General features: G+C 45.1%; 2 protein-coding genes and 1 pseudogene across 2 annotated transcripts; 1 reads left to right on the plus strand and 2 right to left on the minus strand.

The window, feature by feature from the left end:
* Positions 1-309,481: 309,481 nt before the first annotated feature.
* Positions 309,482-462,942, minus strand: SELENOF (selenoprotein F). Its single transcript, XM_085602125.1, has 5 exons — positions 462,613-462,942; positions 439,192-439,359; positions 345,480-345,543; positions 316,462-316,511; positions 309,482-310,539 (listed from the first exon to the last, which is right to left on the minus strand). The coding sequence occupies exons 1-5, from the start codon at positions 462,838-462,840 to the stop codon at positions 310,408-310,410; spliced, it is 642 nt and encodes a 213-aa protein (XP_085458251.1). The 5' UTR covers positions 462,841-462,942; the 3' UTR covers positions 309,482-310,407.
* A 122-nt stretch (positions 462,943-463,064) lies between these two features.
* On the plus strand, positions 463,065-800,665 carry HS2ST1 (heparan sulfate 2-O-sulfotransferase 1). The gene is made up of 7 exons (XM_085602124.1): positions 463,065-463,610; positions 664,186-664,424; positions 722,502-722,587; positions 732,485-732,623; positions 784,528-784,625; positions 789,270-789,427; positions 797,396-800,665. Exons 1-7 carry the CDS (start codon positions 463,487-463,489, stop codon positions 797,614-797,616), a joined length of 1,065 nt encoding a protein of 354 aa, XP_085458250.1. The 5' UTR covers positions 463,065-463,486; the 3' UTR covers positions 797,617-800,665.
* A 209,416-nt stretch (positions 800,666-1,010,081) lies between these two features.
* LOC146834651 (zinc finger MYM-type protein 1-like) lies at positions 1,010,082-1,011,914 on the minus strand (annotated as a pseudogene).
* Between the last annotated feature and the right edge of the window lie 141,519 nt (positions 1,011,915-1,153,433).

Consider the following 1,153,433-nt stretch of genomic DNA (forward strand, 5'->3'; position numbering starts at 1 on the left):
ATATGTATGCATTAAGCCGCACAGATTCGGGAATTGGGTGTGATTTTCGGACCTGTAAATTAGATTCCATAGGGTTATTCTACACTCCATGGGGTTTCAGACATAATTGTATGATATTGACACAGTGTAACTGCAGGGTAACATGAATTTTGCATGCAGAGTATAACCGCCCCAGAGCAATGGAATGCGTAATCAGGTCCATACTGGAGAAACAAGTCTCTGATTTTCTGACACTAGCCTTGAACAGACCAAAATGTGTCAATATAGTAAGCCACTGTGAGACATTGGGTTGTTGGTTGAGGGGGGTGAGACACAACTCAAGCAACAGCCACAATCCTTGTTAGGTTGAACCACAGTTACTATAATAACCTGTGCTTAACTTACTGGTACCTTGGCACAAAAGCAGTCAGGCTTAACTTAGAGGCAAAGTGTAAAGTTTTTATGGAGCACTTAAACAGTAAATAAGTAAAAACATAAGACAGGAAAAATCCCACATCAATTTAGAAAAATAGAGTTCATTTTAATAATTTATTGGACACAAATATGGCAAAAAACAATCAGTAGAACCAGAATTATGAATATTTGGCATTTAAAGAGTAAAATAGTGCCTAAAAGATTAAAGCACCAACTGTGGACGTATAGATGCACAAGACCGGGGAAAGTCAAAACTTATAACCAACGGCGATGGAGAGTGGTTCAGATACACGAAGATGGTGCCTGGTCTCCGCTTACCTTCAGACTTAGAAGAATTTTTCAAGAAAAATGTCTGAGAACGAAAAGTTAATTGGGGCAAGGCAGCCGGTGGTATCCGAGGAGGAGTGGTCATTGTCAGGGAACCCCTGGATAATGTCACGGTAAAGATTTCTACATTCAGACGTAGTCTCTTTTATGGAAGTTGAAAATCTCCAGAGGGGCAAAGTTACAGGCTGTTGCTGACAAGGGCTCCATGAGGCCTGATACCCCTTCTGTGAGGAACCACTGAAAAGGACATGCTGCTGCTTAGAAGAATGTAGTGGGAGCTGCCACAAAGTCAGGCTGAGTGGTGATGCACCTTGGGCGGATCAGTAAGTAGGTAGGTCCTGGTCCCCTCTCAGTTTTCAGAGCACATTTTGTCAGAAACATTTATCAGTCCTAAGGTTTGGATTTGGGCTATCTGGGCACCTTAAGTACCTCTTCCAAGGGTCCAGGACAGGAGGGACACCACTTACAGAGTCAGGATTTACTGAGGCTGGGGCCAGTTGCGTGTTCAAGATGGTTGGAGCCTTCTCTGTCCCAGAGGCTCAGATCAGGAGGCCAGCCAACTAGCCTTTGTAGTCATCCTAGAAGTCCTGGATTCACACAGAAAAGCAGGTCTCAAGCACCAGCACAGTTCTTTGAGGGCACAGAGAAGGCTTTAGGAAGCAGAGCAGTCATCTGAAGTAGACAGCAGGCCACAGGGAGCAGGGCAGTCCTCTAAGAGTCCTTCCACAGGTCCAGAAGTGAACTGAAGAGTGGGTGTGAGGGTCCTATTTTGATACCTGATGCTATCTTTGAAGTGGAAGGAACGTCTGGAGTTTCCCACGCACAGAGGTGCCTGAAATTTTCCTGCCTCCATGCCCTGGTCCCAGTCTGATTGCAGTAACAATAGGCTAGTGGGAAGTTCTTTGTGTGTGAGCTGAACTAGTGTCTTTGAAGTGCAAGTAGGTCTGTGCACAGTTCTGAAAGCATCCAGTCCCACTATTATATGGCTGTCTGGGAGGAATACACAAAGCCCAACTGACAACTACACCCAGTCATGTGACCCAGGAAACAGGTGGCAGACACCAAATGGTTAGGACAAGAAAATGCGAACTTTCTAAAATTGGCATTTTCAGAATTGTGATTAAAGTCAGACTTTACCATCAAAGAGGATTTTAAATTATAATTCCCTTGACACCCAACATGACATTTCTGCCTACTTCCAAACAAAATGTATAACTTAATTAATGTAATAGGGTAACTCAATGGTATCCCATGAGAGTGGTAGACCTCACAGTAGTGAAAAACACATTTTGGAGTTTTTTACTACTAGCACATGTAAAACCTGATAGTACATTTCCCAATTTCTTAGATACAATGGTCTGAGTCCAACAGCTACTGATCCTAATATCCAGGACCCAACCATTGCACCAGTAAAGTATGCCCTTGTTAGTTGGACACTTTTCTTCTCCACCCTGGCCAGCTTATCATTCTGTCCTCTCAAATCCATCCAGATATACCCGCCATGTTTGAACCACCTCCCATTATAATATGGGAGATAAGCAGTTCCGTAAGGGGTCGGGCAAGGCCGATATAGGGAGACATATTTACAGGTAGTGGAGCCATAAATGGAGCCCAAGCTAAATACCTTTGCATTACCCTGTGTTTGGCAAACAAGTATTGACCTGCCTCGTCAGTAGAAGTCTGGAGTATTGTGCAGGGGAGGGAGTTATGGAAAAGTATGGCCACACCACATTTTCTAGACCGGGTTGTATCCACATTGGGCCTCCCAGGTATGGAACCGTCTGTCAGTGACAGCTATAGACGACTGTGCCTACCCAGTCTCTTTTATGTTTCTCCAATTCCTTTGCTGAGAGGTGCGTTTCTTGGATGCGAGCTATGTCAGCATGTGGAGAGGCCAGGAATGACAGGGTCATCTTGCGATTGTTGTAGGAGGCCAATCTATTGACATTATGTGGGATGATGGTGAGGGGTCGCGTGGACATATTAGTGGGTGGGTGTGCCACGAGGTCTGTGGTAGGGGTTGGCCTTGGATGGTAGGCCAAGTAAGTGCAATAAGCCGGCCTGCTGTACGACTATGGTAGAGGAAGAAACCAAGGGCAGGTAGAAATTGAGGGTAGGCAGGGAAAGGGTAGTGGAAGATGGAGACGGGGGAACTGGTGCAAGGAGGGAGGGCAGCATGCAGGTTAGGTCTGAAGACAGATGATGGGGCTAGTCGGTGGGAGCCCTACAGGTGCTATCAGGTCACTGGTAGGCAGGGGGGAGGGGTGAAATGGGTGGATAGCCATAAGGCCTGGTAGGATGATGGTATCTGTCATTAGCAGATCAAAACTGGGCAAAGAGACAGAGAGGTCTAGGGGTTACTTGTGATGGTCAATCGTGGAGGTAATATGAAAGACATGCTGCCTTCCGTAGGAGAGGAAAGGGTGAGTAAGAGCATGTAGGCTGGGTAAGGGTCACTGAGTGAGTGCAGAGGTGCCATTTGCTGAGGGTGGTGTGGTGGTACTGGTGACCCGGTCATCCCAGAAGTGCACGGGTCAGTCCTCTCAACTGGGGGACGACGCCCTGTATAGTGTTCTCAGTAGAGGTGGGACCAACCAAGATGATCACCCTACCATGTTCCCAACCCAGTCCGAGGGCTAGAGGTGGGAGGAGGAGGGGAAAATCGAGCACACTGGCAGGTAGATGTAGGAGGGGTAATGCAGGCATGAAGGTCACGCAGCATGGCTGGTCGGGGCAGGGTGGTCCGCCTGGCATAGGAAACCACTACAAATAGCCCTATATTCAAGTATGGGATGTCATAGCAACATGAGTATAAACAGGAAGGCAGAGAATGTACCAAAGCAAGCCTGGGGGCCAGCAAACTGGAGAGCTATGTCAGTGGTCACAGCAATCGTATATTGACAAGGAAAGCATTGAGAAAACAATTGAAAACAACTGTGCCCATTGGAGTGTACATAACAGGAATATATTATCAGAGGTGGGGATCGGCCTCAGGGTGTCGAGGCAGCACAGAGGTAGCAAACCAAGCGTGGAGGGGTCCTCTCTCTGGGTGGCAGCTGCCAGCAGCCCAGGTGGCTCAAGGGTGTCTGGTCTGTGTGGTCCAGTGACTTTAGGTGGATGGGGTGTTGAATGGATCATTCCCCAAGTCCACCCCTGGAGTGTTCTTCAGGGACTATTGTGATCTATCTCTCCTACCAGTCCAGGTGATTTCTTCCTCCAAACTAAGGAGTCAGTTTCTCTCGGATTGACTTTTGTGTGCTCAGTCATACTGACAGCCCTTGCGGGGCTGCCATCCTTCCACGGGCATGTTTTGGGAGTCTTGATCATCCTGTTGAGACACACATGAGTGAAGTATCTATGTCTGAGGGTGTCAGTGAAGCTAGAAAGTGTGCAAAATCCATGGGTTCAAGGATGTCTTTTGAGAGGTCACCCATTGTGATCCACATAGTGGGCAGTTCGAGCAATCCATATTTGATGTCCCAATTCCGCACTTATGGTGACATGGCCAGGAACATCTTTCTATTGGTGTTGGTATCCGAGGAGAAATCCGCCATACAGTGCAGCTGGTATGGCATCCACTTCAAAAGGACCATGTCTGTCGGCTTCTGCTAGTGTGATGTGGTGTGGGTGTGGCAAAGAAGGCAAGCAATCATGGGACAGGGTCTTTCAGAGTCCACAGTGGGGGCCCATTGGTGGAGTGGGCCCTTATCCTGCAAGCCTTCTAAGTTTCCAGAGTAGGGGAGACGGAGAGACAGGTAACAAGGGGGAAAAGTTCCAACAGAAATGAGTTTGAGCCCATGTTTCCAGTGTCTCTGGTATGCCATAGACGTGAATGTTATGCCATCGCGAACGGTCCTACAAATCCACACTCTTGCGTTTGAGATCCTGGACTTTGTGGGTTAGTGTCTCCAGAAGCAACTCTCTATCCCCTAATATGGACAGGCATGGGTTGATCACCTCAATCCCGGTCTGGATGGAGCTGATGTCAACTCCGACAGTTTCAACATTCTGCAGAAGGTCAGTGATCTGTATGTCCATGGAGGACACATAGGTCTCTTTGGAAGTAATTTCTTTTAAGATGGCCTCCAGGGGCATGTCAGGTGTAGATGTAGCTGGGGTGGATTTGCTGCCTCCCACAACCTCTGTGAATTGTAGTTGGTGGGTGGCTTTGCTCGCTGTCATTGTCCAGGAGGCAGATATAGAGAGAGTGCAGAGGGGAAGATAATGTTGAATTACGCGGTCCTGTTATTTAATTGCCATTCGAGAAGTGTCTGGCAGGGTTAGTAGGTGGCCGTGAACATCTGGGGGGGGAGGTCATCTCTGGGCCCCAAATGTGTAGCACCAATTGACCAGTTGACCCTCCAAGGAGCTCGATGGGAAAGCCATGGCGGGAGGGAGCACTGGGAGTGGCGGGAAAGTCCTGGCTCTCATGATATTGAGAGGCCCAACGATATGCTCATGCAAGATGCAGCTTGTTCCTGATTCCTGGGGTTTCTGGTTGTGAGACTCCATGTAGGGGGCTCCGGTGGGGTGAGAGCCATGTAATGCTATGGATTGGCAGAGGATTCCAACACTTACAGCATTCTGCTACTGTCAAAGCCGCTCCCCTCCTGCCTCCTTTCTCATGGCTTCACCTGGACATGGAGGTAGCATATAGTCCAGGGAGAGGAGGGGACACTGTTTGCAGATGCGGCCTGAGTTGACCCAGTGAGAACAGTGGTGCTGACAGAGGAGGACGGTTGAAGCATCAGGACATCCCACAAGTAGGTAGTCCGCCTCAGGTATGGAGAGCTGGGGGAACCTCAGTGCTGTCCTGCTGTGTGGCGATGGTTTTGGGTGGAGCAGGTTCTTCTTCTGCATGCCCGTTGGCCGAAGGGGCACCGAGGCGAGAGTGTGGCCCCATCCGGGAGTCTGGGGCCATCACAACTCAACCACAGTGTGGCCATGTTCTCTCCTTGTTCATTACTCTTTTTGGGGCCACAGACGGCCCTGGGAACAGAGAGTGGCCTCCAGTGAGGCAGTCTGGGCTTTTGACCCTGATGGGTGAGTGAGGTGCAGAGGATCGGGTGTCCCTATGTGTGGCCACTCAGTATCAATCCATCTGCAGAGTGCCGCAAGAGAAGGCCTCGAGTTGGTTTCCTGGTAGGGCGTTCCTGGTTTGGGGGCCTTGCCTAGAAAGATGCAGAGGTCGCCAATCTTGATAAACCGCTCTGTAGGTGCCCCAGTGGACTCACAGTACATATTTTGTTGTAATTTCAAATATAATTTCAATCTTTAAGAGATAATTGGCGCATTTAATGAGGCCCTCCTTACAACCTTTTTTATTTATCTCTTAAAGATTGAAATTGTATTTGAAATTACAACAAAATATGTACAATCATGCACAGTATTGAATATTTAGTCACTGATTTTCGAATATTGATTTCTTTGTATGCGGGACCTCCATTTTTATTTGGGTTATTGTTGGTATAAGTGCGATGTATGTATTGATGGTGCTGCATGACATTGGTGTGAGTCTGAGAATGTGTTGCGAATGACTTTGTCTGGGATCTTTCTTTGAGTTTGATCTATGTTGTTGTATATAAAAACTTTTTGTAATTTTAATGTATTATTATTATATAAATTGTCAACATATGATTATATTGGAACTGATCTTTTTGACCTAGATATAATTTGAAAAATAAAATCTAAGAATGAATATTTTCTTTCTTATGTGTTAATTGTTCTGTTGGTTGGTCCAGTCAAAGTGTCAATGCCTAAATAGATGATACGGTGTACATATTGAAATATGTAGGCAGAGAAAGGTTTTTTCTTGGTAAAATGCAAGGGCATCCTTGCGGATAGCGCAAAGACGCGTTATTGCTCTCCTGACATGTAGTGTATGTCAGGAACACCCACTTTGCATCTCATTAGAGATAAAAAGGTAGGCGTAGTGTAAAAGGGTGCTAACATGCGAATACGCATGTTAGCACCCTCTTGCTGATAGGGCGTTGGTTTTATCTCCGCTTTTCTGGCGGAGATAAAGCCCTTGATGATATGTCCCTATGTTTGTTACCATCTAGGATGACGTACCCAATGATCTTGGAACGCTATGCTGTCCCCCTATTGGCTTTTCGCTATGTGGATCATGTAAACTGTTTAAAGAGCTCAAAGACTAGGACACATGAACATGTTTGTGACATGTATGGAGCAATACTGTGAACGGAACTGCTTGTAAATGGATATCGGAGAATTCAGATAAGTGATGATTCTTATTCAGATAATTCTGACTGTGAATTCAGTTCATTTATTACACCATGGGATATCTCAGCGCAGTGAAATCAAGAAACCCTTCTTTTCCTGCAGGAGATCCTTCAGAGAAAATCCATACCTCCTGCATCTACATGTAGAGGGAAGGGGTGGGGATTGTCAGAGGCTCAAACCACACTTCTGTACTTCCTGCAGTGGCTTAAGAGTACTGGATCAGAGGACAGCTTGTCAGTGACCATGAGGCAGCAGGTCAGAACCTCACTATAATTAAAACGAGGATCCAAACACAAAATTCAGATTTCCAACACTATGTTTGTAATTGAAAATGTATTTTAGTTTATTTGGGAAGTGTTAGAAATGGATTTTCTGATTTGCTAGAGTATGCACCTAAGCCAGGCAGAATCCACCACTCTAGTCAGGGTAAGGGGATCACACGCTTAAAATAACCCCTGCTCACCCCCTTGGTAGCTCGGCACGACCAGTCAGGCCTATCTTCTTTGATAGCTTTATTTCGGTCAGATGACCATAAAAGCACAGGTAAAATATATACAAGCATAAAATACATAAATAATTCAGAATTTAAGATAAAAAGTTATTAAACAACAGTTATCAAAGTGAAAACAATCAAGAGTACAATATACATATTCGATCTCTAGTAAGAAGTAAAAACATTTATAGGGGTCCTAACGCCTTTAAAATCCGGTTGCGCGTGTGCCAAACATTGGTCAAAAATTTTGCTACTGCGAAAACAATTGGGCCAGAGAGGTCAGTTTTTAAGATTCTGTACATTGGTGCGTATTCCCTACAACCCATGTTCCTTATCAACGGGAGGAGCCAGTATTTTCGTGCTGTTTTATATGCAGGGCAGAAGAAAACCACGTGCAAATCAGTTTCTTCCATGGCGTCACAAGCCGGGCACTGCTTTTGGGTGGAATCCGATGACCAGGTACTTGTAAAAAATCTGAACGGCAATGTGCCGTATCTCCATTGGAGGAACAGCTTCCTGGTGAGTGCGGGGGAGATGGAATCCAGCACCCTCTCCAGTCTATAGACATCCTTGCTCTGCATGAACACAGAAGCTAGGGACCCTTCTGTCTGGGTAGCTTGAGCCCTGTCTATTTTATATTCATGGTAAACCTTAGCCAGGGACCTTTTGGATATTTTCGGTGCGGCTCTCGCCGGGTCATTCCATAGGTCAGGGAGCCCTATTCCCACACAAATGGCTTGGATGTTTTTGACCCAGGGAATACTGAGCGCCATTGGTTCTTTCAAAAGTTCAGCCAATTCCGCCCTATATTCTACGAGATCAATACTGCTCCACAGCCTACGCCAAAATGCTAAAGGTCTCAGGCCTATTTCGTCAGCTAATGGTCGTAGGCCCAGATCTAGCCTCAAGGGGAGGAGCGGAGTACTGGGAGGGAGTGCGGCTATCTGTCTAAAAAACTTGTTTTCCACTAATGACAGACTCTTACAAGATGTGTGGCCCCATATTTCCGCCGCATACATTATTGCTCCCCGAGCCTGGGCTTTGTATATCTGGATCAATGCCCCCAATGGACGATATGATGAACCCTTCATCATACGAGCAATACCCCCAGTGATCTGCGTGAGTTTGAGGCTTGCCCTGCTCTGGTGGGATCCCCAAGTCATGGTCTCGTTGATGGTCACACCAAGGTATTCAAAAGTAGTCACTCTCTCCAGCCGTCCAACTCCCAATTGCGGGTTTGGGCGAAGTTTTTGCCTCGGGTTCAGAACCATATATTTGGTTTTTGCCGCGTTAATTTCGAGCCCCCTATCGCTACAGAAGGCCACGAAGGAGTCAAGAATCCTCTGAATACCCATGGGGGTTTTGGACAGCAGCAGGGTGTCGTCCGCAAACATAATTGCGGGCACCCTGCTGCCATTCAATTTCGGGGCGTCAGTGTATTCAGTGGCATTCAAATGGGTGATTACCCCGTTGACAAAGAGGCAGAACAGGGTCGGTGCCAATACACAGCCCTGCCTTACCCCCCGGTCAACGGGGAATCTGTCGGTCAGTTCCCCCGCCCTCCCACACCTCACTCGGGCATAGTTGTTGTGATGCAATCTCTGTAAGATCAAGAGGATGTCCGGGGGGACGCCCATCTCTGCCAAGATGCTCCAAAGTTTCCCCCGGGGCACCAAATCAAAAGCGGCACGTAAGTCCACAAAAATTGTGTACAAACTACCGCCCTCGATTTTCGCTACCCGCCAGTAGACCAGATTCAATCTAAAAACCTGGTCCACTGTGGATACCCCCCTCCTGAATCCCGCCTGGTAAGGGCTAAGGGCTCCCACCTCCTCAATCCAGTCCTGTAGCCTATTCAACATCACCCTACCAAACAGCTTCTGCGTCACGTCGATCAAGCTGATTGGTCTATAGTTGGCTGGGAGGAGAGGTGAGCCCTTTTTAAAGATGGGGACCACCTCAGCCCCCAGCCAAGTACTAGGGATCTCCATACCACCAATAACTCCATTGAAGAGGGCGGTAAGATAAGGGGCCCATACAACAGGTTCCTGCTTAAACATATCCCCTGGTAGTCCGTCCAGTCCCGGCGCCTTTCCAGGGGCAAGTCCTGAAATGGCAGCAATCACTTCACCAAGCGTTATCAGCTCCCCTTCGTAGTCCGGGAGGCCTACCGCATCAGCAACAGGGGATTCTTCCGAGTCAGGGCTATATAGAGTCTGGAAGTGAGCCTGCCATACCCCAGGAGCAATATTGGGCTCTAGTGCCGATTTTAAGTTCCCCGACCCCCCATTCACAATCCTCCAGAACAACCTATGGTCTTGGGTTGCTAGTGCCTTAGTGAGTTTTTCCCACTGTTCTTCCTCCCATTCTGCCTTAGCGTGGGCAGTGAGTTTCTTATAAGCTCGCCTGCTTTGTTTTAGGGTATCCCCACCAAGACCCTCCTTGATTAATTTGAGGAGCTCTGTTTTTGCCCTTCTGCAGGCCAGGTTGTACCATAGTGTTTTTCCTGGACGCCCCCCTTTTGCCATTCGCGGGCTACAAGTGAGATGGGGTGCCGCAGCTTTTATAAGATCCTCATGGGCTTTGAATAATTTACCCTGGGTGTCTTTGTTAAATGGTTCGACGTCCAAGCAGCCCACAGTTTCCAAAATGGGAATTATCCCATCATAGAGCCTAGGGAGTTTATTCTTGCTCGTGGCCAAGTGCTCCCACCTGATCCTTCTGCGGTTGTTGTCAAGGAGAAGTGCAGGGGTATTTTCTACCACATTATTCAGAGGAGCTTGGGGGCCAGGATGGACAAGGTCGAGCTCAAGTGCATTATGGTCACTATCAGACCTTTCCATCACCCTGAAGTCCTGGATTGTCGGCCACTTCACTATTTGAGCCAAGACATAATCCAGGCGGGACTCTCTTCCCAGCCTGTTGTAGGTGGTTTTACTGGGTATGTCAGATTTTATTCGCCCATTACAAGCTCTGAGTCCAAACTTCAGGGTGAGGGCTGTGATTTGCACCGCTAAAGGGGTCCATGCCTTTGGAGGTGGGGCTTCCACCATAGGAACTGCCCATTTAACTTCTTCATCAGATGATAACCCATCCAATAGACCAGGGAGTGGCTCAAAGTGAGAATTAAAATCCCCTCCCACGACATAATATGAGTCACTCGATAGGTCAGTTAGAAAATTGGAGAGTTCATCTATGGTCGGCGATTCCTTTGCATTCCCCATTGGCCTGGAATAAATGTTAATAAACACCAGTTTAACTTGGTTGGGCCATAATAGAGAAATTGCAAGGATGTCCTCAGAGTTGGTCGGCATCCGAGTTGCCACACAACCCAGATGGGATGCAACCCAAGTCGTGAGTCCTCCTGACGGCCGGCCTTTGCCCTCCCATCTCGCTGGAATGGAGAATGACATGTAGCCTTGATGGCCATGTTCCTCTCTGGCCCAGGTCTCCTGGAACATACATATGTCCCCCGACTCGATGTAATTTGCCCAGTCCGAGTCCTCCAGTTTGTTAGCGAGGCCAGCGATATTCCAACAGATTAGCCTCAAAAATCCAGGGGTGTTGGGTGCCGGACCAGGAGAATTAATAAGTGTAATTCCGGGTTCCACTAAAATTTGGGGTTCTAACGTACTACTAGCAGTAGGGGCCGGTAAATCAAAAGGTCTACTGTGGTCATTCTCCACCAGTGATGGGTCAATCGGAGTTCCAAAGGCCTATCCCAGAGGCAGTGTGTAAAGCAACTGCTCATAACCAATAGTAATACAGTGAAAACACAACAAAAGGACACCGCACCCGTTTTAGAAAAGTATCCAATATTTATCTGTGTAAAACAAGACCAAAACGATAAGAATTCAACATACAATGATCAAAATATGACTAAAGCAAAAATAGACTTTATATACAGATGTCAGTGGTCCAAAACTGTGGTGTGTGATGAGCGGTGCTCCTAAACCACGGCGCAGGCAGCAGTGTTGATGTCAGCTTGGAACGTCATCATCGTTGAGACCAGGGCTGCGGTGTGAAGTGGGATGGTATTCCGTGTTCTCCATGAGTGCTGTCCACAGGTCACAGTGCAGGCAGCAGCGTCTATGACGGCATCAAGGCATCATCGGGGATACCAAGGCGGTAGTGTGAAGCGAGCCGGTGCGGAGTGCTGTGCCCACAGGTCATGGTGCAAGCAGCGACTCTGTGGAGGCATCGGACGGCGACAGCGGTGAGACCAGGGTTGTGGTGCGAAGTGTGGCGGTGCCTTCAGGTCACGGAGCTAGCAGCAGCAGTCAGGTTACCTTTTCTCCTCTGTGGCAGCTGAAACATTCAGTTCCAGATGCCGGTACCCAGAAGATGTTGAAGTCTTTGATTTCCCTGAGACTTCCAACAGGAGGCAAGCTCCTCATCTAGTTCTTTGAGATACTTAGGATGCCAAAAGCACAGTCCAGTCCTTTCGCTGCCCAAGACAGAGGCAGCAACTGCAGGCTATCCAAGCAAAGCATACAGCAAAGGGGTAGTCTCTCCTCACAGCTCTTCCAGCTCTTCTTGCTGGCAGGTTCCTTAGTCCAGCAGTAATCTAAAGTTCTGAGGTCAGGACCCCAATATGTATACCACATTTCCCTTTGAAGTTGGCACAAAGAAGTTCCACTAACATACATAATCCAGTTCAGCCTGGCTCAGTCTCATCTCACTCCAGGGGGTGGAGACAGCGTAGTGGAAGACTAACACAGTCCATCCAGGTGCAAGCAACAACTCCTCCCACTGCTTTTATGCAACCAGGTCTATACGGACTGGCTATGAGTCACCCAGGAAAGGCAGGACATACCTCAACCCCCCTCCTTGTGTCTGTCTAGGGGGGAATGCACATCCCCTGCTCCTGTCACTCTAAACTCAGACAGGGAATACACAAAAGGCAGAGACGCACAGAAATCTTAGACAATAAAATATCCACTTTCTAAAAGTGGTATTTTTAAACACACAATATCAAATCATCTTTACTAAAAGACGTATCTTTAAATCCTGGGTACAGGAAGTCTAAACTCCATTTCTCTCTATTGTCCCAATGGAAAGATATGCTTGTAAGATGTTAAAAAGCAGCTCCCATGTCAGCCAATGGGACATATAGCCTTGCAATAATGAAAGACGAAATGCACAGTCTTTCACTATCAGGACATGTAAAACACACCAGTACATGTCCTACCTTTCACATACAATGCACCCTGCCCATGGGGTGCCTTGGGCCTACCTGAGTGGTGCCTTACATGTAAGAAAAGGGAAGGTTTGGGCCTAGCAAGTTGGTGCACTTGCCAGGTTTACATGGAGGTAAAAACTGCAAACAGACACTGCAGTGGCAGGTCTGAGACACCTTTGAAAGGCTACCTGTGTGGGGCGTGGCCAAGCCGTGCAGCGAGATGGCCGCACTCTAAGTCAGCTCCGCCGGCCGAGCCCTGTAAATCCGTCAATATCTGGCAACGCATGGCAAACCTAGTGTGCAATCGCATTCTCCACCCTTCCGAGAGAGGGCAACCACAATCGGAGGCACTCGGAGGTAAAATACACCTCGACTGCTGTGGCGCCAAGAGAGAGAAGAAAGGGACTGCTGCGGCCTGTGCACGCGGCCCAAATGGAGAGCTGGGAGCACAAATACTGGAGTAGGCAGGAGTTGAGCGTGCTCTCCGCCCAGCGAGACACGTTGAAGCCGCGGTGCTCCAGTAGAGGCTGCTTAATAAGGTGCAGATTTGGACACGCTGGCGTACAACCTCCCACACATCTACTGCTATCCCAAAGGCGGCATCGCAACCTTCATAAATGATTGACAGTGGTGAGTGTAGCTGCTACCGACTCTCCCTGCATGATTGCTCCGTGCCGGTAAATGCACAGACGAGTGGAACGGAAGACCCGCTGGGGGCCTCCCCGCATCTAAGCTGCGCTTGACCCTAATACATGGCAGACTGACCTGCCATTGTCTGAGATAACGGGTGCACCACCATAGCACCCTGCGCTGCATGCAAGGCAGGATCCCGTCAGATTCAATGCATCGCCATTACACATCAAAGTCCGTCTGCTGGGCGGCCGGGCTAAACGAAGGCAATCAACTTTTCATTACACCCTTCAAAGATAGCTGCAGGGCGCTGCGACGTGGCGTACCCTCGCAAACTGGAAACCATCTGCGGTGCCCCAGGCCAGACGGGAGACTAACTACCGCACCTCCACGATGAAGGGCCTCTAAGCAAGAGTGGACAGTGGAAATCAAGCGCTGGGCTGTAGAGGGGAGACAGACGTTCCTCCTGTGTCACAAGCACTGGATCTCAAGACAGTCAGCAGGTCCACTAGAGAGAAAGGCAGAAAAAGCACGGGGGAGCCACTCATCAGACTTGCATCCTACATAGTGCCTCTAATGCCAACCGAGACACACAGACGCAGTAAAAGACAGACAATAGGAAAAAAGGTATGCAAGCAATGAAACTGTGGACCCCGTAGGCCACACACGCGTCGGTACTCGCAGTGGCATCAGAAGCCGTTCCAGAGGGACGGGCGCGAGAACCCCCCAACCACACACATCAAGCGCACCAGTAATCGGGAACACTGGCGCCAAACAAACCTGGCTGACATTCGATAAAAAGGCGAACAAACAATCAGAGGGTGACCCTACGGCTTCAGAGGGGTGAGGTGACACAGCTATGGGCACTGTTCCGGACGATGATATACATGCAATGTTTAAAGATGTAAAGACAAGTCTTCAAGCCATAGACCCGAAAATAGACACCCTAGCGGCCCGCATGGACAGAATAACCCAACGTGTCGAAAAACACAAAAATCGCCTTGACGCGCTCGAAACTAGAGTCTCGGATGCTGACGACATGCAGACAGAGACGCGAGAAAAACTACTACAAATGGATTCTGTACTAAACCTCATCATGGCCAAAATTGAGGATTTGGAGGCTAGGTCGCGGCGCAACAACGTGCGCATTACCGGCATTCCTGAATCCACAGATATCCAAAACATGGAGCGGTACATAGAAGCAATGTTGAAAGAACTGTTTGGAGAAGCTCTCTCAGCCATGTTTCTCATTGAGCATGCACACCGTTCTCTCAGCCCGAGACCACGGCCAGGGGCACAGCCGTGCCCTATCCTAGCTAGGGTCTTTAATTACCGCAATCGGGACACGATTCTAAGGCTTGCCAGGGAGAGGGGAACTATACAGCACCAAGGGCACACCATATCCCTCTACCCTGACCTCCCATTACAAATCCATGCGGCCCGCAGAGAATTTATCCCAGCAAAGAGGCTACTGCAACAGTCAGGAACAAAGTATGCACTGATTTACCCTACCAAGCTGAAGGTGCACGGAAATGGCAAACCTAAGATTTTCACAGATGCAAAGGCAGCACTGATATTCACAAAGCAAGTAGCTAAAGCACACTAGTCACAGAAATCACCTGGAATGGCATCATCAGAAGGACATCTGAGTGACTATGATTGAGTCCTGTCCAAAAGAACTGTACCTCTAAGATCGAGCTGATAAGTCCATCACCGCTGTGTGGAAGTTGAACGCATAAGGTTGTTTTCTGTTATAGTAATTGGGGGGCAGGTGTTACCATAGACTATTTCACAACATGGGAGGGGAGGGGGAGGGCATAGACCACCGGGAAGGGTATCATGTCATCTACTGCCACCAGACCCGTGTTCTCTCTTAGCGGGCAAGGCCACCCTGCAGTACGAGGCAGGGGTGTTCACCGGCGACCCCACATTCCCCCGGGGGATAATTCCCAACTACCCTAGGTGTCTAGGTGTATGACAGTTCAGTTGTGTTAATGGGGAAGGATACACAACCTGATTGGGGGGTTGGTGTGGGGGGAGGGTGGGATGGGATTGTTAATGGTTACAGTTCACCGTCGCAAAATTCAAGACTGCAGATGCTGTCACACCATAAGTTGCAAACAGGTCTGTGGCCATACAGTCGGACCATTGCTGCAAACACGTGGCCTACATCTGCAGACACAATGCACCACATGGTCGACAAATCATCAAGGACCCCATCACTGCCAAAGCCAACCTCCATGAAGGAATGAAGGCCGTCGCAGACGGGATCAAGATCAGCTGTCTGAAGCTGAACTCAGACAAGAAGTAGGTCCCCATCCTCTGCACCAACTCTTCAGCCTGGGCCGACTCCAGGTGGCCGACGGCACTGGGGGTAGCCCCGACACCCACCGACCACGCATGCAACCTGGGAATTATCCTCAACTCAACACTCTCAATGACCAAGCAAGTCAACGCCGTCTCCTCCTCCTGCTTCAACACCCTATGCATGTCACCCAGGCCCTCGTCAGCAGCAGACTCGACTACGGAAACGCCCTCTATGCGGGAGCCCCGACCAAGCTCATCAAATGACTAAACGCATCCAAAACGCCTCGGCACGACTGATCCTCGACGTACCACGACATGGCCACATCACCCCCCACTTGAGAAACCTGCACTGGCTCCCCGTCAACAGAGGATATCCTTCAAGCTCCTCATCCACGCACACAAAGCACTCCACAAGACCAGCCCAGCCTACCTCAACAGATGGCTCTCCTTCTACATCCCCAACCGCCAGCTACGCTCTGCCGACCTCTCACTCGCGACCGTCCCGCGCATCCAAAGAACAACCACCGGCGGGAGATACTTCTCCCACCTTGTCGCCAAGACATGGAACAACCTCCCACTGAGCCTACGACAAACCCAAGACCTGCTGACCTTCAGGAGGATACTCAAGACCTGGCTGTTCGATCAGTAGCGCCCCCCCAGTGCCTTGAGTCCCTCACGGGTATGTAGTGCGCTTTACAAATGATTGATTGATTGATTGATTGATTGATTGAGATACAAGGAGAAACCTCACACCACTATCACACTCTGGTCATATTAACTTACAATGACCTCCCTGAACTGCATTACATGGAATGTGCGTGGGCTAAAAAATTATAGAAAAATGAGACTGGTACACTCTTATTTCCTTAAGCATGGTGAAGATATCTGCCTCCTGCAAGGAACACACCTGACTCACACATCGAGACCCAAGCTGAAATCCAATCGCTGGAAAGAGGTGATCACATCAAGTTATTCAAATTACTCCCGCAGAGTGGCAATCTTGATACGGAAAGGCCTCCCATGGAAAACAAATAGCACAGTCATCGACACAGAGGGGCGTTAAATACTGCTGAGGGGTGAACTATATCACCAACCGGTCATAACTGCCAATACATATGGTCCCAATATAGACAGCCCTGACTTCTTTAACCAGGTCTGGCATGGGATTAGGTCCCTGGGAAATACAGCAATAATATGGGGGTCATTTCAATGTTGTTTTGTCAATACAAGACGATAGAGTGGGCACTTCCCACACACATCATACTCAGGCACATAATAGAAGACTACCAGCTAATAGACTCATGGTGCGCACACCACCCACACACTCAAGAGGGCACCTGTATTACACAGCACCATAGTGCATGGTCCAGGTTGGACTTTTGGCTAACCTCTAAAGATCTAAACTTGTGGGTTACTGATGTCTCACACCTTCCAAGGACACTCTCGGATCATGCTTCTGTAGTCTTGCAGCTCTGCGTATCAAAACCATACATCCAGCCATTCACCTGGCGTTTCCTACCCAACGCATTACTCGATTCCGTGTTTCGAAAGATACTACATGACAAAATTACAGAATATTTTGAACTAAATGAGTACAGTGGACTCTGTGGGGACAATCTGGGAGGCTTTCAAGGTGGTCATACGAGGGCCGTGCCTAGCCTTACAGTCAGGAGTACTCAAGGATATACGGTCCACACTAACAAACATAGAAAATTAAATTCGTGACTTAGAAAGCCGATATTTTAAGACCCAATCACCCATATTACTAGCTCGTACATGAGTCAAACTGACAGAATTTCAGGAAGAGGCAGAAAGAGAGACCAAAAACATGCACAAATACACAGAGGCTCGCAGATACGGCGAGGGCGACAGGCTGGGAAAGACACTGGCAGGCCTTTTGAAACCGTCAAGAGGCTCGACGTACATAACTGAATTACACAATCCTGAAGCACCACCATCCTGCTCGCCACCGGAAGTCCTGCAAACCATGACCAAATTCTACGCGCAATTATAAACTACCGAAACAGACCTGCTGGCCCTGTGGCTGATATATCAGGAAGCACAAGAAACTGGTGTACTGCGGAAATCTATGCGAGAAGCCACCCTGATAACATTACTAAAGCCAACTTCTAGCGAATAGGCTGCAACCACTACCTCCACTAATAGCGCGTCCGTATTAATCAGGCTTTATCCTGGGCCGCTCCAAGGCTCATAAGCTGCGCACACTATTCGCACTCCTTCACTACCTGGCCCCCCATGTGTCAGCCATGGCGGCATTCCTGGGCGCCACAAAGTCATTTGATTCTCTAGAGTGGAAATTCCTCTTCACACTATTAACTCGGCTGGGTTTTAGCCCCACCTATATGCAACAAATCAAACTATTATATACTCTGCCAACTGCCAGAGTAAGGTGAACGGGCTCATATCCGACCCAATATGGATAACACGGGGAACTCGACAAGGCTGCCCCCTTCGCCCTTGTTATTTGCGATAGCCACAGAGCCATTAGTAGCAAGGCTCAGACAACACCACACAAATCGCGGCATAGGATTCACCTCTAGAGGTCTGATCGTATCCATATACGCTGACGACATGACAATCTATCTTGTTGAGCCAGAAGTGAACTTCGCACCTGTGACCAGGGAACTGGTAAGATATGGGGGCCTCACAGGGATTCAGATAAATTGGGGCAAAACCACAATACTCCCCCTGACAGACAGTCAAATTTCCCATAAAATGGGCGGACTGACCGTCAAGATACTTAGGGATCTGGATCAGCAGAGATGTGCAGGAAATATGGTCGGCAAATTATGGCAAGGCAATGGACAGGGTCGAAGACAGAATATGCAGATCGAAAAACCTGCCGCTCTCTCTGGCGGGTCGTATCACAATCACTAAAATGACCCAATGCCATTCCAACCACACGTAGCCATAGAGCTGGACAAAGTCGCCCCCTGCCCCTACACACAGCCCTATACCTACCCTTCAAGAGACCTAATCGCGAAATAGAAACAACTGAAACTTTGAGATGGACCTGGAAGGGACTGTCTAAAAGGCACACCAAACGGAGCTGTATGCACCATCTATGCCCATCATAGGGACCCCCTAATCCTGCCACTGCTGGAAGGCACTGTTAAACTTAGATTGAAAACACATAACATCACGATCGGGGGAGATCTGATTCCCGAAGTTAAATTCCTCACACTACAGCAAATGTATAGCTCATCACAATGCTCAGCAGGAGATATGCTTTTATACTACCAAGTCAGAGCGGCGTGCAGAGCCAGATACAACACGTTCCCAGAGGCCCCCCCGGCGTTGCCCACACTAGAACACATTATCACAACCCCCTCTTCCCGCAAATTGATCACACGACTATACACCACTCAAAGAGAGTCCCCGATCACTGTTCCACAATCACAAACAGCTTGGGAGGCGGAGATGGGCACCAACATAACTTACCAGCAGTGGCTATTCTGCTGTAATCAGCTAGAGCACCCATCTCCAAACTCACGATTAAGGCTCATTCACTTTAAGTATTTGCATCATATATATCGCACACCAACACAGCTGCATCACATGGGATTGCACCCTGATACACAATGCTGGAGATGTGGAGCCCCCCAGGCAACCTTTATACATCTTGCTTGGGAATGTAGGCCAAGTGCTGCATTCTGGCAGGCCTCACTGTCCCATATAGCGAGCATGACAGAACAAGCGGTACTGCAAAACCCATTGGTGATCTTGCTAGGCTATGTACCAATTACCCCAAAGGCAGTGAGGAAGTTAACAGCACTGCTGTTGCTGTTGGCCAAGAGACAGGTGGCCATACACTGGAAAACGTCAACACCACCAACTGTAAAGGCATGGGTGCGGGACATCACATATTGTAAAGTTCAATTGTCCCACTATTGGGAATTGATGCCGACCCTGTCCCGCCCTAAAGATTTATGGGATCCATTTGCCAATTGGCTCAGAACTGCAGAGGAAGAGGTATGTTAGGCCTGATGGCCATGGGGTGGATACATTTGATGTGTTATCATAGCAACTAAAATAAAGCATGTTGGTGGGAGTGTACCACAGGATAGTAGCCGCAATGCCCCAGTACTGTGCCACAGGAGTGGCCAAATCAAGCTATTGTTAATATCATAAAGTGGCCCAGACCTATGACAACGTAAACATGTAACCTGTGTGAGTTGTAGACACACAATCAAAATGGCGGTATTTCAAATGATTGTATCCCTTTTTATTTGTTCCCTATCCCCATCTTTTTCTTCTTTTTTGTGTCATTGATTATTTAATTGTTGTAAAATTCAATAAAAAGAATAAAAAAAAGAAAGGCTATCTGTTTGGGTGGCACAATCATTGCTGGAGGTCCACTACCAACATTTGATTTACAGGCCATGGGCACACATGTGCTCATTACTAGGGACCAGCCGCGGCCCGTGGAGGGAGTTCCGTGGGGCAGAAAGGCGGGGCGGGGGAGGGGCAGGGTGGGGGGTACTAAAAACCGGAATATGGACAATTGGAGACAAGTAAACAATTAAATAAACAAAACGAATTTCGTAGCGCACGCTGCATCGTAATTTGCGATGCAGGGCGCGCTACGAAATTCGTTTTATTTATTTCATTGTTTACTTACCTCCAATTATCCATATTCCGGTTTTTAGTACCCCCCATGCTGCCCCTCCCCCGCCTTTCAGCCCCACGGAACTCCCTCCACGGGCCGCGGCTGCTAGGGACTCAGTAGTAAATCAGATAAGCTAAGCATGGAAACACCAATCCATAAACACAATTTACATAGAGAGCATATGCACGTTAGCACTGAATAACAGTGGTAAAGTGCCCGAGTCCTAAAACCGACACAAAGGACGTCAAAAAGCAAACTTTCTGGGGGTAAACCTTCTGAAAAAGACAAATCTAACAGGAAGCTTGTAAAGCATCACATCAATCCTTTAGTTGGTGGTCAGAGTACTCTGGGATAAGGAAGCATATAGGATTAGAATAGTCTGTAATGCTGGATTTCTATGAGCTGAACAATTGGCCAAGGGAAGGGTTGAATCTGCTGGTGAAAACACTTATCTTTGTACATGCAACACAAGTCTGGGGCAGTCTGGGAGGATGATGAAAAGACCAGTCTTAGGGATTCTCACTGTCAGGGTGGTAAATCAAAATAAGATTATGGTTGTGAGCTGAAGTATTCGCCTAAACTAAGAATGCCTGGTTAAAGAGGTTTTTGTTTAGGGACCTACTAATTGTGAGATACTAATTTGCCAGTCTATGCTACATTGACAGAGAGTTTCACTGGGAGAAACTACCATCCTCCGAATTTGTATCTCATCAGCAGAATAGTAGATTTCGATTGGTGCACCTTAAAATTCTGTAAGGAAGAAAGAGGGAAAATAACTTACCAATATAATTTAGCTAGCTGCCATGTAATGCTTTGCAGTTGCGACTCTGGGAAAGATTTGCAAAGATTTTGTGTTACCTTGGTATTACGTTGGTTGGTAAAAATAAGTAACACAAACCAGTGCAAAGTGCCACCTTGCATTATTATGCATCAAGAGGGTGTTCCATGGATGGTACATGGGTGTCCCTGTGTAAACACCCATGGTGTGCGACACAAAACCCTATCTACTAACAATAATAGACAGGATTTTGCACCAAAATTTAACACTTCTTGAAAACAGGCGTTAAAAAGAAGAAATGCCTTTATTTCCTCTAACTTTTTCCACTTTGCATGTGTGCTGCACTGTACCTCATACATACAAAGTAGGACAAGCTTTAAAGTTAATCTAAGCAGAGTATTTCTTACTGGAAGAGTAGCCCTTCAGTACAAAACATACATGCTAGACCTTCGCTTACACCTTTGCAGCAAGGTGCAGCGCATTAAATTTGAGTGCTCTGCTGCTTCGTATGAGAGGTACATACATCTGAGACAAATTGATTTAAAGTTTGAACTTTCTTTTTACTAAGAGCCAGTGGAGGGAATTTAGTGCCAGTATGAAGAGGCCATGTAATTTCATGCCAAATTGCGAATAGCTAACATTGATTTTGACTATGTAGAGTTTAGTGAGAGATTTGATCGCAAATCTTATATAAATGTGATTTCAATATTGCATTTGGCACATGAAAACAGCAAGGATTACCCCAATGGAATAATGCTCAGCAACTGCAAAAAAACGGAGACCCTGTGCAGGAATTCTCCCACTGCCACAGTTATAACCGCCTAATGTTTTTCAGGAGGGGAACAGCCCTCCTACTCGGGCCATGGTGCCACCTAGCAATACAGGCACCAGCAGTGTCTCATTCCCTCTGTAGAGAGTTTATGGAGGAAGGTTTGCACCAACCTGCCCCACTGAGTGCAGGGGGGGGGGGGGGTAGGAGGCCCACTGGACACCAGATACTTCTGGAATCCTGGTCACAGTGGAGCTCCTGAGTCTTCAGTTCCAACCTGGCAATTCCTGGAGTGTTATGACTTGTCTGACGAGTTCCATTCATGTTCACTATATATTCTGACCACTGGTACATCCTTGGTGTTCAGGTGATCTTTGAACTTTCATCACAATAATGTAAATTATGTCTTCTCTACTCGCCAATTTGTTTTTTTCCAGCCAGTGTTCTCCATGGCAACCATACACCAACAACCGATTTAACCTCCTATATAAGAAGCTTCCTCCGTATGGTTTATTTAGTTACATCACAAACTTGTTTTATGCTACTTGTGTATAATTAAAACATAGGATGCACAAGGTGTTTGTTGAATTTTGAATTGAGAAGAACTATGAATGGTGATGCATTTTTGTTAATTAGCTTGATTAGAGGGATTAACAAAGTCCTACATTTAGTTCTACTCTTCATTCACTTTATGAGTATAATATAAGTAGGAACTTGCAAGCGGTTTCTGCTGTCTCCTCCACATATCAAAACCTAAATGTTGTTATCCACCGGTAGAGCAGCAGCGGCCCTTGCAGGTAAGAGCGGTGGGGTTGTGAGGCCGGGTTGGGGGGTGGATTTCGACAGACAACGATGAGGTGTCGGCGCTGGTGTGTTAGAGTGGTACCAGAATGTCATACTGAGAATATTGTCTGACATAAATATCATGTCTTAAATTTTGTTTTCAAAATATATCCCCATTGAAGTTAAAAATAGAAAATCAACGCCCAATAAGCAATATTAACAAAGCAATATCTATGCCATACTGTACTTCTGACTTCGAAATTCTGACACAAACTCTCCCGGTTGAGTTTCTTCTACTCTCAGAATTCTTTATCCTTCTGCTGATTTGCAGTTCTGGAATAATGACCATTCTCTCCACATCTTTGATAGGATTACCAGTGACAGCATGGTGACCAAGGTGGCAGCAAAATGAGCTGTTTCAACGGCTGCAGTGGAGCACTGCTCAAAGTTTATATCTGCGATTAAATATCTGGGGAGAAGTTTACATGCCATATGAACAGAGAGTCAGGAGTAGGAAGGATGTGCCCGATATAACAGGAAGACATTGAAAAGCCATGTATTGATCATACAGTGCTTTATCACATCGAGGCAGCTTGTTAATTGCCTCTATGGGTTTCCTGCCCTCTTCCCATGTCCTTAACCCTGTAGGGAATCACACGGTTCCTTACCTGTAATCTCCATGACTCCCTGTTTTTGTCTTCATCATCACAGTCCTAGGCCCTCACTTACAGGATTTTGACGTAGGGCAGTGCAGAAAGTCCCATTGCAGCGCTGCTCTACGCCAAAGTGAAAGGGAAGGAATGCACTGCATTTATGCAATACTGTGCATTACTGTCCTCTCTGCCTTCGCTGGTGCCGTTTCAGTAGCCTTGTGCCAACATAGGCACCCTTGCACCATGTGCCTCCGTTGCATGCAGGATTGTTTTTATGCAGTAAGGGGCACCTTCCTGAACAGAAACAATCCTAACAGGCGTTTCCCTCTAGAAAGAGGAAAAAACGAGGAAAAAGCAAGTTATTGCTCCACGCTATGCATCACCTCGGGAGGTGTAAGGATTTGGAGCTTCCCCAAGTTTCATGATTTTGTAAACCTGGGGCAGCGTCAAAATCCATGGGTGTTACGTGGGAGAACCCACAGAAGCGCCCATGGAACGCCTCCCGGTCACAGAGTAAGGTGAGGCAGCGATATGGGCTGCATTGCCGTACTCAAGATTTATGAGGCCAATCAAAGCCATGCAGGGTGGGTTTGTGTGGCTTCATAAATCTGAATCAGAGCCCTATGTAGCATGTTGTACCACTTTACGTTGTGCAAAGTGACGCGGGCCTCTCATAAATAAGACCCCAAGTTCCAGAGCTAAGGACTGGGACGAAAAAGATTGCTCGGTTACTTTCCAATAATTCATATTATTTTGTGTTCTGGTCTTCCTTGTCACAGTCCAAGTTCCTGAGGTGAGGAGCAGGACGAGGAAGACGAATGAAGAGGTAATAACTGGCTGGGAGAGATTAATTTTCAAGGGCCACAGTGCCCTCGCGCCTCTCCTTCTCAAGGCCACTGTAAGGAAGTTCTCTCTCTGTGTTAAGGAAGGAAACAAATCTGTCCTTGGAGCCGGGCTGGCAGATGGAGGTGGAATGTAGCGCTATGGAAAACATCAACAAACAGTTCTATTTTGGGCGGTAAGACACGCTGCAGGAGCGCGCCCAGTGTGGGCAAGACTTCCTGTGGTGAAAGAGTGACAAAACGAAGGCATTAAGGAGAGGGAAGAAAATAACTCCATCGCTTGCAGAGATAAGAAGCCCTCCGAGGCTTTTAATATTAAATCAGAGGAGGACAAGGCCTCCCTCTCCCAAGGTGATTTTTAAAACTCATATTAAAGGGGTTAGTTGGCGGAATATAACGAACACACAAGTTAATATTGCGCCTTAAAATGTCCCTTAGAAAAACTGGCAGACTGAAAAGTCAAACATACAGATATACAGCATCTAACAAAGGTCTCTGTCATAGAAAACCGGTAAAAGAACAGGTCATGATAAAGTCATTAGGACTGGCTTTAATGTGCAAACGTATACAAACAGCATGTGGGCATTCCTGTGTTTGCATTTTAATGACAGATCTGTGGGCTTTGCTAAGGCTTGTTTATTGGTGTATATGAAATCCTCCAGAATGTAAAAAGTGAGTCTTGATTAAATATTAAAACAGCCAATTGCACTGAAAATATTCAATGTATTTGATCTATTTATGACAAAGGATATGATGTGTGTTTAATCTGTGTACTTTCGAATTGTAAAATAGTCACTCATGCATTGCAGTTCAAGCAATCCACAGGAGGTAGAATGATACAAAAGCTAAGAGCATGAGAAAGCAATACTCCTCTGGACACAGCAGATACCTAATTCATGTATATTTTAAAGAAATTGTAAAAATAAGGCAAGCGAGACCTAACAAATGCACAAAGCAACCAAAAGCAAGGATGTAGATGATTCTTAAACAAGATGAAACACAGCACCCAAGAAGAGGTCTGTTCTGTGATCAGAGACAAAGAACAGTGGTGCAGAGCTCGTAATCAATCAAATATCTTCCGTGGGGTGCTTTACGTCAAGACTAATGTGAAGACAGTCGTGGACTTCGATTCACCAAAATACCAGTGGGACAAATCACAAGAGAATCACAGGAAATATATTTAAAGATAAAATATTAGCCATCTGAATGCTAATAATCCGTATGGATCATATATTGAACATGAGCTATGTTAGTGACTTGATTTGTTCCTTATGGATGTTAACAAGTTTTGATCTATAATTACTTGTAAGGAACTATCACACTTGCCAAGCATGAAGGTAACTGTTTCACCATCCTCGTATAATAAAAAAAAATCATAAATATAAAAAACACAAAATGCATGCATAGAATGGCTTTCAGTGAACAGTCTTCATCTATTTGTCTATTAAGAAGTCATACACATTTTGCTTCTCGCCACTGCAGCATACAGAATGGAGCAATGAGTCAGCCCGCTTCATCCACGGCTGTCTTGTGCAGTGAGAGGCAACATTTTGCCTGATCACACGTGGACATTTGCCTAAAAAGAAGTGCACTTCAGTGCCAGTGTTGATGGGATCATACTTTACATTTTCAGGGCTTTTTCTCATTCTTTAAATACATGTACTCAGGCTACAGTCATTGACGGCACATTTTCTTTGCGCCAATAAAAATCATATTTTTCTGTGAGATGCATGAAAAAAAAAGGGTTTCTACATATTTATAACTATGCCTGGCTGCTAATAAAGACCGATACTGTTCTATTAAAATTGTATGTTTTTGTTATTTTTTTATTTAAAATTATTATTGCAAGAATGTAGTGGCACAGTTAAGAGGCATGCCTTATTTATTTTTGTGGGATATCCTTGTAATAATAAAAATATCAAAATTTGAATTATAATTTCTTGTAAGGAACTATCCCATTTATAAAGCACAGAGGTGACTGTTTTGCAGTGGTGGCTCCTCCGCAATGGCGGAGGAGCCTTGCCCCACTGTCTCATAGCGAGCAGCTGAAAAATAAAACAATATTTTATTATCGTTTCATTTTTCAGCTGCTGGCTGAGCCAGCATGTGTAAGGAGAAACTGGGCTGGGCCATAGCAGATAGGGTGGAGGGATGTGCACTGCTCAGTGCACATGTCGGTTCGGCAAGCCGTCTTACGCCGGCCAAACAGACATGCGCAGTTAGGTTTCTCCAACCTAGCTGTATTGCACAGCCAGGTTGGAGAAACAGCACAGACTCCCTGTGCCTGAGTGAGTATTAAACCAGCCTGCTCAGGCCAGTCCACGTGCTGCTCTCATGCTTGTTAAAATAGCATGAGAGCAGCAAAGCAGTTCGATGGGGAGTCTCTGATGTTGTCCTAGGAATTGCTGGGAGCAAGAAGCAGAGGAGCACCGAGGCACAAGGTGGCCGGCAGCATCTGGTACATTTTATTTATTTATTATTAACCCCCCCACGTGCCCCTCCCCATGCTCCCCCACCACACCACTTTTTATTTGTGTTGACCACCACTGCTGTTTTGTAGAAACACATCATTTAGTGTAACCTAGAAACAGTTTCAACTGTGTGGCCATCCTCATGTAATGAAAAGATCATTCATTTAAAAAACACAATGATATCCATATAGAGAAGGGCTTTGAGTCAGCCTTCTTCGTCAATCTGTCTGCCCAGCACTCATTGTTTTTCATGTATTCACAATAATGAAGTATGGCAGCACATTGTAAAAACATGTGAATGTATTTAATTGTTTCATTTTATAATATATTCCAAAATGTACTGCCCTGTTGATTGCATTTCTTTTACCAATCTTAAAGTGTAACGTCACAGTGGGAGCTTCTAAAAGAAAACAGTGCTCATCGGGGCTCTGTTTACCATCTGTTCCTAATTCTGTATGTGTCACCTCTAAGGCCAGGGGCCCAAAGCCAGTGTTAGGAGTTACAAGGGGCAGCCAGGTGCCGCAGCTGCAACCCACAGCAGCCCAGAAACAACTTCCATGAAGAAAGTAAAAGTAGAGGAACAGTGCCAGCTCTAGTTATACACAGATAATATACTTTATTCTGTTATTGAAGCAATATAGAGCTTTAATTTCTCGTCTACTGGGCGTAAATTGCGCAAATATTAAAACAGACAAGGAATCTGGCATGACATAAAATGGTTTACAGAAGATGGGTAGAACATTTATGAAAATCCCACGAACAAGGCCTCAGAGAGAAACTAGATATGGGTGAGTAGAGTGTGAGTAAGCATGCAATGGTGGGAAAATGCTTGGTGGATAAAAAACAGAAGAGGCACAGTAGGTGGACAAGTGGTTCCAGGGAATCAGGAGAAAAATCGAGGTAATATGGAATAAACTCAATCAATCAATCAGTTAATTTGTAAAGCGAGCTACTTTCAAGGCGCAGGGTGGGAGGGGGGGGGGGGGATGTGCTGCTGTTACTGGTCGAAAAGCCAGGTCTTGAGTTGTCTCCTGAAGGTCAGCAGGTCTTCGGTTTGTCGTAGGTAGAGGGGGAGGGTGTTCCAGGTCCTGGTGGCGCGGTGGGAGAAGGCACTGCCTCCGGAGGTGGTTCTGCGGATGCGCGGGACCCTGGCCAGGGCGTGGTCAGCAGAGCGGAGTATCCTGTTGGGTACGTAGGACAATCGATGTGGTCGCGGCGCAGGACGTCGAGGATCAGGCGTGCAGAGGCATTTTGGATTCTTTGTAGTCTGTTGATGAGCGTGGACGAGGTTCCGGCGTAGAGAGCGTTTTCGTACTCGAGTCTGCTGCTGACTAGGGCCTGGGTGACTGTTTTCCTTGTGTTTGTCGGAGGGTGTTGTAGCAGGTGGAGGAGACTGCGTTGCTTGTTTGGTCATGGTGAGTTTCGAGTCAAGGATGACTCCCAGGTTGCGTGCGTGGTTGGTAGGGGCCGGGGGGTTCCCCAGTGATGCGGGCCACCAGGAGTCGTCCCATGCTGAGGGGTTGGACCCGAGGATGAGGATCTCCGTCTTGTATGAGTTCAGCTTAAGTCGGCTTTCCTTCGTCCAGTCGACGACGGCCTTCATTCCCTGGTGGAGGTTGGATTTGGCGGTGAGAGGGTCCTTGGTGAGGGAGAAGATCAGCTGCGTGTCGTCGGCGTAGGAGATTATGTTGAGGTCGTGCTGTCGGGCGATGCGTGCTAGTGGTGCCATGTAGACGTTGAACAGCGTCGGGCTGAGGGAGGATCCCTGTGGGACGCCGCAGGTGATCTCGGAGGCCTCGGACCGGAACGGGGGGAGGCAGACTCTCTGAGTTCTGCTGGAGAGGAAGGATGTGGTCCAGTCTAAGGCCTTCTCCCGGAACCCTGCGTCTTGGAGGCGCGTGCGAAGTGTGTGGTGGCAGACGGTGTCGAAGGCAGCGGAGAGATCCAGGAGGATGAGGGCCGCCGTCTCGCCGTTGTCTAGAAGGATCCTGATGTCGTCTGTGGCGGCGATGAGGGTGGTCTCAGAGCTGTGGTTGCTGCAGAATCCTGATTGGGAGGGGTCCAGGATGTTGTTGTCTTTGAGGTGACGGGTGAGCTGGATCTTAACTATCTTCTCGATGACCTTTGCTGGGAACGGAAGCAGAGAGATGGGCCGGAAGTTCTTGAGGTCGCTTGGATCCGCATTGGGTTTCTTCAGTAGGGCGTTGATCTCTGCGTGCTTCCAGTTCTCAGGGAAGGTAGCGGACTCGAAGGAGAGGTTGATGATGTTGCGCAGGTGGGGTGCGATGGAATTGCCGGCTTTGTTGAAGATGTGGTGTGGGAGAGGGTCGGACGGGGATCCGGAGTGGATTGTGCCCATGGTCTTGATTGTGTCCTCGATGCTCACGTTGGCCCAGGTTGTCAGGGAGTCATGGGCGGTGGGGTGCGGTGGGTCCGGTGCCACGAGGCCCTCGGGGGTTGTCCGGGGTTTGAAACTGTCATGGATGTCGGTGATTTTTCGGTGAAAGAAGGTGGCGAGGGAGTCGCACAGGGCTTGCGATGGCGGGATGTCGCTCGTGCTGGAGCTGGGGTTGGAGAGTTCCTTCACGATGTTGAAGAGCTCCTTGCTGTTGTGTGTGTTGTTGTCAAGGCAGTCTGTGAAGGAGGTCCTTTTGGCGGTCCTGATGAGGTGGTGGTGGTTGCGGATGGCTTCTTTTTGGGCAGCGTGGCTGTCCGGCGTCTTGTCGCTATGCCATATGTTCTCCAATTTCCAGCAGATGTGATTTGAGGCAAAGAGTTCCGGGGTGAACCAGCTGGCTCTTTTGCTGGTGTCTCTGTTGGTGGGTTTTTTCAGCAGGGCAACAGTGTTGGTGCAGTAGTTCATCCAGCGTTTGAGGGTGAGTGCACCATCATCGGGGTTGGTGGGGTTGGTCGGAGGGTTGAGTGCGAGGCTTGGCTGTAGTTGTTCTTCAGTGACTTTGCCCCAGCAGCGGCGGGGGATCTGTAGGGTGCGGTGGTGTGTGGGGGGTTTTCGGAAGGAGAAGTGGATGCAGTGGTGGTCTGTCCAGGTGAGTTCGGAGACGTGGCTGAAGGTGATGTGGGGGCTTGAGGAGAAGATGGCATCAAGTGTGTGACCGGCGATGTGGGTCGGCGTCGTGACGAGCTGTTTTAGTCAAAGGTTGGCGAGGTTGTCGATCAGGGTGGAGGAGCTGTTGTCGTTGTTGTTCTCCAGATGATAGTTCAGGTCTCCGAGGAGGATGTAGTCGGTGGAGGTCAGCGCGTGCGTGCTGATGAGGTCGGCGATGGAGTCGCAGAATTGAGGCCGAGGTCCTGGCGGTCTGTAGACGTGGGTGCCTCTTAGGGTGGTCTTTGGGTCAGTGTGGATCTGGAAGTGCATGTGTTCGGCGGTGCTGAGGGTGTCGTAGGTTTTGTTGAGACCCTGATGGTGTTTTTGTGGATAATGGCGATTCCTCCTCCAGCCCCGTTGGTGCGGTATCTGCGGGTGATCCTGTGCCCGTCGGGGATGGCTATGGTGATGTCTGGCGAGGAGGCTTCATTCATCCAGGTCTCGGTCAGGAAGGCGACGTCCGGGGATTTGGTGTCGAGTAGGTCCCAGAGCTCGACAGCGTGTTTGCGTGCGGAGCGGGTGTTGATCAGGATGCATCTAAGCTGGTTGGCTTCTGTCGTGGCGGGTGTCTTGGTGCCTTCGAGGCAGAAGAAGCTGCAGTTCAGGCAGGTGAAGGGGCCGTGGGTGCGCTTTAGGGCAGCCTTGCAGCAGGTGTGGGTCCTTCCTGGGTTGAGAGCGATGAGGGTGTTGGCGTCGTAGCGGAAGCGGTCTTCGAGGCAGGTGCGGGGGGCAGGGGTTCTGGCACTGGGCGCGGTCCAGGCGCGGACGGGCGCAGACGGGCTTGCCTTAGGCGTGCCTTCGGCGTGCCAGCGGCCGCCATATATGGGGAGGTGGGGAGGGAGGAGCAGCTGGGAGACGGGAGGTGTGTTGCAGGGGCAGCGTATGGGCTTGGAGGGGGCGGGCCGCAGGGGAAGCAGCGGCGGGGACAGGGGCAGGGGAGCGGAGCAGAGCGACCGCGGGAGGGAGACAGGCAGGGGCAGGGATCCAGAGGGTACAGAAGTCAGCAAGAGGGGCACAGAATCAAAAGGGGGCAACCGCAGAAAGAAAAACAGGGCACAGAATCAAAAGGGGGCAACAGCAGAAAGAAAAACGGGGCACAGAATCAAAGGGGGCAGCAGCAGAAAGAAAAGCGGGGCACAAAATCAAAAGGGGGCAGCAGCAGAAAGAAAAACGGGGCACAGAATCAACAAGGGGGCACAGAACAGAGCGGCGAGTGGGGGGCAGGGGGGTACAGGAGAGGAGCGGACAGGCAGAGAAATGGCACAGTAGAGCGGATACGAACCTAAGGCCACCACTGGCCACCAGGGATGAGGCGCAGGTGGAAGTCTGCGGGTGGTGGAGGGCCTCGACATCGGCGGCGATCAGTACACCTCAGCGGGGGTGCAGGCAGAGCTACAGCGGGGGGAGCGACCCACCAGGAAGGTCAAGGGTCGCTCTCCTCACCGCGCAGCGGCCACCATATTTGGGGAGGTGGGGAGGGAGGAGCAGCTGGGAGGCGGGAGGTGTGTTGCAGGGGCAGCAAAAGGGCACGGAGGGGGCGGGCCGCAGGGGAAGCAGCGGCAGGGACGCGGGCAGGGGAGCGGAGCGACCGCGAGAAGGAGACAGGCAGGAGCAGGGATCAAGTCTGCACAGAAGTCAGCAAGAGGGGCACAGAATCAAAAGGGGGCAACAGCAGAGAGAAAAACGGGGCATAGAATCAAAGGGGGCAGCAGCAGAAAGAAAAACGGGGCACAAAATCAAAAGGGGGCAGCAGCTGAAAGAAAAATGGGGCACAGAATCAACAAGGGGGCACAGAACAGAGCGGGGGCACGGGGACACAGGAGAGGAGCGGACAGGCAGAGAAATGGCACAGTAGAGTGTATACGAACCTAAGGCCACCAGGGATGAGGTGCAGGTGGAAGCCTGCGGGTGGTGGAGGGCCTCGACTTCGGCGGCTATCAGAACACCTCAGCGGGGGTGCAGGCGGAGCTGCAGCAGGGGGGGAGCGACCTACCAGGAAGGTGAGTCCACCTCGAGCATTCTTGGCAATCAAGTTGAGAGACTTTGGGGCATATTATCAAGAAACGGCGTTAAAATTATCGCCACTTTAGCGGCAGAAAACTGCAGCTAAAGCTGCGATAATGGGCTTGATAATATGCCCTTGAGAATTCCAATAGAAGCCCATGTTCTGGTGTCAACATAGGCTTCTATTGGAATTCTCTGTGGCATATAAATTTAACGCCGTGCTTGATAATATGCCCCTTTTTTTTAGTTAAAAAAATAGTTTATTGAAGAAACAGAAAATATAAATACACAATGATACAGTAAGCAATATATAATCAGACAAATGGACAATTAAACATTAAATAAAACTTATTAAGTAAAAATATCAATTATACATGACTGAAGTGGAGGGCCTGTGCAAATAAAAAAAAGTAATAATATAATTCTTAAAATACTGTAACCTTTTGTAAAGGAAATAGAAATGACATAAACGGATGCCAAATGATATGTTGCTGAATTAAGGAATGTCACGGAGGTTGGGCAACTTCTTGTTGAATGGGAGTTTGAGAAAAAGATTTTCTAGCACTAGCCTCAATGTGTTTTGTAACAGGTGACCATAAAATATGGCGTTTCGTAGCTAAAGGAATATGATGGACAAAAGCTGTGTCTAGTCTAATATTATAGCATACAGCATACCACAAGGCCTGAAAGGACAGCTTAGTAAAGTCTTTCCAATTTTTGGTGATCTGTTGGAAGGCAACAGCTATTAACAGATCTACAATCTTTATAGTATGTGTATAGTTATCCCAAGCGGATGATAAACTTCGCAAACATAAATGAACAACTGAAAAAAGGATTCTAGAGGCAAAGATTAAGTTAATTTGAGAAAAACATTTTCCCAAAAAGTGAGGACGTGCAGACATGTAAAGAGCATATGTTTTAGATGAGCAGAAGAGGATGATCAAGTCCAACAGGTATCAGGGATGGAAGAGTATCTTTTATGTAAAATAACCAGGTATAATAAAAGTCTATTTTAGATATAAAATATTGTTTGTGTGGTATTTGCCGCTCTGGAGGTTTTCCTAATTTTGGACCGTATTTTATTCCAAAAGGAGGTTGGCCAATCCACCTCAAGATCCTCTTCCCAGGATAGTTCTACTTTAGATTTGTCTCTGTCAGCATGTGGATTATGGAGATGATCATATATAGTAGAGGCTTTGGGGCATGAATATTAAAAAGTATGTAGCCTACTGACAGGATGAGGAGTGGGATGGCTGATAGGTAAAACTTGAGTATAAGCAGTATAAAGAGCTTGCTTTAAAAGAGCGTATTTGGTTGGTAAGAACGTGGAAAATCAAAAAGCTGACTAGCCTGTGACAAAGATATAATTGCATTCTGAGAGAAAAGTTGATGAGTCCAAATTAAACGTTTGTGTCTCCATGACTTCCAATAAAAGGGTTTGCCATGGATCAGTATAAAGTTATTGTGCCACAATGTAGAATCAAGAAAGGATTTCAAATCCGTGGGATTCAACTTTGGATTAGAGTCTAGAAGTTTGCAGGTATGTTTAAGGAGAAAAGTAGATATAGATTGAGGTTTGCGGGTGAAGGAAAGATGCTCTTTAACCCCTTCGCTGCCAGGCCTTTTCCCCTCCTGTGCCACGCCCTTTTTTGGCTATTTGGGGTAGTGCGCGCTGAGGCCCCTGTAACTTTTTTACCACATAAGGTATCCACGCCAAATGTGCATCCTTTTCTTCCAACATCATGGGGATTCTAAAGGTACTCAGGGTTTGTGGATTCTCCTAGAGGGGTCACAGAAATGAGCCAAAATACAGCAAAATGTTGTTTTTTTTCAGAAAAATTGGAAAAACGGGCTGCAAATGAAAGCATCTGGGTTTTTCCCTGCAAATGTTATCAAAAAAGGGTTTGTGGGGTTGAACTCACCATTTTCCCAGCTTTTCGGGGATACCAGACTTTTGTCAGAAACCCAAATTCTTTTACAGTTTTGGCATTTTTCTGGGACATAGCCTCCCACACGAGTGAGGCACCGTTTTTATCGGGAGACCCGGGGGAACGCTGGGTGGTAGGAAATTTGTGTCAGCCCGACGATGCCTCAACTTTCCCACACAAAATTTGTGAAAAAGGTGATTTTTTCAGCTAAATTTGAGGTTTGCAGGGCATTCTGGGTAAGGAAACGTTGGGGATTCCATGCAAGCCATACCTCCCTGGAATCCCCTGGGTGTCTAGTTTTCAGAAATGTGTGGGTTTGGTAGGTTCCCCTAGGTGGCCACCGAGCACCGGCCAATAACCCAGGTGACCCCCCTTGCAAAACCAGGTCGTTTTGAGGTAGGCAATTTCCATGTCACCTCAATACGTTTTGGGCGCTTGCCTGTCGCGGGTACTTGGGCCTCCCACACGAGTGAGGCACCGTTTTTATCGGGAGACCCGGGGGAACGCTGGGTGGAAGGAAATTTGTGTCAGCCCGGTGATGCCTCAACTTTCCCACACAAAAATGTGGGAAAAAGGTGATTTTTTCAGCTAAATTTGAGGTTTGCAGGGCATTCTGGGTAAGGAAACGTTGGGGGATCTACGCAAGCCATACCTCCCTGTAATCCCCCGGGTGTCTAGTTTTCAGAAATGTGTGGGTTTGGTAGGTTCCCCTAGGTGGCCGCCGAGCACCGGCCAAAAACCCAGGTGACACCCTTGCAAAACCAGGTCGTTTTGTGGTAGGCAATTTTCATGTCGCCTCAATACGTTTTGGGCCCTTGCCTGTCGCGGGTACTTGGGCCTCCCACACGAGTGAGGCACCGTTTTTATCGGGAGACCAGGGGGAACGCTGGGTGGTAGGAAATTTGTGTCAGCCCGGTGATGCCTCAACTTTCCCACACAAATTTTTTTCAAAAAGGTGATTTTTTCAGCTAAATTTGAGGTTTGCAGGGCATTCTGGGTAAGGAAACGTTGGGGGATCCACGCAAGCCATACCTCCCTGGAATCCCCCGGGTGTCTAGTTTTCAGAAATGTGTGGGTTTGGTAGGTTCCCCTAGGTGGCCGCCGAGCACCGGGCCAAAAACCCAGGTGACCCCCCTTGCAAAACCAGGTCGTTTTGAGGTAGGCAATTTTCATGTTGCCTCAATACGTTTTGGGGCCTTGCCTGTCGCGGGTACTTGGGCCTCCCACATGAGTGAGGCACCATTTTTATCGGGAGACCCGGGGGAACGCTGGGTGGTAGGCAATTTGTGTCAGCCCGGTGATGCCACAACTTTCCCACACAAAAAAGTGTGAAAAAGGTGATTTTTTCAGCTAAATTTGAGGTTTGCAGGGCATTCTGGGTAAGGAAACGTTGGGGGATCCACGCAAACCATACCTCCCTGGAATCCCCGGGTGTCTAGTTTTCAGAAATGTGTGGGTTTGGTAGGTTTCCCTAGGTGGCCGCCAAGCCCGGGGCCAAAAACTCATAGGACCCCCTTTGCAAAACCAGGTTGTTTTGTGATAGGTAATTTTGATGTCTCCTCAATAGGTTTTGGGCCCTTGCCTGACGCGGGCACTATGCCTACCCACGCAAGTGAGATACCATTTTTCTCTGAAGACTTTGGGGAACGCAGGGTGGGTGGAATTTTGTGGACCCACGCAGATTCCAGAACTTTCCGACAAAGAAATGTGAGGAAAATGTGTTATTTTGAACACATTTTTAGGTTTGCAATGGATTCTGGGTAACAGAACCTGGTGAGAGCCAGTGAAGTCACCCCATCCAGGATTCCCCTCGGTGTCTAGTTTTAAAGAATGTACAGTTATGCAAGGTTTGCCTACGTGCCAACTGCGCTAGGGCCCAAAATCCACAGGTATGCACATATGGGGGGGAATCGGGGACGGGGGTTTCATCCTGATATGCCCCTAAAGGGGCAGAAAGACTGTGGCTATTTTTTGTGGGAGTGGGGGCATTGGTATGACCATTTTGGGCAGCCCCCACCCCCACGCATAAAAAAAGCCTGCATACTCGCTGGAGCCTACTGGGCTTTCTGCCCCCCCAGGTGGCAGATATGGGGCCACCATCTGCCCTCCCGGGGGGCAGAAAGACTGGAATTTCTCTGGGGGTGGGGTGGGGTATTGTCATGCCCATTTTGGGGAACCCCTACACTATTAAAACAAAAAAAATCCATGGTTTCTAGTGGGCATTCTGCGCCCCCAGGGGGGGCCAGATTGAGGGCTACAGCTCCCATCTGCCTCCTGGGGGGCAGAAAGACTGACATTTTTGTGTGGGGGGGAGAGTGGGGGCATTCACCCTAAAAACAATTGCGCAAAAATAATCCCTGGTGTTTAGTTGGCTTTCTGCCCCCCCCGAAGGGGCAGATTAGGGGCCAATGCCCCATCTGCCCCCGGGGGGGGGCCAAAAGACTGTAATAATTGGGGGGGGGGCATGGGCCTGCCCGTCTTGGGCAGCCCCCATCCCTATTTTTTTTTTTACAATTCCCTGGTGTCTAGTGGGCTTTTTGCCCCCCCGGGGGCAGATTGGGGGCCGATGCCCCATATGCCCCCCAGGGGGGGCAGAAAGGCTGTAATGTGGTGGGTGGGTGGGGGCATTGGCGTGCCCATTGCGGGCAGCCCCCACCCTAAAAATAAAACTAAAAACTAATCCCTGGTGTTTAGTGGGCTTTCTGCCCCCCCCGGAGGGGCAGATGAGGGGCCGATGCCCCATCTGCCCCCCGGGGGGGCAGAAAGACTGTAGTAATTTGGGGGGTGGGGGCATGGGCCTGCCCGTTTTGGGCAGCCCCCACCCCTATTTTTTTTTTTTTACAATTCCCTGGTGTCTAGTGGGCTTTTTGCCTCTCCCGGGGGCAGATTGGGGGCCGATGCCCCATCTGCCCCCCAGGGGGGGCAGAAAGGCTGTAATGGTGGTGGGTGGGTGGGGGCATTGGCGTGCCCATTGTGGGCAGCCCCCACCCTAAAAATAAAACTAAAAACTAATCCCTGGTGTTTAGTGGGCTTTCTGCCCCACCGAAGGGGCAGATTAGGGGCCAATGCCCCATCTGCCCCCCAGGGGGGGCAGAAAGACTGTAGTAATGGGGGGGGGTGGGGGCATGGGCCTGCCCATTTTGGGCAGCCCCCACCCCTATTTTGTTTTTTACAAAACTTCCCTGGTGTCTAGTGTGCTTTTTACCCCCCCGGGGGGGCAGATTGGGGGCTAATGCCCCCATCCGCCCCCCGGGGGGGCAAAAAGACAAAAATTGCCAAAAATAAACAGGGGGGAGCAAAGGCCCTTGCCCAAGGGGCCGCTCCCCCCTCCCTGGTGTCTAGTGGGTGGATCCCTGCTTGGGGATCGCCCTCCTGTGGCGATCCCCAAGCAGGGATCCACTGGGGAGGGTTACCATTTGGAAGGGGAGATTCTCCCCTTTCCAACGATACCTCTCCCGTCTTTCTACGTGCTCAGGGGGCTGAGATAGCCCCCTGAGCACGTACAAAGTGAAACCTGAAATGAGCCTCTTGGCTCATTTCAGCTTCACTTTCACTGTAATGACGTCGGTGCGACATGCGCGACGATCGTCATTACAGTGAAAGGGGGGGGGGGCCTCGGGTGCTGGGGAAGCTCTTCCCCAGCTCCCGAGGCTATTTTTGCACAAAGGAAATCCCTCTGGTGTCCGCACCAATGGGATTCCCTAGGGTATGCCTCATGACGAGCTGGACTCGTCATGGGCACAGCGCGACTGTGCTCCATGACGAGTCCAGCTCATCATGGGCATACAAGGGGTTAAAGGAAAAAGGGAGAGAGATGAACTTTCAAGGTCTACCCACAAAGGACAATCCGACTGAGTTTCAGAAAGCTATCTCGAGGATTGACGAAGTAGGAAGGATTTGTGATAAGTGAGGAAGTCAGGAAAGTTCACCCCACCTTCGGATTTTGGTTTTATTAGTCTCAATAATGACATGCAAGATTTTTTAGCATTCCACAAGAATGAAGACAAAATGGACTACATTTTTTTGAAGAATTTTGAGGGAATAGATACTGGAATATTAGAAATTGTACATAACACTACAGGAGAAAGCATCATCTTAATAGCATCCAATCGCCCCCACCATGACAGATATAAAGGATGCCATTTGGATGTTAATGTGGAGATCCTTTGTGTTAGACCTGTCAGCCCTTTGGCTGTTCCCTCCTCATTTTTTTTTTTTTCTCTTTCCCTTTCCCCTCTCATCTTTTTGTTTCCCTGTCCACTAACTCTTTTTGGGTGTTGATGTAGAGGCTCTGGGCGCCTCGTTCTCACTATTTGAGAAAAAGGCACAAGGTGCTGCACTAAAATGGAGGAAGAGTGAGTTTTTACAAAATGGTGGACTGAACTGTCACCCTGGTACCTGGGCCATAGACTGTCATGAGGGGTTCCGGAACCTTCTGGACCACTCTGGCCAGTCAGGGCCCAGGTTATAAATAGAGGTGAAGGCGGTCGGCCATTTTAGGAGATTGATGGGCTGTGAGGTAGACAGGAGTAAGGCACCTGAGTGGGGAGGTGGCTGCACTGGAGAGGGAATTGACAGGTCTTAGGATATGCGTGGTTTCCCCCATCCGCTGATACCACCCTCGACCTCTTGACCTGTCCCTGACTCCAGCCACAGATTTGGGGACTCATCTCTGATTTAGGGGCTCCTGTTAGTCAGAATCCCTGTTGTTGCCTGAGACTCTGGAAACAAGTGACTGAGCCCCCGTAGCAAATGAGTGGCTGACTACCTGACCGTTGCGGTGCGTCCCTTGCACCCTTAATTTCAGCCCCCCTCTGAGGAACGGTGAGGCACTGTACCAGCTGAGCGCTCTATTGCCCGAGTTGCAACTGCCCCCAGCGCTGTGCCAGCTGAGCGCGGCGTAACCCTATCCCCTGATGCCCAAGGACTGAAGGTGTCGTTCGGCGCTGAGGCAGAAAGTACCCTGTACCCAGGAAGTGCCACGCGTGCGAGACTCACCGTCGCTGGCCGGGACTCCATGTGCCTGTACGATGTCCCTGAGAGGCGCTGTGACTGGAGATCACCGCCGCTAGCCTGAGTTGAGGGATCGCCGGGTGCTGCGGGGGAGTGGCCTGAGGTGAGCCGGGAGGTCCGGAGATAGAGTCAGGACTTCCTGGTGAGAGCCGGCGTGTGGATGACGCGTTGGAACAGCTGAGGAGAGACGCTGCCAGTAGGCCTGGAGGCCGTCTCCCTAGTAACTCGTGACCGGGGCCGACGTCAAAGCGCCGTCCCCGGCTGCTGGAAGGCGGAGGAGGCCGCACCTCTTCACCGTGTTGCTTCAGGCGGCCCCCTCATAGCGAGACTCGCGAGCAGGAAAGTCTGAGGGGGAGGTGATAGGCGGGTGTGCTCCATTACCGCCCCCCCTGAGTCAAAGAAAAGGTTCCCCCCACCCCCTGAGTCAAAGAAAAGGTTTCCCCCCCCGTGTCTGCACAGTGAGCCGTCAACCCCGGAAGAAGTGAGAACTTGGCTCATACTTCGTCGATCGTCATGGGAGGAGGACCCAGAGGTTGACAGTAAGCGGGGCATGTGCTGAGGGGAGGAAATGCACGGGGGTTGGTGAACTTGAAGCCAGATACTGGGAGATAAGAAACTACCAGTGCCAGGAGAGGTACACTTGCGAGACTGTGATCTATATGTTGGGGACTCCCAGGGGAGAGGGAGAAGTGGGGTTCAAATGTGTTAACCTGGTTCCCAGTAACTGGGATGGTTTATGCGTAGATGTTCAACCGAATGAGTGTGACTACCAGTCACCAAGAAACTGCAGGTGGAAGCTCAAATGTAACAGTGATTCCTAGCAACCAGATAAGTCACCAGTACAGCGCCTATTGTGTAAGAGTAATCGTATATGATAGACCAGAGTTCAAGAAGTGAGGTGTCTAGTGTACCCCACTGTCTGAAGGGCCACCTGTGGGCCTGCTGATCATCTGAGGAATTGTCTTAAGAAAATATGACATGAAGTGGTAAATGTGGGGATGTAATTTGAAATACTAGAATCAAGGCGCTGGTTCGACATATATGATAGTGGTTGGGAAGGTGCTATACTGGGGCAAATAAAGGAAGTACACTGTTGTTCTGAATACCTTGTGATGTAAATCCTGAGTTGTAATGGATGATGTTAATTGAGTGCACCTAAAAAGGAAAGATAAAACTTCTTTTCTAAACCTAAACACTGTTTTGGTGTAGCGTCATTTTTGGGAAGTGGTGTAGCGCTGAAGTGCGAGTGGGTGTGATGCAAGCACGCCATGTAATGCTGGAGGGAAGGCCTTCCTGCCTGAGCCAGGCTACCCCAAGGATGTCAGGTCCAACAAGTTGGTGTTCAGCGGTGGGATTCTGAGTCTGTGCTTGCATCTACTCATTAGCAGTTTGGTGCGCACCACACCCTACACCTGATTGTTTTTATTGGAGTTTTCGAAATTGTCCTGTCCTGTGGTGTACTTCCTCTTAAAGGAAGGGTCTCCCTTCGTGAAGTTCTTTTCTGCAGTGTTGGGTCCCACTTGGTAGGATGGAGTTTGAGTTGGGTAGGCTGGAAGAGTATACCGTAACTCAACTAAAGGAATTCTGCCAGGAGAGGGAGGTATTTTTCAAGCAGGGGGCGAAGAAAATAGAACTCCAAACTAGCTTGAGAGCCTGGGTTATGGCCCATCCTAGCGGAAAACGGGAGGAGGAGGGGCCAGGACCGGACATTACGGAAGGGACCGAGTTACTTTTCCCCCCTGAGAGCGGCAACATGGACGTAGGACCTAGTGCCCCTTCAAGAGCGGGTAGTAGCGCTTCGGGGGGAGCCTGTCTTCAGCTGACTTAGTTGACAGGAGGGAGGAGAGGCAGTTCAAAATGGATCTAGCCCGCTTAGAGAAAGAAAGGGAGGAGAGTCATGAGCTCCATTTAAAGGAATTGGATCTCAAGGCCCTACAGCTTGGAACCCCCAGCAGTCCCGTTGGTGGCAGCGTACATAGAGAGATCACCAGGGAGCCCAGACCCTATCTGCCAAAGGACGTAGTCGCCAGCTATAGTGTCGGGGATGACATTGCTAAATGGTTGGCTGCCTATGAGGTCTCCTTACGAGCCCATGGGATCCCCGAAGCTCAATGGGGGGTGGTCTATATAGGTATATGCCTCCGATGGGGAGGGATGCCCTGTTAGCTCTGGAGCAGCGAGAACAGACCGACTACCCCGCCATGAAGGTCGCCATAATTAGAAAGTTTGGGCTGACCCCTGAGAAATACAGGCAGAGATTTCGGGGTAGTCAAAAGCTGGCCACCCAAAATTGGGTGGACTTCCTGGACTACGCCAAGAAGGCCTTGGAGGGCTGGGTACAGGGCAGTGAGGTGAAAGACTATGAGGGGTTGTACAACCTGGTTTTAAGGGAGCACCTCCTCGAGAAAAGTTTTCCGGAGCTGCGTCAACACCTGGTGGACAGCAAGCTAACTAGTCCTAGGAAGCTTGCAGAGGAGGCGGATATCTGGGCAAGTACCCGGGTATCCTCAAAGGGAACTGGAGGGAATTTCCAAGGGGCTGGTCAGGGCGCCCCCAGAAGAAAGAGGGGGGAGACAAAAAGAAGGAGTTCTCTAAAGGCCCCCAAAAGAGTTCGCAAGGAAAGGGATTAGGTTTCCCTCCTAAGGTTGGCCCCCACAAACCCCCTTATGCTGACCGTGGTCAGCAGCCTAGGGTTGTCCGTTGCTATGAGTGTGGCGAGGTTGGGCACTACAAGGGGGATGCCAAGTGTCCCAAGAGACCACACCCTCCCATTGGAGGAAAGATCCCTGGGGTGGCGAGTGTAGTGCTCAGGGAGGAGTTGCCCCTAGAAAGGGGAGGTGAGTGGGCAGGGCTAACATTAGTGTCCCTAGGGGATTGTGAGATGGTTCCTAAGACCCAGGTGCCCTCGAATACTACTAAGTACAGGCAATGGGTCACAGTCAATGTCCAGAGGGTGGAGGCTCTGAGGGACACAGGAGCCAGCATGACTATGGTAAGGAGTCGGCTGGTGTCCCCAGAGCAGGTGATTCCCAACGTAGTCCACCCGGTTGTGATGGCTGACAACCGAGAGGGTCACTATCCGGTGGCCCAGATTCCCTTTGAGTGGGGAGGGGTTGCGGGTCCTCTACGAGTTGCGATAAGCCCTGCCCTGCCGGTCGACTGTCTGTTGGGAAATGACCTTGAACATACGGCATGGAAGGAGGTCGAGTTCAAGGCTCACATGGAGATGTTGGGGACACCTGAGTGGACTTGTGCCAACACCCGGTCCATGACTGCTCGAAGAGGGAGTTCACAGAGATTGGAGCCTGGGACAAAGGCCCAACCAGCTGCCAAAAGGGGTAAACGAGGACAAGGGAAGCCTGCCCCGGCATCTGCACCTCAGAAGGTGGATGGGGCAACTGAAGTGGTCCCGGAGTCCACAGAGGGGGATGTGACTTCCCTGGAGGGCTTACCTACCCCTGCAGAATGGCAGGTGGAGGGAGGACCTACTCGGGAAGAGCTTTGTCGGGCCCAGAAGAAGTGCCCTACCCTTGAGGGTTTGCGGCGACAGGCCGAAGCCCAGGCAGCGGGTAACGATTCGGGGAACTTCCACATATATTGGGAAGATGGTCTCCTGTATAGCGAACCCAAGGCTCCGGTGCATGGGTCATCCCGGGTCTTGGTAGTTCCCCAGCGTTACCGAGCCTTCCTGTTGGGATTAGCTCACGAAATACCCTTGGCAGGACACTTGGGACAGGTCAAGACTATTGCTCGACTTGTCCCTCATTTCTACTGGCCTCAGATGAGGATTACGTCCGACACTTTTTGTAGGACGTGTGTAACCTGCCAAGCTAGTGGGAAAACAGGGGTGAAGCTGAAGGCTCCCCTGGAACCACTGCCTGTCTTTGGCATCCCCTTTGAGAGGGTGGGCATCGACATTGTTGGTCCATTAGATCCACCAACGTCTGCCGGTCACAGGTTCATCCTGGTTATGGTGGATCATGCCACCCAGTACCCAGAGGCTATCCCTCTGAGGACCATTACTGCACCTGCGGTGGCACAGCTTTGATGGGGATTTTCACCCGGATGGGGTTCCCCTAGGTAGTTGTGTCGGACAGAGGTACCAACTTCATGTCGGCATATATGCAGGCTATGTGGAAAGAGTGTGGAGTCACTTACCGGTTCTCCACCCCTTATCACCCCCAGACCAATGGTCTGGTGGAAAGGTTTAACAAAACCTTAAAGGGCATGATCAGGAGTCTGCCCGAGAGCCTGCGGAGGAAATGGGACGTCCTCCTACCTTGTTTGCTGTTTTCCTACAGGGAGGTACCACAGAAGGGAGTGGGCTTCAGCCCTTTCGAGCTGTTGTACGGACCCCTCAGCCTGGTGAAGGATGGATGGGAAAGGACTCCCAGAAAACTTCCCCCGGATGTGGTGAGCTATATGCTGGCCTTTCGTAGCCAAATGGCACGGTTGTGGAAGCAGGCTTCTGAAAATCTAGAAGCCAGCCAGACGGTCATGAAGGAATGGTATGACCGAAATGCTCATCCGGTGGAGCTGGAGCCTGGCCAGAGGTGTGGGTTATGGAGCCTGGAGAGCTTAGCGCCCTCCAGGATCGCTGTTCAGGCCCCTTTAAGGTGATTGAGAAGAAGGGCAAGGTCACCTATGTGGTGGACCTTAAGACCCCCATTCAGCCTCATCGAGTGCTCCATGTCAACCGCCTCAAACCCCACCAAGAGAGACCAGAGGTCACTTTGATGATGGTGACTGATGGATCAGAGGAGGAGGACAGTGAACCTCTTCCTGATCTTTTTGCGTCGCAGGAAAAGGATGGATCGGTGGAGGGAGTAATCCTTTCACCATCCCTAACTCCCGAACAGCGGAAGGACTGCCGCCAGGTTTTGGAGCAGTATGCTTCCTTGTTCTCACTTATCCCGGGAAGGACTCATCTGTGTACCCATGATGTGGACACAGGGGACAGCCCACCTGTGAAGTCCAAGTCCTACCGTTTATCGGATAAAGTGAAGGCTAGCATCCATGGAGAAGTCACCAAGATGCTAGAGCTGGGAGTAATCGAACCGTCAAGCAGTCCCTGGTCCAGTCTGGTGGTACTGGTACCCAAAGCTGCCCCGCCGGGCACTACCCCAGAACTCCGGTTCTGTGTGGATTACAGGGGACTGAACTCTGTGACAAAGACCGATGCTCATCCTATCCCGAGGGCGGATGAGCTTATTGACCGGTTGGGAGCTGCCCAATATCTGAGTACCTTTGACCTTACATCCGGGTACTGGCAGATCTCCCTGACAGATGGAGCAAAGGAAAGGTCAGCCTTCTCCACACCTGAGGGTCACTACCAGTTCTGTGTGATGCCCTTTGGGCTCAAGAACGCCCCTGCCACTTTTCAGCGGCTGGTGAACCAGGTCCTCTCCGGGATGGAGGCCTTTTCGGTTGCGTACCTGGATGACATCGCTGTCTTCAGCAGCAGCTGGGAGGATCATTTGTGTCACCTTCAGGCTGTCCTTCAGGCTTTGCAGCAGGCGGGTCTGACGATCAAGGCCTGTAAGTGCCAGATCGGGCAGGGGTCGGTAGTGTACCTCGGTCACTTGGTGGGTCGGGGCAAGGTGCAACCCCTCCAGGCCAAGATTCAAACCATCATGGCCTGGGAACCCCCCAAGACTCAGACGGAGGTCCGAGCCTTTCTGGGCCTCATGGGCTGCTACCGACGCTTCGTCAAGGGATACGGTATTATCGTGGCTCCCTTGACTGAGCTCACTTCTAAAAAGCACCCTCGACGGGTAATCTGGACCGAGGGGTGTCAACAAGCCTTTGACACCTTGAAAAAGGCAATGTGTGCGGCACCTGTCCTGAGGGCCCCTAACTTCTCCAGGGAGTTCATTGTCCAAATGGATGCGTTGGAGCATGGCATCGGGGCAGTGCTGTCGCAACTCAATGAAGAGGGTCTGGATCAACCGGTGGTTTTCCTGTCTAGGAGATTACTCCCCCGGGAACAGAGGTGGAGTGCGATTGAGAGGGAGGCTTTTGCGGTGGTGTGGGCTCTGAAGAAGCTGCGGCCATACCTGTTTGGCTCGCACTTCCTGGTTCAGACCGACCACCGGCCCCTCAGGTGGCTGATGCAAATGAGGGGCGAGAATCTCAAGTTATTGAGGTGGTCCATCTCCCTACAGGGAATTGGTTTTAGAGTGGAACATCGCCCAGGAGTGGACCACGCCAATGCTGACGGTCTCTCCAGGTATTTCCGCCTTAGTGAAGAGAACTCCCAAGGGATTGGGTAGCTCTCCCCACTTTCAGCTGGGGGGGACGTGTGTTAGACCTGTCAGCCCTTTGGCTGTTCCCTCCTAATTTATTATTTTTTTTTCTCTTTCCCTTTCCCCTCTCATCTTTTTGTTTCCCTGTCCACTAACTCTTTTTGGGTGTTGATGTAGAGGCTCTGGGCACCTCGTTCTCACTATTTGAGAAAAAGGCGCAAGGTGCTGCACTAAAATGGAGGAAGAGTGAGTTTTTACAAAATGGTGGACTGAACTGTCACCCTGGAACCTGGGCCATAGACTGTCATGAGGGGTTCCGGAACCTTCTGGACCACTCTGGCCAGTCAGGGCCCAGGTTATAAATAGAGGTGAAGGCGGTCGGCCATTTTAGGAGATTGATGGGCTGTGAGGTAGACAGGAGTAAGGCACCTGAGTGGGGAGGTGGCTGCACTGGAGAGGGAATTGACAGGTCTTAGGATCTGCGTGGCTTCCCCCATCCGCTGATACAAACCTCGACCTCTTGACCTGTCCCTGACTCCAGCCACAGATTTGGGGACTCATCTCTGATTTAGGGGCTCCTGTTAGTCAGAATCCCTGTTGTTGCCTGAGACTCTGGAAACAAGTGACTGAGCCCCCGTAGCAAATGCGTGGCTGACTACCTGACCGTTGCGGTGCGTCCCTTGCACCCTTAATTTCAGCCCCCCTCTGAGGAACGGTGAGGCACTGTACCAGCTGAGCGCTCTATTGCCCGAGTTGCAACTGCCCCCAGCGCTGTGCCTGCGGAGCGCGGCGTAACCCTATCCCCTGATGCCCAAGGACTGAAGGTGTCGTTCGGCGCTGAGGCAGAAAGTACCCTGTACCCAGGAAGTGCCACGCGTGCGAGACTCACCGCCGCTGGCCGGGACTCCATGTGCCTGTACGATGTCCCTGAGAGGCGCTGTGACTGGAGATCACCGCCGCTAGCCTGAGTTGAGGGATCGCCGGGTGCTGCGGGGGAGTGGCCTGAGGTGAGCCGGGAGGTCTGGAGATAGAGTCAGGACTTCCTGGTGAGAGCCGGCGTGTGGATGACGCGTCGGAACAGCTGAGGAGAGACGCTGCCAGTAGGCCTGGAGGCTGTCTCCCTAGTAACTCGTGACAGGGGCCGACGTCAAAGCGCCGCCCCCGGCTGCTGGAAGGCGGAGGAGGCCGCGCCTCTTCATCGTGTTGCTTCATTCGGCCCCCTCATAGTGATACTCGCGAGCAGGAAAGTCTGAGGGGGAGGTGATAGGCGGGTGTGCTCCATTACCGCCCCCCCCTGAGTCAAAGAAAAGGTTCCCCCCCCCCCCCCCCCCCCCCGAGTCAAAGAGAAGGTTTTCCCCCCGTGTCTGCACAGTGAGCCGTCAACCCCGGAAGAAGTGAGAACTTGGCTCATACTTCGCCGATCGTCATGGGAGGAGGACCAAGAGGTTGACGGTAAGCGGGGCATGAGCCGAGGGGAGGAAATGCACGGGGGTTGGTGAACTTGAAGCCAGATACTGGGAGATAAGAAACTACCAGTGCCAGGAGAGACTGTGATCTATATGTTGGGGACTCCCTGGGGAGAGGGAGAAGTGGGGTTCAAATGTGTTAATCTGGTTCCCAGTAACTGGGGTGGTTTATGCGTAGATGTTCAACCGAATGAGTGTGACTACCAGTCACCAAAGAAACTGCAGGTGTAAGCTCAAATGTAACAGTGATTCCTAGCAACCAGATAAGTCACCAGTACAGCGCCTATTGTGTAAGAGTGATCGTATATGATAGACCAGAGTTCAAGAAGTGAGGTGTCTAGTGTACCCCACTGTCTGAAGGGCCACCTGTGGGCCTGCTGATCATCTGAGGAATTGTGTTAAGAAAATATGACATGAAGTGGTAAATGTGGGGATGTAATTTGAAATACTAGAATCAAGGTGCTGGTTCGACATATATGATAGTGGTTGGGAAGGTGCTATACTGGGGCAAAGAAAGGAAGTACACTGTTGTTCTGAATACCTTGTGATGTAAATCCTGAGTTGTAATGGATAATGTTAATTGAGTGCACCTAAAAAGTAAAGATAAAACTTCTTTTCTAAACCTAAACACTGTTTTGGTGTAGCGTCATTTTTGGGAAGTGGTGTAGCGCTGAAGTGCGAGTGGGTGTGATGCAAGCACGCCATGTAATGCTGGAGGGAAGGCCTTCCTGCCTGAGCCAGGCTACCCCAAGGATGTCAGGTCCAACACTTTGTATGCACTTTTCCATACATAAAGAAAGCGTTGATGGAATTGAAGGGGCAAAATACAACCCTAAGTATTTTATCTGTTTAGAATTCCAAATAAAATGTAAGGGTCGCAAAGTCTTCTTTAAATGTAAATTTGGTTAAAGGAAGTATTTCGCATTTATCTTTGTTTAATTTATAACCAGAAACAGAAGCCAAGAGCTCCACCTCACTAAGGAAGGCAGGAATAGAAGATTGTGGATTGGAGATAAATAATAATGTCATCAGCGAATGCTGCCAATTTTATGTGTTTGTTGTTAGCATCAAATCCATGTATATCTTTGTTTTGACGAATTTTAGACAAAAAGGGTTCTAAGGCCAGATTGAAAAGAAAAGGGGCCAATGGACAACCTTGACGTACACCTCTTCCTAAGTCAAAATAGGAGGATGTGTTACCGTTTACAAAACCGGCTGCTCGAGGATTAGAATATAGGATCAAAATTAAAGATATGATCCTTGGGCCAAAACCAAACCATTAAGCAATAGATACGTCTAATTGACACAATCAGCCACAGCTGCTAATGAGTGAGATAAGTGAGAAGACTTAGATAATATATCAAAAAACAAATGGGTATTATCTGAAATAGGGCATCTTTTAATAAAGCCAGATTGTTCTGCGCCCAGTAATTGAGGAAGATAGGAATCCAAACGTATGGCTAAATTTTTGGTGAAAATGTTATAATCAATATTGACCAAATAAAAAGGTCTATAGTTATTGCAATGTTTTGGATCCTTACCATCTTTAGGAATTAAACAAATTAGTGCTTCTAAAAAAGAGCCAGAGGATTCACCCGACTGCAAAAAATTATTTAAAAGGGTGTGCAACTTAGGGAGAAGCAGTGGTGCGAAATGTAAAACAAATTCCACTGTAAACCCGTCTGGACCTGGGGCCTTGTCTTTTTTTAGCCTTTGCAGAGCATCGAGAAGTTCTCGTTGTGAGATGTCAGATTCTTAAAAGTTGTAATCTATATGAGTGCTAGAGGGATGTTGAATACCTGATATAAACTGATAAATGTCAAGATCTGAGGGTATGTATTCTGGTGTGTATAAATCTTTGTAGAAAAGGAGAAATTCATCCAATATTTCCGAGTCTTTAAACCTTAATGTGTTTTACTTATCTAAAATGTAATAAATGTCAAGCTTGTTGTTTTTAACCTTTAAATAATTCGCTAAGAGTTGGCCAGCTACGATAAAATTGTGCACTAGATTTTAACAAATGAAGTGAGGCATTATCAGTCGACTCCTTCTTGAATTTAATTTTTGCCTTAAATAAGCTGGGATAGACAGTCTCTGGACTTCAAAAAATGATAGGAATGCTCCAACTTCTTTATTCTCGCCAAAAGACCCCTAGCAGTTTCACATGAAAATCTACGGTTTTAAGAAACAAAATCAATAATAAAGTTTCTGGCGGCTGCTTTAAAAGCATCCCAAACAACAGAGAATAACATATCAGTCTGGTTTAAAGTAAAATACTGATTAAAAAATGGAAAAAACGAGGAATTATAGTTCGAATCCAAAAGGAGAGAGTTATTAAAAAGCCATCTCCTAGCTAAATTAGACTTTTTCAATAAATCGAGTTTAATGGAAATGGGGGCATGATCAGATATTAGAATGTATCCAATATCTGTATCTCTTAAAGATTGAGCAAAATTATGTGATTTAAAAAAGTGATCAATTCTAGATTGTGAGTGATGAGCCGAAGAATAAAAGGTATATTCACTTGTATCAGGATTGCATATTCTCCATGCATCAATAAGCTTATATTGTTGTATGACATCGAGAAATACTTTATGTGATTTCTATGATTTAAAGGAGACTAATGAATTGCGGTCTAAAAAAGGGTCAACAACTTTATTGCAATCTCCAGCAAGAATAAAATCATCATTAATGCAGGACGAAATTTGTTGATCTACATTAGACCAGAAAGAGGGGTCACCATTAGTGGGAGCATATACGGTGAGCAAAGAAATCGGAGCAGTCCCAATTTGCAAACTAGTGTACAACCATATTGCATCATTATCAGATGATTGAGAAAGTAATTTAACAGCAATCGATTCGTGACAGAGAGTCACTACACCATTTCGTTTTCCATCTCCTGGTGAAAATAAACTTCTCCTACCCAGTTTCTTTTACGTTTTAAAGATTCAGTTGCCATTAAGTGAGACTCCTGTATAAGAGCAACATCAGCCTCTAGTTTAGCTAAATGTGTTAAAACACGTTGCCGTTTAATGGGGATATTCAAACCTCTTACATTCCAGTCAGCATAGAGGCGTGGCTAGGTTATAGTCTGTGCAGAACCAATATCAAAGTAGCAGTCAACATTTATGGTTTTGCTCTAGGGAACAAAGGGAAACTGCCACCCTCATACCAGTAATCCTACGTGCCTAAAAAGTACACATTGGATAAACACTAAACACAATATTGTTCCCAAGCAAGTAGACAAGTTAAATGTCCCAAGTCATATCATATCAGATTTTTAGTCCAAAGAAATTTTCTGGATTCCAGTATTTCCTAAGTTATATTCTTCTTTTTTTATATATCTGAAACAAAACGTATATATGGTTTTAGATTATTGATAGTTGGGACCACACACAGGTTTTACCTGGAATGTGGTGAATTTATCTACTGACATTTCGTTTGCCCTGAGGAAGTCATCGGGTGATCTATCCCGAGACGAAACACGTGTTGGCTATTGGCTACATTTGGTGATGCCGTTTATTTTTCATCATCAAGAAGTGATGATCTATATATCAACAGATGTGATTACAAGGAAATAAAGAAGAATATAACTTAAGAAATACTGGAATCCAGAAAATTTCTTTGGACTAACAATCTGATGTGACATGACTTGGGAAATTTAACTTGTTTACTTGCTCGGGAACAATATTGTGTTTACTCTTACATTCCAGGATACAATTTTCAGAGACATGAAAATAACAAAATGACTATACAATAAAGATAATAATCTAGGTAAACCATACAGGAATATAAAGTAAATTTGTACATCAACGCAGTCATGTGTGGTTGTAATGTGATAATAAATGAGTTCCAAGAAGAGAGAGTTTAGATACAGACGTGAAACATTAGACCAAATAGAGAAAAAAAGAATAGGCAAAAAAAGAATCCCAAAGCAGAAAAGAACACTAGATAAATGCAAGAAGGAGAGAGAAGGATAAGAATGTAGATAAAATACTAAGACATAAGAATAGCAAGAAAGAGAGGGAAATTCATAAGAGAGAACATGAAACAATGCTAACAAAAAAAAAAACAGCCAAACATACCTATGAGAAGTAGAATCCAAAGGAAGTTTTTTTTTTTTTTTTGCAGAGTTTTATATAGCGCAAACTTGACCCGAATCCAATCAGGTGTCAGAGCGCTTTACATAGCACCAGTTACGTTAGGCATAGGGAGATTAAGTGATTTGCCCAGACTCACAGGATGTTCAGCGTTATTACCGAGACTCGAACCCGGTTCCGAGGTCGAGCGCCCTAGGCGTTAGGCCAACTCCTCTTGGGGGTGATGAGACCACATGGAACAGATGGGACATCGGGGATCCACGGGAAGGGCACGAGAGAAGCATATGACAAAGTACAAAATATGGAGAGGACCACAAACACGAATGATAAACCTGTAAGGAAGCAAAAATGAATTAATTATCAATATTAAGTTATAATAATGACTATATATAAAAATGGGTAAGTGGGACAAAGGCCCCTGAACATCCTATATAGCCAACAAATTTTTGGACAAATCATTGTCAATACATAAATAACAAATCAACATTCAAAGTTAAGGAGTTATGAATATAAAAAGATAACAAGAAGAAAACACCACTCAAGGAACAGAAGAAGGTCCTGAAGTATCCATGTTTTCGATTTTGCATGCATCAATGAAATTCTTCAGTTTGACTGGATCCTCTTATTTTTGTAGGTAACTTTAAAATGGCAAGGATGTAGCAGTCCAAAGTAAGTGCCAAGTAAATGGAGATCTGGTCTTAAGTTGAGAAACTCCTTGCGTCCGTCAGAAGTCGATTTTTATAGTCTTGGGAGAAAAATAGAGGGTTTCCTGACCAAGAAATACGCTTCAAGGACTTAACAGCGGCAAGAACTTTGAGAAGATCTGTATATTCAAGAAAGTACATAATGACTCCTCTTGGTTTGCGTGTATGGGAGACATATGCTGACTGATGACCCAGTGTGTGAGCTCTCTGAATGTTGAGTTGAGAATCTTCAGACATATGTAAAATCTTGGGAAGGAAAGATTTACAGAAAGAAATGGGGTCAGAGCCGTCTGACCCTTCGGGCAGACCGTACAGGTGCAAATTCTTCCTTCTGTTTCTGTTTTCCAAATTTTCGACCTGTTTATGAAGAGAAGAAACCTGGATCTGGAGAGAGTGGATCTCACCTACAGCAGAGGTAAGCGTGGTAATGCTCTGTTTCCCTGTATTCATTCTTTCTTCCATTTGGGACCATTTATCTGTGAGAAGCTGCAATTTAGAGTTATTTTCTTCTACAAATGGCCTTAAGGTGCATATCTCCTCCAGTAAGAGCTCCATTGAGATAGGTGAAGCAGATTTTGTAGGAGGGAGGGTCTTTTTTCAGACGTTTAGTGGTAGCCTTCCCAGTGGTAGATAAAGCAGGATTGCTGTTAGATCCAGATGAGGTGAGACCCTTGTGGAAAGCAACCAATGAGTCTTCCATATTTGATAGTTTGGAAAAAATAGTGGAATTACTGATCAATCTGTGAGCAAAGGTTGGAAGTGGGTTATTAGCACTTCTCAAGCGCCCCATAAATGTTTAAGAGTATGGGATAATGGCTTATTAGAGCCACAATGTTGTTAAAAACCAGTATATTCAGTACACAAAAAACCCACACCTCAAAAATATATCCAAAAGGCTGAACAAGTCCTTTGTATAAGCAAAGTTACTCAGAAGAGAAGAGTTCCATCTCCATATCAATAAAGTGAGGAGAATCCATTATGAGCAGACAAACCGCAATAAAAAAAATAAAGAGCTCATAATACAGGAGCAGTTCATGTTGGAAAGTTAATAACAAGTGAGGCCAGTGAAAAAATGAAGAAAATAAGGCTGCTGAAGGAGTAACTCACTTCCTCATGACTGGAAACATCAGCTGCTCATCACCGCCGAATATGCAAAATGGCGGCCGGCTTCACAGGAGAGGACTGAGCCTTCAGTAGGTGGAGAACTCTTCAGGTGAAGCGAATGTCGGCGAGAGCCACAAAAATGTCGTCGGGCCTCACTGCAACATCAGACACCTCCTCTGGGTGAAGAGAAGCTGCAGGGAGGGTGGCAAAAGTGCTCGTCCGCGCACCGGGTCCCGGGGGTCTACCCAGACACCACCATCTGCCGCGGGCTCCAAGCCACACCCCTCAACTTGAGAGACTTGAGATACCAGATGCAGTAAAAAGTGTAAGAGTCCATAAAACTTAATTTTCTATTTCTAGTCATCACCAAAGCCAGCATGATTGCAGTACTAGATCTACAATTAAAAACATGATGAATCAGCATGAAAGGAAGAAGCCTGATTCTGATGGGCAAGTTGAGAAAAAAAAATCCAATGATGATGTGGCTGGCTAAAGCCCGAGATGCCCATGTATTTTCTGGACTACCAGTTGAATCCCACTCTGTATGTCTGTCAGATTAGTATTTACCTAGGGAAAGCACAATTTTTAGTACCATCCAATGAGGACAACTTGGGTGGGATTATAGCTGTTTCCCTATCCCAGCCTGCCTGATGAGAAAGTGAGCACTTGTATGACTCTACTGAGCTGGTGGTGGTGATCTTGGTGTCACATCAGCTCCCTATTCTAGGCACGAGGGCAGCTGGAGGCATTAGACCCTCCTGAGATTCCATGTAATACGAGAGAGCTGCTTGCCCTCTGAGTGCCAAGGCTTAACCAGACCAAAAGAAATCTCTTTGTGGTCCCCTGTGGGACAGGAGATACTCTGGAGTTTCCATCAAGATTTTCCAGAGGAGACTCTGGAGGGATGAGTGGAAGTATGGCCTCAGAGACTTCTCTAATTTTCAAATTATTACTTTAATGGGTCTATAATACAATAATCGTTCCAAAGCCAAGCAGGAAAAAGGAAAAGAAAGAGAAAAAAAAGATGGTATATAAAAGTTACTGTTCCCAGTTATCGCTCGGATGTCGTCTTGTAGAAGGGCCTAGCGTTTCCCTAGGTCAATTCTGTTTCTTCTGTTTCCAGGTTCCATGGTCAAATGCCACCAACACCCTCGGAGCAAAACAGAAGACTCAGGTAAGTGTTTCTATGTTATGTATTTACTATGTCTTGTCTGTCCTTTTTTCTGTTAAGGTCTTTTCTACTCTGTTTTTACTTTCTTATGGCCCCTCAACACTTGGTGTGCATGCTTCTTACCGTACGGTGGAAAGGGTGGCCCCAACAGAAAGCAGAAGAAGAAATACCCTCCGTTTCCCTTTTTCTATGTGGTACTTGCCAGTTGGTCTTAGGGTGTCCTCAACAGTATCCTATACTGGTATTTGAGAAGTTTTGTGGACCCTCATGACCCTGTCATGAGCTATTTTCAGCAGTCCGCACAGGGTAACAATAAAGATATAACCTTAGATTAAAGGTGTCTCTGAACTGGAAAAATAGATAGCAGACAGAGAAGGGAAAATAATATTGTGAACTTCTTTGATCTTCCCACCCCCTTTTCACTTACCCGGGTGTGCCACAACTCTCCTGAGTTGTAGCGGGAAAATTTGTGTGTGCTGGTGGCACCCACAAGTCCTCATACCACGCATCTTCCTCTGCTTCACTATCCAAGTCTTCTCCCTCAACTTTGGGCCGGTTGTCATCATGATGTTTTGGCTTCCCGGAGTGTCGTTCTTTAGCTGTGGTTGCCTCAGTGTCCTCTTCCCAACACTTTTCCCCATTATGGTGTCCTTTTCCGCTTCTTGCACCTCTCCTCCTTCCCCAATGTCCTCTCCTTCTGTCGCCTTTACCCTTCCTCCTTTCTGTTGACCAAAGTCTTTCATTACTTTTCTTTTCTCCTCCTGTCTCCAACCCATATGTGTGTATCTCTGTGTTCCTTCTTACTTTCCACTGTGCTCTTCATCGTTCCTGAGTCTCCTTCCCCTTCCTAACTATGTTTTTTACTCTCTCTCTAGATGCAGTGTGGGTGTTCACATCATGAGACCCTCCTTGTTCTCATAAGGTGAGTGTTTTAGGGCTGCTTTCACCCCTCCTAACAGAGACTGGACCCTGAAGGGCTACTCCTAGAGGACAAGATCAGCCTGCACATCCACCCTGCCTCGAAGTGTGTGGCCCCTTCGCTACGTCTGGATTATAGTGTATGGAGATGGACAAACACTGAGCAACCGTGCTAATTCTCACCTGCTCCAGTCTTTGGTGCAGCTTTCAGAGGGTACCACGTTGGAATGGGAGACATTAACAGAGGACTTCTTTTAACCTTTAGGGAGGTTCAAAGAGGAAGATAGCTGAAAACTCATCGGACAAATTGAAGCTCACTAGAAGGGAGAAAACACTTCTGCACTCTATAAATGCATTGCACACATGAGTGGCTGCAAAGACGAACAATATTGAGTGTGCTGTAAAATTAATGGAGTCATGACTGGAAGGCCAGGAGAAAACATTGCAGTATCAAATACCTGGGCAAATGCCAAAACAAGCCAAAGACTACCATGCAAGATTTGGTCATCTGGAAGTGGATTTGCGATTGAGACAGCCACTAAGCTGGATATGAGGATCAAGACAGAGGTAACCTGCAAAAAAGGACCTCACCCAGAGTCCTTAGGGGAGTAATTTTCATATTACAATTGAGTAGCTAGCAGAGCAGGTGTCCAAACTGATAAGGAGACTATTGTGGCCCAACATTGAGACTAAAAAACAGCTAGTGGAAACGCATTCCAGATTTCCATCAAAGGGGACAAGAGGATACAGGGATCTGTAATATTGGGACTATGCTCGGCAGATCAGAAAGTTGAAATCCTGAATGCGGAGATCAGGCAGAAAATGGCAGCAATGGAGGACTAGGATTTTGTTAGATACTGATAGAGATCAGGAAGGAGTTGGTGGCTAAAGGGGCAACGGTGCGCTTCCCTGCCATGCATAGAGTGGATCATTAGGGTAAACATTATTTGTGATCACAAGCATATTAGTCTAGGGCATTTCAGAGGGTTTGAAGGTGGGCACCAGGTAAAGATATCTAGGAGTGCCTTATATAAACCCAATAGGGATGTTCCTGGAGGTGCTAGAGAGTTAGGCTTTGTTCAAATTGGGCCAGTAACCCCAAAAGGAAAGGGGGTAGGTATGGATATTATCTTAATCCTTGATGGGTTGGTGTCTTTTGAATTTTCAGGTTTTTCTCTCTGTTTTCTTTTTTTCCTGTACCTGGATCCAAATGATTGAAGTGAAATGGAATGTCTATAAAGAAGAATTGTGATAAATAAACTGCCATGCCAATGCAGGGATGAGTGCCTGCAAGGCATAGCAGACAACCGACCCTGCCTTTGCTTTCCAAAATGGGAAACATTTTTAAGTCAGGGGATGGTCACTGCTGCTTCCTCCGAGGCTGCTGACATCATTCACAATGTGGGAGGTGTCCTTCGGGATACCTTTCCCTGTGCAAATCAGTTATTCTCTGTTCTTTTGAGGAGTCGGTAACAGATCAAGGATTTGCAACTGCAATTGCAGTCACATATCTTTGATAAATGAAATTGCAATTTGCAGTTAGGAGGGACCCCCTTTCACCCACCTTCCTAATTGTGAAGCAGAATGGATTGCAAAACCCATTGTACAATGCATAATGGCTTTTCCGACTCAAAATAGAAAAAAGATTTGCAAGTTAAATAATCACAAAATGGCTTTCTACACCTAAGGCCTCGAGTAAAAAGAGTTTTAGCATTTGGAAACCTTCTGATTTGGTAAATCAGAGGGTTTGCGGACAGGTAAGCCCATTTTCAAACGTATTAAACCCACTTAGTGATTCAGAAAAGGTTTCATGAATTGTTACGTGGAATTAGGAAACTATACTGAATTGGTGGAAGGACCGTGTTGAGGGTGTCCCTTCAAAATACTGATTCCTTAAGGTATATATTAATGTCAGGTGGCAAAGTATTCATATTTTACTGACTACACAAAGGTAGTGGGAATCCATTCATAAAGACGAACGGGCCCCTTTGGCTCCACTTTGTTAATGTTGTGAATGTTGAAAAAACATTTTTTAGGAGTAGGCAGTGGTTCATGGGACTACGGCTTGCTTCTAGAAAAAGTTAGTGAAGCTTTTTTTTTTTTATGCATCTCATTTTCCTTTAAGGAAACTTAGCTCAGTTAAAAAATGATTGCTTTATTTAAAAGAAATCACAAACAAGGTGGTCTGCTGAACCCACCAGACCACCATGCCTGTGAGGGGCATGATCCGTAGAGGGTCGCAATTAATATTCATGAAGTAGGTCGGATTGCAACCCACTACGATTTGATAGTAGGTGAGATGACCTTTTGTTGCATAGGTCAGTTCGCAAAATACCAATACATTAGGTAAAAGTCAGTGCTCAAATTGTGACCACTTGTATGAAATACGTTCTTGGTACATGTGGCCCCTAGGCACTAATTCTCTCATGCAGAATAATAATGGGTTGAGGAGATAAATATAAAAAAAAATATAGGACAAATAAAAGAAATTGGAATACACAATGTTGCAAAAGATTTTTGTAGAGGTAACTAATTGTATTTACTGGTAATATGAATGACAATTTGTAAGAACAGAAAATAAGGGAACAAAGTGAAAATATAACTAAAGGAAAAATATTGCCTACAGAAACTGCTAATATAAAAAAAAATCATAATCAAACTCAGGGTTTCTATCTATTGAGATCAATGACAGTGAACTATCTAGGATAGAGTCGAACTGAAGAGAGATTGTTGGATATATCTGCTTAGTAAGTCAATTTCTAGGTTGGAAAGGAAAATGCAATTATTTAAAATATATATAAGTTCATAATGCACACGGAAAGACATGTGACTATACATCTTTGCTTAGGCTATTAGTATTTGTAGAATGAAATTTGTTGAACCTTAACCTTTCTCGTAATTTCTCCTCTTTTTCACCTCTTTTTCTTTGTGACTTCATGAGACCTATGAATGTATCACAGATACTTCTATTCTTTTCAATTCTTACGTTAAAATGAATGCTCATGAGATAATGCGACCCACTATTGCATAAATCTTCAAGATGTTCTTAACATGGCATATTTTGTTTTCTGGTCCTACTGCGAAGCCCACATCAATATGTTTCCATATGCATGTTATAACATATTTGTAATATTTCCTATTACAGTTCACAAAAGTGTATTATCTGAACATTTCTTGATTAATCTCCATTGGTGAAATCAGCTTCTTTCTATAAAGTAAAGTCACAACAATTACACTTGCAACACTTAAAGGATCCCATGGGTTTTCTAAATAAGGCCTTTTAGCTACCATGGAATGAGTGTGTCAATGGCCCATAATTAATTACTGTGGGCGGTTCTTCTTCTAAATGACACCAGGAGGTGTATTTATGAGAGGGTTGCATCACATTTGAACCACACAACGTTGTACATGCATGACGCAAACCTCTAAGTCAAATTTTTGAAGCCACTCAAAGCCACTTTGCGTGGCTTTCAGTGGGTCCAAAAATCTTGAGTAAGGCAACGCAGCACAAATCACTGCACTGCCGTACTGCCCTGAGTAGGTGTTCCATGGGTGTTGCATGAGTATTCCTATACAACTCCCATGGTTTTTGACGCATTCTCTGATTTACCAGAACTGGGAAACTTGAGAATGTGCCAAAATATGAGCCTCTGCAAGAGCGACGTAACGCGTATAAATATCTTTATTTCTCCTCATTACTTTCTCTTTCATGTGTGCTGCATTCTGCAGCACACATAGATAAGGGAATATGCCTCTCTGGATTGTTTTTGTGCAGGAAGTTGTTCCTGTATGCACAAAAACAATCCTGTATGCAAGGTAGGCACCCTTGCACCATGGTGTAAGGGTGCCTGCATTGATACTAAGCAGCCCATTGTGCACCAGCGCAGGGGGAAAAGTCAGCCGTTTGACTTAAGTACGTCACATCCCTAACCTTTCCCAGTGTCACGCTGCAGCACAGCAAGGTGACTTGCTGTGCTGCATTGCACAACTATCTCATACATATGCCCCATATTGTTTATCAATTATGTATGATTTGGTGTAAAAATATAATTTCAAAGTCTGCATATATCATTTAAGGTGAATATCTTCTTATTTTCCCCATTGAACTTAGTAAAAAATCTCATTTTATTTTTAGGAACTGGTAATTGCCTCTTTTTATTCTTTTGAGTAGTTAATAAATTATTTCATGCCAACTGCCTGGCACGTTTCAGTGCTTTGTGTATCACAATCATATGGTAGTCTGACTACACAAACGTTTCACTCTCAAGAATTCACCATTTGAGATATTTTACACTTGCTATTCAGAATAGCCTGAATAACCATGTAAAATGCTGTTGACATCAGTGTCCCTTTTAAAATCTCACTGTACATTACATAATCTTTAATATACATTTCACGATGCAAAAATTGATTTTTTGTGAAAGCAGATACCAAACTAAACTCGACTGTCAGTTGTTGCTTCACTTGCCAATATAGCACTGTAATTTAAAATTGATTTTTTTGCACTGATGACCTTTACTTTGCATTTTTACTTTAAGCATAGTAAACCCATTTATGTCGCAGTATTTAGCATCACTAATATGTTTTAGTATTCCAAACCATTAAATGTGTTTTATTATGTTTTGATTTTTCAATCTCAGGATTTAAATCAATTTTTTAATGCAGGTTTATTTGTATTCCGGAAAATTGTGAGTCTGCTCCTCTATGTCTCCAGCCAAAATGAAATGGCATTGATGCTATTCTGTCAAAAAAAAATTTAATCACATTTTTCAATCCCTAATTATTTATTTAAAGGATCCAAAAGATGTAAAATGTTTCTTCCTAATGGAGCTGAAAACATATTTTTACATGAAAAAGGAAATCACAGCATATAGACATATAAAGCCAAAGTCACCATGTTTGGTCACTCGTGAGACCACTGACTAAAAATGACTTGCCAAACGAAGGTCTCTACCAGTTTGAAAACAGTGCTATCTTCATTCTTTTGAAAATAATGTTGATTTTAACAAGCACTGGCAAATCCAATAGGTCTAGCCAAGAAGAGCTATTGGCTTTGGCAATTGGAAGAGCAAATCTTATTTGCAAACAAAAATACTTTTTATTAAAAATATGCAAAAGACTACGTTAAAATAGCACATATATCAAAGACAAAAATTTGTATTAGGTAATCATACTTATATGTTATAGACCTACAAGTGAATAAAATAAGTGCTTACTTAAATTAGCCTAACTCTCGATGCCATGCTAACAGAAAATAATGCATTTACATTCAAAGGCCTGTTTTTCATATTGTATTGTTATTTTACATTAGATGTGTTTCTCTTTTGCTGCACATATTGTAACTTTCCAGATGCTTTCTGTTAGTTAGTGAATAGCCATTTGCTTTGTATTAGACAACTGATAGTAAGGTTCTCACCGGGAGGAGAGGAGGCAACAGGAAGGATAATTCATGAGAAGAACAGTCTGGACCGCAGAATGTGAATGATGTAACTTTTCAAGGACTAACGTCTAAAGACTATTGAATGAGTGTGAGAAGATGGGAAGTTTCCCTATTCCCTGGAGGCTAAACTCCTATTGGACAATACAGGAGATGAAAAAACACTTATTGCTATTTGGAAGATTGTCTGTTTATATTAGTACGTGTTCCTAGAGTAGCTGATGGATTCCTTCCCTGACTTTCTGACAGAAGACTCATCCTTGAGTTTCTAACACTTCTCTACATGAAAGGTTGCTCAGTTTCCGTTTGTTGATTGTCGGCTGATTTGGAGCTGAGAATACTTTCAAGCTTGACATGCAAAGGCTTTATGCTTATGCATTGATTCTGAATGATATAACCGGAAGACGTTTGTTGTTCTTGCAAGGAGGCGGTCTGTTTTTTATCAGGTTTTAACATATTATAACATGAAGTTTGCACATTACGCCAAAGAATAGAAGGTAACTCCCAGATTAAATGCAGGGGTCACACCTCAATAATACTGAGAATAGATTTAATCAAGTCTCAGCACTTTGGATTATTAATAATCTATAAATCTCAATTTTGAGTAAGGAAACGCTAGTCTCCACATAAGTACGGTGGCACGAACAAACAAAATCAACGTAGTCAAATCCTGTATAGCAAAAGATAGAAATTTGCTTCAAACGAAGGACAAGTGATGGAAAAACCTTGCAAAATACATAAAGTTTATTAGAGAATTGTCCTGAAGAAGGTGAAAGATCACTCAACCACCGAAACGCTGCGTCGACTTTTCTGTCTCTGCTAATTTCAATATTTGTAATTTGTTTTTAAGTTTATCTCATGTACAAATACTGAATAAAATTGTCTCTATATATTTTTTATATTTTGTGTTATTGGTCTTTTTGTGATACTGACCTATTGATTATGCGTGATTGTTTAGGATTATTTTTTTAATTTCCTGTGAAGTGTTTTCCCCCTCAACTTTGGCACTACATATACGGTTTTAATTGTTATTGTATTCTTGGGATGCTTTGAATTTTCGGACTATGCATTGATTCTCTCATCAGAACTCTTTATTGGGTATCTGAACTGACACCTTACTCTATTATATTTCATTTTAGGGAATTTCCTTTATGGAACACGTTGGTTGTATTATTCAAATTTTTATAATAATCTTGATTAATGTTCTATTATATCTTGTAATGAAAGATCGATTATTGGATTATGTTCATTGTTAATGCTGATGCTTAAGAGACTAATTCTTACTCAATACATTATTTAATACTAAAATAACTGAAAATAAAACCCTTTAACCAACACAAACTCTTTTTATTGACTACTAAAAGCCATTAATGATTTAACATGTTATTGGATTGATGTAGATGATCACTCCTTTACACTTCTCCTTGTCGGTCAACAACGATTCATCCGACCAGTGGTGGAGATTGTTTAATGGCTACACCGGAAGATTGAGGTATAGAAAACTCCACTTCATCAAGTGGTAGAGAGAGAACAGTTTGTCACAGGAGAAAAGGAGCTAAAATAATTTGCCTAAATTTAGAAATGCCCATGTCCCTTATGCCAAAATTCGAGTTTGAAGATTGAAGTAGTCGCGGTTTCGAAGGTGGTTGCAGTGGTGGAGGTGTGAGTATCAATAGGGTTATGCATCTTAATTGTCTAATTAAGAGTTTGTCAAGGTGTTGAAGTTATGTGTTTGGTGTTATTATAGAGGTTGATAAATTAGTCATACCTAACCGTTTGATGTTGAGCGGTTGAAGTTGTTATCGGACTCGAAGTAATCCATGATCCCGGTACATAGTTAAGAAATAAAAAGTTGTGGTGTCATTTGTCTGCTAAGGTTTTGTGGTGCAGATACGTGAAGTACCATGGACTGCATATTTGAGATAGAGACTCAACAAATTGTTGTGAGTGTACTAATATTGATTGGTGTTAGTAGAACCTATTGTGCAAAAGGGAAACTATATCAGTGAGAGTGATTTCCCGTTCTTCGATATTGAAATCATGTGTTTGTGTTTGAGTAGGGAAGTTGGAGAATGTTAAAACAGTATTTCGGATTGTTTCTTGCATGAATTATTTTGAATTATTTAGCGGAGCAGACAAAAGTTGTTAGTTTATTGTGCTTGCCTAGAGTTGTCGAATTTTAAGTGAGAGAGAATTGCAGATTAATACTACAAGGAGTTCGGAATTATGTCAGAGTGTGTTGCACTGGAATACGTCAGTTGGTGCTAAGTGCCACATCGGGAATGGTTTACGAGTCATCAAGTAATAAGCTGAGGCAGGCTTATGAAAAGAAAATTGTGACAGGATTGGAGGAAGGCATTGATGTATACAGAATTGTATTTTTTTTTTATTTATTTAATTGCATTTTGTTAGACATGAACAAAGACATTGGTGCAATGATCGATATCATACATTACAGCATAGGCCAACAGAGTGGCAGCAGCCATGTACACATATGAATAAGCATCCAAAAGAAGGAGGTTGGTGCACCAGGATGAAGTCAGAAGATTCCGAGTGTATTCCAAAATATATACTTTATTGAATTTTCAATTTAAAATTTGGACATCAGCCAATGCGTTTCGTTCCATAAGGAACTTCGTCAGGGCTGAAAAAAGTACACAAATAAAAACATACTAAGTACACCTGCCACATAGGACAACACATAAACATATCTACACAACATGTATATTAAATATATAAACATATAAAATACATGGATTCATTACATTGAAAGATCGACAAAACAAACAGACAACTGTTAAGCACAATAAAAGAAAGACACTGGATATGTAGACATACAATAGGCTGAATACATGAACATAGATAAAATTGTTTCCTCATCAAATTCATACCCTATTTTTGGTAGAAAGAACAAGATAATCTTTCATCACAAACTATAACTTTATAAAACCTTGGAAAACAGGAAGACCCAGAAATACACCGAGCGTGCATAACAAAAAGGCTGTGTTAAATAACAGGACCAGTATTAAAAAAAGAAGGAAAAGAGCAGAAAAGTAGAGGCCAGGAAACAAGGAGGAGAAAACAAAAAGGAGAAAAAAGAAAGATGTTGTTCTCATCTTTTATTCTAAGTGAATATACCACAAAGTGTGCCTACAAAGGCCATCAAATATTCTCACCAGAAGTTTATTTGTCTTGATCCACTCAATCAGTGTCCGACAATCAAATGGTTCCAAAATTGCAACATATTCATTAAGAGCCTGGGTTCTCATTTGAGGGAAATACCAAAACTCCAATTAAAGAGCAAAGCAACATAGTACCACCAATTGCCAAACCCGTCAATCACACCTAGTTTAAGTATACCACCCCTAGGTCAGAGTACCGACACTATTTAAGTCCCCTACCTAGGTCTGTTATGAGTCACAGAGTTATACACAACTTACCAAAAATCGTAAACACTTTAGCATACCACAGGCTTCCAAGTAGATCGATTCATCTGGAGAGTAAAACCCAGGTCCTAACCACAATAAGAACAACGGATATCAGGCAATGCCACTGGTTCCTTGCACATCCTAGTTAATGTTGTTGTCACAAATACAATACATCCGAGGGGACCTCTGCCACCAATAACCCAGGTCGTAGTCAGAACAAAATATTTAACTTCAAGACAAGCAAGAACATGGTGAGATAAGATAAAAGAACATCGTCTTACCTTCGCATTAACCTTCACTTTTCACTGCAAACAAAAGCCAAAGTAACAGCCAATATTCCTGATGAGAGAAATTAATACATTCATAGAGTCTCCCATATCTTCCGTAGTAAGGACATTCAGTAAACGACATATAGAGTGAGAGTGGGATCTCACAATATGAAAAATAGGCTGCCAAGCACTCTTAGTCAAGATACAAGTGGAATGTCACAGTTTGAGAAGTAGGCTACCTATCACTCTTAGCCAAAGTACATTCCTCATTCTGGTTCTGCAGCAAAATATTAGACAAAATGTAGTATAGCCATTATATAACGTGACACAGTAAGGACATTCAATAAACAACATGTATAACAAGTGGGATCCCACAATATGAAGAATAGACTGCCTAGCACTCTTAGCCAAGATACAAGTGGGATATCCCAATATGCAAAGTAGCCGCATTTTGTCTTTTCAATTGTACATATGAATAAGCATGACAAATGCGTATACAAAATTGGGTCACGTGAATTACACCAGAACAGAATGACATACATGTCACAAGGATTAAACAAAGGATGAATAAAAGATAAGCTAAAAGGTAACAACCCACCCATCTCCCAACATTTCCACTATGTGAAGTCCATGCCTATCTTAAAAACAATACAAATCTGTGAGAGTGAGAGCCGCCTGTTCTTGTGAGGAAACACAAGAGGCAACATGTAACACATAACAAGAATAGCAGGGGAATGCCCAGAGGCAGGGACCCGAGAGCATGAGCCCCTTCATGTGTAGCGAGATCAGGCTGCATCATCATTCTGGGCTTTAAATTGTTCCAGCAGGGCATCCCACAACATATCTATGGGTTGTTTACATAAACCATGATATTCCTCCTTACGCAGAGCCCCAACGCCACACTTCCTCTCACCATCCTGTCACAAGAAGAGCAATGGGTGGTTTCCAATGGCATGTCAACTGCTGTTTGGCTAAGAGAAAAGCTAAGCCAACAAAGCGTGTTTTGGCCTTAGAGGTTTTAGGTCTAGGGTAGAGCCCAAAAATTCAGTGGTCAACTGTATCCCAGTGTGAGGGACCTGTTAGTGTCCTGAGTGAGTCCCTGATGTACGTCCAGTAGGATAATAGTATGAGACAGGACCTCATCATGTATAGCAAGTCTGCGTTGCTAGCTCGACATCTCAGATAGAAAGGCAAGGCTGCAGGGAATATTCTATGAAGTTTAGATGGTGTTAAATATGCCCTGTGTAATAAAGAGAAATGAATACATTTAAACATGTATTCCGGAGTATCATGTTGGGATATTCTATAAGAAACTACATTTCTTGTCATGGAGAGCATGATTAGGATCCTATTCCCATTGGGTCCTCAACAGGATCAGCAAGGTGTGCAATTGGGCACGCAGTCCCTTGTAGAGCCACTTGCCTAGGTATCTGCTGGTGTCCATTTCATGAACAGTCTGAACCAGTGCATATGTGTCAGGTTCCAAGCCTGTTGAGGACCAATAGACATGGACATATTTCAGAATATTAGCAGGTGTGAAAAAAGGGCCCCAAGGAGTCCGTGCTGCTGCATGAAATCTTGATGAGACAGCAGTGCCCCATCACTGAACAAGTCGCCGACAGTTGTGATGATGTATACGGAATTGTAAACTGAACAAAAACATTGAAATTTTCTGAATTTGATCACTGTTTAACAATTGTTGAATCTTTGCAATCATGAAGGGGCATATTATCAAGACAGGCGATAAAATTATCGCCACTTTAGCGGCAGAAAACTGCAGCTAAAACGGCGATAATGAGCTTGATAATATGCTCTATGGAATTCCAATTGAAGCCCATGTTAGATGTGAAGGACATCTAACCTGAACAACAAGTACAGAGGGTGTTACAACTCATATTGCAAGACCGTTTCCAGCACTTCAGATTTTAACTGCACCTGTTGAAGCCGCCCCTACAGTGATAGCTGCAGGTGTCACTACTTCAATTGTGACTGTTCCTGCACCAGTGTCACAGTTTGCATCAGCTCAGATATTAGAGTTGCCTGTTGCAACTGCACCTATAAATATTGTTCTGAACCCTATGGTTCCAGCTGCTGTAGAAGGAATAGTTGTGACTGGATTTATTCCAATGTTGTAAAACTCACAAATTTCTGCCTGGACCTCAACACAAAATGTTCAATCATTGAGAGAAGGGAGAAGGAGGATCTTTATGAAACCAATTGCACAGGTAGAGAGAGTACAATTTGATGGTGGGATTTCTCGCCCATGGTTTGAAGAAGCCTCCAGAAAATGAAAGGATGGGAGAAACAGAGAGACCTTCTACTAGCAAGGAAAGTGTAAGACCCTTAGATGTATCAAAGGTGGAACTGGAAGAAATTATTAGAGGGTGTCTAGACATTTCTCATTTGTATCAATATAAGGAAAATGAATTGATATATTTGAGCAAAGAAATCACAAGACGTGTGGCTGACACCCATGACAGATTAACTGAATTGGCTGGAAAATACCAGGTGGATCTCTCTAAGAGTGTTCTTTTACAGAAAAGTTTCACGGAAGAGTTAGATAATGAAGCTATTGTGACAATGCGGTCTTCAGGAATGGGACTACACATTGCGGAATTTATAAAGTGCATCCACAAATGGAGTGATTTTGACAGATTAGAGAGCAAGAGGGCAAAGAAACAGAAAACAAAAATCAGATGTAACCTAAGCAAATGGTAGGCTATTAAATGTTTCTCCCCCGAAAGGAGGGCCCAGTAATTATTGAAAATAAAAGTTACAAAAATCCTAATCAGTAAAGAAAGCATGTTTAGCTTTTATTCAATTTATATCTATCCTGAAGATAGTTGGAGGAAAATCTTCCACTCAAAAATGGCAGTCCGTTTGCAACCAGTCAGTCAGCAATGTTTTCGTTATTCTAGTTGTCCTTGATTGAGGGGTGGCCGCTACAGCCTAGTGTTTCTTCTCGCTGTTTGGAGGATGAATGCTGCGTGGCAACACGATTGGCTCCAAGGAAGCCCCAGTCACTAGTGGCAAGAGCAGGAGGGGACAGGCAGCAAAGAGTGTCAGCATCTACTGCCCCCAGCCATGTGGAACCCTTTCTGCAGAAGCCTTGTACAGCCTTGCTCCTGCTCCTCCTGGCTTCCCAGCATCTGCAGGTCAGTAGTGCTCACAGTCCACTGCAGACTCTTGACATCTGTTTGACCCTTGTGTATGCAGAAAAAATCACCCTGAAAACATTTCTGTAAAGATTGTAAAATTATTAACTTGAATAGTAGTTTTGCGCTGCTCATGCCTTCTAATGGCGTAATAGATTTGAAAGTCAACAGTAATTGAGAAGACAAATGGGTCTCCTGTTGAAAAAACTCTCCACTGGGTAGATCATAGATGAAACGCATTTTGTGTTTTAATTGTAAGCTGCTGTTTTTCAAAACCTCTAACAATATTCGTAACACGTTTTAGGTGCAAACAAAACAGTTCTTATGGTTATGAATGGGGCTGAAAATGGAATCTATACTCCTGAATACCATACATTGAGGGTCAATGGCTAGCAGCAGAATGAGGGTTAAGTCAAAAGGGGTGATGCGTTAACTTTTAACTTCTTTTTATTTCTGCCCCAAATAAAGTAGAAACAAAGACCCATCCCAGTGTATTAATGATTCTGTTTTGTCTTACTTAAATGGTCACAAACAGTCTAAATTTTAAAATGTCTTACAATGTTAACGCACCTGCTGGAGCTGCATAGATCTTTGTGTACCCAGCACGTTCCTGGGTACAGTAGTGAAAATAAGATAATGGGTGGTCAGTGCGTTTGCTGGTGACATCTGCATGCAATCTTGTTACAGGATCGACTCACTGTGAAATAGCATTTAACATAGTTCTGTTGGTGACTGCCTTTGTTCCATAGAATCTTGGCTGTTACTTTATGTCACAAGTACTATTCTTTTAGCTTAGAGAGCTATTAACCAGCATCAAGAAGCTGCACTCAAACTGGAAAGCATACGATTAGAACCGTACTGTCTTTTATAATTCTACGTTTGTTAAAAAGGGTTTCCTTTGGGTAGTAATAACCACTTATCAGAAGTGCTAACTAAGAGGTGATTAGTATAATTACTCGATTGGATAATTGAATGCATGCATTTAAAATTCTTTCTGGACATTCACACCTCCTATGTACAGAGCTCAAAAATTCAAAACAATCCTGCCAAATAATAGTTTTGAAGTGACAAACTGTGTCTCTTTGCTTCCTAGATGGCATTGACACCAAGGTGTCAAGCACGTCTAGCCTCCAGCCAAGATGAGACCTGCACAAAAGTACTTTTGGTGCCAGTTTAAGTGAGTCATACCTGTCCTGTTTGGTTCAGATGTCTGCCTGGTATGGAAACTGGTTGTGATTGCCAATGCTTGATGACCGCCAAGTTATACTCTTTTTTATGGTCTGTTTTCTATTTCCCCCATCCCACTATATTGTCTCTGCTTCGGAATAGAAGCGGAAGCTAAGTTATAACCAGGGGTGCAGCTTCATACCTTTGAGCCTTTGTCCGGGTGTTGTGCAGCATTCGTGGCCTAGTGCTTGAGCAGCATTGTTACATACGTTGTCTCTACATTATATCTATAATTAGAATTCTCCTTGTGTGTACTGGGAGCGCACTGCTTGCTAGTGAGAAGGCAGGGGAGGAGTTAGGAGGTGGCTCTGATGTGGACATGGGCGTAGCCAATAAAGGAAGTGGGTGGAGCCACTGGATCAAGTGGGCGGTGCCATAGGAAGTGGGTGTTGCATTCTAACAAAATAAAAGCACCTGCACTTAATAATTTACAAATTAAGCGCAGGGAGCAGTGTCACGATATTAGCCCAGGTAACTAGCTTTTGGTGAAAAATCATGTGTGAAAATTATGCCTGGCACTGAGGTGGAAATGCCCCAGCCAGTCCCTTGCTCACTTTGCCACTGGATTCAAGCAAGCCTGGCTGAAGCCGGCTGAAATGCCAGAAACCGGTCCTAGGAAGCTTGTTTCCGGTCCAGGGAAGGCATGGCTTGGCAGTTCGGGTGGACTGTTCCCATGAGGCACAGGGTCAGACTGATTTGCATATGGCCATGTCTGAACTGGGGTGGCAGAGTGGGCTAAAGAACGGTGATGGATCAAACCCGGATCTGTTGACTGGGTGTGAGTGTTTGATTGGTTCTGATGCTCCGTCCATCACCACCCCCTTTGGTACCGCTTTGTTGGCCATAAGATGGCAGGGTATGCTCAGACGTGAGTCCCTTGCTCACTTTGTCACTGGATTCAAGCAAGCCTGGCTGAAGATGGCTGAAATGCCAGAAACCGGTCCTAGGAAGCTTGTTTCCGGTCCAGGGAAGGCATGGCTTGGCAGTTCGGGGTGGACTGTTCCCATGAGGCACAGGGTCAGACTGATTTGCATATGGCCATGTCTGAACTGGGGTGGCAGAGTGGGCTAAAGAACAGTGATGGATCAAACCCGGATCTGTTGACTGGGTGTGAGTGTTTGATTGGTTCTGATGCTCCGTCCATCACCACCCCCTTTTGTACCGCTTTGTTGGCCATAAGATGGCAGGGTATGCTCAGACGTGAGTCCCTTGCTCACTTTGCCACTGCATTCAAGCAAGCCTGACTGAAGACGGCTGAAATGCCAGAAACCGGTCCTAGGAAGCTTGTTTCCGGTCCAGGGAAGGCATGGCTTGGCAGTTCGGGCTGGACTGTTCCCATGAGGCACAGGGTCAGACTGATTTGCATATGGCCATGTCTGAACTGGGGTGGCAGAGTGGGCTAAAGAACGGTGATGGATCAAACCCGGATCTGTTGACTGGGTGTGAGTGTTTGATTGGTTCTGATGCTCCGTCCATCACCACCCCCTTTTGTACCGCTGTGTTGGCCATAAGATGGCTGGGTATGGTCAGACATGAGTCCCTTGCTCACTTTGCCACTGGATTCAAGCAAGCCTGGCTGAAGACGGCTGAAATGCCAGAAACCGGTCCTAGGAAACTTGTTTCCGGTCCAGGGAAGGCATGGCTTGGCAGTTCGGGCTAGACTGTTCCCATGAGGCACAGGGTCAGACTGATTTGCATATGGCCATGTCTGAACTGGGGTGGCAGAGTGGGCTAAAGAACGGTGATGGATCAAACCCGGATCTGTTGACTGGGTGTGAGTGTTTGATTGGTTCTGATGCTCCGTCCATCACGACCCCCTTTTGTACCGCTTTGTTGGCCATAAGATGGCAGGGTATGCTCAGACGTGAGTCCCTTGCTCACTTTGCCACTGAATTCAAGCAAGCCCGGCTGAAGACGGCTGAAATGCCAGAAACCGGTCCTAGGAAGCTTGTTTCCGGTCCAGGGAAGGCAAGGCTTGGCAGTTCGGGCTGAACTGTTCCCATGAGGCACAGGGTCAGACTGATTTGCAAATGGCCATGTCTGAACTGGGGTGGCAGAGTGGGCTAAAGAACGGTGATGGATCAAAACCGGATCTGTTGACTGGGTGTGAGTGTTTGATTGGTTCTGATGCTCCGTCCATCACCACCCCCTTTTGTACCGCTTTGTTGGCCATAAGATGGCAGGGTATGCTCAGACGTGAGTCCCTTGCTCACTTTGCCACTGGATTCAAGCAAGCCTGGCTGAAGACGGCTGAAATGCCAGAAACCGGTCCTAGGAAGCTTGTTTCCGGTGCAGGGAAGGCATGGCTTGGCAGTTCGGGCTGGACTGTTCCCATGAGGCACAGGGTCAGACTGATTTGCATATGGCCATGTCTGAACTGGGGTGGCAGAGTGGGCTAAAGAACAGTGATGGATCAAACCCGGATCTGTTGACTGGGTGTGAGTGTTTGATTGGTTCTGATGCTCCGTCCATCACGACCCCCTTTTGTATCGCTTTGTTGGCCATAAGATGGCAGGGTATGCTCAGACGTGAGTCCCTTGCTCACTTTGCCACTGGATTCAAGCAAGCCTGGCTGAAGACGGCTGAAATGCCAGAAACCGGTCCTAGGAAGCTTGTTTCCAGTCCAGGGAAGGCATGGCTTGGCAGTTCGGGCTAAACTGTTCCCATGAGGCACAGGGTCAGACTGATTTGCATATGGCCATGTCTGAACTGGGATGGCAGAGTGGGCTAAAGAACGGTGATGGATCAAACCCGGATCTGTTGACTGGGTGTGAGTGTTTGATTGGTTCTGATGCTCCGTCCATCACCACCCCCTTTTGTACCGCTTTGTTGGCCATAAGATGGCAGGGTATGCTCAGACGTGAGTCCCTTGCTCACTTTGCCACTGGATTCAAGCAAGCCTGGCTGAAGACGGCTGAAATGCCAGAAACCGGTCCTAGGAAGCTTGTTTCCGGTCCAGGGAAGGCATGGCTTGGCAGTTCGGGGTGGACTGTTCCCATGAGGCACAGGGTCAGACTGATTTGCATATGGCCATGTCTGAACTGGGGTGGCAGAGTGGGCTAAAGAACGGTGATGGATCAAACCCGGATCTGTTGACTGGGTGTGAGTGTTTGATTGGTTTTGATGCTCCGTCCATCACCACCCCCTTTTGTACCGCTTTGTTGGCCATAAGACGGCAGGGTATGCTCAGACGTGAGTCCCTTGCTCACTTTGCCACTGGATTCAAGCAAGCCTGGCTGAAGACGGCTGAAATGCCAGAACCCGGTCCTAGGAAGCTTGTTTCCGGTCCAGGGAAGGCATGGCTTGGCAGTTCGGGCTGGACTGTTCCCATGAGGCACAGGGTCAGACTGATTTGCATATGGCCATGTCTGAACTGGGGTGGCAGAGTGGGCTAAAGAACGGTGATGGATCAAACCCGGATCTGTTGACTGGGTGTAAGTGTTTGATTGGTTCTGATGCTCCGTCCATCACCACCCCCTTTTGTACCGCTTTGTTGGCCATAAGATGGCAGGGTATGCTCAGACGTGAGTCCCTTGCTCACTTTGCCACTGGATTTAAGCAAGCCTGGCTGAAGACGGCTGAAATGCCTCAAACCGGTCCTAGGAAGCTTGTTTCCGGTCCAGGTAAGGCATGGCTTGGCAGTTCGGGGTGGACTGTTCCCATGAGGCACAGGGTCAGACTGATTTGCATATGGCCATGTCTGAACTGGGGTGGCAGAGTGGGCTAAAGAACGGTGATGGATCAAACCCGGATCTGTTGACTGGGTGTGAGTGTTTGATTGGTTCTGATGCTCCGTCCATCACCTCCCCCTTTTGTACCTCTTTGTGGGCCATAAGATGGCAGGGTATGCTCAGACGTGAGTCCCTTGCTCACTTTGCCACTGGATTCAAGCAAGCCTGGCTGAAGACGGCTGAAATGCCAGAAACCGGTCCTAGGAAGCTTGTTTCCGGTCCAGGGAAGGCATGGCTTGGGAGTTCGGGCTGGACTGTTCCCATGAGGCACAGGGTCAGACTGATTTGCATATGGCCATGTCTGAACTGGGGTGGCAGAGTGGGCTAAAGAACGGTGATGGATCAAACCCGGATCTGTTGACTGGGTGTGAGTGTTTGATTGGTTCTGATGCTCCGTCCATCACCACCCCCTTTTGTACCGCTGTGTTGGCCATAAGATGGCTGGGTATGGTCAGACGTGAGTCCCTTGCTCACTTTGCCACTGGATTCAAGCAAGCCTGGCTGAAGACGGCTGAAATGCCAGAAACCGGTCCTAGGAAGCTTGTTTCCGGTCCAGGGAAGGCATGGCTTGGGAGTTCGGGCTGGACTGTTCCCATGAGGCACAGGGTCAGACTGATTTGCATATGGCCATGTCTGAACTGGGGTGGCAGAGTGGGCTAAAGAACGGTGATGGATCAAACCCGGATCTGTTGACTGGGTGTGAGTGTTTGATTGGTTCTGATGCTCCGTCCATCACCACCCCCTTTTTTACTCCACTGTACGGCAGCATACTGTATGCCAGTAAACCCAAACGTATTCCACTCTACACCACTCTACTGTATGCCACTCCACTCTACTCCACTACATCACTACACTCAGCGCTATTCCAGTGTAGGTCACTCTACTCTACACTCCACAGCACGCTATCACACTGTACGCTATTTCACAGTATACCACTACTGTCTACCCCATTGCGCTCTACCTCTCTCCACTATACAACACTCTACTCTATGGTATTCCACTCTAAAACACTCCAATCTATGCCACTCCACTGTATGTCACTCCACGCCACTCCAGTCTATGCAATTTCACTTTTTGCCACTACACTGTACCTCACTCCACTCTACACCACTCCACTCTATGCTACTCCTATCTATGCTATTCTACCCTATGCCACTCCACTCTATCCCACTCCAGTGTACGCTATTCCACTGTACGGCACGCCACTGTACACTACTCAACTCTATGCCACTACAGTCTAAATTATTCCACTGTCTGCAACTACACTGTATCTCATTCCACTCTACATCAGTTCACTCTACTCCACTACACTGTACACCACTACACTTTGTGCCACTACACTCTATGCCACTACACTCTATGCTATTATACTGTACACCAGTATATTCTACCACACTCTACACACATTTATAATGTATGCACCATTAGATAGAACTTACATTTATAATTTACGCACCACCTTCAATTTACTATACATCATACACCACGGTACACATTCTTCTCATATTAATCTCCACACTTCATTAACTATAACTTATCCTTTCTCCATGCACTGGTCATACCCTTGCATATTAAATAAGTTGTAGTATGTGAATTGCAGCAGTTATAATAAGATTTATAACATTTGAAATTATATAATTTCTCAGAAGAGTGCATGGTAGAATGGTGAGTTATAGTTAATGTAGTGTGATGATTGATGCGAGAAGAATGTGTATGGAGGTGCCCGACGTATTGTAAATTAAAAGTGGTACATAAATTACAAATGTAAGTTCTATCTAGTGGTACGTAAAGAAGCCATTTAGGTTATAACTATAACTTTATAATTCCTCCTGTTTGTATAGTTTAAGTTGGGTTTGTATATAAAGAATCAAAATCAAAATCCTAACTATAACTTAGGTTTAACCTTTGATATATATATATATGTATATATATATATATATATATATATATATATATATATAACGCCAGTCTCCCCCAACTCGTAGGGGAAGGAAGCACACACGGTACTCCAACACACAGCAAATATTCCTTCTTTATTAGGTGCAGACGCGTTTTTCGTTTTATAGAAAAACTCCCTCAGTGCCACCAGGAACAGTGCAAATGCCTCTCCCGCCCTCCTTTTCAAGCACCCTGCCTCGCTACAATTGGTTGGAGGCAGTGCTGGTGTTAAGGCACCTAAGGAAAGCAAAACCAGGAATCCAGATTCACAAGGAGCAGACACCATACGTCAGTACTGGCCCAAGTGGGCGGTGTCTGCTCCATTCACTCCAATGATCACCAAGTTCTTTAAAGTGGGCGGATTTTGCAGTTTGCGTGTCCCTCACCCCATCGCTTATCCTCTCAATTCCAACCCGTGCAGAGTGCCCCAGTGAGCAGCACGTCTCCCACGAAGTTGTGGTTCACCAGTGGTGACCGGGCAGGCAGCAGGTAAGTGGTGTGTCCTGACGTACCACAGAGCTTGTAGTCTTCAAAAAGGTTGCCACCAAACACACAGGACTCCCAAGGGGGTGGGTGCTTCAAGGGATGTTCGTGGCAGCATCCCAAAACATAAATCCAGTCTCCCCCTACTCGTAGGGGAAGGAAGTGCACGCGGGAATCCAACAAACAGCAAATATTCCTTCTTTATTAGGCGCAGACGCGGAAAAACTTCCTCAGTGCCGCCAGGAATAGTGCAAGTGCCTCTCCCACCCTCCTTTTCAAGCACCCTGCCCGCTACAATTGGTTGGAGGCAGTGCTGGTGTTAAGGCACCGGAGGAAAGCAAATCCAGGAATCTGGATTCACAAGGAGCAGACACCATACGTCAGTACTGGCCCAAGTGGGCGGTGTCTGCTCCATTCACTCCAATGCTCACCAAGTTCTTTAAAGTGGGCGGATTTTGCAGTTTGCGTGTCCCTCACCCCGCTGCTTATCCTCTCAATTCCAACCCATGCAGAGTGCCCCACTGAGCAACACGTCTCCCATGAAGTCGTGGTTCACCAGTGGTGACCGGGCAGGCAGCAGGTAAGCGTTGTGTCCTGACGTACCACAGAGCTTGTAGTCTTCAAAAATGTTGCCACCAAACACACAGGACTCCCAAGGGGGTGGGCGCTTCAAGGGATGGGCTCTTCAAGGGATGTTCGTGACATATAGTCGCTAGTAAGTAGTTATAGTTAGGATCTATCATCCATAGGAAATTCGTAACATTCTTTTCCCAATAACTTTGGTGCCGGATGAAGAATCTTCGCAAAATTTTCAAAACTGTTGGGGCGCTCTGGTCAGCTTCTATCCTGAAGGTTTGGGGGTGATTCGTCAAGAGGGGGCCGAGAAAAAAGGGGGGTCCCAAAACGTGTTTTCTCCATGTTATTTCCCATAGGAAATTTTAGAATAGGCTACAGACCGAACTGCTGAATGGAATTACACCACATTTTGCAAAACGGTAGCCCTTGGCTCAGAAAGAGACCTTTTTTTTAAATGGTGTAAATCCGTTCAGTAGTTCCTGAGAAAATCAAAAAATAGAGGTCAAGAAATCAATTTCCCATAGGAAAGTTTAGACACAGTTATAGCAAAAACTGCTGAACGGAATTACACCAAATTTGGCAAAAAGGTACTGCTTGGCTCAGAAAGCGTCCTTTTTAAAAATAGTGTAAATCCGTTCAGTATTTTTTGAGAACTTTAAGAAATAAAGATAGTGTTATCTATGGATCTGCGTACCCTGCTGATCACGAGCTTCATGCTAATTGGCTGTCAACACTCCAAACCAGGAACTGTTGGCAGCCATCTTGTGCCTCGGTAGAAGTGAGGCACAAGAAAACAGAAAAACAAATGTGTAAAACAGGAAAAGGGAGCACGGTAGAAACACCCTGACCCCCTAGGCCTGCTCAAGGGGTTCCACAAGAACCCCTAGGGCCAAAAAAAGATTTTTTTTTTTTTTAATCACGGGATGCGCAGAGGATCCGCGGATCTGGCCACAAAAATTTTAAAAAACAAAGTGCAGGCTCCCGCGCTTCGTTATTAATTAGCACCTGGGTGGGCCAAGTCCCGGGGCATGGGCAAAAAATAATTGTGGGGGCCCCGGTGACAGGCTTTTTTTGTTAATTTATGGGGGGCCTCAAAGGCCCCCCAACCCCCGGGGACCACCACACCCAGGGCTTTGATTGATTATTTAGCGGGGCACACGTCCCCCCTGCTGCCCCGGGGACCGCCGCCCCGGGACCATGTCATGAGTGATGTAATATGTGACGTCATCAGCAGTGCATTGGGGAGCGCGAGTTATAGTTAGATGAACTAACTATAACGGGGGAATTTCTATGGTTTTGTACGAGTGAAATGTCCATCTAACTATACCTTTCCCTAAAACCTATGGTTTTTTCAGTGAATTTGTAAGGTTTTTTAAATGCTAATCTCTAACTATAACATGCCTGAAACCTATGGTTTTTTCAGTGAATTTCAAAGGTTTTTTAAATGCTAATTTCTAACTATAACGTATCTGAAACCTATGGTTTTTTAGGTGACTATATATATATATATATACATATATACATACATACAAATGTAAATATAATATATATGTGTCTAAATAAACATATATATAAACATATATACACTATGTATATATTCACTGAAATAACCAAAGGTTACAGGATCGTACGTTATAGTTAGACAGACATTTAACTCATACAAAACCCAAGCAATTCAGCATTTATATAACTTACGTCCCCAAAATGCACTGCTTATAACTTTACATATTACATCGCTCATGACATGGTCAGTGACATCACTGATGACATCACTATTGACATCACGGATGACATTCGGTGATTGTGAGTGCTTTCTAAAAGTTACTGAGTGTTAAGCATATATACTAAGGTAAGTGGCTGTGTGAGTGCCTGTATGGGTAAGTGAGTGGGTGTGCATGTGGTGTATAGAAGAGTAAGTGGGTATTTGAGCGACTGTATACATGAGTGAGTGGATGTTTGAGTTTTTGTATGGGGAGAGAGTGGGTGTGTCAGTTGGTGTATGAGTAACTAAGTGGCAGTGTGAGTATCTGCATGTGTGAGAGTGGGTGTGTAAGTGACTTTAATAGTGAATCAGAGGGAAAATGAGTGGCTGTATGGGTGAGTGTGCGGGTGCGTCTGTGGCTAAAATAGTGAATGAGAGGGTACATGAGTGGCTGAATGGGTGACTGAGGAGGTACATAAGTCTCTATAGGTTAGTGAGAGGGTACATGAGTGCCTGTAGAGGTGCATGGATGGGTGTATAATTTGCCACACCAACTGTACACCACCGTCATCATCAGCCCCTGTCACAGCTGAATCAAGGCTACTAAAGAGTCTCATCACCTCCCTCAGCACAACCACTCCACGGATGCCAAAACTGCACACGCAACCTCCAACGATGGATCTCCAACTGCGCCGACACCCTGGCTCACACAAGAAAAGACCAGGCAAGCAACACTCCAAGAAGGCCAGCTGGTGTACTCCCACCATCCACATGTCCAGATGCAGACAACTCGAGAAGAGATGGAGGAACAACAAACCCAGGGAAACTCACTCAACCTTCAAATCCACTGTCACACTACCTTCTCCTGAAAACCACAAAGGAAACTGCCCTCCAAGACAAAATCAACACCTACGCACACAACAGCAAAGAAATCTTCACCATCATGAAGGTGTTCTCCAGGCCCAACAGCGAGACCACAGATGTTCCCCCCCCTCCCAAGAACTCTGCAACTAACTTGGCATCTTCTTCCACCACAAGATCAGGAAGATCTACGACAGCTTTGATACCTGGGACCCAGACACCATGCCTGCCACCATCACACACAACCAATCCGCACCCAACAGACCATGCTCTGCTGGACCCCCCTCAAAACAGAGGACACGCTCAAGACCATGAAGAGCATCCACTCAGGAGCTGTGATGGATCCTTCTCCTCACCACAACTTCCATAAATCAGCCTCCTCCATCGCCCCCCCCCCCCAGCTTCACTGCACTATCAACTGCTCCATCGAAACCGCTGACTGCTAACATGCCAGGATCAAGCCCCTGCTGAAGAAGCCATCCTCAGACTCAACAGACCTCAAGAATTCAGACCCATCTCCCTCCTCCCCTTCTCATCCAAGGTCATTGAGAATTGTCCAACTGTCCGAGTGCATCGAAATGAACCATGTCTTGGAAAACTCCCAATCTGGCTTCCAAAGCAACCACCGCTTGGAGACCGCACTCCTTGCCTCCACCGACTACATCTACACCCTCCTCAACTAGGACGAAACCGCAGACCTCATCCTACTAGACCTCTCAGCCGCCTTTGACACCGTCTCCCACCACACCCTAATCACTAGACTACACAAAGCCAGCATCCACAACAAGGCCTCACGGGATGGACCCAGATAGTCAGACTAACTCCGTTCCTCTCAGAACCTACAGAGATCAGTTGTGGAGTGCCCCAGGGTTCCCCCCTGAGCACCACCCTCTTTAACGTCTACATGACCACCCCTTGCAGCCATCATCAGAACCACGGACTCAAATTCTCCTCCTACTCTGACGACACCCAGCTGATCCTCTCCCTCACTAACTTACCCTCAACTGCCAGAACCAACTTCCCAACTTCCACAGTGGAATCAAGGCTGTTGCTACCTGGATGAAAGACACCTGCCTCCAGCTCAACTCGGACAAGACCGAAGTGCTCATCCTGGGACCCACCCCTTCAGCTTGGGACGACTTCTGGTGGCCAGCCACTCTGGGCTCTCCCCCACCCGAACAGACCACGCACGCAACCTCGGCATCATATTGGATTCATTATGAAATGCTGAATTAGCGCAGTTTCCTCAGTCTGCTTCCACTCACACCGCATGCTTCGAAAGACATTCTGATGGATCCCCACAGAATCCAGAAAGACAGTCACCCACGCACTCATCACCAGCAGACTAGACTACGGCAATGCACTATATGCCGGCGTCACCCAGAAACACCTCAAGAAACTACAGAACGTCCAAAACGTCGCAGGCAGACTGGTCCTCGACAGCCCCCCCTGCAGCCACATCAATGAACACCTCTGACAACTCCACTGGCTCCCAGTCAACAAGAGAATTACTTTCAAGATACTCACTTACACCTACAAAGCTCTACATAAAGAAGGACCAGCATACCTGAACCACCGCCTCACATTCCATGTACCCACCAGACAACTCTGATTGTCACAACTCACCCTTGCTTCCATCCCCAGGATCCAAAAGAACAGAACCGGAAGAAATCCATTCTCCTACCTCACCGCCAAGACCTGGAACACCCTGCCCCTCCACCTCCACCTCTGACAATGTGCGTCACCAACCCAATCCAGGAAGGACCTCAAGACCTGACTCTTAGAATGATTCCCCACCCAGTCCGACCAGCAGCACCCCTCCCCAAGTGCCTTGAGACCCTCACAGGTAAGTAGACACGCCATACAAGACCCTGATTGATTGATTGTTTACAATTGGATGTATGGGTGGGTGAGTGAGTGGGTGTGTGAGTGGGTATAGGGGTGAGTGAATGGATGTGTTAGTGCTGTTTGGTGAGTGAGTGACTGTGAATGAGGTTATATAGAAGTGTATGTTCTTGTCTTAGTGACTGTATAGGTGAGTATGTAAATGCTAGTATATGTATGAGTAAGTGAGTGGGTGTGCTGTATGTATGAGTGAGTAGCTATATGAGTGACTGTATGGGTCAGTAGGTAGGTGTGTGAGTAGCTGTATGGGTAACTGTTTTACTGTACAAGAAACTCTATAGGTGTAATAGTGGATATGAAAGTGTCTGTAGGTAGAATGTGTGTGGGCATATTGGTCAGTGAGAGGTGCATGAGTGCCTGTATATGTGAGTTAGTGGTTATGTTAGTGGCTGTATGGGTGAGTTGATGTGTGTGTAGCTCCATGGATCAGTGAGTAGATATATGATTGTTTGTATGGGTCTGTAAATGAGTGTGTCAGTGGTTCAGTGGAAGTGAGTGTATGAAATATAGTATGCGGAAGACTGAAAACTCACTTATACGTGTGAGTTTACAGTTTTTCCAGAAGCGAGGTCTCTTTACTGTGCATGACAGCACTTGCTATGACACCGTTGAGAGTAGTTTAGCGGCTATAACTGCCAATAGTGGCTTGAAGGAGGGACCATCCAGCTTCTTGGTAAGAGCACAAAGTGCATAAGTTACTGCATTTTCTTTCTTCATGACGTACTGTTTGTGCACTTGAAAGTTTAATTTCTTGTCTATGCACAGTCCCAGATAGTTATAACTGCTGACTTCCTCTAGGATCTCATCTCCAAGCTTGATCTTGGGTGGTGGGCCAGGTCAATTCCTAATAGACATTATTTCTAGCTTTGTGGTTTTTTCTCTCATTTAAGGTGCTAGTTAGGATGGCTGGGATGGTACTTAGCTTATCAATAATAGGGCGACTCCCACAGACTTCTTGAAATGAGGGTTTCCTTTCTTGTACAATGGTTATCAGATTTGTCAGCTTTTCCGGTTTGGTTTTGATACCTTAGATATATTGTTCATGAGGTCAATCTGAAGATCCAGTTTGTTTGATTGCATGTTGAGCGCCAAGATTGAGGTTTGTAGGATATTTAGTAGTGAGGAGTATAAGTTTGAAATGTTCTCCACCTTTAAGATTTCATGATTATCATTGCCATGAATGCCCATACCCATCAATCAATCCATACCTATCAATCAATCAGGTGACTTTTAAAGAGCGACTACCCACCCGTAAAGGTCTCATGGTGGTGGGGGGTGGTGGGAGGGGGGACTTCTTGTCGGGACTACCAGCCCGATCGAGTTACTCAGCAAAGAACTACTAAAATGGCAGCCGGTTTTGTGTGCATGTGCGGAGGAGGTCGGGCCTGTGTTAAAACCCGACCTCCCGCAGCTGCTGGCGCTTCGCGCTCTCCCTAAGCTCAGTGTTTCAGCATTTCTCATCGTACCTGTGGTTCCTGGTATTGTCGCTTCTCTCGCGGTGTTTGGAGCTCCCGTCGGCGTCGGGTTCCAGCTTTCCTCCGTGAGTCTGGTCTTTGTGTTTCCCTGGAGCAGCGTTTGGTGGCGGCGAGTACCTTTTTGCCTTGGGGTCTTCCTGCTGGCATTTCCCTCGTCGCGTGGAAGCCCTCTTCGCTCGGTGTGTTCGGCGGTGGTTCCTGGCGGCAGTCTTCCTCGTGAGGTGGTGGAGGTTACTTCCGGGTGGACTTCTGTGGCCTGCAGTAGAACAGCAAAAGAGAGACAAAAGCTATTACGGTAACAGCGCTCCTGCGCTGCCCTTGTTTATCATCACCTACCAATATATATTTATACTTACCTGAGTTGTTCTGGCACTACGGGATCTGTCCTTTTTTCTTTAATATTGCTAAATGATCCAAGAGACAAGAGAAGAGAAAAAACCTGAAGTTAAGGTTCCATTTAATTTACAAGGCTTTACAATACCAGCAAGTCACTCGCTAAGGTGGGTTTTAGTACTACAGACATCCTTTCTGCTTTTCTTCCCTCACATACTATTAGAGAATTTTAGTATTTCCTTGTTGTTGTTAAATTCCGGAGTATTACAGAAGCATTACACAAGAGTCTCAGAAGAAGGGAAAGTTTGAACAAGCCTCTCTAATTTAGATGCAAGGTAAGAGGATAATTTACCAGGAAAATTAAAGAGAAGACATAGCTTATACAGGGTATCTAGGTACATTGTTATATTTATTTTGTCTACTATTTGTTTTTTAGCCAAGTTCTTAATCCTGACGGATCCTGAGCCATAAAGAATCTCAACAAAGGATCTTCCCTCTGTTCCTTGTTGTGTTTCCCTTCTTCCCCGGATTACCTTTTGCACTTTGACTGTTGTTGGGTGCGATGGGTGGTTTAGGGAAGTAGTGGACATTGCTTCATGCCTCTGACGTTCCTGCAAGCATATAGTGAATCCTGACACTTCTGATCATTCAAAAGGCACTGTGGTTCAGTTGAAGAGCCAGCTCTTGAGTTCTTTCCTGAATTGAGGCAATGATGGTGATTGCCTGAGATGGTATTATATTCCATATAGGTACTCCAATATAGGCTCAGGTAGCATCGTAACCCTTCACCTATATTCTTCCCTACATTACATACATAACAGTTCTTGGGGACTGACCTTTTGCTTAGATACGACACTGTGCACAGAACGCATAATTTTCCCTGGTAAAGGCCTCATACATTATGCATGAGGATTCTTGAAAACTCAACAGGACTACCATCTCCTGTATAATATCTGTGTATAAAGTTAATTCCCGACGTCATCCTAAATGTGACAAGTGGCACAGCTAGGTAGAACCCCCGGGGAGACCTTTGGGTCCATAAACATCACATCTTGCTTAGAGAAGGAGAGGAGATCAGGACTTCCCTACCGACACACTGACGCAAGACGCTGAGGTTCCTGCATGCAGATAATCCAGCTCGCAGTGATCTAACATCCCTTGTGGGGTGTCAACTCGAGATCAAGACGGGGTCCCACAGTCTTTCACTTCAGGTAATGGTGTAGAGGGACTCTTGGTTTAACACCTTCATACATGCTAGGAAAACTTAGGTACATCTAGTTAAGGTAGCATCGTAGGAGTACGCATTTTATTGTCATGTATTTTATATACATCCCTTTATTTATGGTTATAACAAAATGGTAGAAATCTACCATACTTTTACTTTTTTAGTGCTTCTAATCATTTATATCTGTTACTCTCTAATGGTTGTTTCAGTGCACCTATTTTACACTAGAATAATGAATGTTCAATAAATACTTATTGAAAAACGTCCCTACTGTTTATTTTGTGTAACTCTCGGAGACTGAGTGAGCATGCATGACTGAACGAAAAGTGGTACACTGTTTCCATGGTCTTGAGGGATCAGGGTTGTCATGTTTGATAGTTGCCAAGAACTATTCTCTCCCTGATAAGAGGAGTTTCTAGTGGCACTGTGAGCTAGCTGGTACACAGGCCAACATACTCGGTGGGGGTGTCTAAAATCAGTCCTAGAGTGTATGTTGTCTAAACGCGCAGATCCTATATAGGTTTTATAGGGACTACATGACAGTGGAGAGGCAGGGTGTTCCAGTTCCTTTGTATGAGGTAGGAGAAGGATCTCCCAAATTCCGTGGTCTTGCGGATATGTGGTACAGCGGCCAGGGCCAGTTGGGTGGAGCGGAGGTCTCTGGTAGGTGAGTGGAATGCAAGGCGGTGGTTGAGGTACCCAGGTCCCACATTGTGTAGTGCTTTGTCGGCAGGTGTGAGGAGCTTGAAGTTGATTTTTTTGTTGACTGAGAGCCAGTGGAGGTCTCTCAGGTGGGCAGTGATTTGGCTGCGGAGGGGGATAGTGAGAATGAGTCTGGCGGAGGCATTCTGAATGTTCTGCAGTTTCTTCAGGAGTTTCTGAGTGATGCTGACGTAGAGTGTGTTGCTGTAGTCGAATCTACTGCTGATGAATGCATGGGGGACCGTCTTTCTGGACTAGGTGGTGATCCACTTGAAGATCTTTCGGAGCAGGTATAGCGTGTGGAAGCAGGATGATGAGACAGTGCTGATCTGGCAGTTCATGGTGAGCAAGGAGCCCAGGATGATGCTGAGGTTTTGTGCGTGGCCTGCGGGCCACCAGGAGCTGCTATTGAGTCTGATTTTTTAAGCATAAGTGGGTTCAGGAGGTCCTCAATGTTTTCTGTTGTTGAATAGATTACTGCAGCTGGGTCTTTTAAAAATTTGAATTTACTGGAACAATTTATCTTCCCAAAAAGTGTTTGGATTGGTGATATCAGTGGGCTGGCCTGGACTTGCTTTTGTCATGCTGACTTCCTTAAGGATTTTTTGGGTTGCGACTCTTTTGTGTGGCCTGTTGTCTGACCTTGCTTAATCTCATGTTACCTGTCACTTTGGGGTGTTTAATCTATTGGGCTTCGGAAGGAGGGAGCAGAGCGTTTATTTGCAAACCGCACCCAAAATTGTTGGGGCTTGTTCCGCAAGAATGGACTCAACTGACGTAGCTATACTAACAACCTCTCGTTTGCAGACCACAAGTGGGTGACGTTGCTATTTACTAGTAACTTGCAATTTTAAATTTACAATAGGCTTTGTGATGAAGCTGGGTGCCAGCCTTTACGCTGCAACAAATTACTTGTGAATATAGCAAGTTTCTCAGCAGCTTCTTAACGAGTTGTTGGCACTGAGTTGGTGGAGGATGTATTGAGGTGAGTGAGTGATGAGGATCAATAGACCTTGTGTAGCTCCCCCATAGCCATCTAGTGTGAACTTTGATACTTCATCCTTTAGTCAGTTAGTTATGCACTACCTCACCCCTTCTGTACGTTTTTGTAGAGATTTGGCCTCTAGTTTGTCCTTAATCACATAGGGAAGGGGGCACAAGCATGCACTTTCAGCAAGTTCCTCTGTAGCTTCTAAAGAAGTTGTTGATACTAAGATGTTGGAGGGTGTATTGAGGAGAGTGGTAGACGAGAATCAATAGACCTTGTGTGGTCTCCCCCTGTGGCCTTCTAGTGGGAATGTCGATACTTCAACCTTTAGTCAGTCGGTTATGCACTGCCTCACCCCTCCTGGAGGGAGGGGGAATGAGCATTCCCCTACAGATTTCTTCAATTTGGAGGCTTATTAATCTGACAGGGAGATGAGGTCACGAGTAGTCCAATGGAAGGCAGTAAAGCGGGATAGCAGAAAGCGGAGAATACAGGGGCTGCAGGTGTCACCAGACCCTTGCCAGAGCTCCTTGCTGCAGCCATGAGTACAGATCTTACCAGCTGAGAGTGTATGAAAGGTTCGTTCATGCTCCTCCTCATGCTCCCCCATCAGCCCTCCCCCACATCACTGCATGTGCAGGTGAAGTCAAAATTTAAGTCAAGCAGTACCGCAGGATCAGTATCGGGTTCAGTGGGCTAGTAGGCAGCCCGCACCAGTCGATGGGAGCCACCAATTGGGCCGGTGCTGGGGCTCAGTGTGAGCATGAGCCACCTATGTCCCTGCACCGCACCCGGTCCGTGGACTCACCGGTTTGAGTACCAATGCCGGACTGGTGCAAGCCCCAGTCCTGCAGGAGGACTGGACCCGGGGGTTTAGAGGTGACCAGGTGGGTGGACAAAGACCGTCGCGTTCGTTCCTGTTCTCGTCCACTGCCACGCACCTTGTACACTCAGCAGCAATCTGTACACTAATTGGCTCTCCAGCAAAAGTGATTTCATCCGAAGGAGAGCCAGCAGCAGACAAAGGAGTTCCTCACTAAACATGACCAGTCAGGAAATTAAGGAAACCTGCTCCTAATTGAAAATTACAGCTTTTTAAATGTAATACGTACCTTCAATAAGTAACTTCAATGCAATCCTATAGGAGAGGTAGGACTTGCAATAGTGAAAAACAAATGTAAGATTTTTCAATGATAAACAGCCATTATTACGCGACTTTTACTCCACATACCATTACAACGCAAGCGTAACAACGCATGCGCTGTAACAATGCGTAGCCTTTACTACGCATGTTATGACATTGCATGCGCTGTTAAAACGCAAGCATTGTAATGCGATCCACATCGTTGTGAGGAAACTGAGGCTCTTCCGTTTCCTCACAACGAAAAGTGCACCGAGCACCGGCCCTCTGGCGACACTGAAAGGAGAAGAGAGTAACCATGAGGAGAGAGAGGTAAGAGGGGCTGTGTAGTTTTAAAGGGTTTAGGGTAGGGGGTGGGTCGTGCAGGGGGTAGTCTTTTAGGATTAAGGGTAGCGTTGTTGTGTTTGAGGAGTAGCGTTTTTGGGTTTAGGGTAGTGTTTGTGTGTATGTACAGGAGTGGGGGTCAGGGAGGGTTGTGCAGGGGGTAGTGTTTTAGGGATTAGGGTAGTATTGTGGTCTTTGTGTAGGGTAGTGTTTTAGGGTAGTGTCGGGGGTGTCGTGCAGGGGAGTGTTGGCATGTAGGGATAGGACTGGGGGTGGGGGAGGTCGTGTGGAGGGCAGTGTTTTAGGGTTTAGGGTAGTGTTGTGGTGTTTGTGTAGTGTAGGGTAGTGTTTTAGGGTTTAGGGTAGTGTCAGGTGGGTCGTGCAGAGTAGTGTTAGAGTGTAGGGACAAGACTGGCTGGTAGGGGACAGTCATGCAGGGGGTAGTGTTTTAGTGTTTAAGGTAATGTAGTGGTGTTTGAGTATTGTAGGGTAGTGATTTAGGGTTTATGGTAGTGTCGGGGGGTTCGTGCAGGGTAGTGTTTGCTTGTAGGAAAAGCATTTCCAGTAACTTGCTATCTAATGTTATGCATAGAAATAAATTGCACTGTAATGGAACTTGCAAACTAATAACTTTGTGGTAAAAGTATGCGCTGTTTTGCATTGCGGTGTATCGACATATATTCGTTTTCAACTATTAAGACATGTAAAACTTAGAAGTACATGACCAACTTTTTAAATACACTGCACCCGGCCCTCTGGGCTTTTCAGGGCCTACCCTAGGGGTTACTTACATGTATTAGCAAAGAAGGTTTGGGCCTGACAAAAGGCTAATTCTGCCAGGTCAAAATGACAGTTTAAAAATGCACACACAGGCTGCAATGGCAAGCCTGAGGCATGTTTAAAGTGTTACTTAAGTGGGTCGCACAATCACTGCTTCAGGCCCACTAGTAGCATTTAATTTACAGGCCCTGGGCAGAGGTAGTGCCTCTTTACTAGGGGCGTATTAGTAAATTAAAGGTGTCACTTGGGTTTAAGCCAATTCCACCATATTTTAAGGAGAGAGCACAATCACTTTATCACTGGCTAGCAGTGGTAAAGTGCATAGAGTCTGAAGGCCAGCAAAAACAAAGTCTGCAAAACAGGAGGGTTGAAGGCAAAAAGTTAGGGGGTAAACCATGCCAAGGATGCCAGGTCTACTGCCGTCGGTGGCAGCATGAAAGAAAGGTGTAGACTGGTGTATGGTTGTGATACAACCAGTTTATGCAGCTAGAGCTTGCTCGCAAGCACAGCAGGGTTTTGGATGAGTGGGCAGCTTAAAGAAGCATACAGGTGGGAGTCGAGCGCTCTCCTATCTCAGATATTGAAGGAGAGATCAGGTCATAAACGGGGTCAAGGCGCCGATCTAAAATGTTTCATGAGTCAATCATGCTCCAGCTCTTTGGCTCTCTGCCGGCTCCCTCTAGCGAGTCTTCCATTCGGAATACTGCTGGAAGATTCACCCTTTGCACCATCTGGGCTCTCCAAGTCCATTATGGCAATTCTTGTTGAATAAACTACATCTCTGGCATAGTTCTACAAGGTTTGCTTCCCCCACTCACACGTGACCAAGTGAACTTAGTTAAATGCACCAGCGTAGAATGTGAAAGACAGGTTATTGTAGTCCCCCAGAACCTGACTCAATACATAGTTGAAGTGAAGAATTTGCTTTTGGGTTACTAACAATTCCCGAAAAGGGATCGGGGCACCGTGGCAACTCTAAACCTGTTTTGCTCTTCATAGTATCCCACAAACACTACTAAGAAGAACAGACACTTTCAACTAAAAGTATTTATTACAATAGGGCAAATCTGTTTCTAAAATAATCACAAAGGGTATCATAAAAACTGCAAGAATGCATGTTGTAAAAAAAAAAAAATGAACATTTCTAAGATGGTTAAAATGTCATCTAAAAGCCTAACACCCTAAAACCTACATGTATGCGCTACCCTAGGCGAGCATTTAGTAAAGTAACTTGTAGTCTAGGGTTTCTCGGGGAGAAGAGGCGCACTGCATACCTTGTTGACCACTCAGGCTGTCTTTATAGGAAGAGCTGTGGAGGAAGCGTTCCCTGCTAACGGCAAACATGCGCTGTGGTAGCAGCCTCCCTCGGGTACTCAGCTCTTATCAGTGTCAATGGGGAGCTGTGCTTCAACCTCCTATGTTTCTTGCACTTTTTTCAATTATATGAGCTCCGTGACTTCAGCGATGAGCAATCACAAGATCAGCCTGCAGAGTGGGTCTGTTCCCTCAACTTCGACCAAGACTTCTTTGTCTTCCTCTGGAGTTCTGCAATGGTGAGTTTGGCTTTGCAGGTCATTTTCACGCAGCAGTCACAGGACACTCAGTAATGCGTGGAGCTGAGACACAAGAGAAAGACATCTTGGGTGTCCGTACCTGACATCTGGTGATGGGAGCCCTTACGCGGTTTCTACCCTGTAGTGCTTGATGGAACATGTCATTTGCACACTGGATAAAGTTTGAGGGAAGCATGTCTGGGATGTTGCCAGGATATGAAGGATCCCTGGTGTAGATATAGTGGGTATCCGGGGCAGGATTGATCTGACGCAGAGCTGCACAACACAATCTACAGATGATCAAAGGAATTGGTATCGAATATTTTCTGGATCCAGTCTGGCATCTGGGGGTATTCAGATGAGGAATCTGTGGTTAGAAGCCTCTATGAGAAAAAGAGGCCTTAAAAATTGGATTTTTCAAACAATCAAATAATAATTTAATTAGGTGATCTAGTTTGAGGGATAAATTATTTAATTTGCCAAAGCAAGTATAACCTAATCTACATCAACGCAAGAGCAACTCCAAACCTTTCTTAAGAGGGGCCTAGTCCTAAACTACGGTTACAATGAACTGTGTTTTTTTTTTATTCTACCAACATCCAAACATACAGGATGCTTTTACCAAGAATTATTCATACAGTACTTTCAACTCTACTTTTGAATAAATGGTTTCTCGAATTGTAGAATAATGAACTACAGATAGAAGCACTGTGGTTTTCTAAATGTAGCAAATAGAGAACAATGCATAACACATGTAATAATAGAAATACTTCACTGGGATCAGTTGGACAAACAGGAGTAACTGTAGTTAAAAAAAAAATTGTAATATTAAGAATTACTTGTAATGGTTATTGACCTAGTAATAATGTTGAAGGACAAATAAGGTGCAATCAATATGTTGACATTTAACAACCAATCCCAAAATTTGGCTCTACCAATGACCTCCTATTATACCTGCAAGCCTAATATATAAAATAGAAATGGACAGCTGTGGTTTAATATAGCTGTTGGAAATAAAATTGAAAACCTTGATTATAAGTAGAAGGGAGGAAACTAGTTTGATTAGTTAATGCTATGAGTCCCAAGTCTTGTTAGTTTACCCTAAACTGACGATAGGGTGCTGGCCTCCAGCTGCAGAATCACTGGGATTTCCTGCTGCTCGCCTCAGTGAATCAATCACAAGGAATAGTACTGTACAGATTCAGAGGGGTTAAAAGAATCCAAAATGATCAAACATTTCCCAGTGAAGATTTAAAAATGAAAATAGCGACCGCAGAACAATTGAGTGAAAAGTGAGGTTTTCTCCTCATAAATTGCAGCTACTGGTTATTCCTTCCAAAGCTTGTGCTTAAAATACAATTTTAAATCGGCGGCCTCCCACTCAAAAGTTGGCAAGTCTTCAGAGAATTCTGTCATTTCTTTCTTCAGCCTTCCCTGGAGTCATGTATGAAATTAATGGTTTGTGGAAAGTTCAGTTGTGTGCATAATTCCCTATTGTTTGTCAGAACACTCGTACGTCAGTTTCCCTGCACCTCCATGCGAAACCCCTGCACCACCATGGATGCGCCGTATTTACAATACGGTGCACCATGGCGCAAGGATTGACAGATGTTCAGAAATTCTGACGCACCTGTTGGCGCAAAAGTCACGCATTGCTGAAGTCGTGATGCAAGCATGATGCAACTCCAGCCATGCACAGGGAGGCCTATTCCCAAAACACTGCCTCACTCCTTAAGCCTGCTCCAAGCAGGCATAGGGTTTTGACGCAGTGGCATCCTAGAAGTGGTGCAGTGAAATCTTGTAGATTTCACTGTGTCACTTCAATGAGGCTTTGTTGCATGGGAATGTCCACCCTGCATACATTTTACCTGAGACAGGTATAAAGTGTCGCAGGGCTTTACAACGGGGTGCATCTCCCTAGATGAGTCACGTTGTAAATGGGCCAAAACGTGGCGCATTGTTTACGCAGCCACTGCGTCACAAAAACTGTTGCAACGGTGGAGCAAAACTGTTGCAGGGGGCTTGTAAATCTACCCCTATATGTTTTAGTTCTCATTTTTCATAAGTCTCAAGCCTTTGAATGGAATGGAACCTGACAAGGGCAAGGCCTACAATGATACTTTTATTTTAAAAGTGAAAACAGTGGCCTACCATGGGGATTTTAATTAATAAATGAAATGATAATACTAGCCTCAGAATGACTGCCTTCGCTCACTACCTACCTATACCGTAATGTCAAAATGCACACCATTTTTAACCTCTAACTTCACTTAGCTTAGCCACAAACACCGGGAGTGCACCAACCAGGCACTACCAGTCAACGGCTTCTATGCTCTAGAATGCCTTTCCATCCCCGCACAACACACTGCTCTTACCTCCGCACGTACCTTCGCCACATGAAACACATCTTCCAAAGCAACAATGAAAGTCTTTTGTGACTTAATTGAATGGTAAGTTTTGGGGTGGTGCGCAGAAAAAGCCAACTCGTGGATTTCCTCTAAAAAGGTTTTGTCAAGTGATGTTAATGGAGCAGTAGGCAGGAGCTCACTTAATAGGCTTTAGAAGTTCAAGCACGCTATTTTTAAATGGGACTTGGACCTTAATGTGAAGCCAGTGGAGGAATTTTCTTTTTTAAGAGACATGATCCCTTTTTGGGAATCCACAGCCCATTTTAAAAGCAGATGTTCGGGGGGCTTGAAAGATATGAAACAATAGGACTACATTGATTTGTATGGGAGGAATGGTGTGTGTCCATCATTTCTTTGTAACAATAGCAAGTAGTTGTACTCTTGTGTAGATGATTAGGAGGCTGATCTTCCGGATCTGTGCACCACTTTGACTTGATTAATTCACTAGAAGTGATAGGTGCGATTTTGCTTGCCTCAGTTCCCTTTGGTGTAAATCACTAGCGATGCAACAATGCACTCATATTTTCAACCTATTAGGCATTACCATAGCCGAAGGCCGAGTCAATTGCTATCGCTACCAAAAGGGTTTTATGCTGGAAGAGAGTATTCCCCTCTCCTCTTTTCAATCTTATTTTATCTTCCTCCCAAATAACCTATAACCACATCCTCCCCAAGCCTCATCACACCATTCTACACATCACTGCTTCATACAAAAACATATCACATACCACCAAAAACATTCAACCCACTAAAACAAAACACCCTCCTGAAACACATAATCACAATGCACCTTAATTATCCTCATATCACCACATAATTTTACACTACATCAAACACCATTGCACACCACAAATAAGTCAGTTCATCATACTAGATGCACCACATATAATATCCTACGGTCCCTAATGATTTCACAAGATATCATACCCGAACAAAGATCTTTACACCGGATCAAAACACACCTCTCCACACCATTTCTGTAAAATATCCCATCACACTTTGCAACCCGATTCAGTAACATACATCCCAGGTGACTACAAACCACAAGAAACAGAACCCAGCCTCCAACTTCACTCCATCCTACATATAATAAAGATCATACTACATACAATAAAGCACATCACACAATGTACCTCTCAAAAAATGCCAGCAATCCTTGATAGCACAACCAAAGAAATCATACATCTCCAACTATACATCACTCAGCATACCACACCGAAAAAAAAATAACCAAACAAATGAAAGCAGGATCATAACTTGCACCCACTAGTAAAAGCCTCACAACATGCTGCTACATGCAAGCAAACCTCCTTCTACCACATTGCCACATAACTTAAACAGAATTTCCTCACACCACAAATTTTCCAATATCAAACCACTTCTCCTCATCTCTAGAAATGATATTGGACTAATACTGCACAGCTCGCTACAGCAAGAACAATAATCCCAGACCGCCACACCTTACAATGCTAGAATACCTACACACAGGACTGCAAAGAACAAACGCAATGACCAACCCAAACCACATCACTCATACGGAAAACCTTTCACACATCTCACGTCGTTTTTCATCCCTCGCCCTCCGGCTGGCTTCTGTTGTCATGGTCTTCTAAATCTGATTCTGTTCTTGTTCCCCTTCCGATACTGACAAAGAATACTTCTCCAAAATATGATGCACCTTCACTTGCCACATATTATCAACAGAGAGCAACATGCAGACATTATTCAAAATACAATAACACGTATTTTATCGTTCACAGCTAATTACATTCCTTAAAACAATGAATTACACAAACAAAATCTCACAGACCGATGCTCTTTATATGTCTAAGGAGGAAAATAAAAGAAGGGGAAGAAGTTGTGGAATGCATTTTGATTCCGGTTCCATTTTGTGAGAATAGAGAAGGCTGCAGAATGTGCCAAGACTGTTGACCTATATTGAACTCGCAAGGTCTTGAGAAATGACCAAATCACAAATGTAGGTGACAAGCGGTTGCTATGCTTCGCTTCTGATTACTAAAAAAGAATGCCCATGTATAGGCAAATGTTCTATTCTGATTAATGATTGTTGTGTATTGTTTGTGGAAGCAACAGCATTGGGGATATTTCCCAGGAGGAAGAGTCATAAGGTGAGGGTACGCTTTCTGAATCCAGTCCTTCTTTTGGGAAAGTGCTTACTGACTATGCACTGCGGGGCGCAACGGGTGCCCAGCTTCGCCCAGTGGGGTAGGCATTGCACTGGGAGGAGGCACGTGGAATTGGGAGTCTCACCCAGCCCCCTATTCCCTCCTATATGCTATTTTGTGTTATAAGCTTGTGGCATGTTAAATGGGGTAGATTTATAGAAAAGCCGGAGAAATTAGAGGATCTCAAAAAAGTGGTAATCGACGAAGTGGCTAAATTAAATGCCCAATCGTCTGATAATAACTTCCCTTCATCTATGGATGAGGTCCATACCACCTTTTTTTCAAATCTCCAAGAGTTTTTCATGAAGCCCCCTGAGGGTGGGAAAGTTAATAAGGGCAAACCACCTGTGGCGGGATGGTTCAATAAATCTTGTAGAGCAGCTCGTCAGAGTTTAAGTGTAGCCCTTAGATCAAGAAACATCGAAGATGTGAGATCTGCTAGAAAGCTATATAGACACGTACAGCTAGTGGCTAAGAAGGAGTGGGACGAGGAGCACTGGCAAGACCTGAAATCTGCTTGTCCGGCCAAGGATCAAAAACAGTTTTGGGCAATAGTGAAGTGGGATAGAGGTGGGGTTGCGCCATCACCCCAAAATAACGTGGCAAATAACCAGTGGGTTGACTTCTTCAGACCGCAATATGCTTCAGCTTCGTCTGAAGGAGAGCACTCACTTCCTCCCGCTATCTACTTTCACACGCAGGTGTTCACGATTAAAGATGTTAATTTAGCATTAGATTGTATAACCGGGGCCGTGCTCCTGGGATGGACGGGATACCTGCGGACGTATTTTTAACTGATAGATCATCCTGGTGTCAGTATTTTCAATGGCTAGCTAATTCCATAGCTATGGGTGCACCTGTTCCCCCCTCATGGAAAGGGGCTGAAATAATCCCAGTTTTTAAAAAAGGGGACAAATCACTACCAAGTAACTATAGACCTATCAGTCTTATTGACTCTGCTCAAAAACTGATAGGTCGATTAGTACAAAATAAATTACAAACTTGGATTGAAGAAAACAATATTTTGTCCCCGTTCCAGGCTGGGTTTAGACCATGTACTAGTTCGGTTGACCAGGTATTTTATTTCTTAGCACTCTATTGGAGGAATGTGAATCTGACTAATGGGACCCTTTATGCGGTTTTTATAGATTTAAAATCTGCATTTGATCTAGTGCCCCGCTCTAAACTTTGGAGGGTTCTCGATGAAGCAGGGATAGCACCGGAACTACTAACGTTACTTGTCCGCTTGCATGAGAACAATTATGCACGAATTAGGTGGGGAACCCAGGGGGAGGTGACTGACACATTTCCTGTAGAGCGTGGTGTTTGGCAGGGATGTGTCTTGACGCCCACGTTGTTCTCCCTGTTTATAAATGGCATTGTTGAATATTTGAGCCGTTCGCCCACAGACGCTCCTGTATTGGCTGGGTCTCGTGTGCCTGTTCTCATGTTTGCGGACGACACGCTGATAGTTTCGCGGACACCTAGAGGCCTGCAGAAGGCGCTAAATGCATTTGGTGACTTTTGTCGAGAACGTGGTCTTGAGATAAACACCTCCAAAACTAAGTTCATGTGTTTAAATCAGCGGCAAAATTTTAGAGGTGTTATTAACTTTAACGGCACCCCGCTGGAGCAAGTTGAGGCATTTACATATTTAGGGATATCCCTTCAGAACAATATGAAATGGACCAACCATATTGACATGGCTGTCTTAAAATTTCATCAGCTAGCGGGCGCAATTGTTTCCAAATATAAATCTTCCTTGACTAAACCCATCACTCCAGCCTTGGAAATTTATAATATGAAAGTTATTAGTGCTTCATTATATGGATCGGAATTATGGGGCTTTGGTAATCTGAATCAACTAAGATTAGCAGAAAACAAGTTTTTACGTTGTTTAACAGGAGTTCCCCGAAGTACCCCAATGATCCCACTAGCATACGATCTAGGCAGGAAAAGAGTTGAGGATTTGGCATGATTGCGCCCACTCCTTTATTGGCGGCGGATTATGGTCACTCCGGAACTAGCGCATTATGCCATTGCCCTAAAAGATATCATTAGGGCTGATCGTTTTCATTCCATCACATGGCTCAAAGAAATTAGAGATTTGCTAACAAAATTAGACTTGGGTCATCTATGGAATGATTTAAATGGCTTAAATTTCCCATCTAAGTCTGCATTCAAAAAAATGTACTGGGATATGATTTTAACATCTGCTTTTAGCTCTGGCCAGAATTCCAATCTAACAGGTCGTTATTTTGACGTTAAATCTATTCCATCTTGTGAGGCATTCTGGGATTTTATAGAGAGGCCCATTGATAGAAAACTGTATTTTCAGTTTAGAATTGGGTCTCTCCCTGTAAAAGCATTCACCCATAGATGGTTACCTAATCAGGACAATAAATGTCCTTACTGTCGAGATTTGATTGAGGATCCTGGCCATCTACTGTTTGTCTGTCCATTGTATGTCGCTCCACGTCATAGGTGGATAAAACCAGTATGTTTAAATTTGGGAATACGCAGATATAAGGAAGCCCTAAGGATACTTGAATCTGATTGTACCCCTTGTATGGTTATTGCTGTTGCAAAATTTTTGGGGTGGGCATGGATAATACGCACTCGTACCCTAAAAATGTTAGAAGCTGGTCAATGAGTATCTGACACTAAAATGTTATCGATCCATTTTAAATATCAAGATTTTACTTTTTAATAGATAAATTGATGTTGCTAATTTCAATGGAACTATTCGCCAGCATTATGATTTAATGTAATTTTAAAATTTATATATTGTATTTTAAAATAGTATTTATATTTATGGTATTGTTAGGATGTTATGATGCTTTTATGACATGCTGTCGAATAAAGCTTTGAAACTTGAACTTGTTATAAGCTTGCACACTCCTCTTTGATTCCCCCTTTCCAAGTTGTAATTCCCTATCCTTATAAAGCAAATGTCTAAAATTATATGGGAGACTGAAAGCTTGAAAGTGCAACATATTTACCACCTGTAGAACGCTTTTGTTGCATTCATATCACAGATATTATTACATGCTCATTGTGGAGTGATGCTTTATTCTGAACAGTGTAACAGTGTAAAACAGTTAACGATTTCTTGTAAAATCCAATTCAAATTATCATAAATCAGTAAGTTACAGGTGACTTTAGAACTATTGGCACCAAATGGAGCAGGGAGTGAATGTTTTTATCTAAGAATACTGCAGAACGCCTCGCTTAGAAGGAGCTGCTGGCTGTTGTGTCCTTCTCCCTCGAGGGCTGGCACACGCACACACCCCCTCACCCATCCAACACGGGCATCACCAGTCAGGTGACCCTGCAAATAAAAGAGCCCGCGTGCACATGCTCGTGGCTAGTGTTCCAGTACCACATTCACGTGTCCGTGTCATCCTTCCTCCGAAATGTGGGCATAGGGCCCCAACAAAACACTGGCGACGAGGCGGGTCTGACCCTGTGTGCTTTGCTGAATCATCTCCAATAGTCCTATTGGAAGGAATGTAGCACGTTTTCTAGACTGCGCCCCCGCCATGCTGCCTGCGGCTATCTGCAAAAGGGGAGTATAGACCTACATCAGTACTGCCGATATCACCTGCACTGCTGTGGAGGTCGGGGTCAGTATTGAAGATCCAGATTTCTGCCGTCAATGAGGAATGAAAAGAGACTAGTCACCTCCTACGCCCCCATGCCACCTTCAGAACAGGCTGGGAAGGTGAGGAAGAGCGCACACGACAAAGTGCTGATACATGTGCAGAAGCTGCCTGAAGCCACCTTCAAATGGATGTGAGCGTCTACCCCCGCTACGCCTGCAGGAGCTGCCAGCCAGGCCCAGGCGATCACTGTTACGATACAAGAGCCCTGCAACCTTCACCCGAAGCGGTGAGAAAGCCAGCGGGCCTGCCACCCACCTGGCCGGAGGCGCTCCTCGACGTGCATTACAAACGTGGAAAAACACGAGAGAAGACATAGGCTACCGCGATCGTGTGAAGAAAGTGCAGAGGTCCCATGCCTGCATCTTAAGACCCAGCGGGTCCCGTCGGTAAGGAGAACTGACGGGGCAGGGATAGTGTAGCTGCAGCGCTGTACTGGATGTCACCATTGCCACCAAATAGTTAGTGAGCCACCTCACAATGGGAAGAGTGGCCTGCATGCAGCAACTGTGCTAAGTCAGGCTGTGGAAGGAGGTATGTGCCGCCCGGTATGAGTTAGGAAGGTGGCAAGCCCCTTCGACCATGCCCAAGCAGCAATACCAAGAGAAAGGGAGCACTCACCTTCCCTCCTGCAGCTCCCGCAACACTGAGCAGGGAGATTACACAGCGGCCTGGCCTGGGCGATGCAATAAACAGTCTTACAGCCAGTGGGGCTCTGCAGCACCCCACGCAAGCTCACCCAAAGGGCAGCAGCATAGAGCAGGCCTCCCGAGGGTCTGCCCCTTCTTGCATTTCCAGCAACTGCTAGCCTATGGCTCAAGGAAAGCGGTTTCGTGAATTCCTGACAGCGACACCTGGTGGCCACCGCACCACACAGCACCATGGGATGCCAACAAGGGAAAAAGCAGATGGCAACAGAGACAGGCAGCCAGGGCTGGCGCTGAGGGCATCACAGGCCCCTGAGTGGCAGTGGCCCACCAATATAAACAGTAGAAGAAAACAGCCAAGGAGCACCCCCTTCCCCACGTTTGAAACCTTTCAGTAGCTGCATGAAAAAGGGGAGAGATTGTGAACCCCAAGGAAAGTGTGCACAACAGAAGCGCCACTACCTCGCTGGACATAGCAAATACCTCATTCACTGTCATATGCATACAGCAACAGCCCAGTTTCACCCTCAGTGCTCCACTGAAAGAGAGAAGCAGGGACAGGTAGGTACTGACCCAGATACAGACTGCACCTGCCCCTACAGCAGCCCATGGTATACAGGTATCCCCAGTGGCTGTCTGTAAAGACTGTGTGGCAGTTGCTGGCTCGCAAAGAGGTTCTGAGGGAGAACAGGCAAGAGGGATAAAAGTGAAACCGGGACAGCAGAGACACCCTGCACGCCCCTAGTGGTATCCAACCACCAACGCCACATGCTGTCAGGAACTTGCGATAAAGGACACTGGCACAGTCATTCCTACAGCCCCACAATTATCTAGCATGCAGCAACCCCCAACAGGGCTCCCATTTCCTGAAGGAGACGAGCGGCACGGCATGAGGAAGGGCCGGTCATGCCTAGCAAACAGTGAAGCATACCGAGACTGTAACAGAAAGTGCTGCACCCTTACTCCACACTGTGCCAATGTGTGAATTGATGAGAGAAGTCTTCCCCCACGACTAAGACAGTCAGCAATGGGGGGCAAAGAAAGCATCTTGCGCCTCCTGGTGGCAGTTGGCCACCAATGCAGAATAAGTACATTTAAGGGAGTGAAGCCAAGGGCAGCCAAAGCAACTAAGCCTTCGAAAAGGCAGTACCAAAAAGAAAACAGGACTGGCCCAGAGAGCATGCTGCACCATTCTACCTCACCAGACCCAGGTACCTACAGCACCCAAAAAATAGTTTCACAGCAGCACAAGGAGCATAAATAAGAAAACAAAGGGTGAGGAGAGCGTCATGTACACCCCCTAGCAATGGTCTTCCACCTCCACAAGGAAGACAAGAAGGCATGGAAACGAAGCACCATCTCGCCGACAAACATCACAACACAATGCCCAGCTGCACCACAGATGTTTTTCTTCCAGCTCAAGAAAAGAAGACTTGCATAAGAACCAGCACTTTCATGGACAGTGCAAGGCTGCATAAGCAGGAAGCTCAAGAGAGGAGCAGCCACTATGTTTCAATGCACATGACAGACTGAGTGTCTACTCACTAGTGAGCATGGGCAGTGAATGGCTACATGGAGGAAGGCGTGCCAGCCAGCTGCCTCAGTACTGTCTAGAAGAATCTTACATGGAGTTACCAACCCTGCCAAGCATCCGAAGAACAGAGCAGGATCTAATGTCAGAGTAGGCGGAAGGGATATTACCTGCTATCTGCAAAACACCAAGGAGGTCCTAGAGGAGAGAAGGGCCCCGTGTGGCCCGAACGCAGGAAGAAGAGAGATCATAGTCAACCTACCTGCACCCACATCGCCCAGCACTGGGCCAGAGAATAGTCCGAGAGCGCCTCCAACACTGCCGTATGACTGTTGTGTGCATCGGTCCATTACTGGCATGAGGAGATACCCGCACTCCGAGTGGTGAGCTGCCACTACTGCAGCAAAATGCCACTGCAGCAAGATGCCACCAGAGCAAGATGCCACTGCAGCAAGATACACTGCAGCAAGACATCAACCAAGCAAAATGCCACTGCAGAAAGCAAGATGCCACTGCAGCAAGATGCCACTGCAGCAAGACGCCACCAGAGCAATACACCACCAGAGCAAGACACCACTGCAGCAGGAAGAGACCTGCATTGCATGGCCTTTCGCCACATTTCAGAGCATGTATATAAGGAACATGTGTTGCGTGGTCTTTCGCCACATTTCACAGCAGGTGTAGAAGCGACCTGCATTGCGTGGCCTTTTGCCACATTTCAGAGCATATACAGACGGAACATGTGTTGCGTGGTTTTTCGACACTCTTCAGAGATAGAAGAAAAGGAGTGGAGAGATAGGAGGGTGACAATCCTATCACAGGAAAGCAGACGACAACAGGTACGAAGTAGAAGTCAGCAAAAGGGGATCAGAACGAATACTCGTAACATCACCTGAATGCACATTCTAATATACGACAGCCACTGGGGTGCAGTGACATCATTATTCACAGTGACCGTCCAGCCACCTGTCGCCGGCTGCTTAAAGGAAAGGGCATCCCTGTCTGCTTGCACACATGCTGCCAAATAAGAAGAGCTGCACCAAGTGTCCGACGAGTATCATGACTGCAAAGATTCGCCAGTCACCCCTACTCACTGCCAGTCATCACCACATGTTGTACAGTCAGCTCATGGCAGCCACGCCATCATTTATCATGTGCATCACTACCATCCCTGGAGCATCAAGTACCACGACTGGAGTCCTGCAGCATTGCCATACGAAGCGACGATCTGAAGACACAGTGACCATTTTTTTACCTGGTGGACATCCTGATCCTGGTAGCGAGAGCATGTTCTGACCAGGACACATCCACCCCTGAAGTTAGCACAAGTGACTTGGCGGCGGCTCCAAAGTCAGAGCCCATATGCGGTCCCGTGGCAACTCATCCAAGGGGACTCCCCGAGCGTGAGAGATGGACTTTGACCCACCAATGGATTCCAGGAAGTAGCCAGGCCATACAACCGAGACTTCAACAGGTCACAGAACGCCAAGACTGTCGTCAAGGGATCAAGCAACATCATCGTCAGATGTTTTACAATGGACTCCATCTACACTCTTGATGCACCTATTTTGAACAATAAGACACTATTTGCCTCTCAGCAAGAGTACGCTGGACCGACAAACATCACATAGGTGAACTATCACTCAACTGGCGCCAAGCTGAAAGGTCCGGACTTCATCAGCACTGTGTTCGTGTCCAGCTATGCCTGGTTAAAGTATGGACATGTGCCAAGATGTCTGGGTGCTCCCAGCTGCAACTGTCCACCGCTGTCCTGCGAGCTACATCTCAGAAATGTGAGGCTTCAGATATTTTTAGTTGTCTTCTCATTCCTTCCCATAGGTTGGACTCTTGTTTGTTGTTTTTCATTTTAATAAAATTTGTTAGGACTGTTATGTCCTGCTGGACAGTCTAGTGTTTCTGCCAGCCACTCCCTCGAGGGTTGGCCCACACACATACACCCTCACCCATCCAACATGGCCATCACCAGTCAGGTGACCCTGCAAATAATAGAGCCCGAGTGCACGTGCTCATGGCTAGTGTTCCAGTACCACATTCACGTGTCCGTGTCATCCTTCCTCCGATATGTGTGCCTCGGGCCCCAACATAACACTGGCCATTAAAGAACTGGAAGACCAAATTGAAGTGAATTCAAGGATCACAGCCAGATGCTAAAGCCCTGTTGGCCAAGATTGAGAAAGAGATTGCAGAGTTCAAGTTAACTATAAAAGACAACCGACATAACAAATTTAAGTCTAGGAACGTTTACTCATTACCTGGCAATGCTAGCGTACTGACTCAATATCAAGGAGCGAGCAGCAGACAGTTTATTAACTTTTCAGAAAGCTCTTCCTATTCAGGCAACTCGAACCCAAATACATGAGCATTTATTCCAACTGGCCGAGGCTGTTTTTAGGAAGAGGTTACAAGAGGGTGAAGAAAGTGGTAGCAAAATCATGGGGCAGGCATAGTCACACAATGGTGGACTTACAGATGGTTGAACAGAGACGTAACCCAGCTAAGAGAACTCTTGATATGCATGAAAGAAGTGTTCTATGAAAAGGATTATCATTTATTTCAATAAACAAAAGACTGATCTCACTCATATGAGAATTGAATTCACTCACTTTTGTTTTAGAATATCAGACACCAAGAATGTTTTGGAAAAAATAGATACACCCTGGGAAACAAGCAATATTAATTTGCATAGACCATCCAAATTCTGTCCCCCCCCCCCCCATCCTGAAGATGCCTATCAAGATCATCACATTAAAAAACTATTCTAGACTAACTGGAATAGTGTGAGAATGTCAAAAATATACAAAGTTTAATCTCTCCAAACAGGAATCTGAAGCCCTGATCCGCCTAAAAGAATTTTCTAAATCATTAATAAACCTGCTGACAAAGGAGGAACTATTGTTTTTTAATATATAGACAAGGCTCTGAACAAGAGATCATGAGATAATTGACAAGTATGGAACAGTGTGTGTGTATATATATATATATATTCACTGAAAAAACCATAGGTTTCAGGCACGTTATAGTTAGGAATTAGCATTCAAAAAACCTTAGAAATTCACTGAAAAAACCATAGGTTTCAGGGGCGTTATAGTTAGCTGGACTTTTCACTCGTACAAAACCATTGAAATTCCCCCGTTATAGTTACTTCAGCTAACTATAACTCGCGCGCCCGCAATGCACTGCTGATGACGACACATATTACATCACTCATGACATGGTCAGTGACATCACTCATGACATCTCAAATGACATCACTGATGACATCATCCAGTGAATGTGTGTTTTTCTGAAAATTACATATGTTTTATATATGTATATCTCAAGGTCGATGGAAGAATAAATGGGTATATAAGTGTCTAAATGGATGATTTGTTTTTGAAAAATTGATTGTATAACTGATTGATTAAGTGTATCTTAGTGAATACATGGCTTAGTGAGTAATGTTTAAATATGTAAATATCTGTATCAGTCTCTCACTTTGTGTATAAGTGGCTGCATGGGTTGGTGAGTAGCTACATGAGTGTCTATATAGGTTATTAGTTGGTTTTTTGAGTATCAGTATGAGTGTCTGAGTGTCTGTATGGTTCGGTGGGGGGTATTACGTAGAGCATAGGTGCATGAATGAGTGACTCACTGTTTGTGCGTGTTGAAGACAGCATGTGTGCAGGACTGTATGGGTGGATGAGTGTGTGCATGGGTGTGTTAATGAGTGGACGACTGTCTCAATAGTGTCTTTATGAGTAACTACATATGTTTTAAACTAGTGTATGTGACTATTGGTGTATGTAAGTGAGTATATGTGAGAGTGAGAGATTGGAAGAGTTCCTGTATGAATAAGTATGTGTTTCTATAAGTTATTGTTTAAAAGACTAAGTATGTGTAAGTTTCTGTAGAAGTAAGTGTGGTGGTGTGTGTATAACTGTATATGCAAGTAAATGGATGTTTGATTCTTTATTAGCATGAGTGACTATGTGTGTGAGTAACTCTATAGATGAGTGGTGCTGTGTAACAGGATGTATAGGTGTATGAGTACATATAATGAGTGAGTACATGTATGAGTGACTATATAGGACTGTTGGTGAATGAGTGGATGTGTATGTGGATCTTAGAATTACTGAATAGGTTGTTGTAACTAGTATTGGTATGTCCATTGTTTTGAAAATTTTAGTTTCTATTTTTGAATGTGTGTATCAAAGGTTATATTAGGGGGAGGGAAGGTCTGCCACTCTATCACAAGGATGATGTCATCAGTGATGTCATCAGTGATGTTATTTGAGATGTCATCAGTGATGTCATGAGTGATGTCACTGACCATGTCATGAGTGATGTAATATGTGACGTCATCAGCAGTGCATTGTGGGCGCGCGAGTTATAGTTAGCTGAACTAACTATAACGGGGGAATTTCAATGGCTTTGTACGAGTGAAAAGTCCAGCTAACTATAACGCCCCTGAAACCTATGTTTTTTTCAGTGAAATTCTAAGGTTTTTTGAATGCTAATTCCTAACTATAACGTGCCTGAAACCTATGGTTTTTTCAGTGATTTTCAAAGGTTTTTTAAATGCTAATTTCTAACTATGCCTACAGAGATAGGACATGTGAAGAAAGAAGAAAAAACGCACAGAGAGAAAAAAAGCAATGCAGAAAGAAGCAATAGAAGTCCTCAAAGATGAAGAAAAGTGCAGGAAGAAGGATAACGTGCAGAAAGAACAAACAGAAGAGCAGAAAGAAGCCTTGTTGCAAAATCATCCTGTACCCTCAACTTTTTCAGACGGATACTGGTGGTAACTGAGTCTGACTAACCAGTCCTAGAGCCAGTGCTATGTTAAAAGACACTCAGAATACAGTGAAAACACCTACATACACTAGGGAACACTATGCGTTGGGGTCCCCCTGTGATTAGCATGACCTCCTCTGTAAGCCCCTAGTATATAATAGGGCAGGGGATTAAAACTACCTCTTAAAATGCGCCACAGGGCGTGTTTGCACTAGTCACCTCAGGCCCCGTCCCCTCCCTTCCCCACTGTGTAAACAAGCCCTGTGGCCGTTTTAAGTTGGGAGATTAAGTACCCTTGAATCCTGAGGGTCCCTAGGTTCCAACTAGACCACTAGGTACCTCCAGTAAGCGCCACAGAGCTGCGTTGCAGAGAGATGCAAAAAGGGGCACGGCCTAGACCACCTCTCTGCAACGCAGCGCAGTGGCGCTAACTGGAAGCACCTGCTGTGCTAGTTGGCCCCCAGGGTTCCTCAGGATTGAAGGGGAATTATTTCCCCAACTTAAAACGCGCCACAGGGCGTATTTGCACACGTTCACTCAGGCCCCGTCCCCTCCCTTCACCACTGTGTAAACACGCCTTGTGGCCGTTTTTAGTTGGGAGATTAAGTTCATTTGAATCCTGAGGGTCCCTAGGGTCCAACTAGCCCACTAGGAATTAATTCCCCAACTTACAACTGGCCAGGAGGTGCGTTTGCAGAGTGCTGCAAGGAGGGGGCATGGCCTCCAGCGCGATGCCTGTCTTTTATTTATTTTATTTTTTTAAGAAGGAGGGCTGTGGGGCCCCCCTTCTTTTTCTAATTCATTGCCCCTGGGGACCCCATCCCCCAGGCCCTGCACTCTAATTTTTTTTGTTGAAAAAAATTATTTTGGAAGGGGGCCGCGTGGCCCCCCTCCCATGGCCTTAATCGGCCCCGGGGACCCCAACCCCCGGGTCATGGCCTTTTTTTAAAAAAAATTCTTTAGGAGGGGGGCTGCATTGCCCCCCACCTCAGGCCACTTATGGCCCCGGGGACCCCATCCCCAGGGGCCGGCCTTTGACTTTTATTATTTTAAAAATATATATTTATAGAAACACCTAGGACATGCTGGACAAACCGTATGTACCTATCACCATGACGATTTGCGTGATATTCATTAAAAGGTGACTATGCATACAATGAATCCACGTGGAATGTATTTACACCGCTAGTGAAGCTCTGACGTGTCTGACGCCCTACCGTGCCTAATCCCGGCGCCCCCGCCGGTGGGTACTCTCCAAGTAGACACCCTTGTCGTTTATTATACAAACATGGGTAGCTATTGACGGGCACATTTAATACACACGCACACCAAGCCATTCAAAGGGGATTCGACAAAAATTTGACCAAACTATGCAAGAAACCCCCCCTCACGGTTAATAAAACACACATCTACCGCCGGATGTGTAATACTTTTTTTTTTACTCTCTGGAAAGGAGACGAACCTCACTTGAGAGTCATAGCGTGCTCCTGGCTGAGCCCAATGCTGTGTTACACCCACCAGTGCCCGCCGAGTGCCACACACCTCTGTGTTGTATTCCACCAGCTAGTGCGTATGCTATGACACTCTCTAGCCCATGTGCACTGTAACACCACCCGGTGAATATGTCATGCCACACTTGCCTTCACACAGGTTATATTGCCCCATCTAACGTGCCTTCCTCAATGCCTATGTTATAACGCACAGCGCTATGCCATACATATTACATTCTGGGATCCATATCTTTGTCACAGTGCATATGCAACGTTACACTCCCCAGCACATATTTTATATTACAACTTTAGAGACTAGTTAGGTTACACAACACTGCCCTGTGCATATTACACTCCAAGGCGCATATCGCATAGCACGTGCTAGTGCATGTGCTATCTCGCGCTCTCCAATGAATCTGTCATTGCGCACAATGTATTGCATATTATATTTCACGCCCCGGTTCATCTTATATCACACTTTTTGGTGCATAGTTTATACCATATACTATATACAGTTTTCATTTTCAATCGTGCTCTCAGGAATATGTTCTATATAACACTGCATCCACCTACCCTTTTCACAGGCATTACATTTTGCGATGGGAGGTGAAGGGTCAGGGGGTGTTTCTGCCAAGTGAGCCCGAAGTCACAGTCACAAATGTCCTCTTCTTCCTGAATAAAAGTGAGATTATGCTGCATACTTGTTCATATTTTAAGTAGTTCGCACAGACACATATTTTAGAAACAATAAAGTTCCTAATACCCACCTTCTCTGAACAGTTAGCTTGCTGCCCCATCACCTCCTCCGTATCCTCTGTTGTCTGAATCCATGGACTAGCCTCCTCCCTCCTGTCATGCATGGTCTGATGTGCTGCCACTGCCCTCCATTTAGCATGATGTACCAGTCCACTCCTCCTGCCCTCCATTGCCCAATTCTATGGCCCATCATTGACCTCCTGCTTGGCCTCTGTGCTTAGCTTGCTGCCCCTATTCTCCTTCCCCCTGCCCTCCGATGTCTTTGTGCATGCCCCTGCTCCATCCTTTTTGCCCACCATGTTCCATGGACCTGCCACTCCTATCTACTCTGAGTGTTCTGTTGAGCTACCACTCCCCTCCCACCTGCCTAGCATTGTCAGATGACTGTAACCTGTCCCTGTCACCTCCACCCTGCCTGTCCACATGCCATGCCCCTATCCCCTTCCTCCTGTCCTCCATGGTCCATTTTACTGCCACACCCATCTGCCCTCCCTGGTCTGTTGTGCTGCAACTGCTCCTCCTGCCTGCCCCACGCGGTCTGTTGTGAGGCCCCTTCCCCTGAACTCTCTTGCCTGTGCCCAGGTCCTGACCCTCCCTTCTATCCTCCATGGTCCTTTGTGCATGCCCCTGCACCCTCCTTCTTGCCCATCATAGTCATTGTGCTGCCACTAACCCTCCCGCTTGCCATGCATGGTATTCTGTGCTGCCATGGCCCCTCCCACCTTCCCTCCACGGTCTGTGTGTATGCCATCATAGTCTCACTGTTGCTCTCTATGGTGTGTCTTGTTTCTAGTGCCCATCCTGCCTGATCTCCATGGTCATCTTGCTGCTCCTGCCCTGCCCCCTTGCCCCCAGCCCTCAGTTTCCATGTGCAGACCCCTATTCCCTCCCTCCTGGCTTGTCTGTTCCATTGTAATGCCCCCGATCCGTCCCTCCTGCCCTTTACGGTCTGTTATGCTGCAGCTTTCTCTCCTGTCTGTCCATTAAGGTCAGCTATCTACCATTGCCTCTTTCCCCTCTGTTCTCTGTTGTCCATGTGCATGGTCCTGTCCCCTCCCTATTGCTTTCTATGGATTGTTGTGCTGCACTCCCGTCCCGCATGCCCTGTGTGGTGTATTGTGCTGCTGCAAACCCTGATGCCTGCCCTGTAGGGTCAGTTTGGTGCACCTCTCCATGTCCCTCCTGTCCTCTGTTATCCGAGTCCATGTCCCTACCCCAATTCCTCCTGCCTACCATGATCCAATGTACCATACTTGCGAACATTTTGAACTTGGTAAGAGGGAGATTTTGAAAAAAAACTGGGGTATTGATTTTCCCCTTTGAGTTACATTGAAAAAGAGGAGATTGTAGACAGGAGACAGATCAAATAAACCCCATTTGAGCTTAAAAACATTGGACGTTTCCTGGCTGAAACGGGTCTATTGGCATGTATGGTTGTACTACCACTGCCTCTTCCTTCTGCCCACAATGGTCTATTATATTGCCACAGCCTCTCTTGCCAGTCCTGTATTGTTGGTTTGTTGCCCCTGCCCCCCTTTCCACTGCCCTCCATAGTCTGTTGTGCTGCCACTGCCCTTCCTGCCTGCCCAGTGTGGTCAAATTGTTGCCTCTACACTCTCCTACCTGCCTTCCATTTTCAGAGTCCATGCCCCTGGCCACTGCCTCTCAACAGTATCCCAATGAACAACTAGATTGCTGACATTCTATATTTATTACAAAAGTGTGGAACGCCTGACGTCATCTTGATGTAATCAAAACTGTAATACCTAGAGCATTTCCTTTAGAAATTACATATATGAGAGGGTCTTATTTGCATCAAAATTATGGTTAGTGCTCTAAAAAACTAAAATGAGGACATATTTTCGGAGTTTTCAAATAGCGACAAAGAACGTTTAAATTATTTGTAATCTTTATGTTTTTTTATCCAGTTGACCACTTGATTAAATGTTGCACTTAGGGGAGAGGATGTGGTGTTACTTCCAGAGCTGCAGACTTTGCAACTGGGAAACCAGGTTGGAGTTTCTGCTTCAGCTAAACATTCTGTGATTCCAGTTGAATCACTTAATCTCCCCATATCTACAACCAAAATGAATTTGATCTTGTGTGATGTAACCAATGCTCATGTAAAGCACTCCAATACCTGACAAGTCTGCACTATATAAAACTGCAAATACACAAAAAATAAGTGTTTTGCACACTTCTGTCATTGGGCTACATGTGGGCTCCATGTGGGTGATATTTGTGCTGCATTTGGGCTCTTTTGTCTCTGGTGGCCATCTTGGGAGATTCATTTGTTATGAAGTTTCCTAATTTCCTCACCTCACTCACTTCAGTCCCCTCAGTAGGAAATGCTTTCAGTTCTTTACTTTGATTCCATCAAGAAGGTATTCAGAGATATGTCACACATTTGCCATAAATTCTGAATGTTAGCACTCTAGTTGCTCATTAGATCACTGTAGTAAAGCTAATGCTCACCAGGGAATTCTGCTGCTGGTATTCAAAGTGCATGTTTCAGTCTGCATGTCAGAATATTTTTATGAAATAGAAGAGGATTTGAGAAGTCAAAATGTGCCCTAATTTTTCTTTCTGCAGCACTAATCATAATTTCTACGGCAAAATGAACCACCTCATTTTGTTCCTTTGTAAATTAAATGTTTTAAGTGTTACCACTTTATTCCAATCAAGATGGCTTCAGGTGTGCCATACCTTTGTCATAAGTAAGACTGTTAGCGCTCTAGTTGTTCGTTAGAACACTCTGGGACATTCTGTCATTGGGCTATACTTGGGCTACATCTGGGTGATATTTGGGCTATATTTGGGCTCATTTGTCTCTGGTGGCCATTTTGGGAGACTTATTTGTTATGAAGTTTCCCAGTTTCCTCATTTACTACAATCTCCTCAGTAGGAAATACTTTCAGTTTTTTACTTTGGTTCCATCAAGAAGGCATTCAGATGTGTCACACATTTGCCATAAATTCTGAAAGTTAGCACTCTAGTTGCTTATTAGATCACTGTAGTAAAGCTACTGCTCACCAGGGAAGTCTGCTGCTGGTATTGAAAGTGCATGTTTCAGTCTGCATGTCAGAATTTTTTAATGAAATAGAAGAGGATTTGAGAAGTCACTCAAAATTTGCCCTAATTTCTATGCCAAAATGAACCCCCTCATTTTGTTCCTTTGTAAATTAAATGTTTTAAGTGTTACCACTTTATTCCAATCAAGATGGCTTCAGGTGTGCCATACTTTTGTCATAAGTAAGACTGTTAGCGCTCTAGTTGTTCTTTGGAACACTCTGGGAAGCTGCAGTAGAACACAAAGGAATCAACTGACAGTCTCTGCCCTTGTTGGATATACATGTTTTACTGAGAATGTCAGACTTCATTCTCACATGACTGAGAAAGATAATGTGAATTTACAGAAAATATGCTCTCAGTTTAGCTTATAGATCACCTTCCAAACCTCTGTGGGAAAAGCATGAGAAAATAGTTTTCTCTCAAACATGATTCATGATATCACAGCAGCAGGCTTTTTCACATGATAAAATCACCTTAGAACACACCACAATTCCTAAAATGAGTATGGTACCATCAACAAATGATTTATAATGTAACTAAAGTCTTAAAACCTTCTATTAACTGCAATGCTCTTTAATGAGGTGCTATCATGTATATTGGTCCCAAGATGGCTGCCAACATTTCTTGGATGAAGTGCTGACAGCCAATCAGATCTCATGATGAGATGTGTGGTTAGGCTCCGCCCAGATATATATGTGATTTTACTTTTGATTTTCTCAGGAACTACTGAACGGATTTACACCATTTAGCAAAAGGCACGAGTCTGAACTGAGGACTACCTCTTTGCCAAATTTGGTGTAATTCCGTCCAGCAGTTCGGGCTGTAGCTGCGTCAACAGATCCTATGGGAAAATGCATGGGGAAAACACGTTTTGGGACCCCCTTTTTTCTCGGCCCCCGCTTGACGAATCACCGTGAAATTTTAAGGATAGGAGCGGACCGGAGCTGGCCAAAAGTTTAGAAAATTTCGCGAGGATTCGTCAATCGGCGCCAACGTTATTCCAAATAGAATGTTGCGGATTTCCTATGGAAAATAGGTCCTAACTATAACTACCTACTGGCGACTGCCAGTAGGTAATGTATGTATGTATATATATATTCACTGAAAAAACCATAGGTTTCACACATGTTATAGTTAGCTGGACATTTCACTCGTACAAAACCATTGAAATTCCCCCGTTATAGTTAGTTCAGCTAACTATAACTCGCGCACCCGCAATGCACTGCTGATGACGTCACATATTACATCACTCATGACATGGTCAGTGACATCACTCATGACATCACTGATGACATCTCAAATAACATCACTGATGACATCATCCAGTGAAAGAGTGGCAGACCTCCTCTCCCCCTAATATAACCGTTGAAAATTTTGAAACTAAAATTTTCAAAACAATGAACATACTAATATCAGTTACAACAACCTATTCATTATTCTAAGATCCACATCCACTCATTCACCAACAGTCCTATAGAGTCACTCATACATGTACTCAGTCATCATATGTACTCATACACCTATACATCCTGTTACACAATGCCACTCATCCATAGAGTTACTCACACACAGTCACTCATGCAAATAAAGAATCAAACATCCATTTACTTGCATATACAGTTATACACACACCACCACACTTACTTTTACAGAAACTTACACATACTTAGTCTTTTAAACAATCATTTATAGAAACACATACTTATTCATACAGGAACTCTTTCAATCTCTCACTCTCACATATACTCACTTATATACACCAATAGTCACATATACTAGTTTAAAACATATGTAGTTACTCATAAAGACACTATTGATACAGTCATTCACTCACTAATACACCCATGCACACACTCATCCACCCATACTGTCCTGCACACATGCTGTCTTCAACACATACAAACAGTGAGTCACTCATTCATGCACCTATGCACTACGTAATACCCCCCACCGAACCATACAGACACTCAGACACTCGTACTGATACTCAAAAAAACAACTCAAAACCTATATAGACAATCATGTAGCTACTCACCAAACCATGCAGCCACTTATACACAAAGTGAGAGACTGATACAGATTTTTACATATTTAAACATTACTCACTAAGCCATGTATTCACTAAGATACACTTAATCAGTCAGATATACAATCAATTTTTCAAAAACAAATCATCCATTTAGACACTTATATAGCCATTTATTCTTTCATCGACCGTTATATAAACATATATAAAACATATGTAATTTTCAGAGAAACACACATTCACTGGATGATGTCATCAGTGATGTCATTTGAGATGTCATCAGTGATGTCATGAGTGATGTCACTGACCATGTCATGAGTGATGTAATATGTGACGTCATCAGCAGTGCATTGCAGGCGCGCGAGTTATAGTTAGCTGAACTAACTATAACGGGGGAATTTCAATGGTTTTGTACGAGTGAAATGTCCAGCTAACTATAACATGTGTGAAACCTATGGTTTTTTCAGTGAATTTGCAAGGTTTTTTAAATGCTAACTCCTAACTATAAAGTGTGTGAAACCTATGTTTTTTTCAGTGAATTTGCAAGGTTTTTTAAATGCTAAGTTATGTATTTTTTATTTATATTTTTTAAATATGTTTTTTTACAAAAATGTCCTATGTATTCATTTATATATTCTCTTTATCCTTTAATTTTTTTTGGCTCATTATTTTTAAATGTTCAATTAGGATAAAGTTGAACAGCATAGTTAATATTTTCTATTAAGTTATGTTCTTTTTTTTTTTTATATATATTAATTCTTAGGGTGCGCGCTCAGAGCGCGCACCTAGTACGTTTGCGTAAGTTTTTATGAATTCCGTTTTACGTTATTTACGTGCGTATACATATGTATTTGTTCACGCTCGGAGCGCGCACCCAGTACGCATGCGTACGTACGCATGCGTGCGTGCGTCGTACGTGCTCCATGCGGTACACTTCCGTATACGCGAAGAGTACGCGCGCTGTCGTTCGCGTATACGCGTGTGCTACATATGCGCGTTACGTACGCACATACCACGTATGCGCATTCGCGCGTACGCGTTCGCGCATGCGTAATTGCACCGTGCGCGCTCGGAGCTTGCTCCGTGCGCGCACCTCGGGTTATGTTCTGAATAAAACAACACTTCTAATTGGTTTTCATTACTTTCAGTTTCTGATTGTTTCAACGCCACACCCAATCCCCTCATTGCAAGTCATGTGATCAACAATAGTCACTTTTGATTGGTTTGAAGTACTTTCAGTTCCAGATTCTTCCAACACCACTCCCACTTTCTTCATTATTAGTTCTGATTCCCTTGGAGAAGGAGCTAATCTGTTGTTGAGAGACAATGGCTGAGCAGCAACCATCTTCAGAGAGTGAACAGGACACTCTTGAGAGACAGAGGAACAGGAAGCAGAAAGACAGCTTGATATGGCAGTTTTTTACTTTCCCTGAGGGACAAAAAAAAGTGAATGCACCGAAAGTTACTTGTGTATTGTGTCAAAAAGTCTTATCACGTGGGAATGCTAACAAGAAGTATTCCTTTAGCATACACACAATGATGAGGCATGTTGAGGCAATGCATCCAGTGACTTTTCGTCGAGCTTCTGGAGAAAACCCTCCACCTGCTCAGCCGACGACATCTGCAGCAGCTCAGCCGAGCACATCTTCGGCAGCTCAGGCTAGCACTTCTACTGCGATGGTGCCTTCACCTTTTTCTACACCTCTTGTTGGACCACCTTGTTTGGCGAGGTTGTCTACACGGTGCACTGATTGCGGTAGTCTTATTTCTGTGGGGGAGACCAGTCTTGATCTCCTTCAGTGAAAATTTGATGCGCATCATTGCTCTAGGCCATAGATGTTTTTTCTTTTTTTCGTTTTTCTCTTCCTGTTTCCCTACATTAACTCAAGGGCTCTTTTCAGAGCCACCTAAAAACTAAACCCAAAAATATTTTTGGGGGATTTTTTTAAATTTTTTTTTTTGGGTTGCGCGCACGCTGCGCGCACCCGAGGAGGTTTTTTTAAAAATGTTTTAGTTTTTTTAATTTTAATGAACAAAGAGAGGTGAAGAAAAGGAATCATGAAAAGGAAGGATTAAGAAATACAAATATTTTTTAGTTATCTTATTTTAAAAAAACTTATTTTGATAAAAAAACATTTTTAATAATTTGCAAGGAAACAGAATTTCATTTTTTAATTTTTCTTTCAAGTTCTGAAAAAAAAGAAAACAAATATTAATATTCAATCATACATTTGATAAAGAAGTACATGTTTTTACATATTTTACAAAGCAATTTTTTGCCCTTTTTTTGCTGTTTTCAGAATTTTTTAATTTTCACTTAAAATAGTGAAAACAATTTTATTCATCATTTAACAGCGGGCAAAAAAAAACAATCAGAAAGATTGTTTAAAAAAGCCCCAAAACTATCCACACTAAAATATACCTTGTTACAAATATTACATATATATTACAAATACCTTTCTAGATGAATAATTTTTTTTTAGATATTCCGTCTTTAAACCTTGTTGCAAAAGCACATATGGCAAAATAATATCTATTAAAGAAGTCCACAATTGTTTTTATTACTTTTCCTTTAGGCCAAATAGTAATTTCAAAATCCTTTTATTACTTTTCCTTTAGTCCAAATAGTAATTTCAAAATCCTTTTTAAGTGATATCTTCAATTATAATCCTTTAAAATTTCAAAAAATGCTTTCTTCAGATGCAGTTTTTATTTTTTTAAATTTAGGTTTCAGAAAAATTAAGTAAGAATTGGGTAAATCATAAGGCAAACGTTGCTTGAAAATCAATTGGGAATCATTACACAATGTCCAGCCTTTTTCACATTTAAGATAAACTGTGTAATGTCCCGAAGTTACAGTAGGTCCTTCATGAAAAATTATTGCAACTGTAACAAAAGTTTTTCCAGAAATTGATAATTGTTGTCCTATAAACTTCTTTATTAAAGTATCCAATTTAGAACCATCAGCTCTACAACGTTGCATCATTAAAATTACATACTGACCGTATTTCTGTAAAAATAACGTGGAAAACATGTCAGATTTACATTCAGAACATTCCATGTTATGATTGGCATCTTTAACTAATTTACTAAAAGTCACTGATTTACTTTGTGGTAATGGTAAATATATGAACCTTTCAGAATCAACATTACTACTGCATGTGTTCATACAGTTTTCACCGCAATGTTCCCATTTATAAGAGATACCAAATAAGTTTTCTACTTCTACTCCTTCATCTTCAAGTACCATCAGCATATATATTAAGAATTCTTGTGCATCTTGCTGGACATTTTGACTAAACTGTGTACTTCCTGAACATACATCTAAAAGATTTCTAACATCAGAAGCACTTTCTATTTTAGTTTTATCATTACTCAGCTTCTCATAGAGGAGACTCAGCAAAGAACAGAATCTTTTTTCATGATTTAGTATTATCTGCTCTTGCAAAAAATCAAGATAAAATACAACATTCAGCACTACATTTGCGTAGCAGTTGACACCAGAGCTATTTTCAAAATGACAACCAACAACCTCTTCCACACTGTCCTTTTTCTTTTTGCTTGCAGTCTCATTACTCTCTTTTTGTTTTCTCTTCTGTACATCCTCATTACAGATATTCTCAAATCTCCTTTTCCGACAAACAACACGTTTTTCAAACACAGGATACTGACCTAAATGAGGAGCATAGCTCCTTCTTAATCTATTATACTCCTTTACACAGTTTGCATCAGCACTTACTTTTGAATCATCAAAGTCTATCATGAATAACCCAGATAATTTTTTCACGCGTGACAAAACAACATATGCCATACCTTCTTTAAACACAGTAGATCCAATGTTTACAAAAGCACTGTCAACAGTTAATCCTTGAGATTTGTGAATAGTTACAGCATATGCTAGAGAAAACGGAAACTGCTTCCTACGCACATATAAGTCTTTCACAAGCAAGAAACGAACTGAACAACGACAAATGTCTTTAACCTCTTGTATCTGATCAAATTTTATTTTTAAACATTCAATTCCAACTTTTTTCTGGTAATTAATAAAACCCACAACTCTTCCCATAGCTCCATTCACTAAACCTTTCTCTACATCCAAATTACGTCTTAAAATTACTCTACAGTTCATACACACATAAAGATTCTTTTCCAAACCAGCTGTTTTTGAAATGTTTTTCTCCAGAGAATCCAATTTAGTACCCAATTTGCCTATCAATATAACAGTTATTCGTTCATGTTCTATTTTATCCACAGCTTCCAGTTTTATGATCTCTTCATTTTCCAATTTCAAAAGTTCTTCATTGAATACAGAGCATTCATGTAGTGTTGGCATTAAGCAGTTTACAGTATTTTTTTCCGCAATTTCCTTTCTGGTACTATTTGTTCTGTTGGAAACAAATTACTCAGCAATCGACTCTGTAATGCTTTTCTGCCATGTTCTGTGAGTAGTCCAATTCTTATATCTTTCAGAATACTTGCATAGTCCTCATCATTGGCTTGCCTCATATTGGTAATGAGTTCCTTATACTCAAAATATGTCCAAATATTTACATTGCCTATACTTCCTAATGACTTTTTCGTGTCTTCATGTGTAAGAGTATGGAATACCGGTTGTCCTTTAACTGGAGTAAGTTTCAAAAGATCTCCAAAAACTATGACGTGTTTTCCTCCAAATAGGACGTCAAAGTCTGTCTTCAGAATTTGCTGCATTCTTAAATGCACAAAGGCAAGCATTAAGTTTGATACCATGCTTACCTCATCAACAATGACAACTTTCATTTTCTTCAATACTCTTGAAACTTCCAAGCATGCTTCTCCTGCTAGTTTGTGGTACTGTATTTTGTTCTCATGCTCTACTGGTAACATTAGCAAACGATGTAAGGTAACTCCTTTGATGTTATACGCTGCTAACCCAGTTGAAGCAGTAACAACACAAGACAAAATGGATTCCATTTTCTTCTGTAGGTAGCTTCTAATTACGTTAATTAAGAAACTTTTTCCAGTTCCTGCTTGTCCACTTACATACATTCTCATTGGTTCAAAAGATGTACATGAGCACTCTTTATTTTCATGTAGTAATCCGTGATCAATTTTTTGTCTGACTTCTTCATAAATTTGTTTTTGTTCTTCATTCAGTTGCTCCTCCAAATATGTTAAGTCTACTAATTATTCTTGAGCTTGATTCATAGCTGTTTCCACTTCGTTCATAGCTATTGCTGCTTCATTTTCGATGATCGGTTGTCCTAGAGGATCTTGACTGAATGTCCCAGAACTTTGACTGTCTTGAGAACTGTCTCTAGCTACTTCAGCTGAAATTGTTGCTTCTTGTTCAATTTCTTCATTTAACATTTGAACATAAGTTGTGAAAGTACTACATTCGATGCTGTCTTTCCTAGCATTGAAGGAATCTTCATAGCTCTGAAATTCTCCAAGCAGTTCGTCCTCTGAACGCCATGGTTTAAACAGCTGCAAAAATGCCAAGTAGTAAAATTCCTTTTAATCAGGAGTGTCGCAACTCAGCTTCTGGTTATTTATCAAACTTCCTTTTGTTTGCTTCACCAAACATCCTTCCTCACCAATGACTTTATATTTTCCATTGTTGATATCTTCTGTGACATTCCGTTTAAACATAAAGTTCTGCAGCACTTCATAGAGACACATGTTCTCAAGGTGATGACTTCTTTGTGGGTAATATGTGTCCAACATGTTTGTTCTTAAAATGTCTGTACTTTCTGGTTCGAACTCTGCTAAATATTAAATTTCTCGAATAGATTTCAGTACCCGATTATTCTTCTGGATTTCAAGTAAAGACTTGCAGATGAACATTCGTAGGATCCAATTTCTCGATGCGATAACATCTTTAAACTGAAACTGTATAGCTTCTTACTGACAGTCTTCTCATGAGAGATCTCTTCCCACATTTCCTTCAATTCTGTTTTCTCAGATTTAGTGATGTATGATGTGACATACCGAGCAACAGCAATAGAATTGTCTGCCACATACTGAATATCCATGTTAGCATTCCACATGGATAAAATGACTGGGTTGTAGTCATTTATGTATTTCTACTCTTCTTTTCTTCTTAGGTTATAGGTATTTTTTGGCGATTTTCTTGTAATAGTATGTCGCACAGCTGACATAAAACTGTTTACCCTTCCTTTTGAAAGGACAGGTCTTGGAAATCCAAATCGACATTTTGTGTAGAATTTTTCTTTGCTCTTGTACTTTCTTCGACAGTATTTTCCACACCGATGATTTTGAAAACGTAGAACTTGCTCTTTTAACTTTTTCTCTTGTGTGCTTTTAGGTATAGCACATGTTGCATATTCTTCAATAAAACTTAAAACTGCTTCATCTGCATCTGTTCCAAATTTTGGGGCATCCTTGATCCACAACAGCATATGAATATGAGGAGCACCTCTTGCTTGGTACTCTTTTCTCCAAAAGAAATCCATAACTTCTCCAAGAGGTGGATTTTTTTTATTGCAGATGAAGGACATCATAGCCTCAAATCTGTGATTGAAATATCTGCAAACATTAACCGGATCCAATGAGCACAATTCTCCTGCTGTCTTGTATTGGATGTTTTTAATGTTAGAATTTACCTCTCGAAGAAAATCCAGTAAATCATCCCAAGCATACTCGGCACAGCTTAGGGTAAGAAACCATGTTGGAGTTCCTAAATTCCGTAACATGCATTTTAATTCTCCATGGCGTCGGTACCAATATTCATTCGTCCCACGCTGACAAGCCATCAGATTGATCAATTGTGTTTCCAAATGATCATCTCGGTGCTGCACTTTGTCCATAAAATCCTTAGCAGACACATTATGTAGATGTACTCCACTTTTTAAAATGTGATTTACTGCATAAGATAGTGCAGACAAGTCGCTTTCAAATAAAAGATGAAACAAATAAGGAATACTTTGACGAAATCTTGAATCATCTGCATATAATCTTGTAGTCCGATACTCAGAAGCTGGAATCTGTTCTGGGCGATCATCGTATCATCCACCTTTTCCTGTAGGAAACAGCTGGGGAAAACATCGACCTTCCAAGCTCTTCTCCCATACACTAACGGGAGTTCCTTTTGCTTTCTTCATCTGAAACAGATCAATAGTGTCTCCCATAACTTCTTTAGAATGAAGAGGATGTATGCTAAAATGTTCATAAATTTCTTCTTCTTTTGACTTGTCCACTTTTTCAATTTGCCCAGTTGGTGTTTGTGTGTCTTCTTGTAAATCTTCTTCATCTTCATCTATATAAATTGATTCATACCATTTATTATTCCTTTTCAAATATAAATTTGCTCTTTGTACTTTCCGCACATCTACCAGCTCCTGCCAAATCTTCTTATTCTTTGTAGGTACACCATTAACCAGAATAACTAATGGTTCAGTTTCCAAACTATCTACATCAATAGTTTCCATATTTTTTTTCAAATCCAATGGCAAATACACCACTCTTCCTTTGAAACCTCTCAGTAAATCTGAAGGAGGTAATTTACCAGTTTTGGGCTCCATACGTACTATGGTCTGGAACGGATGAACACATTGAATGAGTATAGACTCATATGTATTTAAATCAGAAAGTTCGGCAGGAATAGCATCCAATTCTAAATTATTATATACAGCTCTGGTCGGCATTCTATTTTCTTCTAACTTATTATAACAGTATTTACAAATACGCTGATCTTCACTCAATTCATAACAATTTTCCAGAAATATATATGTTGCAAAATCCTTCCACTTATAATTATCTTCATTTTCACTTTTTTTATACAGATCAACATTCCTTGTTTGAATTTTGTAATGGCTTCTCCAGCAACAAATACAAGTAATATTTGGTCTTTCATTGGAGATGATAGTAAATTTTGTCATTTCATCTTCAAAATTTTTAGTAACAGTGAGTTCTACATTCTCTTCCACATTTTCCTCATTAACTGTGTCCTTTTCTGCACTTTCTTGTTCTGGACCGAAGTAACAAAACTGAATCTCATCAGTAACCTTCACTACATCTGATACAGATCCATGGAACAGAGCATTATTTAACTCATTTAACTTTACTGCTGGACTTTTAGCAAAATACAATGTTCTCACAAACTTTCTCATTTCAGTATGATGAACAGCCAACATCCTAAAATGGTGAAAAACACTTTGACACACTTTCCTAGATAGACAAGCCAGAGAATGTCCTTGCAAACCAGTATTCTCTCTCACTCTGCATGGATCTAGTCTTTGAAGCACCTTAATCTTCTGTTTTACACTCTTTTTACTAAATTCTCTTAGAAACTCACGTAATTTATCAATAGATTCCTGACGCACAGTACAAATACTACTACAATTCCAAGTGTACACTGGGGCTTTTGGACGTCTCCCCATAGCCTCAGCAGCCATCACTTCTTCCTCATTTCTTGGAACCATTTTCTCCTTTTCCATCACACAACCATCTCTAACTTCATATGCTCTACCATTGGTGTCAACTGCATGCAACAAGCTATTACTTTGAAGATAACTCTCTTCATTAAAAAATGGTTCAGTACTTGATCTGTGCTTCCATTCTCCCAAGAACACTTTACAAAAGTTACTTTTTTTCACTTCTCTTTTCCTTTTGCTTTGTGACTTCATTGCATTCACTAATTTATCTAATCTACGTATCCTATTCAAAATTAAAATAAAAAGTTTTCTTTTTATTTCCAAAGCCTTACTTACAATATTTTATATAAAAAAAAATTTCTTAATAAATTTTGTTTTTTTCTTATATTTTTTCACATCCTTTAGTAAATTTAACCTCACTCTTCTCTGAAACATTTTTCGACGAATGTTTTTAAAATCTAATTTTCATGTTAAATCACTTTTACTTACTTCTGATTGTACATTAGCTTTTGTTTTTTGCTGTTGACTCTGTTGTTGCTTTGTACCTAAAAACACTGTTTGTTTTACATTTATTTTTTCCATTTTTTTTTTGAAGATCTTTTTTAAGAAATCTCTACTCTGCTTACCAGTAGACTTTTTCTTTTTGCCATCACCAGCTTTTCCTCCTATTTTTTTTTCCAGTTTTGTCCAGATATAGTTGTTGTTGCTTTTCTTTCCTCTTTCTTGTCCTTAAAGGCATTTTTTTATTTGTTCACTGTTGCTCAGCAATACCTGCAAGAAACTGTAAAAAAAAAAAACCTTTTTGTAATTATAATTCATTTAATTTTTTTTTTAGCTTTTCAATAATTTAAAATGTTTTAGCATTTGACTCTCATTTGTGATTTACTGATTTCTGCTGAGTGCTAACCACCACATTTGAAGAAAACAAGCTGTCCCTTTCCTGCAAGTGCATGTTTTACAGAACAACTGCAACACAAATTACAACTCTGGCCACAATTTCTGTGCGCACACAGCCTCATGGTGTGATTCTAAGCAGAAAACAGAATTTGATTGGCAATTTCAAAGCACATTTACTACTGTGGTAGAGCAAGTGATAATTACTGTTACAGCCTGACACATTTTCCTTGTAGATTACAGAGGCAGAAAAGAGCACATGTCCTAACAGCTACTTCATACCATGAGCATGTGCAACCTGGGTGAGTGACTACACTAGAGCAAAGGAAATGAGCCTTGGTGACGTTGAATGTGTTTGCGTTACACAGTGCTATCTGAAACAGCACACAGAGCTGAGTACTACGCATGGGAGTGTTGGAGAAGCTGCTGCGTGTGTGTCAAGAGTGTGTTTCTGGAGACTGTGTATTGTCTGGTGCAAGAGAAATGAGCAAAGAGACTTCCAAAACTGCATGAAGACTGCTGGGATGTATGTAACAGTGCATGTGTGCTAAGGGTTATTTTCAGTTTTGAACATATGGCAACTACCTGTGCCTTTGCTATTTTGAAAGGAACATCTACCCTGTTGGTTTCAAATGTTTTAGCTTTTGCCTCTCATTTGCGTTTTAGTGATTTCTGCTGAGTGCTAACCACCACATTTGAAGAAAACAAGCTGTCCCTTTCCTGCAATTGCATGTTTTACAGAACAACTGCAACACAAATTACATCTCTGGCCACAATTCCTGTGCGCACACAGCCTCATGGTGTGATTCTAAGCCGAAAACAGAATTTGATTGGCAATTTCAAAGCACATTTACTACTGTGGTAGAGCAAGTGATAATTACTGTTACAGCCTGACACATTTTCCTTGTAGATTACAGAGGCAGAAAAGAGCACATGTCCTAACAGCTACTTCATACCATGAGCATGTGCAACCTGGGTGAGTGACTACACTAGAGCAAAGGAAATGAGCCTTGGTGACGTTGAATGTGTTTGCGTTACACAGTGCTATCTGAAACAGCACAGAGAGCTGAGTACTACGCATGGGAGTGTTGGAGAAGCTGCTGCGTGTGTGTCAAGAGTGTGTTTCTGGAGACTGTGTATTGTCTGGTGCAAGAGAAATGAGCAAAGAGACTTCCAAAACTGCATGAAGACTGCTGGGATGTATGTAACAGTGCATGTGTGCTAAGGGTTATTTTCAGTTTTGAACATATGGCAACTACCTGTGCCTATGCTATTTTGAAAGGAAAATCTACCCTGTTGGTTTCAAATGTTTTAGCTTTTGCCTCTCATTTGCGATTTAGTGTTTTCTGCTGAGTGCTAACCGCCACATTTGAAGAAAACAAGCTGTCCCTTTCCTGCAAGTGCATGTTTTACAGAACAACTGCAACACAAATTACATCTCTGGCCACAATTCCTGTGCGCACACAGCCTTATGGTGTGATTCTAAGCAGAAAACAGAATTTGATTGGCAATTTCAAAGCACATTTACTACTGTGGTAGAGCCTGGGTGAGTGACTACACTAGAGCAAAGGAAATGAGCCTTGGTGACGTTGAATGTGTTTGCGTTACACAGTGCTATCTGAAACAGCACACAGAGCTGAGTACTACGCATGGGAGTGTTGGAGAAGCTGCTGCGTGTGTGCCAAGAGTGTGTTTCTGGAGACTGTGTATTGTCTGGTGCAAGACAGATGAGCAAAGAGACTTCCAAAACTGCATGAAGACTGCTGGGATGTATGTAACTGTGCATGTGTGCTAAGGGTTATTTTCATTTTTGAACATATGGCAACTACCTGTGCCTTTGCTATTTTGAAAGGAAAATCTACCCTGTTGGTTTCAAATGTTTTAGCTTTTGCCTCTCAGTTGCGATTTAGTGATTTCTGCTGAGTGCTAACAACCACATTTGAAGAAAACAAGCTGTCCCTTTTCTGCAAGTGCATGTTTTACAGAACAACTGCAACACAAATTACATCTCTGGCCACAATTCCTGTGCGCACACAGCCTTATGGTGTGATTCTAAGCAGAAAACAGAATTTGATTGGCAATTTCAAAGCACATTTACTACTGTGGTAGAGCAAGTGATAATTACTGTTACAGCCTGACACATTTTCCTTGTAGATTACAGAGGCAGAAAAGAGCACATGTCCTTACTGCTTTTTCATACCATGAGCATGTGCAACCTGGGTGAGTGACTACACTAGAGCAAAGGAAATGAGCCTTGGTGACGTTGAATGTGTTTGCGTTACACAGTGCTATCTGAAACAGCACACAGAGCTGAGTAGTACGCATGGGAGTGTTGGAGAAGCTGCTGCTTGTGTGCCAAGAGTGTGTTTCTGGAGACTGTGTATTGTCTGGTGCAAGACAGATGAGCAAAGAGACTTCCAAAACTGCATGAAGACTGCTGGGATGTATGTAACAGTGCATGTGTGCTAAGGGTTATTTTCAGTTTTGAACATATGGCAACTACCTGTGCCTTTGCTATTTTGAAAGGAAAATCTACCCTGTTGGTTTCAAATGTTTTAGCTTTTGCATCTCATTTGCGATTTAGTGATTTCTACTGAGTGCTAACCACCACATTTGAAGAAAACAAGCTGTCCCTTTCCTGCAAGTGCATGTTTTACAGAACAACTGCAACACAAATTACATCTCTGGCCACAATTCCTGTGCGCACACAGCCTTATGGTGTGATTCTAAGCAGAAAACAGAATTTGATTGGCAATTTCAGAGCACATTTACTACTGTGGTAGAGCAAGTGATAATTACTGTTACAGCCTGACACATTTTCCTTGTAGATTACAGAGGCAGAAAAGAGCACATGTCCTTACTGCTTTTTCATACCATGAGCATGTGCAACCTGGGTGAGTGACTACACTAGAGCAAAGGAAATGAGCCTTGGTGACGTTGAATGTGTTTGCGTTACACAGTGCTATCTGAAACAGCACACAGAGCTGAGTAGTACGCATGGGAGTGTTGGAGAAGCTGCTGCGTGTGTGCCAAGAGTGTGTTTCTGGAGACTGTGTATTGTCTGGTGCAAGACAGATGAGCAAAGAGACTTCCAAAACTGCATGAAGACTGCTGGGATGTATGTAACAGTGCATGTGTGGTAAGAGTTAATTTGTGTTTTGAAAACAGACTGCCTCTTTCCTGGGTCTGCAATTCTTACAGAAAAACAACTTCACAAATTAAATCTCAGACAACAATTCCTATATGCACACAGACTCATGCTGTGTTGGTAGGCACAAAACACAGGCTGCCCCTTTCCTGGGACTGCAATTCTTACAGAACTAATGCTAATTTCAAATGTGTTGCCATTTTCCTCTCTTTTCTTTCAAAGTGATTTCTGCTAAATCCTAACCATCACAATTAAAAAGAAGCTGTCCTTTTCTTTCAACTGCAAGTCTTACTTTTCAACAGCAACACAAATTAAATCTCTGTCAACAATTCTTCTCTGCACACAGACTCATGGTTTGATGGTAGGCACAAAACAGTATTCCTCATTGTTACCAGTACACATTAACTTATTGTGAAAACATACTCCATAATATCTTACAAGCTCAAGACAGTTAAATTTCTCCCAAACCTCAAAATGTAAAACATAACTTTTGAAGAAGATTCACAATTCTAATATTTATCTCAAAAATCACCACATACTTCCCCTCTCAAACTCATAACTCACCTTTAAAATTAGTTAGTTGTTTAAGAAATGTGCCACTCAAACAGCAGACTATCAGAGTCAGAATATCAGAGCTCTACACCTCTCTCCTCTCTCCAGAACCAGTAAATGGCAATGTTTCCCTCTCTTTTTTCACACATATACATGTTAATTTCAAATCTCAGTGCTTCCCACTTTTTTTCAAATGAAATCACAGATTTCTATTGGTTGAAAACTTCAACCCCTTTCCAAATGTACCCTTCCCCCAACTTGACTTCTGCCTGCTACCATAGCAACAGCTCATGGAACACTGCTGTGAGGAGAGAGGTCAGAAGTTCAGCACACAATGTTTCAAATCCAATGAGCAAGAGTAGTTCACCTGTCCAACCTAACAGCAAATCCAATCCAATCTTCTGTGGGAACACACTTTTCTGAACCAATACAAAACATGCTTCTAAAAATATACACATACAGCCTACTTTTTTCTGTTAAAAGATTTGAATCAGCCAATGTGTTCTTTTTATGTTAAAAAAATATGTATGCCTCCATTTTACAACTGTCTTTCATTTCATATTGCCTTTCTACTGAAAGACACCTCCTGAGTGCATCCAGATCTCCTTGGAAGATGTTCACAGTGTGGACATTAAATGGATTGGTCAGAGAGGGTTAAAGTGGCATCAATTAATGCCTTTGGTGAAAACCTTTCTACATCTCCCACAGCCTAACCTTTTTATTGTGCACTGTGGTGGTAATGACCTAGGCGCTCTAACTGGGGTAGGTCTGGAAATGCTTATTAAGGACACCTTTGTGCAATTGATGTCGCTTTTTCCACAAACTGCCTTTGTATATTCTAATATATGCCAAAGGCAAAAGTGGAACTGGTCCAACCAATTTTGTCCACAGATTGACAAAGCAAGGAAGCACGTCAACAAATCTATTTCTGCTTTCCTCAGAGACTATGGTATGGGTTCTATATACCACAACAACTTGCGTTACAACATGCAAGACATTTATAGAGGAGATGGTGTACACTTCACTGATGAAGGCAACAGAGTCTTCCTCTTGAACTTTAGACTCTGCATCGGTACTTACTTGTAGGTACCAAAAAACACACAATGAACACAAGGGCTCTTTTTAGAGCCACCTTATATCTAAACACTTAAATGCGATTTTTTTTAAAGTGTTTTTTTCGGGTGCGCGCTGGGTGCGCGCACTCGGCGATATTTTTTTTAAAAATATAAATCTTTTTTTTTGCCCTACAAGGTCCTACTGTGACCCCCCTACAATGCCTAGTGGGTCAATATCTCCCCACTCTGCCCCCTTTTCACGTTCTCCCCTTTGTTTCTCACCCCCTCTTTATGCGAGAGACAAAATGGCGGCCGCCGCTTCCTGATTTCCACTGATTAGAATGTTTACTTACTTCTTACAACCAATCAGAAGTGCGCTCGCGCACTGCCGAGTGCGCGCACCTAGCGCGTACGCTGCGCGCTTACAGATATATATATTGTTTTAAATGCTTTTTTCTCAGGAAATACTGAACAGATTTACACCAGACCTGCAAAAGGCACTTCATGGACCTTTTAGCTACCTCTCTGCCAAATTTCACATAATTATGTTAAGCCGTTCAGGCTGTAGCTGCGACTAAAGTCCCTATGGAAAAATCCATGGGGAAAACGTGTTTTGAGACCCCCCCTTTTTCTCAGCCCCCGCTTTACGAATCACCCCGAGACTTCCAGGGTAGGAGCTGAGCGGAGCGCCCCATTAGTTTTGAAAATGTCGCGAAGAATCGTCAACCAGCGCCAAAGTTATTCAAAATAGAATTTTGAGATTTCCTATGGAAACTCGGTCCTAACTATAACTATCTACTGGCGACCGCCAGTAGATAATATATATATATATATACATACATATATATATGTATTGCAGGTAACCTTTTTTCCTTCACGATTCAATGTTCCTGGAATCGGAAAAATGGAATGGACTCCTCTTTCTGTTGTGCAAAATGATTTATTTCATTTTCTCCTTGCGCTTTGCCGCCATGACGCTTTTCGACCCATGCAGGCATTGATCACATGACGCACTGACAACACTTCCCCATTTTTAAAGTGCTTGTGCATATAATAAATAGCAACAACAGACTAATAATTTTAACGTCTATTTTGTGATGTTTGGCAGCAAATAATTATCCTCTGTTACAAAGTTTTTAAATGTGGCAGATAATAATGTGCAAAAACGCATTTCAGAACTGTATAAATACAATTGGTTAAAAGGGACCTCCATACATTCATTATCATAATACGTGATAGCCTAATACTGTCCCCCAAACATTTCATGGTCCATATTTGCAAATTGACGCAATCAAATCATTTGGATAAATACAAATATATTTACATGTAAAAAGCAATAAATGCATTAAAAGGTATAATATCCTCTGCTGTATCACTGCAATCTATTTTTAAATTGGCCACTATTTATTAGCCATTTTTGCAACCCTTATTTACATTTTTTATCCTATTTTGCTTTAAGTTAGACTTTGATTCTTATTTGTTAGTTGTTGTGCAAATTGCTTTTAGTGCAAGATTATCACTGACGTGCTCCCTGTGTGACGGAAATTATTCATGATGTACATGAACTACCATTGTAAAAGTTGACAGTGCTTATTGTGCAAATCATTAAAAGGAAAACAACCCCAATTTTTTGGGATTTAAAATTATTTTTCTAGAAAGAGGAAAGTGAGGAGGCAGGTATTAGCGGAAGTCACAGTTTTTTATTGGCTGTCCCTGTTTTAGGTATATCTAGTTCACAGGTTGGTCATTATTGCATAATGCATGGTTCGAGACCTAGTCAGTATATCTGGATATGTATTTATAACCATGTATATAAATCCTCTGTTGTATTTAACCCATGAGGACTTTTGCTGTCCAGCTCTAAAATGTATTTAGTTTCTAGTTTTCTTCTAGTGCCTCTCTATCTCCGCCACGTCGTAGTGGAGGAATAGTGTCAATGGCAAAATATTTTAGATGTTGTATATTATTGCCATGTGACTCCCTGAAGTGACGGGCCACCGGATAGGTTGTATTAACATTGGTGATGGCCCGCAAATGCTGGAGAATTCTCCTGTGGACCTGCAGTTTTGTGCTTCCCACACACTGCAGTCCACAAGAGCACTCCAGCAAGTAGATGGCAAACTCTGTCTTACATGTTATCAATGTGTTGATTTTAATGGTTTTACCCCCAAAAGGTGTCTGAACCGTTGTCTTGTTGATGCCATGTTTGCAGGCCTTGCATGAAGAACATCTTACAAAGCTATATATATTATATAATTTGAAGAAATATACAGTGCATAATTGGATTGTGGCATATCCCAAGTCAATATACATAAAATATAGTTTTTTAAAAGTTATGAGGAATTTTGAAAATATCAAATTGGGAAAATGACAAAGTATTTTTTAATCCTGAAAATGCAATCTTGCACAACATATCGGCACTATGTGTTAGTTACTTTAACCTGTAGGATTTAAAAATACATCTTACACAAAAAATATACACATCTTATGAGGCCAAAACTGCTATTTTGCACAATATTTTTGCACTATGCGACAGTTATTGCAATTTGCACTTATGAGTTTGAACCTGCTAATTTGGACAACATTACTTGCACTTAGTGCTTATTACGTTAATCTTTAGGTTTTAAAACATGTCTCACGAGGTTATAGCATCCTGTCTTGTTGATATGCAAATTGCACATTGCACAGGTCACTTTCTCATTTTATCCCACACTTTTAGGAAATTAATTGCTTGGGATAGAGCTATTTGAGGCCATGGTCTCAAGTGTTAACTGTATTTTCTTAAATTTCGATTAAGTATATAGCCCAATCCATAATCTAGTTACAGCTTCAACTCAGTAGTCTTCTCCAGTTTGAGTGTGCATACAAACATGAGCATGATTTGAATAATTCTCGAGTTCATCACGTTTTATGTCTATGTGTGAAAGTCTTCCGAATTTCTCTTATGCCGATATAAGGATGAGTACTTTACTGAAAACACCGCCAACATTGTTTGTATATTCACACATAAAAAAAAGTAAAATTAAAAGAAAAATGGCACTTATTTTATGCCAGACTCACACAAGTCGAATGAGGGGTTAACATTCTAAAGGAAACTTTAGACAATGCTACAGCCCGAATTGCTGAACGGAATTACACCAAATTTGGCAAAAGGTAGGTCTTGGTTCAGAAAGATCCCTTTTTGTTAAATGGTGTAAATCCGCTCAGTAGTTGCTGAGAAATTAGAAAAAGAAAAAGTTTCGATATCTGGGGCAGTGGTGGGTTCGCGAACCCTCCCGAACACGAGCTTCACTGTGATTGGCTGCCAACACTCCAAACCAGAAAGTGTTGGCAGCCATCTTGTGGCTGCCAACACTTCCTGTTTTGTTCAAGAAAACAGTGAAACAAATATAAAAAACAAGAAAAGGGGGCAGGGCAGAAACACCCTGTCCTCCTAGGCCTGCTCAGGGTGTCCGGCGCTTCATTTTAATGAGGACACGGAGTGAGCCATGTCCCGGGGCCATTGCCCGAAAAATAATGCAGCCCCGGGGACTGCCACCTCCCCGGGGCTATGCTGATTATTTTTTAAACAATGTGAGGGGGCCCCACCCCCCCACGCTGCCCCAGGGACCGCCACCTCCCCGGGGCATGTTATTTGGATGCGGTGGGCTCACGCCCCCCGCAGCCCCGGGGACCACCACCTCCCCGGGGGCCTCTTATAAATAACGAAAGGGGCCTCGCAGGCCCCTTCAAGCACTGGGAATCACCACCTCCCCGGGGCTTCTTTAAATAACAAGGGGGGGCTGGCGGGCCCCCCAAGCCCCAGGGACCACCACCTCCCTGGGGCTTTGAAACTGAAGGGAGGGGGGCTGCGTAGCCCCCCCAGGAGCCCTCGATGGCCCTGCAGACCGCCACCCTCCAGTGCCGGCTCCTGCAGTGTCCCAGGGTGCCTACACCGGGACACTACTGTTTGCTATAGCAGGGTGTGAGCCGTGCGGCTCCCGTCCTATCATAGCAAACACTGGTTTGGATTTTGGAAGCTTCACGCTTCCAAAATCCAAAGCAGATTGATTTTCCACAAGGGGAGCTGCATGTCATTTGAGATGTCATCAGTGATGTCACTGACTATGTCATGAATGATGTACTATGTGACATCATCAGCAGTGCATTGCGGGTGCACAAGTTATAGTTAGCTGAACTAACTATAACGGGGGAATTGCTATGTTTCTGTACAAGAGAAATGTCCAGCTGTCATTTGAGATGTCATGAGTGATGTCATGAGTAATATCACTGACCATGTCATGAGTGATGTAATATATGACGTCATCAGCAGTGCATTGGGGGCCTGTGACTTATAGTTAGCTGAACTAACTATAACGAGGGAATTTCTAGGGTTTTGTACGAGTGAAATGTCCAGCTAACTATAACGCCCCTGAAACCTATGGTTTCTTCAGTGAATTTCTAAGGTTTTTTTAAATGCTAATTCCTAACTATAACATGCCTGAAACCTATGGTTTTTTCAGTGAATTTCTAAGGTTTTTTAAATGCTAATTCCTAACTATAACATGCCTGAAACCAATGTTTTTTTCAGTGAATTTCATGTTTATGTTTATGTTTATGAGATTTATAGAGCGCTCAAATACCCGTGGGTGTCTCGGCGCTAAGGACGGCAGCATGAAACTTGTACCATAGGTTTTTAAATGCTAATTCCTGACTATAACATGTCTGAAACCTATGGTTTTTTCAGTGAATTTCAAAGGTTTTTTCAATAACAATTTTTAAATGTATTAATTGTTATATTTATTTTTTTAATACTGATTTACACCATTTTTGTAAATTATTTATTTTTAGATATTTTATTTTTTAAATTATATTACATATTTTTAATATAAATTGAAAAAAAATGTTTTAAAAAATATTGAAATTCTATTTTTTGGAATATATTAATATTATTTTCTTTATTGTTTAAAAAAAAAATTTGAAGTCGCGCACCCAAAGCGTACCTTTCTCGATTACTGAGCGGAACCTAGCTGCCATTTTAGGATTATTTTGTAGGATCCACGTAGGGTGAGCGATGGGTGCGCACTTTCCTGCGCAATTGCTATGCAACCGGTACGCGACTCCTGGCGCATACGCGACATGTACGTATTACATTACGAGACGCTCGCGCGGATCCGCGTGACGTCATATATGTGTTGGACGCGCTGGGTGCGCGACTTCCGCAAAATTTTTTAATGTCTAACAAGACATTAGCTGATGTGATCATAAAAATTATATACTTTTACTTGTAATGAACCTATATTACATTTAAATACAGTTTTGATTGGTCCAGAACTCTTCCTATTCTAACTATTGAAGGACCCCACCCATTTCAATCACTCTTCTTAGACCTTCCTTGGGAGAAGACCTGTGCTAAGAAGAACCTCATTTTTTGGGGATTGCAGCCCCGGTTTTGCTTTCACTTAAAAAAATGGCTTCACAGCAACATGAATCCTCAGAATCTGAACAGTCCAATGAAGAAGGATTTGTATCAGAACCACCGCGCCCGCAAACGTATGTCTACATCGTCTGAAATTTTTTTACCTATCCAGAGGGACTTAAAAAAATCAACGCAACCAAGGTAACTTGCAAAATTTGCAAAGCAGTATTATCTCGTGAAAACCCCAACAAAAAATATTCTTGTGGCACAGCAAGCATGCTGAAACACATGCAATGTTTGAATCCAGTGAACCTAGCCAAAGAGGAGTGCAGAAGACTGCAGGAGAGTCTACCACTACCACCGCAAGTTCCGAGCACTTCTGGAGCGTCCACTTCAAGTTCAAATCTGGACATACGTCCCCAATTGACAAACGCAAGAATACACTGCATAAAATGCAATAGATTGATGTGCTACGGTGAGCAATCTGTCGATTTAGTTTGCAGCAAAATCGATAACCACCGATGCTAGAGTTTTTTGTTTGCTCCCCTAAAGTTAATTGTTTTGTTCGTCCAGTTGACTTTTTTTTCCTTTTTAAAAAACCCCCAAAAAACTAAAAATTGTTAAAAAAAAATAAAAAAAAATATATAAAACTACAAAAAACAAAAAAAGGTATTTTCAGAACTAACTACTCTGTTTACAAAAAGAGTTAAATTTGTATGCTAGTGTGTGAAAGTTTAGATGAATGTATATGTAGTGCATAATTGACTGAATGAATGCATTTATAGTGTATGGTGAATGTATAAGTGCAGAACTATAAGGAAGTGCTGCAACATGACATTGTAACCTCTTTAGCTACAACGTGTTATGGTACTTCCGAAGCATAGGTATGCAACATATGTACATAAATATGTTGCAAGTCTATGCTTCCCTCTGCACTGCTGCTTAAACTTCAGCCATGTGGTGACACAGGCACCCTTGCACTATGGTGCAAGGATATCTGTGTCGTGTGGATTTTGTTTTTGTGCAGGAAGACACATCTTCCAGCACAAAAACAATCAGTAAAGGCATTTTTCTCCTTCAACGTATGCTGTGCATTGTAGCATATACTGAAAGAGAAAAAATTAGAAGAAATGAAAACAATTCTCCTTGTTGTGCCTTGCTACACCAATTGGAGGATGCTGCAGTATTCACACACATGTCCGGATTTATTATTTCTGATAAATCTGGAGATGTGTCTTGTTCTATGAGTGTTCTGGGCAAACACACACAGCAACACCTATAGAATGCCCTTTCAACGCAAAGTGGTATGTATGATGACGTCGTAGTTACATGGAGAAGAAAAAGTACACAGACTGCCTTTTCCTCACTATAACTATGTTACAAAAAGTGACATATTGTTGGCACAGTATGCGTCTAAGTTTGCCCCATAAGTGCTTAGGTATTGGCAGACTGTTACAATAAGAACATATTGCTAGTTCATTGTTTGGAAAATGGCATGATGAGGTTGTATTTGCATGGAGTAGAAAAAGTGCACAGAGTGCCTTTTCCTCTCTTTGTAAATATGAAAGAGTGTCTTGCACAATAACTGTTACAAAAAGTGACATATTTCTGTTTTTAAAATTGCTTGCGAATGATAGGAGGTAAGCAAAGAGTTATGTCTGCAAAGATGCTCAAAGAAGAATGATTGAAATGATTGCGGTTCTTCAATAGGTTTAATGGGAAAATTTATGAACCAATCAAATCTTTTCTTTTCAGGTCACACGATATCCTATGACAGTGAGATTCCAAAACTACATAGGTATAAACTGGGTGTTTTCAAGACTGAATTAATAGTTTCTAGCTTCTTGCAGATCTGCTTGCATAGTATATAAAGACATTAATTTGTACTAGGGTTAATGGCTAGGCCAATCCTTAACTATATGAGTAATAAGTAGAGTAATTTCAGTACTGCAAACATAGAACAAGATAAATTTTTAAGTACTTACGTTTTGGCAAACTGATAGGACACGTTTATAGATTAGTGAAGGGAAGGGATGGGGCCTGATGTGACATGTGCAAACACACTCTGTGATGTGTTTTAAGTTAAGGAATTTTCTCTGTTTTAATCCTGAAAGTCCCTGGGTTGCAGAGAGATGTTCTGAAGCCATGTCCTATTTTATACCTCTCTGCAATGCAACTCTATGGCACTTTCTCCACATATCTGGTGGGTTAGCTGGCTCCCAGTGACACTCGGTATTCATGTTAACTTTATCCTGAAACTTAAAACGTCCACAGAGCATCTTTCCACACATATCTACTCCATCCATCTCCCCTTTCTTCACTTGTGTACAAACACAGGCCATTGTGCATATTAATACTTAGTTAAACTTACCTTCACAGTAATAGAAATAAAAAATGGTACACATTTTTTTCAGTTTTGTATTATGTAAATTGTGGTAAATTGCTTATTTTAGAATTCGGATCTGTGAAAGAAAAGAAAAAATAGTTATAACATGTAATAATAAATTTTTAAGAACACTGAATAATTTAAACATTTTACAAAGTAATTTCTTTGCCTTTTTTTGCTGTTCTCAGAATATATTGAATTTGACTAGAAATAGTGATTTCAATCGTACTCATCACATAACAGCGGGCAAAAAAAATAATCAAAAAGATTGTTTAAAAAAAAACAACAATCTATCCTCAGTAAAATACCAGATAATACAAATCACACATATATAAAATGCTTACTGCTAAGAAAATTTTATAACTTAAATGTATGAACACTGTAAATGTTGACGCTTAAAAATATACACCGACACAATGTGTAAGAAAAAGTCCTTAATTCAAACATATACCTTTCCTTGAGGTCAAATGGTATTTTTGCACTCCTTTTTATGTAAATTGTCCAATGGTAATCCTATTAAATTATAACAATAAATTCCTCAGAGGCTGAATTATCTTCCTAAAACTTTGACTTTAAAAATATTAGGTAGGAATTTGGTGATTCGCTAGGCAAACGTTGTTTGAAAACCAACTGGGCATCATTACAAAGTGGCCAGCCTTTGTCACATTTTAGATAGGCAGTGTAATGTCCAGATGTTGTGGAAGGACCATCATGAAAAATTATTGCAACTGCTACAAAAGTCCTTCCTGATATGGATAGTTGAGTTGCTACAAAATGTTTTATTAAAGTGTCCAATTTTCTTCCATCAGCTGTACAACGTTGCATCATTAAAATTATATAGTGTCCTTATCTTTGTAATAATAATGTTGATAACATTTCTGATTTACATTGGCTACACTCCATATTTTGATTTGCAGCTTTAACTAATTTATTGAAAGACACTGATTTACAGTCCGGTAATGTTAAATATAGAAATCTTTCAGTGTCTACATTAGTGCTAGATGTATACATACAATTTTCACAATGATGTTCCCATTTATAACAAAGGCCAAAAATATTTTCTATTTCTACACATTCATTTTCTAAAACGGTAAGCATATACATTAGAAATTCCTGAGCATCTTGTTGGATATTTTGCGTAAATTGTGTAGAACCAGAACATACATCCAAAAGATTATGAACATCAGAAACAGTTTGTATTTTACTTGTATCAGTTCTCAATTTTTCATAAACAGAAAGCAACAATGAACAAAATCTTTTTTCCCGATTCTCCATAATTTGCTGTTGCAAACCTTCAAAAAAAAAACAACATTGACCACTACATTAGCAGAGCGGTTGACACCTAAACTATTTTCAAACTGATAACCAACAATCTCTTCAACAGTGTCCTTTTTCTTTTTGCTTGCAATGACAACATTATCTTGTTTTTTTCCCTTCTCTACACCTTCAGTACAGATATTCTCATACCTTCTATTTCGACCAACCACACGCTTTTCAAATACAGGATATTGACCTAAATTAGGAGCATACGCTCTTCTTAACTTATTATACTCTTTTACACAGTTTGCATCTGCAGTAACCTTTCTGTCATCAAAATCAATCAAAAACAAACCAGATAATGCTCTGACTCGCGACAAAGCAACATATGCCATATCCTCTTTAAACACGGTAGATCCAATGTTCACCAATGCTCTGTCTACACTTAATCCTTGAGATTTATGAATAGTCACTGTGTATGCCAGAGAAAATGGAAATTGTTTCCTACGGACATATAAATCTTTAACAAGCAAAAAACGAACTGAACAACGACCAATTTCTTTAACTTCTTCAATCTGATCAAATTTAATTTTTAAAAGTTCAATTCCTTCTTTTTTGTGATAATTAACAAAATCCACAGCTTTACCCATTGCTCCATTAACTAAACCTTTTTCTACATCCAAATTACGCCTTAAAATTACCCGACAGTTTATACATGCATATAGATTTTTTTCTAAACTAGCCGTTTTAGATATCTTTTTTTCTAAAGAATCCAATTTTGTTTTCAATTTTCCGGTCAAAATAATAGTGATTCCTTCATGCTCTATTTTATCGATGGCTTCCATTTTTATAATTTCGTCATTTTCCTGTTTCAATAGTTCTTTGTTGAATTCGCGCAGTGTTGGCATTAAGCAGATTACAGATTTATTTTCTGCAATTTTCATGTATATTTTCTCGGGAACTACATTTCCATTTGGAAACAAATTGGAAAGTAAACGACTCTGCAAAGCTTGTTTGCCATGTTCTGTTAGAAGTACAATTCTTATATCTTGAAAAATACTTCCATATTCAGCATCATTTGAATGTCGCATATTTTTCGTCAGTTCTTTGTATTCAAAATATGACCAAATGTTCACGTTTCCAACACTACCTAGAGACTTCCTGGTGTCTTCATGCGCAAGTGTTTTAAATACTGGTTGTCCTTTTACAGGAGTCAGTTGCAGTAGATCTCCAAAAACTATGACGAGTTTTCCTCCAAATAATACGTCATACTCTGTTTTAAGAATTTGCTGCATTCTTAAATGCACAAAGGCAAGCATTAAGTTTGAGACCATGCTTACCTCATCAATAATGAGAAGTTTCATTTTCTTCAGGTCTCTTGAAACTTCACAACAAGCTTCTCCAGATAGCTTGTGGTATTCCAATTTGTTCTCATGCTCTACTGGTAGCATTAGTAAACGATTGCGCAGTGACAACACAAGACAAATGTGACTTGTAATTACTTTAATTAAGAAACTTTTTCCTGTTCCAGCTTGTCCACTCACATACATTCGGATAGGTTGAAATGATGGGCATGAGAACTCTTTTCATGAAGTAATCCATGGTCAATCTGTTGTCTCACTTGCTGATATATTTGTTCCTGTTCAACATTTAGGTGCCGATTCCGATCCTGTAAAACCCGGGTACGAACCGTCGTACCTGGGAAAACCACTTTACAAACCCGCAAGTACGATTCGCACAGAAATACCATTTCCGTACAATTCGTACAAAACACCAACCGGCCAAAATATACCCACAATTCCGATCCGGGACACCGCGTATGTGACGTCTGGACGGAGTCAGGCAGCGTTTTACGAACCAGCAAGTACGATTCGTGCCTACGTCACTCCGCACTTAGCATTTTTTACGGGAGCCAAAAACTGACGGGAAATTGAGGACGACGCGAGGAAGGAGCACCTGTACGTGATGGACAGCCATGGACCCCATCCTACGTGTCATCCCGGCCCTCATAGCCTACAACCTGGTGCACAGGAACCGACGCAGACGCCGCAGAAGGTCAGAACAACACCCAGGGGCAAAGGTGGGGGGCAGGGGCAGGAAACATAACCCCCACCCAAGGCAAAATGTACACATGCCCTGTACATACCGTACCTCCAGGGACTGGTCACTAGGGGGGGTGTCCACCAAGGCCTGCATCCCGCCACAACGGAAATGGACGTGAACGCGTCCCGTCACCACAACAATTGTGGTACGCACCGTACCCACGCCTTAAGAGCGTGGGTACGGGTCGTACCACGCCTACCCCTACGTCACCCCAACAATGGTGGTACGGCTCGTACCCACGTTCTGTAGGCCTGGGTACGAGCCGTACCCCTACGGCACCCCAACAATGGTGGTACGGCCCGTACCCACGCTCTTCAGGCCTGGGTACGGGCCGTACCACCATTGTTGGGGTGACATAAGGGTATGTGTGGTGCTACCCATACCCACGCTCTTCAGTCCTGGGTACGGGCCGTACCCCTACGTCACCCCAACAATTGTGGTACGGCCCGTACCCAGGCCTGAAGAGCGTGGGTACGGGCCGTACCACCATTGTTGGTGTGACGTAGGGATACGCGTGGTGTGACCCGTACCCACGCTCTTCAGGCCTGGGTACGGGCCGTACCTCTACGGCACCCCAACAACATCGGTCATGCATGCTGCAAGGCAGTTCATTTTAAGCCTCAAACTCCTATGTTGAGACTCTGCATCAGTGCCAACAATCATGGACCCCCAAATGACTGAACTGGACAGGGCACAGGCAAGGTCCCAACACATGTCACAGACCACCCCCACACATGATGCTGCAAGCATTGGGCACTTGGATTAACTGACAGCCTAGATTACCTTGTTCAAGAGTGACTACACACAGACCAGGGAACACATGTCAAGGAGGGGAAGGGAGGAAGAACAGGACCGGTTGACTTTGGGGAACAGGATATGCACTGCACATATAAACCCTGGCAGTGTATCCAGGCGACTGAGCACTTCCAAAAGCTGGTGACACACAACAAACACACATGTACCTACCACCTTCCTGCTGCTGCTTCTCCTGTAGCCGCCTATCCATGTCAGGGAAGACCACCGCAAGGACACGCTTCATTTGGTGGGTCAGGCGCCGGCGCCCGCCGGGTTTGCGTGGAGGTGAGTCCACCAGCAGGACCCGGGCGATCCTCCTGGTCCAGCACCGGATATCCTGCCAGCGGTTCCTCACCTGGGCCAGGCGCCGACTGCGACCCTCCACCGACCTCACGGCCCTGACGGCCCGCTTCCAAATCTCCCCCTTGGCGTAGGTGGCTACCTGTGAGGATGGCAAAGTGAGACAACATCAATACACCTGCTCCATGTCACAGAGACACACATTAGAACAATTGGGCTTGTTTGAACAGGGCATAGTATGCAGCAAACTCATTGCACCTTTGTCATAGGGACATTATCCTCTGGGGAAGGCCAAATGCACTACATGGTATTTAAAGTACACAGGTGGCATGAGGGGTGCGACAGAATCAATGATCATGGCTCACACTGTGCATCACAAGCAACACCAGGATAATGGACAGCACCTCAAAGCAGTCACATGCCCCAGTCCACTGACGCAACCTCAGCGGAGTACACAGACACACACAGGCACAGGACAATCACCTGCCATTGGCAACTGCGGGTACAAACATCACTCTGCACATGTGCCACTTGACTGGGGGAGTCACAGGTGTGGGCCTAGCTCAGCACGTCAGACACACAGCACGTCAGACACACAGCACGGCTCCCTGCTCACATCAGATGGGTAGGGAATATGCATCCTCCATGCAGCTGGGGTGCAACACTCCACATAGACACTCACCCACATGACAGGGGACTTACACACACACCAATGTCCAGGTGCCGTACACATCATTTGGACACTATCACCACAGGTAAACTCAACTCACACACATCTGTGGGTACAGTCACCTGTCACACGGGGGGGACCACAGAATCAAATCAGGACTATGGAAACAACATTCCCAAGGGGATTAGCCAGGCTGAATGTGGCATGCACCATGCAGTGATTGTCACAGTAGGCACAATGCAAGTGAGCAGTGCAGATATTAACCACATCAGGCTCTGCATGGGAGACATAAGGCATTCCCCCCCTGGGACCCACCATGAACAACATTGCATGTCTGCCACACCTGGACACAATGCCAGAAGTGACAGACACAAAAAAGGGGCACAGTCACAGCTAGTGGAGTCAGCACTCACCTGCTCCCCTGGTCTCCCATATAGGCAGGGGTACTGTGGGAGGATGACGTCCAGCAACGCCTCATTCTCCTCTTGGGTGAATGGCTGGGCCCTCTCCACAGACCTGGACATGGTGCCAGAGGAATCACGAGCAGCAGCAGTGGTGTGGAATGAAAGGTTGTGCAGGCAAGTGCTCTCTCATGGGTCCTGGCTGCCTTATATCTCCCTTGCTGGGCTGTTTCATTTACAGGAGTACAGAGTGATTTGTCAATCTCATTTGCATCCTACGTTTCATCCAATCCCTTTAAACCTACCCCAGTGAGGGCCTTTGCATGGTTCAAAATTTGAGCATGATGTCAAGTCAACAACCACTTTGCAACATAGTATATTGTCTCCAACCGACTTTTGCTGGCCACCTGATGCAAAAATTTGAACTGGAAACTCGGTCTCCATGACAACCAGCATGCATTTAGGCCCTTATACTTGTCCCTCATGTGTCCCCTATGTAATTTCACTATCCACACACAGGTACGGTGCGTTCCACACGTACCCCTAGGGCACCACTACTCCAGTGCTACGGCCCCTACCCGCGTGTGTAGGGCCCGTAGCACTATGGTAGAGTTGCCGTAGGCATACGCCATAGAGATAGGGCTCGTACCCGCGTATGTACGGCCCATATCTCTATGGTGTACGCCTATGCCAACACTACCCTAGGGCTACGGGCCGTACCCGCGTGTGTAGGGCCCATAGCACTATGGTAGTGTTGCCGTAGGCGTACGCCATAGTGCTACGGGCCGTATATACGCGGGTACGAGCCGTATCTCTATGGCGTACGCCTACGCCAACCCTACCATGGGGATAGGACCAGTGTGTACACGTACGTGTGTACGGTCCTTGCACACACGCGTACTCCTACCCAAACCCCATATTGTGATACGACCGTACACACGCCCTCAGAGCGTGTGTACGGTGCGTTTCACAGCTTACACTGGTGATAGGAGGCGCACAGGAAAGGAATGGAGGTGTATGACTCGCACAAGGATGGACATCAAGTCATTGTCAGTGCAGTGCATCATGTGTAGGGCCTAGGTGTGTCAGGCAGTGAGCTGGCACATGTCTCCTCATGTTTTAACCCAAAAGTTGTGTGATGACCTGTGTACACATGTCATGTGTGATGGGGCACCATGTGGCGCACTTCCCCTTCACACCTTTTACATGTGTGCATGTATTTCAAACTTGTCAAGCACTGCATCACTTGGATGGCACAGTCCCCAACACCCGCAAATGTCCCCTGATGCCAGGTACACGGATGATGACACCTGACATCTCACTACCAGCGTGCCACGATGTGACTATGTCATGTGTGTGTCATGTGTTCCCATGATCTTGCTGTTGGTGTTCCGTCAACGGCATCTGCTGTAGCTGCATCCAACATGTGTCTGTGTGTAGATGCCCATGTCACACTATTACGCACACCAGGACACATGTGGAATAACACGTGATGTGTGTCTGTATGCATCCAACAGGGACTTGCGAGCTTAGGACATATCTGCGTAGTCTCAATGTCTGTGTGATCATATTTGACATGTACCCCTTCATGGCAAGGTGTGTGGTCTGTCCTTTTTCCATTACATGTGACCTGTGCATCTAGCTTGCCGGCAGCTGTCTGTGTGAGATGACATCCTTCAAATGCACATATGTGGATGTATGTCATTCCTGTAATGTTGTAACGCCCTGAACGTCTCAGGATCGTTTAACAGACACGACAATGAGGACGCAACCACTTGTGAAGGGTTAGTCCTTTTAAGGAAGGCAAATAAAATACAAAGAACAAACAAAAGTTATAGTCACTGGAATCCTCCAGGCTAAGTACGTTACCAGCCCACAGCACGGATGGTCCTAACCGTCCTCTGCATATACGCCGATCCCGGCGTATGCCAACAGAGGGCAGAAATGAAATGGCCGACAATGCCAATCGGTAGGCTGTGAGGGGCACGAAGAGTGTTGGGGAGAATCGAGGAGTCAGGGAAACACCCAGCCGGGGTCTCTACCTGAAGGGAGCAGCCGCTCAACCTCTTCCTCAGACTGCACCGGGACGCGGAGTCACCTCCTGGTGATGCGTCACCGATACCCCAATCACAAGCAAGAAGACTGAACCGAGAGCAGCCGCTCGATCGATCCTGTGGACTTCCGAGTCTGTAACGCGGCAAACACCTCCTGGTGTGCGTTACAGCTGGCAGTCCCTGTGTCTCTGGTCGGGCTGGGAGTTACGACTCCAACCAGCAAAAGCGCCACTGCGCTTGGACTCAGCCGAGTCAAAAAGCGAAGCTCAATGGTTGACCGGTAGAGCTTCCGGGTCCTTCACAGGTGACGATGGGGCAAGACACGGCCCAGGGAGTAACGACTCGACCTACCTCCGTTCTTGCCTTACTGGAGCACCACTCCGGAACACTGCTCTTCACGAAGCAGGTACGTCGGTGTAAACACAATATCCGACAGCCTTGTACCTCCCGGTTCCTCCCTTTATAGGGCGTGTTTTCCTTGAGTTATGTAACAGCTCTCCTGTTTACATAAGGGCGTGTTTCCCTTGAGTTATGTAACAGCTCTCCTGTTTACATAAGGGCGTGTTTCCCTTGAGTTATGTAACAGCTCTCCTGTTTACATAAGGGCGTGTTTCCCTTGAGTTATGTAACAGCTCTCCTGTTTACATAAGGGCGTGTTTCCCTTGTATGACAGGAATTCTTGACAAATGTGTCTGGCTGTTCACTCACACTGGCCTACAGCTACTTTCATAGCATGTCATGTAGACCTTGACAATGCATGTTTGTAGCTGGCTCTTGGTAGGAGTAGCACCTGGCTGGCATACGTGTGCAGGATGTATTGCACAGACCAGACTCTGTATGTGGCATATGTGTATTAGCTGTTGAACATGTGCTCAGTTCATTGACATCGGTGTAGTAATGTACTCAATCTTCGTTATTCCTTCCAATTTTCTGCAGGGCACCGCCTCTCCCCCGACCAATGCCATACTTGGCTGCCATGAGGGAACGTGACTGCATACGCCGCTACCGATTCCCCCAACGGTTAATTGTGGACCTGACAAACAGGCTGGCACCACACCTCCAACCGCGACACAGTTATCCGACTGTGCTGACCCCCAAGATGAAGGTGATGGCAGCCCTACATTTCTTTGCCAACGGTACGTTTCAATTGACCATTGCTGATGTGGGTGGCATGTCTCAGACCATGTTCAGCCGTGTCCTGCATGATGTTTTGGAAGCCATGTTGGAGCACCTGGATGAATTAATCCATTTTCCAACTCGTGAGCAGTTGACAGGTATCAAGGGTGAGTTCTATGCCCTGGGAGGGATGCCCCATGTAATTGGGTCCATTGATGGGACACATGTGGCTTTGGTACCACCACAGGCACAGGAGGTAGCCTTCCGTAACCGTAAACATTACCACTCCATTAATGCCCTTGTGGTGTGTCTTGCTAACATGGTGATTTCCCATGTCTGTGCACGTTTTCCAGGGTCAGCACACGATGCCTACATCATGAGACGTAGCAGGGTGCCAGAAATGATGCTGCAGCTGCACAACGAACGAGCATGTCTTGTTGGTGAGTAGACTCTGTTTGTCCAGTATTCAGCGTTATCTTAGTATGTGACGGCATCTCCTGATCCACTTCTTTACATGATGTTTCCATGTAGGGGACTCTGGCTATCCCAACATGCCATGGCTGGTGACGCCTCTCCGCAACCCGAGAACAGCTGCAGATCACCGTTTCAACAAGGCCCATGGGCAGACCAGGCGAGTGATTGAGAGGACGTTTGGCCTCCTGAAGAGCCGATTCCAGTGCCTCCACAAGACCGGTGGGTCCCTCCCATATGCACCGGTGAAGGTCTGCAAAATCTTCCTCGTGTGCTGCATGCTGCACAACATGGCAGTGGAGAAAGCTGTGCCACTCATCCTGGATCCCGATGAGCAGGAACATCCACCCGTGGAGGATGAGGGCCTTGGTCATGAGGCAAGTGAGGAGGAGGAGGAGGAGGAGGAGGAGGACATCCGGAGTCAGCTCATACGCAACTTCTTCTCATAATGGTGAGTCCCTGGGTCTGAGTGTGCACGCTTTGAGCCTTGTGTGGCATGTGTTGCAATGTGTGTGTCCAGCTGACTGTATGCTAAGTGACTTTGAGGTGTGTGCTGATGTGTCACTCGAGTGCTGATGTCATTCCACACATTTTAGCTGACACACTCAATTGACAACTGGCATGGTGTCAACCTTATTCATGTAGAGTACATGACCATGCATGCGGATGACTATGTTTTTCCTGACTTCTTGTGTCTCTCATCCCCAGGTATTTGCGCATGCTGTCTGCTCGTGGCATCGTTGTGCTCCTGCTATTCCTCATGAGTAATGCAACGTGTGCTGAATCAGCGTTACATGCACGGACATGGTGAAAAGTCTCCTTTGGGTAAGGATTGCAGCAAGGCTTTTTGGGTGTGTTAGTTGTTTGTAATGTGTGGGCACTGCTCCTGTGCAGGCTATGTTACTATGCATACATGTCGACTCACCATGGGGCACATGATATGTGGCATGACTCACATGAATTGATAGTCACACTTCATGACAGTCATCTGTTATGGGATTGTGGTTTGTGATGAAGGCATCAATGTGTGTACAACTTCCCTCTGAAACATACGGGAGGCTACGGGTGGACATATTGCGGGACATCCCCATATGATGCTCATGGGGAATTGCAGCCTCTCCGTGTGCAGCAGGGGCTGTTTGGCTCAACCCCTTCACTTGTGTGCCAGTACAATGGATTTTCAGCATCTGTGGTGCAAAGGGGGTGTCCGGTGTAGGTCCCACATGTTAATCCAATAGACCTGTGAGTCTGTCAATGTTGATGCTTTTGCATAGGTGTGAGCCTGAGTAATAAAGGTGTTCCTCAGCCTCCAAGGTGCCTCATCTCTGTCAATGCAGGTCTCTTGCCACTCTGCATGCGGCATCTCTGGCATGGTTGTCAAGGATTGTGCATATGAGTCTATGTGTAGATTAGCAACCTGCAAGCTGTTCTTCATGTATTTGATTCTCTATTGTGCACGATGTCCATGGCTGTGTATGTGTTTTGGCATGTTAGTCCCCCCCACGGGCCGTCAACACCTTCTGGGGTGTGTTTCCTGTGCGCAGCTCGGCCTTCAGTTTCATGATCCGGTGTCAGTCATCTTTGGTGATTGTGCATCCTTTGTCTCTGGGTGTGCCATTGCAAACCGGTTACTCCTTCCTTGACATACACCTGTTGCAGTAGTCCTTTCTGACATCCTAGTCTTTGTGTGGATATTGTGGCATAATTCCCAGGACATGCCGCCTGCTGTTGCAGCCACTGCAGCAAGGGCACACGTAGTTTCCAGATTTGGCAACACACGCACATCAAAGGTGCTCCTCCCTTCCTCCCTCAACACATTCATTTGGCTGTCTTCGGCTTGTCTGTGCCACAGTTGCGGCCACGCGGTACCAAAGGCTGGACCGTCTGCACATGCAACGTGCACATTGCACGACCCACATCACACTACAGTGTGATGTTGCAGCCACCCTCCAAGCAAGGTCCATCCACACATCTCCCGCCTGCTCTCAGGCATGCACTGAGCGCACACACAACACCTTGGCACGATGAGTGTGCAACTCCGACTGCCTACACAGCGCTGCCACGCCTTCCAGGACCTGTCACACCCACCAGGTCATGTCCCTCCTACTCCACACCGGATCTGTACCCCTGCAAGGCCATGGGAGTGGGACTCAAGGCTTCTGCATGTAGTATGCTTTCGTCGTGAGGCACATGGCACAGGTATTATCTTTTAGCGTGTCAATCTACAATGTGTCCAGGACCCCCCTATCCACCATCACATGCGCACACGCCCTCATCATCAACTCGTATGCCATTGACAGCCAGGCGCTCCTCACCCTCACCAAGGACGCAGACATTTCCAGTTCCAATATTCAAGATTGCATGGGATCCATAGATGAATGGCAGAAGAGCAGCCACCTGAGGCTGGACTTGTACAGGACTGAGGTCAACATCTGAGGATTGTCCCCTTACAGCTGGCTCAACTGCTTGTGTCCCACCCACAGAGGACCCGCACAGGCACCCAGTGTCCACGCACACAAGATGTTGTGCATCATGGATTGCTTGCTCTAATTTGCCATGGTAATCACCAGCATCTGTACCTCACACTGCAACACCCTCAGCATTATGCACATGATCCCCAGATAGATCCACTCCAAGGTAAGACGGACCATCCCCCAGGTTCACGACAACATCCGTGTCAAATACTGCCCTGCCCTCTACGGAGCAGCCACATCCAAAATCCAGGGACACCTGTCCACATCCAGGCTGCATCTGCACACCTCAGCGTCAACATCCCGCGCCCCAGCCACATCACCGTCCAGCAGAGATAGCTGCAATGGATCACTGTGTGCTGCAGGATGAACTTCAGACTCCTCACCCACACTCAGGAGGCAGGCCACAATCCTGACCCAAAACCAACCTGGTACCACTGTCATCCGAGACCCCGTAGTGCCATCACCGTGCATTCAACCTTGACCTGGCCACCATTCTTCTGATCCACCGTACTCCTGCATGCAGGACATAGTTCTCCCTCCTGGGAACACATACCTGGGACTCCCTCCCCGGGAACCTCCAAATGAGGCATGACCTCTACGCCTTAATGTTACTCTTCCAAATAGGTGTGTCCTCACAGTTTCCCTAGCACCCCCTCAGCAGCTTGAAGCCATCACAGGTGAATATTGTGCTCCATGTCTGCATTGAATGATACATTGTGACCCATGTGTGTCCTGTACCAGACTCCGTTCCCAGGGTATGGATGTGTGGAGTTAGTTTGACATTTACACACACATATGTTGGTGAATAATGCCAAATGACGGCAACATCTCATGACAAACTTAAGTATTTATTTTTGGTGGGGTAAGTCTTTTGGTGGATGAAGTAAGGTGCTCTACCGGGTGCATAGAATCCAAAGTTCACAGGGGGAGATGGCATCCTTGTCAGTTGGAGTCATCAGAGTCCAGACCACAGTGTTGGTCATCATTGGTCAGACTGTGACCAGCAAGTCCATGTGGCAGAGAATGTCATTGGGTGAGGTGGTGCTGTTGCGCCAGAGGGCCAGGTGCCAGGCCAGGTGACCAGGGAGATGTGGATGGTCCGCTGACTCTCACGGTCTTTTCCGTGGACGACCCACCTTCCTCCGGGGACCCTCAGATGCAGGCCTTGACGATGTCTGTGATGCTCCGTTGGAGGAATCCTCCTCCTCCTCCTCCCTCCCTGTGGCTGGTGCTGGTCTTCGCCTGGTGTCACAGGGAGGGTTGCCCATGTTGTCGGCAATCCAACGGAGTGAACGGCTCATGTCCGTTTGCACCGCCAGGAGCTCAGCCAGTCTTGCCACCATCCGTCCTTGGTGTTGTTGTTGACTGGCATGTTGCTCGGCCTGCAGGTTCTTAATCTCATTAAGGGTCGCCACTACCTGGCTGATGCCCCTGGTGTCATGCCGGTATGTGTCCAGGATGTGGCGCATGTGTGCTATACCGGTTCCCTCAGCTGGCTGGTCAGGTTCTCGCCTCCACTCCCACCACCCTGCCCACACGAGCCGGGCCTGCCGTTGTGGGCACATCGGGTCTACGTGACCCCTGAGGGATGGCATTAGCGTGGTCGTCTGCCTCCTCCTGGGTGCCCGGAGAACCTTGTCCCTGCTGGTCAGACTGGCTGTGTTCGGTGCGAGCAGGGCTCCTGGGTGTCTGCTGGGATGTGGCAGGAATGGGGGTGGTGGTTGGCACAGATGTACCTGACGCAGGTGCTGCAGGGGCTTGGGCACCAGAGGGGCCAGGTTGGTTGGGGTCATCCACGGAGTGTTGAGAGTCGTCGCTGCCGGTGGGGTCATCTTCACGCTGAGCCTGGGACTGTGATTGTTCCCCCCCCATTGTTGGGGGGAGGTCAATGACGTTGCCCTGTGTGTGAGAGAGAGACAATGTTAATGCTGTTTCATGCCACATCCATGTTTCATACATATTCAAGTAGTCACAGTTCCTCCAGGTGGTTGGATGTGCCTAGCATTCCTCTCAATGTCCACTTGGGGATGGGTATGTTGCGGGGGACAGATTGGTATGTGCTCCTGAGTGTTTGCCAGTATTTTTTTTGCTGGGATGCTTATTTGGCTAAGGATTGGTCTTCTTTTGTCACATGTCAATTGTGAGAGTGGGTAAATCCGTTGCCTGCCCCAGGGGTGCGTGCTTGAGTGAGGGGGGGGGGGTGTGTGACCAGGCCTGTTGTTGTGTGTAGTGTGATTTGTCATTGGGTCTCCCAGGTGATGTGTCTGTCCCCTCATGGTGCATGCTGGCATGACAGTGTGTGTGTGTTCCTGTGCTGGGTATGTGAGCTAGTGGAGTTGTTGTTTGAGTGTACAGTGGTCACAGGAGGGCCTTGTGCTGCCTACAGCAGGGCCAAGTGTCAGCTACCTTGTCATTACTTTGCCAGTCCCTGTGCATTGGGCATGGTGCATGGGTATGTACCTAGGCCATATGAGCTGTGGGCATTGGTGTCTGAGTTGCACAATGTGTTGTGTGAGACCCACCCTCCCAGCATCCCGGACATCCAGTCTTGGGTTTGTGGTTGGTGTGGCCTGGGACATGGCATTGCCTTTATTTGTGAATGGGGCATGGAGACGTTAGTGGCATGAGTGTGGTTTTTAGGGTGTGGTTGTGTGCGGTGAGGGCTTGGGGGTAGGTGCGTGCATTTGTTGTAGTTGGGGTGTGGATGCCATTCCCCCATGTTACGGGAGTTGTTTGTGTACTCACCAGGCTCTGCGACTCCTTCGACTCCGTGTACTCCCACCGGCGGAAGCATGGCCATCACCTTCTCCTCCCAGGGATGGTAATGTACGGGTCTGCGGGGCAGCCCGCCTCCAGTGATGTTACTCTGGGCATATTCCTCATTCATCTTCCTCTTGACTGCCCTGTGCAGATCGTCCCACCTGGCTTGGAATTCATGCCTGGTCCTTCGGATGGGCGCAACAGCATTCACCTTATCGACGATCCTCTGCCACAGGCTGTTTTTTTGGGCTATGCTGGTCTGTCGACCAATGTTCCAAACAGCTGTGGCTCGATTCTGATGACTTCGTTGACAAGGAGCTCCAGCTCCGCCGTAGTGAACTTTGGATTCTTGTCAGTGGGCATGGTGTGGGGTGTGGGTGTGGGTGTGGATGGTTGTGGGTGTGTGGGTGTGAATGTGAGGGTGTGTGTGTGAAGGTGAAGAGGGGGTGTTTGTGAAGGAGGTTGTGTGAAGGTGTGTAACTGAAGGTGTAGTTTAGGTGTGAGTAAGGTGCGAGTAAGGTGCAGTTGTTTGTCTGTGGTGTCTGTGAGCAGTGGGTCTGTTGCAATGGCTCATGGGTTGTGTGTGTGGGCCCTATTTATTGGTCCAATTTTTGGGTGTGGCTGTGTTTGAATTTGTGGTGGGTGTGTTATAAGAGGTGGTTGTGATTTGGTCCTCTGTTTGGCAGTTTGGATGTGGCAGGTCAGTCATAGAGATGTATTTTGTCATGTTGACGTGTTTTGTGGTGTTGCGCGAGTCGAATTGACCCTCCTTGTGCTGTTTTACTGTGTCCTGGGTCTGTACGAGTCTTTTTCGTGTAGGTATGGTCCGTACATACGCGATGCTGGGTGAGGGTGCTGGGGTACGGTGCTGGGGTGCGGCACGTACAGGTGCGGGGCTGTGCTACGGTGTTGGTGTGCGGCGCGTACAGGTGTGGGCTGTGCTACGGTGTTGGGGTACGGTGCGTACAGGTGCGGGCTGTGCTACGGTGTTGGGGTACGGTGCGTACAGGTGCGGGCTGTGCTAGGGTGTTGGGGTACGGTGCGTACAGGTGCGGGCTGTGCTACGGTGTTGGGGTGCGGCGTGTACAGGTGCGGGCTGTGCTACAGTGTTGGGGTTAGGTGTGTACAGGTGCGGGCTGTGCTAGGGTGTTGGGGTACGGTGCGTACAGGTGCGGGGCTTTGCTACGGTGTTGGGGTGCGGCACGTACAGGTGCGGGCTGTGCTACGGTGTTGGGGTGCGGCACGTACAGGTGCGGACTGTGCTACGGTGTTGGGGTACGGTGCGTACAGGTGCGGGGCTGTGCTAGGGTGTTGGGGTACGGTGCGTACAGGTGCGGGGCTGTGCTACAGTGTTGGGGTACGGTGCGCACAAGTGCGGGCTATGCTACGGTGTTGGGGTACGGTGCGTACAGGTGCGGGCTGTGCTAGGGTGTTGGGGTACGGTGCGTACAGGTGCGGGCTGTGCTATGGTGTTGGGGTGCGGCGCGTACAGGTGCGGGCTGTGCTACGGTGTTGGGGTACGGTGCGTACAGGTGCGGGCTGTGCTAGGGTGTTGGGGTACGGTGCGTACAGGTGCGGGGCTGTGCTACGGTGTTGGGGTGCAGCGCATACAGGTGCGGGCTGTGCTACGGTGTTGGGGTGTGGCGCGTACAGGTGCGGGCTGTGCTACGGTGTTGGGGTATGGTGTGTACAGATGCGGGGCTGTGCTAGGGTGTTGGGGTACGGTGCGTACAGGTTGCGGGGCTGTGCTACGGTGTTGGGGTGCGGCACGTACAGGTGCGGGCTGTGCTACGGTGTTGGGGTACAGTGCGTACAGGTGCAGGCTGTGCTACGGTGTTGGGATATGGTGCGTACAGGTGCGGGCTGTGCTAGGGTGTTGGGGTACGGTGCGTACAGGTGCGGGGCTGTGCTACGGTGTTGGGGTGCGGCGCGTACAGGTGCGGGTTGTGCTACAGTGTTGGGGTGCGGCGCGTACAGGTGCGGGCTGTGCTACGGTGTTGGGGTAAGGTGCGTACAGGTGCGGGTCTGTGCTACGGTGTTGGGGTACGGTGCGTACAGGTGCAGGGCTGTGCTACAGTGTTGGGGTGCGGCGCGTACAGGTGCGGGGCTGTGCTACGGTGTTGGGGTAAGGTGCGTACAGGTGCGGGTCTGTGCTACGGTGTTGGGGTACGGTGCGTACAGGTGCAGGGCTGTGCTACAGTGTTGGGGTGCGGTGCGTACAGGTGCGGGGCTGTGCTACGTGTTGGGGTGCGGTGCGTACAGGTGCGGGCTGGGCTGCGGTGTTGGGGTACGGTGCGGGGGGGTACGGTGCTGACATACGGGGGTACGGTGCTGACGTGTGGGGTGAGGGGGGCTGTCCGACTCGTATTCGGGCACAAGTTTACCCGTGTACATGTAGGCTACAGCGTTCGCTCCGTACGGGGCCTTTTACATGCGGTTGTGTATTCGGACGGGCGGTACAGATCGTACTAGCGCGCTCGGACTTCTGTTTTACGAATTGCACGTAAAAATGTCCGGCTCCCTATCAGACACTTTTCCCCGATGCTATTCGGACGTAAAATTTTACGGCTCCCTCTCGGACCATTTTCCCGACGCAATTCGTATGTATTTTTCACATACGAATCGTACTTCGCAGTTTGTATGGTACTTGTACGATTCGTACGTAAATATATACGAATACGAGTCGGACGGTAAATTTTTTTAACGGATCGGAATCCGCACCTTAGCTGTTCTTCCAAGTTTGCTAAGTCCATTACATCTTCTTGAGCTTGATGCATTGCTGTTTCCACCTCATTCATGACAATTGCTGCATTATTTTCAACAATTGGTTGTCCTAGTAGATCTTGACTCTCTTGAGAACTGTCTCTAGCAATCTCAGCTGCAATTGTAGCTTCTTGATCAATTTCATCATTCAACATTTTCACATAATTTGCAAAAACATTGCATTGTATGCTATCTTTACAAGCCTTAAATGAATCTTCATAGCTCTGAACATCTCCAAGTAAATCCAGTTCTGAACGCCACGGTTTGAACAGTTGCAAAAGGGCTAAATAGTAAAATTCCCTTTTATCAGCAGTGTCGCAACTCAACTTCCGGTGATTAATCAGATTTCCTTTCCTCTGTTTCACCAGACATCCTTCAGAACCAATAACTGCATACTTTCCATCATTGATGTTCTCTGTAGTATTCCGTTTATAAGTGTAGTTTTGCAGCACTTCATAGAGACAAATGTTCTCAAGATGATGACTTCTGTTTGGGTAATATGTGTCCAACATATTCGTTTTCAAAATATCTGTACTTTCTGGTTCTTTTTCTGCTAAATATTCAATTTCTTGAACAAATTTCAGTACCCGATTTTGCATTGCTGCAAGACCTAGACTCACCCAAATGATTCTTCTAGTTTTGGAGTATAGACGTGCAGATGATAACCGATCTGAGCATTCATATGCTCCAATTTCTCGATAGGATAACATCTTCAAACTGAAACTGTATAATGTCTTACTAAGAGTCTTCTTGTGAGAAATCTCTTCCCACATTTCTTTCAATTCCGTCTTTTCTGATTTAGTAATGTAGGACGTTACATATCGAGCAACAGCAATGAAATTGTCCGCAACGTACTGAATATCCATGTTAGCATTCCACATGGATAAAATAACTGGATTGTAATCATTTATGTATTTTGACTCTTCGCTTCTTCTTAAGTTGTAGGTATTTTTCGGAGACTTTCTTGTGATAATATGTCGCATAGCTGACATAAAACTGTTCACTCTTCCTTTGGATAATACAGGCGTGGAAATGCAAATCGACATTTGGTATAGAACTTATCCTTAGACTTGTACTTTCGTCGACAGTATTTTACACATCGATGGCTTTGGAATCGTAGTACTTGTTGTTTTAAGTTTTTATCTTCTGTGCTTTTGGGTACAGCACATGTGGCATATTCTTCAATAAAAGACAAAACAGTATCATCTGAATCTGTTCCAAATTTGGGGGCATCCTTAATCCATAACAACATATGTATATGAGGAGCACCTCTTGATTGATACTCCTTTCTCCAAAAGAAATCCACAACTTTTTTTTATTGCAGATAAAAGACATCATAGGTTCAAATCTATGATTGAAATATCTGCATACATTAACAGGATCCAAAGAGCACAATTCTCCAGGTGTCTTGTATTCAATATTTTTTATATTGGAATTTGCCCCTCGAAGAAATTCAAGTAAATCATCCCAAGCGTACTCAGCACAGCTTAGGGTAAGGGACCATGTAGGAGTTCCTAAGTTCCGTAGCATACATTTCAGTTCTCCATGACGACTGTACCAATATTCATTAGTCACACGCTGACATGCCATCAGATTAATCAGCTGAGATTCTAAATGACCATCTCTCTGATGTACTTTATCCATAAAATCCTTTGCAGATACAGTTTGTAGATGCAGTCCAGTTTTTAAAATGTGATTTACTGCATATGAAAATCCAGACAAGTCACTTTCAAACAGAAGATGAAACATATAAGGGATACATTGTCGAAATCTTGAATCTTCTGCATACAATCTTGTTGTCCGATATTCAGATGCAGGTATCTGCACAGGATGTTCATCATATTGTCCACCTTTTCCTGTTGGAAACAACTGCGGGAAACAACGAGCTTCCAAGCTCTCTTCCCATACACTCATGGGACTTCCTTTTGCTTTTTTCATTTGGAATAACTCAATCGTATTCCCCATCACTTCTTTGGAATGAAGTGGATGTACACTGTAATGTTCATAGATTTCTTCACATCTGGACATGTCCACTTTCTCAATTTGTCCACTTGACGTTTCAGTATCTTCTGCTAAATCTATTTATTCTTCTCCTACGAACACATTTCTATAGTACACATTATTTTTTATCAGATACAATGTTGCCTTTTGCACTTTTCTAACATCCACTAACTCTTGCCAGATTTTCTTATTCTTAAGAGGAAAAACCATTAACTAGAATAACTAGTGGATCATTTTCTACATGGTCTACACCAATAGTTTCAATGTTTTTCTTTAAATCTAACGGTAAATACACAACTCTTCCTTATAATCCTCTTTGTAAATCTGATGGAGGCAATTTACCTGTTTTAGGCTCCATACGAACAATAGCCTGAAACGGGTGCACACATTGAATATGAATAGACTCATAGGTATTTAAATCTATCAGCTCTGGAGGAATAGCAACCAACTCTAGAATATTATGTACAGCTATAGCAGGCATTTTATTCTCATCTAATTTGTTATAACAATATTTGCAAATACGCTGGTCAGAACCCAAATCAAAACAATTCTCCACCAACAAATAAGTTGCAAATTCCTTCCACTTATCATTATTTTCTGTTTCACTTTTTAAATATAGATTGACACTCCTAGTCTGATTTTTTTAGTGAGTTCGCCGACAACAAATACAAGAAAAATGTGGTCTTTCACCTGAAATCACCTACATTGTCTTCAACATTTTGTTCTATTAATGTGTCAGTTTCTGCACTCTCTTGTTGAGGACCAAAGTAACAAAACTCAATATCATCACAAACCTTCTTCACATCTGATACTGACCCACGCAAAAGAGCACTGTTCAACTCATTTAACTTTAGTGCTGGAGTTTTTGCATAATACAATCTTCTCACTAATTTCCGCATTTGAGTATGATGTACTGCCAACATCCTGAAATGGTGAAAAACACTTTGACAAACTTTCCTAGAAAGACAAACCAGAGAATGACCTTGCAAACCAGTATTTATTCTCACTCTGCAAGCGTCTAGTCCTTGCAACACCTTAATCTTTTGTTTAACAGTTTTTTTACTATATAATCGTGAGAAATCGCATAATTTATCAATAGATTCTTGTCGTACACTACAAATACTACTGCAATCCCAAGTGTACACTGGGTCTTTAGGACATCTCCCTAGAACTTCATCAGCTATCACTTCTTCTGCATTTGTGGGAACCATTTTCTCTTTGTCAATTGGACAACCATTTCTAACCTCATAAGCTCGACCACTGGTGTCAACTGCATGCAATAAATTATTGCTCTGTAAATAACTCTCTTCATTAAAGAAAGGCTCTGAACTTGAATTGTTTTTCCATTCACCCCAAAAAACAAATCACTAAAATTAGTTCTGTTAATTACTCTTTTCCTCTTACTTTTGGCCTTCATTAAATGGATTGGTTTATCTAGTGATCGAATTCTGTTTAATACTAAAATGAATAGTTTCCTTTTTACTTCAAAAGCCTTTTCAACAATGGTTTCAATATGCTTCTTCTTTTTATAAAATAGAGCTCTCTTATTATATTTTTTCGTATCTTTCAGCAAATTATGTACTAATCTCTTGTAAAATAATTTTTGGCGTATTTCTTTATACTGATTTTGTCTTCTTTTACCATACTTCGTGTCCTTTGACTGTCCATTTGCTTTTTTGCTTTTCCTATTATTTTGAATATTTTTTCTAGTTGAAGCATTCTCGGTGGTTTCAGCATTCTGTATATTCTGTCTGGTCCTACAAACATTTTTAATAAATTGGTTTGTGATCTTACCAGAAGATTTTTTCTTTTTAGCCACATTATGTTGTTTATCCAATACTTGTGGTTGATTTTTCTTCAAGTAACAGTCCTTTTTCTGTTCTTTTCTTTTTCTTACTTTGTCCGGCATGATTACTTTATTTTAATGGTGATAAACAGTATCTGTAAAAATTAATCATAAATAAATGTATATTAATATCTTTGTAAATTATACTTTTCTATTACTATACAATCACATTTTATATAAATACTGACTAAGAAATTATAGGCCTGAAGCATAAGCGTGAAGGTGGTTAGACCACTACATGCATAGTGCATACTACTTTGAAGCAGTTCATGCCCTAAAGCCTGTCTCACTGCATGAGTACATGCTTACTGACTGAATGATTACAGTACTATAAGGAGAGACACTGGGTGAATTCATAGTTGGTTGAGTTTTACTTTACTGAATGGACTACTACATGGTACTGAAAGAGTCACTATGGGTTTGCAACAGCAGTTACAGTGTGTTTGCTGGAGTGTATGCATAGTGACTGGGGAATTGTAGGCCTGAAGCACAAGTATGAAGGTGGTTAGACCACTACATGCATAGTGGATAGGTATTTGAAGCAGTCCTTGTGCAAAGGCATGGTTCACTGCATGAGTACCTGAGTACTGACTGAAACATTAGAGTGCTGCAAGGAGAATGCCTGGATGAATCTTTTAAGGGTTTGGGTTTTGGCGCAGTTAATAGATTAGTACATGGTGCTGAATAGGTCACTAGAAGAATACAAGGGGAGTGAGAGGGTGTTTATTGGAGTATATAGATACTGACTGGGCAATTGAAGGTGTGAAAGACAATTGCGTAGGTGGTTAGACGCCTGCATGCATAGTGGATAGGCATTTGAATCAATCCATGTGCTAAGGCCTGGCTCACTCCTTGAGTACTTGGGTACTGACTCAATGATTAGAGCATTGCAAGGAGAGTGCCTGGGTGAATTTATAAGTGTTTGGGTTTGGCGCAGTGAATGGATTAGTACGTGGTGCTGAATGGGTCACTGGAGAAGTGTAAGGGGAGTGACAGGGTGTTTGCAGGAACTGTATGAATACTGACTGGGCTATTGAAGGTGTGAAAAGACAAGTGTGTAGGTGGTTAGAGGCCTGCATGCATAGTGGATAGACGTTTGAAGCAGTCCATGTGCTAAGGCCTGGTTCACTGCATGAGTACCTGGGCACTGATTGAATCATTAGAGTACTGCACGGAGTGTGCCTGGATGAATCTTTTAAGGGTTTGGGTTTTGGCGCAGTGAATAGATTAGTACATGGTGCTGGATGAGTCACTGGAGGAGGGCAAGGGGAGTGACAGAGTGTTTATTGAAGTATATAGATACTGACTGGGCAATTGAAGGTGTGAAAGACAATTGTGTAGGTGGTTAGAGGCCTGCATGCATAGTGGATAGGCATTTGAAGCAGTCCTTGTGCAAAGGCCTGGCTCACTGCATGAGTACTTGGGTACTGAGTGAATGATTAGAGTTGGGCAAGGGGAGTGCCTCGATGAATTTATAAGTGGTTGGTTTTTGGCGCAGTGAATGGATTAGTACATGGTGCTGAATGGGTCACTGGAGGAGTGCAAGGGGAGTGGCAGGGTGTTTATTGGAGTGTATAGATACTGACTGGGGAGTTGAGGGTGTGAAAGACAAGTGTGTAGGTGGTTAGAGGACTGTATGCATAGTGAATAGGCATTTGAAGCAGTCCATGTGCTGAGGCCTGGCTCACTGCATGAGTACTTGGGTACTGACTGAATGATTAGAGTTTTTTAACCAGTTATGTGTATGAAAAGACATAAAGTACCCAAAACCTTCTCTCAGAATGGTTCCTAAATGTATACAGACGCTCAGTGTGATTCTAGACAACAAACACTATCCCTTGCATATTACCAAAACACATTTTCTTGTCTGGAATGGGTAAACGGAGTAGACACAATCCACATATTTTACTACTGCACAGTATTGTAGAAACCTGACTCATTTTACAAATACTTAAGCAATGACTGGTTTCTAATTCTACCAAAGTGTGAGAACAGGATAGGTTTTTAAGCAGTTATGTGTCTGCAAACACATGAAATACCCAAATGCTTCTCTCACATTGGTCCCCAAATGCACACAGACTCACAGTGTAATTCTAGACAAACAACACTATTCCTTGTACTTTACCAAAACACATTCACTAGCCTGGAAGGGGTAACATGACTGCACAGTTTCAACATATTTCAATACTGCACACTACTGTGAAAGCCTGACTCATTTTCTGAATGCATAAGCAGTGACTGGCTTCTAATGCTAATAAAATTTGATAACATGACCAATTTTAAAACAGTTATCTCTCAGCAAATACCCGATGTAACCAAATGCTTCTCTCACAATGGTTGCCCAAATGCACACAGACTCACAGTGTGATTCTAGACAAGCAACACTATCCCTTGCATTTTACCAAAACACATTTAGTTGTCTACAAGACGTAAGCTGACTGCACACATTCCACAAAATTTTCTACTACACATTTGTATAGAGGGCTTCTGTCAGAATGATTCCTTAATGCAGACAGACTCACAGTGTGATTCTAGACAAACAACACTATCCCTTGCATTTTACAAAAATACATTTACTAGTCTGCAAGATGTAAGGTGACTGCACACATTGCACAAAAGTTTCTACTACACATTAGTACCAAAATGTTTCTCACAAAATGATTCCTAAATGCACACAGACTCACTGTGTGATTCTAGACAAACAACACTACCCCTTGCATTTTACCAAAACACATTTCATAATGTACTGCATTTTAGTGTATAAACTTGACTCATTTTGCAAATACATAAACAATGACTGGTTTCTAATTCTACCAAAACATGAAAACAGCACAGTTATCTGTCTGCAAACACATGAAAAACACAAATGCTTATCTCAGAATGGTTTCTAAATGCACACACACTGACAATAAGATTCTAGACGAAAAAAGTACTCCTTGCACTTTAGCAAGAGAAACACATTAGTCTGCTTAAAATCAAAATGGACCACATACATCCCCTCACAGTTAAATAACTCACCTTTAAAATTGTTTTGTAGATTAAGAAGTATGTCAGTCACACACCAGATTTTCTTATACAGAATCTCTGCACTGTGCACCTGTCAGCAAAACCAAAGAATGGCAAAGTTTCCCTCTCATTTTGCACACATATACATGTAAACATCAAATCACATTGCTTCCCACATTAATTTAAAATCAAACACACATTTCTATTGGTTACACATTTCAAAACTTTCAAAATGACATACATTTGAACCCTACCCCCAATCTGCCTGTTACCATAGAAACAGTTCATGGAACACTTAACTGAGCACACAGGTCACAAGTTTAGCACACAATGTTGCTAATCAAAACAGCAAGTGTGCTTGACTTTTCAACATATCAGCTTATCCTATATAATGTTCCTTTCAATCAGTTTGTGTTAACCAATAAGAATCATGCGTTTAAAAAACAGAAACACGCACCCTAGTTTTCAGTGTAGAATGTTGTCAAACAACCAATCATTACTTTTCTTTTTTCAAAACTGCTTCTGATCCACCATTTTAGAAAAATCTTACTTTTCAAACTGCTATTTCATTTACAGAGACCATCTGAGTGCATCCAGACCTCCCTTCAAGATGCTTAGAGTGTGGATTGTGGGACACAGCTATATTTTCTGGAGCCAAAGGTATGCAGAAAACAAAGGCATTCACAAAGACCTAGGTTTGCCAAATGTAGACATTAAATGTATTGGACAGAGAGGGTTAAAGTGGCACCAATTGATGCCATTGGTAAAATCCTTTTTGCATCTCCAACACCCTGACCTCATAATTGTGCACTGTGGTGGCAATGACCTAGGCACTTTGACTGGGGTAGGTCTGGAAATGCTTATCAAGGACACCTTTGCAGAATTGATGTCACTGTTCCCCAATACTGTCTTTGTCTATTCTAACATATGCCAAAGGCAGAAATGGAACTGGTCCAATTATTTTTGTCCACAGATTGAGAAAGCTAGGAAACGTGAATAAATCTGTTTCCACTTTTTTCCGAGACTATAGAATGGGGCCCATTTACAACAACAATCTGCGTTTTAATATGCAAGGCATCTATAGGAGAGATGGTGTACATTTTACTGATGAGGGTAACAGAGTCTTCCTCAACAACTTTAGACTCTGTATAGGTACTTACTTATAAGTACCAAAATCTCTCAATGAACACAACAGGTCTTTTTAGAGCCACTCAAGATCAAAACACATAAGCTTGATGTTTATCTAAAAAAAAATTCATTTTTTTTGCTTGGAGTCGCGCACCCAACGCGATAGTAATCGCGCACCCTACGCGAGAGGAATCGTGCACCCAACGCGTACACACAAGGGACTGCAATTGGAATCATTCACCCAACGCGATAGGAGTCGTGCATCCAACGCGTGCACACCAGGGGGCCGCGCTGAGCGCCGCGCTGGATGCGCGACTCCTAATTTTACTGTAAAAAAAAATAGCACCTATCACTAATTTCTATTATCCCCGGGGACCCCATCCTCCGGGGCTTATGAAATATGTTGTGGACCGTGGAGGGAGCCCCAACGCCCCCATGGTCCCAGACGGCTCCCCGCGTCCTTCGGGGGCCAGCATTGCTTTTCCACATGGGGAGCTGCTAACATGCAGCTCCCCGTGTGGAAAAGCAATATGGTTTGGATTTTGAAAGAGAGAGCAGGTTTCCCTGCTCTCTCTTTCAAAATCCGAATGAAGTTTGCTATGGGAGGGCGGGAGACTCCCGCCCACTCATAGCAAACAACAGTGTCCTGGGGGTGGGCACACCAGGACACTGCAGGAGCCGGCCCTGGGTGGTGGCGGCCCCCAGGGCCCTTGAGGGCTCCAGGAGGGGGGCCACGCAGCCCCCCTCCCCTCCCTCAATACATAAAGCCCCGGGGGGTGGCGGTCATTTGGGCTGGGGGGGCCGTTGAGCCCCCCCCCACAAATTATACAGGGAGGGGCTTTCGAGCCCCTTCCAATTTATATTGTAGCCCCGGGGAGGTGGCGGTTCCCGAGGCTGGGGAGTCCCTCTGGCCCCCCTTTAAATTTTAAAATGTTGCCCCCGGGATTTGGCCCCCCCAGGGGCTAATTATAAACAAAGCTCCGTTTTCTTTCTTTATTTTTTTTACGGCAGGATCCGCGCACCCTGCGCGCACTTTGCGGTTTAAAAAAAATAATAATAATTGGGGGGCCCTGGGACCCCCTGGTACCCCCTAAGCAGGTCTAGAGGGTCAGGGTATTTCTACCCTGCCCCATTTATACGTTTTGCACACTTATTCCACAGACTTCTTCAGCCTCGCTTCTACCGAGGCACAAAATGGCTGCCAACAGTTCCTGGTTTCGAATGTTGACAACCACTTGACAGCCAATTAGCATTCAGCACGTGATCGGGAGGGTGCGCGGATCCAGCGCGGCCATAGATATATCTGTACTTTTAACTGTAATTTCTCAGGAACTACTGAACAGATTGACACCATTTAAGCAAAAGATACGAGTCTGAACTAAGGAGTACCTCTTCGCCAAACTTGGTGCAATTCCATTCAGCACTTCGGGCTGTAGCTGCGGCTAAAGGTCCTATGGAAAATTGCATGGGGAAAACACCTTTTGGGACCCCCCCTTTTTTCTTGGCCCCCGCTTGATGAATCACCCCGAGACTTTCAGAATAGGAGCAGACCGGAGCTGGCCAACAGATTTGAAAAGCTCACGAAGATTCGTCAATCAGCGCCAAAGTTATTGGGAATAGAATGTTGCAGATTTCCTATGGAAAATAGGTCCCAACTATAACTACCTACTGGCGACCGTCAGTAGGTAATATACACATTTATATATGTTATCTACTGGTGGTCGCCAGTAGATAGTTATAGTTAGGACCTTGTTTCTATTAAAAAAGCGTTTTTTCTTTTCCCAATAACTTTGGTGCCGGTTGACGAATCTTCGCGAAATTTTCAAAACGTTGGCCCGCTCCGGTCAGTTCCTATCCTGAAAGTTTCCGGGTGATTCACCAAGCGGGGGCCGAGAAAAAAGGGGGGACCCAAAACGTGTTTTCTCCATGTTAATTCCCACAGGAAATTTTAGACACGACTACAGCCCGAACTGCTAAACGGAATTACACCAAATTTGGCAAGAAGGCAGCCCTTGGTTCAGAAAGAGATGTTTTGTTTTTTTTTAAATGGTGTAAATCCGTTCAGTAGTTTCTGAGGAATTCAAAAATTAGAGGTCGGAAAATCATTTTTCCCATAGGAAACTTTAGACATGGTTACAGCCAAAACTGCTGAACGGAATTATACCACATTTGGGAAAAAGGTAGTGCTTGGTTCAGAAAGCACCCTTTTTTTTAGATGGTGTAAATCCGTTCAGTAGTTTTCGAGATATTAAAGGAAAAAAACCTTTATATATCTGGGCGGGACCTAACTACACAAGCTTGGCTCTAATTGGCTACCAACACTTCAATCCAGGAAGTGTTGGCAGCCATCTTGGTGCAATGCTTTTTAGGTCTCACCTAGCGACGCAACGCATGCGCTGCACACTACACAAACACCACTGCACTGCCCTAAACCCTAAAACACTACCCCAGCAGGACCTCCTACACTGCACGAACACCACTGCACTGCCCTAAACCCTAAAACACCACCCCCAGCACGACCCCCTACACTGCCCGAACACCACTGCACTGCCCTAAACCCTGGAACACCACCTCCAGCACGACCCCCTACACTGCCCGAACACCACTGCACTGCCCTAAATCCTGAAACATTACCCCCAGCATGACCCCCTACACTGCCCGAACACCACTGCACTGCCCTAAACCCTGAAACACTACCCCCAGCATGACCCCCTACACTTCTTGAACACCACTTCCCTAAACCCTGAAACACCACCCCCTGCAAGACTCCCTACACTGCCCGAACAACATTGCCCTGCCCTAAACCCTTAAACACTACCCCAGCACGACCCCCTACACTGCACGAACACCACTGCACTGCCCTAAAGCCTAAAACACTACCCCCAGCATGACCCCCTACACTGCCCGAACACCACTGCACTGTCCTAAACCCTGAAACACCACCCCCAGCACGACCCTCTACTCTGCCCAAACACCACTGCTCTGCCCTAAACTCTAAAACACCACCCCCAGAACAACCCCCTACACTGCCCGAACACCACTGCTCTGCCCTAAACCCTGAAACACTAGCCCCAGCACGACCCCCTACATTGCCCGAACACCACTGTACTGCTCTAAACCCTGAAACACCAGCCCCAGCACGACCCCCTACACTGCCCGAACACCACTGCACTGCCCTAAACCCTGAAACACCACCCCCAGCATGACCCCTACACTGCCCGAACACCACTGCACTGCCCTAAACCCTGAAACACCACCCCCTGCACAACCCCCTACACTGTCCGAACACCACTACACTGCCCTAAACCCTGAAACACCAGCCCCAGCATGACCCCCTGCACTGCCTGAACACCACTGCACTGTCCTAAACCCTGAAACACCACCCCCAGCAAGACCCCATACACTGCCTGAACACCACTGCCCTAAACCCTGAAACACTACCCCCTGCAAGACCCCCTACACTGCCCGAACACCACTGACCTGCCCTAAACCTGAAACACCACCCCCTGCACAACCCCCTACACTGCCCGAACACCACTGCACTGCCCTATACCCTGAAACACCAGCCCCAGCACGACCCCCTACACTGCCCAAACACCACTGCCCTAAACCCTGAAACACCACCTCCAGCACGACCCTACTCTGCTCGAATGCCACTGCTGTGTCCTAAACCCTAAAACACCACCCCCATCATGACCCCCTACACTGCCCGAACACCACTGCTCTGCATTAAACCCTGAAACACCAGCCCCCGCACGACCCCTACATTGCCCGAACACCACTGCACTGCCCTAAACCCTGAAACACTAGCCCCAACATGACCTCTTACACTGCCCAAACACCACTGCACTGCCCTAAACCCTGAAATACCACCCCCAGCACGACACCCTACACTGCCCGAACACCACTGCACTGCCCTAAACCCTGAAACACCACCCCAGTATGACCCGCTACACTGCCCGAACACCACTGCACTGCTCTAAACCCTGAAACACCAGCCCCAGCACATCCCCCTACACTGCCCGAACACCACTGCACTGCCCTAAACCCTGAAACACCACCCCCAGCACGACACCCTACACTGCCCAAACACCACTGCACTGCCCTAAACCCTGAAACACCACCCAGGCACGACCCCCTACACTGCCTGAACACCACTGCTCTGCCCTAAACCCTAAAACACCAGCCCCAGCACGACCCCCTACACTGCCCAAACACCACTGCACTGCCTTAAACCCTGAAACACCAACCCCAGCACGACACCCTACACTGCCTGAACACCACTGCACTGCCCTAAACCCTGAAACACTAGCCCCAGCACGACCCCCTACACTGCCCGAACACCACTGCACTGCCCTAAACCCTGAAACACCAGCCCCAGCATGACCCCTACACTGCTCGAACACCACTGCACTGTCCTAAACCCAGAAACACCAGCCCCAGCACGACCCCCTACTCTGTCCGAACACCACTGCTCTGCCCTAAACCCTGAAACACTAACCCCAGCACGACCCCCCACACTGCCCGAACACCACTGCACTGCCCTAAACCCTGAAACACCAGCCCCAGCACAACACCCTACACTGCCCGAACACTACTGCACTGGCCTAAACCCTGAAACACCACCCCCAGCGCGACACCCTACACTACCCAAACACCACTGCACTACCCTAAACCCTAGAAAAATAACCACCACCCCATGCCCAACCCCCCTTACCTCTTACTCCTCGTGGTTCCTCTCTCCTCGTGGTTCCTGCTTCATGTCATCTCTGAGGGGCTGTGCACGTCGTTGTGAGGAAACGGAACAGCCTTTGTTTCCTTACAATGACATGGATCATCTAAAGATTTTTAGAACTCATGGTCATTTACCATACATACCTTTACAACAAAATTTGTTGTAAAGGCATGCATGGTAAATGACCATGCGTTTTGAAAAAATGGGTAGTAATGACTTCGCGATGTACAACGCAAGCGTGGTAATGCATGCGTTGTAATGGTATCGCAAAGTAAAAAAGTCGTTTTACGTAACGGCTATTTACCGATCGAAGCTGGCTCCTGTTCTTCAGTGAGTCGTTTATTTGATAAATTAGGAGGAAGGAATGTGGTTTTTTTAACCAAAAAGTGCATTCCCGGCTGTTGTATTGTGAAAGTGTCCTCGTGGCCTGGTTTCACTTCCGGTGAGAGAATGGAAGAGTCTGTTTGGATCTAAAGGGGTTCTGCTGTTGGACAGGGCCAGCATGACAAGTCATCAGAAAACACAGCTAATGGAAAGCGTTGTCCCCGTGGAGCAGTGCCATGAGAGGTCAACACGTGTGCGTCCCACCTTAGTATGACCGTACTGTGTGACCCATGTGCCACCTCCAGTGTACGGAGGGCAGAAGCGGCATCCATCACAGGTCCTCTTGAAGACCGTTGTAGCACTAATTCTACATTTCGGAACTAGGGCATTTTAACCTTGTTGTTCCTGCCAGATACAAAGGGAAGATCCTGTGTTATTCAGTGTCCTCGTTACCTTTTCTGTGGGTAGTGGTGCTTGTCACTTCGCTGCCCTGCCGGTGAACACGACTGGGCTCCCCACCTCGTGTGCCATCTGCAGGGCCTCTGCCCTCAGATCACTGGTTTCGGTTTCTGGAGTGGCAACATAAACAGATGTTCCCAAAAGACTAGCCTGAACACTTAGGTGAATATCCTCTGCGCCAGCATTCCGTGGAAATTCTTTCCTAGCTCTGCCACGTCGATGACGATGTCATAATGCACAGCTCTGCCCGCGACACTGTATGACATCATAAGAGTCATAAGAGGACCTCGTCGGCGTGCTGACATCACTTCCACCCATTTTTTCCGTGCCACCGAGGTAAACAGGTGGACCGAAACATTTTCACATGTATACATAGTATACTAAATATATAAATATATGTATATATATATATATATATATACATATATATATATATACACAAATGCATAACCAATAAAGGCTTAAAGAAATAGCAACACATCAAGCATTTCTCACTATTAAAACATAAGCATGATTAAGACATATTAAAAACATTCATGCCAAACAGTAAAAGCATCTTTTTGGTAGAAACAGGTGGACAACGGGGAGACGGGTGGGACAGTGAGGAATCCACAGGCAGATACTGTATCCACCAGAAAAAGCGTTACCGAAGGTAAGTAACTTGCTCTTCCGATGGATACTTCTGCCTGTTGATTCCTCACCTTTTGAATAGAATCCTCAAGCCCTACCTCACTCGGAGGAGGGTGTCCACCTGACTAGTCCAAAAAATCTTCCAAAGCAGATCGAGCAAAATGGCCATCCCTCCTAACCTCCGAATCCAATAATAACCGAATAAATTTTAGTCGAAATTATATTGAAAATAATACTTTAAAAATACTTTTATTAATACATTTAGACAGACACGTAAAGGAAAACTTTATAATTAATTTAAAGATATTTCATACTTTACAAATTACGCTGAAGTCGCGACCCCAGCACGACTTTTCAAAATGGCTACTGGAATGCACACAACCATCGTGTAGGGCGCACGAACGGTGCCTGACTTCTGTATAATATTTTTTTTTAAAAAGGATGAATATAATTTTCCTAACTAAAAATTATTCACATTTTTTAAACATATGTATATATATATAAATATATATATATATATATATATATATATATATATATATATTACTTACTGGCGGTCGCCAGTAGGTAGTTATAGTTAGGACCTATTTTCCATAGGAAATCCGCAACATTCTATTCCCAATAAGTCTGGCGCCGGTTGACAAATTTTCGTGAAATTTTCCAAACTTTTGTCCAGCTCCGGTCTGCTCCTATCCTGAAAATTTCACGGTGATTCGTCAAGCGGGGGCCGAGAAAAAAGGGGGGTCCCAAAACACATTTTCCCCATGCATTTTCCCATAGGACATGTTGACGCAGCTACAGCCCGAAATGCTGAACGGAATTACACAAAATTTGGCAAAGAGGTAGTCCTCAGTTCAGACTTGTGCCTTTTGCTTAAATGGTGTAAATCCGTTCAGTAGTTCCTGAGAAAATTAGAGTTAAATGTACATATATATCTATGGCCTTGGAGGATCCACGCACACTCCCCGCACCCTAAGCGCACCCTCCCGGAACCAAGCACACACCTACCCGATCACGCGCTGAATGCTAATTGGCTGTCGAGTGTCTGTCTACATTCAAAACCAGGAACTGTTGGCAGCCATTTTGTGCCTCGGTAGAAGTGAGGCTAAAGAAGTAAGGGGAATAAGTGTTTAAAACATATAAAGGGGACAGGGTAGAAATACTCTGACTCTCTAGTGTTGCTCAGGGGGTCCCAGAAGGACCCCTTGGGGCCCCCTTTTTTTAACTTAAAAAAAATCGGCGAAATGCGCGCCGTGTGCGCGGATCCGGACGAAAACATGAAAAAAAACCCGAAGCGCGGGCTTCCGCGCTTCGTTAATAATTAGCCCCCGGGTGGGCCAAATCCCAGGGGCAAAAGGTTTATATATTAAGAGGGGGAGGGGGGCTGCGTGGCCCCTCTCCTGTATCCCTCAAGGGCCCTGGGGACCGCCACCCCCCAGGGCCGGCTCCTACAGTGTCCAGGGGTGCCCACCCCCAGGACACTGTTGTTTGCTATGAGAGGGCGGGAGTCTCCCACCCTCCCATAGCAAACTTTGTTAGGATTTTGAAAGAGAGAGCAGGGAAACCTGCTCTCTCTTTCAAAATCCAAACGATATTGCTTTTCCACATGGGGAGCTGCATGTCAGCAGCTCCCCATGTGGAAAAGCAATGCCGGCTCCCGAAGGACGCGGGGAGCCGGCTGGGACCGTGGGGGCGTTGGGGCTCCCCCCACGGTCTCCAACATTTTTTTATAAGCCCCGGGGGATGGGGTCCCCGGGGATAATAAAAATCAGTGATAGCGGCTATTTTTTTTTAAAGGTAAAATTAGGAGTCGCGCATCCAGCGCGTTGGGTGCACGGTTTCTCTCGCGCTGGGTGCGCGGTTCCTAACGTGTTGGGTGCACGGGTCCAAGGGAAAAAAACTGAAATTTTTGGGAGATAAACATCTAGCTTAAGTGTTTTGTTCATGAGTGGCTCTAAAAAGAGCTGTTGTGTTCATTGTGAGTTTTTGGTACTTATAAGTAAGTACCTATACAGAGTCTAAAGTTGTTGAGGAAGACTCTGTTTCCTTCATCAGTAAAGTGTGCTCCATCTCTCAGTCTCGGAGAAAAGCAGAAACAGATTTATTCACATGTTTCCTAGCTTTCTCAATCTGTGGACAAGAATGATTGGACCAGTTCCACTTCTGCCTTTGGCATATGTTAGAATACACAAAGGCAGTTTTGGGAAAAAGTGAAAACAATTCTGTAAAGGTGTCCTTCATAAGTATTTCCAGACCTACCCCAGTCAAAGTGCCTAGGTCATTGCCACCACAGTGCACTATTATGAGGTCAGGGTGTTCGAAATGCATAAAGGTTTTTACCAATGGCATCAATTGGTGCCACTTTAACCCTCTCTGTCCAATCCATTTAATGTCTTCATTTGGCAAACCTAGGTCTTTGTGAATGCCTTTGTTTTCTACATACCTTTGGCTCCAGAAAATATAGATGTGTCCCACAATCCACACTCTAAGCATCTTGAAGGGAGGTCTGGATGCACTCAGATGGTCTCTGTAAATGAAATGGCAGTTTGAAAAGTAAGATTTTTCTAAAATGGTGGCTAAGATGCAGTTTTGAAAAAAGACAAGAAATCATTGGTTGTTTGACAACCTTCTACACTGAAAGGTAGGGTGCATGTTTCTGTTTTTGAAGCGCATGATTCTTATTGGTTAACAAAAAGTGCATGAAAGGAACATTATATATGATAAGTTGATATGTTGAAAAGTCAAGCACACTTGCTGTTTTGATTAGCAACATTGTGTGCTGAACTTGTGACCTGTGTGCTCAGTTCAGTGTTCCATGACCTGTTGCTATGGTAACAGGCAGAAGGCAGAACGGGGGTAGGGTTGAAATTTATGTCATTTGGAAAGGGTTGAAATGTTTAACCAATAGAAATGTGTGTTTGCTTTTGAATTTATGTGGGAAGGAATGTGATTTGATGTTTACATGTATATGTATGGAAAATGAGAGGGAAACTTTGCCATTCTTTGGTTTTGCTGAGAGGTGCACAGTGCAGAGATTCTGTATAAGAAAATCTGGTGTGTGACTGATATACTTCTTAATCTACAAAGCAACTTGAAAGGTGAGTTATTTAATTGTGAGGGGATGTATGTAGACTATTTTGATTTTAATCAGACTAATGTATTTCTCCTGCTAAAGTGTAGGGAGTACTTTTTTTGTCTACAATCTTATTGACAGTGTGTGTGCATGTAGAAACCATTCTGTGATAAGCATTTGTGTTTTTCATGTGTTTGCAGACAGATAACTGCTGTTTTTATATTTTGGTACAATTAGAAATCAGTCATTGTTTATGAATTTGCAAAATGAGTCATGTTTGAACACTAAAATGTAGTATTCGTAGATTAAGAAATGTGTTTTTGTAAACTCCTAGGGATAGTGTTGTTTGCCTAGAATCACACTGTGAGTGTGTGTGCATTTGGGAACCACTGTGAGAGAAGCATTTGGTAACATCATGTATTTGCTGACAGATAACTGTTTTAAAACCTGTCATGTTGTCAAGTTTTAGTAGCATTAGAAGCCAGTCATTGCTTATGCATTGCTAAAATGAGTCAGGCTTTGACACTAAAGTGCAGTACTTAAATATGTAGATTGTGTGCAGTCCCCTTACCCCTTCTACAGTAAGGAAAGAGTATTGGTAAACTCCTAGGGATAGTGTTGCTTGACTAAAATCACACTGTGAGTCTGTGTGCATTTGGGTAAGGATTGTGAGACAAGGATTTGGTAACATCATGTATTTGCTGACAGATAACTGTTTTAAAACCTGTATTGTTGTCAAGTTTTAGTAGCATTAGAAGCCAGTCTTTGCTTATGCTTTGATTAAATGAGTCAGGCACTGACACTAAAGTGGAGTCCTGAAATATGTAGATTGTGTGTAGTCCCCTTACCTCTTCCATAGTAGTGAATGAGTTTTGGTAAACTCCTAGGGATAGTGTTGCTTGGATAGAATTACACTGTGAGTCTGTGTGTATTTGGGAACTACTGTGAGAGAAGCATTTGGGAACATCATGTATTTGCTGACAGATAACTGTTTTAAAACCTGTCAAGTTGTTAAGTTTTAGTAGCATTAGAAGCCAGTCTTTGCTTATGCATTGATAAAATGAGTCAGGCTTTGACACTAAAGTGCAGCACTTACATATGTATATTGTGTGCAGTCCCTTTACCCTTTCCACAGTAGTGAATGTGTTTTGGTAAACTCCTAGAGATAGTGTTGCTTGTCTAGAATCACATTGTGAGTTAGTGTGCATTTGGGAACCACTGTGAGAGAAGCATTTGGTAACATTATGTATTTGCTGAGAGATAACTGTTTTAAAACCTGTCATGTTGTCAAGTTTTAGTAGTATTAGAAGCCAGTCTTTGCTTATGCATTGATCAAATGAGTCAGGCTTTGACACTAAAGTGCAGTACTTAAATATGTAGATTGTGTGCAGTACCCTTTCCTCTTCTAGACTAGTGAATGAGTTTTGGTAAACTCCTAGGATAGTGTTGCTTGTCTAAAATCACACTGAGTCTGTGTGCATTTGGGTAAGGATTGTGAGAGAAGCATTTGCTAACATTATGTATTTGCTGACAGATAAGTGTTTCAAAACCTGCCATGTTGTCAAGTTTTAGTAGCATTAGAAGCTAATCTTTGCTTATGCTTTGATTAAATGAGTCAGGCATTGACACTAAAGTGGAGTCCTGAAATATGTAGATTGTGTGCAGTCCTCTTACCCTTTCCATAGTAGTGAATGAGTTTTTGTAAACTCCTAGGAATAGTGTTGCTTGTGTAGAATCACACTGTGAGTCTGTGTGCATTTGGGAACCACTGTGAGAGACGCATTTGGTAACATCATGTATTTGCGAACAGATAACTCTTTTAAAAACTGCCATGTTGTCAAGTTTTAGTAGCATTAGAAGCCAGTCATTGCTTATGCATTGCTAAAATGAGTCAGGCTTTGACACTAAAGTGCAGTACTTAAATATTCAGATTGTGTGCAGTCCCCTTAACCCTTCCACAGTAGTGAATGAGTATTGGTAAACTCCTAGGGATAGGGTTGTTTGCCTAAAATCACACTGTGAGTCTGTGTGCATTCGGGTAAGGATTGTGAGACAAGGATTTGGTAACATCATGTATTTGCTGACAGATAACTGTTTTAAAACTTGTATTGTTGTCAAGTTTTAGTAGCATTAGAAGCCAGTCTTTGCTTATGCTTTGATTAAATGAGTCCGGCACTGACACTAAAGTGGAGTCCTGAAATATGTAGATTGTGTGTAGTCCCCTTACCTCTTCCATAGTAGTGAATGAGTTTTGGTAAACTCCTAGGGATAGTATTGGTTGTATAGAATCACACTGTGAGTCTGTGTGTATTTGGGAACTACTGTGAGAGAAGCATTTGGGAACATCATGTATTTGCTGACGGATAACTGTTTTAAAACCTGCCATGTTGTCAAGTTTTAGTAGCATTAGAAGCCAGTCTTTGCTTATGCTTTGATAAAATGAGTTAGACTTTGACACTGAAGTGCAGTACTTAAATATGTAGATTATGTGCAGTCCCCTTACCCCTTGCACAGTAGTTGGTAAACTCCTAGGGATAGTTTTGCTCATCTAAAATCACACTGAGTCTGTGTGCATTTGGGAACCACTGTGAAAGAAGCATTTGGGTACTTCATATGTTTGAATACGCATTACTGCTTTAAAACTTTCCTGTTCTTAAGTTTTGTTAGAATTAGAAGGCAGTCATTGCTTATGTAATGACCTAGGAAGTATCCCTGCAATACTGTAAACATTCAGTTAATATTCAAGTAGTTACTTAGTGAGGCAGGCCTTAGCACATGCATTGATTCAAATGCTTATCTACTATGCATGCAGTCCTCTAACCATCTACACAGTTCTCTTTCACACCTTTAATTCCACAGTCAGTATTCATACACTTCAAGCAAACACTCTGTCACTCCTCATTGACTCCTCTAGTGACCCATTCAGTAGCATATACTATACCATTCACTTTGCCAAAACGCAAACACTTATAAATTCACTCAGGCACTCTCTTTGTAGTACTCTTATCATTTAGTCAGTATCCAAGTACTCATACAGCGAGCCAGGCCTTACAACATGGACTGCTTGAAACCCCTATGCAGTATGCATACAGGCCTCTAGTCACCTACACACTTGTCTTTCACTTCTTTATTTATCTAGTCAGTATCTATATACTTCAATAAACATCCTGTCACTCATCTTGCACTCATCCAGTGACTTATCCAGTACCATGTACTAATCTTTTTACTGTGCCAAAACTGAAAAACTTAAAAGTTTTACCCAGGCACTCTCCTAGCAGTAGTCTAATGATTCAGTCAGTTTACAGGTACTCATGTAGTGAATCATGCATCACCACATAGAGGGCTACAAATGTCTATGCAGTATGCATGCAGACTTCTAACACACTATACACTTGTCTTTAATAGCTTCAATTCCCCAATGAGTTTCCATGTACTTTCAGCAAACATCCTGTCACTCCCCTTGCAGTGTTCCAGTGACTTATTCAGCACCATGTGGTAAAGCATTCACTGCGCCAAAACTGAAACACTTGTAAATTCATCCAGGAACGCATCTTGCAATAGTCTAATCATTCAGTCAGTACCTAAGTACTAAGGGAGTGAGGCAGGCCATAGCACATGGATTGTTTCAAACGTGTTTCCAGTATGCATGGAGGCCTGTAACTACCAACACAATTGTGTTTCAGACCTTCAATTTCTCTGTCAGTATCTATAAACTCCAATAAACACTCTGTCACTTTAATTGCACACCTCCACTGACTCATTTGGCAGTAAGTATTAACCTATTCACTGCAATAGAATCCAAAATCTTAAAAAGATTCACTGAGTCACTCTTTTGTAGTACTCTAATGATTCAATCAGTAGTCAGGTAGTTTTGCAGTGATCCAGGTGTTACTCTATGGACTGTTTCAAACGTCTATCCATTATGGATGTAGGTCTCTAGCCACCTATATACTTGTCTTTCACACCTTTAATATCCCAGATAGTATTCATACAGTTCCTGCAAATACTCTCTCACTCTCCTTATACTACTCCAGTGACCCATTCAACACCATGTACTAATCCATTCACTGCACTGAAAGGCAACCACTTATAAATTCACCCAGGTAGTCTCCTTGCAGTGCTTTAATCATTCAGTCAGTATCCAAGTACTCATGCAGTGAGCCAGCCCTTAGCACATGAATTGCTTCAAACGTCTATCCAGTATGCATGTCGTCTAATAACCATCTACACACTTGTCTTTCACATCTTTAATTCCCCACTCAGTATATATATAGTGCAGCAAACACCCTGTCACTCCCCTTGTACTCCTCCAGTGACCCATTCAGTGCCATGTACTAATCTATTCAGTGCGCTAAAACCCAAACACTTATAAATTCACCCAGGCACTCTCTTTGCAGTACTCTAATCATTCAGTCAGTACCCAAGTACTCATGCAGTGAGCCAGGCTTTAGTACATGAATTGCTTCAAATGCCTATCCACTATGCATGCAGTCTTCTAACCACCAACACACTTGTGTTTTACACCTTCAATTCCCTAGTCAGTTTTCATACATTTCTAGCAAATACTCTCTCTCTCCTCTTGGAGTCTTCTAGTGACCCATTCAGCACCATGGAGTAATCCATTCACTGTGTCAAAACCCGAACACTTATAAACTCACCCAGGCATTCTTCTTGCAGTACTCTAATCATTTAATCAGTATCCAAATAGTATTGGAGTGAGACAGGCCTTAACGTATGAATGGATTGAAACATGTGTCCAGTATGCATGTAGGTCTCTAATCACCTTCACACTTGTTTTTCACACCATCAATAATCATGTCAGTATTCATACACTTCTAGGAAACACCCTGTCACACACCCAGTTTCTTTCCTAATAGTATTGTAATCATTTAGGGCCATATGTAGGTGGCATACACTTTACCGATTCTAAAATACCGAATCATACCGATTCGGTATTTAAGAATCGGTAAAGTGTATGTAGGTAATAATTCGGTAAATGTTACCGAATCGGAGTAAGTCGGTAATTACCGAATCGGTATTTACCGATTCGGTAATGAGGCATACCTTCCCATTGATTCAATCAATGGGAAGGTATGCCTCATTACCGAATCGGTAAATACCGATTCGGTAATGGGGGGAGCACATTCAAGGGTGGCAGGGTGTCACATTGACACCCTGTTGCACCCCTGATTCGTCCATGTGTGCACATGTGGCGCACATACATGCCCTATGGGCATGTATGTCTGCCACATTGCACACCTCACAGTGCACAAAAATGCATTTTCACACATATTGGTAATTTAACACCAACTATTAGTTGGTGGTAAATAACGAATCCCCACACCCACCACACAGTCCCCCTACATCTCATTTCTGTATTCGGTATTTACCGAATCGGTAATTTTACCGATTCGGTAATTTTACCGATTCGGTAAATTACCGAATACAGAAATGATCCCCCTACATCTCAAAAGCCTAAATACCGGTCGGTAACAGTATATTTACCGAAAATCGGCCGTTACCGACCGGTATTGGGCTACCTACATGAGGCCCTTAGTGAGTTAGCATGTACTCTTTTAGTGAGGTAGGCTTTAGGGCATAAACTGTTTCAAAGTAGTATGCACTATGCTTGTAGTGTTTTAACCATCGTCACACTTGTGCTTCATGGCTATAGTTTCTTAGTAAATTTTTATATAAAATGTGTTTTTACAGTAATAGAATAGTATGAATTTGAAAGTTATTAATACACTTTTATTTGTGATTCTTTTTTACAGATACTGTTTTTTGACGTTAAAATAGAGAAATCATGCCTGAAAAAGAAAAGAACAGAGACAGGACAATTACTTGAAGAAAAGTCAACCACAAGTATTGAATGTACAAGATAATGTGGCTAAAAAGAAAAAAATCTTCTGGTAAAATCACAAAGCAATTTATTAAAAATGTTTGTAGGAGGAAAAAGAGTGTACAGAATGCTGAATCCACTATGAATGTTTCAACTACAAAAAAAATCAAAATAAGAGGAAAAGCAAAAAAACAAATATTCAGTCAAAGGAGACAAAGTGTGCTAAAAGAAGGCAAAACCAGTATAAGGAATTACGAAAAAAAAAAATTTACAAGAGAGTAGTACATAATTTGCTGAAAGATGTGAAGAAATATAAAAAGAGAGCTCTGTTTTCTAAAAAGAAAAAGCATATTGAAAACATTGTTGAAAAGGCTTTAGAAGTAAAAAGGAAACTATTCATTTTAGTATTAAACAGAATTCGATCACTAGATAAACCAATTAATTTAATGAAGGCCAAAAGTAGGAGAAAAAGAGTAATTAATAGAAAAATAAATTGTGATATTTTTTTGGGAGAATGCAAACACAGTTCCAGTTCAGAGCCTTTCTTTAATGAAGAGAGTTATTTACAGAGCAAAAAATTGCTGTTTGCAGTTGACACCAGTGGTAGAGGTTACGAAGTTAGAGATGGGTGTCCAATTGAGGAAGAGAAAATGGTTGAAAGAAATGCAGAAGAAGTGATAGCTGATGAAGTTCTAGGGAGACGTCCTAAACACCCTGTGTATATATGGAATTGCAGTAGTATTTGCAGTGTACGACAGGAATCTATTGATAAATTATGTAGTTTTTTACGAGCATATACTAAAAAAACTGTTAAACAAAAGATTAAGGTGTTGCAAGGACTAGACCCTTGCAGAGTGAGAAAAAATACTGGTTTGCAAGGTCATTCTCTGGCTTGTCTTTCTAGGAAAGTTTGTGAAAGTGTTTTTCACCATTTCAGGATGCTGGCAGTACATCATACTCAAATGCGGAAGTTAGTGAGAAGATTGTATTATGCAAAAAGTCCAGCACTAAAGTTAAATGAGTTGAATAGTGCTCTTTTACGTGGCTCAGTATCAGATGTGAAGAAGGTTTGTGAGGATATTGAATTTTGTTACTTTGGTCCTCTGCAAGAGAGTGGAGAAACTGGGACATTAGTAGTAGAAAATGTCGAAGACAATGTAGAACCTGTGATTACAAAATATTTTGAGGATGAAATCACAAAGTTTAAGGTAATTTCAGGTGAAAGACCAAATGTTTCTTGTATTTGTTGTCGGCGAACTCACTATAAAAATCAGACTAGGGGTGTCAATCTGTATTTAAAAAGTGAAATAGAAGATAAAGATAAGTGGATGGAATTTGCAACTTATTTGCTGGTAGAGGATTGTTTTGATTTGGGATCTGAGCAGCGTATTTGCAAATATTGTTATAACAAATTGGATGACAATAAAATGCCTGCTAGAGCAGTTCATAATAATCTAGAGTTGGTTGCTATTCCTCCAGAGCTGATAGATTTAAATACGTATGAGTCTATTCTCATTCAATGTATTCACCAGTTTCAGGCTATTGTTCGTATGGAGCCTAAAACAGGTAAATTACCTCCATCAGAGTTGCAAAGAGGATTGAAAGGAAGAGTTGTGTATTTACCGTTAGACTAAGGAAAAATATTGAACCTATTGGTGTAGACCATGCAGAAAATGAGCCACTAGTCAGTCTAGTTAATGGTGTTCCTATAAGAATAAGAAAATCTGGCAAGAGTTAGTAGGTGTTAGAAAAGTACAAAAGGCATCATTGTATCTGTTAAAAAATAATGAGTACTATAGAAATGTGTTTGTAGGAGAAGAAGAAATAGATTTAGCAGAAGATACTGAAACATTAAGGTGCCGATTCCGATCCGTGAAAAAAATTTACAGTCCGACTCGTATTCGCATATTTTTACGTACGAATCGTACAAGTACCGTACAAACTGTGAAGTACGATTCGTACGTGAAAAATACACATAAATTGCGTCGGGAAAATGGTCCGAAAGGGAGCCGTAAATTTTTACGTCCGAATAGTGTCGGGAAAAGTGTCCGATAGGGAGCCGGACATTTTTACGTGCAAATCGTAAAACAGAAGTCCGAGCGCGCATGTACGATCCGTACCGCCCGTCCGAATACACAACCGCATGTAAAAGGCCCCGTACGGAGCGAACGCTGTAGCCTACATGTACACGGGTAAACTTGTGCCCGAATACGAGTTGTACAGCCTCCCTCACCCTGCACATGTCAGCACCGTACCCCGTATGTCAGCACCGTACCCCCCTCCGCACCGTACCCCAACACCGTAGCACAGCCCCGCACCTGTATGCACCGTACCCCAACACCGTAGCCCAGCCCCGTACCTGTACGCACCGTACCCCAACACCGTAGCCCAGCCCGTACCTGTACACACCGTACCCCAAAATCGTAGCCCAGCCCCGTACCTGTACGCACCATACCCCAACACCGTAGCACAGCCCCGCACCTGTACGCACCGTACCCCAACACTGTAGCCCAGCCCCGTACCTGTACGCACCGTACCCCAACACTGTAGCACAGCCCGCACCTGTACGCGCCGCACCACAACACCATAGCACAGCCCGCACCTGTACGCACCGCACCCCAACACCGTAGCACAGCCCGCACCTGTATGCGCCGCACCCCAACACCGTAGCACAGCCCCGCACCTGTACGCGCCGCACCACAACACCATAGCACAGCCCGCACCTGTATGCGCCGCACCCCAACACCGTAGCACAGCCCGCACCTGTATGCGCTGCACCCCAACACCGTAGCACAGCCCCGCACCTGTACGCACTGTACCCGAACACCGTAGCACAGCCCACACCTGTACGTGCCGCACCCCAACACCGTAGCACAGCCTGCACCTGTACGCACCGCACCCCCAACACCGTAGCACAGCCCGCACCTGTACGCGCCGCACCCAGCACCGTAGCACAGCCCGCACCTGTACGCGCCGCACCCCAACAATGTAGCACAGCCCGCACCTGTACGCGCCGCACCCCAACACCGTAGCACAGCCCCGCACCTGTACGCACCGTACCCCAACACCGTACCCCAGCACCCTCACCCAGCATCGCGTATGTACGGACCGTACCTACGCGAAAAAGACTCGTACAGAACCAGGACACAGTAAAACAGCACAAGGAGGGTCAATTCGACTCGCACAACACCACAAAACACGTCAACATGACAAGATACATCTCTATGACTGACCTGCCACATCCAAACAGCCAAACAGAGGAACAAATCAGAACCACCTCTTATAACACACCCACCACAAATTCAAACACAGCCACACCCAAAAATTGGACCAATACAAAGGGCCTACACACACAACCCATGAGCCATTGCAACAGACCCACTGCTCACAGACACCACAGACAAACAACTGCACCTTACTCACACCTAAACTACACCTTCACTTACACACCTTCACACAACCTCCTTCACAATCACCCCCTCTTCACCTTCACACACACACCCTCACATTCACACCCACACACCCATCCACACCCACACCCCACACCATGCCCACTGACAAGAATCCAAAGTTCACTACGGCGGAGCTGGAGCTCCTTCTCAACGAAGTCATCAGAGTCGAGCCACAGCTGTTTGGAACATTGGTCAGACAGACCAGCATAGCCCAAAAAACCAGCCTGTGGCAGAGGATCGTTGATAAGGTGAATGCTGTTGCGCCCATCCGAAGGACCAGGCAGGAACGCCAAGCCAGGTGGTACGATCTGCGCAGGACAGTCAAGAAGAAAATGAACGAGGAATACGCCCAGAGTAACATCACTGGAGGCGGGCTGCCCCGCAGACCCGTACATTACCATCCCTGGGAGGAGAAGGTGATGGCCACGCTTCCGCCGGTGGGAGTACATGGAGTCGAAGGAGTCGCAGAGCCTGGTGAGTACACAAACAACTCACGTAACATGGGGGAATGGCATCCACACCCCAACTACAACAAATGCACTCACCTACCCCCAAGCCCTCACCGCACACAACCACACCCTAAAAACCACGCTCATGCCACTAACGTCTCCATGCCCCATTCACAAATAAAGGCAATTCCATGTCCCAGGCCACACCAACCACAAACCCAAGACTGGATGTCCGGGATGCTGGGAGGGTGGGGCTCACACAACACATTGTGCAACTCAGAACCAGACACCAATGCCCACAGCTCATATGGCCTAGGTACAAACCCATGCACCATGCCCAATGCACAGGGACTGGCAAAGTAATGACAAGGTAGCTGACACTTGGCCCTGCTGTAGGCAGCACAAGGCCCTCCTGTGACCACTGTACACTCAAACAACAACTCCACTAGCTCACATACCCAGCACAGGAACTCACACACACTGTCATGCCAGCATGCACCAGAGGGGACAAACACATCACCTGGGAGACCCAATGACAAATCACACTACACACAACAGCAGGCCTGGTCACACACCCCCCTCACACAAGCACACACCCCCGGGGCAGGCAACGGATTTACCCACTCTCACAATGGACATGTGACACAACAAGACCAATCCATAGCCAAATAAGCATCCCAGCAAAAAATCTACTGGCAAACACTCAGGAGCACATACCAATCTGTCCCCCGCAACATACCCATCCCCAAGTGTACATTGAGAGGAATGCTAGGCACATCCAACCACCTGGAGGAACTGTGACTACTTGAATATGTATGAAACATGGATGTGGCATGAAACAGCATTAACATTGTCTCTCTCTCACACACAGGGCAATGTCATCGACCTCCCCCCAACAATGGGGGGGAACAATCACAGTCCCAGGCTCAGCGTGAAGATGACCCCACCGGCAGCGGCGACTCTCACCATTCCGTGGATGACCCCGACCAACCTGGCCCCTCTGGTGCCCAAGCCCCTGCAGCACCTGCGTCAGGTACATCTGTGCCAACCACCACCCCCATTCCTGCCACATCCCAGGAGACACCCAGGAGCCCTGCTTGCACCGAACAACACAGCCAGTCTGACCAGGAGGGACAAGGTTCTCCGGGCACCCAGGAGGAGGCAGACGACCACGCTAATGCCATCCCTCAGGGGTCCCGTAGACCCGATGTGCCCACAACGGCAGGCCCGGCTCGTGTGGGCAGGGGTGGTGGGAGTGGAGGCAGGCGGAGGCGAGAACCTAACCAGCCAGCTGAGGGAACCAGTATAGCACACATGTGCCACATCCTGGACACATACCGGCGTGACACCAGGGGCATCAGCCAGGTAGTGGTGACCCTCAACGAGATGAAGACCCTGCAGGCCGAGCAACATGCCAGTCAACAACAACACCAAGGACGTATGGAGGCAAGACTGGCTGAGCTCCTGGCGGTGCAAATGGACATGAGCCGTTCACTCCGTCGGATTGCCGACAACATGGGAAACCCTCCCTGTGACACCAGGCGAAGACCAGCACCAGCCACAGGGAGGGAGGAGGAGGATTCCTCCGAAGGAGCATCACAGACTTAGTCAAGGCATGCATCTGAGGGTCCCTGGAGGAAGGTGGGTCGTCCTCGGAAAAGACCGTGAGAGTCAGCGGACCATCCACATCTCCCAGGTCACCTGGCCTGGCACCTGGTCCTCTGGTGCAACAGCACCACCTCACCCAATGACATTCTCTGCCACATGGACTTGCTGGTCACAGTCTGACCAATGATGACCAACACTGTGGTCTGGACTCTGATGACTCCAACTGACAAGGATGCCATCTCCCCCTGTGAACTTTGGATTCTATGCACCCGGTAGAGCACCTTACTTCATCCACCAAAAGACTTACCCCACCAAAAATAAATACTTAAGTTTGTCATGAGATGTTGCTGTCATTTGGCATTATTCACCAACATATGTGTGTGTAAATTTCAAACTATGCCTGAGTGTTGAACTAACTCCACACATCCATACCCTGGAAACGGAGTCTGGTACAGGACACACATGGGTCACAATGTATCATTCAATGCAGACATGGAGCACAATACTCACCTGTGATGGCCTCAAGCTGCTGAGGGGGTGCTAGGGAAACTGTGAGGACACACCTATTTGGAAGAGTAACATTAAGGCGTAGAGGTCATGCCTCATTTGGAGGTTCCCGGGGAGGGAGTCCCAGGTATGTGTTCCCAGGTGGGAGAACTATGTCCTGCATGCAGGAGTACGGTGGATCAGAAGAACGGTGGCCAGGTCAAGGTTGGATGCACGGAGATGGCACTACGGGGTCTCGGATGACAGTGGTACCAGGTTGGTTTTGGGTCAGGGTTGTGGCCTGCCTCCTGAGTGTGGGTGAGGAGTCTGAAGGTCATCCTGCAGCACACACTGATCCATTGCAGCTATTATCTGCTGTACGGTGATGTGGCTGGGGCGCGGGATGTTGACGCTGAGGTGTGCAGATGCAGCCTGGATGTGGACAAGTGTCCCTGGATTTCGGATGTGGCTCCGTAGAGGGCAGGGCAGTATTTGACACGGATGTTGTTGTGGACCTGGGGGATGGTCCATCTTACCTTGGAGTGGATCTATCTGGGGATCATGTGCATAATGCTGAGGGTGTTGCAGTGTGAGGTACAGATGCTGGTGATTACCATGGCAAATTAGAGCAAGCAATCCATGATGCACAACATCTTGTGTGCGTGGACACTGGGTGCCTGTGCGGGGCTTCTGTGGGTGGGACACAAGCAGTTGAGCCAGCTGTAAGGGGACAATCCGCAGATGTTGACCTCAGTCCTGTACAAGTCCAGCCTCAGGTGGCTGCTGTTCTGCCATTCATCTATGGATCTCATGCAATCTTGAATATTGGAACTGGAAATGTCTGCGTCCTTGGTGAGGGTGAGGAGCGCCTGGCTGTCAATGGAATACAAGTTGATGATGAGGGCGTGTGCGCATGTGATGGTGGATAGGGGGGTCCTGGACACATTGTAGATTGACACGCTGAAAGATGATACCTGTGCCATGTGCCTCACGTCGAAAGCATACTACATGCAGAAGCCTTGAGTCCCACTCCCATGGCCTTGCAGGGGTACAGATCCGGTGGGGAGTAGGAGGGACATGACCTGGTGGGTGTGACAGGTCCTGGAAGGCGTGGCAGCGCTGTGTATGCAAAGGTGTTGTGTGTGCGCTCAGTGCATGCCTGAGAGCAGGCGGGAGATGTGTGGATGGACCTTGCTTGGAGGGTGGCTGCAACATCACACTGTAGTGTGATGTGGGTCATGCAAGGACCTGAGGGTCGTGCAATGTGCACGTTGCATGTGCAGACGGTCCAGCCTTTGGTACCACGTGGCCGCAAATGTGGCACAGACAAGCCGAAGACAGCCAAATTAATGTGTTGAGGGAGGAATGGAGGAGCACCTTTGATGTGTGTGTGTTGCCAAATCTGGAAACTACGTGTGCCCTTGCTGCAGTGGCTGCAACAGCAGGCGGCATGTCCTGGGAATTATGCCACAATATCCACACAAAGACTAGGATGTCAGAAAGGACTACTGCAACAGGTGTATGTCAAGGAAGGAGTTACCGGTTTGCAATGGCACACACAGAGACAAAGGATGCACAATCACCAAAGATGACTGACACCGGATCATGAAACTGAAGGCCGAGCTGCGCACAGGAAACACACCCCAGAAGGTGTTGACGGCCCGTTGGGGGGACTAACATGCCAAAACACATACACAGCCATGGACATCATGCACAATAGAGAATCAAATACATGAAGAACAGCATGCAGGTTGCTAATCTACACATAGAGTCAAATGCACAATCCTTGACAACCATGCCAGAGATGCCGCATGCACAGTGGCAAGAGACCTGCATTGACAGAGATGAGGCACCTTGGAGGCTGAGGAACACCTTTATTACTCATGCTCACACCTATGCAAAAGCATCAACATTAACAGACTCACAGGTCTATTGGATTAACATGTGGGACCTACACCGGACACCCCCTTTGCACCACAGATGCTGTAAATCCATTGTACTGGCACACAAGTGAAGGGGTTGAGCCAAACAGCCCCTGCTGCACACGGAGAGGCTGCAATTCCCCATTGAGCATCATATGGGGATGTCCCGCAATATGTCCACCCGTAGCCTCCTGTATGTTTCAGAGCGAAGTTGTACACACATTGATGCCTTCATCACAAACCACAATCCCATAACAGATGACTGTCACGAAGTGTGACTATCAATTCATGTGAGTCATGCCACATGTCATGTGCCCCATGGTGAGTCGACATGTATGCATAGTAACATAACCTGCACAGGAGCAGTGCCCACACATTACAAACAACTACCACACCCAAAAAGCCTTGCTGCAATCCTTACCCAAAGGAGAATTTTCACCATGTCCGTGCATGTAACGCTGATTCAGCACACGTTGCATTACTCATGAGGAATAGCAGGAGCACAACGATGCCACGAGCAGACAGCATGCGCAAATACCTGGGGATGAGAGACACACAAGAAGTCAGGAAAAACATAGTCATCCGCATGCATGGTCATGTACTCTACATGAATACGGTTGACACCATGCCAGTTGTCAATTGAGTGTGTCAGCTAAAATGTGTGGAATGACATCAGCACTCGAGTGACACATCAGCACACACCTCAAAGTCACTTAGCATACAGTCAGCTGGACACACACATTGCAACACATGCCACACAAGGCTCAAAGCGTGCACACTCAGACCCAGGGACTCACCATTATGAGAAGAAGTTGCGTATGAGCTGACTCCGGATGTCCTCATCCTCCTCCTCCTCCTCCTCCTCCTCCTCCTCCTCCTCACTTGCCTCGTGACCAAGGCCGTCATCCTCCACGGGTGGATGTTCCTGCTCATCGGGATCCAGGATGAGTGGCACAGCTTTCTCCACTGCCATGTTGTGCAGCATGCAGCACACGAGGAAGATTTTGCAGACCTTCACCGGTGCATATGGGAGGGACCCGCCGGTCTTGTGGAGGCACCGGAATCGGCTCTTCAGGAGGCCAATCGTCCTCGCAATCACTCGCCTGGTCTGCCCATGGGCGTTGTTGTAACGGTGATCTGCAGCTGTTCTCGGGTTGCGGAGAGGCGTCACCAGCCATGGCATGTTGGGATAGCCAGAGTCCCCTACATGGAAACATCATGTAAAGAAGTGGGTCAGGAGATGCCGTCACATACTAAGACACCGCTGAATACTGGACAAACAGAGTCTACTCACAAACAAGACATGCTCGTTCGTTGTGCAGCTGCAGCATCATTTCTGGCACCCTGCTACGCCTCATGATGTAGGCATCGTGTGCTGACCCTGGAAAACGTGCACAGACATGGGAAATCACCATGTTAGCAAGACACACCACAAGGGCATTAATGGAGTGGTAATGTTTACGGTTACGAAAGGCTACCTCCTGTGCCTGTGGTGGTACCAAAGCCACATGTGTCCCATCAATGGACCCAATTACATGGGGCATCCCTCCCAGGGCATAGAACTCACCCTTGATACCTGTCAACTGCTCACGAGTTGGAAAATGGATGAATTCATCCAGGTGCTCCAACATGGCTTCTAAAACATCATGTAGGACACGGCTGAACATGGTCTGAGACATGCCACCCACATCAGCTATGGTCAATTGAAACGTACCGGTGGCAATGTAGGGCTGACATCACCTTCATCTTGGGGGTCAGCGCAGTTGGATAACTGTGTCGCGTTGGAGGTGTGGTGCCAGCCTGTTTGTCAGGTCCACAATTAACCGTTGGGGGAATCGGTAGCGGCATATGCAGTCACGTTCCCTCATGGCAGCCAAGTCTGGCACCAACAGCAAGATCATGGGAACACATGACACACACATGACATAGTCATATCGTGGCACACTGGTAGTGAGATGTCAGGTTTCATCATCAGTGTACCTGGCATCAGGGGATATTTGCGGGTGTTGGGGACTGTGCCATGCCAGTGATGCACTGCTTGACAAGTTTGAACTACATGCACACATGTAAAAGGTATGAAGGGGAAGTGCGCCACATGGTGCCCATCACACATGACATGTGTACACAGGTCATCACACAACTATTGGGTTAAAACATGAGGAGACATGTGCCAGCTCACTGCCTGACACACCTAGGCCCTACACATGATGCACTGCACTGACAATGACTTGATATCCATCCTTGTGCGAGTGATACACCTCCATTCCTTTCCTGTGCGCCTCCTATCACCAGTGTAAGCTGTGAAACGCACCGTACACACGCTCTGAGGGCGTGTGTACGGTCGTATCACAATATGGGGTTTGGATAGGAGTACACGTGTGTGCAAGGACCGTACACACGTACGTGTACACACTGGTCCTATCCCCATGGTAGGGTTGGCGTAGGCGTACGCCATAGTGATAGTGCTCGTACCCGCGTATGTAAAGCCCGTGGCACTATGGCGTACGCCTACGGCAACACTACCCCAGTGCTACGGGCCGTACCCATGTGTGTAGGGCCCATAGCACTATGGTAGTGTTGCCATAGGTGTACGCCATAGAGATAGGGCTCGTACCCGCGTATGTACGGCCCGTGGCACTATGGCGTACACCTATGGCAACACTACCCCAGTGCTACGGGCCGCACCCCCGTGTGTAGGGCCCGTAGCACTATGGTAGTGTTGTGCAGGGTTTAATGTTTGTACTTTGCAGCATGTGTCAAAAGTTAAAAGACATGGTTCCTGCTCATCCATTTTTGGCAACGGTGTGTGGTCCAGATGCTGTGCTCGACTGTCCACAGACACTAGCTTCTCTGTATAATTCGATATCAAGTTCTTTGCTGTTGTTTCATGCTCTCCATTGTTTCAAAGTGGCATGGTGGATGTGTAGTGCATGGCCTACATATGTGCGTAGTATTGTAGATGTTACTCATGATGCTTTTCATGCTATGCACTGTGACCTATGTAGTTTGGACTCATGTGTCATATGTATACAGGTTTCTGATTATTTCCTGTCTCTTCACCTTGCCCACAGCATTGTCGGGGGACACCGAGGGAGACACCGGCACGGACATGGAGGAGGGATCCAGCACCGGTGCCACCAGTGCTGGGGAGTCTGGCGCAGCAAGTGGCACGGAGGGCAAGGGGAGTCAGGCGGAGGACCTGTCAAGTCCCAACACCGACTATGACGCTGACGGGTCCGAGGTTGAGCTCCCAGAGGGGGCGGAGGCTGCTCCCACAGCTGAAAGCAGCAGTACATCTCTCGCCGCCCCCTCAATTCCCATCACCGCCCTCCCACTTGCTCAGGTCCCTTCTGTCCTTGCTAGGCGACCACATGTCTCCTTCGTGCCAGGCACCGCACCCCCTGCCCCTGTCTCCCCTGCTGCCGTCAATGCCGAGTCTGTGGACATCCTGCGGCAGTTGCAGGTTGGTCAGACATCGCTGCTTAATGTCCTCCATGGCCACACCAGACTGCTGACGGCAGCAGTGGGTCTCCTGCAGCGCTCCGTCCCCCCCTACCCCTGCACCATCCACACTTCCCACTCCCATGCCTGTCCCAAGCACACCCAGACATCCCCATGCACGCACCCCACCAGACACAGGCAGCACACCAACAGGGAAGGCCAAGCGCACACCTCCAGTCACGCACACACAGGGGGAAGTAGGCACACCCACTGGGTCGGGGGGCAAACGGCAGCCACGCAGCCACAGTGGGAGTCCGCAGTCCTCACGACCCACTTCCTCCAAAACCACTCCCCTTAGCTCCCCTGCCCAACAGTCGGACAAAGAGTCCTTCATGGCCATTCTGTCCCTCAGCCCCAGTGTGACACCACCCGGCAAGCGGTCGAGGAAGTCCCCAGACAGGGGAGTTGAGTCCCCCCCCTGTTCACACCCTCCCCCAGTAGCGCTGCAACTCATCCCTCTGACCCCCCTCCTCCTCCTTGGGGTCTGTGGTTCCTTCGGGTGCAGGGGAGACGCTGGCAGACCTTGCAACCGTGTGCAGCGCCATCCTAACCACCACCTTTGGCGCTGCCCCACCCCCTGTGGTGGAGTCGTCCGTCCCTGCACCCACAACACCTACCCTTGCCACACCTGTCCCTGCGGTGCCTGGTCCTTCCCCCCCGCATGATGCCCCCCCCTGTGGATGGAAAGGAACTGTGAACTGTGCAGGCAAGCTAGGGGAGACGCGTCCCAATGTCCCCCCCCCCCCCCGGAATTCGCATATGGACTGGCCTATGGGCCTTGTATATAGTGTACATTTCAAATCCAATCTTTTTTTATGCTGAATAAAGCATTTTGTTTTTCATTTGCACACAAATGCTTTTCTGGTATTGCTGTTGGTGCTGCTGCTCCCTGAGTTGGGGTGGTGATAATGTGTTAGGTGTCTGGGAAATGTTGTAGTGTGCTGCTCATGGGGAGGACCCTGGTATCTGCGTGCCATCACAAGGTCTCTGCAAATAATCTTTGGTCATGTAAGCTCTTACTATATGGTGACATTGTCCCAAGGAGTGTTCTTTCCTCTGTGGCACCTGACTTCTTCCCTGCAGGGCGTTTCCCAATTGTTGTGCTGACCTGTGTCTACAGTTCCTTGCTGTGTGAGGGATCCCTTCAACTTTGCCCATGCCTGCTCAGCAATGTCTACGCCTGCATCGTCTGTGCCATCCTTGGTAGTCACTGTACTTGTGTATGGAGTATTTTGCCATGGCTTAATGTGGACATGGTCCCTTTTCCGCGCTATGCATGTGTGTACTCCCTGCCTAGCACACATGTGTTACTTGTTCTGCAGGGTATTTGGGCACCTGACTGACAATTGTGGGCATTGTATCTGTGGGTACTCCACCCTTTTCCTTCCATGGGAGGCAACAACCTGTTGGCTGCCCCAGCACCTGTACATTCCTATCAGTCCTGGAATGTGGGTGACAGTGTGTGTTCCCTTAGGCTCTCTTAGTTTAGTGGGGTTTCACATGAGGATACAGTCTTGTTGCATGATCTCAGTGTGTGTATTGTGCTGCCACCGCCAGGGGTGGGTATGCATGTGTAATTTGTCATCACACCCACATGTGGTGTGCCATGCAGTAGGGGAAGGACATCCATCCTCATGGGAGTGGGACACTGCTGTCAGTGATGTGTTGTCATGGCACTATCAACACAGTCGCACATTGTGGATGCCTTCATGCATCCATGGAGTTTTGCTAATGGGAGGATGATGTACACACCCCCATGTCTCTGACCACTGCTGGGAGGCCTCTGCACCCACCCCTCATTTCCCTGGGCACTGCTGGGAGTGATAGGCACCCACCCCTCATATGTCTGGGCACTGCTGGGAGTGATGTGCACCCACCCCTCATATGTCTGGGCACTGCTGGGGGCCTCTGCACCCACCCCTCATATGTCTGGGCACTGCTGGGAGTCCTCTGCACCCACCCCTCATATGTCTGGGCACTGCTGGGAGTGATAGGCACCCACCCCTCATATGTCTGGGCACTGCTGGGAGTGATAGGCACCCACCCCTCATATGTCTGGGCACTGCTGGGGGTCCTCTGCACCCACCCCTCATGTGACTGGGCACTGCTGGGAGTGATAGGCACCCACCCCTCATATGTCTGGGCACTGCTGGGAGTGATAGGCACCCACCCCTCATATGTCTGGGCACTGCTGGGAGTGATAGGCACCCACCCCTCATATGTCTGGGCACTGCTGGGGGTCCTCTGCACCCACCCCTCCTATGTCTGGGCACTGCTGGGAGTCCTCTGCACCCACCCCTCATATGTCTGGGCACTGCTGGGAGTCCTCTGCACCCACCCCTCATATGTCTGGGCACTGCTGTGAGTGATAGGCACCCACCCCTCATATGTCTGGGCACTGCTGGGAGTGATAGGCACCCACCCCTCATATATCTGGGCACTGCTGGGAGTGATAGGCACCCACCCCTCATATGTCTGGGCACTGCTGGGGGTCCTCTGCACCCACCCCTCATATGTCTGGGCACTGCTGGGAGTGATAGGCACCCACCCCTCATATGTCTGGGCACTGCTGGGAGTGATAGGCACCCACCCCTCATATGTCTGGGCACTGCTGGGGGTCCTCTGCACCCACCCCTCATATGTCTGGGCACTGCTGGGAGTGATAGGCACCCACCCCTCATATGTCTGGGCACTGCTGGGGGTCCTCTGCACCCACCCCTCATATGTCTGGGCACTGCTGGGAGTGATAGGCACCCACCCCTCATATGTCTGGGCACTGCTGGGAGTGATAGGCACCCACCCCTCATATGTCTGGGCACTGCTGGGGGTCCTCTGCACCCACCCCTCATATGTCTGGGCACTGCTGGGAGTCCTCTGCCCCACCCCTCATATGTCTGGGCACTGCTGGGAGTGATAGGCACCCACCCCTCATATGTCTGGGCACTGCTGGGAGTGATAGGCACCCACCCCTAATATGTCTGGGCACTGCTGTGGGTCCTCTGCACCCACCCCTCATATGTCTGGGCACTGCTGGGAGTGATAGGCACCCACCCCTCATATGTCTGGGCACTGCTGGGGGTCCTCTGAACCCACCCCTCATATGTCTGGGCACTGCTGGGAGTCCTCTGCACCCACCCCTCAGATGTCTGGGCACTGCTGGGAGTGATAGGCACACACCCCTATGTCTCTGTCCACTGATGTGGATCGTAGCACGACACCCACCCACCCGCCCACACGCTCTGAAGCCCTGGGTACGGGCCGTACCACCATTGTTGGGGTGCCGTAGGGGTACGGCCCGTACCCAGGCCTGAAGAGCGTGGGTATTGGTCGCACCACGCGTACCCCTACGTCACACCAACAATGGTGGTAGGGCTCGTACCCAGGCCTGAAGAGCGTGGGTATGGGCCGTACCACCATTGTTGGGGTGACGAAGGGGTACGCGTGGTGCGACCCGTACCCACACTCTTCAGGCCTGGGTACGGGCCGTACCACCATTGTTGGGGTACGTAGGGGTAGGCGTGGTGCGACCCATACCCACGCTCTTCAGGCCTGGGTACGGGCCGTACCACCATTGTTGGGGTGACGTAGGGGTACGCATGGTGCGACCCGTACCCATCAACAGTGTCGCAACTCAGTTTCCTGTGACTAATTAAATTTCCTTTCCTCTGTTTCACCAGACATCCTTCGAAGTAAGAAGACTCGAAGTAAGAAGACTCGAAGTAAGAAATTATACAGTTTCAGTTTGAAGATGTTATCGCATCGTGAAATTGGAGCATATGAATGTTCAGATCGATTATCATCTGCAAGTCTATATTCAAAAAGTAGAAGAATCATTTGGGTGCGTCTAGGTCTTGCAGGAATGCGAAATCGGGTACTGAAATCTGTTTAAGAAATTGAATATTTAGCAGAAAAAGAACCAGAAAGTACAGATATTTTGAAAACGAATATGTTGGACACATATTACCCGAACATGCTCTTGAGAGCATGTGTCTCTATGAAGTGCTGGAAAACTACACTTTTAAATGGAATACTACAGAGAACATAAATGATGGAAAGTATGCAGTTATTGGTTCTGAAGGATGTCTGGTGAAACAGAGGAAAGGAAATTTAATTAGTCACAGGAAACTGAGTTGCGACACTGTTGATAAAAGGGAATTTTACTATTTAGCCCTTTTGCAAATGTTCAAACCATGGCGTTCAGAACTGGAATTACTTCGAGATTTTCAGAGCTATGAAGATTCATTTAATGCTTGTAAAGATAGCATACAATGCAGTGATTTTGCAAATTATGTGAAAATGTTGAATGATGAAATTGATCAAGAAGCTACAATTGCAGCTGAGATTGTTAGAGACAGTTCTCAAGACAGTCAAAGTTCAGCTGCACTGAGTCAAGATCCACTAGGACAACCAATTGTTGAAAATGAAGCAGCAACTGCCATGAATGAGGTGGAAACAGCAATGTATCAAGCTCAAGAAGATGTAGTACAGTCAGGAAACTTGGATGAACAACTAAATGTGGAACAGAAACAAATATATCAACAAGTGAAAGAGCAGATTGACCATGGATTACTTCATGAAAAGAAAGGGTGCTCATGTACATCATTTCAACCTATCCAAATGTATGTGAGTGGACAAGCTGGAACAGGAAAAAGTTTCTTAATTAAAGTAATTACAAGTTATCTACAGAAAACAACTGAGTCGCATTTGTCTTGTGTTGTCACTGCTCCAACTGGGTTGGCAGCACATAACATTAAAGGAATTACTTTACATCGTTTACTAATGCTGCCAGTAGAGCATGAGAACAAATTGGAATACCACAAGCTATCTGGAGAAGCTTGTTGTGAAGTTTCAAGAGTCTTGAAGAAAATGAAACTTCTCATTATTGATGAGGTGAGCATGGTCCCTAACTTGATGCTTGCCTTTGTGCATTTAAGAATGCAACAAATTCTTTAAAAAGACTATGACGTGTTATTTGGAGGAAAACACCTCATAGTTTTTGGAGATCTATTGCAACTTACTCCGGTAAAAGGACAACCGGTATTTAAAACACTTGCACATGAAGATACCAGAAAGTCTCTTGGTAGTGTTGGTAATGTGAACATTTGGACTAATTTTGAATACAAAGAACTGATAACAAATATGCGACAGGCAAATGATGCTGAATATGGAACTATTCTTCAAGATATAAGAATTGGAATTCTTACAAAACATGGCAAACAAGCTTTGGAAAGTCGATTACTTTGCAATGTCTTTCCAAATGAAAATGTACTTCCTGCAAAAGTGTACATGAAAATTGCTGAAAATAAATCAGTGATCTGTTTAATGCCAACACTGCGAGAGTGTTCCATATTCAACGAAGAACTATTGAAATTGAAAAATGAAGAAATTATAAAAGTGGAAGCCATCGATAAAATAGAGCATGAAGGAATTACTATTATTTTGATGGGAAAGTTAAAAACAAAAATTGGATTCTTTAGAAAAAAAAAGCTGGTTTAAAAAAGACACTGTATGCGTGTGTAAACTTTCGGGTAATTTTAAGGCGAAATTTGGATGTAGAAAAAGGGTTAGTTAATGGCGCAATGGGTAAAGTGGTGGATTTTGTTAATTATCAGAAAAAAGAAGGAATTGAATTTTTAAAAATTAAATTTGACCAGATTGAAGAAGTTAAAGAAATTGGTTGTTGTTCAGTTAATTTTTTGCTTGTTAAAGATTTATATGTCCGTAGGAAACAATTTCCATTTTCTCTGGCATATGCAGTGACTATTCATAAATCTCAAGGATTAAGTGTAGACAGTGCATTGGTGAACATTGGATCATTGGTATTTAAAGAGGGTATGGCATATGTTGCTTTGTCGCGAGTCAGAACATTATCTGGTTTGTTTCTGATTGATTTTGATGAGACAAAGGTTACTGCAGATGTAAACTGTGTAAAAGAGTATAATAGGTTAAGAAGGGTGTATGCTCCAAATTTAGGTCAATATCCTGTATTTGAAAAGCGTGTGGTTGGTCGAAAAAGAAGGTTTGACAGTATCTGTTCTGAAGGTGTTGACAAGGGAATAGCATAAGATAATGTTGTGATTGCAAGTAAAAAGAAATTGGACACTGTTGAAGAGGTTGTTGGATATCAGTTTGAAAATAGTTCAGGTGTCAACTGCTATGCTAATGTAGTGGTCAATGTTGTTTTTTACCTTGAAGGTTTGCAAGAACAAATTATGCAGAATCGGCAACAAAGATTTTGTTCTCTGTTGCATTCTGTTTTTGAAAAATTGACAACAGACACAAGTAAAGTACAATCTGTTTCAGATTTTCGTAATCTTTTGGATGTGTGGTCTGGTTCTACACAATTTTCACAAAATATCCAACAAGATGCTCAGGAATTTTTAATGTATATGCTTACCATTTTTGAAAATGAAGGTGTAGAAATAGAAAATATTTTTGGCCTTTCTTACAAATGGGAACATAATTGTGAAAATTGCATGTATACATGTAGCTCCAATGTAGACACTGAGAGATTTCTGTATTTAACATTACCAGACTGTAAATCAGTGTCTTTTAATAAATTAGTTAAAGGTGCAAATCAAAACATGGAGTGTAGCCAATGTAAATCAGAAATGTTATCCACATTATTTTTAACAAAATATGGCAAATAAATAATTTTAATGATGCAACGTTGTACAGCTGACGGAAGAAAATTGGATACTTTAATAAAGCAATTTGTAGCAGCACAACTATCAATATCAGGAAGGGCTTTTGTAGCAATTGCTATAATTTTCCATGATGGTCCTTCCACCACATCTGGACATTACACTGCCTATCTAAAATGTGACAAAGGCTGGACACTTTGTAATGATTCCCAGTTGGTTTTCAAACAACGTTTGCCTAGTGAATTACCAAATTCCTACCTAATATTTTTAAAGCCAAAGTTTTAGGAAGATAATTCATTCTCTGAGAAATTTATTATTAAAATTTAATAGGACTACCATTGGACATTTTACATAAAAAAAGAAGTGCAAAAATACCATTTGGCCTCAAGGAAAGGTATGTTTCAATTATGGACTTTTTGATGGTCATTGATTCGGTGAATATTTTAAAGCGGCAACATTTACAGTTTTTATCAGTTAAACTTATATAATTTTGTTATCCGTAAGCATTTCAGATATGTGTGATTTGTATTTTCGGGTATTTTACTGAGAATAGCATGTTGGGTTTTTTTTAACAATCTTTCTGATTGTTTTTTTTTGCCTGCTGTTAAGTGATGAGTACGATTGAAATCACTATTTCTAGTGAAATTCAATATATTCTGAGAACAGCAAAAAATTACTTTGTGGAGATTATGCTGTGTTGTAAAAAATGTATTATTACATGTTATAACTATTTTTTTTATTTTCTTTCACAGATCCTAATTTTAAAATAAGCAATTTACATCAATTTAGATTGCAAACAAAATCTGAAAAAAATGTATACCATTTTTTATTTCTACTACTGTGAAGGTAAGTTTAACTAAGTATCAATATGCAGACTGGAGAGATCTGCAAGAAGCTACAAAGTTTATGGTTTAAATCTTTTATTGGCATTTTTAGAAAATTATACAAACAGGCCCCAACCCCGCTAGCGAGGAACCCCTTGCTCAGTCTCAGGGAGAGGGACTATCCCCAACCTTCTCTGCCGCAGCCCAAACTGCACGTGGACCAACCCGGAGTTGCCCTCGTGATCCCCGCTAGTAGTTATGGAGCAAACTTTTATAACGAAGCAACTCCCTCCACCCCTTCCCTACCCCTCTCCCTCCCCCCTCCCCCCTCCACGTCCATCTGTCCCTCTTACCCCTTGGTCTCTGCCCCTCTCAGGCCCTACCCCTCCGCCCGCCCCTCAGACAGCCGCAGCAGGCGCAAGTAGCGAGGAGAAATGACTTCTCTGAACTCAGAGGACAACAATGCTAGAAAGGGCCTCCACCGTTCCCCATATTTGGAACCCTCTCCGGCTAGAGTTAGGGTAAGTTTTTCCATCCCTAGGACATGCCACAATCGATATAGCCAGCCCGTAACGTTGGGATGGTGGTAGTGCACCAATGAGTAAGTATATTCTGCACCGCTGAACCCAACGCTATGGCAATCTGCCGTCCCCTACGTGATTTGAGTGGGTATGTCACAGGGTTTGGGAGGCCCAACAGGGTGTACGCCGGGAAGCGCGGGATCGTAGTGTCAAAGTGCTTGTCAACCTCGTCGAGCACCTGGGTCCAGTATGGCTGGACACTCTCGCAGTCCCAAAGCAGATGGGTCAAGGTTCCTATCTGCCCGCATCCCCTCCAGCAGTGTGCATCTCTCTACCTATCTATCGCATGTAAGCGCTCCGGGGTGTAATACTAATAGGTCGTAATCTTTGTGAGGGTGTCCGTGAGGCCCATGTGATACGCTGAGTGCCTGGCCCTGTAAGCTATTCCCCCCACTCCTCTTGTGTCAAAGACCTACCCAGCTCCCTTTCCCAGCGTGTCTGTCCTGCGTTATAGGTGTGTGCGAATCGCGTATGGAGCATTCGATACAAATCGGAGATTAACTGCTTGTTAGACGATCGAGTTATTAGCCATCGCTCGTATTGGGAGAGCTGCCGGTTCGCAAAGGTGCGGACCCGCCTATCTAGCACCCAATGTCGAACCTGGAGATAGCGGATCCGTTCCTCCTCCGGTAACCCGTATTCCTGCCGAAATTGCTGGAACGGGCGTGCCCCCTCCGCATCATACATATGGTATAGAAAGCGAGAGCCTGCTGGCTTCCACCTGCTGAAGGCCACCGAATCCACTCCCGGAGCGAATTCTGGATTATCAAACAGGGGTGTGAGCGGGGAGGGAAAGGTGGTGAGCTCATGAGGAACGTTGGTTCGATCCCAGATTTCTAAGGGAACGCGAGTGATGTGGGAGGCATAGAGATTGGAGGGTCTGTGCTGCTTTCGCAGGAATGGGATCTCTTGCAGGGGCCGCGCCGCAACCGCCTGGTCCTGAAATAGCCAATGTTTCTCGGACTCCCAACGGCTCCACTCCACCAGGCATCGTAGCTGTGCGGCCCAGAAATAGAGCTGGAGATCAGGGATCCCAAGGCCCCCGACCTCAGGTGCGAGAGTGGACAACGACCTCTTCATGCGCGGCTTCTGTCCGTTCCAAATGAACTGGGCCAACTCTGATTGAGTCTGTTGAAGCCACCCCTTTGGCGGGTATAGCGGGATGGTGCGGAAGAGGTAGAGGATCTGGGGTAATATGGTCATCTTAACCGTCGCCACCCTGCCCAACCACGAGAGGGGATAGTGCTTCCATTGCCCTAACTCCCTGCGAATCTTCCGGCGCAAAGCGGTATAATTAAGGGTCACTACTTGCGAGAGCGTGGGGGCCAACTGAATCCCCAGAAAGCTACAAAGTTTAAACACGTTTTTAAAATCACTCTGTTTATGCCTATGTAGTTTTGAAATCTGACCGTAGTCGGATATCATGTGACCTGTAAAAAAAGAGATTTGAGGGGTTCATAATATTTCCCATTGTACCTATTGAAGGACTGCAATCATTTCAATCATTCTTCTTTGAACATCTTTGCAGACAAAACTCTGTGCTTACCTTCTATCATTCGCAAGCAATTTTAAAAACAGAAATATGTCACTTTTTGTAACAGTTATTGAGCAAGACACTCTTTCATATTTACAAAGAGAGGAAAAGGCACTCTGTGCACTTTTTCTACTCCATGTAAATACAACCTCATCATACACACCAGTTTGCGTTGAAAGGGTGTTCTATAACTGTTGTTGTGCATGATTTCACTGAATACTCATGGAACAAGACACATCTCTAGATTTATCAGAAATCATAAATCTCGATATGTGTGTGAATGCTGCACCATTCTGAAATTGGTGTAGGAAAGCACAACAAGGAGAATTGTTTTCATTTCTCCACATTTTTATATCTTCAATGCATGCTACAATGCTCAGCATACATTGGAGAAAAATACTTTTAGTGATTGTTTTTGTGCAGGAAGGAGTGTCTTCCTGCACAAAAACAAACAGCACATGACACAGATATCCTTGCACTATGGTGCAAGGGTGCCTGTGTCACCACATGGCTGCAGTTTAAGCAGCCGGGCAGAGAGAAGCATAGATTTGCAACATATTTATGTACATATGTTGCATCCCTGTGCTTCAGAAGTACTACAGCACACTGCAGTTAAAGAGGTTACTGTGTGATGCTGCAGCACTTCCTCATAGTTCTGCACTTATACATTCACCATACGCTACTAATGCATTCATTCAGTCAATTACGTACTACACATACATTCATCTAAACTTTCACACACAAACAAACAAATATAGCTCTTTTTTTAAACCAGGAAAGTTAGTTCTTACAGGAACTTTTTTTTTCTACTTTCTTTTATATTTTTTGGGGGGGTTTCTGAACAATTTATAAAAAAAAATTGTTTTTTCTGCAACAAAAAAAAAGGAAAAAACAGAACAGGAGGAAAAAACAATGAACTGCAGGGGGAAAAAAACTAGCAACGGTGACTTTCTTGCCGATGGCAGATCAGATCTATAGACTGCTCTCCGTAGCATAATGTTGCGTTGCATTTAGTGCAGAGCACTTTCAAAAATTGAAATTGTGGATGGATGTCCAAATTTTGTGCTGATGGATGCACTCTTGAAGTGCTCGGCTGCGATGAGTCTGAAGGAGCAGGAGCAACTCTCATCCTCCGGCATTCCTCCCGAGTAAGATTTACGGGATGAAGGGTCCTCAGGTGCTTCATCATACTAGCCATCCCGCACGAGTATTTCTTGTTAGGATCCCCTCGAGACAGCACTCTTTTGCAAATCTTGCATGTTACCAAGGTGGCATTTGTTTTAGTTTGCCCCTCTGGATACGTAACAAATTTTCACACCACAGATGAAAAACGTGGTGTGGGTGGTGGCTCTTCCACAAAATCATCCTCGGATGAATGAGGAGATGCAGGAGATGCCTGCTGCCCTGAAGCCATTCTCTGTTCTGTAAAAACGTTTGAGTGATGTCATGTGTGATGTCATCAGTGATGTCATCAGAGATGTCACTGACCATGTCATGAGTGATGTAATATGTGACGTCATCAGCAGTGCATTGCGGGGGCACGAGTTATAGTTAGCTGAACTAACTATAACAGGGGAATTTCTAGGGTTTTGTACGAGGGAAATGTCCAGCTAACTATAACGCCCCTGAAACCTATGGTTTTTTCAGTGAATATATATATATATTCACTTAAAAAACCATAGGTTTCACACATGTTATAGTTAGGTGGATATTTCACTCGTAAAAAACCAATGAAATTCCCCCGTTATAGTTAGTTCAGATAACTATAACTTGCACGCCCGCAATCCACTGCTGATGACGTCACATATTACATCACTCATGACATGGTCAGTGGCATCACTGATGACATCATCCTTGTGATAGAGTGGCAGTCGCGCGAGTTATAGTTATCTGAACGAACTATAACGGGGGAATTTCATTGGTTTTTTACGAGTGAAATATCCACCTAACTCTAACATGTGTGAAACCTATGGTTTTTTAAGTGAATTTGCAAGGTTTTTTAAATGCTAATTCCTAACTATAACGTGTGTGAAACCTATGGTTTTTTCAGTAAATTTGTACGGTTTTTTAAATGCTAATTTATTTATGTTTTTTTTTTTAAATCTTTATTTTACAATAAACTACGTATTAAAGTTTTTTTTATTTTTTGGGGGGTTTTTGCACCTTGCGCTCACGGTGTGCGCACCCCCGCGATTAAAAAAAAAAATGTTTTAAAAAAAATTCTGTCTTCGGGGTCCTTCAGGGACCCCCTGACAAAGGTTAGGGGGTCAGGAACTCTCTACCCTGCCCCCTTTTCACGTTCGCCACCTTCCTTTTTCACTCTTGCACTGAAAACAAACAAAATGGCGGCCGACACTTCCTGATTTCGACCGATTCGAACGTTGACTAACCTGTAACCACCAATCAGAATTACGCTCGCGCACGTTAGGGTGCTCGCACGGTGAGCGCACGGTGCGCGCACGGTGCGCGCTTATAGATATGTATATGCTTTTAAATGCTATTTTCTCAGGAAATACTGAACAGATTGACACCAGACCTGCAAAAGGCACTTCCCTGACCTGAGGACTACCTCTCTGCCAAATTTCAAGTAATTCTGTTCAGCCGTTCGGGCTGTACCTTCGACTAAAGGTCCTATGGAAAAATGCATGGGGAAAACGTGTTTTGGGACCCCCCTTTTTTCTCGGCCTCCACTTGACGAATCACCCCGAGACTTTCAGGGTAGGAGCTGAGCGGAGCCCCCCATTAGTTTTTTCTCCCTTGTGGGTCCTTTAATTTATTTAATAAATGTGATTGTTACTTCTTTATTTATTTTTTTTATTTTTTTTGCCGTGCGCGTACGGTAAGCTTACCGTACGCGTACCCCGCGATTTTTTTTTTTAATTATTAAATTTATTTTTCGTACTTTTGGGTCCTTCTTGGACCCCCTGACAAACACTAGGGGGTCTGCAACTCTCTTCGTTGCCCCCGTTTCACGTTCCCCACCTTTGTTTCTCAGTGCGAGAGACAGAAAATGGCGGCCGACACTTCCTGATTTCGACCGATTCGAATGTTTACAGTCATGTAACCACCAATCAGAATTGAGCTCGCGCACGGCACCATACGCGTACGGTAAGCTTACGGTAAGCGCACGGAGCGCGCTTACAGATATATATATTGATTTAAATGCTATTTTCTCAGGACCTACTGAACAGATTTACACCAGACCTACAAAAGGCACATCCTTGACCTGAGGACTACCTCTCTGCCAAATTTCAAGTAATTCTGTTCAGCCGTTCGGGCTGTAGCTGTGTCTAAAGGTCTTATGGAAAAATGCATGGGGAAAACGCGTTTTGGGACCCCCCTTTTTTCTCAGCCCCCGCTTGACGAATCCCCCCGAGACTTTCAGGGTAGGAGCGGAGCGTAGCGCCCCATTAGTTTTGAAAAGTTTGCGAGGATTCGTCGACCGGCGCCAAAGTTATTCCAAATAGAATGTTGCGGATTTCCTATGGAAACACGGTCCTAACTATAACTATCTACTGGCGACCGCCAGTAGATCATATATATTTATATATATATATAAAATAGAAAAAACATAGGATTGAGGTACATTAGACTTACACATTTTTATTTAAAAAACCATAGAAATTCACTGAAAAAAACATAGGTTTCAGGCACGTTATAGTTAGTTGGACATTTCACCCACCCACACATGCACTCAGGCAAGCAATCAATAACCCATATAGACACTCATGCAGCTACTCACCAACCCATGCAGCAGCTTACACAACAACAGACAGACTGATACAGACTTTCACACAGTTTAGTCACTAACCCATACATTCAGTAAGACACATTTAATCACTCACTTATACAGTCAGTCACGTACCTACTAAATCCTCCATACAGACACTTATACACCCACTCATTCCTCAATACAGCTTGGCAGATATATAAAACAAAATTAAACTTTACAGAAACACACAGTCACTGGATGATGTCATCAATGATGTCATCAGTGATGTCATTTGAGATGTCATCAGTGACATCACTGACCATGTCATAAATGATGTAATATGTGACATCATCAGTAGTGCATTGCGGGGGCACAAGTTATAGTTAGCTAAACTAACTATAACGCCGGAATTTCTATGGTTTTGTGCGAGTGAAATGTCCAACTAACTAGAACATTCCTGAAACCTATGGTTTTTTTCAGTTAATTTCTATGGTTTTTTAAATGCTAATTTCTAACTATAACGTGCCTGGAACCTATGGTTTATCCCCAAACGTTTTGCCTTTTGCCTCCTATATTTCTTACCTTCTTTTCGTTGGCTATAGTACACTGCTGCTGACGAGTTCTAAAGTGCATATGCTCCCTGTAAAAATTGTGACAATGATTGTTTATCCATGACTACCATATTTGATTTACTGGTAAGTCCCTTGTAAAGTGCACGGTGTGTTCCAGGGTCTCTAAATTAAATGCTACTAGTGGGCTTGCAGCACTGGCTGTGCCACCCACATGAGTAGCCCTGTAAATGTATCTCAGACCTACCACTGTGGTGTATGCATGCGCAGTTGTAAACTGCCAAGTTGTCCTGGCAAGTGCATCCACTTGCCAGTCCCAAACCTTCTCTTTGCTTACATGTAAGGCACCCCTAAGGTAGACCCAAGGTACCCCCCAGGGGTAGGATGCAGTGTATGTAAAAGGTAGGACATGTACTAGTGTGTTGTCGGCTTTAACTCCATCAGCACTTCGGAATCCAACAAAAAACAGAGCACGGACCACAAAGTAATGCAGCAATGTAGTTCTTTATTGCCCAACGACCTCTACAGCCATGATGCGCTTCAGCCCGTCAAGGGCCTTGATCACATGACACGCTCTGTCAGGTGGGTAGTTTTATACCATTTTTTTCTTACTTTTTTTCTAATGCTCAACCAGTATTTAAAGTGACAAGTGCATAATTCATGGAAACAGAAGACAGATTCAATGGGTATTGCGGGATTTTAACAAAGCGACTATGTCAAAATACATTTAATTAGGTAAAATACCAAAATTTGAATAGTTGTGCTTGAAATTCCCAACGGTTGGTAAAAATTTATCACAACCAGTCTAATTCCATCTGTATTGCCATTCCGCTAAAATATTTATATCTGACAGTTAAAAAACCACATTCATAAATAACATAAAATCATTTATGTAGTACATTGCGGTATAAATACCCAGCTGTAAAATCAGAATTAATAGTCATTTCTAAAACATATCAGATATGTGCAAATTTTGCAAAATTAGTACAGATGATCTATTCAGTTCCATGTAAACTTGTTGACTTAAAGTGCGTGTGCTAGTGCAAATCTATAAATTAATACTAAAAAAATTCTAAAACCATGTGTAAACAACTACTAACTCACCCTTTGTGTTAAAACTTGTGTAGATTGCGGCCGGCAAGGGACATTCATAAACACGTATAAAGTTCCTCAGTGGCATTCAGACCCCTTGGATGTTTTGTATTGAGGTTAATGATGTAATTGGCCTCTAGTATTCTGAGTGTTTTTTCTCTGTCACCACCCCTTTTGTTAGGTGAGACACAATCTATCAAAAAGTATCTCAGGCCATTGGGGTCTGCTTTGTGTGCCTCACTGAAATGTCTGGCTACTGGGTACACCTGATCTTGATTTTGTATCGCTCTTATGTGCTGGAGTATCCTTTTGTGTCCCTTTAGTATCTTGTTACCAATGTAGCACAACCCACAAGGGCACTCCAACACATAGACAACTTAATCAGATTTGCAATTGAGGGACTTAGTGATGGGATTCTCTTTGTTACTGAAATGGGTTTTGTATGTGGTTTGATTGCTGCCATATTGTTACGCCTTACATACCTTACATTTAAAAAAAAACTTTCTTTGGGTCAACCACAAGCTTTTGCTGGGTCCCGCAGGGTCATTCTGGAACAAAATGTCTTTCATAGATATTGCCCTGCTTTATGTAATTGCTGGTCTTCTTGGGAGCAGATGACCAATCATAGGGTCACTAAATACCAGGGGCTAATTTTTCGTTATAAGCTTTCTGATTTGTTTTTCTTGTTTATTAAATTTAAAAATAAATCTGAAAGTGTCTCCTTCTTTTTGTTTGTTCATGTCTTTTCCTGATTTGTTATCTGTCTCAACATCTTTTTTGAGGAGAGTTTCCCTAGGTCGAGATCTACTCTTGAGGATGGCAGTGTCAATGCATTGTGTGGTATACCCCCTTTCCTGAAATCTCAATTTGCTACTTTGTTGCTCTGTGATAAGATCTTTTTCACAGCTGCAAATACGTCTTAGTCTAAGCATCTCTCCGTACGGAATGCTGCGGATGAGATGCTTGGGGTGTGAACTACCTGCATGTAGTACTGCATTGCCCGCTGTAGGTTTTCTATGTAGTGTTGTTTCTAATTTACCATCCTCAACAAAGACTTGCACATCTAGGAAATTGACACATTCATGGCTCACAGAGACTGTGAAGTGTAGGTTCAGTAAGTTGCTGTTTAGTCCCTCTATAAAACCCTCTGCCTCACTGATTGAACCAGCCCAGATTAAAAAGAGGTCATCAATATACCTCCACCAGGTCTTTATGTTTTTGGTTACGTAGGGTGTATGTTCTTTAAGCAGGACCAGCTCCTCCCACCAGCCCATATGGAGACAGGCATAGCTGGGGGAGGAGCTGGCCCCCATCACTACCTCTCGCAACTGCTGGTAAATGGTATTTTGAAACATAAAATAGTTGTTATACAGACAAAATTCTACCATGTTTAAAAGCATGGAACTGTGTTGAGTATAGTCTGGTTCGCTCCTGGCCAGATAATATTCAAGGGCCCTCAATCCATCCCTATGATTTATAGAGGTGTATTGGGATGTCACGTCTAGTGTGATTAACAAATATTCAGTCTGCCATGGATAGTCCATCAATTTTACTAAAATGTCACTCATGTCGCGTATACAGAATGTCAAATTCTAGACATATTCCTGTAGAAAGTAATCTATATACCTAGAGGTGTTCTCGAGTAAACTTTTGCGTGCAGAAATAATTGGTCTGCCAGGTGGTGTTTGGACATTCTTATGAATTTTTGGAATAAGATACAAGATGGGGACTACTGGTTTGCCATTTTTCATGTACTTGAATTCCTCCGAAGTTAACAATCCTGTATTTTTCCCCTGATTAATTTCATATTAACCCCTTCAGCGCGGCGGGAATTCCCCCGCGGTGCTGAAGGGTTCGAGCGCGGGCGGGGCCATGACGGAACGGTTCCGTCATGAGCACAGCGCAACCGATGCTCATGACGGAACCGTTCCGTCATGGGCATGGAAGGGGTTAAAGTCATTGCTTACTTTACGCAATGTTGGAAAGTCGCTGCGCCGATAGCAATCTGTGCCCTGAAGTTGTTTCATTACCTCTGTAATGTAGTCACATTTTTTCCATAGAACTACATTGCCGCCCTTAGTGGCATTGCGGACGACAATGTCTGGATTTCTTTTAAGTTTGGACATCAGCGCATGAAATTGGATCTCCTGTTTGTTGACCTTTTGTTTGATGGAATTTTGTAGTTTAAATTCTTTAAACCGCCCACCACAATATTGTGGAAACTGTCAATCGAATCCTTGATCATTAGCTGATTAAATGTAGAGCGAGGCTTGAAAGGAGTTTTTGGTTTTGTTTGCATGACTTTGTCATTGTCCCTTTCATTTCCTGCTGTATTCAAACTGGAGATCTGGTTTTATTCCATTAATTCTTGCCTGTCTGTAAGTAATTAATGTCTGATGGAGTAAGACTGAACTGATTTTCCCCCTGATTGTTTGGGATAACTTCACTTGCTGTTTTTTTCAATACTAGGTCTGTCTTGTTGTTGATTTAGCTGTAAAAATTTTTTTTTTAATTTTAGCCTTCTTATACTTTTGCAGATATCAAATCTCGTAGAGGCATAGTCAAAGCAACTGACAGGGAAATAAGAGAGCCCCGGGGAAAGAAGTTGCTGTTCCGCTTTGTTAAGCACGACCTCTGTGAGGTTTAGGACTGTAGGATTTGTGTTTGGTTTGCACTGTATTAGTGTCTCCAATTCCTCTTTTGTTGTTTCTTTTGTTGTGATTTGCTGCTTGTTGCTTCGTTTCCTGGTGCGCCTTCTTTTCCGGCGCTTAGATGTTCTGCTTTGGGTTTGTTTTGAAGTGTTCTTGGGTGCAGGGTCTGCCTGCGCTTTTCCACTAAAAAATCTACCTCGTCAGCCAGTGAAAGTGATGATGGGATCTGTCTGAGCATCTGATTACGAGTCTCTTTCTGTTTCACTATCGGGGGCAGAGTTTAAGTCTGAGTTTGAAGAAACCTCTGCTATGTTGACTCTGGCGGTAATAGCTCATTTGTCAGCTTGCCCTCCCTCGTATTTAGAGACCTTTAAGGAATCATATTTTTTGTCGAATGTAAAAATACATCCGCTTTCATAGTCGTTGCGATCCCTGTGGAATTTAAATGCTTTCCTTTCCCTTATTGTGTCTTCCTCTCTTTTTAATCTCTTAGTCATGTCCTCCTTTAATTTTGCATTTTCTTCCTTCTGTCCAATATTTTCAATTTCTACATTGAGTGCCTCAATTTGTTCAAAAAGCTTTGCCCGATCCTTTTCGGCATACTTTACCAAAATTAGCATAAGCATGCGTGATGAATCCAAATTAGCCTCAGCCGACTCCTTCATCATGTCCCTGTCTGGATCTTCATAGCTGGGCGCCAAGAGAATTCTCAAACCACGTGGCACCCTTCCGACATCAACATATTGCTGGAGAGATTTGGCCTCCCACCACTTTTTTTGTTCCGCCCTCAACAGTTTTTCCAATTGCCTGTATTTATCCTTTAAACTTGTGTTGCGAGGCCCCGCTGGTGCATTCTAGGATATGGAGTACACTGTCGGCCGTTTGGTGTCATCGAACATATCATCTCCCGCCGCTTCCCGTTCACTGAGCGCGTTGGCCGTCATGGTCCTTCAGAGCAATGTTTAGATATTTGAATGTGCGATGCTATCTGTAAGACACTTGCAATTGCCTGTCCTACACTCGCATCAACAGCATAACCTCGCACCCAACATCTATTGAATAAACAGCAACAGAATCCTTTCACCCTCAGCACGCTATCGGCAGAGCGTTCTTACGTGCCATAACAGCCCGTAGTCGCCTACTTGTCAGCGGCTTCGTGGCTCCTGGATATTTCACTGCTGTCATTTCGTTGGTCGGGGGGTGATACCAATGATAATCCACCTAGATTCTCCGAACAGCTTGAAACACAAGCGATGGCTCCTTTGGTGGCGGCACCAAACATGGCAGGAGGGGGGGGGGGGGGAGGGGGGAGGGGGGGTGGTGTGTGTGTGTGGTGTGTGTGGTGTGTGTGGTGTGTGTGGTGTGTGGTATGTGTGGTGTGTGTGGTGTGTGGTGTGTGTGGTGTGTGGTGTGTGTGTGTGTGTGTGTGTGTGTGTGTGTGTGAGAGAGAGAGAGATATAGAGAGATATATATATATATATATATATATATATATAGAGAGAGAGAGAGAGAGAGAGAGAGAGACCTGGCCCTTTTGACAGGTTTATCCCAAAACGTTTTGCCTTTTGCCTCCTATATTTCTGACCTTCTTTTAGTTGGCTAGAGTATTCTGGGCACTTTAACACTGCTGCTGACGAGTGCTAAAGAGCATGTGCTCTCTGTATAAATTGTGACAATGATTGGTTATCCATGATTACCATATTTGATTGACTGGTAAGTCCCTAGTAAAGTGCTCGGTGTGTTCCAGGGCCTGTAAATTAAATGCTACTAGTGGGCTTGCAGCACTGGCTGTGCCACCCACATGAGTAGCCCTGTAAATGTATCTCAGACCTACCACTGTGGTGTATGAGTGGGCAATTGTAAACTGCCAAGTTGTCCTGGCAAGTGCACTCACTTGCCAGTCGCAAACCTTACCTTTGCTTACATGTAAGGCACCCCTAAGGTAGGCCCAAGGTACCCCCAAGGGCAGGGTGCAGTGTATGTAAAAGGTGGGACATGTACTAGTGTATGTTACATGTCCTGATAATGAAACACTGTGTATCTCATTTCTCACTGTTGAAACGGTATCTGTCCCATAGGCTTATCATTGGGGTTGCACTGTAACATTTTTACATGTGTACTTTGCAATAGGGACAAGATGGAAAAATGAAGTTTAGACTCTCTGGGGCTTATTTACAAGCCTCTTGCGCTGCAGGTACGTAACTTTTTCCCATATTAAAAGTGAATTACTGGCGGCGCAAGGGGCTTGCAAATAGGCCCCTCTGAACTCAGAATTTATTAATGCACCTTTTGGTAAAGGTGTTTTTTAAATCCTGTGTTTGAAAAAGCCACTTTTATACAGTGGGCATTTTCTTACTTCACCATTCTGTGTGCTTCTGGCTGTTTGTGTATTCAGTGTCTGGTGTGTGAGTGATGGGAGCTGAAATGTGCATTCACTCTAGAAGCCACTGAGGGGCGGTTGAGGTGTGCTCTGCCTTGCCTGGGTAACTCAGCACAGGGCTGAATAGCCCTGGTTTGTACTTAGAGTGGTGGGAGGAGTTGTGCTTACACCTGTCTCCTTTTGCAAAATGCTGTCTCCACCCCCTGTGGTCATGCTGCACCGGTGAGGGCAGAGCTGGTTTGGACTGGGTTCAGAGACCCTTGCCACAAAGAGAACAAAGACATTTTGGGGTGTAAGTATTCCACCTAAAACCCCAGGACTTTAGATTGCTTCAAGAAACAAGAGGACCCTACCAAGAAGAAGAACTGGAAGGAGGAGTACTGTGCCTTTTGCTGTGTGCTGCGAGGGAGTTGTCCTGCAGTTGCTGCTTCTGTCTATGGTGGAGGAAAAGAACTGACTCTTTTTGCCCTGCTGTGGTATCCTGCTTGTGAAGAATCTCCAAGTGCTTGTGTGTGCTGGCCTCCTGTTAAAAGTCTCAGGGATACAAAAGACTTACAGAAGAACTAGACTGTTCTTCACCTTGGTCTTTCTTCCAATCAAAGACTGTAGAAGTGCTGGATTTTTAATCCCCAGCTGAGCAAGTGCTGAAAGAATCAACTAACGCAGGGTGAGCGCTTTATCACCTGAAAATTCTTTTGTGCTGCTGAAGAATTGCCGGGGGCTTTATTCTCTGGAAAAGCCCCATTTATTGGTTTCTGCTCTGCTAGAAACCAGCGCGTGTCGAGCACTGCCTTTTCGGACAGAGCAGCAGGACGGAGAGCTTATCGGGAGGAAATGCTCTCCGTGGCAGTAACCAGCGCTTGGTGAGCTCTGTGGTGGTTTATGCAGAGCATGTCGAATGCTGCCCGGCCCCTGGTGCTTGGGGCAGCCGGAGTGGAGAGCTTGGGTTTAAAAGTCCTACCCTTCCCTTTTCTTTTGTTACAAGCCAGTGCATGTCCCACTGCAAGGAAGCCCCGGCAGGAGCCCTCACATTGCCAAACAACCAGTGCGGGATGGGCAGACAAAGCGTAACCTAATGACTGGCACCTTATGCACAGTAATAATGTTTTTTGATGACTAGTGCAACTTATAAGTCTTGTGGTGGTGTACTACATGTAATGTTATGAATTTGGCGTTATGGCAAAGTAATTTTTGATCTATGCATTTTTTTTTACAAACGCCTAGTGGCGCAGCGATTTATGTAACGTGATCTAATGTGCTTTACATGCTATGAAGTGATTTATGGTCTAATGTGTTTTTATGCATATATAATACAAAGGATATTTTTGATATACCCTTTTGTGAAATCTCTCTTTTCTAGTGTGCCTAGTGTTTCACTGGAGTGTGTGTGTGTGTTGCGCAAATGCTTTATACATTGCCTCTGGGAAAAGCCTGACTACTCTGCCAAGCTAACAAGGGGGTGAGCAGCGATTATCTTGGGAGTGTAACTCCCTTACCCTGACTAGAGTGGTGGGTTCTGCCTGGCTTAGGTGTATACCCTAGCCAACAAGAAATCCTATTTCTAACAGTATGTATGTGTGTATAGATATATATATATACACACATATAGCGTATTCGATACGGTCAAACACCAGACTCTGCTCGGAAGAGTGAGGGAAGCAGGGATTGGGGGAGTGGCACTGCAATGGATAACCAGCTTCCTCTCTAATCGCACTCAGACTATCAATCTGGGCCCATATCGGTCCAATACAGAAAAACTGACCAAGGGAGTGCCTCAGGGCTCGTGTTTGAGCTCAACTATGTTCAACATCTACGTTGCCCCCTTGGCCACACTGTTAAGGAGCCACGGGTTTGTCCCGATATCCTATGCAGACGACACCCAACTCACCTTCTCCTTTAATAAATCATCCCAGACAGCCCAAGCCTCTTTTTCTTCTGGCATGCTGGCCATCTGTTATGTTATGTTATGTTACTGAGGTTTATAAAGCGCGCGATTACCTTGCGGTGTCCTGGCGCTGAGCACATGATAGCCTGCACTAAAGAGAGAAACTAAAACTGGGAGAAGAACCAGGTCTTAAGATCTTTCCTAAAGGAGCCAAGATCAGATGCCAATCTCAGCTTCAGAGGCAGCTCATTCCAGATTTTAGAGGCCCCATAAACAAAGCTCCTACCTCCCCAGTTAACCTTTTTGATAGGAGTGTTCACTAGCTTAGCTCCAGTAGATCTGAGCATTCTGCAAGGAGTGTACCAGGAAAACTTGTCTTTGAGAAACTCCGGACCTGTCCCGTTCAAGGCTCTGAACACTATACACGAAGCCTTGAACCTGGCTCGCAGATGGATCGGGAGCCAATGCAGTGTCTTAAGATCTCTTTTAGCTGACACACATCTGGGGGTCAGGGTCAGAAGTCTAACGGCTGCATTTTGAATAACCTGCAGTCTGTGTAGATGTTGTGACTGCATGTTAACATAAAGACTATTGCAATAGTCAAGACGGGATAAAATGAGTGCGGTCACCACTGTGCGGAGACACCCCTCAGAAAGATATGGCCTGATTTTTTTGATCATTCTGAGTACCATAGCGCAACCAGAGGTGACCCTGCTCACCTGGTCCCCCATACAGAGTTTGTCATCAATTACCACTCCCAGGTTTTTGGCTTTCTTACACGGCACAGGGCAGTGACCTAGTGAGTCAGGCCACCAATCAGGTGTCCACATGCGAGGATTATTGCCAAACCTCACCACCTCTGTCTTAGCTGAGTTAAGCTTAAGGCAATTAGCCGACATCCAGCTGGAGATGGAAAGCATACATTGTGAGAAGCGAGATCCGGTTTCCTTTTCAGCTCCCTCCCTCACAGACAGCACAATTTGCGTGTCGTCTGCGTAGGAGGTAAGTTGGAACCCAAACGATCTAATGATGCCAGCCAGGGGTGCCACGTAGATATTAAAAAGAGTGGGGCTCAAGGAGGAGCCCTGCGGCACCCCGCAAGGCAGAGAGAATGGTTCAGATGTGGCTCCATTTATTTCGACTGTTTGATGTCTGTCCTTTAGAAAGGAATCAAGCAACTTCCAGGCTTGTCCTGATATCCCGATCTCTGACAACCGATTGAGCAGTACTTTATGATGCACGGTGTCAAAGGCCGCGGATAGGTCCAAAAGGACGAGCAACGCGCTACCGCCTTTGTCCAGAGCTTCTCTGATCTCCTCAGTAGATTTAATAAGGGCAAGCTCGGTACTGTGGTGAGATCTAAAGCCATATTGCGAGTGATCCAAAGAATCGTTCAATAGGAGGAAATCGCTGAGTTGTTTATTCATGGCTTTTTCAAGCATTTTGGCTGGTAGGGGCAGTCTGGAGATAGGGCGATAGTTAGCTGGATCATTAGGGTCTAGAGATTGTTTCTTAAGGAGAGGGAGCACAGAGGCCTTTTTCCAGGGGCTAGGAAAAGTAGCGGTACAGAATATGTTGTTAAAAAGGGGGGTTATAACGCTACAGGTTATATCTGCGATCTGTTTAATAATCCCTATAGGACAGGGGTCATTGGGGGAGCCTGATTTTATATTATTCATGAGATTCATTGTTTCTTCTGAATTAAGAGGAGAGAACTGATCCAGGGTACTGACCGGGAAAGAAGGAGCCTTCAAGGTGAAGTCCGAATGCTTTTTATTAACCTGGTCAGACAGAGAAGAAAAAATAGTTTCTACTTTTGTTTTAAAAAAATCGGCAACCGTGTTGCAAAAAGTCTGGTGCGACTGGACCTCTGGGCGTCCTAGGGTTAGAAAGTCTGATGACTGTTTTAAAAAGCTCCTTCGAGTCAGATTTGGCTTTAGTGATTAGAAGTGAAAAGTACTCCCTCTTGGCTAACAGAAGGGAAGATTTATAAATCGCAGTCACTGATTTTAGGTCTTTTTTATCAGCCGTTAAATAGTTTTTACGCCACTGTCTTTCAGCCTTTTTGCATAGTAGTTTCTTATCTCTGAGCTCATCTGAGTACCAGGGGGCCGTAGGTGTGACCCTTCTCGGTATCCATTTTCTTGGGGGGGCTGCGAGTAGGCACGCCTTGTCCAGCCAATTGTTGAACAAGCGAGTGGCTACTTCGGGATCAGGTGCGTCTATGGGCATATTTTCCATGAGGGCAGTTTTAAGATGTGTAACATTGACTTTCCCCCAGGCTCTGGTAGTGATCTCCTTCTTCTCCGTAAAACCTGAGGGACCCTTCATATCGTGTTTGAGTTGAAACGTGATTGTAGAATGGTCGGACCAGGAAATCGGGTGAACCGAGATATTGACCAGGTCACAACTGTTAGAAAAAATCCCATCCAGGGTATGACCTTTTATGTGGGTAGGGACGGAGACCAATTGTTCCAGGCCACCTACTGCCATAATACTATTAAGTCTGGCAGTATCGGGGTCCTCCAATTTTTCCAAATGGAAATTAAAGTCTCCTAATATAACAAAAGTTTGTTGACACAGAGCTTCTTCTATTAGTATATTAAAAGAATTGAGAAAATCAGTCTTACTTCCTGGAGGGCGGTATATTAGAATCCCTTTGAAGGGTTTATAGTGAGCTGATACAATATTGAAAGACAGGGCTTCGCAGCCTTGATCATGCATAGGTGCGAAATGTGGAGTCAGAGAATCGTGGTATATGACTGCGAGCCCTCCGCCCTTTTTATGAGTACGATCGTGAGAGTAGCAGCAAAAACCGGAGGGAGTGGCCTTCACCAAGTCAGGACCTGAAGTGCTATCCAGCCAGGTCTCAGTTATAAAAGCAAGTTTAACATTATTGTTTTCCAAAAAGAGAGCGCATTCCACTGAATGTTTAACGAGCGATCTAGCATTAAATAGGACGCAATTTAAGTTAATGTCCGTAGCGGCAGTTTTGGAAACTTCATGGGCCGGTTCCCTGTCTTGAGTAGGGAGATTAAGAATAGCTGGGAGCTGAACCAGACACGACCTACATATAAGGGAACCACATCTTCCATAGACCGCAACATTTGCATCATAGATGGAACCCGGGAGCAACTTGTGACACTGTAGACCTTTGTCTTTAAGATTCCACCGCTGCAATTCCCTACCAGTATAGGAGTACCTTACATCCGGTGGCAAAGAGCCAGGGAGACCGGCCCTAGGCCCGGCCTCGGCGCGCCCGCGGCGCGCCCGCTGCGCGCATCCGCTGCGCGGGCGGGACAGCATCTTCCTTATATCCTCCCCCATAAACCACTAGACCGCTAATCGGCGGAAGTGGTGTTCTGCTGGCTCGGTAAAGTGCGGTGCAATGAATCAGCAAGGAACTGAACTCCCCTTTCCGGACTTCACATTAAAAAACTCTCAGTAGTTCTCTTTAAAACATACTATTAAAACATACAATTTAAAAAGTAAGACTTCACATTAAAACTCTCTCAGTAGTTCTCACAACGCGCCACAACGAGCAATGAACACAGCTTCGTTAGGACTATCAAAGGCTAACAATGGATGAGTAACAACTTTTTACAACTGAATGCTAGTAAGACGGAAATCATGCTTTTCGGAGAAGCTCCGCTTTTATGGGCACCAAGCTGGTGGCCTAAAGAGTTGGGAACTGTTCCTGCCCCAAAAACTACAGCAAAAAATCTAGGGGTGCGTCTCAACCAGACTAACAATGAAAGAACATGTTACCCACACGATGGGTGCATGCTTTCATGTGTTGGGCCTGCTAAAAAGAGCTTTCCCCTACCTCCCGGGCTCCTTACGAAAGACTCTTATACAAGCCCTGGTACTGAGTAAACTAGATTATTTCAACGCTCTCCTGATCGCAGCCAACGAGTCTGCTTTAAATCGCCTGGTACAAAACACCGCAGCACGCTTAGTTGCAAACGCATCCTACAGGTCAGCCTCGCTCCCTCTTCTATGACAACTACACTGGTTACCTGTACGGAAACGGGTGAAGTTTAAGATCTGCTGCCTGACACACAAGACAATATGGGGAAACGGTCCCTCCTACTTGGCCGAGAGGCTTCACCAATATATCCCCCCAAGGGACCTGCGATCTCGGTCGAAATCCCTGCTCAAAATACCTAGGATTAAAAAAACACGAACAGGAGGAAAAGCCTATTCATACCAGGCACCTTTAATATGGAATCAGCTCCCTTTGGCCTTAAGACAATGCCCTGATTACCTGAAATTCAGAAAGGCCCTGAAAACCCCCCTTTTTTAGTGTAGCATACCGTCACAACTTCTTCGCAATTCCGCAAGCGCCGAGATACCCCTCTGGGGGTGATTCATGCGCTATATAAGCTAATAATAATATATATATATATATTCACTGAAAAAACCATAGGTTTCAGGGGTGTTATAGTTAGCTGGACTTTTCACTTGTACAAAACCATTGAAATTCCCCCGTTATAGTTAGTTCAGCTAACTATAACTCGGGCGCCCGCAATGCACTGCTGATGACGTCACATATTACATCACTCATGACATGGTCAGTGACATCACTCATGACATCACTGATGACATCTCAAATGACATCACTGATGACATCACTGATGACATCATCCAGTGAATGTGTGTTTTTCTGAAAATTAAATATGTTTTATATATGTATATCTCAAGGTCGATGGAAGAATAAATGGGTATATAAGTGTCTAAATGGATGATTTGTTTTTGAAAAATTGATTGTGTAACTGACTGATTAAGTGTATCATAGTGAATACATGGCTTAGTGAGTAATGTTTAAATATGTAAATATCTGTATCAGTCTCTCACTTTGTGTATAAGTGGCTGCATGGGTTGGTGAGTAGCTACATGGGTGTCTATATAGGTTATTAGTTGGTTTTTTGAGTATCAGTCTGAGTGTCTGCATGGTTCGGTGGGGGGTATTACGTAGTGCATAGGTGCATGAATGAGTGACTCACTGTTTGTATGTGTTGAACACAGCATGTGTGCAGGACTGTATGGGTGGATGAGTGTGTGTATGGGTGTGTTAGTGAGTGAATGACTGTCTCAATAGTGTCTTTATGAGTAACTACATATGTTTTAAACTAGTATATGTGACTATTGGTGTATATATGTGAGTATATGTGAGAGTGAGAGATTGAAAGAGTTCCTGTATGAATAAGTATGTGTTTCTATAAGTGATTGTTTAAAAGACTAAGTATGTGTAAGTTTCCGTAGAAGTAAGTATGGTGGTGTGTGTATAACTGTATATGCAAGTAAATGTATGTTTGATTCTTTATTAGCATGAGTGACTATGTGTGTGAGTAACTCTATGGATGAGTGGCATTGTGTAACAGGATGTATAGGTGTATGAGTACATATGATGAGTGAGTACATGTATGAGTGACTGTATAGGACTGTTGGTGAATGAGTGGATGTGTATGTGGATCTTAGAATTACTGAAGAGGTTGTTGTAACTGGTATTGGTATGTCCATTGTTTTGAAAATTTTAGTCTCTATTTTTGAATGTGTGTATCAAAGGTTATATTAGGGTGAGAGGAGGTCTGCCACTCTATCACAAGGATGATGTCATCAGTGATGTCATCAGTGATGTCATTTGAGATGTCATCAGTGATGTCATGAGTGATGTCACTGACCATGTCATGAGTGATGTAATATGTGACGTCATCAGCAGTGCATTGCGGGCGCCCGAGTTATAGTTAGCTGAACTAACTATAACGGGGGAATTTCAATGGTTTTGTACAAGTGAAAAGTCCAGCTAACTATAACACCCCTGAAACCTATGGTTTTTTCAGTGAATTTCTGAGGTTTTTTAAATGCTAATTCCTAACTATAACGTGCCTGAAACCTATGGTTTTTTCTGTGAATTTCAAAGGTTTTTTAAATGCTAATTTCTAACTATGCCTACAGAGATAGGACATGTGAAGAAAGAAGAAAAAATGCACAGAAAGAAACAAAAGAAGTGCAGAAAGAAGCAACAGAAGTCCTCAAATACGAAGATAAGTGCAGGAAGAAGGATAACGTGCAGAAAGAACAAAAAGAAGAGCAGAAAGAAGCCTTGTTGCAAAATCATCCTGTACCCTCAACTTTTTCAGACGGATACTGGTGGTAACTGAGCCTGACTAACCAGTCCTAGAGCCAGTGCTATGTTAAAAGACACTTAGAATACAGTGAAAACACCTACATACACTAGGGAACATTATGCGTTGGGGTCCCCCTGTGATTAGCATGACCTCCTCTGTAAGCCCCTAGTATATAAGAGGGCATGGGGATTAAAACTACCTCTTAAAACAGGCCACAGGGCGTTTTTGCACACGTTAACTCAGGCCCCGTCCCCTCCCTTCACCACTGTGTAAACACGCCCTGTGTCCATTTTTAGTTGGGAGATTAAGTTCATTTGAATCCTGAGGGTCCCTGGGGTCCAACTAGCCCACTAGGTACCTCCAGTAAGTGCCACAGAGCTGCGTTGCAGAGAGGTGTAAAAAGTGGCACGGCCTGGACCACCTCTCTGCAATGCAGCTCAGTGGCGCTTACTGGAAGCACTTGGTGGGCTAGTTAGCCCCCAGGGGCCCTCAGTATTGAAGGGAAATTATATCCCCAATTTAAAACGTGCCATAGTGCGTGTTTGCACACGTCACCTCAGGCCCCGTCCCCTCCCTTCACCACTGTGTAAACGCGCCCTGTGGCTGTTCTAAGTTGAGAGATTAAGTCCCCTTGAATCCTAAGGGTCCCTAGGGTCAAACTAGACCACTAGGTACCTCCAGTAAGCGCCACAGAGCTGCGTTGCAGAGAGGTGTAAAAAGGGGCTTGGCCTCAGAACACCTGGCTGCAGCGCAGCTCCCTGGCGCATACTGGAGATACCTGTTGGGGGCGCGTTTGCAGAGTGCTGCACGGAGGGGGCATGGCCTCCGGCACGATGCCAGTCTTTTATTTATTTTAGTTTTTTAAGAAGGGGGGCTGTTTGGTTCCCCTTCTTATTCTAATTTATTGGCCCTGATGACCCCATCCCCCAGGGCCAGTCTCCTAATTATATTTTTTTGACCCCAATCCCCAGGGCCGGCCACTGTTTTTTATTATTTTTAAAAAATATATATTTATAGACACACCTAGGACATGCTGGACAAACCGTACGTACCTATCACCATGACGATTTGCGTGATATTCATTAAAAGGCGACTATGCATGCAATGAATCCACGTGGAATGTATTTACACCACTAGTGAAGCTCTGACATGTCTGATGCCCTACCGTGCCTAATCCCAGTAGACACCCTTGTCGTTTATTTATACAAACTTGGGTAGCTATTGACGGGCACATTTAATACACATGCACACCAAGCCATTCAAAGGGGATTCGACAAAAATTCGACCAAAACTATGCAAGAAACCCCCCTCACGGTTAATAAAACACACATCCACTGCCGGATGTGTAATACTTTTTATTTTACTCTCTGGAAAGGGGACGAACATCACTTGAGAGTCACAGCGCGCTCCTGACAGAGCCCAATGCTGTGTTACACCCACCATTGCCTGCCGTGTGCCACACACCTCTGTGTTGTATTCCACTAGCTAGTGCATATGCTATGACACTCTCTAGCCCATGTGCACTGTAACACCACCCCGTGAATATGTCATGCCACACTTGTCTTCGCACGGGTTATATTGCCCCATCTAACGTACCTTTCTCGATGCCTATGTTATAACGCACAGTTCTATGCCATACATATTACAATCTGGGATCCATATCTTTGTCACAGTGCATATGCAACCTTACACTCCCCAGCACATATTTTATATTACAACTTTAGAGACTAGTTAGGTTACACAACACTGCCCTGTGCCTATTACACTCCAAGGCGCATATCGCATAGCACGCGCTAGTGCCTGTGCTATCTCGCGCTCTCCAATGAATCTGTCATTGCGCACAATGTATTGCATATTATATTTCACGCCCGGTTCATCTTATATCACACTTTTTGGTGCATAGTTTATACCATACACTATATCTAGTTTTCATTTTCAATCGTGCTCTCAGGACTATGTTCTATATAACACTGTGTTCACCTACCCTTTTCACGGGCATTACATTTTGCGATAGGGGGTGGAGGGTCAGGGGGTGTTTCTGCCAAGTGAGCCCGGAGTCACAGTCACAAACGTCCTCTTCTTCCTGAATAAAAGTGAGATTATGCTGCATACTTGTTCATATTTTAAGTAGTTCGCACAGACACAATGTTTTAAAAACAATAAAGTTCCTAATACCCGACTTCTCTGAACAGTTAGCTTGCTGCCCCATCCCCTTCCTCCCTATCCTCTGTTGTGTGAATCCATGGACTAGCCTCCTCCCTCCTGCCATGCATGGTCTGATGTGCTGCCACTGCCCTCAATTTAGTATGATGTACCAGTCCCCTCCTCCTGCCCTCCATTGCCCAATTCTATGCCCCATCATTGACCTCCTGCTTAAACTCTGTGCTTAGCTTGCTGCCCCTATTCTCCTTCCCCCTGCCCTCCGATGTCTTTGTGCATGCCCCTGCTCCATCCTTTTTGCCCACCATGTCCCATGGACCTGCCACTCCTATCTACTCTGAGTGTTCTGTTGAGCTGCCACTCCCCTCCCACCTGCCTAGCATTGTCAGATGACTGTAACCTGTCCCTGTCACCTCCACCCTGCCTGTCCACATGCCATGCCCCTATCCTCTTCCTCCTGTCCTACATGGTCCATTGTACTGCCACACCCTTCTGCCCTCCCTGGTCTGTTGTGCTGCAGCTGCTCCTCCTGCCTGCCCCGTGTGGTCTGTTGTGAGGTCCCTTCCCCTGAACTTTCTTGTCTGTGCACAGGTCCTGATCCTCCCTTCTATCCTCCATCGTCCTTTGTGCATGCCCCTCCACCCTCCTTCTTGCCCATCATAGCCATTGTGCTGCCACTAACCCTCCCACTTGCCATGCATGGTCTTCTGTGCTGCCATGGCCCCTCCCAGCTTCCCTGTGTGGTCAGTTAGCTGCCCCTGACCCCCTCCCACCTTCCCTCCATGGTCTGTGTGTATGCCATCACAGTCTCACTGTTGCTCTTCATGGTGTGTCTTGCTTCTAGTGCCCATCCTGCCTGACCTCCATGGCTATCTTGCTGCTCCTGCCCTGCCCCCTTGCCCCCAGCCCTACTCCCTCCCTCCTGGCTTGTCTGTTCCATTGTAATGCCCCTGATCCGTCCCTCCTGCCCTTTATGGTCTGTTATGCTGCAGCTTTCTCTCCTGTCTGTCCATTATGGTCAGCTAGCTACCATTGCCTCTTGCCCCTCTGTTCTCTGTTGTCCATGTGCATGGTCCTGTCCCCTCCCTCTTGCTTTCTATGGATTGTTGTGCTGCACTCCCGTGTGGTGTATTGTGCTGCTGCAAACCCTGATGCCTGCCCTGCAGGGTCAGTTTGGTGCACCTCTCCATGTCCCTCCTGTCCTCTGTTATCCAAGTCCATGTCCCTATCCCATTTCCTTCCATGATCCAATGTACCATACTTGCGAACATTTTGAACTTGGTAAGAGGGAGATTTTGAAAAAAAACTGGGGTATTGATTTTCCCCTTTGAGTTACATTGAAAAAGAGGATATTGTAGACAGGAGACAGATCAAATAAAGCCCATTTGAGCTTAAAAACATTGGACGTTTCCTGGCTGAATCGGGTCTGTTGGCATGTATGGTTGTACTACCATTGCCTCTTCCTTCTGCCCACAATGGTCTATTACATTGCCACAGGCTTGAAGGAGGGTAGATTTTGTATCACAGGGGGCCCCTGGCCCGTTCTGTCCACACCTGAAGTATGAGACCCTTGTCCTTGCCCTGCCAGCTGCATTTGTAGGCCGTATTAAATTGACCAGCGGGTCCTGTGTTGCTATATAATTATCCTGAGACATCCTTACCACTCAGCCAGTATAAAACCCCTGTGTAGGCCCTTCTGTTCAATATGTAGGCCTCTTTGTTAAATTGACCATAGCTCTGCAATTTTAGTGTATAGCAGTCTGAAGGCAGGTCTGCGAGGCCTTCTGCTCCAAACCAGTAGCCCCCACCCTACCCGAGTGCTCCGTACTCGGTATCAAAGTTCAACATCCCCCTGAAGCTGTCGACATACAGTAGGCTGCATCCTGGACTGGTACTTGCTTCCTGGGCAGGTTTCCCGCTTTTAAGGAAGTGGCAACCGCAGAGCGTCAAGTTAGGAGAACTGAGGAGATTTTATACATGAATATATTGAATTCCCGTACAATACCCATTATTTTCTGCTTGCTCTATGGAACTTACGATAAGCGATTGGCCTGAGAGACTGACCTTTTCACCCAGTCCATTGTCAGCATTAAGTGGGTAAATGACGAAATGTCTGGTAAAATCTGCAGACGAAGCTTTTGGGTAGCATACGTAGGTAGATGTAGCGTGCAAAGGAGCCCACAAAATGATATAAAAAGGGAGCACCCACAGATATCGACGGACTACCTCGCCGTCTGTATGTAGGTTAACAGGCAGTGCAGGTTTTCCCCAAGAGCTGGGAGCTCTTGTCTTCCTTTGCTTAAAATGTCTTGCTCTGCTTTGCTTGAAGTATCTTATTCTATTTTACCTATATGAAATGTCATGTTATGTTTAACCATTGTTCTCTTTACTTTTGCATTTAAAAGATTTTGTATTGTAATTGCAGGAATGCTTGCTCTAAGAGTAAACGTGAGTGTTCCTAGGTAACATTTTCCTTGGTGTAACTTGTTTCTCATGATGCATTTATAGATGTGTTTTCTCTCTCTCTCTGTCAGTACATTAATTGAGATACAGAGAATATCATGACAGCTGTATGATTATCTGGATTCTGTATTTTGTACTTTATGTCTCTATTCTGCGGTTTCTTTGAAGTTGCATCTTCTCATTAAACTGCCATTGTATTCTGCCTCCAATTCCATGTCTCATATGTCTGTTTTCTTCATTTTTGGAGCAAGCGTTCCTAGGCACCCCGGCTCAAATTAAGGTGCCCCTTTTGTCCCTGACTCACTCTCCTGCTCAGTTCTGTGGTGGCTCCCGGGGATCTGGGGACCGCCCCTAGCTTCCTTGACCCGTAATAGATCTTGCCTCCAACAGCCTCTCTTGCAAGTCCTGTATTGTTGGTTTGTTGCCCCTGCCCCCCTTTCCACTGCCCTCCATAGTCTGTTGTGCTTCCACGGCCCTTCCTGCCTGCTCAGTGTGGTTAAATTGTTGCCTTTGCACCCTCCTACCTGCCTTCAATTTTCAGAGTCCGTGCCCCCGGCCTCTGCCTCTCAACAGTATCCTAATGAACAACTAGATTGCTAACATTCTATATTTATTACAAAAGTGTGGAACGCCTGACATCATCTTGATGTAATCAAAACTGTAATACCTAGAGCATTTCCTTTAGAAATTACATATATGAGAGGGTCTTATTGGCATCAAAATTATGGTTAGTGCTCTAAAAGGCTAAAATAAGGACATATTTTCTGAGTTTTCAAATAGCGACAAAGCACTTTTAAATTATTTGTTATCTTTATGTTTTTTTATCCAGTTGACCACTTGATTAAATGTTGCACTTAGGGGAGATGATGTGGTGTTACTTCCAGAACTGCAGACTTTGCAACTGGGGAACCAGGTTGAAGTTTCTGCTTCAGCTCTACATTCTGTGATTCTGGTCAAATCACAGTCTCCCCATGTCTACAACCAAAATGAATGTGTTCTTGTGTGATGTAACCAATGCTCATGTAAAGCACTCCAATACCTGACAAGTCTGCACTATATAACACTGCAAAAACACAAAATAATAAGTGTTTTGCACACTTCTGTCATTGGGCTATATTTGGGCTACATCTGGGTGATTTTGGGCTACATTTGGGCTCTTTTGTCTCCGGTGGCCATCTTGGGAGATTTATTTGTTATGAAGTTTCCTAATTTCCTCATGTACTGCAGTCTCCTCAGTAGGAAATGCTTTCAGTTTTTTACTTTGATTCCATCATGAAGGTATTCAGATATGTCACACATTTGCCATAAATTCTGAATGTTAGCACTCTAGTTGCTCATTAGATCATTGTAGTAAAACTACTGCACCATGGAAGTCTGCTCCTGGTATTAAAAGTGCATGTTTCAGTCTGCATGTCAGAATTTTTTTAATGAAATAGAAGAGGATTTGAGAAGTCACTCAAAATGTGCCCTCATTTTCTTTCTTCAGCATTAATCATAATTTCTATGGCAAAATGAACCTCCTCATTGTGTTCCTTTTTAAATTAAATGTTTTAAGTGTTACCAGTTTATTCCAATCAAGATGGCTTCAGGTGTGCCATACTTTTGTCATAATGAAGACAGTAAGCGCTCTAGTTGTTTTTAAGAACATTCTGGGACATTCTGTCATTGGGCTATACTTGGGCTACATCTGGGTGATATTTGGGCTACATTTGGGCTCTTTTGTCTCTGGTGGCCATCTTGGGAGACTTATTTGTTATGAAGTTTCCTAATTTCCTCATTTACTGCAGTCTCCTCAGTAGGAAATACTTTCAGTTTTTTATTTTGATTCCATCAAGAAGGCATTCAGATGTGTCACACATTTGCCATAAATTCTGAATGTTAGCACTCTAGTTGCTCATTAGATCACTGTAGTAAAGCTACTGCTCACCAGGGAAAACTGCTGCTGGTATTGAAAGTGCATGTTTCAGTCTGCATGTCAGAATTTTTTAATGAAATAGAAGAGGATTTGAGAAGTCACTCAAAATGTGCCCTAATTTTTCTTTCTGCAGCACTAATCATACTTTTTATTGAAAAATGAACCCCCTCATTTTGTTCCTTTTTAAATTAAATGTTTTAAGAGTTACCACTTTAATCCAAGCAAGATGGCTTCAGGTGTGCCATACGTTTATCATAAGTAGGACTGTTAGCGCTCTAGTAGTTCTTTGGAACACTCTGGGAAGCTGCAGTAGAACACAAAGGAATCAACTGACAGTCTCTGCCCTTGTTGGATGTACATGTTTTACTGAGAATGTCAGACTTCATTCTCACATGACTGAGAAAGATAATGTGAATTTACAGAAAATAAGCTCTCAGTTTAGCCTATAGATCACCTTCCAAACCTCTGTGGTAAAAGCATGAGAAAATATTTTTCTCTCAATCATGATATCCCAGCAGAAGGCTTTTTCACATGGTGAAATCACCTTAGAACATACCACAATTCCTAAAATGAGTATGGTACCATCAACAAATGATTTATAATGTAACTAAAGTCTTAAAACCTTCTATTAACTGCAATGCTTTTTAATGAGGTGCTATCATGTATATTGGTCCCAAGATGGCTGCCAACACTTCTTGGATGAAGTGCTGACAGCCAATCAGATCTCAGGATGAGATGTGTGGTTAGGCTCCGCCCACATATATATATGCTTTTAAATGCTATTTTCTCAGGATCTACTGAACAGATTTACACCAAACCTACAAAAGGCACTTCCTTGACCTGAGGGCTACCTCTCTGCCAAATTTCAAGTAATTCTGTTCAGCCGTTCGGGCTGTAGCTGTGTCTAAAGGTCCTATGGAAAAATGCATGGGAAAAACGCGTTTTGGGACCCCCCTTTTATCTCAGCCCCCGCTTGACGAATCCCCCCGAGACTTTCAGGGTAGGAGCGGAGCGTAGCGCCCCACCTATTTTGAAAAACTCGCGAGGATTCGTCAACCGGCGCCAAAGTTATTCAAAATAGAATGTTGCGGATTTCCTATGGAAACGTGGTCCTAACTATAACTACCTACTGGCGACCGCCAGTAGGTAATATATATATATATATATATATATATATATATATATATATATATATATATATATATATATATATATATATATATGTATGCAATAAAAGAAGCAGAGAACTCTGGTAGTTCTCAAGTTTAGGTGGCAAGCAGCTCCTGTATAAAGGACCCTCAACACCAGCGACACGCTAGATCTGCTCACCTCAAATGTCTGCTTTTCTATCAAGGTCTTTAAGCATAGTAGTAGCACAGTGCCATCCACACGAGATAGAAAGGGACAAAGTATTTTGCCATTTCTACAGCAAAGTCTTTAACCATAGGACTAGCACAGTGCTGTCCATGCCGAGCTGGTTGATATATATACATATATATATATATAAATACAGTTTGCCGTTTTGCGAGCCGCACTCGCAGGATGGTAAACGCTGCAAAGCTGACAGGCAGTTCATGCAGGGACACGCACCTCTAGCTCCTGCCGACGCGTTTCAGGCATTGCGCCCTTTCTCCATGGGCATTCCACACAAATTATGGCAACAGAGACCAGCAGTTTATTCAATTTGGTAATGGCGCTTAGGTGAGTATAGCGCGAAGGATTATGGGACCGGTAGTCTAATTTAACCTTCAAGTGGGTTGCTGCCAATAATTGTCTTTTATTGAAGCACAGTTCTTAAAGGCACCAATCCGTGCCCTTAACCTTTCTGCCTGTCGGTTACCACAGCTCCAGCCCGCTCCGCTTCCTCGCTGTCCCAGTAAACAATAGCAGACCCACAACATTCATGTGGCGGTGCTTACTCAGGCAGGGCCACTAAATCTATAAATACAGTTTGCCATTTCACGAGTCTCACTCGTAGGATGGTAAGCACTGCAAAGCTGACAGGCGGTTCGTGCAGGGACACGCACCTCTTGCTCCTGCTGACACGTTTCCGGCATTGCGCCCTTCCTCCATGGGCATTCCACACAAATGATGGCAACAGAGACCAGCAGTATATCCCCTCAATTTTGATCCAATTTGGTAATGGTGCTCAGGTGAGAATAGCGCTAAGGATTATGGGACCGGTAGTCAAATTTAACCCCCAAGTGGGTTGCTGCCTATAATTGTCTTTTATTGACGCACAGTTTTCAAAGGCACCAATCCGTGCCCTTAACCTTTCTGCCTGTCGGGTACCACAGCTCCAGCCCCCCAGGCTTTAAAAAAAGGTTTTGTCTGGATTCACAGTGAATCCGTTAATTTGGCTGAAAGTTTTTCAAAAAAACAAAATGTGGGCTGCCATGCTTAGTTTAATTTAGGCCCCTGGGTGGGCCAGGTCCTGGTGGCAATAAAAAATAAAATTGTGGCATCCCATGCATGCCCACGCAGCCCGCCACCTGCCCGGGGCAATTTGTGTGAAATGCGGGGGCCACGCCCACCGCAGCCCCAGGTACCACCACCTCCTCGGGGCAATATGCAAATAAGATATGTGGGGGGGCTACGTACCACCACCTCACAGGGCTAATATACTTAAATGTAAATGTGGGGGCACACCTCCCGTGGGGCTATTTTCAAAATGGAAGGGGGGTCGCGCAACGGGATTGCCGAAAGGTGGTTGCAGGCTACACCATTTTCTCCACCACTCTGCAAATGCGCCTCCCTGTGCTCTGCTGGTGGGGGCATGAGGTCCCCTTGTCTCCTGAGGGCCTCAGGACTAAAATGGACTTCATCACCAAGCAGCAGAGCCCCAAGAGGTGTGATTGCATAGTGGTGGAGAAAAGGGGCATGGCCTCTAACCACCTCTCAGCAATCCAGCTGTCTGGGACTTACTGGAGGTAACAGGAGGGCTAGTTGGCCCTAAAGACCCTCAAGAGCCAAAGGGACTTCATCCCCCAAATAGTAGTGCACCAGTAGGAGCATTTGCAGAGTGGAGGAAAAAGAGGGCATGGCCACCAAAAACCTCTCAGCAACCCCACTGTGTGGGACTTGCTGGAGGTAACAGGAGGGGTAGTTGGCCCCCATGGACCCTCAATAGCCAAGGGGACGTCATCCCCCAACTAGTAGTGCATCAGTAGGTGAGTTTGCACAGTGGCGGTCAAAATCAGGCATGGCCTATCAGATCTCAGCAATCCTGCTGTATGGGACTTACTGGAGGTAATAGGAGGGGTAGTTGGCCCCCATGGAGCCATCCCCCTGCAATGCACTGCATATGACCTCACATATTACATCACTCATGACATGGTCAGTCTCATAACTGATGACCTCACTTATGAGATATCTCAAATGACATCAGTGATGACATCATCCAGTGACTGTATGTTTTTAAAAAGTTTGTGAGTGTTAACTATATATACCTAGGTGTATTGGTGAATCAGTTGGTGTATGAGTGACTGCTTGGATGACTGAGTGGGTGCGTGACTGACTGTATAATTGAGTATTTAGGTGGCTCAGTGAATGTATGGGTGAGAGACTGGTTGTGTGAATGTTTGTATCTATCTGTCAGTTGATGTCTAAGTGGGTGTATGAGTGTGTTAGTGGGTACGTGAATGGCTATATGGGTGATTGATTGGTTGTCTATCTCAATGGTTGCTTGGGTGTCTGTGTGTGTGGGCGAAGAGGTGTGTGACTGCCTGTATGTATGAGTGAGTGGGTTAGTCAATGGCTATATTGGGTAGTGACTGTGTGTGAGAAGCTGTATGGGTGAGTGAGTGTCTGTATGGCTGTATCAGCGACTGAGTGCTTATGTCAGTATGGGTGAGTAACTGGGTATGTGAAAGGCAGTATAGGTGAGTTACTGGGCATATAAGTGACTGTATGTGTGTGTGAGTAAATCAATGTGAGAGCAGCTATATGGATGAGTGCAGGCTTCTGTCAGTGACTGTATAGGTGAGTGACTATGTGTTACTATTTGTATGACTAAGTGGGTGTGGGTGTAACTGTTCGGGTGAGTAAGTGGCTATGTGATTGACTGCATGGGTGAGTATCTAGGTGTGTAAGTAGTTCTATGGGTGACTCACTCAGTGTGTGAGTATTTGTATGGGTGTATGAGTGGATATGTCAATGGCTGTATTAGTGAGTGAGTGTGTGGGTGTATGAGTGGCTGTATGGGTGAGCGAGTGGATGTGTGTGTAGATCTATGAATCAGTGAATTGTTGTGTAAGTACTGATATGGCTCTGTGAATGGATTTGTGATTGGTTGTGTGGGAGTGGCAGTGGGTGTATAAAAGTTTCTAAAGGTGTGTGAGTGAGTTCGTCAGCGATGCTGTGGATGATGTCGTGAGTGATGTCATCAGTGATGTCATCAGTGATATCATCAGTGACGTCACTGACCATGTCATGAGTGATGTAATATGTGATGGCATAAGCTTTCGGTTGCACAACTGTAATACATACTTCCCGGGGACCAAGTGGTGGGGTAGAGCAGGAGAAATGCTATTTAAAAAAGAAAACACTGCAAAAATAATGCAACAAAAAAATAAGAGTCCTCTCCTTTTCTGATCCTCGCCTCCCCGACGTCCACTAACTGCTCCACACTGCGCTGGCTCCCAGAAGCCAATCCAGACATTGCTCTCATGCTGGAAATCCTATTCCCAGCATGAGAAGCACTGAGATTGGTCTGAGTAGCCTGGGTTAGCGCACAGACAGGGCGCCCAGCCTGCGTCAGTTCTCCACCCGGCTGTGCAACACAGCTAGAGTTGGAGAAATGCTAAGTGCGCTTGTCGGTGTGGCCGTGCTAAGGCAGCTGGGCAAACCGACATGCACACTTAGCAGTGCACCTCTCCTCCCTGCTACTGACTCTTGTTGCGATGGACCCCGCCACACCCTATATTGCAACTGGCTCTGTGAAAAATAAAATGATAATAAAATGGTTTTATTATCATTTTATTTTTCACTTTTGCCTCTGCTAGCTGTCAGCAGTGGGGCGATGCTCCTCCACCATAATGAATGAGCTGCCCCTGCTAAACACGCCCTTCCAGATACTGAATTGCAAATACAAAATGAGATTAATTGCATTTTGCACATTTGAAAAAAGCTTTTTTCCGGTTGCAAACAGCACGATTAGATCTCGCCCATGGTGTTTACCTTTCTTTCTCTGACTTAAAAGAGAGAGGATTTATTTGACAATCATGCTGGGTCCTGGGTGTGCTGGAGGAAGGCTTGATGATGTTATTTTTTTCTAGCACACAACAACATTTAAAAGCCTGTAAATAAACTGTACAAATATTTCAGAATATATCAGTATTAGGAAAGCACTAATGAAGCAATTTTTTGTATTCTTTAGTGTGGTGGAAAAACATATCTGAAAACCATCAAAAGAAATCAATACACTAGGTGATGCAAATTCGACACATTGTTTGTGTGCTGTATAGTTTTATCAATAAAACTGCATGTCTGTGCAAATGTAATGGTCATTTCAATTAAAAATGTGTTGTCTGTAAAGGCAGTGTGCTACCACACCCTCTACTCAGCAACACTCTCCTCTCCTCTATTCTATTGGCTTGATCAATGATTATTTAGACATGTTGCACAGCAGCCCGCATTTCTGACCAATGTGTATCTAGAAATTTAATAAAGCAGCCCATGCTGCTGTGCAATACGTCTAAAAAGGTTTGGTGGGCAAGCGTCACAAGGCAGATGCAGCGGAGGTGGGTTCAGCAACAACTGAAAGTGGGAAGAGGTTAGGGGAAGCAACATGAGGGAGGCATGGGGGAGGAGGGAGGGAGCAGCAATAATAGACAGTAGGGGGAAATTACATAGGGGAGGATCGGTACAGGCGGGAGCAGCAGTAAAAGGCAGCAGGAGGACAAAGAACATGAGGGGGTGGGAGATGGACTGTAGAGTGACATGCACTCTTATAGAGTACATGGCATAAAGTAAAAAGGAAAAAAAAAGAGGACCTGCAGGAGCACTCTGCCAGTGGAAGGACACTGGACACAAGCAGTAAGGTGTACTAGGTCCATGCTTGCTCCATAGCTAGGACAAACAGTGAAGGCCCAAGAAGAATCAGAAGGTGCTAGCCAATCAGAAGCAAGGAAACAAAAGTGATGTGGAAGCCAACCAATAGTAATTAATGGGCAGTCTGTAAGTCTGATTTAAGCTTTGTTTCTTTGGTCAATAGATTTTCTCGACAGCACATGAGTTGCCACAGACAAAACCTAACATCTACTTCAGAGGTCTTAAAAAGACCCCCAGAGAATGTTTGCTTCAACTGAAAGAAAAACAACTAAATTACCAACTTGTATGTTACTATATTCAATACCCACACTAATCAAAGAGATTATAAAGACAAATCGCCATTTAGTGAAAAAACTTGATTCATCACTAAAAGTGCCATTATTTGCTCTAAAGAGAAACAAGAAGTTTAAAGATAATGTGTTCAGTCAAACACAGAATTAAAAAAGCTGATGTTAACACTGCGATCATTATCTGGTCTACCACCGGTATTGGGGCACTCCACGTGTGGTAATTGTTCCGTCTGCTCGATAAAAATGTGATTTATATAATTATGTGCTCCTGTAATAAAGCCTACATAGGCAAAATGTCCCAAGACATCAGAAAGTGGGTCATTCAACATAAATCACGAATACAGTGTAAAACCATAGCTGCACCTCTAATACATCATTACGTTCAACACAACAATCTCAATTCAGTGATATCTTAGAGCATATTAGAGCATGTAGTACACAGAGAATATTACACTGAGGCAACTACATTTCACTTTGAGGAAAAGATGAGACTGAAATTGTGCACTGTTTGGAATGGCCTAAATTAACTTTGGGAAATCAGTCCCATTTGAATTATCTCCCAAAACTAGTTTCCTTGCATCCAATTAACCATCGTATTCTATCACTATGTAACCTTATGCAAAATTATTGCCCCGGTTACTTACCAATAATCGGCATTACTCCGAGTGTAGTCTTCCTCGCCACATGACTAACAGAAACCTCCAAGCAGATTAGCGCTCTAGTCCTTATTCCCTCCCTAACATGGCCGACCTCCTTCACCACTAACCTAGTGCAGGAGGAGGCATGACCCACCCCATTTCCTGTTCAAGCACCAAGCCTCAGCACCCAAACAACAGGAAGCCAATAGCCAAACAGGGAAGGGAGTGATGGTAACTCGTGTGGCGAGGAATACTACACTCGGAGTATTGAAGATTACAGGTAAGTAACTGGCGCATTACCTCTTTGTAAGTCTTCCTCACCACATGACTAACATAGTGAGAATATACCAAAGCCAACACGGCTCCATGGTCTCCAAAAAACAACAGAAACCAACATGCGAGGTGGAAACAACGTTGTAATCCAAAAACATACAGACGCCCAACAGGTGGGTGGAAGTCAATTGCACACAGAGCCAGCGTGAGCAACAGCCTTAGCAAAACCCCCAGCAGCTGAACCACCATACACCAACCATTAGTGGTCCATGAACATGTTAGGGAAGGCCCACGATGCGACCATACAAAGATCCCCAATCAAGACGCCCTTGAAAGAAGCCCAGGAGCCGTAATACTGCGGGCAGACCTGTCCTTTATTCTGGCAGACACTTCCGACCCCTGCGACCCATAAGCCAGAAGGATCGTCTGTGAAAACCACCTACTCAAGGTGGGAAGAGAAGGCATATGACCCGACTGCACAGGGCCAAAAGCGACACACCATCACATGTGCAAAACACCATGGTCCTCTACAGATACACCAACACCGCTCTTCTGACAACCAACAGTGGGAGAACAGCACCTACCCCAGACCCAGGCACAGGAGAAAAGGTTGGCAGAAGACCTCCCTGGAACAATTGGTAATGGAGGGGACCTTGGGCAAGAACTCAGGTTCAGATCACAGGACAATGTGATCCAGCAACATGTGCAAGAAGGGCAGTTACCTAAAAAAAGACCCCACCTCCCCAAAACAAGAAGCGGACACAACGGCCATCAAAAAAACAATCATCATGGTCAAGAGCTCCACATCCACCGACCTCAAGGGTATTAAAGGAGCAGCCAGCAGCACCTGCAAAACCAACGGGAGATCCCAGGCTGGGGCAGGGCAATCTGAAGAAAAACTACACATCAACCAGGCCACCAATGGATTGAGGCTATCCAATTGAGGACTACGGAAAGCTTGCCAAGCAGCCCACTGTGCTCAAAAAGTAGAAGGAGCCAGGCCCAATATTAAAAACATCCGACAGAAAATCCAGTATCCTGATAGGATTTACTGAACAAGAGTCCAGCTTCTCAAAGACACACCACCTAGAAAAGGACTCTCAATGCCGGGAATAAGACTGAATAGTTGCTGTACGTCTGGAGCCCCAAAACAGGCCTTCCACCTCTGCAGAGCAGCCACGGGACAACAGACACACACTTCCTACAGCTAGGCCAGAAGATGGAGCCGTCACAGAATCCCCGCAGGTAGAGGCAAACCCCACAGAGGATACAGAGAGTCGGGAAGCACCCTACACTCAGGAACCGCAAGCTCCCGCAGAAGAGGAGCTTGCGGGAGAGCCCGGCACAGTCAATAGAAAAAAACCTTCTCCAGGTGGATTTTGCACAGAACCCTGGCAATCAAGGGGATAGGAGGAAAAACGTAAAGCAGGCTGTATGGCTACCGGAACGACATCACATCCACTCGCCATGCCCCCAGACAAGGAGTAAACGAGCAGGGCAGTAAAGCATTATCCTTGGCTGCAATAAAACCAACGCCGGACACCCAAACCGAGTCTGCAATACAAAGATCACCTCTGCCGACAAAGAGATCAAATTCATGGCGGGTAAACCCTGCCAGAGGGTCCGTCGCACAATTCTCCCTACCCGGGAGGTGCACTGCCCTCAGAGATAACACAGTGCAGTCCACCCAGGTCAGAATCTCCTGAGTCAGGAGCCACAAGGACTCAATCCTGCAACACCCCTGGTGATCGAGATAACACATCACAACCTGATTGTCCACCTGTACCCGAACATGATGCCCCAAACGGAAAGACCCAAACACCAGACAGGCCATCTGAACTGCCTTCAGTACCCTGAAGTATGAAGAACAACCATCCTGCAGGAGATCCCACTTCCCCTGTACAGACCAAGATTCCAAGGCCACCCCTCCAGCTGAACTTGCTGGCAACCGTGGTCAGCACCTGAGAAGGAGACACCTGAAAAGGAAGTATATCAGCTAGAGGGATGTCGTCCAACCACCACTCCAGGACAACCTATAACCAAGGAAACACTTAGACTGGTCATAATCGTTGCAACATAGGGATCAATGAGCCAGGAGATGAGTGACCAAGGAGATATGAGCGCCCATGAATGAACATTGATCACTGCTGACATCAACGCCTGCAATCTCAACCACAGAGACACATGAGCAGCAACCATATCGAGCAGAAAACTAATCTCCCACCGTGAAGTTGCCCTCTTATCCACTGGAAGAAAAATCTGACACTTGCCCATGTCCAGGTGACCCCCCACTGAACACCAGACATTGCGTCGGGACTAGCATAGACTCCCAGCTGGTGATGATGAAGTCATGGACTTCCAGAATCCCACATACCTCCTGGATGTGAAAAGTACCCTCAGAAAGAGAAGAAGCAGAAATCAGCCAGATATGGAAACACCTCAATCCCCACCTTATGACTGATCCTCAACAAAGGTGCCAAAACTGACATGAAAACCCGTAGGGCTGAAGTAAACCCAAAAGGGAGAACCTAGAACTGATAATGCTCTGAACCCCCGCAGAACCTGAGAAACCGCTGGGAGGCCAGCAGGAATGGCATGGGAGATAAGCATCCAACAGATCCAATGAGGCCACCACCGTCCACCAACTCAGAAAATTGAAGAATCCCTTCCAAAAACAACACTCTAAATCATACATAAGGAACACATGTGGTGACTCGCTTTAAGTCCAGCACAGGCCAGAAAACCTGTTATGCCTTTCTTTTTTTTTTTTCTCTGACCCAATTTTAGAACATTTAAAGACAAGTTTTTACCGGTCTGGTCATGCCCCGAGGGGAGGAAAGGATGACTTGTAACTCCAGATCCGAACCTTCAAATACTCATGTGGGCCTCAACCTTTATCTTGAGAGTTTGACAGAGCCACAATTCCCTCCTCAGGGAAAAAAACCCTTTTTTTTCCCTTCCCTAGGGTTTTTTTTTGTGGGGCATATTTTTAATCATTGGACCCAAAGATCACAAACAAGAACAGATGTCGTGAAAATACAATAAAATTACAGTAAAGTGAAAAGAAAAAAAAAAGGAACTTTATATATAGCTAACTCCTGTCTCCATCCATTTATCCCAGATTTCCCAATATTTTGTTTTTTTTGTACTTTTACCAGCTTGATCTAGGGAAGATACCCTCTGAATGGAATGAATCCATTCCTCCTTCGTGGGAGGGCAGGACAAAATCCATTTAATACAAAGCTCCCTTCGAGCTAGTAGAATCAAAGTAAAAAACAAGGCTTGATGACTTTTTGTTATTACCCCTCCAACTGCTTCCCTTGGGAGTAACCCAAAAATGACCGACATAGTTGTTAATTTTATATCCAAACCCATAATATCCGATATGATCTTACCCACATTATTCCAAAAAACGTTTATTACCGGGCAACTCCAGAACATGTGGACCTCGTTTGCCCTGTCTTCTCCACACTTAGGGCATTTCTTGATTTCACGGCTTCCCATTTTCGATAATCTCCGAGGAGTCCAATAAGCCTTATGGACTGTGAAAAGATGGTTCTTTTTTAAGGGAGCAGCATTTATACAAGACCATAAAAAAGACATAGATACTTGCCCAATATTTTCGAGGTCTTCATCCGGTAGGTCTTTCTTCCATGTCTCCATGAATAAGACTTGCTCCTCTTCTCCATTTTGGACAAGTAGCCAGTACCATTCTGCCACTTCTTTTACTTGTGTTTGTCGAGTGGATATCTTTAAAGCTAAGTTCGAATTTCCTTCCAATTCTTTTCTAGAAGATTTTTTCCAGCTTAACAGTTGATAGTATTTAAACTTTGATACCTGATCTTCGCAAATTACAGATATATGGGACCAGGGTATAAGTTCCGCCTCAAATAAAAGTTGACCCCAGGTATTAATTCCAAATCTCCTCAAAGGTGTTGCAAGAGCATCCTCCAGACACACAGGTGTCCCAGGAGAGTCCCAAACTGGTGTAATATCATTATAATAGGGAATTTTTAAAAAACGGCTCACCTGGGACCAAAGCTTTACTGCAGATAGTAGAATCTTCAATCTAATTTTTTTGAAGAATTTTGGGTGACCAAATTTTAGAAGGAAACAGACAGCTTGTTGGGAAAGATCATGTGTAAGCGCCTTATAAAGAGGCGAGAACATAGAACTTTCAATCATCAATTGTCGGAATTTTTTTTAACTGAAACGCACACAAATATAGATATAAATCAGAGGTTGCAATACCTCCATATTCTTTTTTTTTTCTCAGTTTTTTCAGGGCTAGTCTCTGGCTTTTATTTCCCCATATGAAACTCGATAAAAGCCCTTGTACCTTCCTAAACCAGGCTCTTGGGAACTCTAAGGGAATGGTATTAAATAGGAATGTATATTGGGGAAGGATTGACATTTTTAATAAATTAGATTTGCCCAGAAAGGAGATGGGCAGCGCTCCCCAAGTTTGTAATTGGGAGCTTACTTTTGTTGTCACTTTTTCGAAGTTTATCTGTGCAATTTTATCAATACTTTGCGCTATCTGTATCCCCAAATACCTTATTTCTTTTTTTGTGTAGATACTTTTGAAATTTGTGTTCCATTTCATTAATTCTGTCTTTTGTTGATTAAGTGAATATCCTGAAACCCTACCAAAATTTTCTAATTCAGACCAAATTCCTGTGTATGATGTTTCTAGGTCACCTGAAAAGATGATAAGGTCATCCGCATATAGACCAATTTTTTTCTCCCATCCATTACATCTAAATGGAATAATATTCTGGCTAGTTCTCAGCTTATATGCCAGTGGTTCCATATACATATTAAAAAGTAACGGGGAGAGAGGGCAGCCTTGTCTAGTCCCTCTTCCAATCTGTATGGATCTAGTTAATTTCCCATTCACCAAAATTTTTGCTGAGGGGTTTTTATAGATGGCTTTGATTGCTGTCATACATGTTTCACCCAGATCAAAGCATTGTATCACTTTAAACAAAAATGTCCAGTTGACCCGATCGAAAGCTTTGGCAGCATCAAAAGTCATTACTGCCAAAGAGGTCTTGTATGTTTGGGCCATATCTATAGCTCCAATAAGGTCCTGTACTAATTCACTGAGCTGTCTCCCTTTCATAAAGCCCTTTTGATCTGGGTGTATGATCGAACCCATCACTTTATTTAAGCGTTTGGTGATAATCTGTGTGTAGATCTTATGATCACAATTTAGGATGGAGATAGGCCTATATGACTCGCATATTCGTGGGTTTTTGTTTGGTTTTAACAGGATTGTAATAGTCGCCTCTTCCCATGACGCGGGGGGGGGTATTACCCTTTAAAAAGCAAGAGTTGAAAAGTTGAAAGAGAATAGGTGTCAGTTCTTCTTTTAATAGACTGTATATCTCATTTGGAATGGAGTCCGGGCATGCCGCATTACCCTTTTTTAAAAACCTAATGGTTTGAGTTATTTCTTCCACAGCTATAGGGCAGTTTATTTGTTCTTTTTCACTTTGTTGGAGTGAGGGAAGAGTCAACTTCGATAAAAATTCATTGATACTCTTTTCCTCAATTATTTTTTCCTCCATATATACATTTTCAAAAAAGTGGGCGAAGGCTTCCTCAATTTCAGTATCATTTGTGATTATGTTGCCAGTATCTACATTTCGAAGGTCCTTTAACCGATTTCTCATTTGGTCAGTTTTTGTCTTCCAGGCGAGAAGTTTGCTACACCCCTCTCCGTATTCGTGGTGAGCTAGTTTACTAGCATCCCACTTTTTTTTTATTATGATCTCTAGGTAGTCAGCGAGTTTATGTTTTGCATTCATTAAATTTTTTAGAATGTTTAGATTTCCCTGTTCCTTTTCAAAGTTTTCTTGACATCCTTGTATCTCATTTTCTAATTTCTTAATATCTTCTTTTGTTTTCTTGGCCTGTGAGCAGGATATAGCTATTAATAGACCCCTCAAGAAAGCCTTGTATGTATCCCAGACTGTTTGTATTGGGGCAGAGTTAAGATTTTTATCAAAAAAATCTTTAGTCTCTGCTTTTAGCTTTTCGATTATAGTGCTTTCTAATAGTAGTGTCCTGTTAATAGTCCACCTCCGTGTTAATTGAGCGTTATGTATAGCTATTTTTAAAATAACTGCCGAATGGTCTGACATATGCTCAGGAGCAGGACTTATTTGAATAACATTCCTACTCACTACAGTATCCACTAAGAAAAAATCAATTCTTGACCGATGTCCTCATTTTTTATTATGAAATGTAAATTTCCCTCCATTTATTTTATATCTGTTAGCCATCTCCCTCCAGATTTCAACCAATCCTATATCAGTCATTAGTTGTCTTATAGCTGTTCTCATTTTTTTTGTGTTGGAGGCTCCTCTACGTGAGGTGGAATCTTGGCCTGGGTCTAGAACCAGATTAAAATCACCCCCTGATACCATAGAGTCACTGACTTCGGCTAACTGTAGAAGTAAAGTATATAAGGGGGCTGGATCATCCACATTTGGTCCGTAATAACTTGCAAAAGTTATCCACACCTCATTAATTTTCAATTTGGCAATAGCCCACCTCCCCTGCGTATCAACTATACATTGCCCCAATATTGCTGATGCTGTTTTTTTAACTAGGATGGCTACACCTTTCACTGTGCAAGATTGTGTTGTGCAAATACAGTATTCAATCCATTTCTGTTGTTTTAATGTCATAGTCCATTCCTCTTTCAATAAGTGGGATTCTTGAACAAGGAAAATCTTACAATCTGATAGTTTTATATATTCTAATATTCTTTTCCTTCTCGAGGGAACCCTCAATCCATTTACATTAAATGACATGATCCCCAGGTCTTCAGCTCCATCTTTTTTAGGCATAGATTTTTATATAATTGCCTTTATTAAGAAATTGTATATATAAAACAAAAAAGGTTAGAGATTTTTTAATTGACCTTGTCAAATGAGGACTTTTTTTTTTGTTTTTCTCCCACATGCTCCCCCACCCAGTGTTCTAATAAAAGCCTTGTTTTATTACATTTTAAGTGCGCACCCCTCCCCTGTGCCCTCCCTGGAGAACCCTCCCCACTGTCTTGGGCAATCCTAGTTGCCCTATTTGAGAACCGCCACCGAGGCTTTATTTACAAATTGGCTCATTAGGCTATGCGTTTCTATTGGATCTCATATGTTCCAAAAACGATTCCACCCCCAGTGGATCTCGTAAATTGTATGTTTTATTGCGCCACATTATGCGGAGGAGTGCTGGAAATTTCATTTGTACCGTGGCACCTTCTGCCCTTATGTCTTGCATGTATTTCCCTAAAGCCCATTGCCTATCTGATGTAGCTTTAGAGATATCGGAACGAATTTTATAATTGTAGCCATCTTTGGTCAGGACTCCAGGGACTAAAGCTTTGTTCAGAATGCGTTCTTTTATTGTATAGGATTTGAAGTTTACTAAAATCCTTTGTGGATTTTTTCTATCCTTGTTCAGTCTAAATGGCTCTCTGTGGGCCCTCTGGATGTTGTTATCTAGATCTTTTTCATCTATTTCGGGAATGAATTGTTTCAAAAGGTCTATACCAAAAGACCTTATATTTTGCCCTTCTTTGAATTCTGGAACATTCATTATTCGAAGGTTGTTCCTCCTTGAATTATTTTCCAAGATCTCAATTTTGTCACGTAGCTCTTTCTCAGTGACCGAGGCTTTTTCGTTGCTACTCTGGCAGAGTCTCACTTCCTCTTTGATCTGTTCCAGGGTCGTCTCTACAGTTACTACTCTTTCCAATAATGCATTAAATTTGCCCTCTAATGTTTCGCAAGTAGCCTGAATTTTCTGTTGATTCCGGTCTGATTTAGCAAAACCTATTTTCATCTCATTTAAAAGTGTTGCCACTAGACCTCCAATATCACCCCCCAAACCACTGCTCATAGGATAGTCTTTGTCTAATACTGGTGAGGGGATACCAGAGTTTGAGATTGGAGAGGATATATGGATATATGGCTCTCCATCTGAGAAGGCTGAGCTACCTGCTTTGTTCTGGGGCAATCTCTGTCTGCCTCTTGCTCGTTTGACGAAAGTACTTGATATTTATTAGGGGACTCCATTGAGGACAGAAGGGAAGATGATATGGCTAAGGGTGTTTCTGTAGAGGACAAAATTTCTGATACTAATATTGGGTTGCTTTGTATTTTGAAAAAAGAACGCAATGAGGGTGTAGTTTTGATAAAAGGGGCCGTCTTCAATTGTTCCTTTGTTGCTGTTTTGGCGGCCCTTGTAGAGACTACCGCTGCTTTGGTTCCCGTATTTTGGGTCCTCTGGTTCTTATTAGTTTGTTTAATGGGGCGCTTTGGAATTAAATGTATTACTGATCTCCCTGGGGTTAACGACAGTCATAAGGATTCTGCTCTGTTGTTCCCAGTATTAACTGGGGGGTCTTCTCCAGTTTTGGATGAGAACCCTCCTCCTTCTTTAGAAAAAAAAACAGAAGACTGTTATGCCTTTCACACCAGGAACAGTAGTGAACATACTCCTTGATCTCACTGACTCAAAGGAACCGGGCCTATTGCCCTCCTCGCAAGCTGGTCTTGAATACCAGCCAACGGGCCCCTCCCATTGCAGGAGAGGATGGAAGGTGGGGGGGGCGGGGGATGGGGGGAGTACAAATAACTCAGGGCGATTAACCCCAACAACCATTGGACGGAGACTGAACTATGCCATGTCTCCAAAAACTTTGGCAACCTCCCCCCAACAAGGAACCTGCACCTCGTTGCCGCACATATAGTCAGGAGTATGGTTGATGACTTGACACAATATCGGAATGCAGAGACCAGGATCCGTTTGTGAAAGAGACACACTGGCAGCTTCCCCTTCTACAAAAAGGGTGATTACCCATGGAAGCCGTCGACTGACTAACGTCTCTTCAGATACCAAAAGAACCTTCCACCAGACCGTGCCAAGGTCTTGTCCTTCACAGACACCTTCACCAGTACCCCAATGGCCTGCAGAACAACTCTACCCCTAAAGAGGGGACCATCAGTAGCAGAGCCTTATGCCCACTAAGTTCGCAACCAGACCCGTCTTCCGGCCTGAATGGCAGCGCTTGCAGATGATGCCACTGTCCCCAAACTATCAAATGACATGACTGACAACATCATGGTCCTTTGCACCAACACTGCCAGGGTAGGCATGATATCCGCCCCTTGCTCCATAACCTCTGCCAGACCCTGAAAGCCCTCCAAGAGTGACCGAAAAAAGTACGATAGATAGCCAGACGCTGTAATGGAGACGTTGGCTGAGGCGTTTGACCGCCGACTCCACCTGCAAGAGCACTGGAACCGGAGGGGAGTCATCTCCAGACACAATGGCCCTTTGGGACATCCGCAGTCCCCAGCTTATTCTATATGTGATTTGGCGACTACTGCCATTGCCAAGGTCTTTTATATGCTGCAGGACCCTTCCATACCACAGCATCTGTCACTACAGGCCGCATTCCATCGGCGGCATGACTAGCTGTAACCAGACTTGCTGGCATGCGGGCATAAATGGGCAAAACAAAAGAAAGGAACTTCAGGGGAGCTGGAGTAATTACATCCACCCACAGTCCCAACATACGGCATGGCATCGTAGACAGATAAACCATGCCGGAGTCGGACTCCGCACATGGTGCCAGAGCCGCTCACAGCCTTTACCCCGTATTCCAGGCCATGAGCCCGCTGAATGCATATTTAAACAAGCTTGGCGCTGCATACAAAGATATATAAGCGCCACATAATGCAAACATACATTAAGTGAGTTCACATAGCAGAAGTGCCTACTGGGAATAGTGGCCTGCTAAAGCACGACCACACCCCATTTACCTGCAACTTGTTTAAAGAGCCTGCAATGCAGAACTAACAAAACAGGAAGTGGGATGGGTCGTACCTCCTCTTGTAGTAGGTCAGGGGTGAAGGAGGTCAGCCCTGTTAGGGAGGGATGGGAGGACTAGATCGCTAATTTGCTTGGAAGGGTTCTGTTGGGGAGCTGCAGCTCACTATGTTAGTCATGTGGCGAGGAAGACTTACGAGGAGGCAATGAAAGTTACTTCATTACTTGAAACACAGTACGTGGTCTGAAAGCAGACTGAGAAGCGCAAATATAACTGGACCAATTGCTCGTCAAAATCATCAAGAAATGAGGGATGTGGTACTCAACCTGATGGACTACATTTCCCTGAATCCACCCTCCAAAATGCTGGCATTAGTGACTAATCCACACGCATGGATCATTAAGATGGGACTATGGGACACAAGGTATACCTATAACAGCCCGTCAAGCATACAAAGTGACATTAATCCTATGTAAAAAAATGGTTACCTAAAGAAACACCTATTAATGGCCCCTTAAGTTGCAAGTATTACAGAGACAACGAAAAGACAAAATGACAAAACAAGTACTGAGATCCATTTCAAGTATGGGATTTCCTAACACACTAGATCTCCCAGCCATCCATTATTATGTTGCCATTATTTGAATACTGAGAGGTAGTCAGCAATAGATGATGAGAACCACTGATGGGAGCCAGAAGGGGACACATACATAGACTAAGAAACTGGACTGGTGTCTTTGGAAAGCAGACGGTGCACGTGACCACGGGTGAGCTACACTGATGCGACAAGCTGGCCAAAGAACGAGGTCAAGCTGCGCCTGCAACTTGAAGCACAGTGTCTCTAAAAAACAACGCACGGCACACTCCTGCTACAGTATGGCAGACAGACGAGGTCAGGCTCCGCGAGTAAAGTGCCCGCATGCTGGAAATAAACACGCACGCTTCCGGGAATGCATTTAACCAACTGATATATCATTCCAGAAGCAAACCAATATATCTTTTACTTGAAGTCTCTCTCCGTGTAGCCTCATGTCAATCATCGCTTAGTGACAGCAGGTGAGAACGAAAAGGTGAAGGAAAAGGGAACAGAAACAGATCTTATACCAATCTCTTCTTCCTCTTCGCCCCCCCCCCCCCACACTTTTTTTTCTTTTTCTACAGAAATACACAGACAAGGAACGTTGCGTATGCCTCTCATCCAACTTTATTTTATGAATATAAGAAAATTACATCAAGATCCTTCAATATACCTAACTTTTATCAAAGTGTCTCTAGATATACCTGAATTGCATTGCAAATATGTAATGAGCCCAGAGGAAAAGCTCGTTGAACTGTGGGACCCCGGCAAAGATCGAAACTCAAAGGCTTGACCGTGGTACCCTGGTGCCATTTGTATGAACTCTTAAGGTCCTGATCAACATATTCAAACTGACATAGACTTAAATATTTGACACCGTGAAAGTACCCCATATAAACAACTCTTTTTTCAATCTATAAATGCTTAATATGGAATCCATGTACATTTAACATATCAAAGAGACAGTGAATAATTCTTCACGTGGTATCAATTGTCTGTGAGATTTTGTTTGTGTTTTTCACATAATTGTATATACTTTACACATTTGTTGATCTATATTTGTGTGTGTGTCTGTTAACATGTTATGTATGAAAATTATCTGTAGTTGATACACCCGCATATATTTGAGGAAAGTAATGAACTGTGATGGATAGAATAAGAATTATTAGAACATTGGATGCTCCATTGAAAACAATGGAGTGCTCCAGGCTTATAATGGCTAGTATAAGCCCGGAGCTCCAACATTCCAATGTGTCTTTGTTCACAGCTCTGGCTGTGAACAAAGGCTTCAGGGAGCCTGAGGGGATTTCAATCCCCTCGCGCTCCCTGAAGGCTTTGTTTAATTTGTTAGAACATTCTGCCCTCTAGTGGCAGAATGTTCTAATAGCCTTATAGCCCTTCGTAGCAGGGCTATACCGGCAATTAAAGTCCCGCTGCTTTGTTAAAGGCCCTCGCCTTCGGCTCGGGCCTTTAACGATGCAGCAAGCCTTTAATAGTCGGTATAGCCCGCTACGGCGGGCTATAAGGCTATAGTAACATGATGCATACATTCTGTATTTTGTTCACTGACATAAATCAGTTGTTAATCTATGTTGAGTGAGGTTTCTTCATATTGTGGTAATTGTATTAGGAACCATGTCCTCACCCTCCTGATCAGAATCCTTCTCAGTCTTTAAGAACAGGAATGCATCACCAGCATCAAGACTAGCTACACCTGGTTGGTCATACTGCAACGTCATTGGGAGTTTTAAAGGTTGTATTCTGATTAGGATGGAATCTAAAGGTAGTTCATGGTCTGCCTACAGGGTGCGAGAGGTGTGCATAAATGCTATTTTCTACATGAGGTTCCTGTACCATCCTTTGGGAGCCAGCATCCTAATCCAGGTGTTGCTCTTCCCCCTGCTCATACCAACTTTCAGCTGTCCAAAGCTTTAATGATTTAGAGTCATTCATTTATTGCACTACCTCTTACTGGGATCAGCATGTGAAAGTGTTTGAGTGGATGTGGGAGACTTCACAGTACTGATCCAGCATGTGAACATTTTTAGGTTTCGCCTAGGCAACGCTTGCGCTGTCTCTTCGAGACATGCAGTATTCAGGATATTGGCATTAAGCTCTGCCTATGTTCTGCCCATACATTTTATTGGCTGCTTGCAGTGTGTTTCAAAATTATTTTTATTTCATTGGTTTATTTGTTTGTTAGTCCCTCCTTCTCTCCTGTTGTAACCTCCCATAAGGACAGTCCCTCTTAAATGTGTCCATACTCAGGACATTTTATTAACTGTTAGTGAACGCTCTTTTGTTAATCACTTCGTCATCGTACCTGCCATTGCATGTACAACAGCTACGCACTTACCAAACATGTTGTTCAAAAAATTAAAATAGAGGGGTTTTTTTCATTTTACTTTCTTAGCCTGTGCTTGTCGTGTTTTCTATTTGATTTATTTCACTTCCTTACCATGCGATACTAGCACAGAGCTCACACTCCTGTAAACTTTAACAATCAGGGCTGTGTGCCTTTCTTTTGTGCTGCATGGCTCGCCCACATGTTTTATTAAAGTTCTATTTTTTCCATACCACGCTTAATCTTTTACAATGACGGCCGCACACCTTTCTTTTGTGCGGTGTGGCTCAGCCACATGTTTTAAAAACAATAAAAACTGCGGTGAGGGATGCAGGCAGTTCCTTAACCAGCTGCCAGTGTCCAAGCTGCTCCCTCTGCACGGCCATTGGGTGCCAGTAACTGCTTCTGCTGTTTGCAGCCTTCCAGGGCTGTCGTCTCCCAGTGCCAACACAAACAGCAGAAGAGGTGCAGGGAGCAGCCCCTGAAAGGCACAGAAACTCAATCAGCAGCAGCCACTGTTAAAATAGAGGCTGCTGAGCTTTCCCAACTGGAAATGACTCTCCCACCAGGAATTCGGCTTCTGAGCTGAGTCCTCACACCAAAAACTCTCCACAAAGGTAACTGTACTGCAAACTCCCCTCCCCTGTACGATGCAGTGATCTCTGGTCGTGACATGGTCGATGGTGCCTTACAGTGCTCTCTGGGTGAGAAAAATGCCCCCCATATCACAATACTACATACACAGCAGAACCCTTGCTTACAAACAACACACTTTTGTGCCAGACTTGCTATTCTTTATTTAAATAATGTTTGCTACTTTTATTTTTATTTTTTTACAAACAATATCCCAACAGTAGCATAAGTAAGAAAACAAACAGCACAAACCAAGCAGAGGGGGTAGTACCACAGGCTGTTGCTAAGTGTCCTTGTGGAGTTCTGAAGGGACCTCTTTACTCGGTATCCCTGTAGAGCTGTATAGGGACCTCTATTAGCCACATAAGGTACAGCACTCTTAATGCAATTATATATAAAAATTAATCGCAGCTGAGCATACATCTCCATTTCTTTTTATTAAAAGTGAGATTTTTTGTTAGCTTACATTTTAAATATACCCCACAACAATGGTGCATTTTTACATCACACAGTAACAACATTCTCTCTTACAATAAAAACATATGCTCAGCTGCAATATTTCGCTTTATAATTGCATTAAGGGTGCAGTTCCTAAAGTGGCTAATAGAGGTCACTTTACAACTCCACAGGGACATCTAGTAACAGCATATGGTACTGAACCCTTTGCTTGCTCTCAGGATTGTCTTTTATTACTTAGGCTACTGCTGGGATATTTTCAAAGAACAAAAAAATTATCATTTGCAACGCCAATAGCTCAAAAATTCACCAATGCAAGACCTATTACATTGCAAATGCTTGCTATTGGTGGATGTGGGGGACTTTACAGTGTTTATCTTTGCAGTGTTTGTGCTGTGTAAAATAAATTGACCAGGGAGGGTACCGTGAGAGGTGCCCAACCCCAGGGGCATTCTAGTGTACATTCTGGGGCCTGGAAAATGGCGATTGAAAATGCTTGATAAATCATGTTCACCACGGTAAAATCACAGTTTTAAAGTAGATCATTCTGCGGCTGCCATTTTTTGCTTCTCAAAAAAAGGCTTTATTTAAAACAATTTTTATAAAAGAAAAATTATAAAACTGGAATCCACATATCGCATAGGCAAAGGACGTGTACAGTGGGTGTAGGCTACCTGCAAATGTTCCGACCCTCAAGCCAACCCCTGATGTGTATGGCCTTTGAGCATGCTTAGCAGTGGTCGGGTGCCAGTAGCCTATTAGGGAAAGGGCGCTGCTGCAGCCCAGGCCCATCAGTAAAACTGGGTGGTGCAGATCCAAAAAGCTATATTCAACAGCGGATGGCCACCCATGCTGGGGTGGTTCAGGGACTGTGATCAAACCATGGTGTGTGTACGGGGATGGGGAAAAATGTGTGTGAGAAGTTGGCCTGATATATGCTATCCACTAGTTCTAGTGGGCACAATATATCAGTCCAAACAACCCCTTATGGTGATAGGTTAAAGACAACCTTTAGTGAAAGCTATCCTAGTGGTAGCTATGGAGAGCAGCCTTCAGGTTACGTCTTGAAGGAATGTAAAGCAGCTTGTTTTACCAGTCTATACTCTCTTGAATGATCAAATGAAAGGACAACCACGCCAGGTATACATTTAAAATATATGTACTTAAGATAAAACACACCCCTCTAGTCTCTTTATGAGGCTGGAGTTCGAAGTACTTAGGTTACAAGTCAGTATTCAACAGTAAAAGCACAAATACACGTTTGGTCCCTAGGGTCGTACCAAACCATATACCAATAAAGTGTTATAAGAACCACGACTGAACTAGACACAAGGCCTAGAGCCTGTAGAAGTGCTTGGACCACAAGGAACCACCCAAGGCAGTGACACAGGGGACCCACGGGGGACGCGTGCAGTGTGACAACACAGCCGGGAACCACCCAAGGCAGTGACACAGGGGACCCACGGGGAACGCGTGCAGTGTGAGAACACAGCCGCGAATTGCCGTTAACTTCTATGGGGAAAGTCGCGGTTGGAAATCAAGAGTTTAAGGACACTTAGAGGACGACTACAAGCAAACCCTTTTTGGCTTAGAGGTGTCTAGGGCCAACACCCACGGGAGCACTGGAGTACTCGAGTTACCTCACCCAGGGAAGCCGGGTGCATAGGTGTCAAATGGTGTCGGGTCGCGGCGTCGTTTCCAATGGAAGCTGGCAAAGAAGTGCTGCTGCCGTGAAGAGAAGTGTCCGAAGAGATCCAAGCCTGGATCGAGGATGGGGGGAACCTGAAAGCAGAGGGGACAGAGTCTGGGTCACTTACCAGTGACCAGGGGCACAATAGTCCAATGCCCACAGATGTTGGGTGCTTCAGGTGAGTTGATGGGTGTCTTGACTCTTCAGCCACGAGGTCCAGGAGGTGTCGACGACAACCAAGAGCTGGATTCAAGCTGTCCTACAAAGCCTGTTGAGTGCTGCGGTGTCAGCGACCAGGATGGACCCAACAAGACTTGGCAATGGCAAGTCATGTGGAAAGAGAAAAAGGACATCGGTGCAGACCAGCAAGGTCTGGGGACTCACCCAGCAAAGATAAGTCAGGGCACGTCTGGAGCAACCAGGAAAGCCCAATCAGAAGAGGAGTTGCCTTTGTGGGGACCCACTAGCCAATGGGCTAGCAACTGCAAAGGAGCCTCAAGCAGTCGCACTGGAAACCGGCCCACGGGTCACTCATGGAGTGGAGGCCAGAGATCTTCGGTGCTGTAGATGCTCAAGGCTGGGGCTACTTGGAGCCCAAAGCACAACTTCAAGGAAGACCAGGAAGATGATGGATTGGCAAAAGATCACGGTGTCCAGGGGTCATGGTTCCACATCACCCACGATAGCCACAGGCCTCAACTTTGCTGTGGACTCAGGGTAGCCTCGGGGAAGTCTGGAAATCTACCTCTAGTGATGCAAAGACTTCAGCGTCCGGCGGGAGCTTCAGAGTTGCAGACCAGACAGTTGCTTCTTTGGTGCCTGCCAAGCAGGGGAGTCACTCCTTGACCCCAAGGGAGATTTCTTCAGTCTTCTAGCGAAAATAGAAAGTCGAAGGTCCAGGATATATGTTGCAGAGTTTCGTCCAGGATAATCTAATGTCTCAAGGACTGGGTTCCCATACTTATACTACGTTTGGGGGTTGGACATACTCTAGGGACCCACCTATGGGAATGTTTGGATAGAGGGGTGGTTACACCCATTTCCTTTGTCCAGTTTCACGCTAGAGCAGGGGCAGGTAGCCCCTGCAACTGGTTTGAACTGGACTATGCACAGGGACACCAAGTGTGCCCCCAGTGCAGGACTTACACCAGAGTGCTCCCACCCAGCCCCAATACACATCTGCCTGTCTGGGGAGGCTTACCCTGCTGGAGTTTCGGTCAGCAGCAGGAGGCCAGACCCGTGTCTGTGGCAGTGGCATCCATTTTGTGATGCCAGGGCTTTAGAAAGTCTTTACCGGGTAGACCAGTGTGAACAGGTCTCTCCCTCTAGAAGGGTGAAATGCTACACCCGCATCCAGAACTGGTGGGGGGGGTAGTATTCCAAAGTGTTTGACACCAAACACAACATGTTTCCGTGCAGCCAGTCCAAAGTTAGCATTTAACGCGAGGTTATAATGCACTTAAGAATATATGGTCAGGCTGCACCACAAACTGAATCAGAGGAGGTACTCCGAACGCTGCAGAGGGGCTCTGCTCATGCAGGGGCACCCTCTCACATAAAAACCAAGCACTCTGCCTTCAGGATTGTTAAGGCCTGCCATAGGAGTGACTTATAGGTTTTATATGTGTGTGCAATGGTAGTGATATAGGTAACCTATACCGCGCGAAGGGGTGCAGGCACCACCTTACCCAGGCTGCAGTAGCAGACCTGTGATGTCATTTTGGAGTGCTTCCCAGGGGTGGCATAATACATGCTTCAGCCCCTGGTAGGCCTCTGAGGTACCTATGCCCTAGGTACATAGTATACCATATACTAGGCACTCCAGAATCCAATTAGAGATGTACATAGAAACCATTTTCGAAAGGAAGCAGCTAGGCTGGGGTCCTGATTAGCAGGGCCACAGCCAGACTAAGGCCGAAAAACAGTGAAACGCCAGCAAAAAGTGGGGGTACCCATGTGAAGCAGATCCTACTCTCCTACAATGTGTGATAAAAAAAAACACAGACATTGATTGAAGAAGAAAAAAAAGATAAAAACGGACTTGCGGTTCTAAGTCAAGCACACAAAATCACTGAAATTCACCAGTTACGGTATGCAACATACAATGCACGTCATAACTAAACGTAAGCCATGCTGAAAGCCATCACACTAAACCCCCACCAACCACCTCTGACACCTTTAAGCCAGCAATTGACAACTGGACAGCCCTCACCACCGAAGACACACTGAAGATGATGAAGTCAATCCACTCTGGGGCCCCCAAGGACCCCACCACACCTTCAACAAAGTCGCCGACACCATCGCACTCATGCTCCGCCATACCATCAACCACTCCCTGGCGACCGCCTGGTTCCCCGACGACTGGAAACATGCCGAGGTCAACCCCCTCCTGAAGAAACCCTTGGCGTACACCACCAACCTCAAAAACTACAGACCCATCAACCTGCTCCTGTTCCCAGCAAAAGTCATCAAGAAAGCCATCAACAGCCAACTATCAACATTCATCGATGAGCAAAACATCCAAGACTCCTCCCAATCCGGTTTCAGAAAACAACACAGTACGGAAACCGCCCTCCTCGCTGCAACAGACGACATCCGCACCCTACTGGACAAGGGGGAAACAGTAGCCCTCATCCTCTTAGACCTCTCAGTGGCGTTCGACACAGTCTCTCACCTCACCCTAATACGCAGACTCCACAACGAAGGGATCCAGGACAAGGCCCTTGACTGGATCCGCTCCTTCCTCTCCGGCAGAACGCAGCGGGTCAGACTCCCCCCTTTCCTATCGGACCCTACACCAACCACTTGCAGAGTCCCCCAGGGGTCCATCCTCAGCCCTATGCTTTTCAACGTCTACATGGCTCCGCTCGCCCCCATCGTCAGAACCTACAGACTCAACATTGTGTCATACGCAGACGACACCCAACTCATCCTCCCCCTATCCTACGAACCCAACACCGCCTGACACAACTTTCGAGAAGGCATGGAAGCCGTCGCCAAATGGATGAAAAACAGCTGCCTACAGCTAAACATCAACAAAACAGAAGTACTCATCATGGGCCCAAAACCCGACGCCTGGAACGACACCTGGTGGCCTCCTGCCCACGGAAGCCCACCCACGCCCACGGACCACACACGCATACTGTGAATCATCCTGGACTCCGAGCTCAAAATGGACCGCCAGATCAACTCCGTCTCGTCCTCCTGCTTCCACACCCTCTGTCTCCTATGTAAGACCTTTAAATGGATCCCTCTCGAACACAGAAAGACCGTCACTCACGCCTAGGTCACCAGCAGACTTGACTACGGCAACGTACTCTATGCTGGAATAAACAAAAACCTCACCTGCAAGCTACAGAACATCCAGAACTCCACCGCAAGACTGCTCCTCAACCTGCCAAGACACTGCCACAACTCCACGCACCTGCGCCCACTCCACTGGCTCCCCATCGAGGCTAGAGTCACCTTGAAGATGCTCATCCACGCACACAAGGCCCTCCACGACACCGGGCCAACATACCTGAGCAGCTGACTCCAATCCCACGCACCCGAAAGGACCCTACGATCAGCCCAGCTCTCCTACGCTGTGGTCCCTCGCAACAGAAAAACCAGATCTGAAGGCCGCTCCTTCTCCTTCCTCGCGACCAAAGCCTGGAATGCCCTTCCGCTCCACCTCAGACAGACAACATCGCTTCCCATCTTTGCTAGAAACCTCAAAACCTGGCTCTTCGATAGACAACCTCCTTGATGGACTGGAACCTGCCCCCCCCCCCCCCCACCCCCTTGAAAACCTTACCGGTGAGTAGTCGCGCTTAACAAACGCTTGATTGATTGAAAGCGTAAAAACACCGCTTTCACCAAAAAACACAACGCTGGCTGCTGCGTCATGTGTTATACCTGGTTCGTCTAGTACAGAGGTTTCAGTAATATCTACTCCCATGTGGTTGGGCTCCTGTTGTAACTGCAACAGTGTGACCAGGGTCCCTGATGTGTAGATCAATCTCATTGCCCTAGGCATGGGATGTGTTACTCCTTTCTGGTGCAGTAAGCCTCAATTTGTGAATTTTTTTCAGTAAAGTTTGTGGACATACTTGTACAGATCAATCCTAGTATCAGAATAGTTGAAAGAGGAGGAAGGAAGGACCTTCCTCCTCTTTCTTACTCTTAATTTTCCTTCATCTGCAAATAGGAAGGAAATTGTTCATTTTGTATGTGAAGACATGCATTATGTGTTTTTCTCTCCATACCTTTGATGCTAACTTGCTTTCTTTGTTTTCTCCTTTGTAGGAGAAAAGGAAGAGACCCATCAACTGAAACTCATGAGCACGGGCTTCCCTACCCTTTTCTTCATCTTTATTTCTGGGATACCATCACAGATAAGCTATCTCATACATGATTACATTTAATTTTATTATTTGTGGATCGCTGTGCATTGTGCAATTATAGTCACTAGGAGCCAGGACACTTGTCCAGTACCCATGATGTACTCACTAGAATATTTATCTTCTACATCTGGCACGTCACTTTCCAGCCTAGACTGACCCACACTATGCGGGAAAGTATGTGACAACACGGCTTAATTCAGGCACTATGCCTTGACAGCCTATGGCCTGCCGTGAATTCCGTTCTTTGGTTCTGGTTCATCACTGGTAATGTACTTATGTGAGGTATTATAAGGGTGTACACTTACCTTGGCATGTAGTACACTCTTTTTGACTTGCTGAACATTGTTTCAATATGGCTGACACATGGGTGTATGCACTCATACACCCATACAGACACTCACACACTGTCACTCACCCATAGACTTTCTCACACACCTAGTCAGTCACACAAAGAATAAATCACTCTGCCATTTACTCACCTATACAGTTATACACACACCACTTCACTTATTCATACACATACTAACACATACTTACTCTCTTATGCAAACACTGACACAAGCACACACTCAGCCATACAGCCACTCTCACAATCACTCACTCTCACATGTAGTCACTTATACACTCCAACACTCACATATACTGCCTTTCACATATGCAGTTACTCACCCATATACCACTGAGACATCCATTCACTCACCGACAAGCCCATATGCACACTCACTCACCAGTGTAGCCCCTTGCAGATGCACTCATGAACCCATACACCCAGTGAATCACCCACTCACACATCATGCAGGGAGCCAAACCCCCTACCCACCCATACAGACACTCAGGCACCCACACAGGTACTCAGACAACCAATCATTAACACATATAGACACTCATGTAGCTACTCATGAACCCATTCTGCCACTTACACACCAACTGACAGACTGATACAGACATTCACACAGATAAGTCATTCACCCATGCATTTACTAAGACATTTTTAATCACTCACGTATACAGTCACGCACCAACTAAATCATCCATTCAGACACTCATACACCCACTCATTCTTCAATACACATTGGCATCTATATCTATCTATCTAGATAGGTATAGATATATATATAGATATATATATAACATTCTTGAACTTTTTAGAAACACTCAGTCCTGGATGATATCATCAGTGATGTAATTTGAGATGTCATCAGTGATGTCACTGACCATGTCATGAGTGATGTAATGTGTGACATCATCAGCAGTGCATTGCGGGGGCGCGAGTTATACTTAGCTCAGATAACTATAATGGCTGAATTTCTCTGGTTGTGTATGGATAAAATGTCAGCCTAACTATAAAGACCCTAAAACCTGTTCGGTTTTTTCCAATAAAATTCCAAGGTTTTTCAAATGCTAATTCCCAACTATAACGTACCTGAAACCTATGTTTTTTTCTATGAATTTCCAAGTTTTGTAGATTATTTAATTTATCAAAAGATGTTTGTAACAATTTTTTTTATTTTTTGTCTATGTCTTTTTAAGTATTTTTATTATGCTTTAAAAAAATTATAATCTGTTTAAAAAAAATATAAAACATAGCTGATAAAAGATTTATAGTGTTATCTATTTGAATTAACACATTTACTTTTGGTAATATTGACCAGTGTGATATTATAGAATAGAATTTTCAATTGAAAAATATTTTTTTAATATGTATCATTTTTTCAAGTATTTTTTGCTAAGTTAAATTTTTTAAGTTTGCTTTTAATACTATGAAAGTTGTTTTGTTGTTCTTCAAAAAATACAAAAAAATATATAAAATTGTTCTATAAAAAAAAGGTTCTAATAGAACCACCTAAACTGGTAAAACATTGAAGATTTGGACGTAATGAGAGTGATTGATTGTATGAATGTGTGTATGATTAATGTTAGAATTGTGTATAAGTAGTGCCTCAGTGAGTGAATGAGTGCATGGGTAATATTTGAGGGAATGGATGAGTTCTACAGAAATGCCTGAGTGATTGCATGAGTGCATGGATAGTGCTTGTATGATTGCATGAGTGCAGGGGCCCTGCCTGGGTGATTGTATGAGTGCATTGGAAATACCTGAGTGAAACTATGAGTGCAAGGGTAATGCCTGCGTGATTTCGCAAATGCATTGGTAGTGCCTGAGTGAATGGATGAGTGCATGGGTAGTGCCTGAGTGTATGGTTGAGTGCAAGAGTAGTTCCTGAGTGATTGTATGAGTACATGGGTAGTCCCTGGGTGATTTCATAAGTGCCGAGATACTGTCTGAGTGATTGAATGAGTGCATGAGTAGTGTCTGAGTCACTTCATGAGTGCAAGGGTGATCTGAGTGCTTATATCAGTGCATGGGTAGTGTAAGTAAAACGATGTCTGCAAGAGTAATGCCTGGGTCATTGGATGAGTGCATGGGTACTGTTTAAGGGAATGGATGAGTGCATGGATAGTGCCTGAGTGAATGGTTGAGTGCAACAGTAGTGCCTGAGTGATTGCATCAGTACATAGATAGTGCCTGGGTGATTGCATGTGTGCAGGGATAGTGCCTGGGTGATTTTATAAGTGCATATGAAGTATTTGAGTAAAACTATGAGTGCAAGAGTAATCCCTGGGTCATTGGTTGACTGCATGAGTGGTGCCTGAGTGAATGGTTGAGTACAAAAGTACTGAATGAGTGATTGCATAACTGCATAGGTAGTCCCTAAGTGATTGCACGAGTGCATGTGCAGTGCCTGGGGGATTACATAGGTGCAGGGATATTGCGTGGGTGATTGTATGAGTGCATTGGTAGGGCCTGGGTGTTTTCTATCATCTTTCTATATGTAATATAGACAACATCTCTGATCTACAATGTGAATATTTTATGTCCTGATTGGGTGTTTTAATCAATTTGTTAAAAGGTACTGATTTGCAGTCTAGTATCATCAAGTATATGAATCTTTCTGTTTGTATTTAAGTGATGGTAGTAAATGAACACACTTCACATTTATGATCCCATCTGTAACTTAGTCCAAATAAGTTTTCAATCTGTATTCCTTCATGTTCTAACACTCCAAGCATAAGCATTAGAAATTCTTGTGCATCTTGTTGTACATTAAGAGTAAATGTCAATGAACCAGTACATATATCCAAAAGATGCCGAACGCCAGAAGCAGTATGGATTTTACTTCTGTCAGTTGCCAACTGTTGGAATACATGATGTAATAAAGACATGTTTCCGTTTTAGACAGACTATACGTTTCTCATATCTTGGATATTCACCTAAATCAGGAACATAAAGTCATCTTAAATGATTATACTCGCTTACACAATTTGCATCAGTACTAACCTTTTTCTCATCGAAATCTATCAAATACAAACCAGACAATGTTCTTACTCAAGATAATGCAACATATGCCATTCCCTCTTTCAACACTATACTTCCAATATTTACAAAAGCATTGTCTATACTTAAACCTCGAGATTTATGAATGGTCACTGCATATGCTAAGGATAGAGGAAACTGTTTTCATGAACATACAAATCTTTTACAAGTAAAAAACTTACATCACAACACCCAATTTGTCTTACCTCTTTAACCTGATCGAATTCTATTATCAAAATTTATATTCTATCTCGGTTCTGAAATTTCACAAAATCAATCACTTTTCCCATTTCTCCATTTACTAAACTATCTTCTACATTCAAATTATGCTGTAAAATTACCCTACAGTTTATACATACATGTAAAGTCTTTTCTAAGCCTGCAGTTTTAGATACAGACTTTTCCAAAGAACGCAATTCAGCCTGTAGTTGGTCTGTGAGAAGAATAGTCACTCACTGGTGTTTAATTTTATCAATAGCTTTAATTTCCACAATTTCTTGTTTTTCCAGTTTCAAAAGTTCTTGATTAAATGTAGAACACTCTTGCAGTGTAGACATTAAGCAAAATATAGGCTTGCTTTCTACAAGCTTATTGTACATTCTTTTATCCGCTGTGTTTCCACTTCTAAACAAGTTCCTTCGTAGCCGACTTTCTAAAGCTTGTCTACCATGTTTCGTCAAGACACCAATTCTTACATCTTGAAGCATATTTCCATAATCTTCATCACTAGCTTGTTGCATATTCCTTAAAATTTCTTTATATTCATAATGTAACCAAATGTTCATATTTCCAACACTTCCCAAAGATTTCCTAGTGTCTTCATGGACAAGTGTTTTGAAAACAGGTTGTCCTTTTACCAGAGTAAGTTGGAGTAGATCTACAAATACAATTGAATGTTTTCCTCCAAACAAAACATTGTAATGTTTTTAAAATCTGTTGTATTCTTAAATGTACAAAGGCAAGCATTAACTTTGAGACCATGCTCACCTCATCAATGATTAAAAGTTTCATTTTCTTCAGTACTCTTGAGACTTCATAACAAGCTTCTCCAGATAGTTTCTGATATTCCAATTTATTATCATATTCAACTGGTAGCATAAGTAATCCCTTTAATATTGTGTGCTGCTAATCCAGTTGGAGCTGTTACAACACAAGATAAATGTGATTCTGTAGTTTTCTGTAGATAACTGGTCAAAACATTAATTAAGAAACGTTTTCCTGTTCCAGCCTGACCGCTGATGTACATTAGAGTAGGTTTAAATGATGAACTTTGGCATTCTTTTTTTTATGTAGCAAACCGTGTTGTATCTGTTCTTTCTGTTCAATATTTAGTTGTTCTAACTTTTCTAATGGAATAATAGCTTGTTGCATTGCAGTATCTACCTCATTCATGGCTATTGCTGCTTCATTTTCGATAATTGGTTGTCCCAGTGGATCTTGACATAGTGGAACAGAACTTGGACTGTCTTGAGAACTGTCTCTAGCTATTTCAGCTGCAATAGTACTTTCTTGTTCAATCTCTTCATTTAACATTTGTAGATATGTAGGGAAAATTGTGCATTGAATGCTATCTTAACATGCATTAAAAATCTTCATAGCAGTCAAAATGTCCAAGTAATTCCATTTCACTACGCCAAGGCTTAAACATTTGTGGAAGTGCTAAATAGAAAATTCTCTTATCTGGACTTTCACAGCTGAGTTTTCTGTGGTTAATAAGTTTCCTTTGCCATGTTTTACCAAACATCCATCACATCCAATTACTGCATATTTTTCTTCTCTTATATTTTCTGCAACGTTTCTTTTAGAGCTGTAATGTTGAAATATTTCATACAGACATAGGTTTTCCAGATGTGGACTCCTTTTGGGATAATATGTATACAACATATCAGTTTTAACAATAGCTGTACTTTCTGGTTCATTGAGTGCTAAGTATTCCATTTCTTGTAATGTTTTCAATACTCTATTTCGTGTGGAAGCAAGACCTAAACTTACCCAACGGATTCCTCTTGACTTTGAATAATAAACTGGCAGAGCTCAAGTGATCCGAACATTCATAGGATCCAATCTCTTGATGGGAAAGCATCTTCAAGATAAAGCTGTATAATTTCTTGCTAAGACTCTTTTCTTGCAAAATTTCTTCCCACATTTCTTTCATCTCTCTTCAGATTTGGTTATATATGATGTAACATAGCGAGCAAGAGCAATTGAATTATCAGCAATATATTGAATACCCATGATTGCATTCCTCATTTTCAAAATCACTGAACTGTAGTCATTAATATACTTTGAATCTTCTATTCTTTTTAAGTTGTATGTTCAGAGATTTTCAAGTTATTGTATGCCTAGCTGCTGACATAAACCTATTTACTCTTTCTTTAGAAATTATTGTACGTTGGAATCCAAAACAACATTTTGTATAACATTTCCCTTTAGACTTGTATTTCTACATCGATGACTTTGAAACCGTAAAACTTGTTGTCTCAAGTTGTTTTCTCCTCCTTCTCTTGGAATGGCACAGGTAACATACTGTTCGATGAAACACAAAACACTTTCATCAGCATCAGTTGCAAATTTTGGAGCATTTTTGATCCATAATAGCATGTGTATGGGAAGGCTTGGTATTCTTTTCGCCAAAAAAAATCAGTAACTTCTCCAAGAGGAGGAATATTGTTATTGCAGATAAATGATATCATCCTTTGAAACCTATAGGTAAAATACCTGCAGACATTTACGGGATCCAAGGAGCAGTGTTCTCCAGGTGTCTTCAATTTAATATTTTTTACATTTGAATTTGTTTCTCGTAGAAATTCAAGTGAATCGTCCCACGCATATTCAGCACAGCTTAGTGTTACAAACCATGTAGGGGTACCCAAGTTTCTTAACATACATTTAAGTTCACTGTGATGATGAAACCAATATTTATTGGTACCACATTGACATGCCATCAAATTAATTAACTGTGATTCTAAATTTTCATCTCTTTGTTGAACTTTGTCCATGAATTCTTTTGCAGAAACATGTTGAAGATGAACTCCTGTTTTTAATATGTAGCTCACTACATATGAAAGTGCATACAAATCACTTTCAAAGAAAAGATGAAATATATATGGAATGAACTGTCAAAATCTTGGATCCTGGAATCCGAACACCTCGCTCATCAAATCATCCACCTTTTCCAGTGGAAAACTAGCCTCTAAACTTTTTTCCCATACACTCATAGGCGTTCCCTTTGCTTCATTCATTTGAAGTAATTCAATACTGTTTCCTATCACTTCTTTTGAATGTAGAGGATGTATAGTGTAATATTCATAGATCTCTTCAGTCCTAGACTTGTCCACTTTTTCTATTTGGCCACTTGAAATTTCTGTTTCATCTTCTAAGCATATTTCCTGTTCATCAACATTTGTATAATAAATATTATTATGTACCAGATATAATGTAGTCTGTTGAAGTTTATTAACATCTCAAAACTCATATTTTTCAACTCTTTGTTGGTAGAATAACTACTGGGTCCTTTTCCTTCCTGTCTATACCAATAGTTTCAATATTGTTCTTAAAATCTAAAGGCAAGTACACAACTCTTCATTTCAGACCTCTTTGTAAATCTGTTGGAGGCAGCTTACCTCTTTTAGGCTCCATGCAAACGATGGCCTGAAATGGGTGCACAGATTGAATAAGAATGGACTAATATACATTTAAATCTGCCAGTTCCGAAGTAATAGCTACCAACTCTGAGTTATTATGTACTGCTCTAGCTGGCATTTTGTTTTCTTCTAATTTGTTCTAACAATATTTACAAATACGTTCATCGGTAGCTAACTGAAACCGACCTTCTACCAACAAATAAGCACCAAATTGGTGCCACTTATTATTGTTTTACTTTTCACTTTTTAAATATAAATCAATATATCTAGTTTGACTTCAATAGTGAGTATGTCGACAACAAATACAAACTTAGGGGTCTATTAGGATGGCGGTCGGAAAACCACCCAGACTGCCATGATAGCGGAAATCAACTGTCCACCGGTACCGCGATAAAACCGGCGGTCCTATTAGGATCAACCGCCTAAAAAAATTAGACCGCGGCTGAATGAGGCCACCAAAGACCGCCCGCAGTGGCTGGAGAAGGCAAAAATCCATCTGTGGTGGTCGGATTCGTGGAGGAAACACACCAAACCGCCGCCAGGACAGCGGAGCGACCGCACAGAAAATTAGGATATCCCTTGAAGTGACCGCGTATGTTCTGCTGTTTCCGACCACCACAGTCGCAAACAGTGATGAATGGGAAATCCGGCAGAAGGGCTGTAGCATAGCCATCGCTGTGGATGCTCCGTGAAAAAAATGGCGGCCGACAAAAAAAATCACAACAAGGCCACCAAGTGCACACAGCAAACTAGCCCTGCCCCAAAAAACACCTAACACATCCCAAAGACACACCCCAATGGCAAATTCAAAAAGTACCAATCCCAGGACAACCCACACAACACACCTAACAGCAATACTCCATCTTGACACACCCACATAGCTGAGCATAAAACCAGCCCCTTCCCTGACCAGAATCCTTTGCAATACTCCACAACTGAAGCGCTCAACACCAGAGCACAAAGGAGAGGCAAACCTGCACACATCACACCAGCACAACAACACACATACACACACACCACCTACACCACCCCCACCTCCCTCACAACTGCACCCAAAACATTAGCACATCACACACCATGGCACCACAGAAAAAGCCCAAATTCACAGAGAGTGAGTTGTCAATCATGGTAGAGGAGTTAATCAGAGTAGAACCACAATTGTTTGGTAACTTGGTCCAACAGACACCATTAGCCACCAGAACTCAAATGTGGGTAAGGATAGTTGACAAGCTCAATGCAGTAGGGACTACCCGGGCAAAAAACAGGAAATCATGAAGCAGTGGCATGACCTGAAGAGTGTGGTGAAAAGGAAGAGGCACACGAACCATGAGCTGGCTTAGAGGACTGGCGGTGGCCCTCCCATTCCACCAAGAACATCCACTGCATGGGAGGAGAAGGTACTTGCTATACTACATCCAGAGAGTCTCACAGGAATAGCCGGGGGAGTGCAGGCTGGTAAGTACCAACCAATGTACACCATTACACTGCTATGTACTGTCTTGCACAACAACAAAGCTACATCTCCAAGGCCCAAGTACATTCATCTGCACCACAATACCCAACACAGGTCTCACAGATGTAACATTCACTCCATCTGAATCACCCAAAGGTAGGCAACATTTACAGGTTTGTAAGTGTCCAGGCAACAAGCACTGCAACTCCCACCAGACCTCCCTGTCCCACCCCTGAGCAGAATGTAGCACTCCCCACCCACCCAGAAGCAGTTGGCAGCCATTGTATGGTTCACCTTCACCTAACAGGTAGGTAGCCATCTTCACAGGGAGGGCTTTTTGACGGCGGGAGGCCTGCACAACAACTCACACCAGGCCCCCTGTCCTACCCCTGAGCAGGATGTAGCACTCCACACCCACCCAAAAGCAGTTGGCAGTCATTGTATGGTTCACCCTCACCTAACAGGTAGGTAGCCATCTTCACAGGGAGGACTGTTGGGGGGTGAGAGGTCTGCACAACAACTCACACCAGGCCCCCTGTCCCACCCCTGAGTGAGCAGGATGTAGCACTCCACACCCACCCAGAAGTAGTTGGCAGCCATTGTATGGTTCTCCCTCACCTAACAGGTAGGTAGCCATCTTCACAGGGAGGGCTGTTTGGGGTGGGAGGCCTGCACAACAACTCACATCAGGCCCCCTGTCCCACCCCTGAGCAGGATGTAGCACTCCACACCCACCCAGAAGCAGTTGTCAGCCATTGTATGGTTCACCCTCACCTAACAGGTAGGTAGCCATCTTCACAGGGAGGGCTGCACAACAACTCACACCAGGCCCCCTGTCCCACCCCTGAGTGAGCAGGATGTAGCACTCCACACCCACCCAGAAGTAGTTGGCAGCCATTGTATGGTTCACCCTCACCTAACAGGTAGGTAGCCATCTTCACAGGGAGGACTGTGTGGGGGTGGGAGGCCTGCACAACAACTCACACTAGGCCCCCTGTCACACCCCTGAGCAGGATATAGCACTTGACACCCACCCAGAAGCAGTTGTCAGCCATTGTATGGTTCACTCTCACCTAACAGGTAGGTAGCCATCTTCACAGGGAGGGCTATTTGAGGGTGGGAAGCCTGCATAACAACTCACACCAGGCCCCCTGTCTCACCCCTGAGCAGGATGTAGCACTCCACACCCACCCAGAAGCAGTTAGCAGCCATTGTATGGTTCACCCTCACCTAACAGGTAGGTAGCCATCTTCACAGGGATGGCTGTTTGGGGGTGGGAGGCCTGCACAACAACTCCCACTTTGCACCCTTGTTCCCCAGCTCATCAAGATGGAGCACTCACTCTCACCCAGATGCATGTGTCAGCCATTGCATTGTACACTCCAAACTAAGGTAGGCAGCCATTTTCCAAGGTTGTACTGTTTGTGGGTGGGAGGCCGGCACTACTATTCCCACCATGCCCCCTTGTTCCCCAACTCATCAAGATGGAACACTCCCTCCCACCCAGATGCATGTGTCAGCCATTGCATTGCACACTCCAAACTAACAGGTAGGTAGCCATCTTATGCTCTCGTCCCACCCCTGAGCAGAATGGAGTCCTCCACCACACACGCACCCAGATGTGTCAAACATTCAACCTAAATGTGACAACAGAATGTTGGTTTTGTCTCACCACTCACCTGAAGAACCAGGTAGTCAACAGGAGCGATGCTTGTACCGTGACTCTCGCAGTATACTTCCCAGGCTACTGATTACTTACAGTGAACCTGACAAATATACAAGGAGGGAAGGGGTTTTGGGACGAGAAAGAGACAAAGAAGAGACTTGAACCGATTCTGCTGTCTGGACCAGCCAGGATGTCACTCGCTGAATCGTCTGTTTCTTACTGCGGGGAACAAGGAATTATTTGGTTAGATACTCGTCTCACCTATTAATGAGCTCTTCCTTTCCACTTTTAAATCATTATGATGTAATCACCTGATTATACTTCTCCTAGTCGTGGTGCCTTTTTTCTAGTCTTTATATTGCACACTATGCACTTCTTGTAATTTTTAACCGTCTTTTCTTCTGTAAAAAAGAACAATAAATTCCCTTGAAATATGAGGGACTATTAAACTCTATGTTATCATAAATGTCTGATGCGCATTACCTTGTCTCCTTCCTTAACTTTCTTCACGATTTTCTCTTTACTACGTCTTTTTCTTTTTTCAATTAACTCTTCCTAAGCTGCATTGGGGAGTGCTTCAATGAAGACAGCACTATAAAGGATAAATAACTTCCCTAAAATAACAGCTGTAAACATTGCTAGACTAAATTAAACATTGGTTCAATGCTTCACATGAATATACAATATACACAAATATTCAGCAGTTTTTTGCATTACTTAAAAAATCATAATGTTACTCCTTTAGTCTCAACTTGGTCGGATTGATGACCCTGAGGCAAATTACACAAAGAATAAACAATATTGCTCAGATGCAACACACGAGGTAATTCAAGCAGAATGTCTTTTGTTTTAAGGCCTTCTGAGTGCTTTCAAATTGTCTCTTAGAGCACGAAAGTATTTAAGTAATTAAATGAGCACAATCTGTTCATTGTTTTATGCGCGCGCTAACATGAATGAAAGTTCCCTGAATAATGGGACTTAACTCAAGCTGCTACTCCGCTGGATCGAGAAGGAAAAACGGATGATCCACACCGCTTCTCGTCGTAGATCGGCGCTTAGCCCTGAAGTCCTGCGTCGCTCTCAAATCTCTCCAAGCTTCGCGCGCTGTCCAGGAAATCAAATGATGCTCCGTGCACCGGAATGACTCCACACCGGCTCAATCAGGAAGAAAGTCAAGCGGGGGCGCCTGGGCAAAACAGCTATTTATAGACTGGAAGTTTACGTTACCGATCACGTTTCACCTTGATGAAAACGGCAACGTGAGGTAACGGAAAACACGTGCAAGAACCAAAAAATGAAACGTGCTTCTTTCTTTTAGGCCAACAACATGAGGCTCTAATCACATGTAAAGGACACAACGAATACATGTTATCAGGAAAAAAAAGAAAAATATGCCATGTCATTTTTAGTATACATATGTGTGTTGTTGTGATCTAAGGTTGCCATCAGGAAACCTGTACCATTAGATTGGTTCCTAATCAATTCACATTTCACACACAAGGTTTGACATGGTTAAAGACTTTCTTTTGTGATAACAGACATAATGAACACAAGATTAGAGGAACATTGATTCGTATATTCCTGACACAGAACATGTAAGTAGACAGTGCATGCACCCAGCCATTCCTCTAAAAAAACATGGTGCCATGTGACAACACCAGCCCTCTCATCCCACAAAAATTCACATAGATCCAACTGCCACTTAGTGCGCAGACAGCTAACCAAATGTAACTGTCACAGCATCCAAAGTGTGACTCACTAATTCACATGTTGTAGAAAGTCTGTGCAAAATCATGCACATCACTGAATGCCATGTGTAAGTGCCATGTGGGCAGAGCATCAAGGACCATATGAAAACAAACAAGCATGGTCTGTAGTACAAATTGAGATTTTCACATGACATGGCAAAGGTATGCATGAGATAACAATGGCCAGTTCATGCTCAGATGAAATGTCTGCCAGGCAGAGTAAGCAACAAAGATGCTTCACATAAATTCATTGTTGCGCTAGTTGTTAGATGACAACATGTCCTTGTAATCACAAACTATGCATGTGGCGCATGGTATGTATTGACATGTCACACCATGGACAAGTAATGCATGTTCCTCCACATCATGTCAGTATGCACAGTAGTGTGCAGACAAACAATGTGATAACTAGTAAACCGTGTGGTGTATAACCTGTGAATAAGATACATCTAACACCAAGCTTGAGGGGTGCACTTCAATGACCATTTTCCCTCTGTCCCACAGGTGACCAAGAACTGACTGCAGAGGACGACAACAGCAACTTGCAGAGCCAGTCACCCCTGCCCCCGGAACATGAACTCTCGGATGAGGACTCCCTGGGTCCTTCGGACGCGGAGCTCGAAGCCGGCCCATCTGGTGTGCCAGGGTGCAACAGGTCCCAGCACCCCATTGTCCCCCCCACCACATCTGCAGCAACACCAACAACTATGCAGACCCCTGCTGTAACAGCCTGTGCAGCTTCCACCACCACCAGTGCTGCCTGCAACACTCTCCCTGCCCCAGAGGATGACCACCCCACACCAACAACTGAGGAGGGCAGGCAGAGGATACGGGTGCCTACAGTGGTGAGGCAACTGGTCCGTGGCAGCAGGGCAGGTGGGAGGGCAAGGGTCAGCCACAGACAACCAGACACTGGGACCAAAGCCCTGGACAACATCAACAGAGTCCTTGGGGCCTATGAACGGGCCCAGGGACGATGTTCACTGCTGTTTGCCCCTTCCCTGTGCAGGATCTCATGTACCTACTCTGCACCTTGGACTGGCCACTGGCCTTGCTTTTTGCCTATTCCCTGTGCAGCTTCTCATGTACTTACTTTGCACCTTGGACTGGTCACTGGCCTTGATGTTCACTGCTGTTTGCCCCTTCCCTGTGCAGGATCTCATGTACCTCATCTGCACTTTGTACTGGCCACTGGCCTTGATGTTCACTGCTATTTGCCCCTTCCCTGTGCAGGATCTCATGTACCTCATCTGCACTTTGTACTGGCCACGGGCCTTGCTCTTGTCTACTTTTGGTGCCTATCTGTGTAATATGTGAATAAAGACAGTTACTCCTGTTGTCTGCCTTGTCAGTGTCCTTGCTAAATAAAGGGTTTTCTGTGTGGGTATGTTTTACTGTGACACATGCTCTATATGCCACTTCAACATTGCCAATGGCTTGTTTAATTTTTTCAAGGTTTTACAGAGGTGGCAGACACTTCAGTTCTTCTTGACTCTGAGGCTTAGGGGTGCAATGATGGGGGTTTGTGATGAAATACTGTTATCATAATCACTCTTTAGTCAGGTTAGCTATATTGTACACATGTCAGGGTTGTATGCACTGCCATCACAAAGTGAGATTCTATCCACAGTATTGCAGGCTGGCTGGCCAGGGTCATCATGTCTGTGTGACCTTTCTTGATGTGTGCACAGCAGTGTTGGTCTATGCTCATCTTGTGATGGTCAGGCAATCCTAGTCACATGGGTACATTTCAATGTGTGCACTTGGGTGGTCAAGAAGTGTGCAGTGTGAAGGGGTGACTTTGTCAATAGTGTTGATGTGTGTGTGCCCCTGCAATGTCAACTGCACACATGTGTCACCCAGGAGTTGAGTGCCTGTTAGTTGGATTGGTCCGCCCTGTGCTTAGGATTGTGTGCACATGTGGGAGTTGTAGGCTGTGCACTGTGCTGGTGTGTCCTTGCACTTCTGGGGGACACCTACTTGTTGGTGGCAATTGTGAGTATGCAGAGTGTGTGACTGGCAAGTCGGTGTTGTGTTTTGTTGATCAGTCATGTGTCTTGATACTGTTTGTACTCACTGTGCAGACCTGCACAGCCACACTGACATTGTGGGTATGTTTTCTCATGCATTGCTGTCACTTGGGTTTTTTTTAGCTCCATTATGGCATGTGGGGTGTGGAGTCATACCATCCCCTACCTGTGCTTCTGATGCCTACCCATTGTGAGTCTGCACTCCATTTTTGTATGGGGCACTCCTCACCTGTCCACTACTGACATATACACCACTTCACTCTCATGTCAGCTGTCCCCTTGGGTTGCCAGTGTGTGTGCCTCCCCAATACTTCATTTGTTACACTATGCTTTGTGGTGCTGATCTGTGCACAGGACCAATGTGTCACTCAGGACAGTTTCACAATTGGTTATATGTGATTTTCTTGTATTGTTTTGCAGCCATTGTTGCTCATATGCAGTTCAACTGTTTGTGCTGCACAGTCCTCTGGTCATGTTGTTTTCACCTGGGGTTCCCAGACTTGTGCATCTGTGGGTGTTGGGTTAGCTGTATGTGTCTTTGCTGAGGTACTGCTTCACTTTCTGATTGTGATGCTGTCTATGTGCTGTGCTGATTAGTGTTGTGGGGTTTCATGGTGTGTCACTTATATCTGTGTGGAACTGGTATGTTTGGTGTGCACACACTGCTGGTCGTGTATGCAGTCCTCTGAGTGTATGTTGCCTTGTCCTTGCCTGGTGTGCACCCCCTGATGTCATGCTGTGTTTGCAATGTGATCTGTTGTGTGTTTGATGTGGATGTGTGCAGTGTTTGAGCTGTGTTGTCTCTTACAAGCTGACAGATGCTCTGTGTGTGATGTTCTATTTGCATGTCAGTGTGTGTGTTTTGTTAGTGTGTTGTGATTCATTCAGATGTGTGTTGCCAGGGTAGTGTGCATTACTTGAGTGTCTGTCACGTGCACTTAAGGCTATTCTTGTTCCTGGGCTTGTTTTGGGTGCATCCTTGGGGTTCTCTCCTCTCATATGTGACCTGTCACTTGTCAGGATTGTGCATGTGCAAGCATGTGGTACACTGTGACACCATGTTGACTTGATGTGTGGTGTGGTATGTCTGTCTGTGTTTCATTGTAGGCCCATTGCTCCCAGTTTGTGTCCATGATTGTTTTGAGATGATGCACTTCTTGCCTGTGTTGGGGTATGTTGTCTGTGCATTGTTCCTGACTGATGAGGTTGTGTTCTCCTGTTCTGTCTGGGCTCACATTGCCTTGCCACAGTTTTGCTGCACAGGTCAGGTCTGGTCTTGTTGTACTTCTGTGTATGTTATTAAGTTTTGTGGTTGGCTGTTGTTTTTGTGCCAGCATTGGTTCAGGCATCCCTGAGTGTGTGTGTGTGTGATCTTTGTGGATGTCCCCAGGGAGTGCGATTGTTTGTCAGTATATTGACTGGACATTATTGGCACCCTTCTGTGTGTTTAACATTGGTGTTGTGTACTGCAGGTGTGAGGTTGTGGGGGGTATGTGTGAAGGATCCTACTTGTGTTTGACAGTCATGGAGTGTAACAATGGGCCCTGTGTGTTGTGCTGCTGATATACACCTGTCAAGTAGTTTGATGCAGATGTGTAGCTGTTCACTGTTTGACTTCAGAGACTTTCTTTCATCCCTGGCCTATACATGGTTTGCCTTGCTGTCTCCATGAGTTGTTGCACGGAGGTGACTGTGGTTTGATTTCACTCACTGTGCCAACCATGTGTGATTTGAGGGGCTAAGGGTGGTGTTATATGTTCCTTCTCTTGCATGTGATGTACACATGCTTAGTTGGTTGGCTCCTTGGCCTTGCATTTGTGTGCACCTCACTTTAGGTTTCCTATTTGTTGTACTCCATTGCTGCTGACATTTGGTCTGAGTATGTGGCTGTATATCAGTGCGGGGTATGTCTGTGTGGCTTGACAGGTTGTGTGTCCAGTTGAATGATTGTTCATATTCTGTGTGAATGTTCATTTTGTGCTTGGACTCAGTTTTCTTGACATGAGTGTAGTGTAGGTGTGGTGTGAGGGTTGCCCTGGCCCTGAGCTTCTGTGCCGTGTGTTCCTCTGCAGCCCCACCTGCTGAGACTGTCTCACTGGTTGTTTGGTGTGTGGTGCAGGGTGTGGGTAAACCTGGCAGGTTATTGTGCATGGGTGAACACAGAAGGAGCACATAGTATGTCCCTTAATGGAGTGGGGGCCTAGTGTGTGGAGGGTGGAGGTATGGCCCTATGATCTTTGTGCACTGCCCATGCCTGGCGATGGCCCTGCCTTGTGCGCATGTTTTCCCGCGTCTTCACCGCTGCAGTGACGTGACCGGGACATTACATCAATATCGCAGTTGGTGGGTGACCTGGATGCGGAGGGTTGATTTTTTGACAGGTAGGACATGGGTGGGTACACTTGTGGATGTGTTCCTGCCCCCCACCAGGGTGTCTGGTGTGGACAGGAACCCTATATCTGGGCAGGAATTGTGTGTTGTTGTTGTGTGTGAGTTGTGTTATTGCATACCGGCGGCGGCATCCGCGACAGTGCATGACTTGCTGGTAGTGTATCAGGTACAGCACCGGGAAGACGTGTAGAGCTGGATCCATTGTGGTCGGGACCGGGCGGAAAGGACCGGGACTCTGGTTTCACGCTCTGCAGTCGTGCTTCTGCAGTCTCTGGTTGGGCGGTTTTATTGGCTCCCACCGCCGCGGGGGTGGGCACATTTTGATGGCGGTTCGCGTCGCACCGCGGCGAACGGGAAATGGGCTATGTTTGGCCATACTAATATGGCAGGCGTGAGGACCACTGCTGGCATGCGGAAAATTGCATTTCCCACCACCGTCAGCACTGCGGTGGTGCCTCCACCTCCCATCCTAATGGGCCTCATAGTTTGGTTTCCCAGATGAAACTGTCTCAAACTTTGATATTTCTTTTGCAAACTCATCAATACTAATATCTTCCACCTCTTCTTCAACACCTACACTTAACAAGCTCTCACTTTCTCTACACTCCTCTTGAGAGAAAAAAAAGAGCTTTTTTTACATCTGATACTGAACCGAGCTGTGTTCATTTCACTTAAAGATAATGCAGGACTTTTTACACAGTAGAATCTCCTTACTAACTTCTGCATTTCTGAATGGTGTACTGCTAACGTTCTTAAATGATGAAAAGTACTTTTACACACCTTCCTTGAAAGACAAGCCAGAAAATGACCCTGCAACTTAGTTTACTTTCTTACTTTACATGGATCTAGTCCTTGTAACATCTTAATCTTCTGTTTAAGACTTTTCTGGGCATATTCTCGTAAAACAATTCATAATATGTCAATAGCTGCCTGTCGAATACTGCAAATACCACTACAATCCCATTTATATACCAGAACTTGTATACGCCTCCCTTGAACTTCTTCAGCTATTACTTCTTGCACATTCCTAGGAACCATCTTTTCTTTTGGAATGAGACAACCATCTTTCATCCCATAGCATCGACCATTAGTATCAACTGCAATAACTGTGTTCTGTTGAAAATAGGTTTCTTCATTAAAGAAAGACTAAGTACTGGAAGTGTGCTTCCATGTACCAGTGAAAGTTTTACAAAAGTTACTTCTATTAGTCAGACTTTTCTTTTGCTTTTATCCTTCATAAACAGCATTGTTGTATCCAATGTTTTCATTCGCTCTAATACTAATGTAAATAATTTTTGTTTCTATTCAAAAGCAGTATCTACTACACTTTCAATGTGTTGCTTCTTCTTATACACTGCTGATCTTCTTTTATACTTTTTGCAATCTTTTAATAAATGTTGAATTACTTTAATTTCAAATAAGCGTACACGTATCTGTTTAAACTGTTTTTGGTTTTTTTGTCACATGTGTTCTTTTTCCAAAAATGAATGTGTTTTTGTCCCATTACATCTGTTTATTTGCTTGAGCTTCGTTCTAAAAATGTCCTTTTTGTTTTCATTACTATTGTCTTTCATTAATCTCTCTACAAGTGTTTTAATAAATTGTTTAGTGCTCCTAAAAGAAGAGACTTTATCCTCAGTAAGATTTTGGTCTTTTTCAAGTGCACTCTTTTTGTTTTTCTTTAAGTAATTCTGTTTTCTTTGTTCTCTTCTCTTTTCATGCTTTCTTGCCATCTTCAATTTATAATCCAAACAAAACATGTTTCTATAAATCAAAGATTAGTTTGTTACATCAATTAACAATATTTAATTAATTACATCTCAATATTCATAATAACTAGTAAGCAATTAATTACAATTACATTGCTATTCTATTTATAACAAATAAAAAAAGAAAAGTGTAGCAACAAGCAAGACAACTGCAGAAAGAAAAGAAAAAGGTGCTGACAGAGAAAGAAAGGGACAAAAAAGAAAGGTTTAGAAACAACAAAAAGAAATACACAAACACAGCATGCATTCATGTGTCTAAGTTTTACTAGTGACATCATATATAAAAGAAACATGACTATGAAGATGGTACAGGTCTAAAAAAAAGGTATACATCTATTTGTACAACACATATGAGAATACATGTGCAAGTGGAGATATCCCTTAATCACAGGACCATAAACGACTTTGAACTTGTCAGACTCCATTTCCCATTTGAAAGAAACACCTATATTTAAACAGCGTTTTTCAAGTGTACATTTTCACACAACGTTGCCTAATCACTATTCCCTCTGCCAACATATCTTAAACCTCACTTTTATGTTGCAGCATCAGTATTCAGCAATTACTGAGATGGTTGGGCCTAGACATATTCCTCAAAGCATACATGCATAGTTCTGTACCTTTTGCTAGTGTCATTTTCAGATCCATAAAACATGTGACCATACATGTGCAAGTAGAAACATACCTTACTCAAAAAAACATGCAGACCTTAAAACTTGACTTTCTGCAGTTCTCATTTTAAGAAGAAACCTACAATTATGTGCCGTACTTCAACTACACCATTCACCAGACTCATACAAAATTCCCATCTCAGTAATCCCTGTGCCAAAATGTCTAAAACCTCAGTTTTCTCTTGCACCCTCATTACTCTGCGATTAGTCAGAGTCTTGCTCCTAGGCAAATATAAACAACTAACCCTTCATATCTCTCTTTTATAAGTCTCACCATATTATTGAAAGTATACATGCTTGTGTCTGTACCTTTTACTAGTGGCATCATATATAAAAGAAACAAACAAATAGATGTATACCTGTGTTTTATACATGTAGCATCTTCAGATGCATAACACGTATGAGAATACATGTGCAAGTAGGTGCATACCTCAGTCACAAGATTATGCAGACCTTAAAACGAGACAGACTGCACTTCCCATTTCAAAGAGACACCTAAAATTATGTGGCGTACTTCATCTGCACCTTTCTACAGACACATAAAAACTACCATAATCACTAATCCATCTATCAATGTACAAATGTTACTATGAACAATCTATTTCAATCGTCATTTCATTACAAGAAAACAAACTGCAATACGCATCTCTACATTTCATAACATATTTGAAACATCACACTACTCTAAAAATTTCTAAACTTTGAAAATATTTATTTTCAAATGTAAAAATATCACTACAAACAGTAAACTACTGCATAATACATAACACACCTTACAAATGTATAACTCACCTTTGAAATAGTACAGCAGAATATCAGATATCCCAAACTCATTAAAGATTTTCTTCTGCACACAATAAATGCAATGCAGCACTCTCAACAAGGTAAAACCAGTAATGATAGACGTTCCCCCTCTTTCTGCACACAAATAAATGTAAGTAACAAATCACATTACTTCCTACATTTTTTTCAAATTCTAAAACACATTTCTATTGGTTAGACATGTTAACCCTTTCCAACTGCCTTCTAAAAGTGCCCAAAGTGGTTCTGTAATTATCTGGGGTCACGACTCTACCGCGGTGCCTCAGTGTAGCGTTGTGATGGAGCCGTGAACCAATACGGGAGTTCAAAAACCTACTTCTAATAATACTAGTATTATTTGTTAACAGCACACTACTTCTAAACATATTACTGATTTGGGAAAACTCACTTTAATAGCATATGACTTATGTTTAAATTAGGATTTCATATTTTAATACCAATTTCAACCCTTCCCCCACTCTGCTTAATGCCAGTTTCCATTGTAACAGATTCTGCAAAATTCAACTGTACTGGCAGGTCACAAGTTCACCATTTTTTCAAGTTCAGCACAGTAGCTTCCAAATGCAAATAGCAGGGGTGGTTGACTTTTGGAAAATATTACCTTATTGTATTTGACCAGTGTTTCTTACCCAGTTTCAATACAGGTAGCTCAATTATGCTAACAGGACAGAACCAGCAACAAGAAAGTAGAATTTCTGATGAGGCAAAGAAACCGGTCAATTCAAGTAAAAAATATGTCATGAAAGAACCAATAATAAATGAACTTGAACCCCTACCACCCAGTGAGATGAAGCCAACTAAGAACAAACAGGGTACAGCAGCAAAACAGATCAAATGTAGCCCAATATTGACAAAGGATAACAGTAGAATGGAAGCAGATCAGAGTCAATAACAGGATATAAGAAATCCAGCAAGTTTAAATGATGAAGAAGCTCCTACTAATGGGGAGGTCAGGGTAGGACCATCCCCAAAGTATTATTTATGGAAAAAATATAAGAAAAAACTGCGTAAAGCAAGGAATAAAGCAAAATCCAGCTTGGTAAAAACAACACAAACTCTAGAAAAAAAGTCTAATGCTTTGAGAGATGATGATCCTAACCAAATTTAAGGCTCTAAGGGAAAACAAGATAAAGAATCTAAGGTGGAAAGGAGCTCTTTAACTAACGGAAGTAGTAAGAAGTACTTTGCCTTGTTCAAAAAAGGCAAGAGGGAAAATTATACTAAGGAAGATAGAAATTATTACAAAAACAAAAAGGCATAGATAGCTTATTATCAACTAGTGGAATAAACTCTTATGACCCAGAAAGAGATGGGAAAGATAGAGGTTTGTTAGGATCTGATGGGTAAACGGAGAAGACTTAATCGAATCAAAACGGAAAGGAAAAACTAGTTAAACTAAAGATCACCCCTAACAAAGTAAAATCGAAGGAGGAGCAGAGTGAGAAAGTTGAAAGACATCTCCTACAACCAATACAAAGAACAATCCAGGTACAGGTGGAAACTAAGGATAACACTAAAATTTCAACCATAAATGAAAAGAGCATGAAGGGAAAAGATCATGAGGATGAAAAACAAATACAACCTATATTTCAAAGAACAATTCAGGCTCAATATAACTTACCGCACAGTGTATGTGAAAAGATGGAAACCACCATGAAGTTAAGTAGAATTGAAAAAACTATTGTAGCAAGAAATAAGCATATGGATGGTCAACTAACCATGATAACGCTAGGACAAACTCAGAGCCAATATAGTATAAATCTTAATAATCCTCAGGATCTTCAAAGGCAAAAAAACACGACTTATGAATGCATAAGGGATAATGACAAAAAGCATCAGCAGTCTTCAAATTACAACCTTCTACCCACTATAGATTTGGGAAGTCTAAAGACAACAATACATGATAAACTGCAATTGGTCTTTATTCCTGAATATTGTTCCAGATCCTAAATAGAGGAAATATCCTCCACCTCTTTAAATCTATTTGCTCACTAGAAAAAGTCTCAAGTGAAAACATTGAATCTATTGAATTACCCAGATGGTAACCAGGAAATGACACTGATAACACTGACACTATACTTGTAGCCAAACTAACTACAAATGTAAAGGACATTTTCTCCAGCTGGGGAATACAAATCAATAGGCCACTGCAGTGTATCCAAAGCCCTTTGCAATACCTCTATCCCTGAATCACCACCAACACCACAACGTAAAATCACAGGTTCATTCAGTGTTAAAAATACAATTGGAAAAACTGAATCATTGCTTGAACTACCATCAGATCTAGTAGAAATAGAAAAGCAAATTGAAGTAAATGAAAAAATGGATTGGTATGGCTCTCCATGGCAGTAAAGCAGAATGACAGAATACAAAAGTAAAGTCAACAGCTAAAATAAATAAAGAAGGTGAAACATTAAAATTATGTTCATGGACTATTAATGGTCTACGCAAAAAAATAAACAATGCCTATTTAACCCCAATGACTAGTTATTGTCATGTTATAATGCTACAGGAAACGTGGTCGGTCAACCCCGTAATGCTTGAGGGATACAACGGATATTTTATACCTGCAATTAAACAAAGTAAATGGGGGGGCCCCAATGGGGGTTTAGCCACAGTTGACACTCTAGAATTAAGAGTGAAACATGAGCTAATTGAAACGAATAATCCAAACTTATTGATAGTAAAGTTGTGGTATATGGAAAATAATCTTGCAAAAAACCTGTTTGTAATAAATGTATATCTACATCCTACAGTTAGCATGAGAAACAATATGACTACTATCCCGATTGCATTATTATCTGAGCTAATGATGGATGACCCTATCACAGAGTACATTATCACAGGGGATTTTAATTTAAATTTGTTTTTACCTTACACAAGAGATGAGTTATTCCAGGAACAAGATTATCTCTGGGCGATACCGCAACAATCACTTCCGACTGTTTCTAACGCCTTCCAAAGCAAATTAGACGCAACCTTTGTTAAAGATTTAGAAGCGCTAGGCTTAAGAATCCTAAATGGGAGGTTACCCCAAGACTCCCCACCAGCTTGAACATTCCAATCGCAGGATCATAAATCCCGAATTGATTATACAATGGTATCCTTGAACATCTTTATTAATGTGATCTCTTTTTCAGTTGTAAAAGCATCTGAGAGTGATCACAAACAAAAAATACTTATTACCAATTTGACCATTAACAAGCATACTGAATATGAAACACTGCCAGGTAAGATGGGTTCAGTAAACTATAGGAAACTAATTTGGAAGGAGCACAGTAAAGATACAAACATGATGGCCCTTCAATTGGTAAGAACTTGTTTTGAGAAATAACACCTTAACTGCGATTGACCAATGAGTGGATTTTATACAAAAACTTGTTAATACCTTTAAGCAAAAAACTTTCAAAAAACAAAAGGTGCAAGCAGAAAGTGGGAACAAATTTACGTGAACCTTAACAACGAGGATTATGAAAAGATTGCGTAATCAGTGAGGAGACAGATAAAAAAGAATCCGAAAAATATGGATATGTGTCTAAAATTAAAAAGGGTCAATCGCAACCTGCAGAAGTTATTGTGGGACAAAAGGAATAAAAACAAACATGATCTTTGGGCTAAAGTATTCTTTTGCAGTAAACAATCTAATTACAGAGAGTTCTGGATGTTAATAAATGGCTTAGCACAACCAAACAGAACAGCTGTGACATCTTCCTTAACAGAGAATGAGTGGATCAGGTTCCTGTCTATACATCTTAATCCTTGTGGGAATAAAACGGAGTTGAAAGTTAGGGCCAATATGATTGAACCAACAAAGAACGACATGATACAAGAAATTGATATAACGAGCAAACAAATATGTAATTTAATCCAGAAACAAAAAAATGGTGCGCCTGACCAGAACGGTATCCCGTTTGCACTTTATAAGAATGACCTCAGTCTATGGTCAGGATTCCTGATGAATGTTTTTAAGGAAATTGTAAAGTCAGCATTGATACCTGAAATTTGGAAGGTATCGCTCATAGCTCCTATTTATAAAAAAGGAGATTGGTCTCTGCCGGAAAATTACCGACTGATTACGCTCCAGAATACTGATGCCAAATTATTTGCAGGTATACTGTTATCTAACTTAACTGAATGGGTAAGAGAAAAGCAGATAATCCCTCCGAACCAAACTGGATTTACACAAGGTTTAGGTACTACAACAAATATCCTTGTGTTATCTGTACTGATGGACAAATATATTGCAAAGAAACAACCACCGCTTTTGACTGTGTGCATAGAGATCTTTTGTGGCAGAAGTTAATTGATCAAGGTATATCACTCTCCCTTTTAAAATGAATCCAACTTCTTTACACTGACACATGGGTCAGGGTCCGGATGGGAGATGGCCAAACAATATCAGAAAAAATACCAACAGCGTTAGGCTTGAAACAAGGATGTGTACTGGCACCATTGCGTTTTAACTTATTTTTAGCTGATCTTACTCTAGCCCTAGATGAGGGGAATGCTTGTCCACCTAAATTAGCCAATACTCCGATATCAAACCTGCTATATGCAGATGATGTTATCCTACTTAGTCACATGAAGGTAGGACTACAACGCCTGTTAAATAGGATTTCTACCTACTCTAAAGAAAATAGAATGGTGATCAATGAAACAAAGACAAAAATGATGGAGGTTAACAAATACTCAAGGTCAAAATATAAGTATAAATAGAATTTGGATAACTCACAATTAGAGCAAGTGAGTACATATAGATATGTAGGAGTACTAATTGATGACCAAGGATCATTTCAACCACACAAGATTGACATTCAACGGAGAGCAAAAATATTGCTAGCGGCTTTCAGAATTATACAGAAATCCATAGGAGGGCAGAGTTATGGTCCGTTGTTGAAAGTAATATCAGCAAAACTTCTGCCAACTCTGACATATGGAAGTTAAGCATTGTGCGGAAAAGATTCAGTCATAATCAACAATCCAGTCACGAAAATCTATAAAGCCCTCTTTTCAATTCCACATAATGCATCACCTGCGCAGATACGAATGGAATTTGGGATGACTAATCAGGCATTTGCGCGAAAAGGCCAATTTATTAAAGTATGGAAAAGGATAAAAATGGATACTGTAAACCAATTGTCCAAACTATTGTGGCAGGAAATAAACTTAAACTGGAAAGCCCAGGAGTGGAAATATCTCTTTACATCATTAGAGGAATAATCCGTAAACTCGGTCTGGGAAATGCCAATTACCGTGAATTCATTAAAAAGGTAAAAGTGCAACCGTACCTTGAAATTCCTTGGTCTGTTAAGTACTAGCAAAAATTTATGAAAGCTCGCTTTGGAGTATTTCCGGGCACTTGTCATTGAATGCCATGGTAGAGAACAGAAGTACCAACGATTTGCAACTTATGTAAACTTGGTGAAGATAATATTATGCACCTCCTCTGTGTTTGTCCAGAACTGAAAGTTGAAAGACTATACATTCTTAAGAGACATTTTAACAAAACAGATGTTTGCAGACAAAAAAGAACAATCCCCTACAGTAACATCAAGGCCTGCATGCGCATATTCTCAAGGATTACCGATACTGTGAGGAAGAGGAGGAGGAGGGCAGCCCGGGGACGCCGCATGCCAGGTAAGTGGTTTTAATTTACTAGTATGTGATGTAGATTTACTTGATTATATAGGGGAGGTGGAGGCAGGGGCTGGCCAACTCCGCTCCGCTGCGGAGTGTGCTGAGATTTGCGTTCTCCACGAAACGCTGAGGAAGCAAATCTCAGCACACTCCGCGGGCGGAGCAGAGGTCTCCGCCCAGGGTAATAGTCACAACTGTTATGTATCTAACAGCAATGAAGAAACTATCACAGTCAGTCAGGCAGTATTCAGGCACTTATGCAATCACCTAGCCATTAGTTAGTCAGTCATCCAATAAGCGATTCACTATTCATGTAGTTATTAAATTACCTAGGAATATATGATGATACAATGCAAACTATTACAACGCATGCATTTACAACGCTGTTTTTACATCACAACTACCATTACATTGCATGATTTTACAACGCATACCATTATATCGCATGATCATAGGAATACACTAAAACTACCATTACACAGCAGTCCATTACAATGCATACTAATACTACGCATACCTTTAATACATATATTTTAAAACATTTTTTTTAAAGTATTATCCTTTAAAAAAAAAGTATAACTAACCCCTGGAACGGGATGCAGGGGTTTTGGGTGGGGGAGTGTATTAATACTCGGGTATTAAAATAAATACTCGAGTAGTAATATTAATAAGAGTGTACTTTAAAATGTCCCGATCCCATTTAATACCCATTTATTAATATCAAAATGTAAACAAAAGTTTAAAAAAATAGGATCATTAATTTTTACAGAGTACCTACAGAGAGAAAGCGAGATTTTAAAGCCACCATTTTTAACAACGATAATACAAAAGTCCATCAACTATTTTTATGAATGCCCTTTAACCCGCAACTTGACAAAAAGGCTGAAATTTCAAGAATAAATGTTTTAACGAACATTTTTAAACATAACAAATGAATTATACTTTTTGCCAGCTTCTGAATCACGCTAAAAAACTATTTTCAAAACATATTTTGTTTTAAATTATCGTTTACCATAAAAAAAACATATAAAAGCAGTCGTCCACCATTTTAAGCACAGTGGTAAACTGACTTCCACGGTGACCACACGCATTTATCGAGCCAGAAAAGAATGGAGTATTCGATAAGCCAAACAGTGCCATCTAAAGACAAAAGTGTACAATTTACGTACTTAAGGAACACAATATCAACACATAATTTAAAACACATGTTTTACAGCATTTGCTGAATTTCAAAACCAGCAAGAACTTAAAAAGAGATACTACCTAGCAAACAAAACCCTTACTCAGTGAGTAACAAATAATTAATAATTTTAAGAGAAGTAAATTAAAGTAGGCTTATTTAAAATATAATACATATTTAATGAAATTCAAAAAATTATGTTAAAAACAGCTGCTAAAGAGATAACCTGTGTGCTTGCCTCAGAGAAAGAGCTGGATAGTGGTCAGGGGCAAATTTACTATTCCTACTCGGACCTGTGCTGAACTCAGGGAAGGTGTTGGATGGTGGTGGTAACAAATGTACTATTCCTACTCTGACCTGTGCTTGCTTCCGGGAAAGTGTTGGATGGGGGTGGGGGCAAATTTCCCATTCCTACTCCAACCTGTGTTTGCCTCAGGCAAAGAGCTGGATGGTGGTGGGGAGCAAATTTACTATTCCAACTCCGACAAGTGTTTGCCTCAGGGAAAGTGCTTAATAGTGTTGCGGGCAAATGTATTATTTCTATTCCGAACTGTGCTTGCCTCCTGGAAAGTGTTGGATGGTGGTGGGGGCAAATTTACTATTCCTACTCCGAACTTTGTTTGCCTCAGGGAAAGAGCTGAATGGTGGGGGCAGATTTACAATGCCAAGTCCGACAGGTGTTTGCCTCAGGGAAAGAGCTGGATGGTGGTGGGGGGCAAATTTACTATTTCAACTCCGACAGGTGTTTTCGTCAGGCAATGTCTTGGATGGTGGTGAGGAGCAAATTTACTATTCATACTCCGACATGTGCTTGCCTCCGGGAAAGTGTTAGATGGGGGTGTGGGCAAATGTATTATTCCTACTCCGACCAGTGCTGGCCTCAGGTAATGTCTTGGATGGTGGTGGGGGCAAATTTACAATTCCAAGTCCGACAGGTGTTTGCCTCAGGGAAATAGCTGGATGGTGGTGGGTGGCAAATTTACTATTCCAACTCCGGCAGGTGTTTGCCTCAGGGAACGTCTTGGATGGTGGTGGGGAGCAAATTTACTATTCATTCTCTGACCTGTGCTTGCCTCCGGGAAAGTGTTGAATGGGGGTGGGGGCAAATTTACTATTCCTACTCCGACCAGTGTTTGCCTCAGGGAAAGAGCTGAATCGTAGCGGGGGAAAATGTAGGATGTTGGTGGGGGAGCAATTTTACTATTCCAACTCTAACCTGTGCTGGCCTCACGTAATGTCTTGGATGGTGGTGGGGGAAAATGCACTATTCCAACTCCGACAGGTGTTTGCCTCGGGGAAAGAGCTGCGTGGTGGTGGGGGGCAAATTTACTATTCCTACTCCGACCTGTGTTTGCCTCAGGGAAAGAGCTGGATGGGGTTGGGGCAAAGTTGTAGTATGCAAATTAAAGCTGGTAATTACTAAAACAGTTATATTAGCGTATTTATGTCAAATATGTGAAATACAAACAATAAAACATTTTTTAACAGTAAATCTTCTTCACATAATAAAGGATAACCAACACCTACAGAGGAGGACACACCACAATTTTCACCACAATTTTCAAAGAAAACAAACAAGAAAGCAAGGTAAACATATTCTCTTTTTTTAATCATTTGCAGGTTAGATGTGCACAAGCATTTACATGTGGTGTATATGTAACTGCATCACAACTATGAATAACTTACAAAACAAAATGTCTTTTAATAATATTTAAAATGCTAAATCTATTTTTTTGCAGGATATTAAAGGAAACACCCTAAAGCCACAAATTAAATAAAGGACAGCCCCTCAGAAGTAAACCATTGTTACAAGGTAACATTTTAACCGTATTTATTTTTAAATAAAGTTTGAAGTGCTCCAAAAACTTTAAACTCACAAACCAAAGCAAAATGTCTCAAAAAAAGCAAGCCAATGTAATGAAAAATGTATCAAAAATATTTTGGGGGATAATTTGCAGCTTTAAAGTGCACAAGCATGGACAACCACTAATCCTTTAATTTGCAGGGTAATAGTAATTCCTTAAAAATCCATAAAATAATTCTTAATTATTAATCGCTTTTTTTCAAACCAATAAAACAAGGAAAAGACTCAAATTAAACAGCCCAGGAAATGAAATCCAACCATCAAGGACAACTTAGCTTTCAGAATTTACAAAAGAAAACCCTCAAAAAGGTAAGCTTTGCAAATAACTTTACTGTATTCAAACTTAACCTTCATTCATTTGTAGGTAAAAAAAAGAAGCAAACCATTGAAAACCAACTACAACAAGCAAATATTTGTGCTTTGAAAAATTTAAAAAGTTGTTTTCCGTTGTAGAAACTTACTGATGCATGTGCACTAGCGAGTCATTAATTATATATCAAACATGATATCTAGACTTCACTCACACATAGCTCAGTAGAAAAGCATATATACAGTAATACAGGTAGTTTGATACTGACAGAAGCAGATCACCAAAGAGTCAGATATATAGTCACAACTGTTATGTATCTAACAGCAATAAAGGTATTTTCTCAGTCAGGCAGTGTTCAGGCACTTATGCAATCACTCAGCCATTAGTTAGGCAGTCATCAAATCAGCGATTCACTATTCATGCAGTTATTTATTTATTTAGGAATATATGATGATACAACACAAACCATTACAATGCGTGCTTTTACAATGCGTTTTTTTCATCGCAACTACCATTAAATCGCATGATTTTACAATGCATACCATTACATCGCATGATCATAGGAATACACTAAAACTACAACTACAACACAATCCATTACAATGCATACTAATAGTACGCATACTTTTACTACGCACATTTTTTATTTTCATTTTCTAAAAATGTTATCCTTTTTTAAAATAAATTATCACTAACCCCTGGAATGGGATGCACGGGAAATAGGGGGTTTGGGTGGGGGAGTGTATTAATACTCGGGTATTCAAATAAATACTCGAGTATTAATATTAATACTCTTGTGCTTTAAAATGCCCTGATCCTATTTAATACCCGTTTATTAATATCAAAATGTAAACAAAAGGTTTTTATTAAACTGAAAATTAATCTGGGGGCGGAGCTTGGGAAGATGGCGTCCTGCTAGGTAGCCGGCCGCGAGCTGCTCTCCGCTCACTTTTTTACCATGAACTCCCACCGACTTGAAAAACCTGTGATGGATTAACCCAGGAGTAGGCACCAGCTCTTGCAGTTCCCTGTGCACTTTGATGTGGGTGCCGGGTCTTCCTTTGCCCGTTTCTTCCTGCTCGGACATTGTTTTCCTCACCGCTGTTACTGCGGTGAGGCTGTGAGGCTCGCGTATTGTGCGCATACCCTGTACCGCTCCGCATTTCGGTAGGGTATGGGTCTGCTACCTCACGAAGCCCAAAATCGGTGTTTGGGTTGTATCCTTGCCGGCTGTGCCTCTTGGTGCTTCCTCGGATCCAGATGGCGTGTCGGCGGTCACGTCCTTTCTGGCATTTTTGTTTTTCTCTTCTTTTCTCTCTTCTTGCCTGGATGTGTGTGGGATCTGGCTTGGCGCTTTTTAGGGCTGCCGGTGCACTCGGTGAGTCCCGGGAAGCACGCTTCGCCCTGCCTTGAACCACCGAGCTGTCCCTTTGCTCCTGGGTCAGCTCGAGCAGAGACAGCACACGTTGCTTCCTGGAGAGATCTCAGGGTGTTCGCTGGATCTCATGGAGTCGTGTTTGCTGGATCTCATGGAGTCGTGTTTGCTGCCTTTGGGGACCCAGGAAAAAGGTTCATTAATAGCCTGTCCAGCCCAGGACTTATATCAGGTAAAGGGTTACGATTTAAGGCATGCTACAGATTTCAGGTTTATGGAGCTAGCATCTCGACAATCCGGGGAAAAAAAAAACAGATACTTAAGGGGAGTAATCAACCGGCACAACATAAGGCACTCTCTTCTTTTCCCACTAACTCCATGCCTGACAGTGAAGCACTAATTGGCAAAAGGTACAAACTGAGATCTAGCACTTTTTTGGGAAGGGAGCCTGCCCCCAAACGAGATATACAGCACAGACAACCCTTGGGGGTCTCATTGAGTAAATATAAAAACAGACGTTTGCTAGCAAAGACAGGGAAGGTTACCCCTTTAAAGAAGAGAAAGAAAGAAACTGGCCCAGTACCTACGAAGGGGACCCCTTCAGTCAGATCTTACCTTAAATTAAATCCACAGTTTGGTATGGAACCCATAAAGCAGGTAGTACCCTTGCCAGGAGGCTCTATGCCACTCAACCCAACCATTCCTACCTCAACTAGATTTTCAGTCCTAAGCGACCTGGTTCCAGTACCTGGAGCTAACGGATTGAAGGAAGGAGACCTGACAGCAAGTACAGTTTTAGAGGCAGTTCCTAAAGTCACCCCAGGCTTGGACCCAATACAAGGGATGTTGAGCCAGTTGTCACTAGAGATCAGGGAGCGTTTTCCAAACTCAGAAATCAACCAAAAGAAAATCATAGACACATACAGCAGCCTAGAGGAAAATCTTTCAGCATTAGCACATTGTATGGATGAACTGGATAATAAAGTAGGAGAGCTGAGGTTAGACGTGAAAGATAGTACCCAGGAAGTGGCCAGGCTTAAGGAAAGGGAGAGGAATCTATCAGATAAACTGGAGAGGCTTGAAAACAATTGTAGAATAAATAATATCAGGATTCTTGATTTAAGAGAAGGATTGGAAGGGGACAATATTAAAACCTTTGTCATAGATATCTTGACTAAAGCTTTCCCACACGTTGCTTCTGCGTCTGTATGGAAAACAGAGATTCAGCGTGCACACAGGGACCCTTTTAAACTCAACCCCGGCCGGAAGAAGCTTAGAAAAATCTTGGTGTCTATATATTCAATCATTTCTTCTTAAGGAACAACTACTTGGGGCAGCCCTTAAACATAAGAGCATTCAGGTACAAGATGTTTCTTCAGAATAAGGTCAGACATCTCACATGTGACAGAGGATAGAAGATGGGAGCTGGGCAAGCGGATTGACCCTCTTAAACAATTGGGAGCCAAAGTGCAGTTAAGGTTTCCTGCCTTCTTTAAATTGATGTGGGCTACTAAGATGTATAATTTCCGATTTCCAGAGGAAGTTCACGGTTTTTTGGCACACAATAAACCTCCAGCTAGTTAGGCATTTAATTTGTGTATGGTGGGAGTTTAGTGTATCAAATTTCTTTTAGTATTGGGTTAGGGGATCGCGGCTTTAGTTGGCAATTGCCAATAGGTAGTCAGGGAGGGTTCCCATGGGTGGGGTGGGGGGTTGCACAAGTGTGGGTGGGGAGCAATGGGAAAAAAGAAAAATAATTGTAAAAGTTTCCTCATTCTATATAACCGTTTTCTGCAGATGCAGTCTGACATCGAAACATGACGATGGGGGTTAGATCTGGTTCCGGGGGAAGGGGACTGCCTAAAAATGTTATGTTGGAATGTGAATGGCCTGAGAGTCAAAAGAAGACAGCGATTGGTCTTTCAATATTTGAAGGACAGCACAGCCAAGATACTCATGCTTTAGGAGACGCATCTGTTACGGTCAGAATGTAAGGCATTGGTCGATAAACAAAGATGGGTAGATAAGATTGTAGCCTCAGATCAACAATGCTGCTCTAAAGAAGTTGTTATAATTTTCAAATTAAGTTCCGAAGTGAAGCTTATTAAATCACAGATGAGAAAGGGCGCTGGGTAATAGCAGAGGTTAGGAATCAGGTTACTTCTTACACATTGGCCAACTACTATGGCCCTAACAAAGATGATATTATGCCTTTGAATAATCTCTGCCTCTCCCTGGCTGGTTTTGATGCTCCTCTGATATTCGGTGGGGATTTGAATGTTCTTTTAAATAATAAGCTTGATAGATCTTCCCCCACCGTACCCAACTTGTGGCACCACGGGTTAAAGCTCATCTTCTTGCAAAGTTATGCAATTTAAATTTATGTGATGTTTGGCGGAAGAAGGGTGACGTCAGGGACTACTCCTTTTATAGTAAGAAAAACGGCCACTACTCGAGGATTGGTTATGTTTTTATAGAACTCTCAAAAACAGGGAAAATAAGGGAAATAGAGTATCTACCCATCCATCTTTCCGACCATGGTGCAATAACCTTGAGTATAGACCTTCCCTCAAAGCCTCTACCCAGAAGATAGACCTTGAGTAGGAGACTTCTCCTACAACCACTCATTCCAGATATGATAAAGAGGGAAACAGCTATTTTCTGTTAGTGTAATTTGGATTCCGCCCCTCGACACATAGTATGGGACTCTTTCAAGGCTCGGCTGAGAGTGATTTTAAAGGGTGCTGCTGCTGGCTAGGCTAGATCTGAAAAAAGGGTGATTGCTGATTTGGAGGAGCAATTATTGGAGGCTGAAGCAGTTCTAAAGGAAGGGCAGGCTTCTGGCGCTGAAAAAGAAAGCTTACTGGGGAAGGTTGAAGACCGGCAGCAGAAGTTTAGGCTTAAAACCGAAGAGATCATGTTGCAGAAGTGGGAAGTAAGTAAAATGAGGGACTTTGACCAGGGAGAGAATTGTGGTGAACTAATTGGTATGAAGAGGAAAATACATAGACCCTGCAAATATATTAGTAAGATTAAAGTAAGTAGCCAGCTTGTGGAGGATAAAGATGATATTGAACAGGCATTCACTGAATTCTTCCAGGACTTATACCGGGAGGATTTATTGGTGGATAAAGACACCTTAGACCAATGGCTTGCGGAGAAACAGCTCCCAAGCTTAACTCAGATAGCCAAAAACTGCTCACCCAAGATATAACAGGGAACTTAATAAAGTTAAGAAAGGGAAAGCTGCAGGGCCGGATGCAATTCCTAATGAGATTTACGCTTTATTGAAAGACTACATTATCCCTATTTGGTTGAAACTATTCAATGAAATTTTGAGAGGCACCTCTCCTTTGCCAGATTCATGGATTGAGGCGGTCATTTTATTAATCCGGAAGCCCGGGAAGGATCCAACCCAGTGTCAATCTTATCAGCCAATATCATTATTGAACTGCGATTATAAGATCTTCGCTGGGATATTGAATGCCCGTCTTTGTAATATCGTGGGGCCGATAATCCATGAAGACCAAAAGGGCTTCCTTCCTGGGAGGCAGATGCTGGATTTGGTTTATACTTTAATTAGCTCGATAGACCTGTCAACAGCACATGGCGTTCCACTCTCAATTATCACCATAGATGCAGCAAAGGCTTTTGGTTTTGGTGAGATCATTAGGGAGGTATTTAAAAAAATCTATAAAGCTCCCCGGGCTCGGATTGTGGTTAATGGTAACCTCACTGCTTCTGTTTCAATAGAGTGTGGCACAAGACAAGGGTGTCCACTATCTCCTATCCTTTTTGATTTGTACATTGAGCCTTTAGCCCAATGTTCAAGCAAGAATGAAAAGATCCTCTCCTTTGTTGTGAATGGATTTATAAGGAAGCTAGCCTTGTATCCCGATGACTTGATAATATTATCATCCAATGTCAAGCAAACTTTATCTGAGTTACTTATTGAAGTACAGGCTTTTGGGAAACTGTCCGGGTATGAGATCAATGACGATAAGACTGAAGTTATGGCCTGGAACATCGCAGCTCATGGGGGTGAAGCTCTTAGGAGATAAAATATCTTGGAGTAACCGTAACTCTGGAGCTTAGCGAAATTCCTAAAGTAAACCTGGTGTGAATCTCCAAGGAGATGGATGTACTCTGAAAAGATGGCAGAATCACCTGTTGACACACTTTGGGTGGGTGAATTTGATTAAAATGTGTGTTGTCCCGAAGTATGCCTACTTATTTAATAATATCCCATTGGAGTTTGATAAAGTCCATCTACTTAAAATACAGGGCAAGATCTCTTCTTTTATATGGGTGGGTAAAGGGATCAGGCTGTCCTGGAAGAAACTAAGACGCAAGCTTTCACATGGTGTTATGGGTCTCCCTGATCTCCAGTTGTACTGTTGGGCATACCAATTAAAGAATCGTAGTATGTTACTTCTTAGGCCAGATAGTACTCTGATCTGCAGCATGTTTAAGCTATATTGTCAGACTCCTCCGCGGAGGGTTTTATGTATAAATTTGGCGCTCCCAAATTCTTTAAAAAAGTTCTGCTGAAGGTTTCACATGCGATGGCCAAGCTGTGGTTTGACTGCCGCTCCTGTTTGGGCTTGTTCTACTATAGTGGATGGGCCCCAGTGTGGGACTCCCCAGGAATAGCAGAGTGTCTTTTGGACGCTTTAGTTCAGACTAAAGGATACAGGTGTTGCACGCTGGATGGATATTGCGGATGGTGACAAATGCCTGTCATGGGATATCTGAAGGAATCTAATGAGCGGTACACTTTCCAGATTTAAATATCATCAAATTTCAACATGGTGTAAGAGCCAACAGTGGCACTCCCCGGAGGACAATTTAATGGAGGATGAGCTACAAGATCAGAACCCAAAAAGGAAGGAAGGAGCACAGTGGTACAATCATCTGCTTGCTGCAGCAGACAGAATACTTTCCCAATGAGGAGCTGAAAAACCTATGGCAAGTATCTTTAGACATGCTTTATCCGTTAATCAAATCTGGTGCATTAAGGAGAAATCACTTTAAGCTTCACAGGATATACTGGACCCCACTTAAACTTTCCAAAATAAAGGGTAGTGGAGAAGCAAAGTGTGTGAGTTGTGGTAATCAGAAGGCGGATGGCATCCGCCTGTTCGCTTCCTGCCCCCTGATAAATGAGTTCTCGGGCAATGTGGGTAAGACCTTATCGAATATCCTGGGTGAAGAAGTGGAGGTAAGCCCTTCTGTAATTTTGTTTGGCATTGTCCTGTTGCGCGATGGGGTGGAAGGCCTTTCGGGGTTGCAGAATAAACAAGCGTTTTACTTGATCTTTGGCAAGGAGGGAGATTTGTAAAAATTGGAGCCAGGTGGCACCCCCCACATGGAGAGGTTGGTGGAACTCAGTGAGATACTTTAGGGCGTTAGATCAGAAGGTTAATGTCTATAGAGAAAGGATTGAGCTTCGGTCATTTTGGTCTCTTTTTGATGCTGATTAGCAGGGAATGGTTGCACTAATGCGTACAATGATTATACCTCTTGCTCAGCTCATGATGTGTTGTGTGGGTTGCTCTCGCGAGAATATCAGCTGAGACTGGACCCCCAAGTTATGAGCAGCAGGGGTGGATTAGACCGAGAGGTTGCTTATACTATGGAGGTTATATGAGGACTTAAAAAAAAAAAAAAAAAAAAAAAAAAAAAGAGTGCCCAAGCATTGAAAACCACTAATCCTTTAAATTGCACTGTAATAGTAATGCTTTAAAAATCCATAAAATAATTCTTAATTATTAACCACTTTCTTCAAAGCAATAAAACAAGGAAAAGGCCCAAATTTAACAACAGCCTAGGAAATTAAATCCAACCACCAAGAACAACATAACTTTCAGAATTTACAAAAGAAAACTCTCCAAAAGGTATACTTTGCAAATAACTCTAATGTATTCAAACTTAACCTTCATTCATCTGTAGGTAAAAAAAAAAAGAAGCAAAGAATTGAAAAACAACTTCAACAAGCAAATACAATAAAAACATGGTTCATACTAACATTTGTGCTGCTAAATATTGTGCATTAACTTTTCACCAACATGTCATTTTTTAATAGGAAAACAACACTTCGAATCGATGAAACCATATTTTTCTCATTTTCAAATTTTTTCACATAATGGTATCCAGTAAATAAGCCAATTACATCAAGTCCAGCAGAGGAAACAGACTATTAGGTCACAGTGGGTACATTATGGGGTCGATTCCGATCTGGGTCGGACAGCTCTCCGAGAGCTGTTCGTAGCCTTACCTTGCGACTGACACGTTCCAGGAGCCGGGCCGTCCGTGTAATGAAGTACGATGCGCATAACTGACACAAATCCGACCGACACGTAGGCTGCGATTCAAGCTTCATTTTCCGTATGAGCCGTACCTCCGATTGCCGAACCGAGTGGCCCGGAAGCAATTCCCACAGCAGTTTCTGGCCGGACAAGTACGATGCGCAAATCATACTCGCCGGACAGGTCGCCACGTACAGCACGTCACAGTATCCGGGAAAGCACCCTATCATGTACGATTCGTGCCAGAACACAATCCAAGGCTACGAGACGGACCAGCTAGCAACGGGTACGAGACGGAGCAACAAGCAGCGTGTACGAGATGAACACATCATGAATCCCATTGCGCAGGTCATACCAGTACTGTACATCTATGACCAGATCAGGAACAGACGCGGACGGCGCAGGCGGTAAGTCAGACACCCACCACACAAACAAACGACACGTACCCGCCAAATGTCACACACACCCAGAGGATCTATATCCTGTCCACTAGCAACAGGCCACCATAGGGGTTGCATGGCCATCACCACTACCAGCCCCATTCATAGGGGACGTGTTGCCCATCACTCCTGCCACCCCCCAGTCATAGGGGTTATGTTGCCCATCACTCCTGCCACCCCCACTCATAGGGGTTATGTTGCCCAGCACTACTGCCACCCCCACTCATAGGGGTTATGTTGCCCATCACTCCTGTCACCCCCACCCATAGGGACTATAATGCCCAGCACTACTGCCACCCCCACTCATAAGGGACCTGTTGCCCATCACTCCTGCCACCCCCACTCATAGGGGACCCGTTGCCCATCACTCCTGCCACCCCCACTCATAGGGGTTATGTTGCCCATCACTCCTGCCACCCGCACTCATAGGGGACCTGTTGCCCATCACTCCTGCCACCCCCAAGCATAGGGGTCATGTTGCCCATCACTCCTGCCACCCCCACTCATAGGGTGCTGTGTGACTATCAATATCAACACCCCCACCCATAAGATGGGTGATGCACCACACATCCATCATACACCAACATTAGGTATGTCAGCAAAATACATCCCCCCTAACATCATAACAACAGTGTGTAGTCTGTAACAAATGCCCACAACAGTGAATATGACTTCGAACATACAATGTAACTACCACCACATGTGTGGCCTACACAAGGCAAGCATCACAATAGCACTGTGTCAATGTGCACTAACACCCCCTCACTGTGTGGAACAAAAGTAAAGTGTGGGGTTCCAAACTGCAGCAAATGTTGAGCATTGTGGTGATGGGGTCTAAAACCCCCCTCATCACAGTGACCAAAAAGTAAGTGTCATCATGGTCAAAGCTGCAAATACCAAACAGCATGCATGATTCCTGGTCCCAATACATGAAACACTTTTGTGGCAAAGTAGTGTTTGTGTCCCATACCCACAGAGATGTGGTGAGGCTAACAGTGCTGTGAAAATCTAACATACTCTTGGCCATGTGCAGACAAGCACCACCCATGGGGTCTGACATTGCATACGGTGTACAATGACACAAAAGCAGAAGTGACCATCACAATGCATACACACATCTCGAAAACGGACACAAATCAATACATCCTGTGTAGACTGTAGGTGTCAGGTCAAAAACTCCCATTCCATGGCAGCAATGGGACCTAACAACCAGGATGAATGTGCAGAATGATGTGATATGACTCACAGGGACAGCAGGGAAAATCACCCAAACAACGTCCAGACAATGGCCCACAACAGTAATACCAATGCACTGGTGCAGATGCACAAACACAAACAGGCAACCTCACACTGCACATCTGACACAACAGGTGTGTGTGTGTGTGTGTGTGTGTGTGTGTGTGGGTGTTTGTGTGTCTCAGTATCCCCAGGCAACTACACAACACATGAGGGGGGCTGAACCACAGTGACACAGATGTGGACACAGTGCCAAACAAAAGTAACCCATCAATTGGACACCCCTTAGTGGGAAATCAGGCATTGTGAGATGAGATGGATCCCAACAGACACATGTGACACGAGCTGGAATGAATAGCAACTAAAACAGCAAGAGACTGACACACAACAGCACTACCCCCAGGGACCATAAATAGGGGTGACGCAAGCATGCATGATACGTCCACTGTGATGACAAAGGTAGATGTCGTACAAACTGTGAAACCCAGATATGTGTCCTGTGCCACAAACGTACAGCACACCTACACAAACCCCTCAGCATGGCCCGTCATCCATGGACAAACGGGAGGTAGGGGCTGATCCATGCAAACATTCACATCTGTCCACCCTCAACACCACACACCCTAAACTGCACCAATGTGCATCTGTGAAGCCCACATGGACATGTGACATTGCACATGCACCCATTACAAAAACAGTAATATTGGGAGGAACTAAGGTGCACAGACTCATCACACAAGGACAGTCTACAACCCTGGTGAATGACAGACATACTGCACAGTATGCGGTACATGGCCATGACGTCAAAGCTCCCGTAACCTTTGTAATCCCTGCCACAGACCCAGGACAATGCAGAAGCCAAGGAGAACCACAAGGCACACATGCTGACAACTGCCAACATTGCAGCCCTGAACCGGACGAGTGGGAGCAGTCACACACACATACACATGTCTCAATCACCGAAAGGTACCACCTAGGGACAACTACATGATATTGCGAAAAAACATGTGCCTTGGGGAACTCTGACTGTGTCCCATCTGCATCTGACCACATCATCACCACTCAGAACTGACAAATCCCAATGATGAAACAACAATTAACAGTAGTGTGTCATGCACCCACACATCTGGTAGCCCAGGACAAAGATGTGGGATGAACACAGTACAACTCAGCAAGCATCAACAACAGGAACATATCAAGGGAACACTGCCTGTGTATAAAAAGGGATGTGGACGCACACACACACATGCTCACACAACACACACCATTGGCCCAGGCAATGTCACGGAACAACACCCTTACTTGAGGGGACTCAACTCCTGTGGCAGCTCAGCTGTGCCAAACATAGTCCCAACAGGTCTCATTCATGTCAGCAGAACACTTGGTCAGTCAGCCATCAGTTACCACCCATTGAAGGCTCTGGTCACAACAGCCTGGGTATGGGGGCGTCCCTTAAGTTATCAGCACATGCTCATTATATATGTCCAGCGAGTTGCACAGAGGACCCTATTGCTCCTACACCAATGATGCCCACACCTGCAGTTCCAGTGGAGATGCGCCCACAGTCAGGGAAATAGACAAATTGGACAATGAGAAGCACATCATATGTGCATGTGTGTAAGCCACAGATGTGCCCATGCAAATGAAATGTTTACAGAGATGTTCACAAATTGTTAATCATGACACACCCAGTTAGTTGCAAAGGATGACATGGATCCCGACCAGAATAGGATACATATCTCATGGACCACATGGAGTACATCACATCAACACCTCAGTATTCAACATTGAAAATCCAGCATTATACCTGCAAGGTCATGGTAAACATCATCAACATAATGTACAGCTAAATCAAATTCACAAGGATAAATACAAATGCTTTATTCAGCAAATTTGAAATGCAAATGCAAAGTCCTTTCAAAACAAAGGCCAATGGCCAGTCCATATCTAAATGTCAACAATGTGATTTGAGTGACAACTGTCACACGTTGCTTGCCTGCACTGGTAAGGACAGGGGACATCCACTTGGCGGGCGCACCTGGGGGCAGGCCAGGCACCACAGGGACAGGATCAGGGCTCAGCAGAAGGAGGCAGTGAAGGGGTGGTGGATGCAGGAGAGTCACTGGTAAACTGCAGTGGCGGTGTCTGACATAGTGGGTGCAGTCACAACTGTGGGGCACAGGTCAGATGGGGTGGGTGCTGGCACAACTGCTGTGGGCAGGTCAGATGGAGTGGACTGGGTCCCCACTGCAGTGCCCAAGTCAGATGGGGTGGTCGTGGACTCCACTACAGTGCCCAACTCCATGGGAGCGGAATGGGGTTCAGGTGAGGTCGGCAGGACGGGGGGGGGGGGGGCACAGTCCCCACACCAGTGGCACAAACAGTCTGACCGGGGGGTGGGGGTGTAAGAGCAAGTGGTGGGGGAGCCTGAGCATTTTGGGGATGGTATATCTGTGGGTGGGGGAACCTGGGGCAGGGTGTGGTGGGGGAACCTGTGGAGAGGTAGTCTGGGGGATGGAGGACAGAGACTGTGTTGTGGAGCTGCGGGGCGGGGGTGGGGTCTTGCTCTTCTGGGTCCGGGGGACTTCCGGGTGGGGGCCTCAGTCTGACTGCACCTGGGGGAGGGTGCCCGGGTATGAGGGGCACTCCCCTCTGTGTGTGGGGACTTCCTCTTCCCCTTGTAAGCTGGATCTGCTGGATCGGTGGGGAAGAGGCCAAGGTCACAGAGGAAGAGCTTCTTGGGAGATGGGGTTGCAGGTGAGGCAAGGGAAGGGGTCTTGGAGGGAGCGGTATCGGAGGACTGCGGAGTGGTTATGGATGCCTGTGTGTGTGTTTGCAAACCATCCCGTGAGTGTGGTATCAGTCCCCTGAGGTTGCTTGTGTGCACGTCTAGACCTTGGTTTGGGTGTTTGTGTGATGCCCGTGTCTGTGGGTTTGGGTGAATATGCTGATGTGTGTGCGCTTGGGACATGTAGGGTGCTAGGAATCGTGGATGGGACAGGGGTAGGAGGGGTGAGGGACTGTTGGAGGAGGGACACTGCTGCCATCAGGGAGGCAGCCAGGGACTGATTGGTCCTCTGTAGGGCAGACATGCCTGATGAAATGCCCTCCATGAATGACACCAGTTGTGTCAACAGACTGGTGTGTGCATGGAGGACACTCAACATTGATGTCTGCCCTACATGGATCTGTCGAAGTAAGTCCACAGACTCCACACTCAGGGCAGCAGGGGACACAGGCGCAGGGGGTGCGGTGCCTGGCACAAAAGAGACATGCTCCAGAACACGGGAGACTCCACAGACCTCTGGGATGGGAGCTGATGGGAGGGTGGTAGTAGTGGTGGTGGTGGTGGTGGTGGCGGGGACAGCCTCACTAGCTGGGGTTTGGTGGCTGCTGACACCCGCCTCTACAAGGGAGTCATCCTCAGAGCTGCTGTGGCCCTCGGCTGGGGTGGATGGTGCTGAGGACTCCTCGGGGTGGCTCCACTCGCCCTCCATGCCACTGGGTCCCTCCAATTCCTCGCTTTCTGTCCCAGTCTGGCTCTGTGGCTCCTCCTGGTCCATGGAGCTGTCCCCTCCTGTGGCCGTGGCTGTATCTGGATAGAATTAGGAAAAAAAAGAACAACATCAGTCACCTGCACTGACTGCACACACCACAGTTAGTACAGCACATCACAGGGCAAGCCCTGGCATCATCAGCTGAACACTGCTCAAAGTGCTCACACTGTTTTGAATAAGCCAATTGTCAGTCTCACCATCAACCATGGCACTCATATCCCTCCTGGACTTGCACCCATATGGCTGTTGCATGTTGGATGCTAATACCCCAATGTGCAGACATGCACCACCTACACATTTGTTGGACATGCAAGTGAACATGTAGGAGTATGTTACTATACACACATCACATCTCTTGCCACTGACTCAGTACAGGTGTCAGGAAGAAGGGGTGGCCAGTCTCATTTCACATGCTTGTGATGCATACCACCAACACACACTATGATGCCCTCATGTCCTGATAGTCAATGCCACAATGGGGTGCATGGAGCACATTTGACCCCAATGCAGGATCACTCATAGCAAGTTAAATGCCATGGCACAGGCATGCCTGGAAAGTCAGTCATCACTGTCTCCTGTCACAGGGGCAGGGCATCCAGACAACAACAGTATGCACTGTGTCACAATCGTAGGTCATGTGTAAAGCAAACTCTGCAGCTGACAAGTGCACTTGTCCATCTCCTGCAAACAACATATCCCAGACCCAGATGACCCCACATCATACAAAACAGACATATGAGTGTCTGCGAACACAACTCCCTGTACATGAGCACCTCACAGTCTGATGTGCATGAAACACAGCTGCCTGAACTTCACAGTTGCATACACCATTGTGCACTGTCAAGTGATCACACACCTCTATGTCACACAGGTCTCGTCTCTTATGGTCACATCTCAGATGTCCTGCTGACCCTCAAACTCATGAACACCCCAGTTGCCCTGAAAAGTAAGCCACACCACAATGAGACAGAGGCAGACACCTGAAGGTTCATGTCACTAAGCACAACCTGTAAGTACAGGAGTGGGATTACAGAGTGTTTCTAAACGCCCTGGAGTAGGCATGGCTGCCCAGGTCTACGTGAAACAGTGTATAGCCCTGGACAGTAGTCAGGTGGCTAAGCAAGTGTGACACACTTGATATACATGCTCCTGAGGCCCGAAATTTGGAGTCCCCTGCTGCATGGGTGTGTTTGAAATATCCCAGCCACATGTGGCGAGTCAGACCAGCAATTGGGACACATATCAAGGGCACACAGATCACATGTCAGATCTTAGGCATTGGGTAAACAATTTACCCACCCATAAAACACACAACAGAGTCACAGATGCTGTCCGGAACCTGAAGCATAGCTGACTGCAGGGACACAGTGCCCTAGTGACACAAGCCACAGACTGTAGGGTCCACACCTGTGGATCAGATGAGGAGGGTGCATCACACAATTGAGGGACATGAGTCCTGGACTACAAGACCTACGTAATTTGGAAGAGTGACCAGGCCAAAAGACTACAAATAGCATGTCAGACATAGTACACAGATTAGGCTTGGACTTATACCCTCCTTGCTGCTGTCTGGCCTTCAGCTGCCCATCCAGGTCCGGGAAGACCACTGCCAGAATCCTGAGCATGTGGGGGGTCAGGGTCCGGTGTCCGCCCCTCCTGCAAGGAGGCAACAGCTTCTGCTGAACTCTAGCTATCCTCCGGGTCCAGCCCCGAAGGTCCTGCCACCTCTTCTGGAAGTTGCGGATCCGGCGCTTGTAGACCCCCACTGATCTAACTGCCCGGGCGATGGTCAGCCAGATCCCTGCTTCTGGTGGGCCTCAACCTGTGAGGATGACAAAGTTAAAAGTCCTTTAACACACATGCCCCATATTTGTGCTGCACACAGTTGGATATACATGTCATAACAAAGGAAAATGAGGTACACAGGTAGTGCACCCATGGAAATGGTCACATGCCCTGCATGTCTGACATTGCCTGGGAAGTTGAAGCTTGCACAAATGCACTTTTGCTGCAGAACACCTGTTCATCACATGTACCTATACACTTTGGGGGTTGAAAGTACTCTGTGAGTACGCTTGACACTGGTGTACACACTGCTAGTACTGCTAGTCAGACAACATGCACAATTAGGAAGGCAGTGGACTGCACACTCCCCTGCTCCCCTGGTTTCCCATACAGCTTGCAATACTGTGGAAGGAGCCCATCCAGCAGGGCCTGGTTCTCCTCCTCAGTGAAGGCTGGGACCCTCGCCAGAGTACGTGCCATAGCAGTAGCCAGAGGATGCAGAGACAGCAGCAGTGGTAGCAGAGATGTGGTCCAGTAGCATGTAGTGCAGGCAAGTGAGCTCCCTGGGGGCCAGCCAGCTTTATATCTGTGCTGCAGAGGCAGAATCTGTGCCATGTGTCCCAAGTGATAGGTCCAACACGGTTGCATTCTATGAATCTGGCCAATCCATGGAATTGTACGACTCGTACACATCTTCCGCATCGTTCAAATCTTCACCTTCATGACACCCTAGAAATTGCAACATTGTTGTAGGCATCCAACTGAATTTCTAGCGCACGACTCGTACAAGTTTTGAATCCGCGTCAGTCTCCATGACAGTCCAGAGCCAATGGGTGTGCACGGCTCGGTCAACTGACTATACAACGCGTACTTCGAAAATCCACATGCACCCGTCTCCATACGATTCAATGGCCAAGGCGTGCGCAGGGCTCGGTCCATGCCTGCATGACGCGTATGCATGACAGTCACCCGCGCCGCTTTTCATTGCAGTCAATGGCTAAGCGTACGCACGGCTCGGTCCAGAACTGTGCAATGCGTACGCATGATAGTCACCTGCATCGGTTCACATTGCAGTCAATGGCCAAGGCGTGGACAGGGCTCGGTCCATGCCTGCACAACGTGTATGCATGATAGTCACCTGTATCGGTTCTCATTGCATTCAATGGCTAAGCGTACGCACGGCTCGGTCCATGCCTGCACAACCCGTATGCATGATAGTCACCCGCATCGGTTCTCATTGCAGTCAATGGCTAAGCGTACACACGGCTCGGTCCTGAACTGTGCAATGCGTCTCTGTAGAAGTCGCCCACGTCGGTTGATATTGGTGTGACTTTTTGATGGCTTCCACACACAATTACTTGCCAGGGACTCAGGTGCACACCTACCACACTACAGCATGTGCCACACTGTATCCCATGGCATGTAAGGCTGCATTACCTGTGTGTGTAGGGGGGGGGCAATATTTGGTTTGTTGTGTGGCACTTTGGTGCAGCCACTCCCAGGCTGTTCACGTGTTCATGGGAACAGAAACCTTTGTGTGTTCACATTACCACTGTGATGTGCAACTGTACGGTTATGGGCATGAGTCATGGACACAGTTGCAGGTTGGATATGTTTAGGACATGTCACATACACCCTTGTGTCCTGGGTGGGATGGTATTTACATCACAGTGAGACCCATAGCCACAATTCTGATGTACACCCACAGTCTGTGTGCATGTTGTGTCTCAAATGTGTCTGATCAAATGTGCCGAATGGGAGACAGTCTCCACATCCATGTGGTTTGTGTATCAACATTAATGTTATGTGTGTGTCTACGAGACGTCCATGTAAGGACTGCAGAGACAACAGTGGCCACGACCTGTGGGACTCATGGTTGTTTTGTGGCGTGTACATGATGCGCCATGTCATGCCAGTGTCCATGTGGCAATACAGGGACCCTGGGCATCTGCCTGTCAAAGAGCTGTAATGCCTGGGAGACATCAGGCCTCACTTGTCACTGTGGTGTGTGTTTGGAACGTGACAGCAGGACATAGGTACTGTGACACAGCCCAATGATTGGCCATTGCACTACATGGAACTTATGTAGACATGTGGACTTGAGATGTGACTTGATGGGCATGTAGGTGACCTATGTGTCCATACCCAACAGCACACACCTCAGTACATTGTGTACTGTCATGATGTGTCGTGTGATATTTTGCTTGGTCATAGCCACATGGGTGGATGAATCGACAATCTTCCTTTGTTCATCTCTGTACTGTAGGGCACCAGCTGTCCATAGACCGTTCCCAGACCTTGAAACCATGCAGGAACGCGACTGCATCCAATGGTACCGTTTCACCAGGCCACTGATTGAGGAGTTGGCGGAGCAGTTGGCGCCACATCTGCTACCTGGCCGGACATACCCTACAGCACTGACCCCAGCGGTGAAGGTGATGGCAGCCCTACACTTCTTTGCTACTGGTACCTTCCAGTACACTGTGTCTACTGCTGGTGGTATGTCGCAAACTATATTCAGTCGTGTGCTACGCGATGTCTTGGAGGGGATGTTGCATTTCCTTGACCTGTACATCAAGTTTCCGAGCCCAGGTCACCTCACTGACATCAAGGATGCTTTTTATACACTGGGGAGGATGCCGAACGTCATCGGATCTATTGATGGTACACATGCGGCCCTGGTAACATCACGGGCACATGAGCAGGCATACTGGAACATGAAACATTTCCACTCCATCAATGCTCTGGTGGTATGTCTTGCAGACATGTGTATCACACATGTGTGTGCACGTTTCCCCGGTACTGCGCACGAAGCCTACATCATGAGGAGTAGTCGCATTGCAATGTCACAGATGCCAAACCAGCATGCCTGGCTTGTCGGTGTGTAATGACTGTTTACCATTGTGTGTGTTTGGCAATGTTGTATTCCACCCTCTTTCAAAACTCAGTTAATTCTTCAATTGTTTGTATGTAGGTTACTCCGGATACCCCAACATGCCGTGGTTGCTGACACCCCTCAGGAAACCTGTGACACCAGCCGAGATGTGCTACAATGAGGCACATGGTTGGACCAGGAGGGTGATTGAGTGGACATTTGGTCTCCTGAAAAGCCACTTCCGCTGCCTGGACAAGACCGGAGGGGCCCTCCCACATGACCCTGCAAAGGTGTGCAAAATTATCCTTGTATGCTGCATGCTACATAACATGGCAGTGCGGAAGAAGTTGCCTCTCATCCAGGATGACGATTTCTTACATCCACCACCTGTGGTGGATCCAGGCCTGGGTCACGATGCCAGTGATGATGATGATGATGATGATGATGATGATGATGATGATGATGATGAGGGTGACGTCCGCACACAGCTCAACAACTTCTTCACCTGAATGTAAGTTTACAGGGTTATGTCAATGTATTGCCTGAAATGTGTTGGGGCTGCTCTGTTTCTGTTTGAGTGTGTCTGTGTGCTACTTGACTGGATGCGTGCAGTGATGTTTCTTTTCAGGTGGTCTGTACTCCACAATACTGTCGAAATGCTAACTTGTTTCTGTGTAGGTTTCTTGTGACATGTTTTGTGCATGTGTATTGCATTTCTCTGCTGTTCTGTTGACTGTGTCTTATGTCTGTCCTTCCAAGGGTACTTTGCCTGTTTGGACAACACTGACCCCCTACACCCAGAATCCAACCCCAGGGTGGAAGTTGTCGATTCCCATCAAGTGATGTACCACACACCCCTGGACTTCAATTCTCCGACACTTTGTGACCGTGTGTCCACCGTCACGTAGAATTACCTTGCAACTCTTGTGGAATAAACATGCTGCTGAGGTGTAATGAACCTGTGCTACGCTTTATATGTGTTGTCTGTCTTCCCACATCTGACATTTGCTTACCTCACCTGTGGGCTTGTTCCCACTGACTGTGGATAGGTGTGGTGTCTGTGCATTCCACTGTATTTTAGGTCAACATCATTGTATGGGATGAGTTACATGGCCATGGTGAGTATGTATTGTAGTGCCATAGTGGTGTGTCTCCCTCACATGTGTCACATCACCATGACTCACATAACGGTGATCACATTGCTGTAGTATTTGGCATGGACTGTGTTCTTTAGCAGATCAACATATCCATGACACATAAGTTGGAATCACAACAGAGGCAAGTATAGTGTACGGGTGAGTTTATTTACAAACGTGTGAGGATAGTGCACAGGATGGTGGGTGCTGTACATTGGGTTTTGAATCCAAAGTTCACAGAAGAGTTGGAAGTATTGGTAGCTGAAATGTCCAGAGTAAAGTCCACAGTCATCTGCTACATTAGACCAACATGAACCCTCATGTCATGTAGGAGAGTTGGGTCAGATACGACAAGGTGAACGGTTTGCGCACAAAGAACATTTTCCAGAACAGGTTTTGAGGCCCTGGGGGATGTGCATGGCCATCTGCGTCTCACTTGTCCTTCGGACGACCCCTCTTCTTCGGGGGGATCCTCAGGTGCAGGCATCTGCGGTGCAGAGGACTCTCCGCCAGAGTCATCCTCCCTCCCTGTGGCACTGGCACATCTTGCGGCAACAGATGTGGCCACACAGGGAGGCGTGGATATGTTGGTGCTTAGCTGGTGGAGGCATGTGAGTATATCCCTATGCACCGCAGTAAGTGCATCCCACTTGGCCTCCATGCGAGCATGATGGGCAGCCTGCTCCTGTTGAATGTCCTTGAGGATCCCCACTACCTGGCCGAATCCTCCGGTGCTATCCTGGTATGCATCTATGATGCATACCAGTTGGGGGTCATCATGCAATCCAGACCCCTCTGCAAGCCGCGACCTCTGCCTACCACCCCTCCCACCACCCCTAGCCACACGGGCAGGACCTGCGGCAGCACGCACAGGTGACACTGGGCCACCTTGGGTGTTGTTACTGGTGGTGTTGTCCGTAGCTTCCTGGGGGGCCTGTGTCCCTGTGCTGTCTGTATTCTGTGTCCTTGCTCTGTCCGTGTTGGCGGGGTGCCCTGTCTGTTGCCAGATGTTGGAGGCGTGGGTACAGGGGGTGCAGATGTTTGTACTGCTGGTGCTGCATGATGACTCACACCGGAGGTGCCAGGTTGCTCTTCGTCATCCGAAGAGGACAGAGACTGATCCACACCAGAGAGCTGAGGTTCCACCGGAGTCTGGGACAGGGACTCCTCTTCATTTGCTGCTGTGTCCCCAGCACCACCTGTATTTAGAAGACACACACAATGCAAGTTATATTTCTACAGGCATCAATGGCTCACATACATGACATTTGCTACTGAACGTCAGGCTACGTGCCTGCACATTGCTTTGTCCAAAGTTGTCACGGGCAGAGATTGATATTGTTGTAGCACATTGTCCAGCCAACATGAAGCATTTCAATGTGCATGTCGAAGTGTGTGCATGACCAGCTCATGTATAGATTTGACTGTACATGGCCATTACTACTCAAGGGCCAACACCTTGCTGACACAGGTGTGTCATCCCTGTACACATTTGACCTTTATTAAGGACGTACAAGCAATTCCACTGAGGTTATGTTGTAAGATTGGGGCATGTGTGGTAGCAGATTTTGCTAGTCTTTGTGTGTCACATTGGTGTATTGGTACGACATGGTCACAGTCCGGTATGCCTGTGATCTCTTTGGAGGAAGTGTTTTTTTTTACAGTGTTCCTAGTTCCCATCTCATTTCATACAAGTGATGATGTCACCATCGTTAATGAGTCTGGTGCTGAGTTTTGTGCTGGCTTTTCAATGCTCATGACAGTGAGAGCCGGTGTTGTGTGTGTTGCGGTTTGGCTGCTGTGAGAAGCATGTCTCCTGCAATGCAGTCCAGGTTAGACCTTGTGTCTACAGTATCTATGACAGTGAGTGGTGTGTTGTGTGAAAGATGCATATGTTGCAGCACGATGTAGGAGTGGAATGCAGCTCACAACAGCACCGAGTGTGAATGAGACCATGCTACAGTGTCGGCTATATTGGTGTGCCCATTCCATTCACTGTCAGATGTCCCCTGTCAATGATGTATATGTGAGTTTCTGTGTGTTATGTGCAATGTACTATATATGGATCTCCACACTTGTCATCTGCAAGACACACCTCCACAGCCAGGCCAGGTGGCACCCCTGGACACTGCATCCCCAGACAGTGAGTTTGACCATATGGTTGCAATGGCTGTGTGTGCAACCATGTTTGGTTTGGCCAGTGCATATGTGGGATTTTCAGCCACATCATTTATCAGGCCCATGTGTCAGACATCTTGCCCAGGCATTCTCTTTGTGAGTGACTGGTACCACGTGTGCAATGTGTTTTAGCATAGAAGGCCAGCATTGGTGTTATTTGTTTTCAAGTCAGGACCTCCTTCTCCCCCAGGCCAGTTATCCCATCATGAAGCGTGCCACCATTGCAGCGGGTGCAGGTTAACTTTCAGGGTGTGTCAGTGCATTCCTGGTGTTTTTTGGTGCCCAGTTCCCAGCAGGGCCTTGTGCTCCCTACAACAGAGCCCAGTGTCAGACATTTTGCCAGTCCATTTCCACTCCCTGTGAGGTGAGCATGGTTCAGTGTGAGTTTACTGGGCCATGTGGGTGGGTGGGAGGGATTGTCTGTGACCGCAACTCCCATCATGCTTTGCTTTTTCCCAAATTGCTCAAGTTTTTTTAGATTCTTTATCCGGAGGTGCGGAAGGGAATGCGTTTGGAGAGGCAGAGGCCTGGACAACCAGACTCTCAGGTGTTGGGTGTTGCGTGAGAAAACTAGGGTCGCCCAGGGCTGAGCAATGGCGTCGTACCACACTCCTAGCCACAGGAACACCTGTGTTAGGCTTGGTTCAGGTGCTTCCGCCATCGGAGGAAGTTCATTTATACGCTAACCCTGAGACGAATCTCTTGCTGAATGCCAATCCACTTGACCATCGTGGGCTTTCTTAGGCACCAATCCTGACTACTGATGAGAACTCGTATACACAGTCCTTATCCTGGAAACTGATTATCCTTTCCTTCGGTTTATATTGATATATTGCAGGCTCTTTGACCTTACTTGAAGTATACTACATATACTGTGGAACTGCTGTAACTTGATCGTCCTACAAGAACACGACTTTTAGGTGTGTTTGTCCCACACTATTTGCTTATCTTCACCCTGATGAAGGTGTAGCCCCGGCTGGGGCTTGACAATGAAACGCGCGTTGGCGTTTTTTAGATCACTGGGTAGCTGAAACGTCACTACCCACTTCTTGTGGATGTCAACTACCAAACTGCTATTTAATCACCTTATGGCAGCCATATGATACTAATGTGTTTTTATCTATGTGAACTTAATTTGTATGGAGGATCGAGGTAAGGTCAATGATGAAGCAGGACACCAGGTGGTGTGTGAGACCAGTCCGTAACTTTTTGTGAGATGCCCACACTCACGATGTTCTTGTAACTCGTTTGGGTTATCACACTAGGAGCAGCTCTTTTGTGATAAACATTTAATATTGGAGGCTGCTAGCTCCTAGAACCCCATGCCTCTTGTTCCCCCTCCACATATATAGTGGAGTCCTTTTGTGATTTAACTTAATTTGTATATCATATATTGTGTTTAATACGATGTCAACGTGGAATGTGTGTCAGTATGATTGTGGTTTGTGAATGAGATGTGTGGGACTGAGTTATTATATTCTTGTGAATCCTGAAATGTTATTTTACTAATTCAATTAAATAATCTTGATCACACTAGAAAATCAATAAAGTTGAGTGTGATTCAAAGACATTGCTGTTTATTTGAAGTTTGTCCTGGTCTGCCTACGGTGTGTGGTCACCCATCCCGGACCCTTTACTGGGCCTTCTTGAATTATCTTGGAAGGTAGTTTTTTTCCTTATTGGTTTTTCTTATTTCCCCTGCTCTACCTGCCTCGATTATATACCAGGGGTCCCCCTTTTGAGTGGTTGGTCCAGGTGCTTAACAGAATGTCCGTAAGCGCGTCATTAAAGGGCAGTAGCGGCTCCGCCGAGATCGCCGGCTGCAACACCTCAGTCAGGAGATTGATCCTGATAGGCACGGAAGGGAGCGCGAGGTTAACAGCCTCAGCCACCCTACGCAACACCACAGAAAAAGTCCCAACCTCCTCCTTAGCTACGGAAGAAGGGGACAGTGTACCAGGGTGCGAAAAGAAATCCAGATCGCCTGGACCTTCCATAGCACCCTCCCACACTGGTTCATCCACACATTGAGCTGCGAGAGGGTCCTCAGACCCCTCCCAGTACTCCCCTTCATCCACTGGCTGTTTAAGAGGCCTGTAAGGATGAGGGGCCCAGGGAAAGGGAATAAACTCACCACCTGGAATAGGAATTGGAGGATAATAGACCAATCCAGGCTCGGTGTAGTCCGGCCCTGTAGGCAACGGCGTAGTGTCCGGCGTCTGCCCCGGAGGCGGTGTCAAATCCGGCGCCGGAGGCAGCACCGTGGCCGGAGCCAACGGCACCGCAGGGCATCTTGCTCGCGTAGCCGGGGCCAAAGGCGGCGGGACAGGGGCAGAACCACCCAATGGGTCCACGGGCCCGAAGGCGAGCCAGAGGGGCCCGATGGGGCAAATAAACGGCCCATGGCTGACAGAAATACCTGTATTTCTTCTGGAGTCGCTCACGTCCCCAGGGAAAGGCGGGTAGGCCGCAGGTAACAACGGAGGCTCCACCGGAGCCGTGGGAGAGTGACCAACCGCTCCCTCCACTGCGTCCCGCAATGGTAAGGCTAAGACGTCACATCTTCGACTTCTTATGGCACCTTGACTAACCTGTCCCCGATTCCGACAAACAGTGGTGTCGGCCCCGCGACCTGTCCCTCGACCTCCCACGGGAGCGGGCCCTCGAGTGTCACGGAACCGATTGCCGGGCCTCCAACAACTTTCGGGAACGCTCCCGCAAAGCTTTTGGCGCCATGGCCTGACAATCGGGGCACGTCTCAGGGTTATGGGCGTGCCCCAAGCAGAAGAGAGACACGTCATGCGGGTCCGCAACCAACATGTTCCGCCGGCAGTCCCTACAGGACTTAAACCCGGACATCTCCACTGCACCAGAAGTAGAGTACTCGACAAGCAAGTAAAACAAGTCTCAGAAATAAAAGTTAAAATATTAACTAGGAGTACCGCTCTCTCTCGGATCTGCGCTTGCTGGCGCGGAAAAAGAAAGCATCTACGTCCGGGTGCGTGGACGCGTCTAAGTAGCTCCGATTACGTCATCTCAGCGAATAAGACGCCAGCGGCGTACGCGGAGCCGCACAACAAGGCTGCTGTAGAGGCGGCTGTGGTGGACTGGCCTGCCTGCTGGCCCCCAGAACCACGGCGCTGGTTCCCACGTCTCCTGCTGCGCAGAGGGTGACCAGCTTGCACCGGTCTGTGGCTCTGGGGCAAAAGGCAGAATGCGCAGGGCGGGTGGTGGAGAGGCCCAAGGGCCTGGCCGTAGCCCAAGTCCTTAAAGCGCTCCAGCGCGTTGTCTGCCTTGTCGCCGAAAAGGCGACGGCCATCAAAGGGCATGTCGATAACAGTGGATTGGACATCCCCGGAAAAACCAGTTGACCTTAACCAGGCGTAGCGTCGATGGGCTACCGACGTGGAAATCTTTCTACCTAGTGAATTGGCGGTATCCAGCACACAGCGGAGGGTAAACTGTGCTGCATCTCTCCCTTCGGCAACCGCCCGAGAGAGTATGGCCCGGGCCTCCTCCGAGCACTGAGGCAGCACTTGCGCAACCGTGTCCCACACGGAGTGGGTGTAGCGGCCCAACAGACATGCAGTGTTAACCGACTGCAGTCCCAAGCTGGAGTAAGAAAACATCCTCCCAAGATCCAGCTTTTTGGATTCCCTGTCCGGTGGAGCGGTAAGGAATGCGTGCTTGGAGGTGGAGGCTTGGACCACCAAGCTCTCAGGGGTGGGGTGTTGGGAGAGGAAAGTGGGGTCGCCCAAGGCCGGGCAGTGGCAACCATCCTGTCCACAGGTACCCCAGTGTTGGGCCTGGACCAGGTGCCCAAAAGGATGTCCGTCATGGCTTCATTAAACAGCAGCAGGGGCTACGAAGAGCTCGCTGCCGGTTGAAGGACCTCTGTCAGAAGGTTAGTCCTGACTGCCACCGTAGGTAGCTCGAGGTGGAGAGCCTCAGCCGCCCTACGCAACACCACTGCGTACGACGCTCATTCCTCCGTAACCATGGTGGGAGGAGACAACATAACGAGGTCTGGTGAGGTATCCAGACCACTGGCTTCTCCCACTTCCTCTCTCCAGTCCTGTTCATTAACTAACTGGTTGGTTAAAGGGTCCCCAGACCCCTCCCAGTCCTCCTCTGGCTGCCAATCTGGTCTCAAAGAGCCAGGGTAGAACAGGGGACAAAAGTACCCTTCGGCGCCAGTTGATGCTGGTCTGGCTCCATGTCTACCTCGAGGTGGAGGCCGGGGTCGACATCGGCTGGGGACACAGCAGACCCAGCTGCGGAGGTGGTGCCAGGGGAGGCGTAACAAGGTCGACCAGCGCCGATCTGGATCCAAGGGGGCCCTGCTGTGCGGAGGCCGAAGCTGCCAGCATAGAAGGCCCAGGGTCTCCAGCCGAGTCTGCGGGGCCTAGAAGGCGCTCCGGCGAAGTTGGGCTGCCCAAAGATGGCGTGAATCGCTTTGTAAAACTGACGAAGCTGGACAGGAGTCGCTCCAGGTCCCAGGAAGGGGGGAAACCTGGAATCGACCCTTCAGGCTCTGCACGCTGAGCAGCAGGAGGGGCACCACCCGCATCCTTCCTCACATCGGCCCACGGACAGGGAGAAATCGAAGAGCGATGCTGCTTCTTCGACTTCTTCTTGTGCTTCAACTTACCTGACCGAGAGTGCAAAGACTTGGAAGAGAATGGGGACCTCCTACGCAACCGGGACCTCAAACGGCACGGAGCCGACTGCCGGGCCTCAAGAAGCTTTCAGGACCGCTCCCGCAAAGACTTTGGATTCATGGTCCTGCAGTCGGAGCACGACTTTGGGTCAGGGTCGCGCTTCAGGCACAAGAGGCACACACGGGGCGGATCCATCACCGACATCAGTTGGCTACAGGAACCGCAAGCCTTGAAGCCAGGCATCCCTTGAACACCAGGAGCCGTACTCAAAAAACAGTGTTGACAAAAGCAGAGAAGAAAGTCAGTCAAAAAGTGACTGGGGGTACCGCTCTCTACGGATCTGCGCTTGCTGGCATGGAAAAAGAAAGAACTGACGTCAGCGCGCAAGGGCGGTGTCTGTAGCTACCGCGACATCATCCCGGCAACCACGACGCCGAACATGGAGTTGACCGAGGTACACCTTCCAATGTGCAGGGGTACTGCTGACGAAAATCTTTCCAGATCCAGTCTGATGCCTGGGGGTAATTTTAAGGTAAGGAATCTATACCGAACTGGTTTTTTTCAAATCTTACACTACAATAGAAATGTATTTATTTTTAAGGTTTTATATATTTTATATAGTGTAAGCATAAGAACATACAATTAGAGGTGATTTAGATACAAGTTGCTCAAAAGTACAACTAGTAATTACAATACGGTGCTCAATAATACAGACTAATAATTAGAATACAGTAATAAGTAATTCACATGAATTTAGCCATGAGAATCGCTTTCACTTCTTTTTTGAAGGAGGCAGTGGAGGAGTTCAGTCTAGTTTCTGTGGGCAAAGCATTCCAGATCCTGGAAGCCATTCCAGAGGAGGATCCGTTATAAGTTTTTCTTGGCAAAGCGTTGTAGTTTCAGTTGAAGATTCTTGGAGCTTCTGGAGGCTTTATTCCCAGCATAAAGTACCAGTTTCTGAGCTAGATAGCGATAGAGAATTGTAGTGTAAGGCCTTGTGCGTCATACATGCAATTTTCAGATGAATTCTAGATTCAAACGGGAGCCAATTGAGGGCTCTACGGTCAGGAGAGATGTGAGATTTTCTTTTTGAACCTGTGATGAGTCTCGCAGCTGAATTCATTGCGGCTCTTAGCGGGGCTGTCGTCGACCTGGGGAGGCCGCCTAGGGTTACAGCCCCATATTCCACTCTTGGGATTACTAGGGACTTGAACTGCATGTTTGAAGTCGTTTGCTGGCAGGAAGGGTTTCAGTTTTCGCAGGGTGTTCATGTGGAAATGTATCAAAGATAACGTATGCCCATCCAGGACTCAATGTTTGAGATAATGGTGAATTTTCTCTCGTCGTGCTACCATATATTGTGTTAATATTTGAACAATGATTATGTATTAAGACTATTTATAATTTGGCGTGTCACATTCCTAAATTTGACTAAAATGCATCATAAGAGGGCGGTTGCAGCGAAGGCAGATTTATATTATGTTGTTGTTGGCAGTCCTTTATTGATATTAGACATTCTTTGAACAATTAATTATGTATTTAAATGGGTCTCACTGCGTGAATCGCCATAGACAAAGGCACTTATCAAAACAAGTCTGTTCTTACGCCTAGCACCCACCTGTGAGTGCAGAGGCTTTTAGTGGCAAAAGACAGTATTCATCAATGGGGATACCCAGTAACGTGCAGAACCTGGGGACTATTACATGAAACAAACAGTGGTTCTGCCACAGCACACTTTTCAAAGCTAAATTTCTTCGGAATTCTTTGTCCCTGTGGGATTTCAGTACATGGTATATATACATCTGTCTAAACACATTCAAAATAAATGGCACAAACCAATTGTTGGGTTATGTAGCATATTTTATATGGCAAAAATAATGTACCAGCATGAAACAGGTCATACACATTTAGTGGAAAACTGAGACTAAGTGAGGTGAAGTGGATTATACATAAATCACAAAATATTACATTGAGTACAAAGGACTATTTACATGAACATTTACATTCAGGCACAGAGTAAAAACATGTTGCTTTTCTCAAGATGACCTGTTCTATTTATAACGGTCAAATTGGGAGTTTGTGCTTCTATTTATGCGTCAACGTTTCGACCCTTGTAAATATGTGCTAAATCTAGGCATCAAACGCGGGTCTTCATCAGGAAAAGAACAAGATAGCCTGTGTATAGCCTTGTGGATAAGGTTCCAAATGGAATCCAATGTATGAGTAGGAGGTTATTGACTTGCTTCCTCCTGGAGCTTATAAGTTGCTCGTAGATATATAGAAGAGAAATCAATCAGGGGTGGACATAGCATGCTCTCAAACCAATTCTGGCGTCATGCATTCAGAGACATAAAGGAATTGCAGAAATGGGCAGCATATCTGGCCCTGGCCCCGACCAGGCAACGGCCCTGGCCTTTCCGCCCTTAGCCTCTCCGCCTGGGCTGAGATGCCCTAACCCTGGCCTTTTATAGCCCTAGTAATCAGGTGACCCTTTCAGCCAATGTGAACCCTAGCCCTGACACCATCCAATCACAACACTACCCCTAAAATCTGGAACCAGTGGGAGACCAGGAACTAACAGCCAATCTTACCCTAGTCCAAGCAACCAATCAGTTTAAAAAAAACCTGGTCTCTACGTGCAATAGAGGCCCTAGCCCTACCAGTAGTCCCAACCCAAGTCCAAGCAATCAATCGCACATGAAGCCCTAGTCCCTACTTCCAATAGAAAGCCTAACCCTACTATTAGTCCCACACCTAGTCCAGCAACCAATCACACCAGAAGCCCTAATCGCTACTTCCAATTAAAGGCCTGGCCCTAGCCCTAGCCCCACCCTAGTCCCAACAACCAATAACACAGTTGGTACTCTCCAAATAGACTGCTTTGTTCTGCCAATGCCCACCTGATGCCCACCCCCAGAGTTAAAAGGACAAATTGGGGGGGGGGGAAGGAGTTTGTTACAATACAATAAAGGAATGGAACTCCCTTCCGCTTTCCCTTAGGAAGACTTCCTCCCTACTTTAGTTCAGGAAACTGCTCAAGACATGGCTTTTTAGAAATTAGCGTTCCATGACACAGTATGGTAGACCGTGAGCACCTAGACACCTGCGGGTATTAAGTGTGCACTACAAATTGTTATAACATAACATAACACAGGAAGCCCTAGTCCCTACTTCCAATAGAAATCCTAACCCTAGCCCTAGTCCCAACCCTACATTAGTTGAATCACAGACCCAGTAACCAAACAGAACCCTCAAATACCCAACCAATGAGGACACTAACCCTAATCCAATGGAAACACCAGATACAACCACTAATCAGTGTACAAATGTACCAAACAATAGCGGACTATATAAAGGTCCCAGCTACCTCAGAAAAGGTTTGCTGGCCAGGGAGATGGAAGTTGCTGCTTTATTAGGAAATCTCCTAGGAGACAGACAGGCTCAATCCACACTTTGTACACAGGCAAATACAGGTAAAGAAATTAAAAAAGAAAAGATGATGCAATCACAGGTAGGGAAAGAGACAGCACTAGTCTGCCTTCTTACCACTTCCTGGACTCTGCTCACTGCAACATGGGGCACAGGTAGGCTGCAGCTCACAAGATTGTGGAGAATGATTTGGGGTGCTCCCAGAAAAGCCTTAAGGGGGCTGGGCAGGTGTGAGATGAGGGCTCAGATTTGCTTGGAGCTGGAAAAAACAGTCAGCAGTCCTAGATCTGCTGGCCTGGAGGTGGGTCTGGGACTAGAGAGCTGCTCTATTCAGAAATCTCCTATCAATCAACACTTTGGACTTCTGTAGGTAAATGCCTAACACACTTATCCTCTAACAATACTGTTTGAATACAAATGTACTCCCTTCTCCTGGCCACAAAATGAAGTGCACAGTCCCTATTAAATTCAGTTTAAACAGCACACAGCAGATTACTGCTGTCTCAGAGCGCCCTCTGATGTGTAGAATATCCCTGTTGGTGGGGGGGGAGGCAGGTTTCACTGACTTGTTAACACAAAACGGTGGCTGGGGGTGCACTGCGTAACATACAGGTCTTAACACAGAGCAAAGGAGAAATTTGGAGGAAAAACCGGTAGACACAGGGAATATATATATATATATATATATATATATATATATATATATATATATATATATAACCTACTGGCGGTCGCCAGTAGGTAGTTATAGTTAGGACCCCGTTTCCATAGGAAATCCGCAACATTCTATTTTGAATAACTTTGGCGCCGGTCGAAGAACCCTCGCGAATTTTTCAAAGTAGGTGGGGCGCTACGCTACGCTCCTACCCTGAAAGTCTCGGGGGGATTCGTCAAGCGGGGGCTGAGATAAAAGGGGGGTCCCAAAACGCGTTTTTCCCATGCATTTTTCCATAGGACCTTTAGACAGGGCTACAGCCCGAACGGCTAAACAGAAATACTAGAAATTTGGCAGAGAGGTAGTCCTCAGGTCAAGGAAGTGCCTTTTGTAGGTTTGGTGTAAATCTGTTCAGTAGATTCTGAGAAAATAGCCTTTAAATCAATATATATATCTGAGCCAGCTTACGGTGCGCTTACGGTACGCTTACCGTACGTGTACGGTGGCGTGCGCGATTCTGATTGGCTCTTAGATCTAAGTAAACATTCGAATCGGCCGAAACCAGGAAGCGGCGGCCGCCATTTTCTCTCTCGCACTGAGAGTGATTTTTAAAATTTAAAGCCCAAAAACATGTAAAGGGGCTGTTTAGACAGCTCCCACACACATAGCCATGTTGAGGGAGTCCCCAAAGATCCCCCAAGGCCAAAAACTGAATTTTTATTTTTTCGGTAATTTCGCCGATAACGCTTACCGTACGCGTACGGTAAACAATTAAAAAAAAAAAAAAAATTATCCACACTCTCTCCACCCCGTGTGCAATTGGTGGCCGAAGGGCACCAATTGTGCATGGCTTATTACACCTGAGATAAACTAAAATATTTTAAAAAAAAATAAAAATAAAAAATTATCCACACTCTCTCCACCCCGTGTGCAAATGGTGCCCGAAGGGCACCATTTGTGCATGGCTTATAAAATATACAAAAAATTAAAATATTACCTTTCAAAACGAAGTGCATCATATGTCCTCCATGTGCGCACGGTGCGCGAAGCGCATCGTGCGTACATGGCCCATCTAGCGTAACGTGGGCACGCGGTGCGCGTAGCGCACCGCGTGCCCACCGTGCGTGCACGGCACTAACTGCGTAAAGTGGGCGCGCGGTGCGCGAAGCGCACTGTGCGCGCACGTAACGAACTGCGTTAAGTGGGCGCGCACGCCACGAATGGCGTAAAGTAACTTAGCATTTAAAAAACCGTACAAATTCACTGAAAAAACCATAGGTTTCACACACGTTATAGTTAGGAATTAGCATTTAAAAAACCTTGCAAATTCACTGAAAAAACCATAGGTTTCACACATGTTATAGTTAGCGGAAATTTTACTGATAAAAAACCAATGAAATTCCCCCGTTATAGTTGGTGCAGGCAACTATAACTCACGCGACCGCAATCTTCTGCTGATGACATATGTGTCTTTATGAAAAAAAAATATTTGTAATACATGTATAGCTAAAAATGTATGGAAGAAGACATGGGCAAATAAGTGTCTAAATACAGTATTAGCATCAGCAGAGGATTGCGGTCGCGTGAGTTATAGTTGCCTGCACTAACTATAACGGGGGAATTTCATTGGTTTTTTATCAGTAAAATTTCCGCTAACTATAACATGTGTGAAACCTATGGTTTTTTCAGTGAATATATATATATATACACACACATACATATACACACATACATATATACACATACATATATACATACATACACTAATGTAGCATCACAGTTAAATTATCTCTCTCTGTTAATGGGTTCAAGTTCAGGCCAAATTTTGGGTTTGGAGGTAGGTAGTGGTACATGACAGTAAGGGTAATTTTAGGGTTTAGGGGTGGGCTGTGGTACAGGGTGGCAAGGGCAATTGTAGGGTTTAGAGGTGGGTGTGGCAAAGGGTGGAAAGGGAAATTCTAGGGTTAAGGGGTGGGTATTGGAAAAGGGTGGTAAGGGTAATGTTACTGTTTAGGGTTGAAGGGCTAGGTAGTGGCAGTGTTAAGGGTGATTTTAGGGTTATGGGGTGGGAAGTAGTAAAGGCAGGTTACAAGTAAAATGTAAAGAAAAAAAAAGGAGGGTATGGGTTACTTCCCCAATAAAGAAAAATAATTATACACACACACACAGACTTACCTTGAGTGGTAAAAGCAAATATGGTGAAGACATACAAGCTAATAAACAGGCATATGAACAAGAGGCAGATGGGAACCTTAAGCTGCAGTTTCCTAAAGGCTACAATGACAGCGGCCTACAACATCTACTATTTTATATAAGGTTTCTAATGAAACAGGTCATGGGGGTTTAGTAAGAAGAACATGGGCGTTTGAAAAAATGCAAATACATGGTCTCCCTTACATGATGGATCCAAAGCCAACTAGTAAAAACACCTTTGTCATTATGTTTTTCTTACCAAAAAAGATGTGTGCATTGGGGAAAAAGCTACCATTAAGAAAACAAAACAATATACATTCACAGGATTATTGTATTAAACTAAGAAAGGAAACACTCCGCATATTCAATTGGCAAACAGTATTGAATGTAATACACTTTTCCTACAGCATTGTACGTAGCGAAAAGCACATTCCATAGAGATCAAAGGAATGCTTGCTCATTGTACTTAAGCATCCAACAGAAAACTAAATAGAACTGGTAACTACTGCAAAGTCTCAGTAGATTTCGCCCAAAAATAAAAACGTGTGCTAATGTGCTTTCTTTTGTGTTAGAGAAAAAATTTAATTGGCAGTTACAAACTTTAAAAGCAGTCAGAAGTGGAAACAAACACTGTCTGTTCAGGCGCCTGGTCAAGCAGTTAATGGGTCAAGGACGTTTGTTTGCATGTTATACTGATAACACCGTGCAGTCTTCACAGGCTAATTGGCCTACAAATGTTAGCAATTGTAAAAACAAAATGACAGCTTCTGGCATCCCAGTAAAAGGCATGGTGTGGCAGAGAATGAAGCACGCCCTGTGAAAAGCCAAATCTAAACAAAATGTATACCTTCATGCATAAATATGTGCCTCAAAAACCGAGGCCAAAACCGCTTCTGGTAAAAGTGACAACAGAATCCACAAAACGCCTTGCTGAAGTCATACAGAAAGCAATGGGGAGGAGAAGCATGCAAGGACTGACCAATTTAAAATATTTATTCTCATAAGGTGCTTTACAAAAAAGAAAAATTACTAAAAGGCGAGCAGTCATGGAAGAATAAAAGCAGCCGTTCAGGAAGATGGTAAACAAGATATGCTTCACGGGAGGGACTAACCCAAGCTGGACAGCCTAAAGCAAATAAAGCCAGAGAACAAAGCATGCAAACGTGAATGACAAAAGGCAAAGCCAATGGTTGGAATGCATTTCTAGGTCAGCTTCTAGCATGTCCCCAATATGTCTTTAGGCTTCATTCTAATGAATCTAATCCCTTTTAGGGGTGATGGTGAACACTGAGTCATGAAACTGTGACTACTCAGAAATATTTGCAATGTGTTTCACTTCATTTAGCAGATGTAAGTGGTATAATGAGAGTTCTAAAACACCTAAAAGCCCACCCCCATTTTTTTAGGGGGATGCTGCAAAAGGGATCTATTTGCATAGTAAAACTATTTGACGCTAAAAGAAAAGAAATAAATTAACATGCAATTGCACAATTACCTGAAATCTTCACCTGTAGATTTTGTATTTTACAAAATCTAGTCTCAAATCACAGGGTAGGAGAGGATATGTGTATGCCAAGTGTTATAAATTGGGTTTCTGGTTGGTAGAGGTATGCACCCTGTCCAAGCAGGAAGTACAACTCTTGTCAGGGGAAGTCAGATACACACCATAAATGAACATGTGCTCACCATCAGGTAGCTTGGCTTAGAGCAGGCAGGCTTAACTTAAGGAGCAATGTGTAAAGTATTTGTGCAACACTTAAAACAGGAACACAGTGAAAACACCACAAAAAGATTCCACATCATTTTAGAAAAATACATTAGGATTTTACAAATAAAAAAAAAAGACTACAATGACACAAATTCAATAATTAGAAGTCAAGATATGAATTTCTACAGAATAAAAGTGAAAAATAATGCTTAGAAGCAAAAAGCACCTATGGGGTTATTGGGTCGCACTGGACTGTGGCAAAGTCAAGAGTTCAGGCTTACTGCGATTGGAGCGCGGGTCAGATACAGGAGCCACGCTAGGCCTGCTGAACAAAAGTACCTTGATCCTGGTTGTTACAACAAGATGTGGGCAGCAGCTGAATGATAAAGTGTTGATCCACCAGTCGAGGTGATGCGTCTATTTTCTCCAGTTTCGAAGACGAAGCACCAGCTTCTCCACGCAGTTTAGGGGATGCGGTGATCGTCTCTCACAGCAACGGCGATGTAGTGGTTCCGATGGGTCGCATCAGATGGCGATGCGCTGGTTCCAGATGCGATGCCCCAGTTCTGTTCGCGCAACAGTGTTTGAATCAATTCTGCTTTATGCAGCAGTTCTACTGGAGCAATCACCTGGATCTACTCCCAATGGAGCAGGAGCAGGGTGCGAGACTTGAATATCCCTGAATCTCAAAACAGCCAGCATGCTCTTTGACATCACTTTTGGTCCACGTATGACAGTCCAGTTCTTCCTCAGCAGGACAGAGGGTAGCCGGCAGCACAGCAGAAAAGCGTTTCTTCCAGAGCAGCAGTCCAGCAGAGGGGCCGTCCTTGGGGAAGCACAGCAGTCCTTCCTGGCTGGGTTTCCTTACAGGTCCAGTAGCGTCTGATTTAGTGGAGTCAGAGACCCAGAACGTATACCCAGTTGTGCCTTTGAAGTGGGGTGACTTCAAAGAGGGGCTTTTAAGTGCACGGAGATCCTTCCTCCCAGCTCTGGCTTCAGACTCGCTACAAGGGGAAATGCAGACTTTGTGTGGGAACAGGTGTGTTAGCTCCTCCCTCCAATCCAGCCCAGGATGGCCCATCAGGATGTGGATGCCCCTCAGTCATACCTAAGCTCCCTTTGTGTGTGGCTGTCTAAAGGGAATGCACAAAGTACAGCTGTCTCCTACCCCAGACGTGTATTGGAAACAGGCTGCAGGCACTTTGGGCTAAGGGACGAAAACTGCCATCTTTCTAAAAGCGTAGTTTTTAAAAGGGGGAGTGATAAATCCTCTTTATTGGTAAAGATGAATTTATCATTAACGTTCCAGTGATATGAAACATGAAAGAGCTTCTCAATCAGGAATTACAGCTTATAAGTGCAATAAGGAATTCCCAATGTTAACCTATGAGAGGGTTGGCCTCTCAGTAGCAAAAAATTAATTTGTGTGTTTTCACTACCATGACATGCAAAACGTAAAAGTACATCCTACCTTCTGATTACACAGCACCCTGCACTTATGGCCTACCTTTGAGTGGCTTGTATGTAATGAAAGGGGAGTTTAAGGCTTGGCAAGGGATTTTAAATTCCAAGTCGAAATGGCAGAGTAAACTGCACACACTGGCTCCGCAGTGGCAGGCCTAAAACATTTTAAAATGCTACCTGCGTGGGTGGCACACACAGTGTTGCAGGTCCACTAGAAGCATTTAATTTACAGGCCCTGGGCACATGTAGTGCACTGAACTAGGGACTTCTAGGTAAATGAAATAGACCAAACATGCAGATGTACCAATGAAACCATGCACATGCACCTTACCACTGGATAGCAGTGGTAAAGTGCTCAGAGTCTTAAAGCCAACACAAACGTAGTCAGAAATAGAAGGAAGGCAAAATGTTTGGGGTGACTCTTCACAGAGGGCCATTTTCCAACACCGAGAAACAGTGTCCCTTCCCCCTGCAGTATATCTTAAGATGTTGTGATTCAGATTAAATGAGGATAATCAAACCAAACTGTAAATTAATGTCCAAGCAATCCTCCACATTTTAATTAGTCCCCGAGTAACCAGAAAAAGTTGTGGTGGAACATCCAGATGGGAAATATAATAGTCAACTGAAACACGGAACAATAATTTAACAATAAATCAAAACTCACAAACACTTCCATTCTAACATAATTGTGAATATTTCTTTATTTTATATAGCTTTTACCACTTTTTTCCGGTGTTTAGTCCTACTGCAGCACAGTTATACATTGGTGACAGTACACATAACATCAGGCTCGCACATGCCTCGATAAGGTTTTCTGTGGGGCCTTCACTAAAGTGCATCTCACTTAATAACGACTGCAGCACACACATTTTGCTGCATCAGAATGAAAATTACAAAACCATTCTGTACAGTGCATTCATTATAAACTGAAAAGACATTTTAGATATTTAAAAAAAAAACAAAAAAACAGAACAGTACAAAATTCCTATAAATCCAAGGGCCATAAGTGTGAGTTTGTGCATCTATTGAGATACTTCTGATCTTTGCTTACACCAATCAAACAGTAAAAAGGCATGGTATAATTCCAAAGATTATTAGAAGCTTGTTTCCATATTTTTATAATGCCCCTTACTTATAAAATTCACCATCACAGAATAAACTTGTCTAAAAGAGATACAGAGTACCAAAGTTACTGCATGTTGGCACCACACTACTTCCAAGGACCACTAAATCTTCAGGAAATGTTAAAATTGGAAATGTGAAGGGAATATCTCAATTTCCTCGGTTGTGATGGTTCTTGGTTATACACACATCCACACCTCAAGCTGTCCCGTCAAGCGTTGGTTTTCTAGAATTTCTAGTAGATATAAGCTCTGCTTCAAAAAGGGAAACAGTAATACAAAAAACGCAGAACTACCACGGAACAACTTGAGATCCGACATTGTATGGCTAATAAAATTTGCAGTACCGAGATTATGAATTCAATGGAAACAATTCAATGCAATACTTTGCTTTTCACACAGAAGGAATGACATAAATTTCATTATTGTAATCTACTCAAATATGATCAGGAAACATGATATAAAGACTGAAATTCTAATTTAAAGGTGCTCCAATTTTTCACTTAAGAATTCTTCTACGCTGTCTGTATTCCACTTGAGAATGCTTAGTTCTTCAGAGATGTTCCCATTGTCGTCCAAAAGCTTAAGTACAGGATCGGAGCCACGAACATACTGTAAATAAAGCAGTGGGAAAATGTTAGCTTTGCCTGACAATCCAACAGTTATCAATAGACAGCTGCATAACAATCCCAACAACGTTGATATTACAGAGGAGGAAATTACCGTAACCAATTATTTCCAATCAACCCTAATACATCCATTCCAAAACCATAAACGTAAAGGGGGGTGTATTACTGAAAAGCATCCACTTTAAGTAAAAATCAATAACAAAACACGTAAACTGCTGACTGAAAATGCAGATAAAATCTTGTAGACAATACTAGAGTTAACAGTGGAAGCTCTACCTTACAAAACGACGAAGGGCCTGGAGAAGCCACCCTTGGTCTTTTCTGAGAGGACTGTGAAGAGATGGACGAGCCCTCACTTTCCTCAGAAGACAATACTGAGTCTTTGTCTTTAAGCCTCTGCAGCCAAATTAAGAGGCGCCCCTCACGATCTTTAAGGGTCTTGGAGGAAAAGGTATGACATACCTTACATTCCTTTGAAGAGTGGTTTGGATAAAGGCAGTAGAGACAGTCTTTGTGTTGATCGTCCACATGAAGTCTCTTTTTACCACAGGAAGAACAAGACCTAAAAATGTCCTTCTTCGGAGTATCTGCCATGAGGAACTGAAGAACTTCACCCAGAAGATGGAAAGTTGAAGCTAGAAACCCAGGGAATCCAGAAACAAGGAATGCTGAGCAGAGCTCAGTAGAGACTCCCTTAGCACGACGTGCGGTAGAAAATCTGAGGGACTAGAGCTCCTTCCAGGAAGGTTCTAGAGGGTGGTGATAGCGGATTGGCTACTCTCCAAAGTTTGGTAGTTTTTTACAAGAGGACGTGGATATGTTACTAAGTTGAGGCCTTTGGCCTATTACTCTATATGTCTACTGAGACATTACTTTATTTATGTACCGGGAACTCCCATCCAGACGACGGGGAATGATTCAGGCATGTGAATCTATGAAAGATACCCTAATACTGGATAATCAGATATCTCTAACATCATATATGGTTCCAACCAAGGAACAGTGTTCACCATAATATAATGGCGCACAGAGCGCTTATGAAGGACGGCAGCCTCACACTCGGCTACTTCTCCTGTTAGAAAGGCCTGCTTTAGCCAGGGAACATCCCTCCTTCCTATACTTTAAGGCTCTGCAAATAATTTGAGGTGGATTTAGAATAGTTGGTAGTAAGGTCGATCCCATCCATGAAGGATACAAAAATATCAAGTAAGAGCTGCAGACCCTTGGCTGTGCGTGACAGAAGAACAGTGTTTCCCACTGATAGAACAGGCAGACGACAAACACCCACACTTGGAACATCCACTCGGAGTCTAATAAAGCTGATTCCAGGCCGTTGATGTAAAGAGTCAAGAGAAAGAGGGCTAGGATGTGCCCCTGCCGCACCCCTTTCTTCAACTTGAGAGACTGTGTGCATTCCCCATTTGCTCTGTATCTAACAGAAGCAGATATATCCTTGTGTATACCATGCAAAAAAGAGATCAGAGCAGATCGACCCTAATGGCCACAAGCATGGCCCAGAGCTTCTTTATTAACTAGGTCAAAGGCAGAGCTTAGGTCCATTAAGACGATAATGACCGCGCCCTCCTTTGCCCTGGTGTATTTCGCTATTAAGTTAAGATTCAAGATCTGATCAATGGTGCCCCGTACTGCTCTGAACCCATATTGGGCTTTCGAGAACACGTTCTTATCTTTCACCCAGGTGGTAAGGTAGTCCAACAGGACTCTACCCAGAACCTTGACCTCAATGTCCACCAACAAGATGGGATGGTGGCAGGTGGGGTTAGCCCTGTTACCTTTCTTAAATACTGGGAAAATGATGTAGTGCTAGCAGTTGGGAGGAAGCACCCCCCTGGTGAGCGCATTGAAGTGCTGGGTCAATAAGGGGGTCCAGAGGTGCACTTCTGATTTGAATAAATCCCCTGCGATACCATCGAAGTCCGGAGCCTTGCCATCTGGGAGAGACTAAATGGCCTTCCTGAACTACTCCTACTGAAAGCAGAGAACAGTTTCTGCCCGCTCAGCATGCAGAGGAGCCTCGCTAGACTGCGGATCTTAAATGGCACCAAAGTGATCCGTCCAGGCCTGGGGGGGAAATGGACAGTGCCTGCACACTTACTTGATCTAAGGAAAAAAGGATGATTCACAACCTTCCAAAACTCTGCTCTATCGTGCAGAGTGCTGGCCCAAGGAACTTATCCGATAACTCCCTCCTAAGTGACTTCTGCCTCTCCGAGTGGGCCACGCGATAACAGGCCATGGGCCTCCTCACTTCCTCCCTGTTACGAGGTTCCCTGTGCAGGGAGGCCATGAATGTACTATGGGTCTGGGAACAAGCCATAGTAAACCATCTGCTGGCGGAAACAGGGTGAGATAAAATGTGGGCAATAAGGTCAGTCTTAATAAAATCAATGTTGGCAAAAGCCTGCAAAATGTTGGAGTCAGAGGTCCCCTGAACGAAATGGGTACAGAAAACCTGATGACGAGAGGATAGAAGCGAGCGAAGGAGGTCCACTGGGACAACCTTGACCCACTTAAGTCTTCTACCCTGTGCTATAAGTAAGAAGGGTTCCTAAAATAAACCATCAGGTGCAGCCGGGGACCACCTGAAGGTGGCGAAAAGGGGATTGTGATCGGTCTGGGCATGCCATACTACCATGAAATCAATCAAGGACGCAAAGAGGCAGTTAGAAACAAAAATATGATTACTAATGGATCTAGAGTCTGCCGATTAAAAGTTGGGATCTGCACTGCGAGTTTTCCACTTATTAAAAAGATTCAGAAGGTGAAAATTCATGATGCGTTAAACTTGTCCCCAAAAGGAGTGTGCTTCAAATTAGCCTGATCCAGGTCCCCCAGGTCGCTATCTTGGGACGAGTCCCCATACAAATTAAAATTGGCGCAGGCTTGAAGATTAAAATCTCCCATCAGGAGAAGAGCTGTAAACCTAGGGGAGCAGCAACTATGTTGTTGAGGAACTGACCCAGCTCACTCAGAGCTACATTAACCCCACGTGGCAAATGGTAGATGTTAACCACTAAGACCCTAAGCTGATTTCATAAGGTCAGGAACACTAGTGTGAGGAAAAACAGCCTTCTCCATTTTACACCCTAGGCATAGTTTAATTAATGTGGGTAAATCCCCCTTGGCTCTGCTTTGATTGGAAGGCAGGGCAGGTGAGAGAAACTAGCATAACCATCTAGAGCAAGACAGCCCCCAGTATGCCACGTCTCGTGCAGGCATAAAATGCATGCAAGACAAAGGAGGTCTGGGCACTTTGTCCACCAACTTCCTTCTAATCCCTGCAATGTTCCAACTAAGGGCTTGGAGGGTAATAGAGGGGCATGGAGAGGAATTGGGTAAGGAATCGGCTGACCCGGATCCCAGTCAATCGGACAAAGGATCAAACTGGTTGCTCAGGGTTAAACTAGGGGGCCGCAGAGACAAGGGGTCAAGGCGATTGTTCAGGGTTGCAATGGGGGCCTGGACTGATGATATCGCACAATGAGCCTGGGGACCCTGCGCCACAGACTGCCTCTCCAGCCATACCTCCACTCAGTACACAAGGCACAGGGTTCGTAGAAACAGCCCAAGGGGAGTAAGAGGATGTTCCCATCTTGCATCGGCCCATGCCTGAGATGGCCCAACATGTCTCCTGCCTGCCACTTGTTGGAGAAATTGATGCAGAGGAGTCCTGCTCACCCCTCACCAACTGATGATAGGACGGAGGTGGATGATAATTTGGGGCACAGAACACAGTGCCGGGAGCTGGGACAGGGCAAGGAGGGGGGCACTAAGAAGGTGAAGGAGGTAGATTGTTGACAGTGGGGGTGATGGAATTACGACCCAGACCCTCCACTCCCCAGGTGAGAGGGGTTAGGATCATTAAGACAAGCACCACAGGGGACACTGGACACAGCCACCCAATTTTTGGAGGACCCCCTTGAGCTAATAGGAGTGGGCAGGGATGAACAGATGATGAACAGTCACCCAAATTGCTGGTGAGAGTTTCCACCTTAGGCAAACTAGTAAACGAGTACTCAAATGCCCTTACAAGAAACCCTTCAGTTTTGTTGTCAGAGAAAGCACCTGTGTCAGACGCAGGCAGGGGTACTGGGGGCTCTGCTGACAAAAGCATTCTTCTTCTTCGGGGCGACAACACGTCTCCTGCGCTTGTACCTCAGGCTGACAACAGGACTGGGCTGGGGGATATTCCCCTTAGGAACCTCAACTGTATAGCCTCCCACCCCAGTGGTGATAAATCAGCTATGTGGCATTGAACCGGCTAGCAGCCACGGTCTCAAGTTGGGAGATCATGGCACCCCAAGGGGCGTAGCGGGCCCCACTTGAGGACTAGCAGTACCCAATAGGGGAAAGCCGAGGCCAACCCTAAATTTGGATAGCCTTCTTTCCGCTAGCTCGATCTCTTTGGAGACTACACCCACTGCACGTGTCAGGAACCCCTCAATGATAGTCATACTGGGGTGACCTGGGGTGACCTAGGATTAGGCCCGGTTGTTTTCTTTTTCCCTATCCTAATGTCCTCAAATCTGAGTAATGGGCTGGCTCCACTGCTGATTTAAGCCTCCCCACAAGGTACCGCAACGGAGAGCAAGCGAATACAAAAGGTTACACAGAGAAAAGAAGCAGCCCCTTGGAACTTAAAGAGATGGAGCCAGTGGAATAAAGAGTTAGGACTTGCAAATGAAATACTGTCAAAAAAGGCAGTCAAAAGGAGGGACACAGGCCCTCCTGTGTAGTACAGATACTGAAGATTGCGACCAAACAGTCGGACATAGTCTTTGGGATAGGTGTGTGTCACAAGAGCAAATAGAACAGTCCTTCCATGCAGCCCAAGAGGTCTCACTGACAAATGGGCATAAAGGGACTCGGAGACTCAAGCAGTAGGGCAGACTAGCAGACAAATACCTCCCCAGCTGATGGTCCATCACCAGATGTAACCAATTAGGCAAAAGCCAGCCTGGCGCAAGGCCAAGGGGGTGGCCCTGGCCTGACAAGTCATGTGCAGCGGGTGAAGCGTTGGCGCTAAATAGCTCTTACGGGGGTTGAGGGCTCCTCCACCCGTCAGGTGAGCTGCTGCAGTGCCTCCTGGTGCATCTGGTTATGGAGCCTGAAGTCCCCTGAATAATGTTCACCGCAGTGGGAGTAGCATTGGCGATAAATAGCACTTACGGGGATTGAGAACACCTACTCCTGTCAGGTCAGCTGTTGAAGTGCCTCCTGGTGCAGATGGATAGTGTCCTGCGCAGCAGATTAAGCGTTCGCGTTAAATAGTGCTTACGTGGGTTTAGGGCTCCTTCTCCTGTCAGGTGAGCTGCAGCGGCGCCTCCTTGCACGGCTGGTTATGGGGCCTGAAGTCCCCCCTTGATAGTGTCCTAAACCACAGAATTCATACACACACACACACACACACACACACACACACACACACACACACACACACACACACACACACAGGTTGCAGAAACCTTGTATCCTGATATCACAAACGATTTTCAGCCATACGTCAAGATAACAGATCTAATCTTGGGTTTTTGACAGTAAAACTATATATGCACGAGCCAATTAACACAACAATAGAGCTTCTAGACAGAAGAGGAGGTCGTTAAAAAATAGTTTTTAATATTGTAGCGAAATAAATTAAAAGATGCATAAATAGAACTTCGCAAAACTGGATAAAACTGAACTCAGACCAGAGAAGAAATTACTAATACACAAAATATTTGAATATGTTGTTAGAAACCGTTGAAAATCGTCTGAAAGGAAGGATAAATTTGTATGTCTTGCAGCCTAAATAAAAGAGGTATATAATAATCGGAATCCTGCTGAAAAAATGCTGGTTGAAAATATCAACAGAAGGAAGCAATATCAGTTTCCTTTGACGTACCTTGATTTGCAGCCCCTTGAACATTTTCGGTTTGTCGCTCCTGACAAAAGCTAAGAAATCAAAAGAAAACAAATTTAGGTCTGTACATTTTGTTACTCTTAATTCTGTAATGTATTCCAAACAATTTCGTAATTGGTTAAAATGGGACTTTGGAGATACTTCAAAATTGACAGCAATTCAAACTTTCATATATTTAGATTATTTACATTCCTTCTGCAATTTAACACTAATATAAATGTACTGATTTGGTTAATAAAGGATTCTATTTTTTATATTAAATCACATTATAAAAAATATAATTTCACACAGTCACATTCATTACTACATCACAGGCAGTAGCTTTACTTATGGTTACATATTTGAATGAGAACTTAAAAAGTTAGGGTAGCACAGAGGAAAAAAGTGGAACTTTTTTCGGTCCTGAAGAAAGCTTAGCGAACGTGCAAAAATACGCTGAAACATGTCGACCATTTGTTTATATTCACCTTATCAAACCGGATTGTCCTGGTGAACCTAACCAGCCAGCTAACATCCGTCACTCTCTTTTAACGGTCACTGGTTTCTCCACCATTAAAAATCATTTTTGGATAGAACCCGTCACCTTTTAAACTGTACTTCACTCCCAAACACTCCCATCCCTGTACCTGGCCCAAAAAGACCAGCTCCGCTGTAAACCAGGCGTCGTAGCACACCAGGGAGGCACTCGGCCTCCTTGGTGGGAACCCGATGAGGAAGCATGTCACCAACCAGGTTGGTGAGTGAGGGTTCTTTTAATAGAAACACTTCTTTCCTCTGTGCTACCCTAACTTTTTAAGTTCTCATAGTTGCTCTTTTGTTGATTCTGAATACATAGTCAAGGGGGATTAAGAGTGACTCTCTCTCTCTCCTGTTGTTCTTTACATATTTGAATGACCATTTAACTTGTAAACCGTTTGCCTATATGGAGGTACGAAAATATATTTTCATATAGTTCTGAAGCAGGTCCAATGTCTGTTTTGCAAGGCAAGGTTTGTGTGAAACAACTAACAGGTTTATCAATGCTCAAAAACCTCAGTTATTTGCTAGGACCCCTCTAGACCTTAAATGAACATCAACAGTGGGGAGAACGGATTAAAAATAACCCTCTAATAATGTGTTTTTTATTGCTCTTGATGTGGACGTAAATACAAAAGAGCATCATAAACCAGTGACGCTCACATCCTTTCTCATTGTTTTTGTGCAATAAGCATCAGGCTTTCCTAGTGAACAATTCAATTTGTCCTTTATTCGGTTTTTGTATATTTGAAGAAAAAAAAACCCCATAAAAGTACATTTTAAAAGAAAGAATTTACACAAATGAAATGATTTGAAATTTCAAAATATGTTCTTCTAGTAAACCACACATGAAAAAATTCATCTACAGCTATCACAATTTTCACAATTAATAGAGTGCAAAAATAAAAACAATTAAAAAACATCTTATGCTATACGGCTAGTCAAAATAAGTATAATCCTGACGAATACATTTCTCAGCTTAGTCTAAATTTGGCCTTTGTCTGATGACAGACTTCAAAAATTTAGCTATGGCTTTAGCAGAACATTCTTCATCCAAATATTGGAGGGAGAGAAATGCGATGCGACACCTTTGAAAACCCATAGTTTTTAAGATTGGTATAAGCCAACGTTTCCTTGATTCACAGTAAAACTTACAAAATAAGATTGTGTGGATTGTAGATTGGGCAGAGACATCGTCACAGGCACAGGTTTGTAAATTCTTTCCCTAGTCGTTAGTCATTGGAAAAGTGACCAGACGGTGGAAAATATCCAACCTAAACCGCGTTAACAAAAATCTTTCATAGCTGGAAAGATTAAAAGTTAAATAGGGTTGGATAGACAAGGTTGTTTGAATTAATAACATATGTTGGACTGTTATTTTGCTGGCCTCATTGGTCAGCCGTAGGTTTTTTAAGTGCGTCAAGCAGTGTTTTTTGAAGGCTTTTCTAGAGCGTTCTGAGATTAGGCTAGGAGTATGATAATAATGCGCCATATCCAAGTCAAACAAAAAGTTTTTAATATAGGCTATCCATCCAATCTTATGAGCATTCTCTAGGGAAATATAGTCCTGAATAAACCCTTGGCAGAAGATAGTTTTATCTGATGACCAAATACGTTGCCATAAGAGAAGAGGTTGGATTTTAACTAGGTCTGTCAAATAGGACAGACCCAGTTCCAAATGGCACGAATAGATCGCAGTACCCTGTGGGACAGCGAGAAGAAACCTTAAAAAACTATTTTCAACCTTTTGTATGGCTTCAACCTTCCCGTACCCCCACACGCCGGCCCCGTATGTTGCAATGGCTACGCATTTAGCTTTATATATCTCGATGAGTTCAATGGGAGGCCTCCTTCCCAATCTCCTCGAAAAATTAGCTAACGCGACTGTTGCCCTCATAAAAAGCAATTTTCTCGACTCAATAGCCTGCCTCCAGGAACCTTAATCTATTAAAATTCCAAGATACGGGTATGTATTAGTGCTCTCAAGTTTTACATTATCAATAAAAATAGCCTTAATTTTCTTAATTCTGGAACCTGAGGACATAACAAAAGTTTTTTTAATGTTAATTTTCAGGTCCAGGTTGGCCATAAAAGTGCTGTATCTCACAATGGCACGTTGTAATTCTAAGGGGGTGTGAGCTAAAATCACGGCATCATCGGCGTAGAGTAAGGCCGGTATTGGGCGATTGTTAATACTAGGCAGGTCCTGGCACCCTTCTACCATATCCTGTTCCAGGCCATTTGTATAGAGAGTAAAGAGAAAGGGGGCCAGGACACAGCCCTGCCTAACCCCTCTCTCTACCCTGAACAACGCCGTTAGTTCCCCCCAACACCATACCTCACTCTTGCTGTGGCATCAGAGTATAATTCGTGCAAAAATTTTACAAGAGACTGCTCTACCCCATAATCCGATAAAGTGGACCATAACTTAATATGACTATCACAATCGAAAGCTGCCGACAGATCAACGTAAGCCATATATAAAGCCCCCCCCCCCCCCCCCCCTAGCGTTTACGCACTTGCCCATCAAAAGAGACAAGTTGAGGGCTTGCTCAGTAGTACCAAGTCCTTCTCGGAACCCAAATTGGATATCTGATATGATCTTGTTATCATCCGCCCACTGCTGGAGTCACTCTAGGATAACTCGCCCCACCACTTTCCCCAGAGAGTCCAGCAAAGAGATGGGACGGTAAACAGAGGGGGATTGGCGGTCCTCTTTTTTAAAGATGGAAACAAGAATGGATTGTGACCACAAGTCCACAAGCCCTACAGCACAGGATGCTCGTAGGACTCTGGTCAGAATTGGGGTCCAGAAGTCCATGTTGAATTTAAAAAGATCTATTGGGACCCCATTGGGACCTGGGGCCTTTCCATTTTTGCTAGCCATCACTGCATGCTCCACTTCTTCATGCTTTTATATCAAGAGCAATCGGAAATGGAGTTATTTTTAACTCAGTAATGGTTGGGACCTGTACATTATGTGTTTCTTGCCCATTATGGGGGGTGCCAAAAGTCCGCTCAAAATGCTCAACCCATAGTTGTTCATCTATCGCAACATCAATTTTGGGCTTGTCTCTAGAATCTGACAAAAAAGGTGACTGTATAAATGCCCAAAAAGCTGCACTATCTCTTAAGGTACAAGATTTATGGAGTTGAGCCCATAGATCCTTTTTCAGTTCTATTTTCCTACGTTTTATAACCCAATTGTATTCCCTTCTAAGAGTGACAATTTCCTGAGTATCCCTTTTTAGGTCTCGGCCTGCGTAGGCTGCGCTTGCGCAGTCTCGCCGGCGAGATCTTATGTCCCTTAGTGTGGGGCTTGAACCCGCCCCTCTTCTCCATTGGCTGGCTTCCTAAATGGGGGAGAGGGGCGTCTGTCCATTTAAGCCCCGTCATTTTCGGATTCGGGACGTGTTTTTTTGTTTCTTTCTCTCCTCTGGAATGTAAACATTCCAGCCAATGGAAAGAGGAGAGAAAGAAAAACACGCCCCCGAATCCAAAAATGACGCTGCGTTTCTCCGAGGCATTTCTGCTTGACTTCGGAGAAAGATGGTGGTGTTCATGGCGTCATCCCCGTCCACGGCCCGGCTGGTGCTCGTCCCCTCCCCCTGCTCTCGGCTCACTCGGTGCTCCTGTGTCCGGCTGCTGCTCTGGTAATGCTGGGGAAAAATACGTTTTATAGCCCTCTAAATGTATCTCAGATGTAGCTCAAGTTTCTGATATACAGAGAATACTAAACTTGTGGACAAAACTAAGCCAAATATCATTCGCCACTTTTGAACGCAGACCTGCAATGTTCCAGTAAAGTATACTCATGTTAGAGTTGCCCCAAGAGCTAGCATGAACTTGGCCTGTACTTGGATTCTCCTCTAAAAGATTACGCTAATCTTACTGACCGGAATTACTCGGTTGTTTCTGTCGGCTGAACCCAAAATATGTAATAGATTTTGAGTATTCTCAATCGAAGTGTAAGTTTCAGGAGTATTGGTGGTGATAGTTTTAGGCCGTTTAGGGGAAGAAATCACAACCACCAGATTAGGGATCACACTATCAATTGTGCCCTCAGTACTGAGTCAATCCACCCCCTCTAACTCTGAAAGCCTATCAAATTGATTAAACGGAGGAATATTAAATCTGGTTCTATGCCCCTCCATCATACCTTTGTGCAGGTGCCCCGTTTGATGCTTGTTTAATGGCAGAGAGGGAGATGTGACTAACCACCCTTCTATCACTGAAGTTAACAATACAGTCCCCCTGTATATCCTGGACTCCACCCAACGTAATCTTCTGACAAATAAGATTTCTCCGTACATGTTTAACGGGAGGGGTCTATTCTTATTAAGCCAGTATGTAACCTTATTTTTTAATTCAGAGTAAGATTCAGTTTTTGCGAGATTTAACTCCCGGACACCAGATAACACTACTGTATATGGGGATGATTCTGGGGGTAAGTCAATATGTGTGAGCATTCTGTTAGGTTTTACAGATGTAAATGATTCCTTAACTGGGTAAACAGCCTTGTTGATCTGTCCCACATGTCCCGGAACCTTATCCACCTTGTCCACCTCACTCTCCCCAGCATACATACCCCCTTTTCAGCCATCATAGTCCCACACCCAGAAAGTTTATCAGCCTGGCCATTTAATAACGGGACAGTTGGGATCGCGGAGGGTAAGGATAAGGCGATCGTAGCGTTATGATCCCTAGTTGGGTCTGTAGTTAGATTTTGTGTTACTATGGTCAGGTTTTGTATACTGTCTACTAGTTGCCTTAATGTATCAGAACTAGATGTTATTACTTGTTCTAAAGCCTCTAATTTTTCACTGATCCGTTTAACCCTTTCCAAAAGTGGGGTCATCATAGATTTCATAAGATGTACTACTTTTTCCATAAATCCTTCCATAAATTGGTGTGAAAAAGATGGGGACTCTGCCTGACTTAACGCTGTTGCAGTTGGTGAGGGCGTATTGGTCAATGTAGATGTTACAGTTTGTACAGGTTGGATCTCTGTAACAACTGTTTTAGATTTTTTGCTATTTTAACGGTCTTAGGACATCTTCCCCTCTGTTTACTCCCTCCGCATTTTCTTTTTAGTACGGGACCTTGCCCATAAGCTGTTTTTGACAAATAATTTTTAGCTGTAAACCTTGTAGGAGGATGCGGTGTAGGCTCTTTAGATGTAGGATCTAAGACTGATTCAATACTTGTGTCAATAATACTACTGACCTCCCTTATTACGTTTATATTGGACAACACCTCTAATGATCGGTCATTACTATTCCCCTTATTTGCGTCAGCATGAGATATTTCTTTTTCAAGTATTACTGGACTAATAGCTGTCGCTGTGGGGCCCAGGGAAGAGCGTTTATCAAAAAGAGGTTCTAATGACAGGCGGCGTTCAGCGATGGCTATTTCATGTTCCAATACTGTTGCGGCCCTAGTTAAGTATTGGTCCAAAGTCCCAGTAACCCCCCACCTTTCGCTATTTTCCTCCCTTTCCCAGCATGTGACGTCATCTTCTCTAGCTACGTGTACTTAAAGTGCCCCAATCTTACACTATGTAAACATGTATCCAAAACAATAACAGGTATAGCAGGTATAACAATTATATACACTTAAGATGAGATAACCCAAACTGTCAATAAATATTACTAAGATGTCCAGAACACCGAGCACCAATATTCAGGGGGTGGGCCCGGCCTTCTCCAATCTACGACAGGCACGCCACGCCCGTGCTGCGCTGCAGGAACCCTGCAGTGTTTTTTCTTTTTAAGCGCCTCACGCTGCGAGGACCTCCTGCCTCGCCGCTAGGGTGCTGGAAGCTGTAATCCTGCTCAAGCCCGGAACCGTCAGAACCAGCACCACAAATTTCCCCCGCCGACTGATGGCAATGGGCAGGTAAGGCTCAGCACTCAGAATAGAATACAATAGAAGGATTCCCCTCAAAGATGTGGGACTTGTCCGGCCAGAAAATAGCCTGAGGGTTACAGACAAATTGCTGCCAGCAACTGATGGTAGGAGGAGGTGACAGGCAAGGCAATGCAGCAGAGAAGGCAAGAGAGGCGGGCACACAAGATCATAGACTCCACCTGATCTGTCTCTTCAAGCTACCTCCACAAAGCTGACAAAGGTCTCCCACAGTGCAGCTCAGACTGCGTCGCAAAAGTCGGCAAAAGCCAAAGTACGGAGCCACCAGATGGCAGCTGAGATCAATCCTCCAAGGCCAAACACCCCTCTCACCTCCAACTCGCTCCGACTGGCTCATGGTCCTCCTCCCACTCCCACTCCCGCTGCTTAGCCTATACGGCTCCGTGTGCCTCTCCAAGGCGGAAAAAAGCCGCAAGACACCACGGAGGGCTCGGTGTGGGGCTCAAGATAAAGCCCGCAATGAGCAGCAATGAGCAACGACTAGCGGACTCAAGGGAACAGAATCCTGAGGAAGCTTAATATTCATAGAGGGTGGGCCCGGCCCGTCTTCCAACGGCCTCGGACGGGCTCAGACAGGCCCGTCTTGGCCCAGTCTTCGCCCGGTCGGCGCCCCCGCGCGCGTCTCAGCGCAGCAGGTACACCCGCGTCTTTTGAAGCGCTCGTGGCTCCTCCCGCGGGGTCGGCTGTCAGGGACCTGGGCGAAAGTAGCAGTTCGGGTTTCAAAAACAAGGGCTCCCTAGTGAACAAAGTAAGAGTAATGTATGATATAAGCTTGATACTTACATGCAACTACATACAGTTTATAAAAAATAAAATAAAAAAATAAAAACAAATTGTATTATTTTGCATGAAAAGCAAGCAAAGCAAAAAATACCGACAAAGCAAGGTTGCACAAAAGTAATCCAGTGTCACATCACCAGGTGTTGCAATACGGGCCATGTATTCTGGTGTGGAGCTGGCTGGACATAAACCTTACACTGTTCCACTATGGAGCTCCATATCCTCCCCCCGCTTCCCGCACACACACACACAACCAGACACCACAGCCACACTCAGGTTCTTTGGGTTGGGGGGTGGGATCATACACGTCTAATAAACCTCATTAAAAAGCCCACATTTTCACCAATATCTCAAACATCCTCGTCCTCCATAGAATAACTTTTCTGCTGCCATACACCCATCCCTGTCCCCTCCTCCATGTTAGGCAGTGAGACTACTCCACTCACCAGCACTATCTCGTTAGACAAGTCTATCGCTCTCTTTGTAGGTGTATCTACGTATCTGGGGAATTTACACTTCAACAGTCCCAGATCACATGACAACGTACTAGTAAAATATCATCTAAACATGTTAGCACATCTCATACAGAGTTTTGGTACAACAATTTACCAGAAAAGATAGATGCAGCAAAACCAAAAACTGCACATGCCAGACACATATTTTAAGACGCGTCAATTTCAGATGAGTGGAAATAAAAACTGCACAAATGAATATCTGCAACTCTGAACCAAATTTGCTGTCTCTAACAGAACTAGGCCTGTTCTATTTAATGCTCTTCGCTATTCCGATCAGACGGAAAGTGACAAAAGACATCTTGGGTCCATCATTGTTAGAAGGTGGTTCTGACACTATGGGCCGCCCGGATTTTTCACTTTTTGAGCACCTAATTGTTGAGCTTTTACTGTGGGGGAGCCTCATAGGTTGGGACTCGCCCACAGTGAACTCAGGATGGAAGAAACATGCCAGGGAAAGTCAGTGTGTTTTACTGTGTTTTCACTTTATTATTCCCCTATGGGGATGTGGGGCCCATGGCTAGATTAACTTCAATTAGGCCTACAGATTCCAGACACGCACTTAGCCCAATGTAGCAAATGTGAAAAGAAGTATTCTGCGGAGTCCAAAGTCATATCTGTACTGCTTTTGGGTCATCCAGAACTGTCATATTTCTCTGAGCCAGCCATGACCAGACCCAGGCTAAGGGCTGACCACAGCTGGATGGATTGATAACCTTTCTTCCTCAAGCTAGGGCCTCCTCTCCACGAAGAGAAGATGGGTGGGGCTGCAGGCCAATCCATCAACTGCTGTCGCTGGGTGCCAGGCACCAGGCTGCACCAAGGAGGGAAGGAGTTGGGTTTCAGGGGCCATGTGACCAGAGACACTGGACGCCGCCATTTTGAACAAACCCAGAGGCTGGACAAGAAGGAGGGAGCAGGGGCAGGAAAGTGATGTGTTTGAGAGGACCAACAGGGACTTCCTGCCAGCCCCCTACTCAACTTTTAAAAAGTGCTTGCACAGGAAGGGAAGGTCTCTCTGGGGTGTGGTCTGCTGAGGCTGAAGGTGCTGGAGCCTGGCACAATGGGCAGTTGGAAGGAGAGACCCCCTGACTGCCCCCAGGACCCTATCAGCACCAGAAGAAGAGCCCAGGACTGGTGCACAGAAGCAGGGGCCTCTGCGCAGGGAGAGAGGCCCAGAAGGCGAGCCTGGCGAAAGGCTGGCGCAGGGAGCCAGTGAAGACAGCACACTGCTGAATCTACCCTCTCAGAGACCCAACGGGCAGAGGAGAGTGTTCCCAGTGGCTGGGGCTGGTAAAGAGGAGCGTGAAGCGCCCCATAATGCCTCACCAGGCATTTGGAAATCTGCCGTTTTGGTGCTTTGTGGCCCCCAGAGGAGGGGGGTCACCCTCACGTGTGAAAAAGGGTGCAGGGGGGCTGCAGGAGCACCGCAGTCTCCCCCAGCATAAAGAAGAACAGTCCACCCCTAAGTTTCACGGGGCATCTGAAAGAATAACCCCTCAAGGGCTCAGCCAGCCTTTAACACCTTCTAGGCTGGAACTTATGTTCTACAGCTGAGGGTGTACTATGAAGTGCATCATGGAGTGAAGGGCTGAGTTGGGGATGTCTGGAGAAGGGCATCCCCTGGAGGTGAAGTGGTGTAATTGCACCGAAATGCATTTACTATTGGTTATTTCTTTTTAGGTGGACTGAAAGTCACATGTGTAAAGTGAAGTACCTGTGTAAGGTGATGTTAAGCTAAATGGAGTTATGTTGCTGGACCTTCCTGCTAGGGGGTCTGGCTGTATTTACGTAATCCCATGCTTTTACCTGTGATTCCTTTTAAAGTGAAGAGGCGCACTGCAGGAGAAGTGTAGTTGCCGGGAGTACTTCCTTTGAAGGGACTGTAAGTCACATGTGTAAGGTGATGTTAAGCTAAATGGAGTTATGCTGCTGGACCCTCCTGCTAGGGGGTCTGGCTGTATTTACGTAATCCCATGCTTTTACCTGTGATTCCTTTTAAAGTGAAGAGGCACACTGCAGGAGAAGTGTAGTTGCCAGAAGGGACTGTAAGTCACATGTGTAAGGAGAGGTCATAAGCCAAGTGGGGCTATGTTGCCAGACAGTCCTGCTAGGGTGTCTGGCTGTATATGCGCAATCCTGTGATTTCATCTGTGATGCCCTCATGGGCTGTAATTGCAGTGCATTCAAATGATCAACCAAGGTGATGAGTACTGTCCTTCTAAAGTGTGCGTAAACATGGATTCTTGCTGCCGCGCTTAGGTGAAGACCCCAGACTGCTAGCCCTTAAGATATAGAGGTGCATACTTTATGGTCAGTAGGAGATGCTCAGTCAGGGTCATGTGTCACCAAGGCAGGTTTACCCCTTTTTAATGCTTGTTGAGGTAATGGGGTGGATCGCCACTGGGATGGTGCCAGTGCGCTGGGCCCTCGCTCCAGGTTATGTTCAACTAACTGCATTGGGGGCAAGTTGATGTGCATACATGGGAGTGGTGGTACTAGACCCCACCCCCCCGTGGGAAGGGTGGAGATGTTATGCAATGTCACAAAGTAATTCCAACAGCTTATGTAGATTTGTAAATTGGTGCATAGTATTGAGTGGTGTGTGTGTTTAATAAATGTACTCTTACTTTTATAAAGCAAAGTACAGACTGGACAATCAATTATTGAGTGTTAATATTTGTGCACCTGCAAATGGCGATTACTAGCCCACACCACCTCCCTTGAGTAAGCCTCAGACAGCTCTGCAACGCTACCCTCTGAGAGTCAGGCGCTACAATCGGGCGTTTGGTTCCCAGTGAAGGACAAATGTAGTCATGTTATTTGTGCAGGCCTCACAGATGCTGCCTCGTTTTCCAACAATCATTAGTAAGAAATTGGAAAGACTTGAACCCACAGCCCCCCATTTTAGATTCTGTTCATCACATTTGTTGGGAAAATCTGGCTCAACCTCTCAGACAGAGAAATTAATGCATGCTGCAATTGTGTAGCACGCACTATGAATCTCGTCTTTAGGGACTACCATGTTCAGTTCTTGACTTTAGGTAGCACTTTTATACCAGAGAGGATTTCAATCTGCACTTAAAACTGAAAATATGAGCCATAATCGCAGGTCGCTAAAAAGCGTAATCCACAAAGTGAAGCACGGAGCAAAACATCTACATACCCTTGTTGTACAGCATAAAACTATGGGTTTGGAAATCCTCCTTTGAATAAGAAGGCTCTGCATGTTTATGTTTTGATGGTGTAGCACTGTTTGCATTGCGGTATCCGGGGTAATTTCCACAGATTTTTGTGAATCACTTTGATTTTCAAGTGGAAAGCAACCAACAGCCCATCTAGCCACAACAATAATACGTAGCTGCAATAAACAGTCTTTTGCAGTAAACTAGCCTTCAACAATTACAGATAAGCTACGCATTTTCCCAGCAGCAGAGGCAAACATCGTGAAACTCAACTTGGATAGCCAATTATGGTTTTCCTTAAAATTTGCTTTTGAAATCCAATAAAAGACAAAGTTTGAAACATTCCCCATGCTCTCTTTTAGTTGTAATAGTAACCACAACTAAGTAAACTGGATATGGAGGTGTTTAGAACAATAAGTCATTAGGTTCAGAATTTAGCAGAGTGACACTAAGATTATTTGGCCAGATGTACAATGTATGGAGTAGGAAAAAGTTATTATAAATTGCGCAGACTTTTACCGAATCCATTCCATTTTTGTGAATGACCTATGTACTAATATGTGGTTTGCAAAATGCTGATCCGTAGTGGGTAGCAATTCGACATATCTCATGATTATTAATAAGATAGGCCGTAAATTACGACCCTATATGAATTGCTGCCATCACAGGGACGGTTGCCTGCTGAGGTCAGCAAAACACCATCACCATATCTGTGATTGAAGTTTCCCTTGGGGACTCCTTCCTGTTCGCGAATGCCTTACCATTACCTTTCAGGCGTTGGTAAAACAATGTTATTAGACTGGATTTTAGTTGAAAAACATCAGTACATTCCATTATGGTTCGGCATTTGGAAGGGACGCCCTAAACACGCCCCTTCCAAATACCGAATCAGTATGGTGTCGCAAACCTGAATTGCAATTTGGCAACGGGTTACTGAATCACAATTTGGGTATCTTACATACCAAAATGCCTTTTTGTGGTCTCTGAATCGAGCCATTTGCAAATACAAAAATACTTGGTACATCTGGCCCATAAGGCCTTAAATTATTACAATTTCGTTCATCAAATGCCAGCCACTGTACCCAAAATAATAGAACTGTCTTTTTAAAAGTGACATGCCTCTGAATTTTTTAACAGCATTGTTAGACAGTCTTAGGATGAAATCAGTAAGGCAGCATGTTCATTTTGACTGAAACTACAATGTTTATAGGTTTCACTATTTTCGGAGTAATTTCAATAAACTTCGTAGAACTCTTGCTTAATAGTGAATCATCTGAGATTTTGGGTAACTTTGATTACAAATAAAAAGTGGGTTTTTTTATGTTTAAAAAGAACCCCATTTGCCGGGTCTGCTATTTATTCTACACCGACTTTAAGATGTTCTTCAGGTGGTTGATAAAAATGAAGCTTTGGCAATACACCCCTTCCAAACACACAGATAACCGGTTTAAACACCTATTTATCAAGTGCTTCCTAAACAAAAGTGTATGTTTTCATAGCTTGATGATGTCAACAAGGTACACCATTTTATACCTATTATCTGAAGTCTGATTTGGAGGGAGCCGGCTCAAGGTGTACCAATGAATTTACACCCTCTGGTTTAAATGCCAATCATCTAAGTTGTAAATGTAATGGCAAAATAGTTTGAGATTTCATAAAAGGTAGAAAAAAAGGTTTGCACTTAAAAAAAAAAATTGTGAACTATTTCTCAAGGGGTCATGACCAGAAAGGGAATGGAGTAAATGCAATTATTTGCACTCCTCTAAACTTCAATAAACCACAAGTGTTATTGCATACATGTCCGGAATCTAAGGGATGTGCCATTTGTGTGCGGTGCTGTGAGAATACAAAAACTATAATAGCCAGTGTCCACAAATTACCCCATAACCACCCCTGGCATTTGTGTCACTACCTGCTGCGTTTCCTTTGGCTTCTGATGCGAATTGGTCTCCCATGCTCATCCCCGTGTGATGTCATTGAGACTGGGCAGCAAATTATTTTCTGCTGGCCAGTCCCAGGCCACCTCAGGGCTTTCAAAGAACAGAGTTTCCCTCGATACAGCACTTTCAATTTGGTCGGGTGCATTAGTTATACTGTACGCTCACTGCTCGTAATTTCTTTTTAACTTCCAGGAAGGATTTACGGAGGAGTTGTACCATGACTGAATATACAGTTAATAGAATTACTTTGGTGTCCATGCATCTGATATATGAGAGGCGCTGTGTATGCCTCAGGAAGATGTCTGTCCATGTAATTAAGCACCCGGATAATGATGGGTCTGGGCAGAGCCTTTGGTAGAGGCCTCAGTGCCGGCATCCGGTGGGATCTTTCTAAGATAAAGCATGGGGATAATTCAGTGTCCGGAATCCATGATTGAAACCAGAGCGTTCGTGATTGTTCCGGGGGCATGCCCTCAGGCAAGCCCACCAGTCGCAAGGTGCATTTGCTCGACCTGCCCTCTGCATCCTCCACCCGATGCTCCAGGATAGCCGTCAGCTCCTGCACCCGCTTCCATGTGGGACACCTAGGGTCACTAATCAGAATTCTGGGTTTCCCACTCTGCAGCAGAGGCTGGAGTAAACAGTAACTCAGAATTAGCAGGTTTGCTCTGTTGAGGTTGAACAACATAGCACGATAAGGGGAAACTTTCATAATCAACCAGGACCCATCAAATATATTATGCCAGGTCTAATTCAGAAAACTGTGGTACCTTGAAAAAACGGAGATAACGCTGGCAATGGTGAAAAAAATTAAAGTGTTCTAGTAACACAAGCAAACATAAATGGCAAAGAACCACAGAAAGAATCTCCTATACACCCATTACTGACAGACTGCAGACAGGTCCAAATGGAGAGAGATAATACAAGACTTCTTCAGAATAAAATGGGATTTGTTATGATTGGAGCCGACATCAAGCCCTGGATCAATGAATTAAAATGAAACCTTGTGATCAAGTGTGGATGCCCCGAAGATCATAAGTGGGGCATTAGTCAAACACTCCAGGAGTAGAACGGGGAGCTACAAGGGAAGTATAAAGACCAGGAAAACAGACCACATAGAAAAATTATATGAATCGGGGGTCTGCTGCAAGGTGTGGAGGGACAAGACATCATAACTACGTCTATTAACATAAAACATACTCATTGGGTGTGTGGCCCAGGTATCCGGTAACTATACAACACTAGATCTTCTCATTCAAGCTCACTTTTTTGTTTTTTTTTAAAGAGATAATGGCTTTAGCCCAGAAGAGTGAGCAGACATTCCATGGCCGCATGATACAACTTTTTCAAGTTTTGTCAACAGTCCTTCTGTACACAAAAGATCCCATATGAGCGGGGACACTCCATCTTCATTGTTACACCTTCTGTTAGACACAACAGTGAACAACCCACCTGCCACTAGATTTCAAACACACTGGGAAGAGTGATGGGTTTGGAGACGGGGTGGTGGAAATTGAGCTCCATTGCTCTTTCCACATGCTGAAGCTGATCTGCTTTAACGCAAGGGTTTTAAATGCTTTCATGAAACACTTGGCAATTCTAATTATGCTACATGATTCAAAATGTGACAAGCGTCTTATACAGGAGAAACACTTGCTCAACTGGTTCAAGTGGTTGCCAAGGCAGTTTTAATAGCTGAGTGCAAGGCAAACAGGTAGGGTCGCAAACCTGTTAGCGTAAGTGGTCCAATATGAGGTCTTGAAAGTTGTTGTAAGCTATGTGGGAAAGCAGTGACTTGATCTCTAGAGGGAAGGTCATGTACACTACAGCCAACATACATGCACATAAGATTAATAAATATAAATTTCTAAAAGTATAATAACTGATGTAGTATACGCTGCTGAAGGAGACTGGGGTAGATTTTAATATTGCGATAGATGGCCAAAGGGGATAGGTCTGTGCTTGGACTAGCATGTCATAGGTATGCGAATAGCGGAAGACTTATGCCAGACATAAGCACTTCATTGCAAGTTAATCTCATTGTTCCTGATCACAGCATACATACATACATGGGCCATATCTCCCTTTCGGTTCATGCCCGGTTTATCTGAATGTGGTTGACCCATGGGACAGGAGGTGATAATTAAATGAAAGTCTACTACTGGATATAAAAGAGGCGAAATAAAAAAATGCATTAAAATGTACACGATGGCTACGGACTTGAGTAACGTGGGAGAAGGCACACCCAGCGACTCTCTGAAGACAGTCCTCATAGGATGTCCGATCATAGTATCCTAGAGACTGAACAAGATAAGAGTTGATATACATCAAAGAGTTGAATATCAATTATAAGAAATTGAATAAATCAGCCACAGAACATGCTCCACAAAATTATGGCATACCTAACAATGGTTAGGGCTTAATAAATAAGAGCCTTAGCTAATGGCCTACTGTCAGAGTGAAATACATTTTATTGCACTTAGAAATGTGGCAACATCTATACAAGATATTGGGACTGTTAACACTTTCTATGATAAACTTCATCAAACAGAGGATACCACCAATGATAAAGTGACTTCTTATTTACAGCACACAAGATTACTAACTCTTAAGTCCTAATAAAGAGAATGTTGAGCAGCCAATTTCAGTGGAGACGTAAATGGCGGATTAGTCAAGGTTAAAGATAGAGCAATCTCCCAGCCCAGAAGACTACAGGTCCATATTTTACAAACCTTTCTGTAAGACTCTCACACACATTCTCCAAGGTGTATTAAACTCCTTTACTGTCTATGAAGTGATGGCTCATTCAATGACAGTGACCACGTTTACTCTGATACCCAAACCAGGCGACCATCACAGCCTAAGTAGTCCTGATATGCCTATATTCTTGATGAGTGCAAAAAGAACTATTGATGGACAGAATGCAGAACAATGTCATACATTCACCCCAGTACAGAGATCTGGGCCTAAATCCATTGTTTTTTGCTCACCATGCCATTCCAGTTTGGACCCAGCCATATGCAAATCAGTCCTAACCATGTGCCCAATGGGAACAGTCCAGCCCAAACTGCCGGGTCAGGTCCTCCCTGGACTAGAAACAAGCATCCCTGGACCGGTTTCGGGGTTTCACCCCTCTTCAGCCAGGATAGCTTGATTCCAGTGGCATGGAGAGCACGGGACTCACGTCTGAGCATACCCGTCCCACTCGGGGTGACAAATGCAAAAAGAACTATTGATGGACAGAATGCAGAACAATGTCATACATTCACCCCAGTACAGAGATCTGGGCCTAAATCAATCGTTTTTTTTCTCACCATGCCATTCCAGTTTAGACCCAGACATATGCAAATCAGTCCTAACCATGTGCCCAATGGGAACAGTCCAGCCCGAACTGCCGGGCCAGGTCCTCCCTGGACTGGAAACAAGCATCCCAGGACCGGTTTCGGGGTTTCACCCCTCTTCAGCCAGGATAGCTTGATTCCAGTGGCATGGAGAGAACGGGACTCATGTCTGAGCATACCCGTCCCACTCGGGGTGACAAATGCAAAAAGAGATGCCAGAAACCGGTCCTAGGAAGCTTGTTTTCGGTCCAGGGAAGGCATGGCTTGGCAGTTCGGGCTGGACTGTTCCCATGAGGCACAGGGTCAGACTGATTTGCATATGGCCATGTCTGAACTGGGGTGGCAGAGTGGGCTAAAGAACGGTGATGGATCAAACCCAGATCTGTTGACTGGGTGTGAGTGTTTGATTGGTTCTGATGCTCCGTCCATCACCACCCCCTTTTGTATCGCTATATTCTTGATGAGAGCACAAGCAAACATTTACTCCAGGCTGGGTCCCCTCTTGTCATGTCTGATAAACCAAACCAATCTAGTTTAACACCCAGAAGGAATGGTGGAGAAAAACACAAAAAGGTCTTATATATTGAAGTACACTAAGACCCCAAAAAGAAAGACATTTTTATTTCACTCCATGCTGAAAAGGTGTTTGACCACATTAGCTGCTTGTTTGGATTTTTGAGGCTTTTAGATTTGGTCCCAGATCCTGAAGTTGGTGCCTGACATGGTATAAAGAGCTGAAGGCCATTGTTAGAGCGAATGTATACTCCTTTCCAGTTGTTGGTCATACAAAGGGGTACAAGGCTGTGATGTACCCTATTACCCCACTGCTATTTGTGCTTATCATGGAGTCCTTTATAGCGCAGTTACACAGAAATGAGAACATCTCAGGGGCACGGATCGGAGGAAATGAGTATAAGCTGACAATGTACTGATTTTCAAAGACTAACCCTGCGTAATCGGTCTCTTTCTTAATTGAAGACCTACAGGAAGTTAACCAGCACAAATCACAGATTTTAAAGATCGCCGTCCCTAAAGGAAATATCTATTCAGGCCAGCATGCCTTTTTTAGCGCCAAGTTCGATTGAGCACAAAGATAATGTTTAATGTGATTAAGATATTTAGAGGATATAGAGTGATGTTTTAACTCTCTTGTGAAAATTACAATAAACAGCTTGAACATGTATGATCAGGAAGTAAATTTGAGTGTTATGGAACCTGAAGAGGGAAATACCTTCCACCGAGGCAGTGCACATTGTAGGAGGAATTCCCAAATTCATTGTGATTAAAAAAAAAGTGGACAAGGCAGCAAAGATGTGCCCCTGAATATTTTGGCACAGAAAAGGTAGGGGCAAGCTTGATAATCTGCCTCATGTACAAGCATATGCTTAATGTGCTCATAATTCGGCAGCTAGTGCTAGAGCTGGATGGACAAGATCTCTGAATCTCAAAGTTATGAGAGTGATTTCTTACTACTGATCAACTGGATACAACCAATTAGAGACATGGATAGAATAGGATGTGGTTCAATTGAGACTGCTCAGGATACACAGTTGTATATGTCCCATATTAAGGACATCCAAAGCAGAGATGGGAAATTTAGGAACTCGGCTGTTCCTTAGTGTACCAGCGTTTACAAATTTTATTTGATTGATTTTAAACTAGAATACCCAACAGTACAATTGTGGTACTATCCACAGTACACCATTTAAAGAGCATTACAGCAATTTTAATCATACCAACACCTTGATCCACATAAACCATTTACATGCTAAGAAAAAATACATTCAAAATAATCTTGTACACTATTTGTTTATTATACACTTTTTTAAAGGAGGCCTATTATTCTAGGGATTAATCAATTTTGCCAGCATCTTAGCCCATTACGCTACATCTCCAGTCAGCTATCGTCTTTTTTCGAGACCTTCATGTGCTGTTCGGCCGCTATAGCTCATTCCATTAAATCTTTTTTCCCATTGAATAAACTTTGGGGTACAGGTTTTTACCCAATGGATCATATTACAATTTTATCTATTCTGAATTATCCAGAAAAGGCATTGTTTTGTGGACTTCGTGAGCAGTATGTGCGTTGACTCTTGCAAACTGCACAACACACCATCCCACAATCCTGCAACCTGGGGTAGCTTCATGTAGGAAGTCTGCGCACTATGATCTGCGCCTAATATAGGCAGATGATCTACCAGGGTAGATAAGGGCAAGTTACTAGGTTGTAAGGTAAGTTTTGCATTAGGAAATTAAATTGTATTGATTTAAACCAAGTGTTCCGTGCGTTAGGGAGATTTGTTTAACCTGCTTGCAAGCTTTTTTCAGCCCGAGTCGGTAGCTCTGGACCGTCACCGATCCATTTCCCATCGACTACTTCTTTGTCAATGCCCCTTATCCAACACCAAGCTGCGCAGAGAAATAGGATTATTAGTCTGCTTCCAGCCAGGCTTAGTTCTTGTGTGATTATAATTACTTTGAAGGGTGCGTCTGGGAATGAGATTTCTCTGGCAACGTGAGCCTCCCTAGTGTACAGGAGGAACTGCTTCGGAACCACTTCAGATTCCTCTAGTGCCTGGTCAAATGATAAAAATGTACGAGAACTTACCTTCGGTAATGTCCTATCTGGTAGAGACATGATCTAGTCGCAGATTCATAACCTTCGAACTTCCAGGCATCAAGCTGGATCCGGAGGAATTCTCTTTGTAGTACCCCTGCGTGCCGGTAGGCTGCTTTGGTCTACTCCGCGTGATGTTGTCATAGTGACATCCGCGTCATCAATATAACCGCCACTCCAGCACGCAGACATCAGTACTTTTCACGCCAGAAGCGCGGAGGCATGAAGTGACTGACCATGGCACGTTAAAAAAGGGACTAGGGCCCTGAAGGGGAACAGCCCTTACACTAAAAGACAAGTCTGCAGTGTCGAGGACGACGGGTGGGTTGGTAAGGAATGTGTAGCTTGATCATGTCTCTACCAGATAAAGCACTACCGAAGGTAAGTAACTTGTTCATCTGATAGAGGCATGTAGCCGCAGATTCCTTACCTTTGAACAGATACCCAAGCAATACCTTCCCCGGAGGTGGGACTGCGGAAAGATTTAAACCAGGAAATCCTGCGATTAAGCAGGCACTCCCTGCAAACTTGACTATCCAGGCAACAGTGTCTGGCAAACGTGTACAGAGATGCCCACGTGGAAACTAGGCAGATGCCAGAAACAGGATCATCATACTGGAGGGTTGTGTTGGCTGCTTTTGCCCTGGTGGAACGGGCTCGAAGACCTTCGGGAGGCTGCTTCTTTGCCTAAGCATTACATTTTGATGTAGACGATAACCCATCGTGATGTGGTCCTCTTTTGGACAGCACGCCTCTTCTTTGCTTGCACACATCCTATAAAGAGTTGGTCATCCATCCGGAACTCCTTTGTGCGATCAAGGTAGAAAGATAATGCTATATTTGGGTCCAGACAGTGGAGACACTCCTCTTCCTTTGGAGGATGCGGAGGTGCATAGAAAGTGGAAAGTGGAGCAGAGTGACTGACTGTTCCTGATCAAAGGGAGTTACAACTTTGGGCAAAAAGGATGCCCTAGTTCTAAGTACAACTCTGTCTGGAAAAACTGTCAGGTAAGGAGGCTGTGATGACAGTGCCTGTCCAGAGGACAGTTATGCATTGGCTCAAACGGTGCGCACATCAATAAAGTAATGACCAAATTAAGGTCTCATTGTCGCATAAGAAAAGGAGAAGGAGGAAACAAGTGGGTTAACCTCTTCAAAAATCTCTGCACCAGTGGGGACTTAAAAAGGGAAGGCTGATCTGGCAGAAAAGCCGAGAGGGCCGAAAGGTAGCCCTTCAAAGTACCCATAGCAGAGCCCTGCTGGTTGAGGGAAAGGATAAACAGGAGGATATCTGCCGGGGAGGCAGACAAGGGGTCAATAGACTGTTCTGTACAATATTTACAAAATGTATTCCAGCGGTAGGCGTATACCCACTTCGTTGAGGGACGCCTGGCAGCCAGAATAACCTTGCAGACTTAGGGAGGAAGGTCAAAAGCTGTCAACTGTCGCCGCTCAATCTCCACGCAAGGAGGTGGAGAGTGGACAGATTCCGGTGGAGGACCCTTCCCTGCTGCTGCGACAGATCCTCCCGAAGGGGCAGCCTGATTGGAGGATCGATTTCTCATATCCAGAATTTCAGGATACCAAACTCTCCATGCCCAATTCGGAGCCACGAAAATGACTTGTGCCTGGTCGTTCCTGAACTTCTTGAGCACTCTGGTGGCGGAATGGTATGGACAGAAAGGCATACAGGAGGCCTGAGACCAACTCACAATGAAAAGCGTCGCCTAGCAAGAGCTGCCTTGGAAACTCCGTCTCGCAAAACTACTGACATTGTGCATTCTCTTTGGCAGTGAACAGATCTAACCAAGGCACTCCCCACTGTTGAAAGAGATCTTGTGCCACCTCTGGATGGAGATGCCACTCATGATCCGCAAAGCACCTTCAGCTGAGTGTCTGCTCTGGAGATCAGAGAACTGGCCAGATGTTGACCCACCAAGGAAATGCACTGTTGACAAAGAGTCCACAACCCCACTTTGACTTGTTTGTTGCAATATCACATGGCGGTAGTGTTATGCGTGAACACTTGAACTAGCCTTTCCTTGATGGATGGTAAAAAGGCTGTCAGTGCCAATCGGACTGCCTGAAGCTCCAACAGGTTGATTTGGAGCCTGGCTTCCGCCAGAGACCAGGGTCCGCTGATTTCTACCTCCCCCAGATGGCCGGCCCATCCTAGAAGAGACGCATCCGTCACTACTGTGAGATCTTGGTGGGGAAGGGAGAAGGGTCTGCCTCTGACCCAATCACGGTTTGTCAGCCACCACTGCAGGTCTTTCGCAGTGCCTTCCGAGATTTGAACCAGGTCGGTGAGATCTACATACTGTGGCTGATAGTTGTGGTAAGCAATAGTTCGTGGGTTAGAATGCCCTTTTGAGTCTGTGAAAACCTACTAACTTGGAACGTTGGAAATTTACTTCCGACAATGGCAGACAAACCTTCTGCCAGAGTTGGGAAGCATTATAGATAGCCTCGTATTGCTGAACTTTGAAAACGTGTGTACACATTTTTATACTGGAACCACTGTCAGTAGTGCAGTCAGAGCTTACAATATTTACTTAAGAGCGCTCACCCTAATAATAAAAGCTTTCAATTAATGAACCATGAATACAAGTTTGACCAGCATTAACAAATGGACAAAAATATTACCTTAACTGCAGACCGTGCCCTTCCCTGATCCATAATGTGGTACTGAAAACTGTCAGCCAAAGGGTTTGTGCTGCAGGGGGTTGGGCCTACTTGTCACAAGGACAAAATACACATGAAAACTTGTTGCCCTTGACCCCAAACAATAAGTCTGGGGTGTCTATAGGGATTCCACATCCGACATGGAGGTTCACCATAATCTGAAGGTAGGAGTTGCCTGCTTGGGACGAGCCCGCCTTCAACAACCCGTCGTTGAGATAGGGGAAGACTGGAACCACTGATCTCCGCAGATGGGCTGCGACCACCGCCATCACCTATGTGAACACCCGAGGGGAACTGGTGAGGCCAAAAGGGGAGCACCGCAAACTGAAAATGCTCGTGGCCCTCTGTAAACCGCACGGAGCGACAAAGGGCAGACAGGACGGAGATATGAAAATAGGTGTCCTTCAAGTTTAGCACTATCATCAGTCTCCCAGGTCCAGGGCAGACAGGACCTGAGCTAGGGTGAGTACCTTGAACTTCTCCTTTTTGAGGAAGTAATTGAGGGCTCTGAGGTAGAGGATAGGACGAAGGCCTCAGTCCTTTTGCACCCGAAAATAGCAGGAACAACTACAGCCTATTTCTGGCCCGGGTACACTCTCTATAGCTCCTTTGGCCAAGAAAGTCTTGACTTCCTCATGGAGTAGAGCAAGGTGATCCTCCATCAGCCAATCGTACAATCTCAAAGGGAAGGGGGTAGCCACTTTGGACAATTTGCAACACCCACCTGTCCGAGGTGATGTCTCGCCAGTAGTGAAGAGGAAGGCATATTCTGCCACCAACTGGTTGGGAACAATCCTGGGGGAATCGGACTAGGAAGGTTTTATGGTGGAGGAGAGATTTGCGGTTTGGCTTAACTTCTGGCTTCCCAACCCACGGAGTCGGGGTGAACCGCGTCAACGGCCTTGCAGAGGCTGCTGAACTTGCGAGCCCTCTGGCTGGAATAGGGTTGATGCGCTTGGTAGCACCTTCCGTAGCCACAAAAGTAGCAAAAAGCAGATACAGGCCGGGACATTGTGGTGAGGCCAAAGGACTTGGCCATAGCCTGCTAGTCCTTGAAACTCTCAAGTTGTGGCAACTGTTTTGTCTCTGAAGAGACAGGAGCCAATAAAAAGGCATGTCCGCAAGGTTAGCTTGGACATCCCATGAAAAACCTGATGTCCTTAGCCAGGCGTGGTGATGTACGGCCACTGTTGTGGAAATGGCTCTGCCTAGCGAGTATGTGGTGTCCAAGCCACATTGGATGGCGAACTTTGCTGCATCTCTCCCGCCAGAAATGGCTTGGGAGAGTAAGATCCGGTCCTCATCCGAGACCCTGGGCAGCACCTGCGCAACCGTGTCCCATATTGAATGGGAATAACAGCCCAAATGGCATGCGGTGTTAACAGACCGCAAAGCCAGACTGGCAGAAGAAATATTTTTCTTTCCAAAGCTTTCCAGCCCGGTGGATTCCCTATCCAGAGATGCAGAAGGAAACGCGCCACTGGGAGCCTGAACCATTAAGCTTTGTGGGGTGGGGTGTGCGGTGAAGAAAACTGGGTCGCCTGGTGCAGGGCGATGACAGCGGGCAATCGTCCTATTCACAGGAGCCCCTGTGCTGGGTTTGGATTAGGAACCCAGAAAGACATCCATTAAGGCCTCATTGAAAGGCAGCAAAGGTTCCGAGCTGAAGACACCAGGCTGCAGGCCTTCTGTCAAGACGTTAGTCTTGACTACCAAAATAGGAAGCTGAAGGTCCAAGACCTCTGCAGTCCCACGCACCACCATAGCAAATGATTCCCCCACCTCTGTAGCCAGTCTAGGTGGAGAAAGCATGCCAGAATCTGGGAACGTGTCCAGACCACTAGAATCACCAAGTTCATCACACCAGTCCGTATCTTGTGGTTGGGGGGATTTCTAAGGGATCCTGCTCACCTCCCCCATCCCAATCCTCCTCATCCATTCCCAAACCTTCAGAATAAGGTAGGTTGAACGGTATGGAGCCGTACGGCTCAGTCGGTTCGTTTCTCGGCGTCTGAGGGCGCCCAACTGGCTCAGTTTCGTCGAGAATGAGGATTGGGGTGGAGCCGCGGGTTGGGCACTGGCAACGCCGAGGACCTAGCAGGTGGACAAAGTGACAGGGAATGTCACTCTGCAGGTGCGACGGCCACTGGTCTGGACTCGGGGGCAAGTCCATTTGGAGGAATTGGCGCCGGTCCGTAGCCTAAAGCACGGATTTCATGGGGACTCCATCATCTGAGCCAGCAGAGCCTGAAGGTGCGCCGGCAGGGTCAGGCCACCCAAATATGGCACACATGGCATCATAAAACTCCTTAAGCTGGGCAGGGGTTGCTCCCGGACCCTGGAAGGCAGGAAAACACGGAGCCAACCCAGGCACCCGCTCAGCGGGGCCTGTTGGAGGGACTGTCGGAAGCAGAAGCGAGGAGGCCATATAGGATCTATATTGTGATGTTTATCAAGATACAGACATGTTGGGTGGGGAAGAAACAAAATAATAGTTCTGTGGTATTGCCCGGTACTAGGGAGAACACCTCTCGGACAGGAAGCAACACCTCCTCTAGCTCCTGTTTGAGGGACTCCAGTAATTCAGGGTCGATGCTTTGTACGGCTAGGTTTTCTGGTTTGGCTGTCATTAGTACCCTTTTTCTTTTTTTTTTTTTTTTTTTTTAGAGGTTAATGTGATAAATCTGGGTGTGATTACCAGAGGGATCCATTTCTATCTTATACGTGACCAGTGTTACATTATCTACCACTTTAAAGGGACCCAACCATTGGCTCAATAGGTTATAAGAGTTTGGGCGCAAGAGCAACACCTGGTCGTCTACTTGTAAGGACCTATCTTTGGCGGTTTTGTCATACTGTTTCTTTTGAGCAGTCTGGGATTGCTCTAGATTGGCCCGTACAATGGCTCGTACCTGGTTCATCCGAGTCTTAAGACCGGCCACGTAATCTAACAGGGGTTTGGCAGTATCTGCTTCCTCCTCCCACTCTATCGATATATCCATAAGGGTACACAGCGGTCGTCCGTAAAGCAATTCGAAAGGGGAATACCCCAGGCCTTTTTGGTGTCCGCATCCTATGGCAAACAAAGCCAAGGGTAGCATCTCTTCCCACTTACGTGCTTCTAGGTTGAGCAGTTTTCTCAGGGTAGTTTTTAAGGTGGAGTTGTATCGCTCTACCAGACCATCCGTTTGGGGGTGGTAGGCGGCTGTGCGAATTTGCTTAATGTTTAGTTGCTGACATACCCGTCTCATAAGTTTGGAGGTGAAGGGGGTACCCTGGTTGGTAAGTATTTCCTTTGGGAAGTCTACGTGGGAAATAATATTGATCATGGCTTTGGTCATTTGACTAGTGTTGGGCTGTCTAAGGGCAACAGCTTCGGGGAAACGTGTAGCATAGTCGACCAAGATGTAGTGGCAACCACTACGGGAGGGTAAAAGGGTGCCAAGGATATCCATACCAACCCTAGAGAAGGGGATGTCTATCACAGGTAGGGGTCTCAGGGGTACTCGAGGTGGGGTATAGCGACTAGTTTTTTGACAGATTGCACATTCACGACAGTACTTCCCAACTTGCTGGCAAATGCCTGGCCAATAAAATCATTCTAAGATGGCTTTTTCGGTTTTCTCTTCCCCGAAATGGCCACCCAACAGGTGGCTATGGGTCAGGTACAGGACTTTCTCTCTGAAAGGAAGGGGTACTAGTAGCTGTATAGGCAGGTTAGTCCCCCCCTTTCCTGTACAACAGTCTCTTTTGGGTAAAAAATTGAGGACCTACTTGCAGCGTGTCCTCTTGCTCGGTTGTTTGTCTCCAGGCTTCCTGTAAAGCGTTATCCTCCCGCTGTACTGAGCGGAAGTTCCTGTTGAGTTCCCAAAGAGCAGGAGTGGTATGGGTCAGAAGGGCGGGATTCCAGTTTTTCTTTTCTCTTCTCCTTTGCTGTTTGCTCTTCCTGTCTTTCCCCATATTCCAGCCAGGGTCTGCCACCTGGGAAAACTGAGCCTCTTCTCTCCACTCCGGCCCTTCCTTCCAGGTGTCGTGAAGAAGGGTATGTATACAGGGGTAGTAGGTTGCCAAGACCACGGGTTCAGGTAGGTGAGGGATGAGATCCACTTTCATATTTACAGGGCTTTGGGTCTGTTGAGGTTGTATAGCCACATCAGTCATGGGATAGTCCTTACTGTCCCCATGGATACACTGTATATGGACAACCCCGGTGGCGACTGGCGGTCCCCCTGGAATAACTTGAGGTCTCATCACAGTCTGTGTTCTCATTTAATGGCCACTGACCGGTGAAAATGATGGGGGTCTCCCTCTGGAGAACCATACAGGGCTCCAGTGTATCCAACCTCCATAGGCTTATCCTTTTGTGGACACACACACGCAAGGTGCCCAAATGCACCACAATGAAAGCACTGAGGCCCTAACGGAACAGATGGTCTAGGGGTTGGAGGCATGAGGTTAGGCACCATAGTCACTGTTTCCGGCTTCCGGGGGTAGTGGACTGGTCTAGGAGCTCTCAGGGGGTGATTTCCAGGCGGTTTCCAGTTCCTCTCTTCTTTGCCTTTCTGCAGCTCTTGTGCCCTGAAGAATGCCATCTTGATCTCTACGGCTTTGTCAAACGATAAGTCCGTGTGTTGGCGAATCCATCTCTGAATGGGAGGGTGTAATGAGGTGAGAAACTGTTAGAGGTACATCTTCTCTAATATGAACTCTTTGGAGGACGTTAATGGTTTGAGCCATTGGTCGGCTATGTCTTTTATACAATAGCAAAGGGCTCTGGGGTTTTCTTGTGGTCCTTCCTGTATATGTCGGAGCCTCATCCGATAGGTCTCCTCATCGATATCCATACGTTCAAGTATACACCGTTTGATATCCAGATAGGGGGTGGTTCCCAGGGGATTGGCGGTCTGGTAGGCTAATTGGAGCTCCTCGTGAGAAGGGGTCCCAAGTACTGTCCCCACCTTTCCTCTGGCCACAGGGCAGCTCGGGCCATTCTTTCAAAATTGGAGAGGAAGAAATCCAGGTCTTCTTCTTGTACGTACTTTTGGACTACCACCGAAGGAGATGCTGTGAACCCTCGGGGTTGTCCAAGCACTTCAGCGAGTTTCCCCATAGTGGTCTCTTGGGTTTGGCCCTGTCCTGTAAGGGTCTTGGGCAGGGTTTCCCTCTCGGTTTCTGACGTCTTCAGAAACCGGGCCATAATTTTCTCGAGTCTCTCCTGCCCTTCCGCCATCTTTTTTACTACCATAATGTACAATAGAAAGTACGCCCAAATCCCATTTGTTGCATAAAGAACCAGGTGTAGTCCCAGCCCATGTTTTCATCAGGGGTATCTAGTGAGCGTATAATGAGCGTTAGTCACCTAACATTATGCATTGGGCTCCTGCTATGAATAAATACTGTTTTTATCTTCCTAGACAAGGGCTCATATCACTAGGGGTGGATGAGAAATCTTGTTCCGCTGGCGGAGTTCACAGAGTTTTGCCCATGGAGTTCCGGCAAAACTCTGCCAAATGCTGCATGGTGGATTTTTGTTTCTCATGCGCAGGTTGCCAACGTTAAGTTGGCGAATGAGAACTGGCGTCCCCTAGCACGATTTTCAGGTGCTAGAACATCACCGAGTGAGATTCTCAATGTGGGCCGCTGCAACTGTTCACAGCAAGAATTTACTCTAGCAGCAGCAGCAAAGAAGCAGCGCCCTCTGGCGTAGTTCGTACAATTTTACAGTACAGAACAAGCTCGTGGTGCTAACAAATCAGCACGGGCAGTGGGATGTAGTGAATTCTGCCCGCTCGCGGAACTCGGTGGAATCTAGCAGAGTTTTTATCTAACTCCAAGGAATTCCATGGAGTGAAACCCTGCTAATTCGACCAACCCCTACCTATAACCCACAGGAGTCCATTTGCTAAAGCTTTGCTGTGCAGCTGTACATCTGTATTTAGCAGTAAACAAATGGGTCAGTATGCTGCTGTAACGGATCATGCCATTACATTTGCCACGATAGAAAAGTGAACGTTCCTGCTATGTTCATGATTGTTACTTTTTTCTGCAGGCTAGGTTCAAATAGCAGCATTCCCTTTCAGGTCATGGGCTATTGGCTCAGATAAGCTAGAAGGTTGCAGAACAACTATGAAGAGAGTGACACCTCACCTCACATGGCGCCTTCCTCCTGTGTAAGTTTGTAGGGCGTTTGTCTCCCCCCCCCCCCCCTCTAATGATCTCCTCTCAGTAGCAAGTAAGGTGCACTCCATCAAAATTGCAGGACCTACTACATCCAAATCACTGCCAAATTAGAGCAGTTCTTTTTTGGTGGCGCCGTGTCCCAGATCTCAACCAAGGTCCATACATCCTCAGGCTGTCAAAGTTGCTCTTCCCATGCGCTATACCTTGAAGGATGCTGGAGAAGAGTAGCATGTATTTGAGGTTTAATGCCTATAGCGTTTGTTTCACTTCCAGGAATGATTTTCTTTAATACTACACATTCTTCATATCATCCCGGTAGATATCAATCTTTAAGCTGTCATACTGAACAGCATAAGCATGCCTCACTGCTTTTAATATACAGTTGCCTATCCCTGTAGGACCAAATAGCTTAGTGCACCCTCGTTGAGGAGTTCGGGGGCCCCTGCTGTGGGAGACACAGGTCATCAGATTTCCTAGAGCAGCAAGAACACGAGCCCTCAGTTTGCACCAGTCCGGAGCAGGGTGCTCAAGTGGATCCACATCAGACCAGCGCCTCTGCCCTGCAGGGCACTGGCCCAGGTCCACTGCCTCCCGTTTTACAGACATTAAAAACCACTGCTAAACCCATGCAGCACTGTTTCTCCATTAAGAGCATACCTGAAAGCCAGGGTCCCGCCACAGACTTCAGGGGGCAATCGAAATCAATTTCAACACATGAGAGCAGGTCTCCCCTGGTTATTGACTCTCTGGGGGTGAAGTCCATGGCTAGGCTGACCAATCGCTGCACCAATGGAGAAGCTGCAGACTGGGCCAGGCCCATCAGCGGCCAAAGCCTTCCCAGGTCCAGTATACACATGGGTACAGGGGTCTTTAGCTCTCCAGTGCCACAGAGGGGTGGGGGGGGGGCTGGAGGGGAGCCACAGGCCATAGAGTTTGTTCGCACTCCAACGGCATATACAGCTTAGCCGTAGCCTCAGGTAACACTGCTGATCCTCTAGACATGCCAGCCTACAGCAAGTTCAGGGTGGAGGTGCTACCCCCTCTCCCTCAGCCCCAGTTCCCAGACACATGTGATCTTCCACAAACAGCTGCAACAAAAAAGCAGGACAGCTATGGTCAATTATGTAGAGGGCTTGCAGGCAATTTTACAGGGTTTCAGGCAGGAATGTGCAGAATTTGACCAGGAGAAGCGGGGTGGGGGGGGGGGGGGGGAAGAGAGCCTCCCACCATGTCTCGACAGCCACCATCTTGCCAAGCAATGCCCCCACCAGTCGTAGTGTTAAGTACCATTACAAACTGTGACACTGAATACTGACCTTGGACTTGAGGGAACCTCCCTAATTTTCATCCACATACTTCAAGAATAGCCCCTGCGTAAAGCTGTAAGAGAATAAAACAATATTTATTATGGAACGAACAAAAAAGCTTTTCTATAACATACGTATATATTGATGGCTTATTCCACAATATAAGTGATCAAGTCTGAACTGTTCTTAGCTGAAAGTCATTTTACAGTTAACATCTAGGCACTAAAAAGAGTCAAACACAGATCAATATAGGATTTTGAAGGGGCCTTAAATTAGTCCTTATGTTTGGAAGTGGGCAACAAATTAGTCCTATGATAAAAAGCATTTATTTGATTTTTACTAAAATATTTATGTTTGTGTGATGTGAGAATAACAAAATGTAGAATTATAGATAGAGAGGAATTAAAGCACAACTTGCTTCACTAAAAACACTAAAACTACAATGGAGTTGAGGTTGACTAATATGGTCATATAGTTGTATTTATATAGTCTTGAATACCTCTGATGAGGTGTTTAAGCACTTTACGCTGATCAGCACACTACTCCAAAACCAGGGTTAGTGGCTAATCTAGTTGTTATTGTTGGCTGCTGGGCTTTTCATGTGCTCTCAAAGAAACTATTCAGTGCATGTGCTCCAGTTTCTTAGAGGAAGTAATAGGGGTTAGTGTGATCATTAGTGGGGCTTATGCGAGTTCATGCATATTATTGCTGCGATTAATAGACAGGTTAAAGGTAAACAGGTACTGTTAGAGTGAAAGGGTGTGGTTTATTAACAGAATATTTACAATGAAAACTAAAAGGTAATAAAATTTACAGGTTACGGTTCTACCTTCAACTCATGCCACAACCCTGTGGTGCTCAATCAAATTCACCTTCCAGCTCTGTTATGTACTGAGAAAGATGATCATATTTGTTGTAGAGAATCAACGGTTAGGTTTATAAATTTACAAAAGGATGCATACTGGTATGGCTAAGTTACTTGTCATTGTGGAGCACTAGTAAATGGGAGTTGGGTGAATGCATGACGGGTGTGTTGGCATACAATTGTGGATTTATAAGTTCCGGATATGTGCGAACAACAGGATAGTTGTGTGGGCATTTGATTGTGGCTGTATGGACATATGATGGTAGATGTGAGCATACAAATCGTGGCTTTGTGGTTTTCTGATCTGTGGTATGGGGCCTACGGTGTGTGTATAAATGTGGCTTTGAGATTTTCCGATGGGTTGAGGGCGTGTATTGCTGGTTGTGCAGACTTGTGATGGTGAGAGTATGGTCACCTAATGGTGGGTGACTGTAGGATTGTGTGGTGAGTTGCGTTCAACATTGTATACACCACTCCTCACCAGTAATTTACAAATGTAGCGGATGGTAAGCTCACCTCCTCGGCCTCCAGGCAAGGCTGAGACCCAACCCCTCCCACCACTGCCCTTCAGCAAAGAAGAGAGGAGCTTTAATTAGCTCTCCTGGGTATGGGAGAAAAATAGATTGGATAGACCTATTAAAAGTGGGCAATCTTAATACTGCAGCTTTGGCTGCATGGTCATGCTGCTTTTATTGCTACTTTATTTATTAATTTTCTTCCCAAAGCTTTCTATCATTGAGAATAAACACTTGTGAGTTTACGGTGCACCTGAATGGAGTGTTGCGCATGCGCACTGGGGTCCTATTGTCACCTCATGCACAGATTGGCGCTTGGAAAAATAGACATACTTTGACATGGACAATACACGCTAACATTGCCTTTTTTCCCCAAAATGTCTAAACGGATTTTCACTAATCCAAAAAAGGCACCAAATGACGTTAAGGCTTCTGGGCCATGAAAATGCAATCACTATCCAATTACCGGTTTTTAAGTTAAGCACGCTACATTTCCTATAGAAAACCCTTTTAATCATTTCTCTTTTCAACTCAACCCTGGCAGGTCAGGAGGTGGTTGATGCAGGATGATCCCTGGTTGTGGAGGGCTTTGTAGGCGTTAGTTAGCACCTTGAACTGGCATCTCTTCTGGATGGGGAGCCAGTGGAAGCCTCTGAAATGAGGGGTGATGCTGGTCCGTTTGGGGAGGTTAATGATGAGTCTGGCTGCAGGATTCTGTATGGTCCGAAGACGCTTGAGGAGTTTGGGGGTTGTGGTGCCGGTGTAGAGTGCGTTTCCAGAGTCAAGTCGGCTGATGACGCAAGCTTGTGTAACCGTTTTCCTGGTGTGGATGGGGATCCACCTGAAGAGCTTTCGAAGCATGAGGAGGGTGTAAGAAGTAGGAGAATACTGCATTGACCTGGCGCTTTGTGGTGAGTTTGCTGTACAGGATGATGAGAAAGTTTTGGGGGTGGTCCGTGGGGGTAGGTGTGGGTCCAATTTCGGGGGCGGGGCAGCAGGTGTCTTACCACGGTGAGGTGCTCTTCCGGAAGATAAGCACTTCCGTCTTGTCCATATTGCGCTTCAGGAAGTTGGACCTCATCCAGTCGGAGACTCTTTTGATGGGGTTTCGAAAGTTGGATCTGGTGGTGGTGGAGTCTTCCATGAGAGAGTGAATTGGGTGTCGTTGGTGTAGGAGATGATGTTGAGTACATTAGTGCGGACGATGTCAGCTAGAGGTGTTGTGCAGCTGTTGAACAAGGTGGGACTGAGGGAGGAACCTTGGGGGACGCCGCAGACGAGGATCTTGGGGATGGAGGTAAAGGGCAGTAGGCCGATTGTCTGGGCGCATCCTGTGAGGAAGGAGGTGATCCATTTGAGGGAGTCTCCCTGCATGCTGATGTGGTTGAGTCTTTTGATGAGGGTGTGGTAGGATATAGCGTTGAACGCCGCTGAGATGCCATGGAGGATTAAGGCTGCTGGCTCACCTCTGTCATGGAGGGTTTTGGCAGGGAGCATTGTCAGTTGCGGCGATCTGGGCAGTCATTTGCCATCCTCTTTCCAGTCACTTGCATTCGCATTTGAAGGATCAGAGTTCTGGGGTGAAGCAGCTGGCGTGTTTGGTGGATCTGTTGGTGCTGGCCAGCTTCATGAGGGTGACTATGTCGATGCAGTTGGAGATCGGGTCAGAGAAACTATAAACTGAAAGCTCCAGGTTGCTGTTGGTTTTGGGCTTGGTGGTGTAGAGGGCGGTTGTCCACTGGGTCTCTGTAACTTTGTTCCATCTTCAGTGGGAGCAGCTGAGGAGTGTGGTGGTGGAGCACAGAAAGCCTGCAACGGAGAAATGGACGATGCTGTGGTTGGTCCAGGTTAGCTCGGTGACATGGCTGAGATGATAGGGTCCAGTGTGTGCCCTGCACTGTGTGTGGGGCAGGTGACCAGCTGTGTGAGGCCAATGTTACTCATGCTTTCCAGGAGGTAGGTGGAGTTGGCATCTTAAGGTTCATTGAGGTGGAAATTGAAGTTGCAGAGGAAGATATAGTGCTTGGAGTTGATTGCTAAAGCAGAGCTGAAAGCGGAAATTACGTTGCAGAAGCCGGGGCGGGTTCCCAGGGGTCTGTAGGCGAGGGTTTCTCTGATGTTTGTCTTAGCATTGGTTTGAAGTTGGAAGTTGAGGTGTTTCATGATTGATGTGGTGTCATCTTCGGTGGTGGTGCATAGGAGGGTTTCCTTGTGGATGAAGGCGAGGTCTCCTCCGTGCTTGTTTGTGCGGTCTTTGTGTATTATCTTGTAGCCGTGGGGCATTGCGGTCACGATGTCAGGGGTTGAAGAAAGGTTGAACCAGGTCTCGGTGATCACTTCGGAGGTGAGGGAGGTGTCCCAGGTTTCTGTGCCATGTTGGCAGAGGGAACAGGCATTGCGCAGCATGTACTGGAGCTGTTCCGGGGTTTCGGATATCTGCTGGGTTGGTGTGGCAAGGGTTCCTGTGTGGCATATGAAGCGGTAGGTGAAGGTTCCTTCTGTTGATCTTGGGGAAGAGATGCAGTAGTTGCTGTTGCGGCGTCCGAGTGCCAGGACCAGGAGCTTTGTGATGAAGTATTGGACGGTGGCCGAAGGGTCAGGCGCCTTGGTGCTAGGCGCGGCCAATGCAGATGGGTTTGCCTTTGGCATGCTGTGGGGCCACACTGTGTCCTCCATTAAGTTGGTCCTAGGAGGGGGGCAGGGCACTGGAGGGCGGGGAATGGGAATTGAGCGGCGGGACAAACGGCGCGAAAGAACAAATAATAACAAACAGCAACAATCATACAGCGGCACGTATCACTAGGGAAAAAGTACTGAAAAATAGTGAAAGGCTAGGCTGACTAAACAAGAATGAAGGCGGCTAGCTAGACTAGCAGATTTACCTAAACAGTGAGGTATAGGCGAACTATAAGAAACATGGGGAATGAGCTAACACAGATATTACACAGGGGCTACAAGGCTCCACAAACAGGATGGGAGTAGTGGTGAGTGCAGGACATTGGCGGCTCACAACCGGCAGCAGAGGAGACCTGTAGGCAGCAAGGGGGAGCTGGTGCGAGGACCCCCTCATTGGTGTCGCACTGCAGACTCCATAAAGTAGGTCCTAGAGGGGGGGGGGGCAGGTGCTGGGTGGCAGGAATCGAGCAGCAGGGCAGGCGGCACGAAACAACAAATAATAACAAACAGCAACAATTACACAGCGGAACGTATTACTGGGGCTAAAACAGTGTAAAACAGTGAAAGACCATAGGCTGACTAAACCGGAATGAAGAAGGTTAGCTAGACTGGCACAGTTACTTAAACAGTGAGGCATGGGCGGACTATGAGAAACAGTGGGTATGGCCGAACCATATAGATATTACACTGGGGCTACAATGGTGCACATACCGGGTGAGAGCAGCACTTAGCACGGGACGTCGGCGACTCACAAGCAGCAGCAGAGGGGAACTGTAGGCAGCGATGGGAAGCTGGTGCAAGGACCTGCTCCAGGTGAGGCCAGAGGAAGAGCAAATAAAGGACAGCACACAACTGACAATGCATGGAGCAGGGCGAAGTAGTTAATGCAGACCCTTGTTAGTACATCTGGGGACTTAGAGGCCACCTAATACTGGCAAGCTGAGCAGAATGGTATTAATGCCACAGAAAGTGAAAGCCATGCTGGACAAGGAAACCATAAAGTCAGACAGTCTGCTGCTACATCATCGATACTGTGTTGTTGCATCTAAATTACCTTTTTAAACAGTTATTATTGGTTATTGTTGAAGCAGCACAGTACGTCAACTCTGCATAAGAGAGCCACCGGTCGCTACTTTTTTAAGTACATACTTTTGCACAAGAGTACAGTATGGGCAGGTAAAAAAATATGCTGCAGAATAAACTAGGGACCACCCAAGACCTTTACTGACTCCCGGTGCTCTTGGGAGAACTATAAGCTCTTTTCTAGCAAAATAAACTGAAACACCCTCCACATGTCAATGCAATCCTAATGAAAAGGGCCACAATGAAACAAAGTGAAAGTTAATACCAATACCTCCGTGAGCGATTTATTTCATCCTTAAAAAGTAGTCAGGGATACAGCTAAAATGATTTTGTAATCACAAATAAGTATTAATGCAATTTAAGAAAAATATACTTTGAGCTTCATTGCGGAAGTCCAATAACACAAGGCAGAACTGAGTGGCTGTGGTGCACTATGCAGGCGCTGAGAACAGGTGGTTCATAGTTCACAGCCTCTACGTGCCCGGGCTTTACTCAGAAATCCTTTAAAAGCATTCCTCTGTGTGTATCGATATATACACTTCAGTAAGTATACTCAGCTGCCAATAAAATCAAGACCCAAGTGCGGCAATAAAAACTGTCTTCAAATGAGCATGGCGTGCCAATTCCAAAATATTGTAACAGTCGTCATTAATATGAACGGTAGTCTATCCCACAAGGCATTCGAAAATGAATTACCAATTGGTTTAGTCTCACACTGGGGACGGATAGTAATGACACTTATGTTTCCTTTAGGCCAGGCTAGGAAATGTTTGTGTAATACAAGTGAAAGAATAACGGCCCATTTTTGCTGGCTCGCTACAATAAGCTATAGCGGTCTGTCAAAGACAGTACTGTAACCATTACTTTAACATATATTCAGAGTGGGATTTAGGTCTGCCCCTTGTTCATGTTTCAATAGTTTTGTTTACAATTTCAATTCCCTGCTCCCGATTCAATGGTTTTACTTCATGCTCCTGCGTTTGTCCAAACATGGAGCACTTAGGTTTCACCCTGATTTTTGATTGGTTGGATGCATCCTTATAGGTTTCTGTGGAAATTAACTTTAGCACGAGACGTGCTATCAAGGATAGGTCTGATTCAATAGTTACCACTAGGTTGCTAACTTCTCTTGGTGTTGTTGGAGGGGCCTTATAGTTCATTGGGCCATATGATAGTAGGTTGGTATTCTTGCCATTTTCAGCAGGTCATAATTTCTGTATTTGCAGTGTTGAGCTTCAGGTGGTTACTCATCATCCCTGTGTTCATGACACAAAGTTTATCACATTTTGAGTTGTAGGTGTCTTTTCGGCCATCCATTTTTAGAATAATGTGCATGATATCTTCATAGTTGTAACAGGTGAGGTTGAATACTTTTATCAAGTTTGGTAAGGGAAATAAGTACATATTGAATAATAGAGGGGATATGATGGACTCCTGAGGTACGCCAAAATGTTAGGTGTGAGGAGCGGATGTGGAAGCCGGTAGGTAAACTACAATGTGTCTGTTTGAGAGTTAAGAAGCAATCCCTTTCGGTAGTGTGATTCGTTAACAGGCACACCTCTCTATAGTTAATAAACTACAGTATCACAATTTCTGGTTTGCTCCACATAGTGAAACACCACAGGACGTAGGAGGCAAGTGCCTGAAAAATGGACTGAGGTCCTAGGTACTAAGTTTGCATAAAATCAACCGTCCTCTTCTGTTAGAGTATACTTATGTAACAAGGGGGACAATGATGTTTAAATATATGTCAGTAGAAATGAAATGAGGGCAGGAGTCACATTACTCCACTGTTTGCCGGCTCACATGACATTCAGGGTGAACTGTGCATAGTTTCTTACTGGAAGACTGGTGAAAACTTGACCATGTACCACGGTATTCGTATACAAGTAAGCAAGTGATATTTGAGTGGCAAATGCAAACATGTGATTACCATAGTTGCCTCCTCTTTGTTCATCACTTTTTGTGTCCTTTGCCTTGACTGGAAAACACATTGTTATAACAATGTCTGGTACAACATGGCTCGTCTGACTTTGAGATGATAAAGAAGAGATACCAGTCTTAATGCTCCTATTTACCTATGCTGAGTATAACAAAGGTCTCACAAATAGCTAAAGTAATACTCAAACTGATTGCAGTTTACATATATCGAAGATTGTCCTGATTGCTGTCAGAAACACAAGGGCAGACAGGCTTATCTTTCTTTGGAAACTAAAAAACCCTCTTGGTTAGTAAGTGTAACCAATTTCATATTCCCAAACACCAATTCTGGACTTTCAACAGGGAAGAGAAAAATCAAAATTTAATAGTAACTGTTCAAGAAAGGAGATCGAGGTGTTCCTCACAACTATCGTCAAATTGCGCTTCTTGATGCAGTGGGTCAAGTTTTTGCTAAATGTCTCTTGACCCAAATTAATCACTGGGTGGATGCGGTTAAAACTCTGCCGTTGGAGCAAACAGGGTTTAGGATAAAGCATGGATCAACTGATAACCTAACTGCACTACAGGTAATAAATGAAAAATGTTAAAGTTAGAGGAGGAAGGGTGTATACAGCCTTTATAGATTTCTCCACAGCATTTGATAAAGTAAATAGTCTCCTGCTGTGGAGAAAACTGTCAAATCTGGGTATGCCGGCCACCCTTTTGGAGTTAGTTTGTGCTCTCCATACGGATACTTGGTGCAAAGTCCTAATGGGAGGGGAAAGATTTCTCTCACAAACCATCTTCACAACAAATGGCATAAAACAAGGATGTTTATTGGCTCCCCTACTTTTCTCCTAATATATATTTGATTTTCCTCACAATGTGTCCCAAAGTGAGAGCATTGCCCCCTTACTGGGGGGAAAACCGATTGCGGGTCTACTTTATGCAGACGGCATAATAATATTGGATCGAACGCCTAGGGTATTAAATAGTCGTCTGCAGGCACTTCATAAATTTGCAGAGGCCCACTATTTAAAGATTAATATATCTAAAAGTAAAATAATGTGCATGCACGCAAGAAAAAAGTTGCAGTGCGGGAATTTCGTATGGTCTGTGGGTCGCCAAAAACTGGAACTTGTAAAATCTTACACTTCCTTGGGAAAAATAGCGTGTGGCAACCTAAATGACAAAGCCCATATAGAAAATAATGTCCGTAAAGCTACCACATAAGGGAAAAGCTTGGGTTCCCTTAACAGATCTACTGGAAAAAGACATTTTGCACTTCTAATAGAGGTATTTCGTGCAAAAATCCCTGCTTCGCTGTTGTATGGTATTGAATTGCTCGATGTAGAGAAATGTTTTTTTTTTTTTTTTTTTAATACAACAGAAAGCCAAATTTTAAGGAGCCTAGCCTCAGTCAACTCTGCTTGCCCTGTGGCTGCTCTCAGGTTAAAATTTGGTTTAAGAAGTAGCTAGGTACAGGGTCTTGCGGGGATAGTGCAATGGGTTGTGAGCCTGGTAAAGGGTGATCCTGGTACAATAAGATTTTTAATTCAGAAAGAAATATTACAAAGTTTAAAAGAACAGTCATTAATTCTTAAAAATGTTAGGACTGTGGTTGATTTGCTGCAATTGAACGAGTCTCTGCTCTTCACCCTTTCGTCATATCAATTGAGGGCCACTTTGAAACAGGCCACTTGGAAATTAAGTTTCACAAGGGATAGGGAAGCTAGCATTTTAAAGAGGGGTATCCACCTGGCCACAGACTCCTGTGTGATAAATAAAGTACAGGCCTATATTTCCTGGAACCTGCCCCATGGAGTGCGCCGCTTTTGGCTATTATTGAGGCAGGGTATGCTCACCTTAAATACCGTCCTGTCTAAATGGTATGGTTCTTCCCCGATCTGTAATTTGTGTAATACCATTCAGGATGTTAATCATTTGCTATTTATTTTCCCCGCTTTATTATTGTGTCGGCGTAAATGGATGAGACCAATTTGTTTACAATTATCCATTCTCTCGGCCTCTGCACTAATTGATTCTATTTATGAGCCACCAAATGAAATGTTCGGTCATAGGATTTTCAACCTTTTAAAGTGTTTTTTAAATTTGTATTCACGCTCATTAGATGAAGGGAGCAATTATTAACTTTGGTTTTTAACCTGTCGTTATACAGTACTAAGGGCATAAACGATATTTTAATTATTTCTTATTGTATAAAATATTATAATGTTTTGTATTTGGACACTTTTACTGTCGGCTTTCGCTTAAGATTGTAGAAACCATGTTGCATAAAATTCTTGTATGTTGGCCTTTCAGTTTATGCGGATCTCTTTGGAGTTCCAAGATCAAATAAATAAACTTAAAACTAGAAACTCATAACTGTTTTAGAATTGTGCCTTTTTTTCTAGACTGCTTAATTTCAGACATTTTGCACTGTACAATTACTCTACATGTTTAACATGACAGCCATCTTGGAACTGTATACCAATATTATTTAGAACACATATTGTTATAGCATTCCATAATGGCACTCAATCTGCACTTACACACAACCGGACTGCTATCTTATAATTATATGAAATAGCAAAACAAAATGGCTACCTGCTGCTATTGGTTTTAAAAATACTTGAATCACAATTCTGCAAGGATTGGCAATGCCGTAAAAGCAGTGAACAAGCGCTGGCAAAGTGAGGACGAATGGCTGTGGATATGCTTGATATCCATTGCAGAAGGACAAGGTTCCAACAACTTTTTTCTCGTCACATTCAAAGCATGAGGGGAACAGATACCCCCACGTGGCCACTGTTCTGTCTACTGAAACTTACCAACTGTCAATGGACCACAGCATCTCTAAGCATGCAAGTGCTTCAACATGCCCGTATTTTTAATCTCAATGCTACAAGAAGGCACACCTACAACATTTTCCCTAACTTTGAGTACTGCAGCTAGAATTGTTAATTATCCAATCCATGAATATTTTGGTGTATGTATGTCTCTCTTCTGATTATCAGGAAAGCACAGAACTATAACTACTTCTTGGATCTAGGAAGAGACAAAGAATCTTCATCAGTTACACTACTATGGCGGTCAATTTGCAAAGCTCCATAAACTTTGGAAAAGAAAAGACATTCCCCATATGATGCTTTCCATTTTTGCCAGTGTCCCTTATTTACATCACACAATTTCTTTACCACCACTGATTGGTGTAAATTTACTGCTGGTCCCCAAGCAAAGAGTTGTCTTTTGTAATGAAGAGACTTCAAGGACTGAGTATCTACATTATAATACAGGGAGGCAACATTTTCCTATGTCCTTTATTTTGAAAACAAAAAAATAAGGAGAGATTTTAAAGCACAAACTAAACATGGAAACAGCATTTTTATTTTCTAAGGCGCAAAAAAACGATATATATATATATCAAGTCACATAACATGTATAATGCACATAACTATGTAGGCACAAACACAATACAGGAGTTAAAAAATGTCCAACAGAACATTGTGGGTCATTCCTAAGTTGCACCTACCACAGTTAACAATTTAAATTGCTCTGGTGATCCCTTTGAAGTAATTCTTCGGACCCATTTACGCACACATTTCCCTTGCACCCTAAAAGGGCATTATTAGGGATAATGGATGGATCGGATGGTAGTTGCGGTAACTCGACATTGGTATTAATTGGACTGCTGGTTGCGAAAAGTGACCCGGCAAGGAATTGGAGACGTGCTGACAGCCCCACTCTTGAAGATCGGTGTAGGGGAATGGACCAATGTTCACTTGCTTGAGTAAGTGTATATACGGCTTGTGGTTGTTCCACTAAGTAATTGAAGATACAGATGAGATTGAGGCCTTCAGTATAGAAACTCACTCATGTGCTGCAGGTGATATTCTGTGCTTGGGGGATGGCCACCCGAGCTGAATGCTCCAGGACTGGGGAGGTGAGCTGTGGTGTGTTTATGCATTTGCTGAAATGATTTACATTTGCTAGAGTATCGTGACTTTTGTTGAAGTTGGTTGTTGTTCATATAACGACAAACATGCTAATAAAAATACTTTATCAAAAAAATGCTTTGGTGTGTCTCAACATGCTCTCTCGTATGCTTTATAGAGATAATAAAACCATTCTTAGGATCATATTACTTACTGAATATATCTAAACAGAGGAAAATAGATTTGTATTATGCTATGCCTAGTCCAGCAGTCCACATTCTGCATTCTAACAGTCATTGCAGCACTTTCTTTTATGAAGACCTACTTTTGAAACTTGGCAGGAACCATGTGCCTGGAAGGTACTTGTGAATGGAGTCTGTGTTATGATGAATAACGGGGGATTAACGACTAAATTTACAGAAGTATGTATAAAGCAAAATACTGTTTTCTTAACTTTGCCTTTAATTCCTTGGGTTCCACTGTCCCACTGTGCAACACTATTTTATAGTGTGGAACAAGCATGTGGTCGACCATAGCATACACAAGAGTTAGAGTTGGAAAGTGATCCTAGAATTACCTGTTGAAGAGCTTATCAGCTGTACAACTTAGGTCAACTTCGTTTTGATAGGATTATATACCAAGCAGTATATCATTGAAAAGACCCTGAAATGGTCGTGCCTCTGATGGGAGTAATTATTTGGTGAAGCATGGGAGAGTCGTACACCTCGCTCAATTTCCCCACATATGGTATCAATATGAAAAAGTGTGTACTGACTGGTTGCTCAAATTGAAAGCAGCTCATCAAGGTGAGGAGTGGAGTGGTGCAGAGGGACGTCTGTTTTTTCAGGAAACAGAAGCAAATCAACAGTGGGTATAATTCATCCAAAACAATACTTGATGCATAACTAATTCATTCAGTAAAAATAAGGCTCTTGCAGACTGCATAAGTTGGAACCTAGAGAAGTCAATTAGTTCTTGTGTTTTTCTTCTAAATTTCAATCTCTACAAGAAGACGGGGAAAAAATATCAATCAGGAGAAGATGGAATTTATCTTCCTTTAAAGGTTCAGGAAACCACCCTGAACTATGTGGGAATCAACAGTGTTCTTCATAGTTCGCTTACATAGTAGCTGCCAGCAGTTCTTCAGAAATACTTCTCCCAACTCGGTCTCAAGACTAAATTGCAATTGGTACAGCTCTGGGTTCCAATTTGCCTTCACTTCCATGTTTTAGAAGAAATCGGACTGAAAGTTTTTAGGGGCACCCTTTTAATTCGAAGTGGATGAAGCTAAGCATGCCCGTTCAATGGGAAGCTTCAAGGCATAATTCATGTCTATTTTGTCTTATTATATACAAAGTACAGAACACAGCAGTATTTCAACCCTTTAATAATATGCTGAAAACATGAATCCGAGTATGACAGAGGTGGGATGAGAAAATGTGAGGCAGGGCCAAGTCGAACAGAATTCAAACGTCTCGTTGGCTGTCGCTCCAGCCACACATTAGTGATGTTCCCAAGCACAGGGCCTGGGGGACGTTCGCCATCTGTACAATAAAAGAATAACTATAAAACCCCAAGTTCCTACAATCACAGGTGGTGTTCATTTATGTCGGGGAGAGCTGAAAACGTTAACTCATTTCTATATAGAGGATGTTTCTTTAAGAGTCAGTTAAGCTATGCTCACTCTTTGAGAATATGTCAAACAAGCAGTCTGCAAAAAGGTATTGAACGACTTTAATGTATGCTGATGCTAGACCAGTAAATCACAATAAAGTGGTGCTGTAACCATACAGTTCAGGGTCTTAAAATACAAAATGACTGCAGTGCAACTTGCATTCTTCAGCATCTCAAACATGCAATACCCCGGGGTTTTAATAAAATTAAACACCAACTTGCTTTTTTAATTTGTACTGCAGAGCTCCCCACCATAAGTAGACCACCTCCAGTATCAGCCTGCATGCTCATTTGCATGAAAGAAAATAGGACATTGCAGATATTCTCCTCCAAACTAGTCTCACAGTTTGGACAGAGTAGCTTGGTTTAAATTGTTTCGATTCTGTGTTTTATAAAGCGCACCAATACCCAAGCGTGTCCTGGAGCTGCATACCGCAAGAAGAGGAAATGACTAAAGAGAGAAACACATCAAATGAGTTTCCAGCTATTTACGGAACCCGAGTCAGGTGGGTCCGAAAGGATGGCAAGAGGAGTAGCGTTCAATGCTTTGCGGTAATCACAGAGAAGGAACGTCCTCGAAGATAGGCTCGCCAAAACGTAGGGACAGAAACCAAATAAGAAAGAAGCGGTGGACCATAGAGGTTTGGAAGGAATTCACCTCGGGAATAAAGCAGAGACAAAACTCCTGTGTAAAACTGTATAAAGACATTAAAAGCCCTGATGACCGACCGTTCCACTTCCAAAAACAGAGGGCAAAATAGACAATAAAACTGAAATGCAATTTACTAACATATGCCATTCTCACAGAAATATTTTAGCTAGGAACTTTTTTATTGAACTGGTCTGGCATTTGTCTTACTTTCTTCCCCATATATCCGACTATGAAAGGTGATTATATTAATCACAAACTCTTACAACCTGATGAAAATGCCCTTTCAATCAGAATCTGTACGTGATGTTACTTTATGGGTACAGCACATTACGTGGCTCCTTAACACGATGGGCTTTCTGAAATTTGCAGAGCTGTTTGCTCTTAACTGTCTTGAATATTAGTTCCCACACTGTCAAGGATAGAAGAGAGCTAACGGTGCATCAATAAAGGAGTGCGGGACACACTGTGATTATACTAACAGCTGGTATCATCAAATTTCAATAGAATATTATTTTCCACCGTTTCTATGAACTTTTTCCAAAATTCTATGGCGAAATTGCCCTTTAAACTTGTGCTCCTTCATTCCTTTCCAGCACCTACTGCTCCGCTCCCTAATCACTGACCTTCACCAACCAGCCGATGGCAGAGTACAATATTATATCAATCAAATCACTTAGTAAACTTAAACATTGCTTGTGTGCAAAGACTAAAGACTATTCTATCCCTCACTAAAGACATTAAAATAGGCAAAATTACATAGCTGCAAAAGGCTGAAATGAGGCCGCCAAAACCCCATATATATATGGCAATGCACTTTACAATATTTATGGAATTAAATAATTACATTTATCTAGCATTTATGAATGAGGCTGATAACCCGACCTCTCCAATGCAAAATGAATGGCTATCAACACACCACTGTTAACATGGCTGTTGTAATGAAATTTGTTTTCTGTAGAGTGACTTGGGAGTTACAAATAGGGAACAATGACGTACCCCAAATTTCTAGATCGCGAGGTCATACTGCAGTCAAACTGGGCTTCTGTTGAACAGGGTTATATTCATGACAGAACAAAGATCTCTCTCTGTAGTTAAGAGCTTACTGGATCTGACACAATAAAGTTTATTTGTTTCAGTGTACAAAGGTGACTTTTGAGATTCGAAAATCTCAGTCCCCTTAATTTGCAACTGAATAATGCTGTACTTGTCCAGCTGAACTGCAGGCGCAGTCTCATTATAACTGCAATAAACCAAAGAAATTCTGGAAATTTGGTGGCTAATAATATCACTATTTTAGTACAAAAGTGTCTGTGAATTATATGCTCTTAGTTCAATACAGCAACTTCATAATCTAATTATCAATTACACCAACCGAGCATTCGAAACGTGATGACTGGAACAACGGTTCAAACTGAATGGGAATGTCAAAACAAAAAACAACCCCATCAAGAGGAGGAAATAGGCAGATAAGATGTGGGTTGAAGGGATTTTGTGATCAAAAGGACTGATTTTGATCCCTCACATTATCACTGCAAAAAGCCATCCATCAAAGAAATACACATCTCGAAGGGTACAAGTCTCATTTTCCAGCAGTGGCTCTGTCTGGAATATACCACGCTAGGAAACCGATAGGACCTGGTTGAAACCACTATCATTTTATGGTACGATCATGAAAGACAAAATGAGGGAATAGTAAATGTTTTCTTCTGATTTAAAGATCTCCACTCACTATTGTGGCATTCTTCATCATCGGGCCGCACAATAGTGGTGTATTTCCAGCTCAGGTTCGACCAATGAACTGAGAGCACTTACTATTTATTTAATGGTGTAGGGAAATCATGTAGTTCAAATTATAACTGAGAAATTGTTCTTCTGGAACCATCAGATAAAGATTAAGGACTGATAGCTACGTTCTGGTACATCATTAACCCGGACAGCTCAAATCGGTAGACACTGTTCAGCCAGATCACAAGTGCCGAGTGGGTTTCTAAATTTCATCAGGATGCAAAAACCAAACTTAAATAAGTTGATAGCCACTATTGTAGTACGAAGGCACACTAACCTCATCCAATCATATCACTTGTAGAATATACTCTGTTTTCCAGAAGCAGATAATAGAAAACTTGTAGCAGAAATCAGTATGTGAGGAAGTAATTTTTGCTCTATTAAACAATATCATTGTTTGAACGATAACCTATGATGCACAACACAAACGAGGGCTACGCACTGCATACATGATAACATGTGCCCAAAATAGTCACTGCACACTTCTTGGGAGAAGCACTCACCCTATACTAAAATCTAAATGTCTTCGGGGATGGCAAGGGAGAGGATTCCCTATATTCAAACATTATAAAAAGGAGACAAATTCTGTGAAGTCTTGGCACAGCTACCAGGTGTAAAGAAGTTAAAAAAAATTGATTGGGGTGACTATCTTCTACCTGAAGTAATAATCACAAAATGTCAGGGTGAACCCTCAAAGTCACTAAATTACCCTGAGCTCAACTCCCTGGTAGAAATTGCAAAGAGCAGACAGGTGTCTCTTAAGGCATTGTATAAATAATTTATGCAATAGCAAACAGGAATACAATCAAAATACAAAACAACAAAAATCCCAAACCAAGCTTAAAAATATAGAATACAATTTAATAAACAAAAGGGGAACCGGAGCTATGAACTGTTAATGGATGCGTAGACCATGATATAGGTAAATTTGAAGCGGACCTCATTTGAGCGCAGGTTGGATACAACAATTCGATGTGTCCAGTCAAAGATGTTACCTTCTAAGTCCTTAAAGTCCTAATCAACCAAAGGAGCACACTTCTTAAGCCCCAAAGGGCCTCTGGAGAGGCACTTAGACACTCGCAGGGTGTTAGGAAGCGGTCAATAGCAGGGTCCAGTCCAGGTCTTGTTGCCAATGGTCAGCTGGGTACCTCCTGGAAATGACCCCTTGTCATCTCTATGTAGCCATACAGAGGGCTAGCCAACTGAGTCTTGGAGTCCACTTCTTCGTCCTGGGTACATGAAAGAGCAGGTCCAATCCCTTAAGGCTCCACTTGGGACACTGACAGCAGGTCCAGTTCTCTTCTGCAGAACCTACTTATAGAAGGTTATCTGCAAGGGCACTGTTCACAATTGATGCAAGGACCCCCACACCGCACGAACCTGACACAATATGTTTGGTTCACACCGTCCACGGGTAACAGGTCTTAATGGCTGCATGTAGCCATGCATAATTTTGCACGTCCTTGCATGTGCTATTCACGGTCCACTTTTTTCATATAGTGTTTTTTCATGTACTGTTTATCAGCTAATTTCTCCCTTCTTTCTGTTCTTGCCATTTTGTTCTTATTTTAGGTGGTTTATGTAGCATTATACTATTTGATCCCATATTGAAATATGTGAATAATGCAATTTAGGTGTTTATTCTATTAGTGTATTAATGAGTTTAGTCTGAGGCACACAATAGATAGTCCTGATGATGATCCCGGGATCCAAACACCGTCGAGACACACACTGACCCGCGAGACAATGCATACAACTTTCGTTTGGGTGCAGAAGTGAACCGTTTTCTTAAATAAGTGACCCTATTATTGCACACAATCATTGCTCACACTCAGTCTTGCCTGCATGTTTTCTATTTTGTTTGGTCATTGGGTTTAACACTTGTTTGGGATTAACTCCTGGCGGGAGTATATTCCTAATATGTTTTTTGTTGTTTATTCTGAAATAAATTATTCTTTATTGTTACTGCAACAATCTATGGAGATCATTATTTTCCCACAAGTATTGCTTACTAAAACATAAATGCTTAGAGACCATTGTTCCTTTAATCACGCATTACCCTTGGTCCCTAAAGACCCCTAAAGATCCTTGGATTTCCCTTGTATCTGTAACTACTATCCACTTGTACAGCAGTTTACATTGTTGCAAATAGACCCAACATGCCATGTGCGATAGTATTTTCCAGATGGCGAAAGTATGCGGTCAAAGTAAACTTGGGATCTGAGGGCTGTGTGTGTGGTGAGTGTACTTTGGCAGTCCTAGTGTCCTCCTACATCTAAGACTAAAATCAAGTTTAAAACAGGCCCTGTACCCAACAAACTCAGAGACAGAAGTCTGCTAGGACAAACACAGGGTTCTTCAATAACCAAACAGGGGATCCACAAGAATTGTCTAGGCATCCTATTCTAATCCTTTCAGGTATGCCGTAAGTGTTACATGGGGTTCAACAGACCTGGAGTTCATGGGAGTCATCTCTGTCCATTCAGTCAGTCTATTGTTTGTTCCTGGGAGGAATTTCAAACCTTTATCACACCTATTCAAGACAAAGCACAGGCTGAGAGTTGGCAGAAGCGAATGCTAATTAGCCTTCCAAAAGTTCAGGAAGAACCTCAGGGAGAAAAAGGGTTACTTTCTGAAAGTTACTTATCCTTATTAGCTATTAGAACTCCAACTTCACAACTGAATTGGGTTTTGAATAACTATTAAAACGTGTTTTATTTTCCTAGGTGGTCCCTTTCCAGAGTTATCAGTATTAGTATTTTAATATGCACTTTGGTTTCCTACATGAGACAGCCCTGCCACATTGAAAATAGATTTTTTGAATATATCACTATAAGGAAATGGTAATATTTTCTACATGTCCCACCATTAAAACTATACAAAGTACCTTGTGGGTTATAATTTGTATATTGGGGTGAGTTGCTAATAAATAACAAGCATTGGCATAGCCAATAGGTCTCGCCTCTGGGACTTTATAAGTATTCAATTATGCAGTACAATATCCTTGGTGCAACATCAACTGTTGCATGGCTAGTACAATACGCCTTTTATTGGCAAAACGCACCACCATTCACGCCACATGTTGCGGTGGAAGCGGGGTCGGTTCATCAAATACCGCTCAAAGAAATGATTGTTAACATGACCACTGTCTTCGAAAAGGATGAAGTGGATACGGTGCAATGTACGGCACATGCTTGGAATTAATTGGGGAATTTGCACGTAGGCTCCCATTGTACACACCGGCAATGCCACTGGTCCATCATACAGCGATCTCAGTGACGAGTGAAACGGGTTTCCTAAAAGCTATGCACACTATAGGGGCACATACCAGGTGTGATATCTACCCTAATGGGAAATGTTCAGATCTCCAGAGTTTTGTGGGGGACAGGGAGGGCTCTGTCATGTTGACATTCATATACAGTAGATAAAGAACTGCAGTGCGATCGCTATACCCATGCTTCCCTGACGAACCATCAACTCTGGGGGCTCTCCAACTTATATATACTACGCAAACTCGTAATAAACTAGTCACTCGATTGTATGCAGCTTCCCAGATGGATAAGGCGGCTGTTGGTGTGGGCCCTATGGGAAAATGGAATGCTATTTTACCCCAACCGCTGACAGAGGATGAATGGGCAGTATGTTGTAAATTAACAGGTCAATTTGTTGCAAACAGGAATATTAGACTTATACATTATAAATATGTCCATCAAATGTACTACACACCAGCTCAACTCTACAAGTATGGTCTGCGGGACTCACACTGCTGTATGAAATGTGGTGCTGATAATGCCAATTTTCAACATTTGCCATGGGGCTGTCAAAAAGTGGCGGATTACTGGGGGAAAGTCACGGTGGCTTTAACTGAAATGGTGGGTGAAAAAGTAGAATGTTGTATGAATGTTTGCTTGCTAGGAAATGTACTTAAGCTTAAGGCTAAGGCTATTAATCGGAAGTTGGTAGCTATAGCGCTACTATTGGCGAAACGCAGGGTCTCACTACATTGGGATGGCAGACCTGCACCAAAAACAGTACACTGGTTAAAGGATATAGCTTACTATCGGGATCAACTTACCTGCTATGCGGAAGAACTGCCGAGTGCCTCCAGACCGCGTGGCATTTGGGGCCCATTCACTGTGTGTATGTTAACCAGACCTACTGACTAATGACGTTTTGTATGGTGCCAAAGTACATTTAGTATAATTTTGGTTAAAAGTATGATCCAATATCATTCCTGTGCTATAAGATGTTATGTCAACTTGCTGCTATGTATTCAGTACAAATGTGAACATGATGCTGGTTCTCTTCATGGATGTTATCCTCTGAAAACTTCTAAATATAATAAAATTAAAAAAAAAAAAAAAAAAAACTGTTGCATGGCTAAACACTTATAATGTCCCAAACGCGAGACCTATTCTTCTATCTTTATCATTGAGCTTCCGTTAGTGGGCTGATTATGGCAGGTTGCCCCCCCCCCCCCCCCCTCCTCGAGGGATTCCTGCTCCTGTGCATCACATTCCTATAAGTCAAAAAAGCATAGAAAACGCAAACAAATTTTAAAAAACTCTAGCTGCGAACGTGCCCATTCTGTGCTCGGACTGGGCGCAGTACTGACACCACAGGAAGCGACGTAAAGTTTCGGGCAGTGTCCAAGCTCCGAAGAGAAAACTGCACATCTGTATACTTCTACCTCAAACTCAGCACATCACAGGATTTGAATGTGTGTATTGCAAAGAGCTCAATGGAAAGTAAAGTTGCTGAAGGTCACACCCATGCTCCTCACAGTGGGCAGAAGACTGCTCTGTGCCACGCTATGGGAGCACTCCAAAGCCTGCAGAGAAGAAATAAGTGAGTATCTCCAACCTCGCAGAGCGATACAGCTTCGAACAGTAAATATACACACTATCGTGGAAGAATAACCCTCAGAGAACGCGGCCTTGGAGGGTGATCAAGAAACAATTTTCTGGCAAGATTTCTGCAGCCACATGTTGTAGCTGGATGACGCTGGCAGCTGCACGGGCCCAGACTGACATTCCTTGATGTATCAATGTTAGTTTGAAACGTTGCCTCTCCTGCACCACACAACACTGGCCACTAGATGTCCCCAGAGCACTATCTTATTCCGTCAGTACTGTCTCAAGTCAAAGTCCGAGAACCACGGCCTGCACGAGGGGGAGAGACACTGCATGGGAGACAAACGCAGGCACGCTAATTAAAAACAGATGGCCCCTGCGCGCCGCTGCTGGCTCCCGGGAGCAAAACGCTCTGGGAGTAAACATTTCACAAGAAGCTGGGACCTCCACATACCTTTGGCCAATTGCATACTATAGCCAGACGCAAAGGCCAATCACGTGTGAGCACCACACGCACAAGCTTCTACACAAGCTGAAGTGATTCCAAGAGGACGACTTCCTATGCAGCGCTTGCACGCTACCATAGGCTCGACCTAAAAAGGAGTTATACCTGTAAAAAAGGGCTATTTTGACAGGTAGCACTGTAGGATTATACTGGAATAGTCAGGCTAAACAAGGTAGGCATGTTGCCATGTGTGCACTGTAGTGGATGGCAAAGTAGGTGCTGTAGTCCACAAACAGACTAACTTCCAGGTCATGGGTGCACTTTTTACACCATATACTAGGGATACACAGGCAAGTTAAATATGGTAACCAGAATAAGCTAATTTAACCTTGGTTAAAGTTGAGTACAGACACTTTTCTACTGATTAGCAAGGGGGAAGTGAACAGGGTTCAAAAGTCATCAAAAATTATAGGGTCCACAAAAAGGCAAAAAAAAAAAAAAAACTGTGGTGACCACGCAGAAAAGGCGGTTTTCCTACATAAGGGTTCTGAAGTCTACTACATATTCCTTAATAAACCAACATAATATCGACAGATGATAATCAGGTCAAGAACTCCCACTCTTGGCTTACTACTTCAAGAGACCATGGCTACTTCCTCCGCATTCACTGCAGTCTAATGTGTTTTACAGGGTGCTGAGGTTTTATCTGACTTGCTGTTTGTGCACACTACCTCGTTAGCGGAGCAGTGCCATGATGTAAGAATGGTACTTAATGGCATACATGCGTCAATGGGAGAAAAGCCATATTGGATCTCCCGTGCCTATGCTTGCCATTGTAATGCGTATGCCTGTGAAAGCAACATACCACAATTGAATCAAGTCATTATTGTAGTTGGTCAGAAGCAAAGGGGGGCAGGGTGCATTTATACTAAACGGGTGCATGAAGATGCAATGGAGTTGAATATAGAAACTCCCCAACAGTGGATAGTAAAATGTGTGAGAAAAACTTTTTATGTCTTTGCAGTTATTATAAAGATATGAAAAAACATTGGCTCATATAAGGGATAAAGTACCCCCTGCCGTACATTATAAGGATATTGCAAGTCACAAAGGAGTTCTATAACCATATAGAGGAACGAGACCGAAGACCGGGTTTCTTTATAAGGTTATGAAACTCTGAGGTGACTTGCAATATCCTTATGTACGCCAGGGGGTACTTTATCCAATATAGTACCTGGTCACACCATCACCTTTCCGACATACCACTTTTATATGAAAGAGCGAGCATGTATGAAAAGATGAAGAATAAAAATAAAACCTCTTGCGCACAACTAAACCCAACAAAAACCTGTTAGGCATTTGATGCAAACAGATAACGGAAACAGTTCAATAAAAGTCAGTTTAAAAAAAAAAAAAGTTTCAATAGCTCACAACGTATAGAAACATGCAGAATTCTAGCTTATCTGTATCCAAGGAGTGCAAAAAATAAAAGTATCCTCTCTGCTGGTCATTGTAATCTATTAAAACAGAGCAGAAGAAAGAAATATTCTTTTTGATGATTTAAACAGCTGTTTTAATTATGCTCCATGGCCTGACCTCCCTTTCTCCTTGGCTGCTGGCTCTAGCAGTAGGCATTGTGTTGTTAGAACTCGACTGTAATAACGTTAGAATAGTCGAGATCTGACGTCTTTTCTTTATTATCGGTGACTTGTTGCATCACAAGTCACTGATTATAAAGAAATTAGTGAATGCAATTTATACAGGGATTACAGAATCCCTACGTATTAATTATGGGCTATATTAGCGATTTAAATTTGAGAAAAGTGATCGTGACTCATAAGGACATGTATTCATATAATATTGAGTATGATTCAAAATACTGATCCGCTCATATATGGGAGATCACAGAGTGATCTTTGGTTGTATTCTAAAGACACATATGGATCTCATCATTTAATTCTGATGTGCATGTTCTCACCTATAAATCCATCTTTGCTCTCTCTACAAAAGATGTGTCAAGGAGAATTTCGACCGCTGACCTGATTGAGGACTGTCCATCTGAATTCATCCTCATGGGGTCCACTATCCACCCAGTGACAATAATTTTTTAAACACGTTTTTACATCATTACTGCGGTGTTTGAGGATTCTTGTCCGGACTTCGGGGCGGGGCGGGGCGGGGCGAGAGAGAGAGAGAGAGAGAGAGAGAGAGAGAGAGAGAGAGTTTTCACAGGAAAGCTGACCATGTAGATTATATTGGTGGAGTTGGAATTTGAGTGCAGTTGCAACTTCTAAGAGGTCTGTAGGCAAAGATAAAGTTCTTTAGTTGGTGCTTTATAATGGCAAACTCCACAGCAGTCCATGGGTAATGGCTACTCATTGGTGGGAGAATCCACTAAGAAGAGTCATTTACTCTGATGTTTTTGGTTGTATGGACCACCATATTTTGTAAATTGTTGCTTCTACGCAAGAAAAACGTTTGTCCAAATTCAATTTGGTTGAACAAAGAATCCACCAGCATTTAGGGATTATTTTTGGATCTTACATGTGATCAGTGTTGAAAGCTGTAACACAGATCAGCCAGTCATATTTTTCCCTCGGAATGGATTCTAGCAGTGCTGCTCAGTTATTGTTGCTAGCCCTTTTACTGGCTACTTGCAGAAAGTGTTTGTCAAAACAATTGATTGGATATTCTAATCTAAATCTATGTATTGGAGCAATTACAGCCCAGTCAAACAAATTGTCTAGAGGGTAAAAAATGTGTTAAGAGGCCGGGTGAAAGCTATGGAAATGTGTAAAGTTGTTTTTGCCGGTAGGCTTTCGACAGATATTACCAGGTTTACGGTATTTGGCTGTGAGCATAATAAAAATAAATGGTAGTTGACTGGTTTTAGTGAACAACAAACGCTAGCTTTATTGCAAAGGGCACTGCGTTAGATTGCGATGCTGTGTCCTTCAAAAAGTGATTAGACTACAGTTTGACGATATTGCCCTATGTTTAGGCAAAATGCGTTGGCTGCGCTGGTCTGCAATCCTTTAAGAGGAACGGAATAAAAAAGAAAACCACAAGCAAGGACGACTCGTCCGGTTTCCTTTGGTACTGTGTATAACTCTGTTTCTCACACTTTGGTTTTTGTTGCCCATCATACTATGTTATAAATATATCAAGTAGGTGTAATCTGTTGGAATAACTATGGTGCTGTTTTATCCTCAATGTGATACTTGCGAGAGAGTCAATGCGATGTACAAGGTGCGTGTGCAGGTCAGGATTCTGTAAACATTTATAAATTGAAACAATGGAAATAAAGGTCATAATGTAATTACTGATCATCCATATTTTATAACAAGTGGACCACAAGGGTGCACAGGTTCGCATGATGTGAGGAACAAAGGTGAAATTTCATCATAACATCTACAAACCAGCGTTGGCAAAGCCAATAGATCTCGCCTATAGAAGATCTTTTGGCCTTGTTAATTTCTTTTAGCAAAGTTGTACAGCAGAGCATCTTCTTGGCAGCATGGCTTAAAGTAAGAAAAAACGCGCTATGACGCAGCAAGTGCTGACAGCGAGGGGCAGTGATCAATTTTCTAAGTATGGGATTAATTATCATATATTCGAACTGAAGTTTGCTGTTTTGGCCCTGTATGGAGACAGCATAAAAAAAGGCCCTTCAGGGCAGCGAGTGCAGTGCCATTAGCATCTCTGTAGCATCCAGGTTCCTGCTAGCGTGAGTTTTGGGGGCTTTTTTTCATGCGGGACAGGAGGGGTAAGCAACGAAGTGGGAGAGGCTGGGGCAAGCAACAATGCAGGAGGGGGAGAATGGTAGGTGGTGGAAGTAAAAAGAAAAATCCCTAAAAATAGCAGCAGTATAAGGGCACGCGAGATGGAAACAGACTTGATCCATGCACCAGGGAAAGGACAGGGACACAAAGAGGAAGTAAAGCCAGAACTTACCGACCAAAGAGAAACAAGGAGGTGAGAGCGACGATGAAGCCAACTAATGGTAAGCAATGCATGTGCTTAAAGCCCCCTAAGTAAACAAAAGGTCTTGCAAGTGACAGTGCTTGCGTAGTCTTAGGTAAGACCAAAAGTATAGGGGGGGGGGGGGGGGAGAGGGCCAAACTGTCAATGAGGAGAAGGTGCCTGCCAAACATACTGAAAGGCATAAAACAACTGACAGTGCTTGTAAAGCATTAGTGTCCTGCCTGATGAGAAAGATCCTTTACCATGTTGGTAAGTGTGTATACCTTTTATTACACCATAGTTTACCACGCAGGTACGTTTTTTGTCTAAATATATGTATTTTTTAAAGTGACTTTAGAGTTCAAGGGTGTGCAGAGGTAAAGGGAGGGGAGGGTGAATGGAGGGTTGAGTAGAGACAAAAAGAAATTATGGTGGGTTGAGAGGTGGGTAAAGGTAGGTGAGAGTGGCTGAAGGGTTCTGAGTGGGTAAAGGAAGGTGAGGGTTACTTGAGGGTCCGGGTGAGAAGAGGTAAAGGTGACTTGAGGAGTGGGTAGAGGTAAGTGAGGTGAGGGTGACTTGAAAGGCTCAGGTTTGGGTAAAGGGAAGTGCTAAATCCAGTTAATCAAAACTATGTCTGTATCTATCAACCTTAAACTTATACACCAGAGGGCTGGAGCATGCCTTTGGGTGTCACCCATGTCTGAACCTCAAGTTAAGTCAGATGACACAAATTTGTACTCACGTTTTGCTCCCTATGAACAAATTTACATGGGATTTAGGGCAGTGTTTGTAAAATGACAAACCGTTTCCCCCTCAGTGGAACCATACTTGCAGTCACTAACCTCCGAATAAAACAACAATCTATTTTTCTCTTGTAAAAAAGGTCTCTGTAACTACTGCCTTGATCTGCAACCATGTTGCCTATATCAATCTGTGTTAGTCGGTTCTTACTGGACTTCATGAGTCGATTCTGCACTGGCCGAAAACATTTAGTTCATACCTCAGATTCTCGTATATACATTTTAAAGACACCTGGGCAGTAATTTTTTGGATTCACATAGGAATTAGTGATTAGGCCTACTCAACCATCAATTTCTTTCTGCGACATTTCAATTTACATTGGAAAGGTCTAGGAACGATTGTGATGTTGCAGCTCTGACTTCCCAGGGTAGGTAATATGTATATCATTTTGTTTACAATCACACTCTCTTCAACCACAAGGAATATTATGTATCCTGAAGAAGGTGGTTACTTTTTTGGATCCTTTCACCGAAACGCAAGTCAACACTATGTGGTTGCACTGGAAGGATGTGTGTGTGGAAATTTAAATAAAGAAGAAACAAAAAGGCGATCTACAGCAATGTACTGAAGTGTTGATGAGTTTTAGCAACTAGGTTTTCTTTGTAATAAATACAAATATGTATACGTCTGAATAAAAAGATGAATAAGGTGTGAATGGGATTTTGCCATTTAGATGTAAAGCCAAGTAGGAGCAAATTGTATAAATTAGGCATAGAAATTATGGTTATTTATAATAAATGAAATGCTGCCCCGTTAATTTCTATAGGTATGATTAATGAGTTTTACAAGTTACTATGTATGTACTTTATGATTATTCATAGACAAAAATATTACTTTAAAAATGTAGTTTTAATTTTGTAAGGTGTTAGTTTTCCTACTCCGGGTGGACTACTGATAAAAAAAAATAATACAGACCGGCTAACATTATATATTTAAATTATCTTACACCTTTTTCGCAACCTTTTGCTGTACAGCATAGGGGTACTTCATTGCTCGGGTTGGTGTTGCAGCTCTCATCATTCCTTATAAATGATTACACACTATCATGCCCTACTACTGCCCACTCTAATGGCTACACTTTAGACATAATTACATCAGAAAAATAGCGCCAGACAGACACTGTTCCTGTCCGCTGGTCTGATCACTTCCTAACCTCTTTCCTTTCCTTAGAAGTCATGACCTCAACCTAGTAACCATCAACAGCCACAAGGCCCCAAATAAAGATGTTTTTTTTCCTTACAGTATAAAGTTTCGTTGTAAGCACAGAGACTTATGCTGCTTTCCTTCATTGCCTACTAAATGTCATGTTCCATGCGCAAGTATCCTGGATTGAATTGGACAACTGTTGTAATTTAGTCGCCTGCTGGTCTGGATTTAGGCCAGCAATATTTCTATCATCAAAGACGGCACAGTTCTACTTGGAAGCCCAAAATAGCAGTACTAAGACAAGAAAAAGTCTTGTAGTTGCTGTATCTTCCATGCAAATCTATAACTCAATGTCGAACCAAGACCCAAAGTGGCTGACAGTTGTTCATCATTCGGAGAACCAGCTGGGAAAGTTTAAACCTGGATCTGCCACAGATATGTAAACATATTTCTGCATAAAAAGACGCGATATCTCATGACTTGCACATAAGAAAATGCTTTCACGGTTGATGCTAAAAGTCCACTGGGAACTGTAATCTGCTCATGAATGTGGACGGTGCTACATGTGTAATGACTACAATCAGTGAAAAAATCTGGAGAATGAGCGAAAGGCTGATGAACAAAAAAGCAAACATGGAAAATATTTAGCCGCCTCACTAGATATGAAGTAACAGCTGCTCAACATGTTAACTCATCTCTGGTTCCAAACCCAAAGGACATCTATTTGCATTAACCTTCATAAACCATGGTTCACAAGTAAACACGTAGGATAGCAAATGTAGTATTCCACTTCTTACTCAACATTCTATTCACAAGTAATGTTGGGGGAGGGGGGCTCCTATATTCGGTCTCACATTTAGACGCGTTATTAACCTAAAACTTGACTAACTGGTATTTCATTGCTTATATATATCGATGCAAAATATAACTGTTTATCAGAACTTAGTTTCGGACACGATTGGTTTCCAAATGGTGTTTTAATTACTGTGAACAAAATGCATCTTGACTGGCGCTTGACATCTTGTAAAAATGAATTACCACTGTTAAGTATTTTTAAGAAATTGAGGGCAGTTCTGAGCATAACTAAAATAACTGTGCAAGATCAGAAAAGCTTGTTTGCCTGGCCAGCTTTAGCAAATACATTAGTTCTCCTGTATTAATACATGTACCCTGAGCTGTGCTGCCTCGACTGGCCTGCGAGAAAATAGCCAACTAGTTGAAAAATACTTGTACCAAAGCTTTCCAGAGAAGCACGGTCACAGATGCACCAGGGATTCTGCTTGCACCACTGCTCCTACACCGATCCCTCGAGTTCCTCGCTACTCTGTTCCTCAACATGCACCAACCAACATGATGCTCTCTCAAGGAGTCTTGGCCCTTGTAGACGAAAGGGTGGGTGTCAATGAATGGAGTAAATAAATAACTAACAGGATGGATTTAACAAGGACAAATTAGTAATTTAATTCCCTCCATATAGTGCCAAAGGCTGCAAGACTACAAACCAGGCCATTACAGGAAGATAGAAACACTGTTGCTAATCATCAACAGTCAAATATGTTATGCAAGAACTAAATGTCCAATTTGCACATATGCTGTTGCATCTGTATTCCAATTTACCAAGTGCTCTTTCTGTCTGAAACCTTAAGGCCCAACAGAAGGTTCTAAGATTAGTATCCATACTAACACACAAGTGAAAGAATACAAGATCCGGACCTCTGCAGTTTTACTGTGTTCATCCGATCTGCAGTTCAAGTATTTGCCACTTCGGATATGATCTTCTTGAACACTACGGGAATATCCCATATCAGCTTTTTCTTTCTTTCTAATTGGAGAATGAGTTGGTCTGAGACAGCACCTCCTGGAATTATCACACACCATTTTACCTAGAATATTTTTTTCCTTTTGTTTTGTGTACAAAACACTTTCGAGTGCGCACTAAAATAAAGAGAAGTAGGCTGGAGAAAGAGGGGAGTTTATTTTCTAGGGCACTGTATAATGTTTCTATAAAGAAAAAAGAACCGTAGTTTCCTTCTGGGTGGGGCACGCACGCAAAATTATTATGGAAAGTATGGATAATTGTTCTTGAGTAATCGGCTAGCTGCTTCCTTAATGACTCAAAGTCACGAATAAAAAAATGCTACAGCCATGGGCTTTTCTTTAACAACTTGTTCCAAGTGTGTTAGATCACCTGAAGTGCACTAAAAGACTTGTAATGCAATTAGGCCCAAAAAAGATGCACTACATCCATAGCATCATGGAATCAACTGGTAACCTTACTTGTTTCAAGCATGGGACCATTTATTTTGCTTAGCAGTGAATGTTTCTTTTTGTAAGATTTTGGTTTTTATTCAGTCATTGGAAAGCATATCACTCTTAAGAAAAAGTTGAACCCTTATGTTGCGGAGGGGACGAGAGTTTCAAGTCCTCTGCACAACCTCAGTGGTGTCGAAGATGTCAATGTCTTGTCCTCAGGAGGAAATCCTTCTGTTGCTCATACCAGAAGTTGTTTCTCTCTGTAAAATAAGATCAGCTGCGAAGGAAGAGCTTCCCTCGCAATCCAAGATTTATTTATATTTTTACCTCAGTGTGCATAGCACACTGACGTCACTCAGAGTGAAAATTAAAGCAGCCACCACCACTATGTATGGGCTGCTTCCACCATGATCCGTGCATGGGGGTACATCTTGGCCCACCAACCAGTGATTAAGATGGGACAGTTACTAATGGGATAAGAAAAATATTTCCTTTAGAAGGGTATGTCTTCCAAGTGGATCCCTGCTTGGCGATTGATGTCGGAGGGAGTTCCCCAGGCAGGTATTCATACAATAGCAACCAGGGATGATTTATTTTGGAAATACAGTCTTTATGCACCCCCTGGGTAGGGTGATTGAGGTGAAATGCCACTAGAGCCAGGGATTTTTTTTTATATATGGGGAATGGAGGCCGGCCAGCCCAGGCAACCGTCGAAACTACCAGCCAAGCCATCTTTCTGATCGCCCCCTCCTATCCCAGGGGCAGGTTTGGGGTTAATCCCCAAGCTCCCCACTCAGGAGGCAGAGGCGCCATGGCATGCTGGAGATAGAATTTTGTTGCTTAAAAAAAGAATGTGGAGAGGGCCAACTCACCCTGACATCAGGCCGTACCTACCCCCCCCCCCCTAAAGTCCCAACAGTCTTTCTTTTTAATTAAGGGTCTAGAACATTCCCTTCCCCATTAAGACTGAGAGAAAAGTGAGATACTGTTGAGCAATGTTTTGATAGAACGGCTGGCAGAGAGAGGGTTAACCCTCCCACTCTGCCTCCCGCTGGCGTCAGGAAAACAACCTCGTATCCAGAGGGGGGGGGGGAGGGGAGGGGGAGGGGGGGGGGATGTAGTGTAGTGCCAGGAAGAAAAAATCCCACACCCCATTCAGTTTACCATTTTTTCGTGATGGTGTGGTGGGCTTTCTGGCACAAGCTCACCAGACGGTCATTGAAAAAAAGGATGAAAAGGGGTGGGGCGCTGCCAGGGGTAGGTGAGCAGTGACAATGGTTTTCATCCCCCTGACCCCAAACAATATTTCTGCCTCACGGATATCATTACTTTTCCACTAACATTCTAATCAAATATATCAAGTAAAAGAGAAACAAATCACTAATGTCGACAAATGCAACTCACTCAACGGGTGTTCAAAACTCTTGGCTTAAAATCACACACTTACCACAAACACACAATATAAAATGTAAATGCGATTTACTTTTCTACGAGACAGGAAAGAGACAGCAACATTTAAATCCAATGGAATTAAGTCACAAAAATCCAACCCTTAAGTGCATTCAATCTTCATATTTATATACGGTTAGCTAAGGTGAGCTAATGTGTGCAATATGAACATTTACTTACAGAACTGGGAATGGTTTTGGGTCAATAAAGGTCCAATCATGAACTACTGAGGCAATACATTTGTCTGGAGCATGGTAAACCCTGTATCTAATTAACAGTGGTATTATCACACCTCATGTATAATACCGAGTTCTGCGGACAGGCTGGTTAATGTACAGACAGCCAAAGACAGAAGTAGGGAACGATTCTACTATACCCAAAAAAGAGAACAGATAACAAAAAAGCATACAGTTGTATGAAAGGGCTGTGTTTCAGATATTTCAAGCCATCAAGCAGTGCACACTGCCAATCGGTTTATCAAATCTGGTAGAGATACATCATGCTTGATACATGAATGCAGTGAGAAGAGCAGCCATTATAACTGGCCTTCATGTTCTCTAAACACAACACAGTTGATGAATGTGGGCAATTTTGCTCTGGAGTGCCCCAACAATTTGATGCCAATTACCCCAATGTGACATATTAAAATACCCCACTGAAAAACAAATCTAGACTCAAATGTCGTCAGGTAACTTTAGTTTAGAACTTTCAACTTGTTTTTTAGCTCCTTAGCCGATGAGGCTTTTCTATCCCCTATGATGAGCCCGTTTTAGGTAGAGACTAGGCCATGCAAATGTACTGTCTGAAAGACATGCTGTAATCACGGTGGGATGAAAGCATCCCATCTAATAGCTTTTTATTGGTTACTTTTATGGTCTTTAAGAAACCTTTGCTTTCTATTGGATAATCTTTTATTTTGGTCCTGCCTTTGGATACTTGGTTACCTCCCATCGGATTTCACTCCTTCCTTTTTGTTGGCCACCTCAACGCATTCACTGTATGGGCTTTTGGTTTTCCATTGCGGTCTCCTCCCTTCGCTCCCCCTCCACGCACATAGCACGAATAACCCCTTGAGTGCCCATGACGAGATGGTCTCGTCATGGGCTGCGGTTGCGCTGTGCCCATGACGAGACTATCTCGTCATGAACCCCGCCCGCTAATTCAACACCCGGCACAGGGCGGGGAAAGGGCGGGGCACACAAGGGGTTAAAGCTAAAATCGGATGTCACTCATTGTTCCTTTTTTTTGCCCATCTCAACACCCCACCATATTTAAGCATTGGTGTTCACATCCACCCCTTCTTCCTGAATGCCCTGTGCCCAGCGACTGCTCTGCTCTTATATAGCATGAACTCAACCTGAAGATACTGGAACACTTTACATGAGCGGCAAATAAATTGCACAAGGACACATTCCTTATTGATACCGACCAGGAGATGAAGTGATTTGGCCAGGATCACAAGGTGCTGATCAGACTCCGAGACTTTAACCTTAACAGCTGCGGCTGTAGGCCAACAGTGGCTTGCACACCAAGGTTCTTTTTGTTATATGTTCTTTGAGGTAAGCTTGCTTTTAATTGCCATTGAAGTTAACTGGAAGATATTGCAGCACTTTATACAGTCTCTCGCCCCCATTTCAGTTTTTTTTAGTTTTGCAGTGTTTATAGCATGAACTCGACCCGAAGATACTGGAACGCTTTACATGAGTGCCTATCCCCTCACACCCAAACTGCTCCTTCTCCGTGTACTTCTCTGCCCCCACCACTCAACGCTTTTTGCAGTTTCATATAGTGTGAACTCAACTCAAGGGCTTTGGAGCCTTTACATGAGCACCAGTTAGATTACATAATTTAAGATTAATTTTTAGGCACAGGGACGATAATTGATTTGCCCAGAATCAAAAGCTGTCGAACCAACGAGAAAGTTGTTTAATCTCGACAGCGCCCATACCACCCAATTCTTCTGCTGCCCCTCCTCCCTGTTGCTGCTCCACCTCCATCTTTTGTCTTCCTAATCTTTAGAACCCCTGCTCGCTTCCTCTCTTGCTCCTCACCCACTCTTCCCTTCCCCCCTTTTTGCCGCCATTCAGTCATTTATTTTTAACCAAACTCTTTGGTTGTCCCCTGCACAGTGCGCTAGCCATCTCAATTGTGCTTGCTTTCAGACAAAAATTGCATTTATAGATCCCTGCTTTTTCTTTTTTTTTCCAAATATAACCAGTGTATCAGGCTAGGGCTGAAGACGCGAGTTGTGGCTTGTTTTACATCGCCATCATCCACTTCCACGAACTGTTCAGTGAAATTCGGTGTGAATACAGAAAATACGGCTCTGGTGCGAGATGTGAGCATGCACACTTTGCAACAGTTAATAGGCACACGTACATATGAGTATATGGAGGGAAACAAAAGGCTCACAGTAAAAGTCAGCATTGCAGCATTTATTTTCTAATGAACTCAGAATGGTAGACTCGGCTGGACACACACGGCTGTTTTAGCTCACTTTTACGGGAAAGAAGATTGTTTTGGTGGCAAAGGTGTCAAAGGACCGGAAAATGCGACTCAATTTAGAAGACTGGTGTGTGGTGGGCTTTAGGAGGGCGTTGTGGGTGACAGTCAAACTCAATACAGGGACGTACTAAAAATGACATGACAGCCACCACATTCCTGTCCCCTTAAACCATTGCCAGCCCCATAACGCTGCTGAATGGAGCTTCTGAGAGCTTTGGAAAGCACTTTTGTTTGTTTGCTTGAAATGAAGTGCAATGCATTTCCAGCAAATCCAGAGTGCTTTTTACTTTTCAGCAAGTAAACAAATCACACGACTACTACCCTTGCTTTTATATTTTTCCTTTTACTATAAACAGCAGAACAGCGCTTAGCGCTGCTTTATATTTATCTGTGGCCGCAGAACTGCTTCCCACTTAAAGAAATACTGCCTTGCACACTGGTTTCAATCTTGTCACAATTGCTAAACCGTAGGCTGTTCAATATAAAGACCCTTCTGTTGCATATATTGTGTTTGTTGGTCGACAAAACCACACAGTACCAAGAGCAAACAACTGAGCCACGGCTTATAATTAATTTTCATTGTATACCGACCATTCAGCAATTGGTATAGTAAAATCTAATGAATTAAAAATGGGTATAAAAAGAAACCTATTTATTTTGAAATGTGCAAAAGATACTTAATTTAAGAATAGCGGGTATTTGTACACCTCTGAATCTGGGGTCACCCATTCTACGATGCGATTCAGATGGCAATTTTCTGTTAAATATGAGAGTCTTGCAGGGTCCCTGGTTTGATCCTTTTCTGTTACGTATGCTAGGCCCAGCCACACAAGTTGAGCACGGTTTTGATTGCGAGAAGTGTCGGAACGCTGGATGGCAGGAATTGTATGGACCTGCACAGATTCTCGAAGTTTCCCTTATAGAAATGAGGAAAATGTGTGATTTTAGCTCGAGTTTGAGGTCTGCAGGACATTCTGGGTAAGAAAACAAAGTGGGATCCACGCAATTAACACCATCATGGTCTCCCCTGAGCACACAGTTCTCCGAAATTTCGGAGCTTAGTAGGTTTCCATGGGTGGCGGCTGAGCTTGAGCCTAAATAGGGCAGCCATTCAGCATGGTAAGCAAGAGCAAGTTTGGATTTACCCGCACCGTGCATACAGAAAGACTGTTTGGACCTTGAGGATGGGGATAGACCGAATGCCCTAAAGACCCATCCACATGCCATATTTATTTTCCTAAAACAAAAAAATATATCCCTGATGCCTTTTGGGCTTTTGCCTTCAAAGGCAAAATTAAAGTACCCCCCCCCCCCATGGGGGCAGAAAAACTGTAGGGACCATTCTGGGGTGAAAGCAGAGCCAGATGTGGGCCGACCTAACCCTTTTTCTGGCCATTTTCCTGTGTTTAGTGGGCTCTCCTTCCCCTGGTTTTGTGGGAGGGGTGGGGAAAAACTCCCTGTATCCATCCCACAAGTGTGGCAGAAAGACTTGCTTCTGGGGCTGGTGGGGTAGCACAAGCTCATACCCATGCAGCCCACTTCCCATTAAAGAGTAGATTAAAAGAAATTTCCTGGTGTTCTGGACTTTCTGCATCGTCCTGGGGGCAGAAAAACTGGGGTGTCTGGAAGTACAAGCCCATGCCTGGGGTGACCCACAACCCACAAAAACAGTAGGAAGTCCATTCCCTAGTGTTTTGTCGGTAAACACCCTATAGCACTCCCCTAACCCTCTGGAGGCAGAAAGACTATTGTGTCCAGGGGTCGGAAGGAGTACAGGCCAATGCCCAGAGGCCACTTCCCCCCTACAAGGATTGCTCCTTGGTGTCTAGTGAAGTGGATCCGTGCTTGGGGATCGCATGCTCAGTGTGATGCCAAGTAAGTATCCACTAGGTGAGTGTGTGCTGAACAAGGGACTTTTATCTTTCTGCAGTGCTGCCTCTTTGGTGTAGATTGATCGGTGCTCGGGGGCATAGTTCTACCCCCCCCCCCCAAACACCAATCAAAATTAGCAGGGTACACTTTACCTTTGTTTTACTAGAAAATCAGTGCATCATTTTTACTGTAAAATACAAAAAGAATCAAGCTCTGGACGGAAGGTAAACACTTCACTTGCATCCCAATTTTGACATCTGGTGAAGTACTTTCTTTTCCAGTACGGCCGGCCCATGGTAAGTTCAAGTAAGAAGTCTAAAATGTGATCATTAATGTGTGCTTATGCAAATGGTAGGAGAGTTAACAGAGGCTAGAGCAGATTAGTTATTGCTAGGCTTTGGGGAAGGGATAGAGAGATATATATTATTTACTTACTACATGAAACTGCAGAGCGACATATATTAACAAGTTAGCGTATTGCCAGGATATACTATATTAGCAAACAGCCTCCTCATGAAAAGATGTACTGTATATATATGTGTGACATGTGCGATGTGATTCTGTGCAACCTTACGATAAAAAAATAAGTTACAAAATATATATCTTTACTTACTCGCCTATACAGCCCACTGAATCGCTCAGTCACCTACGCATCCCTGTCACTCGCTCACCTAACTCACTCACCTACCAATCTCATTCACTAGCTCACTCATCTCAAAGTAACTCACATATCCTATTCAGTAGCACAGTCGTTGCTCTTCTCAAACTCGCTCACCTATTTATCCCACTTGTTCATCTATTTATCTCACTTAATCCCTCACTCACTCACTCACCTTGTCCTCATACTCAAAGAAAATTTGCAGACTCGCACCACATACTCACTCAAGCACACACTATCTCACGCATTCACATTTACGATCACATTGAGTTAATGCCGAACATTTGCTGAACCGCTGATCAGAGGAGGAATCAGTCCTCTTTTTAATTTGCCAGGTGCGTGCAAACAGAGTACTGTTAACACAGAAAGGTTTTACAGTGAGCCTACGAGAACAGTGCGTTCCACCTCTGCACCATCACTGTCTATACACCATCGCACACACTTCTTTTACACAATGCCAGCCCTAGCATACATCACTAATCCATTAATACAGCGTGCAATCCCGGCACAATCACTACGGACTGTTGGGACCATTCATCTTTCTGGTCCTAGTCATCCACGCAAGATGGCGAACGGGACCTTACCTAAAAAGTTTCTATAGTCAACTCCCAATTATTGGTATGCATATGCACATGTTTGTGGTGTATTTGAAAGCTCAACAGACAGATGCAGCTGCTGCAAAGACCTATGTTTAACGAACAGGTAACAAATTAAACTGCTGTCCGGTTGACTTCACCTTTCATCTTGCTGATGTTAATTTGATTAGCAAAACGTGCTGGTTATTTACAGCAACACAAAATTACAAGGTATTGTTAGCAAATGCTGCAAAGAAATGTGTTCTTCATGCAACGTTTTTAAGAGCGACATGCACGACTACTGTGTGGGGTACTCGTGAGCAGTAGGATGCCTATGGTGGGTCCTCAGGAAGACTTGGTCGCAGGTGCTGGTGGAGAAACTGTAAGTATAGTGATTTTTTTCAGGTTCAAGCTAGAATTACGGGAGACTTTTTGCAGGATAGCCTGATCTCAGTTGTTTTCCAGCATCTCATTCAACAATCTTTCTTCCACCTCACGTTTACTGCTAAAGGTTGTTCCTTGGAGCTTGACTCAAGGGTTTGGTAGTGTTGGAAAGTATAATGTTTTGCATGGGATACCCCCAGATATTTGCCTAAACTGTTTTGTTTGGCTTTAGAACTGTGCACACTTTACTCCTGCAAACCAGTAGTAAAGTGCTGCGCTCTTCCCTAAAACACGCTGAAACTGGAATACACCTCATTAGCACATTTAATTTAGTTACAAGTCCCTAGTATGAGGAATGACAAGTATCCAGGGCCTGTAAATTAAATGCTACTTGTGGGCTGCAGCACTCATTGTTCCACCTACTACAGTAGCACTGTAATACATGTCTCCAGGCCTGCACTAGAGCCTTGCTGTACAATTTTTAAACTGCCAATTTGACCTGTCAAAATCACCCTTTTGTCATATTTAAATCTTTTTTTAAAATATTTATAAGTCACCCCTAGGTTACGGTGCATGGTAGATCTTAATGTTACACATGTCCTGGCTGTGCAAAGGCCCCAAAAGCCTTTTTAACTGTGACAAAGTTAGCTGCCTCATAGGAAAACACTAGTTTATATTATTACACCTTATAATAATAATCTCAATTTGCAAGCAGCAAAAAATATAACTGAAGGTATCATTTTAATAGTTATTCAAACACCAATTTAATTGCAAAATCAACTATTGGCTGTGTTGGAAAAGATACTGTTAGAAAAAGTTACCTTTCCCTGTCTAAATCTTCAGAGGCTTTTCTGCCAGTATTCACCCGTCAACTGACTCCTAGAGGCTCCACTGTAGTGAGATGTGGATTGCTCCCAGACAGAGGAGAAAGGGTTTAGGTGTGGGAAGGTCTTGGCCTTCCCTTTACACAATGGCTTCTAGGCTGTTCCCAAAGACTAGTTACACTTTAAAGAGGCCTACCCGGTCACAAGCAGATTAACCTGGCACTCTGCCTGCCCCCTTCCTACGTCCCTCTAGACAGATTGGCCCCAAACTGAGTGTGAAGGGGAGCTGCCTCAGAAGTGGTGTGGAGTGACCACAAGGGAAGAGTTGCCCATTATCATACCCACACCTCTTGGTGTGCAAAGGGAGCTCTGATGAAGAAAGGAAAGGGCCTGCTACCTTTTATTAGGTAGAGAAGGGCACTGTGGGATAGTGTACAGTAAAACAAACAGGAAGTTCTGTAAGGGTGAGTAAGATCCCAACTGGAAACCCCTTCCTCATTGGCTAGGGTATTGCATGTGGTTGTCCCCATCTACAGGCTGGCACTGGGCACAAATGTGGCATTTCCAGTAACTTCCTCAGAACACTCCTGGACCTAAGAAAAAGCAAGAGGACTGACCTGCTCTCTAAAGAAACTGAAGGAAGAATGGAACTGCATGCATTTAACCCAGGACACTAGAAGTGATTCCAAGAGTTAGTTGGCTGACCTTCCGTTTGAGCTACAGACCTACAACAAGCTTCACCAGGCATTTTCGTAACTTTCCAGCTAACCAGTCCCAACTGGACCTGACCTGGTCCCCTCTGCTGGCCTCAGTCGGACAGATTCCTGTCCTCCAAACGTCCTGGATCCTAAGCAGTGGTCGGAATACACTACGGCCCTAATTGAAAGCTTTAATGTGCATCACTCAGATCAGCATCCGAGCAACACAGACAACCTTTGTCGACAGCATCACCGAGCTGATGCCGAGCAGCATCCAATAGACCACAAAACCTTGTGCAGTGGCTGCTAGTCATCGTCAATCCCTTCCTCAGATTTAGTTTTCTGTCTGGCCCTGCTTAAAACTGTCTACCGCCATAAATGTGTAAGTGAGAAGGTAACTTTATGACCGCGACAAACTGGGTATTTTCATCCGACCCAGACTACATCGTGGTCAGTCTTAAATCTTACCCTTTCCCGGTACAGTGAGACCAGTTGCCCACAGTTGGTGCTTAGTGGTGATATTTTTAAAAACAATTATAACAAGAATTGTGATTATTATGTGTGGTGAGTTCTCACCTCCTTCGACTAATACTTTGATTTCTTCTAGGTGAATCAAGAACATGAGACTGCACCCCCCCAACCGAAAATTCAAGTACAGTATGTAGCACAACAGGTATATTTGGAGCCCTAGGGAATGAGCCCATTGTTTATTTTGCGGCTTTGAGAAGCAAAGTTGATGTAGCACAAAAACTGACACTTTGTTAAACCAAGTATCTCCTGGGGCTCTTGGAGAGACATTTATTAGCGACATACACACACACCATCCACCTAACGGACCACTCACTCCAAAGTGTGAAGTCAGTGACGTGTTGCCTTTTTGAAAGTTAAGAAGTCCCCGTAGTGGGACCACTGTTGCATATGGGATACTGTTACATGCCTTTCTTACCATTTGGATGCATTGCTGACAAACCATTTAAACCAAAAGGGGTAGATCTGGGTCTAGCAGGGACCCAGTACATAGGTAATTTCCCAGTTGTGCAAGAGTGTACATTCGGTGCTGCAACTCCTGGTCTAGCCCTGCACTTTCCGATATCCTGATGTTTACCAACCGCAGATTCTGTATAGTTAGATAATGGCATTTCCTGTGCAGCACGTGCAGGTTTCCTGCATAATAAAGGTTTAGGTTGTCCAGCTTCACTGTGTTACATGTCCTACCAAACACTAAATTTGTAATTATATATGCATGGCCTTCTGGTACAAGCAGATACAGCCTTGAAAGATGCAAACACCATTGTCTACAGTGCTATTATGTCTATCAACAAGAGTGGTACCATTATCCAGAAGTGAAGTGAAAACTTTAAGTTTTGTATTTATCTTGCTTGGGATGGAGGTCATGCCGCTGCCTCAGAGTGTGATCTTGCCTAGGTTTGCAGCAGCAAAACAAAAAAAGCAGGAAAAATAGATTTTGAAAAAGTTGGATTAAAAAGGTCTTCTGCTGAAATATTAAATAAAAATGTGACTACATAAAAAATTCAAGAATATATAATGCTTTACAGGACAAAGAAGTGTACTGGAATGAATGTCCCATTGCTAAAGATAGAGGATTTACAGTGAAGTAGGGAATGGGGCCGGTGAACTAGAGGATTTTAGGAGTCAGGGAAGGGTGGTAGTGAGCGGTTTTAATGGTTAAGAAAAGGTTAGCATTAGATGGTGGTAGAGGTATTTTAGGGGTTTAGGATGGGTGGCATTGAGAGGAATTAAGAGTTTTTAGGGTTCAGGGAGGATATTGTTAAGGGGTACTAAATAATTTTTAGGATTCATGGAAGGATAGTGCTAAGAGTTAGTAAGGGGGTTTAGTGTTCTGGTGTGGATAGCGTTAAGGGCTAGTACAGGTTACTTTCAGGTTCACAAAGGGTAGAGATAAGGGATAGTACAGGGTTTTTAGCGTTTAATGATGAGCAGCGTTTATGGTATGAAGGGGGTTCAGGGAAGGGTGCGTTAAGAGGTAGTAAGGGGTTTCCAGGGTACAGTTAGATAATTTAAAGAATGTATGTGATGAAAACAGTTTACATTCAACATTTTTGGTAATGAATAATGAAGGACACAACATTATCATCTCCACAATTTCAACTCAACTTTAATGTAGTCCACATCTTAAATGTAGACTTTATTACATACACTTGTTGTCTATGTAAGAGAACAATTTGTTTTGTCATTCTATGGGAAGAGTTGGGAGCAAGTCCAATCGCTTAAGGTTTACAGAACCAAGATGCTTTTCCATTTGGAAAGGATTTGACTCGCCACCGTTTTTTTGGGAGGTGGCGGGGTGGTTGGCAGGGGTCGAGCCTACGTGACAGAGCAAGCGGTCTGGTTTCCAAAAGAAGTATTGTGGACAACTTACAAGGACTTACAGTCCACCCATTGCTTACCACTAGTTGGCTTTATCATCACTCATTTGCTTGATTCTAATTCTTTGGCTTTGTTTGTACATCTTGGGCTTGTTCCTCAATAGGAGCACTGTCATTTTACCATCTCACCTTCCACGGCTTACTTTTAGAGAGCAATATTTTTCCTTTTGCTTAAGCAGTCCATTAGAGTGCATGTATTTCCCAACTCTCTCACTTATGTGCTTCTCACTGCCCTGCCAAATATCCACCCCGTGTTGCTATCTCTTGTTGCAAGCTCTTTTGTGTGCTTCTCCCATCACCAAACGTCATCCCTCATACTTTGCTTTCTCGCTCATGTGCTTCTCCTCACACCTCTGTGTTCGCCTCCTGCCCACACTCTGTTTTGTGCCCTACACCTAGAGTCCTTTTCTTTTCAATAATTTTATTTTTTGATGGGGCATAGGGGATGGACCAGGCAGCAAATTACTGCCTTTATGTTAAATCTAAATCAAAAACAAAAAACAATTTTGTGTTATGATTTATTTTATATTAACGATCCACTTGGCTCAGCAAATAAATAAAAATGGCGTCTGCATCTTTGTTCGCAGTATACATGCGTAACGACGCATGTGTACACACATTTCATCAAGCATGCATGTGTACAAAATATCAGGGCTACTGCGCCGGCATAGCAACTTTTATTTTTCGTTTTTGCTTTATCTTATGCTGCACAGCTTCTTGCCAATGTGGAACAGTATTACTGGCAAAGTCAACAGGGCCCAAAGGCAAGACCTATTGGCTTTGAAAATGTTAGATTAGTTCAGAGATGAAGACAAATATTTCAAAATGTTCTAGTACCCAGTCTACTCTATCAACAACTCTCAAGAATCCGATCAGGTGGTCTGTGTATACTGGCAATATTTTCTTTGTCTGCTATTTGCAGTCCATCTGCCTTCAGTGAGAGATGCAGCATTTGCGCAATGGGAAATACTGCCAGGAATATTGATAATGGGCATTCTTGTCTTGTACCCATCACACATTCCGAGCTGTCAAGTTATCACGTTCATTGTGACTCATACCAACAATACAACATTAACATTTGTTTCAGCGAGTCATCAAGTGAGTAACATGACAAAACCTATAAAAAGCTACTGTTTTATCTACCGTAATCAATTGCATCTTCTCTTGAAAGATCGAGAGAAAAGATCTTCAAGAAAAACATAACAGTCAGCTCATTATAAAACATACATCTTTCTCTTCTCAATCCAATTTCTAATTAAGGCAAGGAAAGTTCAAATATTATATTGGAGTATCTTGATGTGACTTCATAATGACAGTGACGTTGCCAACTGGATGAAGGACAACTGCTTGAAACTTAACACGAACAAGACATAGCTACTGATCTTCAAAAACAAAATTTCCCCATGGGCCGCATCCTGTTGACCCTCAGAACACAGACGTATTCCTACCCCCACTGACCACGCTAGGAACCTAGGCATCATTCTGGAGAACAAGCTAACCAGGACGATTCAGGTCAATTCTGTCCCGTCGTCCTACTTCTCAATTCTCGGCATGCTTCGTAAGATATCCAAATGTTTACCCCAATGCTCAAGACATTCCATCACCCAGGACCTCATCCCCAGTGGATTAGACTATGGCAAAACTCTCTATGCAGAGATAGCAGCTCACCTCCTCCAACAACTACAGATCATAGAGAACACCACAGCCAGACTTGTCCTGGATCTCCCTAGACTATTCTACAACAGCCACCACTTCAGGGAACTCATCTGGTTCCCGGAACAAAAGAGATGTCAGTTCAAGTTCCTAACCCAAGCAACAAGGGCCTACACAACTGCTGACCTGCCTACTTAAACCACCTGAACTTCAATTAGCCCACCAGACACCACTCCTCGCTTCCCTTTCTCTAATCTTCACCCCCACATCCGATGTAGCAGATGCGGAGGTCGCTCATTCTCCTACCTAGCAGCGAAGACATGGAACAAGCTACCCTTTCATCTCCAGTCCTCCCCATCGCTTCCAGAGTTCCAAAAGTCCCTAAAGACCGGGCTATCCAACTTATCAACTTGACACTGCCAGCGCCTGGATACCCTCACAAGTGACAAGAAGCATTCTACAAATCTACTGATTGATTGATGTCTGCTGTCGTTCACATTTGAAGACGGGACCTTAAAAGAAAACACAACTGAAGCAGTAGTCACCTACTTAATATAGCTGCCAGGAGCGTAAAGCTCATCAGCAGTTCATTGCCTGCTTTCAGAGGCTCAAGATGCATTACCATTTAAAACCACTAAGAAGAAAGAGAGACATCTTAGAATACCGAAGTCCACTTAATTCATACTCCCAAGAACTGCACCTCAGAAAAATACAAGTAGGAAATATGCTGTAACAGAAGGAATAAAGCCGACAAACATGGGCGTAGCTTGGTCAGTAGGATGGTGGTGGGGTGGTTCAGGTGCTTCGGATTTCCCAACAATCACATTGGCACATCTTGTAAAAAACACATTATATGAGAAGCAGGACATGAGGTGGATTTAAGGGGCAGTGGGAAGAAAGAGGAGCGCGGATTGTTACTGGTACTTAAAATGATATATTTTTCAAACTAATCAACATTTTTAAGTCCGTCAAAACAGATGTGTGTGTGGGTGTTTTTTTCCAAGGTGGACATGTAAAAAATCCCAGGTGAAATCCGACAGATACTTTACATTCCCCCGACTGAAAACAATTGTGCCCAACTATTTACTACAGAATAAATTTTTAAGGGGGGGGGGGGTTTAACACCCCAAACATCCCCCCTTGAAATAAACCCCTGCCAATAAAAGCAACAGAGTGTGCATTCAGTAATGTAGCACCAGCGAAACATCATCCAGATGCTTGCAGTTGAAAGGGGGAATACCTGCTGTATACTGTGGACTGTCGGTTGGGGGAAAAGGGAAGGTGCTGGAACCTGAAAACTGAAACTTTAAATAAGGATATTAATTTCAAGACGAGAATGGTTTGATCGAGGTGATGTTCCAGATGTTGAGTGCTCCTTTAAAAAACATGGCATCTGCTGATGTTAGCAGATGTGAAGTGATGACTCGTTTCAACAAGGGTGATGCAGTAATGTACATCTTCCTGTGAAGCTGTAGGTTATGGCCTTTGCTCTAATTTTAACGAGTGTATGCATGTCAGGGAGAAAAGCCCAACACAGCTCTTCAAGAAATATTAGTACGCTTATAAGACTTGGAGATAATTGATTTTCTTCTCCATTCAACATTTTTTTTGCAGGTGTCGCAGTTTTAAATGTATGTTTTCATACGGGGCAGTTTGCGTAGAAAGGACATTCTATTTTGGCTTTATTTCCGATGCATGTTTCAACATAGTCCATGTTCCTCGAGCCCCTTTTACACTCACCTCCCTCTCCCTACGGTTCTCCAAGGCGATGTAGCCAAGTCTGTGGAGCTCCTGTAAATTAAGAACCGTTTCAATTCCCCTGGAGCGTTACTTTCTTACATGGTGTCCACCGCAACAAACAATGTGTACGGGAGGCCAGTGGCGAGCAATGCCAGGCGGCATGGTGTTCCTTTATAAAAGCTTTTATCAGTACTAGCCTTCAGAATGTCGATCCAAGCAAACCAATTCAGAAATTAAAAGTTGGAATTAATAGCAGCCATTGGCAAGCAGACTTAAATTGTAATATCAAATTACTCGCGAACAAGAATACACATACGCACTTTTGAATGAAATATGCGACACTCAATGTGATCATCACAATCGTGAAAATAGCACCACAGATACTAATAAGTCGTTTACTGACCATTCTACTCTACGTGGGGGTAAGTAGGTAGAAAGGTTTCTCAACGCCTCCGAGCCAGCTTGCAATTGTGGTCATGTCCCCGAGTGGATAACCACATTACCGCACTGAACGGAAACGGGCTAGTTCCCCAACAATCGAGATCTGTTGTGGATGCCATAAGGAGGGGCAGATGGATCAAAGGAACCCTGAGCCCTCCCCAGTGGGCTATTTCCTATCCAATAAAGCGTTGCTATGAAACGAAATGGTAAAGACATTCATTTTGGTAACAAGGATAATGGTTCTGTGAATACAACGAGCTCGAAGGAAAACATTTTGCTGGTCTTGCAAACAAGTGACTTTTTGTGCAGGAGTTTTGCATTTCTTTGTAAAACTATGCACTTTTATTTATGTGGCAGGCGTGTTTACTTTTCTCCGCTCCCATAACCTTGCGTCACGCCACACTGAACAGTATTGTAATGCAACGCCCCATTGTTGGGGGTCGTGCCGCGAAAACCTCAAACAGCTTCTCAATTAACTATGGTTGTGCTTGGCATTTTAAAAACGAAATCAGGTAACAAAAGATGAGTCCAGCATATTTTCAATAAAGCAGTAATACAACAAAGTCGTCAAACGCAAGCTGTCGGTCTGATGAATGCGACAGCCTATCAGTAAGAGAATAATAAACAAACAGGTTATGACCCGAGTGAAGCCTTGCATCGATGTCGAGTATGGGCCTACCCGTAGTTCAGAGTTTTCTGCTCTTCATATTTTTACAGCCTGGCATAGCTTGTCCCTCGAACCGGCAAGATTTCCTTCTGCTTGCTAGGTGCACAAAACTGATTTGTCATTTTCTCACAAGTAACTTTGAAAAGGGTGGAAACAATAAATGGTGGCTATCTTTTTTTGTCTCCCATTGCAGAAACTTTTCAGAACGAACTATTTGGGCTAAGCGTAGTACTGATGAGAACAGGAAAGGAGACCAACATCGCACCATACTACTCTGCTGGAAAGGCCCCGTAACAACAGCAGAAACTGAACGCTCTTGCTGAGAAGGTACACTGGGCACCACATAGAGAAAGTCAACGGGAAGCTTACACTAAGACCAAACCACACATATGCAGCATAAGTCTATTCAAGAGCAGCATGATATATGCTGGTGAAGAGATAGGAAAAGCTCAAACCTGGGCTGGTGCTCCAAAGGCCGGGGGAGGGTCATGGTACAGGTGTACCGCTAGTCACAATGGAATGTAGTCCTATCTAGTTACACACCGGAGGAGTACAAAAGTTGACACATGTTGGTAAAAATCATTGGCAGGTGATCATAACGTAAATAAGGTTGGGATGTCCAAGAAGACGGAATCAAGGAGCAGACAACAGCAAGGCCTGCAATCAATACTAGAGGCTACGGTGCCAATTGGGGCAGTAGCAAGGTGTAAAAGTAGGCAGTGATCGATACATGGGAGCACAAAAAGGTTGGGAATAAAAAACTAAATAAAGGGTTACAGCACAGAGATAGTTTTGCAGACATGCCATACATTCAGAAATGAAGTGCACAAAAGCTTTCAGATCAAAAGTGCCTTTTCGTGAAATGGTCTAGGTCGTTCACTTAGGTTTTTACAAACCACAGGTGAATACAAAATAGGATGTGCATGGAAATGTATCAAACTCTCGCAGTGTTGGCAGATCGGATGCCTTTGTGTGGCAAACAATCCACTTGCAGTAATGCCTCACTTAATGCATACGTGGCAAAACTCAGCTACTCATGAATGTATGCACTTTCCATGGCTAGAGGAAAACATCATATTAATAGGAGCTACTGTGACACTGCCGCTGCAGAAGGTATAAAACAGGACTGTGGCTGTATTCAACATCTGTAAGAGATAACAATACCCCAAAACTGCATAAACTACATTGCATTCCTGTAAACAGAAGAATTCAATTATTGGAAAGACCGGTCCCAATTCTATGCTTGATGGCCAGCTCAACTCCGTATATAGGACGTTTCAGATTTAAATGATCAAGTTCTAGAGGGAACACTGTCTGTGATGAGTAAAAAGTGGTCAAACAAGCTTGCAAAGCGTCTGGTACCTTAACATATAGCAAAATGCTATAAAGAACTCTAAAGGCAGAGCATTAAGGGGCAGAATATTGAGTGTCCCCAATTTTCTACACCTCAGATTATGAGGTTATATTGAGTTATCGACCTTAGTTTTCTGAAGCAGGCATCAGGTTGCATGTACAAGCCTGTCTATGAGAACCTGGCAACATATCAAGAGGGCAATGTCTGTTCTAATGGACTGTGAAATTTGGCAACTGCCTACGCTACACATACCTAATAGAGACACGTACACTCTCCTATATACACGAGTTTAGATTTATACACAAACCCCCAAAAAAGTAAGTGTGACAGACCACGAGCAAAACGTTTACTTTTTAAAAGCATCACTTGAATAAAATAACCGCACTTGACTTTTCAGTGCTCTAGAACCAATATGATCAGCAAGGAATAAACAGTAGGCATTGAACAGCTGTCTTAATATCACAGCATGAATGATGAACTAAGAGCTGACAAAAATCACTGATATTACTTCGTATTCAAGTTGCCAGCCTGCATTGCTAGCGATCTCCTTAGTGGGTAATCTTTACCTTAGCTCGGCTGCATGGATGCAAGAGAAGTACACAGCCAAGAGGCTCCCACCCGGCTGCTCTGTTGGATGCTGCCAAGGGCACCGTTGCCAGTGGAAACAATAGTTTATTCTTATACCGCAACACAGCAGGTGCCACAGATGAGCCAATTATATTGTGTTTCATTTACAGTGCACTCTCTAAATGCATCTGGTGGCACCGTTTTATTGTACAATAGTACATTTGTTCAATAATGCATATTGAGGACTTTACTAAAAAAGCAAGAGCGTAACAAAGATCTGACGCATACTTTGAAATAAAAACCACATGCTAAGTCCTCTGTTGGAAAGAAAGTCCCTTGTAGAGGTTACCTGTGTTATATGACATGTAAAGTTATTTATTTGTAAAGCGAGACTGTACCCAGAAGGGTGTCCCGGTGCTAGAATGAACTGTGATGAGAACACATGATACATAGGAAGGATCCATTTTAAAGAATTTCCTTACGGCTAGACGACCCTGTTCCAATCTGAGGGTAAGTGGAAGTTAGTTCTTGCTTTAGCAGCCTTATATACTATAAAGAGGAAATCAAACTCCTTGCAGCTGGAAAAGAACGAAGCAATCTTTAGGAATATATTGTTGACATTTTGCTTGGAAATTAAGTAGTCCATGGTGGGAAAAAGACCCGATGAGTAAGGCAAAATTTTTTAAACCATATTATTCTGCCAATAGAAGCCAGAATAGCTTGCCCAGAAAGGCTGAGAAATGAACGACTCTGAAGCCAGACCTGCCAATCCAAAAACATTTTCACTATTTGAGATGGATGAGTCAGGGGAGAGGGAACAGGGTTTGCAGTCCGTTGTGGACCAAGAAGCCTGTCCTACCCTCTTATACAAAGGTTTCTGATCCACCCTCCACTGTTCTAGGGAGGGTGCAAAGTCCGTAATAGACTCCAAGGGTGCAGAGCTTCCAACACTTGTGCTGGATAGTCACTATGCATGGTTTCCCAGCTCGCCGTGTGATATTGCCTTTTTTCAGGTGACCATGTAAAGACAGATAATATTGTGTGACAGACTGTGGCACAATGTGAGATGAGGGCACTGGAATCCCTAATAGAACATGTGCTGTCAAATTCCAGACCATTATTTTTAAATTTTATACATAAAAGAAGCAAGACCAAGTCACCTTGTTGACATGCTGTTTAAGGATCACAGAATTATCAATGATAACTCAGATTGTTTTTCTTCTCAAAACTTTTCTTATTGAGCATTTTTTTTTTTAAGTTAACATACAGTTTAGTACATTCCATCCTTCCCATTTTTTGTTTTTTAGATCTGTTTTTTATTGATTTTACACAACCAATCAAATAAACAACAAAACATGATACGATATCATAATCATACGTGGCATAATGACATACAGTCTCAGACAGCATAGTAGAATACACAGTTACGGTGTCGAAGCATCATGTGAGCAATTTAACCTTTGTAATTAAATCTCCTGTTGCAAACCAATGCGAGTGCTTCCAGCTTTCGGTCCCTCATTCCGTGTCCAACTACAGCCTAACCTGAGTACTCGAAGCTATCAACACACAATACAATGCCAATAACCCAAGTAAAATATAAAGAAAAAACTGTACCCCCCCGCCCTCCCCTCTCCGCATGTCCGGCACCAGTAGCGATAGTAGCCTGTACACACTCCCGCAATTGGACTCATGCGCAGTCCAGTTCCATCCTTCCCATTAGCCATGTTGGACCAATAGAAGAATTACAGTTGCATTTCGGGCTGGGAAATAGTCAAACATATATCTTAACATTCCAAGTACTAAACTCTCTAGAATAAGCGGAGGTCCCCTGAACAACCCACCACCCATCACCCACCCTAACCCATTCACCTCCAGTCAACAGTGACTAGGTGACATAAAAAGGAAAAACAAAGGGGAATAAGGGAGCGTGGCAGGAAAGGAGAGGAGGAGGAGGAGGAGGAGGAGGAGGAAGAGGAAGTGGAAGAGGTCTCATCGGCCTCGAGAGAGGAAAAGGGTTTCTCGCGGACTTCCCAGCATGAGATACGATTGTGTGGCTGGGGGAGATGTACTTGAGTGGGTGTGTTTTGACTACTTTCAGGTGGATCCTATGTATGCCCATCCAACATCATAACTGGAAGAGTTTAAGTTCTCTAACCGTGGGGGGATAGGTCAAGGGAATGCCCCTGGATAGGTAGAATACCAAGGTACCCCAGCATCCCTCAAAGTTTTTAACATTTTCCCCAAAAGATGTCTGCCATTCTTTCCATTATAAGTGCTCGGCATTGAGTCAAAGCAAAAGACACACAATTGATAGACGGAATGCAGAACAAATCAAAACATTCACCCCCAGTCAAGAGATCTGGGTTAAATCCATCATTCTTTTGTTCACCATGCCACCCCAGTTTAGACCTGACCATATGCAAATCAGTCTTGACCTTGTGCCTCATGGGAACAGTCCAGCCCTAACTGCCAAGCCAGGTCCTCCCTGGACCGGAAACAAGCATCCTAGGACCGGTTTGGGGGTTTCACCCCTCTTCAGCCAGGATAGCTTGATTCCAGTGGCACAGTGAGCTCAGGACCCACGTCTGGGCATACCAGGCGCACTTAGGGCGAGAAATCAAAAGACAATTGATGGACGGAATCCCAGGATGCTTGTTTCCGGTCCAGGGAAGACATGCCTTGGCAGTTCGGGCTTGACTGTTCCCGTGAGGCACAGGGTCAGACTGATTTGCCCCTGCCCTCTTACAGGGGATTTAGAGCAGGATGTGGAGTCCTTGCAGGGATGGCTGCTGGAGAGGCTGAACGATCTGGCCCCCGCAATGGCCCCTCGGGATAGGGCTAACAGGGTCTCAGCCCCATGGTTCACGAAGGCATTGTGTGCCACTCGTGCGCAGTGTAAGGTCGCCGAGAGGGCATGGCGCCTTCGCTATGACCCGGAAGCTAGATCGGCTTATAGGATAATGATTAAAACCTATCATCAGGATATTCTCCGGGAGAAAAAGGAATATCTGGCCAGGAGGATTGAGACTGCCTCCAACTCTTGTAAAGAGATCTTTACTGTGGTAAGGGAGTTTACGGTGCCTAGATCCTACGTGGCCCACAGTGTTCCATTGGAGCGCTGGGTCTGCGATCTGGCCAAATTTTTCACGGATAAAATAAAATCTATCCAGGACTCTTTCCCAGTGAGGTCTGTGGAGGTGTGTTCCAGTCCGATGGCCGGATTGTCCTTCCCGCCCGCGCAGGGTGCGGTTTTTGCTGAGTTTCCTCCTGTCTCGGCCGATGCTTCTCTTGCTCTACTGGCCAACCTTAAATCGGGCTCACCATTGGATTCTTGACCTGCCAAATTTTTGGCCAAGATGGCGGCCGTGGTTAACCCACTAGTCAACCCTTTGGTGAATCTTTCCCTGAGGGAGGGGAGGGTTCCAGTGCCATGGAAAAGAGCTATGGTGATCCCCCCTCCTCGAAAAGCCTGGGTTGGACTCGGAGGTCTTGGCCAATTATAGGCCGATTTCCCTTTTGCCGGCCTTGGCTAAGATCACAGAGAAGCATGTACATGGTGTTCTCTCCAGCTTTCTCGAATCCAATGATTTGTTCCATCCATCGCAGTCCGGTTTCCGTCCTAATTTAAGCACGGAGACGGCACTGCTGGAAGTGTCGGAAATCATCAGGGAGACACTGGATTCTGGAGGAAGGGTCATGCTCGTCATGCTGGATTTGTCGGCGGCCTTTGACACCGTCCCCCATGAGGTGCTCCTCTCCAGACTTTATGACATCGGTCTGAGGGGGAAGGTGTTCAATTGGTTTACATCTTTTCTCGAAGGCCGCCGACAAACGGTCTGGGCCTCTCCGAGCTCCGCCGAGATGTCGCCATTGGGAGTCGGTGTTCCACAGGGCTCTGTGTTGAGCCCGACTCTCTAACATCTTTATGCCACCTTTGGCGGCACTGGTGGAGTCCTCTGGGGCCCGGATCGTATCCTACGCTGATGACACTCAACTGCTTTTCAAGTGTGGGAAAGGCCAGGCTTTTGATGGAGAGAACATCCGGGGTTGCTTGGAGTTGGTCTTTGGCTGGTTCCAGCGAAACGGCCTTAAGGCAAACTCCAGTAAATCGGAGGTGCTGTTCTTCGGCTGCTCTCTGGACCCTGATTGGCAGGCCTGGTGGCCATTAGGTATGGATTGCCCTGTCCAGGCATCGCTTGTGGCTAAGAATCTGGGAATGAAGGTTGACAATAATTTGTCACTGAGCTCACATATTTCTGGCCTGGTGGGTACCTGCTTTGGTATGCTTAAGATGCTCCGGAAGTTCCTGCCTTTACTCTCAGAAGAGCACAGAAAGATCACTGTGCAAGCCCTGATAGGCTCGAGATTGGACTATGCGAACGTCCTTTATGTAGGTCTTCCGGAATATCTGGTTCAGCGGCTGCAGGTTGTGCAGAACTCCGCGGCCCGGGCCATCTTTGGCCTTCATAGGCGAGCGAGAGCCTCGGGTCTGGTGCGATCGCTTCATTGGTTACCTATCCGGAAGCGGATTATGTTTAAAGCACTGACCCTGGCGCATAAAGCGCTATTTGGCACCGGAGCGAGGTATCTACAGCAGAGATTGTCTTTCTATCGCCCAGTTAGATCTCTGCGGTCGGAATCGTTGTTTCTCGCGGTGGTTCCTCGGGTGAGGAAGGCCCGCACTGGGGGTCGCTCTTTTAGTTTGAGGGCCCCTCAGTTGTGGAACTCTTTGCCTTTGGACCTACGGTCCTCTTCTTCTCTCCTTCTGTTTAGGAAGAGCCTCAAGACGTGGCTTTTTAACCTGTGGGGTGTCTTTGTCTTTTTTTTGTCTTTTTTTCTTTAGTCTGTTTTTATGTTTTCGGTTTTACTGAGCTGCCTCGATAAAGCGCCGGGACACTCCACGGAGTAGCTGTGCGCTATAGAAATAAAAGTTTAACATAACATAACATTTGCATATGGCCATGTCTGAACTGGGGTGGCGGAGTGAGCTAAAGCATGATGATGGATTAAAACCAGATCAGTTGACTGGGGGCGAGTGCTTGCAATGTTCAACACTCCGTCAATCATCCCCTTTGGTTTTGCTTTGTTCATCCTAACTTGGCAGGGTATGCCCAGACGTGGGTCCCTTGCTCACTTTGCCACTGGATTCAAGCGAGCCTGGCTGATTAGCCACACACCAGTTCCAGGATGCTTGTTTCCAGTCCAGGGAAGACATGGCTTGCCAGTTCGGGCTGGACTGTTCCCATGAGGAACAGGGTCAGACTGATTTGCATATGGCCATGTCTGAACTGGGGTGGCGGAGTGAGCTAAAGAATGATGGATTAAACCCAGATCAGTTGACTGGGGGAGAGTGTTTGCAATGTTCAACACTCCGTCCATCATCCCCTTTGGTTTTGCTCCATTGAGTCAAGGCAGGGGTATCTGTTTTCTTTCATGCTGCTGCTATTACTAGTTTAGCTGCCCCTAAACATGCCCACATCACCGCCTGGTCTCCTTTTGTCTGGTGTTCTAAAGTCATCTCTCAATCCCAACAAAGCAAACCCCAATGTGGTTGGGATTGGGTATCCCAGAAATTCTGTAATCTGGGCCAGAATCTCTGCCCAGAAGGGTCGGATTGTGGGACAGTCCTACCATATATGCCTAGAATCTCATAAAATGCTGCAGCCTCTCCAACATAGATCAGAAGACTCGGGGAATATATATATATTTTTTTTAAGTGTTACGGGTGGAGGTACCAATCGTAAAGTATCTTATAGTGAACTTCTCTCATGCCTATAGAGTGATTGTTTTTTGCTATATTGCTCCATAGTGTCTTCCACTGATTCTCGGATATCTCTATCCCCAAGGGTGGATTCCCAATAGGTGAAAGGCCTTGGTCCTGGGGAGTGCAATGTGGAGAGTAGGAGCGCGTATATAAAGGATATAACACCTTTCGAGGAGCCTGCCCTCTTGAAAAAATTCTATTGGGGTAAGCTCCATTGTGGCCACCTCCCTCACCTCTGGTTCTAGAACTCAATGTTTACGTTGAAGGTAGTAAAAATATTCGGATGCAGGGAGATTAAAGTCGCGTCAGCAGTTCTCAAAGGACAAGATGCCATAATTGTGAAATAGATCAGACAATTTTAGGCACCTGCTTTTCACCATTCATCAAATGAGCCCGATTGGGACGCAGGTGGAAATTCCGGGTTAAAGTGGATCGGCGTGTGTGGCCAGGGGAATAATGTCCACTCAGCCGAGCCCTCCATAGCATCCCAAATTTTAAGGGTAGATTGAGTGGGTGTGCTAGGGTATGCATTATGGGGGCGGTCTTTCCTAGGCTTCCAGACTAGATCTCAAATGGTCCGTCCTACTATGGCCCTATTCATATGCGGCCAGTGTTTGCCTGATTCTCTTAGGGACCACTCTTATCACCCATAGTTGTGCTGCTTTATAATACAACTCAAAGTCTGGTAGCGTATCCCCTCCTGCTCTTTTGGATAGACTAAGTAGAGCGAAAGATAGCCTAGCCCTGCCATATATAACGTGTAATTAGTGTGTGTAATTTAGGAAGAAAATCACTCTCCAGACTGATAGAGAGGGCCTGGAAAAGATATGCAACTTCAGAAGCACTGTCGTCTTGATTGCATGGATGCGACCCAACCAAGAGAAGAATATGGGATTCTATCGTCCAAGTTCTTGCTGTACTTGGTGAAGTGTGGTCGGGTAGTTTGCTGTGAATAGGCCTTCCAGCCTGGACGTTATTTTGATACCCAAGTAGGTTAATGGTGTGTTTCGCCCACAGGAATGGAGAATCAGAACCTAGGGACTCCATCCCTTTGGAAGTGTTAGGTTTAATGGGGAGGAGTTAGACAAATTGATACGAAATCCTGCTACTTCCTCAAAGGCTTGCAACTCCTTCTGAAGGGCTGTCAAACAGACTCAAGGCGAGGACAGTGTCGGCAGGACGTCGTCCGCAAACAGCAAGATCTTGTGCTCTACCGAACACGATTCCGTGTATCTCCTGTGAGGCTCTGATCCGTGCAGCTAGTGGTTCTATGCTGAGGGCGAAGAGCAGCGGTGATAATGAGCACCCCTGTCATATCCCTCTGCTTAGGGGACACATGTTGGATCTCGCCCCTTTGAGCACTACTCTTGATGTGGGATGGACATAGTTCGCCTTCACCATACAAATAGCTGATTCGCCATACCCGGATCTCCGCAGCGCCTGGAAGAGGAAGGACCATTCCACACTATCAAACGCCTTCTCTGCATCCAGGCCAAGCAGGACAGACGGAATTCAGAACTTTGATGTCTTTTCTATCAAGTGAATTGCTCTGCGGACATGGTCATGCGTCTGTCTGCCTTTGATAAACCCAGATTGATTCGGGTAGATCAGCTCTGGCATTATCTCTTCCAATCTCGTTTCAATTATCTTAGAGTACAGCTTTGCGTCCAGATTTAGGAGTGCAATTGGCCTACAGGCGGAGTCAAGCTGTGGGTTCTTTCCTGCTTTTGGTATGACAGCAATCAAGGCTTCACTCATCAAGGGTGTTACCACTGCCCCATGGCTATGTGAAGGGTCAGCTGAGGTTTGAGTTCTGCCGCGAAGGTTTTAAAAAATTGGGCCGTTAGACCATCTGGTCCTGGGGATTTATGAGGTTTCAATGCCGTTATCCCTTTCAGCACCTCCTCTTCAGTTATAGGAGCACCCAGTTCGTCGCTCTGGGCGAGAGACACCTGTGGAAGAGTAACAGACTCTAGATAAGCGTTTTGAGCAGCTGTGTCTGTCGCCCGATATAGTTCCATATAGAGGTCTGTGAAAAGTCACGCTTTGGCTTCATCTGGGTTATGCAGGGTGCCCCCGTCGTTACAAGGTGTCGTAGGCGGAGAAGCGCAAGTTCTGCCCTGTTTGTGTATATGGCAGTGAGTTTTCCTTTTAGCGCTGTTAATTTGCGATGTGTGTCCCGTGTAGATGTCTGTTTATGTATCTGTTCCACTGCCCTCAATTCTGATTCGAGTTCCGTCCGCACTTTGCTTGCTCACCCTGGAGTGGAGTTCCAGACATTTGCGGCCCTAGAACTGCTGTAAAGGAGCCCCAGTTTTTTCAGTGGGGAGGTGTGTGGTAGGTTCAATTGAAAGTATTCATTAATTGTTGCTCGTCTGAGTAATCTATCATGTGTGAGGGATGTGGGGCGGACAACAAACCGCGGGAATCCGGGGGAGGGGAATCCCCAGTCTAGACATATCTATATTGGAGCGTGGTCAGAAATACTTATGGAGTGGAACTTGGCTCCTTGTAGTGTGCCCAGGAGACTTAAAATGTAATATAGGTGTGAGTAGATACGCACCACAAATGTTCAAAGTTTTCCCTTTAGCCTGCTCTTTACTATGACCACTCTTCCCACCCTGTCAGCTTTGACCCCCTCTGCCTGAAATTTAGTGGCAGTGTGGAATAACAGTGCCACCCCCTTTGGTTCTGTATTGGCCGAGGATTGATATATCAAGGGGTAATTTCTGTGTTTTAACCTATGATTGTCGTTCCGTTCAAGGGGGGTCGCTTGTAGGGCCACACCTTCAAATTGCTGATCTGAGATGTATTTCCATACCTTTTGCTGCTTAAGTGGTGAAATTAAACCTCTCACATTCCATGATGCAATGTAGACCATAGCTTGTTACCCCTTGAGTCCCAGGGGCCCGCTTCCTCCTGCAAGGTCGCTTCCCATGTAGCAAATGTGAATTAGTCATACCCATAGTTCTCCCTTTCCTGCCTCCCCCTTGGTGCCTCCAAAAATGCATACTAACTCCTGACTTCTTCCCTAATGTGTGGAAAATTAGCATGTCCCTGCTTGCCGGGTAAAGAAAAAGAAAAACCCCAAGTAACTTGAACCATATAAAAATCGCCCATGAGTGGAGTGGGATGCTAGGTCCCACCACAGTGTATTAAGTAACAAATAAACATTGCTACGGGTAACTTGACCAGTGCCCGCCACCACAGCGGTGTGTCATTTCTAGCCTTCTAAGACAATGTTTTATAGTTCGGAGATTATCCACTAAATGCCCTTTCTCGCAACTTTAGATAGCTATTGTGCCCTTTTATCTGGTTTTGGAGAGAGTTTCACTTCCTCTTCAATCCGTCGCCTCTCTCCATCTTGACTCATTCCCAGAAAAAAAAAAACAGTGGCCAATTCTTTGCAGTCGATACTTCACGTCTCTGCTATTCTTCAGATGTCGCTCCCTCCGTTGGATTTGCCATTGGTCCTCTCTCCTTTTGTTCGCACTGGCTCCTGGAGCCTGGTCTCTGCTGGTTGCTGGGTCTGGAAGGGACAGTCCCAGAATCTCCAAAGCTTCCGTCAGTTCTGTGACAAGTCGTGCTTTATTGTTCAGTTCAAAGGCGAGACCAAAGGAGTATGTCTACCTATATCTGATGTTATCTGCCTTCAATTTCTCAGTCACAGGCCTGAATTGTTGGCGCCGAAGGAGGGTGGTGTACGCTAGGTCCTGATAGAGGGAGCAGGAGTAGCCCTGAAAGGCAACCTCATTTTTTCCGAACGGCTTGCAAAATTGCTTTTTTTACTTTGAAGGAGTGAAGCTTGACCAGGACATCCCTTGTGCGTCTACGATACCCTGGTGCTTGCCGTCCCACTCTGTGCACTCTCTCGATTTTTATCTTTGTGTGACCTCGCCCCAAGACCTATGTGAACAGTCCAATGATGAAGGCCTCTAGGCCCGGCCCCTCGCCCCCTCCTCCAGATCCTGGATCCGTATGTTCTCCCGACGGGATCTATTTTCCAAATCTTCACCTTTCAGGAGTGCTGCATGCAACTGTGAGCGGAACTCTTCCCCGGTCCAGGCACTGTTCTTCCACTTGTATTAGGGGCCTGCTCGCTTCCGTTTCAAAATGTTACGAAGATGCTGCCTGCCTTCGCCATCTTGTCAAAGTCTTAGCCTTTTTGCGGGTTATGAAATATTCGGTTTCCAGAGGCCTCGGGGTCCGCTTCTGTCACCGCTGCTCTCCTCCCATCGTTAGCTCCCGGATTCTTTCTGTTTTGGCTAATTTTGGTCGCTTGATACTGCAGACATAGGCGCTGTGGCGGCAGAGCCATTGTGGATCAGGTCCACCCGGGCATCTTGCCTGGCCACGCTCCAACTCCTAGATTTTTTTGCCACAGAAGTAGGCAGAGCTGGAGGACCTAAACTTGAGGGCCAGCAATTGTTACACTAGATCGCCTGGGAATCACCTACAATACTAATTCCCGTTTTATCTGTGTTTAGCGCATTATCTTGAAGTCCTGAAACAATAGCAGTGAGACAGTTTTAAAATCATCATCCAGGTTGATGATCCTTTGTAAATTACCCACATAGGTAATCAAAGAAAACCAAATGAATGAATCTAACGGGCTGAAGAAAAGGCCCCAGGGATACTCTTTGTTGCACTTACATAAATACTCGGACTAGTGAGAGATTTTCACTGCTTGACTGTTCTAACCTAGTGTTTAGAAAAGGGGGTCTCTAGTTGGCAAGGGCTTGTACTTTGTCCAAGTAGTGACCCATCTTCCTAGTCAGGATAAGGGAGATACACTCCTAAAATAACCCCTGCTCACCCCCTTGGTAGCTTGGCACGAGCAGTCAGGCTTATCTTAGAGGCAGTGTGTAAAGCATTGCACATAACCAACAGTAATACAGTGTAAGCACTACAAAAGGACACCACACCAGTTTATAAAATTATCAAATATTTTTATATACTTAATACAAGACCAAAAACGATCAAAATCCACAATACTGTACTTAGAAATCTTCAGTTATCAAAACCTTGAAAAAGAGTTCCTTGATGTCTTTAGCTCTGTCTGGGGCTATCACGGCGTTGTGAACAAACAAATCCAAACAGTTCAGGCTGACCGCGATGTAGCAGCCCAGCTACGGTGGCAGGAAAACCTGCAAAACAGTACCATTAGAAAATGCAGGGAATTGGCTGCAGGAGGTGGATCCGGAGGTCGGTGCAGGAGTCGTCCGGGCCCTTGAAGTCACACACATTGCAGAGCGAACTCCTTGAGGGTGAAGTCAGGAGCGCTGGTGTCGACAGGTGTCGGGTGCTGCGGTGCGAAGAGCAGCAGTGTGCAGTGCCCTCAGATCGCAGTGCGAGCAGCGGCTCGGTGGCAGCACCAGATGGCTCTGTCGGTAGGACCAGGGTCGCGGTGCGAAGTGATGCGGTATTCGACGTGGTGCTGGCAGGTCACGGTGCAAGCAGCGGCGTCATCATTCCTGAAGCGCTGTCGTTGGCTGACGAACTGGAGTAGATGGCGCCAGCAGACCACGGCTGCGGTATGTGGGCAGTGCATCATGTAGCTTTACGAGCAGTGCCCTTGAAACACGTTGCAAGCAGCAGCATAGATTTTGGCGTGGAGCGGCGTCGTCGGGGATACCAAGGCGTCGTCATGAAGCGAGGCAATGCGGAGTGCGTTGCCCACAGGTCACGATGCGAGCAGCGGCTCGGTGGCAGCATCAGCATGTGTCGGTGAGACCAGGGTCGCGTTGCGGTAGTGCCCTCTGCGGTGCCTTCAGGACACTGAGTAGACAGCGGCATTGTAGACTGTGTCGGGTTGCTTTACCTTCTGTTGCAGCACAAAACACACAGTTCCCAGTGCTGACGGCAGAAGAGTTTGAAGTCTTTGCTGTTCCTGAGACTTCTTGAACAGGGGGCAAGCTCTATCTCAAGCCCTTGGAGAATCTCACAAAAGTAGATTGCAGAAAGCTCAGTCCAGTCCTTTCACTGCCCAAGACAGAAGCAGCCACTGCAGGCCAACACAGCAAAGCACAGAGCAAAGTGGTAGTTCCTCCTCACAGCTTCACCAGCTCTTTTTCTTGGAAGTCTTATTGGTCTAAAAGAGTTCTAAAGTTCAGTGGTTTGGGATCCACTTTTTATAGCCCACAATCCTTTGTCCTCTCAGGCAGAGAGTGTCTGTGCCCAGTCAGAACAAGTTCTGCCTTCTCTGGTGTGGCTTCCAGGCAGGAGGTGGAGAAGGCATTGTCGGAGGCAAACCAGGCCCATTCAGGTGCAAAGAAATCTCCCCCCTACTCCAAATGCAGCCCAGGTCTATTCAGCCCTTTCCTGACCCACCTAGACTATCCAGATCCCCTGCTGCTCCCCAGCCCCTGTCATCCAAAACCCTGACAGTCAATACACAAACCCAGACGAGGCCTGCTGGATGGCTGAGCAAGAAAATATCTACTTTTTAAAAGTGGTATTTTAAAACCCAGAATGTAAAAATCACCTTCACTAAAAGATGCATCTTTAGATTCTGAGTTCAGGCATACTAAACTTTATTGTCCTACCTAGTTCCCAGGGCCAATTATGTTTATAAGAGGTTATAAACAAACTCCCCATTCTGCCCTATGGGGAACAGATAGCCTTACAATAGTGAAAAACGAAATTGCCAGTAATTCTATATCAGGACATGCCACACACACCAGGGCATGTCCTACCTTTCACATACACTGCACCCTGCCCACAGGTGTACCTTGAGCCTACCTTAGGGGTGCCTGACATGTAAGAAAAGGGAAGGTTGGGGCCTGGCAAGTGGGTGCACTTGGCACGTCGACCTGGCAATACCAGACTCCACACAGGCTCTGCAATGGCAGGACAGAGTTACTTTACGGGCAGTTTGTGTGGGTAGCACAATCCAGTGGTGCAGCCCACTAACATAATTTGATTTACAGGCACTGGCACACTTAGTGCACTTTACTAGGGACGGACACATAAATCAAATAGGCCAATCAAGGAAACACCCATACATCACACATTTTACCACAGGAGTACTTGCACTTTACCACTGATCAGCAGTGAGAAAAGTGCGCAGAGACACTAAGCCAGCACAAACAGTCAAAACCGGGAGGACAGAAAGCAAAAGCTCATGAGAAACACGCCAAAAGATGCCAAGTCTAACACCTTTAAAAAACAGTAGGCCACCCAGACGGTTATCTGTAGAAACAATCTAGTTGGAGTATCAACAGAATGTCTCAAGATGTTATCAAAGGCAGCAGAAAAGTTCAGTAAAATGAATGCCACCTTACCGCCTGATGTAGCATCTAACGTAACTCGTTGATGGGCTGCAATAAACATGCATTCTAGAATTCTGCATTACAACTGCAGCTACCTCAACCAGTCAGAGTGTCTATGCAGTCTAGGCCCCTAATCAGAATAGCAACAACTCGTCCCCATTTGAGATGTTAGGCCAGTGACTTTCTGATACAAACGCCTAGACTCTCTTGCTCCCCACCACCCTCCAGTGAAGGGAGTTCAGGGTAAATGCTTGCTTTACTAGTTGGGCGGCAATTTGGATTTAAAAAAGGGGCACAAATTAGGTCTTGGCCCTGACGTTCAACAACTGTTGGAGTTTCCCATCAATACTGGATATCAATAGCCAGAATCCCAGACACTATTCATTCGGAAAGAAGCTCGGTAGCACGAGCTGAGAGGACACCTTGCTATAAGTGTAACACTGCATTTTTGTTTAAACTTCAGGATGAAGCAAAGCCTAGAAACAGAGAAGGCTGGACCTGCAGCCACTGCTTGAAAGAAGTGCTATCATCATAGGGGTTTTCCTCATTTGCATGGGGGCATGACCCCATGCAAATGAGGGAATTCCTTTGCCTCTGCTCCTGTGCCGTATTACAGATGTGGTACAAAAGGGGGTGGTGATGGACGGAGCATCAGAACCAATCAAATACTCACACCCAGTCAACAGATCTGGGTTTGATCCATCACCGTTCTTTAGCCCACTCTGCCACCCCAGTTCAGACATGGCCATATGCAAATCCGTCTGACCCTGTGCCTCATGGGAACAGTCCAGACCGAACTGCCAATCCATGCCTTCCCTGGACCGGAAACAAGCTTCCTAGGACCGGTTTCTGGCATTTCAGCCGTCTTCAGCCAGGCTTGCTTGAATCCAGTGGCAAAGTGAGCAAGGGACTCACGTCTGAGCATACCCTGCCAACTTATGGCGAACAAAGCGGTACAAAAGGGGGTGGCGCAATGTCAGTGCACTCCCTGGTGGTAGCACTCTGGAGGGAGGAAAGAGGGTCTTATGGACCCCCCAGATTTCCCCTTGCAGGCAGGTGCAGTCACTTACAGAAACCACCTCCAAGGGGATCTCTAATCCCAAAAAAAAGTGCAGGCTGGTTGCTGTCTGCAGAATGAAAGACAGAGCGCCTTCAAAGCATTCCCTCCGTGTTTCATAAGAATGCGCTGCCCCCAGGGCAGCGCAAGTTCTCGGCTACCCTGGGGGTAGCGCATTAATGCGAATATGGCACATTTTCATTGTCTACGCCGGGCGCACCTCTTAAAAGCTGCGCCTGGCGCAAACAATGAAAATGCACAGTATGTATAATACGGCCCCAAGTGCAGGAACACTAGAAGCAGCAACGAGATCCACTTCTAAAAAGAGTTACATTAATATTAGGGTATACAAAGTTTTTATATTCCCAGACTTGCATGGTGCAAACAACAAGAGAAGAGTAGACGTTCAGATGCCTAAAAGGGAACGCTGGTTCTTCGCTTAGAGGCCTCTATTTGCTTTCCTGTCAAACTCAGTGATCTATTAAGGTTGCACTTTCCACTTCACAGAGCCTAGTTAAGCCAGAGACTCTCCGGAGGCTAGGGGGTATAAGGAAACGACCCAGGGATTCCTACGTTTGAGACTGAGGGTTTAGTTTATATGCAGTGTGATGTGTTACCCAAGTGTTTGGGAGAGAGTCCTTTTAAGGAGAACTCGTTTTGTGATACTTGCTTTATTCCCCCATCTCCCATTTCCTCTTTGACCTTTTGAGATTTGGAGGCCTTCATTAGAAGGTTTGAAAAGAGGTTGGACAATGTTTTTTCTTTTTTCTGAGCAAGTTATTATTTTACATTGTTAATTTATAATTTGCTTTAAAGGCTCACTATGAAAATGTTGTGAAATGAAAATCTTTTATCAAAAGGTGGCTTGGTGAACCTAATAAGCAATGTATGCATTATACTGGAATGAGAGTCGAGAAAATGCCAGTCTCCGTGGACCCCGTACAACAGCCAGTCAGTAACAAAAGCTCCTGGACAAGTGAACCAGAGATGAACAGCGAATGGGACCGAACAGTTTTTAGCACCTTCTTTCTTAAACCACTGGAGCACTTCTGCAGGATAGCAGTTGTTGGGCATTAAAGCAGTTGGACCATCGTTCTAAAACTTACAATTCGGGAGATAATTATGTAGAAGCCAGATCTTTTGCCAGTGGGGGTGCTGAGCAGTGCCTCAGCAGTGGAACACTGTGTACTGTTTGTAGGACACAGATCTATTTGGGTATGTTAGTAGACCACAAAGAGACAGCATCATGTGCTGAATAGCTTGGCATGTCCATTTGTCCGTCTTGTAGATGAGGATGTTGGCGTATACTGTGCGGTTGTTTTCACGTGCCTCCTTTCCACCAATAATTCCCTCTTTTAATCAAAATGTTACTTCATCCCTGATAATGAGGACATGTACATCTCAGATGAGCTTTCTGATATAGTAGTGTTATTTACCACAGTGGTTGCAGTGACCATGTATATTAATTTTGTGTTTCTTATAAAAATCATCTTCATCTCCAAACTACTTCATAGCATGCCAAATATAAGCACATATACCCATGTCAAACTTTGTCAGCATCTATGGTAGGAATCACCAAAACAAACTATTATGATGTACTTTTGAAGGCTCTCTCACTCAAGAAGAGTTAGCTCATGTAGGTATTCTTTAGGGATAAAGCCCTTTGGACTCTAATGAGCGATTTTTCAAGTTACCTCATTCAATTATAGTACCAAAATTATTTTTGTTTAAAAATCATAGCATTAAATGAAAGATAGAGAGGCCGTTATCAACGTTAATTCTGAGGATTCTTCTGCATTTAATTGGTAGTGTTGTAAAGAGGAGTAGCACTACATATAGAGCTACATAAATAGGAATGGTTTAAAAGAGGAATTCATTTTTAGATGGGTGTAAGAAACTGGGAAACTGGGTTGAGGGTGCGGAGGGATTGACCCTACCCAAGCAACAACCACCATCATGGTCAGAGTAAGGCACAAACCAACCCCAAATTAACTTGTACTCAACCCTCTGGTAGCTTGGGACAGAGCAGACAAGCTTAATTTAGAGGCAATTTGTAAAACATTTGTGCAACCCTTCAAACAGAAATAAAGTGATAAACACCCCACAAAAAGGATCCCACACCAGATTAGAGAAAGCATTGGCATAGCCAATAGGTCTCGCCTTTGGGACATTAGAAGTGTTTGGCCAGAGCTATTGGGAATGTTTTTAAGGTATTTTGTAGAGCAATGCATCTGCTGTGTTCAATACTGTAAAGTTTGTGCGCTTTACATGAGCACTTGTTAAGTTACACAAGGACACTTTAATGAGCCTGTGCACGTCAAACGGATTCTGGGAAAGCCTGCGTGCGCTGGCCAGTGTTTATTATGTATAGGCATTACTAACATGTTAAACAGCAAATGACAATAATATACCAGTGCCAGCCTGGCAGTTCCTTCCGCAACACCACCGCGCCCCCCCCCCCTCCCCCTTTACAAACCTCACCTGGTGCACGTGCTGCACGGAATTCGGAGCATTAGGTGCGCTGCGGTCACAGTGCTGGGATTCAAAGCGCCACAAAGCTGCAGGCCCCACCTGCAGCGCTGTTTACAGTATGCCTTTCCCTGCATTGGAACAGGGGCAGGTAATTTCGCAATTTTTGTTTTTGCAGATTTATATAGCGCGAACTCAACCCGAAGGTTTAGGAGCGTGTTACATGAGCACTAGTTACGTTACACAAGGACACTTTAATGAGCCTGTGCACGTCAAAAGGATTCTGGGAAAGTTTGCGCGCGGTGGCCACATACCTGCCGTCAGCTGCTGGGGCAGCGATAACAAAGCTTTCATAGCATAAGCATGTGAATGTGGGGCACTGCAGGAGGCAAACATGTGGCTGGACAAGGCGTAAAGCGGTTTATGTTATGAGCGCCGCTTCAGGGCGCTGTGCAGTTTCAGTCTGGGGGCCCCGGTCCGTGCGGTTCTAGGGTTGTTACTGGCGCAGGCAGGTTGACTGATGTAGTCCCCTTTGGATGGGAAAGCTTGATTTGTTTACGGTTTTCTAAAGGTTAATGTGTAAAATAAAGGCCTCTGCCTGGCACCGAGCGTCCTTGTGTACTGCATGCATAGGCGGAGTGCACCAAAGAATTTTGCCTTTTATTGCTCACCGGCACAGTTATGGTTTGTGATGCCACCAAACAATTGTGCATCTTTAATGCAGTGATACATATCCTGTCGCGCGCGGCGTTGCTTGTTCTGTTCAAGTCTCTTTATTTCCAAATGTGCTGAGAACTCGGGGTCCAGGGAATTAGAAAAAATAAGGTTTTAAAAACACCCGGGCTGAAGAGAAACTAGAGGCAACAAGCACGTCATCAAACGTATGCTACGAAAGCTTGTTTAATGCTGAGGTACCCAATGCCGTGAGAGAAGAACCGGTTTGCCCAAGATCACACAATTTGAACAAGCAGGATGGCAGATTAGACTTCAGATCAGGTGACTGGACTCAGTCACTGGGTGCAGGAGGTGTAAGGGTCCGTTTGTTAAACACGCTGTTATTTAGCGTGATTTAGTGGTCAGTGAATGTGATACCAGTCCTGCGCCTACCCACACTCTGCCCGGGCTGGAAGGCGCACTGGAGTCAGAGGCGTGGAGGGAAAATTGACTGATCCAATGAAAAGGAATAAATAGTAAACAAGCACAGCCGTTAAAGTGACCGCGCTGTGTTTAATTAGTAACCTGATCCACGATGAGGGAGGAATGTAGCTGCCAACCTGCGTGCCCCTGCTCGCTCCCGGGAGCAAAACACCGTGGGAGTGAACCTTTGGAATAGAGGTGGGCTAGGCTCAACCTAAAAATAGAGATTTCTTTAATAAATAAAACAACACCACCACAATGAAAATCCAATAGTAGAACCGGAGGTATGCAATTTGAAAGATTTCTGTGAAAATAGGGTCGAAAAGCACAAAGCGCCAACGGTAGATATATGGTTGTGCCAGACCGGGACAAAGACAAGGTCAGACCAACCGCAATGGAGCGCAGGCAGTCTACAGGGTCCCAGTTAGGCCCCACTGAACAAAGTACCTTTAATCCTAGTTTGCGGAGCGTTGGGGAGCACTGCAAGGATCCATGCCGAGATAAGGCATGGTTGGAATGCGAGAGACTGAGTCGCCGAGGATCCTGTCGATGGTGTTTTTAATATGTAGTGCAGCCTTGAGGATGCTGTGCGCAGTCAGGGCAATGCGTCGGTTTAGAAGAGCTGCGAGGCTGTGATGCCAAGTCTGGCATTGAGGGATGCAAGGCTCGGTTTAGAAGGGGCTGCAAAGGCAATGCAGGCTTGGCAACGGGACCAATGCATGCAGGAACGGCAATGCGTTGGCTCTGTTCGAGTTTGCACCATGCACCAGAGGAGATACGTCGGATCCGCTAAATTCACAGAGGCTAGCAGAGTACTTTAAGCCCCCTTGAAAGGGTCCAGGACATGGGTGGTACCACGTGGCAGGGTAGTCTCACAGATGGCAGAGTTCAGGTGCAGGTGCAAGGCTGTTGGAAGCCTGTTGTGTCCCTAAGGCTTCAGATGAGGCAGCCAGCTAGCTAGCCACTGGAGTCACTCTGTGTTCTCGATGCGAGAGATGCAGGTCTAGTCATTCTTACCCAAGTAAGAAGGCAGCAGAAATTCAGGGCAGTAGTCCAACAGACTGGCAGTCCTTTCAGCAGCACAGCAGTTCTTCCTTGCAGAGTATACACGGGTCCAGAAGTGCACTGAAGAGATATCTGAGGTCCAATTGTGCCTCTGAAGTAGGGAGATGCTTCTAGAAGTGCACAGGTACACTGCCTTCCTTCTCTAGACTAACTACAGAGGGTATGCAGCCCTTTTATGGAGGCAGGACACAGGATATTAAGTGCAAGTGGGGCTGTGTCCAGTTCCTCCCTCCCATCCAGTCAGTGATGGCCTATCTAGACACACGTAAGCTCCCCATTAAGTGTGGCTGTCTAGAAGGAATACACAAAAGCCCAGCTGTCATTACACCCAGTCATGTGACAGAGCCAGGCTGCAGGCGCCAAATGGTTATGGCAGGAAAATAACTTGCTAAAAGTGGCATTTTAAAAATTGAAATGTAAATCAGACTTCACCATAAGTTAGGATTTTTCATTACAATTCCAAAGACTCCAAACACGAATGGGTTATCTGATCACATTTGGAAATTGTAGCTTATTAAATGTAAAGAGGTAACCAAGTTCGAAAAATTAACTCAACCGCTCGCATTTGCAAGCTAGATTTAACGAGGACGAGTTATTTTTAGGTCCTACTCGCCCTTTCTGGCGAGTAGGAAGACAAACTAACTTTTGTCCTCTGTCTTGGAAAACAGAGCAAATGTGACAATATAAAAAGATTGAAAGGCATTTTTATTGCTCACAAACTGAATGAGCAATAAAGATGCTTTTAAATCTAGTTATCTTGTCATATTTGCTCTGCTTTCAGAGACGGAGGTCAAGTAGGTTGAAGTTAGGTTGAGGAGATTTTTCAAGGTACTAGCCCTGCAGGAATAGTTATTTTTAGTATTTCTCAAGCCCTGGGTAACTCCAATGCTATCCTACGGGTGAGGTAGGCCTTGCAGTAGTGAAAAACAAATTTAAGAGTTTTCCACTGGCAGAACATGTCCTACTTTTTAAATACATTGCACTCTGCCCTCTGGACTGACCCGGGCCTGCCTTAGGGGTGATATATAAATTATAAAAGAAGGTTCGGCCGAAGCAATAGGTTTATTTTGCCAGGCCGAAACTGCAGTTTAAATCTGCACACACAAAAGCTGCTATGTCAGGCCTGAGATGTATAAAGTACTGCTTAAGTGGGTGGCACAATCAGTGCTGCAGGCCCACTAGTAGCATCAATTAATCAATCCTAGCATTTGTAAAGCGCACTACATACCCATGAGGGTTTCAAGGTGCTAAGATGGGTGGGGGGGTGGCAGGGATCAGAAGCTGCTACTGTCCGATGAGCCAGGTCTTGAGAAGTCTTCTGAAGGTCAGAAGGTCTTGGGTCTGCCGTAGGCGGATGGGGAGGGTGTTCCTTGTCTTGGCGGCGAGGTGGGAGAATGATCTGCTGCCGGCGGTCACTCTTCGGATGCGGGGGGACAGTGGCGAGGGCGCGGTCTGCGGAGCAGAGTTGGCGGGTGGGGGTGTAGAAGCTGAGTCCGGTGATGTGGAGTGCCTTGTGTGCGTGGGTGAGGAGCTTGAAGATTATCCTCCTGTTGACAGGGAGCCAGTGCAGGTCTCTGAGGTGGGGTGTGATGAGGCTGCGGCGAGGGATGTTGAGGATCAGGCTTGCAGAGGCGTTCTGGATGCGTTGGAGCAGTTTCAGGAGTTTGGCCGAGGCTCCTACGTAGAGGGCGTTTCTGTAGTCCAGTCTGCTGCTGACGAGGGCCTGGGTGACTGTCCTTCTCGTTTCGGTGGGGATCCACTTGTAGATCATGCGGAGGGTGTTGGAAGCAGGAGAAAGAGACCGCGTTGACCTGCTTCGTCATGGAGAGGGTGGAGTCGAGGATGACCCCTAGGTTGAGTGCGTGGTCGGTGGGTGTTGGGGCTGTTCCTAGTGCAGTCGGCCACCAGGAGTCGTCCCAGGCTGAAGGGGTGGATCCGAGGAGGAGGACCTCCATCTTGTCCGAGTTCAGCTTCAGTCGGCTGTTCCTCGGCGACGACCTTCATTCCTTCGTGGAGGTTGGTTTTGGCGGTCCTTGGTGAGGGAGAGGATCAGCTGGGTGTCGTCGGCGTAGGAGTGATGTTGAGGTCGTGCAATCGGGCGACGTGGCCAAGCGGTGCCATGTAGATGTTGAACAGCGTTGGGCTGAGGGATGAGCCCTGGGGTACGCCACAGATGATCTCGGTGGCTTCGGAGCGGAAGGGGGTAGGCGGACGTGCTGTGTTCTGCCGGAGAGGAAGGAGGTGGTCCAGTCCAGGGCCTTATCCTGGATCCCGGCGTCGTAGAGACATGTTCGTAGTGTGCGGAGGCAGTCCGTGTCGAAGGCGGCTGACAGGTCCAGGAGGATGAGGGCCGTGGTTTCTCCGTTGTCTAGCAGGGTCCGGATGTCATCGGTGGTGGCGATGAGGGCAGTTTCGGTGCTGTGGTTGCTGTAGAACCCGGACTGGGAAGGGTGTAGGATGCTGTTCTCCTCGAGGAAGTTGGTCAGTTGTTTGTTGATGGCCTTCTCCATGACCTTCGCCGGGAGCAGGGAGATGGGTCGGAAGTTCTTGAGGTCCTTGGGGTCCGCCTTGGGTTTCTTGAGTAAGGCGTTGATCTCTGCGTGCTTCCAGCTCTCCGGGAAGGTCGCTGTCTCGAGGGAGATGTTGATGGCTTTCAGGAGATAGGGTGCGATGGTGGTGCTGGCTTTGTTGAAGGTTTGGTATGGGCAGGGGTCTGACGGGGTTCGTGATCTTGATGGTGTCGTCGTCGTTGGTCCAGGAGAGCAGGCAGTTGGTGCGGATGGTGGTCGTGGGGGCGGGAATCTCAGTGGTTGCCGGGGCCGTAGCAGCGTTGAAGCGGTCGTGGATGTCTGCGATCTTGCGGTGGAAGGTGGCGGTCTGCGAGTCGCATAGGTATTGTGAAGGTGGGACATCGTTGGTGTTGGAGCTGGGGTTGGAGAGTTCCTTCACGATGTTGAAGAGCTCTTTGCTGTTGTGTGCGTTGTTGTCTAGGCGGTCTTTGAAGGAGGCTCTTTTGGCGGATCTGATGAGGTGGTGGTGTCTGCGGGTGGCGTGCTTGTGGGATGTGTAGCTTTCCGGTGTTCTTTCACGGATCCAGTTCTTTTCCAGCTTTCGGCAGGTTTGCTTGGAGGCCTTGAGGTCTTCGGTGAACCAGCTGGCTTTCTTGCTGGTGTGGCTGTTGGAGGGCTTCTTGAGCGGGGCAAGGGTGTGTTGGCGCAGTCGTTGATCCATTGTCTGAGGTTGCGAGCGGCGGCGTCGGGTTAGCGGGTGGGCTCCTGGCGAGGGTGGTGGTTAGCTGGTCTTCGGTGATCTTGCTCCAGCAGCGGAGCAGCATCTGTTGGGTGTGGTGGATTTCAGGAAGGTGAAGTGGATGCAACAGTGATCGGTCCAGTGGAGCTCGGTGGTGTGGTTGAAGGAGACGTGGGGGCTTGCGGAGAAGATGGGGTCAAGCATGTGGCCGACGGAGTGGGTGTGTGTGGTGACGAGTTGTCGGAGTCCGAGGTTGGCGAGGTTGTCGATCAGGGTGGTGGAGTTGGTGGTGTTGTTGTTGTTCTCGTGGTGGAAGTTCAGGTCCCCGAGGAGGATGTAGTCCGTGGAGGCGAGGGTGTGTGTGCTGATGAAATCGGCAATGGAGTCGCTGAACTGTGGTTGGGGTCTGGGGGGGGGGGGGATCTGTAGACGAGGGTTCCTCTGAAGATGGTGTTGGAGTCAGTGTGAATCTGGAAGTGCAGGTGTTCGGCGGTGCTGAGGGTGTCGTCGGTGTTTGTCGAGACTTTGAGAGTGTTCCTTGACGATGGCGATTCCTCCTCTTACTTCATTGGTGCAGTCCTTGCGGGTGATCTTATAGCCTTCCGGGATGGCTATGGCGATGTCGGGTGCAGCCAGGTCTCCGTTAGGAAGGCGACGTCTGGAGTGTTGGAGTCAAGTAGGTCCCAGAGTTCAACAGCATGTTTGCGTGCGGAGCAGGTATTGAGGAGGATGCATCTGAGGTGGTTGGGTTCTTTGGTAGGTGGGTTGGTGGGCCGGATGCTGGGGAGGCTGCAGTTCTGGCAGGAGAAGGGTCCTTGGGTGCGCTTTGCTGGACCAGCGGTTCTGGCGCTGGGCGCAGTCCGGGCTTGCTTTAGGTGCGTCTTTGGTGCGCCCGCTGCGTGCGTCCGCTGCATTTAATTTACAGGCACTGTGCACATGTAGTTCCACATTACTCATGCCAGCTGGGTGTAAGCCAATTCTACCATGTTTTAAGGAGAGAGCACAAGCACCTCAGCACTGGTTGGCGGTAGAGTGTGCTGGGTTCTAAAAGCCAACAAAAACAGGTTGGAAAACAGGAGGGTGAAAGCAAAAAGTTTGAGGATGGCCCTGCAGAAAGGGCAAAGTTCAACAATAGGGTACCAGATCTTGCATTATATATTTCTTATGACTATCAAAGTTAGACAATTCATATTTAACGGATCTTTAACGTGAACCGGAACCTTAAAAGGTTGCTTACACTGATTAAACTAGGCCTGAGGTAATTAATACCCTCAATAATAAATTGGGACCATGAAGGGATTTGCATGTTGCATGACAATCTCAAGAGTTGATTAACTGAGATGGCGCCATCACCTGTCCAAGCTTAAGTCTGCCAGCTCTTGAAAGATCTAAATTAACTGTGCAATATTTAATGGATCTCTTCTGAAAGGTGGTCATGGTTCATAGTTTTATCTTCGTTCAATAAAACCAAAAACGGATTCAACTCTTGAAGAGTTACTAAGTGCTTTGACAGCTCTGGAGCAGTACCAAGTCAGACAGCCCTAGAGTGCAAAATTGTCAATGATCTCCTTATCAGACGTCGATTATCTTGATATAGATCATAATCAAATTATTTTCCTCCAACCTCTTATGTTATCCAGATACTGCTTTACCATTCCTAGCTCAAATTTATCTCAATGTAGATTTATCGCCCCAACCCCACGCCTCTCAACAAGAATTTTTTTTATTACATCTCAGTCACTCAATATGAGCCGCATGATGGCCTCTGTGTGTTTTCATAAATTACGGAACCAGGACTAAGTATTAGATAGCAATTTTGTTGGTCCTTCATTCATATCAATACTACTTCTTCACAGCCTTCTTTTGTACCAAAAAGTGGTGCCTGGATTCTTGACATCATGTTTGTACTTTATTTGCAAAATGTCATCTCCAAAACAGTTCAATTTTTACGATTAAATGCCGAATAAGTATGAGTTCTAAAGCATGTGTTCCCTTCTCCAGTAGCATTCCCTTCCCCCTCCTTGTCAGACACTGCATTATTCACCTGGATGTCCACTGATTTGTTATTATTGATACTGCAATACATTAACAACTAATGCCTTATTTATTAATAAATATATATAGGACGTGTGGCAAACATTCATTTTGCAGAAATTATTACAATACATCAACTACAAATTTTAGATCTGTAAAAACACACATACTTAAACATAGATTTGTTTTGTAAAAATACTAATGATTTGAAGTATATCAACACCTCAGTCCAATTCCTCTTCTTTTCTGCTATATTCTACTTCAATGACCATCTCCTTTTCAATTTGGATCATGTTTATCATGCCGCCCACAAGTCTTTGTTGCTTACTTTCTCTGGGATAATTTCACAGAAGTTTCATGAAACATGGTGCTGCCACAAGACAGGCAATAATTAAAATACCCTAAATCACCAATACTTGATATCACACACTTACACTCCTTCTCCAAAACATGGTGCCCCCTCCCCATTCTAGTTCTCCTTACAGTAGAAAGGAGGCTACTTCTATCCATCAATAAAGTTTATTTATACTTTCATACTGCTCCTAACACACCAACAGTACTCATGACCAATGACCAGGCTAATTTTAACTGACTACCTAACAAGGTAAGAACCCAGCTGAAGCTCTTATCTTGACTGACTAGTTACCTTTCACTAATTTCTGAACAACAGACCATTAGATAACACATTGCCTGCTTGACCTTATCTTAGGTAGGCAGAAGACATGCAATTCCCTTGACTGCTCTCATAACAAAGATGGCCTACACACTACTGTAGCTCTTCTAGATGCATATTTCTGTACGAGCTCATCCTCATGCCTTCTGACCCTCACTGAGGAGTTTCCAATTTAACGTTACGGTGTTCAATACAACAATGGAGCATTATGCCCCTCAACAATCCTCCCTCAAATGCAACAACACAGATTTTTCTTTCACAAGCATTACATTTTTTCGAGGACTTTGTCACACATTCAGCGATGCACATTTACTTCACTCATTGACTGGTTCTTGGATCTCCTAATATTTTTCACTACTCTCCAATCCTTTTTCCAGTCAGACTGCTCCATTTATACACAAATATCTTTCCTTGTTTCAATGTATGTATAAATTGCAGCATTGAAAATGCCCCAGACACATGCCACCAAGGGGAGAAAAGTGTGAGTTGTGCCTTACTATACTTTCCCACAACTAATTTCTCGGTCTGCACTGCTAATTCTTACTTAGATATTCCTTCTAATAGCTAGACATACCTTTAATTTTCAAGTGTGTGCAAACTAATTAAACATTTTAACTTTATGGGATAGTGGATAGAACCACATGGTCTTTGCCTTATTCTACCGGTACCAATCTATTAAAACATCTATTTTTGCTCATCTATGGTGACCAGGTAAGGCAAAAACCACTTACACAATATATACGGATTTAGAGAACTTCGAGGTCTATTCTCTGTATTCTTACATACAAACACTCCAGTACGCTCTCCCCATATCCTATATAATATAATTTCTACTGTTTTGTACCTTTAGCTTCCATAACAATATAGCAAACCTCCTCTCAATGTGCTCACAATGAACCAGGGATGCTGTATTCAACCTTATCAATGCCAAATACTGCACTTTAATGATATCTTCAGTGCTGTATTCTTCTATAGTTATACAATATTTCTCTTACTGATCTTATCTGACAAGACGATATAAATGAAGAAACGCTGCAAAACTAGATATATACATGCTCCATAATTTGGAAAAATGTAATTAATATAAGATTGCATCTGAAAATGTAACTATCACTAGACAGTAGTTGAAAATTAATATTGAAATGAGCAAGGATGTTTAGGTCCAAGACGAGGCAGAAGAAAGAAGTATAAAGTTAACTAACACTTTCTAGTTGGCTTCCGAAAAGCAGACAGATAAACTTTTCTTCGCCTATGAGAAAAAGCGGTCGACGTTTGAGCTACCCAGTTTATGTCAGATCTATGAACCTTATGTAAAACGTGCGCTAATTAAAAGTAATCTATTTTTTTCAGGTTAAGATGAACTAGTCTATTCAGAAGCTTTACAGATGGAAAAAAAGACAAAGAATCCTCCTCATTATGCAGAATGTTGGAAGCAGATGTCCTGTAGTACACTGGGGCAACCAAGAGATTATCAGATTTTCACATGTAATTGCCTAAATAAGATCCTGGCTGTAGAACCGAGCCAAATACTGATTTCTTTTCAGTTCTCTCCAGATGCTGAATAGGAGAGAATAATTCTAAACATGGGCGAGATTACAGACAAGTACAGAATATGTGTGTTTGAATCTTCAAATGAGATAAAGGAGATATCGCTCTCAAAAGCCATTAACTGCATGTTGCAGGTCACAGCACAGGGAGCCGAGCACCAGTTGAAGACCATGCTGTTTGACATCAGTGACAAAGGACATTATTAAAGCTAGTCAAGGCAGAAGTGTAAATCGATTACTTATTCCAGCCATCATTAAATTCAATTTAGGCTTTTCGTTAATTCGGTTTATTTCTAAAGCACAACGGCATCCGAGATTCCTCCTCATTTGAGTTTGAATAGCTATGTCTCCACTTTTGAAAGCCTTAGCATTAAAACATTAACCCCAATAACAGCCATCAACGTCTAGAAAGTAGAAAGTTGAAGCAGACACTTGCATTACAGTGGGATATACGAAAGGGAGATGCTGTTAGCATGCATAATCAATGAAACACACACACCTGGGTCCAGTTTGATACACACACATATATATATATATATATATATATATATATACACACATATACATATACACATATATACATATATATATATATATATATATATATATATATTCACTGAAAAAACCATAGGTTTCACACACGTTATAGTTAGGAATTAGCATTTAAAAAACCTTGCAAATTCAGTGAAAAACCATAGGTTTCACACATGTTATAGTTAGCTGGACATTTTACTGATAAAAAACAATTGAAATTCCCCCGTTATAGTTAGTGCAGGCAACTATAACTCACGCGACCGCAATCCTCTGCTGATGCTAATACTGTATTTAGACACTTATTTGCCCATGTCTTCTTCCATTAAATTTTAGCTATACATATATTACAAATATTTTTTTTTCATAAAGACACATATGTCATCAGCAGAGGATTGCGGTCGCGTGAGTTATAGTTGCCTGCACTAACTATAACGGGGGAATTTCAATGGTTTTTTTATCAGTAAAATGTCCAGCTAACTATAACATTTGTGAAACCTATGGTTTTTTCACTGAATTTGCAAGGTTTTTTAAATGCTAATTCCTAACTATAACGTGTGTGAAACCTATGGTTTTTTCAGTGAATTTGTACGGTTTTTTAAATGCTAAGTTACTTTACGCCATTCGTGGCGTGCGCGCCCACTTAACGCAGTTCGTTCCGTGCGCGCACGGTGCGCTTCGCGCACCGTGCACGCATAGTGAGCACGCAGTGCGCTTCGCGCACCGCGAGCCCACTTTACGCAGTTAGTGCCGTGCACGCACGGTGGGCACGCGGTGCGCTACGCGCACCGCGTGCCCACGTTACGCTAGATGGGCCATGTACGCACGATGCGCTTCATGCATCGTGCGCACATGGAGGACATATTATGCGCTTCGTTGTGAAAGGTAATCTTTTATTTTTCCATTACATTCATATGCCATGCACAAATGTTGCCCTTCGGGCATTATTTGCTCACGGGGTGGGGAGAGTATGGATAATTTTTTTTTTTTTTTTAATTTTTACCGTACGCGTACGGTAAGTGTAATCGGCGAATTTTTCGAAAAAATTATAATTGCCTTTTTGGCCTTGGGGGATCTTTGGGGACTCCGTCATCATGGCTATGTGCTTAGGAGCTGTCTAAATAGCCCCTTTACATGTTTTTGGCCTTTGTTTTTCAGCCCCCCCTCAGAGTGCGAGAGAGAAAATGGCGGCCGCCGCTTCCTGGTTTCGACCGATTCGAATGTTTACTAAGATCTAACAGCCAATCAGATTCGCGCACGGCACCGTACGCGTACGGTAAGCTTACCGTAAGCTTACCGTAAGCTGCCACAGATATATATATTGATTTAAATGCTATTTTCTCAGGAACTACTGAACAGATTTACACCAGACCTCCAAAAGGCACTTCCTTGACCTGAGGACTACCTCTCTGCCAAATTTCAAGTAACTCTGTTCAGCCGTTCGGGCTGTAGCTGTGTCTAAAGGTCCTATGGAAAAATGCATGGGAAAAACGCGTTTTGGGACCCCCCTTTTTTCTCAGCCCCCGCTTGACGAATCCCCCTGAGACTTTCAGGGTAGGAGCGGAGCGTAGCGCCCCACCTATTTTGAAAATTTCGCGAGGATTCGTCGACCGGCGCCAAAGTTATTCCAAATAGAATGTTGCGGTTTTCCTATGGAAACAGGGTCCTAACTATAACTACCTACTGGCGACCGCCAGTAGGTAATGTTATATATATATATATATATATATATATATATATATATATAGAAACAGTCCTTCTCTGCTCTTTGCTCTAGCAGAAACGTGAAGGTACGGGCCTCTTTCCTCCGCAAAAAAATCAGCAACAAGTGGATGAAGCAGGAATTTATTTCTCCCAAAGATTAAAATGTCAATAAATCATAGGACCAGTGTCCTCCATGACGCGTTTCACTCCACGCAGGGAGCTTGATCACAATATATATATATATATATATATATATATATTACCTACTGGCGGTCGCCAGTAGGTAGTTATAGTTAGGACCACGTTTCCATAGGAAATCCGCAACATTCTATTTTGAATAACTTTGGCGCCGGTTGACGAATCCTCGCGAATTTTTCAAAATAGGTGGGGCGCTACGCTCCGCTCCTACCCTGAAAGTCTCGGGGGGATTCGTCAAGCGGGGGCTGAGATAAAAGGGGGGTCCCAAAACGCGTTTTTCCCATGCATTTTTCCATAGGACCTTTAGACACAGCTACAGCCCGAACGGCTGAACAGAATTACTTGAAATTTGGCAGAGAGGTAGTCCTCAGGTCAAGGAAGTGCCTTTTGTAGGTTTGGTGTAAATCTGTTCAGTAGATTCTGAGAAAATAGCCTTTAAATCAATATATATATCTGAGCCAGCTTACGGTGCGCTTACGGTGCGCTTACCGTACGCGTACGGTGACGTGCGCGAGCGCGATTCTGATTGGCCCTTAGATCTTAGTAAACATTCGAATCGGTCGAAACCAGGAAGCGGCGGCCGCCATTTTCTCTCTCGCACTCTGACAGGGGGTCGAAAAACAAAGTGCAAATCATGTAAAGGGGCTGTTTACACAGCTCCCAAGCACCTAGTCATGTCGAGGGAGTCCCCAACGATCCCCCAAGTGAAAAAAGGCAATTTTAATTTTTTCGAAAATTTCGCCGATTACGCTTACCGTACGCGTACGGTAAGAAATAATAATTAAAAAAAAAAATATCCACATTCTCCCCACCCCGTGTGCAAAAGGTGCCCGAAGGGCACCTTTTGTGCATGGATCGTCAGAGATAAACAAAACCTATATTTTACCTGTCACAACGATGCTCATCATATGACCTCCATGTGCGCACGGTGCGCGAAGCGCATCGTGCGTTCATGGCCCATCTAGCGTAACGTGGGCACGCGGTGCGCGAAGCGCACCGCGTGCTCACTGTGCGCGCACGGTGCGCGAAGCGCACGGAACGAACTGCGTTAAGTGGGCGCGCACGCCACAAATGGCGTAAAGTAACTTAGCATTTAAAAAACCGTACAAATTCACTGAAAAAACCATAGGTTTCACACACGTTATAGTTAGGAATTAGCATTTAAAAAACCTTGCAAATTCACTGAAAAAACCATAGGTTTCACACATGTTATAATTAGCTGGACATTTTACTGATAAAAAACCAATGAAATTCCCCTGTTATAGTTACTGTAGGCAACTATAACTCACGCGACCGTAATCCTCTGCTGATGACATATGTGTCTTTATGAAAAAAAAATATTTGTAATATATGTATAGCTAAAATTTAATGGAAGAAGACATGGGCAAATAAGTGTCTAAATACAGTATTAGCATCAGCAGAGTATTGCGGTCGCGTGAGTTATAGTTGCCTACAGTAACTATAACGGGGGAATTTCATTGGTTTTTTATCAGTAAAATGTCCAGCTAACTATAACATGTGTGAAACCTATGTTTTTTTCAGTGAATATATATATATTCACTTAAAAAACCATAGGTTTCACACATGTTATAGTTAGCTGGGCATTTCCCTCGTAAAAAACCAATGAAATTTCCCCGTTATAGTTAGTGCAGGCAACTATAACTCACGCGACCGCAATCCTCTGCTGATGACGTCAGATATTACATCACTGTATTTAGACACTTATTTACCCATGTCTTCTTCCATTCATCTTTAGCTATACATATATTACATTTTTTTTTTTTCAGAAAGACACATATGTCATCAGTGATGTAATATCTGACGTCATCAGCAGAGGATTGCGGTCGCGTGAGTTATAGTTGCCTGCACTAACAATAACGGGGGAATTTCATTGGTTTTTTACGAGGGAAATGCCCAGCTAACTATAACATGTGTGAAACCTATGGTTTTTAAAGTGAATTTGCAAGGTTTTTTAAATGCTAATTCCTAACTATAACGTGTGTGAAACCTATGGTTTTTTCAGTGAATATATATATATATATAAATATAAAATATGCTACTTACCAGTATGCATCTGTTCTTGGCATGTAGAGCTGCAGATCTACACACTTTTGCATAGATCGCCATCTGGTGTTGGGCCCGGATGTTTGCAGTTTATTTTTCCTCTTGGAAAGTCTTTGGAAGTCACGAGGTCGGCGACTCATCCTTTGGTTGGTATTGCGCATGGGCTTCGGCTCCATCCTCAGATTGTTTTTCGCCAACAGGGAAAGATGGAGCGTAGTAATAACAGTGAAGAAACCCATGTGTGTTGTATCTAAATAAGATGGACTGGAACGGATACAGGTAGCCGGGGAGGCAGGTGGGCGTGTGTAGATCTGCAGCACTACATGCCAAGAACAGATGCATACTGGTAAGTAGCATATTCCGTTCGAGGCATATGAGCTGCAGATTACACACTTTTGCATTGACTATATAGCAGTACCCAACCCTAGCGGCGACCACCGGTATCCGTAGCAGTGGTTTGGAACAGTGTTTTTAGTACAGCCTGGCCCACACTAGCTTGTTGCTTGGTTTGCACATCTACACAGTAATGTTTTGTGAAAGTGTGCGGTGTTGACCATGTCGCTGCTTTGCAGATGTCATCTAATGGTATGTTCCCTAGAAAAGCCATAGAAGCCCCTATCTTCCTTGTAGAGTGGGCTTTAGGGGGAACAGATAGCGTTCGTTTTGCTTTGTGGTAGCAAATCTGTATGCATTTTACAATCCACCTAGCTATCCCTGATTTAGAAATAGGGTTGCCTTTATGTGGTGGAGAGAAAGAGACAAATAGCGGTTTGGTTTTTCTGAAAGGTTGTGTAAAGTAAGGCCCTTTTAACATCCAGTGTGTGTAGAACCCTCTCCGCAACAGTTTGAGGTTGTGAGAAAAAAACTGGTAATTCTACCGATTGGTTCAGATGGAAGGGAGAAATGACTTTGGGTAGGAATTTTGGGTTGGTGCGGAGTACAACCTTGTTCTGATGCATTTGGAGAAAAGGTTCCTGTATAGTGAGTGCTTGTATTTCACTAACCCTTCTAAGGGAAGTGATGGCCACCAGAAAAGCGGTTTTCCATGTGAGAAATTGCAGCTCACATTTATGCAATGGTTCGAAAGGCGGTCCCATTAGCCTTGTGAGAACTATATTTAAGTTCCAGACAGGCGAGGGTGGTACTCTGGGTGGAATTACTCTTTGGAGGCCTTCCATGAAGGCTTTGATGGCAGGCACCCTGAAAAGTGATAGGTGCTGTCTGTTCTGTAGGTAAGCAGCAATTGCTGCGAGGTGTAACCGAATGGATGTATATGCTAGGTTACACCTTTGTAGATGGAGCAAGTAACATATAATGTTCTGTATGGATACATCTAGAGGGTTGATTGTGTTGTTATGGCAGTAAACAACAAATATTTTCCACTTTGCAGCGTAGTATGCCCTAGTAGTAGGGCGTCTAGCTTCTCTAATGATGTTCATGCAATCAGGGGGAAGGTTAAGGTATCCAAATTCTAGGACCTCAGGAGCCGATCGCAAGGTTGAGCTGAGCTGGGTCCGGGTGCCTGATCTCTCCATGGTTCTGGGTTAGGAGGCATGGTGAGAGGTGTAACTTTTGGTGAGCACTACCAAGAGTTCCAGCAGTGTGGTGTACCACGGTTGTCTGGCCCATGTTGGAGCTACCAGGATGAGCGTGAGGGAGTGCTGTTGTAGCTTTCACACCACTAATGGAATTAGTGGGAGAGGTGGAAAAGCGTACGCAAATTTGCCTGACCAGTTCATCCATATCGCATTGCCTTTGGACAATGGGTGTGGGTATCTGGCAGCGAAGCTTGGGCTTTTTTGTTTTCGTGGGTGGCGAAGGGGTCTATCTGAGGATGCCCCCACTTCTGAAAGAACGGGTGAAGAACCTTTGGGTGAAGTTCCCATTCGTGGATCTGTTGCATTTGTCTGCTGAGCAGATCTGCCATGGTGTTTTGGACTCCTGGGACGTGTTGGGCCAGGAGAAAGATTTTTTGCAGAATTGCCCATCTCCATATGCTCTGTGCTAGTTGAGAGAGCTGTGGAGAGTGTGTGCCCCCCTGTTTTTGAATGTAGTACATGGCAGTCATGTTGTCTTTGCGAATGAGGACTGCCTTGCCTGAAGTCTGCGTCTGAAAGGATTTTAGGGCTAGAAAGATTGCCAGTAACTCCAGATGGTTGATGTGGAGTAACTTTTGTTGCGGCGTCCATGTGCCCTTCACTGTGAGATGTAACAGATGAGCTCCCCAGCCGGAGAGCGATGCGTCCGTTGTTAGGATTATTTGTGGAACCGGGTCCTGGAACGGTCGCGCTTTGGAAAGGTTTGTGGTGTTCCACCACTGCAGAGAGCGATGGGTGCGACCGTCCACCAACACCAGATCTGTCAGTTGCCCCTGGGCCTGGTTCCACTGGCGTGCTAAACACTCCTGGAGTGGACGCATCTGGAGTCTTGCGTGAGGCACTATGAAAATGCAAGAGGCCATCATCCCTATCAGTTGCATAAACACTCTTGCTGGGAGAGAGTGTTGAAGTATGAATTTTTGACGCAGAGCCTGGATGCTTGCAATCCTGGCAGGATTGGGATAGGCTATGGCTTTTGAGGCGTCTATGGTGGCACCGAGGTATTGCTTTGTGTGTGATGGTATCCGGTGGGACTTTTGGTAGTTCACCGTGAAACCTAGCTGGTGAAGTAGTTGGATTGTAGCGGCGGTGTGGTGCACACATTGGTTGTAGGACAAGGCTTTTATTAGCCAGTCGTCCAAATATGGGAAGACGTGAATGTTCTGTCTTCTGAGGTGTGCCGCCACTACTGCTAGGCACTTGGTGAACACCCTTGGTGCTGTTGTGCCCCCGAACGGGAGCACTTTGAACTGGTAGTGTTGCCCGTCCACTACAAATCTGAGGTACTTTCTGTGAGCATGGTGTACTGGAATGTGAAAGTATGCGTCTCAAGTCCAGTGTGGTGAGAAAATCGTTCTGGGAGAGGAGTGGAAGAACCTGTTGAAGGGTTACCATGTGAAAATGGTCTGAATGTATGTAAGTGTTTAGAGGCCTGAGATCTAGAATAGGTCGTAGAGTCTCGTCTCTTTTTGGTATCAGAAAGTACAGGGAGTAGACCCCTAAATTTTGCTCATTGATGGGGACTTGCTCTATGGCTTGTTTTTGCAGGAGGGAGATTACCTCCTGTTTTAGTAACGTGGCATGCTCTTGTGACATTGGGCGTTGCCTGGGTGGAATGTTTGGGGGGGGGGGGGTAGATGTTAATTCTAGGCAGTACCCTGAATGAATAATTTGGGTCACCCATCTGTCTGAGGTGATGGTCTCCCAGACGTGAAGGAAATTTAGTAGTCTGCCCCCGACCGGAGTGGGATGGTCTGGAGGGAGCAGGGGAAAGTCATTGGGTAGGCGGTGTGGCAGAGCGGGCGGTATTTGTTTTGCCTCTGCCTTTATTATTATTGGCTCTATAGCCGCCTCTTTGATAACCCCTTGTGAAAGTGGACTGAGGAGGGGATTTGTAGGACGTGGATGCGCGATCTGAGGAGTAGCCTCTGCCCCAAAAGGAAGAGCGGCGAAAGGAGCGCCTATGAGTGTGTGACTGTAGGGCTCCCATAGATTTCGCCGTATCAGTGTCTTTTTTCATCTTCTGGAGGGCCTCATCAACCTTTGGACCAAATAAATGTTGTTGATCAAATGGGTGGTTTAATATGGAGGCTTGTACCTCAGGTTTAAAGCCTGAAACTCTTAGCCAGGCGTGGCGACGGAGGAAGACACTGGTGTTTATGGCCCTGGAGGCTGTGTCTGCCGCGTCTAGGGCACAGCATATAGAGGTATTAGTTATGGTTTTTCCCTCTTGAATCAATTCATTAGCCCTATTTTTGTATTTTTCAGGGAGATGGTGCATGATGGTTTCTAGCTCATCATAATGCGCTCTGTCGTATCTGGCCAATAGCGCTCAAGTGTTGGCGATACGCCATATATTGGCAGCTTGTAACGCAGTGCGCTTCCCTGACGCGTCTAGGAGATTGGACTCTTTGTCAGGTGGTGGTGCTTCGCCTGACGCCTGAGAATTTGATCTCTTCCTAGCTGTAGATACCACCAAGGAATCCAGTGGTGCAGGGCCTTTAATGTAGGCAGGATCTGTGGGGGCAGCTTTATATTCTCTCTCTATGCGTGGGTTTAGGACCCTAGCCCTGACTGGGTCTTTAAAAACCTCTGGCGCATGTTTGATTACCCCTTTTAGCATAGGTAGTATAGCAGTAGACCTATGTGCATTATCGAAGGTGCCTAGGAGGAAATCTTCCTCTACTGGGTCAGTATGTAGCTCTACCCCGTGATAATGTGCCGCCCTCTGTAGTAGGTGGTGAAAACCTAACGAGTCTTCTGGTGGGGATGGCCTAGATGGACAAAGGTCATCCTGTGGGACATCTGGGATGTCTGGATTGTTATAATCATTCCATGGGTCTGGGGATCCAGTAGGGGTGGGGTCTTGTGGCACATCTGCTGGATCGTAGTAAGGGTCCCCTTGATCATCATGGTCTGGAGACGGGGTCGGAGAGCGATGAGGCAGGGGTGGAGGGGGTGGAGGAGGTGGAGGGGGTGGGGAAGGCACTCTGAAAAGGGGAGGTAGCACAGTCCTTCCTCTTTGGAGGTGGAGCTGGTTTGTCCAAATGTCTCTTTTTTGAAGACAGTGTCAAATGTCCAGTTTTTGGATCCTTGGTAAGTGAATAGTTCTTGCGACACTGGTTGTTCAGTCGGCGCCGATGTTTTCGGGGCAGACGGCTTTCTAGGCTTGTCTATGCCGTGCTTTTTTTGAACCTCCGATTTTTTGTTCGGTGCCGAGAGAGGCTTCGGCACGGGAGTGTCGGCGCCGAGGGCCTTATGATGTTTGGTCGGCACCGAGAGGCCGGGTTTCGACACCGAGGGCTTTGGTGCCGAGCTCGAGGCCGATTTTTTCTTCGGTGCCGAAGGGTGTTTTCGGCACCGCTGGTAGGCTGGCTCGAGCCCGAGCTGCCGGAAGGCTTATTAGGCTTCTTTACCAGGCCCGAAGGTGGGGTGTTAGAAGCAGTGTCCTTGTTCTTGCCTAGGCTCGGAGGCGAAGGCGTGACCGAAGCCTTTTTGGGTGTCGGCGCGGGTGTGGGAGGGGGTATAGTACTCACGACCCTCTGCGCCGGGGTGATGTCCTCCACATCTGAGTCGTCGGCTTCGGAAGCGCTGACGAAGTCGTCGTCTTCTTCGGTGTGCTGCTGTCCCGGAGCTTCGACGTTGTCCCCGAAGATGTTGACTGGAGCGGAGGTCGAGGAGTGCGCCATGTTGCGTCTGGCCCTTCGATCTCGAATAGTCTTTTTCGATCTAAAAGACTTGCAGGCGGGACAGTCACGAGCCTCGTGTTCAGGGGAGAGGCAGAGGTTGCACACCTCATGAAGATCGGTGTGGGGGAATTTGGAACCACATCGAGGGCACTTCTTGAAGGGAGTTCTTTCCATCAGCCGAGACCAGAGCCGGGATAGGCCCGAAGGCCGCCGTCGTCGACGACTGGAATCGAAGAAGTGTCGAAGAGAAGGTGATTAAGATGATTTGTTATCTGAAGAATCTCGATGAACGAGGATTTTGCGTCGATCGTTGAACTGGAAAAGTTCGGAACCGGAGCGCGAAGTATTACATCCGAGCCCGATGGCGGAAAAATACAATCTGAGGATGGAGCCGAAGCCCATGCGCAATACCAACCAAAGGAGGAGTCACCGACCTCGTGACCTCCAAGACTTTTCCAAGAGGAAAAACAAACTGCAAACATCTGGGCCCAACACCAGATGGCGATCTATGCAAAAGTGTGTAATCTGCAGCTCATATGCCTTGAAAATATATATATATTTTTTAAAACACACGGCAAAACAATGAAACTAACCCATGTCAGACTACATTCAAGTCACAAAAGCAGTTACCTTTTCTAGTCGCAATACTAAAATAAAAACAAATTGCCATGAGACTCAATGCATGAATAGATTCACCCACACCGCAACACCAATTCACGCAATTAACAGCCAATAACAGCCAGTCAGTGATTTTAGCAAGCACCTATCGCTTGGCCGACTGCACAATCAAGCCCGCGTCTAGGTTAACAGTTACCAAAAGGTCAGACAGAGCAGATTCATTGTGAAAAGTACAATTACCTTGGCTTAAATGTTGTTTAATTCAAACCGTGGCAAACTTCCTGGAAATCAGAGAGTGCAGTCCAATGTATGACTTTCAGCTTTGACGCGGTTACTTTTACTGTTATTTATGACTCAGTTCCACTGCATTCAACGACTAAAAATAATTTGTCAAGAAACTACGATAAATGAGCGAGTGCTCCAAATTTAATTTAGCACCATTTTAACTCCGGTATTAAATCACAGCGGAAGCCAAGAACGCTATTTGTACCAAAATAGTACAGCCTGAAGCAAGTTCTGTAGAAACAGTCAATCCGAAAGGGATTTAAAATAATTTCGCTGTTACGCTGGTTTTCTTCTCAAGAAAACAGTTTTCGGTGAAAAAAGGTTTTTTAATGAACTATGAACAAGGCCTTTATGGAAAACAGGGCACGATAAGCTTTTTTTCAGCTGCACACTTTGGCTTTTTATTATTTAATTCATGGCATTTTGGGTGACAGAATTAATTATCTGACCTTCGAGATGCAATGCAAGATGCAAGCTAAACCTAATTTACTCACTTAGTACAAAATACGCCCTTAAGGTCAGACTCCAGGCTAATTACTTATAACAAATAAGTTCAAACGGTAAGAGTAGGCAGTAGAGCTTTCTCTGTCCAGGCTGAAAGTCTCTGGAACAGTCTCCTTTCTCCCACTAGCAACCTTCTGCCCTTTAGGAAAGCTCTAAAAACATTGGTACGCACACTTCTATTGGTCTCTATGTTTTCACCTTTTTTAAGTCGAGCCTAGCGCAGTGCGCATGCTCTGCTCTATGGGGAGGCTTCTTGTGATCACTCTAGTCTAAACGTCTTCTTGTGGGTCTGACTCATCCCACATACAGGATTGGCCTTTGCGTGTGGCTTTCAATAATGAAAGCACGCAAATTGCCAAAGGCGGTCCATGTCCCACCTCTGTTTACTGGTCACTCCCACGGCGTTTTGCTGTCGGGAGCAAGCAGGGGTGTGCAGGGTGTCGGCTGCATTCCTCGCATCCCACGGCGTTTTGCCTGCAGGAGCGAGCAGTGCCTCCTTGTTTATCTTTCCATTCCTGTCTTGCGCCTTCCTTCTTCCCTCCCAGCCTCCCTTCCCACTCTCCTCTTCGCTCCACGCACCTCCAGCAGCCCCTCTCGTGTTTTGCAGCGCCTGCTTGAGGTGCCCCCCGCCCCTCCTTGGGCCCATCGCGGTGTGTGTACTGAGAGGATGTTTTAACGGCGCGCAGCCCTGAGCTTCTCAGAGGTGCTACATGTGTAACAAGTTATTTTAAACAAAACAAGGGAACCCAATAAGGTATACAAGGACCATGGGTAGCAATAATTTAGGGAACAGTGGTCCTTGATAGAGGATACTTTAAAGAAACAATGAATATAGAGTGGAATCAATACTATATTGCTACTTTCCAGCCGGACAGTCAGATTTAAGAATTGACAATTTTTAAGGATCAAGCAAGACAAAAATAAAGTGGGACACAGTCCTGCATCCAAAACATCAAAGTTAACACAAATAGAAGTGAACAAAAATAATACCAACGAAAAAAAAAACATCCAGGCAAGACAACAGGCTTGTTTTGCAAATGTGAAGGGTTAAACAAGCGCGATAAGAACACAACCGTTACACAAAAATAAATGTGTGTGCACGGTGTCAGTTTTAACCCTTCTACAAGCGAGCTCCAGGACAGCACAGCAGCTAAATCGTACCCCGACCATTTCACCAACCCACATGAGCCACTCTGCCTCAGACTGGACCCCGTGCCAGTGCAGACAGACACTACATGTGTGCATGTGTATCAGGCGCGCAACACCCATTGGGCTCAAAGGGCTTCAGCACCCCCCGTCGTGTGTGGCAGCCCGGGATGAGAGCTTCCTGGACCTACACACAGCCACACCTGAGTACTTCACAGGTCTTTAAAAGACCATTTGCTTGTTATGAGGATTTGGTGTTTTTTCACCCCTTCTTGAAGAATTAGCCCCCCCCCCCGAAATTTTTTCTTATCCCCCCCACTCCCTGCCCGAAATTTGGCTCTAGTTGCGCCTCTGTTGTGTATACAGGTAACCCGTAGCTTCACGATCTACGCGAGCCAGCCGGCCTTAGACTGGACACAGTGCAGACAGACACTACATGTGTGCATGCATATACAGGTAACACACAGCTTCACAATCCCACGCGAGCCACTCGGCCTTAGACTGGACACAGTGCAGACACACTACATGTGTGCATGCATATGCAGGTAACACAGCTTCTAAGAGCGGACTCTGGGACAGCATAGCAGCTAAGCCGTGCCCTGACCATTTCTCCATCCCATGCGAGCCTTGTACTGGACCTCGAGCCAGATAGCAGATATAGATAGAAAGTAGATCGTGCTTCCAACACGGTTCCACAGCTTCGCGCTCGACCGCTGCGGCCGTTAGGCCACATCCTCTCCCCATACAGATTGATAGGTCTGCACTAGCCCAGCACATAGCCTGTACCGTTTCAAACGTCTCTTTCTGACTCTGCCGTGTCTCTCCGCACTCTGTTTAATGTCATTCCCTCTGCCCTTCCCGTTCATTTCTTTCTGACCCATTCTCTTATATATTTGTCGTCCTACCTCTCCTATTCCTTCCTCTTTTTATCTCCTTTCTTCCGTGCCTGCCCGTTTCCCCATTGCTTTATCTCAATCAATAGCTTTCCTCTTTCTTTCCCACCCTTCAAAGCCCTCCCACTCTCTCGCCTCCCTCTTTCGTCCGATCTGTGACCCTGGCTTTCCTCCCTCTCCCTCCCCAACAGTCTCTCCATCCTTTTATATCTATCCCCCTACTCGCTTCTTCTCACCATCTGCTTTTTCTTTGTCTCACTCTCTCTCATCCCTTTGCTTCTCCCTCTCCCCAGCTCACCTGCTGCCCGCTTCATCTCCATCACACTTTCCTAGTTTCCTTTTTCATATCCCTTTATGTTAAATTGCATCTCTTACCAAACTTCCAAACACCTCTGGCAAAACACTTATAAGGTCCCAGAGGCGAGACCTATTGGCTATGCCAATGCTTGTTTTTTCTTTCTTTTTCACATAATTGGCAATTTCTGTTAGTGCCAGGACACCTACCTATCTGCATACATACCTATCTATTGTGCTTAATACATTCAATAATATTAATAAAGAACTTCCCTTCTTCTAATTACAAATTATGCACAAGAGATCCCTATACTAACCTGAGCATTCTCACTGCCTGTTCAACAATATTCAGCGAGACTTTAACATCAAATCAATGAATATTCCTTTTGATCACTGTCGATAGCCTTGTGTTCACACACGTTTAGTTTTAGCCAAAAGAATAATAACAGCACCAAGAATATTCTTCAAACATTTATCAATCTCAGCTTCCCCCAAGAAAAGGGCTAAAATAAAGTAAATACATTTTAAATTAAAGATTGCAGTTTTTCTTTTTACTTTGCTGACAAAAAAAGCAACTGCACCAAATGCCTAATGGGTTGCATATATCAAGACTGCCACAGTGAAACATTAAACATATAACTGGGAACTATCGGAGCCATCCAGTCTCCGTTTCCAAATGTCCACAGAAATCCCACTAATTCTAAACATTTGGCATTGCTTTCTATTACTGCTGGTTCTTTACATCATTCACATATTTCTTCTGTAGCACTACTATATAGTGTAAATAACAATTTGAACAATTCTTTGAAATAAACTATTACCATCTATGCCAAGTGATCAGTAGCTGGAGAAACTATACAATACTGGAGACTAGAGAATTACATGAGATGCTTTTATTCCTTTTTATTGGTTAGACTCTTTCTGTTCCCGAATAGGCAGGTCAGGATTTTGTGTTTTCAATTTCTATTTTAACTGGTCTAGTGAAAACGTTGAATGATCTTCCTCAATGCTAGGATTTCCTTGTGCTTCTGTAAATGATTTTCAAAAGCAATCCAGGAGTTATTTTTGTTTTTTCATGCTGTCATGTTCGACTATATCCAAGCTGAATGTAAATAATTTTAAAATGTGCAGTGAGACTAATCAAGTCACTGATCATATAGTGTCTCGGCAAAAGCATCAGAAAAGCAGATTCTATTTGAATTTTGTTCAAACATATCCAGAAATGGAAATGCACAGTAAAAAGGCTGTGGGTAACATTAAAAAAAAAATTATATCTCCATCACCACCAAAACAACATAGGTTAGCTGGTAGAATCCTACCTGGTTGCTGTAATAGATGACAGGATGGACAGAGCTGTGCAGTCCGGCATGAGGGAGGCAGCTGTGTTTGAAGTCGATCACTTTGTACTTTCAAACTCAGCTCCTAATTGAGGCAGTCTTTGGTTAAGTATCCTTACATCTATGAATACGTTATGTCTCTGTCTGCGTGCCATGTTTGGAGTACAAAGATACTGTTGGTGTTCAATACTGGTAAACTTTGTGTCAGCGCTTCCCAAAAGACAAACGTTAACATACTTTCCGATTTCAGGGAGAGACACCTGTAGCGAGGTGAAGGTACCATGGGTAAAGGCTTGCTCTGGGATGCAGGTCAACCACCAGAATCAACCCATATCAAGGCTGAAACAGAGAAGCAACCGCTCCTTCAGGAAAGGAACCTTCTCAAGAAATCGCCTTGCAGATTCCATTTGGATTTCCACAGATCTCCTCAGCCAATTACAGCATGGTCTCTGTTGAGCCTGCCTACGCACTGATCCATACCCATTCTTAGGAGAGAACTCTGCCTAGCAAGTCAATTACAATTCATATCTGCGCTCCGTTTACTTTGTGTACAAGTCATAAGAATAAAAGACAAATGCAGTGTGTATTGAAATGAAAGGCCTCACAAAAGCATAAGCAAGTCTCATCTTGGAAAACATGGATGTCCACAGTATTGTACTTATGTTTAGTTTTATTTGCCTTAAGAACAAACAAAGGCTTATCAAATTGTCCTGGTCAGCAAAACAGCTCTAACATATGGGCCAATCCAATAACTCATGACATTGTAGCATGTACAATTTGGTATTGCAATTCAACAGTTTTACCATTTTAAGCTTATTTCATAGGTTTAGACGGGTGACATTTAAAATGGAATCAGATGGGCAAAATAGTGGTTTCAAAAATTTCCGATTAAAATGAAAGACTGGAAGTATCTCTTGTGGGACGATTATGCAAGTTGTTACAATTGTGGTCCCTTTTTCATTGCAGAATAGACCAAATAAAGAGGGCAGCTAATAAAAGTTTTACTGCATATTTCTGTTAAGCAATGCCACATAACTATTATTTTCACATCTACAACAGCGACATGGTTAATAGAATAGCAGGAATTAATAAGGTGAACGACCTCGCAATCCTAAATTTCTAAAATATTTTATTTTCCCTTCAAAACAGAAAAAAGATTAATAGGAAACGATTTGTTGTCTGAGCCCAACAAGTTGACACAGAATACAAAGATGATCAAGTACCTATAATGGAAATAGCGATTAACAGTTAACGAATACAAAGTCATGGACAACCTGTACACTATCCTGTACTGGAACTTTGAAGGGGCCTGCCCTCCTCTAAAATTGTGCATTTTAACAGGGTACCAATGCTATTGGATGGTCAATTGGAAAAGGTAGAGGACCCTTGTTGAAACCAAACATCCCTTAAAAAAAAAATGCTTAAAGGAAGTTAAAGCATTGTCCATTAAGAGGGCATTTTAGACCTTACCAGACCAGCAAAACACGAATAGATGGGTTCTGTGATATTGTAGAGAGAGAGAGTGTAACTCAATACCTTTTGGCTTTACAAACGTTATATATCACATACTCACTTATAAGACTTTCTGCCGGCCCTCTTCGTCTACACACAGCCTCTTCTCCCTCCGCCCCAATTACAGCATACGGCAAGTGTCAAGAGTCAGCCAATTTCAGCCACATTTGCACATAAATTAGTTCAAGTGCTAGGGACAAAAATAGTTTTTGTAGGAAGTTGGCTGTTTAGATACTATTCCAAAAAGAGGTATATTGTATAGAGTCCAGGTACTGCTTATGAGTGGACAGGGCTTGCTTCAACAATCCCAAGGTGCTCTTTTTGTGGTAGTGGGGTCGAGCAGCCTTATGCTGATTAAGGAGGAGTGTTAGACATTTTCTGCATACACACAATCAATAAATGTCATACACACTCAAAGGAGATCCACACCAATGTAGAAAACAGGTAGGTAGCTTGTATCGTCTCTAATGCGGTAATTTGATCATATGGGCAAAAACAAATTCTGCATATGGGAACTTAGCACCGACTTACAGGACCAATCTTCTGGAGTAAAGGTAAGTATGGGGCAAGGTCCAAGGCAAAACGAACAGGTCACCCCGGTAGGCTCTGGGGCATCTGCGCTCAAGGGTGCTTTTCAGCATTGGTTCAAATGGGAAACGGTCTTGGGAGAATGAGGCTGCAAGCTGGGACTGGGAGGCCAATCCAGTTGAACCCAAGGGGGGGGGGGGGGGCTCTGTCCTTGAGATGCTCAGCCACGTAGGGACACGTTCGGTCCAGTTCTCTTCAGGCTGTGGGGCTTGGGTGCAGTGGTGTCTTTAGGCGTCCGGTCCGTACTGCAGGGTACACTCGTGGCTGAGGGGGGTCTGCATAAAGAGAATGCAGATGACTGGAAGTCTAGTCTGGGCAAACCCAAGTTTTTCTTGGCTGCCTGAAGGGAAGTAGCTCTGCTAGCTGAAGTTGTTGGTTGCTTCTTGAAACACTGGCATTTGGAAGCAGAGCAGCTGCAGGATGAGTCCTCTTTGGTAAAATAGTCTAAGTCAGCAGGGTTGGTGCCAAGTCCGTTGCTGCTGCTCAGTTCTTGCTCTTTGCGGCTCTTCAGTGTCATTTTCCTTATGTCATCAGACTCTGCTTTCCTGGTGTAAGGGCTCCTCTAAATACTAGATTTAGGGAAGTTAAGTAGAGTGAAGGGTGGTAGCCACTGGGCTACTTACCCTGGGGGTCACTACACCCCATTCATGACTACTTCCGGTGGGAAGTTGTCATAACCCTGTCCCAGAGCTCTTATTTCTGTAATCCCCAAGATGGTGAAATTTTCCTGAATAAGGGCACATCAGACAGCTCACCTAAGTGGTGTGACTGGCCTGGTAGTGCACCACGCCTCCCTGCATATCGAATTTCCCGCCTGTACTGGCGCCAAACGGGCCCAGGGCAGTGGGTTGGCATTTCCCTGGACTAGGGAAGCTGTGGTCACATATCAAAGGGGGCAGAGGCCTTTAAAGCCTCCTGCCTTGATATGCTGATTACTAAGCCATCCTCCTTGGAAGAGGTGACTACCTCGGGCCAGAGCAGGAATTGTTTCTTCCCAAAGAAAGCGTAGGCTCTCATTTGCAGTGGGCCAGATACCAGTCTGTGGTGGCAGGCTGGTCAACACCAGTCAGCCAGCACTCTAGAGGTTGGTAGATTTTCAGGGGGCACCTCTAAAGTGCCCTCTGGGTGCATGTTTTAATAAATCCATCACTGGAATCAGTGTGGGTTATTACTACAACATGTCTGAAACAAACACCTTAGATTTCATAAAGCCATCATGTAGTTGGGAAACTCATTTTTACCAGCATCCAGCGCATGTCCTTAAAATGGCTTCCCTGTTTACTTGTGATATTTATGAATTGACTTGGACATCACAGGGGCATATTTGCTCATTCAGATAGTACCCACACATGTAGTACAGTGCACCCTGCCTTAAGGCTAGAAGGCCTGCTTTATGGGTGGCTTACCTATACTGCATGCAGTTTTTGCAGGCAGGGCACACAGGGATGTGTGCCATGTTACGTTTTCACTTTTCTCTGCACCATGGCATGCTGCCTGCCATGGCAGTTTGCAAGTTGGTGCCGAGGGGTCTCTTACAGTGGCACAAGACACACTGCAACCCTTAGAGAACCTCCTTAGCTTCCCTGCCCTGGGTACCAGGGGCTCCATTTACTAAGGACTTAATAGAGGAACTAAATGTATTGCCAACTGGGGGATCAATTGTGCAGTTCAGGTAAAAAAGAGACGTGGCTCTGGGGACCTGGATAGCAGGAAGCCAGTGCACTCTTGTCAAAATTGCCTCAGACACCGGGCAAAAACTGGGGTGACCATGTCAACAAGGGGCCCTTTCCAACACCAGGGCTCGAAAAAGCCACTCGCTATTGCATGCCAGATTTAATCAGGACAAGCTATTTTTGGGGCCTACTCGCCCATTCTGGCGAGCTGACAACAGGTGTTCTGGTTGTTCACTAAGTTAATGAGCAATAAAGATTCCTTTAAATCTTGTTACTTCACATTTGCTTGGCTTTCAGAGACAGAGGTCAAAAGTGTTTGTCTTCCTACATTAACTTTTTTTTCCGTGACTGAAGTTAGACGATTTTTTTAAGTGAACTGTGTGAGAATCGAGCTGTGTAAACCATGTGAAATGAAAGGCTGTAAGATTTCAGGCTTTTTTTCTAACACAACACTGAAATAGCTAATAAGTAAACTGTTCATACATGTTAAATATATTTCATTAATTATAAAGACACGTTTGTGTAATCCTGGGTAAAAAAAAAATTAAACAATGATTTGTATAGGATCAAAAGAAATCAGAACACTTTACTTGGTGATGTGCAAATGTTAAATATGTTTACTGAAACCCAATTTCGCGGAGGAAGCAGCCAACGTGGAGGAAACGAAGACTCTGGACGAGAGATACCTGTTGCTTGACCCAGCACAGCGAAATGAGGACCAAGAAAACAGTTGGATGTCAGGAGGCCAACGACCCTGCGCTTCGACCTGCCACGCTCCTGGAGGAGCGTGGCTAACACAGGTACGTGCACGGCTCCTGGGGTTGGCCGGGAGGAGGGAGAAAGTTGGTGTTGGCGGGAAGCCGTAAGCACTAAAACCTACCCGACCACCATCCCTTCACAAAAGCATGTCAATCGGTATAGGACCGGAGTCACCTGGTGATCCCTCACTCCCTACCCTGAAGAGAGAACCCTTTTAGTGCTGCTCACCAAATGCCACTCTTCTCTTTTCTTCGAAGGTGAGACAACGCAAGCCTACTACCACACCAGAGAAGAAAACAGGAAGAGGAGTTATAAAAACACTAAGGAAAAGGAGGACAGAGGACGGATAAGAAGTATTATCCGAACAGAGTCTGGACATCCTATTACACCTCTGTACAAAACCGAATAAAAATAAGCTAAATTCCTCCTTATTGTCCTTCTCAGTCCTTTCGATCCCTCACAACTATAAATTTTTATAAATAAAACTACGTTAGTGGGAACGTTTTGTGGCCCTTTCAATGGAAAATGTGCTATCTAGAAAGGACAGTGCCCTACTACATCATGCTGTACTAATATATTTATGAAATGTGAGTTTTTAAACATGAACTGGGAAATATTCCTGCTCCTGCCCAGATGACAATGCTATACGTGAACTAAGAGGCAAGCTAGGTATCAAGCGTACCCTATATGTAGGCTCGATTCTTACACATGGAGCAAACATTTAGTCTAGTAATTAAAAGAGGTTTTTTTGTACAGCAGAAATAGTGAACTTGCATATTTGAAGGTGCTCTCTTATGTGATAATGAAGAAAAATGCTGCTCCATTAGACAAAATATTTGCCTAGGATCACACAATTTTAGACCAGTTCAATGTTCAAGATTATTCAAGTTACTAGACCTGCTGGTCTAGTAACATTTTTATGATTTTACGAGCCCTGTACATATTTTGCTATATTTAATATAGTTATGTTGGTGAGGCCTCAGCAGCAGAAGCAACACTGCTACCAGGCTACTCTTATCTCATCAGATGCATAGCCCCCATAATTATTTAAAATAAAAAATAAACTGGCTGCATGGACAGGTCGAGATTTTTATAAAGGCCTTTCTAAAACAATGCTTTACAAAAACCATGAAAAAAAAGCAACCATAGGACACCTGAATAAGGTTGGCTCCCAACGTCAGACTAGCTCATGAGAGGAGATGTTTGTTGAGACAGAGATGTTGCTAAAAACGTGGTTATTCATCATCAGCAATCAAATAGCACTCTCAAACTAAGAGTATGCTGCAGTCCATGGTATACACAAAAGCTAAGCACAACAACTCTAGTAATATCAGAACGTTGTTTCAGGTCAGTTATACTGAAACTGTCAGAAATTCAAACACAGGCACTGACTTTTATAAGTCAAAGACAGTAGTGCAAATAAAATGTCTTTACAACACTGGATAATGACTACCTAACAATTGTTTCTATTACACAATCTATGATGGACCTAAAATTAAACATTCTAAATCGCTAATTGAGTATGTATTCCTTTGGTCATTAAACAAGTAGAACACTGTAACTAAGTCAGTATAAAAGATACTCCAAACGGAGAGGATTTGCAAGTTAACTTAATACTGATATTTGTGAAAAATACATTTCAACCATAAAATAAGCAACAGTTTTTGACATGTCCACAAAAACCATTTGTACACAGCAAACCTTTTTTGATTCGAATTTGGCTTCCTCTTGACAGCACTGTTTACAAAATAGCTCAATATCTTTCAGGCTGAACTGGCTAAGAAGGTCACAGGAGCTGCATAGTAGATTGGTAGAAAAACCAAGTTCTCGACAGGCTTCTGAAGATAGTTCCGATCCATATGTGGATGCCTGAAAGAAAAAAAGATTGACGGCTATATTTCTTCCTGCATACTATTGTTTAACGGTATACAGAGAAGTAATGTGAGCATGTTCATTTTACACTAAGGATCACTGCAAGACTAATCACGCCCAAAAGGCATAGTCCTAGTCTCCCACATGTATATTTGAGAATGCATGGAATTATTACATTACACGCCGAAGCATATACAATACATACCAAAGGGAAAGAACTTGTGAGCTTCAGGTTTCCCTTAGTATACGACAGCATGTACTGGAACAATTTAATCGCCGTAATAGAACTTTCTTTTACAATTAAGAGAAATACTATTCAGTTACACAGTTGCAATGAGTGACAAACCCCTGAAGATAAAGTCCTGCTTTAACTGTTTTTATCGTATAACCGATTTATCCTACGACACAACCAAGACTTTGATTCATGATTTGATGTCATAGCCACAGTGGTTATAGAGTGGTTGCTCAACATACAACTCTACTATACAGATTTCTAATGCGTATGGCTACCCAAAAGCTTCCCAGCGCTAGCCCCACAACAGCAAAAGCACCTGTGATGAGAAGAGATCAATATTAATGAAATGTTACTAAATTGGGAATGAGACATGTTTTAAGCTGTTTCCTGAACAGCGTTCCTCATCTACCGTTCGAAGCTCAATGAACAGTGAGTTTCATAGTTTTGGGACTAGATGGGAGAAGGAGCTTCCGCCCTCAGTCCTTAGTATTCTGGCACCTTCAGAAATCAGTGTTATCAAAAGAGGGACTGGCGGGCTTTTATTTAAGAAGGTCCAGCATACATGCCCAATTAGTCATATTGAAAAGAAAGAGTATGCAGTTCCTAAGCGAGACGTGTGGGTGCAGAGAAGAGACCGTAAGAAAGAGGAATTCCTCTATTCGGAACTAGGGTCCTCACACACCCAGCAAGCTAGGTGTCATGCTTCATCATATGGACCTGCTCCTCGTCGGGCCGGCGCTGCAATGCCCGACGGGCACCCTAAAAAGGGGCTCTTTGGCGGAGATCTTTAGTTCCTGGCCGTATGATGCAGTGTGTGTGAGAGGAACCTAGTGGTGTAGATGTGAGTGCAGGTGTGTGGGTTAAAACAAGTTGGAGAGTCCAGAAATATAATTTGATTAAGGGTGGCTCTCCACCTGATTAAAAATGAAAACAGAGTGGCAGCTGGCTGATATTATGATTCAGCTTGGCTAAGCTCTTCTGTGGTGGTCAGAAATCAGGCAATGGATGATTTCAGAGCCCTGCTGGGGTATAGGGTTTCAGCATGGCCCTTACCAGACAGGGTCCTTTTGTATTGAGTCCTCTATGTACTAGGCGAAACACCTTGAACTTCACCTGTTGTCAAACCGGGATCCAGTGCAAAGTGACCAAGGCATTTTTAGCCGAGATATGTTTTGGAACAATGAGCAGCAGCCGCGCCACCACATTGTGTACGACTTGGAGTCTTTTTGTTAGGTGTCTTGGGGAGTTACGATATGGGGAATTCCCATACTCAATACGAAATAGTACTAGTGATTGTATATACAACAGTGGGTGTCACCCACGGTTGTATATATTGAGGGTTGCAGCACCGCAAACACGTTACTGTAAATTACTAAAATGAGTGATAATCTGGACAGAGACAGATTAGCTGCTGAGTTGTTTGACAATTTGTGCAAAGGAAATACAGTAACAGAGGCTACAAGAGTAACAAATCAACCCATAAATGAGGGATTAAGAAGTAAGTTTATGAGATTAGAGAGACTGAAGCGTTCCGAAATGTCAAAATGGTGGGATGGCACGACGCTTAAACAGTATTTGAAATTAAATAGGATCCCAAGGGGACTACGATCCCAAATTATCCCAACTTACGACGATTTGGATGAGGACCTACTTGGGATTTCGGAGAAGGAGCTTACATCTAGCTCGGTCAAACTGATGGAAATTCTGATAGAAAATGCCGAAAGAAAAGTGAAAAGTTTACAACTAGAGATTGCTGAATTGGAGGGTGAAATCGCTTCTCTTAATATGCCTGAGGTAACAGCAAAAAATTATGAGATCTTAAAAGGGGTCTTAGTGAATCATCAGAATGATATTAAAGAAAAGCACGCAAGCTTAAGAGGGACGAAGTGGATTATAACAACGGGAGAATCTTTACTTTTTCAAAAAAAATATGATCATTTGATTACAGTAGATAAAAATAGAAAGATTACAGAAACGCCATCCACCAGCTCTAGTAATACATCACTTACTACAATACCAACAGGTGAGAGTGATGTGGAAGGCGGACCAAGTACTCTAACTAGACAACCGTGCCCTTTGGGGAATTCCTCTTTCCTACAAGAGGTAAATCGCATCAAGAGGGGGAACAGGGAACAGGTCAAAAGAATAGACAATACAAGAAAATAAGGAGGGGCAAAAGAAGTGGGAACAGTAGAGGACAAAACAGGAATGAAGACTCGTTCTTGGAACAAGAAGGATTAGATACACCAATAGCAGGAGAAGTAGAAGTTATTAATCTTTCAGATCGAACCCTGACGGAAGATATGACAACGCTTTTGAAAAAGGGTTTGGGTTTTTGTCCATACTTTAAGGGCGACATTTGTGACACTAATCAATCAATCAATCACGGCATTTGTAAAGCGCGCTACTCACCCGGGAGGGTCTCAAGGCGCTGGGGGGGGGGAAGGGGAAATGTCACTGATCTAACAGCCAGGTCTTGAGCTGCTTCCTGAAGGAGAGATGGTCTTGGGTTCGCCAAAGGTGGGTGGGGAGGGAGTTCCAAGTCTTGGCTGCCAGGTAGGAGAAGGATCTTCCTCCGGCGGTGGCTCTGCGGATGCGTGGAACGGTGGCGAGGGCGTGGCTGGTCGATCGTAGCTGGCGGGTGGGCATGTAGAAGGTCATGCGGTCGTTGACGTACTTGGGGCCCAGGTCGTGGAGAGCCTTGTGTGCGTGGGTGAGGAGTCTGAACGTGATTCTCTTGCTGACGGGGAGCCAGTGCAGGTCTCTCAGGTGTCCGTTGATGTGGCTGTGTCGCGGGATGTCCAGGATGAGTCGTGCGAAGGCGGTATGGATGCGTTGGAGTCTTTTTTGAAGTTTGGCTGTGGTTCCGGCGTAGAGGGTGTTCCCGTAGTCCAGTCGGCTGGTGACGAGTGCTTGGGTGACGGTCTTCCTGGTCTCGGTGGGGATCCATCTGAAGATCTTGCGGAGCATGCGCAGGTTGTTGAAGCACGAAGATGTGACGGCGTTGACTTGTCTGGTCATCGAGAGGGAGGAGTCCAGGATGAAGCCCAGATTGCGTGCGTGGTCTGTTGGTTTGGGAGCGGTGCCCAGGGCCGGGGGCCACCAGGAGTCGTCCCAGGCGGAGGGTGATGATCCCAGGATGAGGACCTCTGTCTTGTCCGAGTTCAGTTTGAGGCGGCTGTTCCTCATCCAGTCGGCGACGTCTTTCATCCCTTCGTGTAGGTTGGCTCTGGCGGTGGTGGGGTCGTTGGTGAGGGAGAGGATCAGCTGGGTGTCGTCGGCGTAGGAGATGATGTTGAGGTTGTGTTCACGTGCGATGGCTGCGAGGGGGCTCATGTAGACGTTGAAGAGGGTTGGACTGAGTGAAGATCCTTGTGGTACGCCGCAGATGACTTCGGTGTTCCCCCGGATCTGAAGGGGGGGGGGGGGGGGGGGGGAGGGGGTCGGCGGACTCTCTGGGTTCTTCCGGCGAGGAACGAGATGATCCATTCCAGTGCTTTCTCTCGGATTCCAATGTTGCTGAGGCGCTTCACTAGGGTGCGGTGGCAGACAGTGTCGAACGCCGCAGAGAGGTCCAGGAGGATGAGGGCCGCTGTTTCCCCGTTGTCGATCAGGGTTCTGATGTCGTCGGTGGATAGATCTATTTCGGTTTGTCTGAAAATTAAAATTGAAAAAACATTTTGCTTTGAATCCAAAACCAAATAAATAGCATATTTCACAAATCTGTAATTCAGAGTCTAATGTACTGTCAATTAGAGATATTCAGGATACGGTAACCTTACTTTCTATCACGGAATTAGAAGAAGATCCAGTTACAATTGGGAGGGTATTGGAGGACCTACATGTAAGACCAGATCTATCAGTATCAAGTGGTTTGAAAGAAAAGTCAAGATGGTCTCCTAACCTGACCAGTGGTAACAATATAGACATTTTTGACACCCTAGTTACTAATGATCTTGAGAATGTCATGAGAAAGTCAAGACCTAGTCCCAAATATCTTGGGGATAACTTCTCAATACATGAACGGCAGGCACTCAGGACTTTAACAGGAGACCCTAACTTGATCATCAGAAAGGCAGACAAAGGGGGTAATATTGTAGTAATGAATAAGACTGACTAGGATTGTGAAATTTATTCCCAACTTGATAATGTGGGGTGTTATCAAAGAATTTCTTACAATCCCATGTTCTCTCTTATTACAAAAATCAATGGAATGTTACAGAAATGGTATCAGGAGTGTCTTTTAGATGAGGATGAATTTTTATATTTGAAGGTGAACCGTCCACGGTATCCTTGCCTGTACACACTACCAAAAATTCATAAGGACCTCCCGTTTCCACCGGGGAGGCCTATTGTGGCAGGAATTGGGGGACCTACAGAGCGCTTGTCTCAGTATGTTGATGTGTTCTTACAGCCGATGGTAGTGAATCTGCCATCTTATATTAAGGACACCAAGCATATTTTGAATGTACTTGGAGATATTAATTGGGAATCAGGTATGATGCTGGTAACGTTGGATGTAATATCACTGTATACTAGCATACCAAATGATTTAGGGTTTAAAGCCGTTGAACAATTTCTCATGAAAAGACCAGCAAGTCAATGGGGACATACTCAGATGTTACTAACTATGACCGATCTATTACTGTCTAACAATTACTTTTTGTTTAATGGTGAATGGTTCAGACAAACCCAAGGAGTGGCAATGGGTTCTAGATTTTCACCAGCTTTTGCAAATCTATTTATGGGCTGGATGGAGGAAACGGTGATCTGGGGCCCAGCAGGTAAAAACTGGAATGATGACATTTTGTATTGGGGACGATACATTGATGATTGTGTGATGATTTGGACAGGAACGGAGGAGAAATTACGAGAATGTATTTGTTATTTGAACAGTAATGAAATTAATATAAGATTCACTTCATGTATAAGTTCCACTAATGTGGTGTTTCTGGATGTAGAATTATTCATACAGAATGACAAAATATGCAGTAAGATGTATCGAAAACCTACTTCTTGTAATGCTATTTTGCATGCTGGCAGCGCGCACCCCCGGCATCAGATTAGGGCAATCCCTTATGCAGAAATGTTACGGGCACGACGTAACTGTAGTGAGGATAGTCACTTTAGAGAATGTGTAGGAGATATGGAAAGAAGGTTTACCCAAAGGGGCTATGGAAAAGAAGATTTGAAGGTAGCTAAACAAAGAGCCTTTAAGATCAAGCGCGTATCCACCTTAAAACCTAGCAAAATAAAAACAAAAGAGTCACTCACTATCAGGATGATTACTGATTATACACCTATTAGTACGATTTTATACAAAAGCATGTCTAAACATTGGCATATCCTGAAAGCGGATAAGACATTACGAGAGTTTCTTTCAGATAAACCTCAGATTACGTATCGTAGAGGGAGGACGCTAGGTACTATCTTGAGTCCAAGCTACCCACGAATGGTTGAAAAAGAACAATGGCTGTCACAGTTTAGTAATGTTTTTTTAAATGTGGCATGTGCAAACACGCAAAGGATAACACGAAACAATTTAAGGTCAATGGTGTACAAACTTATGACATTGTGTCCAATATCAATTGTAACACGAAGTTTGTTGTATATTTGCTTATGTGTAAATGTGAGAAAATATATGTGGGCAGCACAATAAAGGCTCTCAAGGAGAGGATTAGTGAACATTGGAGAGCTGTCAAGAAAAATTATCAGAGATATCCTATTGCAGTGCATGTTCACAATTGTACAGCGCAAGGTATTCATAAATCATTCCAATTTTTTGGCATAGAACATGTGAAAATAGAATCGCGTGGTGGTAATAGAGAACTTACACTGCGGAGGCATGAGGCCAGGTGGATTATGCGCTTGAGGGCCGTGGAAGAGAGTCTTAATTATGACCGAGAGCTACAGTATTTCTTAGGGGAGTAGTTGATGAGGCTTTTGACCATGTCAGTGATTGTTAGTAAAATTTCAGCTAATAAGGATTAGTGTTGAAGTAATTGGAAATGGCCACGTGAGAGTTTCGATGATGCCTTCCAATGTGATCTTTTTGGATGTAAATACTACATATAACTGTTTTGATATGAGGAGTGGAGATATGAGGAGATTATATTTGAAGCTTTTGAATGTATTATTCACAAAGAAGGCATTAAGTGAAGTTTAGAAATAAGGATTCTGGATGGAAGTGAAATATGGATGGCACCTACATTGAATATCTTTACTTTTGTATAATACCGACTTAAGATGGCGCCCGTGGTGGCTGAACATTATTTAATTTTTAATTATATCTGTTTAATAACAGTAGCTGTTTTGCTACAATGGTTTATTGATTTCTTAATGAAAGAAATCTCAGTTTAGTTTTGAGTGCGATATGAACAAATCCATGAGTATTATTTTTTTGCTGCTTGCCGAGAATGAGACAGTGCTTCAATATAAGACTTATTCAAAATAGCGCCCGTTGAAGCCTGCCTGACGTCAGTCATTTCGTTTGTTTTAGAATCATGAAATCAAACGGATAAGTGGAGAATAGAGTAGTTATTATAGTTATGAAGGTTCTAAGAGATTATATTTTAGGAGATCTGAGCTGAGTCTCATGCATGTTATTAAGAAATACGTCATTGACACGCGGTCATTGACACGCGCCATGATTGAGGTAGTCTGTTATGAATAAAGAACTTATCCAAAATGGCGCCCGTTGAAGCTGGTCTAGTGTTAGTCACCTCGTTCGTTTTTAGGTTTGTTTAAAAACGAACGCGAGAGTAGAGAATTCGCTGCGTTCCTGTATTCGGGGGCCACTGCGTTTTGAGAAGTAAGCGGGCGAGCAATTTTATTGCTATATACATTATACCGGCAGGATTTGTTTTAAATCATCAGGCTTTAATTCGAGCATTGTATCTTATAGATCCCCATATTGTAGGGATTGTGGAGGAATCGGTAAATGGTGTTCGTGACTTACGGGCTCACAAAACTTTTTGATTGAGATTGCGGTTCTTAAATATTTCAACAGAGCAAGGACATAATTCGTCTATTGGGCGACAAGAATAAAGAATTCAGGTAAGACTGATGGCTGTTATGACATGTTGAATAGACGACTATTGAGATTGATATAGGTAACAGTAGAGGACTAAGGTTACTTAGAATTTTGTATCATGTTTCAGGTTAGCGCCAATGACTCGTTTCTTTTGGACTTGGAGAACAGATAGCACTGAGGTTATCACATCAGACGTGAAGGTACGTTAATGTGTGGAATTATATTGATATGATCAGCCTAAGCCTCATGTGCTCCGCAGTTATTAATGTTGTTTTACTTGGCTTTATCATTGTAGGTGATAGATACAAGAATTTTTTATTAGAGCATGTGCCTCACGAATGGGGTGGTAGCTAGTGCATAACTTATTTAGGCACACACCTATCATGTTGGTTAATTTTGTGTACCATATTTTTGTGGCAATGTTGATAATGATTGATTAACATGCTAAGACACGGGACACAGCAGGTGTAACATTACACAGCGTGTTTATTTCCTTGTGCACGAAGGTAATTGTTGGGCTCATTTATTTTGTATAAGTAGAGTTGTACTTCAATTGTATTATTTATCACTTCCAGCCCTGAGGAAGTCGTATGGGTTAATCCCTTATCGACGAAACGCGTTGGGGCAAAGTGGAAGAATGTTTGCAAGTTAAGAAACTTGAAGATTTGACTTGAAAATAAAGAAGAAAAAGAAGCCCACACTAATTTGTTCTTTTGTTTTGTGATTATTAGGATATTGTAAATTATTGATTTCACGTGTGCTTCATCACAAGAAAATAGTACTAGTGATTGGACAGTTCTTCTGGAAGGAAGGGGAAGAAGGTCTAGGATTTTACAAAGAGTTATACGAATACCATTACAGCTGGTGGCATTTTCTTTTCTTGTTCTTCATAGAAAGGAAACGGTCAAACCACTCCCCATATTTTAATGGGGGCCTTAGGGGTTGCTGCACTGCCTAGACACTTTGGCCATTCAAGACTCAGATGTGGGTGGGAGCTGTTATCCAATATCTTCATCTCTGTATTTTCCCCATTTAGTTTGACAAAGCAGAATGCTATCCATCTGGCTACCTTTTCTAAACGGGGGGCTAGCTGGCATCAGTGAGACGACTAATTGTGTGCCTTCTGCATAGGAAACAATTGACAGGCTGAATTCCTAAATTATGTCAGCAAGTAAACACATCTATAGGTTAATAAGCGTGGGACTGAGGACCGAGCCCTGTGGCACCCCACACTTCAGAGGGAAAGTGTCAGGAATTACAGGAGTTTTCACAGACCTGAAATGCCCTGTGTTTTAGCAAGGAAGTGAGCCAATTTAGAGAATTGTCTTTTATTCCAGCTTCACTCATTCTTTGGATAAGTATCTCATGGTTTACTGTATAAAAAGCTGCACTCAAGTGGATTAGCTAATAGGGCTAGGGCTGTGATTGACTGATAGAGAGGCAGGTCTCAAATTGGCTCTAGGGTGTGGGGTTAGGTTTCTTATTGGTTAGGGATCTCCTGGCCAGAGATCACCTCACCACTATGGCTTTTTAAGGTAAGGGTTCAGGGCGTCTCGGCTAGGGGTAGTTGCATATTTGGGATTGGTCGGGCCTAGGGCCGAAACTGCTGCATTTTTTTCCATTCACTAGCACACACCTTAACCCATCCTCAATCATATTAACACACTCACAGCAAATGTACTCTACTCATTTACTACAAACAAACCCTACACACATTTCAATCTCATCGTCCACTACAAAACCCCTCAAATCACACAAACATCCTTCTACCCCAACTACCACACAATGACACATTCACTCATGATCAAAACATAAGTCTACACCATACCACAAATCAATCCACATCATATGCAACTATATCTCATCCAGACACATTCTCTGCTCATACAAAGCTCAAGCTCTAGCCTCTAATTACTCCTAACAGACCCTTTTCTGTCACCACCAAACCTATACTCAGCCTTCGATTTTTTCATCCACCAACACTCCCCCCTCTTTTAATCCCAAAAAAACAACCCCACAACCCTTACACTGAACTACACCACATATATTGCCTCTTCCAGCGATCAAATCTAACACAAACACTATTAACTCTAGTCCATCCTCTCTCAAACAATATACACTTTCCCAAAACATATCACCACCACCTTTACCTTGCAGCTTCTACTCACCAACAATACTTTACATACAATACTGTCACAAACTAGGAACATGCATCCACTCCCACGCTCCGGACTACACAAATAATACACACCCTAAACTAGCTTTCTCTCTTACCCCACAACTACACATATACATCAACACAGCAGCTCGCTTTTAACCGCCTCATCCATTGGGCAAATTAGAACCTTACAGCGCGACCCATATGCTGCACCCCCCCCCCCCCCCAACTCATACACCTTCCACCCTAAGCAGACTCAAGTAAAATAAACATGCCTCTCTTCACAATTGTACATCTCAATGTCTACTACACAACAAGGCTACTCTATAAAAACAACACAGCTCACCAACTCGCTCTCATCCACCATCTCCACCACCTACACACGCAGATCCATCAAAATGCCTTCTTAGACTGCTGGACGTGAAATAATATATAGAACAGCTACACTGTTGCTATCCTCATACAGATTTTACCAGCAGTGAAGCACATCTGCTACAAGATCACAAAATACTGCTCTCTCTTCTACTAAAAAAAAGTCACACCATCACCAAAACACATTCTCTAAACTGTCTACAAATAAATGCTCGATCACTCTGGAAAAAAAAAAAAGCGAGACAACTATGATACAAAAACTAACTTACTCTTCATAACTGAATCATGGTTGGGGGATGACATGGCTCAAGTGTTGCATGAAGCCATTCCTCTAGGCTATCAAACTATCACAAAAATCGTAAAGGCAAAAGAGGAGGTGGCCTAGCTGTTGTATTCAAGCAAAAAATAAACATCACTACAGAGGACAACGTCTCCATACAAGGTTGTGAGGTCCTCTTTACCAGATGCAACTCTACACCACCTTCCTCCTGCAACTTCCTACTCTTTTACAGACCTCCACCAGGCACTTCAACATTCCCAGACACACTTCTAGAAAGTTTTTTTTTTTTTTTTTAATTATTATTTTTACTAGATTTTTCTGTGAAACAATACATGATACAAAAACATGGCATGTTGCTTTCAGATTCATCCGAGTAACAGGAATGTTGTTGAGGATAGTCTTATACATCCATGAGACCGCTTTCCAAGCTATCGCACCCTGGAGGATCCTCCCTTCCAATGGTGCATGCTTCTAGATCTTGTCTAGTACAACCTTCTTCCCCAGTCAGGCCTGTTGCAATTGCAAGTAATTAAAATATTGGGTGGTATGTAGATGATATTCCCACTGTAAGGAATTAAAGGGGGATCGATGAGTCCTCCTTTAAGGAGTCACCCAGTCTGGAGATTTCAATAGGGTCCCACTGTTGGAAACCGTTCCACTTCCCAAATTCCTTCAGACGTGTTCCCAACCATAGGGGCGTCTCCCAAGTCAACCTCTTGTCCCATTTCGTCAGTCAATCCACCCCTTTGCAGGAGTAAATGGCCATCTGAGTCACTATCAGTAGATTATTTGACCCCTTTCCATTGTACGGATGGTGTTAATATTAAGTGGCTCTGGAATTGGGTCCTCTCCAGTGCATATGTTGGATGATCCCAGAGTATATGTCCTCAGTCATTGACCACTATTAAGTGAGATGTCCAATAGTATAACTAGATGTTGGGGAAGGAACTGCCTCCATTATACGGATTCCACTGCAATGTCCCTAGTGCCACTCTATGGTGACCCCCACTCCACAGCAGTATCCGGACTTCACTATCTATTCTAGCAAACATCTTCTGGGATCTTATGGAAGGCGTTTTGGAGGATCCACAACAGCTTTGGGAGTGTAACCATCTTATACATAGCCGCCCTCCCTAGCAGTGTCCGAGGTAGCGTCCTCCACCTTTCTACATACCCATGGAAGTCAGCAATTACCCTCCGAATATTGTGGTCTAGGCCTCTTTATTGGAGGTCCGTAAACACCCAGATACTTAAATCCTTGCCTATCGATTCGTAACTGCCCAGGACAGTCCCGCTCAACTAAAGGGCCTACAGCAGTGTAGAGGCTAGTCTTTTCACAAATGAGAATATCTGTAATATACCAGGTAGCGTTTCAATGGGCCTGGTTACATATAGGTGGATATCATCGGCACACAATGATGTCCGTTCTTCGGCCAATTCTTTCTAGACACAGTTTCAAACCTGAAAACACTACATTTCAACCTATGCATTCTTGGTGACCTAAACATTTGGTTCGACAAATACAATATGCGCCATCCACAAACAATCATAACTGAACTTATATCAGATCGTCCACAAAACCGCACACGTCGCTGGACACATCCTAGGTGACATTTTTACAAATCCAGAACTATTTACCTTTCAAACAATTACTCCAGTGACATGGACAGACCACCATTTTCTCACTTTCAAACACAGAGCAACGCACCTAAAACCATGCATACACCTATCGACCGTGGAACAAACTCAGTTTTTAACACTTAGAAACACAACTAACATTCAATACAGATCTAAGGTACAATAGATTCCGTTCAAAAACTAGATCAGTGGCTACAGGAAGCTTTTGATAGCCTAATTCCACTAAGAACAATACAACAGAATAAAAGAAAACAGGTACCTTGGAATATAGCACTAAAAGAGTAAATTAGAAAACTGCAACACACCTGGCTCAAAACAAACACCAATAAAGACAAACTTTGCCAACAGAAACTTAATAGATTATACAAGTCAGTAATCAACAAGCATTGGCATAGCCAATAGGTCTCGCCTTTGGGACCTTATAAGTGTTTAGCCATGCAACAGTTAATGTTGTTGCACCAAGGATATTGTGCTGCATTACTAAATACTTATAAGGTCCCAAAGGCAAGACCTATTGGCTATGCAAATGCTTGTTGTTATTGTCTCAGTTTTTTGTGACTTTAAGTGACACTGCAAGTGCGAGGCTGTATAGATGTAGCAATTAATAGGAAAATCTATGGAAAATGCAAACATACCCAGAAATAATCCCATGTGTGTCTTTTGAGCCTGCTAGTGTGCCTTTGCTTCCATTTCACTGCCTCTGTCATGAAACTTGTAATCTCTGATGTATGTTATAATGCCTAGCCACAGTTTAGTCTAAATGCCACATGGCTGTAATTTACCCAAAGTTACTTAGTGGAATAGGTTATCATTGACCATTACCCGGTACTTGACAAGCAGAACGATTGACAGTGTTAGCTCTCTTTTTATCCTCATATAGTAAAACATCATACATAAATCGTAAATACGTGTATACAAATAGCAACACGAGGGTCGGGAAGGAATGTTGGTGGTAATTAAAGCAGGACAGAGGATGGGATGGTGTGGCAGCGGGTGTGAAAAAAGCATGCAGAAACAGCTGGGAGGAGGCAGGGTGAGGAACTATGCTTGGCTGCTGAAAACAAAGTAAACAAGTTACAACCGTAGACAGAAGAAACCTTTTTTTTTTTTTTTTAAAGTAGCAAAAACATTTGTGATAACTCAAAACAACCAAACTCCAAAAAGTACCACCACCCAATTTTCTTGCCGTTTTTGAAGTCTGGGAAAAATTCCAAACTGGAAATAAATTTACCATCGCTAATTAACAAATAAAGAAGTGCAGGTAAAGGAGAAAATCAAACCATTGTGACTTGTACAGGTCACTTCTACAACAACTTTACTCCTCTCCGTCCCGCCTTGTCAGTGCCCAAGCCACAAAAATAAAAGTTCAGAAGAAAGGCTACTGACATCATGTCCATCGTCTGCATCCAAGCGTCTCTCGACTGCTCCTCCCGCACACCGTGTGCCGGACCTCTCTAAACTTAGTAATTTGAAACATGACTTACTACTGTGAATCCATCTGCCAGCATAAATGTTTGCTTATCCTGGGCCTAAGATTTACATTTTAAGGTGGATCCCTCTTCACCAACTTAAAATTAGGTGCACAACAGAAGTTGTGAACCTGTTACTTCTGGCATTTTCTGTTACAGTTTACTGGAAAAAGGCACCTCGGTGCAATTGCTTCAATGGGAGCACACAGACTTCAACTCCCACAAGGCAATAGGTCATCAAATAAAAGGGGCTGGAACATGGTCTCCAACCAACACAGACCGAGGTGGTAACTCGGTCACGTCAATTTGTACGGAGCTTTGAAACATGGATTTGTACTATTTTTGTTTATTAAAATGGCAGTAAGGGAGAAGTTCCGTGCTCCTATCCGGTCAACAAATGCTCGAGAAAAATAGCATTAAATTATTGACACTTATAATGCTCTCTCCTAAACGGTGCTTCATAGCGCATCACACTTGGTTCTAATTTTATATTGCTTTTCTGGGTAACAGTGCATGACTAATGTTGTGTGGGGACCCTCCTCACTCTTAGCTGGACTCTGCCTTGATCCTAGCTTTTCTATGCTTTTCCATCTTGAGAAAGCTTTGTGAAGGAGCTGCAGGGAGCTATGTAGACCCCAGCATAAGGACACTAAAAATAAAATACACTGTGTGCAGTAGTGCAAAAAGGGACACAAGTGGCTCGTAGGCACCTGTTAAAAAAAGGACTCCCCTCCCCGCCCCGCCCCCCCCAAATAAAGAGCGAAAACATGAGGGGCCCGAAAACTGGGAGCAGCAACATGAGGGAGGTGCGGGGGAAGTACCGTGGGAGATAGGATCGTGCAATTGATGCAGACATGCACGGTTGGAGAGAGCATGCCAAGCTGATCCTTGAGCAGAGATAGCTTATCGGCAACAGCTTATCAACACAGCTGCCCTCGGTTCTGGTTTTCACATCCTGTTTGAGAGCGTTGCATTGTGTACGAACTACGACGAACAAAAGAAAGGCGGCCGCCATCTTGACAAAGTGCTGTAAAGGAGCTATGTAGCACTGTGTAACCCCCGTCATAAGTAAACTAAAAATAAAAGACAGTGTGCAGTAGCGCAAAAAGGGAAGTGAGAGGCCCGTAGGCACTTTGTAGCAGCTGGCACTCCTTTTAAAAAAAAATTGAAAAGACCCCCACCCCCTCAAAGAAAGTACGAAGACACGAGAAGCCCGGAAGACTGGGAGCAGCAACATGAGGGAGGTGTGGACAAGTACTGTGAGAGAGGGGCGTGCAATTGATACAGACATCCACTCCTGGAAAGAACATGTCAAAGTGATCCTCGAGTAGATCAATGCAGCTGTTCTCGGTTTTGGTTTTCGAAAAAATCAGAACTGAGCAATGGGTGCTTAGGCAGGGATTAAGAGGATTGCTTGGGAGGGTAAGGAAATCCTGAGTCGAGTGACAATGTGCGGCCCGCCAGGCGGAAAGTAACTGAGAGGACGGTCATATTGTGTACTTTGTGGAGGATTTTCTTGGGATTGATGAGAATAATTTAGCAATGACCCTGCTTCGCTCCAAAGCCGCTCAGCTCATAAGTTGGAGTAGGTAGGCTGCTCAGTTGTTCGTCAGAAGATGGACTGCGCGCTTTAGCCCGATTGTGGATATAGCAAATGGCCCCGACCGGTTTCCCGCGCCGCCTGCGCAGATTGTGTAATCTAGAAATTACTTTGGGAAGTTATGGAGGGCTGTCGTGTGACGTGATCGAGTAGATGTGATTGTTTTGCTCTAATCACACCCTGCTGCTGCCTTTTTGAGGTAAAACACAAAGCCTTCCAAATTAAAGTTTTCTTTATCATCATGCCGGCGCATTTCTATCTTTCGCAGCCTTGAGGCAGAATGCGTTAATAAGGCAACGGAGGCACGTGAAAAGCGCCTCTCTGGGGAGCATGATACAGATTTCCGTTACAGCCACACGATAGCGACTCTCCGAATGATACCGGCTTGGTTGACAATATACTTCAGATTATAGTTAAAAATGCACAGCTCTGAAAATAAGACTTCCAATTTTTTTTTTTATTTATGACTGAAATAATAGTTTTCCGTTTTGTGACTGTGGTGAAGGTTGTTAAAAAAAGGGAAAAGTATCCCGCCCGGGATACAATGGGGACAATGCGGTTATTTTGGTCAATATGTCAGCACTCACGAATCTGAACCGATTGTTTAAACAAGTTTTTTGTGGTTGTATCTGGGCTAGAGTGTAAATTTCCGTTGATTGGGATAAAAATCCAATTGATGCAAATAGATCAGATGATGAGAATCAGATATTTGTATTTTTTATTAGTAGCTGCAAAAGAAGAAAGGATGGCACAGCCAACACGTGTTTCGCCCCCTAATTGGCCATCAGGCCTGGGGCTTCCTCAGGGCTGTACATATACAATGTGAAACCAAGGGTTGATAAAGACACGGTGTGGCGAGTCATGTGTATATCATGTACATAATAGTGAGTGGTAAGTATAGAAGCAAAGCGTTAAGGGGGAGGAAAAATAGGTATGGGAAGAGAGAGTGAAGATAAAGTGAGAAGGGGATCAGGGTAGGCGTGCGGCGGATTGACAAGAATAAGGAAAGCAATATGTGTGGCGTGTTTAAGAACGGAAGTGTATGGGTGAGGGAGACAGAAGTATAGTAAAATAGTTATGCAGAATATAGTAAGTTTGGTAGGAAAGGATAAGCGATGTGATTAGAATGTTGAGAGTAGAAAACGAGAAGTGGGTATATTTGGCGGAGAAGGTTAACATTTTACAATTCAAAGAACATTTTACAATTTAATAAACAATTCCCGGTTATCAGGGTGTATGTTTGCGAGGAAAACATAGTACCAATTACATTGTTTAAATTCGACGTCAAGCGGTCATATGGAGAAAGAATAGAGAAGAAATTGTAGGTCAAAATAGGAGCTGAGTAATCAAATTAAGTCAACAGTATTAATTTTAAGTCATTAAACGTTTCCAAGGTTTATAATGAAATGACGCGATCATGTGACGTATAGAATCAGTTATCAACATTTAAGAAAGTAGTAGATATTCACATTCGGCATTACGGGTGTATGTTTAAAACAGAGGCAGAGTGTCAAATATCATGCAAAATATAAGATAAAAATATAGTTACAGTAAGAATTGAGAAAGCCACATCAAGGTTGCCGGGTCAGGCACGAAATAAAAGAGAGGAAAGTTGGCATTAGTTATGTTTTAATAAGAATGGATAAGAGGGTGTTTGGCGCCAAAAAGTGAATCAGTGACTTCGTGTGATTTGAGGTACCGGCGCGTCATGGGTCACAAAGTCTAGTCTTATACATTTTTTAAAAGAAAAATGTGACGACGGATAGAAAGGTATGTGGCGCCGAAAAGTGAATCAGTGACTTCGTGTAAATCGAGGTACCGGCGCGTCATGGGTCACAAAGTCTAGTTTTATACATTTTTAAAAGGATAATGTGACATGCAAAATATCAAATAAAGGTTAAGTTATACAGGTGATAGTTCCTCGGTAGGTACGATCTCTGTCAAAGAAGTAAGCACATGATTTTATGAGTGGAACTATCGCCGAGTGAAAGCGGTGCTCTTAGATTTTCTATACACTGTAGGTAGTCAAAACCAAACGTGAATGCCAGCCTATACGGAGTTCAGAATAGTGTTGAGAATAATGCAAGGCATACGCATGCTCTAGACGGTAAGGTGAGCAAGTTCGATTTAAATATTAAGCAGGATCAGGAATTCCTTACCAGGTATTCAGGTAAAGTGGTATTTTTGAGCGAGGGTTTGTGAACCCGAAGATTTCTAAAATACGGAGAAAGGACAAGGGAGAACAAGCATAGAAACGTGTAAGCGGGAGGGAGTCTGATAATGCAAAGGAGGCGGGGAGGGGGAAGGCGGGAGCGGGGGTGGTGTCTCTTACCTCTGGTCTCGGCTAATGCCAGGTGCTGCTGGTGTCGGTGTTATGGTGGTAATGACAGCCCGTAGCAGCGAGCAGTGAAAAGGAGTCGTGTGTGAGAACTTCCGGTTCGTGACCCGGAAGTTACAAGGTGCTTTCGCTGGGCGCCATATTGGATTGGGGTATATGCCTAAGGAGATTGCAGGGGGGTAGGCGGGATGGAAATAACGATCGTCAATTTAGAAAAGGAGTTGAAGTGATGAAAGAGAAAATTATGTTGGTAGAAGTATGAGGAAGGTTGACACTTAAGGAAAGTAATATAGTGTGTCAGGCATGTAACCCATAGAAACATATGCAAGAATTTTGTATTTACAGCACATTTGTCAATTAACTCTGAAAATCAGAATATCAAGGATCAAAATATGGAGGGCAGAATTGTGTTAAATTCACACAATAACGCCCAGTGGTCATGGGGTTTGCCACCTGGTATGTGCACATATTTGAAAGAATTGCATTAGACAGGAGGGTACGCTGTATGTTCTCTGGTTGCCTAGGGGGAACCTCGGTTGAGAATTGTTGACAGCGGCAGGTAGTGTTATCATTGAGTTAAGGATAGCGGTTGGGTCAGTGTGTGGGAGCAACTAATCATCTCCCAACCATATATGCATTTCCGCATCCTTATTGAGTCCCAGATTTGTGGTTCTATAGTTCATTATCAGTTCACTTTCGCGTCTTCGTAATTTGAGTTCACGGTCTCCCCCTCTTTTTGTTTGGTGTACAACCTCCAAACCAAAAAAGCGGAAGTCCTTTTTGTGAGGATGATGGTCTTCAAAGTGTTCAGTGAGTGGATGGCCTGAAGGGTACTTATGGATGTTGCGGTAATGTTCCTGAATCCTGGTCCGTAGAGGTCTGATTGTACTGCCGATGTACGGAAGATTGCAGGGACAGATTATCACATAGACACAGAATTTACTGTTACAGTCAATCCATTCTTTTATAATGAATTCTCGTCCTTCCGTTAATGGGACTCTTGTTGTTTTGTTGCAGCTTAGTTTGCAAATGCTGCAATTTCTGCAGGTATGGATTCCTGGAGGTCTGTCCAGGAATGTAGTGACCATGTTCCGTTTGTCCACAAATTCTGATTTACACAGCATATCCTTCAGATTAGGGGCGCGTCTGAATGTTATCTCTGGGGATGTTTTTAGATCATGAGTGAGGTTTGGTGTTTGTTGTAACAAGTGCCAATGTTTCTTGAGGCTTTGTCTGATTTGGTGATGGCCGTTATTGTAATCAGTTATGAAGCGTATAGCTGAATCGTTCTTTTTTGCTTCTCCTTTGTTTTGCCTGAACATCTGTTTTCTTTCTATTTTGGCAACTGTAGTCATTGTGTTTTTAAGCATTGATTGTTCATATCCTCGTTGTGAGAGTCTAGACACCATTTCTTCTCCTTTCATCTTGAAAACCTCGTCCTCACTGCAGTTTCTGCGTGTTCTTAGCAATTCTCCCTTAGGGATGTTTCTTATGTTGTGTCGTGGATGGAAGCTATCGGCGCGTAGAATGGAATTGGCAGCTGTTTCTTTCCGATAAAGTTTACTTTGTAGGGTATTGTTTAAACAAGCATGCCCGCCCGCCTGTAGATGATGAAGCGGAGAGGTTGTGAGAGAGGAGGGGAGGCAGGAGGTGAGCCTGCGAGTGGTGGGCGCGCGCTTAGGAGAGCAATCTGCTCATTTTCAAGCACTGCACTCGTGCTTGTGGCGCGCCCCTGCTCGCTCCCGCAAGGTGTATGCCGCCACAAGCACAAGTGTGTGCTTGAAAATGACCAGAGCGACGGCTAAAGGCCCTCCAATGCAGTGCTTGTGCACTGCGTAGGCGAGACCTAAAAACGCGAAGAAAATATACTATTCTGACAGAATTCAAAATGTTAAGTGCGCAAATAAAGAATTCTATGACATTTTCACTGAATATCGTAAACCAAATTGCCTAGGAGCTCATCCCATTACTCAGGAATCCAGAGACAAACTGGCAGATCATTATACAACAAAAGCAGACATGTTGGAGTCCTATTTAAAACAAAGAAAAACCAACAGCACCAACCATTAAAAAAAACTCCAAGAGTAGGCCAACCCAGCTTCTGTATTCCTTACAACAAATATCACACAATGAGTTTATGGACCTGGTCAAAGCATGCAGGCCTGCTGGTAGCCCTTCTGATCAGTGTCCACCACAAACCCCAAGACAATGCTTCTAACTACCTCTGCTACCACACCAGTAAGAAGAACCATCAACAATTCCTTAACTACGGGGATATTTCCAGAAGGCCTAAAAAACAAAATCATACACGCTCCTGTTACTAAAGAAAACAAACCAGGACCAGATTAGCCCCGATAACTACAGACCAATTACAAAAGGTCCTTTCGTGGACCAACTAATAGAAAGACCAACATTCGCCCAGACGTCACTATTCATTGAAGATAATTCCATAATTTTAGATTTCGAAACAGGATTCCGTCAAGGAAGAGGCACATAATCTGCCCTCATTGCCGTCTGGGATGACCTTAAGAACACAGTTGACCGGAACGGGGTTGCTGCACCATACTTCACAAAAGGAAGGGGTCCTGTGAGGCTCTATTATCTCACCCAAACTTTTCAACATCTACATGAAGTCATTACCGCCACTGATCAATTAATTTCACCTCACATGCCCTAACTATGCAGACGACACACAAATACTCCTTGAACTGGATAGCCCTAAAGACATTGGAAACTTACAAATTTCCAGTTGCCTCAGTGGATGACATGGAGCCATTTCAAATGGAATGCTTTCAAAATGGAAATACTCACATTTAGCAATTGGAAACATTATGACCCACTCGCCGCCTGGCCTGACGATCTGAGAACACTGCTTAAAGTATCTAAGGAAGTAAGAAACCTTGGAATTACCAAGGATTACAAGCTAATAAAAATGCCAAGTGGACAAACTAGCAAGACCAAGCTTCATTACTATAAAAACTATGTGAAGCATCTTCCCCCACCTGGGATTTCCACACAAGGTCCAGGCTATTATCTCTCTAGTTCTGTCTAAATCTGATTATACCAATAGCTTCTACCACGGATCATCTTTAACTATGAAAAGACTATAACGGATTCAGAACTCTGCTGCCAGACTACTCTTACACGTAAAGCCACAAGCCCACATCTCTCCTGCCTTCAAGGCCCTGCATTGGTTACCAGAAAATCCACATTTAAGCTGCCATGTATCAGCCACAAAGCGATACATTAAACAGGGCCGCTCTTCATCAGGAATAATATCATCAAATACATTCAACAAAGGAATCTTCGCTTTCGATTGGCACCTTGCCTCAAAATCCCACCATACAAGAAAAAAAAACATAGGTGGCACATCCTTCTCTGTTACAGCAGACAAACTATGGAACTCTTCACCTCCAAACCCAAACACAAGATCCATGGATAACTACCTTATCTTCAGAAGACTACCCAAGAGTTGGCTCGTCCCCACATAACCACCATACTCAAACATAAATATAAAGCATACCCATGTGTATATAAGAATTGATTTGGATTATATATATATATATATATTCCTTTGTATACATGTGTATAATCAGTAGGTTTCTAAATATAGAGATATTTGTTATTTTCTGCTTAACACATTTGAATATTACTTATGGTTATATTACTCTATGTTTAAAATGCATAGATAAATGCACAAATAAGTACATTAAAAAATAGCTATATAGCTACAATGACTTCACAATTGAATTAAAAAATATATAAATTATAAAAACAAATGATCTTAAAGTATAGCAACACTTGAATGTCTCAGTTTATTAAAAAAAACAAATCAAGATATATTACCTTTCTTAAACATATATACCTTGCATGTACATATGCATCTTTATATTTATGTTCTCCTCATTCAGCATCTCCAATGCCTTACCCTATTTCTCCCCATACCTCTCTCAATATATATTGTCTACCTCCACTCTCCGACTCATCCCAAACACCATTCTACTACTATGATCCCCAAAGTAACCCTTTCTAGACACTTTCCTCTTCTACCCCTCCTTGAATCATCTCAAACCTTTTTTTACTATTCAGCTCTCCCAAACAAGCCTTTCTAAACCCTTCCCTCTGACTCCTCCTCCCCTTTACTCATCCCAAACCTCCTCCTATTACTGCTATGATCTCCAACTAAACAGTTTCTAGAAACTTTCCTCTGATCTCTTCACTATCCTTTTAAATCCAATTAACAGACTCAAATGCCCACCGCTCAAATTAACTTGATATTTTCCTACATTAATTCAACACTAACCTGGTTTGGGTTCTGGAGTAGCGCGCTACTCGCCAAAAAGTGCTTTGATGCCTCATTAGGAGTAGCAAGCACCATATAAATGCAAACCCTTCCCATATCTATTCCTCCACTATCCTTTTTTCAATCCAAATAAACTCACATGTCCACCACTCAAATCAATTTAATATTTCCCTATACTAATTCACCACTAGTCCTTTTTTGTTACCGGAGTAGCGTGCTGCTCACCGAAAAGAGCTTTGACGCATTGTCATGGGTAGTAAGCGCAATATATATGCAATTCCAATATACTCGTCGAGTTGTTCCACACGGTCACTTTTAGGTGCCACTATTGAACTTATGCTCCAGCTGCCTGCACCAGTGCACTCCACTAGGTGAACTTTATTGAGAGCACCTTGGGTGCCATATAGTCAGCACACTTCACTTCCGTCGATTCCAGGATGAACTCCACAAATATACATGCCTGGCTGCCGGTAACCAGTACATAATGGTGAGTAGCACCTTAACTTACAACTAAGCTCCACTGCACATGTACTCTTCAGTTTGTAACATATGTGCTCCCGCAGTTCAATGGATGCAAGAAGTGGAATTATTTCCCTCCCAAGGATAGTATACAAGTAGATATGAGCGACTCTCTGGCATAAGTGTATCTACGGGATCGCAGTAACAGAAGTGCAGTCCACTACACATCATGCCAACACCAAAACACTTCCCACATAGTACACACTCTTATAATCAAAACAGAAGTGACTTCAAAGTAAATGTTTTCGGTCCATGGCTCTTCATTCGACTGGTGGAAGTCAGAGTACCACTCTGCTTTTCAAGCATTCCTAGGGCTTTGAGGGCCATGTCCTGCCGGTGGTACCGGCAGTTCTAGAAAGCAGGTGTCGAAACGGGTCCCTATCCGGCTCTTCATTTTTGCCATCACCCACCGGGTGGAAAAAAATCTCAAATCTGCAGCAGTACCATCCTTAACTGCCTTAATGGAACTCAAGAGAGAGTCGTTGTAGTTCTTTCACAGTCTCATCATTTCAGAACTGAAGGATTGTCATATTATATTCAAATGAAGTCATATGTGTTGCTTATGCAACTAGCAACCATTGACGAAGCCAATAGCTTTGGCTTGCTGTAGGTGTAATGTTACTTGTTGTGCTATATATCTGGATGCAGACAGAAGCAGCAAAATAGCAGTCGGGCGGCACACTATGCTAAGCACAGATTTTTCACTTATGTGTTTTAAGCCACGCTTTTAAATACATTGGCCACGACCCTTGGAGAGACACCCAAATGACACTCCAGTTTTTTCATCCCACTTAAAACCCTGCGTATGTCAATAAACATCCTTCAACATTGGCATCACTGTAATTCAACAGTTTGCTAGCTAAGCGTTTCCAAAACGGGACAGCCTGCTTCTTTATCTAAGCAGCGGCGCCTCGTAAGGAGTATAAAGCACTATATTGTAACATATATAAATACAATATAATGATAAAGGTAGCAAACACTCTATAAAAATCAATACAAATAATCGATTAAGAGAACCATGTGGGGCGGCCACGAGCAAAATTGACATATGAAATATCTGGGTGACGGGACAGGGGTTTCCCTGTCAGAGTAGTGCACGTGGTCCCAGTTCTCGTCAGTACGTTCCCGAACCTATTTCCCCTTTTCTGAACACACACAGCAGGCAGGAAGCGAAGGCAAAGCCACGTCACCAATTTTAGGATTCGATAAGCACTACTCCCTCGGGTCCTTGCTACCATTGTGCCGATTCACGCACGCCCCTTAAAGAACTCACCGAGAAAACCCTTCCGTTCCCTAAACACTTACCGCCTGTAAGAATGCGAGCAGCCAAACCAACCACCGCTCTACCACCACGGCCGCCATCTTCCAGGAACTCTGCCGGCTGGACCGCCAACTCATTGAGAGGACCCCTGAGTGGTTGTCCTTGTCCCGCCAGAATATGGAAGCGAAATATGAATTCGCATACCTGGTGAACGCGAGTACAGCACTGGGGTAAATAAAAAAGGGCTGTACTGCGTCAAGAGATTGGATCATGAGAACAAATCCGTAAAATGAATAGCACCAGACACTCGTTTTTATTCAGGCGCTCGTGAAATAAGCTATAGGCGGGACTTTGCTTCAACAGTGAACACGTCATGGTCAGGCAACACGTCCAACCAGCATAATTCTGTTGGTTACCTGGTCCGGTCCTCGCATGATACCTATACCTATAGTGCCTGTCCCTGTCATGGCAAAATACGTGCTCGATTATGCCGTCGAGCTGTGGGGTCCTCACTGCAGGTCATAGGTCGACACATCTCTGAGATAGACAGTGTCGGGCTGTTCTTAGCCACTCACAAACCGGGATACGTAACGGGCTCCTTCCCGGTCTAATCAAGAGTCGGTATGTGAATGCAGCAGTAACCCCAATCACCGCCTCAAAAGAAGGGGCTTACCAGCTACGTTGCTTAGCAACTAGTGGAGGCGGAGCTGACCAGAAAAGTGACGGCGCTGAGTTGCTGCTGGTACTGCCCGTCTTAGTATCATGGATGCGCAGTAGCTGCCGGTGCGCTTGGCTGAGACTCCTGCGTGCCACTTAACATCTGTTATTCCTGGGGCCTCTTCTGCCGCCGGTATACCCGCTCTCCCGACCATGGTGTCTCCCCTTGCCTACGCGATGCTGTGTTGAGATCTCGCCCTCATGGGGCTCCTACGGATCATGATGCCGCCTAAGTTGCAGCTGCTTGGGGTGCTGGCCTTCGGAGTGGCCATGCTCTTCTTGGAGAACCAGATTCAGAAGCTGGAGGAGTCCCGGGGCAAGCTGGGTAAGAACATTCGCGGTGTACGGATAACGGTGCCAAGGGGTTCGAACGGGATTTGTACAAATGATAAGTGGGGGTGTTATGTTGCAAGATGATCAAGCGTGCAAGATGATCAGGGTGAGGGAATAGTGCAAGAGCATCCGAGGGAGGCATCATTGCAAGAGTATCGGAGGCACTGCAACTGGATATTAGCGGGCAGTGAATTTAATGAAATAATATCGCGAGGGGGTGTAGTGCAGTTTGATCATACGGGAGTAGTGTAAGGGAATTAGACGAAGCAATCCTGGTGCAAGCGGACCAGAAGGGAGCAGTGTGTGTAAGGGAACCAGGCAGAGAACATGCGAAGAGAGCAGAACGGTGTCAGTGCGAGGGGAGTAGAAGGTGGTCAGTGCTAGGGGACCAGGTGGGGGGTCAGTGCTAGGGGACCAGGTGGGGGTTAGTGCTAGGGGACCATGCTAGGGGACCAGGTGGGGGGGTTAGTGCTAGGGGACCAGGTGGGGGGGTTAGTGCTAGGGGACCAGGTGGGGGGGTTAGTGCTAGGGGACCAGGTGGGGGGGTTAGTGCTAGGGGACCAGGTGGGGGGTTAGTGCTAGGGGACCAGGTGGGGGGGTTAGTGCTAGGGGACCAGGTGGGGGGGTTAGTGCTAGGGGACCAGGTGGGGGGGGTCAGTGCTAGGGGACCAGGTGGGGGGGGGTCAGTGCTAGGGGACCAGGTGGGGGGGGGTCAGTGCTAGGGGACCAGGTGGGGGGGGGTCAGTGCTAGGGGACCAGGTGGGGGGGGGGTCAGTGCTAGGGGACCAGGTGGGGGGGGGTCAGTGCTAGGGGACCAGGTGGGGGGGGGGGGTCAGTGCTAGGGGACCAGGTGGGGGGGGGGGTCAGTGCTAGGGGACCAGGTGGGGGGGGGGGTCAGTGCTAGGGGACCAGGTGGGGGGGGGGTCAGTGCTAGGGGACCAGGTGGGGGGGGGGTCAGTGCTAGGGGACCAGGTGGGGGGGGTCAGTGCTAGGGGACCAGGTGGGGGGGGGTCAGTGCTAGGGGACCAGGTGGTGGGGGGGTCAGTGCTAGGGGACCAGGTGGTGGGGGGGTCAGTGCTAGGGGACCAGGTGGTGGGGGGGTCAGTGCTAGGGGAGCAGGTGGTGGGGGGGTCAGTGCTAGGGGACCAGGCCAGGTGGGGGGGGGTCAGTGCTAGGGGACCAGGTGGGGGGGTCTGTGCTAGGGGACCAGGTGGGGGGGGGCAGTGCAAGGGGACCAGGTGGGGGGGCAGTGCAAGGGGACCAGGTGGGGGGGCAGTGCAAGGGGACCAGGTGGGGGGCCAGGGCAAGGGGAGCAGGTGGGGGGCCAGTGCAAGGGGACAGTGATGGTAGTGCACGGGATAGGAAGCAGGAAGGGCAGCACAAAGTAACAGAACGAGCCAGTGTACGGGGACCCGGCAGGGTCCGTGCAAGGGGACCAAAAGTGATGAGTGTAAGCGGACAAGAAGTGGGCAGTGCTAGTGGACTGGAAAGGGAGCAGTGCTAGGGTTTATGAGGGAACACTAAAAGAGAATCCAAAAGTTACAATGCAGGGATATTTGGGGGGGCAGTGCAATGGGGTCTCGGGGCGGCAGTGCAATTGTATCTAGGGGCATAAGTGCAAGTGTATTTTATGGCAGAAGTATAAGGGGATGATAGTGTGTCAAAATACAGTGCAAGGAGACATGGGGTAGAAGTGCTAATGCATGGGCATCAGAGTGTGGCAGCGCATGGAGATTATAGTGTGGCAGCACATGGGTATCAGCGCTTGCGGCTGTGTGTGTGGCAGTGCGTGGCTGCGGCTGAGTGTGTGGCAGTGCGTGGCTGAGTGTGTGGCGGTGCGTGGCTGAGTGTGTGGCGGTGCGTGGCTGAGTGTGTGGCGGTGCGTGGCTGAGTGTGTGGCGGTGCGTGGCTGAGTGTGTGGCGGTGCGTGGCTGAGTGTGTGGCGGTGCGTGGCTGAGTGTGTGGCGGTGCGTGGCTGAGTGTGTGGCGGTGCGTGGCTGAGTGTGTGGCGGTGCGTGGCTGAGTGTGTGGCGGTGCGTGGCTGAGTGTGTGGCGGTGCGTGGCTGAGTGTGTGGCGGTGCGTGCGGCAGAGTGTGTGGCGGTGCGTGCGGCAGAGTGTGTGGCGTTGAGAGCTTGGCAGTGCAGGAGGCTCAGTGCATGGGATCAGTGTGGCAGTGCATGCAGATCAGAGTATGGTAGTACCTGCGGATCAGTGAATGGGGATCAGTGCAGGGTGTGGTAGGGCGCGGGGATCAGGGTGTGGCACTGCATGGGGATCAGCGTGTGGAGACCAGCGTGTGGTACTGCCTGGGTATCAGCGTGTGGCACTGCGTAGGGATCCACGTGTGAGGATCAGCACGAGGGGATCAGAGTGGCAGCGTGTGGGGATTAGTGCACGGGGATCGGCGTGTGGCAGTGCTTGAGGATCGGGCGGTAGTGCTGAGGGATCATATGAGTAGCACCAAATCAGAGGTGCAGTGCAACTGGATCAAATGGTATGGTACACAAGATCCTAGAAGGCAATGAAAGTGGGTTGGAGGGGCCAGTGTTGGTGGCAGGGGCAGTGGAAGGCACAAATTGATGGACAGCATTTGCGACCAGTGGGCAGTGCTATGGGACGAAGGGGGCAGCACTAGGTTGGTAGAGGTGAAAGTACTAAGGAATCAGAGGGGTCACTGTGCTAGGGATCAAGGGTAAGAGTAGGGTGAACAGGCTGGTGCGAGGGTAGCAGATGCTGAGTGCAGTGGTGGCCATGCTGTGGGTGAGAGGTGGCAGTGCAGGAGAGCTGCATGGGGGGCAGGGTGAGGGATTGGATGGTTAGTAGTGCTAGGGGGATCGGAGGGTTTACGTTTTGTTGTGCGAGAAGCAGATGATGGTTGTACAGGAGATTAGACGGCTGCCAGCAAGTGATCAGAGAGTATTTAGCAGTACAAGGCATATGGTAGAGTGGGTCGTGCAGTGCATTGTGAAAGAGATCACAGTGGGATCCAGTGCTAAAAAAGAGGACGGCAGTGCAGAAGAGTACTGGGCGATGCAGCATCGGAGGGGTACTGCAGCACTCATGGTGGAGCGGTGAAAGGCATGCAAACCGAGATTGTGTTCCTTGAATTGGTGCACGGAGCCAGGTTCTGGAGGCAAGGTGTGCATCAATGCCCTTCAGAACAGAAAGGAGTGCGGCAGATTGAAGAGTCCTGGGGGTGTAGGGACACGCTTAGTATGTGTGACGGGTACAACAGGTGGCGGCGTCTTCCCGAGCAGCAGTGGCGCCGGCACACACTCTATTGGACAAGCCCCAGTTGCTTATGGGTTCAAGAGGGCCACGTGCTGGCCCTGTAGATTATTCAGCATTTGTTAAGCGCATAGCTCCCCGAAGGCACCCCAGCGCTAATCAAGGGATTTATCACAAACCGATGTCTTTTCAGAGCCAATCTTTTCGAAGTGGGGATAATTCAAACTCCTTCGAAACTCCATTCCAGATTTCTTCTTACGAGGGCCAAACATGTTGTCAGCCGATGGATAGGACTGGAAACAACCGAGTTACATATAGAAGCTTTCTCCACTGAGAGACCTCGTGTTAGAAAACGGGCATCTTCAGGAAAGGAACCGCCTTCCTGTCATTTTATTTATTTGCAGCGCGCTTTTGAGCTGAGGTTCAGGCCGGGACCTCCTCCGAGCGCAGCCTTGTGAGCGGGTGACTCGGAAAGTTCATGTATTTATATCCAGGCGCCTGGAAGCTCGCCCCTTCGCCCGGTGCCAGAGTGCTCATCGGACAGCTGCCCTCGCCGGGTTGCGACAGGGTATGACCCAGCAGTGCAGACGCTCTTTAGTTATTGCATGCTGCAGAGCTCTGCCAGCCCAGACATTCGGTTATGTGGACTTTTGTACACCGAATACAGATCGTCCCAAAGTATTTATAAATGAACATACAACTTTAGTCGGAAAGTTTGTGTAGCTGAAACAAACTGGCCCCAGGCAAGTTTGTTTTGTGTTATTGCTTAGAGTATTTAAGCATGCAATGAATACGGTGAAAGGAACCAATAGAGAAACACGCAGGCCTTCTCTGTCCTGTAAGACCGAGGTCTCTTTCAAGTTGAGACGCAGATCATAAACACTGGAATTAGTTATTATTTCCTGGTTTGATTCTGGTCGGGGAAGGTCTGTGTAGATCGGGTTGCAGGTTCAAACTATAGTATTTGTAAATTTTCTACTTGGATATAATTATTTGTAAATATTCGTTGTCATGGTTCGAACCTCTAATCTAAGGAAATACTCTGAAAGAAATGATTTTGTAGTCAGTCCATGGTCTAGCCACTATTGTCGATGGCATCGCTGCTAGGCCTTTTCCCCCCCTGTGCTAAACCTTTTTTGGGCTATTTGGGGTAGTGCGCGCTTAGGCCCCTGTAACTTTTTGACCACAGAAGGTATCCACGCCAAATTTGCGTCCTTTTCTTCCAACATTATGGGGATTCTACAGGTACCCAGGGTTTGTGGATTCCCCTGTTGGAGTCCCAGAAATTAGCCAAAATACAGCCATTTTTTATTTTTGGGGGGAAAAATTGGAAAAACGAGCTGCAAATGAAAGCGTCTGGGTTTTTCTCTGCAAATGGTATCAAAAAAGGGTTTGTGGGGCTGAAATCACCGTTTTCCCAGCTTTTAGGGAATGACAGACTTTTGTCAGAAAACCAATAGTTTTGGCATTTTTCTGGGACATAGCCTTTTTTTACTATTTTTGTGCTTTCAACCTCCTTCCAGTTAATGGTAGAAATGGGTGTGAAAGCAATAATCGATCCTGGAAAGCTATACATTTTTAGAAAAGTAGATACAATTCTGAATTCTGCAAGGGGTCATATGTGTAGATCCATCAAGGTTTCTTTATAGAAACTAACAGTTAAATATAGGAAAATTGAAAATTAGTTGGAAAACAGCTTTTTGTGTCAACGTTTTTACCTGTAACTTCTTCTAATTATGACAGCTCTTTGAAAGCAATATACTGTTACATCCGCTGGACCATCCTGGTTGTGGGGATACATAGGACTTGTAGGTTCACATAGAACCTGACGTACTCAGAGTAAAAAACTGAGCAGCAATTTGCAATCGTTTTTAGGTCTCTCCTGACCCAGCGCATGCGCTGCTCTGGCGAGACATTTAGTAGGTGGGTTTAGAAAATGCTACCCACATTTTTGTGCTGGCGACAAGCTACAGTGCACGATGGCGTGCACGCGCACACCTGCTCCCCGCATTCCCCCCCTCCCTTCTCGCCCAGCCATCTGCCTTTCATGCGCCAGCCTTCAGCACCATACCTCTCTCCCCGCTGCTGCGCGCGCATCCCTAGCGTGCGTCATCGCTATCACTTTGACTTTTAGAGTGATCGCGATCGCTATGAGGGATGGTCAGTGTGTAAGGGGTACTTCAGAGTGCTTCGTCCGGGAAACAAAGGAACAACAGACCAAGCATGACTGACCATACACTTGCCATTACAGCACTTCAGTTCGACTTGGAAAGCACGCTTCACTTGTGGCGAGGTTTCAGCCTGGTGTATTTTCCTTGTGGAGTTACTAAGGTCAGACCTCCGTTGCCCCGGTGCGCGCGCGCACCATTTCAGGCGCTTGGCCAGGGCAGCCAGCTTTCTGTTCTCCTGCTTACGTTTGCGGTATTTCTCAAAACCAAGGGTAATTTAAAACTGGTTTGGGTCTCTTCTGACTATCATCATACCTTTATCCTTGCACAGCTTAGAGGCGGTATTGTTCCTGTCTCTCCTTGAGAGAGCGTAATTAAGAGTTTGCTGCTTGGGGCGGAGGGGCACGCCCGCACAAGTTTTTTATTTTAACTTTTTGCGCGAGGCGCGCGCTTGTTTTAAACGTCGCAGCCACTTACTGTACTGACCTCAAACCGTGCCAGCTCCTCTTTAAGCGTGTCCCCTACAGGGTCTGGAATTGGCATTTCTTTATATGCGTCAGTACAACTGTGACTCCCTAGAGCACGTGCTGTCTCTGCCTTCCCATTACCGGGCCAGTGTATCCCACTAAGGCGGGTGCTGGGAGGGGCAGGCATGCATGCTCCGATCACTCAGGCATTCAGTGCAACCTTTGGAAACCCAAATACGAATTGTGGCTAGATTCGCGCAAAATAAATATGTTCGCTTCAGCTACAGTAGTTACTCAGGGATCGTTCACCAACTGCATGAGGAAACGTGGGCGCCCCATTCATTGGGTTTGACGTAATACTCCCCCACACACATGCTAAAGGGAAGCGCATGGCTTTTTTTCCCCAGAGCGATCCTGTTTGCCCCTTTTGTTTTGTTGAAGAGAGCAGTTCCTAAACAAACATAAAAAAGCCCTCAACTTTCTGGCTATGCACACGGATGTACCCTGCCTCTGGAAAAAAAAGTTAGCTAAGATTTGCACCCCCCCTACCTCCAGAAATGGAGACCTTTTGGGAAGTGGACTGTAATCGGTGTTTTTTTCTGTGGCCAGATTATTGAGATCTGAAAAAGCCTCGTTATCTCCCACCGGTGTTTATATAATAGGGCGAGAAGGAATCATTTTGGCAGAAAGGATCACTTACTTTTATTATTCGCTGCACTGTTACTGAGTTTGCCAGCTCTCTCCGTGAAAAGGAGCAGTTCACTTCCTGGCTTGAAAGAGCAAGCCTGCAAGAAGAGAAGGCGGAGCGTTTGGTTCAACCCCACCCCCCGATTGCTGTCATTCATGAAACTAATTCTGTACCTCCTAACGCCTCGCTAAAATGCCTGGGAAGTTTGTCAAGTCTACGATGCAACTACAAATGCACGCCTGAAATATACAGTTTATTTTGACTGCGTCATAACGTTTACATTTAGCCAGACAGCAGTAAGGCCGTTTCCCTATCATGCTCACAGACACCAAAGTAGTACCGGTACTACAGGTGAATAGCTCGTTCGCTCCTATTTTTCAACTTTGCTATTTAGTAATTTCACGTTCGAGTACCCATTTTCAGTTCTGAGTTGTAGTGCTGAGTAGCGAGGAGGAAAAAAACCAGGACTGAATTTGGGTGACCATATAAACCCATGCCAGCGGTACAAGGTTTCTACTTGGGGTCTTTCATTCAGTTAATCTGTGTTTTTATTTTTTATTTTTGTTTATAGAGCTATAGTCTTGATTCATTTCCAAATCATGGTGATGTTTAAAGAAAAGACCAGTACTGGAAAGGTTTAGCCCAAGAGGCATGAGAAGATACAGGTGTAAAGAAAAGTGCATGGTTCATGCATCAATTATGGTCATTTCAAGCCCTTGTTGCGTTGCTGCCAACAACATGCTTCAAGCCATGATGGGGGTAGCGCTTTTCGTTGTAAACATTTTGGGCTCATAAAGCGCTATCTGATGAATCAAAGTTCACAACTGTGGTTGATCAACAAATCAATGCACTTAACCCCTTCCATGCTGCGCAAATTCCGCCGCTGTGCTGACGGTTTCTTGCGCGGGCGTGGTCATGACGGAACGGTTCCGTCATGAGCACAGCTCAACCGTGGCTCATGACGGAACCGTTCCGTCATGAGCACCGAAGGGGTTAAATGACGAAGCACACAAGGTTCCACATGGATGACAGCGAGTGGTTAAGTTCTCCTATAAGGAGAGGATCCCAAATCCCCTACTCTGCACTAGCAAAACTCGCGCAGTACGAACATTTGCTACACCTACACATAGTTCTCATAAAACAAATTAATAAAGTTAGAGTGAAAAGATAGTCTTGAATGAATTAGTTTCTGATGATCCTCCACAATACAGATTCTCCCAGCATCCTTCAAATTTACATTAATCTGCAACAAGATACATTGGATCAGCCTGTACTCTGCACATGCTTTTTTATATCCAATACCAATCAAAGTATTCTGCAATTATTACAATAAAGGAAAACATGAGAAAGTAAGAAACCGAACACTGTGATGTCAGCGTTGTGGAAGGAATTTTTATATGCTTTAATAACATTGTGCACATGTTATTTCTAAGGAGTAGAAACACTGGTGTTGTAGTAGTTTAGTGTTTTGTTGTGTATGTTTCAATTTTTATATATATAATCACAAGAAAACAGCCAGTCAGCAGTGCCATCTGTGCAGCCACTGAGCAAAGTATCTTGTACTACCTAAAGAAGGCTGAAGCCGAAACTTTGTAGCAGAAATATATTTTTGTTCTTTGCTGCGTCCATTTGTTTCACTTCTTGCGTGGTTGTGTGTATATTATGTGTGTGAATCTTCACCAATCTTTCCCCCCAAAAAAAGGTTCCACCACCTCCACTCTCTTTTCTGGAAAGTTTCAGGGTCTTCTGTCAGGCGGGAGTAGGGGGAGCAGAGGTCCTAAACACGTTTTCACAGTGCCGTTTATCATAGGAAAATTGAACAGTGCTGCAGCCAAAAAGGCAAAACGGAATTACACCAAATTTGCCCAAAAAATAGATCTATACTCACAAAGCGTGCTTTGTGATTTGGTGTAAATCCATTCAATATTTTTAGAAAAATAAAGGCTCTAGATTTATAGATATATCGGGCCACAGTAGTAGAGCAGATTGGCAAATCAAAAGCCAAGATCTGATTGGCTGCCTCACATCAACAGAGATGTTTGGCAGCCATTTTAGGACTTAGGGACTCTGGCATTGTGGGGGCTCCCTGAGACATGTCCCTTGAGGCCAAAAATTAATTTTGTGAGCTGTGCATTGAGGTGGGGGGAGGGGTCAATATAAGTAGCTCTGTAAACTATAATCAGTGTTTTAATTGTTTCTTATTTCAACAGCTATCTGTAACTTCACTTCAACCTTTTTGTTTTCTTTGACTATATTTATATGTGAGGAGTGTATTATGCTGTTTATTACTATTGTTGAGTGTGGTTATAGTCTGTGACTCACAAGAGGAGAAGCTTCGATTTGGTGAGGATGCTCTTTCCAACCCTCATCATTGATAATAAATAGCATCTTTTACTCTGCATCCTCATGTATGGTTTATGCCATGAGATTTTATTCATGTGGATATTTTTTTTTTAACAAAAGGTATCTTACCCAAACCAGTATTCGTGGGGATTACAGTTGTGCAGTAAGGTATATTCACTTTGAAGAGGCCTCTTGATGGTTGGGAGAGTTGTTTACATGTGTAAAATAGGTTCGATTCAATATGTGAGCTAGTACGCACTGTTTTCCTAATGTCAGTTTTACTGGAATGTGGTAAAATACTCGAATATTACTTTTGCAAGGTTTTAACAACTGTGTCCATTCTTAATAACGTGTTGGTAGCCTACATTTAGTTTCACTGCCATGACAAACATTTATACTTTACCACTGTTCAATTAGAACTTTGTGTTTAGTTTTCTGTATAGCTCACTAGTGGATTTACCCTTTTCCGACTTTTTGGGTGAAGTAGGATGCACCTTTTTAAATTTATAATAGGTTGTAAATCAACTGCCTTGTTTATACTAACCTCGTATTAGTAGTTTATGCTTAAATGCAAGCCTCGGTGATGCTTAATTATGCTCCTGCGTGGTCAAAGCCCAGCTACTGATGGATGATACCTTTTGTGTGCCATTCTCTACACTTTGTCTGGTCCTCATCCCTTTATGCTCCACACTTAAGCCATACCTCTTTCAAAATAACCCCATGCCGCACTATTGACATGATTCTTTGAGACACTGTTCCTTCTTCTAGAAGAAGACTTCATAACTGCTGTTTAAGCTGTGGTACTGTTGTACCTAGATAGTGGAAATGCTTTTGTCCATGCCATCTTACATCCTACAGTGGCACCCCTTATGGACATCCTTTACACTACAACATGTCTCATCCAGGGCCTGAAGAAATCATGGCACATCGCCCTTACCCTGATGGAACCCTATTGCCGCCCCTTGCCAGCCTGCACCATCTTTAAACATCTTTTACGGATCCATCATACCCAGAAGCCTGCTTGTCTTGCAGATAAAGTCACCATCTCTAATGGTTCTCAACACTCCTGCAGCCAGGGGACCATCAGACTTCAGACTAAGAAGTGTCCATCCATGTACCAAGGTGTTCAGGAGCAACATCCAGGCACCCATCTGAATCACCCCAACGCTGTACCAGTTTAAGAGCTTGTCTCACCTCTATAAAGAACATAATCTAATCTGTTAACCATCCATCTAGATGCTTCTGCTATCGCAGTCTGATTTTATGCTGGTCTTTATCCCTGTACAGAGCTCCACTGCGTTTTGGCTATGTTCGCACTATAGAAATATGTTATGCTTAAACATACTATTTTTTGGGAGTCTTCTCCCATGCACGGACTGTCATTTTAGTGATACTCACCCCTCCCCATGACTGTTCCTTTTGGGAAATGGGGAGGTCCATAGACTGAGCTCAGCGATTTTTCAACCTTCCATTGAAATATCACAAAATTCTACTTGACCGAGGATATAATCATACTGTACCATCATCCTCCTCCGTAGAAGGTTTCAAATGCTCTCTCATCAAGATATTGAGAAACTAGCAATTTATTATAGCCAAGTCACTGGCCTGTCCACCTGTACACCCTAGTAGAGAAGCTTCACAACCCATTCAAGTTCTCCATAACTGGGGTATTCATATTCTCTATGTGACTGTGTTGAATTGTGACAAGTGGCATACACGTAGTACATGCTGAGTTTGCATGTGCTGCAGGTGGTGTCTTCCGTGAACCAGCAAATTTGAGCCTGTATGTGGTTCCTACACCCCCCCCCCCTCCTCTGTTTTGGAGAAAGACTGGGCAGATATTTTGAACTCTGGTTGGCCATAGTGATTATTAATTAAAATAACCAAAAGGTGTGCTATCTCTTGCTTCCCTCCATCACCACCACTTGGAGATAAATACTGCTTCCATTTTAATCAGTAGGCTATATTCATCTGGACCTTTGGAGAAGCAGTGCTACCCGGAAAAAAGCGAAGTTTGTCCAGGGTTTGTTCTACTTCTTAATCTGGAAAAAACCTTATATCTTTAAAGAAGCACCAGCTGTTGTGTCCTGCATTCCAAGAAGAGGAAGTTGAAACGCCCAGCTGGGCCCTGACCAGAACGCTTGAGCAAATCCTAGTACATTGAAGCCTACACTTAGGCTGGTGCAAGGAAGTGGGCTTCCCAGGAGGAACCATAGGGACCTGCTTTACAAAAGGGTTAAGTACCTGCAGTGGACGTTTCTGAACTGTAGGTGGGATGTACATAATTAATTCTAATTCACCTTTTAACATCCCTGATTTTGCGAGAACCTCTTTACAGTTAAAGCGGATACTGTTTTTCTTTTCCTTTGATCCGAGGTCTTGGTGTATAATCCCAGTGGCCGAGACTGGTCACTATAATTCTAAGACTGTTTGAATCTTTTTTTCTTCGCTTTTCAGTCCTGTAAATATCATAGTTAAGAACCACCACACAATTAAACCAAGTACCAGTTCCCCAGTTCATTGTGAGCACCAGTTGGTCCAATGGGTGCCCTAGTACCTGTGGGTGTCCATTGCCTCTTTCGCGCTTTGCAGCTCATGGGCGACTTGTATTAGGTGTTGTCTTTTTCCCAGCAGCCATATATCCCCTCATTAAACTTTGGAGACAAGTTTCAGTGTCATTGGGTCTCCTCTAGAGTGTCCCTGTCATAACCATTGGAGCTGCTGTTTCTGTGTTAGTGGGATATTGGCGTTTGAGTTTGGAAACCATTCCTTTGACTCCCACAACCCATATTTCTTCTGTGGGCGGGAATCCTAGTTTTACCTTTGGGTGGTGAATTTGGGATGTTTGGCAAATTCCCAGCAGCCAGACCTCAAAACCACTTGGTTCTCTACGATTTGTACCCAAGTTTCCCAAGAAACAAATGTTTAACATCAGTACAGACTTGATACATTTTAAGATTCTGTCTGGCATGTTTGTTCTGTTGAGTAGGAACTCTTTTTAAAAAAAAAAAAAAAAGTTATAATAAGAGAACCGAGTTCCAAAGGGTTTTTGAGGATATTAAGGACTCCTGTATTTGCCTCTCTAGGATAACTGTACTGACATCCGTCCAGATTTCTGAATTCTTGTAAATCATTTTAGGTTCTCTACATTTCAGACATATATCTACACATAGTTTATGTAAAGCTACAACACTGACTGGACCTTGTGTTTTATTTTAGGCGATTTCAGGTCCATTTTATGCGTTACAAATCTGCTGTGCCCTTCCGGATTAAGCCTCGAGTGCTCAGGGTAGCTACAATTGGGGAGTGAAGTGTGAAAAGACTGAAACTTGGTGATCAGCTGGTAACAAAAAGGTACTTGAGAGCCAGGGACACAACTGATAATAGTAGTTTTTGGTTGGAGTCGACTGGCCTGACGAGAACACTTGTCATTGTTCATTGTTTCGTTATGAACTTCATTGTCAGTCCTATAATGTGAACAGTGACACAAACAAAATGAATATTCACGGACCCAAAATTAGATGATTCTGTGCACTTGTTCATGGTGTTGTAGCAGAGCAACCATCTGCTTATATAATATTGTACCTTGGCGATTTGTGCTCGTTACTTTGCCAGTTTCAGGCGTATTGTATCCAGTACTATATTGTGTTGTGTAGGAAGATGAGGACCGTACTTGTGGTACTTTTTTGTATGTTGTAAGCAATGCAGACCGTTATCAATTTATAGTCCACTTTACAAGAAACTAAAAATGATGGCATCTCTCCAGTACACAACAAAATGTGGAAATCTCTTTTGGGATGTGTTGGTATTATTTGTGCTGCATTGCTTTCTGGGCCCAAGGCATCATGGAGCATCAGTACTAAGTGAGCTGGTTGAAAAGGTGTGCTTTCCCCTCCAGCGTTTCAGCTGCTGATGCAGATACTGCTAGATTGACTGCTTACAAGTACTGTCTTGTTTGACAAACTATCGGTGACTGTGTAGACATATTTTAGTTTTACCCCCATCTCCTTATTTACCATATAAGGCAAAATTGGATTGGCTATGAGGAAAGGCATGCTCTGTAGCATAATACTGAGATCAGCAACATTGACCTGCTTTTATATCGGTTCCTAGGATATCGACTACAAGTAAACTTTCATTCAAGTATAGAGTTTCTAATCTTAACTCCACCTATCCGCATCAGGGGAGCTAGGAACAGTTTTTCGATGGTTGTATTTCAATATTATGGTTGATTGATATCTTGTTGTTAGATATTATTGCAGGTTGATATCTTGCTCGCAATATTGTTACAGCTGTAAAAACGAGGTTAGCAAGCGCGTGAATACAAATTCTGCCCCCTCCTATTAGGCATCGTATTTTAAAGTAACGCCGCTCTTGAATTTAAAATGGAATATATTTAAAAGTTCCTGTGGTGGAGAAGTCATCTGAGAGTGAAGATCCCTATTTAGGAACCAAACACATATCCTGACGCCCTAACTTGACCTCGTATGTTCTAAAAATGTGGTAAGAGGAACAAGGCAACTCCATTCCAACACTGGGACTGGGCCTGCATCATACTAATAACAAAGTCTGCTGTCTGTCATGAATGAAGCCATCCATAGAACATTATCACTGCAGCTTGATCGAAGGTCATATAAATACTTGATAACCTTTCTAATTTACCGAGTACCAACGTGGTTTTGAAAATTAGTAAAAAATGTGAGACCTACATAACTGAAGCTTTTTATTTTCGAATGCACAACCAACTGATGGTTCTAAAAGTAATATAGAACATTCGCTGAATGAATTGTAGACGAAAGCTTGAGTTTCCAATGCTAAAACTGTTGCGTTTTTTTGTATCTATACCAATGTGCTTTGTCGCAGCTGTGATTCAGTGTTTCCAAAACCTCCTAAAAAGAGGATTTAACGTGCTTTGTGTGGGCGCCGTGACTGTGGTGACTTTTCTGACAGACAGTTTTGCTCTTGCCTCGGGTTAATCCTGCTCACACAGGTTGGTTTCGCATTTAAAAGGGAAACCTGTTCATTGCCAGAAAACCCTGTGGTGGGTCCAGTGCCTGCACTTAATTGCATTTAAAGTGCCTTTGTAATGTTATTGAGGGCTTGGGGAAGGGAGCTGGACAGAATATGAAAGGATAGTCCAGGGGTCATTGCTAAGGTATGTTTAGAGCCGTTCTGTATCGAGTTTCACTCGAGTAACTTTATTTATTGCTCAGTAGATTAGTGAACAGTTGGTGGTTCAATCAAAATCTAGATTGCCAGTTGTACTGCAGACTGTATACATTATACCACGACGTATGTAGGATTTGAACTCTGCATAACCACCTAGTTATTCAAGGCACTCAAAGGCCACCATTCTACCTTGTAAGGGACGATGCTGCTAAAATAAAGGTATCTCGGGTTGGAGGAGCTCTTTCGAAATTACATTACACAACACTTGTTTTAGGGATCCTAGACAATTTATCTGGTGCACACTCTGTGTTCATGGGGGTGAATAGTAATATGCGCAGGGGCTTGACCATTTGGATGTAGAACTGATTGAGGCATTGTCAGTAAGCTGTGTACAAAGCACAGCCCTTGCGAGTACAACCCACGGTTTGCTCAAAATGTTGTGTGTCAATAGCACCAGTATTTCCTGGCTTCGATAGCCTTCATGTTCAGTCGATGTTTTTTCCTTTGAACCAGAGTGTACGCATATAGACACAATTATTCTGTAGAGTAATCCCACGAAAAGTTTACTTTTTCAAAAGTAAAAAGTCCTAGATTATATTGTACTATTGACATTTGAAAAATGTGCATGCAGGTCTGGCCCAAGACCAGCTACCAACAAATGGCACCATATGGTACGCTCGTTTTTGTTCATCTGTTACTTAAAATTGCATTTTGTTCTTGCTTGTATTTACCACCTCACTTTGGCGAGCAGCTCCCACTATGGATGGGCCGCATCCAGGTGCGGTTTTTCCTCTAGCATGGCTTCCTAGTGCTTTCGTCCGCCTGGGGATGACTCTCCAAATACTTCTGAGGTTTGATCGCAGACTGGAGCCTAGTTCCGCCTGTAGCTTTGTGGGTATGGTTTTGTGCTGTGAGACGCCTTTCTGTTTGGTGGGTCTGTTTTATTGATTGTACCGTAGATACATATTATGGCATGTGAGAGGTGAGTGCAGAAGGCCTCATTGATTGCTTTCACATCTTTTAAGTTGGTAGATCTGCTCAGTGCTCATTGGGTTAAAACCAGATGCCCTGTTGTAGTTGGGTTTGTGGCAGTCTGAGGTATATTAGATATGGGCGTGGTGTTGTAAATAGTGTTATTTATGTTTTGAGTTGTGTGTCGCACCACCTTAACGCCTCACATACTCTATCACTAATAACCCACCGTGATTACTAGACACTGGATATATGGGGGAGCCCTCAAGCATAGTTGGAGAAGTGTGTGCACGCCTTTGCACCTTTCAGCTGGTAGAAATAATTCGTGGTCTATCGCTTATTCGTTTTCTGTTTCACAGACTCTAGATTTTATTTCTTGCTCCTGTACATTCCTTTGCTCTACTTTTAATCTGCTAAGTGAACTCGTGCATTTCCTGCCCCTCTGAGGTTAAAGTAGTTTGGGTAAAGGCTGCTCCAAGCCCTCTCCCCGCTGGCTGAGAGGTAATTGTTGGCATTCACTTTTCACAGAGCTCGTCGCTCTGGTTCGCAAGCTTTCAGGGTCAGATAACCATGTTAACGGAAGCCGGGGTGATTTGTTTCCAGCGTGAGAGCAAATGTGCAACGATTTTACATTTCGTTACTTGAAACAGCGCGCCTTGCATACAATTACAAGATAACACGGATGTTTTAATCTGATATAACAACTGTCTTGCCTGCCAGGCAGATCATAAAGCGCCGTCCTATATCTCCCAACCCCCCCCCCCCCCCCCCCATCCCCCCAAAGTAATCGTGACAATTTAAACAGACATATTGTAAAAGTCTGGCTAGCTAGTGAATTGTTATATGCAGGTCTTAACACAAACTAAAATGCCTACAACTATTAATACTATTATTATTATTACTGCTTGCCTACAGTGAAACACCGAAATGTTAATACAAATAAAACGTACCCACATTTAATGAATTGGAGCCAAATTTAAGCAAACCCCTTACCCGGTCAACTACCTTAAGCTGAAGCCAAACCCTATCCCAGAGAGGAGTGTGCATTCATCTTAAGACCCTCAGTAACCTTAAGTCCTAAACCTCTTTTCCCCGTGCACCTACTCCTCTCACCCAAAGACCCTCGAGAAGCAGTTTTGTTTTTCACCTGCCAAACAGATTTTCTTGCGCCAGAAAGCTAAAAACGCATAAACAATCCTTGCCTTTCCTTTAGACCCTGTTTTTGTAAAATGTACATTTTTAAAAATCCTAAATGTGTACGACTCTTGTAAAAATATTTCACCGAAAGCTTAAAGGTGATACCTTTGTAGCTTTGGACGTCTCTTTCGAAATATAGCACGAAACCCCCATGCATGCATGAAGTGGCTGCTGTATGTGGTACTGGGTGCCTCCTGGAGCTCTGCCTCCACCAAGAGGGTCCCTCAGTCTCCAACGTCCTCCCATTGCTTCCATGGTCCCACTCTTCGTACATTGTTTCAGGGGCTTGTAGTGCCTTTCTCGGAGACTCTAATCACCTGCATGGCATTCCTGACCTCCATTCCCCCCAAAGAAACTTACCTGCTGGGTGTGCGGACTCCAGAGCCATTGCCCCCTCCCCCGCGGTCAGGAGCCATGCATTGGATGCTTTGCTGACCACGCTGCTCTTCTAGATGGATAAGTGCTTTGAGGAGTGTACCAGCTGTGCAGCAGAGGTTGTAAAACTGCACAAGAGGCGGAGGGATGCCCTCCTTTACCCCCCCCCCCTACTCTAAATAAACGTTAAATGACCTGTGGCCTTCCACATCTACTTTCCAGAATGGTAACCAGTATGTCTGCATATGCTCAAATTCAAAACAACAATGGCATAAGGGTACCCACCTCCCGCTCTCATGAAAAAATGTGATTTGGTGCATCCCTGAACCTTCCATGACTGCTTTTTTTTCAGGTCTGGCCTTTGAAAGCTTTAGCTGTGTTGTCAGGCTATGTAAATACCAGCGTGATATGTTAAATTTCTGCCATAGTCAGGTGACCAAACAGATCACTAATTATTTCAGTGCTCTTCGGGCCATGGCACTGAAGACACAAGTCAAACTGTTCACCAGTGAGGGATATCAATGTATTTTGAATGCAAACTCCCCCATTTTTATTTGAGAACAGGCTGCTTGAAATGCTGCATGCGCTGCAACGAAGATAGGAGCCACTTGATTTTGGTGGCAGTTTTTTCTTGCGGTAAGTGGTTTTGTGGAATTCATGAAAACTAATTATGACAGCTGAGCCAATATTTTTGTATATCTACAAGTGTTGGGAATATTGTAACGATCTTTAGGAATGAGAAGCTTACTAGTCAAATGTAATTCAAATAACGATAGATTCAAAATCTGCCTCCTATAGCTTTCCACTAGGAACTAGGCTTAAAACAACCGGTTTCAATTGTAACTTTAACTAGACGTTTCTGCAACTTTCTCAGCCTTTAAGGTCTGCTTGGCCATTCCACCTCAATTTCCCAAAGCAATAAAAACGATTTCATGAAAAAAAAAATATATATTTTCTATAGCTTTAAAAACAAATATTCAGAACCTCTAAAACAGGCAATTGTGTTTCTTTGTCTGTAAACCGAAGTAACATACATTTGTACAATCGTTATTACCATCTTTGAGGTTGCATGTTAAAACAATTACTAGATGATGTTGAATACATGCAAGTTTTTGTGGTCCTGTGGGAAAACTGTAGGCCAGGATGGATTTGGGGTCGAGTTGTATAAGCCGTTCCAAATTGGTTCCAGAGTAGGTCTGTTTATGTAGTAATGTGTGGGAAAGTTGGATTGCTTCTCATCCTCGGTTATTTTTTCCCAAGCCCAATAAGGACAGTTTAAAAGGTAGTTCTTCCCACCCACATTTTTAAACTTCAGCTGTAAGGTATATTTTCAATATATTGGTCAAGAGGGTCGCCGAGGGGGATCCAATCCCTACTTCAGCCAGAGTAGACCCACTTTGTTTCTGAATGACAGAAGTACGTACTACTGTCGTGACTTACTTCTAACCTGGGTGACATCAGTACTGTCATGACCTGCTTCTTCCTTAGGTGACTTTGTTGTCACAATCCATGTTTTCCATGGGCAGCAGTAGTAGTATTGTCATGGGCGTCTTAGAACCCCTTGTCAACGCTTGCGTGTTAAATAGATCACCAGATGAGGTCGAAGACGTGAGTTTGTGTTGCTCATGAGAATAAGTTATCTTGGCATGATAAATCACCCTTTCTCCACTTTCATCAGCAGTAAATACTCTGTCAACTATCGAATCAATTCCCTCTAAATCCCAAATAATTAATAGGATTCGTTTAGACTTTAATTTACAAAATGCAGTTGAAATTGCCGTCCATTGATTGTTGTCACGTGCTGGAGCTTTTTATTAGCAATCCAGATGCCGCGCTCCTTGTGTAAGGAGTCTAAGCAGTGCTGACAAGTGAGGAATTGCAAAGGGTCTCAGTTCTGGCTGCTAGATGCCGGTGCTTGTTATGAATGTGATACCTAATTTGTGATTTATCAGTGGTCTACAAAAGACTTTCTAGAAAGCGCCCTTTCAGGTTCTTTGCTTGAACCAAAATAACGAAGATGGGGAAATCCATCCAAATAAACAAAGGCTCCAGAACAATCTCTTATTTAACATCTAGAAAATAATCTTTTTTTTGTCGCAGTCATGTCATTTGCTGTAATTCAATAAGAATCATTTTAAAGGACCACTTAAAGTTGCGTTTGTGTTATTTCGATAACGAGTTTATGAAGGATTTGACTTCGAAATTATATGAAAGAAAAAGTACAACAGTTGGAAAAAGAACAAACCAACTAGAAGCTACTTTTTTCTTTTACCATCATACACGGTGGAAAACGGGACTGCATTGGCCTGCTTTAAATTTCTTATTTTATTTAATCACTTCATCAGTTAAAAATAAAGTTAGCCGCATTCAGCAAGCTTTCACTGATGCTCTCCATTAACTTGGTACAAAAGTGATACCTAACTAGTAACCGCACGCGATTGTCCGGTAGTGACAGTGAAGGGGTTCTGATAATATATTAAATAGCGAGTGGTTTGAAAATTTAACTCCAGCTCCAAGACTCAATGGACTGGATCACTTAAATGTTTGACTGACACCATGTCTTGTCCTTTGTGGTAAGCAGTGCTTAGTTCGAAATAAATGAAAGTAAGTGCAGGTGCCCACATTTTTTAGGAGGCAGACACACACTTTCCCTACTGCTGCCTCTCATATACATCTAGTGGAGCTATCCACTTCTTGCAACGACGATGGCCAAAGCGGGATTGCAGTAAGAGAGCCTGCCTTCCTCAAAGAAGTTTCATGGGGTTCTCCCTAGAAAATAAATGTAAAAATGGACCAAATAGTGCATTTTAAGAACTCAATTTTCATGTAAATTTGTTGTTGTAGTCTCTGAAAAGGTACTTTTAAAGGGCACTCGTTAAGTGTTCCAGTACTTTCATTGTCACTATCTGGGTAAGTCTAAGGTATCCTTTGTAGTTTTGATGGAAGCTTTCTGCCATGCCCATAAACCTTGTATAATAATATGGGCAATATCAACATGCCCTACAAAAATACTATGAGAAAAAAATAAATGATGGTGGGATAATCTTCAGATAAGGAGCCAGCTGATGTGAGTTTTTCGATGCAGAATATAGCCTTACAGAAACTATTTCCACAGCACTGAAAAGACGCCTGTTGTATCTGCTAAGGCCATTTGGCTCTGGTGGTTGCAGAAATTCCTTGCGTACAGGGGATGTGGGGTTCAGCGTTGGGGATTGAGGGACTAAAGATCAAGCTCAAGTTAGATACAGAATTACATAGTATTTGCTTAACATAGCTGTACTTAAAATAAAAAAAGAAATTAAAAAAAAAAGAAATTGGGAGCCCAAACATGTTTTCCCCTTTGGATATCTCATTACAAACGTGTACCAGGAATCCGCCTAAGTACACAGCATCACCATATTTACAGTGTGAAAACTACTATTACATGGCAAGATTTAGGCAGCTCATTTTAAGTTGGTGATCTGTATAGTTGGGAAACCATCATAATCAAAATGATATTTAAGGCACTGTTAGAAAAGCATCCAGTAATATTATACTGGAAATTTGTGTAGTGCTCCCATTCTTCTTTAGAAGGCCTAAAATGCTTAAAGGGAGGCATTTTTCTGCCCTCCACACCCATGGTATCCAAGTGGTTTATTCAGTTTGCCATTACCCTATTATACAAACCTTTCTAATTCTATCTGCAAGTGCGCATTCACCCAGTGGGCTAATCACACCTGACATAAGTCTGTTGAGAGCAATTTGGAAACTGGATCCAAGTGGGCAATTTTTGCTATTCAGACTGATATCCGAAACTAGCCTTTTCCTTTATTTACTACTCTCAACAGCCTGGTACCCCTGTGAGTGGGCAGATCCAATTGGATAGCACTGGAAGGCGCACCTATAGAGGAATCTATCATTTCCAGCACGCTCTTCTCACCAGCTTATTCAGATGGTGGAAACAGGTTCTGGACCGATCAACCCTGATCCGTCTTCAGTGATCATACGAATGTAGTGAAAAAGTGCTTTGAGAAAAGCAGAGCTTCCCCTGCAACTTTAGCTATATACGTTTCCTCTCAAAAAGGTCGCCCTACCTCTTTGGACAATATGACCCCTATGTTTTTCGGCCCACTTTTGCCTGCTTCTTGAATGGTGAAAGAAAGGGTGATAATTTACAATCGGTTCAAAATGATTGCAAACTCCTTTGAAACCAAACCAGTTCCAAACCCGCTCTGCTCAACAGAATGGAAGAAAATCACCTTTTACCAATCTTCCATTTCCTGCAGCTTCATAGATCCACAAAGTGACGTATTAGGGGTACTGTTGTAGTTTACAAACCCAAGTGCACAAAACGTACAGACACACCAAGCTGTGGAGGCACATAAACTGAACACTGACAAGCAGAGGGTGTGATCCGCTTTTTTCATACATCTATACAGACATAGGTGGTGCTATCAGAAGTGCGCAGGTGCAGTGATACCGGGGCCCAGGGGTGTGAGGGGTCACTCCATTCCAAATATGTATTTGTTTTTTTTTGTAATTATTTTTTTTTAAAATTAAATTTATTACTGGACCTCCAATGGGTAGAGGGGCCATTTTCATTGTTTGCATTAGGGCCCATAACCATCTTCATATGTCACTGTATATAGACATGCACACTGAAATGTAGACGTGCAAAGCACTCCAACCCACAAAAGGGTAATTAGAGCAATTTGCTCAGTAACAGTCTGTTTCACACAGCAACCGTGTTCACTCAGCTAACTGAAACGGGAGTTTCAATTAGGTTGAACGGCAGATGTGACTGACTGGAAATGGGGCCACTGGTTGGGTCACATCGCCCCAGGAATCCGGCAGGAAAAATTCTCCACTTAAGCAAAACGCCCTACTCATGCAGACGAGGTTTACCTGCCAGGGAAGCAAGAAAGTCTCAACCCCTCTAGTGCTTTATTGTTTTCATGGTGGCACAATGAAATGAGGCTATCTTTTGAAGTTTCTTATTTTGCTGATTTTCTCATCCGCCTAACCCACATTTGAGTGGGGGACTCTGCAGTAGTTCCCTGTCCCCTGGCAAAGCCGCGGGGCGGGCCGGAGAGAGGGGGGGGGGGGGGAAGTAAGATAGGGAGACAAAAAAAAAAAATCTTACCTTAACGCCACCACTGTCTCCTGCCGCATCGCGCTCTTCCTGAATGCACTGCGACGAAACCTGGTGCTGCATGATAGCAGCATCTGGATTGGCCTGAGCGCCGGCCACTTGCGCTTTCCACCCAGACGGAGAGCCTGTGCCTGCTCTCTCCAGCCCCAGCAATGCAGCTGGCGCTGGAGAGAACTTCATTGCGCATGAGGGGTTTTGCCAGCCTGAGACGGCCGACCAAACGCCTCATGTACAGTGAAGGGAGTGTCTCCCTCTCCCCCACCGGCAGTGTCACACTACCCCCCCAGCTCCCCCCTTCCGCCCCTCCCCCAGACTCACCCCCAAGACTAGTCAGAGTCCTGAGGGGAGGGGGGGGGGGAGTCGAGGGGATTAAAATAAAACTGGTTTAAAAAAAACATTTTATTTGCTGGTGGTGACGGCGCTTCTCCGCTCTAATGGAGCGGCTGCTGCTGGCACTCTGAGCACGTCACTCTTTTGGTTGGTAGCCCCACACCTGCCTTTTTGGTGTTTCAGGAGGTATCTTCATAGATCTCAAGTCGGAGGCATGCTCTAACCCTTCAGTCAAGTACCAGCACCTAACGTTCCTTATCCTTCTACTGAACAAACCATAGCCAACAGTGCGCAAAGTAATCCATGAACTTTGTATTTTGCGCTATTCTACAGTTTTCCATTGACCCTACCTGTTTACAGGTTTCAGTAAAGCTAGGCTTAGATTGCATTGAGGATGCTGGCTACTAGCAATCTGTGGTCCACTAAAAGTCTGAGGAATGCAGGGCATGCATGATGGGCTTGCCAAGAACACACACTGGTGAGCGTCCGTGTCAGTGAATAACACTGGGCAACTACGGGACTCCTACCAGGGGCATGGACAAAGAAGCTTCTGATTTGTGCCACTTGGAAAACTGTCTTCTGAAACCAGAATGGATCAGCATGTGCACGTTCAAACCTTCTGCCGACCGCATGGGACCATGAGCATGTTGGAGGTGGAAACGTGCAGCAAAATAGGCACCAGATCCTTGCTGCATGCGTGCATTCTTGTGTATGTATGTGCCTGATGGACAGACAAGGCGCGCACGGGTAGCGCACACTCTCCTCCACCACCGCCCTCCTTTGACATGACTTCCCTCTGTATCATCTGTGGCGATGTAAGACCTGAAAGAGCTTAGGAAGGCTGGGGGCTCCTAATACAAGGAGAGCCTGCAGGACCGTCAACTGGTGAAGAGTTCTGGTCCCCCTGAAAGTGAGGCCGGTGAGTCCAGCAGCACAGATTAAACAGTGGTGGGAAGTTGTATTGTAGTGCAACAGTTGTGTAGCACTAATTACTAAATGTAGGGTGCTGAAGCGATTTCCTACATAGGCAGCATGCTACAATGTGAAGGGGGATGGGAGCACACTGCTTCACCACCCAGCACAGTTCACTCCTTAGCATTGTGGTAAATGTATTTGCTGATGTGTTTCACCAAAGTTGGCGCAAGTCAGTGCAGTCAATCTCTTTTCATTTTTTAACTCTTCTGATGAAGGATAATATCCAGAAACACGTGTCTAGAGATTGACCGCAGTAACCTGCACCAACTTTGGTGAACGACTTCTACAAAATGCATACATTTAAACTGAACTGCATTTACCAGGATGCTAAGGGGTGAACTGTGCTGGAAGGTGAAGCAGGGTGCATCCATCCCCCTTCTGCGTGCTACAATGTGTAGGGTGTGCAATTGGAAGTGTTTTTCTTTGTTTTGAGTCTGTGTGTTAAGAGTTGCTATGTCATGCTCGAGGGTGTGGTTATTTTGTTATGGGGCGCAGTGTGGCGGAATGACAGATAAAAAAGTGTGAAAGCTAGCTTACTGAAAACCATAACCATGTACCTAACAGCTTTGAGTGGCTCTGCTGGTCCCCTAATGGTTTTTCTTTATGGCCCTAGTTCACTTGGCTGGTTACTGCACTTGTTGTCCACTTCGAGATATTTTGTTTAAAGTTTGAGATTCAACGCAGGTATAGATGGAAGGGAGAAATGGTGTTGAGAACTACAGTGGTGGACTTTGTTGGTATCATCCCATATCCGATTGCTATTGTGAAATGTTAAGAAGGGGTCCTAGTATATAGCTTTTTGGAACCTGCATTGGTGGACTAAATTAAAGTCCTCGCTTGGACAGCGGCATGTGGCAGACAACTTTGTTTATTCCATGTCTGTTCAGTTTGGCCATGGATAGTTTATTGGACAGGTACAGTACTTTGTGAAGGACATGACCCATAGCAGTTTTGCCTTACGAGTGCAAGGGTGTCAAGCAGCATGAATTATTATGCAGCATGTATGAACTGCGATTGGCTGCCCATCCACTGAGCCCTACAGTTTTATTATGTGTGGGGTTGGAAGTTTGTATATTGCATTGTATTGTAGTTGTATTTTTATAGTGCCTACTGCCCCTGATGAGGCATTTGAGCTTAAAATGCCGGGCCACACGCTGCTCTGGAACCCAAGATTACTGCGTTTTCTCTTTTTTCTCAGTGGTAAGGCAGTTCTTGGTGCAAACACCTTTAACCACTATGTTGTGTGGTAATGTGTGCGAAGGTTATTTCCCCTTTTTTATTTTTTGTGGTATTTTGTTGTTGTGGTGGTAATGGGTTGCGTTTTTGTGTTGCATTATTGCAACCTAATGTTGTTGTGTTATTCTCTGGGTAAGCGTTGCATTCTGATTTGACTGTTCTGGTGTCCCGTTATGTTTTAACCCCTTCAGTGCCCATGACGAGCTGGACTCGTCATGGGCCGCGGTGGCGCTGTGCCCATGACGAGTCCAGCTCGTCATAGACCCCGCCCGCTAATGCAACGGCCGGCACTGGGCTGGGAAAGGGGCGGGCACTGAAGGGGTTAATTGTGCTGTGATGTTGATTTGTGTATGTTATGTTGTTTTACATTTGTAGCCCAAAACAACACTTGGCTTCTAAGTACCTGAGACAAGGAACCATTTGCCACTGTATGAGATGGTAAACTAACCCTGCTCCAGCTCTAGACGCCAGTCAGACCAAAACTACTTCATGGACTTGGTCTTAAATTTGCACTTTCAATGCTCGCTTTATGTGATGCGGGCTCTCTTCGCATCAAAATCGGTGTTCTGGCCGTCTGCAGTTTGACTTAGTCTTATTTTTATGGAAGTCTTCTTTTCTGGATTATTTGCACCCTTTGCTCTGTTTGACGAAGCTGCATGAAACATTACCAACAAAGAATATATAGGAGCACGTTTGATTCTGGAAAGTTTTGCACAGGTGTATCAAATGGTTGTACAAATTCCAGGGTGTTCTAAAAGTTGATGTTCCCATTTAAAATCTTCAGTGAATGTTTTGGGAAGTGAGAATGCAAAATACTTTGAGCTGAATTGATTTCTTTTGCTTTGGTTTATATTTGTCCATCCTGATTTTAAGTAAAACTCGAACAATTAGGCCTACGAATTGTTTACATTTTTTAGCAGTCGGGCTTCTAAACAAGACGTTAAGATCCAGAGTTTAAAAATTTGAATCTGAGCTGGAGACATCTGATTGACTGCAAGGAATGCAGCTCTCTGGCAGACATCTTTTGTGTCAAATCCTGAAAATATTTTTCTGCAACCCACCATGATGTAGGACCATGATCCACCCAGATGGATGGGGAAACAAGCATTGGCATAGCCAATAGGTCTCGCCTTTGGGACCTTGTAAGTGTTTAGCCATGCAACAGTTGTTGTTGCACCAAAGAAATTGTGCTGCATAAATAAATACTTATAAGGTCCCAAAAGCGAGACCTATTGGCTATGCCAATGCTTGTTCTTTGTAAAGAAATAGATGTTTGTTTCTATTTCTTTACCTTTGGTATAATCGCGGCACCGGCGCTTTATTTTTAACATTAAAAGTAATGCGCCGGAGCTGCGATTATACCAAAGGTAAAGAAACCAGCATCTATTTCTTTACTTTTGCTATAATCGCGGCACCGGCGCTTTATTAACACTAAAAGTAAAGCGCCGGTGCCAGATTATAGCAAAAGTAAAGAAATCGAAACAAGCATCTATTTCTTTACAAAGACGAGTGGCAGAAGAATGGGCTGGAAAAAGGGGAATAACGGGAAGAGGCAAAGAATGAAGGTGGAGATACTGGACTGTGAAACGAGGCAGGTGAGGACTGTTCTTGGCATATCTTGATGTAGCGCTTTCATGAAGTACAGTACCCGTGACGGAGACCTATGGCGGCTGCGCGCGTTCACGCGCACATGCACGCAGGCTTTAGGCCAGCGGCTGCAGCACTTTGAAAATCCCCTTACAAAAATTCGAGCAACAGCGCATGCGCTGTTCTAGGCTCGACCTAAAAACCAGGGACAATGGAACTATGTGATTGTGCGGCTGTGGCGCTTTTTGCATAATTTTAGAATTGCCACATAATTAATAATTTTCCAAATCTGCTGATTTTAACAAAAATATATTTAGTTTCTAGTGCAAACAGTTCAAAGTTACAAAAATGCAGCAACATTGCGCCTTAAGGTGGAAGGCCTTTGAAAAGCAGGACTGGTCACCTTTCTATTGCTTATTGCTATATTTAGGGAACAGTGTTAAAAATCGTGCTGCATAATTTGACTTTTCTTGCCGCATAATTCCAGTGGCCAAGGAAATACCCTTGAAAAACAGAGCCTCACATTTTAGTGCAATATTCCAAAGAGACCGAGCTGTGTAAAATGTAAACCAAATGTTCATGCCCTATGTGGTCTCCGAGGCCCCCAGATTTTAGTTTCTTCTGGCCACAAAGAGCATCTTCTGTCTTCCCGTTGTGTCCCTTAGCCAATCTCCACACTACCCTCTGTTTCCTTCCCGTCTCCACTACCTTACTTTGTGCCACGAGCAAAGTCTCCATTTCTTATCCTTTTGTCTCTCTGCTAATCTTCAGCACCCTCTTCCATTTGACTTTGGCTATCATAATTGCCCTGCTTCATCATGTTTACGTCCTCTAAACCACTTGGCCATTCTCCACCATGCCCCCCTGGCTGGTATACCACAATCCCTCAATGTTCAGTTTAATGCATCTACCCTGTTCCTCTGTTGGCCTCCCTTCCTTCGATACCCTCTGTAGATCACCCACACAGCACTTTCTCTTTGGGTCCACCTTATGTTGCTCATCTGTGCTTTTTTTTGTTTATTTTTTTTGCTTGTATTCCCACTGTGAGAAAGTGGTTTATTAGTGTCCGCTACAAGTAATACATTCACTATTTTGTTAGGCTCAGTCAAAGTTTTCAGTATCTTAAACCTGGGCTCCACCTCTGGTAGTTATAATACAGAGGAGACCGGCTTAATTTAACGAAAATGTGTAAAATATTTAGAAGTACGAAAACAGATAAGTAGAATACACAATGAAAACCCCACCCAAAATTATAAGCATTGAGAAGAATTTAATAAGCAATCACCCCCAAAATCCAAAATATGCAATAAATTAAACCTGTGATATGACTTCTTAAAGAATTAATTGAAAATAGAGCTGCAAGGCACCAGTGGTATTCAATGATTGCGGTAGACCAGGACATGGTGACAATTGAGTTTGACCCTGTGGAGCGCATGCCGGATACAACAAGTAAATTGGCCCTGCTAGTGCCTGGAAGTTGGTAAGTTCAGAAAAGTTTGTAAATCCCGATCTGAAAAGGGTCTTTGTTATTTTTCTGAAGAAAAAGTAATCTACTTGTAGATTAAACCTGAGATTCAGTCCAACACAGTCAAACTGCTTGTCAGATACTTTTTGTGGTCAGTGCCCCATGAAGCTCTGGAGCAATAGCTTTGAAAATGTTCCCAAACTACTTGGTGCCCAAACAACCACTACAGTACACTTCTTAAAAAAAACAATAACAAAAAACACAAGGACCACCGTGGAGCACTTTCCGTGTGCCCTATAGGGCAACAGCAAAGTTCAGTTGCTACTGGTCGGCTTGGATTCCTCACAGAAATGTGCTCCTCAGCTTTATGTTCCTGAAGCCAACCAGAGGGTCTGCCTTCTTATCCTTGTAGATCCTTCTGTCCTTGCGTTTCAAGATGGCAACATTCTTCGGCCACAGTAAACATGGGCTTTAACGGATGGTGGTTTGGCTGTGGGGATTGTACTACAGTAATCCTAGCATCCTCCTGCATGTAACCCTACTATTCAGTTTGAAACTAGTGCTCTACCCATAACAAACCGAAAGACAGAAGTCTGGTAGGACAAAAGCATGGCCCTTCAAAAACCAGATAGGAGATGCATAAGAATTGTTCTAACTTCCTGTTTGCTCCCCTGGAAGGGTGCAAAACCTGTTCATTTGCTTCAGACAGACATGTAATGCCGGATGTCCATACAGAAGGACTACAGTCTGACTAGTGAATGGCACAAGAAGTGCTGGTGTCCACAGGTGATGTTCAGCTTGTCATGCCATGGGTATATTTCCGCACCATATACTATGGTTTTATAGAAAAGTTAAATATGCCAGTCAGATTAGCCAATTTCTACATGTTTTACCTGTCGGGGCACATACACTGGGCACTTAACAGCTGTACCCCAGTCTGCAGAGTCTAAAAAACAGCAATAAAATTCAGCAAAAAATAGGGGTGACCACAGAAAAGGGCAATTTCTCTTGCACACTCTTTGTGTGTTATGGTTTTCTGACTCAGTATCTTTCTATTAGGGTCCTGTCATATCCCCTTTTCAGACTTCCTTTTTTGTGTCTGTCTTTCTCTTCCTTCCTCATCTTTTTGTTGGTTTCCCCTAACACCTCCCTTGCATTTCTTTGAGAACCCTTTGCCCTATTTTCAACTTTTCCTTATCAATCTGTGTCCATGTCTAACCTAACCTCAGATACAGGGTGTGTGACCACACATGAAGAAGAAAATGGTTGACTAGCGCACTCCTAGTTATGTACTATTTTTTTCAAAGTATCTTTTAATGGGTGCTGATGGGTATCGTCTTCTGAACACGAGACATGGAATGAGTAGAATTACTAATGCTGCCTTTTCCTCAGGAAAACGCAGCAGAAGGGTGTGACCACACACCCAGAACTGCTTTACTACTTTCCTCTCCTAACTGGAGAGCCATGTATTGTACTGTGATTTTGCATAGCCCTTATTAGATTTCACCGGCAGACGGCGCTTGCATGTCGCTCTCGTTTCCTTGCTTCTTATTGGTCAGCGAATCCCTTCTTCCTCCTAGGCTTAGAGTTTCTGTCCCTGCAGTGGAGCATGGCCCAACTAGAGTTTCCTGTCTGCAGCCAGTGTCCTCCCACTTGCCCCGCACTTCCAGATTTACTACTTTTTTTACTTTAGACGTGCACTCTTTAAGAGTGCATGTATCTGCAGTCAATCCACCCCCCCCTGCGGTCTATGGTTCTTCTGACTCTCTGCCACCCATGGTCTTGGTCAAACCTCCCTCTCCTGACCCCCTCGTATTGCATGTCCCCCGACGGCTATCTGTATTCTTTGTGTACTTACACCCTCCTGCCCCCATTCCTTGTCTTCCACCAACTCCCTTCCCCACCCCACTCATGGTGCTTGCTCGTCCCACCCTACACCATCAGCCCGCTCTGCTGTTCAACATGTCTTAAAAACATTTACTACACCAATGGGTCTCGTTTTGCAAAACCTATTTAAAAAAAAATATATATATATATATATATATATATATTTTTAACTCTCTGCTCAGCCAGAGTACTTCCACGTCAGTGGCTGTCGATTTACTATTTATTTAGAAAGTTATATATAGCACGAACATGACCACCATGGGTATCCGAGCGCTTTACAGATTGTGCAGTAGGATGAGTACATGCAAACACAGATATTCAACATATCAAAGTACATAGACTTGGAATGTCCCACATTTTCATGAGCCTAGCTTCAAGGACACAAAGCAGCGTTGACTGAGGCAGATATTTCTTCATCAAGAGCCCTTTAACTTCTGATTTGAAAAAAGCAGTTGAAGTGATCACCCTGACTTCGGGGGGGAAGAGAGTTCCAGATCCTTGGCGCCATACCTGAAAATGCTCGATTATAGGTCTTTTCTTTTTCTTGAATTTTTGTGGTTTGAGTAAGAGGGTGCTGGCACTTCTGGAGGCTCTTAAAGCACATGAGAGCTCCAGTTTCTGCACAAGGTACATCGGGGTCTTGAGGTGGATGGCTTTGTGTGTCATGCATGCAATTTTCAGCTGAATCCGAGCTTCATATGGGAGCTATTTCAGAACTAGCAGGTCCGGAGAGATGTGGGTGATTTTTTCTTGTGCCTGTTACGAGCCTAGCCGCAGCATTGAAGGTCACCCTAACGGGAGCTGTTTTCACTCTGGGCAGGCCACACAGCGTTGCATTGCCATAGTCCAGCTTTGCGATCACCAATGCTTGCACTCCAACCTTTAGGTCATGAGCAGGGAGCTAGGGTTTGAGCTTCCTAAGGATGCTGAGTTGGAAGTTCGCTCCTTTGGTGAGAGAACTGATGTGTTTTTGCATGTTCGGACTCTTGCCTAGTATGATACCAAGCAAGGATGCCGAGTCCACGAGGTGAGGTCTGCAGTTAAGAGCAGTAAGCTGATGCAACCATTGTTCAATGACCGGTGATTGCTTGTGGGGTGAGATAAGGAGGAATTCTGTTTTTAGAGCAGTTAGTTTCAGGTGGTTACATGTCAGCCAGCTTTGTGTTTCCAGCAGGACTGAGTTGAGGGACTGAATGTCCTCAGGGGAGGCGATCTTCAGGTATAGTTGAGTATTGTCCACATACATGTGATAGTGAATGCTGGATGATTTCAGCATTTCTGTTAGAGGCTCCATGAACAAGGTGGAGCATGGGAGAGAGTGCTGAGCCATGGGGAACCCCCAGCATAACTGGTGCAGGATGGGATGGGGATTGGTTCACGTTTAAGCGTTGGGATCTATTCAGGAGTAACTGAGAGAACCAGTTAAGCACAGGCCCAGACAACTCCATCCTGTGTTCCAGGAGGTCAATTAGATTATCATGTTTGACTGTGTCAAATGCTGACGAAAGGTCAAGAAGGATCAGTTGGCACGACTCATTGTGGTCCAGCATTCTTATTGCATCATCGCCAATGTGCGTTAGGGCTGACTCTGTGCTATGGCCTGAGCGGAAACCAGATTGGCATTGGTCCAGGAGTTGGAAATGGTCGATATGGTTGAAGAGTTGGGCAAGCACACATTTCTCCAGGAGCTTTGTTAAGGTGGGGATGTTGGAGATTAGGCAGAAGGTCCGAGGGATCCGCAGTAGGTTTCTTTAATATCGGAGTGACTTGACCCATTTTTAGGCAATCTGGAATAGCACCTAGTAGGGAGGATCTAACTTCCGGGAAAAGGTTCGAAGGCAACGGGTCATTGTAGTGGTTGGAAGGTTTCAGAGTCAACAGTGTTTAGCGTATTCTTCCAAGGTTTGGAAGAGACTCCAGGAGGCATTGTTTTTGGGGAGGTGTGGTTGCGCTGGGACCATGAAATCTCTACCAGGTGGGCATAGGGGGGGGGGGGGTTACTGGACTGATCGACGGGTGGTTACGGGCTGACCGTAATTTAGTTTCAATCTTACTGGTCTTATCTGTGAAGAAATTTGCGAATTCTTCGCAGTTGGGCAATGTTCCTTGACCCAGTGATGCGGAGTTCGGATGACTATTGGCTTGGGATAAGAATTAGATGTCCATATGCACGCATTTAGATATGGCTGTAAAAACACTGTACCACAAAACCAATTACACATGCATTCAGTAGGGATGTGGAATTTCATAAAATATTTACTCAAAAGTTGGACAGGTTGCTTCTTTTCCTGTAAAAAAGTCCACTTGTCCCTTTGGTGCCATGTAGAGCAGCGACAAATTATGGTGCAATCTCATTATTTAAAAGCTCTAAGATTAGCCTTTCTGGTTATGCCAGGGATCTTATCATAGTAGGCTTTGAATTTTAGCAGTTTCCTTACTTTTTTCAAAATTTTCCTCAGATCTACATACTCTGGATGGAGGTAGCATTAGGCAGTTGTTCTGAGAAAGGTTGTAAATTTACTTCTGGCAATGGCTGAAGTAAAACTTCTTCCAGGGTTGGAAAAAGTGGTTGGAGGGAAAGTGAACTTGTAAATACTCCACAGATGTTTGCATGAACAAATCTACACCTGCAAGTTTTGCTCGTGCTAAAAAGCAGTTCACAAATATTTTCTTGGAGTACGATTTCCTGGCCTACTTCTGTAAATTCATGAAGGCCATAAATCTGCACTAATGCAAGGACAAATACCATGTGTGCGATTTAGTTACTTTCTTTAAGAATTTGCCCCCTCCCTGTCCCTGCCACCCCAATGCCCAGCACCAGTGGCAACAGACTGGTTCATATATATGGGGATCCGTATTACGAGGGACGAGAAACTGTTCCTGGCTCATAACGTTCTTCCCCAGATTGACCGCTTTCAGGCAGATGTGTGCCACTGCGTGCGCTGCTCCTTTCGCTGATGGGGTGGGCAGTCCTCTTTAAAATGATGACTTTCCCACATATGCTCTACATTTTTCCAGAACACACCGTATAGGATTCCTGAATCCTACTTCTGCAGAATCCATGGCATTTTGAGGTCCCTGTTGTGGGACGGTGGGGCAGCCTGAATCTTGCTGGCAAAGCTACAGCGTGGTGTCTACAAAGGGGGCCTGGTGGACCCTGACCTCCGGGCCCATTACTGGGCCTTCCAGTTGTCAGTGGTGAACGATTGGGTGTTTGGAGACTGGACGGAGCCAGCATACAGGGTAGATCGTCTGGCCATGGGAAGCAGAAACTATTCAGCTCTCCTGTATGGTTCTGTCAGGAAAGACTCTCTCCTGCCCCACACACTGGTGGTAGTGCATGCATGGAAAGCATCCAACAGGTGCCTGGGCTGGGAATCTAACGGCAGAAACCCCACAGTGGGATAGTGACTGCTTGGGGGAGGTTAAAAAGTTGTGGGCATACACGAAATGACACAATAGGAATTGAGAAATTAGATGTCTGGAGAGCGGGTACCCTAGTAGTGTTTGAGGTGTTGAAGGATTAGTACGAGCTGACACAGGGTGAGATATTCCGATACAGGCAATTACAACATGCCATGAAATGCCATCTTCCGGAGGGGGCGCATATCCCAGATTACTCCCCCATGGAGGATCGACTGATACTAGACCCTATGCCCTCCAAGGCAGTTTCCCTGATATACAGGAAGATTATAAACAATATGCCAGACTGTCTTGCCTCACTTAGAAAGGCCTGGATGGTAGATGTGAGGCCCCTAGTCGATGAAGAGTGGAGCGAGGCACTACAGAGCCCCAGAGAGGGCTCTGTAGTGCCTCGCTCCACTCTTAGGGTTCGATTCCGCTTGGTGCAGCTACGGATATTACACCGGTCCTATCTTTCTAGGTCAAGAGTGTTCAAGATAGGTTGTATAGACTCGACTGATGGCCACAGGGCCTGTGGTGGGCACATTCTGCTACACATTCTGCACCTGTTCACGTATCCCAAAAAAATGGCCTGCAATATTTGAAACAATGAGGGAGGTAACGGGTCTGCAGTACCTCCTGAGGCCAAGTGGCCATTGATGGGAGTGTGAGTGGAAGAGAAGTGGTCCAGTCATGTACATATATAGCTCAAAATGGCTGCAGGGGTGGCAAAGCGCAATCTAGCCAAGCTATGGGGGGCAGGCAGGCCTCCTGAGACCAGAGATTAGAAGGAAGACTTGAACTGGGACCAGCTAGCCGAACAGACAGCATATCGCTCCTGAAGGTGTCCGCGCAAATTTGAAAAGATATGGGGTCCATGGTACCAATATTGAGGCATGAATGACCAAATAGGGGGCCAGGAAGGGGATCTTATTAACATATAGCAATCTTGGAGGGCAGAAGCTGAGACCAGCTCCAGTGTTTCGAGGACTTCTTCAAGGAGTTGAGGCGGGCCCAAGATATTATTTAAAACGTGGACAGGCCCCTCTCGAGTGGCCCTTTAATTGCACTGTGCTACGCTTTTTGCTGACTTGTGTTCTTATTTAACTGCTTAATAAAAATAGTTTTAAAAAAAAGTCTCTATCTTGCTTTCATATTGACACAAATTATTTGTGTTCAGGGCCAGGGACTAGTGGGGCTATAGGTGCGTTTTCTTTTTTTAGTCCAAAAAAGTATTATTGCTTCTTACCTATGTTTGTTATACCTCTCTGCTGGGGCAGCTGTCGCGCTTTATAAAATGTTCCAACATACCTTAACATAATGGTGAGGGCCTTGCAGCTCCCACAAAGTTTTACAAAATTCATATCCAAATAAGACACAAATTGACAAAACCAAAAAGATCACCATCGAAAGGCTGACCACCAACATCAGACCTATTGGCTATGCCAATGCTTGTTCATTTTCATGCTTCCCATTGTCTTGTTGAAACTGGTTGCACTGAATTTTTCCATCCAAAAACTAGCATGCATTAACACTACTAAATGATGCTCAAATAAACGTTACCAACTGTTTCACAGTAGTTTAGCAACAAGTTTTTTCTTTCCTAGTTGCATTTTTATATGAACATTTTATTTGGAAAACAAAGGATCATAAATCTTGCTTTAAAGCGTCTGCAGGTATTTGATTCTGATTAGAGGGCCTTTCTGGGAGCATTGTATGTAGCCTCATAATGTTAAATTTTTGAAGCACATGTACACATTCTACATTGGAACCATTGTAAGTAGTGCAGTCCGAGCTTACAGTATTTCCTTAGAGTGCTCATCCTAATAAAGGCTTTACAATAATGAACCATAAATACAATTTCGAACAACATTACCATACGGACACAAATATTACCTTAATTTAAGACAATGCCCTTACCTGATCCATAACGTGGTACTCTAAACTAGCAGCCAAAGAGGTTGTGCTGCAGTCCTGGACCCCAAACAATATGGCCTGGGAGTTCCACACCCTTGACTCAGCCATGTTGGCTTATGCCGGTACAGCTTTTTTTGTCAACCTTGAATTATGTTCTCTTTTCGTACATTTTTCTTTTGTCTGAGAGGCACTTACCAAAGACTAATCTTACAGGCATTGAGCAATTACGCAATGGTTACGGAATTATTCCCACCACGCAATGAAAGTATTTAGTTGTAGTTTTAGTCTGTGGTCCTTTGGTCCACACAGGCCCGTTAGCCATCCAGAAAGACAACTGGCTAGCATGGGTGGGGCTGCCTTTGCTTTTTGAGAACACTGTCTCCATGCTAAAATGAAATCCATTGACCCACAACGGTAAAGCAAGATATCCACGCACGAACTTAACTGGCCTATACATGATGGAATGCAATTTAAAGAATGCAGTACGAAGTCTATCTGTAGCATTGCCTTCTCGAAAGTCTGGTTATTGCATCCTGTGTGAGTCTTTTCATGTTCCATGTTTGAAGCCTTTCTTATTGCTTTCTGTGACAGTATTTCTGTTGCATTTGTGCAATCTGATATTTCTGAAATGCTAAATTACTGATCTATTTTTTTTTTTTTTATTGCGTTTTGTGACTGCCTTCTGGTTGTATTTTGTGACCGTTAAATAATGTAGTCTGTTTGCTTAGACGTTTGGATATGAACCATTGCTTCTGTTTTCATAGTGGGCTCGGTAAGCCGAAATATATTTGGATACCCAAGAATGACACAAAATGATAAATATTTTCTAAATTACTAGAGGCGTTTTTTTGTGTGCTGCATTTCCTATATTATTGCACGGAATATAGGTATGAAACGTTCACTGACCTACTGAAAAGTGTATACTCGGTTGCATGTCTTTATGTTAATTACATTCTTACATAGGTTTTACATGTATTCGTGTCCTGAGATGAATGGAATGTTGTTTTCTCATCTGAGTTGGCAAACGCATTTAGTTGAGCTTGCTTTAAACTAAAGGCGTAGGGCGGATGCATATTTTATCGGATTAGCAAGTTGAATCTTGCCTTTAGTATGTGTTTTGTATTTAAAGCATTAAAGCATTATTTCCTGTTAGAATGTAAAGATTGTTAAAATGCCTGGACTTGCAATTTACTAGACTGAAGATGGAAGTCATTTTTTCAGAACTATAAATTGACAAAAATGTTCTGTGATTGTGGTTTTATTTTTGGCTTGCGTATTTGGCAGTGAAGGTTTTACTGAGAGCTGGGGAGCACTGGCTATCCCTGTGCTCCCCAGCTCTCCTGTCATCTTATCTCTGCACCTTGTTCTATTGAGGGACTCTGCCTCCAGCCCATAAATCACATATGAAATCCACCGCAGCTGTCGCTCCCCAGCAGGGGCCTGCCGTGTAAATCAATCGGGCAATGTAAATGGTGTCAAATTGACTACAAGGTATATGTGCTACTTGTCCCCTGTTGGGGTTGTTGTTCTCGGGTCTTGACCTGGCCAGTGCTCCTTCTTGTTCCTCCTATCAGACCCTTTGATTTTTTTTTCTGCCTCTGCAACTGCCCGTCCTAAAAAAGGGCTGTTTCAAGGGCAGAAAGTGGGGTATGCCATTGCATAAGGGGGATCATATGGTGTGGGCCAATAGTAAATGGGAGGAGATGGTGGTAATGGCGCTGGGTGTGGGAAACCATTATTAAATCTTTTTCCTATTCTTAGTTAATTTTGTTTCTATCACTCTTGCTTGAGTTGTTTCTAGTCCTTCCTTCTAAATCTTCGTTTGATGACTGGCCATGTTCAGAACACGTGCCCTTTGACTGTGAATTGGACTGCTTTTGTTTGATAGACTTCTCTGTAGTGCAAGGATAAACTTTTTTTTGACAACTTTTTGTGACTGAAATGTTAACTATGTGTAAGTCTTTATAGGCTGCGATTTCTGAATGACGGAATTTTTACTATGACCCTAAATAATCAAGAATTTCAGTTACAGGATCTTGTTGTTAGGGCTACAGGCGAGGGTCTGACCATGAAAGTGTACACTAAGCCCACAGATAGAAATAGCCTTCTACGATTCGATAGTGCACACCTGGTTGCACTTAAGGAAAACTTGCCAGTAGTTCAGTACTTACGCATGAAACAAATGTGCATAGATTTAAAAGTCTATACAGAGGAAGCGGCATTACGAACAGAAAAACTATGACAAAACAAAAACTATCCACAGCGTCTGATAAGGTACTATAACCTAATGGATAAAGAGAAAGAACAGAAGTACATATAAAAGTGCTTTGAACCAAATGATGTAATTAACATTCACTGGGGTATACCGAATAGCAATAGCCTTAACTCTCCTTTCAGAAGAACACTAGCATAAGGACTATACTGGTCTATACACACCCAACAAAAAATTAAAAACCCGACCAAAACCCATAATGAGATCTCCCAACAGTGAAAGGCCACTTCCTCTATGGGCAATAGTCTGTATGTGCATACACAAGGCACACCAAAATGGTAGATCTTGGCCTTGACTTACCTGGAAACTGATTAGTTCTACTAACTGCAACTCAAGCAATGTAATTTGCATGATCGCACGCCCATGTGGACTTGGATATATAAGCATGACCAGCAGAAAAATATAACTAAGGATAGTTGAGCATTGTAACCTGATTAGATGCCGACGTAGCTCAACAAGAATGCCAAAATATTTCATGGCATTGGGCCATACCAAGAATGATGTAAACTGGACAGTGATAGAAAAAGATAAAAGTAAATCTAAACACCAATAAGTTTGATGCAGCATGAACTGCAGTGGGTGTACAGATTAAACACTCCTGGATTAAATGATGATATATTTTGGAATCTGATTAACTCACTATAAACACCATAAATAACAGGACAATATTATAATACCACTTCCCCCCTCCCGCCCCCCAAAATCGTATGACACAAAAGGTAATTATGTGAAACAATGAAATCCCGTGGAAAGTGACTAATTTACTATAAACCGCAGAAATGACAGAATGATACGATAATAATATTGTCCCCCAAAAACAGCTTCCAGACACAACATGAATTATGTCAAAAAAGCGTGGGTTTCTGGGATAAATATGGATTCAAAGTAGCCCTCTACATTTAATAATGGGAATAAATTACTATTCCAGCAATCTCAAAATGCCATAAATATACATGTTAACTTATCTGGGGAGAACAAGATTAACTCCCATGATTTTATGGAAACACATGACGCATCAGCACCACACATTACCTCGTAGACAGGAAGACGTGGGCCACACCCCAACCACGAAGGCTAAGAGTTATGAGGGAGAACATTCTTATATACTGCATGTAAACTGGCAAAAAGATACTGGCTTGGGTGAAAATTGGTGGAGTAAATTGGTTAGCAGGTGGCCTGTTAACCTTGATGCGAAGGGATCTACATTCTTACTCTATAACAGCATGATGGAATTGAAAGGTAACGGACTTGATTATTATTTATCCACATTTATTCATAATTGCAGACGGAGTGTGACCACAAGGTCATGCCACACCAGCCCCTATATAGTGCGAATTTGCATCTAAGAGCATACGCAAGCACAGAGAGAGCAGGTGTGTGTATGACTACACAGATCATTCACACAATTCACTAGTGCTGTTTGTTCTTCATTTACAGCACGATTCAATGCCACAAATGAATTGTGCAATATATATGTTAAATTAATGTCTGCCTCTCGTTAATGTATTGGACTTCTTTGAGGATCTTTATGAATTATTTAGTGCCTCAGAGTGCTATATTGCATGCAGTGTGTGGATTGCTGTGGATTGTCTGAGAAACCGTTTGTCTGAATTTCAATTAAGTGTTCTATTCTGAGTGTAGGACTAAGATGGATAACAGCATGACGTGATAGCCTTGACATTACAGAGTAGAAAAATGTAACGGGCAATAGAAAATAAAGTCCTGATGAAAGCCCAGAACCCTGTTGGTAAGAGCTGAAACATGTCGACTAAAAAATAGGGTGGAAGGGTAATCATCCTGGGACCTTTAATCCAGACTGCACATTACTTTTTTTGTTTACACAGAAAATACCCCTCTGGAAGAATATATCCATAGTGCTCCCTGGAATACGGTCATCCACACAACATCGAAGAGCTCTTCAACATTGTGAAAGAACTTGCCACCCCTAGCTCCAGCACCAATGACATCCCGCCGTCGCAAGAACTCTGCGACTCCCTGGCCACCTTCTTCCACTGCAAGATTGCAGATGTCCACGACAGCTTCGGCACGCTGACACCGACAACCGACACCTACAGCCCGACTCAACGCCCATCAAATACACCGACCTCCTGCTTTCCTGGAATAACATCAACGACGAAGACGCCATCAAAATCAGGAACACCATTCACCTTCAGACCCCTGCCCCCACCACATCTTCAACAAAGCAAGCTCCATCATCGCACCTCAACTCCGGAAAATCATCAACAGCTCCTTCGAGACCGCGACCTTCCCAGAGACATGGAAACACGCTGAGATCAACGCCCTACTCAAAAAACCCAAGACGGACCCAAAGGACCTCAAGAACTTCGGACCCATCTCCCTGCTCCCGTTCCCGGCGAAAGTGATTGAGAAGACTGCCAACAGACAACTGACCCACTTCCTTGAGGTGAACAGCATCCTGGACTCCTCCCAATCCGGCTTCCACAGCACCGAAACCTCCCTCATCGCCACCACCGACAACATAAGTGCCCTGATGGACAATGGCGAAACCGCGGCCCTCATCCTCCTTGACCTCTCGGCTGCCTTCGACACCATCTGCCTCCACACCCTGCGCACACTCCTCCACGACGCAGGGATCCGTGACAAAACTCTGAACTGGATCACCTCCTTCCTCACTGGCAGAACCCAGAGAGTCCGCCTCCCCCATTCCGATCCGAAGCTGCCGCGATCACCTGCGGCGTACCCCAAGGATCATCCCTCAGCCCGACCCTGTTTAACATCTACATGGCACCTCTCACCAACATCGTCCGAGCGCACCACCTCAAAATAATCTCAAACGCCGATGACACCCAGCTGATCCTCTCCCTCACCAAGGACCCGGCCACCGCCAAATCCAACCTCCACGAGGGAAAGAAGGCCGTCGCAGAGTGGATGAAGACCAGCCGCCTGAAACTGAACTCTGACAAGACGGAGGTCCTCATCCTCGGCACCACCCCTCATGGGACGACTCTTTGTGGCTGGCCACGCTCAGAACGGCCCGACACCCACTCACCAACCACGCTCACAACCTGAGGTTCATCCTGGACTCCATGCTCTCTATGACCCAGCAAGTCAACGCGGTCTCCTCTTGCTTTAACACCCTTCGCATGCTCCAAGATCTACAGATGGATCCCCACCGGAACCAGAAGGACAGTCACCCTAGTCCTCGTCAGCTACAGGCTGGACTACGGCAACGCCCTCTACGCGGGAACCACTGCCAATCTCCAGAATAGACTTCAACGCATACAAAACGCCTCATCCTTGAAATCCCTCGCCACAGCCACATCTCCGCCAACCTGAGAGACCTCCACTGGCTCCCGGTCAACAAGAGGATCACCTTCAAGCTCCTCACCCACGCCCACAAAGCACTCCACAACGCCGGACCAGCATACCTCAACAAATGACTCTCCTTCTACACCCCGAACTGTCAGCTTCGCTCCGTGGACCTCGCCACCGTCCCACGCATCCGCTGAACGACCACCGGTGGCAGATCATTCTCCCACCTTGCCGCCAAGATATGGACCACCCTTCCCACCCACCTGCAGCAATTCCAGGACCTGCTGACCATCAGGAAACTTCTCAAGACCTGACTGTTCCATCAGTAGCTGCTTCCTCCCCCTCTGCCCCCCCAGCGCCTTGAGACCCTCACTGGTGAGTAGCGCGCTTTACAAATGTTTGATTGATGCACACCCTTGATTATATGGACAAGGGTGAGACCCAGTGATGAAGCATGACGCAATTAGGGTGTGTGAGGGGTCCCATATAAACCTTTTGGTTGCTCTCCATTGGAAAAGGAGTTTTGGTCAGTCAAAGAAGGAACTAGAGTGAAAGGGTCGCAGATTATAGTTTGTGATTTTATGTTAAGAGGGGGGCAGTATCCTTACTCCGCCCCTCCCCAAGAAATACCTCTCTTCCCTCCCCAGACATTTTTCTGGATAATAGTTAATAACATATTGTTTTTCTATGCATAATATATTGGCTTTGAACTAGCCTTCTTTAGCCACTGGCTTATTTTCCTCCAGAACTTTCATCTGTTAGCTTAAGGCATTGTTAGTCACATCTTGGATCAGTCTATAGGAGTGCTTTAGCCTTTTTATTTGTGTACGTTTCATTCCTATTTCCTTTGGAATGCATTGGGGACTATTTTATGAGTCAGCAACCGACCCAGTAGTATTGGAAAGAAAATACTGACAAAAGCATCAGAAAAATGAATGCCGGGTGAAAAAAGTGGTGCTGTCTCTGAGTAGCACCTGTTTTTTGGATGCTTTTGTCAGCACTTCGAAGTGCTGCTCGCCCACTGATTATAAACATTTAGGCCATCTTTTGAATTATATTATTCATGCTCTAATATTGTTTTACCATTTTCATATGGCCTCCAAATTTACATTGAGTCAGTGAGTGTTAGGGAGCACTGGTCTGCACACACCATGCAAACGTCCAACATATTGGCTTTTACACTGCTTGTTTAATATTTGTACGGACACTGTTTTTTCATATTTAACATGTTTTTAAAAAAAACATTTGCTTTGCATTGTATGTTTTTTTTCAGATTATACTTTTGTTTTTTATATTTGCTTTGATGCATTATCCCATCACTTTGTGTTGGGAATAATTTGCGTTACTGTATGAAGATCTTTGTGTTACGTAGACCTAAATTTTTCTTCAAAGTTAGGTAGAATAGACTTCGAATCTGTAGAGGTTTCATGTGCTTGGAGTCCTTTCAGTCAAGGAGTATAGTCCATTAAATGGCGTTGTCACATTGTAAGTTATCATATCTTTAACATTTATTGCTTATGAATGCCTGAGGCTGGTCTGCCAGACCCACTGTTGGCCAGCTCCGAGAATATATTTCAGATGCTGGTGTATATTCAGCGGTCTGTATTCTACCTAGTGCCTTTATACATTGGCTGTGTACATCGAAAGGTACAGGGAATCGGGCATGTACTACTACTTTAAAATTTGAATAGCCGCCACTTGGCATGTAAATATTATCTTCAAGGACCTTGTATCCTCTTTCCAGTGGATGTGGCCGCTATCAGTGATCCTCTATTTATTGGTGCAATTTCCACACATATTTTAGAAAGGAAATGTCAATGTATCCAAATATAACCCTTGCAATCTCTAGTCACTGTTTTTTGAGTGCTACACCTAAAGTACCTTGCATCTCCTGTTCCTCATAAAACACATCCTCGCTCATTTATCCTTAAGTTAACTAGTGCTGGTCCTTCCCAGCTACGTATCATGTTGAATTTTTTTGTTGTTTTTTTTTGTAAATCTTTGGCCTTTTTTAACTGCCTGTTTTCCTGAAGTTTATCCAGAGTTTGTCCTATAGCGTCCAAATACTATTCGGTATTCATATAGGTTATTGTGCATCATCTATATTTAATAGGAACTCCTATTTCAACCATGGCCCTGTTTTACTGCAGCCAGATCAATCAATTTCCTGCTTGTTTTTTGAATTAGTGAACAAATTGATATAGTGCTCTATATCGAAGGTCAGTATGTCAAATGTACAATGTATTTTTAACTATACCTTCCTGCTTGCATGTAATTATTCTGGTGAGCTATAGAAAATGTTTCCTTGCATAAGTGATTGAACATTTATGATATGATGCGTGTTACGCATTACAAGGAATTAACATCTCCTTCCATACTCTTTCAAAATATATTTGTGCGCATTCCTTTTCGGGATTGAATCTAGTTATGTTGACTAACCAGTCATGTTCTAAATGACTTTGCAGTTATGTGGTGGAGCCAAATTCCCTTGCCTTCTTTTCTGTGGGAAACGATGCAGCCTGCGTTGTCTTGTACTAGCATTTTTGTTAGGAGACCAAAAATAACAGGCTCTCTAATTAAATTAATTTTCCATCAGATCATCTGAGCATTATTTATACTTTGCCTCGCAACACTGTTCTTTTAACCGTGTTTATCCTCGTTTATCGGTTCCCTAGTCTCTGATCTTTATTTATTTTGAAAGTTTTATATAGCGCAAACATGACCACCGAGAGTTAGTTATTTGTTGCAGTCAAGACTATCATATAGAATAGACCATTCTTTTCAATTCCAAGTGAATTCTTTGTAAACCTCAAAACCCCAGAGATGAGGTTTCTTGCCTTCTTGGATCGTGTTTGCAGCAGCTTTGTTTGGGTACCATCAATATGTGTTATCTGCATATTGTTCATTGCTCATTTCGGAACATTATGTTTTTTCATAGAATATTTTCAGCCTGACCGGTGAGTAGCGCATTATATGCAAATGATAGATGAATGTTTTGTTGTAGTATGCTATTGTGGCCAATCTGCCTTTTCCGCATGACCACCACAGTGGACCACCACAGAAATCCACTGTATCGTTAATTTTATCACCTACATCCTGTAGTGTTTCACAGACTAACCCCACCTTTTTCTCGACCCTAATTTTCTGACTTTAGGACTCTGTGTATTTTACCAGTACTAAACAGCCACAAAGTGTCTATGCTTCCCTCTACATTCATGTGCTGCGCAGTGAAATCCACTGTTTTGCCAATTTAACTTCCCTATACACACATTTTTGGACTCCATGTAGAGCAAACCAGGTTTGCGAGAAAGGATACTTAAATGTGCTGTATCATTAACCCACTCTGATGCCTTAATATCTGTACATTCCTTGCATTGCTGTTATGTGTTTAGTAAGTAAGTCTCCATATTCCAATATTGCCCATAAGGAATTCCATTTAACCCTAGAAAACTCCTTCTTGTGATATGTGAATACAGTTGATAAAGGCTTTTGATTGGGAACTACAAGTCTTATTGCCTCAACATCTGTAGTTACCTTAGAAAAGAACGTCTTGGAACAAATCCGTTCGGTTTCATATAGATTAATTTCCCATAATACAAGACACTCTCTTGACCTTAATGCTTAAATGACATTAGGAAGTTAATACAAAACACTTCTTCATTTGTTATCACCTCCCCTCAATTGAAATTCTGAGGAGACCTAACTTGTATTAATGAGAGTGATTTTTCTAAGTTATTGACTGTCAATCAGAAATCGGAATATGTTTTTGTACATGTTTGTGGCTGAGCTTTAGAAATACTAATGGTTGTTCTTGAGCTGTGGCCTTGAAAGTGTTGACATACTTTATCTGGTTTTATCTGTTGGTGCGTTTATGTAACCCTCACAGTATTGGATATTGCTCTTTTTTTTTACCCATTCATCATCAATTTGTGTTATTTTGTTCTTTGTGCCTTGAATCTCTTCTAGGAGATTATTATTGCCATGCTTTTAGATCGACTTATTTTACAATAATAGATTCATAATTTTTCTGTCCTAGGATTGATCCTCTTAGAGTTTGAAGGCTTGAATTGGTTTGTTGTGCTTCAAGCTAGGAGGTGCCCATAACACTTGTAAGTGTTGCTTGAGTCAGTCTACCCTGTCTTCTATGTGGGTGTTGGTTATCCGCTTCGAAGTATAGGGCCCTTTTTTCTGGAGGTTATCTGTATTTTATTTTCTGTTCTTCTAGGACGTTTGAATTCTATCCACTGTATCGTTAATTTTATCTCCTACATCCCGTAGTGTTTCACAGACTAACCCCATATTTGCATTCTCATAAATTGTATTACATTCTTACCCCGCAGGGGTTTGTTCATTGTGTTCACCGAACTCCACCTCACATCCGCTTGTCATTTTGTTGTTGAATCCTGGCCTTTGGTTTCTTTGCTATTTTTGTTGTCCTTTTATTTTAATTAACAATTTCAAGTCGACTTTACAAATATTCAGCAATTCACTTGCTAGATAGGCAGATTTCCACTAGCTATTTTCCTTTGTCTTGAACTGTTTACCCAAAATTAAATGATAACTTCACAAAAACTCCCTGTGCACTTCACCCCGCCTGCCCTTCACTTTCTCCCCCTTGAATGAAAAATGCTCCAGTATTAAATGTCGAGTTCGGCTGTTTTTATGTTGAGACTGGGCAGCGCCTGTGCTGCTCTGCGAGGCATTTTGTATTCAGTATATGGGCTGTCGAACTTTGGACACGCCCATCTCCTTTGGTTGGTTAGTTGGCCTGCTTTTTAACCCCTTCAGCGCGGCGCGGATTTCCGCGCCACGCTGAAGGTTCCGTGCGCGGGCGGGGCCATGACGGAACGGTTCCGTCATAAGCACAGCCCAACCGACGTGCATGACGGAACCGTTCCGTCATGCGCGTCGAACGGGTTAAAATTCCTTCTTTGGTTGGTTAATACTGTGCATCGGTTCTCCTGCTCCCCCCCCCCTCCCCCCCCCCCCTTTGGTTCTTGATTCCTTCCTGGCGGACATCACCAATTTATTGTTAAGGTTCTGGCTCTGGCCATCGCTTGACTCCTCGCTTGCACTGCATCCTCTCTTCTCCTTCCCCCCCCCCCCCCCCCCCGCCCCCCCACACACACACACACATGAATACATAAACACATGTACACTGTACAGGACTGCTGCTGGAAGCCACATGGTAGATGGGCGGGTAAGCAGTGTGCACATGTACATTATATAGTTGGTGTTCTGTTTATACAACGCGCATCACTGCTTCTGAGTGCTTTCTGCAGAGGCTTTTGACCAGTTGCGTGTGTAGGCATGAAAATGTGTGCATGTATAATTTAATGTAGGTCTGCATTTGCGACACTTAGTTGAAAGAAGGGTATTTCTCTATCTATTCATTTATTGTTACATTACACTGGAATTAAAAAATGTGCTTTGACTCATCGCTGATAAAATCTTGAGATTAGGTTCATATGTATATGCTCAAATGCAGCGCTCATCCATGTCGTTATCTGGAGGGTGAGCATTTAGGCCCTTTTCTACAGACCACTGGCCTGCTGTTGAAGGTCATGGGATCCCAGATGAAGTTCAAGTTTAAACAGGCATTTGCAATGCAATAGGTCTTGCATTACTGAATGTTTGACCTATTGGCGTTGCAAATAATAAAGGAACGCCAATAACTATTACTTCAGTAATGCAAGACGTATTGCATTGCAAATGCTTGCTCTTATTCTTAGTTGTGTTTATCATGGGGACAGTTAATTGTTTGGAGAAACTCGCTCATACCGTTCTGGTACATAGTAACATTTGAATTACCAGTTTCTAACCCGTCCCAGCAGCTTCTTTAATGCATCCTGCTTCAGGTAGAGTAATGGCTGAAGTCCTCAGCGTGGAGAATCCCATAATAGCCTTTTTGGTAGATCTGACCTCTTCTTAATAGTACTTCACCTTTAGGCAGTCCCAAAAAACATGTATTGGGGTCATTCACTTCCTCGGATCTCCGGAAGAGCTATTTGAGCTTCCCTGGAACATCTTTGCATTTTATCTGATGGCCTATACCCCCCCCCCCTTCCTTGAGTTTAATCAAGGATTCCCTTTGTGACACTAATTTGTTGTGTATTACTGTGTCTTTCATAGCTATTCCTGTGCCCCAACCCTTATTTTCTAACAACTTTCCCACATTTTTTATATATATATATATATATATCTTGTTCATGGTTCTAAGGGCTGTTACTCAGACCCACGGTACTTATGTGGGTAGCGATGAACATCTCCAATCCGGTTTTTTTTCTTTTAGTCAGTTCGCTGTGTGTAGGGTAATGTGAGCAGAGTCAGAACTCATAATATCTGAATCTGTCACATTCATTCAGTCCAAAAGATCTTTTACAGCTTTTAAAAGCCCTGATCATTTCTCTTTCATAAATATTCGTTAAAACCTCGAGTCTGTCTTTCCATACCTAAAAGCTTCCCCTTTGTGATCTAGCCTAAAGTCTGCGTTGTCATGACTAAGTGTCATTTGTGAAGGAAATGCAGTAAACTCATAATTAACAGCTGTCCAGTTCCAAATCTCCAGTAGTGTGCAGGTTATATGGCTATTGCTTCTGAGTGACCGTAAGATGTCCCGCAATTTCATCCCAGCCGCAAAGGCTTTGTCCATATGTGCCCAGTGTCTGTCAATCTCTGGTAACATGCTCCAACTATCTGAAGTTGTGCGGTTCAATAAAAGTCATTTACTTTTGGGAAGCCTAGGCCTGCCCTGTTTGTAGGTGCTATCACAGGGTGGCTTCCTGTGCCAAGACTTTTTGAATGGTTTGGGATGTCATATTTTTAATTCGGATAAGGAATGCCTAAACCACATATATACATACATACATACATGTATCTAGGTATTAGTGCCTTTTTTGCTACAGCTGTCCTGTCCAGCAACAGATTCGAAGATTTTTTTTTTTTTCACCATTTTCGTCCGTGCTGATGGTTTGTATCGTTGGAGATATGTTGGCCTTCTTCAGTTCGCTAATTCGGGGTGTTGAGCATATATTCGAGGTTCTTTTTTGCTTTCTTTAAAGGAGCTCCTGTTGGTAAAGCTTCATTTGTTTGCTATTTTTAGGGATTTGGAAATTAGACTTTAATGTGACAGTTATTCATTTTCAGTAAGTGACTACATAGTCCTTTCTGATTCTACCCCCATTGGAGTTTAAATAAATGTTAAATGGTTTGTAGAGAGGATAACTTGTCCCGAGGTGGTAGTCGTTTCCAGATAGTTTTCAAAACTGTTTAAGTTTTCTGTGGTGTTTTGCAGCATAGATTATCCTGTTGGTTTGCTGACTTACTGGTTCTGTGTGCGGAATTTGTGTGTATGTATGATGTTTATAGTGTGAACCTAGCCGAAAGGCAGCAGAATAATGTACAGGGTAAAAGGGAAGAACCGATTTAAGGTATGATGTGAAAGTGCGATGGTTTCTCAGAGTGAATGTGGGTTTTTATGGTACCATGGTGTAGTGTTCTCTGAAGAGGTGCGTCTTAAGCTGTTTCTTAAATTGGATCAGTGTGTTAGGGCAGTCCTGATGGATACAGGGATGTAGTTTCATATTCTTGGTGCATTGATGAAGAAGGCCTGTTGACTTTGCCAAACATTTTTGGGCTTTTTGTCTCCAGTCTGGTGATGCACTGACTGGGAGTTTTCAGAGTGCAACCAGAAATGGTGATCTTGTTGACCGGAAAGACACATTTGCTTGTCCTGATGGCTACATAGATGATGTAACTGCTTTTAAAGATGTGTGGGCTAGCAAGTGGAACCAGTGTAGTTTCATCAGGTTGGGTGGTGATATGGTCTCTGTCATGTGTGATACAAAGTGTGAAATAGCAGTTAATACAGTTCTTTCTAATATTGCATGCTGCAGAGTATATTTTAGTTTACTGAAGTTTGTTTTATCAAGTTGTGCCTTTTGTCTTTAAAAATAGTAGGCCTGACTCCTGCCCTCGTCACAGTCCTTTATTTCTGCAAAATTATTATATTTTGTTAAATGTTTCATAGGCTATCATTTGTATTTATTTAAAAAAAACAAAGTTTTTTGATACCCCAATTGCAGTCCTTGTATCACTTGTAATTGGGCAACTGGGGACTGCCTACAGGGATAGCCCACTTCTCTGTAATTGCCTTACCGACCACATATGTCGAAGCGAAATTTCTTTTGGTCTTGACCAATGTTGCATGGTGTTATATTCAAAGTATGATTGCCAGCAGGAAAGGCAAAGACTTATTCAAACTTCCGGCCCCTCCAATTCTGCAGCTGCAAATTTGCATCTCAGATCTTCTCTCCTCATGGGAAAATATATTGGCAAATTTTCACTGCAGGTTCAGAAGGTGTGTCCACACCTCTAAACGTTCTCCAAAAATGTAATCTGCACCAACCATTTCTTGCATCTTCCCCAGTCCAAAACGCCAACATTCCCTGGTTTCCATGTCGACATGCAGCTGCCACCCGTGGCCAGCTGCACAGCATCAAAGGGTCTGCAATGACGTTGGCCCCAGAAAGTGATGATTGAAAGCTTGGTTTTCTTTTTCTAAAGGTAATCAAAATGACCTGTTCATCATCTTTCGTTTTTAGTGCTCTTGCTTCATTACATATGCATTTTGATCACCTTTCTATTGCAAGAGCAAATGGAAAACCAGGTTGTTTCAGGAATGCATGGTTTAAGAGGTATCCATATTCCCACTTAAGCTTCATCCTGTTTACTGAAGAAAGGCTTTGTTTACTGGGGTTTTATTTATTTACACGTTTTTTTTTCCACCCCTTTTTAAATACACTGTTTGCTTTGAAATTTCAGATAATGTCCAACCTTCAGGTTAGACATTATCTGGTTAATCCTTCAAACATAGTTATCGATATTGAAGTACTTTAGGTCCACGACCAAAGAATGATCCCAAAATGTCCGTATTTGGCAACCTTTGTCAGACTTGTTATTTCAAGGAGGCTTTCTTCTCATGCCAAGACTGAACCGGAACCACTAGCGATCGTCCTACTTCGTTTAAGAAAGGGCTGCCCTAAAGGATTGGATAGAGACCAAATTATGTACCATGGTAGAAAGCCTCACATTGTTGATGTTTTTATCTCTTCTTGACTGCAGGACCGGAACGGTTTTTTAAATATATATTTTTTTTATCTTTTGAGAACTGGGGGAACTATTTGGTGGAATGAGGCACCTGTGCCTGTTGAAAGCGGTTTCATTTGAATTCAAGTATACATTTTATTTTTTATCCTGTTTTTGAAGTTTTTCATTTTTGTACAATATAATTGCCAAGCAAGAAACAGATAGCATGTTACAGATACAGTGGAAAGCATCACAGCATAGAATTATACCAACATAGTGCGATAATCACATAATCCCAGCCAGCAATATGGTTGATTCGTAGAGGTGAGTGTGCACCAGTAAGCCCATGCAAAATGAGGAACCCCAGAGCCGAGCTATAGAATAGGTTGTATGACCAAGATGTATATACTTGCATAAGTAATGAGACTCCTATATGGCAACCCCTGCAATAAAGAGTACAAAAGGCGGAGCCCCAGTAGAATCATATCTGATATTGGAAACAAATTCATTCATTTTATAAAAGCGGAGCAATAAAACCCAAACAAAACATAACTGTCCCCACGACTTAACTGCCCACCACCATGCTTCCTGTCTGTCATCTCCGTAAGATGCTGTGTGTATTAATCGCCACCATTGACCCCAGAAACAGTGTACATAACGGGTGTCATTAGAAATAAAATAAGCTTCATCTGTCCACAACCGTTGTCTGCTCATCCGGTGCCTATTCCACTGTGCCAAGGCTACAGCCTATCGCGGGGGAGCGATTAGATTGCTAATCAGATAAATTGGTGTCCCAGTAAGTATCAATGGGGTATTTTTGCAGCCCAAGTGTGCCTTCCTATGCAGGGCTTTGCTCTCTGCGTGCGCCCAGTTGAGCATCAAATGCTCCCAAGCTGTGACTGGCGGGGGCTCTGGGGATTTCCATCTACGGGAAATAAGCCGCTTCGCCACTATGAAGCCCAAATCTAGGAAGCGGGAGGTAATGTTTCTTCCTCCTACGGAACAATCCCAGGACACATACTTGCCACTTTTGCATCTCAGTTCATTCACTGCAGGCAGATAAGCTTTAGGTGATGCTGGTCCAGTATGCATGTAAGCGTGGGCAGTACCAAAGCATGTGCAGTAAGTCAGCATGGGAACAGCGTGGGCACCTGCATCCTCCTTGTTATAACACCTGTATATTTTGGCACACATGAGAAAAGCTCTATGTAGTATGTAGAGCTTAGAACGTTTGATTTGGGCGTTACGTGGCACATGTCATGAGCCTTTCATTAAGGCAATCTTTTCCTTCTCAGTGCAAGGGCGTGCTAAATCTGCTTCCCAGCGGTGACACAAAGGAATGTGTTGTGGAGTAGTGTGGGAGCAGAGCGTACCACCGTATGAGGTGTCTGCCCCCACCCATCACATGTATATATTGAATTGTGAGATGCATGGGTAGTTCGGCCCCCCCCCCCCCCCCCCCAGTGAGCCATAATGTAGCACTCCTCTTGATGATGTATTTGAGAGAGTGTGGATGAAGGTGGTCTGTTCTGAGCTTGGGGCATATATAAAGCCTAGAAAGATGGAGCGGTGGTCTAGGTGGTCCGATATTATAATGTATCGCCCCTCCTGGTCTATAATCATATCTTGTGCTACAAATGGGGTTCCAGGCTTAAGCCATATGAGCACCCCGCAGGCATAGGTGGAATAATTGGTAGCAAACACCTGCCTGTGCCACCGCTTGGTGCTATCTGCATGTATGAGATGAGTCTCGTGTAGTAACACAATGCGTGGAACGGTGCTCAGGTAGGGGTAGTACGAGTAGTGACGCGAAGGCGTGTGTATGCCCCTCACGTTCTATGTAACTACATTAAAGTGGGCCATGACTGACTGTGTGGGTCGCCCATAGTTTGGGCGTTGCGCAGGGCAACAAGGGTGGATCGGTGTACACTGTGTACAAGAGCAACTTGTGGTAGAATTCTGAACAGTAGGAGCTGCGAGTGTCATAACTGAAAACATGGGAAGCAATACCAATAAAACGTAAATCCCAATAGAGCAGAGGGACAACGTGTTTTTTGCCCAAAACGTGTTTCATCCAAACTCTGCATGAGTTAACCAGTCATAAAACTGATGGAGGAGAGTAGATGGGTAGGTACTAGTTGTGTGCAGTCCACTCTGGGCGAACCCCTGATCCTCTATAGCAGGCCCCCAATCCTGGAGAGCAGTGCCCAGGGGAGCCCACACTCACCATGTGCCGGAGAGCACCAAGATCCGTCCCTGCCGCTGAATCGTGGCACACTCTTCATTCGGCCTCGCTGGGGTAGGCAGGCACGCCGCACAATAGATCACTGCAGTCTGTAGCCCCCGATCCGTTACTTCACAGACTGCAGTAGGGGCTTGCTTGTGGATATTCCGCTGTTCTGTGCCGTTGGCTAGTGGGCCCAGGCCAGCAGCCACGCCTCATGGACCGCAGGCCCAGCTTCAGGCCCACTCCAATGAAGACACTGCCCTGTTTCCACACCTTTCACAACGGCGGCCTCTCCCTCAATGACAGTAGGGCGGGCAAGGAACACAGGGAGGGATGTCCGTGGCCGGGGCCATGGATGATGGACTCCCAGCAGAATAAATGGCGGATAATCTGGGTGAAGGGCAGAACTCTCCTAAAGATGTCCGCCATGATGGCTGCTCAAGCCACGTCCCTTAAAGTATGTATTTGATATTGCAGGTATATATTAGTCAGTCATGTCTCCGCCATGAGGTGGTCTCCCGTATATTCCAGCATAATTTCCAAGATAACTGTTAACCAGTGCCTGTTCTACATTACAATCGGACTGGGTTTTAGGAATTGAGGACAATCGGGGTTCAATATGTTCCAGGCAAGCTTCTGGAGGTAACCGCATTGAGTTAACTTCTTTTGTGAGGGTACTGTCACATTCTGGACTTTTGTACTATAATAGTACATATTTTACAGAAAAGGAACAATGCAGAAAACTTTCTCATTGAATGCCATAAACCAGGATTTCTTAACCTTTTGACTTCTATGGACCCCCCTCTTTTTCATTACTGGAAACTGCATGTATTTTCACTTTTAGCAAAAAAAGTGTCCTTATGAAAGGTAGATATTGTTTAACAACAGTTTGGCTTTATCATTCTCGGCTGGAGCAGCCTGTAGATTTGAATGTAACTTCTTAGTACGCATGTCTACTAAAACTACTTCCTAATTTATTCTTCTGACCAAGAAAGCCTTTGTTGGCTTTTAATTTTGCATGTGTGTTGTTTTTGCAAGTTTAGTGGTTTTTTTTTTTTTTTTTTTTTTGTGGTATATAAATGGCATCTCCCGATAAGTACCTGTTCTGAAAGAAGTTGATTGTTTAACGAAACCCGTAGCAGTTTCCCTTGGCCCCAGGGAACTTTTTGTAGCCAGACCATTTTTTTATGTATTAGTATTACATTGGGTGAGATCATGGACAAGCGAGGCTCCTGTTGGTTTAGTGAATGATTAATATAAACAGATCTAAGTAAGTAATGGCTCTGACGATTAGAAGAGTGGTATATCTATATTTATTTTCTCTTAATTCCTCATTTGTATCTACAGTATTGAATAGTCTCTTAACTACTCACCCGCATGGAGCCTTGTTGCATCAGCTGAAAGTTTTTCACTCTAGTCATTGGGACACAGAAACGTAACACAAGCTTCCACACGTTATTGTTGAATATGTCTGTTCACCTCATGACACATATATCTGTGCACTCCCATGTATGGAGTTTGCTGGGCATTATTTTTGGGGAGACGACATATTCTAGCTAACAGGTATCCCTGATGGACTGTGGTATTGACTTGCAAGTGGTCCCCCGACCCTGCTAATGTATGATAATATTTTAGCAGTCATTTCTTATTAGCTATTTTTAATGACAAACATAATTATTCTGTAGTTTTGACAGTAGTTCCAGGTTAACTTCTACTAGCCACATAAATGTAGAAGTACACTTGTCAAACCTGTAATCTTTTTATTTCAGGTTCAACATATTTGCACGACATCTTGTAAACCATTTAAAACGGTTAACTTGTTATTTATAGGGGTATTTTCAGCAGCCTCCCAATACACATCTTGAGATTTAGACCGTCAGTGTATGTCACGGACAGTATGTTTGGAAGTGTTTGCAGGCATAATTCATTATACATTCTAGGAGCATTTATGCAAAAAAGATCCTCTCCATATTCATTGCATGTCATTGTTATACATGATTGAAAGGTGTTAAGCATGCATGATGTATTTTGCTTGCCACACGCTAATCGCAACCTTTAAAAATAAATGGCGGTGTCTGTAAATCTTCTGTAACGCTCGCTATAAATTTAAAAAGAATATCTAATGTGCATTTAAGACGTAATAATTTGAATCATTTTTATAGTCTGCTATGCAAAGGTAAAACAATAGCTCGAAGCAATCAACATTGAAAGAAACTAGTCTGATGACAATCCTCACTCCAAGTCTACAATTAACACAATGAAAAGCTGTGCAAACTTCGGCTTTACCCATGCTTAAATTGTAATCATTTTACCCATTTGCTTACTCATTCCTTTCTTACATTCCTAGCCTTTGTCCCCATCACTCGTGCTTCCAGGCTATTCCTTGAGTTTACTGAAACGTATCCTTGGTCTTAATGTATTCTGTTATTCTGCTTTAGATTTTATTTTTCTGGGAAAGATTGTTGAATGGGTTCTGCTTTCTATTTTCGGTCCTCTCCTTGTCTTGCAATGTAGACTAAGCTCCAGCGAGCATGTTCTGTTTTTAGAGGGATATTGCATTGTGGTGATTGCTTAACATTGGATTGATTCGAACAAAGAAGGCACCTGTTCACATGGGAGTGTATAGCTATGGGATTGCTAAATCGGTTGCAGTTGATGAATGTACACTTTTTTTACAAGTTCATCTGGTGCAACTGGCGGTGGAGAATGGGGAAGAAGATGGTTTAACTTTGACAGCACCAGCGAATCAGGATGCTACCCTGTGATTTTTTTCTTACAATAAAAATGTATTGTCTTTTTTTTTTCTCCTCAAACTCTAAGGAAGGAGTGGTTATTCTAGCAAGTGGCTGGCACTGACTTTAGGTAGTAGTCCTGTGTGCAAGGCCCCTCCTTTGGACTCTGGAGAATATTGTATTGAATGTTCTTTTTTTAGGTCTCACCTGAGCCAGAGCATGTGCTGCTTTGCGAGACATTGAGTAGGTTGGTTTTCAAAGTGCTGCCACAGGCTTTTGGTGGCCTAAAGCTTGTGTGCACGTGAGCAGCCGCCATCTGTCTTTCCTCCTTTGAACGTGATCACTTTCACGGGCCGCACGGCTGTCTCACTTTCACGGCCGCGCGGCCAATGCTTGTTCATATTTGGCTGAGAGGAATCCATTATGAAATCTAATTGGAGCCAGGGCCAGGCAGATGACCAGGCTGCGGGTGCCTGACTATTAGGACCAAACTTCCACTGTCTTCTAAAGAGAGGCTGTCAAACACCCTGCGGGGCGCCAGATATCTCTGTTTAAGTCCCTAGCTCCCTTGCTTACCCAACCATTTCAGAGTATCTCATTCTCTCGGTGTCACATTGGTTAATGGTGGGAGTTCACGCTCGGACGGCTTTGTCAGCGAATACCACCCCGTTTGCCTCACAATGATCAACTCGCCCACGCAGAGCTCTATGGTTCCCGGTCTTAACATGCACAACGCCCTGAGAGCTAAAACGAAGCTTGGTAGGGGTTCATATTGAGTGTATTAAAAATGAGCACACACGTGATTTAAAAAAAAATTACGTTTCTCTAGGAAACTTCTACAGAAGAAGGCAAGCAGCAGTGTGCCGCACATTCGGCCAAGAGTCTTCGTTTAATAACTCTTGTTTTAGATTCGGATGTTAATATCACCGTTTGTAACTGCCATACGTAACGGCTCGTTGGCACAACAGAGCTGTTCAGAGATTTCTTGAGAGAAACCAACCGTTCCTAGCTGCACCTAACAGTATTTTGTAATCCGTTCCATTACTCATTTCAGTCCGATTACATGAGACTGGTGCCAGTGTAATTATGGGCCCTTACATGCACTGCAGAGACAGCCTGCATCTGCCTCTTGATGCAAATTTCATGTATGTGTTTGTCATTCAGGGAAAACGCACTTCCGCACACATGTGTAAGCAAACGTCAGTGCAATCCCACGTGATCAGGAAGCGATGTTGCAAAAGCACACCAGCACCATTCCAGGTACTATGGCTGAAAATACTGGAATACACCGGCCCAGACTCTGAGCCATCATCCGCTTTTATGTCTGTCTTTCAGAAAGACATAATCACTGGGGTTATAAATAAATCGGGCATAAGGACTGGGGTAATTTAATACATCAATAATATACCGTGCAAACAACCCAATAAAGGATATCAACAAAATGTCTGTGTAAACAATTAGAAACCCGCATTGGCATAGCCAATAGGTCTAGCATTTGGGCTCTTATAAGTTTTTAGCCATGCAACATTTGATGTTGTTGCACCAAGGATATTGTACTGCATAACTAAATACTTTTAAGGTTCCAAAGGCGAGACCTATTGGCTATGCCAATGCTTGTTTTTTTTAATAGATTTATATATTGATAGCATGTCACCTTAAAACTGCTTCAGAATGCGCTTGGATGTAAGCAAGCAGAGATGGCAAAAAAGCATTAAACCTAGATTGTGTTAACCTGGCAATCCTCATGCTTCAAATAACACATTATATAAGTAGATGTGAGGCTGCACATTCAGAAGTACCATTAATTGAAGGAGTGATGGGGAACTTGTTCAGCCATATTTTGACTCCCAACTGCCCTGTTCTATAGACAGCTTAGCTGGATGGGCCTAAGGATGCAGAACCGTTATTGGTCTAACGGTTCCATGTGCCATTTATGAATCTGGTTGTATGAAGCTGCTTGATGCTCCATTATTGGTACCAAGATTTTTCTCGTTGTCATATGACGTATGATTGCATCATCTTGTTTTCCCATTGCACGACTGTCTTAAAGTTGCCTTTTTTTCCAAAAACATATTTAAAGTCATTGCACTAGTCTATTGTTAAAAGTTTTGTAGACCTTAAAAATTGATTACATTAATACATATCTGTTTACAGGTAAAGTGTGCTGAGAAGCCTTTCTGGAGGAGAAATCTTTTGTATGGCAAAAAGCTGCTTGTGTTTACAGTAATAGCATTTCCTTAAATAGCCAGATCCACGTCTTCCCCTTTGTAAGCTAAAACATCCACTCTTGCTCTATTAAAAATAGAAGCTGTCTTCAAATTGTGAAATACTGTGTGTTGGTTCCCAGCAAATTTAGCAATTCAGAAAAAAGGTGATAGTAGTGTAAGTTTCAGAAAATGCACCTAGCCACTTGCTACACTTAGGACCATACGTGTCAACTCCCCTTACAAACTAATTTTGGGTAGCCACAAAATGTGAATTTACACTTGTATTTGTAAATGTGGCCCATAATGTATAACTTAATGTCTGACACCTACCTACTCCCGAGTATTAGGGTCTTTGTGGCTGGATCTGGAATTTGGTATTTTCACTTAATTGTGTGCAGATGCTTGACTTTAAATGACCGTATTGCTCGTGGGAGACTGCTCATCTCACATCACAGAATACTCTAATCTCTAGTAGTTCAATCCGCTGGCCTACTTTATAATCGTGTGTGCGCAGAGCTGTTATTGGCCAGTGTCTCCATGTGAATTGAAATTGTGACTTTGGGCAATAGTCTTCCTAGTGATTATTAGCTCATCGTTTCAAGGCATGGAACACAAAGGGCTATCTATCCTGCAGAGTTGCATGCCTTCTTTGGAAGTCAGTTGATCCTCTGTATTCCTTTTTCCTAAAGTCTTAATTTACTTCCATATTTCCATTCAAGCAGCAAATGTATGCTCTGTCTCTTTTTGTTTGTCTAGGCCCATGCAGCTTCCCGTTTAAAAAAAAAAAACCCATATATAAGTATGGATAGAAATGCGGCTCGTAGAAAAGTTTTAATTACTTAATGCATGCATTAGATTGCCCTAAAATAAGTGGGGCTCAATGATGGGGCTCACACCAGCTTGGCATAGCAAGAGCAACTTTTGGATATTCAGAAACATGTCATGCTTTCTGAGGTCTGTAGAAAAGCCATGTTGGCAAGCCACGTGTACTTTATACGTTTTTCTTGGGTGCATCCTCCTCTGAACGGTAGCAAACCACAAATATAAGGCAAAAATCAGTCCATGGGAAAGGATATACATCCTTAGATAACGAGCATTGGCAAAACCAATAAGCCATGCCTCTGTAAGAGCTTTTGATTTTGCCAGTGTCATTGGCCATGTTGCCCAGTATCGCGGCTGCTGTGCAGCATGGTTCAAAAAATTTTTTAAAAGTGGTTTGACTCATCATGAAAATGGGAGAGTGGGAGGGAACAAGCAACAACAGAGGAGGAAGAAAGAAAAACAAAATAGCACCTGAATCACAGCATGAGCAGTGGAGGAGCACTAATCAAAATGACGCAATCAGTACTTGGTCTGTGCTTCACGGAAGGCAGAAATGAAAGAAGAGGAAGTGACATCAACGCATGCTGGCCAATTAGACGGCTGCAAATAAGAGTGAACATGAAGCGAACGAAGGGGAAGCAGTGGGTGTGCCCCACGCCTTTTTAGTAAACAATATGTCTTACAAGCAACAGCACATGTGTGCTCTCAGGTGAGACTTAAAAATGGAGTGTAAATGAAACGAAAATCTTTAATAACAAATTTCACAGCTGTCAAACTGCAGAAAATAACATTTGTTCTAATTTTAATTCAATAAACCAATGTGAATAGAAAAAAATGATTAGTTTGTGAATTGAAAGCTTGGAATATGAGGCTGCCTTGTCGGTTTACTCTGAGTTCGTTTGGATCTGCTGGTCACTGATCAGCAAAGAGGATGGGGAAATGCCTTCAAAGTTAATTCATCATATTTTGATACAGTGGTACACAAGAAGCCAGTTGTGGTAAAGCTGAATGAGTGATGCTGTCAAATCAGTAAGCCTTTGCTACCAGGTGTGCAGTTGAGGCTGTAATAGCATTTATCTGAAATACACTTTAGTTATAGATTCCCTACCTTTGAATTAACCTCAGACGTCAGACTGGATCTGGAAAGTTTTTTCGTCAACAGTACCTCTGCCCGTCAGAAGGTGGCGTCGGTCTGCTCCGCATCCATCGGCGTCGTGGTCGCAGGGATGACGTTGCAGCAGCTACTTAGACGCCGCATCGCGCGCTGACGTCCGTTCTTTCTTTTTCCACCAGCGCAGATGCGGGAAGAGCGGTACCTCAGTCATTTTTTGACTAAGTTTTTCTCGACTTTTGTCTACGTCTTGTTTCGAGTCTCCGAATCAGAACAGGTGCACGAGGGATGCCCGGTTTTAAGGCCTGCAGTTCCTGTACCCGATTGATGTCTGTGACTGATCCGCACCGCGTGTGCCTATTTTGCCTGGAGAGCGACCATAACCCCGAGTGGGGAATCAGAATGTCAGTTCTTGACACCAAAGGCTTTGCGGGAGCGGTCCTGAAAGCTGCTTGAACGACGGCAAGGTCCCGGTCGAGCGAGAGGTTGAGGGACCAGTCGCGGAGCCGTCCTCTAAGTCTTCGCACTTGGGGTCGGGTAAGTCGAAGCATAAGAAGAAGCATTGTTGCTCTTCGCCTTCTCGTCGGTCAGCTGACTCGACGAGGCTCGTGGGTGGTGCTACCTCTGCGCGCAGAGCCTCAACGGTCGACTCTGAGTTTCCCTCCCTTTCCAGGACCCGGAGCGACCCCCGCCCAGCTTCGTATGTTCTATGAGCATGCCATCTTTGGGCGGACCGAACCCGCAGGTGCGCATTTGGGCCCAGCGGACTCTGATGGGGGGGGGGGGGGGGGGGGACCTGGGTCTTCGCTGCCGATCTGGATCGGTGGCGGTTGACCTTAATACCCCTCCACCGGCATCGCTTCCAACGGCACCACTACCGTTCCGACACCTGTTGGCCCCCAGGCCAGCATCGACCCCAGTATCCTACCTTACGTGGAAGCGGCGTCGGACCGGCGTCGACCGACGCCGGTTCTGGCGCTGGGTGGGGTTTGCATGCCCCTGTTCACTCCTGGGGACCCTTTCCAACAATAGTGGCACCCAGAGGATGATCAGGATTACTGGAAGGGCGTCAGGTGACCCTTTAACTGACCAGATAGGGTCTGAACAGGACTGGAGAGAGTAACTGGGGGATGCCAGTGGTCTTGACACTTCACCCGACCTTTGCATGTTGTCGCCTCCTACCGTGGCAGCGGAGGAGGGAGCGCCAGACGCTGTGGTGTTGCGAAGGGCAGCTGAGGCTCTCCACCTCGAGCTTACTACGGTGGTGGTCAGGACTGACCTCCTGACTGAGGTGCTTCAACCGGCAGCTAGCTCTTCGGAGCACCTGCTTCCATTTAATGAGGTCATCACTGACATTCTTTTGGGCACCTGGTCCAGGCCCTACACGGGGGCTCACATGGACAGGATGATCGACAGACGCCACCTCCCGGCTCCGGGCGACCCCACTTTACTCTCCCAACACCCCACACTGGAGAACTTGGTGGTCCAAGCCTCCACCTCCAATAGCACCTTCCCTATCGCTCCACCGGAAAGGGAATCCAAGAAGCTGGACCATCTTGGGAAGAAAGTTTTCTCTTCCGCCAGCTTAGGACTGCGGTCCGTAAACACCGCATGTCTCTTGGGCCCTTATTCGCACTCAGTTTGGGATACGGTGGCGCAAGTGCTGCCTCCGTGTCCGAGGAGTGCTCTCCCAGGCTGTTGCCGCCAGGAGAGATGCAGCAAAGTTTACGATCCGTTGTGTGCTGGGCAGGACCATTTAAACGGTGGTAGCGCTCTGTCGCTATGCCTGGATGAGGTTTACTGGCTTTTCGGGGGATATCCAGAACACCTTGATGGATATGCCCTTTGATGGCCATCGCCTTTTTGGCGACAAGGCAGACTACGCCCTAGAGTGCTATAAGGACTCATGGGCTAAGGCCAAGTCCTTGGGTCTCTCCTCCCGTCCGGCGCAGTCTGCTTTTTGCCCCTTTTGTGACTATGGAAGGGGTGCTTCGCTACGACCAACCCAGGGCCACAGGCCACAGCAAGTTACCCAACCTTTGCGTGGCTGGGGACGAGGGAACCAGCGTCTAGGGTGAGGGGGCCAGCGGGGTGGGCAGTCCACCAACCCACCCTCTGCAGCAGCCTCCAAACCCTCCTAGTCCGACCTTTCAGGCCCATCAAACGCCAGTGGGCGGCAGGATTCGCCATCACCTCCCCCACTGGCGCACCATCACTTTGGACTATCTGCAAAACCCACCTGTCCGAAGGGGCTACTCCCTCCCCTTCGAGACTGCCCCCTCCAGCCATGCTACCTTGTTACCACCGCATGTCTGAGTATCATCTGGCCTGTCTCCATCAGGAAGTTACGGCTCTCTTGGCCAAGCGAGCCATCGATAGCGTTCCTGTCCCAGAAGTAGGTTGTGGTTGTTACTCCCACTACTTTCTGGTTCCCAAGAAGGACAAGGGCCTGCATCCTAGCTTGGACCTCAGGGACGTCGGTCGCTTCCTCCGGAAGGAGAAGTTCAAGATGTTGACGAATGCTCAGGTCTTGTCTGCCCTCGAACCGCAAAACTAGATGGTGGCGTTGGACTTGCAGGACACTTATTTTCACATCCCTGTCCTGCCGGCCCACTGGCGTTACCTATGGTTCATGGTAGGCCAGGAGCCCTTTAGGTTACCGTGCTCCCCTTTTGGCCTTACCAGCGACCCTCGGGTGTTCACGAAGGTGATGGCGGTGGTCGCAGCTCATCTGCGCAGATCAGGTGTTTCAGTCTTCCCCTATCTCAATGACTGGCTGTTGAAGGCGGGCTCGCCCCAGGCAGTCGTTTCCCACCTCCAGACTATGGCCGACCTCCTGCATCAGCTGGGGTTCTCCATCAATGTGCCAAAGTCGCACCTGATTGCCTCTCATAAGCTCCTCTTCATCGGAGCGGTTCTGGACACAACGCAGTTTTGGGTCTATCATCCTGAACAGCTAGTCCGGGACATTCGGGCTATGATTCCGATCTTTCAGCCCTTGAGCCGGGTTTCGGTCAGAATGACCCTGAGACAGCCTGGCCTCCTGCTTATCAATCATGCCATGTGGCATATGCAGGCTCTGCAGTGGGACCTGAAGTTCCAGTGGGCGCAGCATCAGGGGAATCTGTCCGTTTCCGTCCGGACATCGGAGGGCACTGCTGAACAACTGCAGTGGTGGCTCACGAACCAGGATTTGGTCAGTGGCAGGTCCCTCTCCCCTCCCCAACCAGAACACAGTGGTGACCGATGCCTCCCTTCTAGGATGGGGCGGCCACATGGGAGAGGCGTAGATCAGAGGCCTCTGGTCTCCGGAAGAGTCTGGGCTTCACATCAACCTTCTGGAGCTCCGGGCGATTCGTCTTGCACTGAAGGCAGTCCTTCCCTCTGTCCGGGGAAGAGTAGTGCAGGTGTTCACGGACAACACCACCGCCATGTGGTATTACAACAAACCGGGCGGGGTGTGTCGTAGACCCTTTGTCGGGAGGCCCTCCACCTCTGGACATGGCTGGAACATCAGTGCAGTTACTTGGTGGTTCAACACCTGGCATGCTCTCTGAACGCCAGGGCGGACGAACTCAGCCGCTGGTGCATGATGGATCATGAATGGCGTCTTCACTCGGAGGTGGTGCAAGGTCTCTTTAAACAGTGGGGAGAGCCTTGGTTAGATCTATTCGCCATCGAAGAGAACGCACAATGTCAGCAATTCTGCACATTGGAATTTCCAAAGCGGCACTCGCTCGTCAACGCTTTTCATCGCGAGTGGAGTTGCGGTCTGTTGTACGCCTTTCCGCCTATACCACTTCTGCCCAGAGTGCTGAAGATCAAGCGCAACCGGGCCCAAGTCATTCTTGTGGCTCAGGATTGGGCACGAAGAGTCTGGTATTCTGAGCTGCTCAACATGGCCATCAATCCTCTGATCAGACTGCCTCCTCGGGAGGATCTTCTGTTGCAGCAGCAGGGGACGGTCCTCCACCCGAACCTGTCCAGTCTCCACCTCCTTGTGTGGAGATTGAGCAGCGGCAGTTGACATCTTTTGACCTACCTTCCGAAGTCTGTGATGTAATCTTGGCAGCCAGGCGTCAATCTACTAAAACGGTATACGCCTGCAGGTGAAACAAATTTGCTGGCATAGTGCACAACAAAGGCTGTGGATCCCTTTTCTGTCCCTCTCTCTGAAGTACTCTTGTTCCTTCTCTCTTTAGCCCAGCAGGGCTCTGCTCTGGGCACTATCGAGGGCCACCTTTCAGCCATCTCTGCCTTCCTTCGGCTGCCAGATCAGCCTTCTTTTTTCAAGTCCCCGGTAGTTAACCGTTTCTTGAAAGGCTTAACGCATCTCTTCCCTCCAATTACGTTTGTTATGCCTCAGTGGGACTTGAATCTTGTGCTGATTTACTTAATGTGCGCTCCCTTTGCGCCACTTCATAACTGTCCTTTACGTCTCTTAACCCTTTTGACTGCTTTCCTGGTAGCCATCACTTCTGCTAGAACGGTGAGTGAGATCCAGGCTCTTTCCTCAAAACCTACTTTTTGTTTTCTGTTCATCCGGACAAGGTGGTTCTCCGGACCTGTCCATCTATTCTTCCTAAGGTGGTCACTGCCTTCCACATCGGGCAGACCATTACTTTGCCCACCTTCTTTCTGCATCCTTGAAGAGGAGAGGCTCCACCGTCTGGACCCAAAACGTGCTCTCTCCTATCTGGATCGCACAAAGCAGTTCTGGGTGGATGATAAACTTTTTGTTGGCTACGTGTGTGCAAAGAAGGGTCGGGACGTACACAAATGCACTATTTCTCGATGGGTCGTGCTGTGTATTAAGGTATGTTACTCTTTGGCTAAAAATGAGCCTCCGGTTCGGCTACGTGCCCATTCCACCAGGGCGATGGCAGCCACTAATACCTTAGGAAGGGGAGTGCCTCTAAATGACATCTGTCAGGCAGCCACGTGGGCATCACTTCACACGTTAACAAAACACTACTGTCTGGACAGCCAAATCTGGAGAGGCGGATTCTTCGGCAGTTCTGTTCTCCAGGACTTTCTGGTGTGATCTTGGTTCGCAGACCCACCACCGGGGTTGAGATTGCTGGGGTATCTTTTCTAAGGTAAGGAATCTATAACTAACGTGTCTCTTTCAGATGCACAAGTTACTTGCCTTCGGTAACGATAGATCTGTAAAACGTTAGTTAGTTTGTTAGTTATAGATTCCTTACCGCCTCATCCATCCTCCCTGTTCTGCGAACTGATTTCTAGTGTTAAGGACATCCTTTCAGGGCTCTAGTTTTGTGCACCAATCGTCGGTGTCTTGCATGGCTCTGCGTTTCTGGTGCAGAAAGTCGTGTACAGAACTGACAGCGTGCAAGGGTGGCGTCTAAGTAGCTGCTGCGACGTCATCCCGGCGACCACGACGCCGACTATGTATGCGGTGCAGACCGACGCCACCTTCCGACGCGCAGAGGTACTGCTGACAAAAGCTTTCTGGATCCAGTCTGACGCCTGGGGGTAATTATAAGGTAAGGAATCTATAACTAACTTATGTTTCTTACAGATATATCGTTACCAAAGGTAAGTAACTTGTATTTATATAGCACTTACTACCCCAGACGATGCGTTGAAGCACCTTTAAGTGAGTAGCACGCTACTTAGAAACCTAATTGACTACTGGTGGATTAGTATAGGGACATGTACGTTGTTAATTGGAGCAGTGGACAGTTGAGTCTGTTAGTTCGATTGAACAGGATTAAGGAGGGCTAGAGGAGGGAAGAGTCTAGAAAGTGTTATTTTGAGAGATCCTAGTCGGGGCCACTGGAATTATGCGATTGTGTGGCCATCACGATTTTTGCACAATTCTAGATTTGCCTTCTTTGCCACATAAGCCATCATCTGCCGTATAATTAGCGGATTTTAACAACAATTTTTTTTTCACTAAAAATGCAGTGGCACGTGTTGCTGTGCAGCGGAAGGCCCTTTGCAAAGCTGGTCTGGTCACCTTTCTATTGGTTATTGATATATTTGGGTTATAAATCAGTACTAGGTATGTGCAGCCAATGCCCAGAAAGTATTACCAAGTTTGAAAATGGTAAAATGATGAATAACTGTTACGAAAGTGTGGCATTATTCTGCATAATTTTCTGCTTCTTGACGCATAATTTACGTAACTCTGACGCATGATTAGGCCCTCTCCTGCCGCATAATTCCAGGTGCCCTGATCATCGTAGTAAAATAAGGTTTGGGTTGAGTCCAGTGGTGATAGAGGATGGAAGAGTCAAGCAGGGGTTATTAGGGAGATCACCGTAGTAGGAGGTTTGGGTTTAGTCAGAGTGGAGGTAGAGGATTTTTTGCGAGAGTTATAGGATGAGACCGAGTAGTGCATTGGAGGCAGTCTAAGGCTTTTTCTGTACAGTAGGAGTAATAAATATGCAGATAAAGAACTATGGCTAGTGTAAACAAAGAACCAACGGCTGAGTCCAATTGCTGCACTTTCCTCAATGTAATCCCCAAGTAATACTTTATGTATAGGTTGATAATCAGTGTGCACTTTCAGCTCCTGCACCCGCCGTTGTGGGATGCAACCTGCCAGGCAGGCAAACAGAACTGTGAGAACAATGGAGCGGTGCACTCCCAAGTCGGTTAATGCGTCAATAAGGAAGGTTGATCAGTGTCTTTGTTTCATCAATCTTTAGTTTAAACAATCCACACCGTTTTTAAAACACATCAGCCAACGCGTTTCGTTCAAGGATTGAACTTCGTCAGGGCTGAAAGAAGTTTTAAAAAATAGATAACATTAATACACCATAATGTGTAATGTGCAATACATAATGAAGTACACAATGCCAAAAATTTGTACCCAGAGACAACCAAATAAGGGCCTAAGAAACCAAGAGAGGTGGGAGGGCAAGGAGGAAGAGGAGACACTCATCCCATGTCACTATGCACCAAGAAGAACTAGAAAACACTAGAGAAGAGGAGGCCAGGGCGCCCACCACGGGGGACACCACTGGTATAGTTGACAAACAGGTCACCCAGCTAGATTTAAATATAATCAACCTCTCTAGAAGGGAATTGGATGTATGTGAATGCAATGTCTTGAAAAGGGGACTCTTTTGTCCGACACAACTTGGGGATCTCGTCGATATCCACATTGACTTGTACAAATTTCTACGTGTACTTAAATTAAAATAATTTTTCTCACAGCAAACTCCAACTGTTGTCACCAATGATGTACCTAATATATCTAGCACGGATAGGACCATTGAGGAAATGCGTCAAGTTCAGACACTTCTTTCAATTGAAAATGATGAGATGACAGACATGCATACCCTCTTACTTTATCTTGACATAACTGAGAACCCCAAACGAGACAGTGGCCTTAGATGCAAATCCAAATTTGTTCTACAAATGGGGTGCCACCCCAATATAGATAAGTTTGGAACACAGATCACTAAGGAGTTACGCAAACTAGATAGCTACTCAAAGCACACACCTCACCAACCACATAACCTTTCAAAATCGGAGAGGGGGGCCCTGACTAGACTACAAAAAGACACCAGCATTGTAATAAGGGACGCTGACCAGGGGCGGAATGTGGTGGTCATGAACACCCAGGACTACATGGGGGAAATCTCCAGACAACTTAATGACCAGCAATGTTACGCACAGATTAGCCACAACCCTATGGGCGGACTTCAAACTGTCATCATTGGGAGGATGACCGAATGGAGAGATGAATGCTTAATCGCTAATGATGAATACAAATATCTACATGTCAATCACACTCAGTTCCCGTGCATCTATATACTACCCAAGGTGCACAAAGGAGGCAGGTTCCCCCCCCGGGAGACCGATCATCTCAGGGGTGGGTTCCCCACAGAGAGACTCTGAGTTTGTAGATCTTACACTACAGAAAAGTTGTCAACCTCCCCTCATACATTAAAGACAGAAAAGACATTCTGATCAAATTTGATGGGTTCCCATGATCCGACGAACTAAGATTTGTCACACTAGATGTTGAGGTTGTATACTTGTATCAGGAAGGAGTTCGGTATGTTGGCAACCCGCCACTACCTGGACAAGGAAGGGGCGGATCACTATTCTTACAACCTTATGATCATGGACATGATCGACCTAATTCTGACTAACAATTTTTTTAAGCATGACGAAAGGTGGTATCACCAACTACAGGGGACCGCAATGGGTTCGAAGTTTGCTCCTTCTTATGCCGGCCTCTTCATGGGCTGGTATGAGAGGGAGCATTCCTAGAACCAACGTGCCTCCCCCTGGACCAAACACATTGTGTTCTGGGGGAGATACATCGACGATATTGTCCGTCTATGGGTGGGATCGGTCATGGAGTTGCAAGACTACTTGACTTATCTGAATGACAAACCTAACAACGTGCTAACCATGTCCCACCAAAATGAATACATTGACTTCTTAGACATCCACTTTTTTGTTAAGCAGGGACAAATACACAGCACCTTATTTAGAAAAGCCACCTCATGCAATAGCATATTACATGCGACTAGCGCACATGCTAGCTCAGTCATCTCAAACATCCCCTATTGTGAGATGGTCAGAACACGACACATCTGCAGTGAGGAGAAGAGCTTCAAAGAAACATCACAGATATCAAACCGCTATCTGTTCACAGAGGCTATGATCATCACACACTCAGAGCGGAACAATGGGTACTCAACCTTCCCAGAGATGATACTCTTCAAGAAACCCTAGGAATAGGATTTGCAGACAAGCAACAGGCCGAACCATAGAGAAGATTTCTTTCTTTACCAACTACACAGCGGATTGTGATAAAATCTTCAAGGCCTTTAGGAAACATTGACATCTTTTATGGGATATTCCGAAACTGCGCCCCTTTATTAATGAGAATCCCTCGCTTGCTTATAGAAGAGGTCGCACATTGAGGAGAACTCTATGCTCTAGTTATATCACCACAAGCCCCCCACAACATGGTTGCCTACAGCACCTGTTCGATTCCATACATGCACCACCTGCAATGTTTGCTCCTTTGGTCAGAACAAACGCAAGGAGTTTTGCTACAACACAGGCAAAATACACAAGATCGGGCATTTCATAAACTGAAACAACCAATATGTGGTGTACACCTTGGAATGCCCCTGTGGGTAGCACGGTCCGAAGTCTTAAGAAAAGAATACAGGAACATCGCCGTGCACTCACTAATGGAGACACAAGATATCCTATGACTAAAAATGATCACAACACACACAGAGGTAACATGTCATTTCAGTTCTGTGGGATCGACCACGTTCCACCCAACAACCCGGGGGGGGGGGGGGGACAGAGAACTTGTACTACGCCAGATGGAATCAAGATGGATCTGTAGACTCCAGTCTGTCCCCAAAGGACATAACGCAGACAGAGTTCCATTATTTTTTTAAATTGACCGAACGGTCCAATTCTTGATTATTACTCTAGCTTTCACGGTCACTCACCCTTGAGTAGCTATCTTACTCTAAGCATGGTGCAATTGCGGCACCCATACTGTGACCATACTGACATACCTCCAACCTGGCCATCCTAGCATCTACCACACATTCTGCAGTCTTTTACGGAGTACCTCACGGGCTCCCGTCCCACTGTGCTACCCGAGCGACATGCCCTGTCACCTGGGCACACGTAGATGATCTCCTTACCTCTTTCCCCCCCCCCCCCCCCCCTACATCCGAGCGTCTTTTCTTGCACTGTACAGTGCCACCCATTCTTTATAGTCTTATTTTTCTTTTTATTATCTTCCTTCTCCTAGGCCCCACACAACCATACCCTTCATGTTACAGTTTGGTGTTTTTTTTTTTTTTTTTTTTATTATTCTCCCTTAGCTCTATAGGGGCTGACGCGCGCATCACTCTGTCTGGCTTTTTAGCTTTCCAAAGCTACACAGCTTCCTATCTTATTTACTTATGAGCTCGCGCAGCCACACATCGCAATTCTCACACCCAGGGCTGCTTTCACTGTCCTTCCAACCTATTACGTTTATGAATGTCCCCTGTGGGGATTGTGAGTTACTGCTACTTTTAATTACTTTGCCGTTTTTGGGCAACCCCAATCTATGATATTTATTCTTCTGTTGTATTTCTGTGCAACATAATTTCTCTCTGCCGGCTGCGCCACACGGGAAGAGTTTGGGCACACTTCCCCATACATTTTTCATGTTTCATTTTCTGTCTGTTTTCATTCTTTTAATGTCTTCTCCGCGTCTTGGTGGCGCAGCAACCAGGCACAGGAGGGCCCATCTGTCTATCAAGTTGTCCTGACGTCATTGACACGCAGGACTGGGAGCTGAACCGGAGAATTCCGTATTGGCCAATTGCCAACTAAGTCTTTCTTCATACATGGTTGACAGTTGCTTTTCGCGCGCAACACATTCTCTTTAAAAACGGGTTGCTTGGCCCACACGGATCACTGATACAACAGGTAAGCACCTTGGGGCATTAAGGCTTTGGTGTTGCTTTTCGCACTCTGGAAGATGCTATCTCCCTGATTTAGCCTGCATTCTCTGTCTAACTTAGTGCTTTCCATACCGGAAGGCCGGTACAAAGGTTTTCCTTTTGAGCTTATTTTAGCTTTTCTTAGCGGTTTCCTCCTGTACGTTATCTACCCCCTTTCTCCTAGTGCTTCCTAAACCCATAAGGCTTTCACAAGCGTAGTTTGACAAACCTAGTATTTGTATTGCCATTTGATAGGTTTGGTGTACATTTTGTATTATTGCCGGCCCGGCGGCGATCACGTAACTTAGTGTTATTCCGCACTGTTGTGTCTCTACTAGCTTCCTTTGATAACGGAGAGGTGAAATTGATGTTTAATGCATGATATGCTACGCTTTTATTATGGTTTTTATCGAACACGTGCAATTTGTTACTCTTTTGCACGTAACTGTATATGTAGTCCCGTCTCATTGCCTGTCAGCCTTGACCTCTTCCCAGTTTTTTCTGCACTGGGTTGCTGCGTTTTTCACCTCGCGCACGAGACAATGTTATTCCCCACTGCGCGCTCGTTGCATGACAATATCCAGGCATCTACAGGGTGTATCTTCAGGGCTATAGCTACAATGCGCGTAACCGTGTATATAGTCCAGTCTCATTGCCTGTTAGCCTTGACTCCTTCCCAGATTTTCTGCACTGGATTGTGGCATATGTCACCACACGCACGAGACAGTGTTCTTTCCCACTGCGCACTCGTTGCATCACAATATCCAGGCATCTACAGGGTGTTTCTTCAGGGTTACAGCTTCTGTAACCACGCCCATTGACCATTCCTTCTGACATACCACAGTGGCGCCATTGTTCTTATACCACCGTACTCAGCTCCTAAGTGCTAGACTCATGTAACCATCGCAGGCAAAGTACATGCCTTGATTTGTTTATGCTCATTTTCCCCAGGATTACTCTTACTGGCCCTTATTAAGGAGGTATCATTTTGAAGCGACAAGACTGAGTGCCGTTGACTCCATTTACAGTACAGGGTCCGGAGCAGGCTGGGCCTGTCAAACCTACGTTTCCTATGCATTAGTCGCATACAAATCCTTTCACCAATTTGGTATTCACATCTTACACGTTTTTTATTTCCAGTTTATAGGTCACATGGGCTTCCATGCGCCGCCAGTCACTTAATTTAATATGTCAATTGAGTGCAAGTTGGAATAGTCACACCATCTGTATATCTTTGGCACCCCCCTCCCATTTTTTCCCCTACTCGTTTTGTACATAGTATAGATTTTTACAAAGATCGAACTTTTCCAACTATAGGGGACATGTGTTTGGGTTTCAGCCCATGTGAGAGATACATATTCTCCACTTACAGTACATAGGAGCCACCGACTCGGAGCAAATGAGCCCATGAATATACTATGACAACTATTCAGATCTTACTCATATGCACACAATATCACCGATTATGGGTAGACAAATCTTAGAAGTGACAACGCCAGTTGTCACATCCTTTTTAAATATCTGTTTTGAGTAGTGTTAGTTTGTGTTAAGTTTTTGTTGTCTTGTTAATAACACGTTGGCAATAAGTAATGTCTGATATCACAGTTGTGTTAGTCATGACCCTCGGAATGTTTTTTATATGTATGTCTGCTATGCACCATATACATCTTGTGTCCAGTGTCAAGTAGTGTACACATTTTTGGCATTGTGTTCTTCATTATTTAATGCATATTACACATTATGGTGTATTCATGTTATCTATTTTTTAAAACTTCTTTCAGCCCTGACGAAGTTCAATCCTTGAACCAAACGCGTTGGCTGATGTGTTTTACAAACCGTGTGGATTGTTTAAAATAAAGATTGATTAAACAAAGACACTGATCAAGCTTCCTTATTGACGCATTACCGACTTGGGAGTGCACCGCTCCATTGTTCTCACAAATAACTATGGATATATGGTTAGCAATTCAGACTTTCAAGTGTTGCTGTACGTAATTTATTTGTGTATTTTTATAATTTTTATTTTTACTTGTATTTGTATATTTTCCTCAATATTTGAAGAGTGAAACACTTATTGATACAATTGTTATACTCCTATTTATATATATTATGATAGATAAAATAAAATATGGCACCCATAAGCATCTAATCGTATAACGTATATGAAAACTATGCAGTAATCTATATGCATGTTAAGCATAAATGTGTGGGTGTGTATATAATATTTTGTTTCTTTATTTTTTTTATTTTTTTTATTACCATAAGTGAAATAGACCAACTTACCTTCGGTACAGCCTTATCTGGCAGAGACTCTTATCTAGCACAAGACTCTCCACTTCAGAACCAGGGCACAGAAAGTCAAACCAACTAAAAGCTCAATAATACAATGAGTGCTGAAAACAATATTGTTCTGAAAAGTTGAGCTAAAAGGATGGCTTCTGATGGATGTTGCTCTCTGCAGATACAAATTCATCACATTTTGAATATCCCGATGCACCAACCAGACAATAGCTGGAAAATTCTGCAGTAGTTCTCAAGTGCTAGTAGGTGGTGTCTGCTCCGTCTCTGCACTAGTTACTGCTGGACATGATTTTACTGGAGCCATATAGACACCCTGGTTCCCGGGTGTTGGCTCCCTTCTTACCATGCCCTGTGACTCGGATCCGAAGCTGGTTTGTAGGAGATTTTCACAGAAATTGCAAATATTTTTGCAGTTCTCAGAAACATAATCTCAAACTGGCAAGGTATATACCCTGCTGCTCCTGCCATAAGCAAATCCTCATGTCAGACTCCACTAGGGCTGCTTGTTGTGCATGGGCCCAAAGCTCAGATCGAAGCCGTGTGAGCAGTGTGAAGTCCTGCATAAAAAAGCCATTGAGGACTAGGAGGCGAAGTGTTTGACGTGGGCATGCGATGAGCTCTGGGCTCTGCATTTGGTGCATCTCATTTGTTGCCCTCTTCAAGTCCTCTAGGAACAAGAAAAAGAAGCTTAAGAAGAGGTGCAGACTATGTCTAGATGGCAGTCTTGCTTCAGAGGTGGGTCTCTTCCAGCAGAGTCTTAAGTTGGAATTGGTGCACATGACCCCAAACTGAACAAGCATTGGCATAGCCAATAGGTCTCGCTTTTGGGACCTTATAAGTATTTAGTTATGCAGCACAATATCCTTGGTGCAACAACAACTGTTACATGGCAAAACACTTATATGGTCCCAAAGGCGAGACCTATTGGCTATGCCAATGCTTATTGCTGTTTTTGTGGTACTGCAATATATAGGGATGTTATTTGTCAAAGTTTACAGTTTGGATTAGATCATTGATGACACTATTGTTCATAGGATAACGATGTCGCTAGTGACAACTTCTTGCTGCCCAGGTCGTGCGGAGGGGTTCCTTTTCTCTGTGGTTCTGCTGTCCTGATCGAGCCGAAGGTCCTGCTGCAGTTGTCTCCTCCCTTTGGGTGTGTGGTTGTGTGTGTGTGTGTGTGTGTGTGGGGGGGGAGAGTTTGTGTGGGGGGGGTTTGTGTGTGTGTGTGTGTGTGTGTGGGGTTGTGTGTGGGTTTGTGTGTGTGTGGGTTTGTGTGTGTGTGTGAAGGGCATGGAACAATCAGAATGACCTATTTGTCAGATATGATGGGCTGACACCCATTAGGAAAATGTCTGACCATGCCTCATACGGGTTTGGTTGTATGCCGCTAAGGGCAAACTAAAACAGTTTAGGGGTGATGCTGGAGGGGACTGGGAAGATCTGTGCTCCGGTGACATGCCTGCCTGATTCCAGTTTGAAGCCATGAAAGGGCTGAGGTTCCTGCACCGCGGGAAGAGGGGTTTGGCGTTTCTATACGTCAAACTTTGGAGTATCCACAGAAAAGTCTCACGAAACATAGCACTGCACCCATTTGAGTAAAAGAATGTATTTGGGGTGTATATGAACAGTGGCTTCTTTATAAGAACTTCACGAAGAAGTTTGTCCAGAAAGCTAATAGTATGAGACCTGGTACCCAAAAAAAGCTTCACTTTTTTTTTTTTTCTTCATTTTTTCATTTTTAGCAATAAGTGCCCATGAGGCCATCTTGAATTTACTGGTAACGACTTAGATTGGACATAGGGGTCATCGTTATGTTAAAGACATACACTTGAAGAGGGCCTAAACAGTTATGTTTGCACATATGGGTCATTGTAATGTTAAAGATAAACACTGAAAGATGTCCGAAACAGTTGAATTTGCATATAGGGGTCATCGCTATGTTAAAGTAATACACTCAAAGATGGCAGAAATAGTAAAATGTGCATGTATACACGCGTTCAAAAAGGGTAAAGTTTATTCTTTTTGAAAGAAACAAATTTGTAGAAAAAAAAAAAAGTTGAGATGTGCCCTTTGACCTGAGATAGCGGAAGTAGAAGAAGCCCGTAGGTAGAGCACGATTTAGACCCGATCGGGAAAGGAATGGTACGGACGCAAGAAAACGCCAGCTTTCACAAAGTAAGTAATGGGGGAAACTTCGGCAAGTCAGTGGGTTATAAGTTAGGCATTGGTTATAAGCTTATCTTGTAGAAGGGGGCACGTTGGGATTGGGTACTCCGGCTAAATAACAGGAAGTAAATACACACCGGTTAGACAGCGTGCATGCGCTGCTCGGAGACACTTTAGTAGGTGAGTTTTCAAAGTGCTGCTGAAGGCTGGCGGTTTGCGCGTGCCAGCCAGCCAGCACTTTGAAAACTCACCTACTAAAGTCAGCGAGACCTAAAAACCAGTGTCCATCTCGGTTCTGAATCCAGTTCGTGCCACGATCCTGGGCGTCATATTGGCATATCTGGAGTTCCTTGTGCAATCGCTTGTATTTACTCAAGTGATGATGACACTGTCCTGCAGCACATTGGTTCCCTCTTGTGCACGTCTGAACCCAATGGATCCGGTGTGACCTCCCAGTGGGACATCGCTGTCTGGTACTAACTCGGTGCCTGTTGATCCTAAACGCCCAGGGCATGCTGTAACACTGGCTGAGGCCTCACCATCACCCTAGTCTCCACCAGTAGTCCCTTCAGTGATGCTGACCGTAGCATCTGCTCCACCTTCTCGCTCTAGACCTCATACTAAAGCCATCCTGATGCACTCAAGGTGTCAAGCGTAAAGACTAAAAGAGGAAACCATGTACAGAGATGACGCTCAGTCTATTAAGGAATAATGGCAGAAGTTAGACCGCATGTTTGCGTCGGTCTCTGACCAAATTCAGATGCCACAGATAATACTACTCAACTATGATGGCAGTGAGGCAGCTGATTTGCTCCCTCCTGCAGATACTGACATAGCAGACTACTTTGCCATTCAAAACACTAGTGTCCTTGACCCCTCTCTGGAAGGAGCGATGGAATGTCGGAAGAGGCTGTTGATGCAGGGGTGGACTTGTTTACTACCATGGTCAGGTAGGCTGCAGAGGTACTGGAGTTACTCCTTCCAGTGATGGAGGCCTAGTGAAGTCTCTGAACAGAGATCCTTCAACCAACCACTGTATCCTCGTGCGATTGCTTTCTTTTTAACAAACCAGTTATGGAACCCATCATGGCGATCTGGGGTAAGCCCATTCCTGTGACAACGTCTGAGTATTGTGTTTGTAACAAACCTACAATAACATGGTATTTGTAAAGCGTGAACTAATCACCCCCTAAGGATCTCAAGGCGCTGGGGGCTGTGTGGAAGATTAAGCAAGCTATTGCCCAGAGTGGCATGGTGCTGGGCTGAGCTGACACTGGAACTGGGGATCGAGCCGTGGGCCCCGTGCTCCGGAGTCCTCTGCCTTGACTGCTGCGCCAAACCCTAAAATTCCCCATGACTAGAAGGGACTATCAGACGTAACAGTATATTTCTATCTGTAATCGTGCCAATAAATTACAGATGAAAATGTTTTCACCAATGACTATTTAATTAATTCTCATTATATTTTTGTATTCAACAGTTTCTTTGTAAAAGTCTTGCTGGCCCTATAGAAATGATCCATTGCTGAATTCATAGCGGTCTACTTTTCAGAAATGCGTAGTTTTCTGGGACTGCATATATGTTTCACACTGGTTTCCATCGCAAATTGCAAGTAGGTTTTTAATACAACTCTGTTCCTGAAAGCTAGTCAGATGGTGATGCTAGAACAGTAAACCTATCATTGATGCCCCAAAATATATGCTTTTTTGCAAAGCACTTACCAATTTCCCCCAAAATGCGAAATATAGCTATATTTTGGAAATTTTCATCATTCCTTTCAGGGAATCTACAAGCTCCGGATACCTTTATGATTCACCAGGATGTTGGGAAAAAGGACGCAAATTCGGCATTGGATATGTTATGTGGAAAAACATTTTGAAGGCGTAAGCGCACAGTATACCACATATCAGAAAAAAGAACTTCACATCGGGGGTGGAGAAGCCTCGGCATTTAAGGATTTAAACTTAAACTCTGCAGAGAAGTATTTTGTAACATGGAATCTCAGTTTACGGTAGAAAACAAGCGTTATATTGTTTATCCTCTCTGACAAACCATGGGGATACAAGATTTGCATGTAGTAAACCCAGTTATGCCCTTTTAGGAGACTACTCATTTGCTTTGCTAATTGTAATGTTGGTTACATTGCTATTTTTGTGATTGTATTCCTCATATTTGCCTTGTTGGAAAGCTTACTCTCAATACAGTAGGCCTGAGTTGGTTATGGTGACAAGCGAATGACAAATGATACAGCCCTGAGTGGTTCACTGGTAAAAGTTCTGCCCAAGCCTCAACTCTGACATTTTTATTATAAGCCATTATGACAAAGGCAGTAGGCTTGCCTTATTTATTTTGAAAAGCCTTTGATAAAGCCAACAGGCCTTTAACGGTGGATTGTTCTAATGCTGTGTTATAGGTCGTCGAATAGTATTCAGTGAGATTTACTATAACGAAATACCCTAGTAAGCAAGGGTTTTGCTACTCCTCACCTCCTGTGACAGCCCTCTGGGTAGAAGCATCTCATTGTTATAATCCTTGTTAGGCCCTTTGAGAGAGGATGGGTATTGTTTTGTAAACCGTATAATATTGTATGTATTTGTAATTTTATGTTTTGCATACATAATGGTTGCTAACGTATTCACACTCATTATCCCTTTTTTGGCTGTGGTCTCCAACCAGTGGTAGCTTTGCTGGTTAATTTGGAAAAATGATGTCAGATGTCATAGTTTTGATCTGTTTATTGTGAACGGATATGAGAAGCCAGTACGCTTGCTTATTGTGAAGAGCAATTTAACACTAGATTGTTATTAGACTGGTCAGAGCTTGCAGGCTGACATTTTGTTAAATAGAACCCCAGATTACCATAATAGGCAAGGGTTTTGATGATTGTGACCTACCCGAAAAAAACGTAGGGTTAGAAAATTTGTAATGTGACAATCCTTTATTGGGCCCTTTCAAGAGGAATTCTATATAGGTTTGACAACTGCAATGTTGTGCATATTTTGTTTTCATCACTGTGCCTTCTAGGAAAGCTGATCCTCCATACAGTAGGTCTGATCTGGTTAGGATTACAATCCAGTGATAAAAGCTATAGGCCCGATTGGTTCACTGGGAAAAGGTATGCCGGACGCCATAGTTCTGCTCTGTTTTTATAAAGGTTACCACAAAGACAATAGGCCTTTTTTGGTTATTGTGAAATACATATGTCAAAGTCATCAAGCCTTTAAGGGTGGATTGTTATTGTACCATGTTAAACCTGTAGACATGTATTTTGTTACATGAAAATTCACAGATTTACCTTTTTCAAGGCCAGCATTTTGTTGTTGATAACCCCATCTGATAAACCCTAGCAGGTGTGAGATTTGCGCTGTAATTAGAATTTCTTATGCAGAACTGGCAGGCTTGCTTGCCCACGAGGATCTTGTAATAAAAAAATGTACATATTTTCATTGGAAATAAAAAGAGGGTACTGAAAGTAATCTGATCAGAAAAATACTGTCACTCACATAGCAGTAGAGCCAATGGCCGAAGATATCTTCTTGCAGGCAATGGGTCAACCACTTCAGACATTGGCTCTATTGCTCTAAGAGAAACAGCTTTTTTCTGATCACATGCACTTACTCCTTAAAAGGAGTGAGCTTCAGTGCCAGGACCGTTGGGTCAGTCCTTCAGTTTTCCATGTTCTCGTTTCTTTCCTTCTTATCTTTTTATTTTCAAAGCATATTGCAACTTTCCAGACCGTGTCAACAGGTTTCTTGCTTGCTGTACACTTTACCTGCTACATGCCACAGCCTCTGGGCCAAGCCAACATCACAGAAAGACTCAGCGAGTAGTTTCCCTTTTTTACCTCTTTACGGTGGCCAACGTATTGGTTCTAAACATGGTGTCCAAGTTGGAACTTCAAATCAACAAAACCTCATGTACAACATCATCGCAAGACTGCCACCTTCTATCTTATTTTGCAATGATATGCCGGCCCTGTTTAGAGAGCAACATATTCTTTTTTTTTTTCTACATTTATTCTTTTAATGTACCTTGCATAAGTTGTTGAGCTTGTGTGCAAATCTATTCTGGTTGTGTAAGTGGATGAATGTAAAAATGAGTTAGCAGATGGATGAATGGACTCATGAGTGCTAATATGAGTGACTGAGTGCACGTGATTACTTATTGAATGCCTAAACCCATTATTAATTGAAGAGTGGCTTTAATTTGAAGGCCAGACCTATTTGCATCGCCATTTCTCGTTTAGTTTATGAGCAGCAGAGGTCAATAGACAGAGGAATATCTTGGGAGTCATGAAAGTGTTCCTCCGCTAGTGCTTGAATGCACGAAGTAGAGAGAGTTTTTTTTTTCTGACTAGGTCATTGTGCTCCACTGAATTCCTTTGTGATCTTTAGGTTGCATGATGCACCTTCTTGATGATATAAATTTGTCCATTAATGTCTTGTCACTGAGTTTTTCAAACCCGTTTTCTAATGAGTATTGAAGACTGATTTGGAGTGCCCTGTTCTGAGCATATTTAGGGAACACTGTAATTAATGGCAGACAAAAACAGTGTTTGCATTGTCATTGCAACTCAACATATTTGAAGCATTGCATCTTTTGAGCTTCAAAAGAGGAATGGTCAAGTGATGTCTTGTTCTTCTGTGATTTAGTCATTAGATTATTTTGTGCGTGCCCAAACAAGTCTTGCATATAAAAGAGGCGCTTGAATGTGGCACAAGGGTTCAGGTTGTGGCAGATTTTCCCAATGGGCTTGACGTGTCTGGATACATTATGCGTGGATATGCATGTGATCTTGAATGTGAAGTCCAGTTGCTTCTAAGCTGCACTCCTAATACGTTTTAGTATGTTGCTGTTAATAGTTGTCCAGTTTTTACTTTACGCCTGGTTCTTGGCACTAAGGTAACGGTAGCTTGTGCTCCTCTCACTTGTCTCACTTAGAAACGGTACTGCCGAGCAGTATGTTTTAAGTGTGGGGTGGGAGTTTGCATTTCTAATTCGGTTAAAGAGATGGTGGTTAGGCGGGGGATTTGGTGTCCCTGTCATGATTGCTGTGCATGCCTCGTTGGAGCTGCCCTTATAAAGAGAACCATTAGCTGGAGATACCTATGGAGTTTGCCTTCGGGGTTTTTCTGCCCATGTCTTTCTGACGTGATTATAGCCAGTTTCTTTTTCTTGGATTCATGCTGTTCTAGGAGGAGTTACTCCCTCCTTTGTTGATATTCCCTTCGTGGATAGATTTCTTATCACAAAATGGTGTCTTTAGGTTCACGATTGCCAGGTCTTGCTTTACCACTTGTAGGATGAGAGTGGACTTTGAGCCGATCATTACGTCCTCAGCAGTGCTTTGCATATTGAGTTCGGATCCCAGCAAGGCAAACTCTGCCTTCCTTCCAGGGTTGGTAAATGGAGAAGTGTTCTATTTGGCAGTAGTAACAACTGTTATTTCTAGCATGCAGAAAACGGCTCTATTGTGGTAAAGTGCTTTTCTAAGAGAGATTGTGTTTAGTTTAGTAGGAGTGACATGATTTAGTGATTTCAAAACAAGCATGGTCTTTCATTGGCAATGCTTTAGGGTCAGCATAGTGTACCACTGTGCTGGGCTTGCAATAGGGTAGGCACGTTCCGTGCTGCCAGCATAAGGCATGCTTAGTTTGTTTACAAGTCATATAGTTTTTTTCCTGCTAATGAAAATGTAGTTTGGACTGTGTAAGAGTATACCTGTACATTAAGCAAGGTCTTATTTCTTTTACACAGCACTGGGCATATTGTGGGAGGACATGTGTTGTTGTCTTATTTCCATTCCAGGTTATTTGCTTTCTAAAAAAAACAAAACGGAAAGTAGACAAAGTCCAAAAATAGAGCACATTTCTAAAGCAAATCAACCAACTGGTTTCCGAGCCCAGATGAAATCCGCCGTCTTTCTAAATCTTATTTGGAGCAAAATGCGTTTTAAGTTCACATGAATGAGAATGCAGTGACGTAAATGTGATTGGAGAGGTAAACAGCCTGCTTGCTCTTCAGATGCTTCTCTTTATTCATTGTCCCACCAATTGCTGTGCACGTTGGACATATTGATTTAGACAGGCGTATCAGAGAAGGCACTTAAGAAATCGTTCTCAACAGAAGCTCAATGGAAACCCATTGACCTGTAAAAGTGAGCTACGGAGAGAGCTGTACGTCCATCTGGATGAACAATATATTTTGTGTAGTGTTTGTTATTCCGTTAATGGTGCAAGCGATTCTCTGGAAAGAAAATTCTCATGTGTTCCATCATACACTTGACTGGAATACAAAACAAATGAGAAAACAGGTTGAACAGAAATCCATAAGCAAAAGGCAGGGTCAAGGTTTTGTGAAGGGAATAAATAAAATGGTTGATTGAAGTACCATTGGTGTTAATGGGAGGTTAGTCTTTGAAAATGAACATTGATGTTTGAATCCAAATTTGTAACTAAAAATGCAAGTGTGTCCCTTTTTTCCTTCCTGTGACTCAAAATGGCTGCCACTGTTTAGATTGTTCATTCCAAATATTTGTAATCATTCTTAAAATTTTGAATGCAGATAATCGGTGACTGGCCGTTCCCTTATGTGAATGTCTATGACCTAACATTATTGGTAATGGAAGTTAACTGAGTGCACTGAAAGAGCTTGAAAAATGGATGGAAAACTATTAGACACTGAGTAAAATAAAAAGGTGTATACCTTAATTGTGTAGACCGTAATGTATGCCATTGTTACTCGACCTTAACTAGGAGTAAAAACGTTTGAGCATGTAACCCGCTGTTTTTATTAGATCAACTTCAGCTTTCCGAACATAAGTGTTAAACATTCTACTGAACTTCTAAATAACAACTGTTGAGCTGTTTGAACTTCAAGCACCTTGAACACGCTTAGCCTTTGGTGCTATCCTTGGTCTTTGCCCTCTTTTCTTGTTTTCTGCATTTATCCACTATCAAGCCTAGATTGTTTTCTTTTTGAGTAAGAAACAAGGTAGAAAGGTGTCTGACTTTTAGCAGAATGCAGTGGGAGTTAATTCCTGGCTTGACTATGGAAGATTTCTGCCTTTTCCAAATTAGACACCAGCTGAGGACTGCACTCCAACACCACCCAACCCCAGAACCATGAATCACTGCTCCTTTATATTGTGCTCTATGTCAACTGTTAGCAGTTTCAAAACCGTCTTCCCAGACTCGAAATGTATAGATAGATTCACTGCCTTTCTCTCAGTCTCTGCTTGGATAAAAACCAAGATTGTTCTGCTACCAAAAAGGTTATCTGTTGCTAGATGCATTAGATGTTCTATCATCTAGCTCTGTGTAGCTGGCACACAGCTATGGGATCAATTACCGCCCCCTCAACGAGTCCAATCTTAAAAAAGCAATTTATCCTCATCAGGTGATTTGTTGTGTAGTTTTTCTGCTGATTATCTATTTTTCCCACTACTAACTTGGTGTATTTTAGATTTAGGTGATGTTGCGTGTTGGGTTTTTTTTTTTTTTTTTGTCATATGACGCCTCAAACCTAGATTCTCTCTTGTATTGTTTAAGGATTAATAACTTAAGTACAGAAATACAAATCTGTTTACAATTGTTGGGAAAAATCAGTGTCCATTTTCATCTTTAAGGCGTTAGCATAGAATTGTTATCATATGGATGTGCTCTTACTATGTCTTTGACATGTGTTATGGTCTTATCACTCAAGGGTACTTGTATGTAAATAACCATTATGACATTCCATCGGCAGTATGGTAGATTTGTAAGGGTAACTTTACTTTAGTCTTTTAGTGAATACTCCGAGTCTATACTGTTAGGATGGTAGCGATATACGGATTGCTTGCTTTAAGGCTTTTAACAATCTTTTCTTTCTCACAAGCTCTTTTGTTGCAAAATATTAGTCTTGTGCATAAGTATAAGAACTTTGCCCCCCACTTCACTAATTTTTAATCATGTTTGATGTTAAGCAAGTGTCTGCTTAACATGTCACCATTTAAAATATTCCTTTTTACAACATCCGAATATCCAGACTTATACGTAATTTTAACAAAAATAGTCCTCTGAGCATGGTGAGGGCTATTGCTGGATATAGCCTGAAACTTTGGTTCCGATTATGATGGCAGGGAGACCGACACCGACAGGCTGTCTGTGGCGGTCTCCCCGCTATCGTAACCAACTTTACCGCTCGCTGTATTATGATGACGGGTGGAAGTGAGTCGGTCATAAGGACCGACCGCCACACATCCGACTGGCTCCTTGAGCCCGCCGGTGCGGCGGAGGGGTCTTAGTCCCTACAATGGTAGCGGTGCCTACCAGGCACCGCCATAGGGATTACGATGTCCCTTTACGCCTGCCTGTTTAAGGCGGTTAACCTGCTATGAACATGCAGACGGAAAGTTACTTTGGGGGCCCGTAGAGGGCCCCATAACACCCTGGTCCCCAGATGATGCCTGCCATGTAGTGCAGGTATATGTAAATTGTCCCTTTTTTGCATTGCGGCGGGTGCTGCAGCCAGCAGCACCCGCCACAATGCAAAACATGGGCAATGGACCGCCTCGGTGACGGTTGCATCGTAATTTGTACTGTGGAACTGCCACCTTGTAGGTGGGCGATCCTAAATATGAAACGATGGCGGGCGGACTGAAGTCCATCCGCTGTCATAATCGGCCCCTTTGCACTGTTCCCTGTAGGGCACATTAAAAATAATAATTAACTGGGTTTAGTATAGTCAGTTACATTTTGTATGCTTTGTTCACATTTCTCCTGCAGACTATCCGATTAGTGGTAAAAGCATGTCTTAATTTTAGTCTCACCCAGTAATGCATCAGAAATTGTTTGGAAGAGGTCTGCATTTAAAAAATAAAAACACTTGTTATATGGTCATGTGCTGCTCAAGTTTCCTTTTTCTAGTCAAAATCCATGTTTTGACTGAGAATCATATGTGATCAGTCTTCCTCTTTTACGGGCTCCACTTTCAGGGATTTAGGGATGACTTTCCTCTTTGTTTGTATATCCAGGTTAAAGTACTTGTCATGTTCAGGGAACACTTAATCACACATCTGCTAATTTAAGGATCTTGACTTTTCGATTATACCTTTGTTAAAGACACCTTTCAATGTATGACTGTTTAAGTGCTGCAGGTGATGATTAAGAGCTAAAATTGATTGAAGGATTTCAGTGCACAGCATGGACTTTAAAGGTGCAAAAGTGGGGCTGATTTACCAATGTGAATACCAGAATTAGTTAAAGTGCTGGGAATTCCTACTGCTTTTTTGGGATGTGTTCTGGTCCAAGCACAGATACTAAGGTGGTGTCTTTCTATACGTTGGAGTCCTGTTTCATTGAAAGAGCTACACCAGTGTCGTTGTTGGAAATTAAGGGCTCTGTCATAGTAATTGATCATCAAAACGTTCTTTGTCTAGGTTGTAAGTATCTGGTGGTTATTGGCAAAAGGTGTTTGAATGAAACCCCCACCACACTACTTTTTTTTTTTTATTTCTCCCTCTCGCATTAATATTTTAAACTTATTGGTCGCATGAGTAATACCATCAGATTCCCGAGAGGGATTCTGCATAATGCAGAATCTTTGAGACTGACCAGTTTATAGCAACACTAGTACTGTTTGCATTTCAGTCGAAAACATTACCAACAACCAAACATTGAGCTGACTATATACCTTTTTTTGTTGTAACTGATGTCCTTGAGTTCTGTGGGCTGAGTAGTTGTTATCCATTCTTGTACATTGATCAGATTTAGGATCCTGTTGATCTGGGATCAACATTTTGCAGATGTTGATATATTTCCATGAACCTTCCACCATCAGGACGTTCCTTTTGTGATGTTTACTTTCAGTCCTGTTTCTTCATATGATGTAAGCAGTCTGGCTAATGCAGTGGGCTGGATGATTCTGACCACTGCACAAACACCTGTGAGCCAGGATTCAGAATTACAAGTTGTGTAGACATTATTGAACCCGATAATTACTAGGTGCTATAGCAGCCTACCCCTCCCTCTCTGGTAAATTTTTATAGGTTAAACCTGCCAGAATTTTAACAGAGGAAAAGGCCTGATAAATGCTAAGGACATGTTCTTTTTGGTGCCATTAGCGGTAAAAGGCTGCACAATATTCCCCCTTGCTGGGGAAGGACTTGAAATGGGTGCTATTTATCACACCTGATAAATTCCAAACACAGGGTGTCGGATTTTATTGGGTGCGAAATATATAACTAAAAACTGCTCCAGGGTACTTGTAACCAGGCCTAAGTCATGAAAACGTGTGGAGTTCGGTCCCAATAAGACGCTGCACGTGTTTAGAATAGTCATTGCAAGAATGGGGACACTTAGACAGTTTCTCTTCAAATTGCAATACATATTTTAGTATTGTGTATGGCAACCCCACGATTTGTATTTATAGACTGCAAAAATTGCTGCCGAAACGGCTGCATTGTTAGCTTTTATTTATCACATACAAGTGCCATGTGCAGATTGACCGTTTATTTCATGTAGTATATAAATGTTTTGTTTGTTTTAACAAGCACTGTAGGCTTTTATATAAGTTTGCACAGTTTCTGTGCTTCATGTAGGCATTTCTTCCTGCGAGTAGAGGTGCTCTCTTTCTCTCTTGCCTCCTGTTGTCCCTGAACCTGTAATTAATTTACAAGCACTTCTGTTACACTTAAAGTCCTTTCACTTCATACTTTTTATAGTGAAACACAATGCCGTAGTAATGGCTGTAGAGATAAAACTGTAGTACATAGCTGTCCTTTGGTGGGGGTTTAAGCGCGATGACAAAACCAATAGGTCGCACCTTTAAGGGTTTGACTTCGTCAGTGCAGACTTATTGGTGAACGTGCAAAGTGCGTATGACTGTTTGGCCGACCTGAGCGGGCCAGCCAAACCGTCATGCACACTTATAACGGTGCATACGACTCCCCATGGGTGCCTGTTAGCCCCCCCATGGGTGCCTGTTAGCCCCCCCCCCCCCCCCCCCCCCATGGCCACACCCCCAGGACACAAAATAAAACGATAAACACCGGTTTATTATAGTTTTATTTTGCTTTTCTTTTTGGCTGGTGGAAGGGAGGGGCGACGCTCCTCCTCTATAGCGGAGGAGCTGCCGCTGCCTCTCCCTAAATAAATAATTTTAAAAAGGTTACATGTCCACAAGGAGTTTACAGAGAAGCGGGAGGGGAAGCAGCATGTGCTTAGGGAGGTTGGGCACAGAAACAAACTGTTGAGCGACGGGAGTGTGGAGGAGATGAGGGCAGGGGAGCAGGCGGGAGAAACAGCAACATGAAATGCAGCAGAGGTGGGAAGAGAAATACAAGAGGGAGATGTACAAAACACATGGACTTTTATGGAAAGCTTAACCAAAAAGAAAAAAAAAGTAAGCAGTGGAAGGATGCAAGTAATAAGGCCATACTCCAGGGGAGGACCAAACTCAAGAAGAGGAAGGAAAGCCTACACAAGCTATTGAATAAAAAGAAAGCAAATGAGTGACCATGAATCCTACCGATGGAAAGCAATGGGCAGGTTCCAAGGCCACTGTAGGCTGCCTATAGGTCTTGTTGCAAACTGACAGTTTGCGTGTCTGGTAGGCAAGACTTAAAGTGCATTTGGTGGCTTTTTAAGCGTGGATAAGTTAAGTGCCTAAGTTGTACAAGAAAAAAAATAGAAGGGGTCGAAAGTTTATTTTGGAACCTGCAGCTGTTTTTTCCGTATGCCAGAAATCTAGAAAGCCAAGGCTTAACTATCTTGATTCCACAACATGCTTCTTTCTTTCAACACTCAACGCTCCCTCTTTATCTCCCTCTTGCAGGTTATTTTTCATTCCTGCATCTGTCTCCATCACTGTTTTCCTATCCTATTGTCCTTCTTTCTCCCTTTTCTTCATTTCTCTCTCATGCTGAAGGTTAAAAAAATATTCATGATCAAAAATAAGTCCCAGACCAATAGCCTACACAAAGTAAGCACTGGGAAAAATAAATGTCTTTTTATAGTGCTTCAGGTAAAAAGCTACGTTTCTGACAACTCATTTCTGCATACTTATACATAGTGCTATGTGGATTGTGTTGTAACATTTCAGATCATAGCTCTCAAAGAGCTTGGATTTATACAAGTCGCACAATAGAACTTAGACTCTGGCGCTCAGCACAAAGCTGTTGTGACATACTGGTTTGTCTTGCGTATGTTCAGACCAGAACTCCCAGAACCTGACCCGATCTGCATTCTTTACCTAAATTTTTTTACCATTCCCCCTCTACCTTCCACACCTCATGTGACTTATTTCGTGGATATGCTATGCGCCAATAATCCATATTCTTGTTGAATTCAGTTTTTTCTCCTTTGTTTTACTTGGCTCCTGTCACTGATGTAATCATGAAACGCACTGATCCTCATGTAAAGCGCTCTGATACCTCCGGGTCTAGCCAGCGCTATATAAAACTTGTCAAATAAAATTAAATTAAATAACCCAGAGAAAGGGGTGGTCGGTAACAGATACTCTGGAAGCTGCCCAGTCTTCCTTCTATGCTGCCCAAATGATGTCTTGATTAGAGAAATTGACGCGACATGCCCACAAAACTACTTGATTGTTGCTGCTTCAATTATTTTTCTCCATCTTCAAAATGCTGCAGTTACAGTTTAGGATGACTTTTTGACTCCGAAATCAGGCCTCCTCATCCTTGCCATTCTTGCTGTAGTTTTCTAAACACTGCTGCTACAGAAATTGCAATTTAAATGCGCTAGTATCATCATTTTGGGTGTTCACATAGAACACACAGCAATGTTTATCTACTAGGGATAAAACAAAAATTGATGATCCAATTTTTTTGTGTTTTTTTAAAACACCTAAAACCAATCAGCAATTACACGGAAATCATTGGTTTGAATTCATTCGTAAGAGCAGTGCAACCCACCATCGGGACCCCCAGAAGACATGTACATACAGCAGAGGGGACCGGGTTAATCGGGACCCTCCACAGTGCCCAGCCACTTCCCCCACACTCTACGATATTTCATGGCACACCCCTTGGCCATGTAAAGAGTCTTCTCCTGGGTCGCGCACCAGTCCACCCCTCTACGCCACCTCCCCAGATCGGGCGGGTCGGGGCTTTTCCAGGCCGCTGCTATATCCCATTTGGCCACCATCTTAGCAGTATTAAAAAATAACTTTTTTCATTTCTGGACCCATCCAGCCCATCCGTGATCTCCCACAATGAGTGCCGTGGATCATGAGGAACCTCCCAGCCCAATACCTCGGTTAGCTCCACCTCAATTGATCCCCAGAAGTGTTCCAGGCAGAGGCACGACCAAACCATATGGAGGAAATCAGCCGGGGCATGAGTGCATCGCGTGCATGCCGCGTCGGGGCGCAAGCCCGCTCGATAGAGGCGCAGGGGAGTAAGATATGCAGCATGTAGGTAGTAGAGCTGAATCGGCTTCAGTTTGGCAGAGGCGGTAACTGTTCTAGGGGCCATGAGGGCATCAAGCCAATCCACCTCATCAAGCTGGTGTACTAGGGATAATTATGTGGTAACCTGACTTTTTACCACTTATTTTCCTGGGTTTTCCCTTCCTTTGTCAATATTTTACACTTTTTGTTTAAAAAAAAAAAAAAAAAAAAAAAAAAAATTCAAAATCTCCACCACTCTGGTCCAGTTCTTTTGTATTTTCAGAGGTTGAGTCGATGTGAAACATCCTCCCTCTAACTTTCTAAAAGTGACACATAATCTTGCTTCTGTCGGGTCTTTATTTTGTCATTTGGAATTAATATAGTCCACATTTTCAGAGCAATGTAGTGTCACATCAGAGGCTTAGCAAGTGTGCAATGAACCATAATGCACGCAAATAAAATACCTTCTCCCCTACTTCTCTTGTTTGGACAGTTTAAAAGGCAGCCATTATTGGGATGCACTGGGCGTGTTATACCATTGGGAACCGGTGCCACTGCATCTGCTGCGCTATTGATAGCTACTCCTCTACATCCCATAACTTTTTTGCTGGTACAGGTGTGATTTTTTTCCAGGCTGTTTAGAGTTTCCAACTGCAGAGTGGAGTCTGCTAACCACACATCTCCACAAATCGAATCAAAATCGATGATGTATCTGTGTTAGATTAATGTATCTGCATCAAATAATTGATAGTTTGGATGTGGTTAGTGGTCTGTACCAATTCACTTGTGAGACTTCTTGATCAGTATGCATACCCATTGCCTGAATGATGCAAGTGTGTGGTAGGAGCTGGTAGAATAACATCTGTTCTGGTCTTTTATACACCATTGCGTCTTCCTTGCTACCTGTGTTGCTTTGATATAGTCTGATTTTTTTTTAATTTTTTTTTATTTTTTATGAACACTTGTATTGAGAATCGGAATACAATAAAGGCAGAAACTATTTAAGGGTATATATTCATATTAGTTTTTTGTGATGACTCAAGCAAATTGGTTAAACAACCTATCAAGAACTTATTCGTTGTGAAAAAGGGATTTACAAATATTAAAGTTGTCTGTTCTATCTGTGGACAAGAACCACTCACTCCAATTGTAAATGTTGTCTTACAGCAGTGTTGAAGGCACAACAAGTAGATCAGCAAGGCAAAATTCTGCTTATTTGATAAGGGAGTTGTATTGCATTCAGACCTCGTACTAGTACAATTAAAAGAGTGAATAAAGTTTATTTACATTTTTATACCTGTTATCATGATTTGGGGGAACCCAACTAAGAGCACTTTGTGGCTTGACTAGTATAAGGAGGGTTGCCTAGACAGGGCCTATCTCTCAATCAGAATAACAAAGATCAGAACACGTATGTGTCGTAGCGTCCAATGGTGTAGTAAAAAAAATGAGAAGCCTTCCCTATTTTTCTGACTCGTCCCCACCATGCACACCTCTTAGCAGTTCAGACACAAGCTATGCACAAATACTAAGTTTGCTGTTTTTCACATAATTTTACACCCTGCCTCGTCGTATATACATCTTGGATCTGCTAAATTAGCTCTGCACCTTGTGGCCGAAGTATCCAAGGTCGTGCAGGTCCTTCTCCTTGGCCTTAAAAGACAACAACTGAGAGCTTTGGTGTATGCTCCCAGAATCTGAAAAATAGAGCTCACCAGTGTTTCAGGGTGCGGTAGGATTGTGGACACAGTACTTCCTGCTTGTAGTCAGGGTTCCGCTGCTGGGTTTTGATACCTGGGTTGCGAATTTTAATAAACTGGATAGCGAGTGATTTTGATGGCGATTTTGGTTAAAGACAATGTAGTTTGGGCCCACACAAACAGATGCCATATACAGGCCAATTCAATTACATTTCTATTTAAAGGTCCGGTACAATCTTTTTCAAAAGTTACTTAAAATTGTGCCAGATTTTAAAATTGGACATGATATACTTGTATAAAAGATTTGTAAATTTTTGAACATTGAGTGCTTCTGCCTGTGCCCTATTTAACCACATTATGTAATTGTTAGACCTGGCAGCCTTTGGTGATGTCTTTTCCCCCCCCCCCCAAACATTTTGCCTTCTCCCCGTCTGTTTGCTGAAATTTGTTTGTTGAATTATGAAGTTCTTACTATTGGCTTTGACATGGCCTCATGTCATCCTGTTTTCTGACTCTGCCTGGCTTAAGCTTTATCTGCGCGCACAGCAACGCTTGCAAGTTGTTTGGATTAAGTTCAAGGATTGTTTTTGTGAGAGATTTGTCTAATGTACCCTGGAAGGCTTTCGTGAGCTTCGTCAAGATAAAGGCCGGAACATGCGAGATTGGAGAAGGGGACTTGGGAACTCCTTCCGGTCAGGGAATGCTTGGTTAGTAGCTGGTCAGTTCTGGTAAGATTCTTTTGGCTCCGGGGGGGGAAGGTTTCTCTCGAGCCTTTTAGTGTGTTTTGAGATTATAAACCTGAGGTTTGTTGACTTTGAAACCAGGATTTTGGAATCCGAATGAGGACAGACGCGTCTTCTTCGGTGGAACCCTGGTTGCTGAGGCTCTCATCCCCGACTGTTTAATTCCCCCGGTCAGGAGTGGGCTAAGATGCAGTGTTTGCACCAGGTGAAGTGTTGAATTTTGATTATTGCTATTGTGATGTTTGGCCAGTGGCTTTGATCATTTGAGGTGTTTTCTTTGTGATGTGTGAGTGAGTTGAGGTGCACATCCAAAGTAATCATTTGATGTATCTAGTGTGTATAAATCTTTCTGATCTCTTGCAGGACGTCCAGCATATTATGTTTTCTTGAGTGTTATCTTCTATTTGCTGCTTGTTTATTCATGGCATTACTCGTGCATTTAACTGTTGCATTTACCAAGTGTGTTATTATTGCTTACATATAAACATGTATATCTCTTTGTGTATTTGGATTTTGTGGATTTGGCATCTGGGAAAGCCTTTCTGTTGGAGCATTGTGTGAAATAAAACCCCAAGCCTTATTCTAAAAGAGTCTTTGCATTTTGTAAAATAAAACTCTTTTCTAAAGGTGTTGTTTGTTTTGTGTTAATGTCTCCTGCCTCAGTGTTGAGCCACCGTGTGGGAGCTGTATTATCTGAAAGGTGAAGCAAGACACTGTGCCACCAAAACATGTCCAAAGCCTGCCATTGCAGCCTATGTGTAGTTTTAAACTGCCAATTTGACTTGGCCAAATAAACATTTTACTAGGCCTCAACCTCCCTTTTAATACATAAGTCACGCCTGTAGTAGGCCTGAAACAGTCCATCGGGCAGGATTCAGTGTATTTAAAATATTGGACATGTACTTTTTAAGTTTATGTCCCGTACTGAAAACCTCCCACATTCGTTTTTCAGTACTGTGAGGCATACCTCCTTACCATAGAATAACGCCGGAGTACCTTATTACATTTGAGAAGTGTTTACATTTGAAAGGGAACAAGTAGGAATGGCTTGTTTTGTCTCAAAAGAATTGTAAGTTAAAATCCTCTTTAATGGTAAAGTCTAATTTTAAGTTACAATTCTGAAAATGCCACTTTTTTTAGAAAGTTGGCTTTTTATTTTTTTTGTCCTAACCATTTGGTGCCTGCAGCCTTTGTCCTATTACTGTGAATAATTGGCAGTTGGCCTTTGGGTATTCCTCTCAGACAGTGAGACAAAGGGGTACTGGTGTTGGCAGGATGGGCTCTCCTGCCAGGATGGGTGGGGTGGAGCTCTTCCCTGTCCCACTTAAATTTCAAAGGGCTGCCCTCCGCGCTCTCGCATATAAACTTGACATCAGTCTGTTGTCACCCTAACAATTTGGAGCTTGGGCAGGGCAAAGGAACGATATAGCCAGATTTGGGGATAGTTAAGTTTCTCTCACTTCAAAGGCTGGCAGCAGGTTTAAATATTGGACCCTCATATTAACTCTCCAGTACACTCTTGGACCTGCTGAGGATCCCCAGAAGGACTACCTTGTATTTCAGAGGACTACCCAGCTGCTATCAGAGGACTTCTCTGGTGCTTCAAGCATTCCTTTTACCCTCCGAGGAATGCCCTGCAGCTTGACGTCTCCCTTGCTTCCTGATCCCAGAACTATCTTGGTGATTCCAAGGGCTAGTTGGCTGGCGTTCTGTTTTGAGCTAAACGGACACAACTAGCGCCAACAGCCTTGAACTCTGCACTGGGATCTTGCCAGAAGTGAGTCCTGCCCTCCAGGTGGTGCCCTACTAGTCCGGAACCCTTGGAAGTGGTGCTTAAGGTGCCTAAAGAGCCAACACTTGAATTCTGCAACTTAGAAAGAGGAGACTTGGACCCATTTGCTCGCTGATCCATCCGAGGTGCATCGCCAGTCTGCCTCACTTCGCGGTATTACTTGCTACATTCTTCTCCTCAGCAGTAAATCATGTTCAGAAGAATCTCTCTAAGTGTATCTGGCTTCATAAAGTCTTTGTCGGCTACAGCCTGAAGCTTTGTCCTGCTGGAGATTCCCACTACTCCACCCTGCGGCTCACTAATGACAATGCCTCTTCCTCGGATACTGTTGGCTGCTTTGCTAATCTCTGCTTTCTCAGAAACTTTTCTTTAAAAATACTTGTAAGTCCAAAGGTAAGGTGACACCAGGCATCATCCACCTGGTGTAGCCGAACCACATGCCATTATAACTTTTGAGTTTGCCCTGGACTCGTCCGACCAGATACCCATGGTTGGTGTTTTGATTTGTTTAGATGCTATTTTTTACCTGCAACTTTGCTTCTGATTGGATGTCACTAGTTTGGATGTGAAATGTATTAACTTTTTTGCTACGTTTCTGAAATGTTGTGGGATTTTTCTTATGTTACAGATTCACTTTCTTATTGGTTGTGTGCGGCACAAATACTCTGCACACTGCCTTTAAGTTAAGCCTGACTGGTTTTGTGCCAAGCTACCAGAGGCTTAAGCACACATTAATTTAGTGTCATTTGTGGTTCACCCTGATGGGGATTGTGGTTTTTGCTTGAAGGGTCTTCAACGCCTCAATCAAAGACCCAATTTCCTGGGTCCTCTTGGGTAAAGACCCTTCCCATGTTTCAGCTCTCACCTGTCAAAATTAGAATCCTTACAAGTAGTTAAATTTTATTCTGTGTATAATAAATAAATGCCCAAATAATGAATCCAGAGATCCTTGGTGTTAGAACCATAAGTACTTCTTCATGCTAGCTGTATACAAAATACAAGTAGAATATAGACAGAAAATAAGCACCATGTTCATTGTGAGCATTCCAGTTGCTTTCACTCTCTTAGGCATAGTGTCGCCGGGATCATGTGAAAAAGCCTGGAGAGCAAAGACGTCTTACTTTATATGTGACTGGCTCTTCAGCTATACTCTACTTTAGACTAGGCCTAATTTAAGAGACATTTATTCAACATTGATATGTTGTACATTCCTGCAGAGTGGTCATTAAACTGTAAAACATGAGCAGAAGTGGTGCAATGAGAAAATATCTTGGTGCACAAATTTTTCTATATGAACATTAAAATAACCTTTTCAGCAGTACTGGCATGTTGGGATAGTCCCTGTTTTTTTATGTAGGCCAGCGGTCCTCTTTTTAGATGTTGCGTCTTGTCAAGTTTGGCAACTGAAGTCTGATGTAGTTCTAAACATGTTTCTCGCACTGAGCAAATAACTCAACTAAGTTCTACTTGAGAGTAGACTTGAAGGAAATAGCACAATTGGAGAGCAGACTCTAAAATACAGGTGACCCTGCAGTATTAAGACATTAAGACGGCTCTAGATGACGATCATGACATGGCAGATATTGAGGTCAAACATCTTGGCAAGTATGCCACTGCAAGAGCGTATGAGGAGGTTGAGCGACCAGGGTCGACGCTTGCTATGCTGCTCCGACCCAAGAAGGAAACTGGGGTAATAGTGCTGATCCAAGACTTAGGTGGACACCCACTTAATGATACAACCTCATTACAGAAAGGTTCTGTAGACATTCTGCCGATCCTGTATAAGTCGCGTACCTCCCCGAGCGATGATGTAATTAAAGACTATCTAGAACACATCAAAAAGCCATGTCTCACTAACTAACACAGAGAGTGTCTAATAGCCCCACTGGAGCCCAGGAAGATTAGTACTGCCCTTAAGACAATGTGAGTTGGGAGCGCTCCAGGCATAGATGGACTTGTGGTAGCCTTCTACAAGGCTTACCAAAAGTTACTGATACCCCACTTGTTCACGTTATTTGAGACAGTGGCAGAAGCTGAGGTGATGCCTCCCTCAATGAGTGGCACGGGTTGTTGCCGTCTTGGAACCCGATAAGCCACCTGATAGTTGCTCATCTTATAGGTCACTGTCCCTACTGAACGTAGGTACGAAGCTATTTGGCAAACCGACTGGCCCCTTTGGTGGTTTGCCTGGAGCAGACAGTATTCGTTGCTGGCTGAAATATGACCTATAATCTTAGAACAGTATTTCGTGTCATCCGATGGGTAGGCCTAGAGGTTCAGGCAGGTGCCGTCTTTTAGATGCCAAAAAGGCATTCGACTCTGTGGAATGGTCATTCATGAGGGCGGTGCTTCGACGGGTAGGAGCTGGCGAGGGTCCCCACTCCTATATACATTGGTGGCGGAGTCCCTGCCATGCGCCTTGAGGGAATATCGCGGACACAGGGGAGTACGCTTCCCAGGCTACCGCCTTAGGGTCAGCGTATGCGGGAAATGCATTGCTTTGTATCCAAGACTCGGAGATGCACCTAACCCCAGTACAAAAAGAGGCGGTTAGTTTTGGGGAATTATCATGGCTCAGAATAAACTGGGTAAAGACTATTATATTCCCCCAGACCCCAGCTATAGACCCTGTGCAATTAGCCTTCCCATTACAGTAGGCAACAGACGCGGTACACTACCTAGGCATGCAAATCCACACAGACCCAGAATTATGGTAAGGCAATTCACAAACTAGGAAACGACATAACACGCTAGAACAGGCTGCCCCTATCCTTGATAAGACGTATCTATCATGAAGATGGTTGTGCTCCCCAGAATCGGGTTTCCATTTCAACATATTCCAATGCTCCTCCCGAGCTCTGTATTTGCTATACTTCGCTCCTTGATGATTCAGCTGGCCTGGGCAGATGAAGCAACCAAGAGTGAATGGGATACTATTCCTCTGCCCTACAGTGTGGAGGGACTTTGAGCACTTGATCTGGAGCTTTATTACAGGGCGGTGCATAGCTCACACGCACATTGTCTACAAGGACCGAAGGTACTGGCGCACTTCTACATTAAGAGAGATGCGGCAAACCCTGACACTCTTCCTCAGGGGGTCTTTGGGAGCCCAGACCGGAGATATGGCAGCCTTGACTCCTTAAATTCCACACCACATGCGTGGAGAAACCTGCTTGAAAGACAATCTGGAGCCTTGTTGGATTCCCCACATATGTCACTGGAGTGGTGTGCATGGTTCCGTACTGGAAGAAATAGAGACGTTGCACGGGCACTACAGAATATAGGCATAAACAAAATGGGTGATTTTTTTCATGATGTAGTATACATGACTGGGAGGAGTTTTTACGGATGATCAAGAATCTCTGACCCGATATTAGTACTAGAGAGCTAGGCATGAAATACCAGCCTTGTTTAGGGAAGACATGCAGGAACCGCTGGAGATGCCCGTGCTTTCTCATTTAATATGGAACTCTACTCCCGATAAATTGGTAACTAGAATCGATAGGGCTGCACCAGAATCCATGAGGCACACTTGATAAAAGCACAATTGGAATTGCAGCGAGACCTGGGACAGGTGTTTGATGATAAATGCTGGCAGTACTGTTGTGAAATGACTAAACCAGTTTCCTTTATTTTACGGACATCTAATCCAAATTAAATTCATTAATAGAGTATATTATACACCAGAGAAACTTCCCCCGGTATGGACTTTGTGCACAGCGGAGTGGGACCACTATCATTCACAAGATGCTGGGTTTATACATGCGTGCTACGCAAGCAAACAATGGACGGAATGCTGAATAAATCATACATTCACCCCCAGTCAAGAGATCTGGGATAAATCCATTGCTCTTTTTGCTCACCATGCCACCCCAGTTTAGACTCGGCGATAGTCAGATTAGTCCTCCCCGGACTGGAAACAGCATCCTGGCACCGGTTTCTGGGTATTACCCTTCATCAGCCATCCTAGATTGATTCCAGTTGCACAGGAACCCACGTCTGGGCATACCCATCCCACTTAGGGTGAAAAGTGCTAAGCAAACAAACGATGGACAGAATGCTGAATAAATCATACATTCACCCCCAGTTTATACATACAGCATGATACTGTCCTGGCATCCTGCAGTATTGGAGGAAAATCTTTCACACATTGAATGAGATTACAGGATTTTCACTTATTCCTGACCCAATGCTTGAATTACTGGGTTATGGTATCAAGGTAGAAAAAAAGTGCTAGGACATTGGTGGCGATTGGATTGCAACTTGCTAAACGTCGTGTTGCTATGCTCTGGGCAAGAGGCCCAATACTGACCATTAAGGAATGATATAACGATAGTTTATATTGTAATACTCAATCTTGCACCTTTAACGAATTGCTTCTGCCTCAAAACATTCCTAGGAACCTTTGGGGTCTGTACCAGCAAAACCTTGTGGGAAAAGAAACTCGGGAACCAGAGGGAGAAAATGTACCTGCTTTGAAGTAGCCGCTGTAATACTACATAATACGTTATGTAGCATGTATCATGGAGGGGGAAGATACTCAAGACTTGGGGGAATTGTGTACTGCTGTCCATGAACACCTGAATCTTCGCCAGAACACAATTGATGGAACCTTGATATACAAGCTGATTGTACTTGTATTGTAACTCAACTGACAGCTTAAATTGTGTACTGCTGTGTGATATCAGACCAAGCCAGTCAGCAAGCCTGTATTATGTTTCTTGTTGATTTATAAAATAATAATAAAAAAATTAACTATACTTGAAGGACTTGAAAATAAGCTCACTTACAGTATTTCCATTCAAACAAACACTAGCAAAGCCAATAGTTCAGAGTTTAATGTGCTAAAGGGTACAGTGTACCTTTGTTAAATATTGCTAAGAAACGAAAGCTGGACAGTATAGAAGGGCTCCCTTGCCTTTAATAAAGGCTTGCTTTTCTTTCTGTATGGAATAAAGATCAACCAGTTGTTATTGGAGCTTTAATTACATTCTTCCTTTAGTTTCTATGACATAAAAAGGAAAGAAAAACAATAATCAAGGCTTCTTTGCAGCCTGACCTTCTTTTGTCAAAGTACAAAAATAGGATGGTATTGAAGGAAAGAAAGGCCTCCGTATAACCTGCCTTTCATTTCTATGAAACATATAAGAATCCACTGAGAGGGTAAGATGGAGGGAATAATGGAGCGCTCAGGGAAGGGAGGGGGACGGGAAAGATACAAATGGATGTGGATTGGGGAATGAGGAGTGCTCAGGGAAGAAGGGAGGGACAGGACTAAGATTATAGATTTGTAGGAGGGGAGGGGAGGGGAGGGGTGGGTCGAGGAGCCACTGGAGAAAGAGAGGCTTGGAAGGAAACTGAAGATCAACAGAGTGAGACACACTGGAGGGAGCCAGCAAGATTGGACCGAGGAGAGCGATAGAGGTAGAGTTGTCAAGTAGTCCCGCAATCCAGTAGCGTTGGGTAAGAGATAAACACTCCACTGGGCCAATTTAAGACATGATTGGCAATGTCTCAAGCCAATGACTGAGAGAGCCTGGTCAAAGAAAGCCAGTGTTTCAAAGGGGTTGACCCAAACCCACTCTGCGTAAGCATATATTGTAAAGGCAGTGGATTTGTTTGACAGCCTCGCTGTTGAAACCCAGATGTAAAAAGGCAATTTGTGGACTGACTGTCGTACTATATTTCTCACCTTTAACATTGAGACAGAGGTGTCTTTCACAAGACTACAATTTCGCAGTAGTGCTCGCTTTGTTGGCTATGCCCCAAGTGTGAATCATTTTCCTGCATTGCTACCCTGTTTCTAATGCAGTAATGCATTCAGTGTTCACTACAAACCATTTGAGTAGACAACCTTCTTTCCCTCTCTCGGCCCCATGGCCTTGTGACACAAGCAGTAGGCAATATCTTTCCCGTTCTGCAAGTAAACCTACCCTTCACCAAGTTGCATATAATAGAAACACTTTTTGCCTTTTTGCTTCTTTCATCTTGGTGAATTAATTAACAGAGCACCTTTAGTTGACAAATGCATCTCTTTTTGAGAAAAGAAGCACACGGCTTCAGTGAACATAGAATAGTGTCATGAAGGGGGGGCTGGAGGTACTGCTTGCCGCGTAGCTTGGTTCTTGTTCAGTGTAACAGAACTTTAAAACTAGTCGCGCTGAGGACTTTTCAGAAAAGGAAAGTCGGGCACCAGGAGTGCTTACTGGATTCAGGTTGTGCATGCACGAAGGATGTGCTCTGTAGCAGCGCACTGGAGGTTTAAAAAAAATAAAAAGATCCCCAAGTGGCTCTTGAGAGTATAGCGAGACGGCGGCCATCTTTGAATTTCAGGTATCCGATTCCTCACACCATCCTTTGCCACGGAATGACATTGCAATGTTTCTACAGCCAGGTCCTAATGTCAGGACCTGTTGCTTCCTAAAGGATTGCTCTATAGACAGTTTAAGTTGGAGAATTATCCTGAAGCTGTGTTGTTGAAAATGGACTTGGAACTATTCCTTGCACATTTATTTGAACTCCTAAGACTGGGTTTCTATGTGTTGCCAAAACACCCTGTGAAGGAAGAGAACCCCTTCTCAAGGACAATTCAATAAGTTTATAGTTTTATTAACGCGGTGCAGAAGTTATCGGGTTTCCAGTATATTAACACACTACTAGCTGTAAGGAACATTAATATGTTAAGTTCTTTTTCATGTTTGCAGAAGTCAAATGGATAGATCCTGTGCAGTCTTCCAAAGGAGGGTATTTTGATGACGCTTGAAGGAGGTAGTCTAAACTTGCAACGTGGTGATCATACACCTTTCTTTTCAGGGTAGTTGTTCACCTTTGTTCGGTTTTCAGAAATTCACAGTTTCTCACTTAAGAATGGAGAGCTGGGTACACAGATATTGTTAGGGTATTTCCATTTACCATTATAATTATGCTTTCTATTTCATGACCAGTTACTTAAGACGGCTCATATTTGGTTGAGACCCTCTTCAGTCTGCAGACCTCCTTGACCCCAGATGTGACCAGGTAGAGTGTGGCGTCCTTTGACTTTGTATTCTCTTATCCATCCCCCTCTCCCTACTTCTACCACTGGCTCACATGTTGTAATTGGTAAATACGATAAGAGCTTGAAAAGAGGATCACTTCCTTCGACTTCTGTACAGAAGGTTAGTGCAACTATACCAATTGTTTCTGGTGCAGCTATTGCTGAGGCTAAAGTGACCCGTCTGAGACGACCATTTGTGTATTTGTTCTGCAGATGGAAGAGGAGTCTCTGAGGAGACCTATAAACTGTGAACATCCACAGAGCAATAAAAATAACATTTCCGTGCATAGGAAGATAATATTTCTAAACAAAGAATGACATTCCGTAAGACAGAATTAAAGGTAAGTGTTGGAAAAAGTGGCTTCGATGGTGCAACTGATGGTTCTTCTTTAAGAAGAATTGATGCAAAGCTGTTTAAGCGAGGATTCAAGTGAGCCAACTCCTCTTAAATCAATATAGAATAATGTAAAGAAATTCATAGGGACTACAGTATGTATGAACATGTGTACGTAAAGCTTGCTGGAACAATATTTTTTGAGAAGAAAGGAAAGCGAGTAAAGCAATGGAAGATAGCACCCCTAATAAGATTGCTAACTGATTTCAAGAAGGTGAATAACCCAAGATTTGCTTTTGTTATATCCGCCTTTGGTAGGTGTAGGAGAGTGCCTCTTTAGGAAAGTGCATGGTTATCCCCCACTTTGTGACTGACATCTGATGCAACCAGACTTGATGTGCCCTGGGTTCCTGTCAATCTGGTTCCCAGGGCCCATGCTCTTTCCCGAAACAGTACCTTTGTACCCACATTTGGCACACATGTGGTCACAGGTAATCCCCTTGTAAAAGTTGCCATGGGTACCAAGGGCACTATGACCAGAGAAGGCTTCTAAGGGCTGCAGAACCTATTGTGCCACCCGTAGAGGCCAGTTACCTTAACACCCACACACTGCCATTGCATGCTCTGTGTTTTGGTGCAGAGAAAAGTAAAGAGTCAACATGGCACATATCCCTGTGTGCGATGTCTACAACCCACTGCCTGAGGCCTACGTAAGTCACCTCTCTAGTTGGTTACGCTAGCCCTCAGGTGAGGGTACAGTGGCATGAGGCCTGTACCTCTACGGTGTCTAAGGCTATTCTTAGACATTGTAAGTGCAGTAAAGCATAAAGAGTATATGGTCTGGGAGTTGGCCATTACGAACTCCACAGCTCCATAATGGCTTTACTAAAACCTGGTAAGTTTGGTAGCAAACGTCTCAGCACATTAAACCCACACTGATGCCAGCGCGGGATCTAATGTAAAATGCACTCGGAGGGGAATCTTATAGATGCCCTCTGAAAAACAACCAGCCCTCGTGTGGTTCCCGAATCTCTGCCTGCCATTTGCCACCACCAGACAGGCTCTCTCCCCAGGGCTGCAGAAACCCAAGCTTTCTGGGTCCAAAGACAAAGCCCATCCTGGGCAGAGGAGTCATACCTCCTCTCCCAGGATGAACTGGGTCCACGAAGGGGAAGCTTCAAAGGCCCGCCACCTTTGAAAGCTGTCCCTACCTTTTGCAGCCCCATCACCTGGTTCCCACCGGTTCTGCCCCCTACTTTGGGCGGGAGAATCGGTGGTAAAACCAAGCTAGGAAGCGAGGTGTGACCATGTTTGCCAACCCCTCCCCTCAGGTGGAAGGTGAGGTGAAGCACACAGCTTAGTCCCCTCCAGCTTGAAGATGAGGGGACTCTGCCAATTAGGGAGAGGCTCATGCCTCCTCCCACTGGAGGGTGGCATAATAGGGGTGTACCTTTAAACATCCCTAAATCTAGTATTTAGAGCCTCCCTGAATCTTGCCTCCTCAGTTTCAAGGAAGAAAAAAGGTCCCAAGAACCGTGCTAACCCAGGAAGAAGGGGACACCAGCTGCTTTGGCCCCAGCCCCAAAGGCCTGTCCAGTTTATGACCTGCCTACAGCAAGAACCTCGGCGAGTCCAGCAACCAGCTAAGCCCGGAGGACATACCCTGCAACCATCTTATAGACTGTCTCCCGTGAGCACCGGATTTGCTCAAACAAAGACTCGCCCACAGAATCTGGATTCTGACTGCTCTGCGATTCTGCACCCAACGCTCATGGCCTGAGATCGAGTGGCCCAACACGCGAAGGAGATCTCCCCAGTGATCCTGACCTGGGATCTGGTGAACCTCTATCTTCCTCAAGCTTCAAGATGACTCCTGCAGCCTCAACCTGAACAGTCACCCCCCCCCCCCCCCCCACCCCACCACGACAGCGACCAGAGCTGGTAAGAAAAACAGACTCCAGAAGACACCCATGCATTCGAAGCCCCACAGCTTTGGGTGGCCCAATCAAGGTTGTCCAGGTATCTCCAAGATCCCAACTTACTTCTCCAGCCGGTGGTCACCTTCAGGAAGTCTCCTTGCCAGAGTCTGCAGCAACTTCACAGAAGCGAAGGTCTCCCTTGAAAAGCACAGGGTCCCCAATGTCCATTTTGCACCCTGCATCTGGCCCCCTAGTGCTGCTGGTAGTGCAGCTCTTGTGCTGATCGTTGGCCCCTGCAGTGCTGACCTTAACCCCAGAAGCTTTGCTCCCACACCTGACTGGCCTCCTCGTAAGCAGTCCCTAACCGAATGCCCCATTTGCTAACATTGGGCCCCTGCACTCTGCACCCGGCCGCCCCAGTGCTGCTGGTGGTGCAGCTAGAGTACCAATCTATACTGTGGGAAACCTTGGCCCTGACCCAAAAAACTCTCCCTCATGAGTTGTCTACTTACCTGGGAAGCCACTAACACTTTTTCGCCCATAGGCCTAAAACGCTCTAAGTGTTGAACTGATGTTTGTGTGGGGGGAAAAGAGCACTAAACTGCAAAGTATAAAGTCTTACTCACCTTGTGTTGTGAGATCCTAAGATGTGGTATCGAGGTATATCGCCCCCAGTACTCAAAGTAATCCAAAAGTATTCCCAAAGTATTAGTAATTAGAGTGATACAAACCTTTAACTATTGCACAATTCAGTCTTACCTGCATTGCGTTGTGAAATCCTGCATTCCAAGTATTTTTTACCTACCTGTACCAAGTCCTGCTTGGTTCTAGAAATAACATACAAGTATACCTTGCTATATTGGATTCAGTCTCTGAGTGTGTGCATCAGTCTTGATTGAGTGAATACAATAAATGCTTAAAAACCCTCTGGATAAGCCTTACTACTCGCCCACACTGCCACAAAGAGAGATGTCGGTACTTATCCAATTTAGCCTCTGCTGTACCTCTGGGGACTCCCTGGACTCCGTACACGCTATACCTTACTTTTGTATAGTATATACAGAGCCCGTTTCCTGCAATAGGTCCATGAGTTAAAATTGTATAATTTGTGTGTTGTATTTCGGCCCTTGAAATCCTTTACCTGGGAGTGCTGACCTTGCTGCCTCTCTTAGATGCAGTCTCTGAATTAATACCACGTATTTTGATCTTTATTGAAGATTTCATCTTAAATTATCATCAGTCTGACTGCAGTATTCATAAGTGAATTGGACCCCACTCCACATACATTTAGATACATCATGTTATTTTGCTTAATGACTTGCAAAAGCCTGAGTTGGATTCTAGGTTAGTACTGACTTGAGGTTTTATATACAGCTTAAATTCACTGTGTCATGCCGCAGCCTCTATTTTCTGTGGAAATAAGACTGTGGAATTGTTTGTGATCGAATTTAAACATGAGAAAAATCAAAAATAGATCACTGTGCTAGCACTAGAAAGAGCCTGGTCTTTTGTAAATTTATGGCTAGCCATAAGCATAGTACCAAAAGCAAGGCGGTGAGGACAAAAAAAGTGTGCACTATAGTCACTGTTCAGTACTTTTCTTCAAAGTTTCCAAAGAAGACACTCGACTCTCCGTAGCCCACCGACTGCTCCTGGCCACAATCCTCAAAATGAAATCACAAAAATGGAAAGGAACATCTTATAGTAATGTCCGTATCAACAATTTATTATTGTTTTTCTTCAGCAAACAGCAGGCCAAGTTCCAATAAAATATTCCAATTTTCATTCCAAGATTGTTGCAGAAGAATCAATGTTACATATTCATGAAGTCTTTGTAGCCTACGCGTTTAGTCCTATACCGGACGTCGTCAGGGCTCTTTATTAAAATATTACAACCAGTATTGATAGATTTCAGTCTTAATCATCATTTAGTTGGTTTCTTCTTGTACTCCATTCAATTATGTCTAAATGATGAACAATTCTAATTGTGTGTATGTGTGTGTGTGTATGTATGTGTGTATATATGTGTATATATATATATATATATATATATATATATATATATATATATATATATTAATCTTTAATTATTCGGTCAACCTCTTCTGGCTCTCCAGACAATTCTAGCCAAAATAATATTCAATTCTTATGAATCGCTGTATTAGCTTATACTCTATTCCAGCTTCCTTGCTATTCAAGTCCAAAGAGCCTTAATAAATATATATATATATAGATAAATATTCGGTATTCGTAAGTAGTTTCCCACAGTATCCACTGCTCCACGGTATCTATTAGTTCCTAGTTTTGCATTATCAGCTATGGCTGCGATAAGCCTCCTCCATGAACAGCCGGTCCGATAATTCTCGCTGTCCCGTTTGCTGAAGAAATACAATAATAAATTGTTGATATGGACATTACTATAAGACGTTTCTTTCCATTTGTGTGCTAGCCATAAGCATTTTGCGTTCTTGAGTAAGCCTAGATGGGTGGAATTTTGGCCCTACATAATGTCAATGGCTTGGATACTTCCAGGTTTACAACCATTTTGATCAAAGCTCATACAATACTGGAATTGCCCTAACTGGTAGAGGAGAACAAAGCTTCCTTTCTCATGGAAAATGTGCAGCTTGCCATCACTACTGTGGTGCCCTTGCTTCCATTCTGTGAAACTTTGAATGGACCACACCTTTGATGTATGGATCAAACCACCTTCTTCTCCAGAGTGAATTGCTGAATTACAGTTGCCATTATCTTGCGCCAGGTGAGTCAAAGTTTTTGTTTGCTTACCTTTTGCAGGAGAGTCTTGTTGTGCAGGCTTCATCCTCTTCTAATCTGAACCCTGACACTTTCTGTACACTCTGCTCTATAGAGAGGCAAAACTGTTTGAAGCTATGAGGAAGAACGTCTTTTCCTAAGGCACCTGGCTCTTCGATCAACTAATGTAACATGTTCTGGCTCGTCACTCCCATGCACTGAAGTAGAAGGCACCCTTAGCGATTGCCCATATTCCTGACCTCCTCTGATAATTTTGCTGAAGTGAAATGTGAGTTGCAATATGTTGCCCAAAAATCCTCTGTTCTGGATATGAAGGGATTAATAAAATAGTCCATGGTTTCCTTAGTTCTTCTCAAAATTCATGCCTGGATGTGCTCCACAGGGTTCTCAAATGAGGCCCAGGCAAATCTTATAGACAATGCCCACTTAGTTTTTCTTATTTATCTGGGTGGAGTTGCACATAGGTTGACTCGGTGCTATCCTGTCTTCCCAGCGAGCGTTGGACAATCAGGCTATGAATTCAAAGTTTCTGGAAGGTGCTACCCTTCCAGCCCTGACAGTCCTGTGTCTTTTGGATCTGCTAGCTTCTTGTTTCTTGCTGATTCTTCATGGTCATTAGAACATGTCTGCACTTAAGTGATGTTTGCTTTCAGTTGGCTATTCAGTGTTGGGTCCTGACTGACAACATTTGCATCTCCCTATAGTGGTTACAAGACCTGTGTGTTGGAGAGTCCTGAAACACCTCACTTGGGTAAGCTCTTCTGCCAGCAGTGGCTACAGTGGTGACCTATGCCTTCGTCTGTCAACTGGGTCAATGATCAAGATGCCTTTGACATTGGGGGCTTATGGTTTTTCATGGAGCTGCAGTACAACATCAGCCTGTTTGAGTTTTGGACGATCTGCCTGGACCTCAAGATGTTCTTGGTCTGGTTCTGACTGACAACATGGCCACAATGTTGTGGTCTTCCCTCCCTTTTGGAGGTCTTGTTTCTGGGGTCTGGTACTACTAGCCAGACTGTACTCCTCATCTGGCAGTCTCCCTGCATATGTGGGCAGGGAATCTCAGTGCCATCTTGCAGATCAGTAGGGGCGTCTCCACCCAAATGTGGTTCAGTTAATCTTTTCCTTTAAGGAGAACTCCTTTCATGAAACCATTAATTGCCCTTTGTTATGCACTCTCCAGCTATCCCTGAAAGATGCACTGGGAGAGGCAGTGAAGTAAGCTGGATCTTCCAGTTTCTCTATGCATTCCCTCACATTGCTCTAATTTCTGTGTTGCTGTGGAAGCGGTTTCAGGATTGTCCTGATTATCTCTATCACAACCTCCGGCTGTGGAAAGTGTGGTACTGGGGGTTGCTCCATTTCTTCCTGGATTTTCTTGTGCTTCCACTCTGTGCAGCGGGGCAGGCTCTGCATCTAAACCTCCAAAGCATCCACATTCTTCACTGGAGATTATGAAATACAAGCGGAGTACTTTTCAACTGCTTAGTGGAAGTGGCAGATGTCACCTTGTCCACACGTCATCTCTTCAACTAAGTCTGTTCTGGACACTGTGTTTGTTGCTGCACCAATGAGGAATTTGATCCTTCAGTTTGCATTTATCTGATGTGTCTACTCCTAAGGGTTATTTGTCAGCCCTTTCAGTTTTCGTCACTTGCTAGATAAGCAGTAATTGTTTAAGTCTCCTATTGTTAAGCTTTCTTTTAATAGGTTGACCCCACTGTTGCCTCCTTTGTCGATTGCCATTTTGGAATGGAATCCTTATCTGGTGCCCACTTTTCTGATGGGTTCACCATTCTAACACGTGCAAGTTTCCCTTAAGGCTGCTTTCTCTGAAGTTTTGGTTTTCATTTTGCCATTACTTTGACTCAACATTTGAGCAAAGTGCAGGCTTTTTCTGTCTGACTTGTTTTTACTTTATCTTTTGTTTCCTGACCAACTGGCCCTGTGAACAAAGACTTCCTTCCTTTTTAAAGATGTTGCTCTATTCAATGTAAGATATTACATCCAATCCCTCATTTCACCAAGGAGTAGGAGAGGCTGCTTGTCTGGATCCTCACCGGGCTCATAGTTTTTACATCAGCAAGACCCAGAATTTTCAAGTTTATGACCAAAGTTTTATTGGCTATGCTGGGTTCAAGATGGGCAAGGTGAGTAAGAAGCCAATGATTTTTAGCTGAATCATTCTTTGCATTAATATCTGCTACACCTTTGCTAAGGAGTGCTCTGATGCACCCACGGCCCCCTCCATCAAGGTTGAACATTGCAAATTGGGCAATGTTTTGGGTTGTGACCATTTTGGACATTTGCTGAATTCCAATATGGGCTTCAGTCCACACCACATGTTATTTCTGCCTGGATTCCGAAGCACATAGGGATTGCTCATTTGCCAAATTTGTGTTGAATGACTTCTTAGTTTGACTACTTGCTCAGGCTCATCACCTGGGAGGTGCTTCATCTGCATTGATTCTACAAGTTAGGAATCTGCAGGTAGTTGTGTACATCAGAAGAAAAAGTTACTTACCTTCGGTAACTACCTTTCTGTTGGATACTCTGCTTGCAGATTCCCCTCTGAACCTGCCCTCCTCCCTGTTCTACGGAATGACCTTTTAATTTTTAATACAAATCCAAGTTATCTCTAAACACTTTATTTTCTGTCAGTCTGTGGAAATATGGATTTTTATGATCAGTTATGTCCCCTATCTTGGACCCCAACGGTTTCATGTATAAGTCACAAGTACATATATGTTCCCTCCAGTTCCAGTTATGAAGACGCAAACACATGTGCGTCCACCGTCAACATGTCCTCTTTCAGATCCGCCATGAATGGGCCGGATATTCTATTCCTAAGTATGAAAGGCCACCGGCTTTATATGGTTAATTTATCCCATTTTACAGTTCAGGCGAGTAGGCCCTGATTCTGCCATTAAGCCTTTTCCTGCCTTCTGCCTCTGAAAGCTCCAGTCTGAGCTCGCACCTGTATCCATGAACTTTGTCCTACTCCCTGCGCGGCTAACGGTGCCTGACTCGGCCTGTCTGCCTGCCAAAAACTGTATTTCACCTTCAAGATTATCTGCTCTGCTCCGCTCCTCATCCGATGCATTCCTGTCTAGCAGTTTAGGTAAACATTCCTCCAGCTACCGTGCAAAGGGGCCAGGCCTCGCTGTCCTCATGCAAGTAATTCATAAACCCTGTTACCATGGAATATTCCTACCCCCTCGCATCTAGTGTAGACACTTAGACGCTTGTACACGCACTAACAGTCAGTATAGTCAGTATAGAATAAGATTCTATCCTAAGAGACCTCTCTTTTTGGATAACACAGTTCTTTAAACATAGGATATTAAGATATGATTTGGGATTAGGTTGACATAACCCCAGACTTCTGTCTCCACATGTAGAGCTAAATGTCAAGTCCCATTCTCCCCCTAGTTGCACGTCAAATCACACGTCATGCTGCTGCGCGCGCATCTCTGCCAAGTATTTTTGCTGACATTGCGAAATTCTTTCATGGAACCACCCATTTGTGACATCATACCTAATGACGTTCTTTAGTTACGCCTAGTTACACCCATTTTAGTTACGCATGTATGTCTTTATCTCTGTTATCAACTGTTACGCCTTCTGCATCTGTTTCACTGTAATGCCTCTTCTATAAAAATGATTACCTGTCAAAGTATAGTCCTTCACTTCCTGAACCTTCGTGGTGATGGAATATGGAGCCCACAATTCGAATTGTGTTTGGAATAAAGCCCGTTCCAAATCTCTAATACCACGGATTCTGCCTCTTATTTTACTGAGCTATTCTTATTAATTTTCCGCATCAAATTAAGTACCGGTAATTAAATTATTTACCACAAGTCTTTAAGCCTTCTGATGGCATGCAAAAAAGGATGAACTCATGTCGGCATTTTCGGGTGGTACTGTATACAACTCCGTAATATCATGCCTAGGGAGGATCCTTTGGTCGAGGCGGATCTGTAGCACCCCTTGTCAGTACAGGAGAGCCTGTTCACATTTTCCCGATCCAATATGGCACCTAGAGGAGATTCAAGAGGCACGGAATCTGCAAGAAGACAGAGTACCAACCAGAAAGACTATTACCTAAGGTAAGTGACTTGTTCATTTACCACAGTGTTAAATGAGCTTGAGCCGGGAAAACTCTAGCTGTGGCTTAAAATTAAAACCAATATATATTTATTTTTTTTAGAGTTGAGTTTGGGTGAATCTCTTGGGACATATGCGGAGACGGATCGCATCACATTTCTGACTTACAACATATGAAACACCTAGGGTTTCGTTTTGCTTTGTCCCTGTAATGCTGGGATGGGCATTTATCAGGTCTTGGTGCTACAGCTGAAGGCAAGAATACTTAAATGTCAGTACGTATGCGAGTCCTCTAATTCTGGAACATCTCCTCATAACTAAGTTGTCTCGTTTCTTCGTTATCTTTTTAGTGTACTAATCGTTCCACTTTATTGACCACATAATACAGACCATTAAATAATTATCAATACATACCAGTCGTCTTTTGCTATGCAGGCAATAATTTTATCTCAAAAGACCCAGTTGATAGTTTGGGGCAGGCGGTCATTTTCCCTCTTGTTTCTCAATGTTAGGGATCAGTGGACGAAAATGTAAAAGTTTTGTTTAGAGTGTTTCCTAAATTTGGCTTTAACCAAACGTTTTTAAATAAGATTTACCATAATAAAACTCAAAGTAAAGTTTTTTCACCCATCTTTCGTCATGGAAGAGGCATGGATCATAATGACATCTCCCTCCTGTTTTAGCTTTTATCCTTAATGAAATAGATGTTTGTCTGAGGAAGACCAGAACAAACATATCTGTGGTATTGATCTTTTTGGCTCTTTGATGCTTTGAGCAAATTTTATTTTTCATTCATTGATTTTTGGCCCAGATTTTAGCCCAAATTCAGACTTTGTCAGAACCCAGGTGCGTTTTATCACACCAGATAAGGATTTGCTGGGGTACATTATTTATCGGGTGTGATAAATTAAACCTATTAGAACATTGGAATGCTGAGAGTTCTATTGAAGAGAATAGATTGGCTCCAGGCTCGTAATCGCTGATACAGGCCTTCTGCTCCAGCATTCCAATGTTTGTCTTTTTGTTTCTTCCTTTTTCATTTAAAACATTCTACCCTTAGTGGGTGGAATGCTCTAATTGCCTGACGGCCACTCTGCCTCAGGCTATCCCTTTTCTTAATAGCCCTCACCCTCATTATAGGCCCGATCTGCAGGGCCTTACCTGGTATGGCCCTCGGCAGCGAACTGTAAGGCTATAGTACCAGTTTCAGGATAATAGCATGCATATACGTTTCCCCTGTAAATTCTGAAAATGTAACATAGGGTGAAATATTTAATGCACCCGGTAATTACCAGAAGTAGTTAAATAGCATCCAACTCCGCATTCCTGTCCCTGCGCAAACAGAGGGTTTACACATTGGTCGGAAAACAATGACCCACTAGTAATCCAGGCCATTGTGTTTTGGATTTTTCTTTTCTTTAGTGCTTCCCGCGCATCCGGTGTATGCACTTGATTCATGTTGTTTTTGTGAACATATGGCCACTTTGTATCTTTACCAGGAATAAATCAATTTTCTTTGTAAATGGGTGTATTTTTATGTGATTTAGTGCACGAAGGAACGTTTCTCTAGGTGTTGAAGTGTATCCTACAGGAGGCCCTGACCAAATCTGCTTTTCAGTGAGTGGTTGCCTGCTTTCAGGATCGGATCAAACTGGTAGCTCTGTGTCCTCGGCGTTCTTTTTGTCATGTCGTTTTATCAGTGCAACAGGCTACCTACCACCAGTGAAAACCATTACTTCAGTTAATTCTTGTATCTCAATGTCCGTGGTCAACTCTAATGGGCGACTCTGATCTTATTGTGAAATCTCACGCATGCTCTGTCCTGATGACTCATGGAGTGCAACCAGATGCTCTTCGTTTTCCCTCATGCACCATCATTATTTTGGAAAATATATCACGCTGTTTTTAGGCAGTCCATTGAGTCGCTGCTTATTTAGTGCTTTTGACTTCTGGGCATGTGGAAACTGCATCAGCCTGCTCGGCTGCAGAGGCCACTTTCATACATTGAAAGTGTATTCCTGACATGCCCGCCAAGGGATTCTGGATTACATCCTTTGTTTCTGTCTTTTTTATTTCCTTCAGTCTTACCCTTCCCTGTTGGACCCCATCTCATGTTTGTTCCTATTTTCCTTTTTTTCTCTTCTCTTTTCTGGGCATTCTTTCCTTTCCCCAGTCTCCACTTTGTTCCTTCTTTCCTTTTCTTTTTTGCCTCATCATTTTTCCCATTTGTTTCCCTCATTCCTTTTGCTCATTTCTTCCATCCTTTTCTCTCCGTCCTGCCTTCTTTCTTCTTCCATCCTTCTCCTTTTTCAACTGCTTTCTTGGTTCCTTCTTCACCTTAAATAGTTCCCCCCCCTCCCCCTCCTTCCACCCTCTTTTCCTTATCCCATATTTTCTTTCCTCTGCTTCTCGCCTTCATTTTTTCTTGCTTTCTTGTCTTTCTCATTCTGTTTCTTTTTTCTTCTCTCACTTTTTCTTTCTTCTTTTCCTTTCTGTCTTATTATTATTTAAAAATACTTAACTTCCTAAAGCAAGCTCTTCATTGATTAATTTGTGTTTCATCTTTGCTTCGAAGGTATACTTGTCATTACTAGGGAGGGTGCAGTGACGTGTTTACTAGTAAAACACTATGGGGTCATTGCGATGTCTGGCGGAATCACTTCTGCTGAACACCGATTCAGTCATGGGACCGACCAACACCCGGTTGGTGGTCCAGCCGCCCCATTAGGATGTGCCTGCAACAAGGTGCAGGGATTAACTGGGGAGCACCATAGGTGCCCCCTCTACCTCCAACCGGAGGCTGTGCACCTAAGGGGGCCCTGCTGGGGGCCCCTGAAGACACTTTCCAACATGGTATCCATGTCAGACAGGCTGGCATAAAAACCATGTCAGAAACAGTCATCGTAATCTCAAGGGCGGAAATACCCGCCCTTGTGATTACAGGACGGATTCCGACTGGCGGGCGGGCTCTCCGAACACTTAGGAAACCAGCAGGAATATCCAGCTGGTTTCCTTTCTGACCGCCTCCATCGTAATGAGGCAGTTGGAAAGGAAACCAAACGGTCCATACGGTCGGAACCTTTACGAGCCGCATTGTAATCAGCCCCTATGAAGTTTACGTATACCTATACGTATTCTTAATCTTGATCATTAAGGTTATTTTTTAGATTGTGAAAGTCCTTCGGGCCTAGCTTTCATAAGGAGAGTACGGTTGTCCCGTGTATTGCATGATCACGATGCCCTAAACTCAAGTGAGACACTCGAATCACACCGTAAAGAGGCTTAGCGGGTCCTTGGACCACACAAATAAACCTTTCCTGATCCAACTCTTCTGCTGTTAATCCTGTGTACTGACTACAGCAGGACTCGGACCTGGGTCCTCTAGGGTTAGTGTTTAAGTGGCTTGTCCTTTTGTGCTGTTAAATTAACATAAAAGGCAGTATCTCAAGATGGGTTTCATAGATGGGAAGTAGCTCTTGCTACACATAAGGTTGGAGACCCCTGCTTTAGTTATTCCTTTCTGGGCCAAACGAAATTGAAGCAATGCATGGCAGTAACCTGCATACAGATATAGGTTTGCCCTGCAGCACATTACTTCATTTAGTTATTCTTCTATTCATTAAACGTCTCCCAGATCATCCCCGCTTGAAAAATAATGGATGTGGGCTGAGGAGAAAAATTATCTTCACTATGAATTAGAGGATGTCACTGCCGATGGGTGCATGGTTTATGTAGCCAACTGGCACTGTTGGCACTACAGGAGCGCTATTTGAAATTCAGGCTGTTTTGAAATACAGATGACTGTCCGGAGTATGCACTTTAAAACAATTTTAGTTTTGTTTTAGTTTTTTTATAACAATAGTGTTAGCAGAAGTCTGAACCTAAGGGAAGCCTCGCAGTTTGGGGTTGTCAGTGTATTCCCTTTCTGATTAGTCTTGGATTCTTGATATTTGTCCGTTTTTAAGACTATTTTGTTGTAAAAATGCTGCCACTAGTTAGAATCACTGACATTTTGTGTATATTTATAACTTATTTTGAACATCTGTTCCATAGCATATGGCAGCCTGCTGACAGAGCAGCGTCAGTGCCAGGCTACAAATATCAATCTTGGCACGTTACCTCACTGAGGAGAATGAGAGGGCGAGTCTGCCAGTTTAAGATTTGTTCATTTTAACAACTATGCAAGACCATTTTTGAGAACAAATAACAGTTTTGAGGATAGCTGGTGGTTCATTTTATGGCTAATGCGTTGCTGTTGTGAAAAAACGTTGATTATATTTTAGATCACAAGTCAGGGGGCTATTTGACAATTTATCCTTTCGAATCGCTCTCATAACCTTTAAATGTTAAGCTCGCTCCTCATCAAAATTCATTCTTTTCTTAGGAGCTGTATTAGTGCGCAGTGTTGTCACTGACATTACCAGCTCAGCTGTTTTCTACTGCCAAAATATTCAAAGCAGTCCTGGCCGGACTGAAATTCAAATCGACTGCTGAGCTAGCGCGCCATTACGGTGGAAAACAAATGCACAGGGAGTCTTAAATAAAAGCACATTAAAGTAAGTAATGTACACAGAGCATATAGGAGTCAGCTGGGGCTCATCTGCATACACCACGACGGCCTGTGGAGATTTATCGCGACTATTATGGCGAGGTTGTATTTTCTCTCAGACAGGCCAGTAGTTTTGAACGTAGTCAAAATGATTCATAGGGCTTAGTTTGCTGCAGAATGTCGAATATTGATGATGGGCAGCAAAGCTGCGTCATCGAGACCTGAGATTGATTGCATTTAGAGGACTGCGCTCTCCGAATATGGGTTTGTTGAGCCTTGCCCTCGCGACTGACCATTAAATGCGCCAGTTAAACTTAGCAGATGTAGGCTTTGAGAAAATCATTAGGTGAAAGTTTGTGGTAACCAGTGGCGACAGTTACGGCAATAGCTGGCATCATGAACACCTTTTAATTCGCCACCGATGTAGAGTTTGCTTTTATCTCTGATGTACAAGTTGTGACTGGTAATGCCTGTTAATTCAGTTTATTGCTACAAAAATGTGTGTGCCAACGCCTCATAACTGAGATAATTCTCTGTTTCCATTAAACAAATTGGCCCATTGCGGGCATTTTGAACATTTAATTGTGTGCATTGTGGGATAGCCACGTTTTGCAATGGACAGAAGAAAATTGTAGGCATTTGTTTTGAAAAGTAACCTGGAAATGATTTCTGACCTTTTGGTTTTAATGTCCTATCTCTCCTTCCAGAACCAATCATTTGTTTATTCAAACCTGTGTACACCATTCCAAAATAAATAACACGCCCAGTCGGTTACATAAAGGTTTCCACCCTTTTGCAGAATAATGTAATAACTTGTCAATTCTTCTTTGTAAAGTCTGGTAACGAAGTAATGTAGCTGTGCCTGTACCAAGTTACATTTTAATACCCTATTATGATTGCATTTGGAGTTAAATTTACACCTCAGTTCACATATATTAAGCTCAAAGCATACATGAAACTACAAGGCACAGTACGTGACTCTCCGGACAATACAAAGGAATAATCCTTTATATCCTACATCACTGGAAATGTTGCATGTAAATATTGTGCCTACGAAGTCCATGACAAAAGACACAATGGCCAATAAGCTGTCTCAACCAGACTTTAAAGAGGATGTCACAAGATAGTTCCTAAAGCATCCCACAGTAAAGTCTTGATTATTTCCTCTTTATTTTTCATTTTAGTCCCTGTTGAGCTACCAACCTTTTTTTTCTGTTTTTTTTTTTTAAAACCTCACTGTGTTGAGAGAGAGCTCTGAAAACGCATCTTGTTAGAAATGGGGTCTCTAGTTGGCAATAGTTTGCACCTTAGTCCAAATAGGGACTTCGTTCTAGTCAGGGAAAGGGGGATACACTCCTGAATAACCCCTTCCCACCCCCTTGGTAGATTGGCACAAGCGGACAGGCTTATCTCCGAGGCAGTGTGTAAAACATTTGTTAACACATACAGTAATACAGTGAATACACTACAAATGGACACCACACCAGTTTAGAAAAATAAGCAATCTTTATCTATACTTAACACAAGATCAAACAACAAAAATCAACACTACAGTAAAGAATAAGACTTTAGGATGGTAGAATTAGCTTAGTTCAATGTAGATGGTAAATGCAACACTTTACTCTCAAAGTACCTTGGATGCGTAACACAAAACAAACATAAGGGTCACATGGAAGGTGATGCGTCGGTTCCTTGCTTCGGGGGAGGTGATGCGTTCGTTCCTTACTGATGCGTCTGTTACTTACTGCGTTCCGGTTACGATGCAACAAGATGGTGCCTCGATGCGACTATCTGGTGCGATGCGACAAAATGGCGTCTTTGATGCGATGTGACAACTTTGGATGCGATGCATGCACGCCCAACTGCCGTGCGGCGAAATCTATGTTCTTGATGCGCGACAGGCCCTGCAACGTGCTTCTCTGGTGAAGCGACGGCGACCTCTGCGGCAGCACGCTTCTCTGGAGATGCTAAGGGAACTGCTGCGGCTGCGACACTTCTTCCTCGTCGCGCTTCCTGCTCCCAACGACACGAAGTCTACTCAGAGTGCCCAAACAACAGCAGGTACCTCTCTGTAGGTAGAATTCCCAGCAAGGGATTTCAGGGGGAGCTGGTGGTGAAGTCTTTGTGTCCCTGAGACTTTAGAACAGGAGGCAAGCTTAGTCACAAGCCCTTGGAGATCTTCCTCAAGATGATAAAGTAAACACAACAAAGTCATTTTCTCCTTTCCTTGGCAATAAAGTAACCACTGCAGGGCAACCCACAACAGCAAACCGCACAGGGGCAGGAATCTTCCTTCAGCTTCTCCGGTTCTTTTCCTTGACAAAGGTTTGTCTTGATTCCCAGAAGTGATCTAAAGTTCTGGGGTCTGGGCCCCAATATTTATACTGCAAAATCCTTTGTTCTCTGAAGGCGGAGAGTGTCTGTACCTAGTCAAAACCAGTTCTGTCCTCATTGGTGCAGATTCCTGGCACAGGTGGAGACAGCATTGTTGAAAGCAGACCTGGCCCAGGTAGCTGAAAGGAAATCTCCTCCCCCCCCCTACTCTCTATTCTATGAGGGCTCAGGCCAGTGAAAGGAAATCTCCCCCTACTCTCTATGCAATGCAGGTCCTATTCAACCCAGCCCTTGCCCATCAGACTGCTGAAGCCACGACCCTCTCCAGCCCCCTGTCACTCACAAACCAGACATGGAATATAGAAACCTAGCAGAGGCATACTGGATGGTTAGGCACGAAAATACCTACTTTCTACAAATGGTATTTTCAAACAAAGAATATAAAAATAACCCTCACTAAAAGATGTATTTTAACATTCTGAGTTCAGGAATACTGAACTTTATTTTCCGATCTTGTTCGCTGAGTCAGTTAGGATTATAAGATGTTATAATCAAACTGCCCATTCTGGCCTATAGGAACAGATAGCCTTGCAATAGTGAAAAACTAAATTGGCTGTAATTCACTATCAGGACATGCCACACACAACAGGGCATGTCCTAACTTTCACATACAATGCACCCTGGTACCTTGGGCCTACCTTAGGGGTGACTAACATATAGAAAAGGGAAGGTTTTAGGGACTGGCAATTGTGTGCACTTGCCAAGTCGACATTGCAGTCCCAGACTCTGCAATGGCAGGCCTGAGCCACATTTTACAAGTGACTTCTGTGGGTGGCACAACCAGTGCTGCAAGCCCACCAGCAGCATGTGATTCACAGGCTCTGGGCACACATGGTGCACTGTACTAGGGTCTGACAAGTACATCAAATAGCCAATCATGAAGTCACTAATCCATTACAACAGTTTACAATAGGGAGCACTTGCTCTTTGGCACTGAATAGCAGCGGCAAAGTGCCCAAAGCACCTAGACCAGCAAAAACATTGCAAAAATACAGGAGGCATCAGCAAAAAAAATGGAAAGGAAGACCCACGCCAACGGTACCAGGTCTAACACATATGTTTTGATAGGCAGTTTGACTGCATCTCAGCTGACATTGCTTGAGAAGTTATCTTCCATTTGAACTTCACTCATCCGATCATGCATTATTCCATCCACAATCCCAATCTGTTTTTTTCATGGAAGAAAACAACATCCTCGACTCCTCCTAATCAGTCTTCAAGAAGAACCACAGTACCGAAACCGCCCTTCTCGCTGTGAAAGATTACATCCGCTCCCTTCTCGACAGAGGGGAGACTGTGGCCCTCATCCTCCTGGACCTCTCCGCAGCCTTGACACAGTCTCACACCGCACCCTAGTCTGCAGACTCCGACGCAGGAATCCGGAACAAAGCACTCGACTGGATCTTCTCATTCCTTTCCGGCAGAATGCGGCGGGTCAGACTCCCTCCCTTCCTTTTGGAACCTACACTACAACCTGCGGAGTCCCGCAAGGATCCTCCATCAGCACCACCCTGTTCAACGCCTACATGGCCCTGCTCGCATCCATAGTCACATCACACGGACTCAACATCGTATTGTACGCAGACACCCAACTCATCCTCTCCCTATCCAACGAACCCAACACCTCCAAACACAACTTTCAAGAAGCAATAGAAGCAGTCACCAAGTGGATGAAGAGCAGCTACTTACAACTAAACACAGACAAAACCGAAATACTCATCATGGGCCCACACACCGATGCCTGGAATGCCACCTGGTGGGCCCCCTTCCTCGGGAACCCTCCCTCCCCCACTGACCACACAGGCAACCTTGAAATCATCCTGGACTCCGAACTCAAAATGGACCACCAAATCCACGCTCTCACCTCTTCCTGTTTCCACACCCTCAGTCGCCTACGAAAGACCTTCAACTGGATTCCCTTCGAACACAGGAAAACAATCACCCATGCCCTCCTCAGCAGCAGACTGGACTATGGCTATGCACTCTACGCCGGGACCAACAAGAACCTTACCCGCAAACTCCAGAACACCTCCGCCATACTAGTCCTCAACCTACCACATCACTGCCACATCACCCAACACCTGCAGACACTACACTGGCTCCGCATCGGGAAGAGAATCATCTTCAAGTTTTTCTCCCACGCCCACAAAGCCCTCCACAACACCGAACCACCTACATGAACCTCCGCCTCTTGTTCCACGCACCCCAAAGATCTCTCTGCTCAGCCAGTTTTCCCTTGTGACGTCGCCGCACATCAAGCAGACCAGAACAGGCGGCAGTTCCTTCTCCTTCCTCGCTGCCAACGCTGGGAACACCCTCCCTCTCCAACTGCGACACTCCAACACTCGCCAAGTTCTTGAAGGTTCAACACCTGGCTCTTAAAAGAATCACAGTGAACATCATGGAGCTACAAGAAAATCTGCCCCCACCCCGCCTCAGCGCCTTGAGACCCTTTCGGGTGAATAGCTGAGCTTAACAAACCCTTGATTGATTGACTGTAAAACCTTCGTAGCCCACCATGTTATGCGGTTTGATGTGGCCTCAATACTCTAATGAAATGTTTTATTGCATAATCGCCTAAATTAATTGCGATTGCAGTGCTCTATCAATTTTTTTTTATCTTCGCTACAGTGGGGAGTAATAAATCGACAACCTGCGTTGTTGTATAAAAAATTAAATAAGCCAATTTATCACATCTAACAATGAGTAAGTTACATAAGCAAGGCCAATTGTAGGCATACTCTACCAAAATACTTCATAAAGGTGGCACGCTTTTGCCATAAGTACCAGGTTTGCAAAGTGCACCAAAATCACTTAAGTAGTCCGCTCAAAATGCCAAACTCTTGAAGCATTGCAAAGGGTTTCAAAAATGTAAATCATGTTGGCTTTATTTTCTCTAAAAAGCAAAACGTTTAAGGACAATTCTACTGAAGAACTCATTAATGTAGTGAGACCTGCAATACATCCCCCTATTTGGTCTAGAGGTTTCTTAGCCCACAATATATACTATAGAAATTGTCCTACTCACTTGGGCACTCATTACTGATTCCATGCAATCCCTCCACTCTAATTAGCACATTAATGAACGTAATATACGAGTTAGAGCCAGAACAATAATTGTTTGTAACTGTGCTTTTTATTGAATTTCAATGGATTTGTTATGGTGTACTTACTTTCAACCCTTACAGCGCACAGCCATTAGCCCTGTTAAGCAGGGTGGAGAGGGGTTAGTTTGGCGCAGGGCCTGGTCTGCGGCCAGGCCATGCGCCTAACTTGTGAGGGAGACACTTTATAATAAAGGTTTGGCATGCTCTGTGCCCTACTGCCTGCCTTCCAAACAAAGCCAGAAGCACTTTTTTGTTTAGTTTACATTATCACACTACATGAAAGACGCAAAATGTGCTTGTGTAGGGAATAAAATGGTGGTCTTATACAGCACTTAAAATGGTCACTTGCAAACTCGCGAGTTGGTTCGGACTCTTAAGTTGCTAGCCCAAAACTGCTTTTTTTTTTTTTTGCCCTAAGGAGTGCCTTATATTTTCCAGGATTATAGGTACCACTCAACAAAGTCCTGAGGTCCGTCACTTCTGGGCCATGGCTGTGAAACTTTTTTTTATTTTCACAGAGAGAAACTCTTGAGTCTTCGCTAATTCAAAATATGATTGATCGGATTGACTTGTGAGTTTTAATTGCAGAGATATTCAAAAGTGTTAACCCTTTAAATCCTGCCCAACACTTTATTTTTTATTTGACTCTCAAAAACCACTGAAGGGATTAACAAACCACAAAAAGTACTGAGTAAAGTTCCATCTAAATGCCAAGTTTAGTGTAAATATGTTCAGAAGTTTTTGTTCTTTCGGTAAAATTTCCTGTGGGAGCTAAAATGTAAATGATAAATTTTTTCACCCCCTTATTCTTTACCATACTGGAAGGATCTTCACGAAACCTGGCATTCTGAAAACTTAGCTGACTGAGTTACTAAATTGCCAAGCTTTGTGTAAATTCAACAAAAAGTGTCAAGGTAGGTTCCGGTTGTCTTGGAAATTTTAGGCGTCATCTGTGCAGTGAGGACCGAGAAATTGGGATGCGAAATAAAGGTGCGTTTGTAATGTTAACTCCCATAGGAACCTTTAGCCACACCTACAGACTGAACTGCTGAATGGACTTCCACCAAATTTGGCAGAGAGGTAGATGTGGTTCAAGGAAGTGCCTTTTGTCTATTTGGTGTAAATCTATTCAGTTAGGTTATGAGATTTTTAAGCTGAAAATTAAAGTGAGCTCTCTGGCCGCAGATATTTAGTGACGGTATTGCGAGTAATCGCGAATGCACACACCAACAGGAATGCTCTGAACAGAGAGTTGCATCCTCCATTTTATCTATCGGGAACGGTTCCCGGGCCTGAACATTTCAGGAAAAGATAACAACATAAAGGTTGAGTGGAGGAACTCTGATCCCATATTTGAGGAATGGTGGTGTTTTGGTGACACAAGATGATTGTCAAATATAGATTTTCTTTTATGCATGCACGATTATCGTGACAATGCTGTGGCCGCCAACGTGGCCCCTTGTGTATCACCGCGGGGCATATTGCGACTATCAACGCCGTTGCGAATGTTGATGGAAATAAAAAAAAAATAGTAGACCATTAATAAGCATTGATATAGAGATATTGAGATAATGATAAATGTTTTTATAGAGTTTTTTTTTTATATAGTGAGTTATCTAGTGTGATGATTAGAATTAATTATATAATTATAATTTTTGAATGTGGTGGTGGTGACTATTGAATTCCTGCTTTTACTTTCCTCTTTGGTAACGTAACCATGAGGTTTCCGACGACCGACATTGCGACCTCACCGCGGAAATGGAAAATAGGTTTTAGTGATGGTTGTTCTAGAAAAACATTAGTTTGAAGTGCACAGTAATAAACCTTGTCTGTTAAATGCTGTAATGTGTGCATATGTGTTTTCATTAATGGAAAAGGCACAAATAACCGCAAAAACAGAAAATGGGTCTGAAAGATGGTTTTTAAAGGACCTTAGCACAAAAATATGAGTTTAAACATGCTTTGAAAGGAGTATGCATATAGTAATATGTGTAGGTCAATGTTCAGAATGGATTTTTAAAAACATATTTTTGGATGTGTTGGTGGTCATTGAATGTCTTCTTTTTGTTTTTTGTTTTCGTGATGTGTCCACGGTGATCGGGATGTCGGGGAAAATCCCAGAATACTAAAGAAAAAAAGCTTTGGAAAAAAACTTCACAATATTTCGGCCACTAGGGTGGCTCTGACAAGAGCATTTGCGTTAGTTGTGTGTCTATGGTTGCTATATACAAGACCGGATGCAGAGTTTTTATGTTACTTCGAAACACCCTGTTGTCGTTGTTGTGAATATAAAAAATGTACAGAAAAAAAAACAATGCTTATTAATCCACTGACCAATACAAGGTTATAAAAATACCCCTTAGAGAGCCATATTAGATAGATACAATTTAAAAACCTTAAACTCATAAAAAATCATAGGTTACATGAACGTTATAGTTGGGAAATAGAATTTGAAAAACCTTACAAATTCACTGAAAAAACCAAAGGTTACAGGTATGTTCTAGTTAGGCTGACATTTCACTCAAACAAAATTAGAGAAATTCAGCAGTTCTGGTTAGCTGAGCTAACTATAACTCGCACCCCCCCAAAATGTACTGCTTATGACCTCATATTACATCACTCATGACATGGTCAGTGACATCACTGCTGACATCTCGAATTATGTCAACAATGACATCATCCACATAATCTCTCACACACCCTCTCACACCTCAATATAACATTTTATTCACCCACTCTAACTTCCACACTACCATTCTCAAAACCATTAACGCAACCATACCTCAGTCAACCATCAGGCATGTTCTCTAGCTTTCTGGAAATGGAGTCCATTCTTGAATTGAGGGCATGTCTTATCAATTGAAACTAGGCTTTCTTGCGTGGCTTTAAGTAGAGTTTTAATGTCTTAATCTCTATCCCCTGTCATTCAGTCCTGTAGGCCCCCATGCCATTATCCATCACCTCGCCTCATACGGGTGCTTATATTGTAAGTTCTGTTGTCAGCCATCTGATTTGCCCATTTTCTTAGAGTGTCAGCTAGTTGGACGTAGGCTCTGTATCTCCTAATTGTGGGTATGAACCCTCCCCACAACGACTATGTGCAGAAGTCGCTAGTAGCTAAGTTTGTCTGACATGGTGATGTGGTCTACAGTATATTTGAATCGGGCACTCCTATGAATCCTACGGGGCAGATGTAATGCACCTCTGGATGATGGGCCTTCTATGACTGTGCGCCGAGGGTTTACACAGTAGTAGCAGTGTTCTGAGTCACCCCTGAAGGGGGGCAAGATTAATATTTCCCAGTTGGAAGGTGCAGCTTGTCACCACAGCTAATGGTAAAGTGTCTAGCAACAGTACCCTTCAGTATGCCATAATATGGTTAGGCCGCTACATTGGTGTCGAGAGGTGGTGGCTTGTGTTTCGGGTGGTCAAGCAAAGTTAAGGCGAATGTGATGGTGTTAGGGTTCGGCCCTTTTGCTATGCCATGAGATTGCTCCCCTCGGTTGGTGGGGGGAAGGGGGGCAGTTGTATTTACCTTTACAACTGCCTTCAGAGCTATGGAGCAGGTTTGAGAGCAAACCGGAACAGGGCAACGAGAAACGGCTGCCCCAGCACTGCAGTGTAGGGGCCTCCTCTCCGTCTCAGGCTCCCGGGGGATTACCACTTAGAAATTTCAATGTCTGTGGATAGCAGGAAATGCCAGCTAGTTTTTTGCCAGTTAGAGTCTTGGTTTGTTAGGCAATATTTAGTGCTGTTGACTGATCCTGATGGACGTTAGCCTCCGACGACAGGAGCCTCCCAGGAGTGCGGCCATCTGGCGCTCAGGCTCTGTGCCCCCTCACCCCTGTAAATACAATTTCTGTCGCATGTCATGATATTCTTACTTTAAAATTCATGTAATTTATAATCCTAGCTTTTTCGAAAATAGAGTTTAGTATCCTTCTTGTCATCTTCTACAACATTAATGTTGTTAAGTTTTAGTGTTGAGATCTGAACTGAAAACCTGGCCTCACCATACTAAGGAAGTCAAAGCACTAAAATAAAAAAAAAGGCCTAAATATTTTGAAGGATGAGAATAACGTTTTGTGGTCCATCAGTGCCTGGGCTGGCTGTAATGTTCTCGGTAACAGGATAAACTAGCCCAAGTGAGAAATAATTGTCCAAGAGTAGCAGGTGTATTCCACTCTGTCACTACAGATTAGATATTGGCCTGATTAAGAGGTAGGTGCGGTAGCCAATATTATATATTTCGTTAAAATGTCTGGCCAATCGGATGCGTTAGATGCATCAGATTAAGAGTTACCATTTGCATTTTCACATGCATTAAAAAATGTTAATGTCTCTTCATAAAACCGGACACGACAATTGCCACGCAATATCATAAAGTGTAATTATGAATGAAGCGTTCATTTTTAAATCTGAGAAGTTAATCTGAAAAGCAGGTGTTATTTCGCTACTCCTCCCGTAAGCTATTTTTAGTTGCAAATTATTTATTTAAATGCATTTTGTTTGTCAGTACTAATCATTGGTATTGTATTTTTTTTAACGAATTAAACCATTGATATAATATCAACACTGCTTTCACAGTAATGTATATTTTTTAATAAATTGACTTTAATGCTTCATTCAAACTTTTATGTGAATAAAAAATGTTGATTTCACAATTTTATGTTTCTAAATATTTTTGTTAAATGAAGTACTTGTAATATTTGTCATTTATTTGTGTTTACCATAATATGAATATTAGTATATAACAAAGAGAATGAAAATATGCCATATAAATAAATAAATAAGCATAAACCATCCTGAAACCATATAAATCAAACGTACAAATTAATTTTCACTCCTTTTTCTTGGGATAATATTCTTTAGGGTTTGGCAATAGTTTGGCTGTTTGTGCTGATCTTTGTCTAATCATTGAACTAGATTTTATTGATGCGTATATTGTAGTGTTTGATGGTGTGGTGCATGGTATAGTCCTGTCTCTTTGGGCAAAGTGAGTGATCTCTTGTCTTACCAGTAAGTTCCCCAATGTCTCTAGATCAGATGTGCTAGAACAATGGCCTTGGACCATTTGTCAGCTCTGAATCAAAATTGATGCTGTGAGTCTGTTGAGGGAACACGCGTGTGCATATGCTTGTGCCCTCTGTTGCCTATGTTGCTGTGCGGCATGGCCAGTCTTACATATCTGTTCAAGGCCTTCTATGAAAATATCATTCTGATGGAGCACACCTGCTTTGAGATAGGTTTGTGGAGTTTAGAATAGTATCTTGCCCTGTTACCATGTAGCTAGGATGTCGAGTGATTTCTGGTTGTGTTGTTGGTATAGCCATATAATCTCGATTATTGTGAGGTGACAATGGCTTTCTTCCTGTGTTTCTTGATGTCTTGTCCTTACATTTTCGGAAACACCAGATGTAAAAAATGCCCTCTACATTTTACTCTGGTTACCAGCATGTCCTCAACATTGATTCGTGATGGCATGATTTGTAACTCAACCTCCTGTGAAAATTGGAGTAAGATTACACTTGTAGTACAAGGTAATGGAGGTAATTTTTGGAGGCATTGTAGCTGAGCTTATGCTTGTCCTAGTTCTTTTACCACTCATGATTGTTTTGCAGCAGGATCACCGTTTGAGTGACTAACATTTGATAAGGGTAATGACATCGCTGATGATGTAGCCGCAGTGAAAGTGCTTTTAAAGTCAGTTGTCATTTTAGGTTTTTGTTATCCCTTGATGTTGGCAGCAAAGTTTAATGCCTTGGTGGTAGTAGTGGCTGATGACTTGGGGACTACTTTGGATCATGGCGGGTGGGTTACTCTGTCACAACAGTGACAGATATCCCGTCCGCCGAAATGTTAATCCCATAGGTTCATTGTGTTAGAGTTGTTTTGTTTTCATGCTTTGTGCTGTTTCTTATGTGGTTGCTTGAGTCTTGGTGATTCCTGATGATTGCCTTCCTTGCCATGCAATAGAGCATGATGGTCCTTCATCTTCAGACTCCTCTTAATGTGATTCACCTGCACAGAAAGTAAGTTAAGTTGTTGACACAACTAGGAATTCTCAGTGTCAGTGGCTAAATGACAATGGTTTTAAGAAGAATTCATTATGTTTTGTTATAATACATATATATTTACTGTAAAATTAGATGACCACGCATACAAATGTCACCTTATTAGATAATCATCACTTAAAGGCCCATCAGTGGTGAAACAAAGGCCCCAGCAGCTCCTGCAGTGTGGGGTGCCCCTGTGCTCCAGCCCCCCCCCCCCTCAGCACAGTAACCTAGCCTGAGCGCTCCCGACTAAGTCCGGAGGGGGGCCCCCCTCCATGTACTTTGCCTCCTCAAGTTTTGTTACGCCACTGCCATCAGTAGCGAGATATGCATTATTAGGAGTTAATACATAGATTGCAATTAGGTGGATTGCTTGTGATGTTGGTCCAAATATATTTGTTAATCCTGTAAAGGCCAATACCTGTAAACCTTTTCAGTAGTTTAGAAGACAGCCATGCATTTAAATTAAGACATTACAAATAGAAGGTCGGGACTCATAGTTTTAAATATTGGGGTTAATATTTTAGAATAACTATGATGTTTCCGTTCCCAAAATTCAATCCCAACATTGAAATTACAGTAGGCACTCATCGCTCCCTTGCTAAGCAGATATTCCTTCATACATTCAGTAACTTCATAATGCTTTTACGTTGCTTAATAAAACGCATACCTGAAGCCTCTCTTTTTCTATCAACCTCAACTCCTCAACCACTGCTTTCTTATCCAGAAACATGAATTATTGACAGCAAGTTCTCTTCCTACAGCTTTATATAGAAGTAGGTGGGGTAGAGGGTGCGGGAGGCCTCCACTTGTAACTATGGCATCTCATGTCTGTATGATGCAATGTTCCTTACTCCTTTAAAGTTAGGATATGTTTTTTAACATAGCTAAACTCACGTGGAATCAAAGAACCAGCATTTATTCTTGTGTGTAATTTTTTTCAAATTCTTCTGTTAGTTTTAGGTCTGGTCTTCACCATCAAATGACCCATAAATCTATCATGTTTTATTTGACAACACCTCCAGCACTGCATCTGAAAACGTATACATGCGCTCCCTGCTGGGGTCCATGAGGAATATTTTGGGGGGGCAGAGGAATCTGGAGGATGCGAGGCATGTAAATATCTCCTTTGAAAATGAAGTTCTCCTGTATTTTGATTCTAGGTCGGTGTTAAAAATATCCTACAGAGGTATAACCCGATAATTATTGCCACAGTCTTTAAGTTTAGTGCTGCCTCGCCCTTTCTCCACGTCCTGAATGGTAATGACCCTCTGTATCTCAATAAAATAGGTACTAGGGGTGTTGGGTCCAGCATACATGCTCCTTTAATATGATACAAGAAGGTATGCAGTTCCTGAGAGGAAAGGAAGTAAGGAGGGGACATGGGACTGGTCGGTCGTCAGTCCAAAGATATAGGAGGGGCAGGGGATTCCCGTTATAGGAATTAGGGTCCTCACACACCCGGCTGGGTGTCATGCTTCATCATAGGGCGTGCTCCTCATCAGGTCTGCGCTGCAATACCTGACAATCTCCCTATGAGGAGGTCTTTGCCAGAGGTCTTTTATTCCCAAATGCAGTTGAGTGCCGTATAGGTATGGGGCCTTGTAATGTAGATGGTTATGAGAAGTGTAGGTGCTCGGAGTAGTGGAATAAAATGGGATATGGAGGTACTCCAGAATATACTTTAATCAGCGAGTCCTCCAAACCCAATTAAAACATATGGGTGGCACACTGCTGAAACGATGTTCACAAGTGGCGCAAGTCATATTGCCTGTGTAGTCCTAAAATCAAGTGATCAGGACCAAATTGTAAGAATTATCTACACAGTGGTTCATCCAGGTCACTAACCAGACAGCCAACCAAACTTAAAACCTACAGTGAGGTGCCTGATGGTGATGGACCCCAATGGGGTTGGTTGCCATCAACATCCATTCTCGGCAAAGAGGACACTAAGAAGTACCTCGTGTTTGCCGTGCGGCAAGTGTGCCGTATGATCTACCCACTCGGTGTCACTCAAAATGGAACTTTAGGAAGCACACAGGCATGCGCAAGTTATCCAGTGTGGTAAATATCAAATGTCTACATTTAACACATCCGATAAATCATGATTTACCCTGGGGTTTTTATGATTTCCTGATCTTTATTGCATCCAATAATTAGCAATTCCATATGGTGTGTTAAAATCTCATAATGTCGTATGATTTACCTTGCAGAATCTGTATTTATTGGATGTAATAAATATCAGGAATTTACCACCTAATTCTTAATCAGGCCATTGACGTGAGAGAGCAGAGCCGACTTGAGTGCCACCTTTAACTTATTTGCCAATATTGGCAGTGCTTAGCCACTTTATAATTGCCATTAGCACCCTGTATGGAAACCTGGGAGCTGACGAATCAGTCAGAATGTTATTTTTGAGGGCTATAGGTATTACCTGCGCACTCTGAGCCCTGGAAGTGCTGAGAAAACAGGATCCTTCTCTTACTTTAAAGACCGGTTGAGAAAAAAAAACGCATTCCTCTTTCTCCCATATCACTGTTTTCCTTCATTGTCTCCTCCCCCCCCCCCCCCCCCCTCCCCCCCTCCAACTGCTGTTTTTACTACTGCTTCTCCCTTATATCGCCCATACCCCTCAACCTCTTCAGATTCAGCTTGGCGTTCACAGATGAAGGCCCTAGCTTTTGCTAGGAGGGAAGCCCAGTCACACAAAAGACTGTGGAAAATGTTAACAAATATTTTTTAGGTCTCGCCTATGCAGCGCGCGTGCGCTGCATAGGCAAAAAGACCTTTTGCGATCGCTTTGGCTTTTCAGCCAAAAACGTGCACGCGTTCCATTGCCATCAATGGCAACGCATGCACATGAGGCGATCTACTTGCGGGAGCGCGCGCCGCCATATGACAGCAATTATCGCTCCCGCAAGTGCAGTCCTCCTCCCCTTTCCCCCCCTTTCCCCCCCTTTCCCCCCCTGCCCCCCTCCCTCCCCCCCCTCTCTCCTCCTTCCCCGCCCCCCCTCCCCCCCCATTTCACCGTGGAATCAGTCTATTCTATTTTGGCTATATGGACCAGCCTCAGCGGATTCATTTATAGATTTAACTCCTAGATATTACTTTCACACATCCCATGAGCGCATTGATTTAGGCTCATAAAAAGGCATTCAATATTTTGGGATTACAACTGTAAAGTCCGTTATGCTGCGAAGGTAAAAGTTAAGTAGGGCGGGGGCAGAGCCAGCCATGTTTCAGGGCTGCTGGGCTTGGAAAGGCCCAAGGTTGACAAACCGTGCGGGATCCGCTTCGAATCTCGGCGTCCGCTCAACATCCTATGATTCTGGTCAAATCACTTAATTGAATTAAGTTAATTACCCTGTCTCTTTTAAAAACGGATGGGGCCTTCAGGTCGAGTTCGCACTGTATAAAACTGCGAAAATAAATAAGACATATTTTGGGTCAGACTTATGTTAATGGATATTTGTGGAGAGCTGCATTTGGTAACAGCCTGGTCTCTGTGCGCAGACATTTTTTTTTCAATGGGGTTGTGGTTGTCACCCTCCCACCATGCACCGTACTTAACCCCTTCCTTCCTTTGTTTCCCTGAACGCATGGGACGAGCGTTCCCTGTATTACACAGAAGTGTGCTGTTAGGGGGTGTGCTCTGGCGAAGTGGATAGCGCTTTTATAAATGCAAATTACATTGCAGGTAAAATGTACTTTATATCCACTCCGAAAGCCATAGGTTTTCAAATTGTACACAGGTTAGCAGCGGAGGTTAGGTCACTAATACGGCTGTAATTCTTTAACTTTGAAACTGAGCACGGCGCTGCTTCACGGACACCGCGCTCGGTTTCTTTATATATTTTTTTAACTTTAACACTGAGCGCAGTGCCCGTTTCAAAGACACCGCGCTCAGTTTTAAAGTTAACAAATATATAAAGAAACCGAGCGCTGTGTCCATGAAGCGGCACCGCGCTCAGTTTTAAACTTAAGCATTTGCAATGCAATCGGACCTATTGCATTGCAAATGCTTGTTTGTCTACTCTTCGTTCTCGGGTGGTTTGAAGTTCAGCTGGGGAATGGGGATAACATCAGGCTCCCCTGGTGGTGGCTTCTTTGATATGGCCGCCCTCAGTGTGAGCACATTAACTCCACAGGGTGCAGCATTGGGAATATTGCCTGGTCACTAGTAGGGCACAGGCAAAACAGACGTGTGGCAGATGGACTGTGCAGAGGGGCTGGCAGGGTGACTGGTGGCGATGAGTGTGGGCTGCTCTGTGGGCCTTTACCCCAGAGGAGTGTGGAAGGTGTGACTTCAAAATACACCGCTCTGCAGCAGCTGCCTGTCCTGCCTACTGGGACGGAAGCTCTTGAGGTTCACACAGAGCTCTGGATCGGGATGATAACCCGCTGAGTGGTGTTGGTCCGATAAGACCTACGACGTGCAGGTTACACGCATATCTCTGCTGCTGATACGTCCACCAACTGAACTATGCCACCGGCTAGACACTGTCACTGGGTGGGTCTCTGGGTCGGATCCCTCATCCCTAGGGGCATTCCTTGCACACTACCCTTCATCCACGAGGGCGGGCAGAGGCGGTGCTTGGACACAGCTTCATGGAAGCAGCCTGAACTGAGTCTTGGAAAAGAGTTCAAATGAAGCCAGCCTGCAACTTGTGAGCTTTGCTGTGTACAGGACTGGCCCTCACCCAGGAAGCGCTGAACATGTCACTTCCCCTCCTCTCTCTGTTCTCTCGCCCTCTCTCCTCTTGTATCTCTCCACCCTCTTTCCTCACCCAGCCTGTCTCTCGCTTGGCTTCCATAGATTTATCTCAATCTTTTTATTTTATACTTCATTTTTGTTCCTTACCACTCTCCTTTCTGCTCTTTTCCACACCACTCTCCTTTTCTTCACTTCACGGCTCGCCACATTTAATCTTTATCAAAAAACTTAACTCAAAAATATAGATAACAACGGAAGGACTGCTGCCTTGCACGTGTCCCTGGTTGTAATAGTTAATGAATCATGAGTAGTACTTGACATAGACCTTGTTTTTCGTGCGCTGGGGAGAAGCTGATCAGACATCACATACACTTTTCTTCCATTTGCCGCTTCCTTGCTTTGGGGTCCTCGGCATTAACAGGGTCGAACTAGTCTATAGGGCGGGCAGTGCCTGATGGGTTGGTCTGACAGGTCAGTGAGTGAGTCGAATGTTTGTGGGCCTGTTTCATGGTCTGCTAGGCCTGGTTTTACTGTTGGTTTTCCTCATATTAAATCAAACCTTGGTTTAGCAAACTCAAAGCCATGCCGTCTTCCTTACCTTGCAAAACAATTATACAGCATCTCTTAACAAGTTCAAAACTGCCTCAGTTTGCAACCATGGGCCACTTTTTTTTTTTTTAGCTTTCTAATCAACAAATGGGAGTCAGTTTTATTTTGGTGCCAGGGCCTATATTTTGTCCCAGTTCGACTTGGGCATGGAGGGACTCGCTCACTAAAGAGAGAACTGATCACTATTAGTCCCAGCGCTCCATATTCTTTACTCTCAATCACAAAACTATACATTATCCAGATGTTCCAAATTAGTACGTGTTTTTTTTAATTCTGGCTTGATAGCACAACTGTCTTCTGTGATCTATCGTAGTCAACTCCTTAAGAGACATATATAGTGTGGGATTTGGCTATGCCCAGAGCATTTTTTGACTCATGGCACTGGCTATCAGATATATCATTTCGCCTTCTATGGACTGCGGGCAACGCAAAATTGCAATGCACGAGGGGCCACTGTACATCTCAAAAATACACTGAATCGGCTCTTACATGCTATTTATGCAGAAAACAATCCTCTTTTTATTATATTTTCGCTGCTGAATGCTTTAAAAAAAAAGTTGTGGTCAGAAGTTATATTCAAGTTACACAGAAGTGTATATACACACAAGTGCACATACATTGGCACATACGAGTCAGCTGCTTAAAAACAAAACCATCATTGGCAAAACAATCCATTAAGTCTGGATTCAGTGTGGTAATGTATGGAAACAGAGGCATGCACATTAAAACAAGACCTATTGGCTTTGTTAGTACTTGCTGATTTAGCTGCACAGTTCGCCAAACCGGCATAGTACATGTGGTGTCATGGACGCAAGGTTGAAATACACTTGGTACTGCTGAAATATTTAGTTAGTTGAACATGGCTCATCCTAAATACACTTATGAGGGTCCACGCATGGTAGAGCTATTCCCCTACAGGTGTGGGCATCACTCTCTTCTTCATGGGTCTGCCTCATCACTGGGCATTTCCTGTCTTGTCCTTAGTCCCTTGAGGAAGTAGTGTTGACCAGTCCCGGGTCTCTCAGGGAGTGGTACATTCATGTTGACTAGACATTACCCAAACTGGGAGGTGGGCTAAGATCTTGATTTCCTTTGTATATTTATGTATTCATACTTGTAAAGAATTACTGGCAGGAAGCATGATCGAAACAGGGTACCCAGAGATGAAAGTCTTTTAACACAGGGTAAATTCTTATTGAGTCACTATTGTGTTCCACTGATTCACCTATATCAGTTGATTCCTATTTTTAGGTTGAGCCTTGGCAGCGCATGCTCTGCTCTTCAAGACATGCTGTATTCAGGTATGGACTTGAAACTCCGCCCACTCTCTTCCCCCCCCCCCCCCCATATTTTTCATTGGCTTGTGTCATTGTACTTTGTAAATGTTGGCTTCTGATTTATTGAAAGGCTTATTAGTCCCTCGTTAGTACCTGCCTGTCTACTGTTGTTACCTCCCATTAGGACTGGCCTTTTACATGTGTCCAAACTCGGGAGCTTACATTAGAAGTTTGGAGAACTATTTTATATCTTGATAAAGACAGAACTCGCGGGACGCCAGCAATGGCAGCCGCTTATATGTATTCACAGCGTACCATGCTCTCTTTCAGTGTGGCTGTCCCCCTGCACTCGCGGGACGCCGGCAATGGCGAACGCTTCTATGTATAACCAGCGTGCCATGCTTGCTTTCACAGTGGATGCCCCCCAGCACTTGCGGGACGCCAGCTGCGGCAGCTGCTTCTATGTATGACCAGAGCGCCATGCGCGCTTTCACTGTGGCAGTGCAATGGGTCTCACGTTTGCGAGAGTTTGAGCTATTTGGCATTGTAAATGACAATGCCTTTTATTTACGTGTTGGTTTTTAAAACCTAAATAAATAGTATTGTCATTTACAGTGCCAATAGCTTAAACTCTCGCAAATGTGAGACCTATTTCATTGCAAATGCTTGTTTTGTGATGCTTTTGCCTTCCCCCACCTACTTCAAATTCCCCTCAAGATGTGTGCTGCATAGTGGGACTGGCCCAATGCACAGAACTTCTTATCCAATCAAAATCTGCATTTAAGTTAATGTACTTGCATCTACACCATTTATAACCTGCTTTTAAGTTAATGTACTTGCATCTACAGCATTTATAACCTGCTGCCTATACACAGTACATCCGAAAGGTAACCGTGAGTATTCATGTATTCTGAATAAATGGGTGTCATTTCAAAACCACCACAACACTGATATTAATAACAGTCAAATGACATTGGAGTTAAACTATTCACTCTTCTGACATAACCATCATGGCTGCATAGTCCGAGATTGACCGTGTATTCCATTAATTGTTGGAAGCAAATGACCTTCACAAACAGTCTGAATGCATCTTCCAGTCAGGCCTAGGGGTCACTATTTTCAAGAGTTCCCACATGCACCAAGGTGGGGTGAATCACAGAGCCCGTGTCAAACAGCATGTATATAAATCCGCTTTCACACAAAAAAATACATACCACAATCTCATCACCTTGAGATATGGGAGGAGGAAGGAGCCAACAATCCAGTCATTCGTGATTAGAGATGCAGTAGTGTGCACACAGACAGACAGAATGACAGACGCAGAAACTCACCCAGTCATATTTCACAGGCAGCTAGACCCAGTTTTACTTCTCAGTAACGGACGGGGTGAGTGAGGAACAGATACTCCACAGACATGAAGCCCAAAGGTCAATTCTGGTTGCTGATAATAAGGGCCATATATTCAACAAGCATTTGCAATGCAATAGGTCTCGCATTTAAGCGAGTTTAGGCTATTGGCATTGTAAATGAAAATGCCTTTTATTTATGTTTTAAAAACAAATACAAAAATAAAAGGCATTGTTATTTGCAATATCAGAAAATGCATGGCTAAACTTATAAGGTCCCAAATGCGAGACCTATTGGCTATGCCAATGCTTGTCTCCTTTATGTTGGTTGATTGGGGTTCCCTCTTGGGCGGCACACAAATAGAACCAGCAGCAGACTACAAATATCTAGGGGTCAACATAGACAAAGGAGGATCATTTGCTTGACAAAAAGAAGAAATTAGAAGGAAAGGGCTGGTGTTAGCAATAACACTGAAAAACTTCACATCAAACTGACTGGGCCCACACTAAGCTCTCTTCTGAAAGTAGCACAGGCCAGAGTTCTCCCCACAATAACTTATGGCAGTGAATCGATGCATGGCAGGCACGCCAAACTATTGGACAGCATCTTATTTAAAGCGTATAGAAATATGTTCAGCCTCGCAAACTATACTTCACCAGCACAAATAAGGCTGGAGTTCAACCTATTAAAGCAATCATTGGCCGGGCATGGTGTCTACATTATCTGCTGGAACAAGATCAGATCTTCCGCCCCAAATACTCTAAACCAACTCTAATGGCAAGAACTTCAGCAGAAGGACACTTCACCTGCAAGAAGCTATCTATGGGAATCTTTGGTAACCACCAGGCTCTCTGATTTCTGGAACTCACAGATCCACCATTCAACCTTCAAGAAACTGGTTTGGAAATCTCTAAACAACTCATTAGTGTCATGCCTAGGTGACTCTGAATAACTACAAAACACTAACACCTCATAAATACTTCAAACAGGGCTACCCCAAATCAAGAAAAGCATAATTCTTAAGGCATCGCCTGGGTCTATTACTTTGCGCCCAGAACCTCCCACCCTGGCTGCAGGCACCGACCCTAACTTCTTGCAGGTTGTGTAATAACGGACTAGGAGACATTTTTGCACCTACTCTGCACCTGTAAGGAGCTGCTGCAGGAAAGGAGGCAACTGCTAAAGGTCCCTTCAATCAGAGGGGAGTTCACTCATGTAGGCAAGCTGTCCTGGCATGCTTCGATCCAGGGTCCCACAACTAAATTGCAAATTTGGTAATATTTCTTATGCCAGCCGAACTAAAAAAATGTTACTAGCCTCTAACCAAAGAAGCAGCCAGGTGACTAGTTGAAGACACACTAGGAATCCATTGCTGGGCCATCAGAAACCGATTGTACTCAAGCCCTGATTCCAAGGACCATTGGCAGCTACACTCACTCACTCACTCACTCACTCACTCACTCACTCACTCACTCACTCACTCACTCACTCACTCACTCACTCACTCACTCACTCACTCACTCACTCACTCACTCACTCACTCACTCACTCACTCACTCACTCACTCACTCACTCACTCACTCCCAACTGTTAAGGCAGTGTTGGTAAGGTAAACTGAGACTAGCACCTTATAACTTCCCTGAAGCACTGTTTGCACCGGCAATGAACTCTGCACTAGCCCCCCTAGGCAAATTCACTGACTTTTAAATGACAATGTTGCTCTTTTTAATTACTATTAAGTAGCTACCAAATGCTTTTATAATGTTTTCTGCAAGTTATGCATGCACAGCTCTATATTTTATTGTGTGTTCTTGCAGTTTTAAATGATGCTTTTTGTATTGCAGTGGTTTTTAGTAACTATGCAAATGAAATAAACTAAAACTTAAGTTTGGGCTTCCCTCTCAGCAAAATCATAGGATGGAGCCAAAACAGCTGTCTGTTAACTGGCAGCTGCTTTTAAGGAAGGCTGAGGGACACCTGTAGGAGAATGGAGCCATTTTGCCCCTATATGTTGGGTTGCGGACAGCTCACGCAGTGCACCCTATGTTTTTTTTCAGGAGTGGTTGCTTATAGCCTTACTGCTCTTACCTGCCAGTCAATAACTGTCTTTATTTGCCTTCCCTCTCATTATTGTCCTTTTTTCTGTGGCTTGGGGCTGTTTTTATCGGGATTTGTATTACTTGAACAAATCTCTGCATTTATCTTTATAAGAGTAGTCTGACTTACGGCCAGATGTACGACCCTTCCTATTTGTGAGTTGCAAATTGCATAGTTTTGCGACTCGCAATTTGCAACTCGCAAACTGGAATTTACAACAGCGTCTCAGACACAGTTTGCGATTTCCTAATGGGGTCGTAAATTGCCTGTCTCATTAATATTCATGAGGCAGATTGCTATTTGCCAGCCCATTGGTAATGGCTGGCACTCCCAGAGATGGTGACCTGCTGGGGTCAGCAGACCACCATGTCTGTGACTGCTTTTTAGGTCTCGCTGAGCCAGCGCATGCGCTGCTCTGCGAGACATTTAGTGTACAGGTTTTCAAAGTGCTGCCACAGGCCTTTGGTGGCCTAGCGCTTGCGTTCACGCGTGCAGCTGCCATCTGCCTCCCTTCCAGCATGATCACTTTCACGTGCTGCTGTGCGCGCATCACCAGCGTGGTTTTTTAAAATTGATTTTAAATATTACTACAAGCTTCCCGCGTCGCGTGGCCAATGCTTGTTTTTCTTTAAGCGCGGGTTTGTATTTGCCCCTCAAAGCAAAGACTCGTCTACTGAGAGCAGCAGGCAACAACGACTACCGATTACAAATGACAGTCACCCATTGCCCGAGCTGTGAACTCCCGCTACCGGTCTTTTAAACGTCCTGTTTTTTTCCTTAAAGCGTACAAATTGTGCTGTAAATGCCCTCTCCCTTTCAAAAGGGCCCCAACCGTGGTTTTTGCTTTGCTTCCACCTCCTCACTTCCACGTAGCTCTCACTTGCAAAAGTTGTGGTTGTCTGCGCAGTTGTAACAATGGGCAGCCTTGCAGTATTTGGGCATCTTCGCCCGGGCCTTATGGAGCCTCGGTGGCGGCTCAAAATCCGCTACTGTAACGTGTTTACAAATCACTACAAAATTGACCTGCCACAAGCTGCAAAGTACCAGCCGTCTTAGGTCGGAGTTTCGGCCTCAGCAGCCAGCGAGATGAACAATCCATTACACTGACTGTTTGAATTTAAAAAGATTAAGGGAAGAACCAATGTCAGTTTTATTCGAACTCTTTTTTAGTTTTGTTAATGTTTTCCCGAATAACAAAGGATGCCGTTTGTATAGCATATTTAAATCTTGAATATAAACAGTGATTAAGATGTACTTTTCTCCGATTACAACACTGCAGTGGCTATTAAGTCAATGCGCGCGCACGCAACACCCGGGCTTGTTTTTAACTTTGAGCGTGAGGCGCGCGTGCGGCCAATGCTTGTTCCATTTTTGCTTAGTTTCCCATTTCGGCCATTCTGAACTCTGCTGATGAAGCCCTAGTGTGCCTCACGGTCAGTGGAAATGGCAGTCCTACTAATAAGTTTGTGGAACATCCTGGCTTTTGTTTTTTAGCGGTATTTCCTGGCTTTTGATTTTAATCGTTTCATTATCTCAACACCCTAGCCCCTAAAGAGTTTACAGACCCTCGCGGAAAAAGTCATTTTTCGAACTAGGTTGAGTGTATGGTGCTTGCCGGCCAACGGTCCCTTAAGCGCCTTATGAGGATGTTGAACTGTAATGAATATAAGGGAATATGTGGGAGAATAACGCGAGGGGTGAAGGCAACGGCGCATCATGGGATTTTTTATGCACCTTCCATACTCCGTTTTTCGACCCCCACCCCCACCTGTATATGAGCTCCCGCGTCCATTAACATCAACCTCTGTTTTCTTTTACTCAATTGCTCCTTACTTGGATTCTTAACCGCCTTCCCTAATAAGTCTCCTGTTGCCGACGATGCTCTGAACAGAAACCATATAAAGCCACATCATGAAATGCCAGCAGGACTGCCTCATTTGAGAGAACATACCGGCATACACTTGTTTGAAATCCCAGTGACCTTTTTAGGACCGTGCAGTATAATTGACCTCTGTATCCACCGTCGCACAAAAATTGTCCATTCAGAAATATCTTTAATTAGTGTTTTCTTCCTCCAAACCTGGCACCCTTTTGCGCTAATTTATCATAACTTTCAGGCTCCATTTTCTTAGGTGCAAATGTCCCCTCCCTGCTCTTTCACGTATTTCCACAGTGATCTCCCTCATCACTTTGGTGCGCTTTCATTCAGTCCTATGCTCAGTGTCTTTTGTCTGCTCAGTTTCAGTGTACGTACTTTCTCGCTAAGCCATTCCAGACGATGCTTCGGTATCATTACGAAGTGCTATTCCATGGTCCCCGATCTGCTCTTTATTTGAAGGCGTTGTTCGCTTTTATTTCATGTCACTCTTCTGCTTGCTCTCTTACTTTCACATGCAAGTATTTCCCTTAATGGTTACAAAATGGGCACTAACAGTAAACTAGCATTGGCATAGCCAATAGGTTTTGCTTTTGGGATCTTACAAGTATTTAGTTATGCAGCACAATATCCTTGGTGCAACATCAACTGTTGCATGGCTAAACACTTATAAGGTCCCAGAGGCGAGACCTATAGGCTGTGCCAATGCTTGTTAAATAAGTTTTTTTTTTTTTTTAAATGCAGCCTGTTTTCCTTAAAGGAAAAGAGGATGCATTTAAAAAAGAAAAATTAAACGTTTCCTTTTCATTTTTTAAGAGTAGGCAGTGGTCTATGGGACCACTGCCTACACTTAAAATATATTGCGCTGCCGCTCACAAAGAGGGAGGGTCCCCTGGGACCCCTTCCTGTTTGCGAGTGGCTTACCACCTTTTTTAAATGGGTGGTAAACTGCGTACATTAAATTATGACTCGCAACTAGGAAGGGACGAATTTGGCATGCCCCTTCTTAATAGCGAGTCGCAAACCTTATTTTGTGAGTCGGTAATAGGTTACCGATTCGCAAAATAGGGTTTGTACTTGGGGCTGACCTATTTTGCGTTCGTAAACGGGCCGATTTCCTGGTTATGACCGGAAAAAACAGTCGTACATCTGGCTCCTAATCTTTAATGTTTTCAATAGCATTAGATTTAAAATTTAAAGAAATCTAGTTATGCGAGATACCAACATCACACACAGGATCTAGGGCCTACCGTAGTGGTTTGCGGGTAGACGTATGAGGCGGCACTTGGAGAAAAGAATTGAACAAAATATTCCTTCAGACTTTGAGTGATCCTATTGTTGATTTAATTGCTTTCCTTCCTGTTTTTTATCTGACCTGTTTTTTTCCAGTACCAGAAAATGTGAAGTTCCAAGTGGAGTATTAATGAAATGTGTCACTTTTGCATCCATCGACATTTTTAGGATTTCTCAGCAATTAACTCACTAATAATGGTCTTTACGGCCAAAACATTTATTGGCACGCAGCGTAGAATTTGTTTTGCTCAGAGTAAACTCTAGGGATAAAGTTTGAATTTGCAATAGTGCTTCTCTTCTGTATATTATACGAGGACAATTAATAATTGTTACACTTGAATTATTATGCAATGCAGAGCCCCGTCCTTTCTGGCATTCCCTGCCCTTTTAAGAATGGTCAGTCTGGCCTACAGGGAAATCGGGAGGTGCCGGATTGACTTGTCTGACAGGTCAGAATGTGGGCTGTTTGTGGGCCTGTTATATTGTCTGCTGCGCTGGTTTTTAGGTTGGAGCTTACCAGACATGCTAAAGACGTATTGGGGACATGGGAAAGTCGACCTAGAATTTTATTCTTATCTCGTCACATTTGCTGCGCATTCAAAGACAGAAGTCATATGTCAGGCTCTGTTTTCCGAGGCAGTTAGGTGTTTACTTTTCTTTCTCGGACTTCAAAGTCAGAGGCTTTATCTGACAAGGTGGGACTATGAAAGAGGGTGGCTTTTTTCCCTTAGATTGTGGTAGGGTTTTCTTGTTCTTTTCATTTGCTCTTTCTATGCCACTCCACTTTGTCCCACTCTACTCTATTCCATGTTGCCTATTTCACTCTGAAATTCTACTTCACTCCGAAATTCTACTTCACTCCATTCTCTGCCACTTTACTTCACTCGCCACTATACTCCACTTTACTCCTCTCCACGCCCTCCAATCTTCCCCTCCACTCTGTCCCCTGTCTGCCACTCTCTGCCTGTTCCACTCTCTGCCTGTTCCACTCTCTGCCTGTTCCACTCTCTGCCTGTTCCACTCTCTGCCTGTTCCACTCTCTGCCTGTTCCACTCTCTGCCTGTTCCACTCTCTGCCTGTTCCACTCTCTGCCTGTTCCACTCTCTGCCTGTTCCACTCTCTGCCTGTTCCACTCTCTGCCTGTTCCACTCTCTGCCTGTTCCACTCTCTGCCTGTTCCACTCTCTGCCTGTTCCACTCTCTGCCTGTTCCACTCTCTGCCTGTTCCACTCTCTGCCTGTTCCACTCTCTGCCTGTTCCACTCTCTGCCTGTTCCACTCTCTGCCTGTTCCACTCTCTGCCTGTTCCACTCTCTGCCTGTTCCACTCTCTGCCTGTTCCACTCTCTGCCTGTTCCACTCTCTGCCCGTTCCACTCTCTGCCCGTTCCACTCTCTGCCCGTTCCACTCTCTTCCTCTCCCACTCTCTTCCACTCTCCTCTTGGGCCCTTCTCTCGGACCCTCCACTCCACTGTACTCGATGACACTGCATGCTGAACAGCAGCCAAGCTGGTGTCCAACTTGGTTAAAACACATTGGCAAAGCCAATAAATAGATCTTTTATAGATAAGACCTATTGACTTTGCCAATGCTTCCATTGTTTAGTGCTATGATATTATAACAAACCTTGCATAGATTTGGGTTGCTGAAGGCGGTCTGCCATACCTTGCAAACTTCTACAAGTGTCTTCACAAGTTCAAAACTGCCCCAGTTTACAAACATAGGCTAGTTTTTTTAGCTTTCTAATTCACTAATGGGGGCCACTTTTATTTTAGTTCCCAGGACTATTTTCCGCACCGGTTCTGACCCTGCCTTTTAGAATATGTTCAGATTTCGTGTATTTGAGCGGCCTTAGATATTGAATTGCCCCGTCCATGGGCACCAACTTTGCTCCAATACAGTGCACTCGCTGTCCATCTATTGGATTTCGGAAGCAAAGTTTTGTTGTATTTAAGCAATAACAGACTTGCATTTTTGCTGCGTTCTTTATTTTGTCTGCTGCTCATTTGAGCAATCGTTAAAAAATTAAAAGGAGTGATGCATTGGACTGTACTGGGACTAGTGATTCTGACAAGCTGGTCTTAATGCTCTTTCAGCAATTTGTGCTTTTGCCTTAATGAACGTTTTCTGCCAGGTCATGATGGGTATGGAAAAAACATTTACATAATGTTAATCCACTCTCGATCCTCGCGTTTTGAAAAGAGCAGGACTTAAATTACCTTTTTAGTGCGCATTTCATCTGTCACATTTAATTAACTAGCAACCGTTGAAGTGCAAATCACTGAACAGTAAAAATTGGGAAAAAGATAACTGCTGCCACTAATCGAAAATGCTTGGGTTGCGACTTAGGCAGTCCGCGTGCATTTTTGTGAAAGCTGCTTCACCTGCAGTCTTTGCTTAGCGCAAATATTGGTTTGTTGGGAAAGTTTCTATATATTGATTTTTCCCATTTTATCCGATTCCTTTTATTCTGACACATGTTTTCATCGCCCCATACCATTGTCCTGTTTGATGCCCCTGTCAGTTTTTTTACGTTCTCTCTTGTGTCCTAAGGTGATGTTCCCAAAACACACACTGTTCTCTTTCTTACCTTCCTGCTTCCTATTTCTGTAATAAAGCTGTTGTGGTACATCTTGTAGCTTTGCCAGTATTCTGAAGTTTCTGATACCAGAGTATTAGGAATGAACATACTCCGTACTCCCCTATGATTTTTTTCTGCCCTTCCTCAATGTGTATTTATTTTGCTTTAAAGTGCTCTGCTCTGTATCATGTATGTTGCATTTTTCTATAGAAATGTTATCCTTTTATTGTAAAGCGCTCAAATGCCATTGAGCAGTGTTGACATTCTAACAAGACTAGCACTTATTCCTTGGAAGTGCATACGTTCTTTTTTTAGGGTTCGCCGGAGACTGCAAATGTGCTTCTGTGAAATCTTATGTAAACTTAAAAAAATAAAATAAAAAAGCTTAAGCTGCCTTTAATTTATAATTGGTATGCTTTTACGTTACTCTTGTTTCCTTGCTTCTTATTGGTCAGCTCCTCCTGCTTACTCCAGGCACTTTAAGTTTTGGTCCTTGCCATGGAGCAGAGACCAAGTACAGCTTCCTGTCTGCGGCCAGTGTAATTTCACTGGCCGTGCCCTCCTGCAGGTATTTTTTTGTTTTGTTTATTTTTACTTTTTATCATGCACTCTATAATAGTGCATGTGTCTACATACAGTCCATCCTTCTCCCTCCTCCCACCATCTGTGCTTTTTCCCCACCTGTCCCCCCACCATCCTCCGGATGTCCTTTGTGTTGCTGTTCTCTACCCCTCTCTCCTATGCTGCTGTACAACATGTCTAAAAATTGACAGAGCCAATAGGTGAAATCTATTGGCTTTACCAATGATTGTTGATGATAATTTCACTCTTCAACACGTATTTGTTGTGTTTTATATTACCCCATGCTTTAACATTCTGTTATTGTATTGTTACTTTCTAGTATGTCAATTTTGTCCTTTTGTTGCTGGGTGCTCTAATGGCTATGAGCTATGTTCTTCATATATAAAACTGCATTCATAAAATAAAATTTTTTAAAAACTTTCACTGAGGTTTACTTGGCACTTTGTGGCATTTCATTGCAAAAAACGTTTCCTGTATGTTTTCAACATGAACCCTGTAGAAAATAGAATGCCTGCCGAAGCTATACTGTGTTCCTGCAGCCAGTAGGTGCTGCCGGATGGAGGCAATTACGCCAATCCTTTCCCACTAGAGGATTTTTAGTGTCCAAGCTTTGTTGCTGAAAACAAATGCATAGCAGCTCTTCAGGCTAACTGCTGGTTATATAAACCAGAGGCCTAATTTAGACTTACTGGCTATGTAAATACCTCATTGCGTCATCGTATGTAAATTTATCTGAAGTGAATATCCTGAAAGTCTGGTATTGCAGAGGCCCTCATGGACCAATGTTGGAAATCTTCTACCATGGTTGTTGTCTGATATATTTTGTTGTGTTTTATATGGTTTGCAGCCCACACCCTGCAAACCAGTTGCTGCTTGGTGCTGGTTTGTCGTTTCATTTCCATGGCACAATTTGAGTCCTGGGATTTATGTGGTGGAACTGCTCCCTGGAAACTCGCAATAGGTGCGATTTAGCGCTTTCTGTGGGAGAAATCGCTCAACTGCCTACTTGTTTCAATTGTTTTGTTTTTTTCTTTTTCAATTGAATTCTCAGTTTTGCCCCACATGTTTTCACACTTGGCTGAGTTATATGTGGCTAAATTTGCAAAGAAGCCAAAAACCTTTTGATAGCTTTTTTTTTTTTTTTCTTACTTTATCCTCTGTTCCCTTGGTCACCTCATTGCCCACATTGTAATGGTATACTCAAGAAAAGTGTTCACCTTAAGGGACCGATGGTTCAGGAGAAGGAATGTATATAATTCTAGGTTAGGACACGGAGGTGAGGATTAGGCTCCCACACCCAGCCACTGATCCTCCCAGAGATGCCCAATCGAACCTCCTGGACCCGGAGGAGCTCCTACACCCTTGTTCGTCGGAGTGAGTCCCTTTTTTGAAGGTAGCCAAGTATGTGGCGAGTTGGTTACGGAAACCCCTAGATCAGGAAGTCTGCTCTCGCCTTAGAGCGGAATGCCCTCGCCCATCCCTCAACGGTAAAGTGGCTGTTACCCTGGAAATCAACGCCAAGATGGCGACTTTCCTTACTAAATATAATAAGGATCCGAAAAAGGGCATTGACCGGACTGGTCATTCCAGGACAAACTGTTGGATGTCACGGGCCCCATTGGTATGGTATTGGTATATGGTGGAGGACGCCAAGGCATCAGGGGCCCTGATCCCGCAGATGTTCTCTCTAGTTGGGCTCAGAGCCATCATTTTCTCTGTGTCCTTAATAGAATTCCTAGCTTTCGTAATGGAAAGTTTCACACTTTTCATTCTCACGTTGTTTCCTGAAAATCTGACATCTCTCGCCTTCGGGACAAATGCTCTCGATGCATTTGCATTGCGTGGGGGTATGCTTTCACTTCCGCTCTTTCACCGAAGCATGTCTTCCCATCTTCATTGAGGGGTTTGTGTTCAGCTGGCCAAGGCCTCGCTGGGCTGACTAGACCATGCCAAGGCCCGGTGCCCTGCGCAGCTGCTTACCACACTGTCAATTAGCTACTCATTCATAGACCTTCAATTTCTAATAAACTTTTCATGGCAGTAAATATTTCTGAATCATTTACAACTTTGCACATCATGATGTGCCCCCGTTGGTGAGCTCCCTTGCACCAGGTAGCTATTACGTTTTCTAAAGACTAGGAATATATCAAGCTCATGGTCTGCAGTTTGCACAATTCAGTGTTGCTTCAAACATGGGCATAATAATGTCTGCTAATGTCAGTTGGGAACTGGTAATTGAATGGCTCTGTTTTCAGAGTGGATTTAAAAACTTCTTTTGAAATACATCAGGCTTTGATTAAATTACAATAGTGGCATACAATGAGCGTCCAGATTTTAGCTCTTATGGGTTTTGTTGACTACTCTGATACACTGGGAGGATCAAACCTAGATGGTTTATCTGACAGGACTGCTTTCACCTCATTCTTGAGCCTGCCTCTTTTTATCTCTCCAGATCCATTCAAGTGTCAGATTAAAGGTAGAAAGTACATTCTTTGTGTTTTGAAAAACGACATTGCTCTACCCTTTGAAAGTAGATTTGCTGCACAATCTTGTTGAATAAAAAGACAGCAAAGCCTTAATAGAGACGTATAATATGTCACATAGCTTTTTATTTAACCTGCCTCCACTGATCAACAGTCCTCTTGTTGGTTTTCCTAGCAAACGTGTGGTTGTCAGTGTGCCCAAAGAGTGTTGTCTGTTGGCCTATCCATGGACTGCCCCTGGTGTTCTGTTGGATTTTCCCCCAGGAGTGAGATGTTTGATTCTTTGTGGAGGTGTATCACACGGAGTGAGTCTGGTAATTTGGCCCACTGCCAAACCAACATGGCAGTATCGGTTAGTTTTCTTGGGGACTTGGTAGACCTTGTCCTGCGTGGTATACAACTGCACTTTCCAGGGTGTTGGTGCATGATTGTGTGTCAATTTGCTTCCATTACCAAGAGTGATTACGTCAATTCTAACAGGCTGGTGCGTTGGTAAGGGTTATAATTAGTTGCATTGGTCAGCCTTTTTAGGTCTCGCCTGACCCAGCGCATGCGCTGGTCTGGCGAGACTTATTGAGAGGGCTCCAAAAAGTGCTACCAGGCCAGCCTAGAGCTACAGTGCATGTGCGCGGGCGCGCGCGCCACTTTTACCGCCATTACTTTCACTTTCGCATCGCGATCACTTTCACTTTTGCGGCCGCAGGGGACGCTTGGCATAGCCAATAGGTCTCGCTTTTGGGACCTTATAAGTGTTTAGTTATGCAACTGTTGCATGGCTAAACACTTATAAGGTCCCAAAGGCGAGACCTATTGGCTATGCCAATGCTTGTTGTAATTGTGATATGCCCCGGGCAGCACTGTTCTGGAGAATCATTTAGCCCCATGTCCTTTGCTGCCTTGTCTCCCTATACCCAAGTGTCTATCTTATTATCCTGCATCTCCCTTCTCCAGAACGTGTACGTTTTCTAAAACGCTAAGGAGATTTGTAATATTCAGCGATCATCAATTACTGTTTACAGATTACTTTCATATGGTAGATTCATGTCTGTCATTGTGGGTTTACCTAATGAAAGTAAACTGTTAGGGGGTGGGCACGAGGTGGGGCATTTAAACGTTTCCCTGATTAGTTAGTGTCTGTGGTGGAGTTGTAAGATGAGGATTTTTCTTATGATGATGTTTCTTAAGACCGCTCCTGCCACACTCCAATTCTGAAAGAGTTAGTTTTAAGTCATGTTTTAGTCCTCTGCTGGTGAATGGTAAGAGGGGGTTTAAGGCTTGTTGCCCTCCACATAATCTGCGTGAACTATGGAGTCATGTTGGAGCTCACCAATGAGAGCAATTGCATGGATCGATGGATGTACACAAGCTGGCAGAACAATAGTCAAATAATCTGACAAATCGTTGTGCGCCTGACCAGGGATTAATCAGGCGTGCAAGTCGCAGCTCTACTGTTGATAGCTCTGCTGTCTGTTTGAGGTGAGGGGTATCACTGCTGGGAGGGATAGTGTTGGGCGAGAGATAGCCTTGCTGTCTACTTTGAGCAAGCAGAGTCTGTTAAGAAAGGGTATGCCCTGCCACAATTAAAGAATAGCTCTGTTGTCTGTAGCAAGTGAAGGATAGCTGTGCTGACTGTGGGAAATAAGAGTTAGTTCTGTAAAATAAGCTCTGTAGAGCTTGTGGCGAGCGGTAGGTTATGTCAAAAATGTGATAATGTTTAGGACCCTCTTTCCAAAATCTAAACAATAACAAAAAAAGATAAAGGTTCAAGCAAAAAAAAAAAAAATTATAATTGGTGATCATGTTCATGACATCAGACATAATACAACTGTAGACCGGATATTCCATTTCATAAGATTGCAAGTGTCATTGCTTGTTGACTTGGATAGTGTTCCCAAGTTATATTTTTTATATATTGTATTTATTTCAGCTTTTAACCTCGAGTAATTCTGGTCTCTTAAAATATATTAATGATTTATAATAATCACAGGTTCCTTACCTTGTTGTTCTCACTAGGGGCCAGACTGGATCCAGAAACTCTTATTATTGCTCCTGCAAGATGGGTAGCACAATTGACTTCAATCGGGATTCTGTTTAGACTACAGACCTAATAACTCTGAGCTGTGTACAGATGCCACCCCTGCATCGTCACTTCAGTTCCTCTTTCTGTTCTCCCTGATGCAGACCCGGGGCTTTTTGTTAATTTTACTGAAGGTTTTTCCCAAAAATATTTTAACAGTGTGCAGTGATGTCATCCCTTAAAATAACCGAATTTCAACAATGCCACATTTGTCACAGACATATCTATCACAGAACTGAACAACCACTGTGTGTTGTTCCTTGGCACTATGCATGACTTTTAAGTCCTGTGATGAATGCTCCTTGATGCATCCAAAGGGCATCGGGGAGTGTCCTCAAGCATATTAAACTGGGTCGATCCGGCCCTTGGTTGTTGGCCATTCCTGGGATCCATTTGCCTTCCTCTTTTAAGTCCAAAACAAATTTGAGAGACCAATCGAAGAGGGTAAAAGTCTCAACACTGCTGGTCCTTGATGGAATCTCCTAGTGGACACTCTAAAGACCAGGGTCCAGTTTCGATGTTCTCCTCCAGTCAGTTTTCGACCAGCAGGTGTTCCGATGATGATGATGACGACTGACCACAGGTGAACTTGGGTTGCTTCGATTCTGGCGCTGGCTATGCTTCAACATCTGTGGTGTAAGCTCTACCCATTATTTTTATGTTAACACCAATTCTGGCCCAAGAAGGGCCAGTACAGGATCTCCCCCAAGACTCTCATTTTTGGAACCAGCTTCTACTAGGGAGCACCCCATGTTGCGCTGTAAAAGTTACAAGACCTAACTTCAAATGGAGGAAGACACTGTCTGTAATGTTCCTTAGACTCCGAGGCAGCATTTCAGAAAGATATAGGCCCTCTTCGGCTCTGACTGTGATGCTTTTTAAGGTCTGTACTAGGAAGCGACCACTTGTTCCCTCCTCCTTAAAATGATGCTTGCTTGTATGTTGATCTCCAAAGTATTATTGGCATGGACACTTCACCGAAGATTGAATTGATTTCACCCTTAGGACCCCCAACAGGGGAGAGTGCTTCCTTTGTAGTGGTAGTCCTAGATTTACATCTCCCTACACTAGAGTCTAAGGCTAAATTCCTGACCAAAAGTTTGGAGCCTGGTCCTTGAACTTCATATATCTTACTACTATTTAACAAAGCACTGACTGCATACTTCATGGTGGCCTGATCTAAGCATTGCTTGACTCCTGCCAGTGAGTTGCCCTACTGATAGAAAACACAGACCTGCATCAGGTGTTCTAACTTTCCTGATTCAACATCCTACTCCTGAGACACATATAGTACAGACTTCTATGAGCAAAGTCAAATTTAATTATTTTCCTAATGTTCCACCAGAAAGAGAATTGAAAAACTATGTGGGAAACAGAGTGTTTCATCAGCTAGCAAAGTGCTTTCATCTTTGAATGTTCCGACTCATATGTCACTACACTTACGCCCCTTTGGGACATTTAAATTGAGGTTTTGAACACTTTGATGTTTGACCTATGAAGCTTCTTTGCCAAGACAGTACAGGTTGACCAGGATGCGGTGAAAGATATTTTAGGATCTGGCCTAGATACCACAGATTCAGTTGCTTGAGCTGTGGGCATAGTGTTCTTATTAGTTGTCACTAATGGATGTGCCCCTCCAGGTCTTCCTGGGTCACCCAAGCCTCAACGATTAACATGCCTTTTTTTGTAGAAAAAGCTGATTCTGCACTAGACCACCTCATGAACTGTAGAGCTATGGCTTTTCCCTTACAGTTGTATCCGCTGCCCCCCAATTCATTCATCAGTATCCTACATTTTGGAGATATTCTATGGGCCTTGCATATCACCAGTGGCATCCCTCACAATCTGTCGACTGGCAGTCCTACCTTTTTGTTGCTTCTGGGACAGTGGCGATGGTAGGAGAAGGGATCACTAACCACTGTAGCAACAGTCTTCTGTTCCTCCTTGCATGTCACTGCAACCAAGCCTCTTTAGCTTCCTCTGTCAGCAGTTTGGGACTAGTAGGTGGGACTGTAACCAGCGCTGTCTACCCACTGATGATCTGGTATATTGGATCAATAAGTCCTTCAAATTGATTAGCACTTCACTTTGATAGCTTTATTTCGGTCGTTGACCATAAAAGCACAGGTAAAATATGTACATACAAGATAAAACATAAATAATTATTCATACAAGTAAAGTTATTAAACAACAGTTATCAAAGATGAAATTTGATTAGCAAAGTTATACCCCTCCCTTGCTGAGTACCCTTCCTTGTTGTCCTTGTTCAGACAACAGCAGATCATGCCACCATTCTTTCTAAAGAAGTTATGTTAATTGCTAAGGTAGTGTTCGAGCTTTTACACAAGGTGGAGAGGGGCCTAAATTGCTATTCCAGGCACTTCCTGGTCCCAAGGACATAGATCTTCGACCAGTTTTAGACCTTGGAGTATTGAACTTGTTCCTCCAGGAGAATTTCAGGATGTTGATAATTAAGTCTGCTGCCCTTGGAACCAAAGGACTAGATGGGGCCCCTGGACCTGCAGTACATGTATTTACAATGCCAGTCCTGCAGCTACATGGGAAGTCTCTTTTGTAGTTGGGTTGGACTGCTTCCAATTCACTACTTGTGCTCGCCATAACATTGGCTCCTTTAGGTTTCACAAAGGTTCTGTCGGTCGTTGTGGCCATCTGGGCATGTCATGGATACATATATACCCTGTTGGACTTGGCCCTTTTTCCCTGAATTTTTTCGCTTTTCTGGGAAATCACAGGTTATGTAAATGCAAATATTGAATGCTGTGCGATGGTGTACGCAGACTGAGTTTCCCCATTTTAAACATGTAACTTTTAAAATGGATGCCGTGGCTGTGTGGTTGTGCCGTCTGACTGAGCTGGGTTAACAGTCTAGTGGTTATTTACCAGCAACCCCAGCTTTTGGAGGGAAGCCAGGGTGCTCTACCCCTCCCCCTAGGCCAGTTAGAACCAGTTCCCCCAGACGCTTCTAGAAGCTTCTGGCACTGTCTGGTAGGTGGGGTGAGGGGCGTATAAAGGGCGGAGCTGGGCTGCCATGTGCTCAGTCAGAGGGTGGACCTGAGAGAGAGGGGACCTGCTGCCAGGGGGTACCGCCACGTGGGCCTGTGTGGTGGGCCCTGAGCTGATCTGCCCCCCTCTGCTGTCCACAGGGCGAGGGAGAACCATAGTTGGGGCGACGCTGACCTTGGGGAACCTACGCAGGAGACTTAGGCGGTAGGGCTTAGTCAGGGACCTATACCACTGGGAGTGACAGGGCTTAGGTGCTGCTTTCCAAGCTGGGTGAGGAACACTGGACTAGCCCACTGATCTGGCCCGGCGGTAGGGGAACCCAGGGGCGACCTGCAGAGATTGATTAATCTGCCTTCAGCCACCAACTCAACCCCCCCCCCCCCCCCCCCTCAAGAAACCCTCAACCAAGGGGGCAGGAACCAGCAAGCGCCTCGTGGGACCCTGACCGCATGCCCTGCGCAAAGTGAGCGCTATATTTGCTGGGCGCTATGCTGGAGTGACTTTATCCTGCCTGCTATCTAGCGCTTGGCAGAGGCGGCGCTAGGTACTGATCGCCCAGGTAAAGAGGAGCCCCTAAAGCTGGTGCGACTGCCTAGCACCTGGGAAGCGCTATACTTGATGATCCTGCAGCGCTGTGCTGCTGAAGTGCCACAAGGAAATCCCAGCGTGTGGGATTCCCCCCTGCCTGCATGGGGTAAGAGCGGGTGCCTACCCCACTTTATGCTTGTGGAAGTAGCGGGAGCCCACCCTGCATGTGTGCCACCTTTGAATGGTTAAAACCGGCGGGAGCCTAACCCGCGGGGTTTTTTATGCTTATGTGGCGGGAGTCTACCCCGCACTTCAGAGCCGCCAAAATCACCGCCGCGACCCGGGTGGCAAACCAGAGGGCCGCCGCGCTGCCTGCGGCCACCCGGAAACCCAAGTCTCGCTAAGGGCGGGGCCTGCCTCCCCCAACCGGGAAGAAGCCAGGCGGGAGCCTACCCCGCGCTGGCGCATCGGCCAGGAGGAGGTGACGTCTGCAGCCTTGCGGAGGCTGCCTCGAAGACCCGGGTCCCAGGAGGGGGCCCGGGGTGAAGCCGGAAGAGACCGGAGCTGACTGAGCCCCACGTCGACGGAGACCTCGCTCCGTTAAAGGTGGGAGCTGTCCGGAGGCGGAGGAGAGCCGCCAGGAAGGCGCTGCCGCTGACGGGGCTCCCGTGTGGGAAAGGGAAGACCCGCGCTTGCCGCTGCCTGGAATTTCAGCCGCACCCAAGGAGCGGGGACAGAGAGAGGAGCCCGGTGAGTGGGGCTGGCCGGCGAAGCGCTTCTGGTGGCGGGGCGCGCAGGAGGTGCAGAGAGCGCCGCATACTGCTGTGCCTGAAGCCCCCGAGGAAGCGGGATCTTTGTCAAAGCCCCGGGTCCCAGGATGGGACCCGGGTGATGTCCAGCGGAGGCCGCCAGGAGAGCCCTGCGTGTTCCCTACGCGTGTGTGGCAGAGCTCTCTTGTGTGGAGGAGAGCCCCGCACTACCAGCAACTGCCTGGAGGGTACGGAGGAGAGGGGGGTGCTTCGAGGCACATGGTCGGGGCCTGCCCCCACCGCATGGGAGCCCCTGAGGGCCCGCAGGAGGAACCCAGAGAAGGCAGAGGACCTCAGAGAAAGTCCCGGTGAGTGGGGCTCTTACGTCCTGCGGTTGGGGTGTGTGTGTCTGGGCACAGTCGGTGCCCACCCCCGTTGTTGATATACCTTGGCGGGCTGCTCTAGCTGGGCCAGTCTTTTATGGGGCCACGCCACTGCTAACTCGAGAGCCCCTGGAGAGGGGCTCCCATATACCACATTTGGGGGCCTAACCTTGAATTGAGGGTCCCAGAGGAGGGGCTCCCATGTTCCGTGTACTGGCCTGACTTCCTTTACACAGCTGCCCTGCAGGACAGTGGGCAGCTGCAACAACCTTGGGCATGTTTATGTGGAATGCCATGATGTTTTGGGTTCATGCCTAACGTACCTGAACTAATGCTTTTACGCCTAATGAGATGCATACTGTTTTTATGCCATGATGTCTCCCTAATGCCAGTGTTTATAACGCGAAGGGGTTCTTTTCCATAAGGCGACAGCGTTGGTGTTCTGCCTCAGGAGCTGTGCCTAATTTTTATGCCCACAGGTTCAGGCTCAAGAGTAATGCCTTATGCATCTGTTAATGCCTAATGTGATGTTGCCTGGCGTTTTACCCTAATGAAGAATGCTTCATGCCTGCTATGTTTATGTCCACAGGTGGTTGCCTAATGTTGTCCCCTTACAGCTTACATGCCTCGGAGGTATTCATGCCGTTTACACTTATGGTGATGTCATGATGTTTTATTACAGGCGTTCCGGCCTAATGCTTAATGTTATAACCTGATGTGTTTTATTGCAGGATTGAAGCCGATGGACTGTACCTTTATTCCTCACATACATTCATTCTATTTGTATGTTGCAATGGTTCCGGCAGGGGCCCGATTGGCCCTGCCATGTATATAATTCCCCCCTGTAACTTTTGATCGAGCGCCAGTTGGCGCAGTATAGAGATTACTAATAATACGTTGTGTTTTGGACAAAACAAAAGTTATTCTTACACAAACTTGTGTAGCGTCTCTTTTTGTAGTGTGCCTGGTGTGTCACCTGTGTGTACTGCGTGGATGCTTTACACATTTCCTCCACAGTTTGGCCCACCCGCTCTGCACCACGCTACTCGGTTCGAACATACCCTTACTTTTTTGATAGCTGACTGTTAAAGGCAAGCTCGTCTCAGATACTCTTTAGCACCTTCAGACAATGGAGTTATTGCTGTCTGCTCTAGGATCTTCCATCAAGAAGCTCCATCTTCTTGAATGCTTTCCCGCAACCGTAGAGTCCCCATTCGGGTTAATATCTTTGTTTCATGCGAGAGCCACTCTCCCAGCCTTGACAGTTCTAAGACCATTTAGTCTTCTAGTGGCTTAAATCCTTTTAGTGCCTCATGCGCTTTGGTACCTGCAGCCCTTCAATTTAATCTTAGTCTAGAGTGGGCCTAGCATATGAGATGCCTCAAGGGCAAGATTCATACCATTGACCGAGCAGCTAAGGCCCTTCAGTAGCGGATGTTGGATGCTGCCCAGAAGTGTGGCAGACCATTATCTCCTTTTCCTCTTGAGGTATTGGAAATAACTCATGCACACACTCTTGGTTTGGAAAGTCCTCTGTATGATAGAGCCATCAGAAGCCTCTGGTATTCCATGGACCATTGCCATCATATCAGTTTTTTGGTGCTGTGGGCCATCCCTCCATGCCTAAGGGCCTTTCTGCCTTCCATGTGGACAAGTTAATGCAGGTCCTGACAGATTACTTCACTGTCATGTGGCACTGCAACAAGTAGGGTGGAATGGGACTCCGTACTCTGTCTCAAAGCACAATTACGACTGTGACTATGGCTAGAACCTCAAAGAATCAAACTCCCTGTCAATCACCTGATGGAAACCCTCAACATCAAGCTACACTAACTCCATAGGCATCATCTTACTGATCCTGAGCAGTATTCTGCCTCCTTTGGGATTCCTTACTCCAACATGCATTTCTACCTTTGTCGCTGACCTGGCAGGGTCTGAAGAAACTGTAAAGCTGATTCTAGTGGCCCCAGATTCTCCGAGGACAGTCTGCTATTCAGAACTGCTGACCCTCAACATTTGCCTTCCTCTTTGTCTTCGTTGGGAGGGTTTACTCTCCCAGCAATAGGACAGGGTACTGCATCTAAAACTCCATAATCTTCAAATTCAAGTATGGAGATTGAGTGGCGCCACATGAAAGTTTTTAATCCTCCTTCAGATGTGGTGGATGTCAGTTTGGCTGCCCTTCGCCCTCCACAAAGTCTATCTATTCCATTTGTTAGTCCAAGATCATTATCTAGCTTTAGGAGAAGCAGGTTAATTTTCTACAGGCTAAGTTCTTTTATACTGGCCAGGGTGTTTCCAAGGGGAGGGTTCTTATGGACAGAAACTCAAACCCATCTATTGCCCTGAATGCTGGTTCCATCATAAATCCTGGGATTAGATTAGACAATAGATTTGCTGCTTTGTCGAATCTGGAGGCTTTTGACTGACTAACCAAGTCACCTCCTCAATTACTCACCAGGCCAACTAATGCGGCCACAGTACAGTGTAGCCCACTGATGCCTTCACCCATCACATTACCCTTTGAGGTTGCCCCCACAGCTGTAATTTTAGCACCAAGTATACAGGGACATGGGCAGACTCAGCTACTCTCTATGAATAATATTGAGGGAACTAGGGCAAACATGGTATCATGTAATATGGCAGGTTTAGCCTCAAATTGCGAACCCACATTGGCTAAATGAGTGGCAATCCATGGAGATGGTTTTATTCCAGGAAACTTGGGCAAAAGATCCTCCCTTCTTTACGGGGTGGTGCAACTTCCACTCTCCAGCTGTTTCCTCAGCCTCTGGAATGGCGAAGGGTGGGGGTGTGGGGCTTACTTTAATTGCAAATACTATTCCACTCCAAGTCAGACAAGTTGGTCCCTTACACACCCACTTTCAGAGTCTGGAGCTGGCCACTAGGAAACAGGCCATCTGCACTCTTGTCAACTTTTATAATAATGAGTTTGGGAGGAACTCTAGGGTTGTGGTAGATGCTTTAGTGTTGGAGATTGAGAAATTGTACAAAGGGGGAAAGGTGAAACTTATATGGCCAGGGGATTTTAACATTTACTTTTGTAAGCTTAATGGGACCAGGGTATGTGGAGCAGAAGATGCGCACGGTAATCTCCTCTCACATTTTTCGCATAACGAGTATGGAGAGACTCTGAATAGTCTGTTATTCCAGTGGAATCTGTCAATACTAAATGTGATGAATGAGAGAGGGCAAGGGACCACTTTCAGAAGGGGCACCCAAGAGTCCACTATTGACTTTGTTTTAGTGTCCGGACATCCACTTCGGAAAGTGGCCCTCATGAGTATCCGGTTTTCACCCCATAGTGATCACCCCATGCTATTGACTTACTTAAATATTTTATCCAAACCTAAAGAACACAAGCAGGTTGTAGAGGACGTGAACCTGTCTAGGAAAAATGGCTATCAATTGAAATGGACAGTGACAATAAAATTAAATTTGGTACCTGAAATTTTACAGCTGGTGAAGGAAGACGTCGTAGCATGCTTGGGAGAAAAGATATTGCCCGCAGACCTGGTCATTAGATTTACCGCCCTTTTGGCGAAAATAAAAATAGCACTTACGCGGGTAAAGTAAGCAAATGCTACTGCTAATAAGAGGTGGTTTGACTCAGCCTGTTCTTAAGTGAAAATAGCACTTGTAAATGCCCTAAACTCTACCCAGAGACTATTTTAAGATCCGCTCTCTACGAAATGAGTACAAATTAGCCAGGAGGGTGAGAGAGAATGATCTTGGGGCACAAGGCATGGGAAGACCTTGAGCAAGCAGCTATCTCTGGCAGCAGCAGAGACTTTTGGGAAATTGTGAATGCCCCTTATTTTAAAGCCATTAGTGACCCTGCATTAGATGTGCATGTAGATGACGAGGCATGGGTGAGACATTTTGAAGGAATTTTTGGGCTACCAACTCGCTTATCTACATTAGTATGTTCCCCTGAATCTTCACCTCAGGGAGGACTAATCTTCTCTATATCCGAGGTCCAAAAGGCTTTAGAATCCTGTACCCCCGGTAAGGCCCCGGGGCCAGATGAAGTACCAATTGACCTCTTTCAATATAACTATGATATGTGGGTCCCTTTACTTGCAAATATTTTTAATAGCATTCAGATAGTAGGTCCACCTCCGTTATGGAAACGGAGCCTAATTGTGCCGATTTTATATAAAAGGGGAAAGGGGCTCTCCTAAGAATTACCGCCCTATATCTCTCCTCGATACCACTGCCAAACTAATGCGCGGGTCCTCCTGGCCAGACTGGAGGATTGGGCAGAAACGCATAATCTAATTATGAAGGCACAATATGAGTTCCGCAGAGGTATGGGGACGGTCGACCAGTGCCTAAACCGCTCACGAACTATAGGGAAGTACTCGAAGGCTAAAAGCGAGAAGCTATACATGGTCTTCATGGACTTAACATCAGCTTTTGACTGTGTTTCACATTCTAGGCTGTGGTCCATGATGGAGGGTATGGGCATTGACCCAGCGAATATTGGATTCAACCGTCAGCTGTATGCCAATGCCACTGCTTTTGTAAGGTATGGCAGGAAGGGGGAGTGCACTCGTCATTTTAAAATAGAAAAGGGAGTAAGACAGGGGTGTGTGCTCGCCCCGTTTCTTTTTTCAATCTATTTGAACGGAGTTGAGTTCTCCCTGTCTGCGCTCTCATTGGACGTGCCCAAATTCGACCAAACCCCCTCCCGATCTTGGCATCCGCCGATGACATGGTACTGATGGCTAGATCAGGGATGGCCTTACAAAAATTAATCAAAGCTTATTCCAGCTTCATGGCCTCCCTTGATCTAAAAGTCAATGAATCCAAATTATTTATAATTGTGGCCGGAGTGACTAGAGGTGAGAAACCTCCCCACTTTCAGCTGGCAGGTAAGAAAATTGAGGTGGTTGCCTCCTTTTCATATCTTGGAGTGCTCTTTGATAAGGATCACTCGTGGTCTAAATTGGTGAAACCAAGAGGCCAGGGTATGCAAAGGAGCCTCAATGCTGTTAAGAGATTTGCTAAAAAATTGGGAGGAAACCCACTGGATGCAATTAAAAATATTTATTTAGCAAAAACAGTCATCTGTAACATATGGAGCAGGTGTTTGGGGATGGCTAATGCTGCTTTTTTACAGCAAATGGAAGACTCCTTTGTTAAAAATCGCATGTCTACCCCCAAACAGCCCCAAATTACATTTTACATCTTGAAATGGGGCTTCCCTATTTGAGTGATACCATAAGGTTGGACCCAGTCTTCTTGTGGCTTTCAATATGGCAGAGAACTATGGTGGACTTGACCCAAACTATCATTAGGGAATGCTGTAACCTAAATCACTACAAAAGGATTGGGTGGCTAAATTATGTCGCAACTGAACTGAAAGCTTTTGGACTGGGTAAGCTTTTTCAGGACCCTGATTCCTGTAAAGAGGTCATGAAGAAATGGATAATGGATTTATACTCCCAAAGATTAAATTAAGTTTGAAAGGGGGGGAAAAAATAGCCATCATACCTCCATTGCATACAATCTGGTCCCACCAATATCAGGAGAAGGTTTTCATTATTTAGCTCGTATAAATAACGCTCAGGACAGATTTATTTTATTGCGCGTCCGACTGAATATGATTCTGTTACTCCTGGGATACCCACAAAATAAATACAGATTAGCAGATCTTGCTCCCTGCCCTTGTAATAATCATGCTGTGCAGTCAGACTTACATATTGTATTATTCTGTAAAAATTATTCAGAGGAAAGGAAAAAATTAATACTCCCAATCCTGAGGCACCATCATTTTAGGCAATGTCGGCTCGCCATGTATTTTTTGAAAGCCTTACTGGACCCATTAGTATGTTTGTGTCGATTCATTTTTATGGGCCAGTTTTATGAAGAGGATAAAGGCGGGCTCACATCTTAGAAGTATTGTGCAATTTTAATCATAAACTGTTTTTTATAAATTATTTTAAAGGCCTTATTAATCACAGCAAATCTGTTTAATACTTATTTTAACTATGTATATATGTATATTTATTGGTTCGGAAATTTTATATGTACTTATGTGCTTTTATTGTCTTTACAAAAGATCAAATAAACCTGTGTGACTGACTACTGGCGAAGTTGTCTGTCATTTGTTTGTGTTTTCATATGCCTGGCAAACCTTTGCTTTGTGCACTGATAAGGCTACTTATCAGCCCTTTCAACGTTTCTTTGTTTGCCTGTACAACCCTCTTTGTTCAACTCTATGCACTTCTTAAAAGGGTATTCAGATGTTTTCCCCTGCCCTCATCATTCTGCCTCAGTGGGACCTGCATTTAATCTTCACCTTCCTGATGTGTTCTTCTGAGGCTGTGCATAGTGAAACCTTGAGGCTCCTAACTCTGAAGAATGTAGATCTCATTGCTATCACTTCTGCATGTCACACCAATGAGCTAGAGCCGATGTCAGTCCTGCTTCCTTATGCAGCCTCCTCCCCAAACAAGCTGGTGTTTCAGACATGTGCATCCTTTCTTCTAAAGATTGTAACTCTTCATTGCGCGTCAGTACATCATGGTCGCGGAATTCTTCTGTCTGCCACATCATAAGGAGGGGGAGAGGCTACACCGTTTAGATCCAAGGTGGACCCTTAGCTTCTGCATCGATCGGACTAAGGAGTAAAGGGTGGATGATTAGAAGAATAAGCTACCTATCTTCAGTAATGCTCTTTTTGGGGATGCCTTCTCAAACTGCAGACTCCTCATCACCTGCCCTCCTCCCCATTCTGTAGCATGCACCTTCAGATGTTAAGAAGGTGTCAACCTAAATACACTGTCAGTTCCGTGATCTGCAAATCATGCGCTGCGCCTGACGTTGCTAAAAAGACCAATTAATACATTTATTCCAGTATGCTCTGGTGGCACCTAAATGAATTTCCAAGTTGTGTACAAAGGCACTCCAAAGTCACGATGGAGGCAGATGGCATCACCTGCTTTTACACGGGAGCTATTGCAAGAGTTTACCGGTCCAGTCTGGCACAAGACGAGGAAGCTGCCATTACAGTATCCACCAGAAAGAGGTTTACCATAGATAAGTAAATTATTCATTTGTTGAAACCGTTAAGGCGTTAACTGTAATTTGCTCCTGCTTTGTACAATTGTTCTAGTTATCAGAACATGCTCCATTCAAATGAAAATATAAGTAGCACGTATGCTATGATGTTTCATCTGCCGGTGTTGGTGGGCTTGGCTGCTTATTCGTCTGAAAATGACCTAATTAGTAGGATATTGATAGATTGTATGAAGAGGTATTTCCCAGAACTACTAAACGCCAAGGCTGTTGTTGGAGGTGATAAACAGACCTAGCGAGAAATCCAGTGCTTTATTTGTAAATTAATAAGTGCTGGTGCCCAGACTTTTTCTCTGAAGCCTGCAGCCGGTGCTGACACAATGACTGGATTGGCAGATTACGAGGCTGCGTATTATTGATTACATCTCATGCCTCTTTTTTTCCACCTAAACACAATCCCTGCCCTTTTATTTCACTCTTGCATGTTTTTTTCATTCCTGCTTTATCCCTTTGTCACTATTTTTCTGTCTTTCTTTTCCTCCTCCTTTCCTCCTTGTGTGTTTTTCTCTCTTTTGCTTGAGGGTTAAATTTTAATTAGAGAAAGTAAGAGTCACTCCCACCAAATAAGTGCCAGTGGGGCCCAACTGCAACTACCATCTCAAATTAAGCACTGCAGAAATCTGTACTTTGTTAGTAGCAGGGTGTTGTCCATTCAGTAGGGCCTGAGCACAGTGTATTGAGAACAGGAAAGCCACTTGGACTGTGTTGGAAGGAGGAACTTCCTGGCGGCCTAGGATGATAACGTTTTGTAGAAGATGATTCTATTCTGTCACATGCTGATTTCCAATCAGCAGAAATCTTATGAAAGAATATTGACATTTTGTTCCAGCAGACACAACTGCTTCGCTTAAAATTCGGTCATACTATGCAAATGTATATCTTATGTTATAGATCCTTAGTAACAACTGTAAGCCAGCTCACGATAAAATCGCCTTTCCATAAGGATGAATCAAAATAAGTGTCCAAAAATCAGTGTTTTCTGCATTACTTTGGGCAAAAATAATTTCAGGTGTGTTACGTTGGGGTGATTTATCAGCATCTTCATGTGGAGTTTTTTTTGTGTTTTTATACTGTAGTATGCATCACATGCGCTGCCATTGACCATATGGGCAAGAAAGCAAAACACACACAGATGATGGACGGAATGCAGAGCATATCAAACATTCACCCCCAGTTGAGAGATCTTGGTTAAATCCATCATTCATTTATCTCAACATGCCACCCCAGTTTAGACCCAGCCACATGCAAATCAGTCTTGACCCCGTTTCGCATGTTAACAGTCCAGCCAGAACTGACCAGCAAGGTCCACCCTAGACCGGAAACCAGGATCTTGGGAGCGATTTCGAAGCATCACCCCCTCATCAGCCAGGCTAGCTTGAATCCAGTGGCACAATGAGCCCGGGACCTACGTCTGGGCATACCCAGCACACTTAGGGCGAGAAAGCAAAAGACACACAGATTGACCATATGGCACATACTCACGTCATTAAAGGTATCGGTGTGGTAACGTACTCTTCATCAATTGAGAAATTAAATAATCGCGTTCACAGAAAGTGCGACCACAAGAAGGTGGTTTTGAACAGATCGACTGCAAGTGGTGTGGCCATGCTTTTGGTATTTTATACATTCTGGTGGGCTTTGTAGATCATAGACAAAAAGTAGTACTTAAAGTTTAAAAGTAATAAATGAGTCTGTGTTTCAGGGTTAATCAGTTAATTTCCCTGAATCGAAGTATGCTGCTGGCAGTGGTTGTGAGTGTTAATGGGTGGGCGAGTTCCTCCTTTGAGAGACAATTTGCGACCATAAGTTCATTTACCATCAGCTACTGAACAATTCTTTGTTATTCACTTGTTATCACTGCCAACTTGGGTCAAATTTAAATCTGTCGGCGAATGAAAATTTCACTACCTTATGTCACGTGGGAAGTCGTTACTGGGGAGGTAGACAAGAATTATGATTATTTAATAACCAACTGATATATTTGCACCAGCGCCATTCTGGTGAGAATTGTTTCCAACTATTGTCATGCAACAAAACTTTAGTCCTGGCTTAATACCCACAATTTATTTAACATACATGGGTTTTACATTTTTATTGAGTTACTGAGTGCAGTCCAGGCCCAGTATCCCACGAAAGCTCTGTAAATTAATTTACATAATATATTTGTAGCTACAGTTACTTACTTATTTTATATCTAAAAGAAGAAAAGCACTTATTCACACAACAAAGAATCATTTCGCTTAACAGTAAAACATTCTAGAAAGTTCGTTTTGCCTTGAATGCATCATATAAAATAATCCATAACCATTCTTAGATTTCACCTTTGTTGATTACCATTTCAAGGTTAGAATTACATTGGCAAAGCTAGTAAGGCTGGCTTTGGCCTTCAGCCTTTCAACTTCCTTTCAACTTTTCCAAATCTTTTTTTGTTTTGTCATGGTTTTTGCAATTTTATTTTTGGGGGACGCTGAATCTTAAAAAAAAAAATAAAAGAGATACTGGCTGAAGGCGAAACATTTTTGGTCTCAAAAATCATGTATTGCCATACTAGTCCAGGCACTAAAGGAAACTACTTTGTGTGTTGTGATCCTTGTGAAAGGGCAGGATACGGTCATTCAGAGTTGAGTTAGCCAATGGAGCAAGTAGGCTGACCCACTGCTGCATACATTATGCTGTACTGGAGGGAAGAAAATTATGACACCATAACAAACCAATGGCTGAAGAGGGAAGTCCCTCTAAGTAGGTATATTATACATGTAATATTCGTAAAATCAAAAGGTCTCAGATCACACCAAACCTAAAAAATAAAACGCATCTTTCTTTGCAGTCATGTAGACACAATCAGACTGCTGATCCTGAATCATGGGTCCTGCGGTAATCTCGCAAGGAAGCCATGGCCTGGCACCCTTCATCGACAAGATGAATGCTTGGTCCAGCTGAAGCGCCATAAGCTCCCATCTGCATCTAGGTGATGGGAGTGCACCCAACATAAGATGGCCTCATGACATTATTCACCAGCTCCAACTGCGCTTATACTTAGCATTTAGAAATGATGCAGTCTAGCTTCCTTCTGTTCAATATTATATAAGCTTTGTTTAACAAAGTTTCAAACATTAGTAGGTTAACACTTAATTCTCCAGGGACTCACCTGAGCACTTTTAATCCTGTCCTTACTTATCAACCCAGAACTCTTGTTTGCATATAAAAAAACAACCTTCTTTATGTCAAGCAGCGTCCTGGCTCTTCCCCGCAGGGTAATAAACTAACCTCAAGAAGGGGAGTCAAGCAAGCCAAAAGCCTTTCAAATTTAAATTAGATTAATTTTACTATGGTAGTTATTTTAAATCTTCTGCCTGATATTTGAAGGCTTTGTAGTTCTGTACTAAAGAATAGTAATATGGACCTCGCCTATGTCCTCTGAACTTATTTTTATCATTGAAACTACCCAAACTTGATATTTGAACAATGTTAACCTATTTAGTTGTGGCCATTTGGAAAAAAAAATTAACCAGGTAACTACTCCATCTAGTCTCCTTGTTTGGTCAACCATGGCTCGAGCTACTATTCTCAAAACACAATTGATTATATTATTGATCTTTATATATACAAAATGCAGTGTTTAAAACTAATACTTCATTTTAAATCGTTACATTGAAATCTTCCCTCAAGGAAAATTGTTAATGTCCACTTTTGAAAATACCTCATGCAGGGTTGTGGTTAATTTTATTATTGGCGATAGACCAATTTGTGGAAATTATTTAAGGGTTTTCCAGTTTTGACATATGCAGATGAGGTCAGCTTTGTTATCTACGTTCTACTTCTTAAAAAGATTTTTTAAAACAATATTTATTTGTGGGTTGGCCTTTTCCAATCTTCCTCTGTCCCTCTGGACAAGTTCTTAAACTTCTCCAGTAGAATGTTAGGCGGTCTTCTAAGGGTGCTCCTAGTTCATCTGATTGACACAACATTGGGTGGCTCTCTACCGAAAAGAAGACCAATTCCGAGCTATTGGCACTTGTTTACAAAGCACCGAAAGAGAACCCCCCAAACTTGCTAAAATCTGCTGCCAGTAATCTTAGGATGTGGCATATGGAAGCCTGTGTGCAACTGCTTTAGGTCCTACCACCTTCTGATTCCGATACACTGGTAAACTCTACCACTAGGCATTTATGCAAGCCCCTTTCTACAGGAGTTAAACAAGCATTAAAATGTCCTCTCTTGCCATTAGGATAAGCAGGTTATTGCAGGTAACCAAGTTGCCTTTTTGCACGTGTATGGCCCATTAGATATGGATGTCTGCCAAGATGTTTGCCAGGCTTCACCATCAATATGTACTGTTGCTTAAAATGATCCATAACAGGTAAATTCGGTTCAGTGTAAACCGCTCTACCACCCCCATTGTACTATGTGCCCCTTCTATTTCTTTAATACAATCAGTTTAAAAAATAAGGCTTGAAAACTAAATGAATAACAGGCCATTTGGGCCTTTTTTCGGTAATTCGACACTAGCACTGGGTGGTGTCCTTAGTTTGCCCCCTTGCATTTGTATTCTTAAAGCTGAACCCCGCTTCTGCCTGCCTTAGGATCATCATTCTTTCACGTGATAACGAGCTAGCCATCTTGTATCCTTCTGTTGTTTTGCATTTGCTGGACCTTTGTGGACATGTCTCAAAGTTTTAGTTCTGCAGGACTCCAGAGACCCTATCCTTTAGGGCATAGAAAAGCAGTTAAATGTTATCAATTTATTGACCTCTTTGTAGCTGATGTCTGCGGGGGCATCGTGACAAGCCACGTCTGCAGGAGTTAAGATGTATCCGTAAGGGATCTACCTCTCACAGACACTCCAGAGCCTTTCTGACATTGATCTCATCTGGTCCTACCCCTAGCAATTTTTCAGGGTTAATATCCGCAATCCATTAATTATGGGAATGCAGCAACCTGGGTTAGATCCATTAAAGTAATGACTAGCTTAGCATTATTGATTAGGTACTTCATCAATCATCCAGTTTCATCATTCACTCCCCGAGGTACCCTTGGAATGAATTCAGGCCTATGTAGGATCTGACCCTTCTGTCGCAATGAACGTCAAAATAGCCCATGTGTTGCATGGGATTCCTGCATCGATTTTCTACTTATTTCATTTCTCAAGCATCTTCTTCCAAATTGTGTCGATTTTGAACCTGTGAATCAGAATAGTGTTTCTTGCATTGTTTGCTTCCGTTATTTTCACAATGTGCACGTATTGCAGTAGTACTTGTATCCTTCAGTTGGCGATTGCAATTGTGATTTTAGAGCAACACACATAAAGTTGCCTACACCAAGGTAGTCACAGTCAATAACGTTCCCAACGTGAATTATTAACATGTACCCTCATAAGTTTAAACTTTACTGAGGTCACATTATTTTTTCTTGCTTCTAAGCGCTTTATTACAGATGCAATTTTGCATTTATATTTGCCCTAACGTTTGGACTACTGTTTTTGCACTGTTAATCACGGTCCAATGTTGCGCCTGTCGGGCTTTGCAAATGTTAGATTTAAAATTGCACCTATACGCTCTGAGCCGTTCGCGATCCTGCATTATTCCATATAAACTCCTTGGTGTAGTTAGCAGGTTAAAGTACCGTATGCATACACCGCACTCTAACGTGACTTGATAGGGGCCATGTCAGTCAGTGCACACACATCGACTGCATTTAGTCAAAATAATTCCGTTTCCATTGACTCTGGAGTGCTGCACTTTTGGCTCAACAAGGAAAGCAATTACGTGGGTATTCCAACTCATTAGAAAGTTGTCATTGGATATTATTTCTGAGTGACTGCTGCAGCGTTGGTACCCCTCGGAATGTATGCTCCCGCCGTGCTTTGCCTCATTATACTGCTCTTCTGCTCGCTAATTAATTCACGCTTGGCGGCGAGATAGTCAAGTGTTTGTGGTTCAGGTCGGCCTCCGTAGATTCACCAAGTGTTTACTCGCTTGCTGTGGTCACGCAGCCTTCTATAGGAGATGGCTAGAGGGAAACCTCTGGAAGTGCCACAGTGTGGCTATGTGCTGCTTACTATGTAGCCCCTTTCCTGATTTGTGATAGGTGAGGAATTTGTGTCGCATTTGTGTAGGATCACACAGTTGTCGAGTGGGGAGCCAGCAAGTAGAAATTTGATCATTTCCATAGCCAACTACTTGCGGAGGAACTCCACCATTTGTTTCACTTTTTAATGTGGAAGCCTCTATTTCTGTTACACAGTATTTTTTTTTCCTAAAAAAAACACAAAGGTTAAAGTTCTTTTATAGTTAGGGTTTGAAATAGCATGAACACTAATTATTCAAAACAAATTGTAAGGTATATGGTGCGCTATTTACAAATAGCTAAAGTTTGGGGTGTAGATATTACTCCATGTTAAACAAGGTTAAGGTTGAGCTTGAGCTCGCATGATGTGCGTTGCAGAGGTTTGTTTCAAGGTAGGTTTTGACTTAAAGCTAAAACCTGTTACGAACACTGTGAGAGACTACAACTTCTGTTGACACATACACAAGTGGATATCTGGGCACATTCCCTTTTAAAGTTTTATTGCAGTGCTATAGATAAATTCTGTGTATTAGGAACATTTATAAGGTGTGATTATTTATTTCCAGAACTTTGCTGGACATTTTGTGACGCTGCAGATTGTTGAATACTGTAGAATTTAGCAGTGTCCCACTTGGAAGTGGTTTATCTCACACTGGCGTTGTAAGATTGTATACCATTCTGCCCATCTCAGGAATGTGTGTTGGGTCTTTTACCAAGCCACGGAGTGTTGCCACGGTCAAGATTTATTTTATGACTTGGAAGAAATTCTGAAGATTTTCTGGAAAAGAAAGTCCTCATCGATGCCAGGCAGTTGTTTTTTAGCCGAGAGGAGCTCGTCGGCGACTGGAAGCTGCTGGACGAAGTCTCGGTGAAGCTATTGATGGCGGTAAATGCTCTGAGCGCGAAAAGCTGGATTTTCAAGCTGATGAGGTCATTGATGGGGTGGGGGTTGACCATTGAGCCCAGTGAAGATTTCTACCTTTGAACTTGGAACTATTTCGTCCAACAGTTCAATGCTGTAGCCGAAGAGGGCTCCAAAAGGCTGGATACTGTCGTCTAGTGGTCCAGCTGAAAAGGATTTGCTATTGTGGAGAAAAACGAAGCGTGATGTGTGGCAGAGTAATTTCCACTGGCGGTGCACCTTTGTCAGATCGGCTTGCAGATAGGTCCCGGTCTCCTCTCTGTTCTCAATGCTAAAACATTTCCTAGTCTTGGTAGGAGGAGGGCACTTTATCACCACACCAAAGGTCCAGAACCAATGGCGCTCCACTTGAGGGCTAAGACTCACTCCAGCATGGACCAGCAGCAGCAGGCTGATAGGTTGCAGTGTCTCTGGAGCCTGTTGCACCCCTGTAGCTCACACAGGAGGCCAGCCGCTAGCCCTTGAAGCCTCTCTGCTGGTCCTGGGTTCAAGAGCAGGTCCAGTGTTCCTTCCTCGGAAAACAGGACAGCCCTTAGTCCTTCTACCGAGTCTTCCACAGGTCCAGATGCTTTCTGATGAATGGCTCTGGATGTAAAATATTTATGCCTGGTGCCAGCCTTTGAGGGGACTCCTCCTCCTACATTTGGCTCTGGAACGTCCTTCTCTGGTTAAGGATCTAGACTGAGGTGACAAAACAGGGCTGTTGTCATTTTCCTTTGTATGTGCAGGTGGCAACCCCTGCCCCTCCACCCCCCAAGCCATACAGAATGCCTGAGGGTCAGGGAATCCCTATCCTGCCCCCTTGTACCCTATCTTTTCAAAATTGCAAGACACTAAGACAGAGTTCCCATATCCTGTATGGCCGCCGCAACATTTTTCTCTGGGTTGAGATCAGCCAAGCAGATCGCTCAGTACCGCAGGACCGGTAACAGTCCTGTGGTACAGAAAAAGCCCCAAAAAACCTCCCTTAACCGATCATGGGGCCCTATTTATTTATTTACTTATTTATTTTTTAAGTTTTTCATAGAGCTGGACTCCTGCAGAACCAACAGTCTAGATAGACCTAACTTTTAAAGCTTTCAAGCCCAAATTGAGAACCACTTTGAACGAAATTATACCAAATATGACAAAACTTCAGAACTTTACTCAGAAAGCGGGCTTTACATTATTTGTTGTAAATCCTAAATCAAAAAATGTGTGTTTAGTCTTTTCTCTGTATCTGAGAGCAAAGTTTCCTAAGGGAAATCGGTGTTTTACCTTCACAATTATTTTTTTTTGGCCTACATATTTCATATCGGCTCAGATCTTTCCAAAAAAGAACTGAGGTGGATTAACTTGTTTTTCTGGAAAGTTTTGTGAAGATTTGTCAAATGGTGACAGTTATTAACAGAACAAAATGTTTAACTAGAACTAAGCAGTGATAACTACTACTGTGTAATATATATATTTCATAACCAAAAACTGATAAAAATAGAGTTATAGTTCTGGATCAAATGCGACAAGCCTCTGAAATTTGCAAGCAGCGCATACAACTCGCACCATAACTTGAGACGAAAGCCATGCTGAAAACATCAATGGGCAAAATGTACGGAAACTAAGAAAAGAACAGCAGGGTGAGAGTGCAAGTTATGGTTGCAGTGTACACAACAAACACAATAACTGTTGAATTCCAGTGGTTTATAACGTTTGAGTCAGAACCATAACCCAGTTAACTGTGGTTTTTCCATTGAATTAGGTTTTTTAATGGAGTACTTAATTTCCAACCCCTGTGGACAGGGCCCTTGCTTTTAGTAGTATGCAGCATGCTTAATATATATAGATCCTTGGCTGGGAAAATATATGTGGCCCAATACTTAGGGGCCTATTAGGATGGCGAGCGGACACCCTAGCGGAGCTGGGACCGGCCGCCAGTTGTGCGGCGGTCCTGCATAGGCAATTAGGATGCCACCGCCACTGTGGCATCCTCTATTCCCAGCATTGTGGGACAATGCTGTGGCTGCACTGTGTGCATTTGCATGCACAACGTGCAGGCACCGCACGGTGCCTGCCACGTCGTCCATGCAAATGCAGGGGGTACCATAGGTCGACCGGGCGGAAAAACGGCGGACGGTCTTGCAGTCCCCTGCGGTCCCCCTGCCATCATAATATGGTGGGGGGGGGTGGAAAATGGGTGGTGGGTGGGGTATGATGTAGGGCGGATCGCCACCGCCATGCAGGTGGTGGCGTTTGGCCCTACATCATAATAGACCCCTTAGTGTTATTTAGAGAAATTGTACTAATAAATCACATTTACGTGTTTATTACTGAAGTGCAATTGTCAAATTACCGTTTAGTACGACAGTAGCATAAAATTCACACGAGAAAATTGTTCACTGCTTCACTGATTGGTTGTTGAGATTATTTGACACATTTTACAATTCTCCTTATAGTCACATAGTCTCTTCAATGCGGTTTCACCTTACTGCGCATCCCTTTACATCCTGTCTTTGCCAGTGCCTATTTATTTCACTTGTCTAGTTTGACATTTTTATTTTCTTCAAACGAGAAACTGTTTATTGAAAACAGTAAGTGAAATACTGGACTACCGTGTTTGGTTGTCTGTAGTAAAGAGAAGACAAAAATACTTTGCTAAGAAAGTAGGATTTTAGAAAAACATTTTTTTTCCTTAGTTTAAAAATCATTATGTATATTGGTTATGTTATAGTCCTAGTCTTAATGAGCATTCCAAAAAAAATAGTCATTTGGTACTACGTATCAATCCTGGACTAGCATGATACTTTTCTATGACTTAGTGTAGCTCTGGGTCACGCTGGGGCTATGTTCTGCAGAGTGATATGAAATATCATTGCCTTTCTAAAAAAAAAAAATCTGTTGAAATGACCCAGTGTGGTTAAGGTAGTGGAGTGATTTTTCAACGAAATGGGAATCCTTTGATAATTTAAGAGGGTATTTTTGAAGGCCGGTTCTAATAAAGTGCTCGTCTTTAGCTGTGAGAGTTAAGTAAATGTCTATCATGAGTTCATACCTCTTTGCGATAAGACACCGATATATAAGAGACCGATGGTGTAAGAGGAAGGGGGACGAGTCTAGATTTTCTTATTGTATTTTCAACTTTGATTTATTTTACACAAAATATATATATATATATATATATATATATATATATATATATATATATATATATCGTTTTTTACCCCTGCATAACGAAGATAGCTCCACAGTACGTACATAGACCCAAGTAGGTGCTTTTAAGATGTGTTTATTCTCCCGTCGCCATTACTTTCGGCTCATCAGAGCCTTGATCACATATTAGTAAATTTGCAGCCCAGATAATGTGGACAGAATGCTTGTGCTGTCTTGGATTTAAAGCAGTGACTATCAAAATAGCTTGATCCCACAAAATTCATATTAATAGATGATCACTGTGATGCCATTAGCAGAGCACAATCCTTGCATTTTTTTATGTTTATTTCTTTGGTTAACAGAGAAAAGCAAAGTGCATCTGAAGGAAGTGGTTCAAGCAATCTATTAAGCAGGATACTACTATGCACAAACCCATTCAAGTACAGCCATGAGCTTTGTTACTAAATGTGAAAGTTTTTTTTTAAGATGGAACATAAACAATTATGGGTAGACAGGTACAGTAATTGCTGTCCAAGTCTTTTGGTGATGTCACGTGCGCCAAGACCAACAATCGTAAGCATTTCCCCACAAGTGTATCCTGGAGATGAATACCCTAGGGGTTTTTTTTCTTTATTTTTTACAAAATGTATTACTAACCCTCAGTGTGTTTGATGACTCAGATTTGTCCGCAACACATTGCTAACTTGGCTCTGAGACTTCCTTCAATTGACTATGAAAACATCCACGATGACTGTCGTTTTATTTATTCTCTACCACTGCATTTTCTCAGCAGGAAAGCCACTCTCAGGGATCATCTGTGGCAATATCTCATTTTTTAAATATTTTTTATCCACTGTCATTTTTGCACATGCTGAGCATAGAGTACGGTGGAAGGATGTTCACTGCAGCCTCCATCGTGGAAGGTTGAATACATGCATGGATTTACTTGCGCATATGATGAGAATAAATATTCAGAATACACCTTGAGAAATCACACATTACCTGTTCTGTTTAGTAGTTTTCACTCTGACCAATACGGTGTAAATATTCTGGGCACACAAACCTTATGAACTGTATTAGACACCTCCGGGTATTAGTATGATTTATAAAGTGCACTAACCTAACACAAAGATGAATACAGTAATATGCCTCCTTGAATCGCACCGAATGCTTGACTGTTAGTAATGGTAAACCAAGTCACTAGTGAGATAGGGTAACAATATTTTCGGACAATGCACATATACCAAGTCTGGGAGAAATTGCATCATTTTTCTTGCGCAATTCATTTAACATTTTTGTGAAAGCATGATTTTGTAGTGAAATGTAATTTGCTGGTATTCCTGTCACTTCCTGCCTCCCACTAAGCACATTTCAATAGTCTTGTAGTAGACTGGTTAAAGTAGAAAATGTTTCCCGGTTAGACTTATTCTACTTGAACCCTTCTCCCACTGGTACCTTGCTGCGCTTTTTGACGCAAGAAGTGTGTTTAAGTAAAAAAAAAGAAAAATGGGGAAAAAAAATCTGCAAAATGGCGTAATGTTATTTGGAGAATTTTCATGATTTTTGCACATCTTGAAATTCAGGAACTTCACTGGAATAAATGCAGCTTTCGCCCTGTCCTAATTTCTACTGATTATGATAGTTTGCCACTAATATCAGGAACAGAGTTTCAGACCATTAGCGCTACCATTGGCAATGATTTGTACCTATACTGTATAGCAGTGTCACTGCTGTGCAGTGCGGCTAAAAATAATAATAAAAAAAGGGCTGAGAGGTATTTTGGTCCAGCCTTTGGGCGGCAGTGGGGCTGGCTGTTTGCCAGTAGAATGAACATAGGATTACGGGGAGCTAGCTGCCTGTGTAAGCCCCCAAGCAGCGGTAAAGGAGTATATTAATGGAGCTTAAGGAGTGTGAAAGGCCAGTAGTGGGGTGGCAGACTTGGTACTTACCTTGAGATGCCTCATGACAGTGTGAGGTGGTCAGAGAGGGGAGGTGGTCACAGAATATGGCGCTTGCAGCCCAGACCCGAAGGTTGGTGGTCCCACTGAATAAGTACGATAGCGAGTTGGGCATAAAAAGGTGATGTTTAATACCCCTCCCTCACATAGACGGTGAAGCTCCGGCCCGGAAGGGCTTCAGTTGGCGGCAATAAACGCCACACTGATGCATGGCGAAGAAAGATTTTTATGATATGCCGTAAATGTATCTTTACACTTGATTTATGACTTGATTTATGATCCGTGGTTACGTCACCATCTGATGTTGATTTATGGTCTTTGATTGATTTATGACTTGATTGATGACCAGGATTGATTTATAATTGATTTATTGTCCTGATGATTGATTTACAACACAGTTGATTTATGATGTCAAATTATGGGATTGATTTATGACAAGCGATGCAGGTGGATTTATAACCCAGCCACCCATGCTTTTCTCATATTTGAGGTTATGTTCAACACATGAATAAAGCTTCAGCCAGTAGCTGCCAACAGATAGCATGTAGCGCTTCAATTATGTGTGGAAGTGGCCGCATCCGAAGTTTTATTGTTTGATCAATCTGTGCTTGGTCTCTGCTTCACAAAGATGAACGGAAGTGTTGTGTGGCCTGCACTGGCCAATTAGGATGCAACAGAGAAGAGTGAAATTGAAGACAAAAAATGGAAAGCCCTTTATTGAGAACAATAGTGGTCGCAAGTGAGCACCAGCTCTCGCAAGCTCGACCTTAAAGTGGGAGGCCTTCAAGAGATGGTTCATATCTGAGTTGAGGGGGTGGAAGGTAGGAATGCGGTTAAGCTATTCTCCAACAACTGCTATGTCCATGTGTCTGTCCCAATATCTCCTAGGGACATCTGTGTGATTATTTATTTTTCTTTTTTTTTTTTAATAGCTTGGCTTGCATTGTGTCTATTTTGGCATCATGCTAATGCATTCTGATATTGAAAGGATCCTGTAGAGAGAGGTGAATGTTATTTGACATGAAATCGCAAGCATCTGCTGGAGCTATGCCCATTCAGGACCATAAATCTGCAAGTCCGGGATATTCCTCGGGGATTGTTTAACACACAGTGAAATGTGTGTGGGGTGCTTGCTTTCTCTGAATGTTTTGCAACAGGATTAATATCCCCTTATCCAAGCATTTTCTTGTAGTTCATCATTTCTTTAGCTAGGTTTGTTTCATTCTTGTATTGTTACGTGTTTTGAACCCACGTAAGTGGAATACCCTGTAGGTTCTGCTGTTTCAACTGTAAGAGGGCTGGCCTGGTTTGGGGTAGCCGGACATTCAGGGGCTATAAACATAGATGTAGGACGAAGGCCCGATGAATCCCAGGGACGGAGTTTGATGGTACAGGCTGGACTGTGGCAAGGCGGCGTGGGGGGGGGTGAAATTAACGCCAAACAGCCAGCATGGCCACTGAAATGGCGCGAAGGTCTGCCCTGGTATTGTGCTTATGCCTTTTGAACCGGGCAGGTGTGCTGTGCTTGAAGTGCAGGGTGTGCTGCCCCAACGCTGCACAGAAGGCAGTGAGGCAAAGACCCAAATCCATCCTGAAACCAAGACTTAGGGTAAGAGCAGGAGGGAAAGCCAACGTTGCAGTCTCCAGAACATGGTAGCGGAGTGTGAGCACCAAAGCATGGCAGATTGTGAGCTACAGTTTGGCAGGAGCGAGGGCACTTGGGTACCTTGGGATGCCAGACGGCAGGGACCGTGGGAAAGTAAAACAGTGACACGGGGCGACACATCGGGGGCCCGGTACTTGACATCCGGCCCGGGAGGGGAGACTGCAGATGTGATCATGGAATTAGAGCGAGATTTAAAAAAAAAAAAAAAATCTTAGTATCCAATATTCAAGTACCTCACGTTATTGTTTTCTGTGCTCAGTGTAAAGCGCTCTGATACCTCCGGGTCATGTTCGCACTATACAAAACTCTAAAATAAATAATGTGGTTTTTTTTTAATCGGCATACAAAAACTATTTTCCAGCACTGACTCCTCATGTTGCTGTGTGAATGGAGGTTCGTGGGGAGATGTGAGGAAAGGAGAGCAGAGTGGCACAACTTTGCGTGTTAAAAGCCCTTTTGAAGGGATGCGCGTCATGGTTTTGGCTTCCTCGTTTTGTATAACATTTTAGCATTTATATAGCGCTTACTCCCCTTATTACCGTTGACTGCCATTACATCAACCAGTGACACTGCTCAACAGGAGACACCATCAGGACTTGCCATTACTTAGACTGGGCATATTAAAAAAAAGATCTCCAGTCCTGTCAGTTTGGACGCTATAGGATGGATACCCATGGTAAATCGTTATATTTTCACTGTACATGTATTTATCTAGCCGATTTAATGATAACTTAGTGATCCAGTGCACCTTCGTAGAGCCTGCCCTACACCTCGAAGCTATATTAACAAACTACGGTCTCTTTGAAGAGCTCTGGGTGCATTTTCACGAGGCGCTGGCCTCGTTTCCCCTGAGTGTGCAGTACGGCTTGGTAAGTGCCCTCGAGGACATTGCATGATTGAACTTAGGAGGACAACAGCAATGCAGTTTCCAGTGGCGCCGTTAGACTGACGACAACCGAAGCCTCTGGTCTTCTTACGATCACTTTGAACCTTTCTTCTGTCAAAGTGATTTAAGAAAATGTAAAATAGCTGAATAGTTTAACTCCCAAGAGGTAGGTTGTTGTGGCTCGTCCCCGAAGTGCAAGGTAGTCAGAAGTGGATGGCTGGCCCCTGCAGAAGCTGAACTACTCAGCGTGGGCTCATTTGCATGAAAACCGGGTGTTCGCCGGCATGCTGTGTTAGGAATTGAGGCAGCCCAGTGACGGCACAATGAGGAAATCCATTGGGGGTAATGAGGTTAAAGGGGCTTTACTCCCACCTGATTCTTTTTTGTGAGAGCCTGCCTATGTTTGTCCATTTTCCTCTTTTTGTTTGAGAGTGTTTTGGGGTGAAAAAAATGAGAAAAATATTACTACACAAGCAAATGTTAAAATGTCACTGTGTTTAACTATCGTTTTGTATAACGAAGTCACCTGTTTTGTTTATAGAAACCAATTTCTCGTGTTTTGGTATGTGCTGCAACTAGTATATAAGTCAGTAAGCCTCGAAGGTCTTGCCTTTAGCCCCGCCTAGCCCCCCCCCCCCCCCCCCCACACACACACTCACAACATTTAAATTAGTACCTACATTATTTTATTCCCATTTAAACCACTGACCTGAAAGATATCCTGGCAGTAGTTAAATGTTTGAATGTGCTGCCACCTAGTGGGGCGACGCTCCTGCACCATAACAGAGGCTCGCCCCTGTGTGGAGGTCTCTCTTCCCGTACAAGTCTCTGTTAACATAACAAAGAGCCCCTCCGCAGTTGTCACACGGCGAGCAGCTAAATAAAGACATTGTCAACGTTTAAATTGCTCAGCGTGGAACATTCCCTGTTTGACTGCTTCTGAATATAAATACACACAGACGGAAATGTAAACAAATAAAGATACCACAAAACCGGGAGCCCTACTCATAATGCTCACTCACCACCCGAGATGCGCTTGCTCTGTTTGTCCGCTTCAAGCCTTCAGTGCGAAGGGGGAATATAAAGCAGGACCTCCCTCCGGCCGACCAGCAGAGTCCAGTTTGCCCAATCAGCACCAGCACGAGCGGGCACAGGCAACACGCACGTGCACCTGGGGGTCGACCCGCTGTCTCAGCGGACCTGGCCTGCTGCTGCTCCCAACAGGTGTCCTTTTGGTGAGATCAACGACACAAGGCGGTAGAAACTGTATTCTGCGTGCTTTCTGTTTCATGTACTAAAACGAAACTTACGACGTCCACAGCCCGACGCTACCTAGAAACTTCCACAGTACGTCGTTACTCGTAGTAAATCGAACCTCACCCCCATTTGAGACAAGCATTGGCAAAGCCAGTAATAGGCCTGACGTTAGTGCAGTGAATAGCCTTGTTGTGATATAGTAGACCAGAAATAATTAACATGGACACACATACAGCCAATACAATAAACTGAGAAAGCCTGTTGCATGTGAGCTGCTCTGGTGTGATTGACAATGTTTGAAGCCTGTAGCTCTAAAAGGAAGAATATAAAAAGTCAGAGATTTGAAGTAGCTTGACTCAAACCTGAATATATGATAACGTATCAAAATACAATGGGTTTCTTGTCGGCAGACAGCTAAAGCTGTGAGTAGGCAAGACCTACAAAAAACAAGCATTTGCAATGCAATAGGTCTCGCATTTACCAGAGTTTAAGCTGTTGGCATTGTAAATGACAATGCGTTTTATTTATGTTTAAAAAAAAAAAAACATAAATAAAAGTTATTTCATTTACAATGCCATTAGCAAAAACTCACGTAAATGCGAGACCTGTTGCATTGCAAATGCTTGTTATTTTATGTAAATGGGAAAGTGGGTTATTGCTTTTAAGACCGATATCCTTTTGCTACTTGCAGTTCATAAATTGTAATCCTTTTAATATAGCACAGTGAGGTATGAAGAATATGCGGCTCCCACACCTTGTAACCCTCACTGTTCTATGTAACGTATCCTTTGTTTTGCTGTAAACACATTATTTATTGTCAATGTATAATCTGTACATGGGAGGGGCGGGCGCTAGAGGGCGCACGGCAAGATGGCCGCTCTGTAGAGCAGCTCCGCCGTCAGTTCATCATCTGCTCGACATCTTCGCCATCCTGCCCTGATTGCTGCCCAGCCCGCAGGCACTGCAGTGTGAAGTGCTGAGGACTGCCCTGGCTTAGTGTTGTGGACCGCGGCAGCGTCCTCACTGCAATTGAAGGACGGGAGAGCTCTGGGCCTACGCTGGCAGCATGGCGGATCAGGACACGCTCTGAGCGCGCGGCCAAGTTGAGCTGCGGTTGGCGTTGTCTGCGGGTCCTGGGGGGGGGGGGGAAGGCGGTGTGCTGCTCCTCTTGCCTGACGACCGGTGGGCTGTGCGGTCTGGACCGATGGGCTGGCGAGCTCCCTGCTGTGCGTATTGTAGCACCTGGAGTGTGGGCCACCCTTGGGTCTTTGCCTGTGTGGCCTACCGGCTGCGGGCTCACAGAAGGCGGGGTTGCATACCCCCGACTCGTGGCTGACTGTCGGGCCCACTGCAGTGCTACATGCTGAACCGATCCCTGCTGCGACGTACTGCTGTCCTGAGCCCGGCTGCTGCTATCATCATCGTGGCTGGGTTGGAGCGCTCGCCACAGGGGGTGGAGACCTGGTGATGCCCCTGCCCCTCAGTCCGAGAACGGCGGGTGCTGCAGACTGGCGGCAGTCCAGATTCCTCTGTAGCCTACGGGGTCTCAGATGGCGGCATGATTTCTTCTGTAACGGTGCCCAGCGGAGCCGCCATGTTTGCTTCGCTCAGGCCTCCTGGAGAGGTGCGGCGGAGTGGGTCCTTGATGTGGGCCTGCCCTGCTATCTCCTCCTTAACTCCAAGGCGATATTGAAGTGCCTGACTGCTTCCACAACTTGCTACTCCGGTGTCCGCAGTGTACTGACTGTGCCTCACCTCGCTGCATACCAGCTGACTGTGGCTATGCCCGCTGCCCACCTGCCTTGGCTTTTCTTTGTGGGGGACGCGGTGGATTGCGGCCTTACTGTGCACCTGACCTGCAACACTCTCCCCCCCTGCACGGCGGCAATAACATATTGGGGACATTAGAAGTACATGATTTTTACCTCCAGGCCTAACTTCTGATCGGATCTTGCTGTGCCACAGATCCTAGCTCTGAACCTACACTGAGCTGGACCCTGCTGGACAACCTCAGACTCAAGCAGCTGGTCACCACCCCCACCCACTACGCCGGACACACACTCGACCCCGTCTTCTCATCCAGCAAGGACATCGCCTTCAGCCACGCCACCGGACTCCACTGGATGGACCACAGCTGCGTCCACTTCAGCTTCAGAAGGACCACGATCCACCACCACCAGCAACAGGTTGCACGCAGAAGCTGGAACAAGATCACAGCCGACCAGCTCGCGACCGCCCTGAGCAAGAACCCACCCACCAGCGCAACGAACCCCAGCCAAGCGGCCACCAACCTCACGAAGTGGCTCAGCAACTGCGCAGATGACCTCGCCCCTCTGAAGACCCCGACTAGCAGACCCGGTAGCAAGAAAGCCCCATGGTTCACCGACTAACTCAAGAGCTCCAAGAAGAACTGCCGAGCCCTCGAGAGAACCTGGCGCAGAGACCCAACACCGGACAACATGACTGCCCTCAAGCTCGCCACCCGAAAACACAACCAACTCATCCACGCCACCAAGAAAACCGCATTCAAGGAACGACTGGACAACGCACACAACAGCAAGGAACTCTTCAACATCGTCAAAGAGCTCTCCAACCCCAACGCCGGTAACGACGACATCACCCCTTCACAAGACCTCTGCAACTCCCTCGCCTCCTACTTCCACAACAAGATCGCGGACATACACAACAGCTTCAGCACTCCACCGTCGCACGTCACGACCGAACCACCGCCCCCACCACCACCCTCCGCGCCGGGACCCCGATCAGCACCGAAGACACCGTCCGCACGATTAACTCCATCCACTCCGGATCTCCTACCGACCCCTGCCCTCACCACGTCTTCAAGGCCGACGCTGTCATCGCACCCCACCTGCGGGACATCATCAACACCTCCTTCGACACCGCTACTTTCCCGGAGAGCTGGAAGCACGCCGAACTCAGCGCTCTACTAAAGAAGCCATCAGCCGACCCCACCGACCTCAAGAACTACCGTCCCATCTCACTGCTCCCGTTTCCTGCAAAAGTCATCGAGAAGACAGTCAACAAGCAGCTGGCCGCCTTCCTCGAGACGAACGGATCCCTCGACCTCTCGCAATCTGGCTTCCGGGCCAACCACAGCACCGAGACCGCCCTGATCGCAGCCACCGATGACATCCGAGCTCTGCTTGACAACGGAGAAACAGCAGCCCTCATCCTCCTAGACCTCTCCGCGGCCTTCGACACTGTCTGCCACCGTACACTAGTGCAGCGACTCAGCAACGTCGGAATCCAGGAGAAGGCACTGGAGTGGATCATCTCCTTCCTCGCCGGAAGGACACAGAGTCCGCCTCCCCCCGTTCAGATCTGAAGCCACCGAAGTCATCTGCAGCGTTCCTCAAGGCTCCTCGCTCAGTCCAACCCTCTTCAACGTGTACATGAGCCCCCTCGCAGACATCGCACGCCAGCACAACCTCAACATCCTCTCCTACGCCGACGACACCCAGCTGATTCTCTCCCTCACCAACGACCCCGCCACCGCCAGAGCCAACCTCCACGAAGGGATGAAAGAGGTAGCCGAATGGATGAACAGCCGCCTGAAACTGAACTCTGACAAGACGGAAGTACTCATCCTGGGATCCTCACCCTCCGCCTGGGACAACTCCTGGTGGCCCCCCGCCCTAGGCAGCGCACCCAAACCAACAGACCACGCACGCAACCTGGGCTTCATCCTGGACTCCACCCTCTCCATGACCAGACAAGTCAACGCCGTCTCCTCGTCGTGCTTCAACATCCTGCGCATGCTACGAAAGATCTTCCGGTGGATCCCCACCGAGACCAGGAAGACGGTCACCCAGGCCCTCGTCACCAGCCGTCTGGACTACGGCAACTCCCTCTACGCCAGAACCACCGCCAAACTCCAGAAAAGACTTCAGCGGATCCAGAACGCCTCAGCATGACTCATCCTGGACATCCCCCGTCGCAGCCACATCTCCGGACACCTGAGAGACCTGCACTGGCTCCCGGTCACCAAGAGAATCACCTTCCGACTCCTCACCCACGCACACAAAGCCCTACACAACCAAGGCCCAGGATACCTCAACAGCCGCCTCAACTTCTACGCTCCCAAACGCCAGCTTCGTTCGACCGGCCACGCCCTCGCCACCGTTCCCCGCATCCGAAGAGCCACCACAGGGGGACGGTCCTTCTCCTTCCTCGCCGCCAGGACGTGGAACTCCCTCCCGACCCACCTCCGCCTGACCCAGGACCACCTCGCCTTCAGGAAGCAACTCAAGACCTGGCTGTTCGAGCAGTAGCGGATCCCCCTCCCCTAGCGCCTTGAGACCCTCTGGGTGAGTAGTGCGCTATATAAATGCTTTGATTGATTGAGCTGGTGAGCCACAGATGCTCTGCGGCCGGACTGGCGTAACTCTCTGCCCCATAGCTCCTGTCCTTGGATGCTCTTAACGATCACTTAACTAACATTGACAAGACCCTTCTCGCGGTTTCGGACAGTTTACAGTCCATAGATGGCAAGATTGACCACCTGAACTTGCGCATGGATCATATGTCCACGAAACTGGACAAGCATGCGCTGCACCTTGGAGAAGCTGAGACGCGTATTTCTGATGCCGATGATTGTTTGCAACAGGTAACCACCAAAGTGGTATCTATGGAGAAGGTGTTAGCTCTCATACAGGCCCGTATTGAAGACTTGGAAGCTAGATCGCGTCGCAACAACGTGCGCATTATGGGCCTGCCAGAGTCCACGAACACAAGCCTTCTTGAGACATATGTGGAAAAACTTCTCCGTGAGATCTTTGGGGCACCCCAGCTGTCTCAAGTCCTGATTGTAGAGCGGGCTCATCGCTCTCTGGCTGCGTGTCCCCCCTCGGCCGCCCCTCCACGTCCCATCATTTCCCATCTTTTAAATTATAGGGACCGTGACGCTGTGCTTCGCTTGGCTTGAGAGAAGGGTAAGATCACCTATTGGGGAAATGCCCTCGCCTTCTATCCTGACTTTACGGTGGCGGTACAGGAAGCCCAAAGAGAGTACCAGCCTGTCAAAAAACGTCTCATTGCAGAACAGGTACCATATGCCTTGCTATATATCCTGCGTGGTTGCGCATAGAGTACAATGGAAAGCACAGGATCTTTACCTGGCTGTAATCAGCGATGGACTTCGCCAAATCTGTCACCCGTCGCAACTGTGGCAGGGAATGAGGATAGAGGAACTGGCGAAATGGCAGATGAACAGTGACCCCTACGAGCCGCGTGTGCTGAAGTTGTGACATGCCTCTTTCTTGCTCTGCCGCTGAGACCACGTCATCCAACCAGGTTGCAGCGCTGGATTCTGGCATGATTGCCGCGAATGTTCGGCGGGCTCCAGACTACTTATGCCTCTATTCTTCCTCACTGTTATCATATGCATCAATTTTTTTACGGGGATAGCTCTTGTGTCATTATGTGATGTGCTATTGCAGTGATCGGGAAGGATATACACGCTGGCTCGGCCACCTCCTATCTCACCGGGAGGGATTTTGTGCTCTGGCGCCCCCCCCCCTCCCCCCATGGGTATTCTCCACGACTGGTTAATCCCTCGGCACTGCACTTGGGAACTGTCATTGGGGGTTCGGGATGGCTTTAACATGTTGGGGTTGCTGAAGAGGGTGGGGGGATGGTGGGTGGGAGGGTGTTATAGGGTCTGTTTATGTGGCTGGCTATTTTGTCAATGTATCAGACAATGCCCATACATTCTACTCGGCTGATAGACTTAGGATAGATTCAGTTTCATGTATACTTCGTTTGAGCTATGCATAACAATGTAATTACAATTTCTTGTTTAACATTGAATATGCGGGGGCTTAACACGCCGAAAATGATACGACAGGTGATAACGCACTTGGATCGCCATGGGATCAGTATTGCCCTTCTACAGGAAACACATCTAAAGCAGGCTACCAATCAACTGGTTGGGATTCGATGGGCTGGTTACCGCCTGGCCTCTTCCTATAGTTGGTGGGTGTTAGAAATGGGATTGGTCAGAGGTGGGCTCTCCCACCCTCTGCACCCCCTTCCAGAGTCCTGCTCCCTACCAACTGGGGCGGTACCTCTGGAAGAAGAACCGGTCAGGACACTTGTTACAGTAGTCCTGCCCTTCAGGTCAGGCTGATCCTGAACCTGGCCTCCCAACCTCTGGTCTAGAACCTTTGGCGGAATAATTGCCTGGCACTCCAGGACTTCTGGGGACTTACACACCATCCCCCCGAGAGTGACATATTCCTCATATGTTACGTGACAGTCTGCCTGGCGCAGATCTCCCGTCCCCTGTCCACCTGACAGTGCGCGAAGATCCCCCAGGACAGACGTGTGGTCACCATGGTCACCTCTAGGAGACTCAGCCCTCCCGGCTGGTCCCTGACCCACTGGCTCCTCCACCGGGGAACACAGCCCCATGCCACTCCTCTCGCTGGACTTCTGTACCCTCCCTACTGGAGCGGTACTGCCTGACACCAGAACCACTGGAGCTCTATTTACAGAGACTCCAGGTTCGCCATACACTAGGCGATCCTCCTCAAGTGGCCTAACAGGACAGCCTAGGCCCCCAACCTGGTGTTCCCTGAAGGAACCATCCATGCCCTGAGACTGGGTTTCGGGCCTCTCGGGACTCAGTCACCCACTCACTCCTACTCCACTGAGATAGGCCGTGAGTCCCTACACCCCTCTCACTACTCTGGGACCTAGCTGGGCTACTCTGAGCCTCTTCCCCAATACTGGACGGGAAGATACCTGAGCCACTACTATTGGACGTACTCTCCCATGCTTCATCGGAACCTTGGGCACTTTCCCAACGGTCCGCTTCTACTACCAATGGCCATATATCAGAAAACCCACACTCCAACAGGTGTTGGCGCAACTCCGGCACACAACAGCTGAGCAGGTGCTCTTTTAGAATCAGATCAAACATTTCGGAATAATCAGGTTCCGTGTTAACCGTCACCCAATTAGTCAGTGCCTCCTCACATTCTTCTGAAAAATCATCCCAAGTCTGGTGAGACAGTTTCCTACTGCTCCTAAACTTTAACCTGTACTCCTCCTCTCTGGAACAAGGTACCATACTTGGGGAACTGGGAATGGGACGTCCTGCACTGGACTCTATCTCGCTGCCACCACTGGACTCTACCCTCCCTGGGGAATCCAGACAACTACAACTGCGCCCCGGGGACAACTTACCCTCCAGAGCTAATTTCTCCCTGGCGAAGGCCCTCTCAGCCTCCGCCATCCTCTCCTGCGCTAAGACCCTCTCGGCCTCCAGCTTGGCATGCTCTAACCTGAGCTTCTCCATGGCCAGCTGATGCTCCCTTTCTTCCCTCCTATCCACCCACTCCTCTGGGGACAGGGAAAGGGATTGGGTGCTGCTCCTGACACTGGACCCAGCAAGGGACTCCCTATCTATGGGGTCTTCACTGTCTACTGGCGTCCCTGTCAGGTAAAATTCTTCCTCCTCTTCAGATTCCTCAGGGCTCCCCTCAGACCCACCACCCTCTTGGCGTGCGGCCCGGGCCCTATCTCCCTCACTGCACTCACGTTCCCATTCATCCTTCTGCCAATGGATCAAGTTTTCCTTGAGTTTTGACTGGGAGTCTGACACACTCACTGCTATGTCTCTCTCCTCACAAAACTCAACCAACTCCCCCATACTGTATCTAAACAGACCACAGAAATTAAAAGCAGACTCCATATTGGCAGGACGCTCAGGGACACGTGCAACACAAGGGACCTAGGTATCTGAGCTGAACAGCAGTACACAATTCACAAAGGTTTCAGCAAGCTCTCTATCCCAGAGAACTCACACTCACTTGCCTCGTGCCACACACCACTCATCCACACACAACCCTCCCCTCGGACTGGTAAGGCAGTTTCTACCACCCCTGATTCCTCAACCTGACCACAAGTGACACAGGTACCAACTCTGGGCGCAGGGCGGGGAACAAATGTACAGGACACTATTATGCTGCCACCACTGGATCCCACCCTACTGGTGAATCCAGAAACCCATTTCCACAGAAATGACAAAAACAAACTTAGAACAATAATCCCTATACCATGTGATTATCTAAATGCAGAGTTTTGAGGTGCAGCCAGTCGCCGCTGCGGTACAGCGCAAACGCAAGTCCAAATCCCACCGCTGATCACCAATGTTAGAAATGGGATTTCTGGTTGGCTAAGGCTTGCGCCAAAGTCAGGCAGAAACCACCACTCTAGTCAGGGCAAGGAAGTTACACGCCAAAGATAACCCCTGCTCACCCCCTTGGTAGCTTGGCACGAGCAGTCAGGCTTATCTCTGAGGCGATGTGTAAAGCGTTTGCGCGCGCACCCAGCAACAACACCCAAGGCCCACCACAAAGGAAACTCCACACAAGGTATTCTATAAAAATAGCCTTTGTATTATACACAACACATTAGATAAAAACACACACTTTACAATGTGCCAACAGGCACGGGCAGAATTTACAAGGGATTATATATACAGGGGACAGGGCCACCTGGATCACTGTCAGGAATCAGCACTCTTAGAACTTAGCACATAAAATATATAAAATTACTGTAGCACAAAAATAACATGTATAGCACACAACCAGTACTTACTGGTATCAGGAAAGTACCACCTACGCAACCCTAACTACCTGAGGAAACTGTCACGCAGGGGACTGGAACCTCACTAGCACCACCTGTACTAGGAGAAAGCAAACAACCACCTAAGTATCACAATACCTGTAGGGGTAATAGTACGTTACACATGATGCATCACATTCAGAGGTGTAGGGAAGGAAAACACGTGATGCATAAAAACACATTCAGAGGTGCAAGGAAAGGAACAATTGCGCAAGACTCATATGCCACCACCTGTGGCAGTCCCTAGGCCAACTGGCCTTGTCCAGGCTAGGACGCCCTGTGTTCAACAAAGTCAGGGGCAAGGCTGCGCAGGAGGCACAGTCCAAAACCCCGAGGGCCACAACCTAAACGATGCAGCTGCCCACTAAGTGCTGGGCAGCTGTAGAACGAAACTCAGGCACCGGCGTGCCTCTGGAGCCCTCTCTGGGCTCTGTCTATTCAAAATGCCCCTAGAGCCTTCGTGGCTCTGCACCAACAATGCCCCGCAACGTTGGAGCCTCACTGGGCTCGAGAAACGATGTGCCAACCGTTGGAGCATCACTGGGCTCTATCGAAGTGCCCCCGGTCGTTGGAGTGCTACACGCACTCGAGAACATTCATGGCCCCGACGCTGGAGACCCACACGGGGGACTCGTGAGCCCCGCAGGCTTTTACCCACGTCGCGGCCCTGGAGTCCCTCTGGACTCTAACGAAATATTGCCCCCAACGTTGGAGTCCCTCTGGACTCTGGAACACGTGGGGGCGACCCACTGCCTTCCGGGGCCGCCCTAGTATGCAGCCACTATGTCCGGCAACGTTGGAGCCTTCACGGGGCTCTGACACTGCCCCCGCACCCCCAACACATGCACGGAGTCCCCCAGCCCTTCTAAACACTCACCGGGCTGCTTCAGGGGACTCCCGCGTCATCTGCTCTCTCTCGGTCCCGGCGGACTCCGGGGCTGCTTCTCTATGCGGAGGGGGCAGGCACCGACAATGTGCCTCGCTCCCCCCTCCGCACCAGCTCCTGCCGCCGCGCTCCTTTCCTCAGTCCAGTGCGGGGTGGGCTCCCGCCTGGATCGTCACTGTCAAGGTCTGGACCAGCCGCGACGCTTCCGTAGGAGGCGGGGTAGGCTCCCGCCCTCCTATCAGTTCCGGGTGTCCCGGAGGCCCGCCCTCAGCCCGCCTGACTTCCGGTCCGGGCTGCAGCGGTGATTCTCGTCCGTCTGAGGGGTAGGCTCCCTCGCAAGCAAAACGAGTAAGCGGGGTGGGCACCCGCCAACGAAATCAAAGCGCACACAGCGCTATAAAGCTCATAAAGGCGCTCCCAGGCGCTTAGAAATAGCAAGTCCAGGAAAACAGCGCTCTAAGCCCATAAAAGCGCTCCCAGGCGCTGCAAGTCAAAAAGGTCCAGCAGAAAGTCCTCCAAGAACAGGGGGGCAAAGGCTGGGCCCAGAGCCAGCACACAGGGCCCTCCAGCAGGGAGGCGGTCCCCAGTGGCGGTCTCTCCTGGCGCCCAGCAGCAGCAGCAGGCCCCCTCCAGATGATCCTGCAAGAGAACACCCTGTAAGGGGACACAGCCCCTTTTTATACAGTAAAAGTCTTTGTCTGAAGGTGCAGGGAAGGGGCGAACCAGTTACATCTGGTTCCTGAGCACTTTGTTTTGCTCAGCCCCTCTCCCTATTCACTGGCAGGGCTAGGGTCATCAGACGCACCACAGGGTCCGGAGCCAGCAGTGTGTGGGGAAAGCCCTGTCCTATTCAGGACCCAGGTATACTCCTCCCCAGCCATCAGTATGCTAACCTCCCATTCACCACTGGGTGACTCCTCCTGACTCTGGGGATTTCCCTAGTCCGTCACATGACCTCCACCAGCCAATCGCCAGACAAGCCACACATTTCATACTGCACACTGAAGTGCCCACTTCTAGAAGTGGCACTTCCACACTAGGTACATGCACGCCGCACACATCATCGCGCAGCATACAACCACACGAATCCGCACATACCAAACTCGGGCCTGCACACCCCACGCATCAGGAACTACCAGGACACATACATTCCCCCATGCATTCCTATGGGAGGGCAGGTCAACCTCACAACACGCACGCACTTTACCCTGGGACACAGCGGTAAAGTGCGCAGAAACCAAAAATCATTACACCAAGTCACCAATAAAAAGCAATAAGTCTCGGGGGTGAACCTGCCAGAAGGGCCAAGTCCAACAGTGGGGTTCTCACACTTGTCAAGAAAGGCTTTCCCTTCAATGCTCTCCAGACTCGTATTGATACTGCGGGTCGCTATGCTGTGGTACACGGGACACTGGCGGGTAGGCTAGTCACCATTGTCAACACGTATGGTCCCAATATAGGCGACCCTGTTCTATACGAGCGTCTTATTGCTGTACTGCGAAGCTTGCCTGACGCAGTGGTTCTCAGGGGGGGATTGGGGGGAGGGAGATCTCAACACGCATCTGGACCCCGGTAAGGATCATTCCAGTGGCAAGGAGGGACATTCTCCTGGGGCGGCTCGCGTAAGTAACAATGGGGTGACTGAATTGGGGCTACTGGATATATGGCGAGACAGACATGAAGAGACACTAGAGGGTACACACATCTCCACAGCGCATGGCAGTTGGTCTCGCCTTGATTATTGGCTAATGAGCGAGGGGGCGGCGGGCTGGTTGTCAGCTGTGGAGAGCTTACCACCCACACTCTCCGATCACTGTCCTGTCCGTCTCACTCTTTGTATACCACAAACAGTTCCCAGGTCTTTCACCTGGCGCTTCCGGCCTGAAGCGTTGCTGGACCCCCTCTATGTGGAGACAATTCGTGAGGCCATCACTCAATATTTCGAACACAATAAGGGCTCTGTAGACAGCGCTGGGGTACTCTGGGAAGGGTTCAAAGCTACTATTCGGGGCACCTGCATAGGTACATCAGCCGGCATTTTAAAGGACCTACAAGGCCAATTGACTAAGGTAGAGGCTACTCTGACAAAACTTAAGCGGGACTACAAGACTGCACCCTGTGAGTCGACCCTGGCATCTATTAAGGACGCTATACTCGAGCACACAAAACTGGCAGAAGAGGAGATGTGATACATCTCTAAACGTTGTGTGGCTTGTTCTTGCGGAGAGGGTGGGAGGCCGGGACATCACTTAGCTACTAAGATCAAAAACCGCATGAGCCAGGACATAATCACTAAGATTACAGACCACGCAGGCCGAAACCATTATAGTGCCCCATACATTACTGACCAATTCCGACAGTCGTATGCGAAACTGTATACCTTGCACGGTATAACGGACACTACTGAACTAGATGATTACCTATCGCAGGTGGCCATCGCATGGCTATCAGATGGTCAGAGAGACTATCTCGGCCAACCCATCACAGCTGAAGATATCAGCGGGGCGATAAGCTCCCTCCCCAACTGAAAAGCGCCAGGTCCTGACGGGTTTTCTTGCAAATTTTATAAGACCCACGCTGAAGAGCTCACCCCTTACTTGTTGGAAATGTATGCTGAGGCTTACGATTTGGGTGTGCTTCCACCATCTCTCAGTGAGACACTAATTATTACATTACTTAAGGACAAGCCGCCCTCGAGTTGTGATTCGTATCGGCCACTGTCGCTCATTAACACAGACGTGAAAATCCTGGCGTAGATTGTGCATGAGCGGTTGAAGACGAGTGGCCAAAATCTGGTGCTACCTAACCAGTCTGGCTTCATTCCCACGCGATCCACCTCCCATAACTTGCGCACACTGTTTGCTCTGTTTTACATCCTATCTCCGGAGCTACCAGTGGCAAATGTCATGTTTTTTTTTTTTTTAATAATATATTTTTATTGTTTTAGATAGGAAAAAAAAGAAGAAAAAAAAACAATTCGACGTGGCTTAAATGACAATTGACAAGTAATTCAGTCCTAGTGCGAAAACACAGTGACGACAATAGCAAAATAATACACATTACATAATTAATAACAGCATAACCCTTGAGCTGGGTCATGGGGATAACGGCTCTTCCTCTGGGGTATGTACCGGAGCCACACAGATCAGTCCTCTATATGCGTTCCTCCCAGACCACACCGCTGACCACTTTTTGGGGCATCCTCGTGCTGTGTATACCGTCTTTTCTCTGAACATGCACCAATCCAGACTCCTCTCCCAGAAGGCAAGGTGGGTGGGGCCTCTACTCCCCATTGACGAGCGATCTCTCGTTTGGTCACCATAGTCCCCAGTGTAACCCAGGTCCTCTCGATAGTTGTTAGATCAGTGGGTCCCCACATGTTCAAGAGGCATCGCTTTGCCTCTGGACGAATGGTCTTGTGTAACACTTCCTCCATTACTTCATGTATCTCCCGCCAATACTGTTGTATCTGGACCCATTCCCAGATAATGTGGCTGAAGGTACCTGTGTGCCCACAACGGCGCTTGCAGTCGCACCAGTCACCCCTCCCCATATGGACTAGTTGTAGCCCCGTGATGTATGTATGATGGAGTATTTTGAGTTGGACCAGTCGCAACCGAGCCGGGATGGCAACCTCTCTGGGTGAGGCAACCGCCTCCCGCCACTCCCAATCATCAAATTCTAGACCATCTCTCTCCCAGCACTCTCGCAGCCGCCCAAGAGGATCTGGGGTGTTAATCAATTTCTTATATGTTAAGGAGATTGCTTTTTGGGGAAGGTAGCTGTCAAGCAAACGGTCCTCTAGTGGTGATGACTCTGGGGGGGGGGGGTTTGCCCGTCTGTAAGGCATTGGTCATGGTGTGCCGAATCTGTGTGTACCCGAATAGTTTTGAGGTGGAGAGTTCATACTGTTGCTGGAGCGTGGCAAAGGGGATCACGGCGCCCTTGATCCAAAGGTCCCACAGCGGCGTAGCCAGTGTGAGCTTACGGTCCCAACCAAGACTCTTATTAACGGATTACCAAATGGTCACAGAATGTTTGGTGGGGCCCGTGAGGGGCAGTCCCCAAGGGTTAGAATATAAGAATCTAATAAAATTCCCCCCCGGTAGTAGCCACCTGTCCATCTTAAATGCAGGGTCATCTGGTTGGCGATATGTGCACGGATAAATAGGCACTAGGTGGGAAGCCCAATAATACTTACAGATGTCCGGGAGAAAAATACCTCCGTCATACCAGCTAAGGACCAGTTTTAAGTGCTATCCTGGGCCTCCCCTCCCATAGCAGTTCTCTTTGCAACCCCTCTATTTTCCTGAAGTATCGTGTTGGGACTGGGTCTGGATAATATTGTAGGGCGTAGAGTAGCGACGGCAGCGACATCATTTTAAATAGCACCGCTCTTCCCAAAAGCGGCAAGGCCTACCAACATGACACATCTCTCCTAAGGCACTGCAGAGGCGGGACAAGGTTACGTTTGAACTTAAGTTTAGGGTCAGCGGTGCAGCTGTCATGCTTGACACTGCTAAGGCATTTGATTCAATAGAATGGGGCTATCTTTTTTTATGTTCTACAATGAATGGGTTTCTCTCCTTTCTTTGTGAACTGGGTATGACTACTGTACACAAACCCCACAGCGCGGGTCCGGGTGGGAGGCCACACTTCAGACCCTATACCAATCACTAGAGGGACCAGACCAGGGTGCCCCCTCTCGCCGCTTTTGTTTGCGCTAACGCTGGAACCGCTGGCTTGCCTCATCGGGCAATGTCACAAGCATGCAGCTCTCAATTTTATACAGCGCTCAATTATCATCTCTCTATATGTGGATGATATGCTGCTTTTCATACGCGAGCCCCGCAATAACCTGGCATCGGTTCTGCGGGAATACATTTGGTTCGCTCAGTTTTCTGGGCTACATATCAATTGGGCTAAATCGGTGGTGATGCCACTAACTGCATGTACACTTCCACATGAGCCTGAATTCAGCAAGTTGACAGATGGTTGCATCTCCCGCTCTCTCTTGCGGATCGTATCTCCCTAATAAAAATGGTAGTGCTTCCTAAGTTTTTGTACCTTTTCAATAACATACCGATCCCTCTCACCCAACATTTTTTTTTTTAAACGGTGCGCTCCCTGCTCCTCCGTCTGATCTGGGGTGGCAATCGGGGTCGGTGGGCAGGAGCACTCCCTCTCGACTATAAGCGCGGGGGCTTCAGTTTATCCGATATCTACCTGTATTATCGTTGCGCGCACGCACAGTATGCACATTTTTAGTTCACGTTTCACGATTTTGTCTCGCATGTAGCGGTGAAACACTGGGACACACATCCCAGTCGGTTGAGCTCCATCTTAACACACAGACATAGGACCACGCCCGAGATGCAATTAACACTACCAACTCGACAATTGCAGCCCGGCAGGCGCTGGGCCGAGAGGCCGGTAAGCTGCTGTTCTACTCTCCGCTGCTGCCTCTTTCTTACCATTAGGACATTTCAGTGACTCATGAGGCAGGAGCTATGCGCACACTGGCACTGGTGGGAATTGACAAATTACAGGACCTTTATCCCAATGGCACTTTTCTGACAACGGACGACATTGACTATTTTCAGAACAAGACGCCACTTTTCATTTTTCTGCTTCAGACTGAAAAAAGCGTTGCTAGCCCATTTCCCCATGTTTCCTGCGGAACCACTGACGTCACTGACATTGCTCACACTACTTGTATCCCCCACCCGATGCAAGCTTGTTACCAAACTCTACCAAGCGGCAAGAGAGGATAGGTCCTCTTCATCCAATAAGAGCTTGGACAACTGGAATGAATGTCTAGACCCACAGCTTACGGAGAAAGAATGGAAACATTGCTGCCAACTGACTAGCACCCTCACCTCTAATGGGAACTTAAATATCATACATTTTAAATACCTTCACCAGGTTTATTACACACCACTCAAACTCTTTAAATATGGGCTTAGGGACACTGACGCTTGTACGCGGTGTGGTGCCTTGGGGGCAGACCTTTGGCGCCTGGGCCTGCGGGCAGGTGTGTAAATACTGGGCTGAGGTGGTTGCCAAATTATCTAAGATAATTGGGGTCGAATTGCAATGTTCCCCGCTGATGTGCTTATTGAGCCTACTTCCGTTCTTGAAAGGTGTCCAGGGCAGACTGGCAAGGCTGGCACTGCTTATTGCCAAAAGTCCCTCAGCAGAGCAGTGGCTCAGAGATTTGACATACAGTAGAGACAACTTAGTATTGCATGCGAAGGAGCTACCGTCGACCTCCAAGCCAAATGTGAACATTGTAGCCACGAGTTGGTTGATGGTTATTTTTTTTATTTTGTTCTCTTCAATAACTCACCGGTACACTGTATGAGAATTCATGAAAATGAATAATTAAAAAAATGAATAATCTGTACATTTGAAGTAAGTTGCTCTGACACCCTGCATTGGGATGAGTAGTGTCACTAATCATCCCAATGCAGGGTGCGAGAGCGCTTTACATCACACATACACAAATAGCAATTTAAATACCACTATTTTGTTTTATTGTATTTATAGCGCTTTAGCACTACTGTAGTGCTAAAACGCTATAACAAAAAATGAAACAAAATAGTGGTATTTAAAATGTTATTTGTGACTACTGAGGCAACCAGTATTGATATTCTTACAGTGCATGAATATAAATATATGTTGTATAAAGGAACTGGACAAAGTCCAAAGCATTTCCCCTACCTTGCATCTAGGTGTTGGTCTTCTTATAGCGCCTAGCCAGGATACTCTAACAAAGAGATGCCTAATGGCCCTTTAACATCGGCCTTTGTTATGGGCCCAGCTTGCACATGTAAATCCGGGAGATGTAGGCAAGGAACGTGGCACTCCGCTGAAAGGGGCCAGCTTTGCAGCAGGGTAGACTGCGTCTACCCTCTGAAAATAGTGGTAGACGGCGGCTGCCCTCAACTCGAGCCCTGTTGTACGTGACGCTGTTTTCTGCTCCAGGACAAGTCTTTTCACTGTCCTGTTCTTACCTGCCAAATAAAATTCAGGAGCCTTTGGAAAAGAGCCAAATGGCGTGGCGTCATAATCCCCGAGTTGTGGATACGCTTCGAAGAACACATGTACACCCACTCACTCATTTCTCTCATTATCTCTTTTCCCTCTGTCTTTTACTTTGCCTTCTCTTCACTCTGTGTTCTATACTCGTTCTTTGCATTCCTGTTTTGTTCGTTTAATCTCATCTTTTTCTCCTCTTTCACGTTTTTCTTCTCCCTCTTCCTTTAGACCTCCCCATTTCCTTTCTTTCAGTTCTCCGAACCCACTCTACTCCTTCACTCTATCGTGGACTCGTTCTTCCCCTCCTCAAAGCCTCTCTCTTTGTTTTTTTTTTGTCTTCTGTCTCCCACCTACATGTTTACAGATTTCTCTAAGCATGCACACATTCCCTTTCCAAGTAAAGCAAAGTCGTCCAACGTGAAGAGCGTCTTAGCGGTTTTTATTGCAAACAGACAGGCGGGCACTTGGGGCAGTGGAGCCTTCAAAAGCCACCCTGTGGAACAAAGATAATTCTGTTCCTCCCAGGGAGCCTTTGTAATTTGAATTTTAGCCATTGGTTGGTGCCTTCTCGCATTCTCATGCTGGGAACTCCACGTGTTCTTCTGTGCTGGAGAGCACACTTTTTTTTAGGTCATGTTAAGCTGGGGGGTATAATTGAGGTTTATAACTTTTTGTCAGATACACAGTGGGGGTAACTCGTTAAGAAGTAAAATCAATGCGATGTCTGCACAAAGAGTTGAAAAGAGACGTGTCTAAAACCGAAAATGACGGGGCTGGCCTGACACTTTACAGACATGAAGTGTGTGTTTCCGATATAAATAAAACTTTATACACAAACAATACCATTATAACAGAAGAAAGTAATGTATTAAACTAGATGCACATGGAACATGTTTTATTCTAAGAAGGTATTTACCTGGGCAACTTGCTACATTAAGAACTTTTATTTGACCTGTGAAAGATTATAAACCTGGTATGTTAAACCTGGGCCTTGCCATAAAGACCTCCATCCTAAAGGTTGACTTTAGTGCCTCGTTGGTCTTCTTTTTACCTGGGAAATTTTGCTGTTCTTAATCTATGGAGTTTACAGTGTAACTTTGGACGGAAGTCATTTAATGTATTTGCTGACAGTTCGTTCTGTGTGTTTTAAAAGCCAGTTGGGAACTTGTATTGGCCAAATGCATATCTAATTCTGCCTGATTTTCAATTTTTGCTCCAAGATGTAGTCTGGTTTGTTATCTTTCTAATAATAGTTTTGGTTCAGTTTAATCAAAGGATATTAAGACGAAGTGGGTGTAACTCGCATAATTCTGTGTAGGGTCATCAAGCGGAATTTCCTGCGAATTCTGCAAGATTATTTGTAATTATGAGCGAATAGTAATTTTGCTTTTCTTGCTATTTCTTAAAGAAAACATGCTCCCTTGCATCAAAAATGGACGCAAGGATGCATTTTGTGTTAAGAAAAAGCGCTAAATGCACCAGAACACGAATAGCGGGATCAAGTACCCGTTCTTGGCATCTGCTCATATACTTTTGAAATATTCGAATATGTACCAGTGCAACCTAAGTCTGGGGTCTTTCTTAGATTGCCACTTAAAGTGTGTTCACCCCCAAAAAGATGCCAGCTTTTGACAGACTGTAACTTACATTGCCCACTTTTTGAGGGGTATACTGAAGTTAGTGTAAATGTATGGTCCCCTGCAGATCTTGGAGAAAAAGAACACCACACCTACTTATTAAACACCCCGTTTATCACCCTTTCCAGAAAAATCTTTGTCAACATATAAAGCAATCCCCTTTTTAGGCCGAGCATTTGAGACCTCTTGTATGTACTTTAGTATATACTTCTCTTGGCTTAAAGCCATTCCCCCCTGCTTTTCATTTGTTTGTTTCAATGTCCTTTAAAAAAAACATGCTTGCTAGTGATCAGTCCTACCTTTTTGTCCATCCTTTTTTTCTTTCGCTCCTCCCAGGGAGCAGGGACAAAGTAATGTATGTTTACTTCTTGGTTATTTATCTGTTGCTTGGGGGGGACTATTATTATTATAATTTTTTTTTTTTCTGCTCGTGTTACACTGTGGGTGCATGTTCAGCTTTAGGCCCATAGCTGGTTACGTTTTATTGCAGCATTCGTCACTCCCACCTCCTCCCAAGCCGGAAATGACCAGCTGTTGTGCTTCGAGTGGAGCTGCTGCGACGACTCCGGTCGCACGATCAGTGGTGTGTTAAGAGCTCACTCCCTTCTTGGTAGCAGACAGCAGGCATGGGAGGTCTGTGGGTAACAGCGGGGCAGCTTTGGCAGCATACATCGGCCAGGCGCGCTGATCTCCTACCCGCGTTACTTGTTTTTTCTTGTTACTTATTTCCTGATGTTCTAATTGAGTAAAAGCTTCTGGGGCCAGTGGGACTACATTTCCTATGATGCCCTGTTGCCTGCTGGCCACGCCTACCTTCCTGACTTCGTTCAATGTTTTAATCTCTTCCTCAAGGTCTGATAGCATCATTACAACTCCCAGGCCTTTCTTAATCTCGACCCTACCGCTCATTCTCCGCCCCTGCCCTGCGTCCCGCATGGGTGTTAACTAGGGGTGGGCGGAATTTGCGAAATCCACTTTCGCAAATTATCGCGAAAATGTTCAAAATTATCGCAAACACGCAGAAATATCGCGAAGATGCAGAAGTTTCTTTCCCGCATGTTCGCGAGATTTTCTGCATGGTTGCGGCTCGCCAACTTACCCATGCGGTTGCTCGCGGGTGCGGCCATCTTGTTTTCAGTTGTCTCGCGGTGCATGATCGCGAGAAGAAAGACGTGATCGTGCGACGCATGACGTCACTGCGGGCGCGAACTGTCGCGAGACAGCGCAAATGGCTAAAAACAATACAACATTTCATGGAGAACGTGACCGGATCAAGAAAACTTGTCGGCAAACGCAGGGATTCAGGTAAGGCGATGGCGCGCGAGAATGTATTATTTTACAGCGCGAGCAAGAAACAAATTATCGCCAAGCTGCGGAATGCGGCAATTTTGACATTTTCGCACTCTCCGCGGAACGCAAAAATGTCAAATTATCGCAATTTCCGCGAACGGAACGAAATTTTCGCCCAGGCCTAGTGTTAACTCCACCCCCGGGCCGCCTTCTCTTCACAGAAGGCTCATTCTGGCTCTGAGGAATGCGTGCCACCTTCTGAGGAGCGGTTCGCTGCACCATGATATTTTCGAGTGCTGGCTCCTTCTCCTTATTTAGCACCTCCATGACCTTTTCCTGAGGTAAATACTTATTTTTGGCTAAAAACGTCTTTAACTTTAATATGACCCCAATAGGTTGAACATGCCGCCGCCACCACTGCAGCTACACTACATGCGGCTTTTCTTTTTGGCATTTTTAACCCCACCCATGCTTGTTTATGCTCTTGCAGTGGTTCCCTATCTGTGGGCCATGGCACCCAGGTTCGCCTCAAAAACTAGCCAGCGCCACCAAGCACACAGTTTGGGACCCACTGCAAGCTAAATGTATGCAGAGTATCTTGTGAATGGTTGTAAATATATACTCTTGAGACGATAAGTGTTTCATTTTAACTTTTGACAAGATGGTGCGCTAGCGTGTCTGCTGCAAAGATGTGTGTGACCTGGTCCAAAGGGGCACATTAGCATTTTACGATGTTAATATAAATATCGTTAAGTTGTTGCTGCGCTTGCATATGCTTGTGTTTAAGCACTACACGAAACAGTGATTCATATTCACTCTGTGCCACTTATATGTGCCCAGTGGGTCAGGGCAGAACCAACTTCTCCCTCCTTCGATCATCAAGTGGCACATCTGTTTACAGTGCATGGCATCGCTGGCAGGCAGCTCCGAGCCTAGTTGGCATCACACCCGCGTGGCATGTGGGTTAGTCAGAATGAGCATTGAGTGTTGTGCTGGGGATATAAAATCATTATATAAAGTACCTTTGGAGAGCTAATCAGCAGTTCATTTTTTAGAAGGGTGGCGGAGCCCACCCCTCGGACAAAAAGGCAAATCCCATTTTAATGCCATCGAATAACTAAATGTACAGGCGCCAAGGGCCTCCCCGGGAACTGGAGATGCTCTTTTAAGATGCAGATGTCCATCCTTGTATCGCCAAACAGTGGCGTTAAGCCCTTTCCAAGCGTTCTCAAATTGGTGAGTTTGTCAGACAAAGGAAAAGACTAGGTCCAGGATCACACAGTGTGGTAAATTCGGGGACTCTGCTAGATATGTTAGTCACTAAAACTGATGTCCACCCAGGCGTTTTGAGGTTTTTAGCTCCTTTATGCTATAAACAAAGACTTGTATACATGCCTGTTTGGGGACCGCATTACATGTGCCCAATGTTTGTGCAAAACGCAAAATGACAACCCAGGTGCACACAATTTGGTGCAAAATATCATTACCTTGCTTGCATATTATGTTGTCTTGTAGTTTGTTTCATTTTGGAATTTGTGATAAGTCACTCCTTATCGAATTTCGTGTTTTCATGCCCTTCAGACACTTTATATAAATTTAACACAAAGTGTAGGTACAACCTACACTACAGGTTCCAAGCTGCAAGTGCGTTGAAGTTACACTCAGCATGAACATACACTTCAGAATAGTTTATCTGTTTTATTAACTTAAAACATATTACAACTTCAAAACCTTTTTAAAAAGTTTGCTATGCAAAATATGAGAAAGCGGGCAAATTGTGTGCCTCACATGCAGTCTGTTGCAAAACGGGTCTTTGTTATTATTACCGTTGCATCTGAACATTTGAGCAGTTCCAAGAAAAGCGGTAATACTGGGTCCGATAACACTACTGCACTCTCTGCATCATTGATGATCAGGGTCGGATTGGTAACGCGGGTGCTCGGGAAATGGCCGAAGCGCCGGTAGCTGAGTTCTAGCTGCGGGCTGCTTTTTTGGGTGCCTGAGTGGCCTTTCTAGAGGCAGATGGGCGGAGGTATCACTCCCTTTCCCTCGCTGGGCTGGCCCATTAATGTATGCTGATTGAGCGTTGGCAGGGTGCCTGATCAGAAGTGGTCTCACTTACATTCATGTGTGGCTCAGCAGTGTGAACTAATCTATGCAAAACTTCGCTGGAGCAGTGTTTTGCGGAAAGGCAATATGCAAATGAGGGTCACTTTTTTTTGGTGTGCCCAGGCCAATTTTTGATCCAAATCCAACCCTGTTGACGACGTAGTGATTACACGACTGTACACAACATTTAGCAGTTTCCATTTTAAAATTGTTTAATGTACGATAGTAGTTCGTAGAGCAAATTCTTTAACCCACTGCTTGTTTCTTCTTCTCATCATTGATGCGGCTTGCTCCCCTGTAGTTTGTGCTTTCCCTGGGCCCCCGCCTGCATCCTTGCTTGCCCGTTGGGCCTCCTCCTCCAACCTCCTTCCTTGCCCGTTGTTTGAGCTTGTCCCATGTCCTCTTCCCTACTGATGTGTCATGACTTGCCCCCCCCCCCCCTCCCTCCTGTTTCTTGGCCCTCTCCCACTCCCCCAGCACCCCCGTCAGAAGTAACTGCTAGGGCTGGCCACAACATAGTGCTTTTCCCTCTAACTTTCAGCCGAAGCTTTGCCAATGCTTGTTTTTTATGTTTTTGTCCGTAAAGTTGCCTGGCATATCATTACAATGGTCTAATAAATATCTATTTCAGCATGCTATGGCTCTTCGCAGTTCTACTCAGGGATGCATTTCGTACTGTTTTCTAGGATAGAGTTCTAGAATGGCACATGGTGCTTAGGTGAATAATCTACGGCCATAGCTCGTTGCAAGTGACCCTGGGTTTGAAAACAAAGCTTTGTTTTTATTAGCATGTTTCCCAATAATATTAGATGCATGTATTTTCAGAAGCATCTGTGGCGTACAAAAAAAAGTAAAATAAAATACTGTAGCCATTGACCTTCAAATCCAGTAGTAGATTCTGTAGAATGATCCGATTTAGAAGAACAGGTTGTAAACTAAACTGGAGGTGCCGATTTTGAGTCAGGTGACCAGCTGCAGCAAGAGTGGGCAAGCTAACCAGTGTTAGTGAGGGCTCCCCGGGCCGTCTGCTGCTGCAACATTCTGCCGACTCCAACAGAGCTAAGCTGATGGTAAATAGCATTATCCTTTTTGTGTGGACTCTGTCTGCTTCTGTTGTGCTCCATCGAGTACGCCAAGTTGTAAATGAAACTCACTGGGCGGGATACAATTGTGCAGAAAAACACAAAATGAAAGCAAATGGAGACTTGCATCCAGAGCTTTAAGTGGGTCGGGTCCTCCCGCTGCTCTGCACTGCCAGTTCTAACAAGCATTTGCAATGCAATAGGTCTCGCATTTACGCGAGTTTGAGCTATTGACATTGCAAATAACAATACCTTTTATTTTTGTTTTCGTTTTTTAAACATAAATAAGAGGCATTGTCATTTATAATGCCAATAGCTTAAACTCTCGTAAATGGGAGACCTATTGCATTGCAAATGCTTGTTCTTTTGAGGCACTGGTATATTAAATAATCTGTCCCAAATCACAGAAAATTGAGCCGAACCCGGGACATGAACCTGGCTCCCCAGTTCCAAAGCCAACAGCTCTGGCCCTTAAGCCACATCTCCTCTCACTCGTTTATGAAAAATGCTAGAAGCAATTTATTTGTGAATGAAAGGCTCAAGAAAAATATGCTTACATTTAATAAATAGCACAGGATCAGTCAAGAACAAGAAACTATTATTAAATTAAGTTGAAAATAAGCATCCTTGAATGCACCCCTTTAACTGTAGTGCACGTGCACAGTCTAGCACATTCCCACAGCAAACGAACTACAGTAATATTTTCAAGTCTGCAATATCCAAGCAAGCGGACTTCTGCATAGAGGCAAGTGTGCGGAGTTAGACAAGCTGGCGCACAACGGGTTTTGCACAAATTGCAAGCACTCACATGGGTGTGTTGTGGGATTACTCCTGTGTTAAGCGTTCTAACACTAGCTTCTAAAAAGCACCCCCTTGCATCCATCGACGATGCACAGGACAGGTGAGGCCTGGAAGGGCCTTTCTGCGAGTGAGGCCACAATACATCTTAAGACCCCAGCAGACATCGAAAAAGGTAACATCCTAGAGTGCCTCCTGTTGGCGATTGTGAGAGACGCAGGACTGGGGAAGACAGCTGTTTTATCTCCACACGGGATGGCCCCTTTGCAGACTCACCCAGCTCTCATGCATTCTGTAATGGAGAAAAAGACACAACGCACACAGTCACACACCAGTTATTAATGTCGGTACAGTGGCACTAGAAACCAGCACAAGCTAATTAAAACAAGTAGCAGGCGGCAGTGAAAGCGATTTTGCGATCGCTATTGTTGGTACTGGGGAGCCAGGGACGAATCTCGGCGTCCGCTCAAAAGCCTGTGATTGTGGGCGAATCCCTTAATCTCCCAATGCCTAGAAATAACAAGCACGCGAAAAGAAAGTGAAAGTGATCGCGATCATGCAAAAACAAACAAGCCCGGCGGAGCGTGGCGCGCGCGCGCTTGGGGGCAGGGAGGCGCATTCCAGGCGGGGGAGCGAACCCTTTGAAGTGCTCCCAAAAAGCGGAGTGCATGGCGGCACCAAGCGCGTGATTGTGCGCGTGCTAGCAATGCAATCCGCTTTTTGGGAGCACTTTGAAATGCCCTTTTACAATAGTCTCGCTTTGCCATCGCTTACGCGATAGCAAGGCGAGACCTAAAAAGCAGGTGCCAAGGCGGGTCCCTAGCCTCCAGCCTCTGAGGGGGGGGAAAAAAAAATTGTAACTTCAAAGAGACTCTCTATTATTCTTTCATAGTCTCATCATTTCAGAACTGAAGCATTTTCAATGCTATCTATATGCAACAAAGCCGTTGTTTGTGCTTATTTGTCATATGCAACTAACGACCAAAGACAAAGCCAATAGTCCTGGCTTGTAGGTGTAGTGCTACTTGTTGTATTCTATATGTGGATGCAATGACAGAAGCAGCAAAATACCAGTTGGGCGGCACACTATGCTAAACACAGATTTTTAGCTTAGGTGTCTTTTAAGCTATGCCCTCCATCACATCAGTCACGCCGTTAATAACATCAGCCACACCCCTTTGAGACCCATTTCCCCCCCCCCCCCCGCCCCTCTTTTTTCATCCCACTTAAAGCCCTGCTTGCATCAGAAAACAAAACTACAAGTCCCAAATGCCTAGCAGTGTTGGGTAACAAGTCCGGCTTTAATTTTGATAAATCCATCTGCCTGGCCCCTCGCTTACTCTTTTCCTTCAGAAGTGAAACCGCAAAGTGATACATGGTTCGGGACCCCTCTTCATCAGGAATAAAATCACCAAACACATTCAACAAAGGAACCTCTGCTCTAGAGTGGCACCTCGCCTCAAAATCCCAAGACATGACCAAAAAACCATGGGTGGCACATCCTCCTCTGTTCAAGCAGCCAAACTATGGAACTCTTTGCCCCCCCCCCCCCCCCCCCCCATGAGATCCACGGACAACCACCTTATCTTAAGAAAACTACTCCAGAATTGGCTCTTCCCCACATAAGTAACCAGAAGCGAACAGAAATATACAGCATATCACTCTGTACATACACATTTATTTGTATTATAGATATGTACCTATATATGTGTATTGCTTTGCTAGAATTGAATGTTTTAAAATAAAGTTTTAAGTACAACACTTGAAAACCAGAGTTTATCTAATGCATCTTTAATCTACATATACTTACCTACTTTATGCATCTGTATACCTTCCATGTACTTGGATCTATATATCATTTTTCTCCTAAATAAGCATACAATGCAATACTCTAATTTCTCACCCTATACCTCTCTCAATATATCCTCTACCTCAATTCTCTGACTCATCTCAAACCTCGATCTACTACTCTTTCCAATGCCCTACCCTATTTCTCACCCTACACTTCTATCAATATCTTTAATCTACATATAGTTACTTCCTTTATGCATCTATTTACTTTCCATGTACATATGGATCTATATATCACAATCTTCCGTATCTTACTGGAACTTCCCCAAAGACGGACACGGACCCGGAATTGGTGCAGAAACGATTTATAGCCCCGCACCAGTCGCCATTACGCGTTTCGGCTCGCTTGATTGATTGATGGATCTATATATGTATTACTTTCTTCTAATTCAGCTTATCCTATGCACTACCCTATTCTCACCTTATACCTCTCTATATATATCTTCTACCTCAACTCTGACTCTTCTCAAACCTCTTTCTACTACTCTTTCCAATACACTACCCTATCTCTCACCCTATACCCTTATTCCACATCCACTCTCTCCTTCATCCTGAACACCATACCGCTACTATGATCTCCAAAATAACCCTTTCTAGACTCTCCCCTCCTTGCATCATCTGACACCTCTTTACTAGACCAATCCCCCAAAACAAGCCTTTCTAAACTCTTTCCTCTGTCTCTTCCCCTCCACATCCCTTTTTACTCATCCCAAGCCTCTTCTTACTGCAATGACCTCCAAAACAAACCAAAAAAATCAACAACAAAAAAGAAAGGTTCTACATTTTTTAATCTTCTATCCCTCCACTATCCTTTCAATCAAAATAGTGTACACTTCTCAAATTTCATATTTCACTTTACTAATTCACCACTAATCCTCTATGGGTCCCAGAGTAGTGTGCTACTCACTGAAAAAACACTTCAACACCTCATCAGGGATAGCAAGCACTATATAAATGCAAACCTTTTTCCCTCCCCTATCCCTCCGCTACCCTTCTCACTTCAAATAACTGACTAACATATCCATCACTCAAATGACTTTCATAGTTCACTATACTAATTCAACACTAATCTTTTATGGGTTCCGGAGTAACGTGCTATTTGCCAAAAAAGCGCCTCAACACCCCATCATGGGTAGTAAGCGCTATATAAATGCAATTACAATACAATACCTTCGCCCCATAAACTTAGCACTTACAAGCTCGTAAACTTACAGCTTGATAGCAGTTTTTGTTATTACATTTTTATGTACAATGTTGCATTTTCTAGTTACAGCATTCACATGTGATCCCTGCTAAAATGTAATATATAAATGGCCTTAACTAACCTTCCCTGGATAAGAATTGTGCTTCTGGGTAGTTGCTTTTTCATGTTGTGTCCCTGCACTGCCATTCCAGTGCTATATTATGTCTGGCCTTTTGTTATAGCTTTTGTCCACGCCTGCTGTAAGCTTACCTGGTTTATTTATAGTTTTACTTTACATTTTTGCTAGTGTTGCTTGTAAATAATATTTGGTGGTTAGAGGCTTGCATGTGAAGGGGTAACTAGACTGGCTCCCTCTGTGTTAATCAACAAGCAGCCAAGGAAGCGGTGGTAAACGATGCATGGAACCAATCTGTAACTGCTCCTTTCCCGAGTTTTGCAGCAGTTTTTGTTTGGCAGTGAAAGGAACTACTGCAAATTTGTGCGTGCACATCTTCAAAGTAACTTTACGGTTTAAAATACAGTATCAACAGTATTTCTCCATTTCGTGCATTTTAAATAGGTTTTGGAGGTGTTTTATTAGCAGATTTTTTAAAAAGAGAATCAATGTGATTGTTTAGTTTTTAATGATTTATTGTTTTGGGTATTTAAAATGTCATGGTTTAACATTCCTCTGTTATATCTTATTTCACAAGCTCTTTTTGTTTTTTTCATAATCTCGTATAAAAGCATTTTCAGGTATTTAAGTTCAGACAACTAGTTGTACAACTAAAACATTTTAGAAATGTACTTCTTAATGCAGTGTCATAATGGGCCTATTGTGTCAAAGCTTCTTTGTTACAAAAATGCACTTTAAAAAAAAATTTGAAGGGACTTTATCCTATTTTCATTAAATAGCACGGTAGCCTATCCTAGGATGTGTGTGTCCATTCACCTGTGCCACGTGAAGTAACAGATGTTTATAGCACTCAGATTATGTGCTACATGGTTAAATACTTATAAGGCCAACAAAGTGAGACCTCTTGGCTATGCCAATGCTTGTTTTCTCCAGACAACACAAGTGCGTTGCCCAACATCAATACATTAGCCATATTTGATCGTACATTAGCAGATGCCTGGTGAAGGTCACACTGGTAGCTTTGTTCTTTGACTCAGGCTTCAACCAGTCTTGTAGTTTTATCAATCCACCCAAGGACTTCAGATTTTGTTAAACAAAGCAATTCCACGGAAAGCCTCAAATGCCGCTTAATACAATACTTAGTTCAGAAGGGGAGACAAAAGTACTGCATTTATTTCCGGTAACTTGGGGTTTGCCCATCCATTCCATGACCAATGTCTCTTAAAATGCCTGATGGTGTGGCTTTTATTCCTGTAGATTAGGATTTCAGTTTTTTTCCGATGATTTTTCGGTAGCAGATGTAGTAGTTGGTGCAAGTTGAGGTTGTTAGGACTTATGCCTGATTCTGAACTGCTCCAGAACAGTGCCCAGGCTCTTATTACAGAACATTTGCCATCTGCTGAGGTGAGCATAAATGTTTCCACTTGGTGATAATACCCAAGCAGAGAGGGACTACATAGGAAAATCCATCTTCACCTAGGTGTGTGATGAAATGAGTTGACTAGGGTGTTTCACTTCTTCCTGGCCCACTTCTCCTCTGAGCACTGGGTCAAAATGGCTGTTCAGTTGAAGGAGGCAGTGGTGAGCCTACCCTGGTGGCAATGAAGGAGGTGATCTCAGTCTTACTCTTTGAAGCCAGTAAGGCTCCACTGCACCTCCTCCGGTTGAGTATTCCCTTGCATTACTCGGAAGAGGACCAACAAAATGCTGACCTTATTCTGGGCGGCGTTTCACCTTCCACTGCTCCCGTTGTAATAACCAAATCTATATCATTGCCAGATGTGGAATGAGGCTCACCTCTTTTTCATGAGACCTGTACCTTCTCAAATCCGTGCCGCCGCGTTGGACCGCAGCGCGACTTGACATCTGTCAGTGGACTATTACCACAAACGCACTAATCTGCTGGTTATAGTTTGTTTTAAACTCCTGGTCAGTACCTACCTTCAGGCCATATAACACAACTGTTTATATAATGAGTGTACCAACATTCTAAAAGTATGTGGATGGGTGTAAGACAGTCAACACCAGTATTACATCTAAATACCACTTTTTACATGCCCTTTTTCCACACTTTAAAAGTTTAAAAAGATCCACTATACTTGTTGTGTTTTAGACTTATGTGAATGTTTTTTTGTGCTATACATAATGCCTTGTTGAATACTGATGGAGCTTTTCTTAACTACAGAAAGAGCAATTGCACGGCATGAAGTGCGAGAAATCGAGCAGCGTCACATGATGGACGGTACGCGGCTGGACTGCGCGCTCGACGAAGAGGAGGACATAGTGATAATTTATAACAGAGTACCTAAGACTGCGAGCACGTCGTTTACAAACATTGCCTATGACCTGTGTGCCAAAAACAAGTATCACGTTCTTCATATAAATACAACCAAAAATAATCCTGTGATGTCTTTGCAAGATCAGGTAAGACGGTTAATGTCTCTTCCCTAGAAATCTAGCATTTCTAGCCCTGCAGAAAGTGGATGGTTATGACGGGTTGAGTGTTTATTTACATTGGTAGTTGAAGTTTAAAGGAAAGATAGATTAAATGCACATTTTCATGCACATTTACAACTTGTATGGAACCATAAATTGTGTTGACAATAGTGTACCTTAAATGTTTTTCCTATGTTTGCCCTTCAGAACAGAGATATGAACCTGATATTGTGATGATTGTTTTCTTTTTTGCCTTTAATGGTACATTTTCATAAACATTCAATCAATAGTATAGTTTGCAGATTATTTTACAGGGGCAATAAATAGTAGGAATATTTCAAAATAACACTAAACGGCCATAAATGGTCAAACTGAGTATTAACTTCCAGAGTCCATAATGTATTTTATGCAACCCCCCCTCCCCCCTTAAAATTCTACTATTTCATACATATCGTGTTATTTATTTTATAATGCATCATACTAACAGTAGGGCTGTGGAATTTTATAAAATATCTACTTGTCCATGGGGCAGGTTGCTTCATAAATCCACTTGTCCCTTTACAAAATCCACTTGTCCCTTTGGTGCCACGTTGTGTGGCAACAATCTCACTTTATAAGAGCTCTGATAATAGCCTCTCTGATTATGTTGGGGCTCATACTATAGTGGGGTTTGAATACTGGCAATTCCATTATTTTACCACCTTTCCACAGATTTACATACTGGGACTGAAAAAAGCAAAAATCTTTAGTTCCGGGGTTGGATGCCCTTTTGAATTAGTGCAACCCTACTAACTTGCATGTTATAGGGGTTTCACTAGCTCTTCTCTACTATTTTCCCATACTGAGAAAGTTTGGAAATTTACTTCTGTCAAAGGTAAAAGTTACATTTCTTCCAGGATTGGGGGGAAAAAAGTGGTTGGAAGGAAAGTGAACTTGTAAACGTTTAACAGATTTTCACATGAGCAAATCTACACATGCATATTTGCTTGTGCAAAAATGCAGTTCACAAATACTTTCTAGCAGTACGATTTCCTGGGATGCTTCTGTAAATTCTTGTTAGTTCATGAAAGCCGTAAATCTGCGCTAATGCAAGGACGTATACCATGGGTGCACTTTAGTGGCTATATTTAAGAATTGGGCCCCTAATTAGATCTAGTGTTAACCGAGACCTTTTGGTTTTATTAAAATTATATCTCTATCGGCTGGCTTCACTGTGAGTGACTGCAGTCTGCTCTTTCACAATAAGCACATCGGCACGCAAAGTAGTTGACTTCAGTGCTAGGAACTACTGTGGCAATGTGTGCATTTTGAGACCAAAAAATATTTTTGGTTTTTGCCAATGTTTATTATTGTGGGAGCTGCCGGGCCCTCACCATTATAACAGTTTTACAAAAACCATGTCAAAACAAGCCATGCATTGACAAAACCAAAAGGCTGACCACCAATGTAAGAACTATTGTCTTTGCTAATGCTTGTTTATTTGCGTGTTTCCCATAATCCTCTTGACCCTGCTTGCACTTATACTCCATTAGGAATTGTTTTGCAAATACTAGCTTGCATCAACACATTTTACAAAATGATGACTCCAATAAATGGTACCTAACATTTTACAGTAGTTTAGCAAGAATTATTTTTCCTAGTTGCATTTTTTGTGACTATTTTGTTTTGAAAGCAAAGAATCATCAGTCTTGCCTTCAAGGTCCTGCAGATATTTGCATCTAACCAGAGAGAATTCTTGGAGCACTATATGTAGCCTCTTATTGATAAACTTTGCAAACATGTATACACATTTTTATACTGGAACCATTGACATTACTGCAGTCCGAGATTACAACATTTCCTTAGAGTGCTCACCCTAACAATAAAGGCTTTGTAGTAATGAACCATAAATGCAAGTTCGAACAGCATTAACTTGTGCACACAAATATTACCTTAACTGCAGACAGTGCCCTTACCTGATCCATAATGTGTATACTGGCAGCCAAAGGGTTTGTGCTGCAGGGTGGTTGGGCCTACCTGTCCCAAGGACAAAATAAACATTAACACATGTTGTCCTTTACCCCAAATATTATGTATTGGGCGTTGGGCTATAGGAATTCTACACCACTGGTATCATTACTTTACTTTCCAGTGCCACTTTTTCATCTGCTTTCTACGAACATTATTTTGAAGTTGGTGACTCTACATTCTTTCATTTTCAATCTATAAGTAATCTTTGTAGCTATATATTTCTAGTCAACCTGGTCTCTTTTTTTTATTGTTTCTTTGTTCAGAAATAATTGATTGTTGGTTCCACAGTTACTACTTCAGTTTTTGATATTTTTCTGGGAATGTAATGCTCAAAATGACCTTTTTTGATTGAATGGTGTAATGGTATGATCCTGCCTCCCTTTAATGGAGCCTCTAAAACATGTAGGCAGTATCTCATGTGAATACGTTGGTAAAATAGCACAATTGGCTACTGCATCCATTGTATGTATGTGTAACTTGAAGGTCTACAGACTGAAGTCTTGGTTGGTCCACTCAATCTTTCGTACTTCTGAGTTCTATAAAATTAGTACCATTGGGTCAGTTAATATTTGACACTTGTCAGCGCTAGAGTCCAGACAAGTGGTAACGTATGCTATGTCAGTATAGTTATTATTATTATTATTATTATTATTTGCTTGCAAGTGGTGTGTTTATAGCATTAACAGTAAGCCAACCCAGCCCATTTCCAAATTGAATAATTCAAAATGGTTGCTTTCTGTTGTTAATTCTCAACTTTTGCTTCTGTTTTGCAGTGGACGTTATGTTTTTCATTCTTGCCATCTTTAACATCAAGTTATTTTCTTCCGGTCACTTTTAGTAAAGTATTCTTGGATGAGTCTTTGTCCCTGGCAAAGCTAAACCTCTTCCTCCATCTTTTTTCAATAGTCCTTCATGGCATGCTTTTGTAAAGCCTCTTTCGAAGGAATCTGATCCTCTGAATACTATCGTGATAATATGGATTAGGAGAATAGCAATGACTGAGAGGGCCAGATATACTGCTGTAGAATTGCATGTCTAAGTTGTCTGATTACATTTTGAAGGGATAATTATGACATTTGATTTCCAGATATTAAGAGAGTGAGATCTGGACTTTTGAGTCATTGGAAGAGTTTGGTTAGAGTGGGGATGCTGGGGATTTTCGTTGACTCAAACAGTGTCTGACTTTGAGTGGAGGAACTACATTAGACAACCAAACAGTTATTTGAAAGGATCGTCAGCAGTTGCTTCCTTAAGGGTTGGGGTGTGGAAACTCTATACCTCAAATGATGCAGAAGGGTTCATTTGATGAGTTGTTGGAATTGGCAGTACTACCCTGTAAGAATTGTGTCAGAGCTTGTTTGCAGCTTCTATTGTTGATATGATTGTGTTATCAAACAAGCATTTGGATGTCTTATCACTTTCAAGGCCTACCATGTTACTTATGTGCTTGGTAGCAATCCTCAAAATATTTTTTCCAGCTTTGCTTGACAATGCTCAAAGGTGTTTCAGCGTCCTCATCGTGTCAAGGACATGCATCGCTGTGGTTTTCCAGTGCTTCTCGTGTCCATATAGAGGAGTGATATTTTGCTATATCATTGTTGGGGAATGCTTGGGTTACATTGTAAGAATGTACGTTAGTGAGAATTCTGAAAAAGGAGGGGACAATCTTTTGTATTCTTGGTGTAGATGGCAGCAGGAAATGCCATACATAAAAAAGAGGATAAGAGAGCACATATTCCTGAGAAGGGCTGATAGGCAGAAGATGGTATTCACCAAGTATCAAGGATCCAAGAGTTGTGCAGGGTGAGTTTACAAGAGTCGTTTATGCAGTGGTCTACCCTGCTTGCTGTAGGATTCTTTACCCCACCAGCGTATGTGCAGTGAAAAAGCAGTTTTTGAAGTTGGGGCCTTCTTACGGAAGTGCTCATTTCCAAGGAGGGAGGCATTAGACTACACCTTCTGAAACGAAGTGTGCAATATTCTGCTAAGCTCTTCAAAATACAAACTGTAGTGTTTTGGTTCCAATGTTATTTACACGCTTCTTGGCTTTTCCAAATCTGTTTTAGTAGATATCTTGTTCATGTTAGATAGTTTGATAGTTACTGGGATAAAGTTCCATTGCAGTTCACAATACAATAGGTCTGCTTTCCAAAATGTTTTCTATATTGCTACCTATTAATCTTCTCTTCATATTCACCTTATTATATCTTGGGGAAGGGTTGAAGGTCCTAATAACTTTTGTTTCTAAAGAATATTCTAAGATTTTAAAAAGGTCACTTTCATTGCTCAGCAATTACTTTGCACCAAGGCTTATTTTTCTTCTATTTCAATATAGCTTGTGATCTGAGACCAGTAGGAGAGAAAGCCTGGTAAGAGATTTATGGGAAGGTTTGCTTATGGAATCGTGTCTGAGCTTGATAGCGACAATATGTCCACCAAGAAAATATTCCACTCTACTACCTTTTATAATGATGGTGGCAGCAACACTAAGTTTATTTTGTTCTCAATGAATTCTCTTGATTTTTATTCACTAATGGACCAGTGCTGCTTGGTTTTTCTCCATCTCTAGGGGCATTGAATGGCACGCTGTAGAAGGCTGTGCCTCAAATACCTTTCAGGCAAAAAAATCATTGAAGGTTATTTGAGAATGTGGTCACGTTATTTTCAGTATTCTCTTTAAACACAAACCAGTTGTGTATGGACAGTTCTTGAGTCTTCAAGCATGATGAAATGGACCTTGATCAACAACAATGTCTATCACTGTGATGAAAAGAAACCGGTTTGAACCACGTTTTAATTCGAGAATACTAGGGCTGCTTTTTTGCCAGCAGTGTGTAGGTTGATTTACAAGCGAAACGTAGCTTACACAGTCCATATCGGTCTTTGACTCTCGCAGGTAAGAGTTTGAGCAATAGTTGGGCTGTTGCGATCACCCAATAGGTGTGAATCACTTGAGTGACTGCAGTCGTTGAGCTTGCAATCTTTGAGCTTGGTGGGCATTGCTAAATGTTTGTAGGTTAATATTGTTGTTTTAATAGCTTGCTTATCACCCGTGAGGTTGTCCAGGCACTATGTAGCCAGAGTGTGAGGCTGTTGCTGGAGTGCTTACTCTAAGAGACAGGCCTTCAGCTTTTTGCAGAAGTAGAGAAGATAAGAGAATGCCCTTCTGCATTGTGGGAGGTCGTTCCAAGTCTTAGGAGCCAGATACGAAAAGGCTCAACCTCCTGCTCTGCTTTTGTGTATGCGTGGGGGTGTGTTAGTGAGAGACCGGTAGAGCAGAGGTGTATGGAAGGTTTGTGGGAATGAATGAGGCTGTTCAGGTAGGTAGGATCTGTGTTGAGTGCTTTGTAGGTGTGTGAGGAGTTTGAAGTGTGCAGTTGAGCATCTGGAGCAAGTGGAGTTCCCAAATTGTGGTGTGATGTGGGCTTGGCATGGGAGGTTGAGGACTAGTCTAGCTGCTGTGTTTTGAACAGTCTGCAGTCTTCTTGTGAGCTGATTGGTTATCCCTGCATACAGTGTGTTCCCAAAGTGTAGTCTAGGTGGGTGCACTTGACTGTAATCACAAAGGTTGTTATGGGACTTTATACTTCACTACTATGTACTCTATGGAGTTGTTGCTGGGCCTGGGATTTTCCTAGATGTAATTGTGTCACAGAAATCTAATAGAGACTACTAGCCGCAGATTCCTTCACGTAGAATTATCCCCAGGCGTGAGACTGGATCCGGAAAACTGTCTTGCCCAGCATCCCTGCGTGCCGGGGGGGGCGGCATCATGTGACTCCGCCCAGGTGTCGTCCGCGTACATGACGTCAGTGAGGTCATACAAGTCCCACCCCGGTGCGCCTACGTCAATTTTTTCCTTTTCCGCGTGCAACGCGGGTCCGGTTTGTGCTCTGGGCCTGTTTAGGCCTCTCCCTTATGTTATTGCTGTGTGTGAGGGAACAGTGCGAATGCCTTTGGGCTTCAAAACTTGCTCGTCGTGTGGCCACCTCATGTCCGCGACGGCTCCTCACCCCATCGGTTTGTGGTGTTTGGGGGAGCACCACGACTCCACTGATTGCGAGGCGTGCCAGCAGATAATGCCGAAGTCCCGGCGGGAGCGCTAGAAGGAACTTCTTTCGGCTTATGTGTCCATGTCGGTGTCATCACCTCGCCCGGCCCCTGCAGAGGGTTCTCGGACCCACGGCTTCCCTCGCTTACTTAGATATTCTCTCAGGTCGCAAGAGCACCGCTCCCCTATTGGTAAGTGTCACAGATTTCCCAGAGGGCCGGGTTCCGGCCTGTCGGGGTGTGGGCTCTCCGTGGGTGGTGAGGCCCGGCAGGTCTTCCCTTTATCTGCCGTTTCCCATCGTGGGGGCGACCAGAGCCCAGATGGAGACATATGCGGCGGCTTTGCAGGCCTCGCTGGCTTCTCCTTCTCCTTCCCCTCCGGGGACGTCAGCGGATCCCTTGCAGTGTGTGGGGCTCCGGCGCCGACTGGTTTGGATCCAGGCCCGGAGGATGTGGTGCTGTTGGGGTGCGGCCCTTCGGGGGTCCCTCCTTCGGACCACGGCACCTCTGCTTTGCCGCAAACTCCTGCGGGAGTCCCTGTGGAGTCGCGGGAGGTTGCTGGGGCTTGGGTAGCACCCCCGAGCCCCTCATGGTCCTCGGGACAGGCGGCGGCTTTGTCCGAGGCCGAGGTGGCGCTGTTACGGCGCCGGTGGCTGCTGGCCCTGGCGGCACCACAGTGGTCGCTGGAGTGCCCATGTCGCCCTGCCACGAGTCGCGGCTGGTGGGGGACTCCTCGCCCCTCCTCGTCCCACCACGCAGGTGGCTGCCCCATCAGAGGTCAGGTCGACGCCGCCTCTTCGCACAGCTCTGGTGTGCTGTGTCGGAGGTCGCCCCGGCATCTCCTCCGGTGCTGGTTGACGACTGGCCTGCCTCAGTTTGTGGACTCTACGGCGCTGGGCCGACGTCGGGTCGTTGACTCGTCTTCGGACGCCTCCTCTTCTCCAGAGGTTCGGCTGTTGCTGGGTTCATCCTCGCCGGAGACGGGCTGCCGTGTCGTGGCTTTTTCCCCTGACATCGTCTAAAGGTGGCTCCTCACCGTCTCCACGACCGCGGTCTTCGCCGGAGGAGCCGCAGGTCCCCCACTCCTCGGTCACTCTTCCTTCCGGCCTTGGCCCTTCCTTCCTCCGGTTGGCTTGGGGGGATGGCCACTTTAGTTTGCAGCCGTCTCCTAAAAAGGAGCTGCTTTCCCCTCCCCGGGGCCCTACGGAGGTGGGTGCAGCTTTTGTCCGCGCTGTTTCCATGGCTGTGGGAATTTTGCTCATGGGTGATCCAGCTACCCATTTCCCCGCAGATCATCTTCTGGAGGTTCTCCATCAGGGCTCTGGTGGTAGGGAACTGTTGCTTCCATTCGAGGGTTCACTCCACTCTTCTCTCTTGGGGCCGTCCCGCCACGGGGGACCCGGTGTCCCAGCACCTTCTGCACCGCCATCATCCGGCACGGCGTGATCCGGTGTACCTTTCTCTTCACCCTTCGACCAGAGGCCCCCTTTTGCAGTCTTCCTTTCCTGCTTTGCCGCTGCTGTTTCCCCCGTCACAGGAGGCCCGCTGGCTGGACTCCTGGGGGCACAATATGTTTGCCTCAACCAGTGCGGCTCTGCGGGCCCTGAACACACTGTGTGTTTTGGCTAGGGCCACTTCTTGCTTGTGGGACTCAGCGGAGTTCCTTATGTCTGCCGCTTCTCAGGAGGGTGCCTGTGTGGATTTGAAACACCAGGTCTTGGATGGTCAGGAGCTGGCGGCGTTTATCCTTCGCTCCGCTCTGGACATCTCGGAGGTGCTGGGTAGTGCCATGCCTTTTTCGGTTGCCCTTCGTCGCCATGCCTGGCTTCGGGACAGTGTGTTCCCGGAGAATGTTCGAGAACGGCTGGTGGACCTTCCCTTCGATGGTGCTCTTTTGTTCCATGCCCCTGTGGACTCAGCCATCCAGAGGTTATTGGCGGGGCTTTGTCCTCCTCCTTCCCCTCCTCCTCTCACTCCTTCTCCTCCTCAGTGACCTGCATGTTGATCTGGTTCTTGGAGCTGTTCTTCCGTGGGGGATGGGGGGTGACCCCGGTTGTCTGTCCTGTGTGCTTCATGGCCACTTGAGTCGTCCTTGCTGAGGCTGTGGTTCTGTTGGCTGCTGGCCAGCCCTTTTTGACTGTGTGGTTTTCCCTTGGCTTTTTGTACACCATGCTGGGCCTGAGATTGGGCATTCTGCGTTTCCCCTCTGGCTGCTTGATAGGCCTCCTGCTGGGTTTTTTGCCGTAGGTCTTTTTTGTTGTCCCCTGCTGCGGAAGTTTCTTCCTAAGAGGTTCCCATGTCTTGGGATATGACATGTCCTATGTGGGGCAGGGTTGGCTGTTATATAGCCCTGGTATGTGCTGGGGAGTTGTGGTCGCCTGCAGGCTTCTGCACTTCGTGGCGTTATGGTATGTTGCGGATGCAACCTTCTTCTTCGCCTTTTTGCTTTGAATGTTTCGTTCTGTGGTGTCCCTGGCATCTGGCGGAGCTTGCCAGTGCCGCCCTCTTGTTCTTTCTGCACCGTTGTGCCTTCTTGGGGCTTTAGTGGGACTGTCATCATGTCTTCTCCGCTGCCTCCAGTGGGCTTTGCACTCGGTTCTACCTCTACCTTCTGGACCCTCCTGCGGGTGCAGTCTGTCCCTGCGGGGCATTGGACGATTCTTCCTGGGTGACCTTGAGTTCCCCTTTTCAGCTTCCGCCTGCTTCTTGCTGCCGGCGCCGTCCTGTCTGGGATTGCTTTTGCCTTGCCTCTTCTCCTTGGAGTCTCTAGGTTGCTCTTCTCCTTCGGTGCGCCTTTCCTTGCTTTGGGCGGAGGTTTTGTTGCCTCACATGGGTGTGGGGTGTTTGGCCTCTTTGTGCCTTGCCTTGTTTCCTCTGCTGAATGGGGACAGGCTATCTTCTTCACTTCTTTTCCCTTTGCCTAGGGGACAGGGCTCCTCGTCCTGTTTTCGGACTCGGCCCCCGTGCGGCCCTCTGTTGTGCCCCGTTGGGTGGGGTCCTCTCGCAGACCCTCCTTCTCCTTGGGTATGGCTAGGGTATTTATTCTACGTGAAGGAATCTGCGCCTATTAGTCTCTATCAGATGTACGAGTTACTTATCTTCGGTAGCGATGTATCTGGTAGAGATGATTCTAGCCGCAGATTCCTTCACGGCCCACCCTTCCTCCCCGTTCTACGAGGGCTTGTGATTTGGTCTTTTGCACTCGCTTCCCTGTGGGTGGCTGTGTCTTCTATGAGTACATTCTTTCCCTCTTTCTGTCAGGCTGTCCCTTTTTCCTCCCGGTTGTCACATGGGAGGATAGGTTTGTTGGCACTTCTGGCTCTTTGTGATCCTTGAGGTTGGGGTCTTTTGCCTGTGCCTCTGCCCTTGTTCCTGTTGGGGTTTGTCACACTCTGTGATGGGGATGTCTTGGAGTTCTGTCGTTCCCTGTGTGTCCCCGACTGGTTCCCCTTCCTTGTCTTTGGTTGGGGTTGTAGTCCTGTTGCATGTTATCGTGCCATTTTTACATATGTCCCTTGTCTCTGGGGGGGAGGGGGAGATTTGTCTCTGTACTGGCAGGGTTGCTGCTCTGTTCTTTATTCTTTCCCTGCCTTTGGGTACTGCAGTGCCGAGCACTGCTCTTTATGGTGTTCTTCACTATTCCTTTTTCGGCACTTTCACACACTGTTCCTATACTCTCACAGTTTTGTCTGCTCGCTCCTTGTTGTGGCGCGGAAAAGTTCTCAGAAGAAAACTGATGTAGGCGCGCCGGGGTGGGCCTAATGTGACCTCGCTGACGTCACGTATGCGTACGACGCCTGGGCGGAGTCGCGTGATGCCGTCCCTCCGGCGAGCAGGGATGCTGGGCAAGAAAGTTTTTCGGGTCCAGTCTCACGCCTGGGGATAGTTCTACGTGAAGGAATCTGTGGCTAGAATCGTCTCTACCAGATACATCGTTACCGAAGGTAAGCGACACGTACGTTATTGCCACTCCATCACCCTTTCTGGCGACAGTTTCCTTACAAATACATCTTCTTGCTTTCCCGTTCCATTATGGTATTTATATTTGGATATCAGGAACCATCATTGCGATGACCTCATAGCTCATTCTGGATGCCGATCTTTCTGTGAAAGCCATTAATCAGTTGGTGTCTGTTTAATTAGTGTTTGATTGTGTGTGGTTAGCTGAAAGATTGTACAGTGTTAAGATTCGAAATGCAGTATGTGAATTAAAAGTGAGTAAAACGATCTGTGAGATACTTTGCCTATAGATAGGTGTTGGTTTTGGCCCATTTGTTTTGGGACAGGCTGAGCTACATTTATTTTTCCAATAGCAGAATGGACTCTAAAGGAATACACTCATGTGTATCCAAAGTAAAATCATTGCCCTTCCATTATTATAGTCTGAAAGAATTGCCTTTAGTTGCTGGCATTATAACCGCCATTTCATAAGTTCTGAAAATTGGATAGTTTCTGAAACTGATCAAATGATACTCTGTTAACTCTGTCAGAAATTGGTTTGAATATGGGGAGGAGGGTGACCCTCAACTTGATAAATGCAGTATTTTTAGGTCACACAGTTATAAGTGGGTTTTGTTCAACATCTGGTATCTACGGCATAAGCAGCAGGTTATCCCCAGATAAGTAAGTGGGTTTAAGCAGTACCGACCATTTTAAGGGCAAGAAAACCACACAATAAAATTCCTAATCCAAATTAGAACCCTAGAAGAAAATAACGAGCAAAAAGACTCCACAATCCTTAAAATGGGTAAAGGAGAATCAGAGAGATGAAGTAAAGCGCCATTGCAAAAAGTTTGCTTTGACTGGGACCTGTAAGCAATTTCAGGCCGACTGCAATGGAGCAGAGGTCTAATGCACCAAGCATGTTGTCCCGTTCAAAAGTTTTACCTTCAAACTTAGTTTACAACCTCTGAAAAAATTCCTTGTGATCATTCCTGCAACTGCTGACTCCTCAGGGCTGGCTGTTGGGTACGAGACCTCGCTCCATCCAGTTTTTATGCAGGTGAGGTAGGCCCTCTTGGAGTCAGCAGTGCTTCTAATTTTTGGGTATTCCACATTAATATCAACTGCAGAATATTGTGCTAACAAAATTTGCGAGAAACAAAATACTGTGATGGTACTTTCTTTTTAATCTTTTGCTATACATAGGTAATATAGATTTACTTTACTTAAATGCACATCTGTTTACCTTAATGATATGTTTGTAGTCAAGGTACATTGATGTGAAGTTAAGAATAGCAAATCTGTACTTACTTACATGCACTTTCCTTCTCAATATTTTGGTCCTTGAATTTTTGCAACAATATTTGACCCTTAGGGAGCTGTTTCAGTTTCTGGCTATGAGCAGGTTTCTGGAGTTCAAGTCAAGTCAAAATAACTTTATTCAGTTCCAAAAAGAAACCATGAAAAGTTTTTTAAAAAAACATTACAAATTAGTATTCCCATCGCCTATTTACAAAACAGCATAAGCAATTATTGAGAAGAAATTCATAAAATTCAATCATTGAAAAAACATATCCTTAAAATTCAATCATTTAGTGAAGATATGATCCATGGTACAAGGCACTTAACACCACGACAAAATATGAACCCCAGCTTACAACTTCATCGGTACTTAAGTTGTATGAAAGGAGGTTACAACGTTCATGTTCGTCTACTATGACTCATACCGTTTTTTGATAGCCAGTGCGACGTTAATGTAGTTTGAAACCATAGTGCATATAGCAGGAGTAGCCAAAGAGTGCAGATAATTAAAACCTTCAATATAAGAACATGGCCTAATTTCTCTGGGACTAAACCATACCCCTCTGCTTTTTATAAAGGAGGCAAAATAGCGTAAAGTGCAAGGTGCTCTGGACTGCCAAACTATCTCATTCGCAAGGTGTAAGTTTATGTGCCCATCCCGACTGTCTCGGGAAAGCCACTAAAAAATGCAAATTATAAAAATGAAATCTAGTTAGATAAAATCGTGTATGTACATTTATAGTGAATGTTAAACAAAATTGCTTCTGAGCAGGGGATAAACATGTGAGACCTGTCACCTAGGGTTGTGAGCGCCGTACATTTACCCCTGAATAATGTGCCTCTTTTATGATGGCTTTTGCATTTTTATGAATACTAGCTTGGTTGTCAAAGTAATGCCCCAAGTCTAACTCGTTACGTTTATTTCTTAAAAATCGGAGCCAGGGGATAGACAATGCTCCGTCTAGGTTAATACAATCTTTAATAACATTCCTTGAGAACATTAGCAACTCAGACAACCAAATGTTTGCCCATAAGAGCAGGGGGGCAATATCTATGCGATCCTCTAGGAATTCAAGCCCCAACTCACGGTGACAGAAGAGTGTAGGGGCACTAGATGGGGTCCCCAGTAGCCTTTTAATGAATTTATTCTCAATGACTTGTAGATGTCAGCTTTTATGGTAACCCCAGACTCCTGCCCCATTTGTTGCGACAGACACACATTTGGCTTTATAAAGAGTAACCAGATCAGGTACTGGCTTGTGGCCCAGCTTGCAGGCAATGCGAAAAAGCCCCTCCACAACCCTGCCCACATGTTGCACCCTTGCAATGACAAGTGGTTCCCAGTTAATCTTATTATTAAAAATATTTCCTAAATAGTTAACATTATTCAATTCTATTATCCCTTACAGCAAATGTTCTAGTTTTAGTTGTTTTGGGACCACACACACCATAGTGTACGATATAATAAAATTGACTTTTAAATCAAGTGCCAACATAAAATCTGTAAAACCATTATGTTATTTTTGGAGGCCATTTGCTGTCAGGGCCATTAATACGGTGTCATCCGCATATGAGAGTAGCGGGACCGGAGTGCCCCCAATTTTTGGACCATCAATTTCCTTGTCTGATAAAAAGCCTCTAGGAAATTGGTATAAACTAAAAAGAGAAAGGGAACTAAAATGCATCCCTGCCGGACACCTTCTGTAGAGACTATAGGCCAGGTCTTTTCCCCTTGTGGGCCATATCTTACCGTAACAGTGGTGGAAGCGTGAAAGCTGCACAAAAGAGAAATCGAAGCTTCTTTGACACTCATTTCCCCATGAGTGCCCACAATTTCTCCTGATTTACAGTGTCAAAAGCACTGTACAAGTCCATGAAGGCCAGGTGGCTGGAACCCCTCCTGGTCTTTGTGTACTTGCCCATAATCAGGAACAAATCGATGCACTTCTCTGTGGTGCCCATTCCCCTCCTAAAGCCATAATGCGTTTTTGACATGACACCTCTATCGGTCGCCCAGGTCTCAAGTGTGGCAAGGACGACCCTCCCCAACAACTTCTCTGTGGCATCAATAAGGGAAATTGGCCTAGAACAGGCAGGGTCGCTCCTATTACCTTTTTGTAAACACTGTAACCACAATGGCTTCCTTCCAGGTTGCTGGAATGGAGCCGAGCACCACTGCTTTAAAAACATTAATCAGAATAAGAGCCAACAATTTAGGATTACTTTTAAACAGATCTAATGGGACTCTGTCAGGACTTGGAGCTTTCGTACAAATTCCTTACGCTTTGGCCTCCTAGATAAACCTTGTCCACTGAAATTGCTGCACTTAAATGAGAAGCCGAGATTAGGTCTGAAGGCAAATCCCCACTTTTCGCCTCTGACTGGAGGCCGTTTAGATTAATTATGGCCTCATAGTGAGTTTCCCAGGCATCCCCCCAAAATCAGGAAATTCAACTGCCTCATCTCTTCGGTGAATAGGGGGCAATTAATAACTCACTCCGGAGTCCTCTACACGGCAGGGCAGGTTAATAGGCACCAACGAGGGTTTAACTACTGATTGCCCCTCGCTGCCGCTAGGACTTGCGAGGAGGCACTTTTCCTTTTCGTTAAGGGTACTAGGCTGGGACACAAAAACCGTGTTCCCCATAGCGCAAAGCGCGCAACTCACCTGAATAAGAGGTACTATAGGAATAAAGAGTGTCCATTCTCTTTTCCTTTCACATTTCTATTTTTTACACATACGGTCCTGACTAAGCGTGAGGGGATCCACTAGGGACCCAACCACGACGCAAAATATGTTGACCAGCACACACACGGGCACTAGGAGCAGCGGAGTCATACCCCGTCCTCTATGCCATCTATCAATAGAGGGTTGCCCCTTGCCCCTGTATAAATTTTAACCTTACCCCCGGACCTACGAATAAAATTATCCCCACGGCACCGGTGGGTAATTTTAAAACACCACACCCTCTTTTAGGCCCACACACCCGCATGCACAACTGCGGCGTCTCCTCAAAAGATCTCCAACAAAGAGCCCTCTCGCGGGGCTCGCGGGGGACTGCAGGGCCACCCCCACGAGGAGCAACGCCCGATGATGAAGCATGACAACCGGAAGGGTGTGTGAGGGCACTAAAGTCTAAAGGAGAGACTCCCCACCTAGCAAACATAAGGGACACTAACTTTAGAGACTTTTCCTTCCCATCTACCTTCTGTGACCAAATTGGCCACCGATCTCTTCTTCCTTTTAGGGAAAAGTTACCACAAAGTGATTTATTGATATTTCTTGGGAGTATTGGTACTGGACCTAGTCTTTCTAACTCACTCCCAGTCCCCTCTTCCAGTTAAATACGCAATTAATAATGTCCCAGAAACATTTGAGTCCTTAAGGGAACTGGCTCGCTCCAAATCATCCCAGGCTAGATTCCTCAGTTCTTCTCTCCTTTGGCTGACTGTACTTTTATAAGCCTTACTTGCGTTTTTAATTTGAATCCTATCATGAGGGTTAGCATGGAGGGCCATTTTAAAAATCTTCTGGGTTCTAGAACATTCCGTATTGAACCACCATATCTCCTGAGGATCCCTGTTCTTAATCGATGTAGTCAAATTTTTGGCTACATCTGAGCAAATCAATTAGTTCGCGGATGCCCCTGGCTGGGGGGAAATCATGACGAAGACACCTCATAATCGAGGCATAGCTAGCTATGACAGTTTTTACCTCCAATTGGGAGGGGTTTATTTTATTGCAGTTTAGTCTTACCCCTTTATTGGGATTATAATGGATCAAGCGACCGTCACCTTTCCCTGTTAGGGCTATATACTAAGAGAAGCTGTGAGGGGGTTGTGGTCACTAGCATTATTTGGTTCCACCTCAAAGTCTCCAACAAGCGGCAAAAACCTCTGTGAGATAAACATAAAATCAATAGAACTTTCCCTGCCACATCCAACATAAGTGGGGCACTGTAATGAGGGACTACTAGCCAGATCATTAATTAGGCCTAAATCATTCTCAACGATGATGGAGTTTAGGGCCTCACCCTGTGAAGTGTGGACAAAGTGTGGCTGTGAGGAAATTCGATTTTCGATCTTGCTTGTATTTAGCCGCCATTTTGTGTTGCCCTCACTCAGGCAGCACAATAAACAAAGTTTTTCTGCTGATCTCACTGCAACGTGTCAAAATAACCTCCTGCCTCTGTTTACGAGACTGATGTCAGGGGCTAGCTAAGTCCACTAATTCCCGTCTGGTCCGACTGATCCCTGTCTCAACTGTCTGTTGGTTCGCACCATTCTTTCCTGACTTTATCTTATCTTCTGGCCTTCGCTATTCTCTACTTGTATTCTCTCATTTCACAACTGTCCTCCAAAGCATACAAATGTGTCCTGCCACCTGCAAGTTGAGTTGTAGATACTACCACTGATTAACTTGTTGGGAGGGGTGACAAAAACAGTTGGAAAAGAGGTTTATTTGGGTTACTTGATATCTTGTTTTCAAACTTTTTTCATTGGTTATACCTTGTTTTCAAACTCTTCTCATTGGCTAATCATGTATGCATTGGGAGTGTTCTTGGTGAATCTATGTGTTATAAAAGATTGTGCGCCATGGAGTAAAGTGGCAGTCTCCTAAGAACATACCAGGTGTACTTCTGGGACAACTGTACTTAGCTGCTGCTAATAAACCTGATCTTCTACGCTCAACAGAGTGTCCTGTGTCTCTGTTCAACAAAGCAGGTGAACTCAGGAGATTAAGGCGTACCCTGCGCCGCCAGGCCTAATTCAGCCTGGTTCTTCAGCTGGGACTGACCCTCGATGTCCAACATCCCATAAGCTGGGTTGGAGCTATATGGGCAGGTAGAGAAATTAAACCAGTGGAGGAAACCATTTCAGTTCCATCAGGCTGCACAGCCCCGACATAATTTGAATCAAATGAATCAATTTCATATGCTTTTTTTATCCTATTTTTCTTAATTGTTTTCTTCATTATTTTCACCATACTTTTTGTATCAGTTTCTCTTAACTCATGTTCAATTCATTTTATCCAATCATAACTCGACGTCTATGTTCACAAAAACACAGGAGTGTGAAGTGGGTATCACATGCCATGATTTTAATCCAATAACCCAATTCATTTCGGGAAATACATTCCCTTCTTCAGGGGTATCTACAAGTACAAATGTATGTTACGTTTTAATTTTCTTCATAAGCTTAAAAGAACATTTGTTTGATAAGACACTTTCACAAGATTGTTTAAAAAAAACAGATTCATCGGTTCTGGACTGTAATCTTATCTGCTAAAACATTTGTGAATTAATTTCCCCGGAGCCACTAACATATTGCATCCAAACTGTTAAAACCCATCCTTAATCACACAACTGTAACCCAGCGCATTATCTCCCAATTGTTTTACCCTCTCGGTATGCCTAAAAACGATACAACTATTACCATAAGTGTAAATGTGTAAATACTAATATTTACTCATGTAAGCTTACCATAGCCTGCTGGTCAACCCGTCATCTTAAAATAATGAATTTCGTCCTTTCATTTCCCAGCGTGCAAGAGCACTTAAATCACGTTCGTGTACGAGCTCAAAACGTTTATACTGAAGTATCATTAGTTGCCTTCCTTCCCTTGTTTCACATCACCTAGCAATTAACTACACGTGTGTACACCGGAAATCTAAATCGATAATGACAAAGGACTAACCAAGCCGCGCTTCAACGGTTATTTAAATCTGACTCACTACATCTCCCAGAATGCCTTATGTTTTAACCCCCCTCCATACACTAATTCACATTACTCCATTTTATCAAACAACTCCTTTCACAGTCCTTTCATAAGATAGTTCATCCTTATCAAAGTCTTCGTAATGATTTCTTGTGTAAAATGCTTCCCTCTTCATAATGGTATGATACGGAAGGAAACCCGGACTCCTGAGCCTTTAACCACATGTACCGCTGCTTTGGTAGTAATCTTTCTTCCTGCTTCTGATAACTTCCTTTATTCTCCTTGTAATCCTGGGTGCAATCTCAGTTCAGACGAAAAAATTCATGCAATGAGATATGTAGAGTGAGATGCACACCTTGTAATCCGTATTGTAAACTTTCTTTAATTGAGTTTTCTTTGGTCATTTAAATTTTGCTAGCGTGCAATACCTGCTCCGCGCTTCGTCTCGTTGCGCTGCAACATAACTAAACCAGTGGAGGAATTGACATCACCCACCCAGAGAATACATAATGGTTGCCATTTGCCAGAGATGTTGTTAGTTTCCACCTGTAAGGCCTCAATAACAAGGCAACTATTTTGGTTAAAAATATTATAGTACCAGTTCACCACTAGTAGCTTAAACTGTACCATGTTCGAAATCCTGATTAGTTGATACCATGGAGACGTACCAACAACCAGAGTTTTTATGGCCTCATATTTGACTGAAATTAACAATAGCAACCCTCCTTTTGCCCTCCCTCCTGACGAAGGTGTTGGGTGGACCGTGAAGGAGCAGTAACCATCCAACACAATATCTTCCTTATACCACGTCTCCTGAAGGCAAATTATGTCAAAGACCCTGATGTATTTTAACCATACCTCGTCTGTCAATTTAGGATGAATTCCTGCAATATTCCATGAAATGAGTTTAAGTGGGGAAGTGATGTGTCCCTGATTCACCAATCCTGCAGATACATTATTAATAGCGGGCATAATAACCAGGGTTGACCATCCAGGCCCCTCCCTACCTGGAATATCATTTAAAATTGGGTTTGGAGGCCAGGAATAATTTTCAGATTTATCTTGGCTCTTGGCGGTACTAATAGATTTGAGCGGAATGGTGCCAGGTGAATCTACAGGCTCCATGTTACCAAGTTCATCTACTTGTGTTTCTCTCCCTTGGATGTTATGAACAAACCCATTCTCCTCATTACAACTGAGTGTCTAGATCGCCCAGTCAGTCAGTCAATTTCAGGCAATCCAGAGAGAGCATCAAAACGGTTAGGGTGACTAAATGGAGAGGGCTGTGTGTGTTTGTGGGGGGGGGGGGGGGGGGGGGGGATGTGTATTTGGGACTAGCCATGAGGGCTGTTGTCCAGAACAGGCTCCTGGTGGGGAGGATAGAAGAAACCCGGCGGGCGAACTCCTATCAAATCACCAGGAGAATCTCTGAAGTCCGTCAGAGCAAGGTGTACACACCTAGCATTGCTAAAGTTAAGCATAACAGTCCCCTTCCATGCCTTAAGCCGTATAACCCAACCAGCTCACCCGCCTATGTCATGATGATATATTCAAACCAATTTGGTTTAGATGGAATTTTCCTAAAGCACCAATGAGCGGATTTATTAATGAGGCTTTGACAGCTTTCTTGCTGGCAGAGGGCTAGATGGGGAGCCCCCCATCAAGTTCCTAGTATACGGCATGCATTTGGGGGGTAGATTTAGTACATTATTTGCACCCCGCCCACTCATAGGATCATACGCTGGGTCATTGATTTTTATATTTCCTTGTAAGGGTCTACCCCTACTTGTGCTTGGTTTTGGCCAATTTATATCCCCTTGTCCCAGCTTTTGGTTGTTCCTGTGGAAATTCCCATCAAACTCGGGATCCCGTGGTGTTTAGACCAAGGGGATAATGCTGGCATTATTTAGAAGGGCGTCTTGATAGGGGCCCTGACCACTTACAGTGGGTATTGTGCTTAAAGGGGCCATCCGACTCAGCGAGACACTAGGAGGGACATAATCTGAATTTTTAATTTTTTTTTTTTCTTTTTATATATGCTACTTGGTTGGATGGCCATATCGTTCTGCTTCTCAGATGCTGACTTGTTCCCTAAGCCCAATAGAACTCGAGCAAGTCGCTCTTCAATACAGACTAATCAGGATAAAATAGGTGTCAAAGCCTCTTGTACAATTTAACTAAATCTATCGACGGAAATGTCCATTTTCTCTGATACGGTGGTTCCCCCTCCCACACGTGTTCTGGATGTATTTCCAGTTGAGTGGGTTTGTTTTAGTTCTCTTGACCCTTGGTGAATGGCCTTTTAATTTAGAATCCGCCCCTGCTTGGTCAGTTCATTTCCATTTACCTCCTGTTGCAACTATAGATGCAGTGTTTTTCGTGGCTGGGCAGGGGATAGACTCAGCTCCTTCATTAGATGCATGTAGATCACACTGACTCAAGACAATTAGTGGGCGAAAGTGGCGGTTGTAACCTCTGTCCGGTAGCTCTTCCTGCTGCGATTACATCAGTCATTGGAATCAAGTGGATCTGGGCATGGAGCTAATGAGTTGTATCCGTCATTTTTGGAGTAGGGGTGGGTTTACGTTTCCTCATAACGCAATTTGCCTTGTATAAACAAAACTAAGGGAAATTAAAAGTTTTACCTTCACGTGGCTTCACAGGGCTATGTCTCTATGCCAATGACGGAGTCAGGATGAGGAAAAACAAAGAGGGTAGGCCCAGCCCAGTCTCCTCTGGGCTCTGAGCTGGCTTTATGCGCCTCCTGGCACAAGTTGAACGCGCTGGCGCCTCCTGGCACAAAGACTGTTGGGGGTTGCAGTCCCCAGGCAAAGGGCAGCGTGCAGGTGCGGCAATGAAGGGCTCCCGCGCAGCGGGAGCCCCAAGCTGGCTTTATGCGCCTCTTGGCGCAGACTGAACGTGCTGGCGCCTCCTGGCGCAGAGACTGTTGGGGGATGGAGTCCCCAGGCATAGTGCGGCATGCAGGTGCGGCAATGAAGGGCTTCTGCGCTGGGGAAGCCCCGAACTGGCTTTATGTGCCTCCTGGAGCAGGTTGAACGCGCTGCCGCCTCCTGGCGCAAAGACTGTTGGGGTGAGTGGAGTCCCCAGGTAAATTGCGGCGTGCAGGTGTGGGACAGAAGGGTTTCTGGAGTTCTTTGAGTGAGTCCTTACTTTCAACAGAAATCTGGAGTCTTCTTTCTTCCAGGAGGGCATTCTTCTTCAGGTGGAGTCTTCCCAGTTCCAGGAAAGTTCTGAGGTAGTGGTGCTCTGGGTGCCAGATTTGTTCTGTGCATTTGCCAGTGATGATAGAATTCTGCAACCCAGGCCATACTATTTTTTTCACAGTCCTCCCCACCTCCTTTTTGCCTTATTATAATATTAGCCTGTTTTAATGTGGCAGAACCTTTTGCCCACCAGGCAGCCTGTCTTCCTCTCCTTGACCACTCCCCTATTTAAGTGAGCCCTCCCAACCGACAAGGTCCAAACAGGTTCTATCCCCTACTGTGACTGGATCCAGGCTGTCTAGAAGCTTTCTAGGCTCGAACCGGAGAGCACTAACTTGCACCTCTTAGTTAAAAGAGATGGTACTAAACCTGCATTTTTTTCTGCGAATTTTCCTTGTCCATTCCCAGATAGCTAATCCCTGCTAAATAGCCAGGAGTTAACACGCATCTGCTTTTTCCTAAGACCACAGGCAGGCTGTGTCCTCTGAGCCAGAGTTGTGAACTCTCCCAGCCAAGCATGTTTATTCCAGCTCTGGAGATGTGATGAGTGGCAGAACTGTTTATAAGTGCTTTTTGGCATCCTAAACTTGATAAAATTACTTTTCCGCTCAAAGTATTAAAAATCTGATTTCATCATTAAATCAGATTGAGTTTTATTTCACTGTGATAAGGAAACGATATTTGGGTAGTATGCCATATTTTCTTATATTATCACCCTACCCTGCAGGTTTACACAAACTACTTTAGGGGTGGCTTATGATTTATTTTAAAAAAAAAAGCTTTTGCTACATGGCAAAGGCACTTTTCTGTGATGTGTCACTACTTTGCATTTAAACTTCAGTGCAGTAGTCGTACAGTGGTGCTTCTGTCAGATTTTTTTTTAGCATAAATGTATGTGATGTAAATACACACTGCAGTCCTCTTATAACATTTAACCTCTAGCCATAGCTGCATTTACATAGGTCTTACAGGACAGTTAGATAGGCCAGATGAGTAAAACCAATTTTACCAATACCATTTTAGGGTCAGAGCACAGCGGTACAGAAGGGGGTGGTGATGGACGGAGCATCAGAACCAATCAAACACTCACACCCAGTCAACAGATCTGGGTTTGATCCATCACCATTCTTTAGCCCACTCTGCCACCCCAGTTCAGACATGGCCATATGCAAATCAGTCTGACCTTGTGCCTCATGGGAACAGTCCAGCCCGAACTGCCAAGCCATGCCTTCCCTGGACCGGAAACAAGCATCCTAGGACCGGTTTCTGGCATTTCAGCTGTCTTCAGCCAGGCTTGCTTGAATCCAGTGGTAAAGTGAGCAAGGGACTCACGTCTGAGCATACCCTGCCAACTTATGGCAAACAAAGCAGTACAGACCAGAAACAAGCATCCTAGGACCGGTCAGAGCACACACACTCTTGCACTGAATAGAAGTATGGCTGTGCTCAACGTTCTAATACCAGAAAAAATAGAATCTAGAGAAGTACAAAAATTCTGTGGTGATGTGATCATGCAGAAAAGGCAAATTGATCCATCTGTTTGTTCTTCCTTTCACCTCTGATTTCGACGTCTATAAAAAGTTATAACTGTGCATTTTTAATTTTATGCACTCCTCAAAGGATTTGGAAATCAAAAGGACTCCATGAAATGCACTAACAGCATTAGTTGTTTCTCAAAGCTTTGTGAGCTACGGAGGGAATGTCCTAAGCAGAAAGATTACCAGTGCTGTTGCTCTGCCTGATCAGCTGCCCACTTATCAAAATGTTGCTGTATCAAAGGGGCCTCCCTTTTAGAAGTTATAGTCAAGTCAAAATACTTTATTCGGTTAAAAGAAAATAACCATAAAAGCAACAAATACAAATACAGTTAAAAATAATACAATATATAGTTATTGTTACAGGGGAGAAGTGAAACGAATTTCCATATGGGCAGTTTAACCAATTAACTGTCCATTGATTTACGTAATTTAAAAACATTTTAAAAAAATTCTGCCAGCGAGGCAACAAATACAGTGTCCATTCTTTGCAATTCTAAAAACGCTGGGCGGCATCTATTTCACTTCAACTCTTTAAGGATTGGGACAATACATTTTTTACGGGGCAAGGTATAAAATCTACAAAAGAACAGCACATGGATATCAGATTGCGAGGATAATTCATCACATGGACATAAGCAAAGTTCATTAGACCAAGAATTCATTTCTGGGAAGGTTAATAATCTAAAAACTATATTAAATCTAAAACGTGTAAGACGAAATCTATCGTGGGTTGCCATAGAGAGACATAAGTATGGTTGTAAATTTGCACCACTCAATATCAGCTGGTGGGAACACACTGTCTTTTTCTTTTTTTCCTCAGTCTTTTTTCCCTGAGATGTTCCATACAGGATTTTTTCAATAATTTTCTGGAGATGTGTACCATTGACACAGGATCCTCAAAATATTGTTCACAATATATCTCTGTCAAAAAGGTCTTCACATAGTTTAACCATTTGTAAACATTTACATTTTCAAGTTGTAACACATCCTGGATTATGGCACGATTTACAACACACTCATTTACAGTCCAGACCCTGTGCCATAATAAAATGGGCTGAATCCTTATTATATCTGAAATATATGGCTGCCCCAGCTCATCATGACAATTTAGGGTTGCAGTACTATCGGGCAAGGACAGCATGTACCGCATAAACTTATTTTCAATTACTTGGATAGCATCTATGTTGGCATACCCCCAGAGTCCTGCTCCATAGACAGCCACCGATCTACACGTTGCATTATAAACAGTTAAAATTTCTCTGAAGGGCTTCTCTCCCAGTTTCTGTATAAAACTCTTTAGGGCCATTATTGTCTTTGAGAACAAAAGAGTTCTTGCCCTGATCGCGTTTGTCCACGAACCAGTCTCATGGAATAAGATGCCTAAATAAGAAAAGGCGGGCGTGTTTTCTAAACTAACATTATTTATTGAGATAGTTTTCATCCTTTTCTTAGTTCGCATTCCACAATTCATGGTAAAGGTTTTGCTACAGTTAATTTTTAAGTCCAAACTGTGCATGAACTTATTGAAGGATGTTATTAGATTTTGTAGGGCGTTTGGTGTTCGTGCCATTAAAACTGCATCGTCCGCATACAGGAGTGCAGGAATACGCCTATTGCCAGCAACAGGCATATCCCTGCACTCCTGCAGAAGACGATCTTCCAACCCATTTATGTAAATCAAAAACAGGAAAGGCGCCAGGACACATCCTTGGCGTACTCCACGCCCTATCCCAAAAGATTTACTACATTCCCCCCCTTTTCCATAACGAACAGTTGCTGTAGCCCCAGAGTACAGCTCCCTCAAAAAGGAGAGGATTGAATCATCCCTGCCCATCCTTTTCATCACTTTCCATAATTTATTGTGGGACACGCAATCAAAAGCCGAAGTAAGATCGACAAAAACAAGATATAAGCGCTCTTTTTTTTTTTATCGATGTATACTTCTGCTGAAGAAAAAATAGATTTAAACACTGCTCTATAGTTCCTATGCCCCTTTGAAAACCAAACTGAAGGTCACTTATTATCCCATTATCCTCCGCCCAGTTTTATATTTTAGCTAAAATAACTCTACCCAGGATTTTTATGGACGAGTCAAGTAGGGATATTGGCCTATAACAGGCGCAGTTTTGTCTGTCTCCCTTTTTAAAAATGGGAACAATGACGGATGTAAACCATGACCGACTTAGGCCCTTCGCCAATGCTGCGTTAAAAAGCTGTACCAGAATGGGACCCCAGATCTCACTGTTAGCTTTATACAGATCAGCTGGGATCCCATCTGGGCCTGATGCCTTTCCACCCTTTGTATCTTTTAAGCTCAATAAAACCTCGGGCAGTGTTACCACTATTTTTTCAGGTACCCCCCATTTCTCCCGTGGAATCTCCAGTGGTGGAACTGGTACTTTTTGTGCCTCCATCTCTTTCTCACACAAAGAGGCAGAGACCTTTTGTGGGGACGGTTCTAAACACATATAGAGGGTTGAAAAATGTGTGACCCAGTCATCCTCATTGATTGCAATTTCTATGCGTGCCTTAGTATTATCAAAATGGAGGGGCGCATTTACCACCCCCCAAAATGCCGATGTATCTTTAGCCTGTGAGGCATCGCATAGTTGTTCCCAGGCCATCCTCTTTGTTTTTCTTTCTTTCTTGCAATGCAAGATTGTAGCGATTCCTTAAATCTTATTTGGATGGGGTTCCGTGGTTCCCGGTGAATAGCATGTTTGAGCTCAGTCAGGGCTCTAGTACATGCCTTATCAAACCATCTTCTGCCATTTTTAGTCCTATTTCTAGAAACCACCCTCAAACTCTCTTTAATTGTTGCTGCTATGATATTAAAATGTTCGATTATATTTTCGCTCTTTGAATTTTCATCTAAACAAACTCTAAAGCTATCTGAGCAGATATTAACTAGTTTAGCTAAGAATTCGTTCGGGACCACCTTACTCCACTTGAGAGAATACCCATTTTGTCTCCCCATCCGCACATCCGGGGCTGCCTGTATCTGTGAACTATCATGTTGGCATGCTGAAAATGGGCTATCCATTTCGAGTACTTGTGGGTAATGATCACTCAGTGGTAATTCGTAAATCTTATAGTTAGAGGCCCTAAATCCAGAAGTATTTGAGCAGATAATAAAATCAATGGTGGTCGATGCACCCCTTCCAATAAAGGTCGCGGCAAAAGATGTTGGGCACACGGTTAGTTCATTTGCATATCCCAAATCACAATTAAATAATATCTCGTTCAACAAATCCCCGGTTAGAGTATGGTCAAAATGTGAGATTAATGTCTTGCTCCAACATTAAACCACAGGTTCCTTTTTGACCCATTTTGCAAAGATGACAATTAAACCCCCCCCCCCCCCCCCCCCATAAAATCATTACTTCCCTCGTCTTGCTAACTATCTCCCCTTGCAGATCCTCATTTAGCCTTTTCATAATGTTCTGAATTGCGGTACATGGGATATTGTTATAAAAATTAACTATGACAAGGCTGATCCCAGTTTTAGTATCTATCACTAATTTATGATAGTAACTACAATTGTGATAGAAATGGACCCTCTCATATAATAAAGAGTTTGAGAGGTACGTAATTATACCACCTTTGGGTCTCCCATATGGCCCTCCTACTGCAAGAGTGCAATAAGTTTTGTAGCCAATTAAATGTATAGGATCTATTGTCCAAGTTTCTTGCAGGGCCATAATATCCACGCTATCCGTGGCCGTTTTCCAGGAAGGATTAGAGATTTTATGCTTTAAACCTGCCACGTTCCAAAACATCACCTTACAATTTCCATTTTGGCTGGGTATTACCTCGTCTGTAACAACATGACCTATGTCAATCTTATCTATTTCAACTATAAGATCACTCATGATTCCTTTTGACTTGGAGACGAAGTTTAGACTGCTATAAAGGGGTAATTCCTTTTTACCTTTTACACACTCTTGCCCCGACAATTTGACCTGATTATTCAATTCTTGGGTTACTGGTGCGATCTTATTGCACAAACTACTACTAGTCTTATCAAAATTTTCGTTGGAGGGACTAAGGGCTGATGGATTTAGGGTAGTATTTACAGATGGCAACAGGTCAGAAAATTTCTCACACCCTAGACGTCAGTCGACCATATCCAGTGGACTGAATCTATTATAGCAAGGGATGACAAATGGAGCAGACTGTATACCTGACCAATCTCCCCAATGTTGCAGGCCTCCCTTTTGATTTCTCCCGGACCTTCGCTGTATTAAAGTCCAGTGGTCCTCTTCCCTCCATCCCTGCCTATTAAAATTTAAATCCCCATGCAAATTATTTCTCCTCCCTTCCCTAGCACAATTTTCATTTCTAATCCAGCTCCATCTATCATCTAGTTGTTCATTTGGAGTATAGAAGTAGAATAAGGGTCTAACTGTAATCAACAGATCCTGATTCCTGGGGTTCCCCTGGCAAATATAATCTACCGTTTGCGGGTTTTCAAAAGTTATAACCACGCAGTCACCCTGTAGTTTCTTTATATTACAGCCCACCCATGGTGCCCTTTGGACCATTAAGATTCTACTGGCCAAAACTGAGGGTATAGGATAATTGGCGTTTAGCCAGTGAATCACCTTGTTTCTGAGTGCTTCAAAGGGCTCCATAGTATGAGGTGCCAATTCAGGGACCCCAGTTAATACTACCACATAAGGGCAAGCATCCGGGGGCAAATTTATACTTCTGCGCTTTTCAGTTTTCTCCTGTTGTGGTTTGTCTGGGTTAGGAGTAGGTGCAGAAGGCAAAAGTATAGTGTGTACAGTCACTTCAGGGGCCGTCAATAGCCCGGGAGTCCTTATACTCACTGCTGAGCTATTTGTATTTCGCATGGATTCAGGCAGAGGAATTGTAGAAGTTATTTTCTTCCCTTTCGGCCAGTTCTCTTTTAAGACCGGCGGTTTATCCACCGATATAATCTCATTATTTGGCGCTTTTTCCTGGGTACGCGACTGTATCTTTATATCCTTCTGGAGTATTTGGAGTAGCTTCTCTATACCTTGGAGCCTTTCTTGTATAGGGGCAAGTAAGGATTTAATTAGTGTTGACAGGGTATATATCATAGGGAGGATTCTATCTTCATAACAGTCTAGACCACTCACTATATTACTCTCATCAAGAATATCAACTAAAGACTCATCTGGTAGAGTGACATCTATCATGGGTAGGGACAGTTTCTTGTGACTGACAACTTCAAGTTCAGGTTCAGATTCAATCCCAACTTATTTTAACACAGAGTCTTTAATACCACCCTTCTTAACCACTTTTGCCTTTACCTTCTTGCAGGTTAACTTTTTATTCTTGGCGCACTCTTTTGGAATTGCCCCCTGCCTTTTTCCTTTTAATTTTCGATTTACAATGTCATCCTGGGTATCTAAATGTACCCCAATCATAGTTTCTTCCACAGGACTTGATAGTTCTAATCCCATACTGATTGGGTTTTGCGATACCAAGTCAGTAGCGGCACTATTATGTATCTGCGCATGTGCTTGTAGTGAGGGAAATTCAGGCAGAATATTTTCAGGGCTACGTGCCACAGCAATGTTACCTATCGATCTCTTTGCAAAAGCTAGGTCTTGAGATACCCTTCTCTCCATTAGTACTATCCCTTGATCTATCAAGCTATTAGTACGTACAATGAAGTCATCTAGTGTTCCCGTCAGCTTATTCCCTCCAGTGACGATCTTACTTCTAGTTTCCCGCATATTCATGTTAACAACAAACAATATATAAAACAGGATTATCCTGAATAATGATAAATAGAATAATCGGATTTTCCAATAACACTAAATCGGGATCACATTAACATGTATATAACTTGTATATTAAAAGTGACGAAATGTCAAAAGATCAATGTTCGCGTAAGACCCTACCAATACAGCCCGCACAATATATAAAGTGCTGTATTTCAAATACCGGCCTTACTCCCTGGGCCGTCCCGTGCCTCTTTGTGCCTCTGAGAGCCTCAGAGGGCTCGCCCTTTGCCCGGGCTTAGCCTGGCGCAGTCCCGCGTGCGGTCCCCGCGTGGCGGTGGTTAGGCCTGGTGGTGGTTAGGCCTGGTTTTAAGCGCCTCCAGGCGCGAGAGCACAGTAGGCGGGTTCCGGTTCCTGTCTGGCGCTAGGGCTATCGGGAAAGGTAGTCCCCCCCCTCCACACAACGGCCGCGTATTAAATGGCTGCGGCGGGAGGGAGACAGCGCTCGTTTCGCTGATGGCCAGGTAAGATGAAGCGTCAGGAATCACTCTCAGCCCTCCAGGACACAAGTGCAGAAGTCACCCCAAGTGGCTATCTCCCATCGGGATGGTAGCTGACCAGATCCAGGAGCAGCGCAGCGCTGGTGATGCTGGCAGCTGGCCTCTTACCCTGGATCTTTCCACAGGAGTGAGAGGAGGCCACTAACTATATGTCCAAACTTCCCTATCAATTGAGACGACCCAACAATGGTCAGTCAATCCCCACCACAGGGGAAGAAGTTATACTGTCTACTGATTTGTTATGGTTTGCCAATTGTTTTCCTGGGGTATACCTAGTTCTACAGACGGCTGTAGCAGGTGGTGTAAAAAGGAAGCTGTGGATCTTAGTGAGAGTAGTCACGTGGTCTAAGAGGGGCGATACCCCGAAACCGGTCCCAGGATGCCTGTTTCCGGTCCAGGGAGGACCTTGCCTGGCAGTTTGGGCTAGGCTGTTCCCATGGTTGGCTGGGATGGGAGTGAAGTGAAGTAGACAAGTCTGGTCTGCTCTCTTCGTTCTGATACGCAAATGTGACAAGTGTGGTTATCACTAACATGCCTTCCAAGGTGCTGTTAAGTACCGTTAATTGGCTAAGATACATGGTGTGAAGTTCTAGATATCATCATTTGCTTCTGTTGTCCCGTTTGTTTAATGGTGGTCATTTTAAAGATTATATTTGTATAATTTTTAATCGGAGTTGGAGGTGCAGCGCCCAAGTTCCATCCTTGTGCTTTGGGGAACAGCTAGCTGTTTTTTTTTCTTCTTCATTCCATTCCCAGCCCCCACTCCATCTCATTTAGGGACTTTTTACATCCAGCATTGTGCATTACCTTTTTCGGCATGTTTTTAGGTTCCATCAAGCATTCTTTGCTAATGATGCCTGCAGCCGTACAGATTGAATAAACCCCCTGGCATTTCCTGTTGTACCCCATAGGCATTTTAAGAGTACATAAACGAAGCCTGACATGCAAACTGGCCTAATAAAACTCCCGCAGCCCAGCCGATCACAATGCCAATAAACTGCTTTTGTATGCAGTGATTTGGGCTGTAAGAAATAAAAGTGGGGCTCTATGTGTAGCTGTTATTGATGCAGACTCGTGCGATAATCCCGGTCTAAGCTTGCCCAGCGTTTGACCGCCTTTTCGCCACGCTTTAAATATATACAGCACTGTTAGCTTTAGGAGCTTGTCTAATTTTGGGATCAAATGCTTCAAATTCCTGAATGCATTCTCCTTATTAAGTGTATGTACTTCGTTTTGTGGATTGATACTGTGCAGATTTATATGCCCTGTATTAGGGGAGCGGAGTTGTTACACTGCTTTGCAATGTAAAACGAGCCGACATTTTGGTGAGCTTCTGTAAGGAATTTTAACAAACTATGCTCAAAAGCACTGATTTTGAAAGTTATTAGGAAGAGTTTCAGTGCTTTCTACATATAGGAGATTTTTTTTATATTGAGGAAAACTTGGCACTGCAACAATCTGTATGATGTAAATGGAAACCTGCTACAAACAGGCTTTCTTTCACCAGGGGGGGCAGGTATAGCAGTGAGCTAGCCCCAGGATAGCAATGGTGACCGATGATTCGAGTATTGTTGGGTCAAAAGCTTCTCTGAACAGGAACTATTCAGATGTTACCTGAAGAGCAGATAATGGTTTAGTGCTTTAAGATTCTGTCCGTAGCTTTCTTAGGCAGTAGTTCTTAACCTTTTGACTTCTGTGCACTCCCACTGAATCATTACTGTAATCAGGGGACACCCACCGAGTCATTATCGGAAGCCGGGGACCCCATGCTTAAGCTGTTCAAATATCCCAATTCATATAGAGTTTTTTAAAATTTTGCTTCTTTAATTGTATATGCTTCATTAATTTTAATGTATTTATAATGGTATTTAATTTTGTAAAACCTTTGCTGACCTCCTGAGTAGGCCTTACTAACCCTCAAGGGTCCTCAGACCACTGGCTAAGAACCCCTGTTTTAAGTTGTGATGCTGATGAACCTAGCTCGATATTTGCTCTGTCGCCAAGTCTGTTGAGGCCTAAGTAGACCCGTGGTTTGTGGCAGTCATATCCTGGCTCCATTAACCTGTAGATTCTCCAATCTATTGCCCCAAAAGCTGTTAAGTCGTGTGCTTGACTTAATTCGTTGGCTAAGCCTGCCATGCTGGCTATTTCTAGATTTTCTTCTCCGTTCAGGAAACCGCAAGGTGTAAGTGATTGTAGAGCAGATTTAGTGTGTCTCTTTCTACACTTTAAATAATTTGGACTTCTCTGATCTGTACTCTGTAAATTGTACCATTACGAAAGTAGAAATGTTTCAGCAATCCACACAATGCAATATTCATCATTGTTGGAACTGGAGAAGAATGAGGGCTCTTGGCTTGTAATACGTTAGAAGTATGTTGCCTGGACAGCTGTATCTACCTGTGTAGAGGTGTGGTATGAGAAGAGCTCATATTCGAAAATAGTGACGAAGCCTTTTACTTTTTGGGGCCCTAAAAGGTGAAGGTTTTTTTTTCTCATGACTTACCCCTATTTTAAGTAAGGTTAGACAGAAATGACTTTTCTTTATCTAGCAATTTCTATATTTATTAATGCATGTTAAGAGTGCAGACATTATCTGAACGTGCTAGAGCATTTCACAGGATAAATATTTCATAACATAGAAGTTACAGATGGTGTAAGCTAGACAGCACAGCTATAAGTAATTAAAGATTGAAAGTACCAAAAGGTAGATCATTACATAAAACCGAATGTAAAAAGGTTGAGGTACTATACAAAGTTTGCAAAAGATGTATATGGCCATGAAAGGTTGAAGTAGTATACAGTGGTAAAAAGGTTAAGGCAGTATAAACGTCTGGGCCAAGAGTTGATTACAGTATTTTAGCTTACATAGTGTTGGAAGAGAGAGGCCGTTTTGAAAGTCGTCAGCAAAGCAGTTGTGTGCAGATTTTTCCCGAGAGGGATGTTGCCATCAGTTGGTCCCTTTAAAAGGACAAGGGTTCAAGGAGCATTGCTTCGGCATTTTGCAATGGTTTGGAGCCACCTGATAACTTTAGTTTGTCAGCCAGGTAATGGGGAATGAATGTGTGTAGGGCTCTATGGGTGATGCAGGCAGTCTTGTAGACAGCCCTTGCTTCAATTGACAACCATCTGAGAGTGATCAGCATGCGGGGTATTTAGTAATTTCTTTTGGCCCTGTAGACTAATCATGCTGCCCAGTGTGTAATAGTTTTTATTGGAGTGAGACGGGCTTTGGGGAGACCAGTCAGCAGAGAGTTACAATAGTCTATTGTGTAGAGCACCGGTGTATTTCCAAGAGATTTAAGATCTTGTTCTGGGATTTTCACTGCAGATTCCCCACAGAAGATGTAGTTGTTAGCCAGTGTTTTTTTGCCATTGTGCTGATCTGAGAATGCAGGTTGAGTCTTTTGTCTAGGATGACTCACACCGATTTGACACTGTCAACAATGGTGGGTTTACTGTTGAGGGTGTTGTGTGCGTCCATCTAGGATTGCAGCAGAGATGTTGATTCTGTAGGGAAGAAAAGGAGAAATTCAGTTTTAGAAGGGGTTAGCAGTAGGTTGTTAGAGGTCATCCATTGTGCACGGAGGTCAGGGTGGTGGTAAGCAGCGAAATATCTTTCTGTGAAGAGACCTTTAGATACTGCTTTTTGTCATCTTCGATCGCCAATAGAAAGATCTCTGAAATCTTAAGGACTCAAGATTGGCTTGATGTATAGGTTGAATAGGGTTGGGACAAGGATGGATCCTTGGCGGACTCCTTGGCCCGCCGCAGTCAATGAGTATAGATGGTCATCAATTTTTACTTGCTGCAACCTGCCCATGAGGAATGAAGCAAACAATTTCAGGACCATACCATCAATGCCTACTTGATTTTTGAGCATGTCTAGGACTGTGTGCTTGTTGACCGTGTTAAAGGCTAATGAGAGATCAAGAAGAATCAGAAGGCAAGTGTTGTCTGTTTGTAGAATTTCGAAGAGCATTGTCCGCCACCTGTAATAGTGGTTACTGTGCTGAAGCCCTGATTGAAACCAGATTGGAATTAGTCTAGAAGGTAGTTTTGGTTTTGCTGTGTTGGCTGAGTTGCTCCGCTACACATCTTTTATTGATTTTTAAGAGAAAAGGCAGGTTGGAGACCTTTCGATAGTTGTTGAGATTGTTGGTGTCTACAGAGGGTTTTTTTTTTAAGACACATAATTTATCCAGTTTTGAGGCGGTCTGGGAATTTTCCTTGGTTGAGAGAGAGAGATTCACCAATTTTGTCAAGTGGAGAAGCATTTGAGTGTAAAGGTCTTTTGCAATGTCGCCAGGGATTGGGTTGCAAAGTGGTTTGAGTGTTTTGTTTTTATGATAATCTTGAGTAAGTCTTCCTCTGTAATGAAATTAAATAGTTGCCAAGTCTCTTTGGATTTGCATGCTGGTGGAGAGGTAGGGTGGAAATCATGATGTCGTAACCGTTGAACTTTGGAGTAAAAAAACGTAGAAATCCCTCTGCTTTTGATTGTGGTGGTTCTTATTTGTTGGGTGTGGGCATGGAGGGGTTGTCGGTGGTTTTGACCAGATCAAAGAGTTACTTTAGTTGGTTCTTGCCTGCAGGGACCTAAAGTGATTGGATTTTTCCCAGAAGATATGCTTTTTTGTATTGTGACCTAGTATTTATGAGGAAAGTAAGGTTGGTGTTGTAGGACGACCGTCTCCTTTTCTTTTCTAAGAAACGTAAGGCATTCCTTTTCTCATAAAGGGTATTGTTGAACTATGGTGGTTAAGGTTTACGGTATTTCTTTTTGCTTTGGAGCGAAGCTGCAATGTCAAATGCATTGGAGAGGAATGCAAAGCTGTGTTGTTGCTGAGAGTAGTGATGTCTACGTTTCTGGTATCTCGAAACCAGGCAGTTGCTGGTTTCACTTGACCCATTACCATGGTTTGAGAAAGTCGTAGGGTGTAGGGAATAAGGGAGTTGTTATACCTGCTACACAGCCAGTGTGGCTGGGTTTGTGGAATGTTGGATGAGTGAGCGTCTAATTTTTTGTATTTTTTATTTATTTAATTTTTTTTAAGGTTTTATATAGCGCTGGCTAGACCCAGAGGTATCGGAGCACTTTAAAAGATAAGGATAGTATAAGCCACATAGGGTATAAAAGCATATGAAATGTAGCGCAACAAAAATTTGAAATATACAAAGTACAAACAACATGAGCATTATACAGATCAAGAAAAATAAACCAGGGCAGGAGCTATACATTTAAGTAATTGGGTAAATGGTGAACAGGAGAACAGGGTATATATTACTGAACAAATATAGTATGATTGATAAGAGATCAGGAGTAGGACACAGGTTAGGAACCCCAATAATAATTGAGGAGGTGGGTTTTGAGGTCTTTTTTAAAACTAGAATAGGAGGGATTACAACGCAGGCTTTTTGGGAGGGCATTCCAGATAATGGGGACATTGCTAGAGACGGAGCGATATTGTGTGGCTTTCTTTTTATGCAGAGGTGCGATTAGGAGTAGGGTGTTGGTGCTTCTCAGAGGTCGAGCGGAGCCCGCAATGTGGAGTTTCTTTGAGAGGTACTGCGGAGTGTTTTGGTGAAGGACTTTATGCGTAATGCAGGCGGTTTTGTAGGCAGATCTGCCTTCGATAGGGAGCCATTTAAGAGATTTGAGAGCCGGGGGGATATATGATCGAAGCGTTTGCAGTCGGTGATGAGTCTGGCAGCAAGGTTGAGCACAGCTTTGATTGGAGCAAGGTGTACCTTGGGGATTCCATTAAGGATGGCATTGCCATAATCAATACGTGACAGAACAAGAGACTGAACTACGAGTTTGAAATCATCGGTGGGTATGAATGGTTTGATTTTCTTGAGGTGACAGAGTGAAGAGGACTCCTTTGGCAGAGTTTTTGATGTGAACATTAAGGGTTAGGGTGTTGTCAATAGTGATGCCAAGAGCTTTGACAGAGTTGGACAGGGTGAGTGAGCAATTGAGGTCAGAGATCCAAGATTGAATGGGTAGAGGGTTATTTTTTGGGGAGATGGGAATTATTTCTGTTTGGTTAGGGTTGAGTTTGAGATGATTGGAATGGAACCAGGTTTGGATCTTTGTAAGGGTGTTGTTCCGGTGCAAGATGTTGGCATGAGTTTTAATCTTGTAATAGATTTGGGTGTCATCTGCGTAGAGGTGGTAATTTATGCCTGCTTGGTTAAGAATGAGGGTGAGGGGTTCCATAAAGAGGTTAAAGAGGGAGGGAGAGAGAGTAGATCCTTGGGACTCCAAGGGAGACAGGAGTGGGGGTAGAGAGACAGTTTTGATTTGCTGAGTTTGGTGTTGTAGCTAAGAGATGAACTATTTGTAGGCGGTGTCATTAAGGCCGAAACTGGTCCTAAGCACATTAAGTAGGGCTGAATAGTTGACTGTATCGAATGCTGCGGAGAGATCAAGAAGGATAAGAAGGCAGGTCTCGCCATTGTCAAGTGATTGATGGATGTCAAATATGACATTAAGCATTGCCGTTTCGGTGCTGCAGCCTTTTCTGAAGCCAGATTGAAAGGGGTCGAGAAGGTTGAAATTTTCTATGTGTTTGCCAAGTTGTAGTAGGACATATTTTTCAAGTACCTTTGAGAGAAGGGGGAGGTTAGTGATGGGGCGGAGTATATTTAGGTCATTGGGGTCCGCATTGGGGTTTTTGATTATGGGCGAGATTTGTCCAAGCTGAGGGAGGTGGGGACACAGCCCGTGGAGAGAGAGGTGTTGATGATTTTGGTCCAGAATGGGGTGATGATGTGCTTAAGGGCAGGGACAAGGTTGGAGGGTATTGGGTCTTTTGTGTGGGAGGACGGTTTAAGAATGCCAATTGTATTGAGGACTTAAAGCTCAGTGACGGGGAGAAAGTTGAGCAAGGAGGCTTTGTTCTTAAGTTGAGATTTAGGGAGTTGGTTACTGGAGATGTCGAAGGTGAGAGGCCTGTGGAGTGGTGGGGGGGGGCGGGTATTGAAATGGGTAGGTGAGGAGGCTCGCTGGGGAGCGGTAGGATAGAGGGCAAACGAGAGAAAGTGTCGTCTGGAAGGGGGGATGTGGAGTATGCATTAGAGGTGAGGACAGGATTGGATTGGGAGTTGGAGGATAGTGTGGGTAGGAAGGATTGATCAATTTTGGCATTTTTTGTTTCCGAGAAGAAGTGGACAATTTCTTCACATCTGTCTGTTGAGGCGGTCATATTTGGAGGTGCGGGGGAAGTTTGGTTTCAGATGATTTTGAAGAGTACCCTGGGTCTGTTTTTGGCACGATCAAGTTGAGGGCGGAAGGATTCCTTTCCTTGAGGATGTGTTTTTTGTACGTGGATCTAGCACGTCTGAGAAGTGCAAGATGGGTCGGTGAGGGATGGTGTCTCCAGGTTCTTTCCGACAGTCTGAGTGCCCGTCTTTCATTATTTATCTCTGTATTAAACCAAGAGTTTGAGGGAGTGTTTCTTTGTTTTTTGAGTTTATGCGGGGCCAGTTGGTCAAGAATATCTGTAACAGTATTGTTAAATAGTTCAGTGAGCTCATTCGCATTTTATGAGGGGGAAATGAGAAGAAGTTGAGCTTGGAGTTTCGATTTGTAGAACACCTGGGGGGATACCTTTTAGGTTTCTGGTCAATTTCTTAGGTCTGGTAGTTTTAGGGGCGGGGAGGTTGGCTGAGGTAGCAATGGTGAACAGTATAAGGTGAGGGTCGGACCAGTCAATGGGGATGATATTGGTACGGAAGTCAGATCTTCGTTGGACAGAATGACATCAAGTACGGATCCTTTAGTGTGAGTTGAAGATTGGCATATTTGTTTGAGTTTGTTGATTTCAAGAAGTGTAGTGAGGAGGGAGATGGTGGGGTCATTGGTATCATTCCAATGGAGTTTAAGATCCCTAAGAAAGATTTTTTGAGTTGGATAATGCTGATTGCGCTAGTAGATTCGATAAGTCCTCAATGAAGGGCTTTGGTGGTCCCGGGGCTGGCGATAGATGTTGTGTGGACGAATTGGGAGGGAGTTTTGAGTTAACAGTTATGCTTCCAGGTGATCGCAGGAGGAGTAGCCTGGGTTAGTGACAAGGGAAATCTGAAGTTCCTTTTTGAAAATAATGGCTAGCCCTCCCCAACTCTGTTAGGTCTGTCTTTTCTAAGAATAGAGTATCCCGGGGGGAGAGTAGGTCAAGTATGCTCGTTGAGTGGTAATTTAGCCAGGTTTCAGTGAGGAATGCAATATCAATGGATTCACTCAGGATGGTTTCTGAGATTTCCGTGGCGTGTAGGACCGCGGAGCGACAGTTAACAAGCATGCACTTCAGTGGTGTGCGGTTGGGTATGGAAGGTGGGCAAGAGTGGATCAGCGTAAGTTGGGGTGGTGGTCTGGGGGAAGCGGGGGAGGAGGAGGTTCTGTTTGTCCTTATGAAAACCGTGATGGGGGCATAGGGGAGTGGAGGGTTGGTGGTTGGCAGATTAGGAAGGTAGGAGTTACATAGGTCGGCGAGGTCGGATGGGGAGAGATGGTTCGAGGTGCGGAGAGGTCTATGCTTACGGCATCGGAGAGGGAGCGATCTCCAAAGGTTGTGTTGGTTATTGGGGATGTTTAAGGGAGGGAGGATGGTGGTTTTATGTTGAGGGAGGGTTCTGGTGCTGTGGAAGAAGAAATCTTTTCTGAGTCGGGCAAATTCCGTAGTTAAATTAGATAGGTAACATTCAATGTTGTGTAGGATCTGGGCAATTGAGGAGAGGGGAGGTATCAGGAGTGCGTGGTCTGTTACTTGCAGAGGGTGGACTAATGTGTGAGGGGGAGATGTGGTAGCTAGTGTGGGGTGAGGGGTGACTGGGCTGGGAGTAGTGAGGGGTTCGGTAGGTCGAGTACAATGTTGTGTAGGCTTGGGGTATTCCGGGTACAGGGAAGGAATGAAGGGGCGTAGGAGGTGGGAGGAGAATGGTCTGGGGATAGGGAGTGGTCGTGATTAGTTGCGGATGGAGGCCTGCTGTGTGAGGGGGGAGATAGGGTAGTAGGTATGGAGTGATGGGTGGCGGAGCTGTTAAGTGTGAGTGGAGGGGTTCGGTTATAGAGGGGGCATAAATCTTCAGGTGATGTGGTCGGAGAGGATAAAAGGGCATGAAGCGAGTGAGAAACAAATGTATTGGTGTAATGGGGGTTGGGGTGAGGGGGATGGGTGTTTATTGGGGGTTGGGGTTGGGGAGTTGGGTAGGTAGAGCCTGAGGGGGGCGGGTAGAGAGGATGGGGAGGAGCAGAGGGTGTACGGGATTGGTAGGAAACGGGGGTTGAGTTGTGATCGGTGATTGAGGGGAAAAGACGGTGGAGTACGTGAGTGGTTGGGTCAGGGGGAGGGAGGTTTGGGGGACAGGGGAAGGGTGGGTCATGGGAGGGGAATGATAAGTAGGTGACAGGAGTTTGGGACTACCGTTATTCAAGGAGGGGTCCGAGGAGTAAGGGTTAAGTGAGATAAGTGGGGGATGAGAAGTAGGTAATTGGGGATGGGGGAAGTCGTTCTCAATAGGGCGGTCCAGGGAGGGAGATGGTGAGGTCAATTTTTGGAGATTGAGTGAGGGGGGAGGGGGTAGGAAGATGTTTGAGGGGTTCTATTAGTTTGGGGAGGAGGAGTGTTAGGTGCTGAGTGGTTAAGGAGGAGAGACATAGTGCTAAAGTGGTGTTCAAAGATAGAAAGGTGGGATGGCGGGGCTTGTATGAGGATGTTACCTATTTTGAAGATGGAGATATCAATTTCACCCTGAAAGGCTGGGGAGGGAGCGGTGGATATTTTAAATCCATATGATATTTGGGTTAATTTAGAGATCGGGAGGAGTGGAAGGAAAATGCTCTTCCATTTGGAAGGGAGTTTGGAGTAGAAGATGTAGTTGATAACTACCTTAGCCTCACCTCCCCCATTGTCATCAACAATGAGTGTTTCAGGGTTGCGGATGAGGAGTTTGTGTTTGAAATTTTTCCTTGCGTGTTTGGAGAGATTTGGGGTGTAGAGAATTGTCCAGGAGTTGGGGCCGTGTTTAGAGAGGGTATGGTCCTGAGGGTGATGGTCAGTGCTGTGAAAGGGCATGTTGGGTGTACGTGTGAGGGAGACCGAGTGAAGAGAGGGAAGTTAAAGGAGATGGGGGAGAGGAGGATTGGGAGCCAGGGGGGGGAGGGTGCTGGGAGAGTGTGGGGTCGAAAAATAGGGGGGCAAGATAAGGAGGTAGGGTTAAGCAAGAGAGGAATAAAATCAGGAGCAGATTCGATAGCAAAAACAAATTACATCACTGATGTTCAGTAGGTTAGAAAAGTTAAAACTAGCACGGTGGAAATGATGAGTAAAGCAAGGGGGCCAACAAGCGAGGAAATACAGTCAGGCGCAGATAAGATAGTAAAAGCAGATTCCAGTGCTAAAATGTATCACGTTAAATAGGTAAGCAAACACGATAAAACAAGGGAGTAGGATAAACAAGTGAGGAATAAAAAAAAATAAAACATCAAGAGCAGATTAGATAGCAAAACAGATTACATTGTAAAATAGGAGCAAATTAAATAGGTAAACAAACACAAATAAATAAGATGATTACTCCGAGATTATGAGACAGGTCAGGTGTCATTATTAGAAAATTGGTGTGTCAGGTGTCCCCAGAGGCGGCCATTTCGACCTAATTTCGCTTCAATAGATCGGGTAAGCTGGTTTGGCCATTTTGATTCTTAGTGAGGACCTCTTTTGTTTCTGATCTAGGGGTGTTGGTAGAAAATCCCTTATTTGTTTCTGCTTCAGGGGTGAGGACCTCTTTCTATTTTGCTTCAATAGATTGGATTATCTGGCTCGGCCATTTTGATTCCTAGTAGAAAGCAGGAGCAAACACGGGCAAAATGGCAGAGCAATAGAGGGCTCGAGCGCAGCAAAACACTGATGTGCATGGGCATCTACAATGTAATTACAATGCCATTCTCAACTGCCTAGCTGTTGGCAGACGTGGTCCACAAATTGCCGTCAAAACTTTCCAGCGCTATTGACTCAGGAGGCAGCTGACCCAGCCTCCAACTGACACTGGAGCAAAGGCAGGGGGGAAATTAAGGAACTGGCAGGGGAAAAACAGTCACGACATTGAGGTCTGCACTTCGCAGCTCTCACCAGCGAGGAGCATCCCACCCTGCCTCGATTTCAGCAAAGCGGACTGCAGACTGCCTCTCCATGATAGGAGAACATTATGCGTGCTAACTCGCATTTCGGCACGATTGACATTAGTGCAGAAGCGGCGGACCCAGGCGCCAGACCGCTCCAAATCAAACTGTGGTTAACATCCCTGTATGTCGGAGCGCAACTGAGGCCGTGAGCTCTTCTCCAGACTCAGCACTGTCTCCGTGTAATGTAGGGTCATTCGACCCTCGGGAAATCTCTGTGCGGCGTCCTCTTTAATGTATTGTAGGGTCATCCGACCCTCTGGAAATCTCTGTGCGGCGTCCTCTTCATGGGGCTCTCCCCAGCGCGCGATCGGGCTGTCTGGAAGCGCGGTGATCAGCAAAGCGTCAAGGCAGCTCGCACTCACCGCAGCTGCGTCGAAACTCTCCTGTCCAGTCTCGATGGCAGCTTGGTCGCAGGCAGGAGGTGAGTCGAGTTCTCCCCAATCCTCTAAGATGTGCAGTTTCAGTCAGGTAGGGCTCTCAGCAGTGGCCGGTAGTTGGGTCCGGGTCCGATGTATGGGACCGAAGGCTAGACGAGGATTTATGCTCATAGAGCTATCCTCAGCCACAGAGTTCCCTCCTCGGGCTCCTCACTGTCCGGCGGCCATGTTTAAACTACCAGATGGAGGATGGGCTGAGCAGCAGGAAGGCTGCTCCTGGTGGGGCTCTTTATCTTTACATCTGTCTTAATAAACATCTCACATAATCTACCCTGGAACTGGACATCCTGCTCCTGGTGGGGCTCTTGATTTTAACCTCTCTTAATAAACATCTTACATAATCTACCCTGGAACTGGACTTCTTTGTATTACAACATTTTATGGTGACCATTTTAATGAAAAACCTATGGTAGTGAGCTGAACAAGAAGAAAATATTTTACAGAGGAACACGGAGAAAACTAAGAATTATAACATTTCCCTTCTTTACAAAAGATAACAATAGAGGCTTTTGCATGCATGTTTATACTATAGCAAACACGGTGTAGTAAAAGTGCATGGAAATAACAGGTGGAAAACATTACACATATGATGCAAAAAGAATAAGCAACATGTCATAACATATTAATTGGAAAGGACCATGCACGTTGCCACAGCAAATAAAAAAATACATTTAACCAAATGATAAGAATACACTCGCAATTTTTTTTTGTTTTTTAAGTGTTCCTTCCTTCCTACGGTGTAAGGTTGAAGGGCAGGGGTTGAAGTCACATCTTCTTGTGATTGAAATTTTGTTCCATCCTTACTATGGGCAAGGGTGAAGGGCAGCGTTGAAGCCTATTCATGGGTGTTTGAGGTTTTTCCACTCTTCTTTTGGGGTAAGGGTGAAGGGCAGAGCGTGAGCCAAATTAGTGGTGTTTGTAGTTTTGTTCCACCCTTCCTACTGGGTGAGGGGCTATGTTAATTCAAGGTGTTTCACCTTACCCGTTGATTTTCATTTGTTTTGGACGGTCCTCTACCGTGCCTCCGGTGGTTGGTTCCTTGCGTGCTCTCTTTAATGTCAGCCGGGCCAGCTGGCATGTCTCTGGCATTAGGGGGTCTGTTAGGGTTTTTGTGGTGTGGTAGAGTGTATGGTGTTGCTGGTTAGAAAGGGAGAAGATGGGTGTATTCTTATTTGTTTCTTTGTAAAGAAGGGAGAATGAGGGTATTATCATTTGGTTAAATGTATTATTTTTATTTGCTGTGGCAACGTGCATGGGAGAATGCGAGTGTATTCTTATCATTTGGTTACATTTATGTTTGAGGCATATGAGCTGCAGATTACACACTTTTGCATAGACCGCCATCTGGTGTTGGGCCCGGATGTTTGCAGTTTGTTTTTCCTCTTGGAAAGTCTTTGGAAGTCACGAGGTAGGTGACTCTTCCCTTGGATCGTATTGCGCATGGGCTTCGGCTCCATCCTCAGATTGTTTTTTTCCGCCATCGGGCTCGGATGTAATACTTCGCGCTCCGGTTCCGAACACTTCCAGTTCGACGATCGAAGCGGAATCCTCGCTCATTGCGGTATTGTTCAGATCCAGATCTCCTCAATCACCTTCTCTTCGACACATCTTCGATTCCAGTCGTCGTCGACGGCGGCCTTCGGGCCTACCCAAGCTCCGGTCCCGGCTGATGGAAAGAACTCCTTTCAAGAAGTGCCCTTGATGTGGGTCCAAATTCCCCCACACCGATCTTCAAGAGGTGTGCAACCTCTGCCTCTCCCCTGAACACGAGGCTCGAGACTGTCCGGCCTGCAAGTCTTTCAGATCGAAAAAGACTATTCGAGATCGAAGGGCCAGACGAAACATGGCGCACTCCTCGACCTCCGTTCCGGTCGACATCTTCGGGGACGACGTCGAAGATCCGGGAAAGCAGCACACCGAAGAGGACCTCGTCAGTGCTTCTGAAGCCGACGACTCCGATGTGGAGGACATCACCCTGGCGCAGAGGGTCGTGAGTACTATACCCCCTCCCGCACCCGCGCCGACACCCAAAATGGCTTCGGTCAAGCCTTCACCTCCGGGCCTAGGCAAGACCAGAGACACTGCTTCAAACACCCCACCTTCGGGCCTGGTGAAGAAGCCAAATAAGCCTTCCGGCGGCTCGGGCTCGAGCCAGCCCTCCAGCGGTGCCGAGAAACACACTTCGGCACCGAAAAAGAGACCGACCTCTACCTCGACACCGAGCTCCGCACCAAAGTCCTCGGTGTCGAAACCCAGCCTTTCGGTACCGACCAAACCCCATAAGGCCCTCGGCACCGACACTTCTACGCCGAAGCCCACCTCGGCGCCGTCTAAGAAATCTGAGGTTCCCAAGCCCAGTGCTAAGCACGGCACGGACAAGCCTAAAAAGGCATCGGCCCCGAAACCTTCGGCGCCGACGGAACAAACATTGTCACAGGAACTGTTTACACCAGATCCCTTGCAAAAGACTCTTAGCAAGGATCCAAAAACTGGACATTTGGCACTCTCTTCTAAAAAGAGACATTTGGACAAACCAGCTCCGCCTCCGCCTCCAAAGAGGAAGGACTCTGCTACCTCCCCTTCAGAATGCCTTCCCCACCCTCTCCACCTCCTCCCCTTCCGCCTTCTCCACCCCCACCTCATCGCTCCCCGACCCCGTCTCCAGACGATGATTATCAGGGGGACCCATATTACGATCCAGGGGATGTGCCCCAAGACCCCACCCCTACAAGATCCCCAGACCCATAGGACAACTACAATAATCCAGACATTCCAGACGTCCCACAAGATGACCTTTACCCCTTCAGGCCATCTCCACCGGAAGACTCATTAGGTTTCCACCATCTACTTCAGAGGGCGGCACATTATCACGGGGTAGAGCTACACACTGACCCAGTAGAGGAGGATTTCCTCCTCGACACCTTTGATACCGCACATAGGTCTACCTCCATACTACCTATGCTCAAGGGGGTGATAAAACATGCGCCAGAGGTTTTTAAGAACCCAGCCAGGGCTAGGGTCATTAACCCACGCATAGAGAAAGTACAAAGCTGCCCCCACAGATCCTGCCTATATCAAAGGGCCAGCGCCACTGGATTCCCTAGTGGTTTCCACTGCACGGAAGAGGTCAAACTCCCAGGCGTCAGGCGAAGCACTACCACCTGACAAAGAGTCAAAGCTACTGGACGCGTCAGGAAAGCGCACTGCGTCACAGGCAGCCAATATATGGTGTATCGCCAACACAAGCGCTATTGGCCAGATACGATAGAGCGCATTATGATGAATTAGAAACCATAATGCACCATCTCCCAGAAAGATATAAAAATAGGGCCAATTAATTCAAGAGGGTAAGACTATAACTAACACCTCCATACGCTGTGCCTTAGACGCAGCAGACACAGCCTCCAGGGCCATTAACACTAGCGTCCTCCTCCGTCGCCATGCTTGGCTGAGAGTATCAGGCTTCAAACCTGAGATACAGGCCTCCATCCTAAATCATCCCTTTGACCAAGAACACCTAATCGGCCCAAAGGTAGATGAGGCCCTCGAGAAAATGAAGGACACGTATACGGCGAAATCTATGGGAGCCCTGCAGTCACACCCTCCTAGGCGCTCCTTTCGCCGCTCTTCCTTTCGGGGTACGGCTAGAGGCTACTCCTCAGATAGCGCGTCCACTTCCCACAAATCCCCTGCTCAGTCCATCTTCACAAGGGGTTATCAAAGAGGCGACTATAGGGGCAATAACAATAAAGGCAGAGGCAAAACAAATACCGCCCGCTCTGCCACACCGCCTACCCAATGACTTACCCCCCGCTCCCTCCAGACCATCCCACTCCGGTCGGGGGCAGGCTACACAATTTCCTTCAGGTCTGGGAGACCATCACCTCAGACAAATGGGTGACCCAAATTATTCGCTCAGGGTACTGCCTAGAATTGACATCTACCCACCCAAACATTCCAACCAGGCAACGCCCAATGTCACAAGAACATTCCACATTACTAAAACAGGAGGTAATCTCCCTCCTACAAAAACAGGCAATAGAACAAGTTCCTGCCTATCAGCAAAATTTAGGGGTCTACTCCCTATATTTTCTGATACCAAAAAGAGACGAGACTCTACGACCTATTCTAGATCTCCGGCCTCTAAACACATACATACATTCGGACCATTTTCACATGGTAACACTTCAGCAGGTACTTCCGCTCCTCCTCTCCCAGAATGACTTTCTCACCACACTGGACTTGAAAGACGCATACTTTCACATTCCGGTACACCATGCGCACAGAAAGTACCTCAGATTTGTAGTGGACGGGCAACACTACCAGTTGAAGGTGCTCCCATTCGGGGTCACAACAGCACCAAGGGTATTCACCAAGTGCCTAGCGGTAGTGGTGGCACACCTCAGAGGACAGCACATTCACGTCTTCCCATATTTGGACGACTGGCTGATAAAAGCAGCGTCCTACAACCAATGTGTACAACACACCACCACTACAATCCAACTACTTCACCAGCTAGGCTTCACGGTGAACCACCAAAAGTCCCAGCTAACACCATCCCACATAAAGCAATACCTCGGTGCCACCATAGACACCTCAAAAGCCATAGCCTACCCCATTCCTGCCAGGATTGCAAGCATTCAGGCTTTGCGTCAAAGATTCATACCTCAACACTCTCTTCCAGCAAGAGTGTTTATGCAACTGATAGGGATGATGGCCTCTTGCATTTTCATAGTGCCTCACACAAGACTCCAGTTGCGTCCACTCCAAGAGTGCTTAGCGCGCCAATGGAACCAGGCCCAGGGGCAACTGACAGATCTGGTGTTGGTAGACGGTCGCAGCCATCGCTCTCTGCAGTGGTGGAACACCACAAATCTTTCCAGAGGTCGACCGTTTCTGGACCCGGTTCCACAAATAATACTAACAGACGCATTGCTCTCCGGCTGGGGAGCTCATCTATTACACCTCACAGTGCAGGGCACATGGACGCCGCAACAAAAGTTAATCCATATCAACCATCTGGAGTTACTGGCAATCTTTCTAGCCCTAAAATCCTTTCAAACACAGATTTTAGGCAAGGCAGTCCTCATTCGCACAGACAACATGACGGCCATGTACTACATTCAAAAACAAGGTGGCACACACTCTCCACAGCTCTCAACTAGCACAGAGCATATGGAGATGGGCAATTCCACACAAAATCTTTCTCCTAGCCCAACATGTCCCAGGAGTCCAAAACACCATGGCAGATCTGCTCAGCAGACAAACGCAGCAGATCTACGAGTGGGAACTTCACCCACAGGTTCTTCACCCGTTCTTTCAGATGTGGGGGCATCCACAGATAGACCTCTTCGCCACCCACGAAAACAAAAAATGCCCAAGCTTCGCCGCCAGATACCCACACCCATTGTCCAAAGGCAATGCAATATGGATGAACTGGTCAGGCAAATTTGCGTATGCCTTTCCACCTCTCCCACTAATTCCATTAGTTGTGCGAAAGCTGCAACAGCATTCCCTCACACTGATCCTAGTAGCTCCAACGTGGGCCAGACAACCGTGGTACACCACGCTGCTGGAACTCTCGGTCGTACCACACCAAAAGCTACACCTCTCACCATGTCTCCTAACCCAGAACCATGGAGAGATCAGACACCCGGACCCAGCTCAGCTCAACCTTGCGATCTGGCTCCTGAGATCCTAGAATTTGGATACCTTAACCTTCCCCCTGACTGTATGAACGTCATTAGAAAAGCTAGACGCCCTACCACTAGAGCCTGCTACACTGCCAAGTGGAAAAGATTTGTTGTTTATTGCCATAACAACACAATCAATCCTCTAGACGCATCTATACAGCACATCATATGCTACTTGCTCCATCTACAAAGGTGTAACCTAGCATATACATCCATTCGGCTACACCTCGCAGCAATTTCCGCTTACCTACAGAACAGACAGCACCTATCACTTTTCAGAGTGCCTGCCATTAAAGCCTTCATGGAAGGCCTAAAACGAATAATCGCCTCCAGAGTACCACCCTCACCTGTGTGGAACTTTAAATATAGTTCTCACAAGGCTAATGGGACCGCCCTTCGAACCTTTGCATAAATGCGAACTGCAATTTCTCACATGGAAAACAGCTTTACTTGTAGCCATCACTTCCCTTAGAAGGGTCCGTGAGATACAAGCACTTACTATACAAGAACCTTTTCTCCAAATACACCAGAACAAGGTTGTTCTCCGTACCAACCCAAAATTCCTACCCAAGGTCATTTCCCCCTTTCATCTAAACCAATCAGTAGAATTACCGGTGTTTTTCTCGCAACCTCAAACTGTCGCAGAAAGGGCTCTACACACGCTAGATGTTAAACGGGCCTTACTTTACTATATCCAGAGATCACAACCTTTCAGAAAGACCAAACAACTGTTTGTCTCTTTCTCTCCACCACACAAAGGCAACCCCATCTCTAAATCAGGGATAGCTAGGTGGATTGTAAAATGCATACAGATTTGCTACCACAAAGCAAAACGAACGCTATCTGTTCCCCCTAAAGCCCACTCTACACGAAAGATAGGGGCTTCTATGGCTTTTCTAGGGAACATACCATTAGATGATGTCTGCAAAGCAGCTACATGTTCAACACCGCACACTTTCACTAAACATTACTGTGTAGATGTGCAAACCAAGCAACAAGCTAGTGTGGGCCAGGCTGTACTAAAAACACTATTTCAAACCACTGCAACAGATACTGGTGGTCGCCGCTAAGGTTGGGAACTGCCATATAGTCTATGCAAAAGTGTGTAATCTGCAGCTCATATGCCTCGAACGGAATATGCTACTTACCAGTATGCATCTGTTCTTTGCATGTAGAGCTGCAGATCTACACACGCCCACCCGCCTCCCCGGCTACCGGTATCTGTTCCAGTCTATCTTATTTAGATACAACACACATGGGTTTCTTCACTGTTATTACTACGCTCCATCTTTCCTTGTTGGCGAAAAACAATCTGAGGATGGAGCCGAAGCCCATGCGCAATACGATCCAAGGGAGGAGTCACCGACCTCGTGACTTCCAAAGACTTTCCAAGAGGAAAAACAAACTGCAAACATCCGGGGCCAACACCAGATGGCGATCTATGCAAAAGTGTGTAGATCTGCAGCTCTACATACCAAGAACAGATGCATACTGGTAAGTAGCGTATTCCTTTTAGGTCGAGCCTAGCGCAGTGCGCATGCGCTGCTCTAGGAGATTACCTTTTGGAATCTGTCTGCACTTTTCAAGCACTTGTGCTTGTGGCGGCATCCACCTTGCAGGAGCGAGCAGCGGCGCACAGGGGCCACCTTTTTACAATTAGCGTGGCCGTGCACACGTCTGCACTTTTCAAGCACTCGTGCTTCTGTTAGCTGATGACTTCCTGTGATCAGGCTGGTTACTTCAATTTCCTTGGCTTGGAAGCAAAAGCGCTCCTCAGACAGCATTATTTTTTTAAAAACACACACGGCATTCGATTGGGGAGAAGGTGTGTGCTTCCTTGAAGAATAGTGCTTGTTGCACTTCGATTGACTGTCCAGGGCTCTTAATTTGCTTAACATGGCTGCCGAGTTGAAAAGTAATCAAGTAGCCTGCAAGAGGAAAACTTTCCACCAAGCTGCTATGCAATTGGCAGAGAGAATTTTCCCTTAAAATAAAATGGGTGTTGTGCTGAAACTCAATGATGCGGCACAGCACCAGTGGGTGGTAAACTAACCAAGATAGCGGTGTGGCTGGTGGTTCTTGTTTCGTGCAGATCTGTGAAAGTGCACCCCGAGTTCATTTGCGAGAATTGCAGCAGCCAGCTTCTAGCATCGGTTAGCGTACGCATAGGAAAAGCAAACTGTGAGATGGCAAGCTATTCCTACTGCAGCGCATGGACGGCAGTCTGCTGCCGGGTTCCCTGCACTCGTACTTTATATGCACAGTCCGGCATCAATGGAAATAGGTGAAAATGCTATATTAGACATGTATGCTCAGCACAAAATTGTAAAAATCTTGAAGTAGTGTTAGCAGGCATTACAAGAAGACATTCACGTTTTATTTTTTGGGTGAGAAACCCACTGGTTACTTCGCCTTGGCTCTGAAAGAAATGTGCTCCGCTGACAGAATTATTTATTCATTTTCAAACACACATGGCATTCATCTTTCATTTTTATTAACAATAAATACACAGGAGAGCCGATGCGAGACCCCGCCCATACCCCATTGCCACTGAACGTGAAAGAGGATGAGGCAAGAGACTAGCTGCAGCTTTCCTATCTCACCCGCTAGCATCGACCTCCCCTTCTGTGCTCCTCATCCAGCCCCATTTGCTCCAGAGCAGCAGCTCGGCAGCCGCTTGGCACCCCACCCCAACACAGACTCTGCTCCCCAACAAAAACTAAACACCCATCCAAACCACACCCTGAAACACTTATCCAACAAGCATTGGCATAGCCAATAGTTCTTGCTTTTGGGACCTTATAAGTATTCAGTTATGCAGCACAATTACCTTGGTGCAACAACATCAACTGTTGCATGGCTAAACACTTATAAGAACGTAACATATTTTTAGAGTGGTGGTGCGGCGCAGGATGCCCATGGATCCTAAATTGGTATTGCTGGGAATTATGGATGACTGGGCGGCCAGCATCACACCAGAATTTTTGTGGGACTCGGCCTGTTGATAGCCAAGAGAGACATCACCAAGCATCGGCGTTCGATGAAGGCCTTCTGGGGTAATGGACAAGAGGCATGGAACAGCGGTGCAAAGTTGCAAGAAACGGTGCATAGAGTGAGGGGCTGTCTTACTAAGCATGCCAAAATTGAAAACAGGTGGCGGGAATATTCGCAAGAAGAAAATGTTTGTGACTTGAATAGGTGACAATGATATAGTTGTTACACACCTCTGTGCCCTTGCATAGCTGCTGGTGCTGGTCACTCGGAGGAGTAATAACTGTTACTCTTGTGAAAGTGTAAAGTGCTATTGTCCTGTGCTGGTATTCGTAATGAAAATCCTTAAAAACAATAAATAGTTTTAAAAAAGAGTGGACATGGTTGGGTTGTGAATATATCGGGGATTGTACGTGGCCCTGAGCAGTTAATTTCTCCAGCAGACACATGTGTATATTAAGCATTAGAAGATACATAAGATGCTTTTGAAATTACTGATGGGTGCTCAGCGCAACAGTTTTTTTTCTAGTGTTTTTCAGAATCTGTATTCTTTGACCTCTAGGTATGGAAATGAATCTAGTATTGGAAAACCTAATGTAGAGTCTTCCTCCTTTTTACTTCGAACATTTTCTATTAAGGACATTCTTGATGCAAGCATTTTAGGAAAAGGTTGCTACCATCTGAAGTGGCCACTAACAACATGTGGGGGATTGAATTTGAGATGAAGTACCCCCTGGCATACGTTTAGTGATGCCCATGCTGGAATTGGAAGACCTGGCTGATTATTATTATTTTAAGCTGCAAATAATCAAAAATGCAAATTAAGCACAGTAACACAGGCACAGCTACTACTTTGTTTCACCGACCAATACATTTATTAACCTTTCATGCTTGTTTGGAAAGAAATTGACATGAAGCCCACTGCCCTCCTTGCAATTATTAAGTGCACGAATAAGTGAGCTTGTTTATTTATAATCGGAGCACTAATTTCTCTAAATTTTCTGTTCGAGAAACCGTTGTTTTGGAAAAAGATGAAATTACTATTGCAACTGAAGTGAAGAATTTGCACAGTTCAGCTACTCTTTGCAAATATGTTTTCCTCACTGGCGATCTTGATGAGGGATATAAATAAACCCTCCGTCAATTTCTTTACCCATCAAAGATAATAAATTGATGAAAGATAATCTCACTAAATTCAAATGCAAAGGTCAAGTTCAAGGGTAGTTTGAGACAAAGTTTCGGAATTTCTTGTTCTCACGACACAATTTTTGCCAAGGCAGCGCTATTGATCTGTTCGCTTGTGTGAGATGGGACTTTACCCTTTGCTGTATATAATATACACAGTGACAAGTCTGTAAACTGCCTAATAACGAATGAATACATATCCTCACTCATAGTTTTCTTTCTACATCATTGAACTTATAAAATATCGCGTTTTTTATGTAACATTAATATTGCTGTGAAATTCAAAGAAATGTGTAATTATATTTATTTAGTCTATAGTTATTTTTATATTGTAAGTTTAAAGAATCAACCTGGCCCATGTTTTTTGGGAGATTCTTTTTCCTCAAAATACATTTTTTTTTTTTTTTTTTTTTTTTTGAGGTATTCACAATTGATTTATAGCAGTAAAACTTTTTTGTATATAGTTTGAGCCCCTTACTTTAAATTATATCTTAAGTTTAAAGACACCCTCCCCCAATAATTCACCACTTTTTTATTAAAAACTGCAAATACATATTTTGACTACCAAAGGCCTGCAGGCCCCATTCAAGAACATCTTAATTTGTAAGGTGTCAGAGCTGCTAGATTACATGCATTGCATTACCTGTATGTCCTTTAACATACAGTACACAGGGTATTCTATTCCTTTAAAACCCATGGTCAAACTTTCTACCTTGCTTTCACCTTCCATTAAATGATTCATCACTCCCTACCCGTAGCCCCTCTACTCGGAAAACAAACAATTAAATAAGTACCTTGTAACTCCTTGCAAACACATAGTAATGTAAGTATCAAAGGTCCTTTATGCATTAGCATGTGTAGGTAATCTGCAGGTAGATTCCTGCTCCCCTATTGATTAAACCAACAGTTGTTCCTAAACTGGGTTTTCAGGATATACAATTTAACAGAAATGGATATGGAAAGCTAGTTTTCCCTTTTTATTGTGCGAGTGGTAGTTCGAGTTTTTCACAGGGGACTGGTTTTCATATTAACTGCGGGCTCTGGCAGAGTGCATTACAACTTAACTCAAATAAACTTTTACAGTAAAAAATAGCTATGTTGCTTTCTTGTTATAGATTACTAGTGGCGTCACAACTCGATTTGATTACACTTACAGATGAAAAGGAGTGTCAGAATGTGTTGTGTTGTGTGACCCTTCATAAAAGATGTCTCATCCTAAAATCCATACTACTGGTGAGTGGCCCTTACTGTGCGCTTCTCCTACACATAATGAAAAGTGCCCTACATCCACCTTAGAGAGATTAAAGCGTCATGCAAGTTAAACATGCATATGTTAGCCTATTGATGGCAATGCGTTATTTCGTGGAAGCTCATAGTTCTCCTACAGGTTGAAGTGCGCCATGCATGTCCTAATATGCTGTGTTTTAGTTGAGGAACTAAAATTAATCTGTGGCGACTCTTCGAGTGCTATTCTAATTAAATGTGTATACTGTGCCACTCTAGCTTGATTACATGCCTTGGTTTCAGTAAAGCACAAGTCGGAGGCCTCCTTGCAGGTCCTCACACTCTTGGCCCTAAAAATAGGGCAGAGCAAACCGCTGCAATCTTCGGCCAGTTTGGGGCAGCAGCACAGCAGGTGAAACCAGGATTGCTTGAGTTATGAGCAAAGCCTGCACAAGGCTGCTTCTTCCGTACGTGCCCAAGCTGGATTTAAATCTGTGAGTCTTTGCACTATGAGTCTCATGTAGAGTATTATCCTGCGGGCCTGAGCTGACAATGCGTCGCTAAGAAAAGGTTGAGCTTTCTCCAAGATATGACATATCCACTGCTGTGGTAATTGGACTGAGCCGAAGAGTTGCAGAGTTCTTTTCAGACGAAGTTACCAATACCTGCCTCTTCACTGCATTTTTCCAAGCAGATAACGAGATGACTGGCGAGTGCAGACTTTCTGCTTCAATCTTCAAGCTGCCAGTTGCATGCCCCAGCCTGGAGTGCCAGGGGGAGCCCTCCTCCTCAAATAATTCTCAGGTGGTGTTTGAGTGTGTCTTTTGTGGCTCTTAAGACCCTGATGAAGAACTTAATTAGGTCCCCCGTACCGGCCAAACTGACCTGCTGAGACCAAGCTCCAGCCTTAGCCTTGCTTTTCATGCTTGCTGCGGAGCTAGCAGCACTGATTAGTATGCTTTGGGCTGTGCAGCTATTATGAACCTATCCAGGGCGCCCGGGAAGGCCAAGTGTCCATAGTTAATGGCGGGTATTTAGTTTTGCTTTCATGACTGTCAGCATTGGCTCAGTGGTTGGACTTGTCAGGCGTTGGCTCAGTCGCTTCAATGTGATGATGACACGGTCTGCCTGTGCAGTAAGGTGTTTTAGGTGGGTGGCCGGTTTTGCTCCCTGAAAGTCAGACCCCAAGGTAGTTGTAGGCTGTTGTCCCAATTTGTTCTCCCAATTGCCAGTGGGCTTTCCTTTTGTGTGTATATTTTTCAAACACAACTATCTTGGTTTTGCTCTGGTTGAGCAGCAGATAGCTTTCCTGGTTGTATCAGTGAAGTGTGTTGAGGGCTCTCTGGAGTCCCACCCTAGTATGGTCCATTATTACTGTGTCGTCCGCATATTGTAACATGACAATTCTTCCCCTACCCAGCCTTGGAGCAACTAAGCTAGGTCCTTGCAGGGTGGCCCCCTGATCTGTGGTATAAAGATTGAAAAGAAGGGGGGCCAAAAACACAGCCCTGTTTGAGCCTGTTGTTTGTGGCGATTTTTGATGTTACTGTGGTAGGGCTTGTTTTGACCTGAACCCATGTCACCTTATATAAGGATGTAATTGAATTGCCTTCAGGAGCTTAGACGGGATCCCCCAGGCAGTCAATTTCCCCCATAGTCTGCTGCGTTCCACTTTATCGAAAGCGGTGCTATAATCTATGAAACAGCAGAACAAGGGCGGGTGTTTTTTCATGACCGCTTGTATGGAAAGATATTCCAATGCAATGATGTTGTCCATGGTTGAACTGTGTGGCCTAAAACTGAAAAAATGGGAGGCTTACTTTTTCTCTTTCATGACTCCAGCTCCTTCAGGAGGATTCGGGCATAAGCTTTAGCTTCTAAGTCGAGCAGGGTAACATGCCTGTAGTTTGCTGGATTAGATCTGCTACCTTTTTTGTGGATAGGTAAAAGAATGAATCTTATCCAAGAGTGCGGTGTCATTGCTGTCATGAAAACGGGATTGAAAAGGGGGGTCAAGATTGGAGCCCAGAATGCCTGTGCAGATTTGAATACTGGGGTGGCAAATCCTGTTTGGCCCTGGTGAGCCGTCACTCCTCGTTTTACTTCGCTGTCAGTGATTAAAATAAGGTGGGTGAGGACGCAGGCTGCTTCAAGGCAACTCATTACAGTGGACTCCTCGTCTGGTGAGACTTTCGAATACAGAAGTTTGACATAACTTATCCAGTAATTTTCGGCTACCCCGTTCTCCTTTGTCATTCCTTGGTTGTCAAGCTGGTTGATATTCCTCTTCAGCAGAGAAAACACTTTAAGCCATTCCATTTCGAGGTACTTCCTTTTGCTCTCCCGTGCTTTCTTTTTATATGCTGCCCTCAGAGAGGCAATGGAGTGCCCCTCAAATGATTTGCCACCTCTTTTCTTGGCTGCCAGTGCCCTGCGGAAGGCGCGTTTGCAGTAAATTAAATCCTTCAGACGGCGGGCGCTTGAGATTTCATTTCTGAACTAATTCTTGTGTGTTGTGGTGTACCTTCCCCAAATTTGGGTGTAGATTTGCGATGAGGGCTTCCCAGTCGCTTATTACTGAGGTTGGAGTAGCTGCCTTTAGGTCATTCTTTCTCTTTTCCACCCACTCAGACAAGTTGTCTCCGAGCCTTGCTGACCATTTATTTCTTTGGAAGACCATATGCCGCTCTTCTCCCATGGGTCCCCCTATCACTTGGAGTGGGGCTGCTATGCGGACTACTAATTCCACGGTGGCACACATGGGCCTATGATCGCTTTTGCCTCTATCATTGACTTTAAATTGTGCCAGCCTGGCTATCGTTTCACTGACTAAAATATTGTCGATTGTTAATGCGTTCTTGAAAGTTGGTTTAGAGCGCCACGTAGGAGAGGGTGTTCCTTTAATGTATGGGTTGAGCATAACTTATGATTTTGGAGGAGGTTGTGGAAGGGTACAGCCTTGCCCGTGTGTCTGTGCAAATAGGTTACCTTATCCAGGCCCCACTTGTTGAAGTCTCCGGCTATGATAACGTGATGGGATTCGTATTTAATTAGTCGGTCTTCAAGTGTTCCTAGTAGAGATTTCATGAAGTCTTTCTTCTGAATATATGCCGGATTGATTTAACAGTTTATTAGCAGAAGGCGGAGGGGTTGAAAGTTAAGCCTCAGACCCTTAATTAATAGAGCTTGTATCTCTGGCATTTTAGCGGATGTTTCGGTGGCAACGAGTTTACAAGCATGTTTTAGGTAGACCAAGAGTCCTCCAGACAAAGTCAAAGATACAGCGTTTAGTAGCTGCTGCTTTAAATTCGTAATAGCCTTCTAATGAAGTAGTGGTAATAGCCCAAGTTTCCTGAAAGCACACTCTCAGTTGGTTAGATAATCCTGTACTGTTCTTGTCCCTGGTGATTTTTCTAATCCCTGCTGTGGTTCAGGAAATTGACAGTTGTTGTTGATCAGATACTTTGCCCCTTTTCCCTCCCTATTATTCTGGCTCGGACTGTTAGGGATTTTGCATCTATGTCCTTTGTTCTTTTATGGAAGCCGGCTCAGATTGGCGTATACACGCAGCATGTTGGCTGTTGCTGAAAGTGACCCTGATGTTGGTGGGGGCACTTGATCCTAATTGACTGCAACTGCCGACTTTGTTATTACAGTTAGTGCCCGCAAGACTAACGGGATTGTTCTCAAATTGTGAAGGCTGGGCGCTGTTTTAGCAACCACTTTCTAACCTTGGGAGCAAAGTTATGCGTTGCCAGGACTCGATTTAGTTTTGGCTTAGCAGCACCACTGAAAGCAAACTGACTAAAGGATTACAGTAGAGGCGCTTGGACAGCAAAGTAAAGTTTGCTTTCTTTTTGGGAATCTGTCTTAGTGCATCCATTGCAGCTGCACCACGCCGAAATTCATGTTGGTGTAAGCACGGTACACCGATCCGTGTTTTAGAAACCTTGAGATAGAACTCTGATTGGCTGAAGCCTGCAGAGATTTAAAGGAGATGGTTACGAGTGGGCTTACATCTGTGTCTCCACAGATGCAAGCGACACAGATGTAAGACCACTATTTCAACACAACCTAAACCCCAAATACTTCACACCTCACAATATCATCACGTTTGTCCTCATCCACAACCTACATTCTATATCTCCCTTGGCACTACAGCACGCCGTCCCATCACCTGTCCACCATCTGCTTTAGAAATGACACCACTAATATACCTACCTCACACTCACACTAGGGCCTCGATTACCTTTGTCATACAGCACCACCTACACCGGACATCTTGGCCTACGCCGTCTCCCTGCACCCTTACCATGTATATCCTACACCATTACAAAGCACCAACTAAACCCTTGCCACCGAAGATCTTCCCCTAAATCACCATTTGCATGCTATGCCACTACAAACCATGCCAGAGAAATCCTAAAACTCTATCTGCTGCCCACACAATGCAATCCAGCTGCTTTCTTACACTACCACCTACCCCATATATCACCATCCACACCACTCTACAACAAAACTACCACCTGCAATCCCACTATACAACCCGCCACTCTTTCAGCCGTATGTACCTGCACCTTTATATTTTCTTCACCTACATTACACACCACCTATCTCTCATTCACAGTACTTCTCCAAAACCCCTCCTGCCTCCCTCACAGCTTGACTCTACATAAACATTTAATTTCTTTACCACCATATGCAAAAAAGGCACTACTTAGATCTCTATTTTGCCTCCTGAAATCCTAGATCACCACCTCACAATATAATATTTTATGCAAGGTTGCTCCTGGTGTTTAAAGTTAGATGCTGAAATATTTGTCACCTGCAGATCGCATGTTTGAGTGTTAGTGTGGCCAACAGGGGTTGTTACTTAGGATCTGATCGATTGAGTCATAGTAACATGCAGCAGTGTGCGGCGTGCAGCAGTGTGCGGCGTGCAGCAGTGTGTAATGCAGCAGTGTGTGGCATGCAGCAGTGTGTGGCGTGGTTTGTAAACAACAAGAAAAGCGGACATCAAAGGAAGGGTGGGAGGGAACGAGCATATGGGGTGTGAGTTATAACGAAAGTTAATTGTAAGAGGGGATGCAGGAAGTGAGGCCGAGCGCGCGCTGGCGAAAGCAGTCTGCTGCTTTCAAGTCCGATGCCAGATGCCAGCTTCGCGCTTGAATGCCTCACATGCACTGGCCATAAACCGCATTCCTATGGTCTTGTGCCCCTTACTAAATCTCTCTGAATGCGTGAGGCGGTGCACGCGCAGGAAGTAGCTGGTGGCAAATGGAATGCGCGTGGTTGTGCGCGTAACCGCCACCCGATCCGCCTGGCAAGCCTTTGGGAGCATTTTCTGAAGCCCCTACATAAGTCTCGCTGAGCGATCGCTTACGTGATAGCCAGGCGAGACCTAAAAAATCGTGATCAGATTAGTTAAGAGACGGTCCTCTCTTGCTGTTTATGGAATTGGTGCTTTAGAAACCACAGTTTCCTGGGTGCATTAAATGCCTATGCGATTTTAAAGATTTGCCCTTTTTGTGGAGTTTCCCTTTTTAATTTCACCTTCTGTGCCACGCCTTTCTGTACTGTGCGAGGTCCGTCTCCCTGAATTGGCCCACACGTTTAACTAATTAAAGCACCCGAAATAAAAAATGCATGCAAATTTACCTCTTGTGAAGTTTTTCTGTGCACCGTTCTAAGTAAATCCACGCATAACTGTTATGTGTTTTAAATTTTGTGACAAAATGTGTCGCAATAGTCACCACTTTCATGTCTATGTGTAAAACGTTTTAACCTTTGCAGTTTGTCATTTGGAGAACCGGCCTTTGTTAAGGTAGCGCCCTGGGCATGGGCGGAGAGAAATTTGGCACCCTTGCTGATGGTAGTGAATTGAATGAGTCAGCAGGGGGTCCCTTTTGTGTTTACTGGTCAGTACCTGGATGAGCAGGAACCGGTCCCTGAATACAAACATGGGAAACTCCTTCAGACTGAAGCCGCAATCAAGCTGTGCCTTCAGTTGCCGGCAAAAGAACAAACGTGTCTTTAGTTCGCATTCGTTCAGCATGCAAGTCGATATAACAACTTGCCGTAGGGGGGCGCATTGGTGGAATGGTGTTGGATTTAAAGTCCAACACTTTCCCTACTGTTGCAATTACTAGAGTTGGAATTGTAAATTAACCTATTCCAAAATACAGCGCCCCTCTAAGGTAACTTGTTCTAACGACTTGAATGCTGAATGAATGCGTACTGAAGACACATTCATTCTAATGACGGCGCTTTGAAGGCACAGCGTGATTCCGGCTTGCAGAATACCGTCACACATTATGCAAACACCCCGAACCTCCCCCAGCTCACCTTAATCACCGATAGCTTAGCTGCCGCACGCGGATGATGGTTTTGTTGATGTGCATCAACAGGGGCCAGAGGGTGAAGCGAGGGCAAAGAAGGGGGCTAAAGGGGTGTTAATAACATTGCCTGCCATGTAACAATGAAGGACTAAAACTACTTTAAAGGGGCAAATCCGACAGTAACTAACAGGTCGGGACAAGGGCTGGAGCAAGATGAGAAGGGCGCAGCTGTTGGCATAACCTTAATGCGCACAGCTCCATGTGCCCCTCAGAAAACTGGCACCCTAAGCCTGGGCCCAGCTCGCTAATGCTATAGGCCGGCCCTGGCCACAGGATGTACAAAGTTTACACCAAAAGTTGGTACTTGGTACACCTCCAGTGCATGGTGACCATTTGTGTACTTACCCGCTAAGCCCACTGTCGTTGGCCATTCTCACGCGAGATTAGTCAAAGTACACCTGGCAGCTGAGGGTTACTTCCTGAGAAATGTGCAAGTCAAAATGTCTACTGTTTGATCCTACTTTGTGTTAGGCATACTGGATCTGCAGTGCTGCTCCCTCACATCTCATGGGCTACGAAGAACATGCATCATAGATGAGGCCCATCAGAGTGTCTCTTGCTACCTTTTATAAGTGCCTTCAAAGCTGGTCTTATTAGCATTTGTCTTTTTATGGGTTTTCTATGCACGGAGCTCTTTGCATTTTTTTGATGTGCAGTTTTTGAACCACTTTTTGAACCACTTTCTCAACACTCCTCGTCTGTTACGTCAAAGAGTGTGTCACGTGTTTTCTTTTTAAATGCTTCGAAGTAGCTGCCTACAAAGAAAACATTCAAACGCGAATTGCATTCACTTGGCGTTATTATACTTAAAAAAAAAAAAAAAAAAAAGAAAAAGAAAAACTTGAGTTGAAGAATTTTTTTTAAATGTTAAATTATCTTTTTATTTTCTAGGTTCGGTTTGTGAAGAACGTCACCTTTTGGAAAGAGATGAAGCCAGGTTTTTATCATGGGCACGTTTCCTATCTGGATTTTGCAAAGTAAGTGTCTTTAGCTAATGGCCACGTCATTAATGTTATTGTTTTTATTCCGTTTGCATGTTACAAAATCGTGAATGTAGTTGAGCATGTTTTGCAGCAACGGAAGAAATATGCAGGAGTTAATTAGAATTAATATGTCTTAAATGATTTGCTTGGGTTTAAACCAGGGCTTTAAGTGGACAGGGTCATGCCGGTGCTTAGCACTCAGCAATTCTAAAAAGCAGGTGTTAATACGGGTCCCTATGAGGCTCTTCATTTTTGCCCTCACACTCGGGGTGAAACAAAAATCTTAACTCTGCAGCAGTGCCAGCCTTCACTGCCTTTGATGTAACTTCAAAGAGACTCGTTATAGTTTTTTCAGTCTCATCATTTCAAAATTGAAGCATTTTAAATAATCTATACAATGACGCTATAGTTGTTGCTTATTTAACTTGCACAACTAACAACCATTGACAAAGCCAATAACCGTGGCTTCTTGTAGGTGTTACGTTAATTGTTGTATTATTTATCTGGATGCAGTGACAGAAGCAGCAAAATACCAGTCTAGGGTCACACTGTGCTAAGCAATTTTTTTTTTTAACTTAAGTGTTTTAAACCATGCCCTTAATTATGTCGACCACTTCCCTCTCGCCTGAGTTTTTAGGTCTCGCCTGACCCAGCGCATGCGCTGGTCTGGCGAGACTTATTGAGAGGGCTCCAAAAAGTGCTACCAGGCCGGCCTAGAGCTACAGTGCATGTGCGCGGGGGGAGCGCCGCGCTTTACCGCGATTACTTTGACTTTCGCGGCCGCATGGCCACTTGGCATAGCCAAGAGGTCTCGCTTTTGGGACCTTATAAGTATTTAGTTATGCAACTGTTGCATGGCTAAACACTTATAAGGTCCCAAAGGCGAGACCTATTGGCTATGCCAATGCTTGTTTTAATTCCACTTAAAGCCCTAGTTTAAACCAGGTCTACCTTTCAGTATGTCAGAAGTGAGTTCAGGGCTGTTCCATAAGGCCTGGCAGGAGAACCAAAAGCAGCTGTGGCAAAAATACTCAACCCAGCCCTGCTTCCTTCATCTCCTAGCGCTTTCTCCCCCTGTGATCCATCCATACTCTTCTCCCTCTCTGATAACTTTCCCCCTTCTCCCCACACCACTATTGAAGCCTCTCCCAGCCTACTGTAGTTAACCTCAAGCAGGGCTTTAAGTAGAATAAAAAACTGGGGGGGGGGGTGTATCTTCAAGGTATGTGGTGTGGCCAGTGTGATTAAGGGCGTGGCTTAAAAACACATAAGCTAAAAATCTGTGTTCAGCATAGTGTGCCGCCCGACTTGTATTTTGCGGTTTCTGTCATTGCATCTAGATATGATACAACAAGTAACATCATACCTACAACAAGTCAGGACTATTGGCTTTATCAATGGTTATTAGTTGCATAAGATAAATAAGCAGCAACTATGGCTTGTATTAATATTGAGAACGTTTCCACTTAAAGCCCTGGTGACACCCCAACAATGTTGCTGTTCCTGAGTTTCAAAAAGAGAAGGGAAATCCAGAGAGAAAACGACTCTTTAAAGGATTTCCCTTCCCCCTACAATGCTAACCTGGCATGACGTCATGCCCCAACTTCTCCACTAGTGAGAAGTGAGCAGTGTGAGCATGCGCACATCAAAGTGCCTACTGTCACTGCAGTTTGGAAAAAAACAGACCGCCTGTGCCAAGGCACAAAACAGAGCCCGATAGAGACCCGTTTCGAGGCCCCCTTTAAAAAAATGCCGGTGCTCAGCACCGGTGAGACTCTGCCCACTTAAAGGCCTGACCTCAGGGAAGCTGGGGACAGTGACAGAGGCGTCGGGAACAGACTGGGCTTTTAAACCCGACCTCCAAAGATTCTTGCCATTGGGGAAACGCCCGGTGAGATAAATGGCTAGTCCGATCCTGCTATATTACTAGTTTATTAATTTATTCATTGTTTTCTATCGCGCGAACCAGACCCAGTGATTGGGTGTCGGAGCGCTTTACATTTCAACCATCTTCGATATCAGCAGATATCCCATTCTTTCACGTCAAAAACAAGTCTATGTATCCACTAACATTGGCATATATTTATCCATACACAAGACAAATATAATGAGGAATAATAGAGATCATTAGATTACAATCAAGATTGTTGTATCGTACTTAATTTTAAGATAATACCATTCCTGAGTTCTTCTATATCCAAGCTGTATATAGTATTGTTATGTTAAAGCACATTGTTCGTTGTGGGAGAAATTTACCCATCAGAAATGACTTTATGAATCGTGGAGCATATGTCATTCTTTTGATATTTGTTGGGAACAAATTCCAAATCCTTGGTGCAGCTCCCGTGAACGCTCTTTCGTAAACTTTTTTTCTTAGGTAATAATGCTGGTTTCAGTAGAAAATCCTCCGATCCTCTCGAGGGTCTAGTGCCTCTGGACAGCATAATTTTATGGGCTAGGTAATGTGGAGTTTTGTGGTGTGTTGCCTTGTGTGTAATGCATGCCATTTTTAGCTCTATTCTTGCCTCGTATGGTAGCCAGTTGAGCGCTTTCAGATGTGGAGTGATATGGTCGTATTTTTTTGTTCCCGTTATAAGTCTGGTTGCTGCATTGAGACAAGCTTTTAGGGGAGCTGTTGAGATCTTAGGCAGTCCTGATAGAGTTGCGCATCCATATTCAATTCTTGATATGACCAGTGCCTGTACTGCCATTTTCAGATCCCCGGGATCGATGAGTGGCTTCAGTTTTCTGAGGTAATTCAGATGAAAACAAGCTTTTTTTGCCATTGTGTTGGTGTGCTCGCATGTTTAGATCTTTATCCAGTGTGATACCAAGGGATTTGGTTGAATCCACTATCGTAAGGGTACAGTTTAGTGCTGTGATCAACTTGGTCCATTCTTTAATCTTGGCTGAACTTTTAGGAGGGGAGATCAGAAGTAATTTAGTTTTCTGTGAGTTGAGCTTAAGATGATTGTCAGCTATCCATTTAACAGTCTTCTTGAGTGCCTGGTTCATTGTTTTGATCTCTTCAGGAGATGCTATTTTCATATACAGCTGGGTGTCATCAGCGTACATGTGAAAGGAAATGTTAGCCTCGTGCAATACCTCAGTTAATGGTTCGACGTATAGGTTAAATAGTGAAGGGGATGAGTTGATCCTTGTGGAACCCCAATATGAATCGGGGATGGTGGGGATAGCTTGTCTACCAGGAATCTTTGCGATCTGTTCTCTAGGAAGGAGTAGAACCATTTCAGTACAGTTCCCGATAAGCCCATCCTATTTTCCAGGCGTTCTAATAATTTGGGATGGTTCACAGTGTCAAATGCAGATGATGGGTCCAGAAGGATCAGGAGGCAGGTTTCATGACGGTCGAGGGCTAGCAGAGCGTCATCTACTATGTGTAGGATTGCTGTTTCCGTACTGTGGTTTGGTCTGAAAACTGATTGGTAGTCATTTAGTTGTTCAAATTCAGTAATGTGTTGACTTAGTTGATTGTGCGCACATTTTTCTAGTACTTTGGCTAGTAGGGAAATGGTTGTTACTGGACGAAGGTTGTTTGGGTAAGATGGGTTCTACGTAGATTTCTTTAGGAGAGGGATAACCTGACCTGGTTTTAGGCAGTCCAGAATTGATCCTTGGGCAAGCAATTCATTAATTATCTTAGTCCAGTAGGGAATGACCATGTGGTTGCAGAAGGGTCAGCATTTTGATGGCAGAGGGTCATTGTAATGATTATTTGGTTTCAGAGATAGTAATATTTTGGTAATGCCATGTTGATCACATAGTTTGAATGTTGACCTATGGGTATTATTTGTGGGCATCACTTGTCGGTAGGCATGGTTCCTCCCTAATCTTGCACTTTAGCACCTTAGTTTCCCCACAGCATTCGTGGCATTGTGTTGCCAGATAGTATTGTAAAAGCAGTCATATGATGGGTATTTTCTGAAGCAACTCCCTTGCTTTCAACATCTACAATTGCATTGTGCAGTCTAAACCATGATCATTTAAAAAATCTCTCCACTTTATGCAGTATTGCCCTCTAATGGCCACTATTTGGTAATGTTTTGTATTCGTTTTTTTGGTTCATTTGTTTTGAATATTTCATCGCAGGCGCGGTGCGTCCGTTGGGGCGTTGCCCCCCCCCCCGCCCCCGCCTGCAGCTCCCTCGGTGTCTCTGAACTTAGTTTACTTAAGTTCAGAGACGCCGAGGGTGGGAAGAACTGACAATGCATGTCAGTCAGCATGACGTCGGACCATGGGCGGTCCGGCGTCATGTTGACTGACCTGCATTGTCAGACCAGGCAGCACTGCAGCACAAGTGCGCATGAGTGGGCATGGTGAGCTAATTTTTAGCCCGTGCCCAGTCATGCACACTTGTGTTTTCATGGACTTGCGCATGCCCATTAGGAGCTCCTCGGTCGCCTAATGGGCAGACGGCGGGCGAAGAGTAGGCTGTGCCCTCAGCCAATCCTGGCGCTGCAGCAGCGCCAGGATTGGCTGAGGGGTTGCCACTACAGTGCTGACGTGCTGTTCCAGTTTGAAGAGGGCAGAGGCGCCAACGCGGACCAGGAGCAGAGGCGGTCAGGTAAGTATTCCTCTTAATTTTAAATGTATGCTCCCCCCGCGACTGCTCATGTAGTAAAAAGCGGACGGAGACTTCAAGAAACAGGTATTACCTTCTCTTTCCTCCTTTCGTTTATTTGCTTCCTTTGCAATCATTTTACGCTTCGCCACTTTACAATGTCACCAGCCGCCCCTGTTTGATCGTGATGGACATTTGGGTTTTAAACATCCGTCAGTGACTTTAATTTACTGAGATTTTTTTCAAGAGTGGCTGAGGAGGGGTTGTGCCATAACTAATGTCCTCATAACTCTGACACTTGGGCATCTAGGACTCAACAGCAACCGCCGGACTCACAATCCATCAACATTGCGCTGACTCACAAGACTACGAAGCCCATAAGGATGGGCTATGGGACATTCCGTGCCCCGCTCCTCTCCTATATTTGGCAGCATTCTCTGTAGCATCTGGTGTGACGCGAACGCCACAGTCCCAGTTGCTGCCCCACGTTTTTCACAGTTCTGCACATTCGTCATTTTAGAATTTTCACCCGGAACGCAAGATGGAATTCACTGTTACCCCCTGATGTAGGACATTGGTCAGAAATGCACTGGGGCCTGCTGATGAAATAAAATCATGAATAATCATTACTATGAAAAGAGCATTTTTGTTTACTGGTAAATTAATATAATTACACATCAAGTGGATCAATTGGTGATGGTTGTAAGAATTAGCTCTTTAAAGATATTGCTCTGTCAAAAAGCTTGGATCACAAGGAAATTTGGTTGACTGAATTTAAATGTAATCTGCAATTTTCCTGTGATTTAGCTGTGCACCGGTGGGATTGGGTTGTCTGTTGGCTGGAAGCGTGACAACTGCATACTAGACCATCCATTGCACACTAAACCTAAGATCTTTTAAGACGAGAGTGCCTATAATATGTGTGTAGTAAGTGAGCGTTTTTACGTCTTCTCCTCATGCATTTTATTATCCTTTAAAAAATATTTATTTGTTTAGTTTAAAAAAAATTTTATTTATTAAGTACGGGTCAACATACTATAGCGTAGACAATAGGAAGTGAGAAGCAGATATTGGACAGAGTTTCTAAGATTATAGCTGGGCTTTTGAAATTGCATATGTAGGGTTGTAGCTGTCTTGTGCGGTTGAAGACTTCTTAGCATGGATTTGGCTATAGTTTATTTTGATTTTCTCTTCACAGTTGTATTTCTTCTGTTTTGCATATAGTTTTCAGGTGTGCTTCTGTTTTCGAGAGTCCTTGGTCATTTTGTGTGGGAAATAAATAAATGTTGGAAAATTCAGGTTAATTATATATATATATATACATATATCACCAAGTCTCTGCATATAGCTGGTGTGTGACCTGATCCACTGGGGGTGCACGTAAAACGCCTGGGCGTACTTACATAATGCTGCTTCAGTCACTCTCTCTCAACAGAACAGCACTCCAGGCAATGCTTCAAAAAGAGTATTCAATATTTCGGCAAGCACGGCAGAGCACCATTATGGCGCCAGACGCGTTTCGGCTTTTGCAGTCTTTTTCACGAAATATATAATAATGAGTGATCTAATATGTGAGGTCATAAGCAGTGCATTGCGGGGGCATAAGTTATAGTTCGCTCAGGTAACTAACTGCTGAATTTCTCTGCTTTTGTATGAGTGAGATCTGAGCTTAACCATAACATAGTGGTAGCCTTTGTTTATTTCTGTCAATTTCTAAGTTATTATTATTATTTTTTTTTTTTTAATTCTATTTCTCAACTAGAACGTCCCTGCAACCTTTGTTTATTTCAGTGAATATATAAATGCATATGTTTTCTTTCAGTGACTACCTTTTGAAAATGTTACCTAAAGAGATCTGGTCATTACGCTTTAAAATATTTTTATAGATATTAAATAATTTCCTTTGAAAAGTCCATTTTCGAACTAAAACAAGAAATAGGTGCCTACCTGCTGTCTAAATTGCCTGAAATGCTTTTATTCATTTTCAGGAGAAAAAAATAAATTCTGTTGGAAAGTCACAAGTGTAAAAATACAGACACCAGAAAAATCTTAAACAAACCATTTTTAAAAAGGAAAAAGAGGGTAATCTGCTAACCCAGGTAGACAACAGTCTGCGGCCTCTGAAAAACTGACACCGCTCCTTTGAGACAGCGTCAGCACCAGCACCATCGTGCCCGGCACTAGCAGTTACATTCCTTCATTTTTACAGGATTTTACGAACTTGAAACTATAGGCACGTTTTTAGGTCTTGCTGGCGTTGCAGCGCGAAGCGCTGCCGCCAACGAGAACTATTGTTACCGTGATGCCTCTCAAGGGAGACAGACCGGGGCACGCGCAGCGATCGGGGTCTGTGGACGCGCTTCTGAGAAGCGCAGACGCACACGCCCCCAAGCGCGCGCGCCACGCTCCGCCGACCGCCGGGCTTATTTCCCAGTGCCTCCACCTGAGTCTCCCATGTGTATCCACCACAAGCTGCCCCTCCCTCCCCCCTTCGGCTGCCCCACTCACCAAGCAGTAGGATCCGCAGCACTTTGAGCTCCTCCTTGGCATGCTTGTATATCTCCCGGTCGATATGCTCGCTATGGCTCTGGGCCTCCTGCAGCTTGCCGGGCACCGGTGTGCTATAGCACAGCCCCATGTGTCTGGTAGCCATGGGCGAGAAGAGAGGGGTTTTGGGACGTCGGGCCGTGAGGCCACGGTTCCAGAGGTGAGCGATAAGGGGGTATGGTGGATGACTGAAATAAGGTGAGAGACGAGTACAGGGAGAAGTCCGTTTTCAGATGTCAGGCAGGTGTTTTTCTTGAGAGAAGGGTGATATTATTTTGTGGAGGGCTCTAAACGCAGTTACATTGTTTTATGACTGGACAGGAGGAGGGATTAAGTTTGAAAACAACGTGCTGTGCGTTACCCGTGTTAAAGGGGGAGTGAGTGGAGCGTCAAATTCAAGTGTGTTTAATAGGAAGGTTTTTCTGGAATGTACCTTTGTGCTTTTGTCGAGGTTTCAGTCGGTATAAAGTGTCGACAAGGTGCAGGCACGTTCCTGCTCTGTGGATGTAAAACTTCTGCTCCACTCCTTATAGAGAGGAAAAGTAAACCGAAAACTGGGAATGATTGGAAATTGGCGCGGGAGCTGCGCCCGTCCTGGAAATGACGCCATGTCTGAGGTGTCTTGTTCCAGGTGCCGTTGGGGTGCAGCTCCCTTCTACTCCGGCTTCCCGCCCCAGCCACGGTTTCCCTTGCCGGCAACCCGTCTGTCTTCGAATCCCCGCCTCCTTGCACAACCACTCCGTACCCCCGTCTCTTACTCTGAGTGCCGCCCCCTTTTCAGTACCCTCTAACGAGCCCCCCCATTCCCCATCGCAAAAGTGGTGCTTTCCGGTCCCCATTTCACCCCCTCAAGCACGCCAGCTCCCGCCCCACCTGACAAGAGACAAACCCCAGCTGCAATATCATTTTGAACAAGCATTGAAAACACATTAGGTCTCGCCTTTGATTAAGTTAAAGCCCTTTGCTTTGATAATGGTATTGTATAGCAAAGCAAATGGCTTTAACTTAATAAAAGGCGAGACCTACTGCATTTTTTATGCTTGTTCTAATACTCGCTGGAAGGAGAACTTCCTGCTGCAGTGAAGATTACCTTAAAAGAAAAATAGTATTCCAATTGACTTTCCGTCTCCTTATGAGTCTTCATTGATAGTTGTAAAGGTAGAATAGCCTGTCTAGGCATTGATAGACAGTGAGGGATTCGAGACCGCTAGGCCCCTAGTGTAAAAGGGTCGATTTGTTGCATATCTAAAGTGAATGTTTACACATAGCCAGCTCTATGTGTAAGGCCGGTATTTGCTTATTTTCGATGACAAGGATCTACATTGGTAATTGGTGAATGTAAATTATCATTGACTCTTTCCATTTAACCTTTTTGCCCTCTGCCTCCTTCCTTAGCCATCATTTCCATTTCTTGAATGGTATTTTCTAATTTTATAATAAAATGTTACTGTTATTTTTAAACTGAGGCGTTTAAAATATGTAAATAATACCGTGCTGTATGTGTTAAAATCTTTTGCAAGGTTTAACCGTTAGTCAGTAGTGCCACCTGCTGGACAGTTGGAAATTGTACTTTTATTTTAAATGAAAGACCATCTATTGATTCAAGTTAGATAATTTATTCGGCAAATTGCTTTCGTTGATTCTTTACTACTTCTTTTCTGGTTATTTGTTTTCACTATTATAAAGTACAAGTAAAAAGTTAGTGGCTTTGTGTAGCCTGGTGCCAGGCGCGCAACACCCATTGGACTCACAGGGCTTCAGCCCCCCCCCCCCCCCCCCCGTCGTGTGTGGCAGCCCGGGCTGAGACACCTTCCCGGGCAAAAAAGCAGCCGCACCCGAGCACTTCACAGGTCTTTAAAAGACCATTTGCATGTTAATGAGGCCTTGCTGTTGTTTCACCCCCTCTAAGAGCCCCTGCAGCTCCACTCTGCCTATTGCTTAAAGTTCAGCCCCCCCGAAATTTTTGCTCAGCCCCCCCCGAAATTTTTGCTCAGCCCCCCCCCGAAATTTGGCTCTAGTTGCGCCTCTGCCTGGTGCTGTTGTATGAGTTGTGCACTGATAGTTGCTTGCGTTTTTTCCAATCCCTCATGAAGGCGTAGGACCTACTCAAAGCGAAATGCATACAAGTAACGTGTTTGTGAGACTATATAGTCTAGTGGTTTAGTGCCTGTGTGTTGTGGACATATTAGTGTGCATGAACCACTGAGCATCAGAATTTCTCAGACTTTCATTTGTATGACACTTTAAAATAATTTAATTAGCTAGCTGTTTTCGACTTTCCCTCCCATATAATCCAATCACAGCGTTTAGGCGACAACAATAGCTGTTCTCACGTGCAGGCTTGAGAAGCATTGTGTTGCAAAAATTGTGTTTTTTAGAAGCCTGCAAATCCTGAATTTTTTTTCCCGGCACATCATTATTCATTTTTTTTTTTTTTTTATTGGATTTACTCTTTTCATAATCCTAATGGTCGTAGTGGCTGATCTTGGGTTTTGCGAGAAGCGAGTCTGCAGGGTTTTTCCTTGATCCCTCAGCTGACCGCATCATTATCATGGGATAGTATACCTGCTGCCTGCACCCTCTACGCTTTTTGCGTACGTTTTTCCCAGAATGTTGATAAAATCCAGCTATTGTGCATTGTACATTCAATCTTGCAGGTCTTGGCATCACTGGTTGGTGCATCAGACGTTCTAATTTCCCAGGTTTTCCAGATTTACCTGCATTGATTATCTGAACCCTGGCTGTTTGTTTCCGTCTTCCAGATTCGGAGTAAAAAAGAAGCCGATCTACATAAACTTGATCAGAGACCCCATCGAGAGGCTCGTTTCTTACTATTACTTCCTGAGGTTTGGCGATGACTACAGGCCCGGACTTCGGAGACGGAAGCAGGGCGATAAAAAGGTAAACCTTGCTTAAATTGCTGGCTCTGCTTTTTGGGAAGGTCTTTTCAGGCTCCGGTATTTGACAGTGCACAGGAGTTCTATTGCTGGATGTGCAGTGCGGCGGCGCACCTGGTTTTGAGCAGAAACTGTCCTGGAAGCAGACCAGTAAATGAAGCATGCGTGTTTAGGACTCCCTCACGGGCCTTTGAAATGGGTAGTTGTCACTGCTTTTGTTACCGTGCTCATTATGTGCAGGAGGGCTGAGCGCCTCTGCTTGGTTCATTCGATAGGGTACGACACTCGTTTACTTTTAATAATGTTACTACTTACCCCCCAATGCCACGTGGTCCACAAAGGGCCTTATGCGAGTTTGATGAAAGTAACAAAATAAATGCCACAATGAAAAAAGAATACTGGGGGGAAAGATGGCGCTCCTGATAAGTAATTTCCTGGTATGGCCGAGCCAGGACGCTTATGCACAGGGCGGGGCGTCCTCGCGTTAGTTGCTGGCAGCGCCCCACAGAGGTGCGTTCCTGGTGGACTAGAAAGACGCAGTGCATGTAGATAGGAGACTGAAAGAAGAGTCGAGAACATCTGTTGTATCAGCAGCCGTGTCCATGGGAGATCCGGAGTCATCCATCTCAAAACGGGGAGAAAAAACACAAGTAGAAAAATAATGAGGAATTCAGCCGGGTGGGGAGGCCGTCTGTCGCAGTAAGAACAAAATAATGCATGGACAAATGAAAGTACTCTGCAAAGAACAGATTTGCGACAAAGCGTTTTTTCACGATCACATAAACCTCCACATAGGGAGTTCAGTTATCTATTTAAACTCTTAGGGCCAGATGTACGAAAATTTAATTAGGCGTTTCCTAAATAGCGACTCCTTAGAAATCTCTGTTCAGGAAATGCAAAATGATATGTATGAACTATCCGATTTCCTAATAGAGATTTCTACAAAAAAGGAATCGCTATTAGGAAATTGCAAGTATGAAATGTATTTAGGAGATTTTAAATTGCGATTTCTACCAGGTAGAATTTACAATTTGCCACCACCTAGAGGGCTTTGTACTTTTGAAAAGCCCATTTAGCATTTCTTAACGCCCCGAAATAGCGATTCGGACCGTTAGGAAATGCTAAATGGCTTTGTACATCTGGCCCTTAGTTACATAGGTGAAATGCCTGAAAATGAACGTAACAATAATTTCCGTGTTTTCGTGTTATCTATTATTTAAGTTTCAAAGCTGGGAGAGTAAACAAAGTTTGTAAAATGTATTTCAATTTTGTCTACGAGAATCACTCTGTTCCATTAGATGACAGAGTTCACAGGCATGTTGTAGAACATCAGAATTCTACACTACTTCTTGCCCTATTAACTGTGATTGAAAAGGTAACCACATGTATCTGTGAGGTTTACATATGTTGCACTAACTCCTTGTGCAAATTAATTAGGATTGTATCTACTAAGCAATCGATAAAGACAACCTCAAACCCCATAGGTCACGTTTCCTCTCCTCCAACATTGTTACTGTTGTCGGTGTTTCCAACGCCTTCGATCTACACCCTTTATTCCAGTGGGGCAAAAGTCACTTCTCCCGACCTGGTATTTTCCTCGTTATACTTACATGAAGTCTTTCCTCTCAAGGGACCTCAAGTGAGCAGCGCCCTGGTTCTTTTCGTTTGCACGAAATGTGGCTTCAGGTGAATTAAGAGCCGCAGGAAGTGTTGAAGTAAAGTGGAAAGAATGCATAAAAAGGTATATATTGGTCCACTTGCTCAAGGCAGCCCAATACCGAACATCTACTTCATTATGGTAAAAGTATAGTACACACCAGTTTACAGCTCTGGGGTAACGTTTATTGAAATTATGCCTTCACTCTGGTAAACATAAATCCTAGCTGCTGATCCACATAGCTGTGCCCTCCGAGGCTTGAAGTACTTGTCAAAAGAGAAAGTACATTTAGAAAAGGAGCGAAGAATGTTTTAAATGTGCTCCGTGTGGATGGCATGAGTCGCCATAGTCCTGCGTGGAAGAAGATGAGTGGATGGGGTTATAGACGTGTTCCACCAGCTTACATCAGGACCAGCCGATAGAGGTGAAGGGAACTATGTCAATGGTAAGGTCAGAGAGAAACAAAAGCACCGTCGGCTAGATTAGCCTTTTTTGTCAGGATTTGGAATTATTATTGCAAAAGGCAAGAGCTATTCTAATGCCACACGGGGAGAACGCCCGTCATTTGTCTGTTAATTTGAACTTCAAAAGACAGCAAGAGTTGGCTTGCTTTGATAAAAAGCACAACGTGGGACCTAGTGAAGGAAGCGGCGAGCTGGATCCTGAATCTTCAGTCCTCCACTGGCCAGACCTATTTTCATTTATTCCGCATGTGCATGGTCCAGCTGGTGGCCATGAAACCCTCTGAAGAAAAGAAGTCCAAGTAGAACATTGCTGTCATCATCACAGTGAACAGAGCATCTGTATGTCGTCTGTGCAAATGTGAAAGTGAATATTGTTACCATAGAGGAGTAAAGCAAAATCCTGAAGGCGATCTCAGTTTTATGCTTTAGAAGAGTGGCCATTTGTGTGCAGGGCATCCAAACATTGGGTAGCGCCCGTCTGACAAAATTGGCCCGGTAGACTGTGTTGGTGTCCCCGCTACCTTTTGAATTTCTAGTCACCGCTCCGCAAATTCAAGTTTGGACTGTATGAACAGCACCTGGTCACTGAGCAGTGTGTGCAGGGGGCGGATATATTGGTCACAATGGAAGAGCCCTGGGCCTTACTGGTTATCATCTGCTGTCTATCTCTAGTACTGCTCTTACTCCCCTCTACCAAAGCTTTCCTGTCCATCTACTGCCCGCGTAGTGTTTCCACCAAAGAAAGTCCCTTTTCTGTCATCATGACTAGTGAAGTATGCCTTCTGTCAAGACAGGCCCAAAACACATGCAATATAGCCACGTGCAGCCTGTACCACGCACCGCAAATTTGGACTCCAAGTGTGCAGTGATTACAAAAACCCTAAAATAAATCATTAGGCGTGCGTGGATGCACCACTCCCACAATCGGAACCCTTTTGCTTCCAACATTTGCTTCCTGTAGTGTAAATCGAAGCGTTCCAGGATGTGTAAGTATTGCAAGTGTTTCACCAGGCTTCTTACTGAGTGCAGCACCTGTTCCAGCTGATCTTGCACAGCACTGAGGAGAAGTCTGATGTTACTCAAGTGGTAGGTGACTGGCCAGACACCATCCAGTGACATTCTCAGTATGCATCCTTCCCATGGGCCAAGGTTCATAGACCGTATTATTGGATGGGATAATGAAGGCCACTATTTGAATGGTCCTAATGTTATTGGATCTTTTCTACCACTATTACTGCAGGTCATTATTTGGCTCTCATTCATGGTTGTTGCGGAGGAGACTGGTACAGAAGTTCATTATCTGTATAACACCAGGTACTTGGGTACTCATGGCTGTGATATCGAGGGCAGCCAGTCACGGTTGACGGTTGCTGTGACATTCTGCATGATAGTGAAGGGGTTGCTGTCTGGAAGTAGCCTTTATAATGTTTTTTTTTCAGACCCAGCAGGTTCAGCTGCATCGGGCACTGATGCTTTCAAATCCAGTTACAGACCTGCCAACTCACACAGTACCACCGTGTGACACACAACATCGGCTCCCATCACACTATCACCTGGTGAGGAGCCGGTATCACAAGCTGGAAACCTTGGTAAATAGTGGTTTTCCAGCTAGTTTCCCGAGTCTTTGAAGTGCCGACGTTCATTAAGGAGTGTGAAAACACCCCAGGACATTAACACCAACTTCAGCAAGCTTTTTGTTTTTTGAGTAGGAGGGGGCTTGGGTGCAGGGTGGGGGCAAAACTTCCTCTTAGGTACTTCTCGGCACAAGGCCCCTCCTCACACAATGAGATTTTTGTTAGTTGGCAGGTCTGCAGTTACTTGTCTCCCCTCTCATAGTTAATTCAATCTTGTGCTCCGTGGATAATGCGTATCACGATTTAACATCCTTTGACTCTAGTTTCCCGGGAAATGGCCCTTTGATTCTCCTTCGTCTCAAATTGATGGTTCTAGCGATCCACGCAACTCTTGTGCACCTTGAATGTCTGGACCCTTTGGAGTCAGTCACCAACACCTCAGCCCACCTCAATCCCATCCATCTCTGAAGCAGACAGTGATGTAGGATTGAAAAAAACTGATGTTGATTAACAGCATTAAGGGCGTGTATTGGAAGAGGATCTCATGCATCCTGCTAACTGAGAATCTTTGCCCAGTCTATATCCAGGAAAGCTGGGTCCAGGAAAGCTGGATGCATTTCAGATTTTCATGATCTCCACTCCAGAATTTTATGATCTTCACGTTTATAAGATACACTTACATTCAATGGATCTGAATGAAACTGATTTACATTCCTAATCAGTATCCTGAAGTCCAGCATAGATCTGACCAGCCTGGATCTGTGCTGGACGTTTTATAGAAGCCCTACAATGTCATGCTGTCGGCCTCCCCTTTAGATTCTGATAATCTTTTGTGAGAATTATGGGTAATGTACCTCATTTAAATCATACCTCTACTCAGCCATAAATAAAACACCAAGCCTGTGAGACCTATAGGAAATATCATACTGAAGCCTCTTTGTGACCAGGTATCTCAGCAGCTAATTCGAATTGTCAAAAAGAGGCTTTGTTCAAGTCATTAACAGCTTTAGCTCCTTCTGTGGTGGTGACTGGGTCGTTTAGTGAGGCCATGTCTGTTCCTGCCCCTGGATTTGGATCAAAGACTGGTGATGACCCAGGATAAGAAGGCTTACCAAATCGGTACAAAAGGGGGTGGTGATGGACGGAGCGTCAGAACCAATCAAACACTCACACCCAGTCAACAGATCTGGGTTTGATCCATCACCGTTCTTTAGCCCACTCTGCCACCCCAGTTCAGACATGGCCATATGCAAATCAGTCTGACCCTGTGCCTCATGGGAACAGTCCAGCCCAAACTGCCAAGCTATGCCTTCCCTGGACCGGAAACAAGCTTCCTAGAACCGGTTTCTGGCATTTCAGCCGTCTTCAGCCAGGCTTGCTTGAATCCAGTGGCAAAGTGAGCAAGGGACTCGCGTCTGAGCATACCCTGCCAACTTATGGCGAACAAAGCGGTACAAAAGGGGGTGGTGATGGACGGAGCATCAGAACCAATCAAACACTCAGACCCAGTCAACAGATCTGGGTTTGATCCATCACCGACCAAATCGGTGTCATGGTTCATTGACCATAGAATGAACACCTATTCATAGTCACTTATGACCTATATTTCTTATGAAGCAGACACTCTTCCATATCATGAAATAGGAAAAATACCACTTCATAATGTTGCAAGACAAAAGATAGCACAGCGAATACTGTTTCTGGTAAATGCCCACATAGACACATGGGCAGCTGAGGTCTGAATGTGCTTCCAGGTTCTCTCGGAACCATTTCCATCCAGTTATCTAGATGTGACACTGAATTTCCATTTTGCTCAGCCAGTCCGTCCCTAGGAGACTGCTTTTGTTCTGTGCCAAAGTCTTCTGTTAGACTGCCTCCTTCAGCCTTCCAGGAAGACTCTAACTGCTATAATTGACACCAAAAAGTGATCTTGTTTCTAATGGGCAGGAGTACATTTTTTACTTGTAGCACACAGTGTCAAGTTACAAAATATATTTTGTTTGTCTTACTTTATAAGCTGGTTTAGGTCTCTTTAGAGGTCCTCACTTGGTGACTCCAGAGTTTCTATAAGTGTTGTAGAGATATTTGTTACAAGGGGGGCGGAAGAATCCGTCCCAGCAGCTTACATATGAAACTGTTTGTACTTTTGCTATTTCAGTTGTGTGAGAAGTTGGCCTGGCATATGCTGGTCACTAGTTATAGTAGTCACCTTGCACCAGTCCAATTCGACTCATAAGGTGATAGGTTAAAAGACAACCTTTAAAGAAAGCTATCCTAGTGGTAGCTGTGGACAGCAGCCTTCAGGCTAAGTCTTGAAGGAGTGTTAAGCTTATTGTTTTACCATAGATAACCTCTTGAATAACCAAATGAAGGAGTAGTCCACACAGGTGTGTGTGTATATATATATATATATATATATATATATATATATATATATATATATATATATATATATATATCAAATATATGTATTTATTCTAGGAATAACCCCACTAGTCTCTTTATGAGGCTAGAGATGAAGATACAATTCAAACAAGCATTGATAGTTACAATAAATAGCACTGGAATCACAAGGCCCCGGGGGAGGGGGGCCAAACCATATATCAAAATAGTGGTTTAAAAACCACGACAATTCTACAGACAATGCCTAGGGCATTTAGGGTCGCTGGCCCCTTGTGAAACCACCCAAGGTAGTGAGGAAGGGGACCCACGGGAGACGCGTGCAGTGGCTAAAGCTACTGTCGGGATCTCTATTACAGCCTATGGAGAATGTCGCGGTTGAATTTTACAAGTTTAAAAACACTTCTAGCAGGAGTTCAAGTTCAACACTTTAGAGTTAAGCTTTTGAAAGGCCCACACCCACGAGAGTACCGAGGTACCACTGTTACCTGCCCCAGGGAAGCCGGGTGCATAGGTCGTTTTCGATGTCTGGTCGCAGGCTGATTTTCAATGGCAAAACGTGAAGAACTGCTGCTAGCCAAAAGTGTCGTCGTTGTCGTGAAGAATGGAAATGTATATCTTGTAGAGAAGGACCTGAAAGCAGAGGGGACCGAGTCTGGGTCACGGCACAGTGACCAGGGGGCTCAAGAGAAGGGGCCCGTCAATGTCGGGTGCTTACAGGTATAAGAGGTGTAGCTTGGATCGTCAGCCACGGGGTCCAGGAGGCGTCAAGGAAGGCCAGCTTCTGGAGGGCGACTGTCCCACGAAGGATGAGGGTCGCTGCGGTGTTAGTGTCCGGATTGGATCCACTAAGCCTTGGCAACCGCAACCCACGCAAGAAACACAAAGCAGCTACTGGTGCAGACCCACAAGGTCTGAGCGAGGTCTGCAGCGAGGAGACTGAAGAGCAGGCCTGGAGCAACCAGGGGAACTCTTGGAATCGAAGATTGACCTCCGCTAGGGCCCACAAGTCGAGAGACAAGGGACCGCAGGAGGCAGCAATTTGGCATGCGTAAAGATGCGCCCACGGGTCGCCGGAGCGGGCTAGGGCGTCGATCTTTGGCACAAATGATGCTGAGAGGTTGGCTCAATAATGGGCCAAAGCACAACTTCCCCACTCGTCTGGGTCGGGTGCTGTGCAAGAGGTAGCCGGTGTCCTGGGGTATTGGGGATCTCGGCACCCACGGGGTCCACGGTGCAGAGCTTTGCTGTGCACACTTACTGGCCTCTGGGATGCTTGGAAACCCACCTCAAGGTAGGAAAGAGTCGTCGATGTCCGAAGGAGCAGCGCGGTTCCAACCGGATCACTTGCAGTGTTTCAGGTGCCTGCCAGACAGGGGGGGGGTAACTCCTTTACCCCAAGGGATATTTCGTCAGGTAGCTGTGCGGCAGCAAGTCGAAGGTCAAGACTGTGAAGTTCAAGAATAATCTGAGGCTCTGGGGACCCAGTATTCACCTTGATCCAAAGATTAGGGGAGTGTCCAGATTAGAGCCCACCAATGAGAGGTCAGGCGGGAAAGGGTGGCTACACCCTTTCCCCTTTGTGTGTTTCCCGCCTGGGCAGGGGACAGGATGCCCCTGAACCGGTTCCAGGCGGTGTATGCAGAATGTAGGCACTTGGAGAAGCCTACGTGCAACTCTGAAAGGCATCCTATGGTGCACCCACCCAGTTCCAATCCACATAGTCTGTCTGGGGAGGTGGGAACACCTCCCTGCAACAGGATCCTATTGTCCAGCTGCCGTGGCTGGAGTTCTGCCCCGCAACAGGCAGCCAGAGTCGCGTGGGTGGCGGGTAGCATCCATTTTGTACTAAGTGTGCACTTTTAAATTGGTGTCTAAATTCTGCCGCTTTTCCCATATCGCCCCTCTAGCAGGGGGGAAGCATGCCCTCAGTCCCATGGCTGGATTGGGGGTATGATTCCTTCATGTTTGACACCAAACACGATATGGTTCTGTGTAGCCATTCTCAAGTTATCACGCTATCGCGATATACTTATAATGCGGTTAAGAGTATATGGTATGGCTACACTACAAACAACCCAGTAATGATTTTACGAAGGTTGCAGAGGGGCCCTACTCAGGTAGGGGTCCCCCCCCCTCACACATATCTAAGCACCCTGCCTTGTAGGATTAGCAAGGCCTGCTCTAGGGGTGACCTATGAGGATATATGTGTTGTATTAAGTGGGATACAGGATACCTATATCCCTGTAAGGAGTGCAAGCACCACCTTACCCAGACTACAGTAGTGGTCTGGTGGTGTCATTTGGTATGGCTGTCCCAGGGGTGGCACAATAAGTGCTGCAGCCCCTGGTAGACCTCTGAGGGACCCATGCCCTGGGTACCTAGAGTACCATCTATAAGGGGCTGGTAGGGTGTCCTCAGTATCCAATTGGAAGGTACCTAGGGTACTCTCATCAGTTTAGAGAAGAAGCAGATAGGCTGGGGTCCTGGATAGCAAGGCCACAGCCTGGCTAGTGTCATAAAACAGTCAAAACTTTAGCAAAAAGTTGGGGGCAACTATGCAGTCGATGCCACTCTCCTACAAGCTGGAAAGAATCATAGTTGCTTTCCCCTGCCATAGCTTTATTACTGCTTATTTATTTTTACCTCTGGAAAAGATTAGACTAAGATGTTCGAGAATCTAGGTGGTGCTACTGAGCTCTGACTTGGCCGTCATCTGTGAAGGCTTCAGCAGTCTAGCTCAATTACCTTGCTTACCGGCACTGTATGGAGAAAACGTCAGAGACTGGCAGTTGTGGAGAGCACAACGTATGCTTCAATGCCTACCTCAGCAGTTTTTTTGAGGTTACATAGAAATTCCAAATCCTAGTACCAGTAGAATGGCTGAGCAACCACAGCCACAGGGCCAAAGATGGAAGTGTCTGCCTGTACCTGCAGTGGGTGAGCGTTGCTGGGCTGCAAAAACGCTGGGAGTGGATCAAGTTGCTCAGAAGAGAAGTGTTGAATTCTCCGCATTGAGCAGTCCCAACAGCCCAGCACTTGGTAGGTTGAGCTGTTGTTTGGTCGTTCTGGGGAACATTAGAAGCTGTTGTCAATGTTCGAGATTTGGATCCCAATTTCAATCTTCCAGGAGTGCCCATATGTATGAAACATCATAGTTGTGCAATTGAGAAGGTGTTCAATTGCTAGGATTGCCAGTGATCCCAAGATTTGCTAATATAATAAATATTCAGTACTTGTAAGACAGATTCAATTTGCCCTGCAACCTGTGCGTAGGGTGCTTGGCTCTAATGTGTGACTATCATGGGTAGAACGCTAAGGGTAGACATAGGCATGAGAATTTAGTTTTTTTTAGGCCCTGAACATTCAACTAGGAGTTGAAAGAATGGCACAGTGGTGTGGGCATCTGGCATGGACTTGTTAAACAGTGAGTCCCTTGTGATGGCATATTAAAAGGATCTTCAAACCGCCAAGTAGTAATGTGGAGATGCAGATGTCACAAGTCCACAGTAGATTGTAAGTCGCACAGACATGACTGAATAAGAAGTAATCCAAAGAGTGGGAAGTCAGCCATCAGGAAGGAGATGTACAATCAACACTGGCTGATCTTTTTCTGGAACTTAATGGCGTTGCATCCAATCTCATCTTATGGCAGGACTCAAAGTCAGAAAGACTGGATGATTCTGGAATCTGTTTACATCTATGTACTTTAGTGTTTCTGGGCATTTCAGTGGATGATGACCTAAATGCAGTGGTGCAAAAGTTCCTAGTCTTGGACTTTCTTACAGGAAATTGCTCTTGTGTGGCTGGTATCTTGAAGGTGGATACACTGTTTACTAGAGTCCCCAAGCGTAGCATGCATGGTGCAAGAACCTCTCCTAGTAGAATTTGGAACCTGATTCAAAGGCCACATGTGCAGAGGACTGCAATACGAAGGAGTCGCATTGTCTGACCTGATACAGCCTTTTGCAGATAGGTCGCAGTCACAAATCTGTCCCGTCAGGTGGTAACACAGAAGAGGAGGACTCCTATGTTAAATACTGGTGCTGCAAGTGATTGTGTGGCAGGCTTGCAGGAGGTGCTTAATACCAAGGACTGCTCGGGGAGGGGGGGGGCACGACTTCTGGTTCACTTGCTGTAAACCTACCCTGTTGCCTACTCACTGGGAGCAATGGGTTGATGCAGAACAGGGAGGGGACTCCCACCTTTTCCGGCTTGTAGCTAAAAAGACAGAGAGCATGTGAAAATAAAAGCTAAAAACCGGAAAAGGTGGGAGTCCCCTCCCTGTTCTGCATCAACCGATTGCTCCAAGTGAGTAGGCAACAGGGAAGGAAGCTTTTATTTTCACATGCGCTCTCTTTTTCCACCTCTCCCCATCAAGTTAGTCTCTGACCATCTACGGTTCAGAGTTCATGAACTGCATCCCTTAAAATTGTCATTGTATTTTGTGTAAAAAATCATTAAAATGTTGTTGAAAAAGTGTCCTAAATTTTAAGTTTCTGTGATGATTTCTGTCAGATGCGTGATTCCTTAAGCTACTTCCAATAGACACATAGTGTGGATATTATGTGGTTGTTAAATTAATTTAAAGGCTGCTTTTAAAAAAAAGATTCTCAACCACAGGTCATGTGGTTTTGGTTGCTGCACATTGTAGCCCTAGAAACCCACTGTATTTCAGCTGTGTGTTGGGCATCCAGGGCTACCAATACAAGGTTTTCTCTTTTGGCCTGTGCATTCAAGTATTTTCACCCATGCCAGGGCATAAACCTTCCTATGTCATCAAGAGATCTCGGATATCGTCATCTTGTTCACTGGTTTATAAGCCCTCTTCTCAGAAATTGGCAGCTCCTTGTGACCTCCTTCCAGAGGATCTTCAGAACATGCAACACCTTTTTTTCTTTTGGGAAATCTCTAAAGGTCCACTTGTTTGTATTTTTGTCCACAGTTTGGTCTAGGCGCCCATTGTCTGTTTTTGGGACTTTATGTATGTGTTCTGTGATTGATGTATTCTGGTGCAGCACTCACTTAAGGCCTGTAGATCTTTGGGTATGCTAAGTGCTCTTCCATGTTTACTTACTGGGTTCCATTTACTTGAGCCATCCTGGGTCCATATTACAGAGTGTTGCTGGGGTGCAACAGGTGTCTACGTTCTGTGCCCCAGGAGCGCTTTGATAGTACAGAAGGGGCCATAGGCACTTGTGTGGTCCCTTCTGTGATGCTGATCATACCACGGCACGTGTCAAACCGGTATGATCTCAAAAGGATTTTCTCTCATTTTCATGGATGTATTGCCCATTCAAATGAGGAAACGCGTTATCTACACTCCTACAGTGTTAAATATGTGGGCTCATAAGCAAAGGAGAAGTTAAGAGGGACGCAAAGAGGTGGTGCACAGTAAATGTGCCTCCTGACTTTCCCTGGAAGGGAGCTGAAAGGGGGTACCAGGAACCCGCCAGGTACCTGCCTGCAGGTGGGTGCAGTAGCTTGCTACAATCTCCTGCCACGGGGCTATCTGCCCCTTCTTTGTTATGAAGGCCGAGCTGTCTCCTGCAAAGTGAAAGTCGGGACAGCAGCTTCAAATAAGTCAGTCTGAGTTTCACTAATGTGTACCACCCAGAGGAAGCTTAAATTTGCAGCTATGTTAGGCTGTTCTTTAACAGTATTAGGGCGCTCTAAAGTGTACCTGGTGGACCCATTTAAAGGTTCACAGTGGTGTAGACTCGGACAGCTAGCCCCATACAGAGTACATGCCCAGGACTCCAAACAAAGGTTGGTGTTTTCCACACTGCTTCACCTCCCAGCACAGTTCGCCCCTTAGCATTATGGTAAATGTAGTTCATGGTACATGCATACTTGAATATTTACTGGAGCTCAGTGGCTCAAGGGAGCCTTTTCAGCACTAACCTGTACCAACTTTGGTGAAACACTTCAGCAAAAATACAAGTAAGCATTTAAAGTGACTGCGTTTACCATAATGCTAAGGGGTGAACTGTGCTGGGAGGTGAAGCAGTGTGCTTCCACCCCTTTCTGTTTGAAAAGGCTCTCTTGATTCATTGAGCTGACAACCTTGGGGAGATGCACATTTGCGCCTGTGAGGTACTGAGACCTGAAAGGATTGTGGCAGCCTGCTAGCAACCACAGATTAAATTTGTTTTCATCTCTACTGATGACGGATGATATGACGGATGATATCCACTAACACGGGTCTAGAGATTTACAGCACTAACCTGCACCAACTTTGGTGGAATACTCCAGTAAATATTCAAGTAACTGCATTTACCATAATGCAAGGGGGCAAACTGTGCTGGGAGGTGAAGCAGTGTGCTCCCATCCCCCTCCTGTTTGAAAAGGCTCCCTTGAGCCACTGAGCTGACGAGCTTTTGGAGATGCACCTGTGTGCCAGGGAGAGGTACTGTGACCTGAAAGGACTGTGGCAGATTGCTCCGCAGCCCCAGATGAATTTCGCTTTTTATCTCTACTGATGTAGGATAATATCCAGAAACACGTGTCTAGAGATATACGTATCAGACTGGCATGGTTACATTGGAGCTGTGTGAATGGATTGAGCAACTCTGCCCTACAAAGTCTGCTTTCTCAGCAGCTGATGGAGGTAGGATGCTGGCTTCATGGCAAGTTGGAGATATGCAGACAAAACGGGCAGGACTGGTGGTGAAGGGTCACAAGGTTTACACCGTAGTGGAGGGGTAATCACTAAAGACGGCTTTACTTCTGGAAAACACTGTAGTTGTCCTAGACAGTGCTCCAGGACTCGTAGGAAGCAAGCCACAAACGCTCCTTTGGAAGCTGTTAACAAGGGATGCCACTTTAGTGACTGCATGCAGTGCCTGTTCTTTTCAGATGCATCCTTTGTGTAGAGTGATACTTATCACAGTAGGTAGCACTGGGGCTGTCACCAAATCTGAAGCACCGACAACCTAGGTGCAATGAAGTGTGAGATCCTGCATCTCATTGTCTTTCAGCCTTCCTGGAGAAGTAATCGGAGACAAAAAGGCAAGGCCCTGCCTAGAAACGTCCTCGCCTCGAGCAATTGAAACAGGCCCACCCCTCACACTTAACAAACCTGTAGTGCTCAGGAAAAACAAGTAATCAGCAGCCCCTTCCTAACCAGGTCCTCCCTGAATTCTTGAGGTAAGCCCCCTCTCTATCCACCCTCACTTCAGTGGCTGGTCTCCATCCTCAAGCCACGGGAATGCAGACAATACACTTCCACTCTATGGGGTGGTTGTCCGCACCTCCATCCTGTGCTGTGCTAAACCAGGAACCTCCATAATTGACCCTACTTCTCTTTTCTAATTAATACAGTGACCCAGACTTTAAGGGTGAACATCATAAAACATCCACTTCAGCATTTTCAGAATTTCCTTTTTGTGAGAAGTTGGCCTGGCATATGCTGGTCACTAGTTATAGTGGCCACCTTGCACTAGTCCAATTCGACTCTTATGGTAGTAGGTTTAAGACTACCTTTACAGAAAGCTATCCTAGTGGTAGCTGTGGAGAGCAGCCTTCAGGCTAAGTCTCTGAGGAATGTAAAGCAGCTTGTTTTACCTTTATAATCTCTTGAATTACCAAATGAAAGGACCCCACACAGGTATATATATCAAATATATATGTATTTATTTCTAAATATACTCTACTAATCTCTTTATGAGATTAGAGCCAGGTAAACATTCAAAAGATCAACAGTTCTCAATAAATTAAGCACAAATATGGCTGTAGCCCTAGGGGCGTACCAGACCATATTCTAAAAAAATGGTGTAACAAACTCGACTTGCAAAATGAAGAGGCCTAGGGCCTTGGGAATCGCTGGGGCTTCACTTCTGCAGGCAGGTAAGTAATCAGCCCACAGGAGACGCATGCAGTGTCTAAACACACACGCGGGTTTCCTATACGTTTCAATGGCAAATGTCGCGGTTTGTAATTTACAGTTTTAGGGTACTTCGCAAAAGTCAACAAGCAAGCAACTTACAGAGTAAGTATTTTGAGGGCCAACACACACTTGGGCACCGGAGTGCGCGAGTTACCTCACCCAGGGAAGCCGGGTGCATAGGTGTCCTTTGGTGTCTGGTCGCGATGCTGTTTTCAATGGAGATCACTGAAGACTTGCTGCTTGTGACGACTGGAGAGGTGTCCGTTCGAATCCGAAGATGGATTGGAGTTGCAGAAGACCTAGAAATTGAGGGGACAGAGTTCAGAGTCACTTGCCAGTGACCGGTGGCCAGCAAGATGGATGACCACAGCTGTCGCGTCTCTTCAGGTCGATGATGGTGTTTTGTCTCTTCGCTCACGAGGTCCAGGAGGGATCGACTATGACCAGCAGCTGGATTCGGAGGGTCCCACGACGTCTGCAGCTGTCGACGGTGTCGGCACCCGGATTGGAGCCAACAAGCCTTGGCAACCGCAAGTCTCGTGTGGAGTGAAGTTTGTCAATGGTGCAGACCAGCAAGGTCTGATGGCCTTACCCAGCGAGGGTAAGTGAGGGCAGGCCCAGAGCAACCAGGCGAGCCCTTGAAGTCGATGTGGAAGTCTTCAGGCGAGTTACTAGCCAACGGGCAAGCCACCGCGAAGACGCCTTTGCAGGAAAAGTCTAACAGCCCACGGTCACTCGGGACGGGGTAGGCCGCTGATTTTTGGTACTAGACCTGCTAGGGACTTGGACAACAAATGGTCCAAAGCACAACTTTGTTGAACATAGATTAGGGCTTGCACTCGAAATCAGTGCACGGTTCCCTGGTATTGCTGTTCCTCGTCACTCGTGGGGTCCAGATGCCACAGCTTCGCTGGGGACTCAAAATGGCCGTCGAGAGGTCAGGAAATCCGCTTCAGGGGACGCAGGGACTTCGGGCTCCGGCGGGAGCGGTAAAGTTTGCAACCGTTGTTGAAGAGTTTTGGTGCCTGCCAAGCAGGGGAGTCACTCCTTGACTCCAAGGGAGATTCTTCAGTCTTCCAGAGATAGTGGAACGTCGAAGGGCCAGGATTCTTCTTTGTAGAGCGTCGTCCAGGTGTAATCTAAGTTGCATTGGCAAGCTTTGGTATCTTATAGTGAAAAGATGGGAGGGACTAGCTCTATGACCACTCCTCTAGGAGGGTCAGGGTAGTGGGTGGTTACACCCACTTCCCTTTGTCCAGTTTCGCACCAGAGCAGGGGCAGGTAGCCCCTGAACCGGTTTGAGCTGGCATATGCACAGAGGAGCCTACTGCTCTCCCAGTGCAGGACTTCAAAGCACTCTAAGAGTGCACCCACCGAGCTCCAATACACTAAATCCTGTCTGGGAGGTGGTGACACCTCCCTGTGACAGGAAACCCTTTGTTGGGCTCCCTCCACTGCGAGTTTCGGTCAGCAGCAGGAGGGCAGCCCGGTGTCTGTGCTGGTGGCATCCATTTTGTGATGCCAGGGCTCTAGAAGATTTCTACCGTGTAGTACAGTGGGTACATGTCGTCCCCTCTAGAAGGGTGGGATCCTACTCCCACACCAGTTGCTGGTGTGGGGGTAGGATTCCAAGTTGTTTGACACCAAACACGACATGTTTTGATGCAGTCATTCCAAAGTTAGCATTTACCGCGAGGTTATAATGCACTTCAGAGTATATGGTTTAACCGCATCCACAAACAGCAGCAGAGAATAGACTCTGCCAGCTGCAGAGGGGTCCTGCTCAGGCAGAAGCACCCCCTCACGTAGTAAACCAAGCACCCTGCCCTCAGGATTGTTAGGGCCTGCTAGAGGGGTGACTGATAGGTTTATGTGTGTGTGTATGGTGAGATGTAGGAATCTATACCTCAGTGAGGAGTGCTAACACTACCTCACACAGGCTGCAGTTGCAGGCCTGTGGTGTCAGATTGTGAATGCTTTCCAGGGGTGGCATAATACATGCTGCAGCCTCTGGTAGGCCTGTGAAGTACCAATGCCCTAGGTACCATATACTAGGGGCTCATAAGGTACCACAGTATCCAATCACTAGTGCATCTCATATGCACACCAATTATTTAAGGGAGTAAGCAGCTAGGCTGGGGTCCTGGATAGCAGGATCCCAGCCAGACTAGTCAAAAACCATTGAAACACCTGGAAAAAAAGTGGGGGCAACCATATAGTCAGATTCCACCTTCCTACACTTTTGATGTTGCATTTTTAACCTGTATGTAGTATATTGATATGATCATGAGATTGCAGCTTGGTTTGAGCGCAGCTGAAAGCTCTGGATATTTTCCTCTAAAGGCGGCCAGTCATTAATTAGTGTTTCCAACAGATGATCAGATCTACTATCCTTTCTGAGGTGGTGTTCTTACCGTAGGCTAGCAGCAGACTAAACATCCACCGGATTCTAGTGCCTTTCAAAAATGCCTATTATAGCACTATCATGCATGCAAATAGTTTCTTTCTACCGTTTTGCATATTCTCTCAAAAAGACTACATTTCTAAAGGTCCTTCATGAAAAGCTGGCCTTGGCTTAAAACTTCCAGTTGTCAGCTTTCCTTTCTTTTGAATTATCTTCTCCTTCCTTTGGATCCTCTGTATGTCTATGGTCTCTGAGCACAACCTTCTGTAAGTCGCGTGCATTTTTGCCTTATCCCTATTATTGTATCTCTGCCAATTCCCCCCCACCTCATTTCAAAGATCACAACCTCTCCTTTGCAATTAACACCCATGCACCTAGCAATACCTAATCTCCTCTCCTGCATTGCATGTCACATTTCATCTCCGTCCTTTAAAATGAGTGAACATTTTGCCAAAGTTGAGGTGAGATTTTCGTAACGGAAGTACATCAAGGCAGACACGTGACCTACCCAATGAGCGTTTTAGAGGCATTGCTCACTTAGTACATCCTCTAGTCTCGAAATAAAATCCAGACCTGTTTTTATTTTATTTGAAAGAAAACTTTATTTTGGGAAGAATACATATCACATAAAATAGGAGTTATAAATCGCATAATATGATGCAAATGCATATTTACACTCACTTTGAAGGAAGCAGGTAGGAGTTCAGAATCCTCTTTTTGTTGATAACAGATCAGTGGAAGCTGCGGCCATTTTAGATCATATTTGTTTGACATCAACCATGTGCACGAGGGACTTAAATTAACAATACTCCCAAAAGGTTAATCTGATAGCATGTAGAGGTGAAGGCCCCAGCATATAAATGTAAATGAGAGCACACAGTGTTTCCTTAAGTGCCATCTATGGGTGTGCATGCTCCCATATAACGTCCCGATTCCATCTCAGTGTGGTAGGTTATGAATCTGCGTGTAACAAGAGGGAGAGAGAGGACTAGTTAGCTAGTCCGAGTCCCCGAGGGTTTATATGTGATTAAACAAGGAGGACTAGCTTAAGTTGACCAAAGTGTTACAGTACTCAAATTAGTTCTGTCACGGGCACCTTGTTGGTGTATTCATGAAGCCCTCACCCACCAACCTAGTTGGTGGCATGCTTCATCATCGGGCCCACCCAGTGACACCTAGTATGTCCCAGGTGTGCTACGACGCCTGATTACAGCGGAGCTGGTATATTGCTGAGAGTGCAGTGAGGTCCTGAGGAAAGCCAGAACACTCTAAGGCACTGGCTGAAACATGTCGACCATCTGAAGGACGCAGGGGGCAGTAACTCGCCACCCTCACGCGTCCTGTAGCCTTACTTTTAACCGCTGGTGACGGCCCAGTTATTAAAATTTAATTTACCCTCGGATACTGGGACCACCACCAAGCCGTTTTAAATCACAATTCACCCAACCTCACTGCACTCTCAGCAATATACCAGCTCCGCTGTAATCAGGCGTCGTAGCACACCCGGGACATACTAGGTGTCACTGGGTGGGCCCGATGATGAAGCATGCCACCAACTAGGTTGGTGGGTGAGGGCTTCATGAATACACCAACAAGGAGCCCGTGACAGAACTAATTTGAGTACTGTAACACTTTGGTCAACTTAAGCTAGTCCTCTTTGTTTAATCACAGGTTATGAATCTGCCCATCACATGAGGGCTAAGCAGTCTTCTGCTGGCACAGAGGCATGATTCTTCTGCCACAAGACGTGAGCTCTTCAGATCTCCTGACTAACTTTAACCACCTTGACTTAAGAGTTCTACTGGGCAAACTATTGTAATTGGCGGCATCTGTAGTTTACTGATACAGCTGAACTTACTCCAGTAGATCGATATAAACACGGAAAGCCAGGTCACGTTTCGTATTGCCATCTGACAATCCCAATGCTGCCATGATCTGGTAATGTTGAGCTGAATCGAGCCATTGTCCGGTGGCTGAAATGTGAGAGGATGAATTATTTGTAATGTGGCTTTTTATGTGAGATGCAGTGCTCATGTATAGGGGAAAACAGGCCACATTCACGTCATTCATTGTTATATATATATATATATTTGTTTTTAGTTTTATAAAGCGCGAACTCAACCCGCAGATATCCAGTATCGGAGCGTTTTACACGAGCACCAGTCTCGTTACGGATGAACACATTAATTGTTAGGTGTGGGGAAATTACGTGATTTGCCCAGAATCACAGGATGTTGAGCGTCCCTGCCAAAACTTGGACCTATTTACCCAGCTTTGAGGTCCACCGCTCTAGCCGTCAGGCCACACCCTCTCCCCATTACCTTGTCCTTGTTTCTGCTTTGCCAGAATTGTGTGCATCTGTCCCTTTTAATGCTAAAAAAGACTTCTGCAAAGTGTTGTATGTGTTGCATGCCGCGTATCTGTATATAGTCTGCACTACAGGAGTATCAGGGGAGGTGTGGTCAAGAAAGACAGAAGGGCAAAATGTGCTCGTCATCCCACCATAATGAGTGAAAAGACCCTAGTTCGAAGTCTTTCAACCTCGGAATGAACCATTTGGAAAGACTTCTAAAAATGCCATACATCATGTTCCTTTGTAGAGGTGTGAGCAAGAGATTCAGCATGATTCTATGGCTTATTATTTGCGTCTTCTAGCAGCGAAGTGAAGTCCTCGGTAATAATGCAGCAAACCACCCTTTCTTAAAGAGGATGAAAACCCGTAAATGAAGTATTGACTCGCATATCCCCACATTTCTAATCCGGAGTATGTATACAGCAGACTCGTTGATACTATAATCACTGCCATGTTTTCCTAAGTATGTTATATTACGGGGGTTGTACCCCTGCAATCAGAGATAAGGGGCCCCAGAAGGAAAGAAGTCCAAATGGTCTGATGTTTTTATCTGAAATGAAAATTGGGCAGCCAACGTTTCCTTCCATTATGTAAAACCAATCCAATAGAGTGCTCAGCCTGCACAGAGCAAGTAAACACACCGCTCAGGTCAGAGGAGCCAGTACAAAAGCCTGCATAAACGTCCAGTTAGTGCCCTGCAATTCCACAAAAAGAGCACGGTCCTCGTGATCATTCTGCATCTTAAATGTAGCGGTCATTTTCATGGGCTTTCCACTAGGCGCTATAAAATACTCTGGTGAGATGCTGCTGCTCCCATGATGTCACCCTCCTTAACATGACTTAGGCACTAATATGACATTCACTGAAAGAGTGGTTTTCCAGTTCACTGGTTTTACGCCGTTTGCAGTAGGTTGAACATGGGTTTATGTATGTGCTTCCTTGAGAGCTGGTTTGTGATGGGAGTTGTGTTGTAGCATTGCACTGGTAGCCAAGAAGGTGTGTGATAAACTGTCCCATTCCTCTGTGAATACACCCTCGGCCTGGGTGGGCCAGGTTTCATCTCTTGATTTCTCCGTTCTTAAACACGTTAGAGGTCCTTTTGAGTGGATTTGACCTTAATGGAAATTGCCAACCATTTTAAATCCCAGTGCAAATGACGCATGACCTTACCACCCGCTTTTGTGGGTGTGTAACACTTTCCTTTGTCTAAACTCTCAGGTAATAAACAACCACTACTGTTCGTATTTTAACCAGGGGCCTAATTATCACTGGCGACGGACGCAGGAGCAGTGGTGGGAGGACCCACTCCACCCCAGCTTAAGTTGTCTTTTAATGCCCAACGGGGTCAGTGTGGCCCATTGCCCTGCTTTGCGTTAGGGCTGACAGCCCCATTGCTGCGTGTCTGATTCTAAAGCTTGGGTTCACTTAGGCCTCGTAGGATGTGTGGGAAAATTCAAAGCATTGGGCAGATCTCACATTGCAACCCTGTTCTGCTGGAATCCCATGCTAAGCACCGACATCTACACTGTTCCTTTCAACCATTCCCTGTTGGAGAGGGGTCTAGACCAGGCTTCTCCAACGAGTAGGTCGTGAGTTACTGGTACCGCTCCAATTACCTGTAAGCTCTCCTGTGTGCAGTCCAACCTACTAAATTAGAGGCTGTTGCTTGGTTGAATTAATATATGTATTCCAAAATTGAGAGTGCATATTCGAGATGAAAATATAGTTAATATTCAGGACGCATAAAGTTATATTTGAAGAGAAATTGCTGAATGTCCAAAATGTATTTAAACCTGATATTTGAGTGAGAAATCATCATGTGGCGTTGGAGACTTTTTACAAATGTTATGTGCCAAGGGGATTGTATCTATGGCTGTTATGTATTACCCATGTAGAAGAATTTCATATTGACAATTTGTTTACAATACTGCTGGTGCCCACTTCTGATGCATTTCGGTGACTGCTGGTAATAATCCTGTATATGGTGGCAACTAACGTAATCTTGTCTGATGTGGTCACTATTAAAACACTGATAATATCTCAGTGAGTTTACCTGAACATAAATAGTTCTTATTACAGAGCAGGTTGGAGGAGGCCTCTTGTAGACAGTCTTCCTGTACTAGCTATCAGCTTTCACTCTGATCTCTAAATGATTTCCATCTGCTTTTGACTGCACTGATTTGGATCTTACATGGGCATTTTTACGTTATGTTATGTTAATTGCATTTCTTGAGCTTACGGTTACCCAAGGGTGTCCTGGTACTGGCTACTGTCTTTCTAATTACAGGGTGTGTATTGGCCTATGTGGCAAACAGCCAGATTTTCAGCCCCTCCCTGAATGTCAGCAGCTCCGTGGCGTTCCTGAGATGGAAAGAAAGCTCATTCCATGCGGCGCATGTGACAAATCCTCTACAAACCCAGCTAGCCTTTTTAGCTAGAGGTATAACCACCCCTTTTGCTTCGGAGGAGCGAAGAGCTCTCTGGGGATGTACCATTGCAGACGTCGTTTCAGGTAGTTTGGGCTAATTCCGTGAAGGGCCTTGAACTGTACACAAGGATTTGAAATGAACCCGTTGTTTCACTGGGAGCCAATGTAGTCTTTTTATTTCTTTTTTGACAGAAACAAACTTTGGTGTCCCAGTCAGCAGTCTGGCTGCTGCATTTTGCACTAGTTGAAGCTTGTTTAGGTGTTTCCTTTGGATGTTAAGGTAAAGGCTTTTACAATAGCCCACACGCAATAGGATTAGAGATGATATCACTAGCCTTTGACAGTCCGCTGGTAAGAATGACTTTATTTTCCCTATCATTCTGAGGAGATGTAAACGCGGTAACCTCTGCTAGTTTCCCTGGTCCCCAAAGGTACATTTATTGTCAACTATGACACCCAAATTGTTTGCTTTCCTGGTTGGCTCCGGGAAAGTTCTTAGTTGATCTGGCCACCAGTCATAGGTCCAAAAGTTGGCATTGTTGCAAAAAATTAGGACCTCTGTTTTACTGGAATTTAACTTCAAACAGTTGGTCATCATCCATGACTTGATCGCTTTTATGCAATCATGGAACCTTTTCCCTTTCTCTGCCTCCTGTCCAGGGCATAGTGACACCACTATTTGCCTGTCATCAGCGTATGATGTCAGCTGAAATCCAAAGGATTTACAAGTTCATTAGCAGCCATCAACTGTGCAATCTTCTGGATACTCCCATGAGCTGTTTTCATGGTAATAATGAAGTAGCAGACCACATTACTCCTCCCGATCAACAGTGCCATCAACTTCTGCAAGGACATCCCTCTATCCATCAGAACCAGCCCAAACCTGTTCCAAATCAGGCAGACACCAAAGACCCCTCACTGTGAGCCTCGGTGGAAAAAAAATCAGACTGTTTTTATCCGGACAGACTTTTCGGCAACCAGGTGCTGCAAGAACAAACCATGATCGGGCATCTTTGAGGGCAGCATGGCTCATTCGTGTGGATTTAGAGATCTGGAGACCCCTCTCTGCATGAGTTCATTGTTGAAGCATTAAAGCTAGCTGCTTTTGATCCGAAGATTAGATTTTTTAAAAATAGTGTACGTTTCCACCGAAATAAAATATATTTTGTTAAACATAATGTTAACCATAATTACAGCAAGAAAGTACTGCAAACCTTCTTACTGATTTGAAATGGAGATCATCATGCGTTACTAATGCTAGGCATCTCAGTGCCTCTTGATTGTTTACCCTTGTAGGATGAAGTCTTGAGTTGCTCTTTCTGGGTTTCGAAGCTGAGCCTTTAAGTTGCTCCATGTTTCATAGATCTCTACTAAGTGCCCACTGAGCCCACCCACCATATTTTGCATATCTTCATAGGGCTTCACAACCTCCAGACACCGAAGGAAATACAAATCTGTTCCTAAATCTAAGGCCGTGGATTGCTCTGTCTGCTCACAAAGAACCATGGTGGATCGTGCTTTGCATCTTCGTTTACCATCAGAGGTGCTTTGCCTGTGGCACCATTGTGGTTTTTCCATAGTCGGCCCTCCCTGAGTAGAATAGGTTTTCTCTACCCCCTGGTGCAAGGTTGCATACTCTACGTCTAGATCAGGAAATTAATTAGCATGCTCTTGGCCTCAAGAGCGTTGGGACATTGGCTGTTTTTCAAACATTTCAAGTAATGTTGGTTTGATTGCAGAAAGTTGTGCTCTATTTTTGCATTGAGGCTTTACGTTAAGGTCTAGTAGTACAAGTCCTTGTTACTTCTGCCTTTGCGAAAAGAAGTTCAATATTCCTCATCCTTCTAGACCAGCGGTAGTTCATTAACCATGTTACACTGATTATCCTTCAGTCCAGAGGTGTTAAATCAATTTATAAATATTGCTTGGGCCACTCTAATTACATGGCAAAACAGTACCTGTTCGTGAGTTCAATTAATTATGCGCAGAGAAAAAAAAATTATGTTGTCATTTGTTTTTTAAAAATGTAACTAATGTAACATTAACCGAGATTTTGAAACAATAAAAAGCGAGTTTTAAAAAGAAAAATGTTTTAGTCTTTAAATATCGGCTTTGCATTTCTGGTGTTTTGTTCCAAAATATCAATCTTTCGTTTTAATCTAGTATTCTTGTGTAGTGTTGCCATGCTTAGATATATTCTGCCTTCTATAAGGGTGTATCACTAATGCCATAGATACCCACCGTTTGGCAAGTATCATCCCCATTATGCTGAGGTTCAGCGTACAGCAAGTACTGCTTACACGGAGGTCTACGCTTCGACGATTAAGTGATTACGAGTGATAGAGAGTGTCAAACGACTACACACCCCTTAAGAAACACGGACAGCATTAGGGTAACTTTGGCGGTCACACTGTTATTTTTTCAGTTCGTCCCGATAATAGATCGGACTCCATTAGATGGGTTCTGCGGCCATTCCAACAACGCTCCCGGTATTCATGGAAGTAAAATAGAGCATTGCTCATACGGAGGTCTATACAACGACGCTTAAGTAAGTGTTGATGAGTTTTATAGAGTGTTCTAACCGGCAAAGAACACTCGTTTAAGAAACTTGGACAGCATTAGTGTAATTTTGGCTGTCCCACTGTTATTCTTTCAGTTCGTCCTGGTATTGCAGCTAGTAGCTATATAACATCAGACCCCACAGAAGGGTTCTCCGTTGAACACAACAACGCTCCTGGTCTCCATGGAAGCGTATAAAAGTGAGTTCCACTTTCCAAATTCATACATTTCAACTATTTGTGTATTTTGAAATAAGTTAACACAAGGGATATTATATCCCAAAAAATTTTATATTACAGGTTCAGCTATTACGCTGTCCTATTCGTCGATCCCTTTCCAATAACACGCCATATCCTACATTTCCAGGAATCTACATGAAATAGATGCCTTGTGGTGTACCGGTAAGCGTGGTACACATATCATTTTAGTCCCAGTCACCATTATCACGTATTATAATTCCACAATGTAATTATTTCCCTCCTTTAGTCCCTAGAATCGTTGTCCTGAAGAGACCCCGTATCAAGAGTGGGTCGAAACGCCGTCGACAAAATAAGAAGAGAGCCTAAAATAATTAATTGGCTATTGTAGATAGCTCTCCTTCTAATATTCCCCCAATAACCTATTCCTCACCCCCTTTTTTTATTTTATTTTTCACTAAGTTTGGTTATGGTCATCTCACTGGGACTCACAAATCACTCACAATGTGTATATAAAAAATGTTTCTATGTTTAATATACAATTAAATGTTTTTGTGGTACAATTGATAAAGCTAAATAAATGTCACTTACTTCGGCTGAAGTAAGTATTAGGTAACTACTATTGCGATGGGCCTTTTTTAGTTTGATTAAGATTAAATCAGAGCAAAAAATTTGGATTTTGCATATATCCTTTAACAATGAATGAATGAGTTCCTTGTGAACAATTGTCGCTTTAGCATTAGGTTCGTGCTACAGCACGGTGAGCACCATTATGGCATGGAAGTGTACAGTATGCCAGGAATTACCATCATTTGCCAAGGTCCGCAATATACCAGAGTCACGTACTTTCATAAGATGTGCAGTGTACCAAAAATAAGCAATATTGTTTGACCACATTATATCACGGATACCCCCCAATAAAGCAGGAATTGCTGCTGCGATGCCACCATTTGTAGACAGCTTTGTGTCAATCATGCTCCCATTGGTTCTGCTTCGCACAGGGCATGTTGTCTCACTCGATGCCTAGATATGTAAATCACACTATTGGTGTGACGTGTCGGGCCTGCTCTTTGTTTCCTTGAACTGATTCACTGTTCTGAAGAAATGTGGGCCTTGTTTTCAGGCCCTTCCTTTCCAACAGTGTTGTCACTCAGTCATACCTATAAACGATGAACGAAGCACCTGTTTAGTTTTTGGTAAGTCTATTCTCCTTTTTAGATGTTTAAAAAAGGTTTTTGCCGTAAGGACTTTGATGAAAATGTTGTCTTAGCCAACATTTGTTTAGCAACTTCCTAATGTGTTGTCCCTTCCTCTGGGCAAATATTAATAGGGTATTTAATCTTAATTACTATTTAAGAAATTGGCATAAAAAATATTCAGAGTCGACAGTTACAGATTATTCTGATAATGTCCAAGTGATATACAGTAATCAATAATATTTTGGAGAAAAAAGAGAACCGATGTAAACCACATTTATTTCACTAATGGAATGTATCGAACTAACTACCATCGTTTCATAAATCTTTTTCTAATAACATTAACATATCCTATAATCAGTGTAATGTTTCTTTGTGTGTCACTCAACTAGACAGTTTCTCCGACGTCTCAATACATTTTCATTAATATTTTCTGAAGCTTCCATTTTACACTGAACACAACATCCCTTTATTTTTTTTCTTGGGCAGCGGCGTTTTCTTTCATCTTGTATTTTTGCCATTACCGTTGGGTCCTATAATTGGCTTCTATCCACTTGAAGTTATAAATATCATGGTATAATCGAGAGTTTCTTTGTGAGCTTGTTGGTACTTCGTGTGAAGCAGAGGTAACAAATGACGTATTTGTTTGTCCCACAGAGGCTCCTGTGTTGGCATAATACGGCGAAAATCAAATTTTATATATATAAAAAAAATGGTTTTAGGCCCTTATATGTTTGTGTAAGCGGTTTTTAGTATGTACGCTGCAATGAAGTACCCGATGAGTCTTAATTTCTATATTCTTCGTGTTGCACTGTTTCTAAAATGAAATGGGCTTTTGGCTTTAATTTAACTCCCACAGAACAGCAGCCCAACTCTAGTGTTTCGGGCAGAAAAACTCAGAATAGGGAGTCTTGTAACAACGCGTTCACGAGTCTGGCCCACCTCTATTAACCACCTCCTTATTATAATCCTGCCACCAACACAGATATTTAGTGTCGTTTTCCCTGTTGTGGCCACTGTGTGGCAGTGTAAGCTAAGGCTCCAAAAGATTAGTCTCTATTCAACTCTGGCCTTCTAATTCCCTTTCACCAATATATGCAATGGAAGTCAGAGTGAGAAGTATCTGAGCCACCCTTCCAAGCAAAATATCTGTAATGCAAATTCCCAAATTATTCCAAATAGAGAAAGAAACATAGTAAAGATTAGGTCAAAGGTTATTTGATGAGCTACAGGGCTAATACAGTCTGCATCCGCAAATGTTTGATCTGAAATGTAAAACAGTAGAAATATTTTTAAAGTGTGTCCACGATTTCTCATCATCAACTGTGTATTGGGCAGCCACACCTTGTTCTTAATACACGTTTAGAAATTATCCACTTGAGGATGTTTTGTGTGCTTCAGGATTTCAATGGCTTGGATTTTAAGATGAATAGTAGCATCTCCATCTTTGTTTAAGCACTGCCAAATCCCATGTTCTGAAAAGGTACCTATATGAATATATGATGCATGACTATAGATAAATGTATTGGTAAAAGTGTATTTATGGGGGATTTGTAAATCTTTGACTCACTCAGAGCCGAACAGGAGGCATACGCCACGAGATGTGATTCATAGTGGTTTTAAAATGAGGCGCAATATTCATCAAGTAGTTGGTTTCTTTTGGGTGGGAGAGTGGCTCAGATTCTCTGATGAGTCGTGTCTTCAGTTCCTTTCTTAGCTTCAGGACATTAGTGGTAGTTCTGCTGGTAATATTTTTTGGGTGCGTAGATTGTTGTCTTCTGATTTTTCTTTCAATTCTTGATGACGTGGTTGTGTCCTGACCCCTGTCCGCTTGAGGTGGCTATTTCCCCTGCCAGAGAGTTGAAGGGTTAGGTGGCCTTGTCGTTAGAGGTATTTATTGTCACTTTCGGTTTAACTATATATGTTGCTTGTGAGAAAGTAGATTATTAGTTGAATTGGTTGGTAGCCCTCTTCAAGCAATAATGGCATTGTTCCTTAATGGGTCCAATTAGGATTCACTTGGTACTTGTGACACAGAGCCGATAGGCTTCCCTTAGGAGAAATGTATAAAACATTTCAGTGCCAAAACCGGTAAGTAGAAAGACAAAATATCCCACTCCGAATTATAGAAATTGAGGAAAAAAAGCAATGAGTCAATAGTCAGTAAAACAACAAAAAGCATATGTAGGGAAACGAAGATGTAATGTTTCGAAGCTTTAGATGTTTTTAGTGCCAAAAAGCGCAAAGCGCCAATTGTGGATATCTGGTTGCTTGAGGATGGGTCAAAGTCAAAAGTTAAGGCTGCCCCCGATGGAGTGTGGGTCAGATGCGTGGACCATGATCGATCCAATTGAAAGTTTTACCTTCTGCTTTAGAAACGTTTTTGGAAGTCGAAAATCCTTAGTGGGTCACGACAGCTGGCTGTTGCCACCATGGGTTCCACAAGGCTGGATAGCTGTTGGACGTAACCCATTGAATTTTGGTGGAAAAGGTCCAAGCAGGAGAAATTTAAACTTGGCACTGAGGGAAAGTCCCTCTTCAGCTGAATGCACTTATTTCCTGGGTTCAGGTGGGAGCAGGTCCAGCTCTTGGGGTCTCTCTACACAGGTACAGTAAGTGCATTGCTCTTAAGTCCGTGTTCAGCAAGTGCATTCCTTCTGTCTTCATCAGGTCCAGCAGTGTTGTGGAGAAGGTAGCCAGGCGTGCCACTGTTATCCCACCCTCACACTAGTGGCAGGTATGTCTCCCTATCCAATAGGGAAAAAGTTCCCAGAGGCAACCCTAACCACTTTGACATTTTTGGAGGGTTCCACTATAAACAACCCCACAGTGCCCTGCTCTGCCAAAATCCAACACTGCAGAATCTTCATTCAGGGGCAGGCCTAGGTATGAGTTGTTACATCAGCCTGTGACAGGGGGACTCCTTTGAAGCCTGTACAGTTGGTGGGCCTGTCCCCCAGTCCATCCTGTCAGTAGGTCACACCTCCTCTCAGTCAAGGCCCTTTTGTTCCCTTTCCTGATAGCCATTCACACCTACCAGCAGGCTGCCAGGTGACACTCTGAAAAGGCTACTACTGCATGCTTCGGACAGGAAAATGGCAATTTTCTAAAAGTGGAAATTCCACAAAAAAAGTAATTTAAAATCTGACGACCACCAGATTGGATTTTTAAATTCCTATTAATTTGAGTCCTTTAACCATGGTTCTAGCTATTCCCAAACTGAAGTTATTCATTATAGGGCGTTATAATTTAACCCAGTGCTTTTCTATCTGAGAGCCACCATTGCCACAGTGAAAAATGACTTTAGAGATTTTGCAATGTAGAACTTAAGGACTCGTACTTCTCAAATACCATGCTTTCTGCCCTGTGTGCATTCAGGCCTCCATTAGAGATAGCTTATAAGTATTAAAAGAAAGGCTTGGGTCTGTTAAGAGGATGATTTTAGCAGGTCGAAATGGCAATTCTAAAACTTCACACTGGCTGCAGTGGCAGGCCTGAAGACATACTTTGCATTGTCACTTTAGTGGTGGTACAATATGGGCTGCAGTTCACTGACATTTAACCTACTGGCCCTGGGTACACAGGGTGCCATATACTAGGGACTTATAGGTAAGTTAAATGTGCCAATCCAGGATTAGCAAATTCTAAACTTTTTAGGGGTCAGAGCGCATACACTGAGCGCTGGATTGCAGCACTCCAGTGTTCAGAGTGCATACACCAGCTATAATCTAGTTAAAAGTATGAGGGGGTGACTAATTAAAAAGGGCACTTTCTTACATTGCAGATTTTGGAAACTGAATCTATGTATTTAGCATAACATGCAAAGCCACGTGACAAGCTTATTTGCTTATTAATATATCAACACAGTCTTGTTGGTACCCAGTCTCATTCTTTATTGCTGGCTCTCTCCCTTAACAGTTTACTTCTGGCAGCTTAGTGGGATTTTGTCTGGCTGCCTATGTTTTTCATCCTTCCAAAGCTGATAAATTGAGTGCCATTACATTGGTTAATAGCACATTTTACTTGCAGTGCTACAAAATTGCATGCCTGTTAGAAAATTGTGGGTCTCTAGTTGGCAAAGGTAGGTACATTTGTCCAAATAGGGACCCTTCTTCCTAGTCAGGATAAGGGAGTTACACTCCTAAAATAACCCCTGCTCGCCCCCATGGTAGCTTGGCACAAGCAGTCAGCCTTATTCTAAAGGCAGTGTGTAAAGCATTTGCACATAACTAACAGTAATACAGTGTAAGCAGTACAAAAGGACACCTCACCAGTTTAGAACAATATCCAATATTTTTATATATAATCAAGACGAGACCAAAAACGATAAAAATCCACAATACAGTACTTGGTAATCTTCAGTTACAAAAAAACAACCTTGAAAAACAGTTCCTTAAAGTCGGAAGCTCCCTCTGGGGCTATCACGGCGTCGTAAACAAACAAATCCAAACAATTCTGTCTGACCGTGGAGTCGCAGGACAGCTATGGTGTCGGGAAGACCCGCAAAACAGTACCTCTTAGAAATGCAGGGTGTCGGTGACCTCTCGTTGAGCTCCCAAAAGTACGGCGTCAGCAGGCGTTTATTCCGGAGGTCGTTACAGGAGTCGTCAGGCCCTTGAAGTCACTCGCATTGCAGATCGAGCTCCTCTCTGAATTCAGGAGCGCTGGCGTCGGCAGGCGTCGGGTGTTGCGGTGTGAAGTGCAGTGGTGCGCCGTGCAGTGCCCACAGGTCGCGGTGCGAGCAGACGCTCGGTGGCGGTTGGCGACGACCAGGTTCGCGGTGCGGAGTGAATGCTGCACTCGTTGCGGTGCTGGCAGGTCCCAGTGCAAGCAGCCGCGTCGTCATTGCTGTAGCGCTGTCGTCTACTGACGAACTGTAGTCGATGGCACAGGCGTCGGTAGGCCAAGGCTGCGGTGCGTTGTGTAACTTTATGAGTGGTGCCCTTGAACCACTGTGCAAGCAGTGGCGTCTATTTCGGCATGGAGCGGCATCGTGGGGGATACCAAGGCGGCGGCGTGAAGCGAGGTGATGCGGAGTGCGCGGTGCACACAGGTCGCGGTGCGAGCAGCGGCTCGGTGGCGGCATCAGCAGGTGTTGTCGGTGAGGCCAGGGTCGCGTTGCGGCGGTGCTCTCTGTGGTGCCTTCAGGACACTGAGTCGACAGTGGCGTCGTAGACGGCGTCCGGTTGCTTTTTCTTCTGTTGCAGCACAAAACACACAATCCCCAGTGCTGAGGGCAGAGAACTTGAAGTCTTTGCTGTTCCTGAGACTTCTTGTAAAGGGGGCAAGCTCTACCTCAAGCCCTTGGAGAAACTCACAATAGTAGATTGCAGAAAGTTTAGTCCAGTCTTTCACTGCCCAAGACAGAAGCAGCCACTGCAGGCCAACACAGCAAAGCAAAGTGATAGTTCCTCCTCACAGATTCTACAGCTCTTCTTCTTGGCAGTATTCTTGGTCCAAAAGAGTTCTAAAGTTCAGGGGTTTGGGCCCCAATATTTATACCACAAAATCCTTTGTCCTCTTAGGGAGGGGGAGGTGTCTGTGCCCAGCCAGAACCAGTTCTGCCCTCTCTGGTGTGGCTCCCTGGCAGGTGGTGGAGATGGCATTGTCAGAGGCAGACCAGACCCATTGAGGTGCAAGGAATTCTCCTCCCCATACTCTAAATGCAGCCCAGGTCTATTCAGCCCTTTACTGACCCACCTAGACTATCCGGAGCCCCTCTTGCTCCCCAGCCCCTGTCATACAAAACCCAGACAGTCAATCCACAAACCCAGCAGAGGCACACAGGATGGTTAGGCAAGAAAATACATACTTTCTAAAAGTGGTATTTTCAAACACAGAATGTAAAAATCACTTTCACTAAAAGATGCATCTTTAGATTCTGAGTCCAGGCATACTAAATGTTATTTTCCTAACTAGTTCCCAGGGCCAGTTATGTTTATAAGATGTTATAAACAAACTCCCAATTCTGTCCTATGGGGAACAGGGTAGCCTTGCAATAGTGACAAACGAAATGGGCAGTAATTCACTATCCGGACATGCCACACACACAAGGGCATGTCCTACCTTTCAAATCCACTGCACCCTGCCTACAGGGCTACCTTGGGCCTACCTTAGGGGTGACTGACAGGTAGGAAAAGGGAAGGTTAGGGCCTGGCAAGTGGGTGCACTTGCCAAGTCGACATGGCAGTACCAGACTGCACACTGGCTCTGCAATGGCAGGCCTGAGTTACATTTACGGGCTTTGTGTGGGTGGTACAATCCAGTGCTGCAGTCCACTAACAGCATTTGATTTACAGGCCCTGGCCCACCCAGTGCACTTTACTAGGGCCTGACACATAAATCAAGTAGGCCAATCATGGAAACGCCAATCCAGAACACATTTTACCACAGGAGCACTTGCACTTTACCACTGATCAGCAGTGCGAAAAGTGCACAGAAACACTAAGCCAGCACAAACAGAGTCAAAACCGGGAGGTCAGAAAGCAAAAACTCAGGGGAAAGACGCCAAAAGATGCCAAGTCTAACAATGCCTATGATAGGAAACAAGGTGTTATTATTATTTAATAAATTTGACTTTGATTGAAGCAGTTTGTAAAGAAACAAGGGGACCCTCTGAGTCAGAAGGGACCGAGGGTATACAATCTATTTTGAGAGACAAAGGTCCCTGTCATAAAAGAATAGGCTTTGTACTACAGAACAATATAATGATCTGTGCAATGTTTCAATCAAAGGGAAAAATGATTTATTTCAAACAAGTTGTTAAAAGGACAATTCAATCAACGAAATGCAGTGGGTATAAAAACAAGGTTGGAAATCAACACAATTCCAGACCTCGGGCATTAATTACTAATGCATTGACTCGGCAACATTTACATATTTACATTAGTCACATAGAGAATCACATCTTGTGCTCCACATAAATTAAGGCAGGAGCAATTGGAGTCAGGATGCAGTGTCAATGACGTTTCGATCCCCACTAGCATAGGGGGATCATCATAAGGCTGCAAACATTATGCCTAAGAAAAAGCCTACATGCGGCCGGGAAAAAAAGGGGTGAGAAGAAGAGTAAAAAAGGGCGATTAGAAGAGGGTTCGGCGATTGAATAACACAAAATGTGCAGCTTAACTCATTCAGATTGGGCGAAAATTAGTGACTTTGTACAGTGAAAATTATGCAGATAGTAGCTTGAAGGATGATTCTAAGTGTAGAGTGCTCAGTGGGTCCTATGCAAATTGCTTGTACAATGCATGCCATTAGGAGCGGTGTGACATGACATGGGTAACCTTATAATGAGAGGACACTTAAATTACGCGCCACCCGGTAGGCAGATGCCGAGTGAGGGTGTTGACCCTATTCCAAATAATTCCAAACTGGCGACAATGAGCCTAAGATATAACATGTGCAAGATGTTAATCCAAGTGCATCGTAGAGGTGTACAAGAACACGTGAGAGTAAAAACCACTTACATAGATTATATGGCAATTGGTTTAAGATGGTTGTGTCATAAGGAACTGCACTAAGCCGCTTGCCGAGCCGGCGATACTGAAATGATGGGTGAGTCCTAAAATCAAGGTGTCAAGGATTTGTTGCGGAATTTTGTAGTGCCTGTGAATATTACCAGGCGAGTGAGGGTGCTTACCTAGTTGTAAATAACCATCCGACTACCTGAGATGATCGGCGTCCGACAACCGAAGACTGTCTGGTGCGAGGGTGGCGATCAGGTCCCATCATTTAGAGGAAGGCTTGCATAGTGTGTGTGTTAAGAAGGGCTCATGTGAGTTGGTGTTTTTGTTCAGGTGGTGTCTTTGGTGTATTTGCAGTGGGGCTGGTTGGTGGGATGGTAGTGTCAGTGGGTGCAGATGAAAGGTCGTCCTGTGGTGCGCGGGTCGGCGCAGTGACAGTGTTTGTTGTGTCCTCGGAGGGTGGGAGGACCAGGGGGTGTGGCAATGTGCGTGGTCGCAGCCTGACTTGCCTTTGGTGCAGCCACGTTGCAGCCTTGGGTGGGCGGGGCTTCTGTTGGCAGGAAGAACAGTGAGTAGGAAACTCCGGACAGCTGCGGTGTCACTAGATCAGTCTGGAACAAGTAGGAACTGGAGGCCACAGGTAAGTGGCAAGCTAGGTGTCAAGGTGCCTATTTCCTTGATAGGAAGTGACTTATTGAGTTTCAAAAATGCTAAACTCAACATTGCAACCACATTTTCTCTTGCTGCACAGCCTTGAACGGTACCAAATGACATAAGTGTATCATCAAGCTTGATTGCAGGCTTGGGTTACCTCGTTTCCCCAAATTTGAGTGGCCTGATAACTGTAAGAGGCAGGAAAATAATGCAGAATTATATATTTTTTAGGAATGCATTATTGGGGTAAAATTATGGATACATTTAACGCCACATTTTTTGGTTGATGAGATTTGTGATTTTGCAAATATTAGACATGTTTGTGATTTTGCATGGACTTTCCTAACACATTTTTTACGTTCAACTATTGTTTTCCTGCTCTCTTTTAACTACCTGCTGCAAGCATTTCGACATTAAAGAAAATCTAGCCTTATTACAAGCAATGGCAAACCCAATAGATTGTGCTTATTAGACCTGCTGATTTTGCCAATGTTTTTTAGCTATACAGCACTGGGACTGCTGTATTTATTTATTTATTTAGAAAGTTTTATATAGCGCGAACAAGATCCCAAAGGATATCAGAGCGCTTTACATTAGAATTAGAAGGACAATAATGCAAAAACAACAACGGGTAGGGATAATAGAAAGACTTTAAAAAAAAAAAAAAAACTCAATGAGATGGCCGACATGCCATTATGTAGTACGAAACCTATTAAACGGTGTAGGCTTTTTATTTATTTTTTACTGATCCGAGATGGATAGGTCTATTAAAAAAACATTTTGCGTGAAAGTGTTCTTTTAAAACTTGGTGTGAAAGCATGTTGAAGAATTAAACAGATGAGCGGGTTCAGGGGGGTGAAACAACAATGCAGGGGGAAAAGTAACATATTTAAGGAGAGAAGGAGCACGAAGGAGAGAACACTAGCGATGGAGAGCAACTTGGTTCTGGGGAGGAGGGGAGAAGCATATGGCCAAGAGACCAAAACAAGTTTGGGTGAAGGAGAGCAGCATATGTGCGATAGAGAGCAATGGTGGTTGGGAGAAAAGCACTTGAGGGAGACAGCTGGAAAACACATGAACTCTTATGGATTGGAATAAACAAAAAGAAAAAATTGGTTCTTAGCTGATTGTTCAGCCACGGTCACCATGGCAATTCGATGCGCCTGTTAACTCCCTATTTAGAAGAAGTGCCCCTGGCCTTTCTATTTAAGTTGGAGTAATACCTGGTACATCTAAAAAAAAAAAAAAAATGGATTTGTGCCCACAACTTATTTCCATGAAACTTTAGGTTTATGTGCAGACCTAAGGGTCCTTTTCAATTTCTTCTGTCCTGAAGGTGGTCTCATGATTTTGATCCCCTAGGAGACCGAAACGTTGACCTTTCTTCCCTGCATCATCTTATAAGTAAAATATCCAGCATAGTTTACGTGGCCTTATACCTTGGTGGCTTAATTTTCTTCTAGTCCTTCAGGTCAATCAGGTACTACCCCCTTTCTGCTCCCTGGAACAGGTCTCTTTGCAGATCCAAAATGATTCATTGTTTTTTTTGGTGGTTATTGCACCTACTTGCTATATTTGGGATCTCGATGCCCTTCTGTATAGCTAACCCGATTTGTGGTTTCCTACAGACAGACTTGTCTATCTTTGTCAGATGGACTTTTCCACTCTTCTTTTCCGAATATTGTATACATTTTTTTTTTTGCCGGTTGAGGAGGGATGAATGGAAGTAAAAGGCAGATAAAAGCTCCTTTCGCACTTGACTCTCAGGGTAGAGCGGTCGAGCAGTCAGGCTTCTCAGGGAGATAGTGTGTGTTGCAAAGACTTAGAACTCGACTATCAATCAACACACACAAAAATCCACTATCTAGCCCAGTCCTTGTCCTAAGAAAACGAGAAGTACTTTAATGTCACCGCAAAAGGAATTCCTACTCAGAATATTGGGGCTCAGTACACAGTTTGATATTTCTCAGTACAGTTGCCCGGAGTCTCTCACTGCTACTGATTTCAAAGGGGCACCCCCGGGTCTGTAGTTAGTAAATGGGATATTGGGGCATAGGCAGTATGAGTCACAGGTGTGCGTTCACCAGGTGTCTTTAACCTGTATGTCAGTTTGTACATACTCAAGCAAAAAGAGTTAATGCTAGTAATGTGATATATGTAAGGCAGACTGGTCTTTAGAGTTCAAGATACAGTCTCAGCTTCTTATTTTGAGGCCCCATGTTTCCGTTTCACAGGGGACACAGCGGTAGAACGTCCCGTGGGTACACTTATATTGGCACCGGTGGCGTCCTAGAAATGGCGTAGGACTGTGGTTGGTGGCCATGCTGAAGCCATTTCGATGAACAGTGTGGCAAACTGGCCAACGTGTTCTTTTTTCCTTGGCATTTGCATCTCAGTGCTTCCAGACAGACTGTCTGCAACTGTGATCACATGGATCTTCTCTGCGTACGCTTGACAAGCAGCGGCAGGATCAGTTACACAGTATACTTCAGGGGTGCTGACCAAGACTCAGTTTGACTTGAACGTTTGCTTCAGGCAGTTTGCTGGAAGGTTCGCATAGGGAGATTGCATGACCTTATGACTTGTAGAGCACTGGTTGCACTCCTGATGGCTGGTGCCTTCTTCTGGATACACCATATGAAGGGAGCACAACTGGGCTTCGTCTTCTGGACAGTGTGTCCTCCTGCAGGGTCAGTCACATCCTTTCCTTCTTCTGCCTGAGAAGGCAGGCAGGCTTCTACATTCTAGGCAGACCCTCCTCTTCTCCAGCAAATTGCTCAGACATCAGGTAATGCGCCCTTCACCTAAGGGAGACTGTATCATGCAGACACTATCCATAGTTTTGCAACAGTTCTTCAAGTACTCTACGGAGCACTCCCTTCCTTGGTCATGAAGCAGTTTCGAACTGGAACCAAGTGGGATGGTTAAGGTCCCACTTTTATTCTCTTTTTCATACCGGGACATTAATCCACTATCTAAGATCCTAGAAAGGGTTGGAGGTAGTTCCTTTAATGTATCACTTTCTGGCTGTAGTGCAGACACAGCCTTTGAGGAAGGTGATGGCTCTCACAGCTGATAGTTAAGATGCTGGATCCAAGCAGGAGTAACCACAACATGAGCTCAATGAAGTGTGAAGAAAACTCCATCTGGCTGCCACCAGTCTTCCTGAAGTGGCAATTCAGAAAAGGCAAAAGGGCACTCCCTGCCTAGAAACTTCTTACATTCAGCTACAGAATCTGCTGATTCAATATTTCTTCCCTACCATTCACCAAATGGCACTGCTCCGGAAGATCCAAGCAATCCCTTGATAAAAGGTTTTCAGGATTTTTAAGGGTTACCCTGCCTTCGTCCTCCCTACCTTCAGTGTCTCCCCACTCCCATCGCAAGAATGTGGGCAATACATTTCCACTGTCTGTGGAATCTTTATCCACCCTCCAACTTAAACTATGCTAAACCACTGGCCATCTAAAATGGATCGTTCTGGTTCTAGTAATCTGGCTCTCACCACACATGAAGTCTTGTTTAGTGTATTAGCTAAGTGATCAAAAAGTCAGGATAACAGTTTCACATGCATTCAGGTCAATCTGAGCAGGTGTACATGCCTGATAATCAGGTGAGGGAGATTCCAGTTCTAGCGTTGGTTTGTTCTTTCTATATTTTATCCCTAGCCATCATCTCTGGAAGACACTGGGATCTGTTCCCTGCCTGCGGAGAAGGCTGTTGGACTTGATCTGGTTTGTATTCATTGTCTAGGCCAGTGGTCTCCAACATTTTGTGCAATAAGAGCTACTTAATAAAAGCCCAAGATGGCCGCTGGACTGGTGCTCAGTTAAAGTAGCTCCCTGCCTGAGATCCTTGATCTACAAATATCCCTGCTTTGCCCTGCAATCCTCCATCGGGCTTTTCATCTCTGTAACAAGGAATACTTCTGAACACCTGAATGATTGACTTCTGATCTTTAACAGCAACTTTCACATCGTGAACCCACTACCTCAACTTGTTTCCTACCGCGAGACGGGCGATTCTCCCTCTTGTTACGACTGCCTCCTGTCCTGGCTGTGGTGCCCTCTACCTTTCCGCACCGCCGCCTGGGGACACGAGGCTACAGCGACCCTCTTGGTCTGCCTGGCTGAGTTCGAGAACGCCTCCACTGATCCGATGAGCTCTGTGGCCTGGGATTGATCGGTGGCGACTGGGGAGTCTTCTGGGCCTCGCATCCCATCACGGCAGGTCCAAGCACAGGCATCGGAGCGGGACTCGCGCTCGAGCAGATCAGCTGACTGTGGTGGCCGCCCAGTTGGTTGAAGCAATAAGGAGGTGTTTTACGGGTGGGATGCCCTCGCGCACTTGATTGTGTTCCTCCGGCTGCTCGCCCCGATTAACCAGCAGACCTCTGCCCCTCCCCCGGATCGGCTACTCACGGAGGGGAGCGGACAGGATCAACAATACAGGTCTGCGCTTCTCAAGCCATGCTCGGGGCTCTTGCATGAATCGCCAAGCATTCCCGCTTACTTTGGTTGGCTGGCAATAGTCTGCCTGATGTTATATCTCCCCACACCCTCACAGCCGGACTTCGGCCGGCTCTGATGCGAATCCTTGCTTTGATGCTACGGGGCTGGTCCATGCGTGCACGTTTAAGCGGAATGGTCGTGCTCTCCTCCTCCGGCTGGATGGCAGGGTTCACCCAATCCTCTGTGGCCTTCTCACCGGAGCTCCGCTCGACGATTTGCTGCTGTATATTTTGCTGGATCGGATCCCAGGTTTAATTGCTTAATTTACTACTTCCTGCTACTGAATCATCCCCGCATGATGGCTCCCTCACCGATTCTTCCATGGGGCCTTCATCCATTTTGTATTATGTATACGATCCTCTCACCCCTCTCCACAAAGAATTTACCTCTACAAGATGGCGCCCGCGTTTTAGGCCTGCTCACCAAGGCTAAATCCTACAGTGATCCTTGACCACAGCACAAACTACCAAAAGAGAGGTAGGACTAACCCTCCCTAATTCATACCTGATCTTGTGATGGGAAACTGTAGTAGGACTTCTCCCCTCTCTCGATCTTGGAATTTTTTTAATTTTTATTATTATCCCTCAACTCCCCCTCCCAGTTCCCATAGTTTCCTTATGTAGTCTCTCTCCTCCAATTAGCCTAATTCCTAACTCTGTAATTATTGCACCTACACTACCAGTTCCGTACTTACTCTGTCGACCCACCAGGTCCTGTATCTGCATATTTCTTCTTAATTGATAAATTAAAACTACCCTCACCTCCATAATCTCCTTACTAGGTCCCCTCCTGTGCCAGCACACACTACCAAAATAGAGATGTCCCGATCCCACAGGATCGAACGCTTGCATTATCAATTACCCACCTAACCTCTCCAAAAATGCCGCCAAAAAACACAAACACCGCATACTCAAGGCCAGACCCGAAACTTTAATCTCAGATGTCTATTACTGTGCAAACAAGGGTAGTATAGTTAATGACCTCATCTTCTATACTAGAAAACGAGCATGCTGGCGGAATGTTTTCTACTCCACGCTTAGAATAACAGGCACCAGGAAAACACCTTATGGCCTAAAATGAACGACGTCGCCCTCCCTCATTCTCAAAGCTAATGCCACTATCACCATCTACAACAATGGTATCATCCTAATCCAAGCCTCCAATGTCAACCTAGCTAAGATGGTCCATTTCTTCTCTACCCTTAAAAACGCGGTCTCAGCTAAATCCAGCGACCCTTATCCACACCCTACCATTACGGAGGATCTAACCAGTCCTCCCCCCACCACAATACAGAGGTCAGCAATCTCCCTTAAATATTCTTCACCTTTAGATGTTCCCAGAGCCTCTCAGTCCCCTATTGACATTGCACATACCACTGAACCTCCGACCCAGAAGTTGATCAGGATTATGGGCTCGCTCTGCCCGCAGTTCTCCATTCCGATTTTGGCTGAATCTGGAGATGAGAGGTCCCCTCATGCCCTTTCACCATTGATCCCAATGAAAGCTCCCTCTTCCGTCTCCCCTCTTTCCACGCCACCCTTTATGCCGGAGACCTGGTAATTACCCTCCACGCACCATGAATGGCCTATCACACTCAACCCTGACTGGACTGTCTAGGGCACACTGGTTAAAGGCCCTCCCACCCTCTCTCTGGTACCTACCTCTCCATCCAAATTTCCTGGAATACTGCTAGTCCCTAATGACCAACTCTCCCCTACTGAACTCCACATCACTGCCTTAGACCCTCTGGGCATACATCGAGGCCCCTGCTCTCCGCCAGATCTCCCTACACAACCTCTACCCCTCACACAGCACTCAGACGTGGTGGCGCACCTGGATGATATATCTCTCCAGTTGCACCTTCTCACCGTCTAACTACATGACTGGTAAGCCCTATAAATTGAACAGTTCCCCTTGATCAGTTCCCTCCTCTCCTCTGCGAACCTGCCCAGAGCCCCCCCTAGTGATAGAGGTCACCTTGGCCATTTTTCCCCTCCCTCTATCTCGAAAACTATACCCCTACCTAACGCCCCCTCCCGCCCCAGAAGACTGAAGACCAATCTTACGTCTAATGATATTGACGACCTATTCAACCTGTACGCGCCTATCCTTGACATCAACACGATCCCTCTGGGGCAAATTCAAGCCATCCACTCTAACCCGAACAGAGAACCCCCTCACAATCTTAAAGCCATTAATAAGGACCACCTCATGAGAGTGATCATCATCCAGACCCCTTCCCCCCCCCCCCCCCCCCCCCCCTTACCCCGGTACGACTTAAATGCGTACTACTCAGCTGCAGGTCAGCCAGTAAATACGCCTCTGACATCTTTGACCTCATCCAACACAATGAGTTGGACATCATCATCATCCTCCTCCTCCCCGAAACTTGGCTCAACCCCTCCTCCACCCCTATCCTAGACCTACTAGTGCCTCCTACCCACGACATAATTCGTCTAGACAGAGCTTTGAAGCCGGGTGGTGGCCTAGCCTGTATTCATAGGAGCACACTGTTTCCCACTCGGTGTCTTATACGCCATCCTCCTGCGAATACCTTTGTCTCGACATTTCAGGTAACAACCTTCAGGTGTGACTTCACACTTTTTATCACTCACCAGGGGACAATCTCCCCTTCATTGAACAATTAATGGAAATCATCTCTGGCAATGTCGACTCCGTAATGTCCCAAATCTTCCTCGGTGATTTCAGCCTTCACTGGACAAATCCCAATGACCAAGCTGTATCATGCCTCAAATCATTCTTAAATGTTCAAGAGTTGATTCAACATTGTGACCGGCCTACACATATTGAAGGAGAAACTCTAGACCTCATTATCACCAAAAGTCACACCATCACAATGGATACCATTACCTCTTGCGATTGGTCCGACCATCACCTTCTTCTAAATTAACAGGGAGGTGTCCCTGAGGAAGGCTCAACCAACGGAATTGAAGATTTGGAAAAGGGACCTCAGATCTATCAATACAGATGAACTAGGGGGGCGTGGCTAGCAGCCGTCGTGAATGGCCGCTGCTTAAGCGAGCTCCTGCCTTCCTCAATCCGATCCTGCAATATCCTGGCCGTCCATGACGATGTATTCGAACCCAAGCGAATGCTGAGAATCCCCCAATTCCCCCCGGAACATCTTGGAGCTGTGGCCTGCGGTGGAGTGACCAGTGCAATCTGTTTACTCGGCGGGGTCTCCTGTGCTTACGGCGCCCACGTAACGGCAGCAGCGAGGAAGCGGACCGGTGTCCGCTCCGCAACATCGGTGGTTACCCCTGGGGCGTCCAAGGCTCGGCCAAGCGGAGGAGCGGTGTGCCAAGTGCGGGCAGCGCTCAGTGGCAGTGGCGCGCCCACGGACAAAAGACTGGAGCATCCCACGATGCGGTGACGAAGCCTCCAGCGGGCGGCGGATGTGCTGGGGGCCCCGGCTTTCAGGCCTTGGCGGCGAGCTGTGCGGATAGCCGGTGAGACGGAGGCTCATCGAAGGGGTGTAAAAGCGGCAAGTGGCGGAGGTTCCCTGTGGGCTTGGAGGTGGTGCTTGGTGTGGTCCCCCCCCCCCCCCCTACATCTCACGATTGGACCATGGGGCCTGGCGACATGTTGGTAAATTGAGGCCCCAGCTTCTACGGAATAGCACAGCGAAGAGGAAGCGGCGACAGGGCGCTATCGGAGGCCGCATCTGTGAGTGGCGGTGGCGGGTGCCCTGAGCATGCTGTCGAGAGCTGCATTCGGCAGCGGGTGAAGGAGGGCGACGCCCAGTGACCGCTGCGACGACTACAATTGCAGCTACTGGAGGACCTGGCTCTGGGGCCTAGACGGAGGGGCGAGCTTATGGGGGTGATTCGACCTGCGGACAGAGAGGTAGAGGACCCACGGAGGGGTGAATTGAGCCGGATAGGCGACAGAGCCCGAACAGCAACTGAGAACGAGGACCGAGGTGGGAAAGCTGGCGGCAGGCACACCTGCATCCATCGGTGAGTGGAGCACGGGGACCATATTAAGGGGCAGGAGCCCTGGTGACGAGGGGTGCGCTAACGGTATCCCCAGAGGCCGGAGGAGTCAGGAGGGCTGAAGAGGGAGTGGTGGACCTGGAAAAGGTTATGGAACGATATCTACAGCCGGGGGGCATACCAGAGGCTGCTCAGCAGTGACCAACAGTGTGGACAGGGTCGGAGAGGTTTGCAGTGGGAGGCCTGTGGCGCGCAGGGAGAGCTACCACAGTGATAAGCGGCGGCAAGTATAGACTGTGGGGGACACGCTGGAAGGGACTGGGTGGACCCTGAAGATCTCCTCATACGGTCAGGTGGTGGTGCAGTGGATGATAGCATAGTCCTTGGAAGGTGTGGTGGCGGCTTGGAGTCTACTGCAGGACTGGAACTGACGGACAGAGCCTTGCCTCCGACACATCTAGAAGTAACTGCAGACAACTGGAGATGGAGATAGCTGGAGTCTGAGCAGGAGGGGCTTCTAAGGCCCGGACCCTACGTTTGGAAAGTGAGGTACGGGGGTCGAACGCTACAGAGCCTACGGCACTGGAAAGGTGCGCCTAGCGGGCAGAGACATCTCGCAGGGGTAATTGGAGCAGCCAACTCAGTTGTCCTGTCGACCAGTGCTGTAGGAGGAGGGATTCGGTCGGCCCTATCCACCGCTTGGAGGGAGAAACACCGGAACAGAGGTTCCGAGGGACGGCCACATAGCCATTCACTCCTGCCAATAGGAGTCTGCCGGCTGTCGTACAACAATGGCCACGGGAGGAAAGGGTCCCAAAACTAGTGCCCAAAAGCAGTTGGCGAAATTTGCGTGGTCCAAAACGCCTGGCACGAGGGACTCACCGCCATCAGAATCGGGCGGGGGACGGCGACAGTAGCAGCCACATCTGGGCAGACCCCGGAGCCCACTCTTCACGATGTCATGGTGGCCATAAACTGGGTGCGGGCTTCGGTGGACTCGGTCATGGTGGAGGTCTCTTTGGTCCGAACCGATCTCCGGAAAATGGATGAGAAGGTTAAAGAACTAAAGGTGGTCACTGGTGCCCTACAGTCCGACACGGCGGAACTCCAAGTGCAGATGCTCGAAATGCAGAAGAGGCAGGAAAGAATGTCGCAGCAGCTTGAGGACTATGAAGGGCGGGTCCATCGCCATAACATCTGAATTCTAGGGATCCCAGAGAGAACTGAATGCCCGGCGGCGGACCTCTACGTGGAGGACCTCATCACGAAGCACCTGAAGCCTAAATCGTTGTCCAGCTATTTTTCTATTGAGAGAGCCCATAGGGTACCAGGAGGAAAACCGAAACCGGGGGCCCCCCCGAGGCCCATTATTGCTCGGGTGTTGTACTACCGAGATAGGGATGCCATCCTGCAGGCTGCGCGGTCCAATCCCCCCCCCCCCCCCCCTCCTTGTAGACAACTATGATGTGGCTTTCTTTCCAGACTTTACGGTTAAGGTCCAGGCCCAACGGCGCAGTTTCCAGGCAGTGAAGAAGGAACTAAGGGACCGAGAAGTAAAGTACGCGATGCTCTTTCCTGCACGTTTGAGAGTGGAATCGGAGGGCAAATCGTGGTTTTTTGACTCTCCAGAGGCAGTATGGGACTGGATGGAAGGATGGAGCTCGGTGGGTAGCCGCAAGAGAGACAGACCGAATATTCCTGGTCGACACAAAGAACTTGGCAAAGAAGTCGGAGGAAACGGCTCGACGGAGGAAGAACGTCAGCTGAAGGACAGGGATTGAGCGACCTGGGTTGTGAGGAGCATGCGTGCAACCCCAACTACAAGCGCAAGTGGGTGGGGGGGAATTCCACCGTAGTGAGACTGCAATCTAGGTGGGGATTGTTAGACAAAAGTAGAGTGACATGTTTCATTACTGGGACCTGGTATAAAGACGTTAGTATGTTCATGGATGGCTTAAAATACAAGATGCATGTGATCTGTATAGGCGGGGAGGGGAGCTGAAACACCCCGTTTATATTTCAGAGTGTTGGGGGGGGGGGGGGGGGGGAGGCACTCTGCCAAGTTTGGGAGTGGGTAGTTTGAAATCCACAGGCAGGAGGGCAGGGAGGGGGGTGGGGATTGGGGTTGGGGGGCAGTGGGTAGTTGGGAGTTTCATTGGTTAACTAGGAAGATGGAATGCTCAATACTAGGCTGGACGTATTTATGTTTCTTGCTGATCGTTTTAATCCGTGGAATAATTGCTCATTCCGTGATGTGGGATGGAGGAGGGTAGAGAACGGACGCTTTCTGTGTTGACATGGAATGTAAACGGCATGGGGGACAAGATTAAGAGCGGGATAGTACAGCAGTTTCTGAAGAGGCACTCTCCGGATGTGGTCCTGCTACAGGAGACGCACTTGGTGGGACAGAAGACTAAGGCTCTCACTAGATGGGGGTATAGGCTCTTGGTCCATGCAGAATACACGTCGGGGTCCAGGGGGACGGCAATTCTGGTAAAGAAGTCTGTATCCCTCATAGTCCGGGGGGTGTGGGCGGATCCAGCAGGAAGGTTCGCCGGAGTGGAGGCCAGTTGGGATGGCAGGGACTTCAACGTAATCTCGGTTTACTTACCGCCAGCCCTGGGTAAAACGGCTTTGGGAGACCTTGGGGGCAGACTGGCTGGGCTTCACGAAGGTACACTGATTATGGTAGGGGACTATAACATGACACCAGATGACACAGTTGATCGCCACCCGCCGAGGTCGCAGGTAAAACTTAACACGCAAATGGCGGACTTCATGGCGGCGATCGGGCTGGTGGATGTGGGCCGAGCGCTCCACCCGACGGACAAACTTTTCACTTTCTTTTCCAATAAGCACCACAGCTTATCGCGTATTGACTATTTCCTTACACACAGTTTCAGTGGGGAATTTCGTTACGTCCCCTATTTTGCCACGGGGTATTTCGGATCATTCCCCGGTTTGGGTGGATTACACGCACTGGGAGAGACAGGCACGCTCCACTATCATCATTAACCCATGGCTCTTGCAAGTACCAGACATAAGGGAGGAACTTAACACGCAAACGGAGAATTATTTTGCTGAAAATAAGGCTCGGTTACGTCGGCCTTGACATTGTGGGAAGCATACAAGGTTGTTCTGAAGGGACACGCGTTATCCTTGAAGCTGGGATACATCGCTAAGAAACGCAAACTCTTGGTTAAGGTGGAAACAGACCTTTTAGACCGAGAACGCGAGCATGCACGGAGTCCGTCCCCGGATACTGCCCACAGGCTTCTATTGAAGCAGGACGAGTATCGAATAAAAACCAGGCAACACATGCTGGCGAAGTATAGTCATACCCAGCATAGAATCTGCGAAATGGGGGATAGGACGGGTAGAACCCTGGCATGGCTGGAGAGGAGAGAACAAGGCTCGAGATGGATACATAAGTTGACCACCTTGGGGGGGGGGGTCACCCATCCGAGGGACATTGCAGAGGAATTCGCTGTGCACTTGTAAAAGGTGTACTCCCCCTCTACTTCCTATGCGGCGGAGGAGTCACACCAGCTTCTCCGAGATAGTGATGTTCGAATCCTTGCCGACGCAGATAGGAAGATTCTCGACGAGGATCTTTCAGTCGAGGAAATTGGCAAAGCTATAGGCCAAATTAAGTCGGTTAAGGCGATGGGGCCTAATGGTATCCCGGTTGAATTCTTAAAGGCTACGGCATCACGGACGATATTGCATCTGAAGGCTATGTACGAGGAGAGTCTAGAGGTAGGACGGATGCCAGAGGATCAATGACTGGAAACTATAGTAGTGTTTCATAAGCCGGGTAAACCGAAGGACGCTTGCGGCTCTTATAGGCCAATCTCGCTAATTAATACAGAAGTGAAGGTATTGGCGAAGGTCATTGCTAATAGGCTGGTATCGGTAATTGCAACGTTAGTTCACCCAGATCAGTCGGGGTTCATGCCTGGAAGTAATACCTCCCTCAACCTAAGACGTCTGCATAACGTAATGGCCCGTAGGGAATACATTGAGGAGGATGCTGCGCTGTTGTCACTCGATGCCTCGATGGCCTTTGATTCAATAGAATGGCCATACATGTTCGCAGTATTGGAAAAGATGGGTCTCGGCCCCAAGTTTATTGCCTGGGTACGGCTGCTGTATACTGATGTCTTGGGGCAAGTGAGGGTGAATGGGCATACATCCCGGATATTTCGACTACGAGGCACTAGGCAGGGATGTCCTCTGTCCCCGTTGATATTTTCTCTCTTTCTGGAACCCCTGGCAGCATGGGTACGCCGAGATGGTATGGTCCGAGGGCTGCGATGGACAGATGGAGTAGAAGATCGAATATCTCTCTACACGGATGATATTCTGTTGTACTTAGCTTCCCCATACACCTTTATAAGGGTGGTGCTGGACATCTTTAGAAATTTCTGGAAATATTCGGGATATGCGATTAATTGGCATAAGTCAGTGTTGTACATGTTGAGAGGTCAGGTCCCCCAGCTTCCGGCGAGTTGCTCGATTGTGGTGGCGTCAACGGGGTTTCGATACTTGGGGGTCTTTGTTACGTCAGATCCATATCTCTTCTACGAGTCCAATTTAGCCCCCCCATTGGCCAGATTACGCGCAGATGTGAAACACTGGAGGTCCCTACCGCTGCTGGGATGGGCGGTGCTTTTTAAGATGCTGGCTCTACCCCGCTTCCTATATATCCTACCAAATTGCCCGCACAAGGTTCCAGACTCCTATTTCAAAGCAGTTGACTGAGAGGTCCGTACGCTGTTATGGGATGGGAAAACCCCGAGGGTGGCACTAAAGAAAATGACTAAAAGTTGGTATGATGGCGGCATTGCATTGCCGGACCTGCAACTTTACTACTGGGCGGCACAGCTAGCGCCTGTTAATCACTGGATATACCAACCTCCAGATGACCCAGCATACGCTCTGGACCGTTATCAAACTGATAGGTCTGGATATCTGGGGGCATTGTATGCTAGTGGCAGGAGAAACGGGGGCCGATTCTTTGGACACTCCCTACATACACTGGAGATTTGGCGTAAAGTACACTCTTGCCTGGGCAGACATTCTCACAAAGGTAACGCCCCTATGGCAGACGCAGAAACTGGGCATGCTGTGTTACCAGCCTGGTTTCGACAAATGGGACCTTATCGGCATATCAATGGTCAAAGATTTGATTAAACAAGGGGCTATAATTAAATTTGAGGAACTCCAGCGGCAAGATCACCTGGCTCGTGGGGAAACATATAGATACTTGCAAATTCGGCATGTACTAAGGGCGGCCTTTCCGTCCTTTGTGGATATACCAGAATCTACACCACTTGAGGATAGGCTCTTAGATGGGCCCCTAACCTCGAAAGTAATATGACTTGCGTATAAGAAACTGTGTAATAATCTCCCGGATAATTTTTTTAGACTCCGGGGAAAAAAATAGCAGGATGATCTGGGGTTGATGGAGGACTAGGACTGGCAGGAGGCCCTTATGTCCCCTCGAGAGGCAGCCATCACACAAAAATTTAGATTGATTCAGTTCAGGATACTGCATCGATCATACATGACAGGACAGACACTAGCAAAAATAGGTTCCAGATCGGATGATCTTTGCTTGCGGGGGTGTGGCCAGAGGGCCACATTCTACCATATCCTCTGGAGCTGCCCGGGGGTACGTGTCATATGGGAGGGGGCCTCTGGGCATATGCAGACAGCCCTCCATAAGGAACTTGTTTTGACGCCGCAAATGGGCTTATTGAATATATGGGAGGCAACGGACCTAACGGAAGCAGAGAAACCATTCACGACGCTAGGATACACATTAGTTAAATGGGAGATTGCTAGGGGATGGGGGGGAGGTAATGCACCACGGCCCCATGTATGGATGACTGAGCTAGATAGATGCATGCTGGCTGAAACGGAGGTTTTTGTAACTAGGGGATGCCCAAAAAAATGGGATCGGAAGTGGGAAAAATGGAACAAATATCGAGGGGAACCTGTAGTATCCCCTATGGTGGAATTGGAAATGCGTCAACAGAAAGAAAGAGCAGTTTGTATGTAATGTATACTTTGTTTAATGATTCGTTAGATACAAAAGTGGTGTCAGACAAGAAAATGTCGTCAGTCTACAATGTATAATGATGTTGTTAAACCAATAAACAAATTTAAACAAAAAAAAAATACAGATGAACTAGCAACGCACTGTAAATACGCCCTCTCTTCCCAAGCTGACATGTCTGAGGTTTAGGTACTCACTGGCTTCTACAACTCTACTGTATCTAGCATCATGGACTCTGTTGCACCACTCCAACAAAAAATGCCTCATCAAAAATATCCAAACCATGGTTCAATGACAATTTAAACTCGGAACGCCGCAATCTTAGGGCAATTGAACGATCTTGGAGAGCAAAACCCTCCTCGGATCAGCTAAAACTACTTGGAGAGGTTAGGAGTTCCTACAACAATCCAATCAGGAGTGCTAAGGCAGATTACTTCAGATCCCAACTTGATCAAGCCGCTAATTGCCCCAAGAAATTTTTTGAACTGGTTAAACAGCAATCGGTGGAAGCTCCAAACCGCTTTCACTCTGAAATCAGGCCACCCTCATGCGACGATCTGGCTGCTTTTTTCACTGAGAAATCGAGACTCATCAATATTGAACTTGCTTCTAAGAAGGCGCTATTGTCATCCTACGAGCCCGCGCCACCTTCTGCCCTCTTAGAGAAGCTCCAACCAATCAACCTGAGCACTAAGAACAATACCTCATGGGGCGCCTTTACTCCCTTCAGTGAAAGACATCAACAAGACTCTTCCGAATATCAACCCATCTAATCATTTTAGCGACCAGTTACGAACTTCCATCTTCAAAGAAATCAAGAAGGCCGTCATCCCAATATGGACAAAGATTATCAACGCCTCACTGACACAAGGCATGATCCCAGATTGCCTAAAAGCAGCTCAGGTATCACCCATATTAAAAAACCTACTGCAGATAGAGATAGGGCGGAAGTTAAGGTCAGCACTAACATCCCCACCCTAGCCAAACTCCTTGAAAAATGCGTACAATCACAACTCTGTGCTCACATCGAGAATTTCCAACTCCTGGACCAGTATCAATCTGGTTTTCGGAGTGGGCACAGCACTGAATCAGCCCTGATTCACGTTATGTATGACATTTTAAAAATGCTTGACCAGAATGAATCCTGCCTGCTAATCCTCCTTGACCTTTCCTCTGCGTTTGACACCGTCAATCACAACAACCTCCTATTCATCCTGAAGAACAGGATGGGCCTCACTGGTCGGGTGTTGCAATGGTTCTCATCCTTCCTCCACCACAGATCACAAAGAGTCTAGGCAAACAACTCTCTCTCTCAGCCCTCTCCATTTTCCATGGGGGTCCCGAAAGGATCCGCCCTATCTCCTATACTCTTCAACTTGTTCTTGGAACCGTTAGCTAATGCACTAAACTCTTCGAACCCTCTCTTCCATATGTATGCAGATGATATGCAACTTTACCTGAATCTCCTCCCCGGATAACTTCATATAACTCAACACCATTCTAACGGCTACTCAAAACTGGTTAAATGAGAACCACCTCCTGCTCAACACCTCCAAAACCGAATTCCTTCTCATTTCTCCTCCGAGCCACATCCTTAAGCTAGACCTTTGGATTAATCACCTCACTGCCTTCAACTGCCCCCCCCTCCCTCATTATTGACTCAGCCAAATCTTTCGGAGTCACCCTGGACAAGCATCTGAACATAAAGAACCATATCAGCAATGTTTGCAAGGGAGCTAATCACCTGATAAGGACATTCAGGAATATCAAACCTTTCCTTCCTCAAGATGATTTCAAGCCGGTAGTCCAAGCGCTTGTTTTGCCAAGACTAGATTATGGCAGTGCTACGCTCTGTGGCCTCCCCAAATATACCTTGGCCCCACTAAGGGCATCATTGAACGCTGCTGCCAGATTGGTTACGGGTACCAAAAAAAAAAATGCGCACATAACCCCAGTCCTAAAATCTCTTAAGTAGTTGTCCTACAAAGCACGAATTCAGCTAAAGATTGCCTGCCTGTCTCAGAGCCCTACATCTCAAAACCCCAAGCTATCTAGCGCAAAAGCTAGAACTATCAGGAGGTGGTAGACCCTCAAGGTGCTAACTCTTTCCTCTTGAAACCACAGATCTTTCGCAAAAAGAGGACATGTCACCGTGCATTCTCCGGCTCTGCCCTGAAGATCTGGAACTCTCTTCCACCAGAAGTACGCAGAATCTCCTCCACAGTTGCTTTCAAATTGGACGCTAAAAGATTCCTTATGAACAAATTCTTACCTTAAATGGATTTCGATCACCTGCTGTAAGTCAGGCGACTTACAACCTTACGACCTGCAACTCTTATTTAGTCATTCATTTGCTCCCTGCTTGCTCACTATGTACCATTTTTTGTATTACTTTCTATTGAACACCTTGTTTTGTAATTATGTTAATTACTCCTATTGAAGCCGGCACTGCATTGTATTACCATCCTTCCCTCTTACTGTAAAGCGCTTTGATATCCTTCGGGATCTTTTTCGCTCTATATAAAACTTTATAAATTAAATAAACTTATCTTCAATAAAAAATTACTACTAATATTATTAGTGTTTTAATAATGACCACATGAGAAAAGATCACATTAGTGGCCACTATATGCAAGGCAATAATAATACTGTCTCCCAAAATAATTTATCTCTGTGAATTCAGCCATTCTTCTCCAACTATCAGCTTATAAGTTCTGAATATACACGTTTGCCTTGAATGCACAATTGTGGCATACATACATTCATTGAACCAAACAAGAGGTTCTATTTATTAGGCTGGCATGCATACAGTACAGGTCCTTACAGGTCGCAGTAACGTGCTAGCTACTCTTTGGAGAAGCCTGGTCTATGGCATGTGATGCACTGACTGTTTCATTTGGCCAATGGCACAAACGGAATAAGTACTCCTGGGCTACACTGTCTCTTCTTGCTTTTGGCTCTGATAGACGTCAAACCTATACGCACTTTGAGTTGTTTCCAGCTCTGGGTCACTCTACGGGAGCCATGAGTGCTTCTTGGGCTCAGTGGCCAAGAGTTCCCATGGCAAACATGAGGGCAGCTTTATGTGGAACCCCGCGTACCAATGATTTGCACTAAAGTTTGCATGTTGGGCCTGCCATGTCTGAGAGAGCAGTTTAGGTTGCCTCTTCATTATGCATTTTATGTACAATGTGTTTACAGAATACATTTCACGTTTTTGCCACACATGGTCTCCAGTGATTCATGCTTTTTTCTGGTCATATTGCAGGTCGTATTAGAGGGGTGGGGTGGTAATGGTCGGATTACATACTGGTACTCTTCATTACACTGGGTCCTACTGCTCTTCCTCGCCATCCCGACCTACCTCCCAGAAAGAGGCGATGGATGTAGGGCACCTTGATTTGATATGTGACACAGGCAGAATGCCGGTAGGGTGCCTAGGTTGTCCTCCAAAGGTAGGTGGGCCTTACTAATGTGGTCATTAGACCACAGAGGCCCCTGCCTTGTGAGGAATGGCCCTCACATCTTGAGGACGTAAGTGTGGAAGAGTGGGGTGTGGTGTAAAGAAGCCTACCAGTGAGTATCCATTCTGTTGAATATTAAGGACCGCAGCATGGATTTTGGAAGTCTGCTGAAAGCACTCTACAAACTTTACATTCAGTGAAGTGTTTTCCAGCTGCTGATGCGTTGTTTACTTTTTCATGTTACTTTTTCTCTTGCCACTATCTTTGACCTTGGCTGCTTCTTTATTCTTGTATTGAGTGTGCCCTTGAAGTTGTCTTTGGCAAGTCTTGCGCTGCAAATGACAGCTTCGGCCAGCCAAAGCCACTGCTTTTTATTTTATTTTTGCTGTGTGCTTCGAAATGTAACATGCCGCCATTTGTGTAGTATAGGACGGCCTCGAAAGCTTATCACCTTCAGGAGGCCCTGGGGTTAAATGTATATGCTGTGCGTTGAACGTATGCCCGATAGACGATTACATGCAGGCGTGATGAGATATGGGCACGTGTGAATGGCGGAAGAGTTGGTGCCAATGTGCCACCTTGTATTCCTAACTTGGCATCTCCCGGGGCCCGCCCGTGAGCAGCTGATGGCATTGCGATGTACCTCACAGAGTGCCTTTGTCTTCCTTCCAGACCTTTGACGAGTGCGTGGCAGCTGGCGGCTCCGACTGCGCCCCGGAGAAGCTCTGGCTTCAGATCCCGTTCTTCTGCGGCCACAGCTCCGAGTGCTGGTAGGAAACACGGCGCTTATCGTCCGCATCAAGGCTGTTGTCGCCACAACCTGTGTTTAACAAGTCTAAATGTGTCCTGCAGCGTGAGACATTAAGAAAGAATGCCGGGCCTCGTATCGCAGCACGCAGCTAAGTGATTTCTGCCTTTTCATGTTATCTCCTCCGAGCACTTAAAGGATTTGTTCGCTTGTTCCAGTGAGCTGTGCATTTTAAATGGCATTTATTACTCATGCTGTAGGTCATGCTTGCAGTGCTGTGGGTCCATTAGAACCAAGCTTCGAATTTTCCAGATTTTGTCCAAGGTGCTTAGAGATGATGATTAATGTATTTAAACATTTTGAATTATGCCTCCTGTGCTGAATGTTTGCAGTTCCACAATTTCGGTTTAAGAAAAGGATAGTTCATATTACCCAGTGGCCATTTACACTATTCATAGCAGAGGTGGAACTTTTCTGTCCGATTTTAGGACTTACTAGCTGCCCCATGGCTGCATGTTCTGCCTTTTTAATGAACAGTACCTCAAAAGGTGACCCCCAGTAGAGGGCCCAGTCAACAAGTTTGCATTCTGTACTTACCTTGTTCGTGAGCTTGTGTCCTGATTATGAGGTGTAACGAATCACTTAACTATTCCCTTCCTGCCCATCTCAAACAGTTTGATGCAGTATGCAAATATTACTGGTGCAAATCACATTCTTGCACTTTGGAGGTGACTTTATCTCCCTTTTTGATTATTGTGATGTTCCCATGTCTCGGGTGAGTTGCCGTGGGCAACCTTCGCTCACTTGCTGCACTTCCTTTCACTTGTATGATGGCGTCTTCCCTCACTTGCTGTGAATGTTCCCTCTCTAGGGGTGAGATGGATCTTATGGCAGGGTCAGTTAGGAGCTGGAGAAGAAAATCCCTCCCTCCAGCTGGTGCGAGTGTCTTCTACTGGATCCCAAAGACCAACAACACCTTGTGACCCTGCAGTGTGCTGGACCCAAAGCATCACTGCTTGCAACATTATTATTTTTTTATTTTATTTGGGGAGTCTTTCATAGCGCAACTAGAGCGTTTTACATGAGCACCAGTTGTGTTACAGACACACACATGCATTTTTGTTAGGCACGGGGAGAATACGTGATTTGCCAAGAATCACAGGTTGTTGAGCATCCGGGCCGAGACTCTAACCTGGTTCCCAGCTTCGAGGTCAACCAGCCTAGCAGTTAGGCCACATCCTCATTATGGCAGTGTGGGGCCCCCACTGCATCAAGAACACATGATGAGGTAAAGGTTGGATGAGGGCTGTGCCTCTTTGCTACACCACAGGACTGACAGGGCAGAGTTCTGCTAGTGTCATCCTGGTTTTCAATGTGATCGGTTGTTGCTAGTATATGCCAAAGGATCAGACAATGCTTGGGAGCTTATTGTGCCATTAGCATGGTTCTCTCTTGGTCGGTGCACAGATACCACCATCCAGGTAGCATTCAATGTGCCACGGCCGGTATGGCCAACAGGGTGATTCTCAGTATACTAGGTTGCAGCTAGTGCTGTGAGGGTGCTTATCAAGATTAGCAACATCATAGCATTTTGAGACTATGTGGTGGTTCTTTCTTTCCCCTTAACTCTCTCTTCAATGTGAGCTCTTTAATGCAGCAAGCATCGATGGCCCTACTGTTAGTGGCAACAGCCGCAGGGAGAGGCCAGAATACTACTTCCATGTTTTGGCACCAGCTCCCATCATCTGCTGCCACAGAGGGAGAAGGTACTGGTAATCTCGCTACTAAATAATTTGTTTGTTAAAAAATCTGGGTCCTGACATTCTGCGGGTGGTAGAGAGAAGTGAAGCAGTTGATGCTTATGAAAAAAAGCAGACTGTAGCGGGTGAGTGCATATCAGGCCCTGCTCTGTGTCCGACTGAATGCTAGGTCTCTTGAAGGCTACCAGGGATAGGAAGAGATGCCAGGAGTAGTAGCAAGAACGAATAGATGCCACCAGAGAAGAGGAGATGGCAAAACCTTAAGGGGGGGGGGGGAAAGTTATTGAAGAAAGACCACAATTTGAAGACTTTATGGGGGAGTGAGAGATCGCCTGGGAGAGAAAATGGTTAATACAGTAATGTGAAGGCCATAGGTGAGAGTAAGCTTGGATTGTGAAAGGCTACCAGGGTGGAAAGAAGAGTTTGAATGGTAGGAAATGACCCTGGTGAACAGAAAGGAAGATCTGTGAGTGAGAGATGAAAACTGCCTATGAGGCAGATTCTCCAAGAATGATTAGTGAACAGGCCAACTGTAGGAGAGCTAATCCGTGGTGACCACCAAGTTAGTGAGGATATCACCGGAGGAATGGGGGAGCCTTTTTCAGGATAGGACCGGTGAGAAGAGTCTATTAACTCTGAGATTACACCAAAGGAGAGGATAGATGAGGCCAGACGCATGTATAGCAGCCCCCAAAGCCCAAACTCTAACGAAGGCTGCTACATTCTGTCCTCCTCATCCCATCAGGGAGTGTCCACCACTGTGAGTGTAGATGGGGTGAGAGCAGACAAGTTACACTCCTCTGCCCCTCTGTGCCCTTTATTTATTGTTGCCAATCTCTCTGTCCCATCACTTAGGGGCAGGCTTGTCGCAGAAGTTCCTTTATGTCGCAGAGGGTTCCTAGCCGTAAAAAGAAAGCTGGACAATTCAGAAAGTTATCCCACCCTACCCCACTCCACTGTCATGCTGACAGCCAGTGGGTAACTATGTGGCTGACTGGAAGTAGTGACAGAGCGAAGATTTTCCCGCACCTGCTCAGTCACAACTGTGCTCTCCATGTGAACCCTCCCTCAGCTCAAAGTATCGGCAAATGGCATCTGTAACTTGCAGCACATGGACAAAATAGACATAAACTGAGCTGTCTGTCATGAATATTGATTGGTGGTGACCCTATCTGGCAAACTTCAAATAAACTTATAATTGCTGGCATTGTGGGAACCCGAAGTAGTATTCCCACTGGCAAAAATTAATCTACCCTGTTCCAATAGATGATTGTCTTCTAAAATCAGACCCATAACTGCGCTTGACAGTCTTTAAATCCATTCACCAAAGCCAAACCTGCATCAGTGTCCCCTCTGAGGCAGGTGCTCAGCTTGCAAATCAGCAAGGCAGCCATTTGGCCGGTTTCAAGTCATTTGGAGAAATTGGTCCCTTTTCTTCTGGGAGTGATGCTTCCTTTGGTGAAGCAATCCTGCAGAGTTCACATGCTTATTTCCTCTTCCTGACTGTGCGTCGCCTTCTTCCCAGTGAGTTTGTGTTGGGAAATGTATTTTAGCAAGTTAATAAAAAAAAAAAATTAAAAAAGAATAACACGTAAGAAAAATGTTCCTCATGATGGACCCCTGCAGGTCCTTACTCACCTTACTTCATAACAAATGCCTGCTCCGCGAATCTGTTCTGCTTCCATCCGATACCTAGCCTGAGGTAGAGACAAGCTGCAGTAATGTCCAGGAGGAGAGCAATGGAGTACCCTCTTCTCTGAATGCCACATGTTCCATAATGTATACAAAATAGCATCTCTTTGAAGTTTAGGCAACTAGTCTGAGGTCCTCATGAGATCTGGCACCGAGGTGTTGAAATTTTATTTTCAGTGTTAATTTCCGCCTATAAACAAGTTTTGGCTACAAAATGTGGCAAACCATGCAGATTTTCTTGATTACTGCACCAAATCCATATGTACCAGTATTTTCCAGGCACATTTACCCAACTAAACTTCGGCTGGTGTTCCTAGATGCGATAAAATCATCCCATGTATGCAATAACAGGAGTTAGGGTAAATATCTGAATTGTACGGGGCACTCCTAATGAAGGAAGCTGAAATATCTCTAGATCAGTGGTTCTTAACCTTTTCACTTCCGTGGGCCCCACTGGAACCTGGGAACCCCCACTGAATCATTATTGAAATTCCAGGGCCGACAATGAGCCAGGCTTGGAAGCGGGTCCCCAACCTAAACGTTTTCAATGATTTGAACTGCAAAACAGTACTCTAAGAACACAGAAACAAGCATATGTCAAACAAACACAGAAATTATATAAATACATACACGGTAGCACATTTTATTCAATTTGCAAACAAATCTAAAAAAAATTTAAACCTTAATTTTGATTGGAAGGTTGAAGCGTTTCTAAATTCAATTGAGGCCACTCCAAGTCCATGCTAAATTCTGTTGGATCACGCTTGCCCTGCTCCTGCTGATCAATCTGAGGATACTCATTTAATTTTTTTGCCTCCAATTTCATATTCTTTCACATTTGTAGAGTGTTTTAAAATTTTAAGTTGTAGAGTTTCCTTCTTTTTTATGAATCTGTCAAAATTATTTAATTTTCTAAGCAGCTTTACACCCCCAAGTAGGCTTTGAGGACTCCAGGGGTCCCTGCACCACATGCTAAGAACCACTGCTCTAGATTGATAAATGTTTCTTGCCATCTTGAAAAGGTAAACCTCACGGAAAGAATTGTGACGGCAAGCTTTGGTGTTTATCCAGAATCCATCGCAGGTGCTTTTTGAGAAGAACACATTTTGGTGAAGCTCGGAAACTTTCTCCCTCGCACAGTGATGTTTTTTTAAGACTGTACCTGGGTGCAATGTAAATGTACTCAATCTCTGTGGCTCTGTCCTTTTTTTCAGGAATGTGGGCAGCAGATGGGCGCTGGAACAAGCCAAATACAACTTAGTAAATGAATACTTTCTTGTCGGCGTCACGGAAGAGCTGGAAGACTTTGTCATGCTTTTAGAAGCCGCTTTGCCCCGTTTCTTTAGGGGTGCTACTGAACTCTACCGCTCTGGTAAGATTCATTTTCATTTACGTCCATTGAATTCGAGATGCATTAATTATTATCAAATGTCTCATTGAGCAATCCTTGCCTCTTTTGTCCATCCTTTTCTGTCCTGTGTGCTACTGAGTGACGTCACTTGCACCCCTTCCTTTAAGAGCACAAGACACATGTAGGGCTGGTTCCGTAAAAATGTAAACCAGTATGAGGGACCTGATCCATGGCCACAGAGCATTACTGCAAAACACCCTTTTTTGCTTCTCTTCTTGTTTCTTTACCTTGGGTTGTAGCTGCTCTCTGAGCCCTGTGAAATTTGTTCTTGGTGCTTTATGTGAGGAGGAATGAGTAGTGCTGATAAGTCTCGATAACATCTGTACTTGAGTTTATTTTGTGATTTGTGGCTTCGGCACAATGTCTGGTGCAGTACAGTGTCTCTTTAGTCCCATAAATGCTTTTATCTCAACAGCATAATGCACAATGCCACAAGCTCAAATGTAAATGGTCAACTCAGGCCCAAAGCAGTGTCTGAGACTGAGGTTACTGTACGCTAAAAAGAATGTAAAACAAGATTATAAATATGTTTAATTAAGTTATGTTAATAAACTTTGTAACCTGCATGCTCACTCTAGCGCAGAAAGGGAATGCTCTTTGGCCTGGAAGCCCTTTAGATCTGAAACTGATCTAGAATAACCAGATCTTCAGATTTGTCCAGATTAGGCGAAGAGAGCTAGTCTTGCATAATGAGTGGAAGTTTGTTCCAGTTATGTGCTGCTAGAGGGAGACAGACCAACCACATCTTTTAGAGTCGTATAGAGAGAACCCAGACAAATTGGAGATTGTCTCCTTCAGTGCTTCACTTTCAGAAGTCTGGAGATCGTGGTTCAAAATGCGTCAGCCAGACTCGTTCTCAATCTCCCCCCCCCCCCCCCCCCCTTAAAACCCGCACCTACACGCTCTTCACTGGCTAAGAAAGAGGATCCAATTCAAACCACTGGTCCTAGTGCTTAAAGCTCTGCATGGAAATGGCGACGTGTATCTTAAGAGGAGGCTTTCTACCTGTGCCCCTCCTAGGACATTACGGTCATCCTCTGGTCACCTAGCCACTGTCCCTAAAATCCACTGGGTCAGAATCTGTGAAAGATCTTAATGTTTTCTTGGTGCTAAAGCCTGGAATCAACTTCTGCTGGCACTTCGGCTCACCTTGGAACTCTCAATTTTCAGGAAGAAATTAAAAACTTGGCTATTTAGCAAATTAAGTAATACGTCCAGTTTTGCTATGTAGACAACTTTTTAGCTCTGGGACACTCCCCCCAAGTAGCCATGCGCTCCACAAATACCGTTTAAAAAACAACAAAAAAACAAAGCCAGTTTCTGAGAGGAAGAGTTGAGAAGGCTGATGAAAAAAGATTGTTGCTTAATTACAGAGGCCCTCCTGAAGTGCTATGTGGTTATAACATAGGAGTTTGCTTAGTACTCTTTTCTGGATTGGCAGCCAGTGTAAGTTGGGGGCATATCCTAGTCAGATTTGGGGGGGTGTGGATCTCAAATCTCCAGACTAAAAAAAACTGGGCTGAAGGGGTGAGATGACTAAGGTTGGGGTGGACATGAGGAACAGGGTTAGTACTGAATTGCATTATGCATGCCTCGGTCTAAAGTGGCACGGTGGGCAAAAAATAATGGGTTGAAATTCTACCCTGAGCAATTGCCGCTGGTTAAACAATTTGCAAGCATTCATTCCATCACCTTTTGGGTGTTTGATTGCCAGTAATATGCCTGAAAACTTGAGGCAGGAGCAGCTTTCTAAGCCTACTACTGGCAATGTTTGTGAACCTCAAAAAGTAGCTAAATAAGAATGACGTGAAAAACCGATACAGACTTAGCAAACACAACTTTGGTCCCAAATACTAATCCAAGAATGCCTTTGGGGGTGTCTCAGCTAAAAACCCTTCTCTGAAGCCATGTCCCTGCCCATCCTACCTGGGCCTGGCGGTTCTCCCTTGGAACTCATGACTACAGTCACATATACCACAACGGCCTGAAGTCTCTGCCCTGGGATTACTTTTTAAAAATGTATTTTTACTGCACACACTCTTCTTGATTTCTGCTACGAGAAGCCTTGATGGTAGAGTTGTCAAATGGTGCATGTAAGCAGCGTTTCATGTTTTCAGTCCTTGCTTTTTAAAAATCATTATATCAAATGACTGTCGACCCTATGAACTCAGTATAAGTTGCAAATGGAAGTGGGCGTACCAGCAAATTAACAGGGTGAGCAAGGTTCTAGTTTGGCTGTAAGAGTCAGTGCACGAGCCAAGCCACGAAAACATTCCTCATGTATATCGTGCAACAAAATAATGTAAAGATAAGATAGTCTCTTCAAAATTCCCAAAAGTTAATTTTTTTTAGCGTGGAAAGTGTTTCACTTTAGTACATCAGATTATATCTCTGCATAGGCAGAAAACATTAATGGATTTCCCTCAACGACAGTGCCATTAGGGAACTAAGAGGCAAGTCAGTAATCATGCAAATCCTAAACGTGTCCTAGATTTCCATTATAGATAAAGCAACATTATTGTCCAACAAAACAACATAAGAGGTGCTTGCACAATGCACATCCTGAACTCCAATATTTAAAAGTGCTCCCATGCATTATAATAAAGAAAAATGAGCCTCTGTGAAGTAAAATGCTTGCCTTAAATCACACAATGTGAACAAGCAGGGCAGCTGGTATTCACTAATGGTTATCCGATTTCACATTTTGTAATTCAACCCCCAGATGTATACAAGTCATTCTCTCACTCTCTCCTGTTTTACATCAAAGGTCACTCTTTTCTATTTTCTTGTTGCACAAGAGAAAACCCAACACAGACATAGCAGACCCAACTATTGGACCCCAGACCCAACTATCAAGCCAAGAATGCATGTATTTGGGGGGTGTCACATCCCCAACAGCCATCCCCCTACCCCCAAAGACACGCCCCTAACTGTAAGGATCTACGAAGGAGAGTACTTTGAAGTGCCCTGATGAGGTTGAGCAGTAATGCCTACATAGCCGTCATTGATGTAATCCAGACATCTGGCTACGAAGGCTTGAGTCACTAATTTATGGGACAACCAAGGAAATACTTTACGAAAATTTTGAGAATGCTGAAACAGAAGGTCGCCACAGTTGTGATTTGGTTAACAGATTGGTGTCCAGGATGAAGGCAAGATTTGTGGCCTGTTTGGTGGGCTGTGGGATGTCTCCCAGCTTCTTGGACCACCAGCTTTGTGCCCAACAGGAGATGTTATTGCCAAATTAAATTACCTCCATTTAATCCATGTTATTTAGGCAGTATGCACTCTGCATTATGCCTTATACAGGATGAAAAGTGTTTACGTCTATCAATTACATTTTCTGAAGTGGAAATTATGAGCTACATATGGTCTGCTTAGGAGACGATCTCAAAGCTTTATAATCCGATAATGTCTGCAAGAGGTGACATTTAGAGTTTAAATAGGTTATGGCTCAAAGAGAAACCCCGAGAAACAATGCACTTCACCCTGGCAGGATCAGAAGCAAACAATTTAAGGAGAACTGAGTGATCTTTCGGGTAGAATGGACAGAAGGCAGGTGCACCTAAGACTGGGCATTTGTTTGCGCTCCGTTTTGCATCGGCATACTATAAACAAACCCTCAATTTTTACTATATCCTCAGTCACCTACAATAGGGAAAACAAAGGTGTACTGCAGGCAGTAATTCAAGAACAGTTCACAAACCATGGCCCTCATCGCCGCCACAGACTACATCAGATCCCTTCTGGACAACGGGGAAACAGCGGCCCTCATCCTCCTGGACCTCTCCGCAGCGTTCGACACTGTCTGCCACCGCACCCTAGTGCAACGCCTGGACAGCACCGGAATCCAGGACAAGGCCCTGAAGTGGATCATCTCGTTCCTCGCCGGAAGAACCCAAAGAGTCCGCCTCCCCCTGTTCCGGTCAGCGGCCACCGAAGTCATCTGCAGCGTTCCACAGGGATCATCGCTCAGCCCCACCCTCTTCAACGTCTACATGCGCCCCCTCGCAGCCATCGCACGCCAACACAACCTCAAGATCATCACATACGCCGACGACACCCAGCTGATCCTCTCCCTCACCAACGACCCGGACACCGCCAGAGCCAGCCTACACGAAGGGATGAAAGACGTCGCCGAATGGATGAAGAACAGCCGCCTGAAACTGAACTCAGGCAAAACGGAGGTCCTCATCCTGGGATCATCACCCTCCGCCTGGGACGACTCCTGGTGGCCCCGGACGACTCCTGGTGGCCCCCTGCCCTGGGCACCACCCCCATGCCAACGGACCACGCACGCAACCTAGGCTTCATCCTGGACTCCTCCCTCTCGATGACCAGACAAGTCAACGCCGTCTCGTCTTCATGTTTCAACACCCTGCGCATGCTTCGAAAGATCTTTCGATGGATCCCCACAGAGACCAGGAAGACGGTCACCCAGGCACTCGTCACCAGCCGGCTGGACTACGGGAACACCCTCTACGCCGGTACCACCGCCAAACTCCAGAGGAAACTCCAACGAATCCAGAACGCCTCAGCACGACTCGTCCTGGACATCCCCCGCCACAACCACATCTCCGGACACCTGAGTGACCTGCACTGGCTCCCCGTCATCAAGAGGATCACGTTCAGACTCCTCACCCACGCACACAAGGCCCTCCACGACCTGGGACCCGAGCTCCTCAACACCCGCCTGACCTTCCACACACCCACCCGCCAACTCCGCTCCGCCAAACTCTCTCTCGCCGCCGTTCCACGCATCCGCAGAGCCACCGCCGGAGGAAGATCCTTCTCCCACCTGGCAGCCAAGACATGGAACTCCCTCCCCATCCACCTCCGGACTACCCAGGACCACCTCGCCTTCAGGAAGCAACTCAAGACCTGGCTGTTCGAGCAGTAACGCCCCCCCCCCCCCCAGCGCCTTGAGACCCTACGAGTGAGTAGTGCGCTATACAAATGACAATGATTGATTGAAATTACTGGTTCATTTAAGGACTTGTTTCTGGTTGGGCTAGGAATCTGCCTGCTTTTCTAGTTCACCTGGAGTGTGATATTGTGCATTTTGTAGCCCAGTTTCATTGTGCAGATTTCATCCTATTCACGTTTTGACAGCCTTTTTTCTTTTTATGTAACTCTGGTTGCAGCCATATCACAGTCCATCGTTATTTTGCTCTGGAATCAAGCAATACCTGGCTTATGAGCCCTGACTGTGGCGAAACCGGTCCTGGGTTGCTTGTATTCCAGTCAGCGAGGACCTGGCCAGGCAGTTCGGTCTGGACTGTTCCCTCTGGGGCAATTTCAAGACTGATTTGCATATGACTGGGTCTAAACTAAGGTGATGTGTGCAACATAACGATGGACTGGGATGCGGCCCGAGCAATTACCGGTGGGCGAGATTAATTCATGCATTCCTTCCATCACTTTTTTGTATACGTTCATCTATCAATAATTTTGACCAAAAAAGAATGCTTTTTGTAATTGCAAAAATAAATCGGATTCTAAGCTTCCAGATTGTTAAACAACATTAGGCAGTACTTGCCATATCCTTAGGTGGTTAGAAGCAGTTGTTTGCACACTCAAGCTGGAAGCCTTGTTCCAAGTTTTCAGTGATATAGACCAATGTGCTCGCTTTATTTGCCTTCTCCATCTAGGTAAAGTATGTGTTGTTTCAGGTGCATCCACCACTTTCTATTGCCTCGGTCTCACGTTTACATCACATTGCACAAATGTGCGCAGAGAAATTTGGTGACAAAACCGTGCACAGTCCTTGATTGTGTTTCCTACGCTAGCAAAAATAAATTCTGGAACGAAGTGTCTACAGTGGTGATGTCATTAATCTCTTTTGTCTGGCAATTACATGTCCATCAGCACTCCGCTACTATCAGTGTATGTTAGAAAAGTCTCGCAGAATTACCAGGGTGGTGCTATCCACCTTTGCTGACTGGAGTGGGCCCCAGGATTGAAGTCAATTGTAGAAATAATATATGTTTTATGAGTTGGCATACTTTACAAAATCTATCCGTGGTTTGCGGATCTCCAAACTCCAGATTAATTGATAGAAGACCGTGCTGAAAAGATTTGGAAATATCGATTTCTCTTTGGGCCTCTAATGCAGGAGTATGTCTCGCTAGTCTGATCGCTACCACAAGATGATGTTTGAGGGGATGCATCACAGGAGTATATTACTGAGATACCTCACCTCTTGGGACTCCTGGTTATTGACCTTCATGTTCTATGGCTTTTTCCAAGAGATTTGGGTTAAAAGTAAACATCACCTTTTCAGACAAGCAGCATGATTAACAATTAGCACACTGTATACATATCCTTTTGTGCACCTAAAGGAGTTAATTAAGGATGACCGCTCTCAGCTGAGGATTGAGAGACAGGATACGTCTTTGGAAACGAAATTGAGATTCTTCTTCTGGAAATTTTTTTTTTTTTTTTTTTTTTTTTTTTGGTTTTTTTTTGTTTCCCTTTAATGTTGTTCTTTCTCACAGGAACATGTATGTGCGGTAGTTTACCAGAGTATCTTACCTATATTTTTTGGAGGGACACACTATAATTATGGATTTGTTGTAAGCATGTTAAGTTCAGAACAAGTCTGTGAGTGGATACGGGAGATCAAGAGCGAGCGAAGGCAAGACAGACATTGTATGCATAAAATGGGTGGGAAGAAGCCTGCCTTACTTCCTCTTAGCCCTGTGCACGGTTGTATGCATGAAGCAGTAAGCCAGAACACCATTGAAGAGTGGGATGAGTGGGCTTTGCGAAAGAGCAGGGACAGGCGTAAAGCATTGGTAGTTTCTGAAATAGTCTGAGAAGAGGAAACAGAAGCAACATAATTGTAACTATTAACTAAAATACGTTGGCTGAGGATAGGAGATGGAGAAGGTCTAAGTTGGTCAATGAATAAGTAAAGAATGGAAGACGACAGATAATGGAAAGTGAACAACCCTAACAGTACAAAGCAACTGCTAAAGTCGAAGGAGAGTAGACCAGAACTTCAACTCTAAAGACAGCATAGTCTAGAAAGATTACATGACCTGAATGTTAAAGCGAAATAGACAATGGACATATTTGCCAGAAGTGAAGGTTAAAAATGATGCTGTAAAATGCGGAGCAGAAGGCAAGTAGGAAAAACTTTCCAAAGAATTATCTTGATGGAAGTCCAGGATAACAAAAGTGATTCCATAAAGATACTGAAAGGAGGCACAATGATGGTCAAATATACTAATGTGTGTAAATATGACTGCCGTGGATAGGATCTGTGGAGCATGGAGTAGGATTCCTTTTCAAACGGTATAATGGCCTATAAAATGAGAAAGTCAGTGATCTGGAAAGAACAAAGACATTTAAGAAGTGTTGTGTTTTTATTCAAGTCCTTGGTCCTTGCCCTGGTCCAAACAGCACCGCTTGATCAAAAAACTGAAAGTGGCGCAGTGCTAAGACCTGTTTCAAAGATCCAGTTGGATCTCTGCTGTTAATCGTTTCTGCAGGCTGGTTTGCTTTCACTACCCTAGGTCATATAGACCATCCAGGCCTTGACAGGTCCTTTGATTGCTGGTGTTAGATTGCAACAGTACATTTATTTATTTCGGTCCTAGTTGATCTTTGTGTGACTTCCAACTAAAATGGAGATACAAATTTTAGCTAAAGTATTTGACCTGGTCTGTCGCTAGGGCCCCAGCTGTCTGAGAGGGTTGTTAAGTACCCCTGTGAGGAAGCTACAATTCTATTTTACTCCATCTGTCTGGTTATCCCACTAATAACACAAATGTACATACATTTTGCATTATCTTTTTATATTCGTTTATTTAGTTTGCTGTCTCGCCTAAAGTTACTACTTCTGTATGAAATGTACTATAAATGGATTACCTGTGTGAGAGGTTAATCTTCGATCAAAACAAACCTATGCCTTTTACCTTTTAGGAAAGAAATCTCATCTAAGAAAAACTACAGAAAAAAAGCTCCCGACAAAAGAAACCACAGCCAAACTGCAGCAGTCCGACATCTGGAAAATGGAGAACGAGTTCTACGAGTTTGCATTGGAGCAGTTCCAGTTCATCCGGGCACATGCGGTCCGGGAGAAAGATGGCGAACTTTACATTTTGGCACAGAACTTTTTCTATGAAAAGATTTACCCTAAATAACCCAAGGAGCAAGGAACTCTGTTAGGCTAATGAACTAAACTTTGGTCACGTGGTTTTATTATTTTTTCACTCAACAATAACTCGAATGCTGGTTTATGTTTGAGGTGGTTTGCTATTGCACTGTGGTAAGATGTGCGGTACGCCAAGGGAGAGGGATCTAACAGATGCTGTCGATCAAGTTCTCCTAACAAATCCCTCTGGTCACAATTAATGTCCATCACCTGAAGAAGTCTACATTTCAGTTACAAAGCTGCAGCACACAACAGCTCTACTGTAAATTCTGCAGTCAACAGATGTCAACAAACTGTTCTGGTGCCGCTGTGGTTCTCCCAGCAGCTGATTTTCCTGCAGATGTACGTGAAGACGAACCCATTTTTTTGATCTTATTCATAGATTTCGGCTGTATACAATTACGATTATTTATAGTGTTATGAAATAGTCAACATCGGTGCTTTTTTTATTTTCTGTGAAATGACATCACGTGAAAAAAGTTGGAACGTTAAATCATGTTACTGAACCAATCTATGGTTGCAGCTGTGGGACTTCCCCATATTTACATGGGGGATGTGTTATTAGAAATAATTCGTGGCACTGATGTTCAAGGCGCAAATAGAGAAATAGGGCAACACGATTTGCAACTGAAGCGACCCTCCCCGGCCCCAATATCGTTTCCCTTGTCCACCCCATTTAATAGAGTCTAGATAAGTCTAAAAATCGTGTTTGTTTCTGCTGCAGTATAGGTAACGGCTGCAAGCACACACCAAAAAAAATGCCACAGAGCTTCAGTCTGCCTAAGAATTGTTTCTAATAAATGTATATTCTACTGGTTGACACATGTTTCATATTTTAAATGAGGATCTGAGGTCTGGCTAAGGGTTTCCTATATTTGAAATGTGTGTTGTTTATAACAAGGTGCTTTGCGATGTATCTTAAATTACATTTTCAAAATGCTGTAAATAAAGCGTCACTCGTGTACTTGGACCAAAAGGTAAGAAAATATCAAGCTGCAATAGTTTTCACAGGTTTTGGTTACGTGGGGGGAAAAATACAGCATTTTTTCTTTTTCAATTAAGTTTAAAGATGCTGTCCCTGAACGACATTTCAATGATTAACTGTTCATTTTCTGCGCCAAATCAGGTTATTGCAGAATCACATCTCAAAGAATGTATCTAATCCTTTCCTGTGTCACTTTTGCAGTAAAATGGTTCCAAATGAATTAATATTGTACATTTATTAGGATAAAACACATTTGGGACAGTTGTCATTGTGCAGCACCTGTATGGCATGAGGGACGTTCACACTCAAGTAAACATCTTGGGGTCCAAGGTGTCCCATTTTAGATGATTAAGTCTTTTTTCTGACAGTGGTTGGTACAGAGATTTATTGTGGTCTAATCCATTTTATGCTGAACAATTTGATCTATTCAAAACCACATGTCCTGTCCTCATGTTGCTGCGTCCATGTAGCTGTCATAAATGGATCCAATACACACTACACATGTAAAGCTTGGAAGGTTTGCAGACACATCAAATGCCTTGAGAGGTTTCAAGAAGTGTAATTACTAAATATTTCTAAAGCCGCAGGAACCTATCTAGTGCAAGTTGGACTCCTCAACACTGAAAGGGTTTCCTGGTGTATCCTCAAGTTGTCAAATTTTGAAATGTAAGTTTTTTTTAGTCAAGAAATGCTTTTGAAAATGGGTCACCCAGCCCTAATGTTCACAGTTTGGTAATATTTGGTGTCATTTCTGGCAGTAAGTTCATAATTCTGCGACTCTTAATCTCTAAATGTACGCGGCGAGCATCCGTATTCTCCCGCAACAATGAGCATTCAGTCAAATACTTAATTAGCACGCACAACTATCCTTGTTTTTACCTCTTTAAACAGTTTACATAGTAAACGTGAAACGTTCATGTCGTTATGTTATTACAACATATCAAAAATCCCTCCCATTTTTTAAGTGGTTTCATCTAATTCTGTAGTTAGACGTTCATTTGCCCCAGTTTTCTTAATGCACTCCAATATCTTTTCTGTTGAATCCTGATTCAAAAGTGAATCTACATTCACATTTTGAAATGGGGAGCAACTGGACGCACTGAGGGCTGACAAAATCATATTCCGTAGCCTCGTCACAGTAGACCAGATGGTCAGATTTGCTTTTCTTACTGATTCCTCTGTCCTATTATCAACATATCATCAGCTACCCAAAACACTACTATGATGTACCCTAAAATTGCAGGTGAAAATTGTTCCAGATTGAATGTCTGGTACTCTGAATAGGGAATAACACGTATTAAAGAGCATGTTATTCCCTTTTGCGATTTGGCAACCATTCATATCCACTATTTCGCCCTGCAATTTGCATCAAGTTTCACTTACTGCAAGTCACCGGAGCACATGCTCACAGCCTTTAACATATTTTCTGATCCTGTTTCGGGTGGAAACAAGAGGTTCTCCCCAAAATGGGATTTTCTGTCCCATTGTGAGATGGGCACAAGCAGTGTAGTTTACAGGGAACAAATACTCTGAGACTGACAATCCTCATAAAACCAAAACTATTCGGAGCACAGATTTAGAAACAAGTACGTTTTTTTTAGGGGACAGCAACAAGATATATTCCTAAATTAAATTTCCTCCTCTGTTTCACGATGATGCTACAAACTGAGCTATTCCACTCTTGCTACTTTCGAAATGTAATATTCTCTGAGTTTTCAAAGCTAAATAGTAGGTGTTGCTTTGTAAAATTCATACTCGCACCTCCAGATGGTAGCTTAATATTGAGATGAAATTCCTTGTTAAGGGTTGCCTAACAGCACATGATGTGTAAAAGCCCCTTTTACTCTGAGCATTTCAGTGCATGTTATTTCCCATTTTATTTACCAGCCATCCGGTTGAAACTCTTTGATACAGACCTTACTTTGAAGAGGGTAATAAACCTGTGTCCTGTAATAAGCTTTAAATGTATATTTTGAAGAAATTGCTTTTTCAAATGTTGTACGAATTCTGCCGCTATTTAATTGTTTTTATTATAAAAGGGGTTATCAATTTGTTTTTTGTGTTTCTTTGACATAAGCCCAACTTGCATAGATCTGCTATCCACTTTTATTTCTGTAGCCAATCAACCTTGTGTCAAGGACTGAAACAAACTTTCATTAGCTGAAAAAATGACTTCCAGTAGTGCTGGTCTAACATATGCAATTGGGAGTCCTCAGTCTTTACACTATCCTATAATCACTCTTCCAACACTTTTTTTTTCCATCCCACATGACTAGACCCTGGAGCACTGGGCGGTGTGCCAGAGAGATTTTTCAATCGCACGCAAAGCCTTCGATTTTAGTGGTCTTAAGTTTGCTTAACCTCCAGTCAGATGGAAAGTCAGTGAAAGCATAGAAAAATGTGCCTAAACCTACATTTTACCCAAATCAAACTTCAGTGGCTCAAGAACAATAGTAAATATTGATGTCCTATTGTCAACCGTTCTCTTTGTTTTTTTTGGGGGGTGTTTTTTTTGCCAAGTGGGCACCATGTGGTTTTCCTGGCGCCACTCAGTAAAATTTTGTTTTTGTGAAGCAAACTCCCAGTGAAGCGACCCCCACTTACTGGGAATTTCTCCCTGTTCATTAGGGTCATTGATTGATTTCCTTACCCAATACTGCGATGCTTTGCATTGCCATCCCTGGCTGTATTATAGTAATTAGCAATGTCCTGGCAGTCCATTGGAGGATAGACTTTCGGATCAAGGGTTTCCTACGGCAGAGGCATCCCAGGCCATCCAAGGCTCTGCTATCTGAAACTCTTTAGTTCCCATCCCTCTAAATGGGTTTGTAAACCACAAGTTTAATTGGCAGGGCATAAACCAAACAAAGTGATGTTTGGAGAATGTAATTAAACTGGAATATTGCAAGAGTAAGAATAAGGTAGCCATTGTCCTTGATGACCCAGCCGTAACTGAAATGAAAACATGTGCTACAGCATGGCACATGATGCTTAATGGATGCACCACTTCTAATCAAGTAACTAAATTGTCAAAGTTAGTAAGTATGCTGTCTGATGGTGCAATCACTGTAGGCCATTGTTGTGAAGTCTGTATTTCAGCCTCACTGAAGGGGAACCAGACACTAGTGAATAAAGCTGCATTGAGCTTACAAGCCAGAGCGTTCACCTGGCCGGAGGGGCCAGCACACTGTTCTGCAGGTGTCTGGGTTGAGTGCTGTAGTGCCAACCTGGATCATTGGCTGTTAAGTCAGCCCTTTTGCTGTTTGTATTTAGTATCTGAGCAGGAAACTTTGATTATTGGTGACCAAGAGCTGCATTATGGTCCATGAGTTCCTTCCACTCTGCTGAATATTTGCCTATTTGAAGTCTTAAAGGTTAGTTTGTACTCTTCTGTTTTTTCTTTTGCGGTATTGATTCTTCTCCTTGACATGGCTGTAAATACATTTCTCTGCAGCTATGGTCTGCAAGATTTGCTGAATCTAAACTTGCCTCACATCAGTGGAAGATGGAGAAACAAAGGTATCCTCATGGTAATTTATATCTGCGTCTCACATCTGTGAAAATAGAGGCTTAGACCAGCAGGGAAGAGTATATCCTTGTGGCCACAAGATTCTTCCAAAGAAGAAATTGCGCACTGTAGTAGACTGAATCAGAGTATGTTGGTTATTGTAGCAGCTCTAGTAGTCCAAAGAAGCTGAGGTGGTCACAAGTATTCCTCTGTTACTGCAAATTCCATAGCAGATATCTGCATTTTAAACATTTGTAGCCTGGAGCAGTCGCGAGGCAAATATTTACATCAGTGTTACTTGGCACAGGAAAGAACACATCTCTCACCTAATCATGGAATGGTCTATTTGGAAATAGGAGTTAATAACTGGAAATGGAAGCAGTTAAGAGACCTAAAAGGTAGACCCACTTTGACTGTTAATATAGAAAATTAAGGACCAGAAGTGGTTTGGAGCACAGACCATCTTGCTCTGTCTAATCTCTCTTGGTCAGGAGCAAAATGTTTGGGGTGGGGCAGGACCATGGTCTAATCTAAAAGTGTCAGAGGGAGTTATCTTTATCAGCCATATAAAACCAACCAGCTCGCAAAGGCACTAAATAGGAATGGGGAGCTGGAAGTCCATTCCATTTCTGTGATGATCCCAAGTTAGAAGAAAATGAAACTCTAGTACTACACCTCTTAAACCCCATTTTAGACTAGTAGTTCTGGCACATGTAGAGAGTGAGAGGAGGCGGAGGAGATGATGAGGGCAGATCTCTGTGGTTTGTGTGCCCTGCAGAACTAATCTCCCAGTTCACCTCCATGAACTCCAGAAGTTCTGCTTTAATGGCCGTTTTTGTCACAATACTCATTGTTAACTACTGTTTCCATTAAGGAATAGAAGTGCTTGCTTCTCTTCTGTAAAAAGGGAATAATGAGAATATTTTACTTCCACCATTGCTTATGGAGTAGCATACAGGTTTGCCTCCGCTATAATTCTTTAGCTAGAGGCATCTTTGCTGTGCTGTTTACGAACATCCCAAAGTTTGAAATGGTACAAGCCCCTCAAGCTTCTCAGTATTGAGCCCTGCTTTCAGACATCCGATCATCCAGCTTCCCATCAGGTTGAGAATCCCACCAGGTGGTTTTTCCTGAACTATCTTGCTACAGAGTCTCGAGAGGCTGATTAGTAGTTATTACAATCGGATGAAAGTCGAGGTCTGAGTAATGCTACAGAGAAGTATGAAGAAAATGTTTCTCATTTGTGGTTTTCATTTTGCAGGCAACCTAGGATCTTGCTTAAAGTGAAATTCTTAGTGGGACAAATTCTTGATGTGTGCATGCAAGAGTCCACCTCTACAGCTCCAATCCATCTATTTTACTAGGATAACGGGGTCCCTTTTACATCCTATATGATACTGACTGGATGTTTTTTTTCTTTGGTCAGACTAACAGTAAAGCATTTTCAAAGAGAGTGAAACTGGGAATGCTTGGAGCACCCATCGTTGACACTCACAATTGGTGTCAAGATGATCATATAGAGATTGAGCAGGGTCCTTTGCTGCCCTTCATATTTTCTGCCTCTTGTTCTAGCTTATAAATAGCCGTTTCTGATGCCTTCTACTTTGGAAATTGTTGCCCCTTTTGTGTCCCGGGCATGTCTGATGATTGCATATATTTTTCGCATCAACATTTTTTCACAATGATTATTTGTTAAAGGTACACCCCTCTTGCTCTCTTAGTAGACTCTCAGTTAACTGCATTTTCTTGGGTTAGCTTTCCTGCATTGAAGTATGTTTCATCAACTTTTTGACACTACTGACCCTTACATTGTACAGAAATACTCAAGGGTATAGCTTTCATTTGAAGTTACTCTTATTTTGTGACTACATTTTCAAATGAAGTATTGAGTATATTTTGAAGGTATAAAGACTTTTGGTTGATATCTATATAGAGGTTGTGACTCTTAATAAAGGTACGTGTTGATTCAGTGCAGTCAGTTTTCTCATGCTTAAGACATGTATCACATTCAAATAGTTTTTTGATCCTGAGAAGTTAGACATTATTAAATTTAGCTCACTTCTGTCCTTTTAAGGAACAGGATTGTCCTGCTATGTGAACTTTCCCAGGGACTATTTCTGCACTTACAGCTTACATGATTTGTCGTTATTTTATTATTTTATAATTCGGTTCCGCATTACTAAAACCCTTTTTTGGGGGGGGTATACTGCCTTTCCAGATCTCTTGACAAATGTTTTATAATCTAAGACATTCACTTTCGGTGCCAGCTTAGACATGGACACTCTTGAATGGGTATGGTACCTATTTATCAAAAAGCTAAATTTCTATTGGTGTTTTTGCTTGAAGCATCAATTTATAATGTCCCCGTCTGTACTACTGCGCTTGGAGCCTTTCTTTGAATCCTCTGATAATTTTCTTTTCTTCGAGGATGTGCTGCCTGGATTGCAGGCAGGATCCTAAACCGGTTTCTGATGGTTCCAGTAAACTCTGATTCAGATGGACTCTATTGATGATTTAAGTCCCCTGTGCGAGTCTAAGGAAGTGTTAATTGAGAGGTCCGATGCCTGGAACTTGCTTTAAATTCTATAGGTGTCTTTCGGACTCGATGATTGTAAATTCTGATTTGTAAGTAAGTGGTCGGCTGATAATGCAGGAGCTAAAAGTTCCAAACCATTGCATGACTGAACAAGACAAACTATCCATGCTACTTAATCTTGGGAGTTAATTCTGAATGTGAACATCCCAATGCTCCTTATGACCCTTCAATGAGTTCTTGTGCTATTTTATCTAAATTCCATACGACCCTTCAATGAGTTCTTGGACTATTTTATGGACATTTGTAGCTTTTAACTATATGCACCTTTGCAATTTTATTTGTGAACAAGCAGGGAGGCATTTCTTGTTTGGTGCTCGGCAGGTAAGCCTTTAGCCTAAGGCAGCAGGCTCCAGCTTACTTCCTCAACTCTGTTAGAGCATATTTGGCCAAGATAGGTTTTTTCAGGCATGTAGGTTTGCCTTAACATCCATAGATGTGGAGTACTTAGATAAAATTGTGTAGAACCTCTCATGAATTTCTTGGCAATTAAAGATGCAGTTATATCTCACCGAAATGCCGCGTGCGCAAGCTGAGAATAAAATAAATTTGGGATGGAACTGTGTGCTGTCACTATTTATAGAACGGGTGGGTGTGATGACATTTGGTTTTTCTTTCATTTTTGGACTCCAAATAATTATTAAGAAGTATAATCCCAATTTTGCCTTTGTTTTGAAGGCCATTCTCTTTGCCCTTTCGTTAGCTACAAAGTCTGAATCTCTGGTTACCTGCCTTTGTTCAAGGTTTGATAAATGTCTTTCCCTTGAGGTAAAGATCTACTGTCTGAGTGGAATGTCAAGATAACAAGTAGGAGCTCTGGCATCCAGTTTTGTGAGTTCTCATGCGAGCCGATTTACCAACAAACACTGTTTCGTGTAATAATTAAATGCAGTTTCTGTAAACTTTTCAGTGCAGAGCTTTGCTGTTGAAAATCTGCAGAGATTGTTATGTTTCCATCAATTGGGTATTGTCCTTTTCAAATGTATTTGAAGGTCAGCATATAACATATTTCACACTCTATTGCAAGGTGATACTCATTTCCGAGTTGTCACTTTAATGGCTGGATTATTAGTAGCTGGGACATCTGGATGAAGGGTTAGTACTGCTCAAGACTTACCATTTTTTGAACCATTTAGCGTCTTTCTTAATCTGGGCATGATTCTTCATCTAAGATGGCTTCACCAAAGATTGTGTCCAACTTCTTCATGTTGTGATACATTTTTAAAATGACTTTTAATCCTGCATGGAGTGCTTGAAAATACTTAATAATATTGAAAATCTGCTTTCGGGTTTGATGGTTGTGGCTCAAACACTGAGGTAATCAAGAACACTCACTCGGGATGATTTTATGGAAAATTCGGAATGCAATATCAATTGGAAGTTGTTGCCTAATGACTGTCATCCGTTCTGTTATCCTGTTAGTAATGTTCCAAAAACAAATCTCAGTTAAGTCTGCAATGCGTAAACCTAGTCAATCAACTGTGAATTCCATAAAAATAAAAAGTACCCCCTACAGGACATATCAGGAGTGGCCAAATGCCGAATTAGCAGGAAGGGAACTACAGTTTATTTTTCTGCAGCGTTTCTATGCTCTTCAACTCTTATCCCCCCTCTAAAAGAATTTAAATATTTCAGTGAAAAAGCAGCTTGAAACTACTCCACTAGTGCATTCTTGGATTTTTTGGAGCAACGAAATAGTTTTCGTGTCCGTTCACAAAGTGTAAATTGGAAGATTGCTGTGTGTTGAACATTTTTTATATTGATCAAATTCACTTTTTTCTCGGGAAACATGGAGGAAGCAGAAATGTATTTGCAGTTTTCTGTTTAGATCCAAGTTTGATGTGGACTATGCGTCCAAGCAAAGTACAGGTAAAGATCTTCTCAAGAGTGGTATATCTTTATTGTATATTTCCTGGTTTCATCACTCTGCAGTGTTTCTGTGTTCCATATTTCTTAAGTAACTGATGCAGCCCATAAATTACATATTGAGACACTCCTTGTGGATGAGGCAGGACTCCCGATGCGGTAATACCACTTGCAGAATTACCGGTCTCTTTCACACAATCTCGGCATTTTACCCTAATACTTTCAGAGGGAAAGCCCAAAGTTGACGTTGGTTTAGACAGTCTGTAATAGCAATTTGGCAGTTATCGATTGAATAGGATTTCCTCCTAACTCGCAATGAGGTCCATATTGTTCTTGCGTCATCCACGTGCATTGTTTTTTTTTCCAACTTGGTGTTTAATTTGAAAAAAAAGCACACACGCAAATGTCCTTAATGTCAGTAAATGCAGTGTAATCATTGTGTGAGGAGCTCATTCTCACCTGGAATTTTTGTGCCATGTAAACAAAGAAAAAAGTTACAGAAACTGTATATATGTACATATTTTCTTATAAAACTGCGATAGCAACGGCAAGAAAAGAAAGAACAGCGAGCAGTTGGGTATAGGCTCAATGTCAGGAAATATTGTAACACCAAGATAAGAAGGCCAAGCGAGGCTCAGCAAATCTTAGACGGAGCTGTCTTTTATAAATGTTTTAGATTTCCACTAGGAGTAACTTATACTTTCACAATAATGTTTGCCGACATTTACAACTATCATAGTACCTTTTCACTGGATCACAAAAAGCAGTGTAAATCTTTTGCCCTTTTTATGCTGTTTGTGTAATACGTAAATTGACCAAATGGTATTTGCACCAGGGGTTTTAAGTCCAAAAATAACTGATTCACTAGGTTTGTTTTCATAAGCGAATAAAATATTTTTCTTTTAAAAAGTATATTTGAATCAGTCATATTAAAATAATACAAAATAAGTTTACTTTATCTTTTCTATTTAGCAAGGATTATTTGTGAATCAGAATTGCTTTGTTAACTTTTGTGGCTGAAAATGTATCTAAGCAATCCCTACCGTTTTTAAATGAATTTTTTGCACTGGTGAAAATGTGTGGTATAGACTGGAGAAAATTCTATTTGCTTTAGTCCATATTACACAAGCAGCAGATATAGTGAAGTTTTAATATGTGACATGGCCACTGTGCTAATGCATTTTGACCTTGATGTTACTCGAATCACCCGGTCTATTACATCTGGTATTTAAAAGAGGTAACTTGATGATGGGGGGGCCTTCCTCAATGCGCTGTGGAAGAAACCTGTTGAAAATAACCTGCTTGAAACCACTGCCGTTTATAATTGGACTACATAATGGGCTCTTATCTTTAGGGACGTCTGCGCTTTTAGGCCGGGCAGCTTGGTTTTTGTGCCAAGCCAACATTTTTAACAAGCTGTTGTAAGTCTGTCATATTGTCATTTTTCTGCGGAATGCAAAGATTCTGCTGCTATTACCATCACAAATTCTGCTGTGAGCTTTACTGAAAGAGTCTGAACGTAAATCTCTATAAGCGAGAAATGTCATTTTGTTAATTTCTTTAATTTACAAACTGCGACACAGTGCCTTTCCCCTTTTTACTCTGTTTTGATACTTACTCATCCGTTTGTTTTTTGTGTGTAAGGAACTCATTCTTGCAGTTTAAACCAAACCTAACCCAATGTAGAAGTTCTTTGTATAGAGCTATTACACTTGTTTCTCCTTGCCATGACTGCTGCTTCGTTGTTGAAATGTCTCATGATTACCTGATGCAGACTCTGTGAAATAAATGCCCGTTGGGAAGGTAAAAACTTTGATTGTTGTATTTTTTGTATTCCTCATTGCGGTTGGAATGTCAGACATTTTCTTAGCTGTGTGCCTTTTTATGTCGAAACCTCTCTGGTTGCGAAAATACTTTTTGTGGGCATTCTGAAAGCTTCCCTGGGACTGCATTCCGCTCACTGCTTACCATTGACGTTATGGTTTGTACCTCACATTTTCTGGCTTTCTATTTGCTGGCTTTATTTGTTGTAAGCTGTCCAGCATGTTTTTGCCCCTCCCACGGCGCATAGCTTGTCCACCAGCGTTCATTGGATTCTTTCATGAGTCCTCGCTTTCTGTAAACAGGCTTCCTTACCTTATGAGCAGCCAGTAACAGTCTGAGCCTGGGTCTTGAGGAGGAAGGATTGGAGTCACAATTTGATACCTCCTCACCCCAACACACACACAGGCAATTATTGGGGCATAGATGCAATGTGAGAGACGTTGCTGTTACACAGTGTCTCCCCCATGCCTCTTTAAACGTGTGAACCAGTGTGATTCAGCACTCCATTGTGCCTAATCTTCCATTCACACCCATTTGTTTGATGCAATATTAGCATCATTGAAATAAAAGGAAGTCCCTTTGCTTGTCATGGTGAGGAGCCCCCCACCCCCAGCATGGCTGCTACAGAAAAGAAATGGGTCTCTCCTACATTACTCCTCCTCTCCTCCTATAGGCATCAAAGCTATATATTTGGAATTAATCTGGACTTCACAACTGCAACTTTTGGCCAGTGCCCCTGTGCTTGTATACGTTTCTGCAATGTTGCTGTAAGCTGCCATGGTAGGCTCTGCTGCGCTGTAAACGAGAGAGGCCGATCATGGCTTGTATTCAGCCCTCATTGAGTCCCACTCTGCTCTCTGCCCTGCAACGATTACATCCAGGCTCTGTCAAATATTTCTGTATAGGCGGTCTGTAAAGTTCTGTAGGTTGCTGGAGAGATGAGTTTGCTATGCCTTATGCCACCTGCCCACCTCCTATATGTATGTCGGGAATGACACAAGCAGCAGACAAAACGAATATCTTCTACACAATTACCTTGGAGCTGGTCACCTGCTTCTGTAATACGTGTAGGGACTGTCACCTTCTACAGGCTGCACTGGGGTATCTAACACCAGCCTTGTGTTCATTTTATGTACCATGCATAAATAAGAGCTGACTTTCTGATAGGTTAGTTTGTGGAGATAAATATTGTCTTTCGTGATTCATAATGTATCCGTGGCTGACTCCATTTATCCGTAGGCTTCCCCATGTAAAAAAAACTTAAAAGCAAACGTTATAGAAATGTGTCCTCTTGTGAAATGAAGACGTCTTCAGCACTTTAGTAGAACACTTCTTTTCTCTAAACTCTAGCATGGAGGTGAATTCATAACGCAACATCTCCTTTACCTTTGCTGTCAACAAAACATTTATTTCAACAGTGTGCTAGTAGAACTGTCACAGGAGGCTTTGCAAGTGCTCAGATACCAGGTTGTGTGCTGGGCTAATGATAAAACTGAACTGCTTAATGAAATAAAGTGTTTATTAGCTTTTCACAGTATGTAAGAAGCAGTCACTCATTTTAAAACAAAGCATGGCAAGTTCTATATAAATCCACTCAAAATGTCTGTCCCTTTTTATCCAACACCACTGTTTGAAACTGTTAGTTCTCTCAGTTCATGCCTATTTGAGCAATGGGTACATCCAGCAATTTACCAACTTTTTGTGTACTTGATTTGAGGTTTGTAATTCAAGACACCCCCATGTTTGACTTTTTGCAATGGGAGATATGTGATGCTGATCACAACCACTCATGTGGTCCACTCTGATCTCTTTAATGACCTAAGAGTAAACATTCTCATTCTTGCTTCCTTGTACAGTGTTTTCAAAACGATACAGTAACGGGCTAGAAAATATACAGAAATCAAAAATTTCACTCTTTGAAGTGCATCCTTGAGTTCTCCCTTCCAGGGTAGGTTACAGGAAACCTCTTTACCTTTGTGCGCATCGGGCTCTACTTTATAGACTTCAGCAAGTTCACGATGCAGCTCTTTAAATGCTTGGGTGGGTGGGGGGGTTCAGGAGTAATCCATCTCGCTATCTTTCACCAATCAAGAGAATGCAGTTCAAGTCCATCCACATTATCCATTCTCAAGTCTGTCTTTCCTCACCACTGCACTCTACAGCGCTTTACTCCACTGTGCGGCGCTTTACTCCAGGGCACTTTACTCCACTCCATGCTATGCCACTCTGCGCCCCTCCATGACACTCCTGTCCACAACACTACTATATGACACTCTATGCCACTCTGCACCATTCCATGCCTCTCCGATCACCACTCTCCTGTATGCCACAAACTTTTAGCCATGCTAAAAAGCAGCCACACTGGTGTACAACATGGCAAAAACACATTGTCAAAGCCACTAGCTCTTGCAAAGGCGAGACCTATTTGCTTTGCTGGTGTTTGTTTTTCTTTCAAGTTCGTGGTCCTGGGCTTAAAATTGCAGACATCGTGCGCATCAGCTGCTTTTGTGATAATTGTGCAATACACAGTCGCGAAAAACTGGGAGGGTCTGTTTATTTCAGCTGGGGAACATTCCGTTACTAGAGTTCCCAGAGCCATCTAAATAAGAAGTTAGTCTAAGTTGTGAAAATATGTAACAAATAAAGCTATCAGTTGAGACCGCAATTGACACAATAACCCAGGCACTGTAATAATGTTCCTGACGGGTCGTACCCATCACCGACGGGGTAAGGCACAGATGCAAATTGTTCAAATCTACCATGGAATGAAGTGCTCTTGCTTTTATATTTGTCTTTATCGTGGGATATCTGAATCCCCAATGGCAGACGTTTCTTACTTCTGTTTTCGGTGGTTTTGCCATTAGCCTTTGTTCGTTATGGGCTGATAGTCCAAGAAGAGAGGGGACTTCATCATAGCTCTTGATCTCTACGACTGCGGCATTGTTTCAGAGGGAATTATAACATATAGTAGCAGGAGGTCTTCTGCATATATTCAATGTCGCTTGCACTTTACCAATATGTTAATTCCTCTATTTTCCTTGTCCTTTCTCAGAAAACCCACTGATGACTCCACTGGTGCTTATTGGATAGTAGATCAGTTCAGTGTGTTTTGTGTGAGGTTCATCGCCTCTGATGCAAATAAGCATTGCCGGTCAATTAATTGAAATGCAAACTTCTTTTGCACTATTTTTTTCACTTTTTATTTATATTATCCAAAACGTTTCACATAAATGTACAAATAAACCTCAAGCTTAAATCAAAAGTATTCAAGACACACATTACATTAAATAGCCAGAGTACTGTAGTACTATCTATAACCGAGCGAGCATCTTTATGCTCCGGCCTGGTGTCAAGTCATCTAGATTTTTCTGTATGCAGAATTTAGGACAGCCTAATTGTCACTACTTTTCACAATATTTTGCTGGCTGAATATTGATCTATAGGACTTGTAGTGCAATGGGTCTGTGTATGTTTTCAAGAGAGCTAACATTACATTGTTCCTTGGCGGGAGGGGGGAGGGGCTAGTAAAGATGTTTTTTGTTTTTTTTTAGTCTGCCTCTGTAATAACTTAGATGCCAATAAACCCTGAGGAAGAAACACTGCATCTGGGTAGGTGTGTGAGGGCTTACCTGACATTTTTTTAAATGCCCACCACAAACTAATTCATAGGACATAAGGTACTGTTCTCATCCTATGGACTAATTTTCCACCTTTGGACACATTGTTGCGTTTGGACGCCCACATTCTCGAGACTCTCCGGACGCGTCTCAAGATGCAATGATGACGCCGGCATTACAGTCCCTGTTGATCCTAGCCTGTCCTAAAATGGACGCCTTAGCAGGATACACACTGCTAGGTCCAGTGATCCGACCTGCTCTGTAAAGAGGAAGTGATGGTCCCTTTTGCAAGCTCCTGTTGGAATTACAGCGCGCATTGATCTGACACACTTTGAAGGTATGCCTAAACTACTACTCTCTTTCTGAATGATGCCTGACCCCAAAATGGCGGCCTCGCGATGACTAGATCTTACCTCCGCGAGATTAAGAGCTTTTCCCTGCAGGGGGATGAAAGAAGGATCTCTATCCTCATTTGCATGCGCTGCTGCACTAGTTGAACTCCAATAAAAGCACCACTTGGAGAGTGTAATCGCACATCTTTTTAACTCTTTAACTCTCGTGGAAGAATGCCTGACCCTAAGATGGCGGTTTCTTGATGTCATAGAAGCATTTCTTGGTGGGATCGGGAGTGGAGAAAACCAATACAGGTATCTGCGCAAATGTTTTTAGCTGCAGCACCATGCCTTAAATCATGAAAGTGATCTAATTGAAGAGCATCATATATAATTATGATATAGGATTATCAACTTTGGATACTTATCCCCTACTTTTGATATATGCTATTGAATCTTGTTTTTTACCCACTTAGGGTCTTATTGTCGTAGACTGTTGAATTTATTGATACTCTGAGAAATAAACTTGGACGTTTTAAAGTTGTTTTTTATGATACAGAAGTCTAATATGTTGGTCCTTATTTGCCTTTTAGGCCTCTGATACTGTGCCGTAACATTTTAAATATTGATTGACCTTTCCATCATACTCGTCATACATATTATTGAACTCTAAACATTGATGGTGAGTGCTATATATGTTACACATACATATAACTTTAAGCACAAATTAATTGCGGCTTCATGAGGACATTGCTCCTGTTTCACTTGCGAGTGAGTTTAACCGTCACTCGTGCATGGTATCTGCTCGGGTGAATTCTTACATCTATTTTCTGAGTCACTACACCATATGGTATACTTTTGGGGGAATATATGATCTGATTCTATTAATTAATTTTTGGAACTGTGTTTCTCATCCTTTTTTCTGTAAATTTAAGATCACCTTTAAATCGATTCTCTTTTATACGTTTAACAACTCTTTTTTAGCAATTGAACTCTCTGATACACTAATGTTCTTAGTGAGTTTTTCACGGAGGTGCCTTTCATACTTTATTCTAGTTTTTCATTTTTCTGGGTTTCCGTTGGTGTTATCATCTGAATGTAATATACTTAATGTGCTGCTGTTTACAGTACTATATGTGATTTAGTAATTGTTGTTATTATCCTTGTAGCCCTGAGGAAGTCGTGGGGGTCATTTGCCCCAAGACGAAACACGTGTTGGCTACTGAAACAATAAAAAGACCAATTCTCATACATATGGATTGGATCTTGCTCTTAAGATAATTGTCATTGTTATATTGGACAGTGTTTTTCTTCATTGCTCGGGAACAAATCGTTTTTGTACCTGTTTATCGTCGATTACCTTGTGTAATGGAGGATTTTGGGATTCAAAGTGGCTGCTTCCCGTTGTTCCCTTGAGCACTCTTTTCATTGTTATCCATTTGCTGTGTACTTTTTATTGATTTTGCGCAATTTACAACCTAGCCACAGTTCGAGAATTTAGTAAATGCAATACAGGTATCTGCGCAAATGTTTTTAGCTGCAGCACCATGCCTTAAATAATGAAAGTGATCTAATTGAAGAGCATCATAAGAAGACCGCGTAAAGGCTAGCCAGTGCAGTATATGAAGCCATGGCGACTGAATCTTAATCAGTCCAAACAGTATTCTCACTGCAAACACCCGTAAAGGAGTCGGACATCCTACGGTCCACTACAAAACGTCAATCTTCCTCCTTTGGATCCCACCTGCTACTAATCCGCCTCCCCCACCCGAGAGTAGAATACCACTCAGACCAAGGTCTTTCCACATCATGGCTGGACCACACATGTTACCTGATGGAAACAATGCATTCTCCATTCACTATCCCCTCAATCTATCGAAAGGTGCCTCGAAGACATTCAAGCACAACCTTCTCAGAAAAAACCCTGATGTCCTGTTTCTGGACCCCTCCCTCAACACCAAGCAAGGCGCCATAATCAATAACGCCATATTCTTCACTAGAAAAATAGCCAAATGGCGGTCTACCTTTTCCAAGCTACTATCCATATGCAGCCATAAAAATATCCCCTACGGAACCAGGATAACAACATCACCCGCACCAAACCTCAGAGCCACCTTAAACATAACATCCTACAAAAATGGCACCACTCGTATTCAAGCAGCTAACAAGGACCTAGAACTATTCGATAAATACTGTCCCACCCTAAAAAATCACACCTTCTCCCCATCCAATGCTTCACAAGACCTTCCTCTACCCCCCCACCACCTCTCCTGTAGATCAGAGTTCCTCTCACCGACCCAGATCCGACAAAAGAGGCCACAACAAATCACCTCCCTTAAATCTCTCATCACCTACACCCCCTAACGGAATCATCCCCAGAACCAACAACGCCCCTCCCGTCTTGTCAAATCTTCGCCCCCCACATCCCCACACTCCACCACCTCCTCTATCCCCCATCTCCATCACTCTCTGCCACAAGCCTCTACAGACCGCTGATGTCACACACGACACAACCACCATATTGAATCAGATTATAACCCCCAGCCAGCACATGTCCTTCTCATTATCCACCACCCCGCTCCCTGCCACACATTCCCTCCACACTACCCACACAGACATCAAACCCCTCAGCAATACCACTCACAGCCTTCCCTGTCCACCAATCATGTATCCTCCTCCCTATCACACCTCTGAAGAAGACCCTCTCTTAACTCAGTCCTACCGAACATCCAGTGAACTTCAGAACGTTATACTCGATATTAAAAGCATCCTTCTCCTTGCTGAAAACTCTTTCCAAACTTACCCATCTTCAACACTCTCCTGCGCTATTCAACAATGTGTTAAAAACTATCCCCCTACCTCTGTCAAATCGACTCCTACGCATGCGCAAACTCCCGAACTATCTAACGGAAATGGAAATCCACACCCTTCTACTATTGTATGAAAACCCAACAAGCCCCATCAGTCTCGTAGATGATTCTCTCTACCCAACCGATCAGGAAATCCAAACCCTCTTACTGTCTTACGAATGTCCCGCTCACCTCATCGCCATTGAAGAAGAGTTCTCTATTCTCCCAGTCCCTATAAACCCAAACAGAACATCCCAGCCAAAACTCAGAGGAATAAACCGGAACAACCTCCAATCCGTACCCACCAATCATGAATATCACTATCAATCCACAAAGAATTCTTCTAATCTGATCTCCTGCCTTCTCCTAAACTGCCGTTCAGCCTCAAAACGCGCCTCGGACTTCGCCGACCTCACCCTGAACATGAAATATGACATAATCATCCTCACGGAAACCTGGCTCAATGAAGTGTCCCCCCCCATACCTAGACCTTTTAGTCCCCCCTAACTACAACTTTATCAGACTTGACAGACCTCTCAAAAAGGGCGGAGGACTAGCCTGCATTCATCGATCCAACATTACCATTTCGAAGTTTCACTCTGAACCCATTGACTCATGCGAATACCTTGGGATCTCTGTAAAATCCTCAGATAACCACTCCCACAAGCTACATATCCTCTACCATCCCCCAGGCAAGAACGCAGTATTTACAGACCAACTTATGGAAATCATTACAAGAAACTCTACCCCTCTCTCCAACGACATATTCCTCGGCGACTTCAATCTCCATTGGGGTAAAACCCCCTTGACAAACAGGTCCACGGCCTCAAAACCTTCCTTGCAGACCATTCATTGATCCAAGCTATCTCAAAGCCCACTCATGCTAAAGGTGCTACTCTTGACTGGCTCATCTCTAAACAAAACACAATTGAATCAATCCAGATCACCCCTTGTGACTGGTCTGACCATCACATCATCACCTTTAGTATTTCCTCCTCTACCAGGAAAACCTTCCCGCTACAAAACAAAAATAAACAATGGGTAAGAAACACAAAAAACCTAGACTGGAACACCCTAGCCTCTCACTGTGAAAAAGTTCTCATCCCACCCAACAACATATCTTACGTCAGTGACCTCACCGACCACTACAACTCCACGATGACCAAGATCTTTGACCAACCTGCCCCACCTAAGCTCAAACGAATACCAGACAAAGATAAATACCCCTGGTTTAACGGAGTCCTTAATGAGGAAAGACGCAAACTTAGATCATCAGAACGGAAATGGCGACAGCATCCCTCCCCTCTCCATCTCAAACTACTTCGGCAAGCTAGAAACTCCTATAACAAAAGTATTCTTCAATCCAAAAAAGACGTCTTTAGATCAGAACTAGACAATGCCAAGAACAGACCAAAGAAACTCTTTGACATTCTAAAACAACAATCTAACAAATTGGCTAAATCCTCTCTCTTGACCGCACAATCACAACTTAGCAGTGAAGAATTCTCATCCTTTTTCACAACAAAAACAAATTCCCTCCAACATGAGCTTAACATGGCCGCAGCGAATGCAACCACCCCAAAGCGCACTCCAGATGAAATCCCTGATCAACCAGAGTTACTTTTGCCTAAAAATAACTCGCACTGGTCCACTTTCAAACTTTACGACCCAATTGACATCACCAAAACATTAGCAACCACCAAACTCAACAACCACTTCAATGACCCAGCCCCTTCAAATTGCCTTCCCCACATCTACCGAGCCATCTCCCCTCTCTGGACCAAAATCATCAACGCCTCGTTATCGCAAGGGCATATACCGGACTGCCTAAAAACAGGCCAGGTCACCTCTATACTAAAGAAACCGACTGTGAACTCATCCGACCCCAACAACTTCCGACCTATAACTAACATTCCCATGCTAGCCAAGGTACTTGAAAAATGTGTTCAACAACAACTGAACCAACACATCATGGACTTCAACCTTCTGAACACCCACCAATCGGGTTTCAGGCCCGGCCATAGCACAAACAGCCATTCTACATATAGTGGACGACGCTCTCCTTGCCCTTGACCGCAACGAAACCGGTCTACTAGTCCTGCTTGACCTCTCCTCAGCCTTCGACACGGTCAATCACGATTTTTTTTAAAAAAGACTGGAAAATAGGATGGGTTTATCTGGCTCTGTCCTTCAATGGTTTAAATCCTTTCTGGAAAACAGAACACAATCTTTCATGGTGAACAAAAATCTTTCCCGCTCTTCACCAAACCCTCTGGGTGTACCACAAGGCTCCACTCTATCCCCCACTCTATTCAACCTATACGTCGAACCGCTAACCGAACTTCTACAGCAGGCAAACATAGCCTACCACATGTACGCGGACGACACTCCGCTTTACATCAAGATCTCCTCCATTGAAGACATAATATCGATGAACATGGCACTCGAAAAGACCGTTCACTGGCTAACAACCAATTTACTCAAGCTAAACTCACAAAAAACTGAATTTCTTCCAATCTCCCCTCCTAATAACTCCCAGCAGACAAAGGAATGACTCAACTTGATCACTGCACTAAACTGCACGCCAACTCTAGTGGACTCCACCAAATCACTTGGAATTACTCTAGATAAGAACCTTAACATGCAAACACACCAACTTGCTTGCTAAAAATGCACGCTTTCACCTCCGCTATCTGAAGAACATGAAACCTTTTATCGATAACCAGGACCTCACAACCGCAGTTCAATCCCTAGTCATCTCCAGGCTGGAGTACGGATGCACCACCTTCGCGGGTCTGCCCAAAATGTCAACCGCCCCATTAAAAGCCTGTCTCAACGCCGCAGCAAGACTGCTAACAGGATCCAGGAAATTTGACCACATCGCCACACCTGAAAGCACTCCACTGGCTTCCTTTTGAAGCTCGAATCCACCTAAAAATGGCATGCATCACTCACAAAGCGCTTCACCACAATACTCCCCAGTACCTATCCCAAACTGACCTTATCAGACATTCAAGGAGTGCTGATAATTTACTCCTGAAACCCTCACACTTTAGAAAGAAAAAAACCTCGGACAGAGCATTCTCTGGAGAAGCACCAAGAATATGGAACTCGCTTCCTCCCTACATCAGAAAAATCCCCTCTACTCTTCTGTTAAAAAAAGAAGCAAAATCTTTCCTTGTGTGTAAATTCCTCCCGTAAAAGATCTCTCGGACCTTTCCATATATATACCCTAAAAACTTGCTCCTGTTTTCCTCCGACAGACACCTTCGCTGCTCCCGACCCTTTTGCTTAAAGTTGATTTAATGTAATGCTATTCTTCTTTGCAAATTGTTTTATTCGTATGGTGTTTACAGTGTAAAGCGCTCCGATACCCTTCCCTGGGGTCTGGTCCGCGCTATAGAAAACTCTAAAAATAAAAATAAAATAAATCCTTAATTAGTGTGGTTTCGCTTTTTGTATTTCAGTCCACCTATCTGCCCAGCATATGCCTTTTACTGGTAATTACATGGAGAATGCCACAGACACTGCCTTAGTCGTGGTGGAATGTTCTCTGAAACCTGATGGTGATGGGACTTTAGGCAGAGTGTAGCGATGACTGATGCATGACATTATTCATCGGATAATGGTGACCTTTGTAACGACTTTGCTAGCATCATTGCCCCAAAGGTCAGCAGAAGCGGGTCTGACAGATGCAGAAATTATGAAAAACAACCTTGACGGAAAGGTATTAAAGGGTGAGTCAGGTGAACCTAATCTGTCTTTATAGAACATTATAAAAGTTTGAGGCACAAAATAATGTTTAGCTTGCTTATACATCTGGCCATCAAAATGATCATCTTTCATGAAAGAAAGGTGTTATTTTTTCCAAATGGCTTGTTCATTAGACCATCAATTCCCACTTGACAATCTTGTTAGCCATCAAACATAATTTTAGATCCTCAATATCCTCTTGACAATCATGTTAGCCATCAAACATTATTTCTAGGCCTGTTCTGGTAGTCTCTTATGGGCTCCTACATCTGTTTCAGCAAGATGATGGGGGAAAAAAGACATTCAGTTGCTCACTGAGCAGGTAACCAGGTCTATTTACCCCTTCTAGAGGTCATTGGCAGAACCACAGCTATCTGCTGCCATTTGCTCTTAAACTGGATTCTGGTAGATGATTTTCTATCCGCTGCAAGAGCCACGATAGGCCAGCATAGTGAAATGGCAACACCTCAGGAGCCATACACTGAAGCTGAACGATGGTAGGGAGAGATATAGCATGTGTGTACAGGAGGTTCCTCTCTTCTGTAGTGTTGGACCCGGCCTCGTGGCGTGGTCCCGAACCCTCCTACCAGACCAAACTGGGGCAACCCCAACCCTTCGGGGCCCCCCGAGCTTGTATCCCGCTCCCCGCAACAGCCTTCGCGACGCGGCCCGCACGGGCCTCGGTCCCTGCGAAGCCCCAACATCAAGGCGCCAAGACCCGACCCAAGGGGGTCGAGTGGCCACTCAACAGATCCCGGAGGAGGGGAGTTTCGATGGGGCCTCCCGCCGGCCCCCGACACCTGGGCCCGAACGCCCTCCGGCCTCCCTGGGCGATGGCTCCACCACCCCGCTGGGTGTCTGGACGCTCTCATCCCGGCCCCCCAGGCATGAGGGTCCGGACATCAAAGGGCTCCAGCCATATATCTGGGGCAGCCCACAACCAGGACGGTAGTTGTATCCTGAAGTCCAGAGCCCTGCTGATCGGATCGCGGCTGACCCTACGGAGAAAGACTCATTGCCTGGAACTGAGAACCTGAGCCCTGCTGACTGCGTCGCGGCTCCCTCTTGCTGAGAAGAAGACCCTCACGGAACATCGGAGCCCTGCTGACCTCGTCGCGGCTCGACCTCGCTGAAGCAACCACCGGAGCCCTGCTGACCTAGTCGCGGCTCGACCTCACCGAAGCGACTCCTCGAACCCTGCGGACTACGTCCCGGGCTGACACGGAGACTGTCCCGCTACCCCCGTTCCTAACCAAACCCTGAGACTCTTTTGGATCCCTTGATCTACCTGTAAATATTGCCTACGGAGACCGACTCTTAATTCTGATAAACGACTTGTGAGCATCGATAACCTGGTTGTGTCCCTTTGTGGTGGGAGGGGATTACTTGGCTGTACGATCCTCGGAGAAGGCCCTCGCCAGGAGGCCTCTCAGCGGCGCTCGGCTGCATCCTTACGGAACTGTGCCTCCCGGGGCGGTCAGTCCGATACCATCGGACGCTCCGGAGGTCGCCATTCTAACATTGGTGGCCAGCGGTGCGATCCGAGCCCGACGCAAATCGTACAGCGAGTAACTCACCCACTACCTACCCAGACACAGTGACTATGAGCAACCAAGAGACCACCCCAACCGCGGAGTTCCAACAAGAACGGTTGGAGGAATATAGCCATAGGGAACTAAAACAGTTTTGTAAAGACAAAGGCATAGCGACCACCGGACTAAACACGAAAGAAGACCTGCAGAAAGCCCTGAGGGCCTGGGTAGAGCCCGAAGCAGCCCCCCCCCCCCCCCACACCGAAGAAAACCCGGTGCCAAGCGTGCACCAGCAACCAGCCGCAGCCCCAGCAATTGAGAGAAGAACTAGCCTGGAGACCGGCCTCTCCCCGGAAGAGATGCGAGAACGGGAGAGGGTCCGGACCCACGAGTTAGAGCTCGCCCGACTCTGCCTGGACGGCGAACTCCTACTAGCAGAAAAGAAATTGGCCCTAGAACAACTACGGTTGCAAGAAGAAATGGAGGAGAAAAAACGGCACCGGTAACTGGAAGAGAGGAGGCTAACCCTAGAGCATGAGCGGGGCCTTAAAGAACTTGAAATTAAGTCCAAAAGTGGAGAGACCGGCGCCCCCGGAAACAGGGACAACCCTCTGCCGGCCGAGGCGAAGGTTCATATCCCCAAGGATGTCGTCAAAGAGTACTACAAGAACAACGACATCCAACATTGGTTCAAGGCCTACAAGGTAGCCATGACCGCCCATCGGGTACCTCGGAAAGATTGGGGTGCCGGCCTATGGGGACGGTTCCTCAGCGAAGGTAGAGACACCCTGCTACAACTCCCAGACGCAGTGATGACCTCTTATGACCATATGAAGGAGGCCCTGCTCACCCGCTATGGTCTCACCCCAGAGATGTACCGCCAGCGCTTCCGGGACTGCAGGAAGCTCCCCGGTACCACCTGGGTGGAATACGTAGACTTTTTCAGCATAGCCCTGGAAGGGTGGATCAAGGGCAGCAAAGTCACCTCCTACGAACAGCTGTTCGACCTCATTGTATGGGAGCACCTCTCCAACAACTGCTTCATCGAGCTGAGACCGCACCTCCTCGACAGCAAGCTGACCGAGCCGCGGAAGCTCGCTGCCGAGGCCGATCGATGGGTATACACCCGGGGTCCCTCGGAACTCGATGGGGGGGGGGGAGTACCAGCGGAACAACCCGGGGCCCCCCGCCACCGCGGCGGAGGAGGGGGACCAAACCGAAACAGAGACTTTCCAGCAGGGCTGCCCCGGAGTCCTCCCCGGGGACCGCCCCCGAACCTCACGTCCCTGTCCGACGAGGGACCCCCCTAGCCCGACCGGGGCTTCGACCGACGGTGACGTGCTACAACTGCCAACAGCCAGGGCACTATGCCAGTGACCCGACCTGCCCCGTGAACCGACGAGCCGGGACCACCGGGCCACCCCCCCCCGCCAGTTGCGGCCGCGGCCCTGGGAGAAGGGGAAGAAGATGAAGAGAATGATGACACAGAGCCAACCGAATGGGAACCCGCCGCCATGACCTTGGTATGCCTGGGCAGCCGGGAAATGGTGCCCCGGGCTCCCATCCTGAGCAACACCCGGAAGTACCAACAGTGGGTCACCATTAATGGACGCCGGGCCGAAGCCCTCCGCGACAACGGAGCCAGCGTGACAGCCGTCCACTGCCACTTGGTGACCCCCGAACAAATCATGCCTAATGTACTGTGCCCCGTCCGGTCGGCAGACAACACCGAGAGCTTGTGCCAGATGGCCCGGATTCCCTTCGAGTGGGGGGGGGAGTGTCAGGCATGCTGAAGGTGACCGTACGCGACGACGCCCCCGTAGACTGCCTCCTGGGGAACGACCTGGAAAGTTCCCCCCGGGCCCACGTCGAGCGGGCCATCCAGCCGAGCATACCTGCTCCCTCGAGGAGCCGGAGTGGCCCGAACCGCCACCTCCCCCGTCGAGGAAAAAGCAGATGCTCAGCCCGGGCCACCAGAAATCCCCCCGGACGAGGTCGCCACGCTCGGTGACCTACCCGAACTCGCCCATTGGCACCAGGAAGGTGGCCCCACCAGGGAGCAGTTCCGCCAAGAACAGAAAACCTGCCCGTCCCTCGAAGGGACCCGACAGCAAGCAGCCGCCCAGGCCACCGGAGAACAAACGGGGACCCACTGGATCTATTGGGAGACAATGACCTCCTCTACAGCGAGCAGAAGACCGCAGAACTGGGGGCGGGCCGAGTGCTGGTGGTCCCCCTCCGATTCCGAGACTTCCTCCTCAATCTGGCGCATGATGTGCCCCTCGGCGGGCACCTGGGGCAAGACAAAACCTACAGCCGCCTGGTGACCCACTTCTACTGGCCCCGAATGCGGAAGGACGTGGACAATCATTGCCGCACCTGTCCGACCTGCCAAGCCAGCGGGAAAAGTGGGGGAAAAGTTAAAGCCCCTCTCCAACCCTTTCCAATAGTAAACACCCCGTTCGAGCGGGTAGGGATCGACATCGTGGGGCCTCTGGACCCCCGAACCTCCCAAGGACATCGCTTCATCCTCGTCCTGGTCGATCATGCCACCCGATACCCTGAAGCCATCTCTCTCCGAACAGTGACGGCCCCCGTCGTGGGCCGGGCCTTAATGGGAATATTTTCCAGAGTGGGTTTCCCCCGGGAGCGACTGAGGCACGAACTTCATCTCAAAATATATGCGGTCCCTGTGGCAACAATGCGGGGTCACCTACAAGTTCACCACCCCGTACCACCCCCAGGGGAACGGACTAGTCGAACCATTTAACAGGACATTGAAAGGAATGATCAAGGGCCTGGAGGAGCCCCTAAGACACAAGTGGGACGTCCTGCTGCCCTGCCTCCTGTTTGCCTATCGGGAGGTCCCACAGAAGTCTCTGGGGTTCAGCCCCTTCGAACTCTTGTACGGACACCCTGTCTGGGGCCCCCTCAGCCTGGTCAAAGAAGGCTGGGAGACTACCGTCCAGGATGCTCCGCCCGACGTCTATCGGTACCTCCTGGCCCTGCGGAATCAAACCCGGAAATTCAGGGACCTAGCCGAAGCCAACCTCGAGGCCAGCCAGGAGGAAATGAAACGCTGGTATGACCAGAACGCCTCATCCATCGAGTTCGAGCCAGGCCAGCAGGTCTGGGTCATGTCGCCCGTTGACCCTTGCGCTCTCCAGGACAAATGGACCGGGCCCTTCAAGGTGGTAGAAAAAAAGAGCCCCGTCACCTACCTGGTCGACATGGAGTCCCCCAGGAACCCCCTCCGGGTTTTCCACGCCAACAGGCTCAAACCCCACTTTGCCCGAACGGAGCTTAGCCTGCTGATGGCTACGGACGATGGGGCCGAGGATGACTCCGAGCCCCTACCCGACCTCCTGAGAACCTCCGAAAAGGACTGCTCCGTAGAGGGAGTCATCCTCTCCGCCACCCTGACTGCGGAGCAGCGCCAAGAGTGTCAAGGACTGCTGCATCACTTCGCTGCTCTCTTCTCCCTCACTCCCGTAGTCACCCGATGGTGCGTCCACGACGTCGACACCGGGGACAGCCCCCCAGTGCGACACCGAGCCTACGGAGTCCCCGACCGGGTGCGGGCCTGCATCCACGCCGAGGTCTCCAAGATGTTGGCCCTGGGGGTCATTGAGCCCTCCGACAGTCCCTGGGCCAGCCCTGTGGTCCTGGTGCCGAAAGCTGCCGCCCTGGGCACCACCCCGGAGCTCCGGTTTTGCGTGGACTATAGGGGATTAAATGCTGTAACCAAAACCGATGCCCATCCCATTCCTCGGGCAGATGAACTGATTGACCGCCTGGGAGCAGCCCGCTACCTTAGCACCTTTGACCTCACCGCCGGATCCTGGCAGATCAGGCTCACCCCGGGCGCCCAAGAGTGTTCTGCTTTCCCCACCCCCGATGGCCACTACCACTTCCGAGTGATGCCCTTCGGCATGAAGAATGCCCCGGCGACCTTCCAAAGACTAGTGAACAAGGTACTGGCCGCCCTAGAAGCGTTCAGCGCCGCCTACCTGGACGATACTGCGGTGTTCAGCAGCCACTGGGCCGAACACCTGCGGCACCTCTGGGAGGTTCTGACCGCCCTCTAAAGGGGTGGGCTCACAATAAAAGCCAGCAAATGTCAGATAGGCAAAGGATCCGTAACCTATCTGGGACATCAAGTGGGGAGCGACCATGTGGCTCCCCTCCAGCCAAAGATCGACGCCATCATGGCCTGGGAGCCCCCAGCCACCCAAACCGCTGTGAGGGCCTTCCTGGGACTCACGGGCTATTACCGGCGGTACATTAAGAACTACGGAAGCATTGTGGCCCCCCTCACGAAGCTCACCTCCAAGAAGCAACCAAAGAAGGTGCACTGGACGCCCCTCTGTCAGGCGGCCTTCGAGACCCTCAAGACAGCGATGTGTACCGCCCCCGTGCTACAAGCTCCCGACTACAGCAAAGAGTTCGTGGTACAGACTGATGCCTCGGAATACGGAATCGGGGCTGTCTTGTCCCAAGTGAACTCTGAGGGGATTGACCAGCCGGTGGCCTTCATCAGCCGGCACCTGCTGCCCCGGGAGCAAAGATGGAGCACCATTGAACGAGAGGCCTTCGCCGTGGTGTGGGCCCTCAAGAAGCTCCGGCCCTACCTCTTCGGCACCCACTTCCGGGTCCAAACCGACCAGCGGCCCTTGCGGTGGTTAATGCAGATGAGAGGCGAGAACCCGAAGTTGTTGCGATGGTCCATCTCTCTGCAGGGGATGGACTTCACTGTAGACCATCGGCCCGGCAACGACCACGCCAACGCCGACGGCCTGTCCCGCTTCTTCCGCCTCGGCGAGGAGAACACCCAAGACGATGGGTGACTCTCCCTGCCTTCAGCTGGGGGGGGACGCCTGTTGGACCCGGCCTCGTGGCGTGGTCCCGAACCCTCCTACCAGACCAAACGGGGGCAACCCCAACCCTTCGGGGCCCCCCGAGCTTGTATCCCGCTCCCCGAACCAGCCTTCGCGACGCGGCCCGCCCGGGCCTCGGTACCTGCGAAGCCCCAACATCAAGGCGCCAAGACCCGACCCAAGGGGGTCGAGTGGCCACTCAACAGATCCCAGAGGAGGGGTGTTTCGATGGGGCCTCCCGCCGGCCCCCGACACCTTGGCCCGAACGCTCTCCGGCCTCCCTGGGCGATGGCTCCACCACCCCGCTGGGTGTCTGGACGCTCTCATCCCGGCCCCCCCGGCCCCCCAGGCGCGAGGGTCCGGACATCAAAGGGCTCCAGCCATATATCTGGGGCAGCCCACAACCAGGACGGTAGTTGTATCCTGGAGTCCAGAGCCCTGCTGATCGGATCGCGGCTGACCCTACGGAGAAAGACTCATTGCCTGGAACTGAGAACTCGAGCCCTGCTGACTGCGTCGCGGCTCCCTCTTGCTGAGAAGAAGACCCTCACGGAACATCGGAGCCCTGCTGACCTCGTCGCGGCTCGACCTCGCTGAAGCAACCACCAGAGCCCTGCTGACCTCATCGCGGCTCGACCTCACCGAAGCGACCCCTCGAACCCTGCGGACTACGTCCCGGGCTGACACTGACTGTCCCGCTTCCCCCGTTCCTAACCAAACCCTGAGACTCTTTTGGATCCCTTGATCTACCTGTAAATATTGTCTACGGAGACCGACTCTTAATTCTGATAAACGACTTGTGAGCATCGATAACCTGGTTGTGTCCCTTTGTGGTGGGAGGGGATTACTTGGCTGTACGATCCTAGGAGAAGGCCCTCGCCGAGAGGCCTATCAGCGGCGCTCGGCTGCATCCTTACGGAACGGTGCCTCCCGGGGCGGTCAGTCCGACACCATCGGACGCTCCGGAGGTCGCCATTCTAACATGTAGATGGACACTGTTTGAAAAAGTTTGGGTTGTTTAAATACATTACCTGCGAAGGCCAAGCCTGGGTCACCTGGATGACCGCTCACCAAGGCTCTCACATATCTTCTGGAGGACGCTCTGTTTCAGGGCAGTTGAAGTACTTGCATGAAGAAACATCACTGTTCATTCCAGCAGATCACCTTTAAAGATACTGACCTCCTGTTGATCTAGTGAGCAAGCTGATCACATTTGTTCAGAATTGGTGCACGGGCATGTGAGGGTGGATGAACTGGGTGGATGACCTCCGGCCTTCTATTGGAGATTCATTTTTTCCTGGAAAATTTCTCACTTATGAGATTAATTTATATTGAAGGTCAGACAGTATGCTCTGATGTCAATTGTTGCAGTGTGGGAGACTAGTGGGAACATGCCAAGTCACGTTGCACATCCACCTCGGAACCATTGCAAGTCCACAAAATCACAGGGAGTGCGGTCTGCCTTGTTTTCTGATGTAGAGAAGGTTTGTGGTTTGGGCTATGTGGATTAATTCATTGGACCTCAGGGGGAATTGTTCCGAATCCTCTATACCAGGTTGGATGTTGACTTTTCCTGGGCATAGCAGGAAGCAAGAAAGTGTACTCCTGCCATAGATGAAAACCAAAGTTAGCCACTCTCCCCATGTCACCAGACCCTTGGCTTCCGAATCTTGACATTTAGTCAAATATTTTTGGGGAGAGGAGTTGGCCTAACAGCTAGGGCGGTCAACCTCTAATCTGGGGAACTGGGTTAGAGTCTCGGCAATGACTCTGAACATCCTGTGATTCTGGGCAAATCACTTAATCTCCCCGTGCCCAACAAACATGAATGTGTCCTCATGTAATGCAACTGGTGCTATGTAAAGCGCTCTGATACCCGATTCGAGTCAAGTTCACGCAATATAAAACTCTGTAAAATAAATACAGTTGTAATCTCCTCTGTGATACCCTATCCCATGTTATTTTAAGTTTATACATAGTGCATTGTCAATGTCTCTCTCTTACTACTCCCTACTGTTACATTTGTGTTTAAAAATGGTCCAATATTGTCATTGCTCAATACAGATGTTAATGCTTTTCTAAATTTAGTTGAGGCCACTCATCGTCGATACTACATTCTGATGGATGAACTTTCTCTGCTCCCACAAATCAACTGAAGCACATAACAATTGGACACGTGCACCAAATTGACTAGGTATTCACAATGTTCTACGCACAGTAGTTCAGGTGATCTTAATGAGGCATTCAAGTCCATAGAATTTCACTTTTTCCAGAGGTTTTTGCTCTTGGTTTTCAATGTTTCTCTTCAGGTAAATTGCACGCTGTCTCTTTGATTACTCTCTATCATTTTCTCGCCACACTTTGAGCTACGGTATTGAGTTTGTTTTAGATCTGTTGATTGATTTGGCTTCGAAAAAACACCTTAACGATGCAGTGTGCTGCCACTGACTCATGCTACTACAGAAACCACAGACAACATAACTGATGTGCTGTGGAATTGATGAACTATTGCATAAGAAAGCTAAAATGGTTAGGCATTTAACCAGGGACTTAGGAGAAGACACTCGAAAATGACTTTGTGAGGGATTTAACCCAGGATTTTTCTTCTGACCAAAAAACGACATGTATTTGTTTTTAAATGCTTTGAAGAACTCTATGCTGTAATGCACACGATTTTCAATTGAGATTAAGAAAGCCTTGAGAAAGCCTGGTCGTACTGACCAGAGGGCGAAACACATGTCGTCTGTTTGGTTACTGTACCATCATAAGAACCATATTTATGAAATTAATAATAAAGACTTTATTCAAAACCAACATTGGACAACTGTCTTCCTCAGAAAACATTGAATTAAAGAAATATTGGTTTCATTATATCTACAATACTTAAAGAGAAGCAAATACTCAACACTTAAAAATACTGTGGAGAAGTCTGTTCGGGACTGGATGACGAATCAAAAGCAGCCCAGGCAAAAATGTTCAAACGGGCCCTGTTCCCTTTCTCTCTCTCTTTTCTTCTGCCACCACTATTGCCGACCTTGTTGCATTCCACGCCATCGCCTCCACGGACTACATCCCAATAGGAGACCTGAACTTCCACCTCGAAAACCACAACAGCCCCGACTCCACCACACTTTTAGACAACCTCGCCAACCTTGGACTGAAGCAGCTCGTTACCACCCCCACCCACAGAGCCAGACACACCCTCGACTTCATCTTCGCAGGAGGGACAAACATCCACTTCAGCCACACCACGCAGCCCCTCTGGAAAGACCACCACTGCGTACACTTCACCTTCAACACCGCCATCGCACCCGAACTCGCCCCACATCCACCTGGAAGGAACTGGAGCAAGATCACAGAGGAACACCTCAACATGACCCTCCTCCACGGCCCCCCCCTCCACCACTACTGACGCCAACTCTGCAGCCAAAGAACTACACTGCTGGATCGCCAGCTGCACCAACAAGCTCGCACCCCTCTGCCACCCTGTCAATCAATGCACCCTGAAGGCCGCCTGGTTCACCACCAACCTCCAGGATGCCAGGCGCTCCTGCAGATGCCTTGAGAAACTCTGGCGGAACAAGAAAACCACCGAAGACCTGAACTACTACAGGAACGCCATGATCGAATACCACCAGCGCATAAGAGCCACCAAGAGGATGACATCCGCATGCTCCTCGACCAGGGCCACACTGCAGCCCTCATCCTACTAGACCTCTGTGCGGTCTTCGGCACCATCTCACACCGCACTCTCTCAGCCAGACTCCACAACGCCGGTATACGAGGAACCACCCTCAACTGGATCCGCTCCTTTCTCTCCAGCAGAACCCAAAGGACCAGACTCCCTCCCTTCCTCTCCAAACCTACAGACATCAACTGTGGAGTACCCCAAGGATCCCAACCCCACGCTTTTCAACATCTACATGGCCCCCCTCGCCGCCATCATCAGACAGCATGGGCTCAGCATAGTATCTTACGCCGACACCCCAGCTCATCCTCTTTCACCAAGAACACTGAAGACACCAGACTCCGCTTTTAAGAAGGAATGAAAGATGTTGCATCCTGGATGAGCGACAGCTGCCTAAAACTGAACTCGGAGAAGACCAAGGTCCTCGTCCTTGGTCCCTCCCCCATGGTATGTGACAGCTCCTGGTGGCCCCCTGCCCTCGAAACCCACCCACCGGACCACTCCCGGAACCTTGGCATCAGTCTGGACTCCTCCCTCACCATGACCGGCCAGATCAACGCTGTCACCTCGACCTGCTTTAACCCCCTCTGCATCCTCTGCAAGACGTTCAAGTGGATCCCCCACAAATGCAGAAAGACCGTCACCCACGCACTCGTAACTATCAGACTGGACTACGGTAACGCCCTCTACTCCGTAATCAACAAAACCCTACTACACATGCTCCAAACCATCCAGATCACCGCAGCCAGACTCTTCCTCGGTACCCCACGACACGAACACATGACCCCGCACCTACGAGACCTCCACTGGCTCCCCATTGAGATGAGTTACCTTCTAGCTACTCACCCACACATACAAATCCCTCCACAATATCTGACCCAAATTCCTCAACGAGAGAGTCTCCTTCCACGTACATAAAAAAGGAACCTCCGCTCTGCAGACCTTGCCCTAGCCGTAACCCCGTGCGTCCGCAGAACCAGAGCGGGTGGGAGAGCCTTCTCCTATGTCCAGGCAAAGGCCTGGAATGAGCTCCCAGGCAACATCTGCCGCTCGCCTACTGTGCACACCTTTAGGAAGAGCCTCAAGACCTGGCTCTTCAACTGATCCGGAGCTGCACCCCCTCACCCCCAAGCGGCATGAGACCCTCACGGGTGAGTAGCGCACTTTATAAACCCTGATTGATTGATGCTCGCTCTTTTCTCTCTTTTTCTCTCCATCCCCCCCCACCCCAGGGGAGCTGCTGTACAAGTAACACAGGTGCTAGCAGCGGCTCTGAGACTCCAATAAGTTTAGCCCTTGGGGAACTGCTCGGTGGGATAAATAGCCAGTCCTGCCCTGAGCCTGTTCCAATGCAATCCTGTGAGGTGAGGGAATAAGTTGAGTCCTGGCATGACCGCTTAAGCAGAGGAATGATCAGCCTATGGTTATGAGAGCAGTAGACCGCAGTGGTCTGGCAGAAAAATGCAAGACTAATCTGCAGATAGATGTTTGGGTCCAATAGCATAGACTGCTTATGGGTTATGTACATGGTTTTGAACAGAATGCTTTTCACTACCAGCAGGCATTGCAAAGTACAAGGTTCCCACTCATGTGTTCAGTTCTCAGTAGTCCAAGAATAAAGCAAGCATCAGTGTCCTGCACCATCTGAATGTGGTTGATAAGATAATTAGAAATAGTCAAGTAATCAAAGTGTAGGAATTACCACCTGTATTACTGATCTGTGGCCACAGAGGTCAAGAAAGCACAGAATTTTCGATGAGTGTAAGTAAAAGGAAAACGGTAGTGGCAGCTCTTTTAATATGAGGCGCAGAGCAGAGTCAAACTCTAAGTTGCATCACTGGAATGACGAACATAAGTGATGACCTTGCACCAGTGGCAGCCAGTACGTTTTGGAGGGAGGGGGGCGGGCGGGACACGCACACATACGCATAACACTCACAGAGGGAGGGACACACGCACACGCACACGCGCACACATGCACACATATCCACACATATCCATTCACAACACTCTTTACCAAACATTCATACATGCACGCACCAAACATTAATTTAAAGGAAAACAAAAAAACATTTACTTGCAGCCAGCTCTGCCTCGGAGGTGCCAGGAGGCTTGGGACTGGTGCCTTCCCTCATTGGCTGAGGAAAGGCAGCAGTCCCAACGTCATCACAGAGTGGGATGGGGTCAGTGAGACTGCGGACCCCATCCCACTCCACTCTGTGATGAAGTGTCACTGATTGACACTCTACCCCGGGCGCTTCAGGGCTTAAAACTGAAGCGCCCAGGTGCGAGGCAATCAGTGACGCTACCCCTCGTCAGTGAGGGGAGGGCCTCAGGGACCTTTGCTAAGCTGAGGCGGTCACATCCACAGGAGCTTTGACTTCCTCAGCCCCGCAAAGTTCAGCTCATGCAGCCAGGATCCTGCACATTTTGCGCATGTGTGGCTCCTGGCTGCTTGAACTGAAAGTGAAGTGTCTGTCAGGCTGACCTTTGTGCAGCCTGTCAGACCTAGTTCGTGAGGGGCGAAAGGTGGAGGGGGATGGCCCCTCAGCCCCAAAGGACCGACCATGCGTGCCTTGCACAGTGCCATAGAGATGGATGGCCTTCAAGCACCAGAAAGGATATATGGCTGCCTGAGCTGCATTAGGATTTGCCACTAGAAGCAGTTGGGTATCACCGGTGTTGCCATAAAGATTACATTTATAATGATGTATTAAATTGGCTAAGAGGATGACATAGACATTAAAAAGCGTAGGGCACATAGCCGAGCTTTGGAGGCCTCTGCAGGACCTAAATTCTGATCCAAAAGGAGGGAAGAGGACCCCATTAGTCTGTTCTGTTAGAAAGGATTTAATCAATCCTTGGGCATGAGTGAGGTTAAGATTGTGCATCTCATATAATAGCACTTGATGATGGGAAGTGTTCCACTTTGCTGACAATGCCAATAGGGTACCGGCTGTGATGACGCTCTTATCCAGTCCTGATCTGATGTCATCAAATTCTACTTGCTGTGCTTGCCACTGATCAGAGCAATTAGAAGGCTCAAAGAAATTTTGTTGATTATTAATGGGTTTTTCTATGAACCTAAATGCTAGCAGGAGAAGAATAGGGCTGGTCTGTCTTGTTCAAGTACCACAAGGTTGGGGGTCTAATTTTTATTTATTTTTTAAAATTCACTAAAAGTATGACGGTTCTTGCTTATAAAACTACTATTTTCAAAGAGCCATTGTGGCAGGGACAAAAAATAGGAGTCTGTCTAAATCACTTGTGTGAGCTGCTGAGTGGAGTACGGTTCAAAAGGGTTGCCTCATTTGATTGTGGAGAGGCTGGTTGAGACCTGTACATTTCAAAGTGGAGATAACTCTCCCAAAGAGGCACATCTAAGATATCTGTTTTCAAAAATTAAACTTACTGATTTAGTTCAGTAAATTGCAATGTTGTATTCTCTGTTAAAATTCCAAAGAAACTTTGCCATTTGTTATTCATTGAAAAGCATCCATTTTTTCGTTTGGCCTGCAAAGCACTTGTGTTGTGCTTTTGAAATCTCTTGTAGCCAAACAATTGAAAAGAAAAAAAAAAAATAGGCTTAGAGCCCACCCATTGCTTATCATTGGTTGGCTTTCACGTCACTCGTTTCCTTGCTTTGTTATTGGTCAGCCTTTCCTCCTCACCTCCGGCTTCCTCCTGGGGCTTCATGTGAGTCCCTGCCATGTAGCATGGACCAAGTACAGCTTCTTGTCTGTGGCCATAGTCCTTCAACTGGCCGCAGGCACTCTTTTTATTTCTACTTTTTAACATACACTCTTAGAGAGTGCGTGTGTCTGCAGTCCCTCTCCCTCCAGTTACTGCTCCCTCCCTTGTGTTACCACCCTCTATCTTTGTTTCTGTCCCCCACACCCTTTCCACTGTCTGTTGTTCCCTTCCCTTCACCCGCTGTCCATTGTTTGGTTTCCCACCCTTCGCCCTCCTCCCGTTGTTTGGTTTCCCACCACCCGATGTTAGCTTCGCCACCCTCCACCCTCCTCACCCTTATTTAGTTTCCACAAAAAACTGCAGGAAGTTGATACCATTCTAGTAAACTGTTACTATAATGCTTGTACATATTGAGTTCAATAAAAAAATAAAAATTATAGGGTGTAAATGCCACAATCTGTTCTGTTTTTCATGTCAAACTGACTGAGATAAAGCTATAGGATTTGACTGCCTGGGCAGTACAAAAAAAGAATAATCACTAACTGTAGTACCCAGCAGTTTAAAGTAAATACTTTGTTCACAATATTTTCTTAATTAAATTACAAGTGTTATTTTGATGTCCTACTCTGACACTTCAGAATCTTTCCAACTACTTCTTTGGGCAAACTATCATATGTCTCCTGCCGATTGAAAGTTGAAACAATATCTTTGTATTCAAACTGATACTATGTTCTTTTCTTAGTGCACTGTACTGCTAGAGTAAGCATATAGCGAAACCAGGTCACTGCAACTGGTTCAGATGTGCTACGATGTCATGTATCATGCATCGACTGGAACGCTTAACGTCCGGCTTTCAGCCGATGACTATCTTTTAGGTCCCCATTCACGTGCCCTCCTGCCATCTGGTTTACCACCCATCTGCCCTCCTGATGCCGTCTGGATCCCCACCCACTAACCCACCCTCCTCCTGTTTTCCGGATCCCCACTCCTCCCATCCTCAGGTTCCCCATCCACCCATGCTCTTTTTGCGGTCTGGTTCCCCATACTGCCATCCGGTTCAACGCACACACCCCTCCCCTATCTGATTCCCTCTACCACTGTCTGATTCCCCACCCCCTGCTCTCCTCCCATCATATGGTTAACCTCATGCCTTCTGGTCAATCCTCCCTCAATTCAGTTCCCCACCCTCCTCCAGCTATCCAGTTCCCCACCACCCCACTCTCCTCCCACTGTCCTAAACTCTACCGCCATGTGGTTTCCAACCCCAGCATTCCTCCCGCTGTGCAGTTACCAACCCCAGCATCCCTCCTGCTGTGCAGTTCCCTACCCCAATCTTATACCGCTGTGGGGTTCCCTAACCCTCATCCTCCCGGCATGTGGTTCCCCCACCCTGCCCCCGGCATGTGGTTCATCCTAACGGCATGTGGTTCCCCATACCCCACCCTCCTCCTGGCATGTGGTTTCCCTCCCCCAGCCCTCCTCCTGACATGTGGTTTCCCTCCCCCAGCCCTCCTCCTGACATGTGGTTTCCCTCCCCCAGCCCTCCTCCTGACATGTGGTTTCCCTCCCCCAGCCCTCCTCCTGGCATGCGGTTCCCCATATCCCGCCCTCCTCCCGGCATGCGGTTCATCCTCCCGGCATGCGGTTCATCCTCCCGGCATGCGGTTTCCCATACCCCGCAATCCTCCCGGCATGTGGTTTCCCTCCCCACCTCCCGGCATGTGGTTTCCACTCCCCCCACCCTCTTCCGGGCATGTGGTTTCCCCTCCCACACCCTCCTCCGGGCATGTGGTCCCCCTCCCACACCCTCCTCCGGGCATGTGGTTCCCTTTCCCAGCATCCTTCTGTCATGCATTTTCCCATTCCCTGCCCTCCTCCATTCGTGGGGTTCCCAACCCCCCCCCATCCTGCCCCTGTGGTGCAGTTTCCCAACCCTGTCCTCCAGCTGTATGGATCCCCAACCCCCACCCTGCTCCTGCTGTGTGGTTCTCCTCCCCTTGTGGTAAATATTTCATTACCGGTACTATTTTTTATGCGGTAAAGTCTAGTAAGAATAACTCAGTAAATATAAGAGGCAGAATCCGTGGTATTAGAGGTTCTAAAAGGCTTTATTCCTCTATAAAGGAATTACAGTTCGAACTGTAGGCTTCAAATTCCATCACCACGAAGGTTCAGGAAGGGAAGGCAATACATTATTGACAAGTAATGATATTTATATGAAAAGTATTACATTAAGACAGATGCAAGAGGCGTAACAGCTGATAATACAGATAATGATACACATACGTAATGAAAAAAGGCGTAAACATAGGCGTAACTAAATACGTCATTAAACATGATGTCACAAGTGGGTGGATCCATAAGAGAATCCTGCAATGTCAGCAGAAATACTTGGCAGAGATGCACGCGCAGCCGCATGACGTGTGATTGATGTGCAACTAGAGGGTGAAGGAGACTTGACATTTAGCTCTACATGTGGAGACAGAAGTCTGAGGGGTCATGTCAACCTAATCCCAAATCATATCTAATATCTTATGTTTAAAGAACTATATTATCCAAAAGGAAAGGTCTCTCGGATGGAATCTATTCTATACTGACTGTTAGTGTGTGTACAAGCGTCTAAATGTCTACATGAGATGCGAGGGGGCAGGAATCTTCCATGGTAACAGGGGCTATGAATTACTTGCATGAAGACAGTGAGGCCTGGCCCTTTGCACGGTAGCTGGAAGAATGTTTACCTAAACTACTAGACAGGAATGCATCGGATGAGGAGCGGAGCAGATAATCTTGAAGGTGAAATACAGTTTTTGGCAGGCAACAGGCTGGATCAGGCACCGTTAGCCGCGCAGGGAGTAGGACAAAGTTCATGGATACAGATGCAGGTTCGGACTGGAGCTTTCAGAGGCAGAAGGCAGGAAAAGGCTTGATGGCAGAATTCAGGGCCTACTCGCCTGAATCTGTAAAATGTGGAAAGTGAACCACATAAAGTCGGTGGCCTTTCATACTTAGGAATGGAATATCTGACCCATTCATGGCGGGTCTGAAAGAGGACATGTTGACGGTGGACGCACATGTATTTGCGTCTTCATAACTGGAACTGGAGGGAACATACATGTACTTATAGCATGCACATGGAGCCGTTGGGGTCTACGATAGGGGACATAACTGATCACAAAATTCATATTTCCTCACCCTCACCCTCCTTCCAAAGTGCAGTTCCCCTACCACTGTGTATTTCCCCACCCCTGGCCCTCTTCGCACCGCCAGGTTCCCTACTACCCACCTTCCTCACACTGCCAGGTTCCCCACCCATGCTCTTCTCCTGTCGCCAGTTTCCCCAGTATCCCTGTACTCCTCCCCCAAGTTCCCCACCGCCCCACCCTCCTCCCCCTTCCAGGTTCCCTACCGCCCCACCCTCCTCCCCCTTCCAGGTTCCCTACCCTCCTCCCACCTGCAGGGTTCCCACCCCGGCTCTCCTCCTGATGTCTGGTTCCCCACCCTCGGTCCTCTTCCTGACGTATGGTAATGTCACCCCTCCGCTCTCCTTCTGCTGTCAGGTAATGCCACCCCGCCGTCTTCCTGCCATCTGGTACCCCATCCCCTTTCCCACCCACTGTTACCCCCACACACCTGCTCTTTTTGCTCTGTCCAGTACCCACCCCCCTGCCCTTCACCTGCTGTCCAGTATAGCCTCCCGCTATCTGTTCAAGCTGCTGTACAATATATAAAATTGGTAAGTTAAGTTGATGAGACAATGGATTAAATCTAAATGGCTTTCCTCACTCGCCTAGCTTAAATATAAGCATGAATTGCTAATGACTGGGAGCAGATCCCAGGCCAAGCTCCCCCTGTGCTGCTGCATTGCTCTTGCTCCTGTCTTTCCCTTGCTTCTGCCACATTTTCTGAATGATTTCTCCTTGCTTTTCCCTCGTTCTTCACAGATTTCGCCTTCCTTTCTCCTTGCTTTGTCCCCATTTTCCACTGCTTTCTCCTTGTTTTTTCCTCTCAATGCCACTCCCGACAGCTGCCTTATTTTTTTGCATCCCGGAACTAGCCCTGCCCACTTCCTCCCAGTACTCCTCTCTCCTCCCAGGACCTACTACATGGCATGCGAAAGGCAAGTCCATCTGTGACTGGACCACACCCAGTGCCAGTAACCCTAGTTCTTCCATCCCACGTAGCTACACAACCGCAGACAGGAACAGGGGTGGGAGCACACCGCTTCACCTCCCAACAAGGTTCTCCCCTGGTATTCTGGTAAATGCAGTCTCATGTTGCTTGCTTTGCTAAAATATTTACGAGTGTTTCGCCAGAGTTGGTGCAGATGGTGCTGATCTCTAGACACGTGTTTCTGATTCTTTAACCGTCATCAGTAGAGATTACAGGCTTCAAATTTGGGGTTTGCTGAGTAGGCTGCCAAATATCACATCAGATACCTCTCACTGGCGCGTGGGTGCTTCATCCATGAGGTCGTCAGCTCAGTGACTCACGGGAGTGCTTTTAAACAGGAACAGGGGTGGAAGCACACCGCTTCACCTCCCAGCAAGGTTCGCCCCCTGGTATTATGGTAAATGCAGTCTCATGTTGCTTGCTTTGCTAAAATATTTACGAGTGTTTCGCCAAAGTTGGCGCAGATGGTGCTGATCTCTAGACCTGTGTTTCTGGTTCTTTAACCGTTATCAGTCCAGATTACAGACTTCAAATTTGGGGTTTGCTGAGTAGGCTGCCAAACATCACATCTGGTCAGATACCTCTCACTGGCGTGCGGGTGGTCCTTGCACAAGCTCGTCAGCTCAATGACTCACGGGAGTGCTTTTAAACAGGAACAGGGGTGGGAGCACACCGCTTCACCTCCCAGCAAGGTTCGTCCCTGGCATTATGGTAAATGCAGTCTCATGTTGCTTGCTTTGATAAAATATTTACGAGTGTTTTGCCAGATGGTGCTCCCACCCCTGTTCCTGTTTAAATACACCACCACAGACTTCCGAGCCCTGGACCCCGGATGCAGGGACAACAACAACTGCTGCTGCACATCTTGACCCACCACCAGAGGATAATTCTGCTGCCAACACTGCTGCTTCACCTGCAACACTGAAGCAACCAACAACGCAGGATACACCACAAATACAGCTGCGCCCACCACGTCGACTGAGACTGACATGGCCCAACTTCAGTGCATTCTTCTCAAAGCAGGATTGCTCTGCAAACACACCATAGAGATCTGGGACCTGATCATATCCCTCACCCTGGACATCATCTTCCTCATAAAAACCTGGCTGAACCCTATCTCTGCCCCAGACATCACCATCGCCTTACCTGAAGGCTATAAGATAACACACTGTCAAGTCAACAAACATGGATGTGGAATTGCTATCATCTACACATTCACTATCTGCTGCACAACCTTCTCAGACAACCCAACTCTGATAATGGAACATCTCATTTTCCAACTTCACACAGATGGTAAAAAGCACCATCCGAGGCACCCTTGCATACAGGCCACCTGGATCATGCCCTAGCTTCTGCAACACCATCCCCGACCTCATCATCCTGTCACCTTCGACTCCAAGCACTACATCTTCCTAGGAGATCTTAACGTTTATCTCGATGACCGCACCAACACAACCGACCTCCTGGAAAGCATGAGCAGCATTGGTCTCCAACAACTTGTCATCGACCCCCTCCCACATCCCACATCCCACGACACACGCTTGACCCCATTTTTACATCCAGCAACAAAGTCAAGTACAATCACATCTCCCAGCTCATCTTGAACCGTCACTACAGCGTTCACTTCACCATATCAGAATCTACCAGCACACGCACCATGACCCCCAGCTCCACCCATAGAAAAAGGAAAAAGATATCAGAAGACCATGGGAACAACACTAGCAACTCCCACCCCCAGATACAACAGCCGACCCGGAACAGGCTGCAAAGAACTTCTCCCAGAGGATCATGGACTGCACGACACAATCTCCCCCGCCAAACTTAAAGACTGGCCAGAAGAGTCAGCTCGTTCTCCGCCGAGCTGAAGTTCTCCAAATGCAACTGCCAGCAACTAGAAAGGAAGTGAGTACTTTGCCGCTTTGTGTTGGTCTGAAATGGAAAACCAGCACAAGACCAAAAACAGCTGCCCAACTGTGTTCCACCAAGCTTTGTCATCCCTCAACTTACATGAGGCTTGGGAGTTAAACATTAGCCACACAGCATTCAAAATAATCGCCACAAAGCTGCCAAATTAAAATAGTGGCCGATGGATAAAGCTGAACTGCCAGGCAAAAAACCCCGCTTGTCAGTCTTACAATCTTACAGCAGCTGGGGGCACCAACCATACCTTATGTATCATATTTCCCAAACCATCCAGCATTTTTACTTAAAAATAAGAATGGGAGCCTTTCCTTCAAAAGACCAGGTGCCGCCCTGGAAACAAAGATGGTTGAACCCTCATTGCCGTCTTTGTGGTCAATTCGCCGAAAGTTTACTACACTTTATGTGCATCTGCCCGACTGTGAACTTTTTAAGGCGGAAATTGGGCACTCAACGTGAGATTATGCCGGTCTGCAGTGCTGACATTACTAAACAGCAAATCAATTCTTCTACAAGTGAATCATTTACTCGCATCAACTCGGCCACCCCAGAAAAACAATGGCAGTCGTGGAACAGGGAACCTCGAAACAAAGATCTGGCCAAACGCTAGTTGAACTGTGTGCTAATTCTTTACTATTGTTAAATAAAAAATCCTCCTCGTCAAATCCCATAGGTGCACCCACACACGGAGCACTTGATGGACCATTGTTTTTTTAGACTATCATATTTTTGCAATGTAATTACATTTTAACCATGAATTACTTTTAACCCATAATGCTTTCTTAACAAGATATTTTATTTAAATTGTAATGATTTTAACTAATCTGCAAATAAAATACTTACTAGAAAGGAAGTGTCATGCTAGCAAAAAGATAGGAGACCTTACCACCTTAAAAACAGAACTCAACCAGTATCACCACCTCCTGAGAGAAACAAAGAAGAAGGCTCTAGCAGACCGAATCAAAGCTAGCATAAACCACAGCAAGGAGCTCTTTGTCATTGAGAAGGAATTCGCCAACCCGACAGCCAGCGGAAATGACATCTCCCCTCCCAAGAAATGTGTGACACCCTGGCGGACTTCTTCCACAACAGGATCTCAGCCAATATGAGAAGTTCAAACTCCAACCTCCCACTGCTGACTGCATCAGCTTACTCACACCCACAAACACAAACCCTGAACAAATGCTTACCCATTGGGACCCCTTCACAACGCAAGCACCTATCTCCATCATGAACTCCATACACTTGGTAGCACCCATGTCCCAACCACATCTTCTGCCTCGGGAGGAAGACGATTGGTAATGAGCTCTAAATAGTCCTGAATGCCTCCATCACCATGGCCTACTTCCCCCGAGGACTGGAAACATGCTGAATTGAGGCCCCTCCTGAAGAAACCATCTGTTGACCCAGCATATTTTAAGAACTACCGACTGTTAGAAATGGGATTCCTGGTTGGCTGATGTATTCACCCAGGCCAGGCAGGAACCTCTATTCTAATCCGAGTAAGCTAGATGCACACTTTAAATTAATCTATGCTCACCGTCTGGTAGCTTGGCACATGGCTGGCAGGTGTAACTTAGGAGGCAATGGGTAAAGTATTTGTAACTCTCACACTCACTCACACTAACACTCACACTCAATATGAATACACCACAAAAAGACTCCACACAGATTTAGAAAAATAGAGAATATCTGAGCAAAGTAAGACCACAAAGACAAAAATTAAATCAGTAGAAGTCGAGATATGAATATATAAAAATGAAATGCAAAAATAGTGCTTAGAACTCACTAGCGTCAACAGGTTACTTGTGGTTGTGAGGGACTGGCGCAAATCCAACGTTTGGGCCGACGTCGATTGAGGGCAGGCGGGCTACCAGATCCAGACAGGTCCCACTGAAGAAATACCTTGGCTAGAGCAAGATTTGCCGTTGAGAGCCTACTGCGTCATCGTTGAGCAGCGTTCAGTATCACACCTAAATGAAAAGAATATTGGTAGGATTACTCTCTCTATAGAAGTGCCTGATTTTAGGAGCTCAGAGACTCAGGACTTGTACCCAAAAGTGCCTTTGATGAAGGGGGTGATTTCAAAGGAACTCTCTGAAGCAAACAATGGTCCCTTTCAACCCAGTCCTGTCTACCAGGCTACCTGTGGGGTGTAAATAAGCGCTTTGTGAGTGGACTGGACACTACTTATTGAAGTGTAAGTGTCAGCCCCTCCCATTCCTCCCTGCCCAGGAAGTCCCATGAGAATGCTGATGATTGCGAAGGAGTGCTCAGAATGCAAATGAGCTTCACCTTCCTGTGTTTGTGGCTGTCTAGAGGAAGTGCTGTAGCTGTCACCCAGACTGGACATGCATTGGAGACAGGCTGTCAGGCACAGAGAGCAGTACAGAGAAATGTACACTTACTAAAAGTTTTATATCAAAGGGGGTTTGGCCCTAATACGATAACTAGAAAGGGCCTACTATTAGAAGCAACAAGAAGATCTAGTCATCACATTTATAATATACATTGTTTATATGGCAAACCATGAAACAATCATATGGTCTGTAGTATTTATTTACACAATTATTCATATTCTTTCATTGAGCATAGTTATTTGCATCTGTGTCCAGGACAAGGGAGACATAAACATTCAGGCAGTAAACATAAACTTTTGCAGTTGACAAAAGACATTACAATGCACATACCAATACATAAACCTCAAAACCAGTCATGTTTCAGAGAGGAAGAAAACACAACCTAAGCAGTAATGTGTTAACCACATTCAAGTCCGAGTTACAAGGTTGCTACCAGAGGGAACACCGTTTTAGTATCTCCGGGGAAAACCTTATTTGCACAAACCATTATTCCATAGGGTTCAAATCCAATAAAGGTATCCCACTGGTAAAAGGTGCCGACTTGTTTCAAACCCCAACACAATTTATGGGATTCTCATCAGGGCTGTGACTGGGTATAATCTAAATAAACAGAAAAAATAATAAAATTAATTGGAGCTAGCCCTCCCCAAAATTTTTATTGGATAAGTATTTTTAAAATGAAAAACAAATGAGAACATTGGAATGTTGGAAGCTCCTTTGAAAACAATGGAGTGCTCCGGGCTTATAATGGCTGGTATAAGCCCGGAGCTCCAACATTCCAATGTTTCAGCTCTGGCTGTGAACAAAGACTTCAGGGAGCCTGAGGGGATTTCAATCCCCTCGCGCTCCCTGAAGGTTTTGTTTAATTTGTTAGAACATTCTGCCTTCTAGTGGCAGAATGTTCTAATAGCTTTATAGCCCTTCGTAGCAGGGCTATACCGGCAGTTAAAGTCCTGCTGCTTTGTTAAAGTCCCTCGCCTTTGGCTCGGGCCTTTAACGCTGCAGCGGGCCTTTAACAGCCAGTATAGCCCGCTACGGCGGGCTATAAGGCTATATTATACCTGTGTTCAGTAATTGGAAGGAGCTTGCGTTAAAATTTCTGTACACATGGCTAAATGCATCTTCGTTATGAGGAGTAGGAAATTAGATATGTTTCTAATACATACGTATGCTAAATCCACGCTTTGTTGAATTGAAAGGTAAATCGGCACTACATGACTTGCTTTTCTTTAGTGAGCGTAGCAGTTGTAATTCTTGTAAATAATGTCCAAGTCACAAAGTATCAAGATTTCTGCAAGCAATAAATTAGAAAGTCAGACTGACTTATTGTGTGTGTGCTTGTTATCAAATCCGAAAGTTAAATTCACTGGCGTTCCATAACTTACTTTTCTTTCATAAGTGTTGCAGTGGTGATTCAAGTAAACAATGTCCTAGTCACGAAGTATCAAGATTTTTGCAAGTAATAAATTAAAGAGTCAGACCAACTTATAAGGTGTATGCGTGTTACCAAGTCTGAAAGTTAAATACACCAGCAGCTTGTGCTATCGTTTGCTGCATGTCAAAAGATTCCAACTTACTTGCTTGCGTCTCTCTATTGTTCAACGGCGTTCCCCTCATCTAACCGCAAGAGTGCAGCATGCCGGACTTCCAGTATTTTAATAATTCGAGACAAGAGCCAGGTCTCTTGCCTTCTGGGCAATGAAGTTTGAAAACGGGCTGCCCTAGATTAGTAGTATGTTACAGATACGTTGTGGCACGGATTATTCAAGAATGCAGCAATTGTAACGAGTGTTGAGAGAAATGTTAATAATATGTGACGATTCAGGATGACGCAGTTCATGTGAAATATTCGTCAAATCCGACCTACTTCAGACAGTTCGTTTAACCCATGAATGGTACTCTTGTATTTTAAAATAAAATAGGCCTCTTGTCAAAAGAGTGTTGATTCAATATCGCCTCCTCTGGGGTTTGGTTTTACAGTACATCGAACAGTCCACTTGAATTCATTCTCAGAGTAATTTCTTCCAATGAAGTGGTTGACCATCCGTGCATAGACTACCTTCGTTTTGAATCTAGATCGATGTTGCACAATGCGTTGTCTGACCTTTTGGTTAGTTTTTACCAAGGTAAAGCTTTTGACATGGGCATATAATGGCATACACCACAACCTAGTTTTGCAGTTCGTGAAGTCTCTCCATGAGCATGTGATATTGTTGTGTGTAAAGTCTGTTCCTTCCACAGTTGTTATGACATTTATGGTGGCCTACTAGTGGTTTTAGATTCCATTGAGATCATAAGTCTTTTTTTCTTCCGGGAGATGCAATGTCTGGTCGAATTATGTGTTGTCCTATACTAGCATTTTTCTTCATTGCAAAGAGTGGTGGTGGTAATGGATGTTCCAGATTTGACATCGTGGCAATTTTTTTGAATGATCTGGGGCGAAAGTTAAAAGTGGCATTTCTAAAACAGTAAGGTTATATCCAACTTAACCAGTAAGGCGGCTTTATCCTTACCATTCCAAACATATTAAACATGAAAAAGTTACTCCTCTCTGATCACAAATTACAGCTTAAAAGTGTATTAAGGAAGTTCCAATGCTGGCCTGTGAGAGAGGTAGGCCTCACAATAGTGAACAAAGCTAAATAGGCTGTTTGTCACTCCAGGACATGAAAAGCATACAAGTACATGTCCTACCTTTTACTTACATGGCACCCTGCCCTTTAAGGTTATTTAGGGCCTGCCTTAGGGGTGACATATGTGATAAAAGGCTTATCAAGTAGTTTTAAATGCCATGTCGAAGTGGCATTAAACTGAATACACAGGCACGGCAGTGGCAGGCCTGAGATATGTTTGAAAGCCTACTTCTGTGGGTGGCGCAATCAGTGCTGCAGGCCACCAGTAGCATTTGAAGTACAGGCCCTGGGTATATGGTATACCACTTTTGAAGGGGCTTACCAGCACAACAAATATGCCAATCGGATATACACCAAATGTCAACATGTTTTAGGGAGAAGAACATGCCCTTTAGCACTGGGTAGCAGTGGTAATGTGCTCAAGAGTCCTAAGACCAACAAAAAGAATGAGCACAAATGAGAGGCAAAAGGCAAAATGTTGGAGGAAAGACCACCCTAACGATGACAGGTCTAACACCGGCCCAGCTCCCTGCTTCCCTTTCTGGAAAAGGCAATCAACCAGTAACTCGCTGAACCCTTGGAACACTACATCCTCCTGGACCCCTCGCAATCCAGATTCTGAGCCAACCACAGCACTGAGACAGCCCTGATCGCAGCCACCGACAATATTGGGGCCCTCCTGGACCATGGTGAAACAGCAGCCTTCATCCACCTGGACCGGTCAGCCTCCTTCGTCACTGTCTTCCACCACATCTTGATCAACAGACTCCACCAAATCATAATCCAGGGAGATGTCCTCAAATGGATCGCCTCAGACCACACTGGAAGATCCCAGAGAATCCATCTCCCACCATTCATCTTGGAACTCAAAAAGAGCACCTGTGGTGTCCCACAAAGATTGTCCCTCAGTCCCACCCTCTTCAACACGTACAAGATCCCCTGGTCAACACTGTCAGATTGAATTGACTCAAAATCCTCTCCTATGCTAACAACACCCAGCTCATCCTCTTCCAGTCAGAAGACCCCTTCACCACCAATGCCAACTTTCACAGATATCTCATGAACGTCACCGACTGGATTAAGGACGATTGTCTCAAGCTCTATATGGACAAGACAGAAGTCCTTATCTTTGGGAACACCGCCTTGCCATGGAACGACACTTGGTGACCTGCTAAACTTGGTCTTTCCCCTGCTCTGAAAGACCACACCTGCAACCTTGACATTATCCTGGACAGCAAGTTGTCTATGTAGAAACAGGTAAATGCAGTCTCGTCCACCTGCTTCCACACCCTATGCATGCTCCATAAGATTTTCAGGTGGCTCCCACAGAAGGACCATTACTTAAACCCTCGTAACCAGCAGGCTAACACTCTCTACTTAGGAATCACTGCACGCCTCTGGAAGAGACTACAGACAATACAAAACTCTGCGGCAGGACTCAACCTCCTCAGATGAACTCACATCACCCGACACTTCAAGAAGCTACACTGGCTCCGAATCCAGAAGAGATGCCAATTCAAGATGCTGACCCATGCATACAAAGCCCCACAAAACGAAGGACCAGCATACATTAACAAACGAATGACATTCTACCAAGTAACCAGACACCTGTGATCTGCCTCCCTCTTCTTTGCAGACACCCCCTCCCCGGATCCACCGAGCTGACATCGAAGGACACTCCTTCTCTCTCCTGGTGGCCAAAGCCTGGAATGACCTTTCCCTACCCTTTAGGAACGATTTCAGGAAAGGACTCAAGACCTGGCTGTTCTAATTAACAGAGCACCACGAAGCAGCTAGCAACTCCAGCACCTTGAGACCCTCATGGGTGATTTGCTGCTCTTTATAAATCCTTATTGATTGATTGATTGACTGTCTGTCTATTTTGAGACCTGAGCTTTCTTCCTTTTTTATTCCTCCTTTAAGTACCTCCACCGATACCCACACTTGCATTTTTACCCATGCTTGTATGTAATAGATAGCTGTTTCATTCCAGTAGCATAACTCTCATGACATGAGGGGCCTGGGACAAGTTAATCCTACTGATATTTTTCTTGGAGTATGTTTGTTTCATTAAAAGAGCACACAAGGAAGTGACTCATGCGTCTTTTGAAGTAGGGCAGGAGAAACATATTGTAGTCCACTCCTTTTTGCCTTAACCTGCCAATTGCACGGGGCTCTCCAACATTTATTGAATGACCCTCCAGGCCATTGTGTGATTTTACCAATAAAAATAATTTAAAGTGTATTGTAAGATATCTCTGTTGGTCCCCAGAATGTGTCCACATTTTGCAAGGCATTTAGATTTATATGTAAAACCTCTGATAAAGTATCTGTGCTAAAATAATTTTAACTTATGTATACCAAACACTCAGAATTTGACATTCCTCTAACTAGACCTAGCCATATATCAATGGATCCTGATGCTCCTGGGGTGCAGTTAAATTCAAGAATGCTTGTTGAGGTGTGAACAACCTCTGTTATCGGCCATAGGCTCTAGACAGTGTGAGGTGCTAACCCCTCCCTACCATCTGATTGACAGGTGAGCCTGCCTTTGTTTTAGGAGTGGTATACAATTTGGCTTTTCATGGAAAGTGAAGGCCTGATCCATTTTTGAATTCCCAGGATGCACGGTGTTCATTTCTTTTAAACAACTTTATTTATGGTTATAAGGCACAAAAACATAACGTAATGGTGTAACGCCTCACAACTATCCTTTTGTAAATTTTACAACAGAAAGATAGCAGTCTTTAGTTCAACCTAAGGCTCTGGGTACCCAGAAACAATTACTGGGCCTTAAAGATGAGGCTAATGAGGTCAGACTGTGACCAGTTGGCAACAGGCTTTTCTGATTTGGAAAATCAAGGCAACAATAAAGAGATTTAAGAAAATAGTACTTCGCATATTTCATACTCTCTAGCCCACAAAGGAGACAATTTCAAGTAAACCAGCAAGACATGTAAAACTCTGCATAACATGGTAGCAATTTGGGCAGAGCCCTCAATTGTAAATCTTGACTTCTCATTAAAGTGGCCTTATTGAGGTCCAAAAACATATATTATTTTACCACATGCAGAATCATATTGTGTTTTCCTGTAGCAACACTGGTTACAATAGCCCTTTGTCCTGGATTTCTTAAGTCAATCACCAAGCTTCATAATCAGGACTTTATGCCAGATGAATCTCTTGTTGGAAGCCTGGCGACTCTTCTAACTTCGGTGACAGCTGTAGACTCAATTTTAAGTTGATTTCAGTTGAAAGGAAACAACCATAAAAACATTTCAAAAGAAACAATTCATGATATTCATAAAAAAAAATATAAAGACATTTTTTGAATGCACGTTAATCTTGTAGCCTGAATCTCATCAGATTTGACAGACAAAATAAAAAAATGGCCCATATGTTTTGTACCATGGGACATACGCATAAACTTCCCATAGCAAAGTAACGGAGATGAAATCTTCTGCAAGGATAAACGTGGCACTATACAATTAACACATTTCTCATGACAAAGCACTGGAATTCAGTCAGTCAGATAATCTTTATTTCGGTCAAAGACCATCAAAGATACAAAAATTACAAGCGTGTAAATATAAAAGCAGAAATATAAAAACAGGAATAAAATTGACCATAAAAGTTATCTACAGTTATGAATAAAATACAAATCCCCCGACTGGAAGCAAGAAAAGAAGAACACATGGTTATATAAATGTTTTTCTCCTGCGCCACATAGCATTAATAAAGCCGGAGACAGAAAAAACTATGGGCGTGGAAGTGTTGGTGTGTAAAATACTGAGTGCCTGTTTATAGTTTCTGACTCCAAGATTCCTACAGGGTGGGACCAACCAACGGTGGCGTATCTGTTTATACCCTTTACAAAAGAAGAATACATGAGCTACGGATTCTTCCTTAGCGCCACAGGCTGGACATACCCTGAGTTTGTCACTTGACCATTTACAGGAAAAGGACCTTAATGGGAGTGTGCCGTATCTAAACTGTAAATACAGTTTTCTCGCTGAAAACGGGACAATCTCATGAAGGAATGGCTCTACTTTATAATGGATTTTATGAATGAAGTAGGCCGATGTTAATGAACCCAGCCTAGGATTAGAAAGAATAATCAAGATGTTGTAGGTGCGATATAAGTTGACCAAATCAGCTCGGGACATCTCAGCACAGAAAGAAGCTGGATTCGACCAGAGGCCTGGGATGCCTAATTTCGAACTTACGTTCTTTATGTGGGCAAACCAAGGCAAGTTATGGGTACCCACGAGTGATAACAACTCTTGAATCTCCAGTCTGAAGTGGAGCAGTTCGGGTGTTACCCAAAGTCTTCGCCAAAACAGTAAGGGACGCAGAGAAACAAGTTCTTCAATGGGTCTAATGCCTAAGTCCATTCTAATAGGTATTAGAGGGGTGCTCGAGGGTAGAGCCAGCTGTGATCTAAAAAATGCGTTTTCAGTCATGGAGATTTCCAAGATCTTGGAATGTCCCCACAATTTGGCGCCATACAATAGAGCACCACGTGCTTGGCAACTGTATATTTCCAGGATGGGAGCTACAGGCTTAATGGGAGACTCTCTATGGAGTCTAAGTATACCGCCTATGGTTTGTGACAGCCTTACTTTGGCTTTAGCCAGTTGAGGTCCCCACTCCATTCTGTCATTCAGGGTGATGCCCAGGTATTCAAACTCAGTGACCCTGTCTAATAATGTGCCATTCAAGGAAGGATTGGAGCACCTGGTTTTAGGGAGATTACAGACCATAAATTTAGTTTTTTGGGTGTTAATCTCCAATCCTCTTATGTGACAAAAGTTGGCGAAACTATCCAGGGCACGTTGAATACCCATAGGAGATTTAGAGAGCAGTAAGGTGTCATCTGCGAACATCAAAGCAACCACCTGTTCATTGAGTAGTTTTGGGGCATCAATATCCTTAACCCCTTTAAGATGACTAATTAATCCATTCACAAAAAGACAGAACAGAGTGGGGGCCAAGACACAACCCTGTCTCACTCCCCTCAAGAGTGGGAATCTAGATGTTAGAACACCCCTTTTACCGCTCCTGACCTGAGCAAAATTGTCCGTGTGAAGACGCCTAATAATATTTAAAAGATATACTGGCAATCCCATGTCCTCCAGCACTGCCCATAGAATGTGACGAGGGACAAGATCAAAGGCAGATTTAAGATCTACAAAAATTAGGTAGAGGCTGCCACCCTCTACACTAACTGTTTTCCAGTAAAGGAGAAGAAGCCTGAGTAGTTGATCTAGCGTTGATATCTTGTCCCTGAAGCCAGCCTGATAACAACTAAGGATCGAATGGTTGGCCATCCAAGACTGTAACCGATCGAGTATTATGCGAGAATTTTTTTTCTGGCTGACATCGATCAAGCTGATCGGGTGGTAATTAGCTGGGAGGAGAGGGGAACCCTTTTTAAAGATAGGGATAATCTCAGCACCCGCCCATGTGTCCGGGGTTTTGGATCCCAACATAATGGCATTAAATAAATAACAGAGATAAGGGACCCGAATAGCCACTTGGTCCTTATAGAGGTCACCAGGGATGTTATCAAGCCCTGGCGCCTTACCACCAGGGAGCCTCTTAATGGCCGATTCGACCTCTAGTAGAGTAATTCTAGAATGGAATGGTTCGGTTGGTGTGTAAGTAATAATGGATGGCTCAGCAAACTGCAATGAGGGGCAAAGAAAATTTTCGGAGATAGAATGAGGGACAATGGGCAGGGAGTACAAGGATTGATAATGTTCTATCCAACTCTCAGAGGCATTGTTAGGATCATCTGCTATACAAGCATCCCTGGTTCCATTTCTGACTATTTGCCAAAATTCCCTCATATCTCTTTTGTCCAGTGCAGATTTTATGTCCTCCCATTTACTATTGGCCCAGTTCAGCTTAGCCTCATTTAGCACTAGCTTGTACTGCAGTCTCTGATGCCTGATCAGTGGTCTATCCATAGATTTAATGGCTGCCAACAGTGCCCCCTTTGCTGACTTACAACTATGGTCAAACCAAGAGCAAGGTTGCCTAAATTTTCCTCGTTTGGCCGATGGTGGATTTAATATGTCACCAAGGGAGGTCACTAGGGCCAGGTGAATATGATGTATCTGTTGGGTAAACGAGTCTGGACTCTGTTCAGACTAGATAATTAGATCGTATAGTGCCTGATGGACCACTTGATATAAGGAAGACATCATTTCTGGGGATCCTTTGACCAGTGGCCATTTAAGTCTTCTTCTGTCATTGGAAAGTAAAGGTGTGGCACGAATAACGTCAGTATCCTTTGTGTATAAACCAGGCACAGGAAGACTTACGTCCATAACAAGAGCATCATGATCACTGTCATGATGGGATAGGACCTTAAAATCTATTACCAGGATTTAGTCTCTACCATAATGTAGTCAATACGGGAAAACTGACCAGGACGATTAAATGTTGGTCTGCCCTCCAGATCTGATGGAGAGCGACCATTGCAGGCTCTCAAAAAATGTGCGAGGGTGATGGAATTCAGCTGTAACACGAGGGGAGACCAAGACTTGATCGGTGGAATTTGGAGGTCAGGAATAGACCAGAGAGAATCTTCATCTGAAGTAATGGATTCGACAAGGCCAGGCAAGGGTTCGTACTGGCAATTAAAATCACCAGCGACTATCAAAATAGTCTCACCCTGGACGGTTGGAATAAATTTGTCCAGGGTGACTAATATCGGTGATTCTTTACCAGACTGGGTAGGCCGAGTATATACATTAATGAGGGTGAGAGAAATTCTGGGGGAAAATACAAGTCTAACACACAATGTCTGGAGAAGGGATAGGTACAGAAGTCGCTGTGCAACCTAGATGAGAGGCAATTAAAATAGACATACCCCAAACGGTCTGCCCCTCACAGCAGAAGTGGCCAGATTGTTAATAGATAAGAAACCCAGCCTGGTAAAGTGTTCCCCAAACCATGTCTCCTGAAATAGACAAATATCGAACTGATCGATAAAGGAGCCCATTTTATTACGAAGCCCTGCTACGTTCCATGATAAAAAAGAAAGTTTGTTGGCAGTGCCCAAAAGTTCCGTACCATTAGTGATTGTTAAACTGGAGGTCACTGGTACAGAAAGGGAGTTGGTTGCTTTGGTAGGGGCTACCACTAATTGTGAACCAGCAACAGGTAAAGATAAAGGGAGAGTAGGAGCCCAAGAGGGGTCAGGTCTGATGTTAGATATATTAAAAGTAGTCACAGGGGTATCTACGGCGTGGACCGAACAGCCTTGCTGATAATTCTCTAAAGGGTGGTCGAATCGCCTGATGAGTCAGTATACATCTTCAAGTGGAGCATAACGGTTTGAGACTGGTAAATTACATAAGGAAGTGTAGTGCTGCAAGTTGGGAAGTGGAAGTTGTTGGAACGGAACACATCTGTCAGAATTAAACAAAGAAAATGAAGCATCCGGCCCCCGGGGGCGGGGATAGTAGAAGTCAAGAGTATGAGCGCGAATTTGCGCAGAGGAAGCCCTAGATGTAGAGTATTGGGTTAAGATACTGCAAATGAGTGCTGGAGTTCTAAAATTTATAATCACGCAGTCACCGGGAAGGGACTTGTAAGTGGGGCCCACCCAAGCAACCCGCCTAACCAACAAAATGTCATCCGCCATGCTGTAGGGAAATTGCTTATTTCTGGCTAACCAAAATAGGCACTTATTACGAAGTTCCAGCTGGGATTCTCTGGTACCATGCTTTAGTTCAGGCAACCCAGAGAGTATTAGAACATAAGGGGCAGCTTCCAGGGGTAAGTTGATTATGGGGAGACAGGATTGTATGGGTGGAGAACTAACCCCCCCAGTCCAATTCTGGTTTCAGTTTGCCTAACTCTTTGAGATGCGATATGATTGATAGTATTAGGTAGGTTGCAATGAGGGAGACTAGCAGAAGCCTGTTCAACATCTGGAATAACAACCTGTCTATCACTAGGATCTACAGGATTTAAAATAGGTTGATCATGCAACAAGTTAGCGACAATGGGAGGGCGTAGGGTCGATAGGGAATTTGGATGCTGTATGTGTATGGGCCCTGCGATTGTATTGGACTCTGGGTGAGTTGACCTGGATTTCTGGTTCAAATGTACCTGTGGAGTATTATTCGTAGATGTTCTGTTGTAGAGTAAGGATAATACAGGCGCAATCTCTTCCCTCACCATCTGTCGACACTGGGCCACTAGGTCCGCAAGGAGAGCTTGATCCCAGGAAGGATAAGGCTGTAATTGGGGAGATTTAGGGGGAGTAGAGGACACTCCAGGTACAGATCTCACTCTATGTTTCTTGCCCTTAGCCCCCACCCATAAGACAGGTTTGTCTTTCCTGGTTTTAATTACAGGTCCCTCTGTTATAGCCACAGTGTTTGGTAACTGGAGAAAATCAGAAACAGCCAAAATGTCATGACGATCACAGTTAGTGGCAGTAGAAGTTGGACAGACATTCAAGGAGTGCTGGTTGGAATGGGGACAGCCCGGGGTAATGGAAAGGCGCCTCTCAGTCTGTTCGATTTCAGAGGTGACAACACCAATAGCCTTCTGGAGCATTAAATCAATAGAGGTAGGGAGAGCGGGGGAAGGGGTGGGCAGTTGTAAACCAGAGAGTTTTGCTGCACAGGTGCGTTTCCCCTGTACACGAGAAGGGGGGAGTTTAGGCGCCATCAGAACCAGAATCGAACAGTACCTGGGTGAAGAGGTAATTGGATTAATAGGTAAAGACAATGAGCAGCGGTCTAAGAATATACAGGTCAAAGGGGTAGCCCAGTCCAGGCTTCTCCGGGCAGTGACGGGCAAGGACGGGCCCGCCCTTGGCCCGCGCGCATCCCGCGCAGCGGGAGGTGCTCTTTGCTTTTATGTGCGTCTAGCACACAACGTTGATGTTCGGCGTGAGGCACGCAGAGCCCTCTGGGAGATGGAGTTCATCTCCAAGCCGTTCCCCTCACGGCGATGGCACGAAATGTGCGTGGCTTCTCAGCTGCAGGGGGAAGGAAACAATGGCAGCAGGTAAGGTTTCGGGCCGTTCCCCTCACGGTAGGTACAAGCACTGATGCTGGAATAGCACGTCCCGCGCAGCAGGAGGCGCTCTTTGCTTTTATTTGCGTCTAGCACACAACATTGACATTCGGCGCGAGGCACACAGAGCCCCCTGGGAGATGCAGTTCGTCTCCAAGCTGTTCCCCCTCACGGCGATGGCACGGAATGTGCATGGCTTCTCAGCTGCAGGGGGAAGGAAACAATGGTAGCAGGTAAGGTTTCGGGCAGTTCCCCTCACGGCAGGTACAAGAACTGATGCTGGAATAGCGCGTCCCCTGGAATTCAATATTTTACTTGTGTTAAACAACAAAAAGACAAAATATCATTTAAGTTAGAAGTGAAATATTATCACAGGTGGCATAGACTCAAGGCATACCTTGCACTGCCTCCCATGGATAAGATAATGCATGGTGCCCATTCCGAATCTGTTCCACATGTTATGTGTATATACATTGGAGACCAAGTCTAGATAATGTTCTGAACCAATAACCATCTTATGGGCCACAAAAGCCCTGGCAGGCGAATTCTCAAGCTTGGTGTTTCCCCTGAGCATATATATCTCCATCTTAAAAAAAAAATCTTTATTTTCAACCATGTCGTGTTCTGCTTAGAGAACAGATTTTGTAGGAAGTCTTAAATCTTGGGGTGACCTCAATCATAAGATGTCTTTTTTTAAAAATATATTTTAGGCATGTAAATTAATGGCTTAGATCACCATTCTTGCAATCCATTATGATCTCCTCATCTAATCTAGCTCTGGGGGTTAGTCCATAAAGTAATCAATCGGAGGACTGAGCAACTTTGATCTGGTACTGCATGTAATCTAGATCCAGCTGCTTGTGACATAACATGTGAAGCACACCTAATAGATGTCTGCAAAATCTGTTCTCTTCAACTTGCAGGCTACAGTATTCAGTGGTGCCACAGACTCCAGATCCATCGACAAAAGCAGAGACAAATGTATGATTAAACATGGACTCCATAATCTCTGGTAGCTTATTCCCAAAATGGATATCAAAGTTAGAAATGACCCCTACTGATTGCATCAACTAAATCTCCTAGATTGAATTAAGTTGGTCTATCTATAACCATGTTTAACTGGGACTCCTAGGTATGAAAAGCTGTGGTTTAAGACTAAGCATTTGTTGGAAAGTGTTCTAGACTTGTAAAATTTAGGGTCCATATTTAAAAATTAAGTTTTGGGTACATTCTTGTCTACATTTTGTTGATCCATAAAGGATACATAACCATCTATTCGTTTCTTGGGGTCATTTGCTGTTCTGGACTTAAGAACTGCATCATCTGCATAAAACATGACCGGGATACATTTTGATCCCACTCTAGGGGGGTCCTGCCTGTGATGTCTCAAATACTCATCAAGACTGTTAGTGTAAAGAGGGGTGGAGCCAAAACACAACCCTGCTGAACTCACCAAATTAGACTGAAGCTATCTATACTGTCACCTCATGCTCCATATATCACTTTGGTACACACGTTAAAATGCAACCACTCCAGGAAATCAATAATGGTCAAATTGACACCAATATATTCTAGAATGGACCAAAGTTTAGACCTGTTTATTCATTAAACGCCAAGCTCAGATTCATAAGGGCTAGATGTTAAGATACCTAAAGGGCAAACAAATATTTGCATGATGACAAACAGAAGTTAAGGCACATACTGTACTTCTGCCAATAGTCCATTGAAAGTTACACATTTCTAATTCTCAGCATCAAAATTCATTTAATTGCTATAACAATTGAATATAATAAGGAAACTGAACTATAATGTTTAGGATCTACTCTAGCACCCTTCTTTAAAACTGAGATTGTAACCAGTCCATTGAAAGTTACACATTTCTAATTCTCAGCATCAAAATTCATTTAATTGCTATAACAATTGAATATAATAAGGAAACTGAACTATAATGTTTAGGATCTACTCTAGCACCCTTCTTTAAAACTGAGATTGTAACCAACTGAGACTGAGTGCAGCATTCAACATATCAGTAATCAATGGAGTCCATAGATCAATGTTATATTTGAAAAAAAACATCTGGTCCTGAGCTTAACCAGATGGGCTTTACTTAATAGCACTGGTCACCTCTAGTAAAGTAAATGTAAGGTTGGTATAACAGGGATTAATGTCAATTAATGTCAACTAAAAGGGGATTCAATATAACCTGCATAGTATACAGAGTTAAAGTGAGCAATTCATTGCTCTTCTGAGATATTTCTATTTCTTTTGTAAAGCCATCTAACGCCTTTGTGGTGCTATCTGCTTTATATAAAAACTCACATGTAAATAAATAAATATGAACATATAACCTAGTAGAAACAGAGTCCATTTGAAGCATTGGATAAATAGTTATTTCCCCAAAAAGCAGCTGAAGCATTGTTATATAAGGTGGATATTGTGTCCTCCCAAGACTTTACTAAAATGTACATACATTTTTTTATTACGTTTTTATAAACAAATATGGTGTCCACCATAAAATTGAATATTAATGATATCAAAGTTCTAAATATCTGAAACTTAAATACTGTTGTAGAATATCATTTTAAATTATGTTTAATGTATTATTTATATGTTAATTTTATATTGTTTGTTGGAATGTTAGATGTGCTCGATCTCCCATAAAAATCAAACAAGGTAATGAACATAGAAAAAATACTCAATACATTTTAAAAATGACATATGTCAAGGGGATATGAATACTTGCAAAGGCTCTCACTGCTTTGAATACAGATTTTTAAAAGCATGACTACACATCAAATGTGGCGAAGTACAATTTTTCTTGCACAACAGTGACATGATAACTATTGAATATTGAAATGCATAACTGCACATTGGAAAAACACACTTCATTTAAAAAACAATTAGGTGGGATTCGTGGATCCACCGCAAGATTTTTGGGTCCTGTAGGACCATTGCAAGGGGCCCAGGGGGTCAGGGTGTTTCTACTCTGCCCCCTTATCTTTAAAAAAAATATTTTTTCTTATGACTTGGTTCAACTGAGTCACAAGATGGCTGCCAACACTTCCTGATTTGAAGTGTTGGCAGCCAATGAGATCTCAAGCAGGTGATCGGAAGGGGTTATAGATCCACCGTGGCCAAAGTTGTATATCTGAGAAATATTTACATTTCTCAGAAACTACTGAACGGATTTACACCATTTAACAAAAAGAGTGCTTTCTGAACCAAGAGCTACCTTTCTGCCAAATTTGGTGTTTTTCTATTCAGCAGTTCAGGCTGTGGCCATGTCTAAAGTTTACTATGGAAATTAACATGGAGAAACAGCGTTTTGGGACCCCACCTTTTTCTCAGCCCCCACTTGATGGATCACCCCAAATTTTCAAGACAGCAGGTCAAGTGAGCGTCAAATTAGTTTTTAAAATTTCGCCAAGATTCATCAAATGATGCCAGAGTTATTGGCAAATCAAAAACTGCTTTTTAATAGAAATCAGGTCCTAACTATACCTATCTACTGCCGACCAGCTGTAGGAGATATATATATATATATATATATATATCCAAGCAAAGGGATCCACATTCCGGGGCACACAAGCAGCGGGTGCTCTGCATACGGGCCGGATCCTGGCCACGAAAACCACTATTTTATTCCAAAGATGCGGCACTCGGAAAGGAGATATTTCCAAAAAACGTATTTATTAGTAACACAGCTCAACCAACGCGTTTCAGCCTACACGGCCTTGCTCACGGTCAGTAAGTCCTTCTTCTATGGCACTATATATACGCCCAGCTTGCCTCAATGTGGCATTGTGGGAGTTGTAGTGCAGTCAATACAATGTTGTAATTTTTTTTAACAAAAGAAATTAGATCTCATACTGTTATTAACAGGAAAATGAATTGGCATCAGCACGTCATGGTATAGTACCTAAGATATACATAATATCATGTTTTTAACTTAGTCATTGTATAGTACAAATTGATTTTTACAAAATAATTTCATTAATTCGCAAAGGTTTCCAGAAAACTTCTCGCAAAACTGATTCAGCCTAGTGTCTCTGTATAGTACAGTAACTATACAGAGACACTAGGTTGAATCAGTTTTGCGAGAAGTTTTCTGGAAACCTTTGCGAATTAATGAAATTATTTTGTAAAAATCAATGAGATCTAATTTCTTTTGTTAAAAAAAATTACAACATTGTATTGACCCCGCAATTTTTTGAAAAAAAATAAAATGTTTTTTTCACCCATCAGGGGTCCTTCGGGGTCCTTCAGGGACCCCCTGACAAAGGCTAGGGGGTCAGGAACTCTCTACCCTGCCCCCTTTTCACGTTCTCCACCTTTATTTTTCACGGTCACACACAAAATGGCGTCCAACACTTCCTGATTTCGACCGATTGGAATGTTGACTGACATCTAACCACCAATCAGAATTACGCTCGCGGACATTTGGTGCGCGCACCGTGCGCGTATATAGATATTTATGTACTTTTAAATGCAATTTTCTCAGGAACTACTGAACAGATTGACACCATATATGCAAAAGGCACATGCCTGACCTGAGGACTACCTCTTTGTCAAATTTCATGTAATTCTGATCAGCCGTTAGGGCTGTACCTTCGACTAAAGGTCCTATGGGAAAATGCATGGGGAAAACGCGTTTTGGGACCCCCCTTTTTTCTCAGCCCCCGCTTGACGAATCACCCAGAGACTTTAAGGGTAGGAGCTGAGCGGAGCGCCCCATTAGTTTTGAAAATTTCACGAAGATAAGTCAACCGGCGCCAAAGTTATTCAAAATAGAATTTTCAGATTTCCTATGGGAACTCGGTCCGAACTATAACTATCTACTGGCGACCGCCAGTAGATAATATATATATATATATATATATATATTCACTGAAAAAACCATAGGTTTCAGGGGCATTATAGTTAGCTGGACTTTTCACTCGTACAAAACCATTGAAATTCCCCCGTTATAGTTAGTTCAGCTAACTATAACTCGCGCGCCCACAATGCACTGCTGATGACATCACATATTACATCACTCATGACATGGTCAGTGACATCACTCATGACATCACTGATGACATCTCAAATGACATCACTGATGACATCATCCAGTGAATGTGTGTTTTTCTGAAAATTACATATGTTTTATATATGTATATCTCAAGGTCGATGGAAGAATAAATGGGTATATAAGTGTCTAAATGGATGATTTGTTGTTGAAAAATTGATTGTATAACTGACTGATTAAGTGTATCTTAGTGAATACAGTGCTTAGGGCCATATGTAGGTAGCCTAACATTTACCACTTCATAAATACCGAATTTTACTGATTCGGTATTTATGAAGTGGTAAATGCTATGTAGGTAATCCATCGGTAATATTTACCGATTCGGAATGGGTCGGTAATTTAGAATCGGTATTTACCGATTCGGTAATGGTAACTGGCTTCCCATTGATTCCTATGGGCCAGGAGGCCCATAGGAATCAATGGGAAGCCAGTTACCATTACCGAATCGGTAAATACCGATTTGGTAATGGGGGGAGCACAATCAAGGGTGGCAGGGTGTCACAGTGACACCCTGTTGCACCCCTGATTCCTGCATGTGTGCACATGTGGCACACATACATGCCCTGAGGGCATGTATGTCTGCCACATTGCACACTTCAAAGTGCAAAGGAATGCTTTTTTACAGCTATTCGTCATTTACCACCAACTTTTAGTTGGTGGTAAATAAAGATTCCCCACAACAACCACACACTCCCCCTACATATCATTTCAGGATTCGGTATTTACCGAATCGGTAAAATTACCGAATCGGTAATTTTACCGATTCGGTAAATTACCGAATCCTGAAATGTGCCCCCTACATACCAAAAGCCTGAATACCGGTCGGTAATGGGATATTTACCGAAAATCGGAAGTTACCGACCGGTATTGGGCTTCCTACATATGGCCCTTAGTGAGTAATGTTTAAATATGTAAATATCTGTATCAGTCTCTCACTTTGTGTATAAGTGGCTGCATGGGTTGGTGAGTAGCTACATGAGTGTCTATATAGTTTATTAGTTGGTTTTTTGAGTATCAGTATGAGTGTCTGAGTGTCTGTATGGTTCGGTGGGGGGTATTACGTAGTGCATATGTGCGTGAATGAGTGACTCACTGTGTTGAAGACAGTGTGTGTGCAGGACTGTATGGGTGGATGAGTGTGTGCATGGGTGTGTTAGTGAGTGAATGACTGTCTCAATGGTGTCTTTATGAGTAACTACATATGTTTTAAACTAGTATATGTGACTATTGGTGTATATAAGTGAGTATATGTGAGAGATTGAAAGAGTTCCAGTATGAATAAGTATGTGTTTCTATAAGTGATTGTTTAAAAGACTAAGTATGTGTAAGTTTCTCTAGAAGTAAGTGTGGTGGTGTGTGTATAACTGTATATGCAAGTAAATGGATGTTTGATTCTTTATTAGCATGAGTGACTATGTGTGTGAGTAACTCTATGGATGAGTGGCGTTGTGTAACAGGATGTATAGGTGTATGAGTACATATGATGAGTGAGTACATGTATGAGTGACTGTATAGGACTGTTGGTGAATGAGTGGATGTGTATGTGGATCTTAGAATTACTGAATAGGTTGTTGTAACTGATATTGGTATGTCCATTGTTTTGAAAATTTTAGTTTCTATTTTTGAATGTGTGTATCAAAGGTTATATTAGGGGGAGAGGAGGTCTGCCACTCTATCAGCAGGGATGATGTCATCAGTGATGTCATTTGAGATGTCATCCGTGATGTCATGAGTGATGTCACTGACCATGTCATGAGTGATGTAATATGTGACGTCTTCAGCAGTGCATTGTGGGCGCGCGAGTTATCGTTAGCTGAACTAACTATAACGGGGTAATTTCAATGGTTTTGTACGAGTGAAAAGTCCAGTTAACTATAACGCCCCTGAAACCTATGTTTTTTTCAGTGAATTTCTAAGGTTTTTTAAATGCTAATTCCTAACTATAACGTGCCTGAAACCTATGGTTTTTTCAGTGAATTTCAAACGTTTTTTAAATGCTAATTTCTAACTATGCCTACAGAGATAGGACATGTGAAGAAAGAAGAAAAAACGCACAGAAAGAAAAAAAAGAAATGCAGGAAGAAGCAACAGAAGTCCTCAAAGACGAAGAAAAGTGCAGGAAGAAGGATAACGTGCAGAAAGAACAAACAGAAGAGCAGAAAGAAGCCTTGTTGCAAAATCATCCTGTACCCTCAACTTTTTCAGACGGATACTGGTGGTAACTGAGTCTGACTAACCAGTCCTAGAGCCAGTGCTATGTTAAAAGACACTCAGAATACAGTGAAAACCCCTACATACACTAGGGAACACTATGCGTTGGGGTCCCCCTGTGATCAGCATTACCTCCTCTGTAAGCCCCTAGTATATAATAGTGCAGGGGATTAAAACTACCTCTTAAAACGCGCCAGAGGGCGTGTTTGCACACGTCACCTCAGGCCCCATCCCCTCACTTCCCCACTGTGTAAACACGCCCTATGGCTGTTTTAAGTTGGGAGATTAAGTCCCCTTGAATCCTGGGGGTCCCTAGGGTCCAACTACACTACTAGGTACCTCCAGTAAGCGCCACAGAGCTGCGTTGCAGAGAGATGTAAAAAGGGGCACGGCCTAGACCACCTCTCTGCAACGCAGCGCAGTGGCGCTTACTGGAAGCACCTGGTGGGCTAGTTGGCCCCCAAGGTCCCTCAGGATTGAAGGGGAATTATTTCCCCAACTTAAAACGCACCACAGGGCTTGTTTGCACACGTTAACTCAGGCCCCGCCCCCTCCCTTCACCACTGTGTAAACACGCCCTGTGGCCATTTTTTGTTGGGAGATTAAGTTCATTTGAATCCTGAGGGTCCCTAGGGTCCAACTAGCCCACTAGGTACCTCCAGTAAGCGCCACAGAGCTGCGTTGCAGAGAGGTGTAAAAAGTGGCACACCCTGGACCGCCTCTCTGCAACGCAGCTCAGTGGCGCTTACTGGAAGCACCTGGTGGGCTAGTTAGCCCCCAGGGGCCCTCAGGATTGAAGGGGAATTATTTCCCCAACTTAAATGCGCCATAGGGCGTGTTTGCACACGTCACCTTAGGCCCCGTCCCCTCCCTTCCCCACTGTGTAAACACGCCCTGTGGCCGTTTTTTAAGTTGGGAGATTAAGTCCCGTTGAATCCGGAGGATCCCTAGGGGCAAAATAGCCCACTAGGTACGTCCAGTAAGCGCCATTGCAGAGAGGTGTAAAAACGGGCACAGCCTGCACCACCTCTCTGCAACGCAGAGCAGTGGCGCTTACTGGAAGCACCTGGTGGGCTAGTTGGCCCCCAGGGTCCCTCAGGATAGAAAGGGAATTATTTCCCCAACTTAAAATGCACCACAGGGCATGTTTGCACACGTCACCTCAGGCCTCGTCCCCTCCCTTCACCACTGTGTAAACGCGCCCTGTGGCCGGTCTAAGTTGAAAGATTAAGTCCCCTTGAATCCTAATAGTCCCTAGGGTCAAACTAGCCCACTAGGTACCTCCAGTAAGCGCCACAGAGCTGCGTTGCATAAAGGTGAAAAAAGGGGCGTGGCCTCAGAACACCTGTATGCAACGCAGCTCCCTGGCGCATACTGGAGATACCTGTTGGGCTAGCTGGCCCTCAGGGACCCTCAGTATTGAAGGGGAATTAATTCCCCAACTTACAACTGGCCAGGGGGCGCGTTTGCGGAGTGCTGCAAGGAGGGGGCGTGGCCTACGGCGCGATGCCGGTCTTTTATTTATTTTATTTTTTTAAGAAGGAGGGCTGTGTGGCCCCCCTTCTTTTCTAATTTATTGGCCCTGGGGACCCCATCCCCCAGGGCCTGCACCCTAAATTTTTTTGTTAAAAAAAATAAATTTGGCCCTCCCAAGGCCTTAATCGGCCCCGGGTACCCAACCCCCAGGTCATGGCCTTTTGTGTTTTTTTAATTCTTTAGGAGGGGGCTGCATTGCCCCCCTCCTCAGGCCACTTATGGCCCCGGGGACCCCATCCCCCGGGGCCGGCCTTTGTTTTTTATTATTTTAAAAAAATATATATTTATAGAAACACCTAGGACATGCTGGTCAAACCGTATGTACCTATCACCATGACGATTTGCGTGATATTCATTAAAAGGCGACTATGCATAGAATGAATCCACGTGGAATGTATTTACACCGCTAGTGAAGCTCTGACGTGTCTGACGCCCTACCGTGCCTAATCCCGGTGCCCCCGCCGGTGGGTACTCTCCAAGTAGACACCCTTGGCGTTTATTTATACAAACATGGGTAGCTATTGACGGGCACATTTAATATACACGCACACCAAGCCAATCAAAGGGGATTCTACAAAAATTCGACCAAACTATGCAAGAAACCCCCCTCACGGTTAATAAAACACACATCCACCGCCGGATGTGTAATACTTTTTATTTTACTCTCTGGAAAGGAGACGAACCTCACTTGAGAGTCACAGCATGCTCCTGGCTGAGCCCAATGCTGTGTTACACCCACCAGTGCCCGCCGAGTGCCTCACACCTCTGTGTTGTATTTCACCAGCTAGTGCGTATGCTATGACACTCTCTAGCCCATGTGCACTGTAACACCACCCCGTGAATATGTCATGCCACACTTGCCTTCACACGGGTTATATTGCCCCATCTAACGTGCCTTCCTCGATGCCTATGTTATAACGCACAGTGCTATGCCATACATATTACAATCTGGGATGCATATCCTTGTCACAGTGCATATGCAACGTTACACTCCCCAGCACATATTTTATATTGCAACTTTAGAGACTAGTTAGGTTACACAACACTGCCCTGTGCAATTTACACTCCAAGGCGCATATCGCATAGCACACGCTAGTGCCTGTGCTATCTCGCGCTCTCCAATGAATCTGTCATTGCGCACAATGTATTGCATATTATATTTCACGCCCCGGTTCATCTTATATCACACTTTTTGGTGCATAGTTTATACTATATACTATATCTAGTTTTCATTTTCAATCGTGCTCCCAGGACTATGTTCTATATGACACTGCCTCCACCTACCCTTTTCACAGGCATTACATTTTGCGATGGGGGTGGAGGGTCAGGGGGTGTTTCTGCCAAGTGAGCCCGGAGTCACAGTCACAAACGTCCTCTTCTTCCAGAATAAAAGTGAGATTATGCTCAATACTTGTTCATATTTTAAGTAGTTCGCACAGACACACATTTTAAAAACAATAAAGTTCCTAATACCCACCTTCTCTGAACAGTTAGCTTTCTGTTTCATCCATCTCCTCCCTATCCTCTGTTGTCTGAATCCACGGACTAGCCTCCTCCCTCCTGCCATGCATGGTCTGATATGCTGCCACTGCCCTCCATTTAGCATGATCTACCAGTCCACTCCTCCTGCCCTCCATTGCCCAATTCTATGGCCCATCATTGGCCTCCTGCTTAGCCTCTGTGCTTAGCTTGCTGCCCCTATTCTTCTTCCCCCTGCCCTCTTTGTGCATGCCCCTGTTCCATCCTTTTTGCCCACCATGTTCCATGGACCTGCCACTCCTATCTACTCTGAGTGTTCTGTTGAGCTGCACTCCCCTCCCACCTGCCTAGCAGTGTCAGATGACTGTAACCTGTCCCTGCCACCTCCACCCTGCCTGTCCACACGCCATGCCCCTATCCCCTTCCTCCTGTCCTCCATGGTTCATTTTACTGCCACACCCTTCTGCCCTCCCTCGTCTGTTGTGCTGCAACTGCTCCTCCTGCCTGCCCCGTGCGGTCTGTTGTGAGGCCCCTTCCCCTGAACTCTTGTCTGTGCCCAGGTCCTGACCCTCCCTTCTATCCTCCATGGTCCTTTATGCATGCCCCTGCACCCTCCTTCTGCCCATCATAGCCATTGTGCTGCCACTAACCCTCCCGCTTGCCATGCATGGTCTTCTGTGCTGCCATGGCCCCTCCCACCTTCCCTGTGTGGTCAGCTAGCTGCCCCTGACCCCCTCCCACCTTCCCTCCATGGTCTGTGTGTATGCCATCATAGTCTCATTGTTGCTCTCCATGGTGTGTCTTGTTTCTAGTGCCCAACCTGCCTGACCTCCATGGTCATCTTGCTGCTCCTGCCCTGCCCCCTTGCCCTCAGCCCTCTGTTTCCATGTGCAGACCCCTATTCCCTCCCTCCTGGCTTGTCTGTTCCATTGTAATGCCCCTGATCCGTCACTCCTGCCCTTTATGGTCTATTATGCTGCAGCTTTCTCTCCTGTCTGTCCATTATGGTCAGCTAGCTACCATTGCCTCATTCCCCTCTGTTCTCTGTTGTCCATGTGCATGGTCCTGTCCCCTCCCTATTGCTTTCTATGGATTGTTGTGCTGCACTCCCGTCCCGCATGCGCTGTGTGGTGTATTGTGCTGCTGCAAACCCTGATGCCTGCCCTGTAGGGTCAGTTTGGTGCACCTCTCCATGTCCCTCCTGTCCTCTGTTATCCGAGTCCATGTCCCTATCCCTCCTGCCTACCATGATCCAATGTACCATACTTGCGAACATTTTGAACTTGGTAAGAGGGAGATTTTGAAAAAAAACTGGGGTATTGATTTTCCCCTTTGAGTTAGATTGAAAAAGAGGAGATTGTAGTCAGGAGACAGATCAAATAAAGACCATTTGAGCTTAAAAACATTGGGCGTTTCCTGGCTGAAACGGGTCTGTTGGCATGAATGGTTGTACTACCACTGCCTCTTCCTTCTGCCCACAATGGTCTATTACATTGCCACAGCCTCTCTTGCCAGTCCTGTATTGTTGGTTTGTTGCCCCTGCCCCCCTTTCCACTGCCCTCCATAGTCTGTTGTGCTGCCACTGCCCTTCCTGCCTGCCCAGTGTGGTCAAATTGTTGCATCTGCACTCTCCTACCTGCCTTCAATTTTCAGAGTCCGTGCCCCTAGTCTCTGCCTCTCAACAGTATTCCAATGAACAACTAGATTGCTAACATTCTATATTTATTAAAAAGTGTGGAACGCCTGACGTCATCTTGATGTAATCAAAACTGTAATACCTAGAGTATTTCCTTTAGAAATTACATATATGAGAGGGTCTTATTTGCATCAAAATTATGGTTAGTGCTCTAAAAAACTAAAATGAGGACATCTTTTCTGAGTTTTCAAATAGCGACAAAGAACTTTTAAATTATTTGTAATCTTTATGTTTTTTTATTCAGTTGACCATTTGATTAAATGTTTCACCTAGGGGAGAGGATGTGTTGTTACTTCCAGAGCTGCAGACTTTGCAACTGGGGAACCAGGTTGGAGTTTCTGCTTCAGCTCAACATTCTGTGATTCTGGTCAAATCATTTAATCTCCCCATGTCTACAACCAAAATGAATTTGATCTTGTGTGATGTAATCAATGCTCATGTAAAGCACTCCAATACCTGACAAGTCTGCACTATATAAAACGGCAAATACACAAAAAATAAGTTTTTTGCACACTTCTGTCATTGGGCTTCATGTGGGCTACATCTGGGTGATATTTGTGCTGCATTTGGGCTCTTTTGTCTCTGGTGGCCATCTTGGGAGATTTATTTGTTATGAAGCTTCCTAATTTCCTCATTTACTGCAGTCTCCTCAGTAGGAAATGCTTTCAGTTTTTTACTTTGATTCCATCAAGAAGGTATTCAGATATGTCACACATTTGCCATAAATTCTGAATCTTAGCACTCTAGTTGCTCATTAGATCACTGTAGTAAAGCTACTGCTCATCAGGGTAGTCTGCTGCTGGTATTAAAAGTGCATGTTTCAGTCTGTATATCAGAATATTTTTAATGAAATCGAAGAGGATTTGAGAAGTCACTCAAAATGTGCCCTAATTTTTCTTTCTTCAGCACTAATCATAATTCTATGGCAAAATAAACCCCCTCATTGTGTTACTTTTTAAATTAAATGTTTTAAGTGTTACCAGTTAATTCCAATCAAGATGGCTTCAAGTATGCCATACTTTTGTCATAAGTAAGACAGTAAGCGCTCTAGTTGTTCTTAAGAACACTCTGGGACATTCTGTCATTGGGCTATACTTGGGCTACATCTGGGTGATATTTGGGCTACATTTGGGCTCTTTTGTCTCTGGTGGCCATCTTGGGAGATTTATTTGTTATGAAGTTTCCTAATTTCCTGCAGTCTCCTCAGTAGGAAATACTTTCAGTTTTTTACTTTGATTCCATCAAGAAGGCATTCAGATGTGTCACACATTTGCCATAAATTCAGAATGTTAGCACTCTAGTTGCTTATTAGATCACTGTAGTAAAGCTACTGCTCATCAGGGTAGTCTGCTGCTGGTATTGAAAGTGCATGTTTCAGTCTGCATGTCAGAATTTTTTAATGAAATAGAAGAGGATTTGAGAAGTTACTCAAAATGTGCCCTAATTTTTCTTTCTGCAGCACTAATCATACTTTCTATGGCAAAATGAACCCCCTCGTTTTGTTACTTTTTAAATTAAATGTTTTAAGAGTTACCACTTTATTCCAACCAAGATGGCTTCAGGTGTGCCATACGTTTGTCATAAGTAGGACTGTTAGCGCTCTAGTTGTTCTTTAGAACACTCTGGGAAGCTGCAGTAGAACACAAAGGAATCAACTGACAGTCTCTGCCCTTGTTGGATGTACATGTTTTACTGAGAATGTCAGACTTCATTCTCACATGACTGAGAAAGATAATGTGAATTTACAGAAAAGATGCTCTCAGTTAGCTTATAGATCACCTTCCAAACTTCTGTGGGAAAAGCATGAGAAAATAGTTTTCTCTCAAACATGATTCATGATATCACAGCAGAAGGCTTTTTCACATGGTAAACTCACCTTAGAACACACCACAATTCCTAAAATGAGTATGGTACCATCAACAAATGATTTATAATGTAACTAAAGTCTTAAAACCTTCTATTAACTGCAATGCTTTTTAATGAGGTGCTATCATGTATATTGGTCCCAAGATGGCTGCCAACACTTCTTGGATGAAGTGCTGACAGCCAACCAGATCTCACGATGAGATGTGTGGTTAGGCTCCACCAAGATATATATGTGATTTTACTTTTGATTTTCTCAGGAACTACTGAACGGATTGACACAATTTAAGCAAAAAGCACATGCCTGACCTGAGGACTACCTCTTTGCCAAATTTCAAGCAATTCTGTTCAGCCGTTCGGGCTGTACCTTCGACTAAAGGTCCTATGGGAAAATGCATGGGGAAAACGCATTTTGAGACCCCCCTTTTTTCTCAGCCCCCGCTTGACGAATCACCCCGGGACTTTTAGGGTAGGAGCTGAGTGGAGCGCCCCATTAGTTTTGAAAATTTCACGAAGATAAGTCAGCTGCGCCAAAGTTATTCAAAATAGAATTTTCAGATTTCCTATTGGAACTCGGTCCTAACTATAACTATCTACTGGCGACCGCCAGTAGATTATATATCTATATCTATATCTATATCTATATCTATATCTATATATATATTCACTTCAAAAATCATAGGTTTCACACATGTTATAGTTAGCTGGGCATTTCACTCGTGAAAAACCAATGAAATTCCCCCGTTATAGTTAGTGCAGGCAACTATAACTCACGCGACCGCAATCCTCTGTTGATGCTAATACTGTATTTAGACACTTATTTACCCATGTCGTCTTCCATTAATTGTTAGCTATACATATATTACAAATATTTTTTTTTCAGAAAAACACATATGTCATCAGTGATGTAATATCTGACGTCATTAGCAGAGGATTGCGGTCGCGTGAGTTATAGTTGCCTGCACTAACTATAACGGGGGAATTTCATTGGTTTTTCACGAGTGAAATGCCCAGCTAACTATAACATGTGTGAAACCTATGATTTTTGAAGTGAATTTGCAAGGTTTTTTAAATGCTAATTCCTAACTATAACGTGTGTGAAACCTATGGTTTTTTCAGTGAATTTGTACGGTTTTTTAAATGCTAAGTTATGTATTTATTTATTTATTTATTTATTTAAAGGTTTTTCACCGTGCGCGTACCGTGCGCGCACGGTGCACTGCGCGCACCGTGCGCGCGCTGTGGGCGCTCGGTGCGCTTCACGCACCGTGCGCCCACGTTACGTAGTTCGCGTAATTTTTCTGTTTCTACCGTGCACGTATGCTACGCGCACTCCGCGATTTTTCATAAAAAATTTAAAATACATTTTTGCCCTTGGGGGTCCTTCTGGGACCCCCTGACCAAGGCTAGGGGGTCAGGAACTGTCCAGCCTGCCCCCTTTACACGTTATCCACCTCTGTTTTTCACCCCCTCAGACTGCGAGAGACAAAATGGCGGCCGAGACTTCCTGGTTTCGACCGATTCGAATGTTTACTAAGATCTAACAACCAATCAGAATTGCGCTCGCGCACGGCGGTGTGCGCGTACGGTAAGCTTACGGTATGCGCTCGGAGCGCGCCTATAGATATATATATTGATTTAAATGCTATTTTTTCAGGAAATACTGAACAGATTTACACGAGACCTTCAAAAGGCACATCCCTGACCTGAGGGCTACCTCTCTGCCAAATTTCAAGTAATTCTGTTCAGCCGTTCGGGCTGTAGCTCGGACTAAAGGTCCTATGGAAAAATGCATGGGGAAAATGCGTTTTGGGACCCCCCCTATTTCTCAGCCCCCGCTTGACGAATCCCCCCGAGACTTTCAGGGAAGGAGCGGAGCGGAGCGCCCCACCTATTTTGAGAATTTCGCGAGGATTCGTCAATCGGCGCCAAAGTTATTCAACATAGAATGTTGCGGATTTCCTATGGAAACACGGTCCTAACAATAACTATCTACTGGCGACCGCCAGTAGATAATATATCTATATATATCTATATATATATATATATATATATATATATACATACATACATACATATATATATATATATATGTATGTGTATATATATATATATATATATATATATTCACTGAAAAAACCATAGGTTTCACACACGTTATAGTTAGGAATTAGTATTTAAAAAACCTTGCAAATTCACTGAAAAAACCATAGGTTTCACACATGTTATAGTTAGCTGGACATTTCACTCGTAAAAAACCAATGAAATTCCCCCGTTATAGTTAGTGCAGGCAACTATAACTCACGCGACCGCAATCCTCTGCTGATGACGTCAGATATTACATCACTGTATTTAGACACCTATTTACCCATGTCTTCTTCCATTAATCTTTAGCTATACATATATTACAAATATTTATTTTTCATAAAGACACATATGTCATCAGTGATGTAATATCTGACATCATCAGCAGAGGATTGCGGTCGCGTGAGTTATAGTTGCCTGCACTAACTATAACGGGGGAATTTCATTGGTTTTTTACGAGTGAAATGTCCAGCTAACTATAACATGTGTGAAACCTATGGTTTTTTCAGTGAATTTGCAAGGTTTTTTAAATACTAATTCCTAACTATAACGTGTGTGAAACCTATGTTTTTTTTCAGTGAATTTGTACGGTTTTTTAAATGCAAATTTTTTTTTGAGATTTTTGGTAAACCTATGTATAAAATAATATATGTACTATATCCTGCATTATGGAATGGTTACATTTTTTTTTATGCATGTTTTTCCGTGCGCGTACGGTAAGCTGACGCTACGCGCTCCGTACCTCATAAGTACGGTGCACTTACGTGATACGATGCGCGTACGGTAAGCTGAAGCTACGCGCTCCGTACGTCATAAGTACAGCGTGCTTACGTGATACGTACGCGTACACGCGGAAGCAACAACGCGGTTACGCAGGGGCGTGTAATGCGCATGCACGAGTGCGTCTTACGTACGCGCTCCGTAAGCGCTCCGTAAGCGTCACGTTCGCGCATGCGTACTTGTTTCCGAGCGCGTACCGTAAGCTTACGGAGCGCGCACGGTAGGTCATGTGATCCACAAAGAACACTTTTCATTGGTTGAAACTACTTTCAGTTCCAGAAACTTCCCACACCACACCCATTCCCCTCATTACTGCTTGAGATCCCCTAGGAGAAGGAGCTGAATTGACATTGAGATACAATGGCAGAACAGCAGACCTCTTCTGAGAGTGAGGCTAGCAGCACCACCATCATCCAGAGAAGGAGGAAACAAAAGAATTCTTTTGTATGGGAGTATTTTACTTTTCCAGAGGGGGAGAAAAAGGTCAATGCTCCATTGGTCACTTGCACACTTTGTGACCGTGTTTTATCTAGAGGAAATCCAAGGAAGAAGTCTTCCTTTGGAAATCACTCTATGATGAGACACCTTAGGGATAGACATCCCAGGACCTTTGCTCGACATACTGGAGAAAACTCTTCAGTAAGTCACCAGAGCCCAACCTCAGCCGAGTACATCATCGGCAGCTCAGCTGAGCCCTTCCTCTGAGGTGGGAGCATCAACGTACTCTGCTCCTCTGGACGTTAACCCTCGATTTGGGAGGGTTGCAATGAGGTGTACAACGTGTTGTGGTCTTATTGTTTTTGGGGAGACCAGTGTTTCCCTTATTAACAATAAGATAGACCAGCACGTTTGTAGACGCTCATAATATTCCCATTCTTTCTTTCCTCCATCCCTGTATGAACCCAACGGCTCTTTTAAGAGCCAACCTTACCTCACAATTTTTTGTATTTTTTTTTAAGCTTTCCTTTTTGCAAAATTTTTTTTGCCGTGCGCGCACGGTACGCGTAATTACGCGAAGTTCGCGGAATTTCTCCGTTTACGCCGTACGCGTACGCTACGCGCATTCGGCGATTTTTCGAAAAAAAATTAAAATTAATTTTTGCCCTTGGGGGTCCTTCTGGGACCCCCTGACAAAGGCTAGGGGGTCAGGAACTGTCCAGCCTGCCTCCTTTTCACGTTATCCACCTTTGTTTTTCACCCCCTCAGACTGCGAGAGACAAAATGGCGGCCGACACTTCCTGGTTTCGACCGATGCGAATGTTTACTGAGATCTAACAACCAATCAGAATCGCGCTCGCGCACGGCAGCGTGCGCGTACGGTAAGCTTACGGTACGCGCTCGGAGCGCGCCCATAGATATATATATTGATTTAAATGCTATTTTCTCAGGAAATACTGAACAGATTTACACGAGACCTTCAAAAGGCACATCCCTGACCTGAGGGCTACCTCTCTGCCAAATTTCAACTAATTCTGTTCAGCCGTTCGGGCTGTAGCTCGGACTAAAGGTCCTATGGAAAAATGCATGAGGAAAACGCGTTTTGGGACCCCCCCTTTTTCTCAGCCCCCGCTTGACGAATCCCCCCGAGACTTTCAGGGTAGGAGCGGAGCGGAGCACCCCACCTATTTTGAGAATTTCGCGAGGATTCGTCAATCGGCGCCAAAGTTATTCCAAATAGAATGTTGCGGATTTCCTATGGAAACACGGTCCTAACTATAACTATCTACTGGTGACCGCCAGTAGATAAAATATATATATATATATATATATATCTATCTCCGGGTCTGGTGGCTCAGTGGACTAAAGCAGCCACTGCAGGGGCCTGTGTTCAACCTCATGGTCACAGGTTCAAATCCCGGCGGGTCCACTCAGCCTTTCATCCATCTGAGGTTGATAAAATGAGTACCATTGAGTTGGGTAACAATAAACATCTGTTATTCAGCGCCAAGACACCTACGGGTAATCGTGCGCTTTACAAATACACCTGTTATGTTATGATGTATATATAGTTATAGAATTCAACAATATGCCCAAGCATTGAAAGGGCACTCATTAGCACCCCTTACCCTCAGGCGTCTTCTAGCCTCGCTGCAGCTTGCCTCTCATGTGCCATACAGTGTACTCATGCCGACACGTTTCGAGGTTTGAACGCCTCTTCTTCATGGGCTTTGATAAAAACAGGCATTCAAGATCCACTTCATTAACCAGTGCGCTTTTATTGACAGAACACCCCAGCGGGCTTGGCTTAGTGCAATCTTTGTTTTTAAGGCATGGCACTTGTGGTATACAGAAGCATGCTTTGGCTTTGCCTACCTACTTAGGATAAATAAATGCTTTTATTTCCAAAAAACGGGACACTCAACCTACTAAGGAAATAATGATATTCACTTCAAGGGGCCACGAGTCCCATAATGCCCTGAAAACAAAGATTGCACTAAACCAAGCCCACTGGGGGTGTTTTGTATGGCAATTGAGAGGCAAGCTACAGCGAGGCTAGAAGACACCTGAGGGTAAGGGGTGATGTTGAGTGCCCTTTCAATGCTTGGGCACATTGTTGAATAATATATATAGTTATATATATATATATATATATAGATATAACACAAAGGGGGCCACAGAGACACTGAGCTTTCAAAGTCTCCATGTAGGAAAACCAGCCCGCAGAATTACAGAGCTTTACATTTCTCGGAGGGCAAAGATAATTGATGTAATTGATACCGGAGCAGAGGACCTGCTATAGGGAATAATTTGAGTAAGACACGATAATTATTACTATAAAAGACAATGTTGAAACAACAAATCCCAGCATGCAGTACAAAACTGTATTCACCTGTTACCAATGAGGGACGATTTAATAAATCATGCTGGAGAGTGACTTCATACTTCTGAGCCAGTATTTTATGCCTGTGACCAAGGAGCAGCACTCTTCGAAATGCCTAAGGCGAAGATGACATCGGAGAAAAGCAATGTCTGTTTGCGCACACTAAGTCTGGTTTTGTGTGCGCCTCCGAATCGAGGATTGATTGTGTAACAAAATTATTTTCGGCCATTCCAGCCGAGGCGGCTGCACCACCCCAATAACATGAAGGGGGCCACGGAGACACTGAACTTTCAAAGTCTATAGATATAAATATATAGTCTTATTTTTATATATATATATATATATATTCACTGAAAAAACCATAGGTTTCACACATGTTATAGTTAGCTGGACATTTTACTGATAAAAAACCAATGAAATTCCCCCGTTATAGTTACTGTAGGCAACTATAACTCACGCGACCGTAATCCTCTGCTGATGCTAATACTGTATTTAGACACTTATTTGCCCATGTCTTCTTCCATTAAATTTTAGCTATACATATATTACAAATATTTTTTTTTCATAAAGACACATATGTCATCAGCAGAGGATTACGGTCGCGTGAGTTATAGTTGCCTACAGTAACTATAACGGGGGAATTTCATTGGTTTTTTATCAGTAAAATGTCCAGCTAACTATAACATGTGTGAAACCTATGGTTTTTTCAGTGAATTTGTACGGTTTTTTAAATGCTAAGTTACTTTACGCCATTTGTGGCGTGCGCGCCCACTTAACGCAGTTCGTTCCATGCGCGCACGGTGCGCTTCGCGCACCGTGCGCGCACAGTGAGCACGCGGTGCGCTTCGCGCACCGCGTGCCCACATTACGCACATGGAGGACATATGATGAGCAAACTCTTAAATCTGCTTTTCATTTATTTTTTTTTATTTTTTTTACCGTACGCTTACCGTAAGCTTACGGTACGCGTACCCCGTGATTTTTTTTTAAATCAATAAATGTTTTTTTTGTACTTTTCTGTCCTTCTTTGACCCCCTTACAAATGTTAGGGGGTCTGTAACTCTCCTCATTGCCCCCTTTCCTTGTTTTCACTCTTTTTTTTCAGAGTGAAATACACAAAATGGCGGCCGCCGCTTCCTGGTTTCGACCGATTCGAATGTTTACTAAGATCTAACAGCCAATCAGAATCGCGCTTGCGCACGCCGCCGTACGCTTACCGTAAGCGTACGGTAAGCGTACCGTAAGCGGGCTCAGATATATATATTGATTTAAAGGCTATTTTCTCAGAATCTACTGAACAGATTTACACCAAACCTACAAAAGGCACTTCCTTGACCTGAGGACTATCTCTCTGCCAAATTTCTAGTAATTCTGTTCAGCCGTTCGGGCTGTAGCCCTGTCTAAAGGTCCTATGGAAAAATGCATGGGAAAAATGCGTTTTGGGACCCCCCTTTTATCTCAGCCCCCGCTTGACGAATCCCCCCGAGACTTTCAGGGTAGGAGCGGAGCGTAGCGCCCCACCTATTTTGAGAAATTCGCGAGGATTCGTCGACCGGCGCCAAAGTTATTCAAAATAGAATGTTGAGGTTTTCCTATGGAAACGTGGTCCTAACTATAACTACCTACTGGCGACCGCCAGTAGGTAATATATATATATATATACATATATATATATATATATATTTTTTCACTGAAAAAAACATAGGTTTCACACACGTTATAGTTAGGAATTAGCATTTTAAAAACCTTGCCAATTCAATGAAAAAAACCAGAGGTTTCACACATGTTATAGTTAGCTGGACATTTCACTCGTACAAAACGATTGAAATTTCCCCGCTATAGGTAGTTCAGCTACCTATAACTCGCGCGCCCGCAATCCACTGCTGATGACGTCACATATTACATCACTCATGACATGGTCAGTGACATCACTCATGACATCACTGATGACATTTTTTCTTTTGATTTTTTTTTTTAAACAATATGCTACCTATGTACATAATCATTGATTTACTGTATCCTGCAATATAGAAAGGTTCACCTTTTTAAAAAAAAATGGTTAGATATAGTTGAATAACATAGTTAATATCTTCTACAAACCTTTTTTGTTTTTTTTAGGATTTTTTACCGTGCGCATACGGTAAGCATACCTTACGCGCACGGTACGTTTTATGTACGGTGCGCGTACGTAATGTTTATGCTCCGTGTGCGCATGCGTACGCGATTTACGTACGCGTCCGTACTTCCTGTGCGACGCGTAAGCGCTTGCTCCCGACGCGCACGCGTGCACGTTACGCGGAACCGCCGTACGTGTGTGCGCGCGTGCCTCTAATGCGCGTGCGCGCGTGCCTCTAATGCGCATGCACGCGTGCGCGTGTCTTAGGTGCGCGCATACGTACTTTTACCGTGCGCATACGGTAAGCGTACGGAGCGCGCACGGTAGGTCATGTGATCCAGAAACAACACTTTTCATTGGTTTAAACTTGTTTCATTTCCAGAAACTTCCAACACCACACCCATTCCCCTCATTACTGCTTGTGATTCTCTAGGAGAAGGAGCTGAATTGTCTTTGGGATACAATTGTCAAGAATTCCTGTCATACAAGGGAAACACGCCCTTATGTAAACAGGAGAGCTGTTACATAACTCAAGGGAAACACGCCCTTATGGAAACAGGAGAGCTGTTACATAACTCAAGGGAAACACGCCCTTATGTAAACAGGAGAGCTGTTACATAACTCAAGGGAAACACGCCCTTATGTAAACAGGAGAGCTGTTACATAACTCAAGGAAAACACGCCCTATAAAGGGAGGAACCGGGAGGTACAAGGCTGTCGGATATTGTGTTTACACCGACGTACCTGCTTCGTGAAGAGCAGTGTTCCGGAGTGGTGCTCCAGTAAGGCAAGAACGGAGGTAGGTCGAGTCGTTACTCCCTGGGCCGTGTCTTGCCCCATCGTCACCTGTGAAGGACCCGGAAGCTCTACCGGTCAACCATTGAGCTTCGCTTTTTGACTCGGCTGAGTCCAAGCGCAGTGGCGCTTTTGCTGGTTGGAGTCGTAACTCCCAGCCCGACCAGAGACACAGGGACTGCCAGCTGTAACGCACACCAGGAGGTGTTTGCCGCGTTACAAACTCGGAAGTCCACAGGATCGATCGAGCGGCTGCTCTCGGTTCAGTCTTCTTGCTTGTGATTGGGGTATCGGTGACGCATCACCAGGAGGTGACTCCGCGTCCCGGTGCAGTCTGAGGAAGAGGTTGAGCGGCTGCTCCCTTCAGGTAGAGACCCCGGCTGGGTGTTTCCCTGACTCCTCGATTCTCCCCAACACTCTTCGTGCCCCTCACAGCCTACCGATTGGCATTGTCGGCCATTTCATTTCTGCCCTCTGTTGGCATACGCCGGGATCGGCGTATATGCAGAGGACGGTTAGGACCATCCGTGCTGTGGGCTGGTAACGTACTTAGCCTGGAGGATTCCAGTGACTATAACTTTTGTTTGTTCTTTGTATTTTATTTGCCTTCATTAAAAGAACTAACCCTTCACAAGTGGTTACGTCCTCATTGTCGTGTCTGTTAAACGATCCTGAGACGTTCAGGGCGTTACAAAATATCCGACCTTAATAACACTAACTGTCTCCCGGTCGATAACAGACATGGCAACACTTGATGATGTGCTGGCTGCTTTAGCGGCCATGCAAGTTGAAGTGGCTGCCTCTAGGCAAGAAACAGCCGATGTAAAAGCCAGACTGGATGCTATCCAATTGGACCCGCTCACGCCCAGCACCTCCCTCACGAACCAGACCCCTGCGGTAGTAGTGGAAATGCCGGTAGCCATCCCCTTGGCAACACCAGAGAGGTACAGTGGGGATCCTAACACAGTGCAGGTATTCCTCACACAAGTGGCGCTACATTTATCGTGCAAACCAAAGGCGTTCCCCACGAGTCAGGCTCGTGTGGCTTTCCTTATATCCTATTTGGCTGGAAACGCGGCACAATGGGGCGTACCTCTGGTGAGCAGGGACGACCCCCTCTTATGTGATTGGGGTGCTTTTCGCGAGGAATTCCTGAAGGTATTCGACAGAAGGGCTGACTCGTACACGGCGGACCGTGAAATGCTTGAGTTGAGACAGGGATCCAACGACCTGGTGCAGTATCTCAACGCGTTCCGAAGGCTGGTTGCGGAAACCAAGTGGCCTGTTGCTAAACAGACGGCGCTCTTCCATCAAGGGCTGTGCGATGAGCTCAAGGACGCCGTGGCTCATATTGACCCTCAACCCAAGACATGTGAGGGCCTTATCAACCTGGTATTACGGCTGGAACATAGACTAAGTGAAAGAAAGGGGGATCATGGGAGAAAAGGAAAATCCCTTCCATCCTATGTGACGGTGGGAAGTCCTGAAACTTCCACCGCATCCAAGGGAGAACCCATGGACATCAGCGCAATACGAGCGAGCCTCACAGCCACGGAGAAAGAGTCACGCCGTAAACAAGGATTGTGCCTATATTGTGGCAAAAAAGGCCACTACGTACGTGAATGCCCTGCCAAACCGAAGACGTCACGTTATCGGGCCAACCTGTCGGTAACAGCCGTGGTGGACATACCGGCGGAAAACTAGAGGACTCCAAGACCAGAGAAGGGGCATCTCGGAGTCACTCATCCATCCCTTCACTTTCCAACTCGGTCACTAAGGGACAACGACACCTGTTTATCACGGTGCACGTGGGAGTGCATGACCAGTGGATACCCGTTGTGGCCATGGTGGATTCAGGGGCCACTGGCATGTTTATGGACCACAACGAGGCATGCAGGCTAGGGCTAGTGCTTCTTCCCAAAGCAGTACCCGAAGACGTCTATGCGGTAGACGGAAGGCGATTGGTGACGGGGCCCATCGGACAGCACACGGGGGTCCTTCCGATGAGATATGGGAGGAACCATTTGGAACAAATCGATTTTAACATCATCCGAGCGCCCCAATATGGCGTCATATTGGGATTGCCGTGGCTACAGAAACACAACCCCTTTGTGGATTGGCCAACACATCGCATCGAAATGACGTCACCGTATTGCATCCTGCATTGTGGAATAAGAACGGAATCCCTTGACGCAGATGAGAGCGGGAGTCAGACGGTGGCTACAGCGGCAGAAAAAGATGTGGCTCTCCCCCAGGCTTATCACAGTTTTGAGGATGTATTTGATGAGGTGAAGGCGGAAGTGCTACCACCACATAGACAGTTTGACTGCCAGATCGACCTGGTGCCAGGGGCCAGCGTTCCCAGCGGCAGGCTGTATGCCCTGACGGAGCCTGAAAACGTGCATCTCCGGGGGTACCTGGATAAACTCCTCAAGCTAGGATTCATCCGCCCGTCCAAGTCTCCGGCCGCCTCGCCACTCTTCTTCATCCCGAAGGCTAATGGGGAGCTGAGAGCCTGTGTGGACTTTAGGGCATTGAATGCGATAACCATAAAAAATCGGTACCCCTTGCCTCTCATCAGTGTACTTCTGGAACAGGTCAAGAAAGCTCGTATCTACACCAAGTTGGATTTGAAAGGGGCATACCATCTGGTGCGCATGAGGGACGGAGACGAGTGGAAGACCGCCTTTAAGACCAGGTTCGGCCTTTTTTAGTACCTCGTCATGCCGTTCGGTCTGTGCAACGCCCCGGCAGCCTTTCAGTACTTTTTGAATGAGGTATTCAGAGAGGAGTTGGATATCTACGTGGTCGTATATATCGACGACATCCTCATCTATTCGTCCAGTGTGGAGGAGCACGTACACCACGTCAAAGCTGTGCTCCAAAAGCTGAGGGAAAACATGCTGTTTTGTAAACTCAGCAAGTGTGACTTCCACGTCACATCCGTGGAATTCCTCGGAGTGATGCTGAGTCCAGAGGGACAGGAGATGGCAGAACGAAAGATCAAGGCGGTGAAAGAATGGCCGGTGCCCCAAAGCGTGAAGGACGTCCAAAGTTTCATTGGCTTCGCCAACTTTTACAGGCGGTTTATAGATGGATTTTCAGGAGTGGTGGCCCCAATCACACAGCTACTGAGGAAGTCCAAGGAGTTTGTCTGGTCCCCTGAAGCGAACAAAGCCTTTGAGGCCCTGAAAAGCGCCTTTGGTAAGGCGCCGGTGTTGGCTCACCCCGATCCGGATCTCCCCTACGTGGTGGAAGCGGACGCGTCGGATGTGGCGCTGGGGGCTATCTTGTCCCAACGCAACCACGACACAGGGGTGCTTCATCCCGTTGCGTACATGTCCCGCAAACTCAACGACGCCGAACGCAACTACCATATTGCGGAGAAGGAGCTTCTCGCAATCAAGGACGCCTTCACCGAATGGAGGCATTGGTTGATGGGGGCAAGACATGTGGTATCGGTGTACACGGACCATCGGAACCTACAGTTCATGACGGCCACTAGACACCTTTCTCCCAGGCAGCTGCGGTGGATGATCTTCTTTGCGGGGTTCAACTTCCGCATCACATATCGGCCGGGGACGGAAAACCGGAAGGCGGACGCCCTGTCCCGTCAATCTGCAGTTAAGGAACCATTGCCTGCAACCGAGCGTTCCATCATTTCCCCGAGGATGGTATTGGGGGTTATCCAACCGGATACTTTCCTGAGGGGAATAAAGAGAGGGATCAGGTCATTCGCATGGCGGAGGTGGCTCCTCAGTCACAGAGAATGGCAGCTGAAGGACGGGATACCCCTGAAGGGCAGGTGCCTATTGATACCCACGCCTAGGCTAAGGAAACAAGCATTCATCTGGTGCCATGACTCTCCATGCGCAGGTCATTTGGGCTTTGAAAAAACGGTGGCTAGCATGGGACGGCATTTCTGGTGGCCAACCATGAGAGTGGATGTCAGGAGGTGGGGACAGGAGTGTCCTACGTGTGCTACCATGAAGGCCGACCATGGCCGAACCCAAGGGCTCTTACATCCACTTCCGACCCCGGATAGACCATGGGATAGCATATCACTGGACTTCGTGGTGGGCCTACCGGTAGACCAGGGGATGACGGCAATACTGGTGGTGGTGGATTACTTGACGAAAATGGGGCACTTCATCCCCTGCAAGAGAGTCCCTACGGCCGGGGAATTGGCGTCACTACTCCTAAAGAATGTGGTACGACTGCATGGATTACCTGGGGTGATCGTGTCGGACCGGGGGTCGCAGTTTACTGCGCAATTCTGGAAGACTTGGTGCACTGCGCTGCATGTTAAGACCGCCCTGTCCACCAGCTACCACCCTCAAACGGACGGCCAAACCGAGCGCCTGAACCAAACGCTCAAACAGTATCTGCGATGTTTTGTGGACCAGGGCAGGGAAGAATGGGTCGACTTGCTATGGGTTGCAGAGATAGCCTATAACAACGCCACTCACAGCTCCACACAGTCATCTCCGTTCTATAGCAACTATGGCCAACATCCCAGGTTCTTGCCATTTCTACATCCGTTCAGAGAGGACAGGATTCCCGCCACAGCGGACAGGGTGGCACACATAAAAGACACGTTGATGCGCTCAAGGGCTGTCCTAATAGAGGCCAAGAGAAGATACAAGTCTGCGGCAGATAGGAAGAGAAGGCCCGGGCCACTGTACCGCACTGGAGACTACGTCTGGATATCCACAAGAAACATGAGGTTTCGAAAGAACAGTGTGTTCCATCCCAAGTACATGGGCCCCTATCGAATTACCAAGTGTATGGGTCCCGTGAACGTGAAGGTGTGCTTGCCCCAGTCATTGCGGATACACCCTGTCTTTCATGTATCATTGCTCAAACCAGCACCCTCCAAGCCGTCTGGGACACCTAGGCCGGTATGCGTGGAGTCGGAGGTGGAGTATGAAGTGTCGGGCATACGGGCGTCCAAATGGCGCAGGGGGAAGCTGTGGTACCTGGTTGCGTGGAAAGGCTATGGCCCGGAGGAGCATTCATGGGAACCGGCTGAAGGGGTTCATGCTCCGCGCTTGGTCTCCTTGTTCCATCGTCGTTTTCCTGCCAGCGCTGGACCCGTGGGGAGCCGCTGAGAGGGAGGATGTACTGTCAAGAATTCCTGTCATACAAGGGAAACACGCCCTTATGTAAACAGGAGAGCTGTTACATAACTCAAGGGAAACACGCCCTTATGGAAACAGGAGAGCTGTTACATAACTCAAGGGAAACACGCCCTTATGTAAACAGGAGAGCTGTTACATAACTCAAGGGAAACACGCCCTTATGTAAACAGGAGAGCTGTTACATAACTCAAGGAAAACACGCCCTATAAAGGGAGGAACCGGGAGGTACAAGGCTGTCGGATATTGTGTTTACACCGACGTACCTGCTTCGTGAAGAGCAGTGTTCCGGAGTGGTGCTCCAGTAAGGCAAGAACGGAGGTAGGTCGAGTCGTTACTCCCTGGGCCGTGTCTTGCCCCATCGTCACCTGTGAAGGACCCGGAAGCTCTACCGGTCAACCATTGAGCTTCGCTTTTTGACTCGGCTGAGTCCAAGCGCAGTGGCGCTTTTGCTGGTTGGAGTCGTAACTCCCAGCCCGACCAGAGACACAGGGACTGCCAGCTGTAACGCACACCAGGAGGTGTTTGCCGCGTTACAGACTCGGAAGTCCACAGGATCGATCGAGCGGCTGCTCTCGGTTCAGTCTTCTTGCTTGTGATTGGGGTATCGGTGACGCATCACCAGGAGGTGACTCCGCGTCCCGGTGCAGTCTGAGGAAGAGGTTGAGCGGCTGCTCCCTTCAGGTAGAGACCCCGGCTGGGTGTTTCCCTGACTCCTCGATTCTCCCCAACACTCTTCGTGCCCCTCACAGCCTACCGATTGGCATTGTCGGCCATTTCATTTCTGCCCTCTGTTGGCATACGCCGGGATCGGCGTATATGCAGAGGACGGTTAGGACCATCCGTGCTGTGGGCTGGTAACGTACTTAGCCTGGAGGATTCCAGTGACTATAACTTTTGTTTGTTCTTTGTATTTTATTTGCCTTCATTAAAAGAACTAACCCTTCACAAGTGGTTACGTCCTCATTGTCGTGTCTGTTAAACGATCCTGAGACGTTCAGGGCGTTACAACAATGGCAGAGCAGCAGTCCTCTTCTGAGAGTGAGCAGGGCAGCAGCATCATCAGACAGAGAAGGAGGAAACAGAAGAATTCTTTTGTTTGGGAATATTTCACATTTCCAGAGGGGCAGAAAAAGGTAAATGCTCCATTAGTCACCTGCTCACTTTGTAAGCGTGTCTTATCTAGAGGTAATCCAAGGAAGAAGTATTCCTTTGGTAATTACACTATGTTTAGACACAGGGATGTACATCCCAGGACTTTTGCTCGACATACTGAAGCAAACCCTCCAGTAAGTCACCCGAGCACATCCGCAGAAGCTCAGCCGAGTACATCTTCGGCAGCTCAGCCGAGCACTTCCTCTGTGGTGGGAGCATCACCCTCTTCTGCTCCTCTGGACATCTACCCTCGATTTCAGAGGGTACATATAAGGTGCAACACTTGTTACTCTCTTATTGCTATGGAGGAATCTAGTATTCCTCTAATAGATAATAAGATTGAGCAGCACAAGTGCGGTCCCTTCTAATATTCCCATTCTTTCTGTCCTCTGTCCCTGTATTAACACAAGGGCTCTTTTAAGAGCCACCCTACCTCACAATTGTTTTTTTAATTTATTTTATCAATTTTTACCGTGCGCGTACGCTACGCGCACCTTTTTAAAAAAAAAAATATATATTTATTACACCCTTCAATGTACTTGAGGGACCACAAGGGAAATGACAAAAGCAGAGTGAGGAGAAGTGAAAACAAGGGACTACGAAAGTAAATGTGTGCTAAATACAGATATTTCAAACTTACCTGACCAACTTAATTTTCATTAAATGGTTTTTTTTAATTGCTAGAAAAAAGGATTAATTTTCCTAAAATTTCTTTCTCAATCTGTAACAAAAGAAAAAAAGTATTAATATTTAACAATACATTTTACAATACAGTACACATATTTTCATATTTAACAAAGACATGTTTTGCCCTTTTTTTGCTGTTTTCAGAATATATTGAAATTTTTAAAGTCCAAGCCAGGGCATCTTCCCTGTACGGGGCAGAACTTTGGGGACACATATCAGTTAGTAATTTATCAATAACTGAAAACAACTTTTTAAGACAGCTGTTGGACTTGCCTCAAAGCACTCCTTTGGTCCCCCTAAGGCTAGATCTTAATATTTATCCAATTGCAGAAATCATTGCTCTTCGGCCCTTACTTTATTGGAAGCGCTTGTGGAGCACCCCAGAACTGGTGCATTACAAGGAGGAGCTTAAATTTGTGCTAGCCACTATGGGATCCGGTAAGATTCCATGGTTGGCCTTTGTAAAAAAATCACTTATCTTGTCTGGGCTAGAGGAACTCTGGCTTAATCCTGAAACCTCCTGCCCAGCCATTAGTAAACAAACTATGATAAGTATGATTAAGGAAAAAAATTTAATGAACCTCTTCAGCTCCACAAAAAGTTCAAGTCTTACCGATAATTTCTTGGATATTAAGTTTTCTTATAGCTTTGAGTCTGTGATTGACCAAATTCAACCCACACTGGCGAAGAAATTGTACTTACAATTTAGATATGGCACCCTACCTCTTTTTCAGATAATTGACAGTTGGAAAGGGGGCACTGTACGACCTTGCCCAGGCTGTCTACATGAGAATGAATTTCTGGTACATGTTATGCTCTTTTGTCCAGCTTATTCCTATATTAGGAAAAAATGGATAATTCAGTTATGTAAGAACTTGTGCATGAGGCAATACTTGGCCTTTTTTAGGGTTCTGAAAACAGATACTGACGCATTGATCGCCTTTACTGTAGCTAAATATTTACACTCTATGTGGATTACACGAAGGAAGTTGATAAACGACACTGTAGCACTTTAATAACAAGTATATGACCAACAAGTCCCTAGACCTACCTTTTTATATTTTCAATGATCTGTTTCTTATCAATTTTACTACCTTTTAACTTATTTAAATTTTTTATATATAATATCTAATAATCACTCAGGAATATGAGATCCATGTATCGAAATGTATTAATCGACTTGTGATTTGCTTGTATTCTTTTTTTTTTTTCTGTGTATGCTTTTATGGTAAATCTAACCGCAATAAAGCTGATTTGAATTGAATTGAATATATTGAATTTCACTGCAAATTGTGAAACCAATTGCATTCATCACTTAACAGCGGGCAAAAAAATTAACAATCTGAAAGATTGTTTAAAAAAAGCCCTGAATCTCTTCTCAGTAAAACATACCTTGATAGAAATATAATATATATGATAAAAATATCATCTAACAACAATAACTATTTGCAATAAATAACGTCTGTAAATCTTGTTGCTTAAGCTCATACACCCAAATAATATCTGTCAAAGAAGTCCACAAGAGAAATTTTTACCTTTCCATGAGGCCAAATGGTAATTTTTAAATTCTTTTTTGATGAAATATCCAAAGGTAATCCAATAAAATCGCAAAAAATGATTTGTTCAGTTGTTCCAATTTGTATCTAAAATTTTGGTTTTAGAAAAAATACATAGGAATTTGGTGATTCTGCAGGCAAACGTTGCTTGAAAATCAATTGAGAATCATTACACAGTGTCCAGCCTTTTTCACATTTAAGATAAACTGTGAATGACCAGAAGTTATCGAAGGTCCATCATGGAAAATTATTGCAACTGCAACAAAAGTTTTTCCTGATATCGATAATTGTTTTCCTACAAACTTCTTTATAGAAGTGTCCAATTTTGTTCCATCAGCTCTACAACGTTGCATCATTAAAATTACATACTGTCCATATTTCTTTAAAAATAACGTTGAAAACATGTCTGATTTACATTTAGAACATTCCATGCTGTGATTGGCATCTTTAACTAATTTACTAAAAGTCACTGATTGACTCTCTGGTAATGTTAAATATATGAACCTTTCAGAATCAACATTAGAGCTGCATGTGTTGAAACAGTTTTCACAACTATGTTCCCATTTATAAGCGAGACCAAACATATTTTCTATTTCTATCCCTTCTTCTTCCAGTACCATAAGAATATACATCAAGAATTCCTGTGCATCTTGCTGGACATTTTGAGTAAACTGTGTACTTCCTGAACATACATCTAAAAGTTTTCTAACATCAGAAGCACTTTCTATTTTAGTTTTATCATTACTCAGCTTCTCAAAAAGAAAACTCAGCAGAGAACAGAATCTTTTTTCATGATTTAGTATTATCTGCTCTAGCAAACTTTCAAGATAAAATACAACATTCAGCACTACATTAGCGTAGCAGTTGACACCAGAGCTATTTTCAAAATGACAACCAACAACCTCTTCAGCATTGTCCTTTTTCTTTTTGCTTGCAATCACATCACTCTCCTTTTGTTTTCTCTTCTGTACATCCTCATTACAGATATTCTCAATTCTCCTTTTCCGACAAACAACACGTTTTTCAAACACAGGATACTGACCTAAATGAGGAGCATAGCTTCTTCTTAATCTATTATATTCCTTTACACAGTTTGCATCAGCACTAACTTTTGAGTCATCAAAGTCTATCATGAATAGACCAGATAATGTTTTCACTCGTGACAAAGCAACATATGCCATACCTTCTTTGAACACAGTTGAACCAATGTTTACAAAAGCACTATCTACAGTTAATCCTTGAGATTTGTGAATAGTTACAGCATATGCTAGAGAAAACGGAAACTGCTTCCTACGTACATATAAGTCTTTCACAAGCAAGAAACGAACTGAACAACGACAAATGTCTTTAACCTCTTCAATCTGATCAAATTTTATTTTTAAAAATTCAATTCCATCTTTTTTCTGGTATTTCCCAAAACCCACAACTTTACCCATAGCTCCATTCACTAAACCTTTTTCTACATCCAAATTTCTTCTTAAAAATACTCCACAGTTCAACCAAACATAAAGATTTTTTTCTAATCCAGCTGTTTTCGAAATGTTCTTCTCTAGAGAATCAAATTTATTTTTCAGTTTGCCTGTTAATGTAATAGTAATTCCTTCATGCTGAATTGTGTCCACTGCTTCCATTTTCTTAATCTCTTCCTTTTCCAATTTCAAAAGTTCCTCATTGAATATCGAGCATTCACGTAGTGTTGGCATTAAGCAGATTACAGTATTTTTTTCTGCAATGTTCTGGTATATTTTCTCTGCAACTATTTCTTCATTTGGAAATAAATTATGTAGCATCCGACTCTGTAATGCTTTTCTGCCAACTTCTGTGAGTAGTCCAATTCTGATATCTTTCAGAATACTTGCATAATCTTCATCGTTTGCTTGCCTCATATTGGTAGTGAGTTCTTTGTACTCAAAGAATGACCAAATATTCGCATTACCAATACTTCCTAATGACTTCTTTGTGTCTTCATGTGTCACAGTATTAAACACTGGTTGTCCTTTAACTGGAGTGAGCTGCAGAAGATCCCCAAAAACTATAACATGGTTTCCTCCAAATAACACGTCATAGTCTCTCTTTAGAATTTGCTGCATTCTTAAATGCACAAAGGCAAGCATTAAGTTTGATACCATGCTTACCTCATCAATAATGAGAACTTGCATCTTCTTCAACACTCTTGAAACTTCAAAGCATGCTTCTCCTGTTAACTTGTGATATTCTATTTTGTTCTCATGCTCCACTGGTAACATTAGCAAGCGATGTAAGGTAATTCCTTTTATGTTATATGCTGCTAACCCAGTTGGAGCAGTAACAACACAAGACAAAGTTGAATCTGTTTTTTGCTGTAGGTAGCTTAGGATGACTTTAATTAAGAAACTTTTCCCAGTTCCAGCTTGTCCACTCACATACATCCTGATTGGTTCAAATGATGCACATGAGCACTCTTTCTTTTCATGTAGTAATCCATGATCAATTTTTTTTGTGACTTCTTCATAAATTTGTTTTTGTTCTTCATTCAGTTGCTGTTCCAAATTTGGTAAGTCTATTAAATCTTCCTGAGCTTGATTCATAGCTGTTTCCACTTCAGTCATTGCTATTGCAGCTTCATTTTCTACGATTGGTTGTCCTAGGGGATCTTGACTGAGTGTTCCAGAACTTTGGCTGTCTTGAGAACTGTCTCTAGCTACTTCAGCTGCAATTGTAGCTTCCTGTTCAATTTCTTCATTTAACATTTGCACATAATTTGTGAAAGTACTGCATTCAATCGTATCTTTACATGCATTAAAGGAATCTTCATAGCTGTGAAAATCTCCAAGTAATTCATCCTCTGAACGCCATGGTTTAAACAGCTGTAAAAGTGCTAAGTAGTAAAATTCCTTTTTGTCAGGAGTGTCGCAACTCAGCTTCCTGTGATTAATCAAGCTTCCTTTTGTTTGCTTCACCAAACATCCTTCCTCACCAATGACTTTATATTTTCCATTGTTGATGTCTTCTGTGGCTTTCCATGTAAAAAGTAGTTCTGCAGCACTTCAAAGAGACACATGTTCTCAAGATGACGACTTCTTTTTGGGTAATATGTGTCCAACATGTTTGATTTCAAAATATCTGTACTTTCCGGGTCATTCTCTGCCAAATATTCAATTTCTCCAACAGATTTCAGTACCCGATTTCGCATTCCTGCAAGGCCTAAACTTACCCAAATTATTCTTCTGGGTTTGGAGTACAGACTTGCAGATGATAACCTATCTGAGCATTCGTAGGATCCAATTTCTCGATGCGATAACATCTTTAAACTGAAACTGTATAGCTTTTTACTGACAGTCTTCTCGTGAGAAATCTCTTCCCACATTTCCTTCAATTCCGTTTTCTCAGATTTAGTGATGTAAGATGTGACATACCGAGCAACAGCAATAGAATTGTCAGCTACATACTGAATATCCATGTTAGCATTCCACATGGATAACATGACTGGGTTGTAGTCATTTATATATTTTGACTCTTCTTTTCTTCTTAGGTTGTAGGTATTTTTAGGCGATTTTCTTGTAATAGTATGTCGCACAGCTGACATAAAACTGTTGACTCTTCCTTTTGAAAGAACAGGCCGTGGAAATCCAAATCGACATTTTGGTGCCGATTATGATCCTGGAAAAAGATTCCCCGTACGACTCGTATCCGGTCTTTTTACCGTACGAATCATACAAGTGCCGTACAAACTGCCAACTACGATTCGCATGGGAAAAAGTCCATACGAATCGCATTGGGAATAATTCCCCACACGTCCTCGGGTCGGAAAATGTGTCTGACACGTCCCCGGACGATTTACCATACAAATGTGAAAAGTGAAGTCCGACCACGCAAGTACGATCCATCCCGTGCGTCCGATGTTACAACCGGATGGAAAAAACACAGCCCGCACCGAACTCCTATAGCAACCATGGAGACATGTGCCCGCATACGCGCCCAACACCCCCCCAGACCCCGTATGTACGCGCCCAACCACCCCCCCAGCCCTCGTATGTACGAGTCGAACCCCCACCCGTGCATGTACACCCGTGTACATACGAGTCGAACCCCCACCGTGTATGTACGAGTTGAACCCCCACCCGTGTATGTACACCCGTGTATGTACGAGTCAAACCCCCACCCGTGTATGTACGAGTCGAACCCCCACCCGTGAATGTACACCCGTGTACGTACGAGTCGGACCCCCACCCGTGTATGTACACCCGTGTACGTACGAGTCGAACCCCCACCCGCGTATGTATGGAGCCTACCCCCACCCCCAACAGTGTATGTACGGACCGTACCCCCACCCGCGTATGTATGGAGCGTACCCACACCCGCGTATGTATGGAGCGTACCCCAACAGTGTATGTACGGACAGTACCCCCACCCGCGTATGTATGGAGCGCGTATGTATGGAGCGTACCCCCACCCCAACTGTGTATGTACGGACCGTACCCACACCCGCGTATGTATGGAGCGCGTATGTATGGAGCGTACCCCCACCCCAACAGTGTATGTACGGACCGTACCCCCACCCGTGTATGTATGGAGCATACCCCCACCCCAACCGTGCATGTACGGACCGTACCCCCACCCGCGTATGTATGGAGCATACCCCCACCCCAACCGTGTATGTACGGACCGTACCTCCACCTGTGTATGTACGGAGCGAACACACACCCCACCAGTCTAAGTACGGAGCGCACCCCAGGCCCCAACACCAGCACCCTCACCCAACATCGCGCATGTACGAGTCGTACCAAGCCAGAGACAAGGACAGCACTGTACAACAAAATGGCCGATGTACGCACCGTACAGACGCTAAAAACACACGTACACATCCAGGACAAAGCAAAACAACACAAGAAGACTCCATTCGAATCGCACAAAGCCACAAAACATGTCCAACAAGCACAAATACAACCTATTCACTGACCTGCAACTGCCAAACTCACAAACAGAGGCCCAAAACACAACCACTCCTTATAACACACCCACCCAAAGTTCAAACACAGCCACACCCACCAATGGACCAATAAAAAGGCCCAACACACACAAACCATGATCCTTTGCAACAGACCCACTGCTGCCAGACCACACAGAGAAACAACTGCACCATACTACAACCTCCACTACACCTTACACCTGCACACCTTCACACAACCACCTTCACAAACACCCCCTCATCACATTCACACACCTGCACAACCACACCCACACACCCACAACCATCCACACCCACACCCCCACAACCATCCACACCCACACCCCCCACAACCATCCACACCCACACCCCTCACCATGCCCACTAACAAGAATCCAAAGTTCACTAGCCAAGAGTTGGAGGTCCTTGTCGACAAAATCCTCAGAGTCGAGCCACACCTCTTTGGAACATTGGTCAGACAGACCAGCATTTCCGAAAAAACAGCCATGTGGCAGACGATTGTCGATGCTGTGAATGCTGTTGCGTCCACCAGAAGGACCAGGCATGAATGCCAAGCCAGGTGGTACGATCTGCGGAGGACGGTCCACCGCAAAATGACCGACGACCACAACCTGGCCAACATCACTGGAGGAGGGCCGGCCCGCAGACGCGTACAATACTATCCCTGGGAGGAGAACGTGATGGCCATACTGCCGGTGGTGGCAGTGGAGGGAGTAGAAGGACTCCGAGAGCCTGGTGAGTACACAAACAACTCACCTCACATGGGGGGAACATCATCCACAACCAAACTCACAATCATGCACGCAACCACCCCAAAGCTATCGTATGACTCAACCACACTCCATAAACACGCACATGCCACTAGCGCCACCATGCCCCATGCACCCAGCTGGACAATGCCAAGTCACAGGCCACAGAAAACACCAACACAAGACACGATAACCCGGATGGCGGGAGTGTGGGCCTCAAAAATCACATAGTGCAACTCTGAAGCAGACAACAATGCCCTCTGCCCATATGGCCTAGGTCACAGCCAGACAAACAGTGTGTCCCCACACAGGAAAGACTTGCCTGCAAATGGCGGACGCCTTGCATGAAGACATGGGGGTGAAGGCACTTTTTGTACATGACAGCAGCCAATGAACAGCCAACACTGTGAAAGAGTGGCAGCACACACCACCACAGCAGCAGCGCAGACACAGACACTACACTCAATGGGTTCCTGGAGATCAGAAACAAACTCACATGAACAAGCCAAGGGCCATTCAAAGATCTGCAAAAAGTGTGTGCCTAGGAAGCTGGGCTGAGGTGACAGAGGGTGACACACAGAGGGAGGGAGAGGGGGAGAGAGAGGGAGGGAGACACAGGGAGACGGACAGAGGGAGGAGGCTGACACAGGGAGGGAGGGAGAGGGGGACAGAGAGGGAGTGAGAAAGGGATACACAGGGAGACCAATTCAGCCTTGGGTGGTGTGGGAATGTCTGCTCGTCAGCAGGTGGACTGCGTGCATGTAGACAAGGGTGGCCAGTGCCTGAATCCCCCTCTCTTCTCCATGGCAAAACATTGGGCCATGTCTCAACCTGTGCACGAGCACAACGCCAGCTACCAGCATTATATAAATGTGTGGAACAACTCCATGTGCCCACGTACAGTGCAACACGGAAGGCGCCAATGCATGGCTCGCCACACCTGCTCACTCCACTGCTGACTGCAGTCACAATTGACGCAGCAAGTAAGACTGTGTCACACATAGGTAAAGTCCCCAAAACTGTGGCCAAGGGACATACCCATGCACAAGTGCACTGTGAGTGGAATGCAAGACCTATCCAAATACCCAGAGGAAATGTGCCAACTGAAACGAATGAAACATGGATGTTGCATGGAACAAAAATAACATTGTCTCTCTCACACACAGGTCAACGTCGTGGATCACCCCCCAACACTGGGGGGGAAGACTCACAGGACCCGGCTCTGCGGGATGACCATCCCACCGGCAGCGACGACTCTCACCACTCTGTGGACGACACCGACAAACCTGGCACCTCTGGTGTCCAACCACCTGCAGCACCTGCGTCAGGTATAACTGGGCCAACCACCACCCCCACCCCCACTCCTGCCACATCCCAGGAGACACCCAGGATCCCTGCCCCACCACCACAACGCAGCCAGGCTGAACAGAAGGAACACGGTGTACCGGGCACCCAGGAGGAGGCAGGCGACAACGCAAATGCCACCCCTCAGGGGTCCCGGAGACCCGATGTGCCCACAAGGGCAGGCCAGGTGCAAGTGGGCAGGGGTTGTGGGAATGGAGGACGGCGGAGGCGCGAGCCTGACCAGTTGGCTGCGGAACCGGTATATTCCCATGTAAGAAACATCCTGGACACATACCGGCAGGACACCATGGGCATGAGCCAGGTTGTGTCCACCCTCAACGAGATGAAGGGGACCCTCGAGGAGATCAAGACCCAGCAGGCCCAGCAACATGCGGAGCAACATGCCTGTCAACTGCGACACCAAGGACGGATGGAGGACAGACAGGCTGAGTTCGTGACGGTGCTCACGGGAATTAACCGTTCACTCCGTCGGATAGCCGACAACATGGGCAACCCTCCCTGTGCCACCAGGCGAAGAACATCACCACCCACAGGGAGGGATCAGGAGGAGGAGGATACATCCGACAGAGCATCCCAAACATCGTCACGGCCTGCTTCTGAGGGTTCCCGCAGGAGGGCAGGTGGTCCACGGAAAAGACGGTGAGGGTCGGCGCAACAGCACCATCTCCCAGGACACCTGGCCTGGCACCTGGCCCACTGGACCAACAGCAGCACATCTGCAAATGACATTCTCTGCCACACGGACTTGCTGGTCACTGTCTGACCAATGTTGACAAAGACTGTGGCATGGACTCTGATGATCTCCAACGGCAAGGACACAAACTCCCCCAGTGAACTTTGGATTCCACACACCCGGAAAGCCCCTCTTGTCATACCCCCCAACACGTACCCCAACACAAATAAAAACTTACACGATCAAGAGATGATGCCTACATTTTGCATTATTACCTTACATGTGTCTTGTAAAGTCTAACCATGCCTGAGTTCTCATATGACTTCAACCATCCATACCCTGGGGCCTGAGTCTGGCACAGGACACACATGGGTCACAATGTATTAGGCAAGACAGACATGGAGCACCATACACACCCGTGATGGGCCCAACCAGCTGAGGGGGTGGCCTCACAACCGTGCCGACAGACATATTGAGTACAGCAGCAGTCATGCGCAGAGGTCAGGGATCATGTGGAGTGTCCTGGGGGGCACCCAGGTATGTGTAGACAGGTGGCAGAACCATGTCCTGCAAGCCTGAGTCAGGTGGATGCAGAGAATGGTGGCCTGGCCAACGTTGGATGCATGGGGATGGCACATGTCACAATACCCACACAGTCATGGACATCATGCACAATACAGAGTCTAATCCCAGACAAACAGATTGCATCTCGCTACTCTACACATAGACACATAGCCACTATCACTGAAAACCATGCCAGACATGCCGTATGCACCGTGGCAACACACCAGCATTGACTGAGAAGAGGACCTTGGAGGCATAGGGACACCTTTATTAGTCATGGATTCCGGAATGCAGAGGCAACTCGGAGTACACATACACAGGTCATGTGGAGTGACATGTGGGTCCAACACTGGCACCCCCCTTCTGCACCCCAAATGCTTGATAGCCATGGAACTGGCACACAAGTGTCGGGTAACAGCTAAACACCCCCTGCTGCTCACGGAGAGGCTGACATACACCATTGATCCTCTGATGTGAAAGTCCCACACCATGTCAAGCCAATGCAAACCGTATGTGTCCGAGGGCAGTGTTACACACATTGATGCCATCATCACAATCCACTATCCCATTACAGATGACTGTCAACAAGTCTGACCATCTATTCAGGTGTATCCAGCTACATGTAATGTGTCCCATGGTGATGCGACATGTCTGCAGAGGAACCAAACATCGACAGGGGCAGTGTGCACACATCGTAAACAACTGCCACACCCAATACACCCCTGATGCATCCCTTACCCTAAAGAGACTTCCAAACTTGTCCGTGCGTGTAACGCTGAGTCAGCACACGATGACGTGTCCATGAGGAATAGCAGTGCCACAACAATGCAACCAGCAGACGGCATGCGCAAGTACCTGGGGATGGGAGACACACAAGAAGTCAGCCACAAAAAGCACAGCCACTTGCATGTGCATGTACTCGACACATGTAAGGATGACAACATGCTAGGTCACAATTATGACTGTGGAAATACACTCATCACTGGCACCATCACTCGAGTGACACATCCACACACACCTCTGACTCACGTGGCAGACATGCAGATGGACACACACATCGCAACACATGCCACACGGGGACCAATGCATGCACACTCAGACACTGGTACTCACCACTAAGCAAAGAAGTCACGTATGAGCCGACTTCGGATGTCCTCTTGCGGAACCACATCCTCCACATCACTAGCCCCATTGCCAAGCCCTTCGTCCTCCACGGGTGGATGGTCCTGATCATCTTGATCCAGGATGAGTGGCACAGCTTTGTCAACTGCCATGTTGTGCAGCATGCAGCAGACCATGAAGATTTTGCAGACCTTCGCCGGGGCATATGGGAGGGCACCGCCGGTCTTGTGTAGGCACCTGAATCGGCTCTTCAGGAGGCCAAATGTCCTCTCTATCACTTGCCTTGTCCGGCCATGGGCGGTGTTGTAGCGGACCTGGGCCGGCATGCTGGGGTTGCGGAGAGGTGTGATCAGCCATGGCATGTTGGGATAGCCAGCGTCCCCTACATGGAAACCACATGGACATAAGTAGGACAGGAGAAGCGGTCGGGCTGGAAGTCTATGCAAAATACAGGACAGACAGAGTGTACCCACCAACAACACATGCTCATTCGTTGCGCAGCTGCGTCATCATTTCAGGCACCCTGCTACGCCTCATGATGTAGGCATCGTGTGCTGATCCTGGAAAACGAGTACAGACATGTGAAATCACCATGTTGGACAGACACACCACAAGGGCATTGATGGAGTGGTAGTGCTTGCGATTCCTGTACGCTACCTCCTGTGCCTGTGGTGGTACCAAAGCCACATGTGTCCCATCTATGGACCCAATGACATGGGGCATCCCTCCCAGGGCATAGAATCCACGCTTGACACCAGTCAACTGTTCAGGAGTTGGGAAATGGATGAACTCATCCAGGTGAAGCAACATGGCCTCTAAAAAATCATGCAGCACACGGCTGAACATGCTCTGGGACATGCCACCAACATGAGCAATGGTATATTGAAAGGTACCCGTGGCAAGAAAATGTAGGGCTGCCATTACCTTCAGCTTGGGTGTCAGTGCCGTAGGATACCTGTGCAGCAGTTGCAGGTGTGGTGCCAGCCTTGCCGTCAACTCCTCAATCAACGGTTGGGGGAAGCGGTAGCAGCGTATACAGTCATTCTCCCGCATGTCAGCCAAGTCCGGAATTGGTCGGGGAAGAGGCGGCACTCTGCAGTAATTTGGAAGTGACAAGGAAGAGTGAGTGCACTACAACAACAATTTACATGTACTGAGCACATGTTAATCTGTCAATACACATATGCTACATACGGAGTCAGGTATGTGCTAGATGCCCTGGACACGTATGGCTGCCAGGTGACACTCCTACCAAGACCCAGCTACACACGGAGATTGTGAACCTCCACATCCCATGGCATGGGACTAGCTGTGTCCCAGTGTAAGTGAACAGCCAGACGCAATACAGGAGTGACATACATCAACATATCAGCAGAAGTAGGATGTTGATTGCAGAGACAGGTAGCGGAACACTAGAGCCACAGGTCACATGACATTACACTAGGACAGCCCACACACCTTGCCATGAAGGTGTACATGTCATGCCTGACCACACATACATTGAGAGGATGCAGACAGGTCCTTGTTACGCTACTCCGTGTCCCATGCATACATACACACCTTACATCCGATACCACATGTGGCCTGGTGTGCGTAACAGTGTGCCATGGCCATCTACACACAGACACATGTTGGTTGCAGCAACAGCAGATGCTTTTGAGGGAACACCAACATCAAGCTAATGTGAACACACCACACATACATGACATAGTCACATCGTGCAACGTGGGTAGTCACATGTCAGGTGTGGCAACCCCTGTAGCGGGCATCAGGGGACACTTGCGTGTGTTGTTGACTGTGCCATGCCAGTGACGCTCATCTCAAGTGTGCTGTACGACATGCACACATGTCAATGGAGTGAAGGGCATGTCTGGCACATAGTGCACCGTCACACATAACATCTGTACACATCTCATCATACATCTATTGCCTTCACAACTCAGGAGTAATGTGCCACATCACAGCCTTTCACACCTGTGCCCCACACACGTAGTACTGCACAGACAATGCCTAGATGTCCATCCATGGACAAGTATGTCAGCTCTATTCCTTTCTGTGTGCTGCCTGTCACCACTGTTATGTGTGTAAGGCACCGTACATTCGCTCTGAGGGCGTTTGTACGTTCCCTATCACTATGGGAGTGCTGCCGTAGGCCTACCCATAGTGATAGTGAGCGTACAGGCGTGTGTACGGTCCGTATCACTATGGGTACGCATACGCGAGCACACCCATAGTGATAGTGAGCGTACAGGCGTGTGTTCACTTTCACTATGGGAGTGCTCGCGTATGCGTACCCATAGTGATACGGACCGTACACACGCGTGTACGCTCACTATCACTATGGGAGTGCTCGCGTATGCGTACCTATAGTGATACGCACCGTACACACGCGTGTACGCTCACTATCACTATGGGTAGGCCTACGGCAGCACTCCCATAGTGATAGGGAACGTACACACGCGTGTACGGGCCGTTGTCATGCATTTGGGGTGCCCTAGGGCCCCGGAACGCACCGTACCTGTGTGTGAATCTCCAAATTACATAGGGGACACATGAGGGACAAGTATAAAGCCCTACATGCATGCTGGTTGTCATGGAGACCAAGTTTAAAGTTTGAATTTTTTTCAGCAGGTGCCCAGCAAAAGTCGGTTTGAGTGAATCTACTTTGTTGCAATGTGGTTGTGGAGTTTACATCATGCTCAAGAAAAAAAAATTGCTAAGCCACTGACTGTGCTAGGTTTAAATGGATTGGAGGAAACATAGGATGCAAATGTGAGTGACCAATCACTCTGTACTCCTGTGCATGAAACAGGCCAGCAAGGCAGATATAAGGCAGCCAGGTCCCATGAGAGAGCACTTGCCTGCACATCTTTTGATTCTACAAAACTGCTGCTGCTCGTGATTCCCTGGCACCATGTCAAGGTCTGTGGAGAGGGCCCAGCTATTCACCCTGGAGGAGAATCTGGCATTGCTGGATGTGATCCTCCCACAGTACCCCATGCTGTATGGGCGACCAGGGTTTCAGGTGAGTGCAGAGTCCACTAGCACAGACTGTGTCCCTTTTTTGTGACTGGGACTTCTGGCATTGTGTCCAGGTGTGACACACATGCATTGTACTGTAGAGTGGGTCCCAGGGGGGGGAATGCCTGATGTCTCCCAGCCAGAGCATGCTGTGGTGCATGTCTGCCGTCCTCACTTGCATTGTGTTTATTGTGACAATCACTGCATGGTGCATGCCACATTCTGCCTGTCTAAGCCTCCTGGTAATGTTGCTTCTACAGTCCTCATGTGATTATGTGGTCAGCCCAGTGTGACAGGTGACTGTACCCACAGATGTGTGTTAGTTCAGTGTACCTGTGCTGAGAGTGTCCACATGATGTGTTCGTACCCTGGACATCGGTGTGTGTGTAAGTCCCCTGTCATGTGGGTGGGTGCATATGTGGAGTGTAGCGCCCAAGCTGCATGAGGGATGGATATACCCTGCCCATCTGATGCGAGCAGGGAGCAGTGCTGTGTGTCTGACATGCAGAGCCAGCCCCACACCTGTGAGCCCCCCCAGTCTAGTGGCACATGTGCAGAGTGAGGTTTGTAGCTACATTTGGCAATGGCAGGTGAATGTCCTGTGCCTGTGTGTGTCTGTGTACTCTGCTGAGGTAGCGTCAGTGGCCTGTGGCATGTGACTGCTTTGAGGTGCTGCACATAATCCTGGTGTACCTTCTGATGCACAGTGTGAGTCTGGATCATTTATTGTGTCGTACCCCTCATGCCACCTGTGTACTTTCAATGGCCCGTGGTGCATTTGCCATTACACAGAGAAAAATGTCCCTATGACAAAGGTGCAATGCTTTGGCTGCATACTATGCATTGTTGAAACCAGCAAAATTGTACTAATGTGTGTCTCTGTGACATGTGGCAGGTGTATTGATGTAGTCTCACTTTTTCAACCCCACAGGTAGGCGCCGCTGCCAAGGAGCAGATCTGGAGGGACGCCGTCAGTGCCGTGAGGAGGACGGAGGGTCGCAAGCGGCACCTGGCCCAGGTGAGAAAACGCTGGCAGTATATCCGGTGCTGGACGCGGAGGATCGCACGGGTCCTGCTGGGGGACTCACCTGTGGGCCCTAAGAACCATGGGCGTCGCCGTCTGACCCACATCCACAAGCGTGTGCTGGCGGTGGTCTTTCCAGACATGGACAGGCGCTTACGGGAGAAGCAGCAGCAGGAAGGGGGTAGGTACATGTGTGTTTGTTGTGTGTCACCAGCATTTGTAAGTGCGCAGTTGCATGGATACACTGCCAGTGTTTAAATGTGCGGTGCAGGTCCTGTCACCCACAGTATAGTGGTGCTGTCCTTCCTACCTTCCCCTCCTTGTTCCCTGGTCTGTGTGTAGTCACTTTCACAAGGTCATTTGGGCTGGCAGTTTATCCACGTGACCAATGCTTGCAGCATCATGTGTGGGGGTGGTGTGTAACAGGTTTTGGGACCTTGCCTGTGCCCTGGCCAGTTCAGTCAATGTGGGGTCCATGTCAATTGGCACTGATGCTGAGTCCAGACATAGGAGTATGTCTCTGAAGTGTAATGCCTTACAGCAAGCATGTCCTATGTTGTGGCCTGTGACATGATGTGCATGAGTGTGCGATACGCAGAGTGCAGGGATGGTGGCCTGTGTTGCAGTCATTACCATTCAGGACCATGGAATATTGTGGCCACTACTGTCCCCTGGGGCATATTTTGCTAGGTATCATGTGTGTCATCACAATATGTGGACACTCTCAGTGTCTCCAGCATAGGATGTGCTCTGTGCCATTGTCCCCTGGCACCATGTATATTTACGTAACGTGTTCTACAAGTGTCCACTGTACAGCCTGACCTTATTTTCCTCGTTCATACTCACGGTGGCCAGTGCCTGTGTGTCTTGTTACAATTACTGATGATGGCCATTTGTAAATGAGATCGTTGTACAGGCGCACATGGGGTATTTTGGGTCCAATATGGGTTTCTGGCAGCCCATGTGTATTTCTCCCAGACTAAGAGATGCAAGTGCTTCCTGTGTCTTATCAAATTGTCTCATGTAGGGGGTGGTTGGTGTGGGCAATGCCTACATGTCGACACCTGAAATCTCATTGCTCGGTCTGGCCAGTGTGTGATGTTTGTCTGGACATACACTGAAGGTGCAGTGTCCCATTCATGTTGGGCATGTCTTTAAGTATTACCTTTGCAGCATGTGCCTCAAGTTCATGGAGATGGTCCCTGCTCATCCCTAGTTACGGCAACGCTGTGTGGTGCAGATGCAGTGCTGGATTGTCCCCAGAGCCTGAATCCTCTGTCCAAATCCATATCATGTCATTTGCAAATGTGTCATGCTCTCCATAGTTTCTCAGTGGCATGGTGGGTGAACCAACTGTGTGTTGCAGGGCCTATATATGTACCTTGTATTATAGATGTTACTCATCTTTCTTTTCAGGCTATGCACTGTAACCTATGTAGATTTGACTCATGTGACATATGTATACAGGTGTCTGATTAATTCCTGTTTATTCACCTTGCCCACAGCATCGTCGGGGGACATGGATGGAGACACCGGCACGGACCGTGCGGAGGGACCGGGCACCAGTGCCAGCAGTGACACCTTAGCTGGCACATCGAGTGGAACTGAGGCTGAGGGGAGTGATCCGGAGGACCTGTCCACTGCCACTACAGATTATGAAGCTGACGGGTCCGAGGCTGAGCACTCCGTGGGGGCGGAGGCTGCTCCAACAGCTGACAGCAGCACAACATCTCTCCCCGCCCCCTCCATTGCCATCGCTGGCCTCCCACTTGCTCGTGTCCCTTCCTGGCGTGCTAGGTCACCACGTGTCTCCTTCCTGCCAGGCACCGCACCCCCTGCCCCTGTCTCCACTGCTGCCGCCAATGCCGAGTCTGTGGACATCCTGCGGCAGTTGCAGGTTGGTCAGGCTGCGATGCTTAATGTCCTCCATGGCCACAGCCAAGTGCTCACCAACATGGAGGCACACTTGGAGGGCATTTCAGCATCGCAGTCTGACCAACGCAACTTGCTGCGGTATATTGACTCGACACTGACTGCAACAGTGGGTCTCCTGCAGCACTTCGTCCCACCCCCTACCCATGCCCCATCCACACTTCCCACTCCCATGCCTGTCCCACGTACACCCAGACGTCAGCATGCACACACCCCACCAGACACAGGCACCACACCAGCAGGGAAGGACAAGCGCACACCTCCTGGCATGCACACACAGGGTGAAGTAGGCACACCCACTGGGTCGGGGGGCAAACGTAAGACACGCAGCCAGAGTGGGAGTCCGCATTCTGCAAAATCCACTCCCTCCAAATCCACTCCCCTCAGCTCTCCTGGCCACAAATCCAGCAAGGACTCCTTCATGGCCGCTCTGTCCCTGAGCCCCACAGTGACACCACCCCGCAACGGTCAAAGGAGTCCCCGGTCAGGGTGGTTGAGTCCCCCCCTGTCCACACCCTCCCCGGGTAGCGCTGCGACCCATCCCTGTGACCCCCCCCCCTTCTTGGGGCCTGTGGTTCCTTCGGGTGCAGGAGAGACGCTGAGCGACCTGGCAGTAGTGTGCAGCGCCGTGCTCGAATCCACCTTTGGCGCTGCCCCACCCCCTGTGTTGGAGCCGTCCGTCCCTGCACCCACAACACCTCCCCTTGCCCCTCCTGTCCCTGCGGTGCCTGGTCCTTCCCCCCAACATGATGCCCCCCCTGTGGAAGACAAAGGAGTATGACTGTGCAGGCAAGCTAGGGGACACACGTACCACTGTGTCCCCCATCCGGATTGGAGTCATGGACTGCCCTATGGGCCTTGTATATTTTAACATTTATGTTGCTTAAAACTTACATCCTGCTGAATAAAGCAATTTGTTTTTTCCTTTGAACACTAATGTTCATCTGGTATTGCTGTTGGTGGACCTGCTCCATGATTTTGGGTGGTGTTAATGTGTTGGGTGTGTGGGAAATGTAGTCTTGTGCTGGTCATAGGGTGGACCCTGGTATCTGTGTGCCATCACAAGCTGTTGGCTAAATTACTTTGTTCATGTGAACAGTTACTGCATGGTGACATCGTCCCAAGGTGTGTTCCTTCCTCTGTGTAACCTGACATCTTCCCTGCAGGGTGTTTCCACTATGTGGTGCTGAGCTGTGTCTACATCAGCTGGGGGTGTGACGGACTCCTTCAACTTTGCACATGCATGCTCAGCGATGTCTCCACCTGCATCATTCGTGGCATCCTTGGTGGTCACTGTACTTGTGTATGTAGACTGTTGACATGACTTCATGTGGACATGTTCTCTTTTAGGCGCTATGCATGTGTGTACTCCCAGCCTCGCACACATGTGGTACATGTACTGCAGGGTCTTTGTACACCTGACTGACATTTGTGGGCATTGTATCTGTGGGTACTCCACCATTTGCGTTCCATGGGCACTGCTGGGAGGACTCTGCACCCACCCCTCCTGTGTCTGGGCACTGCTGGGAGGACTCTACACCCACCCCTCCTGCGTCTGGGCACTGCTGGGAGGACTCTACACCCACCCCTCCTGTGTCTGGGCACTGCTGGGAGTGATAGGCCCCCACGTCTGGGCACTGCTGGGAGGACTCTACACCCACCCCTCCTGCGTCTGGGCACTGCTGGGAGGACTCTACACCCACCCCTCCTGCGTCTGGGCACTGCTGGGAAAACTCTACACCCACCCCTCCTGCGTCTGGGCACTGCTGGGAGGACTCTACACCCACCCCTCCTGTGTCTGGGCACTGCTGGGAGGACTCTACACCCACCCCTCCTGTGTCTGGGCACTGCTGGGAGTGATAGGCCCCCACCCCTCCTGCGTCTGGGCACTGCTGGGAGGACTCTACACCCACCCCTCCTGCGTCTGGGCACTGCTGGGAGGACTCTACACCCACCCCTCCTGTGTCTGGGCACTGCTGGGAGTGATAGGCCCCCACCCCTCCTGCGTCTGGGCACTGCTGGGAGGACTCTACACCCACCCCTCCTGCGTCTGGGCACTGCTGGGAGGACTCTACACCCACACCTCCTGCGTCTGGGCACTGCTGGGAGTGATAGGCCCCCACCCCTCCTGCATCTGGGCACTGCTGGGAGGACTCTACACCCACCCCTCCTGCATCTGGGCACTGCTGGGAGGACTCTACACCCACCCCTCCTGTGTCTGGGCACTGCTGGGAGTGATAGGCCCCCACCCCTCCTGCGTCTGGGCATGTACGCTCCATACATACACTGTTGGGGTGGGGGTATGCTCCATACATACGCGGGTGTGGGTACGGTCTGTACATACATGGTTGGGGTGTGGGTACGCTCCATACATACGCGCTCCATACATACGCGGGTGTGGGTATGGTCCGTACATACACTGTTGGGGTGGGGGTACGCTCCATACATACGCAGGTGGGGGTACGGTCCGTACATACACGGTTGGGGTGGGGGTATGCTCCATACATACGTGGGTGTGGGTACGGTCCATTCATACACGGGTGGGGGTACGGTCCGTACATACACGGTTGGGGTGGGGGTACGCTCCATACATACGCGGGTGTGGGTACGGTCCGTACATACACTGTTGGGGTGGGGGTACGCTCCATACATACGTGCTCCATACATACGCGGGTGTGGGTACGGTCGGTACATACACGGTTGGGGTGGGGGTACGCTCCATACATACGCGGGTGGGTTTACGGTCCGTACATACACTGTTGGGGTGGTGGTACGCTCCATACATACGCGGGTGTGGGTACGGTCCGTACATACACAGTTGGGGTGGGGGTACGCTCCATACATACGCGGGTGGGGGTACGGTCCGTACATACACTGTTGGGGTGGGGGTATGCTCCATACATACGCGCTCCATACATACGCGCTCCATACATACACGGGTGTGGGTACGGTCCGTACATACACGGTTGGGGTGGGGGTACGCTCCATACATACGCGGGTGTGGGTACGGTCCATTCATACACGGGTGGGGGTACGGTCCATACATACACTGTTGGGGTGGGGTACGCTCCATACATACGCGGGTGTGGGTACGGTCCGTACATACACTGTTGGGGTGGGGGTACGCTCCATACCTACACGGGTGTGGGTACGGTCCATTCATACACGGGTGGGGGTACAGTCCGTACATACATGGTTGGGGTGGGGGTACGCTCCATACATACGTGGGTGTGGGTACGGTCCATACATGCACTGTTGGGGTGGGGGTAGGCTCCATGCATACGCGGGTGGGGGTACGGTCCGTACGTGCCCGTGCCCACGCTGTGGAGTGCTTGTGTGGCCCGTACCCAGGCCTTTGGCACATGGGTACGGGCCGTACCGCCATTGTTGGGGTGACGTGGGTGTGGGCGTGGTACGACTCGTACCCACGCTCTTAAGGCGTGGGTACGGTATGTACCGGTATTGTTGTGTTGCCGGTTCGCGTTGTCGCCCACTTCCGTTGTGGCGGACGCTGGCGTTGCTGGACACGCCCCCACAACCTCGAAGTGACCAGGGCCTGGAGGTCAGGTATGTCCAGGGCATGTGTGCTGTGTGACTTGGGTGGGGGTTTTGTGTCCTGCCCCTGCCCCCCCCCTTTGCCCCTGGGTGTTGTTCTGACCTTCTGCGGCGTCTGCGTCGGTACCTGTAGAGGAGGTCGACTGCTATGAGGGCCGGGATGACACGTAGGTTCGGGTCCATGTCTGTCCGTCGCGTACAGGTGCACCTTGTGCGCGTCGTCCTGATTTCCCGGCAGTTTTTGGCTGCCGGAAAATATTCGCCGCGCGGTATGACGTCGGTGCGAATCGTACTTCCTGGTTCGTGGAACGCAGGCTGCATGCGTCCCGACGTCACGTCGGCGCTTTTCCAGATGTCATTTGTATGTTTATTTTCCTCGGTTGGTGTTTTGTACGATTCGTACGGAAATAGTGTTTCCGTGCGAATCGTACTTGCATGCTTGTAAAGTTTTGCAACCGGGTACGAGTCGGACGGAGAATACGCTCCGACCGACGGTTCGTACCCGGTTTCTCCAGGATCCTGATCGGCACCTTTGTGTAGAATTTTTCTTTACTCTTGTACTTTCGTCGACAGTATTTTCCACAGCGATGACTTTGGAAATGTAAAACTTGCTCTTTTAAGTGTTTCTCTTCTGTGCTTTTAGGTATAGCACATGTTGCATATCCTTCGATGAAACTTAAAACTGCATCATCAGAATCTGTTCCAAATTTTGGGGCATCCTTGATCCACAACAGCATATGAATATGAGGAGCACCTCTTGCTTGGTACTCTTTTCTCCAAAAGAAATCCACAACTTCTCCAAGAGGTGGATTTTTTTTATTGCAGATGAAGGACATCATAGCCTCAAATCTATGATTGAAATATCTGCAAACATTAACCGGATCCAATGAGCACAATTCTCCTGCTGTCTTGTATTGGATGTTTTCAATATTTGAATTTGCCTCTCGAAGAAAATCCAGAAGATCATCCCAAGCGTACTCAGCACAGTTTAGGGTGAGAAACCATGTAGGAGTTCCTAAATTCCGTAACATACACTTCAATTCTCCATGGCGTCGGTACCAATATTCATTTGTCCCACGCTGACAAGCCATTAGATTAATCAATTGAGATTCCAAATGATCATCTCGCTGTTGCACTTTGTTCATAAAATCCTTTGCAGACACATTACGTAGATGTACTCCAGTTTTCAAAATGTGATTTACTGCATAAGATAGTGCTGACAAGTCACTTTCAAATAAAGATGGAACAAATAAGGAATACTTTGACGAAATCTGGGATCTTCTGCATATAATCTTGTAGTCCGATACTCAGAAGCAGGAATCTGTACTGGACGTTCATCATATCGTCCACCTTTTCCTGTAGGAAACAGCTGGGGAAAACAACGAGCTTCCAAGCTCTCCTCCCATACACTCACAGGAGTTCCTTGTGCTTTCTTCATCTGAAACAGATCAATAGTGTTTGCCATAACTTCTTTTGAATGAAGAGGATGTATGCTGAAATGTTCAGAAATGTCTTCTTCTTTTGACTTATCCACTTTTTCAATTTGCCCAGCTGGTATTCCTGAGTCTGGTAGTAAAACTTCTTCATCTTGACCATATAAATTGTTTCATACCATTTATTATTTCTTTTCAAATATAAATTTGCTCTTTGTACTTTTCGTACATCTACCAGCTCCTGCCAAATTTTCTTGTTCTTTGTTGGTACTCCATTAACCAAAATAACTAATGGTTCAGTTTCCAATGTATCTGCATCAATAGTTTCCATATTTTTTTTCAAATCCAATGGCAAATAGACAACTCTTCCTTTTAAACCTCTTTGTAAATCCGAAGGAGGTAATTTGCCTGTTTTGGGCTCCATACGAACTATAGTCTGGAACGGATGGACACATTGTGTGAGTATAGACTCATACGTATTTAAATCACTAAGTTCTGCAGGAATTTCAACCAATTCTAAATTATTATGTACAGCTCTTGCTGGCATTTTATTTTCTTTTAACTTGTTATAACAGTATTTACAAATACAGTGATATTCACCCAAATCAAAACAATTTTCCAGAAATAAATATGTAGCAAAATCCAACCACTTAGTATTATTTTCTTTTTCACTTTTTTTATAGAGATCAACATACCTTGTTTGATTTTTATAATGGCTTCTCCGGCAACAAATACAAGTAATATTTGGTCTTTCATTAGAGATGATAGTAAATTTTGTCATTTGATCTTCAAAATTTTTACTAATAGTAGGTTCTACATTGTCTTCCACATTTTCTTCAATTACTGTGTCATTATCTGCACTTTCTTGTTCCGGACCAAAGTAACAAAACTGAATTTCATCAGTAACCTTCTCCACATCTGATAAAGATCCACGGAACAGAGCCCTATTCAACTCATTTAACTTTAGTGCTGGACTTTTAGCAAAATACAATCTTCTCACAAACTTTCTCATTTCAGTATGATGAACTGCCAGCATCCTAAAATGGTGAAAAACACTTTGGCAACCTTTCCTAGAAAGACAAGCCAGAGAATGTCCTTGCAAACCAGTATTCTCTCTCACTCTACATGGATCTAGTCTTTGAAGCACCTTAATCTTCTGTTTAACACTTTTTTTTACTATATTCTCTTAGAAATTCACGTAATTTATCAATAGATTCCTGTCGTACAGTACAAATACTACTACAATTCCAAGTGTACACTGGGGCTTTAGGACGTCTCCCCATAACCTCATCAGCTATCACTTCTTCCTCATTTCTTGGAACCATTTTCTCCTTTTCCATTATACAACCATCTGTCACTTCATAAGCACGACCTCTGGTGTCAACTGCATGCAGCAAACTATTACTTTGAAGATAACTCTCTTCATTAAAAAATGGTTCAGTACTTGAACTATGCATCCATTCTCCTAAAAACACTTTACAAAAGTTATTTCTTTTCACTACTCTTTTCGTTTTGCTTTGTGACTTCATTACATTGACCATTTTATCTAATGTACGGATCCTGTTCAAAATTAAAATGAATAGTTTTCTTTTTAAATCTAAAGCCTTAGCTACAATTGATTCAATATCTTTTTTCGCTTATAAAATTTCGCTTTCTTCTTATATTTTTTCACGTCCTTTAGCAAATTGGACATCACTCTTCTCTGAAACATTTTTCTACGAATGTGTTTAAATGCTGTTTTTCTTTTTAAGTCAATCTTTATTGCTTCTAATTGTACATTAGCATTTTCTAATTTCTCACTTTTGTCCTGTTGTTTTCTACTTGAAACTCTATTTGCAGTGGGGACATTTTTCAAATTTGTTCTTTTTTTGAAGATATTTTTTAAAAAATCCTTGGTTTGCTTACCAGAAGCCTTTTTCTTTTTTCCAACATGAGGATCTTCAACTAATTTGGGTCCTCCAGTTGTCTTCAAATATAAATGTTTTTTCTGTTCTTTTCTCTTCCTTGATTTTATAGGCATCTTTAACTTATTTCACTGTTGTTCAGCTATACCTGAAAGAAACTAAAAATAAAACTACCTTTATGTAATTTAAATTTATTACTATATTTTTTTTGTGCTTTTCAAATCTTATAATACTATCTAACCCTTTCCTACAAGTGAAAAACACAATAAAACCAACACGAATTAAAGCTTCCCCTTTCCTACGAATGTAATTCTAAAAGAACCAGAGTACCACGAATTTAATCTCTGACAACAATTCCTGTGTGCGCACAGACTCATGGTGTGATTCTAGGCAGAAAACAAAATTTGATTTGCAATTTAAAAGTACACTTACGACTGTGGTAGAGCAAGTGATAATTACTGTAACAGTCTGACACATTTTCATTATATTTTTCAGAAACAGAAAACAGCACATGCCCAAACTGCTTTTTGAGACCATGAACATATGCAACCTGAATGACATACTACACTCTAGCAAAGGAAATGAGCCTTGGTGAGGTTCAATGTATTAGCATTACTCACTGCTATCTGAAACACCACACAGCACTGAATAGTAAGCTTGACTGTACATGAGAAACAGCTTGCTCTCTGCTAAGAGTGTGCTTCTGGAGACTGTCTACTGTCAAGTGCAAAAGAGATCTGCATTGATCCTTGCGCAACTGCATAAACATTGGAGACATGTATGTAACACTACATGTGTGGTAAGGGTTAATTGGACTTTTGAACATGTACAAACTACATGACCCATTGCAGGAGTGGAAGGAAAATCTACCATGTTGATGTCAAATGTGTTTGCATAGCCCTCTCATTTGTGACATATTAATTTGGGCTCAATGCTAGCCATCACAGTTCAATAAAACAAGCTGCCCCTTTCCTACAAATGCAATTCTGAAAGAACCAGAGTAACACAAATTGAATCTCTGAGAACAATTCCTGTGTGCGCACAGACTCATGGTGTGATTCTAGTCAGAAAACGAAATTTGATTTGCAATTTGAAAGCACACTTACGACTGTGGTAGAGCAAGTGATAATTACTGTAACAGTCTGACACATTTTCATTATATTTTTCAGAAACAGAAAACAGCACATGCCCAAACTGCTTTTTGAGACCATGAACATGTGCAACCTGAATGACATACTACACTCTAGCAAAGGAAATGAGCCTTGGTGAGGTTCAATGTATTAGCTTTACTCACTGCTATCTGAAACACCACACAGCACTGAATAGTAAGCTTGACTGTACATGAGAAACAGCTTGCTCTCTGCTAAGAGTGTGCATCTGAAGACTGTCTACTGTCAAGTGCAAAAGAGATCTGCATTGATCCTTGCGCAACTGCATAAACATTGGAGACATGTATGTAACACTACATGTGTGGTAAGGGTTCATTGGACTTTTCAACATGTACAAACTACATGACCCATTGCAGGAGTGGAAGGAAAATATACCATGTTGATGTCAAATGTGTTTGCATTGCCCTCTCATTTGTGACATGTTAATTTGGGCTCAATGGTAGCCATCACAGTTCAATAAAACAAGCTTCCCCTTTCCTACGAATGCAATTCTGAAAGAACCAGAGTACCACGAATTGAATCTCTGAGAACAATTCCTGTGTGCGCACAGACTCATGGTGTGATTCTAGGCAGAAAACGAAATTTGATTTGCAATTTGAAAGCACACTTACGACTGTGGTAGAGCAAGTGATAATTACTGTAACAGTCTGACACATTTTCATTATATTTTTCAGAAACAGAAAACAGCACATGCCCAAACTGCTTTTTGAGACCATGAACATGTGCAACCTGAATGACATACTACATTCTAGCAAAGGAAATGAGCCTTGGTGAGGTTCAATGTATTAGCGTTACTCACTGCTATCTGAAACACCACACAGCACTGAATAGTAAGCTTGACTGTACATGAGAAACAGCTTGCTCTCTGCTAAGAGTGTGCTTCTGGAGACTGTCTACTGTCAAGTGCAAAAGAGATCTGCACTAACAACGGACTCCTGAGGCGGAAAGCCGGGAGATAGACTCTGCGTGATTTTAAAAATTTACTGTGATACTGCATTTTTACTTCTTGGCTCACCTACCTATCTCCTGTTGACATCCTCGTAACAGCGCTCCACGCTGCAACGACCCCCTCCTTCTGGCCGCCATTCACGAGGGCGAGGCGCACCTCGAGACACGCCCCCTCGGCCGGCCACGCCCCCCCACCACGCATATAAATAGCGCGCGCCAAAAGCTGAGCGCTGCACTAACAACGGACTCCTGAGGCGGAAAGCCGGGAGATAGACTCTGCGTGATTTTAAAAATTTACTGTGATACTGTATTTTTACTTCTTGGCTCACCTACCTATCTCCTGTTGACATCCTCGTAACAGCGCTCCACGCTGCAACGACCCCCTCCTTCTGGCCGCCATTCACGAGGGCGAGGCGCACCTCGAGACACGCCCCCTCGGCCGGCCACGCCCCCCCACCACGCATATAAATAGCGCGCGCCAAAAGCTGAGCGCTGCACTAACAACGGACTCCTGAGGCGGAAAGCCGGGAGATAGACTCTGCGTGATTTTAAAAATTTACTGTGATACTGTATTTTTACTTCTTGGCTCACCTACCTATCTCCTGTTGACATCCTCGTAACAGCGCTCCACGCTGCAACGACCCCCTCCTTCTGGCCGCCATTCACGAGGGCGAGGCGCACCTCGAGACACGCCCCCTCGGCCGGCCACGCCCCCCCACCACGCATATAAATAGCGCGCGCCAAAAGCTGAGCGCTGCACTAACAACGGACTCCTGAGGCGGAAAGCCGGGAGATAGACTCTGCGTGATTTTAAAAATTTACTGTGATACTGTATTTTTACTTCTTGGCTCACCTACCTATCTCCTGTTGACATCCTCGTAACAGCGCTCCACGCTGCAACGACCCCCTCCTTCTGGCCGCCATTCACGAGGGCGAGGCGCACCTCGAGACACGCCCCCTCGGCCGGCCACGCCCCCCCACCACGCATATAAATAGCGCGCGCCAAAAGCTGAGCGCTGCACTAACAACGGACTCCTGAGGCGGAAAGCCGGGAGATAGACTCTGCGTGATTTTAAAAATTTACTGTGATACTGCATTTTTACTTCTTGGCTCACCTACCTATCTCCTGTTGACATCCTCGTAACAGCGCTCCACGCTGCAACGACCCCCTCCTTCTGGCCGCCATTCACGAGGGCGAGGCGCACCTCGAGACACGCCCCCTCGGCCGGCCACGCCCCCTCCAATTGCCTGTTCTTTCACCATAAATCATGTGCCTTGGCAGGAAGCGCAGCGGACGAGCGCAGCGGGCGCGACGATTGCGCGCCGAAGGCGCGCCTAAGGCAAGCCCGTCTGCGCCCGTCCGCGACTGGCCGGGACTAGGGGCTTATCACTCTGCTCCGCTTATCACCTATACCCCGGACCAACTTCGCTGCTGCCAGGGCCCCTGGCCTATCCCGGCCTCTATTTGCTCTCGTATCTCCTCCCTTGGTCTCTCTCCTGCTGCTCCCTTCCTCTGTCCTTTCCCCACAGTGGACACCCCTCCCGTGTCTTGCAGCACCGCTCCCTCATCATCCCCCAAAGCCCTCACAGCCTATTATCTCAACACCCGGTCTGCTGTTGCCCATGCACATGAACTGTCAGTCTTATTGGATCTCCATGCTCCCGACCTTCTTTTTTTAACCGAGACATGGTTTTGCGATGACTCCCTCCCTGCCCTACTATCCACCCTACCGGCCACCTACTATGCCCTCAGGGCGGACCGCCCTTCTGGTAGGGCCGGGGGCGGCGTGGCGGTCATCGCACGCACCAATCTCCTCTTCCAAACGTTACCTTTACCTGACATTGCAACCTCCGAATTTCTGGTGATCCGCACAGTCTCCACCTCTCCCCCCCTGACTTGCTTCCTTACCTACCGTCCCCCTCAGTCCCCCTCACAGTTTCTCCCCGACTTTTTGGAGGTCTTGGCCACCATCACAGTCAACAACTCCTCCATTCTGCTCCTTGGCGATTTTAATTTCTGGCCCTCCGACTCCGCTGAGTGCCCTTCCTCCAAGGAATTCTCCGAAACCCTTCACTCCCTCAACTTCATTTCCCATGTCCATTCCCCCACTCACATCAAAGGTCATATACTCGATCAGATGTGGTCCCTGAACTGCTCGGTGGATTCACTCTCTATTACCCCTTGCCCCTGGTCTGATCACCACTTGATCTCTTTCCTTCTTCCCATCCTCCCTCCAGCCAAGCCCCCCCGGCCTAAAAACACCTGGGTCCGATCATGGGGTCGTGTCAACCTGGAGAATCTCTCTTCCCTTCTTACTTCATCCCTCCCCCCCCTTCAGGGTCTTCCTACACTTTCCCAGGTCGATGCCATAGATCAGTGGCTCTCCCACGGACGCGACGCTTTTGCCCCGCTCAAGCGCATTACCTCCAAACGCGACAAGGACGCTAATCGGTGGTTCACCGAAGAGCTTAAGACCACCAAATTAACAGTACGCCGCGCGGAGCGGGCATGGAGAAGAAATTACTGCCCCACTCTAAAACTGGATTACACTAACATCCTAAGCCAGTATAAAAAAGACATCTTGGAGGCAAAAACATCCTACTTCTCCTCCAAAATTTTAGCCGCGGAAAACCAGTCCAAGGAGATATTCACCATCATCCACAACCTAGCGTTCTCGGACAGATCCACTCTTAAGCCAGCCCCGTCCGAAGAACTCTGTCTTTCTCTCAACAACTATTTCATTCACAAAATCATCACTATCAAGGCTAATATCCCGCCACCCTCCCCCTCTTTTGTCGACCCTCAATGTCCCCCCCCTAAAGGTGTGCTTACCTCACTTCCCCCTATCACTCGAGAGAGCCTGATCACCTTGGTTCCCCTGGTCAAATCCGGCTCTCCTTTCGACCCCTGTCCCGCTCACATTCTCCGCCATATCTTTGTTTCCTGCCCTGACCCTCCCCTTCACCTTCTTAACAGCTCTCTTGCCCAAGGCATCGTTCCCAAACCCTTGAAATCAGCGGTAATTGTGCCCATCCTAAAAAAACCCGGGGCAGACCCCTCTGTCCCCGCCAATTTCCGTCCTATTTCCCTCCTACCATTCCTGGCCAAGTTGCTCGAGCGCCACGTCACCTGTGCTCTGAGCTCTTTTGTGGAGAATCATGGTGCTCTTGCCCCCCGTCAAGCCGGTTTCCGCCCTGCACACTCTACGGAGTCCGTTGTCCTGTCGGTCTTGGACACCCTTAGGGAGGGCATGGACACTAATCAGCACCAGGCCCTTGTACTCCTCGATCTCTCAGCCGCCTTCGATACGGTGGATCACACCATCCTTCTCTCCCGTGTCGGAGCGGCGGGGATCGGGGGGACTGCCCTGGTCTGGCTGTCCTCCTTCCTGAGTGACCGCACCCAGGCTGTTCGCCTGGGTGACTTCACGGCGGACGTCCGGAAAGTTCAGTGCGGGGTTCCCCAGGGTTCCTCTCTTTCTCCCCTCTTGTTTAATCTGTATATTGCCCCCTTAATCTTCTCGCTTCAACAGATGGAGGTCGGCGTATTCAATTATGCGGACGACCTCCAGCTTGTCTTCAATCTATCCTCTCCTTCCTCTGTTCTAAACTTTCAATCTGTTATGCTTCACATCAGGGACTGGATGAACCACAATCACCTTAAACTCAACCCAGACAAAACCGAGTTGGTGTTGACGGGTGGTTCATCCAGCCCCTGGTCCCCTCTCTTCTGGCCCCCTTCTCTTGGCCCCCCTCCTACCCCCGCTTCCTCAGTCAAGACACTTGGTATAAAACTCAATTCTCAACTCACTCTGCACTCCCAGGTGAGCTCTGTGGTGTCCTCTTCTTTTCTTTCACTGCGCACTATACGCAGGGTGTCCCGTTTCTTCACTGTCTCTGCTCTAAAACTCATCATCTTGGCCATGGTGGTTTCCCGCCTGGATTATGGCAACGCCCTGTATGCCGGTATCCCCGCCTACAGCTTGCATCGCCTACAACAGGTCCAAAACCAGGCGGCCCGCCTGGTTTTCAAACTCCCCAAATTTCACCACTCTACCCCGCTCCTAAAATCACTTCACTGGCTCCCTGTGCGAGCCAGAATTCAGTTCAAGCTTGCCTCCATCACCTTCCGGGCCCGACACGGACTCGCACCTGCGTTTATCTCCTCCGAGATTGTTTCCTATGTCCCCACCAGGGTACTTCGTTCATCCTCCCAGTCCCTCCTCACCATCCCACGCTTCCGGAGAAAGAAGTGGGGAGGCTCCAAATTCGCTACCCTCGCCCCCACCCTCTGGAACTCCCTTCCCCTTGAACTCCGTACCATTTCTCTCTACCCACAATTCCGCAACCAACTTAAAACCTACCTGTTCACAAAATATTTCGATTAATAAACTTGCCTGTCCCCCCAGCTTTTTAATTTAGGATCCGGTTAGTATCAGCGCCAAGAAACCGCAGGTATACGTGCGCTTTATAAGAAATTTTAAATTCAAAATTCAAATTCCTTGCGCAACTGCATAAACACTGGAGACATGTATGTAACACTACATGTGTGGTAAGGGTTAATTGGACTTTTGAACATGTACAAACTACATGACCCATTGCAGGAGTGGAAGGAAATCTACCATGTTGATATCAAATGTGTTTGCATAGCCCTCTCATTTGTGACATATTAATTTGGGCTCAATGCTAGCCATCACAGTTCAATAAAACAAGCTGCCCCTTTCCTACAAATGCAATTCTGAAACAACCAGAGTAACACGAATTGAATCTCTGAGAACAATTCCTGTGTGTGCACAGACTCATGGTGTGATTCTAGGCAGAAAACGAAATTTGATTTGCAATTTGAAAGCACACTTACTACTGTGGTAGAGCAAGTGATAATTTCTCTAACAATCTGACACATTTTCAATTTATTTTTCAGAAACAGAAAATAGCACATGCCCAAACAGCTTTTTTATGCTGAATACAAACCATCACAGTTCCAAAAAACAAACTGCCCCTTTCCTGCGAGTGCAAGGCTAACAGAGCAAGAGCAACACGAATTAAATCTCTGATAACAATTCCTGTGTGCTCACTGTCTCATGGTGTGATTCTAGGCAGAAAACAGTATTCCTGGGTGATACCAGTACACCTTAACTTATGGTGAAGACATGCTCCATAATATCTAACATGTTCAAGGCACTTAAATATCTTCCTTAACATAAAATGTAAAACACAACTTTTAAAGTGGTAGGAAAATGTACCATGCTATTTTCAAATGTGTTTGCATTTGCCTCTCATTTGTGAGAAAGTGATTTCTACTGAATGCTAACCATCACACTTTAAGAAAACAAACTGCCCCTTTCCTGCGAGTGCAAGGCTAACAGAGCAAGAGCAACACAAATTAAATCTCTGATAACAATTCCTGTGTGCACACAGACTCATGGTGTGATTCTAGGCAGAAAACATTATTCCTGGGTGATACCAGTACACCTTAATTTATGGTGAAGACATACTCAATAATATCTCACAACTTCAAGACAGTTAAATATCTCCCAAAACACAAAATGTGAAAAACAACTTTAAAAGAAGAATCACATTTCTATTATTTATATCAAAATGCTCCACATACATTCCCTCTCAAATTCATAACTCACCTTTAAAAGTAGTTAGTTCAGAAAGAAATGTGGCACTCAAACAGCAGATTATCAGAGCCAGAATCTCTGAGCTGTACACCTCTCTCCTCTCACCAGAACCAGTTAATGGCAATGTTTCCCTCTCTTTTTCTACACATATACATGTTAACTCCAAATCACAGTGCTTCCCACAATTTTTTCAAATAGAAACACACCTTTCTATTGGTTGCAAATTTCAACCCTTTCCAAATGATCCCTTCCCCCAACATGACTTCTGACTGCTACCATAGCAACAGGTCATGGAACACTGGTATGAGCAGAGAGGTCAGAAGTTCAGCACACAATGTTTCTAATTAAAAGAGCAAGATTGCTTGACTTTTCAAACCTAACAGCAAATCCAAAGTAATGTTCTGTGGGTACACATTTTTCTGAGCCAATACAAAACATACTTGTAAAAATCTAAACATACAGCCTAGTTTTAACTGTAAAATGGTTTGAATCAGCCAATCAGTTCTTTTTTTTTTTTTAAGTATGTTAGCCTCCATTTTACAACTATCTTTCTTTTCATATTGCCATTCTACTGAAAGACACCTTCTGAGTGCATCCAGATCTCCTTGAAAGATGTTCACAGTGTGGATTGTAGGTCACAGCTATGTCTTCTGGAGTGAAAAGTATGCAGAAAAAAGAGGTATTGTGAAAGACCTTGCTTTGCCAAATGTACCAATTAATGCCTTTGGTGAAAACCTTTCTACATCTCCCACAGCCTAACCTTATTATTGTGCACTGTGGTGGAAATGACCTAGGCACTTTAACTGGGGTAGGTCTGGAAATGCTTATTAAGGTATCCTTTGTGCAATTGATGTCACTTTTTCCACAAACTGCCTTTGTATATTCTAATATATGCCAAAGGCAAAAGTGGAACTGGTCCAACCAATTTTGTCCGCAGATTGACAAAGCAAGAAAGCACGTCAATAAGTCTGTTTCTGCTTTCCTCAGAGACTATGGTATGGGTTCTATATACCACAACAACTTGCGTTACAACATGCAAGACATTTATAGAGGAGACGGTGTACATTTCAATGATGAAGGGAACAGAGTCTTCCTCTTGAACTTTAGACTCTGCATCGGTACTTACTTATAGGTACAAAAAAACACTCCATGAACACAACAGCTCTTTTTAGAGCCAACCAACATCCAAACATTTCATTTTGATTTTTAATTCTATTTTTTTTATTTATTTTTTCCGCCGTACGCGTACCGTACGCGCACGGTACGCGTACCCCGTGATTTAAAAAAAATAATGTATTTTTCACACTTCTGAGTCCTTTTTGGACCCCCTGACAAAGGCTAGGGGGTCTGCAAATCTCTACCTTGCCCCCTTTTCACGTTCTCCACCTTTGTTTTTTAGTGTGAGACACACAAAATGGTGGCTGACACTTCCTGATTTCGACCGACTGGAGTGTTTACTGTCATGTAACCACCAATCAGAATTACGCTCGCGCACGGCAGCGTGCGTGTACGGTACGCTTACCGTACGCGCACGGTGCGCGCTTATAGATATATATGTACTTTTAACTGAAATATTCTCAGGAACTACTGAACAGATTGACCCCAGATATTCAAAAGGCACATCCCTGACCTGAGGACTACCTCTTTCCCAAATTTCAAGTAATTCTGTTTAGCCGTTCGGGCTGTACCTTGGACTAAAGGTCCCTATGGAAAAATGCATTGGGAAAACGCGTTTTGGGACCCCCTTTTTTCTTGGCCCCCGCTTGACTAATCACCCCGAGACTTTCAGGGTAGGGAGCGCCCCACCTATTTTGAAAAATTCGCGAGGATTCGTCAACCGGCGCCAGTTAACTATAACTTGCGCGACCGCCACTCTATCACAAGGATGATGTCATCAGTGATGTCATGAGTGATGCCACTGACCATGTCATGAGTGATGTAATATGTGACGTCATGAGCAGTGGATTGCAGGCGCACGAGTTATAGTTATCTGAACTAACTATAACGGGGGAATTTCATTGGTTTTTTAGGAGTGAAATATCCACCTAACTATAACATGTGTGAAACCTATGGTTTTTTAAGTGAATATATATATATATATATGTATATATATATAGTTATAGTTATATAAATTATTCATATCGAATTTTTTGTGGGTTGCTAGGTATTGTAGAGGATTAGGGTGGGTAGTATATTAAAAATGAATATATATGTTTAAAGAAAACAAATTGCATTGTTTTAGTTTTTAATTTTTTTTTTATCCATTATTCAGATTATGGTTATTTTGAGGTTTGGGTAGGTAGTTGATTTACATATTTTAAATGGTATATTTATTTGTTAATCATTTTTTGCATTGAAAAATAACATTTTGATTTTTGTTAGTTGGGTGTTTGATTTTGTAGGGGTTTGGGTGGGTAGTATTTTAAATCGCCACTTGTCAATACATTCTTTTAGTTGAATCATTTTTGGTTAATTATTTACTGTTATTTTTTTTTGAGGTTGATTATTTTGGGTTTTTGTGTGGGTTAAATTGAATGTTTTAAATTTTATAATTTGTTTAATGTTATTATAAAATGTAATAATGTAATTATTTTTATAATTCTAATTTTGGAGTTTTATAGGAATTTGGGTGGGTATTGCATTGAAATGTTTAAATATTGTTTTTATTCATTTTTACATGTTATTTATGTTTCTTCAGTGAGGCGGGGTTCGGGGATATCAACATAGGATGGGATAAGTTACATTAAAATTTCTTTTTTTTAAAAATCACTTAGCTTGTGCTCGCCACATTGCCGATGCAGCGAGATCAAGATGAGTGGTTTATTTTATTAAACTTATTCCGTCGTATGTTGACATCCTCAAAGCCCACCCTGCCACGCCCCAGCCCCACCGCTCTTTCCTGTGCCAGCTGCAACTGTTTTTATGTTGTGCTTTTGAAGTTTCTTTCTTTTTTACTTGTGTACTAAAGTGCATTATTAAAAAATAAAAATTTAGATTTTTAGTTTAAAAAAATTAATTTTTGTTTTTGATTTTTAATTTTTATAGGTGTTGATTGATGGGTTTTGCACTGAGTTACTGATAAGTTTTTGGGTGCCGGTGTAGTTAGTGTATTGAGTTATTGATTTGTTTTTAGGTCACAGAAACAGATATTGCACTGGATTACTGGTTAGATTTTATGGCGGAGGGATGGGTGTTGCACTGGAATACGTTTTTTGGGACATGGATGGGCTTTGCATCTATCCCTGTGTGTTTTCTGTTTCACTAATATTTCTGCCACAGAAAATTATTGAAATTGTTCTATATTATTAATGATTGTTTTTTAAAATTCAAGTGTGACTTTTATTTCTTATATTTAAAATTATTTATGTTTCAATGTGTATATATATATATATCTTATATTTAGAAATATTTATTTTTCAATGTATTTTGAGGATGAACCCCAAGAACAAAGATTGATCAAGAATAGTTGTGTAAACTATCCCTAAACCCACTGTAATTCAGTTGATAAATCACCTAGTTTCATGTTAACATCTCCAGAAAGAATAATTTGAGGTATTTTCTCATTACAAGGTTCCCCATCGATTTTCAAATTGATCATAGCTTTAGGTAATGTGGAAACACTTGCTGTATTTGTTACTGTGAAATTATCATTGCAAAAATGAATAGGTAAATAGTCCAACTACACAATCTAAAGTGGCTGCGATCCAGATTAACGACCCTCCCTTCACTCTTAGGTAAAAGGTTTACCCAGGACTATGTAAAATGCATATCAATGAATAAACAAATCATTTGTTGCCAAAGTTTCTTCCAAAATAATAATATCAAATTGCTGGAAAAAGATTAGACAGCTTTGACTTCAAACCAGCAATGTTCCATGAGATAATACCTTCTAGTGATTCAAGAGGTGGCTATTTGTTAGTTAACAGGGGCATAGAATGACAGTGAGCTTATTTGTTGAGGCTAACGTATCCAGACTATGAGGTGACTGACTCGGTGGACCACAGTTTGTATAAATACCCTAGGGAAACGGTTCATATACGATTGCTAAAATAAGGCTATTATTAAATTAATTAAATAGGCTTTTCCGACAGGCGTAACAACCTAACAAAATATGTTTTGATTATTTTCCCCACCCAGCTCACTATATTATCAGGCTCAGATTAAATTTAAATGACATCTGTGTAATTAATGTAATTTCAGGAATTTTGTGTTGCGCAAAATTCCTGAAATTATGTTATTACACCAACATTCGTGGCAAGGTTATAGCAGAGCAGCATAGGAACATCATGAAAAACCAGAATGCCATCTCCTGTTGTTTGCGGCAATTGTGTTTTACACAAAGATGCATTCCAAGTGAATACACAAAAGCAAATTGCACAAATTTCACCCACCCCATATAATATCATTGCACTCCACTGTAGGCCTCCACAGATAAGTATTCAGCCAAGAGCATTTAATTTGTTTTTAATTGAATGTGATTTTAACTAAGCTTGGATCCTAAAATAGAAATAAAAAAAGAGACATTTACCAGTGCTTTAACAAATGGAGTTGCATGGGGGGCAGATGGAACACATTTTGTATAGATTGTTTTTCACTGAATGAAGCATAGTTTGCAAAGTGCTGAGCAGGTTTTAGCCTTGGTGGTGATTTTATCAGGAGACTCGTTAATGTCAACAGTTTCTTGTGTAAAGATCTGCTTATTCACAAGATCAGTGATGTAAACAGACTGGCCCAAGTACCTAATAGAAGTTTTATATTTCTGAGACAACCATATAATCCGTGTTCTTAAAGCGAGGGTGTAAAACACTGGTCTAATTTGCTAATTCAGTCAAAAGATAGGGGGAGATAGAGGTTGAGGTTAGGTTCACCCTCCTAACTGAATGAAGTTTCACAAAATCTGGAATACCAGAATAAAAACCTAACCGTTGGGAAGGACAAGGTTTTCTCTGAACATGTATGAAAATCCTCTTTCCAAAAAGAAAAATTATTTTCTAGAGTCCTCTCACCCACCAGGGTTTCCCCTAGGTGGCATGCTTCATTATTGGGGCCCTCTTAATCTGCTGCGGATTGAGGCGTGCTGCGACTTGCGGAATTACGTAGGAGCAGTAAGTTGTGGAAAATGTGTAGTGCAGTGAGAGTGGAGTGGAATAATAAAAAGTTAAAAATACCTAATTAGTCGGCTAATATTGTATTCCTGCCCATAGTGGTATGACTAAAATCAGGGGTTAATAATAGAGAAAGTCTAACTATAATGAGCATAGAGCCCCTAGTATTAGGTTGACATGTTTAGAGCTGTCCTCTCAAAGCTCTTCTTCAGGACCACACGAGGACTAGCCCTGTGCGTGCCACTCCTAAGCAAACCTATAATTAGGAATTAATGAGGTGCACATCTACTGTGTATACACCTAACCCGTAATACATACGGTTAATTACTGACACGTAGTATCTGAGGAAGTAAAGCAAATAAAGAATAAAAAATGGGCCCGCCTCCCAGCCAGGCTGGTAGGTTCTTGACACACGTGGCATCTTAACTTAATCAATGTACTCCTCTATAGTCGGTGGATGTAATTAAAAGTAATAATTAGTGTGAACATCCAGCATATTGACTACAAGCCCCATTACCCCTGCAGATCATCAGGCAAAATTCTACCTAAACTAAAGTATGTGTCACTAATCTGCTGACAATTAAGTGTTTTATGTTGTATGTCATGTGGTGTCTCTACGCGAGTGGTTTTCGTTATGTATTTAACCACGTATTTATTACCAGACGTCGCGAGTGTGAGTTTCTTACCACACTGGATGTTTGCACTAATTACTTTTATCTGTATCTCTATCTAATCTCGTAGTTGTGGGTGTAATTTTTTTTTGTATTCAAGGATTTATAGTGCTCAGTGCAGCATGATCATTTTTGGTTATTATTTTGGTTATATTTCAGTGGCCCCCGAAGAAGGGTTGATGGGTTCCGAAATAAATTGAGCTGCATACTATTACCCTGTATTTTCAGATTATTGTACCTGTTTCGAGGAACATGGATTATGTATAAGAAACGTGTACCATATATAATGTAAAACTATTGTAATCACGGATGTGTTTTTGATCACATTTATTTGATATCAAGCAACAAAGACAATATTCTCTTGAATTAACTTGAGACTGAATATTTGTTTGAATACATCAAGATTTAGATTGAGAATTTTTGTGTAAAATTGTTCTAAACTACTCACAAACATTTTGTAGTGCACACAGTGTTTCAAGCAACTGTAGTGCTTGATTCTTTCAGATTCACTATTTATGTTGGAAGGGCAGCCCACAGATACTGCGTAGCACACCTGCATTATATATGTTTTTTTCAAACTGCAGTACCAGAATGTAGAAATTGTTCAATGATCACGGTGTAAATGTAAATGTAAATGTAAATGTATGTGTCTTGTAAAGCGCACTGCTGCCCTGAGGCGTCGTGGCGCTGTAGACCGCTGGGGAACCCGTCCTGGCTATCCCTGTGAGATGGTCCCTCCTGGGTATCTCCAAGGTGAAACCAGGCATCCCCGGCGAATGTGGGGGGCCGTTGTGGAGATGAGGCAAGCTAATGCCCAGAGTTGCCGAGTGTGTTCCTGGTTAGAGTAGGTACCGAGGCGAGAATTATCGAGTCCGTTTTGACCTGGTGTGCACCGTCAATTTCCATTTTTCATTAAGGACTATATGCACACCACCTGGAAAAGCACAAAATCCTGTCCAACACCAACCCACATCGCCAAAATAATCAAATCTGGAAAAAAATACATCGACGATGTTCTACTAATTTGGGAAGGTGATGAATCCGAAGCCAACGAGTTTATTGAGTGGCTTAACCACCAGAACCCTTTCCTTAAGTTTACACATACCATTAGTAGATCACAACTGGTCTTTCTGGACCTCAATATCTATGTTACAGATAGCCTATTGAAAACAACCACCCACAGCAAAAAACTGGCTACTACTCTATGACATCTTTCATGTCAGACACCTGAAGGAGAACTTCCCTTTTGGACAGTTTCTCAGGCTCAGAAGAAATTGTTCTGAGACTAAGGAGTTGAGAGCACAAGCCAAAAATCTATCTGAGAAATTACTCACTAGGAAACACCCAAAGAACTTGATATCAAAAGCTAAGAAGAGAGCCACAAACAACCACAGAGAAGCACTTCTGGAAACACATCAGAAACAAGACACAGAAAAAGACAGAAGAACAATATGTATCACAACTTTCAACATTGCATCGGACTGTGTCACCGAAATAGTAAAAAAACATTGGCGTACCCTCAACAGTGGAAAGCTTGACATCCCTAAACCCATGTTCTCACATAGGAAAGGGAGAAAACTAAGGGACATTTTGGTACACACCCGCCCCAAACCAGGAACGATAAAACACAACCACTGCTGAGCACGCTGCCCCTGCGGTAATTGTAGCATGTGTCATCTTACCTCCACCACAAAGAAAGTGACTTTTAATAACAAGATGGTTTGGGAACTATGCAATTTCACTGATTGCAAGACCCCTGGGGTGGTGTACATGATCACATGCAACCTGCATTATGTAGGTATGACCACTAGAAAGGTCAGCACCTGGATATGTGAGCACCGAAGCAACATCAGGTGCAATAGGATCACCACAAAAATGACATTACATTTTAAAGAAATGCAACATACCCCAAACAATCTGTATTGGGTGGTGTTAGAACACATGAAACACACTGACAATCTAGAACACAGGTTACTAGAGAAAGAACAAAGATGGGTGTAACAATTACACATGGACACTGAAGGGCTGAATGACAACATTCCATGGGGGCAATTTGTAAAATGATTCTGGTATGCACGATCTACAATTTAGATACAGTGTTCTAGGAACAATACTTAGCTACCAGTATCACTCAGGGGAATGATCATTCCCTTTAAGATACCCACACTGGCACTATGTAATACCATTTTTCGTGGTCTCCTTGTCATCAACCTGATCACTACCAACATCCCACATTAAGAATGTATAAGCTATATCTAGCACCTGTGTTGCGGTGGTCCACTTGTTTAGAGCCCCGTACCATTACATAATTCTTGGACATTCCAAGATGGCCCCTGCAGTTTTTAGACATTTTAGATGGCTTCCTTCCATATTATCTCCAGTCTAGCCGACCTCTCTTTTCGAGCATTCTGTTTGCACTCAATAACCAGACCCTTGAGTATTTCACTTTTGGGTTGGTTTCATATCTTCAGTTCCCATTTCATTTATGAAATATGCCACTCAGAGGTCTCAACGAAAGGCATCTGAGTCACTTGCACAAGATGCTCCACGGTATTGCCATATGGAGCGGCCATTTTGGAGGTTTATGGTCTAGCTGCCAAGGCAATCATGACTGAACGGTTCTGGCTGTATTTAATGGACTCCGGGAGACAGACATGGTAAGATGCGGTCTCCAGGGGTGCCATTAGGTGATTTGCCAGAGGTGCGCTTTGATGAAGTAAGTCTTGCTAACCCTTTTCTCCTTAAGTTACTTTCCTAGGAACTAATGAGTTTTCAATATCCCATTGTGGATCATTGTGAGACACCGGGAGAATTCCCCTCTGGTTTTTCCTTGCTAATTACCACTCTGTGTCCCCATCATTTCCTTAGGGTGTGACTACAAGCCCCTTTACCCCTGGAGATCATGATGCAAAATTCTGCCTAAACTAAAGTGTCACTAATATGCTGACAATTAAGGGGCCGATTCCGATTTTGGCTGAAAGGGCTCCGAACGATGGTTGGAGCCGTTCCGACCGAATCGGAACATGTCGATTGAGCCATTCTGATGGGCTCGGTCGGAAAGGAATCAGACTCGGATTTCCGGATGGCGGATGACCGGCTCGGAGAGCCTGACTGCCGTCCGGAAATCCCTCAGTACTCCCCCGGCCTCCTCTTTACGACCGAGGGAGTACGATGGCAGTGTTTTCACTGCCTTTTCATGTCGGTCTTTACGGCAAGAAAAGTCAGTCGGAAACTTTCTTTGGGGGCCCCCAGTAGGGCCCCCTTGGGTGCGAGGCTGTCGAATGGCGGCCTGGGGGCACTGTGGATCCCTGCACCTGGTGGCAGGCACCTTGGAGTGCCGGCCACAGGGTGCAGGGATGAACTGCACCCCTGCTTTTAACAATGCAAGCATGCATTCCGATCTGAATGTATGCTTGCATTGTTAAGTATACGAGTGCGACCGAACCCTGTTCGGTCGCATCGTACTTGCAGGGCCATAACCGACGACAGCTGGTCGGTCGGTTTTGGCTCCTGACCGACATCTGAATCGGCCCAAAGTGTTATATGTTGTATGTCACGTGGTGTCTCTACACAAGTGCTTTTTGTTATGTATTTAACCACTTATTTATCACCAGGCATTGCGAGTGCGAGTTTCTTACCACGCTGGATGTTCGCACTTATTATTACTTTTAATTACACCCACCCACTATAGAGGAGTACATTGATTAAGTTAAGACGCCGCATGTGTCAAGGACCTACCAGCCTGGCTGGGAGGCGGGCAGGTTTTTAATTCTTTCTTTGCTTTATTTCCTCAGATACTACGTGTCAGTGATTAACCGTATGTATTACGTGTTAGGTGTATTCACAGTAGGTGTGCACCTCATTAATTCCTAATAATAGGTTTGCTTAACAGTGGCATGCACGGAGCTGGTCCTGCTCGAAACATGTCAACCCAATACTAGGGACTCATTATAGTTAGACTTTCCCTATAATTACCCCCTGATTTTAGTCATACCAACTAGGGGCAGGAATAAAATATTAGCCCACTAATTAGGTATTTTTAACTTTTTATTTTTCCACTCCACTTGCACTGCACTACACATTTTCCACAACTCAGTACTCCTACATAGTTCTGGAAGTCGCAGCACGCCTCGATCGGCAGCGGATTGAGAGGACCCCAATGATGAAGCATGCCACCTAGGGGAAACCCTGGTGGGTGAGGGGACTCTAGAAAAGAATTTTTCTTTCTGGAAAGAGAATTTTCATACATGTTCAGTGAAAACCCTGTTCTTCCCCACGGTTAGGTTTTTATTCTGGTATTCCAGATTTTGTGAAAGTAATTTGATAATTAACACCTTCCTTAAAACATCAGTGCTGACACTGTTATTGATCACTTTATTAGAAACTACGAGCTAATTACTTTCTTACATTTGACTCCTTTATCAACTGGAGCCTACTGAAGGAACCAAAGAGGATAACTTTGACCACCGTTGTGGGTGAACTTCTGCATGAACAATATGTCAATTGCCAGAGGGAACCTTAATAAAACTCTTAGAAAGAGGACCTGCATCAGATAAGTTAAACTGTGGTACAGGAGGAAGTGAATAAAACACCCATTGGGCAGCATGCTCTGAGAAGCAATCAAATGTCAGGGTGGATAGACTTTTTAATCTGTGCTTACCATATCATATATTTCTGATGCCTATAAGGCAGAACATTGAAGTGCAAAAAAGCGAATAAAACATCCATTGGGCAGCATTCTCTAAGAAGCAATCAAATGTCAGGGTAGATAGACTTTTTAATCTGTGCTTCCCATATCATATATTTCTGATGTCTATAAGGCAGAATATTGAAGTCCAAAATCAAAGAGACTACTCCCACCAAGCTAGCTGCTTTGCCCGGGCGTGATGCAGGCAGATACCACCATGGACTCTGGGGGAATGAGGCTGGCCCTGTAGTCTGCTCCAGCTCCCCCAACTCTACTTTCAGCCGTCCCAGAATCTGCATGCACCAATTACTTTTTACATTGCACCAGGCCTGGAAAGGCTCATCTCAAGGAGAGCAAAGGGGAGAAGGTCATACCTCTTGAGCAAATCACAGAAATGGCTCCTCTTTGTAGTTTTGGAGAGAAGGTCCAGGCAGCTGTGGCTGTTAGGGTAGTGGTTTCTGGCTCTGATAGACGGCTTTCAAAGACCACTTTAAATCACCATGTTTTAATATCCCAAAATTTTGTGCAAGAGGATTGGGACTGGGACAGTGTAATGCTGTGCCTTCTTAGGTTTTTGGACAGAGATGCCTAACTTTTGGAACTTTCTGCCCCCACTTAAAACCCTCTGTACAGTGGAGAGGAAGGTCAAGAAAAGATTTAATCAATCAATCAATCATTTGTAGAGCGCGCTAATCACCCGTGAGGGTCTCAAGGCGCTGGGGGAGGGTGGAGGGGGGGGGGGTGGGTGCAGCACCTTCTCGAACAGCCAGGTCTTGAGAAGTCTCCTGAAGGTCAGCAGGTTCTGGGTCTGTCACAGCTGTGTGGGGAGGGTGTTCCATGTCTTGGCGGCAAGGTATGAGAAGGATCTGCCACCAGAGGAGGTCCTGTGGATGCGTGGGACAGAGGTGAGGGTGAGGTCGGCAGAGCGAAGCTGGCGGTTCGGGGTGTAGACGGTGTAACATTTGTTGAGGTATGCTGGTGCAGCATTGTGGAGTACTTTGTGGGCGTGGGTGAGGAGCTTGAAGGTGATCCTCTTGTTGACTGGGAGCCAGTGCAGGTCTTTCAGGTGGGCAGTGATGTGGGTGTGGCAGGGTATGTTGAGGATGAGGCGTGCGGAGATGTTCTGTATGCGTTGGAGTCTTTTCTAGAGTTTAGCCGGGGTTCCTGCTTAGAGGGCGTTGCCGTAGTCCAGTCTGCTGCTGACGCGGGCCTGGGTGACCGTCCTTCTGGTTCCGGTGGAGATCCATCTGTAGACCTCGCGGAGCATGCAGAAGGTGTTGAAGCAGGAGAAAGAGATAGCGTTGACTTGCTGGGTCATTGAGAGCGATGAGTCCAGGATGAACCCCAGGTTGCAAGCCTGGTTGGTGGGTGTGGGTGTGGCTCCCTGGGCGGCTGGCCACCAAGAGTCGTTCCAGGTGGAGGGGGTGGAGCCGAGAATAAGGACCTCTGTCTTGTCCGAATTAAGTTTCAGACGGCTGGTCTGCACCCAGCTGGCGACGGCCTTCATTCCTTCGTGGAGGTTGGTTTTGGCGGTGGCGGGGTTCTTGGTGAGTGAGAGGATCAGTTGAGTGTCGGCGTAGGAAACGATGTTGAAGTTGTGCCCGCGGATGATGTTGGCGAGTGGTGCCATGCAGACGTTGAAAAGGGTAGGGCTGAGGGATTATACTTGGGGCATGCCGCAGATGATTTTGGTGGCTTCAGAACGGAATGGGGGAGGCGGACCCTCTGGGTTCTGTCGGTGAGGAAGAAGGTGGTCCAGTCCAGGGCTTTGTCGCGTATTCCTGCGTCATGTAGGTGTGTGTGTAGGGTTTAGTGGCAGACGGTGTCGAAGGCAGCCGAAAGGTCCAGGAGGATGAGGGCTGCGGTTTTGCCGTTCTCCAGTAGGGTCCTGATGTCGTCTGTGGCAGCGATGAGGGTGGTTTCGGTGCTGTGCTTGCTGCGGAAGCAGGATTGGGACGGGTCCAGGATGTTGTTCTTCTCGAGGAAGTGGGTCAGTTGACTGTTGACGATCTTTTCGATGACTTTCCCGGGAACGGGAGCAGGGAGATAGCCCAGAAGTTCTTGAGGTCTTTTGGGTCCGCTGTAGGTTTCTTGAGTAGGGCATTGGTCTAGGCGTGCTTCCAGTTTTCCGAGAAGTTGGCAGTCTCGAAGGAGCTGTTGATGATCTTCCGAAGTTGGGGTGCAATGATGCAGTTTGCTTTGTTGAAGATGTGGTGAGGGCAGGGGTCGGATGGCGAGCCGGAGTGGATGGTGTTCATGGTATTTATGGTGTCGTCGTTGTTGACGTGGGTCCAGGAGAGCAGGTGGTTGGTGAGGCTGGGGGTTGATGAGTCTGTGGTGTTGGTGGCTGTAGGGAGGGTGTGGGTGTGGGTGTTGAAGCTGTCGTGGATGTCTGCGATCTTGTGGTGAAAGAAGATGGCTTGGGAGTTGCAAAGATCTTGCGATGGCTGGATGTCACTGGAGCTGGAGATGGGGTTTGAGAGTTCCTTCACGATGTTGAAGAGCTCTTTGCTGTTGTGTGCGTTGTTGTCGATGCGTTCCTTGAAGGAGGTCCTTTTGGTGGCTCGGATGAGTTGGTGGTGCTTGCGACTGGCATTCTTTAGGGCTGCGTGGTTGTCCGGTGTCTGTTTGTGGTGCTTCTTTTTCTCGAGTCTTCGGCAGGTCCGCTTGGATTCCTGGAGGTCAGTGGTGAACCAGCTTGTCTTTCTGTCGGTGCATGTGTTTGAGGGTTTTTTGATCGAGCGAGAGTGTTGGTGCAGTTGTCGATCCATTGCGGCTGTGTTGGTGTCACTGGTGTCTGTTGGTGGGTCTCGGGCAAGGGTGGTGATGAGCTGGTCTTTGGTGACCTTGTTCCAGCTGCGGTAGGGGATCCGTTGTGGGTGGTGGCACATGGTGGGTTTCTTGAAGGTGTAGTGGATGCAGTGGTGGTCAGTCCAGTGGAGTTTGGTGGTGGGGCTGAAGGTGACATGGTTGCTGGTGGAGACGATGGGGTCGAGTGTTTGTCCGGTGATGTGGGTAGGGGTCCTGATGAGCTGTTTGAGTCCGAGGTTCGCGAGGTTATCGAGCAGCGCGACGGAGTTGCTCTCGTCAGTGTTCTCGAGGTGAAAATTCAGGTCTCCGAGGAGGATGTAGTCGGTGGAAGCAAGAGCGTGCGTGCTGACGATGTTAGAGATGGCGTCGATGAACTGTGGCCAGGGTCCGGGGAGTCTGTAAATGAGTGTTCCTCTGAAGGTGGTGTTGGGGTCGGTGTGGATCTGGAAGTGCAGGAGTTTGGCAGTAGTGGAGGTGTCTGTTGTACAGGACGAGACTCTGAGAGTATTCCTGTAGACGATGGCGATTCCTCCTCCTGGTCTGTTGGTGCGGTCCCTTCTGGTGATCTTGTAGCCATCTGGGATGGCTATGGCATTGTAGGATGCCGAGGAGGGGTTCATCCAGGTCTCTGTTAGGAAGACGACGTCCGGGGAGGCTGAGTCAAGTAGGTCCCAGAGCTCGATGGCGTGCTTGTGGACAGAGCTGGTGTTGAGTAGTATGCATCTGAGGTGGTTGCGTTCTGCTCTGATGGGTGGGGTAGGACGTGTGGGTGTTGTTCGGTGGCTGGTGAAGCTGCAGCTTCGGCAGGTGAAGGGTCCGTGGGTGAGTATCGGGCTGGCCTGGAAGCAGTTTGATGGTCGGCCAGTGTTAAGTTTGCAGAGGAAGCCAGCGTCGTAGCGTCGTAGGATGTTGTGGCCAGGGGTTTTGGCGCCGAGCGCTGTCCCGCGCCGAGCGCGGTCCAGGCACAGACGGACTTGCCTTAGGCACACCTTCGGCTCGCCAGCGGTGCGCCCGCAGCGCTCGTCCGCTGCGTGACCGCACAGCGGTCACCATTTAAGTAGGGGAGGGGCGTGCGGCTGGGAGGCAGGACAGGGGCGGGTTGCGGCGGGAAAAAACACCGAAGCAGCGTTATGGATTGCGGCAGGAAATGCAGGCAAAAGCAAGCCCAGAAAGATAAAAAAGAAAATATGCGCAGGATCCAGCAGGGAGAGGTCTCGAACCCTGCCTGGCTGCGACTGTAGGCTGTGCAGTCAGGCGGAGCTGCAGGGGAAGAGCTGATCTCTGACCGAGGGTCAGGGGTCTAGCTCGCGCTCCCCATAGCGGTTGCCAGTTAAGTAGGGAAGTGGGAGGGGTGTGCGGCTGGGAGGCGAGAGCGGGGCGGGTAGCGGCAGGAAAAAACGCCAAAGCAGCGTTATGGCTTGTGGCGGGAAATGCAGGCAAAAGCAAGCCCAGAAAGATAAAAAAGAAAAGATGAGCAGGATCCAACAGGGAGAGGTCTCGAACCCTGCCTGGCTGGGACCGTAGGCTGTGCGCAGTCAGGCGGAGCTGCAGGGGAAGAGCTGATCTCTTCCCCTGCAATTTTATGAGACCCTGACGAAGAGCGGACCTCTGTCCAAAGTGTTCGGACACTCTGGATTGGACAGAATGCAGCTCTGTGATCTGCATCTCCAGAGCCAGTGGAGTTAAACCCCTTAAATTCTCTTAGGGACAGTAGAAGGATGGACATGCTGTGAAACTTTAAAGAAGAAGGGTCCTCCTGTAGCTTTTGAGCCTGGACCTGCAGAGGGGGTAACCTTTATTATGTTATTTATTTTTTGAACATTTCCATCTGTATATATCAATATTTATTTTGTAACCATCTTATTGGTTCTTATCCATATTGATTTTGCGTTTTGAGAACAGAAGATGGGCTAACTCGTATATTTCCACATTTATTTAACAGATCAACATGCATTCAAACTTTGATGCCTGTCAGGTTTTAGCATATTACCGAGCCAAAATTCAATAAAATAATAAGCCCACTTGAAAAAAAAGGGACAGAATAGCACACTCACTTGTTGAAATATGCAGCAATTTAAGCAAATCACTTTCTTACTCTCTATCCTGCCAATATGGCCTGAAATTAATTAAACTCGGCATGGAGAGTCACTCAAAAGAAGCCAAATTATCTGCATTTTTCCAATGTTAAAAATAAATACAGACAGGAAACACAATGCTTCCTGTATGTATTTATATGTAAAATGCTGTAAAAACTGAAAACAGGGAGCCCTAATTATAGGGTGGCTGCCTATCGCCTGCCAGCAAACTGGTGCCCTGCAAGTGACTAAGGGAGGCTATGGGACCTGAAGAATTCAGCATTGAGGGTTATGGGGTGCCTCTGGAGGGGACCCCTGGCTCATAAGAACACAAGGTGCTAAACAGAGGAAAGGTTCTTGCAAAGGAACTCTCCCTCAACAGAGGAGGAGCAAAGAAAAAATAGCTTCTAGAAGCAAAAGAGAAATTAGAAGCCAGAATGAAAAAACAAAACCCTCCTGGTGGCTAGAGGCAGCCACCAGGGGCAAAGTGACACCTAGTTCATTAAAATTGAGGAGCCCGTTCTTGCTAACTTGCCGTTTCCGTGACTGCGGAGGGCCACGGCGGGAGCCCATGTGTGCGTATCCCGCCGCTGCTGCTGTGACCGCCGGGGGCAAGAACCACAACCCCCAGCCGGCTTTACGGTGAGGAAGCTGCTGACACACTCTGCTCGCGCCAGGAGGCGCTCAAAAACCAGCCTGGGGTCCCGCAGACACACACGGGCGTGCCAGGGCCGGGCGATGCCCAGGCCAAGAGCGGGCCCAGCTGCGCCCGTATGAGCCCAGAGGAGGCTGGGCTGAGCCAGCCCCCTAACTTTATCAGCCAGGTCCTTTTATCGTTGGGCAGGGCTCCTCTGATGTGTATTGTGGTGGAGTGATTGTCTAAAGATCATGAAGACATAGGTAAGAGAAAGCAAACTATGCCAGGGCCAGGTGGGGGCGGGCGTAACGAAACTTGTTTCATTCCTGGCCAGGCAGCAAGTGTTCTGTCCAACGACGGAAAGGAGACTTTCTCTGGAATTGAATAACTTGCCCCCCCGAGCCCAGTCTTTTCACATGGCTCAGTTCCAACGATAGGGCAAAGTGAGACTGTACTTACTCCATCAGCTGTTCTGCCAGAGGAACTCAAGGGCAACCAACGGGAGGGTGTATCTATGCTGGAATCTCCGGTAAAAAAGAAAAGAGGTGGAGGCAATATAGCCGTACAGCCTCCCAAAAAACAAACCGCATCAGTCGTTTCGGATCAGGTAACTGAGTTTTTGAGCCAATTCATGAACAATTTTTCTAAAAAATTAGAAGACATTTTTAAGTCCTATCTAGCTTCAATTGTTGCACGGTTGGATAAGTTGGAATCACTATTGCATCAGTCTAACAAGTGTCTCTCTAGTCTTGTAACTAATGGTAAGGGGTTGGAACCGCAAGGGTTGAAGGTAGGGTGGGGTTCTGCCCAGTTGGATGGTCAAGAAGTTCTCAGGGCCAATAATCGGCAGTCAGCAGTTACCCCATGGGTTCAATAATCAACCTCCAGATGGGCTGGGCCCCCAGGGAAGCATTAGATGCCCCAAAAGAAGCAGGGGAAAAAGAGTTGCCCAGGATGGAGTTTCGCAGTGTATATTGGGGACTGATTAACAAGAAGCCCGGGTGGTCCCAAGGACTGAGACACATGGCCTAAAATCCCCCGACCGGCTAAGTAGGCTGGATGTGAGAACCGACGTTGTACATTTACCCCCGGAGTCCGCTCCTTTAGTGACCGTTCTGGTAGGTGTGCCACCCTTGCGGGGTAATCCTACGGAAACAACGATTGATTTAATACACAAGGTGAGGCTTTAGCTAGATAGATCACTAATAAATAGTCACTCCATTGCCCCCCCATGTCATCATGGCTAGAAGAGTCGGCTGGGTGGGGAAAGCAACAAATAAAGATAGGCGTGGGGACTGCATTGTGGTCAATGTGACACATCCTCTATATGCAAATGCCATATTATGTAATAAGACAAGACCAGATGCCCACATCGGTATCCAGGCCCTTCCGCTCTCCTTTTTCTATCCAGACGGGGCCAAATATCATCACTCCAGGGGCTGTATACCCAGTCGATCTAAAGGGTCATTGCTGCAAAGTCAAAAAGTGTGCTTCATTACAAACACATCCATTCATCTCGCAAATAGATTTTCCCCTTTAAGGGTTCTTGACAGTATTAACTGACTAACAACCCCTAATGACCACACGATCAGCACAAACTCCAGCTCTTTAGCACAAATGACTACTCAGACCTGGCCAGATAGTGACTATAAAGTGTTAGACCCTTCTGTGTGCACCTTCACATCTTAAAACATTGAGAGGTTGAGGGTGAAAAAAGATGACATGCAGTGGACAGCTATATTAAAATCTGCCCATATGATTGCATTGTAAGAAACTTGGGACATGTGGGATTCATTTGTGATGGATGGGTTTGCCACCTTTTTTAAGGCTGCAGCTCCCTTCACTACAGGACGAGCTAAGGGAGGTTTGCTTATTTTAATATCGCTTAAATTATCATGCTCTATTAAGGGCCTGCTCTGTTCATCCCCTACCACGTTAGCAGTTGAAATAACTTTCCCCAGGAGACCCACCATGGTGATTATAAATTTTTATAATTCCTTTTGTAGAGTAATCGATAATGAGCATATAGTCGCCCTAGAGAGTTTTTTTTAGAGGTTATTGCAGAGGCCAGACACACCCCCTGCAAAATAATTATAATGGGAGATTTTAATGTACATCGTTGCCCTTCAAACTGCTTACTGGACAGGGGGACACTGGATGACCTGGCTACCGTAGTTCATTTTGAACATTCATCCCAAGGTACCCTGCTAGAAAGCATTTTTGCTAGTAATAATCTACACTGTCTAGAACACATGGATGAGGTGGAGACTATACCCTCCTTTTTTGGGAGGGCATGTTGGACAACCAATGATTATATTGTGGTGTCTGCCCCATTAAGATCTTCATGGACCGGCTACAGTGACCACAGCCCAATCATTGCAGATTTCAAAGGTTTAATGGTCACTCGGGGTGCCGAGTCAAAGACCGTAGCGAATGGGGAAATTCAGCTTACTGATCAGGCCAGTAAAATTAAGTGGGGGACGATCATCCCGGAGCACTTCTTAACCCAGATATATGCGGAGGGTAATGAAGACATTAAGCAATGTCTCGACACCCCTACTGAGCCCGAGGAGGTCCTAGAAGCATTTGACAAATTGGCTAAACAGATCGCAAATAAGTTAACTGGTAAAGGAGGCCCAGTAGGTACCAAGGGGGCAAAATGGTTTAACGCAGACTGTTCCAAAGCCCACAAAGCCCTTATGGTAGCACTAAAAAATAAGCCTAGGGATTCTGTATTGACTAAAACACGTAGGAAAGAATATAACAAGGCTCTAAAGCTAAGGAAAGAGGAAATAAGAGAACAGGCATGGGAGGATTTAAACCAGGCAAGAACCCTTGCCAATAGTTCCAAATTTGGAAGGTTGCACATAGCCCCTTTTTGAGGAAAGACCACACGACGAGAACTGAATGTGTTATCCCTGCAGATAGATAGGTCAGCCACTTCAAGCAGATCTATGCGGAGGTGGCTGTAGATGAAACAGACTCATCCTGGGTACCCTCTACCGTACCGCTTTTATTAGGTTTTAGAGTGAATGATGTTCAGAAAGCAATTGATGATGCATCTGCACGAAAAGCCCCAGGTCCTGACGGGATACCGGTGGACCTTTAAAACACAGACTCAGGTACATGGGCAAAAATTTTATCCAAGGTTTTTGATGCTGCTACAATGGTAGGTTTACCTCATTCCTTGTCTGCGACGGTGATTTTGCCTATTTTTAAAAATGGTGCTAGAGATGACCCGGAATGTTACCGCCCGATTTCATTATTAGATTCTGCAGCACAAATAATGGGCAAGGTAATTTTAGATCATCTAAGTAATTGGCTGGAAGAAAGAAATGTGTTATCAGACCTCCAATTTGGTTTTAGAAAAGGTATGGGAACGGTGGACGAGTGCATGAATTTATATATGATGATCAGTAAATACACCTTAGCCAAAAAAGGTTGTATGTTTATGGCATTTATGGATTTTACGTCTGCCTTTGATAGAGTAAATAGATCTAAATTATGGCTTTTATTGTTAGAAATAGGTATGGACGTAAATTTGGTATCTTTCTTACACTGGTCTCCTTTTAATGTAACTGCCTCTGCAAGATACAACAAAAATGGTTCCTTAACAAATTCATGGAAGGTAAATAGAGGAGTAAGGCAGGGATGAATTCTTGCACCGGTCCTATTTACACTCTATATAAATAATTTAGGGACAATGTTATGTGATGCGAGTATGGACACAACGATAGTAGGTTTTAAGCCCATCCCTGCCCTTTTATATGCAGATGATGCAGTTTTACTTGCCAGGACACCAATAGCACTGAAATGTCTTGTTAACTCTTTTATCGATTTTATGGTCGCTATAGACCTTTCTGTTAATTTGACTAAATCACGTATAATGTCGTCCGGCAATTCAAAGCGCGAGAAGAACTCACTTATATGTAAAGGTGGGGTGTTGTTCAATGTAGCAACCTACCCATACCTGGGCGTGCTATTTGACAAAACTGGTTCTTGGGTGGCACAGCGGACACTTAAGAAAAATATGCTAGCAAGGGCAGCAGGGGCAACATTGTACTTTGCTACAAGATTAGGGAGTAAACCCTTATTGCCGATCTTGAAGGTTTACAATGAGAAATGTGTTCCTATGACAACATATGGCAGTGTGGTTTGGGGTTACAAGGAGGTCAACGTCCTACTAGGGGCCAAAAATAAATATCTACGGAAACTTTTAGCTCCCCCCCCCCCCCAAGTACCCCTGCCTTTATGGTGCATGAAGAACTAAGACAGGGCTACATTTCAGATTGTATTGCAGTGTCCCCCTTGATATGGTGGTTAAAAACATGGTCCAGACCAAAGCCCACCTTAAACCAAATTATTTTAGAGGACTGTATGAAGTTAGATAGAACCTTAGACATTCCCTGGTTAGGTTACGTTGCTTAACAGCTCTCTGTTTTAGGACGTCCCGAGCTTTTTAATCAATCCAGACAGCTGCATTTCGAGGAAGTGAAAGAAATTAAAAATCAATTCCTAACCAAGAGAAGGATGGAAAGGGAAGCAAATGAATTTAGCAAACCCACATGCAGACACTATGTGATTTTAAGCCCCAGGATTTTAGATCAACCATTTTGGTCTTTTATCAATAATCTGCATCATCGTTTCCTTTTATCTAGATTTAAATTTAATTGCGTTCATTGGCTTCTTACAGTACCCAAGGGTTTCTCAAAGGCAGGGACCCTAAAGCCCTGTTTATGTGATAATTTTTCAGAAAAAGATTTGGTGCATTTTATATTTTTCTGTGGTTTTTATAATGAATTACGATCTAAACATATTTTCCCTTTTTTTTAAATTGCCAATTTGCACAAGTAAGACCAGCCTTGATCTATTTGCAAATGTTCTCGTCCCCTCTGATATGTTACGGGGTTGCTAGCTTTTATCGGGAGCAGTACGTAGAAAAATATGGATTGCCCACAGTAATGACTTAGGTTTTATCTGGCTGAACAAGAAATGCTTTAAATTTTTATGCTGATCGTTCTAATTATGTATTGGTGTTTGCACATGTACAGTAGTTTTTAATTCTATTTCTATGGCTTTCCTCCTGTATAATTGTACTTTTATGGCCAGAACGTGGCTGAATAGAGGTTTATTGACTTGACTTGACATTAAATTTGGCCCAACGGGGCCAGAGAAATGGGAGAGAGAAATATGGTCCTCTGGGGGACCAGTCAGAATCTGGCACAAATGGTGTCCCCCTCTCTAACCTTCCTGAACTCCACATGGAGAGCCAAGGCCCTGGGAACAAAATTGTTTGGGAGCACAGGCTGGGGAGAGCTTGCTAGCTGTGCTCTGACACAAAAAACTGTCTCAGTTGGTGTTAACTGGCCGTGCTTCGCCGTCCAAGAGCAAAAGGGAAAAAGAAATATGGAAGAAAGCATTTCCCATTAACACAGACTGCCCCATAAGCCCATGCAATGTTTTTGAAAAATTTGCATAGGTCGCTTGGGGCAGGGGCACTACTTTTGTTTTACCAAGTGCTCTGGGGGGCTAGAAAAAGTACATTAGCTCCTCACTTGAGTACTTGTTAAAGTTAAAAAATTGCCCCAAATGTCCCAGGAGGTAAAATTGGAGATTCCAGGAGATGTTTTACTATGTTTTAGACATTCCTGCAGGTGGTGATTTTAGGTTTATGGCTTCGGGGTGCAGGCACCTTTGCTGTTGGGTCCTAAAGCTGCTTTGCAGCATGTGTAAATGTACAAGAAAAACTCGTGCATGCAGTTCATTCAGGATGCAATGTTTTATTGACTAATACAAAGTTAACAGTGAAGCAGTACATGTACTCATGAATGCCATTGTATGATGGTCCCATTCTGAGAGATTTTAATGGTGTTATATTGTTTTTTCGTGATATAGCAGTGCTCTCATCATTGTGGTGACACGCGAACAAAGCCAGTAGGACTGGCTTTTAATAACTGAACCCATTATATAGGGTCTAGTATATATGTGGTGGTATTGTGTTTTAGGGTTCACTGATAGTGTACATTGTCAGGAAGAAGTCTCAATAGTATTTCTACCTGACATCCGTATGTTAATGATTAGGAGTGAGTAGTGCATTTGTAATAAAGTGCTTTTCCTTTAAATAATTAAAAGCACACACTGGACAGTGATTTATTGGGTGTTTGTTGCATGACAGCAGACTGCGATACTAGCCTTCACCACTGCCCATGAGTTGGCTTTGGACTGCTCTGCTTCACTAACCTGAGAGAGTCAAGTACTACAAAGGGGTAGTTGGTTTCCAATAGCAGAAGGTTCCAGACCTATTAATTGGGAAGGACTCACATGCTTCCAAACTCAAGCCCACTTTCTTACATATTGTTTTCTATATATTGTTGATACTACCTTTGTGTTGCTCTTTTAAATATGTTGGGGGTTAGTTCCTTCCTCTTTTCAAATGTGTTTTCTGAGTATGCTTATGGGTTGTGCACTATCTCTGCCCTTGCTTTCCTGCTAAGTACCTTTTGAGGGTATGACCTTTCTACTATGACTTGGGCTCACTGTGCCACTGGAATCAAGCTATCCTGGCTGAAGAGGGGTGAATCTCCGAAACCGGTCCTAGGATGCTTGTTTTCGGTCCAGGGAGGACCTGGCTTGGCAGTTCGGGCTGGACTGTTCCCATGAGGCACAGGGTCAAGACTGATTTGCATATGGCCAGGTCTAAACTGGGGTGGCATGGTGAGCAAAAGAATGATGGATTTAACCCAGATCTCTTGACTGGGGGTGAATGTTTTGATTTGTTCTGCATTCTGTCCATAAATTGTGTGTCATTTGCCTTCTCGCGCTAAGTGCGCCAGGTATGCATAGACGTGGGTCCTGGGCTCACTGTGCCACTGGAATCAAGCTATCCTGGCTGAAGAGGGGTGAAACCCCGAAACCGGTCCTAGGATGCTTGTTTCTGGTCCAGGGAGGACCTGGCCTGGCAGTTTGGGCTAGACTGTTCCCATGAGGCACAGGGTCAAGACTGATTTGCATATGACCAGGTCTAAACTGGGGTGGCATGGTGAGCAAAAGAATGATGGATTTAACCCAGATCTCTTGACTGGGGGTGAATGTTTTGATTTGTTCTGCATTCCGCCCATCAATTGTGTGTCATTTGCTTTCTCGCGCTAAGTGCACAAGTATGCCCAGACGTGTGTCCTGGGCTCACTGTGCCACTGGAATCAAGCTATCCTGGCTGAAGAGGGGTGAAACCCCGAAACCGGCCCTAGGATGCTTGTTTCTGGTCCAGGGAGGACCTGGCTTGGCATTTCGGGCTGGACTGTTCCCATGAGGCACAGGGTCAAGGCTGATTTGCATATGGCCAGGTCTAAACTGGGGTGGCATGGTGAGCGAAAGAATGATGGATTTAACCCAGATATCTTGACTGGGGGTGAATGTTTTGATTTGTTCTGCATTCCGTCCATCAATTGTGTGTCATTTGCTTTCTCGCTCTAAGTGCGCCAGGTATTCCCAGACGTGGGTCCTGGGCTCACTGTGCCACTGGAATCAAGCTATCCTGGCTGAAGAGGGGTGAAACCCTGAAATCAGTCCTAGGATGCTTGTTTCCGGTCCAGGTAGGACCTGGCTTGGCAGTTCGGGCCTGACTGTTTCCATGAGGCACAAGGTCAAGACTGATTTGCATATGGCCAGGTCTAAACTGTGGTGGGATGGTGAGGAAAAGAATGATGGATTTAACCCAGATCTTTTGACTGGGGTGAATGTTTTGATTTGTTCTGCATTCCGTCCATCAATTGTGTGTCATTTGCTTTAACAGTGTATGACCTGCATATTCTGTCATGAACACTTGTTCTGTGTTAAATTTTCCCTGGATTGGTGTAGATTGCGTTGCTGCCCTTTATGTTTGTGTTTATGATTTGGAATTTGGACTATTAAATGATTTTACCGTTTTGGGCATTTTGCCATACATACTGAACTTCAGGGAGGGAGGGGCTAATACTGCAGCCACAGTGGTGGGGCGATCACTACACAATGGGGTAGACACATCCATATTGCAAATATGAGACCACACATGCCAATATGTCTGGTTTTAATGTTCTGACACATACACAGCCTTTGCGTATGCCTGTATTCTTGGTTTAGCACATTAAAGCCAGATCTATTGTCTTTGCCAGTACTTTCCACTGAGATAGTAAGCACTGCTGGAGCTTCAAGAGTGTCCACCAGACCTGTGAGCATACGATGGCTGGAAGATGGCAGGTACCAAATAACTTTTGTGCCAGGTGTGTCTGACACACAGAAAAGAAAGCACTGAAGCCTTATTGGAAAAGTGTCTTTTCTTACTAAAAGCAAAATAAACTGCATAATAGACAAATGTTTCCAAGGAACAAGGTGTTTGTAAGAGCATCTCAAAATGAGCACAAGAAACTACTCTGTCAGACATTGAGAAGTGGTTTATATGAACTTCATTAAAGGTGTAGAGTGTGTACTGGCATAAAGAAAATTATGCAAGGCTTTTATCTGGATTTCAAAATCATGAGTATTCACCAAGATCTTAAAAGGTAGTGGCGTTCACAGAGTTGAATATGCTTGAATACCTGTTCACAATGTAAAAACATATATGCGTTTATATTGATATAGCATGGACCTATCTAGAGAGCAACAGAACATTGTACCTTATTTTGAGTGATGGAAGACGATGCAAAATTGTACAAATGAAGTGGCTGCTTAAATTGTTTGTTTTTTTATAAACCTTTTTTTATTAACAATCATTGACATTTACATACAGTATGAAGGATTTGGCATGTATGCTGACAGAGAGAACAAACAGTGATCTTCAATAAATATATTGTTAACTTATACACACACACACACTCTTACATCACAGTTTTTGTTTGCAGTTTTATGTAGCGTGAACTTGACCCTGCATTAGAGTGCTTCACAGGAGCGCCAGTTACATTACATAAGTACAACTTTTTTGTCGCAGGGGAGATTAGGTGATTTACCCAGAATCACAGTATGTTGAGCCGATGTCGAGACTCAAACCTAGTTCCCCAGCTTCAGTCAGCAGCTCTAGCTGCTACACCACATCCTCTCCCTACACTGGCATCACACTGCCATGCTGAATTAAAATCCACTCTCCCAGGTTGACTTGGTCACTATATCACATTTACTTCCTTAGTTGATGTAACAAAGAACGTTCAGGATGTAGTTGATGATGCTCCAAAAGTTCACCTTCACTAATCCTTGTGAACAATAGTTTTTTTTTTTTATGTCTTCCTCAAGGCGTTATGTTGTGTTCCCCATGATATCTATTGAGTAGACCGAATGCAAATTATTGTGGTATGTAGGTGTTACACAGGGGTCGCACTTTGACTCTTCTTTAAGGTTCCGGTTTGTTTATGTGCATATACACTATTGTTTAAAGTACAACATGATATAACACAAATATTTACATTTTTCTCAAAGATTTAATGATTTATCATTAGTAATGTATCCCCATTGTCCCTATCAGGGTAGAACAGGGATCATGGTTCAGATGATAAGTACCTTTTCATTTTACTTTTGCATTTTCTATCATTGAAGTTAGTGTATAAAAGGTTAATACATCTTTTTTTTCAGTCTTTGGCCCTGAAATCCTTTCTTGAAATAGCTATGCTCTGTTGTGATAGGAAAGCACCAAATTACAACTATAATACCAGTGTCTGTTTTTTTGTTAGCCTTAGGTTAATTTTCTTTTGAATATACACATATATGTCTAGGCCAAAAGTGCACTGACACTTTCTTTTTCTCCCAAAAATTAGGCTTGGCTAAAGATGACACGATTTGAATGTGATGCACCGCAAAATGGCATGATACTCTTGGATTTCACTCTGAGCCCAGTTGGCTTCTCAGTGAGATTTGTAAGAGGACCTAGAGAGGTCCCTGCTGTCGCTACCTACTATAATTCCATTGCCCAGGCAATTCCAAGAATTGGACGAGGATGCCTCACTCACGTAATGTGACATGCTTCATCATTTGCCACCTCATCACACCCTAGTAAGATGGTACTACCACGGCAGACTTGACCTCCAGGGGGGGTGCGCTAACCTGAAGGGGTTCTTACATAGCACTGTATAATGTTCTGATCCAGTTTTCTGGTTAAAAAAATCCATAGAATAAACCACAAAGGTATACTTTGTTATTCTGGCATCCTAGGCTTATTAAAAAATTACCAAAGCATAAAAAGCAGGAGGCATATATTGGTATAATGACCTATATGCGTCACTGCATGGAAATAAATTTCATGGCAACATGTTTCTGCCTATTGTAAGCCTATGTGTCTAAAGCATTCATCAGAGCTAAGTCAATGTGTACCTACACTACAGAAAGTTTGTGCAGAGTACCTATAGATAAGATAATCAGAGAGGACCTACCTCTCAGTAGAAAACTATTGCTAGGAGTAATCTAGTTCTATTATGCTAATTGCTGCATGGTCTGTTCGGGGTGGGCCTCTCCTGTTGTCTCACTTTTGTCAAGTTAGAGAGCCCACGGTGGTCCTACTGTGCCCCAGTGGAACAGCCGACTGAAATGCATCATGATAAAATAATGCTGGCATCACAAGATTGAGCCTTGTCAGGTCCCCAAACAAGTTGTGCAGCCCCTTATTTGGGGACCTGATGAGGCTCCATCTTGTGATACATACAGAAAACATGCACTGATGGAGCACGCATCAAGGTTGCACGCCTTGAACGCCGTTAAGCATTAGAAATGTTGGTCTAATAACCTGAAGTGCATTCTACCACTTCTAATATGCAAATAATGTTGGCAGCTATGTTTATGACAGAGCTGAAGGCGTGTAAAAATTAGATTAGATGTTGTTATGGTGAGGATCATCAGCACAAAACACTGCAGGATTAGACTGAAGAAGTGTTTGCCTAGACTGAGATCTGGGCGAAGACTATTGCATGTGGGAGGGTGTGAGCATGCCCATGAACATTCTGCACCCCTCACACTGGGCTCCTGTAGCTCTAGATAGTGCATAACACCCAGCTAGTGTGATGCTCATATTCCTCCACCTGAAGAGATACCTGAAGTTCTCTCACAGGAAGAAAGAAGGTTTAGCTATCAGGCATGGGAGTGCTTAGACCTTTTATCTGCCGAGGGAACCATGATTGTAGCTTGAAACTGCTGCAGAAAAGTCCTCCTCCTGTACCTCTGAATCTGAGATAATCTTACAGGCTTCATGTAAGGCACATCCATTCACTCAGTTTGGGGTTTGCCTACTCGAACCAATCCTGGTGAGGTGACAGCAGGAGGACTGACATCTGAATCAGTAGGGGTTGACAGCATTGTGCATAATGAGCTAAAGAAGCAGGTCAATTGGCATAGGTTCTATCCATTGACAGCAGCACTCCAGAATAAGAGCAGCAAGAACTGATGTTAAATAATATCAGCAACAGTGGCTTACGATGACAGGAGCACGAGTTGCAGGGAATGGCAGCGTTAAGACCTGCAGGCAATGAAAGCAAGTGTCTATGGCAACAGCAAGGCTCCAAGATATGCCAAACATAGGAGTTGTGGTAACAGCAGGACTCAGCGTGACAGCTTCAGAAGTTTCAGGATATGACAGAAGCATCTTAAGGAAAAGAGTGTGACTACAGATGTACTGTCAGCTGCCAGGTTGCGACTGTTCTAACGGAGGGTAAACCTGCACTGCTTCTAACTAATGGGCACAAGGAAATCATGTTTATTGCTGTCAAGGAGTACCGGTTTTGTGAGGAAAGAATGCTTGCTCTGTAGGGTCCAGATGTGCCATGAAGCTTACATTGCTGCTGCCAACTCATACATATTATTAACAAAGGGACGTCCTTATTGCAAAATAATAAACAACCAGCAAGATCTTACAGTAGCCCTAAAAAGGAAATGGGAGACAGAGCTAGGCGATCTAGATGAGGAGGACTGGCAGTCGGCCCTGATGTCCCCGAGGGAGGTGGCAATTCCCTCCACCCTCAGATTACTCCAACTTAAAATCCTACACCGCATCTATTACACAAGGACCCTGCTACACAGGATAGGTAAGACGAACACTCCACTTTGCCTCTGACAATGCGGTGCTGAGGGTACTTTTTGGTACGCACTCTGGGACTGTCCGCGGGTCGCTTCTTATTGGACCTCTGTTTTTCGCACCATGTCCGAAGTCACTAACGTGGTTATCCCGCTTGCTCCAAAATGCTGCCTTCTCAACATCTGGGAGCCTACAGACCTGAATCACACAGACCAGGACTGGGTAACATTAGGGATGACATTAGCTAAACGCAACATAGCACAGCGGTGGGGTTCGGATCAGTCCCGATGCCTCAGCAGTGGTGTCGTGACATGGACCGCACAATGGTGGCAGAGAAATCTGTCTACATCCACAGAGGCTGCCCTAAGAAATGGTCACGAATTTGGGGCAAGTGGAATCATTATCGGGCGACATTTGTGAACCTCCCCCACCGGAGCTGGTATCGGATGATAGCGACTAATCTACACAGATGGAAGAGGCAGGACCAGCTGCACTGCACCACACCCATGGGGTACAGAGGGGTTGACAGAGTTGGGGTTCTAGAATGTGTAACTATGCCCTGTCTAAACATACCTGGATTATTACTAATGTATGCCACTGATTATCCATTATTGAATTGCAAATCTGTCGATGTGTATCAATATTCAATAAAAAAAAAATTCCCCCCTCCAAAAAAAAACAAAGGGACGTTTACACTGCTGTCACTTCAGTTGTGCCTGCTCTTTAAGGAAGTGAACCTTTCACTGCTCCTTCCTCATGTGTCATTGTTGTGTGAGAGGCACACATTTCTATTGCTGCTTGGCATCTAGCTGTTCTGCAGGGACGGTTTCACAATTGCTGTCCATTTTGTACCTAATCTGTTTGACAACACCTTGGACTGCTTCTCCATCTGCTTTCATGTGCCCAGTATCTATTTTTTGTGGAATGGATGTTGCCAATGTCATGATGTGGCTGTGGTATGTTGTTTTTCAGTGATACATGCTCTCAGACTACTTCATTGCTTTGATGCTGTGGTGGGTCATTGAGTTGGTTCAGGGTATTAACCCAGATGTCAGCTATGCTCACCCTCAGTGTGTCCCTCACCTAAGTAAAAGCGCACTCTTGTCTCTGGCCCCAAGCTCGAGCTTTAAAATCCACTCTTCAGGTGGACATTAAAAAGGGGGAAGCATCTGGACTGTGTTTTAGCAGCAGACGTGTTAACCCACAGGAATACTCATGCCAGTTTGAACTTGGCATAGGGTGGTAGAATGCAGGGCAGGCCCCAATTGACTGCAAAAGTGGGTCAGCTCGAAAGACCGCAAGGCCCAGAGGTTATACAGGCAGGATGCATGTCAACTGAGCCTTTGAAATGTATATTTGTTTTTAATTTTGAGCTGTGCACCTTTTTTCTCCTTGTTTGCCAACTGCCACTCGCAGAAATGGTAAGGAGAACCAACAGGCAAACGACACAAAGGCCAAGCAGTCTGAGGTGCACACCATGCTTTGTGAAAGAAAGTTTTGTTGGGCAGAGTGCCTGGTGCTGTCCATGCTTAGTGCCATGTTAATCCACTTTGTCATACTATTTAATGCTCCGCTACCAAACACCCTGGGCACAAGGTAGACACAGCTTTCTGTGAGATAGACTGCAAAGGATCAGCACCCATAAGTCCTCAACAAGGCACAGTGAAATAGTGCACCTCATGTTTGTCCCTTCTAGGTGCTTAATTTATAAACTAATAAGTGCCGGGTCCAAGGTTTTGCTCAGAAGCCCATGTGCAGTGCTATTAAATGTCAGCATGGTGAATACCAAGGCAGCATAGCCTTGATTCCACCTCGTGCCTCTTCACCCACCACCAAGTACTTTCTAGCACATTATGTCACTCTTTCTGTACTTTTTCATCCCTGCTTTCTTACGCTGTTGCAGTTTTTTCTGTGTTTCTCTTCTACCTTCTTTCACCCTTTTGTGTTTTCTCTCTCTTGCTCTGGGTCAAAGTCTGACGAGTAAAAATAAATGTTGGTCCCCAAAACTGGGTGCTGGTGTGCCCCACCTGCAACCTCTGGCTCAGATTATGCACTGTCCCTACTGTGGTACACATGTCTGTCCCTACCCAAAGAGAGCCAAAGAGCAATCATGAGGTAGAGGTACAGGTGGCTCTGTGCTGCTGCCTGTGTACACAGAATTTTACAGTATTGCGTGACTGTTAGAGTAACTGTGTGACATGACGTTATTGCCAAACCATAACCCTGACTGGCAACATCAACACTTGGGCTTTATATGGCCTTCCTTCTGGTATGGAGCAGGCAACCAGGGAGATTTTACTCAGAGGCTGCCTATGAGATGATCTTTTAAAGGTCCCTGTCCCCAATAATACATGCCAGTGCCACCCACCATCAGCCCCTATTTGCCAACATCACCTTGCGCTTTCTTCGTTTTTAAAAACTCCAAGAACAGAAAACAAAGCCACAAGTGCTCTCACCCCTTCCCCCAAGAATACATGATGCTTTAGAAAATAATTCTGGATTGCCTGATGGACACTAAATCATAAATTCATTTACAAAAGAAAAAAACCTCTTTCTGTCAAGAATTCCTGTCATACAAGGGAAACACGCCCTTATGTAAACAGGAGAGCTGTTACATAACTCAAGGGAAACACGCCCTTATGTAAACAGGAGAGCTGTTACATAACTCAAGGGAAACACGCCCTTATGTAAACAGGAGAGCTGTTACATAACTCAAGGGAAACACGTCCTTATGTAAACAGGAGAGCTGTTACATAACTCAAGGAAAACACGCCCTATAAAGGGAGGAACCGGGAGGTACAAGGCTGTCGGATATTGTGTTTACACCGACGTACCTGCTTCGTGAAGAGCAGTGTTCCGGAGTGGTGCTCCAGTAAGGCAAGAACGGAGGTAGGTCGAGTCGTTACTCCCTGGGCCGTGTCTTGCCCCATCGTCACCTGTGAAGGACCCGGAAGCTCTACCGGTCAACCATTGAGCTTCGCTTTTTGACTCGGCTGAGTCCAAGCGCAGTGGCGCTTTTGCTGGTTGGAGTCGTAACTCCCAGCCCGACCAGAGACACAGGGACTGCCAGCTGTAACGCACACCAGGAGGTGTTTGCCGCGTTACAGACTCGGAAGTCCACAGGATCGATCGAGCGGCTGCTCTCGGTTCAGTCTTCTTGCTTGTGATTGGGGTATCGGTGACGCATCACCAGGAGGTGACTCCGCGTCCCGGTGCAGTCTGAGGAAGAGGTTGAGCGGCTGCTCCCTTCAGGTAGAGACCCCGGCTGGGTGTTTCCCTGACTCCTCGATTCTCCCCAACACTCTTCGTGCCCCTCACAGCCTACCGATTGGCATTGTCGGCCATTTCATTTCTGCCCTCTGTTGGCATACGCCGGGATCGGCGTATATGCAGAGGACGGTTAGGACCATCCGTGCTGTGGGCTGGTAACGTACTTAGCCTGGAGGATTCCAGTGACTATAACCTTTGTTTGTTCTTTGTATTTTATTTGCCTTCATTAAAAGAACTAACCCTTCACAAGTGGTTGCGTCCTCATTGTCGTGTCTGTTAAACGATCCTGAGACGTTCAGGGCGTTACAAAATATCCGACCTTAATAACACTAACTGTCTCCCGGTCGATAACAGACATGGCAACACTTGATGATGTGCTGGCTGCTTTAGCGGCCATGCAAGTTGAAGTGGCTGCCTCTAGGCAAGAAACAGCCGATGTAAAAGCCAGACTGGATGCTATCCAATTGGACCCGCTCACGCCCAGCACCTCCCTCACGAACCAGACCCCTGCGGTAGTAGTGGAAATGTCGGTAGCCATCCCCTTGGCAACACCAGAGAGGTACAGTGGGGATCCTAACACAGTGCAGGTATTCCTCACACAAGTGGCGCTACATTTATCATGCAAACCAAAGGCGTTCCCCACGAGTCAGGCTCGTGTGGCTTTCCTTATATCCTATTTGGCTGGAAACGCGGCACAATGGGCCGTACCTCTGGTGAGCAGGGACGACCCCCTCTTATGTGATTGGGGTGCTTTTCGCGAGGAATTCCTGAAGGTATTCGACAGAAGGGCTGACTCGTACACGGCGGACCGTGAAATGCTTGAGTTGAGACAGGGATCCAACGACCTGGTGCAGTATCTCAACGCGTTCCGAAGGCTGGTTGCGGAAACCAAGTGGCCTGTTGCTAAACAGACGGCGCTCTTCCATCAAGGGCTGTGCGATGAGCTCAAGGACGCCGTGGCTCATATTGACCCTCAACCCAAGACATGTGAGGGCCTTATCAACCTGGTATTACGGCTGGAACATAGGCTAAGTGAAAGAAAGGGGGATCATGGGAGAAAAGGAAAATCCCTTCCATCCTATGTGACGGTGGGAAGTCCTGAAACTTCCACCGCATCCAAGGGAGAACCCATGGACATCAGCGCAATACGAGCGAGCCTCACAGCCACGGAGAAAGAGTCACGCCGTAAACAAGGATTGTGCCTATATTGTGGCAAAAAAGGCCACTACGTACGTGAATGCCCTGCCAAACCGAAGACGTCACGTTATCGGGCCAACCGGCCGGTAACAGCCGTGGTGGACATACCGGCGGAAAACTAGAGGACTCCAAGACCAGAGAAGGGGCATCTCGGAGTCACTCATCCATCCCTTCACTTTCCAACTCGGTCACTAAGGGACAACGACACCTGTTTATCACGGTGCACGTGGGAGTGCATGACCAGTGGATACCCGTTGTGGCCATGGTGGATTCAGGGGCCACTGGCATGTTTATGGACCACAACGAGGCATGCAGGCTAGGGCTAGTGCTTCTTCCCAAAGCAGTACCCGAAGACGTCTATGCGGTAGACGGAAGGCGATTGGTGACGGGGCCCATCGGACAGCACACGGGGGTCCTTCCGATGAGATATGGGAGGAACCATTTGGAACAAATCGATTTTAACATCATCCGAGCGCCCCAATATGGCGTCATATTGGGATTGCCGTGGCTACAGAAACACAACCCCTTTGTGGATTGGCCAACACATCGCATCGAAATGACGTCACCGTATTGCATCCTGCATTGTGGAATAAGAACGGAATCCCTTGACGCAGATGAGAGCGGGAGTCAGACGGTGGCTACAGCGGCAGAAAAAGATGTGGCTCTCCCCCAGGCTTATCACAGTTTTGAGGATGTATTTGATGAGGTGAAGGCGGAAGTGCTACCACCACATAGACAGTTTGACTGCCAGATCGACCTGGTGCCAGGGGCCAGCGTTCCCAGCGGCAGGCTGTATGCCCTGACGGAGCCTGAAAACGTGCATCTCCGGGGGTACCTGGATAAACTCCTCAAGCTAGGATTCATCCGCCCGTCCAAGTCTCCGGCCGCCTCGCCACTCTTCTTCATCCCGAAGGCTAATGGGGAGCTGAGAGCCTGTGTGGACTTTAGGGCATTGAATGCGATAACCATAAAAAATCGGTACCCCTTGCCTCTCATCAGTGTACTTCTGGAACAGGTCAAGAAAGCTCGTATCTACACCAAGTTGGATTTGAAAGGGGCATACCATCTGGTGCGCATGAGGGACGGAGACGAGTGGAAGACCGCCTTTAAGACCAGGTTCGGCCTTTTTGAGTACCTCGTCATGCCGTTCGGTCTGTGCAACGCCCCGGCAGCCTTTCAGTACTTTTTGAATGAGGTATTCAGAGAGGAGTTGGATATCTACGTGGTCGTATATATCGACGACATCCTCATCTATTCGTCCAGTGTGGAGGAGCACGTACACCACGTCAAAGCTGTGCTCCAAAAGCTGAGGGAAAACATGCTGTTTTGTAAACTCAGCAAGTGTGACTTCCACGTCACATCTGTGGAATTCCACGGAGTGATGCTGAGTCCAGAGGGACAGGAGATGGCAGAACGAAAGATCAAGGCGGTGAAAGAATGGCCGGTGCCCCAAAGCGTGAAGGACGTCCAAAGCTTCATTGGCTTCGCCAACTTTTACAGGCGGTTCATAGATGGATTTTCAGGAGTGGTGGCCCCAATCACACAGCTACTGAGGAAGTCCAAGGAGTTTGTCTGGTCCCCTGAAGCGAACAAAGCCTTTGAGGCCCTGAAAAGCGCCTTTGGTAAGGCGCCGGTGTTGGCTCACCCCGATCCGGATCTCCCCTACGTGGTGGAAGCGGACGCGTCGGATGTGGCTCTGGGGGCTATCTTGTCCCAACGCAACCACGACACAGGGGTGCTTCATCCCGTTGCGTACATGTCCCGCAAACTCAACGACGCCGAACGCAACTACCATATTGCGGAGAAGGAGCTTCTCGCAATCAAGGACGCCTTCACCGAATGGAGGCATTGGTTGATGGGGGCAAGACATGTGGTATCGGTGTACACGGACCATCGGAACCTACAGTTCATGATGGCCACTAGACACCTTTCTCCCAGGCAGCTGCGGTGGATGATCTTCTTTGCGGGGTTCAACTTCCGCATCACATATCGGCCGGGGACGGAAAACCGGAAGGCGGACGCCCTGTCCCGTCAATCTGCAGTTAAGGAACCATTGCCTGCAACCGAGCGTTCCATCATTTCCCCGAGGATGGTATTGGGGGTTATCCAACCGGATACTTTCCTGAGGGGAATAAAGAGAGGGATCAGGTCATTCGCATGGCGGAGGTGGCTCCTCAGTCACAGAGAATGGCAGCTGAAGGACGGGATACCCCTGAAGGGCAGGTGCCTATTGATACCCACGCCTAGGCTAAGGAAACAAGCATTCATCTGGTGCCATGACTCTCCATGCGCAGGTCCTTTGGGCTTTGAAAAAACGGTGGCTAGCATGGGACGGCATTTCTGGTGGCCAACCATGAGAGTGGATGTCAGGAGGTGGGGACAGGAGTGTCCTACGTGTGCTACCATGAAGGCCGACCATGGCCGAACCCAAGGGCTCTTACATCCACTTACGACCCCGGCTAGACCATGGGATAGCATATCACTGGACTTCATGGTGGGCCTACCGGTAGACCAGGGGATGACGGCAATACTGGTGGTGGTGGATTACTTGACGAAAATGGGGCACTTCATCCCCTGCAAGAGAGTCCCTACGGCCGGGGAATTGGCGTCACTACTCCTAAAGAATGTGGTACGACTGCATGGATTACCTGGGGTGATCGTGTCGGACCGGGGGTCGCAGTTTACTGCGCAATTCTGGAAGACTTGGTGCACTGCGCTGCATGTTAAGACCGCCCTGTCCACCAGCTACCACCCTCAAACGGACGGCCAAACCGAGCGCCTGAACCAAACGCTCAAACAGTATCTGCGATGTTTTGTGGACCAGGGCAGGGAAGAATGGGTCGACTTGCTATGGGTTGCAGAGATAGCCTATAACAACGCCACTCACAGCTCCACACAGTCATCTCCGTTCTATAGCAACTATGGCCAACATCCCAGGTTCTTGCCATTTCTACATCCGTTCAGAGAGGACAGGATTCCCGCCACAGCGGACAGGGTGGCACACATAAAAGACACGTTGATGCGCTCAAGGGCTGTCCTAATAGAGGCCAAGAGAAGATACAAGTCTGCGGCAGATAGGAAGAGAAGGCCCGGGCCACTGTACCGCACTGGAGACTACGTCTGGATATCCACAAGAAACATGAGGTTTCGAAAGAACAGTGTGTTCCATCCCAAGTACATGGGCCCCTATCGAATTACCAAGTGTATGGGTCCCGTGAACGTGAAGGTGTGCTTGCCCCAGTCATTGCGGATACACCCTGTCTTTCATGTATCATTGCTCAAACCAGCACCCTCCAAGCCGTCTGGGACACCTAGGCCGGTATGCGTGGAGTCGGAGGTGGAGTATGAAGTGTCGGGCATACGGGCGTCCAAATGGCGCAGGGGGAAGCTGTGGTACCTGGTTGCGTGGAAAGGCTATGGCCCGGAGGAGCATTCATGGGAACCGGCTGAAGGGGTTCATGCTCCGCGCTTGGTCTCCTTGTTCCATCGGCGTTTTCCTGCCAGCGCTGGACCCGTGGGGAGCCGCTGAGAGGGAGGATGTACTGTCAAGAATTCCTGTCATACAAGGGAAACACGCCCTTATGTAAACAGGAGAGCTGTTACATAACTCAAGGGAAACACGCCCTTATGGAAACAGGAGAGCTGTTACATAACTCAAGGGAAACACGCCCTTATGTAAACAGGAGAGCTGTTACATAACTCAAGGGAAACACGCCCTTATGTAAACAGGAGAGCTGTTACATAACTCAAGGAAAACACGCCCTATAAAGGGAGGAACCGGGAGGTACAAGGCTGTCGGATATTGTGTTTACACCGACGTACCTGCTTCGTGAAGAGCAGTGTTCCGGAGTGGTGCTCCAGTAAGGCAAGAACGGAGGTAGGTCGAGTCGTTACTCCCTGGGCCGTGTCTTGCCCCATCGTCACCTGTGAAGGACCCGGAAGCTCTACCGGTCAACCATTGAGCTTCGCTTTTTGACTCGGCTGAGTCCAAGCGCAGTGGCGCTTTTGCTGGTTGGAGTCGTAACTCCCAGCCCGACCAGAGACACAGGGACTGCCAGCTGTAACGCACACCAGGAGGTGTTTGCCGCGTTACAGACCCGGAAGTCCACAGGATCGATCGAGCGGCTGCTCTCGGTTCAGTCTTCTTGCTTGTGATTGGGGTATCGGTGACGCATCACCAGGAGGTGACTCCGCGTCCCGGTGCAGTCTGAGGAAGAGGTTGAGCGGCTGCTCCCTTCAGGTAGAGACCCCGGCTGGGTGTTTCCCTGACTCCTCGATTCTCCCCAACACTCTTCGTGCCCCTCACAGCCTACCGATTGGCATTGTCGGCCATTTCATTTCTGCCCTCTGTTGGCATACGCCGGGATCGGCGTATATGCAGAGGACGGTTAGGACCATCCGTGCTGTGGGCTGGTAACGTACTTAGCCTGGAGGATTCCAGTGACTATAACCTTTGTTTGTTCTTTGTATTTTATTTGCCTTCATTAAAAGAACTAACCCTTCACAAGTGGTTGCGTCCTCATTGTCGTGTCTGTTAAACGATCCTGAGACGTTCAGGGCGTTACACTTTCTCCCATTTGTTGCATTTATATACTGCTTGCTACCACTCATCATAGGTAGCAAGCACTATATAAATGCAATTACATACAATCCAATTTTTTATTTTGAGCCTTTTTTACTTGTAAGCACAAAAATTGCTTTATTTTACCTGTCTCCCACCTAAAATGGTCTCAGTTTCAATGTTAATCGGGGAACTGCATCTCTCGATTTTATTTTTCTTCGAAATGTCTCACTTTCCAGCTGTAAAATGTTTGCAAGAATGAGAGTATGCTTTAGATTAGGGGAGGGTGGAATTCTCCTTTCAAGTGCACAGATGCAGATATACTGGCCCTGCGTCGTGGAGAGCCTTGTAGATGTGTGTGAGGAGCTTGAAGGTGATTCTCTTGTTGATTGGGGGCCAGTGGAGTTGTCTGAGGTGTTCTGTCAAGTGGCTGTGGCGGGGGATGTCAAGGACCAGTCTGGCTGCAGCGTTTTGAACGTTCTGTAGTTTCCTGAGCTGTTTCTGGGTGACACCAGCGTAGAGTGCATTGCAGTAGTCGAGTCGACTGGGGATGAGTGCGTGGGTGACCATCTTTCTGGATTCTGTGGGGATCCATCTGAATTTATTTTGAAACAGGTGGAGCATGTGGAAGCAGGATGAGGATACTGCGTTGATTTGGCAGTTCATTGTGAGAATGGAGTTCAGTATGATGCTGAGGTTGCGTGCTTGGTCCATAGGGGTGGGAGGACTTCCAAGTGTGACAGGCCACCAGGAGTTGTCCCAGGCTGAGGGGGTGGATCCCAGGATGAGTACTTCGGTCTTGTCCGAGTTGAGCTTGCGGCAGCTGTCTTTCATCCAGGTAGCAACAGCTTTCAAACAGTTGTGAATGTTGATTCTGGCAACTGTGAGTTTGTTGCTGAGGGAGATAATCAGCTGGGCATCATCTGTGTAGGTGACGATGTTGAGTTTGTGGCTTCTGACGATGGCTGCGAGGGGGGCCATGTAGATGTTGAAGAGGTTGGGGCTCAGGGAGGAGCCCTGGGGCACTCTGCAGCTGATCTCTGTAGGTACTGAGAGGAACAGAGGTAGACTGACTCGCTGTGTTCGGTTAGGAAGGAGTGGATCAAGTCCAGTGCCGTGTCGCAGATGCCGGAATTGTGGAGTCTTGTGATTAGGGTGCGGTGGGAGACTGTGTCAAAGGTGGCCGAGAGGCAGTGGTGTAATACAGGCCCCCGCAGTTGGGGGGCCAGAGCTGCGTGGAGTCACCTCAGGACAGTACTCTGGCCCGATAGCTCCTGACTAATTCTGGAGCGAGGCCCTTTCATGCACCTTGCAGGGGGGCCCCTCAAGTTTTGTTACTCCACTGCCAAGAGGTCCAATATGATGAGGGCTGTGGTTTTGCCCGAGTCGAGGTGGGAGCGAATGTCGTTGGTGGTGGCAAGGAGTGAGGTCTCGGTGCTGTGGTTGCTTTGGAAGCAGGATTGGGAGGTGTCCAGGATGTGGTTCTCTTCGCTGATGGGCTTCTCGATGACTTTGATCTCAGCTTGTTTCTAGTCATCAGGGAAGGTGGCGGTTTCGGTGGAGTAGTTGATGGTGTGGCAAAACTGGGGGTTGATGGAGGCGGCTGCTCTATCGAAGATGTGGTATGGGCAGGGATCCAATGGACACCCTGAGTGGATGCTCTTTATAGCCTTGAGTGTATCATCTGCGGTGAATGGAGTCCAGGTGAGGACGATCTGTTGGAGTGCGGCGTGGTTGCGTGCGGTGGTGGTGAGCATAGTTACAGTGTCTTGGGTGTCAAAGCTGTCATAGACCTGCCTGATCTTGTGGTGGAAGAAGGTTTTCGAGTTTGTTGAAGAGGTCTTGGGAGGGTGGGAAGTCTCTGGTCTTGCTGTTGGGCCTGGCAAACTCCCTGATTACAGCGAAGAGTTCTTTGCTATTGCATGCTTTGGCATTGATTCTGTCTTGGAAAGCTGTTTTCTTTGTGGTTTTGATGAGAAGGTGGTGTGCGTTGATGTCAGATTTGAAGGTTGCGTGGGTTTCCAGGGTTTTGTTGATTCTCAATCTCTTCTCGAGTCGTCTGCAGGTGCGTCTGGACTCGTGGAGGGTGGGAGTGAACTAGCTGGCTTTCTTGGAGTGCTGCTTGCCAGGTGTTTTCTTGAGGAGTGCCATAGTGTCTGCCCAGTTGGAGATCCATCGGTGAATGTTGCATGCTGCGGTGTTGGCATTTGTTGGTGCTGGCGGAGTGGTCGTGCTGAGGAAGTTGATGAGATATTCTTCTGTGACCTTGTTCGGGCTCTGATGTGGGGGGGGGGTGATGAGGGAGGTGGTGTGCAGGAGGTGGTGTGCTGTGGGCGTGGCGAAGGCGAGATGTACGCAGTGGTGGCCGGTCCAGAGGAGCTCGGTGGTGGGGCTGTAGGTGAAGTTCCTGCAGCATATGTCTGGCTGTGTGGGTCAGTGCAGTGACTAGCTTCTTGAGTCTGATGTTGTTGCGGTTCTCCAGTAGGGATGCAGTTTTCTGTTCACTGGGGTTGTCCAGGTGGAAATTGAGGTAGGATGTCATTGGTGGATGCGAGAGCCTGGGGTGCAATGAGATCTACGATGGCATTGGTGAAGGGGAAGCAGTGACCGGGGGGCCTGTAGATGAGAAAGTGACACCTTCCGGCACATAAACAATCATTCCCCACAACAAAGGCACCCTTGCATTATAGTGCACTGGTGCCGGCGTTGGCGCTAGGCAGCTGAAATTAGAGCCACCACAGGAGTAAACGCAGGGCTGCACCGTATTGTTGTAAATACAATGCATCCATGTTGTCACAAGGATGACGCAATGAAAAGTGACGCATCACTGTTTTTCACCAGCGATGCACCACTTTTCATAAATGAGGCCCTGAATCTGCATTTCCTCTTCTCCTGGGACTCTGGCTGGTCATCCTGGTTGTTGGAAGGAGTTGGGGGTGTTGCTGACTTGTGCTGAACTTGGTCCTGGCTGCTCCATTCTGCATTCCGGCATTTTTATTTATTTTTGTCCATAGAGGGGTATTTGTGAGCTATTTTTGCTGCTAGACGCTGAAAAGTGATGTTGGGCTGACTAGCGTGATTTTTTTGCCGCTAATTTGCCGGCAGTCACTTTTTTCACGTTATCGTGTATTTTTTGATAGCCCCAACGCTAGTGATAGCGACATTTTTCCTGGCCCCTAGCTGATCCTAACACCATGTAGTGATGTATTGTAAATACGTCGCAAACATAGCATTAGTATTTGGCGATCGGCAGCGGTAAAAAAAATTGCTGCTAAACTGCGTGAAAACTGCTTAGCAGCAATTCTTGTAAATATACACCGTCTCTCCTTTAAACAATGGGAAATGCTGAAAAGGCATTGCCCAGAGCAATGAGAGACCCCACCATGGGGTCTGTGCCCTAGGGTATTGTGAATTACCAGTGGACTCCACCTTCTCCTTTGATGACATGCCCCAGCAGTCAGAGAAGCTGAACATGCCTGTCTTTGAAAATAAAGGTGCCAATTACGATCCGGTAAAAAATTTCCCCATACGACTCGTATCCGGTCTTTTTACCGTACGAATCGTACAAGTGCCGTACAAACTGCCAATTACGATTCGCATGGGAAAAAGACCATACGAATCGCATTGGGAATAATTCCCCACAGGTCCTCGGGTCGGAAAATGTGTCCGACACGTCCCCGGACGATTTACCATACAAATGTGAAAAGTGAAGTCCGACCGCGGAATCACGATCCATCCCGTGCGTCCGATGTTACAACCGTATGGAAAAAACACCGTCCGCACCGAACTCCCATAGCAACCATGGCGACATGTGCCCGCATACGCGCCGAACACCCCCCCAGCCCCCGTACGTTCGAGTCGTACCCCCCGTGTATGTACACCCGTGTACGTTCGAGTCGTACCCCCACCCGTGTATGTACACCCGTGTACGTGTCGTACCCTCCGTGTATGTACACCCGTGTACGTGTCGTACCCCCGTGTATGTACACCCGTGTACGTGTCACACCCCCCATGTATGTACACCCGTGTACGTGTCGCACCCCCCCGTGTATGTACACCCGTGTACGTGTCGTACCCCCACCCGTGTATGTACACCCGTGTACGTGTCGTACCCCCCGTGTATGTACACCCATGTACGTGTCGCACCCCCCGTGTATGTACACCCGTGTACGTGTCATACCCCCCGTGTATGTACACCCGTGTACGTGTCGCACCCCCGTGTATGTACGAACCGTACCCTCACCCGCGGACGTATGGAGCGTACCCCAGGCCCCAACACCAGCACCTTCACACAACATCGCGCATGTACGAGTCGTACCAAGCCAGACACAAGGACAGCACTGTACAACAAAATGCCCGAAGTACACACCGTACACACGTTAAAAACGCACGTACACAACCAGGACAAAGCAAAACAACACAAGAATATACCATTCGAATGGCACAAAGTCACTAAACATGTCCAAGAAGCTCAAAAACAACACAATCACTGACCTGCAACTGCCAAAATCCAAAACAGAGGCCCAAAACACAACCACTCCTTATAACACACCCACCCAAAGTTCAAACACAGCCACACCCACCAAAGGACCAATTAAAAGGGCCCACACACACAAACCATGAGCCATTGCAACAGACTCACCGCTGCCAGACCCCACAGACAACCTACAGCACCATACTAGAAGCTTCACCACACCTTACACTTGCACACCTTCACACACACACCTTCACAAACACCCCCACATCACATTCACACACACACCTGCACAACCACACCCACACACCCACAACCATCCACACCCCCCCATCCACACCCACACCCCTCACCATGCCCACTAACAAGAATCCAAAGTTCACTAGCCGAGAGTTGGAGGTCCTTGTCGATGAAATCCTCAGAGTTGAGCCACACCTCTTTGGAACATTGGTCAGACAGACCAGCATTTCTGAAAAAACAGCCATGTGGCAGACCATCGTCGATGCTGTGAATGCTGTTGCGGACACCAGAAGGACCAGGCATGAATGCCAAGCCAGGTGGTACGATCTGCGGAGGAGGGTCCGAGCCAAAATGACGGACGAACACAACCAGGCCAACGTCACTGGAGGAGGGCCGCCCCGCAGACGCGTAGAATACCATCCCTGGGAGGAGAGGGTGATGGCCATACTGCCGGTGGTGGCAGTGGACGGATTAGAAGGACTCCGAGACCCGGGTGAGTACACACACAACTCACCTCACATGGGGGGAACGTCATCCACAACCAAACTCACAAACAGGCACGCAACCACCCCAAGCTATCGCATGACTCAACCACACTCCATGAACACGCACATGCCACTGGCGCCACCATGCCCCATGCACCCAGCTGGACAATGTCAAGTCACAGGCCACAGAAAACACCAACACATGACACGGTAAGCCAGATGGCGGGAGTGTGGGCCCAAAAAATCACTTAGTGCAAATCAGAAGCAGACAACAATGGCCCCTGCCCATATGGCCTAGGTCACAGCCAGACAAACAGTGTGTCCCCACACAGGAAAGACTCGCCAGCAAATGGCGGACGCCTTGCATCAACACATGGGGGTGACGGCATGTTCTTGCACATGACAGCAGCTAATGAACAGCCAACACTGTGAAAGAGTGGCAGCACACACCACCACAGCAGCAGTGCAGACACACACACTACACCCAATGGGTGCCTGGAGATCAGAAACAAACTCACATCAACAATCCAAGGGCCATTCAAAGATCTGCTAACAGTGTGTGCCCAGGAAGCTGGGCTGAGGTGACAGAGGGTGACACACAGAGGGAGGGAGAGGGGGACAGAGAGGGAGGGAGACAGAGGTGGACACAGGGAGACAGACAGAGGGAGGGAGGAGGGTGACAGAGGGAGGGAGAAAGGGAGACAGAGGGAGACGGACAGAGGGAGGAGGTTGACAGAGGGAGACGGACAGAGGGAGGAGGCTGACAGAGGGAGGGAGAAAGGGAGACAGAGGGAGACGGACAGAGGGAGGAGGTTGACACACAGAGGGAGGGAGAGGGGGACAGAGAGGGAGGGAGACACAGGGAGACGGACAGAGGGAGGAGGCTGACACACAGAGGGAGGTAGAGGGGGACAGAGAGGGAGCGAGAAAGGGACACACAGGGAGAGCAAATCAGCCTTGTGGGGTGTGGGAATGTCTGCTCGTCAGCAGGTGGACTGCGTGCATGTAGACAAGGGTGGCCAGTGCCAGAACCCCCCCTCTTCTCCATGGCTAAACACAGGGCCATGTCACAACCTGTGCACGAGCACAACGACAGCTACCTGCATTATCTAAGTGTGTGGAACCACTCCATGTGCCCACGTACAGTGCAACACGGAAGGCGCCAATGCATGGCTCGCCACACCTGCCCACTCCACTGATGACTGCAGTCACAATTGACGCAGCAAGTAAGACTGTGCCACACATAGGTAAAGTCGCAAAAGCTGTGGCCAACGGACATACCCATGTACAAGTGCACTGTGAGTGGAATGCAAGACATATCCAAATTCCCAGAGGAAATGTGCCAACTTAGAAACCAATGAAACATGGATGTTGCATGGAATAAAATTAACATTGTCTCTCTCACACACAGGTCAACGTCGTGGATCACCCCCCAACACTGGGGGGGAAGACTCACAGGACCCGGCTCGGCGGGATGACGGAGCCACCGGCAGCGACGACTCTCACCACTCTGTGGACCAACCCGACCCCGACCAACCTGGCCCCTCTGGTGTCCAACCACCTGCAGCACCAGCATCAGGTACAACTGGGCCAACCACCACCCCCACTCCTGCCACATCCCAGGAGACACCCAGGATCCCTGCCCCAACACCACAGTGCAGCCAGGCTGGCCAGGAGGGACACGGTGTCCCGGGCACCCAGGAGGAGGCAGGCGACAACGCCAATGCCACCCCTCAGGGGTACCGGAGACCCGATGTGCCCACAAGGGCAGGCCAGGTGCAATTGGGCAGGGGTGGTGGGAGTGGAGGACGGCGGAGGCGCGAGCCTGACCTGTTGGCTGGGGAACCGGTATATTCCCATGTCCGTAACATCCTGGACACATACCGGCAGGACACCACGGGCATGGCCCAGGTTGTGTCCACCCTCAATGAGATGAAGGGGACCCTCGATGAGATCAAGACCCAGCAGGCCCAGCAACATGTGGAGCAACATGCCTGTCTACTGCGACACCAACGGCGGATGGAGGACAGACAGGCTGAGCTCGTGACGGTGTTCACGGGAATTCACAGTACACTCCGTCGGATGGCCGACAACATGGGCAACCCTCCCTGTGCCAGCAGGCGTAGAACATCACCACCCACAGGGAAGGATCAGGAGGAGGAGGAGGAGACATCCGACGGAGCATCCCAAACATCGTCACGGCCTGCTTCTGAGGGTCCCCGCAGGAGGGCGGGTCGTCCACGGAAAAGACCGTGAGGGTCGGCGCAACAGCACCATCTCCCAGGACACCTGGCCCACTGGAGCAACAGCAGCACAGCAGCAAAAGACATTCTCTGCCACATGGACTTGCTGGTCACAGTCTGACCAATGTTGACAAAGACTGTGGCATGGACTCTGAGGATTTCAAATGGCAAGGACACCAACTCCCCTAGTGAACTTTGGATTCCACACACCCGGAAAGCCCCTCATGTCAAACCCCCCCCCTACCCCAACCAAAATAAAAAGTCACACCATGAAGAGAAGATGCCTACTTATTGCATTATTACCTTACATGTGTCTTGTAAAGTCTAACCATGCCTGAGTTCCCGTTTGACTTCAACCATCCACACCCTGGGGCCTGAGTATGGCACAGGACACACATGGGTCACATTGTATTAGGCAAGACAGACATGGAGCACCATACACACCCGTGATGGGCCCAACCAGCTGAGGGGGTGGCCGCACAACCGTGCCGACAGACATATTGAGTACAGCGACAGCCATGCACAGAGGTCAGGGATCATGTGGAGTGTCCTGGGGGCACCCAGGTATGTGTGGACAGGTGGCAGAACCATGTCCTGCAAGCTTGAGTCAGGTGGATGCAGAGAATGGTGGCCTGGCCGACGTTGGATGCATGGGGATGGCACATGTCACACTACCTACACAGTCATGGACATCATGCACAATACACAGTCTAATCCCACACAAACAGCTTGCATCTTGCTACTCTACACATAGACACATAGCCACTATCACGGAAAACCATGCCAGACATGCCGGATGCACCGTGGCAACACACCAGCATTGACTGAGAAGAGGCACCTTGGAGGCATAGGGACACCTTTATTGGTCATGTATTCGGGATTGCAGAGGCAACTCGGAGTACATGTTAGAAATGGGATTTCTGGTTGGCTAGGGCTTGCGCCAAAGCCAGGCAGAAACCACCACTCTAGTTAGGGCAAGGAAGTTACACGCCAAAGATAACCCCTGCTCACCCTCTTGGTAGCTTGGCACGAGCAGTCAGGCTTATCCCGGAGGCGAGGTGTAAAGCGTTTGCGCGCGCACCCAGCAACAACACCCAAGGCCCACCACAAAGGAAACTCCACACAAGGTATTATATAAAAATAACCTTTGTATTATACCACAATACATTAGACAAAAAACACACACTCTACAATGTGCCAACAGGCACGGGCAGAATTTACAAGGGATTATATGTACAGGGGACAGGGCCACAGGGACCGCTGTCAGGAATTAGCACTCTTAGAACTTAGCATAGAAAACTACTGTAGCACCAAATAACATGTAGCACACAACCAGTAACTACTGGTATCAGGTAAGTACCACCTACGCAACTCTAACCACCTTAGGAAAATATTACGCAGGGAATCAGGACCTCACTAGCACCACCTGTACTAGGGAGAAAACAACCACCTAAGTATCACAATACCTATAGGGGTAAACGCACATTACACATGATGCATCACATTCAGAGGTGTAGGAAAGGAAAACACATGATGCATAAAATACATTCAGAGGTGCAGGACAAGAATAGCGCCAAACTCACATTAGCCACCACTGTGGCAGTCCCTAGGCCAACTGGCCGTGAAGGGGAAAGGACGCCCTGTGTCCAGCAGAGTCAGGGCGCGCCTGCGCAGGCTGCGCAAACCAGGGCGCACAACCTAAACGTTGCAGCTGCCCATTAAGTGCTGGGCAGCTGGGAAAAGGAGCGTGGGCACCACTGTGCCCTTTGAACACAAATCACAGTCACGTGGGGCCTCTCGGGACTCTCTAATCCAAACAGTGCGCCTTTTTGGAGCCTCGGGGCTCTAAACAACAACACAAGCCCCCCTAAGCCTCTGTGGCTCTGTAACTAATGTGGGGCAAGGTGGGAGTGGCCCGCTGCCATCTGGGGCCACTAAAACACGTAAGAAATGCCCCGGTAACGTTGGAGCCCTCTAGGCTCTGAACAAATATCTGCCGTTCGTTGGAGCCTTCACGGCTCTGAACAAATATCTGCCGTTCGTTGGTGGAGACCTCCTGGGGCTCGAGAAACAAATGACAGGCCCCCTAGACGTCGGAGTCCTACACGGGGGACTCTTTGGGATGCGGGCCTCGTCTTTGGAGCGCACTAGCGCTCCCAGCCAGTGCGCACACGGAGTCCCCCCCCACCCCTTCCGCACTCACCGGGCTGTCGCTCTGGGGACTCCTGTGTCGCCTCTGTTGTCTCCGCTCCGGGGCCAGCAGCGCTCACCGTCACTTCTCTCGCGGCGGGGCTGGGGCAGTCACGGCGCTGCTTCCTTTTCTAGGCAGAGTGCCCCGGGGCGCAGGGTAGGCTCCTGCCGGCTCCGGGGCTCAGGGCAGCCCTGATGCTTTGGAAGGAGGCGGGGTAGGCTCCCACCCTCCTAGATCCGTTTCCGGTTGTCCCGGAGTCCCCCCCTCGGCCTGCCTGACTTCCTGCAAGCCCGGCCGTGGCAGTGATCTCCAAACTCGGTCCACAGAGGGGTAGGCTCCCTCGTTAGATGTGATATATGGCGGGGTGGGCACCCGCCGTAAGTATAATCAAATAAGCGGGGTGGGCACCCGCAAGCACACCATAATGCGGGGTGGGCACCCGCCAATTAAATAATTAAATGAGCGGGGTGGCTCCCGCTCGGTCGGTAAAGACGGGGCAAATGCCGGGTGGGCACCAGCTGGCAGTAATAAAGTGCTCCTGAGCGCTAAGGGCGAATAAAAGCGCTTCCAGGCGCTTTGGGACACAAATAAAGCGCTCCCTGCGCTTTAGGGACAAAAGAACCACAAAGTCCGGCAAAGTTCTTCCCTGCATGCAGCAGGGCAGGGGTGGGGGGCAAGGCTAGACCCAGAGCCAGCTCACTGGGCCTCCAGGCAGGGAGGTAGTCCAAGTGGCTGTCCTCTGGTCCAGCAGCAGCAGCAGCCCCCCTCAGGTAAGATCCTGGCAGAGAACAACTTCTGTGGGGACACAGCCCCATTTTTATACAGTAAAACCCTTTGTTCTTGGTTCAGGGTGAGGGGGAAAACCAGTCGCAGCTGGTTGGGGAGCACCCTTGATGTGCTCAGCCCCTCACTCTATTCACTGGCAGGGCTAGGGTCGTCAGTCGCACCACAGGGGGCGGAGCCAGCATTGTGTGGGGAAAGCCCTGCCCTATTCAGGTCCAGGGTGCACTCCTCCCCAGCCATCAGCATGCTAATCTCCCTATTCACCACCGGGTGACTCCTCCTGACTCTGGGGAATCCCTAGCCCGTCACATGACCTCAGCCAGCCAATCACGTGACAAGGCACACATTTTACACTGCACACCGAAGTGCCTACTTCTAGAAGTGGCACTTCCACACTAGGTACATGCACGCCGCACACATCATCGCGCAGCATTCAATCACACGAGTCCGCACATACCAAACTCGAGCCTGCACACCCCACGCATCAGGAACTACCAGGGACACATACATTCCCCATGCATTCCTATGGGAGGGCAGGCCTATCTCACCACATGCACTCAGAATGCGCACGCACTTTCCTCTGGGACACAGGGAAAGTGCGCAGAAACCAAAAATCACCACACCAAGTCACCAATAAAAAGCAAAAAGTTCAGGGGTGAACCTGCCAGAAGGGCCAAGTCCAACAGTACACATGAACGGGTCATGTGGAGTAACATGTGGGCCCAACACTGGCACCCCCCTTCTGCAGCACAAATGCGTGATAGCCATGGGACTGGCACACAAGTGTCGGCTAACAGCTAAACACCCCCTGCTGCTCACGGAGAGACTGCCATACACCATTGATCCCCTGATGTGGAAGTCCCACACCATGTCAAGCCAATGCAAACCGTATGTGTCCGAGGGCAGTGTAACACACATTGATGCCATCATCACATTCCACAATCCCATCACTGATGACTGTCAACAAGGCCGACCATCTATTCAGGTGTACCCAGCTGCATGTCATGTGTACCATGGTGATGTGCCATGTCTGCAGAGGAACCAAACATCGACAGGGGCAGTGTGCACACATCGTAAACAACTGCCACACCCAATACACCCCTGATGCATCCCTTACCCTAAGGAGACTTCAAAACTTGTCCGTGCGTGTAACGCTGAGTCAGCACAAGATGACGTGTCCATGAGGAATAGCAGTGCCACAACAATGCAACCAGCAGACGGCATGCGCAAGTACCTGGGGATGAGAGACACACAAGAAGTCAGCCACAAAAAGCACAGCCACTTGCATGTGCATGTACTCGAAACATGTAAGGATGACAACATGCTAGGTCACAATTATGACTGGGGAAATACACTCATCACTGGCACCATCACTCGAGTGAAACATCCACACACACCTCTGACTCACGTGGCATACATGCAGATGGACACACACATCGCAACACATGCCACACGTGGACCAATGCGTGCACACACAGACACTGGTACTCACCACTAAGCAAAGAAGTCGCGTATGAGCCGAGTCCGGATGTCCTCTTGCGGAACCACATCCTCCACATCACTAGCCCCATTGCCAAGACCTTCGTCCTCCACGGGTGGATGGTCCTGATCATCTTGATCCAGGATGAGTGGCACAGCTTTCTCAACTGCCATGTTGTGCAGCATGCAGCAGACCATGAAGATTTTGCAGACCTTCGCCGGGGCATATGGGAGGGCGCCGCCGTCTTGTGGAGGCACCGGAATCGGCTCTTCAGGACGTCAAATGTCCTCTCGATCACTCGCCTTGTCCGGCCATGGGCGGTGTTGTAGCGGAGCTGGGCCGGCGTGATGGGGTTGCGGAGAGGTGTGATCAGCCATGGCATGTTGGGATAGCCAGCGTCCCCTACATGGAAACCACATGGACATAAGTAGGACAGGAGAAGCGGTCGTGCTGGAAGTCTACGCAATATACAGGACAGACAGAGTGTACCCACCAACAACACATGCTCGTTCGTTGCGCAGCTGCGTCATCATTTCAGGCACCCTGCTACGCCTCATGATGTAGGCATCGTGTGCTGATCCTGGAAAACAAGCACAGACATGTGAAATCACCATGTTGGACAGACACACCACAAGGGCATTGATGGAGTGGTAGTGTTTGCGATTCCTGTACGCTACCTCCTGTGCCTGTGGTGGTACCAAAGCCACATGTGTCCCATCTATGGACCCAATGACATGGGGCATCCCTCCCAGGGCATAGAATCCACGCTTGACCCCAGTCAACATTTCAGGGGTTGGGAAATGGATGAACTCATCCAGGTGAAGCAACATGGCCTCTAAGAAATCATGCAGCACACGGCAGAACATGCTCTGGGACATGCCACCAACATGAGCTATGGTATTTTGAAAGGTACCCGTGGCAAGAAAATGTAGGGCTGCCATTACCTTCAGCTTGGGTGTCAGTGCCGTAAGATACCTGTGCAGCGGTTGCAGGTGTGGTGCCAGTCTCGCCGTCAACTCCAGAATCAACCGTTGGGGGAAGCGGTAGCACCGGATACAGTCATTCTCCCGCATGTCATCCAAGTCCGGAATTGGTCGGGTAAGAGGCGGCGCCCTGCAGTAATTTGGAAGTGACAAGGAAGAGTGAGTGCACTACAACAACAATTAATATGTACTGAGCACATGTTCATCTGTCAATACACATATGCGACATACGGAGTCAGGTATGTGCCACATGCCCTGGACACGTATGGCTGCCAGGTGACACTCCTACCAAGACCCAGCTACACACGGAGATTGTGAACCTCCACATGCCATGGTATGGGATTAGCTGTGTCCCAGTGTAAGTGAACAGCCAGACGCAACACAGGAGTGACATGCATCCACACATCAGCAGAAGTAGAATGTCGTTTGCAGACACTGGTAGCGGAACACTAGAGCCACAGGTCACATGACAGTACACTAGGACAGCCCACACACCTTGCCATGAAGGTGTACATGTCATGACTCACCACACATTCATAGAGAGGATGCAGACATGTCCTTGTCACGCTACTCCGTGTCCCATGCATACATACGCACCTCACATCCGATACCACATGTGGCCTGGTGTGCGGAACAGTGTGCCATGTCCATTGACACACAGACACATGTTGGTTGCTGCAACAGCTGATGCTTTTGAGGGAGCTCCAACATCAACCTAATGGGAACCCCCCACACATACATGACATAGTCACATCGTGCACCGTGGGTATTGACATGTCTGGTGTGGTAACCCCTGTAGCGGGCCTCAGGGGACACTTGCGTGTGTTGTTGACCGTGCCATGCCAGTGACGCTCATCCCAAGTGTGCATTACGACATGCACACTGTTGGACCCGGCCTCGTAGCATGGCTCTACTTGTCCCCGCACCACCTAACCTGGTACCTGCAGCCCCGAGCCCACGGCCTAGCCGATCCCTTCCACCAGAACACACGCACCCGACCCGGACATCCTCGTCCAGGGCCTCTCTCCCTTCGGCCACCCCGGGCCCGCGTGCCCACTTCATGCACCAAGATGGCCGCCCGGCCCCAGCGCGACCCGGGCCTAGCGGCGCCACTCCGGCTGGAGGACACCACGCTTGCCAGGGGATGAGAGAGGGAGGAGCAGTTTCTATCGCACCTCTGAACTCCCCTGGGACGATGAGTTTCGATCGGCCCTCCGGCCTCCCTGAGAGCTGGCTCCACGCCTGCTGGGTGTCTGGGACTCCTCCCGACCCGGCCCTGAGAGGATCAAGAGACAATGGCAGGAAACCCCGACAAGCGACCCCCAGGTGACAAGACCCCTGCCTGCACCGACTCCGGACATCAAAGAGGGGTCGACCTATAACAAGGGGTGCTCTGAGACTGTCCGGCAGATTCGACGCTGGAACAACGAGAGCCTGCTGACGCGGTCGCAGCTCCTGGAACTTAGAACCCCCCTGAGCCCTGCTGAGTGACTCGCGGCTCTCTGAAGATCGTAAGACCTCCGAACTGTACCTGAGCCCTGCTGAGTGACTCGCGGCTCCCTGAAGATCGTAAGACCTCCGAACTGTACCTGAGCCCTGCTGAGTGACTCGCGGCTCCCTGAAGATCGTAAGACCTCCGAACTTGTACCTGAGCCCTGCTGAGTGACTCGCGGCTCCCCGAAGATCGTAAGACCCCCGAACTTGTACTTGAGCCCTGCTGAGTGACTCGCGGCTCCCTGAAGATCGTAAGACCTCCGAACTTGTACCTGAGCCCGCTGAGTGACTCGCGGCTTCCACAGACTCCACTGGTCCCGCCGGACCCCAATGACAACAAGCCTACCCCCCAGCTCGAGGATTGTGAGCTGTGCGCCGGGTACGTCCTTGCCGTAAACCTTTTACCAGAGACTGTCCCGCTACCCCCTACCCCTTCCGAGACTCATTGAGCCCACGCGCTCCTTGTACATATTTGCAGTGCTAACCTGTTTGATAAAGAGTGATTCCTAAGAACGCACAGTGTGGTGTTTCTGTGTTGTGTGGTGCCAGAAGTACGATCCTCGATACGGGATTCCTCCTCCTGAGGAGTCTCCCGCCAGTGCCCGGCTACGATACTTTGAGGGTGGGTCTCAGGGTAGTCAGGACCCCCTTTCCGGGCTCCTCTGAGGTCGCCGTCTAACATTGGTGGCAAGCGACGGGATTCGGGCCCATCACCTAGAGATCGTACCGTGAACGACGGACGCACTACCGACAAAGATGGCAGAAGGAAACGCCATGATTCCCGCAGAAACCAACGCCAACAGGGTGTTCCAGGTGGAACAACTAGAAGAATACATGCACAAAGAACTAAAGCAATTCTGCAAAGAACTTAAAATCGCTACCACCGGTCTCAACACCAAAGAAGACTTGCAGAAAGCACTGAAAGCTTGGGTGGATGCCGGGGCCTCCCGCCCAGAAGGCACGGGGGAGCGCCCCGACGAAGCCGAACCCCCCCAAGGCGAAAGCAGCAGCAATCAGGTGCGAGGCATCGTACCAGACGGGGGCCTATCCCCGGAAGAACTCGCGGACAGAGAGAGAAGCCGCAATCACGAACTCGAGTTAGCCAAACTCAAAATCGAAGGCGAATTAAAGTTAGCGGAAAAAAAGCTAGCAGTAGAGCAAATGCGCGTGCAAGGCGAGCTAGAAGAGAAGAAGCTCTAACGGGAACACGAAGGAAGGAAGCTCCAACTAGAGCACGAACGCAGCTTGAAGGAAATCGAGCTCAAGGCCAGAAGCGAGGAAGGGAGGCCCCCGGGAAACCGAGAGGCGGCCTCCCCAGCGGAGCAGAAGGTCCACATCCCCAAGGACGTGGTCAAAGAATATTATAAGAACAATGACATTCAACAGTGGTTCAGGGCCTACGAGGTCGCCATGACCTCCCATCGGGTCCCGCAGAAGGACTGGGGGGCGGGGTTGTGGGGACGATTTCTGAGCGAAGGAAGAGACACCCTGCTCGACCTACCCATCTCTCTGCAGACCTCCTACAGCCACATGAAAGAGGCTCTACTCACAAGGTACGGTCTCACCCCCGAGATGTACCGTCAGCGATTCCGGGACTGCAGGAAAATCCCGGGCACCACCTGGGTGGAATATGTAAACTTTTTCAGTCAGGCCTTCGATGGGTGGATAAAGGGCAGCAAAGTCACCACCCTTGAGGAACTCACCAACCTCATGTTGTGGGAACACCTGGCTGCGAACTGCTTTGTGGAACTACGCCAGCATCTGCTTGACAGCAAACTCACCGATCCCAGGAAGCTGGCGGTGGAAGCAGACCGCTGGACCAACACCCGGGTCCCCCGGGGCATGGTAGGAGAATACCCCCGAGCCAGTCAGGGACCACCCCGCCAGAGAGGAGGAGGGAACCTGGGAGGGCAGCGAGAGTCCCAGCCTAGCCCCCCAAAGACCCAACCTCCACCTTTTCCAGCGCCCCCCCCACCAGTAACCGGACCCCCCGGGAGACGGGGACACCGGGTAACCGTCACTTGCTTCCGTTGCCAGAAGCCCGGGCACTACGCCAATGACCCAGAGTGCCCCATGGCCACCCAAATCACCCCTGCAAGACAGATAGCCAACATAGCTCTGGGGGAGGAGGTTGAGGAAACCGGGGAGTGGGAACCCGCAGCTATGGCCCTAGTATCCCTGGGAGATAGAGAGATGGTCCCTGGTAGCCTCCTGCCCTCCAACACGAAGAAATACGGGCAGCTCGTCAAGATCAATGGCCACCAAATAGAGGCCCTGCGGGACACCGGGGCCAGCATCACCGGTGTCCTCAGGCACTTAGTCCCCGAGGAGCAGATCCTCCCCAACGTCTTTTGCCCGGTAATTTCCGCAGATAATAGAGAGAGTATGTGTCAGGTAGCCCTGGTGCCGTTTGAGTGGGGTGGGGTGACAGGTAAACTGAGGGTTGCCGTAAGAACCTCCCAGCCGGTCGACTGCCTCTTAGGGAACGACCTGGAGAGTTCTCCCTGGAAGCACGTCGAGCGCAAGGCCCACCTAGGAATGATGGGGCTCCCCGAGTGGGTGTGCGCCACCACCCGATCTATGTCAGCTTGACTTCCCCCCCTGGGAGAAGTCGAAGACGCCCCGACCGAAGAAGTCAGAACAGTAACCCCCGAGGGTCCTCCCGTCCCCCCATCGGAAGGGTCAGTCGCCAGCGACGAACCCTCACCGTCCAACACCGCCCCGGTCCCCGAGTTAGGCGATCTACCCGAATTGGCCCAATGGCGCCACGAGGGCGGGCCCACCCGGGAGGAATTTTGCCGGGAGCAAGCCACTTGTCCTTCCCTGGTCGGACTGCGGCGCCAGGCCGAGGGCCAAGCCGCAGGCGACCAAACTGGAACGCACCAAATTTATTGGGAGAATAACATTTTGTACAGTGAGCAGAAGTCGGTGGAGCTGGGATCCGGACGGGTGCTGGTGGTACCCCTCCGCTTCCGAGACTTCCGCCTGGGCTTAGCCCACGACGTCCCCCTCGCCGGCCACCTGGGTCAAGACAAGACCTACAGCCGTCTCGTGACCCATTTTTACTGGCCTAGAATGAGAGCAACTGTAGAAGCCCACTGCAAGTCCTGTCCCACGTGCCAAGCTAGTGGGAAGAGTGGGGGGAAGCGCAAGGCTCCCCTCCAACCCTTCCCGGTCGTCAGTACCCCCTTCGAACGAGTCGGGATCGACATCGTGGGGCCCCTGGACCCCCCCACCTCCCAAGGTCACCGTTTCATCCTGGTCCTAGTGGATCACGCCACCCGATACCCTGAGGCTATCCCCCTACGCACCGTCACGGCCCCCGTGGTGGGCCGGGCCCTGATGGGGATCTTTTCCTGGGTGGGTTTTCCCCGCGAGGTCGTGAGCGATCGTGGCACTAATTTTATCTCGAAGTACATGACGTCCCTGTGGCAACAATGTGGAGTGTCCTATAAGTTCACCACCCCGTACCATCCCCAAGGGAACGGCCTAGTAGAGAGGTTTAACAGGACTCTGAAAGGGATGATCACCGGCCTAGAAGAGCCCCTCCGGCGTAAGTGGGATGTCCTGCTCCCCTGCCTCTTGTTCGCTTACCGAGAAGTCCCCCAGAAGTCCCTAGGGTTCAGCCTGTTTGAGTTGCTCTATGGACACCCCGTCCGAGGTCCCCTCAGTTTGGTTAAGGAAGGGTGGGAGGCGGCACCCCAGACCACCACACGAGATGTGTTCCAATATGTTCTGACCCTCCGGACCCAGACCAGGAAGTTCCGAGCACTGGCCGAGGCCAACCTAGAGGCAAGCCAAGAAGAGATGAAGCGCTGGTACGACCAGAATGCCACTCTGGTCGAGTTCCAGCCGGGCCAACAAGTATGGGTCATGGCCCCCGTGAAGCCAGGCGCCCTCCAGGACAGGTGGACCGGGCCCTACAAAGTGATTGAGCGGAAGAGTCAAGTCACATACTTGGTGGACGTCCAGTCGCCTCGGGATCCCCTTCGGGTCCTTCACGTGAACCGCCTCAAGCCTCACTTCGTGCGGACAGAACTGAGCCTCCTGCTGGCCACCGATGACGGGGCCGAAGATGAGTCCGATCCCCTCCCGGACCTCCTGGGTGTCAAGGAGCAGGATGGCTCCGTGGAAGGAGTGAACCTCTCCCCAGCTCTCACTGCCCAGCAACAAGAGGACTGCCGCCAGCTCCTAGGACAATTTGCCGACCTCTTCTCCCTGGTCCCCCGAGTCACCGACTGGTGTGTCCATGACGTGGACACCGGGGACAGCCCGCCGGTGCGACACCGAGCATACCGGGTCCCTGACCGGGTCCGGTCCTGCATTCAAGCTGAAGTCTCAAAGATGCTGACCATGGGGGTGATCGAGCCATCTGACAGTCCCTGGGCCAGCCCCGTGGTCCTGGTCCCGAAGGCAGCGGCCCCCGGTGTCGCCCCCGAGCTCCGATTCTGTGTGGACTACCGGGGGCTCAATGACGTCACCCGAGCCGATGCCCACCCCATTCCATGGGCCGACGAGCTCATTGACCGACTCGGGGCAGCCCGGTTCCTCAGCACATTCGACCTCACCTGCGGATACTGGCAGATTGCGCTCACCGAGGGAGCCAAGGAGCGGTCCGCCTTCTCCACCCCAGATGGGCATTACCGCTTCCGCGTAATGCCCTTCGGAATGAAAAATGCCCCGGCCACCTTCCAGCGACTGGTGAATAGAGTCCTGGCCGGGCTGGAACAGTTCAGCGCGGCCTATCTAGACGACATCGCCGTTTTCAGTTCCGAATGGAGTGAGCACCTCCAGCACCTCCGGAGGGTGCTAACCGCCCTGCGCCAGGCAGGCCTCACAGTAAAAGCCAGCAAGTGCCAAATTGGGCAAGGATCAGTAGTCTACCTGGGGCACCAGGTCGGGAGTGGCCAGGTCGCCCCTCTACAGCCGAAGATCGACGCCATCTTGGCCTGGGAACCCCCCACCACCCAAACGGAGGTCCGAGCCTTTCTGGGCCTCACTGGCTACTACCGAAGATTCATCCGGGGGTATGGCAGCCTTGTCGGCCCCCTCACAGAACTCACATCCAAAAAACAGCCAAAGAAGGTGCAGTGGACGACTGCCTGCCAGGAGGCGTTTGATGCCCTAAAGAAGGCCATGTGTACTGCCCCCGTCCTCCAGGCTCCCGACTACTCCAAGGAGTTTGTAGTCCAAACCGATGCCTCCGAGCATGGCATTGGGGCCGTCCTGTCCCAGGTGAATGACCAAGGCCTAGACCAGCCCATCGCCTTCCTCAGCCGGCGGCTGTTGCCCAGAGAACAGAGATGGAGCACCATTGAGCGCGAAGCCTTTGCCGTGGTCTGGGCACTCAAGAAACTACGCCCCTACCTGTTCGGCACCCATTTCAAAGTCCAAACCGACCATCGGCCCTTGCGATGACTCATGCAGATGCGAGGAGAAAACCCCAAGCTACTGCGGTGGTCAATCTCCCTCCAGGGGATGGATTTTACTGTAGAACATCGCCCTGGTACGGACCACGCCAACGCTGACGGCCTCTCCCGGTTCTTCCGCCTCAGCGAAGAGAACCCCCCAAGATGATGGGCAGTTCTCTCCGGCTTTCAGCTGGGGGGGACGCGTGTTGGACCCGGCCTCGTAGCATGGCTCTACTTGTCCCCGCACCACCTAACCTGGTACCTGCAGCCCCGAGCCCACGGCCTAGCCGATCCCTTCCACCAGAACACACGCACCCGACCCGGACATCCTCGTCCAGGGCCTCTCTCCCTTCGGCCACCCCGGGCCCGCGTGCCCACTTCATGCACCAAGATGGCCGCCCGGCCCCAGCGCGACCCGGGCCTAGCGGCGCCACTCCGGCTGGAGGACACCACGCTTGCCAGGGGATGAGAGAGGGAGGAGCAGTTTCTATCGCACCTCTGAACTCCCCTGGGACGATGAGTTTCGATCGGCCCTCCGGCCTCCCTGAGAGCTGGCTCCACGCCTGCTGGGTGTCTGGGACTCCTCCCGACCCGGCCCTGAGAGGATCAAAAGACAATGGCAGGAAACCCCGACAAGCGACCCCCAGGTGACAAGACCCCTGCCTGCACAGACTCCGGACATCAAAGAGGGGTCGACCTATAACAAGGGGTGCTCTGAGACTGTCCGGCAGATTCGACGCTGGAACAACGAGAGCCTGCTGACGCGGTCGCGGCTCCTGGAACTTAGAACCCCCCTGAGCCCTGCTGAGTGACTCGCGGCTCTCTGAAGATCGTAAGACCTCCGAACTGTACCTGAGCCCTGCTGAGTGACTCGCGGCTCCCTGAAGATCGTAAGACCTCCGAACTGTACCTGAGCCCTGCTGAGTGACTCGCGGCTCCCTGAAGATCGTAAGACCTCCGAACTTGTACCTGAGCCCTGCTGAGTGACTCGCGGCTCCCCGAAGATCGTAAGACCCCCGAACTTGTACTTGAGCCCTGCTGAGTGACTCGCGGCTCCCTGAAGATCGTAAGACCTCCGAACTTGTACCTGAGCCCGCTGAGTGACTCGCGGCTTCCACAGACTCCACTGGTCCCGCCGGACCCCAATGACAACAAGCCTACCCCCCAGCTCGAGGATTGTGAGCTGTGCGCCGGGTACGTCCTTGCCGTGAACCTTTTACCAGAGACTGTCCCGCTACCCCCTACCCCTTCCGAGACTCATTGAGCCCGCGCGCTCCTTGTACATATATGCAGTGCTAACCTGTTTGATAAAGAGTGATTCCTAAGAACGCACGGTGTGGTGTTTCTGTGTCGTGTGGTGCCAGAAGTACGATCCTCGATACGGGATTCCTCCTCCTGAGGAGTCTCCCGCCAGTGCCCGGCTACGATACTTTGAGGGTGGGTCTCAGTGTAGTCAGGACCCCCTTTCCGGGCTCCTCGGAGGTCGCCGTCTAACACACACATGTCAAAGGAGTCAAGGGCATGCCTGGCACACATTGCACCGTCACACATTACATGTGTACACATCTCATCATACATCTGGTGCCTTCTCGACTCAGGAGTAATGTGCCACATCACAGCCTTTCACACCTGTGCCCCACACATGTAGTACTGCCCAGACAATGCCTTGATGTCCATCCATGGACAAGTATGTCAGCCCTATTCCTTCCTGTGTGCTGGCTGACACCACTGTGATGTGTGAAAGGCACCGTACTTTCGCTAAGAGGGCCTGTGTACGTTCCCGTATCACTATGGGAGTGCTGCCGTATGTGTACCCATAGTGATAGTGAGCGTACAGGCGTGTGTACGGTCCGTACCACCATGAGTACGCATACGCGAGAACACCCATAGTGATAGTGAGCGTACGCACGCCTGTACGGCCCGTCTCACTATGGGTGTTCTCGCGTATGCGTACTCATAGTGATAGTGAGCGTACAGGCGTGTGTACGGTCCGTACCACCATGAGTACGCATACGCGAGAACACCCATAGTGGTACGGACCATACACACGCCTGTACGGCCCGTCTCACTATGGGTGTTCTCGCGTATGCGTACTCATAGTGATAGTGAGCGTACAGGCGTGTGTACGGTCCGTACCACCATGAGTACGCATACGCGAGAACACCCATAGTGAGACGGGCCGTACACGCTTACGCTCACTATCACTATGGGTGTTCTCGCGTATGCGTACTCATGGTGGTACGGACCGTACACACGCCTGTACGCTCACTATCACTATGAGTACGCATATGCGAGAACACCCATAGTGAGACGGGCCGTACACGCTTACGCTCACTATCACTATGGGTGTTCTCGCGTATGCGTACTCATGGTGGTACGGACCGTACACACGCCTGTACGCTCACTATCACTATGAGTACGCATACGTGAGAACACCCATAGTGAGACGGGCCGTACACGCTTACGCTCACTATCACTATGGGTGTTCTCGCGTATGCGTACTCATAGTGATAGTGAGCGTACAGGCGTGTGTACGGTCCGTACCACCATGAGAACACACACGCGAGAATACCCATAGTGGTACGGACCATACACACGCCTGTACGGGCCGTTGCTATGCATTTGGGGTGCCCTAGGGCCCCGGAACGCACCGTACCTGTGTGTGAATCGCCAAATTACATAGGGGACACATGAGGGACAAGTATGAAGGCCTACATGCATGCTGGTTGTCATGGAGACCAAGTTTAAAGTTTGAATTTTTTCCGGAAGGTGCACAGCAGAAGTCAGTTGGAATTAATCTACTTTGTTGCAATGTGGTTCTGGAGTTGACATCATGCTCAAGAAAAAAACACAATAAGAACTCACTGACTGTGCTAGGTTTGAAGGGATTGGAGGAAACATAGGATGCAAATGTGAGTGACCAATCATTCTGTACTCCTGTGCATGAAACAGGCCAGCAAGGCAGATATAAGGCAGCCAGGTCCCATGAGGGAGCCCTTGCCTGCACATCTTTGTATTCCACGACCCAGCTGCTGCTATTGATTCCCTGGAACCATGTCAAGGTCTGTGGAGTGGTCACAGCCTTTCACCCTGGAGGAGAACCTGGCTTTGCTGGATGTGATCCTCCCACAGTACCCCATGCTGTATGGGCGACCAGGGTATCAGGTGAGTGCAGAGTCCACTGGCACAGACTGTGTCCCTTTTTTGTGACTGTGACTTCTGGCATTGTGTCTAGGTGTGGCACACATGCTATGTACTGTAGGGAGGGTCCCGGGGGGGGGGGGGAATGCCTGATGTCTCCCAGCCAGTGCATGCTGTGGTGCATGTCTGCCGTCCTCACTTGCATTGTGTTTACTGTGACAATCACTGCATGGTGCATGCCACATTCTGCCTGTCTTATCCTCCTGGGAATGTGGCCTCTACAGTCCTCATGTGATTATGTGGTCAGCCCAGTGTGACAGGTGACTGTACCCACAGATGTGTGTTAGTTCTGTGTACCTGTGCTGAGAGTGTCCACATGATGTGTTCGTACCCTGGACATCGGTGTGTGTGTCAGTCCCCTGTCATGTGGGTGGGTGCATATGTGGGGTGTGGCACCCGGGCTGCATGAGGGATGGATATACCCTGCCCATCTGATGTGAGCAGGGAGCAGTGCTGTGTGTCTGACGTGCAGAGCCAGCCCCACACCTGTGAGCCCCCCCCCCGGCTAGTGGCACATGTGCAGAGTGAATTTTGTCGCTGCATTTGGCAATGGCAGGTGAATGTCCTGTGCCTGTGTGTGTCTGTGTACTCTGCTGCGGTAGCGTCAGTGGCCTGTGGCATGTGACTGCTTAGAGGTGCTGCACATTATCCTGGTGTAGCTTGTGATGCACAGTGTGAGCCTGGATCATTGATTGTGTCGTTGCCCTCATTCCACCTGTGTACTTTCAATGGCACGTACTGCTTTTGCCCTTCCCCAGAGGATCATGTCCCTATGACAAAGGTGCAATGCGTTGGATGCATACTATGCCTTGTTGTAAACAGCACATTTGTTCTAATATGTCTCTCTGTGACATGTGCCTGGTGTATTGATGTAGTGTCACTTGTTCATCCTCACAGGTAGGCGCCTCTGCCAAGAAGCAGATATGGCTGACCGCCGTCAGTGCCGTGAGGAGTGCGGATGGTCGCAAGCGGCGCCTGTCCCAGGTGAGGAAACGCTGGCAGGATATCCGGTGCTGGACGCGGAGGATCGCACGGGTCCTGCTGGGGGACTCACCTGAGACCCATAAGAACCGCGGGTGCCGCCGACTGACCCACATCCACAAGCGTGTGCTGCCGGTGGTATTTCCAGACTTGGAGAGGCGCTTACAGGAGAAGCAGCAGCAGGAAGGGGGTAGGTACATGTGTGTTTGTTGTGTGTCACCAGCATTTGTAAGTGCACAGTTGCATGGATACACTGCCAGGGTTTAAAGGTGCTGTGCAGATCCAGTTACCCACAGTATAGCTGTGCTCTCCTGCCTCCCTTCCCCTCCTTGCAATGTGTTCCCTGGTCTGTGTGTAGTCACTCCTTCACAAGGTAAAGTAGGCTGGCGCTTTCTCCACGTGAACTATGCCTGTAGCATCATGTGTGGGGGTGGTGTGTAACAGGTTTTGGGACCTTGCCTGTGCCCTGTCCAGTTCAGTACATGTGGGTTCCATGTCAGTTGGCATTGATACTGAGTCCAGACATGGGAGGTAGTCTCTCAAGTGACATGCCTTACAGCGCGCATGTCCTATGTTGTGGCCTGTGACATGATGTGCATGAGTGTGCGATACGCATAGTGCAGGGATGGTGGCGTGTGTTGCAGTCATTCCCATTCAGGACCATGGAGTTGTGTGGCCACTACTGTCCCCTGGGGCATATTTTCATAGGTGTCATGTGTGTCATCACAAAACGTGGACACTCTCCATGTCTACAGCATAGGTTGTGCTCTGTGCCATTGTCCCCTGGCACCATGTATATTGACGTAAAATGTGGTACAAGTGTCCACTGTACAGCCTGACCTGATTTTCCTTGTTCATACTCATGGTGGCCAGTGCCTGTGTGTCTTGTTGCAATCGTCTGATGATGACCATTTGTACATGATTACTTGGACAGGCGCACCTTGGGTACTTTGCGTCCAATCTTGCATTTATGCAGCCCCTGTGTATTTCACCCAGACTAAGAGATGGAAGTGCTTCCTGTGTCTCAACAAATTGTCTCATGTAGGGGGTGGTTGGTGCGGGCAAAGCCTACATGTCAAAACCTGAAATCTCCTTGCTAGGTCTGGCCAGTGTGTGATGTTTGTCTGGACATACACTGAAGGTGCAGTGAGCCAGTCATGGTGGGCATGTTTTCAGTATTACCTATGCAGCATGTGCCTCAAGTTCATGGATATGGTCCCTGCTCATCCCTATTTTCTGCAACGCTGTGTGGTGCAGATGCAGTGCTGGATTGTCCCCAGGGCCTGGCTCCTATGTCAAACTCCATTTCATGTCATTTGCAATTGTGTCATGCTCACCATGGATTTTCAGTGGCATGGTGGGTCAACCAACTGTGTGTTGCATGCCCTACATCTGTACCTTGTTTTGTAGATGTTACTGATCTTTCTTTTCAGGCTATGCACTGTAACCTATGTAGATTGGACTCATGTGACATATGTATACAGGTGTGTGATTAATTGCTGTCTCTTCACCTTGCCCACAGCATCGTCGGGGGACACGGAGGGAGACATGAGCACAGACGGAGCGGAGGGACCGAGCACCAGTGCCAGCGTTGACATCGTGGCTGGCACATTGAGTGGTACTGAGGCGGAGGAGAGTGAGGCCGAGGACCTGTCCACTGGCACGACTGAATATGAAGCTGACGGGTCCGAGGATGATCTCTCCGAGTGGGCGGAGGCTGCACCACCAGCTGACAGCGGCATAACATCGCACCCCGCCCCCTCCATTCCCATCAGTCGCCTCCCACTTGCTTGTGTCCCTTCCCAGCGTGCCCGGTCACCACATGTCTCCTTCCTGCCAGGCACCGCACCCCCTGCCCCTGTCTCCACTGCTGCCGCCAATGCCGAGTCTGTGGACATCCAGCGGCAGTTGCAGATTGGTCAGGCTGCGATCCTGAATGTCCTCCATGGCCACAGCCAAGTGCTGCACAACATGGAGGCATACTTGGAGGGCATTCATTCATCGCAGGCTGACCAACGCCAGTTGCTGAGGTCCATAGACCCGACACTGACTGCAGCAGTGGGTCTCCTGCAGCGCTACGTCCCACCCACTACCCCTGCCCCATCCACACTTCCCACTCCCATGCCTGTCCCACGTACACCCAGACGTCAGCATGCACCCACCACAACAGACACAGGCACCACACCAGCAGGGAAGTTCATACGCACCGCACACCTCCTGGCACGCACACACAGGGTGAAGTAGGCACACCCACTGGGTCGGGGGGCAAACGTAAGTCATGCAGCCAGAGTGGGAGTCCGCATTCCACCCAATCCACTCCCTCCAAATCCCCTCCCCTCAGGTCTCCTGGCCACATGTCCAGCAAGGACTCCTTCATGGCCGCTCTGTCCCTGAGCCCCACTGTGACACCACCCCGCAAGCGGTCAAGGGAGTCCCCGGTCAGGGTGGTTGAGTCCCCCCCCTGTCCGCACCCTCCCCCAGTGGTGCTGCGACCCATCCCTCCGCCCCCCCACCTCCTTGGGGCCTGTGGTTCCTTCGGGTGCAGGGGAGATGCTGGAGGACCTTGCTAAGGTGTGCAGCGACATCCTGGCCTCCACCTTTGGCCCTGCCCCACCCCCGTGGTGGAGTCCTCCATCCCTGCACCCACGATGCCTACCCATCGCCCTCCTGTCCCTGCGGTGCCTGGTCCTTCCCCCCCACATGATGCCCTCCCCGCTGTGGAAGACAAAGGAGTCTGACTGTGCAGGCAAGCTAGGGGACACGCGTCCCACTGTGTCCCCCATCCAGCTGTGACTCATGGACTGCCCTATGGGCTTTGTAAATATTGAACTTTCTACGAACAAACTATTTTAGATCATGCTGATTAAAGCCATTTTTGTTTCCTTTGAACAGTACTGCTTTTCTGATGTTGCTGTTGGTGGGGCTGCTACATGATTTTGGGTGGTGATCATGTGTTGGGTTTGTGGGAAATGTAGTAGTGTGCTGGTCATAGGGGGGACCCTGGTATCTGTGCCATCACACGGTGTTAGCTAGGTTTCGCAGTTCATGTAAGCAGTTACTGCATGGTGAAATAGTCCCAAGGTGTATTCCTTCCTCTGTGTACCCTGCCATCTTCCCTGCAGGGTGTTGCCAATATTTAGCGCTGAGCTGTGTGTACATTAGCTGGGTGTGTGACGGACTCCTTCAACTTTGCACATGCATGCTGAGCGATGTCTCCACCTGCATCATTCGTGGCATCCTTGGTAGTCACTGTACTTGTGTATGTAGACTATTGACATGACTTCATGTGGACATGTTTTCTTTTCGGCGCTATGCATGTGTATACTCCCAGCCTCGCACACATGTGGTACATGTACTGCAGGGTCTTTGTGCACCTGACTGACATTTGTGGGCATTGTATCTGTGGCTACTCCACCCTTTGCGTTCCATGGGCACTGCTGGGAGGACTCTGCACCCACCCCTCCTTTCTCTGGGCACTGCTGGGAGGACTCTGCACCCACCCCTCCTGTGTCTGGGCACTGCTGGGAGGACTCTGCACCCACCCCTCCTGTGTCTGGGCACTGCTGGGAGGACTCTGCACCCTCCCCTCCTGTGTCTGGGCACTGCTGGGAGGACTCTGCACCCACCCCTCCTGTCTCTGGGCACTGCTGGGAGTGTTAGGCACCCACCCCTCCTGTCTCTGGGCACTGCTGGGAGTGTTAGGCACACACCCCTCCTGTCTCTGGGCACTGCTGGGAGGACTCTGCACACCCCCCTCCTGTGTCTGGGCACTGCTGGGAGTGTTAGGCACCCAACCCTCCTGCGTCTGGGCACTGCTGGGAGTGATAGGCACACACCCCTCCTGTGTCTGGGCACTGCTGGAGGGACTCTACACCCACCCCTCCTGTCTCTGGGCACTGCTGGGAGGACTCTGCACCCACCCCTCCTGTCTCTGGGCACTGCTGGGAGGACTCTGCACACACCCCTCCTGTGTCTGGGCACTGCTGGGAGGACTCTGCACCCACCCCTCCTGTGTCTGGGCACTGCTGGGAGGACTCTGCACCCACCCCTCCTGTGTCTGGGCACTGCTGGGAGGACTCTGCACCCACCCCTCCTGTCTCTGGGCACTGCTGGGAGGACTCTGCACCCACCCCTCCTGCGTCTGGGCACTGCTGGGAGTGATAGGCACACACCCCTCCTGTGTCTGGGCACTGCTGGGGGGACTCTACACCCACCCCTCCTGTCTCTGGGCACTGCTGGGAGGACTCTGCACCCACCCCTCCTGTCTCTGGGCACTGCTGGGAGGACTCTGCACGCACCCCTCCTGTGTCTGGGCACTGCTGGGAGGACTCTGCACCCACCCCTCCTGTCTCTGGGCACTGCTGGGAGGACTCTGCACACACCCCTCCTGTGTCTGGGCACTGCTGGGAGGACTCTGCACCCACCCCTCCTGTGTCTGGGCACTGCTGGGAGGACTCTGCACCCACCCCTCCTGTCTCTGGGCACTGCTGGGAGGACTCTGCACACACCCCTCTTATGTCTGGGCACTGCTGGGAGTGATAGGCACACACCCCTCCTGTGTCTGGGCACTGCTGGGGGGACTCTACACCCACCCCTCCTGTCTCTGGGCACTGCTGGGAGGACTCTGCACACACCCCTCCTATTTCAGGATATGTACGCTTAGAACATACACGTGTGTGGGTTCGCTCCATGCATACGAGGTGGGGGTACGTGTCGTACATACACGGTTGGGGTGGGGGTACGCTCCATGCATACGGGGTGGGGTTACGGTCCGTACGTACACTATTGGCATGGGGGGTATGCTCCATACGTACGCGGGTGGGGTACAGGTCGTACTTGCACTGTTGGGGTGGGGGGTACGCTCCATGCATACGCGGGTGAGGGTACGGGTCGTACTTACACTGTTGGGGTGGGGGGTACGCTCCATGCATACGCGGGTGAGGGTACGGGTCGCACTTACACTGTTGGGGTGGGGGGTACGCTCCATACGTACGCGGGTGGGGTACGGGTCGTACTTACACTGTTGGGGTGGGGGTACGCTCCATACGTACGCGGGTGGGGTACGGGTCGTACTTACACTGTTGGGGTGGGGGGTACGCTCCATGCATACGCGGGTGAGGGTACGGGTCGTACTTACACTGTTGGGGTGGGGGGTACGCTCCATACGTACGCGGGTGGGGTACGGGTCGTACTTACACTGTTGGGGTGGGGGGTACGCTCCATGCATATGCGGGTGAGGGTACGGGTCGTACTTACACTGTTGGGGTGGGGGGTATGCTCCATACATACGCGGGTGGGGTACGGGTCGTACTTACACTGTTGGGGTGGGGGGTACACTCCATGCATACGCGGGTGAGGGTACGGGTCGTACTTACACTGTTGGGGTAGGGGGTACGCTCCATACGTACGCGGGTGGGGTACGGGTCGTACTTACACTGTTGGGGTGGGGTGTACACTCCATGCATATGCGGGTGAGGGTACGGGTCGTACTTACACTGTTGGGGTGGGGGGTACGCTCCATGCATACGGGGGGTGGGGGTACGGTCCGTACATATGCGTCCCCACGCTATGTGATGCTTGTGCGGGCCGTACCCAGGCCTTTGCCACGTGGGTACAGCCGTCCCGCCATTGTTGGGATGACGTAGGTGTGGGCTTGGTACGGCTCGTACCCACGCTCTTAAGGCGTGGGTACGGGACGTACCTGTATTGTTGTGTTGCCGGTTCGCGTCGTCAAGCACTTCCGTTGTGGCGGTCGCTGGCTTTGCTGGACACGCCCCCACCCCCTCGTAGTGACCAGGGCCTGAGGGTCAGATATCTCCAGGGCATGTGTGCTGTGTGACTTTGGTGGGGGTTTTGTGGCCTGCCCCTGGTCCTGCCACCCCCCCCCCCTTTCCCCCCTCCCTTTGTTGTTCTGACCTTCTGCAGCGTCTGCGGCGGAACATGTAGAGGAGGTCGACTGCTATGAGGGCCAGGATAACACGTAGGTTCGGGTCCATGTCTGTCCGTCGCGTACAGGTACTCCTTGTTCGCGTCGTCCTGATTTCCCGGCAGTTTTTGGCAGCCGGAAAATATTCACCGTGCGGGATGACGTCGGTGCGAATCGTGATTCCTGGTTCGTGAATGGCAGGCTGCGTGCGTCCCGACGTCACGTCGGCGCTTTCCCGGATCGCATTTGTACGTTTATTTTCGTCGGGTGGGGTTTTGTACGATTCGTACTGAAAAGGTGTTTCCGTGCGAATCGTAATTCCATGTTTGTATATTTTGACGACCGGGTACGCGTCGGACGGAGAATATGCTCCGTCCGACGGTTCGTACCCGGTTTTTGCCGGATCGTGATCGGCACCATAATGTTTTGCTCCGGCGTCTGTTTCTTGAGCAGTGCTCTACAGCTGTCCAGGCCCTCCCAATGACATGCACCCACAAGAGCATCCCGGGCTATTGCAAACGATGAGGGGCGTGGGGTAAAGCCCTTTTAGCCCAATGGGGGTGGCACGCTTAGTCAAAGCAACGCAGCAGAGAAGTACAGATAGGAGTTCCGCTTTTACCTGGCGGAGTGTTCAACCCTATTTCGCTTTTTACCCCTATCAAATAGATTTGCACGCATCGGTGTGCATGTGTCATCCATAACTTGACAGGGAACCATATGGATGCATCCATACCAGGCTTTGCAAATTCACTGTGAACCAGTTAAAAATGCCCATTAGTCTAACGCCTATTGCTGCTCCTCCCCATCCCCACCCTCTTTGTTGCTTCCTCAAACCTGGGCCCTCCTTCTCTGTCACCAATTACATCTTCTTTCCACCCCTCTCTCTGCTTTCCCCATGTGCGCCATCCATGTCGCCCCATCCGCACCCTCTGTGTTGCTCCACCCCGCTCTTTGAAAAAATGATTTCTCAAATCCAACTCGGTCCAGCAAATAAAAAAAAAAAAAGCGACCGCTTTAAATGCTTTTTTTTTCTTATTTACCGATGCTGCACACCATCATGGATGCTCTGGAGCAGGGCTAAAAACCATTGACAAAGCCAATAGGTCTCACAGGCAAGACAAAAATGGCTTTGCAAATGCTCAGTGCAGTGGCTAGTTAGTTGATGCCCACGACAGGGCACAACTACACTGCAGCAGTGATAAGTTTATGATTCCAGTGAGTTTCAGCCTTCTGAAGCACAGCAGCTTTGTGCCTTGTAAACACGTTTGGGAAGTGATGTGTCCGAACATGATGACTCGCAACAATCTGCAAAGATCTTTATTTGGGAAACTATAGAAAGCAGATGCGAAATCCGTGCACATTAGAGCCCCCGAGTCCGTGTTGTGCTGTTCCAGTGCTTTCCCTGTTACTTCCTGGTAGGGAATGCGATGTGCGGAATTGATCCCTTGGGAGCTATCACGCATCGCCGAGGGCACCAATTATCAAAAACCTGATTCTTAATTCTGTGGTGTAAAAAAACCGCTGCGGCGGCACAAAGGTTACTTCGTGTTTGTATTTCAATAAAAGACTTGGAAAAAAGGGGCATAATGGGCCATTTGCGCTGTTAAACAATACAGGGAAATGTACTTTTGTAGCAATTATTGCAGAGAAAAGGATTTATTAAAACTTCGCCGGCAGCGGCGGCTGCTAATGAATGTTGCAGAACCAACGACTCATGACCGACATTGGCCTATCTCAAGACTAGCTAAATATGCGGCAATGAACTTGATTATTGTTCAGTCATTTTGGGGGTTATTTTCTGCAATATGTTAGGTTTTGGTTCATGCTATTGAATGCTGAGGGGAGAGGAGTTGGCTTAACGGCTAGGGCTCTCGACCTCGTATCTGGGGAACTGGGTTCGAGTCTCGGTAATGACGCTGAACATCCTGTGATTCTGGGCAAATCACTTAATCTCCCCGTGCCTAACAAAGAATTAATGTGTGTCCTCATGTAACGTAACTGGTGCTATGTAAAGCGCTCTGATACCTGATTGTATTCGGGTCAAATTCGCGCTATATAAAATTCTGCAAAAAAAATATATATATATGACACGTAAATAGAATTCAAACTTTGATTCTAAAGGCCTGTTTCGTCTGTCAACATATATCTGCGTCCAATAATGCTTCATTTTACGTATGCAAGGGCTTCACAAACCATGATCCGAAACGCACCCACCCTGGAAACCGTTTTACTCCCACCCTGGGATAGTTATCCTTTCAGGGTGGGACGGGAAATGAATAATCACCAATAATAGAAGGAGTGCAGAAGAGGGGGTCGCTCCATGGGGAAAATGTGTTATATGCGAAGAAAAAAAAAGAACAAAAATGCGTAATTGTACACTGTGTACGTAAAGGCATTAGGGAATTTGGAGCCTAAGCAACATATGAACTGATGCTACAAGTTTTATTCCTGTAAACCTGAGCTTTTTCCAGGAATACTTATTTGGAATATTTGTGAATTAGTACATTTGTACCCTCTTTCATGAGTAGTAAGCTGCTGAAGTTATACCACTTTTATTTGTGAATCTGAGCCTAAGTAGAAACATTTTCTAAATAAGTTCAGAATAGATTGGATGGCATTTCAGCAAAATCCCAAGTGTAGCAAATGCAATATTGCACACATTTTGACTACACCTATGACACAACTATAGCTGCCATAGACGGACCTGCAAGTTTTTTTTCCAAAATCACATTCACATGTACTCTTTTTTTAAAGAAAACGTTAACCACAGTCTTTCAATAGGCAAATGGATCTGTCATTAAAATGATTTTCCTATGTACTATTTAAGCCAACCATAACTTCACAGTTGCTATCACCGGATTTTAAAAGCATGTATCTCATATGGAATTTAAGGGATGGAGTGCCCCTAGGACATTCGTTAGATACAAGTTATCCAGATATAAAAGAGTAAGTAAACTTACAATTTTCCTTTCCATATATATTCAGAATAGTTTCATGACCTCAAAGGAGTATTTCTACCTAAAATATTGAATATGTTTTCATTATATATTTTATATTATATAAATCAATTTTTATACATATTCTTTAAATGAGTTCCATATCACATCATACCTTTCCTAAGATTCCCTTTACCCAATAATACCACATTTCATAATTCATCAATGTACACACATCTAGCATACATTCCTGTAATGAAGAGTTTTAAACAGATTTAAAATGTCTGATTTTTCTTGTATACATAGCCCGCAGAACAATCTGTCTTACATGTTGTGGAACAATGCCAAGGAGGGTTGATTATGAAGTACTGCTAGAAACATTAACATTGAAAATACCACATTGTAATCAATTTTTAAAAAAAAGATTCCGGAAAATAAATGTTGATCTTTATGGCAATCCCATACTATATTGGTGAAATTAATTGGGCTGAAGTAAGATGACCAGAGTTAGTCATTAATTTGCAGACGATACTTCTATATTTTCTATATGTCACGTTCTATTTGAGTAAACACAATGATGAGTAAAACCACCTTCGCTCATTGGCCCACATCCTGTGGGCCGCCAAGGACATGCACAAAGACATGCTTGCCCTCTTCATGGATGCCGAGAATTTGACAGGATCGAGTGGGGATATCTGTTTGCGACGCTGTGGAAATTTGGCCTAGGTGAGGATTTCATAACGAAGGTATGGTGACTCCATGACTCACTGGCTGCCTAGGTTAATTGTGGGGGTTTCCTCTCGGACCGATTACCAGTTTACCGGGGGACTTGGCAAGGTTGCCCACTGTCATCCCTCTTGTTCCTCCTTGCTGTGGAACAACTCGCGGCCTCCCTCCGCAAATCAATGCGGTTGACTGGCATCCCAATCCCCGGGGGGATGTTGACTGTTTACCTTTATGCTGATGACATCCTATTTACACACTCTGACCCCACCCACCACCCCAGAACTCCTGGACATCATCTCTGACTTTGAAGCGCTCTCGGGTTTCCGGATCAACTGAGACAAAAGCGAGGCCCTACCACTGCCTCGAGTGATTAACCAAGTTGCAGTATCTGACTACCCCTTCCAGTGGAAGTCCTCTCTTCTGAAGTACCTGGGGATTTTCATCAACAAGTGTCTGGACCGTATAGTGGCAGACAACCTTGATCCCCTGGTGGCGTGCATAAAACTGGGCTTTGCAAAGTTGGCCCACCTTGGCCCCTCACTGTGGTGCAGGCGATCAGGATTGTGACCCAGCCATGATACACCTATGTCCTCAGCATGCTTCCCTTGCTGGTGCCCGTCTTGCAGCTCCAAATTTTGGATAAAGGCATAAGGTCTTTAATTTGGGGGGTCGTCCCATGCCCGGATGGCTAGCTGTAAACTCATGGCCCATCTCTTATGTGGAGGTCTGGGTCTTCCTTTGGTTGAACATTAAGCCCTTGCCCCACACATGGCGCCGCTCACCTACATGCGTCCCGGAACATGACCCACAATTGTGGGTAATGGTCGAGCAAACCATTTTGGAATGTTCCCAGGGGCTAAACCTCCTTTATAAGGGTGACACCCTACCCGGATGCTCCATGCGAAGGCTAAATGATGGCAGAGAGCCTACCGCCTTTTCGAGGTGGTTGCTCACGTCAATGAATGTCAGTGGTGAAGTACTGAATGGGAGGGATGTGGCACACAGCGGGTATCCACACCTTCTAACACCTGGTCCCACACAGTGCTCTCAACCTCTTTGCGGTGCTCGGTGAGGAGTTTGGCCTCCCATCCCACCAGTCCTGGCGCTACCTTCAGCTGCGACATTGCCTCACCCGTCACCAGGGTCGAAGCCCCTGGACCCACCAATCTTTCGTCATGGTCAATTACCTCAGAACATGGGGACGTTTCTGGGGGTGATGTTCGGCTTTTCTAGCCTCCTGACAAGTCTTTTATTCTCCTTGCTCCTTCTGCATAGTCTCCACACCAAATGGCAAGCCTGACTGCGGACGGAATATGAACCAGAGGGCTGGGTAGAACTCATAGAGGCGCTGGATCATGGTGCGAGGGAGGCACGGTTGAGCTTTTGCCTTTTAAGTCCCCACATGAGGGGCACTGGACCCATATGAAACTACGGGTGGCAGGCCTGATGCCCACTCTGATTGCTGACTCTGAAAGTGACCACTGCGACCTAGTCCATATACTTTATGAGTGCCCTGCAGTTAAACCTTTCTGGGAAACAGTTGATACCACGCTGAGTGAGACCCTGCCTGTCCCAGTCTCTCTGCCCCAACCGTTGTCCTACTGCACAACCTCTCAAACTCCCCGGACATCTCACAGCTTAAGAGCTGCCTGCTCCACATGGTGTTTGCCATGGCTAAGAACTTAATCCTTCGCCATTAGCCCTCGTCCATCACCCCCTCCCATGAAGAGTCTCTCTCGTCCATGTGTCAGATGGCCATGAATCGGTGGGTAATCTGCAATCTACAGGACAAAGCGGAGACCTTCCTCCTCACCTGGGTGCCCTTCCTACTGAACAATGGACACTAAGTGCCCTTGACCCACTGTAGTCAGGCTGGGCCTCCCTGGCTCCACTTGACGTTAAGGTCTCTCCCTGGCCACCACGGACTGACACTCTCTCCAGCTCCTCCTCACCTTCTCCTCTCCCTTCCTCTCCTCTCTTTCTCCTCTACTCTCCCCCTGCCTCTTCTTTTTTCTCTATACTGCCTTTCTCACCCCCCTGCTCCCCCTTCCTTGGCCCATAGTTCCCCCACCTTTCTCCTTACCTTTCCTTTTCCTCCAGTCCTACCCCTATCCCGATTAATCTACTTAGTGCCAATCATCCTGGGCAGTACCGTAGCTGCATAGATGAGCCCCGCTGATGCCCCTACCACACCCTCGTGCCCACTATCCCTGGCGGGCTATCCCACGCCTTGTATTGCATGAAGCACCAGCTTTGTTAGGGCTGCCCCCCACACCTTCACGCCCCGCTTACCTTCCTCCCTATATATGTACCAAATCCTCAAACAAAAAAAACGTTATTTTAACACTATGCCCCATATTCCCTGTGTTATACTATCATTAGTTCACACGCTCTACCTATTTATGAGGGTATTTTCACTATTCCTGAAAAATCAACTTTTTTATTCACTAAGCTGAAAGTCCTTTTTTAGGTCTCGCGAGCCAAAGGCTCGAAGAGACATTTTATATGTGGGATTTTCAAAGTGCTACCCACAGTCTTTTGGCTGGCCTAAACCTTGAGTGCACGATCATCACATGCACTTGCACAGCTGCTCCTCTGCTCATTGCATTCCCCCCTCCCTTCTCACCCAGCCCTTTGATGCTCTGCTATTACTTTCACTTTAGCCGCTTTGACCCTTGCATTCCCCCCTCCCTTCTCACCCAGCCCTTTGATGCTCTGCTCCATTACTTTCACTTTCGCTGCTTTGATCCAAACGCAATGTTTTTAATTACTTTAGTTTACTTCACTTGCAGGAAATGTTCTAATTTTGTGTTATGTAAAAGCGGGTAACAGGTCTGTCAGCACTGGGCCCTCTACCAGCCATACCGATATTAATGTGTGGAATACTTCCGTGTTTACACAACTGCATTTCTCCCCCCCCCCCCCTTATGTCCTCTAGCCATTCTCTCCTCCCTTTCCTGCTCGTTCTCCCTCTTGTATGTCCTTTGGTCCTTCTCTCCTCCCTTTCCTGCTGTTTCTCCTTCCCCGCTGTCCTACTGTCTACGCTTTCATACTCTCCTGTGTAGTGTCTTCTGTACAGTTTCCTGACGATTGCCTAGTCCCTTCTAGTCTCTATTCTTTTACCTTTCCCCTATGATCTGTCACCCCCTATGTTCGTCGCTTGCTGCTCTGTTCCTCTCCCGTCACTCCTTTCTCTTTCAGTTGCAGCAACACTCTAGTGCCCGAAGTTACATATTACATAGCATAGCCTAATCTTTACACATGGCACTTTTGCACAGCGTTCTGATCCGTTCCCTCACGCCGAATGCCTCCCTGTTCCTCTCAAATCTCATTCTCTGAAAACTGCATCTTATTTCCTCTGTTTTCTCTCCTGACTCGTTCTCATTCACGTATGCACTCAAGAGGATACACCACTTGCCGTCAGCCATTGCCTTTGACATAATAAAACATAGCCTAGCGTTGCATCCATTGCATAGCATACCATAACTTAACAAAACATAACATAACATAACATAACATAACATAACAAAACATAGGCTAGCCTAACATAACATAACAAATCATAACATAGCATAACAAAACATAACATAGTATAGCATAATATAACATAGTATAGCATAACCAAACAAAGCATAGCATAACAAAACAAAGCATAGCATAACAAAACACAACAAAACATAGCATAACATCACAAAACATAGCATAGCATAACAAAACAAAGCATAGCATAGCAAAACATAGTATAGCATAACAAAACCCCACCAAAAAATATCAAAACAAAACATCGCATAGCATAACAAAGCATAACAAAACATAGCATAGCATAACAAAACACAACAAAACATAGCATAGCATAACAAAACAAAGCATAGCAAAACATAGCATAGCATAACAAAACGTAGCATAACATGACAAAACACAAAACATAGCATAGCATAACAAAACAAAACATAGCATAACAAAACATAGTATAGCATAACAAAACACAACAAAACATAGCATAGCATAACAAAACACAACGTAGCATAGCATAACAAAACATAGCATAACATAACAAAACATAGTATAGCATAACAAAACACAACAAAAAATAGCATAGCAACAAAAAATATCAAAACAAAACATAGCATAGCATAACAAAGCATAACAAAACAAAACATAGCATAGCATAACAAAAAATACCATAGCATAGCATAACAAAATAAAACATAGCATAGCATAAGAAAACACAAAACATAGCACAACAAAACATAGTATAGCATGACAAAACACAACAAAACATACCATAGCCTAACAAAGCATAGCATAGCAAAACAAAACATAGCATAACAAAACATAGCATACCAAAACACAACAAAACATAGCAGAGCATAACAAAACAAAACATAGCATAGCATAACAAAACACAACATAGCATAGCATAACAAAACATAGCATAGCATAACAAAACACAACAAAACATAGCATAGCATAACAAAGCATAGCATAACAAAACACAACAAAACAAACCATCAGAGCATAACATAACAAAACACAGCATAGCAAAACACAACAAAACATAGCAGAGCATAACATAACATAGCATAGCATAACAAAACACAACAAAACATAGCATAGCATAACACAACATGGCATAACAAAACAAAGCATAGCATAGCAAAACATAGCATAGCATAACAAAACATAGCATAACAAAACATAGCATACCAAAACACAACAAAACATAGCATAGCATAACAAAACAAAACATAGCATAACAAAACACAACAAAACATAGCATAACAAAACAAAGCACAGCATAGCAAAACACAACAAAACAGCATAGCATGAGAAAACATAGCATAGCATAACAAAACACAACATAGCATAACAAAACACAACATAGCATAGCATAACAAAACGTAGCATAGCATAACAAAACACAACAAAACATAGCATAACAAAACACAACAAAACATAGCAAAACAAAACATAGCATAGCATAACAAAACACAACGTAGCATAGCATAACAAAACATAGCATAACATAACAAAACATAGTATAGCATAACAAAACATAACAAAAAATAGCATAGCAACAAAAAATATCAAAACAAAACATAGCATAGCATAACAAAGCATAACAAAACAAAACATAGCATAGCATAACAAAAAATAACATAGCATAGCATAAGAAAATAAAACATAGCATAGCATAAGAAAACACAAAGCATAGCATAACAAAACATAGTATAGCATAACAAAACACAACAAAACATACCATAGCATAACAAAGCATAGCATAGCAAAACAAAACATAGCATAACAAAACATAGCATACCAAAACACAACAAAACATAGCATAGCATAACAAAACAAAACATAGCATAACAAAACACAACAAAACATAGCATAACAAAACAAAGCACAGCATAGCAAAACACAACAAAACAGCATAGCATGAGAAAACATAGCATAGCATAACAAAACACAACATAGCATAGCATAACAAAACATAGCATAGCATAACAAAACACAACAAAACATAGCATAACAAAACACAACAAAACATAGCAAAACAAAACATAGCATAGCATAACAAAACACAACGTAGCATAGCATAACAAAACATAGCATAACATAACAAAACATAGTATAGCATAACAAAACATAACAAAAAATAGCATAGCAACAAAAAATATCAAAACAAAACATAGCATAGCATAACAAAGCATAACAAAACAAAACATAGCATAGCATAACAAAAAATAACATAGCATAGCATAAGAAAATAAAACATAGCATAGCATAAGAAAACACAAAGCATAGCATAACAAAACATAGTATAGCATAACAAAACACAACAAAACATACCATAGCATAACAAAGCATAGCATAGCAAAACAAAACATAGCATAACAAAACATAGCATACCAAAACACAACAAAACATAGCATAGCATAACAAAACAAAACATAGCATAACAAAACACAACAAAACATAGCATAACAAAACAAAGCACAGCATAGCAAAACACAACAAAACAGCATAGCATGAGAAAACATAGCATAGCATAACAAAACACAACATAGCATAGCATAACAAAACGTAGCATAGCATAACAAAACACAACAAAACATAGCATAACAAAACACAACAAAACATAGCAAAACAAAACATAGCATAGCATAACAAAACACAACGTAGCATAGCATAATAAAACATAGCATAACATAACAAAACATAGTATAGCATAACAAAACATAACAAAAAATAGCATAGCAACAAAAAATATCAAAACAAAACATAGCATAGCATAACAAAGCATAACAAAACAAAACATAGCATAGCATAACAAAAAATAACATAGCATAGCATAAGAAAATAAAACATAGCATAGCATAAGAAAACACAAAGCATAGCATAACAAAACATAGTATAGCATAACAAAACACAACAAAACATACCATAGCATAACAAAGCATAGCATAGCAAAACAAAACAAAACATAGCATAACAAAACATAGCATACCAAAACACAACAAAACATAGCATAGCATAACAAAACAAAACATAGCATAGCATACCAAAACACAACATAGCATAGCATAACAAAACATAGCATAGCATAACACAACAAAACATAGCAGAGCATAACATAACATAGCATAGCATAACAAAACACAACAAAACATAGCATAGCATAACACAACATGGCATAACAAAACAAAGCATAGCATAGCAAAACATAGCATAGCATAACAAAACATAGCAGAACAAAACATAGCATACCAAAACACAACAAAACATAGCATAGCATAACAAAACAAAACATAGCATAACAAAACACAACAAAACATAGCATAACAAAACAAAGCACAGCATAGCAAAACACAACAAAACAGCATAGCATGAGAAAACATAGCATAGCATAACAAAACACAACATAGCATAGCATAACAAAACATAGCATAGCATAACAAAACACAACAAAACATAGCATAACAAAACACAACAAAACATAGCAAAACAAAACATAGCATAGCATAACAAAACACAACGTAGCATAGCATAACAAAACATAGCATAACATAACAAAACATAGTATAGCATAACAAAACATAACAAAAAATAGCATAGCAACAAAAAATATCAAAACAAAACATAGCATAGCATAACAAAGCATAACAAAACAAAACATAGCATAGCACAACAAAAAATAACATAGCATAGCATAAGAAAATAAAACATAGCATAGCATAAGAAAACACAAAGCATAGCATAACAAAACATAGTATAGCATAACAAAACACAACAAAACATACCATAGCATAACAAAGCATAGCATAGCAAAACAAAACATAGCATAACAAAACATAGCATACCAAAACACAACAAAACATAGCATAGCATAACAAAACAAAACATAGCATAGCATACCAAAACACAACATAGCATAGCATAACAAAACATAGCATAGCATAACAAAACACAACAAAACATAGCATAGCATAACAAAGCATAGCATAACAAAACACAACAAAACATCATAGCATAACATAACAAAACACGGCATAGCAAAACACAACAAAACATAGCAGAGCATAACAAAACATAGCATAGCATAACAAAACACAACAAAACATAGCATAGCATAACAAAACATAGCATAGCATAACAAAACAAAGCATAGCATAGCAAAACATAGCATAGCATAACAAAACGTAGCATAACATGCCAAAACACAAAACATAGCATAGCATAACAAAACAAAACATAGCATAACAAAACATAGTATAGCATAATAAAACGCAACAAAACATAGCATAACAAAACAAAACATAGCATAACAAAACAAAACATAGCATAGCATAACAAAACATAGCATAACATAACACAACACAACAAAACATAGCATAGCATAACTACACAAAATATAGCATAGCATAACAAAACAAACATAGCCTAGCCTAACATAACATAACAAATCATAACATAGCATAACAAAACATAACATAGTATAGCATAATATAACATAGTATAGCATAACCAAACAAAGCATAGCATAACAAAACAAAGCATAGCATAACAAAACACAACAAAACATAGCATAGCATCACAAAACATAGCATAGCATAACAAAACAAAGCATAGCATAGCAAAACACAACAAAGCATAGCATAACAAAACATAGTATAGCATAACAAAACCCCACCAAAAATAGCATAGCAACAAAAAATATCAAAACAAAACATCGCATAGCATAACAAAACAAAGCACAGCATAGCAAAACACAACAAAACAGCATAGCATAAGAAAACATAGCATAGCATAACAAAACACAACATAGCATATCATAACAAAACATAGCATAGCATAACAAAACACAACAAAACATAATATAGCATAACAAAGCATAGCATAACAAAACACAACAAAACAAAACATCATAGCATAACATAACAAAACACAGCATAGCAAAACACAACAAAACATAGCAGAGCATAACAAAACATAGCATAGCATAACAAAACACAACAAAACATAGCATAGCATAACAAAACATAGCATAGCATAACAAAACAAAGCATAGCATAGCAAAACATAGCATAGCATAACAAAACGTAGCATAACATGACAAAACACAAAACATAGCATAATAAAACAAAACATAGCATAACAAAACATAGTATAGCATAACAAAACACAACAAAACATAGCATAACAAAACAAAACATAGCATAGCATAACAAAACACAACGTAGCATAGCATAACAAAACATAGCATAACATAACAAAACACAACAAAACATAGCATAGCATAACTAAACAAAATATAGCATAGCATAACAAAACAAACATAGCATAACAAAACACAAGAAAACATAGCATAACAAAACATATCATAGCATAACATAACAAAACATAGCATAGCAACACACAACAAAACATAGCATAGCATAACAAAACACAACAAAACAAAGCATAGCATAGCATAACAAAACATAGCATAGCATAACAAAACAAAACAGCATAGCAAAACACAACAAAACATAGCATAGCATAACAAAACAAAACATAGCATAGCATAACAAAACATAGCATAGCATAACAAAACAAAACATAGCATAACAAAACATAGCATAGCATACACAAAACATAGCATAGCATAACAAAACATAGCATTGCATAGCATAACATAACATAAGAAAACATAGCATTAAGTTTGATAAACTCATAGTAGCGGGCTAGCTAGCTTTAACGGCCAGTGAGTGTAAGCAACTCCGTCAACCCAGAAGCAGTCACTCGGTCACCTTTGCTCTTGTATTGCAGTGGCTTTGTTTATTAAACAGTGCCCATATTTATACTGTTAGCACTTTACTTGTGCAAATTTCAGGGCTCACAAAACTTTAATGAATCGAAATTCACAACTGAGGCTGTTAAGTTCGTGCTATATAAAACCCTAAGGATAAATAAAAAACATTGCCATTTACAATGTGAATAGCTCCAACAAACACAAGACCTTTTTCAAAGTACAAAACATTGCCATTTACAATACCAATAGCTCCAGCTCCAACAAATGCGAGACCTATTGCATTTCCAATGCTTGTTTAGGTAGTCATTCGAATTCGGCCACGTAGTGCCAACTTGTTATACATCTATGTTGTTGGTCAATTTTATATTTAACTCACCATAGTTGCCTCTTCCCTGAATATCACTCGGATTGGAAATCGGAGAAGGTCATATAGGCGCCCTGCTCATACACCTGCTTTATTGAAAGAATTTTCGTCTCAGTCCCTGATTTCCAAAGTGAGAATCAGCCATTTTTCTTAATGAGTGGATTTACCTTATGGATGTTTCAAATGGAATCCTAGGAAATGGTTCGATTTTCATTTAGATGTCCCTCCAGATTCTACAGGAATGTCTTATAATTAGTGCACTTTTATTTTTGTGTAGAAGTTTTGGAAGAAAATATTTTAGGTTATCAGTTTCTGTATTTCTTTATTTGGGAAGTAAGTGAATTTTTCTTTTCTAAGGCCAGGAGATATGTCGTGAAATACATTTTATGTAGTATGAGTGCAAATCTGGGATTGTGAAAACCTCCTATTTATTTCATAACCCGAGGAAAACCCAGACACCTGGGATGAGCTAGCTCACAATTTTGGAATTGTTTGATTCCAAGAGATAATAGACACGGAGTTTCTAAGGATTAAGAAGAGAGATTCCATGTAGACTACAGTTTTATGGATTTCCTGACCTCCAGAGCACAAACGTAGATCTGTAGAGCAGCTGTGTATGCAACCTAAATAGATTTGAAAAAGGACTTTAAACAGATGGTTTTACAATCTAGGCAATTCTTGGTATGACCCTTAACGTTACTTTTGGTTAAAATATCCAAACAGTAAATATTGGTGGCCAATTATAGCGGTGAATGGGGTTCAGTCAGGCAGCAGGACGATTTTCATTCAGGCACCACAATAAACAAATTCACTGGTTTTGCAGACAACATGAGCTCCATTAAATAGCGGTGGAAATACAAATAATTCACTAAAAGAACCTTTTATTTTATTGAAAAGATAAAAAAAAAAAAGGTTTACAGAGTGCTCAAGCCTTTACTTATTTCTCCCTAGTAGTTTAAAACACAATATTCTGACCAGGAGAATTGGGTGAGCGTTCAACAGACTAACAGGTAATTACATTTTACATAATACATGTACACCTTTGAAAAGAAAAAAACAGAAACTTGAATTTATGTTTCAGATGTGCTGTTAGTTAAAGGAACTATGAAAGCCACAACAGTCTATCTCAATCTGCTTTTGTGAGTGTTAATAATAAGGATTTTACTCTTCTCTTATTCAGCTATTGTAAGTTAAGCTTTATTTTTACCCTTGGAAATGTCAAGGGCACCCTGAAAACAAGAACAGAGTAGATATGTTTCTGAATATTTACTCTCTAAGATTGAAAGAAACACAAAGTCACACATTTGAGAAATAAATCTTACTGGGGGAAATTAAATGGCAGGAGATATGCGGTTTCTAATAGGGTTGGATGTTATTATAGGTGTGGGATAGCTGTCAAAAAAGGCAGGCGATGTTATGTTTTGACCATATGATTAGAAATTCCTATTCCGAGCTCCTCTGTCCAGAACCTTTGTCTCTACAAAGGATCTGTTATTTTCAGGTGATTATTGATACATATATGTTGTGATCTTGTCATCTGATCAGCCCTCCTCAAGGCACATCGATTCCTTATAATTATAGCGTTGTAATGTGATGGATACAATACAATGGTGATCAGATTCTATTTTGCTGATCACAAATTAGGAGGAACCAATGTAGGGAGAATGATTTACAAAACATGAGTGCTCCTGTTCACACCCACTAGAGGACAGGTAAGGACAGCTCTATGTTCTTATGAGTGGCAGCAACAAGGCGTAATTAATAACTACCTTGCTTGTATAACAAATGTATATTCAACAAGAATCATGCTTTAGGATGAAACTTATAAAATAAGGGATCTTGATATAAGGTGAACAGAGTCAGACAATGAGACACTAATGAAGTAGTTATTGCAGATATTGTGGTAGATGCCTGAACCAGTTTCGAAGTTGAATTGTTGAGCACAATACTACATTGAAATGTAACAGTGCCTTCAAAAAGCGCAAGTGTCCTTAGTAAAGCAGCGGTGGTAGAGTAGATTCACCTAGGTAGAATGGTGCTATGTTCAACGACAAGAGTAATGTAGAGAAGGTTGTTTAAGACAGTCCAAACCTACCACAGATTTTTGCAAAAGCAATTGGAAATGGTAAAACGTGAAGTGATTTATTTACATCTTGGGTTTGATCATGACAGTTTTGAAATATAATTTGTTTAAAATAGGACTGCATGAGAATAAAAAAAACTCTATTGCTACATTATATAATTCTCACTGTGCTCAGTGGTGAGACTGAACAAATTCTGCAATACAAACTGATGTTGCTGAAGTTTTTATGTTCTGTTTCCAGTGTAGTATTGCAAGGAGAGGAAAGGATAATTTACTGTTAAAAGGAAATGAGGTAATAAATGGGGAAGGAATGTTGGTATCAGGGGCCACATTACAGACAGTACCCAGGGCTACCACTGGTGTGTGCTTCCACTTTCTGAGCCTCCCAAAGCACTTTGGTATTATATAAGGGGCTGCAGGTGCTTTTGTGGCATCTTCTGTAATACAGATAATTGCCAATTTCTATACTGCACCAGTGCTATATTAAGAGGGCATTGTGAGAAATTGGGTTGTTGATTGACTGGGGTGTTAACCCTGGTCAAGCAATCCCTGCCATGGTGAACCACAAAAGTCACTAAATTACCCTATGCTCAACCCTCTGGTAGCTTGGCACAAAAGTAGTCAAACCTTACTTAAAGGTAATGTGTAAAGTATTTAGGTACCATGCAAATAGCAATACAGTAAAAATACAGCACTAGAAAAATCCCACACCAACTTAGAAACATATAGTAAATTGTAATACATTATTGGACACCAAAACAACTAAATTCCAATCGGTAGAACCAGAGTAATTAATTTTTAAAGTTAAAAGTAAAAACTACCACCCAAAAGATGGAAAAACCAACCGTAGACATCGAGTTGCACGAGACTGGGTCAAAGTCTAAACACATGGCAGACTGTGATGGAGCGTGCTTTGGATACATGAAGTGGATTGGGCCTAGTTGGTGCTTACCTTTGGGTTTAGAAGAAATTTTGAAGAAACTGTTCTGGGAAGGTAAAGTTCAGTGGGGCAAGACTGGAGGTGGTGTCTGAGAAGGGAACGTCATCGGGGAGCCGTTGGACAAAGTCATGGTGAAGATTTCTAAATTTGGAATTAGTCATTTTTTAGGAAGCCAAAAATCTCCAGCGGGACAACGCTGGAGGCTGTAGCCGACAAGAACTCCACAAGGATGGATACCTCTTTGGCGAAGGACCACAGAACAGGACTTGCTTCTACAGAGAAGAATGTAGCAGGAGCTGCCACAATGTGATGCTGGCCAGCGATGCACCTTGGGCGGATAGATGAGCAGGTTTATCCCAGTCTTCTCTAGGTTCTCAAAGCAGTTTTTAGCAAAAATTCCCAACTTTTGGATTTTGGCTTTCTAGGCACCTTTAGTGCCACTACTAAGGGTCCTGGAGAGAAACCATTTGGAGTGTTAAGACTCACGCAGGTTGGGTTTAGGTACGAGTTCAAGATGGTTGGAGCCTTTTCTGTCCCTGAGGCTTTGATCAGGATGCCAGCCAACTAGCCCTTTGAGTCACTCCGGTAGACCTGGGTTTAACTGGTGAAACAGAGCTCAGTTGGCAGGGCAGGCCTCTTAGGGTTCAAGTCAGTCTCCAGGCAGCAAAGCAGTCCTTCCAGGTGCAGCAAAGCTGTTGTGTGGAGTACACAGCAGGCCACAGCACCAGGCAGTCCTTTGAGAGTACTTCTCTAGGTCCAGAAAGGGAATTGAAGAGATTTTTAAAAATATCTGGTGCCTTCTTTGAAGTAGGAAGTTTCTAGAGAAATACCCTTGAAGTGCTTGACGTTTATTGCCTTCCCAGCCCTGGCTCCAACTGGCTGAATGAACAATGCAGGGGTGGCAAGGTATTTGTGTGAAGGCAGAGCACAGCCTATTCAGTTGCAAGCAGGGCTGTGCCCAGCTCAGCCACCTACTGCCCGTTGATGGCCCATCCAGGCACACCTAATCCCTCTTTTGTGAGGCAGTCTGGGAAAAATAAACTAAGTCCAACTAGACACCCAGTCATGTACCTAGGACAGACTGCAGGAACAAAATCACTAAGGCAGGAAAATGGCAACTTTCTAAAGTGGCATTTTCAAAATTTTAATTTAAAATCCGACTTGACCATTACAGAGGATTTTTAATTGCAATTTCTCAGACACCAAACATAAAATGCTCACCTGTTCCCAATCAACAGTTAGCACTTATTAAATGTAATAAGGTAACCCACTGTTATCCTGTGGGGAGGTAAGCCTCACAGTAGTGAAAATCAAATGTAGGAGTTTTTCACTACCAGGACATGTAGAACTTAAAAGTACTTGTCCAACCTTTTAATTGCAATGTACGCTGGCCTATGGGCTACCTAAGGCCTACTGTAGGGTTAATTTAAAAGCATTGCAGAAAAATAAAAATGAAATGATAATGACCTCATAATTATCATTTTATTTTTCTTTGCTACAGGGCTAGGTTAGGGTGGGGCTGATGGCACAGGGGGAGAAGTGGTGTGCACACACTAAATGCGCATGACTGCTTGGCCGGCGGTCTTGGCCCAGGCAAACAGCTATATGCACTTTGCATGTTCCCCACCAGGCTGTTATAGACAGCCTGGTGAGGAACATGCACAGGGTCCCTGTCCCCGGCTGAGCGCCGAACCACGGAGCTCAGACCAATCACAATGCTGCGTTGCAGCATTGTGATTGGCTTAGGGCAGAGAGCTTGGGTGCTTCCTGGTTCCAGGACTGCCAGGAAGTCAAGCAACAATGGTGAGACGGCGAGGGGGAAAAGGTAGGGACCCTGCAAAGCTAGAGGCTGTTATCGGGCCACAGAGACTGAGGACAACCTTGCAGAGCCAAACGCAGTATCCAAACCAAGTGATTCAGGATTTGACCTACACTACACTTTGTTTAGGGTTTTATTATTATTATGGTAACTTTTATTTTTTATCACGTGTAACCGCACATGTTAGCATTCTAAACGTCATCATTTTCATCCCACCAAACCTACTCGGTTATAGAGGTTGGAATGTACCCCACTAACAGTTCTGTCTCCATGGCATGGATTTGTTAGTTGTGTGAACCCCGAGACCTGCTCACTCCACCACTTTCAGATGTCACTAGCCACCACTGGTGAGGAGGGGTCTCTTGTCATTGGTTTTAAAGCAGAGGGAAGAACTGCTTTTAGTAGTTACATTTGGGCTCACCAATTGGGCATTCCCATCCATCATTGATGTGTGAAATCAGCATGTTTTACATCATTGCTTATATATGTTTGGGTGAGATCAACAGCTTTAGTTTCTGAAGAGATTGGGGTGAATGCAAGATTATATTGTAGGTTTGGCTACATGGAATTTGAGAGTAAGATGTTCGTCTAAAACAAAACCAGGAGTTCCCAAAGTGTGTGAGATTCCAGGAGGGGAGAGTTGTGTTACTCAAGTATTCCCAAAGTGTGTGAGTCAAGAGGGAGGCTGTCAGACAGTTTCCATGGTCCCTAGAAAAGAAAGATCAGATACTACTACCAGCTCATTGATATTACAAGAACCTCCTTTTTAATTGTTGGCATTTGGGGGATGGCAAACTTAACCAATCTGAGCTTAGTCATGGATGGTTGTGTAGGGTTAAACTCTAGTTTAGGCAGCACATATATAATGCTCAATGATATATTGTCCAAGCAGAGTTATTCTCCAAGTACAAATATGAGATCTATTAGCCACAAGGAAAAAGGCCCAAGAACCGAGGTTTTTACAGCATTAATTTTTGTACTGGAAAAAGTACCTGTTGTTCTGTGGTTCTGCCTAAGATCAAAACACATTTGTCAGAAGTTATATTTAGTGGGAATAATCCCATCGCTAGCTAAGCCCAAATGTCTGCTGTAAGGTGTTCTTTCTGCATAGTTTGATACCAGGTTTCAGTTTCTATTAATAGCCTCTGCATTGCTACATAGGAGCTGGGTAGGAGGCCTTGCAGATCGACCCTTTAAAGTGACTAAAATATATATCTGCAGTCGAAGTAGTCACGTACAAGTATATTCTAAATTTGGTTTCCAATGTGATATCATAGAACGGTAGCCAGTACAAAAACTAGTGCGATAACCTATCTGGAAGACAAGGCATACAAATATTCACAATTGAATGTGCTTATGGAGAAATGCCGTTATCTGGAGTAGATAGCAGCTTGTAAGAGGAGTTTAGATTAAAAGGAAAGCAAAGTGACTAATTACAGTAATACAACAGCGCTTGTATAGTTTACCTAAGAATAACAGACCAAGTAAAACACATTGGGGCATATTTACAGGCCCCCATCACCACAGGAATGTCACTTTTAGTGATGTTCCTGTGGCGATAGGAGCTTTGCCTTATTCACAAGGCGGTGTTAAGCCACTTAAAGTGGCTTAACGCCGCCTTGTGAATAAGGCACCCTTTCACTCTATATTTAAAGTGAAAGGGGCAGGCAATGGGTGTTGTGGTGGGCGTTCCACGGCAACACCCATTGATTTTGATGCTGCCCCATATTTACAAGGATGGGGTAAATATATGGGGCAGTCCAAAAATTAAGACCAGGGAAAACCTGGTCTTACCCTGACGAAATGAGGAGAAATACTTTATGTCTCCTCATTTTTGCTGTTTCTATGTGTGCTGCATTGTGCAGCACACAAGAAAACAGCAAAACACCATAGATTGTTTATGTGCAGGAAGGTGTCCCTTCCTGAACATAAAAAGTCATTAAAAAAAAATTACGAGTTGTAACCTCTATGTGTGCTGCACAAAGTAGAACACATAGAAGTTACAAATTGCCATTTCAGATTGTTTATGTGCACGAAGGGACTAGGAAGGGACACCTTCCTGTACATAAACAATCCTTCCCCTCAACACAGTCATCCTTGCACTATGGTGCAAGAGTGCCTGTGTTGGCGCTAAGCAGCGGTAATTAGCACCAGTGCAGGGAGAAATGCAGGGCTGCACCATATTCTTGCAAATACGGTGCATCCCTGCGTCTCAGAAGTAGCGGAGTGCGACCGTAAGCCAACAAGGCTAACGCCATGCTCTGCCACTTCACTTGTAAATATATAACCCAGTATTTATTAACAGTTCAATCTATGTTGGAATTCAGATTGATGCTTTATTATTTATTGGTGTATTGTAGAGAACTCATACTAATTCACAGTGCTTGGCCTATAGGGAGTGCGATGTTTTCTACGAGCAGTGTGAGGACCCTACAAGACTGATTGCCTGAACCCTAAATATTTGCTGCAAAATTTCTACCTATGAGTGGGTACCCATGTGCCCCAGCATGTGCACCAATGAATGCCACTGCTGCATGCTGACTCCGTTAGCCACCCAAAACTTTTACTCCTTTACCCAAGATCCCCATGCCCAAGACTTTGAGATCGCTTCTAACCTGGATTAGTTGCAATGCACTGTCCAGTATCCAACTCCCAATAATAGGACAAAAGTGCAAGCCAAAGCATTCATTACCCTAGTACTCCAAAAACCTTGCAGACAATACATGATTCAACCGCAGACAGGAAAGTAAACGGAAGAGAAACAGAACTCTTTAGGACCACTTGAAAGTGAAGTCTCTCCGCACAACATGCCCACAGCGTATCACATCAGCCAAAACAAATCAAAGAAGTAACAAACAGAAGCAAAAACGCTGTTCATGACAATCAAGCACTGCATCAATTCCTTGACTGACCCACCTCTTCCTCACTCCACAGAAAAGATCAATGTCAAACTGATAGGACATCGAAGACATCTAGCCTGCTTCATCTCTTACACTCACCCCTTCCCATACTATCCCACAAAAGTCATCCTTTGAAGCCCTATCTTTCCCAGATCTCATTGACATACTTCATTCACTCATTGCTGCTTCTTATGAAGATGATTTCTCGCCATTGTCCTTCATCAAAGCTCTCTGGGAACTGCTCTTTTACCCCCGCTTATTATTGCCTATTCATCCATCACTCAAGACATCTTTCCAGAATTTCTAAAGACGGGTTGGATCCACCCACTCCTAAAGAAGCCTACACTAGACCCTGATGACCTCGGCAATTCACAGTCCATCACTCACCATTCATCAGCAAAATTATTGAAAAAGTAGTCTATGTTAAACTCCAAAATCACCTCTATGCCAACCTTGCATGACTACCAGTCTGGCTTCGGAGCAAGCTGCAGTATGGAAACTGTTACATTACACATTGTAGACAATGCCACAAATGAAGATGACCCCTTCTTCCTGATATTGCTGAACCTATCAGCTGCTTTTGATTCAGTCTACCATCCCGCACTCATGTGCACCCTGGATGGGATTCACCTGCAAATTCCTTCACTGGTTCTCCACCTATCTTTCCAATCAACTCCAGTTTATGTCACATGGGCACCTCGAGGTCACAAAAGATCCCTATCACCTTTGGTACTCACCAGGGTTCCAGACAGTCTCTAGTCATCTTCAGGCTTTTACATGCAGCAACGTGGCTCTCTACTCAGATAGCTGAGTCAAGAGTCACCAAAATACAGATGATACACAACACTATCTGAGAGTATCCACTGCTTCATGCATCAAACACCTCGAACACTGCTTACACATCATCCAGGCCTTGATGTCAAATGCCTACCTGAAGCTCAAACAAATCAAGACATAATTCAGAACTAAAAACTAGATTCAGTACAATCCTGGTTCAATGACATGAACCTTCATGGCTTTGAACCCAACTCACCCTCATAGCACCCAATGCCAAAAAAACAAAGATGGCCTGTTACCAGCTCTCTCTTCTGAAGAAATTCAAACTGACCTAGAACTGCTGTTCAAGTCCTTGATCTCTTGCATCTGAATAGTGATAATGCTTTGCTACTTGGCCTCCTAGACTACACTGTGGCTTGCCTTAGGGGCATCATACATGCCACACCACATCTCACCCAGGGCCTGAAAGAATTTGATCACATCACCCCCACCTGATGAAACTCATTGGCTCCCATTGTTGGCTAACTTAAACCTTCAAGATCATTTGAATCATTTAAAAAGTAATCACGGCCAGCACCCTGGCTTATCTTGCACCTAAGCGCACCATCTTTGGTGGTTCTCGGCACACCCACAGCTAGGACACCCTCAGACTTCAGACAAAGAAGTGTAAAAAAGATAAAAACATGGCAGCAGGCCATCTATGCACCTAGGATCTGGAATAACATCTCAATATCCATCAGGATAGCCTCAATGCTGCTCCAGTTTACAAAAATGTTGAAGACTCACCTCTTTAAACACTACTTCACAATGCATTAACCATACACAACCCAGCTTCCTCTCGTATTACTTGTTGAATTTATGCTTATGTTTCACCATGCACAGAGCTCCACAGACTTTTGACTGGATTCGCCCTACAGAAATACCATAAACATACAAATTTACATTTATATAAAATAGATTGTTATAAGGTAGTCAGTAGAGCACTGCACTGGATCTTCAAGATCAAAGCTCAGCAGCCCATTTCCATTGCAGAACAGGTGTTTTTATACCCCTTTATGAAACCTCAAGAACAGATGCTGTGGTGTTGAATCCTACAAGGTGGACTTTGTATCTAGAAACAGATCCCACAGATTTTTAAAAGAAATATGTATGTGGGAAGGAACTCTCACTGGCAAGGAGTATTCATATCAGATATAACAACACGTCATTAATTCTGTTCTTAGTGAAGCACCACATGCGCTTTTCATGGTTTCATATTGGTTGGAAGTTTTAAAAGAGTTCTTGAGAAGTTTGAATTTAACTGCATACACCTCATGGGTGGCAGGTGAGAGCAGTGACTGCCATCAAGGAATTAACAGGGTCTTTTGTTTTTTAGATTATAATTTGAACAATGGTGAAAGCCTGCTTTTAGCTGAAATTCATTCAGCATACAAAATAAAACACTTATTTATTGAGGTGTTGTATAGCATAGTTTGTTGCCTTGTGGTTACTTCATAGTGCAAACAGTTTGGAATATTAGAGTTTTGTCTGTTAGAGGAAAACCTTTGTCCAATATTCTTTGATCATTGAATAGTCTACATGTTTCCTAAGGGGCTAACACTTGTTACAGCCTTGTCCACAGTCTGCATTGCTTGAATTTTCTAAATCTTTTGCAGTGCTCTAGTACCTAATTATGCTAGTGTATGTTCTGCCTCTCAGTCAAGGAATCTAGTGCAGTATATGTGGGATACAATATCTCCTGCCATACATTATAAGGATATTCCAAGTCACTGAGAAGTTCTATGACCACAGAGAGGACCGATGGCAAGACACAAAGCATTCGCTGATCTTTGGAAACCATTCCTGTCAATGCTCTCTTCCGAAGTCTGAGAACTTACATGACCATTTCAAGTGATAGGAGCGACTGCTTCATGTTTCCAGCAGTGCAAGCCTCAAGTAGCTGATTAGACACTTTTTGTGGGCCAGTCCCGATAAGTTACAAGGTGGAAAGCAAAGAGAGTGGAATGGGGCACATACTCATTACTGGGAGGATGAAGTGAGTTTTTGTACATCAACTTCTGGGTATTGGAGAATTTAAATAAAAAAAACAATGGAAACTTTACTGTGTGGATAAGTTACATATTATGGGTTTTTGAGGGCACTTCCAGTGGGCATCTCTTGGTAGGTGTTGGAAATCTACCTTGTAGGTTTTGATGATTTGCTTAAGCCTTAGGCGATCAAAGCCGTTTTGGCTGTCTTAGCTTTCTTGTAGCTTATCCTCCACTAGGACTGCCCCTTATCTGTCTTTGACTTATGAGACTAACGTTCAAGGTATTGGGTTGTTTCTTGCAACTCATCCAGATCCCTGTTGCACCATATGTTTGCAGACGTTATAGATGTTTTTGATATTTTGATTTCAGTAGTATAAGCTTTTGGATAGTAAAAGAAATGTTGTGGCAGAGCATTTTTAGCAGGATTTCAGGTTCAGGGACAACCGCAGCATTTTCTTTATCAGTGCAGTTGGTCACCTAAAGCTCCTTGGCAGTGAAGCATTGCAGAAACTGACTGCAGCATGTTGTGGTTACTGCATGTTAAGGGTGGGTTATCAGATCTGGCAGGTATACACAAACAATAAAGAAGTCTTACCTAGACTAGCCATATCACATTCTAAAGTGTGGTTTTAAGACTGACCTACTCTGCTGCAGGCCGCATACATTGTCCTGGCTAGGCCAGATAGCGACAAGAAAGATGACCATCTTGCCCAAAATATTGTTTGTCTTTCAGACTGCCATTAGAACCTCCATCTAGCACCCTGCACTCCCTGTAGAGTGAGATGGAACGATTCTTATGGGTTGACAAGAGACCCAGACTACACTGAGAACTGTGCTACAGATCGCCAAAAGAGGGAGGTCTAGGGCTGCCAAACTTACAGGAGTATTACTGGGCAACTCAGATCAAGACATTTTGGAATGGGCGCGTCCTGAATCAGGAAAGCTCTGGCCTTTCATGGACAGGTCAGTGGCGAGGCAGGCGCTGTGGAAAATCCCCTTCCGTTCCAGACGAGCACTACCTCAGTGGCTCTATCTCTCACCTGTCACACAGCATGGGCATGGGACAAAGCATCAGAGAGACGAGCATTAACAACATTCCCTTCACCACTAACGCTCATAGTAGGAAACCCTGAATTCACACCTGGCCTGCGAGAAGAGGCCTTTACCGACTGGACCTGAGAGGGTCGTAGATCCATTGGGCACTTTTTTGATGAGAATGGCCATCTGTCCTTTGAAGACCTCCGTCTACAGCAGGAGCTCCCAGAAACGGAAAGATACTGGTATCAACAAATAAGACACTGGGTGATGCCTCCCGGGGACTGACCTGACTGCATTCGAAACATGGCTGTTATCCAAATCCTCCGACACTCACCTTATATCCCAAATATACGCCCTATTAAGAGCCTCTCCAGCAGTCATCAAATCCCCAGTCAGAGGAGGTGGGAGGTGAAACGCGACTGGGAGGGCATATACTACAGGGCCTGATACACGGTGCACAATATCGAAAGCATAGAGACTGCTACCAGAATAGCAACCCACTGGTACCTCTCACTCCCTAGACTTTCAAAGAGGATACCCTGCAAAAGACCCCTTGTGTTGGCGAGGTTGTGGATCCCCGGGTACCCTGACACATTAACTAAGGGACTGCCCCAAACTTGCTAACTATTGGATGCAAGTGCTGGACAACATCGATAAACACCTTGACACACAGCTTCCCCGATTCCCAGCTTACATTTTTACTAGGTCTGCCCAACACGCTCACATTCCCTCTTAAATTCCACAGAGGTTGCCAGATAGGTCTGGCACAAGGAGCGGCCCTTCAGAACATTTTGGCGCCTTAGAGGCCCACCCGCCTCCCTTCACACCTGGGGTGGTTACACTCTATATGGTCTATCCTGGTCATGGAGAGTATCTCTCTCTCCCTAACGCATCAAGGAACCTCATTCGCTGATCTTTGGAAACCGTTCCCATCAATGCTCTCTTCTGAATTCCAAAAACTTACATGCCCCAAATATCTATAACTCCTGAGACTTACCAACCCACGCAATGGAGGCACCCTGAGAGAGAAAGCTGGCTAATGAAGTGTTGTTAGAGGACAGGGGAGGGGGAGAGGAGGGGGATGGGGGTAGACCATTGGGGGAAGGAAGGAGCTTTACTACGATAGTAGGGTATTTTAGATGTATATTGTCTTCTTTGTGTTATATTCATGCTATAAAACTAATAAAGAATTTAACCATAAAGTGTAGTTTCAGGGAACAAAGCGAAGGAAGGCACTGCCTGTATTGATGATAATAGTTTCCATAATCAAAAGTTTTAAGTGGACCTATTTCACTCAGTCAAGGCCAGCAAGACCTTGATTATGTAAGCAACTCTGGAGTTTCCAAGAGCTCTTTGTGGAATCCTTAACAGTTAGCCGATAACACATATAAATGAAAGTCAGGGAGGACAAAAGGTTTACTTCTGATCCTTTTCTCAATTCACATTCAGAAAAAGATCAATCGGCTAGAAACAGGAACCATGTGATAGCTCAGTTACATTCAGATGTTACTGATTAGGCATTTGACAATTATAATCGATTACTTGGTATCATTTGTATTCCATACGCAGTAGATTTAAAACTAACTTGGTTATGATAGGCATAAATTAATACAGAGATTGATTTTCTTTCAGAGAAGACCTTTCGTTGGGGCTGCCATATCCCAGAGGGTATGAATGAGATGGATTGTGTAATGGTGGTGTTAATAAACTGAGCAAAATAGAACTACTATCTAATCAGATCAGGGATAATTATTAAGTAATGTCGCTTAGGATAGGGTCAGGAATAAGGAGTTTGATCTGTGTCAATAATGAAAGAGCACATGCGTATGTTATCTTGCCTCTAGCTCTCAATACTATTGCTTTTGACTTATCTGTGGGGCGCTCTTGCTGTGGGATTAAAATTACTCAATTTACACCATCTTCTCAGTTTTTGGTTACTATCTCACAAAACGAATATTTATTTATTTGAAAAGACTCAATAGCTTTCTGCCACTTCTAGAAAAAACCCATATCAGATTGAGTAAGAACATTTTTATGTAACTTTTTATTTTTCACAACTGATAGGCTAGATACATCTTCTGCTCAAACCCCTTGAGCGATCTTACATTTATGGCTGCAATGTATTACTGGTAGGAGGAATGGTGAATTTTCCAATACAGTTTTTCACCTGTTAGCACACTGCATTTTACCTTTGCAATGAAATGTGGCATTAATATATAATAGATTTGAAAGGATCAACCACATCAGATTAAGCAATTGGAAGGGTAGAATGTCTCCCCTATGATTCTGGATCTCTGTGCAGTCCTGCCTGTGTTTTATCTCTCTACAGTATTTGGGGATTTCTATAATTTCTCTAGAGAGCCTAATATGCATACAAGCTCACTGAGGGTTCCCCTGTTTAGTGAACTGAGAAGCCAAAACAGTCCTCTGGTGTCGAGGGGCCACCCAAAGTGCACTTATTTTGCGTTTTTTTTAAAGAGAGTGGTTACTGCTATGTGGGACTGTGGTGTTGACAGGATAAATAGAAGATGTCATGCTTTTTCTTTTTTGCATACACATGAGAGATACCTTTTAACAAACCTCAGTTACAGGTCTGTAGGTCTCCCTTAGCCAAGTTCTTTACAATTTCAAATGTGTGTGTCATATATAGAATGGGAGGGGAAAAGTTTGTATCAGGGTTGAATGGGAAGTCTATCTGTGTGTATTTGTTGTATGTAGTTCATGGTGAAATGTATTTTGGGCCCTAGGTGTGTGTGGCTGCCTAAACTAGAGGCGGGCTTTGTGCAAAGCTTTAAAGATCTCATATGACATGGGAATCGTTCTTTTCCCTTCTTGCCAGTTACTTTTGTATAGCTACAGTGCTCAGATGGGAAGGTGTGTCAGGACTCCTTTAAAGTTTTCTTCAGTGCCCTGACAGTAGGCTCCCAGCCACTTCCACTCTTCCTTCCTGATCTCACCAATGGACGTCGATTCATCAAAATGCCAGAGGTAGCATAAGTGTCTTCACATGCCAAGTAACCCCCGAAAATACACAAACTTTGACCTAATGATATCACAAGAAGAGACATCATATGCCCTTTGACCCACCCCGATGATTTCACAGGAAGTGACATCACACATACTTTGACCTGATAACAACAAGAAGTGATCACTTGCCCTTTGGACCGCCATGAAATCAAATGAAGCGACATTGCATGACCTTTGCCTTGGTGCTATCACAGGAAGTGATGCATCTAACGTTAGGTTACTTACATCACAGACAGAGGCTGGAAAATCTCCACTGATACAAAAGAATTACAATATCAAAAGAAATACTTCAAATCCTATTGAAAAAGCAGCTGAATATTTTGTTGTAAGTAGTATCTTCAGCTATACAAGTGAAATAATGTAGTTTTGATTAAGAACTTATCAAATAATGTACAACAGGAAGAGAATACACTTGTCAAGTCGAAATCAATAGCAAATAAAATGGGAAGGTTGATGGGCCTATATTGTTCAAAACAAGTTCACTTTATCATTTGTTTTAGAAGGTAAGAGTACCATGTAATTAAATCTAAGGCTTGGTATGTAGATAATAGTGCCATTTAATGTAGGTCAAGGTCTCCCAGCAACCTTCCTTTCCATGACATGATATACATACTTTTAAACCGGTGAAGCCATTGAACCTTTCCAGGAGCATTACCATTAATTTCTTCTACCGAAAACATGCACATCATCACTGGTACTGTAGTTGTGTTGATCAATAATGTTCTTGTTCTGCTTTAGCATGTTTAAAGAGCGGTAAGAACATTTTGGCAGATTTTACTCACATGGACGAAGATACTGGCTGTCCTGTTGATACTATATTACTGATAAGAAGAGATACTGCTGATCAGTTTCCTTGAAAAGAAGAAGGCACTGACTTGGTGAATAGAAAGAGGTCAACAGGTTATATGTCCCCATCTGGAATTGTATCTGCTGGTATGAGCAGGAGCTGGTTCTAGTGATGATTGGGGAATCCTCCAATGAAGAGACTGACTTAAGGGTAAGTTGATGCTCAGTTCATATGAAATCCAGAATAGGCTGACAGTTCCAGAGTTACGGTATACAGATCTCTGAATAGGATAGTGGCTGGTACAAAGAATAGTTGCTGTACTGATAATTGCCAGTCTTGTTGCAAGAACAAATAGGTACTCGGCAAGTTCTTGGCTGCAGGAAATCAAGGGGGCCAATGGTGCTTTGTAATACTGTTTCCATATTTCTACATATGAAAATCTGATGTGATGAGGCTGCATATCTACTGTGACAGAAAGAAACTAAATGGACAGCAAGTTGGTATTTTGCCAATAGTGCTTAAAAGTGTGGTGGCAGATATCTTCAGGTGGCATGGGCCTCAAGGGCAATAGAGACTGATTGAGGAGTAACTGTTGTTTGCCTGGCAAAGTGTGAGGCTGCTACTCTGCTTCTCTGAGGCTGCTTCCCTGTATGAGGGAAAGGACCTGTTCATTTATTAAGAGGATACCTCCGGTGGCTCATGCCAGCAAATATGTCAATGGCTTAATTCAAATTTAGCTGCTTAACCCCATTTGGTTCACAAGCCATTATCATTGAATAACTGTCTCTTGTCTCCACATTCATTGCGCAAATAATATTTTACCCTTTTCATACAGGAGAAGAATCTCTCATTTGTAGCAGTAGTAATAGGTAATGTAAGAACTAGATTTAAAAGATCAAAAACCCGAGGAAATGCCAGACAGAGTGAATACCCAGTACATTCTTGTATGAAAGATATGATTTTGTAGTTTCCAGTTCAGATTGTAGAAGGCTTCGGTCTATTGGAGCCTCTGTATATTTGTCAACAATAACTAGTGCAGAGGAAAAGTCCCAAAGATTTTCCACTTGTGGATTGAACATTCCAACAGGATGCATGAGACTCATGTTGTCTGTAAATCGAGCATCAAACTCATTTACAAATCTATCCAAGGTAGAGAAATACACTTCCTGCTTTAACTGCTCAGACAGTGGAGTTGAAATTCCTGAGACATCAAAATGGCTGGATGTTTTTCCTACAGAGATACTAACAAAATAATCTGTCAGTGGGTTACTCAATTTATGGTGTCTCAAAGGTAGAGCCCTATGATTGGATTTTTCTTGAATCTCAATTCCAAACTGCTCTGCCAAGTCCTTAACCTGACTTAACAATTCAGTCCACTGACTGTCTTGATGGAGTTTCACCAAATCACTTCTTGTTGACTTAATTAGGTCACATGCTCTCGGCAAATCAAGGTCTTTGCTCTGTAGTACTTCGGAAAGACTGTGAATCTTTCGGAGTATGAGTTCCTTACACCATAATGTAATTAACCCCTTCAGTGCCCATGACGAGATGGTCTCGTCATGGGCCGCGGTTGCGCTGTGCCCATGACGAGACCATCTCGTCATGAACCCCGCCCGCTAATAGAAAGCCCGGCACAGGGCGGGGAAAGGGCGGGGCACGCAAGAGGTTAAGAAACCAAAGTTTTCAATATTCTTAAGAATTTCTTTGGCTTCTAAACAACTAGCCTCCTTGTCATGTTGTTGTGATTCTAATACATGGACAACAACGATACTAGACTCAAATCACATCTGTACTTTTTAAACACAGGAGTACCAGTAAAACCACCTCATACCTGAGAGTTTTTCTACATCAATTACATATAGATTATTCTCTTTCTGAACTTTGGGAAAGAATAACATAAACTGCTTGCAACGTTGAATATAAATATTTTACTGGTTGTGTGCAAGCTACTGTTTCCACTAGCGCAGGGTTTAGGCGATGGGCATGGCAGTGTATATAAATTGCTTGTGATGCGATCTCTCTTATTTTTGCTTGAACACCATTAAAACAGCCACTCGTAATGGATGCAACACATTTCTTCCAGTCAAGGCCAGCTGTCTGTACTGCTTCAACAATGGCTGCAACAAGGTTGGAGGCATCTACCTTCTCTATATGGTAACACCCTGGTGCATTCTCCTGAACATTTCCATCACCATCAACAAAGCAGATAATAAAACTCAGCTGCTCTTTATGTGAGAGCATCTTTGGTTTCATCAACTTGCACGCAAATTATTTGTCACTTTTTTGACAATACGCTCACGGACAAGCGCTGCAACCACATATATCATGTAATTTTGGTAATCAGCAGAGGTATAGTGCCCATACCTCCTGGTCATTTTTTCTTTAAACCTCTCATCTTTATAAGAAATCCTCTCTAATAATTCAATGATATTTTCCCTATTGTGAAAATGCTCAGTTTCATCCATGGTACAGAATGCAAGCCCTCTAAGAATCATACTACCTTAAGCAGCTGTTCCACATGTTGTCTATTCTCCTGAATTTCCTGTTCCACACCTCTTACTGTAGTGGAAGAAACTGACTGCTGAGAGTTTGTAGGCTGCTGTAATCTTTTGAAGTTGGTCCAAGCAATAACTGATAAATTTATGCTTCTCTGATGGTAAAGAAAGAAAGAATTATGGACAAAGAATGAGTACGCTTTTCCCACTTACTGAAATCAATATCCACGAATGCAACATTGCCAAGTTCACGTCCTCCAACAGAAACAGCACTAAAATGCCTGCATGCAAACTAATAAACATAAGCTTTAAGGACTGAATACTCCACCCAAGGATGGGGTTTGTAATCTCAATCAAACCTACGGTATGTAGTTAAGTGTGATGTTTTGGTTGCACTGGGTTGCTATAATGATTCAATGACAAGTCGGCTGCCAAGAATTCACTTGCAGGGTGGCATTTTGATGTTGATGTCCGACTAGTTTCTTTGATTCGAGGTGCCTCTATTATGCCACTCCACAAAAATGAGCTGGCTGTATTATCATCATAGGATGATGAACAGTCAGCAAGGCCAACCTAGGGAAGTACTGTTGTCTAAGCTGCCAACATAAGAAGATGAACCTTCAACCTCAGTGTGACATGCACAAGCAGTCAGCATGTGAAGAAATATCAGAAATGTCAACAATGGCAGAACTATCATCAGCACAGGGAGAAGCAGCTGCTATGGCAGCAGATGATGTTTCAGGGATGTCAAAAGAACGTGAGCATATGCCTTCACTGCTAGCAGAGCAGCATCAGACAACTCTTTTGTTCCCATGCCTTGATTAGAACCTGTAGGAGGCTCTTCAGTGCTCATTTTTTTAGTGATCAAATCCAATAGTGATCTATGTTATGGATCTTTTGGGTTTTGTAGTAGGAAAAATGTTTGTCCTTGTTCTTTTGTTTGGAGATGAACTCAGCAATTGCACTGCTAAAATGTCAAACATACAGAAACAAGGGTTAGGACATGGATTGGTACACTGCACATAACAGTGAGAAAACATCAGACAGTAAGGAAACATCGGACCATGCAGGGCAGGAGGCAGGGGGAAGGTGCATGGACTTGCACAATAGAGAGCAGGGAGGCAGTGGGTAGGGGCAGCAAGCCAACTGTGCACGGCAGATGGGAAGAGCAGTGGTAGAACAGCGGCCACACAGGGCTGGACGTGGTGGAAGGGGTATGGACTTGGACAATGGAGGGGAAGGAGGGGGTGGGTTGGGTGCAGCAAGCTTTGACAGGGTAGTGTAATGGACAACGCCAAGCCAGACCCTGCTCCCAGCCCCCCTGCTGTGCATTACGATGGACATCTTACTTTACATTACAACAACCCTAGAAATTTGCTGAAAAAAAATAAAGGTTAAAGTGATGTTATAGTTAGGAATTGTAAGAATATCTAACTTTTCTTTAACAAAACCTTAGAAATTCACTCGAAAAAACAAGGTTAAAAGGATGCTATAGTTAGGTGACTATGTCAAGTAAAACATACCATTTGAAACAAAACCACTGAAATTCACCCTCGCCATGCACTGCTTTTGCTCTTCCATATTAAACCACTCATGACATTCATTGACTACATTTATAACACCCCTAATCACACATGAAATACCATCATACTCCTACATATGACCTAGGCATTGTGGACTCCAAAATTTTTTATACTTACTCTCTTTGGAGTGCCCTCTCCTAGCGTTAGAGTAGACAGTGCTGAGCTTATACATATGCTGTGGATGTGCCAGGGCATTTGGAACTACTGGACAGAAATATTTGATATACTGTGGGTGACCACAGAGAGAAATCTAGAACAACTTCCATATATATAGATCTATTGCTACTGATGGCAAAGCAGTGGCTGGTTATTAGATAGAAAGTTAACAGGTTGTCTGCAATTAGTATGTAGCAAGTCGAATTGCTGAAGGGGGCAAAACTTGAAGAGGAGGCTTCGCAAACTCACAGGAGACGGGGTATGGTGGATTGCATGAGGGACTAGGAGAATTTATTGATGGAATTTTAAAACAGTGGGAATGATGAAGGCAGTAGGACACACCATCCAAAAAGATGAGCCTGGATATCTGGATGTGAAACTGCACTTGGAGTGTGAATGTTCCTGGTATCAGTCCCACCCTTAGGAGACATGTAACATGAGCTTTTGCCTCGCCCCCAAAGCAAACTGCTGATTGAAAGTAGTCAATGCGGTTTTAATGAAGCTGCTGCGCTTTACATCAATTGATTGGAATAAAAACTGTGATAAGGCAACTGAACTGTAGAGCAACATATATGATTTGACTCTGCTTCACTTCAATTACATACATCAGGGAAAAAAGGCACTGAGAACGATAAAGATAATACATGCTGTAATGCGTTTGTAATTACAGTAAGATGTGGAGGGTACTAATGCCATATAATAAAGAGTGATACAGCAATGCACCAATGTTTTTTCTTCTGAAAATCAATAAATTGATGTATAAAAAATGCAGGAATCGAAGGCGAGATAGGCAGACCCAAAACACAGGGAAACAAATGGAAGACAGGTACAAGAGAGATTCACAAGTGTCTTGTATGTTAACCCACTGAATTGGAACTATATGCTCATGGCGGTGCCCAATCAGGCATGCTCCATTCTGCTATTTGCTTACAATCATGCTAAGCACATACATCTTGCAACAGGGGTGGAAGATTCCAGTTATGACAAACTGTGCACATTGTACCAGAGAGGAGCAATAGGCAGCCTTCTCACCAGGGATGTACTGCCATCAGCTTCAGCTACAACCAAAGCTGCTGTTTTTGTATAAAGCTGTTTTCTTAGCAAGCAGCAGGAAAGGGCCGGCGCGGAGCGCCCAGCACTGCGGGGCAAAGATTGAGCCATACTTCAGGCCAACATGCACTGCACTGCTAGTCGCAGTGGCCACTGCACCCAAGGGTGATCTGTCCACATCATGATGCATGCACGTAACATTTTACTTCTAAAGAAGCACTTAGTTACTTTCTGAATGTGCTTGTACAGGTTTGCTGCAGCCAGGCCCACATGAGTCACGAGTTGATGACCACCGGGCCAAACTGCCATAAGGGTCCTATTCCGACTCATAATGACAGAGTGAAATCTCTCACTGCCCAGTCAGGAGTCTGCGGAGTGGGACTTGAAGTCCATTGCCTCAATGTTGATGTAGCGCCTAAAGGTTTTGAAAATTGTAGGGGTGCATCATATTCACTGTTAGTTGGCACCCGCATATAATTAATGTATCTTTAGTTATGCTGTGCGAAATGTATTAAGAGATGTATTAGCTATGTCGCAATGTAGAAGCGTTAGGAGACGTGAAAATATTGTGAATGTATTTAGCAAAACGCATAACGATTAGTTACTGTTTAATGCAATGTATTAGGCTAAACGTATCACCTGATTGAATTAACTCATGTATGTTGTTTATCCACGTATATGAAAGTAAAAGCACTAATGTTAGAATGTAATTTAATAGTGTGTTTAACCTAGTAGAGGCCCGAATTCACATATATCGTTGAGAAGAAAGGCCTGGTATTTCTTATGTTAGCCGAATGCGGTAGGCCGCAAGTGATTTATTCTAGTAGAGGTTTTGGGCTGCAGTAAATTGTAAAGTTAAAAGATGCGAAGTATTTCTCCATCCCATGATCTCACCGCAGGTGCAAGGACAGTTGGTTCGTTAGTAGAAAAGGTCTTTGTCTAAGAGTTGAATTATGGAGGAAGCCAGACATGGGAGTGCATTGGAATGTGCCAATCGCAACTCCTAGTGCCGACGGTGTCTGGGACTCAAGGCCAAGCTGATGGACAATGGAAGATGGACAGAGCTAGATGGAAAATTACTGGAAGAAGACCTGGTCGAGGAGGTGTGCCGGAGGGCGTGTTCTGTGATTTGGGGTTTCGTATTAGGGACAGCGCCCGAGGGTTGAGCAGAGAAGAGGTAGGCGAGGAGCTAGAAGGAGCGTTTAGATCAAGCTCTCTAAGTGAAGACTTCTTAGGAAGTTCACTTCTGACACCTTTTCACGATTCCTTGGGTCTTAAGGGAATGGTAAGCAGGGATGTCATCTAGCATAGAGTAGGGACAGAAATGCCTTGGTTTAATGATTCCTAATATCGACATTAGCTTGGTAGTTATCTACCTCATGCTTTTAGAAGCTGTACTTTTGTTTATATTTAGTCGTATGCGGATTCTTCGTAGAGTGGCATTTGTATTAGTGCCCATTTATCTGTTGAGCCTTGTGTTAAGGTGCTTATATCTGCAGATGTTTTTCTTGATAATAAAATCCCGAGAGAAATAGAAATTGAGTTTCGAGTCTTCAATTATGTAAAATTGCGGAAGGTATTCTTTGGTAATTGTGTTTGCTTCCTCCACGCTATTGGGCAAGTAAAAAGGTCCAGTCGACCAGAGAGGGTTCTTGAGATAAATGGAAACCAGAAATTTGGGCCCCAGCATTTAGTAGCAGGGTCGGATGGTTACTTCCGATAGCGAGGGACGATTAGATTAAGATAAATGATCCTTGAGACCCATAGACGATAAGTGATGGTGAATCATCAGATGGTGAGCAGCAGACGACGGCGGATGATGAACATAGACGGCGAGTAGCAGTGCGGCAGGAGGCAGCAGTTCGTGGAGTGAGTATGAACAGGATGAGATGTTGTAGATTGCGGTGTTGATTTGTTGTGTGATGTCTTGCGGAGTCAGAGTGAATGTTGAGTGATTGTGAGATCAGGCTGTGAGTGCGCGCAGCCCGGGAATTGTGGTGTAGAAGACACCCGTGGTAGATTTTGTTGACCACCCAAAGGAGATCGTGAGGTACCATCGATCACCTGGACCGAGATAGGGGGAGCAAATGTGTGAATGCATGACAACTCGACGCTGGTCGTGGGTTGCTGTATGTGGATTTGAGTATTTGTAACCTATCGGAGGCGAACTTTCTGCCCAGACGGGGACAGACAGTTGCCAACCGAGGTCAACAATTTCGAGAGACTGTGGACGAACAGTCAGAGGCTGTGGACGGACAGCCAGAGAAGTAACTTGTTTGGGATAAACGGTTATTTCAGTGTATGAATGGGACGAGTGCAGGCGTGAGACGTAAACAGTAAGGAAAGGGAACTGCTGCGAATGAAGAAAGGTGACGTCAGAGAGTGTCGTGCTGTGATAGGTTGGTTGGTGTTAGGCGCGCTGTTATTGCAGGGTTCGACATCAGGAGGTAAAACAGTGTGTGAGATTGAATTTTGGTAATCATAAAGTGTTTTAAGGTTTTTCGAGAACTGTGTAGAGGTGATAAGCATGTGGTTACTTAAGAGGGAGAAGAAGCCCCTCCCGAGGATACTCCAGCACATTACATGGCAAAGAATGTGGGATTGCATACGATAATTTGGCTTGAGGCTTGAGAGAGATGTGAGGTTACCGGATGCTTTCAAGGTACCGGTTACTATCGGACCTATTGTTTCGATTTACCACCCAGATTTAGAGGAGGCTGTGAACCCAGAGCGGACAGCCGAGGGAGTAAGGAGAGAGGCCGCAGGAAGAGACCTAGTGGGTGCGAGGGCTCGGACTCCGGACCCCATAGAATGGAGTACACCCTTGCCAGCCATGTCAAATTCATCTGGGGAACAAAGAGAGCAGAGACCAGAGAGGTCGAGGTCCCTGATGGAGTCGAGATCAGATTTACGGTCCTGGGTACCAACAGTGAGAAACCAAAGCCCAAGAGTGATGACAGCAGAGAGAGAACGGGTCGTTTTCAGTGATCGATCTGCTCCAATGGGTATACCAGAGGAGAGTAGGTCGCGGGACCAAGAATGCGAGGACAGCGGTAGGGAAGGGGCAGCCTGCCGAGAAATACTGAGAGGAGCTCTGAAAGCGGGGATGATGATAGACGTAGTAAGGTTAAAAGCGGAAGTGGATGAGATAGTAGGCGGAAGCTTACCCATCGAGAGAATATTAATATATCAGCCAGACGAATTACTCTTCGTAGCGAAAGATGTGACTCGGAAGGCACGAGTTGCACATGAGAAATTGGCAGAATTGGCTAGGCGATATGAGGTGGACTTTTCCAAAACGAAAACATTGCAAGGAGGTCATAGGTTGCAGTACGGTGACCAGGAACTGGAGGAGGAAAGGGTTGCTGGACTGAGATCCCACATTAGAGATCTGATCACATCAATGCGTGCGTGGATGATGCTCGATAAGTGGGAAGAAAGGTGGGCCAAGAAGAAAACCACCAGAGGAACTACAGGAGAGACCCCACCTCCGGGTGGAGGGGCGAGGGGGATAGGGAACTTCCCTTTGAGGGAAGTGCAGAATAGAGGACATGTGCATGTGCCCTGGAGTAGGGGCGATTTGGCGGCGTTTACCAATGATTTTCCCCGGCTTAGGGAGAAGCCTGTAGAGTGGTACAAGCAGGTTGACCACTTTGTTAAGATCTCAAAGGCATTGTGGACCGATTTGAATACTTTATTTGATATTGTAGTTCCGGGAGATTTGTGGGCAGCATGCAAGATTGCCATTGATTGGCCAACTTACGAGCCTGAGAGAAATGCATTCACGAATGGCCCGTCACCGGCAGTATTGAGGATGTATGATCGAGTGATCGCCTGGTTGAAGGAGAAAGTTTCACCCCAAGATATCAATTGGCTAACGATAGACAGGACAGTGCAGGAACCTAAGGAGACAGTACATGAATTCTATGAGAGACTCTTGCAGGCTTTTAAGCAGTACAGTGGCCTAGATGCGTTGGACACGAAAGATATGGGACAGTTTGTTTCAAAGTTTGTGTTGGGATTGAGGCCAGAGGTTAGTCTCATTATACAGCAGCATTTGATTTGTTGGCAGAATAAGCCTGTTGACGAGATTTTATGATACGCCAGGTTCTGTGCCGATGAAATTGAATCCAAGCACAGGAAGTTGAAAGATAATTTGATGCTCGTTCAGATGCAAACCGCTCAGGGACAGCCTAATGGGGGAGCGTTGGTAAGGAGACAGGGGAATTATCAGGCGGGAAATCAGAATGTTCAGGGGCAGGGAAGGCCAAGACCAATAGACCCTAGGACAGGGATGGATGTGGCGACATTGAAAAAGACTACAGCATGTCATCAGTGTAACCAGGTTGGACACTGGAGACGCGAGTGTCCCCTGAACCCATGGAATCAGATACAGCCGGAAGGAGAAGTAGTTCAGGTCCCTGGGGCGGAGGCGGTACAGACAGTAACTGGACCTAGAACGATAAAAGGGGGTGTTCCGCAGGTGCAGGTTCCCCAGCCACCCAGAATACAGACTGTACAGCAGGGAGCTCGCACTTATTTGCAGATGTCAATGTTCAAAGTGAGTGAGGGAAATGATACAAGCTTGTTGGCACGATTAGGGTCAAAAAGAGACAAGGATTGTATGCTTAGAGCCATTCTAGAGGTAGATCAGGCAGGACCCTTTGTGGAAGCAGACCTTGATGGTCACCCTACAACCTTTTTGGTTAATACGTGGGCTACCAGATCGACTATAAGGTCGGCAGTGGTTCCACGGTTAGCCCTTTCTGGACAAAGTATCCAGGTTGTTGGAGTGGCGAATAAGAAACTGATTAGTCCACTGACGGAGCCAATTCCAATCAGGATAGGAAATTTCAGTGATCGACACAAGTTCGTGGTGTGGGACTCTAGTCCGGTGTGCCTGTTAGGAAGAGATCTATTGTGCAAGCTCAACTGCACGATTTACTGTACCCCGAAGGGAGTGGAGGTACAGACGAGAGACGATGACGCGACCTTTAAGGTTGCAAATCAGCGTGTGTGGGTGGAAATGTACCCAGCATTAACAGTAGAGGAGCTTCCACTTGATCTGAGGGACTCAGTGTCTATTGATGTATGGGACCTTAGTGGTGAGGAGATCGGTTTAGTCAAGGGAGTAGACCCAGTGAAAATCCAGATTAAGCCAAATGTAGAGTTTCCGAGGACACCCCAGTATAAGTTATCTCCTGAAACAATTGCAGGAATTAAACCTGTGATTGAGTCTATGATCAAGCAGGGAATACTGATGGAGATTATGGGTAGCCCATGTAATTCGACTATCATGGGACTGCAGAAGCCAAGCGGGAAATTTAGGATTGTGCAAGATTTGCGAAAGATAAACGAAATAGTTGTTCCATGTTGTCCAGTGGTACCGAACCCATCTGTGATCCTATTTCAGATCCCATGTGAAGCCGAATGGTTCACGGTGATTGACTTGTGTCAAGCTTTTTTCTCGATTCCTCTGCATAAGGACAGCCGATTTCTTTTTGCATTTCGGCTGGAAAATCGTGTGTTAACGTGGTGTCGTATCCCACAGGGGTATACAGAGAGCCTATCTATCTTTAATCAGATTTTGAAGAAGAATCTCGAAGGTCTTGTGTTGCCACAAAACTCTGTTTTAGTGCAATACATTGATGATCTGCTTGTTGCGTTGGAGACGGAAGACGCCTGCAGAATTGACACCGTTGCTCTGTTGAATTACTTGGGAGAGAACGGTCACAAGGTGTCTCCAAACAAGCTGCAATATTGTTTGAGCGAGGTACAGTATTTGGGGCACCTAATTGAGAAAGGCAAGAGAAAGGTGTCTCCAGATCGTATTGATGCGATTTTGAGAATGCCGATTCCCTCGACGCAGAGGGAAGTCAGAATGTTTTTGGGAATAGTGGGCTGTTGCCGCCAGTGGATCCCAAACTTTTCCTTTGAAGTGAAGCCTTTACAGCGACTGACGCGAAAGGACGTGAGTGATCCGGAACCATGGGATGACGACTGTTTAAGGTCATTTTTGAGGCTGAGAGAAGCTTTATGCAGCGCTCCAGCTTTGGGAATGCCAGATTATAACAAGGCATTCGCCTTATTCTGTTGCGAAAAGGAAGGTTGCGCATTAGCAGTGTTGACTCAGAGTCACGGAGGAGTCCGTAGACCAGTTGCCTATTTTTCAGCTACTTTAGATCCAGTAGCTTCTGCGTTGCCCGGATGTCTCAGATCCGTTGCTGCAACAGGTGTCAGTATCGAAAGATGTGAGAGCATTGTGATGGGTCATCCGCTTACTGTTCATGTGCCACATTCTGTTGAGTTGTTGATGACTAGGACTAAAACACAGCACCTCACAAATAATAGGTTGACTCGTTATGAGCAAGTCATCCTTGCTGCAGACAATGTGACACTGAAGAGGTGTTCTGTTTTAAATCCTGCTACACTGTTGCCTGTTCCAAAGGTAGACGATGATGAAGATTGTGAGGACCATAATTGTCTCAATGTGACGGAACTATGCACCAAACCGAGACCTGACATTGTCGATGAACCGCTCCCCGTTTCAGATGAGATTTTCTTTGTGGACGGTTCATGTTTAACAGACAGTGTTGGTCGACTGAGACCAGCGTTTGCTGTGTGTACCATCACACGGGTGGTTGAAGCCGCTTGTCTAGAAGGAGTACACTCCGCACAGGTGGCTGAGCTTATTGCCTTGACCCGTGCCTGTTTGGCCGCTGATAAGATCCGTGTAACGATTTACACGGATAGCCAATATGGGTTTGGTGTAGTTCACGATTTCGGACAGCTATGGTCCCAGAGAGGGTTTATGACATTATCTGGTTCACCCATCAGAAATGGGGATTATGTACGACAATTGTTGGAAGCATAGCAAGGCCCAGATGAAATTGCTGTTGTTAAATGTTCTGCACACACTAAAGGAACCGACTTCGTGTCATTGGGTAATAATTACGCAGATGAGGTTGCAAGATTTTGTGCAGAGCAGGGATGTAATTATACTGAGAATCATGTTATGGAAAGTGAAGAGAAAACAGAATACACTGTGATGTTAGCTATGGCAGACTCATGGGAGGAACTGAAGCAGTTGCAAGATGGAGTCTCTGATCAGGAGTGGGACAGCTGGATACGAGCGGGATGTGAGAAAGGAGATGTGGATATATGGGTTTCGAACAATGGACGCGCTGTGTTACTGGAATGTTTGTTGAGTCCCATGGCGAGGCTGATACATGGTGCTGTACATCTTGACAGAGATGCAATGATGCGAGTGTTTCGCCAAACGTGGTACAATCCAAAGATTCGGACGGTAGCTGAGGCTGTGTGCCAGAGGTGTGTTACATGTCAACAGATGAATGTAGGAAAGAGAACCGCTGTGACGCTGAGTCACATAGGTAGGTCAGGGGGACCTTTCAATAGAATGAAGCTGGATTTTATTGAAATGCCGAAGTGTAATGGGTTGAGGTACATATTAGTCATAGTATGTGTCTTTTCCAGGTGGGTGGAGGCTTACCCGACACGTAGGTGTGACACACTCACCGTAGCTAAGTTATTATTGAGAGAACTAATCTCGAGGTACGGTTTTCCGACCTCTTTTGAATCAGATAGAGGAACGCATTTCCACAGTGAAATCATGAAGCTGCTTTGTGCTGCCTTAAATGTAGACCAAAGATTGCACTGCAGCTACCGACCAGAGGCTTCTGGGATTGTGGAACAAGTTAATGGAACTTTGAAAGCCCGAATGGCGAAAGTATGCTCTTCGACATCTTTGAAATGGCCAGACGCATTACCTTTAGTTCTCATGAGTCTCCAGAGTGTCCCTGATAGGAGAACTGGATTGTCACCCCACGAGATCCTTATGGGGAGGGCGATGCGCTTGCCAGCAATACCTGCGACTGCTTTGACATCACTGATGACATGATTTTGGACTATTGTAAAGGCCTGGCTGACGTGGTCCGTTCTGTGTCTCAGCAGGTGCAGACAGCAACTATTCCCGCCACAAGCGACCTGTGCCACGACTTGTGCCCAGGAGACTGGGTATTTGTGCGCAAACACGTGAGGAAGAGTTGCCTGGATGCTCGTTGGCGTGGGCCGTACCAGATAATTCTGGTTACGAATACAGTAGTGAAGTGTGGGGGACTGACGAGCTGGGTACACGCCTCCCATACACGTAGAGATCCAGCACCCTTGGAAGAAACAGCCCCTCTTGAGAACGAAAACCCAGCCGAGGTGGCAGAGCCATCTGAGAGGGCAAGTCAAGCTGTAGGGGTTGCTGACGCAGCTGGTTGTGCACTAAACCAAGCCGAAGGGGAATGTGGAAATAACACTGAAACGGACTCGGAAGAAGAAGACAGAGCTGCAGTGGGTGGCACTGAGTCGAATTCTGCTGAAGAAGAAAGCAGTGCACAGGATATCAGTAGGGAGCGTGGAGGTGCCACAGAAGCAGAAAGGGTTTGGCCCGTGAGTCAGAGACGGGAAAACTCGAGATTGGCACCAAGAACAGATCTCGCCCCAGTTTCTGAAGAATCTGAAGCAGAGCAAGAGGACGTGGACCGACCTCAAGGTGCTTTGAGAAGATCAAAGAGAACAAGAGTGCCGTGCCAAAAGTACGCCTCACCAGAGTGGGCAGACACAGTGACTGATGCCAAGTTTACTGAACACGGGAAGGTTGAGACCGATCACACTGGTCAACAGTCTCCCGTTTCCGAGAGTGGAAGTGTTGTTGAAGATCCCAGGTTTGGAGATCGAAGGAGTGCTGACCATCAATATGGCGACTGTGGTGGATGAAATGTCAATGAATTCGGCGAGGTCATTGCTGTTGGTGAATGGAGAAATGTTGTCGATACGGAATATGGTTTTGCAGAATCGACTTGCGTTAGACGTATTATTGGCAAAAGAGGGCGGAGTCTGTAAATTGCTGAAGGTCCAAGAATGTTGCACGTATATTCCAGACAACAGTAAGGACCTGGAGAAATACATTGTTAACATCACCACGATCCATAAGGAAATATTAGATTTGACGGAAGAGAATGTGTGGGAAAAGATTGGTCAAGGATTTGGTCGAGTGGGGACTTGGTTTGCGAACTTGGGAATGGGATTCCTGGCATCTGTGTTGAAACCAATTATAATTGCAGTGGTATGTGTGATCTGTTTGTGGGGACTCTTAAGAGCCTGGAAGTGGTATAGAGGGAATCGGGCCGAAAGAGCCCTCAGAGCAAATGAGCAGAGAATGGCGAGATTGCAGGACCGTCAATATCAGAATCTTAAAAGGATGGAAGGGATCCGACATGGTAGGATGGTAGCAACTGCAGTTTAGATCAGCTATTATTCTAGGAGGAATGAGAATGATGGTGTGATGACAGTTGTCATCAAAGGGGGGAACTGATGTAGCGCCTAAAGGTTTTAAAATTGTAGGGGTGCATCATATTCACTGTTAGTTGGCACCCGCATATAATTAATGTATCTTTAGTTATGCTGTGCAAAATGTATTAAGAGATGTATTAGCTATGTCGCAATGTAGAAGAGTTAGGAGACGTGAAAATATTGTGAATGTATTTAGCAAAACGCATAACGATTAGTTCCTGTTTAATGCAATGTATTAGGCTAAACGTGTAACCTGATTGAATTAACTCATGTATGTCGTTTATCCACGTATATGAAAGTAAAAGCACTAATGTTAGAATGTAATTTAATAGTGTGTTTAACCTAGTAGAGGCCCGAATCCACATATATTGTTGAGAAGAAAGGCCTGGTATTTCTTATGTTAGCCGAATGCGGTAGGCCGCAAGTGATTTATTCTAGTAGAGGTTTTGGGCTGCAGTAAATTGTAAAGTTATAAGATGCAAAGTATTTCTCCATCCCATGATCTCACTGCAGGTGCAAGGACAGTTGGTTCGTTAGTAGAAAAGGTCTTTGTCTGAGAGTTGAATTATGGAGGAAGCCAGACATGGAAGTGCATTGGAATGTGCCAATCGCAATTCCTAGTGCCGACGGTGTCTGGGACTCAAGGCCAAGCTGATGGACGATGGAAGATGGACAGAGCTGGATGGAAAATTACTGGAAGAAGACCTGGTCGAGGAGGTGTGCCGGAGGGCGTGTTCTGTGATTTGGGGTTTCGTATTAGGGACAGCGCCCCGAGGGTTCAGCAGAGAAGAGGTAGGCGAGGAGCTAGAAGGAGCGTTTAGATCAAGCTCTCTAAGTGAAGACTTCTTAGGAAGTTCACTTCTGACACCTTTTCACGATTTCTTGGGTCTTAAGGGAATGGTAAGCAGGGATGTCATCTAGCATAGAGTAGGGACAGAAATGCCTTGGTTTAATGATTCCTAATATCGACATTAGCTTGGTAGTTATCTACCTCATGCTTTTAGAAGCTGTACTTTTGTTTATATTTAGTCGTATGCGGATTCTTCGTAGAGTGGCATTTGTATTAGTGCCCATTTATCTGTTGAGCCTTGTGTTAAGGTGCTTATATCTGCAGATGTTTTTCTTGATAATAAAATCCCGAGAGAAATAGAAATTGAGTTTTGAGTCTTCAATTATGTCAAATTGCGGAAGGTATTCTTTGGTAATTGTGTTTGCTCCCTCCACGCTATTGGGCAAGTAAAAAGGTCCAGTCGACCAGAGAGGGTTCTTGAGATAAATGGAAACCAGAAAATTGGGCCCCAGCGCTGTCACTGAGTAAAGTAGGCAGAATCAATCAAATGAGTCAGTGACGACTCGTAGGTTTAGCCTCACTGCAGAGATCCACATGGTGGCATGGTGCGTCGTTGCAGCGTTTAGAGCACTGTGGGAGCGGGACTGGCCAATACATTTTGCTAGGACCGCCATTGTTTGTGCTTTTGCGTGCTACTTAATTGATGGCCCTGTGACCCAAACACACTGTACACTCACAGCACTAGAGGGACCAGTCCACCACTACGCTAGGTTGGCTGAGGTGGCAACGTGAACAGCAGGTGTGCTTGCAGTTGCACACACGAGCTGCTGGCTAAGCAGCACATGTACAATAACTAGTTAGTCACTCCAAATCATGTCCAATCACGCCCCAGCCATGCAGCGAGCTTTTCGCTTATTCGCTGAGCTTGCACATGCCACTGATAGGCATCATCTTTGGCTACAAGTGCAATCAAGCGCTGCTGATCGCTGATTTTATGCCACCAGAGCCAACTGCATGCCCAAGGGTAAAACCAAACAGACAGGGGTGGCAAACAAAGTGGCAAGGGTTGCAACAGGATGCAGATGTGACCTTTGACGACCCCTAATTGGTGACCATGTTTCATGCTGGTTTATCAAAAGCTTGGAAAACTCTTGATAATCTGAATACTAGCATAAATAGTAGCCAGGCAATCAAAATAAATATTTATATGTACCAACCTGACTAATAACTTCTGAACTGCTTCCCGTGAAGCACTGGCATTGTGCACTGCAATTTTGACTGCTGGAACCTGTGCTCAAGAACATGCTGTGGGTACTGTCCTTGATGAAGTAAATGGTCAATGACAACTAAGCTTGACACAAAATTGGAAAGTGATCGCGACCACTCTGACAGACTAGGTTAGTGTCTAGGTGCTATAATAAGACTTTTATGTGTGGGATTCTGTTTGTGGTATTGAAGTTTTTTTACTTTTTATAAACGTAAAGATCTGACTGAAAATCCAATTATTAAGGGGTAAAATGATATCGCGGAATACTTTAATTCAGTTCGTATTCCAATAGTACTGGGGTGCCCAGCACATCAAGGGTAAGCAAACTAATTTATTACAATTGGAGCCAGTGACCCCTGATTGCTTTGGGGCAAATGGAGCAGGTCTGACTGCAATCAATCACCTTTATGAAGCAAACAACTGAATTCCCATTGGGAAACGTACATCCAAGTATTGTACATTGTGGCTGTCAAAGGTATCATTCAAGAAAAGAAGCAAATTGTAGGTGTTATTCTACTACTGCCTTGTGGATGACCAAGTCCTTTATTAATGGATTTCGATGTTTTTTATTTTGCTCATTCCTTTGAAATTGATTTGATTATTGTCCACTCAGGGTGCATTTTACTTGTTAAGTATATTCATAACTATATAAAACACTTTACGTTTGTATTACCTTTTTCATTTTCTGTATTTAGCTTGCCCGTTAAATTAAATCTACATTTTGGTTGTTGTGATAACATAAAATTATATTATTTCACTTGAAATTAGGTTAAGTATTAATTTTGCACTGAGCTGCATGTTGGGAAGCATCATTTTTTATGACAAACAATTATTTGATCAAAGTTATATGTAGTTCGCACTGATATTGATTAGGAAGCGGGGTAGTTAAGATATAGGACTGACCAGCCTATTTATGGAACGTTTTTTACAACGCTGCTCTACTTAAAAGTATTCGAGTACTTCACTCATAAAAAATAGAACTATGTTTCAAAGTTTTGGGAAAAAATTTGAGCAACAGGCGGTTACAGTTGGAGGAAATAATAACTGTGTGTAGATAAGAGTGGAGCAGATACAGAGAAAAATTGGTGTTGCAATTTGGTCAGGTGTGAACAGACTGAGCTCATATTCTGAACACTATTATGCAACACAGCAGCTGCGCTGCATTGAGTGACAGCGAGAGAGCAGGAGAGTTCCATATTCACAGAGAAAGGGCACAGTCCTCCCCTCTCCCTAGCGCCGGCACTAATTTTAACGGCCGTGTGCCAGAAACACACCTTAGTGGCAAGAGCTAGGGTGCATGCCTGAGACTAGTATAGGTTTTGTATAGGAAGGATACCCTTCCTGTACTAAATCGTATGCCTAGACATATCCAAATGCATTTCCTAATTTTTTTTTGACAACCAAATTTATTGAGTTTTGTATGTAAGAACAAACAGCACCATTCAGAGCTACATATGCATTATCAGAATAGGGAGAAAAACACATCTCAGTGACATCAAGGCTACAGAAGGAAATCACTAAAAGCATATCCACGTGTGCCTGAAGAGAGGACGACACCATCTCAATCATCGAATACCCCGACCCATTTGCCCCACATACGGTGAAATTTCTCAGGACACCCCCTGGCTATATATAGAGGCCGCTCCTGCGCAGCGCACCAATCCACCCCCTGGCGCCAGCGCCCTAGAGTGGGAGGAGCAGTGTCCAACCAACGCGCAGCAATGTCCCTATTGGCGACACCCAGTGCTGTGTTAAGGAAGAGCTTCTCAGCCTTAGAGCTGTCCAATACATCAGTGACTCCCAGCAGAACATGTATGGGATCGAGAGGCACCTCCCACCCCAGGACCCCCGTCAGATCTTGTGTTAACAATTCCCAATATCTCTGGATCGCAGAGCACGACCAAACCATATGGTAGAAATCGGCGTGGGGGTGGGCACACCGGGGGCTGTGGGCATCAGACCGAAGCCCAGCGCGGTGGAGACGCAGGGGTGTAAGGTAGGCAGCATGTAGAAAGTAGACTTGGACCAGGCGGAGCCTCGCCGATACCGCGATCGTCCTAGGGGCCATCAGGGCGTCCCTCCTCCAGTGCTCATCCTCCAGAACCCGAAGCCAGCCCTCCCACTTCTCGCGGAGTAGGGAAAGGGAATTAGGAGTGTTGTTGGTGAATGAGCGGTAGATCCGAGAGACTCCAGCCTTCCCCAAGTCCCCGGTCAGTACCTGTGCCTCAGGCAGGCTATATTCAGGCAGGGATGTGCCGTCTGGAATGTGGGAGTGAAGGGCATGGCGCAGCTGCAAGTACCGAAAGAATTGAGAGGGATGGAGGGAGTGCCTGGGCTGTAAGTCCTGAAAGGATTGGACGTGGGTACTGCTCCAGACGTCGCCCAGCAAGGTTACCCCAATGAGATCCCACTGCTGGAACCCCGGCAGGGAAGCGACTTCACGAAGTCTCGTGCCACTCCACAAGGGAGTGTAGCGGGTCAGCCTGCCTGTCCATTGAGTATGATGAAGTGAGGCATGCCAAGCCAGGAATACGCCGTGCGTGACCTCAGGAAGAGCTCGGGGAATTGCGGTCCCATAAAGCATCCCATAAAGCAAGAGGAGAAGCCCAAGAGATGAAGTTCCAAGCGATACGCCGGGTCGGACCAGCCGCCATTGAACCAGTCGTGAATCGTGAGGAGACGAGTCGCTAGGTAGTAGAGGTAGAGGTTCGTAATTCCGAGGCTTCCGTCAAATGGTGGGATTCGGCATTGGGCCAGGGCCAGCCTGGACCTCCGTCCTCCCCAAAGGAATTTGGTGGCCATACGGTCCATATCCCGGAACCAAGATCTGGCAAAGGGGAGGTGGGTGTTCTGGAGCATGTACAGAAAACGGGGCAAGATCATCATTTTGTACAGGGCAATCCCAGAGGGTTTAGAGGCAGCGTGCGCCATTTAAGGAGGTCGGCGCGGACCCGCTTAACCAGCGGGGTGACATTGAGCTCTCATGCAAGGTCAGGGAGGAGTGAAACCCAAATCCCCAAGTATTTGAAAGACAACCGCCGAAGAGGGATAGACGACTGCCAGTCAAAGCACTCGCGTGATACGTGTAAGGGGACAAGGACGGACTTGGCCGGGTAGAGCCGCAGGCCGGAAGCTCGTTCAAAAATAGCCAGTGCCCGAAGGCAACGATGCCCGACCGGGTTGGGTACGCCAGGAACAGCAACACGTCATCCGCGTATAGCGCGATTTGTAAATATTTCTCCGTTTAATGCCTGCTTTTCAGCCATGTTAATTTTTGGCGCAAAACCCTTTCCACAAATGTTAGTGAATCGGGTTTAGCGATGAAAAAGCATGGGTGGCAGCATGGGAACGCCCATGTACCACCCATGTAACACCCCCTTAATGCAAAGCTGTGTTTCGCGTTGCTTTGCTTTACTTTTCCATCCAAACCAGCGCAAAAGTTCATTTGCGTTTGTTTGTGAATCCCAAAACAGATTTAGGGTCAGGTTAGCATTAAAAAGGTGACGCTAACCCGATGCTAAACCTTTCAGAATCTGGGCCTGAATGTTTTTTCCCAGCAATTTATTGAGTGGGTCTGGTTGGTTTGAGTGGGTATAGATCCACATCTGATATCTGTCTTCAGACTCGGAGGGCCATCTTCCTCCAGGACATTACGGACAGAGTTTCCAATCTTTGATTTGCATGTAATAACATAATGCACTCTGACCACTGCAGTCTAGTTTTGCTTCCATTCACCTAATTAGAAAGACACACCTGAAATAATGATTTGTGGGTTAACAGTTCAGGACAAGAGACAGTGTCCATGATGACCTGGAGCTAAGTGGTCAACCTACTTTAGATTCCAACTTCCACCCGTAAGGAAGTTCCCAAGTTAGTGCATGATTTTCTGATTGCACAGCTCAGAAGCATAGAGAAAAAGGGGCCGCTTTCTGTTTCTGGGTTGACTAAATTATGCGTCAAGAAAACTCAAATTATGGGACCTAATGTGGCAGATGTCTGGGCAAAGGTTTCACCTCATGAAGGCCAGCTTAACCTCCAAATACTGTAATAAGCAACTGAGTCACTGCAATTTCAGTAACGTTTGATCTGTTTAAGCTAGAAACAATTCTTTGTTAAAATCTGCAGATTTTGCAGCAGGTAATGGATTATGTGGCAGATGCCGCAAATCCATAATTATGCAGAAAACACTATGGCCGTAGAATTGCATTATTCCAGTGACCCTGACAAGAGTCTACATTTGATGAAAAACAGAAAGAAACAATTGATGACAGTATTAAAACCCCACAGGCGATAGAAATAAGCCATCTTTCAGATTTCAAAGCAAGCAGGAGTACCAAATGGCTGTTTGTCTGGACAAACACACAGAATATCTTGATCTCCGAATCATTGAAAATAAAATTGACAAAGGCGATCGGGACAGTAGTGTAGCAGAGCCAGTAATTAGCATTTTTACATCACAAACCACCATTTATGGAGAACATCACTGTGATCCCCACATAGAAAGCCTCAAAAACATATACACAAAAAAAGCACTTTACATTTAGAGCAGATGCAAAACATTAGCTATCATTGCATTACCACATTCAACCTATAGGCTATCACAGTGTCTATGTGAGCACCCTTAATTGAAGTGCAATGTTTGTTTCACTATGGCAACAATGTAAGTTAAAGTCTGATGTTTTTCAAATAATGGCAGCTCAAGAAAAGGAGAAGGAGAGGGGGTGGTGAGTAGCAGACATTGTTTTTAGTAGAAGGATTATAGTGTGACCAGACTATAGTTCTGTCAATTATATCCTGTCTGCATGAACGTACTGATAGACCTGATGCATGGCCTAAACAGAGCACTCAGAAGATGGACAGCCTCTGTCAAGGATGCTACCAGTCCATTCTACTTATGACAGGATGGGCAGAACAAGTTTTTTGTGATGTGGCTTCTGGCGTTTTGACCAGACATTTTGTCAAAAGTGCTGTAACATGTTTTCCTTGCACAAACACAGACAGAATTGAAGGACATGAAAGAAGACATTTGATCAGCGAGACAGAGTGGGTACAGGACAGGGATTTGGCTATCAATCGTGAATTAGGTGCAGTGCCGCTGGCACCCAGGGATGGGGGAGACCCTCTGCACCCCAGTTATATCAAGTGTTTACCCTCAAACTTGGGGGCATAGTACCCATCTTTAGGTCTCGCCTAGCGATGCATCACGAATGTGCTGCCATCGCTTTGCGAGGCATGCAGTATACACTGTAGTGTGGAAGCTTTGTGGAAGCTCCGCCCACTCTCTGCCCATTGGTTTTTGTCTTAAATGCTGCTTTCCAATTGGTTTGAGGCTTGTTAGTCTCTCCTCAGTCATCATTTGTATCCTTCCACGGCTACTGGCCCCTTTACTCCTAACACTATTTTCTTTTAGGTCTCGCCTAGCGAATCAGCACGAATGCGCTGCCATCGCTTTGCAAAGCATGCAGTATACACTGTAGTGTGGAAGCTTCGTAGAAGCTCCGCCCACTCTCTGCCCATTGGCTTTTGTCTTAAATGCTGCCTTCTGATTGGTTTGAGGCTTGTTAGTCCCTCCTCAGTCATCATTTGTATCCTTTCACTGCTACTGGCCCCTTTACTCCTAACACTATTTTCTTCTCTGCCCCCTTCCTCCCTCAGTCTGCGACTTCTCGCCCCCGCCCCCCTACTCCCGTTTGTGTCTTTTGCCTCAGAGTAAAGTGGATTGATTGATTGAAACATAGACTAGGAATATGATGGAATTGAGAAATATGAAAGATAAAATACCAGTAACAACCTCCATTGGTGCGCTGCAAATTGACTTTTCAATAGCACATCGGCAGCCTTTTTGCTCACTTTTATCTTTGATATGCTTATGATGCTATGTCTGTGCCCTGGTATCTCTCCATATCACCAATCATTTTTACTTCTGGAACCCCAATTTTGTGAATCAACAACATCTGAAATGTTTTTTCATACGCAGTGATGTCTCCCTGCCTACAGAACATGTTGGCTTCCTTGCAAGGGCAAGGTGTTTGAAAACAGTGCGAGGCCAGATGATTGTAGAGGGCCCCCTTTTAGGCCATGGAGGGGAGGTGTGGAGGCTAAGATTTTGCTACCCCACTGACGCATTGGTGTACCTTGGAACAGCATGCATGCTGTGTTCATCGCACATTATTCCTCTGTGGTGTCACCCAACACAGAATTGACGGCAGAAGATTTACGCACATATTTGAGTTAGCACTTATTCTGTGACTTAATAACACACTCAGCAAAGACCTCCACGTGCGATATTTAGTGGTATAAGCTCGCAATTACTGCGTCACTCATAACAGGCTGCTTAGATTTCAGAATGCTTGGGCTGCTGTACTGTACAGAGCTACCAGTGCAAGTTTTAATTCTGAAGTTTGTAGAATGGGTTCCATGACCCCACTGTGCAAAATGTAAGAGCGTTTATAGATTAGAACATTATTTAAACTGCACAATTTCTCGTATGGCTTGGAGTTCAAGCCGCTCATGCATATAGATGACTTATATCCATACAAACAGAAAACTCTGGAGGTGTTAAAGCCAGACCTAATGTCGTTGCCAGTGCTTGTTCAACCTTGACATTCCAGCGAAGGTTAGCCCGATCTCAAACCATAACAAGTTTTGCAGATCATATTTGTTTCGCAGATCATATTTCAAGTTCGGCTTGTGTCTTTCTCGAGTACAGAACACGCTTCTGTTTCAGTCTAGCTATTGCTCATGATCAGTTTCAGTTTCATACCACGCTGTTCTTTACCTCCACATTCCTCTGCTGCTCCAAATCCCTGACAAAGTAACACAAGCATTTGCAAAGCTAGCCGGTCCGACTTATGCTGCCAGCCTTTTGACTTTGTCAATGCATTAGCTTTGTCAATGCATATTGGTTTTTGTAAAACTTTATTGTTTGGGACTAACAGTTACCTTAACTCCTTTCCATGGCACCCCACTAAGAACAAATGCTCTTTTCATCCAGTTATAGCAGTTGTGTAAGGCTATATGAGAAGAGTTAATATAACACACAGGATAATGTGCTGCATTGCTAAATACTTTTAAGATCCTAAAGGCGAGACCATTGCATTGCAAATGCTTGTTCTTACTTGCATTAGGGCCCTTACCAAACACTGCTGTAAACTGTTTTAATTACCTGAATGTAAGTAGCGTCTTGTACCAACCATGTCATACATGACATAGTTACCAAAATCCCAGGAATTACCCATGCCGCCTACATCTTGCAGTGTATACATTTCTACACTGCAAAGCTAGTGGGGGAGCAAAGGAGCACTTAACAAAATAGTTAGGGTCCAGTGAAATATTATAGAATATTTACAATGACACAAGGAGAGGGTGGCTCCCTAGTGGGTAATGTGAAAATGTGGGACATATTTACAAGGAGTTAACGACACCACAATGTCACTTTTTTCGATGTTCTAGTGGTGTTAACACCTTCTCCTTATTTACAAGGTGACGTTAAGCCATTTAATGGGGCTTAACACCACCTTGTAAACAATGCCCCTATTTATGCAGCACTTTTCATGAAAAGGACGTACAATGGGTGTTGCAGTGGACGTTCCGCTGCAACACCCATTATTTTTTTAAGCTGCCCCATGTTTACAAAGTATGGGGCAATGCCAAAAATACTGCCATAATACCTGGTCTTAAGAAATGTTTTATTTCTCCTCGTATTTTGCTCTTTCCACATATGCTGCATTCTGCAGCACACATAGATAGAGCAAATCGCCTGTAAAGATTGTTTATGTGCAGGAAGGTTTTCCTTCCTGCAGATAAACAGTTGCCCCTGCAGCACAGGCACCCTACAAAAATGGCGCTAGGGTACCTGTGCTTGCACAGGGCAGCTTTTGTAGCACCAGTGCTAGGGGTAACGCAGGGGTGCTCTGCATTCTTGTAAATACGCCTCATCCCTGCGGTTTAAAACTGTTGGAGTGCAGTATTACCAATTTTGGCGTAACACCGTGCTCCACCAGTTTCTTGTAAATATGCCCCTTTGTCTTCAGTTTCTTTCGGAAATTCTGGATGTTAGAAGCAGCCCTTATGAAATTGTGTATGTTGTTCCATAACCTGAGAGGAGTGACTGAGAGGGCTTGGCTTCTGTTTTTTCCCCCTTCCTATAAATCTTTGTTTACAGTCTGGATACATCTTGGCTCCTTGTTTGGCATTGTTCTCCTGAGATGGTTAGTTTCCCAGCCAGGTATATAGTTTCCGTCACGTGTTGCTTTGTGCATACTTTTAAAAATACAGTTTCCGCATGTGCCATGTTAAGTAATATTATTGTTGGAGGGGAATTACTTCAGGAGTACTTGTGATTTGTTCACATCATCCCATTTCTGGTTTAGAAGGTGTTATCACGTGTTGACAGTGCATTTCGTCCTGTAAATTGTATTTCCTTCTTTTGTATGTCTTTTGTTTTTTTACTTCTCAGGGAAATTAATATTTATTTTTATACACTGCGGAACTGGCTGCACTATGGCCTCCAGCACATGTTTTCAGTCTTTGCAGACAATTGCTCAGTGGCCTTGGTAACTATTCTTCCAACAGGTTTCCTTCTGATATGTTTTCTCTTTGTCTGTCATGCTCCTGTTTGGCAAGACTAACGAGCTTGTCTGGCTTCTTCCTGAACTTGCAAAAGTTGTGTGTTGATTGTAGTGGTAGCAGATCTATTCGAGTGCTTATGCATGGTGTACAGTGTAGCAGCAGGCCACTATGTTATGTATGCATGCACTGTATGTGATGTCATGGGTGGGTTTCCAGACAATTATTCGCGTTGTACTCCAGTTCTGAACTTGGAGTTGTCTCTTTTTTGTTTTTTTCGTATTTTTTAATGGGACTGCTCTAAAGTAGTTTTTATTTTAGTGCATCTGGCCCCAAATTACTTTCTAAAGTATGGATCCACTGATTTTCCGGAAAAGTCACGAATGCCTTTTTGAATGTAAAATATTTCCAACTGTTCTTTTAAAAGCCTAAAGACCTATCTAAACAGTCAATCTTGAAACCTTGCTGTTACATCTGAAGAATACAGTCGAGTTGAGCTAACATGTTATTTTGTATCAAGACACAATTTAGATAAACGTGCAATTGAGTTCCAAAGTGAGGTTGGTTAACTACATTCCGGTAGTCTGTGTTCTTTTTTTGAATGAAAACATAGCAGCCTAGTACCAAGAGGTAGGGATTGTATTTTTGTAGTGGAAAATATTAATTTGGTGAATAATTATGTTGCTTGGGCCAATTGAAAAGATCTGCTGAAAACAGCAACGCATCAAAACCGTTTCAGAATTTAATGAACTGAAAATAATTTTCAATATTTTTGGGAGCATAAATCAAACATTCTAATTTCGAAATTGAGGAAATAGTACTTCGAATTAGAACTCAATTATTTGTTTGTGCGCAAATAAAATAGCTTCTTGCGCCAGAAATTAAGGAAATAACTCTTCAGTCTCGTAACACACCAGGCTCAAAGCTGATCACCTACCTTTCAGAAAAGACATGGACACTGCTTAAGAACACACCTCAAGTTTTATTCGATGTAATTACTTACCTCCACCCCTACTTTTGCAACATCTATTCTGCTATCCGAACGTGCAAGCCCTCCACTGCCCACGTGGCTAGGTTCACATTATAAAAATTCCATTAATAAATGAATAAATAAATAAACCGAAAAGTTTCTCAGAAGAAAGAGTGAGACATAACAGATTCTCTCAGTATGCCCTACGACAAAAAACGAATTGTTGGAGGGAGGACCACCGGGGAGTCGGGGAGACTATTCCGGGGCACCTTCCTACCGCACAAGTATAGCCGAGCGCCGCTGAGAAGCCCCTGCAGGGAGGTCCTTCTCCTATGATCGTACTAGGCCCAGTAACACCACCACACAGGACTCAATATCAGTTGCTTGACTTGGTTCTTTATCAATCAGTAGTACGTTCAATATTTACAGTGGGATCGAGGGATCCAGTAAGAGTCTCAAAGTCTGTTAGAGGGGTAGGGTAGCGGGACAGTCTTAGTACCAACCAGGTACGGGAGGGCTCTGCCCCAGACCTTGAGTGCGGGTCTCAGAGCGGCTCGGACGTGGGGAGCCGCGACGGCGTCTGCAGGGCTCGGGTGTTAGTTCCGCTTGGGTCGAGCCGCGACACAGTCAGCAGGGCTCCGGTGGTAGGTCCGCTTCGGTCGAGCCGCGACGAGGTCAGCTGGGCTCTGATGGTAAGGTTTCCACAAGGTCGGGCCGCGACAGCGTCAGCAGGGCACCAAAGGTTCGTGAAGGTCTTTAAGCACGGTGGAGCCGCGACGTCGTCAGCAGGGCTCAGTGTGTGGGTTCAGGATGAGTCTTCTTCCGTAGGGTCAGCCGCGATCCGATCAGCAGGTGCATGGGACCTCGTGCGGCTTAGCGCGGGGAAACAGGACCACGCCACGAGGCCGGCTCCCACATGTGTCCCCCCCAGCTGAAGGCAGGGAGAGTCACCCATCTCCGTGGGGGTTCTCCTCGCCGAGGCGGAAGAATCGGGACAGGCCGTCAGCATTGGCGTGGTCGTTGCCGGGCCGGTGTTCCACAGTGAAGTCCATCCCTTGCAGCGAGATGGACCAGCGCAACAGCTTGGGGTTCTCGCCCCGCATTTGCATGAGCCACCGCAAGGGCCGGTGGTCAGTTTGGACCTTGAAGTGGGTGCCGAACAGGTAGGGCCGGAGCTTCTTGAGAGCCCATACCACGGCGAAGGCCTCCCGCTCGATGGTGCTCCACCTCTGTTCTCGCGGCAGCAGTCGGCGGCTGATAAAGGCCACAGGTCGGTTGAGGCCCTTGGTGTCCACCTGGGAGAGGACCGCCCCGATTCCGTACTCCGAGGCATCGGTCTGGACTACAAATTCCTTGCTGTAGTCAGGGGCCTGTAGCACAGGGGCAGCGCACATGGCCGCCTTGAGAGCATCAAAAGCGGTCTGACAGCGGGGCGTCCAGTGCACCGCCTTGGGCTGTTTCTTTGAAGTGAGCTCCGTAAGGGGGCCCACAATGCTGCCATAATCCTTGATGAATCGTCGGTAGTAGCCTGTGAGGCCTAGGAAGGCCCGGACAGCGGTTTGGGTTGCGGGGGGCTCCCACGCCTGGATGGCGTTGACTTTTAACTGGAGGGGCGCCACCTGGCCACTCCCCACCTGGTGGCCCAGATAGGTCACAGATCCTTGACCGATCTGGCATTTACTGGCCTTAATGGTGAGCCCGGCTCTTTGGAGAGGGGCCAGGACTTCCCCAAGGTGTCCTAAGTGAAGGCTTCTAGTCCGGCCAGGACCTTGTTTACTAGCCTCTGAAAGGTCGCTGGGGCGTTCTTCATACCGAAGGGCATTACCCGAAAGTGGTAGTGCCCATCGGGGGTGGAAAAGGCGGATCGTTCCTGGGCGCCGGGAGTGAGCTTGATCTGCCAGTACCCAGCGGTGAGATCAAAGGTGCTTAGGTGGCGGGCGGCCCCTAGGCGATCGATCAGCTCGTCGGCTCGTGGCAAGGGGTGGGCATCGGTCTTGGTGACTGCGTTCAGGCCGCGGTAGTCGACACAAAATCTGAGTTCGGGGGCCATGCCGGGGGCGGCGGCCTTCGGCACCAAGACTACCGGGCTGGCCCATGGGCTGTCGGAAGGCTCGATGACTCCGAGGGCGAGCATCTTGGCGACCTCGGTCTGTATGCAGGTTCGGACTCGGTCAGGTACTCTGTAAGCGCGGTGTCGTACAGGGGGGCTGTCCCCTGTGTCCACATCGTGGACGCACCAGGGGGTCACCCCGGGCGTGAGAGAGAAGAGGGCAGCGAAGGGTTGCAGAAGCTTCTGGCAGTCATGGCGCTGTTCTGGTGTCAGGGTTGCGGAGAGGCGGACGCCCTCCACGGAGCCGTCTGGGCCCGAGGACCCCAGGAGGTCTGGTAGGGGCTCGGAGTCACTTTCGCCCCCATCGTCAGTAGCCAGCAGTAGGCTTAGTTCAGTTCGGGCAAAGTGGGGCTTGAGCCGGTTGGCGTGCAGGACCCGGAGGGGGTTCCTCGGGGACTCCATGTCGACCAGGTATGTGACGGGGCTCTTCCTCTCAACTACCTTGAAGGGCCCGGTCCACTTGTCCTGCAGGGCGCAGGGGTCCACGGGTGACATGACCCAGACTTGCTGGCCCGGCTCGAACTCGATGGCTGAGGCATTTTCGTCATACCAGCGTTTCATGTCTTCTTGGCTGGCTTCGAGGTTGGCTTCTGCCAGGGCCCGGAACTTCCGAGTCTGGTTCCGCAGGGTCAGGAGGTACCGGTAGACGTCGGGGGGGCATCTTGGACGGCCGCCTCCCAGCCCTCCTTGACCAGGCTGAGGGGCCCTCGAACGGGGTGCCCATACAACAGTTCGAAGGGGCTGAAGCCCAGGGATTTCTGTGGTACCTCCCGATAGGCGAACAAGAGGCAGGGCAGCAGGACATCCCATCTCCTCCTCAGGGGCTCTTCCAGGCCCTTGATCATCCCCTTCAGGGTTCTGTTGAACCGCTCGACCAGTCCGTTCCCCTGGGGGTGGTAAGGGGTAGTGAATTTATAGGTGACCCCACATTGTTGCCAGAGGGATCTCATGTACTTCGAAATAAAGTTCGTACCCCTGTCGCTCACCACTTCTCGGGGGAACCCCACCCTGGAGAAGATGCTCATCAGGGCCCGGCCCACCACTGGAGCTGTCACGGTGCGGAGTGGGATGGCCTCGGGGTATCGGGTGGCGTGGTCGACCAGTACCAGGATGAAGCGGTGCCCCAGGGCGGTTCGGGGGTCGAGGGGCCCCACGATGTCGATTCCCACTCGTTCGAACGGGGTGTGGACGGCTGGAAATGGTTGGAGGGGGGCTTTCACTCGCCCCCCAGTCTTCCCGCTAGCTTGGCCGGTCGGGCAGGACCGGCAGTGATGGTCCACGTCCCTTCTCATTCGGGGCCAATAGAAATGGGTCACTAAGCGGCTGTAAGTCTTGTCCCGCCTGAGGTGTCCGGCGAGAGGCACGTCATGTGCCAGGTTCAGGAGGAACTCTCGAAATCGGAGGGGGACCACCAGCACCCGGCCGGCCCCTAGTTCGGCGACTTTCTGCTCGCTATACAATAAGTCATTGTCCCAATAGACCCAGTGGGTTCCCGTGGGGTCCCCCGCAGCCTGGGCGGCCGCTTGCTGTCGGGCCCCCTCGAGGGACGGGCAGGCCTTCTGCTCCTGCTGGAATTGTTCGCGGGTGGGGCCCCCGTCGTGGCGCCACTGGGCCAGCTCGGGGATCTCGCTGAGGGAGGCGGCCTCGTCGGGAGAAAGTTCGGATGGCCCGGCCTCCTCGTCAGGTTCCTCTGTGCCGGAGGAGGGTGATAGTTCGGGGCCCGTCGGCCTGTCGGGGGCCGTGGCAGCGGCTGGTTGGGCGGTCATGGACCGGGTGGTGGCACAGGCCCACTCGGGCAGTCCTAGCATCCCCAGATGCTCTTGGCGTTCTACCTGGGCCCAGGGTGAGCTCTCTAGGTCATTCCCCAGGAGGCAGTCCACTGGGGCGTCGTCGCGGACAGTTACTTTTAGGGTGCCGGACACTCCTCCCCACTCGAAGGGGATCCTGGCCATCCGGCACATGCTCTCGGTGTTGTCCGCGGTCCGGACAGGGCAGAGGACATGCGGCGGATTTGTTCGGGCGTCACCAGGTGGCAGCGGACAGCGGTCACACTGGCCCCAGTGTCCCGGAGGGCCTCGGCCCGTCGTCCATTGATGGTGACCCACTGTTGGTACTTCTGGGTGTTGCTTGGGATGGCGGCTCGGGGCACCATTTCTCGGAAGCCCAGGCATACAAGCGACATGGCAGCTGGTTCCCACTCGGGGGACCCGTCGTCGTGGTTTTCCTCCTCGTCTTCTCCCTCCCCTGGAGCTGCGGCGGCTATTTGTCGGGGAGGGGGCCCAGTGGTCCCGTTCCGTCGGTTCACGGGGCAGGCCGGGTCGCTCGCATAGTGGCCGGTCTGCTGACAGCCGAAGCAGGTCACTGTCGGTCGTGGTCCAGGCCGTGCGATAGGGGTCCCCCTTCGGCCCTGGGTCGGGGAAGTGTGGTTGGTGGCTTGACCTCGTGGCGGGCTTCTGGGCGGCCCGGCCGGGAATTCTCGACTGCGGTGGGACCCCCCTCCTCCGCCTCGCTGGCGGGGAGGTCCCGTGGTACTCCGTGGATAGTCCCCCACTGGGTTCCGTGGGACCCGGGTGTTGACCCATCGGTCTGCTTCGGCGGCGAGCTTCCGGGGCTCGGTCAGTTTACTGTCCAGGAGGTGTTGCCTTAGTTCAACAAAGCAGTTGTTGGCGAGGTGCTCCCAGACAATGAGGTCGAACAGTTCATTGTATGAGGTGACCTTGCTTCCTTTTATCCAACCTTCCAACGCTCGGCTGAAGAAGTCCACGTATTCGACCCATGTGGTACCGGGGAGCTTCTTGCAGTCCCGGAAGCGCTGCCGGTACATCTCGGCTGATAGTCCGTAGCGTGTGAGTAGGGCTTCCTTCATGTGGTCGTATGAGGTCATCACCGCGTCGGGGAGTTGCAGCAGGGTATCCCGGCCTTCGCTGAGGAACCTCCCCCATAGGCCGGCACCCCAGTCCTTCCGGGGTACCCGATGGGAGGTCATGGCTACTTCGTACGCTCGGAACCATTGCTGGATGTCGTCATTTTTATAGTACTCTTTGACGACATCCTTGGGGATGTGAACCTTTGGCTCGGTCAGGGGCAGAGCGTCCCGGGTTCCGGGATTGCTGGTCTCCCCCGTTTTAGCTTTGAGTTCAAGTTCCTTAAGGCTCCTCTCGTGCTCGAGGGTTAGCCGTCTCTCCTCTAGTTCCCGACGCCGTTTCTTTTCCTCGATTTCCTCTTGCAGCCGTAGTTGCTCCAAGGCTATCTTCTTCTCCGCCAGTAGGAGCTCACCGTCCAGCCGGAGTCGGGCGAGGTCCATTTCGTGTGTCCGGACCCTCTCCCGTTCTCGCATTTCTTCGGGGGAAAGGCTGGTTTCTGGGTCGGTTCGCCCCCCATCTGTCGGGGTCGGGGTCGGCAGGTTTCTGTCCCGGGCCGAGGTTCCTTCGGCTCGGGGTGGAGTGGTCTCGGGTTCTGTCCAGGCTTTCAGGGCTTTCTGCATCTCTTCCTTGGTGCCCAATCCTGTGGTTGCGATCCCTTTGTCTTTGCAGAATTGTTTGAGTTCTTTGTGGGTGTATTCTTCCAGTTTTTCCATCTGGAAGATTGCGGCCACGGTTGCTTCTTGGCCGTCCATGGTTCCCTTTTTCTTTTTCCGTCTGGTCAGGTAGTGGGTGCGTTACTTGCCTGTACGATTGCGTCTGGCTCGGATCCCGTCGCTGCCACCAAATGTTGGAGGGAGGACCACCGGGGAGTTGGGGAGACTATTCCGGGGCACCTTCCTACCGCACAAGTATAGCCGAGCGCCGCTGAGAAGCCCCTGCAGGGAGGTCCTTCTCCTATGATCGTACTAGGCCCAGTAACACCACCACACAGGACTCAATATCAGTTGCTTGACTTGGTTCTTTATCAATCAGTAGTACGTTCAATATTTACAGTGGGATCGAGGGATCCAGTAAGAGTCTCAAAGTCTGTTAGAGGGGTAGGGTAGCGGGACAGTCTTAGTACCAACCAGGTACGGGAGGGCTCTGCACCAGACCTTGAGTGCGGGTCTCAGAGCGGCTCGGACGTGGGGAGCCGCAACCGCGTCTGCAGGGCTCGGGTGTTAGTTCCGCTTGGGTCGAGCCGCGACACAGTCAGCAGGGCTCCGGTGGTAGGTCCTCTTCGGTCGAGCCGCGACGAGGTCAGCTGGGCTCTGATGGTAAGGTTTCCACAAGGTCGGGCCGCGACAGCGTCAGCAGGGCACCAAAGGTTCGTGAAGGTCTTTAAGCACGGTGGAGCCGCGACGTCGTCAGCAGGGCTCAGTGTGTGGGTTCAGGATAAGTCTTCTTCCGTAGGGTCAGCCGCGATCCGATCAGCAGGGCTCTTGACTCCGGGATACAACTACTGTCCTGTTGTCGGGTCGCCCCAGATATAGGACTGGAGCCCTTTGATGTCCGGACCCTTGCGCCTGGAGGGGCGGAGAGGCCGGGTAGGGAGCGGCCAGACACCCAGCAGGAGAGGCGCCAGGCCCCAGAGAGCTGTGGGGCGATGGCACCTAGGTGTGGAAGGACGGTTGGGGGTCCCATCGATACTGCCCTCCGCCGGGAGTGGGAAGGGTTCACGTGGTATCCCCCGGGCCAGGGGTTGGCGCCTCGATGTCGGGCCTCGCTGGGACAGAGGCCGGGTGAAGCGGGGTCACGCAGGTGGTCACGTGGAGTGACGTATAGTCCAAAATGGAGGAGCCCCGAGGTGCATGGGACCTCGTGCGGCTTAGCGCAGGGAAACAGGACCACACCACGAGGCCGCCTCCCACACAAATGTGTCACAAATAAAATATCAAAATCTCGCCCAAAATTCTGGTGAGATGACCAAAGAGCTTGAACCCAGAAGCAGTTCTATTACCCAGAAATCCTGGCGATGGCGAAAACCAGGTGATGGGACCGTTAACATCGAAATACGGCTGGCGCACCGCCAAGCCGGTAGGCAGGGACTACAACGCCACTGCAACTAGACCGCAAAGTTGTAATCAACCCTATGTCTGGAGCTTATGGGGAAAGGAGGCTTGGATCGTTAAAGTTGGTTTCAGCTGGTAGGCGCCGTTGAATATTTATTTTTCAGCAACGTTAATGACCGCTTCATTATTCTCATCTTGAGCTATAATTTACAGAATTATTTTATGTCTGTAGTGCCCTTCATTTTTTAGGTCTCGCTGAGCCCAGCGCATGCGCTGGCTCGGAGAGACATTTTGTATGTGAGGTTTCAAAGTGCTGCTGGCCGGCCTAGCGCCTGCGTTCATGCGACCGTGCACGCGCGAACCGCTAGCCTTCAGCAGCACTTTGAAAACTCGTGCGCGATCGCGATCACTTTCGCTTTCAGAGCAATCGCGATGATGCACGCTTTCAATGCTTGTTTTTATAGCACGGATATTTCACGATTGCTGTTGGGGCACTATGTATGTACATTTATTTGTTGTATAGTAATCGTGGCTTACAGATTTTACTATTCCATGGCACCCTTCACGTCGTTAGACCTGACCAGTCATTGCAATAGTGTATTTCTCTTTCAAGTGTAATTAGCTATATTCATAGCAACATTCATTCACGTGAGTGGGTTCGTATGCACCGCGGTATTCACCTGAAGAGCTCTGGGCACGGCACCACTCGAGAGGCCTAGACTCAGCACCATTCATTGCACCCACCCCCTTGTACATTAGGCATGTGACAATTCGACTTAAATACTCCCCATTCACGGGAGTAGCTCGCGAGAGACAACCTTGCAGCTCTAGTCACTCGCTTTCTAGGCACACAGTACCATTTATTTCTTCCCCTCATGTTTGCGCACTGTGCTTTGTTCGGGTGACCTGACTGAAAGCCAAAAACCGGAACATTTTACAAAACTAGAAGAAGGACTACAATTTACTCCAACCGAGCACAGAAAATGATAGAGCTCCTCAGCAGAGAATTACAGAACCACACAGATCCAGTGCAATGTTTAGAGCCAGTAGCATGCCTGTTAATTAAACTGCGTTCCTATAACCACAGCTAACTATCCCCGCTTCGGAAAACATAAAAGGGCACCTCCCACCGTTTTCGATCGACCCTCTCTAAAAACCGGGGCATAAGCTTAATTTCCCGAAATCTGCCGTAATAGCTGGTGAAAACCTGGAACTTTCCCGGCGAAAACCCGGGACGCCTGGTCACCCTATGCTTATTGGTATATGTCCAGCTATAGCTTCAAATGTAGCTCGCAAATCTCAGTGTTAATAAGTGACCTCTGGTCGCGCAGTACTCTGCCTAGTATTCTTGTCTTGGCCCAAGTGAAGCACAAAGCCCTGCTGAGCACTGTTCATTCAGTTGCCTCTCCCGGTTGCACACGTGTGCACTTCATTCATAGCTGGCTTTTGTTCATGGAGCGCTTCCTTCATACACTGGGCGTGCATGGTGCCCCGTGCCCATCAGCAGGGCAGTCTATGCCTAGCACACCTTTACCTCTGTGCCATTGTTCCTTAGATGTCGACGGCCAATACGAGATATATCACAGTTTGTATTTGCTTTGATCTAATCTCTAATTGGGTTCTTAAGGTATGTACAGAGTGGAGTTCTTGAAGTTTGAGCTAATTCATTAGATGACTTGCTGTCAAATTGGCCATGCCGTCTCCGCCATTTGGGTCCAGTGCTGGTGACGAGATATTGTATAGAGAAAAACCATTCCCAAAGGAATGTGGAGCTGTGATTCCGGTTCTACAACCCCTTAAGTAATTACATTGTCTTTAAGTGTTGTTTTTCCTGAATGAGGTAACTAGAAGGCTATCGTCATTCCATGGGAGCTGCAGTAGGATGGACCTTTGTGAGCAGTGTTGAGTTTAGTTAAGGTTATGCTTGTTTTAGAACAATCCGTTCCTAGCCCTTGTATTTATTTAATACACATACCTGTTGGCTGACGCGCCTGACACCACGTTCTGTAGTTAAATGTGGTTATTTTTCCTCCGAACTTTAACATTTCTTGGTTATTCTGAAAGAATATATTGTTTATATTGAATTTTTAATTATTATGCATTAAGTGTGCTACTGCTAATGAGACCGCTTCAGCGCACGTACCATCATTCCGTAGACATGAGCCCGATACTGAAAAGCGCCTGTATCCTCTCAATCTAGTGTGATAGCTTGGGTAGGTCGGGGTGGGTGGTATTGTGGTAGCTAGTATTGTGTGGTAACTTTTTATTTGATGGCCACTGAGCCTTCCAGGTTTTAGGAAGGGACGGGTAAGGTGTTTGAAATTCATTCTGACCTGTATAGACCGGTACTGCTGGTATCCAAGATGGGTAGTGAGTAGATTGTGTTTTTGAAGTGCGAAAATGACATGCACTGGTGCGTTTTTGTCTTTTGTATTTTTGTTGTATGGGTAGGCTGTACTACAAGGCAGTGCAATATGTAGTCTAGGCTCGGATGAACTAAGGCCCCTCTTACCATGGGTCTGTGTTCTCTTGCGAGATAGGGGACATGTTTTAAGCATTTCAGTTGGTGGAAGGTGGTTTACACTAATGCCCCTATTTCTAAGTTGAGACATGGGCCGGGATCTTTAATCATACCTAACTTTCTCACCTTGGATTTGATTGGGACAATGGTACCTAATGAGGTGAGAGTGGGCTCTATGGGGTTTTCATCCCTTGACCTTTTAGGGTGTTTTTGGTGTCTGCTGCGACACCTGTACTGTTTTTTCTTTGTCTTTCTATTTCGTTTGGCCCCCACTGGCTCTCCTGTTGGTAAGAAGCTCCATGTAGTCTACATGTGGCTGAGTTTGTGTGGGAGGGAATAGAGGGTATCCTACGTGTCTATCAGAGCTAGCTTAATTCAACAGTCCTTGCAGACTGCCGGGGATCCTGACTTTCTCTAACAGCTCGAAAGTTCACAGCATATTCTTGTACATTCATTCGTACATTGGATTGGCGCGTCCTATTCGCCAGCATGTGTAAGTCTTTATTGACTGACTGCCTCTAGGTGTTTCTCCAGGGTCATGTGAACCTCTAGCGCCGGGATACTCCTGTTGGAGTAGCTGTGCTGACAAGTTTCGATCATTCATCAAACCTTGTTGAAGTTCCACATCAGTACAATCTTTTACAAAGACAGGAGACTTGACCCAAACGTGTAATTATAATAAGGGGGCAGAGGATGTACCAAGTTATTGTAGGTACCTAGTACTAGGGAGGAGTAACAGTATCCAACTGAAGCACAAGTGATCTCCATGCTGTGCATTTCCAGAGTGCGGTGATGGCAAATACCTCTCGCCCGCTTAAATAAAAAAAACAAAAATCTATTGTTTGCGCATGGAGGTTAACCCTTTTTTTACTTCTTTAGTTTGAGTCGTGGCGAGGCACGCTCCTTGCTTCAATCTGTTTGGGTTACCTGAAGAACATTAGTCTATGGTGGATCATTATACTATTTAGGAACCTTGGTTTACCCGTTTTGCTGAAAATAAGCAGCATAGCAGAAGAGACATTTTTGTCACCTCCTTTGTACTTCTGTGGCCGAATTTGCATCCTTCCTTCTGTAACCCACCCAAAAATATCCCATGTAGCGGCATACATGGCCAGCAAAAATGTTGCTAGGAGTACTGGCCCCATTTCTTGTACTTGCACAACATACATCACACACATATACACGTATCAAATATAGATTTAGTTTAAGTGTGGATAAAATGTAGATAGTTTTGTTTGCTCATCATTCAGCTGTCATCGTTACTTAGTGCATAAAGTCTGTGTGGCTGCATGTCGAACATTCTTTACAAACCTCAGACAGCTTTGGTGTCCTGGTACACATTCTTGAGGCTTCGTGCTTACTTGAAAAAACTGTTTTCTGATATTTCAGATCTTGCGTTTAAAAGTGATCTTAGCAATCCAAATGTTCCAATATGTTGTGCTTGTTATGTTACGGATATTTATTAAGCGCACGATTACCCAAGGGTGTCCTGGCGCTAGTTACCAATCTGTCATGCAAGAGTGGCACAGGCAGAGTTACTTATCAAAAAAACATGTTTCCAGACCCTCCCTAAAACGGCGATAATTTTACCGCCTGTCTTGATAATATGCTCCTATGCAGGTTAATACGGAATTAATATGAACGATGTTTAGGTACATTTCAGCCTTTAATCGGCTGTATTAGCCTCTTGTGTGTATTGAGAACATACTTTACTGCTATGATAGTCTTTTATTATAGAACACGTTTTCTAAATGTCGGTTTTCTCAATTTGTAGAAGAAACTCTTATTTTAATTACCAAGTGGCAACATTTAACGGTTATAATCTGCAAATAAAGCAAGAAGTTGTTATCCGGTGTCACGTGAATTACAACTCCAACCATCACCAACACTTTTACAGTTGACAATTAAAAACACTGCATTTGAAAAAGTTTTATATCAACTCTCATCCGTTCAATGAATATGTTCCGGAAGAACCGAGTGCAGAACTAGTTTACCTAGACCTCTGGGAAGCATTGTGCAAACATGACCATCTGGAGCTGGGATGCTTCAGCCACCGATTATCTCGAATTGATCCAGAGGTCCAGCTGCTTGTTTCTTTGTTAAAAATAAACTGACTTCAAGAAGGACCGCGCAAGCAGGGTTTGTGTTATTTGAAAAACCAACCCAGCTTTTATGTTTGGGACGCAGTCTGTAGTAAATTACTTCTGTGCAACTATTCCACTGATGCAACTATCATCGCTATATATAAACAGTGCTTTTTAGGTCTTGCCTGAGCCAGCGCATGCGCTGCCCTGGCGAGACATTTAGTAAGCGGCTTTTCGCAGTGCAACCAAAGCAGCCACCAGCTTGCGGTCACGGGCACAATCGCGCCGCGCTCCGCCTCGCAAATGTTGCACGCGCATCCCTCGCGTGCTTTGCACAGAGCGCATCATCGCGATCACTTTCGCTTTCACCGCGATCGCGATGACTTCGTTCTTCCATCCAGTATCTTCCTCCTCCATCCTTTTCTTGCCTCTCCGCCTTCCTATACCTTCGGCGTATCTTAATGTCACCTCCTGTCTCATTATATGACACCCTTCCTTGATTGCCTTCTGTTATTCCATTGCCACACCATTCTATTCTTTGACTCTCGCCACAAGTTCTGCCCCTCATCCCCCTTGGTTCCTCCATCCAGCAGCCGCTTCTGCACCGTGGCCGCCATCTTACACTGCGGGTTGGGGCAATGACATCACCCGGTGGGCGAGGACCCAACAGACACCGCACCCACAGCTGGCCGTACCCAGGCGCGCGCGCCCTAGCTTGACAGCTGTGTTGAAGACAACGCAAGCACAGACGACGCCTCTGCCTTCATATTCCACTCAGGCACCGCGAAGACACCTCAGCCAGGCGGTGGCACTCTGCTAGAGAATGAGATCACACAGTCTTCCGCCCACCCTCTGTTGATCAAGAAAATAGACGGCGGACTTACTGTCGAATGGGTTCCGTTAGAAGAGCTTGTTATTTTTATTCCCATGGTTGTGCCCGGGGCGGGTGTCCGGCCTTTATCTATTTCCATGATACCTTGCTGTGCTGGCGCATTGTTCTTGCTTTCGAAGCCCCGTGTTTTCATTATCTTTTATATCATCGTGTTAGGCCCGCCTCTCTTTTTCAGACTCGCCCAACAGCTGTGCCAAGTAATCAGGAAGCGGACTGGTGCGTCCTACAATAGTTGTGTGCTTGACAGTGTATCACGGTGCAGCACACTTTCAAAATGTCGCTGCTTCAAAACAAAACAATAGTGAACACATCAGTGAAAGCAATGTCTGTGATGCTGAAGTTAGCTTCGTTTTGGCAGGCTGAAGTTACTAAAATTTCAGAATTAACTATCCAAAAAATAAAAAATAAATACTAAAAACGTATTTAAATACATTAAATACTTATATGGTGATTTTATTAAAAAAGAAAAGCAAACATTAAAAAAAAAATCTCAAACATTTCTAAACTTATTTAAAATATACATTTAAAAAAGAAATAACTTTTAAAATTGAAAGTATGTTAATTCAATTCCCAATCTCATATTCTACAAATATTCTAAAACTAATGAGCACTTAGAAATATCAATACAATATAATTTTTTCTCTTACACAGCTGTGTTAATTGATATGTATTATACTAACCTGATCCCCACAATCATTAATTAAATTGAATTAACAAAATTGGTAAAATTTACAATTCTAATTCCCATCAAACAAACATTGTGAAAGTACACATTTTTGGGAAGGGTGTGGGCATGCTTATTATAACTCCATTGCCACAAACATTATAGTGTATATATTGTTTGCAGGATTGGGGGGTAGATATACTATTTTTTCAACAGTCCTACAAGCACCTGGGAAAGTGCATATATTTGAGAGCAGATGGGTTCCTATTACCATTTGCTGTACATTTTGCAATTTGAAAGGTATCAGTTTCAATTCAATGTTCTCTTTCGTGCTTGCAAAGCCATACAATGGTTCACAACAGTTTCTAATTTTGATAAGTTCTTAGTTTGCCATACAAGACATATTGTTATCTTTTGACTTCTCTCATTCGGTAACAATCTTTGCACAAAAGCACCATCTACAGCTACAGTAGCTTTTCACATGTAGGTCAAGGCCTCTATCATTGGAGTGGAGATCTCTACATGGAAAAGTATAGGGAAAGTGTAAAAGTTTATTAAACTTTAGAGAAAATAGAAAAATATTTTATTTTTAAATAATGTTAAATAATTTTATGTATTTTCATTTTAGAACAATATAAAGCATTAACTTAATTTAAAAAATATTTTGAATATATTAAAGTACAATTATTTTTCTGAAGCTTAAATTATATTTTAAAAAAACACACATAAAGTGAAACAAGCAATGGCATAGCCAGTAGGTCTCGCCTTTGGGGCCTTATAGTGTTTAACCATGCAACACTTAATGTTGTTGCACCAAAGATATTGTGCTGCATAACTAAATACTTATAAGGTCCCAAAAGCGAGACCTATTGGCTATGCCAATGCTTGTTTCACATGTATCCTGCGTCCTTTATAATTAAAATAATGTATGCTCCTTTATGAAATGTACGTACAAGAGATACCACTTTGAGTATTTTTGAAAGACTGAGGTCTCAGGTGTATATAAGAGTAATATGTGGATATAAGCAAGAACAATTCCATTTCTTTTAGGCTTTGAACGAACAAATGCTGTGTGTTCACAAGGCCGCTATTATGCCATGTGAAGAAGCTACTATGACTACAGCAAGACTGCCACAAATAATTGAAATTAACTGTATATTTGTTTCCCCATGCTTTGCATGTTTTAATGTATATGCGTTATGCAGTTGAGTAATCACGTAATACAACCATTATCAGCAAAACATATTTATTTAGAGGCTTTTAAAAAAATTGCTACTTTGTCTGTATAAAATGGCCAGGAACTTGATTTAAAAAAAAATTGATTTTGTTATAATAAGCTCTTGTCCTAAAGCTAGTTTTCGGGTTGCACTAGGAACTTCAATATTGGTTCACCATGAATGAATCAGACCTTTCCCCCCATAACTAAATGAGTTGCTACAGTAAATAATTTGCAAGTGAGGTCAGTGAAGTAATGGACATTGCAGAAATAATCTTTTGCTTTTTTAGCATTGATGCAAAGGCTAGGTCTTGTATCCCTTGCTGGTGTAGACGTGACATGGACACCTTCCTGACATCTGGCACTAGACAATTTGGATCAGATTGTATGATTCCATCTGCAACACCCCCACTTTCTAACCCAGAATTCTGGTGCCTATTTAATAACCTGTGTCTAATGAGACTATTGCATTTTTAGAGAACAGCTCTGAACATTAGATGATGTAAGATTCAAGAAAGCAAAAGATTTGGGCACAAGAAATGTTGAAGGCGGCTAATATGATGGCGGCATTCGCCCACAGAGTAAAAAGTAGTCAATGACCTCCCTCGGGACCACAAATGAGAATGTGGACGGCCACCTACAAGTTGATGGTATGAAACTGGCAAGCTGGGCAGGATATGCCATCAAAACATAAAACTCTTAAAATATCTGATGTGCTTTTTAAAATAAATATACACTTTAAGATTTGTTCTCTTCCATTGGTACCTTTTGTAACCATCTGAAGCATTCTCCTCCACTCCTAGGAATTAGTTCATAGATGATGTCATCTAGGTTGTTTCCATTGGCTCCATGATCTTTGGTATGGATTGTGTCCTTGCAAACTGTCTAGATCATAGTCACATAGAACCTAGGCAGGGTATGAGCAGATCCAAGAGATTAACACTGTCTTGCCTGGGTGTACATCTTTCTCTGATCAATTCCTGCTAGTATTTTGTGATGTTGCTACTCTAAATGAGCATTTTTTTAGTTCTAGTGTTAGTAAGGATTTTTTGATTTTCATAAACTTGTATATGTATTATAATTACTTATAGGAGCTGTCAGCCAGCTCTCCTCATCCAATGACCTTCTATTGTATCATTCCCTGTTAGAGATGGGATCTCTGGTTGGCTAAGGCTTGCACCAAAGCCAGGCAGAGACCACCACTCTAGTCAGGGCAAGGGAGTTACACGCTGACGATAACCCCTGCTCACCCCCTTGGTAGCTTGGCACGAGCAGTCAGGCTTATCCCGGAGGCCATGTGTAAAGCATTTGCGCACGCACACAGCAACAACATCCCAGGCACACTACAAAAGGAACTCCACACAAGGTTATATCAAAAATAGCCTTTGTATTCTCATAACACATTAGAATAGTATACACATATTATAAATGGTGCCACCTGGCACTGGGTCATATCTACAAGGGATTATTTACACCTGACAGGGCCCACTGGACCACTGTCAGAACCATCACAAAGCAAACTTAGTTGAAGTAGAAGGTATCATAAACATAGAACACAACCAGTAACTACTTGTAACCACTGTATTCAGTATCAGCCTGTAACATAAACCACATGATGCACAGTATCACAGGCGCGAATACATTCTGCGCCAACCTCACCAGCATAAACACATTATGCAATTCTCTCATAAGTCTAAACGCATTAGACCCTAACCTCCTAAGCATAACTCACATTAGGGGCATAAATCACACAGTGGAACATAATCTCACTAGCATAAGCCATAACTTGCAAAGCAACCTCATAATCATAAAAACCACATTCAGAGGTATAACACAGGGTACGTAAATCATACTACATACATTACATTTCCTAGCACCCTATAATCACATTAGGGCCTAGCGCCCTATCACTCCCAGTCCCCCTGGCCAACTGGCCATCTCAAAAGGGGCTCAAATGCCCTATGTCCCAAAAGTCAGGGCGTGCTGCCAAAGCACTAATAGTCAAGGGAGCGCAATCTGCGCAGACCTAAACGTTGCAGCTGCCCACTACTTGCTGGGCAGCTGTGCAGACCAAGTGGGGGGCCTAAACGATGCAGCTGCCCACTACTTGCTGGGCAACTGTGAATATCAACTATGGGGCACTGGCACCTACTGTGCCCTCAAAACAAATGTGCTCAAACAATAAAAGCATGGGCCCCTCTGGGCCTTCCTAAAACAATTATGGCCATCGTTGGAGCCACGCAGGGCTCTGAAAACAACTACGCCCCACATTGGAGGGACCTGGTGAAAATAAACATGTGCCAAAACAGAACTTGCCCATAAGCGTTGGAGCAGCCCGCAACGGCGGGACCTCTCAGGGACTTGCACTGTGCCCTGAGATTCGCCAACTCACTGGGGCCCTCGGGGCCGATCACTGAATAAACTTGCCTCCTCGTTGGAGCCACACGGGCCTCTGAAAATAAGCTTACCCAACGGGAAGGCACGGGCCCCCCTGGGTCCTCTGTCAGCAATTCTGCCAGCAACGTGGGAGCGACGCGCTCTCCTGGCGGGACCGCTCAGACTGTGCCTCGGACGGGCACCAAACAACAAAGAGCCATTACTCACCGGCTCTGTGGGGCAGGACCTCTCTGCTCCTCTCTGCTCCTTTCTGCTCCGGTCTCCTTTTCACCCGCTCCCGCTCCTGGGGGCCGGGACTTCTCACAGGCGGCATGGGCAGGCTGGCTCCGACCGCCTCTCTTCACCCAGGCCCCCTCCTGGGACCCGGGACTCCTCTCTGTTTTGGCCGCTACCGCGGGGCTCTCCCTTGAGCATTGGAGCTCCGCGTCACTACCTCGCGCCGGCCTCTTCCAGCTTGGCTGCAGGCCCCGCCGACGTCATGGGCGGGCCCGCCTGACTTCCGAGCATCTTCTTCTCCGGTGGCCTTGAGGGGTGGGCTCCCTCGTAAGTTTTAAAAATCACATAAAGCGGGGTGGTCACCCACTAGGGCGGACAATGCGGGGTGGGCACCCGCACTCAATAGAATTAGTCAGATGCTGCCAGGACGTGGGGTGGGCACCCGCTATGAAGTCAGCACAAGCGGGGGAATCCCCACGTCGGGATTCCCTCGCAGACGATCGCAGCCCAGTGCTGCAGGGGGGAGAACAGGAGCGCTCCTCCTTAGGAAAAATAACGCACTCTGTAGTAAATGAGATAAAGCGCTCACCAGGCGCTAGGATTAAAGTCTTTAGGAATCAAGAAAAAGCACTGGATATTCACCACCGGATGGTGTCTCTCTCTAAAGTAACCGGACCCCCTGTAAGCACTCGGCATACCTGCACTGATGCACTAATAAAATTGCTTTGCGTGGTGCACAGTCTCACACCATGGTGTAGGATTGTCTGTGGGCTGGCTAGAAGAAGATTTGTACTGAAACCATACTCTCCCAGTACACATTTGTATACTTTCTACAAACTCAGAAGGATTCCATGGATTGGATTTGTGCTGGGCACTTCAGCACATATGCAAAGCTTAGGCTTTTTTTAGAGAAATTAACCCAATTCTTGTTAATGCCGGTTTCAAGGAGGTATTATTTGTGATGCAAATCCCAGTCTCACTATCTTAGTAGATCAAGTTTTGTGTCAAAACCTAAGGGTGTTTGCACTGATCCACTCATAACTCTCTCTTAGTACAAAGCAAATCCAAGTGAATTTTCCTCTCAGAACAGACCCCCTTCTAACACAAAATACCTTTAATACTTCGAAGTAAGTTTCAATGTGTCACTTTGCATCACTTTGTTTCACACTGTATCACTTTGCCTTATTTTGCAATGGTGCAGAGCTGTGGTAAATCTGGGTTTATATATTACACTTGTCCTTCAACAAAGTCCTCTCTGTGGAAGCACACTCACCATTGTCCACACCTTCCTCACTTACGTCATCTTCCCAAAAGCTCTTAAAATAGGTCAGATCCTCCCACTTTTGAAGAAACCACACTACACCCTAATTACATTACCAATTACCGGCCCAACCCTCACCTACACTTCATTGACTAAATCATCAAATAGGTAGTCTGTGCTTAACTCCAAGATAACATGAACACCACCCATCTCCTATAGGGCTACAGATCTTGCTTCAGATTATGCAGCCGCATGGAGTAGGCTACCTTACATATCATAGACAATGCTCCTGACCACAAAGTGGATGCCTGTCTTTTTATATTGCGCTAACCTCGCAACAGTTGTCAACTCTGTTGACTATCACACCCTCATCCACACCGTGATATCTTGAATGGGAATCACTGCCTACAATCTTTACCGATTGTCCTACTTATTCAACCAACAACAGATTGTTCACATGGGCACCTTTGGGTCACAGAAGATCCTTATCAACTGCAGTATCCGGCAGGTTTCCATCTTGTCCCCTCGTCTTCTTGTACATGGAGCGTTAATAAGGTTCTACTAACAGCTAACAGCATTTCAATTCACCAAAATGCCAATGATACACAATTGAACTTAAAGGTCTCCTCTACTTCATATCACTAATGCTTCAAACACTACCTGCACCTCATCTAGACTTGGATATAAGTATTTTCCTGAAACTCAACCCCCAAGACTAAATTCCTGTAATTTGCTGAGAACAACAAGCAACAACTAGTCCAAAATTGACTGAATGACAAGGACCTGGAAAGATACAAGACCCAACTTTCACCCAGAGGCAAATCATTTGGATTCACCCTCGACAATAACGTCACCCTCAAGGAGCACATTGCCAAGAAAACAAACACAGACTGGTACAAGCTCTTTCTACAAAAGAAAGTGAAGCCATCCCTCCTGAAAATGCCTTCATAATGGCTGTTTAAGCCCTTCAACTCTTGCATCTGGATGGTGGCAACAACCTGCTCTATAGCATCTCAGTCTCCACATTGACCCACCTTCAGGGCATCCTACATTCCACAACCAGACTCATCCAGAGCCTAAAATAATATGATCACATCACCTCCATAGCAATGGAACTCCACTGGCTTGCAATATGTTCAAAACGAGCGTTATCACATACAATGCCATCACATCTAGCATCCCTGTATATCTGGCTGACAAGCTCATTATATCTAAGATATTTACACTTTTAGCGAAATAATCTCTTACAAGAAATTATGTATACATAATTGCATTGAAGATCATTCTCCGACAAATCACAATTCATAAACTTTATATCTGGTGGCTCTTGGCATGCCTACAGCCAGGACACCACCTGACTGATAAAATAAAATAAAGTAGCAGTCATCTACATCTATGCACCCAAGATCTTGAACCTAATCCATGTACCCATCAGGACTGCCCAGCCCTGCTCCAATTTAAGACAGAGCTAAAGACATGCCTCTCTATAAAATGCTACATCTCAGTCCACAGCAATGGTCAACATCTGCTCCCACACCTCTGCTACATCTCCAACCACTTGTTGAATGTATGTATGTCTTTGACACTGTACAGCAATTACTATCTTTTGGCTAGGGATGTGCTACACAAACTCAACATGCATAGGTACCTACACGCATTGTGCACCTCAGTTCCAGAACTCAGCATATCTGTAACCTGTAAAGATTTCCAAACTACCACCGCTACATTAAAATATTTTGGTTAGTTATATTCCATGTATCCCTGTTCCAGCCAGTGTACCAATTCAGGCAGACCCATTTCCACTGCAGAAGGGCTGTACTGAAGATGCAAGGGAATGAACATTTTATGTATAGGCTGCAATGCCTGATGCCTGGTTATCAGGCCTAGGCCTAGAGCAGATATCCAATCACAGAGTCCTGAAAACAAAGAAACAAAATGGGTTTTTACAATGGCAGAAGGAACTTGGTGCAACATTTCTGTGCATGACCTTGCTTAGACTCAAATCATGCATGACACAGTACCACTGCACACTGCACTGACCGGCTTGGCCCATTACCAAGGATGAAAGGTGCAGGAGAGCAAAGATGGAACGCATCCTTCTTTGAGGTTGGAAAATGGCACACAACTCCTTTCTCTGGGCTGTATGGTAACAAACACGTGTTATACATTCACAGCCTGGAATTGCTGGTCATGCAGTTATTTATCATTAAGTGGCTATTGGTTGGAACAAAATAATTCTCTATCACTACGGCAACAGAGCACTCAGAAATCTTTTAGAAACTTGCCCATAAGTATAAAAAAATAACCACTTTAGTTTTATCCCACTTCAAGAATCATATAAAAACTAACATGAACGTTTCAATTCAAAATAAAAAGTTTGATTAAAAGGAACAAAGTGTGACATTAGCATGTGAAATATGACGAACGTTGGGTCTGTTGATTCAAAAGCTAATGGATGTTTTCCCTTCAAATTATGACTAATTGTTTTTCACATAACCCATAACCGTGTCTACTAATGCTAGTAGGTAGGATTTAGCCTCGAAAAGCATGGTTGGTTGCATGGGAATGCCCATGTACCACCTATGTAATGCCCCCTTGACGCAAAGTAATGCAAAGTAACGTTTCACGCTGTTTTGTGTTACTTTTCCATACAAACAAACGCTAATGCCAATTTGCGTTTGTTTGTTAATCCCCAAACAGGTTTAATGTCGGGTTTGCATTGAGAAACGTAACATTAACTCAACGCTAAACCTTTGAGAATCTGGGCATGGTGTTTCTAGCTTGACGGAAAGAAAACCTACTAAAAATATTGCTTAGGGAATCCATTGTGATGTCTAAAAGTTAACTGGTCTCCGTTCACATATTGATTCCGGTATGCAGCTATTTAAGCGGTGAGAATTTCAACACGGTAACATTAGCATCCCTAATCTACACCTCATGGCTTGGGTTGCTTTTGTCCACAACTCGAATTTAAAAAAACTTTAATATTGACATACATTTGAAAGCGAAATTATGATTATTAACCTCTGCAAATATTTGGTCTCACTTCCGAAACAATTCAGGTTAGTATTGCGTTAGAAATGGGATTTCTGGTTGGCTAGGGCTTGCGCCAAAGCCAGGCAGAAACCACCACTCTAGTCAGGGCTGGGGAGTTACACGCCATAGATAACCCCTGCTCACCCCCTTGGTAGCTTGGCACGAGCAGTCAGGCTTATCCCGGAGGCAATGTGTAAAGCGTTTGCGCGCACCCAGCCACAACACCCAAGGCCCACCACAAAAGGAACTCCACACAAGGTTATATATAAAAATAACCTTTGTATTATACCAAATACATTAGATAATAAATACACACTTTACAATGTGCCACTGGCACGGGCAGAATTTACAGGGGAATTATCTACATGGGACAGGGTCTCATGGACCACTGTCAGGAATAAGCACTTTTAGAACTAGCACGTTGTAGAATTAGCACTTTGTAGGAATAACACTTTAGACCATAGCACATATAATCACTGTAGCACCAATTAGAAAATGTAGCGCACAACCAGTAACCACTGGTAACAGGTAAGTACCACCTACGCAACCCTAACCACCTTAGGAAAATATTACGCAGGGAACCATGAACTCACTAGTATCACTATACTAGGTAACACAACCTCCTAGGTATAAAAATACATCTAGAGGGATACACAAAGCATTGCATAAATCACATTAGGCAATAATGACAAATAGCGCACAGATCACTTAGACCTGTCCCCTAGGCCAACCTGGCCTCTCAGGGGCTCAAACGCCCTTTGTCCAGCAGAGTCAGGGCTAGCTGCGAATGCAGCAACGCACAGGGTGCAGGGCACCACCTAAACGTTGCAGCTGCCCACTAAGTGCTGGGCAGCTGTGAAGGAACCTGGCACCGGCGTGCCTCTTGAACCCTCTCTGGGCTCTGAGAAAAATAGTGCCCCCAAACGTTGGAGTCCCACTCGGGGGACTCTTGAATAGCAATGCCCCTAAATGCTGGAGCCTTTTCTGGCTCTTAAACAATGTTGCCCCCAACGTTGGAGCCTCACAGGCTCTGGAACATCAATGCCCCCGACGTTGGAGTCCCTCTGGACTCTTGAACAATAATGCCCCCTTGAATGCTGGAGCGGTCCGCTGCACGGCGGGACCGCTCAGACTCTGCCTCCCCCAGCCACAGTCTACACCGAGCTCCACTCACCGGCCTCTTCTTTCCTCCGGGGCGGTGTAGCTTCCCAACGACGCCCTCACTTCACCCGGGCCCCCTCCTGGGACCCGGGACTTGGATGCGGAGCCTCCCGGCTCCAAACCCACAAGGCAGCACGTCCCAGTGGGTGGGCTCCCACCTGGGTCGGGGGACGCAGCGCTTCTCTTCCGGGCTTCAGCCCCGCGAACACTGAGGCTGCCGAGATCCACTTCTGGGTCGCCGCGGGCAGCGCGGCGGCCCAGTGTTCTCGGCGGCCGCGGCAAATACGGGGTAGGCTCCCGTGAAAACTTTCTCATAAGCGGGGTGGGCACCCGCCAACAAGCACCGCAATACGGGGTAGGCTCCCGTGAAAACTTTCTCATAAGCGGGGTGGGCACCCGCCAACGAGCACCACAATACGGGGTAGGCTCCCATGGAACCGGCAAAACACGGGGTGGGCACCCGTTTTAAACAAAGCACAAATCCTTCCGGCGGCAATACCGCGGGGTGGGCACCCGCTTCCTGGAATACTGAGGGTTGCGGGGGAATCTCCACACCGGGGATTCCCTTTTTCAAAGGATCGCAGCTCCGTGCTGCAACTAAAATTGGAAGCGCTGCTCCTCAGCTGCGCAGAGCACAGCGTACTCCGAAAAAGAATGACAAACGCTCGTCCAAATAAAAGGCAAAGGTCAGGGAAAAGTCCCTCAGGAGCAGGGGGGGGCAAAGACTGGGCCCAGGGGCCAGCTCACAATGCCCTCCAGCAGGGAGGCTGTCCCCAGTGGCGGTCTCTCCTGGCACCCAGCAGCAGCAGGCCCCCCTCAAGTTTAGGATCAGAAGAGAACATTTTGTAAGGGGTCACAGCCCCTTTTTATACACATTTTTCTTTTGTGACACAGCACAGGATTTAGGGCAGAACCAGTTACAACTGGTTTAGGAGCACTTGAGCACTTTGTTTTGCTCAGCTCCTCTCCTTCCTTTCACAGGACAGGCCATGGTCATCAGTCGCACCACAGGGGGCGGAGCCAGCATTGTGTGGGGAAAGCCCAACCCTATTCAGGTCCCAGGTGCACTCCTCCCACCCCTCTGGCTGCTGACCTCCCCATTCACCACTGGGTGACTCATCCTGACTCATCCTGACTCAGGGGATTCCCTAGCCCATCACATGACCTCAGCCAGCCAATCGCCAGACAAGGCACTCATCTCACACTGCACACAGAAGTGCCAACTTCTAGAAGTGGCACTTCCACACTAGGTACATTGACGCCGCACACATCATCGTGCAGCATTTCATCACACGAGTCTGCACATACCAAACTCGCACCTGCACTCCCCACGCATCAGGAACTACCAGGGACACATACATTCCCCCATGCATTCCTATGGGAGGGCAGGCCAACCTCACTACACGCATGCACTTTACCCTGGGACCCCGTGGTAAAGCGCGCAGAAGCCAAAAATCACTAACACCAGGTCACAATAAAAAGCAAAAAAGTTTAGGGGTGAACCTGTCAGAAGGGCCAAGTCCAACATATCGCAATATTCTCAAATCAGTAGCTATGTTTAAATGGGACTATGCACGACCTATTTTGCATCTTTCAAAATGTGAACACTGAAGTAGCACCTAGTGAGACACTTGCATAGTGAATATTTACAGGGCATTACTACTACGTCAGACAGTTTCGTGTAGGAGAGGAGTCCTTCTAGAAGCCCTCAGCATGAACACATAATGCATTTTACACTGAGCTCTAAGAGACTGTTGATACACAGCCGCAATGAGCAGAATAAACGAGACGCATCTTCTATTACATGAAATGTCCAGATGTAGGAATACCTTCTGCTGAGTGTAGCACTGTGTGTTTTACAAAATGTGTCCACCTTGAATATTATATTTTGAAAGCTCATAGTTTCAAAATGTAAGAGTCCATGCCTTTTCTAAAGCTTTGAAACCGTTTTATATAAATACATATGGCTGTTAAAATGATAATAGAGAGATATTCATACCAAAGAATGTGCATAATTTCCCTTAGTCACATAATATGCCCACTAATTTGACTTTTCTTGCTTCATATTCAGAAAACACAATTTTGCTCCGTGACTCCGTATTATTCCAGTGCTGCTGGTTATTTTCCATTACACATCAAAGAAGCCAATATGTCTCCCGCTGGGCAAATATAGAATACACCTAATATAATTCTCTGTGCATCCCAATATTTTTCTTGCTCTCCCCATGGCCTTGCGCACATTGCTCATCCGCTTGAGATTCATCTGAACCAGATTTTGCAATAAAGGGTCTACGTCCTAGAGTTCGTCCGTCCATTCATCCATCCATCCATCCATCCATCCATCCATCCATCCATCCATCCATCCATCCATCCATCCATCCATCCATCCATCCATCTATCCGTCTGTCTGTCTATCTATCTATATATATGTATATACACACACACATATGTATGTAATTAATCACACATATATACACACAAACACACATATATATTGCTCAATTACACTCTATACGTTAGCACATTGCCATGTTGAAACTAGGGAATGCACGTGTGTCCAATCTAAATGTAATTTTAAGGTCTAGCTTGACAGCACAGCTTTCTGCTAAAAGTATTGCAAATCGTTTTTAAAATAAAAGTAGCAGTTTTAGCTTCCTTCATGCTATTGTCTTTTGCTGTACGATTCAGCATCCTATAGATTACATGCATTGCAATGCATGAGTGACATCTCAAAAGTACACTGAAGCACATTACATTCTTTATCACAGAGCTGCATGTATACAGAAAGCAATCGTTTTTATGTTGTTTTTTCACTGCAACAATCTTTACTCAAATGCAAGCGAGACCTGTAGTGTATGCCAATGCTTGTTTTACATACAGACACATTTCTGGCTTGCATGAGACCCTCTGCTAGGGGCCCTAATCAAGGAAATCAAACCCGGAGTTGCGAAATGTACTAAACGAGGAAAGCTTTGCTGCCGTCTATAGGCATCATGCTCACTGTGATTGTTGTGTTTAGTGAGCAAGGTGGACCTGTAGCTGAATAGACCTGTCTGATATTTGAATGTGAGCCTTCCCAAACAAACCGCATACAATAATTATCACATCGCCATCTTCGTAATAAAAAAAAAAACATTCGTCTGCTAATAAAGTGATCATAAAGAGGTTAAGTTGCGTTAACTTTACAATATAGCCAGTAGATGGCGCCAAAGGAGCACTTACTACACGGTCAGCAGGAACCGCTGATGCAAATTTTACTTTAGATATACTTTCGTGTTAAGCTGCTTCTAAGGAACATACTACTTTTCGCTTCCATGTTGTTTTGTTTTACAAGCTAACACATCTGCTGTAAACTGTTCGTGATAGGGCCCGATTTACCAGATTGTCAAGCAGCAGAGTCTCAAATGCTGCGCTGCGTGAGGACAGCGCCATATTTACAGAATATTGTCACCCCCCTCCCTAGCGCTGGCACAGAAATGTGCTGCTGTGCGCCATGGACACTACTGTACACCATAGTGCAAGGGTGTCTCAGGGAGTCTAGCGTAATGTTTGTACAGGAAGGATACAATATTCTGGAAGGAAACTCACTTTAAACCTTTTCCCACTTTGTATGTGTGCTGTACAGTGCAGCACACATGCAAAGTCGGAAAAGAATGGAGAAATTAAAGCATTTCTCCGTAATAGCGCCTGGTTGAAGAGGGGTCTATTTTCTGACGCTAAACCTTGTCTACTTATTTAAGTAAATAGGGCTTAGCGTCAGAAACCTTGGGTAGTTGCATGGGAGCACCCATGCACACCACTCATGGTACACCCTCTTGGCGCTAGTTTATTCAAAACAGCGTTATGTGCTGCTTTGCATTACTTTCGAGTGAATTTCCAGCGCCAAACAAGTTTAGCGCTGGAAAGTAAATTAGTTAAAAACGATTTAGCGTTGTTTTGAGTCACTTTTGTGACGCAAGCACGGTATTAAATCTTAGTATTAGTTTCTTTGGGGCATATCAACAACAACCGTCGATAATTATCTCTAAGCGCACTTAGCGCTCGGATAATTATCGCCGGCTAGCGTGAATTTTTATCGCTGAGATAGCGTGCTATTAGCAACGCTTATCTCAATAGCGATAAAAATCCTCACGCTAACAGGCTAACGTGAGATTATCGCTGGAAACCCAGCGATAATCTCACGTTACCTTGTTGATAGGGACAGGCAAACTTAGCCATGATATCCTCCTTCCATAGAATATCATGGCTAAGTCAGAAAAATACCAGACGTAAAAAAGCAGCGTTAACCGCGGTTAGCGCTGCTTTTTTTGTCTGTAACAGGGTTAGCGATATCCTTGATAATAGGAGAAATGTCGCTTAGTGACATTTTTCCTTTTATTTTACTCTGGAACGCCCCCTTTGCATCTCATTAGAGATGCAAGGGGAAGCGTAGAGTAAAAGGGTGCTAACATGCAAATTTGCATGTTAGCACCCTGTTGTTGCTAGGGCGCTAGTTTTATCTCTCCTTTTTTGGCTTTTAAAGCCAAAAAAGCAGAGATAAAGCCCTTGTTGATATGCCCCTATCAATCTATGATTTGCGTTGCTGGATTTACAGAGAATGCAATTTTACACCCTTTTTAACATCAAAAGATAGAGGGCTGTTGCGTTATTCCAGGTGGGTGCCCATCTGGCTTACGTCAGAGATTGCTATGAGCCACTGCTCACGGGATTGTGGGGACATTCAGGTATGACATCTCCTGGAGTAGTAGTTGGTTCCTTGTCAGTCTTAGTGTTGACTCTGGTGTCCCCATTCTCCGACTCACAAGGACGGCTCGGTACCATGGCATGGTAGTTATGTGCCAACAACATGTTTTATGTCACTTGCATCTTTCTCGTTGGTTTGCTTTGTTTTTTCTCATCTTGACTTCTGTCACATCCAAAGCATCTGGTGCTCACTCACCTGAGGTGGGATGGGAGGGCATTGAGTGGTTGCCTCCCAAATAACTGGTCTGCAAACGAATATCTGATGATAGTGTGCAGTGCGGTACAATAGCCCCTTAGGAACTTGTACAGTGCCCCTTCAGATGGTCGCTGAGTTCTGTTATGTGGATCACCTTGTTTAGTTTGTTCATAATTTTTTTTTTACATTTTTACATCTCCATTGACTTGAGGCCATTTGTAGTGTTATCTTCCGATGTTTGACATTCACTGATTTGAGGTATCAATTACATTTATGGCTTTGAAATGGTCGGCAATTTTCTCTGCAAATTTTGTGGGGAAACTTGTTTGTTGCAAACATCTTCTTTATTTTAGGTATGACAGCTTTGGCCATGGTGGGCTGCACAAACTCCAGCTCCATATTTTTTGCTAAAGTTGGCGACAGCGACCAGCAAATGTTGTCCATCAGATAAAATGGCAAAAGCCATGCTAACCCAGAGCCATGGGCTATTGGGTGAGTCCTCTGAAATGATCAGGGCCGGAGGATCAAGCAGCCCTTTCACTTGGGATGACAGACAGGAGGCCACGCTTTGTTCCACGATAGAGTCAATTTTAGGGAAACCACACATTTTGACAGATTCCTATTTTGGTTTTCATGATCCCCAGATGTCCGTGATGAGCCAGATCAGGAACGTCAGGGACCAGAGTCTTGATGCGACTAACCTCTTCCCTCGCTGGAGTAAAGCATTATCTGCTTGCGATAATTAGTCTCACAGATGGTGGAGAGCTCATAGCCATGTTTAAACATCAGGTGTCACGTATGGAGTAGTGCCCATAATTGATCTCCAGCCATTAGTGCCATAGCCTGTCTGATTAGTCCTGGACATGTCATCCTGAGGGGCAGTCAACATGTCCTTTCTTGTTATCCAGCTAGGCCCTATCTCCCAATTGAACATATTCCTCCATTTCCTCAGCTTGTTTCGCATCTTCACTTGTTCATTTCTGTGGGTGCCTACACAGGTAGCACTGGGTTTCCATAACCAGAAACAGTACACAACTTTGAATGAGTACCCCTGAAGCGGGAGCATCTACTTCTCGATGTGGGGCGGTGGTTTAAATGCTGTCCCTTTACATAGAGGAATCAATTCCTTTTGGCCAGATCCAATTTGAAATTGTTTGTCATATGGATATACATAAAAATGTTGACACCCCCATAATATAGTGATTGCCTCTTTATCTATGTAAGAGAATCCTTGCTCAGTCTCGGATAATGCTCTGTTGGCCAAGGCCACTGGGGCATACTAGTCTGACTTCTGTAGCTGTAGTGGAACTGCACCTATTCCAGTAGGGCTCACATGGACAAGGAGCTCTGTGGGCAGATGCAGGTCATAGTATCTCATGGTCATACTAACAGGTAGCGCTTCTTTTGTGTTTCAGAATGATTCTTCCCTTCGACATTCCATACCCATGGGTTTTCAGCTTTAGGAGGTCTCTTAGTGGCTTGGTAAGGGTGGGAAGGTTTGAGATGAAATGTCCATATTGCGTGACAATTTCTAACAAATCGATGCTCTTTTTTGAGAAACTGACATGTGTTCCTATGCAAGGTCAAAGTGACATTTTTAATCATAGTCAAAAGGGTTCTTGGGTGACAATTGTGTTCTTCTATGGTGGTTGTGTGAAGACAAATGTGATCACTTACGTTAAGCAAACCAGGGAATTCAGCAAGCACTTCCATGGTACACTGTTGGAATACCTCTGCTGCGCTGGCGATTACAAAGTTGAGACGACTATAATGTTGGAGCCCAACAAGGATGGAGAACGTGGTTGCGTATTGTGAGGCTCTGTGAAGCTTTAGTTGGTGGTATCCAAATTGAAGGTCAATCTTGGAAAACCACTTAGCTCTGGTGACCTTGGCTATGATACCATCTACCGTCTGGGTTGTGTGCCGCTCCCTTTCGATGGCTGTTTTGGGTAACCTTATGTCGCCACATATCCTCACCTCTGCAAGTTGCTTGGGCTTCTTTGCTATAGGGAGTCGGTCCTTCAGTTCTCTCAATAATGCTAACCGCTTCTACAGTGTCATGCACCCTCAAATGAAATGAGTTTCCAAGATGGTACAGCTCCACTGGCATCATGGAATGTTGGATCTATAACTTCCCACTTTTTTTTGCGGGCATTCTGTACCCTCGAAAACACAAGAAAACACCTGCTGCATGTTGGTCATCTTATTTTCTTTTACTTGGAATGCTAAGGCAATGCGGTGCAGGGCTTCTTGGGTTCTGTAGCTAATTAGGGTGGTTCTGCCCAAAGAGGTTGCAAAGAACTAAAAGGTGACTGAGCATGATATCTTAGTGTGAAAAGTCCATGCTAAGTTTAACAGCTTTCTGCTACCATGGGGTGCACGCTGGTAGCTGTTTTTTATATTTATTTATTAACGATTGGCAAATATCAACGAGCACAATATACAATACAGATTGGTTAGAGGCACACATCAGTGTAAACAAAAGTTTGTACAAAGAAATCATGGCACAGTTTATGAGAGAAACCATTGTGTTTAGCCCAGTATACCCCTTGGTCGTGATTCCGTGTGGCAGACCCCGACCTATCAAGCTGCGCTGCTTAGTCACTATCGTCCGATATCTGTTCAAGTGGGGGGGCGCTCGCATATATCCCCTCGATAATGATTCCACTTGCCCCATATTCGTGTCCATTTCTTGGGGGCAGCCTCTGTGTATGTAGACAGCTTTTTCTGTTACCATTGTACCGTCCATGTCGCGATGTTTCTTTTGGCCAATGTCAGTCCCAAAGTGACCCATGCTTGGTCTGCATGGGTCAGATCCGTGGGGTCCCAAATGTTCAGAAGGCAGTATTTTGGGGCGAGCTGGACAGTGACATTAGTGACTTGGGTCATTGTGCGCAGGGCAGAGATCCAGAAGGGTGCAATTCGTGGGTACTCCCAAAGTGTATGCCAGAAAGTACCCTCAGCACCACACCGCCGAAGACAAAACGGAGTGTCTGCCCTACCTATCTTGTGCAGTAGAGTTCTTGTGTAATAGATGTGATGTAGGACTTTCAATTAGAGTAGCCAAGGGTGGAGGGTATCGCCACCTCCCGTGGGAACATTAGGGCCGTTTGCCACTCTTCCTCATCGAGGTCACCCACCTCTGCCTCCCACCTCCCTTTTAGGATCAATGTTGGATCCTGTTAATTGTTTATTATTTTTCGATAGGTCAGGGATATGGCTTTCGTGTGGAGGTGGTCAGTGAGTAGTCTGTCTTCTAGCGGTGTAGAGTCAGGTAGCTGTGTGCCCGCTGGAATCACCGCCTGCAAAGCGTGTCGTATCTGAGCATATCGATAGGCTTCGGTCATCTCAAGCTTATATGTGTCCTGCAGCTGGGTGAATGACACCATCTCCCCCCTCTGCCATAGGTCCCCCACCCTGGAGATCCCTATGAGGTCCCACTGGTGGAAGCCCTTGGTGTTTCTCAGTTTACCAAGTCGTTTGAGGTCCCATAGAGGCGTTGCCTGCGTTAACTTCCCCTCCCATCCCATTGCTCTCTGCGCCTCATGCCAGATTCGCAGTGTGTGGGCCGTGGGGCCCGTGTAGTGTGACTTTTTGGTATTGTTGTACAACGCTCCTATTATCCCCTCAGCGTCAAGGAGATGGCGATCCATCCGGGACGCGGGCTCGTCCTGCGGTGCATGGAGCCACTGGTTTATTGCAGTGAGCTGTGATGCCCAATAGTTAGTTTGTATCTGCGGGAGAGCTATGCTGCCATCGTACCACCCCTTAACTAGTTTATTCGAGGCGATGCGAGGTGTCCCACTGTCCCAAAGAAGTCTGTTCACCTTGGCACTGATCAGACTAAAAAAGGAGGGGAGAATGTAAAAGGGGGTATTTTGTAGGACATCTAAAAATCTGGGCAGCGCCATCATTTTAAAAAGCGCTGCTCTGCCGAGTAGCGTGAGTGGGAGAGATCGGCGATGCTTCATGTCACGGCGGAAGCGAACCAGGGGCATCATTAGGTTTTCGTCTGTGAATTGTGCAGTATGGGGGGTAATATATATGCCAAGGTACCTAAAACCCTCCCTCGCTATCTGGATATCACAATTGCGCAGTAATTTTGGGGGAGGGCCGTGTAAGATATACAGCAGTGATTTCGACCAGTTAATGGTGTAGCCTAAGGCTCTACCATAGGCTGCACAGATGTCTAGGAGACAATTTAGTGACCAGGCGGGAGACGCCATGTAGAGTAAAATATCGTCAGCATATAAGGATATGCGGTCCTCCCATCCCGACATCCACTTGAGCCCCCTAATGACGGGGTCCCAACGGACATCTTTTTGTACAGTTCTATCGGAACGCCGTTGGGGCCCAAAGCTTTGCCCGGTTGGAGTGCCCCAATGGCAGAAGTCAGTTTGTCCTTTGTCAGCTCGGCGTCTAGCACCATGACCACCTTTGGTGATAAGAAGGGCATGCAAATGTCCCTCAGAAAGGCGAGGTTATCTTCTAGTGTGTTAGTGGCCGTTGGCATTTATATCCCCGTATAGTAAGTGGCAAGAGAGTCTACTATTCGCTGCGAGTCCCTGGTTATCACTCCGTCCTCCATCTGAACCTGGGCTATCCACCTGGAGGCGCGGTCTTTTTTGGCTAGCCAGGCAAGGAGCTTCCCGGCCTTGTCGCCTGCTTCGTAAATGGTGTGTTTTGTCGCCATGAGTTTTGCCTTTGCTCCCTCCCATGCAATGTTTTGTACTCCTGTTGTGCCAAACTCAATGCATGTGTAGTGTCGTCAGTCAAGGCAAGTGCATGGTTTACCTCGGCGTTTGCAACCCCTTGTTTGAGGTCTTCCAGCTGCTGTTTCTGTAACTTCTTGTGGCCAGTTATTAACGAGATTGCTTGCCCACGCAGCACTGTTTTGTAAGCCTCCCAGAGTGTTACCGGGGATGACACGGAGTGCGCATTTTCAGTGAAACAGTGTTTTGTGACTGTATGAAGCCCCTTCGGTACTGTCGGGTTTTGGAGATACCCCGGCTGTATAGGGAAGACCCTTCGTCGTGTAGTGTACGGTGAGGAGAATGTTAGGAAGAGAGGGGAGTGATCCAATATCCCGCGGGGTAGGTGTTGTATCTCCGCCACGCGCTCCAACCCCGTCGCTAGCGTGAATATATAATCAATTCTAGAGAGGCTATTGTGGATGCTGAGTGGTATGTGTATTGTCTATCGTCTGGGTGGGTAGATCTCTAAGTGTCTATTAAGCCGATGGCTTCGAAAACATCCATGAGTTTAACGTTTGCGCTACGTGGATCTCTGGGAGGCTGCTTGTCAAGATTTACATCAATCACAGCATTAAAGTCTCCCCGCATGATGGTGTCATCCGTCGGTAGGGATAACAAGAAGGTACTTAGGGCCGGGAGAGCTGTTTGGTGAAGCGCTGTAGGGATATATACCGAAACGATGTTATAAAGTCGCCCTTCCCAATGGCAAGTCAGTGCTGCGAAGCGTCCCTGGTCATCCGTTTTCGAGTCAGTGAGTATAAAGGGGAAGCATTTGTTGAGCAGAATTCCCTCCGCGCAAGAGCCTGAAGTGAATTCCGAGTGGACCGCCATCTTATATCCCCATCTATTTAAGGCCTTGGTGGCCGAGCCAGTGAGGTGCGCTTCCTGTATCAGAACTATTGCTGGACCTTTATGCTTTATATATTGAAGGACCAACCCTCTTTTAATCTTATCGCCTAGTCAGTTCACGTTCCAGGAGAGTACCGTGAGAAGAGGGGCTGGACCTACAGGGTTGGGAGGAGGATTGTTAGGGACGTCCATCACAGGGGTCACGTGTGCCATGTGCATCCGGGCTTACTCTTGGGTATGAAAGGACTTGTAGTGCCTATCTTAGTCTGTTGATGTGAGTGCCATAATGAAAACATTAAAAAACGAATAACATACGAACCAAAAAACGTTTCTCTGAACTCCCCCCCCCTCCCTGCCTCCCTGCCCGGCGGATCCCAAACTACCCGCCTCCCCAACTGAGCAGAGTGCTTTAATACCATAACGTGTACTTGCGTGGGGGGTAAGGGATTGTCCGAGAGCGTCTGAGGCCCCCAATACGATAGTGCATCAACGGCCTGTGTGATCTCCTTGGGTGCAGTTTATGCCCACATAGGCACAATTCTCCCCATGCATGTTCCTCCTGTGTGAGCCATTGCCCGGCAAGGGGGGGGGGCCAGAACATCGTCAGAAATGGGCGAATAGTAGTTTCGAGTCTCGCAACAGAGCGGTACGAGCCGCTGTAGAGAACTATTCAGTCTCCTTTGTCACTTGATTCCGTCGATCGTGATCTCTCCAACTCCTGCTGTCGGTGCTGGTGCTGGGTCTTGAGTTTCGCGGGTTTCGTCGCTGGTCGCCAGCCATCCAGCCAGTCACGAGCTTCCTCCGGTGCAGCAAAGAACCATGTCTTCCCCTCCACCTCCACTCTCAGTTTTGCTGGGAACAGCATGGAATATTTTAGTTCTCTGGCTCTCAGTTCTTTTTTAACGTACATAAATCCTAGCCGTTGTTTGGTAACGGCCGCAGTGTAGTCTGGATACATTGTGATCACTTGGTTTTTGATCCTGATCCGTGGGGCGATTTTGGCCACCTGGAGGATAGCCTCAGTCGCGGAAGTTGAAAACGCATGCTAGAATTGGTCTACGGGGGGCAACCGGCTTGGGCCTCCCGCCTGGTACACGATGTGCCCTTTCAATCGAGAAAAAGCTCGAGAGTCCACGCGGTTGCAGCTGAGTTGTGATGAGGTCCTCTACAAAAAAATCAAGGGCCGGCCTGCCCGTGCTCTCCGGCATGCCAATAATGCATATATTGTTGCGTCGCGAGCGGCCTTCCTGGTCGTCCAGCTTACCCAGGATTTGTTTATTGTCGACCTCCAACTGGCACACCTTGCGCTGTAACTCGGCAGTGTCAGTGGTCAGCACTTTTGTCGTGGACTCTACCTCAGTTAGCCATTTAGAGAGTTTGGCAAAATCGGCACGGATCAAGGATATATCTGTGGAGATTGTACCTATTGAGGACTGGACTTGCTGTAGGGCGGTCATTATGCGATAAGTGTGACTGAGTCCGCAGCCTGCTGCTTGGGAGTTTCTGGTTGCGTGTGGTTTGCCAGCTGTTTGTCCCCCTGGTCTTTGGTGTAGGCAAATTTGTCCAGCTTTTCAGCAGGCGCCCCCCGTGGGCCACGGGCCGCCATTCCTGCTCGCCGATACGTTGAATTGCCGGTTCAGGGGGGCCGGGGCGGTAGTCACTGCTGCCTGCCGCTCTGTAGTGCGCAACGCGCGGCCTTTTGGGTTTCCCGTCTCCATCCCTCCGTAGCCCAGGCAATGCGAGATGTGTGGTCTGCACTCGAAGTCGCAGATTGTCGGGCCGGTAGATCCTCAGGCACTTAATGTAGGCCCGATGATGTAGGCGAACTCCGCGAAGGAGGCCGGATATCTTTGCCCCGTGGAATGGGCCTCGCAGCATGCGTCGTGCCCAGGTCTTGCAAGCTGTGGGGGGCCAAGGCTCTTCGGTTTTCAGGTCGCAAGGCTTCCGCCCGTCGCCTCAGTAGTTCCAAATAGGCACACCAACTCTTGGCCCCCGGGGGATGTTGGTGGTATCCGAGGCCCGCCCGGCGCACCGGAGGTGCGATGATAAGACCCCGCAAGGGCGCGGGGGGGCCCAGCCTCTTGCCCCCTCCAACTGAGTTAATAATGACCTGGGTCACTCCTCAAGCGGATAGCAGGGCACAGTCTCTCCATTCAAGGGGTTCCCACCGATGCGAGATCTCGGGCCCCGCTCAGCTCACCTCTGCCCCCTAAGCACCGGGGCACAGACCGGCCCTCGTCACCAGGTCTGGGGGAAGGCCGTAGGCTCCTCTGCCGCACCAGCGACCGCCGGCAGCGCGGACGGACGCTCGGCACTGCCACCCGCTCCGTGCACACGGGGCGCCGGAGCACCCGAGGTCCCGGCTCCAAGTCCGGCAGAAGGCCTCTCACTCCCCTTGCTGAAAACTCCGGAGCCACGCGTTGTGGGGAGTCACACGGGACGGCTCGATCAGTGCCGCTCACTCTCCGGTGTGTCGTCCCTTCAAGTATGCCGTGTGCATAACAGATAAATGCTCGGATTGATGATGGAGGCTCTCGCGCCCGCGGAGCTCCTCTAGGCTGCGGCCATCATGATTGGCAGCAAGCCACGCCCCTGCTGGTAGCTGTGTTTGTGAGAGTAGCCTGAGGTTTTGGGGATTCTTAGACATGTCTGGCCATGATGACACAAAAAGTTGCATCTGTATCGATTAGGCAGTTGATCTTTGACCCCGAATATTGACATGGCAGCATGGTTGTGAGTGATGCTTCCGTTTGCCATCGTTCTGATGATGGAGATGAGGTTAATGGGTTCTTCTTCAATCTACTATACGCTATAAGCCATTTTGTGTGGGATACTTTCGGATTTCGTTTTGAGGTGCTTCACTTCCCTTTTCTGCAGTCAGTTTTGCAGGCACCTGTGGTCATTGCCTTCACTGGAAGACCAGCCAACTTTCCCAAAATGATTAGGCTTGCCACACACCGAGCAATTCTTTCATGTGGTTGGACATAGGCTGTCCCGATTGGCCGCATTTCCACTATGTCTGCAGATTCTACTGGCTTTGTTCACTTAAAGCTTCCTCACCCCTCCATTCCCTTCTGCTACAGGATCAGGAGGTTGGGCTTTTATAGATTTGGTGGGCAGAGATGCAAACAGGAAGTTCATTTCATCTCACTCGTACAACATTGCCAGCAGTGGCATCTTCTCTTGTCTCAAAAGGACCCCTATTAGCTCATTTGAGTGGCACCTCTGGATATTTTGTTCTCTAATTTCCTCTTCTGTGTTTCCAAAGGCAAACATGCTAGCTCACCCTTGGGGGTGGGTGTTGAAAATATTGATTGTGTCTTTCGGGCCTTGCTTCGTCTGCCATAGGATAAAACATTCATAATCTGTGTTGGCTTGGTAGCTGAATTTTGCATTGAGTGCATCAGCAAAGTAATTTACTGAAATAGTGTCTGCCAGAGTTCGGAATATCTTGTAATCATCATCACCACCAAAGTGCATGAGCAGAGCACGTCATTGCTGTGGTAACTTTCTATTATCACTGCAGGGTAGCTCTTGAACTTAGTGATTCAGGACTTCCACCAGGCAGCAGTGGAGAAGGGAGAAGACAACATGTCAACCGGTTGGATTGCAGCAGAAATATTAGACAGCCGGGTTGATGGTGCCTTCAGCACCCAATATCTTGTGTTCACTTGGTGGTCAAGAGCATCATTTATACTACTTATGTGAGTAATACCTTAGGACAGGTTGAAGTAGAACTCTTCTAAGAATTAGGAGTTGAGACAATTTCATACACCTCAATTCAAAGTATCTTGTTGCTCCTTGTGTGAAATTATGGCAAATTGTAGAAGACCTTTGGCCATGTACAGAAAGGCTGGGATTCAAATGTGCAGAGTAGGAGTTCACCACATGGCCAGGCCTTTGGCCATGCACTCTGCCCAGGCCCTGTAGTCATAGACTACTGAGCACCGCTATTGGCCATGTGCAGTGAGCTTTAGCCACACAGCCTAGTACTGGTCTGGGCCCTGTGTCAGCCCCCATTTGATCAGAGCTCACCATGAAAGGCTTTCAGGATGCCAAATGGGGTTTACTGTGATAGTGGCCTTGTGAGGTTTTAGATTAATCCACTGAAAGATCACATATTAATTTCCATGACCTTTGTCAGACTGCAGCTTGTGTTGGGTGTTGGACTGAGTCTTCAACCAAGGACTATGCCCACAACCTTTAGTCATGTGCATCAGGGTCCTACAGGAATTCGATGCGGAGCCTTGGCGCTGGACCCGGCTCTGGCCATGTCCATCCTCTTTCTATCCTTAGTGTGGATATTAATTACTGTGCAGTGCTCTTGGTGGTTAGCAGAGGGCTCAGACCTTAGTTCAATTGTGCTCAGTGCCAGCCTTGCCAAAGTCTATACCCACCTCTGTGTGGTCATATCTCACTGTGGATGGTATTTGGCTTAAGGGCCTAGGGCCTTTCCTGTGCCCTGTTTCCCTGTAGACACAGCCCCCCTGTAACACAAATTCTTGTGCATAACATTTGACTGTATATAATTGGGGTTAGATTCTCTATTCCCTACACACAGGCACTGTGTATTTATAGCCCTCAGCATGCCCCCATTCAAAAACATCTTTATGATTCACGAAGCCAAATAGCACAAGGATGCATGCACCTTAAAGTCCGTGAATCCACCTTGGATCTGTGACTATGTACATATGAAATTGTGACTCACAGATACATGGATCTAGAACTGGAGTCGCAGATTCTGTGGCAAAATCTCAGCAGGGTATGTATACATAAGCAAGCATATGTTTACTTTATTTAATTTCACATATGTGTACCTTGACAATTTACATCTTCAGGGTAGTAGATGTGGAGTTTAGAATAGTAAATCTATACTTATTTGCATGCACTTACCTACTCAATATTTTGGTCCTCGATATTGTTTGGTCATGCCATTTTGGTAGCATAATGTTTCTGTACTAGATATTTCGATATACAGCCTGAGCAGCTGCCCACATAATCAAATGTGTACACTCCTTCCTCTCCTCTCTGGACATAAATGTCCGCTGATCCGCATACATGGCTCTTAAAATAAATTTGCCTAGCAATTTTGACATTAGGTTTTAGAAGGAAAATTGATCTGTAAGATCTACAGGGCATGGGGCCCTTTTCTTTCATGAGGAAGGAGATATTATCAGTGTTCCATAGTCTAGTATCTTTCTTAATAATCCCCTGAATTACGTACAATACCTATGGTCCCAAAATCTCAACCTATTTGCTTTATTTCCAAATGCTGTGTGTCTAAATGTTATCGCTGATCAACATATTGCTTTAATACAGGGCCCAGATTTCTGTTCCTTGGGTTGTGATACTGACTAGTAACTTTACTGACTTTGCAAATTCTCTTCCAGTGGAAGGCACTGTGAATTCTGCATTTTATGCATACATGTCTCTTAGTCAGCTCAGCCACCAGTCTACCTTCATACCAAAATCAGACCACCCACAACCAAAGGTGAACTTTCATACCTACGGCCTAGCTGTAATACAGCCCTAAATGACATCTTTCCTAAAAAGGAGGAGATTCATTTTGGGTTCTGTACCCTCATATGTTGAAAGAGTTGCGTTTATATAGAAATAATGTAAAAATGATCGTCTAGCTGTCTTTTCTGTTGGCCTCCTGGTCCCGAATGACCATTTAGGCGAACTATCCCTGTTCGTTCATGACACAGCCTTAACTAGGTCTGCCTGACACAGACTGGGACAGTGCCCTTGATTATACTAAAAACGCACTGTCCCCAGTGCAGGCACAAACTCTGACAGGTCGCACTTGTGCTGAGAAGAGAACACCAGTGCTTAATTTGTGCCTGTGGTGTCCGGGGCTCAGCACCAGCAATTAGGCAAACCGCGCCACCATGTGGCATACTTCCTAATTTAGAGATCAGCACAACAACATTTGTTTATTAATTCAAGGTACATGAAAAATGGCTAATACCTGTGGTAGAAGCCATTCTTATAGCTATGGGGGCCTAGAATAGTCTGAATTGTCACACTGCTTGGTGTGTGCTGGGTAGTAGTTGTGTTGGTACTGGTATTGCCAGTGCTGGTAGGAGCAATGGGTGGTGCAAGCTCCAATGGCTTCCTGACGAGAGCCCTGGCACTTATTATTTTACTGATTAAGAACTGAAGTACATTGGTGAAAGACAGGGCCACAGTTTGAAAGGACTGCTTTGTGTTTGACTAAAAGCAAGGCAGCCTCTACTTAGACTTAGAGAGGGGGGAAGTCCCCCCTGCAAGAAGGTGCCTGGGGTATCCCTAGAACCCCCTTTCAACACCTGCAAGGTACATCTTAGATGGTCACACTGAGGGCACGCCATCTCATATGTGGTGTTTAGTCAGTGCACCGCCATTATGCCTGTGTCTGTAATATGATGCAGATGCAATGGCAAAGAGTGCTTCCATTTGTATGGGGACATGGCATCATGCAAATGAGGGAATGCACTCTTGTGATTGCACTGGTGCAAAAGGTCCGCCGACGCGATCCATATTATAGCAGGGGCTGCACAGACACCTGTGACCTCCTCTCTAATACCAAAGGGGGTGCAAGAAGTGGACACAAATGGCTGTTGTGACCTTGAGGACCTTTTTTGAAATGTGGTTCATAGAGCACCTTTATCAGGCTTGTGTATTTTACTTTGTCTTGAATAGGTCTTTTACCAGTTTATCACACAAATGATACAAACTTAAGGAGCATCTCTGAAATTGAAAACGGTGGTGCTACAGTAGATCTCCTCACTTATACAAATAGGTCCAACAGGTGATTGTGAATTTCAATTTAACACCATAGGAGCTGCACCTTTTTTCCCTCTGGGAGCTAGTCCTGTTGTATTTCTTGTTCAGTGTGTTTTTAGGGCTGCTGAGGGACTATCAGATGTGTTAATATAGTACTATGCCACCAAGCGGTACCTCCTTTTTTCTCTCGAATTCTCCACATGCTCTCTTGCCCACGGATTTTGTTCCTCTTGGTAGGCAGATCTTGTGTCATACTGCACCCATTTTATTTACCTGTTATATTTTAATTTAAGTTTTTATAATACTATCATGTGACCACAATAATCTTGCATGTGCCAAGAGTAATAGTGAAACACATGCGCTACAGCTTATCTGTCTCTGAGCGTGAATAGTACTCAAATTGTAGACTGGTCCGAAGTTTCCCCTGATCACTGGCTTCAGGGCAACCATGTTTTGTGCATTCTCTCATTTGTGAATCACACGTTTGTTTGATGTTATCATTTCCACAAAAGTGAAACTCTATGATTCCTGGGCACCCCAAAGGACATGATACATTCCTGTACCCACCAATCCAATGCTAGCTTACGTAAGGAATCTCATCTTTTTTGAGAGAAAGCGTCTGACTCCCATACCAAGCTTATGTAGGTAAAGTACTATAGCAAGTCAATAAACATACATCACAATGTATTCCAGGTGTAAACCATAAGTGTAACCACTAATAATACTAATCTTATAAATAGAATCCTCATACACGTTTATAGTTAGAAAAATATATAATTTTTATTTCTTCATTTGATATTTTTATATTTTCTATCTTAGTTTAGTATCATATATAACAACTTGATATATGGTAGCATTTACAAATCAGTGAACAAAAAAATACAATAGAATATTTCATCGAAAAAGACACAATAACTGTTATATCATCAAAACAAATAACAGAAATAATTTATAAATATGTGGTTGATGGAAGCAATGCGGTAGATGTGAGCTACGTGCGTTTCGGCATTGCTGCCTTCATCAGGAGACCGTCTATTGCACTGAAATTAATCACGAGAATCTAAGGCTGAGATATCCTTTGATGAACTGAGGACCGGTTATAGAACTGAAGGAAAATGTTGGGCAGTCAAAAAATAGCAGAATTCTATTTTATTAGGGTTTAGACATGATGACTAGTGATGATCACCCAAAGAGTATATATATATATATATCTGTGCCCGAGCCGACCTTCACAGTTGAATGCCAATATCATTGAAAGCAGACATTAAGAGTTAGCCGTTATAGTTCCTCAACAGAATTGAAAAGGAAGGGGGATGACTAATGTAGTGATCTTGGATACAAGGAATCATCAAAATGTTCCCAAATGCGCCTTGTTCTGTCTTTGATGAATCGTATAGGTGGCTCCGATAAATGAACAGAAGTCCGTGATAAACTGCAGACGACGCAAGCCTGCCTGAACCCCTTGGGAGCTGTAAGGGATTGGTCTTTGAAGAGGAGAGATGAATATAAAAAGGAAAGGCAGTCTCACTGGCCGAATGTCCTGCTCTTTAGAGGATCTGGAACAATCAGAGGCCACACCTGAACTGTTTTTAGGCTTAGGAGCAGAGGAAGAATAGGAAAATAAGACAAGTGGTCTAGGAATGACATAGCCGGTTGACCTGTGCCTGGTAACCTTGAAAGCAATAAAGATGTCTGGGCATACCAGCCTTCTGGCTCCCTGTGTCTTTGTGCAAGCCTCAAGCCACACTATGTTTAGTTATCTCCTCAAAAGGCAGATAATGCTTGGACCTGTGTCAGAACCCATTGAAGTCTAGAGGCAGCACAGACTACTTAATAATATCTGTATATGGAAGAGTCTTGTTTGTTATTAGAATTAACCTGATAAATTACTTTTCCAACTAAGAACTGCTATGAACCGATTACAGACAACAAGCTGTCAATCTGCCTCAGGGAAAGAAGGTCCCCATCTGGAAGTCTGCAGACGCATCCTTTGAGTTGGGGCCTGTAAAATAAACCAACATAGCAATGCCAATAGGTTTTATTTTAATGAATGTGCTTTATTGCTTATTGGCACTTTGTATGTGTTGGATGGATTGGTGAGTGGGTAAATATAAGAATGAGTCAATGTGTGGATGATTGGATGCTTGAGTGTATGGATGGAAGATTAGGTAATTGAATGACAAAAATTACAAAAATGGATGGGAGTCAAACTCACCAAGTGCTACTGACTGTTCTCTACCCAGGAGGAAAGACCCCAGCCTGCGCCACTAATGCCGACCTTTTCTAGCTGATCTATCAGCAGCCCATGATTAACAGTATCAAAGGCCACTGATAGATCTAGGATGATGGCCGCTCTACCTCCCTGGTCAAGGCACCATCTTATGTCTTCTGCTGTGGCGTTAATTAGCACTGTCTCCGTGCTATGGCCACTATGGAAATGGATTGGGTCTAGCAGGTTATTTTGTTGAATGTGACTAACCAATTGCTTATTTGTGATCTTGTCTGCTATTTTAGCGTGCAAGGCTTGCTGTGAGATGGGGTGATAACTATTAGGGTCCAAGAGATTGAGAGTAGGCTTTTTGATTAAAATACGCAATGAGGCTCTCTTCCAAGTGGTAGGAAAGCAACTTGTACTGAACATCATTTGGAAGATGTCAATCAGCTTGGATGCGATAATATTCGGAGCTAATTTGGTCACCCGAGGGAGACAGGGGTCATGTAGAGAGACAGATTTAATTGAGTTCATCAAAGTCACTACTTCCTTCTTAGTTGAAGGAGAGAACTCTTAAATGGGTTCAATCTCTGAATATCGAGATGAAAGAGTCAAGTCATTGGAAGAAGAAATCAAACATTTAGAGGAAGAGAGGACTGATGCTGAACTCCTCTTCAACTTTATGTTGAAAAAGGTCAGCTAGGGTGTTACAAAACAGCTGGCTTGGGTTAACCGGTTTGTTGGATGTTTTTGTTGTCAGATTTTATGACAGTCTGGAATAATTCTTTAGTAGAATGTTTTGCATCTTCTATCTTATGTGTAAAATAGGAAGTTTTTTCCTTAATAATCATGGCCTTGTAATCCATCAGACACTTTTTATAATTAGTTTTTTCTAACTCACTGTAATCTTTCTGCCATCTTTTCACTTGTCACCTACATCTTTGTTTTTGTGTCCTAAGATCCCCTAAATACCAGGGGAACTGGGGGGATTGCCCCTTTTAGATTAGACTTTGACACTCTGACTGGGGCCAGAAGATTCACAACTCCTTCCAGACATTATGTGTAGTTAGCAACTGCTTTGTCTATATCCGGTGACCACTACAGTACCGACTCCTTGAGAGTTAAACTAAGGCGGTCAGGTTGGATTTTTTGTGCCAAGCCCATGTGTTTAGCGTCAAAGAAGAAACTTTTCCACCGTGGTCTAGTGGCCTACAATCTACATCAAATAGCATTGCACTATGGTCAGTCCGTGTAAAAGGAAGAATACTGATGTTGCCTAATGCAGTACTATTATTGCTAAAAATGCAACCTAAGGAATATCCTATCTGGTGTGTGGGATCTATCAGAAACTTTGTGAGACCTAGGATAGACATTGTTTGTAATAGGGCCACTTTATGACTGTCTGCTTGTGCCTCTAAATGCAAATTATAATCCCCAAGGACTGCGTAATTATTGGAGAGAATATTGGCTTCAAGAAGACCACTAATTTCCTGAATAAAGGCCTGCCTTGGGCCGGGTGGGGGATATAGTAAATAAACTACGCTGGAACTCTTTTGGTTCCCACTGTACACCTCAGGCCTGTGAACTAAGCACTGGAGAGATGAGTGGAAAGCAGGCTTAGAATGTGGAATTCACACTTATAAGCAGCAGAATAAACACATGTGTGGCTTGGTTAGTCAGTAAGTGAGTCAGTCAGTTAAAATATCTTTATTCGGCTCACTTCCAGCCATAAAAGAATGCATCATAAAAACATTTAAAATGTGAGTTAAAAAAAGTGATACAGACAATGAATGATATGTTTCGCAGCAGTGATAATTCATAATCAGAATGTCATAATAATAATCAATAAATTAAATTTCTACGAGAAAGCAGCATGAACTAGGGACAGGGGATAATGAGTTCATAACAAACCCCTGTCCCATGAGCAATAGGATCCAAAGATGAATCGTTAAAACAAATAAAATCATTTCCCAACAATATCACGCAAATGAACAGCTGAAGAGATATATCTATAAATCATTAGACAGGTGAATTCATCATTTAAAAGCTGGAGAGGATATATAGCTGGCCGACACTTCCTAATGTTAAAATTTTTTAGGAGAGGGATGATAAAATCACGCTTTGGCTTAATGTAAAGTTGACAAAGGAAAAGGAAATGGAGCGTGCTTTGAGTGGACTTGGAATCGCAAGGGAACAGATCCAGTTTGGCGTCACAATAAGCTTTGCGGGGATAAGAGACCAAAAGATGCGGAATACCAAACCTGAATCTAATTAGATAACATAATTTGGTATGACTAAAATGAAAAGAGAGATAAGGCTCGACACCTGGAGAGCGTACTAAGAGCGAGAGTTCTGAAACACTCTTTTTACCATCTCTAAGTTTTCTCTAGTTGATTTTAGACAGGTTAGGAGATTCTTTTTGAATTTTGCTTTTGGCATCTTGGCAATATTAGCTGGATTATAAAAAACAGTCCACCAACCCCAGCGACTCTAACTGTTTTTTTATATAGCTGAGCCAAGGTATCATTGACTTGTAATCCAGTTTAAAACAGTCTAAGATAATTACACGATTAAGGGCTGGTTCTTCCTTCGCCCAGATGGAGGGCCACAATAAAGTCGGTGCTATTTGTATGCAGAAGGACAAAGGGAATCAGGCCAAGTTGGCTGTGACAGACAGTAACAGGAAGACTATTGGAGACTGTCAGCAAGTGTCTCATGAAGGTGTTCTCAGCTCTTTGTAGTCCCACCGGGTTATGGGAACCCCATACTCCAGCCCCGTACAAAGTGAAGCTTGGTTATTGGCGAGTACCTGGGCTAACAGAATACTACAATGATGATGTTGGAGATGTGTTAACGTGGGGGGTACTATGGGATTGATACCCTTGGCTATAGGTGGACTACACAGGTGAAGGCCAGGTTATAGAAACAGCAATAAAAGAAACCTGAGACGACAGCAACTGCGTAACTGCAATCCTGCTGTGAATCTTAAAATAGGACTTTTGAGTAAAGTGTATCCATTAGGATTGTCCACATATTTTCTGTGGGCAGACACATGGCAATGTGAGACAGTTACAGACACCTAAGTAAAATTCCACTTACATTAGGAATTGTTTTAAGTATATCACTATAATGGTGTTAATGAATTTATGAAAACAACATATTTTGCAAAAATACAAAGTTTTCCAATGACAGTGTCAGTAAGCAAAAGGACAAAAGTGAACCATGAGGCATAAAGCTTGATCATCTCTGCCGTACTTTCATGAGTATATCCCACTGTTTTGCAACATGGGGCACTGATACTGAGCACTAATTTCTAAGCTTTGTCATCAAACAGGGATGAACGAAAGACGTATGCATGCTCACCTCTGTAATCCTGAACGATGGGGATAAAAGCATGAAGCATCACGTAGCTTCTAAAACCAACTAAGATATCAAAATAAGCATCCATAAGTTCCCTTTCTGGAAGAGAGCCCTGAGAATGAGGAAGTCTTATGCTTCCTCACCCAGGTCCCAATTGCCATGATTCACACTCATATTACGTAACAAAACAGAGAACCCAGTAGAATTAGTATAACAACTTCCCTGTGTCAGAAAAAACAATGTTTTTCTTGTGAAACCCTCACCCACCAGGATTACCCCTTGGTGGCATGCTTCATAATCAGGTCCATCCCGAGCCGCTGCGGATCGGGGCGTGGTACGACCTTTATGTGATGATAAAGAAGGTGTCAATATGAAAAGGTAGAGGGAGTGGAGAAAGGTGCCAAATTATGGTATACATTTAAAACTCAACCTCAACACTGATTGAACTGGGAAAGAGCACTCAGAGCAGACGAGTAACTTGCTGTGCCACTCCCAAAGTCAAGCTGATGTGAGAACACCAGCCCAATTCCCAGACCCACAGTCCAATAAAATCACATTGTGGCTCTTTGTAATTCAATATCCCGCAGATTCAGGTAGGAGCTGGGCAGACTTCCTACCTCTACAGCCTATAGCTAACTGTGAAAATTGTTAGAGGTGGGATTTCCGAGGGATGTAAATAAAAACATTGGGTTAGGTGGGTCTACATGCCAAACGTATCTTTTGTCACTTAAGTTCAAAAACATTGTATGGCGGCAATATACATTTGCGTGTCCGCTCTTACAACTTTTCCAATTTCACAACAAAACAGCAGTGGTTTCACGTGGTGGGGTCGACACAGAGAGATTAAGTGGACTACTGCTTGCAATAAAATGCAAGCAGCGATAAGCGGGCAAAAGGTGGGGGGGTGGCATGGGAAGATTAAGTGACGGGTGATGGAGCACCAAAGATAGGCAAACAGTGACACGAATCAAAGAAAAAATAGTCCCCCAAATGAACACATAACCACAAAAGCATAAAGATACCAGAATTGGGCAGAGCTCCATTGGAGGAAACAAAACACAAAAATGAGTGACAAACAGGAAGGATTAACCACCAGCAAGCAAGCATTTTCGAACGGCAATTGATAAGATGAATAAAAAGGCAATGGATGGGCTGTGAGCCCTTAGAGTGAACACAGCATGTATCAAAGAGACAGCGCATGCGCTGTCTAGGATCGACCTAAAAAGTGGTGGCAGATCCTCCAACCTGCAATACAAAGGACAGAGTTGCCAGGAAAGGAAATGCAGTTATGCACAACCTTCTCTTCAAATAGAGGTAAGCAGCAAGAGAAGCAGCTGAGGGACCAGGGATGCCAAAAAACGCAGGGAACTCCATTGAGGTAATAAATTACTTTTCATCTGAGATGATCAGGACTTTGACATATGTTTTCAAAAAAGAGATTTGCATCATAAGACAATACGATTAACCAGACGTGGACATCATTATGTGCTTTCAAGTTCTAGTGCACTGTGTGCACCTCATGATGCTTGGAAACTGCTTCTATCATGAATAATGCATCGTAAAGCTCATTTTCTGTTGATCACATAAATTCTGGTGGCAGCTGTGCTGTCCAACGAGACCTTAAAAGCAGAGAATAAATTATGATGAGTCCTCAACGTGTGAAAATTGTGAAATTACAGAGATGTATCTAACTATGAGCATATTGCCAAAAGTCTTTTCAATTGATGTTGGCTGCACTTGGTTCTGGAGAATGCTATTTGTAAAAATAGAAATAAAGTGTAGGAATACGTAATCGGCTATTCTTTCATAGTTATTGAAACATTCATCCAAAACCTTAGAATCTGTAAAGCAATTGTAACGTAAATGAAAACTGTTGAAATTGTAAAGCAAATCATTTTCTGTATGCTGTGCTGAATACATAAAACAAACTTCTACTTACTGGTAATCTTCATTACCCTGACCCATAGACCTCCACATCCCAGTTGTCACTGTTTAAAGTGAGGCCATTCCCCCATGTTTTTAAATAGCAATATCCTATATAAAATACATTTTTCTAATTACATCATCTTGGCATATAAAAACCCTCCCTCCCAAAATGTCCTTTAAGTAAAAAGCTGATCAGTATAATAGGACATGCCTAAAGAAGGGAGGGAGAGAGGGTATAGGATTGGGGTAAGGTGGACTATGGTTCAGATTGATGAAAATTACAGGTAAATAAATTCATTTCTCCTTCTCCTGTCCTCATCATCTGAGTTTTCACCACTTGAGAATAAACAAAAGCTAGTAAGGAACAGACACCAGTCTCTATCATGCCCATGTAATATATATTAATAGCAATTTTTTGTTGTAGCCAACTTTAGGTTTCCAGCACCAAATTCCTCAGAAATAGAAGGATCCAAATGAAAACTATAATAATTAACAAGAAGTATAAGGAATGTACCATGAGGTTGCTCTACAAATCTGCTCTACAAATTTCCTGTAACAAGATGCCACCGGCCTCCACCCATTATGCAGGGACACCTCTTGTAGAGCGGCCCTGGATATTGCCTGGAACTAGGGCCTGGCGTAACCTGCATAATTCCGTGTAGAGTAATCATGCAAAATATGCGAAAAATTCCAAAATATTAAATCGAATTAGGCGATAAGAGTAATTCTGACATTTAGCACTATTTTCTTAGTGCAAAAATGCCCCCCTTGGACGTAAGGATGCATTTTGTGCTAAGAAATAACGCTAAATACAACAGTACATAAACAGCGAGTATAGGCAGTTGATTGTGCTCATTAAGTGTACATATGGGGTAGGATTTCCCCCAATTTATTCCTGCCATTTAGGGCTATTTTCTTAGCACAAATGCACATTCATGTCCAAAATGGATACGAGGGTCAATTCTGCACTAAGAAATAACACTAAATGACACAGAACATACTTGCTAAATGCCCTTTTGTGATAGGATATTTACCCAAGAAATCCTCTTAATGTTGAAGCAAGGTCGTAATTGCATTATTACCTGAGATTCCGCATCAAAGAGTAATGCTGAATTACTGAAATCAATCTGATTACTCTGGTGTAATTGGAATTCCAAACTACAAGGGGGGCACAAGGGGCAAATGTAATGTCCAGCATGCACGCCCCTAATCAGGCTACGTAGGTCAAAGGAGTAAGCATTGCCTAAATATAGAGGAAAAGAAGAGGTCGGTAATTGCTTGAAGCACCAGATCAGGGGATCTGATTGCTCAGGGCCATGAGCCTTCACACACCCAGATGAGTGTCATGCTTCATCATCGGGCAGCTCCTTGCTGGGCCGGCGCTGCCGTGCCCAGGGGGCCCCTCGAGGAGGCTCTTTGCCAGAGTTCTTTCGATTTTTGCTGATGTGAAGTGTGAGGTGCGGTGCGTTGTTAAATGTAAAGATGTGAGTAGACTGGTGTTATGTGAGGTTAAAAACAACTAAGGGATACCCTAGTTTTTTTCATATGTGGGTGCCTATGTTATCGTTAAAAAAAGTAAATGGCTAGAAATGGATGCAATGGTCCTAACAAGCTCAAAAAGGGTATATTTGAAAGAAGGTCGACATGTTTCTTGCCTATTTAATGTCAAAACTGATAATGGAAATTCATCAGGACTGTAATCCTAATCTACTCATAATTGGGTCACCAAAAAGCGCAGGATATTTAAATCCTCCCCAAAGGCATTCTCACAAGTATATAGTATAACTTCAAGTTAAAAACTAAGTATATTAGGGGTAGTACTATGCCCCAACAATAAGTGTCAGAGGAGATGCTCACTGGCATTAAACAACGGAGTTGAGGAGTGAAATTCACAAACGACCTGATCTCTGCCACCACGGTGCTTAAAGTATTTCCTGACCTCTTCTTTTCCTCTTTATTTAGGAACTGCATAGTCCTTTGACCTACGCAATTGAAATTCTTCCCAGGCCTATTTAGAGTCGGCCCCCCAATTGGCCAGTAGGCTTACGACATGGGCTGCCGAACCCATCTACTTAGAGTAGAGGTAGAACTGTCTTCATTTTTTGGCAGAGCCTTAAGAACATCAAAGCTCTCCTAACATCCGGAGCTAAATCAGTAGCATTACCAGAATAGTCCTCCAATACTGGCAATATGATTTCTTGAGATATATGAAACTTTTAATTCACCTTGGGAGTGAATTTCGGGTCTGGAAGAACTTTTTTGTCCAGAATAACTCTGAAGTAAGGGTAAAAAATATCTAGGGCCCCCATTTCACCCAACCTCCTAGAGAATTTTTGGCTAGAAGGAACACTACTTTGGCTGATACCAAGATATATTGGCTGAATCCAAAGGCTCAAAGTGTTTCTCCTGAAGACCTTTGAGAACTATTGCAAGATCCCAAGTCGGAATATGGTTGAAAATTGATGGCCCCCAAAGCCTGAATCTTTTAAGAAGTCTAACTGCCGAAGGTAATATTTTTGTTAAATCACACTTAGACTCTCTAAAGCCTTATCCCACAAATCAAATATGCAGAAAAAAATCACAAGTGGCTATATTCAAACCCCTCCATGTACACCACTTTGATAAGTAACGTTGAGCCCATGAAACCACTGCATAGTTGTCCCCTATGAGGCCCTGCACCCTTGGCCAGACACTGGCTGGTGCCATTCTATTGGATAGTAGAGAAGAAAGGTAAGTGTTTGGGGGCAGATATTCTTGCTCCTGGCAGGGGAACATGCCCTGCTTGAGTGTTGATGACCACTCCAATAAAAAAAATCTGTTGCAGGCAACAGTTGAGACTTCTAATGATTGAGGATGCAGTCATGCTCTTCCAATAGCGTGCAAACCTTCGTCACATTTTTGTCAGCCTTTAAAAAACCATGAAGCAGAGCTCAGTCAGTCATCAAAGCATGGAAATATTTGAATACCCTCCAGTTTCACAGAGGCGACTACTGGAGCTAGTACCTTAGTGATGAAAAAAGAACAAATGGAAAAGCCCGAAAATTGAGTGATCCATTCCCAATGCAAACTGAAGGTAACACTGACTTTTTGGGTGGATTAGAACATTAGAGTAAATGTCTTGCAAGGTCAATGTCACCCTGTAATGTCACCATATAATCTCCTTCACAAATGAGTGGATTCACAGGCTGTAATGAGACCATTCTGAAAGGTCTGTAGATGACAAATTGATGAAACAACATGAGGTCCAGAATAGGATGAATCTTGCCATTTTGCTTTGAATAAAATGGAATAAAGGCCTTGCCCCCTCTCATCGTAGGATACAGGAATTATTGTTCCCTTTTGTAACAAGGACTGAACACCTTGAAGGAGAGCTTCTCTTTTGAAATCCATTTTGAATGGGGTTGCTCAAAAAATAGAATCTGGCAAATGTTGTTTTAGTTCTAAAAAATTGTTTTCTGCTATTCTTGACGGGACCCCTTTATCTTGAACATTTTGTGTCCATTGATGGACAAAATAATGTATTCTTACCTCCATCATCATATTGTCAGGACTTCGACTGCTGATCCTAAGGTTGAGCAGGTTGTGGCTGAGGTTTATTCAAAAGTGTAACTTCTGGTGTCGGGCCCAGCCATGGAAAGGGTGCTTATTATCTTGTTGAAGAGTATGTTTCTACACAAAAGACTCTTTATGCAAGAAAAAACCTCAAAGGTTGAACTATCTTCTTTTCAGGTGAATTGTCCACCGTCTGATTCAGCTGCAGGCCAAAAAGCTTAAGACCAAGAAATGGTTGGTGCTGGATAACAGCCTTTGACCTGCATTCACTTTGCATTTCATAATCCACAGGGTATGCCTACCTTCCACTGCTACCCTTGCCGAAGTGGTCTCAGACCTCAACGTATCCAACGATACATCTGAATAAACCCTGTCAGAAGCTTCATAATACTTAAAATATCAATAGGGTCAGTGCTCTCCTGCAAATAATCAAACAAAGATTAAAAGTTAAAAGAACTTGAATGGCATAGACAGCATATGTACTGGCCCGCATGGCAAAGTTGGAGCCTGAGAAGGATCTTTTTTAAAGAAATCTTCTGCTTTTCTGTCCACTACGTCTGATAATGTGGATTCCTCTGAGGAAAGGGAAGAGGAAGAGGAAGATGCCATAGTGGACAGTATAGAGAGTGATTTACGAACTTGTGGAAATTTCTCCTCATCAAGCTCGTCAAATGGATATATCCAGGTTTAGAAATCTGGAAACACGCTGCTTATCAACATCCTTCATTTCTTTAAAAGTATATTTTTAACATTGTGGAGGGGTTAATCATCCACGGGAACATACTCTATAATGGGCATAAAACTTATCATCTTGTTGAGGCTACTGTTAAAAATCCTGTATCTCTCTTATGTGCCCCAAGAGTTCTTGTAAATGGCTTTCTGTGCATATTTACCTCTAGATCTCCCATCCTGCTTTTCACCTGCACCTTGACTCAAAATCTATCTTCTTGACTGTGGCTCACATATAGCAGAATCCACAGCCCTCTTAACCAAAGTCCCTAGGTTAACTCTTGTAAGAGTGAAAACCTCCTCAACCTCTGGCTCAGATTCTGTATGGTGGGACCTCCCAGCTCGGCATCCTCCATTTAATTTGAGTGAGATGCGTGTATGTCATTCAAAAATCATAGAAATTGAAACAGAGCGTCATGATTGTTGGGGACAGAAACACACAGACCATGTTGGAAAGGAGGAAGATATTTATATGTCATGATTATGAAATTAGAAGAAAGACTACTTCATATGTTCTTGCAGAGCATGGGTAGAGCTGGAGGTGGGCCTGACCTCAAACAGTGAGAACTGAGTCAAAGAGGGTGGGTGAAGGGTTAATGCCCCGGTTACTTACAGTAAGCTTCATTACTCTGAGTCCTTGTCTTCCTCACTACAGTAATTAACGCATGAGCATTAGGCTCTCACAGAAACTCCAAGCAAAATAAGTTAGCCTACTTTTTCTCCCATCCTTCCAACATGGCCCTCACCGTCTTCCACCAATAGGATAAAAGGATACATCATACACACCAACGACCTGTTAACAAAGTTAAAGACATGAAGCCCCCCAAAAGGACCGGGAGTGAAGGGAAACTATACTGTGGCGAGGAAGACTAGGACTCGGAGTAATGAAGATTACTGGTAAGTAACTCGGCATTACCTCCTCGTCCATCTTCCTCACCACAGTAATTAACTCATGAGCAGATACCAAAGGAACATCGGCTTCATGGATAACAGAAGAGAGCCCACACTTGGAAGTCAATATGTTTAGTGACACACAGAGGCAAAAGCAACGGAAGCACCACCCCCAACCTCCAAAATCCTCACAAATGGGGCAGATCTCCAGAAAGACCCCAATTCAACAACACACCTGGCAGAGGAAATCCCCACCAAAAAAACACCTTCAAGGTAAAAACCTTCAAGTTGACAGACTTCAGGGGCTCAAAGGGAACCCCATGTAAAGCCCTCAAAACCATCGGAAGATCCCACGGAGGGTTTAGGGCGTTGCAAAGCCAGAGACCGCTATAGGCGAGCCACCAACAGCTGCCCACTGGGCCTGAAGGGTAGAAAGGGCCAAGCCCAGATCAAAACCCTCCTTTAAAAAATCCAGAACACGAGCCGGATCCATCACCTCAACAGACTATCCCTGGTGCACAAACCAACCAGAAAATTTGTCCCAATGCTTAGCATAAGCCATCAAAGTAGAAGGACGCCTGGACTGCTGAATGAGGCCAGCCACTGCCTGGGAACAACCACTCTGGATCAGAGACCGCCGTTCAAGAGCCAAACCTGAAGACCCATGGATCGGAACACTGGGAAAGGAACCTGAGGACCCAACAAAGGATATGAATAGAACGGAATGTCCAACCCAGACTCACCGCCAATTCCAACAAGAGAGGGAACCATGGACGGTGACGCCAACCAGGCACCACCAGAAGCATCCCTCCTGATTTTCTGCAGAACTGCCGGGATCAGGGGAACCGGGGGAAACTCATACAACAGACCCAGAGGCCCCAGGAATGATATCGCATTCACCCTCCAAGCCTCCAGGCATGGAATAATCATGCAGAAAAAACAGACTTTGGCATTGTCCAGAGAAGCAAACAAGTCCACTGTTGGAGACTCAAACCTCCCCTGCAACATCTGGAACATCTCCCGGATCAGAGACAATGACCCCATGGAGGGAAAAACCCTGCTCAGACAGTCCGCCACCACATTCTCCGTGCCTGACAAGTAAATGTCAGAAAAGGATGTCAACTTCTTCTCCGCCCAAGAGCAAATGACACAGCTGAGACAACTGAGGGACCACACTCTGCAACCCCCCTGATGATTCAAGTAGGACCTGATTGTCCATCCTGACCTGCACATGGTGACCCTCCAGCAGAGTTGCAAAGGTCAAGAGACCCAAGTGAACCGCTTTCAGTTCCCTGTAATTCAAAGTACAAGACATCAGGGCCCTGGACCATTTGCCCTGGACGTATGACTCTCCAGGGAAGCACCGCATTCCCCCAGACTGGCATGCTTCGCTACCACTCAAGAAGGAACCACCAGAAACTGATGTCCCCTGGAGAGGTTTGCCTCATTCAACCACCACCCCAGATCCTCCCTGGCCTGGGCAGTCACTGTCACTCCTTGATGGAAATCCTTACCACACGGGAGCCAGTGGGACAAAATATGTTTCACAACAGGGTACATATAAATGCGAGTCCAAGTCACCAACAAGGAAGCAGACTTCAGACCCTGCACCCTCAACCAATGTCTCACAGGAGGACAGGGCATGGATGACAAGACATGAATCTCTGACATCAGTGTCAATTGTCAGGCCAGAGGCAGAAAAACCATTCCCAACAGAGCCATGAATCGAGCCCCAATGTACGCGAGACCCTGAGTCGGAACAAGTCAAGACTTCCTGAGATTCACCAGAAATCCATGGACTCCCAGTTCTTGGCAAACCTCCTGGACATGGCACTCTGCCTTAAGAAAAGAAGAGGCAGAAATCAAAAGATCATCCACGTAAGAAAAAACCTTAATCCCCTGCCCATGCAATAGCCCAATCAGAGGAGCCAGCACTTTAGTAAAGACACGGGGAGAGGAACAAACACCAAAAGGCAATACCTTGAACTGATAATGATGGCACAACACACAGAAGTGTAGAAACCTCTGGGGCTCCCGATGAACTGTGACATGGAGATACGCATCCTGCAGGTCGAGGGAAGCCAGAAAATCCCCCTGATTGATTAATGGAAGAATCAGTTGCAGGGACACCATTTTGAATTTGACAGGGGGGATGAACCAATCCAGCCATTTCATCTCCAACATGGGTCTGAGATCCACCCGAAAAAGAATGAAATAAACCCCGAGCCCCACCTGGTCTGGGTGCACCAGAACCACAGCACTTTTTTTCATGAGACTCTGAAGCCCGGCCAGGAGAGCCTCCTGTCTCAACCCGTCCTGGGGACAAGACGTATTCTGAAAATAGTCAGGGGTGTCACCGAAAAACCGATGCTAAAACCCTCCAACACCACCTGAAGGACCCACTGATGCAAAACGGAACACCTCCCATTGTTCACAAAGAGGGACAAACAACCTTCCACCTGCACTCTGCTTACAACCTCATAGTCAGGGTTTTGAAGAAGCAGAGGAGGCGGAAGAAGAGGACGGAAACTGGGATTTGTCAGCGAAAGGAGCACCCCGGCCACACCCCCTTCCACGAAAGGGCTGGTGAGCCTTCCCCTGCCGAAGTGGAACAAAGGCCCTCCGAGCACCAAAGAACTCTGGACAGGTCAATCTCTCAGGAGCCAGAAGCTTGCAATCCTCCACAGACTTCTTAACCATATCCTCCCAGGGCAGCCCAAAGAGCTTCACCCGTAAAAATTGAATTTTCATAAGCAAGCTCTTCTGGACCGTGTCAGCCTTTCAGGAATGCAACCACTGCCGCGACAGAAGAGTCAGCCGTAGAGGCCTCAGCCTCCAAAGAATCAAAAGAAGTGTGGGAAAGGAGCCGTACTTGTTTTTCAATCAGAGCGGGAGTGGGTGAGATGTCCTCGCCTTGGTCCATCAATTCTCCTGAAGACTGGAAGTCTTTCATTAAAGACTGAATAGAATAAGAAGAATAGGTTGCAGCCCGAGTGGCAAAACTGGGCGCAGCAAAGTACGTTTTACAGCTGCATCCCCCTTTTTATCCACAGGGTCCACTGGAGAAGCATCCTCCCGTAATAATAGCACCCTGGGAGGACAACCCGGCCAACAAGGAATAAACCTTCACGGAGGCAGTAAAATTATCTGCAAAGACCTGCAAGGGATAACGTTTCGTCGGAAACCGGGGAAACCCATGCTTATCAACTTCTTTCCATTCGCCCTCTAAGACCTTCAGAACCAACGAGAGAACAGTCAACAAATCAGGTTCTTTCTTCCGATATTGAGAAAGGAAATCCATGTCCTATTCCTTCACCGCGAACTCAGGAAACAACAGATTAGAGCGAATGTGCTGAAGGATATCCTTCAAGTCCAAACCCTGCACATAACGTCCCTTAAGTTGCAGATCCTCCTCCCCATCAGAATCATGGGAAGTGCCAGGATCCATCCTAGATTTTTTTTTAGGAGGAGGAACAGCGTACCTCTCCTGAAAAGCATTGTGGAACTTCTCCAAAGCCTTTTCACCCGACTCCATAGCGGTGCACAATACAACACCTCAGCCAGTACTGAAAACATAACCACTTATTCAGCAAACGCACAAAGTTGAATAAATGCTGTGGTTGCTAGAGAAACACACCCACAATGCACCTGAACGTCCAAAGAGTGCACGCCACTAATTACAAGCAGAAAAGACCATGAGGGCCGTCTGCAAATGGAACAAGCATTGGCATAGCCAATAGGTCTCGCTTTTTGGACCTTATAAGTGTTTAGCCATGCAACACTTGTTGTTGCACCAAGGACATTGTGCTGCATAACTAAACACTTATAAGGTCCCAAAGGCGAGACCTATTGGCTATGCCAATGCTTGTTTTCCCCCCTTTTATTGGCCAGTTCTCCAATAGCAGACCCTCCATAGATGATAGAATCTGCAAATGAAAGGAGGGGCCTGATTTACAGAAGGGTGTCTGTGGAGGTGCTTGGCAGCTGACAGAGATGGACACTCCTCCACATGAAGCATGTAGAGAACAGGCTGGGACATACAGAGCTGAGCGTAGATGGTGAACGAAGGAAAGTAGGTATAATATAGATTAAGTAAAGCATACTTGCTTATCAGCACCACAAAGCCTAATTACAACTCGGTATGAAAACAAAGGGCCCCTTTCTTCCAACCTCAGGATGAGAAACAGGGAACAGAGCAAAAACCTATAATTATTGATGCTCAACCATCAGCAGGTTTCCCGCCGGTACACCAAACAAAACCATGCAATCCCATAACATGCCAGTCAAAATGTATAAACTTACACAGCAGATGCTTTATAGAGATACACTGCTGGGTTCATAATACGACACGTTTAGAATCTTTACAAGCCTGTGAGGGCTACAGAAATAGTGCCATTAGGTCTCTATAATGACGTGTCAAGTTATTCTTCATTGATGGTTAATCAAACCATCTCAAAATACCATATCACAAACCAAACATCCATTCCTTGAAAATATAAATAAGTAATGTGAAATCCAAGAATTACTGGCAAACGAGACCTAATGTGATTAACTATATTTAAGATCACAATTGACAAAGTTAAACTTCGATAGTCTTGCATAGAAGTATTATTTTGTAATTAAAGCCTAGCTAGTTGGCCCCTTTTATGCAGAAACTAAAACCAATTATTAAATATGATCAGAAGGCAAACATCAAAAGTCGAAAACTCTTTGCTCCTAGTAAATTAATTACGGCAACCATTTTCCAAGTTAGATGTAAGTGCTGACCACGAAGTCTTTAAAACAAGTCCTCAAATTATGTTCCCCTAAAGCTGGCTTTAACCACCATCTTCGTTCATCTTTAAGTGCAGGGCAGGGAGGGATCAAGCGAGCACTTTACCGACTGTAACCACACAATCTGCATTAAAAGCAGGTAATACCTTATCTTACTCATGATAGCTTGAAGGCGGCCACAAAAGGAGCAATGAATGTGTCAGAGTCTGCTGGATCAGCTAAGGCCGTTTGTGACAATCCTTCCAGGCATAGGATGTGTTACGTACACCTCCAGGAACAAACAATGAACACATCAGCATCAAAACAGCTACTCAAACGTATTCTTACAGCACCTTAGTCTTAAAGAAATTCACTACAAGTTTGTTTTCCAACTGAAATTGTCCAATGCCTTCACACATCTCTGTAGCCTAATTTGTGTCGTGTACAAAATTTTAGGTTAATTTGCACACTGCGAAAAAGGCACTTTGGATGAGCAAGGTTGGGTGGAAAAATGTATTAATTTGTCAACCACTTAACTCAACCTGATGTATGTAGACTAAAAATAAAACGTGTGCCAGAACGCGCTCCTGTTTTAGATTATGCTTGGTAACCCGTGCTGGAAACAAACTGTATGCTAGGTAGAGTCTTTGCCAGGTGCAGGACTACCTTCAGAGTGGGTGGTGATGGCAACGCAGCAAGAACACAGAATTCCTTGCCTTACAAATTGGTAGAAATAAGAATCTCAAAATTCTCTAGGCATTTACATTTTTACGAAGCACATCAACAGGGCATCGGCGCACCGTATGTTTCAACAGCAAAGATGCAGGAAATCGGTTCAAGAAACGAGAGCATTACCCCAACAAGCATTGGCCGCCGGATGCAGGAAATCGGATCAAGAAACGAGAGCATTACCCCAACAAGCATTGGCCGTGCGGCCATAAAAGTAACGCTGCGCGGCCGTGAAAGCGAAAGTGATTGCGATGATGCGCTCTGTGCTAAGCACGCAAGGGATGCGCGTGCAGCTTTGGAGAGGCGGAGCGAGGTGCGCGCGCTTGTTTGCGTAACAGCAAGCTGGTGGCCGGAAAAAGCCTGTGGGTAGCACTTCGAAAACCCGCTTACTAAATGTCTCGCCAATTCAGCGCATGTGCTGGCTCAGGCGAGACCTAAAAATGGCCCTCGTGATGAGCCACACCCCCATCATGAAGCCGAGGAGCAAAGGAGGCGAACTGACCCTTCCAACATCCACATAAAAGGGAACCATCCAGGCGACAAAAGAAGGTGAGTACCACTTTGGAGGCCTAATCCTGCACAACAGCTGACACCCGACCAGAGCAGGAGCAGTAAAGGCAACGACCCAAATTAAACTGAATAGACCGGAGAGGCAGGGACAATGGTAATTATCAGAGACCCATACCGCGCACTACCGGCAAGTCCGCTAAGGCAGGACAACACCGATATAGCGCGCTTCATACAATGCACTGCAGGCAGCCGCTAGAAAAAGTTGACACCACGTACGCGACAGTTTGCTAAGTCAGGGCAAGGGGAGAGTGCAAATACAGAAATAAAACAATACAGAGGTCGCCCCAGCATGCCCAGCACACCTCGACCCCTAGGGATACCGAAGTCCACTAGAGCAGGACCTTGATCCCACTTACCGTGAAAACCGGAAACAGCACTCAGAGTAGTGCTGAAACTAAAAAAACAGGTCGTTTGGTGTGTATGGTGTAACCTTTTATCCTATTGGTGGAGGATGGTGGGGGACATGTTGGAAGGATGGGAGACTAGTGGGCTAACATAGTTTGCTTGGAGTTTCTGTGGAAGCCTAATGCTCATGCGTTAATTACTGTGGCGAGGAAGATGGACGAGGAAGTAATGACTTGTTTTACCTGGTGACTGGTGTGACAATGATATATTCCGCTGGTACTACTAGGATAAACTGAACCTTTAATATATCATGCTTTGAAAGAGCTCCATGGACTGTATGCTTGAGTGAAACATGTGTGGTTCTACTTTTTATTTTACAACTGTATCTCTCTTGCTATAATGAAAGATTCCTTTTGCACAGCGAAAAAGTTTTTGGAATGGATATTTCCATAACTACACAAGCATAGCTCTTTCAAGATTCCTGCATCTATACTTCTGTTTTTCAATTATAGGACAGAAGGTTAATAGCTATGGAATCTCTGAAGACACAGGCATTCTTTCCTTCTTTGTATTTAATAGCAGTATTAGAAACATCTGTCAGCTTGACCCGAGCAAATGTTTTATTGACAAAAATATTTGGTGCTAATTTACAAGCCCCTTGCGCCGCCAGTGCGTCACTTTTACTATGGGAAAAAGTGACGCACAGGCGGCGCAAGGGACTTGTAAATAAGTCCCTTTGTCCCCAAAAGAGCATTTCTTCACATCCTCAGAGTAGCCCAAGTAGGTTTCCCAAAATATTACATATCGCTTTTGAAAGACAACTATCTTGTGTATCATTCCTTTTGTCTGAAAGGTCGCCTTACCTGCAATAAGGAAGGTCCTTATTGACTAGATTTACGCAGTGCCATGTGTGAGAACCACTTTTTATGAAAATCAGTCTTGGCCCTGATACATCGCTAATTGCTAATAAAAGCAAGATTATCTTGAGCTTTCTGCTGTGCACAAAATCTCCACATTTAACAAAATCTGGCTGATAAAACCTGTGATGGATAGGAAAAGCAGTTTAAAAAAATATATTTTAATCAGAATCAAAATGCAAGCCAGACTTATTCGTTTTGTCATTGCTTGTTTCCTAAGAACTTCTACTGCACATAACCCAATTCTGTCTCGTCTAATGCCTTTAACTTGCTTTAAACTTTTATTCATATTTTTACATTTAATGCTATGTTTATTTTCCTCTTATGTTTGAGTTCACATCCATCCCTCCACATTTCTAGATCGTTATTGTATTTAATAGCATATTGTGCTGAGGTTCCAGATTAATTTTTGAATAATATATTAAACATAATGTTAAAATGCTATTTACATACATGTAATGTGGCTGTGTACCTCGTGGTTTTAGTGACTGGCTCGCGCAAAAGTTTAGCACTTGAACAGAGAAGTTATTTACGCTGAAAATACAATCCAATGAAGCAAGAGCCCTTCATTTCAGGAAAACTCTGAAAATCCTTTTTTTCCACTAGTGTGCCTCTTACCGTATTATAAAAACAGAACAGAAGCTGTCCAATCAAACTATTAAATTCCAGATTAATATAATTACCAGTCACAGAAAAGTGCGAAATGTTAGGCTGATACCACTGCACGAGGAACAGTCCAAGATCTTAATTATTTCTCTCAACCGAGGAACGAGGGGCCCGCCAGATCCCGAAGGATTCCATTTGATGCGGTAGAAAGCCCTTCAGGGCTGAAAACATAAAGCAGATGAAATATCTCAGCCAAACATTATGAATGAAAGATCAAATTACAGTTAAAGTGAGTGCACATTCGGCTCTGTAACACGTGCGCTTATAATGGCGGATACATTACGGTTCAACTAAACTCAACATGACCTTTTAGCACTTAGGGTGATTAAAAGGGAACACATGGATTTTCGGTGGGCGAAAGTGTATTAATAATACATATGGCACGGAGAAACACATTATATGGATGACATTATTCATTTTTAATTTTTTAAGCATGGTTTTTGATCTATCTTTTCAACATTTCATTTATTAATTTCTTTTTCTGTTTCATGCCTGAAATTCTGTTCCCAGACGACCTCTCTGGATTTCTTTGGAATTGCCACTGTAATCCACAGACGTCTGGCCAGTCTGCTGCAAACCGAGCATTTCTTGGCAATGCACTTTTTAGCACGATTTAGTCAATTTAGAGCTGGATGTACAAAACTTAGGAATTGCGATTTCCAAATTGCGATTCTTACCACATTGCAATTTGGAATTCGTAATTTCGAATGTAATAAAGACTTTGGGCCAGATGTACGAAGCAATTGTGAATCGCATTTTGGTTGCAAGGGTTTTGTGACAGAAAAAGTGGGTTTTTGCGATGCAACCGCTTTGGCTATCACTATTTTTTGGGACCCAATTTTGCGAATCGCATTTATAGAATCTATAATTGCAACTCAGTACACTTACTTTCAAGGCTGTTGCAATTAGCGACTAGTTGCAAAAGGCCTGTTTCCACATGCAATTTACCGTCAACTCATTTTAGGTGGTAACTGGGTGCAAACTATAAAAGCTGGCCCAGAATGCATCAGGGGTTTCCACAATGGCTGCTCTGTATGTGATTGTGAGGAGGCTGTGAATACTGACTGCTCTGCAGAAGAGGGGGCAGAGACAGAAAAGGATTTTCAGAGCCAGGCTAACCATTTCCCAACAACCTGTGGATGATTTATGACAAATGCAGGATAAGTAGCCCTGTAATTTTGCTGATTATTGAACTTTTAAAGCCACATCTAGAAAACAGTGCTCTGCTCAGCAATTCTATCCCAACCCATGTTCAGGTGTTGTGCTCTCTACACCTTTTGCCCTCTGGCAGTTACCAGGGTGTGATTGCTGTTGCGGGTGTGGTTTCCCATAGTGCACTTTTGCGTTTTTTCCACAGATTTCTAGATGCCATGCTGCTCTATATCAACTGCTACATTTACTTACCCAGAAATGCACAGGAAATTCAATCCACTAAATTAACATTTTACAGGGTTGCAAAATGTTCCCATTTCATGGGGTGCAATAGGTGGAACACATGTTCCTATTTGTCCTTCATCTCATCTCAATTACTTATTTAGAAACAGGAAAAGCACACATTCTCTCATTATTCAAGTGGTGAGTGCCACAAACAATAACTGATATTGTGCCAAAATACCCAGGAAGCCCCCATGACTTCTTTATGTTTAGGCCCAGTGGAATATACAAACGGCTGGAAATTGTGTGATGATGGTTTTTTGTTGGGTAATAATACTAATTATAATGACACATGTTTGAGCTTATCAAATGCAAAATGAAAAAAACTCAAAGTTATTTTATTGTTTTAGGTGATAGTAAGTATACCCTACATCCATAGATTTTGACACCAAACCTATACTCCACTACCCAAAATCAAAGGTGAAACAACATAGCACATCGTCACACCAGGGGGATGACTGACAGGACATTTGGCTTGCTGAAAACTCATTTCTGGTGCCCACATAAAAGTGGGGGTGCCTTACAATATGCTCTTGAAACTGCATACAAAATAGAGACAACATGTGCCATTCTACATAACATTGCAACCTGGAGAGGCCTATGTTTCACTGGATTCCAAGGATGAAGATCTTGAGCGATCTCATCAGCAAGCAACAGAGGAGAGTAGAACAATGGAGGGGAGACGTGACGGGGCCTCATTGCCAACAATTACTTTTCAAGGTAAGTCATATGTGAAAGTATAAATAAGAAACAATTTCCAATGCGTGTTTGATGCGTCAAAGAAAAGCAAACTTTATGGTCAGTTTTTTAAAATTGTTTTATCATATTGTTTATTTTAATATTTAAATGCTAAGTAACGTCCACATCAAATGTTAGTTAAGTCACCAAAAACACCAAAATAAAGCACAATTGGCACTTTCCATTCTGTGACCTTTACTGCTTTTTGTGGACGAGTCCTGAAGGGCTTGTGGCCACATGCTGTGCAGCAGGAGTACGGCTGCTGTTGCAACACCATAAGCATGCATCTGTAGCAGAGATGCTGCTGACACTATCTTGAGGTTCAGCAGATACTCCACTAGCTATTTCAGAAGTTTGTGGTGCTTCAACTGCAGAGGTAATCTGCCCTAAGCCCCTCGAGACGTCCTTACTGTAGTGGCCATTTCCACTTGAAGATTGACTTTACGCCTTGATAAGGTTGATGTGACTTGTGCCAATCTCCCAATGGAGTGGCTTAACCCATCCATACGTGCTGCAGTGCTTCTCTCCCTATGCTTTTGATTGGCGTTCTCCTCTGCCAGTTGTAGAGATACTTTCTCAAGAGCATTGCTGAAGCTGTTTTGTTGTCCATCTTTTGGTTTACTGCCAATTAATTGGCCTCATTATTGAGGACAAATGAAATGCATTGCTACAAGTGTTTTGGTATTTTGTTAACTATTTCTATCTGCTTATATTGCAGCACTGAACTTGCAACATGGAACCCTTAAGCCCATCAAACTACTGGGTATTTGCAGCTGTATTTTCTGCCAACATTGCTTGGTAGGCATGAGATGCCCCTGACACTGAGTGGCAACATGCACTGTGACACGGTGTTGGGGTCTCATAACTGGCTGCAGGATTGGACTATGAGGCTGTTGGATATCATCCTCATCCAATGATGGTGGCTATGGGGAGAACAACACACTGGTACAGTGGCTAAGAGGTCTGGTTGGCTGACTGTCTATTTCAATAGGATCTTCCATCATCATGGGTGAGTCACTCTGTACCCCCACAGTTGTGCCATCATTGTCTTCCTCAGGTTGATCTGTTTAAAGAGCTAATAGCAGTTCATTCTATTTGTTAAATACATTTTCAAGATTGACAATGGTAAGGGAATTATTGACTACATGTCCCATAATGCAATATTATAGTTATTTAAAGATTCCTTACTAAAAACTCTGCAATATCATAAATAATTACTGCAGGTAGAAGACAGTTTTAGGGTAACATTACTAAAAACTCTGAAATATCATAAATAATTACTGCAGGTAGAAGACAGTTTTAGGGTAAAATTACTAAAAACACTGAAATATCATAAATAATTACTGCAGGTAGAAGACAGTTTTAGGGTAACAGAAGTGTAAATATAAAAAATTACACTTACTTTTAGATGTAGCAGGAGAAGATGTATCAATCCTTGTTAAACCTACTACAGCATCTGGCTCCAAGGCAGTGTCCACCATCAACTCCAGTGCATTGGGTAGGGGGACAGAATAGGTGTCTTCTCCTGTTGCCCGGGACACACTCAGCTGAGACATGAAAGATCTCCCAAATAGGAGGTCATGATTGTTGCAGCACTCATCTGTTAAAATCTCAAGTTCTTTCTCAGAAAACTTGAGTTTTCTTTTTCTTTTTCTGCCTCCTTCTCAGGCTCTTAGCTTGACATTGCTAGTCTAGTAAGCTGTGGCTTGCTGCTCAGATTCGCAAATTGCACTGGAAGCTGTGCACCACCTCCTCTTTCCAGGATTGAAATGAGAAGCACTTCCTAGTTTTGAGGTCATTACCCAGAATGAGAAAGTGCTTCTCTGTATTTGCAGTCGCAATTGTGAAGGAGATTGAAATGTAGGTAATTGCAAAATGTGATTACTTAAATAAAGAAACCAAGTAAAATATGAGGCGCAAAATATGGCCACAACTCTGTTGTTCGATTACCTCATTTTGAGTCACAAAAAATCCCAATTAGGAAATCACACATCAGAACTTTTATACTTGGCCCTTTCTGAACCGTAAAAAGACTTTTGCAACCCTTCCTGAGGTGCAGGAAGGGTCTTAAAAAGGGTGCCCCCATCCTCTTTACGAGTTCAAAAAGTATGTACCAATGGTATGTGAATGCACATGACTTCACACACCATTGATCAGTCAACGACCACTGAGCTGGGGTGGTAACTGATTCACAAATGGGAAGCTGTTTGGTGGCCTTTAGGAGAGAGGATGCCACTGCCCGATACCCTTGATATCTTCCCAAACAATATAAATGTTTTCTTGAAAGCTATACAGTCCAATTAATGGACATGGGCTTCTTTTTTTTAAAAATGTTTCCTGTTTTGGAAATAAAAATGCATGGATACTGGCCTAATGTCCTTTGCAGGGCTCCATCCTCGAATGGATTGCGATCAGCTTAATTTATATTCCATAGGCAGATCATTTTAGAGCCCCGTGAGTGTGGGAATTTACAGATGCGACTTGGTAATACATAGGTCACATTGCCAAATTACAGGCAGGTCGAAAACGGTTTGCACCCATGTGCAGCCTGGACGTACTTATATAAGTCCCCTTTTCCTGTGGCAGGTGAAAACCTGAACTGGGGGATATTATGGGTAATAAAACGTGAAAGCAGTTACCTGCTCTCTGAGTGAGACTCCAGACTGCTCAAACCAGAAAGACATCACAATATGCCATGTAGAAATCAATACTACTGTACTGAGGATACCCATTTACCACTTCACTAAATCACCCACCCACTTGCCACAATAAAACCAACACAAGTATACCGTGAAAATACAGCAAAATAACCTAGAGTAAATAGCAAGCATAATGAAGAGACCAATGGTTTACCAAAAACCTTAAGGTAGCTGCCAGTTTCCTGGACCTCACACTGTTGTTCATACCACCATTCTCTGACACACTCACCTCATCATGTTGATTGCATTAGAAGTCCACACCCAGGTCTACCAAGACATTCAAATGACTGTTGATCACTGACCCTTGTCTTCAAGGGGACTAGCAGTCACATATTTATCATAGTATTAACAGCTTTCCCCACAGACACCTGCTTCTCCTACAGTGCCATGTTTGTTAGGTTTCACTTATGTCTGTTGGCCCACTACCTATATGATTTGCCATGATGAAAAGCTGACTATACTCTGAAATTTCCACCCACTTGTGACCATGTAATTTTCAACTTTTGCCACTTTGTGGATATTGCAATACTTCACAATTCTTGCTCGATTCTTCTTAAGGTTGTCATGATCGGCACAAATTAAATACTCTCATTTTCATTTCCAAAGCATCTGGTAGGTTCAGCCTGGATAGGGTTTTCTTATTCTTGTACCATAGCAAATTGGGACACAATCTTGGGTGTGGGTGTTGGGTGTATAGTGAAGTGATTTGCAGTGAGTGAAAATTAAGAAACTCGGGTAGGGAGAGGCAGCGACGGAACAAATCACTTACTCCCGTCTAAAAGAGCGGGAAAAGCCTTTTCTACCTGATGTAATCCTCCACTTGAGTATATAAGGTTCAAATCGAACATACATTTGCTGGTGAAAAACAATTTAATCCATCCTCTTCACAAGGAGACCTACTAACATTAGTGTCTTCCACACATAAACAAGGTCCTGATGAAAGCCCACCTGACCCTTATGGGCACAAGATAGGGCTGAAACATGTCGACCTCTTTTTCGGACACATTTTTATAGTGCACCAGACCCTAAATTGTCTGCCTCATGCACGCGAAACGTCTTTAACCAACTCGAACCCAGTCTTATTAAAATTACATACTGGTTTTACGAGTTTCTTAATTTTCACTCACTGCAAATCACTTCACTATACACCCAACACGTTTCTCTGATCACTACTGAAAAAAACCAGAGGAAAAACCTCCGGGTGGAGGAAGCATTCATTAACCCAATGATGATGCTGTCACTTTGTTAAGCAAGTAGCGGATAATCGAACATACCGCTAATTTCCACCTGCAAAAAACGTGATTGAGGGTTTCTTAACAGTACTCTGTACTGTTTTTGCTAACCCTGGTTCTTTCAGGATCAGTGATCCACTCTCTACCTGATATTTGAACATTTGAGAAAAAGAAGCTGAGTGGGTCACAACCCCTTCTTTCGCCCCCCTTTTGATTTATATATATACTATCACAACACAGTCAATGCATTGTGGTTCCTTTATCACAATGCTATTGAAACATAAATACTGTTGCAACGTTAATCACAACAGAGGCCCCTCCATTAGGGCAGAGGAGGGCCGCCCATCCTGCCACCAGCCACAGATAAAACGATAATAGAACATGTTTACTACCATTTTTATTATTGTTTTAATGTAATCCCCCTGAACCAGCCCCAAGGACTCTGATGAGTCTTGGGGCGGGTCCAGGGGGAGGACACTGAGGTGCTAGTGCTGGTCCCTTTACTGCGCATGAGGTGTTTGGCCAGTCGTTTCAGGTTGGCCAAACATCTCATTCGCAGTGAAGCTTTCTCCAGCCCCAGTGCGTTGCTGGGGTTGGAGAAAGCAGGCACAGGCTCCCAGTCTGTCTGGGAGCGCAAAGTTGTAGTGCTCAGTCCAATCCTGATGCTACTTTCCTGCAGCGTCATGAATGGCCGCAGTGCAGTCTGGGAACCTGTCCTAAAAGCAGGTAGAGCGCGATGGAGCGGACGGCAAAGGCAGCAGATATTTTTGTACCCAGAGCAACCCCCCCCCCCGTTCATCCCCCCAAGCTCCCTCCTCCGGCCTGCCACCCCAACTTTGGCAGGGGACAGGCCACGACTGGTTAATCATTACAGTGTGTTAGTTTACAACACAAGTCGTTACAATGCATTGATGAGTACTGGTTAAAAATAAGGCTTAGGATATGTTTTTAGGGTTTAGGGATGGTTAGTTTTGAAGTGGGTTTGCCTCCCCCAAAAGACTATATTTGGTATAGAGATGGGTAGGATTGAAAGAGTAGTAAGTAGGGTTGGCGGGGTTTCCCCCTAAAAGAATATATTTGATATAGGTAAGAGTGGAGTTAAAGGGGAGGTAAGGGGGTTTGTGGTTTGTCCCCATGAAGAGTTTATTGGGTGTAGGTACGGTTAGGATTAAAGGGGTATTTTTATTATTTATATAAATTGTAAACATTATACAAATATTCGCTCTTTTTAAAATGCCAGTCAGTTATTCAAAAATCTTTATTTCGGCCGCTAGGGCCATAAAAGCACATGTAGTAAAAACAATACATTATATACAAATTATAGCAGCATCCTTTGAGATATCTATAATGGAATAGCACTTTTTTAGTTAAGTGTATATCCCTATCTGAGATACTAGATTAGCAGAGACAACTCTTCTAGACGTCATCAGACAAAAGTTTGTGCAATATACATGCAATAAATGGCCTCCATGTTAGCCACTAGGTAAAGGACAGTAAAGTGCATGTACATAAACAAGAGGCTAATTTTGGGCAAAAAGATGAATTTCATTCAGATAAGATATCTTAGGGAGACGCGTAGATAATACATTGTATAGCCAAATGTTCAAATGTAAAAAAGTAGCAATGTCATTTAGGAAGACAATAACGATATCAAGATAAAATGTAGGGATAAAAAGATTTTGTAAAATTATAAAAGCTCCTATAGTGACTAATTATTTACAAAGCAATAGTATACCGGAGGAACAATGGTTAAATACATTCAATTTAAAGTAGAAAGTACATATCCAAAAGGGCATAATTGGTAATGTTAGACTGGAGTTGGTCTATGAACTCATCTTTAGGATAGCTCTACGAGTATAACACATAGAATACAAAAAGCGCGAAGTGAAAAACATATAGGCATATCATTGTCATACTTGAGTAGCCTAAATACCTCGGAGCAGTGTCTAGACCCCAGGTTCCTGCACAACTGTAACAGCCAGTGAGACCGTGACCTCCTGTAAGCAGGGCAGAAAAGAAATACATGCATTTCAGTTCCCTCTACATTCTTGCTCGCAGGACAATCCAGACTGGGGGCCCCCGACCACTTGTTAGTGAAAGATCGGAGTGGGAGCACCCCGTGTCTGATTTGGAGGAATAGCTTCTTCGCAAGAAGTTGCTGGATGTCATCTAACGCCGATTCTAGCCTATACTGCGTTTTTACTATCATAAATCTAAGGGTTAAACGCCCAGGCAAATTCCCCCTCCATAGCAGGGCCAATCTATATTCTCTATAGGCCTCAAGGAGTACCTTTCTGGGGTCACAAGGCAAATTTCTTCAACAGAGCTCCACAAATTTGCCCCCCCAGGGCCTGGCAGGTGTTCCTAATATGTGCTAACCATGGGAGTTTTCCCGCACCTTGAAGGCTCATAACTTCTCTCAACTCATCCTTGTATGGGGCTAGTTTGGGAGTGCTCCAGAGGCATCGCCAGAATAGAAGGGGTCTTAAAGATACTTTGTCTGAGATAGAACTGATCCCGAGGTCCATTATAAGAGGTATTAGACGAGAATAATGGGGGAGACCCAAAAGTTGCCTAGCAAAGGAGTTCTCTATAAGCAATAAGGGGGTAGTTGGGCAATGATCCCATAATTCTGCTCCATACAAGGCGGCACCCCTTGCCTGTACCTTGTAGAATTTAGCCGCAGGGCCTTTCACTTTGTGTGTGCATTTCTTGTATGCCTTTGCGATACCCCTCGTGGACTGGGCCAGCTTTAGGCTAGCTTTCTTTATTTGAGCCCCCCATTCCATTTTCTCAGTTAGTGTGATCCCCAAGTACTCAAAAATAGACACACTCTCTAGGGCCATTCCATCTAAACAGGGGTTTGAGCGAGTGCTGTTATTCGCATTAAAGGCCATATACTTAGTTTTCTGAAGGTTGATCTCCAGACCCCTGTTTCTACAAAAGACACTAAATGCATCAAGAACCCTTTGCATGCCCATAGGAGATTTCAAAAGCATGAGGGTGTCATCTGCGAACATCAAGGCAGGTATTTTGCGGTTCGCTAGACTAGGGGCATCAATATCCTTTCCAGCCATCTATTAAGTTATTAATAAAAAGGGAAATAAGAGTCGGAGCCAAGACGCAGCCTTGGCGTACACCTTTCTCTACTGGGAAGGGAGCTGAGTTCTCCGTTTTTGCCATACCTTATTTGTGCAAAATTGCCTTGGTGATGCGTTTCATCTGATGGCAAAGATACTCTGGAGCTCCCATATCCAATAGTATTCCCCACATTTTATCCCTCAGGACTAGATCAAATGTGGATTTAAGGTCCACAAATATAAGATAGAGGCTGCCACCCTCTAGGGTCACAGTTTCCAACATAGGAGCTATAATCTAAATATTTGACTTGTAGTGGAGATCTTAGCTCTAAACCTAGCTTGGAGGGGTATGAGTACATTACACTCTTCTATCCAGGACTGAAGTCGCCCCAAAAGTGCTCGTGCAAATAATTTCTGGCTTACATTTAGGAGGCTGATGGGGCAATAATTGACAGGATTAAGAAGTGAACAATTTTTAGGTCTCGCCTACGCAGCGCACATGAGCTGCATAGGAAAAAGACCTTTAGAAATCGCTTTGGCTTTTCAGCCAAAAACGTGCACGCATTGCATTGCTTTCAATGGCAATGCGTGCACGTGTGGCGATTCCCTTGCGGGAGCGAGCTTGACACCATATGTTTGTAATTAACTTGCAAACACATGGTGCCCAAGGCTCGCTCCCGCAAGGGAATCGCTGTGTGTTCTCTCGCCCTCCCCCCACCCCGCCCACTTGTTAGGCCGGAGTACTGTTTCACTTTTGCGGCCGCGGGGCTGCGTTTGTGTTTCAGCGCTTGTTCTTTCATCCCACTTAAAGCCTTGCATTGTGGGAGACTTTGCTAGTTAATGTTTGATTTCCGTTCGTACTGTTAATCTAATGCTAAAGTGTATGAAAGTGCGTTCACTCAGAGTTCTGGATGGGCATGCACATCTTATGTGTATACTGTATCCCCACCACTGAGCCAGGAGCTGCCTGCTCATCACATCTTCCCGGAGACTGAGAGCCACAGGGGATTAGGGGGGCAACCTCCTATCATACACCAAGTAGCCGAGGGAGAAGTGGTGGCACACCAACATTCTCACACGCACAGAGTGCTCGGTTGTCCCTATGAAGGAATGTTCTGAGGCAGAAGCTTGGCCTGCAAGCTGCACCGAAACTGCAGCATTTCATAGGCACAGTGTTTCGGCTGTACTCCTGCATCTGTGAGTCTGCTGTGCCCCAGGCGCGCGTGTTTCCGATTCTTACAGTGGTCAGCACAGGGCTGTTTCTCTTCTATGAGGCATCGACATGTGCTTACTGAGATCTGATGTACCCCCTCCCTCCAGGAGTACCAGGAGGCCCCCCCTCACACCCAGGTGGAAGGGGACAATCCTCAGATGTTCAGCTCAGTCCTGTACAAGTCCAGCCTCAGGTGGGTCGTGTGCAGCCATTCATCAATAGATCTCATGCATACTTGAATGATGGAACTGCAAATGTCTGTGTCTTTGTTGAGGGTGAGGAGCACCTGGCTGTCAATGGCATACGAGCTGATGATGAGGTGCTGTGCGCATGTGATGGTGGAGAGGGGGTTCTGGACACTCTGTAGATTGACATGCTGAGAGATGATACCTGTGCCATGTCCCAGACGATGACACCATACTACATGCTGAAGCCTTGAGTCCCACTCCCCTTGCTGGGCTACAGAGCCGGTGGGGAGTATGTGACAGAGCCACGAGTTTGGGGGCCCTCCAGTAGGAGTGGAGTGGGGGTGGGAGGAATGCAGGGACCGGGGTCACACCCCAGGGCTTTGGAACCACAGTACACCAGGACATATTTATGAGCGTTGAATAATGTAGGTATCATGCATGCGTAATAAACAGAATATAGTTGATAAATATCATCAAGACATGTTTGGAAGTGGCATTTCAAGCGCATTTGTGGCTCGCTTTCCAAAAACATAGATAACAATACTGAGTGTGTTTTATTTCCCCTGTGCAAGAAATATACAATTTTTGTTGCTATTGCATCTCACGATTCAAGTCTAAACCCCGAGCATGGGTTGTATTATGTGTGTGGGAACGTATTCTCAAGCTTGCTAGAGTCTATGCAGCAAGTTTACACTTCAGGGCAACATGTTTTGCATCAAGTGGAGATGCTCGGCCGCATTCAGGGAAACTGAGCCGATCTAGAACATTCATTATTTAAAACTATGACTGCAGTCGCAGACCGTGTGCCGTGACTTAGGTCATGCAATCTCTTAAAAGAAGATGTGATTTTTGCTTTCCTCCTGAGCACGGATCATGTGTCGAAGACACCAAGGGGCTCATGTAAAGCCCCTTGCACTTTGTCTCAGCTATAGTAGGTGTAGTGCGGCCAGTCATGAACTAACCGGAAGTCAAGTTTGCCATCTTCCTAGGACCCAAGTACAGAACACAGCTAGAAAGATCAAACTCTAACTGTAATGGAAATTTGAGGAAGGAGCCTAAATTCAACCCCACAAAAGTGCCGTAACACAAAAGCATAATAAATAAGTTTACATATACAGTAACATCAAATACTAAAAGATATTTTTCCCAAGACAGGATTTACAGAACAGTGAGTGAAACTCTATCTTAAGTTACTAGCTGGGGTAGGAAGTAGAGAAAGAAGTGTGGTTCTGCTCTTTAGAAAGGGAAGGCGGAGGTGGCGCGGTGCGTTGCCCCGTAATGTGGCAGCATCACCACCACTCATGTTCCAGCCTTTTTCCTCCACCAGCTCTTCATAGCTCGAAGTGATTCAAGCCGCTGGGCCAGAACAGAAAGAAGAACATGGAAGCCCTTACTCACCCAGCAGCACCTAAAGAAAGCAGCCCTATTGCGCTATGACTGCGGCCATAAGTGCCACACGCAGGTAAGCCCTTACCTGTCCAAGACAACTCATGAAAGATTGAAGGCATTATAAGTGGCAAATCATCAAAACAACAAGCGAGCTCAGGCTCCTATACAGATCCCAACTGAAAGGCAAAGCACTAGACGACGAACTGGAAGCACTTTGGAAACAGGAAGTAGTGAAGTGCATGCATATGACTGTGGATCCCCAGCACTTAACTCTTTGGACTGTATGCTTGTATTCACACTTGGAAAACTACCGTCAAGGAGCGACTCTGAGGTGAAGGCATAGAAAAAATGTGCACATTTCCACAAAAGTCGAGTGCATTGCCTCTGTCCCCGAGTTTCCACAACAACCATTAGACAAGCATAGCATTTCCGAGCTAACTGTGGGAGTTAGGTTAACAGACTAGTAACTTGCTTCTTAATAAGGTGCACTCAATTTACAACCATTTCAATTCTCCTCCAAAGGAGCCACCACACATTTCTACAATTTGGCCAATGGAAACGTTGTATCAGCTGCGTTTGCGTTCATGGAACATGCACCAATTTCTTCTGGATGCATTTTCATGCCCAAAGTTTGTGACAAACCACTCCAAATCAACCTGCTTTTGTGACACCACATCCAATGGAACGTCACCAGCAGGCTGCCAAAGGCAGTCTTAATTTTCCATGAGGCCGCCCTTCTCAGGCCTGGCCAGTGCACCTTTCTTTCAGTGAGATATTCGAAGCCTATGAAAATACATTAGAAAAATGACTATATTACTTGATTGGAAAGTTGGAAACAACTTTCCATTTGAGTGATGAACATGACATGCATTCGGTTCACAACACATCTTCATTGTCATGGAGGATATGGAACGGAACTATGTTTATGGTGGTCTGGTCAGATGTAATGGCTATTTGTATATGTACTTTGAGAAAAGCAGCTTTGGGTGTCTTCAGGGGCGTAGCTTCAGGGGGATTTTTGGGGTGTTACACCCCCTAATGTTTTTCTGGTAAATAGTTGGGTACAGATGCTTTCCTTTTTTTTTCTTTCTTTTTTTCCCCCCCAGCCCTCCCCTACCACCTAAAGCCACCCGCCACAAAAATGAAATACCTAATGGGACTTCTAAAAATTCCACAATCAACAATCCATTAGACAGGACCTTTAACCGGAGTCTTTCCCTTATCTAAAACAATAATTCACAGGGAAAATCCCTATCTGTTTACGGTTCTATTGATCTTATTGCAATTTATAGCAGTTTATCAGCATTTTTTACAGTATTGACCAGGGGGAAGCAGCGCATATCCTTTCCTCATCTACATTACAAGTGTCAGGTACTAAGAGCAAGCGAGTAGAGTGATATCCGACCCTTTAGCTTTCCTAATGGTCAAAAATTAATCACAAGCCTTCCCCCAGACATCCATACGCCCAATTCTACCGGCCGGCTTACTGTCGTAAAATAAGATCTCAGCAGATTAGGTGCCTTAATTGACCCTCATCTTAGGAGGCCTATTTATCTGCTTGATCCCTCCAGAGCGAAAGGTGTTTCCAAATCTTCTCCCCTTTCTTTCTAGACTTCATGCCCCTTTGGTCATAAATAGCTTTCTCAAGGCTGTGAACTTTCAATAAGCGAGCTAGCCACTGATGGAAGGTTGGTGGGTTAGGGTCTAGCCATAGCGAAGCTATGACAATTCGATAAACTGCCATAGCTGTACAGATCAAAGCCCCACCTTCTTCAACCCCCAGGTTGTGTATTCCAAGCATTATTACCTGAGGGGTAATTCCCACATGTATCTGTAGCTTTCCCTGCAGAAAAGTCTCTATTTCCAGTATAAGCGGGATGAGTTCCCAACAGGTGGCAAACATATGTATCAGATCGGCTTTGTGCAGTGCACACCTTGGGCAGTAAGTACCTTTCCCCTCTCCCCATTTGGAGATCCGATATGGCGTATAGTACAACTCAATGCATGTTTTATAGAATTGTGCCTGGAGGTTGGCGGGCATTAAAGTCCTTAAAGTATTAGAAAAGCCTTCTCGAAACTCTCCATCTGTTATTCTCAACTTCTCTTGCCACTTTACTGAGCATTGCCCCAAGTCATCTTTCTTATAGCTATTTAATTACACATACACTTGTCCGATCTTCAGCCCCTCAGGTTGGTTTAATCTCTCAACTAGCTCACATCTTTCATATTTACGTGTATCTCTTGCCTTTTTTGACAGGAAATCCCTTACTTGTAGGTATTTTAAAAAGTCCCTATTAGATAAGATAAATTCTTCTTTTAATTCATCAAATGATTTTAACCCTTCGAGTGTAAATAGGCATCCAAAATGTGGTATACCAGACTTTATCCATCTCTGGAAATAATGATCTTTAAAGATATCGGGTAGCTCTGTGTTCTGGACAAGAGGTGTAAAATAACTTACTTTAGCTACCCCTACCAAACGTCGTACTGCCGACCAGACTCTAAAAGCCGCCAGGAGTGTCTTGAAATGCACACGTTTATAGTACCCATAATTAGTCTGCCGCCAAAGGCACCCTCTTACATCGTACGAGTTTACATACACAAATGGATAACTCCCGCTAGTAGTTTCGGGCCCTGGTGTCTCATTCAACAAAGGTATATAATGCATAATAGAGGCGGACCACCAGTAAACTCTAAGGTTGGGTAATGCCAAGCCCCCACGTTCTTTAGATAAATATAAAAATGTGGTCGTCCTTCTAGGTCTTGTATAAGCCCATATAAATTGGGCAAAGATATTCTCAAATCTTTTAAACCAATAGTTCGAAAAAATCAATGGAATGGTTCTTAAAAAGTATAGGACTTTGGGGAAACAAATCATCGTTATTATATTACCTCGGCCAATCAGGGTTAGATGTAAATTATCCATTCGCTTAAGTGATTTTTTGATCTCTACTGCGCATGGTTCGAGATTTTCTTTGACTATCTCATCAATCTCTGAATCTATCACCACTCCTAGATAAGTTGTGTTTTTCACTACCCTTTTATCAGTGTTTGGGGCAAATTTATTAACCACAATTTGTGTTTTATCCCTGTTCAGGGCATATCCATACACTGCGCCAAACTTTTGGGCCTCGATTTCGATTACTTTCATAGCCGAGTCAGGTTGAATAGTAACTAATGCAACATCATCAGCGTATGCAAGAACTTTTCCTACAGGCCCAGTGTCAAAGAGGGGAGGAATTTTCGGTGAATGTTCCAGAAAGGGGTCAATGTATATGGCAAACAATAATGGGGAGCAGGGGCACCCCTGTCTTGTACCTCTTGTTATTTTGAATGTCTCAGTCAATCCCCCGTTCACCTGTACACTAGCCTTCGGATCCTTATACAAGGCTTTCAATGCCCGAATAAACTGCTCCCCAATCCCTTTCCAGGCCATAGTAGTCCACAGGAATTGCCAGGAGACCCTATCAAATGCCTTCTCGGCATCCAAAAATATTGCAGTCATAGGGTCTCCTGCTACCTATTTCACGTCGAAGAGTGTAATAATTTTCCGAACGTGATCAACCGTACTTCTACCGGGGACAAACCCGTGTTGACTAAGGGACACAATCTTCTGGATCAGTGGTGCAAAGCGGCAAGACAAGGTTTTAGAGTAAATCTTCATGTCCCCATTAATAAGGGTGATTGGCTGGAAGGATCCTAGCTCGTCCAGGGGTTTATTTTTTTTCGGGAAGATTACAATCTTTGCCATCATCCAGGAGGCGGGTGGCTCGATCCTCTGTATAATTTGTGCAAACAGGGTCTGAATAACTTCTCTCAATTGCACGTAGAAGACCTTAAAAAATTCAGTAGGGATCAAATCTGGCCCCGTTGCTTTCCCATATCTTCTCCCGTCATGAGAGATTTAGCCGTATGAGACAAATATTGCTCAATCTGTTCCAGCCTCTGTGACCCCCCAACGAGGTCTTCTGTGTAGAGAGTCTGATAAAAAGCTGGGAAGGCCTTCCGGATTCCTCCAACCTCGGTTGTCAGTCCCTCTATGGGGTCCTTAATTCCCTGAATTTTGTTTCGTATAGCTTCCTGCCTAGTTCTTACAGCAAGGAGATGACCCACCCATTTGCTCCATTCATACATTTCTTCGTGGCGCACTAATGCCTTAGCAACTGCTTTTTTAAACAATTTTTCCCCTATTAAGGTTTTACTTATTGCTACCTCGAAGCTGGCTGATTATATTCCTTCCTTCTGTTGTATACACTTAATTAGATTATATTCGGCTTGCGCCAATCCAATCTGGAGATTCTGAAGCTCAGCTTTCTCTATTTTATTTTTCCTCATTGTAAATTGCATGGTTTCCCCTCGTACCCCTGCTTTTAATGTGTCCCATACTATATTCAAGGGGGCAGACCCAAGATTCTTTTCCAAGAACTCCGGGATCCACTTTCTCATGTGATCCAAATATACCTCATCTACCAGTAGTGCTCTTTCGAACGTCCATGATGAACATAATTTCTCCTGGACCCCTATTCCCTGTATCTCCAGGATTAGTGGATTATGGTCTGAGAGATATCTGGGAGCTATATTAATGACACTTTTCTGTATAATTGTAGATAAGGCAAAAAAATTGTCTAGTCTTACATGTTTCTGGTGGGGCGCAGAGTAGTATGTATACCCGTGGTCTTGCGGTCTTAATCCCCCCCAAACATCACCCAGCCCATGCTCCAAACACAAATTACATAAGGACTGATAAACCTTAGGTTTTTTCCCAACATATGGCTCCCCTACTTTCCATTCGCTTCGAAGATTAATATTAAAATCTCCACATACCACAATTGGCAATTTCCAATGCACCAGTTCATTTGATACCCACCCTAATAGAGCCGGATCGTCCACATTACTCCCATACAGGGAGCATAGCGTAAATTTAAAAGAGCCAGGGAGGCTACAGTTAGCAATAACCAAACGCCCTGCTGTATCTACCTTTATGGAGGAAAACTATTAATTGTTATTGCGAGCTAATATTGCGACCCCCCGGGTCCGTGCTCCCTGCGACGTTGTCCCTATCACCCTGTAGCCCAGCTGTTTCAGGAGATCTTTCTGGCTCCCATCCACATGGGTCTCTTGTAAACACACAATGTCAGCCTGAAGTAGTCTCAACCCTTGGGAAACCATTTGCCTCTTCTTAATATCATTAAGTCCACAGATATTGATTGATCCAATTTTCAGCTTATTCATCCTTACCAAAAATGTCGAACCCCAGCAAAAAAACCTTATTTATTTCATTTGTCATCCTTCCAAAATTAACCTGTGTCATCCTTGTCCAATGTGCCCATTCTCCATCCCTCTTGTATCCTTCCCTACTATCCCCTCCACCCTCTCAGCTACTCCCTTCCCCCCACCCAGAACCATCCCCCCACCCACCCCCCAAACCTAGGCAATCAGGCAGAGCCTGAATGATGTGCGTCTAATAGGCTGCCCCGCCAGCCCCTCCCAGGTGGAAAAGATATGAAAACATAAGTGCAGCATTTCATTTTTGTTTCTCTTTTCAAACATAGCCTCAAATCCTGATAATCTCACACCTTTGCAATCTCTGTTCCTCTCCCTGATTTAATAATCTCATTTAGATACTCCTGTGCCAAAATTTCCGAAGAAAACACCTGTGTAGTACCCCTAAACTTCACTTTCAGCCTTGCCGGATTCTGTAAAAACACCTCAGCCCCTGCCTTCTGTAGAGGTGCTATCAATTGTCTCATTCTCCACCGTTGTTCCACAGTCGCGTGGGCAAAGTCTGGCTTAGCGAAAAAGGAGACACCTTCATACGACTTTGGGGAATTTGGCCGGGCTTGATCGTACACAAGTTGGCGCAGCAGAAAATTACCGAAGAACACTAAGAACGCCCTTGGTCGCTCTTGGGGTTGTCTCCCCATTGTTATGGGCACTGTGTGGGCTCTTTGAATCTCATCATTCCAGTCCAGCTTTACTTGCTCCGGGAAAGTATTTTTCAAAAGATTCACGATGTACAGCCTCGGATTGTTCCCTTCCACCCCCTCTGGAACCCTTAGGAAGCGCAGGTTATTCCTCCGCTGCCTATTTTCCTGCTCCTCGAGCTTACGCATAACATCCGGAAGGGTTCCACTCTGTCCAATAGTCTGTTCTTTTAATGCCTCAACTTCAGTTTCTAGGGCCTCGGTCCGAGTTTCAACCATCGTCAGCCTTTCTGCAAAATCCCCGCATTTCTTATTTATTTTCCTGATGCCGGCTTGTACCTTCTTATTAGCGATCCTAGCCCTGCGGCCATCCGCCCTTACTTCCTCCTGCATCTGCTGAATGGAACATAATATCATTGATAGTGATGGTTCTACCCCTTCTTTCACACCTACCCGCATTTCCTCCGCTGGAACTGGATGCGTGTCCGAATAGTCCCATTTCAGCTGTCTCCCCCCTTGCACCTCTGACTTTCTTTCCTTTTGCTCCCGCCTGTACTCTTTTTCCTCTGGGTAGCTTGCAGCGAGTCTTCCGATGATGAATCATCCATTTCCAGGGCCCCATCACTGCTATTCGAGGAAATGTCATCTTTCCCAGAGGGGTCCGATTCATCGGTTAGAGAAAAGAATTTCTCCTCAGTCCCTTCAGACGAGAGCTCTTCTCGGGTCTGCTGCCATAATCTGCCCAAGTCTCTCCTTGCTAGCAATTTTTCACTCTCTGGAGTAACAGCCTTTCCTTCATTTTACTTCCTTGGGTTTAGCGCATCATAGTGGTCGCTTATCCCCCCCAGATTAACACCTAGACCGTTCTCTAGACCCAGAGACGCATTTCCGGGGGGTAGATCAAGTATACCATTCCTCAGACCGTTTTCTGAGGAGTCCGGCTCTCCCCCATACACATTCTCATCCGATCCAGGGGTTATCTGTAACTGTAACTTCATAAATGTTTCCCCCTTACTTACAGTATCTGCTGCAGAGTGGCTATTAAACATGGAAACAAGGGTGGGCTGCGCTGGGTCCTCTTCTGGCTGCTGGTCTGGCTATACTTGTGCTTTCTTAACTCCAGACTCCTTCTTTGCTCCTCTGGCGTGCTGTTTACCGTCCTCAAAACTCCCGCTTGGCACCTTCAGACTTGCCGGTATCGAGGGTGTAGAGCCACCCCCCGTGGCGCCTACGGCGCCGGCCGCGCCCGCCGCGGTACGTGGTTTCAGCGTTTTGGAGCCTCGTGAAGCCATTATTCCATCCACTTTTTTCCACGCCTGCAGGATCTCTTTACGGCGTGAGCCTTGCTCCGTTAACCGCAGGACAATCAGGAGCAGCAGGAGAAGTGCATCCACAGTCTCCGACGCTGTGCTCGAGCTCAGGCCAGCAAGTCCAGCCAGCCACTGACCATCGCATCGATCCATCCGGGGGAGCTAGTGGAGGCGGAGCAGCTAACCACACACCATCTTGCCCTCCGTGATCTTCCTGGGTACAGATGCTTTCCAATGGGTTTGGTGAGGTGTCAGCCGGATTTCACCAGGAATTTTCACATACTCACAGCCAAAAATGCACACACACTCTGCCTCTCTGTTTTGAAAGTTTTCAAAACTTTTATTTATTTTACAGAATATTTTTTGTGTTTTCTCTCACTTAGTACCCCTACCAATCCGTATTCCTCTCCATTTCCACTGCCCCTTAAGCCCCTCTAGTGCGCCCTGCTCGTCGTATAATGTATTACAACTTTGTATGCTAGACTGATTGTTGTAAAATCTGTACACCCCCCCCCCCCCCATCCTACTGACCAAGCCATGCTCTTTGGTGTCTTTGGCCTATCGTATAATCAAAGGTTAATTTTTTATTTAACTTGGACAATCAAATTGAAGTTCCAAACAGAGCTGGACTGCTCAAAGGTGGAACACGTTTTTTCAATCCTTTCCAGAATCATTCTGTCGCATAAAGCAAATAACTGCAAATGCTTACTGGAGTTCCACACACATGAGCACCTATTTGCTATAGTGAATGCCTAATCCAGTCAAGGAGGGTCAGATTTTGACAATAACCTTTAGTATGCATGCATGAAGATGGATCAGGAGATTTTATTAGATGGTCATGCCCTCTATTTGTAGTCATAAATGTACTGGGTGGAAAGCTTTTTGCCTATTAATGACTTAAAGGAATCATGCCTTGTGTTGTGTATCTCTGTCCTTGCAGGAGGCTAGGAGTACTTGGCAATTAGGGATATTAGCTGAGGACACCTGCAATCTGGTGAACATAATCTGTCCCCCATACATGCAACATTAAAATGTCTGATCTGTTCTTGAATGTTTCCAGGGGCCTGGTCCAGGTTTCGATAAACACAATATCAGTGTTAGGATATCAAGTTATTCAAATTTGGTCAACAGGAGCGGCGCCATTAGATGCATAGCCTGACATGATTATTCATTGTTGACAGTAGATAGTGTATCTTTTAGAAACCCTAGTTAAATTTGACCGATGTTGGTTGACATCAGAATTAAATATATAGTAAGATGTAGTTTGAGCCTCCTTGCCAATGGATGAGAGTGTAGATCTATTTTGGTAATATATGACAACAAATTAATAATATTAACCCCATTCAGGTGTCAATAGTTGAGCAGGTCCTGAATTTGAACCATGTGCTTGCCCTATAGTACAGGATTCACACACATTGTTTGTCAACGATAATCACTCAAAGGCAATACTGTATGGTTTTGTAGGAAAATAGAACCTCTTATCTACCAGATCACCTTTCTTGATCACTAGACTTACCTAGTTGTATTTCTTTAAGCAGTTGTGCTGGTATTCAGGCTCTCGGACATCACTGGTTGGTACTCCAAGTTGAATTATCATGCTGAAACATTTCACCGCTTGTTCTCCAGGGGCGGCAGTGTCTCCTGATGTACAAAGCCATTTAGAGGTTGCACATTCTGCAATTTGCAAAATCAGTGTTTGAGATTGCTTAATGCTTAAGTGTTTTCCAAAAATGCATACTGACTCCAAGTTTGGAAGCGGAGTGTTTAGGGTGTGCCTTCCAAATTGGAATTTGTAAGGCTGTGTATCAATCGTTTATTACCACACTTTCAGTCACAAATCATGGCTAGGTTACTTTCTCCTCAACGGAGGTGGTAACCAATGTGCTATGGCGAACCGGCTCCCCTGGAGCCTATCCCCTTTATGAATGAAAACGAAAAATTTGTGGAGCATGGGCAATGCTTCAGGGGACAACTACCAACTCTTAAACAAACTTTCTTTAAAATATTCTAAAGTGCAGACCTGTTCCTTTAGGGGAAACAGTCTGCATTAAAATAAAAGATATATTGTATTTAAATTCTATCACACATATGGTGGTCTGCTGACTCCATCAGGCCACCATCCCTGTGATGTTATCCAATCAGAGTGCATCGTAATTTGTAACCTACATACCTAATGAATATTGATGAGATCGTTTGAATTGCGACATCCCTCCAAATGGTGATGATTTTTTTTAACTGACCTATTAGTACATAGGTCAGTTTGCACAATCTTAATCAATTTGCAAAACGCTGCCCATTCCTTAGAATATAGAGACGCCCTGTATGGAGACAGCTGCTCCGTTGACAGCAACCATGCATTCAGATACTTACTTAATAGCTGCCTAGTTTTATTCTGTCCTTGCCTGACCTCAAGTAACAGATGGAAAGAGGAGGGCGGTATTATGAAACACTGCTTATGAAAATGCCTCAACATGAACATGCTTACAAAACCCTAACATGCACATTATAGCTCATATAAGGTGATAATTGTGAGTATGCCAACCTAAGTTTTTTTTCTTTTTCCCCCATGCTGGGTGCATCACAACGAACCCACAAACCTGAGAAACGCGGATTTTTCCTGTTTCAGGTGAATGAGGTTGATCACCCTTTTTAGGTTTCGTCTACGCAGGGCGCATGCGCTGCATAGGAGGAGACCTCTTGATATCGATACGCTTTTTGGGCCAAAAACATGCACGCGTTGCTTTGCTTTCAATGGCAACGCATGCACGTTAGCCGATTCCCTTGCGGGAGCGAGCTTTCGAACCATCTGTTTGTAATTAACAGATATTTCCTGCTCGCTCCCGCAAGGGAAACAGGTGCAGGCCCCCTCCTCTCTCCCATCCCCCTGCTGCCTCTCGTCAAACTTAAAAAAAAAATTTACTTTGAAAGCGAGGAGCATGCGCTTGTTTATTTTTACTTTGAGCGCGAGGCTCGCTCGCTTGTTTTTTTTTTTTAAGTTGGCGTGGGGGCTCCGTTCAACCCTATGCACAGAATGTTCAATTTCACTTACTGGCCTTTGTATATGAGCATCATTTTGTGAATTATGTAGATGACGGAATTTCAAGATCGACTATGTTGTACTAGCCAGTCGAGAACAACATTTTCAAAATGTCTAATGTGTTGCTATTCGTGGAGTGATTGTTGACTTAATTAAATCATGCATTCCATGCTGATGTTTGGGGGCCCCTTCCATGGACCGTGTATTGCAAGGTAGGTGCATTTAAATAGCACTTACTACCCTGTGCAGGCGTTTAACCATTGATGGCTTGACTAGACCCTCAGCAGCCCACCATCACTTCCTCGATCCCGCTGCGCTCCAGAGTAGGCATGTGCCTCCATGTCAATTCTCTTAAAAGTGACTGTCTGCAGCTTGAAGTTCCCTCGCAGTTATAGAGGCGCTCTATGACCTGTGAGCTGAACCCACTTCAGAGCAGACTGCGGTAGGAAAACACGGAGTCCTGGGTCTCATTGTAATTTGCTTGCGCTGCCCAGTCTCCCCCTCGAGCTGTGTGGTTACGCTCTTTACAGCGGCTTCCTCGTAAAACGCTTGTGTGCTTGAACGAGGCGCTTAACTTGACGTCAGAGCAGATTTCGAATAAGATCAACCCTAACGAATGTTCCCTTTTCAACAGGCAGTTATAGCAGCTGTGTCTATAGTACCCTCCCACTGCCAAACTAAACTCGCCACACTCTCATTGATCCATCCTAAAGTGACCTTGAAACCTCTTTAAGGGTTCAATGGAATATCTCGAATTCGATTGGCTGAGCTAGCAGATTGTTGGATATATGATTAACAGACACTCTCCTTCTTGGTTACTATTTTGTAGCACAAATCCAACTCTTATTTTACTTCTGCTGCCGTCGCCACCCACCCTCTACACTCCTTCAAGTCTAGTTGATGAAAAATTGGCATAAACATGATTATTACTACATCCACGGTTTGAATCATTCTACGTTGTGCAGTAATATCGCAGCACCCGACGGAAAAACAGTCTGACACTTCAGCTAGCAAAAAACAGGCGGCAATTGCACGGTCTGAAATGCCGAAACAGCAGATTGTGTCATCTTTCAGCTCACCTAATATATCATTAGGTAAGGTCCAGCGTAAACGTAATTCCAACTAATGACTTTTAGTCCTTAATTTAACCTTGGGCCCCAAGTGCCAGGGATTAGATGAAAGTCTGGCCAAATCAACAATACAGACAGGTATTTTATCTACATGCCTGCTCCCTGTTGGAATGTGTTTTATTTTATTGTATTTTTATTTTAAATAGCAAACATTTACAAGGCACATTCAGCTCTTGCACTACTTAACGGTATCTGTTAAATTTTATGGTCTGGCTTGACAGAGCACCTCTGGGGCACGGGTGTTCGCAATTCGTTAAAATATACGCGGTTGGATTTGGCTCCTCCGGTGGAGCTTCAGGTCTCACTCACCTCATACTATTTGATCTTTGGTGTATCAAGCTGTCTCCTATTGAACTTTTGTACTACAATTGAAGTGGGACTATTTGACGTGCATTGACTAACCATGTTATGTACTTGATCTCATAAAGCAAACATAAGGAGATGATGGACGAAGCCCTGAAACTTTTCAGACACCCCCCCAGTCACAGATCTTGGTTGAATCCATCATCATTCTTTTGCTCACTTTGCCACCTCAGCCCAACTTTGTGTTTGCCTTGCTTTCATAAATGCATTGCACAAAGAAACAAGCATTGGCATAGCCAATAGGTCTCGTCTTTGGGACCGTATAAGGGGCATATCATCAACGAGGCAATAAAAAATTATCGCCGCTTTTGCGTCTGTTTTCGGACGAAAAGCGGCGATCATTTTAACGCCCTATTAGCAAGGACGCGCTAATGCGGGAATCCATCCTTCTTCGCCCCTTCCCTTAATGCCCAGCTTTGCATCTCTAATGAGATGCAAAGTGGGCGTTCCTCCCCAGAATAACGGGAGAAATGTCGCTAAGCGACATTTCTCCTATTATCAAGCCTCACGCTAAGCAGCATAGCGGCAAGAAAAGTAGCGATAACCTCTGTTATCGCTAGTTTCCTTACGCCTGCTTTGAAACAGACTTAGCCATGATATCCTATGGATGGTGGATATCATGGCTAAGTATGCCTTGCCCTATCAGCAAGCTATCGCCAAACCCTGTGCGATTATCTCTGTATTGCCAGCGATAATCGCACAGTTGGCAGCTTGCGCTCTGAATTTTATCGCTTTGGAGATAAGCGTTGCTGATAGCACGTTATCTCCGCAATACAATTCAGAGTTGGCCAGCGATAATTATCCTCGCGCTAAGAGCGCTGAGTGATAATTATTGCCTAGCCTTGATAATATGCCCCTAAGTATTTAGATATGCAGCACAATATCCTTGGTGCAGCAACATCAACTGTTGCATGTCTAAACACTTATAAGGTCCCAAAGACGAGACCTATTGGCTATGCCAATGCTTGTTGAATATTGGAATCATTTCTGCCCCAACCCAAGTAGTGGGAATGGCCATTCCCTGTACAATGGCATTAAACAGAGACCACAAAAATGCAATTAAAACAAAGAAATCTAGTTTTATTGCAACCTTGGAAGTATTCATCTTGTAACCCTGTGATTGTGCCATCCGTAAAACTTGTGAGTTCCAACTTTAAACACAAAATGCGTTGTTTTGCTAAGTGCTAAGAAGAAAGTTGTGACTCGTGCCTTGAAAAATACTAGCAAATTACATCAAAATACTGCCCGGGATTATCTACCATGCCATCAAAAATTAAGGTCATGAAAGTCTAAACTGTTTTAGCAGAAGGCCACGCTCCTGTTAAAGCAAGGTGTTCTTCGAATGGAAATATTTACACAAAGTGATTTAAAAAATCACATCTTGATTTTATGTGAGCAACTGAGAAACATCCAGAAAGAATATTAACTATTTTTGAGTGGGAGAAATTGCCACTTTAGGACCTAGAGCCAACATTTTCAATAAAGAAACTGTCTCGGAGCCAAAAGCGAGACGGAATTAGAAACTTTAATTTGGTGACCCTCGTTTCTGGGCTTGCTAATTATACTGGAAATCTGTAATGCAATTAGCGGTATTGGAGTTGGCACTCGTCTGCAAGGCTTGCGACTCTTCGGTGAATTCCAAGACCCTACAGTCATTGTTGCCGATAAAGTGGATGTCGGAAGCTGCCTCTGTAATTTGTAAAATCCCCAATTTGACAGCGAATTTATTTCCTAGAATCGCCTCAGGCTTTCTGTTTCCAAAGTTGTTTTCTGCAGCTGGACAGGCTCTGTGCTTTCTCCTTGTATGTCATTGCTTGGTGCATCTTATTCAAAGAATTCCCTTCCTGCACAAGATAGAAATTATGAGATTTCAAGTTATCACATCTTTTGTGAGCAGCTCAGCTAGTTTTGACATTTTCTCTGTATTCTGGTACTTGTAGTCCGGAATTTTTGATGGAAGAAGTTATACTATTAGTACCAAAAGCCTGCATGACCTACTCACACCTAGGGTGACTCGATGTGGACATGGCACCGTGCATCCATGTCAGGGCTTTCCGTTTAGAAACCCTTCTGAAGTGTGTTATTACAACTGATTACATTTAAAGCGTGCAGACTACAACTCCCAGAATGCAATAGATGTGTTAAATGTGAGGCCAGGACTCGAAATATAGGCCACCAACGCAATCTGATACATCACTCCATGCAGAAAGACCGCATGCTTCTAGTCCTGGGCCTAAAATGCCACTTCATAGTTCTACACAGCCTCTTTACGTCCTGAAGGTAGATTTGCATTAAATAAATATCGTATTGATCAAAAAAATAAAAAATACTCCAGCAATATGGGGCAAGTTGTGTTTTTTTTTCTACCGTGTGTGTGGCAACCCACCCTACATTTAGCCAAGAAACGTTGCGTTCTGGGATTTTGATGCCATGCTTCTCTGGGATGTTGATGCCATGATTCTCTGGGATGTTGATGCCATGCTTCTCTGGGATGTTGATGCCATGCTTCTCTGGGATGTTGATGCCATGCCTTTCTGGGATGTTGATGCCATGCTTCTCTGGGATGTTGATGCCATGCTTCTCTGGGATTTTGATGCCATGCTTCTCTGGGATGTTGATGCCATGCCTTTCTGGGATTTTGATGCCATGCTTCTCTGGGATGTTGATGCCATGCTTCTCTGGGATGTTGATGCCATGCTTCTCTGGGATGTTGATGCCATGATTCTCTGGGATGTTGATGCCATGCTTCTCTGGGATGTTGATGCCATGCTTCTCTGGGATGTTGATGCCATGCCTTTCTGGGATGTTGATGCCATGCTTCTCTGGGATGTTGATGCCATGCTTCTCTGGGATTTTGATGCCATGCTTCTCTGGGATGTTGATGCCATGCCTTTCTGGGATTTTGATGCCATGCTTCTCTGGGATGTTGATGCCATGCTTCTCTGGGATGTTGATGCCATGCTTCTCTGGGATGTTGATGCCATGATTCTCTGGGATGTTGATGCCATGCTTCTCTGGGATGTTGATGCCATGCTTCTCTGGGATGTTGATGCCATGCCTTTCTGGGATGTTGATGCCATGCTTCTCTGGGATGTTGATGCCATGCTTCTCTGGGATTTTGATGCCATGCTTCTCTGGGATGTTGATGCCATGCCTTTCTGGGATTTTGATGCCATGCTTGCAACAACAAATGAAAACTACAAGTCCCACGCTGGTGAAAGAAACGCCATGGCAGCGTGCTAGTACTGTCGTTCAGAGTAAGGAGGCAGAGTTGTGTGATAACAGGCCCTTATGTAAGCTGTCAAATTTTGCAAATATGTGGTAGCTTTTAATCGGTAGATAAATTCTGTTACATATGACTGTGTGCTCAGTACTGCTGTGCATTATGGAATCCAACCAACATGAATCTACTTTGATGTGTACTCGTGTCATCAGTCTATACTGTTTCAGTATTACCTGATTTACACAGACCTGTAGCCATAACGTTTACCTTTTGTCTAGAATTGCTGTCCATAATTCTGGCCCTTTGTCCTGAATGTTTATTGCTCCTGCTCAGAAAGCGCCTAGTGTACGGCAGGTGGTCACCCTACATGACCGCTGACCCACTGACACGTGTCACTGGGACCACTTGGCATCCATGAACCAGGCGCCGTGAAACCCACGGGCGGGGCCCCCCACCCTCCAAACGGCGTGCATGGGTCTTACAGAAACCTGCTCACATGTTTCGAACGTATGCAGTGATGGCCTTCACAATTAAATTAGGAAAGCCGCGTGTTATTAATTAACCACAAAATACCATACCTGAAGGTAAAAGGCTGTTTTCAATCTCCCTGACTGATTCCAGCCCTCGACCTCTCCTCCCCCACGCCCCCCTTATTGTCCCACCGCCCACGCAGGCTTTTCATTTCCGAACTGACACCTCAGAGACCCGAAACACGTTGGCGTTTTTTTTTTTGTGCGGCAACAAATTACAAGAAAAAACTTAAACTTAATTTCACCATTGGGAAGCGAGAGATTGCTTAGAGTAATAGCCGCGAAGCCCGCTAATGCTATTCAACATTTGCGCATTAAAGTGTGGCCTTATTAATTCCGAACATAAAGGCAACACAATAATTTGGAAAATTTAAAATACAATACATATCTAATGAGAAAAATGTGTGTGAAAGCTTTATTCAAATGAAAACACAGAAGTGTTTGAACTGAAGTATCTTTCATGTTGAGTTATGAGCGCATGTAATAGATTTAATTATTAATTTCCCCATTGTTCTGTGCTCACAGGCAGGGTTCAAGGCGCCGTCGTTCTCTGGCTTTCGCTGATCCAATTTGTATAATTATTGCCTGAATGAAGAATTACTTCCAATCCCGAGTTTTTATTTCTCTAATTGTCATTTTTGAGGCTGCATTCCAAAGGGGAGCACCTGTTCTTATTTCTTAGTCAGTTGATGGTTTGGAGTGATGGCGTCGCTGCTGATAATGCGTCTGTTCGGAGCTCTTTGTCTGGCCGGATTATTATGCACGCTTTTCATGCTTAATGAACACGTTATGTTTGTCGAGGTCTATCTCTGTACGCAGCAGATAACTAGGAAACACGGAGGTGAGTTTCTGCATTCGAAGGCTCGGCAGCCTGAGAGGCAAAGGGGTGGGGGAGGCGACGTGCATCGGGTAAGCACTAGAATGCATCGCCCATAAGCAAAATGACGTCACGTACTCAAACAGTTTTAGGCCTAAGGGAAGTGCAAAAGCGTCAAAATGGAACAGAGTTTTGTTCTTTGGCTGCTCTAATTTCCAACATTTGCTTTGTTTGGGCACCTTTGCTTAAAAAAAGCTTACCTGTCAAGCAGTGGATTTACTGTAACACCTTTCACTATCCTTATTTGTGAGCCATTTGGGTAATTTATTTTCACTTTGAACGTTGATGTAATACAATGCTCTTTTTGCCCGGTCACCCCCATTTTGTTGCTGAATTTAATTGCTGTTTTTTAGAGTTTGCACACACCGACACTGCTGTCTAATGCCCAGAGTATGGGTTGGCCCCTAAAATAGAAATTGGCTAATCCCGGATTGGTTCATTCAACTTTCTTATAAAGCCATAGTATATGGTGCAGAAAATACAACTGTGGCATGGCAAGTTAAATGCCACCTGTGGACTGCCACACATATTGTGCCATCCTTATTCTCCCACATTTTTATATTTAGTAAAAGTCCAATCTAATGGTGTAGTTGGGTTATTATTACATATATGGGAAAGGCAACTTAAAAAAGGTATGCTTACCCAGCCTGAACCTGCTGGAGGCTAATTTGCATTAGGTGTACATCCTCTGCCCAGCCTGTACGTGGCCTGAATGAGGTGTGAAAACTGCTCCCAGCGTAGCGACAATCATCTGAATGTGAGAGGAGTTTTCTTCCCCTGGCAGGAAGACCAGCTAAGGGTGGTCCTAGGAATCAAATTACTTAAGGGGGCTGCTCAGTCACATGTAAATGTCAAGTGACGTCTAGAAAGGCCTAGCGTTTGTCTCTAAACTCAGGCTGGCACCAATCCCAGTGGGAGGAAAGCTATCCCCAGAACCGGCTTACAGAGACCACAGAGGAGGGGGCTGCTCACAACCCTGGTCACACCTATGCATGGGCACAGAGGCTCTGCACAAGGGAGAAAGGGTTTCTCCATCTTGGTTTTGAGAGTGAGGAGCACTGTGGAATTCTTTGCAGTAAGACAAACAGGATCTGCCAAAAGAGCGGGTATGGTTGCCCCTGGGAACTTTGATCGCATTTGTTAGGGAGAGCCCAGGAGTCCCCCACAACCACTTGACAGGCATAAATGTGGCACCTCCTCAAAACACCTCTTAGACAGACAGAAGAAAGGAAGAGGACTAGACCTGTAGACTGTGACCTGAGAGGAATCCTGGAGGGCTGGACCTGCCGCCTCTTGTACCCACGATGAAGAAGTGGACTGCAAAGTCCTGGTTACTGACCTCATGTGGTGCTAAAGAGACACAAGTTGCAAGAAGCCTTTTCCCTTGTACTGAAGTTTGCTGCTGGCCTCAGTCTGACACGATGAGAGTCTCAAAGTACCTTCCCCTGAGATCCTAGGGATCTTAGACATGTACTCCTGTGGTTGTTGGAGCACCGGAAGAAAGTTTGGAAACTTTTGAAATCTTTGGCTCCAGAGCTTCAAGGGGATCTGCTGTGACAAGTATCTGACAGGTAGTTCCAGTGCATCAGATTGAATTTCAGCTTTGCTGCCAAACATGAGTGCCACTTGACTTAATGTGAGCTGGACACAATATTTATAGTCCCAGGCTTTCATTTGACAGTAAAATGTGTTCTGGGAGTTGTAATCATGAGCTGTTTCCATTGAACCATGTGGACTAAGTCACCTGACAACAATGACTTGATAGAAGTGAAATTACTAAGTCCAGAACACAAGCTGTTGGATAAATAGCCAGGGCTGGCTCATGTTAGACATGACATAGGGCATGTGTTCAGCTATCTGATTGAGAATCAGCAAGAGACTTTTTCTGTTTCAGTTCCGTGTGATATGTGCACTCTTTTATGTGGATTTTTGTGCATGCTCGAAAGAATCCATTTAGCAATAATTGTAAGTTCTTAACCCTGTTCCCCAATGGTTTTAGCAATACTTTAAGTATGTAGGTTGTAATGGTGGGGTCTACGTACTGCTTTATTTGGAATTTAAAAAAAAGTGATGATGGAGGGTCTCTAATGGGGGCATGGCCTACGAAGCATAACTATGAACAATGTCTGTACAGGAGATGTGTTCCTTGTCACTTAGGGTCCTAGTTATGAAAACGTCATGCAGTGCAGTACAGCAAAACACCTTGCTGCACTGCACTGCATGACAGGGAAAGGGCAGGAATGCGCCGTATTTAAGGCAATACAGCTCATGCCTGCTTTTTCAGCCTAGCACCAACACAGGCAGCCTTGCATTATGGTGCAAGGGTGCCATGCAGGATTGTTTTTATGCAGGAAGGGGTACCTTCTTGCACAAACAAAATTCTGAGAGGCATAGTCCTCTTTCTATGTGTGCTGCAGAATGCAGCACACATAGAAAAAGGAAGTAACCAGGAGAAATATGCCTCTCGTGGGAAGTTGTATCTTTTTGGCGCATTGCCAGGTCTACCATTCTGGTGAATCTGGGAATGCGTAAAAAACCATGGGAGTTGCACGTGAACACCCACGCAACGCCCATGGAATGCCTTCCCAGGGCAAAGTAAGACAACACAGCGATTTGCGATGCTTTGCCTTTCCTTCAGATTTATGGAGTCACTCATGGCCACTTGGGGTTTGCGTTGCGCATGCACCACGTTGCGTTAAGCGAAATGACACAAACCATCTTGTAAATAGGCCCCTAAGTGTTAAAGCTCATAGATCTGGAATAGAATCTGGATGTCAAGCACCAAATGAGACATGTGCCTTTATAGCACTTCTTTTCCTTTTCACACTGACACACATGACCCACATGTACTTGCTTTATTTACATGGCACTTATTACTATTGTTTTATTGTTAAGTACCATTGTAAGTAACAGGTATTCTTATTACCTGATTTAGTGCCTCAGCGCAAATGGTGGTAATCCTGCACCATCTGAGTTAATAATACAAGGGTCCCATTAACTTCTGTGGTGTGGAAAATTTAGCCTTGGGCTAAATGATGGGGATCCTCTTAAAATTCGTAATTAGGTGGGTAGCGGCACGGAGACGGCTGATCGGGTAGGGGGTGTTGTCTGTCTCCTGTTTATTGGAAGATTTGATTTACTTTTTCCTATTGTTCAGCGGACAGTTGAAAAATTGCTACAAATTGTCAATAAAAATGTATTTCCTGTGGTGATTTCCCCCTGAGATTTTGGATGCTCCCAGCAGCTGAAATCTCCAGTGGGACAATAAAAGGTCCATGGTACCTTCATGAACCTCATAAGTATCAATGGCGCATTCAACAGTATTGCCGGCCCTATATGGAATAACAGGTTTCTCATAATGTTCTTATAATACATTGAAGTGTGCAATTTCTATAAAAATGAAGAAGCAACCCCACCCATGTGGGGTGTCTCCCTGGGCACTGGTCTGTAGCTGAGTTAGCTTATCTTGGTTATAGGTAAATATGTTACTCGTTTGCGTGCTTAATATTCGAAATTGTTTTTATTTTCACAATCATATCCTCAATATTCCGGGAAGAACTTCAATTCCCAAAATGCAACATTGGTGTTTACTTCAAAACATCGTGTTGTTCAGCGTTCCAATGCATTTCGGCGTATAGCCTTCGTCAGGGAACATCTAAAATGAAAATTTATCTATGTATAATAATACAAGAACGAATTATGCCCCGCATATTTAAACCACACTTCACATCTCTAAATATACCCGTTAACTTATAGTTTACATCACAAACACAACCACCTTTCTGTTTAACCGTATGTGATTATAACAGTGCATCATGTAATTCGTTCTTGTATTATTATACATAGATAAATTTTCATTTTAGATGTTCCCTGACGAAGGCTATACGCCGAAATGCATTGGAACGCTGAACAACACGATGTTTTGAAGTAAACACCAATGTTGCATTTTGGGAATTGAAGTTCTTTCCGGAATATTGAGGATATGATTGTGAAAATAAAAACAATTTCGAATATTAAGCAAGCAAACGAGTAACATATTTACCTATAACCAAGATAAGCTAACTCAGCTACAGACCAGTGCCCAGGGAGACACCCCACATGGGTGGGGTTGCTTCTTCATTTTGATAAATCCACACTCCTAAGCAGGGAGTGATACCCAGGAGCACGGCACAGATTTTGGAACATTTATGCATCCGCGCAGTGCACAATTGACCCCTATGTGATCAATTTCTATAAAAAACCTTCTTCTAATTTCCTTTTTACTGTGGAGTTGTGTTTGTTTCTAACTTAAAACGACATAGCAAAAGGAAACTCAGATATGACGCAGTCCCTACTTAGAAGAAAAAAGAAAAAAAAACTAGAAAAACATCAAAAAGAGTCATGGAGGCTTAAGAACTTCCTGTTGAGACGGACTTGGTGAGAGATGTTGCAAAGCACATTTATCAAAAAATGTTGTGACAGGTGACCATATCTGAATTCGCTTCACAGTCATTTGTAAAGGGAACAAAAGGAATGTATCCAGTCTGTGATGATGACATACATCATACCACCAAGCTGTGTAAGAGATCTTTGTAAAGTCCTTCCAGTTTCTCGTTATCTGCTGAAAAGCAACTGCTATTAGTAAATCACCAATTCTAACATTAAGTTTGCAATTAGCCCAAACTGGTGAAAGGCTTCCCAAAAAAATGCCCTTTACAAAGAACGGGATACTGGTGCCAAAAATTAGGTTAATTTGAGACCATACCTGTTTCCAGAATGTGCGTACAAGTGGACATGAAAAAAGCATATGAAACAAATCAGCATCAGAGGATGAACAAGACCAACAAGTGCCTTGTACAATGGGGAATCTTTTATTTAAGGTGTGAGGAGATAATAAAAGTCTATTGTAAGTGTAAAACAGTGTTTGTGTTAAACTAGCTGTTCTAGAGGTTTTACGTATTTTAGTCCAGATCTGATTCCACAATGATAGGGGCCATACCACATTAAAATCTTGCTCCCAAGCGGATTCAGTCTTAGATTTTTGTCTTGGGATACCTCTTGATTGGAGGAGGGTGTATAATACAGAAGCTTTGGGTTTAGTACGAATAGAGTGGACAGGTCGGTAGGGGTATCAGTGATATGTGAAGTATCAGAAGCACTGGCAAATTGAGTAAATACATCAAACACCGTACGACGGAGAAGATGATATTTAGGAAGGAGAGCGGCATGCAAGTTATATGACTGAAGAAGCGAATGAAAAGAAACAAATTCATTATTTGAAAATAACTGATGGACCCAGATCAATCCACGTTGCCTCCAGGACTTCCAATAAAAGGGTCTATTGTTTATCAATTAAGTTTTGTTGTGCCAAATGGTGGAGGCTAGAAAAGACTCAGGAGTATCAGGAATTAAAGGGAGTAAAGGGGAAAGAAGTTTGGGGGTAAATTTAAATGAAGGAGTGGAAAGTGTTTGGGGTTTTCGAGAAAAAGAGAGATATTCTTAAAAGGAAAAAGGGAACAAAAACGAACGTTCAACTGATGCCCATAAGGGACAGTCTGCCGTAGGGTCAAGCAGCCAATAAGAGGCCTGTCGTAATAAAAAAGCTTTTTGATAGACAGGAAAATTGGGAAAGTTAACCCCACCCTCAGTTAACTTGGAAATAGCCATACGTGATTTCTTATTGTTCCATAAGAAAGAAGACAGTGTCGAATTAATCAATTTGAATAGTTTTGGAGGAATGGGGACCGGAATATTGGAGATAATATATAAAACCATGGGGGAGAGCATCATTTTTATAGTATCTAAACGGCCCCACCAAGAGAGGTACAGGGGGTGCCATTTGGTAGTGAGTTCAGAGAGTTTTTTAATACAATTATTCAAACATAAAGTAACTGTGTCTTTGATTGTGGGTGTGAAATGTAGACCTAAATATTTGATATGGGAGGATTTCCAAGCAAAATTCGTTGGGGCAAAGTCGGCTTTAAAAGTGAATTTAGTCAAAGGTAAGATTTCACATTTATCACTGTTCAGTTTGTACCCTGAAATCAGCGAGAAAGATTGAACTTCCATAAGAAAGGCAGGGACTGATTCGGAAGGGTTTGAAATAAAAAGCAGAATATCATCAGCGTAAGCTGCCAGTTTGACATGAGCTTCACGGGTCTGAAAACAGTGTATTTGTGTGTTTTGACAAAGCTTTGAGAGAAAAGGCTCAAGGGCTAGATTAAAAAGAAAAGGAGATAGAGAGCATCCTTGACGCACACCTCTACCAAGGTCAAAAAACTGTGAGATTAAACCATTGGCACATACCGCAGCACGTGGATTGGAATAAAGAAGTGAGATGAGAGCTATAAACTTCGGACCGAAACCAAACCAATGGAGAGTGTAGAATAAATATTGCCATTCAACTCTATCAAATGCTTTCTCCGCGTCAAGCTCTATAGCAGCAAGAGAATGTTTAAAACGTGGGGCTTTGGATAAAATATTAAAAAACAGTCTCGTATTGTCATTTATGACTCGTCCTTTCACGAAACCGGATTGCTCCCGTCCCAATAAATTTGGTAGGATAGGGTCAAGACGTAAGGCCAGTGCTTTAGAAAACATTTTGTAATCTAAATTAACCAATGAAATGGGTCTGTAATTCTTACAATGTTTCAAATCTTTGGCCTCCTTAGGAATTAGACATATATGAGCTTCTGAGAAAGAGCCTGCCGATTTTCCGGAAGAATGAAAGGAATTGATCAAAAGATGCAATTTAGGTAGTAGTAATTTATGGAAGTGGAGATAGAATTCGACAGTAAAACCGTCTGGTCCAAGTGCCTTATCTTTTTTTAAATGTTGGAGTGCAGCCAAAAGTTCTTGTTGTGTAATGTCTGTTTCTAAGGACAGCAAATCAGGGAAATGTTTCTGAGTTTTGTGTATGTTTGAAAAGAAATTTGAAAGCATATGAGTAGTGGAATTCATTTCAGAAGCGTACAGTGACTTGTAAAAAAGGGCAAATTCATTCAGAATTTCCGTATCGTGAAGTTTTAAAGCAAAATTATAATCAAATATAGAATCGATATTGAGTTTATTATGTTTGACTTTTAAGTAATTGGCTAAAGTTTTACCAGCCTTATTTTTCCCACCATAATATTTTGCGCTAGATTTCAGGAGGTAAAATGAAGCACTATCGGTTGATTCCTTATTAAATTGTAGATTTGCTTTTATAAGGGCATCAAGAACATCTTTTGAGTTGGATGTGTAAAAAGAATGCTCCAGTCTCTTAATATCACGAAAAAGGGATTTCGAGTGTTTGCACGCATTACTACGCTTCTTGGTCACAAAGGGGATAATAAAATCTCTCGCTGAGGCCTTAAAAGTATCCCAAATAGTTGAGAAGGGTAGTGAGATAGTATCATTTATAGAAAAGTATTCATCTAAAAAGGAAGAGAACGAGGAAGAGAATGTAGGATCCAGAAGAAGGGAATTATTGAACCTCCATCCTCTGGGCGCATTAACTTTAGGTAGAATGTCCAAATCTATGGAAATTGGGGCATGATCAGATAGCAATATAGGTCCTATTTCTGCATTTAAAAGGGCTTGTGAAATATGATGGGAAAATAGTCAATGCGTGTTTGAGAGTGTTGTACAGGGGAATAGAAAGTATACTCTCTGGTGGTGGAGTTGCACAACCTCCAGGCGTCCAAGAGTTTGTGCTGTGTGACAGCATGAACGAAAGATTTATGTGATTTGTTGGGAATTAATGCAACTTTGGAGTTTCGATCAACAAAGGGATCAAAAACCTGATTGCAATCCCCTACTAAAATAAAGTTATCTTCTCTGCAGAGGGCAATCTGTTGGGCAATTGAGAACCAAAAAGAGGAATCACCACCAGTTGCACCGTATACAATTAGAAAGGAGACTGGAACATCCTTCAACATCAATTTAACATTAAGCCATCGACCCTCTACATCAGAATCCTTGGATATAAATTTGTGATTGAGGGATTTGCGACAAAGCATCATAACCCCATTACGTTTACCATCACCATTAGAGTAAAAAACATCTCCTACCCAACCTCTTTTAAGTTTTAATGACTCACTCTCCGTTAGGTGAGTCTCCTGCAAAAAAACAATATCAGCATGCAATTTTGCTAAATGGGTCTGAACTCTTTGTCGTTTTATAGGGGAATTCAGCCCTCTAACATTCCAGGATACTAGTCTCAACGGCATAATAAATTAAGAGGACAAAAAAAAAACAAAAGGACAAATAGGGAAAATGGGTAACGACATATCAATTGAGAGAAAGGGTCAGAAAAGACAATGAAGGGAAAAAAGATCTTGGATATGATTACCAGAGCGAAAGGCAAGAGAAAAGAAGAATAGAAAATAGTGAAAGGAGATGAACAGTGCTATGGGGGAAAGCCAAACAACAGAAAGATATATAGCTGGAACTATGATACGGAGGAAAGCGATAGGAAAGTAAATGTGAGATAAGAGAGATCAACAACAATAAAAATTTAAAAATAGCCACGTGAAGCAAAGAGCAAATGAACTAGGAGGAAAAACAGGAGGAAATACACAAAAAGAAAAAGACTGAACAATACCGAAAAGGAGTGGGAAAAGAATATATGGAGGGGAAAGAAACAGGAGAAATACAAAAACAAAAATGACAGAACTATAGGAGGGTAACATACCTACAGAAGGAGAAGCCGAATGAAGACGAGGAGGGGGTGGACCACATGGAATGGACGACATATCCAGGGTCAGCGAGGCGGAGGCTCGGGAAGACATCAGAAAACAAGGGTAGGGAGTCTGTGGCAACAAAGCAAAGTGAACATTAGGATAATCTATAAGAACAAATTCAAACAGTAAGGATTAAGAGCACTGATAAATAGAATCCCAAACGAGAAAAATATAGGAGAAAACACCCTCAAATATGCCAATAATGAGAAAAAACAACATTTAAACTACCAACCAACGAAATGAAGGGAAGAATTTATAAACAACATTTCAGAGAAGAACCATTGCAAACATTAAGAAGAAGGTGCTGAACCAGAGGAATCCATGACAGTCGGTTTGCACAAGTTGATGAAGCTTTGTAGACGCAAAGGGTATTCATATGTAGTTGTTCTATTATTGTATGTGACTTTGAAGAGGCAAGGATGGAAAAGTCCATATCTGGCTCCTATTGAGCGCAATTCAGCCCGCATATTCAGAAAAGCTTTGCGATGATTAGCTGTAGCTTTAGCAAAGTCTTGCGCAAAATACAAGGAAGAACCTGACCAAGTAATGTTGGGAGATGCTCTGACCGCTGAAAGAACCTTTACCAGATCTGTATACTCAAGAAAGTATAAGATGACTCCTCGTGGTCTTGATGAAGGCGCAGTGTGAGCTTGAAGGCGGCCAAGCCGATGTGCTCGCTGAATATTGAGCACCGTTCCCTCTGGCATATGGAGCAGCTTAGGGATGAAAAAGGCAATAGAGTCTGTCCCTTCGAGACCTTCTCCCAGGCCGTAAATGCGTAGATTATTACGTCGACTACGATTTTCCAAGTCCTCTACTTGCTTTTGAAGTGTGGAAACTTGAGAGTGAAGATGAGAGACAGTAACACAGGTCTCTTTAAAAGAGGAAACAGAATGTTCAACTGACGAGACCCTCGCTTCAAGTTGAGACCAGTTGTCCGTTAATACTTGTAGTTTAGTATTAGTCTCTTCCATAAATGGACGCAAAGCTCTAATTTCCTCCAACAATAGCTCCATCGACACTGGCAATGATGATTTAGGCGGCGACGGAGGATCCTTTTTTAAGCATTTAGTATTGGATTTTCCTGAAGCTGTAGATGGGGGCTCCATTGTGGCATCTGAATTTTTAGAAGATGAAGCTAAAGAATCTTCCAGTTTAGAAAATTCAGAAAAGGTCTTTGAATTCTTTATAAAAATGCGTTTCGGTTTGGAAAAAGATGGGCGTGGTATCTTTGTTCTACCCATAAAACACAAATAGAATACTCCGAGACAGTGATAGTGCAATGTACCAGGAACTAATTACAGCGGACAAGGCAGTTAGCGCAGGAAAACACTGTCAAAGTGGATTAAGAGAGGCTCCTCTAGTCAGAACATTCTTTGGTTGCCAGTCACCAAGTCAAACTCAAAGCACTGATGCGCCAGAAGCAAAAAAAAAAAAAGGGTGTTGCAGCTAGTACTCCCAGCATTCCAAGCAGATAACAATTGATTGAGTGAGACACCGCAAAGAGTGTTTATGCAGAGCGCTTCAATACCAATCCCTTTATGAAGAATTTGCTAAAAATAGAGGATGTTACTGCAGTAGAAGGGTATTGTATCCTGAGGACAGGTTATGCAGAGATGAGGGAGTCACCATACTGAGTGCTGCATACCCGAAGGTGAAGAAATGTAGACAGAGTATGGGAAGAATAAAGCTGCAACAACAAAGCGCCACAGACTCCTTCAGAAAAGGCTGCCAATTAGCATTGGTGAAGTTCGGGCAATGGGCATAATAGCCTTGGCAGGCAAAAATAACATTTTGTCAGCATTATGAGGAGACGCGCGCTCGCGCGTATAATTCAAAATGGCGGCCGCGCTAACTACGGGACTGCCAGAGAACTCAATTTGAAGAAAGAATTGTCCAGATGCCGCTTCAGAAGTCTGCAAGGGCCGGATAACATGCCCGAAATCTTCAGAAACTCGGAGATATTTTGAAGCAGACATCAGCTGGCCTCGAAGCGCCGAGTCTTCCCGACGGACCGCGGAGCCTCACCCGGGTGCTGCCATTCACTCGGGCGCCAAGACACACCCCCCCCTATTTTTCAATTTAATTGTGAGTTTTTTATCTACTTTGAACGGAGGGAGGTTTAGCTAACCCTGCTGGGAAGAATTTCGCTTAATAAGGAACTAAGATGCAGGGTTGGCAGAATTGTGACAGTCCTGCTTATGAAAATGTGCAGCAGCTGGATGAGAGTCAGGGACTAGTTCTCTAGAGAGAACAAGCATTTGCAATGCAATATGTCTTGCATTTCTGAGAGTTTGAGCTATTGGCATTGTAAATGACAATGCCTTTTATTATTGTGTTGTTTTTAAAACAGATACATAAAAGGCATTGTCATTTAAATCCCAAAAGCTTAAACTATGGCAAATGCGAGACCTATTGCATTGCAAATGCTTTTTTTTGTAAAAGCGGCCAATTCCACGTTTTTACTTTAATGGCAGCTGCTCCCCTTTCTTTAGACACGGCTCATCTAAAGAAAGGGGTGCAGGTGACGTTAAAGTGAAAGCACAGTATGGGGTGTTTTTACAAAAAAAAGCATCTGTTTGTCAAGTTGACAAACAAATGCTTTTTTTGGTAAAAGCGCCCAATGACCCGATTTCACTTCAGTGGCGGCTGCGCACCTTTCTTTGGACGCGGCTCGTCTAAAGAAAAGGTCGCGGCCGCCATTAAAATGAAAGCGTGACATTGGGCACTTGTAAAAATAAAAATTACGTGCGCCACTTTTAGCGCCGCAAATAAACCAAAGGCCCGGCCGCCACTGTATCAGTGTGGCGTGCTGTGAAAAATAAAGCATTGCGGGAGAGCGTGTCCTACCTGCATCATTAACAAAATAGTGCTCAGAGGCTGTAATAAAAGCCTACCGAGTAACAACACATGTAACGGGGGTGTCCTCATGGGAGGTTACAAAATGAGACAAGGCGGTACTAAAGAGGGACTATTAAGCCTATTGACCAATGAAAAGCCACAGTTTACAAAGGACAATGACGCACCAATGAAAAATATGGGTGGAGAGTGGGCAAAGCTTCAAGTCCATACCTGAATATAGCATGCCTCGCAGAGCAGCGCATGCGCTGCCCAGGTTCGACCTAAAAACACAGGAGCTAGGGCTACCCACTGTCAATGTTAGTGTCTTTTTTAGAGAAAATTCCTATTTCCATGTAGGAGAGTACAAAACTCATGCAGAGCAGACAGTGATGCTCAGAAATTATATGCTCCAGCTGAATAATTGATCTAAAGTGAAGCGCTACTGAAAGAAAATACATAGTTTTGCATGATCACCCCCATATTCTGCTGATTGGTATTGCTGTATTTTTTTAACTCTGCACATTGGGGTCCAGCAGTCCAGTCCCCAGTCAATTTTCTCTGACCACTAAAACATAAACTGGCTAATCATCTCTTGGCATATTTAACTTTCCTATAAGGCCATGGTATATGGTGCAGGAATATACACCAATGGCATGGAAAGTTAAATGTCATCAGTGGACTGCAGAACCTATTGTGCAATTCTCTAGGCTGACTAGGAAAATATGGCTTCGGGCCTCCATTTGTAACCTAACTGTTGAAGCCTTTAAATTCATGGGCAACCCAGTCAAAATAATCAATTTTGACAGTCAGGAGCCCTACTTTTAAATATTAAGGGCCTCATTTATGAGTTTTTGCCATAGGACAGCGCCACAGGCCTTCTTGCTGCGCTGCCCTACGGCAAAAGCAAAGGGCAGGAATGCAACGTATCTATCATATATGTCGCATTCCTATCCTGTTCCCCGTCGCTGGCGCAAAATGGGCTGTCGTGCCCCAATGCAGGCATCTTTGCACCATGGTGCCGGCGATTTGGGAATTATTATATTTTGTGCAGGAAGGTTTAACGATCACAAGAGGCTTTTCCTCTTTCTCTGTGTGCTGCAGAATGCAGCACACATAGAAAAAGGAAAAAGAAGGAGAATAAATATATTTCTCCTAGTTGTGCCTCAGAGTTACAATTTCTCGTAAATCTGGGGCAGTGTCAAAAAGTCATCGATGTTGCTGGGAACTCCCCCAGCAACACCCATGCACGCCCCTTTAACGCAGAAAACTGTGTTAAACGTAACAATATTTACAAGGCAGCATTAAGCCAAGAAAAGTGGCTTAGTGCTGCCTGGTAAATATGGAGCAGGCTCCAGCAGCACCAGAGCATCACAAAAAGTAGCATACAAGCGCACAAAGGGCTTATAAATAAGCCCCAAAATAAGTCACCCATAAATAGGCATTTTAGCCCAAAGGTTAGAGTGGCCAGTATTTATAAATGGAGCATGTAAGGATTTAATGTTGGCAAGTTCCAGGAGAGACTAGCCACCCCCAAATCTATTTTCAGCCTAAAGAGTTATGGCTGACCCCGTGAGAAAAATTAGAGTGCCGTTAAAATGCTATGTTTCCTAACTTTGCTGTGGGTTGAGCTATAGAAATGATTCAACCAATATTTTTAATATTTTAAAAAAATCCAATTAAATGGTGATGTTGGATTGATGATATACAGGAAGAGTAACTTTAAAAACTAAGGAACTTATTTATGAAAGGCCTGCACCGCCATTGCGCCACTAATTTCGATGTGACAGAGGCACAGGCAGTACTCCATATTTACGAATTGACGCGTGTGGCCAAATGCTTCAGTTTTTTAGACCTGCGTTTGAAATTGCCAGTGCCAGAACTGGCTGCGTTACGTAGAGGATAATATATTCAAGGAATTCCCTAAAAAAATCAAGCGTAAAACCGACGCAGTGATATTTGTGGTTTTGACAATGTGTGATGCATTGTCAGCAAGCGGTGCGCAGAGCCTGAAATGCATCAAAATTCCTGTGCATCAGCAATCCAGGCCTAGGAAATGATGCATTGCCTGAGGTACATTAAGACAAGCCACCTAAAACAGTTTTGCAAGCTCAACTACGCCATGGAGGTGCTATTTTTGCAGCTGGGAGTTGAGAGGAGACCGCCACCCTACCCCCACCACATAGGCAGTGTAGGAGAAGGGAACACGTTTTTCTCCAGCAGACTACCCTCATTGACCTCAGGGAGGATGAGGTCATCGCATACTACTGACTCAGCAGGGAGTCCATGAAAGAACTGCTGAACCAGATAGTGCCAAGGCTCCAGCCACCAACTGCCATGCTTACCAGCATCCCACCACAGGTCAAACTGATATCTGTCCTCCACATGCTGTTATATGGTTCATTCCAAAATCAATGTGTTATTTCACTCTGTGTGGATGGATGGAACCACATCAAATCTACAGGGTAAAGTATCCTGAATTAAATCATGTGGCATGAAAGACAATGCAATTATGTGGACAAAGGCAACACAAGGTAAAAATTAGAGGTGAGTGTTGCCTCAATGGCATACAAACTAATACTATCAGTTAAAGTTCTACAAGGTCAGTGGTGTAAGTACAGGTTCTGTGGAAATAAGCAAGTGTGTCACACTTAGCTGTAAATTTGTATGTTGCCCAAAGTGTCAGGGGAAACACAGGAAGAAGTACGTGGCATGCCATGTCAGTGTAGGCCCCAGGGATGTATTGATGTCAGTACTGGATAGCATTGTGACACCAACAGTTCAAAACATGCATATCTCAGCAATACTAAGAGTCTACGTACACACAAACACGTAGGTTGACGGAAGCATTGACTGTTGTAACTAATTTGATGGCTCGCTTGTTCTGTTGAGTAAGTAGGCCAAATGTAAAGCACATATATCCAGCAATGTAAAACTCACTAAGTCAAACACAATGCTGCCAAACATGTCATACATCAGTCACCACCTTAGATTAAATTCCAACCTTGGACAAAGCACTACAATATCAACATACATTTGCCACAGCAAACAGAAAAATATCAAGGCCTAGAACTACATAATCCCCTACAAGTCAGAGTCATAAACATACATGTGAAAAACCAATGTAATGTGTCTAAATGTGAAATACACACCTCATTGTAGCAAAATCAGCGTGTCCCACATAAGGATGGCCCTCATTACAATACATATGTGATTATCAAAGTGCACCCTGAGAACATCTATGACAAAAAGCAATAGTTGAAGGCTGACAAAAAATAGCATAACAATGCATGTGACATGTTTGAACTACACCTAATTGATGCATCAAAATTACATGGCAAAGTCAGTGAACCAAGAAACGGCTGTGCCAATGTGATGTAGGTCACCAACAAAATCTGTGGTTTAACATGGACATATGTATGTGTGAGTGTCAAACATGTTGGCAATGTCACAACCTACCTAGGGAGGAACAACTAGCCAAGCGTCTGATCAATAATCTGTCACTTCTCACATGTAGTGAGTGCACATAACATAGAGTGATCAGGAACATTTTAAAATTCACATCACAGTGAGCTACTGTATACACATGAAATTCTGGATGTAGAAGTGTACAATGTATCAGGTCATGCTCATAATTTGCTATTAGACAGAGAACTGTAGCAGACATGTTTAAACCTATGGTCAACTACATAAGTAACACATATTCTGAAATATCATAAGAAATGTCTGAGTCATTCAGTACACATGGCACACATGGACAGGAATGTAGCTGTAACAGAGAGCAAAAGCATTGACTGTTGTATTTAACTTTCCGTTGACCAAGGAAATGGTCGCCAACCATGGGCCATGACCCCAATATCACATCCGTACACTGAACCGGAATGACAGTACAATCAGGTACTGGTTAAGAACCACAACATGGTGGATAGAACCTTCGGTGTGCTGAAGTCCCAGTTCAGATGCCTGGACATGTCCAGGGGGAGTTTGCTACACTCTCCCCCTATGGTCTACAAGATCATCCTAGCATATGCCATTCTCCACAACATCTGTGTACGGACAAATGTCCTGTGGGATGTGGACTATGATGACTAGGACCCAATGGAGGATGAGGATTAGGATAAAGGAGAGATCCAAAATACAGTGGCTGGGAATTGGTAACTCCCCCACATAGTGCAAAATGTCTTCTCTTGATTTACATGTACTTTGACGGAAGGAATGCATGATATGAAGGTACAACATGGAAATAAAAACCTGCATCTATTATTTGTGTTGCTGTGTATGTCACAGTCTCAGGAAACATCAACACACCCACATCTCATCAACTAGAAGTATCCCACAATATGTAACTATCATGCCATCAGACCTGTTGACCAACATTGTACCATTCCTCACATCTATCATTTGCACACATACAGAACTGCTATGTGAAGCAGTGTACTGCATGAAAGGGAGAGGCCAGCCATGTCACATTTAAAGACCCAAATTGATAATTGCGCTCGCTTTGCACTTGAGCAGTGAAGAGCTGCACAGCTAACAGTCTTGCTGAATTGTGCAACAGCAAAGTGTACAATAGATGGTACTCACTAAAGTTAGGAATACAAAACACAAACTACCATACCTGAGAATAACTTCACATTGCAGTGTGTTCCACCAATGTGTTCTCAGGCATCCAGTTGCAGATACTATCAGAGATCATGAGTGACAGTTGTCATGAACTAATGCCTACTGTCATGCAAACATGTAAAAACAGTCACTTGGAAAGAATGCATACATGCATGTGTGGCATATCACAAAACAAAGCACATGTGAACTATTTCATGGCTACTGTGTCACAAATACCTCATTATGGTACGGTAGATAAAAGACTCATTTGACATGCATTGCTCAGCAATGCAATGAGGACCAAAGGCCTGTAGAAATACATGATCAGATGACATTGTATAGTGCGTAAATGGCCGGAGCACAATGAAATTATATAGGTTATATGCAAACATCTGAACCACTGAACGATACTGAGATGTCAAGAGCGTTATTTCCCTTGGACCAAAAGTCAGACAAAATGCATGATGCATTCACACAACTCATTGCACATTGTCAGATGGAGTGATTCAGATATGAAATTACCTTGATATGGCAAGACTCATGCATCTCTGACCTGAGATTACAAATGCATAGTTGAGTGGATCACAAATATACTATCCACCCAAATGTGAAATTTAAGTTGAGTGTGTGCCATTACATATGCCTGTGTCAGGAAATGCAGTATCATTGGACCAGGACAGAGTCTATGTCATGCTATTAACATCGACAGGAGTAAGATACAGATCACATGTGAATGGCAGCATCTTCTTAATTGAACATTCCAAGTACAATGGGCTATTTAACCACATTTCACTCAAGGGTGACTGATGGCTCACTCACCTATTCAAAAGGTATGTTGTTGTGTGACACACTCACCCCAGATCTGCATCATATTTTCTGATATATGTGTGCATGATAACACCATGTACTGAACATGTGTGTCTGTGCAAGACCTACACAACAGAAAGTCTGCAATGTGTATGAGTGTGCACATGCAGAGATTGTGTGTGCTGCTTAAGTGTGTTCAGCTACAGTCCTTCTGCCATAGTCCAAAGTGAGTGTGGTACCAAATGGTGTGCAATGACTGAGCATGTGTCATGCACTTCCTGATGTTTATTTCCATTTACATATGTCGATCACAGTATAGTTTACATGATGTCCGGTGAGTGTAAATAGAGGAGCATAAAATTGGGCATGGCGACACAGCGCAGCACAGCTATTATCCCTATGCCACAGCAATATTTGCAAGCACATAGCAAGATTAGTACAGTATCTAACTAAACACTTAAAAATGTTGACTCTTGACCTGTGCTGGATTGGCTACCTCTGCCCAATGCAGACACACGCCCCATGAGGCAAGGATGCAACTGTTACATGCAGGAATGGATGTGACCGTGATGGTGCGTCTTACTAATAACCCAAAAATGCTGTGAGCCCAGACAGCAGATGTGTCTGTACCATTTCTGCCATTCCATGGTGGAATGTTGGCTATTTTAGTCTGCTAAATGATGTCTACCCAACAATCACAGGTGTCATATTGGCCTAATACCATACCTTTCATACCTATCCAGCCGATCAGTGAGCTGAATGCCACAACACTGTAGCCTGGCTGTAGCAGCCAGTCTCTGTGCTTCCCTGTGTGTGTATTGCATCTGTAACACATCCCATGGCATGAATGCTGACAGATTGTATGAATACAGAAATTGATCCAAGTATGTGCATTCTACTGCCTAGCACCAACCATGTCACTCTTGACTCATGGCGGAAGATTACCTGCAAGATACAGCACAAAATACTAGTAAATAAGAGATCTGCATCATGCATGCACAAACTCTCGTGACATGGATATGCTTTTTGTTATTGTCCATAAAGGAAAGCAACCTTGCTGACATGTGTGGACAGACACTAGGATATGTTAAGGTCACCATGTTTTAGCTGGAACTGTATACCATGAGCTATATGTTAGGATTCTTGGAATTTTCCGGAATCAGTATTGGTGAAGTTTCCAGCAGGTCTGTTTTAAGGGAGGTAGCTACCCACCCTCCATTTATATTTTGATTACCTGGCAAAGAGTCTGACAATGCAATAATGTGTGTGGTCTTGTGAGTTTGCCAGATGAGTTAACCGTCGCTGATGCACACTACCTGTACTTGTTTTAGCATAATTCATTTCACATTGATTATTGACCACAAAAATACCCTGTTGTATATGTGGACCATGTATGTATTCAATTCCATCTGTATACAACATCATGCTTTCAGCTCAGTCTCAGGATTGATATGGTTATAAGTGTATTTGTGTTGACACTGCCATTTTGTATACCTACACTGCCTGCACTTGATTATGCTTGCCTTGTTAAATTAGAAGTATATGTTTACAAGAAATATTTCTCTTTCCCAAAATGTGGCTTTGGGTGGACATGCCACATGTGATGTTCTGAAAATGTGAGCCTAATATTGCTGACATCATGTACAAGTCCAGCTTTTGCTGATTCATATTTACCTTCTACAGATTACATGACAGCAGGTGTGGCAAAGAATCACCACATCCGGCTGGAGCGATACCGCCACATCAGGCATGTGGCTAAGGCTTACAAGAGGATGGGGAAACTGTACTAGGAAGGAAAGGTGGCCAATACATGGAAGTCAGGGAGGAATGAACAACCGAGACCTTCTCAGGCAATGGCCCATCAGAACGTGTCACATCACTAGAGCGGAGTCCTAGTGGCCGTTTCCAGGACCATCGTCTGGACACCTGGCCCAAGCAACACAGGCCGTGGTCACTACCCCTGCAGTAGGGTTTATTTTTGAAGCAAAGGCCCTGGTGACCTACAAGAACTTAAACTGAGGATAGCTGCCATTGAGGGGGACCTCTCAAGTCTGTGGGCGATAATGCTCACTTTGTAGAAAGCAGTGAAGCGGATCAGTGCCCAAATATGACTCTCCCTCTGGCTTTTCCCTTTCCCCAGTTGTTTGTATTGTACTGTATAGGATTTTTAGCATAGGTTAAGATATATTTTAGCATAGGTCTAGTCTAACATAACTTAGTTTAATACTTTAATAGGTAGTACGTTTTAGGTTTGCATATGGATGGGTATGTATTTTAGTGGGTTGAGATAAACTGTGCGTTTTAGGGGGAAAAAACAAAATTAAAAATACAAAAAAATATATATTTGTTTAGATTTATTTATTTAGGTAGAGTAACTTCAAGGTGTGTTTGTCTTTTGTTTTGTGCTGATGTATGTGTATTAAAGTAGGTGGGGGTTGATTTGCAACATGTCTAAATGTGTAGCATAGATTAAGCTAAGTTTAGGTAAGTTAGTGTAGTATTAAGACTGGTTAGTGTAGGATAGGTAGGTTAGGTTAGGTTAGTTTAGGCTTGGTTTAGATAATGTTAGTGTAGGGTAGTTAGTTTTAGTTAGTGATATTAACAATTTCATATATAAAATATTTCCTACTTTCACAAATACGTAATTATTTTCTGCGCTAGAGGTATCCTGATTGCTTAAGTTGATTTGAGTGCATGATGCAGGAATTGCCTGCAGTGTTTGTAGATATGTGTAACCCAGTGAGACACCTATGGACAAGAGTCAGTCAACGTTACAATGGAGACTCTTAGCGAATCTTCAGCATTCTTTTAGGCACTGTAAGTGGTCCTCTTTTTGTGACTGGCTGCACAGCCCAACACAGTTAGCCACCTACCTTGTGTTGCACTGTATGTGTAAATTATGCTACGTGTCCTTGTGGAATGGATCTGTCACTCCATGATACCCATTTGTGGCTGTGTCAGGACACATACTGGTGTCTGGCACATACGCACTCACCCTTGCAGCACTGTACTAGTACGTCATTGTTGTTTACTGGCTTGTATCCATGAAAGTGGCCCTCACCTACCCAGAAATGCCAATCATCCTTGGTATTGAGTCCATGCTCAGTGTGGCACTTCCTGCATGTGAACTTGTGCAACTACTTGCTAAGTTAGAATAGACAATTGTCTGATGTTTCCTCCTAGACTAGGGATTTGTAGCTTAGTTCCAGGGTCTATGGTCTCACTCCTCTATATTGCTATGTGTGTCTATAGTGCAATTGATGTCATGTGTGGTTACACTCCACATTTCTCATTTGACACAGGGACACAGGAGTCCATGGACTTAGTGGTTGCAGTACATGCTTGATGACATCCAAAATGTGTAGCACTAAGCTTCTACATCCTTGAGTGGCATAGATATAATGCTATACAGAAGGAATCTGGCCATTACTATCTGCACATTGTCAGTGCATGCATTATGACTGTACTTATAGGATATCTTCAGTTTAAGCATTAAGGCTGACATATGTGCATGATGACATTGTCATGATGACTGAGCAAGAGATCTGTGGATGTGTTAAAATGTGTAATTGTCTCACAGGACTCAATTTCTGCAGATCTGCAATTGTGGGAATAGTTGGCCTTTTTCACTGTGTGGCATTCAAGGGACCAATGCTTATTGTCATTCCATGGCGTTCATTAGTTCAAAGGGATTTTCAACACAATACCCTGGCAGTGGAGGTGCATGATGCTTGGCCATGTCCAAACAGAGCATGTGATAGGGACAGTCACACAATTTACTTGTGATTACTAGCAAGTGGCTTTTGAATCTACACATCCATCAGGATCTAGTTAGTCCTATCTGCAACGGAGATACTACATGCAGATTCATGGTAGTGACTTTATTGACAGGTGTGTACCTAGGCTATGTCAAATTAGCAGTTCTTGCAGCAACAACCCCAAAATTGTTCAAGAGCCAAAGGATATCCAGACAGAGTACATGGTGGATACATGTAATGTGACATGTTGAGGTGAGGAGTGTTCCAGTGAGGTGGAGGTCCAAGTTGCCATTAGGGAAGGTAGGCCTTATTGACAGTCCACAAATATATTTGATTAACAGGTTGGCATACAAAAAGTGGACAGTACCAGGTGGCAAGGCTAATAGCATGATAATTAACACAGGTCCAATGGGAAACTGGCCCAGAGGCTACTGTGTAGATCGGCACCGGAAATCCACATTTTCCTCCTCTGATGTATGTTGTGCCTCCTCAGAGGGTGTTAGTGGTTGTGCAGGAGGCTTCTGAGGCATGCATCAGGGCCTGAAGGTGTTGTTCCCCAGTCCCCGGTAGCATTTGCCTGTGCTAGCAAGGAGGGCAGCACCACACTGACAAGGGCCTGATGGCTTGTCAGCAAGGCAACAGCATCGCAAAGGATGTTGCTGTTGGCCCCCAGCTAGGTGGCAACCTCACTGGTGTCACTTTGGCAGGGCTGTTGTTGTTGCCTCTGCCTTATGACACCAACAATGTCAGCCAGGGACTTTTCCATTTTATGGAGCGCAGGGTAGGCACCTATGATTGCCTCTGATGTGTCCTTATTGGGACTGAGGTACCTATGGACTCCTAGGCTGCCCACAATGGTCTCCATCCCCACCCGAATCTCATCTAACAGCTGCTGCTGGACTCCTATCACTCACCACTGGAAGACAACTTGGAGGTTCTCGATGTCCAGGTTTGGGCTTTGGCTGGAAGATGGGGCATGTTCTGTGGTTGGCGGTTCCTCTGGAGACCCAGCGATACTATCACACCTTGCCGTGACTGAAGAAGGTGTTCCAATGGAGTCCAAGACTTGCCCTAAGGTGTCATCGGCCATGGTGTGTAGGATGTCATCGCCAACAGATTGGTCATCCAGGACAGGCTGGCGGCCAGAAAGTGTTGTCTCTCCCTCTGCAACAAAATTTTAATATGATAATAGTAATCTATGCTAGATGTTGACGAGAGTAACTTTGGCTGACATACAGAGGTTATTTACATTCACTTTCAGTTCAACATTGATGTGTAGTACATATGTTACTTATAGGCTTATAGGATCTTTGGTCAAGATTCGCTTTAGTTGCCTTTCACATGGCATCTCTACGTTGCTCACAAGACCACTGTGTTACAAGGGGGATATTTTGTGTCATACCACACATTATAACACAGTTAGACTGCTTGCTGACCTGCCGGGGAGGGTGAGTTGATTTAAGGTCCACACCTGTTTTGCTGATAGCGTTTCTTTTTCACGATGGCTATACTGAATGGAGTTTCACTTATTAACACCACTACTGTGTACATTGCATCAAGTCACTAGGTTGCCTGCATTTCCTCTGTCCATTACTCAGCCCAGGGCCCCTTGGGAAGTGATTTGCCTTTGGTCATGTATTAATTTAGAACCTGCAGTCTGCTTTTCACACAGTACACCGTGCCAGTCTCCCTTTTTCTGCTGTCTTGCATGCACTTTGTGCATTCATGTGGCCAAGGGCTCACATTTAACACATATCCACACAACTCTACACAGCAAGCAACCTTCTTACACTACGGGTATGTGTGAGGGCATGTACTTATCATGGTTTTCCGAATTGGGTATACTCATGTGATTTCTCTACACACACAGTTGTATCCAATGTTCTGTACCATAGACACTGTGTACCAACTGTGAGGGGATAGGCCCAGTCAAACTAAGAAGTTTGCTAACACTGATGCTCACCCCATTTTGTCATTGATAGATTTGGTGATTTGCTGACTATCAGACTTCTCTTAACTCAGCCCCTCTCACTTGTACCTGTACGCGACTCCTATGCCAATTCTCTAGTGGACCCGGGGAATTTACTTTCTGTCACACACTGACAGCACACAAATGATCATTTGACTCTCATGTGACGCCAACACTCCCAATGTGAGTCACCATTTGCAATTGAACAACATGGCAGCCTGTACTTGAGGGTTATGGGTGAAGCTGTGACCCACATGATAGTAGTAAGAATATTCTGTGATATGTACCTACCCAAGTTGGACACACAACTAGACCCATATACCTCACCCTACAAACCACATCAAGACCTGCCCACGTCATAGTAACCTATCTCATCCAGTCACTTCACTATTCCCTCTGACATCCTCCTGCTTTGACATATGTGGCATAGTCATACATTTACTTTTCAAAATCTCTCCTGACACGTGCTACATCTTCACCAAGGTCCACATTTTATGTCCAATGCTTTCTTCTATGGCATCCCTTCCCAACTACGTCAGAAGTGTGACACAGCAGTGCATGAGTGTCGCTCAGGCTACCTTTCAGTACATACGTCACTTCTCACCTCCTTGCTATGCAACATCTCCCCATTCAGACACAGTGCTAGTTCAATATACTCAGCCACACCTGCACCTACTCAGCCACCCTACCAGGGGCCCAACAGGATCACACACTATCTATTCTTACAAAATACAATCATGGTCCTCTGGTGTGCATCACTTACATTCACCCCCACCCGCAGTTTAGATTTGTGCATGACAGGAGGTAGGGTGGTCTATACCATGCTAGACGACACCTGTGTGCTGTCACCATGCAAATACGTACTGCTGCGTGCAATGTCGTTTTGTGGTAGTGATTGTACACGTGGCTCTTTGCATTTTCCTATGTGTCGAAACTTCATAAACACCACACCTGATCCATCTCTCAGATAAAGAGTTGATCCTCTGGCAACCTCATTCCATTCCATTGCTTTACAGTACAATTTTGTCTGCATGGCCCTAAAACAGACACCCTAGCCTTTGTGCATTGTCAAAGTCAGGGTGGGCAGGGTTCCTTGCATGATGGGGTGTTCCAGTTCAGATTTTTTGCTTTGTATTGTGGGACTTGTAGTCCTGCTAAGTCATGTTATACATTCCACTACAAGTCCCAGTATACAATGGTGATCTTGTACTGGTGCTGCACATCGGACATGGACTGCACAAAGTTGACTGGGCTGGATTGGGCTGTGCAACAGTAACTGGGCAGTTTGACTTACATTTATATGTTGTCGACTGGACATGTGAGCTGTTCCATCCCTTTTACTCAGCACAGTGCAGATCAGTAACGTAGGTTGCTGCGCTGCCAAGCATGAAATATTTGGGCATATTATCCCTTGTTACCCTGTAGGTCTTGTTGTTCCTCAATGCCAGCACTGTCCTGTCTAGGTACTCCTGCCACCAACTCCGCTTTGATGACAGATGCAACCTGCTTCTCCAAGGGGGTCAGCTCCTTCTGGTCCTCAGGTCCTCCTCCTCCGGTGGGCATGGCTGCCTTCAGGTTATTGGCCAGTTTCTCCTTGGCCCTACGCATATAATTATACCAACACTTCTTGTATTCAGGCACTGTCCTTTTAGCTTGCCCGACACTATTAATCTTGTCCACTACGGACTACCAAATGGCCTCTATCTTCCCTAATGGCAATTTGGAGGTGACAAAGAGTTGATGTTCATACTCAGTTATCATAATTTGATTTTCCTCCTGACTAAAATTCCTCTTCCTCTTCGGGTCTGTCTGGGCATCCTGGCTGGTGCTGGGGTTGTTGGAGTTGTTGCTCTGGCTGCTGCCTGCTCCATCTCTCCCTTTTGAGCTATGGGGAAAAGTTTTTCCTTCAAATGTGTCACTTTTTAGTGGATTTTTGACGTGTGATGCACTCCAATGTGCCGCTAGGGGGATTTGCTTTGCTTTAAGTGTTGCAAAGCAGCGTAGCGTCAATTCAGCTGCACAAGCGTCAGTTTTCTCTGCAGCAGTCGTCCCACGGAAGTGTCATTTTTGTTGACGCACCATGGGGCCTTATGTCATGGTGCACCATACCGTGAATATGACGCATCCAAGGTATTTCAAAGTGTCATACTACAGTTCAACATTTTATGACGCATCGCTGCCTTACTGCAGCAATGCATCAGTTCTCATAAATGAGGGCCTCAGTCTTGCCTTGGGTTCCAGTTAGTTAAATAGCATTAGCATGTCAGCAGCTGTCCCATGTCAATGCTTTCCCCTCAGGCGTGAAAATGGAAAAGCTACCGTTTGGCAGAAAGACCTCCTTGTGAGATTGTGACTCATGTTCTCTCAGGGAGAGCAGTTGGGGAGGGTTCAGGAACTACATTAACTTCAGAGACCAGTGTGAAGCATGCCCATTCATAGTTAAGTGTGAAGAGAGAACCAGGGCAGAGAAGCTTTTTGAACGCAGGGCATGGTTTTGCCATCTTGGCACCATCCCAGTGGGAAGCAATTCTGGTCCCAGAAACAGTTAGGTGTGGTTGAGGGCCCTGCTCATTTTCCTATGCACACACCCCTGGCTGGGACACTAGCCTCCTCCAGGCACAGAAAGGTTCTGTCATGTTGGATTGTCCTATGAATAGTGTACAGTGGAATTGTTTGTGGTACCCAAACAGGGTGTGCTGCAAAAGAGGGAAGGGTTGCTACTGGTAATTTTTTCCTATTAGTTAGGAAGTGCCCTGGAGTCACATCCATTCACAGGCTGAATATTTCTACTAAGTGGCACCTAACTCAACAGGGCACTTTCTGGACCTGTGGAAGAACAGAAGATGACTAAACCTTCTGTTTGTGATATGTGTGGAGGCCTGAAAGGCCGAGTCTACTCCCACTTGTACCCAGGACTGAGAAGTGGACTCCAACGTAAAGATAAGTGATGCCCTTTGAGGCAAAATGGACACAGCAAGCTGCTAGAGGCATTTTCTCCTGAAGCGAACAGTTGGCCAGTTACAACTGGACCTAGACCTTGCTGGTGGCCTCTGCTGGAATGCCACATTACTGCTGCTGGACCTGAATTGCTGTCCTCAAAGTCCTTGGATCCTTAGAAGTAATCAAGAAGAACTGCTCCAGAAAGTCTGAAAAGTTTGCACTTAGAAAATGTTTGAACTTCGAAGACCTCAACCTTCAGCTAGACCTCACGACAAAGGTATGTGATTTTGAGAGGCCTTTTTCAGATACAAAATCATGCTTGCCCCTGTGGAAGAGTATGGCTGGCAGAATATAGTCCGTAAGATTGGCACATTACATTCACCAAATTTAGAGACCACTGCCAGCTCAGTGTGATCTCTGTCCCTTGACAGGAACTATTGCTAAGACAGTTTCTGTCAAGATACAGAAAGTTTGGCAGATGTCTGCTGTTAGTTTTGATGGCCGTTCACCAAAGTTTACAGACACTTTCTTTTGTTTTTCAAAAATCAACTCTCCTAGTGGGAGTTATTGAAAAAGAACTAATGACCCTCACACCCAAGAAGTTTTATTCTGGGTGAGTGGGGTCATTATCTATTTTTTTTCTGTTCCTCACTGCCAGATTGTACTTGATTGTGACGGTGAGAAAAAAAGGATATCATGCCATTCTCCCTAAATAGGGAGGGAAGTATAATGCCCATTATCTGTCAGACCCTACCCCATCAGGTCCTTGGAGGAAGCATTTAATCAATGGAGCGATGGGGGCCCTGTGAATGGAAAGCTGATGATCCACCTGACTCTAAGTGAGATGAATGGACGATCAGTTTGCCAGACAGGGTTCTCTGTTGCACTTGCAATGGTATTGTGTTGAGATGGAGACACCACACCACGGGAAATGTTATAAACTCCTTTTATTGCCAGACCCGGTAACAACTTGATCCTCCCTTCCCCAGTCACGGAGTAATTGCTGAAGCTCGAATCACACACACACTGGGGTTCTAACAGAACTTCCAGCATGAAACATTCTAAACATTAAAGGCATAGCAAAGAGCAAGACACATCATTACAACACATCCCCTCCCCTTCTACACAACAGCAAATTATAATGAAAAATGGAAAAAAAACTAAAGCAATAACTAAATACTAAAACCACTAGGTTGTACTGGTTTACACAAGAGCCTCCCTATGAACTGAGAGGCAATAATGTTTCTGCAACCTGGAAGCTAACCTTGCCAAACTGGCAGACCACTTTCCAGGCCCTTCCATGCTCAGCACCATGGTGAGAGACGTATGAATACAAAAATCCAAGCCCCACAAGAAGGTTCTAAAATGTTCCACTGACCACGCTGTAGCCAACGCCTCACGCTCTATCACTAAATATTTGCGTTCGCTCTCGGTTAAAGGACATGAAGCAAAGGTCACAGTCTTCTCCTTGCCTCCATGCTTCTGGGAAAGCACAGCTCCCACACCACAAGCACCTGCACCAACCGTTAAAATAGGTCTGAGCTCAGAGTGTCAAATGGAGCTAGAATTCCAGTTTCACATACCTCTTTTCTCACAACGCCGAATGCCTCTTGCTGCACATCACCCCAATTGAATGTACATCTCTTCTGCAACAGCATTCATAATTCTTCAGTGTTCTTCACAAAGTAATTTACAAATTTGGAATAATACTTGATCAACCCCATAACAGATCGCAATTGGTCTTTATCGCGAGGAACATGTGCAGATCTGATTGCTTTAAAAAAAATCCTTGGATTTGACCCCCTTCCCTAGAAATAGTATGCCCCAGATAATCAATTTGCTCTTCTAGAAACCTATATTTATCCTTCCTCAGCGTGAGACCTGCTTCCCTTAGTCTGCCCAACACTGCCCTCATAACATTGTTGTGTTCTTGCACAGACTCTCCTTAGACCAGGATGCTATCCTGAAAGAAAGTCACATTTTCTACCCCTTTGAAAATCTCAGACATTATTAGTTGGAAAACGCTCACAGCCGAGGATAACCCAAAAGGCATCCTCATAAACTGGAACGTGTCTTCCATCATGACAAAAGCTGCAAGACTTCTAGATTCCTTATGAAGTCTAATCTGGTGGTAAGCACTTTTCAAATCAAGGTTAGAAAATTGCCTACCACCCTTGAGTAGCAAGAGCAACTCATTGATGGTATGGAGCAGAAAAGTGTCAGTCATGACATGATGATGAAGGCTGCGTAAGTCAACACAGAACTTGCCATCACGCTTCTTAGTTATGAATTACCGGAGAGACACAAGCAAAGGTCTCAATGGTTTCTATGACATCCTCTTGCAACATGTCATTTATAATTTTTTAACTTCTCCCCATATCACCACAGAGATCCTCCTTTCTCCAACACAATCCTGTGCCCATAATCCTGTAATGCACCCAATTTCTCAGTTAAAATATCTTTCATGTCATATAATACTTCCTCAGTACTTATGTCCCTCAGAGCCAACACCTGACCTGGAGCGTGCGGATCAATTATTCATATTGATACACCCATCCTAAAATAGGCGGTCCATCCTTTGCCACGTAGACCTTCCCTTCAATATGTTGTGACTTAAATTCAATTGACAAATTGAATACCCCAACACATCGATTCTTCCACCTCGGAAAACTCTTGGATTGATGTCTTTAGGCAATAAAACAGTCTATGGCCACTCCTTTCTTCACATCTTATCCAGAATAATGGTGTACAATGAACCAGAGTCTACCATTTGCTCTATGTGCTTGCCCAGAATCCCAAACGATATTTTTGTACTGAATTTCCTGTCATCTTCCCCCGATTCTAGATGAACCATCAAAACTTGATCCTCGTTGCAGTCCTCCCACTTTGTTCCTTCTGTAACAGCTGCACACGATTTACTAATATTGAATTTGCATAATTAAGCATAATGGGCCAGATCTACGACCCTAAATTGCATGCGCAAACAGGTTTGCAACCCATTTGCGCATGCAAAATGGCCCAGGGCCATGTGCAATTCCTAAATAGCGAAAACGGGCTGCATTAAAAAAAAAAAAAAATCTTTATTTAAAAGCAGTCCCAGACATGGTGGTCTGCTGAGCCTGTTATTCCAAATGGGCTCGCAAATTGCGAAAGGCTCATTAATATTAACGAGCCTCGCAATTTGCGACCCCATGTGGAATCGCACACAGTGTTAAACACACTGTTGTACATGGCAAATTG

The sequence above is a fragment of the Triturus cristatus genome, chromosome 4_2 (assembly GCF_964204655.1).
Source record: "Triturus cristatus chromosome 4_2, aTriCri1.1, whole genome shotgun sequence".
Lineage (NCBI taxonomy): Eukaryota > Metazoa > Chordata > Amphibia > Caudata > Salamandridae > Triturus > Triturus cristatus.

Coding starts and splice junctions, on each gene's coding strand:
- HS2ST1 (XM_085602124.1), top strand. CDS start 463,487: ATGGGGCTCCTACGGATCATGATGCCGCCTAAGTTGCAGCTGCTTGGG. Junction 732,624..784,527: donor GGAAGCAGGGCGATAAAAAG/GTAAACCTTGCT, acceptor TCTTCCTTCCAG/ACCTTTGACGAGTGCGTGGC. Junction 784,626..789,269: donor GGCCACAGCTCCGAGTGCTG/GTAGGAAACACG, acceptor CCTTTTTTTCAG/GAATGTGGGCAGCAGATGGG.